The sequence below is a fragment of the Patella vulgata genome, chromosome 7 (genome assembly GCF_932274485.2).
Source record: "Patella vulgata chromosome 7, xgPatVulg1.2, whole genome shotgun sequence".
Taxonomy (NCBI): Eukaryota; Metazoa; Mollusca; class Gastropoda; family Patellidae; genus Patella; species Patella vulgata.
In genome coordinates this window covers 5,971,784-7,099,636 of record NC_065885.2, presented here as the reverse complement: position 1 = coordinate 7,099,636, position 1,127,853 = coordinate 5,971,784, and the positions used below count along the sequence as shown (strand labels likewise).

The following is a 1,127,853-nucleotide window of genomic DNA, read 5'->3' as shown; positions in this document are numbered from 1 at the left end:
TTTCACTCTCTTGATTTTTATTTTAGATATTGTATCACTTTAGATGGATTGATCTATAGAGCCTTCATTGTATATCCGTGTCTGTTAACTAGATGCTGTAAATATAAGTATACATTTATTTATTTGTGATTATCTACAGGTTGAACTCGTAAGCATACATGTATTCGTCTACCTCTCTTTTAACAATAATTATAATGATTAAGATAGCCTCATGGAACGTAAACGGTCTGCGGGACCGTACTAAACTTAATAATGTATTTCATTTCATAAAAGACTTAAAACTTGATATTATATGTCTACAGGAAACCTTTTGGGACGATGTCTTTGTTAATAACATAAAACACCTATGGGAAGGCGAAATTTTATTTAATAACGCCCCGGACGTACACCGTAAGGGTGTGGCTATTCTATTTTCCGTAAAATTCAAATCATGTATTCAACATGTTCATAGTAATACTACTGGCAGAATAATTAAAGTTAATGTTTTAATTGAGGAAAAAACTATTTCAATTTTATCTATATATGCTCCAAATAAGGATAATGATCGTATAATCTTTTTTAATGAGTTAAGTAGCTACATAGATTCGGATAGTTATAGTATATTATGTGGTGATTTTAACGAGATATTAAACCCCTATTTAGATAGAACGAAGAATATGTACACCAACAAAAGGTCATCCTTAGCTTTCAATTCTTTTTTAAATACCAATATTTTATGTGACATTTACAGACATAAACGCCCGGACCAGTCTCAATTCACTAGACATGCTACAATTGATGGTAACATACGTATGAGTAGGATAGACTATGTTTTAGTTACACGACTAGTCAAAGCGTGTGTTAACACTGTGTATATAACACACACCAGACTATCAGATCATAGTCTAGTCAATATAACTGTAGACTTTAGTGAATGTGAGAGAGGTACGGGCGTTTATTGTTTTAACAACCAACTTCTTAATGATAATGTTTTTTGTGAAAAAATCAATAAGATAATATTAGAAGAATGTAAATCAGAAACTTATAAAAATGATATATTATTATGGTGGGATAATTTAAAATATAAATTCAAATCTACTGCAAGGTCATATTCAAAACATGTTAAAAAGAAAGAAAGAGAGATTTATTGGGATATACAAAGAAAATTAAGTAAGGAATACGCAAGAATTGAAAGAACAAATAGTAATGAGTTAGATAGAATTATAGAATTAGAAAATAAGCTAAAGGAAATAGAAGATCAAATTTGTAAAGAAGCAATATTAAGATCGAAATGTCAGTATGCTCTTGAAAGTGATAAGAATTCCTCTTTCTTTCTTCATCTAGAGAAATATAAACAAAATAATAAATGTATTAAAGAATTGTGTGACGATGATGGTAATATTATTAATGATGCTTGTTCTATTTTACACCACTGTTCTTCTTTTTATGGTAAACTGTATAGCAAAGATGTTGACAATATAGATGATATTAATAATTTATGCAATAATATAACAAATACTATTTCTATTAGTGATAAGAACTTATGTGATAAACCTATAACTCTTCAAGAATTAACTATGTCTAAAAATAAGAGCCCTGGTTTAGACTCACTCACACCTGAATTTTATCTGAAGTTTTGGAACATACTGGGATCCTTATTTTTAAATGTTGTGAATCATATAGATACAAATAATATTATGTCTCGCTTTATGCGAAAGGGTATTTTATCACTTATTTATAAAGATAAAGGTAATAGGACAGATTTAAAGAATTATAGACCTAGATGTTTATCCTTAAGATTAAGAAATGTTGTTTATAGTATTATCTCCCTTGAACAGACCTGTTCAGTCCCAGGAAGAAACATTTTAGACAATATAGCTTCAGTAAGAGATGTCATTAATTATACCGACGATGAAGATATAGAAGGATTCATTTTAAAATTAGATGCTGAAAAGGCCTTTGATAGAGTTTCTCATATGTATTTATTTAATGTTTTAAAGTATTTTGGTTTTGGAGAAAAGTTTATTAAATGGATTAAAATTTTATATACTGATATATCGAGCACCGTTAAATGTAATGGCCATCTATCGCCCTTTTTTAAGTTAACTAGATCTGTTAGACAAGGATGTCCATTATCTGCCCTATTATATGTTTTAACAGCTGAACCACTAAACCTTTTAATTAAACAGTCTACCTTAAAGGGTATACCTATTGTAAATTCTAATAATGTATCCTTAATTTATCAACATGCAGACGATACCACTTTAACCTTAAGTGATATAGACTCGGTAAACTCTGTTTTTAATGTTTTAGAATTATATTGCAAAGCATCAGGGGCGAAAATCAATAAATCAAAATCAGAACTCCTACCTATTGGCAAAAGTGAATATTTAGACTATGAATATAATGTTGATGCAAAAATTGTAGCTAACTCCATTGAAATACTTGGTGTACATTTAGGATCTAATGCGAATCTATGTAATAATTTAAATTGGAATGTGAAATTATCGAAAATTAATCAACTTTTAAGATTATGGAGCAGACGAAAAATTACATTGTTGGGTAAAGTAACCGTTATACAGTCACTACTATTATCAAAGCTATGGTACGCATCCAGCGTGGTCCCTTTACCTAAAGATGTTGAACAAGAGATCACAAAGTCAGTTCTTGCATTCCTCTGGCGACGAAGACCACCCCGTATTAAACATACCACTCTTGTTAATATAAAGAATGAAGGGGGGCTAAATTTACCTAATGTCAAATTAAAATGTCAAGCTTTATGTTTAAAATGGTTAAAAAAATTCTGTGATTCCAACTACAAGTATATATGGAAAGATATATTGAATTATTACATATGTAAATATACCGGGTTAACCACTCCTACAGATATATTAAAACTAGATTTAGATAGGAAGCTTTTATCAACTTTACCTGTATTTTACCAATATTTGTTCACTGCCTGGGATGATTTAAATTGTAAAGTTAGACCTGATCCTCTAACTATTGAAGATATATCTATACAGCCAATTTTTAATAATAAATATATCAAGCATAATAATAAAACTTTAGATTTTAAACTGTTTAAAACAGTAGGAATTAAGTGTATTTATGATATTATATATTTTGTACAACCTGGGTTTCTACCCAATCATTCTATAATTGACTATATGGATAATATGGATGTAGATTATGACCGAGATAAGATTATTAATTTGTATGATATTGTAAAATCATCAATTCCTGAAAGATGGAAATCTATTATTGAAACTCAGACTTCTGATCTGAAAAATAAAGATGTTATCACTTTAAATATTAATAATGTGAACATTAATTCAAGTGAACTTACATCCAAATTATGTTATAGTATTTTATTAAAGAATTATGTAAATGAACCTACTTCCTATGAATATTGGGTGAAAAACAATTTTACACTTAATACTAATGTAATATGGAAAAATGTATTTAAGAATTACAAGAATCCTAGAAGTATAGATCTAGACTATAAAATATTACACAACATTATCTGGACAATGGAAAAATTATGTAAAGTTAAGATAAGAGACACAGATATATGCCCAGTTTGTAAATTAGACATAGAAAACATTATTCATATGTTTGTAGATTGTGATAAACTTGTTAACCTAAAATCACTACTAAGGGAGATAATTCATGATATTTTGAAATTTAGTATTGATGACTGTACTTTTAGATCCTTCTTATTGTTTGGTACTTATCATAACACAAAGAAACTCCCAACCGAATTATGCAGTATTGTTTTATCATCTGCTAGAGAATCTATATATAAGCGTAGAATGATTATGTTAGATAATGAACATGCAATTGTGAATGTTATAACCCTGTTCAAAAATATACTTAGAGATAATTTATATTACATAAGTAATTATTTTGATAATAGTAAGTCTAGATTTGTACAAACATTTATTAAACCCTCACTTCTATTTATTTATGAAACAGATGGATCTATAACCTTGGATTTTTGATACCCCCCCTCGCCCCCCGGTCTCGAAACACTTTATCGAGACAACCCCTCCAGGGTTATAGTTATTTTAGGGCATATTTATGTTGCCCGGATGGTCTCGAAAACTTTCACCCTTTTAAAACCTTACAACTGTTTGGTTTTAAATTTTCGCTTATCTCTTCGAGACTTTAGGGGTATAAGCTAACATGTATAAGTCTAGTTTTGTTTCTTTGTTACAACACTATAGTCCTTTAAAACATGTATATAACTAACATTTATGGAGATAAATAATATTTAATATCACAACAGAAACTAGTCAGTAAGCTAAGATTTGAAAATTTATTACATGACACTATGCAGTCAATGTCAATGAAAAAATTTAGGACAAACTTTAATTTAAACCGTAATCTTAAATATAGTTCGATATATGGGGATTTTAAACCTAAGTATAATTTAAAAAAAAAAAAAAACTGTATCAAAGTAATAATGTGAAGAGAAAATTTTATATAATGGATAGAGATAATTAATATTTTTGATGATAACATAAATTATTGACGGTTTCCCCTTGACAGTGGCGCGGGACATGCCTAGTCATTCGGATGAAAAGAGTGGCTGGGGTCCTGTGTGCACCTTGGCATACACGTTTAAAGATTCCTTTGCAGTTGAAACGCATTATAAGAGTAGGCCGACCAGTTCGGAACAGAACAATAGGACGTTAAAGCATATTTCATTTCATTTCCTTTTCCTGAGCTAGTGGGAACAGATCATTGAGAGGTTAAAACCCATTACACTTCTTCCAAATATTAATATAAGAACCTTACTGTTTTACATTTTAAAAAAAAAAAATCCTAATCATACAAATTTGGTGACTTTAAACTTAAATTGCAAAAGTGTGAGAAAAATAATAATTTACACGAATGATCGTTAATAAGATTACGACAGAAGTGTAATTCTAGATTATTAATTGGGAAAGCAAAAAATCCTTTAAAACATATACAGAAATAGCAATGGTTGGAAATAATTAATATTTAATATCAAAACATAAATTATCCGGTAGGAAAAAAAAAATGAAATATATTATATTATGACAGTATGACCAGTCAGTGTCAACGAGAATATGTGCTTCAAACTTTAATAAAAATCTTAAACATATAAATATACTGCATTTTTTGATGACTTTAAGCTAAAATATAATAGTGCCAAAATAGAACTATATTAAGGTAATAATGTGCAGAGAAAATGTTATATACATGTTAAGAATCAAACATTATCAATTCATAATCTCCTTGGAGTTGGAGTGACAATTGTTGAACATTGTTCACATGAAAATAGGCTTCAAACTTAAATGACAAACCTCTATGTCCCAAAATTTACTATATTTAGTGACTAACAAACAAAACAATAAAGATGTAGGTAATACAGTTGTGTTAAATTATTTATCTCCAGAGAATTCTGCCTTAACAGGTTTACAATAGCCCTTTTCAGTGTTAAATTGTAAGAGCACTGGAAGAACAAGACTTCTATGATGTATAGTGTTAAAATAGAACTGGAAGGTAAAGGCTTGCATACCTGGCACAGTCCACAGTTAAGGTCATTAACTGGGACACAGCGTCGCGCAGACGGCAGAAATCTAGTCTGCTACTTATTGTGTAAAATCTTATCAGCACGTAAATAAAAGCTAAGCTTTGTAATTGTTAAAACACCATGAATCCACTTTTAAATATAAATGATTAGAAAAACGATAAAGTAACTAATTTTTGATTTTTAACTATGAATTGTAGTATTCGTATCGACTTAGATTACCCTTACTGAATATCAGATTAGCAACAATAGCTTTAACATCATATGTACATACTATGTAAATTTGTGTAATTATATCTTGATTGAATTTTCAAATTGAATAGCACAACCTTTTAATACATATTTTAATTAACCTAATATAAATATATTTATGAATTAATATATTGATCCATTGAATTATTGATTTATTATTTCATCAATGTGTTAATGTGTCAATGGTTCTGTATTTTGATTCAGAAATTTATTTCTTGTCTTTTCCTTTTTCTTGTTTTTAAAAATAAATAAATAAAATCAAATAAACAAAAATAATGCTTTTAATTAACTAAGAATGTTTTGTGCTGTTCCATGATTAAAATGTATGTACAGTGTATTATGATTATATATTTATTGAATAAACATATTTACAAGAAAAAAAAAAAAAAAGACGCTAGCTCGCTAGCCTGGAGGTCGGGTGTTCGATCCCTGCATTGGCCGAGAAAGTTCATCCAGATTGTCAGTGATACAGGACGGAGGGGCTGGCAAGGAAAGCTGTCTAGTCGTTCGGATGGGACGAAAAACCGAGGCCCCGTGTACACATTGGCGTGCACGTAAAAGATCCCTTGGCCGTTGGAATTCGATATAAGAGTAGGCCGTAGTGCCGCTGTCCGGGCAAAATTTCCCTCATAGCACACTGTATGGCGTATGCCCGTCTTCATTAGCCCAGGTTAGGAGCAGAACAGTAGGACGTTAAACCCCATTTCATTTCATTTCATTTCATTTGGTTGAAACGTTTGGAATTTGTTGCCAAAGAGAGAGAGAGAGAGAGAGAGAGAGAGAGGTCCTCTCGACACAAACATTGTCATTTCGGGACTAACATGGTTCAGTTTTTTTTTCAATAATTTGCTTGCGTGTAGGGGTCTTTTGAAGTGAGATGAAACTGGAGGACCCGGAGAAAACCAACGAGGTTGGACAGGCGACCCTACTCCTTATCGCGTACAACCTGGGAATCGAACCCACGCCAGTTGACTCAATATGACAAACATTATTGATACAACGCGCACGCACTAACCATTCGTCCATTCAACCCCTCCGCCATTAAAAATTAAAGGATCTTAAAGATTCACAATTTTCAAGTCACCACTAAAAAGGGACTTCCGGTTTGATTTCATGAGTGATAGACGTATTATCAGAATGCACATGTAAATCGACTATAATCGAAGTTATATAAAGCGAAATAGGTATATAAATTGAGCAAAAATGTGTATATAAACTTTAACTTCTGATTTGAGGTAATAGTTTTCACTTTTGAACTTTTTGTGACTATTTTGTGGGCCTTTCGGCCCGGCTGAAGTCAGCTTCAGTCAAATTGTTTAATCAATATGGCGGATGTTCAGTTGTTGATAAAGGACAACACAGTGAAGGTCTTAGTGAAAGATGTTCAGAAATATCGTGCGCGTGACATTATTATTTTAGTTGAAAAAAAACTTGGCGTTGATTCAGTTCTCGCATGTGTTCCGTGCAGCGATTCATATGATGTTACTATAGTTAATCGTAACAGTGCGAAACAGTTAGCTGATGATGGTTTGGTATGTGGTGATGAGGGTCTACCCTGTAAATTTGTTGATTCAAGAGTGAAGGTCGTATCTTTTATGCATTTGCCTGTTTATATCTCAGATGATGACATTTATAAAAAGTTAGAAAATTGGGGTGTTACACCCGTTGGACCTCTTCACAGGAAAACGATCGATATCGACGGGAAAAGGAAATATGATGGTACCCGTTTTATTAAGTTTGCCATATGCTACTAGTTTTGATAGTGTGTCGTACAGTATTCGCCATAATGATCAAGAAAGGGTTTGCTTCCTGTGTTTACAATCCGGCCACGTAGTTGCCCAGTGTCCAGAATTTAAGTGTTTTAGATGTAAACAAGCCGGTCTTGGTAAAAAAAGATGTGCGTCGGTGTTGTGTCCGAGGTGCGATGAATTTGATTGGAAATGCGAGTGTGTCGTGGATGCGAGTGATAATATATTTACAGCTGATGCACATGCGGAAATACCTAACGGTAATGATAACGGTATTGTGAATAGCACAGAAGCGTCTGATGGTAAAGCAATAAAAGCTACTGTCCACAATCCCAATGTTGCTGATGTCACTGAAGTAGTTACCCCTACTGATGCATGTGGATCTGTAGGTAATATTAATATATGGGATAAATTAAATTCAGATGTTGATCAAGTTGCTAATGGTTTTTGCCACTTAGATGATAGGCCAATAAGTGAAACTGAAGTTGATGTTGATAAAACGGTTGAAGATGATAATGAATTTGAGATAGAAGATTCTTATTATAGTCAGGTGTCTATTGGGGATTCAACAGAACGCAAGTCACCATATCCTCGGCGCAATAGGCAATCTGTTGCTTATAATCCCTTAAAAAGTAAAATTGGTAAAATTAAGAAAGGGGTCATAAATCCTCTTGTGGGTGATCGTATGAAAGTTTCGATTGAAAGTGCCCTTAAGAATAAATCAAAATAAAATATTTAAGATAAAATCATGTTAACCTTTTTCTCACTTTATATTTTAATGGTTAAAGTAGCTACAATTAATGTCAATGGACTTACGAACGTGAATAAATTCAGTAATTTAATAGCTAATTTTCAGAGCAAAAGTTTAGATTTTGTGTGCGTTCAAGAAACTCATTGGGATGACAATTTTATTAATTCTTATAAACATCTTTGGAGTGGTGATATTTATTTTTCAAATAGTCTGCATGGTTTTAAAGGCTGCGCTTTATTTGTGTCTAAAAAATACTCTGAAAACTGTAATTTTGTTTACTCTGACGATGATAGTCGATATCTTGAATGTGATGTTGAAATTAATGAGTGTACCTTCAAACTTATATGTATTTATGCCCCTAATATTCAAAAAGATAGGAGAGAGTTCTTTGATCAAATTGGTGGCAGAATATCTGAAAATTCTATTGTTTGTGGTGATTTTAATGACGTCATGAACGGGTTTGCTGATCGATCTAAAAATATGTCTGCTTATGGTGGATCAACCAAGGATCTCTTTGATTTTGCGTTTACTAATAATTTGTTTGACATTTGGCGAAGGAAAAACCCAGGCAAAGATACTTTTACGCGTCAACAATTCGTACAAGGTGTGTTGAAGCAGTCTCGATTGGACTATATATTTACCACGTCATCGATTCTGATGTTTATATCTTATTGTTTTATATCCCATACTACAACTAGTGATCATAGTTTCGTTACTGCAATTCTCAATTTTAACAACTATGATAAAGGGCCTGGATTGTGGATCTTTAACAACAAGTATCTTAAAGAACATGAATATTGTGAAGGTGTCAAATCATTAATTAGTAAATCCCTTTCCTGTCCTTTATATAAAACTGAACAATTAGTATGGTGGGACAATTTGAAATACCGTATAAAACAATTTAGTATTTTACATGCCCAGAAAAGGAGAAAACAAGAGCAGGACGATTTCTGGCAGATTCAGACTGCATTAAATTTTCATTATACTAAAGCCAATACAGTTAAAAATTACGACTATACCCAAATTTATGAACTAAAGAATAAACTTGAAAAATATGAAAAACAGATATGTGACGGGGCTATACTTAGATCAAAAACCCGTCATCCTCGATACAGACAAATGCTCACGTTATTTTCTTAATTTAGAAAAATTTAAACAGGAGAGTAATATTGTTAAGACTTTGAAAAGATCTGACGGTTCTTTTGTCAATTCAACTCCTGAAATTCTTGAAGAATGTGTTAAATTTTATACAAAACTATATACGAATGAACCAATTAATGAGGCCAATCAAAATAAGTTATTTGATTTAATTACTGATCAGTTAGATGAAGCTAAATCTAAATATTGTGACTCTGATATTTCCATTCATGAATTGTACAATTCTTTAAAGGGCATGAAGAAAGGGAAATCTCCCGGTCCGGACGGAATTACTGTCGAATTTTATTTGCATTTTTGGGACATTTTAGGAAAATATTATTTTCAAGTTATTTCTAATATACAGGAGATGGGAGAGCTCAGTAATTCCATGAAGAGAGGGACAATTTCGTTATTTTTCAAAAAGCGTGGTAATAAAGATGAATTACGTAATTGGCGACCCATAAGTCTCTTAAATGTTGATAACAAGATCTTCTTCAGGACACTAGCTCTTAGATTAAAAACAGTAGTAGCTGATCTTGTATCGACTGATCAGTCTTGTTGTGTTCCAGGCAGGGATATTGCTACCAATATTCTTAACATACGTGACCTTATTTCCTTTGCTGAACTTGAAGACCTTCCTCTGTATCTTTTGAAATTAGATGCCGAGAAAGCATTTGACAGGGTTTCTCATGATTATATGTTCAATTTATTACATAAATTTGGATTTGGTGAGAAATTTATCAATTCTATTAAAATCTTGTATAAAGACATTAGAAGTTCGGTAAAGGTAAACGGGCATGTCTCTTTATCATTCCCTATCCTTCGCTCTGTTCGCCAAGGATGTGGAATTTCGGCCTTGTTATATGTATTAACCTCAGTTCCATTAAATTTACTTATTAAGTCTAATGAGAATATCAAGGGTTTTGCTGTTCCAGGATGTGATTATAATTCAACCGTGTTTCAACACGCTGATGACACAACTTTGTCTTTATCTAATTTAGATTCTGTAAATGAAGCTCTATCCACAGTTGGAGTTTATTGTTCGGCTTCGGGAGCCAAAATTAACGCCGAGAAATCTGAGCTCTTATTAGCGGGCAGTGCCTCTGTTTCAAATCCTGACTCTTTACCTGTTAAAGTTTTACATGGAGCGGCAAAGTTTCTCGGTGTGTATTTGGGTCCGGATGAAGCAATGTGTGAACGATCAAATTGGGATTCCAAGGTTAATAAAATTGGCAGAATACTTGATCTCTGGAGGCAGAGAGGGCTTCAGTTACGTGGTAAAGTTTTAATTGTCAACATCATGTGTCTATCAACTTTATGGTATCTATTAAGAGTTGTAGAAATTCCACTATGGGCTCAGGATCGTATTGAAAAATCTATTAGATCCTTTATTTGGAATGGTAAACCACCCCTTATTAAGAGGACTTCTATTTTAGGTAGTACTGATGTTGGGGGTCTTAATCTGAATTCTGTTATTTTAAAACAGAAAGCATTTAGGTTATACTGGCTATCTAAATATTTATCCTGTCCAGATAATTTTATCTGGAAATATTTTATGACTTATTTTTTAAAACTTTATAAAAATTATTTGTGTTCATTTGAATTATTATTTATTAACTATTCTAAACCTGCTTTAAAGGTGTTGCCATCTTTTTATAGATCTATGCTGATTTCGTGGGATGACTTTCATAATGGTAAAAGGCCAGTTGCTGATAATTATAATGACATCCTCAATCAACCATTATTTGATAATCCACAGATTGTATATGATGATAAAACTTTATATTTCTGTGATTTTATAGAAGCCGGTTTAGTCAAAATTTCTGATCTATGTTATATTTTTATCCCAGGATTTTTATCAGTTGACGCTATATTTGAAATGGCTAGAGAATCGTTACCAGATTGTAAATATGAGAAAATTGAAAATCAGTATAATTTGATTCTTAAATGTTTGCCAGTGTCCTGGACTAAAATAATTCGCTCTAAGAGTGATATTATACGCTATGAATTAGATTTTGAACTGATTATGAATGATAACATCTATGCTATCTATCAATTAAGTACGTCTTCGGTCTATAAGGGATAAGTATTTTGAACCCCCTGTCTGCGAATCTTATTGGCAGCACCGAGGGTACGACATCAACTGGCCAGTGGTATGGAAGTCTGTTTTTGCTATGAATAAAAGTTCAGAATCGTTAGATAATGATTATAGAATTGTTCATAACATCATTTGGACTAATGAGAAGCTTCATAATATTGGTAAAATAAATAATCCTTATTGTAAATTCTGTGATAAAGATTCTATTGAAAATTTAGAGCATATAATTCTAGATTGCAAATCTGTTAAGAATTTGCATGAATATATTTTAGATTTTATAGAGGTGTTTTTCCAATCCTCGGGTTTTGGACTAGATGATTTTCGTCAGTGGTTACTGTTTGGTTATCCTGTGCGAAATGAAGCCAATAATCTGTTTTTAATTTTTATTTTCTCGTTTGCTAGATTAGCTATTATCAAACGGAGAATTTTGTTTTTAAATGAAGCCACCAGGGTAAATTTGTGTAAATTATTTAAAACACTTCTAACTAAACACATGAATTACTTGTATCAGTATATGTCAAAGCACAGTAATCGACATAAATATTTATTACTATTTTCAATGAATTCCTATATAGAAATTAATGATAAAATCAATATCAAATTTAATTAGATGGTGACTTTAAACTGATGTAACTTTTATTGTTTTAATTTTGTATGTGTGCAATATTTTTGTGAATTAAATAAATAAAAAAAAACTAAAAAAAAAAACTAAAACGTTTGGAATTTGTTGCCAGAGAGAGAGAGAGAGGTCCTCTCGACACAAACATTGTCATTTCGGGACTAACATGGTTCAGTTTTTTTTCAATAATTTGCTTGCGCGTAGGGGTCTTTTGAAGTAAGATGAAACCGGAGGACCCGGAGAAAACCAACGAGGTTGGACAGGCGACCCTACTCCTTATCGCGTACAACCTGGGAATCGAACCCACGCCAGTTGACTCAATATGACAAACATTATTGATACAACGCGCACGCACTAACCATTCGTCCATTCAACCCCTCCGCCATTAAAAATTAAAGGATCTTAAAGATTCACAATTTTCAAGTCACCACTAAAAACTCATTTAATCTAGATTAGATACAGATTGTATTTGCGTATTTATTTTAATCAACGAGAAAGTCCTTTGGTCGTGCGTAAAGCATCTGTAATCTGTATTTGATTGGGGTTTTTTTTTTGCACGTCCCATTCGAATGACTAGAAACATATTGTGTACGTCACCCTGTATTAATTGCCCATTGCAGCCAACTGTTCCTAGAATTATTTCTTCAAGATAGATTTTCTTTTTTCGTCCCATTCGTATGACTAGACACATGTTGAAAGCGTTATCGAGTCTTTCATGATACCACAGACTGACCCCCTCTGTTAGTGGTAACTAACTCATTTCCTGACACCATAGAAATATTAGTAGAACGACATTAGTTTAGTTATAAAATATTTTATTGAAACAAAATTAGAATAAAAAGCATAAAACATTGTTTCACTAATATAATTATATATTATATATATGTCAGTTAGTTATCACATGATCACGACTACATATCACCTGATAATCGTGACTATTGAATTACAGCTTTATTTACAGTAGTAAGCTAGTTTTATATTAGGATGTTAGATATTACTTAGAGTAAGATTCAATATATCAATCAGGTGGGACAGGTAAGACAGGTGGGACAGGTAAGATATTACTTAGAGTAAGATTCAATATATCAATCAGGGTGGGGTGGGGTATAAGATACTTGGTTAAATACTAGGGTGCTGGTTTGTTTGATAATACTCTTCACTAATATAGCACACACAACACCCACCACACACCTCGCACAACACCACACCACACTACACATCACACCACTAACACGTCACTAACACAACACGACACGACACACCACTAACATAGCACCCACCCACCACCACCACCAACCATATCACCACTCCAACATTTTACTTTATTCCACCCTCACAACCTAATCAAGAGACAATAATACCTAACCTCGTTCTGGTTCGACCATTATATTTTACTATAAGTAATATCTTCCCCCCCCCTCCCTCCCTCGACACCTCATTGTTTAATATAAAGGAGCCCATCAATACATCATATCAATATAATCACTGTATTTTACTGTAACCAGTACACAACCTCGTCCTGGTCTACAACACCAAGTTGTTCCAGGCTATAGTCGTTCTTGTTGGTAACATTGTTGTAGATACATGTCCTACTACCATCTCTATATCCTATTATACCAATCTCACTACTCTTCTCATTCTTCTTCTCTTCTATCAACTTCTTTAAATCATTAACACTGACTTTCTTACTGACAGTTATAGTACCCATATCTTTACATCTATAAATACAGGTTAATATATTATATCATTATCAACTGATATAAATACAGGTTAATATATTATATCATTATCAACTGATATAAGTACAGGTTAATATATTATATCATTATCAACTGATATATATGGTGGCTGATTGGTATCATTTTGTGATGTTGGGTTATCGGACATATTCCTCTCAATACTATGATTATATACACTGATCCTGGTGTTGGTCAAGAAAGTTCCCCGGGATTTTGCAGCGTGGATCCTCCCTGTCGGTAGTGCAGGACGACGGGTCTGACAAAGTACAGTGTCTAGTTGTGTAGATGGGACAAAAAACAAGCTCCTGTGTACAAATTGGCGAGCACATAAAAGAATCCTTCACAGTTGAATTTCGAAAATTGAAAATTTCCGTCATAGTACTTTGCATTGCGCATGCCTCTCTTCAATAGCCCGATCGGTGCAGAAAAGTAGGAAAATTGAATGAAATGAAATTGTGTTTAACGTTCTACTGTTCTGCTTAATGAAGACGGGCATAGGCTATACAGTGCACTGTGAGGGAAACTTTGCCCGGATAGCAGCGCTAAGGCCTACTCTTATCTTGAATTCTATCTGTCAGGGGGGCCTTTTACGTGCTGGCTAATATGTACACGGAACTTCGATTTTTCGTCCCACCCAAAAGACTATACGTTATCCCCGATGAGCTTTCTCGACCAATGCAGTGATTGAACACAAGACCTCAACGTTAGCGAGCCATCGTCTTATTCACTGAGTCACCGTGACTACCAGAAAAGTAGGACATTAAGCCACATATCTGGAGAGATTCCTCTTTGACAGTGGTGCAGGACGGAGGGGGGGGGGGCTGGCAAGGGACAGTAGTATAGTAGTTCGGATGGGACGAAAAACCGAGGCCCCATTTACATACTGGCGGGCACGTATAAGACCCCCTGACAGTTTGAATTCAATATAAGAGTAGGTCGTAGCGCCGCTATCCGGGTAAAGTTTCCCTCACATTACACTGTATAGGGCGTGTCCGTCTTCATTAGCCCAGTCGGAGCAGAATGAAACTAGTTGAAACGGAGTTTAACATCCTACTGTTCTGCTCCGACTGGGCTAATGAAGACGGGTTTATACCATTCAGTGTGTTATGAGGGATATTTTACCCGGACAGCCGCGCTACGGCCTACTCTTATACCGAATTCCAATTGCCAAGGGATCTTTTCCGTGCGCGCCAATATATACACAGGACCTCGGTTTTTTGTCCCATCCGAACGACTAGATAGCTGTCCTTGTCAGGCCCTCCTTCCTGCATCCCTGACAACGGGAAACCACGCCGGAAAATATTGATGAACTTTGTCGACCAACACCGGTGGCGAACCCGCGACGTCAAGGCCAGCGAGCCAGCGCCTTAATCACTTAGCCACTGTGACTCCCGGAGCAGAACAGCTGGACGTTAAACCCCATTTCATTTTATTTCATTTCCTTACCAATCAGCCACCATAGATATAAATACAGGTTAATATATCATTATCAATAATCATCTTTGTAAACCTTAGAAACACGAGTATTATAAATTATTTAAATGATAAATTATTGATAAAATCATTGTCTTGAGCCCTAATTATTAAATACACTATTAAATATATAATACTATTTTGACTATGGATATTGTAAAGTACATCCCACTGTTTCACTAGTCAGTATATTATTCAAGTCACCTCTAGTTGGTTATTATTCAAGTCACGTGATATAGAAACTTCATCATTCGATATAAGTTAAAACTCAAGACTCTTGTAACAGTATGTAAAATTTGACAGTTGTCAAAATATATATTATTATGAACACATTTACTTACGGGCCATATACCAACTTTAGAGTAATATCATTACTCGTATCCCTGACATAACGTCTAGTATTAGTGTTGGTGTTTGTCTTGACTTCCGATTGTTCTACTTTCTTCTTAAATGCTTCCAGGTCAGCCACCCTGTCTTTTAATTCAGCTATTTCTTCATCTTTTCTTTCAAATTTTTCAGCCATCTCTTCAGTTATCCGATTGATCTGGAATCTCACATCTTCCATATCGGATGTGCAATCATCACTGTCGGTCTGGTTACCAGTTTCATTTATTGTGTTTGATCTTCCAATCTGTACAGCTTCACAATCACCATGTATATTATACATGTAGTAGGTATTGTTGTTAACGGTTGCTATCTGGAATAGAAAATAAATAAACAACCAGTCTCTACTTGTAAATATTATTACAACAATATCTCTCTTCTTAGATATGATAATCATCGACGAATATAAATATCAGAAAGAGAGCTGTAAATTAAGCGCATGCGTTGAATCTCTAGTTTGAGATTCTCGGTTGACCAGTGGCGTACAGAAGTTTGTTGATGCCTGGGGACAACTCATTGACTTAAACACAGGGTCGAGTACTGAGAGATGGGTGACGAGAAGATATTTTAAATATTTAATATATACAAAAACAGATGAATTAATCTTTGTATTCAAATTAATGTAACATGTTCTCTACTCTCGTCTCGTTTATTTAAAACACAGATTCGCATTCACACCAGCATGTTGGACTGTAAGCCAAATTTATATTCTTTGATTGGATATTTGATGCCCCCCCCCCACACACACATGCACACACACCTCTCTATATTACCAGAATCTATGACCTGGTCCGTCTACGCATTCTTTGATTGGATATTTGATCCCCTCCCCCCCACCCCCAATTTCCATCTAACCAGATTTCATGACCTGGTCCGTCTACCTCCTTCCCCTTTCCTTGTACGCCACTGCTGATCGATGGAGGTGGGACAACAACACCACCATTCCGTTCAATGCTAAAACCCTACTTTCTGTTTCTGTCGTGTTGAAGATGTTGTTAGGGCTTGTGGACACAGACAGAAAAAGGTGATATGGGGAATGACAATAACACAGTTCCTCACTGGGAAAGAACTGGGGTTTAACGTCCATTTAACGGAGGACCTGGAGAAAATCCGCGAGATTGGACCGGTGACTCTACTCCTTGTCAGGTACATGCTCGGATCAGAACCACACCACGTGACTCTATGACAGCCCTTATGATCTAAACCAGTGAGCTTGTAAATTGTTACATCAACACGACTCTCATAGATGTAGAGACACTAGTTGTATCAAATATAGGAGTAAACATACACTGCTTCGTGTACTCACTCGTCAGTATTTGTATTCTACGAGAGATAAGACAGTCATTATCAAGATTACGATGGTTAGTTATTGACGTCATAAACTGACGTGTTATTTTATAAACGTGACGTAGTTGAACTTACTGGGGTGGCCATTCTTCTTGTGCTTATTATTCTATGACAACTTTCTTCCACTAGAGTTCCCTTAGAACCTTACTAAAGACTAACAGAACTGTATAACACTAGATCAAGGGGGTTCTATAAAATTTACCCATTGGAAAAACACAGTCTATGTGTAGTGTATTAATGACGAGTTTTAGTCTTGTATAACCTGTCTCACTACTATTTACGTTGAGCTAGATCAAGTACGATAAATAATTATAATATTTCTACACCCATGAATAGCCATTCTCGATAAAGAATATAGCCCCGACTTGTTAAAACGAATATAATAAATTCCTGGTGTTTAAGATAACCTAAATATATCAATATAATAAATAGTGTTGTAACTATCTGAATGAATACTATACAATTGTCTGTTCAGTGGGTGTTTATTGATGTCTGGATAACGTAGTCTATTCTATACTATAGTAACGGAAAAACCAGTCTATTTATACGTATTGCGTAAGCTTGTAATATGGGGGTCGCCTTTCAATAAATAAAATGAAATGAAATGTGGTTTTATGGCACCTCAGCTCCAACCGGGGTATATTGCGCCAAACATATGGTGAATATTACTAAACAGGCTAAATTATATCACAAAAAAAACTTATATGCATAAAAACGTATATTGACTTGCACGATCACGTGTAACTATGGAATACTTTAACGGTTTATTACCGGGCAACGTTTCTACTAGAATTCTTTATCAATATATAGTGTGCTATGGTGGACTTTTTGCCCGAACAGCGGCGCTATGACGTCCATTCTTATATCGAATTCCAACTGCCAGGGGTTCTTTAAAGTGCAAGCCAATGTGTACACGGGACCGACCTCGGTATTTTGTTCTATCCGATGATAATTAGTCTTGATAATAAATATATGTTAATTGTAGTAATATTCTTCATTATATATAATTTAGTACGTTGACCCTAAAAAAAATATCGATTTGAACGTTTACAGTTTATCAGACATAAATAGTGGTTTTAGGGGATTTTTTTTCAAATATTTTAATATATTTGGGTACGTTTCTCGTGTTTTTATACGGTTGGTAAAGCTAAAAAATAGAATGTCAAATTACTTTCGCTTTAAAGATTTAAATAAAAAGTTGTCAACCCCTGTTACAATTGTTCAAAATTGAAAATTTTATTCAAATTACTTTTATATTCTAAGCCACTCACTAAATTTAATTATTAAATGGTGATCGTATTTCAAGCTTTCAGTCTGTTACTGTAATTTTAACAATCATAGCATCTCCACCATGTATAAATTATAGACTATTTAAACATTGTCTTGATTTTGGAAAATATCTATCAGTCCTACACATGTACAAATCTAAACTAATATGTAGATTTAGAAATTGCATTAAAAACTCCATAGAAAGAAAATTCCAAGAGAAAATAAAACCTATAACTATGCAAACTAAATGAAACTGGCGATGAATTCCACTATTTATTTATTTATTTATTTATGCGGGTCCGGTTATTTTAAAGAAAAGGAAATTGTATATATCTTCTATTTTCTACTTAGGGAATTGTTTAATTGTACTCACCCTTGTGTACTGAACAGTTTACCTGGATTAATTAAGGTAATAATACAAAGTCCCCCCTCCCCTCCGACCGAATTGTTTAATTGTACACACTCTTGTGTATTGAACAGTTTACCTGGATTAATAAGGTTATTACTCAAAGGTGGTATACCTTCTTTACACCTGTGTATATATGTTATATTTATGTTGTTGATGTAAATATGTTATTGTTTCTACACTGTATTTATGTACGGTTTGTGAAATAAAGAATATCTATCTATCTATCTATCTATCTAATTCGATGTTGGCTTGTTGTTATTATTAACAATGATATTCATTTAACATAGTCAAGGTTGATTTATTATCACGTGCCGAACGAAGTTAGGGAGGGATATTGAAATTGGGCCTCTCCGTCCGTCCCGTTTTTTTGTTTATATCTCATAAACCGTTCAAGATATGTTTCTAATATCAACCTATTATCTTAGTTGTGCCTTTTGCTATTTAGGAATTTCTGGAATTTATATTTTTTGTATTTCTATGGAAACAAATTTGACTTAGTTTTTGGTGTACAATTTTGTATCCAGAGCATATCTCATAAACCGTTCAAGATATCTTTTAGCTTTCCGTTCATTTCTGAAGTTTTACGTCCACTTCCACCAAGGGTGATATCGTAGACAAGAACATTTAGCCTTTTTACTCGATAATTAAACTGTAGAACCCATAATGAGTATTAGTCGCGGGGGGGGGGGGGGTCAAACGCACAGCTAACTTTATAATAACCAAAGTTAAGTAGTTTGTTTATAATCGAAGAAATACGTTTAAAATTTACGATGGTTCAAACAGTAATCACATTCGTAATAGATGTAAGTACAAACTGCGTAAATTTGCATGTGTATAATTATCATTGGTTATCTTCTTGTGAAGGATTTCATATAATGGTCTAAACTCTGCTGTATGTATATTATATTTGGTGTTCTATACAGTATGTCATTCATAATAGATGTATATACTACGTAAATATGCCTTCCACATTGTTGTTCGATTTCAAGTCATACAGAGAAATCTATTATATTGCAGTATATAACTGATTTGAGGGTGTGGTCTAGAGGGGGGTCGGTTGGATGGCCGAATGGTTAGCGCGCGCTGTATCATAAGGTCTGTCATTGAGTCAACTGGCGTGGTTTCGAATCCCCGGTTGTACGTGACAAGGAGTAGGGTCGCCTGTCCAACCTCGTGGGTTTTCTCCGGGTCCTCCGGTCCCCCCCCCCCCACTGCTAAAGACCCCTACGCGCAAGCGAATTATTGAAATAAATAAAAAATTAAACCATATGTTAGTCCCGAAATGACCTAGTTTGTGTCGAGTGGACGTTAAACCCCATTTCTCTCTCTCTCTCTCGGTGTGGTCTAGTCTAAGATACGTACTAACTTTTCAACACCAATCTTATTAAGAAATGAAACGGGGTTTAAGATCCTACTGTTCCGCTTCAAACTGGGCTAATGAAGACGGGCATACGTCATACAGTCTGCACTACGGTCTATATTTATATCCATTTCCAACTGTCAAGGGATCTTGTACGTGCATGCCAATGTGTACATGGGACTTCGGGTTTTCGTCCCATCCGAACGACTAGACAGCTGTCCTTGTCAGACCCTCCGTCCTGCATCACTGACAAAGGGAAACCACGCCGGAAAATGTGGATGAACTTTCTCGGCCAATGCAAGGATCGAACAGCCAACATGATACCCCCCCCCCCCCCCGAGGGCACATAACAGTCCGACTGTTTATTGTGTAATAATGGAAATACAAGCGGAAAGAAGACAAGGGGGAACCACGTCGGTAAATCTGGATGAACTTTCCCCGCTAAAGCAGGGATCGAACACCCGACCTCCAGGCTAGCGAGCCAGCGTCTTACCCACTTAGCCACGTGATCCCCTTTAATATATTATGTGATTCATCTGCAAGATGATATATTTGCAGCATAGATAATCTCTATTCAAGTTAAGCCCACTGTATATATTTATTTTAATTCTAAAGTCGATCTATATGATTTAGTGTCATTAAAGTATCTATTGGTGGTTAACAGTGTGTAACTAACAACTATAATTGGATCTTTATTATTGACAAAATGTTCATGTAACTTGAAGTTTCTACACAAAGTCTGTTGCAACCAGATATTTAAAGCGCGTTGACAATATATTCATTTAAAGGTGCGTTCACGTTGGAGGTTTAATCTAAATTGAATTCAGAATAAAGTCTCCCATAATGTATCGTTAAAAATCTAAATACAAATATATGTTGTGTTCAGATCAAGGCTGTTCATTTAAGGCCTATAGACATTCCAGACATCTTGAATCCAGTCTCTAGCATGTGTTGTATGAGTTCGATTAAAATGATAACAAAATTCATTGCTTTGCAATATGCATTTTTAGTACTGAAAGAATTTTAATTATGAAATGTATCTTCGCTAATACAGAGTCGAGAGTGAAGTGCATGTACATACTTGTTGATGCATAGCAAACGTGACCAGAAGAGTAATCATCCTCATTTGCTTTTGATTCTGGTGTAGACGAATTCGTACCCGACGCTCAATGGCAAGATGCCGAAGATGCAAGATCTTGGGATATGAATGACCTTCTCTTCTGTTAGTTATGCGCATTCAATCCGAATAAGCTGTAATGCGACGCACCGCTTTTAATCCGAGACAAACCAATCCGAATTCCGGAGGCCGGTCTCGGGAAATCGCATTGAATATGCATCCAGTGTGAACGCAGCTTAAGAGAAACTCTGTCAATTCGGAATTAACATATCGTAAAATTCATATTCATTTGACGATCGACCTCCTATTTACAAAACTATGGTTCATTCGAACTACAGTGTAAACACGATTTCGAACTACAGGGTACTTTATGTGATTGCATATAGTTTATGTCATACTATTCACCATCTGATATCTGATATGTGGGATTAAGATTAAAAGATTAAATAACTGTGAGAAAATGTGTTTGTTAAATAAGGAAGTTAATTCAACATATGACATATATTATATCAGACGATGTCTATAGACACAGTAGCAAGTTTTTAAACAATGGGTATGACCCCATCAATTTGTTATTCTGTACAAGTCCATCCCTTTGAACAACAAATAAATTCAGAAGATGATCTCCAGGTAGATTTTTATACGCCCACATGGAAATGTTCAAAATTTGATTGTTTTGAAATTGATATATGATGTTTACATTAGGGAGATGAAGAAACCTATTGAATTTCAATAATATCCATTAAAGAGGCATTATCGAAGATTAGAAAAAAAGCTGGCGGTTCTCACTATAATAGTTAAAAACCTTGTGAACACTCGAATAACAAAAATTATATGATGGGGCCTGCAACCGGAAATGTAAATACTTCCTAATGCTGTTTGCTTCTAGTGGCGGAAATAAATGAAATATATTAAAGCAATAAATGTGTTTCATTTATTGATTGATTCGCATGGCATATGATAATCAAATTTTATAAATATGGTGGCTATATTTATATATGGATATATTTAATTCATTGATTTAACGTCCATTTAACGGAGGACCTGGAGAAAATCCGCGATATTGGACCGGTGACTCTACTCCTTGTCAGGTACATGCTCGGATCAGAACCACACCACGTGACTCTATGACAGCCCTTATGATCTAAACCAGTGAGCTTGTAAATTGTTACATCAACACGACTCTCATAGATGTAGAGACACTAGTTGTATCAAGTATAGGAGGAAACATACACTGCTTCGTGTACTCACTCGTCAGTATTTGTATTCTACGAGAGATAAGACAGTCATTATCAAGATTACGATGGTTAGTTATTGACGTCATAAACTGACGTGTTATTTTATAAACGTGACGTAGTTGTACTTACTGGGGTGGCCATTCTTCTTGTGCTTATTATTCTATGACAACTTTCTTCCACTAGAGTTCCCTTAGAACCTTACTAAAGACTAACAGAACTGTCTAACACTAGATCAAGGGGGTTCTATAAAAATTACCCATTGGAAAAACACAGTCTATGTATAGTGTGTTAATGACGAGTTTTAGCCTTGTATAACCTGTCTCACTACTATTTACGTTGAGCTAGATCAAGTACGATAAATAATTATAATATTTCTACACCCATGAATAGCCATTCTCGATAAAGACTATAGCCCCGACTTGTTAAAACGAATATAATAAATTCCTGGTGTTTAAGATAACCTAAATATATCAATATAATAAATAGTGTTGTAACTATCTGAATGAATACTATACAATTGTCTGTTCAGTGGGTGTTTATTGATGTCTGGATAACGTAGTCTATTCTATACTATAGTAACGGAAAAACCAGTCTATTTATACGTATTGCGTAAGCTTGTAATATGGGGGTCGCCTTTCAATAAATAAAATGAAATGAAATGTGGTTTTATGGCACATCAGCTCCAACCGGGCTATATTGCGCCAAACATATGGTGAATATTACTAAACAGGCTAAATTATATCACAAAAAAACCTTATATGCATAAATACGTATATTGACTTGCACGTTCACATGTAACTATGGAATACTTTAACGGTTTATTACCGGGCAACGTTTCTACTAGAATTCTTTATCAATATATAGTGTGCTATGGTGGACTTTTTGCCCGAACAGCGGCGCTATGACGTCCATTCTTATATCGAATTCCAACTGCCAGGGGTTCTTTAAAGTGCAAGCAAATGTGTACACGGGACCGACCTCGGTATTTTGTTCTATCCGATGATAATTAGTCTTGATAATAAATATATGTTAATTGTAGTAATATTCTTCATTATATATAATTTAGTACGTTGACCCTAAAAAAAATATCGATTTGAACGTTTACAGTTTATCAGACATAAATAGTGGTTTTAGGGGATTTTTTTTCAAGTATTTTAATATATTTGGGTACGTTTCTCGTGTTTTTATACGGTTGGTAAAGCTAAAAAATAGAATGTCAAATTACTTTCGCTTTAAAGATTTAAATAAAAAGTTGTCAACCCCTGTTACAATTGTTCAAAATTGAAAATTTTATTCAAATTACTTTTATATTCTAAGCCACTCACTAAATTTAATTATTAAATGGTGATCGTGTTTCAAGCTTTCAGTCTGTTACTGTAATAGAGAGAGAGAGAGAGAGAGAGAGAGAGAGAGAGAGAGATATGGTTCAATTTTATTTCAATAATTCGCTTGCGCGTGGGGACTTTTGGCAGAGGGAGAAACCCCCCGAGGTTGGACAGCGACCCTACTCCTTGTCACGTACAACCGGGGAATCGAAACCAAGACCAATTTTAACAATCATAGCATCTCCACCATGTATAAATTATAGACTATTTAAACATTGTCTTGATTTTGGAAAATATCTATCAGTCCTACACATGTACAAATCTAAACTAATATGTAGATTTAGAAATTGCATTAAAAAAAACTCCATAGAAAGAAAATTCCAAGAGAAAATAAAACCTATAACTATGCAAACTAAATGAAACTGGCGATGAATTCCACTATTTATTTATTTATTTATGCGGGTCCGGTTATTTTAAAGAAAAGGAAATTGTATATATCTTCTATTTTCTACTTAGGGAATTGTTTAATTGTACTCACCCTTGTGTACTGAACAGTTTACCTGGATTAATTAAGGTAATAATACAAAGTCCCCCCTCCCCTCCGACCGAATTGTTTAATTGTACACACTCTTGTGTATTGAACAGTTTACCTGGATTAATAAGGTTATAACTCAAAGGTGGTATACCTTCTTTACACATGTGTATATATGTTATATTTATGTTGTTGATGTAAATATGTTATTGTTTCTACACTGTATTTATGTACGGTTTGTGAAATAAAGAATCTCTATCTATCTATCTATCTATCTAATTCAATGTTGGCTTGTTGTTATTATTAACAATGATATTCATTTAACATAGTCAAGGTTGATTTATTATCACGTGCCGAACGAAGTTAGGGAGGGATATTGAAATTGGGCCTCTCCGTCCGTCCCGTTTTTTTGTTTATATCTCATAAACCGTTCAAGATATGTTTCTAATATCAACATATTACCTTAGTTGTGCCTTTTGCTATTTAGGAATTTCTGGAATTTATATTTTTTGTATTTCTATGGAAACAAATTTGACTTAGTTTTTGGTGTACAATTTTGTATCCAGAGCATATCTCATAAACCGTTCAAGATATCTTTTAGCTTTCCGTTCATTTCTGAAGTTTTACGTCCACTTCCACCAAGGGTGATATCGTAGACAAGAACATTTAGCCTTTCTACTCGATAATTAAACTGTAGAACCCATAATGAGTATTAGTCGCGGGGGGGGGGGGGGGGGGGGGTCAAACGCACAGCTAACTTTATAATAACCAAAGTTAAGTATCTTGTATCATAAGGTCTGTCATTGAGTCAACTGGCGTGGTTTCGAATCCCCGGTTGTACGTGACAAGGAGTAGGGTCGCCTGTCCAACCTCGTGGGTTTTCTCCGGGTCCTCCGGTTTCCCCCCCCCCCACTGCTAAAGACCCCTACGCGCAAGCGAATTATTGAAATAAATAAAAAATTAAACCATATGTTAGTCCCGAAATGACCTAGTTTGTGTCGAGTGGACGTTAAACCCCATTTCTCTCTCTCTCTCTCGGTGTGGTCTAGTCTAAGATACGCACTAACTTTTCAACACCAATCTTATTAAGAAATGAAACGGGGTTTAAGATCCTACTGTTCCGCTTCAAACTGGGCTAATGAAGACGGGCATACGTCATACAGTCTGCACTACGGCCTATACTTATATCCAATTCCAACTGTCAAGGGATCTTGTACGTGCATGCCAATGTGTACATGGGACTTCGGGTTTTCGTCCCATCCGAACGACTAGACAGCTGTCCTTGTCAGACCCTCCGTCCTGCATCACTGACAAAGGGAAACCACGCCGGAAAATGTGGATGAACTTTCTCGGCCAATGCAAGGATCGAACAGCCAACATGATCCCCCCCCCCCCCCCCGAGGGCACATAACAGTCCGACTGTTTATTGTGTAATAATGGAAATACAAACGGAAAGAAGACAAGGGGGAACCACGTCGGAAAATCTGGATGAACTTTCCCCGCTAAAGCAGGGATCGAACACCCGACCTCCAGGCTAGCGAGCCAGCGTCTTACCCACTTAGCCACGTGATCCCCTTTAATATATTATGTGATTCATCTGCAAGATGATATATTTGCAGCATAGTTAATCTCTATTCAAGTTAAGCCCACTGTATATATTTATTTTAAGTCTAAAGTCGATCTATATGATTTAGTGTCATTAAAGTATCTATTGGTGGTTAACAGTGTGTAACTAACAACTATAATTGGATCTTTATTATTGACAAAATGTTCATGTAACTTGAAGTTTCTACACAAAGTCTGTTGCAACCAGATATTTAAAGCGCGTTGACAATATATTCATTTAAAGGTGCGTTCACGTTGGAGGTTTAACCTAAATTGAATTCAGAATAAAGTCTCCCATAATGTATCGTTAAAAATCTAAATACAAAGATATGTTGTGTTCAGATCAAGGCTGTTCATTTAAGGCCTATAGACATTAGGGGCAGGGCAGGGCAGGGCAGGGCAGGGCAGACATTACGGACCAGGCAGGGCAGCTCAGACCAATTCCAGACATCTTGAATCCAGTCTCTAGCATGTGTTGTATGAGTTCGATTAAAATGATAACAAAATTCATTGCTTTGCAATATGCATTTTTAGTACTGAAAGAATTTTAATTATGAAATGTATCTTCGCTAATACAGAGTCGAGAGTGAAGTGCGTGTACATACTTGTTGATGCATAGCAAACGTGACCAGAAGAGTAATCATCCTCATTTGCTTTTGATTCTGGTGTAGACGAATTCGTACCCGACGCTCAATGGCAAGATGCCGAAGATGCAAGATCTTGGGATATGAATGACCTTCTCTTCTGTTAGTTATGCGCATTCAATCCGAATAAGCTGTAATGCGACGCACCGCTTTTAATCCGAGACAAACCAATCCGAATTCCGGAGGCCGGTCTCGGGAAATCGCATTGAATATGCATCCAGTGTGAACGCAGCTTAAGAGAAACTATGTCAATTCGGAATTAACATATCGTAAAATTCATATTCATTTGACGATCGACCTTCTATTTACAAAACTATGGTTCATTCGAACTACAGTGTAAACACGATTTCGAACTACAGGGTACTTTATGTGATTGCATATAGTTTGTGTCATACTATTCACCATCTGATATCTGATATGTGGGATTAAGATTAAAAGATTAAATAACTGTGAGAAAATGTGTTTGTTAAATAAGGAAGTTAATTCAACATATGACATATATTATATTAGACGATGTCTATAGACACAGTAGCAAGTTTTTAAACAATGGGTATGACCCCATCAATTTGTTATTCTGTACAAGTCCATCCCTTTGAACAACAAATAAATTCAGAAGATGATCTCCAGGTAGATTTTTATACGCCCACATGGAAATGTTCAAAATTTGATTGTTTTGAAATTGATATATGATGTTTACATTAGGGAGATGAAGAAACCTATTGAATTTCAATAATATCCATTAAAGAGGCATTATCGAAGATTAGAAAAAAAGCTGGCGGTTCTCACTATAATAGTTAAAAACCTTGTGAACACTCGAATAACAAAAATTATATGATGGGGCCTGCAACCGGAAATGTAAATACTTCCTAATGCTGTTTGCTTCTAGTGGCGGAAATAAATGAAATATATTAAAGCAATAAATGTGTTTCATTTATTGATTGATTCGCATGGCATATGATAATCAAATTTTATAAATATGGTGGCTAAACTCTTCAGGAAACAGAATGGCGAAATAAAATTTATTTACGATATGGATATGTTTAATTCATTGATTTATTCGCATGGCTGTGATATAATACAATTTTAAAGATACGGTTGATTAAGTTACCAGGAAACAGAATGTCGCGAGAAGAGAGGGCGGGTCATCTTCTCCCTTTGTCATAATAAAAAAAAACCAAGTTAAAACAGGTGGTCCAGCTGGCTGATGTTTGGCATGATCAGTGCGGATAGAAAAACACCCGCCGAGAAAAAGATTCCGCTTGCTTTATGTGGAAAAGCGAAGTGCTCGCAGTAAAAACCACATTGCGGGACCTGTGGATTATTTACATATTACACAATGTTTGTCCAGTAAGTTCCATATGGTTAAAAATTAATTAAAATGAAATGAAATGGGGTTTAACGTCCTACTGTTCTGCAGTTCACACCTTCAACGTTTAAAGGGCAATATTGGCGCCAGTCATTATCACATATGTGATAGAGCTTGTTAAACACATACCAAATATAATTTTAACACAGAGATCATTGCTACGATAGCTGAGTAATACAGGTTTCCTGAATCGGAAGTGACGAACGCCAAAGGAAAACACGAGTCATCTCTCTATATAACTGACTGGTTTCCACTTGTCAGTGGTACAGAATGGAGGGCCTGACAAGGACGACTGTCTCGTCCTTCGAGGTCCCGTGTATACATTGGAATGCACGTAAAAGATCCCTTGGCAGTTGGAATTCGATACAAGAGTAGGCGATAGTGCCGCTGCCCGGGCGAAATTTCCCTCATAGCACACTGTATGGCGTATGCCCGTCTTCATTAGCCCAGCATAGGAGCAGAACAGTAGGACGTTAAACCTCATTTCAATTCATTTCATGTCTGCTCTTACATCGGATCCCAACTGTCAAGGGATCTTTAACGTGCACGCCATTGTGAAGACAGGACTTTGGTTTTTCGTCAAATCCGAACAACTATACGTAAATTTCAAACGGTAAATTATGTGCAGCCATTTCATGTTTATCCGAAATCCATATTTTAATTTTAATTTAATAATAATTATTTCATATACATGTTGAATTTAACAACCATTTTATATACATGTTGTTGATATTTTATCACAATATAAAATATATTCATTGTCGGGCCTTCCTTCTAATACGGAAATATAGACTTTTTATTACCGCTGTAAATATGAAAATTTGATTTCGTACAAAAAACATTTTGATTATGGCGAAACTTAAAATATAGTTTATATCGCAAATGCCACGGGTGAGTTCAATTTTGGCACATATCGTTCATATACTTCCTAGATTATTGCCCCTGATTGTATGAAAAATCACGTGTTTTGCCCGTGGACCCTCTAAAGCACACGATAGAGTTCTTTTATGCCTCGGACCTTCCGAAAATCTTGAGAATGCGATAAGGGAGATTTTAAAATTTATAAACACTATCGATAGAAGGATTTGAAGCAAAGTTATGACAAATTAATTACTTTGAATATGTTTTTAGTCCATATATACCATTAAATCACCCAATTTGTACGCGGGAACCCATCTTTAAATACATATTCAATAACTCAATATGATGTCCCTTTGTATCTCTTCCATTGTGTATACCGAAAAATATTTTATCTTTTAATGAAGTAATATTTGATAAAAGCACGCCACTTCCGTTGTCAACATACTCATTTCATGCAATTGTAGAAATTATTACCTCGATTTGCGGAGTTGGTCTGGCCGAGTGAAAAAGGATTACATCACACAGTGGCAGATATGTTGCAGCAGGTGTGCAGTTAGCCTGTGTCTTCATACGAAATTTCATGCCGTGTTATGATAGCATATTTCCAAGATGGCGGTCATTTTTTGGCGGGAAAATAGGACGATGTGCTGATATTGATTAAGTAATCGTCGTTGGTGTCAATATATATGTTTTCAAGGGCACAGAAGCCATTTCGGACAGTAACAACTGTGTAAAATGATTATTTTGCGCATTTACAATAAGACGGCCATTTTTGGCGGGAAGATGGAACGGTGTGCGGATATTGAATAAGTAGTTGTCTATGGTACCCGGATATATTTTTTGGGGAGCAGATTCCATTTTTGCCGTTTACAACTGTGTAAAATTATCACATGTTCACATATTTAGCATATTTCCAATATGGCTTTCGTGTCGGGCGGGAAAATGGGACGATGTGCTGATTTTGATTACGTAGTCGCGTTTTTGTATCAATATTTGTTTTTCGGAGGCACAGATTCGATTTCTGCCATTTACAACTGTGTGAAATGGTGGTATGTTCACACATTCAGCATATTTTTGTTTGTGGCAGGACGTTTTCTAAACACATTACTGTAAAGGTTTCTGAATCCAATTCTGCTATGTATAAGCTTGTAGCATGTTCCTGGAAGCCTGTGCCGAGTTTACCCATTAGGTATATTATCCAACAATGTAGTAGTTGAACTCCAGCGCATTATCATTCCACATGTTCGTTCTACATTCATCTTGGAAGTCAGTTGATAACATAATCTATGCTATGAGGGCTTCTTAGCAAATATTTCATTTACAGCCACGTCCCCACCACTATCATCCAATTGCTGCCAGGCTGGAACGAAGCTGCTGGCCATATGCTTGCTACGTTGTTACGACCTTTATGTTTTTATAGGGAAGATACTGAGTCTCGTCCATCAGCTCCAGTCTAGCACCCAAAGAGGAAACCTCAAGAAAACTATGAAATGTTCTTGATTGCTTGACTATTGGTTGTTTTCAGCCTTGAAAGCGAATGAGGACGGGTGAGCATGGCACAGTCTCTATAGGCGTGACGAGAGAACGCCTTACGCCTGATAGGCATGTCACTGGAGTGTGGTGAGAAAGTATCCCGGTCTGACTGGTAACCGTGAGATCATGGTGGGAACACTTTTGGCACAGCCAGATCTTGGCAATGAGCGTAGATAGATCTTGTAGTAAGCGCTTGTCGTGGTCGTTGCAGGCGCATGATGGGCACGTGGGGTAAGCACCACGCTGCCGCTATGCTCTTTTTGCCTTCATGCCAGGAATAGGCTTTACTTTCCCAGGAAAATCGATGATAAATAAATGCTAATAATGTGTTTAGAAAACGTTCCACCATCTTGGAAATATGCTAAATTGGTGAAAGTACGACCATTTTACGTAGTTGTATATGACAGAAATCGAATTTGCCTCCCCGAAAACATATATATTGTCACCAAAGACAACTACTTAATCGAAATCAACCCATCGTCCGATTTTCCCGCCACAAGTGGCGGCAATATTGAAAATATGCTAAATATGTGAACATGTGATCATTTTGCAAGGTTGTAAATGTCGGAAATTGATTCTGCGCCCCCGTAAACATATATATTAGGCGTTTTTGTGAGTCGATTAGATTAGGTTTTGATTTGCTAGTACGATTTGGTATGATTTCGATTTGATTAGCTATGGTCCACAAATATGAAATTTGATAATTACGATTTGGTAAGATGGCTGCCATCACGGACACCGATCAGAAAAAAAAATTGTCTCTGCTAAAATGACGAGGGGGGGGGGGGCGTGTGTTTCAAGTGTAGTCCAAGTTACCTACAGATTACAGTGACACTGCTGGCACCCAGAGCGCCTAAAATTGCTTAGAGCCAGAGGTGATCTAACATTCTTGTGGACTATAAAGATAACATTAAAGGAGCTAAATCGCTAACATTTGGGACCTAGAAATTGACACAAGTGGGTCGCAATGCATATAATACTGTAATATAAATGTATATAAACTGATTTATATTCAATGGTTTCCGTTTTTACTCCAATTTCAAATCAGTTATGTTCGGCGAAATAAGCCAGCAGTCTCAAGTGAGTGCAAATTTCTAGCGTCTGGTTATTCCAGTTTACATACGCCGTTTGATTTGGTGCAATGTGTCTAGCCTCGTCCCTCGAGTCTCTTGATACAACTAGGGCTGGAGCGCATTATGGTACACGATTCGTGTACCAATGGTAAAATGCTTATTTTGTCTTAAATATTGGATATCAAAAGCCCATCTTTTCCCGTTAAGATCACAACATGAATGTTGATATAATTTGACAAATAAATCGTGTTTTCAATGTTGAAGATTTTGGATGATATTGAGTTAGAGACTTAATTAGCTACTTTAAACACATCAAATGCGTTTTAAAAAAACATTTTTTTATGGAGAAAAACAATAATAAGCATTAAAAATTACTTACGATGTCGAACATTCCGCCATTTTGAAAACGTCAAATCTAATCGCCTAAACACCTCCTGGGACGATCAGGTCGATATGCCTAATCAGTTGAGTTAAATCGTCTCACAAATGTAACGATTAGCATAATCAACTTGGTTCACAAATGCGTATAATAGCTAATCGGTCTAATCTAATCGGTTCACAAAAATGCCTATTGACACTAAACACTACCACTTAATCAAAATCTATACACATCGTCTCATTTTCCCGCCATAAATGCCTGCCATCTTGGTAATATGCTAAGTATATGAACATGTGATCATTTTACAAGGTTGTAAATGTCAGGAATGGAATTTGTGACCCCGAAAACATATATATTGACACCAAACACTACTACTTAATCGAAATCAGCACATCGACCGATTTTCCCGCTAAAAATGGACGCCATCTTGGAAATATCATACTGAAATGATGGAAAACTGAGATATAGTCATGAATGCCGCCAATATTAATACATTGCCAAATCACAGTTGATATGTCGATAACATTATAAATAAGGTGAAAATAAAAAATAATTTGGAATATTATCGCAAAATGGCTACCCTCAAATAATGGCCTCCCATACTGTGAAGACCTATTCAAAAAAAATGTCAACATTGGTTTTTGTAATCAAATATCAAAACCTACAAAATAAAGCTTATTCCACGATTTCTACCCGAAAAGCCGACGGATTTACATTAACGATCGGACTATTAAGATATAGACTCCAGCTACAATTTAGCTAATATAGAAATATCTCTTGAAGAGGACCTACCTACTAAGTGTATTTACTTGGTCTTATGACAATAATATGGTAATGGATGCTAAAAAGACAAAGGTCGTGTTAATAGCTTCAAAACACCAGACAAACACAAACAGCTTGTCATTAGAAATTAATGGAGAATAGTTAGAAAATGTATCTGAAGCCGTGATGTTAGGACTTATTGGACAATGAAGGTAAACTAGAGGACCCGTATAAATGTTAAAAAAAAACAAAAAAAACTTGCTGCTAGGAAATGATCTATCAACGTATTCAATACAATCAGCAAATGCTCACTTTGAAAATTCTAAAACACGAATGACCATCATATCTATATAACAAATTATGTGAAAATTCTCAATTGACCGAAACTACAATAAAATTGGGGTCAGAATGTCAACTAAAATTAGCAAATCCAAAAAGTATAAAATAAAAGGCAATGACAAGAACATTTCATTCTACCGCCATTTTATTCCCCAATTTACCACCTAAAACTGTCAAAAAAGCGTCTTCATGTTTTATTTTCAAACATTTTAAATCTTTTTATGTTTGTTAGCATACTGTATTCATTAGCCCAGTCGCAGCGGAACAGCGGAGCGTTAAGCCAGATTTTATTACATCAGATCCGGACAAAATCTTGTAGGCCCCTGGGATACAGGTAATACATGTATTTTCAATAATCTTTATAAGTAATTGAAATTCAAACATTTGTTTTTAATTTTTTTTTTTAAATAATTTCTCCAAATACTTCTACGATTGAAATAACTTTCACTTTGTCAACTTGTTTCCGCGGAGTTGGTGATTGCAGAACCACTGTCTAATTAGAATCCCCCATCTTTATTGAAACTCCCTTTTTTGTTCAAAATTATGCTTATAAATCCGTATAAATGTATAGTTTTACGAAGCTTCCCATATTCTTTTTAAAATCTAAGTTTCATCTCTGTCACACGGAAAATGGATTAATTGTACCCCGCTTTTCGAAGAAAGAAAGTTACTATTAGAATGCATCTGTCTGTCAGTCACACTTTTTGGGACACAATAACTTTCCTTCTTATTGAACTCGAATGTTCAAACTTGGTGTAGGTGTTTATCAGAGGAATGTCTTGGTGGAGCTCGAAGGTCAGCAATTACCGTGTAGGGTAATCAGGGATAAGCAATTTGACTGATTGATGCTTTGGGACACGATAACTTTAGTTCTAATTAAGCGAGAATGATGAAACTTGGTGTATAGTTTCATTACATCAGTACCTTGACTAAATTCGATAATGACACATATTAATCTATTGCACATTTATCTTTTTCAAACGTCATACTGATTATCTATGCTTAGTCTAAGCATAAGATGTTCACGAACAAATTCAGTTAGGTTTTGAAGTACCTGGAAGTGAAGCTTTACACTCTCCATCATTGAACTCAATCAAGACATTCACCTAATGAACATCATCTATACCTCAATTAATGCACGAGTTGTTATATGTTCCAAAGTCCTGACCAATCAAATTGCTTATCGCTACTTAGCCCAAGGAGAAATTCTCATCATCAAACACGGTCAAGTTATTGATATAATGAATCTATACCCGAAGTTTCATCGCTCTCACCCAATTAGAACCAAAGTTATCGTGTTAAACCCAATAGTCTTTCCCTCGCATTCACAATATTGATTTAAGAGCCAGCCGGGACGAATTAGTAAATTGGGATAAGGGTGAGGTATTTGTAGGCTTGTCGTTAAAGAAGCGTAATGTGGCTGATTTGATCATTATGCCTTCGGGTTTTGACGCAGCGTACGTATCCTTTATTTTAGATTCGATCCCTGCATTGGCCGAGAAAGTTCATCTAGATTTTCCGGTTCCCCCTTGTCATTGATGCACGACGGAGGGCCTGACAAGGATTGGACGACAAACCGATGTCCCATGTACACATTGGCGTACATGTAAAAGATCCCTTGACAGTTGGAATTCGATATAAGAGTAGACCGTTGTGCCGTTGTACAGGCAAATTTCCCTCACAGCACACTGTATGGCATATGCCCGTCTTCATTAGCCCAGTTCGGAGCAGAACCATAGGACGTTAAACCCCCATTCATTTCATTTTCTCATTTAGTACGCAATTGGCCATAACAGACGATTTTAGCCCTGGGATGACCCAAACTGATACCCTAAATATGGACTTGAAAAAAGGTTATATTCATACATTCGAGGTGCCAGTTGAAACTAGTTTTACATGAAATAATATATCCCACTGGTCACGAAATTGCCCATAACAAATAATAAATCACTCAAACTGACGAACCGTTCGGCTGGCTACCTTATATCCTATAACCTTAATGATATTACACCTGATCTTGTTTTACATGAGTCGACGTTACCCAGGCGAACAAATGGTCGGCTACCTGATCTTGTTTTACTAGAGTCGACATTATCCAGTCGCACAATGACAAACCCGAATGTAAATCTGGTCATTGTCTGCATTCTTAAGGGGATTAGCTAGTTTTTATATCAGATCATTTGAAACGTGGTAGCCTACATACATTACAGATAACACGACAAGAAACATTGTAATTTCCCACAGGGCCGTTACGCAGTGTTATCTTTCTCCATATCAGTGTACATTCAATCAACAGTGAGTGTCGAATGTTGTGAGACTTGGACAGGCGACTACATTTAAACCCAGTATATTTTATATAAATTTTAGACACGAAACGAAAATTGAGGAGTAAAAATCTGAAAATGAAAATAAAGGTTAGTAAATATTTTATTTGTACGACTTTTTTCTTGTTTACGTCATAGACTGATCAAAGTTCCAAATTCCAAATATGGAATAGACATGTCTCATACCTTGTATACCAGCTGGGGTGGGGGTGGTGGTGATGACCGAATGGTTAGCACATGCGCGTTGTATCATAAGGTCTGTCATTGAGAGAGAGAGAGAGAAATGGGGTTTAACGCCCACTCGACACAAACTAGGTCATTTCGGGACTAAAAAATGGTTTAATTTTATTTCAATAATTCGCTTGCGCGTAGGGGTCTTAAGCAGTGGGAGGAAACAGGAGAACCCGGAAAAAACCCACGAGGTTGGTGTCTGTCATTGAGCCATCTGGCGTGTTTTCGATTCCCCGGTTGTACGTGACAAGGAGTAGGGTCACCAGTGCAACCTCGTGGGTTTTCTCCGGGTCCTCCGGTTTCCCCCCACTGCCAAAGACCACCACGCGCAAGCGAATTATTGAAATAAAATTAAACCATATGTTAGTCACGAAATGACCTAGTTTGTGTCGAGTGTACGTTAAACTCTCTCTCTGTCTCTCTCTCTCTCTCTCTCTCGCTCTCTTGTATACAAGCTGCGATTATTGCCTAATTCCGTGACCCTTGGTGCAGTTTCATGATCAAGAGAGAATATGATATGTTTATGCCCACCAAAACAACATATTTATCAACCTATAGGTCATTTCCTGTATCAAATTATCAAATATTTCCATTGGTTTACTTGATGGCGGGTCACGGTGGCTAAGTGGTTAAGACGCTGGCTCGCTAGCCTGGAGGTCAGGTGTTCGATCCCTGCATTGGCCGAGGAAGGGTGCAGGACGGAGGGCCTGACAGCAAATGAACACTGATCAGCCCGATCACCTGACATTGAATAGTGCATCAGCCATGTTAAACCAACAAACAGCTAGATCAACTTCATCTGTATCCACAGCTCAACCCGTTAATATAGCTGAATTAAATCAAACAAGCCCCTTGTTACGACAACACTCCTTGTTAGATTTAGGTTTATTTACTTCTACACCAAATCCAAAACTGAATGAAAATGTTAAATAAGGTTGATTATAAAGGATCATACAAGTAAATACTAACACTAACATGTTAACATGCTATGTGCGCCATCGAACTTCCAAATGTATTTCAAATAACAAAAATGCATGCTGCTTACATTATACCCCTAACTTTAGTCATTTCTAACTTGATTACTATATATATAAAAATATTGATTGATTTACCAAAATGACATAGCATTTTACAAAGAGTTAATAATTACCCAGCACTAACAAAATGAAAGTAGTGTTGAATGAAAGATGATATATCAAATAATACTATATCCTGATGAAAGTTCACTAACTTAAATTATTGAAGTTAGAGACAAAAAAAAAAACCCCAACAACCTTATTTGTACTAATACAAAGATAATATTGTAGTTATTGACACAACCTATTATAGGTATATTGAATATCTTTTTACGAACTAGAATCAATTAAATTATACAGAAATCTTGTACTCAACAGTATTCTACATAGAAAAGTACTCTGACATTGAAAATATTTTGAGATATTGATCGAATAGCACACTTTCATCCAATTATCCTTGTTACTGTAGATGTAATATTAAAGATCATTTAGATCACTATCAACGAACTTTACCTACTTGCATCTTGCATATATGATTAGCCCCCCCCCCCCCATACACTAATATTACTCGACTCCAAAACTTGAAATACAATTTAAGTACATTGTAAGTAATTTATCTGTTGGAGATGTAAACTCATACCTCGATATAAGTATGAATTTGTTTGTAATTGTGATTGTAAATACTGTTCTGATGTTTTCATTATTGTTATGTAGTATATTGTATATTTGTTTGTCTCATTTTCGTTATTCCATGTATCTAACTTCTAGGAGTGTAAAATGTATTAACTACATATTTAAAGAAATCTCTAATATGAAGCCATATCTCATTATGCATACGTACCTAAATATATATAAATATATGTCTGATTGTTCCGATCTTACATGTGAACGTAAAATATTACTTAATGACAGCCACGATTAAAACTAATACTATTTGGCCTCTCAAACGGAACGATCAACATGCCTTATATGTGATCTTACATCCTATCTCGTGTTATGGTATAAATATGCATCTATTGCTGGTAATTAAAACTTTGTTAATTGTCGGTTGCATAGAACAAAACCCTGGTCCGTTTAATACATTAAATACAGGGAACATTTCCATTGTCCACAATAATGTATGTAGTTTATTGCCAAAACTAGATATAATTGAAGCTGAATTCTCCAACTATGATATAATATGTATTACTGAATCTCATTTAGACAACACTATTAATGATTCAATGATTTTACTGCCCGGTTATAGAAGTCCAGTTAGAATAGATAGAAACAGGCATGGGGGTGGGGTTGTTGTTTATATAAAAAATAATCTACACTTTCAGATTAGGCATGATCTCATAAACTCTGATATTGAATAAATTTTTATAGACATATTTACTGATTACACCAAATTCCTACTCGGGGTAATATATAGACCCCCAAATACAAAGGTTGCCTTTTGGGACATATTTTACGATACGTTATCTAATGCATTAGATAGAGGTTCCTCTTTTATCCTAACGGGGGATTTTAATATCAACATTTAAGTAATTCAAGTAATTGTGCTAAATTTAAAAAACTATTACAAAGATTAAATCTTGAAAATCTGATAAAAGAACCGACTAATTTCACAACGCTCCCAGGTTCATGCATTGATCTTTTTATTACCAATAGGAAATCCCTTATATCAGATACTAATGTTAATGCTCCTATATGCAGTACACATTCACCAATAACCTTATCTTTAAATATAAAAACATACAAACAATTAACATACAAAAGAACTATTAGAAATTATAAACTTGCAGATTATGAAGGTTTAAATAACGAATTATTAACTGTCGATTGGTCAAAAAATGTTTTTAAAAATGATGATATTAATAAAATTTATCAAAGCTTTTTAGATGTTTTAAATAAAGCATTAGTACAATATATCCCAACAAAAGTAGTAACTATAAGACCAAATGATAAGCCATTTATGAATAACGCCATACGTATAAAAATTCGAAAACGAAATAGAGCACACAGACGCGCCAAAAAAACAAATAGTCCTAATCATTGGCTATTATTTAGAAAAATAAGAAATCAAGTAATAACATTAATTAGGGAAGCTAAAAATAGTTTTAAAGAGAAATTAGAACAACAAATAAATAATAAAACCTTGCAACCAAATAAATGGTGGAAAATAGCTAAATCTATTACAAATTATGTTAATGTAAAGGTACAAACCTCCCCATTATTATTTGAAAACTGTGTTTACACACACCCACTTGATAAGGCAAACATCCTAAACTCTTATTTTGCTTCGATTTCAAAATTAAATGATGTACCTGACCTTCCATACTTTGCTTCTCGCAGTAACAACGAACTACAAAATTTTATTGTAAGTGAGCAAGAAGTGAAAGACCAGTTACTAATTCTTAACTGTTCAAAACCTTCTGGTCCCGATAATATCAGTCCAGCTGTATTGAAAAAGATAACTCCATCAATCACAAGCCCTCTCACTAAACTTTTTAATCTTTCATTAGAACTCCAATTATTACCTGATATCTGGAGGACTTCACATATCATTGCAGCGTATAAAGGAAAGGGTGATCCGCAGTTCCCTGAAAACTATAGACCAATTTCATTAACATGTTCATTGTGTAAAATACTAGAGAAAATCTTATTCAAAAATCTTTATAATTTTATAAAAGAAAATAACCTGTTATATAAGTATCAGTCTGGTTTTCAACCTAATGATTCTACAATAAACCAACTTTTAGAAATTTATGATGTTATAATTAGTAATCTTGATAAAGGAAAGCAAATTCGATTTATATTTTGTGATGTATCAAAAGCGTTTGACAAAGTTTGGCATATAGGCTTATTGTCTAAATTAAAACAATATGGAGTTAATGAAATATTATGTAAATGGATTGAACACTATTTAAGTAATAGACAACAATGCGTAGTTTTAGAAGGTTTCAAATCAAACTATTTGTATACTGATTCTGGAGTCCCCCAGGGAAGTGTGCTGGGTCCTTTCCTATTTTTAATTTATTTAAATGATATCTCCGATAATATTACTAACAACATAAGGCTATTCGCCGATGATACTTCACTTTTTACCATTATTCATAATGATCCTCTAAGTAGCGCGAACTCTATGACTGAAGATCTGAATATTATCTCATCGTGGGCTAAACAATGGTGTATAACTTTTAACCCCAATAAAACTAAAGATATTATTTTTACTAGGAAAAATTCAATCCATCCAGACGTTATTTTTGAAAATACAAAAGTTGAAAACGTAACTACTCATTGTCATTTGGGAATAACATTTCAGTCTAATGCATTATGGTCAAAACACATTTCAAATATATACCAGAAAGCTTGTGGTCGACTAAATATTTTGCGTATACTGAAATACAAAATTAACAGAATTTCACTTAACAAAATATATTTTGCTTTTATTCGTCCGATTTTAGAATATGCCGATATTGTATGGGATAACTGTTCAAAGAAGGATTCTGATCTATTAGAAAGTGTTCAAACTGAAGCAGGTAGAATAATAACTGGCCTTAGAAGAAATTCATCTAAAAACAATTTATACAAAGAGCTTGGTTGGTAATCATTGTCTAATCGCAGAATAAAACACAAATTAATTTACTTATACAAAATAAAGAATAACCTAAGTCCCACTTATCTATCTGAAGCCTTTAAAAAATTTGAACCGTCTGTATCAAATTATAACCTTCGAAATGAAAATCTGAACCTCAATCTACCATTTTGTAAAACGAGTTCATATTCTAATAGTTTCTTTCCCTGCACAATTAAACTTTGGAACAACTTACCTGAAAAATATTAAAACTTCACAAACGTTAAGTACATTCAAATTGGGCCTTTCACGCGTGTATCCTTTAATTAGACCACTACTATATTATAATACTGGAAATAGGAAAGAGAATTTTATCCATTGCCAATTAAGAAATAAAGCTAGTAACTTAAATAATCACTTATTCTACCATTTTATTAGTGACACAAAGATGTGCCCTAGGTGTAATTCTGCAGACGAAGATAATTACCATTATTTTTTCATATGTCCAGCCTACTCTGCCCCAAGAAAAATTCTAAAAAATAATCTACACCACCTTAATCAAAATGTTACAATTGACCTGATCCTATATGGCAACCCCTCTCTTTCAGATAATACCAATTCCAACATATTTGAAATAGTGCAAAAATACATAAAAGACGGCAAGAGATTTTAAAACTTTAACATTTAAAACTTAAAATTACACTTCAAAATGTATATATGTTTGTTACTCACTGTCTGTACATATGTCACCACTGTATTGTAAACATAAGATTTAACTATTTTATATGTTTGGAGAGAACTTATATAGGCCTTGCCTGTTGTTCAATCCAATTCAGTTTATTGAATAAAATATTGTTTAAACTAATGGTTAGCACATGCGCGTTGTATCATAAGGTCTGTCATTGAGAGAGAGAGAGAGAGAGAGAGAGAGAGAGAGATGGGGTTTAACGTCCACTCGACACAAACTAGGTCATTTCGGGACTAACATATGGTTTAATTTTATTTCAATAATTCGCTTGCGCGTAGGGGTCTTAAGCAGTGGGAGGAAACAGGAGAACCCGGAGAAAACCCACGAGGTTGGTGTCTGTCATTGAGCCATCTGGCGTGTTTTCGATTCTCCGGTTGTACGTGACAAGGAGTAGGGTCACCAGTGCAACCTCGTGGGTTTTCTCCGGGTCCTCCGGTTTCCCCCCACTGCCAAAGACCACCACGCGCAAGCGAATTATTGAAATAAAATTAAACCATATGTTAGTCACGAAATGACCTAGTTTGTGTCGAGTGTACGTTAAACTCTCCCTCTCTCTCGCTCTCTCTCTCTCTCTCTCTCGCTCTCTTGTATACAAGCTGCGATTATTGCCTAATTCCGTGACCCTTGGTGCAGTTTCATGATCAAGAGAGAATATGATATGTTTATGCCCACCAAAACAACATATTTATCAACCTATAGGTCATTTCCTGTATCAAATTATCAAATATTTCCATTGGTTTACTTGATGGCGGGTCACGGTGGCTAAGTGGTTAAGACGCTGGCTCGCTAGCCTGGAGGTCAGGTGTTCGATCCCTGCATTGGCCGAGGAAGGGTGCAGGGCGGAGGGCCTGACAAGGACAGTTGTCTAGTCTTTCGGATGACACGAAAAACTGAGGTCCTGTGTACACATTGGCGTGCACGTAAAAGATCCCTTGACAGTTGGAAGTCGATATAAGAGTAGGCCGTAGTGCCGCTGTCCGGGCAAAATTTCCCTCATAGCACACTGTATGGCGTATGCCCGTCTTCATTAGCCCAGTCCGGAGCAAAACAGTAGGACGCTAAACCCCATTTCATTTCGGTTTACGTGATATATATAACTTGCTTATGTCTAGGTCATAATATTTTTTACACCCCATTTTATTTTTATTTAATTAAACATTGCAGGTCTTCCATAATGTATGTTTAAATAATAATGAGAGAGAGAGATGGGGTTTAACGTCCACTCGACACAGACTAGGTCATTTCGGGACTAACATATGGTTTAATTTTATTTCAATAATTCGCTTGCGCGTAGGGGTCTTTAGCAGTGGGAGGAAACCGGAGGACCCGGAGAAAACCCACGAGGCTGGACAGGCAACCCTACTCCTTGTCACGTACAACCGGGGATTCGAAACCACGCCAGTTGACTCAATGACAGGCCTCATGATACAGCGCGCGCGTGCTAACCATTCGGCCATCCAACCCCCAAAAATAATGCCGCGAATAATAAAGAATAGAGACCATTACGCGCAATAAATTACAACCATTAAAGCGACAATTCGTCTATGTACTTTAACCTTTATCTCCCTATAGCATCACATACTGTAAACAAACTTTATCTTGGTAGCCAACTAATTTAAGAATTAGAATTTTCAAATGTCGTATTTTAGAAATGTGGATGTTTGTACGATTCAGTAAGTTTGTAGACGACCGCAATGGGCCTATAGTAGGTTTTTATTTTAAAAAAAATATGAATTTTAAAAAAATGACTGTGCTACTTTAGTTTTTAATCAGTGCCAACCGGATGTATGAGAATTATTCCAGCGTTGCCTAGTAACACAAACAATACGTCCACCTCCACACCAGTTTCACAAATCCTAGAGCAAAGACTCCATAAACTATTTATTAATTAAGATGCTTGAGGGGACTTACTTATCTGATTATTGAATGAGATAGATTCGTGATAACAGGTTTTAATTAAATCACAATATATTTTGTATATTTTACAGCGATGCGTGATGTTTGCTGTTTCGGTGTGTCTATGTGTGCTTCTAATCAGCTTTAATATTTTACCAAATGTACGGAACACCGAAGATAACACCAGCAACGATAAACAGGTGAAACGGAACCAAAATTGGGATATTTATGTCCGAGAAAATCCTCCCGATAAGCATACTGTGGAAACGAACAGCACGAGTCGCTATTTGATATATCATTGTGGCGGAAGCGGTATATGCGGCGGTTGGACAGATCGCTTAAAGGGGATTGTAACCGGCTACATTTTATCCACTCTCACGAACCGTAAATTTGGTATCCGGATAACCGACATTCCATGCAATTTAAGTTCCATAATACAACCTAATATCATAAATTGGGATTTCAACCCCGTGTTAAAGAAGTCAAGTATTTCAAATCATTTCTACGTCGGGTCCACTCAATTCTACAGCAACATAAAAGAAATGGATTTTAACGTCGAGTTTAAAAAACCCATTGTTTATTTTCGGGCAAACTTAGATTACGTGGATGGGTTGAAACAGAACAAATTGTACAACACACAGCTTTCGTGGATGAAACACCTGTCACGTGATCAAGTCTATGCTAAGATTATAAAAGAGTTATTCACCTTAGCTCCGGACTCCCAAAAATTAATAGATACGTTTATGAAAATAGCGTTACCATCTGAAAAACACAAATTGGTTTGTGCTCACGTGAGAAGGGGACGTAACCCTACTATACCCAATGATTCTCAAGTGAGAGTATCCGACGAGGACGTTTTGCACGTGTGGAAGTTTTTACTTCATTATAACAACCCTAATATATACAGGATATTTTTTACGTCAGATTCAGAAAGTGACGTAACACGCGCGAGAAACTTATTTCCTGATCAAATGGTAGATAACAAGGGGCAGATAATTCACTTTGAAAGGGCCAGTGGTCAGAGGGATTGTGAAGGATTTAGAAAGGTTGTGGTTGATCAGCAAATATTAATGAAATGTGATGTTTTAATGATTAGTTTTAGTGGATTTAGTCGCATGGCAGCCTATGTTCGAGGAAAGGATGATGACACGTTCTGTCTGTTGAGAAACCATACTGGTATAATTCCCTGTAGACCAAGTACAATGAAAGAGTTATATCATGTTACGGGGTAACCCTACACAGAGAGAGATGGGGGGCGGGGGGTATGATTCAACGTGTTAATTTAAAGGAGCTTAATCGCTAATATTTTGGACCTAGAAATTGGCACAAATGGGTCGCAACACATATAATAATGTAATATGAATTTATATAAACTGTTTTACATTCAATCGTGTCCGTTTTACTGTGTATTGTCATCAGTTATGTTCGGCGAAATACGTCAAAAGTCTCAACCGCATGTCAGTTTCTAGCGTCTGGTTATTCCAGTCAACGCCGATATTATTTATTGCGCATGCTCTCCAAATAAGAACACGATATCACCGTTTGACATGACTTGTGGCATTATTACAAATGGTGCTGAAACGCATTATGGTACACGATTCGTGTACCAATGGTAAAATGTTTATTTTGTCTTAAATATTGGATATCAGAATCCCATCTTTTTCAGGTAAGATCACAACACCAATGCTGATTTAAATTGCAAAAAAAATCGTGTTTTCAATGTCGAAGATTTTGAATGATATTGAGTTACGGACTTAGCTAATTTAACAAAGGCTGTGTTAATACAGGTAAAACTTTATGTTAATTCTGTTGGGTATATTTAAATAATCATTAAGTTTATGAATCTTTCGGCTATTATTCAAGATATATTTAATTAACGCATATACTATCTTCCTGATATTGTGTCTACCACATCTGTTAAAACTATTCATCACGTGAATTTTGCATACGGAAAGTCCATTGGCCATTGTGCTATTTTACCGAGTTTTCGTTTAATAGTTTGGATGTAGCTATGGCGGGTGTTGCACCAGGCGGGATAAGCTTACTCTTCCGGACACATGTGACCAGGTGGGCGCGGTCTTTATTAGCCGTGGGAGTGAAGCGGAGGATGGGGAGAGGCATCCAGCTAGGATGGACCGGCGACCATGGTCCCCGTCACGTTTTACTTTTGAATATAAACTACGCCACTTGACACAGCAATAGACCTTGTGATCTCCAATGCACCGGGTACACGATCTTTCGACCACAAATAGTAAACAATGTTTGTAGCCTACCAAATTAAGAATTGAAGTTTTCAAGCGTTGTACTTAAGAAATATGATGATTTGATTTTCATAAATTAATAATAACCATGTCCAAATATTTGCTCATCTTTCCTTTTGTTTATTTTAATAATTCCAATATATTTTTTAAATGACATTTAATAATTTGGACATAATCAAATACCAAACTTTTCATGGAAAAACAATTACTATTCTATTTAATTTAATTTGTACAGATTATCGTTGGGGTTGGGTTTACCATTGACCTATGGCCCGAAGGTATCTGGGGTTCAACTGATGAGCTAGCCCTAGGGCAATTCGATCCTGGTCATCGTATCCTATCGACTGTTTATCGTATCCTGGTCATGTATCCTATCGACTGTTTATGTCATGATACAAAATAAAAAGTTGTTTAGAACATGTTAACACATAGTCGTTCGGATGGGACGAAAAACATATTGACGTGCTGTTAAAAGAATTCGTGACAGTTTAAATTCGAAATAAGAGTAGGTCGTAACGCCGCTGTCCAGGTAAAATGTCTCCCATAACACAATGGATGGCGTATACCCGTCTTCATTAACCCAACCGAAGCAGAACAGTAGCAAATCTATTAAACATACATTATGCAAGAGCTTAATCTGCCTATTGCAAGTCTTTATTTGGGCTTAAGATGTTATCGAAATTATTAATTAGACCTTTATTTACATGGCAAGCTCAATATCAACTCTGTAGAACCTCGGGTGGCATGGATACAGCTTGGATTTAAACAGTTGCCCATTTAAAATTAAATCAATAAATGACCGACCAAGCTAACGTTTACCGTTAGTCACTGACGTCACTATCGGACACAGCCGATGAAAGGCCTGCCAAGCGAGGGTACCATAGCCATTGAGAATGTTGGGTTTTTTTTGTAAACCATATTTATTCACAGGAACTGGTTTGGAGAACAGGTAGAATCCTATAGACCCCCCTTTCCATAAAAGTGCAAACAAAAATATATATCGAAAAGTAAAGTATAGGAATGATTAAATCATAAGATGGCTATACACACTATATACACGATATGTACAAACCATAATCATAATATTTATATTTCAAACATTTTCATACGGGATTTTCAAAATCTTTGGGAGATGTCGAGGAAGTTATGTACTGCAGAAATTTTTTTTCAGAATTGTTTCTGTCTTCCGTTCCGAATAATAAGTTTTGAGAATTTCGATAGTGTTTTAGGAGTTTTGATATTGTCGCAGATCGTGCATCTGGATGTAAGGATGTAAGGGGCAAATTAAAAGAAAATGTTCAGAAGTCTTCAAAGGCGTGACCACAATCGCATGTAGGGCTGTCAGAAATATGTCTGAGAAAACGATGTCCGTTTAAATCACTGCAAGAGAGTCGAAGGCGAGAATGGTGAATTTGATTTTTCCAGCTGCCAGAGTAGTATGATGTGGGTATAATTTGATCAAGGTAGCCGAGTTTGGATTTAAAAGAGGATAAAGTAGGTAAGTTTCTAGTAGAAAGATCGAGTGATTCCATTCTCTAATTGTAGATGGTATAAAAGAAGAAGAAAAAAAGAAGTTCTGCAGAAATATGTTGGGATGTTGCTTTGGTTTCGTAGGCGATAAGAATTTATATTAAGTGGTATCAGTTGAAATAAGTATTCGGGAGTGATATGGTTTATGATTTTGTAGAATAAAATTAATTTATGTCGCCTTCTGTTTTAGCCAAAATCCTATTTATCCGAGTATCCCACTTGCAGTTTATTTGGAAAGTCAGCACCAGGTGATTGTGCTCAGAAACTTCTTTAATTGCAACATTGTCTAGATTTAGTGTCGGAAGAAATGGATTCTTTTTATTTGCTAGTGCTAGTGTTTCAGTTTTCAGCAGGTTAAAAGATACAAGCCACGTCTTAGCCCAAAGGTTTATTCTCTCTAGATCACCATTTAAGACTTCCGCACATTCGGTTGGCTCAGTTATTTTTATGTATAGACTAGTGTCACCAGCAAATAATCTAATGGTTGATTTTATTCTGTTTACAATATCGTTGATGTATATAATGAAAAGTAGCCCTGCGGAACACCAGCGGGGGCCGTTAATGGCTCGGAGGAGGCTCCGTTAACAATAACCATCTGTTGTCTGTTAGACAAGTAGTTTCTGAACCATTCTAATATGTCTCGTCTGATCCCAACGGCCTCAAACTTATGGCAGCATGCCAAACTTTGTCAAAAGCTTTACTGATGTCACAAAACACCGTTCTCGTATATTGACCTTGGTCGATGGCTTGACAGAAGAAGTGCACAAGATCTATTAGTTGGTAAGTAGTTGAGTCTTCTTGCAAAAAAATCCGCTTTGCAACTTAGTAATAATATTGTGACCCTTAAAGAAGTTAAATACATGTTTGTAGATGCATTTTTCGAAAATTTTGATTATGATGCTCATGATCAATAAAGAAAACGGTCTGTAATTTCCGCATAGTGATTGGTCGCCTTTTTTTATGAATTGTCGTTACGTTTGCTGATGTCCAAATATTAGGAACGGTTTTTAGCTCAAGTGAAAGATTAAATATGTTACATAAAGGTTTACTAATTTCGAAGCAGATGGATTTTAGGAATTTTCCACTGATGTTATCTGGGCCTGTAGTTTTTGAGGTATCAATAATGGAAATCATGTCTTCAACTTCTTTAGGTGTTAATTTTAGGTGCCAAAGTGAAGAGGGAATTTGTTCGAGTTCAGGAGGTTGTGCATTTGTGTAGTCATACTGTGATTGGTTAATACAGTATTCATTTAAACAATTGGCTTTGTCCTTCGGATTAAAATAATGAACCCTATTATTCATAAGAGGTGGAATATCCCCTTTTCTGAATTTTGACCCTTCACAAATGAGTTGACTATATGCCACCAATTTTGATTATCATTTAATTTCTGATCTAATTTTTCAAAATATTCTTTTTTTAATTTTCTAATCATGCTAATATAGTCATTCCTTATATTTCTAATTTTTTGCCAATGATTTTACTGCTTTTCGGTGAATTTTGTTTTTCTTTTTGCTCATTTTCCGAATAGTGTTCTTCATCCAAAGTTTGTCTTTTGATCTAATGGTTGCAGTTTTGTTTGGGATATGTGTTCTTGCCAAATTTATAAACTCGCTTGTGAAGGCGGCACATGTAATGTCAATATAATTTTTATCAATAGTGGAGTCCCATAGGATACTCCCAGCGTCACGTCGTAGTTGGTCAAAGTCAGCCTTATCATAATTCCATATAGTACGTCTGAAGCTAATTGATTTCAGACGATGAAAATTTAACCGACAGTACACAGGGCAGTGATCACTACAGGAATTATCTAAGCAACCTTAATCAAAAATATAACCGGAACAATTCGTTGATATTAGATCAATCAATGTATTGTTAACATTATTACCATATCTGGTTGGATCCTTGATAATTTTTTTAAAATCGAAGAGAACATTTGCCGAATAAATAAAAGTATTGGATTTTGTAAAGAGATCAATGTTAAAATCAGGTAATATAAAGATATTATTTATGTCAATGAATTTTTTAATTGAACAGTGGAATTTGGGGGTCTATAAAAGGTGCCAGTTAAAAAATGTTTATTATGAATATTAATTTCTACCCAAATGCCCTCTGTATTGTCGGTTTCTAAATCAGACCTGCGTTTTGTTCAAATGTTTATGCGAGAATACACTGCTACTCCCCCACCCTGTCCTGTAGTCCTGTCTTTGCGAATTGGTGCATTGAAACCAGGGATAGAAAGGGTGTCCGATTATATGCTTTTGTCAGGCCATGTCTCAGTTAACAAGATCAAATCGAAATTTTCAGAGAATTCTGCGGAAACAAGGTCAAGTTTATGGCGTATGCTTATTACATTCAGATGCACGAGAGATATGTTGTCATTTGGTCCCGGATTTTCCTGGAAATGAAATGAAATGAAATGGGGTTTAACGTCCTACTGTTCTGCTCCTAAACTGGGCTAATGAAGACGGGCGTCATACAGTGTGCTATGAGGGAAATTTTGCCCGGGCAGCGGCACTATCGCACTATTCCAACTGCCAAGGGATCTTTTACGTGCATTCCAATGTATACACGGGACCTCGGTTTTTCGTCTCATCCGAAGGACTAGACAGCTGTCCTTGTCAGGCCCTCCGTCCTGCATCACTGACAAGGGGGAATCACGCCGGAAAATCTGGATGAACTTTCTCGGCCAATGCAGGGATCGAACACCCGACCTGATTTTCCTGGACATCTCCACTACGTAACAAGATTTTAATAATGACATATAAAGAAATAACAATAAAGAAAAAAAGGGGTGTAGAATGACGAATAATGGGAGGTTTGCTCTAGAAATAACAAAGGAATAAAATAAGGGGTGTAGAATGAGGAATAATGGGAGGTTTTGCTCTAGCAGATTGTTAAAGATCCCATGGCAGTTGTAAATCAAAATAGTGCTGCTGTCAGGGCAAAAATTCCCTTGTAGTACACAATCTGATTAAAACACAGATCCTATTTCGTTTCCTTTTATACATGTGAAATAGAAACAGTGTAACACAAGGCAGTGTTTATGTGTACAACTGTTTTTGCCACGATACCCATGGCCACACCAATGGTTCAGACACACATTGTTATTGGATTATGATCAGTTATGAAACAGATTTCGAATGCATGTATAAATTTTAGTTAAGTGTATGACGATGTAATCATTGTAAGAAAATCCAAAATTTGAACATAAAATATTATTATAACGTTTTAACGTTCACAAGTATTAGAATTAAGTTAAAGATACATTATGGGAGATTCTATAACGAGTTGGCAGTTCTCACTATAATGGTTAAAAACTAGATAATGTAAAGGCAACTTGCTGAAAATTTCATTCAAATTGATCCACTATGAACTGAGAACTAAGCGTTAGTACGATAAACAACATATAGTCTCGATTATCCATTTAATTGTTAAATCGTGAAGAAAAGTTATGCAGTAAATCGGCTCATAATCCACTTTCTAAAGAAAGACCTGCAATAGACAGATTTAGCTCGTGCATAATGTATGTTTAATCAAAACATACTACTATGTATCATGTACATAGTCCATCACAATACACTACTATACAACAACTGTATGAAACGCAAAATTAGTTATACTTTACTAGCATGTTTTAAAGATACATTCCCGGGTAGAAACTGGGTGATTTGATGAGATATTTGGACTAAAAACATATTCAAACTAATTAATTTATCATAATTGTGCTTCCAATCCTTCTCAAAACACTGCAATTGTCGGGGAATATCCTGGCTATAAAAAAAAATCGACCAAAAGAGGTCATGTTTGTGTCGGAGGAGAATTCATTGCATACACAAGACGATGTTGTCTTTCATCGCTGACTATTTATTTATTATCGAACCCTTATAAAATTATCGGATTATCCACTGCCCGCGACTTAATCCGTGATTTTTATCTCAGAAAGTGTTTAACGTCTTATTCTTCATAAAGTTTATCAAGATGTACATCAAGCGCTCAATCTCCGTGTGCAACCATCGACGTCACGCGTGCAGACACTCCTAATCGTTGGGCCCTCGATTAGGGAAACCTTTACATTTTTGTCTTGCATGCGCTCCATGAGTGTTTTTCGTGGAATCCAGTATTTTTCTAGAAAGATTGAATATTTTTACTTCCCATATATACCAAAATTACCACACTTTTATTGGAAATTACCAACCGATAAATACTTTTCTGGGAACGTAGCTTTAAGTATATCTAATATGTGCCAAGTACGTTATCGTAAAACAGTATTCAATATATCATTACGAGATATATATCTAGGTAAGTACAGAGTATAAACACCACCTCCCAGCTATATTCAAAACAATAAATTAATATGAGTATTTTATATAGGGAGGACTAGAGTACTATTATCTTAGAACTATGTTCAAAATGTTATATTATTATAAGATCTATATCTAAGTATGAATTAACGTTGTCTTACAATTTTGTAAAAAGGCACTATATCATTATGAGATCTGTATATATATAAATATAGAGTACCGTTACCATACAACAATATTCAAACAAGCCAACAGTGAGGCTGGTGTCCCCCGCCGCAATCCCAAAATAAATAGATGATACAGAAAGTTCATCCAGATTTTCCGGCGTGGTTTCCCCTTGTCAGTGATGCAGGACGGAGGGCCTGACAAGGACAGCTGTCTAGTCGTGCGGATGGGACGTAAAACCGAGGTCTCGTGTACACATTGGCGTGCACGTTAAAGATCCCCTGACAGCTGGAATACGATATAAGAGTAGGCCGTAGTGCCGCTGCCCGGGCAAAATTTCCCTCATCGCATATTGTATGACATGACAAGGTGGTCAATCAGGTAAAGTTAAAGATGAATTACGTGATAATAGATAATGAAAAGAGAATATTTTGAATATATCTTAGTCAAATTACTTCATTCTGAGAGGAGGTATCGTCGTTCACAGAGCGGTGTAGTCTCGATTGTCATTTTTAAATTAAATCATAAATCTGTTCAACATCAAAACCATTCGAAGTTCTAGAGGGTTGTTGGGCGGCCCAATGGTTAGTAGGTGCGTGCTGTATCATACGGCCTGTCATTGAGTCAACTGGCGTGGTTTCGAATCCCCGGTTGTACGTGACAAGGAGTAGGGCGCCTGTCCAACCTCGTGGGTTTTCTCCGGGTCCACCGGTTTCCTCCCACTGCTAAAGACCCCTACGCGCAAGCGAATTATTGAACTAAAAATAAACCATATGTTAGTCCCGAAATGACCTAGTTTGTGTCGAGTGGACGTTAAACCCCATTTCTCTCTCTCTCTAGAGGGTTGATTATTGGCCTGGTATGTAAATAAATGTCGCATAAATGATTTATATAACATTTGTGGCCAGAGGAAAGATCTGCGGTAAGCAAATTTATACTCAGTTATTATAAAGCGTGTCCCAACATTTAGCATATTTAAACGTTTTTGACACTACGGAGACGGCAAACTGATCAGAAGTGAATATTCGCTAGGCCGCTACATCACTGATAAGGATGACATTGATGCGACTTAATGAGCCACAAATATTAACTTTTTTCTTCCGACAAATAAAATTCTAAAACATTTTTTTATGTATTAGAAAAGTAAATAAAGACGTTTGACGTAATTGTAGGTAAAATTTAATTCCTATTTAGTGTAAATGGGTATTAAAATGAGTAAAAGACAGCATTCTCCCCGAACCAGTAAGGTCTTATGTAAACAATGCACGCGCCATTGCCAATGATTGACGCTGCGTGATGAGACGTCACGTGTTGAAGGTAGTCATCTTTGACAGAGATATTAGAAGACTTTCGTAATCCTCTGTGAAACAGATTGCGGGGAAGGATGTGACTAATCAGAAACTTCCAGAAAACTGCCCGTGACACTAGGGTGACATTTATCTAGCCAGGACTTTCACTCTGCATATAAAACCTCAATTATCAATTTACTCTGGAACACTTTATAGGAAACTATAACATCTATGATAGTACAGTGGGAGTTATTATAATATCCACAGTCTGAATTTAACAAGCCTAGCACTCAGACCGAACGGCTGAATCACCACATTGTCTCCATCCTTCTAAGAACACCGCATGATGTCTGAAGGGAAAGTTAATCCCGTTCTTCTTATATAGAAAGTATCACAGATGCGTCCGCTATTAGGGCGGGATAATTACCATTTTTGGGTAAGTGTTCGTGAATATTTTATAACTTGATTTTCTATTGGTTTCACAGGAATTTGAAGGGATTAAAATAAAACTTCTTACTACTATTTGACTATATACTACAGTATTAACAAAGTTGTGTCACCCGCCATATTGTTTTGACTGGTTGACGACATTTCGTCTACAAACATCTCGCAATACTCACTAGTTCTAACACTGCCTATACAAGAAAATTGCTTAATTATAGATATCTCCTTTATTGGGTATATGTATATATATTAAAGATATATATATTAAAGTCATTTTGTTTTTGATCAATTGGTGTTACATTCCAATGAGAGTAGTCAGTTGTCATTCTGTGATTCATAATTCGAGGTCAGCTATGTCAGTTTTATTTTTAGGAACACGCCTTGACCAATCAAAAATAAGAGCGTCCGCAACGCGATGTCATTGACTTCATATCTTGTTACTTCCGGTCCGACGTGATGGCGCTTCAAGTTTGATTTGTAATTAATAAAGGTGTAAAGTGATCAGCTTTATTACATCGGAAGCTGGATAATGATCAAATAAAGTCTCGTTAACAATAAAAACGACTGGAAGTGTTAGAACTAGTGGGTAGCAGATAATATCGTCAACGAGTCAAAACAATATGGCGGGTGATACACGTTGTTAATACTGTAATATACATTGTTAATACTGTAATATATAGTCAAGCAGTAGAAAGAACTTTTCATTAAATCCCTTTAAGTACCCGAAACTGTTGCTATGTCGAAAGTGAAGTAAGTATGTATCAACATTGATATATTTTTATTTCTATTAAATCACGTTAAGCATACTGCATACTGCCTCTGGGTTTTAAAAAAGATAACATATTCTCTATATAATGGCGTAACAGGATAACACCCATGAATATAAGAATAAACAATACAACTCTCTTAAGCCCTGTTCGCATACACAACATTTACTCATAAATTTGCTCATATTATGCAGTTTTGGACACGTGAGTAATTCACATTTCGGTTTTGGATTCCGAAATAAGACTAATATCATACCCCTGACAGAACTTCACTGGCTCCCAATCAACTACAGAATAGAATTCAAGATTTTATCCATGACCCATTCAACTCGTAACACTGCGAATTTGTACCAGAATACTTAAAAGATCTCCTGATCACATTCACTTCATCCAGAACCCAGCGATCATCTTCAAGTAACCCGCTTGTTAACCCAAAAAATAAGACAATCGCAGGAACAAGAACCTTAGCTATGCTGCTCCTGGATTATTGTGTGGTTTAAGTGAATCCCTGAAAAATGCATCATCTTTAACTACGTTTCGAAAAATCCTTAAAGCCGTCCTTCTCCAACTTACGGATTTGATATTTGTTTATTTGGTGCAATGTCTATTTTCTGTCTTGTCCGCAGGGTTATCTTGTAGATTTTTGTTTTGCGTGTAGTGCGGTCCTCCTGCACTTACTATTTAAGTGTTTTATACGTGCTACAGTCGCTTGTCTCTGTGTGTAAAATCTATTATGTTTGTGTATTTTATTATTTTTCTATCTTACAAATTGTGTTTGTAAAGCGCCACTGAGCAACATTTGTGTTGGATATTCGGCGCTATATAAATGATAAATTATATTATTTATTTATAAGAATATAATAGTCTAATCAAAATACTGAAAGACTACTTTAGAATGTTTTTTGGTACCAACTTGTAGATGACCTTTCCCTGTACATCATACTGGAAGTCCACTGAAATCCACCTAGGGTCTTTTAGAGTTATCGACTTGACAATGTACCCTTAAAAGTGCGATGAATTCCCCCGAAGAACTTCGTCCGGAAGCGAATATCGATAACGTCACACATTTCTCACATGGCAAACCACGTGTAATTCCTACATATGTCCTGACGGTCCTGTGGAAAACGGAGACGGTCCCGCACATTATGACGTCATACGTGGATTGTGCGTTAGGTTTAAGAATTTGGGGGAGAGGTTAACTCCCGTCAGAAGGCAAAACCTAGTAACTCAATTTTTTCTTATTTTGAGAAAACAAAGGAAAACGTAATGAATGAATATTAAACCCCAGCTCATCCATTGATTTGACTATTGAGTTACTAGGTTTTGCCTAGGCAAATGAAGGAAGTTGCTAGGTTGTGTCATGGGTGTAACTGCTTACAAAATCAAAAGATTGGAATATCTAATATAACAACAGGAAGCACATTCCCTAGTAACTACAAAATTTGATCCTAACTCAATTTTGATAAAAAAAAAAAGGTGAGTTACTAAGTTTTGCCTTTTGACGGGAGATAAGTATCCACATAAGCACTGACCTAGGATGATGAAAAATTAGTTCGTGATATTTCCTAGTTTTATTAAAAATACATATACATATTAGGTTTATATACAAAGGTGATTTTACTGTTTTTGGTGTTGGTGGCGCTGATGGTCTTTCTTGGATGGTGCTTCTGGTATTTTTGTTTCTGAAGAAAAAAGAATAAATTTTGAGGCTCTCGGGGGAGAGCCACATTAGTGTGTTTCCTACTACGGATTGGATTTTCTAAAAAATCGTGTTTGTTCCACATCACCGGGTTAGGGCTAGGGATTCTTATATCTAGTTGATTTTTATTTACTAACGGTTAGGGATAGGATTTGATATATGGTTTGTTTTGGGTTAGGGTGGAGACTGGTCTTATTTAATCTAATTTACTGTGCACTAGGATGTCGTTCAGATTTTTATTTTTAGAATATGCAATTATAAATTTCCGTGTGAAGATTTTCGGGTGATTTTCCTGGAGATCGGTATAGTGTTTTCAGATGATTTTGAACACACCTGCTGCTGTTGCGCTAAAAGGGACTACAAAAGCGGCTATTGCGCTAGCCATATGGATATTCAAACCTAGGGTAGGGGCAGTTGTTTTCAATTTGTCAATCCAGAATTTTTCTCTAGTTAGCCTAAACGTTTTAATTTCTTCCAAAGTTTCAAAGTTGCTCTTAGTCTCTTCTATTGGTGTGACAATGAGATCAGAAATGTCATGATTTGGTTGGTTGAAGTGAATTGAGACCGGTTTGTCTTTTTTGGTGACTATGTCTGACCAATGACCGTTAATTTTTTCCCTAAGTGCATTCTGGGTCTCCCTACGTATTGTTTGTCGTTTGAACTGCTGCATGAAAGTTGGTCTAATATTGGTAACTTTACGCCAGATGTTTTGTTATGGAACTGGTCGGATGTGTTTATGATTTTGCATGTTTGACATCTGGGATGGCCACAGGTTTTGGTTTTAACTGTTGATTGCATATTATTTGTTTCTTTTGCGGCAAGCTCAGCTAGTCGGTCTTCTGAGTATATATTCTATGGAAACGTTTTGGGTGAAAGGAGCTTGAACAGTAATTGATGTGTATCGGTTTCTTTAAAAAATACTTTAGTTTCCAGTTTAAAAACGGTGGTGTCAGGCAAATCTATGCTGTTATGACTTAAATTTGCGGTTAACTTGACAGATGGGTGATGATTGTTCAGAATGTTGAAAAACGCCCCAAATTCGTATAGTGTGTACGTCCAGACTATGAAAACGTCATCTAAAAAACGTCCATAGAAATCTGGCTTTAATGGGAAGAGTAGCAAAACTTCCCTTTCTCACTCCGCCATGAAGAGATTTGCGTAACTCGGGGCAAATCGTTTTCCCATAGAAATGGTCTATATATTGTGATACGTTGTATGGTTGCTGCCACAGTCTGATATTATTGGGCGTCCCTTGGGTAATTTATTAGGTATAAACATTCTGTTTCTGGATTATCATATATTTTTGGTAGTGTATAGAGATGTCTTTGTTCTCAATCACATTTAGCGGATAGATAATCATATTGTTTTGCTGTAATGTATTCCTAGTTTTGCAATTCATGTAAGATGTTGTTTATTAAAGTTGCTGTGTCCTTAAAGATGGGTTGATCTAATTTGGTGTAATTTTTAGGATTATTTAATCGGTCGTCGCGCATGCAAATGGGCTGTACGTAGCCGATTTCTAATCGTTTGGGGTGTAACTCGAATTCCTGTAACTTGGTACAAGTTTACAGAAAGCTGATTGGCCGTTTGTCCTCGATTTCGCAGGACCTGTGTACGAATGTATCGATCCTGGGCTTGTGTAGTGGCTCTAGAGCGATCTGAACGAGGTCTATCATCAACATTGTGTGTTTGTTGGTACCGGTTCCACAGCCTGCTGATCACAGACTGTGACACATTAAGCATGTTGGCTACTGCTCGCTGTGTAGAACCCATTTGAAGCATGCCAATAGCACGTAGACGTTCATCCTGTTGAAAACGTCTCATTGCAAATTACACGTAAAACATTAAAGCAAAGATACGCTAAACAGTAAATCGTATGCAAGAACCGACAGGAAGGCAAACATGGATAGGATAAACCAGCACGGGGCAGTTTTCATCAGCCCTTCCTTGAAGTGTCAAATTTGACAATGAACCCCTCACATGTGTATGGCGCAATTACGTGTCGCGCGTGTAGCTCAGTGGTAAATATACTCTCAAAGCATGTCAAGTGTCCATGAGTATTTATCATATCACAACCTGCATAGGTATATGCATTTCAATATCCCCTACCTTGGAAGAGAATAATATTTATGTGTCAGTGGGCAATATTACAATACAGTCTTTATCATTGTAAACTGCCTTTAGAGTTTCAATCTGTTTATCTTTCAAAACCGCTTATGTGAAACTATATTTCATGGGCGCCGCCATATTGAATAATTAGAGGACTATTTCGTTATTCGGTTCTGATCCGTTTGACATCTTTCATACACACAATGGCTAAATAAACATACATGTAGTTAATTTCATTCAATATGAAAATAGACGAGAAATAAATACTTCTAATAGTTCCTAAAAGCATACTCGGTGTTTTCGACTAAAATCTTCGATGTATGAATTAAAATGTCGGTCAATTAGGTTAGGGCCTGTTCTCAGGCGGAGCTAACTGTAGACAGGCAACCTAAGTTTGGGATGAAGTAGTATGCGTCTAAGCCATTGAATACAACCATAGGTTATTCAGTGGCTGTATTCAATGATATTTGCTTGTATTTGCATTAGATATAGAGTAAATACACCAGATAAAAGCGCTATTAAACATATTTAACTTGCATACGCTTTTAAAAATTCGATTTTTTGTGCAGTCGGGTAAAGTTAAAAAAAAATTAAATAATATTTTGGGAGAAAAATCTTTTTGGCTTTTTGGTAGTACATCGCAAGGGCAAAAATACCCATATGGGACCTATAGGCATAAGTGCCGCCGATATGCCACCACGCAAGAGACTGGGATCTCCCAACATGAATATTGGAATGGTACCCTGTCGATGGTACCCTTGAGCTATTCCGATTATTGGGAGGAAACCCCGATGATTCAAGGCAATTGTTCGGGGGACATCCCCAAAAGCTTTGTGACCATAGTCAAAGCATCAGTGAACATTCACCAGACCATCCCCGATGCTTATTAAGTTCCATTTCTCATTGGACTACTCCGGAGCCATCGAGAGAAAAAAAATTGTTTATTTCCATATCACCAGTGGGACCTAGGCATTAGTTCGTCAAATTAATGATCAGACATTTTCCAAATTGTACAAAAGAACTCAATATGAAAGACTAGGTTTTGAAATCAACATTTTGATCCAATCTGATTAAAATACAGATATTACTGAACGTCTGACCAGTTGTATTGGGAGGTCGCGTCAGGGGCATACGGGCGGCTTTTGACCCTATGGCATCAGACATTGATTAATCAATCAGCGTTGACGTTTCTAGTGGTTTACTCACAGTCCGTGCAGCCGTAACAGATCGTTTCATTGGCTAATTCCTAGCACCAACTAGAACGCCTGTTATATACTCTTCAAAAAAAGGAGGGGATATTGAAATGCAAATACATGTGCAGGTTGTGATATGATAAATAGTCATGGACACTTGGATACGCGTTGAGAGTGTGTTCACAGATGAAAAGGGGGGTTGGATGGCCGAATGGTTAGGACGTGTGCGCTGTATCATAAAGCCTGTCATTGAGTCAACTGGCGTGGTTTCGAATCCTCGGTTGTAGGTGACAAGGAGTAGGGTCGCTTGTCCAACCTCGTGGGTTTTCTCCGGTTTCCTCCCACTGCTAAAGACCCCTACGCGCAAGCGAATTATTGAAATAAAATTAAACCATATGTTAGTCCCGAAATGACCTAGTTTTTGTCGAGTGGACATTAAACCTCATTTCTCTCTCTCTCCCTCTCTCTCTCACACAGATGAAGAACTTATCGCCCCAAAAGAACCACTGAACTGCACATGCGACACGCAATAGCGCCATACACGTGGGAGGGGTTCATTGTCAAATTTGACACTTCAAGGAAGGGTTGATGAACTCTGCCGCGTGCTGGTTTATCTATCCATGTTTATCTACTCATTATTAAGACAAAAATCAAAAACGTCCATTTTCACTTTTGACGGTGTATCTCTTTGCGAGTGAAATGGGGCCGTCAAATAAACCGCCCATATGAAATGTTTATGTTCATGTGTAGGCAATTGGCCTGTTATTAACATACACTGGTTACCTCTAATAAAAACAGCAGTGCATTTCCGCAGTTTTGTATTGTTTCTGAATATCCCCTACTTTTTTTAAGAGTATATAACAACTCTTCCAGATCCTAGTGCTGGAAAGACAAGTAAACCGAAATTTTGAACTATAAATAACTAAACGAAATAGGATCTGTGTTTTAATCGGATTACATTTTGATCCACACATCTTAAGTTATACTAGGTCCCCGTGCATGTCTATTACAGATGATAATTGTGCAATTTTGTGTGTATCTGTCATGCAGTAATTAGATATCTATGGATAAACTGGAGTTTAATCTTCTTCATTCATTAAGTTTTCCTTTGATTTCTCAAAATAAGAAAAACAAATGAGTTACTAGGGTTAAATGTAGGCTGTAATTATATTATGATACTGCTCATGTACTAACTATACATTATAAGCCCTCGTATTTTCCATAAATTCAGTGGCATATTCTAGTCACAACAATATCTTGCTGAACAAGTTTCACTCATCAAACTTTGTTTCCAATGCAGCAAACTCTAATATGAGTTTAAATCTCAAAACCTAATGGAATACTTTCTTCTGTAGTATTTCAGTTTTTATTTCGCTATAATAGTCAACGATTTCATATCGCATTTCACATTATATTGCACAGGATATCTGGGTTTAAGTATATTATATAGTCAGTTATGATTGTCAATTAATAACACTGAGTATGGAAATGGTCGCCGTAATTGCTCCGAGCAAATATAGACGACTTTTACCAATTAAAAGTTTTCCCAAGCTGTATTATACGGTGTCTGGATAAAACCAGACTTTTATTTTATAAAAAGTATGTGTAGGTGAAATTTACATTTCGTTATCAAGCACAGCACCTGGGCCATACACTGTATATCACTGAAAAAAAACTTGTGTCGATTTATAAAATCTTGTGTTTTTTTCATATCATTAACACAAGTAATGTGTACCTTCCAAGATTTGTTTTCTTTTTAAAAAAAAAACTCCATACAAAGTCTGAATTCGGGAGTCGTCAAGTTTTAAGAAAAGTAATAAAGGGCTTATATCACATCTCGAAAATCACATGCTGTTCTTCACTGGAAGGGTGTGAGTACCAATTAATCAGACAATTGCCAGACAGACTTGAATGTTAATTGATGTTAGTTGTCTGTATAGTTAAAATGTCTGTCTTTTTTTATTGACCCAATAAACTGATAGATCAAATGAATATATAGTGTACATGTGATTTTCAGCACCCTGGTGTTTTCGAAAATTGATTCAATGTACAATGAACAAAAAAAATGAGTAAAACTCTTAATAATGTAATTGGTTGATGTAATCGAAATTGGACAGTATTGGTTAACTGAAAAGTAACCAAACAAATTTAATTGATCATCCACGTGTATCTCATAATCGACTTATTGATATAATGGTTCTCCAAGTTATCTATACTTTTTGTCTGCGATATCACTTCGGTGGAAGCGGACGTAAAATACAACTAACTAAGAAGAAGTATCTATACTTTAGTCATTGCGACAAATTCTTTCTTTGATATTATATCAGCGACATTCAGTTAGATAGATGTAGTGAAGTTAGCATCAACAGGGTGCTTTAGCCGTGATATTTTAAAAAAAAATTATAATAATCACATAGAATACCAGATCGCAGGTTTGTAAATTTTTACAAAAAATAAAACCGTGTATTTAATTTAGCATGTATATATTGCTTCTATGTATATAATAATTCGTTTCGTTTAAAACAGTCAGATTTAGAACTACTGCCACTGACTGCACCGGAAGTCTATTTATATAATGGCGCCACAAAGAAATTTTTTTTGATGTGTTCTAAAAGTGTTCCGCTAATTCAGCAATCTAATGAATCTGTCTTAATTTTTCTGAAATCGTGCTTAATTATTATTAGCTAATCGGCGCTACACCGTTGTTCAAATACTTATAATTGCAAGAAACCCCCGGCTAGGACCAGCAGGTAAGAATCTGTCTTGATTTTATAGTAATACCCGGTTGCAATTATTGGCCGCCATCTTTGATTTTTATAGACGTTCGGGCAAAAGGAGAAATGTATATCCAGACATGGACTATAGCTAGATACTAACTTTTGTGTTAGTTGTTTAGTTGAAATGTTATCTTATTTCTGTAAAAGAAAAAAACAACAACAAACAAATCAGCCTTTTTTTATATCAATGTCATCAATGTGTAGGTCTAATATTAGACTTTCAATGATTCAGAAGTTTCTCTACAGTTTCGTTATTTTTTTTTCCAGTCATTGATGTTACCATGTACTACACAAAGAAAAACAGGTAACAGAATTTCATTTCCTTTTAATATATTTTTTTAATAATGGCCAATAATTGTTATTGTATGTAACACGAAAAGTATTTATCTCTGTAGAGAGAGGGTGAGTAAAAGGGGTTTAAAGTTCACTAAATTCACTTGACACAAACTATGCCATTCATTTCCTTGTATTGAATTGGTCGAATCAAGTAGGTCCATGCTATATATATGTCCTAGAATCAAGTAGGACAGGTAGTCTTCTTCCGTTTCCGCCCTTTTCCTGAACACTCTCTCATTCTATTGCCATCTGTGTATGTTGTGTTATATTAATTCTGCATAATTAACTCTAGTTAACCTAGTTAACTCTATAATAATAAATGAATTTAATATATAAATAAATAAATAAAATATAAATAAACCAATAATATATTTGTAGTTTAATATGTTTTATCTTATCATCACAGGCAAAGCATGAAGCCAAAGGAAATGTTTTTACCAAGGCATGTTCCTCAATAGCGGAGAGGGTTTTATCCAGTGTCGGTTCTGCAGAAGAACCCATTCATAGCAGACCACCCATTGCAGCACTATTATACTGTTAGAAAGACTTCAACTGAGATTTTGTAAATATGTATTAAAAGTAAAAATGTCTACTCCAAATGTTATGGTCTATGGTGAACTTAGTGTATATCCTTTGCAAATTTATATAAAATATAGAATGATTAATTACTGGTATAAGCTTGTAACAGGTCCCAGATCTAAAATCGCTTGTGTACTGTATAACACTTTGTATAAATCATATGAGCCTAATACATGGTTAAATTATATAAAAGACGCTTTGAACAGTGCTGGGTTGTCTTATATTTGGGATTCCCAAGCCTGTAACATTAATGCTAATTGGTTAAAGCAATGTTTACTGCTAAGGCTAAAGGATCAATATCAACAAGAATGGAATAGCACTGTACATAATACAAGCAAATGCAAAAATTATCGTTTATTTATATCCACGTTCATCTTTGAACAGTACTTAATAGATCTACCTCCGAAATATAGACATTACTTTAGTAAATTTAGATGTCGAAGTCATAGACTGCCAATTGAAGCCGGGGTTTTCATAAAGACCCCAGAAGAAAATCGTATTTGTTCTCTCTGCAATACAGGTGAATTAGGCGACGAATTTCATTACATTTTCAAATGCCAAATCCTTAAAAATGAACGTTGTAAATTTATAAAAAGTTATTACCTGAAGTGTCCTTCAGCTATCAACGTGTACAATATATTTAATAGCCACGGTGCAGAACTGGAGAATCTATGTAAATTCATCTCTATTATTGTAAATAAGTTTAAATAAGTTTAAATGAATACTGAATGTTATCTGTAATGATGTGTATATTATATTATCTGAAAATACTATGTACGTATACTATCACTAACTGTAAATATTTTATGTGTATATTATATTCATGTGTCTCACTGAGATTTTGAATAAAGATTATTATATAAGGTCGCTATAAAGAACCCGACAGACTCTGCGACCAAAAGATCCCACTGACGTGTCGTCAAGCGCAAGTACTCATGCAATTAAATACCCATGTATATAAGAATTTATTAACATGTAATTAAATATACAATTTTATTTATTTATTAACATGTACTTAAATGTATTTTTTTATTTATTTTTTGTTTTAGCTTGACGAAGATTTCATCGATCATAGTGCACCGGGATTTTATCAAAAAAGAGTAAAAGTTGGGGAAAGGCGCCATCACATTTTTTGTACTGATAGACAGATGCAACTACTCGCACGCGCAAAAACTTGGTATATGGATGCAACTTTTCGGGTGGTGAACAAGCCATGGTCTCAGCTGTTTTCCATCCACGCCTTCATTAAGACTGGAGAGACCACCCGACAGTTACTGTAACAGCACACCTCGTTACGCAGGCAGCCAAACACAAATGAACAGAGGTGTGATGCTCTGCGCAATCTTCTGGGATTAAGTCGCAAGCTTTTTACTAAATGTGTACCGGAATAATCAACAAATTCAACATACAAGTTTTAGGGTTCAATGAATTCTCTTTATATCATCATTTAGTTGACAGACAATTCTAAGTTGATTATATGATGAATATCAAGTTGAACATACACACAATACACATATGTGAAAACTGAAATAACAAAAGTTAACAGAATTACTAAACGGTACTAATTGATATACGATAATAACTATAGCACAACGTACAAACTACGTAATATTGTTAGCTAGGAAACGGCGTTTGACAGTGCCTGCATGACAGCTAATACAATACACAAGATTTCAAACCCAAAACGCAATTATACATATCAAATAAGAATACTGACATATACTTAGTTATGTGATGGACATATTAACTGATAATTACAACCAAAAATATATGTTTATAACACAATACCTTTTTGACTTCACCCCTTTCCGCAACGCACAAATTTGGCTGCCATGCTTGATCCCAGACGAAAGACCACGATTTATTGGAGTAACTAATAAATTACATATACAAATTCGAACCAAATATTTATAATCATAATTTGATTAACTGAATAATAATGTACGTATTTAATATTTACTCTAATATATAGAATCTACTAATAAACATATCTATACTTCGGATATAAAATATAATTAGGAAACCATAGAATGTAAACAATTGATGCTCCCAATAGCTACCCCTCTAGTAAGTCATACGGTCTATACTTGACTATGCATTCATTCAATCGCAACACTACGGCAAGACGACAATTGTTACATGGCTCCTCAAAATTAGTATGCTGATTTTCAACAAAAAACATAACAACCTTAACTATTACATATTCAATATTTCAACGAACTTAATAAAGAGAGTTCTAATTTTAAAAAGACAGTTCAGTTGGCTCCTTGGCGGGGATTTCCCTGGTCTTCAAGTCCAAGAAGTAAAACTAATTTCTGTAATGGACGTTCTAAATATACAGGCGGAATTACACATTTTCCATCAGAATTTAAATATTTATTACCAATGTAAAGCTTTACTTTACGCACATGATTGTCCGCATCGGGATATGTTTCAACAACACGACACACCGACCATTGGTTTCGCGGAAGACTATCATCTATCAGAAGAACAATATCACCGTTACAAATTTCACATTTAGAATCATTCCATTTAGAGCGCACTTGTTGATTTTGTAGAAATTCGCGTTTCCACCGTGTCCAAAACTCATTGGCCATATACTGCACACGACGCCATCGCTTTTTAGAATAAACGTCTTCCTTTTGAAATTCTCCAGGAGGTGGTAATATAATCTTAGTCTTCATAGTCAACAAATGATTAGGTGTCAAAGGTGCTAAAGATGTGACACCATTAAGAGTATCTACAGTCAAGGGACGACTGTTCACAATTGCTGCAGCTTCATACATAAAAGTACGAAGAGATTCATCATCTAACTGTGTTCCAGACTGCATCATAAGCGTAGAGAGAACAGCTCGCACTGACCTTATTTGGCGTTCCCAAACTCCGCCCATATGACTCGCAGCAGGGATGTTCATTTTGAAAACAAAGTCGCAACCATTTTCTAACAAATATTGTCTAACATGATCATGATTGATCTTATGAATAAGCTCAGATAATTCTCTTTTTGCTCCAACAAAATTGGTGCCGTTATCCGAACGTAACTGGCGTACAGGACCGCGAATAGCAATAAATCGACGCAAACTGTTAATAAATGAGTCTGTTGACAAACTATTCGCAATTTCTATGTGAACAGCTCGACTAGTCATACATGTATATAATACACCATAACGCTTTCGTTCGCTTCTTCCTTCCTTAATAGTCCATGGTCCAAAACAATCAACAGCGCAATATGTGAAGGGAGGCGCAGGCTCTAATCGATCTTCAGGAAGTTCTGACATTTTCTGTTCTTGTACTCTTCCTCGCAATTTACGACAGATGACGCAATGATAGATGTAACTTGAAACGACTGAACTACATCCTAATATCCAAAATCCACTGGAGCGTATCTCATTAGTTGTGAGACCTTTACCTTGATGCTTTACAGTTTCATGGAAATGACGAACGATCAACGTAGTCAAATGATGTTTCTTAGGCAGTATTATTGGATTCTTTTCTGCAGGGTCCAAATTAGACAATTTAAGGCGTCCACCAACTCGAATTATACCATTATGATCAAGATATGGATCTAACTTATATAACGATGATGATTTCTTTAGTTTTCTCTTCGCAGCATTATCATCAGTCGCTTTCTGTAATTTCTTCAAAATTTGTATTTCTTCGCTGAAAACTTGTGATTGAAGAAGTTTAATGATTATTGTTTCAGCATGTTGTAATTCATCCACGGTTAAAGGTGTGTAAACAGATTTCAGACTCGCCTGATTAACTTGTATCTTCTTTCTTAATCGCAGACACAGGGCAACAGCTCTTTTAACTCGAAACCATGTTGAAATATGCTTAAAACGTGATAAGTCGAATTTTACAGTAGGTTTTGTTAACTGTGTTGCAAATACTTGAACTTTTCTTACTTCTGGGTCATCCTTGGAAATTAGGGATTCTTCTTTGAAATCGCAATTTACGGGAAGTTCAAGATTCCACAAAAAATCAGGTCCGGTAAACCATTTCGACTGATTAACCAGTTCGTCAACTTCTAATCCACGAGAAGCTGCATCCGCAGGATTATCAGAACTACATACAAAATTCCACTGAGCAGGTGACGACGCTTCTCGAATTTGTTGGACTCGATTCGCAACAAAAGTTTGAAAACGTCTGGCATCATTACTTATGTATCCTAACACAACCTTACTATCGGTCCAATAAATTTCACTAATGTCATCATAGTCGAGTTCACTCTTCAAATGCACACCGACTCTAACCGAAACAAGGGCAGCAGCAAGTTCTAAACGAGGTATAGTTATAGGCTTAAGTGGTGTTACTCGTGATTTCCCAGCAACAAGTGAGCAATATACGTTTTGTTGATCATCAACTAATCGCAAGTATGTACACTGACCATATCCGTAGGTACTTGCATCAGAAAAGTAATGTAACTCTCGAGTTGTTACTTGACCAAAGGTTTGTGGTTTAAAACATCTCTGAATTTTCACTGACGAAAGATGCACAAGATTATCTCGCCAACGTTCCCAGCGTGACCGCATATCTTCAGGAATACTAGTGTCCCAATCAATACGACTTCTACAAAGTTCTTGGAGTATCTGTTTTCCTAATAGTAAAAACGGCGCTATAAAACCTAATGGATCATATATAGAACATACTGTGGAAAGTATTCCACGTCTAGTCAATGGCTTGTCATTCAAAGTTATATGAAATTGAAAACAGTCCGACTCAATACACCATTGTATACCTAATACACGTTCCATCGGAAGTTCATCATTGAATAAATCGAGATCTCGTATCTCCTTAGCTCGGTCTTCTGGATCTATTGAATTAACAACTGTTTTAGAATTTGATACAAACTTATGTAATCGGAGTCCGCACTTAGCTAACAAGTTTCTACTTCCATCTATTAGATTCATCGCTTCTCTTTCAGTAGGAAGAGACTTTAAACCATCATCTACGTAGAAATCTCGTTTCAAAAAATCTGTTACTTCAGAACCGAATTCCTCTTCGTTATCGATAGCAGCCTGTTTCAAACCAAAGTTTGCGCAACCAGGTGATGACCCAGCACCAAATAAGTGTACTGTCATCCTAAAATCCGTAGGCTCTTCCTCATCATTGATCCACCAAAGAAATCTTAAATAATTGCGATGTTCTGTATTTACACGAAACTGATAGAACATCTGTTCTATGTCGCAAATCACAGCTATGGATTCTTTTCTAAATCTACAGAGTACACCAGTTAGCGTGTTAGTAAGATCTGGGCCTTTAAGAAGATGGTCGTTTATTGACTGTTCTTTAAATCTGGCATTGCAATCAAATACTACGCGTATTTTGTTAGGCTTCTTCGGGTGGTAAACCGCGTGGTGAGGGATATACCATATTCTACCGATATCTTGATGAAGTTCATCCGCAGGAACTTTTTCTGCATATCCTTTACTTATAATGTCTGACATAAACTGACGATAATCACGCCGATAATTTTCATCCTTCTTAAATTTATTACGCAATGGTAAAAGTCTTTGTAACGCATGAGCTCGGTTGTTAGGAAGTGTAGGTTCCCTATCTCTAAATGGCAAGGGCATCTCATAGTGATTATCAGATGTTAAATGTATACTTTCTGACATTTTATTCAAAAACTGTTTATCTTCACGTGAATATGTTTGATTACTGCAAGAGTGGAGATCACTAAAGTCAGTTTCTAAAATCTTGAGAATATTAAAAGGGCTTACGATTTCTTTCACTTGAGTTTTAAATGAAATAAACGCATGTCGTGTTCGAATGTTTAGATCGGAGACTTCTCTAATCGAATGAAGTGGTTGAACATTACTCTCAGTTTTATGACTACAAAACATAAACTCATCGCATTTAAGTTCATTATTTATGTCTGGATCAACATTACCAATAATTCCCCATCCAAGATCTGTCTTCTGACCAAAGGGTTCATTCAATACAGGGGGGATAACTTCACGAGGTAATAACGCACGGGAACAATTATAACCAATAAGCAAACCAATCTAACAAGAGTTCAGTGACATTAATTCATTCGCAATTGTTTCAAGGTGAGGCCACCTACGTGCTATTTCAGGTGTAGGGATATGAGAACGATGAGCAGGTATTTCGTTTCTTGTATACGCAGTTGACAAAGGAATTCTAATGTCACAGTTATGTCCTCTGATAATTAAGCCAGTCATTTTACGACTATCTACTCGCATATCTTTCGCAAACATTGTTGATAATGATAACTGTATGTGGGGTCCATCGATACCTAACCGATCGCAAGTAGTATCTGAAATGAAACTAGAGTCTGACTGAGTATCTAAAAGGGCATATACAAGACATTCTAATTCTGGATTTGACATATGGGAAATCCACACAGGAAGAATCATCGAACAATTACTTGATTTATCGCTAATGTCCAATTTACAATTATGACTTGTAGTTGCAGGCCTTTCTGATGTATCAGTTCTTTCATGCACATCACCATGTAAAGCTGTTGGATGATACATGTTACATATATCGCATGTTTTTCTTCTACGACAAAACTTGTAATAATGTCCAGGATTTAAGCAACTAAAACATAATTTGTTGTTTCTTAGAAAGTCTTTTCTATCATCAATTCTTTTCTTCAGAAAAACAGAACATCTATCCAAAATGTGTGGATCTTTACAGAAGAAACAAACAGGTTGCCTTGGCGCATTTTCATAAACTTTCGACCTTGAGGGTATATAGTTTTCTGACGAGTTCGTTGCAAATGAACCAACATTTCCAGGAGGTCTCCTAAAATGTGACTTATCTGATGACCAGCTTGATTTATTATTGTACCTTAACGAATCTGGTTGATTTAACTCCTTTCCAGGTTGTTGTAAAGATGTTACAGGATCGCAAGCAATGTTTGATTCTTTATCAATAAATTTCGCAAATTCAACAAAGGGAGGGAATGTCATTCTCTCAATTCTCCAGTCATGGACAATACGTGCCCATCGTGATACTAAATAATCAGGAAGTTTCTTAAGTAATTTCTTATTTTCCCTATCATCGTTCAAAACACATAAACTTCTAGTAGTCCGCATCGCCACTTCACACTGACGCAAAAAATCCGAAAATTTCCGCAAACCTATTCCATCTCTGTAATGAATTTTAGGCCAAGCATCAAGTTTATCGCGAAACGCATTGGCAATGACAAATGAATTACCAAATCTATCATCAAGAAGTTTCTTGGCTTCATCGTACGCATCTTCTGTCGACAACAGGAAATAATTCTCAACTCACTCTCTCGCAGATCCACTTAAATAACGCTTAAGATAATACATTCGTTCTGAAACAGGAATGTCCTTTTGGTCTATCAAAGTTTGAAACGCGCTTTTCCAACTTGGGTATTTTAACGGGTCTCCAGAGAATGTACCAGGCTCAGGAGGGGGTAAACGACTGAAACTCGCATGTTCCGCAAAAACTTGTGCTACTCTGACTAACGGATCATCTTCATTAATTGACCTTGTAGGAATGTAATAAGCTGGCTTTGTTGACATTACAGGATTCGGTTGTTGACTTGAATAAACTGTTGAACAGGTTTCTTGAGAACGCAACGCATAAGGGTTAATTTGAGATGTTGAAGGGGTATAAAGAGGATGAGACACAGAATGACTAAGTTCAACGCTACAGGATGACGCAAACGCAGAATTATTAACTCCTGTATCATAAACTCTCGCAAACGCAAAGTTATTATCTTCAACACAAGTTACAGGTGAACAATTATTCTTGTCAGTATCTCTATCTAACGCAGACGCACGGTTTGTAAGTTCAATATCGCTGGAGGTCGCACGCACAAAGTCACGTTGAGCTTCGCAGACAGGTGTTGACGCAAAATTAGTAGGTCTGTTATCGCAATTTGTCGCAGTAGTAGCATTTGGAGTTACAGGTAGATTTGATGAGTTATTCAATTTGACCGGTTCAGACTCAGAATTGTGCAAAGTGTTCACATAATCTTGAACGTATTCAGTTTTATCTGCAGACAATGCAGAATCAATGGCACGGCTTGTTCTATCATCCTCTTGTTCTATTTTCGCAATAGCATCTAACTTGGCTTCCGCAATTTCAATATCTCTAATTGTTTCTAAACGATTTAATTCTAATTGTTTCTGTGAAAGGACATCAATAAATTTCAACTTCGACTTTAATGCAGCAGCCTCTGCAGCAAGATCAATCTTCTTTGAATAACGTGATGAACTTGACGCACAACTTCTTGTCCTATACGAAGATTGGCTGTGTGATCTTCTAGTTGAATGACTTGACTCCATCGCAAAAATCTTTTCTGTACCGCAATATACGCAAATTAGGAGAAACAGCTACAAGTTTACACACAGGGCTAGATTCAAAGAGTTCGCAAAATAAATAGGCTTATACATTGGCCTACGCACGCAAATGTTTTACAATAAAATGTTCGCACAAAAAATACCATCACTCGCAAATATGTGAATAAAGTTTTCACTGTAACAGCACACCTCGTTACGCAGGCAGCCAAACACAAATGAACAGAGGTGTGATGCTCTGCGCAATCTTCTGGGATTAAGTCGCAAGCTTTTTACTAAATGTGTACCGGAATAATCAACAAATTCAACATACAAGTTTTAGGGTTCAATGAATTCTCTTTATATCATCATTTAGTTGACAGACAATTCTAAGTTGATTATATGATGAATATCAAGTTGAACATACACACAATACACATATGTGAAAACTGAAATAACAAAAGTTAACAGAATTACTAAACGGTACTAATTGATATACGATAATAACTATAGCACAACGTAAAAACTACGTAATATTGTTAGCTAGGAAACGGCGTTTGACAGTGCCTGCATGACAGCTAATACAATACACAAGATTTCAAACCCAAAACGCAATTATACATATCAAATAAGAATACTGACATATACTTAGTTATGTGATGGACATTTTAACTGATAATTACAACCAAAAATATATGTTTATAACACAATACCTTTTTGACTTCACCCCTTTCCGCAACGCACAAATTTGGCTGCCATGCTTGATCCCAGACGAAAGACCACGATTTATTGGAGTAACTAATAAATTACATATACAAATTCGAACCAAATATTTATAATCATAATTTGATTAACTGAATAATAATGTACGTATTTAATATTTACTCTAATATATAGAATCTACTAATAAACATATCTATACTTCGGATATAAAATATAATTAGGAAACCATAGAATGTAAACAATTGATGCTCCCAATAGCTACCCCTCTAGTAAGTCATACGGTCTATACTTGACTATGCATTCATTCAATCGCAACACTACGGCAAGACGACAATTGTTACAGTTACCATTGGTGTTTTGTGTAATGTCGGGTAAAAGCGAAGACGACTATTATAAGGTAAATAGCACTTACTGATTGAATTACTATTAATAGTAAAAAAGGACTATTATTTGGGACCTTGAAATTGTCACAAATGGGTCGCACTAACAGCGACATTTGTTTCAGGCATATTTGTTTCATCGGTGACACGTCTGGTGTCATGTGAATGCAACGACAACAGCCTGGTTGATTGATTTGTTGATTGGAGTTCAGATGTCTACATTAAAATCGACCACTTTCAGGTTGCCGTATTCACGGCCAGGCAAGACCGACTTGCCCCAACAAATCCCCAGACGGTGCGTTTCACGACTTTGGCGCAAGACGGTGACCTTGAAGAGACGTCGAAAACCATTTAATAGACATAGTAAAAGTCATATCTTACGAGATTATCGCTGGTCTTGTCAGAAAATGCTATTTTATATATGACCAGTTTGTGTTTGAAAAATTTAATTATTTATTCTCCCACCATTAAAGCACACTAATTACGAAATATCGCTCTCAGAAACTTCATGGTTTCTTTTGCAATTTGTTTGGGGTAAGACGTTATATAAATAATATCAATCTATCTACCACACAAATTTAACAGATACAAATGCATGTTATTCCACAGGTAGACAGGCAGGGCCTCCTTTGAAGGGACTCAGTGAAGGGAACGTGGTTGGTTTAGAGTTTGTCTGACCCCTTTGAATATTTGCGTCTCATCTCCAATGAAAACAATCATGTTGCTCTCATGCTGTTCTCAACCAGAATCAAACATATATCGTACCTGAGATTTGTTAGCATGTTCCACACAACCCAACATTTATCGGCACCGGGATTAAGGGTGTATATCTTTGTTTCTAACGCTTATTGTGAATACGCCACGGAAACTACAATAAAAACTTATTTACAAAAACATTCTAAAGAGGGAGAACTGACATATTTCAAGCTTTACTGTATTTAAAGAAATAATTTAAATCAGCCGGCTGAAACCCCGTCTCCGCTATTTGTTCAGTCATTCTTTAGGTATAGTGCCAGTTTCCACCGACAATGATATTGCAAACAAGTGTCCAATCTATAAAAGCATACATTCCTAAAAAATGTTTCTTTAGTCAAGTGAAACAATAAATTCATAACTATGCGAGGGTGTGGTAAGTAAGTTCGTGGTAACAAGTGTGAATAGGCTAATGTGACATAGAACAAGGTCACATTGATGTTGACAAATACGTAAGACGATATGAACATCAACTAAAAAGATATGTAATGTGATTCAGCTGCAAGGTGATATATGCATATATGCAGCATAGATATTTAAAACTTCTATTCAAGTTAAACCAACAGTATCTATTTATTTAAGTCTTACGTCGAGCTGAATACATTTTATGATTTATTTTCATCTATTGGTGGTTAAAAGTGTGTAACTAAAAACTAAAATTGGATCTTATTATTGCCAATGATATAATGTACATGTAATAGCAAGTGTATATATATTTTTTGTTCAGTCTGTACACAGTAACATATCTGAGAACCATATTATTATCATTTCTGCCCAAGGCTCCCTGTGCCTTATAGTTAGCAGTGATACAAGGCAATTACCAATTTTCCATGTTTTTGGCCTGAAGAAATAAAATAATAAAAGTCAAGTTTTTATTATTATGCAAGTGGAAAAATACAATTATTCATAGTATGATTTGAATAAATACAACTGATTTGAAGTTGGAATTATTATTTGTCTAAGATGACTGGGCATTTACAAATTGAAATAGCTACTCTTCATCAAGAAAATACATGAATATTTTTCCCAATTCACCTGGATTTTATTGTAGGTCTTTGTACGTGAAATAGCTTTATTTAACGTCCGCTACCACCGAAGTGATATTGCAGAAAATTAACAGTTAGTTAGTGTTAGTTGAATTTTACGTCCGCTTCCACCGAGGTGATATCGCAGAAAATTAACAAATTCGGATTCCCTTTTAAAGGAAATTGACTGCACTATCGCTGGATTGTATTATATAGGTCATGTCAGTTTTTTTCAAAATGGCGCCCAGAACACAAAACAAACATTGCAATTCAGGGCTGACTGGTGTCGAGGCTGTATCCTAAGAATGGTTTTTTGAATATTTAATCACACAGAAACACAAGTATGCACATGCAGTTATGATATAATATTAAATTAGCTTACCTCAAATACCTCGAAATATACTGTTTGGTCAGTTTGTCCGCCCGCCATATTTCTATTAGTCACAGATCCTTCGGCCAATTAAAATGGACGTATATTTTGTTTTAACCGAAACGAAAAGTTTGCGTTATAAATAGTAAACGAGCTTGATTGACCGACCACTGCTAATGTTTTTTCGTGAAACGGTATAACCTCAATCAACACACGGCCGCCATTCTCGATGATTGATAACTCACGTTTTTCCTCATCCACCAAAGAACCGTTAGGTTTCTTTGAACATACTGTAATAACATTGGGATTATCAGCTTTAATTATCCCGATTTGATCGTTGCCATTTCTTATATTTTCCACAAAAAAACTTTGTGCCTTGTACGCACTAATTTATCAATTGGTATTGCCATCTACGACAAGCATGTCAACGTGCAGCTCACGGATTATCGTTAACAATTTCTAGGGGCTTGTAAAAAAAGATTGCATGTCGTGTAAATATTTATTTTGTTTTTTGTGTAGGTCATTTTCAAATAAATTCATCAGCATATTATTCGTTTTAAATAAATATAAAACTTTTATGAGAAACGATGATTATCAAAGAACCGTAAGTGCAACTAATGTTTTATCGTTTGGTTGAGCCTTTTACTAACCACGTGTTTCATGTTAATAAATATTTTCTTTCGTGTTTTGTTTGAATTGGCCTATTTCTAATAAATTATCCCGAGTCCCAAACGTCGTTAACCCGAGTCCCAAACGACGTATACCAAAGTCCCAAACGTCGTATACCCGAGTCCCAAATGTCGTGGTCATATTTTTTTGAGTCCCAAATGACGCGAGTCCCAAATGACGTGAGTCCCAAATGACATGTAATCAACCTAGAGTTGTTGTTAGTGTTTGTCGGATAGATCCTTTATACTTACTGGCGCTAGGTAATTTCGAGGCTAATATTGTTCAATTTTATTTGAATGATTTGCTTGCGCGTACCGTAGGAGTGTATTAGAAACAGTGTTCGCGCAGGTTCGAGAACGGCTGAAGAACATGAAAACACTTTCATGAGTGTCGAACATGAGAGAACGGTATCCATGGTAACAAGATGAATTAAATTTATACAATCTGTTACGATAACTTGTTTAGTATTTACTTCGCTATTAAGCATAATTTTGATAAATTATGACACCGTTTTACTCCTTTTCAATTCTTTGGATGGCGATTACATCACCTTTTGATACGCCCTCGTCCGTAGGTTTGTCCGTCGTCTACAGAACTGATTATTTTGAAATTGATATGTTGTTTATTTTAATGAGATGAATCCTATTTAATTTCAATAATTTCTGTTAGTTTCTTCTGGAGTTATGGCCCTTGTTTCACTTTGTGAAATTCATTTGAATCTTTTAAATTAGTGAAACGAAGACGTCTATTAAATTTCTACGATTTCTGTGAATTATGTCTAGAGTTGTGGCCCTTGTTTCACTTTTTCGAACCTTGTGAACGCGCGAACAACAAAATTATCATCCGATTTGTATGAAAATTGTATGCATTATTTAAATTAGTAAAACACAAAACAAAAAAATCTGTCAAAGTTCAACAATTAAGGCCCTTGTTTCAGTTTGTAGAACCTTTGTAAACCCACAAACGACGAAAATTATAATCTTGTATGAAATTTTCTTGTAAATGCCCACATTACCTACAAAAGAATGAATATGCGACAATCCCTGTTGACTGCGCAAACGATTAAACTGCTGTGGGCATATGTTTCGTTGCCTGGCAACCTAACTTACTTGATGTTATACTGGCCACATACTACATCCAATTTTCGAACGGTATTAAACTTTTAAATTAATAAATGCACCCATGATGCTGTTTTCTCAGCAGTTATCGATGCGTCGACCTTTGTAAACCCACAAACGACAAAAATTATAATCTTGTATGAAATTTTCTTGTAAATGCCCACATTACCTACAAAAGAATCAATATGCGACAATCCCTGTTGACTGCGCAAACGATTAAACTGCTGTGGGCATATGTTTCGTTGCCTGGCAACCTAACTTACTTGATGTTATACTGGCCACATACTACATCCAATTTTCGAACGGTATTAAACTTTTAAATTAATAAATGCACCCATGATGCTGTTTTCTCAGCAGTTATCGATACGTCGACCATGTTTGTTCTCCCTCACACCAGCTATGAGGTAGTGTGGGATTTGAGAACGGGAATGTGTTCGTGAACGCATTCCAGACTGCTCAAGTCCGACAAGAACCCATTCTCCGTCCGTTCTCTGCACCGGAACACTGTTTCGAATACACCCTAGGGGTATTTAGCAAAGGGAGGAAACCGGAGGACCCGGAGAAAACCCACAAGGCTGGACAGGCGACCCTATTCCTAGTCACATTCAAGTGGGGAATCACATAATAATGGCCTATTTCAAATAAGATATTTGCATATAAAGAAAGTAGGCTTACAGCCTCTTTCAAATGTGATATTTGCATATAAAGAAAGTACAAACTTAAATCGTCAGTGCTGGATAAACTAGCCAAAGGATTTGGCTGAATCAATTGGCGCTAAACTTCACCTAGTTTATCCACTGACATACGCCCGAATCAAACATGTTTGATATATTTGGCCGAATTGTATTTGAGTGGTGTGTCCGCTTCGCCGAAGCATTCGTCTGATTTTAGAATTCATTAGCCAATCACCACTCATTCATATCGAGTGGGTATCGCAAACTAGCAGTCGAACTGTGACACGGGTGCTACAGCCAACAAATTCCAACTACCATACTATCGGCTTAAATGCACGCCAATGGGACCTCAGGTTTTGTGTTCCTTTGAAACGACTAGAAAAATGAAATGAAATGGGGTTTAACGTCCTACTGTTTTGCTCCGAACTGGGCTAATGAAGACAGGCATACACCACACAGTGTGCTATGAGGGAAATTTTGCCCGGACAGCGGCACTGCGGTGTATCGAATTCCAACTGTCAAGGGATCTTTTACGTGCACGCCAACGTGTACACGAGACCTCGTTTTTTCATTTCATCCGAATGACTAGACAGCTGTCCTTGTCAGGCCTCCGTCCTGCATCACTGACAAGGGGGAACCACGCCGGGAAATCTGGGTGAACTTTCTCGGCCAATGCAGGGATCGAACACCCGACCTCCAGGCTAGCGAGCCAGCGTCTTACCCACTTAGCCACCATGACGACTAGGCATGGAATCCATGCTGAAAAATTCAAATGAGCTTTTTCGGTCAACACTGGGAGCGAACCCGCAACCTCCCGGGTACCAAGCCAGTGCCTTACACACTAAGCCACATGACTCTCTCCTAATTACTGTGACAGTCCAGTCACATGACAAACAAGGGTTATTAAAACAGATTTTCAAGGCTTGGGTAAGATCTTCGGGATTCAAATGGTTTTAGATATCACACAGTTTGTATATGGTAAGGTATCTTAAACAGTTTATTACATGTCACATATTCATATTTTTCAGTTTCCATATTAGATGCCATAGCAAATCAAAGATCATATAATAAAATAAGTCAAAAAACCCAAATATGGAAAAAGAAAGAGCTGAAGAAATGGTGATTTGACCACCTATGCTTTCTCATAGGTGTTTTTGGAGGGTGAGTGTTCAATTCTAATAGAAAAGATTGTTGTTATGGTATTTTAGAATCTCACCATAATGTGTTTGGCACAATATATCCCGGTTGGAGCTGATGTGACATAAACCTCCATTTCATTTTATTGTTTTGAAATTTAAAATTCAGTTTAGTTTAGTAAATTTGTACACGTACATGTATGTGCAGACAGAATCTTACTTATGTCCAGATACATGTAGATATGACTATCTCATCTGTGGGGACCCATGGTGACCAAGTGGGTTAGACACTGGTTTGCATATTTTAAGGTCGCGGGTTTGCAGTAAGACGATGCAGTACGGGGGGCCTTACAAGGACAGCTGTCTAGTCGTTCAGATTGAACAAAAAAACGTGGTCCCGTGTACACATTGGCGTGCATGTAAAAGAGCCCCTGACAGTTAGAATTTGATACAAGAGTAGGCCTTAGGGTCACGGTACCCGGCAAAATTTCTCTCGTGGCACACTGTATGGCATATGCCCAACCTCATTAGCCCAGTCGAAGCTGAACAGTAGGACGCCAAACCCCATTTCATTTCATTTTTTTCATTTTGTCTCATCTGTGACAAAGCAAACCAACACATTACAACACAATGTAATTAAATTAAAACTTTCATCTTTTAACTATTGAGTCGATTTAAGTCAACTAATACATAGTATGTTTTTTTCTCTCAGTTAACTACATCAGAAAGATCAAGACAGTTGGAAATGGCTATTCATATTATGGAAACTTTTTCTCACAGAGCTTGATAATCAGGTAAAATGTAAGTAACATACATATTTGTATTTTTAATCATCAACTAGTTCTATACACTTGATTGGTAATCTAGTTATTCTTCTTGGGGCAAAGCCTAGGACTCTCCTATTCAAGTCTTGGCATTCTTGATTTTTGACAATCACATCCATTGATTTTCTACAAGTTGTGATAGACCCTATGTGTATTTTTACAGTAAATAGCAGTATAAAAATGGACAATATTTTACTTTTCAAATAGATTTTAATAGGTAATATCCAATTTGTTGTCGATGGAAATAAAATATAATAATCTGCCTGGGTCTGTTACTGGACAAGACACAATAAGTGTTACCCAAAGATGAAACAAAATAGAGACTCAGTCTCGATGTGGCAAAACAAATTGTTTATTTAAACATTGTGAACCATAAATAGTAAGAAAGTATTCTTATTGCCTACTTTTTATTTTTTAGGCTGGACGATTATTTGATGTATGATAACAACAAGAGATCCCAAGCATCAATTTATTTTATAATTCTGGAAAAGAATGCATTTGACCCAATTTTTGAATATTTTTTTTTGTTTTTACTGTTAAATATTCATCCCAAACACAATTAGATTTTAATTCTCTACAGAAATTTATGTATAATATAGAATGTAAAGTGACATATAAATCACTTAGAATTTGGTCGGAAATCATAAAGTATTTAATAGGCATAATCTAGAAACCAAATGTAGATCAAATATACCCAGAATTACAAAAAACCTTGACCTACATTAAGGTGACTTTCCCTTGCTTATGAAATGAAATAGGGTTTAATATCCTACTTTTCTGTGTTATTATGGTGATTCTGCCGTACAACCTACTCTTATATCAAATATTTCAACTGTCAAGGGTTGTTTAAAGGGAACCCAGGAGGGCCGAATGGTTAACACACGCACATTGGATCAGAAGGGTCTGTCATTGAGTCAGATAATTCAATTGTCAAGGGTTCTTTAAAGTAAACGCAGTGGGGGTAGTTTCAATTCTGGGCTTATACCCAATTATCCCTTGCCATGTCCTACACTACTGACGTGTGGGAACTATGTCGGAAAATCCAGTTGAAATTTCTCGGCCAATGCACTCACTGAACCACAGTGGCTCCTCCTTGCTTTTGACTTGTGATTATTTATATATATTTTGTACATATTATTTAATGTTTGCGATTTTCTCTGATATTTTTTTATTTTTCAATCCTGTAATCTTGATAAAATATTCATTTTGTTTGTTGATTTTTTTTAATGAGGAAAAGGTTCTACATCATTTTATTACTCCTGCAAAATAGTGCATTTTTCTTTTGTTAGTTTTCTGTGTATGCTAGTTATTTCTAGATGCCTCACAAATCACTTGTAATATGACTTTGTAGCACTTTTCAGTTTCTGAAAGTATTTCAATTTAGTGCATAATTAATCTAATTAGGGCTTGGTTTGGATGTTATTATATTTAGATATATTTGAATTATATATTTTTGGGGTATGGGGTAGGGATCTTTCTTTTCTCAGTTCTTGTTTTCGGGTAAAGAAAAAATTAAATAGCTATTTTGTATTTTGTGATGTGGGGGGGAGGGGGGCAAAGTATAACAAAAATTTTATTAGTATTAGAATTATATCTCTGTTTTTCTGTTAACATTTCAAATGATGTCTATTTAGTTTTGATTTGGTGGTGTTAATTTACTTTTCCTATCATTTTATGAATAAATGATAATTTAACAAATAAAATTATTGTTACCTCATTTATCAAACTTTACAGGTTAAACAGAGCAAAAGGGGTTGGGGGCTGCATGGGAAAGATTGCTAAATTGAGGGAAAATAAAACACAAGTTTTTGTTGGTGGTTATACACAAGTTTTTATGAAACCACACAAGTTTCAGAAATTTCAACACAAGTTTCAGAAATTTCAACACAACACAAGTTTCAGAAATTTCAACACAAGTTTCAACACAAGTATTGTGTAGATTTTCACACAAGTTTGTGTTGTTTGGTAAATTTTAACACAAGTCTTGTGTTGTTTCAACATTTAACACAAGTTTGTGTTGTTTCAACACAAGTTTTTTTCATCTATATTTTGCCGCTGAAATTTCATACATAAACGGACTTTTATTTTTGAGACCTTGTTCTAATCGGCATAGTCTCTTTAAACTTGTTAGTTGTGTTCACAACATGCTTTTACGTTTCATTCGTCTAATTTATTATCTACAAAACCATTGATTACCCAATTAGCAACCTTAATCTCCTGACCACAAGGTGCTTATCAATTGGTGAGATTAACAGAAGTAATTTATCTTGACAAATCTAGTCCGAATTAAAAAAAAAACCAACCTACTAATACTGGATCACCCTAAATTTAGTTTTCCTCAATTTTTTGGTATAGTTGGTAAAAAATAAAGTTATTTTCTTAGTGATTGACATGTGTTTTATCACCCTAAATAACAAAACATGTCATATCATATCTTTAAAATGTGCATTTAATCGTATTCAACGCTCTTAAAATAATTTGTTACATTCTTTGATTCAGTTTCATATGTGCATACAATATTTTCAATAAAGATATGTAAGAAACGAAAGACTGTCGTGAGAAACGAACTAAAAATATTATTTTAGTTCATTTAATGCTTGGCCCATCACGTTTTTATATAATAAAGGTTATTCTTCATATACCTTACCAGTGTTGGTATTTGCGCGGTTTTGTTACGATTTCAATTATCACATAATTATCCATGAAGCGAATCCAGGAAAACATATTTAGGGACCTTTTTAAATTCATTTTTCTGAGCATTAAAAAAAACCCCAGGCAATTGTTGCAATATTTCCGACAAAGAGAAGCAATAAACGAAATATACTTGAAGCTGGGTAAAGCAAATACTTTTATTATGTTTTTATATATTCTAATTATGCCCAATGTACCGTATGACAGTTTATATAACTGACACTCAAGTTGTACAAAAAGTGCACATCTATTGTTTCCAAACAATGACCAGCTGGGCGAAGCTATGCGAAAAACATTCTTAAGAATAATAGTTACTTTTTAATTTTTTTTTCCAATTGCTTCGCGATCGGGACATGCCTTGAGTCTTATTTGTATTCGTGGGAACGTTTAGTATTATGAGAAGACTTAAAGCGAAAAGCTAACCAAAAAAGGGGGGTTGGATGGCTGAATGGTTAGCGTGTGCGCACTGTATCATAAAGTCTGTCATTGAGTCAACTGGTGTGATTTCGATTCCCCGGTTGTACGTGACAAGGAGTAGGATCGCCTGTCCAACCTCGTGGGTTTTCTCCGGTTTCCTCCCACTGCTAAAGACCCCAACGCGCAAGCGAATTATGGAAATAAAATTGAACCATATGTTAGTCCCGAAATGACCTAGTTTGTGTCGAGTGGACGTTAAACCCCATTTCTCTCTCTCTCTCTCTCTCTCTCTCTTATACAAAATTTCGGCTATTAAACATACATTATGCAAGAGCTAAATCTGATTATTGCAGGTCTTTCTTTAGGCCTGAAATGTTATCTAAATTATTAATTAGACATTAATTAACTTATCCAGATCATAATCAACTCTCGATGTCGTCGCTAGCCTGTGATATTTACTGGATTAGGATCCGATTTTCTGCTCAACATTTATTCATGATTAAATCATGAAATGGATAATGGAAACTGTTTTTATCGAACCGACTTTAGTAATGATGATCGAGGCTAGGCCGAAAATTCAATCGCTAAATTCTCGGTTCAGCGTGATCAATTTGACTGAAATTTTCAGCAGTTCCCCTAATGTATCTTTAATAATATCCGAGAGACACCCCCACTCCAAAAAAGAAAAAGAAATGCCAGTAAGACACTTCTCAATATATACTGTTCTCGTGATTTAGTCATGGGCGTACGAGGGAGAGAGAGAAAAAAAAATGGGGTTTAACGTCCACTCGACACAAACTAGGTCATTTCGGGACTAACACATGGTTCTATTTTATTTCAATAATTCGCTTGCGCGTAGGGGTCTTTAGCAGTGTGAGTAAATCGGAGGACCCGGAGAAAACCCACGAGGTTGAACAGGCGACCCTATTCCTTGTCACGTACAACCGGGGAATCGAAACCACGCCAGTTGACTCAATGACAGACCCTATGACACAGCGCGCATGTGGCAACCATTCGGCCATCCCCCCTCCCCAATCGATGAATGTTAAGAGGGCAGAACCTGAAATCCCGAAAACGTTTCGGGTTACCGACAGCGGTGCCGATCGTCCGCGAGAGGCGAAGGTGCAGAGCTTACGGTGTACGACCAAAGTCGAGAGGGAACCTAGCATTAAGATGTTTGTATTAAGATGTTTATATCTTAACCCCTCTCTAGTGTGCACGAATAAATTGCATAGTCAGACCTTTTGTGTTCCTTAACGCCGTCACATCTGTACAAATAAAATAGATATTTGAGTAATAGGTGTGGCAATAATAATATAAAGAAGACGGTGTGTGAAATTTTATATGTATGTATAACATCAACGATAAATATACTATTCAAAAAAAGTAGGGGATATTTGATTTTTAAGTGTTATTAAAGTCACCTAATGAAACTGACGAAGAAACAAATGACAAAATGAAATGAAGTTCACATTCATCGATTTATTCCAAATGATCGTTAGACTAAGTAAGGCACAGACTGACCATTATAAGGGTAAAATGATACCCGGGGTCAAACAGCAAAGTTACCACAGCATCACAACCAAGTCAGTAACGGGTAAATCCTCCTCTGTTTGCCAAACAAGCATTGATCCGACGTGGCATACTCCTAATGAGACGTCTAAGGTCATTTTGGTCCAGATTGTCCCATTCCTGTTGCAACGCAGCAGCAAGTTCTTGGACATTGACAGGACGTTGTTGACGTTGACGTAACCTCTGTGCAAGCATGTCCCAGACATGCTCGATGGGGGAGAGGTCGGGACTCAGTGCTGGCCAAGGTAATGTGGTGATGTTCTGTTGTTGGAGGTAACCTGTAACGATCCTGGCCCTGTGACATCTTGCGTTGTCATCCTGGAAGATGAAACGGCGGCCATGACGTCGTGCGAACGGCACAACATGGACTGCCAAGATGTTGTCCCGGTAGTACTGGCCTGTAACACGCCCTGCAACAACATGTAAAGCCGTTCTTCCAGCAACAGTGATGCCTCCCCACACCATAACAGAACCACCCCCAAATCGATCATGTCTGATGACGTTAACGTCTTGGAAGCGCTCGTTTCGACGACGCCACACCCTCCTACGTCTGTCCAAAAAATCAACAGTGAACCTTGACTCATCTGAAAACATCACATTGCTCCAGCGTCGATTATCCCAGTGTTGACGATCCCTACACCAACGACGTCTTGCCTGAATGTGATGATCTCTCAAACAAGGGATCACGCGAGGACGTCGGGCGCGAAGGTGACCCCTATGCAGTCGATTCCGAATCGTCTGGCCACTCACTCTCACACCAGTGTCTGTTTGAAGACGAGCGCTGATCTGATTTGCTGTGATGAACCGATTTCTCAAGGCCAAGGTACGGATAAATCGATCCTGGGCTTGAGTTGTCGCCCTTGGTCGACCTGAGCGTGGTCTGTCCTGTACAGATTGTGTATCACGGTATCTGGACCATAGCCTGCTTATGACAGACTGAGAAACATTCATCGTCCGCGCCACAACCGCCTGTGTTGTGCCGATCTGTAGCATGCCAAGGGCACGTAACCTTTCATTTTGGGTAAGCCGACGCATATCAAAATTTGTTTTCTGGTCACTAAAACAATTAAACTGATGTTTCCACCCTGGAATTCAATGCCACAATGACTGTAACATTCAAAGTCAGAGTCGTGCAAATCTTGGGTTGGACCCCCATGATGATCCCAAGCATCACCTGCATTCCATGCGGTAGCTATTGGTGCGTTTGGGCGTCACATGTAACTGGAAATGTTTCTTCTGTTAGGTTCTATAGTGATTTTTTTCGTAGTCATTTGCATATTTTAGTATTATGCCCCCAAAATCAAATATCCCCTACTTTTTTTTAATAGTATATATGATTCGTGTAATTCAGTATTTATACATTTAAATCATGACGTGACTTGTAATTTTTTTAATACTCAGAAGCCTTTTATAACGGGCGTTTTACCGGTGGCCTCTTACCAAGATAAATCTAGAAATACCAGATAAATTTATACATAAAATGGCCCCGTGATGCATAGGTGTGCAGGTTCGACGAATGTTAGGGAGGGGGAGAGCGGGTGGCAGAACCTGCAATGCCTGAAAACATGTCGTGTTACAGACGGCTGTGCCGGAAATCTGCGACAGGCGAAGGAGAGGACGGCCACAAACTCGTTTTCCTGCTATCTCAACCAGTGAAAATACAACAACTTCAAAGGGATCCCGTTATTCGTTATTAAAAATTTGAATCCCGAATAACGAAACGCGTTCTGTTATTCGTTATTCAGTAAAATAGCGTAATGGCCAATGGACTTTCCGTATGCAAAATGCACATGATGAACAGTGTTAACAGATGAAGAAGACACAATCAGGAAGATAGTATACGCGTCAATTAAATATATATACAATAATAGTCGAAAGCTCCATAAACTTACTGATTATTTAAATATATCGAACTGAATTAACATAAAGTTTTACATGTATTTACACGGCCTTTGTTAAATTATTCTCTCTCTCTCCCTCTCTCTCCCCCTCTCTTTCTCTCTCTCTCTCTCTCTCTGGGTTTACCCCATAACATGATATAACTCTTTCATTGTACTTGGTTTACAGGGAATTATACCAGTATGGTTTCTCAACAGACAGAACGTGTCCTTATTCTTTCCTCGAACATAGGCTGCCATGCGACTAAATCCACTAAAACTAATCATTAAAACATCACATTTCATTAATATTTGCTGATCAACCACAACCTTTCTAAATCCTTCACAATCCTTCTGATGCCTGGCCTTGTCAAAGTGAATTACCTGCCCCTTATTCTCTACCATTTGATCAGGAAATAAGATTCTCGCGCGTGTTACGTCACTGTCTGAATCTGACGTAAAAAATATCCTGTATATATCAGGGTTATTATAATGACGTAAAAACTTCCACACGTGCAAAACGTCCTCGTCAGATACTCTCACTTGAGAATCATTGGGTATAGTAGGGTTACGTCCCCTTCTCACGTGAGCACAAACCAATTTGTGTTTTTCAGATGGTAACGCTGTTTCCATAAACGTATTCATTAATTTCTGAGAGTCCGGAGCTAAGGTGAATAATTCTTTTACAATCTTAGCATAGACTTGATCACGTGACAGGTGTTTCATCCACGAAAGCTGTGTGTTGTACAATTTGTTCTGTTTCAATCCATCCACGTAATCTAAGTTTGTCCGAAAATAAACAATGGGTTTTTTAAACTCGACGTTAAAATCCATATCTTTTATGGTGCTGTAGAATTTAGTAGACCCGGCGTAGAAATGATTTGAAATACTTGACTTCTTTAACACGGGGTTGATATCCCAATTTATGATATTAGGTTGTATTATGGAACTTAAATTGCATGGAATGTCGGTTATCTGGATACCAAATTTACGATTCGTGAGAGTAGATAATATGTAGCCAGTTACAACCCCCCTTAAGCGATCCGTCCAACCGCCGCATGTACCACTTCCGTCACAATGGTATATCAAATAGCGACTCGTGCTGTTCGTTTCCACAATTTGTTTATCGGGAAAATTTTGTCGGAAATACATATTCAAATCTTGTTCCCGTTTCACTTGTTTATCGTTGTTAGTGTTATTTTCGGTGTTCCATACATTTGGAAAAATATTAAAGCTGATTAGAAGCACACATAGACACACCGAAACAGCCATCATCACACGCTGTAAAATATACAAAATATATCTTTTGTGATTTAATTAAAACCTATTATCACGAATCAATCTCATTCAATATTCAGATAAGTTATAACTCGCCTTAAAGGGACTATCCCTTATTTGAACAGAGTCTCAAAAATAAAAGTCTGAGTATGTATGAAATTTAAACGCCAAACTAGAGGAATGGTGTATGGACCGTATCTCAAAATTTCAGCTCAAAATATTGAGTCGTTTGGACGTGATCATCAAAACTGCTTATCCGGACACGTAACCCTTTTAAGATTTTGGGTCAATTTTTTCGTTGGGAGACCTGATAATCGATTCCCGTTCATTGAGAGGTCTATACAGTGAATGACCCAAATGCTGTACTTGATAATGAAAGGTAAATTTCACCTACACATTATTTTTATACAAAAAATGTCTGGTTTTATCTAGACACCGCATAATACAGCTTGGGATACTGGTCTCCATTTCCAGATGAAGACTGACGGATTTCACTTATTTGAAAACTTGTCACAAATATTGAGTTAGTTGCTCGGCCCTTAGGTAGAGGATTTTCAGGGATTTTAAAACAAAATTAAACAGTTTTATTCTCCAAAAAATTATCGGGATTAGCCCTTTAAGCATCTAATGTAATAAATAATGTGTTATGGGGTCTTGTTTACAGTGTGTGATGTTATAGAGAGATAAAGGGTAAAGTTCATAGACAGATTGTCGCTTTAATGTTTGTAATTTATTATGCGTTTCAGTCTCCATTTTGTCTCTTTCGTGGCATTAATAATTTACGATAAGTCGTATAACTTTACTTCGTTTCTGTCCATCCTAATAAAAGCAGCATTATTTAAGAGTTAAATGTACCTAATAGAGATCTTTCGTTTGACCTCAAATACTATATAAATCGTTACCTTTTATTTACACGTCAGGCCCATAATCAACTCTCTAGAACGTCGGATGGTTTTAATTTTCAACGGATTTAAATACGATTGGCAGTTAATGATTTAATTTAAAACTGGATAACTGGGGCTTTGTTGTTTATAATCCTAACAACGATAGCAGTGACAATCAAGACTACACAGTTCTGTAAACGACGATAACTCCGCTCAGAATGAAGTAATTTGTCTGACACTTTACACATATTCCCCTTTCATTTTTTATAGCATGAAATATCGGCTCTTTGTCTAAATCTTTAAGCTGCCATATGAAAATAGCCCTGATCTCTGTTTGGAGAGCCCTTGACTAGAAACTAGAGATGGCCGTAATGCCGCTGTCCGGGCAAAATTATCCCCATAGCACACTGTAATACGCATGCCTGTTTGGTATTTTTTTTTTTCTTTAACCCAGTCGAAGCTGAAAAGTGGGACATTATAAACCCCATTTCATTTCAATTCTGTTGAAAAAAAGGAAACCAAAAATCAAACTCGAAACAAGAAAAACACCATTTCATTACAATTCTGTTGAAAAAAGAAACCAAAAATCAAACTCGAAACAACAAAAAGGTCATACAGATAGATTATCTTCTTACCTTTATTTTCATTTTCAGATTTTTACTCCTCAATTTTCGTTTCGTGTCTAAAATGTATATAAAATATACGGGGCTCAAATGTAGTCGCCTATCCAAGTTTCAAAACATCCGACACTCTTATGACTGAATGTGCACTGATATGAACACTGCGTAACGGCCCTGGGTGAAATAACAATGTTTTCTTGTCGTCCCTTATCTGTAATGTATGTAGGCTACTACAGTTGAAATGATTTCATATAACAACACTTTAATTTACCCGGCGCACATAACAATATTGTAGTAAAACTTTAAATAATGAAATGAAATGAGGTTTAACGTCCTACTGTTCTGCTCATAACCTGGACTAATGCAGACGGGTCTACGCCATACAGTGTGTTATGAGGAAACTTTGGCGCTATTGCACTTTCGTACCTCTACCAGTTCCTGTGGTCGTAGGAACTTGAAATTATTAGAGGATGTTACGAGGGACTAGCAATGACCACACACCAAATTTCAGCCGAATCGATCAATAACTTTTTATTTTACCGACCTTTTAATTTCTAACGAGAGAGAACTTTATCTGTTTGACGCCATTTGCTTTGTTTACTATTTAGACTCGAATAACAAGACACTAAGACGGAAACCGACACACTGCACTAGCTGCCTATCTCTGCAGTTCATAAAAATTAATATAATTTTCGTATACTTTAATTTTTGCGCGAAGCCACCATGTTCTATAAAATACTATTTGGTGTTGATCAGTGGATTGGCCTTTAGGTGTGAATATTGCCGTGACCTTGATTTTGACCTTGAGTCTTAACTTCCCATCCATATCAGGGCCTTTGCGTTTATGATTGCCGTGGCCTTATTTCTTACTGTATTTTCAAAGTTAATGTTCGAGGTGAAAGCAGAGACGACGTCCTTCGGAAAAGATGATTGGGTCAAAGTCGTAGGTCAAGGTCATGTTACAGAAAACTAAACTCAAACTTTTCAAAGTCATTTTTTGGACATTTGACCTTGACTTACGACCTTGACCCCGTAACCATTTTCGAAGGCTATCACCATGGCTTGAATCATGGACGTTTACCTTGGTTCTGTCACACACTGCTCGGTCAGAAAAGGGTCAAACGGAGAGGGGCCCGTGTCCGAAAGGAAGTCAATGGGCGTGGTCAATGTGAAAGGTCGTAGTGACCTCCACTAGTCACCGTTAACCATCCGTGACCTTGACCCTGACCTAGAGTCCGAACTTCCCATCCATCTCGGACCCTTTTTTATGCGTGCCGTGACCTTATTTCATTTTTGGGACAGGGCCAGGGTAAACGTCGATGGTTCAAGCCAAGATGATGGGCTTTGAAAATGGTTACGGGTCAAGCTCGTAAGTCAAGGTCAAATGTCCCAAAACTGACCTTGAAAAGTTTGAGTTCAGTTTTCTATAACATGACCTTGACCTACGAATTTGACCCAATTATCTTTTCTGAGGGACGTTGTCTTTGATTTCACCTCAAGCATTAACTTTGATAATACAGTAAGAAATAGGGTCACGGCAAGCATAAACGAAAAGGGCCCGAGATTGATGGGAAGTTTGGACTCAAGGTCGAAGTCAAGGTCACGGATGGTTAAAGGTGACTAGTGGAGGTCACCACGAACTTTCACATTGACCACGCCCTTTGACGTTCTTTCGGACACGGGCCCCTCTGCGTTTGACCGTTTTCTGACCGAGCAGTGTGCGACAGGGCCAGGGTAAACGTCGATGGTTCAAGCCAAGATTATGGGCTTTGAAAATGGTTATGGGATCAAGGTTGTAAGTCAAGGTCAAATGTCCCAAAACTGACTTTGAAAAGTTTGAGTTCAGTTTTCTGTAACATTACCTTGACCTACGACTTTGACCCACTTATCTTTTCTGAAGGACGTTGTCTCTGCTTTCACCTCAAGCATTAACTTTGATAATACAGTAAGAAATAGGGTCACGGCAAGCATAAACGAAAAGGGCCCGAGATGGATGGGAAGTTTGGACTCAAGGTCGAAGTCGAGGTCACGGATGGTTAAAGGTGACTAGTGGAGGTCACCACGAACTTTCACATTGACCACGCCCTTGACTTCCTTTCGGGCACGGGCCCCTCTGCGTTTGACCGTTTTCTGATCGAGCAGTGTGCGACAGGACCAAGGTAAACGCCCATGATTCAAGCCAAGTTGATAGCCTTCGAAAATGGTTACGGGGTCAAGGTCGTAAGTCAAGGTCAAATGTCCCAAAACTGACTTTGAAAGTTTGAGTTTAGTTTTCTGTAACATGACCTTGACCTACGACTTTGACCTTTTAACTTTTCTGAAGGACGTTGTCTCTGCTTTCACCTCAAGCATTAACTTTGATAATACAGTAAGAAATAGGGTCACGGCAAGCATAAACGAAAAGGGCCCGAGATGGATAGGAAGTTTGGACTCAAGGTCAAAGTCAAGGTCACAGATGTTAAAGGTGACTAGTGGAGGTCACCACGACCTTTCACATTGACCACGCCCATTGACTTCCTTTCGGACACGGGCCCTTTGCGTTTGACCCTTTTCTGACCGAACAGTGTGCGACAGGACCAAAGTAAACGTCGATGGTTCAAGTCAAGGTGATAGCCTTCGAAAATGGTTACGAGGTCAAGGTCGTAAGTCAAGGTCAAATGTCCCAAAACTGACTTTGAAAAGTCCAAGTTTAGTTTTCTGTAAGATGATCTTGACCTACGACTTTGACCCAATTATCTTTTCTGGAGGACGTCGTCTCTGCTTTCACCTCGAACATTAACTTTGATAATACAGTTAGAAATAAGGCCACGACAAGCATAAACGCAAAGGGCCCGAGATGGATGGGACGTTTGGACTCAAGGTCAGAGTCAAGGTTACGGATGGTTAACGGTGACTAGTGGAGGTCACCACGACCTTTCACATTGACCACGCCCATTGACTTCCTTTCGGACACGGACCCTCTGCGTTTGACCGTTTTCTGACCGAGCAGTGTGCGATAGGACCAAGGTAAACGTTCATGATTCAAGCCAATGTGATAGCCTTCGAAAATGGTTACGGGGTCAAGGTCGTAAGTCAAGGTCAAATGTCCCAAAAATGACTTTGAAAAGTTTGAGTTTAGTTTTCTGTAACATGACCTTGACCTACGACTTTAACCCAATTATCTTTTCTGAAGGACGTCATCTCTGCTTTCACCTCGAACATTAACTTTGATAATACAGTAGGAAATAAGGCCACGGCAAGCATAAACGCAAAGGCCCCGATATGGATGGGAAGTTTGTCCTCAAGGTCAAAATCAAGGTCACGGCAATATTCACACCTAAAGGCCAATCCACTGATCAACACCAAATAGTATTTTATAGAAAATGGTGGCTTCGCGCAAAAATTAAAGTATACGAAAATTATATTAATTTTTATGAACTGCAGTGTTAGGCAGCTATTGCAGTGTGTCGGTTTCCGTCTAAGTGTCTTGTTATTCGAGTCGGTTTCCGTCTTAGTGTCTTGTTATTCAAGTCTAATTAGTAAACAAAGCAAATGGCGTCAAACGGATGAAGTTCTCTCTCGTTAGAAATTAAAAGGTCGGTAAAATAAAAAGTTATTTATCGATTCGGCTGAAATTTGGTGTGTGGTCATTGCTAGCCCCCCTTAACATCCTCTGAAAATTTCAAGTGCCTACGACCACGGGAACTGGTAGAGGTACGAAAGTGCAATAGCGCCGAAACTTTTGCCCGGGCAGTGGCGCTACGTCCTACTCTTATATCGAATTACAACTGCCTAGATTGATGTGTAATTATAGTTAGCCGTATAATTGTCGCGTGCATACACCACACACCTTTTCTCCCACTGCTAAAGAACCCTACGCGTAAACGATTTGTTGAAATAAAAATAGAATAGAATAATAATTGTTTTCCATGAAAAGTTTAGTATTTGATTATGTCCGAATTATTAAATGCCATTTAAAAAATATATGGTAATTATTAGAAATAAACAAAAGGAAAGATAAGCAAATATTTGGACTTGGTTATTATTAATTTATAAAAATCAAATCATCGATTTTCTCAAGTACAACCTTTGAAAACTTCAATTCTTAAATTGGTAGGCTACCAACATCACGTTTTTTTACTATGTATTTTATCGTACCGAATTTAGTAATGATGATCGAGGCTAGGCTCAAAATTCAATCGCTAAATACTCGGTTCAGGGTGAATCAATTTGACTGATATTTTCAGCAAGTTCCCTTTACATTATCTAGTTTTTAACTATTATAATCACCAGCTCTTTATTTAATCTCCCATACTGTATATTTAAATATATCAAACCGAATTAACATAAAGTTTTACATGTATTTACACGGCCTTTGTTAAATTAACACGTTGAATCATACCCCCCACCCTCTCTCTCTGTTGGTTTACCCCATAACATGATATAACTCTTTCATTGTACTTGGTTTACAGGGAATTATACCAGTATGGTTTCTCAACAGACAGAACGTGTCATCATCCTTTCCTCGAACATAGGCTGCCATGCGACTAAATCCACTAAAACTAATCATTAAAACATCACATTTCATTAATATTTGCTGATCAACCACAACCTTTCTAAATCCTTCACAATCCTTCTGATCCCTGGCCTTGTCAAAGTGAATTACCTGCCCCTTATTCTCTACCATTTGATCAGGAAATAAGTTTCTCGCGCGTGTTACGTCACTGTCTGAATCTGACGTAAAAAATATCCTGTATATATCAGGGTTATTATAATGACGTAAAAACTTCCACACGTGCAAAACGTCCTCGTCGGATACTCTCACTTGAGAATCATTGGGTATAGTAGGGTTACGTCCCCTTCTCACGTGAGCACAAACCAATTTGTGTTTTTCAGATGGTAACGCTGTTTTCATAAACGTATCCATTAATTTCTGAGAGTCCGGAGCTAAGGTGAATAATTCTTTTACAATCTTAGCATAGACTTGATCACGTGACAGGTGTTTCATCCACGAAAGCTGTGTGTTGTACAATTTGTTCTGTTTCAATCCATCCACGTAATCTAAGTTTGTCCGAAAATAAACAATGGGTTTTTTAAACTCGACGTTAAAATCCATATCTTTTATGTTGTTGTAGAATTGAGTAGAACCGGCGTAGAAATGATTTGAAATACTTGACTTCTTTAACACGGGGTTGGAATCCCATTTTATGATATTAGGTTGTATTATTGAACTTAAATTGCATGGAATGTCGGTTATCCGGATATCAAATTTACGGTTAGTGAGAGTAGATAAAATGTAGCCGGTTACAATCCCCTTTAAGCGATCCGTCCATCCGCCGCAAGTACCACTTCCGTCACAATGATATATCAAATAGCGACTCGTGTTGTACGTTTCCACAATATGTTTATCAGGAAAATTTTGTCGAAAATACATATTCAAATCTTGTTCCCGTTTCACTTGTTTGTCGTTGTTTGTGTTATCTTCGGTGTTCCGTACATTTGGAAAAATATTAAAGCTGATTAGAAGCACACATAGACACACCGAAACAGCCATCATCACACGCTGTAAAATATTCAAAATATATATATTGTGATTTAATTAAAACCTGTTATCACGAATCAATCTCATTCAATATTCAGATAAGTAACTCGCCTTAAGCATCTAATGTAATAAATAATTTGTTGTGGAGTCTTTGCTCTGGGTGGTGTATGTTGGACTTGTGAAACCAGTGTGGAAGTGGACATATTGTTTGTGTTACTAGGCAACGCTGGATTAATTTTTTTTAATGAAAAACCTACTATAGGCCTATTACGTTCATCTACAAACTTACTTTACCGTACAAACATCCACATTTCTAAAATACGACGTTTGAAAATTCTAATTTTGGCTACCAAAATAACGCTTGTTTACAGTGTGTGATGTTATAGAGAGACAAAGGCTAAAGTTCATAGACAGATTGTCGCTTTAAAGTTTGTAATTTATTGTGTGTTTCAGTCTCCATTTTGTCTCTTTCGTGGCATTAATAGTTTACGATAAGTCGCATAACTTTATTTCGTTTTTGTCCATCCTAATAAAATCTGCCCAATAGAGATCTTTCGTTTGGCCTCTAGGGGATCACGTGGCTAAGTGGGTAAGACGCTGGCTCGCTAGCCTGGAGTTCGGGTGTTCGATCCCTGCATTGGCCGAGAAAGTTCATCCAGATTTTCCGGCGTGGTTCCCCCTTGTCAGTGATGTAGGACGGAGGGCCTGACAATGACAGCTGTCTAGTCCTACGGATGAGACGAAAAACCGTGGTCCCGTGTATATACATTAGAATGCACGTAAAAGATTCCTTGGCAGTTGGAATTCGATATAAGAGTAGGCGATAGTGCCGCTGCCCGGGCAAAATTTTCCTCATAGCACACTGTATGGCGTATGCCCGTCTTCATTAGCCCAGCATAGGAGCAGAAAAGTAGGACGTTAAACCCTATTTCATTTCATTTCATTTCGTTTGGCCTCAAATGCTATATAAATCATTACTTATTATTTACACGTCAGGCCCATAATCAAATCTCTAGAACATCGGATGGTTTTGATTTTCAACGGTTTTAAATACGATTGACAGTTAATGATTTAATTTAAAACTGGATAACTGGGGGTTTGTTTATTATCCTAAAAACATCAGCAGTGACAATCAAGACTACAAAGTTCTGTAAACGACGATAACTCCGCTCAGAATGAAGTAATCTGCCTGAAATTTTACACATATTCCCCTTTCATTATCTATTTCATTAACTACTATAGTAAGAAATATCAATTCTTTATCTACATCTTTAAGCTGCAATATGACAATAGCCCTGACCTCTGCTTGGAGACCCCTTGCCGCTGTCCGGGCAAAATAATCCCTATAGAAAACTGTAAGGCCTGTTTTCATTAACCCAGTCGGAGCAGAAAGTTGAGACATTAAATCCCATGTCATTTCAATTCTGCTGAAAAAAGAAACCAAAAAGCAAACCCGAAACAACAAAACTCCCATTACATTTAAAGTAGCTAAGTCTCTAACTCAATATCTTCAAAAATCTTCGACAATGAAAACACGAATTATTTGTCAATTCAAATCAACATTGGTCTTCATGATCTTACAGGGAAAAGAGGGGCTATTGATATCCAGTATTAAAGACAAATAAACATTTTACCCTTGGTACACGAATTACCATAATGCGTTCAGTGCCATATTTAACAAGGGACTCGAAGAACGAGGCTAGACATATTCCACAAGTCATGTCAACCATAGACATACTAATAATATAGACTGATAACGTCATCAGATCAGTGACGCCACGGTCCGCCATATTGGACTACCCCTCGATGACGTTTGCGTCATTGATTTCATTATAATAGGTCTTGTTTATTAATCAAATAGTTGTGATTTTTCGTCCATATTCCTGTTATTTTAATAAATATTTCTAAAAATGAAATACTTAGGTTTTTTCTTTTTATTTCAATTATATTTTGGATTTGGATTTTGGGGTGTTAAAATAGCTCAGTCATTCTATTCAAGCGCATAAAATCTGTTTCACGATAATTCCGTTTTTTTTATTCTTATTTTCTCGTTGTTTACTTTTTATAGATTATTTTCGTTGTAGAACTATATATTTTTAAAATAAATTCGCGCATTGTTACTTACTGAGATGATCGCGGTAGTAGTATACTTAAACCACACAGTAATCAGTATACGCCTTGCTCAATGTTTTCTGGCACTCTCATTGTTTTTAGAATTATCTGTACAGGTATCTCTCTCTCTCTCTCTCTCTCTCAAAAAAAACCCCCAAATAATAATTAATAAAAAAACCCACAATGGCCTGGGGTTGGAGAGCTCACGGCCCTCGGACTAACCGAGTCCGCCAGGTATTACATGATAAAATTTTCATTGACAATCCTATCAAAGGTCCGTTTTTGATGTACGCGTTTTCGCCGGTTAAATAATAGACATTTGTATGAAGCCCGTTTTCCATGTACTCGTTTTAGCAGCGTAATGGAAATGGCCCCATTACATTTGCATTAGACTAATGCCCACAGAGAAAATGGATCTAAGACCGACCTTTTCGCCGGCAAAAACGCGTATACATGGTAATATAAACCAGCCTAACACTGACAAAGAGAAACTTAAAAATGCATTATCTAATATTTAGATAAAGAGCTGGCAGTTCTCGCTATAATAATTTAAAAGCCGAATTCAGAAATTTTCCCTTTTATCAGTACAGATAATTAAATATAGAAATTTTCTGAGGTTATAATTGCCCCGAATATTCACTGCTGATCAGTGTGCCAGCCTATACACAGGTAGGTGACGGCGACGAGTCCATTGTTGAACCAGTCAGACAGGGGTGGAGGGTAACACAATTCAGCTGATCAGAGGCCGGAGATCAACAGATTTCAGAAGCTGGAGATGCTAGCAGCTTTGTAGGCATAAAAGGGTGCACAATGACGCAAGGACACGGCAGGACACCAGGACCGCCGACTTACGATGGGGATCACTACCATTTTTAAGTATTCTTTTCTCCTATCCCGCGAGAATATAATGGGGCAAAAAAAATTTTGCCACGGCAAAAAAGGGTGGGGGGTGCGCCCCCTCTCTGGATCCGCGCCTGGAAGACGGGCATATGCCAGTGTGCTATGACGGAAATTTTGCCCGGACAGCCGGCACTACGGCCTTCTCTTATATCGAATTCCAAGGGATCTTTTACGTGCACGTCAATGTCTACGGGACCTGTAACTGTAACTATGGATAATCTTATACATATGAGAATAGGTCCGGGAGCCTAGGAAAATTTGACACAATCCTATGCAAGTTTTGGCGGTTATCTTTGATCCGACTACCTTTTTTCATCAGCGCTATTTCCCCTATATAATCCTAACCCTAATCATAAATGGGGGATAAACAAATCAAAAGTTGGAAAAGGGCTGTCGGATCAAAATAATCGTCAAATTTTCCTATCCATATGTATAAGCTTATCGATATTTACATATAGGCTTAAATCCAATTCTGTTTAGAGAAAAATGCACATTGTTGTTATGTCTGTAATTTTATAGCATTTGTTTTCCTAATGTTAGGCCATTTACATAGGCGTGTATAAGAAATACATCACAAACATCATATAGGTTTTTAGTAGAATAGGCCTATTGCTTTATGCTTGGCCTTAATCTGTAAAGTATGTTTTCCTTTACTATTCCTTTCATTCATTAATTTCTTTCTCCTTTCTTTCTTCCTCTACGCACAGGAACCTGACCTTCTAATCGTATATACATACACCATAATGAACTAGACAATATATATAATAAATTATATATTGTCTAGTTCGGTGTGGTGTATGCATATATAATACGGATAGAATGTCAGATTCCTGTGCTCTACGATGTAATAATTGTAAAAGCTGGGAATCGGATGTAGGCCTAAATTCTAAATCAACGTGAACGTCGGTCTTGTCTTGTGAGCAAATAATAATACGTGAAACGTGGCTAAACTCACCATATTTTCGACTAAATATGATTGTTACTCCACTTACTCACGTATGAAATGATAAAATCACAATGGAAAGTTTGTGGCCGCTTTTGAATGCAACATAACACGGCATTATCGGCAAACCTACATACGGCAACGTTGAACAATGGCGTCATGTGGGGTAGCGGAAGATGGCGGATTTTCTACTTCCTGTGGCGTCACTATTGTCCATATTGACGTCATTGGATGAAGCAGTCCAAAGCCCTGTATAGGGAAAGTTACGACAACTCATTTACAGGCGCCATGTTGGGTCCCAACCATGACGCCATAAAAACTATGACGTCATGGCGTCATATAGCTTTACTTAGCAAAACGTTTTATTGTTTTCAATGATAAATATGTCAGACAAAATCATACTCAAAATCGGCCAATGCAAAATGACACGATTAATAGAATTAAATTTGGTGTTCTTCAGGAATTATCGGAGAGCGATAACTTGTACTGAGTGTCTTTCAATGGTGGAAGGATAAATAATTCTTTTTAAATTCCTCAAACACAGAGTAGTTATGCAAGCGAAATGTGTCGAAAAATCGACAAATATCAATTTATAAAATGTATTTTTCATTTGGTGGCGGGCATTTCTTTCAAAATGACTGCCAAATTTGGTAATATAATACCATTTTAAAAAAAAAGAAAAAAAAAGAAACAAGATTAATTTGGTAATAAAAGGGCAACGATAATCTCAAAAATTTAATTTCTAGAATTCCTGATGGTAGAAATTCAAAATAGCCGGCAAAATGAAATCCAAAATGGTGGAATTTTCATTAATCGTCATTTCTCTCCGTTGGGTATGACTTGTAATATGTGGTATATTAATCCCGAAATGAATATAATGTGAACGCGCTTTAAACATCTAGATGCAATGGGCTTGGTGGTGAAAATTCTCGGTACATTGAAATGTTGGCAATAAAGATCCAATTATAGTTTTTAGTTATAATCTGTTAACCACCCATAGATGTTTTAATGACAATAAATCATAAACTTTATTCAGCTCGGCGCAAGACTTAACATGAATAGATGCAGTTCGTTTAACTTGAATGTAGATATTATATATGTATGTTGCATATATAGGACCTTTCGGTTGAATCATATCATAATAGTATCTTATTTAATAGTTTTACATATTTGTCGACATTATGGTGTACTTGTTCTATTGTTCCATTTAGCCCATGAATTTTCTTTTTTCACTTGACATTTTGTAGGAATGTAGGCTTTTATATATTGAACAAAAAGCTGATAAATGTTGAGATGTGTGGAACATGGTCGATATGATTTGTGACAAACCTCAGACACGATATATATTTGATGCTAGTTGAGCATCAGAACAACATGATTATTTCATTGGAAATGGGGCGCAAGTACCCAAAGGAGTCGGACAAACTCTAAACCAACTGTCTCCTTCACTGGGCTGTCAGTGAACCTGTGGAATAACATGTACATAATTTGTATCTGTTAAATTTGTGCGGTTTATATATTAGATTAATATTATTTTTTACACAAATTTCAAAAGAAACCAGAAAGTTTCGGAGAGCTCTATCTCGTATCACATGTCACTTATGAAACATATGTCTGAAACACATGTCACGCTGTTAGACACCTTTTTTCTTTAAATTACACTGATTTTACACTGGTTTTAAGCTACGTTGATTTTAAATGTTTTATCCATTAGACAATTTAAAGAAATTTCTATTTTCGAAAAATTGATGATACAATTAATGATCGATGACCAAAAACTGACACACAATCCGGAATTGCTCCAGACCAAAAAGTCATGGAATTTCAGGCATTTATTTTGTCGGCTAGAAGGCAAAAAGGTTTTATCTCCCAAATTACTATTTAAATTTTCATTTTTCACTTTACCCGTCTGCACAAAAAATCAGGCCTCAAGTTCACAAAGCATTCTCAGACGGAAGTTAAGAATTTACTCAAAATTGTTGGCCTTATTTTAACTACAATACAACCCTTTATAAAACTTTTGTTGTTTTAATGTATCAAATACATCAATAAGACACAATGTGCAAAGTTTTGTGTTTCTGGATCAATAAAATTTCCCATAAACGGTGTCTGAAAGTTGAGTAAATTCTTAACGTAAATCTGAGAATGCTTTGTGAACTCGGGGCCTGATTTTTAAAAGCGTATGCAAGTTAAATATATTTAATATCGTTTTTATCTGGTGTATCTTTCATTTCATCTTCTTATGAATTAAACTATATCATTATAACAATAATGTGCGCTTTTTGTTGTATAATAATAATAATAATAATAGTTTGTTCAGCTATACTTTTCGTTGATAAAATGTATGTTTTACCTCTTCGCGGAATTCTATGAAATAGTCATCTACGCCCCTATCTGGGGGCAGCCAACTTCGACACAACAATATGATAGGACATAAAATAAATTGTAACAAATACTTGGGACCCAAGATGGCGTCGTTGTACACTTGACGTCATATTTTCATGACGTCACATGAAATTTCTGGCTTCACAGTTGTCGCAACTTTATCTATATACGGCTTTGAAGCAGTCTATATTATTATTATGTCTATGATGTCAACGGTGACGCCATTTTCTTATTATGCGCAATAAATACTATCGATGTAGACTGGAATAATCAGACGCTAAAGATTACCATTCGATTGAGACTTCTGGCGTATTTCGCCCAACATAACTGATTTGAACTTAAAGAAAAACAGAAGCGTTTGAATGTAAATCAGTTTATATACATTCATATTACACATTATTATATGCGTTGTGATATATTTCTGTCAATTTCTAGGTGCCAAATATTAGCGATTCAGCTTCTTTAAAATACGTTGAAAAAAAGAAACCAAAAATCAAACTCGAAACAACAAAAAGATCATACAGATTATAGATTATCTACTTACCTTTATTTTCATTTTCAGATTTTTACTCCTCAAGTTTCGTTTCGTATCTAAAATGTATATAAAATATACTGGGCTCAAATGTAGTCGTCTGTCCAAGTCTCAAAACATTCGACACTCATTGTTGATTGAATGTGCACTGATGATATCGAGAACGACAACACTGCGTAACGGCCCTGGGGGATTTAACAATGTTTTCTTGTCGTGTTATCTGTTATGATTGTAGGCTACGTTTCAAATGATCTGATATAAAAACACTTTAATTCACCCGGCGGACATAACAATATCCTAGCAAAATGCTCAAATAAAACAAAATGAAATAAATGAAATGAAATGGTGTTTAACGTCCTACTGTTCTTCTCAGAACTGGGCTAATGAAGACGGGCATACGCCATACAGTGTGCTATGAGGGAAATTTTGCCCGGACAGCGCCACTACGGCCTACTCTTATACCGAATTCCAACTGCTAAGGGATATTTTACGTGCACGCCAATGTGTACACGCGACCTCGGTTTTTCGCCCCACCCGAACGACTAGACAGATGTCCTTGTCAGGCCCTCCACCCTACATCACTGACAAGAGGGAACCACGCCGGAAAATCTTGATGAACTTTCTCGGCCAATGCAGGGATCGAACGCCCGACCTCCAGGCTAGCGAGGCAGCTTCTTACCCACTTAGCCACTGTGGCCCAGCCAAAATAAAGCAACACAACGCATTATCTATATATATGTAGACACAGTGCCTGTTGCGGCCTATCGAATATTCACCGCTGATCAATGTGTGAGCGACATGAGTAAAATGGAAACTTTAATTTGTGAATTATTCACGTCGTATTTCTGTTTAATCACGCATTATTGTCACACCTTTACAAAAATCGATATCTCACTTTCTTATGGAAGTGGAATGAAAGAAGGTCGGCGAGCAAACAATTGATGCAAATACTATAAGGGGTCCTATGTGGCTCAGTGAGTAAAGCGCTGGCTCAATTCCAACTGCCAGGGAATCTTTTGCGTGCATTCCAATGTATACACGGGACCTCGGGTTTTCGTCTCATCCGAAGGACTAGACAGCTGTCCTTGTCAGGCCCTCCGTCCTGCATCACTGACAAGGGGGAATGGGAGAGAAAGAAGGGGTCTAACGCATAAGGTCTATCATTGAGTCAAGTGGCATGTTTTCGATCCCAAGCTTGTACGTGACGAGGAGTAGGGTCTACTGTTAAAAGTCTCTCGCTGTATAATTGTATAATAAGGTCTGTCATTGAGTCAACTAGCGTGATTTCGATTCCACGGTTGGAAGTGACAAGGAGTAGGGTCGCCTGTCCAACCTCTCTCCCTTAATATGGGAGAGAGAGAGAGAGAGAGAGAGAGATAGCATTATATTTATATCTCAAAATCTATTTATTAAACAACTGATCATAATAAAACTATTCATCAGTATATTATATACTAAGTTCTGTGTAATTACTTGAAAATATCACTATGTATATATGTTCGAATGTTATTTATATCTACACTGTTAACAATGGGTGTAATTAAAAACTATCAACAGTGTTAATTAATTAATTAATTAATTAATTGTAAACTTTACCAGGGCAGTAACTAGCTCAGAGCAACGGGGGGGGGGGGGGGGGGGGGCAGAAGTGTTCTTAGGGGTGCTGTAAAATTGACGGACAATGTATACCTATTGTTTTTTATGGTCGAAAATTTTTCACAGGGGGGGGGGGGGGCGAAACTTTTTGCAGGGGGCTGAAATTTACACCACAGTGTTTTTAAAATGTAACACTTTCCGAAGGGTAACCAACAAAAAGAGCGACACCCAACAAGTGTAACCTATATTCATGACTACTGAACACTTAAACAGGAGCAATTGTCAGGTGGTTTGGATGTGCTACACCACTACCAGTGTTATACTGTATTTACACCAAAGGGTGTAACTATTATTGGGGAATACATCCCAAATGTGTTACAAATGTGTTATTGATATCCATGCGGTACTGAACACCAATATGGGTGTAATTGTAGCCGCTAAAGGGTGTTTAGGATGAGCTACACCGCCACAAGCATATGCTTGCATTTACACCAACGGGTGTGATTATTATCATGTATGATAATCTTAATACATTTTTCATCGCCTCCAGTATAGATTATTTTAGCAGGTTTACACTTAAAGACGTGTAAATTTTCCTAAATAAAACATATTATTCCACTAAGTTGTAAGGAATTGTGTACTGAATTTTCCTATAACTCATTTTAGAGTGTTTACGCATAACGAGTAAAGTATAGATTGTTTTAGCTTGTATACACTTTAAGACGCGTAAATGTTCCAAAATATTACCAAGTACAATATCTTAATTAATAATTCTTAATTCAGGTGAGGTGCATAAATGAGTAAAGCACATTATTCATCTAAGTTGTAATGAGAAATGGGGTTTGAAGTCCACTCGACACAAGCTAGGGCATTTCGGGACTAACATATGGTTTAATTTTATTTCAATAATTCGCTTGCGCGTAGGGGTCTTTAACAGTGGGAGGAAACCGGAGGACCCGGAGAAAACCCACGAGGTTGGACAGGCGACCCTACTCCTGACTTAATGACTAATGACAGGCCTTATGATACAGCGCGCACGTGCTAACCATTCGGCCATCCAACCCCCTAAAATGAAGGGAAGTAGTCGACGGTTTATATATAATCTAAATCGGCCTTAACGCCCTATACTTATTAGCATAGAGGCCTATAGCCAATTTCAATTTTTCTGAACTTAGAAGTTGTTGGCTTGAAATAAATATCCAACCAAACACTGTTCTACAACAGTCTTTTCAACATGAGACATTACACCCGCTTAGGTGTGAAAATTAATATGGAAGTGTAATCTATAAAGCTTGCTCACTAGCCTGGAGGTCGGGTGTTCGATCCCTGCATTGGCCGAGAAAGTTCATCCAGATTTTCCAGCGTGGTTTCCCCTTGTCAGTGATGCAGGACGGAGGGCCTGACAAGGAAAGCTGTCTAGTCCTTCGGTTGAGACGAAAAACCGAGAGAGAGAGAGAGAGAGAGAGAGAGAGAGAGAGAGAGAGGGTTTAACCTCCACTCGACACAAACTAGGTCATTTCGGGACTAACATGGTTTATTTTTTTTATTTAGCAGTGGGAGGAAACCGGAGGACCCGGAGAAAACACGAGGTTGGACAGGCGACCCTACTCCTTGCCACGTACAACCGGGGATTCGAAACCACGCCAGTTGACTCAATGACAGACTTTATGATACAGCGCGCACGAGCTAACCCTTTCCCCCCCCCCCCCAAAAAAAGCATTAATTACTCAGTCGCACGCAAGTTATGTCCCCTTAAGAGCACCACTATACTCTATTAAAATCTTACTTGTCATTACTTACTAGGAAAATGTTTGTCGAAATATTATACTATTCAAAAAAAGTAGGGGATATTTGATTTTGGGGGCATAATACTAAAATATGCAAATGACTACGAAAAAAGTCACTATAGAACCTAACAGAAGAAACATTTCCAGTTACATGTGACGCCCAAACGCACCAATAGCTACCGCATGGAATGCAGGTGATGCTTGGGATCATCATGGGGGTCCAACCCAAGATTTGCACGACTCTGACTTTGAATGTTACAGTCATTGTGGCATTGAATTCCAGGGTGGAAACATCAGTTTAATTGTTTTAGTGACCAGAAAACAAATTTTGATATGCGTCGGCTTACCCAAAATGAAAGGTTACGTGCCCTTGGCATGCGGTTGTGTCGCGGACGATGAATGTTTCTCAGTCTGTCATAAGCAGGCTATGGTCCAGATACCGTGATACACAATCTGTACAGGACAGACCACGCTCAGGTCGACCAAGGGCGACAACTCAAGCCCAGGATCGATTTATCCGTACCTTGGCCTTGAGAAATCGTGTCATCACAGCAAATCAGATCAGCGCTCGTCTTCAAACAGACACTGGTGTGAGAGTGAGTGGCCAGACGATTCGGAATCGACTGCATAGGGGTCACCTTCGCGCCCGACGTCCTCGTGTGATCCCTTGTTTGAGAGATCATCACATTCAGGCAAGACGTCGTTGGTGTAGGGATCGTCAACACTAAGATAATCGACGCTGGAGCAATGTGATGTTTTCAGATGAGTCAAGGTTCACTGTTGATTTTTTGGACAGACGTAGGAGGGTGTGGCGTCGTCGAAACGAGCGCTTCCAAGACGTTAACGTCATCAGACATGATCGATTTGGGGGTGGTTCTGTTATGGTGTGGGGAGGCATCACTGTTGCTGGAAGAACGGCTTTACATGTTGTTGCAGGGCGTGTTACAGGCCAGTACTACCGGGACAACATCTTGGCAGTCCATGTTGTGCCGTTCGCACGACGTCATGGCCGCCGTTTCATCTTCCAGGATGACAACGCAAGATGTCACAGGGCCAGGATCGTTACAGGTTACCTCCAACAACAGAACATCACCACATTACCTTGGCCAGCACTGAGTCCCGACCTCTCCCCCATCGAGCATGTCTGGGACATGCTTGGACAGAGGTTACGTCAACGTCAACAACGTCCTGCCAATGTCCAAGAACTTGCTGCTGCGTTGCAACAGGAATGGGACAATCTGGACCAAAATGACCTTAGACGTCTCATTAGGAGTATGCCACGTCGGATCAATGCTTGTTTGGCAAACAGAGGAGGATTTACCCGTTACTGACTTGGTTGTGATGCTGTGGTAACTTTGCTGTTTGACCCCGGGTATCATTTTACCCTTATAATGGTCAGTCTGTGCCTTACTTAGTCTAACGATCATTTGGAATAAATCGATGAATGTGAACTTCATTTCATTTTGTCATTTGTTTCTTCGTCAGTTTCATTAGGTGACTTTAATAACACTTAAAAATCAAATATCCCCTACTTTTTTTGAATAGTATATATTGTAAAAACACTCGGACCTGACGGTCCTCTTGTTGTTACAATATATATTACTTAATGTCTCGCTCTCGACCATTAAACAATACTTAAAATACAGATGTGACGTCACCCTTTGATGTTGGCGTACCATTATTTCAAATAATCGTACGGGCAACTTGCCAATAGTACTTTATTCATACTTTTTTTGAATAGTATATATTGTAAAAACACTCGGGCCTACGGCCCTCATGTTGTTACAATATATTACTTAATGTCTCGCTCTCGACCATTAAACAATACATAGTCGTGGCAAACATTATGGATTAAGCAATACAAACATGATAGCAACCATTTCGGTGGTAGTAACCTTTACACTATTATGGCTCTACAAAATCAAGGATGATGATGTAAAAAAAAAAAACGTCTCAGCGACATTGTCTTTGTTTCAATCTCAATTCTCTAACGGGCCTGCTACGACATTGTGTGCTCCAGTCAAAAGAAGTCATTATAATCTCATGGGTTACTTAAAGTTAAGTGGATTTTTCTCACTTAAACTGGCCTTTGAATACCACTAAAAGACAAAACACTTATAAGTTATGGCAGCTTAACTTTAAGAGAAGGAAGGATAAGAGTTACGGGGTTGGTTTCATATTCAAATTGTAGATATTATTCCTTTCTTTACTAACCACATTGTCATAGGTATAGCTATTTATACACTATTATAACATTGTAAATAGTAGTCACTTTCTACACTAAACTGTTCCCTACCTTTACTTATGTACCACTCTTTTTATTGTATCTATGTTTTTTTTCATTTTTTTTTTTCATAAATCTATAAAGTGTTATTTAATGATTAAAATTGAATTAAGTGTACAGAACTTTCACTCAAATATGCTAACTTTGTACTATGGCCGTAAGGCTTCAATACATGAATAAAGATTATTATTATTATTATAAATGTATGTCGGATAGTTAGATATTTAGCAGCACATCACTTCCAGTTAACCATATAGTTCAATATGTACATGGTCAACCTCATATATGTTTTGAAACAAGACATTTCCATGTGTTGCACACGATCTGTGTAGGAAAGGAAAGCGTTATGCGGCCATTTATGATTAAAGGGGAATAACTGCTGTCGATAATCAACATCCTCGGTTGAAGAATATTATTGCTGGGCTATTGAAGCCGGCGTTTAATTTGAACATTGAACATGTTTTCTTGTTATGTAATTAGATTATTTAAAAAGAGAGAGATAGCGAGAGATGGGGTTTAACGTCCATTCAACACAAACTAGGTCAATTCGGGACTAACATATGGTTTAAGGTGTCTTTAGCAATGGGAGGAAACTGGGAGACCCAGAGAAAACCCACGAGATTGGACAGGCGACCCTACTCCCTGTCACGTACAACTCAATTACAGGCTTTATGATACAGCGCGCACGTGCTAACCATTCGGCCATCCAACCCCCCAGATTATTTTAAAAACTAATTGGCCCGTGTTTATGCAGCCAACTGCAAGATGTATCAGAAATATTTACTCTTATTTCAAATTTCAGAAAGTGTTGGAAACAAAAGTGACGATTTTTAGAGAAAAAAAATTGAGAATGAAGAATATACTCTATGGCTGGAAATGAAATGAAATGGGGTTTAACGTCCTACTGTTCTGTTTCAACTGGGCTAATGAAGACGGGCTAACGCCATGCAGTGTGCTTTGAAGGACAATTTGCCCGGGCAGCGGTACTATGACCTACTCTTATATCGAATTTCAACCGCCAAGGGATCTTTTACGTGAGAGCCAATGTATACACGGGACCTCGGTTTTTCGTCCCATCCGAACGACTAGACACTGACATGTATTACGTAATATGACTGAGTTTGGTATCAAAATATGTTTTTCACACGATTTATGGTGATTAATATACTGCCGACCGGGCGGTGACTCGGTGTTGACCAAAAAAGTTCCTCGGATAGGAAGAAAAACCGAGGTCCCGTGTACCCATCGGCGTGCGCGTAAATGAATCCTTGGCAGTTGGAATTCGATATAAAAGTAGGCCGTGACGCAACGATTTGGGCCAAATTAACAATCCCCCCCCCCCCCAGCACACTATATGACCCAGTAGGAGCAGGGCGGCAAATTTCATTTCATACGCCGAGTCAATATTGAGGGACAATACAAGATGACAAACAATTTGAATTTTACAATTGATAAAGTTTGATGTCAAAATAATATACGTTTTAGAGGTACACATATAACTGAATATATTTTCGACGAATTTCCCCGAGTCCATATAGGAGGAAATCCAATTAAGGATTTGGGGATTTGGGATTAAGGATACTCCAACTGCCCGATCCTTATACGATAGCATTCACATAGACCCTTTGGCCTACGACTGGCGTCATTCCCAGCTCACTGTAGAAGCAGCTTAGCGGTTATTGCCGTGGAAATACGTCAAGATGTTCCAGTTGTGCAGACGGAATGCCTGACATGGGACGTTCTGATGGGACAGTAACTGAGGTGCATTGTATACATTGTCGTGCACATAAAAGAACCCTTTACAGTTGGAATTCGATACATGAGTATGTCGTAGCACCGCTATCCGGGCCAGATTTTCCTCATAGTCCCCTGTAAGGTGTGTGCCCGACATCATTAACCCAGTCGGAGCAGAACAGTCAGACGTTAAACCCCATTTCATTTTTACAGTTGGAATTCGAAATAAAGAGTAGTTCGTAAGCGTCACTGTCCCGGTAAAATCTTTCTTAACGTGTACTGCATGGCGTATGAACGCTGCAATCCTGGTGTTTTTAAAGAAGCTAAGTCTCTAACTCAATATTTTCCATCATATTCGAATTAGAATTCATTATTCATCAATTTCAATCAATATTGATGTTATTATCTTGCCGTGGAACTATAGAATCTTAATATCTAATATTTAAGACACAATTGAGCTTTTATAATTATTACACGAGTCGTGTGCCCAATGATTTCGGTGCCATTTTGTAATGAACAAATAAAAACATATCCTACAACACGATGTCGAAGTAATTAGCAAAGGCTGATTCACAAACGACAAAATAATAATTAAAAAACGTTTATAATGTACTAAGCAGGCGTAAACGACTGTCGTTCAATTTGAGCTGTTCACGTATTTCACCGAACATAATTGATTAAAAATTACAGTATTATATTCAAAACTTGAATATTACATTAATGCGTGCTTTTAGAACCACATTTGTCTATTTCCAAGTTCTAAAAATATAGAGCCATACCCCCTTTAAACTACAGCTGTATCATAAAGCCTGTCATTGAGTCGACTGGCGTGGTTTCGAATCCCCGGTTGTACGTGACAAGGAATAGGGTCGCCTGTCCAACCTCGTGGGTTTTCTCCGGGTCCTCCGGTTTCCTCCCACTGCTAAAGACCCCTACGCGCAAGCGAATTATTGAAATAAAATTAAACCATATGTTAGTCCCGAAATGACCTAGTTTGTGTCGAGTGGACGTTAAACCCCATTTCTCTCTCTCTCTCCCTTTAAACTACAAGCGCCTGAACGACTTATTACAGAACACATATTGACTGATGAAAATAAAAGTTGATAAATGATCGATCTGGAAAGCACTTGACGTCCTTGATGTTATTCAAGAACATTATTCACCGTTTTTATACCAAAAAAAATATCCCCCCGAAATCTATATAAGAACTGTAAACATGTTGTCTGAAGACGTATTAATTAAATTTTACAAATTGCACGCTGGTTGATTTTCCATTCTTCCTCTTGTTGTTGGGTGTTGTTTACGTAATAAAACTCTGTCGAGTATTTTAGGCATCGATCAAGTAGACCACTTGTTTTAATAATACACATTCTCTTATTTACATCTCACACCGGTTTCCGGCTAAATCTATTTGTTAAGGCCAGCTCAATTTTTGTCAAAGTTGCTAAGATGTAAATAAGGTTAAGGCGCGAGATTGTAGGTTAGGGTTAGGGTAAGCATTGGGGCTAGGTCCAAGGCTAGGGATTAGGGGAGTGAATTAGCGTAAACTAAAAAACACGCCTGTTTAGGATCTTCGACGGTTATTTTTAGGTCAGGTATATCTTATTTCCATAACTTTATGACTTGCTGGAGGGTTAGGGTAGGGATTAGCGCTAGCCCTGTTTGGATCTCATGACCTATGACGAAAAATTGAGCTGGCCTTATCCTTTAGCACTAACCATTTCACACCGTTTTCCTCTTCTTGAAAGGCACGGCGAGTCACGTGATCTAGTGGCTGAAACTCTCTCATCCTGCGCGATTCTGTGTGACTTTTGTTTGAACGATTGACAGCGTACAGGAGTTGGCATTACGTCTTCAGATTTTAATATTGGAAGTTTATATAATCTGTTTGATGTCGTGGATATGCTGCGGTGTATTATGGTTTCTCCGTTATAGAAACAAGCATTATTTTTAAAGGTATGTAATAGTTTGGGTTTTTTTCTTTCAAAATAAGAGGTTTCGATTCCCCGGCTGTACGTGACAAGGAGTAGCGTCGCCTGTCCAACCTCGTGGGTTTTCTCCGGGACCTCCCACTGTTGAAGACCTCTACGCGCCAGCGAATTAATGAAATATTGTTATGTTATTTAACCATATGTTCATATTGAAATGACGTTAAACTCTCTCTCTCTCCCTCTCTCTCTCTCTCTCTCTTACGATAATGTTTAATTCAGGACTGCCAAATTGATAATCTATCTGATTGAAGTGGGTTGTTATTATATACATTGAATGTTGCACTGCCTATGTTTTATTTGGCGTAGAGAAAACACAGCTTATCAGCTTGGTTCAGATGTAACTATTAGTATATAAATATATCATCAATCATCTCAGAATTCAAACACACAGGTGGTTTGTGTGGGGGTTTTTTTTCGACCAGATAACCGAGTATTTATTTATTTTGTTGAGGGCGAGAATATATCTTCGGCGATTTTTCAAGCCCGGGTTCCAAGGGGGCTGTCAACGAATGTAGGCCTCGTTTGTTGGATGAGACGAAACCTTGGCCTACCCGTATAAACAATGACAATGGGCTCTTAATTGGGAATTCGATTATTTCGACTTAAAATACGTGACGTCACCCTTTGATGTTGACGTACCATTATTTCAAATACTCGGACGGGCAACTTGCCAATCGTACTAGTGAAATATTGGACTCGTGTGACGTATTTCATTGAAAAGCACGTGCGGGATAGTGTCTATATTTTAAGATGTTTAATGGTCTCGAGCTTAAGACATAGCATAATATATTGTAAAAACACTCGGGAGTACGACCCTCTTGTTGTTACAATATATTACTTAATGTCTCGCTCTCGACCATTAAACAATACTTAATTTGTGTGTGAAATGGCTTTAACGTTCGCTTCCACCGTAGTGATATCGCATACAAGATTCGACGTAACGTAGGCGGGTATAATTATACCCGATAGCCCTGATCACGTGATCATAATTAAAGATATGTATATCAGTCTCAACATGGCCGACGTTTTGTTTGGGGGATCACGTGGCTAAGTGGGTAAGACGCTGGCTCGCTAGCCTGGAGGTCGGGTGTTCGATCCCTGCCTTGGCCGAGAAAGTTCATCCAGATTTTCCGGCGTGGTTCCCCCTTGTCAGTGATACAGGACGGAGGGCCTGACAAGGACAGCTGTCTAGTCCTTCGGATGAGACGAAAAACCGAGGTCGCGTGTATACATTGGAATGCACGTAAAAGATCCCTTGGCAGTTGGAATTCGATATAAGAGTAGGCGATAGTGCCGCTGCCCGGGCAGAATTTCCCTCATAGCACACTGTATGGCGTATGCCCGTCTTCATTAGCCCAGCATAGGAGCAGAACAGTAGGACGTTAAACCCCATTTCATTTCACGTTTTGTTTGAAGAGAAAATAAACATCGTGATGGCGTTTGATTCAAATTTCACTCTCCCTATCAGATGGCGACCCGTATTCATTAGTACGGTTGATGAAAATAAAATGAAATGGGGTTTAATGTCTTACTGTTCTACTCCGACTGAGTTAATGAAGACGGGCATACGCCATACAGTGTGCTATGAGGGAAATTTTGCCCGGACAGCGGCACTATGACCTACTCTTATATCGAATTCCAACTGTCAAGGGAACTTTAACATGCACACCAATGTGTATATGGAACCTCGGTTTTTCGTCCCACGCGAACGACTATATGTTGTCCCTTGCCAGGTCTCGGCCAACGCAGGGTTCGAACACGGAATCTCCAGGTTAGTGAGCCAACGTCCTACTCATTGGGCCACTGTGGCTCTTTCGATTGATGGAACACAAGCTTAAACATACATAATGCAAGAGCTAAATCTGCCTATTGCAGGTCTTTCTTTAGGCCTGAAATGTTATCTTAATTATTAATTAGACATTTATTAACTTATCAAGACCATAATCAACTCGCGATGTCATCGCTAGCCTGTGCTATTTACTGGATTAGGATCTGATTTGCTGCTCAACTTTCATTCATGATTTAATCATAAAATGGATAATCGAGACTATGTTGGGTTTGTTTTTTTTTACCTTACCGACTTTAGGAATGATGATATAGGCTAGGCCCAAATTTCATTCGCTAACTTCTCGGTTTAGAGTGGATCAATTTGACTGAAATTGTCAGCAAATTCCCTTGGCATTATCTAGTTTTTAAATACTATAGTGAGAAATGTCAGCTCTTTATCTAATCTCCCATAAATGTATTTTTAACGTTAATAAGCTCCGTTTCATCTTATTTGCCACTTGGCGAGCGACTGGTACAATACATACAGCGATATAATATATTACATACATACGAGACTGTTAGGAAATATCTCTTGACCTCTGACCTAATCAATTTGATATGAATAATATTTATATATTCTGGTCACACAAGCTATCCAAATATTATATTCAATTAGAGACGGTAATTCATAATAGTCGGATATAATCTAGGCTCTACATGTAGACGCTACATCAAGAGATAGGGAGAGAGAGAAATGGGGTTTAACGTCCACTCGACACAAACTAGGTCATTTCGGGACTAACATATGGTTCAATTTTATTTCAATAATTCGCTTGCGCGTAGGGATTTTTAGCAGTGGGAGGAAACAAGAGGACCCGGAGAAAACCCACGAGGTTGGACAGGCGATCCTACTCCTTGTCATGTACCTCTACATCAAAATTGGATGGCCGAATGGTTAGCGCGTGTGCGTTGTATCATAAGGTTTGCCATTGAGTCTACTGGCGTGGTTTCGATTCCCCGGTTGTACGCGACAAGGAGTAGGGTCGTCTGTCCAACCTCGTGGGGTTTCTTCGTGTCCTTCGGTTTCCTCCCACTGCTAAAGACCCTTACGCGCAAGCGTATTATTGAAATAAAATTGAACCATATGTTAGTCCCGAAATGACTTCAATCTGATTAAAATACAGATTAATATTTCATTTCGTTTTTTATACTTTCGATGGCCTCTACCACATGAAGATCTGACGGATTGTAGTGGCTTTTGACCCTATGACGTCAGACATTTGATTACTTAATCAGCGTTGCTATTTCTAGTGGGTTACCCATCGTTCCGTGCACCTCACGCCAAAAACTCGCCGTCACAGACCGTTTCATTGGCTAAACCCTCACATCACCCAGAACGCGGGTTATACATGTATAACAAATCTTCCAGATCCGAGTGTAGTACAGACAAATAAAACGAAATTTTGAACTATAAAAAGCGAAACGAAACAGGATCTGTGTTTTAATCAGATTGAGTAGATTCTATCACTTAAAACTGCCCAACCTCGCTTGTCTCAATTCACATCAACACAGGTATCCCTAGAGATTATAAAAAACGAAACGAAATAGGAACTGTGTTTTAATCTCGAAATTTTGAACTATAAAAAGCGGAAAACGAAATAGGATCAGACTGAGTAGATTCTATCAACTGTTAAAGAAGACCAACACTTAAAACTGCGCAACCTCGCTTGTCTCGGTTCATATCAACACAGTTATCCCTAAAGATTACTTTAATTGATGTTATCTAGATAAAGACGTGACGAAGCATTTTCGCAAATATAGACACCAAATAAAATATATCCTATCTGAACCACAGACATTCGATGTACGAATGTCTTTTTAGCCCATGACGTCAAAGGGTCACGACGGCTCGGTGAAGAGGGCACTGGCTCCCTAACCACTCGTGGCCTATTATTGACAGTGGCAGCGCCTCCATTATACGTCATGTCAGTGTTGATAGTGACAGATCCCCTTTAAATGGCGTGTCATTGAAAATGACAAATACCCTTTAAACGTCATAGTATTAAATATCATATAAATATTTTATTTGGGCTCGATATAAAAGCTTTTAACTGTTTCCTAGAATAATATTTTCATTGTTTAAAACATAACTTTAATCAATGCACACGGCACTTACCATAGGTGGTATTATTGCATTATTATTCCAATTTACAGGTGTTATGTAAGACCAAAAATAAATACCCGTGTGTATTGTAACCGGACCCAGTACGACCTATATTTTTTTTTCCAAAATCCCAATTTGCCGGTTTTTTCGCGTTCCTGTAAATCGGTCTTCGCGATGTTTTCAGCAGACAATTTCAAAAGTCCGAACAGATTTTCCGACCTACCCGAGGGATTCTTTTGTGGCAACTACCCATAAACACGGGTATTATTTTCTGGGGCCTAATAGTCTGTGACTGCTGTTAATGCATAACATCGATTCTACCGTACAGTCAGATCGTTTCAAATATCAATAGAACGACTCCAAAACGAAAGTTTCTAAATTGATTATTTACATTGAAAACAGGGAGTGGCTATTTCCGATCAAGGCAACAAATTCCGTATTTGGAATCAACGTCACGATGAGCAATCACTGCTTAGATCGTATGAACGAACAAAACTATGTGACTATTTAAAAGAGAGAGAGAGAGAGAGAGAGAGAGAGAGAGAGAGAGAGCAGGTCATGTCGGGACTAAAATATGGTTCAATTTTATTTCAATTAATCGCTTGCGCGTAGGGGTCTTTAGCAGTGGGAGGGAAACCCGAGGACCTGAAGAAAACCCACGAGGTTGGACAGGCAACCTTACTCCTTGTCACTCAATGACAGGCCTTATGATACAGCACGCACGCACTAACCATTCAGCTATCCACCCCCATGCTTTTTAAGGGTCATATATTCAACATGAAATACAAGCCTGAAAACTTTTTTATAAATAAACATATAAACAATATTTTTATTCAGTAAATCTGAATTTGGATTGAGGAACAGGCTATGTATATGTGTATCCCCCACTCCAGTTGTCGTTCTTGGGGAAGGGCGCGCCTAGCGCTTACCCCATTCTACAACTCATTTAAAGAGTTCAGGTAGCTAACAAATTTTGTTTGTATTGCATCCGTTGGGATGGTGGCACATTGTCTCCGAGGCTGCCTTCTTATTCAATAAAAAGTCCGAAATTCAAATCAAAACTATATCTTTTTAGGGGAGCCACAGTGGCTAAGTGGGTAGGATGCTGGCTTGCTCCCGGTGTTGGATGAGAAATTATCGGGATTTTCCGGCGTGGTTTATCCTAGTAAGGTGGTGCAGACAGTTGTCTAGTCGTACGTAAAAAGATCCCTTGACAGTTGGAATTCGATATTAAGAGTAGGCCATAGCACCACTGTCCTGGCAAAATTTCCCTCACAAAACACTGTATGGCGTATGCCGGTCTTCATTACCTCAGATGGAGCAGAACAGTAGAACGTTAAACCCCATTTCATTTCATTTCATTTCATATAACCACTGACGCGTAGTGACGGGTGCCGTGCAGGAAATAGGAGGTGATTTCTAGAACACCTGATGCCACTTATCGTTTGAGATGTTCACATACCTTATATTATACTATGCGTAGGAGTTGAATGAAGGTTAAGCCCCATTCCATTCTGAACAAAAAACGTAGCTCACAACCCGGGGGAATGAATAGCCGAATGGTTAGTGTGTGCACGCTGTATCATAAAGTCTGTCATTGAGTCATCTGGCGTGGTTTCGAATCCCCGCCTGTACGTGACAAGGAGTAGGGTCGCCTGTCCAACCTCGTGGGTTTTCTCCGGGTCCTCCGGTTTCCTTCCACTGCTAAAGACACCTACGCGCTAGCGAATTACTGAAATAGAATTAAACCATATGTAAGTCCTGAAATGACCTAGTTTGTGTCGAGTGGACGTTAAACCCTCTCTCTCTCTCTCTCTCTCTCTCTCTCCTTTAACTGGGGATCACGTGGCTAAGTTGGTAAGACGTTGGCTCGCTAGCCTGGAGGTCGGGTGTTCGATCCCTGCATTGTCGAGAAAGTTCATCCAGATTTTCCGGCGTGGTTTACCCTTGTCAGTGATGCGGGACGGAGGACCTGACAAGGACAGCTGTCTAGTCGTTCGGATGGGACGACAAACCGAGGTCCCGTGTACATATTGACGTGCACGTAAAAGATCCCTTGGCAGATTGAATTCGATATAAGAGTAGACCGTAGTGCCGCTGTCCGGGCAAAATTTCCCTCATAGCACACTGTATAGCGTATGCCCGTCTTCATTATCCCAGTTTAGGAGCAAAACAGTAGGACGTTAAACCCCATTTCATTTCATTTCATTTTCTCCTTTAACTGTTTATAAAATATACTTTCATCGTCTTCTAGTCGTGGGAATTGGTAGGGGTCTCAGGGGCTGCATAGCCTTAGGCCGTTCGGCAGCTAAATCCGGCATTAAGAAAGTCGATAATGAATTAATTAATATCCTGTGCTGATTATAATTTCAGAAGACTAATTGACCATCTGAGATAAGCGATAAATCTTAATATTATATTTAATAAAAACCATACCTTGGTTGCTAGGAAGATTCTTTACTTTACACGGACATGATATTGATCCTACTTCTGATGAGGATTCAGTTTTTTAAAAGATAAACTAGGTCAGGATAGATTCTATATTAGATTGACGATAAGCTCGAGCAGGTGGCTATGGATTATTCGATTGTTCTAAGATGAAGAACGCGATAAACAAGAAATGGAATGTGGTTTGACTTCATGCTTTTCTGCACTGACTGGGGTAATGCAGAGGGGCATACGCTATACAGTGTGCTATAAGGGAAATTTTGCCCGGACAGCGGCGCTAAGGCCTATTCTTAAGCCTGTTTTCCACTAGGCGTTTTTTTTCGCGCGAAGCGAATTTTTTCGAGTACAGGCATGCGCAGTATAATTTCAGGCGGCGCAACACTTTTCGCTGGATCTTTTCTCTGCGAAAAAGTGAGTTCGACCAGTTTCTACTTTCCAACCGCGAAAAAAGGAGCAAGCCAATCAGAATTCCGTAAACTCTCACGTGGTAATACAACTCACGAGGCCAAGGCCATCCTATTCTCGTTTCTCCCCGCAAACAAAATGGCTGAACTGAACATTTTTCTGTACTTCTGCAGTCGAATTTGACGTCTGCGTAGCAGTAAAATGTTAATCAATCTTACCTTTAATAAAAATAAATATCTCAGATTAAAAGCAGCAGCCATTGAGGAAGTTCAGGAAGGAAACCTTTCGCGCCAATTCTGCTATGAAACAAAGAATGATCGAAACAATCGCTTGTGTAGTGGAAAATACAAGCGCGATTGCTCGAAATCTTTCGCGGCGAAAAAATTCGCTTCACGCGAAAACATTCGCCTAGTGGAAAACAGGCTTTATATCACACTCCAACTCCCAAAGATCTTTTACATGTACGCCCCTGTGTACATGGGACCTCGGTTGTCCCATGGGGCTAACATGGTTCAATTTTATTTTATAAATTCGCTTGTGCGTAGCAGGGGGAGGAAACAGTCGGTCCGAGGTTGAGATCGGAATTAGACCACTTGTGACCCCGTGACCTAATGATCTAAAGTGCGGTGCCTTAGACCCCACGACCCTATCCCCTTCGCGTTACAACATGATGTCCTATTAGACCCCACGACCCTATCCCCTTCGCGTTACAACATAATGTCCTAATAGACCACACTACCGCTTCGCATTACAACGCGATACTCTATTAAACATGCATCATACAAGAGGTAAATCTGCCTATTCCAGGTATTTTTTTTTTGGGGGGGGGGGGGTCTGAAATGTTATATAAACTATTATTTAGACATTTATTAGCATAATAAACTCTCGATGCCATCTTATCTATCCGATTTTCATTGGATTTGAATTCGATCTGCTGTTCAACGTCCGTTGATGATTAAACGCAAAAAATGGATAACCGAGACTTTGTTCATTATCGTGACGGGCGCTAAAAATGACAATCGATGCTACAAAGATTTTAAAATAAGGTTTTCTCGGTTTTGACTAAAATTTTCAGAATATCTCTGTTACATTATCTGGTTTTTAACGTTTATTATAGTGAGAACTGCCAGCTCTTTATCTAATCTTCCATAAAGTATCTTTAAGTAAAATTTTTAGAAACAAACTGTTAATTAGTTTTTTTTATTATGAAGGCAAATTAGACCACACGACCCAACCCCTTCGCGTTTCAACATGATATTCTATTAAGTAACCTTTGGTAATAAGTATTTTATGAAGGCAAATTAATTGCCGCCTGTGATATATGGTGTAAATCCGCCTTGGACTGGATGTTTTATATCAACCATTAAAGCACGTTCGATCAACACAAGGTACAGTTTTATGGATACACAATTACTGAGTTTAATACTAAGCGACGTTTCGACGAGGTTACTGTCGTCTTTATCAAGCAAATGAAACAGTTATGCGAATAGTAGGCAAATATACACAGAATATGCAACAAAAATAACAATCAAATACAATTAAAACTTAACACCTTTGATTAGAGGGCCATTTACAACTAAACCTACACAGCGGAAACGTTTTTGTTCAACCGATTTTCTTTTTGTCTGTGATCTAGCTCAGTATGTTATAATCTTACAGATTACTCGCTCACATCATAATATCAGCAGCTTTAGATATCGGTACAGGTCAAACATATCTCAACTTGTCCAAAGTGATTCATGTCTTAAACAAAGCAAAACATCCGGCATATGGGTATAAATGTGCACAAATATATATCTGGGGCATGTTTCACGAAATTTTAACTAAGATAAAATCCAAATTTTAGTAATTTGATTGGAGAATATTGGGTTGATTTTAGTGCTTAGCCAATCAAAATTGAAGTATCTACTAAAATTTGGTTTTTATCTTTAGTTAACATTTCGAGAAACAGGGCCCAGGACTTAAACTGGAATAATACAATACTTTTGAACATGTTCTCATTTATTCGTGAGGGGGTTTGGATGGCCCGTTGTATCATAAGGTCTGTCATTGAGTCAACTGACGTGGTTTGGATTCCCCGGTTGTACGTGACAAGGGGTAGGGTCGCCTGTCCAACCTTGCGGGTTTTATCCGGGTCCCTCGGTTTCCTCCCACTGGTGAAGAACCCTACGCTCAAGCGAATTATTGAAATAAAAATGAACCATATGTTATTGACACAAATGGGTCGGAACGCATATAATAATGTAATGTGAATGTATATAAACTGATTTACATTCAGTCGTTTCTGTTTTTACTCTAATTTCTAATCAGTTATGTTCGGCGAAATACACCAGAAGTCTCAATCGAATGGCAATCTCCAGAATCTAGTTATTCCAGTCCACACCAATAGCATTTATTACGCATTCCCTCCAGATAAGAATATGACGTCACCGTTTGACATGACTTGTGGAATATGTCTAGTCTCGTTCTTCGAGTCCCTTGTTACAAATGGCGCTGAAACGCATTATGTGTACCAATGGTAAAGTGTTTATTTTATCTTAGATATTGGATATCAGAAGCCCATTATTTCCCAGTAAGATGACAACATCATTGTTGATTTAAATTGACAAATAATTCTTGCTTTCAATGTCGAAGACTATGGTTGATACTGAGGTTGAGACTTAACTACTTTAAGCTCGACTCCATCACTTCTGAGATAGCCGCCCTTTAAAAGTAAGACTACACTGCTACTCATTACTGTTAGTGTTAAATGATAAGGCCAGCTCAATTTTCCGTCATTGGTCACACGATGTAAACAGGGCTACCGCTAATCCCAACCCTAAACCTAACCCTGGACCTAACCTCAATGCTTTCCCTAACCCTAACCTACAATCTCACCAACAATCACGTGGCCTAAACTTGTATACATCTCGGCGACCTTGACATAAATTGAGCTGGCCTGAACAAAAAGATTTAGCCACGCTTTACGGACAATATATTATACCTGTTTGTGTATGTAACGCTTTGTAGATGACAGTAACGATTATCCGATAATCTTTAATCGGTGTGTGTATCATGTGATTGAACAAATATCCCATATTGATGTCGATATATTCTACTAGTTTTTATCAATGGATGAAAGGCGAACCAATATGATAAGTGTGTGTGTGTGTGGGGGGGGGGGGGTACCTCCTCAAATCAATTCTTCATTTTCGGTGTAAGATATCAAAATGAAATGAAATGAAATGGAGTTTAACGTCCTACTGTTCTGCTCCTAACCTGGGCTAATGAAGACGGGCATACGCCATACAGTGTGCTATGAGGGAAATTTTGCCCGGGCAGCGGCGCTACGGCCTACTCTTATATCGAATTCCAACTGCTAAGGGATCTTTTACGTGCACGCCAATGTGTACACGGGACCTCGGTTTTTCCTCCCATCCGAACGACTAGACAGCTATCCTTGTCAGGCCCTCCGTCCTGCATCACTGACAAGGAGAAACCACGCCGGAAAATCTGAATGAACTTTCTTGGCCAATGCAGGGATCGAACACCCGACCTCCAGACTAGCGAGCCAGCGTCTTACCCACTTAACCACGTGATCCCCGTGTAAGATGTCAAGGGTGGGAACTTAACGCTTGTATATTCTTATTAATGAAGCGGTTCTATTGATTAAGGGCTATTAATCCCGGTTCCATTAACTGGTTCGATCTACGTAGGTACTTGACGACACTAACTAGAATCTTATCGCCCTTCTTCAATGAACTTAAAAGAGACCGCCATTATCACGTGTTCTAAAGTATGTGGGCGCATGATCAAAATATTATCATAAATTTATATTGGTCAAGGTTTCTAGGTCAAGTGATGACGAGTCGATCGATGATTTTGATTGGCAATCCAGGAAATATGAACTTCAAGTGCCAAGTTTGACCATTAATTGACACATATGATGGATTTTTGTTATTCAAAATGACATTTCCAATTTGATTGGCAGTGCTATTGATTTTGATCTGCTGTATTTTATGAAACAGCGAAATTAGAAGCGGCGTTTCAGCTTTAGTATATAGTTTGATAGATGGCAGACACAATCGAAGCTTTATCTTTGATATTTAGTCTTGTGATTGACATCAAACGACTGGGACGGATTAAATCCAACAATTTCTTTCATAGCAAAAATTTGAAATAAAATAAAAATCGAGTCTAAGATCCTTCTCTATTTTGCTGCATCAACTGGTAGTCGCTCGGATGGGACGAAAAACCGAGGCCCCGTGTTTATATTGGCGAGCACGTTAAAGATCCCTTGGCAGTTGGAAGTGTAGGCCGTAGCGCCTTTGTCCTGGCAAAATTTCCCCCATAGCGAGAGAGAGAGAGAGAGAGAGAGAGAGAGAGAAATTGGGTTTAACGTCCACTCGACACTAGGTCATTTCGGGACAAACATATGGTTCAATTTTATTTCAATAATTCGCTTTAGCAATGGGAGGAAACCGGAGGACCCGGAGAAAACCCACGAGGTTGGACAGGCGACCCTACTCCTTGTCTCAAGTTTAGGTATGCACTGTTATTTGTAGTGTATTGGAGTCATTACCAAAAACAAAAACGTGCAATAAAGTTGGACTAGGTATGGCAATACTATAATGCTATAATATCGAGAGATGGATCAATGAGGTCTGTCCGGATCGCCAATAAGATTTGTGTTAATTGGGTGCCATGGAAATACACTGGGTCAGTAACGTCAAGTGTCTGGTACTCCATGGTACCTATCATTAGTTACGAAAGGATCCCTCCCTCCCAGTCTAATCTTTTAAACACTGAAATGAAAAGAAATGAAATGAAATGAAATGAAATGGAGTTTAACGTCCTACTGTTCTGCTCCTAACCTGGGCTAATGAAGACGGGCATACGCCATACAGTGTGCTATGAGAGAAATTTTGCCCGGACAGCGGCACTACGGCCTACTCTTATATCGAATTCCAACTGCCAAGGGATTTTTTACGTGCACGTCAATGTGTACACGGGACCTCGGTTTTTCGTCCCATCCGAACGACTAGACAGCTTTCCTTGTCAGCCCCTCCGTCCTGTATCACTGACAAGGGAGAACCACGCCGGAAAATCTGGATGAACTTTCTCGGCCAATGCAGGGATCGAACACCCGACCTCCAGGCTAGCAAGCTAGCGTCTTACCCACTTAGCCACGTGATCCCCTCTTTTAAACACTAATGGGCACATTTTAGTACATGGTGTTTCCAAAGTAATCAACCAACTAAAAAATGCCTCGCCAATCTCTTACATTGTGGTTCCAAAGTAATCAAATAACAAATGAGTCTTTGAAAGATCCGAGTAGTCTCAAATTTCTAGGACATCATTTCTGAGAGATATTAGAACTTGTTTCCAAACTAGCTCCCTAGAAACGACGCTGGGAAATCGCAAGGATCTCTCTCGGGCAACAACGGAATCGAACCTGTGACCTCCTTATTAGTGAGTCAGAGCCATTACTCCGCGGGGTACCATGTTATCACAAATCAATCCCCGAGTAGTTATATCAGGTCATCAGTTACGTGTCATCTTTCCCTTTCCCTCAATTTCATCATGTTATTACGTATTGATCAGGCCGCGTGATGGTTAACTGATATTACTTAGATCTGTTACAAAGCTAGACATTAATTATTATACCTCAAGGAATCCTAACCAGCCAATATCCACTCGATCATCAAACAGTGCACAGAATGGACTTCTTTCTAGTCCTGAATTATAAACACGATCATCTCCTGTTTCCCATCAATTCTATTAAAATACAGATCTATATTTCGTTTCATTTTTATATACTTTCGATAGCCTACACTACATGAAGATCTGATCGGTTTAAGTGGTAGGTCGTGTCAGAGTTCATACGAGCGGCTTTTGACCTATGATGTCAGACGTTTGATTAACCAATCAGCATTAATGTTTCTACCCAACGTTCCGTGCACCACCCACCAAAAGCTCGCTGTAATGGACAGTTTCATTGGCTAATCCCTCACATCATCCAGAACACATCAATGATAACAACTCTTCCAGATTCTAGTGTAGTAAAGACAAGTAAAACGAAGTTTTGAACTATAAAAAACGAAACGAAATAGTCTGTGTTTTAATCAGATTGGTTTCCCGTGAATAAAACACAGGCCCATGTTTGGTGTTATATTATACTAAATTTGGAGGAGTGATTCGCCTAGGGTAACTGTCAAAGAGTAAGGCCCCCTGTCTAACCTTGTGAGTTTTCTTATGTTCCAGCTGTGTTATGATAGGTTACCACTGTCGTGCGATGCGTTACAAAAGGATTGTTCCTATTGATTCCACGATCCGGTACGTGCCGATACGTTTGGATATGTTCCAATACGATCAACACGATTGCTACGACATTGCCGCAATATATGTTAAGACCTGATAGGATCACCACGATTACTCAACGATTAAAATCACGATTTCAGTCATAGCGCGGATCGTGATAGTGGGAAGGAAGTGACGTCACGCCACTAGCCTACCACCCTTGTAGATTGTACATGCCCATCTAACCATTCTGCTGTATGAAGCTCAGTAATAAACACCTGATCTGAAAGAAAGACTAGGCCATTGCGGGACTAACATATGGTTCCATTTTTTTTTCAATATTTCGCTTACGCGTAGGGGTCTTTAGCAGTGGGAGGAAACCGGAGGACCTGGAGAAAACCCACGAGGGTGGACACGTGACCCTACTCCTTGTCGCGCACAGCCGGGGAACCGAAACCATGCCAGTTGACTCAATGAAAGACCTTATAATACACCCACCTTCCCCTACTGTCTTCATAGTCATCATTATAACAGTCGTTTTCCTCCCACTACTAGTGACTTCTGCGCACAAGTGAATTATTAGTTTGTGCTGGGTGCATGTTAAACCCCTCCCCCCCCCCCTCTCCTTCTCTCTTACATACAGTAAAGACATGTAAAACGGGGCCCTGTTTCTCGAAATCTTAACTAAAGATAAAATTCAAATTTTAGTAAATTCTTCAATTTTGATTGGCTAAGCACTAAAATTAATCCAATATTATCCAATCAAATTACTAAAATTTGGATTTTATCTTAGTTAAAATTTCGTGAAACAGGCCCCAGAAGTTCGAACTATAAAACATGAAACAAAATAGAATCTGTGTTTTCATCAGATGATATTGAGATTATATTTGTTAGTTTCAAATCTGTTCAAAGTCGTCTTTATTTTAGATTGTGTGTAATTGTAATCAAGTGGATTGATCATTCTATATTTATTGAGAATTGGTAATAGAAGAATCCAAGTTTTAAATTTATCGTACTTTTATCAAGTGGACTGATCATATGGTCTCCCTATATTTGTTGAGAATTGATAATAGATGAATCCTACTCCAAGTCTTAAATCTATCGTACTTTTAGATATTAGAAAGGTAAGAAGATTATTCTTTTTTAAAACAATTTTATATAATCCTTGAGTGGCATTTAGTGATGGGCACATTAAAAAACACAACACAATTTATATGGAAAACAATCACTGGTTTATATACATATAGCACGATGTTTCGACAAGTATTCTCTTGTCGTTATCAAGTACGATATATAAGAGGAAATTTTGAACTATAAAAAACGAAACGAAATAGAATCTGTGTTTTAATCAGATGACATTGAAATTAAGTAAGGTTTTGTTGAAGACAAATGAAATATTATTAAATAAAATGGGGTTTGACACCCTACTTGTCCCCTACACGCGGCTAATGAAGATGGACATTTATCCACCCAATTCACTATGAGTGAAACTGTCCCCAGTGTTTCTACTACACACGGCGAATGAAGGCGAAAATTCGTCCACCAATTCACTATGAGTGAAACTGTCCCAGTGCTTCTGCTACACACGGCGAATAAAGGCGAACATTCGTCCACCAATTCGCTTTGAGTGAAACAGTCCCCAGTGTTTCTGCTACACACGGCGAATGAAGGCGAAAATTCGTCCACCAATTCACTATGAGTGAAACTGTCCCCAGTGTTTCTGCTACACACGGCGAATAAAGGCGAACATTCGTCCACCAATTCGCTATGAGTGAAACTGTCCCCAGTGTTTCTACTACACACGGCAATTCGCTATGAGTGAAATGGGCGTCCTCGCTAAAGGAATCCCCCCCCCCCCCAGGTGTTTCTAGTAAAAACTCGGTTCCACGTGACCTTATCGATGGTAAAAGAACCGTATCGGTATTAAATTCTATATTAACGACAAAAACTAACAGGAATGTACAGGAAAACTATGCTATAAGGTAAACAATGAGGTCACGTGAGGCCGCCTCGCCTATAAATTATGTCCCTTTATCTCTAGCGAGGACGCCCATTGTCCAAGCGTTTCTTCCTAACCTTCAACTAATTCAAAATCTCGTGAATTATTTTACGTGTACGCCATCGTTTACCCAGCACCTCGGTTATTTCCGCCAATCGGAATAAATATACCCTGTACCTTGTCAGACTCACAGTCCTGCATCATTGACAACAGAGAGAGAGAGAGAGAAATGGGGTTTAACGTCCACTCGACACAAACTAGGTCATTTCGGGACTAACATATGGTTTAATTTTATTTCAATAATTCGCTTGCGCGTAGGGGTCTTTAGCAGTGGGAGGAAACCGGAGGACCCGGAGAAAACCCACGAGGTTGGACAGGCGACCCTACTCCTTGCCACGTACAACCGGGGATTCGAAACCACGCCAGTCGACTCAATGACAGACTTTGACAACAGGAAACCACGCCGGAGAATCCCGAAAAGCTGTCTCAGTCAGGGGCGCTGGAACGGCGCGAGGGCCAGGGTACCAAACATAGGTGGTGGGGGTGTCCAGGGGGTGGGGGAATGTCTCTCTCCCCCGCCTCTAGAAAACTTTGAAATTTGTAATTTGTCAATTCTGAGAACGCTGTTTAGAGCGCCTCTAGCATTCCAAATTCAAACATAAACCCCTGTAAAATACGTGATAAAAGCATGATTATTCACAATTTTCGTATCATGAGCAATTCATCTCATAGAAATTTCTTTTTAATTTGACATTCAATACACCAATCTTCATCGCGACCGACCAGAGAGCAATTACATATCTATCATTTAAAAATGAATAGACTAGTAAAAAGGCTGAAAACTTTCATCATTAGGGCATGGGTATACATGTATACCCCAGAAAAGGGCAGGGTACCATTTGTATACCCTGGTAGCGGGTTCCGGCGCCCCTGGTCTCAGTCCACATCGGGATGGACCCAGTAAGCCGGCGCCATACTATGTTAGCTACCATGGTTCCTTTTCAAGACAAATGAAATAAATATACAATTTTTTCTATTTGGATAAAGAAAAGATTGGTTTAAAGGGACAATAACACTCTTGCTGGCTTGACAGCTCCAGAAAATAAAAAATAGCCTTATTCTAAGTACTAGATGTGTTAGTGTCCTACCTGTTGTGTACATTATCCATTAAATCCTATTTTACTTGTCCAGAGGGTTCAAAAATATTTTTAAATCCAAGTCACATTTGAAAAGCTTTACGCCAGGCTTTTCAAATCATTTAGGTGATTTTTTCCAATTTTTTAAATTAGGTGTTTTAAGATGAAATTTGTATCATCAATTAATTGGAATATTGTAAAATTGGGACATATTATTCAGTTACAACAAGAGTGGTATTGAGCCTTAAAGAGTGTTTTGAGAAATATCTGTCGATTGATCGATTGTTGTTATGTATGGTTGACACGTTTAAATCAGTGAGCCGCCATCATGGCTTCACCATTTGAATACAGGAAATAAATATACCGTTTATTCTATTTGGACAAAGAACAGATAAATGGTTTTAAGAACATTCTGAGAAATGTCTATTGATTGACCGATCGTGGTAATGTATGGTTCACACGTATAGCTTGTAGGTGTGGTATATATTTAGATTGGTCCCCTAGGGTCTTACTATTTCTGGATCCTTTTATCACCGCCAAGGCTATATGTTGGGTTTTTTTTTATCCCAGACGATGAACAATCTAGTATAAGTGAAGGTCAGAGACTAGAGGGTAGTGCTTTCAGCTACCTTACTAATGTCCTATATGTAATCACACCACTTGTAAAATATAATAAATAATAATAAAAACAGGCAATATTCTCTAATTTTCATGAGAGAGAGAGAGAGAGAGAGAGAGAGAGAGAGAGAGAGGGTTAATATTGTGGGTTAGAGTAAAGCATAGGGCTAGATCTTGGGTTAGGTTTAAGAATTTGGGGGGAGAGGTTAACCCAAATTGCTCGTTTTTATTGCAGAAAAACCCCAGCGCACTTCCGTATATGATTTCTACTAAAACTGGCGTAAACCAGTAAAAGTGTGCAATAACATTGAACATGTCTAGTTATTGCACGGTTAAGCTCCAGCCAATCTACTACAGAAAAAACACACACCCCCCCCTCCACCCTTTTCAAGCCGACCATTTTACAAATGAAATATAAAACGGTGGAACGGACGAAGCTCGTTTATCACAATACAGAATTAAAATCTCATGTTTGTGTTTTAAAGTGAAGCGTAGGAAGTTATCAATACAGATAAACAAAATGGCGTCTTATCTTAAAAGATTTCCTGAAATTCTATGTTTGTTAAGTGATATCTCATGTATTGTTCCAGATAATAATACGTCATCGAAGATTGGTCGTGATATATTCACGTTCTATAGTTGGTTTCAATAATTTCAACTTGGTTTGCTTTGATTTGTTTCCGGTCAAGGCTAACGGCTGTATTTGTGACAATAGTGTCTCATCGGGGTGAAGAAATAAATTGCCTTACAATTATAAGTATCAATACTTCAATGATTTGGTTATTAATATTTATATTTTTTCGCTTCAGAAACTGTTACAAATACACTTGGGGGGTTGGATGGCCGAATGGTTAGCACGTGCGTGCTGTATCATAAAGCCTGCCATTGAGTCAACTGGCGTGGTTTCGAATCCCCGGTTGTACGTGACAAGGAGTAGGGTCGCCTTTCCAATCTCGTGGGTTTTCTCCGGGTCCTCCGGTTTCCTCCCACTGCTAAAGACCCCTACGCGCAAGCGAATTATTGAAATAAAATTTTAAAAAAAACATATGTTATTCCCGAAATGACCTAGTTTGTGTCGAGTGGACGTTAAACCCCATTTCTCTCTCTCTCTCCTTAATACACTTTCTATTTGTATAATTCAACTACAAAGATTTATTATAGAAATGTTCTGTAAGAACGCATTTATATCCTTTCCTAAAAAGTCACAGAAAATATATTAATTTAAGTTTCAAAATATAATTTATTGAAGTGAGACAGCATAACTCAATAAATGACTATTTTGGGGACATGTTTATTGTCGTAACTCAACAGCAAAGATATATACGGACTTGAAATTTGGTGGTCATTAGAAGAGGTCATTATTACAAATGTAGAATATAAGAAATGGACTGTAAATTCTGGAAGTTGTTTCCAAACTGCATATAAGATTGAAAAAGTGAAAACTGAAAAAATACTGTGTTTTAGCCTCTGTATTCTTTGGTGTGATGGGACGGAGGGTTAAGAGGGAGAGAGAGAGAGAGAGAGAGTACCTTTCAGTCAACACACACAAACTCGGTCATTTCGGGACTAACATGGTTTAATTTTGTTTCAATAATTCGCTTGCGCGTAGGTGTCTTTCGCAGTACGAGGAAACCATTTAGTCACGCACGTGGCTTGGTTTCGAATTCCCACTTGTACCTGACAAGGAGTAGGGTCACCTGTTCAACCACGTGGGTTTTCTCCAGGTCCGTTGGTTTCACCCACCTCTCTCTCTCTCTCTCTCTCTCTCTCTCTCTTTGACGATAATGTTGCCGTAATGTGATTCTGTAGATTGGGATCTGTTGATAATCTCTCTCTGGTTTGATGGTTTGAATCGAATACCTACTAGACAAACTAGAATTTAACCGACCGCTTTGGTAATCGCTTGTATTGCAATCAAAGCGTATTTCTTTAATCAAGTTTGATGCTTAAATAGTCATTATGTAAGAGTTAAATATATGTATAGCAGGTCCTTAGTTTGGCTTCAAAATGAAATATAATCTATTATTTAAACATTTATTATCATGACAAGCCCGTGGCCTCGTAAATTAGAACGCACCTGCCTTTTAATGATTTAATTCAAAAATGGAGAGAGGCTAAGTCTCGAATAACAAGTACCGTTATTACGATAATAAACAATCAATGCACATATCTTGTCAAGGCTACAAACAGGGATAACTTCGCTCAGAATAAAGTAATTTGAATTAAATTTTCAATTTGCATCATTGAGTTCTTTTTTTTGTCTTAATCGTACATGATGTATCTTTAAAAGTACATACTGACTTTGATTTAGTTGTTTATTGTATCCGGATAATGAAAGGTTTTGCCTTGAATGCTTTTAACAGAAATTGCCATTCATATGAACCAATGTGATAACTCTAATGATAGCCGGTCAGACTTTTGTTTATGCTACTGTAAAAAGTGTTTATTTTCGTCCTTCATTAAACATACATTATGCAAGAGCAAAATCTGATTATTGCAAGTCTTAATTTAGACTTCAGATGTTATAGAAATTATAAATTAGATCTTTATTTAAACAACAAGCCCAAAATCAACTCTGTAGACCCGCGGGTGGCTCGGCTACAGCTCGGATTTAAATAGGATTTCACTTATTAATTAATTCAAATATGGCGCATCCTGATGAGAATAAGTCAGTTAGATCGAGGCTAAATGATAGAGTGTACTTAGCGAGGCCGCTGTAGAGCGTTTCCGCATGCCATTGAAAACTTTACTTGATAATCGAGATATGTAGGTGGAGTTAACGCCTGTCAATCAAACAATCGGCCAAGGTGAAGGCACATTTCACTACCATTTCTAGTCAAATATTACAACGATGATAACTATGTTCAGAATAAAGTAATTTGACTGAAATTTTCAATATATTCTTCTTTCACCATCTACTTTTGAACTGTTATAGCAAGAATGGCCAATTCTCTATAAAGATCTCCCATAATGTATGTTTAATATCAATGTTTGTGAATAATCACCCGTTTATATCGTTAAACATTTAATGATTTTTACTTGGTATTTTTGATAACCCAATCTCATTCAAATACAGCTCTTGATTACTTTTGTGGGGGGGGGGGGGGGGTTATACTTTTTAACTATAAAAACGAAAATAGATCTGTTTTTAAACAGATTGTTAATCTACGCACGTGCTGTCCTAACGTCCAACTTGGACCACGGCTAATGAACAGAAACAATAAACGTTAAACCTGCGTTATCACCAGAGTAAACATTCAAGGTCGTGTAGTTATTTCTGTCTTTGCATATATACCTGCTTTCAGTTTGTATCCAAGTCACGTTCGCCGTGCACTAATTTTTACATCAATACAGTTCACACATCTCTCTAAACAACGTAGGTAAATTGTTTACATATGTTTAAGATAAACACCATCATTAATAAGATGTAGTGGCTCAGCGTCGAAGGCGCTGGTCAACAAAGCAGGTGGTCCCAGGTGTTCCTCGTGATTTTCCAGCGGGGTTTTCCCGCCGTGTCATTGATGCAGGGCATACGTCTAATGGTTCTGATGGGACAAACAACTGAGTTCACATGTATACCTTGGCAAGTACGTAAAATAATAAGATTCCATGAATATGCTTTTCTTATTTTGAGATTTCGGCCTACTTGGTATTCACCATTTCAGGAGCTAAACTTCTAACTCAATATACTTGGTATTAAAGAGAGAGAGAGAGAGAGAGAGAGAGAGAGATGGGTTTAACGTCCACTCGACACAAACTAGGTCATTTCGGGACTAACATATGGTTTAATTTTTTTTCAATAATTCGCTTGCGCGTAGGGGTCTTTAGCAGTGGGAGAAAACCGGAGGACCCGGAGAAAACACACGAGGTTAGACAGGTGGCCCTACTCCTTGTCACGGACATCCGGGGAATCGAAATCCCGCCAGTTGACTTAATGACAGGCCTTATGATACCGCGCGCACGTGCTAACCCACCTTTAAAAGAGTCCATTTCAATCAATATTGAAGTTGTTATCTTGCCGTGATAATGTGGGATCCTAATATCCACTAGTTAAGACACAATGGACATTTTATAATCAGTACACGGGTCGTGTACTCTTTGTAATGAACAAAGAAAAACATATCTACGAGACAATGCCGAAGTAATTCGTTATGGCTGATTCACAAATGATAAAATAATAATAAAAAAAACCGTAGAATGAAGTGTTCACGTATTTCACCGAACATAATTGATTAGAAATTACAATATATCTTTTTTTTAAATGAATATAAATCACATTATATACATTCGTACTGCATTAATATGTGCTTTCAGACCCATTTTCGTATGTCTTAAGGTTCTAGAGAAAAGAGCCATACGCCATTTAAACATACATTAAAGTCTCTAACTCAATATCATCCAAAGTCTTACACGTTGAAAATACCAATTATTTGTCAATTTAAATCAACATTGATGTTGTGATCTTACCGGGAAAAGATGGGCTTCTGATATCCAATATTTAAAACAAAATAAACATTTTACCATTGGTACACGAATCGTGTACCCTAGTGCGTGTCAGCGTCATTTGCAACAAGTGACCAAAAAGAACGAAGCTAGACATATTCCACAACTCATGTCAAACGGTGACGCCATATCTTATCTGGAGAGAATGCGCAATAGATTGGAATAACCAGACGCTAGAAATTTCTAATCGGTTGAGACTCATGCCGTATTTCGCTGGACGTAACTGATTTGAAATTAGAGTCAAAACGGAAACAATTGAATGTAAATCAGTTCATATACAATCAGATTACATTATTATTTTCGTTGCGACCCACTGGGTCAATTTCTAGGTCCTAAATATTACCGACTTAGCTCTTTTAAGCAAGAGCTAAATCTGCCAATTACAGGTCTTTCTTTAGGCCTGAAATGTTATCTAAATTATTAATTAGACATTTATTAACATGCAAAGACCTCAATCGACTCTCCATGTCATCTTATGAGTCAGATTTTCACTGGATTTGAATCAGATCTGCTCATCAACCCTCATTGATGACTAAATCCAAAAATGGATGATCGAGACTAAGTTTTTTATCGTACCGACTTGAGTAATGATGATCGAAGCTATGCCTAACATTTAATCGCTAATATCTCGGTTCAGAGTGGAGCAATTTGACTGAAATTTTCAGCATATTCCATTTACATTATCTACATAGTTTTTAACTGCCAGCTCGTTATCTAATCTCCCATAACGACCCTTTAACAGATCACTGGCTATATCATAATCCAAATAATCTGAGTTCATAATTAACATAATGGAATTTTATATTGACATTTCCAATAGCCATTAAAGCTAAATATATCCCGACATCTCCTGATATGCCATTGTTATATTATTAAGGCATCTTGATCTTTAAACAGTCAGTCCCGTGTAGGTGCCACCTGAGTGTTGACACTACTGACATTTTGAAATTCTGTGTGACATGATGCTTAACTGACTCTTGCGTCTATGTTGTAAATGTAATGAGTGTATGACCCAGCTCGTGGGCCGTATAGGACATTAAGGACTGTCCGTCTACAGTGTAAAAGCTGGTATTTTTATTATCCCTATTATGCCATGGCTTCCAGACACGCAAACTTTCAAGCCGATCGTAACAATGATTAGCGATAATGGAGACAATTCTAAGTATCGCTTCCTGTAATTGGATGGTATTGTATAAGTTATCGCTGGTTATAAGACAATATGTTGACTAAAGCTGGCAGAATTGGCACCGAGGGAATATCGATGTTGAAGATTGAGGACTTGATATTAAATGTCAGAAATATTTCAGTGACGTCACTGATGATTAGCGGAGAGTAGAAGGGACGTGCTGTTTGGAACGTCCGAGGTTTTTCACTGACGTCATAATCTCTAAATTTGTTGTTGTTTATGAATGATGTTAACACGCGGTAATTTGTTTTCGTCGTTAGGTAATTTATAGAAATCGGGTTTTTTTCTTATTTTTGTTATATGGCTTCCTGGTTTAATTGATTGATGACACTTTTTACAACCAACCCTGTCCTTAAGCTACAAAACATTAAAAAAAAAGTATCATTCATCTTCAAACACGCTAAACGACTCTAGCTTATGTATAGAAGCACGAGACAATTCCTATATATTTAAATTGTTCATACTGTAATACAAACAAACTCATTAAGACTAAAATATAGGGCATAAAATAGCAACTTTTTTTTATTTTCTTAATTGATTGTCTCAAAAAAAAAACATTAACTGATCGCTAGTGTCAAATAAACCCATTAAACGCGAATCTGAAATAAGTCTATTATCTGAGAGTCTGAAATGGAGTGGGGTTTTTTTATTCATGGGTTTAATTAAATCTATTTACTGGTAGTCCCAAATTAATCTATTAATTAATAGTCCCTAATAAATTTATTAATTAATAGTACAAAATAAATTTATTAATCCTTGTTTTATAATCTATTAACTGATAGCCCCAAATAAATCTATTATCTAACAGTCTTAAACGAATCAATTAACTAACAGTCTTAAATAAATCAATTAACTAACAGTCTTAAACAAGTCAATTAACTAACAGTCTTCAACAAATCTATTAATAGTTTCAAACAAATCTATTAATAGTCTAAAATAAATTTATTATCTAATAGTCTAAGATAAATCTATCAAGTAATAGTCTAAAATAAATCTATGAACTAATAGTCTAAAATAAATCTATGAACTAATAGTCTAAAATAAATCTATTAACAAATAATCTAAAATAAATTTATTAACTAATAGTCTAAAATAGATTTATTAACTAATAGTCTTAAATAAATCTATTAATTATTCGTCTTAAATAAATATATTATCCAATAGTCTAAAATGAATTTATTAACTAATAGTCTTAAATAAATCTATTAACTAATAGTCTTAAATAAATCTATTAACTAACAGTCTAACAAAAATTCATAAACTGAGAGCCTCAGATATGTGTACTAACTGATATTCTCAAAATAATCTATTAACGATTTGAGCTACGTTTTTAAATTTAAGAGAATTTTTTTTATACAGTGATCGATATTTTGTATATTTATATCAATATTTACCTGTAAGGTAATTAAATAGAGGTAATGAAGGAAGATATTGATAACCATCGATGATCATTCAACAGAAAAAACACAAGCGTTCTTGGTATATGTAACCATTGATTATAAAAACACAAACAGCCAATACTTCTCTTAAATAAATAATGGCGGGAAGAAATATTATAGAAGGTTTCGGTGCCCGTTGCCTACAATGCTTATTAAGGTGAGGAACCACGGTGGCTAGGTGGTTAAGACGCTGGCTCGCTAGTCTGGGGGTCGGGTGTTCGATCCCTGCATTGGCCGAGAAAGTTTATCAGGATTTTCCGACGTGGTTTCCACTTGTCAGTGGTGCAGAACGGAGGGCCTGGCAAGCACAGCTGTCTAGTCCTTTGGATGAGACGAAAAACCGAGGTCCCGTGTATATATTGAAATGCACGTTAAAGATCCCCTGGCAGTTGTAATTCGATATAAGAGTACGCGATAGTGCCACTACCCTGGCAAAATTTCTCTCATAGCACACTGTATGGCGTATGTCCGTCTTCATTAGCCCAGTATAGGAGCAGAACAGTAGGACGTTAAACCCCATTTCATTTCATTCCTTATTAAGGGGATGGCAGTGGTCGGGCAGAAATGGTATAGATTTCAGGGTTAGATCTATTTGATAAGGTCAACTTGGTCAAAGGTCACGAGGTTTAAACAGGGCTAGCGCTAATCCCAGCCCTGACCCTAACCCCGGGACCTAGCCCCAGTGTTTTCCTTATCCCTAACCTACAATCTCGCCAAGAATCACGTGCCCTAACCTTATTTACGTCTCGGTGACCTGGGCGAAAATTGTACTGGCCTTAACAAAAAGATTTAGCCAAGGTTTCAGTGCGCATGGCCTACAATGGGAGAGGGGGGGTTTAACGTTCACTCGAAACAAACTAGGTCATTTCGGGACTAACATATGGTTCAATTTTAATTCAATAAGTTGCTTGTGCGTAGAGGTCTTTAACAGTGGGAGGAAACCGGAGGACCCGGAGAAACTCCACAAGGTTGGACAGGCGACCTTACTCCTTGTCACGAACAACCGGGGAATCGAAACCACACCAGTTGACTCAATGACAGGCCTTATGATAGACCCCCCCCCCCCCCCTCTTGAGTGAATAAGGAGTCTGGTTTGTCTGTGCCACATTATCATTTCGATTCACAAAAAGTAAAATTGCGATCGATTATGTATACATATGTCTATTCGACCAGACAACTTGGCACAGGTAGGGCTTTTCTCGAAAACGTAACTTGTAACTATTGCGAAACGCTGTTATCTTATATGGGAGAAATGAAATGCAATGGGGTTTTACGTCCTACTTTTTTTCGCCGACTGGTCTAGTGAGAATGACGCAATGTGCTATGGGGTAAATTTGGTCCAGAAAACGGCACCACCGTGTGTTCACGGGACCTCCGTTATTCCATCCCATCTGAACTACCTGACATGGGGAGGGGGGGTACGCCGGAAAATCCGGATAAACTTTAAATAAGGTAGAAGTATCGCATGTGTTGTTTGTTGACAGTTCATCAGTCTGATGACAGTCATGTAATGTCTTGACGGAGACATAAATATGACGTTGTACAATCACTAGCAATTTTATTTAATTTTGCCTTCTAATGTCTTCAATTTCCGAATCGGTGAGAGTACTTTTGATTGTGTATGCATGGATACTTTTTCTTTTACTTTTGCATATAAACTCAATTTTGCCTTCTAATGGCATCAATATCCGAATTGGTGAGAGTCCTTTTCATTGTGTATGTATAGTTACTTTTTCTTGTACTTTTGCATATAAACTGAATTTTGAACCTATTTTTTTTTTACTTGTTTATTGTTTAAACTAGACACTGATAACAGGAATATTATTGATACATTTACACTGTTACAGATCCAACTCAAACTATCGATACGACATAACTTAAAGTAGCTAAGTCTCTAACTCAATATCATCCAAAATCTTCGACATTGAAAACACGATTTATTTGTCAAATTAAATCAACATTCGTGTTGTGATCTTACCGGAAAAAGATGGGCTTTTGATATCCAATATTTAAGACAAAATAAACATTTTACCATTGGTACACGAATCGTGTACCATAATGCGCTTCAGCCCCCAGTTGTATCAAGAGACTCGAGGGACGAGGCTAGACACATTGCACCAAATCAAACGGCGTATGTAGACTGGAATAACCAGACGCTAGAAATTTGCACTCGCTTGAGACTGCTGGCTTATTTCGCCGAACATAACTGATTTGAAATTGGAGTAAAAACGGAAACCAGTGAATGTAAATGAGTTTATATACATTCATATTACAGTATTATATGCGTTGCGACCCAATTTGTCAATTTCTAGGTCCCAAATGTTAGCGATTTAGCTCCTTTAATCGATGCTTCTTTCCTGTTTTTTATGATGTATTAATTCGATTGTCCGATAGCGAGAGAGAAAGAGAGAGAGAGAGAGAGAGAGAGAGAGAGAGAGGTGGGTTTAACGTCCACTTGACACAAACTGGGTCATTTCAGGACTAACATATGGGTTCAATTTTATTTCAATATTTCGCTTGCGCATATGGGTCTTTAGCAGTGGGAGGAAACGGGATGACCAGGAGAAAACCCGCGAGGTTAGACAGGTGACCCTATTCCTTGTCACGTACAACCTGGGAATCGAAACCACGGCAGTTGACTCAATGACAGACCTTATGATACAGCGCACACGCGCTAACGATTCGGCCATCCAGCGCCCCGTTTTCCAATAACACAATGATGACTGCACCACTAAGCCAACCTTTAAATAGCAATATTGTATTGTTATTAATTTATATAATAAATGTTACATTTCACAACATTATGTCATATGGTTCATTTCACAACATTATAGCATATGGTTCATTTTCTATACCCGCGTAGCGAGGTCTGACCTATCACGCTCTCTAAGTTCCTACGCATGGCCCAACAGGCTCTTAATACCTTAGAGGTGTAAATTCTCTCTTCGGATATAACAGACTTCGAATAATTCTTCAATTCTTCAATATACCGGAACATAAATATACATATATCGTCATGCAGTACTGACAGGCCAGTTACTGCACTAAGTAAGGGATCCTAACTAGTGACTGCTTCAATGTACAAATTTTGTTATATTTATAAGGAAAATCAGATAATAGGATAAAAGCAAATGTTGTAATTAAAACTGACATGACGATAGATGAACAATGCATAAACTGTTAAACAATATAATAAATCAACAAAAACAATAGATGGGATTAACGTCGTTACCCAATGACGGCTTGAAAAGTGGTGACAGGTTAACGACTTGCTAGCCAGTTGATCTTAAAGTGTTTAATTTAAGAAACATTAATTATCTTAGCGATTGGCAGATTATCACACCATTCTTATACATTGACATAGATCTCTCGGACACGATCTGGGTGTTCGATCCCTGCATTGGCCGAGAAAGTTCATCCAGATTTTCCGGCGTGGTTCTCCCTTGTCAGTGATGCAGGACGGAGGGGCTGACAAGGAAAGCTGTCTAGTCGTTCGGATGGGACGAAAAACCGAGGTCCCGTGTACACATTGGCGTGCACGTAAAAGATCCCTTGGCAGTTAGAATTCGATATAAGAGTAGGCCGTAGTGCCGCTGCCCGGGCAAAATTTCCCTCATAGCACACTGTATGGCGTATGCCCGTCTTCATTAGCCCAGGTTAGGAGCAGAACAGTAGGACGTTAAACCCCATTTCATTTCATTTCATTTCGGACACGATCTGACGGATATTTTAGGTCGTAGCGAAGTCGTGGTATATATGTGAAGGGGGTTGTTTGTTTAAGCTTTCTTGATGGCTCAGTACCTTCCCTACGTACCAACAATCGTTGTAACAGCGTAGCAACCACTTGATAGGGGCGTCGTGTCAATGTGGAGCGAGTTCTAGAGCGTTGTGGCAACGTGGATGATGCTGGGTGGACGTGGCAGAGAGGAGGGAGGGGGTCTGATAATACCCCCGTCAGACAGGGGTGACGTTCTTACTTCGCTGTTACGGCGACGGAAAATGGTCTCAGAGCGCAACAAAATCGCCATAAGCTTGGTGGAAACGCCAGATATCGTGCTGTGGCCTCCATGGCCGCCAATGATCTCACAAGTGCGAAGGTTCTGCGATCTGACCTGGAAAGCTGTAAGAACGCGGAATTTGTAATTTTTTGGAACATATTCTCGCGTTGTGTTCACGTTTGCAGGTGATCTTGTCTGGTCGCCGCACGGTCGCAACAGCGCACTAAGGACGCCACCTTGGCCTGACGGGGTCATAAAAAATCCCTGGGCTTGGCTAGATTCGCCGATGATCGCCGTTGCCAAGTCAACAGATCTCAATAGAAATGGCATAAGCGCGGAGAGGTCGCGGCGGTATAATTGCAATGTCGCGGTAAGAGCGCGGCTTTTTTCAAGTTTGTAATTTTTGGGACATTTTCCCGCGTTGTGTTCACGTTAACCAGCGACCATGTGCATTTTCAGGTCGCCGTACGGTCGGAGCAGCACAGTAAGGACGCACCATTCGACCACACAACCCTCCTTAACACTTTAAGAGCTTGGTGATGGAGTTTATCCATGGTGATGTAAAAGAGATTTGTGTGTCAATCTATAATCCTGCACATCACAGATATCTGGTAATTGAATAAAGACGACAAAAAGATTAGCCGAGTTCATATTAAAGTCATCCATCGCTTCGTGACGTGATAATGCTTGAGTAACATTCTAGAACATGGCGATAGTTAATTGATAAAATTAGCTTCTTTTTGTTCAAAGATCAGAGAAACGCATTATATATTTTTAGCTGCCGGTTGACAATGGTAGAGAGTCATGTTGCACTAGTAACTTGTGAACCTGGGCCCCGTTTCTCGAAATTTTAACTAAAGATAAAATCCAAATTTTATCAGATACTTCAATTTTGATTGATTAAGAATTAAAATCAATCTAAAATTATCCAATCAAATTACTAAAATTTGGATTTTATCTTAGTTAAAATTTCGTGAAACAGGCACCTGGGCCTTTTAGTGATGACAATTTTTGTCATTAAATGATATAAGTTGTCAATAATCTAAACTAATGTATAGTATGTATAGAAAGTGGTTAGAAATTAAACAGTTGTCATTAATTATCAGGTGTGTAACTAGCTGTTAAAGATGTCACTACCAGTGTAAAAGCGTGACTAATTATAACACCCATAAACCTGGACAATACTGGTGTACATCATTCAATAGTCACAGCTTCAACACCTTCGTAACAAAACAAAACACTATTGCTTGATTACTAGCAATTTTAATTAACTAATACACATTATGTATATAAACTGACGACTTTGATCTGCTAGGGTCGTATAGATTCATTTATAAAAGTTATTTGATGCTTAGTCAATGATATCTTCTTTACAGTTTTAATGTTACAGATATAGGTTTTGTATTGTTATGCAGTTATCAGTGATGTAGGACGGATGATCTGACATTGAAAGTTGTCTAATTGTTTGAGTGGGAGGAAAAACCGAGGTTGTCCCATCCGAACGACTAGACTGACAAGTGGGGAACCACTCCGGAAAATCTGGATGAACTTTCTCGGTCAATGCCAGGATTGAACACCCGACCTCCAGACTAGCGAGCTAGTGTCTTTCCCACTTAGCATATTTTCGAGAGAAATGAAATGAAATGAAATGGAGTTTAACGTCCTACTGTTCTGCTCCTAAGCTGGGCTAATGAAGACGGGCATACGCCATACAGTGTGCTATGAGGGCAATTTTGCCCGGACAGCGGCACTACGGCCTACTCTTATATCGAAGATCAACTGCCAAGGGATCTTTTACGTGCACGCCAATGTGTACACGGGACCTCGGTTTTTCGTCCCATCCGAACGACTAGACAGCTTTCCTTGTCAGCCCCTCCGTCCTGCATCACTGACAAGGGAGAACCACGCCGGAATATCTAGACGAACTTTCTCGGCCAATGCAGGGATCGAACACCCGACCTCCAGGCTAGCGAGCTAGCGTCTTACCCACTTAGCCACGTGATCCCCGATTTTCGAGAGAAAGAAATTTGAATCTGCGCATGTTATATCTTAGATGTGAACCCTTATCCTTCAAACTGTGCTGTATGTCATCCTGGACTAATCTCTCCATAGTTTCTACGTATTTACCGTCTTTACAAGGACTTTAATACCAGGCGGTTATAACAATCTCCCGTGGGATATAACTTACTGTCCAGGGTGTTTATATAAATAGAATGGTACTGATTAAATCACGTGGTGTGAGATATTCTGGTGATTAGTATATATCATATACTAAACCTGACAAGAGAGGGAGAGAGAGAGAGAGAGAGAGAGAGAGGGGTGGGTTTAACGTCCACTCTACACAAACTAGGTCATTTAGGGACTAACATATTGTTGTAAATGAGGGTTTTTATAAAGGTCACGTGATTAGTGTGACTGAACTGATGTTAAACAAGTCACTTATTATACAGCTACAAAACTATCAACACGTCGCTAACACAGCTCGTCTACTAAGTGTATTTGATGGTTCAACATAGTAAGTCACGAAATATTACATTGGCGTCGCCGTAAATTGACTCGTCTACGACTACGATTGAATATTGGTTTAGGTCATTTCGGGACTAACATATGGTTCAATTTCATTTCAATTATCCGCTTCTGCGTAGGGGTCTTTAGCAGTGGGAGGAAACCGGTTGGCCCAGAGAAAGCCCACGAGGTTGGACAGGCGACCCTACTCCTTGTCACGTACAATCGGGGAATCGAAACCACGTCAGTTGATTCAATGACAGACCCATCGTGACAAGGAGTTCTGTTGTCTACCCCCAACGTAGGAGCCGTGGGAGGGTTGAAAATTTGGTGAACCGCCCAGTTTTCGGACAATCTATTTCCGTTTTTCGTGCACAAACACCAGAGAATGAAACCATATCTCATAGAAATTTAATTGTATAACTGTAAAATGAAATCGCTCGTGGTTTACGTTTTCAATAATATAATACTTTAGACCTGGGCCCTGTTTCTTGAAATCCTAATTAAAGATAAAATCCAAATTTTAGTAGATACTTCAATTTTGATTGGCTAAGCACTAAAATCAATCTAATATTATCCAATCAAATTACTAAAATTTGGATTTTATCGTAGTTAAAATTTCGTGAAACAGGCCCCTGGTGCAATAACATTTTACAATATAATATGATTGATTCATTCTGAAAATTCAAATTCGATGAACAATTTTTTTTTCGGTCAAATAACCTCATCCCCGCCCCAACTGAGATTGGCCCTCTACGCCTAAGCTCGTGGGTTTTCTCGGCGTCCGCTAGTTTCCTCCTACTGCTAAAGCCCCTGCGCGCAAGCAAATTATCGAAATGAAATTGAACCATGTTAGTCCCGAAATGACCTAGTTTGTGTCTAGTGGACGTTATACCCTCTCTCTCTCTATCTCTCTCTCTCTCTCTCTCTCTCGCCATATACAGTGTTTTGTTGTATTTTAATATGAGTTGTATATTCAGCTGATACGATCTTATTATCGTGAAAGATTATCCTAAATCAATACGAAACGGAAGTAGAAGGCAATGATATAAAGACTCTTCTAGATTACCACCTAATGTAGTTTAATATCTATGGTCAATATTTGGATAAACCAACTAAATAAATATTTAGTAATTTGATCGAATATTTCACAACAAGAACTAAATATTGATAAGGTGTAGAGAATATGAATTAACCAATTAGTCGAGTGCGTGAGAGTGCAATTGCGCGAGCACGCTGTTTTTGGTCAATTCTGTGTAAAACTCTCGTCGCGTCCAGTTCGTGGTTCGTGTGTCCGAGTAATCGTTATAAAAGAATTAGGAATATTAGTCCAGTGTTTGGCCATGATGATCTGTCAATATTTGATCACGTAGAGACAAATTAGAGAAACTTGACTTTGGAATTCAGTAAGTTATAACTTTAATATTATAGTTGTATATAGATGTTCCTGGGAGGCGAGTCTCGGTGGTTTAGTGGGTAAGACACTGGCTCGCTAGCCTAGAGTTCGGGTGTTCGATTCCTGCACTGGCCGAGAAAGTTCATCCTGTTTTTCCGGCGTGGTTCGCTTTTGTCAGTGGTGCAGGATGGAGGGACTGACAAGCACAACTGTCTAGTCGTTCGGATGGGACGAAAAACCGAGGTCCCGTGTACACATTAATTGGCGTGCACGTAAAAGATCCCTTGACAGTTCGAATTCGATATAAGAGTAGATCGTAGCGTAAAATGTCCCTCATAGCACACTGTATAGCGTATGCCCGTCTTCATTAGCACATTTCATTTCATTTCTATGAACAGTCTGAAGTTTAACGTCAACTCGACACAAACTAAGTCATTTCGGAACTAACATATGGTTCAATTTGACCTCGTTCCTTACCCTAATACTTTAAGGGTATCACGTTTAGGGAGAGAGAGAAATGGGGTTTAGCGTCCACTCGACACCGACTAGGTTACTTCGAGACTAACATATGCTTCAATTTTATTTCAATAATTCGCTTGTGCGTAGGGGTCTTTAGCAGTTGGAGGAAACTGGAGGACCCGGAGAAAACACACGAGGCTAAACAGACGACCCTACTCCTTGTCACGCCAGTTGACTCAATGACAGACCTTATGATACAGCGCGCACACGCTAACCATTCGACCCCCCCCCCCCCTCTTTTTTATGAATGTCTGTTATATGAATGCGTTTCGAGAATATGGAATAGTAATTTGCTTTCATGGTAATTGTTTTGATTACGTCCCAGTGGTCCATGTAGGAGGTTCCGACGTGGTTTCCCCTTGTCATTGATGCAGGACGGAGGGCCTGACAAGGACAGCTGTCTAGTCGTTCGGATGGGACGAAAACCCGAGGTCCCGTGTACACATTGGCGTGCACGTAAAAGATCCCTTGGCAGTTGGAATTCGATATAAGAGTAGGCCGTGGCGCCGCTGCCCGGGCAAAAATTTCCCTCAAAGCACACTGTATGGCGTATGCCCGTCTTCATTAGCCCAGGTTAGGAGCAGAACAGTAGGACGTTAAACCCCATTTCATTTCATTTCCATGTAGGAGGAATCTTCTGTCCATGTCGCCACTCTGACAGCTAACCGGGGAATCTATATCCATGTCGTCTCACTGACGGCCAATAACAAACTTTTTCAACTGAATGTCTTGACAGTCAACAACAAACTAATTCATGTCCGATTGTCTAAATGGAGTTAAACGTGCGTAAAACAAGGTGGTATCACAGACTCCAAAAAATAAAACTGGCCGATTTCCAGAAGGCTGATCACCCACTCTGGCACACAGCTGGAACAAGGGTGGGGGGTGTGGGGGGGTGTGGGAAGAACCAAACCATAAGACTCTCCCTGGTCAAATATCGTCTTTAGAGGGGTATATAATGTCCACTCAACATAAACTAGGTCATTTCGGGACTAACATATGGTTCTATATTATTTCAATGATTCGCTTGCGTATGGGTTTTTTTAGCAGTGGGAAGAAACCGGAGGACCCGGAGAAAACCTACGAGGTTGGACAGGCGACGTACTCTTTGTCACGTACAACGGGGAATCGAAACCACGCCAGCTGACTCAATGACATACCTGATGATACAACGCACACGCGCTAACTATTCGGACATCCAACCCCCTGTATATTTATAAGTTTTCATGTTATTTGGTCCCTTGGCAGTTGGAATTCGATATAAGAGTAGGCCATAGTGCCGCTGTCCGGGATTAATTTCCCTCACAGTACACTGTATGGCGTATGTCCGTCTTCATTAGCCCAGTCGAAGCAGAACAGTAGGACGTTAAACCTCATTTCATTTCATGTCATTTGGTCCACCTCGACCCCAGATGTTTCTGACGTTGTATGTCAAGCCTGCAGGATTTATTTAACTATTTGAGTTTTCTATTCTGGTATTAAATCTGTTGTTGATTTCAATCATCTGTCAAGTTCTTGGGATGTCTGGTAATAGACGGAGGTGCCCGCAAGACAAATAATTACTGTTTGAATTAAGAATTAAGAATTTGGTTCCTTAATAATATATTTATTTCTACCACGTAGGAATTAAAGGTCATACATGTGACTATATTTTATTCAATAAGAATAGGATTGGGGAACAGGCTAGGCCTATATCGCCCCTCTCCCTTCAACAATACAATATAATTACAATTAGTTTACTTAAATACAGGGGGCTGGGGGGTGGATGACCGAATTGGTAGCACGTGCGCGTTGTATCATAAGGCCTGTCATTGAGTCAACTGGCGTGGTTTCGAATCTCCGGTTGTACGTGACAAGGATTGGGGTCGCCTGTCCAACCTCGTGGGTTTTCTCCTGGTAGTACGGTTTCCTCCCACTGCTAAAGACCCCTACGCGCAAGCGAATTATTGAAATAAAATTAAACCATATGGTAGTCCCGAAATGACCTAGTTTGTGTCGATTGGACATTAAACCCCATTTATCTCTCTCTCTCTCTCTCTCCCCTCTCTCTCTCACACACACACTTAAATACTAATATAATCATTCTGACTACTAAAACATCGGATTATTATATTCGTTTACCGTGATCGAGTTGTCTCACACATACACTTTAGATCGTAAGGTATGCCATTGAGTCATCGACCCCAGGCCTTTACGTGACCAAAACGAGAAAGCCAATTATTGCATTAATATTGTACATGTACCATATGTTAGTTGCTGAAATCCGATCTCGTGGGTATTCTCCGGGTGCTCCTGTTGAAACCATATGATTGTACCGAGTAGACGTTAAAATCACCTCTCTCTCTCTCTCTCTCTCTCTCTCTCCCTCTCTCTTCTTCTTGTTTATATACCACATTCATTGATTCTAATCGTAATAGTAACTAATTGATACTATAGTTCCACTAATACTCGTTGGTATTTAAAGTCCATTTCCATATAAATTGATACTCCAGACAGTGTAATGTGTCTTTCTCGGGTGTATTTAGACGGTCCCTTGCGTTATTCATGTATCGATTCTTGTTCGTTTTGGGCTAGAAACTCGCTTCTTTTGACGACCCTCTATAAAATCTAATTAGGCTCCGCCAATTCGAGTATGTTCGACATAAAACTGTATCATAAGGTCTGTCATGTAGTCAACTGGCGTGGTTTCATTTCTCCGGTGACAAAGAGTAGGGTCGCCTGTCCAACCTCGTGGGTTTTCGCCCGGCCCTCTGGTTTCCTCCCACTTTTAAAGACCCCCTACACACAAGCGAATTATTGAAATGAAATTGAACCATTATGTTAATCCTGAAATGACCTAGTTTGTGTCGAGTAGACGTTAAACCCCATTTCTCTCTCTCGTGTTCCAGACGTGTTTTTTTTTTTTTTTTGGGGGGGGGGGGGGTTATCGTACCGACTTCAGTAATGATAATCGAGGCTAGGCCTAAATTTCAAACTCTAATATCTGGGTTTCCAGTTGAGCAATTTGACTGAAATTTTCAGCATACTCCCTTTACATTATCTAGTTATTAACTATTATAGTGGGCACAGCCAGCTCTTTATTTAAACTTCCATAATGTGTCTTTAAATTTGTTTTTCGTTGTCCCCTTTGTCAGTGGTGCAGGACAGAGGGTCTGACAAGGGACATGGTAAAGCCGTTAAGATTCGACGTAAAACCTGGTCCACGTGTTCATATTACCGTGTGCGTAAAAGATCCCCTGGCAGTTTGGGCCGTGACGCCACTATCCGTACAAAATTTCCCTTTATAACCCACGGTAAGGCGTATTCCCGTCTTTATCAGCCCAGTCGAAGCAGATCAGTAGGGCATTAAATCTCATTTCATTTCGTTGTAATCTCTGTGACCAACATATAAATTGACCCCTACAATGCGCCACGTGTAAGGTATAAAAAAGATTAAATACGATTTAAAAAGATCATTTCAACCCCAAGATAACAGTAGCAAATGATTAAAGCTTTTAAGATAGAGACTGATCGGATGAAACACCCTCCAATAAATGTCGCAGCCTGTAATGAATTGCTGAAGGATATGTCTTCAGGAAAGATCAATCACAGAAACTAACAACGACAAATTAATCGTTCAGTCGAAGCCCTCGTCATTCCATTAAAGTATGTGGTTAACGATTCTATTTGGTTGTAATTCTAGCATGTCATATATATCCTCACCCTGTAGATCTGATGAACCGACAACTCTTGAATCATCTTACAATTTCATTTATTTGCTATATAAAACGCTCTTTTTGATAGAAGTCAAAGCTAATGAGAGAGAGAGAGAGAGAGCGGGGGGGGGGGGGGGGGGGGGGGGGTTAACGTCCACTCGACCCAAACTAGGGAATTTCGGGAATAACATATTTGCTATATAAAACGCTCTATTTGATAGAAGTCAAAGCTAATGAAGAAGAGAGAGAGAGAGAGAGGAGGTTAACGTCCACTCGACACAAACTAGGTAATTTCGGGACTAACATATAGTTTAATTTATTTTAATAATTCGCTTGCGGGTAGCCCCCCCCCCTCCCACTCTGGATTAGTTTTCTTAATTAAATGTCAATTAATCTAATAGGTACATTTTAAGGTAAAATTAAGTCGTGCAGAATGACATATTTTTCTTAAAATGCAAATGGCTATCACTGAATTACTTGTCTGAAGAAGACAGGAGCCACGGTGACTCAGTGAGTAAGATGTCGACTCGTTAACCTGGAGGTCCGGGGTTCGATCCCTGTGTTGCCTTGGAAATTTCATCCGGAATTTTCCGGCGTGTATCCTCCTTGTCAGAGATGCTGGACACATGGGCTTTCAAGGAGAACGTATATTCGTTCGGATGGGACGAATAACCGAGGTATCGTGTATATATTGGTGTGGACGTAAAAGACCCCTTGATAGTTCGAATTGGATATAAGAGTAGGCCGTATCACCGCTGCCGGGCAACATTTCCCTCATAGCACACTGTATAGCGTATGTCCGTCCTCATTATCTAGTCGGAGCAGAACAGTAGGACGTTAACCCCATTTCATTTGTCTGGGGAAGTTTATAATTTAAAACAAACATGGTGTACATGTATATGTCAGTTCTTGTTACAGTTAATTTAATGATGCCTGCAAGAACAATAATAATATTTGTGTTCTTCGCGAGAACCTTGCCTTCAGCGACAAGCTATTCTCTAAATGTATTAATTATTGCTTGGGGAATATAATTATGCACACAGAGAGCTATTTACGCTACTTCCTGAATAGATCTCTGTCTTAAATGACCGCCATATCCAATAATTAGTATACTGTTCTGTATTGCGGGCCTACTCCGATTCACACATGTTACACAAAAAATAACTAATTAAAACATTTTGTATTGCGGGCCTACTCCGATTCACACCTGTTACACAAAAAATAACTAATTAAAACATTTTGTATTGCGGGCCTACTCCGATTCACACCTGTTACACAAAAAATAACTAATTAAAACATTTTGTATTGCGGGCCTACTCCGATTCACACCTGTTACACAAAAAATAACTAATTAAAACATTTTGTATTGCGGGCCTACTCCGATTCACACCTGTTACACAAAAAATAACTAATTAAAACATTTTGTATTGCGGGCCTACTCCGATTCACACCTGTTACACAAAAAATAACTAATTAAAACATTTTGTATTGCGGGCCTACTCCGATTCACACCTGTTACACAAAAAATAACTAATCAAAACATTTTGTATTGCGGGCCTACTCCGAATCACACCTGTTACACACAAAAAGACTAATTAAACATTTTGTATTGCGGGCCTACTCCGATTCACACCTGTTACACACAAAATAACTAATTAAAACATTTTGTATTGCGGGCCTACTCCGAATCACACCTGTCCTACTCCGAATCACACCTGTCCTACTTAGAATCACACCTGTTACACACAAAAAGACTAATTAAACATTTTCAATTTTATTAAACGAAAGCAGGAAACACAATTCTCAAAATTCTTGAAATATACTAAATGTTTAGGTCTTAAAATGTCGGTCAAGTAACTTAGTGTCTGTTTTTCAAGCGGAGTTACTGCAGACATACAGCGTAAGTTTAGTATAGGACACTATGTGTTATAACGGCATGAGTTGACAACATCTTGTAGTTTCTTGTGTTTCCATGCTGATGGATGTAGGATTTCTCTACTATAAAATGTTGGCAGCCAATATATTTTCACTGTCATCCTGTCAGTATAATAGAAATACACTGCCATGATCTATCACCAACTGTAAGTTCTTTATTCAGTTACGTTGTCGTCTCTTTTATTATTGAACTTTTATTTTTAATGAAATTCTGTTGTTTTGTTTTTGTATCTATCTTATATTTTGCCTGAAATATTTATCAAGCAATAATTATGTTAAAGTGGAATTTAATGAGAAAATATCAGCGTATACATGAATTATTCATCTAGATTTTAAATTGATGAAATCACATGAAATGGGGTTTAACGTCCTACTTTTCTACAACTACAAGGCAATGAAGACGGGCATACACCATGCATTGTGCTATTGTAGCACTATGCCTAGTGCTATGAATCGCTGGCTAGATGTGGAAAGTAAAATTAAACAAAAACTCCCCACATCCAACGTGTGAAACATACTCTCTTCTCTGCTACATATTTTAATAGCTTTAGGATCGTCTATTATACTGTCCCTGGTTGTATGTGTTTCTTATTCTCTTCTTGGGACTCACGTTGTGTATTTTTTTATCTCCGCTGTTAAGACGGTTATCTTCTCATTAGTTAAATGGACAATAACACTCTTGCTGGCTTGACAGCCCCAGAAAATAAAAAAAATAGCCATATTCTAAGTACTAGATGTGTTAGTGTTCTACCTGTTGTGTAAATTATCCATTAAATCCTATTTTACTTGTCCAGAGGGGTCAAAAATATTTTTAAATCCAAGTCACATTTGAAAAGCTTTACATCAGGCTTTTCAAATCATTTAGTTGAATTTTTCCAATTTTTTAAATTAAGTGTGTTAAGATATAATTTGTATCATCAATTAATTGGAATATTGTAAAATAGTACAATTTGTTGACCAGAATAAAGATTGGGACATATTATTCAGTTACAACAAGAGTGGTATTGAGTCTTTAAGACGTTTGTTTTACCAGGAATAACAATACAACAGTTCGTTTTTAAATTTTATATATCAAGCACTGATTACATATGATACACGCATAGATTACAATAGAGTCATTCTCTCAATTCCATTCCATCCAGACTGGCCGGGAGTCTGCTGATAGAAATTGCTACATCTTCTCCGTCTGGAATCTAGCGGCTGTCTGACGAATGCCCAGAGATATGATAGTTTTGTAGCTTTGGGTTTAGACTTTCAATTATCTAATTGGTCAAATATGACATAATTAATTATAATGATTGGTCATTAAGCCTAATGACGTCGAAAACCACCTTTATATGGACAGTGGAGACTTTCCACCAGGAGTGTCAGACTTGTTATCTGGTGTTTTTTGGTTTCACATAGGGAGGCAGACCACCATTAATTTCCCCATTGACTTCAATGTTAATTCTGGCCTCTTTGCCCACCTCCAACTTTTCCCCAAATTTTCGTTGGGCTGAATGCTTTTCACTACAGACAGAGGAACAAATGGTCATGTCTTTGCACTAAAATTTGTATGAGGTTGACCACCAAAATTTTGAGATACACAAACTTGAAGAAGCATACTAAAAACATGTAACTAGTTGCCGTACATATCGCCGTAGCTAACCTGATAACCCTCTTATCCTTCCGCCTCAAAATCATGAATATTTACCAAAACCTGGCAGAAAATGTTAATTCAAACGATCTTCGTCCATTCTAGACCAAAAAATCAACAAAAATGGGCATGCAAAAGGGGAGAAAAGAGAGAGAGAGAGAATTGCTATATATAGACGAACTACAATTCGTGGGTACCGAGATGATGAAATTTAATGGTGGTCTGCCTCCATAGGACTAGCCATGTTTTAGTTTTATAACTCTTTTTATGTGTAAACCGGTCACTCATCATTTGAGTGCATGAGTTCTGGCCCCGAGTTCACAGAGCATTCTCAGACTTGAGTTAAAATTTTGCTCAAAATTGTTTGCCTTATTTTAACTAAAATATAGCCCTTCATAAAACTTTTGTTGTTTTAATGTATCAAATACATCCAATATGATTTTTGTTCGCATGTCTGACGCCATTTTCTGTAATTTTCAGGACTCAGAGATTCAAGGAAGACGTCAATATGATGGATAATAATACGAGGACGATGGAAATAACTACACCAAGCTTTGAGATGAGATCTATTAACGTAGTCGCCAATCTGACGGCCAAAGATTTAAATGAATTTAAAATCGCCGATATTGTCAATCTTTATGTCCCGCCCATAATTGTTATTGTGGGAAACATCTGTAATATTCTTGCCATTCTAGTTATGAGAAGTCCGCACTTCCGGTGCCTTTCCACCTCTGTGTATATGATTGCGTGTGCCGTCAACGATGCCGTTAGTCTTATTATTTCTCTTACAGCCCATTGGGTCGGAGTTAACTTCCCCGATGCCATTATTCGAAATGATTATTCTCATTATATGTGTAAATTTTTTAACTTTTATGGATGGGGGAATTGTGATTATACCATCTTGCTAACAGCGGCCATGACGGCAGATAGAGCGTACGCCATTATGAAACCCCTGAAGGCGTCAACTATGAATTTGGTGAAACGCGCCAAAATAATTGTCACCTTGTTGATTGTGATCGTTGTTATCAAAGAATTCCATTTTTTGTTCTCGTCCGACCTTGTTCCACCCGAGAGAACGGAAAGATTGTGTTCCGTCGTAGCGCCAACCGACGCTTACGAGTATTTTTATCATAAGGTGTGGCCAGGCATCCATCTTTCATTTCTAACCGTATGTTTCATCATCATTATCAGTAGTAATATCATCATTATCCGTAATGTCCGACGATCCGCCAATATGTCTGACTTCAAAAACCGGAAACTCAGCACCGGAAATTTATCCTTAACCGGAAATGAATTCAATTCTAGTAACCAGTCCGCACAGGGAAGATGGCGGCAAATGACTACGATGTTGTTAGCCGAGTCATTTGCCTTAATTCTGTTAACGTATCCGTTCTCTATGCACTTATCCGTGATCGCAAACATTCCAGACGTTTATACGGATCCAGTGAAAAACGCCGCCAACCAGCTGAGTTTCTCTGTTGTGTTCTATTTGTTGTATTCCAATAAATGTGTTAATTTTTGTCTTTACTGTGTCACGGGGTCCCGGTTTAGACTCGCTCTTCGGGAGATCCTAAGCTGCAAATCGATTTCGATTTTTTTTAAATCTCTCCGTTCAACAGACAGATTTTCTTTATCTGGTTCCCAGACCGCCATCTCCATGATATCAGCTGCCAGCTTAGAACAGCGAAGACCATCTACGATATCAATTACACCTACTTAAATTAACTGCGTGTACGTGTGAGGAATAATAATATATGTCTCTTACGACCGGTGACAATCAATATCACGTTCGGTAAAACAACTGGACATTAAGACATAAGGACTCAAATATCCAAGACAAATTTTCAGGATCCTGCAAAACCAGTACGATATGGACCAGAAATAAGTCATTACGTCATCGCCGCCATCTTGGAATTTTGATGTCACGTCAATCGTTACGCAGTTATCCAGGCAGAAACATGCCAAGTAAATGTCGATCAAGACTTGAATAGACGGAACCATAAGCGTTTTTTGATAAGCGCCGCCCGCAAGATCAACAAGATGGCCAGCGTCTGGGAGCCATTTTTTTCTGGCCCGACCGAGACAGTGGTGTGTATATATATAGTGCTTATTGCGAACTGAACAAGTAACCATGGCGAATTATTAGACTAACTTTTCATAATTTTAGAGCTAGCCTATTTATTCTTTCGGCGAACTCAATGATACATAATTGGTCCAGGAGATTATCTTCAATAACTGTCAGATTAATGTCTACAATATTTATGACTAATCATGCATTATGTATGTAACTTGCTACTCTGAAATATTTGATTTACATTATTACTGAATACTGTATTTTGTTTTAATAATTTCGTAATACCAAGTCTTAATCAATTTCTTGCCTCCTTTTCGGACACGGTAGCCATGGTTTCTCAGTGAGTAATGCGCTGGCTCGCTATCAAGGTTATCCTCCGTTCTATTCCAGGGTTTGCATGGCGGTTTTCACCTACCTTGTCAGTGGTGCAGGGCGGATGGGACGAAAACCCGACGTTCAATGTCAATGTACATGTTGGGGCTGCACGTTAAAGATCCATTGGTAGCTGGACCTCGACGAAAATTAAACAGGAACGCCCTCATAGCACAGGGCATTAGCTCGTGATACAGACAAGTAGACCGTTAAAACTCTTTTATTTGCTACCATTAAAATAATTACAAAGTACGATGCACGGCCATTGTATATAATGGTGATATAAGACTCACATTATCTAGCATCGCTTCAATCTGATTAAAATACAGATCTGTATTTCGTTTCGGTTTTTTATACAGATCTTTATTTCGTTTCGGTTTTTTATACAGATCTTTATTTCGTTTCGGTTTTTTATACAGATCTTTATTTAGTTTCGTTTTTTTTATACAGATCTTTATTTCGTTTCGTTTTTTTTATACTTTCCTTGGCCTCTACTACATGAAGATCTGGCAAATTGTAGTGGGCTCGCGTCAGGGTTTATACGAGAGGCTTTTGACCCTATGACGTCAGACATTTGATTAACTAATAGGATACCCACAGTTCCGTGCACCTCACGCAAAAACTGGCCGTAACGCCAGGCCGTTTCATTGGCTAATCCCTCAGATCAACTAAAACACAGGTTATATAACAACTCTTCCAGATTCTCGTGTAGTAAAGACAAGTAAAACAAAATTTTAAACTTTAAAAAATGAAACGAAATAGGATCTGTGTTATAATCAGATTGGCATCGGTGTTTATGTCAGGATTTTAATTGTATAAACGCCTTACACTGTAACGCTGAAATCGTTGACTAAGCAACAAATAACTGTTATAAATGAAAATATACGATATAATAGATCAAAGTGGTCAGTTTATATACATAATGTTTATTATTTAGTTAAAACTGTTAGTAATCTGGCAGCAGTCATTAAGTAGGTGTTGTGTCACTAAGGTGTTAAAACTGTGACTATTTTTCGGGTTTGTGTATTCAATAGTGATGGGTGTTATAAATAGTCACGATTTTACACCAGTAGTGACATCTTTTACAGCTAGTTACTCAACTGCTAATTAATGACAACTGTATAATATCTGGCCACTTTCTATACATACATTAGTTTATATGATTTAATGACAAAAATGATCATTACTAAAAGGCCTAGTTTCATTGTTCAACGGTATCAGGTTACCAGTGTTACATCCCTGATAAGACCCCCATAGTCTAGCATCTGTTTATATCGTGATGTTAATTATATAACGGTATATGAACGTCTTACTCCCCGACCTCATTAATGGACCCTGATTATATATCTGGACTCAGTACAGAGATGGTCCTTGTTTTAAGTACCGAAGAATATTTAACATTGTTATTTACGGTCCGGGCTAACCTGAAGACTGTAGAAAACTGTAGTTAACGATCCATGTTAACCGGAAGACTTAGATTGTTATGATACTGTTGTTAACGTCCATGTTAACCTGGAGACTTATAAAACCGCTATTAACGGTCCGTATTAATTAAGAATATATATAGGACTCTTATTAACGGCTTATTTTAACTTGGAGACTTTAGAAGATTGTTATTAACGGTCCGTATACTGTATAAGGTTAACCGACCATGTTATCCTGAAGACTGTATAAGATTGTTATTAACGGTCCGTATTAACCTGAAGACTGTATAAAACTGTTATTAACGGTCCGTATAAACCCGAAGACTGTATACGACTGTTATTAACGGCCCGTGTTAACCTGAAGACTGTATAAGATTGTTATTAACGGTCCGTATACTGTATAAGGTTAACCGACCATGTTATCCTGAAGACTGTATAAGACTGTTATTAACGGTCTATGTTAACCTGAAGACTGTATAAGACTGTTATTAACGGTCCATGTTAACCTGGAGACTGTATAAGGTTAATGGACCATGTTAACCTGGAGACTGTATAAGACTGTTATTAACTGTCCGTGCTAAAGAATATAAACGACTGTTATTAACGGCTTATGTGAACCTGGAGACTGTATAAGGTTAACGAACCATGTTATCCTGGAGATTGAATAGAGTTGTTATTAACGGTCCTTGGAGAATGTATAAGATTCGTAAAGATACATTATGTAAGATTTAGATAAAGAGCTGGTCATTCTTGCTATGAAAGTTTACAAATAGATAATGCAAAATGAATATATTGAAATTTTCATTCATATTACTTTATCCTGAGTTAAGTTATCACTGCTTGTGTATTATCGTAACCATGGTATTAGTATATTCGGGGTTTAAAATCGCTTCACCATTTTTAAATTAAACAATTAAAAGGCCGAACTGTTCTAATCTAGTTAAAATCTCGAGTATCCGATGAAATCGAGAGTTGATTATGGTCTTGTCATGTTAATAAATGTCTAATTAATAATTTATATAACATTTAAGGCTCGAACAAAGACCTCCGATAGGCAGATTTAGCTCTTGAATGATATCGCGAGTTGATTATGGTCTTGTCATGTTATTAAATGTCTAATTAATGATTTATATAACATATAAGGCCTAAAGAAAGACCTACGATAGGCAAATTTAGCTCTTGAATAATGTATGTTTAAATTGATAAAGGAACAAGATGTATATAATTATGTTATTTATATTGTTTAATATTTTATTTATTTATTTATGTACATGTTATGGTTAGAAAGTAAAATCTTCTGATAAACCATCTTTCTTGTCTTTCTTATTTTAATTAAAGATACATTATGGGAGGTTAGATAAAGAACTGGCAGTTCTCACTGGAATAGTTAAAAACTAGATAATGTAAATGAATTTGCTAAAAAATTTCAGTCAAATTGATCCAATCTGAACCGAGAAGTTGGCGATTGAATTTTGGGCCTAGCCTCGATCATCATTACTAAAGTCAGTACGATACAAAAACATAGTCTCGATTATCCATATTTGGATTTAATCATGAATGACCGTTAAGCAGCAGATCAGATTATAATCCAGTAAATATCGCAGGCTAGCGATGACACCGAGAGTTGATTGTGGTCTGGATAAGTTAAATAATGTCTAATTAATAATTTAGATAACATTTAAGGCCTAAATAAAGACCCACAGTTGGTAGATTTAGTTCATGCATAATGTATGTTTAATTCGACTAGTGTTTTAATCGTCTGTACTACACATATGCATAAACCCGAAGGACGAAATCGGCGTAAAATAAATGAAATAGGGTTTAACGTTCTGTTTTTCTGCGCTGTACCATAAAGCCTGTCATTGAGTCAACTGGCGTGGTTTCGAATCCTCTGTTGTACGTCACAAGGAGTAGGGTCGCCTGTCCAACCTCGTGGGTTTTATCCGGGTCCTTCGGTTTCCTCCCACTGCTAAAAGACCCCTACGCGCAAGCGAATTATTGAAATAAAATTTAAAAACATATGTTAGTCCCGAAATGACCTAGTTTGTGTCGAGTGGACGTTAAACCCCATCTCTCTCTCTCTTATTTTTCTGCTATGACTGGGCTAATGAAGACCGTGGATCTACTTCCCACTCTTATTTCGAATTCTAGCCATCAAGGTTTCTTTTGCATGCACGCCAATGTATACACGGCACCTCGGTTTTTCGTATCATCCAAACGACTAGAAAACTGTCCTTGTCATGCCCTCGGCACTGCGCCACTGACAAGGGGAAACCACGTCGAAAAATCCCGACGAACTTTCTAGGCCGATACAGTTATCGAACACGCGACCTCCAGGCTAGCGAGCCAGCACCTTACCCACTGACATGGAGGGGCACACCGGAAAATCCCGCTGAACTTACTGGGTCAACCCCGGGATCCAACACGGGACCTCCATCAGAAGGGTACGTAAAAACACCAGTATCCGATTTGTATATGCCATATGGGCTTGGCAGATTGGAGCCAAGAGCCTCGGCCAAGGTGTATAAATATAATACTTATAACACTATCATAAGACTTTCTTATACACACTGTAGTCTTAAACATCCAGTATCTTCCGCGACTTTACTCAATTGTGTTTATAGCACATTTTCATCTTTCTCTATTTGTGAGGGTGGGGGATTGACGGGACCCCAAGATCGAGGAGGTATCGGCCAATGTGTATATAGAGAATCTCCTACCAGTCTTTTTTATGTCAAAAAATATCAACACAAGTTGATAAAGTAACAAAAAACGAGGCCCTGCCGATTTTTTTTTACTTTATCAAAGAGTGTTGATATTTTTTGATATCAAAAAAGACGAGTAGCAGATTTTATTTATCACCCAATTCCTTCTTACATGCACAAATAGATAAATATAATTTTTTGCTGTAGATTTCACTTTTACTGAACCTGATTACATTACGGCGTAGTGATACATCATTTTTTGACAGCAATTCAACCATTGCAAAGTCCTTTATATTGACCCAGTGTTTCCATCAAGGTCAATTGAATAACAATAGTTCATTCTTAATATAAAAAAAAAAGTTACTTTTAATAAGAAATGAACTGTTCTTTGAAAATAAAAAAGTAGTTCCTTTTCAACTGACCAATCACATTTTCAACAGGAGATATCACATTAGATTATGATATATATCACACAAGCGATATCTACTGTAGAATGTATTATTGGGTGATAAAATAAGTTTGACACACACTGTAGCCTTAAGCATCAGGCATCTTCCATGGCTTTGCTCAATTGTGTTTATAGCACATTTTCATCTTTCTCTAGTCGTGAGGGTGAGGGATTGGGAGGGACCTTATAGGTGAAATAGACTAGGGTCTCTCGTCCTTGCCAGTTTAAATTCGATTCGATGGTAGTAGCTGGAAATGTCGCCGTTATTTGCAGCATACACATAATAATATATCTTAGTCTTAAAATGACCCAAGTATTGTTTTGAAGAAGCCATGCATGAACCCCATTCCTAACCCCATAGCTAACCTTAATACACATAGAAATATAGACTAGAATAAGAGCAGAAGGACTAAAATGACGTCACGGATTGTTTAGTTACGACTACCCATGGAGACCGGCGGAAATTACTGACGTTGAAATTTACCTGTTGCAGGTAATATTGACATTCGGGTTCGTGTTATACTTAGGGAAATGATATGTTGACATAATTACTTGCATTTCGGGTGACCTTTAAGAGCGTCGTCAAAAGATCAACAGCAACAACAGAAGCGAGTTCCAAGCTCAAAACGAACAAGAATCGATGCATGAATAACGCATAGACCGTCTAAATACACCCGAGAAAGACACATTACACTGTCTGGAGTATCAATTTATATGGAAATGGACTTTAAATACCAACGAGTATTAGTGGAACTATAGTATCAATTAGTTACTATTGGTATATATACTATTCAAAAAAAGTAGGGGATATTTGATTTTGGGGGCATAATACTAAAATATGCAAATGACTACGAAAAAAGTCACTATAGAACCTAACAGAAGAAACATTTCCAGTTACATGTGACGCCCAAACGCACCAATAGCTACCGCATGGAATGCAGGTGATGCTTGGGATCATCATGGGGGTCCAACCCAAGATTTGCACGACTCTGACTTTGAATGTTACAGTCATTGTGGCATTGAATTCCAGGGTGGAAACATCAGTTTAATTGTTTTAGTGACCAGAAAACAAATTTTGATATGCGTCGGCTTACCCAAAATGAAAGGTTACGTGCCCTTGGCATGCTACAGATCGGCACAACACAGGCGGTTGTGGCGCGGACGATGAATGTTTCTCAGTCTGTCATAAGCAGGCTATGGTCCAGATACCGTGATACACAATCTGTACAGGACAGACCACGCTCAGGTCGACCAAGGGCAACAACTCAAGCCCAGGATCGATTTATCCGTACCTTGGCCTTGAGAAATCGTGTCATCACAGCAAATCAGATCAGCGCTCGTCTTCAAACAGACACTGGTGTGAGAGTGAGTGGCCAGACGATTCGGAATCGACTGCATAGGGGTCACCTTCGCGCCCGACGTCCTCGCGTGATCCCTTGTTTGAGAGATCATCACATTCAGGCAAGACGTCGTTGGTGTAGGGATCGTCAACACTGGGATAATCGACGCTGGAGCAATGTGATGTTTTCAGATGTGTCAAGGTTCACTGTTGAGTTTTTGGACAGACGTAGGAGGGTGTGGCGTCGTCGAAACGAGCGCTTCCAAGACGTTAACGTCATCAGACATGATCGATTTGGGGGTGGTTCTGTTATGGTGTGGGGAGGCATCACTGTTGCTGGAAGAACGACTTTACATGTTGTTGCAGGGCGTGTTACAGGCCAGTACTACCGGAACAACATCTTGGCAGTCCATGTTGTGCCGTTCGCACGACGTCATGGCCGCCGTTTCATCTTCCAGGATGACAACGCAAGATGTCACAGGGCCAGGATCGTTACAGGTTACCTCCAACAACAGAACATCACCACATTACCTTGGCCAGCACTGAGTCCCGACCTCTCCCCCATCGAGCATGTCTGGGACATGCTTGGACAGAGGTTACGTCAACGTCAACAACGTCCTGCCAATGTCCAAGAACTTGCTGCTGCGTTGCAACAGGAATGGGACAATCTGGACCAAAATGACCTTAGACGTCTCATTAGGAGTATGCCACGTCGGATCAATGCTTGTTTGGCAAACAGAGGAGGATTTACCCGTTACTGACTTGGTTGTGATGCTGTGGTAACTTTGCTGTTTGACCCCGGGTATCATTTTACCCTTATAATGGTCAGTCTGTGCCTTACTTAGTCTAACGATCATTTGGAATAAATCGATGAATGTGAACTTCATTTCATTTTGTCATTTGTTTCTTTGTCAGTTTCATTAGGTGACTTTAATAACACTTAAAAATCAAATATCCCCTACTTTTTTTGAATAGTATATCTTCCCGTGGTGAGTGTTTACAAATTATCGTTTTAAAATCCACACTATAAGATATAAATAGTGACGAACCTTTCTGATATCTCGTGTATCTGGAGAGAGAGAGAGAGAGAGAGAATGAGAGAGAGAGAGAGAGAGAAAAATGGGGTTTAACGTCCACTCGACACAAACTAGGTCATTTCGGGACTAACACATGGTTCAATTTTAATTCAATCATTCGCTTGCGCGTAGGGGTCTTTAGCAGTTGGAGGAAACCGGATGACCCGGAGAAAGCCCACGAGGTTGGACAGGCGACCCTACTCCTTGTCACGTACAACCGGGGAATCGAAACCCCGCCAGCTGACTCAATGACAGACCGTATAATACAGCGCCCCCCCCCCCCCACACACACACACAGACACACACAGACACAATGATACAACAATTAAAAAAATAAATACAAACGTCAACGTGAATACAAAGTTGCTGAACTTACCTATAAAGGCGGGAAATGAAATGATATAGGGTTTAACGTCTTATTTTTTTGAGCCAATCGGATTAATCATGACGTAGCTGATGTTCGTATTCCTATCTATATTAACCCGGAAAGCCACGGTGGGTAAGACGCTGGCTCGTTAGCCTGGAGGTAGCGGGTTCGATCCCAGTGTTGGCTGAGAAAGTGCAGCGGATTTTCCAGCCTGGTTTCCCCATGTCAGCGGCGCAGGACGGAGGGTCTGATAGAGACAGTCGTCTAGTCCTTCGGATGGGACAACAAAACGAGGTTCTGTGTACATATTGGCGTGCAGGTAAAGGATCCCTTGGCAGTTGGAATTCGATATAAGAGTAGGCCATTGAGTCGCTGTCCGGGCAAAATTGCCTCATAGCGCACTGTATGGCTCGTCTTCATTAGCCCAATCGGAGCAGAGCAGAAGGGCGTTAAACCTCATTTCAATTTCTTTTATTATACCGATAGGTGCAAACAAATAGGACGTTAAACCCCCTTTTTTTATTTCATTTGAAACCACTGTAAACTAGCCTTTCTATGATACTATAACATGGCCAATGATTAAAGGCGAGTCTGAGTCTTTACTAGTCAATAAATAGTTCAAGGAGAACGGAAGTCTGGGTAATAAACATGGTCAACACCTAATCTTCTACTTCCGGTGTAACTGGCGGGAGTGGTTGACCAGTTTCAAATAACGTGTTGAAAGTCATGAATCTCACGTGATTCATGGAATGACACAGCGTGGACAGGAAGCAGACGGATACACAAACATTTACTTCAAGATGGTGGAAGATAATAAGACCCAAGAGTTCTCAAATAACCGCCATTTAATTAGAAACGGGTAATTGAGGCTATGAACGGGATTATCAGTTTTGTGATTATTAATAATACGAGTATAATACTACACGTTGTTTGGGTTTATTAAGTTGATTGAGTCAACACAGATAATACAATGGTCAACTACTACTGTCTCACTCCATTACATACTGATTTCTGTATTCATGTATATTAGTAATATAAAGGAGAGAGAGAGAGAGAAAGAGAGAGAGAGCGAGAGAGAGAGAGAGAGAGGAAGAGAGAGAGAGAGAGATTTAACGACCACTCGACACACAAACTAACACACGGTTCAATTTTTTATTTCATTAATTCGCTTGCGCGTAGGGGTCTTTAGCAGTGGGAGGAAACAGGAGGAACCGGAGAAAAGCCACAAGGTTGGCGGCCCTACTCTTTGTCACGTACAACCGGGAATCTCAACCACGCCAGTTGACTCAATGGCAGACCGCGCTAACCATTCGGCAAACCAATCCCCTAGTAAAGTAATGTAAGGACAAACATATTATATGAAGAGGGACATTTTGCTTTGCGAGGAAGCCAACGAGTAGGTCCTACATGGGTGAACTAGAAACGAGTTCCTCAGCCCTGCACGACTAACAAGGTGAATCCCGATGATGTTTCTTGAACAACAGCGGGATCGAACAAATGTCGTATAGTTACTAACCCAGCGCCATACTCCAATCCCGGAATTAGTTAAAGAGAGGCCTTAGGCCATTCCATTTATGCCCACTGAGTTTGCCTCTTGGTTGAATTTTTAAAACAATTCGCGCCAACAAATCGTCAACGCAACAGCTTCATCCGCGAGTTTCCGCGAGTAAATGGGGTTTAACGTCCTACTGTTCTGCTTCGAGCCAGGTTAATGAAGACGGGCATATAGTGAAGTATGAGGGAGATGTTGACTACTCTTATATCAAATTCAAAATGTCAAGGGATCTTTTACGTGCACGCCAACGTGTACACGAGGCTTTGGTTTTTCGTCCCATCCGAACGACTAGACACGCCGGAAAATCTGGATGATCTTTCTCGGCCAATGCAGGGATCGAACACGTGACCTCCAGGCTAGCGAGTCACCATCCTACCCACTTACCCCCACCTCCCCCTTTCAGTACGACGAAAGAAATTGCAGTGGTCGCGTTCGTGCTCAGTATAAATACATTGTCGGCGATATCACTTTTGTGGAAGCGGACGTTAAATAAAGATATCTGACACACATCTAATATAAATTTCGATTATTTCTTCACTTATCCAAACAAACAAATTTTTAAATACTAAAATAGAAATAAAACAAACCGGACGCATCTTGATAAAGTTTTGATAAAATTATTGACTTGAGGTTCTTGAGTTACGTGTAAAGTAAACATCTATTAATAAGATTATGTAATAAGGTGTATTATATAAATTGACTCAGCTGTTAAAACACGACAACAAACAAAATGAGTTCATGAAAAACATCAATAACCATATCAATTTGTTTGTTTAATTATAAAATATTTTTTTAAAGCCGATAGATGAATTATCCTATCGATGTCGCCAATCTATGGCAAATTTAAAGAAATAATTCATGTTTGTCCAGAAAGAGAGGGGGGGGGGGGTCCACTCGATACAAACTAGGTCATTTCGGGAACAACATATGATTTAATTTTTTATTTCAATAATTCGCTTGCGCGGCGTAGGGGTCTTTAGCAGTGGGACTAAACCAGATGACCCCGTGCGTTATGAACGCGATGATCGTGAATTTCATCTGATCGTGGATTGTTTTTAACTTTCACTGAAATTTCACGTTTGGATACGAGGTGATGCGAGTCGATACGTTCTGATACGATTCGGCGTGCTAGGATGCGATGTGGTCACGACTGGTCTATTTCAGGTATCCAGTTCAGATACGATCAGGTACGTTCCGATAGATAGAGAGGGTGGGGGAGAAAAATGGGGTTTAACCTCCATTCGACACAAACTAGGTCATTTCGGGACTAACATATTGTTCAATTTTATTTCAATAATTCGCTTGTGCGTAGAGGTCTTTAGCGGTGGGAGGAAACCGGAGGACTCGAAGAAAACCCTAGGCGACCCTATTCCTTGTCACTTTCAACCTAGGAATCGAAACCAACGTTCCGATAGGATTGTTCCTACTGCGTCCACGATCTGGTACGTGCAGATACGTTCGGATACTTTTCGACCGATCATCAGTAACCAATGTGCTCTTTTGCGTTAGGATACGATCGTGGTCGCGATGTCTTTTACGATCGGGATCGAAAGTGATCATGATTTGACCTACTAAATGACCCCGACGGGTGTATACACAGCCCGACTGACCATGGACTTCACTTGTCTACGATATCACCTTAGGTGGAAGTGGACGTAAAACTCTAGAAACGAACGAACGAATGGACTTTATTGTTTTCTGAACTTCTGCAGAGATCGCAGTGCATCTTAACAGAACGGGGTGTTTGTCTTGTCCAAGGCTGATCCCGATCACCACGATTTGGAAGCATGATTAGATGCGACCCAATACGATCTAAAGCGCGACTACGATTGACAATTACTCGTGTTGATCGTAGCAACGTTTTGAACCGTCCAAAACTTTTCTACGATCTACACGATTTCTACGACTGGCCTCGGGATATGATGCGGCCTGTTAGAATCGCCGCGATTACTCCACTGTTAAAACCATGATTTCAATCGTAGCGCGAATCGTGATAGTGTGAACCTAGCATAAGAATTGAACCAGTTTTATTTCTAAATCACGCTATACCTCAACAGTGTCCATATGCTTTTACTTACTTTGAAACCGCGGTGACCGATAAGTTAGGCCCTGGCAAGTTAACCAGCATGTCTCACACCAGGTGATGTCCGAGAAAGTTCCTTTAGATCGTCCGGCGTGGTTTCCCCTTGTCAGTGGGACGGAGGGTATAACAAGGGATCGTCTATTCGTTCGGATGGAGTGAAGAACGAGGTCCCGTGTACACATTGGCGTGAACGTAAAAGAACCCTTGACAGTAGGAATTCGAAGTGCTGACCGTAGCGAAGCTAATGTCCGTGGAAATTTTCCCCTCGTAGCACACTGTATGGCGTATGTTTGTCTTCATTAGCCCAATCGGAATAGACAAGTGGCACGTCAAACCCTATCTCATTCAATTTAATTGCTTTGGAACAACGCCATAGTAAATTTGCCATTAAAAGAGTTTCTAGATGTATTCCATAATCTGAACATCATTGACGTTTTTGTTCGTGGAATAGCGTCAAACAATCTGATTAAAGTACAGATCTATATTTAATTACGTTTTTTACACTTTCGATGGCCTACACTATATGAAGATCTGACCAATTGTATTGGGAGGTCGTGTCAGGGGTCGCACGAGCGGCTTTCGTCTCTATGACGTCAGACATTGCTTAATCAATCAGTGTTGACGTTTCTATTGGTTTACCCACAGTTCCGTGTATCGCCGTAACAGATGGTTTTATTGGCTAACCCCTCACGCTATCCAGAACGCAGGTTATATAACAACTCTTCCAGATCCTTGTGTAGTAGGGATCGGTTTTTTAATCAGATTGAGCATCAAATAGAAAATTAACTTTTATCCTATATGGGTGTTGGTGTGTGTGTGTGGGGGGGGGGGGGGGGCACTACTCGCCACTTGCATTCTCCTCTTGTGAACACTTTCTTTGTGATCGGAGTCTGTTCGCCGTTCAGGATCACCAATTAACAAAGCTCGCTGGTAACCTTGGTCTTATTTTTATTAACATTATGATTATTACAGAATATCAAAATATAGCTTCAAAATATCTGAATAATATAATATATTAATACATGAAGTTCTAAAAAACACAAAACAATTAAAATACAAACATTGTAAGAATTAAATTTATATCAATTGGCCTCTTGTAAAACAGTATGGTCGGGTGTTCGATCCCTGTATTGGCCGAGAAAGTTCATCCAGTTTTTCCGGCGTGGTTCCCTTTTGTCAGTGATGCAGGATGGAGGGCCTGACAAGAACAGCTGTCTAATCGTTCGGATGGGACGAAAAACCGAGGTCCCGTGTACACATTGGCGGGGAGGTGAAAGATCCCTTGACAGTTGGAATTCGATATAAGAGTAGGCCGTAGTGCCGCTGTCCGGGCAAAATTTCCCTCATAGCACTGTGTATGGCGTAGGCCCGTCTTCATTAGCCCAGTTCGGAGCAAAACAGTAGGACGTTAAACCCCATTTCATTCTATTTGTAAAACAGTAAATGGGTTATATAGTTGAGAGCTACATGAACTGGTCTAATGTATAGCATCTCGAAATCTCCCTTTTTTAAATTTAATTGTTTACCCTAGTTACGGTGGAAATAATCACCTATGACATTACATTATATACAGAAACGCCCTGCGTTATCTCCGTCCAGCGGATGGCACACGATTCAAAAAAGTTAGTTAACTTTTTGTGACAATGGGGAAACAGTTGGCTTAGGGCTTAGGGAAAACACGACTAATGTAAATCATCCAAGATTTGAATTTAACACCTATAGTTGTCCACGTTCAAGAGAGCAACCCCTGGATACGACATTCAAAATGGTATGCTTATGATACAATTATATATGTGATATATGTTCTACTCTATATTAACAGGACCTCATAACGGCTATTCTATCTGGATGTCAGCGCTTTATAAGTGCCTTAAATTATATATTGTAAATTATATTATATATTAACAAATCGACTGTTATAAATTATTTTCTATTGTATATTATATATTGTATATTGTAAATAATAATATTGTATATTGTAAATAATAATATTGTATATTGTAAATTATATATTTTATACTGTAACTTATATATTATATATTGTAAATTATATATTATATATTGTAAATTATATATTATATATTGTATATTATATATTATATATTGTATATTATATATTGTAAATTATATATTATATATTGTAAATTATATATTTTGTATTGTAAATTATATATTATGTATTGTGAATTATATATTATTCATATATTATATAATATTCATATATTGTAAATTATATAGTATATATTTTAAATTATATATTTTAAATTATATATTTTAAATAATATATTATGTATTGTAAATAATATATTATTAATTGTAAATAATATATTGTAAAATATATATTGTGTATAATCTTATTATAGACACTGTATTATAAATTAAGAAAAAGAATCGACCAAAGAAATAGCTGTTAGTCAGTTAGTGGGACCGTCAGTTAGTCAGTTAGTGGGACCGTCAGTTAGTCAGTTAGTGGGACCGTCAGTTAGTCAGTTAGTGGGACCGTCAGTTAGTCAGTTAGTGGGACCGTCAGTTAGTGGGACCGTCAGTTAGTCAGTTAGTGGGACCGTCAGTTAGTGGGACCGTCAGTTAGTCAGTTAGTGGGACCGTCAGTTAGTCAGTTCATGTCTAATCGGGCCCTGAGTTCACAAAACATTATCACACTTGAGTTAAGAATTTACTCAAAATTTTGGGCCTTATTTTAACTTAAATATAGCCCTTTATAAAATTTATTTTGTTTTAATGTATCAAATACATCAATAAGAAACTATGTATAAAGTTTTGTGTTTCTGGATCAAGGATATTTCTCATAAATAGTGATTGAAACATGAGTAAAGTCTGAACTTAAGTTTGAGATTGCTTTGTGAACTTGGGGCCTAGACGCCTAAAATATTTAATAGCGCAAATGTTTCACAAAATACTTTCATAGTTTATCTAAATACTTAAACGATGGATTTTTATACACATATTGGGTGTCACTGTCTTCGACGGGAATTTCCTCATTGGCAATAATTGATATATTGGTTTTGTCTGGAGTAATAATCGATATATTGGTTTTATCTGGTGCCTCTAAATTGATTTCTATTGGCGCCTCCTTGGCCCATTCTTGTTCTTTCCCACTTCCAAATATACCAAACAATATGGCACCGAACAGATTGAGACCTCCGTTAATATAGAAAACTGTCTGCCATTGTTTCAATGTTCCCTGTAAATGGAGAGGAGAAAAGATACTCATTATTATAATGGACAATGTGACTCTAAATCAAGGAGTTTTGGAGTTTTATTTGGAATAAATTGATGTAATGACTGACAAGGCTAATATTTGGCATACCAATACTAGTTCATCAACAGCATGTAATCTAAATTATTAATTAGACATTAATTAAACATACATTATGTTTAATTTCTGTAGGCCTGAAATGTTATCTAAATTATTAATTAGACATTAATTAACCTATCCAGACCATAATCAAATCTAGATGGCATCTCTAGCCTGCGCGCTTTAGTGGATTATGAGCCGATTTACTGCATAACTGCATAATTTGTCTGCGATATCACCTCGGTGGAAGCGGACGTAAAATACAACTAACCCATCATCATAACTTTCCTTCACGATTTAACGATTAAATGGATAATCGAGACTATGCTTGTTATCGTACTGACTTTAATAATGATGATCGAGGCTAGGCGGAAATTTCAATCGCTTAGTTCTCGGTGCATAGTGGATCAATTTAAATGAAATTTTCAGCAAATTGCCTTTACATTATCTAGTTTTTAACTATTATAGTGAGAACTGCCAGCTCTTTATCTTATCCCCCATAATGTATGTTTAATTAGACATTAATTAACATATCAAGGCCATAATCAACTCTCGGTGCCATCGTAAGCCTGCGATATTTATTTGATTTGAATACTTTTTGTGATGGATAATTTAACGTAAAAATGGATAATCGACACTTTGTTTATTATCGTACCAACGGTAGTAATGACGATCGAGGCTATCCTAAAATTGAATCGCTAATATCTGGTCTTAGAGTGAAGCTATTTGACTGAAATTTTAAGCATATCCTCTTTACATTATCTAGTGTTTAACTATTATAGCGAGAACTGCCAACTCTTTATCAAATCCTACCTAATGTCCCTTTAAGTTAAAAATTTACTCAAAATTGTTCACCTTATTTTAACTTAAATATAGCCCTTTATAAAACTTTTGTTGTTTTAATGTACCAAATACATCAATAAGAAACTTTGCAATGTTTTGTGTTTAAGGATTTCAGATATTTCTTATAAACAGTGATCGAAAGTTGAATTAATTCCTTAACTTAAGTCTAAGAATGCTTTGTGAACTCGGCGCCAGCATTTCTATCAGAATATTTGTCCAATTTAAATCTTTACTGTATTCGGGTTTAACCACGCCCGTTGGAAACCCTTGTATGTTTAACGATCCTTTAAACTCGAAAATGAAAATACCAGTAATTTGACTGGAATTGTCAAAATATTCCCTTTTCATTATCATTTTCTAAACTATTATAACAAGAACTGTCAGCTCTTTATCTAAATCTTACATAGTGCATCTTTAATATAACTATTATAGCAAGAACTGCCAGCTCTTTATTTATCTAAATCTTACATAATGCATCTTTAAAATACTTCACTCAATGATTATTTTAGACAGGTATGTCGTTATGAGGTTATTACACGATACAATTAATTTTTTTACAAAAAAACGAATATTGACAAACCAGTGATGATAGTTAGGAGATAAACGTCCACGCGTACTTTCTGTGTCCTGTAGGCAGGTCAATTACATCACTGATGATCGCATCACTAGTGACAGTTTATTGATTGCATAATGCACAGTAATATGGCGAGTTATCGGAAAGATGTAGAACTGTATTTCTTATTTACAGAAAATTAAAGATCAGAATTTCTGATCCGAAAATTGATTCCATACAGCTCTCCCGTCAAAAGTCAAAACCTATAACTCACTTTTTTTTTTATCAAAATTGAGTTTGCACCAAATTTGTAGTTACTAGGGTATGTGCCTCTTGTTGTTGTACTAGATATTCCAATCTTTTGGTTTTGTAAGCAGTTACACCCATGACACAACCTAACAACTTCCTTCATTTGCCTAGTATGCCACAGAAAAACCTAGTAACTCAATAGTCAAATCAATGCATAAGCTGGGGTTTAATATTTATTCATTACGCTTTCCTTTGTTTTCTCAAAATAAGAAAAACGTGAGTTACTAGGTGTTGCCTTTTGACGGGAGAGCTGGTTATCGTCTAATTCTTCTTCGTGTGACGCACTTTAAAAAGAAACCGTTGGGCTCCAACAATTCGAGTTCCATCGACATAAAACTTGTCCTGTGTGTTCTTTGGGCAATTACGCAAGCATTCTGGATATGACGTCACAATTCCTAGATGGCTTCGATGAGATCACGGTTGGTTCTCATTCATATAGTACGCTCGTATAATCGGTTTATCCACAGCCAAGAGAGAGAGAGAGAGAGAAGGAGAGAGAGAGGAAATGGGGTTTAACGTCCACTCGACACAAATTAAGTCATTTCGGGACTAACACATGGTTCAATTTTATTTCAATAATTCGCTTGAACGTAAGGGTCTTTAGCGGTGGGTGGAAACCGGAGGACCCGAAGAAAGCAAACGAGGTTGCACGTGCGACCCTACTCCTTGTCACGTACAACCGGGGAATCGAAACCACGCCAGTTGACTCAATGACAGACCTTGTAATATAGCGTGCACGTGCTAACCATTCGGCCATCCGCCCCCCCCCCCCCCCACCCTGCCCCACAGCCAAAAAGCATGTGTCCGTCTGTTCAAATTCCTGGACTAATATACTCTTGTTGTCTCTTTTTATCATGCCTAACGCACGCGCAGGGGTCGTTCCGGTAGGAGGAAACCTGCGTACCCGGAGTAAACCCATAGGGTTGAGAAGGCGCCCCTATCTCTAAGCCACATACGCTTACACCAGTGACCGAAACCACAGCAGCAAGCCAAAGGTGACCGGCCAGCTAGAGCTTGAAGCCTGACACTCTAGACCACCAGGCCACCCATTGACATATAGGTGTATCAACTATAGGTAGGTATGTCTGTAAATTGTTCATAATCTCCAAAAAGAGATTTAAAATAAATTTTAATATTTTGAAAGATATGTGAATTACCTCTGGTGTTAAGGCCGTGGTAAGAATTGGTACACCGATTGAAACGGCACACCCAACCGTCATTGTTAAACCAGATATAGGTCCAGCAAATCTATCATAAAATAAAGCAAACATAAATATATTATTATCGTTGTATTCTTTGAATGACATTTAGTAATTGCTTCATAATCAAATAAAACACTATTTATGGATAACAATTACTATGGTTTATTATACTGTGACGTTTCAACAAGATTTCACAATATTTGTGTTGATATAGGCTTGAAACCGAAATAAAATGAAATGAAATGAAATGGTGTTTAACGTCTTACTGTTCTGCTCCTAACCTGGGCTAATGAAGACGGACATACGCCATACAGTGTGCTGTGACGGAAATTTTGCCCCGACAGTGGCACTACGGCCTACTCTTATATCGAATTCTGTTAAGGGATCTTTAACGTGCACGCCAATGTGAACACGGGGCCTCGGTGTTTCGTCCCATTTTAACGACGACTAGACAGCTGTCATTGTCAGGCCCTCCGTCCTGCATCACTGACAAGGGGAAACCACGCCGGAAAATCAGGATGAACTTTCTCGGCCAATGCACCTCCAGTCTAGCGAGCCAGCGTCTTACCCACTTAGTCACCGTGACCACTAGGCTTGATAACGATAAACTGATAAACTATAACCCATACTTATGGAAGGACAATTTTATTTAGGCGACGTTTCGAAGAGTATTCTCTCAACGTTTTCAAGCAAGTATAGGGCAATTTTATATAGACAAGCAAACACAGCAAATCAGACACCATGCATGACAACAACAAGATCAAAGGCATGAAAACAACATGATCAAAGGCAGGGCGCATATAAAAGATTAATGTGGCCTCTGATAATTGGCATTAATTAACATTGGAGATATTAAAGATACATTATCTAAGAGCTAAATCTGTCTGTTGCAGGTCTTTCTTGTAACAGGGTGAGGGAGTTCAAGTTAAACAATACTTGTCCGATCGCTAACCCGCTGTGTCACCAAAATCAATATGATTATATTAGGTTGGCCGATTGTTGACCGCAGTATCACCAACATTCAATATGATATTCATTGTGTAGTTCTTTATTTTATATAGTTAATATCAATAATATATGTACATGCACGTTTTAATTAACTTCTTAAGATATCAAAGTTTGGTATAAATTAACTGAGGTTTTGAGACAAATCAGAGTGGAGCTTTCGAGCCCACCCGAGCAGAGTCTCTCTGTTTCGAGAAAACGGAGAGCGCACAGACAGGCGTATGGACTCACCCGAGTTCAACCGCTGCCTTGGCAGAGAGACGGAATGGTAGAGTTAACATATATACATTCACCGTCTTGATGAGTTCCTGTATATATTCTAAGTACCTGTATTGCTGTTGTAGTTATGTAGATGTGTAATATTCTGTTCCGATGTAAATAAACCCTATATTTATTAAACTAACCTCTGTTATCACTAAGAAAGTGTTACATTCTTTAGGCCTGAAATGTTTTCTAAATTATTAATTAGACATTAATTAACTTATCCAGGCCATAATCAACTCTCGATGGCATCGGATTTCTCCGATATTAAATAGATTAAAACAGTTCAGCCATATTTTGATCTAAGCTAAAAATGGAGTAGGAGACTTAGCTTCGAACAACCAGTACAGTGGTTAAAATTATTGCACACGTCTTGTCAAAACTTCAAAGACTTATATCTTCATTCACAATAGAGTAATTTGAATGAAATTTTCACATTATTCATTTTACATTATCTATTTTCGAACTATTATAGCAAGAATGGCTAGTTCTTTATCTAAATCTTACATAATGTATCTTTAATAAGTAATTATAGGGGTAAATAATTTTAATTAGACAACCAATAATGGCAAATCAGAATCTACACAGGAGTCGAGGGGCTAGGTGAGGGTACATCCACCTGTGCATACATGAGGTTAAGGGCTAGGTGAGGTTACATCAAAGGAATATTAAAAGACTGATAATAGGTAATAACACTATTGAGCACTATTTAAAACCAATGGAAATAGTGATACAATTAGTAAAGGACAATAACGTGAACAGAGAGAGAGAGAGAGAGAGAGAGAGAGATGATCTCTTGATGATCTGTCAATAATCAACATAACAATTTGGTCAAGTGGAGAGAGAGAGAGAGAGAGGAGGGGGGAGTAACGTCCACTCGACACAAACTAGGTCATTCCGGGACTAACACATGGTTCAATTTTTTTATTTCAATAATTCACTTGCGCGTAGGGGTCTTTAGCAGTGGGAGAAAACCGGAGGACCCGGAGAAAACCCACGAGGTTTGACAGGCGACCCTTCTCAGGAGAGACTAATCTTTCGTTTTGAACCGCTACTGCTCATGTTTATGGGGGGTTTGGATGGCTGAATGGTTAGCACGTGCGCGCTGTACCATAAAGTCTGTCATTGAGTCATCTGGCGTGGTTTCGAATCCCCGGTTGTACGTGGCAAGGAGTAGGGTCGCCTGTCCAACCTCGTGAGTTTTCTACGGGTACTCCGGTGTCCTCCCACTGCTAAAGACCCCTACGCGCAAGCGAATTATGGAAATAAAATTAAACCATATGTTAGTCCCGAAATGACCTAGTTTGTGTCGAGTCGGCGTTAAACCCCATTTCTCTCTCTCTCTCTCTCTTTCTGGTCATGTTTATAAAACAACTCATAGTTACCTTGGAGCTATATCCAAATGGTTCACTCTAAATGCTGCCATTGTTGCTGATTGAAAACCAGACGCTGAAGCCATTAAGGCTACTGCTAGAGCTTTCTGATCCGGACCAAGGTACCCTAATCCTATGATCAATACTGCTGGAATAATCATACCTGAAAAACAAAATCTCAAGTACAGGTACCATTACTGCTGGAATTATCATACCTACAAAACAAAATCTGCTGGAATTATTATACCTACAAAACAAACTCTGCTGGAATCATCATACAAAACAAAATCTGCTGGTATCATCACACATAGAAAACAGAACCTGACGGAATTATCATACGTACAAAACAAAATCTGCTGGACATCAGAATCATTATCTATATCCTTAGGCGGCTGGGTGGTTAAGTGGTCGTCACTGCTGGAATTATCTGCATCCCAATAATTATTACTCAGCATCTGAATGGTAGTCTCCGTCGCCATTAAGTGTGGTTTAATTGTCGAGTACGATTGGCACGGTGCCCGTGACGTTATTTGAATTAAAGGTACGACAGCATCAAAGCATGACGTCACATCTGCATATTAATCGTCACAAACATTCTAATGATCGTTTGTCGTGGCGTCGTGACGTTTAATCGCCACTAACATCTCGTGACGCCGTAACGTTTAATCGCCACTAACATCTCGTGGCGCCATGACGATAAATCGACACTTACAATTCAAAATGGTTTGATGGTCGTCTCCTTTAGTATTCGTGGTAATATCATATATCATAATAGATTATTATATATCCAAATAGATCACCATATACCCAAACAGATTATCATATACTATTCAAAAAAAGTAGGGGATATTTGATTTTGGGGGCATAATACTAAAATATGCAAATGACTACGAAAAAAGTCACTATAGAACCTAACAGAAGAAACATTTCCAGTTACATGTGACGCCCAAACGCACCAATAGCTACCGCATGGAATGCAGGTGATGCTTGGGATCATCATGGGGGTCCAACCCAAGATTTGCACGATTCTGACTTTGAATGTTACAGTCATTGTGGCATTGAATTCCAGGGTGGAAACATCAGTTTAATTGTTTTAGTGACCAGAAAACAAATTTTGATATGCGTCGGCTTACCCAAAATGAAAGGTTACGTGCCCTTGGCATGCTACAGATCGGCACAACACAGACGGTTGTTTCTCAGTCTGTCATAAGCAGGCTATGGTCCAGATACCGTGATACACAATCTGTACAGGACAGACCACGCTCAGGTCGACCAAGGGCGACAACTCAAGCCCAGGATCGATTTATCCGTACCTTGGCCTTGAGAAATCGTGTCATCACAGCAAATCAGATCAGCGCTCGTCTTCAAACAGACACTGGTGTGAGAGTGAGTGGCCAGACGATTCGGAATCGACTGCATAGGGATCACCTTCGCGCCCGACGTCCTCGCGTGATCCCTTGTTTGAGAGATCATCACATTCAGGCAATACGTCGTTGGTGTAGGGATCGTCAACACTGGGATAATCGACGCTGGAGCAATGTGATGTTTTCAGATGAGTCAAGGTTCACTGTTGATTTTTTGGACAGACGTAGGAGGGTGTGGCGTCGTCGAAACGAGCGCTTCCAAGACGTTAACGTCATCAGACATGATCGATTTGGGGGTGGTTCTGTTATGGTGTGGGGAGGCATCACTGTTGCTGGAAGAACGGCTTTACATGTTGTTGCAGGGCGTGTTACAGGCCAGTACTACCGGGACAACATCTTGGCAGTCCATGTTGTGCCGTTCGCACGACGTCATGGCCGCCGTTTCATCTTCCAGGTTGACAACGCAAGATGTCACAGGGCCAGGATCGTTACAGGTTACCTCCAACAACAGAACATCACCACATTACCTTGGCCAGCACTGAGTCCCGACCTCTCCCCCATCGAGCATGTCTGGGACATGCTTGGACAGAGGTTACGTCAACGTCAACAACGTCCTGCCAATGTCCAAGAACTTGCTGCTGCGTTGCAACAGGAATGGGACAATCTGGACCAAAATGACCTTAGACGTCTCATTAGGAGTATGCCACGTCGGATCAATGCTTGTTTGGCAAACAGAGGAGGATTTACCCGTTACTGACTTGGTTGTGATGCTGTGGTAACTTTGCTGTTTGACCCCGGATATCATTTTACCCTTATAATGGTCAGTCTGTGCCTTACTTAGTCTAACGATCATTTGGAATAAATCGATGAATGTGAACTTCATTTCATTTTGTCATTTGTTTCTTCGTCAGTTTCATTAGGTGACTTTAATAACACTTAAAAATCAAATATCCCCTACTTTTTTTGAATAGTATATATCCAAATAAACTACAATATATCCAAATAGATTATCATATATCCAAACAGCCATTACCATATATCCAAATAGCCATTACCATATATCCAAATAGATTAGCATTTATCCAAACAGATAATAATATATCCAAATAGGTTATCATATATCCAAACAGATTAGCATTTATCTAAATAGATTATCATATACCCAAATAGGTTATCATACATCCAACTAAATTATCATATATCCAAATAGATTATCATATATCCAAATAGGGTTGCATATATCCAAATAGATTAGCATTTATCTAAATACCAAAAATAATTACCTAAAATACTTTGAAAAAGTTTTCTGTTGTTGGTCATGGAGAGATATTTTCTCTCCGCTATAAAATCAGCTAAACTAGCGAAAACCAGACCCATGAAGAATCGGGTTATGAAAGGTAAAGCTGAGAAAATACCGTTCTGAAATAAAATGAAATGAAATTGGGTTTAACGTCCTACGGTTCTGCTCCGAACTGGGCTACTGAAGACGGGCATACGTCGTACAGTGTGTTATGAGGGAAATTTTGCCCGGACAGCGGCACTAGGGCCTACTCTTATATCGGATTCCAACTATCAATATAGTTTATATATATGTACGTTACAAACTAAAATGGTGTTATCAGTAGAATGTCGTCATGGAAACAGGACACCGAATTACTACACGGGTCGTTAACAGAACTTCCCAAATGATATTACTGAGTGACGGGTGGCACTTTTAAATGCCAACTGTGCCAGTTACATCACAACTCAGCATCTGTTTGAAACCTCACTTGCAAGCTAACCTTGTTACAAAGAATAACAGTAGTCCTATCACTTGGAAAGTTTTATTTTTATTTGACTTGACTTGTATATTTATCTATTTTATCTGGTAATGTAATTAGGTTATAATTTTTTTATGAATCTTTAATTATTATATTTTTATCATGTATTAAATTGTCTATTTTGAGATTATTATAATTTTTTTATGAATCTTTAATTATTATATTTTTATCAAGTATTAAATTGTCTATTTTGAGATTATTATACTTCTCAGCTATTTAATTTTAATTTATTCACATCATTAATTTCAGTCTATATTGCTGTATTTTATACGGTTTCGTTGTCGGTTATATCAGTGTCATTATAAACCCTATGTTAGGGTGACCCACCATAAATAAATATCTTCATATATCTCCATATATCTCGACAATTACGCCACAATATTTATATATATGCCAAGCCTCAAATCAGTTTCACACAATTATAGTCACTAAATAAACGATCATGTTGTACTTAATAAGCTATGACCATTAATCATCTATAAATAATAGACTGAAAACTGGTTCCAAGTGTCGTCCATAACATCCAGACACTTTTGAGTAAAAGATAGGTTACGTGCCCTTGTTTTGAAATTAGTCTCGTTTAACCAGTCTATCGACCATTCTACGTCTGATTGACAGGTCGGGATAATCAAGACTACTTTTTTACGAAACATAACAGAAAGCTAGAACAAGAAATTGAATTTAGAAATAAGCACGTTAGGTAGCTCAACAATCGTTTTACGAACCTTGTAAAAGTAAAATGAAACTACTGCTAGTATCATGTTCCTGTCTAACCCGAGTGATTCAGAGATATTATTTGTACTAAACCAAAAGACGCCGCTCTTAACGGTACAGTTAATGATAAAGCGATTTAAAAAATGAAACGAACGTAATTTCTAAATCTGCTGTAATAACCAAGCAACTTAATTTCACTGCTATTTAAAACCGTCAACAATAAATTATTTACGGCTGTAATAGTTGATAGATTTGTAGAGAATTGCACGTGCCATGGCTATTTATAGTATCATACTATCAGAAAGTTGGTCTCGGCACGGCGAATGTGTACTCTTCAGTGGTAGTCTCGAACTATCAGCGGTGGACTTTATTTCTGTAGAGTACATGGGCCACCCTACCTATGTATTTGTATATAGCTATAGCAGAGAGAGAGGGAGAGAGAGAGGGGGGGGGGGGGAGAGGGGGAGAGTCCCCCATTGCTAAAGACCCCTGCGCGGAAGCGAAGCGAATTATTGAAATAAAATTTAACCATGTTAGTCCCTAAATGACATAGTTTGTGTCGAGTGGACGTTAATCCTCATTTCTCTCCCACTCTCTCATTTATAAATATTATACTTATACATTGTATATGTCTAGACTTACGTCCGTGACGTCATACTCAAGAACATCGTTCATATAAATAGGTAAAAAGTTTGAGAATAGAGTCAAAAACCAGGAATGACAGCAGTGAGATATTAATAATGCCCAGAAAGGTAAAGATGTCAATATTTTAAACCATGGAACACGAAGAATCTGGAAAATAAAAGGGATAATGAAAAGAACAGTAGAAAAAAACATTGTAAATAAAAAAGGAAATGCAACTCAATTCGGTAATTTTGAGACTAATATGTGGTCATTTTATTTCAATAGTCACGTGTTTAAACATACATTATGCAAGAGCAAAATCTGATTATTGCAAGTCTTAATTTAGGCTCCAGATGTTATAGAAATTATAAATTAGATCTTTATTTAAACAACAAGCCCAAAATCAACTCTGTAGACCCACGGATGGCTCGGAAACAGCTTGGATTTAAATAGGATTTCACTTATCAATTAATTCAAATATGGCGCATCCTGATGAGAATACGTCAGTTAGATCGAGGTTAAATGATAGAGTGTACTTAGCGAGGCCGCTGTAGAGCGTTTCCGCATGCCATTGAAAACTTTACTTGATAATCGAGATATGTAGGTGGATCAGCCAAACGATCAGCCACGGTGAAGGCGCATTTCACTACCATTTCTAGTCAAATATTACAATGATGATATCTATGTTCAGATTAAAGTAATTTGACTGAAATTTTCAAAATATTCTTCTTTCATCATCTTCTTTTGAACTGTTATAGCAAGAATGGCCAATTCTCTGTAAAAATCTCCCATAATGTATCTTTAATATTTTGCCAAGACAGTGGTGATAAAATGTTGTCAAAGCCTCACCGCGCGTGCTTTAATGTTGACGCATTGACGTTGTGAATTATTTAGTTCACATGACTTAAAATGACTTAATTCGGTAAATAAAGAACGTCCCATGCGTTAAGAGAAGTTCTTAGTCGTTCGGACAGGACGAAAACCCCAGGTCCCTCCGCGTACACGCATGGGTGTACACTATAACAACCGTGACAGCGGGACTTCGATGAAGAGTAGACTGAATAACTGCTGTCCTGGCAAAATTCTCCCCCATAAACGTCTCTAAATGGCAGGAGTATTGTGTTAATCAGACGTGAAGTCCCACGCCTGCCCTATTCTATCATAATGGGTTGTTTCTCAATTTGAAGACAAAGACAACTGTCTAGTCGTTCGGATGGAAAGAAACCCCGAGGTCCTGTATATACATTGGCGTGCACGTAAAAGATCCCTTGGCAGTTGGATTTCGATATAAAGTAGGCCATAGTGCTGCTGCCCAGACAAAATTTCCCTCATAGCACACTGTATGACGTACGCCCGTCTTCATTAGCCCAGTCGAAGCAGACAAATTAAAGCAGGAAAATGAATCAAGGGAGATAATTCTATGTAATGATTTGGAGACAGACCCCACTTAATTTCTCCGTTGACTTTAGTGTTAGTTCTTGTCATTTTGCCAGACTCGCAACTTTTTGTTTTGTTGAAGCTGAACTTTTTCCACTACAAACGGAAAAATAATTTTTCCGCCTAAAAACCAAGAATAATCACCAAAGTCTTATATACCTAAAGTTTAACACAAATGACAAGATATAAAATTTAATGGGAATGAACTGGAATCGTTGCGATATCACCTCGGTGGAAGCGGACGTAAAATACAACTAACTGAAATCGATTCCTACCTTCTTTTTGGAAGGTTTAACCTTGTCATGCTGAATGTAATCTTTTTCTTCTTCTGAGATTCTTGGATGTTTATCAGGCGAATTATAAACCGCAAACCACCAAAATATCATCCAAAAAATTGTTCCTAAAGCTAAATATATAAATATGATTCATACGTATCTTTAATTATATACCACGAATCTCTGAAATGAAATGAAATGAAATGGGGTTTAACGTCCTACTGTTCTGCTCCGAACTGGGCTTATGAAGATGAGCATATGCCATACATATATGCCATGAGGGAAATTTTGCCTGGACAGCGGCACTACGAACGGCCTACTCTTATATCGTATTGCATCTGTCAAGGGATCTTTTACGTGCACCCCAATGTGTACACGGGACCTCGGATTTTTGTCCAAACCAAACGATGGGTTTGCTCCGGGTCCTCCGGTTTCCTCCCACTACTAAAGACTCGTACGCGCAAGCGGAGTATTTGAAATAAAATTAAACCATATGTTGGTCCCGAAATGACATAGTTTGTGTCGAGTGGACGTTAAACCCCATTGCTCTCTCTCTCTCTCTCTCCCTCTCTGTAGCAAATATCTCTGTTTAAATTTATATTTGGAACGTGTTTAACCAGTTCTTTTACATGTGACATTGATGGACAGTGACATGTCCTTTAATGGACATCAACATATTTTCATTGAGTTAGGACATTCAAAATAAAATAATATCTCGAGATATTAAGTCGAGCGTTCGAGTTACTAAGTCGAGCGCTCGAGATAATACAATTGAACATGTCTCAATTGATGTTTTCAGCTTTATAATTTTGTGCATTATTTAATGATAAACTTAGTATCTCGAGCGCTCGACTTGTACCGCGAGCGCTCGAGATATTATTATTTTGTGTTGTGTGAACTAAATCAGCCACCGTAATACAAGGATTGATCGTGTTAACTTACTAAATACATAGAATATAAAGGGCCAGCCATCATCAAGTGGTATTTCACATAGAAATCCAGCAATTCCAGTAGCTACAACATTTCCCAGATTAATCCCTGAAACAAGCGAAAATAGAGAAACACTTGCAACTTCCATACGAAATGAGAGGAATTTCGAAAATATTAGTTGTAGTCTAAGTCCTGTTTCCAGGTTTCGAAGGATTCTGGTAGATCGTTCACTGGTATTTTATTTTGCTCTGTCAAAATAGCTATGATTGGCCACGAAAACGGACAGAGCGATTTTGCCATTGTGGGTAGTCGCGTAGCCAAATTGGACAAAGCGGAAGTTGAACTGTATTAAAAGAACATGGAACTGTCGATTCCGATTGACTTTTTAGTTGCGCATAAATTCTAATTTTAATGAAAACCAGTCGAGATAAACGCATTTTCATATACGTAAACAATTAGTCTTTCAACTTCTATAATGTTTGAACTTGGGCAATTTCGGAATGCATATGGCGGACGGACGGATGAATACAGACGACAACAGTATACGACCACATTAACAGCTATGAAATGAAATGAAATGGGGTTTAACGCCCGACTGGGCTAATGAAGACAGACATTAACAGCTATACAAAACCCAAAGAAAATAGAAAATAAAGACAAAAACGTCACCTGAACTGGACACCGCCATCAGCCTTGCCTTCTCAGATTTTGTTGCCCATTCAGACCACAGAACTTGCATTGATGGTAAAATTATACCCTGTAGATAGAACGATCAAATGATAATGAATTTAATCGTAATAGTACATGCTTATATTCGTAATGGTATATTTATAATCGTAATAGTATAATCGTAATGGTATATATTTATAATCGTAATGGTATTTTATAATCGTAATAGTATAATCGTAATGGTATATATTTATAATCATAATGGAATATATTTATAATCGTAATGATATATATTTATAATCGTAATGGTGTATATATTTATAATCGTAATGGTATATATTTATAGTCGTAATGGTACATGCTTATATTCGTAATGGTATATTTATAATCGTAATAGTATAATCGTAATCGTATATATTTATAATCATAATAGTATATATTTATAATCGTAATGTTATATATTTATAGTCGTAATGGTATAGATATTTATTATCGTAATGGTATATATTTATAATCGTAATGGTATTTATAATCGTAATGGTATATATTTATAATCGTAATGGTATATATTTATAATCGTAATGGTAAATATTTATAATCGTAATGGTATATATTTATAGTCGTAATGGTAGATATTTATTATCGTAATGGTATATATTTATAATCATAATGGTATTTATAATCGTAATGGTATATACGTATAATCGATATCCATTGATTTTGAGTTTCATCTAAATCAATCGGACAACAACTTGAGCGATCTTTCTATAATCACAGACAATAACCCAAGAAGTTACTGCCCCATGTATGTTTGAAGTATCATAAATATAGGATAAAAATAATTATTGTGACCTGTAGAGTGTCCACATATAAAATGTTGTTCGGGGGGAATAGCCCCCATCTCCCACCATCGCCCAACCCTCTGGGATGTTCAAAAGAAAATTACACAGGTAATCTATGACTTTTTGGGTATACTTCGAATGACAGCCCACTAATGCTTGATTTCACCAGATAACGGAGCCAACACCTCCGTTAAATATAATGGCAAGTTAACCACATGTTAAAGTTAACGGGGCTACCAGCAACAATCTTTCTCTCTGTTAAGTAAACGATCCGTTAACTCCATCTTAACGGATCGTTAAAAGTAAACAGAGCTTTGAGCAACAGGTCCCAGGTATTCAATGGGCGTCCTCGCTAGAGATAAAGGGACATAATTTATAGGTGAGGCGGTCCCACGTCACCTCATTGTTTACCTTATAGCATAGTTTTCCTGTACATTCATTACGAACTCGTGTGTTGACAAACGTTACTTTTTGTCGTTAATATGGAATTTAATACCGATACGGTCACGTCTAACCGAGTTTTTACTAGAAACACCTGATGGGAATTCCTTCAGCGAGGACGCCCATTTTATATCTTACCGATGATATTCCCATGATTATTCTGATAGCCACCACAACCTCCACTCTATATCTAATACCAACAGGAGTCAATCCATTACACACATTAGCTATTAACATAGCTACAAGGATGACCATTTTAGGGCCGAATCTTTGAGCCATTAGTCCCCCTAGTAACGGTGTTACTATGTAACCATAGAAATATGAAGATAGTACCACACCCACCCATTCCTTTGGTACCATCGCTGAGGTCTTCTGAAAACAGATTATTATAAATATAGTAGCTCATCTATTCCACACACTTCTTAAAGCACCAAAGGGGTGGGAATACGCCGGGTGAGGGGATGGGAATACTCTAAGTGAGGGAGTGTGAATAATCTAAGTTACGGGATGGGAATACCCTAAGTTAAAGCGATAATTTCATATTTTCTAAGAAAGTCAAAACATAATTATTTCTATGCCTTTTGCTCAATAGGTTGTCAACTCACTATTACATGATTATAGGTATTATTCTCCCTCTTAAAAATCCTTTGACCCCGGAAATAATAACACAATTACCTCCCTTGTTTTTCTATTTCCCCCCCCCCCCCATGGAATAGCTATCTTCAAACGTTTGAATTTAAAGTTGAAAATGATATTTTTGCCAATTTCTCAACTGGCAATAGTGAATTATAGGATTAATAGGATTATTCTTTAACAAGGTAGGACAGTTTATGGATACCATCTATTTTAAGGCTTTATTTTAATAAATTTTAAAAATATAACTTAAAAATATAAAATTGCAGCTTTAAGGGATGGGATACTTTAAGTTACGGGATGGGAATAATCTAAGTTAGGAGATGGGAATACTCTAAATTACGGGGAGGGAATACTTTAAACATACATTATGCAAGAGCTAAATTTGGCTATTGCAGTTCTTTCATTAGGCCTGAAATGTTATCTAAATTATTAATTAGACATTAATTAACCCATCCAGACCATAACCAACCCTAGATGGCATCGCTAGCCTGCGATCTTTAGTGGATTATGCATAACTTTCCTTCACGATTTAACGATTAAATGGATAATCGAGACTATGCTGTTTATCGTACTGACTTTAGTGATGATGATCGAGGCTAGGTGGAAATTTCAATCGCTTAGTTCTCGGTTCATAGTGGATCAATTTGAATGAAATTTTCAGCAAATTGCCTTTAGATTATCTAGTTTTTTAACTACTATAGTGAGAACTCGTTATCGAATCTCCCATAATGTATCTTTAAGTGACGGGATGGGAATACTCTAAGTTAAGGGATGGGAATACTTGAAGTTAAGAGAGAGTTTTGTGTACTTACTAACTTTGTTGAATTTGTGTCTACTACCAATGTTGAGTTGTATTCTTCAGAATAATTTGCTAGGGTCGTCTTATCTTTAGCAACATTTTCCATACAAACCAGGGCCATAGCTATGCACGTCCTCAGGGCGAACATGGCCAAGGTACAAGATGCGCAGAGAAACGCAATCTGCCATCGGTGAGAAGTGTAGCGACGTAAACCTTTCTCTGGAGCCCGATTTTCCACCAATACACCGATTGAGCTAACTGAGGTGATACTCTTGGAATCCACATCTCCATTGGTCGAACCTTTGGAAGTTGCAAGACTTAATAGAAAACTGCACAACAAAAGGTAAACATAACAAAGGGCACTAGATTAGATAGACATTTCTATAGGAGATATATAAAATTGACACGAAAAAAAACCGAAAAACATTCTAAGTCTCTGGGCCTCATTTGCATATTTTGGGAAATGTACGCGGATTGATTATTCAACAATTGATTAAATTTTAAAAAGGCACCCTTCATAAAACTTTTCTTAGCTATAGGCTATTATCTCCTCAAAACAAACAGGGTGATCTCACCATTTACTAGCTTACTCTAATTGTTTTAATATTGAGGATATATTCAGTATCCCGTCCTAATACCACGTACATAACCACAACCCCACCAACTAGCCAACTGTAATTGTTTTAACATTGGAGATATCTTCAATATCCTTCCCTAATATCACCAGCACTACCACAGCCCATCAGCACTAAGTAGCCAATTGTAGTTCTTGTAACACTGGGGATCTCTTCAATATTCCTTCCTACCACCGGCACTACCACAGCCCACCAGCACTAAGTAGCCAACTGTAGTTCTTGTATCACTGGGGATCTCTTCAATATTCCTTCCTACCACCGGCACTACCACAGCCCACCAGCACTAAGTAGCCAACAGTAGTTCTTGTAACACTGGGGATCTCTTCAATATTCCTTCCTACCACCGCCCCGACGACAACCTCACCTACACTTACTAGCCAACTGTAGTTCTTGTAACAATGGAGATCTCTTCAATATTCCTTCCTACCACCGCCCCGACGATAACCTCACCTACACTTACTAGCCAACTGTAATTCTTGTAACACTGGGGATCTCTTCAATATTCCTTCCTACCACCGTCCCGACGACAACCTCACCTACACTGACTAGCCAACTGTAATTCTTGTAACTTTATAGATATTTTCAATTATTCCTCCTAATACCACCGGCACGACCACAACCCCTACCAACACAAACCAGCCAATTGTAATTCTTGTAACATTGGGATTCCTTCCTAATACTACCGGCACGACCACAACCCATACCAACACAAACCAGCCAATTGTAATTCTTGTAACATTGGGGATATCTTCAATATTCCTCTTAATACCACCGGCACAACCACAACCCCTACCAACACAAACCAGTCAATTGTAATTCTTTTAACATTGGGGATATCTTCAATATTCCTTCCTAATATTACCGGCACGACCACAACCTCACCAACACCAACCAGCCAATTCCTCCCTAATACCACCGCCCACCCCAACCAGAACCGCACTACTAACACCATACCTAGTTGATGCGGGTGTATATCATTATCTTTATTCCATGTTGAACGATTGGCACCAGAAATATTTTGACACAGCAAAATGTCCTCTACATTAAGTTATAATAGAAATAGAGAGAGAGAGGGAGAGAAATGTCCTCTATAATAGAAATAGAGAGAGAGAGGGAGAGAAATGTCCTCTATAATAGAAATAGAGAGAGAGAGGGAGAGAGAAATGTCCTCTATAATAGAAATAGAGAGAGAGAGGGAGAGAGAAATGTCCTCTATAATAGAAATAGAGAGAGAGAGGGAGAGAGAAATGTCCTCTATAATAGAAATAGAGAGAGAGAGGGAGAGAGAAATGTCCTCTATAATAGAAATAGAGAGAGAGAGGGAGAGAGAAATGTCCTCTATAATAGAAAAAAAGAGAGAGAGAAATGGGGTTTAACGGCCACTCGACACAAACTAGGTCATTTCAGGACTAACATATGGTTCAATTTTATTTCAATAATTTGCTTGGGCGTAATGGTCTTTAGCAGTGGGAGGAAAGAAGCAGGGGACCCGGAGAAAACCCACGAAGTTGGACAGGCGACCCTACTCCCTGTCACGTACAACCGGGGAATCGAAACCACGCCAGTTGACTCAATGACAGACCTTATGATACAACGCGCACCTGCTAACGATCCGGCCACCCCCCTCACCCCCCATAATAGGAATAACTTCCTCTACAAATAACATTTAAACTGGAAAGCAGTTTATTGATTTATTTATATTTACCAATCATCCCTGTCTTTATTCGAATATTTGATATCCAATATAAAATTAAGATCAATATATAAAGACAAATAACTTCTTCCTGTAGACATGTGTTATAGATTAGTTGTTCGGATGAGACGAAAAACCAAGGTCCTGTGTACATATTCGCGGGCACGTAAAAGAACCCTTGACAGGTCGATCAAAATTTATCTCATAGCACACCATATATACCAAACTTAAAATTGCACAAAAAGTAAAATTGTTCCTGAATTATTCGGGGGGTTGGATGGCCGAATGTTTAGCACGTGCGCGCTGTATTATGGGGTCTGTCATTGAGTCACTGACGTGGTTTCGATTACCCGGTTGTACGTAACAAGGAGTAGGATCGCCTGTCTAACCTCGTGGGTTTTCTCCGGGTCCTCTGGTTTCCTCCCACTGTTTAAGACCCCTACGCGCAAGTGAATTATTGAAATAAAATTGAACCATATGTTAGTCCTGAAATTATCTATTGTGTGGCAAGAGGACATTAAACCCTATTTCTCTCTCTCCATTGAATTATCGAAATAAAATTGAACCATATGTTAGTCCCGAAATGACCTGGTTTTGTGTCAAGTGGATATTAAACACCATTTCTTTCTCTTTCTCCCTCTCCTGAATTATTCAAAGTATAAAAAATATCTTATTTTTCAATCTAAAATTTTGCATTATAAAATAAAATGTGTAAAACTTACCGTCTTGTAAAAGTTGGACAGATTTTTTCGTCATGTTTAAAAAATAACTTTTTATCGTATAAAGCGGGTGTCCATATGATGAACTTAACTGCATAATTATATTTAATTCGGGTTCAATTATGGGTATCATTTTAGCACGTCATTGCAAGTACATGATTACTAAGGGGTGTTAGGTTATCTAGTGTTTACCTTCCTTCAAGTGACAGTTTCCGTGTAATGGCCGATTTTCACGTGTTTCCTAAATATCATACATTCTAGTAAGATGTAATAAAGAATTATGTAATAATGACATTTAGATTAACACGAATTGGTTATTAGCATGAACGCGTTGTGACTTAAAAAAAAATAGAATTATACATCATAAAAGTTTTATTAAGTGTAAAGAACACGTGAGACACTTGGTGGGTATCGGGCTCAAATTCACTCTTTGGGAGTTTGGAAGCCCGAATCTCACTCGACGGATTACGTCAACAGGAATGACGTCATGGGAAATGCCGTGTGCTTACGATTTCAGATGGGACAATAAACTCAAAAATCCAGGTGTCATCTTTGAGAAATAACTGATTTTCTATTCAACGTATCACAGTTGAAGTCAAAGGGTAAGTCGAATTTGTAAACAAGTCAACTGCCGCTTGATATTTCGAAGCTCCCTATATGCGAAGCCCGTCTTTATTAGCCCATTTTATTATATATCTGTAAACATACTGATTTCCGCTTAATATTTCAACACACGAAAGGTTTTCTTACTCTGGAAATCTATGTTCTGTATAATAGGGTCGGTTGTTGTTGTTCTTACTGTTTAACGTCCGCTTCCACTGAAGGTGATATCGCAGACATATTTAAAGGACGATGTTGCCGTTCACCAATTTAATATCTGTGTGTGTGTGTGTGAGAGAGAGAGAGAGAGAGAGAGAGAGAGAGAGAGAGATGGGGTTTAACGTCACTCGACACAAATTAGGTCATTTCGGGATTAACACATGGTTCAATTTTATTTCAATAATTCGCTTGCGCGTAGGAGTCTTAAGCAGTGGGAGGAAACCGGAAGACCCGGAGAAAACCCACAAGGTAGGCAGGTCACCCTACTCCTTGTTACGTACAACCGGGGAATTGAAACCCCGCCAGTTGACTCAATGACAGACCGTATGATACAGCGCGCACGTGCTAACCATTCGCCCCCGCCTCCATCTGTGATAGAATGAGATTAGCAGATTCCAAATACAATCACACTGGTCGATCGGTGATGTCTTCAGGCAACATACGGATGTGACGCAAATACTGGAAACGTGTTGCAGCGTTAAGAATATACGCGTTAAGAATGTATAATTCTGCTAAGACGAAGAAAAGAGTTTCGACGCCACGATTTTCCAGAAGAGACGGTGGTCCAACATGCCCCCCCCCCCCCCCCGTCCACCTCCCCAAGATGATTGCCATAACACAGTGGCCCCGAGTTCACAAACGATTTTCTCAGACTTAAGTTAAGAATTTACTCAACTTTTAATCACTGTTTATGAGAAATATCTTTGATCGAGAAATATGAAACTTTGCACATAGTTTCATATTGATGTATTTGATACATTAAAACAGTAAAAGATTTATAAAGGGCTATATTTTAGTTAAAATAAGGTAAATTCGTAAATTAAGTCTGAGAATGCTTTGTGAACTCGGGGCCGGGAGTATTCCAAACTAAGTATAACAGTTCATATGTACTTATTAGCTCGACCAAGCCATATTTAGAAACATTAGGTCAAAGGTCAAGATAAACATCGTCTCTAATCAGATCACTGATGATGACACAAGTGATGACGATGATCACAAAAACTTTATTGATAAGGTCTCCTGAACATAAAAAAAACCTATAGGGCCTCAAATAAAAAATCTCGGATGATAGCATTAGCCGTTTTTTGTTCTTAATAGTGTAGCAGATAACCTTGAAATTGGCACAAATATTCCTTGGTTTACTACTCTTTTGAAAAAGCTGATTAGCCATACGAAAATCCAAGATGGTGGTTATATTCAAGATGATCGACATTCGGGCAACGAAATATCGCTTTTTACGATAAAATCAAACCAAATTGCCCTATTTTATTGATCCTTAACATGCATTTCAAGTTTCATTTAAATCGGGCTCAAAATTGTCTGTTCTAGAGGATCCACAAACTTCAAACAATTCACATTTTTGCGTAAAAGGCAAGGGCCGTAACCTAAGACATTGCGACCTGGTGCACCATCAAGATCTTTTGGAACTGACCTCGAGAGTTGATTATGGTCTGGATAAGTTAACTAATGTCTTAGGCAGATTTAGCTCTTGCATAATGTATGTTTAAGGCGTTGGATGACGGTGATGACCCGGACAGTGGGTGGGTGGTTGGGGCAGGTGGAGACAACCGGGGTTATGCGTACAAGATCATTGGACAGTTTGGAAGATAGTTAGCCAAAGAGGGGGTGTCCGGGCACCATTCTTTCTTGTCATTGGACACGTGACCATAAAGTACAGTATGTGAGCTCCGATATTTTCGGGGGGTTGGGTGGCCGAATGGTTAACACGTGCGTGTTATATCATACGGTCTGCCATTGAGTCAACTGGCGGGGTTTCGATTCCCCAGTTGTACGCGCTGTATCATACGGGCTATCATTGAGTCAACTGGCGGTGTTTCGATTCCCCGGGTGTATGTGACAAGGATTAGGGTCGCCTGTCCACCCTCGTGGGTTTTCTCCGGGTCCTCTAGTTTCCTCCCACTGCTAAAGACCCCTACCCGCAAGCGAATTATTGAAATAAAATTGAACCATGTGTTAGTCTCGATATAACCTTGTTTGTGTCGAGTGGACGTTAAACCTATCTCTCTCTCTCTCTCTCTCTCTCTCTCTCTCTCTCACGATGCATTATGTAAGAACTAAATCTGTCTAGTGTAGGTCTCTCTCTCTCTCTCTCCGATATGTACATTCCATTATTCAACGTGTGGTCAATCACTGACGAGTATTTGTGACGATATGATTGATGTAGGATCGCCTTCGCCCCATGATCCCCGCTACCCCCCACTGTTCCTGTTAACTAGTAATAATATATTGACCAAATAATTAACATAACATATCCTTGAAACACTTTTAGCTCAATTCAAAACACTCATTGGAACAAGATATTTTGGCGCGATCCCACAGTATACCGCATTTGCAATCTTTGTAACAACCATCGTCGCCAACTTTCTCACCGATATTGTACGTCTTCCCATCTTTGATACACTGAATCGGACTACGTTCAACTAGTCTTTTTCCTGAAACATAAACATATAGACGACATTATCACCTTCTTGTCACGTGTGAGCTATAGATCATAAGGTCTGTCATTCATGTCTATCGCACGCATGTACGTGAGAAAGAGTAGGGTCGCCTGCACAAACTTCGGGAGGGGGGGGGGGCTCCCGCTCTCCCACCCCACACGCAAAATTAAAGACCACTAGGCCTACATGCAAGCGAATTATTGAAATAAATCTGTACCATATGTTAGTCCCAAAATGTTCTACTTTGTGACAGCAGCGTTTACGGCTACTAGTCTTTAAATTCCGGTTGCCAGGGGTTGATTTACGTGAACGACAATATTTACACGGGGTCTTGGTTTTTCGAACAACTGTGCGCTTTTCCATACTAAGTGACCAGTGACAATGGTTACGGTTACTAGGGAGATAACTCTTGATACCAAGCCTTGCACTAGTGACAATGGTTACGGTTACTAGGGAGATATAACTCTTGATACCAAGCCCTGCACCAGTGACAAACAAAGCAGTTAATAGCAGGATAACATTGGTTGATAAATAAAAGCTTATAAAATACATCGTGAAGCGGTATCGGGTTTTCTCGTCACCCTTCACTACACCGAAATGAGATTTTTTTTTCTTCTTTTTTTTTGCACCGATTGGGGAAATAAAGATGGGAAATTTTGTTGTGGCCTACTCTTATATCGAATTCCAATTGTCAATTTATTTAAGTGCACGTCAATATGTACACGGGACCTCGATTTTTTAACCCATCTGAATGACTAGACAGCTTTCCTTGCCAGACCCTCGGTCCAGCGGCCACTGACAAGAGGAAACCACGCAATAAAATCCCAAGGAACGTCTTACACACTGAGCCACTGCGACACGCTACATTATTGAGATTTACCAAGATGGATAAAACAATAAATAACAATACCTGCCTGTGGTGGTACAGCATCCTTATTTTGTATACTTGCACCTGTAATAGAAAAACAAATTATTTTAAAGTATATCCTAAAGTATCAATATTGTTATTTATAATAACTATAACCACCTCCAACCATTATATGGAGTAAACACATGTTATATTATGGTCCTCTATAAACTTATCTTACACACCACCTCCAACCTTTATATAGAGTTAAAACATGTTATATTATGGTCCTCTATAAACTTATCTTACACACTACCTCCAACCTTTATATAGAGTTAAAACATGCTATATCAAGGTCCTCTATAAACTTATCTTACACAACACCTCCAACCTTTATATAGAGTTAAAACATGCTATATTATAGACATCAATAAACTTAAAACATGCTATATGGACTAAGACTAGTAACTAGTAATGTAGTGAGAGTTATAAATAGACAATTTTTCCCTTAATTTTTTTCTCCCCTCTTCCTGCATTTTTGGGTTGACTTTTTGGTCTAGAATTGGAGAAAAGGGATCAAATTTGCAATTTCATAGCAGTTTTGGGTAATACTGATGATATTACAGTGGAGGGATAGGGGATGTAAATTGTCTTTCTGCAGAGCAATCATTGTGTCGGAAGTGAGATTTTCGCCCCTGTCAACATCAAATCTCCGTAGCAAAAAATCTAAATGGTCAACCCCCTACAAATTTATGATGAGGATATTGCCAAATGTGGTCTCCATTGTGCCTATAAAGATTGAAACCAACGGAATGTTGAGCAAATAGCTACAGTCTGTGATGTTACAGCCATTTAACATTGAAGTCAATAATTGTTAGTCCTTATTAAGGTCCTCTTTAAACTTATCCTACACACCATCGCCAACCTGTACATAAAGTTAAAACATGCTATATTATGGTCCTATATAAACTTATTGAATCTTATAAACCTCCCAGTTTCTCAAATACAACGTTTGAAAACTCTAATTTTTCAATTGGTAGACTACAAAACTAACGTTTGTTCACTTTGTCGTACTATGGAAGCCAATTGTAGCCATTTTATAGTCGGTAAGGATTATCAAACGCAAGAAAGCAACAAATCGAGATATCGAGGATGACGGAGTGAGAAACTGAGATTGTAAACGTGTCACCATAGTTTGTTAACAGTAAGAAATAGTATAGAAATATAAACAAAGGATATTATTCATGATGAATTCATCTACCAGAGCTTTAACTGATAGAGTGGGGTTGGGTGGCCGAATGGGTAGCGTATGCCCGTTGTATCATAAGGTCTGTCATTGAGTCAGCTGGCGGGGTTTCGATTCTTTGGTTGTACGCGACAAGCAGTAGGGTCGCCTGTCCAACCTCGTGGGTTTCGTCCGGGTCCTCCGGTTTCCTCTCACTGCTAAAGACACCTACGCGCAAGCGAATTATTGAAATAAAATTAAACCATATGTTAGTTTGTGTTGAGTGGACGTTAAACCCCGTTTCTCACTCTCTCTTTAAAGATGCATTATGTAAGATTTAGATAAAAAAACTAGCCATTCTTGTTATAATAGTAGATGATGTAAAATGAATAATTTGAAAATTTCATTCAAATTACTCTGTTGCAAGAGAAGATATTAGCCTTTGAAGGTTTGACAGACGTGTGCTATGGGTAGCAAAAAACAAAAAATAAATAAACCTCAAACAGAATAAAACACATTCGTCACAATGCGTTAATTATTTCTGTTATTAACAAATACTATTTATTATAGACCTAAAAAAGGAATACAGCAAACAATGAGTCTGGCGTATACGTCAGTGGCGACAAAGGCCTATTTTTAAGGAGTGGGTAACTCTAAAGAATTCAAACTATCTAGATATTTAATTTTGACAGAAAGAGTGTAAATAACAAGTTAATAAAAAAACACAAGGCACTTTAGGCCAATTACTATTCAAAAAAAGTAGGGGATATTTGATTTTGGGGGCATAGTACTAAAATATGCAAATGACTACGAAAAAAGTCACTATAGAACCTAACAGAAGAAACATTTCCAGTTACATTTGACGCCCAAACGCACCAATAGCTACCGCATGGAATGCATGTGATGCTTGGGATCATCATGGGGGTCCAACCCAAGATTTGCACGACTCTGACTTTGAATGTTACAGTCATTGTGGCATTGAATTCCAGGGTGGAAACATCAGTTTAATTGTTTTAGTGACCAGAAAACAAATTTTGATATGCGTCGGCTTACCCAAAATGAAAGGTTACGTGCCCTTGGCATGCTACAGATCGGCACAACACAGGCGGTTGTGGCGCGGACGATGAATGTTTCTCAGTCTGTCATAAGCAGGCTATGGTCCAGATACCGTGATACACAATCTGTACAGGACAGACCACGCTCAGGTCGACCAAGGGCGACAACTCAAGCCCAGGATCGATTTATCCGTACCTTGGCCTTGCGAAATCGTGTCATCACAGCAAATCAGATCAGCGCTCGTCTTCAAACAGACACTGGTGTGAGAATGAGTGGCCAGACGATTCGGAATCGACTGCATAGGGGTCACCTTCGCGCCCGACGTCCTCGCGTGATCCCTTGTTTGAGAGATCATCACATTCAGGCAAGACGTCGTTGGTGTAGGGATCGTCAACACTGGGATAATCGACGCTGGAGCAATGTGATGTTTTCAGATGAGTCAAGGTTCACTGTTGATTTTTTGGACAGACGTAGGAGGGTGTGGCGTCGTCGAAACGAGCGCTTCCAAGACGTTAACGTCATCAGACATGATCGATTTGGGGGTGGTTCTGTTATGGTGTGGGGAGGCATCACTGTTGCTGGAAGAACGGCTTTACATGTTGTTGCAGGGCGTGTTACAGGCCAGTACTACCGGGACAACATCTTGGCAGTCCATGTTGTGCCGTTCGCACGACGTCATGGCCGCCGTTTCATCTTCCAGGATGACAACGCAAGATGTCACAGGGCCAGGATCGTTACAGGTTACCTCCAACAACAGAACATCACCACATTACCTTGGCCAGCACTGAGTCCTGACCTCTCCCCCATCGAGCATGTCTGGGACATGCTTGGACAGAGGTTACGTCAACGTCCACAACGTCCTGCCAATGTCCAAGAACTTGCTGCTGCGTTGCAACAGGAATGGGACAATCTGGACCAAAATGACCTTAGACGTCTCATTAGGAGTATGCCACGTCGGATCAATGCTTGTTTGGCAAACAGAGGAGGATTTACCCGTTACTGACTTGGTTGTGATGCTGTGGTAACTTTGCTGTTTGACCCCTGGTATCATTTAACCCTTATAATGGTCAGTCTGTGCCTTACTTAGTCTAACGATCATTTGGAATAAATCGATGAATGTGAACTTCATTTCATTTTGTCATTTGTTTCTTCGTCAGTTTCATTAGGTGACTTTAATAACACTTAAAAATCAAATATCCCCTACTTTTTTTGAATAGTATATAAATAGTATTTGTTAATGACAGAAATTGAAAACTTAACAGCAAAATTAATGCATTGCGACGAATGTGTTTTATTCTGCGTGTTTATTTTGTTTTTTGGGGGTTTTTTGTTGTTGTTTTTTTAGAGGATTTTTTTTTCTTTTTTTTTTGTTCTGCCAATATTTCTTAATTAGGAGAAAACTAATTTTGGTCGAAAAACTGAAAATAATAATTATTATTTCATCAGCGTATAGGTTTATTAAAAAAGAGAAGCGAATATTAAATGAATTAAGGCAATTAATTTGATAGAAGGCACTTCTGTAATAAAAGGCATTTAAACTAGACGCCTTCTCGTATTATCAGCACAGAGTATTTATTCGTTTCGTTGTAAATTCTCCGACAATTCTATATTTTAGTGCAGAATACAAAATTCGCGGGAAATAAAGTAATCTCCATGATCAAGTCGTATTATTCACATCTTTTGACGTTTTGGTAGAATCACAGACACCGCAACACCGGTATAAAATTGATTTTGAAATAAACTTCGGTTAATATACTTACTGATCGGTGAGCCGTAAATTTTGTAGTTATCATCATAGTCATATGTGCATTTAATAATCCAACAGGATGGCACATGCTGTCATAAATATATTTCGGTTTTTTCTTTTTGAATTTAATAGCTTATGTGCGAATAATTATCCTGGTGATTTGTTTTAGCTGGACAAAATGTCGAAGTATATATATATCAATAAGCGGAAAATCCTCGATCGCCATTTCTCCTAATTATGAAAGCAGTAAATAAGACGAACAAAGTGGTTGCCGGGGTGTTGGGGATAAAGGAGGGGGGGGGGTAATTCTTTCTCCCAAAGAAAGCAACATGGCGTCAATTCTAAAAACAAAAATAAACCAAGAAATTAAATGAAATGAAATGGGGTTTAACGTCCTACTGTTCTGCTCCAAACTGGGCTAATGAAGACGGGCATACACCATACAGTGTGCCATGAGGGAAATTTTGCCCGGACAGCGGCACTACGGCCTACTCTTATATCGAATTCCAACTGTCAAGGGATATTTTACGTGCAAGTCAATGTGTACACGGGACTTCGGTTTTTCGTCACATACGAACGACTAGACAGCTGTCCTTGTCAGGCCCTCCGTCCTGCATCACTGACAAGGGGGAACCACGCCGGAAAATCTGGATGAACTTTCTCGGCCAATGCAGGGATCGAACACCCGACCTCCAGGCTAGCGAGCCAGCGTCTTACCCACTTAGCCACCGTGATCCCCAATTAAACCAAGAAGTTAGAACCATTGACTCGGTCGTACGTGACGATCAATAGACGAGTGGATCAATGATGTGGCTGTAGTTAACATGACCAGTGTAGTACTCTTTTTTTTTTCTTTTTTTTTAATAAACAATATTTTTATTCAGGATGTCTAAATGGGATTGGGGAACAGGCTTAGCCTATGTAAAACCACTCTCCCTAGATAATATACATATAAGTGTATATACACAGTTAAAATGGCAAAAACATACATATAAATATATATAAATACATACATATATAATGAGCAATAAACTATAACACATACTTATGAAAAAACAGCTACTCATATAATTGGGCGACGTTTCGAAGAGTACTCTCTCAACGTTATCAAGCTAATAAACAAGCCCAAATAGAGAGAGAGAGAAATGGGGTTTAACGTCCACTCGACACAAACCAGGTCATTTTGGGACTAACATATGGTTTAATTTTATTTCAATAATTCGCTTGCGCGTAAACCCACGAGGTCGGACAGGCGACCCTACTCCTTGTCACGTACAATCGAGGATTCGAAACCACCAAGCCCAAATAAATAAGTACGAGTGTAGCTGTTTTTCCGTAAGTAGTTTATTGTTATAGTTTATTGCTCTATCCAGTTACTAAATGCCTTTAAAAGATTAATAGATGATGAGATAGTAGTACTCCACGGACAATACCTAAGCAATGGTCGTGGACTTAGGTGTCCTCCGGGCCCGTAGCCACGGGGGGCTTAGCCACCCAAAAAATCGAATTAGCCCCCTCCCCCCCCCCAATATTTCGCCAACAATAATGATTTCTTAAGAGCGTTCGTAGCCGGCCACATCCTCAGCCCCTCCAAAAAATTCCGTAGCCCCACCAAATCTTAAGAGCTGGCTACGGGCCCGGGTCCTTTACAGGCAGAACAGAAGAGAGGACTATATACTTGGGCGTACTCTAGAGATAGTACAGAAGCGAGAACCATAGACTTGGACGTACTATTTTACCCAATAGTTTCATATTTACAGTTCTATTCCGTTATATTTTCCATTTTTTTGGCGATACATATAAGAAACCATATAGACGATCATTCAGGTGTTTGCCCAACCGAAACCAGTCAAATTTGATATTTTTAGAATCCCCTAATACAGAGCTAACATTTGACACCAATTTAAATCTTATTACTCATCAGCCAATTTTAATTCTCATTGTGGGCGTGGCAGATTAGGCACATTTAGGTGCTCAGATTTGGGGCTTGCCCCACTGAAACCATTGAGATTCTGGTTTGTCCCACTGAAACCAGTCAGATTTGGGAGTTTCGGAAATGAAGCCTGCGTAACCTTATTGGTTTTCTTCGGGTCGCTCGGTTCCCTCCCACAGTTAAGCGATTCATTGTAATAAAATGATCGAGTTTATGTCAAGTGGACGTTAAACTCTCTCTCTCTCTCTCTCTCTCTCTCTCTCTCTCTCTCTCTCTTTGTTAGTAACATGACGTCCAGTTATGTAGCTAATTGAAAAACCATAACCGTATATAGTATAACAATGTAGAATATTAGACAAAACAGGTTTAATCCATATATACTAGGGATTCATATAATATAAGGCTTCATTGTAGTATATGTACCAAACAAACTCTTATTCCAAATATCTAAAAGCTTGGTTATCATACGAAGCACGTTTGTCTGTTGTTGAGATGGTGGTTTCATCTGGGGCGTCAACATTTATTTCTACTGGAGATTCCTTTGCCCACTCTTGTTCCGTTCCGCTTCCAAAAATTAGGAAAAATATAGCACCACATATATTGATGCCGCCATTTACGAAGAAGACCGTTTGCCATTGACCCAGAGTTCCCTGTAAAAAATACACAATAGTAAATATATATTTCCGAATTACAAAACATGTCTCTAGGACAGTGATTCTCAACCAGTGTGACGCGGCACATTGGTGTGCTGCGACATCTTCCTAAGTGTGCCGTGAAATTTTTAACGGCACACTAAGAAAATGCGAAAATCCACGTGATCCCATTGGAGTATTCACTGGTGTTTACTGATGTGTGTTTTTCTTTATTTAGTTTGAGTCATTCTATGTGTCTATGACTAGTCTCTCTGTCTACGGTTGTATTCCGTCTGACTTGCAAATATTTTTCATATATATATTTAGTCAGGTGTGCCGCTGTTATTCAGGTCTTCCAATGTGTGCCATTGGGAAAAAAATGTTGAGAACCACTGCTCTAGGATATCCCTTGTTTCAAAAATTACAGACGCTTACATTTTTCGTTCATTATCTATTTTTTTCACGACGTTATTCACGCTAAAACATAAAGCATTAAATCAACGTATTTAACTAGACTGTTTGACAATCGCATTAATAATTTCGTTTTCTTAATGAATCAATCTGATTGAAATACGGATCTTTATTTCGTTTCGTCTTTTATACTTCCGATGGCCATCATTACATGAAGATCTAACTGGTTATAGTAAAAGGTCGCGTCAGAGGTCGTATGAGCGACTTTTGACCCTATGACGTCAGGCATTGATTAATCAATCAGCGTTGACGTTTCAAATGGTTTACGCTGCACAAGAAATCGCCGTAACAGATAGTTTCATTGGCTAATCCCTCACGCCATCCAGGACGCAGGTTATATAACAACTCTTCCAGATCCTAGTGTAGTAAAGACAAGTAAAACGAACTTTTAAACTATACCAGCGGCTGCCAGGCAGGATACGCACACATTTTGCAAGAGATGGATAAAGAACAAGCTAAACAAAAAGCGATCTTTCGTACAATCGAGGGCCATAATTCAGGAAGTTAAGATCCGATATGCGGATATCGGAAGGAACCAAGATCTTTGGGTAATAAATAATCATGTATTTAAAGTTTCATCAAAATCGGATCACAATTGTGGCCTCCAGAGGGTCCACAACCTTGATATACCATATATTTACACTATTTGCATAAGAGGGACGGCCAATTTGTCTGGCAATTTTGGTCCAATTTTCGCGAAATTCGAACTCGGTCATCAATAGGGTGTACCGGTGTTATATTCAAACGGGTTTTTCATTCGGATAAAAATTGTTACCTCTAGAGTGACCACAAGCCAAAAACGTGATTTTTCGTACGGTCAAGGGCCAAAATTCAGGAAGCTACGATCTGAAATGCGCGAATTTTGAAAGGAACCAAGATCTTTGGGTTATAAACATCTATTTCAAGTTTCATCAACATCAGATCAAAATTATGACCTCTAGAGGGTCCACAACCTTGATATACCATATTTTTACATTATTTGCGTTCGATGGGCGGCAATTTTGTCCGGCAGTTGTGGTCCGATTTTCACGAAATTCGAACTCAAGCCCCATTACAGTGTAAAGGTGATATATTCCAACGGTCTTTTAAATCGGATAATAATTGTGACCTCTAGAGGGACCGCAAGCTAAAAACGCGATTTTTCGTACAACCAGGGGCCATAATTCAGGAAGTTATGATCCGATATGCACAGATATCGAAAAGCGCCAAGATCTTTGGGTTATAAACATACATTTCAATTTCAAGTTTCATCAAAATCAGATAAAGATTATGACCCCTAGAGTGTCCACAAGCTAAAAACGTGATTTTTCGTATCAATCAGGGGCCATAATCCATGAAGTCATGGTCCGATATATGCCAATATCGACAGGGACCGAGATAGACCTATATTTTAAGTTTCGTCAAAATCGAATAAAAATTGTGACTTGTAGAATGTCCACAGACAAATTGTGGACAGGTGGACGGACAGGGGCGATAACAATATACGTCCACATGAACGAATAGGGATCCGTGTTTTAACCAGATTGTTAGTGAATGGAGGTTTTTATTTTCTTGTCAAGTTCTGTTCATTTCTTCTTGTTTTGATTATAATGAGGAGTTTATGAATGAAACTGTAGAAAGTATAGTAATCACATCTGGTGTTAGAGCCGTTGTTATAATGGGAACACAGATGGCCACAACACAAGCAATGTTCACTGTTAATCCTGCAATAGTTCCTGCAAATCTGTAAGATAAAAACACACAATGAATGAGTAATGATTTAGATAATATAAAACCCACTCAAAACATCTGTAATAAATTTAATTAAAGATCCATTAGTTAGAGTTTAATAAAGAGTTAGACATTCTTACTATAATAATTCAAAAATAGATGATAAAAAAAAAGAAAATATTGAAAATTTCAGCTGAATTACTTTATTCTTAGTGGAGTTGTCAGTGTTGGAAGTTTGGACTAGAAATAGGCAGCAACTGCGTCCGCACCGTCTACAAGAATTGCCCATCCTTTGATTGACAGACGATAACTCCGTCCACATATTCTCGATTATCAAGTAACATTTCTCAATGGCTATAGTACTCTCGCTTGGTAGGCCTTTCGTCGGCTGTCTCCGGTAGTGACGTCAGTGACTAACGGTAAACGTTAGCTTGGTGTAATTTGAAATGAATGACTTGAAATACAAGCTGTATACAAGCCATCCGAGGGTCTGCAGAGTTGATTTTGGGCTTGTCATGTAACTAAAGGCCTAATTAATAATTGCTATAACATCTGAAGCCTAAGAAAGACTTGCAATTGGCAGATTTAGCTCTTGTATAATGTGTGTTTAATAAACTGGATTTTATTCCGTTCGGATGACGAGCAGAATAAATAAGGGGTGAGAAATGGAGGTAAATGCCCACTCGACACAAACTAGGTCAGATCGGGACTAACATATGGTCCATTTTACTTCAGTAATTCGCTTACGCGTAGGTGTCTTTACCAGTTGGAGGAAACCAGGGCACCAAGAGAAAACCCACGAGCTTAGACAGGCAGCCCTACTCCTTGTCACGTACAGCTAGGAAATCGAAACCACTGACAAGGGAGAACCACGCCGGATGTGTTGTTTCACTCACCAGCAGGTCTTGGGCTTCATTCTGGTGATGGTTGATAAAGTTTCCCGCGGGATTGATAGCCTGCCCAACAAAACCGCCCCACCCAGCCCCACCCTCTTGTCAGTGGTAAGGAACAGCGTCTATTCTTTCGGACAGAAACCATTGACAGTTGGAATTCGACGAAAAGTAGGCTTAGGTCTAAATATTAAGACGAATTGCAGATTTCGTCAAATATTATTACGTCACGTGATTGTTTACTGTATACACAATTGTGGGTAACGGTTAGGGCTAGGTCTAGGGTTAGCGTAAGCCCTAACTCTGTTCACATCTCGTGATCTATGACCAAATCTGCAGTTGGCCTTAATATTTAAACCCAATCCGACAAGTAGGCAATGCCCTTGTCTGGGCAAAATCATGTAACATTGCATGGCCGTATTATCCCGGTTGTTGTAGCGGTATTTTAGGGGAGTGAAGTCTGTGTCACTACAGGCCCGGGACTGTACAGCGCAGTGGGCGCATACGGCTGGCAACCGGATCCATTCACTTGATTTGATATTTGTTTATTTGGTGCAATGTCTATTTTCTGTCTTGTTCGCAGGTTTATCTTGTAGATTTTTGTTTTACGTGTAGTGCGGTCCTCCTGCACTTACTATTAAAGTCCAGTTCATGTATATCCAATAACCTCTACGATCATATCGTTAGACTACAATTCACTGAGGTTATTCTGTATATTACCTTGGTGCTATGTCCAAATGATTAACCCTGAATGCTGCCGTGGTTGCCGATTGAAAACCAACAGCTAGCGTCATTAAGCCTACAACCAGATTTCTTTGTTCGGAATCAAGGAAGCTCAAGCCTATTATTATCACTGAAGGGAACACCATGCCTGTTGAAAAATATACAATTATTGTTTACGTCAATGGGCCTTATTTAAAGCCTAGTTTTATTATTTTACATCACCAATAAATACAGAAATTCCTTTAAGCATTATTTAACAAACACAAACAAAACCTATGGAGCTCTACCGGGGTCACAACAAATAAAATATCTTCCAGATAGATTCTCTAAGTAGGACAGAAACTTCGGCGCTCTTATATAAATCTTTTTTTTTCTTTAAAGTGAGATTTGGATCATAAGGTCTAACTGTCAGTGAGTCAAGCGGCGTGTTTACGACCCCACACTGTCATTAAGACAAGCTTTTTGGTTACGACCCCACACCGTCATTGACACAAGCGGCGTGGTTACGATCCCACGCCGCCATTGAGACAAGCGGAGTAGTTACGACCCCACACTGTCATTTAAACAAGCGGCGTGATTACGATCACACACCGTCATTGGGACAAGCGGCTTGGTTACGACCCCACACTGTCATTGACACATGGTTACGACCCCACACTGTCATTGACACAAGCAGCGTGGTTACGATCCCACACCGTCATTTAAACAAGCGGTGTGATTACGATCACACACCGTCATTGGGACAAGCGGCGTGATTACGATCCCACGGCGTCATTTAAACAAGCGGCGTGATTACGACCCCACACTGTCATTGACACAAGCAGCGTGGTTACGATCCCACACCGTCATTTAAACAAGCGGTGTGATTACGATCCCACGGCGTCATTGGGACAAGCGGCGTGATTACGATCCCACGGCGTCATTGGGACAAGCGGTGTGATTACGATCCCACGGCGTCATTGAGACATTTGTCGTGGTTTTGATTCCTCGCTCGCTGTCCCTGACAAGGCGTAGGGTCACCTGTCCAGTCTCACGGGGTTTCTCCTGGTTCTCCAGTTGAAGCATTAGACTCTGTACCAAAATGAATTAGTCTTTATTATTATGATTAATCTATTTAATTTGTTATTTTTCCTTTGTATTTTGACGTGGTGTCCATAGATAAGGTTCTCCGCCTACCTTGTGTAATTTTCGTCATACGAAAGAGGTTTACTCAGGGCCTCTGCGTGGATATATATTGAAAATTATAAAATCACAATAAATAAATCACACAATTTATCGATATGGAAAATAACAATAGTTTGTACATTTGAATGTTATTGCCAGTTATATGAATGTTATTGCCAGTTATTTGAATGTTATTACAAGTTATTTGATGTTATTACCAGTTATTTGAAAGTTATTAGTAGCTATTTGAATGTTATTACCAGTTATTTGAAAGTTATTAGTAGCTATTTGAATGTTATTACCAGTTATTTGAAAGTTATTAGTAGCTATTTGAATGTTATTACCAGTTATTTGAAAGTTATTAGTAGCTATTTGAATGTTATTACCAGTTATTTGAATGTTATTACCTATTATTTGAAAGAGTTTTCTGTTGTGTGATACAGGTAGCAGTTTTCTAGTTACAATGACGTCAGCTAAAACAGCGAACACCAATCCCATGATGAACCTACATATAAAAGGTAGGGATGACAGAACACCATTCTGAAAATATACACAAGTTGAAAGACATTATTGATAACTGCCATGATTTGATTAAATAAAGGAAACGGCGGTGGTTCATTGAGCAAGAAGCTGATTCGCACCCGGTGGTGACCGAGAAAGTTCATCGGAATTTTTCAGCCTGGTTCCTTCTTGTCAGTTGTGCAGGACAGGGATGGCCTAACAAGGGACAGCTGTCTAGTGGTTCGGATGGGACGAAAAACTGATCCCGCGTGCACGTAAAAGGTCCCTTAGCATTTGGTCTTTTGATATAAGTGTATGCCGTAGCGCCGCTGTCCGGGCAAAATTTCACCCATATCACACTGTATGGCGTATTCCCGTCTTCATTAGCCCAGTCGGATCAGAAAAGTAGGACGTTAAACTCCATTTCATTTCATTTCATTTCCACAAAGCAATAAATACTTTACGACAAAATGGCATGTTGAATTATAACGTCGGTGAAGGCCATAATCTGGTATAAATTTCATTTGTTTTGGGGTTTTTTTTTGTTTTTGGTTGGGGTTTTTTTTTTTGTTGTTGTTTTTTTCTTGATTATGGGGTTTGTTTTTGGGGATACTTTCGAAGGTTCACGCTCCAAATAGACCTGTTGTGGGACGGAACACGTCAGGGATCATATCGATAAAGAGAGAGAGATGGGGTTTAACGTCCACTCGACACAAACCAGGTCGTTTCGGGACTAACATATGGTTCAATTTCATTTCAATAATTCGCTTGCACGTAGGGGTCTTTAGCAGTGGGAGGAAACCGGAAGACCTGGAGAAAACCCATGAGGTTTGACAAACAGTCTTACTCCTTGTCATTACGCCACTTGACGCAATGACATATCAATGATATCACGCGCACGCGTTAAATCCCTAGACCACCCAACTCGAACCTTGATCATTAGAAGAGATAAAACTTACATCAGTTACATCAAATTTGAGAACGTCATTCATATAAATGGGTAAAAACAGGGATATGAGAGTTATTGTCCAAGCATGGCACACGTGACAAGTTAAAATAGCCAAGAACGGTAAAGAAGTTAACACTTTTGACCATGGAACGCGTGGAATCTAAAAGAAAAAAAGACAAAAATATCAGTGTAAACAAAATGATATAATGAGAGATGGAGAGAGAGAGGGAGAGAGAGAGACGGGAGAGAGAGAGACGGGAGAGAGAGAGAGAGAGAGAGAGACGTGGGTTTAACGTCCACTCCATACAAACTAGGTCATTTCGGGACAAACATATGGTCCAATTTTATTTCAGTAATTCGCTTGCGTGGAGGGGTCTTTAGCAGTGGGAGGAAACCGGAGGATCCAGAGAAAACCCACGAGGTTGGACAGGCAACCCTTCTCCTTTGCACGTACAACCGGGGAATCGAAACCACACCAGTTGACTCAATGAGCTTATGATACAACGTGCATGCGCTAACCATTCGGCCACCCCTCCCCACCCCTCCCCACCCCCTTAGTTATAAATTAAAAGCATGCGACTATAACAGCGCGAATATTGACACAGATGAAATCATTAAAAATAAAGAGTGATTGAATCCGAGAAGCCCTGACTTGTGTAAAAGTTTGAAATTGGAGATTTACGAGAATCATATGATACAAATTCATTCAATAAATCGCTTGTCTGTAGGGATCTTTAGCAGTGATGGGAAAACGGGGTTTAGGCTGGCAACCCTTCTCCGTGTCACGTTTAAGCTTGGGATGCCCCCCCTCCCCTCCCACACACACACACACACACACTTGACCCAAAGATCGACTGTATTAGACAACCTGTAAGATATTTCAAGATACATTATGTAAGAATCGACATAGTTCTCGATATAATAGTTCAAAAATAGATAATGAAAAGTGAATATGTTACTTCATTCATTCTGACTGGAGTTATCGTCGATTGTCATTGCTACCGTTATTACGATAATAAACGAAATCTCGATTGTCCTTTTTAAAAATAACGTATTTAAATCTGTTGAAAATCAAAAAAACTCCAAAGTTCTAGAGTTTTGATTATGGATCTGTCATGTTGTTCTTAGTGTTTAACGTCCGCTTCCACCGAAGGTAATATCGCAGACAAGTCTTTTTATTATTATTATCTTAGCGCACCCGCAGGAGTCTTTCCTGTGGGTGGAAACCGGAGTACCCGGAGTAAAGCCACATACGCTCACTCCAGGGATCGAACCCAAAGCCGCAAGCCAGAGGTGACCGGCCAAGCTAGAGGTCGAATCGTGACAATCTAGACCACTAGCCCCCCCCCCCCCCCATCTGTCATGTAAATGTCTCATGATTTATATAACATTTGAAACCAAACGAAAGATCTGCATTAGGCAGATTTTACTCTTGAATAATGCAGCTTTAAATTGATTTACCTTTTTTGAAACAGATTTAACTTTCCCGCTTTCAATGTAGACCTTTTCTCTTTCCGATATTCTCGGGTGTTTATCAGGAGAATTATAAACAATCCACCACCAGAATATCATCCAGATAATTGTTCCTAGACCTACGTTTATATATAAATAAAATAAAATGGAATTTAACACATCCCTAGAACTACGTTTATATATAAATAAAATAAAATGGAATTTAACACATCCCTAGACCTACGTTTATATATAAATAAAATAAAATGGAATTTAACACATCCCTAGAACTACGTTTATATATAAATAAAATAAAATGGAATTTAACACATCCCTAGAACTACGTTTATATATAATAAAATAAAATGGAATTTAACACATCCCTAGACCTACGTTTATATATAAATAAAATAAAATGGATATTTTTACACGTTTACTGGACCATCCCGAGGATCAAACTCACGACTGCATTATATACACTGAGTACTATCTACTGTACTTCGAGGATAGATCTCTGTCCTAAATATTGATGGCCTGGCCCTAACTACTCACGTTAACAGACTATAAAATGTATTAATTATTGCTTGAGGATTATCATTCTGGTACTTTCATATCCCTTTCTGACACGGACTGTAGTCTGAAACACCAGTCGTTATTCTCGGCGTAGCTCAATTGTGGTTAAAACGCAATTTAATCCTCTGCCAAGTCATGAGTGAAAGTGTGGAAAAGGTTGGGAAATGGTTACCAAATATGTGGAATATAACGGATCAATCAAAACCTAGTATATAACGCACCAATCAAAAACTACATGTGAAATATTTAGAATATAACCGACCAATCAAAAAGTACATGTGAAATATTTAGAATATAACCGACCAATCAAAAACTACACGTGAAATATTCCGACCAATCAAAAACTACATGTGATATATATTCCGACCAATCAATGTAAAATATTTACCAAATATGTAAAATATAAACGGCCAGCCATCATCAACGGGAATCTTACAAACAAATCCAGCAATTCCAGTAGCTACAACGTTACCTAAATTTACACCTGAAACAATAAGGAGACAATGAAATAAGAATATGTCATAACTGGGCTACCATATGTCACATTCAACACACAATCGACAAGGCAAATGTAACGGCTAGAATCTCACAAGAGCACCGGCCGAATCTCGCCTGGCTGTGAAAGAATCTTGGTCGTGAACTGTGTAAAAAGACATCGACTTGCACCAACAGGGGGTCCGTAACACCTACCCTATAAAATTGTCCAAAGTTTCCAGTAAAGAATTGGATTTGGGCAGGCGCGAATTTGGGAAGACCCCTCCCCCCGCCCCATCCCAATGAGACCAAGTAGACACCTATATTGTTCACAAAGAATCAATAACAATTATAATATGGCAAATCAATTTGAATTAAGCGGGTTTCCGCCCCCCCCCCCTCTTGTTAATTCTGCAGGGTGGAGGGCCTGGCAAGGAACAGCGTATAGTCGTTCGGATGAGACTAAAACATTGGTGTGCACATTAAAGATCCATTGGAAGTTGGAATTCGATAAAAGAGTAGTCCGTAGCACCGCTGTCCGGGCGAAGTTTCCCTCATAGCACACTGTGTGGCGTATTCGCGTCTTCATTAGCCCAGTAGGAGCAGACCAGTAGGGCGTTCCCTTGCATTGCTTTCCGGAAAGATTACGATAATTGAACAGCTATTTAGGCAATACGATCTTTTAGTAAGTGCAGGAGTATCGCACTAGACACAAAATATTTATTTAAGTATTTTGTTAACATTCATTGTGGGTTTGAAATTGTGGATGGCTTCCTAGATTTGGAGCACACCCCACCCCCCACCCCCCGACACACACACACACCCTTTTTCACAGCTTCTAGATCCGCTATTGGATTAGGGTTACGTCCTGCATCAAGGGAATGGCATGGTACCGCCATTGTTACTTCAGTTATCATCTTACCTGAACTAGAAACCGCCAGTAGTCTCGCTTTCTCGTTTTTTGGTGCCCAGTCCGCCCACAGGACTTGTAAAGACGGCAAAATAACACCCTGCAGATTGAAATGAAATAGAATGGGGTTTAACGTCCTACTTTACTGCACCAACCGGAGCGATGCCGACGGACATGCACCATACAGTGTGCTGTGATTGAGAATGAAATGGGCTAATTCAAACGGACATACGCCATACACTGTGCTGTGATGGACATTTTTCACGTCCTACTTTTATCGAATTTCTACTGCCAAGGGGTCTTTTACGTGCACGTCAATGTACAAACGTGACCTTGAGTTTTCGTTCAATCCAAGCGACTAAACGTTGTCCCTTGACAGGCGTCCCATCTTGCACCACTGAAAAGGAGGTTGGGGGACGCCGGAAAACCAGATGAAGTTTGTCGGCCAACGCAGAGATCGAACACGGGACCCCCCCTCCCACCCGGGTTAGACAACTTCTGACTCACTGAGCCACCATGGTATGAATGGTATAATATATATGTCAATAAACCGACTCTCTCCCTTCTTATTGCAGCTTGTTCAATAACACACCTTTCACTGTGTTTAAAGAAGGCTTCCAATCGCATCATCGGTGTGGAACAGCTAGATCTATTTGACAAGGATCAATGCATATTTCCTCCAGGTCACGAGATGTAAACAGTGGTAGGGCACGTGATTGTTGCCGAAGATTGTGGGTTAGGGTTAGTATCAGGCTTAGGGGCTAGGTCTTGGGTTGGGGTTAGGTTTAAGAATTTGGAAGATTTAGGACTTAAAATGCCGGTCAACTAGCTTAGTGTCAGTCCTTAACCGGAGCTAATTGTAGACAGACAGCTTAAACATGCATTATGCAAGGGCAAAATCTGCTTATTACAAATCTTTCTTTAGGCCTGAAATGTTATCTAAATTATCAATTAGACATCAATTAACTTATCCAGACTATAATAAACTCTCGATGTCAAGGCTAGCCTTCGATGTTGGCTGGATTAGATTCCTATATGCCGCTAACGGCCATTGATAATTAAATCAAAAAAGTGGATAATCGAGACTATACTGTTTATATTAATGATTTTAGTAATGATGACCGAGACTATGCAAAAATTTCACCCGCTTCTTTCTCGGCTCATAGTGGATCAATTTGACTGAAATTTTCAGCAAATTACCTTTACCCTATCTAGTTTTTAACTATTATAGCGAGAACTGCCATCTCTTTATCTTATCTCCCATAATGTATCTTTAAGTTTACTGTGCAAGCCAGGTTGGTCACAAAAAGTGTGCATAGAGATTCGCGCGTGTACACATTGCGCTGCGAGTGCAAATTAAGTGTGACTTTGGAAATGACATTTATCAGATGTCAGTTTCAAAATAATCCCTTTCCCATCCGCTATATTGACAAAATCACAATCTAAACACGGAATCTTTTTTTTTGTTTTTGTTAGTGTGTGCATGTGTATTCTTTGATGTTACATTACTTGTAAACGTTCTCATAATCGAACGTACAGGCTGCTGTATTGTGGTGAACATAAATAATGATGCTAAGACTGGTATGTAATCTGTTTTATGATTGGTTCGCAGAAACAACTGAAATCATGGCAAATGAAATCATCAAGGGCAGATAATTTAAATTCGTGAACTGTCCCAGGGGTTGGTGGAGTAGAACGGAACGATATCATTAGGGATACCCCCATATATACGATGCTAACACCACATAATAAAAACACTGTTAATATTATAGAATACCATATATACGATGCTAACACCACATAATAAAAAAACTGTTAATATTATAGAATACCATATATACGATGCTAACACCACATAATAAAACACTGTTAATATTATAACATACCGTATATACGATGCTAACACCACATAATAAAAAAACTGTTAATATTATAGAATACCATATATACGATGCTAACACCACATAATAAAAACACTGTTAATATTATACAGTATATACGATGCTAACACCACATAATAAAAACACTGTTAATATTATAACATACAGTATATACGATGCTAACACCACATAATAAAAACACTGTTAATATTATAACATACAGTATATACGATGCTAACACCACATAATAAAAACACTGTTAATATTATAGAATACCATATATACGATGCTAACACCACATAATAAAACACTGTTAATATTATAACATACCGTATATACGATGCTAACACCACATAATAAAAAAACTGTTAATATTATAGAATACCATATATACGATGCTAACACCACATAATAAAAACACTGTTAATATTATACAGTATATACGATGCTAACACCACATAATAAAAACACTGTTAATATTATAACATACCGTATATACGATGCTAATACCACATAATAAAAACACTGTTAATATTTTAACATATCGTATATACAATGCTAACATCATATAATAAAAACACTGTTAATATTATACAGTATATACGATGCTAACACCACATGATAAAAACATTGTTAATATTATAACATATCGTATATACGATGCTAACACCATATAATAAAAACACTGTTAATATTATGATCTACCGTATATACGATGCTAACACCATATAATAAAAACATTGTTTATATTATAACATATCGTATGCGATGCTAACACCACAAAATAAAAACACTGTCAATATTATAAAGTGTCGTATATACGATGCTAACACCACATAATAAATAAAAAACGCTGTTGATATTATAACATATCGTATATACGATGCTAACACCACATAATAAAAACATTGTTAATATTATAACATATCGTATATACGATGCTAACACCACATAATAAAAACATTGTTAATATTATAACATACCGTATATACGATGCTAACACCACATAATAAAAACACTGTTAATTTTATAACATACCGTATATACGATGCTAACACCACATAATAAAAACATTGTTAATATTATAACATACCGTATATACGATGCTAACACCACATAATAAAAATACTGTTATATTATAACATACCGTTGATATTCCCATTATTACTCTTAACGTAACAACAACCTCGATTCTATATCTCAGACTCAGTGGTGTCAGTCCATTCGTTATAACGGCTATTCCCATGGCCAATAGGACGACCAGTTTAGGTCCACACCTTTGAGAAATCAATCCCCCGAGTAACGGCGTGATCAGGTAACCATAGAAATACGATGACAGTAAGATGCCTCGCATTTCGTTTGGGACCATGCTGCTTGGTCTAACATACTTAAATAGATAATGCAAATTCTTTAAACAATGAAATGAAATGAAATGGGGTTTAACATCCTACTGTTCTGCTCCGAACTGGGCTAATGAAGACGGGCATACGCCATACAGTGTGCTATGAGGGAAATTTTGCCAGGACAGCGGCACTATGGCCTACTTTTATATCGAATTCCAACTGTCAAGGGATCTTTTACGTGTACGCCAATGTTTACACGGGACTTCGGTTTTTCGCCCCAATCCGAACGACTAGACAGCTGTCCTTGTCAGCTTTAAACAAACTGCATGCTAAGATGTTATTGCATTAAAAATAACTGAATTTTACGGGGTAAACCCTGAAACCACACAAGGGCGTGATATTGGGTAGCATTGGGTAAATCGTCCCGCTGTAGCTGGGAGCTAATGTCAAAATGGGGTGGGGCGTGATAGAATCTGTATGACATCAATAAGCAGTATACGTGTCGCTTATAACCACTTTGGTATGCTTAAGAGCCATAATAAAATGCGGAACTTGAAAATCAAGCCTATGGTTGTATGGGGGGCTTCCAATGTAGTCGAATCAATATAGGACTTCGGGGCCTGCCGGGCCAATTTTTTAAGCTGAATTGTTAAAAGATAGGTTGCCAGGCAACGATATATACGCCCACGACACCTAAATCGTCCGGGCGCTGGAATTTACAAGACAATTCCATAAACACTGTAAAATGCATAGTGTGTAGAACCTATCCGGGAGTATTTATTAACTGGGTCTTTTGTGAGTATGACCTCATATCACGTAGAAGGGGTTAATTGTAGTTAGTAATGATGGAAACTCGTGAGAAATATACATCTTGTCAGTGGTCGCTTAAACCCGTTAGTACTTGCACTGTACGTCAAGAGTCCTATAAATGGTCAGTAATATTCATAAGTTGAGTATTTAAGTTAATTGTTGAGTATTCCTTACTTGCATATTAGTAAGTGCTGGGGGACTGCACCATACATAATTTACACAAAAACAAATATACGGACAAGCAGTAATCACAAACAAACGAACAATTCAAAATAAGTATTCCTTACTTGTGGCAGTATGTAAAAATAGCGCGAGTGATTAAATAAGCATAGTCCGAACAGATTACTAGTCAGACGGATGCGGGAGTAATTGGCAATAGCGTCACTTATTAAGAAAACGTCACTATAAAGACTACCGTTCACCATCTAGGTCAAACCGACAGTTTTCTTTAATGGCCGTCAGTAGAGCGTGAAATCATTAACTATATAAATTACCGGGGAGTATTGTTATAAATGATTAGTATCGTCTAAATTGTAACTTTTCCGTTAAATCGTCACTACATCATGAATTATTTATTAATCATTTATTAATATTCTTGAATCGGGGGAAATGAATGCCAGTGAACAACAGGACTATTTGTTGCGATTTTGATCACCGACGTAGTGTGTAAGAGACAACCGAACGGGTGCTTCAACCAGAATATGGCGCAATGCGTATTGTTATGTTATTTATAGTTTATATTTATATCTATTCCCGTCACATGCGGATTGACACATGTTTTAGAGCAGTTGTATGGAATAAATTTGGAATCAACACTAATGGTTTAACCAAAAAATACGGTGACGTTCATCAAGCATCAACTAAATTTCATTTAGACCCTCTGGACACGCTCTGCTCACTGTGGAAGCAGCGTCGTGGGCAAGTCTGATTTCGATCACCAACCCCGAAATTTGAGCCAAGATGGCCACACCTACTGAAGCACACAGCGAATATTTGTCACAAAATGATTCAAATGATCAGACACAGACGGATCTCGATTTGCGGTGAACCATTTGATAATGAACTGCCCATCGTCATTCCGAAAATAACGGAAAGATAATGGGTATTGGAGGCCGTCAATAATGAGCCGATTAATAACCTAAGAGAGAGAAAGAGAGAGGGAGAGGGAGAGAGAGAGAGAGGGAGAGGGGGGTTAACGTCCACTCGACACAAACTAGGCCATTTCGGGACTAACGTTGGTTTAATTTTATTTCAATTGTTCGTTCGCGCGTAGGGGTCTTTGGCAGTGGGAGGAAACTGGGGGACCCGGAGAAAACCCACGAGGCTGGAAAGTTCAATAATGAGTGGGGATGACAATTTCAATGGCAGAGAATTTAGGACAGAATAAAACTTGGTATTTAATTATGACTAAGTTCGACAATGAGCATTTTTTGCTTAGGTTAGACAGAGTGGTGGACAATTTCATGTGTAGATGCTTTATAAAAAAATGTTAGATGTGCAAGTAATTAATGAGTGTCATCTATTTAGGGACCTCAGCCTTACTTTTGATTTGTAAAATACAACTAGATAAATGCCCAGTCGTCACTCGCCCTGTCTTGATATGTCCAGAAAATAGTTATTGCAAGTTTTACTGTTGTAACAGTGGTCACCGATCTTATCTGCTGTAACGGACCGTCTACAGACCATGTAGAAGACAACGGTTCGCAAAAATGAATTATGGCACCACTGACCATCTGTATGTACCTCGATACAGACTCCTCCACTTTTTAAGTGATTTGTATATATTTTCGTCTATTGTAAATTATTGTGATGTGTTATTTAATGCATCAGTCTATATCTTTTCTAATATATTTTCTATGAAGGGCAGGATGTTAGAATGGCTATTATAGCCTAATATTCAACCCTTCTCAAATAAAGTCATTATTATTATTATTATTATTATTATTATTAATACACTGGTTTTGATAACTTGCTAAAATTGTCGCACGTTAAATATGTGCATAAGCTAGATAACCAGGATATACCCTAGAAAGCACCATTTGCTTGGAGAAAACCCTGCCGGACCGCACTCCCCCTGCTTTCCACCCTCACGAAATATGGATCAGTCTGTCCCTAGTATCATATAGACTGGTAGTACCCACAGGTTCATTTCTGTCTTGTGAACTTGTGAAATTAATAATATATACGTGTGGTTACTATCGGTCTAGATGATACCAGATACGAACCGTGAGCCGAGTGTCCTGAAACTGGTCTTGAGAGGCGTTCCCACTCTTTTGGGATCTGGTGGGGTTCTCTCCTCCTGGTGCGAAACTTCGTTTGAAAAACTGAGTTTAAATGATGTTTTCTATGGTATGCCCTGATGTTTTTAGCGTAGGCACAAAATTAATGTCTGAAAATCTTATCGGAAATCAATTTTTGAACCGAGTATTGCATTAAGTATTCCCGAAAATCCTGTCTGTAGGGTTCACAAGGTTCTACAAACTGAAAAAAGGATTTTTACTCTGGAAGTAATTCTACTAATTTAAATAATCCATATACATTTCATACATATCGGATGATAACTTTTTGCCATTCGAACGTTCACACGGGTCAACACAGTAAAACAAGGACCATAACTCTAGAAGTAATCGACGGAAATTGCTGACATTCAAAAGACTTCTTCGTTTCACTAATTTAAATGATACTTATAAATTTCATACATATCGGATTATAACGTTCGTCATTCGAGCGTTCACAAGGTTCAATAAAGTTGTAGACCGACGGACGTACGCACGTGCGTATGTACGGACGGGGGGCGACGGCAATATACGACCACATTTCCACATGGGCGTATAAAAACGCTTTCGGGTAGAATCTCAAAACGCGTTTATCTCGGTAATGCCTGCTTATATGTATGAAAAAAACTTTGTATACAATATAATTTTAACACCCTCACACCCCATGTAAATGTAGCCAATTCACAGACAATAGCAAAGCACTGGTATCTCTTTAAAGGCGATCAATCGTGGGGTTGCTCTTAACTAAACAGAATGATGCTATAGTATACAATTATTTAGAATGGAAGCTTACCACTTGTGTACTGTTGAGTTCCTCCGAGAGTATACCGCTGTAATTTTGAGATAAGTTTTGAAGTTGTCTCTGGTATTCAACGTTCTCTATACAAACCAAAGCCATGGCGATACAAACTCTCAAGGCGAACATAGCCAAGGTACACGTGCCACAGAGAAAAGCAATCTGCCATCGACATGATATGTAGAGTCGTAAACCTGTCTCTGGAGCCTTTATTATACCAGTATCACGCACCGAATTCGAACTGAGGTGACCATCATCTGAATTCCCCAAAGCTAAGAGACACCATATACAGAAAAAAGAAGATTAAAGTCATGAATCTTTTCCAAAAAATGTGTATAGCCATATTGTTTGCGTGGGTGTTTAAACGACGTTCTGCTCTGGCTGGACTAACGAAGACGCCATACAGTGTGCTATAAGGGAAATTTTGCCCGGAAAGCGGCGCTACGGCCTACTCTGATACTGAATTCCAACGTCGATTCGACACAAACTAGGCCATTTCGGGACTAACATATGGTTTAATTTTATTTCAATAATTCGCTTGCGCGTAGGGGTCTTTAGGAGTGGGAGGAAACCGGAAGGGTTCGGAGAAAACCCACGAGGTTGGACTGGCGACCCTATTCCTTGTCATGTACAACCGGGGATTCGAAACCACGCCAGTTGACTCAATGACAGGCCTTATTATACAGCGCGCACGTGCTAACCATTCGGCCATCCAACCCCCCGCCGCAGTTGATAATAGTAAGGGTAGGTGGACCACACCAAAATCCACAATGGATGCGGGGGAAGCCGTAAGCAATCAACTAAAAATAAATAGCTAAAGATAATAATAGAAATGAGAGACATCGTAAAGCTTACAAAAAACAGCGGTTGCCATGTCCACATTTTGCAAGAGATGGATAGAGAAAAATCAGGGGCCATAATCCAGTAAGTTATTGTCTGAAATGCGCGAATATGGAAAGGAACTGGGATCTTTGGGATATAAACATATATTTAAGTTTCGTCAAAATCGGACAAGAGAGATAGAGAGAGAGAAATGGGGTTTAACGTCCACTCGACACAAACTAGGTCATTTCGGGACTAACATATGGTTTAATTTTATTTCAATAATTCGCTTGCGCATAGGGGTCTTTAGCAGTGGGAGAAAACCGGAGGACCCGGAGAAAACCAACGAGGTTGGACAGGCGACCCTACTCCTTGTCACGTACAACCGGGGATTCGAAACCACGCCAATTGACTCAATGGCAGGCCTTATGATAAAACACGCTAACCATTTGGCCATCCCCCCCCCCCACACACACACACACACACACACACACACCAAAAAAAAAATCGGACAAACATTGTCACCTCCAGAGTGTCCATAATCTCCGTATTACATACTTTTACACCATTTGCGTACAAAGAGCGACAATTTCGTTTCGATTTTACCGAAATTCGACCCAACCTTCATTATGGTGTAACGGTTTTTAAAATCGGGTAAAAACTGTGACCTCTAGAGGGTCCACAAGCTAAAAATGCGATTTTTTTTTACAATCATAGGCCATAATCCAGGAAGTTATGGCTTGATATGCGTGACTATCAACACGAACCTAGATCGTAGAGATATAAACATATATTTTAAGTTTCATTAAAATCGGATACAAATTGTGACATCTAGAGGGTATACAGGTTTAGTATCATATACTTTTACACTATTAGCGTTCTTGGAGCGATCATTTTGTCGGGCAAATTCAGTCGTCTGGCAGTATGGTTCCGATCTTCACGAAATTCGTATTCAACCATCATTATGGTGTAACGGTGATATATTTAAACCTTTTTGTTTAGTTGTTATTTTAAATTGAATAAAAATTGTGACCTCTAGAAGAACCATAAACTACAAACGGGATGTTTTGTATAATCAGGGGCCATAATCCATGAAGTTATTGTTCTCTATGCGCGAATATCGAAGGGAACCGAGATCTTTGGGTTATAAACATACATTTCAAAGCTCTTCAAAATCAGATACATGCCAATATAGAAAGAAATCGAAATCTTTTGGAGATAGACCTATATTTTAAGTTCGCCAAAATCGGAAAACAAATGTGACTTGTACAGTGTTCACAAAAAAAATGTGGACAGACGGACAGGGTCGACGACAATGTACATCCACATCAAAAAAGGCTTAGTTTTGTGTTAAACACCCTTAAAATTCTCTGCCTTAGGTCCGAACAACTAACTCAATATATGTGATACGTTTTCTAACAACTGAAACCCGTCAGCCTTCATCTGGAAATGGAGACCGGTGTCCCGAGCTGTATTATGCGGTGTCTGGATAAAAATAATGCGTAGGTGAAATTTACCTTTCGTTATCAAGTACAGCACATTGGTCATTCATTATATAGACCTCTAAAGGAACGGGATTCGATTATCGGGTCACCCAACGAAAAAACTGACCCGAAATCTTAAAAGGGTTACGTGTCCGGATAAGCAGTTTTGAAGTTTTGAGACAAAGTAAATACACCATCCCAATATATTTTGGCTCTTAAATTTCCTACGTACTCAGATTTTTATTTTTGAGACTCTGTTCAAATCGGGATAGTCCCTTTAACGTCCTACTGTTCTGCTCCGAACTGGGATAATGAAGACGGGCATACGCCAGTGTGCTATGAGGGAAATTTTGCCCGGACAGCGGCACTACGGCCTACTCTTCTACCGAATTCCACGAAAATGTGTACACGGGACCTCGGTCAGATGAAAGACAATACATATAAAGGATTAGTGAGGCCTACCTTGTACAGGAAGTTGAAACGACTTTTTCGTCATGATATTGTATCATATATAACAAGTAGAATATACTACAGATAACACGGGGTAACTTTATGCTGATTCATTTACATATCTTAATTTGTACGTGTACACGCATTTCATTAAAAAGGGGTAGGCGAAAGTGAAAAACAAATTTATGATATCTTTTTCTACGTGAGCATAACGCTTGCTCACTTTAAACAGGGAGAGGTCGATCTGTGTACTCGCTCACGTGCACGTTGTAGAACGTTCCACGGGTGGATACGCCGCTCTCTGCGTAACAGGTCGATCCGTGTACTTGCTCACGTGCACGTTGTAAAACGTTTCACGGGTGGATACGCCCCTCTCTGCGTAAAATTACCATCATGCCATAATGCGTGGCATAGACCTGCCTTCATCAGTTCAGTTAATTCAGAAAAGTAACCCGTTAAATCCTTTTTCGTTTTCGTTTTATTTCTTCACAAATCAAGCAACATGATTATTGAAGAATTAATACGTTCATCGGGTACAGATACCGGTGGGAGGGGGGGGGGCTGGATAAATCTTACGAGATAGGACAGGCTATCGTTGAAAGCGGACAGGCTATCGTTGAAAGCGGACAGGCTATCGTTGAAAGCGGACACCCACAGAGCACTCGACCACCAATCCCTAGTAGACAAGAAACATAACATAGAACGTCAGGAACCGATTCGACTGGGTGAATTGTTGATCAAATATTGTTCAGGTTTCAGTATGACAGAACATTTGAATTCAAACCATGCTAAACCAATGCGTCACCAAAAACCGCCCTAGTTACCTTGCAGCCGGGGAAGCACTTAAAGCAAAAAGGGTTAGTGAGATATGTATAGTATACAATTCTCGGGGCTTAATAAACGTGTCCATGACCTACTGCAATGCCCTTGGGGGATTATATAAACCAAAAGGAATAGAAATGATGCAATCTGACAGTCCAACAAGATCTATACGCCAATCCTAGTCAGTTAATGTCCACTTGTGGGTGTGTCAATAGATTATACAACTAACTTAGAACGTATTCCCAACCAATTATTCATTAGACCTCAAGATCTGTAAGCAAAAATCTTTTAGCCATAAAATCACATATAGCCTAAGAATGACAGTAATTTTTATACAGGTCTACATAAATATACATGGATATTTTGACTTCTAAAACAATGCATGTGTAATATTTAACATTGGTTATCATTAGCACTAATTAAATGATTCTTGTACATACATTTCTTTTTGCAAAGTACTTATTTAAGTACAGAATGTAAAACTGGTTTATAATGAAACAAGAGAACTTCTTTATTAGATACCAACCGTAATTAATATACATAAGAACATATGATTTATGTAATTAATATACATTATACCTTATGATTCAAGTTTATATGCATTTATTTTATCACACTCTATAGGCTATTAACGAGGATTCTTCCAAGATCAGAAACAAATGAGAAATAAGCTTTGGGTGGTATCATAAGAAAATTGTATTCTTTTAATGATGTTACTATTACACTATTTATCAGGCCTAACTTCAATTACACATACAACACTTTATTTATAAGGCCTAACTTCAATTTTATCTGTAATGAGCTTTATTGAGACTTGGATAGCCATGGCCAGATTATGGTTGCATGGGCTGTAATTCAAACAGGTGCCCTTCCATAGAGATGATTACTAGTGTCTTTTAAGTTGAGCACATTGTTTTGTGAAAATATAATAATTATATTAACTGCGACTTTATTGGGTTCAAATTCAAATTATGCAATCAAAGAAGGAATTATTTGGCATAAGTGTATTAATATTGAAGCAAACATTTGCACACTGGCTGGAAGTTCACACGTTCTGTCCCATACACACCACACTGCTGACAGTTTGTATTCCTTTCCTTATCTAGGTATGACATTTATCACACTAACAATTTGTTTTCCCCCACCCCTCCCCCTTAATAAGTAACTCTTGATATCTTCTCCAATTAGATTTCTATCTTAATCTTTAGATCCTCAAATCTATGCCACTGTTGATTTCTATCTGGATCTTTAGATCCTAAAATCTATACAATGAGATGTATACTAGTTATCCACACAAACTAATTCACTGATAAATATGGCTGAATTAGTCACATTATGATTATTTTGACCAATATGAGAAAACAAAGTTTATGCAGTTTGTTTTGATTTTCCTCTCAATGAATCCTCGAAAGCTTGAATAGATAATTCTAATTCTGCTTTATTCTCGGCATCATTCTGACAATATGTCTGAAACAAAAGAAGATTTATATATGAATTAGAAATGCAATGAAATGGCTTTTAATGGCACGTCAGCACAAATCTAGCTATATTGCATTAGAAAATATTTTTTTTATAATTTTCTGGGGCCTGTTTCACGAAATTTTAACTAAAGATAAAATCCAAATTTAAGTAGATACTTCAATTTTGATTGGCTAAGCACTTAAATCAATCTAATATTATCCAATCAAATTACTAAAATTTCTTTGACAGTGGTTGGCAACTATAGTCTTTATAGAGCCACTGTAAAGATATGATAAAGGAATGGAATAGAATTCAATTCGAAATGGAGTTTAACGTCCTACTGTTCTGCTCCAACTGGGCTAATGAATATGGGTATACGCTAGGAAATTAAAAAAATAATGACCAGTAATTCGGTACTTACCAGCTTGTGTTTGTAAAGGGAAGAAGGTTTTTATCCTTATTTATTTTATAGAGATTTCAGAGGGGAGATAAGTGAAAAAAAATCTTGATATTGTTGAAAATGAAATGAAATGGGGTTAAATGTCCTACTGTTCTGCTTTGAAATGGGCTAACGAAGATGGGCATACGCCATACAGTGCGCTATGAGGGAAATTTTGCCTAGACAGTGGCACTACGACCTACTCTTAGTATGGAATAGAATAGAGTAGAGTTTGAAGTCTCCTCAACACAATACTTTGGTCCCTTTAAAACGAACATACAACAACTGCAACAAAAATCAAAAACTTCCATTTTCACTTTTGACAGTGTATCTCTTTGCGAGTGAAATGGGTCCGTCAGATAAGCCACCCATATGAACTGTTTATGTTCATGTGTAGGTAATTAGCCTGTTATTAACATACACTGGTTACAGTGCATTTCAGCAGTTTTGTATTGTTTCTGAATATCCCCTACTTTTTTTGAAGGGTATATATGGTTAGCTGTGCAATATGTGGTAGAATTTTACTTGGGACAGTTAAATTCTGTTTACCCTCATTTCATCTCCAACTGTTTATAGCAATTCATTTTTGAGAAATGAAGTTTAAAAAAAAACAAAAACATTTATTGTGACTTAAATTTGTAGAAATACATAAATACCTTCACACGTTCTATATCCTGTTTATCTTCCATATTTATCGCTGTTTTACTTGAAGGATGAAGTATTACATATAAATTAACAACATCAATACAATCATCCATTCTGAAAACAAAATAAAGAAAATAAAATAAAAATTAAATAATAAGATTTTCCCCATCACTAATCCGATGATCAAACAATTAAAGATACATTATGGAAGATTAGATAAAGAGCTGACAGTTCTCACTATAATAGTTAAAAACTAGATAATGTAAAGAGGATATGATGAAAATTTCAGTCAGATTGCTTCAATCTAAGCCTGGAAAACATTATTTTGAAATCACCGTAGCCTCGATTGTCATTGTTACTGCTGTCGCTATAAACAAAATCTCTATTTTCCATTTTTGTGTTTAATCATCAAGGAGCGTTGAACAGCAGATTGGATTTAAATCCAATGAAAATTGGACAGATAAGATGGCAGCAAGAGTTGATTGTGGTCTTTTCATGTTAATAAATGTCTAATAAATAGTTTATATAACATTTCATACCTAAACAAAGACTTGCAATAGGCAAATTTAGCTCTTGCATAATCAAAGAGATCTATTCCCTTTTAGTCTTAAAATGGTTAAATTATGATGTCCTAAATGCCTTGTAACATTATGACTTAATTTGATTTTAAATGAAACATAGGCTAAAGAGCATAATTTTTTTTGCAACCTGGCGGATGAAGATGGACATGTACTCAGTGCAGTGTGCTTTGAGGGCAATTTTGTCTGGGCAGTGGCATTTCTGACTGTTCTTCCATCAAATTCAGACTATTAAGGGTTCTTTTATTTGCATGGGTGGATCATGTTTTTTTTTGGGGGGGGGGGTCGGTCCCATTGACCCTCCATCATGCACCACTGACAAGAGTAGACCAACTGGGGTTTATTGTCCACTAGACACAAACTAGGTCACTTTGGGACTAACATATGGTTCTATTTTATTACAATAATTCACTTGTGCACGTAAAAGATCCCTTGGCAGTTGGAATTCGATATAAGAGTAGGCCGTAGTGCCGCTGTCCGGGCAAAATTTCCCTCATAGCACACTGTATGGCGTATGCCCGTCTTCATTAGCCCAGGTTAGGAGCAGAACAGTAGGACGTTAAACCCCATTTCATTTTCTCACTTAATTAGAACTAAAGTTATCATGACCCAAAGCATCAACCAATAAAATTGCTTATCTCTGCTTACCCTGAGCAGACAATGCTCATCTTCGAACTCCATCAAGGCATTCACCTAATAAACAACTACACCAAGTTTGAACATTCTAGCTCAATTAGAAAGAGAGTTATTGTGTCCCAAAAAGTGTGACAGACAGACGAACGGATGGACAGACAGACGAACCCATTTTAATAGTCCCCTGTTTTCTGCGAAAGGTGGGGGACAAATATTAAGGTAGTAATTACTTACAATCCTTGGTGTATCATATCTACTAACAATAAATCTATCTTCTTATTCCACGTCAGGTAAAACGTCATCGGTCCAAAATGTCTGGTCGATCTCAACACATCAAAGTTTCTATTTTTGTTTATATGTTCATATGTTTTATGTGTTACCTGGAAAAAAGCACAATATGATTTATGTAAGGAAACAGAAATGAAATGAAATGGGGTTTAACAATCTACTGTTCTGCTCCGAACTGGGCTAATGAAGACGGGCATTCACAATACAGTGTGCTATGAGGGGAAATTTTCCCTGGACAGCGGCACTACGGCCTACTCTTATATCGAATTCCAACTGTCAAGGGATCTTTTACGTGCATGCCAATGTATACGCGGAACCTCGGTTTTTCGTCTCATCCGAATGACTAGACGGCTGCCCTTGTCAGGCCCTCCAGTATGGTAACAGAGAGAAACATCCATGCCACACAAGTTAGGTTATTTCATATACAAGCCTGGAGTGCTGGACTGAACGCACCTGTCACAAACTTCTTCAAGTACAGATTATCACACGTCTATATATACAAGCCTGGACATAAGAGACACAAAATGAAATGGGGTTTAACGTCTTACTGTTCTGATCAGACTGGGCTCTTGAAGAAGGGCATACAGATCTTTTACGTGCATGTCAATGTGTAAACCTAAGGTTGTTTGATTGTAAATTACTTGACGACCCAAACGTACCTGAGGTCGTTGGATTGTAAATTACTTAACCACCCAAACCTACCTGAGGTCATTCGATTATAAATTACTTGACCACCCAAACCTACCTGACGTTACAATGGATTATATAATTCCTACATTATTCAACAATCGTTGTACTTACTCTGATATAATCTGGATTGTCTGGTTCAAATTGAACACAAGCTCTGTCTAACATATAGATATATTTATCATCATTTAATACCCTCTGTTAAAAAATAATACAAAAACATTGTTAAAGATACATTATGTATGTGGTAGACTAACGTCACCTGGCCTATGTTACTCCCCGGTCCGAGCTACCCCTATACCCCAAATTTCAGACTCGGGGCAGACCTAGTGTAGCCGCCAACCCCGAACAGACAGACAGACAGACAAACGACAGTCACAAATATTAGTATAGATTTAGATAAAGAGATCGCCATTCTTGCTATAATATAGTTCAAAAACAGATCATGCAAAATGAATATATTGAAAATTGCATTCAAATACTCTATAGCAAGTGAAGATATTTGCCTTTGAAGGTTTGACAAGATGTGTACATTGATTGTAACCACCGTACTTGTTGTTTGAAGCTAAGTCTTGCTTCTTCATTTTTTCAATTAAATCAAAATATGGCTGAACCGTTCTAATCTACTTAATATCGGAGATATCCGATGGCATCGATTGTCATTGTTACCACTGTCGCTATAATAAACAAAATCTCTTTTTTCCATTTTTACGTTTAATCATCAAGGAGCGTTGAACAGCAGATCGGATTCAAATCCAATGAAAATCGGACATATAAGATGGCATCGAGAGTTGATTATGATCTTTTCATGTTAATAAATGTTTAGCATTTAAGTCCTAAAAAAAGACCTGAAAGAGGCAGATTCAGCTCTTAAATAATCCATGTTAAAACAAGAGAAATGAAATGGGGTTTAGCTAGCACCCTACTTATCAGCTCCACACAAAGTACAATGAAGATAGGAATAAGCCATACAGTGTGCTATGAGGGAAATTTTGTCCTGGCAGCAGAACAAGTGCCTACTCTTATATCGAATTCCAACTGTCAAGAGCTTTTTTACTTCACGTCAAGGTGTATACGGGACCTCGGTTTTTTGTCCAATCAGAAGGAATTCATCATGACCATACGCCGTTCCTTGTCAGACACTTACAAAGGGAAAACCAATTAAGGTTGTATATCTGATTGTTGGACAATTTTACTGTATACTCACAATTTACCAACTTAACTACAAGAGCGGCATGTACCATACACAGAGAAATTGGAATTATCTCGGGACAAACATATGGTGTAATACGAAATAAATAGATGACACATATTAAATGTACGTTTATCTTTTTCAAAAGTATCAATCAATCGAACTGATTATCAACTATACACTAAGTTTCATCACTCTCTATCAGATAGAATCAACCTAATGAACATCAACATCAAGTTTAAACATTTTACCTCAATTAAAACCAGAGTTGTTATGTTCCAAAGTCTTGACCAATCAAATTGTTTATCGCTCTGCTTACCCTCAGGAGAAAATGTTCATTATCGAACTTAGTCAAGGTATTGATGTGATGAAACTATACACCAAGTTTCATCACTCTCATTTAATTAGAACTGAAGTTATCTTATCCCAAAGCATCAACCAATCAAATTGCTTATCTCTGCTTACCCGAAGTAGAAAATGCTAATCTTCGAACTCCATCAAGGCATCAACCTAATAAACACTTAAACCAAGTTTGAAAATTCTAGCTCAATTAGAAGGAGAGTTATTGTGTCCCAAAAAGTGTGACGGACAGATGGACGAACAAACGGAAAGACCAGCTGACCACTTTATTTAAAAAGACTTTAGATAGAAAATTTTTTAATTGATAGACAAATTACCATACCTCTAAATGTTCATCATCAAACATCTTAGGTGCCATATACACTTGACCTGTAGTGGGATTGTAGACTTGATTAACACGGTCTCTTTCATCCCAATCAGCTTTCCGCAATGTTCCGTCTGTATCACGAACAACTATTAAACGTTCCTATAACCCCAAACAAATATAAGAAATATATTAACCAATTTTAGTATCAACGGTGATTTATTCTGAATTCTATCTATAGTTTATTGTTACATATGAATTCTACAAAATTAAAGGGGCATTATGTGAGATTAGATGAAGAGCTGACAGTTCTCCCTATAGTAGTTAAAAACTAGATAATGTAAAGGAAATATGCTGAAAATTCCAGTAAAATTACTCCACTCGAACCGAGATTATACTAAAGTCAGTACAATAAAAAAAACATAGTCTCAACTCTAGACTCTCGAGTATCCATTTTTTGATTAAATCATCAATGAGCGTTGAGCAGAAAATCAGATTCAAATCCAGGGAAAATCTGGCTTTTGTCAAGCACAGATTCATCTTTTTATGGATAGTTTAATTCATAACCAGCACTTAAAATTAACGCATGGCAATGGTTAGCGAGTAGAATTTATGATGACACGGTTGACGGTCAAGAGGCAAAATGTGCATCTGGTTATTACATGTATGTCCTTGAATAAGATATTATCCCTATATTCCAGCTTATTGACAGGATGGTGTATCAAAGATGGCTATACGGCCGATTATACGCTGTCCATTGTCAGGTCATCTTGTCTTGTCATTAACAAGAAAAATATAACGACTTGATAATCATTTTTGATATGTTGCTCCTATTTAAAGTCTCAGAGAGAGAGAGAGAGAGAGAGGGAGGGATACAAACTAGTAGGGAATCGAAACTACATCACTTGACGAGGTTGGATAAGCGACCCTATTCCTTGTCACATTCAAGCGTGGAATCAAAACCGCACCACTTGACGCAATGACAGATCTTATGGTCTAACATGCATGTGTTAAATTACCTGGCCACCCAAACAGCAATTAAAGATCATTACTACGACATGAAATGAAAACAAACTAAATTACATACCTTGTTTGATAAACCAAAAGAAATATCAGTGAAGACATATTTACTGGAATCAAATCCCTCTAAATCTGGGTCTTTAGATAATATATCGTGTATAGGTTTCCTAGGCAACATAAATGGAGGCATTTGAAGTTTCCATTCAGCTTCCTTTTTAGCCTTTTCCTCTGCCTTTAAAATAAACAAGCCAACAGTGAGGCTGATGTTCCCCGCCGAAATCCCCAAATAAATAGATGACACGTACATATTAATTAATCGCACATCTATTTTTTTTCAAAAGTATCGAGCAATCAAACTGATTATCAACTATACACTAAGTTTCATCACTCTCTATCAGATAGAATCAAAGTTATCTTGTCCCAAAGCATCGAACAAAGAAATTGCTTATCTCTGCTTAGCTTTAGCTCGATATGTTAATCACTGAACTCAAGTCAAAACGAACATCCACATCAAGTTTAAACAGTCTACCTCAATTAGAAGCAGAGTTGTTATGTTCCTAGGTCTTGACCAATCAAAATGCTTATTGCTCCTTAGCCTAAGCAGACAATTCTCATCATCGAACTTAGTCAAGGTATTGATGTAATGAAACTATACACCAAGTTTCATCACTCTCACTTAATTAGAACTAAAGTTATCGTGTCCCAAAGCATCAACCAATGCTCATCTTCGCACTCTATCAAGGCATTGACCTCATAAACAACTACACCAAGTATGAACATTTTAGCTCAATTAGAAGGAGAGTTATTGTGTTCCAAAGTCTCGGCCAATCAAATTGCTTATTGCTCTGCTTACCCTGAGCAGAAAATGCTCATTATCAAACTTAGTCAAGGTATTGATGTAATGAAACTATACTCCAAGTTTCATCACTCTCACTTAATTAGAACTAAAGTTATCGTGTCCCAAAGCATCAACCAATCAAATTGCTTATCTCTGCTTACCCTAAGCAGAAAATGTTCATCTTCGAACTCCATCACGGCATTGACCTAATAAACACCTACACCAAGTTTGAACATTCTAGGTCAATTAGAAGGAGAGTTATTGTGTCCCAAAAAGTGTGACGGACAGACGGACGGACGGACAGACAGACAGACCAACTCATTTTAATAGTCCCCTGCTTTCTTCGAAAGGAAGGGGACAATTAATTATCATGGATGGGAATTAGAATTAATCACAGAGAGAGAGAGCGAGAGAGAGAGAGAGAGAGAGAGAGAGAGAGAGAGAGCAAGAGAGAGAGAGAGAGAGCGAGAGAGAGGGGGGTTTATTAAACACTGAACACTTTGGGACTAACATATAGTTCTATTTTATTTCAATAATTCACTTGTGGGTAGAAGATAGAGAGATGGGGTTTAATGTCCACTCGACACAAACTAGGCCATTTCGGGACTACATACCATGCAATATTATTTCAATAATTCGTTTGCACATACATGTAGTGGGTCTTTAGCAGTGGGAAGACACCAGAGACAACTCTACTCCTTGTCATGTATAAGCAGAGAATCAAAACATGAAACTTTATTCAATGACACCACTTATGATCCAACGTACAGATGTACGAGTAGAACCCCTCGGCCACAAAACCCCCTATCAGAAATAAAGTATATTTGGTTCTGAACACTGGTAATTTTACTTATTTTATTACAAACTCAGAGTCCTCATTGGCACAGTGGAGCACTAACCAGGAGTTCCCAGGCTTCCATCCATGTGTGGGCGAGATTTACCAACCTGGGAAATAGGATTTTACATCCACTCAACACAAACTATGTCATTTCGGGACTAACACATGGTTCGATTTTATTTCAATAATTCACTTGCACGTAGGGGTCTTTAGCAGTGGGAGGAAACCTGGAAGACCCTGAGAAAATCCACAAAGTTGCACTGACTACCCTACTTCTTGCCATGTACATGTTGGGAATTGAAACTATACCTTTTGACATAATGACAGACCTTATGATTTCACTTGCACGTGTTAAACCACTAGATCACCCAAACCCCTCATTTTATTTCAATTTATTTAAAATTTCAAAACCTCTTGTGTTTCTTCCTCTGTTAATAATTTGTAGGTTGGTTTTTTTAAAGTAGATGATACCATATGAGAAACTTTTTCAACATTCAGTCCAGTTATTTTCTTCAATATACGCTGCACTTCTTGGGATCTGAACAGAACGAAGGGGTCTTTGTCATCTTTTCCGGTTTCTAAGAAAATGAAAATAAAAAAAAATATAAATGCATTTCAGATCTGATCGTTTATTTAAAATGATTAATAAACCACTGTATGAATAATTAAAATTAAGGTCAAGGCCCATTCATCCTCTTACGAAATGAAATGAAATGTGGTTTAATGTCCTACTGTTCTGCTCCGACTTGGCTCATGAAGACAGGCATACGCCATACATTTTGCTATGAGGGAAATTTTGCCCGGGCAGCGGCAATATGGCCTAATCTTATATTGAATTCCAACTGCCACATGCACACCAAAGAATACACAGGTCCTCGGTTTTTCGTCCCATCTGACCGACTAGATAACTGTCCTTATCAGGCCCTCCATTCTGCAATGAACATTCTTGGCCAATACAGGGATCGAACGTGCAACCTCCAGGCTTGCGAGCCAGTGTCTTACCCACTTAGCCACTGTGGCTCAAATCCTGCTTACAATACATAATTTGGAATAAATCAAAATAAGACTAATAGTAGTGATTATTGCCACAAATGTTACCATTAATATAGACCAAAGGTCTAAAGCATAGCACAGGGCTTGAGCAAAGCTCTTTTCAGGCAACACAGGAGCGTAACTAAAATTGGGCATGTCAACATAGTCCAAGTTATCTACACTCTATCAAATCTCGTCAAGCGAGATTATGCGTCTGATTAATGACGTCACATATAAATGACATCAATGAAAATTATTGTCACACATTGTTTTTTAAACAAAATTAATCAGTAATTTATCCAATACTCATACAATTTAAATTTAATTTAAAATCAATTTGGAAAAAAAAATTTGCATCATTTCAGAAACTTAATTATGAAGGTTTTGTATTTGACAATATAAATTAATCAGCTTCGCTCTAGACTAGGACTCACTCAAACAACGCCTGCATGTTCACACATTTCTGGCATTCAAAGTGGTTTGTGACTTTATTTTACAGTTTTCCAATTTCAAATGAAATGAAGTAAAATGGGGTTTAAAGTCCTACTGTTCTGCTTCGAACTGGGCTAATGAAGACGGGCAATAGCAATACAGTGTGTTATGAGGGAAATTTTGCCCGGACAGCAGCACTAGGGCCTACTCTTATATCGAATTCCAACTGTCACAGGATCTTTTACTTGCACGCCAATGTGTACACAGGACCTCGGTTTTTCGTCCCATACGAACAACTAAACAGATGTCCTTGTCAGGCCCTCCGTCCTGCATCACTGACAACGGAGAATCATGCCGGAAAATTTGAATGAACTTTATCAGCCAATGCAGGGATCGAACCCCCGACTTCCAGGGTAGCGAGTCAGCGTCTTCCGGTACCTACTTAGCACCGTGACCCCCAATTTCAAATGACATCACGCTGCACAGTATGTAGCTTTGACTTTGTCAACCATAAACATTCTTTCTTTTTTTTTCTTTTTTTTGAGATGAAATTCTATAAAGTGGTCTGCAAGGCCTTATTCCAGGTGAGTGTAAGGGAGTTATCTACCCTTACACTATACAGTCAGACAGTGTCAAAGTACCTCTCCTCTCTCTGGCTATTTATTAAATTCATGTGCTTAATTAACAATAATACAAAAATATATGTAACCTGTTGTAATGGCACTTGAGAGACAGCGCGTACATCGTGGTTTATGAAACGAAACTTGTCTCAGTAGTGCTGTGTAATTTGATTTTAACAGACAATACGATAACCTTCGACTGGAGGCTGCCATATTGGTTTCGTCCAAATTAAATGGAGTTAAATGCGAAACGAATAGAACATTAAGCGAATAAAAATATATTTCTTATAAAACACAAACAGTTCTTGGATTTTAAAGGGGGCAACTTTTCATTAACAAACTGTTTTGTTATAATTTGTTTTCTGTGCAGAGAAATATAATGTAATTCTTAAACAACGCAAACGATGGAAGGGAAATAACTCTATTTTATCAGCACTACTTTATATTTCTACATCAAATTGGTTATAAAATAGTACGTCATAATTATCAATAAATTCTGATACATAGGATTTTACTGTGTATATGATCAGTAGTATTGACATGGTTATTACTATTTACAATGATGCAATGGACCATTATTTAATTGTAGATTAGATAACGTCTAACGAAATACAATGTGTAGTGTTACGCTTTTCTAGGTAGTGAGTTGGTTCTTAACGGTTTCCAAGGTAAACGATTAAAAGGGTTAAAAGGTGGTTTCAAGAAACCCTTCAGAACTGTTAACCAACAAGTTGTCATGGCTCAAGGAGATCCTAAAAAATGGTCAATGCCAGGATGGCGTATAGAACAACGTTTTTCTCCGGGTGTTCTTATTGGAAATTGGTCCGAAGAACGTAATATTGTAAGTATTTAATAAATAGTATTTAGTAATAATAATAAATAATAGCCTTTCTATTTCTACCTGAAACAAACTTTTTTTGAAAAAAATCTAAAAATGTATTACCATGATCCAAAAGTGTATATATTATTGTGAAAAACAATTTAAAATTAAAAATTGTTGTTCTGTTTATTTTTCATAATTAGAAAATAAAATTTTTTTGGAGCTTATGTAGGCCTATTAAATCTAGTCTATTAGATGTATTACCATGATCCAAAAGTGTATATATTATTGTGAAAAACAATTTAAAATTAAAAATTGTTGTTCTGTTTATTTTTCATAATTAGAAAATAAAAAATTTTTGGAGCTTATGTAGGCTTATTAGTCTATTAGATTAATCTAATATTATTAAACTTAGAGAAGCAGAATAATATAAGCAAAATATCTGGGATTGAAAACATGAAATATCGTAAATTTAATCTGTATGTAGTACCGAATTCAGCACGATACTAGATTTTTCCGATCTGAGAAATATCTTTCTGTGTTTATACTCACAATTCTAACCCTAACCCTTCAGAATAGCTTTAGCCAAAATCCGCCGTTGTTACTGCATCAATTTGTACGTTTTACATGTAATTTATAAACCTAACCTAACCCTAGAGAAAGATATTTCTCAGATCGTACAAAGATCTAGTAGTGTGCCCGAATTCAAGCAAATCCAGACTGTAAAATTTGTAAAATAATTTCCCTAGATCCTAGAGTGTAATTTTGAAATAAATTGTTTAGAGCGATTAGGTCTTTTCCAATAAATCATGTGCAGTAAAGTCTATATATTGCCACTCCAGTGGATGCCAAATTTTGACAAATTTGCAGTTCATCATAATACTGAATGCTTGAACCAGTTTTGGGTTGATATTCTTTTATTTAGTAATTCAACTTTAAAGGAGCTAAGTCTCTTAACCCAATTACCGGCGGCCCAAGATAATATAACTCTAGGTTCAGGGCAACAACGCCACAATTTAGTGCAAAGCAGGAATTTTTGCAAGGAATTAATCTGCAATATGCGAATTGTATTCTGGCCTACATAAAAAAAGCTGATCATCAGGAAACATATTTTTCTTCTTTAGTTTCAACGCGGTAACAATTTACACAACAGTACCCACCGAACAGATTTCCGTAACTGGGGAGGTCATCGACCTGATGTGGTTATTCGACGTAATGCTATGATGAGATCAGATGGACTTGGACCAGAGACTTTATTCCATCACCATGGTAAAAAGTATTCTAATAACATGGTGTCGTGGTATGATGAACAGTATAACGGCAGATGGCACGAGAACTGTCTTCCAGAATTAAGGAACTGGAACGGTCATTGTTTGGCCTGGGTACCAGAAAAATCAGATCACCCGCTCCAAGGTATGTAGTTTATTTCAAATTAGTTAGAGGGGTTGGTTGGCTGAATGGTTATATTGCACATGCGCGTTGTATCATAAGGTCTGGTATTGAGTCAAGTGGTGTGGTTTTGATTCCTCGGTTGTACATGTATATTACAAGGAGTGGAGTCGCCTGACCAACCTTTTGGGTTTTCTCCAGGTCCTCCAGTTTCCTCCCACTGCTAAAGACCCCTATGTGCAAGCGAATTATTGAAATAACATTGAACCCTATGTTAGTCCCGAAATGACTTCTCTCTCTTTACAATATTGTAGTTTGTACGGGACTAACAGTCAACCAAATGATCTTCAGACTTCAGAGGCAATAATATTAAAATGTCTACCATTTCAAAATTAAAAGTAAATTTGAGAAAATTAATAATCATATCAATTTTATGTTTTATATTTTGATTATATTTAATATGACAGTTACTTGAGGCAGTTGAGGTAATTTTACCAAGATTTTTCTCAATTTTTACTACCAGTACTTAATTTTTTATAGGTTTTTTTTTTGTCTTAAATAGTTTATAGATATATTAGTCAAAGAAAATAGTTTTTATACCAAGTGGCAGTTTTAATCTTTTTGAGTCAATCTTAGTTATAGTTTAAAATATTACTGTAGTAAGATCCTTTAAGCTTTTAAATAAAACCCTAAATTAGATGTACAGTAGGCCTATTCATTACAGTTTAAAATATTACAGTAACTCGGCCCTTTAAGTTTCTATAGCAGACCCTTAATTACACCTATTCATTTATCCAATAAATATTTAATAGTTTCCCAAAAAACTTTCATCTAGTTAAAAAATAGATGTATCCATTAATCCAATATCACTGGTTTACATGTGTGGGGTTGGATGGCCGAATGGTTAGCATTTGCGCACTGTATCATAAGGTCTGTCATTGAGTCAACAGACGTGGTTTCGAATCCCCGGTTGTACGTGACAAGGAGTAGGGTTGCCTGTCCAACCTCGTGGGTTTTCTCTGGGTCCCCAGGTTTCCTCCCACTGCTAGAGACCCCTACACGCAAGCAAATTATTGAAATAAAATTAAACCATATGTTAGTCCCAAAATGACCTAGTCTGTCTCGAGTGGACGTTAAACTCCATTTCTCTCTCTCGCTTTAAATGTAATGTTTTAAAATTCTAAAGGAAACCCTTAGTTACTAGGTAGATGTATTGATTAATCCTATCATGTAATTATGGTTTAATCCAATCTGTATTAAGTGTTTCCCCACCAAACAATGATACAATGTTTATAGCAACACCAGAAGTTCATTAAAAGCATTATATATTAATCACTAATTAGGACTGGATTAACAGGGTTTATGATCCAACCAGGTTTAATTATAAAACTAGAACACCAAGTCTACTCTTCTTTAGAAATGATATCAAGTGTACCAATATAATGAATTTTTAATCAACATAAATTTTGATTAATCTTGTATAGTGTAATTTACGCAGTTGATAGTGCCAAAGCTTTGAATAATTCATTATAGTTGTTGCAACTCCCATCTGCATAACCCAGAGAAAGCAGACATGTGATACATGTATGTTAGAAAAAAATAATTTAAACTCTTTACAGAATAGTAACTTATTTACTTTCTATTGAACAGAATGATGAAGTGTATTTAATTTTTTTATGATTTTTTTTTATCTATATTTTATCTGTACCTGTACCCCGCTATTTTATTTTTTTATGATTTCTGATCTATATTTTATTTGTACCTGTACCATGTTATTTTATTTTTTTTAAATCCTATTATCTTGATTTACCAAATAGTTTAATTTTATTATTTTTTATGATTTTCTATCTATATTATATTGTTTTATATGGTGTACTCATAATCGTATATTTTCTTGTACAAGCGTCACAGAGCAGCTTTACACAAGCTGAATTTTGGCGCTATACAAGCAGGTCCGTAGGGAGGGGGTGAAGGGCAAGTGGATCAGCTCATTCAGCTGCCCCTTATGGGTGCCAAAGGCTTGATCAATGGGGCGCACAAACGGCATGCTTGGTGGTGTGCCCCATCCCGGAGGGGCGCCGATAATGCCGGGATTGGTGGGCTGCCCACGATGAGATCATGGGCGCCTATAATATAATTCGCGGGGCACCCTTAATGCCGTGTGAGATTGGTTAGACGCCCAACTTTTCGTTTTTCTCATAAATTATTATAGGTACGTTAAAGTTGTATTCCTTCCTTCAAATTTTTATAATGTTCATATCAAAATATAATATGCCAATATCGCAATTCAGTCTCAAAATTGAAATTTTCTGTCATTTTCAAGTGCAAATCCAATTTTCCAAAGTTTTTTTTTGGGGGGGGGGATGGAGAGGGCACCCTTGACCCCTCTCCGAAAAGGGAGGTGTGTCCACAGTACCGTTCGTCAAGTGTAGGTACATCGGCGCCTCCAGAAGCCCCATCGGTGCCCCCAGAAGCCTTTGCCCCCCCCCCCATCAGTATATAAGTTCAATAATTTATTTATATTTTGTTTTTTATCTTTAAAGATATGTTTGATCAGGGTTGATAAGGTCATTTAGTGCGACACGAAAATTTGTTTTAATTAAAATAATTAAAGGAATTAAAATAATTATTTCTTGTGTCTCGATTTTACAGGACAATCAACAAATTATGGTCTGTTACCAAAACTACAACGAGAATGGAAACAGCAGATATGCGATGAAACCAAGGGAGACTACCTGTCTACCTATCAGAACTCCTTCATTTCTCCACCTAAAAGTGCCTTGGTTACGCTAAGAAATGCTGTACCTAAACCCAGCTCCACATCTGTCCATAGTATTACAAAAATAAACAAAAATCTAGATTTCAGAAATGACCCAACTGCCAAGGGACCTGAACTTTCAGGAAGGGAATTGACAACAATCTCATGTTAGAAAATATACCAAAGATTTAGAATATATAATGATTTTAAAGATTATTCAGATGTGAATTGCACAGTACATAATATTTTGTCTCCTTTTTTTTAGCTTAAAGATACATTCTGGAACCAGATTAATTTTAAACCCAGCACTGTTTGTTATCTATGGAAGATGCCAGTGTTGGAAAATGTTAAATTTGTCATACTTTTGTAAATTCTGAATAGTATTAAACCATTTTTGAACAACTACATTTGTATAAGCAGCTTTAATCTACTGTTTGAATAATAGTTTCATTAAAGATACATTATGGGAGATTAGATACAGAGCTAGTAGTTCTCACTATCATAGTTAAAAACTAGATATTGTAAAGGGAATTTGCTGAAAATTTCAGTCAAATTGATCCACCCTGAACCGAGAATTTAGTGATTGAATTTTGGGCCTAGCCTTGATCATCATTACTAAATTCGGTACGATAAAATCATAGTCTCGATTATCCATTTTTTGATTTAATCAGAAGCAGCAGCAGCAAATATTGCAGGCTAGCGATGACATCAAGAGTTGATTATAGTCTGTTAAAGTTAATTAATGTCTAATTAATAATTTAGATAACAGTTCAGGCCTAAAGAAAGACCTGCAATTGGCAGATTTAGCTCTTGCATAATGCATGTTTAATTTTCACTAATGGTTATTGTATGTATATGTATATCCATTCTATATCAAGCTAACATTTACAATGCAAACCACATAATCAAATTATTTATTATTTTAATTTTTATATGAAAGTTTATAATATAGCTTTAACAAATTATCTATATAGATTTTCATGTTATTTATATGATTTTTAACAAAGCATTTTAGTTATACAGAATTGCTTAACTTTGCTTTGAATATATTCCTTCCCCTTTTGGACCAGGAACTGAACAGACTCTTGTTCTTGGGGCGACTTTTCAAAAAAGCCCAAGGCTTCGTCAATTCATCGGTTGTACATGACAAGGAGTAGGGTCGCTTGTCCAACCTCGTAGGGTTTCTCCGGGTCCTCCAGTTGCCTCCCACTGCTAAAGACCCCTACGCGCAAACAAATTATTTAAATAAAATTAAACCATATTATGTTAGTCCCGAAATGACCTAGTTTGTGTCGTAGACATCAACCCCATTTCTCTCTCTCGTCAATTCATGTCCATCAACATGAAAATTGGCATGCTTCCTTGAACAATTTCATCCAACATGGTCAGTTCCTGGTCCATAGTAGGATCGTCATTGTTTTATGAATTGTCTCCCTTATTGTTATTTTGTTTTCATTTTGAGTGAAGTCGGTATCATTACTGACTCAGGACTGTACAGCACAGTGAACGCTTACAGCTAGCCCCCGGATCCATTCACTTGATATGATATGATATACTTTGTTTGTTGTTTATTATTGGAAATATCTGTATATATTGTTCGTGGGTTGTCTTATGGGTTTAGTTTGTGTGTATTGCAGTCATCCTGCACTTACTATAAGTATTATTGTTATATTTAAATTATATATTTATTCAGTAAACTGTGATATAATTGTGTTATTTATATGAGTTATTGATTTATAGGGTAGGACTGGTGTTTGTTAAAAGGTGAAAAGAGAAATAACAGTGATCAAACTCAATGCTAGGTTCCCACTATCACGATTCACGCTACGATTTGAATTATGGTTTTAATCGTGAAGTAATCATGGTGATCCTAACAGGTCTTATAATATATTGAGGCCCGTCGCAGCAATCGAGTTGATCATATCAAATAATGTATCTGCACGTATGAGATCGTGGACTCAGTAGGAACATTCCTTTCGTAACGCATCGCACGATGGTGGGAATCTTTGTATAAGGTCACTCGAGAAAGAGCTGGTTGTTCTTGGTATAATACTTTAAAAATTTATGTATTAAAAATTTCAGTCAAATTACTTTATTCTAAGCAAACTTATGAATGCCTAATACATGTATAGAAAGCCTTTTACCTGTAGTTGTTGTGATGTTACACATTTTCGGAAGGTTTCGAATTTTTCGTCCATATTTGCATTTATAATGGTAGACATTAAGTAATCCACTCAATATCTTTGCCATCCAAGGTCTAGAGAGTTGATTATGGGCTTGTCATGTAAATAGATGTCTAAATAACAAATCATATAACATTTGAAGCCAGTAAAGAAATTGTCCGGCAATAGACAAATTTAAATCTTAATATAATATTCATCTTTGTGATTATATACCTAGACAGTATTATTTTTTATATTATTGTATTTTTGCTCAAATTATACAAGATGTACTGGTTTTTTAAAAAAAACTGTTTATATAATTTTAGATAGTTAAAGGGACAATAACACTCTTGCTGGCTTGACAGCTCCAGAAAATAAAAAATAGCCTTATTCTAAGTACTAGATGTGTTAGTGTCCTACCTGTTATGTAAATTATCCATTAAATCCTATTTTACTTGTCCACAGGGTTCAAAAATATTTTTAAATCCAAGTAACATTTGAAAAGCTTTACGTCAGGCTTTTCAAATCATTGAGTTGAATTTTTTCAATTTTTTAAATTAGGTGTGTTAAGATGAAATTTGTATCATCAATTAATTGGAATATTGTAAAATAGTACAATTTGTTGACCAGAATATAGATTGGGACATATTATTCAGTCACAACAAGAGTGGTATTGAGCCTTTAATATATTGTGTCTGTGATAATCCAATCTGATTAAAATACAGATCTATATTTCATTTCGTTTTTTTTATGCTTTCGATGGCCTCCACTGCATGAAGATCTGACCAGTTGTACTGGGAGGTTGCATCAGGGGTCATACTGGCAGCATGCCTATAACAGTTTCATTGCTAATCCCTCACATTAAGCAGAATACGGGTTACATAACAACTCTTTCAGATCCTAGTGTCGTAAAGACAACATTGAGTCAACTGGCATGGTTTTGATTCCCCGGTTGTACGTGACAACGAGTTGGGTCTCCTGTCCAACCTCGTGGGGTTTTTTCCAGGTCCTCCTGTTTACTCCCACTGCTAAAGACCCCTACGCGCAAGCGAATTATTGAAATAAAATTAAACCATATGTTAGTCCCGAAATGACCTAGTTTGTGTCAGTACTCCCTCTGTTATTCATTACCAAAGACATTTACTGAAATATTTTCATACCATGCATCTTTTTATTCAATAATCTGGATTGAGTTACAGGCTATGCTTATTTGTAACCCCTCCCTCTCCCTTATGTTACGGGAGCAACGGTGGGTAAGACGTTTGCTCACTAACCTGGATTGGTCGAGAAACTTCATCGGGTTTTTCCAACGTGGTTTGCCCCCTTGTCAGTGGTGCGGGATGGAAGGACTGAAAAGGACAGTTATTTCTAGTCGTTTGGATGGGACAAAAAACTGAGGTCTCATGTATACATTGGCATGTACGTAAAAGATCCGCTTGGCAGTTGGAATTAGATATAAGAGTAGGCGACAGTGCTGCTGCCCGGGCAAAGTTTCCCTCATAGCACACTGTATAGCGTGCCATACCCTTCATTATTACCTAATCAGAGCAGAGCTGTAGGACATTAAAACTCATTTCATTTACCTTATATGTTATTTCTGGTCATGGTCATTTTATAGACCTACTGTAGTCACCTATCTATGTTGTCTGCCCAGTGGAAACGGTTTTCTGGGCCTGACCTGCTGTAATCCCCTGTGTTGATTGGCTGATCTACAATGTTTGTTAGGCCAGCAGTGTAATCCCCGATGTTGATGGGCCCCTCGACTATGTTTTCTGGGCCTGTTGTAGCAGGCTGTACTGTTTTAACTTCTTGGATTCAATGGACTTCATTCATGAAATCTTCAACTAAAATATTTTTAAGAACTAACAATTTTCATTGGTTGGGGTGTCCATCATGTGTAATAAAAAATATTCTAGTTTTAGTTTTCAAGGTCCATATACCATATACGTTAATATCTAAAACTTGACTTACAAATTATCTAGACTGATTACTGTGTCCGTTGTCACTCCGATAATCAAAGGGGGAACATTACCCAACGACAGGGCCGTAACTAGCTCAGAGCAACGAGGGCGTCGGGTAATGTCCTCAGGGGTGCTGTAAAATTGACGGACAATGTATAACTATTGATTTTTTTATGGTGATCCATAAAGATGTGAATTTTTATGAAAATTATGTGATCCGAATAAGAGTCCACAAACTTCGTACACATTTCACATTTTGCGTATATGGCAGTTGCGGTCTAATGCGTACCACAACACGGATGGACAGGAGCGACGGCATAATACATCCACATGAAAATGTGGACGTAACATACAACAACTATTCCTAGGTCAACAGATTTCAAGGGCGAGCGGAAGTGAAATCTTGATTGGGGGCGGGCTAGATCGTCGGGGACGCTTTCTGGGCGATTTCTGGCTAAAAAAAATGAAGTGAAATTTTATTTCTTTTCTAATTCTCTTACCATGAAAACACAGTCAATGGTGGTTTAATCCTGTGACGCTGGCCTTGACAAATATATGCATAATAATACAAAGGTTATCGGACACAGAGGGCACAATTTTTATCCGATTTTGATGAAGCTTACAATATATATTTATAACCGAAAGGTCTCGGTTCCTTTCGATATCGGACGGTGCATGACTTCTTGGATTGTGACCCCTGATTGTACATTTTAGTTTGTGGACCCTGTAGAAGTCACAGTTTTTATTTGATTGTAAAAACCGTTCAAATATAGTAAAGTTACACCATAATTACAGTTAAGTTCACATTTCGTCATTTCGTGAAATTCGGACCGAAACTGCCCTTAAAAGCATGTAATTGTAATACCCAGGTTAGATTTAAATATTACGGACACCTGCAGATTTCGCCAAGGTCACGAGATGTAAACAGGGCTAGCGCCAACCCTAGACCAAGACCTAGCCCTTATCCTAACCCACAATCCTCTGCAAAAATCACGTGCCCTAACCCATTTACATCTGGTGACCATGACGAAATCTGCCGGTGGCCTTTATTAAAATATTTGAATCTGACCGTTATACCCAAGTTCAAATTTGTTATCCAATTTTGATGAAAATAATGTATATTTATATCTAAAAGATCTGGATTCCCTTCGATATTAGCTCGTATTGGACCGTAACTCTTTGGATTATGACCCCGTGATTGTATGAAATATCACGTTTTTAGCTTAAGGCCCGTCACAATCTTTATCTTATTTTCAAAACTGTTCAAATATATAACCGTTTCACCATAGTTATGGTTGAGTCCGAATTTCCTGAAAATCGGATCGAGACTTCCCGTCAAATAGCCACTCCCCGTTACGCAAATAGTATGATAAAAGCATTTAATACCCAGGTTGTGGACCATCTAGAAGTCACAATTTTATCCCATTTAGATGAAACTTAAAACGAGAATCACTAGTTCTTGGGTGAGTTCAATTTTCGTGCGCATCTGCCCCTCCCTGCCCTTTACACAAAATGTGAAATATGAATGGCGTTTCTGGACCTTTCCCATGAAACTGAAACTATGTGTTAAGTTCTTGGATGAGTTCGATTTATTTGGTACGCATCAGACCTTACATTCCAGAGCTATAGCCCTTGCTTTTCACGCACAATTTGAAATATTATGCATGGATTTTGTAAGCCCTCCAGAGGGGCTACCATTGTTGTCCCATTCTGATAAAACTTGACAAATATATCATGGATCAAAAGATCTTGAATAAGTGGATGAGCCCTATTGATTTTACCTCTTTCCCATCCATTTCTTACAAAATGTGGGTGTTTCTTGCATGGCAACCGATTGTTTGAACTGATCATAACTGATAGCAGTGAATTATTTGATGGATAAGGGACACAAGGAAAGAGAATAAGAAAAACTCGTTTTTCTAATAAGCCAATTTGTCAGAGATACAACGGACGTGACACGGACTTGAAAGAAAGATAGGCTGTTCAGTTATCTAATCGCGACCCTCTCAACCGTGGTCAGTATTAAGAGAGAGAGAGAGAGAGAGAGAGAGAGAGAGAGAGAAATGGGGTTTAACGTCCACTCGACACAAACTATATCATTTCGGGACTAACATATGGTTTAATTTCATTTCAATAATTCGCTTGCGCGTAGGGGTCTTTAGCAGTGGGAGGAAACCGGAGGACCCGGAGAAAACCCACGAGATTGAACAGGCGACCCTACTCCTTGTCACGTAAAACCGGGGATTCGAAACCACGCCAGTTGACTCAATGGCAGGCCGTATGATGCAGTACGCACGAGCTAGCCATTCGGCCACCCACCCCCCTGGTCCGTATTAAGAAAAGCGGGGTTTTCTTCTTCTGAAAGTCTACCTTCAAGAAATCTCTTGTCTATGTTAAAATCAGGCCCCTTTACTTGTATGCAATTACCTGGAGAAAGGAATACTTGCGGCCAAATTATTGGGGGCTTTATAAACCCCCCCCCCCCCCCGCTACCCCCACTCCACCGGGCCTGATTTCTATCTTTGCTGTTTATCCCTTTACATTGAATATCTGTGTGAATCAAATGGAATAATAGACTATATTTTGTTATAACAGTAATATCATTAATGGATGCAGTCGACTGTAAAATTATAATTTATTTGGGTATGTCTCATCGACATCAGTATGAACAAGTGCGCTGTGTCAAACTATGACTTACGATATTATTTATTAATATTTCAACTCCATAATCGAATATCGACCTATGAGTTGATCAAATTTCTTCTATGCCTACATATATATAATTATTTTCTATATCGGGACTTCATCCCTGTAGATAAACATTTAATGATATGATACTATTTAAAATCACATGATAAAAACATTGCTGTATCATCATCGAAACATGTCTCCCGTTAATGTAGGCCTCCTGTTCAATATGATCAATATTTGCTGTATCATTTCATGGATTATACTCAACATGGATGAATAAACTTGTCGGATCTGACCCAGGCACGTTTTCAACAGCAACATCGACCCGAGAGGCAACTTTTAGAAGATCTACAGAATGGTTCGATGTTCGAAGAATGTAATTTTGCGGATAACGGCTATAGCGGTAGGATGTCTGGGGATGGCAGTGGCTGGTTCCATATTCGCCTTCAACGCCTACTCCAATGCTATCAAATTAAGTTTCCGGTATTCACAATCTCAAGGTGCGTTGCAGGTCATTTACTTTTCAAACAGTGATTTATAACCTTTATTATCCACCGATGACTAACGAAATTAGAGTTTTATTTAGGTTATTTTGAGATTAAGATAAAATGGTATTTGAGGTTTTATGTAACACTGTTTCTAGGTGTAATCCTGCCAAGATCTAATTATTAAGGCCACCAACAGATTCCTTCAAGGTCGACAAGATGTAAATGGGGTTAGGGCACGGAATTGTTGGCGAGATTGTGGGTAAGGGCTAGGACTAGGTCCGAGGTTAGGGTTAGGGCTAGCCCGGTTTACATCTCGTGACAAGGACAGCTGTCTAGTCGTTCGGATGGGACGAAAAACCGAGGTCCCGTGTACACATTGGCGTACACGTAAAAGATCCCTTGGCAGTTGGAATTCGATAGAAGAGCAGGCCGTAGCGCCGCTGCCTGGGCAAAATTTCCCTAATAGCACACTGTATGGCGTATGCCTGTCTTCATTAGCCCAGGTTAGGAGCAGAACAGTAGGACGTTAAACCCATTTCATTTCATTTCATTCTCGTGACTTTTGACCAAATCTGCAGGTGACCTTAGGAAATAGATCTAACCGTTTAGTCCTATTATCAATTTGTAGATGTGGACCTCGATTTGCATATCATCAAACCACACTTCCCCTATAAGTCCTACAGTCACAATTAAGTGGAGAATTTTTCCTGAACAATGGCTATACAGTGAACGCTGACAATTTTGGACAATATGTGACGTTCGTGTTTCGTTCCTTTCGAAAGACCAGGCTGCTTTCGTATCTTTCGAAAGACCAGATTGCTATTTTACTACAGTCGTGCCCTGGCAAGTGAAAATCTGACATGATTATGCATTAAAGGGATAAATAGGCAAACGTATGGAAAACCTCATGACTGGATACATGTAGGTTATTTAGAAGACCTTTTCCTAATTTCTAATTCAAGCTATTATAAGGTTGGCTCCAAATTTAAATTTCTGGTGGTCTAAAAAAGGTATTAAACAATTTCAAATTCCCTTTTCAGTTGAAATGATGTCCGCACTGAGTAATTTTGGCATCTGTCTTGGATTTCCAGCCGGTTTTATGTATGAAAGGACTGGTGCCAGATGGACGTCTTTTACATCCCTGATTTTAACTACGCTGGGATTTATAATGCTGTATACAACTTACGATGAAGTCGAATTCTACCATGATAATCCATATTTACAGGATATTTATTTCTTTATTACTGGTAATGTCAATAATTATTGTTAACTAAATCCTACACATAGAAAAATAAGTACGATACTACTATATGGACTAGGAATTGATCATGACGTCATCGTCGCCATTTTGGAATTGTAACGTCGTAATATATATATTAAGGTCGGCAATCGCTACGCAGTCGTACAAGAGAGAGAGAGAGAGAGAGAGAGAGAGAGAGAGAGACTAGGTCCAATTATATTTCAAAAATTCGCTTCCGCGTAGGGGTCTATAGCAGTGGGAGCAAACCGGAGGACCCGGAGGAAACCCACGAGGTTATACAGGCGACCCTACTCCTTGTCACGTACAACCGGGGAATGACAGACCTTATGATACAACGCACACGCGCTAACCATTCGCCCCCAACCACATACACACTCCTTGTCCATGGCACAAGCATGCAAGGTTTCGTGTCGATTGTAATTGAATTTGAAGAGAGTCTCCCCCGAGAAGATCAATAGACTTTTTTGATATAGAATATTGTTCAGATAGCCGAAATCTCGACGTCACTTCACCCCCATCAAATTTATTTATTGTATCTTTCAGGATTCGGTTGTATTTTCACCTACATGGCATGTCTTACTACCAGTATGCACAACGTCCATGCTAAGCACAGAGGTAAAATCGTGGGACTTCTCGATTCTTCCTTCAGTGCTGGTCCTGCCATTTTTGCTCTCATTTACGGCGTCTGCTTTGTAAATGGCCACACAACAGACGTTCAGAATCAGGATTTGAAGGGGTTTTACCTGATGTCAGCCATTGCCTTTATAGTTACAAATTTACTGGGCGTTGTTTTCCTGAGCATTTATTCTACGCATCCTCCGGAGAGTTCTGATGACAGAGAGAAGTTAGTTAACAGCGTCAACTTCATCGAATCCGCTGAAAAAAGCGTAGAAGAGGTAAAAGACGTGACTGGATTCGCTTTATTAAAAAATGTTGATTTTCATTTCATATTTTGGCCGTGCGTCATGTGCTCCAGTCTCCAGCTCATGTATATAAACAACATTACGACATATCTGAGGTCGTTCGATTACCAGGATAAAAGTACTTTATTTACGGTGTTGAATCCCGTCTCGGCGACATGCTCCAAGTTCATTGTTGGTTTTACGTCTGACATCATTGCCGAGAAGGTACCAAGGGCTGCCGTTATATTAGCCGCCACAGTGTTTCAAAGCATCGTTCTTGGCGTGTGTGTGTTTTGGGGAGACTCTTATCCCGTGTTACTGTTAGCCGTTCTTGGCGTGGGTGTTGCGAACGGTGCTACTTGGTGCCTGAGCCCTACGATGACTAGCGAACATTTTGGTATGAAATATTTTGGGATGAACTGGGGTTTAATGATGGTTGGGTCTGGTATAGGTGGATTGATCATGCAGCAGGTGTACGGTTCATTGTATCAAGCAGCTATAGGAGATCCCAGCGTCACCGATTGTTATGGACTACGTTGCTTCCGGTGGAGCTATGGTATAGCTGCGGTGATGAGTCTGTGCTCCGTTCTGCTGTATGCCGGTCTTCTGGAGGGTCGTATTAGACATAAAAGACGATTAAATGAAATCTTAAAGAAAGTTGAACGTATGCCCCGTGAAACCGCGCGCGACCCAAAGGAAATATTTTGATTCTACAAAGGGCACCTGCCACAGACAATTATGACACACAGATCTAGAGATTTAGATCCAGTCTCTCAGTTTGTCAGTCACAGATTTGTGTCCTTTCGGTGTGTCCAGAACTAGTTCATTATTGCTTGAAATTATGATGCATTTCAAATCATTTTATCCAGACCTGACCTGGCTCACAAGCATGGACTGTAGTTGTACTTGTTCATTTCAAACAACTGCATCCATAACTTTGTTAGTAGCCATTTTCCAGAGTTTCCAGTTTATCCATGTAGATTAGGCTTCTAAAATCCAAGTATAGTGACAACCGGGTAATGTCCAAAAGGGGCAGCGCTTCTGATTCAACCATGGGGAATTTTAGTCGACCGCGAGCAGTTAGTTTCAGGACCACGAACCATTAGGATTTCCGAACCATATAGTCGCTGAAACATCAAAATAAAGCATCCAAAATATTGTAATTCATCGTAATACTTTGAGATATCCAGTTCCTGATTTAGGCCAAATGTGGTCCTGTGCTAGTTAAGATAAGCTATGGGGTCCCTTGCTTGTCCTGAAGGGGGTAGCTTAACCCGACATGCATATTACAGACAGTCCGACATACATGCTCAGAAAATCTACGAACAGGTAAAACATTATATGTAATGTGATCAATTATTATTTTCAACAAGTTTTAGGCAGATTTAGAATTATTTGGAAGGAAGAAAGATAAACCCTGATGAACGACTCCCTGTAGGTGGTGTACAGCTATAAAATATAGATGACATTATCATAAGATATATTTGTGGATGAATACCGAATTAAAAACCATTCACTCTTTGATTTGGTGAACCCCCTTTTCCCCGCTCCTCCTCGGCCAACGAAACTGTCAATCAATGTTTAAACTCTAGTTTCTGTTTCTATCATGTCGAAGATGTTGTTATTGTTGGTGAACACAGATAAGGTGCTCTGAAGCACGAAAATGACGCGCATAAAACATGGGATTTACCCTAGCGGAAGTCGAAGATGAATACATCTAGTTTTGTGGGATTAGATGGCCTAAATGGTTAGCGCGTGTGCGTTGTATCATTAGGTATGTCATTGTGTCAACTGGTGTGGTTTCGATTCCCTGATTGTACCTGATAGGGAGTTGCGTCGCCTGGCCAACCTCATGGGTTTTCTCCGGGTCCTCTGGTTTTCTCCCACTGCTATCCCTACGCGCAAGCGAATTATTGAAATAAAATTGAACCATATGTTAGTCCCGAAATGACCTAGTTTGTGTCGAGTGGACGTTAAACCCCATCTCTCTCTCTCTCTCTCACATCAAGTTATGAGTGTGGTCTGTAGTATTACCGGGGAATTTTATAAAATTAGAAACGCTGAGACCAGATTTCTGCTCATTTACATGTATAGGGTGGGGTTTGGGCGGTGGGGGGGGGAGGGGCTCTGGGTATATATCTAACAGTAGACCATAGCGCCTGGTAGCGCCGCCCGTTCGACCAAAATTTCGCCCATAGCACACTGTATTTATACCTGTCTTCATTATCCCAGTCGGTGTGGATGGGACGAAAAACCAAGGTCCCGTGTACACATTGGCGTGCACGTAAAAAATCCCTTGGCAGTTGGAATTCGATATAAGAGTAGGCCGTAGCGCTGCTGCTCGGGCAAAATTTCCCTCATAGCACAATGTACGGCGTATGCCCGTCTTCATTAGCCCAGGTTAGAAGCAGAACAGTAGGACGTTAAAACCTATTTCATTTCATTTCATTTCATTTCCAAGTCGGTATGGAAACGTAGAACGTTAAACCCCATTTCATTTATATTTCTCAATATATTATATAACACTGCACGTCAGTAGAACAACATTAGTTATAAAATATTTTATTGAAACAAAATTATAAAATATAAAACATTGTTAATTCATTATACATAAATTATATACATCTTCTGGTTTAAACACTCACCCACTCTCCCACCCCACCCAACCTCACCGCCAATCCAGATCAACCATTATAAAACAAAAGGAAAAAGGGTGTTGAATCCATCAAATCAATATAATCACTATATTTTACTACCAATAGTACAGAACCTGGTCCTGGTCTACAACACCAAGTTGTTCCAGGCTATAGTCGTTTTTGTTGCTTTCACAGTCGTAGATAAATCTCATACTACCATGTCTATATCCCTCTATACCAATCAGACTAATCTTCTTATTCTTCTTCTCTTCTATCAACTTCATTAAATCATTAACACTGACTTTCTTACTGACAGTTATAGTACCCATATCTTTATATCTACATCTATAAATACAGGTTAATATATTATATCATTATCAACTGATATAAATACAGGTTAATATATTATATCATTATCAATAATCATCTTATCTTTGTAAACCTCAGAAATATGATATAAGAAAAGGTTTGTTACGACTCTTAGTGAAGTTTCTCAAGTTTAACAATCATCAAAATATATATTATTATGAACACATTTACTTACTCGTCATATAACTTTAGAGTAATATCATTACTCGTATCCCTGATATAACGTCTAGTATTAGTGTTGGTGTTTGTCTTGACTTCTGATTGTTCTACTTTCTTCTTAAATGCTTCCAGGTCAGCAACTCTTTTTTTCAATTCAGCTATTTCTTCATCCTTTCTTTCGAATTGTTCATTTATCCGATTAAATTTAAACCGGAAATCTTCCATCTCGGAAGTAAGATCATCCAGGTCGGTCTGGTTACTAGTTTCATTTATTGTGTTTGATTTTCCAATCTGTACAGCTTGACAATCACCATGGGCATGTAGAGTATACATGTAGGTATTGTGGGTAACGGTTGATATCTGGAATAGAAAATAAATAAACAACCAGTCCCTACTTGTAAATATTATTACAACAATAACTCTCTTCTTAGATATGATAACCCTGATATATATACATGATATTTTTTACGTCAGATTCAGACAGTGACGTAGCACGCGCGAGAAACTTATTTCCTGATCAAATGGTAGAGAAGGGGCAGGTAATTCACTTTGACAAGGTTAGGGGTCAGAAGGATTTAGAAAGGCTGTTGATCAGCTTATTAATGACAGACATTGTGATTTCACGCCCCCTACATCACTATGTCCACTCGACACAAACTACGTCATTTCGGACAAGCGATCCTATTCCTTGTCACGTACAAGTGGGGAATCGTGGACATGATTTAACACCCCCTATATCAGAAAGAAGTCTATGAAGTATAAAAACGACGTATGCAGTCTTTAGTGCAGGCGTTGAGTTTTATAGTTTTAGGATCGGTGAGATGATCGGTGGACAAGGGATTAGTCGTTAACAGAGGTTTGGTGATGCATGGAGACAACCCCTTGATTGTTTTCCCTCAAACCTTTAGTATAGGGCCCGGTAGCTAAGAGAACGTAGCTAAAAACGTTGAGATATACTCTGATGTGTTCGTTTTTTGGGTTGTTTTTTTTTTGCGGGGGGGGGGGGTGGGGTGTAGTATACGATTGGGTGCCCTTAGTTTCGCCTGGCAAACTAAATTTCTTTATTAATTCATGTAACATCTACAAATAAGTTAATTTTATACTATAAGGACTAATTAAAGGAGCTAAATCTCCATTCTTTGGCACCTAGATAGGGACACAAATGGGTCGCAACGCATATAATAATAGGGAGAGGGGTTTTACATAGGCTAAACCTGTTCCCCAATCCCATTAAGACATCCTGAATAAAAATATTGTTTATATAAAAATATGAATGTACAATGTATATAAACTGTTCTACTCTAATTTCTAATTAGTTATGTTCGACGAAATACGCGAAGAGTCCAAATTGAATGGCAGTCTTTGGCGTTTGTTATTCCAGTCTACACCGGATATATTTAGTCTCGTACATCGGATCCCTTCATTACAAATGGCGCTTGAAAGCATTCTGGCACGCGATTCGTGTAACAATTTTAAAATATTCATTTTGTCTTAAATATTGGACATGAAAAGACCATCTTTTCACGGTAAGATAACAACATCAATGTTGATTTAAACTGACCTATATAAGTCATGTTAGCAATGTCGAAGGATATAGGTAATATTGAGTTAGAGACGCACCCAGCCCAGTGTAGTGAAACAACTTTCGTTTATCTTCAAATATTGTCAGTAAAATGAATCAAGTCGTGTTCATATCAAAATTGATACTGACAGAACGGGAACGAAGACATATTAAATGTATACAAAATTCAGATGAATTAACCTTTGTATTCAAATTAAATATAAATCTATTCTTTATATGTAACATGTTCTCTACTCTCGTTTCGCTTATTTAAACACAGAACCATATTCACGACAGATTAGATTGAATGTTTGGTGATGTTTATATTCAACGAGAGGGAAGACGGTGATTATCAATCAAGATTACACCAGATTTGATTGAGTGTTTGTATTCAATTAGAGGATGAGATCAAAACATCTAGTGTTATTTTATAAACATGACGTAGTTGTACTTACTGGGGTGGCCATTCTGCGTGTGCTTACAACTTTCTTCCTCTAGAGTTCCACTAAGTTCTTACTAAAGACAAACAGAACTGTATAACACTAGATCAAGGGGGTTCTATAAAAATTACCCATTGGAAAAACCCAGTCTATGTATAGTGTATTAAAGACGTGTTTTAGTCTTGTATAACTTGTCTCACATTTAACTACTTTGAGAGAGATCAAGTACGATAAATAATTATAATATTTCTACACACATGGATAGCCATTCTCGATAAAGAATATAGTCTTGAACACTAATACAATACTTTACTGTATTATAAGTTTAACCTAAATATAGAAATAGAATAAAATATGTTGTAACAGTCTGATCGAATGCACCCCAGTTATTTGATCTATAGGTGTTCAGTTGTGTCTGGATAACTTCGACTATTGAATACGAGTGTCAATGGAAAAACCTGTCTATTTATTCGTATTACGACAGTTTGTAATATGGAGTTAGACTGGTAATCACCACGCCCATTAACTTTTACGTTAATTTCATATCAAATCTCTACCTATCGTTATTCTATACATTCCTATAATCTTATTCTACATATCTAACTAAAATCCATAAGTTACCAATTATCTAATAATTATGTAATAACAATATTTATAATTCTATATGCACCAGATTATATAGTTCGAAGCACAAGATTCGTTTCGAAACATCAGATTCGGTTCAAAGCACCAGAGAGAGAGAGAGGGGGGGGGGAGAGAGAAATGGGGTTTAACGTCCACTCGACACAAACTAGGTCATTTCGGGACTAACATATGGTTTAATTTTATTTCAAAAATTCGCTCGCGCGTAGAGGTCTTTAGCAGTGGGAGGAAACCGGAGGACCAGGAGAAAACCCACCAGATTGGACAGGCGACCCTACACCTTGTCACGTTAGTATCAAATGTTTATTGTTAAATTCATATTTTAGTTAAAATAGTGTAGTGTGGTGTTAAGTAGTGTTATCCTTTTATAATCAACAAAATATAAAACAAAATCATTGCAATATTTGTTAAAAAGTGACTTTTTTGTTTGTTTGTTTTTGTTTTTTTTTAATTTTTGGCCTATACGAAAACACAAAACTCCCAAAATCCAAATTGCACACATCTGGTTCAATACTAGACACTGATTCGCCTGGAAAACGAGGTGCAAATAATGTGGCATAACAAAAACAATACACCCCTATTAATATCTATTGTAATACACAACCCTGAAAGTCTGTTGTACTTTTTATAAGCCTTACACCCCATAGCCAATAAAATATATTTTATTTTTGTTACCTTTTGGGCACCTTCCGCGTTTTACGGAAGTATTAAATATGTGTTACTGTCACTTCTTTCTTTCGTCAATTTCTAAAAGTTAGATACTCTCGACACGTACACGTATGGAATATCTATCTTGAAGCAACAAAACCTTGAAAACACTAAATGTCAAGTTACCCCCAGAGGCGTGCTGGATGGGCATAGGCAGGGTAGGCAGAGGCAGGGTAGGCGCGTCCATCAAGAAAAAGGGCACTCTGTGAATGAGAAGGGCAACAAAAGTCTCACCCTACCCCACCTACCGTTTTAATTCTGTACGGATTTGAGGCTTTTAGGTAATTCCCACTTTTTGCCACTTTCCGAGTTTTCCGAGTTTTGTATTTTCGTATAGGCCAAAATACAAAACTCGGAAAACTCGGATATTTAATTATAACTGCCATATTGCAGTATTTTGGTTAAAATCTAACTGAAAAGGTTATAGATCATGTCCAACTTATTAAATAGATGTGTTACTGTCACTCCTTTCGCAAATTTTATTTCTAAAAGTTAGGTAGGCCTATTCTCGACACGACGTATATAGTATGGGAGAACGGGGCAGGTTCGGCCTCGGGGCCATGTGTCAAATTGAAATTATATACACACCTCGTTTTAATCATTTCATCTTTTGGATGTCCGAGTTTTCGATCTCACCCAAGTTATCCCCGTAAAGGCGAGTTGAGTTCCTTTGTACATATTACAACCCTTACACACCATATCCAATGAAAAATATTTTATTTTGATACCTTTTGACCACATTCCGAATTTTCCGAGTTTCGTATAGGCCAAAAATTAAAAAAAAAAAAAAACATAAAAATAAAAACAAACAAACAAAAAAGTCACTTTTTAGCAGAGGGCGGAAACCGGAGGACCCGGAGAACCCTACTCCTTGTCACGTACAACCGGGGAATCGAAACCACGCCAGTAGACTCAATGGCAGACCTTATTATACAACGCAAACGCGCTAACCATTCGCCCCCCCCCCAACCAGACACACACCCACACACACACACACACACTCCTTGTCCAAGGAACAAGAAGCCACGTTTCGTGTCGATTGTAATTGAATTTGATGAGCGTCTTCCCCGAGAAAAACAATAGACTCTTTCGATGTTTTGATATAGAATAGTGTTCAGATAGCGGAAATCTCGACGTCACTTCACCGCCACCAATAGAATACTTTGATATAGAAAAGTGTTCAGATAGCGGAAATCGCGACGTCACTTCACCCCAATCAATAGACTCTTTCGATGTAGAACAGTGTTCAGATAGCGGAAATCCCGACGTCACTTCACCGTCATCAATACTTATTTATTGTATCTTTCAGGATTCGGTTGTATTTTCACCTACATGGCATGTCTTACTACCAGTATGCACAACGTTCACGCTAAGCACAGAGGTAAAATTGTGGGGCTTCTCGATTCTTTCTTCAGTGCTGGTCCTGCCATTTTTACTCTCATTTACGGCATCTGCTGTGTAAATGGCCACACAACAGACGTTCAGAATCAGGATTTGAAGGGGTTTTACCTGATGTCAGCCATTGCCTTTATAGTTACAAATTTACTGGGCGTTGTTTTCTTGAGCATTTATTCTACGCATCCTCCGGAGAGTTCTGATGACAGAGAGAAGTTAGTTAACAGCGTCAACTTCATCGAATCCGCTGAAAAAAGCGTAGAAGAGGTAAAAGACGTGACTGGATTCGCTTTATTAAAAAATGTAGATTTTCATTTCATATTTTGGCCGTGCGTCATGTGCTCCAGTCTCCAGCTCATGTACATTAACAACATTACGACATATCTGAGGTCGTTCGATTACCAGGATAAAAGTACTTTATTTACGGTGCTGAATCCCGTCTCGGGGACATGCTCCAAGTTCATTGTTGGATTTACATCTGACATCATTGCCGAGAAGGTGCCAAGGGCTGCCGTTATATCAGCCGACACAGTGTTTCAAAGCCTCGTTCTTGGCGTGTGTGTGTTTTTGGGGAGACTCTTATCCCGTGTTACTGTTAGCCGTTCTCGGCGTTGGTGTTGCGAACGGTGCTACTTGGTGCCTGAGCCCTACGATAACTAGCGAACATTTTGGTATGAAATATTTTGGGATGAACTGGGGTTTAATGATGGTTGGATCTGGTATAGGTGGGTTGATCATGCAGCAGGTGTACGGTTCATTCTATCAAGCAGCTATAGGAGATCCCAGCGTCACCGATTGTTATGGACTACGTTGCTTCCGGTGGAGCTATGGTATAGCTGCGGTGATGAGTCTGTGCTCCGTTCGGCTGTATTCCGGTCTTCTGGAGGGTCGTATTAGACATAAAAGACGATTAAATGAAATCTTAAAGAAAGTTGAACGTATGCCCCGTGAAACCGCGCGCGACCCAAAGGAAATATTTTGATTCTACAAAGGGCACCTGCCACAGACAATTATGACACACAGATTTAGAGATTTAGATCCAGTCTCTCAGTTTGTCAGTCACAGATTTGTGTCTTTTCAGTGTTTTTATTTAAAAATGACTGGCACTAGTTCATTAATCGCATTTCAAATCATTTCATCCAGACCTGACCTGGCTCACATGCATCGACTGTAGTTAATTCCTAACAGCTCCATCCATAATTCTGTTAGTGGTCATTACCCAAATATAGTGATATGTCCCACTCACTATAGTCTAAACCGGGCAATGTCCAAAAGGGGCAGCGCTTAGGCTCGTATCTGGTGGGGGGGGAGGTTTTGCCCCACCCCACCACCCCCACCCCCCTGTGAAAAAATTGTCGACCATAAAAACAATAGGTATACATTGTCCGTCAATTTTACAGCACCCCATTTCCCGTTCCCCACCCTCGTTGCTCTGAGCTAGTTACGGCCCTGGCAGCGCTTCTGATTCAACCCTGAGGCAATTTTGGTCGACCGCGAGTGGTTAATTTCAGGACCACGAACCATTAGGATTTCCAAACCATGTGTAGTCGTTGAAACAACAAAATAAAGCATCCAAAATGTTGTAATTCATCGTAATACTTTTAGATAGTCAGTTCCTGATTTAGGACAAATGTGGTTCTGTGCTAGTTAAGATAAGCTATAAAGGTCCCTTGCTTGGGTCATGAAGGAGGTAGCTAAGCAGGCCTGAAAATAAGCGGTTTACATGTACCTGACAAAATAATCAGCACCCGAAATAGTACCTGACATTTTCAACTTAGTGCCGGACATATATTAATAATATCAATAAAAAAGACAAATCCGTGCCGGACAAAATGACAGGCACCAGAGGTTTAGTGCCTGGCAAAGCCTGAATCTGTGCCTGACATTGTCAGTGACAGGCTTGTAGCTAGGCCGGACATGATTATAGAGTTAGTCCCGTATACATGACTATTCTGTTAGTCCCGTATACATGACTATACAGGTAGTCCGGTACATATGATGATACAGGAAGGTCGGTATACATGACTATACAGGTAGACCGGTATACATGACTATACAGGTAGACTGGTATACACACTCAGAACATCTGAGTAGTTAAAATGTTACATGTTAGCCGATCATTTATTATTTTCAACAAGTTTTAGGCAGATTTTTGAATTATTTGGAAGGAAGGAAGATGGGACCCATAATGAACGACTCCCTGTAAATGGTGTACAACTATAAAATACAACTGACATTATCATAAGATATATTTGTGGATGTAGACCAAATCTAAAAACATTCACTCTTTGATTGGGTGAACACCCTCTTCCCCGCTCCTCCTCGGGCAATGAAACCGTCATTCAATGTTTAAACTCTAGTTTCTGTTTCTATCATGTCGAAGGTGTTGTTATTGTTGTGGACACAGATAAGGTGCTCTGAAGCATGAAAACGACGCGCATAAAACATGGAATTTACCCTAGCGGAAGTCGAAGATGAATACATCTAGTTTTGTGGGATTAGATGGCCTAAATGGTTAGCGCGTGTGCGTTGTATCATTAGGTATGTCATTGAGTCAACTGGCGTGGTTTCGATTCCCCGGTTGTACGTGACAGGGAGTAGCGTCGCCTGGCCAACCTCGTGGGTTTTCTCCGGGTCCTCTGGTTTTCTCCCACTGCTAAAAATCACTACGGACAAGCAAATTATTGAAATAAAATTGAACCATACGTTAGTCCCGAAATGACCTAGTTTGTGTCGAGTGGACGTTAAACCCCATTTCTCTCTCTCTCACATCAAGTTATGGTTGCGGTCTGGAGTATTACCGGGGAATTTTATAAAATTAGAAGCGCTGATTGTGCAGTCGGGGTGGGGGTGGGGGGGGGCTCTTGGTATATATGTAACAGTAGACCATAGCGCCAGGTAGCGCTGCCCGTTCGACCAACATTTCGCCCATAGCACACTGTATAGCACATGTCTGCCTTCATTAGCCCAGTTGGTGTAGAAACGTAGGACGTTAAACCCCATTTCATTTATTTCTCTGCAGTATATTATATAACACTGCACGTCAGTAGAAGGACATTAGTTATAAAATATTTTATTGAAACAAAATCAGAACAAAAAATATAAAACATTGTTAATTCATTATACATAAATTATATACATCTTCTGGTTTAAACACTCACCCACTCTCCCACCCCCACCCAACCTCACCGCCAATCCAGATCAACCATTATAAAACAAAAGGAAAAAGGGTGTTGAATACATCAAATCAATATAATCACTATATTTTACTATCAATAGCACAGAACCTTGTCCTGGTCTACAACACCAAGTTGTTCCAGGCTATAGTCGTTCTTGTTCTTGTTGGTATAACTTTTGTAGATAACTCTCCTACTACCATGTCTATATCCCACTATATCAATCGCACTAATCTTCTCATTCTTCGTCTCTTCTATCAACTTCATTAAATCATTAACACTGACTTTCTTACTCACAGTTATAGTACCCACATCTTCCCATCTATAAATACAGGTTAATATATTATATCATTATCAACTGATATAAATACAGGTTAATATATTATATCATTATCAATAATCATCTTATCTTTGTAAACCTCAGAAATATGATATAAGAAAAGGTTTGTTACGACTCTTAGTGAAGTTTCTCAAGTTTAACAATCATCAAAATATATATTATTATGAACACATTTACTTACAGGTTATATAACTTTAGAGTAATATCATTACTCGTATCCCTGACATAACGTCTAGTATTAGTGTTAGTATTTGTCTTGACTTCTGATTGTTCTACTTTCTTCTTAAATTCTTCCAGGTCAGCAACTCTTTTTTTCAATTCAGCTATTTCTTCATCCTTTCTTTCGAATTGTTCATTTATCCGATTAAATTTAAACCGGAAATCTTCCATCTCGGAAGTGAGTTCATCCAGGTCGGTCTGGTTACTAGTTTCATTTATTGTGTTTGATTTTCCAATCTGTACAGCTTCACAATCACCATGGGCATGTAGAGTATACATGTAGGTATTGTGGGTAACGGTTGATATCTGGAATAGAAAATAAATAAACAACCAGTCCCTACTTGTAAATATTATTACAACAATAACTCTCTTCTTAGATATGATAACCCTGATATATATACATGATATTTTTTACGTCAGATTCAGACAGTGACGTAGCACGCGCGAGAAACTTATTTCCTGATCAAATGGTAGAGAAGGGGCAGGTAATTCACTTTGACAAGGTTAGGGGTCAGAAGGATTTAGAAAGGCTGTTGATCAGCTTATTAATGACAGACATTGTGATTTCACGCCCCCTACATCACTATGTCCACTCGACACAAACTACGTCATTTCTCACAAGCGATCCTATATCAGAAAGAAGTCTATGAAGTATAAAAACGACGTATGCAGTCTTTAGTGCAGGCGTTGATTTTATAGTTTTAGGATCGGTGGACAAGGGATTAGTCGTTAACAGAGGTTTGGTGATGCATGGAGACAACCCCTTGATTGTTTTCCCTCAAACCTTTAGTATAGGGCCCGGTAGCTAAGAGAACGTGGCTAAAAACGTTGAGATATACTCTGATGTGTTCGTTTTTTGGGTTGTTTTTTTTTTTGCGGGGGGGGGGGGGGGTGTAGTATACGATTGGGTGCCCTTAGTTTCGCCTGGCAAACCAAATTTCTTTATTAATTCATGTAACATCTACAAATAAGTTAATTTTATACTATAAGGACTAATTAAAGGAGCTAAATCTCCATTCTTTGGCACCTAGATAGGGACACAAATGGGTCGCAACGCATATAATAATAGGGAGAGGGGTTTTACATAAGCTAAACCTGTTCCCCAATTCCATTAAGACATCCTGAATAAAAATATTGTTTATATAAAAATATGAATGTACAATGTATATAAACTGTTCTACTCTAATTTCTAATTAGTTATGTTCGACGAAATACGCGAAGAGTCCAAATTGAATGGCAGTCTTTGGCGTTTGTTATTCCAGTCTACACCGGATATATTTAGTCTCGTACATCGGATCCCTTCATTACAAATGGCGCTTGAAAGCATTCTGGCACGCGATTCGTGTAACAATTTTAAAATATTCATTTCGTCTTAAATATTGGACATGAAAAGGCCATCTTTTCACGGTAAGATAACAACATCAATGTTGATTTAAACTGACCTATATAAGTCATGTTCTTTAAATGGCATTTAGTATGTGTTTTGTTGTTATATAAGTCATGTTAGCAATGTCGAAGGATATAGGTAATATTGAGTTAGAGACGCACCCAGCCCAGTGTAGTGAAACAACTTTCGTTTATCTTCAAATATTGTCAGTAAAATGAATCAAGTCGTGTTAATATCAAAATTGATACTGACAGAACGGGAAAGAAGACATATTAAATGTATACAAAATTCAGATGAATTAACCTTTGTATTCAAATTAAATATAAATCTATTCTTTATATGTAACATGTTCTCTACTCTCGTTTCGCTTATTTAAACACAGAACCATATTCACGACAGATTAGATTGAATGTTTGGTGATGTTTATATTCAACGAGAGGGAAGACGGTGATTATCAATCAAGATTACACCAGATTTGATTGAGTGTTTGTATTCAATTAGAGGATGAGATCAAAACATCTAGTGTTATTTTATAAACATGACGTAGTTGTACTTACTGGGGTGGCCATTCTGCGTGTGCTTACAACTTTCTTCCTCTAGAGTTCCACTAAGTTCTTACTAAAGACAAACAGAACTGTATAACACTAGATCAAGGGGGTTCTATAAAAATTACCCATTGGAAAAACCCAGTCTATGTATAGTGTATTAAAGACGTGTTTTAGTCTTGTATAACTTGTCTCACATTTAACTACTTTGAGAGAGATCAAGTACGATAAATAATTATAATATTTCTACACACATGGATAGCCATTCTCGATAAAGAATATAGTCTTGAACACTAATTCAATACTTTATTGTATTATAAGTTTAACCTAAATATAGAAATAGAATAAAATATGTTGTAACAGTCTGATCGAATGCACCCCAGTTATTTGATCTATAGGTGTTCAGTTGTGTCTGGATAACTTCGACTATTGAATACGAGCGTCAATGGAAAAACCTGTCTATTTATTCGTATTACGACAGTTTGTAATATGGAGTCAGACTGGTAATCACCACGCCCATTAACTTTAACGTTAATTTCATATCAAATCTCTACCTATCGTTATTCTATACATTCCTATAATCTTATTCTACATATCTAACTAAAATCCATAAGTTACCAATTATCTAATAATTATGTAATAACAATATTTATAATTCTATATGCACCAGATTATATAGTTCGAAGCACAAGATTCGTTTCGAAACATCAGATTCGGTTCAAAGCACCAGAGAGAGAGAGGGGGGGGGGAGAGAAATGGGGTTTAACGTCCACTCGACACAAACTAGGTCATTTCGGGACTAACATATGGTTTAATTTTATTTCAAAAATTCGCTCGCGCATAGAGGTCTTTAGCAGTGGGAGGAAACCGGAGGACCAGGAGAAAACCCACCAGGTTGGACAGGCGACCCTACACCTTGTCACTTAAGTATCAAATGTTTATCGTTAAATTCATATTTTAGTTAAAATAGTGTTATACGAAAACACAAAACTCCCAAAATCCAAATTGCACACATCTGGTTCAATACTAGACACTGATTCGCCTGGAAAACGAGGTGCAAATAATGTGGCATAACAAAAACAATACACCCCTATTAATATCTATTGTAATACACAACCCTGAAAGTCTGTTGTACTTTTTATAAGCCTTACACCCCATAGCCAATAAAATATATTTTATTTTTGTTACCTTTTGGGCACCGTCCGTGTTTTACGGAAGTATTAAATATGTGTTACTGTCACTTCTTTCTTTCGCCAATTTCTAAAAGTTAGATACTCCCGACACGTACACGTATGGAATATCTATCTTGAAGCAACAAAACCTTGAATACACTAAATGTCAAGTTACCCCCAGAGGCGTGCTGGATGGGCATAGGCAGGGTAGGCAGAGGCAGGGTAGGCGCGTCCATCAAGAAAAAGGGCACTCTGTGAATGAGAAGGGCAACAAAAGTCTCACCCTACCCCACCTACCGTTTTAATTCTGTACGGATTTGAGGCTTTTAGGTAATTCCCACTTTTTGCCACTTTCCGAGTTTTCCGAGTTTTGTATTTTCGTATAGGCCAAAATACAAAACTCGGAAAACTCGGATATTTAATTATAACTGCCATATTGCAGTATTTTGGTTAAAATCTAACTGAAAAGGTTATAGATCATGTCCAACTTATTAAATAGATGTGTTACTGTCACTCCTTTCGCCAATTTTATTTCTAAAAGTTAGGTAGGCCTATTCTCGACACGACGTATATAGTATGGGAGAACGGGGCAGGTTCGGCCTCGGGGCCATGTGTCAAATTGAAATTATATACACACCTCGTTTTAATCATTTCATCTTTTGGATGTCCGAGTTTTCGATCTCACCCAAGTTATCCCCGTAAAGGCGAGTTAAGTTCCTTTGTACATATTACAACCCTTACACACCATATCCAATGAAAAATATTTTATTTTGATACCTTTTGACCACATTCCGAATTTTCCGAGTTTTGTGTTTTCGTATAGGCCAAAAATTAAAAAAAAAAAAAAAACATAAAAACAAAAACAAACAAACAAAAAAGTCACTTTTTAGCAGAGGGAGGAAACCGGAGGACCCGGAGAACCCTACTCCTTGTCACGTACAACCGGGGAATCGAAACCACGCCAGTAGACTCAATGGCAGACCTTATTATACAACGCAAACGCGCTAACCATTCGCCCCCCCCCCCCCCCAACCAGACACACACCCACACACACACACACACACTCCTTGTCCAAGGAACAAGAAGCCACGTTTCGTGTCGATTGTAATTGAATTTGATGAGCGTCTTCCCCGAGAAAAACAATAGACTCTTTCGATGTTTTGATATAGAATAGTGTTCAGATAGCGGAAATCTCGACGTCACTTCACCGCCACCAATAGAATACTTTGATATAGAAAAGTGTTCAGATAGCGGAAATTGCGACGTCACTTCACCCCAATCAATAGACTCTTTCGATGTAGAACAGTGTTCAGATAGCGGAAATCCCGACGTCACTTCACCGTCATCAATACTTATTTATTGTATCTTTCAGGATTCGGTTGTATTTTCACCTACATGGCATGTCTTACTACCAGTATGCACAACGTTCACGCTAAGCACAGAGGTAAAATTGTGGGGCTTCTCGATTCTTTCTTCAGTGCTGGTCCTGCCATTTTTACTCTCATTTACGGCATCTGCTGTGTAAATGGCCACACAACAGACGTTCAGAATCAGGATTTGAAGGGGTTTTACCTGATGTCAGCCATTGCCTTTATAGTTACAAATTTACTGGGCGTTGTTTTCTTGAGCATTTATTCTACGCATCCTCCAGAGAGTTCTGATGACAGAGAGAAGTTAGTTAACAGCGTCAACTTCATCGAATCCGCTGAAAAAAGCGTAGAAGAGGTAAAAGACGTGACTGGATTCGCTTTATTAAAAAATGTAGATTTTCATTTCATATTTTGGCCGTGCGTCATGTGCTCCAGTCTCCAGCTCATGTACATTAACAACATTACGACATATCTGAGGTCGTTCGATTACCAGGATAAAAGTACTTTATTTACGGTGCTGAATCCCGTCTCGGGGACATGCTCCAAGTTCATTGTTGGATTTACATCTGACATCATTGCCGAGAAGGTGCCAAGGGCTGCCGTTATATCAGCCGCCACAGTGTTTCAAAGCCTCGTTCTTGGCGTGTGTGTGTTTTTGGGGAGACTCTTATCCCGTGTTACTGTTAGCCGTTCTTGGCGTTGGTGTTGCGAACGGTGCTACTTGGTGCCTGAGCCCTACGATAACTAGCGAACATTTTGGTATGAAATATTTTGGGATGAACTGGGGTTTAATGATGGTTGGATCTGGTATAGGTGGGTTGATCATGCAGCAGGTGTGCGGTTCATTGTATCAATCAGCTATAGGAGATCCCAGCGTCACCGATTGTTATGGACTACGTTGCTTCCGGTGGAGCTATGGTATAGCTGCGGTGATGAGTCTGTGCTCCGTTCGGCTGTATTCCGGTCTTCTGGAGGGTCGTATTAGACATAAAAGACGATTAAATGAAATCTTAAAGAAAGTTGAACGTATGCCCCGTGAAACCGCGCGCGACCCAAAGGAAATATTTTGATTCTTCAAAGGGCACCTGCCACAGACAATTATGACACACAGATTTAGAGATTTAGATCCAGTCTCTCAGTTTGTCAGTCACAGATTTGTGTCTTTTCAGTGTTTTTATTTAAAAATGACTGGCACTAGTTCATTAATCGCATTTCAAATCATTTTATCCAGACCTGACCTGGCTCACATGCATCGACTGTAGTTAATTCCTAACAGCTCCATCCATAATTCTGTTAGTGGTCATTACCCAAGTATAGTGATATGTCCCACTCACTATAGTCTAAACCGGGCAATGTCCAAAAGGGGCAGCCCTTAGGCTCGTTTCTGGTGGGTGGGGGGAGGTTTTGCCCCCCCCCCCCCCTGTGAAAAAATTGTCGACCATAAAAACAATAGGTATACATTGTCCGTCAATTTTACAGCACCCTTGAGAACATTTCCCGCCCCCCCCACCCTCGTTGCTCTGAGCTAGTTACGGCCCTGGCAGCGCTTCTGATTCAACCCTGAGGCAATTTTGGTCGACTGCGAGTGGTTAATTTCAGGACCACGAACCATTAGGATTTCCGAACCATGTGTAGTCAGTCGTTGAAACAACAAAATAAAGCATCCAAAATGTTGTAATTCATCGTAATACTTTTAGATAGTCAGTTCCTGATTTAGGACAAATGTGGTCCTGTGCTAGTTAAGATAAGCTATAAAGGTCCCTTGCTTGGGTCATGAAGGAGGTAGCTAAGCAGGCCTGAAAATAAGCGGTTTACATGTACCTGACAAAATAATCAGCACCCGAAATAGTACCTGACATTTTCAACTTAGTGCCGGACATATATTAATAATATCAATAAAAAAGACAAATCCGTGCCGGACAAAATGACAGGCACCAGAGGTTTAGTGCCTGGCAAAGCCTGAATCTGTGCCTGACATTGTCAGTGACAGGCTTGTAGCTAGGCCGGACATGATTATAGAGTTAGTCCCGTATACATGACTATTCTGTTAGTCCCGTATACATGACTATACAGGTAGTCCGGTACATATGATGATACAGGAAGGTCGGTATACATGACTATACAGGTAGACCGGTATACATGACTATACAGGTAGACTGGTATACACACTCAGAACATCTGAGTAGTTAAAATGTTACATGTTAGCCGATCATTTATTATTTTCAACAAGTTTTAGGCAGATTTTTGAATTATTTGGAAGGAAGGAAGATGGGACCCATAATGAACGACTCCCTGTAAATGGTGTGCAACTATAAAATACAACTGACATCATAAGATATATTTGTGGATGTAGACCAAATCTAAAAACATTCACTCTTTGATTGGGTGAACCCCCTCTTCCCCGCTCCTCCTCGGGCAATGAAACCGTCATTCAACGTTTAAACTCTAGTTTCTGTTTCTATCATGTCGAAGGTGTTGTTATTGTTGTGGACACAGATAAGGTGCTCTGAAGCATGAAAACGACGCGCATAAAACATGGAATTTACCCTAGCGGAAGTCGAAGATGAATACATCTAGTTTTGTGGGATTAGATGGCCTAAATGGTTAGCGCGTGTGCGTTGTATCATTAGGTATGTCATTGAGTCAACTGGCGTGGTTTCGATTCCCCGGTTGTACGTGACAGGGAGTAGCGTCGCCTGGCCAACCTCGTGGGTTTTCTCCGGGTCCTCTGGTTTTCTCCCACTGCTAAAAATCACTACGGACAAGCAAATTATTGAAATAAAATTGAACCATACGTTAGTCCCGAAATGACCTAGTTTGTGTCGAGTGGACGTTAAACCCCATTTCTCTCTCTCTCACATCAAGTTATGGTTGCGGTCTGGAGTATTACCGGGGAATTTTATAAAATTAGAAGCGCTGATTGTGCAGTCGGGGTGGGGGTGCGGGTGGGGGTGGGGGGGGCTCTTGGTATATATGTAACAGTAGACCATAGCGCCAGGTAGCGCTGCCCGTTCGACCAACATTTCGCCCATAGCACACTGTATAGCACATGTCTGCCTTCATTAGCCCAGTTGGTGTAGAAACGTAGGACGTTAAACCCCATTTCATTTATTTCTCTGCAGTATATTATATAACACTGCACGTCAGTAGAAGGACATTAGTTATAAAATATTTTATTGAAACAAAATTAGAACAAAAAATATAAAACATTGTTAATTCATTATACAGTTGAAAGTTCACACATAAATTATAAACATCTTCTGGTTTAAACACTAACCCACTCTCCCACCCCCACCCGACCTCACCGCCAATCCAGATCAACCATTATAAAACAAAAGGAAAAAGGGTGTTGAATCCATCAAATCAATATAATCACTATATTTTACTATCAATAGCACAGAACCTCGTCCTGGTCTACAACACCAAGTTGTTCCAGGCTATAGTCGTTCTTGTTGGTATCACAGTCGTAGATAACTCTCTTACTACCATGTCTATATCCCACTATACCAATCACACTAATCTTCTCATTCTTCTTCTCTTCTATCAACTTCATTAAATCATTAACACTGACTTTCTTACTCACAGTTATAGTACCCATATCTATACATCTATAAATACAGGTTAATATATTATATCATTATCAACTGATATAAATACAGGTTAATATATTATATCATTATCAACTGATATAAATACAGGTTAATATATTATATCATTATCAACTGATATAAATACAGGTTAATATATTATATCATTATCAATAATCATCTTATCTTTGTAAACCTCAGAAATATGATATAAGAAAAGGTTTGTTACGACTCTTAGTGAAGTTTCTCAAGTTTAACAATCATCAAAATATATATTATCATGAACACATTTACTTACCTGTCTAACAACTTTAGAGTAATATCATTACTCATATCCCTGATATAACGTCTAGTATCAGTGTTGGTGTTTGTCTTGACTTCTGATTGTTCTACTTTCTTCTTAAATGCTTCCAGGTCACTCACCCTGTCTTTTAATTCAGCTATTTCGTCATCTTTTGTTTCTAGTTTTGAAGTCAAGTCATTTAGATGAGTTTTCATGTCATCAATATCTTCAGTCCGCCTATTTATTTGGAATCTTAGGTTCTCAATTTCTGAATTGAGGTCATCCGGGTCGGTCTGGTTAGTAGTTTCATTTATTGTGTTTGATGTTCCAATCTGTACAGCTTGACAATCACCATGGGCATGTAGAGTATACATTGTGTTGTAGGTATTGTTGGTAACGGTTGATAACTGGAATAGAAAATGAATATATAAGCAGTCCCTAGTTGTAAATGTTATGACGACAATATCTCTCCCGTCTTAGTATATGATAATCGTCCACGAATATAAATATCTCAGGGACGAGGACATTTTGCACGTGTGGAAGTTTTTACGTCATTATAGTAACCCTGATATATACAGGATATTTCTTACGTCAGATTCAGACAGTGACGTAACACGCGCGAGAAAATTATTTCCTGATCAGGTAGAGAATAAGGGGCAGGTAATTCACTGACAAGGTCAGGGGTCAGAAGAATTGTGAAGAATTTAGAAAGGCTGTAGTTGATCAGCATTTATTAATGAAATGTACACGCGGGGAATCGAAACCACGCCACTTGACTCAATGACAGACATGATTTCACTATGTCCACTCGACACAAACTACGTCATTTCGATGACACGTACAAGCGGGAAATCGTAACCACGCTACTTGACACAATAACAGACATTGTAACATGGACGGGAAATCTTCCTTTGTTCTTTTCGTTGAATAAGCAGCTTGTTTTCCCTATAGTAGATTGGGTGGAGCTTAACCGTGCAGTAACTAGACATGTTCAATGTTATTTCACTCTTTTGCTGGTTTACACAGTTTTAATAGAAATCATATAAAGAAGTGGGTGGGTTTTCTGTGCAATAACAACAAGCATGTTGAGCAGGCGTCAATATTACAAGTTATATTTTAGCATGTTTCATTCGTTAACAGGTTTAACACCTCCCCCTACGGCCTTGATGTTTAAACCTATTCACTCATGAAAGCCATGCTATAAATATAACTTATGATTTCACACCCCCTATATCAGAAAGAGGTCTATGAAATATAAAAACGACGTATGCAGCCTTTAGCGCAGGGACTGAGTTTTCTAGTTTTAGGGTCGCGCCATGAGATGATCGGTGGACAATGGATTAGTCGTTAACAGAGGTTTGCTGATCCAAGGAGACAACCCCTTGGCTGTTTTCCCTCAAACCTTTAGTATAGGGTCCGGTAGCTACGAGAACGTACTTAAAAACGTTGAGATATACTGTGATGTACTGTTTCAATGGCATTTAGTAATTGAACTGGAATATACAGGTCACAATTCTATGGAATACAATTACTGCTTTTTACTGAGCGACGTTTTGATAATGACTAGAGAAGCCTAGTCGAAACGTCGCTCAGTAAAAAGCAGTAATTGTATTCCATCGAATTCTGACCTGTATACTGTGATACGATTGGGTGCTTTTAGTTTCACCTGGCAAACTTAATTTCTTTATTAATGCATGTAACATCTTACAAAAAAGTTAATTTTATACTATTAGGACTATTTAAAGGAGCTAAATCTCTATTCTTTTGCACCTAGATATGGACACAAATGGGTCGCAACGTATATAATAATGTAATATGAATGTACAAAGTGTATAAACGTATTTACATTCCATCGTTTCTGGTTTTTAGTTATGTTCGGCGAAATACGCGAAGAGTCCAAATTGAATGGCGTTTGTTATTCAAGTCTACAAAGGATATATTTAGTCTCGTACATCGAATCCCTTCATTACAAATGACGCTTGAAAGCATCTTGGCACGCGATTCGTGTAACAATTTTAAAATTTCATTTTGTCTTAAATATTGGACATTAAAAGGCCATCTTTTCACGGTAAGATAACAACATCAATGTTGATTTAAACTGACCTATATAAGTCATGTTAGCAATGTCGAAGGCTGTGGGTGATATTGAGTTAGAGACGCACCCCCTTTAAGCACCTAGCCCAGTGTAGTGAAACAACTTTCGTTTATCTTCAAATATTGTCAGTAAAATGAAGCAAGTCGTGTTAATATCAAAATTGATACGGGCATTCATAAATACAGTGCATTAGGCATATAGGTTTGTATCCTTGTCGGGTACTTGTAGTTTTATGTTCCGTATTTTGATTGGCCGTTGTACACGGCATATATGAAGCCCCGCCTTCATGACGTAACCTATTCTTTTTAAGATGTCGGATAAAGTCAGCTATTATCGCTTCGATTTAAAAGAGATGGTTTGTGCCGTTGTCAGGTTGGATTGTATGCGTAATTACATATGGCAGAAATGTAATAAATAACAACAATTAATCGTTGTTTTGAAGAAAACATTGACAGTTTTGCTTTTTGAAGTACTGTCTGATTCGGTTATTTTTGCAAGGTGGAACTACATAGTATCATCTCTTATCTGTAAACATGCAGGGTTCAGAGGTGAGATTTCCTATCTAAGGGTCCAGTACGGGAAAGAAGACATATTAAATGTATACAAAATTCAGATAAATTAACCTTTGTATTCAAATTAAATATAAATCGACCACATTTCCTTTCTTTACATGTAACATGTTTTCTACTATCGTCTCAGGGGGGTTGGGTGGCCGAATGGTTAGCATGTGCGTGCTGTATCATAAGGCCTGTCATTGAGTCAACTGGCGTGGTTTCGAATCCCCGGTTGTACGTGACAAGGAGTAGGGTCGCCTGTCCAGCCTCGTTGGTTTTCTCCGGGTCCTCCGGTTTCCTCCCACTGCTAAAGACCCCTACGCGCAAGCGAATTATTGAAATAAAATTAAACCATATGTTAGTCCTGAAATGACCTAGTTTGTGTCGAGTGGACGTTAAACCCTATTTTTTTTTCTCTCTCTCTCTCTCTCTCTCTCTACTATCGTCTCGCTTATTTAAACACAGAACCACATTCACATCAGATTTGATTGAATGTTTGGTGATGTTTATATTCAACGAGAGGGAAGACGGTGATTATCAATCAAGGTTACACTAGACAAATCGGCCCCGTTTGTCGCGACGCAGGAGCGCCATCACGTAGTGATCTCTAAAACTATTATGGCCACTTCCGCCTTCATTTCTATCGGGTTTGGAGCTCAAAGTACGGCAATAAACTCGCTCTAACTTGACTGAATGAAAAATCTAACATACCTTTCGACTTTGTGGAATAACAATCTATAATTCTACTGATCTTTTTTTTGAAAATTTTATCGGATTCCTGAGAACAGATGTAGGCCTATTTTCTTCATGATCACCATCAAAACATTGAAGAATCCATTATGTCGTAAATTTTATGTTAATTAGATTGCCATTACTTAGATTTTCCTTTTTCTCACTGTTTAATTGTCGATTTGGGATGATACGAATATTTAGTATATATTAACCCTTTCACTGCGTATACCCGGTAGTACCGGGTATTATAAAATGTCGGTAAAATGCCCGTACCCGGTATTACCGTGTACTCACTAAAGCCCTCGCTAAAATTAGTACCGTAACTGCAAGTGCCATCTATTGTATTTTCTATACACTAGAACATATTTCCACGTGTTTCAAAGCAGCAAACCGTAAAATGGCGGAGTGCATTGTGACAACGTAGACGATGCACTCTCGACGAAGTCGTGAATGACGTCTTGCTGACCAACATGTGGACAATTTCGAGGCGGGTGATACACATAATTCGTTTCCAGTTACTTGATAATGATAGTAGTCAGGACAGTGATTGGTATTATGAAGTTTGTGATTTGTTGCGCGACGTTCCGCTCATGGCTAGCTATGTCTCCCGTGCATGATGAACAAGCCCAATGTGAACACGATAGCCCTGTGTCTGCAGTAGATTCTGACAATAATTCTGATGTTGATAATAATGCTGGCCTGCTGGATCGTAAAATACGTAGGTAATTCCTGATTCCCGAACGTGTAGATCTATTGACTGACTATATTGATAATGATATGGGACTTGGGGATGAAAGTGAAAGTGAAAGTAAAAACAAAGTATTGCAATCCGCACGTGGTCATGGCAGCGGGAGACGTGATGCGCGTGTTCGCGGCGGCATTGCTCATGGCTGCTATTGATATTTTTGTTCATTTTATATATCTTTATCAAAATCCAGTAAAAAACCCAATATCTTTTAAGTATTTCATGGAGAAAAATTCGTTTTCGTGTTAGCTTTAGTGTGAAATGAGAAATCCAAAATGGCCGCCATGACGTCACGTGACTACATTATTATGCAAATTTCCAAAATTCTATTTTTTCCTTTTAGCCCAACCTCATGCCCATCCCAACAGACAAAAAGATTTTTCATAAAAGCTTCCATAAGTACTGCTTGGCATTCAGTTCCAACCTCCCTTTTTTCCTCAAAAAAGGGTCTAGCACAGGCAGTGGATTTACGTCTAGCATTGAAAGGGTTAAAGACGTCTCTATTCATTTGACCTTATTTGACGTTTAAACCTATATAATGTACATGAATTTTAGGTACTATTTTTTTTTGCGGATGAATACAGCTGTTCTGTATTGTATTCTGTTGTAGACTGTGAAAATTTTGGATCCATGTGTCGACGCTTTAAATCACATGGATCCATTAAACCTTCTAACTGTTTAATTCCATTTTTTTTCATTGCAGATTCTTATATTACAAATCTTTCCTTACACTAGAAACATAATCACCAGATTTGATTGAGTGTTTGTATTCAATTAGAGGATGAGATCAAAACATCTAGTGTTATTTTATAAACATGACGTAGTTGTACTTACTGGGGTGGCCATTCTTCTTGTGCTTATTATTCTATGACAACTTTCTTCTACTAGAGTTCCCTTAGAACCTTACTAAAGACTAACAGAACTGTCTAACACTAGATCAAGGGGGTTCTATAAAAATTAGCTATTGGAAAAACACAGTCTATGTATAGTGTATTAATCAGGAGTTGTAGTCTTGTATAACTTGTCTCACATTTAACTACTTTGAGAGAGATCAAGTACGATAAATAATTATAATATTTCTACACTCATGAATAACCATTCTCGATAAAGAATACAATCTCGAACATTGATATATAATTTTTCTGTATTATAAGTTTAACCTAAATATTGAAATAGAATAAAATGTTTTGTATCAGTCTGATCGAATGCTCACCAGTTATTTGATCTGTAAGTGTTCAGTTGTGTCTGGATAACTTCGACTATTGAATATGAACGTCATTGGAAAAACCAGTTTATTTATAAGTATTACGACAGCTTGTAATATGGAGTCAGACTAGTAATCACCACGCCCATTAACTTTGACATTAATTTAATATCAAATCTCTACCTGTCGTTATTCTATACATTCCGATAATTTTAATCTGTATACCAGATTTGGTTCAAAGCACTTAGTTCATTCTTATAAACACCAGATCCGGCTCCAGGCACCAGATTCGGTTCAAACACCAGATCAGGGTTGGCAGCTCGTAGCACGAATGACTGGTTTTAACACCATTATAGATTCTACAGATTCTAAATATTTTTATTATCTTTTAACTTCTCAGTCTTTTCCCATCAATAACACACTGGATACTGGGTAAAATGACAAAACAAGTATAAAATTTATAAGTATAATGGACTCAAAGTCTAAAACTGAAATGGGGTTTAAAGGCCTACTGTTCTGCTCCAACCAGGCTAATGAAGACGGTCATACGCCATACAGTGTGCTAGCCTCCCCCCCCCCCCAAAAAAAAATGAGATTGGGCACCTATACCTATGGGCGTATTTAAATTTACGCTCGGACATTATAGACCGACAGGAGGAAGGTGTAACACATCAAATTACGAGAGAATATTTCCAATTAAATTTAGGACGGGATACCCTCGATTGAAGAAAAATTATTACACTTATATTACTCTTAATTGAGGCTGACAAGGAAAGCTGTCTAGTCGTTCGGATGGGACGAAAAACCGAGGTCCCGTGTACACATTGGCGTGCACGTAAAAGATCCCTTGGCAATTAATCGTTGTTTTGAAGAAAACATTGACAGTTTTGCTTTTTGAAGTACTGTCTGATTCGGTTGTTTTTGCAAGGTGGAACTACATAGTATCATCTCTTATCTGTAAACATGCAGGGTTCAGAGGTGAGATTTCCTATCTAAGGGTCCAGTGCGGGAAAGAAGACATATTAAATGTATACAAAATTCAGATAAATTAACCTTTGTATTCAAATTAAATATAAATCGACCACATTTCCTTTCTTTACATGTAACATGTTCTCTACTATCGTCTCAGGGGGGTTGGGTGGCCGAATGGTTAGCATGTGCGTGCTGTATCATAAGGCCTGTCATTGAGTCAACTGGCGTGGTTTCGAATCCCCGGTTGTACGTGACAAGGAGTAGGGTCGCCTGTCCAGCCTCGTGGGTTTTCTCCGGGTCCTCCGGTTTCCTCCCACTGCTAAAGACCCCTACGCGCAAGCGAATTATTGAAATAAAATTAAACCATATGTTAGTCCTGAAATGACCTAGTTTGTGTCGAGTGGACGTTAAACCCTATTTCTCTCTCTCTCTCCCTCTCTCTACTATCGTCTCGCTTATTTAAACACAGAACCACATTCACATCAGATTTGATTGAATATTTGGTGATGTTTATATTCAACGAGAGGGAAGACGGTGATTATCAATCAAGGTTACACTAGACAAATCGGCCCCGTTTGTCGCGACGCAGGAGCGCCATCACGTAGTGATCTCTAAAACTATTATGGCCATTTCCGCCTTCATTTCTATCGGGTTTGGAGCTCAAAGTACGGCAATAAACTTGCTCTGACTTGACTGAATGAAAAATCTAACATACCTTTCGACTTTGTGGAATAACAATCTATAATTCTACTGATCTTTTTTTTGAAAATCTTATCGGATTCCTGAGAACAGATGTAGGCCTATTTTCTTCATGATCACCATCAAAACATTGAAGAATCCATTATGTCGTAAATTTTATGTTAATTAGATTGCCATAACTTAGATTTTCCTTTTTCTCACTGTTTTATTGTCGATTTGGGATGATACGAATATTTAGTATATATTAAAGACGTCTCTATTCATTTGACCTTATTTGACGTTTAAACCTATATAATGTACATGAATTTTAGGTACTATTTTTTTTGCGGGTGAATACAGCTGTTCTGTATTGTATTCTGTTGTAGACTGTGAAAATTTTGGATCCATGTGTCGACGCTTTAAATCACATGGATCCATTAAACCTTCTAACTGTTTAATTCCATTTTTTTTCATTGAAGATTCTTATATTACAAATCTTTCCTTACACTAGAAACATAATCACTGGATTTCATTGAGTGTTTGTATTCAATTAGAGGATGAGATCAAAACATCTAGTGTTATTTTATAAACATGACGTAGTTGTACTTACTGGGGTGGCCATTCTTCTTGTGCTTATTATTCTATGACAACTTTCTTCTACTAGAGTTCCCTTAGAACCTTACTAAAGACTAACAGAACTGTCTAACACTAGATCAAGGGGGTTCTATAAAAATTACCTATTGGAAAAACACAGTCTATGTATAGTGTATTAATCAGGAGTTGTAGTCTTGTTTTACTTGTCTCACTACTTTTTACGTTGAGCGAGATCAAGTACGATAAATAATTATAATATTTCTACACTCATGAATAACCATTCTCGATAAAGAATACAATCTCGAACATTGATATATAATTTTTCTGTATTATAAGTTTAACCTAAATATTGAAATAGAATAAAATGTTTTGTAACAGTCTGATCGAATGCTCACCAGTTATTTGATCTATAAGTGTTCAGTTGTGTCTGGATAACTTCGACTATTGAATATGAACGTCATTGGAAAAACCAGTTTATTTATAAGTATTACGACAGCTTGTAATATGGAGTCAGACTAGTAATCACCACGCCCATTAACTTTGACATTAATTTAATATCAAATCTCTACCTGTCGTTATTCTATACATTCCGATAATTTTAATCTGTATACCAGATTTGGTTCAAAGCACTTAGTTCATTCTTATAAACACCAGATCCGGCTCCAGGCACCAGATTCGGTTCAAACACCAGATCAGGGTTGGCAGCCCGTAGCACGAATGACAGGTTTTAACACCATTATAGATTCTACAGATTCTAAATATTTTTATTATCTTTTAACTTCTCAGTCTTTTCCCATCAATAACACACTGGATACTGGGTAAAATGACAAAACAAGTATAAAATTTATAAGTATAATGGACTCAAAGTCTAAAACTGAAATGGGGTTTAACGTCCTACTGTTCTGCTCCAACCAGGCTAATGAAGACGGTCATGCGCCATACAGTGTGCTAGCCTCACCCCCCCCCCCCCAAAAAAAAAATGAGATTGGGCACCTATGCCTATGGGCGTATTTAAATTTACGCTCGGACATTATAGACCGACAGGAGGAAGGTGTAACACATCAAATTACGAGAGAATATTTCCAATTAAATTTAGGACGGGATACCCTCGATTAAAGAAAAATTATTACACTTATATTACTCTTAATTGAGGCTGACAAGGAAAGCTGTCTAGTCGTTCGGATGGGACGAAAAACCGAGGTCCTGTGTACACATTGGCGTGCACGTAAAAGATCCCTTGGCAGTTGGAATTCGATATAAGAGTAGACCGTAGTGCCGCTGTCCGGGCAAAATTTCCCTCATAGCACACTGTATGGCGTATGCCCGTCTTCATTAACCCAGGTTAGGAGCAGAACAGTAGGACGTTAAACTCCATTTCATTTCATTTCATTTCTCTTAATTGAGGTGTCATACTGCCTACTCACAGTAAGGCAGATAACTCTAACAATATTTCAACTCTGGATACAACCACTGAAGTTTTAGGGTCATTTATTAAGAAAATCGCGTCAGCCGCTAGAATTTTCAAAATAATCGATATCTAGTCTACTTGGGGGCCACGGTGGCTAGCCTGGAGGTCGGGTGTTCGATCCAAGCCTTGGTCGAGAAAGTTCATCCAGATTTTCCGGCGTGGTTCCCCCTTTTCAGTGATGCAGGAAGGAGGGCCTGACAATGACAGCTGTCTAGTCGTTCGAATGGGACGAAAACCCGAGGTCCCGTTTGCACATTGGCATGCACGTAAAAGATCCCTTGAGAGTTGGAATTCTATATGCCGTAGTGCCACTGTCCGCGCAAAATTTCCCTCATAGCATACTGTATGGAGTATGCCCATCTTCATTAGCCCAGTATAGGAGCAGAACAGTAGGACGTTAAACCCCATTTCATTTCATTTATAACACAACAAAATTGTTAATATCAATTTATTTCAGTAAAATTTTGTTAAATATTTCCCCAGTATTTGGGAACGTGACACCTTTCTTAAAATCATACAACAGGATACACGCAATGTTGTCATAGGTTTTAATTCTCGATTGAAAGTTTAATGGGTTAGTTTTGATATATTCCACTTATTTAAGTCTCTAACTCAATATCATCCAAAGTCTTACACATTGAAAACACGAATTATTTGCCAATTCAAATCAACATTGATGTTGTGATCTTACCGAGAAAAGGTAGGCTTCTGATATCCAATATTTAAGACAAAATAAACATTTTACCATTGGTACGCGAATCGTGTACCATAGTGCGTTTCAGCGTCATTTGTAACAAGTGACCAGAAAGAACGAGGCTAGACATATTCCACATCTCATGTCAAACGGTCACGCCATATCTTATCTGGAGAACATGCGCAATAGACTGGAATAACCTGACGCTAGAAATTGTCATTCGGTTGAGACTCGTGCCGTATTTCGCTGGACGTAAACGGAAATAATTGAATATAAATCAGTTTATATACAATCAGATTATATTATCAAATGCGTTGCGACCCATTTGGTTCAATTTCTAGGTCCCAAATATTAGCGATTTAGCTCCTTTAAACTCTTTTCCCGGTCTGAAACTACAATATTTTATTTTCACATCTCTGTGGTATCAACAAGCAGGACCGTATTAGGACCCACATAGGCCTCTAAGCATTTAAAATATTGTGTTGCCCCCGTATATATATTACGAACCATTAAGAACGTGGTAAGAATTTTTCTAAAGTTTAATACACGCCATTATTTGGCGTGGTTTCGAATCCCCGGTTGTACGTGACAAGGAGTAGGGTCGCCTGTCCAGCCTCGTGGGTTTTCTCCGGGTCCTCCGGTTTCCTCCCACTGCTAAAGACCCCTACGCGCAAGCGAATTATTGAAATAAAATTAAACCATATGTTAGTCCTGAAATGACCTAGTTTGTGTCGAGTGGACGTTAAACCCTATTTCTCTCTCTCTCTCTCTACTATCGTCTCGCTTATTTAAACACAGAACCACATTCACATCAGATTTGATTGAATATTTGGTGATGTTTATATTCAACGAGAGGGAAGACGGTGATTATCAATCAAGGTTACACTAGACAAATCGGCCCCGTTTGTCGCGACGCAGGAGCGCCATCACGTAGTGATCTCTAAAACTATTATGGCCATTTCCGCCTTCATTTCTATCGGGTTTGGAGCTCAAAGTACGGCAATAAACTTGCTCTGACTTGACTGAATGAAAAATCTAACATACCTTTCGACTTTGTGGAATAACAATCTATAATTCTACTGATCTTTTTTTTGAAAATCTTATCGGATTCCTGAGAACAGATGTAGGCCTATTTTCTTCATGATCACCATCAAAACATTGAAGAATCCATTATGTCGTAAATTTTATGTTAATTAGATTGCCATTACTTAGATTTTCCTTTTTCTCACTGTTTTATTGTCGATTTGGGATGATACGAATATTTAGTATATATTAAAGACGTCTCTATTCATTTGACCTTATTTGACGTTTAAACCTATATAATGTACATGAATTTTAGGTACTATTTTTTTTGCGGGTGAATACAGCTGTTCTGTATTGTATTCTGTTGTAGACTGTGAAAATTTTGGATCCATGTGTCGACGCTTTAAATCACATGGATCCATTAAACCTTCTAACTGTTTAATTCCATTTTTTTTCATTGAAGATTCTTATATTACAAATCTTTCCTTACACTAGAAACATAATCACTGGATTTCATTGAGTGTTTGTATTCAATTAGAGGATGAGATCAAAACATCTAGTGTTATTTTATAAACATGACGTAGTTGTACTTACTGGGGTGGCCATTCTTCTTGTGCTTATTATTCTATGACAACTTTCTTCCATTAGGGTTCCCTTAGAACCTTACTAAAGACTAACAGAACTGTCTAACACTAGATCAAGGGGGTTCTATAAAAATTACCTATTGGAAAAACACAGTCTATGTATAGTGTATTAATCAGGAGTTGTAGTCTTGTTTTACTTGTCTCACTACTTTTTACGTTGAGCGAGATCAAGTACGATAAATAATTATAATATTTCTACACTCATGAATAACCATTCTCGATAAAGAATACAATCTCGAACATTGATATATAATTTTTCTGTATTATAAGTTTAACCTAAATATTGAAATAGAATAAAATGTTTTGTATCAGTCTGATCGAATGCTCACCAGTTATTTGATCTGTAAGTGTTCAGTTGTGTCTGGATAACTTCGACTATTGAATATGAACGTCATTGGAAAAACCAGTTTATTTATAAGTATTACGACAGCTTGTAATATGGAGTCAGACTAGTAATCACCACGCCCATTAACTTTGACATTAATTTAATATCAAATCTCTACCTGTCGTTATTCTATACATTCCGATAATTTTAATCTGTATACCAGATTTGGTTCAAAGCACTTAGTTCATTCTTATAAACACCAGATCCGGCTCCAGGCACCAGATTCGGTTCAAACACCAGATCAGGGTTGGCAGCTCGTAGCACGAATGACTGGTTTTAACACCATTATAGATTCTACAGATTCTAAATATTTTTATTATCTTTTAACTTCTCAGTCTTTTCCAATCAATAACACACTGGATACTGGGTAAAATGACAAAACAAGTATAAAATTTATAAGTATAATGGACTCAAAGTCTAAAACTGAAATGGGGTTTAACGGCCTACTGTTCTGCTCCAACCAGGCTAATGAAGACGGTCATACGCCATACAGTGTGCTAGCCTCACCCCCCCCCCCCAAAAAAAAAAATGAGATTGGGCACCTATGCCTATGGGCGTATTTAAATTTACGCTCGGACATTATAGACCGACAGGAGGAAGGTGTAACACATCAAATTACGAGAGAATATTTCCAATTAAATTTAGGGCGGGATACCCTCGATTAAAGAAAAATTATTACACTTATATTACTCTTAATTGAGGCTGACAAGGAAAGCTGTCTAGTCGTTCGGATGGGACGAAAAACCGAGGTCCCGTGTACACATTGGCGTGCACGTAAAAGATCCCTTGGCAGTTGGAATTCGATATAAGAGTAGACCGTAGTGCCGCTGTCCGGGCAAAATTTCCCTCATAGCACACTGTATGGCGTATGCCCGTCTTCATTAGCCCAGGTTAGGAGCAGAACAGTAGGACGTTAAACTCCATTTCATTTCATTTCTCTTAATTGAGGTGTCATACTGCCTACTCACAGTAAGGCAGATAACTCTAACAATATTTCAACTCTGGATACAACCACTGAAGTTTTAGGGTCATTTATTAAGAAAATCGCGTCAGCCGCTAGAATTTTCAAAATGATCGATATCTAGTCTACTTGGGGGCCACGGTGGCTAGCCTGGAGGTCGGGTGTTCGATCCAAGCCTTGGTCGAGAAAGTTCATCCAGATTTTCCGGCGTGGTTCCCCCTTTTCAGTGCACATTGGCGTGCACGTAAAAGATCCCTTGACAGTTGGAATTCTATATGCCGTAGTGCCACTGTCCGCGCAAAATTTCCCTCATAGCATACTGTATGGAGTATGCCCATCTTCATTAGCCCAGTATAGGAGCAGAACAGTAGGACGTTAAACCCCATTTCATTTCATTTATAACACAACAAAATTGTTAATATCAATTTATTTCAGTAAAATTTTGTTAAATATTTCCCCAGTATTTGGGAACGTGACACCTTTCTTAAAATCATACAACAGGATACACGCAATGTTGTCATAGGTTTTAATTCTCGATTGAAAGTTTAATGGGTTAGTTTTGATATATTCCACTTATTTAAGTCTCTAACTCAATATCATCCAAAGTCTTACACATTGAAAACACGAATTATTTGCCAATTCAAATCAACATTGATGTTGTGATCTTACCGAGAAAAGGTAGGCTTCTGATATCCAATATTTAAGACAAAATAAACATTTTACCATTGGTACGCGAATCGTGTACCATAGTGCGTTTCAGCGTCATTTGTAACAAGTGACCAGAAAGAACGAGGCTAGACATATTCCACGTCTCATGTCAAACGGTCACGCCATATCTTATCTGGAGAACATGCGCAATAGACTGGAATAACCTGACGCTAGAAATTGTCATTCGGTTGAGACTCATGCCGTATTTCGCTGGACGTAAACGGAAATAATTGAATATAAATCAGTTTATATACAATCAGATTATATTATTAAATGCGTTGCGACCCATTTGGTTCAATTTCTAGGTCCCAAATATTAGCGATTTAGCTCCTTTAAACTCTTTTCCCGGTCTGAAACTACAATATTTTATTTTCACATCTCTGTGGTATCAACAAGCAGGACCGGATTAGGACCCACATAGGCCTCTAAGCATTTAAAATATTGTGTTGCCCCCGTATATATATTACGAACCATTAAGAACGTGGTAAGAATTTTTCTAAAGTTTAATACACGCCAATATTTGGCGTGGTTTCGAATCCCCGGTTGTACGTGACAAGGAGTAGGGTCGCCTGTCGAACCTCGTGGGTTTTCTCCGGGTCCTCCGGTTTCCTCCCACTGCTAAAGACCCCTACGCGCAAGCGAATTATTGAAATAAAGTTAAACCATATGTTAGTCCTGAAATGACCTAGTTTGTGTCGAGTGGACGTTAAACCCCATTTTTCTCTCTCTCTCTCTCTCTCTCTCTACTATCGTCTCGCTTATTTAAACACAGAACCACATTCACATCAGATTTGATTGAATATTTGGTGATGTTTATATTCAACGAGAGGGAAGACGGTGATTATCAATCAAGGTTACACTAGACAAATCGGCCCCGTTTTTTCGCGACGCAGGAGCGCCATCACGTAGTGATCTCTAAAACTATTATGGCCATTTCCGCCTTCATTTCTATCGGGTTTGGAGCTCAAAGTACGGCAATAAACTTGCTCTGACTTGACTGAATGAAAAATCTAACATACCTTTCGACTTTGTGGAATAACAATCTATAATTCTACTGATCTTTTTTTTGAAAATCTTATCGGATTCCTGAGAACAGATGTAGGCCTATTTTCTTCATGATCACCATCAAAACATTGAAGAATCCATTATGTCGTAAATTTTATGTTAATTAGATTGCCATTACTTAGATTTTCCTTTTTCTCACTGTTTTATTGTCGATTTGGGATGATACGAATATTTAGTATATATTAAAGACGTCTCTATTCATTTGACCTTATTTGACGTTTAAACCTATATAATGTACATGAATTTTAGGTACTATTTTTTTTGCGGATGAATACAGCTGTTCTGTATTGTATTCTGTTGTAGACTGTGAAAATTTTGGATCCATGTGTCGACGCTTTAAATCACATGGATCCATTAAACCTTCTAACTGTTTAATTCCATTTTTTTTCATTGAAGATTCTTATATTACAAATCTTTCCTTACACTAGAAACATAATCACTGGATTTCATTGAGTGTTTGTATTCAATTTGAGGATGAGATCAAAACATCTAGTGTTATTTTATAAACATGACGTAGTTGTACTTACTGGGGTGGCCATTCTTCTTGTGCTTATTATTCTATGACAACTTTCTTCCACTAGAGTTCCACTAGGACTTCACTAAAGACTAACAGAACTGTCTAACACTAGATCAAGGGGGTTCTATAAAAATTACCTATTGGAAAAACACAGTCTATGTATAGTGTATTAATCAGGAGTTGTAGTCTTGTATAACTTGTCTCACTACTATTTACGTTGAGCGAGATCAAGTACGATAAATAATTATAATATTTCTACACTCATGAATAACCATTCTCGATAAAGAATACAATCTCGAACATTGATATATAATTTTTCTGTATTATAAGTTTAACCTAAATACTGAAATAGAATAAAATGTTTTGTAACAGTCTGATCGAATGCTCACCAGTTATTTGATCTATAAGTGTTCAGTTGTGTCTGGATAACTTCGACTATTGAATATGAACGTCATTGGAAAAACCAGTTTATTTATAAGTATTACGACAGCTTGTAATATGGAGTCAGACTAGTAATCACCACGCCCATTAACTTTGACATTAATTTAATATCAAATCTCTACCTGTCGTTATTCTATACATTCCGATAATTTTAATCTGTATACCAGATTTGGTTCAAAGCACTTAGTTCATTCTTATAAACACCAGATCCGGCTCCAGGCACCAGATTCGGTTCAAACACCAGATCAGGGTTGGCAGCTCGTAGCACGAATGACTGGTTTTAACACCATTATAGATTCTACAGATTCTAAATATTTTTATTATCTTTTAACTTCTCAGTCTTTTCCCATCAATAACACACTGGATACTGGGTAAAATGACAAAACAAGTATAAAATTTATAAGTATAATGGACTCAAAGTCTAAAACTGAAATGGGGTTTAACGTCCTACTGTTCTGCTCCAACCGGGCTAATGAAGACGGTCATGCGCCATACAGTGTGCTAGCCTCACCCCCCCCCCCAAAAAAAAATGAGATTGGGCACCTATGCCTATGGGCGTATTTAAATTTACGCTCGGACATTATAGACCGACAGGAGGAAGGTGTAACACATCAAATTACGAGAGAATATTTCCAATTAAATTTAGGGCGGGATACCCTCGATTAAAGAAAAATTATTACACTTATATTACTCTTAATTGAGGCTGACAAGGAAAGCTGTCTAGTCGTTCGGATGGGACGAAAAACCGAGGTCCCGTGTACACATTGGCGTGCACGTAAAAGATCCCTTGGCAGTTGGAATTCGATATAAGAGTAGACCGTAGTGCCGCTGTCCGGGCAAAATTTCCCTCATAGCACACTGTATGGCGTATGCCCGTCTTCATTAGCCCAGGTTAGGAGCAGAACAGTAGGACGTTAAACTCCATTTCATTTCATTTCTCTTAATTGAGGTGTCATACTGCCTACTCACAGTAAGGCAGATAACTCTAACAATATTTCAACTCTGGATACAACCACTGAAGTTTTAGGGTCATTTATTAAGAAAATCGCGTCAGCCGCTAGAATTTTCAAAATGATCGATATCTAGTCTACTTGGGGGCCACGGTGGCTAGCCTGGAGGTCGGGTGTTCGATCCAAGCCTTGGTCGAGAAAGTTCATCCAGATTTTCCGGCGTGGTTCCCCCTTTTCAGTGCACATTGGCGTGCACGTAAAAGATCCCTTGACAGTTGGAATTCTATATGCCGTAGTGCCACTGTCCGCGCAAAATTTCCCTCATAGCATACTGTATGGAGTATGCCCATCTTCATTAGCCCAGTATAGGAGCAGAACAGTAGGACGTTAAACCCCATTTCATTTAATTTATAACACAACAAAATTGTTAATATCAATTTATTTCAGTAAAATTTTGTTAAATATTTCCCCAGTATTTGGGAACGTGACACCTTTCTTAAAATCATACAACAGGATACACGCAATGTTGTCATAGGTTTTAATTCTCGATTGAAAGTTTAATGGGTTAGTTTTGATATATTCCACTTATTTAAGTCTCTAACTCAATATCATCCAAAGTCTTACACATTGAAAACACGAATTATTTGCCAATTCAAATCAACATTGATGTTGTGATCTTACCGAGAAAAGGTAGGCTTCTGATATCCAATATTTAAGACAAAATAAACATTTTACCATTGGTACGCGAATCGTGTACCATAGTGCGTTTCAGCGTCATTTGTAACAAGTGACCAGAAAGAACGAGGCTAGACATATTCCACATCTCATGTCAAACGGTCACGCCATATCTTATCTGGAGAACATGCGCAATAGACTGGAATAACCTGACGCTAGAAATTGTCATTCGGTTGAGACTCATGCCGTATTTCGCTGGACAGAAACGGAAATAATTGAATATAAATCAGTTTATATACAATCAGATTATATTATTAAATGCGTTGCGACCCATTTGGTTCAATTTCTAGGTCCCAAATATTAGCGATTTAGCTCCTTTAAACTCTTTTCCCGGTCTGAAACTACAATATTTTATTTTCACATCTCTGTGGTATCAACAAGCAGGACCGGATTAGGACCCACATAGGCCTCTAAGCATTTAAAATATTGTGTTGCCCCCGTATATATATTACGAACCATTAAGAACGTGGTAAGAATTTTTCTAAAGTTTAATACACGCCAATATTTGGCGTGGTTTCGAATCCCCGGTTGTACGTGACAAGGAGTAGGGTCGCCTGTCCAACCTCGTGGGTTTTCTCTGGGTCCTCCGGTTTCCTCCCACTGCTAAAGACCCCCACGCGCAAGCGAATTATTGAAATAAAGTTAAACCATATGTTAGTCCTGAAATGACCTAGTTTGTGTCGAGTGGACGAGTGGACGTTGTACCCTATTTCTCTCTCTCTCTCTCTCTCTCTCTCTCTCTCTCCTATGTCTCGCTTATTTAAACACAGAACCACATTCACATCAGATTTGATTGAATGTTTGGTGATGTTTATATTCAACGAGAGGGAAGACGGTGATTATCAATCAAGGTTACACTAGACAAATCGGCCCCGTTTGTCGCGACGCAGGAGCGCCATCACGTAGTGATCTCTAAAACTATATTATGGCCACTTCCGCCTTCATTTCTATCGGGTTTGGAGCTCAAAGTACGGCAATAAACTCGCTCTGACTTGACTGAATGAAAAATCTAACATACCTTTCGACTTTGTGGAATAACAATCTATAATTCTACTGATCTTTTTTTTGAAAATCTTATCGGATTCCTGAGAACAGATGTAGGCCTATTTTCTTCATGATCACCATCAAAACATTGAAGAATCCATTATGTCGTAAATTTTATGTTAATTAGATTGCCATTACTTAGATTTTCCTTTTTCTCACTGTTTTATTGTCGATTTGGGATGATACGAATATTTAGTATATATTAAAGACGTCTCTATTCATTTGACCTTATTTGACGTTTAAACCTATATAATGTACATGAATTTTAGGTACTATTTTTTTTGCGGGTGAATACAGCTGTTCTGTATTGTATTCTGTTGTAGACTGTGAAAATTTTGGATCCATGTGTCGACGCTTTAAATCACATGGATCCATTAAACCTTCTAACTGTTTAATTCCATTTTTTTTCATTGGAGATTCTTATATTACAAATCTTTCCTTACACTAGAAACATAATCACTGGATTTGTATTCAATTAGAGGATGAGATCAAAACATCTAGTGTTATTTTATAAACATGACGTAGTTGTACTTACTGGGGTGGCCATTCTTCTTGTGCTTATTATTCTATGACAACTTTCTTCCACTAGAGTTCCCTTAGAACCTTACTAAAGACTAACAGAACTGTATAACACTAGATCAAGGGGGTTCTATAAAAATTACCCATTGGAAAAACACAGTCTATGTATAGTGTATTAATCAGGAGTTGTAGTCTTGTATAACTTGTCTCACTACTATTTACGTTGAGCGAGATCAAGTACGATAATAATTATAATATTTCTACACTCATGAATAACCATTCTCGATAAAGAATACAATCTCGAACATTGATATATTATTTTTCTGTATTATAAGTTTAACCTAAATATTGAAATAGAATAAAATGTTTTGTAACAGTCTGATCGAATGCTCACCAGTTATTTGATCTTTTAGTGTTCAGTTGTGTCTGGATAACTTCGACTATTGAATATGAACGTCATTGGAAAAACCAGTTTATTTATAAGTATTACGACAGCTTGTAATATGGAGTCAGACTAGTAATCACCACGCCCATTAACTTTGACATTAATTTAATATCAAATCTCTACCTGTCGTTATTCTATACATTCCGATAATTTTAATCTGTATACCAGATTTGGTTCAAAGCACTTAGTTCATTCTTATAAACACCAGATCCGGCTCCAGGCACCAGATTCGGTTCAAACACCAGATCAGGGTTGGCAGCTCGTAGCACGAATGACTGGTTTTAACACCATTATAGATTCTACAGATTCTAAATATTTTTATTATCTTTTAACTTCTCAGTCTTTTCCCATCAATAACACACTGGATACTGGGTAAAATGACAAAACAAGTATAAAATTTATAAGTATAATGGACTCAAAGTCTAAAACTGAAATGGGGTTTAACGGCCTACTGTTCTGCTCCAACCAGGCTAATGAAGACGGTCATACGCCATACAGTGTGCTAGCCTCCCCCCCCCCCCCCCAAAAAAAATGAGATTGGGCACCTATACCTATGGGCGTATTTAAATTTACGCTCGGACATTATAGACCGACAGGAGGAAGGTGTAACACATCAAATTACGAGAGAATATTTCCAATTAAATTTAGGACGGGATACCCTCGATTAAAGAAAAATTATTACACTTATATTACTCTTAATTGAGGCTGACAAGGAAAGCTGTCTAGTCGTTCGGATGGGACGAAAAACCGAGGTCCCGTGTACACATTGGCGTGCAAGTAAAAGATCCCTTGGCAATTAATCGTTGTTTTGAAGAAAACATTGACAGTTTTGCTTTTTGAAGTACTGTCTGATTCGGTTATTTTTGCAAGGTGGAACTACATAGTATCATCTCTTATCTGTAAACATGCAGGGTTCAGAGGTGAGATTTCCTATCTAAGGGTCCAGTACGGGAAAGAAGACATATTAAATGTATACAAAATTCAGATAAATTAACCTTTGTATTCAAATTAAATATAAATCGACCACATTTCCTTTCTTTACATGTAACATGTTCTCTACTATCGTCTCAGGGGGGTTGGGTGGCCGAATGGTTAGCATGTGCGTGCTGTATCATAAGGCCTGTCATTGAGTCAACTGGCGTGGTTTCGAATCCCCGGTTGTACGTGACAAGGAGTAGGGTCGCCTGTCCAGCCTCGTGGGTTTTCTCCGGGTCCTCCGGTTTCCTCCCACTGCTAAAGACCCCTACGCGCAAGCGAATTATTGAAATAAAATTAAACCATATGTTAGTCCTGAAATGACCTAGTTTGTGTCGAGTGGACGTTAAACCCTATTTCTCTCTCTCTCTCTCTCTCTCTACTATCGTCTCGCTTATTTAAACACAGAACCACATTCACATCAGATTTGATTGAATATTTGGTGATGTTTATATTCAACGAGAGGGAAGACGGTGATTATCAATCAAGGTTACACTAGACAAATCGGCCCCGTTTGTCGCGACGCAGGAGCGCCATCACGTAGTGATCTCTAAAACTATTATGGCCATTTCCGCCTTCATTTCTATCGGGTTTGGAGCTCAAAGTACGGCAATAAACTTGCTCTGACTTGACTGAATGAAAAATCTAACATACCTTTCGACTTTGTGGAATAACAATCTATAATTCTACTGATCTTTTTTTTGAAAATCTTATCGGATTCCTGAGAACAGATGTAGGCCTATTTTCTTCATGATCACCATCAAAACATTGAAGAATCCATTATGTCGTAAATTTTATGTTAATTAGATTGCCATAACTTAGATTTTCCTTTTTCTCACTGTTTTATTGTCGATTTGGGATGATACGAATATTTAGTATATATTAAAGACGTCTCTATTCATTTGACCTTATTTGACGTTTAAACCTATATAATGTACATGAATTTTAGGTACTATTTTTTTTGCGGGTGAATACAGCTGTTCTGTATTGTATTCTGTTGTAGACTGTGAAAATTTTGGATCCATGTGTCGACGCTTTAAATCACATGGATCCATTAAACCTTCTAACTGTTTAATTCCATTTTTTTTCATTGAAGATTCTTATATTACAAATCTTTCCTTACACTAGAAACATAATCACTGGATTTCATTGAGTGTTTGTATTCAATTTGAGGATGAGATCAAAACATCTAGTGTTATTTTATAAACATGACGTAGTTGTACTTACTGGGGTGGCCATTCTTCTTGTGCTTATTATTCTATGACAACTTTCTTCCACTAGAGTTCCACTAGGACTTCACTAAAGACTAACAGAACTGTCTAACACTAGATCAAGGGGGTTCTATAAAAATTACCTATTGGAAAAACACAGTCTATGTATAGTGTATTAATCAGAAGTTGTAGTCTTGTATAACTTGTCTCACTACTATTTACGTTGAGCGAGATCAAGTACGATAAATAATTATAATATTTCTACACTCATGAATAACCATTCTCGATAAAGAATACAATCTCGAACATTGATATATAATTTTTCTGTATTATAAGTTTAACCTAAATATTGAAATAGAATAAAATGTTTTGTAACAGTCTGATCGAATGCTCACCAGTTATTTGATCTATAAGTGTTCAGTTGTGTCTGGATAACTTCGACTATTGAATATGAACGTCATTGGAAAAACCAGTTTATTTATAAGTATTACGACAGCTTGTAATATGGAGTCAGACTAGTAATCACCACGCCCATTAACTTTGACATTAATTTAATATCAAATCTCTACCTGTCGTTATTCTATACATTCCGATAATTTTAATCTGTATACCAGATTTGGTTCAAAGCACTTAGTTCATTCTTATAAACACCAGATCCGGCTCCAGGCACCAGATTCGGTTCAAACACCAGATCAGGGTTGGCAGCTCGTAGCACGAATGACTGGTTTTAACACCATTATAGATTCTACAGATTCTAAATATTTTTATTATCTTTTAACTTCTCAGTCTTTTCCCATCAATAACACACTGGATACTGGGTAAAATGACAAAACAAGTATAAAATTTATAAGTATAATGGACTCAAAGTCTAAAACTGAAATGGGGTTTAACGTCCTACTGTTCTGCTCCAACCGGGCTAATGAAGACGGTCATGCGCCATACAGTGTGCTAGCCTCACCCCCCCCCCCAAAAAAATGAGATTGGGCACCTATGCCTATGGGCGTATTTAAATTTACGCTCGGACATTATAGACCGACAGGAGGAAGGTGTAACACATCACATTACGAGAGAATATTTCCAATTAAATTTAGGGCGGGATACCCTCGATTAAAGAAAAATTATTACACTTATATTACTCTTAATTGAGGCTGACAAGGAAAGCTGTCTAGTCGTTCGGATGGGACGAAAAACCGAGGTCCCGTGTACACATTGGCGTGCACGTAAAAGATCCCTTGGCAGTTGGAATTCGATATAAGAGTAGACCGTACGTAGTGCCGCTGTCCGGGCAAAATTTCCCTCATAGCACACTGTATGGCGTATGCCCGTCTTCATTAGCCCAGGTTAGGAGCAGAACAGTAGGACGTTAAACTCCATTTCATTTCATTTCATTTCTCTTAATTGAGGTGTCATACTGCCTACTCACAGTAAGGCAGATAACTCTAACAATATTTCAACTCTGGATACAACCACTGAAGTTTTAGGGTCATTTATTAAGAAAATCGCGTCAGCCGCTAGAATTTTCAAAATGATCGATATCTAGTCTACTTGGGGGCCACGGTGGCTAGCCTGGAGGTCGGGTGTTCGATCCAAGCCTTGGTCGAGAAAGTTCATCCAGATTTTCCGGCGTGGTTCCCCCTTTTCAGTGCACATTGGCGTGCACGTAAAAGATCCCTTGACAGTTGGAATTCTATATGCCGTAGTGCCACTGTCCGCGCAAAATTTCCCTCATAGCATACTGTATGGAGTATGCCCATCTTCATTAGCCCAGTATAGGAGCAGAACAGTAGGACGTTAAACCCCATTTCATTTCATTTATAACACAACAAAATTGTTAATATCAATTTATTTCAGTAAAATTTTGTTAAATATTTCCCCAGTATTTGGGAACGTGACACCTTTCTTAAAATCATACAACAGGATACACGCAATGTTGTCATAGGTTTTAATTCTCGATTGAAAGTTTAATGGGTTAGTTTTGATATATTCCACTTATTTAAGTCTCTAACTCAATATCATCCAAAGTCTTACACATTGAAAACACGAATTATTTGCCAATTCAAATCAACATTGATGTTGTGATCTTACCGAGAAAAGGTAGGCTTCTGATATCCAATATTTAAGACAAAATAAACATTTTACCATTGGTACGCGAATCGTGTACCATAGTGCGTTTCAGCGTCATTTGTAACAAGTGACCAGAAAGAACGAGGCTAGACATATTCCACGTCTCATGTCAAACGGTCACGCCATATCTTATCTGGAGAACATGCGCAATAGACTGGAATAACCTGACGCTAGAAATTGTCATTCGGTTGAGACTCGTGCCGTATTTCGCTGGACGTAAACGGAAATAATTGAATGTAAATCAGTTTATATACAATCAGATTACATTATTAAATGCGTTGCGACCCATTTGGTTCAATTTCTAGGTCCCAAATATTAGCGATTTAGCTCCTTTAAACTCTTTTCCCGGTCTGAAACTACAATATTTTATTTTCACATCTCTGTGGTATCAACAAGCAGGACCGTATTAGGACCCACATAGGCCTCTAAGCATTTAAAGTATTGTGTTGCCCCCGTATATATATTACGAACCATTTAGAACGTGGTAAGAATTTTTCTAAAGTTTAATACACGCCATTATTTGGCGTGGTTCGAATCCCCGGTTGTACGTGACAAGGAGTAGGGTCGCCTGTCCAACCTCGTGGGTTTTCTCCGGGTCCTCCGGTTTCCTCCCACTGCTAAAGACCCCCACGCGCAAGCGAATTATTGAAATAAAATTAAAACATATGTTAGTCCCGAAATGACCTAGTTTGTGTCGAGTGGACGTTAAACCCCATCTCTCTCTCTCTCTCTCTCTCTCTCTTTCTCTCACGCCATTATTAATTGCGACAAAACGGTTATTATAGCAGCACGAAAAGACAAAAACAATTAAATATTTTAGATTTGGCATTTAACAAAGCAAAGCTCAACAGATTCCTGTACCCTTCCTAGATATAGAGTGCAGACATTCTGTGATTCCCCGTATTCCTATGATGTCCCAAGCACGTACTTACTTTGCTTAAAGTGGCTAAGCCTCTAAATGAATATCATCCAAAGTCTTCGACATTGAATCCACGAATTATTTGTCAATTTAAATCAACATTGATGCTGTGAACTTACGGGGAAAGATGGGCTTCTGATGTCCAATATCTAAGACAAAATAAACATTTTACCATTGGTACACGAATCGTGTACCATAATGCGTTTCAGTGCCATTTGTAACAAGGGACTCGATGAACGAGGCTAAATATATTCCACAAGTCATGTCAAACGGTGACGCCATATTCTTATCTGGAGAGCATGGGCAATAAATACTGTCGATGTAGACCAGAATAACCAGACGCTTGAGATTATCATTCGATTGAGACTTCTGGCATATTTCGCCGAACAGAACTGATTTGAAATTAGAGTAAAAACGGAAACGATTGAATGAAAATCAGTTTATATAATTTTATGCGTTGCGAACCATTTGTGTCTAGGTCACAAATATTAGCGATTTAGCTCCTTTAAAGGTCAACCCAGCCCTCGGTGACAAGCTGCGTCAGAGAGATGTGGGTCATACATCCGAAGTCTTAGTAATAACTCTTTCAAGTCAGTCTTGCATCCTTATGACGCCGGGAGTCGGAATATGAAACAAATATATAATGAAACAAAATGAGGTTTAACACCCTACTTTTCTGGGCTAATGAAGACGAATACGCCATGTTGTGTGCTACGAGAAGATAAATTTTGCCCTGACATTTTACCAGCTACTCGAATTCTTCCCTCCAAGCGTTCCTTTACCCGCACGTCAACGAAATAGCCGAATGGTCCAATTAACTGAATGACAGTCACCGGTAGCTAGTATTCTCGATCTTTGAGTCTTAAATATTTTCACGGTAAGATAACAACATTTATTTTGATTTAAATGTGGATGACCGAATGGTTAGCACGTGCGCGCTGTATCATAAGACCCGGGGCCCGTTTCACGAAATTTTAACTAAGATAAAATCCAAATTTTAGTATTTTGATTGGATAATATAAGATTGATTTTAGTGCTTAGCGAATCAAAATTGAAGTATCTACTAAAATTTGGATTTTATCTTTAGTTAAAATTTCGTGAAACAGGGCCCTGTCATTGAGTCAACTGGCGTGGTTTCGAACCCCCGGTTGTACGTGACAAGGAGTAGGGTCGCCTGTCCAACCTCGTGGGTTTTCTCCGGGTCCTCCCACTGCTAAAGACCCCTACGCGCAAGCGAATTATTGAAATAAAATTAAACCATATGTTAGTCCCGAAATGACCTAGTTTGTGTCGAGTGGACGTTAAACCCCATTTCTCTCTCTCTCGTGTGTTTGCAATGTCGAAGACTGTGGATAGTATTGAGTTAGCGACTTGCCTCCTTTAAAGTGAAACTCGCTGCGATTTGCTTTCTCTATTTTTTTTTGGGGGGGGGGGGATAATTCGGTTATCAGTTATTACGGTACAGATATGACGTTTGTTGATTCCAACTACGAGAAAATGTTTCTTGAAATTGTGAAAGAGAATATGTACATTATTGTATCGCTAACAAGATTCGTTATCCGACAAACGTGTCACAAACACACAGTAGGGCTAGTAACATTTGTTAACATAGCTCGTTTCCAATATTAATTTGAACCGGGAGCCACGGCGACTCGGTGAGTAAGATGTTGACTCGTAAACCTGTCGGCCCCGTGTTCGATCCTTGCGTTACCCGAGAAAGTTCATCGGGAATTTCCGGCGTGGTTCCTCCTTGTCAGAGGTGCTTGACACAGGCTCTTTCACGGACAACGTATAGTCGTTCGGATGGGACTAAAAACCGAGGTCCCGTGTATATATCGATGTGCACGTAAAAGACCCCTTGACAATTAGAATTGGATATAAACACATAATATAGGGCTCGTAGTTAACATAGCTCGTTCCGTATATTAATTTGAACCGGGAGTCACGGTGACTCAGTGAGTAAGCATTTGGCACGCTAACCTGGGGGGTGTTGATAACGTATAGTCGCTCGAATGCGGCGAAAAACCGAGGTCACGTGTACACATTGGCGTGCACGTAACAGAATCCTTGACAGTTGAAATTCAAAATAAGATAGGCCGCAGCGCCGCTGTCCGGGCAAAATCTTCCCTGATAGCACACTGCGTGGCGTATACTCGTCTTCATTAGCCCAATCGGAGCGACAGAGAGAGAGAAATTGGGTTTAATGTCCACTGGACACAAACTAGGTTATTTTGGGACTAACATATGGTCCAATTTTATTTCAATCATTCGCGTGCGCGTACGGGTTCTTAGCCGTGGGGGGAAACCGGAGGGCCCGGAGAAAACCCAAGAGGCTGGACAGGCGACCTTACTCCCTCCTTGTCAGATACAAGCGGAAAATCGAAACTACGTCACCTGACTCAATGACGCGCACACTTTAACCATCCGGCCACCCAACGGCCTGCCCCGTCGGGGCAGAACGGTAGGAAGTTTAAACCATACTTCATTTCACCAATTTGAACCAGTACAGATGTAATGTACTTTTACTCTCTGGTGGGCTTGCTCACATGATAAAACTAAGGCTTCGGTACAAAGATATCCCTTTCCTCGGCATGTAATAAAATACATAGGCCTAGATATGGTCTCGAGGTGGTAAAAGTTCAAAGTTTAAGTTTGATAATTTTAACACTGATCTGTGTTATCAGGGTATGATATATGAAAATACTGATTAGCCAAACAGTTTTTATACACGCTAACACAATCACTATGAGTTGGGAAAAGAAGCAGAGGTGTCCGGGAAACCAACAACCTGCAACTGTTGTTCACCAGAGAGGCTTTTTTCCTGAAATGCTTTGAAATTGATTCTAACGGGAAGTAAATATATGAATATTTCGGGGAACTCTAAACATTTTAATAAACCCTTTTATTTTTAAAGGACATGGTGTTCTTCAAATCCTCTGACATGATAATTTAGGTATTGAAAGTATTGGAAATCGTCCCACGTGGGATATCTGCTAGTCAAAATGGTTCGTGTTACAAAGAATTTAATATTACGTATTATTGCGATCGCCGTGGGATGTATTGGTATGGCTATTGCTGGATCGATCTTCATCTTCAACGCCTATTCTAATGCTATTAAGAAGAAATTTGATTATACCCAGTCACAAGGTATGTATAATAATTATATATATAATACAGGCCCGTAACTAAGGGTGGGGGATGGGGCGAAGCTCCCCCCCCCCCCCCGTGAAAAGATTTTCGACCATAAAAAAAATTGATATATATTGTCCGTCAATTTTACAGCACCCATGAGAACTCTTCTCGCCCCCTTGGTTGCTCCGGGCTAGTTACGGCCCTGATAGAATGTGACTTTACTCAGTCACAAGGTAGGTATAATACTTATATATATAGAATATTTGACCTAATTAGCTTTATTGTAATGAATCTAAGGTTAGTTTATTACAGATACATTATGGGAGATTAGATAAAAGGTTGACCATGCTCACTATAATAGGTAAAAACTAGATAATGTAAAGGGGATTTGCTGAAAATTTCAGTCAAATTGATCCACTCTGAACCGAGATATTAGTTTTTGAATTTTAGGCCTAGCCTCGATCATCATTACTAAAGTCGGTACGATAAAAAAAATAGTATCGATGAGCGTTGAGCAACAGATCGGATTCAAATTCAGTAAATTTCGCAGACTAGCGATGACATCGAGAGTTGATTATGGTCTTTTCATGTTAATTAATGTCTAATTAATAATTTATAAAAATTTTCAGGCCTAAAGAAAGACCTGCAATAGGCAGATTTAACTCTTGAGTAATACATGTTTAACCTCTCCCAAGTTATATTTACACCATACCAAGTATTAAAACGGGGATCACGTGGCTAAGTGGGTAAGACGCTGGTTCGCTAGCCTGGAGGTCGGCTGTTCGATCTCTGCATTGGCCGAGAAAGTTCATCTAGATTTTCCGGCGTGGTTCCCCGTTGTCAGCGATGCAGGACGGAGGGCCTGACAAGGACAGCTTTCAAGTCATTTGGATGAGACGAAAAACCGAGGTCCCGTGTATACATCGGAATGCACGTAAAAGATCCCTTGGCAGTTGGAATTCGATATAAGAGTAGGCGATAGTGCCGCTGCCCGGGCAAAATTTCCCTCATAGCACACTGTATGGCGTATGCCCGTGTTCATTAACCCGGGGGGTTGGATGGCTGAATGGTTAGCGTGCGCGCGCTGTATCATAAAGTCTGTCATTGAGTCGACTGGCGTGGTTTCGAATCCCCGGTTGTACGTGACAAGGAGTAGGGTCGCCTGTCCAACCTCGTGGGTTTTCTCCGGGTCCTCCGGTTTCCTCCCACTGCTAAAGACCCCTACGCGCAAGCGAATTATTGAAATAAAATTAAAAACCATATGTTAGTCCCGAAATGACCTAGTTTGTGTCGAGTGGACGTTAAACCCCATTTCTCTCTCTCTTTATTAACCCAGCATAGGAGTAGGACGTTAAACCCCATTTCATTTCATTTCAAGTATTAAAAAATGGCATTCATTAAAAGATGGCTGAGGGAGCGACAGGGCTTCCAATACTTGTGATAATCTTGTAGTTACAATTCTAGCCTCCGAGAGCCCCCCCCCCCCCTGCTTCTATCGACTTTTTATAAAGATATAAATATTAGTCCTTATAAACCTAGATAACGATAAATCCTTTTGATCTTTGTGGTATATTCTATGCCCGGTCTGAAAGTCGGGGGCAGCTTTGAATATATACAGGGGAATTTGAGGTTATTCTTCTGAAAGTTTTTCTTAAAACCTGTAACGGGTTATTCTTCAATTCTGGGATATTCTGATTTTACGTACATGTAAACATAGACGGGTTATAACACAGACACTTAAAGGGATTAAAATAAAACGTCCTATCACTGCTTGACTATGCTGTAGTATATAGTCAAGCAGTAGTAAGAAGTTTTATTTTAATCCCTTCAAGTGCCTGTGGATTATAAGAAAGATAAAGTCCTCGACTTCGGTTATGCTGTAGAAGAAAGACTCGGGTTTTTCTTTCTCGGTTTATTTTCTTTAGTTTTTATTTACCCAGCATAACCTCTGTCTCGTGCTTTATTCTACACCGAAATGAGGTGAGAGAGAGAGAGAGAGAGAGAGGAGGAGAGAGAGAGAGAGAATAGCGACACACCCGGCTAAATATATGAATTTTGCAAAATAAAAACATAGAAGGCATACAACCGAAGACACAATCTAGTCATAGACACAGAATGACTAAATAAAGAAAACCACAGCTATGAACTTACCAGTAGACACCAGTGAATATCTATTTAGGATCACGTGGTTTTTCGCATTTGCTTAGTGTGCCGTTTAAATTGCGCAGCACACTTACAAAACCTCGCGACAAACTCGACATAAACTAGGTCATTTCGGGACAAACACGTGGTTCAATTTTATTTCAATAATTCGCTTGCGCGTAGGAGTTTTTCGCAGCGGGAGGAAACCGGAGGACCCGGAGAATACCCACGAGGTTGGACAGGCGACCATACTCCTTCATCCTTGTCACGTACAGCCGGGGAATCGAAACCACGCCAGTTGACTCAATGACAGACCTTATGATACAGGCGTACGTGCTAACCATTCAGCCATCCAACCCCACATCCTAACCCCACCCTCACCCCCGCACACTTAGAAGATGAACGTATAATAATCGATTTTTATTAAATAATTCAATTTTTCCTTACAGTTGAAATGATGGCAGCAATGGGTAATTTTGGAATATCTATAGGATTCCCAGCAGGTTTTATGTGTGAGAAATTGGGTGCAAGATGGACGTCGTTTACAGCCATGCTATTAACAACGCTAGGTTTTGTCATGTTGTATACGACTTACAGTAACGTTGACTTCTATCACGACCACCCTTATCTACAAGATATCTACTTCTTCCTTGCTGGTAAGAACGAGAGAGAGAGAGAGAGAGAGAGAGAGAGAAATGAAATGAAATGGAGTTTAACGTCCTACTGTTCTGCTCCTAACCTGGGCTAATGAAGACGGAGAGAGAGAGAGAGAGAGAGAGGGAGGGGGGTTAACACTCGACACAAACTAGGTCATTTCGGGATTGACATATGGTTCAATTTTATTTCCATAATTCGCTTGCGCGTAGGGGTCTTTAGCAGTGGGAGGAAACCGCAAGACCCGGAGAAAACCCAGGAGGTTGGACAGGCGATGGTGAGAACTTGACATTTCCTACTAAATTGATAGGAGTGCTATAAGTATTTGTGTAGTCCATGGGTGTGATAAAGGGGCAGATTGGGGGTACCCTAAAAAGGTGCAGTGTGCACCCTAAAAAAACACCACGTTTTACGCATTAAGTTCTACACTCATTATTGTTATCAGCGAGGTTGTAGCTGATGAAACTGGTCGTTTTATTCAGGCCCAGATATACGCCACCAAAAATGAGAGACTTAAAGGAGCTAGAAATTGACCCAAATGGGTCGCGACGCATAAAATAATGTAATCTGATTGTATATAAACTGATTTGCATTCAATTGTTTCCGTTTTGACACTAATTTCAAATCAGTTATGTCCATCGAATAGCAATTTCTAGCGTCTGGTTATTCCAGTCTATTGCGCATGCTCTCCAGATAAGATATGCCGTCACCATTTAACATGAGTTGTGGAATATGTCTAGCCTCGTTCTATCTGGTCACTTGTTACAAATGGCGCTGAAACACACTATGGTACGCGATTCGTGTACCAATGGTAAAATGTTTATTTTGTCTTAAATATTGGATATCAGAAGCCTATCGTTTCCTGGTAAGATCACAACATCAATGTTGATTTGAATTGACAAATAATTCGTAATTTCAACGTGTAAGACTTTGAGTTAGAGACAATAAATAATTAGTGTTGCTAATATTACAATAATATCTAATTTCAGGATTTGGCGCCATCTTTACCTACATGTCGTGTCTCACGACAAGTATGAATAATGTTCACTCGAAACATAGAGGTAAAATTGTTGGACTTCTAGACTCGTCATTCAGTGCAGGTCCTGCTTTGGTCGCTCTCTTATACGGTGTGTGTTTCAAGAACGGCCACGAAACAGACGAAGAAAATCAAGATCTTTCAGGATTCTATCTGACGTCTGCTATTGCCTTCGGTGTAATCAATCTTCTAGGGGTTGTATTTTTAGCCCAGTACCCGGATGACGAGATACAAGTTTTAGAACCCATAAATGCATCCGAGAGCCAGAAAGAGATCGTCGCAGATAGTGACCCCCAGATAGAGGAGGAAAAGAGTATTCGTGGGCTAAAACTTTTAAAACTTTTTGATTTCCACTTCCTGCTCTGGCCGTATATAATGTGCGCTAGTCTACAGTTGATGTATATAAATAACATTACAACGTATTTAAAATCTTTTCAGCACGAGAACAAAAGTACATTATTCACGGTATTAAATCCAATATCAGCGACATTTTCTAAATTGATAATTGGTTTCGTGTCTGATATGATAATAGAGAAAGTACCTAGAGCTGGGGTGATTCTGTGCACCACGACTCTTCAGACTGTCGTGCTGGCTGTGTGTGTTTTCTACGGTGACTACTATCCCATCATTCTGTTGGCTCTGTTCGGGGTCGGCATCCCTAATGGCGCTACCTGGTGTTTAACTCCGACCATGACCAGCGAGTTTTTTGGAATGAAATATTTTGGGATGAACTGGGGTTTCATGATGGTCGGTACCGCTTTTGGTGGCTTGATTATCCAGAAGATATTTGGAGCTCTCTATGAGTTGAGTATTGGCGATCCAAGCGTTCATGATTGTTACGGTCTACGATGTTTTAAGTGGAGTTACGCCATAGCCGCCGTGTTGAGTCTCTGTTCCTCTATATTGTATCTGGGTTTGTTAGAGCGAAGGTTAGCTTATAGAAAGATGAAGAAGGACGCCGAAGCGGCCAAACGGGCGCGACAGGAATCGGTGATGTGGAAACATAGTCAATCAATGTAAACAAAAACACGCCCTTGATATGACCTTCGTGACGTAAAAAAATATGAGATAATGGTAATACCTTGGCTGCGTTGGTTGATTTTGTTGTACGATGGAAGTTAAAGTTCAGAGAAATGTACTCAAACCGATTATTTATCCTTTTATGAAGAAAACTAAACAAAGATCCAACGGTAGATATCTGGCTTGGACTCAATCTGATTGAAATGAGGCCCATCAAAAGATTTTACTCGACACTTATAATAATAATAATAATGGATTTGTATAGAGCCTCGTATCCAAAAAGTTTGCTCACTGGCGCTGAGTTAGTCTGTCACATTTACGACAGTTTCCCATCACCTGCGCTGAATAGCTGTGTTGTTTAGCAATGATTTGAATGTACACAATGATTTTGCATCCTTAATATGTGATGGCAGCCTGTTCCACAGTTTAGGAGCAGCAACAGAAAAACTTCTTATAGGTGGCGCTGGTTTCTTTATATCGTCTGAAAAGTGCCAAAATGTTCAATTCAACACAAACGATTATTAGCGTGTCTGACTGCAATATTACGGTGTATACATACCCACTCCATGAAGTGCACCACAAAGTCAGCTATCGCAGTCTCGACGGGTTAGAACTATTTGATAAGGCCAACTTCAAGTTTGGTCAAAGGTCACGAGATGTAAACAGGGCTAGCGCTAATCTCAACCCTAACCCTAACCCTGGACCTACTCTAACACTTACCCTAACCCTAACCTACAATCTCGCCAACACTCATGTGCCCTAACCTTGTTTAAATCTCAACGACCTTGACGAAAATTGAGCTGGCCTTAACAAATAGATCTAGCCCGACGCGACGGCAGACGCTTATCAGAACGTGAAAGCAATTAGACAAATTATATACCTATTTCGGTCACGTGATGTGACACGATAGCCGGTTTGTTTTAGAAGACGACCGTAGTCTGAAAATTGTAAATTTAATAATAATGTAAAAATATGTAAATAAATAATATACATAAGGATATGTTACTGATACTAAACAGTTGGTTGAAATGAAATGGGGTTTAACGTCCTAGATAATGAAGACGGACATACGCCATGCCACGCCATGCCATGCGGTGTGCTATTAGGGGCGTTCCCGCCTTCCCGTCATTAAGTTCTAGCTACCAGGGCGACCTTCGGATGTAGACTATGGTACCGACTAGTCTGAACCAGCACCCAAACACAAATGACCCTATGGCGGTGACCATGTCAGTTGTTCCGCCTGCTATATTTTCTCCTATTTACTCATGTATTTTTAATAAAAACTGGTTAATTTTCTATCCTGCGATGTGAAAGCAAGCTTAAAATAGGTTACAAAAAGGATTAGTCAATATCACAATATTTTTCATTGGATTTATGTCACCCAACCAAGATCATTTCACACGTATAGTTTTTTTTTGTCGTGTGCCTATATATATTCGAATAAGAAGATCCTAATCTGTCAAATTCATCAAAAAAAAAGACGAAATAAAAATCAAATTTAACATCTATACTACAATGCCCATTCACTAACTTTCAGGTGTTAACATGGACCCTATAATACCGACCCAGGTGTAAATAACGCAACGGCAATCGGCAATTTTATTATATTTTTCAGAAAATCTTCTCAAGTGTCAGTTTTGTCAGCCATCTTTGAACTATTCCGACCGTGCTTTATCGCATGGTACGGCTGGTCACGACCACTGGTTGAACTAAATGTCATTCGCAAGCAGATGGTTCGACTATAGTACGAAAATCCGTGCAACCGAAGGCCGCACAGGCGTTCTGTAAGTGCACAGAAACGTGTAGCCTACACGTGTCTGGTTTTTCGTTTTGGATAATGAAGACGGACATACGCCATGTGGTGTGCTATTCGGGGTGTTCCCGCCTTCCCGCCATTAAATTCTTGCTACTAGGCGCTCTGTTATGAACACTGTAACAAATACACATGTCTGTGTTTTCGTTCTATCCGAACTACTAGACATTGTTTCTTGTCAGGCACGGCATCAAGCCTGTACCATACTGACAAGGGGAAAGCAGGCTGGAAAATCCCTGGGGAACTCCTCGAACGACATCGGATCATACCGGAATTTATATCAAATCACGACACCCACTGAAAACCAGAATAAAATCGTTGTACTTTACTGTTCGGTTGGTATTTCTTAGGTGGAGGGGATGGGGGAGTAGTTAGGAGTCCAAACAGGCCCGTTGCAGGGGGCGGGGGCGGGGTAGGGCGCCCCCCCTGCCCCCTCTGAAATATCGTGCCACCTCAAGTATAGCGTTGTTATTCTATTCAGGTCCAGCTATGCGCCAGAAAACATCTGTGACACCGCCATTTTTCAAACATTTCTAACCGCTAAAGGAAGGGGAATCAACTGCCCCCCCCCCTCCACATCCCACTTGTTCCCTCCACATCGTAACAACGGGTCTTTGATTAACACCCTGCAAGTCTTGTTCTTTTGCAGTCCAGTTTTAAGTGTCATTATACGTGGCAAGGAATATGTCCGCCTGGGTTTTCTCGTGATCCTCCGGATTCCTTCCACTGCTAAAGACACCTAGCCAAAAGCGATTTGTTGAAATATAATGGTAAATTGCGGGCCTGGAGGTCCGGTGCAACGGCAGGGTTCCACATTCCAAAGCCGTCGCATCACACGGCGTCGATCATCGTCCTCCATAAGACGTAGTAAAACTGGCCTGGGTAGAATCGTGCCTTTTACTCATTTTACGCCTGCGCGTACTATTTTCTGTACCGATGTACACTAAATAGGAAATATTTTTGTCCAGATATACTTCAAAACCCTTTATTTATTTTTCTATTACCAGAATTTAATTCGCAGAAGGAAGAAAGGTTAATATTGTGAGCTAATAAGCTTGATGTCATCCCTCGCAGTAGATAAAAAAAAAATCATCTCTTAACCCTCCGTATTTCGAGATAAGAGATGGTGCTATATAGTTTCAAGTGGCAAACTCCCAACACTAATCACATCGGGATTCAAATAAGCAAAATTGACAAATTTTTCTTCAAAACAACGATTGATTATTGTTATTTAAAATATTTCTGCCACATCCAACTGCAATTAAGCAGACAATCCTACCTGACACGGGTACAAATACCCTCTTAATAAATCGAATCGATAACAGGTTGCTTTCTCCGACATTTTAAATTTACGTCTTTAACACATAAAGGCGGGGCCTTGTGTATAATAGCCCATCAAAATGCAAAAAACAGACACAGACGAAATGAACTTTTTATTCAATAATTTCAAATTTGAAAAGCGTAAATTAAATTTTCTCTTTTTTGGTTGGCTGCCTCAAAGAAATGGATGCTCGGGGACGCCGCTCCCTCAGTCCTGCCACTGGCTATATAGTATTCAATGAGTTGGCAAAAGGCGGAATGTTGTCTAATATAAACAACAAGATTGGGTCTTAATGTCTGCTACTATATAATTACTGTAAGAAAACAATTTAAGTTCATACAATGGAAAATATTGTAACTATACCGTTACAAGTACCAAACGAGTGCATAAATGTGGTTATTCGTGCGGCTGAACCGCCTGCGCCTTTGGGGATTTTAGTTTATTTTAAGGCGACGGGCATACGCCGTGTGCTATGAAATTAATTTTGCGCGGACAGCGGCACTACGGCCTACTCTTAATTATATCGAATTCCAACTGTTAAGGAGACAACTGACAAGGGGAAACCACGCGGGAAAACCCGCTATGAACTTTCTCGGCCAACACCTGGTATGGTGGCCGTAAACTCGATAAAGTAAATACATTTAAACCATAAAATTTCTTTATTCTGTCCACCATAGGATTTATAAGTAAACCTTAAACCTTGTACATAGCGGTATTGAAACGCGTCACCGTCCCTTTAACTTGAAACTGCAGCCATGCCGTTACCAATACTCAATAGCCGATGTCTTGTTTACCGTTAGCCTTTCACATAGACACGACGAATTGAGACCTTAAACTAGCAGCTTATACAGTTCGCCATCGACACTCAATATCCGTTAACCGTGTGACATAAGCATTGAGCATCTATAGGAAAACTTTAACGTTAATACCGTTGACAACGGTTTCAAATAGTTTGAGACCGCTGTTTACTTCGCCATCTTTCTTTTGCACGCTTCCCGCTTGCTTACATCATCCTTTTTAATAAAGAGAGTTGCCTCCCTCTAACCGTTAAACTAAAATACATAAATTGATCGGCTGCGGGCACATACCCGGTCCCTAAATTAGGAAATCAATTTACAAACTAATATTCAGTCTTAATAACTGCAGCCGTTTAAACACATTAAAAATTGTCCACGTTAAACCGTAATACCATTAAAGTCATTTAAATACTATTAAACATTAAATCACTTAAAAGTCACTTTAACACGTTAATCACCATCTTCCTTCTCAAGTAGTAGAACCAATTTAGCAATAGGTCGGCGTAGTTGAGTGGTTGACGTTCTAATTTTAGCAGCTCTAACTAGTCCTTTATTATCAGTTTCTGTTGAAACGATTCTTCCCATTATCCATTCGTTTCTAGGGAGACTGTCATCACACACAAGAACAATATCATCAATCTGGACATTACGTTGAGGATGACACCATTTATTGCGTTCCTGTAAACATATCATATACTCCTTCTTCCATCGGGTCCAAAACAGATTGGCGAGATACTGGACTCTGCGCCACCTGCGACGTAGATATAGATCTTCACGTTGAAAACATCCAGGCGGTGATAAAACAACTTGAGTCTTAGTAGTTAAGATGTGATTGGGCGTTAAGGGATCTAAATCGTCTTTATCAGAAGAAAAGAATGTAAGAGGTCTAGAGTTTAAGATTTGTTCGACCTCGCACATTAAAGTTCTAAACGATTCATCATCTAGACATCTTCCATGTTCCTTGAGGAGAAAATTGAAGACCTTTCTAATTGAGCGAATTTGGCGCTCCCAAATTCCTCCCATGTGGCTTGCGGTTGGGGGGTTGAATATCCAATCAACGTTGAAATGCAGTAATTTATTTCTAACTTTATCCTTGTCCATTTCATCTAATGCCTGACGAAGCTCCTTTTCGGCACCAATGAAGTTGGATCCATTATCACTTCGTATCTGTCTAACGGGTCCTCTTCGGGCTATGAAACGTTGAAGAGCTTGTATGAATGAATCCGTTTCCAAAGAGTTCGAAACTTCGATGTGAATACTTCTGCTAGCTAGACAAGTGAAAATAGCTCCGTAACGTTTAAGTTCACGTCGTCCATCCTTAATATAGAACGGTCCGAAATAATCTAATCCCACGTAGGTAAACGGTGGTGAGGGGTTGACTCTTTCGGCTGGCAAATCCGCCATTTTCTGTATGTTTGGTTTAGCTCGGTTGCGTCGACAGGGAACACATTTAGTTATCACCTGGCGTACTGCGGCGTTGGCTCCTATTATCCAATACTTTTCTCGTAGCGATGCTAGAACATGACCTCTTCCTGCATGAGCAAGTCGTTGATGAGCATGGCGAATGATGAGTTCTGTTAAGTGACCCTTTCTGGGAACGATTACAGGGTGCTTTAAGGATTCCGAGACGTCGGCTCTGTCTAACCGTCCACCAACGCGGAGAACACCATTATCGATAACTGGATCGAGCTTCCATAAATTTGACAAATTCTTCGTTAACAACTTTTTGCACTTAAACTGTTGGCGACGATTATTCTGATTGAAGTCTGTTGATCTAAGAACTTTAAGTTCTTCAGCGTATTGATGTTCGTGAACGTACTTAAAAATACTACTTTCTGCTTTCTCCATTTCTAATACAGTTATGGGTAAGTTTAAGGATCTGAATGAGGATTTCCTCCGTTCAGTCATAAAGGCTTCTTCTGATCTATTTAAATGATTATGATCTTTTCTGTCCTTACTCAAACGCAGTAGAATTGATTTAAACCGTAAAAATATAACAACAGCACGTTTTAATCTGTGCCAATCTGAATAGTGTTCAATAAACAACTTCACAGGATTATTATCAGAACAAGTTACGTTCGTTACACAATTAGAAACTTCATCCTTTACTTCAGGATCTGATGAGGGAATTAGTCCAGGTAACACTGGTTGTTTGATCCATTCCTCTTCTGGCTTCCATAAGAATTCGGGACCTTTAAGCCATCTGTTTGACTGTAGGAATGTTAAGCTTGTTAAACCACGTGAGGCGTCATCAGCTGGATTACTTTTAGTGTCGATATACAGCCATTGGGATGGTTCTGAGCAGTTACGAATCGTTTGAACTCTGTTCGCAACAAAGATTTTGAATCGTCGTTGGTCATTATGAATGTATCTTAAGACAGTAGTTGAGTCTGTGTGATAAAAGACAGAATCCGGTTTATCAGTCAACTCATTTAACAACAGTTGGCCAATGCGTGTTGATACTGTAGCGGCCGTTAGTTCGAGTCTCGGTATAGTAACTGTCTTTATGGGTGCGAGTCTACTTTTACCTAGTAAAAATGAACAGTGTATTCGATCGTTATTATCCTTGAGTCGAAGATAAGCAACCGCTCCATACGCTGTAGAACTTGCATCCGAAAATACATGAACTTGCTTTGATAGTATAGGTCCAAATTCAACCGGTTTAACACATCGTTGAATCTCTATCTTCTCTAAAGCCAGAAGATTATCTTTCCAGTTTAACCATTGTCGTTGATACTCCACTGGTATAGCGTCATCCCAATCAAGATCAAGGCGGCATAAATCCTGTAATATTCGTTTGGCTGTTAACGTTACCGGGGAAACAAATCCGAGTGGGTCATAGATTGACGATACCATGGATAAGATACCTCTGCGAGTTAAAGGTCTGTCCTTTAAGGTGATTGTGAAACCAAAAGTGTCCGATGAAACAACCCATTTTACGCCAAGTGCTCGTTCTACTGGTAGGTCTAAATTCAAATCCAACTCCCGAACTTCCTTAGCCCTTTCGTCCTCTGGAATAGATTCAAGAACCTCTTTATCAGAACAGATGAACTTAGTCAACCTAAATCCGCCTTTAAGGCATGCACCTTGTAACCTTCGTATTAAGTCTTTAGCGATTTCTGGAGTCTTGACACTTTTGAGGCAATCGTCTACATAAAAGTTATTACGAATAACATTTGCGACAGTTTTACCAAACTCTTCTTCCGATTCATCCGCAGTCTTCTTTAATGCGAAGTTTGAGCAGCTGGGGGATGAGGCAGCTCCAAACGGATGTACACACATACGGAACTCCTCTAAGTCGTTATCAATGTCGCCGTCCTTCCACCATAGAAGTCGTAGAAAGTCTCGATGGTGAGGTGGGACCATTACCTGATGGAACATTGATTCGATGTCTCCCATGAATGCGATACGTTCGTCCCGAAATCGAGTTAATACACCAATCAATGAGTTTGTCAGGTTTGGGCCCTGTAGTAGCTGATTATTCAAAGAGATACCTTGGTACTGCGCGCTACAATCGAACACGACTCGTATCTTGTCTAATTTACGAGGGTGGTAGACCCCATGATGAGGAAGATACCACGAATGTCCTGGTTCCGGTGAGGCATTTTCAGGAACTTTCTCGATAAAACCCTTATCGATATTGTCTTGAATAAAACGTTTATAATGTTCATAATACTGAGAATCGCTTGACATCTTTTTCTTCTGCCATTCACAGCGTTTAACAGCTTGAAGTCGGTTATCTGGGAAGAGAATATGCTCTTTACGAAAAGGAAGTGGGATCTGATAGTGGCCGTTTACGTTACTTATACCATCATTGACAATTTCTATAAACTTCCTGTCGTCTTGAGACAAACCATATTCTTCTGAGTTTTGATTGATCGGATCCTCAATAAAGTCTCTTTCGAACATTTCAAGAACTGTTTGCGGTGAGAATATTTCCTTGAACCTTTCTACTTCTCTAACAGTTATGCGATTTACTGAGACTTCGTTTGTTGACAAAGATTCTTCTACGGAAACTGGCCCACACACGGTCCAACCATGAGGCAAGCGCATAGCAAATGGTCCATTTCCTTCACTAGGTTTTACTTCTAACGGCCCTAGAGCTACGGGACAATTACTACCGATGAGAAGCCCAATGTCGCATCCTTGAATAAGTTGAGGGATTTTCTTTGCTATATCTTGAAGGTGTTCCCATTTACTAACGATTTCTGGTGTAGGAACCTGTGAGAGTGTGACGGGTATTTCACCTACTGTGTACGTTTTAGGTAATTCTATTCCATTATTGCCATCGATGTCAAGCACCAACAGGTTATTTATCATTTCTGAGTCTAACATGTCTTGACCATGCATGGTGCCCAGTTGTACTTTCGTTGAGACTCCTTTGGCATTTAATTTCGTCTGGGTGTCTTTTAGTAGAAAACAACCGCTGCTGCCATTATCATAAAAGGCAAGCGTAATAACCATTTTATCTTTCCACTGTAAACGTACTGGAAGGATGGGTTGTAAAATAATAGAGTTTACTGATCTGGTTACATTGCACACTGTTTTAGGAATAACATCTGATATCAAGTTAGCTGTATTTTCACTAGCCTTAGACGATTCAAGATGATTATCAACCATTTGAAGACTGAATCCATCAATATGTAAAGTTGTTGGATGTTTCTTTTGACATTTACTGCATGTGGCCCTTTGTAAACATCCCTTAGCCATGTGATTTGTTCCGAAGCAACTAAAGCAGAGTCTATTGTTTACCAAGAAAGTCTTCTTATCTTCCATTGTTTTCTTCGCAAAGGTTGGGCAATTATCTAAACCATGAGCGCCCTTACAAAGTTTACAGCTTAGTCCAACTTCTGATAACTGATTTTTGTACCCGGTCCCGTTTGAGCACCCTGAATTCGACGATACTGAACTCGTATTTGTAGCAAAGCTTTTCTGTTTGGGTATAAACGGTTTCCTACCATGTCCGTGTAAATCTTTATGCTGATAATGTGGTTTAGTAGCTTGACTGTTCGTTGAACTCGATTTCACCAAAGCGTCTTTACCGTATATGGGATCGTTTGCAGCTTCTGCAGCATCCTTTATAAAGTCTACCAGGTCAGTGAATAATGCAGTTTTCATTTCAACCTTTCGCATTCGGACAACACGTTCTCTCCATCTTGCTTGAAGACTGTATGGGAGTTTCTGTACAATGCACTGCATATTTGGTGGGTGATTCAAGACTAACATATAAGATAAACTACTCATGGCGTTTCTACACTTGATGAGAAACAGAGAAAATTTCTTTAATGCTGACGAATCTTCTTTAACTAAGGACCAATTAAGAACTTTGTCTGTGTACGATATTGAAAGCTTGTATGGGTCGCCATATTCTTGATCCAAAAGTTGTAACGCTTCTTCAAATCCTTCTTCGGGATCTAGATGTAAACATCCGTCGATTAAATGTCTAGGCTCTCCTTCTAAGTGCTGTTCAAGATAATAGAGACAATCGGCACTGTTGGAGACTTTAGACCGAATCCTTGCGTTGAAGGCTTTAATGAATGGCGTGTATTCTATCGGGTCGCCTTTAAACTTATTTACTTCCGGTTGAGGTAATGTCATTGCAGCCATTAATTGTCTATGCATCAAAACCACATCGTGTTGAATATTAGAGCTTGTAGCATTCTGATTTTCGTTTGACCTTGTCTGTAACTGTGTTGAATCCAAACATTCAGTGTTTGTCGGTTGAAATTCATTGGCTGTGGGGTTAAGACGTTGACCTTGCGGTGTGGTATTCTTTGTGCAGTTAGGCAGGGTTTGCTCTCGCGGTTGACGATAAATAAGCGGTGTACTCGAGATGGGTTGATTTAAATTACTTGCACTTGTTTGTTTATCATTTACATGTATCAATGGCGGTATGGCTGTATGTGGAAGATCACTTGGTTTTACCGTACTAGAATAATCACTGTTACTTGAGGATCCGTTGACTTCTGAAAGAACAATATATTCGTTTGACAATCTGTTTACATTATCTTCATCAACGATTTCACGGAAAGCCTTCTCTCTGGCTTGAGCTTTAGCGATTTTCACTTCAAGTTCTAATTTCTGAATTTGTTGAGTTTTAGACAACATCGCCTGTTCAGTCAGCAGTTCTGCAACTTTGGCCTTTTCCCTTGCTCGGATCATAGAACTTGAATATCTTGACGAACTAGACGAATTTGAACTTTTGTGACTTTTCTTCGTGTGCCTTGATTTATTTGAACTGGTGTGTAAAGTACTATCATCATCGCTATCCCGTTCTGCTACCGTATCTTCATTATTGTTATTACGAAGTTCTATTATCAAGTCTTTACGTGAATCCATGTTGATAAACTGTCGACAATTGACTGTAGACAAACTATCAAAACACTATAGGACGTGTCATGCACTTTAATCTATGGAAAGTCACTTAATAACCATTAAACGAAACAGTTTTACAACGTTCATTCAGTCTATATGGGCGGCTATTCTATTTCAACCATTTGACAATACGTATGTATGGCGAGAAGTCAATAATTTTTACTATTTGAAACTAATATGGTGGCCGTAAACTCGATAAAGTAAATACATTTAAACCATAAAATTTCTTTATTCTGTCCACCATAGGATTTATAAGTAAACCTTAAACCTTGTACATAGCGGTATTGAAACGCGTCACCGTCCCTTTAACTTGAAACTGCAGCCATGCCGTTACCAATACTCAATAGCCGATGTCTTGTTTACCGTTAGCCTTTCACATAGACACGACGAATTGAGACCTTAAACTAGCAGCTTATACAGTTCGCCATCGACACTCAATATCCGTTAACCGTGTGACATAAGCATTGAGCATCTATAGGAAAACTTTAACGTTAATACCGTTGACAACGGTTTCAAATAGTTTGAGACCGCTGTTTACTTCGCCATCTTTCTTTTGCACGCTTCCCGCTTGCTTACATCATCCTTTTTAATAAAGAGAGTTGCCTCCCTCTAACCGTTAAACTAAAATACATAAATTGATCGGCTGCGGGCACACCTGGAGCGAGCCAGCGTCTTACCCGCTTACTGGCCCGCTTACCACCGTGGCTCCTATAGTCGATAAAACAACAATACAACAGTCGTAAAGGGCTTAAAAATAGTATTACCAAACAATAGACAGGCATAGAATGTCCTTAAATGTTTCGTCAACACAACAATTTTATCACTTTATGGCTACTGATCATACGGGGAATAAAGAATAATTTATACATTTCATGTTCATAATTCCTGGTTTTTCGTTTCGTTTAAAAACATAAATCCATATTTTTACTTCTTCCTGTCGTTGCTATCAATATGGCGGATGTAAACAAATGTGATTAACCCGTGGCCGTGTATCAGAAATGTGTTGAGTTATTGCCGTTTTATAGTAGCCCGTCGTTTGTTATAAATAAAGGTATGATCATTGACAGTCAAGTATGATATATTTTGTTTAGAAATTATTTTGCAATCCCTCAGAAAAACGCTCATCGCAGAAAAAAAGTTGATGGCTATCGACGATCGTCGGTAGGGCCAGTTAGAGAAAAAATTTCGATTAGAGAAAAAATTTCGAATTGACTAGGCCTATCACTTACAGTAACAGATCTGCCAATCAATTACTTTGAAGAAATATGACAAGACACCCAAGAGGTTTTAAAGTAGCTAAGTCCCTAACTTAAGATCATCCAAAGTCTTACACGTTGAAAACAGGAATTATTTGTCAATTCAAATCAACATTACATTGATGTTGTGATCTTACTGGGAAAAGGCAGGCTTCTGAGTGATATCCAATATTTAAGACAATATAAACATTTTACCATTGGTACACAAATCGTGTACCATAGTGCGTTTCAGCTTCATTTCTAACAAGTGACCAGAAAGAACGAGGCTAGACATATTCCACGTTACATCTCATACTCATGTCAAACGGTGGGCCATCTTATCTGGAGAGCATGCGCAATAGACTGGAATAACCAACGCTAGAAATTGCAAATTGATTGAGACTCGTGCCATATATCGCTGGACGTAACTGATTTGAAATTAGAGTCAAAACGGAAACAATTGAATGTAAATCAGTTTATCAGATTACATGCGTTGCGACCCATTTGGGTCAATTTCTAGCTCCCAAATATTAGCGATTTAGCTCCTTTAAGATTCATTAAATCTTATTCACAAGATGTTTTGCAAATTACAGCCAGATCCATCTTATTCTTAAGCTTGATTTTCAATTATTTTGACAAGTAAACTTATCTTTTTTTAACAGATGTATTTCCGAAATACAAAACAGTATATATATACTAATTGTTAGATATGGCAACCATTTAGGGCAGGGGTGGGTGGCAAAATGATGGTTAGCACAATGATGGTTAGCACGTGCACGCTATATCATAAGATCTGTCATTGGGTCAACTCATGGCATGGTTTTGATACCCCAGTTGTATGTGACAAGGAGAAGGGTTGCCTGTCCAACCTCGTGGGTTTTCTCCGGGTCCTCTGGTTTCCTCCCCCTGCTAAAGACTCTTACGCGCATGTAAATTATTGAAATTAAATTGAAACATATGTTAGTCCTGAATGAGACTTTTCTGTTATGGTAGGTCTACTATGTCCAAAGATAATAAGATAATAAAGTTATTCAGGAGAGTTAATAGATATGAAATTTAACGACTTGGTATTTTGATTTAAAGGCACATTGGAATTGCGTAAAAGAAGAAAATGGAGGATATTATAAACGGTGAGAAAATGGAGGATGGAGATGTGTATGATACGTACGCTGATATAGAAGATGAAATAATAGATTATGATGGAGAACTAGATCTTGATTCAGAAGGGGAAGAAGAAGAAGATAACGAAACCATTTTTAGGTAAAGTTTCACTTGATTTATTAAATAGCCAACAATATCGAAAGCTTAGTTATATAAAATTAACTTATTTAATAGGGATAAGCATGTCTTCATAGTCACTCTTATCTCTTATATGAAATGAAATGGGGTTTAACTTCCTACTGTTCTGCTCCTAAACTGGGGTAATGAAGAAGGGCATACGCCATACAGTGTGCTATGAGGGCACTACGGCCTACTCTTATATTGAATTCCAACTGCCAAGGGATCTTTTAGGTGCACGCCAATGTGTACACGGGACCTCGTTTTTTTGTCCCATCCGAACGACTTGACAGCTGTCCTTGTCAGACCCTCCATCCTGCATCACTTCTATCACCGACAAGGGGAAACCACGTCAGAAAATCTGGATGAACTTTCTCGGCCAATGCAGGGATCGAACATCCTAGCTCCAGACTAGCGAGCCAACGTCTTACCCACTTAGCCACCGTGATCCCCTTTATCTCTTATATTATTTAATTTGTAGATTAATAAGTTAGATAAAATAAGGAATTAGAATAACCATTACTTATTAAAGACATATTTATTTAGACGTTATGCCTTGATGTTTATTGTACAGGAAGCCACAGTGGTTAAGTGGGTAAGACGCTGGCTCGCTAGACTGGAGATCGGGTGTTCGATCCCTGCATTGGCCGAGAAAGTTCATCAGGATTTTCCGACGTGGTTTCACCTTGGCAAGGGGTGCAGGACGGAGGGCCTGACAAGGACAGCAGTCTAGTCTTTCGGTTGGGACGGAAAACCAAAATCCTGTATATACATTGACATGCACATAAAAGATCCCTTGGCAGTTGGAATTTGATATAAGAGTAGGTCATAGTGCCGCTGCCCAGGCAAAATTTTATATACCCATTTACACTAGATAGGAAATATTTTATATCTAAATATACTAGTACCTCAAAAAAATGTTTAAGAATTTAATTTGCACCAGGAAAGAAGTTAATATATCAGTGATTGTAGCGGCCTAGCGAATATTTACTGCTGATTATTGGGGTAGCAGCCAATGTATATTCACTGCTGATTAGTGTGGTAGCAGCAGCCTAGCAAATATTTACTGCTGATTAGTGTGGTAGCAGCAGCCTAGCAAATATTTACTGCTGATTAGTGTGGTAGCAGCAGCCTAGCAAATATTTACTGCTGATTAGTGTGGTAGCAGCCAATGTATTTTCACTGCTGATCAGTGTGGTAGCAGTGAATATTTACTGCTGATTAGTGTAGCAGCAGCCTAGCAAATATTCACTGCTGATTAGTGTGGTAGGTTCTATCATTATGCCTGCTTTTTACTATGAGGATGAATCAAGTTTGTCTTGAGAAGTAAAAAATCTGACATATTGCATGTTGATATTTTTTTTTACAGTGAACCGAATTACCCTGCCAATGCAGAAGAGAAGATATCATGGCAAGAACAGATTCGAATGATCCATCTGAGGAGCCATTTAAATGAACTGGATGAAAAAGTGCAATCTTGTACTTATACCACAGAAAAAACAAGGTAGGTTTAGTACAGGTTCGAAGATGGAGAAGATGGTTTCCCCTAGTTTGTTGTGCAGGACTGAGGGCCTGACAAGGACAGCTATTGTTCAGGACAGTGGGCCTGACAAGGACAGCCTTTTAGTCGTTTGGAAACCGAGGTCTTGTGTACACATTGGCATGCACATATAAAGGATCCCTTGTTGGCGGTTGAGAGTAGGCTGTAGCATTGCTGCACAGGCAAAATTTCCCTCATAGACCTCTGTATGGCATATGCCCGTCTTCATTAGCCCAGTCAGAGTAGGACAACTTGTACCCCGAAAAATACAGTACCACGATGAAGATTAAACATAGTAAATTTCAACAGTTTTTTGGGGCATAATAATTAATAATAATAAAGTATTTGACTATTTGTCTGGCTGAAATTCTGAAATGTTCGGCCATAATTCAGTCCAGCAGTTATTTCAAGGCTTGCATCATAGCAAACTACGCAGTGTGTGTGTGCATTTTCAATTTCATCTAGATGCTTGCAATGTCCACTACTGATGTAACAAGGTCAGGGGTCAGGGCATGTTTTAAGGAGGTCAGGGGTCAAGATGTAAATTGTTTATTTTCAGAGAAGAATTGAAGAAATGTCAGAATCAGATTGAACAGTTAGAGAAAGAAAGAGACAACACGTTTACTCAAATAGAAAATGCTGAAGCTTCAAATAACACGTAAGCTTCAACTCTGATAAAAAAAAATTTCAACCAGCTTGGGGGTCACGGTGGTTAAGTGGGTAAGACGCTGGTTCGCTAGCCTTAAGTTTGGGTGTTCGATCCCTGAATTGGCCGAGAAAGTTCATCAAGATTTTCTGGTGTGGTACCTCCCTTGCCAGTGATGCAGGACGGAGGGCCTTACAAGGATAGCTGTCTAGTCATGTGGACGGGACGAAAAACCGAGGTCCTGTGTACACATTGGCGTGTACGTAAAAGATCCCTTGATATAAGAGTAGGTCATAGTGCCGCTGTCCGGGCAAAATTTCCCTCATAGCACATTGTATGGCGTATGCTCGTCTTCATTAGCCCAGTTCACAACAGAACAGTAGGACGTTAAACCCCATTTCATTTCCAACCAGCTTTTCGTTGTCTAGTGTTAATCTTTGAGAGTCATTTAGTAACTGGATAGAGCAATAGACTATAACACATACTTATGGAAGAACAGCTACTTATTTATTTGGGCGACGTTTGGAAGAGTATTCTCTCAACGTTATCAATATAAGTATGTGTTATAGTTTATTGTCTAGTGTTTTTTCGGAGAGTCGTGCTGAGGCTCAGTGACTAAGGCGCTGGCTCGCTAATCAGCAGAGCGGGTGTTTGATCCCAGTGTTGGTCAAGAAAGTTTCCCTTGTCAAAAGTGCAGGTCATAGGTCCTGACGACAAGAAACAGCATCAAGTCATTTGGATAGGACAAAAAAAGCAGTTTACAATTATCCAGTGAGATTTACAATTATCAATAACCGTTAATAGGGTTGTGTACCAAGACTTGATAATTGTGCCTACAGTAAGCTTACATTTTATAAATTTGCTTACCTATATCACTGGAAATGTGAACATGCAGTAAATACACTTTAGCATTATCTGAGAACTAGAATATTCTTTTCGTGTCACCCAATATTTCTTCTAGGTGCTGATTCTTGTACCAATAAATATTTTCATATTTTTTCCAATTTTTTCTAATTTTGAATATCAGTGCTGCTGTATACAGATTAAGATCAGTTCATGACAGACTATGTAGAGAATTGGAGGATGAAGAAGAATTAAAAGAGAATATTGAAAAAAGACTGGAGCAAACTGAGTAAGCCATGTGTCCTCTATATTATCATCCCCCCTCCCCCCAACGGTCCGTTCCCCTTTCCCTGCCCCCAAAATACTGAAAAATGACTGGAACATACTGCTACATTACCCCTACCCATCTACTTTATACTTCGAGAGTAAACCTCCGTCCAGAATTGCCGTCATATCCAAAAATTAGTATATTGTTTTCTACTCCATTTCACATCTGGCATACACACAAAGACTAAATAAACCTATTCAATTCCATTAAATAGAAGCAGAATAAATGCTTCTCAAAATTCTCATGTACTTGGTGTTTTCGACTAAAATCCTTGATCCAGGATTTAAAATGTCGGTCAACTATCTTAGTGTCTTCTCAAGCGGAGCTAACTGTTAACAGGCAACCTAAGTTTCGTATGATACCTTATCTTGTTGGTTTCCCCTGAAATTTTCATGAATTATTGAAATGAAAGAATGTTCATTCTGAAATTACGTGTTAATGATCCCCAAAATTGTTTAAAAGTTTCATTTTACTTGATTAGAATACTCACCTGTCAATTTTTCAATAGCAATACAACTATTTGATTCCTGTGTGTACCTTTGCTCAATCTTATTAAAACACAGATCCTATTTCATTTCATTTTTTTTATAGTTCAAAATTTTGTTTTACTTGTCTTCACAACACTAGAATCTGGAAGAGTTGTTATATTACCGGTGTGAGAGATTGGCCAATGAAACAGTCTGTTATGGCGACTTCTTGGCGTATGATGCATGGAACTGTTGGTAAACCACTAGAAACGTCATTGATTAATCAATGTCTGATGTCATAGGATCAAAAGCTGCATGTATGACCCCTGACGTGACCTTCCTGTACAACCAGTCAGATCTTCATGTAGTGTAGGCAATCGAAAGTATAAAAAAAAAAACCCGAACAATTGTAATAAAAGCATTTCACAGAGGTTCATTTAGTTGCTTGAGTCAAAAATCAACAGTTCTAGGAATTAACTGAAATAATATATTATTATTTTCAGATATGAATTATGGAAAGCGGAAGTAGAAAAAGGCAAGTTTTTATTGGCTGAAGATGAGTTGAAGTATAAAGAACAACAGTTATTTCGTGAGAAAACAGATCATGCCATCAGACGATTGAATAAAGAAGAAAAATCAGCAATACAAGCAGAAGGCAAATTGAAAAAGTTGGATAAGTAAGACAAATTAACGATGGAAAGAAGTTATATAGGCCTTAAATACTATTTAAACTTATATAGGCTCTTTCCTATTGTTTAATCCTTTTCAAGTGAAAAAATTATTGTTTAAACTAAACACATTATAAAGTCATTTGCATTTTTCAAAAAATGTTTCAAGTTTTTCATTATGTGCTAAAATTGATTATTTAACATTTAATTAACCCTTTTAATTCTGAAAATATTTTGGCTGTGGCATATCCCACCCTGACATTACAGCACGATTTTGCAAAGATGATACTATTTTAATTAGAACCATATGTTTGGTGTGAATTTGATATTATGTGTTTATAACTGAGTGAAATGATGAAACAAAGATTTTTAACCATAAAATTTCACTTTTATTCAGTTTCATAACCTTGGGGTGTCAATCATTCCAACAGTTTTAAACTCTGCTAATATCGCGACCACGCCCTATTTCAATATTTCTTTGTAAATACTGAATGGACTGACATTCTATTTTGAGATTCAACTGTTAAATTCACAATCCCTCAAATAAAGTTCACATATGTGAATCATTTATTAGCGCAGTGAGTAGAACATTGGCTTGCTAACCTGGAGGTCCCGTGTTCGACACCTGTATTGGCCAAGACAGTTCGTCTGGATTTTCTGGGGTGGTATCCCCTTGTCATTGATGCAGGACAGAGGCCAAAGGGAATGTATAGTTGTTTGGATGATATAAAAACAAACAAGGTTCCATGTACACATTGGCCTGCACTTAAAAGAACCCTTGGCAGTTGGAATTTGATATAAGAATAGGAGTAGTGTTTATAGATATTTTTGATATAATGTTTATTAAATATTTATACAGACAACAGAGAGTCGTGGTGGCTAAGTGGGTAAGACGCTGGTTCGCTAGCCTGGAGATCAGGTGTTCGATCCCTGCATTGGCCGAGAAAGTTCATCAGGATTTTCCGACGTGGTTTCCCCTTGTCAGTGGTGCAGAACGGAGGGCCTGACAAGGACAGTTGTCTAGTCCTTCGGATGATACAAAAAACCGAGGTCCCGTGTATATATTGGAATGCACGTAAAAGATCCCCTGGCAGTTGGAATTTGATATAAGAGTAGGCGATAGTGCCGCTGCTCGGGCAAAATTTCCCTCATAGCACACTGTATGGCGTATGCCTGTCTTCATTAGCCCAGTATAGGAGCAGAACAGTAGGACGTTAAACCCTATTTCATTTCATTTCATTTTATACAGACAACAAACAGAAATGATGATAGAACAAAGACAGCGCCATAAACTGGCCATGGAGGAATCGAGAAAAAGTCACCAAAGGGCCAGTAAATATCTGACTGCTACGCTAGTGAAGTATGTATAAATTAAATAGGGGGGGTTGCCGAATGGTTAGCGTGTGCGTTGGTTGTATTATAAGGTCTGTCATTGAGTCAACTGACATGGTTTCGATTCCCCAGTTGTATGTGACAAGAGTAGGGTCGTCTGTCCATCCTCGTGGGTTTTGGCCGGGTACTTCGGTTTCCTCCCACTGCTAAAGACCCCTACGTGCAAGTGAATTATTGAAATAAAATTGAACCATATGTTACTCCCGAAGTGACCTAGTTTGTGTCAAGTGGACGTTAAACCCCTGAGGGAGACTGCAACACAAAACATAAACCAAAAAAATCACCCAAAAAATCAATCAAATCAAAAAAAAAATCAAATAATCAATTCACAAAAATATCAAATCAAATTAAAAAAAACACAATTTTTGTCCCAAACACTTGAATGTATACATTTATTTATTTATTTTATTTTATTTTGTTAGATTAAAGAAAGAAGAACAAGATAAACACAGTGATTATAAAGCGGACATGCAGCGTAAAATTGACATGTTATTAAAACTGAAGAAAGATATTGTTTCTAATAGAGTGAGAAAACATTATATTATATTAAACTGGAGGACTGCATCACACACAAACAATAACCACAAGACCAACCTGTGGACAAGACAGACAAATAAAACCCACAAGACCAACCTGTGGACAAGACAGACAAATAAAAGCCCTGACAGTTGGAATTCGAAATAAGAGCAGGCCATAGCTCCGATGTCTGTAGAAAATTTCCCTTATAGCACATCGCGCGGCGTATGACCGTTTTCGTTAGCCCTGTAGGACGCTAAATCGCCATATCATTTCTGTAACTGAATGTCAATGTAGGCATCTGAATCTGAAATGCTCTTTGTTTGAGCTTTTACCACATCTGGCAATGGTTTGTTTTCAACATTCATTCTAAAACGTCACATTTACTGCGTACATACGAAAATATGATCTATTATCATTTTTATCTACATAAGAAAATATGATCTATTTACTTTTTTATCTACATAAGAAAATATGATCTATTAACGTTTTTATCTACATAGGAAAATATGATCTATTAATGTTTTTATCTGAATAGGAAAATATGATCTATTAATGTTTTTATCTGAATAGGAAAATATGATCTATTAATGTTTTTATCTGAATAGGAAAATATGATCTATTAATGTTTTTATCTGAATAGGAAAATATGATCTATTAATGTTTTTATCTGAATAGGAAAATATGAAAGCTATAAAAGCTAGAGATAGAGCACAAGAGCGAGAAAAGAAAATCCGTGAAGAATTAGAAAGACAGAGAATATTACAAGAAGGTGGAAACGCTGATGAATTGATGCTCATTAAGAAAAGAAAAAATGAATTTGAGAAACAAAAGCAGTAAGTAGTTTATTTTGTTGTTTGAGCGGCATTTAGTAACTAGATGAGAATAAATGAAATGAAATGAAATGGGAGTTTAACGTCCTACTGTTCTGCTCCTAACCTGGGCTAATGAAGACAGGCATACACCATACAGTGTGCTATGAGGGAAATTTTGCCTGGACAGCGGCACTACGGCCTACTCTTATATCGAATTCCAAATGCCAAGGGATCTTTTACGTGCACGCCAATGTGTACACGGGACCTCGGTTTTTCGTCCCATCCAAACATCTAGACAGCTTTCCTTGTCAGCCCCTCCGTCCTGCATCACTGACAAGGGAGAACCACGCCGGAAAATGTGGATGAACTTTCTCGGCCAATGCAGGGATCGAACACCCGACCTCCAGGCTAGCGAGCTAGCGTCTTACCCACTTAGCCACGTGATCCCCTAGATGAGAATAGCACATGACACAATTTTATGGAATACTAGTTAAATACTTGAAAGATTATTTCTGGTGACATTTCGATGAGGGTTCTCTCGCCTTTATCAAGCAAAGAATGACCATTAGTTTTATTTGTGAGTGGGTGAATGGTCCAAGGGGTTGCGATACACATCACAAATCTTAAATTTGTTATTCTAAGTCATTGATCAGGACCCAGTTTCACAAAACATTCTCAGACTTAAGTTAAGAATTTACTCAAAATTGTTCGGCTTATTTCAACTAAAATACAGCCCTTTATGAAACTTTTGTTGTTTTAATGTATCAGATATATCAATAAGAAACTATGTACAATGTTTTGTGTTTCTGGATCAAAGATATTTCTCATAAACAGTGATTGAAAGTTGAGTAAATTTTTAACCTAAGTCTGAGAATGCTTTAGGAAACCAGGGCCTGTGACATCGATTCGTCTGTTAATCCAGACATCCTCAACATCCTCACATGGAAGTGGAATTTTATACCAGAAAGTGTTAAAAACAGTGAAAATATACTGGCCTTTAAACAGAGTTTAAAAATAGAACTTGTTTCATCAGTCCTGTTGTTAATGACTTTCTTGGGATTTTGAGAGGGGTGGATGTCCGAATGGTTAGCCTTGGCGCCCTGTATCACAAGGTTTGTCATTGTGTCAACTGTCGTGGTTTTGATTCCCCAGTTGTACGTGACAAGGAGTAGGATCGCCTGTTCAACATCGTGGGTTTTCTCCAGGTCCACCGCTTTGCTCTCACTGCTAAAGACCCCTACACCCAAGCGAATTATTGAATTAAAATTGAACCATATGTTAGTTCAAAAATGACCTAGTTTGTGTCAAGTGGATGTTAAACTCTCTATCTCTCTTTTGTAATATGCGCCAATGGGCACCCACTTGGTTGGAATTCCTGTGATATGACAAATATGGTTGCCTGCCTGACCTTGGGGCTTTATTCATGTTTCTTCTGATGCCAAAAAAAAAAGGTAACATCTAAACTATCTTAAAAACTTGAAAGAGAAATAATAAAGGTGACCATTAATTCTATTTAGAAAATTTGAGGCAGACCAAAAATTGAAGCAAGCTGATATTATGAAAAAAGTTTTATCTGAGGAGTCAAGAATGGAGAAAAGAAAAAGAGAACAGTCTTATTTGTGGTCAGAGACCAAGAAAGACAAGGAAAAGGTTTAAGTTTTACGTAGATTAGAGGGGCAGGTGTGGTCAAATGTGTGTTTTAGATCATAAGGTCCAAAGCCCAGCTTAGGCATGGGTCTGAGGGGCCCAGGGGCCCGCAGTTTAGGGAGCCTTGCAATTCATATCAAAAAGAGTAAAAATTCAAATTCCAGTTGAAAGCTTAACGGTAATCGATTTAGCGGCACGGGGGGGGGGGGGGGGGGGGGGGGGGGGGGGAGAGACTAAGCTATCCCTCAACCTTCTCTGTTAAATTCTACTTGGTGATCGGTCTAGGCTTCTAGCGGCGCAAGCCCGCCATTATGTCATTTCCGCGCATTGTATGATATTGGGAACTGAATATATTTCGTATGTAATCAGATATTATGTAATTATTCTTTTATTACAGATCGTTTAATTGTGTGTTACGCATGCGTGCCATTCAAAAAGTGCCCCGCGATTCTAGTCAGGCCCAGGGCCCCACTCCGGTTAGGCTGGGCTTTGATAAAGTCTGTCATTGAGTTAAATGGAGTAGGGCCGTCTGTTCAACCATGTGGTTTTTTGCCAGGTTTTTCTCTAGGTCTTCTAGTTCCACCTCCCCACCCCCCAACCCCTCCCTGCTGAACACCACTACACTCCCCACCCCCCAACCCCTCCCTGCTGAACACACTACACTCCCCACCCCCCAACCCCTCCCTGCTGAACACCACTACATTCCCCACCCCCTCAACCCCTCCCTGCTGAACACCACTACACGCAAGCAAATAAATGAAATAAAATTGAATTATGTGTTAGTCCTGAAATGATCTAGTTTGTGTCAAGTGGACATTAAACCTCATTTCTTCTTCACGGCCTATGTTAGTGTAGCATTTCTTTATAAGCACTGTCTGACTGTTTAATCTGCTTTTTCTATTCACCGGTTGTACGTGACAAGGAGTAGTGTTGCTTGTCCAACCTCGTGGGTTTTCTCTGGGTCGTCCGGTTTCCTCTCACTGCTAAAGACCCCTACGCACAGACGAATTATTGAAATAAAATTAAACCATATGTTAGTCCCGAAATGACCTAGTTTGTGTCAGTGGAGGTTAAACCCCATTCTCTCTCTCATGCAGCATGTTATAAGGGAAATTTTTGCCTGGACAGTTAAAATATAAGAATTGGGACTACATTAAAATTGACTGGTGGCAAAGTTTTCAAGTGAAAGGCCGAATATAAAAGGGAATACACCATGCTGCATGTTATAAGGGAATTTTTTGCCCGGACAGTTAAAATATAAGAATTGGGACTTTATTAAAATTGACTGGTCGAAAAGTTTTCAAGTGAAAGGTCTGATATGCTGTACTTGGATTCTATGAAGACAAACAGAGTTTAGTTTAAACATATTGTATTGCACATAATTTACAAAGGGATTAGGACAATTTATAGAAATTATGAACCTTCTCCCAATAATATTATTACTATTTTAATTGGATGTTTGATGTATTAAATAATTGTGACCCACTCCCACAAAACCAGGCGCTTGTCACAAAAGAGAGAGAGAGAGAGAAATGGGGTTTAACGTACACTCACCACAAACTAGGTCATTTGGGGACTAACATATGGTTTAATTTTTTTATTTCAATAATTCACTTGCACGTAGGGGTCTTTAGCAGTGGGAGGAAACCGGAGGACCGGAGAAAACCCATGAGATTGGACAGGCGCCCCACCTCTTTGTCACGTACAAATGGCGATTCGGAGCCACGCCAGTTGACTCAATGACAGGCCGTATGATACAGCACGCACGTTTGTACTAAGAGCACAAAAGCATAAACTGTATGCCTTCTTGTTGCTGTGAATGAGCCGGACTCAACTCCAGACAATACAACAAATTTAAAAAGAATTGCATTTTTGGAAGGCTCAGGCTGTGGGCTATTCAAATATGCTGCCTGGTTTTGTGGGAGCAGCTCACATAATAATTGTTGTCTGTATATTACAGTTTGTGCCAGTTCATAAAAAGAAGCCATTGAAATGTTTGGAGGATTTTAGCAGAGCAGCTTTAGAATCTGCTGGTCTGGCTGGATCAGGTGATTTTCAACAAGCAGACAAAACCCAGGTAAAATCAGAAGAGAAACAAAATTTTTCCATTTTAGCCTTTGAAATGTTGGAATGAAATGATTGATATTCTATGTTTTACAGGGTGTTAGTTATATTGATATCATATGTTTTACAGGGTGTTAGTTATATTGATATCATATGTTTTACAGGTTGTGAGTTATATTGATATTCTCTGTTTACAGGGTATGAGTTTATATTAATATTATTACAGGGTATGAGTTATATTGATATTATATGTTTACAGTGTATGAGTTCCATTAATATGTGTTTAAAGGGTACGAGTTATATATTAAAATTATATCTTTTACAGGGTATATGAGTTATATTATGTTTACAGAACTTGAGTTATATTATTAGATTATGTTTACAGGGTTTGGGTTATATTATTATTTGTTTACAGGGTATGGATTATATTATTAAAGGGTATAAGTTATATTTTTATTCTGTGTTTACAGGGCATGAGTTATATTATTATTATATGTTTTAAAGGGCATGAGTTATATTAAGGGCCGGTCGGACAAAAAATGAAAAAAATAATTTTGTCCAATTCGTCTAAAAAAAAACTTTTTTCTGCTGAACATTATATGGGGGGCGGCCATGGAGCGATGATGATCATGTTGTATGTAACCGGTGTCTTTAACGGGCCGCCACGCCATCACTGGAGTCTGGAATGGGCTGGTATAATAGACTTTCTGGGCTGGGTGTGGGCCGGAATTCGGAATCTTGCAATGGGGATTCCGAATTTCATCCGAAAATTTCATCGGATTCCTCCGACACTGTCGCCCGCAAATTTACTAATTATTAAGTCACCTGCACCCTGTTTGTGGGGATACGCCAGAAACGTCTGCCAATGGTTCGTATATCCAAAAAAAATTCAGTTTTAAAGCCTCAGCAAAATTTGGTGATAGCTGGTCTGCTGGCTGAATTTGACAGATATTATAATCAGATATGCCACCAAATCACATTTTTGGGGTTCATTTTCCCGGGGTAGAGCTCCGCGGCCAGTAAAAGGGGCCGCTCCGACACGGGAGCCCGGGCCGGGAACCGGCCCCAATCCACCCCTGGTAATACTATATGTTTTACAGGGCATGAGTTATATTAATATATGTTTACAGGGTATGAGTTATATAGATATTCTGTTTTACAGGGCATGAGTTATAGTATAAATGTTAAGTATGAAGATGAAGAAAGGGATGACGATGAAGATGATGTTGATGATGAATTTGGACAGAAGGCTGTTTATTTATCATCAGAACCAACTATTGTACAACCACCTGACAGTAGTGATTCAGAAACTGATGATGTACAAGGTTAGAACATTTTTATTAACTAAACCATCAATTCTGTAAAGCATACCCACTCACCAGGTATCATTCAGTGTTAACTCAGGTATCTTTGTTATATTAACTCAGGTATTATGTCATTTTAGTTTCCCCGTCAATGTGTCATTAACTCGGGTATACATGTCAGATTAACTCAGGTATTCATGTCGGACAGTATGTCACATTAACTCATATCCTGTCACATTAACTTGGACAACATGTCACATTAACTCATATCCTGTCACATTAACTTGGACAACATGTCACATTAACTCATATCCTGTCACATTAACTTGGACAGCATGTCACATTAACTATACAACATGTCACATTAACTCAGACAGCATTTCACATTAACTCGGACAGAATGCCACAGTAACTCATATCCTGTCACATTAACTAGAACAGCATATAAAATTAACTGAGGCAGCGTGTCACATTAACTCAGACATCATGTCACATTAACTCGGACAGCATGTCGCATTAACTCAGACAGCATGTTGCATTAACACAGACATCATGTCACATTAACTCAGACTGTGTGTAACGTTAACATCGACAGCATGTCACATTAACTCAGACTGCTGGTAACATTAACTCGGACAGCATGTCGATTAACTCGGACAGCATGTCACATTAGACTGCTTGTACATTTACTTGGACAGCATGTACTATTAACTTGGAAAGCATGTCACATTTGTCGGACATACTATTCTTTGATTTCCAACCGTCAGAATACTTTTATGTGCATGCAAATGTGTACACGAATGGATTTGGGTTTTTCATATCATCTGAATGACTGTTGTATATCATCAGAGAAGATTTATGATACAAACAATTAGTTCATCATAGGCCTATGTTTATTAACCTCCTTTTAGGGGAGCTCACTCCTAATCATACAAATTATCTAGTCTTACAACAGGCAATATGTAAGGGAGATAAATCCTGTATCCTTAGTAGGATACAGACCACCATAATACATACTTAGAACTCATATATGGCTATACAACATGACAAATCACACTTTCCTTGTCTGTCCCAAGGAGCCATACAAGCAAGTCAAGGCAGGACTTGTATATCCAGAATGTTTTTCTTTTTCTTGACCAATGTCAGGATTCGACATTTTGGAAAATTCCAATAATTAATCCAGTTGATTCATATACAGAAGATGCTGTTAGTTTAGCCAAGCCGGAATTTGAGGGATTATGGGATACACATAAACCATACCACGTACCTAAAGATATGGATACTCAGATAAAATTACCTGGTGCCAGTAAGATGGAAAAGGTAATTTATTGAATAAATTGTTTATTTTCTCATGTAAACTACTCACACACCCTTTTGGATATTTTACAATCTCTGACAGCTCCGAGGGGGGTTGGATGTTGGGTAGCCGAATGGTTAGCATGTGCACGCTGTATCATAAGATCTGTCATTGAATCAACTGACATGGTTTTAATTCCTCGGTTTTGTACATGACAAGGAGTAGGGTTGCCTGTCCAATGCCATGGGGTTTTCTCCAGATCCTCTGGTTTACTCCCACTACTGAAGACCCCCATGCACATGCGAATTATTGAAATAAAATCGAACCATATGTTAGTCTCAAAATGACCTAGTTTGTGTTAAGTGGACATTAAACTCTCTCTCTCTCTCTGTCTGAAGGATATCATGATGAAAGTACTGGATAAACATAGAGATGGGATAACTATAAAACAAGTAGCAGCTGGCAGAGAATTTACTGGATGTCCTTTCTATAGTAAACCAGATATCATACATTTTAAGGTAACGAAAATTTTAATTTCATTTTTGTATAAATATTCTAAGGTAAAAGGGAGTTTTTAATTTCTTTTTTTTGGGGGGGGGGGGTTCCATCGCCATCTTAAAGACAAACATCTCTCTTCCAAATGTTCGAAACAGACAATCATGTGACATCAGAATTCTGATGTACTGTGAAACAGTTGTGATTGGTTTAGATGTATATAGCGCTCACACAAATATTCATCGTCGAAGTACCTTTGACGAAGAGTAGGCTTAAATGCTGGCGTCTGGACAAAAAAATCACCTTTTGCTACAGACGTCAATGTAGAAGAATGTTATAGTATGAAAGTCTCTAGACAACTGAATTACTATGTGATTGTTGGCGATTTAAGATTGGTGGGAACAGACTTTAATTAAAGCTATTTCACACACATGAATAACTGTGTTGATACAAATTTAAACTCCATTTCTATCCTGGTTTCGAATCCCCGGTTGTACGTGACAAGGAGTAGGGTCGCCTGTCCAACCTCTTGGGTTTTCTCCGGGTCCTCCAGTTTCCTCCCACTGTTAAAGACCCCTACACATAGATGAATTATTGAAAAAAATTAAACCATATGTTAGTCCCAAAATGACCTAGTTTGTGTCGAGTGGACATTAAACCCAATGTCTCTCTCTCTCTCTCTCCATTTCTAACCTATCCTGTGGTGAATGGTGGATTGCATAAGTGTATGTATTGTTACCCGATATTGTTATGTTTTCTTCATGGACACAAGTTGTAATAAGCAGTGATTACATAGACCTAGATTTTCCAGTGTCATGTGAATTTTAATATTTTTTTGTACAACTGCTTGTATTTCCAGGATTATCAGTTTGAGTGTTGTAAATACCAATTTGTATTCTATAACTACATGCAAATACAAGCAAATATCATTGAATATGGTTGTATTTAATGGCTTGAAAATGTACTACTTTTGTCGAGAATCATCCTAGCAAATATAATTTTTGTATAAAAAAGAAAGAAAAAAGGGACGGAACCTATGATGAATTTTAACGTTATTGATGATTTTGTTTTTGATAATCTGTATAGTACAGTGTATTTTTAGATTTTCATTCACTCGAGTGTATCCCTGCTGCATTCCGCTCGCTGTTACTTGTGGATTACTTGCGTAGGGATACACTCTCTTGAACCATTGAATGAGACAAGCGATATTCAATGGTTATTTCGTTCTATCTATATATTTTATTGCTAATAATGATTTTGTTCCCTCACCAGAATTTTGATGTCGGTCAGACGTACAAGAAGAAAGTTACCCTCACCAATGTCTCCTATACAGTTAATTACTGTAAATATGTCAGCATCACAGAAAAACTCAAAGATTTTATTAAAATAGAGTAAGTTACTGTTCTAGAAATTTATTTAAAGAATCCCTAACAAACTACAAGATTGTGAAAGTTGAATCTGTAAAAGGAAATGAAATGAAATGAAATGGAGTTTAACGTCCTACTGTTCTGCTCCTAACCTGGGCTAATGAAGACGGGCATACGGCATACAGTGTGCTATGAGGGAAATTTTGCCCGGACAGCGGCACTACGGCCTACTCTTATATCGAATTCCAACTGTCAAGGGATCTTTTACGTGCACGCCAATGTGTACACAGGACCTCGGTTTTTCGTCCCATCCGAACGACTAGACAGCTTTCCTTGTCAGCCCCTCCGTCCTGCATCACTGACAAGGGAGAACCACGCCGGAAAATCTGGATGAACTTTCTCGGCCAATGCAGGGATCGAACACCCGACCTCCAGGCTAGCGAGCTAGCGTCTTACCCACTTAGCCACGTGATCCCCATCTGTAAAAGGAATATTGGTCTGAGAACAGTTCGGGGGGTTGGATGACCGAATGGTTAGTACGTGCGTGATGTATCATAAGGTCTGTCATTGAGTCAACTGCCGTGGTTTGGAATCCCCGGCTGTAAGTGACAAGGAGTAGGGTCGCCTGTCCAACCTTGTGGGTTTTCTCTGGGTCCTCCGGTTTCCTCCCACTGCTTAAGACCCCTACGTGCAAATCGAATTATTGAAATAAAATTAAACCATATATTAGTCCCGAAATGACCTAGTTTGTGTTCAGTGGACTTTAAACCCTCTCTCTCTCTCTCTCTCTCTCTCTCTCTCTCTCTCTCTGAAAACAGTTCAATTCCTTTCAGTATTTACAAAGATATGATGAATTAAAATTTCTATTGATCTATATTACTTCTTATCAAATAAGCGTGTTGCCATCTTTATTTTCCCTGAACCAGATTGTTGGGCCTAGTTTTAATCTGGTTGAATCCAAGTCTGAACATTATCTAATGTTGGTATTTTGATTTTGTTTTCTTAAAGATGCATTATGCAAGAGCTAAATCTGCCTATTGCAAGTCTTTCTTTAGGCCTGAAATTTTATATAAACTATTAATTAGACATTTATTAACACGACAAGACCATAATCAACTCATGATGGCATCAAATTTCTCGATATTAAGTAAATTAAAACAGTTCAGCTATATTTTAATTTAATGGTGAAGCGAGACTAAGCTTCGAACAAACAGTTCGGTTGTTGCAATTAAAGCACACATCATATGAAAGCTTCAAAAGCTTCAAAAGCTAATATCTTCGCTTACAATGGTGCAATTTGAATGAAATATTCAATATATTCATTTTGCATTATCTATTTTAGAACTATTATAGTAAGAATGGCTAGCTCTTTATCAAGTAGAAGTACTGTTTATTTTTTTTTAAAAGTCCTTCGATCTATACCTCAAAGATTGGGTCTACCTGATATTATGAACCAAAAGCAACAGATGATACTATTTCCGTATCACACTGTATTGTTTGTATCTTTTTTAAAAGTTTCCTCCATCTGTAATTTGATATTTTCTTTTGACTGTATCGTTTGTATATTTGTAGCTTTGATCCTCCAGGTCAGATGTCAGCTGGTTTAACATGTGATATGATGGTGACCTTTAAACCCATGGTTAGTTATAGTTATAACTTTATGATAATAATAGTAAAACATGTTAAAATACAGATATGACGTCATCCTTTGATTTTATAGAAACAAATACACATGCCGGATAGTGTCTGTATTTTAATTTACTAAACGGTCATGATCAAGACATTGCGTAATATTTTGAAACAACATCCCCATGTAGTATCAATCTATTGCTTACTTATACTCTTCAAAAAAAGTAGGGGATACTCTCAAAGCATGTCAAGTGTCCATGACTATTTATCATATCACAACCTGCATAGGTATTTGCATTTCAATATCCCCTACTTTGTATTCCCATCCCAACCACTCCCGATATAACAGTTTTAGTTATACCTGACAAAATGTCAGATATTAATGTGTAGTATCCGATATATTTTAAGGGGGGGGTTGGATGGCCGAATGGTTAGCACGTGCGTGCTGTATCATAAGGTCTGTCATTGAGTCAACTGGCATGGTTTCAATTCCCCGGTTGTACGTGACAAGGAGTAGGGTCGCCTGTCCAACCTCATGGGTTTTCTCTAAAGTGAATTATTGAAATATAATTGAACCATATGTTAGTCTCTCTCTTGAATCAGTATGTAAACAAAATGTCACACGTTTTTAAAACGTGACGTTTTTAAAACGTTAACTACCCCCATTGTGTAATTAATTTCACGAAGTGACAAAGAACTATGTACTATGTTCTAAGAATAGGTTGGGGAAAATACCTCCAAGGCGTTATATTACACCCTACACACAGTGAGTGGCAGTTGTCCAGGACGTTATATAACGACTTACGCACTTAACGGTTTAACTTTGTGTCAGACATGTATCGGTATTAAAAATACCTGACAAAATATCACACACTAACAGTTTTAACTTTGTACTGGACAAATCAGCATTGGAAAAAATGGCAGGCACCAGAGGTTTTGTGCCTGACATTGACAGCAGTATCTTGGACAGGTGTCGTATTTTCAAGCTTAAATACAATTTTCTACTTTATGAATCACCTTTTGTTTGTTTTACACAGATAAATGAAGATTTAGTTGGTCAGGTGAACTTTCTCTCACAGACAGGTCCATTTTCAATACCTTTACGATGCAGTACAAAGAAATGTGATGTAAGTATACTTGTCACTCCATATCTGATTATTAAAACTAAAACATCTTGAAAAATACAGGGACCATTTGTACAACATGTAGCAAAGGTTAATAGAACAAATGATCCGATGGAATTGTGAAGGAATTATGCTCAAGGCATTATTTTGTCAACCCTAATTTTGATCTCGGTAAAATAAAAAAAATATCATGATTTGGCAAACATGGAGTAAACTTGATAAAAAAGGGATCTTATACATGGAAAATACAATAGACTTGAAATGATCTAGTTCTGTTTAGTTCAGTCCCATTTCTTTCTCTATTTGTTAATATGAATATGTAGCTGGCCATAGTGTTATGGATCCAGGGGTGTTACACATTTACATCATGTGGGTGAAAATAAAAATAAACCATTCTCCATGTTAGAATTCCAATCTCTTTCTTTATTACTCAAAAAGGCAGAAGAACTCCAACATAAGGGAGACTACTTGTGTCTGCTTAAACATAAGGTCTCAGACCACAATGATATAGAATATACCACAATTTGACAATAGATTATATTATTTGATTCAATATGTAAATAAACCATTTCAGATTATAATTTTTTTTTTTTTCAGGTCCAAGTAGACACTAATCTGGCTGATTTCGGTGTCACTGTGATAGGAGAAACTTTAAAAAGAACCGTAACTCTAACTAACAAAGGAGCCATGGCAACAAAGTTTGATTTCTTTAAAGTTACAGGTGAGAAACTGAGGAGTTATATGCCACCAGAGACACCTGATTGCAAAATGACATCTTGGTGACCTCAGCTAGTGGTTCAAAACTTATTCACCCTTTATGGACCCCAGTTTAGTCAGATTTCTCATATTGGGGATGATACAACTTAGGCTTAGATTGTTTGCCATACTCACAATGTGTTTGTAAATTTACATATATAATTGATAAACCCTCCTCTCTGCTCTGCTCCCCTCTCTCTCTCTCTCTTTCTCTCTCTCTCTCTTTCTCTCTCTCTCTCTCTTTCAAAACTTAGGCTTAGGTTGTTTACCATACTCACAATGTGTTTACAAGTTTACATATAATATATAATTAATAAACCCATCTGCTCTGCTCTGCTCTGCTCTGCTCTGCTCTGCTCTGCCTCACACTCTCCCTTTATGCCACACTCCCTCACACATGTAGGATATGAAAAGGAGTGAATTATCTGAGAGAGGTTCCCATATTTTCTGAAACCTGTTACTACAGCAGAACACATCCCTCTACCCCTCTCTCTCTCTTTCTCTCTCTCTCTCTCTCTCCTACCTTCCTCTCTCTCTCTCTCTCTCTCTCTCTCTCTCATACCTTCCTCTCTCTCTCTCTCTCTCTCTCTCTCTCTCTCTCTCATTGATATTTTGTAATTATAGGTATGAAGCATGGTACCTGTACAACAGCAGAAACATCTCTTGGTAGATTGGTAAGTATATACAGATTCTGTCATCATGCCAATAAATTCCGATTCTTGAAGTCATGTGTTTGAAATCCTTTTTTGGCTTGGAGCTGTCAGAAAAACTGAAGTTACAAATAAAATATAATAAATTTGTATAAAGTATTCTTTCCAGTAACTACTTGAGCAGTATACTTGATGAAAGGTTGTTATGTAACGGCCTGAATTTCTTATTGATGAAATATTTATACCTATATGTATTTTAAGTTAGAATGTATATTACCCATATTTACCTGTAGATATCGGATACTATGAGACTATACAGGTTACAATTTTTATGGAATACAATTACTGCTTATTACTGATCGACTTTTCGAGTAAGCATTGATAAAGACCAGAGAATCCTAGTCATAACGTCACTCAGTAATAAGCAGTAACTATATTCCATAGAATTGTCACCTGTATATTCCAGTTCAATTACTAATAGCCATTGAAACAATTTACTATTAGAATGTCTATTATATACTTGTAGACATCCGATACATTAGAATGTATATTATATACTTGTAGACATCTGATACTATGAGAATGTATATTATATAATTGTAGACATCTGATACTATGAGAATGTATATTATATACTTGTAGACATCTGATACTAATTATAATGTATATTATATACTTGTAGACATCTGATACTATTAGAATGTATATTATTTACTTGTAGACATCTGATACTATGAGAATGTCTATTATATAGTTGTAGACATCATATACTATGAGAATGTATATTATATACTTGTAGACATCCGATACTATGAGAATGTCTATTATATACTTGTAGACATCTGATACTAATTAGAATGTATATTATATACTTGTAGACATCTGATACTATTATAATGTATATTATTTACTTGTAGACGTCTGATACTATTATAATGTATATTATTTACTTGTAGACGTCTGATACTATGAGAGCATTGAGTCCAGATTCCTCAGATCAGAAATTATCAGATCCTAAACAAAAAATTGAAAGTAAGTGAAGTTAGATGATTATATATATTTGTCAAATGTTGGTGTTATTCTTAGACTGTATGAATGAAATGAAATAAAATGGGGTTTAACATCCTCTTGTTCTTCACTGAGCAGGCTGATAAAGTCTGGCATATGTCGCAAAGTGTGATATGAAAGAAATTCTGCCTGGACATCAATTGAATTCCAACTGTGAAGGGTTCTTTTATATGCGGGAGGTTGGATAGCCGAATGTTTAGCGCTTGCACGTTGTATCATAAGGTCTGTCATTAAGTCATCTGGCGTCTTTTCGATTCCCCGGTTGTCCGTGACAAGGAGTAGAGTCGCCTGTCCAGCCTCTGGGGTTTTCTCCGCTTCCTTCGGTTTCCTCCCACTGCTAAAGACCCTATCCTGATAAACTTTATTTCAACTTTTAGGTTTGGAGAAAATAGCTGAAATAAGTCCAGAGTTGTCTTCCCCTACTGGTGGTCTAGATGTAGCAGGTACTGTTAATGGAGGAAGTAAAGTTGGAGATGATATATCACCTAGGCAACCAGATTCTGATGAATATCATAAACCACCTGAACCAGGTAATTCATCATGTCATAAAATAACAATTATCTTGTTATATACTCTTCAATAAAAGTAGGGGATATTCAGAAACAATACAAAACTGTGGAAATGCACTGCTGTTTGTATTAGAGGTAACCAGTGTATGTTAATAACAGGCCAATTGCCTACACATGAACATGGGCGGCTTATCTGACGGGCCCATTTCACTCCCAAAGAGATACACCGTCAAAATTGAAAATGGACGTTTTTGATTTTTTTCTTAATAATGAGTAATTGCTCCACCAATCCTCAGACATTCAACAATTCGTTGTGGCATGCTCCTAATCAACTGTCCAATCACGATTTGGGCCAATCTGACCCACTCCTCTTGCAGTGCCACGAACAATTCTTGCAGTGATGTCGATTGACGTTGACGTTGATCAAATTAAACATAACACACTAAAGCAAAGATACACTAAACAGTAAATCTTATGCAAGAACTGATAGGAAAGCAAACATGGATAGATAAACCAGCATGCGGCATAGGTATTTGCATTTCAATATCCCCTTCTTTTTTTGAAGAGTATATTATTACTTGGGAGCCACGGTAGCTAAGTGGGTAAGATGGTGGCTCGCTAGCCTGGAGGTCGTGTGTTCGATCCCTGCATTGGCCGAGAAAGTTCAGCATGATTTTCCGACATGGTTTCCTCTTGTCAGTGGTGCAGGATGGAGAGTCTGACAAGGACAGCTATCTAGTTGTTCAGATTGGACAAAAAAACGAGGTCCCGTGTATACATTGGCGTGCATGTAAAAGATCCCATGGCAGTTGGGCAAAATTTCCCTCATAGCACAGTGTATTTCATATGCCCGTCTTCATTAGCCCAGTATAGGAGCAGAACAGTAGGACGTTAAACTCCATTTCATTTCATTTCATTTCATTTATATTTTTATATTTCATTTCATTTCATTTATATTTCATTTCATTTCATTTCATTTATATTTCATGTCCTAGCAGTGGACGTAGGAAATTTAGCTAAACCAAAATGACCTTGATTAATAATAAATCCCATGTTTTACAGAACCGTCTCCAGAGTTTGCGTTTAGTGAAATGGAGGATTATGGGACTGTTGATGGTATGAAAGTGGGAAGTGTGGTTAGCGGAGAAATAAAAGCATTCTCGTCCATTAAACTGGAGATTATCTGGCAACCTACAGTCCCTGGAGCCGTGGATTCGGAATTTCTTATATCATTCTCCGATCCTCTCTCAGAAGGGGTGAGTATTCACACACGTCACGATTCTTATTTGTGACCGGAGCCAGCAAAATCAGTCAAAAGTCGCATTCATTCATTTTGCGCTATAGGGTATATACAGCAGTCACTGGCGAAGTTATTGATTTTCAGTTATCATCACCAAACAACAGTTTGAAATGTTTTCTTCCAGAATTCTGTATCATTTTTAATTATTCAAACTTGAAATGCCTCAAAAATTGATTTTGATAAGGAATCGTGTTGAATGATACATGATCAAGAGTCTCCCTAAAACAATCGAAAGTAGTGGTTTATTTCACATCAAATAATTTTACAACCTTTTACAACCTTTTGCATTTTAAAGCCTACAGTTGTGACTTTCAGGAAATGTATTGAACTCAAATTTGGTAGAAGTGACCCAAGTGACTGATTTTGCTGCCACTGGTCACACATTTGTTGTTTTTGTTTTCATCAATATGAATAGTATGGTACACACCATTGTAATATATCAACATGAATAGTAGGTATACACTACAAGAATGTTGGGTGACCCAATGATCTAATGTTTTAGATCCTAAGGTCTGTCGGGGGTGGGGTGGATGGCTGAATGGTTAGCGTGCGCGCACTGTATCATAAAGTCTGTCATTGAGTCGACTGGCGTGGTTTCGAATCCCCGGTTGTACGTGACAAGGAGTAGGGTCGCCTGTCCAACCGCATGGGTTTTCTCTGGTCCTCCGGTTTCCTCCCACTGCTAAAGACCCCTACGCGCAAGCAATTATTGAAATAAAATTAAAAACCATATGTTAGTCCCGAAATGACCTAGTTTGTGTCGAGTGAACGTTAAACCCCATTTCTCTCTCTCTCTCTCCCTAAGGTCTGTGATTGAGTCAAGTGGCATGATTTCAATCCTGTATGTGGCAAGGAGTACGGTTGCCTGTCTAATCTCATGGGTTCCCTGATTTCTCCCTGTTCCACTGCTAAAGAACCCTACGTGAGTTATTGATATAAAATTGTAATTGTACTATATGACTCGAGTTTCTCTTTATAACAATCTGATTAAAATAAATATCTATATTTGTGACTCTAGTTCCACATTATAACAAATAGTTCCGTTGTATATTATTTTTAGATATCAATCCATTCTGTAGCTAAAGCTATAGATGTACCTGTATGGGTAGAACGACAGAATGTGGATCTAAAGATCTGTATGTTTGATAGATTATATCAAGATACTATTGTAGTCAATAACAGGTGAGTTGATATTCATTTAAACTTTATATAAATAATTACTTAACCATATGTTAGTCTCAAATGAAATCTTAAATCTGCCTCCCATTCAATTCCATTCCCAGAAGAATCACCAGGATAGAGTTCAATTCAAAATTCAAGTCCACTAGCAGAGTCACCAAGGTAGAGTCAAGGTTTACTTGCAGAGTCGAAGTTGCCAACCAATACTGCAACATAGAGCAGCTAAAACTAAATATCTTAATAATAAACGAAATTGTTTTTTTTTATTTTAGGGCTACAACAGCGCTACGTTTAAAGTTTGAAGTTTGTAAAGATTTAGAGAATCATCTGGAATTATTACCTAAAACGGGTTATATACAGGCTCAATCACAGTTCTCAGCTCAACTTAAATTTCTACCAAGGTACGGCATCTATATAATACCTTTATTTCATGATTTAACCACAACTTTTTATCAATTGCTGTATATTGGTAAGAACATTTTTCATCTAGTTGTTTGGATGGTACAAAAAGCCAAGGTTCAGTGCACACACAATTAGAATTTGAAGAAGAGTAGGCAAATTTGCCTGATAAGTCCCTTTTTGTTGTTTGTGGTGTTTGACGTCTGCTTCGCCCCAGGGTCATATCGCAAACAAGTTGGTCTATTGTTATTATCTTAGTGTACACATAGGAGTCTTTCTCGTGGGAGAAAACCGGAGTACCCGAAGTAGACCCACAAAGTTCAAAAGGAACCCCCATCTTGAATTCAAATATTCAAAACTTCAGACCACTATCTACTCCCCCCCCCCTCCCTTCCCCATAAGACCCTGTCTTTATTAGTCCAATTGTGGATCAGAAAAGCAGGACATCAGACCCCATTTCATTTCCATTCAAGAAAACTTGTGAATATTTGATACTGGAATTGAAGACACCATTTGGCTAACTCTGATGCCACTTGTTCTAATTTTCTCAAAAAAAACAAATTTTGAGTTGTTTTTTTTAAACTTTTCAGGCCAAGTTTATTAAAAGAAAGTTGTAAATATTTTGATAAAGAGACAGGTGTGTTGGAAGCCCCAATGACGATCAGAGTTGCTGATCAGGTAAGGATGATCCTAGTATGAAATTAATCTTTCAAAATTTAAATCCTGTTTGAGCCTTTTCACATAATGAGGTATGAAAAGTATGTTCAAGCAATCTGATTTAAACGCAAATCCTATTTCGTTTCGTTTTTTATAGTTCAAAATTTCGATTTACTTGGCTTTACTACACTAGGTTCTGGAAAAGTGGTTATATAACCCGCATTCTGGTTGATGTGAGGGATTAGCCAATAAAACGGTCTGTTATGGCGAGCTCTTGGTGTGCTGTGCACGGAACTGTGAGACATCAATATGCTGATTGGTTAATCAAATGTCTGGCTTCATATAGGTTCCAAAGCTGCTCGTATGACCTCTGATGCGACCTTCCACTACAACCTGTCAGATCTTCATGTAGTGTAGGGTCATCGAAAGTATAAAAGAACGAAACTAAATATAGATCTGTATTTTAATCAGAATGATGCCCAAGTTAGTATAATGCTTAGATTACAATTGATAATTAACTATAAATATAAAAAAGATCACACGTACTTTCATTTTCTTCTGGGGGGTGGATGACCGAATTGTTAGCCTGTGCGCTGTATCATAAAGGTCTGTCATTGAAAATTCCAATGAAAATCGGATGCATAAGATGACATCCAGAGTTGATTATGGTCTTGTTTTGTTAATTAATGTCTAATTAATAATTTAGATAATATATCAGGCCTAAAGAAAGATCTGCAATAAGCAGATTTAGCTCTTGCATAATGTATGTTTAATTAATGGTTTCAATAATTGCCGCAGTAAAAGTATAATTGGAAATTAAATTACTAAATCTGGGAGCACAAGGGGAAAATGTAACCTTGGTCTCTGGAGCTTATACATAAGGGGGATGCTCGATTCACAGTCCAGAACGTCCCGAATAGACAGAATCCCAATCCAGTGACGCGGAATTCAGTCTTGTCGCAGTTCTCTCAGTCCCAATCACAGAGGTGGTGTGTGTAGAATCCAGACATTATCAAAGACCACGAATATGTTTCGGCTGTATGGATGGTTGAGATATTTACTTATTCAGTCGACATCTGTGTTGTATCTCGAAATACCCCATTTTCACTTGATTGTCATTATTTTTGGGATTGAGAGAATTCAATTCCAGAACGTTCAATCGAGTACGGCCATTTTTTTAAAATGTAATCGAGGGCAATAACTCGGAAAATAACTTTCAGAAATCTTTGAAAACAATGACATAATATGAGGTTTTTTTTCTGTTTCAGACACAGCCTGTAACATTTACAGTGTGTGCTGTTGTAACTAATAGCGATATAGAGTTTGATGTGTCAAACATTGATTTCGGTTTCTCTACAATCTACGAGTCCGTGAAGAAATCCATCAAAGTTACCAATAAATCTATTTTACCTCAACAGTTTGGTTTTCTTGGTTTACCAGAGGTAAATATTTTGAATTATGACCGACTTGATTTTATTATACGTCAATCTTGAGGGGGAGTATAATCATTGAGTCCAATTTAGTGATTGAGCACATTAAAAAACCACAACAAAATTTATATGGAAAACAATCACTGGTTTATACACATATAGAATGATGTTTCAACAAGTATTCTTTTATCGTTATCAAGTACTTGTGGAAACGTCGTGCTATGTGTGTATAAACAGTGATTTTATTCCATATAAATTGTGTTGTGTTTTTTCTTGGGAGGGAGGTTGGGTGGCCGAATGATTAGCGTGTGCGCATTGTATCATCATTGAGTCAACTGGCGTGGTTTTCGATTCCCAGTTTGTACGTGACAAGGAGTGGAGTCGCCTGTCTAACCTCATGGGTTTTCTCCAGGTCCTCTGGTTTCCCCCCACTGCTAAATACCCCTATGCACAAGCGAATCAATGAAATTAAATTGAACAATATGTTAGTCCCGAAATGACTAGTTTGAATAGTATCTTGGTCCCGAAATGACTAGTTTGTGTTGAATGTATGTTAAACCCCATCTCTCTCTCTCTCTCTCTCTCTCTCTCTCTCTCTCTCTTTTTTCTTAAAATATCAGGATATACGTAAAAGAACCCTTGACAGTTGGAATTCATAGCACATTGCATGGTGTATGCTAGTCTCCATTCGCGGTCATTCCACCGATTGATGAAGAAAAGTATGAAAATTAAAGCCTATTTCATTTTTGACACAGTGGTTCATTTCCATATTGTAAATTATATAATGAAGAAACATAAAATATTTTATAATTTCAGCATGTTGAGGTTCAACCTAATGATGGTTTTGGTACCTTGTTGCCGTTAGAAACGATTGATCTTGATGTGATATTTAGTCCAGATAAAGCTCGGGATTATAAATTTGATCTTGTGTGTAAATCATTGATTAACAGGTAAATAGGTAAACTTTGTATACTATAGACTTGAACAAGGTGTATTAATCAGATTCCTGGATGTATGCTTTTTCTTGTCAGGTTGGAAATTCCTTGGGAACTTTCTCGGCCAACAGTGAAATTTTCAGCTTATTCCCTTTACATTATCTATTTTTTAACTATTATAATGAGATCTGCCAGTTCTTTATCTAATCTTCCATAATTCCCCTTTATTAATCTAAAGCTACGCTCTGGGAAATTCTAACTTTATGGCTTGCATATTTCACCGCCAGTTGGTCAAGACCAGTCAATATTACTGAAACAAAAGCCTAGTTTTGACCACCCCTTTAATGTTTTCAAGTGACAGTCAACTTTTCAAATTTGAATTTTACTTTGACCTTTGATCAATTGCGTAACACTATTTTAGTGATAACAGAGATCAGTTTCGTACATATAGGGTTTATTTACATCATGATCAGAATATAACAACAGCTACATAAATAAAACAGGATATTATATATACAGCTACATAAATACAACAGGAACATGAATCAAACATCAACACAGTACATTAATATAGTATATGACTATAATTCAACCATTCCGCCCTCTTGCCTTGGCAGCGGCTGATCTTGGATGAGCCCATTCGCTGGTCTCTGCTCCTCTCTTCCTCTCCCGCTCATCTCTCGCCTGCGTCTCCCAAACTGTCATTAAACTGGTGGTTATACACCCTTCAACTGGGTCTACATTACTATATATGACATTTACAAGTTATCTTAATTTCGCTGACTAATATAAATATAAACATGAGGAATTGATAGTCTTTGATTAGTGTGTACGTGTTTAGAACAAAGTGTATAGTTGAAAAGCCGATATCATATATTAACAAAACCAGCTAGAGTCAATAAGTTCACTGCCTCTAAATGATCTTCGATTTGATGAAAGTTATAGTGCACTTTGTCACAAATGTGCTTGTGAAATGACCTAGCCTAATGATAATGGTTCAAATCAATTTAAATCTGATTTATGGCTAAATCTATATGTTAATGCCAGCTCAATTTTTGTCAAGGTCGTTGAAATGTAAATATGGTTAGGGCACATGATTGTTGGCAAGATTGTAGGTTAGGGTTAGAGTAAGCATTGGGGTTAGGTCCAGGGTTAGGGTTAGGGTTGGGATTAGCGCTAGTCCTGTTTACATCTTGTGACCTATGATAAAAAATTGAACTGGCCTTATCATTTAGCACTAACCCTGCTTTATTGTAATTTCAGAGATTTTAAGATTCACTGTAAAGGCGTTGGCGTTCATCCACCGTTAGAGTTATCTCATCAAGTCGTAAATTTCGCAGCTACGTCTGTTTATGATGTTTCCACGGCAGCTCTACACGTTATTAACTCTCATACGAGTAGTAACGAATTCACTCACCCGGTACCCAGAATTGGAAAGGGTATGACAAACAACTCCTATTTTACAATTTAATTAAAATTACATCTTTATTTCCACAGAGGTAGCCACAATGGCTCAGTGAGTAAGATGCTGGATTCATAGGCGTACGGGAAAATTTTTGACTGGGGGGGGGGGGCGGTGGTGGTTGGTGCCCAAAAAATGTATTAGGTTCTTAGTATGTTACATAATAATAATAAATTCGCTGTTAAATTGGACACATTCAAGAACGCAATATTATTTTATACAACTTTTACAAAGTACAATTGTGTGCCCAAATTTTCCCAGCATTTGGTTCCCAAAATGTGGGGGCCCAGCTCGTACGCCTATGGCTGGATCATTAGGCTGGAGGTTGGTGTTGTCCCAAGAAAGATCGTCATGATTTTCAGGCGTGGTTTCCCCTTTATCAGTAGTGCAGGATGAAGGGCCTGACAAGGACAGCTGTCTAGTCATTTGGATGGGACAAAAAACAGAGGTCTCTTGTGCACATAGGTGCGTATGTAAAAGATACCTTAACAGTTAGAATTTGATATGAGAGAAGGCCATAGCACCACTGTCCATTCAATATTTCACTCATAGTACACTGTATGGTGTATGCCCGTCTTCATTAGCCCAGTTGGAGCAGAACAGTAGGACATTAAACCCCATTTCATTTTATTGCAGGGTCAATTCACTTTAATTCTACCAGCGGGGGAACCCACCATCATCATTTCACTCATAATTTTGTTCATGGAAGTGTTGCCTTATAAAATATTTTCCCAAAATTCTGACTATTAAAGATTTTGTAGATGTTTTTTGTTTTTGTATTATCAGGTGAAATTGCTCCGGTAGGTCCAACATCATTTGAATTTGTCTTACCTTCGGATTGTCCGTTAACTATATCACCATCTGTCGGAACGGTGATGCCTGGAAAGGTAAGTTATCTTCCTTTAACTTTATTTCCCGTCTGTCGGTACTGTGAGTTATCTCCCCTTAACTATATCCCAATCTGTTGGTACTGTAACCTCAGGAAAGGTAAGATATCCACTCTTGTAGCTAGCGGGGGACCAAGGGGAGCAGCCCCTGGACTCTGAACTGCACCCTTTCCATTGGATGCTATACGAAGCCACCGACCAACATGCTCATATCAGTATGGGCGCCCCATAAAGCCAAGTGACATTTGATTAACCAATCAGCATTGATGTTTCTAGTGGGTTTCCCACAGTTCCGTGCACCTTGCATTGGCTAATCTCTCACATCATCCAGAATGTAGATTATATAACAATTGTTCCAGGGCCCTTATTCACGAAAACTTAAACTAAGTTACAACCGAAATTTTAAGAAATACTGCAACTTCATTGGATATATGCAAATTGATTTTACTGGTCAGCCAATCGAATTGCAGTATTTCTTAAAATTTCGATTGTATCTTAGTTTAAGTTTTCGTGAATAAGGGCCCAGATCCTAGTATAGTTAAGACAAGTAATACTTATTTTTAACTATAAAAAACGAAACGAAATAGAATCTGTGTTTTAATCACCACCTGATTAACCAACATCTTGTCACATTTTGATTCTGTGATTGATTTTACCTTACAGAAATGTCGGGTACAGATACGATTTTCTCCTAAATTAAAAGAAGAAGCTGTAAGGAAAGAGGCTGTTAAAATGGCCGTAAAACAAATGGAAGCCCAGGCACAGCGAGAATATGATGAAGCCGTGCGGAAAGAAGTTGAACTACAGGAACAAGCACAGGTAAAACAACTTAAATACAAAATTACTTGGAGCCACGGTGGCTCAGTGAGTAAGATGCTGGCTGGCTAGCTAGCCAATAAGGTTCAGCGTGATTTTACGGCATGGTTTCTCCTTGACTGTGGTTCAGGAGGGGTCTTTAGCATTGGAAGGAAACCACAGGACCTGGAGAAAATCCATAAGGTTGGAGAGGTGAAGCTACTTCTTGTCACATACAAGCAGAAGCAGGTATTTGAAACCACGCCATTTGACTCAATGACCAACCTTATGATTTCATGCGCACGCATTAAACCAGTAGACTACGTAACCCCCGAAAATGCATATGATGATCAATCTAGGGCCTCGATATCTTTTCGAACTTGATTAGCAGAACTGCCACTGTCTGGGCAAAATTTTCCCTCATAGCACACTGCATGGCGTATGCCTGTCTTCATTAGCCCAGTTTGGAGCAGAACAGTAGGACGTTAAACCCCATTTCATTTCATTTCATTTGTAGCAAATTGATTAGCACCGGGCAAGATTTGATTCGTAACGTGCGATGCGAACCCGGTTATCGAGACCTCTGTGATTAGTAGCTTTAAAAGACAATCAGAAGTTTTATGAGCATGTATCATGATTTATGAGTAGGTATCATGTTTTATGAGCAAGTATCATTGTGCTTGATAACGATAATAGGATACTTGTTGAAACGTTGTGCTTTTAGAATAAAACCAGTGATTGTTTTACCATAGACATTGTGTTCTGTTAGCATGTAACATGTTTTTGGTAGTAATATAACATATTGTTTTAGAAGGGCCTGACAAGGGACAACGTATAGTCATTTAGATAGCATAATAAAATGAGGTCTCGTATACAAATTGGCGTGTACATAAAAGATCCCTTGGCAGTTGGAATTTGATATGAAAGAAAGATGTAGTGCTGCTGTCCAGGCAAGATATCTCTAATGGTACACTTTATGGCGTATAACCGACTTCAGAAGCCCAGTTGAAGCAGAAGAGTGTAGGATGTTAAATTTCATTTCAGCATATTGTTTTAGACCATTTTAAATAAGTTTTTATTGAATTTTATGTTTTCCAGATAGCAGCTATGAAGAAGGCACCAAAAGGTAAATCATCACCTAAAGGTAAAGGTAAAGCATCTGCTGGAACGACAGGAACTACTTCTTCTACACTACAGAAACCTAAACCAGTTGTAGCACCAGAACCAGATACTATTACTACCGAGTATGTTTAAAATTACTATCATTATTTAACCTCGGGGTGGGGTGGGGGGGTGTAGCACCAGAAGCAGATACTATTACTACCGAGTATGTTTATAATCCTATCATTATTTAACATCGGGGTGGGTGGGGTGGGGGTGTGTAGCACCAGAAGCAGATACTATTACTACTGAGTGTTTATAATTACTATCATTATTTAACCTCGGGTTGGGGTGGGGTGGGGTGGGGTGGGGGTGTAGCATCAGAAGCAGATACTATTACTACTGAGTTTGTTTACAATTACTATCATTCTTTTATGTCTGGGTGGAGTGGATGGCCAAATGGTTGTCATTCAGTCAACTGGCATGGTTTCGATTCCCCGATGTACGTGACAAGGAGTAGGACCGCTTGTTCATCTTCGTGGCTTTTTGAGGGATTGGATCGCCGAATGGTAAGCATGTGTGCGCTGTATCATAAGGTGTGTCATTGAGTCAACTGGCATGGTTTCGATCCCCCTGTTGTAAGTGATAAGGCGTAGGGTTGCCTGTCCAATCTTTGGGTTTCCTTAAACTATATGTATATAAAGACCCCTATATGCAAGCATATCATTGAAATTGTACTGCATGTTAGTTTATGTCAAAGGGTCGTTACACCTTATTTCGCTGATGTGGTTTCTCCTTGTCAGTGATGCTGGATGGAGGGACTGACAAGGACAGCTGTCTAGTTGTTCGGATGGCACGGAAAACCGAGGTCCTGTATATTCATTGGCAATGCACTTAGAAGATCCCTTGGCAGTTGGAATTCAATATAAGAGTAGGCCAAAGTGCCGCTGCCTGGGCAAAATTTCCCTCATAGCACACTGTATGGCATATGCCCGTCTTCATAGCCTAGTCGGAGCAGAACAGTAGGACGTTAAACCCCATTTCATTTTATTTATACCTCAATTCTCTCTATCATTTGTTTTGTTTTTGTTTTTGTTTTTGTTTCAGTTCAAGTGCGTATTCTGAAGCTATAGGATCTTTGTTACGTCAGTTTAAGGGTAAATTTGAGACGTATACGATACCATGTTACATAGGGTCAGGTTCGTGTGGTGATCCTGGTTCTCTTCCATACAGGTAACTTACCTTATATAGTCATGATCAACACAAATACCTTATATAGTCATAATCAACAGACACTTACCTTATATAGTCATAATCAACGGACACTTCCATATACAGTCATAATCAACAGACACTTGCCTTATATAGTCATAATCAATGGACACTTCCTTATACAGTCATAATCAACAGACAATTGCCTTATATAGCCATAATCAATGGACACTTCCTTATACAGTCATAATCAACAGACACTTGCCTTATATAGCCATAATCAATGGACACTTCCTTATATAGTCATAATCAACAGACACTTGCCTTATATAGCCATAATCAACGGACACTTCCTTATACAGTCATAATCAACAGACACTTGCCTTATATAGACATAATCAACAGACATTTGTAATGGGGGGATAAGGGTTCTAACTTTTTATTTTAATCTAATCTTTCGAGAGAGTTCCTCAGGATTTTCGAGTCTGGCTTCTTGTCTGGCAAGGTATCTAATTGTTTTGATGGCATGAGATCAACATGGGGGTTTGGATAGCCAAATGGTTAGCACGCGCGCGCTGTATCACGAGGCCTGTCACTGAGTCAACTGGCGTGGTTTCGAATCCCTGGTTGGGATTAGGGTCGATTGTCCAACCTCGTGGGTTTTCTCTGGGTCCTCCGGTTCCTTCCACTGCTAAAGACCCCTACGCGCAAGCAAATTATTGAAATAAAATTGAACCATGTGTTAGTCCCTAAATGACCTAGTTTGTGTCGAGTGGATGTTAAACCCCATTCTCTCTCTCTCTCTCTCTCTCAAACACTAAATGTCACTGAAGGATTATAATCTTGTTATATTTTATATTACAGTATTAATAACACGATCTATGTCGAAGTACATTGTCCTACGATTAAACCACCAGTTGTTATTCTATCAGATAGCGGAAGAAACACCATTAATTTTGGTGAAGTGTCAATAGGTCAAAGTGTATCAAGGTCAGTCACCATGCAGAATATCAGTAACAAGACCGTTGAAGTATCCTTTTATATCAAAATTACAACTTCTATAGAAATTACATCCAGTCTTTTATATTGAAATCTCATCTCTTATAGAAATTATATCCAGTCTTTTATATTGAAATAATGGCATGGGGTAGAAATTATATCCAGTCTTTTATATTGAAATTGAGTAGAAATTACATCCAGTCTTTTATGTTGAAATCATATCTCCTGCAGAAATTATATCCAGTCTTTTATATTGAAACTCAGTAGAAAATACACCCAGTCTTTTATGTTGCAATCACATATCTCCTGCAGAAATTATATCCAGTCTTTTATATTGAAATAACGGCATAGGGTAGAAATTAGGTCCATTCTTTTATATTGATCATTACATCCCCTGCAGAAATTATATCCAGTCTTTAATATTGAAATAACACCATAGGCTAGAAATGACATCTAGTCTTTTATATTGATCATTTATTACCATCTTATGTAGAATACATCCTGTCTTTGTAGAACATGTAGAATGATTATTAAAGGAACAAGGCCTGTTATGAATATAAATTAAAGGGAGATAACTCTTATTACACTAACATGGATTCAGACTAGTTATACTATCTATCTCCTTTGACTTTAATCTTAAAACCCTGCCATTTCTTAGTCTGTAACATTATTTGGAACATTCCGATGATTTTAATCTGTATAACTATAAAGAGTACATGATATGATTTAAATATTACAGTGGTCAAAAGGAATCCATAGACTGTGATATCATTCACTTAGGGGATTTCCCTATTCATACCCATGTCTGATTAAAATGATATACCTTAACTTATTCAAGTTAAATTCTTCTTTACTTGATACTGACGGTCCGTTCCTGATGTTAAATGCTCTGAGAGTTCTTCCCCCTGGTGGAACACATACAGCTGTTTTATCTTTTGCTCCAAATAAAGGATGTGTGGTAAGTTTGATATTTTTAAATTAAAGCAGCATTAGGTCAGATTAGATAACGAGCTGACAGTTCTCGCTATAGTAGTTAAAGTATAGATAATGAAAACAAAATATGCTGAAAATCCAGTGAATATTGCAGGCTAATGATGGCATTGAGAGTTGATTATGGTCTGGATAAGTTAATTAATGTCCAATTAATAATTTAGATAACATCCATGCCTAAAGAAAGACTTGCAATAGGCAGATTTAGCTCTTGAATAATGTATGTATAATAATAAAATTAACATGGAATAGCCAAATCAAATTGATTTTGATATTAATTTAAAAACATATTTCACAATTCGCAGATAATCAGAATTTTTGGATAAAATGCACTAGACTGTGGAAACATTTATCTTTTCAATTGAATCATATATATATAATGACTTAGAAAATTCAAATATTAAAATCAGTACTGATACGACGACTAATGGTTATGTTTTTTTTCTTTTTGTAGTTCCAGGAAGTATTAAGTATAAACAGTATGACAGCGTTATTATCGATGACGTTAATCGGTAAAGGTGTTAGTCCGATAGTTAATCTATCTCTAGAATCAGATGTATTAGATATGGGAGCCGTCTTAGCTACAGAATACTGTGAACGTACATTTAAGGTAGAAATATTATTAATAATGATAATAATAATAATTGATTTATATAGTGCCAACAATTCAACTTGGCGAGCTGCTCTCCGGCGCTTTACATATGTACAATTGATATAAAATTATAACAATCACAACACGTTGTGTTTTTATCACATTTTCTTGTAAACTTCCTTCAACTTGTGAACCCTCTAGAGGTCACAATTTTTATCCAATTTATAAAAACGTTTGAATATATCACCATTACACCCTAATTTTAGTTGCCGTAGATCAAGTCTTCTATATTTTTGTTTTTTTTACTTTCAGATTCACAATACTTCGTCCCTATCTATAGATTATGTTATTAAATTAGACAGTTTGTCATTGTTACGTCACGCTAAATCACAACATTTACCCGCTTTTATCAAAAGAGACAAGAAAAATAAATCTTATGTTGGTAAGTTTTTAAAAGTTTGGAAAGTTCTAAAATTGGTTTGGAAAATTTGAATTTTGATTTTGAATTCTCCAATATTTGTTTGGAATATTCTAAAATTGCTTTGGAGTGTTTTAAAATTGGTTTGGAAAAAACACAAAAAAAGACAAATAAGTGCCGAAGAAAATAATGGGTACAAAGCCTGAGATTGTTTGTGACAGGAGCCTGATTTCCAGAGGTTGTCAGTAGACCTGGCCAATATCCCTGGAAACGGTTTATAAAATTTCAATAATTTCAGTTTATCACCCTTTAAATGTAATTAAACATGCATAAAATGTTGGAAATACTCCAGGAATATTCACTTGACACTTTCTAGTCAATATTATTAAAACATTTACGAACAAAATTTCATGAGCTGGTTCAAACATAAATCTAATAGCCATGAAGACTTGCTAAAAAATGTTGGTCTATGTTCTTTTTGTTGCAAATTACAAATTTTAATTTCCAAAATATTAATTATGATGTTTTATTTAAATTTACATATATTTAAATATTCAGGAGGCACAAAAAAAAAGTAAAAAAAAAAACATAATAAAAAATTTGTGTTTGGTCGTGCTTGTTTCTTTATAGCCACGGGTTTACAATTTGATGCGATGCTATCGCCCAACTCTATGTTATTGTTGTTGTAAATTACAAATTTTAATTTCCAAAATACTTATTATGATATTTTATTTAAATTAAGAATATTTACATATGGAGGAAGCACAAAAAAACTAAAAAAAAAAAAAACATAAAAAATTTGTGTTTGGCCACTAGTACGATTTGATGCAAGTCCAGCTCTAGTTGTCAGTGTATTTAATATATAAGAACAAGAGATTGCATAACATTTGTATTTATACTGATGTATACAACGGTGTTAATTATATGTGGTTCGATGTCGACCAAGGCAGCATTGAACAGTGGTTAATTAAACGATAGCAGTAATGTAACGATCGTAGCAGGATCTTGTATCATCGAAGTGTCCAACCTCGTGAGTTTTCCCCGGGTCCTCTGGTTTCCTCCCACTGCTTAAGACCCCTACACGTAAGCGAATTATTGAAATAAAATGAAACCATAGTTTGTGTCGAGTGGATGTTAAACCCTCTCTCTCTCTCTCTCTCTCTCTCTATCTGTATCATCGAGAAATTGTTAAGATTGTTTATTGGATTTTCAGGTACTCAGAATAATAATGGTCAAAATGTTTTTGATTTGGTTCCATCTGAAGGCACAATTCCTGCAGGTAAAGACACTATTTTATCAGTTAGTTCTTTCCCTAAAAACAAAGTTCTAGACGAATTAATATTATTTGAAGTATTTGTTTCATTATTTGTAAAGAATGGAATAAGGGAAATTTCGCCTGGATAAAAGTGCTACGGCCTACTCTTTTTTCAAGGAATCTTTAACATTCTAACTATGGTATACATAGGACCTCAGTTTTTCATAACGTCTGAACAACTAGACACTTTTCCTTGCTAGGCACTTCTTCCTGCACTACTGACCAGGCGATACCAGGCTAGACAATCAAACCCAGAACTCCTGGTCAGTGATCATGAGCCAGCACCAGAATCAAAGAGCCATTGTCGCCCCCAATTTTCTATTATATGTTTTAAATTCTGTATTAAAGCCATAATAATGTTTTGATGTTACTGTAAGCACTAGCCACAAAACATTTTACTATGCCATACAACATGTACTCATGGTTAGGTCAGATTGTTATTTTGTTTAATAAAACAAAAGATTAATTAACAGGCAATCCCGGTTTTATTATTGTCTTCACAGTCCTTTTAACCGATCGGACCCGGCGCCCCCCCTGCAAGGAATTTCCCCCCTCACCCCCCCACACACACACACACACGCCCAGTTAAAAAATTGTCGACCTATGAAGAAATAGATATACATTGTCTGTCAATTTTACAGCATGCATGAGAACACTTGCCCCCCCCCACCCTTAGTTGCTCTGAGCTAGTTACGGCCCTGGTTGTAGGCCAGATAATTAACTATTAGCAGAAGTGCTATGAAGTACAACAAGATGGTATCATTCAGCAAAGGCCATTTACTAAATTAATTGGTAAAATAGTGACCGCTGGTCACGTTAGAGGAGTGACCGTTGTTTAAAGAGATGAAACAATAGAATTTCCACGAGGGGTATTTATCGTGAAGATGTCGCAGAATAAGAGTGGCTGCTCATTTGGATTCTAATGTATATTTATTACAGGTGGAACCAAGGAAGTCACCGTAACGTTTGCACCAGATCATGGTAGTGAACATTATTCTGATGGTGTTAGAATAGAACTCTTTGGTCAGGTAGGAATACTATTTATCTGTAGTTAGGGTTTATGGTTGTATTTTAAAACAACTGATCATTTCAGGGATTATGAATCTTTTACACTATTACAATATTGTGATGGTTGAATCTTGGAAAGGAATATTCGTCATTCTGATTAAAATACAGATCTATATTTCGTTTCGTTTGCTTTATACTTTTATACATGAAGATCTGACCAGTTGTTTTGGGAGGTCCCGTCAGAGGTCATACAAGCGACTTTTGACCCTATGACGTCAGATATTTGATTAACCAATCAATATTGATGTTTCTAGTGAATTACCCACAGTTATGTGCACCACACGCAAAAAGCTCGCCAAAAGATTGAGTTAATTATTGTGTTAATTTAGTTATGAGTATATTTTATTTCGTAGGAAGAAAGTCATTTTTATTAAAGATCGGGGGATCACGTGGCTAAGTGGGTAAGACGCTGGCTCGCTAGCCTGGAGGTCGGGTGTTTCGATCCCTGCATTGGCCGAGAAAGTTCAACCAGATTTTCTGGCATGGTTCCCCCTTGTCAGTGATGCCGGACGGAGGGCCTGACAAGGACAGCTGTCTAGTCCTTCGGATGAGACGAAAAACCGAGGTCCCGTGTATACATTAGAATGCACGTAAAAGATCCCTTGGCAGTTGGAATTCGATATAAGAGTAGGCGATAGTGCCGCTGCCCGGGCAAAATTTCCCTCATAGCACACTGTATGTCGTATGCCCGTCTTCATTAGCCCAGCATAGGAGCAGAACAGTCGGACGTTAAACCCCATTTCATTTCATTTCATTTATTAAAGATCGAGTTAATTCAGTGATGTGTATATTTTATTTTGTAGGAAGAAAGTCATTTTTATTAAAGATCGAGTTAATTCAGTCATGTGTATATTTTATTTTGCAGGAAGAAAGTTATTAAAGATTGAGTTAATTTAATTATGTGTATGTTTTATTTTGTAGGAAGAAAGTCATTTTTATTAAAGATAGAGTTAATTCAGTCATGTGTATATTTTATTTTGTAGGAAGAAAGTCATTTTTATTAAAGATAGAGTTAATTCAGTCATGTGTATATTTTATTTTGTAGGAAGAAAGTCATTTTTATTAAAGATAGAGTTAATTCAGTCATGTGTATATTTTATTTTGCAGGAAGAAAGTCATTTTTATTAAAGATAGAGTTAATTCAGTCATGTGTATGTTTTATTTTGTAGGAAGAAAGTCATTTTTATTAAAGATAGAGTTAATTCAGTCATGTGTATGTTTTATTTTGTAGGAAGAAAGTCATTTTTATTAAAGATAGAGTTAATTCAGTCATGTGTATATTTTATTTTGCAGGAAGAAAGTTATTAAAGATTGAGTTAATTTAATTATGTGTATATTTTATTTTATAGGAAGAAAGTCATTTCTTTGAGTTATTGGGTATCGCTAAGAATCATATAATGTATATGTATGGTGGTGATGAGTTAACACCTGATATAGAATCATTAGCTGTTACACCTGTTCTTGATGATGATGAAGGTTAATATATTTACCTGTACTTTACATACACTTGTATATTTACCTGTATTTTACAGATAAATCTTATATTTACCTGTTCTTTACATACACATGTATATTTACCTGTTCTTTACATACATGTGTATATTTACCTGTTCTTTACATACACATATGTATTTACCTGTACTTTACTGTGCACCTGTATATTTGATTCTTACCTTCTTTATACCATGGGGAGCCGCGGTGACTCAGTAAGTAAGGAGCTGACTTGTTAACTTGGAGGTTCCGGGTGCGACCTAGATGTTTCCAGAGAAAGATCCTCTGGATGGGTATCCTAGCTGGTTTCCCGTTGTCAGAGGTGCAGGACAGAGCGTCTGGCAAACAACTGTCTAGTCATTCGGTTGGGACGAAAAACCAATGTCCTGTGTACACTTAAGAGTAGGCCCTAGTGCTGCTGATCAGGCAAAATTTCCCTCAAAGCACACTGCATGGAGTATGCCTGTCTTCATTAGCTCTGTCAGAGCAGAACAGTAGGATTTTAAACCCCATTTCATTTGTTGTTTTTTTTTTATTATAACAGATTTTAAACTACCACCCAAACCTATATTAGTCAGTTTGTTCAGTATTACGAAAGATAACGAATTTACCACGGCATCAAGAGAAATATTTGTCGCTTGTGTTAGAACCATGGCTGTCAGTCAGAAAAAGGTTGTTTTTTTATTATTATTTATATTTTAACTGTTGTCTCTTTTAACTGTTTCACTCACTCACTGATTGATTCGCATAAAAAAACATCTAATTTTTCTTTTCCCAGATAACTGTTCAAAACTTTTCTTTAACCCTTAACCTATTGAAAATTTTTAGGCTAACCACAGTCAAATCTTAAAGTTCAAACTATGTTTATAACTATGGTGAACTGCAATGAACTACTGTTAACTACGTTTATAACTACGGTGAACTACGGTTAACTACATTTAACTACGGTTATAACTACTATGAACTACAGTTAACTATGGTTAACTACATTTATAACTATGATAAACTACAGTTAACTGCAGTTAACTACGTTTATAACTACGATGAACTACAGTTAACTCTGTATAACTATGTTTATAACTACGATGAACTATGGTTAACTACGTTAACCAAGGTCAACTATGTTTGTGACCGTAAGACGTGGCCGCTGCTTTACACAAATATGTTATTAAATTCTACAAACAAATACATCTGAGTCAGGTGAAAAAGACAACTTTATGGTCATTTACTACCCACCCCAGCCCTGCCATGTGGTACCCCAGCCCTTCCAGGTCGATGAACGTTTTTGTAGGTTACCCATTAAAACCCAGGTTATTTTCTGTATATTTCACCTTGCACCTGTAACACATGTGTATATTGTTCCTAAACACCTGTTTGTATATTGTTCCTAAACACCTGTATATTGTTCCTAAACACCAGTATATTCTCTAACAAACCTGGAAATAATGATTTAAACTCTATAAATTGTTGGTCTACTACCTCACATTTTGAACTTGTTGTCAGACATAATCATAAAAAGGGAGCCACGCTGGCTCAGTGAGTAGGATGTTGGCTGGCTAATCTGAAGGTGCTGTTTTGATCCCTGCATTGGCCAAGAAAGTTCATCAGAATTTTCCGGGGTGGTTCCCCCTTATCAATGACAAGGGACTACGTATATATTGGAGTGCACATGAAAGAACCCTTGACATTCAAATTCGAAATATGAATAGGCCAATATTTCCCTCATAGCACACTGTATGGCGTATGCCCGTTTTCATTAGCCCAGTTCGGAGCAGAACAGTAGAACGTTAAACCCCATTTCATTTCATTTATATTATAAATATCATTAAAAAAGACAAACTGACCGACACCCAATGGATTATGTCTGACAAAGCCTAAATTTGTATCGGACAATATCTGTGACAGGTGCCTTATTTCCAGGCTTGTAGATTCTGTAATGATTGTATATATATGTGTGTATTTCACCATCATAATTCACTTATAACATTTTTCTCTTTGAAACTTACCAAACCTTTCTACTTGTTGTTTGTGTGATGTGATTAAAATTAGGAAACCAAAAAGGTAGGTATTATTAATCCAATTAATGTATTTGACACTTTTTAGGACATGGGAGTGATTTTGATGTCATGGAAACGCTTTAATTTATAGGTGATGGCAGTGATTTTGAGGTCATGGGAGTGATTTTGAGGTCATGGGAGTGATTTTGAGGTCATGGGAGTGATTTATAGGACATGGGAGTGGTATAGGTTATGGGGGTGATTTATAGGTTATGGGAGTGATTTTGAGGTGATGGAAGTGATTTATAGGTTATGGGGGTGATTTATAGGTCATGGGAGTGATTTTGAGGTGATGGAAGTGCTTTATAGGTCATGGGAGTGATTTTGAGGTGATGGGATTGAGAGATTTTGAGGTGATGGATGCACTTCATAGGTCATGGGAGTGATTAAAAGCAGATATTTCTCCTACAATAACATGGGAATAAAAACTGACAGGATTAAACATATATTATTCAAGAGCTTGCAAGCTGTCAATCAAACCATGTGACGTAAACAATTAGCCATGTGGCGTGAATTGAGGCACAGCGTATTGTTCAGTTTGAGTGAACTTAACTCTTAACCAGCTATACACCTTATCCATTTATTTCCTTGTGTGCCAATTTCTATTTTATATAAAATCATATTATCACTAATATTGTATTCTGTTCACTAAATTACCATAAACCAATTCGATTTTATTCTAAAAACACTCAGTGGTTGGCCTGTATGCCTCAAAATATATAATAATATCCTTGCTAATACCCACTGTTACAAGATGTAAATGTAATAAGAGTTCTACCTATTATTTTACAGAATGGTGAATTTCAGTTTGAAAATATCCAAACTTTACAAGCTAAAGGTTTTAATATGGAACCACAAAGGGTAAGATATGTTGTTCGTTCAGATTGGATGGCCGAATGGTTAGATGTGTTGTTCATTCAGATTCTGATATCATCACCATTAACATAAATAATTCAGATTCTGATATCATCAAGGGGGGGTTGGATGGTCGAATGGTTAGCATTAAGCAACTCAACTTGAAAAGAGCTAAGGGCTTGAGTCACAGCCAGAGGACATAACTCTGGGGAGTGATGGTTGAATGGTTAGCACATGCGCATTGAATCATAAGGTCTGTCATTGAGTCAACTGGCGTGGTTTTGACTCACCGATTGTATGTGACATAGAGAGAAGGGTCACCTGTCCAACCCCGGTGGGTTTCTCTGAGTCCTCCAGTTTCCTCCCATTGCTAAAGACCCCTATGCGCAAGCTAATTATTGAAATGAAATTAAACCATATTTTAGTCACGAAATGACCTAGTTTCTGAAAATTTTTACTTGAACAATGATAATAATGCTTATTTCTGTGTGCTGTGGGTCGTTGGCCAAAATGATTGAAGCCTGCGCGTTAAATAACAAGGTCTGTCATTGAGTCAAGTGGCGGCTTTCGACTCCCCACTTGTGGGTGACAAGGAGTAAGGTCCCCTTTTCAACATCATGGGTTTTCTCCGGGTCCCCTCTGTCTATTTCTGGGAATAACTATTGTAGTAGTAACTTAAAGCATATAATGAAGGAGGTATTTATTGAAAGGAGCTATATCTCTATTCGTTGGAACCTTAAAGATACATGTATGTAAGATTTAGATAAAGAGCTGACCTTTCTTTCTATAAAAGTTCCAAAATAGATAATTAAAAAAAAATATATTGAAAATTTCATTTAAATTACTTTATTCTGAGCGAAGATATGGCTGTTTGAAAATTTCACTCAAATTACTTTATTCTGAGCGAAGATATGGCAGTTTGAAGTTTTGACATAGATTGTTTATTATCGTAACAATTTTACTTGTCAATCAAGACTCAGCCTCAATTGTCTATTTTTAAATTAAATCGTTAAATCAGTGCCATCTGATGGTCTAGAGCGTTGATTATAGGCTTGTAAATAATACATCTTTAATAAGGATGAAAATGGATCAAAAATCATAAAATATTAATGTACCTCGGTAACATGAATGTATATAAACTGATTTTTAGAATTTTTATTGTGATTTCTATTTGGTTATCGTGCGCGCGCTGTATCATAAGGCCTGTCATTGAGTCAACTGGCGTGGTTTGGAATCCCCGGTTGTACGTAGCAAGAAGTAGAGTCACCTGTCCAACTTTGTAGGTTTTCTCCGGGTCCTCTTACTGCTAAAGACCCGTACGCACAAGCGAATTATTTAAATAAAATTAAACCATATGTTAGTCCCATATGTGTCGAGTGAACATTAAACCCCATTTCTCTGTCTCTCTATTGGGTTCTGTTTGGTAAAATATGTGAGTAGTCCAAATTGATTATACAGTAAGCCTTGGATAAGTCGAACTATATAAGTCGGATCTTCGTTCAACTCAGATAAAATCGTTTGGACTCTTTGATCCTGCACGTTTTTTTTTATTAAATTTCTGCGCATAAGTCGATTTCCTAAGTCAGATCTTTGCTCAACTCAGATCAAAATATTTGGTCCATTTGATCTAATTTCGACTTTTTTCCTTTGCCTAAGTCGGTTCGGCAGTATTTTTCAGAATTTGATTAAGTCAGTTTCGTTTTGATGGTCTAAAACACAGTTAGGTATTCCATGCACAGAGCCCCAAAATACTTTCCCCTGTCATTTTGACCCAAACTGCCTATTTGACGCGACGCAATAATAGAATTTTCCCGGAAAATTCGAAACGAACTGTCTTCTGTACAAGACATTTTCCGGGAAAATTTAGGACATTTTTCAAAGATGGCGACAAAACAGAAGTTATCTACTCGCACATACTTATAAAAAGCTTGAAATGTGCCTTGGAATCAATTATTATCCGGCTCTTGTAGTTTATTTCTAATGAGCTAAGATTGAATTTCAGTCTTCTATTAACTCGGACCTTCGCTTAACTCGGATCTTTGCTTAACTCAGATAAAATTGGTCTGTCCACTTAGACCTGACTTATCCGAAGTTAACTGTAGTTAGAGGGAGTAATTATTGTAGTGGTAATGTTTATAATTGATTTTTATTAGAGGGAGTAATTATTGTAATGTTTATAACTGATGTTACAGGGAATGATAGAAGCTGGTACAAAGAAATCTATAATGTTAACATGGACGCCACCTCCAGGTCACGAGGTAAGTTACATCTGTCATTTATAATAATACTACTTGGGTTTTTCTCACTTTGCCCGAATGCCAACCCATGAATGTCCAATCACCTTTTTGAAAAATAAGTTGTTGTGCATGCCTTGGACTTATGTAGGGTTGGATGGCCGAATGGTTAGCATGTGCACACTGTATCATACGGTCTGTCATTGAGACAACTGGGGGGGTTTCGATTCCCAGGTTGTATGTGACAAGTAATAGGGTCACCTGTCCAACTTCATGAGTTTTCTGCGTGTCCTACGGTTTCCTCCCACTACTAAAGACACCTACACGCAAGCAAATTATTAAAATAAAACTGAACAATGTGTTAGTCCCAAAATGGCCTAGTTTGTGTCGAGTGGACGTTAAACCCCATTTCTCTCTTTCTCCTTGGTCTTATTCCATGTAATTATATAGCACGGTAGGGTAGTTCTGTCATTTAGTGAAGTGGCATAATTTTGCTTATACTTGATTTTCTTTAAGTTCTCTGGTTCCCTCCCACTGCTGAAGGCCCCTTCAAGCAAGCGATTTATTGAAATAAATATGTACCATATGTTAGTCTCAAGATAACCTTGTTTGTGTTGAGTGGTCGTTAATTGTTTGTTTTTATATTTCAGCCCAATCAAACGATGGAAGCGTCAGTATTAGTGACGTTAAAAGGTGACGTAACAGAACAATATAGAGTTATGTTACGAGGAATGGTCGTATCCGAGTAATTATTTATTTATCTGTGATTAATTTATATAAAATATCTGTGATATCATGTGATTGTTTGTAAAAAAAATAAATTCCAAACAGTATTGTCTATCCTGAATTACAATATTTCCATTCTTGGTTCAAGTAGAACATTGACAGAAGCAGAGGTCGCAGTCACGCAAAAATCTGCGTCTTTCACGCATTTTTTTTCAAAATAAACGCAAATATTGACGGACGCTAGGTAATTTACACACAGAAAATTTCCCCCACATGAGAATAATTAGATTATTCTATGTTGTAGTTTGTACACTACGTCATCAATTTCTGTGCTTCGTGTGGCATTTACACACCGCTCTGTACATAGTCTCTGGGTTTTTATATTTCCTCTTATTTCGTTTATAATCTTTTAAGTTCATGGCAGTAAACCTTCTATACATAGCTATTCTGAGACAACCCCTATTTTTCTGCACTGGAAGCAATAAAGCACATTTCATACAAAATTTTGGATTGGCTAGAACACCATAAGCTGTTTACATTCAGCCAATCAAATATTGGCTTTCATAGCGAGTTTCCTCTTTGCTTCCTGTCGAAGTGAAAGATTGAAATGACTGTGCCATCAACCATGGACTTGCCGTCAACCTCCAGTTGTCATTAGACTAAATACAGTATCAATGAAATAACGATTTTACTTGCTTCTATTGAGAGGCTCTATGTCATGCAGATGTAGAGGGCAAAAACGCAAAATTTTTGAAATGAAATGAAATGAAATGGGGTTTAACGTCCTACTGTTTTGCTCCGAACTGGGCTAATGAAGACGGGCATACGCCATACAGTGTGCTATGAGGGTAATTTTGCCCAGACAGAGGCACTACGGCCTACTCTTATATCGAATTCCAACTGTCAAGGGATCTTTTACGTGCACGCCAATGTGTACACGGGACCTCGGTTTTTCGTCTCATCCGAATGACTAGACAGCTGTCCTTGTCAGGCCCTCCGTCCTGCATCACTGACCAGGGGGAACCACGCCGGAAAATCTGGATGAACTTTCTCGGCCAATGCAGGGATCGAACACCCGACCTCCAGGCTAGCGAGCCAGCGCCTAACCCACTTAGCCACCGTGATCCCCTCCAAAATTTTTGAATGTCTGCATATTTTTTACCTAACCCGAAATTGATCCACTGCGATCTCTGGACAGAAATGCTACCGAAGACATGCAAACGCATCGGCAGCGGCATTACAGCCTACTTTTATTTTGAATTCTGACTTTGTAGGGTTCTTTGTTTTTTGTCTAACTCAAAAGACTAGACGCTGCATCACGGACAAGGGGCCACCACTTCGGGATATCAGTGTAGCGAGTCATCGACTTACTGAACCACAGTAGCGTCTATATAATCTTATTTCTTCCATTATAACAAGGACGGGGAGTCGGATGGCTGAATGGTTAGCGTGCGCGCGCTGTATCATAAAGTCTGTCATTGAGTCCACTGGTTGTATGTGACAAGGAGTAGGGTCGCCTGTCCAACCTCTTGGGTTTGCTCAGGGGCCTCCGGTTTCCTCCCACTGCTAAAGACCCCCTACGCGCAAGCGAATTATGTAAATATAATTAAACCATATGTTAGTCCCGAAATGACCTAGTTTGTGTCGAGTGGACGTTAAACCCCATTTCTCTCTCTCTCTATAACAAGGACAGTATGTCAGAGACTAAAACCCGTTTCAACATCATTACCTTTAAACAGGACCAGTACATAGGCTATTGTCGCATTTTTCTCCCATGACCTGACTTTCAAGCTTTGCTCCACCCATATACACCATGCACTATGCTATGAGGGAATTTTGTCCAAAAATAGCAGAGCTAAAACAACCTGTTATACTTGGATCTTTAACATAATGGTATACAGCAAACCTCAGATTGCCTGGTTAGTGATCAAGTAACATAGCTACCTGGACTCCTTCGAATTGGGGGATCGAACAACCTGATTTAAACAAATCACAATGAGCACTACCTATCTAAATCTGTAAAGCAAGGAGACATGGTGGGAATACTCGATCAAATGATCCGGAATTAAATTCTCTCAATTCAAAAAATAGTGTCAACCGAGTGAAAGGGAGAATTTCCGAGTACAACGCATGCCATGTGCCGACTGCATAAAAAATATCTCAACCAATCATGACAGCTGAAATATATATGTTACTTAAAATACGTCATGATTCTACTCACACCACCCTAGCTGTCGTGACTGCAGGACTGAATTCCGTATCACTCGATTGCAATTCTGTCAAGTCGGGATGTTCAGGGGCCTGTTTCATGAAATTTTAACTCAGATAAAATCCAAATTTTAGTAATTTGATTGGATAATATTAGATTGATTTTTTGTGTTTAGCCAATCAAAATTGAAGTATCTACTAAAATTTGGATTTTATCTTTAGTTAAGATTTCGAGAAACGGGGCCCAGGACTGACAATCGAGCACCCCCAGTATATATAGGCCTGATGGCTTAAATCTCACATTGTCAATAAAGCAACAAAAAAGAAACCCTGTTTACAATGGATGATTTATATTTATTTATAAATAGGATTTACAGAAAGTATTCAATATTAATATCTAGAGCTGAACATGGCTGATTTAAATCAAACTTGGTTATAACATCTGGATGTAGTGTACCCAGTCGACCAATAGATTGACCATTAACCATTATCTCAGCACATCTACCAGGGAAATACGTAGAATCTGAAAGATAAATAAAGAGAGAAATGGGGTTTAATGTCCACTTGACACAAACAGCATTTTGGGACCAACAGACGGTACAATTTTATTTCAATAATTCGCTTGTGTGTAGGGGTAGTTAGAAGTATTGGGAGGAAATACATGAGGTTGTACAGACGACCATACTCCTCGTCACTTAAAAGCATCAGATCCAATCAAGAATCAATAGAGTGTATAACGTTTTTATCTCCTTAAGTTATAAAGATAATATTTGACACTTATATTGTAAAAGTTTAGTTGCCCCTGATGCAACAATACCTTACAAAAAGTTCCGCCACCCCTGATGCAATATCTTACAAAAAGTTCGGTCACCCCTGATGCAATACCTTACAAAAAGTTCGGCCACCCCTGATGCACCTACCAGGCTAATGAAGAAAGTGATACAGCCGATTCCGAATTCCAAATGCCAAGAATTCTTTTACCTGCACATCTATGTGTACATGGGACCTACTTTTTTTTGTACCATCCGAACAAAAAGACAATGTTCCTTGCCAGGTCCTCTGTCAATGACAAGGAGAAAAACCGGGATCAATCCAGAAAGGGAGATAATTAACAATCTTACCATCACTAGCTTTAATATAATAACCATTAGTTTTATCATATGGTATTTCTAATAACTTCATCACTCTATCTAATAAACCATGTATCACTTCAAATCCTGATGTTTTATTATAATGTATAGCACATAATCTTCTCTCATTTCTTGATCCAACATCTGATAGATAAATAACATCAATTAATGGTGGTACAATGACAAAATGTTCAACAATAGGCATAACCTGTCTAACAAAATTTGAAATGAATCCAGTTAAGATTTTAGGGCAACTGTTTAGTTTCACTAGCAGTGTTAAGGGTAAGGGTTACTGTTTAGTTTTACTAGCAGTGTTAAGGGTTAAGCTTACTTTTATTTTTCACTAGCAGTGTTAAGTAAGTAGTGAAACTTAACAGTTATAAACCCAACACTTATTAGGCTATCTAATCTACACAGACCATTTTAAACTACACAACAGTAGAAACCAAATATATTTTAATGATTTTCGCTGAATTTGAACAATTCGCCAACAAAGGTATGAGATTGAAACTAAACATTAAATACATAAACTCTTGCTAGAACAGCACAACTAAATGATACCGTAAGTTGTTATGGGATACAATCACTAGTTTTATTCTAAAAGCACGACTTTTCAACTAGTATCCTTTTATCATTGTGCTTGATAACGATAAGAGAATACTTGTCGAAACGTCGTGCTTTTAGAATAAAACTAGTGATTGTATCCCATAACAACTGTGTTCTGTTAAGGTGTTTCCTGATCGCTAAATGCCATTCAAAGATTGAATAATACCTGAGTTGTAGTGTAGTGTGACTCTGTCTTAAGGGTGGTGCGTATACAGCCTTTAAGAAAGTGTATTAATATTATTAAGCCTACCTTTTGTGGGATCTTGATAGACAACATCTGATATTTCAAACAGTTTTAAAGGTAGTGGCATGTTCTGATTATTATAAACTGTTTTTAATACACCTGGTAGTAAAGTTGTTCTTGCTACCTGTAATAATAATAATAATAATAATTTGTAATCAAACAGTTGTATATATCAGTCATTAAGTTCTGTGTCACAGAGGAGGGGGGAGGTCTTTAGCAGTGGCAGGAAACTAGAGGGTCCACGGAGAAAAACCCACAAGAGAGAGAAAAGGGGTTTAATGTCCACTCAACACAGAATAGGTCATTTCGGGACTAACATATGATTTTTTATTTTATTTCAATACTTCACTTACGCATAGGGGTCTTTAGCAGTAGGAGGAAACCGGAGGACACGAAGAAAACCCACAAGGTTGTACAGACGACCCTACTCCTTGTCAGTAAAACCGGGGAATCAAAAACCATGCAAATTGACTCAATTACAGACTTTGACACAGCGTGCACATGCTAACCATTCAGCCATCCAACACCCCCGAAAACCCAACGAATTTAGACAGGTGACCCTACTCGTTGTCACACACAAGTTTGTGATCGAAACCACGCCACTTGACTCAATGACAGACTTTATGATCTACAGTGGTTCTTTCTTCAGCAGACAATGTCCTGGAACGTTTCACAGTCTATACAGTCTTTGCCTAGAGATTCGATGTCTGGACATCTTGATATCAATGTATCCATTATAAATTATATATAAGAAAATTTACCTGAAATTCTAGTGTTTTAGGATTAGCAATATGAACTGCTGGGATATCTTCTATTTTGTTACCCAGTTTACCAGCTATATCATCTTTAGAACACTGAAAAAATAAGTGGAATTTATCAAAAGTATGTAGAATATACACAAAATATGTAGAATATACACAAAATATGTGGAATATACCCAAAATATGTAGACTATACACAAAATATGTGGAATATACACACAACATGTGGAAATTACACAAAATATGTGGAATTCGCACAAAATATGTGCAATGTACACAGAATATACAGAAATACCCCAAATTACATGTAAATTGAATAAATTTACTTACAAGAGCAAAAGTTAGAGCCTCGGTGAATCCTGCACCAGCTATTTCTTGACGTAATAAATCTGTTAATTTATTTAACGGAAACTGAAACAATAATAATTTATATAATGATCAATAATTATATTGCATAGATTCAACAACTAACAAATTTCCATGTCATTATATGTCCGTTGAAAATTAACAAAACTGGGTGTTTGTCTATTTTGCAATCCGGAACCAGTTGGGTGGGGGGGGGGGGTATTTCTATACAGGAAACTTATCTATGGGGGGAGGGGGTTGTACGTAACAAGGAGTAGGGTCGCCTTCCAACTGCGTGAAATAAAATTGAACCATGTGTTAGTCCCGAAATGACCTAGTTTGTGTTCAGTAAACTATCTCACTCTCTCTATTGGGAATTCTGGATTAAGGGTTGCCTACCCTAACGGCTAAACCTAACCGTTGTTGAATCCATCTAAAAATTTAACCCGTAACAGACAGGTAGACAGGACAGACCTTTGACACCCAGTCTGATTGAGGAACAAACATGCAGCCTTGTGGTCAAAAATTAAATCTCGTAACGACATTATATTAAAGAACAAACCTGATTTGCGATACAATTAGTATCTGGAATAGTTTTCTTTATATTATTAAAACCGTAACCAATAGCAACATCTTCCATGATATCACAACCATGTAAAATATCTAACCATGTGTTAAAGATACATTATGTACGATTTAGATAAAGAGCTGACCGTTCTTGCTATAACAGCTCAAAAATAGATAATGTAAAATGAATATATTGAAAATTTCATTCAAATTACTCTATTCTGAGCCAAGTTATCACTGGTTGAGACTTAGCCTCACTTTCCCATTTTTAAACTAAATTTTTAAATGGCGAACTGTTCTAATCTAGTTAAAATCTTGAGTATCCGATGGCATCGAGAGTCAATTATGGTCTTGTTTTGTTAATAATTGTCTAATTAATAGTTTATATAACATTTCAGGCCTAAAGAAAGACCTGTAATAGGCAGATTTTGTTCTTGCATAATGTATGTCTAAACAATACAAAATGGAAGTAGTTACTGTCTGTCAAACATAAAACTTCTATCTTACTACTTTAATCATTTTTAAATTTACACATTTTAATCTTCCAAAGGTAGTTTCAATGCTGAGGTAACTTTTATAAATGTAAATCATGTTTTTAATCACTTGTGCTATTTCATCCTATAATGACCGTCATATAAATAGACCGTACAATAGTTACTGAATTCTCCTGAAGGAAGGTGTCTCATGCAACAACTCAATTTGCATTGAGCCGACATTTTAGCTAAATTAAAAATAGATTAGAAGTATAGAGGTAGCATGTGAAATGAAGTCCTTAAAAATGGTGTTAAAATGTAGAATCGCAAACCAAGAAATTCAATCCTTTTCCAATAACACGATTGAAATGATCGAGGTCCTTAAATACAGTGTTAAAATACACTGATGTCACATAATGATGATATCACTGAGAATATTGTACCATAATTATAACGATTTCTACATCATTCCTCACTGAAGATTCGCGAACAGAGAAAACGGTCATTTCTCACTGAAGAGTCGCAAACAGAGAAATGGTCATTTCTCATTGAAGAGTCGCAAACAGAGAAACGGTCATTTCTCACTGAAGAGTCGCAAACAGAGAAACGGTCATTTCTCACTGAAGAGTCGCAAACAGAGAAACGGTCATTTCTCACTGAAAAGTCACAAACAGAGAAACGGTCATTTCTCACTGAAGAGTCGCAAACAGAGAAACAGTCATTTCTCACGGAAGAGTCATGAACAGAGAAACAGACATTCCTCACTGAAGAGTCGCAAACAGAGAAACTGTCATTTCTCACTGAAGAGTCATGAACTGAGAAACAGACATTCCCCACTGAAGAGTCATGAACAGAGAAACTGTCATTTCTCACTGAAGAGTCATGAACTGAGAAACAGACATTCCTCACTGAAGAGTCATGAACAGAGAAACAGTCATTCCTCACTGAAGAGTCAAGAACAGAGAAACAGACATTCCTCACTGAAGAGTCGCAAACAGAGAAACAGTCATTTCATTCTATTTCCAATAACACACTATGGTTTGATTGATTAAAGGATACCAGCTCTTGTTGGAGGAATTTCAACTTTTAAATTTTGACCATCTTTCAAAGGTTCTGTTACTAAACACATTTTAGTCAGGTATTTCGCCATCTGCTCGGCTGTTATACTGAAAAAAAAAAAAATCTCTGTAAAGATATACTATGATTATGAAGTAATGGAATTTATAATGATTTTTGAATCTCATGAGATAACGCTTTGCTAACATTTACGACTTTTGAATCTCATGAGATAACAGACGGCTAAAATTTACAATGATTTTGGAATCTCATTAGATAACGGATTCCTAAAATTTACTACGATTTTGAAGACTCGTGAGATAACAGATTGCAAGAATTTACAATGATTTTAGAATCTCACAAGATACAGATGGCTAGAATTTACTATGATTTTGGATTCTCATGAGATAACAGATTGCTAAATCTCGTGAGATAATTTACAATGATTTTGGAGACTCTCGAATGAGGATTAACATATCAACACAATAGATTTACTGGTAATTCAGTTATTTTGTGACAAACGTGTCAATTTTTGTATCGATGGATATATGTGTGAGGAGACGGAATTTTGCCAGAACAGTGGCATTTCCACCTACTCTTGGGGTTAACTTACTCGATACCAACTTGTTTATTGATCCTTTCAACATTTACTTCTTCAAATCTATACGGTAAACTCTGAAATAAACACAGGATAATCATAAACACATCTTTATAAATCTATACGGTAAACTCTGAAATAAACACAGGATAATCATAAACACATCTTTATAAATCTATACGGTAAACTCTGAAATAAACACAGGATAATTATAAACACATCTTTATAAATCTATACGGTAAACTCTGAAATAAACACAGGATAATCATAAACACATCTTTATAAATCTATACAGTAAACTCTGAAATAAACACAGGATAATCATAAACACATCTTTATAAATCTATACGGTAAACTCTGAAATAAATACAGGATAATTATAAACATAACTACTTCTTCAAATCTATACGGTAAACTCTGAAATAAATACAGACTGTAGGGTAAACTCTGAAATAAATACAGACTGTATGGTAAAATCTGAAATAAACACAGGATAATTATAAACACAGCTACATCTATATAAATCTGTACGGTAAACTCTGAAATAACACAGGATAACTACAATTCTTCACACATGTCTTGCTATCCAGCATTCAAGGTTAGTGTGAACTGCAAGGGAAGACAACTTTGCTTGGGAGAATGGATAATGACAATATCTACACACCTTTCAAATCATCATCACCAGCCAGGAGGTTAAGGGCTTGATCCCTGTGTTGACTGAGAAATGAAATGGGGTTTATAATCCTACTTTTCAGTCTCAACTTGGCTAATGAAGATGGGCATAAGCCATGCAGTGAAAATTTTGCCTGGACAGCGGCACTATGGCCTACTCTCATATCGAATTCCATGTGCCAGTTTTCATTAGTCCAGTTGGTGCAGAAAAGTAGGATGTTCAACCCCACTTCATTTTAATAAGTTAGTTTTTCGAAAATAGATATTAAACTCAGATGACTTACTGGATAATTTATCTTGGTTCCATCTGGTTGAATAACTTCAGCAGCTTCAACACTGAAAAAAATAGAGGAAAATCCATTCTTTACAACCATGTACGTCACTGGACAACCATGTCCATCACATTTGGCTGGACAATTCTTACAATTGATAGAAGAGCCTGGATGACTGTTGAATTTTTGATATTAAACAATCAGTCATCCAGACTCTTGTCAATTGTAAGAATTGTCCAGCAAAATTTAATGGCTGATGTTGTGGTCAGAGCTTGACTCTTATTTCAGCCATAAATACAACACTTTACTAACTGGCAGTGAAACTGACTGACTAGAGAACTTGCTTCTCGTTCAATATACATGCCATAAAATTAGAATTTCAAATACAATAAATACAGTTAACTTTATAGTTTAAACATTTAAGATCATATACAGAAATTTTAATAATGCTAAAAACTGACATATTCTTTGACAAAATATCTTGCTTATCTGTAGTAAACAATCACCCTGACTCAGAGTACATCCATATTTGAGGATGTCCAAATTTCAAGTGATGGGCAAATAGGAGTGTTTAATCTACATACACGAGGGGATCACGTGGCTAAGTGGGTAAGACGCTAGCTCGCTAGCCTGGAGGTCGGGTGTTCGATCCCTGCATTGGCCGAGAAAGTTCATCCAGATTTTCCGGCGTGGTTCTCCCTTGTCAGTGATGCAGGACGGAGGGGCTGACAAGGAAAGCTGTCTAGTCGTTCGGATGGGACGAAAAACCGAGGTCCCGTGTACACATTGGCGTGCACGTAAAAGATCCCTTGGCAGTTGGAATTCAATATAAGAGTAGGCCGTAGTGCCGCTGTCCGGGCAAAATTTCCTTCATAGCACACTGTATGGCGTATGCCCGTCTTCATTAGCCCAGGTTAGGAGCAGAACAGTAGGACGTTAAACCCCATTTCATTTCATTTCATTTCATTTCTCTACATACACGAACGTCTAATACAGTGGTTCTGAACCTTTATTTGCCAACGGCACACCTAGAAACACATGAAAAAATAGCGGCACATCTGGCTAAATATATGTCAAAAATATTTGAAATTTGCAAAATAAAAACATGGCAGTTAAACGGCATATAACCGTAGACAGAGACTAGTCATTGAAACATAGAATGTCTTAAACTAAATAAAGTAAAACACGTTTAATAACTTATCAGCGAATACTCAATTGGGATCATGTGATTTTTCGCATTTTTTTAGTGTGCCTTTCAAAATACCGCAGCACACTGGTTGAGAATCGCTGGTCTAATATAAAACCAGTTTTATGAAATAAGTAAATGAAAATTGCTTGATTACATTGAGAGAACTTTAATTAAAATAGTAATTGTGTTCCATATTATGTTTTTGTGTTTTATCAAGTAGATATAAATTGATAGAAAAGATCTTACGTGAATTGTTTTTCACAATAAACAGAGAACATGGTAACTATGGTATCGAGAGTTGTTTTAGCTTTATGTAAGTCTGTTGCCGTACATTCTATAAATACATTCTTCGTATTAACCGTTATCTTACTGTGGTTACCTATAATATATATAAATACAGATGCTATGGTTACCTACAATATATATAAATATACATGCTATGGTTACCTATAATACAAATAAACACAGTTGCTATGGTTACCTATAATATATATATAAATATAGCTGCTATGGTTATCTATAATATATATAAATACAGTTGCTATGGTTACCTATAATATATACAAATACAGTTACTGTGGTTACCTATAATATATATGTATTTATGTAAATATATTCCTTGTATTAACAGTTACTATGGTTACCTATAAGGCAACACAAATAAAATAACTTGTTTCTCGGGCACCGCCCGCACGCAAAATTGGTTGCGCGTGCAGTCTATTTATTAGTCTTGATGAAAAAAAATAAATATGTAACGCCCGCACGCACATCGACAAGCAAGTCGTAAAAAAAATATCCCGCATGTACCTACATCCGCCATACATGTATATCTATTCAAATGTATTAAAACTGATTCAGATGAACATGCTGTCTTTTTTATCCGAACAATGGCGAAGTTTGGCAGATTTGCCTTTTTTATTGATATCGAAAGAACCTCCATTTTGTATCATGTGATATTAATTACCTCCCCTGATAAACTAGAATTTGATTCGTGTTAAAAGTCATTGGCGACAATATTTCAATCATTCGATCGTAATCGGCTCATTATTGCTGGCTTCAGTCGGTCCTTGTTTGGAAAATCCTATTGATAAAATAATGAACCGTAGAACAGGTTAATTAATTATAGCTAAGAATACGATACGATGACGATAGTCGTCATAATGCATACCTTAGAATCTGGGTCATTATTAGCACATTTACGGTAGTTTCGATAATCCGGAAAATAATAATTGGATTACCGATTTGATGGTTTTACTGACCAGTTGTTAGTTAGATTTAAATAGTCATTCAATATAAACACCGGATAGAACACCGAATATCCTGAGAAACACACCGAATATCCCAAGAAACAGTATTTCCGGCAATCTCCAATACCGATGACACAGTGTGACATGCATTGGTTGGAATTCGGTAAATAATTATAAATAAACCGGCGATACTAGATTTAGTTTTAAATACTGTTTACCATGATTATTATTTTTGATACACCTGGTGAAAGAGGCTTAGTTTTTAAAAATATTGTTGTCTTTATGGAGGGCTATTACATAGTCGTATGGAATTTTATTTTAAACCAATTTCAATTATGTGAATTAAATATGGAAAATTATTTTCCTTTCAGTCAGTGTTCAGTCTCAGTGTTTTAGTAGACTTGATTTTGGGTTTATGTTTTAAGTATGTACAATAAAGTTGAATATAACGGAAAGCAAAAACGTAAACAAGTAATGACTTTCTCATTTAAAAAAAAAAAAAAAGAAAGACCGCCCTCCCCTCCCCAACAATTTTCAGCAATAGCCAAATTTTATTTTGCACCATCAATGAGTAAAAAAAAAAAAGAAACCGCCCTCCCTCCCTACAGTTTTAGCTGTCAGTTGCCCGAGAAACAAGACATTTATTTTGTGTGGCCTAATATAAATACATCTATAAACGAATTTTAGTAATAGTAAAACAGCACTACTTACCGTTTATAACAGGTGGCATAGATAGAATAACTTTATTACTGTCATATATAACAGGATAAACTGGTTTGTCTTGTATTATAGGTAGATACTGTTTTAAATGGGCATCTTTCTATAATAAACAAAATCATTTACTATCACATCTATTTTTCCTTTCATTATACTGAGTGGTATTTAGCGACGACGCAATTTATATATATATATATATATAGAGAGAGAGAGAAATGGGGTTTCGGAACTAACATGTGGTTTAATTTTATTTCAATAATTCGCTAGTGCGTAGGGATCTTTAGGCGACCCTACTCCTTGTCACATACAACTGTGGAATCGAAACCACGCCAGTTGACTCAATGACAGACATCATATAACGTGCCCGCACTAATCATTTTAAAAAATTTGCTTATGCGTAGCGGTCTGTAGCAGTGGGAGGAAACCAGAGAACCCAACGAAACCCCACCAAGTTGGACAGGCCAACCCTACTTCTTGTCACATATAGGGCTGGGTATCGATAGTGATTTTTACTATCGATAATCGGCAATGAAATGTCGGTCGATAATCGATAGTATCGAAAACAAACTTATTTTCACGGTCGTCATCAAGACTGGATACAGTGTAAGTTCAAAGTTCAAAACCATACGAAGTTGCAAAACATCGTTTGCTCCTGTCCAAGGAGATTTATTTGGAAAACATTAATAAAACTTGTTATATCACGTATATATACGTAAATTGATGTTGTTTATTATTAAAATAATGCAGCCGTGGTTCCGAATGAAGAAATATCGTAAATAATTATGTTAAGGGACCAAAATGAACTTGTTCCGATTCAAAACATTGCGTACGTGCGCGCGAAAATATCAATATGGCAGACGAATTCTGAAGCTTGCAAAGGGAAATAACTCTAACTTTATTTACACATCCGGGTATCTCCGATTTAGCGATATTCAACAATAATTTCTTCAAAACTAAAGTAACGTTTCAATGAGAGTGAATTTATGAAAACAGCCGTTCAATAAGCAGTCACAATTTTGTTATGAGTTACATTGATACTTGATAGTAATTAAAGTGAGCGGTGTATTATGATTAACTGAAAGAAAACATTGACATTTCAGACGCAAGAAAAATAGACGAAGAGCGATAATCGATAGTAACCCACCGCTATCGATAGTGCTTTTCTGGGCCGTCCAATCGATACTATCGATTTATATCGATATTTTACCCAGCCCTAGTCACATACAAGAAGGGAATTGAACACACGTCACTGGAATCAATGACAGAACCCATCACTCAAAATTTAGTAAATAACTTACTGAGTATAATTCCATGAGTTCAGGTGCCGTGAATTCCTTAGTTTGATTCAAAGGTTGAAATTTGATATCAGCTGGGGGTTTGGCATCATATGTAAATGGTCCTTTAAGAGTGTCAAGATCATGAGTTCCTATGGCAACTAGAGATCTCCGCCTGCAGAGATTCTGATGAAGTTTCTCTTGAAGATCAATGAAACTTTTATATCGTTCCTGAAAATAATTAAAATGAAGATATATTTGCAAGTACAACAGAAATCTAACAATAAAATCACTGAATTTGAATTGAAATGAAATGGGGTTTAATATCCCACATTTCTCCGCCAACTGAGGCTAATGACGACAAGCATTGCCTACGCCATATAATGTGCTATATGTCAAGGGTTCTTTAACGTGCACGCCAATGTGTACATGGGACTTTTGTTTTTGCGACAGGTTCCCCCCTTGTCAGTGATGCAGGACGGAGGGCCTGACAAGGACAGCTGTCTAGTCGTATTTATTGGTCCCGTGTACTTACTGGCGTGCACGTAAAAGATCCCTTGACAGATGAAATTCGATATAAAAGTAGGCCATAGTACCGCTGTCCGGAAAAAAATTCCCTCATAACAAACTGTATGGCGTATGCCCGTCTTCATTTGCCCTGTTCGGAGCAGAACAGTAGGACGTTAAACCCTCTTTCATTTCATTTGTTTTTCGACCCATCTGAACAATTAGACACTGCACCAATGACAAGGGAAAGCACACTGGGATGAACCATGGATCCCCCGGTTAGTAAGCCAGCATCTTACTCACTTAGCAACTGCAGCTCCTACTAAATTTAAAAAAATAGAATAAATGAAACAGTTTCACCAATAACTATTGGTTAATATATTAGCTCAAATAACTCCTACCTGATTAAAGGTGATATTTCTGAGCACAGCAGCCACAGCATGAGGTCGAACTTGACCAGTCTGGAAATTTAAATAAAATAACAGATATATGTTTGACAACTGAAAGAAAAGATATAAATACCAAGGTGGCTGTTGCATGGGTTGAGAGCTAGTGATCTAACACTAGTGCTGTAGATTATCAAGTCTGTCATTGAGTTTATGTCAGTCCCGGAATGAACTAGTTTCTGTTGAGTGGACGCATGTTAAAATAGGTACTGATTAGTCACCTTTATCAGGTAACAAAATTAAACCTGTCAATTCCTTATCAGTGGTATTTAATCTTGTGTAGATTTAACGAAATGAAATGAGGTTTAACGTCCTACTGTTCTGCTCTGAACTGGGCTAATGAAGACAGGCATATACACCATATAGTGTGCTATGATGGAAATTTTGCCCGGACAGCGGCACTACGCCTACTCTTATATCAAATTCCAACTGTCAAGGGATCTTTTATGTGCATACCAATGTGTACGCGGGACCTCGGATTTCCGTCCCATCCGAACTATTAGACAGCTGTACTTGTCAGGCCCTCCATCCTGCGTGCAGATTTAACAATCCCTGACTCAATCCCCGAGATCCACCTCAACAGTTTTAATTCAAGGAATGGTAAGTGAAAATACAGCTATGTAGACAAGAGGGGAGGGGGGCAATATTTTGCTTGCGTGTAGGGGCCTTTAGCAGTGGGAGGTAAAGTTCACCATACCAGTAATGCAAACTAGACCATATAACAATATAACAAAAAGTAACAATATGTTAGTGTGAAAATGGTTTAAGTATTGTGTAAAACCCTGAATTCATTCAATTGAATAAATTATATCCAAGTCAGGAAATAACAATTTAAACTGTAACATTTTAACCTTGATACAAGACATTTTTCAAATATCATTAAAAACACAAAGAAAGACAAATCCGTGCCCGACAAAATGACAGACACCAGATGGATGGTGTCTGACAAAACCTGTATTTATACCGGACATTATCTGTGACAAGTGTTCTATTTCAAGGATTGGACTCAAGTCAACTTACGGAAGGTAAAATTGTCAATCTTTGTTTTTCACCGCTTGGTTCAACTGTTGTATATCGTGGTGCCTTTAATCTGATAAATAAAAGAGATACATAAATACAGCAGGAGTATAATATATTCTTTCTTTTGCACAGATAAAAAGCAACAAGATTGTTACAGACTCAATTCTGAAAACGTACCCACTCTAAGCGGAAATGAAATGAAATGGGGTTTAACATCCTTCTGTTCTGCTCCAAACTGGGCTAATGAAGACGGGCATACGCCATACAGTGTGCTATGAGGGAAATTTTGGCCGGGCAGTGGCACTATGGCTTACTCGTATATCGAATTCCGATTGACAAGGGATCTTTAACGTGCATGGCAATATGTACACAGGACCTCGGTTTTTCGTCTCATTCAAATGACTAGACAGCTGTTCTTATCAGGCCCCCCATCCTGCATAACTGACAAGAGGGAAACCACACCGGAAAGCTGGATTAACTTTCTCGGCCAATGCAGGAATTGAACACCCGACCTCCAGGCTAGTGAGCCCGCCTCTCACCCACTAAGCAACCATGCCCCCCCCCCCCACCCTAAGCATTGATAGATACATTTCTGGACTGTTAACCCAAATAAGACCAATTGTTTTTTATTTTTTCCCTACCGTAGTTCTATGATATCAGGTGTTGGAAGTAAATGCAGAAAAAAAAAATCTACATGTAATGTACCATTCGTCGTTCGTTCCTTTAGGCTTAACGTCCGCTCCCTTCTTGAGTGATATCGCAGACATGTTTTTCCTCAGTAACTTGCCAGAGGAGCCAAATAATTCTGTTTCCTTTGGATAAAGACAATACCTTTTGCAGGTTGCGTCCATGGTAAATTTTATCCAAAGGAGTTGGTCCTGGTACTAATAACACGGTAAATACATGTACCATTTGGGAGTGAGCTTATAAAGCATTCAAGGTACATTTTGGAAAAATGTATACCGCGGAAATACAGGACTTCAAACTGGGAGTAACAACATAACAATTACAATAAATTGTGGTAAGGTTCTTTATCGAGCGACTAAATTATCAAGTTAAACATACATTATGCAAGAGCAAAATCTGCTTATTACAAGTCTTTCTTTAGGCCTGAAATTTTATCTAAATTATCAATTAGAAATTAATTAACTTATCCAGACCATAATAAACTCTTGATGTCAAGGCTAGCCTTCGATGTTGGCTGGACTAGATTCCTATATGTCGCTTAACGGCCATTGATAATTAAATCAAAACAGTGGATAATCGAGACTATGCTGTTTATATTAATGATTTTAGTAATGATGACCGAGACTATGCAAAAATTTCACCCGCTTCGTTCTCGGCTCATAGTGGATCGATTTGACTGAAATTTTCAGCAAATTACCTTTACACTATCTAGTTTTTAACTATTATAGCGAGAACTGCCATCTCTTTATCTTATCTCCCATAATGTATCTTTAAGATATATTGTTTAGTGTTTGTCTGGCTTATAAAGCAATGTAATATTGAATAAAACTTCCATAGCACATATCATAATGGGGTGAAGGGATTACCTAAGATGACTATATTTTATGAGTGGGGTGGGCGGAGGTGATTAGAATCATTTTTAAATTCTTACTTTTCTAGAAATACGAGTAACCCTCTTGATATACCCTCAATACACAATATATCATATCTGTAAAAACAATAAATAAACAACAACAGTTTAATTACAGTATTAACCATATTAAAACAATAGTCAAGATTTATAACATTATATTGTACAAGCCTATTAGCTGGTAAATCGATTAAAGTCTATCATAATCATAATGTCACCCTTGAGTCATTGCAAGTTGTTTTGGGCTGTTAGTTGCCATAAAAGGCTAAACAACCTGATCCAAGTACTACTGTGTCACACTGCATTACTCAAAGATATAAATATTTATATATTTCTATGGTGATACTATTTTGCGACACCCCTGTAGTACCTGTATGTCACCCAACTACCGACAGCGGCCTTGCGTTATCCTTGGTCTCATACCGTCTCACACAGTTGACCTACGCTAGTTGACATGGGGTCACACAGTTGACCTACGCTAGTTGACATGGGGTCACACAGTTGACCTACGCTAGATGACAAATGAAATGGGGTTCAACGTCCTACTTTTCTGCTCCCACTGGGCTAATGAAAACGGGCATACGCCATACAGTGTGCTATAAGGGAAATTTTGTCCCAGCAGCGGCACTATGGCCTACTCCTATATCAAATTCCAACTGCCAAGGGATCTTTTACGTGCATGCCAATGTATACACTGAACTTCGGTTTTTCATCCAATCAAAACAACTAGACAGCTATCCTTGTCAGGCCCTCCCTCCTGCACCACTGACATGGGGAAACCATGTCGGAAAAGCAAGGTGACAACGGATTAAGTAGAATAGTGACTTGACTTATGGAAGCCTGATTTTACAAACCTATTAGCTGGTACGTCTATTTTATATTCTACAACATCTGATGCTCCACTTGCTTTCTCTTTACCCTGTTCTCTTTCTATCTGTTCTTTCTCTGATGTCTACAATAATAATAATAATAATAATAATATTTACTAATACAGTCAATTAATTCCGCATCATTTAGCAAGAGCGAGAAATGGGGTTTAACGTCTACTCAACACAAACTAGGTCATTTCGGGACTATATATGGTTCTATTTATTTCAATAATTCGCTTGTGCGTAGGGGTCTTTAGCAGTGGGAGGAAACCAGAGGACCTGGAGAAAACCCATGAGGTTGGACAGGCGACCCTACTCCTAGTCACGTACAACCAGGGAATCGAAACCACGCCAGTTGACTGAATGACAGACCTTATGATGCAACGCACACACACTAACCATTCGGCCATCCAACCCCCCAGATGCTAGAAAGACAAACATTATACATGGTATATAATGGAGAAGTAAAAGTGGTTAATATTTTAAATTTGGCATATTTTTATACTTATTTATTGATCGTAAACATAGAAGTACTGTATCTATTTTAATATGTATTTTAATTATACAGGAGGCCTGGCAAATATTGCTGTCTAGACCATAAATAAAGTTCATGTCAGAGACACATTTATTTTGAGATTACAGTAGCCCAGACAAAAACTAACACATTCATTTTATCTATTTGTAATACACGACTTGTGAAATCTTGTCGAAATGTGGCAGTGAAATAAACCACAGTAAAAGTGTGTTATTTGATTAACTGACACATTTAAAAAGACAACTTTTAAACATACATTATGCGAGAGCTAAATCTGTCTATTGCAGGTCTTTCTTTAGGCCTGAAATGTTATCTAAATTATTAGACATTAATTAACCAATCCAGGACATAATCAACTCTAGATGGCAGCGCTAGCCTGCGATCTTTAGTGGATTGTGAGCCGATTTACTGCATAACTTTCCTTCTCGATTTAACGATTAATGGATAATCGAGGCTATGCTGTTTATTGTACTGACTTTAGTAATGATGACCGAGGCTAGGGGGGAATTTAGGTAACTTAGTTCTCGGTTCATATTGGATCAATTTGAATGAAATTTTCAGCAAATTGCCTTTACATTATCTAGTGTAAAACTATTATAGCGAGAACTGCCAACTCGTTACCAAATCTCCCATAATGTATCTTTAAGTGTTGCTGTTTTATGTCTGATAGAAGAAAATAATACTTACTATTTCATCAAGTTCAACACCGAAGTCAAAACACAGCTGATCAAATTCTTCATCAGCTGCAAAAAGACAATTGTCACTTTCTGTTATTTTACTCGTAAAATCAATCATGTGAAAAGAAATGAAATGGGGTTAACGTCCTACTGTTCTGCTTTGATTGGGATTATGAAGACAGACATATGCTATACAGTGTGCTAGGAGGCAAATTTTTAAAGGACATCGGCACTATGGCTTACTCTTATACCCAATTCCAACTGTCAAAGGATTTTTTACGTGCATGCCAATGTGTACATGGGACCTCGGGTTTTTCATCCCATCAGAACGACTAGACATAGCTGCCCTTGTCAGGACCTCCATCCTGGTAGAGGTGTGACAGTACACAGTATTACTGTATTAGCTTGATAACGTTGAGAGAATACTCTTCGAAACATCGCCCAAATAAATAAGTAACTGTTTTTCCATAAAGATGTGTTGTTTAATTATTGCTCTATCCAGTTACTAAATGCCTCTCAAAGATTATTGACATCAAATTATTGATTGAAATGGAAAAATGTTGAATTTAATTCCTGTTTTGGATTTTAAACATTACTGAAAATATTGAGCTTGATCCTTCAACAGTATTAATTCAAAAACATAATTTTATTTTAAGCCTACTCGAACTCTTTAAAGGACCTAAGTCCGTAACTCAAAATCCTCCAAAATCTTCGACATCGAAAACACGAATTATTGGTCAATTCAAATCAACATTGATGATGTAAACTTACCGGGAAAAGATGAGCTTCTGATATACGATATTTAAGATAAAATAATTTTTTTAACATTGGTATACGAATCGTGTACCATAATGCGCTTCAGCCCCAGTTGTATTGAGAGACTCGAGGGACGAGGCTAGACACATTGCACCAAATCAAATGGAGTTATGTAGACTAGAATAACTAGACGCTAGAAATTTGCACTCGATTGAGATTGCTGACTTATTTCGCCGAACATAACTGATTTGAAATTGGAGTAAAAACGGAAACCATTAAATGTAAATCAGTTTATATACATTCATATTACAGTATTATATGCGTTGCGACCCACTTTTGTGAATTTCTAGGTCCCAAATGTTAGCGATTTAGCTCCTTTAATAAAGATTTGATGTCCCCCTCTCTGTGATTCTGATCAGTCAATCAATCTTACTATACAACCACTCACTCACACTGTATAAACTATAACACATACTTATGGAAAAACAGCTAGGCCTACTTATTTATTTGGGTGACGTTTCGAAGAGTATTCTCTCAACGTTATCAAGCTAATACAAATATTATGAGGCTAATTTATACAAAAAAAAACTATAACTATAGCTGTTTTTCCATAAATAAGTACCGGTATGTGGTATATGTAATATGTGTTATAGTTTATTGCTCTATCCAGTTGCTAAATGCCTCTCAAAGATTAATACTCACTGTATGTTTTTCCAAGGAGTTGGAATAGTTCATCTCTTTTTACTGCAACTGTCGGCATTTCAGTTCACCAGTAAAATCTTCCCTATTTCATTAATTTACTCAAATATGTCAAGTTCTGTGTTTATTTTCTGATGAAACGTGCCACTCGCCAGAGAGATCAATTTTATCTTAATTACTAGAGAGCTGCTCGACAGTTACCTCCCTTTAGCTTCCAAAGTTTCTGGTCGGAACATATTATTATCATGATTTAGTCTAGAAGACACCTATAATATCAGATATAATTCACATCCTTAATATTGTCTGTTACTTTTTATTGCATAACAAAATCTATGACGGAACAGCACTAAATAAAACAGTTGTTTGAGAACTAAATGGAGTTGCTTCCCTTATACTACAAAGGCAACCATAACTATAACATGTCACTTTTGAGCCAATTCCCATATAACTGAATGATTTCCCCACAGTAACAATTTGTACAAAATTTATGACAATTTCAACACTCTGCCATGACAAAAGCTTAAAATTTTTTCGGTTTCATCGAATTGGATGTTTAATCTCTGCATCAAAACTTCGATGTCATCTAATGCCATCCAAATAAAATAAAAAGAGAAGAAATTTATATTAACTTTATTCACGATTAATAACTTTCATGTTCCATAACAATTTATTTAAAGCTAAAATATATGTTTTATTAATATAATGAAATGTTAAAACTATTCCCAATAACCTGTAAGTTGTGTTTATATAATACTGACTAACAATTTAAATATTATAAATCAATGAATTACATGGTAAATATCTATAAATAAACATAACATATGATTGGCGGGGGGGGGGGGGGGGGCAGGGCTATAAAAACATGATTGACAGGGGGGGGGGGGGAGGGGCAGGGCTATATATTCTTCCAAAACATACCTATTTTTTTTCCTTGATGTTTTTGGGGTTTTTTTTCCAGCTTTACCATTTCTTTCTATAAACTCATTTCCGAGCTTGCACATTTTTTTCTATACCTTATTTCATAGAAATAAAGTTCCGAAAGAAAAGGCACAAAAAATAAATAGGTACATGTAGGAAGAAAATAAAGACCATTAGTCTAATGGGTTAACAGTTCAGAAACGCAGCTGTTTATTTTGAAAGGTGAATACATTTTTTACCTACATGTACATGTAACTGGTTTCAGAATTTTGTCATCATGTAGGCTACCTTGTGTTTGCCTAGATAAGTATCTGTGCAAATGGAAGAATATAAACTCCTGCATGAATAACATTGTTTTACCACCATGATTATGTCAATTTTATGATAAAATATAAACATACCAGGTTTGTTGGTTAGTGCTAAATGATAAGGCCAGCCCAATTTTTCGTTATAGGTCACGAGATGTAAACAGGGCTAGCGCTAATCCCAACCCTTACCCTAACCCTGGACCTAACCCCAATGCTTACCCTAACCCTAACCTACAATCTCGCCAACAATCACGTGCCCTAACCTTATTTACATTTCAACAACCTTGACAAAAATTGAGCTGGCCTTAACAAATAGATTTAACCATGTTTTGATACCACAGTAATACATCAATATGATGTATAATAAATTAAAACTGAAAAATGTGCAAGTTTTAGCTTAAATAATTCAAGAAATTAACCATCGTAAATATAATTCATCAGGACACATTTCATTTCTTGAACAATAACTAACTGCATAAAACCTAGCTATCACAGACACAAATTTAAGTCATGTCAGGCACAATCCCTGTGGCGCCTATCATTTTGTCCACATTTGATTTGTTTATTTTCAATGTATTTATGTAACACTTGTCCGACATAGAATTCAAAATTGAAATGACGTTTAACATCCTACTGTTCTGCTCCAACTGGGCTAATGAAGACGGGCATACACCATACACTGTACTACATGTATGATGGAAATTTTGACGGACAGTGGCATTACGGCCTACTCTTACATGTACATGTATATCAAATTTCAACTGCCAAGGGATCTTCTACGTGCACGCCAATGTGCACATGGGACCTCAGTTTTTCTTACCCATGCAAACAACAATACCTAGTTCCTTTCCGGGCCCTCGGTCCTGCACTACTAACAACCAGGAACCATCCCGGAAAATCGTGATGAACTTTCTTGACCAACGCAGGGATCAAACATGGGACTTCCAGGATTAGTGAGCGAACATCTTACTCAACAAGCCACCATGGCTCCCACGTAGAAGTACAATAACTGGAAATGCAATGGGGTTTAACATCCTACCGTTTTGCTCCAAACTGGACTAATGAAGACGGGCATAAGCCATACAGTATGCTATGAGGGAAATTTTGCGCGGACAGCGGCACTACGGCATATAGAATTCCAACTGTCAAAAAATCTTTTATGTGCACGCCAATGTGCAAACGGGACCTCGGGTTTTCGTCCCATTCGAACGACTAGACAGCTGTCATTGTCAGGCCCTCCTTCCTGCATCACTGAAAAGGGGGAACCACGCCGGACAGTGGCACTACGGCCTACTCTTATATCAAATTCCAACTGTCAAGGGATCTTTTATGTGCATGTCAATGTGTACTACATGTACAACTAAAATAATTACTATCAGGCCTGCATACAACAATAGAAATTCTCATACATACAGGTAGATTAATTACATTCATATATACAGTTTAAAAATTTAACAAATAAAAAAAACTTGCAATAAAAATTACAATAAAATTTAATTACAATAGTTCATCACTGAAATTGATAAATTTCAATGGGGGAAAGTGAAAGTAAAACTAAAACAAAGTGTCAATAAAAGTCACTCATTACTGAAAAAAGTAAAAGTCTTTTAACACAAAAATTTAATTTCTAAAAAACATAAAACAGGCTTCTTAAAACAAGTACGATAATACTATATATGGACCAGGAATCACGAATGATGTCATCGCCATCGCCTTGGAATTTTGAAGTCATATTGAAAATCGAAGCCTGTCAAATCATGCACTATTGTCCCAGGACTATCACCATGTCAAATGTATTTGAATTTGTGAAGCCTTAGACTTTTTTCAAAGAGCGCCATTCCCAAGAAGACAAAGAGAGAAATGGGGTTTAAGGTCCTCTCGACACAAACTATGTAAGTTTAGAAATAACATGGTTCAATTTGCTAGTGCGTAAGGGTCTTTAGCAGCGCAGTGGCAGGAAGGTCTTCAAGCAGGGAGTCTATGAACAAGGTGAGTTGCTTGGGGATTAGTATTATCTAAACTTCAATGATTCATTTTCCAATATCGTCTCTGATTATCATTTAAGGTGTTGTTTACTCGTTGGAAAGGAATATCAATCCAAAAATGGTTGATCTCTGTTCAAAACTTGATAAAGTTATGAAATGAAAATTTGTCAACATTTGGGATCCACTGCAGATTACATGTACATGTTATGTATAGGATATTTCAAGTCAATACACACCTGAACCACCAAGGATTTTCATTGAAATAGTTAAAGGAGCTAAATCGCTAACATTTGGGACCTACAAATTGACAAAAGTGGGTCGCAACACATATAATAATGTAGTATGAATGTATATAAACTGATTTACATTCAATGGTTTCCAATTTCAAATAAGTTATGTTCGGCGAAATAAGCCAGCAGTCTCAAGCGAGTGCAAACTTCTAGCGTCTGGTTATTCCTGTCTACATACGCCGTTTGATTTGGTGCAATGTGTCTAGCCTCTACCCTCGAGTCTCTTGATACAACTGGGACTGAAGCGCATTATGGTACACGATTCGTATACCAATGGTAAAATTTTTATTTTGTCTTAAATATTGGATTTCAAAAGCCCATCTTTTTCCAGTAAGATCACAACATGAATGTTGATTTAATTTGACAAATAAATTGTGTTTTCAATGTTGAAGATTTTGGATGATATTGAGTTAGAGACTTAGCTACTTTAAATCCGATTGAATCCAAGTTGCTAGATTATCTGACTTTGCTACTTTGATTTTGTTTTCTTAATCTAATGTTAAATGATGAATTTTCGTTCATTTTAGCAGCACTCAGCCGTGAAATATTAGATATTAGCTAAAAATGAAAATAAAATTCAAATAATGTCATTTCTGCCGATTATTCTATTTCCTGGAGAAAACATTTTTGACGGGTGTAATGATGGTTTCAACAATGTTCCAAATACCAGAACTACTTCGCTTCGGGTCCTTCTTTTCACTAGGAGACGATTTAGCGAGTTGCTGTAATTTCATATCTTCTGCTAATTCTTCTTTCTCGATAAAATGTCTGTCTTTCTGATGATGATGGAGTTGTGTAACATTTATATCTGGTTGTTTACGCTTCACAGAGTCCATGTTTAAGTCACAATTGCTACTTTTATACAGCATTTTTTCTGAGTTGCTACTTTTATTTTTACTGCTTCTTTTCTTAAATGATCTTAGATGAGGACCTTCATTTTCATCCAGAGTTTGAACTAGATTTCTATTTTTTCTTATGTTATCATCTAAAGCAGTTTTCTGTTTCACAGGTCTCTCCATTGTCTGATCTATACCAGACTGATGACTCTTAGAACTTGACGACACAGAAGTGTGATTGTCCATACTCTGATGAACTGACACTTGGACAACAATCGAGTCTTTTTCATTACTCACACCTTTCTTCATCTTTCCTCTTCTAGTTTGAACTGTGGTAACTGGAGTAGGGGATGAACTTTGTGATCTTGGTAATTTTCTTTTTCGTCTTCCTCTATGGATAACAGGACCTTCTGCTGGACAATCAGACATTTCAACAGATGATGTTACAGACTCCTCCTCTGATTCTTCACTTATTGGACTGGAATTTCCAACTTCAACATTTTTACTTGGTTGACAATGTTGATTAGATTTCCGTTTATCATGTTTTTGACTAGTAGTAGAATTATTATCATTTTTATTTTGATTTTGTTTTAGCGGCAGTTTCAATTTATTCAACATAACTCTTACGTCTGAGTTTAAGGCATCCTTTTTTAAGCTTTGTAGAGCTTCGTTGCTTAATGGTGTCGGTGAAAGCTCGTACGATTTTTTAGTGCTGCTTTGGTTAAATTTTAACCTTACATTTAGAACTATCATATATGGACAAGATTTGATGACATGGCCATTTTTTTTAAAACCGATTTTTTGTGATGCTTTCCACGGTTTTATTTTAACCGTGACAATAAAACGTTCTGTGACTATCATTTTAAAATCGCCTTTTCTCTCTAAAACATACAACACTGCCCTAACTACATTCTCCAGATCTTCACTCGCATCTTTCTGAGAAAAATTAGGAACAATGTCTGCCAAATTTTTCTCATCATCATATAACACTTTTATCTTGTAGATACAATTCTGGAATTTAAACAGCCTTGTATCTTCCTTCAAAAAATTGAACATTTTCGTCGTCATTTTGGCTGTTTGAAGGAAACAGGGGGCTGGGGAGTTGTATTGAATGTGTATCACACCTGGAACGATATAAAAACATCAGTTTAGATCCTGTCACGTAATAATACGAAAAAATAACAAATTAGTGTTTAATTTCTCTATCACTGTTATATATTGTTCAAAATCAATTGACTATTGATGTACGGGTATAATGATTAATCAGGAAATCAAATGCTTGTAAATTGGACACTCATTATTAAAATTGAATGGTCAGCTTTAAAATGGATACAAGTACAAACTGGATGATTTTTTGTGATTTTAAATGATTTTTACGAATTTTCAAACAAAGTTTTAATTAATATTGAGTGAATGTTAAAGAAATTAATGCTAAATTCACAAGATTAAATGATAACCCGGTTACAGTGTAAATATATATGTGTTATATATCGATACAAAATTTCTTCTGAATATTCTGATGCTTACGAAACATCAGCAAATTTTGTAAACGAAGTCGGCATTCATGTTTGATGTGACTCCCTTTTTTGTCTTATGGGTTTAATCTTAAATACCTGACCCTATGTGGACACAGTATGGGCGGCTTACCGCTAATTTTTCGGTGTAAAACTTCTAAAAGTGATGGAAAAAGAAAAAGGAGTAGGATCAAACATGATTGCCACGCCCACGAAATCAACTAAGAATAGCAATGCTAAAGCTCGCTAGGGGCGCCACTGATACTATTTTTTATCACTGTCAAAAAATCTGACCGTAAAATCTGCCGTTTTTGTTCCACGACTTCGGGAAGGTGTATGACCAACAACACCGATGACTTTTTACTTTTCGTGAAGAGGAGACAACAGAGTTTGTGTCGAGCGTGGTTTAGACATTCAGAAACTTATTTACGACTGATTTTTTATATTTTGAAAAAATAAAATTATCAGAAAAAGGCAAAAACGACACTTGTCACTGGAAGTAAACGTATTTTCTCATAAAATGACCCCTTTTCTAGTTATATTGACCTGTATTTCATTCACCAACCGTTGGAACTAGTGCCAGAGCTCGGGAAAACGAATCATGTGGAAGAAATGAAAAGCTAACTCCACCGATGTGGGTGCAGACCACAGCAGCTTTCTTGTTACTGTGAACGTGTCAAACCAAGTTTCCCTTTTGCTAACAGTAGGCTGATTCTGAGGCACGATTTTCAAGTGCACTTTTTAGGGATATAAAAGTCTGGTGCCCAGTTTGAATTATTTCTCTTGTATTGTTACAATATTTTATTGATTCTAATAACACTTCCCTAAAATTAATTTTTTTTTAAAAATTATCTCTTTGATTACTTTCTTTTTTGTTGGTGATCAAATGACAGCCATATGGAATCTGATACAAGAAAATGAAATGGGGTTTAATGTTCTACTCCTACTGGGCTAATGAAGAGGGCGGGGGCGTGGGTAGGGGGGAACACGCCATTGTAGTGTGCTATGAGGGGAAACTTTGCGGCGCAACAGCCTACTCTTATTTCGAATTCCAACTGTCAAGGTTTCTTTTATGCGTACATGGGACATCAGTTTTTTATTCTATCCGAATGACTATGTTGTCACTTGCTAGGTCAACTGTCGTACATCTGGGGGGAGGCTGGTGTGTATAACACAATGAACATGCTTGCTAATGCAGGAATTGAAACACGGCACATCAAGTTGAGTGAGCCAATGTCCTACCCACTGAGCTACCGTGGCTCCCTGTTGCCAGAAAAGAGAATGGGCTGGATGAGTATGGGATGTCCAGTGCTCCATCCCCAGAATTCACATTGTTTTGCGGATCAGAGAACCTGATAATGATTAGTTGAATGAAAAACAAGGTCGTATGTACGGATTAGCGGCGTACAATAAAGATCCCTAGAAGTAGATACCTACAAATCGAGGAGCAGTCTAGGAAGTTGGATTAATTCTGCCGGCATAAAGCAATACCCGAAATTTGAGGTCCATCATATAAGTGAATTTTATCTTTAAAAAGTCTTCAACACAAATTAACAAAATTTGGGTTTTTTATCCATGTTGCAGACCCCAGGGCCCATATCAAAACAAATAAATTATATAGCCCAAATTTAAAAATTCCAATAGATAGTCAGTTAATGGTCGGAAGGATATTTCCTGAAAATTTGATGCCAATATCTTCAATCTTCAATAAATAGTTGCTGGGAAATGGTCTTCGGTCTCTTTTTTCATTTTTTGGCATATTTTAAAAAAAAGTGTATACTGACATCCATCAATTTGGGGTCTTAAAAGTGCAACAACTTTCTTAACCGATTTTTAAATTTTTGGGGTTTCTTAAATAGGAAGGGGGCTGGAATGCTCGTAAATATTCAGTTTTAGTCAAGATTCAAAAATATAAAAAAGCTTTTGCATTGCTACTAAGAACTAAGAAGTAGGATTTCATCAAATTATTACTTAGCGACATTACTAGAATTAATCAGACCTAAGAATGGTTAATGTGGCATGTGGCCATATTCAATTAATGACTTACAAACACCAATAGGCCTATAAATGTACACAAACAAACCATTTTATTTTGAAAGTCAGACTGTTTACAAAAATAAAAATGAAAAATGGCGGGAAATTAATAAATATACAGATTTGTAATTAAAAGTAAACGAAATAAAACTCGGAAATATATAAAGGGTCTATTTTGTATATGAAACAAAAATATATCCTTTTAATGGCGATAAATATACCAACTTTGTATTTTTATAATAGATGAGTATATGAACGATTGTTAAATAACAAATTTCGTTTTGGTAATACAATTGGATTTGAAATTTGTATTCGCCTTAACCTCTTGATTAACAAGTCTCATATTTTGCTCCGAAAGAATTTCCTTATATGACAAATGAGTCTACAGTAATGAAAACAAAGAAAGGGGGGTAACCTTTGTTCATTTCCTGTGAATGGCAAGGTAAGTTTGTCAAAACGAACGCATATTTATATAGTTTACTGAGCATATTTACTACATCTACCGTGGGGATATTTTACAAAGAGGGATGCCGAAACACAGTGCCAGATAATGTAAGAACTGATTTTAATATTGTCAATAGTTTAAAGTGTCTGTTCTATGCCAATTTATTTCGTCTTTTGGACTGGCTTCAAACTTGGCAGACTGTCACAATAAACCATTAGCACTGACGAAACACCAAATAGTTATATGTCAGGCGTGTACGTTTACAGTTAGTTACACAGTCAATAGATTAATTCAGATACCCAGGTTCTTGTAGACGAAGAAATTCATGTGTGGTTTATATAGCTCTAGAATCACTTATGTTCAATTGCAATATTTCACAAAAGTAGGCTAATGCAAAGCTTTCTTCTTACTCGGTGTAAGATGACTGACCTTTATAAAGTTCACATGCATTCTACATGTGATGTGACATTACACCGCATCAAACATTGGCATCAATAGTGCGTACATTGTTTACATAAGACGTAATAATGTAAACTGGTCCAGGAAGAATATTTGGTGCCTTTTACTCATTTTACGTTTTGTATACTATTTTATGACAAATTTACGCTATTATTTTTTTTATCCAAATACACTTCAAACAGCTTTATTTATTACTTCAAAAAGTATTTTAGAATTTAATTCAAGTTAATATTATGAGCTTGCATCAATGTCATCCCTGTCACGTCAGTGACTGTACAGAGTGGCCTAGTGAATATCAGTGTCAGGTTGGAGCAATAGCCAATCTGCCCTTACCTTACTACATTCACTCAATCAGAAATGATGACAGTTTGTTTACCCTGTTTACATTTCTTTCACCATGTGATATATGCTTGAATCAGGCCTAGAAATAACAGTTTTAGATGTACATGTACGCGACAAAATGTCAGGCACTAATGAAATAGTACCTGACATTTTCAACTTAGTGCGGGACATGTATTAATAATATCAATAAAAAAGACAAATCAGTGCCAGACAAAATGACAGGCACCAGAGGTTTAGTGCCCGACAAAGCCTGAATCTGTGCCTGACATTGTCTGTGACAGGTGCCTTATTTCCAGGCTTGATTACAATGTAGGCCTATGCTTGATTTACAAACGAACTGTATTCTGTAAATCAGGAAAAGGGTACTTGCGTGTATTATGTGTACCGGTACTTCGTATTTTGGGCCTGTTTCATTTAATTCTTATACGTCGATAATTACTGCCAGAGATATGGCCCTCGATCATTGTAGAGACACAGTGTTTACATGTATGGTCATAAAACTAAAAACCTTGTTTATTTCTTACTAGAAGAATGCCCGGCTTAGCACAGGGGTCATAACCCCGAAACCGGAAGTGGTAGACTAACACCATCTGGCCTATGTTACTCCCCGGTCCGAGTTAACCCTATACCCCAAATTTCAGACTCGGGGCAGACCTAGTGTAGCCGCCAACCCCGAACAGACAGACAAACAGACAGACACAAATATTAGTATAGATAATGATACAAGAGTCATGACCTTTGGCCACTTTAAAAATCTTTTGGATGATTTTATAGACCAAAGGTATCATCCGCTTACTTTAAGTTTATATATACATATACAATTTTTAAGGTCATGAGAAGATGACGCCTATTGATTTGTGATAATGATTACCAAAGTTATTGCCCTTGATCACAATGAAAAATCTTGTGGACACTCTTTGAGCTAAAGTTATCTTTGATTGGCCTCTTTTTTATACCGTTGATAGGCATAAGGTATCCAGGCCTCCACTTCAAAGTTTTCACTGCCGATCATTTTTGATAACACACAAAAACTTTGCAAATTAAATTTTCTATAGCCCTCGGTCTTGACCGGCCAACGTGAAACCCATGGGTTGTATACCATTAATATTTTGTTAATTCAATGCTAAATATCTCTATATATAGTGCCAAAACATGCTCATAATTAATTTAAAGGACAATATTGGTGCCAGTCATTATCACATATGTGATAGAGCTGGTTAAACACATTCCAAATATAATTTTAACACAGAGATCATTGCTATGATAGCTAATTAATACAGGTTTCCTGAGTCGGAAGTGACGAACGCCAAAGGAAAACACGAGTCATAACATATCTCTATATAACTGACTGATGTGACGAGTGATAACGGATATACGGCCGAATTTCTGCTCACTAATAATTCCTTCGAAGACCAAAAGTTGATATATGGGACTGTAAGAGGATACCCGACAATTCAATAAAGAAATTGAATGTCATTAGATAAGAGAACACGAGAAAAATAGAAATAGTCGGTACATTCCTTGTTTATATTCATTCTATACCTTATAAAAACATGGTAATGCACGGACTTTTTCTGTTTTTCTTTCGTGTTCACTTATCTAGTGGCAGTCAATTCTTTTTATGAATTGTTAGATATCCTCTCACAATCTCATACAACAACTTTTGGTCTTCGAATGAATTATTAGTGAGCAGAAATTCGCCCGTACATCCGTTATCACTCGTCACATCAGTCAGTTATCCAGAGAGATGACTTGTGTTTTCCTTTGGCGTTCGTCACTTCCGATTCTGGAAAACTGTATTACTCAGCTATCGTAGCAATGATCTCTGTGTTAAAATTATATTTGGAATGTGTTTAACCAGCTCTATCACATATGTGATAATGACTGGCACCAATATTGTCCTTTAAATACCAATAAATGGAATGAAATGGGGTTTAACATCCTACTGTCCTGCTCCTACTGTGCTAATGACACACATAAGCCATGCAGTGTGCTATAAGGGTGTGGAGGGCCGAATGGTTAGCGCGTGCACGTTTTATCATAAGCTCTTACATTGAGTCAACTGGCATGGTTTCTATTCCCCGGTTGTATGTGGCAAGGAGTAGGGTCGTCTGTCCAATTTCTTGGGTTTTCTCCTGATTCTCTGGGTCCTCTGTTTTTCTCCCACTGCCAAAGACCAGCAAGTGAATTATTGAAGTAAAATTGGACCATATGTTAGTCCCAAAATGGTGTAGTTTGTGTTAGTGGACGGTTTTCTCCAGATCCTCCGGTTTCCTCCCACTGCTAAAGACCCCTACGCACAAGCTCTTCCCAAGCTTGCACATAACAAGGGAGAAGGGTTGCCTGCCTAATCTTGTGGAGTTTTCTATGTCCTCTTGTTTCCTCCCGTGTCGCCTGTCCAACCTCGTAGATTTTCTCCAAGTCCTCTGGTTTCCTCCCACTGCTAAAGACCCCTACGCGCAAGCGAATTATTGAAATAAATTTAAACCATGTTAGTCCCGAAATGACCTAGTTTGTGTCGTGGACATTACACCCCATTTCTCTCTCTCTGTTTCCTCCTACTGCTAAAGACCCCCTACACCCGATGTGAATTATTGAAATAAAATTGTACCATATGTTAGTCCCTAGTTTGTGTCAAGTGGATGTTAAACCCTGTATCGCTCTGGGTCTTTGTATATCAATCAAATTCTTCTCCAATTTGAGTGAATTGCTAAAAATGTATATTGACTGCCATACCATTCCTTACATGTGCATGTAATTACTTTTACTTTAAGTGCCAGAAAATGATAAATGAGTTTATTGATATGCATATGTATGTATCCATCCCCGTCATAAACTACTCTATGTACATTAATTTGCTCCCGCGATTAAACCAGACATTAGCTTTTAATTCAGACTTTAATTTAAATTCATGTTCATTCATTTATGCATGGCGCCTTCCATTAAATAGCTAATTCGTCTTTTTTCAATAGTGTCCGACCTTTACAGTGCCTCAGTGGATGAAGGAGGATTCTTCTATATGCTAATTTCAAGACATTTGTGAACTGGAATCTAATTACGTCTGATACTAAACAAGTTTGAATAGATCTGAAAGCTCCTCAATTGTTGCTATGTCTTGTTGATAATGTCTAATAAATGTAGACAAGATTTGCTGGTCACCTATTACAGGCTTTTATTATTGATTAGGTCCAGTTTAATTTCAATCCTGGTCTGTGGGGAAATCTTGCTGGAATTAAAAAAAGGATATTTATTGTACATTTATACATATCTAGAACCATATTAAGATCTCGTAGGTCCCTGGGTTATAGGGACTATAAGGGTAGGTCCCCTCGGCTACCTGAGATACTGTGAGAGTGAAGCTCCTGGTAAACTACTTGAGGTGTTCGTTTGTCATACTCTCTCTCTCTCTCTCTTTCTCTCTCTCTGGGGGGTTGGATGGCTAAATGGTTAGCGTGCGCGCGCTGTATCATGTCATTGAGTTGACTGGCATGGTTTCAAATCCCCGGTTGTACGTGACAAGGAGTAGGGTCGCCTGTCCAACCTCGTGGGTTTAGTCCCGAAATGACCTAGTTTGTGTCGAGTGGACGTTAAACCCCATTTCTCTCTCTCTCTCTCTTTCTCTCTCTCTCTCTCTCTCTAAAACAAATATCAGTCCAAAAATGATTCAAATCTGTTCATTATTTACAAAGATATTTATCAACATTTGCATACTCAATTTAGTACAGTTGAATGTGGATTAAGTTGATGCAAAATAAAAAGGACACAGACAGAGGCTTTACAGATGCATTACATGTACCTTTATGTAAGACCTGGCCTTACTTGCTATATTAGTTTAAAAATAGATAATTCAAAATTATGGAAAATTTCAGTCAAATTTCCTTATTCTGAGCAAAGTTATGAGTTTATGAAGTTTTGACAAGATGTACATGTATCGTAGATAGTCTCAATTGTCTCGTAGCAATGAAATATGATTATCCATTTTAATGTTGACTTATTAAATGGCACAGGTGCTCTAATCCATGTAATATCTTGGCCACCAAATCTGATTAAAATACAGATCTATATTTCGTTTCATTTTTTTAATACTTTCAATGGCCTACACTACATGAAGATCTGACAAGTTGTAGTGGAAGATAGCATCAGAGGTCATATGAATGACTTTTACCCTATGACTTCAGACAACCAATCAGCGTTGATGTTACTAGTGGATTACCCACAGTTCAGTGAAAAACACGCCTAAAGCTCGCCGTAACAGACCGTTTCATTGGCTTATCCCCGACAACAACTCTTCCAGATCCAAGTGTAGTAAAGACAAGTAAAACGAAATTTTGAACTATAAAAACGAAACGAAATAGGATCTGTGTTTTAACCAGTTTGTTGGCCACCCAATGTTCTAGAGAGTTAATTACGCGCTGTCATGTGAATACCGTAAGTGTCTAAATATTAAATATATAAGATTTCTAGGTAGAAACAATTGGTTTAAAATAGAGATCCTATTTCGTATCGTTTTTTATAGTTCAAAATTTCATATTACTTGTCTTTACTACACTAGGATCTAGACGAGTTGTTATATAACCCGCGTTCTGGATGATGTGAGGGATTAGCCAAAGAAACGATGTGTTGCTGCAAGTTTTTGGCGTGAAAAGCACAGAACTGTGGGTAACCCACTAGAAACATCAACGCTGATTTGTTGTCTGAGGTCATAGGGTAAAAGTCATTTGTATGACCTCTGATGCTATCTTCCACTACAACCAGTCAGATCTTCACGTAGTGTAGGCCATCGAAAGTATAAAAACACAAAATGAAATATACATCTGTATTTTAATTAGATTGATTGAGATAAAAAACCTTCAATAGGCTGATTTAGTTTTTATCTACAACCAATCAGCATTGAGGTCTAGTGGGTTACCCACAGTTCCATGCTTCTCAGCCAAAAACTTACCGTAACATAACAATAACACATCATCCAGAAAGCGGGTTACATGTACAATGTATATAACAACTCTTCCAGATCCAAGTGTAGTAAAGACAAGTAAAACGAAATTTTGAACTATAAAAACGAAATGAAATAGGATCTGTGTTTTAATCAGATTGTAGGACTCCAGTAAGCAGTGATGATTAAAGATTACAATATTTTATATACAATGAACATATAGTACAATATGTTATATTTGTACACAATATAGCTGTACCCAGGGGAAAGGCTTATAATCACTTAATTAGATTATCTTTCGACTGTGGCAGTTCTAATTGTTGCAGAACTGACATGAATTAATGAAATCAGTGGCCATCTTTGAGAACGGAGCAGATTGTTTATAAATTGTATTTGATGGTATCCAGTGAGGCCATGCAAGGTACAGATTAGTTGTTTAAAGGGACTATCCCATATTTGAACAGAGTCTCAAAAATAAAAGTCTGAGTATGTATGAAATTTAAGCGCCAAAATATAGAGAAATGGTGTATTGACCTTATCTCAAAATTTCAGCTCAAAATTTTCAGTCGTTTGGACGTGACCGTCAAAACTGCTTATCCGGACACGTAACCCTTTTAAGATTTCGGGTCAATTTTTTCGCTGGGAGACCTGATAATCGATTCCCGTTCCTTTAGAGGTCTATACAGTGAATGAACCAAATGCTGTACTTGATAACGAAAGGTAAATGTCAGCTACACATTATTTTTATACAAAAAATGTCTGGTTTTATCTAGACACCGCATAATACAGCTTGGGACACTGGTCTCCATTAACAGATGAAGACTGACGGGTTTCAGTTATTTGAAAACTTATCACAAATATTGAGTTAGTTGCTCGGCCCTAAGGAAGAGGACTTTAAGGGATTTTAAAACAAAATTAAACAGTTTTATTCTCAAAAAAATATCGGGATTAGCCCTTTAATAAGCTTTTTGTGAGAAATGAAATCCATGTGATTATTTATACCTAGAAGCAGATCTCTCCACATATATATATCAATGCAGGTCTATGATCAATTGTTAAATGGTAGAATGACAGAATGAAGGATTTGTCTGTTGGCCATACAATATTATATCCGACTTAATTATTCTCAAGCTAATTCCTTGTGATGTGCAGATTTCAAAGGATATGCAAAAACCCTGGTAATAAAGTCCTGTCATGTTCTTATCTGTGCAGATTTCCTTTTTCATGTCATCAAAGATGGATTTATAGGTTTTATACAACACGTCTACATCAACAGTTACACTTTTCTTTTGAAGGGGTTTACATTAGCCTCATTAGGCCTGGGCAAAAAAAACCACATGAAGCGTTGTCATTCAATAATATTGGAATATGTTAGAGTTATCCAACTTTAGCCCCTTTCTCCACTGATATGAAATGTCAAAGTTTAAAAGATATTTTTTTATCCACCATTTTGTTGCTTTAGAAAATTCTGTTATCTTGTGTGATTTGATTATCGAAAAATAATTCAGTGATTATTGTTGATGGAGATCTTAAGATTTTTTTTTTAAAAAAAATTATAAAATAAAGTTTATCCTTTTGATGTTTTATTACTTTTATTAGATTAATCTGGAATAGTTTGAACTTTACAAAAATCCAGGGGCTTCCCTGTGTATCTGCTTTAAGAATGAACTGCAGATAAAGATGATGGCATATATCGTAAGTTAAACTGGAGACTAAATGCATGTAACCGTCTTTTGAGAAATATGCTGGTCGATTACAGAAAAGTGACATGGAGATAGGCTCAAGTTGTCGGAAATCAAATATGATCAAAGTCAAAGGGTATTCTTAACAAGCCAGTATTGGATTTTAAAGAGAGCCCTGCTTAACTTAGTGCTTTAGGTAATCAATACAGTAGTTGTGTTGTTAGCATCCTGCCTGCCTGCCATTAGCAACTTTCTGGTTCTATCGTAATCTGACAGCATTCGGTGCAGCAGTTAATATCTGGTATTGTGCAGTTCTTCAATTTCGAGCAGCTACAACTGTAATTATTTTATGCCTAAAAAACATCAAATGTTTGGTTTCTATTTTATTAACTTTTGCTTTCCTATTTAAAAAAATCGTCCTTTGGTAGAGAAATTTTTGAACTTTGTTGATGTTCATTCTGGCGTGTAGCTAATATTCTATTATATCCTCAACTAACTATATTTGATTGAAGTTTGATGACTTTTCTCCGTAAATAAACTGACAAGAAAATTAATTTTAAAGGTGATGGTCCACCTGCTTCTATACTCTACAGATAGTTAGTTCTATTAATAAAGCCGCTGATCTACATTTGAGGGATTATAATGGTGTGATAATCTGCTATCGCTAATATAATTAATGCTTCTTAAATTAACCACTTTAAGGTCAACTTCCTAGTAAGTCGTTAACCTGTCACCACTTTTCAAGCCGTCATTGGTAACGACAACGTTAATCCCATCAATTGTTTTTGTTGATTTATTATATTGTTTAATCTTTTATGCATTGTTCATCTATCGACATGTCAGTTTTAATTACATTTACTTTTATCTTTTTATCTGATTTTCCTTAAATATTACAAAATTTGTACATTGAAGGCAGTCACTAGTTAGGATCCCTTACTAAGTGCAGTAACTGGCCTGTCAGTACTGTATGACGATATATGTATATTTATGTTCCGGTATATTAAAGAATTGAAGAATCATTCGAAGTCTGTTATATTCGAAGAGAGAAGTTACACCTCTAAAGGATTGTGAATCCATTGAAAACTACAATATTTTGAAAGTTTAATCTCCACAAGCAATATCAAGTTTAGTTTATGGCACCTTATTAAATCCGCTGATCATTTGAGGGTTTTTGAATCCCTTGCAAACTACAATATTGTAAAAGTTCAATCGCTACTAAACGCAATATCCAGCCAAAAATCATTCAATTCCATTCATTATTTACAAAGATAAGACAAATTGAAAATTCGATCGATTTATGCTGCTCCCTTGTAACAAGCCCATAGCCATCTTTATTTACTGTGAACCAAATTGATGGGTCTGTTTTTAATGTGATTGATTTCTAGCCGGGAGATAATTTGTCAGTTTTTGATATCTCCATATGTACTGTTGATATTTTAATTTTATTTTATTCATTAAACATACATTATTCAAGAGCTAAATCTGCATATTGCAGGTCTTTCTTTAGGCCTTAAATGTTAACTAAATTGTTATTCAGACATTAATTAAAGTTACAATTTCATATTTTCTAAGAAAGTCAAAACATAATTATTTCTATGTCTTTTGCTCAATAGGTTGTCAACTCACTATTATACGATCATAGGTGTCATTCTCACACTTAAAACTCATTTACACCGGAAATAATAACACAATTACCTCCTAATTACCTCCCTTGTTGTCTATTCTCCACCATGGAGTAGTTATCTTCAAACGTTGGAATTTGAAGATGAAAATGATATTTTTGCCAATTTCTCAACTGGCAATAGTGAATTATAGGATTAATAGGATTATTCTTTAACAAGGTAGGACTGTTTATAGATACCATCTATTTTAAGGCTTTATTTTAATAAATTTTAAAAATATAACTTAAAAATATGAAATTGCAACTTTAACTTATCCAGACCATAATCAACTCTCGATGTCAACACTTTCCTGCGATGTTTACTGGATTAGGACCCCATTTGCTTCTCCACTTTATTCTTGATTTAATCATGAAATGGATAATCAAGACTATGTTTTTTTATCATACAGGCATTACTAATGATGATTGAGGCTACGCCGAAAATTCAATCGCTAAAATCTTGGTTCAGAGTGGATCAATTTGACTGAAATTTTCAGCAAATTCCCTTTATATTATCTAGTTTTTAACTATTATGGTGAGAACTGCCAGCTCCACATGTATATCTAATCTCCCATAATGTATCTTTAATTAAATATTAGATAATCATTTTGAGTACATTTTGGCGTGGATTTGAAATCTTTATTTGATATTTTGCAGTTCACGCACACGTAGTGTAAATTATGACAGTTTCTCCTGGTGAAGAAATCTGATTCTCCTCTCAGAAGATTTGGTTGACTGAAGTAGACTTCGCTGTATTTGCAAGCAAAAGGAAACTGACAGTTGACAATTGGACATGTTAGTGTTTTTTTCTAGTGTTTCCTATGTCGAGGTGTCAGTTTTATAGGATTAGATAAACATGCTTCACTTGGTTTAAATAACATTATTGTATCATGGGGTCTCGTAGTAATATCCCTTTAATGTCTTTGTATATCATTCGCTTTGCGTGCGCATTGAATCATAAAGTCTGTGATTATTGTATCATAGGTCTCGTGACCTGTAGTAATATCCCTTTAAAATCTCTGTATGTCATTCGCTTTACATGTGTGTTGAATCATAAGGTCTGTGATTATTGTATCATGGGTCTCGAAGTAATATCGCTTTAAAGTCTCTGTATGTTATTCGCTTTAGGTGTGGGTTGTATCATAAGGTCTGACATTGAGTCAACTGGTGTGGTTTCGAATCCCTGGTTGTACGTGACAAGGAGTAGGGTCGCTTGTCCAACCTCCTGGGTTTTCTCTGGGGCCTCCGGTTTCCTCCCACTGCTAAATACACCAACGCACAAGTGAATTATTGAAATAAAATTAAACCATATGTTAGTCCCGAAATGGTCTAGTTTGTGTCATGGGGATGTTAACCTCTCTCTCTCTCTCTCTCTCTCTCTCTCTCTCTCACCATATGTTAGTCCCGAAATGGTCTAGTTTGTGTCATGTGGATGTTAACCTCTCTCTCTCTCTCTCTCTCTCTCTCTCTCTCTCTCTTTCTTTTTAAAATATCAAATTTCTCACAGCTCAATGTTAAAATGTGCTCAGATTGATGATTTAATATTTAATAAGGAAAACAAAGTCAAAATATTAACGCTAGATTATCTTCTGGCTTGTATTCAATTGGGATTAAAAACATGCCCATTAATTAGATTTTGTGACCTACTATTTACATAGGGAGCATCACAAATCAATGGAATTTCTGTTGATCATATGGTAAATACTGAGCGGAATTGAATGATTTTTGGCTTGATAATCCTTTTAAAGATTCAACTTTTACAATATTGTACACAGGACCTCGGTTTTTTTTTCATATCATCTGAAGGACTAGACAGCTGTCCTTGTCAGGCTCTCCATTCTGCACCACTGAAAAGGGGAAACCACGTCGGAAAATCGCGATGAACTTACTTGGCCAATGCAGTGATTGAACACCCAACCTCCAGGCTAGCAAGCCAGCGTCTTAACCAACTAGCCACCGTGGCTCCCATGATACAATAATGTTATTTAAACCAAGATTACAATTTTGTAGTTTGTCACTCAGATCACGCTCAAAGATGCACAGAGAGTTGATTTAACGACAGTTTAATTTAAAATGCAAATAATGCAGTGGCCAATTTACATAGTCCAGGTTTTGATCTAGAAACACCCTCGTTATTGTATTTAGCATGGTTTCCTCCTGTCAGTGGTGCAGGACGGAGGGCCTGGCAAGGAACAGTTCTAGTCCTTTGGATGGGACAAAAAACTGAGGTCCTGTGTACAAGTTGGTGTGCATGTACATGTAAAAGAATCCTTGGCACTTTGCATGCCATATGCCTGTCTTCATTAGCTTATTTTAAGCAGAAAAGTAGGATGTTAAACACCCATTTTATTTAAAAGCCTACTCTTGTATTGTTTGAACTCTTTTGTATTAGATTGAAGATGCAACACGTTCTTAATGACTTAAAGACGTTCAAGGACCGTAAAGGGAAGAAATAGTTTTTAAACCTCAAGCGTTCTGATAATTAGAGCCATTAAATTCTATTGCTTGCTTTCAAACAGAAAATAAACTTTCAAGTTGTGTGTAAGGAGCTTTATCAGAACCAGTATGGGGTATAAAAAATGGTAAGTTGTCATGGATTTGTCCGAGGTAATGAGTAATAGAGGCTTGGAGTTAATCAGGCGTTAAAATCTTGTAGTTACTAATAATCCTTTTAATATTAAGTATTCGCTGGAGACTTGTCATATAAAATCAATAAGAAACATGTCAGAAGTTACTATCGTTATTGACTGGCATCACGTCATTAGATTACACAATCAGGTGATAATGGGAGACTACGACCATTAAAGTTTTATCACTGCAGGTTACACGCTTTTGCCATCCAGTAGCCCTCACAGAAATGGTACTGACCTTTTTGAATATTCTGATGTTGGCCATTAGGTAACCCTTTCACAAACGGTGCTGACCTTTTTCAATATTCTGGATACTTATATTAACCCCATTATGTATCGAAATGGATTCCTGGTAAAAGTCGCACGTATTGACATTTGTTTCATCTTGTTTGCCGATCTTCATATAAAAGAGTTATTCTCTTGCGACCTATTCTTTTACAACGTGGATTTGTATGAAAAAAGATTACACTAAGGGATACACAGTGCCGCTCAGTTAATATGGTACTGGTCCCTGTTTTTATTTCAGTGTTGGCAGAGCATGTAGAGGATGGTTTCCCCTTGTCAGTGAAGGTAATCAAAGGGATTGCTTTTTAAAGCCGGAGAGGTGGGGGGGGTGGATGGCCGAATGGTTAGTGTGTGCGCGTTGTATCATAAGGTCTGTCATTTAGTCACCAGGAGTGGTTTCGATTCAGCGGTTGTACATGACAAGTAGTAGGGTCGCCTGTCCAACCTCGTGGGTGTACTCCAGGTTCTCCGGTTTCCTCCCACTGCTAAAGACCCCTATGCACAAGTGAATTATTGAAATAAAATTGAACCATATGTTAGTCCTGAAATGACCTAGTTTGAATCGAGTGGACGTTAAACCCCATTTCTCTCTCTTTCTTTAAACCCACTAAACGTCATTTGAGCGATTTTGAATTCCTTGCAGACAATTACAATATTGTAAAAACTGAATCATTGAAAGGAATATCAGTCCATAGTATGGATGCTACTTCGCTTGTATATTCCAGACATATCTTTAAAGATACATTATGGGAGATTTGATAACGAGTTGGCAGTTCTCACTATAATAGTTAAAAACTAGATAATGTAAAAGCAATTTGCTGAAAATTTCATACAAATTGATCCACTATGACCCAAGAACTATGCGGTTGTAGTTTCCTGCTAGCCTTGATCATCATTACTAAAGTCAGTACGATAAACAACATAGTCTCGATTATCCATTTAATCATTAAATCGTGAAGGAAAGTTATATGCAGTAAATAGGCTCATAATCCACTAAAGATCGCGGGCTAGCAATGCCATCTAGAGTTGATTATGGTCTGGATAGGTTAATTAATGTCTAATAATTTAGGTCTAAAGAAAGACCTGCAGTAGACAGATTTAGCTCTTGCATAATGTATATGTTTAATTAAATGTGATATGATCAATTTGAATAGAGTATATATTAGAGAAATTAAATGTTAAATAAATAATCAATCTGAGTATATTTTCCCGTTGATTACATGTACGTCGTGAAATATTAGTTATTGTGTGAAAATTGCACAACTAGAATCCAGCGACTTTACGATTTAAGTAATGATCTAAGTGTTATTGTAGTCAATCTGTTTGAAGGACCAGATTAATCTAATTATCCACTGGTTTTAATTATCTGTTCTATAAATGACCTGGTATTCTGCTCAATCTGCTAGTGGATTATTTGATTTTGTCTGTGTGTTATTAGCTGCATCTGGACAGGTCTGCATGATGATATTGACCAGGGGAGAGAGATAGGTTAGATGACCACTTGTAGATGAACAATAAAATGATTGGATTGGCCATTAAAGGCCTATTGTGACTGGAAGAGATAAAGCAAATAGAATTTGTATGGGGGTCGTAATCACACTTTCAGGAGGTCACTTGTAATTTAGTTCCAATAATAAATCACGGTTGATGTGTTTCTTTAGTCTGATCTAATAGAACAAGCTGAGTCAGCAATTAACAACAAGTTTTCTCACCGAATTTCTCGCAATTCTTTTATTGAAAACATTTCCTTTTAATCGCTTTTATTACATTTGGACATTTCTAACAAGAGTATAGATGGCTTGTGTCAAAGGAAGATATTTTTTGTCATTTCCTCAAAGTTCCAATTTCCTACAAGAGCTTGAAATGACATCTGTTGACTTAATGTGAAATAACAAATCTTGAATTGTAAAGCGAATTGATGGAGATACGTATTAATTTATAGTATTTATGTAAAAGCTCAAAGCATGCGATTGTACACGTTTTATTAACTTTTAAACCAGGAATTATTAGTTGCGTTAGTGATCGTCTTATTATTCTTTGTCTTGCTCTCAAGAAAAAGCCATAAGTCTCGGTCAATTTCAGTATTATTATTATTATTATTATTATTATGGTGTATTTATATAGCGCATCTTTCACCTAAATGCCCAGATGCTCTTTACAAACTTAAAAAAGATACAATACATAAGAATAAAAAATACATGTAAATAGTTAAAGGCAAAAATAAGAATATATAAAAATTACTGAAAGTTGCAATTTCATATTTTTAAGTTATATTTTTAAAATTTATTAAAAAAAAGCCTTAAAATAGATGGTATCTATAAACAGTCCTACCTTGTTAAAGAATAATCCTATTAATCCTATAATTCATTATTGCCAGTTGAGAAATTGGCAAAAATATCATTTTCCTCTTCAAATTCCAACATTTGAAGATAACTACTCCATGGTGGAGAATAGAAAACAAGTGAGGTAATTGTGTTATTATTTCCGGTGTAAATGAGTTTTAAGTGTGAGAATGACACCTATGATCGTATAAATGAGCAAAAGACATAGAAATAATTATGTTTTGACTTTCTTAGAAAATATGAAATTGTAACTTGAACGAAAATGGAAATATAAAAACAACTAAGTTAAGAATTTGGATAAAAAGACTGTATCACAGTTAACAAAAGGCTTTGGTAAATAAAAAAAGTCTTGAGTTTTGCTTTAAAAGTCGAAAGTGATGCACAGTTTCTTAGGCTAAATGGTAATTTGTTCCACAATTTAGGAGCCTTTATTGAAAAAGATTTCTCTCCAACCGATACTTGTTTTGCATTTCTTTCTATCAGCAAGAAGTTGTCGTTACTTGAGCGGAGTTGTCGAGAAGGCTTGTACAAACACAATAGCTGCGAGAGGTATAATGGCGCAAGGTCATTTACACACTTGTAGGTGAAAAGCAGAATTTTGTATTCAATTCTATAAGTTATTGGGAGCCAATGGAGATTAAAAAGTATTGGAGTTATACATGTATGGTCATATCTAGAACAGCCTGAGATGAAACTTCAAATGTTTGTTCTTTGGACAATTGCATCACGATTGATGCCATTGACAAACTTCCAGATGACTGTGATGATGATGTCATGCTCTGTTCATGTGTCGTACTTATTAAACGTCAATATAGTTTTCACACATAAACACTGGGTGGTTGGATGGCCGAATGGTTAGCACGTGCGCGCTGTATCATGAGGCCTGTCATTGAGTCAACTGGCAGGGTTTCGAATCCCCGGTTGTACGTGACAAGGAGTAGGGTTGCCTGTCCAACCTCGTGGGTTTTCTCCGGTTTCCTCCCACTGCTAAAGACCCCTACACACAAGCGAATTATTGAAATTAAACCATATGTTAGTCTCGAAGTGGCCTGGTTTGTGTCATGTGGACGTTAAACCCCATTTCTCTTTCTCTCTTACACATAAACACAGATTTAGTTTTGAAAAATTACTCAGGCATACGCCATACAGTGTGCTATGAGGGAAATTTTGCCCTGGCAGCGGCACTATCGCCTACTCTTATATCGAATTCCAACTGCCAAGGGATCTTTTACGTGCATTCCAATGTATACACGGGACCTCGGTTTTTCATCTCATCCGAAGGACTAGACAGCTGTCCTTGTCAGGCCCACCGTCCTGCATCCCTACAAGGGGGAACCACGTCGGAAAATCTGGATGAACTTTCTCGGCCAATGCAGGGATCGAACACCCGACCTCCAGGCTAGACAACTTTTAGATGGTTACGGATTAGAAAGTATTGAAATCCCAAAGGAAGTAGTGATACATAAATTATTTTAAACAATCTGATTAAAATACAGATCTATATTTCGTTTCAATTTTTATACTTTCGATAGCCTCCACTGCATGAAGATCTGACCAGTTGTAGTAGGAGGTCACGTCAGGGTTCATACAAGCCGCTTTTGACCCTATCAGGCATTTGATTAACCAATCAACATTGATGTTTCTAGTGGGATGCCCACAGTTCCGTGTACCACAAGCTAAAAACTCTCCGCAACAGACCACCAATCCCTGACATCAACTAGAACTCGAGGTACATGTATATAACAACTCGTCCAGATTCTCGTGTAGTAAAGACAAGTAAAACGAAATTTTGAACCATAAAAATGAAACGACACAGGATCTGTGTTTTAACCAGATTGTAATTAAAATATCAAAAGCAGCCAAAGAATACGAAAGTGCCATAGAAGTAGATTTTTTTCTTTGAACTCACTAGGCTTCAGATTTTGTCAAACTGATTTACTTTCAGTTGGTTCGTATCGAATGTATAAATCGCAAAGGAAGTGTGAATACAGAAATTGATTTTAATATCAAAGCAACCAAATAAATTTAAAATGGAGAGAGTAGAATTTTTTGTTGGAACCAGGCCTCAGATTTTGTCAAACTGATTAGTTTTATGGCTTGATTTAATCTCTTGACACTTGATATTAATAAACTTTACACAAACAATGAAAAAAAGACAATTAAAAAGTATACATCAGCTGTCTTGTACTTCATCCGTCTTCAATCATAGGCGAGATAATACCTGTCTTCAAATGAAAATACGTAAAAAATATTGGCAATCACTGGAGATAACAGAACAGGGTAAAAAAAAATAGGATTTATTAGTTTTTTTGCGATGTAGTGTATAATGCAGGCAGCTGGTAAAGATAAATCAGGAATCATTGTTTAAAATGTTGGCTATAGAATTAGATGAGAAATAGGAAATGTCCATCAAGTGAATGTGTTTGATGATTTTACACCTGTCCATGTTGTGTATGTCAAATCGACAAACTTTTACCTTGGGTTGCATTCGTCATTGTTACCATCGATTCACTGTTCCGTAATACAGATTGGATCGTGGGTATACATAAAGACCCCCTACACGCAAGCCAATTATTGAAATAAAATTGAACCGTATGGTAGTTCCGAAATAACCTGCATGTAGTTTGTGTCGAGTGAACGTTAAAGTTACAATTTCATATTTTCTAAGAAAGTCAAAACATAATAATTTTGATGTCTTTTGCTCAATAAGCAGCAACTCACTATTATACGATCTTTCTCACACTTAAAAATCTTCACACCGGAAATAATAACACAATTACCTTCGAATTACCTCCCTTGTTTTATATTCCCCACCATGGAATAGCTATCTTCAAGCGTTCGAATGTGAAGTTGAAAATGATATTTTTGCCAACTTCTCAACTGGCAATGGTGAATTATAGGATTATTCTTTAACAATGGTAAGACTGTTTATAGATACCATCTATTTTAGGGCTTTATTTTAATACATTTTAAAAATATGAAATTGTAACTTTAAACCCCTATTTCTCTCCCTCAACTCCATGGATTTGACTCCGGGACAATTTAGTCAAGAGTTGAGACAATCTGATTAAAATAACACTCTATTAATGGATAACAATTACTATGGTTTATTTAACTGCAAATATATGGAACACTTCACGAATTTGCTTGTCATCCTTGCACATTGAAATAAACCATAAATAGTGTGTTATCTTAATCAGATTCTAGCCTGGAGGTCAGGTGTTCGATCCCTGCATTGGCCGAGAAAGTTCATCCAGATTTTCCGGCGTGGTTCCCCCTTGTCAGTGATGCAGGACGGACGGTCTGACAAGGACAGCTGTCTAGTCCTTCGGATGAGACGAAAAACCGAGGTCCCGTGTATACATTGAAATGCATGTAAAAGATCCCTTGGCAGTTGGAATTCGTTATAAGAGTAGGCGATAGTGCCGCTGCCCGGGCAAAATTTCCCTCTGAATTTAAATTGGACACATTCAAGAACACAATATTTTTTTTATACAACTTTTACAAAGTACAACTGTGTGCCCAAATTTTCCCAGCATTTGGTGCCCAAAATGGGGGGGGCCACCCCCCCCCCCCCCAGCTCGTACGCCATTGCCTAGTGATCCCATGTTCAATCCTGTTTTGGCTGAGAAAGTTCATTGGTATTTTCCGGCGTGGTTCTCCCTTGTTGTTTGGTGCAGGACGGAGGGCCTGACAAGGTACAATATATAGTCGTTTGAATGGGATGAAAAACCAAGGTCCCCCTGTCAGGGCAATATTTCCTTCATACGTGTAGCACACTGTATGGCATATACATGTACCTGTCTCCATTAGCCCAGGTCGGAGCAGAACGGTAGGATGTGAAAACCACTTTTATTCATTTCAATTGTATACAACAAATAATGGATCTGGAATCGGGGCCATCTAGCATTTAACTGATATTTGAATTGAGCAGAGCGCTCCCGTTGTCAGGCAACACCTTTACACAACAGACACAAAATTTTGATATGTTGGGAGATCAGGAGCCCCAGGACATTGCTTTGCCCAAGGGCTGCTAATGTTTTTAAGATGTCCAGATTTTAATATGTTGGGAGATCAGGGGCCCCAGTACATTGCTTTGCCCAATTGTAAGGGCTGCTAATATTCTTCTGACGGACCTGTCCAGATTACACGAGTTAAATAAACTAAACATACTGTGTAATCCACAAACAATTGTACAACAGTGTTTCAATTTTCTGACTGAGTAGATTTAATTGTTCTGATTCAATAATCCCATGGCTGGTTACATCAAGTGTTCTGTCTTTGATTGACAGTTTCATTAAGATGTGTATTGACCTGGAAGAACTGTATATCTTCCTACATCTCCCATATTTATGGGGTTAGTGCTAAATGATAAGGCCAGCTCAATTTTTTTTCATAGGTCACGACATGTAAACAGGGCTTGCACCAATCCAAACCCTAACCCTTGACCTAGCCACAATGCTTACCCATTACTCTAACCTACAATCTTGCCAACAATCACGTTTACATCTCATTGATCTTGCAAAAATTGAGCTAGCCTTAAAAAATAGATTTAGCCATCTTGATGCTAATAAAACACATGCTTTCAGGTCAGTCAAATAACATACTGATGGGTACATGCTGTATAACAATATTGAGAGACGCAACAAAACGCACAATTTTTGAAATGGACGATGTGTTTTGCAACATCAGATTATGACGATAACATGTGAGATGGATGTTTTCACAATTGACGAAAAATTTAATTGTACAGAATGGGATGTTGTGCTAGTAGTAGTAGTCATGATTCTATGGTGCAGACATCGGGTATAAAATTTTGGTTTTGAAAAGCTAAAGTTCAATGGAAGACACAGCAAGATGCTAAGGCTGATACCTGAACACCGAGAACTCTCCATTGAATTAACTCAAGAGGAAATGAAATAGAGTTGAACTGAACGTCTTACTGTGACAATGGGAAACCATGTTGGAAAAATCTCAAAGAACTTTCACGGCCAATGCAGGGATCGAACACGCATCTTACCCAGCGTGGCTCCTAACACAAGAGGACATGAGCTGTTACCCAAAGTTTTGAATGGTATCATACATGTAATACCTCCCTGGCCGATCGGATCCAGCAGACAAGGCCTATTTAAGTCGGGGCGTTAATGCATTACACCGCTTCAACAACACACTACATTGTATCTGTGGTAGGTAGTGGTGGATACATATGTTACTCACTGTTGATTTCTACCAATTAGTCGTTTGATAGTACAAGAAAAAAAAGAGTTCCATAAACACTTTGGCAGGCATGAAAAATCACCCTAATTGCGGCAGTTGGAATTTGTTGTCTACGTAAAATGTCTGTCATTATACATGTATATTAGATAGGTACATGTAGGTGCACAAACCCCACTTCTATATCATCAAATGTTAAAGATGGGTTCCCAGAAAAGTATTTATCGGGTGGTTATTTCCAATAAAAGTATGATAATTTTGGTATATATGGAAAAAAGAGATACATTGTATCCAATCTTACTAGAAAAATACTATATACCATATATACCATTAAAGGAGCTATTTGGGATCTACAAATTGACACAAATGGGTCGAAACTTATATAATGTAATGGGTCGAAATGTAATATGAATGTAAATAAACTGATTTACATTCAATCGTTTCCGTTTTTACTCTAATTTCAAGGCAGTTATGTTCGACGAAATACTCCAGAAGTCTCAATCAAATGGCAATCTCTAGCGTCTGGTTACTGCAGTCTACACCGATAGTATTTTTGCGCATGCTCTTCAGATAAGAATATGGGGTCACCGTTTGACATGACTTGTGGAATATGTCTAACCTCGTTCTTTGAGTCGTCTGTAACAAATTGCGCTGAAACGCATTATGGTACTTGATTCGTGTACCAAGTAAAATGTTTATTTTGTCTTAAATATTGAATATCAGACGCCCATCTTTTTCCCGGTAGGATGACAACATCAATGTTGATTAAAACAGACACATAATTCGTGTTTTCAATGTTGAAGGTTTTGGATGATATTGAGTTAGAGACTTAGCTACTTTAAATCACCCAGTTTGTACGCGGGAACCCATCTTTAAAGATTCTATTATGCATGATTTTCAGTATTTACAAAGATTCCATGTGGCTCCCTGATATTTTCAGAAAATTACATATCGTTACTTTAACTAAACATTACTTCTAAACCAGACCTTGTATAATTATTAACAAAAAATATTTCAGAGCAAATGGCCTAGGGGGACCACTATTTATATTTACTAATAATCAAATAGTAAGCTTAAATATCGATCAGAATACAAAAAAAAAAAAATATGGAAGTATGTAGATTCTACTCAAGCAAGAAAATAATGTTTTTATGACAGGGAGTATTGAAAGAAAAACCTGAGAATTGTATTAGATTGTCAGGTTATTTGTGTGGCTATGAATACCGATAGACTCGATAGATATGCATGGATGTAAATAGACAAGGTTTTGCTTTTAAAAGACAAGCATGTACATGTAGCATTCATAGACCATTAATAATAAATTAATAAACAGGATTTGCAGTTCTTGACGAGTCGTTTTGTAAATCTCGCTGTCGCTGTGGGTCCAAATAAACTGAAAAGATTGATTGTATGATGAATGTACATGGATATTAAAACATGTTCAGCGAGTTTTCAATTATAATTAAAATCTGTCTACATGATTTCATTCTCATCTCGGTTTTATAATTGTTGGTTCGATGCATGTACGTATGCAATAATCTGATCTTATTATGCCAAAGTTTTGCGCTTTTTATTATAAGGTCTGTCATTGAGACAAGTGAGGTGGTTTCGATCGAACACTTGTCTTGTACGTAACAAGGACTAGGGTCGCCTGTTAAACCTTGTGGGTTTTCTCTGGGTCCTCCAGTTTCCTTCCACAATTCCAAGAGAATTATTGAATTTCACCATATGTTAGTCCCGATCTCACTCTTCGTTATGCAGAAATGTGTTAGTCCCTAAATGAACTACAGTTTGTGTTGAGTGAACGTTACACTCCTATTCTCTTTCCCCTACATACATGTATAAATACCAATCCCCTACAGCAGCCCCTGGACTCACGAATAAAATGTCTATGTTTGAATCCCCTATTGCAGCCCCTGGACTCACGAATAAAATGTCTATGTTTGAATCCCCTATTGCAGCCCCTGGACTCATGAATAAAATGTCTATGTTTGAATCCCCTATTGCAGCCCCTGGACTCATGAATAAAATATCTATATTTGAATCCCCTAGAGCAGCCCCGGGACTCACAAATAGAATATCTGTGTTTAAATCCCCTAGAGCAGCTCCGGGACTCACAAATAGAATATCTGTGTTTAAATCCCCTACAGCAGCCCCTGGACTCACAAATCGAATATCTATATTTGAATCCCTACAATGAACTCAGAAGAACCACTTGTCATCTCATTTTATGCTCTTAGTATTAAAATGACCACAGGATGTACATTGAAATTTGGAAAAAATAGGGTTTTACTAATCACAAACAAGTGTTTTTTTGTCGCAATTATCCCACAATTACCAGGGTCGCCTGTCTAACCTTGTGAGGTTTTCCCCGGTTTCCTCCCACCCGACCACTCCTACAGACAGACACCTAAGTAGAAGGGAATTATTGAAATAAAATTGAACTATATGTTAGTCCTAATTTGTGTTGAGTGGAGGTTAAACCCTCTCTCTCTCTCTCTCTCTCTCTCTCTCTCTCCATCTCTCTCTCTCTCTCTACTTGACCTAATTGTTATGCTGATTATTGACAGATCATCAAGAGATCGTCTCAGCAAAACATAACACTTGGAGGATACTGGATTGATCATCACTCGTGAGGTGTCAATTGAGGATTTCGGTCATTAGCAAACTGAGTATATGTTGAAGAGTGTTGCCCAAAAAACATTAAGTTACCAAGTGTATTGATTCTGTTCCTGGTTTAATTGTACATATCTGGTGTTATTCAAGATTAAGTTAAATCATGTTATTATGATGGGGGCAACAGTTGGCTAAGTGGGTAAGACGCTGGCTCACTAGCCTGGAGGTTGGGTGTTCGATCCCTGCATTGGCCAAGAAAGTTCATAAATATTTGCCATCAGTGATGCAGGGTGGAGGGCCTGACATGGACAGCTGTCTAGTTGTTTGGATGGGATGAAAAAACGAGGTCCTGTGTACACATTGGCGTGCACAGAAAAGATTCCTTGACAGTTAGAATTCGATATAAGAGTGGGCAGTAGTGCCGCTGTCCGGGCAAAATTTCCCTCATCATAGCACACTGTATGGCATATGCCCGTCTTCATTAGCCCAGGTCGGAGCAGAACACTAGGACGTTAAACCCATTTAATTTCATTTCTGTTACTATGATGTTATCATTTGCATTAGACATGTGAGTGTGATATGACATTAGGCACACTATGACGTGACATGACATAAGACATACTATGAGGTGACATGACATAAGGCACACTATGATGTGACATGACATAAGACATACTTTGACGTGACATGACATAAAACATACTTTGACGTGACATGACATAAGACATACTTTGACGTGACATGACATTAGACATACTTTGACGTGACATGACATTAGACACACTATGACATGACATAAGACATACTATGGCGTGACATGACATTAGACACACTATGATGAGACATGATGTTAGACATAAGAGTGCTGCATGACATTAGACATACTCTTACATGACGTATGGAATTATATTACAAATATGAGTATGACATGTGACATAGAATGACGTGTGACATCAGAAATATGACATGATATGATGGACCCTGGTTCTTATTGGGTTTTTATTGGTAATCTAGAAATTATATTTTTTCAGATGTTATTAATAAGAGAATATTTTATACACAATTTTAGCGAACATGACATTTTGAACTTAAAGTCACGTTAATAACCAGGGGGGTTTTGTTATTGACTCCTTTTATTCCCCTAGCCTTTTTATCGCGCTGTCAAAAATCTTGAATGTCTTGTTAATTCGCATTGCATCTTTTTCCACACATCAGATATTGATTTGGGGTTGTGGATCTTGCACAGCTCAAGAGTAATATTGAATTTATATTGATTGCTAGCTGCATACAATTATCTACTTTAACCAGCCAAATGAAAGTGGGATTTTTTAGCATCCGTTCTGAAGATGATCTTCCACCAACTCATTTAGCAATGGTTTCATCTTTTGAAATCTTTTTGATACAATCCAGTTGTCCAATTAATCATTTGTTCTGCCAGATATTCTTGGGGTTTACATGTTGAGCAAAAACGATTTTCTATGGTTCCTGATAAAGGAAGACACGTAAACTGGTGGCTAATTGAATAAATTTTAAGCAGTTTTCTCTGTATATTTATCGGGTTGTTGAAATATCTATGTATACTGTCTGTTTCATACAGACTGGTTCAGATAACTAAAAGTTACGAAGTGCACTTTATTCAGTTGTGCAATTTATTTATTAAATGATTGTTACTTGTTATCATGAACAACTGTCTAGTCGTTCAGAAGGGACAAAAAAAAAAAGAGTTTCTTTGTACACATTGACATGCACGTAAAAGATCCCTTGGCAGTTGGAATCGATATACAATGTACATGTAAGAGTAGGCCATAGTGCCACTGCCCGGCCAAAATTTCCCTCATTACACACTGTATGGTGTGTGCCAGGTCTTCATTAGCCCAGTTCGGAGCAGAACAGTAGGACGTTAAACCCCATTTCATTTCATTGTTTCTTGTTATCAGTTGTATTTTCGGTAATAAAGCTTTTTGAAATTAAATGCGATGAAATGGGGTTGAGCAAGTTGAATGTCCTTTTTTTCTGCAGCAATGATTCACCATTTAATTCATATTTTTAGAATAATAATATTTTCCAGTAGGATGGGAGGGGGTATGGTGATGAGCTTTCCCAAGACAATTCTCTAAATTCCCTGCAGAACAGGGGGCCTGGCAATAAAAGGTGTCATTGCTGAAACTAACTTGAAAAACAAAATATATACAGTGTATATACTGTTCATTTATTTACTTGCCAAAAAAGATTAAATCATTCATTTATGAACTGGATAATAAAAATTCCATAGATAATCTACGATTTCCCCTGTTTATTATTATCTACAAAAACAGAGAAGTACGCTTGTTGTGCATACCAAAACCTCTCCAGTCCATTGCTACTTAACTATATAATCTTTGTCTTGCAGATAGCGTGATAACAAACTCATTCACCATTGGAAAAGACAGAAAGAGAGAGTGAAAAGTGCCACAGGCATAGTTTTACAGCTGTGAAAAGCCACAAGTATTTTACTAATAGTATAGAGTTGGCTGTTATTGTGTTTAGATGTTTTAGTATATACGTTATTTGGTAAAGAAATACTGGGCTACTTATAAACTTGAGTACCATTTCCTGATCCTATAACATAGTTTGTTTTAAGGTAAGCAAATGTTTTTATTATCTGAATCATTCATGTTTGCACACAATCAAACAATCTATTTGTACAGTAACATCCAATGTTGTTCTGTTATTCATACATGCATGCTGTCTATATTGCTTTGAATACATGTTTTTTATTGGGTTCTCTGATTTCCACTCATTGCTAGAGAGAGAGAGGTTTAACGCCCACTCGACACAAACTAGGTCATTTTGAGACTAACACATGATTGAATTTTATTTCAATAATTTGCTTGTGTGTAGGAGTCTTTAGCAGTAGGAGGAAACCGCAGAACCCGGAGAAAACCCATGAGGTTTGACAGTCGACCCTACTCCTTGTCACATACAACTCTGTGACAGACGACAGACCTTATGATACAGCGTGCACGTGCTAACCATTCGGCCATCCACCCCTCCCCACTCATTGCTAGAGAAATCTCTGTATAAATTCAAAGCATTAAGATAAAACATATATTAGGTTTTTCCTAAAACAAACTAATTTGTTGAGTGGACATAAAACTCTCTCTCTCTCTCTTTCTCTCTCTCTCTCTCTCTTTCTCTCTCTCTCTCTCTCTCTCATTAGTCTCAGTCAATTGCCTTGACCTGTACCTCCCACACACTGACTCAATCACGGCATACCCCATCTAAGATTAATAGATTAGTTCCTTAGAGAATAACTGTTTAATTACCCGTGTCTGTGTTGAAAATGGTGAACTATTAACTCACGCTCCTGTGGTTTGTTGTACTAAGGAATTTCAAATAGTTTGTTGACAGTTCGTGAATGACTAATGAAGCAAAAAAAAGGTCTTCTTTAATTAAGGTAGAGTTATTTTATAAGTTATAAGAAACTTTGGATTTTTGTAGCAATGTCAGGGGTAATGTCTGGCTAGGATAATTTGCCTACATGTAGTTGTTTGGATGAGACTAAAAAACAAGGTTGTGTATATTGGTGTGCATATAAAAGATCCCTTGGCATTTGGAATTTGATATAAGAGTAGGCAATAGCGCCGCTGCCCGGGCAAAATTTCCCTCATAGCACACTGTATGGCGTATGCCCATCTTCATTAGCCCTTTAGGAGCCGAACAGTAGGACGTTAAACCCCATTTCATTTCATTTCTGTCCTCGACATTTCCTTCCCTACCACCCACACCTCAAGTAGAATTACATGGACTGTTTGATTATCGACAAAGTTTATTTTTATTTCTATACTTACATCCATGACACCGAAATACAATCATTTACCTGTCTATTTTTACCTGCATTCCACTTCGTCGGGTTTTTTTCTCTCTCTACATTGTACCTTGCCTTGGGAGTTTAGTTTGGCACGGTTCCATGTATTTACCTGTAGTAAGTTTATATTTTATTTCATGTAATTAAAACATACAAACTGTACTTATAATAATATACACACTCTGGTAGATCTTCTGCTTCCATTCTGCTGGAAAATATCCTATTAGATTCTCTTATAACAGAAATTAATCATAATTCATTGATCTGTATGTAATATGGGTGTGTTCTGCAAGTTGTTTTCCTACGCTCCAGTCGCTCCAGTCTGACGGGACATTGGCATATTGTGACATGCTCAGCTTGGCAAAATTTCTCTCATAGCCCATTGCATGGAGAGAGAGAGAGAGAGAGAGAGAGAGAGAGAGATAGAGAGAGATGGGGTTTAAGGTCCACCGACACAAACTAGATCATTTCGGGACTAACATATGGTTTAATTTTATTTTAAAAAATACTCGACACAAACTAGGTCATTTTGGTCCTAACATATGGTTCAATTTTATTTCAATAATTCACTTCCGCGTACAGGTCTTTAGCAGTGGGAGGAAACCGGAGGACCTGGAGAAACCCACAATGTTGGACAGGTGACCCTACTCCTTGTCACATACAACCGGGAATCGAAACCACGCCAGTTGACTCAATGACAGACCTTATGATACAGCTCTCTTGCGCTAACTATTTGGCCATCCGTCCCACGGCATGTTGTAGAACAATCTTTCTGTTTGTTCAATTTATATTTCCAGATATTAAACATAGATTATGCAAGAGCTAAATCTGCCTTTTTCAGGGTTTTCTTTAGGCCTGAAATAAACTATTAATTAGACATTTATTAACATGAAAAGACCTTAATCATCTCTTGATGCCATCTTATGTGTCAGATTTTCACTGGATTAGAATCCAATTTTCTGTTCAACGCTCCTTGATGATTTAATCCAGAAATTAATAATCGATTTATTATCGTATCGACTTTATTAATGATGATCGAGACTATCCCTAAAATTCAAACGCTAATATCTCGATTCAGACTGGAGCAATTTGACTGAAATTTTCAGCATATTGCCTTTACATTATCAAGTTTTTAACTATTATAGTGAGAAGTTCCAGCTCTTTATCTAATCTCACATGATGTATATTTAAATGAAGCAGGTTCAGATATATTCACTTTGACTATAGATAAGATAATCCAAAATGTCTAGCCGCTTTCCCAACTTGGTTCACGAGTCGACAAATACATATATACACGACTATTTAAAACAAAAGCCTACAAATGTTTTTACTTATCATTAGATGAGGTAGTGATTGTAGTGATATCCCTGGTGTTGGATTGACGAGACTAGTACATAAAGTCATGTGATGTCCGTGGTGTCGGATTGACGAGACTTGGATTAAACATGGTTATGCCATTAATATAGAACTCTCGATATACAAACAGCAATTATATACACGCATATAGATCTTTTGTAGCTGACAAGTGTTGGAGTAAATGGTATTGAATGATTCATAGTAGGCATTGAGTTCCCAACAGAAAAAAAATTCAAGATTAGAAGTTACTTTCATTAAGTATGGCTTCATATTGTACATACATGTATATAGGCCTACCCTCCAGTTTACTAAATGTCATTGTGCTTGATAAGAGGATACTTATCGAAACGTTGTGCATGATAATAATCGAAATGTTGTACTTGTGTATAATAAACCAGTGATTGTTTTCCCATAAAACTGTTTTAGTTCCCTTTCATTCTTTTTTTCAACGTGTCCTTAAGTAGAAAATCAGGTTAGCCATTTTGAACAGAGAAAAATTTCTCATCTTTATGAGATCTGTGAGTATTAGGAATAGTTAACCTCCGGGTTAAACTGAGTCATCCGTCATAAGGAAGGGAGCTTACTGATTTCACTGGAGGTCCATGTTCAGAATTATTAATTGTATTGTTAGACTTTCCCAAGTTTTCCAATGTTAGAAATTACAAATGCTGAGTACAAAAGTATCGTTTTGGAATGGTGACTATGAAAGAAAGTATCCTCATCTGGAAACGTATTGAATTTGTTGTTTAAACAGAATTCACTGAAATAATGTTACTTGTGTAATCAAATATGATGTTTAAAATTACAAATGCTGAATTGAAAAATTTGTCAACTGCAGAGGATATAAAATAGAATAAGGTCAAAACAGCTGTAAACCAAAACAGCTGTAAACCAAAACAGCTGTAAACCAAAACAGCCAAAATACAAAAAATTTATCATTTTATTGGTATTAAATAACAAACATTGAATTGGTCGTTTTTTGTGTTTGTTGGCCAGTTTCAAGGTAGTAGAGCAGAATGAAATGAAATGGGGTTTAACGTCCCACTGCTCTACTCCTACTGGACTAATAAAACAGCCATATGCCATCTATTGTGCTATGGGGGCAATTTTGCCTGGACAGCAGCACTATGTCCTACTCTTACATGTATTTTAAATTCTAATAGTCAAGGGCAATTTTACGTGCACGCTAATCCCTGGAAACTTACTCTAACACCATGATCGAACCCCAGATCTCCTGGTTGGGAGCTAGCGCCTAAATCACTGAGCCACCAGTCAGTAAATAAAATGGTTTAAAAGCATCGTCCGTAATCTCCCCTTTATCTTCGTCTAATCCTGGGGAAACTTACTCTTCTAACACCATAGTCGAACCCCAGATCTCCTGGTTGGGAGCTAGCGCCTTAATCGCTCAGCCACCAGTCAGTAAATAAAATGGTTTAAAAGCATCGTCTGTAATCTCCCCTTTGATCTTCGTCTAGTCCTGGGAAACTTACTCTTCTAACACCATAGTCGAACCCCAGATCTCCTGGTTGGGAGCTAGCGCCTTAATCGCTCAGCCACCAGTCAGTAAATAAAATGGTTTAAAAGCATCGTCCGTAATCTCCCCTTTGATCTTCGTCTAGTCCTGGGAAACTTACTCTTCTAACACCATAGTCGAACCCCAGATCTCCTGGTTGGGAGCTAGCGCCTTAATCGCTAAGCCACCAGTCAGTAAATAAAATTGTTTAAAAGCATGGTCCATAATCTCCCCTTTGATCTTCATCTTATATCAATAAACATTCTATATACAATAAGTCCAGTCGACATTCGACAATCAAAGACTCTGGACGATCTGATAGATTAGTCAGGAATATAAAACAAACGGAGTAACTAAACTATTGAACTTGTAAACAAACTTTCTTGACTTACAACAACCAATAAGAACGAAGATATATAAATAGATTAATTTACAGGTACACTATTTGATTGATGGCAGACGGACAGTAAGAACCATTCACAAGGAATCCATCTTGGAGCCGGCAAAATATCAAATGTGAAGGGTTGTCGAGTAAAAAAAACTCTGATATTGCTTTTAGATAGAGTTATGTTACACCCCATCTGTAATTCTTGAGAGATTTCCTGATATTTTCTTGAAGAACACCACTGACTATAACCTCGACTAAAAATACTACTACCAAAGATGATGTGGAATTCCAATAAATGAATGAAGATTTCTGATTGTTTCACGAAAATTACACTAATCTAATTCTAATGCCTTATTTTCTTTGTCAGTATTTTTGTTCTTTGCTCTTTCTGTAACAGGTCAGTTGAATTTTGTTGATTTTAATAGTTATTGAAAAATTACCGGTATACATATGTAAATCATCTTAAGGCAGGTTCATATTTCTATGGTGTACAAAGCAGCAGTGGAGAATTTTGCCCTGACAGTGGATTTTCTGCCTACACTTTTTCAATGTGTATACGAATGGACCTCAGGGTTTTTTTTTTCTGTCCCTTCCTCAGTTCACGATGAACATTGAAATTTGAACCTGAATATTCTAGTCACAATGCCCAGTCTTCTAAACGTTGGACTACTTGGGGTGTCCCCCCCCCCCTACCTGAAAATTTAAAGATTCTATTGGAAATGAATGAATAAATTTGATTTTATATCATAATTCCTTATTTTAATATTAGAAAATACAGGGTGTAATCTTGGCTCCTCTTGTGCATAGATCGTTTGTGACCAGAATCAGCTGTTCATGATCGCAACTGGATGAAGCTAGCACCATATAGAATCTAAATGCCGCTCACCTTCTTTTGTCTTCTTGTTCATATTTCGTTCATTTATGACTGAAATCAGCCATTCAAATCAGCTTGTTGGAAATTATGGGGGTTGTTCTGTGTAGGATAAAGCATGAGACAGAGCTTATGCTGGGGAAAGAAAGACTGAAGAAAATAACCAGAGAAAAAGCCAAAGCCAACCCCCGACTTTCAGATCGCAAGTTATTCCAGACATAGAATATACCCCAAAGATGAAAGAGATTTACCGTTAATAGGTTTATAAGTCTACAGAGTCGAACATGTTATCATTCATTCGTATCTTAATCATCATCCCCTATTATTTTAATGTCATCAAATATCACACATTTTTATCATTTATATAATTATAGTCAAAATATCTTGGAATATTACATCAATTTATTCAACGATAAATTACAATTTATCAGTTTTAAGTCTAACAACATTTACCGGAGATAAGATAACTCGAGATTTAATAGTTTTACAAGAAAGTCCGCTATAAAACCTGAAAGATATATATATATAACTACCTTAGTTAATAGGATTTTACGCCGCTTAAAGTAATGAAAAAATATTGAATTAGATGTTACTTGTAATTAACAGACAATTTAATATTAACTATTAACGATGTCGCCATGGTATCTTGAAATTAAGATGTTCATATCTCGATAATTATACGTGCTGTATCCAAACGGAAAAAGACAATAATAATACTGGATAATGAAGAATTTACATTTTTAAGTTAGCTTGATGTAAACAAAATGATGTTACACCTTAAATACGAGATGAAGTTATTAGAATTGAGGGAAGTAAGCAAAATATTGGAATTTGATGTACATGTAGAGTAGGCAAACTGCCTGCTGTCCTTGACCCGAGTTCACAAAGCATTCTCAAACTTACGTTAAGAATTTACTCAAAATTGTTTGCCTTATTTTGACCAAAATATAGCTTTTTATAAAACTTTTGTTGTTTTAATGTATCAAATACATCAATAAGAAACTATATGCAAAGTTTTGTGTTTCTGGATCAAAGATATTTCTCATAGACAGTGATTGAAAGTTGAGTAAATTCTTAACTTAAGTCTGACAATGCTTTGTGAACTTGGGTCCTGGTCCGGCAAACTATTTCTGAGTTGTATCTTTAAAAGGTATATTAGTCTTCCCAAAATTATCATTCAGTAATTACAAAGATATGATAAATTAAAAATTTCACAACGTAAATTGTAGCCAGATCAATTCAGAAAACTAGGCCATTAAAGTCTTTTTTATTTCATTTCATTTGATCAAATAATGTACTTAAAATAAAAAAAACTTATATTAAGTATTTTTAACAGATTAGAATGTTTTTATATAAGCAACCGGAACATAAGCATTATACATGATCCCATAGGTGTGGAATGGTGATTATAAAAATATGTCCAATTCATTAGTTGGTTATTTTTTTAATCTGTGTGATGCCAATACAGTATGAAATAACTCCCGTCAAAAGGCAAAACCTAGTAACTCACTTTTTTATCAAAATTGAGTTAGGACCAAATTTGTAGTTACTAGGGTATGTTCTTCCTGTTGTTGTACTAGATATTTCAATCTTTTGATTTTGTAAGCAGTTACACCCATGACACAACCTAGCAACTTTCTTCATTTGCCTAGTATACCATAGCAAAACCTAGTAACTCAATAGTCAAATCAATGGATGAGCTGGGGTTTAATATTCCTTCATTACTTTTTCCTTTGTTTTCTCAAAATAAGAAAAAAGTGAGTTACTAGGTTTTGCCTTAATACAGTATGAAATAAGACCTCTTTAATATACTGCATGTATAAACTGTCAGTTCGTAAGTTCATCCTAGTGATAAGATGTAACAGATGGTTTAGTATTTGTCTTAAAGACATCCAGTTTCAATATCCCCGGGAAAAATTATTAGGCAATAAAGAGCTATTACGAGTGTAGTGCCATGTTTTGTTCTTGTCAGTGCTGCAGTGGTCAAGCAGTCGGAAAAGTCAAGGGTATGAATCTTGTCTGAGCTGTAGTGGTCGAGCCATCGGAAAAGCCAAGGGTATGAATCTTATCTGAACTATAGTGGTCGAGTCATCGGAAAAGCCAAGGGTATGAATCTTGTCAGAGCTGTAGTGGTCGAGCCATCGGAAAAGTCCCATGGTTGAATGTTTTCAGGACTGTGGTGGTTGATCTGTCGAGAAAGTCCAAGGGCTCAGAAGAACCAATAGGATATTTCAAATCTGGAGTGGTGTAAGCATGGTGACACAGAAAGTTTGCTTAGTCATTTATATTGTAGGCAGAAATGGTGCTGTACAGGCAAAATTCTCCTACCTCACATTGCTTACTTAACCTAGAGTACCTAATACAACTTCTAATTTCAGTTCAAATTGCTATTTAATTTTTCTGTTTTCTGTCTTTATTAGCCCATTTATTTGTTTTTTGTTCTACTTTTTTGAACAATGTTTGCTTTAATATTTTATTTAATGAATTATTTGGTAACTTATTGCCTGCAACGAAAAAAGAACAATCAATGCAGTCATTAAAAAATCAACAATAGTATTAAAAAAAAATGTTGGAAGTGGGAGTTAAACCCAGAATTAAACAGCAATTCATTCTAATTTTGTAATTAAATAAATGATTGTTATTTTATCAAACATCAGTATTTGTTTGCTGTTCTGATTTTGATAAAGACCCAAAAATATTTGTAATGATTTAGATGTTTTAAAGTAGAGGATTGGAAATCTGTAAATGATCGATGTAGTAGATTTTAATCATCTTTTCTGTTGTCTGTCTTTAAAAGTTTAATCTCTGTGATCAGCCGGAGATCCTGTGATTCTATCAACCCCAGGTTCATCCACCATGACACCCAGGCCATCATTCTCCTTGCCTAATTACCTTCTAGCACTTTGATAATCATTCAAAATGGAACCCGCCTTTACATCGTACCGTCTGCACACTATACTCTGGGTAGTCTATAGTTTTAACTACATGTGGCTTTCGTGAACATAAGGTCTTGAAAGTCAATCTTTAGGCATGTTAAGAATCTTTTTAAAAAGCACATACATATTATTAATCATGTTAAGGTTTCATAATTCAGTCATTTTATAAACATTAAATGTTTTCTGTAACGATCGGGTTGTTTCTCTTTCATTTGGAGATCTGCCCATAAAATGAGGATAATGAAATTTGCAGCTGTTTTCTGCCGACACAAATATGCCATGTCAACTAGCTTGGCAATCATTACATGTCGCGGTACACACATATATATATATATATATAGCTGAGTATTCATTTAATTCATTTTGCTTCCAGGGGAGGAATGAACCATTTTATGACCGCAATTAATAATGTCAATCACATTTGTGAATGGTAATAAGCCAGGTGTCCAGATTTAGAGCAGAAGTGAAACTGGATTTCAGACTGTAAATCAAGAATATTGGGTGCTGAATGAAATCAGGAATCATGAATCATTTATGATAAAGGAAAAAAGGCTCCCACATTTAGAAACATATACATCCTTAGAATCCAATTTTAGAAATAAATAGTCTACACATGTCCATGCAGAAACCAATTTCTGTTTTCTTTCAAGATTTGTTTTTTTTTGTACTGGAATAATTTAACGTTCCTCATGGATTCCTAATTTGATCATGTAAGGATATCAAGCTACTATTTTTCTCTCAAAATAACCGGAAAAACGTTTCCACTTATGGAGATAAACAGATAAAGACTCAGACTACATCTACTTGAGATACAAGGAATAACGAAATAAGATAGTATTTATATATTGAATTAAAAGTGGTTGGATCTAGCCGAACTAATTGTTGTTCTCCCACAACGACTGAGGACTACTACGCGTAATCAGAGATATCATACAAATTTAATCTTTTCATCTCTTCGCTCGGGCTGAATGTTGAGGGCTGGAGATGTTTGTTTAAAGGCAGCTAATCAAAGTTTAGCAGACGACAATGAGACCTGATGAGATTGGAGGTTACATCATCACATCTTGCGGGTTATTTTTGGTCTTTAATTCCTGTATAATGTTGCTGATCCATGAAATTCCTGGGACCATAGATCAATCTTATAAATACCGAGAAGCCTTCTGCTTATCTCAAAGTGTCGTGTCATAGACGTTAAACTGCCTTAAAGCTTTCCGCAGATTTCCTCCCACTTCTGATTTAAATTCATAGTTGATACAGGCAGTGAGAACAGAAAGAAAGAATGTGTTTGAATAATGTTGTTATGACACGAAACATTTGATCTCTTGAGGGTATAAGAATGCATATTTATCTAGACAATTTATGGTGGTTGATTGTCTAACATTAAAGGAGAGCCAGTAGTCTGGAGGTCGCATGTTCGATCACTGCATAGGCTCGCTAGCCTGGAGATCAGGTGTTCGATCACTGCATAGGCCGAGAAAGTTCATCAGGACTTTCCGACATGGTTTCCCTTTGTCAGTGGTGGAGGACAGAGGGCCTTACAAGGACAGCTGTTTAGTCATTTGGATGAGACAAAAAACCAAGGTCCCGTGTATACATTGGCATGCATGTAAAAGATCCCTTGGCAGTTGGAATTCGATATAAGAGTAGGCCACAGTGCTGCTGCCCATGCAAAATTTCTCTCATAGCACACTGTATGGCGTATGCCTGTCTTCATTAGCCCGGTAGAAGCAGAACAGTAGGACGTTAAACCCCATTTCATTTCTAACATTGTGGATATAAGAGGAACAAAACTCTTGTGTTGAGCATTCTGAACACGAATTCGGCTCTCAACGATCAGAAATGAAATGGAGCTTAATTTCCTATTGTGGTGCACTAACTGGGCTAATGAAGACGGGAGGGGTGGGGGGGTGGATGGCCGAATGGTTAGCATGTGCGTGCTGTATCATAAGAACTGTGATTGAGTCAACTGGCATGGTTTCGAATCCCCGGTTGTACGTGACAAGGAGTAGGGTCGCCTGTCCAGCCTCGTGGGTTTTCTCCGGATCCTCCGGTTTCCTCCCACTGCTAAAGACCCCTACGCGCAATCGAATTATTGAAATAAAATTAAACCATATGTTAGTCCCGAAATGACCTAGTTTGTGTCGAGTGGACGTTAAACCCCATTTCTCTCTTTCTCTCTCTAATGAAGACGGTATATACATCAGGTACCGATAGTGCGCTATGAGAGCAATTTTGGCTCACTCTTCATTCAATTCTATTTGTTGAGGATTGGTTTACGTATATGCTAACAAGTACACAGATGAACCTCAGACTTTTCCAGGACCTCGTTGTTAGTGAGTCGGAGGGGGGGGGAATAGCCGTTTGGTTAGCACGTGCGCGCTCTATCATAAGGTCTGTCATTGAGTCAACTGGCGTGGTTTCAATTCCCAGGTTGTACGTGGCAAGGAATATGGTCGCCTGTCCAATCTTGTAGGTTTTCTCCAGGCCCTCCGGTTTCCTCCCACTGCTTAAGACCCCTACGCATAAGCGAATTATTGAAATAAAATTGAACCATGTGCTAGTCTTGAAATGACCTAGTTTGTATCGAGTGGAGGTTAAACCCCATTTCCATCTCTCTCTGTTAGTGAGTCTGCGCGATACACCACTTTTTTTTTTAGTTGACACAATTAAGCTTGCGTAACTATGGCCTATATGTGTTTAATAAAACCAGCTATTTGTAAGGGTCTGATCAGCATTTTATAACTAATAGAGATTAATGTATAGGGATATTTTAATTGTTATTCGTTAAGATAGTTAAAGTGTTTCGTAATGTCTCTAAATGATTGTAATAGAAAATGTCTGAGTTGTAACCTTGAGGCGTTTCATCAAATCTTGTGGAACAGAGTGCCTGTCGTCTTGTATATCTCTTATCATTTGTTGAACCTGGAGATAATTTAAGAATACAATTGGTTGGACATATCGTTAATAGAAAGGGAGATAATAAGTTTGTCGTAAGTAATGACATCGTCTGACCAATATTAACCTGAGGCGATAAGAAGAAGTCTATGGCGACAGTGATTAATCTTTTAATCTTCTTCAGTCTTTCTACAATTTATCAGATAAATGATGGTGTTGATTGCATGTGACATGTTAACTTCCTTGTTTGCGTGTATAATGTATTATATCCTTCACAGAGACTGTAATAGCCTGTTCAGACGCTTATTTTTAAACCAGTTCATAATCGCTGGGGTTTTTAAGACAGCATCGTGTTGCGTTCACACGTACTATAAGCCAAACCAGTTTAACTATTCTGACCTCTTCGGTCGGAGGTTAGAGTTAACTGCGCATGGGTAGTTTCATATTCTTTATTCGGTTCTCGCACGCTTTCAATAACATTGGCACTGTCTGACTCCAATATTTTCACAGGAATGTAACTAACTGCGTACTGCGCGTGCTCAAAGCAAGCTGGAGCTGGGGTTTTTAAGTCAACCCGTTCAGACGGCTAAGATGAACCAGTTTAAAATAAAAAGCCTTCTCGAAGACAGGTCGCGAGCAGGAGTTTTCAAACTGGTTTATTTGCCCCACATCTGCGTTCAGACGCTTAAGTTAAACTGGTCTAACGATCCCCGGGGTTTTTAAACCAGTTCAACTTAAGCGTCTGAACGGGCTATAATATTCAGATGGTCATATATAAACTAGTTTAAGCCAGAAGAGGGTTGGGGTGGTCGTTGCACTTCCAGCTTTCCGGGTTATCAGGTTTTCTCCCACTGCACTTGTACAGGATATACTAAAATAAGACGATTTGTCTGCAAAAAGGGTTCGAGGGAAAGATCCACTACCTACTGAAGCAACTCAGGTAGTTGAGGCAACCTTGGGTAGCTGAGGCAACTCGGGGAGTAGTTGAGGCAACTCGGGGAGTAGCTGAGGCAACTCGGGGAGTAGCTGAGGCAACATGGGTAGTAGCTGAGACAAATCGAGTTAGCTGAAGCAACTCAGGTAGCTGAGCCCATTATGTTTTTTAAATATAGACATAAAGAATATCAAACAGATATTTTCTACTTGAATTTGAACCAATATATTGACTTTACAAAGTAACAAAATGTGCATGCCTTTGGCACTAAAAGTACCAAAATATGCATGCCTTGAGAGAGAGAGAGAGAGAGAGAGAATCACTGGAGTGTCAACCCCACCTGTATGTCAGGAGAGAGAGAGAGAGAATCACTGGAGTGTCAACCCCACCTATATGTCAGGAGAGAGAGAGAGCCAGTGAGAGAGATCAAGAGATGCTGGAGAACTGAACCACACTTATTTATATATGTCAGAAGAGGGGGCACCTTTATTAATGTATATAATGGGCTTTATCACACATAAGGCTTCACTGACAAACAATATGGACACCTATAAGAAGGTTTATAGTTTTAGCCATTTTATGTAAACAACTTCATAATTGATGCTTTATTTCACCATGCGACACTTTGTAATGTTATTAATTGAATATAACTTGTATCACAAGGACTGATTTATAGTTTACTGTCATTGTAAATGGATTATCTCCCTTAAAGATAAGTAATTTTGTGACTTGTACAAATCCTGGGGTAATAATTCAAGTATCTTCTTGTCAGAGTTGTAAATTGTCATATGGTTTAATGAAGACCTTATTCTCCATCCCGAGGTGAGGGGTGGGAGGTGGATGGCCGAATAGTTAGTGCGTGTATGCTGTATCATGAGGTCTGTCATTGAGTCGACTGGTATGGTTTTGATTCCCCAGTTGTACATGACAAGGAATGGGTCGTCTGTCCAACCTTGTGGGTTTTCTCTGGGTCCTCTGGTTTCTTCCCACTGATAAAGACCCCTACGCGCAAGCCAATTACTGAAATAAAATTGAACCATGTGTTAGTCCCAAAATGACCTAGTTTGTGTTGAGTGAACGTTAAACTCTCTCTAGTATAAATTGTCACAGTGTTTAATGAAGAAATTATTCTTCATAATCTTTTTACACAAAGAGTTGACTGAAGATGGATATAATGTAATATACAGGCCTGAGGACACAGGGTGATGAAGGGAGGTCAACATTAATTTAAACTGGATCCAAAAAGAAACCAAAAATCTTCAGGAATTTCACCCATGAAACCCTTACACCTGTAAGGATTGTAGAACACCCACCTGTCTTTCCCATGAAATAATCCAATTCAGAAAAAAGACAAGTCTGTACGCCAGACAAAATAACGTCCACTCGACACACACTAGATAATTTCGGGACTAACACATGGTTCAATTTTATTTCAATAATTAGCTTGCGCATAGGGGTCTTTAGCAGTGGTAGGAAACTAGAGGACCTGTAGAGAAAACTCATGAGGTTGGACAGGTGGCCCTACTCCTTGTCACCTACAACTGGGGAATCACAGGTGCCTCATTCCAAACTTGCAGATAAGATATAGATTCTATTAAATGGAAATCTGCCTCTTCAATAAATGGAGATATGCCTCTTCAGTAAAAATAAATTAAATATAATTTTTAATTAGAACCATATTCTGTAAGTCATGTTGACAGACATTCCCCAGTCTGATCTCATGCCTAAAATTCCTGGTAATTATGGTTTTAAAATTGGTAGAGTGGTTCGAGTATAAATAAACTTTAACTGTTGTTGTCAAGAATTTTAATTTAATCTGGAAAATATTCTAACCCAGCTTAATTCAAAGTTCATGTTTTCTTAATATTGTATTGTACTCAATGTCCGCAAGGGTTGTACTATGACCATGATGTTGTTATAACGTATGTTTGCGGACAGTACTTTAAATCAACAATCATTGTTATTCCGATAAAACAATGTATGCCAGTTAACAGGCGTTTACACATGGTTTTAATATTCAATAACCAACTCTAGACATTTTTAATGGTCGCCTTCAAGACGCTTTTAAATCCAAACAAGTTGATGATCAGTGTTTAAGTAGTGTACAGAAGTTTGTTCCTTTCTGAAAATACACCGAAGGGCAAAGAGAAATAGTCTTGTTTGGTATCACAATATTGATGTGACCGAAAGTCTTACAGAGATATGTCACAGCAAACTTCCATATTTGAATAACTTTGGTATTTGAGAAAATAGGGAATGGAGGATCAAAAATTATAACGTATCCCAATAGTAGCATGACTATCAATTTGGTGAGGAATGTACTCAGGTTATATGTGAGACGGTTAAGAAGCAAACACGAAAGGGTGCTCCCACTTGAAAATTTTGGACTTCATTCTCAGTCTTTAACCTGACCTATTTTCACAAAACATTATCAGAATTTACTCAAAATTGTTCGCCTTTTAATGTATCAAATACATCAATAAGAAACTATATGCAAAGTTTTGTGTTTCTGGATCAAAGATGTTTCTAAGTAATTTCTCAACTTAAGTCTGAGAATGCTTTGTGACCTTGGGGCCCGGATGTCTCAGATTTGATCCCAGTGTTCCTGAAAAAGTTCCTCTGGATTTTCCAGTATGGTCTCACCTTGTCAGTGGGGTGGGCGATCGGGGGCGGAGGGCGGACTGGGAAGAAATAGCATCTAGTTATTTGGATGGTTCCCCCTTGTCAGTGATGCAGGGCGAAGGGCCTGACAAGGACAGCTGTCTAGTCATTCAGATGATACGAAAAACCGAGGTCCCATGTACACATTGGCGTGCACATAAAAGATCCCTTGACAGTTGGAATTCGATAAAAGAGTAGGTCGTAGTGCCGCTGTCTGGGCAAAATTTCTCTCCTAGCACACTGTATGGTGTATGGCCGTCTTCATTAGCCTAGTTCGGAGCAAAACAGTAGCACGTTAAACCCCATTTCATTTCATTTCATTTGGATAGGATGAAAACCTGAGTTCCCATGTACACGTTGACATGCACACAAAAACAACTTGACATTTGGAATTCGAACTCTCACAGCACACTGCATGGTGTAGGACCAGTTGGTACAGGAAGGTAGGGCATTGAACTCATTTCATTTCTCCCAATATGGTGATAATATTTAAAATGACCTAACATTATGGTGAATGATAGATATGATACTATAAAGTGGCAGGGTGTGTTTTTATATTATTCTATAGTCTATTGTACAGTAATATTCATACCATATGTAATATATCTAAGCAAAGTAACAATTTGTTTATATAAGAGATATTTTAAATGCTAAAAATCAACACCATCAGATACATTTCAACAACAATGGTTGATCACCTACTTGCTACTTTCCAGATGCCAACATTTTTGGGAAGTTATCAGAAAGTGTTTCACAGAAGAAAAGAAATCTGGGAATTTTGGACTGTTTTGATGCAAGCCAGGTGCTACACCTTGTCCAAATGGAACGCATTAAGGGCTATTTTAGAGTGCATAAAAGTCTTGTTTTAAAATTGAATTATTCTTTTTTTGGCTACATAATTTGTTTGTTCATATTTTTAGTGCTAATCTGATGGTTATTATGGTCAAGTGTCAATCTGAGTTCAGGTTTGAAAGAGATTCAAATGATGTTGACATTAAAATTTTTGTGAGCAATGGCCAAGATCAAACAGATAAGTCTGGGCACAGTAATTTCTAATAAAAGCTTTAGTTGTATTTTATTGGTGTGTGTTGATGGTGTTTTTCTATGCCAGAGGTAAAAATAGAAACATTCTTTCTGGAACATCTTTTGTTCTTAAGTTCGCTCATATTTCGCTCTTAGGTTCACTCATCTTTTGTTTTTTAAAAATGCATTATGTAAGATTTCGATAAAGAGCTCTTGTTATAATAGTTCATACATACATGTAGATAATGTGAGAGAGAGAGAAATGGGGTTTAACGTCCACTCGACACAAACTCGGTCATTTCGGGACTAACATATGGTTTAATTTTATTTCAATAATTCGCTTGCGCATAGGGGTCTTTAGCAGTGGGAGGAAACTGGAGGACCCAGAGAAAACCCACGAGGTTGGGCAGGCGAACCTACTCCTTGCCACGTACAACCGGGGATTCGAAACCACACCAGTCGACTCAATGACAGACTTTATGATACAGCGCGCGCACGCTAACCATTCAGCCATCCAACCCCCCCATAGATAATGCCAAATGAATATATTGAAATTTTCATTCTGAGCAATAATTATCAATGTTTGAAGTTTTGACAAGATGTGGCATTTATTGATTATTATAAAAACCAACGGTATTTGTTATTCAAGGCTTAGCTACGCTTCTCCATTTTTAAATTAAATCATTAAATGGCGAAACCTATTTTAATCTGTTTATATTTCTGCCATCCAATGTTCTAGAGAGTCTAGTATAGGCTTTTCATATGAATAAATGTCTAAATAATAATTTTTTGTTTTTAAGTTCCCTTATCTTTTGTTCTGAATTTCACTCATCTTTTGCTCTTAGGTTCACTCATCTTTCTCTTAGGTTCACCATGGACCTGATTCACAAATCTTTTGTTCTTAGGTTCACCATGGACCTGGTTCACTCCTCTTTTGTTCTTAGGTTCACTCCTCTTTTGTTCTTAGGTTCACTCATCTTTCTCTTAGGTTCACCATGGACCTGGTTCACAAATCTTTTGTTCTTAGGTTCACCATGGACCTGGTTCACTCCTCTTTTGTTCTTAGGTTCACCATGGACCTGGTTCACTCCTCTTTTGTTCTTAGGTTCACTTATCTTTCTCTTAGGTTCACCATGGACCTGGTTCACAAATCTTTTGTTCTTAGGTTCACCATGGACCTGGTTCACTCCTCTTTTGTTCTTAGGTTCACTTATCTTTCTCTTCACTATTGTTTGTTCTTAGCTTCACTATCTTTTGTTCTTAAGTGCACCCATCCTTTGTTCTTGTTTTAAATCTAATATTCCGGTAGGTGTATATCTAATCTCTTGACTGTTGATCAGAAGATTTATTTACATCATTAGATGTTTTTATCACATTAAGGATAAGATGGTCCTTGAATCCTCTCATCAAGTAGGTCTTTAAACCTGCTCCAAGGTCAAAACAATTTGAGTAGATAATAGATCAGCAGAGACCAGAGTTTGTATATATAACACTGTACATTGTTGATGTTATTTTAGGTGCAATATGGCTGACTTTTAAACACTGAGATTATGTAACGCCTTTAAGAAGCATTGTTAGTGAAACTCGTAAAGGGCTGTAATGTTTGGCTACATGTGTTATGAGCTAGTGGGTCGTGGATTGATGTTTTTAAAATATACTCGTGTTTTTGGTTTCAGGTGCATTATATTCTTCATTTGGTTCACAAACAAGCGAGTCTAGAGGGTGAAAGTAAATCTGTTTCTTGTGTGGGCTACATGTGTCTAGAGCTGTATAATATATATATTGTGAATAGTACGACTGGAGGGAATGGTACACTACTATTATCAGACAATAACTCTTCTACATTTCTTTCTTTGCCTGTCGATTTCATCAATGTTCTTTTGTTCGATTCCTGGTATTCAGTTTCTTCCAGTTGGTCAGTGTTGGTATTTGTACCCCTCCCATTTTCACCCCTAAACTTAGATAAGGTACCTGATACTAATCAAAGTGGACAAGGCAGACATTTTTCATTGTAAGTCGAAAAAGGCAGAGGCTACTTTAACAGCGATTTGCATGTGATGGCGAGTCTTGTAGTAAAGTGAAAATTGTCGCTCTACTTAAAGATACATTATGGGAGATAAGATAAAGAGATGGCAGTTCTCGCTATAATAGTTAAAAACTAGATAGTGTAAAGGTAATTTGCTTGAAATTTCAGTCAAATTGATCCACATGAGCCAAGAAAGAAGTGGGTGAAATTTTTGCATAGTCTCGGTCATCATTACTAAAATCATTAATATAAACAGCATAGTCTCGATTATCCACTTTTTCTGATTTAATTATCAATGGCCGTTAGCGGCATATAGGAATCTAATCCAGCCAACATCGAAGGCTAGCCTTGACATCGAGAGTTTATTATGGTCTGGATAAGTTAATTAATGTCTAATTGATAATTTAGATAACATTTCAGGCCTAAAGAAAGACTTGTAATAAGCAGATTTTGCTCTTGCATAATGCATGTTTAACTCTGTGATAATAAGTACACTATTTTGGGTATGTTTAATTAGGGTACCGGTATAAAATTATCATATTTCTGAGACGTTACACACATTAATAAACATAGTGTTAGTTCGGGGATCTTTAACATTCTAAGAATAATATAGAGTTCCAAATAAATTATGTACGCTGATGAAGGTTCCAATGTTTATTAAAGACTGGCACAGTAAGAATAATATATTATATATATATAATGAATACAAAATATTTAAACAATAATATGCATGCTAACACACGTTATAAAAATACAGAATATCTATATACTATATCACAGGCTAAACGTTACTTGGCAGACAAACAAAATCTCTGGATCTGCACCAGAATGATGTCATGTGAATTCTGTTCAAGATTTTATTATTCTCAACCTGTTCGTATTTTAAAGGAGCTAAGGCGCTAATATTTGGGACCTAGAAATTGACACAAATGGATTGCAACGCATACAGTAATGTAATATGAATGTATATAAATTGATTTACATTCAATCGTTTCTGTTTTTACTGTAATTTCTAATCAGTTAGGTTTGGCGAAATACCCCAGTATTCTCAATCGAATTTCAATCTCTAGTGTCTGGTTAGTCCAGTCTACGCCAATAGTATTTATTGGGCATGCTGTCCAGATAAGAATATAGTGTCACCGTTTGACATGACTTGTGGAATATGCCTAGCCTCGTTTTTCGAGTCCCTTATTACAAATAGTGCTGAAACGCATTATGGTACACGATTCGTGTACCAATTGTAAAATGTTTATTTTGTCTTAAATATTGGATATCAGAAGGCCATCTTTTCCTGGTAAGATCACAACATCAATGTTGATTTAAACCGACAAATAAATCGTCTTTTCAATGTCAAAGATTTTGGATGATATTGAGTTAGAGACTTAGCTACTTTAAATGCAACGAAAATGTTTTGATTAGTGTCTAAAAAAAAAAAATTTAATATTTCAAAAACATGCATAGTATCGTAATGTATTAATTAAGTGGCGATGTTACAGGAAATACTAGGAATGTATTTACAATGGAAAGTCATTGATTGAAAACATTAGAATGAATTGGAAATTAAATATTTATCTTTGAAGAATTATAGCGAGTATTTATTTAAATTATTGGTAAATTTTATATGTGTGTAGAGTCGTATAATTACTTTGTTAGACTTTCTACCAAGTAGAGTGTTTCTGCTTCGATGCCGTTAGTTAATACACTGTTCTCTGTAGTATTGATGTTTTCTTCGTTTCTGCGGGAAACCTTTCTCAACAATGCATTAGTTAGATTAAATTCTGAAATATAAATGTTAAATTGTAGTTACGGCAATATCCTTCATAAAAGTTGACTGGATTTTTACCAACCTTGTATGTCTTTGCACTGGCTTCAATTTTTAAATATTTATTTGCAATTGTTTGTGGGTTTTTTTTCTTTTTTCGCTTGTTTACTTTGGAATCAACTATTATTAATTGGACAGTTTCTAATACACCATTCAGAGGCTTACATTAAGCTGGCTTAAAAATTCATGGCCATCAATCATTAGTGATCGTCTCCGCACATGACCAGAAATTTCTATCACACCATTATTTGTTTATTTCAAAAGTTACTCTCTGACAATGTCCGAAACCTTGTTAAAAGTAGCAAAAAATCATGCCGAAAAGTGCAAGAAAGGCATATTAACATATGAAGAGTCCAGGGGAAGAACGATCTAAGGCACATTTTTGTCTTTTCGCATAAAAGGCAAAACAGACTTTTGGACAAGAGTGCTTGAGGCAAACAGAACAACGAATGGGTTTAATTACAACTTCAAAATGATGTTTTATACGAATCATAATTACCAGTACAACAACTGACTTCTACTTTTCAGCCAAATTAAGGTCAAATAGAGGGTATGATGCACGTATTTGTCCGAGAGGCCATTTCAGACGGGCCTTGGTTAGATGTGACTCCGATCGTTTTTACCTGAAATTGATTGTTCCACAGAAAGCTTATATTGTACTTCCCCGGGGCTCTTCATATGTATCCACAAGACTAACGGATTGGTTTTCAATATCATTCTTTCAGTGTTAAACTGGCGTGGTTACGAATCCCCGGTTGTACGTGGGTTTTCTCCGGGTCCTCCGGTTTCCTCCCACTGCTAAAGACCATTACGCGCAAGCGAATTATTGAAATAAAATTAAACCATATGTTAGTCCCAAAATGACCTGGTTTGTGTCGAGTGGACGTTAAACCCCATTTCTCTCTCTCTCTCTCTCTTTCAATATTATAAGTAGCAAGGGGTTGGGTGGTCTAACACTGTAGATCACAATGTCTGGCATTGAGTCAAGTGGCATGGTTTTGATCCGAAGCCTGTATTTGACAAGAAGCAGAGTCACATGCCTAACCCCGTGGGTTTCCCCTGGGTACTCAGGTTTCCTCCCACTGCTAAAGACCCCCTACTGGCAAACAATTATTGAAATAAAAGTGTACCATATATTAGTCCCAAAGTGGCCTAGTTTGTGTGGGGTGGATGTTGAAGACCCCTACGTACAATTATTGAAACAAAATTGAATCATATGTTAGTTCTGAAATGACCTAGTTTGTGTCCATTGAACATTAATCACCATCTCTCCCTCTCTCTCTCTCTCTCTCTCTCTCTCTCCTGTAATTATCTAGACATCACATGGTAATATAAAAACTTTATTCCTGAAATTTCGCTTATTCTCAATCCATTTTTAAGTAGCTTTATATGCAATATGACATTAAAGAATTTAATGTCTGCCAATAATGAGTCACTTCCTCAAACAACAAAAAAAACCAATTTATTACATAACATGTTGACAGTTGTCATAATGATTTTATAAAATGCCCCTTCATTGTTTGATATACCTTCAGGCAAGATGGAATAATGATTAATCTGATTGTAACGCAGATCCTGTTTTGTTTCGTTTTTTATAGTCCAAAATTTTGTTTTACTTGTCTTCACAGGGGCCGGTGTGGGGGGGGGCAAATGGTTAGCAAGCGTGCGCTGTATCATACGGTCTGTCATTGAGTCAACTGACGGGGTTTCGATTCCCCGGTTGTACGTGACAAGGAATAGGGTCGCCTGTCCAACCTCGTGGTTTTCTACAGGTCCTCCTGTTTCCTCCCACTGCTAAAGACCCCTATGCGCAAGCGAATTATTGAAATAGAAAAAAAAATTAAACCATATATGTGAGTCCCAAAATGAACTAGTTTGTGTCGAGTGGACGTTAAACAGTTAGATCTATTGTTTTACTAAAACTATCTGATGAAAATACAAATCTATATTTCGTTTTGTTTTTTATACTTTCGTTGGCCTACACCACATTAAAATCTGACCAGTTGTACTACTGGAAGGTCGCGTCAGGGGTTGTATGAACGGCTTTTGACCCTATGACGTACATCAGACATTGATTAATCAATCAGTGTTGATGTTTCTAGTGGTTTACCCACAGTTCCATGCATCACACGCTAAGAACTCGCTGTAACAGACCGTTTTATTGGCTAATCCCTCACTTCAACTAAAACACCGGTAATATAACAACTCTTCCAGATCCTAGTGTAGTAAAGACAAGTAAAACAAAATTTTGAACTATAAAAAAATAAAACGAAATATGATCTGTGTTTTAAACAGATTGTGTCTATAAAATCATTTTAAATTGGTGCATAACAAAATGTTAGTCAGACAGCCATATTGCAATTGTGAATTAATTTAAAAAGAACTGTTTAGTCTTGATGAGACATTTGCATTATCTTGAAAATTAATTTTGATTTAAGGAGAGATAGAAATGAAACTGGGGTAATGAAGACAGACATGCCCCATGCAATGTGGTATTATAATAATTGAAGTCGGCCTACGCCATGCCATATGCTATATTATGATAATGTTGGCGAATAAAAATCCTTAAAGCTAATTTGTAACTTTTTGTTTGGAGTTAATTTATGTTTTATGAAACAAGATATTGTAGAACACTGACATTGCTACCAGGGGAGAAACATGCATCTTATGATAATAACAACCCACTTGACATATGGCTACTGTCTGTATATACAGACTGATTTCAGATAATCCATTGACTGTCCGGCTGTCAGACTGGACTACTGCTTCCGTAAATCGAAGCTTGCTCCGGACCATATGTCAGAATATGATATTACAATCTTTCCATTTGGGACCAATGGATGGATTTATTTGGAATTCCTTCCCTGTATTATTAGAGTTTCATATTTAAATATAGTTCATTATACTTACCCCTGACCAAACCTGGTTGAATCCATTACATTCATCAAGGGGTGTCTTCATCAATATCTCATTACATCAGCATGGGGTAGATTTACATTCTTCACCAGATTTCCCCCTATTGTCCATTGTATATCAGTTGTTGTGTGTGTATTGGGTTCTCTGATTTCAACTCATTGCTAGAGAGAGAGAGGTTTAACGCCCACTCGACACAAACTAGGTCATTTTGAGACTAGCACATGATTGAATTTTATTTCAATAATTTGCTTGTGTGTAGGAGTCTTTAGCAGTAGGAGGAAACCGCAGAACCCGGAGAAAACCCATGAGGTTTGACAGTCGACCCTACTCCTTGTCACATACAACTCTGTGACAGACGACAGACCTTATGATACAGCGTGCACGTGCTAACCATTCGGCCATCCACCCCTCCCCACTCATTGCTAGAGAAATCTCTGTATAAATTCAAAGCATTAAGATAAAACATATATTAGGTTAATCCTAAAACAAACTAATTTGTTGAGTGGACATAAAACTCTCTCTCTCTCTCTTTCTCTCTCTCTCTCTCTCTTTCTCTCTCTTTCTCTCTCTCTCTCTCTCTCTCATTAGTCTCAGTCAATTGCCTTGACCTGTACCTCCCACACATTGACTCAATCACGGCATACCCCATCTAAGATTAATAGATTAGTTCCTTAGAGAATAACTGTTTAATTACCCGTGTCTGTGTTGAAAATGGTGAACTATTAACTCACGCTCCTGTGGTTTGTTGTACTAAGGAATTTCAAATAGTTTGTTGACAGTTCGTGAATGACTAATGAAGCAAAAAAAGGTCTTCTTTAATTAAGGTAAAGTTATTTTATAAGTTATAAGAAACTTGGGATTTTTGTAGCAATGTCAGGGGTAATGTCTGGCTAGGATAATTTGCCTACATGTAGTTGTTTGGATGAGACTAAACAACAAGGTTGTGTATATTGGTGTGCATATAAAAGATCCCTTGGCATTTGGAATTTGATATAAGAGTAGGCAATAGCGCCGCTGCCCAGGCAAAATTTCCCTCATAGCACACTGTATGGCGTATGCCCATCTTCATTAGCCCTTTAGGAACCGAACAGTAGGACGTTAAACCCCATTTCATTTCATTTCTGTCCTCGACATTTCCTTCCCTACCACCCACACCTCAAGTAGAATTACATGGACTGTTTGATTATCGACAAAGTTTATTTTTATTTCTATACTTACATCCATGACACCGAAATACAATCATTTACCTGTCTATTTTTACCTGCATTCCACTTCGTCGGGTTTTTCTCTCTCTCTACATTGTACCTTGCCTTGGGAGTTTAGTTTGGCACGGTTCCATGTATTTACCTGTAGTAAGTTTATATTTTATTTCATGTAATTAAAACATACAAACTGTACTTATAATAATATACACACTCTAGTAGATCTTCTGCTTCCATTCTGCTGGAAAATATCCTATTAGATTCTCTTATAACAGAAATTAATCATAATTCATTGAGCTGTATGTAATATGGGTGTGTTCTGCAAGTTGTTTTCCTATGCTCCAGTCTGACGGGACATTGGCATATTGTGACATGCTCGGCTTGGCAAAATTTCTCTCATAGCCCATTGCATGGAGAGAGAGAAAGAGAGAGAGAGAGAGAGAGAGAGAGAGAGAGAGAGAGAGATGGGGTTTAAGGTCCACCGACACAAACTAGATCATTTCGGGACTAACATATGGTTTAATTTTATTTTAAAAAATACTCGACACAAACTAGGTCATTTTGGTCCTAACATATGGTTCAATTTTATTTCAATAATTCGCTTCCGCGTACGGGTCTTTAGCAGTGGGAGGAAACCGGAGGACCTGGAGAAAACCCACAAGGTTGGACAGGTGACCCTACTCCTTGTCACATACAACCGGGAATCGAAACCACGCCAGTTGACTCAATGACAGACCTTATGATACAGCGCTCTTGCGCTAACTATTTGGCCATCCGTCCCACGGCATGTTGTAGAACAATCTTTCTGTTTGTTCAATTTATATTTCCAGATATTAAACATAGATTATGCAAGAGCTAAATCTGCCTTTTGCAGGGTTTTCTTTAGGCCTGAAATAAACTATTAATTAGACATTTATCAACATGAAAAGACCTTAATCAACTCTCGATGCCATCTTATGTGTCAGATTTTCACTAGATTAGAATCCAATTTTCTGTTCAACGCTCCTTGATGATTTAATCCAGAAATTAATAATCGATTTATTATCGTATCGACTTTATTAATGATGATCGAGACTATCCCTAAAATTCAAACGCTAATATCTTGGTGCAGACTGGAGCAATTTGACTGAAATTTTCAGCATATTGCCTTTACATTATCAAATTTTTAACTATTATAGTGAGAAATGCCAGCTCTTTATCTAATCTCACATGATGAATATTTAAATGAAGCAGGTTCAGATATATTCACTTTGACTATAGATAAGATAATCCAAAATGTCTAGCCGCTTTCCCAACTTGGTTCACGAGTCGACAAATACATATATACACGACTATTTAAAACAAAAGCCTACAAATGTTTTTACTTATCATTAGATGAGGTAGTGATTGTAGTGATATCCCTGGTGTCGGATTGACGAGACTAGTACATAAAGTCATGTGATGTCCGTGGTGTCGGATTGACGAGACTTGGATTAAACATGGTTATGCCATTAATATAGAACTCTCGATATACAAACAGCAATTATATACACGCATATAGATCTTTTGTAGCTGACAAGTGTTGGAGTAAATGGTATTGAATGATTCATAGTAGGCATTGAGTTCCCAACAGAAAAAAAATTCAAGATTAGAAGTTACTTTCATTAAGTATGGCTTCATATTGTACATACATGTATATAGGCCTACCCTTCAGTTTACTAAATGTCATTGTGCTTGATAACGATAAGAGGATACTTATCGAAACGTTGTGCATGATAATTATCGAAACGTTGTATTTGTGTGTATAATAAACCAGTGATTGTTTTCCCATATAACTGTGTTAGTTCTCTTTCATTCTTTTTTTTTCAACGTGTCCTTAAGTAGAAATTCAGGTTAGCCATTTTGAACAGAGAAAAATTTCTCATCTTTATGAGATCTGTGAGTATTAGGAATAGTTAACCTCCGGGTTAAACTGAGTCATCCGTCATAAGGAAGGGAGCTTACTGATTTCACTGGAGGTCCATGTTCAGAATTATTAATTGTATTGTTAGACTTTCCCAAGTTTTCCAATGTTAGAAATTACAAATGCTGAGTACAAAAGTATCGTTTTGGAATGGTGACTATGAAAGAAAGTATCCTCAGCTGGAAACGTATTGAATTTGTTGTTTAAACAGAATTCACTGAAATAATGTTACTTGTGTAAATATGATGTTTAAAATTACAAATGCTGAATTGAAAAATTTGTCAACTGCAGAGGATATAAAATAGAATAAGGTCAAAACAGCTGTAAACCAAAACAGCCAAAATACAAAAAATTTATCATTTTATTGGTATTAAATAACAAACATTGAATTGGTCGTTTTTTGTGTTTGTTGGCCAGTTTCAAGGTAGTAGAGCAGAATGAAATGAAATGGGGTTTAACGTCCCACTGCTCTACTCCTACTGGACTAATAAAACAGCCATATGCCATCTATTGTGCTATGGGGGCAATTTTGCCTGGACAGCAGCACTATGTCCTACTCTTACATGTATTTTAAATTCTAATAGTCAAGGGCAATTTTACGTGCACGCTAATCCCTGGAAACTTACTCTAACACCATGATCGAACCCCAGATCTCCTGGTTGGGAGCTAGCGCCTAAATCACTGAGCCACCAGTCAGTAAATAAAATGGTTTAAAAGCATCGTCCGTAATCTCCCCTGGTTGAGAGCTAGCGCCTTAATCACTGAGCCACCAGTCAGTAAATAAAATGGTTTAAAAGCATCGTCCATAATCTCCCCTTTGATCTCCATCTTATATCAATAAACATTCTAGATACAATTAGTCCAGTCGACATTAGACAATCAAAGATTCTGGACGATCTGATAGATTAGTCAGGAATATAAAACAAACGGAGTAACTAAACTGTTGAACTTGTAAACAAACTTTCTTGACTTACAACAACCAATAAGAACGAAGATATATAAATAGATTAATTTACAGGTACACTATTTGATTGATGGCAGACGGACAGTAAGAACTGTTCACAAGGAATCCATCTTGGAGCCGGCAAAATATCAAATGTGAAGGGTTGTCGAGTAAAAAAAACTCTGATATTGCTTTTAGATAGAGTTATGTTACAGCCCATCTGTAATTCTTGAGAGATTTCCTGATATTTTCTTGAAGAACACCACTGACTATAACCTCGACTAAAAATACTACTACCAAAGATGATGTGGAATTCCAATAAATGAATGAAGATTTCTGACTGTTTCACGAAAATTACACTAATCTAATTCTAATGCCATATTTTCTTTGTCAATATTTTTGTTCTTTGCTCTTTCTGTACAGGTCAGTTGAATTTTGTTGATTTTAATAGTTATTGAAAAATTACCGGTATACATATGTAAATCATCTTAAGGCAGGTTCATATTTCTATGGTGTACATAGCAGCAGTTGAGAATTTTGCCCTGACAGTGGATTTTCTGCCTACACTTTTTCAATGTGTATACTAATGGACCTCAGGGTTTTTTTTTTTCTGTCCCTTCCTCAGTTCACGATGAACATTGAAATTTGAACCTGAATATTCTAGTCACAATGCCCAGTCTTCTAAACGTTGGACTACTTGGGGTGTCCCCCCCCCCCCACACCTGAAAATTTAAAGATTCTATTGAAAATGAATGAATAAATTTGATTTTATATCATAATTCCTTATTTTAATATTAGAAAATACAGGGTGTAATCGTTGCTCCTCTTGTGCATAGATCGTTTGTGACCAGAATCAGCTGTTCATGATCGCAACTGGATGAAGCTAGCACCATATAGAATCTAAATGCCGCTCACCTTCTTTTGTCTTCTTGTTCATATTTCGTTCATTTGTGACTGAAATCAGCCATTCAAATCAGCTTGTTGGAAATAATGGGGGTTGTTCTGTGTAGGATTAAGCATGAGACAGAGCTTATGCTGGGGAAAGAAAGACTGAAGAAAATAACCAGAGAAAAAGCCAAAGCCAACCCCCGACTTTCAGATCGCAAGTTATTCCAGACATAGAATATACCCCAAAGATGAAAGAGATTTACCGTTAATAGGTTTATAAGTCTACAGAGTCGAACATGTTATCATTCATTCGTATCTTAATCATCATCCCCTATTATTTTAATGTCATCAAATATCACACATTTTTATCATTTATATAATTATAGTCAAAATATCTTGGAATATTACATCAATTTATTCAACGATAAATTACAATTTATCAGTTTTAAGTCTAACAACATTTACCGGAGATAAGATAACTCGAGATTTAATAGTTTTACAAGAAAGTCCGCTATAAAACCTGAAAGATATATATATATAACTACCTTAGTTAATAGGATTTTACGCTGCTTTAAGTAATGAAAAAATATTGAATTAGATGTTACTTGTAATTAACAGACAATTTAATATTAACTATTAACAATGTCGCCATGGTATCTTGAAATTAAGATGTTCATATCTCGATAATTATACATGCTGTATCCAAACAGAAAAGGACAATAATAATACTAGATAATGAAGAATTTACATTTTTAAGTTAGCTTGATGTAAACAAAATGATGTTACACCTTAAATACGAGATGAAGTAAGCAAAATGTTGGAATTTGATGTACATGTAGAGTAGACAAACTGCCTGCTGTCCTTGACCCGAGTTCACAAAGCATTCTCAAACTTACTTTAAGAATTTACTCAAAATTGTTTGCCTTATTTTGACCAAAATATAGCTTTTTATAAAACTTTTGTTGTTTTAATGTATCAAATACATCAATAAGAAACTATATGCAAAGTTTTGTGTTCTGGATCAAAGATATTTCTCATAGACAGTGATTGAAAGTTGAGTAAATTCTTAACTTAAGTCTGACAATGCTTTGTGAACTTGGGTCCTGGTCCGGCAAACTATTTCTAAGTTGTATCTTTAAAAGGTATATTAGTCTTCCCAAAATTATCATTCAGTAATTACAAAGATATGATAAATTAAAAATTTCACAACGTAAATTGTAGCCAGATCAATTCAGAAAACTAGGCCATTAAACTCTTTTTTATTTCATTTCATTTGATCAAATAATGTACTTAAAATAAAAAAACTTATATTAAGTATTTTAACAGATTAGAATGTTTTTATATAAGCAACCGGAACATAAGCATTATACATGATCCCATAGGTGTGGAATGGTGATTATAAAAATATGTCCAATTCATTAGTTGGTTATTTTTTTAATCTGTGTGATGCCAATACAGTATGAAATAACTCCCGTCAAAAGGCAAAACCTAGTAACTCACTTTTTTTATCAAAATTGAGTTAGGACCAAATTTGTAGTTACTAGGGTATGTTCTTCCTGTTTTTGTACTAGATATTCCAATCTTTTGATTTTGTAAGCAGTTACACCCATGACACAACCTAGCAACTTCCTTCATTTGCCTAGTATACCATAGCAAAACCTAGTAACTCAATAGTCAAATCAATGGATGAGCTGGGGTTTAATATTCCTTCATTACTTTTTCCTTTGTTTTCTCAAAATAAGAAAAAAGTGAGTTACTAGGTTTTACCTTAATACAGTATGAAATAAGACCTCTTTAATATACTGCAGGTATAAACTGTCAGTTCGTAAGTTCATCCTAGTGATAAGATGTAACAGATGGTTTAGTATTTGTCTTAAAGACATCCAGTTTCAATATCCCCGGGAAAAATTATTAGGCAATAAAGAGCTATTACGAGTATAGTGCCATGTTTTGTTGTTCTTGTCAGTGCTGCAGTGGTCAAGCAGTCGGAAAAGTCAAGGGTATGAATCTTGTCTGAGCTGTAGTGGTCGAGCCATCGGAAAAGCCAAGGGTATGAATCTTGTCAGAGCTGTAGTGGTCGAGCCATCGGAAAAGTCCCATGGTTGAATGTTTTCAGGACTGTGGTGGTTGATCTGTCGAGAAAGTCCAAGGGCTCAGAAGAACCAATAGGATATTTCAAATCTGGAGTGGTGTAAGCATGGTGACAAAGAAAGTTTGCTTAGTCATTTATATTGTAGGCAGAAATGGTGCTGTACAGGCAAAATTCTCCTACCTCACATTGCTTACTTAACCTAGAGTACCTAATACAACTTCTAATTTCAGTTCAAATTGCTATTTCATTTTTCTGTTTTCTGTCTTTATTAGCCCATTTATTTGTTTTTTGAACAATGTTTGCTTTAATATTTTATTTAATGAACAGTAGCCTACCCAAATAGATATTTAGAATTATTTGGTAACTTATTGCCTGCAACAAAAAAAGAACAATCAATGCAGTCATTAAAAAATCAACAATAGTATTAAAAAAAAATGTTGGAAGTGGGAATTAAACCGAGAATTAAACAGCAATTCATTCTAATTTTGTAATTAAATAAATGATTGTTATTTTATCAAACATCAGTATTTGTTTGCTGTTCTGATTTTGATAAAGACCCAAAAATATTTGTAATGATTTAGATGTTTTAAAGTAGAGGATTGGAAATCTGTAAATGATCGATGTAGTAGATTTTAATCATCTTTTCTGTTGTCTGTCTTTAAAAGTTTAATCTCTGTGATCAGCCAGAGATCCTGTGATTCTATCAACCCCAGGTTCATCCACCATGACTCCCAGGCCATCATTCCAGGCCATCATTCTCCTTGCCTAATTACCTTCCAGCACTTTGATAATCATTCAAAATGGAACCCGCCTTTACATCGTACCGTCTGCACACTATACTCTGGGTAGTCTATAGTTTTAACTACATGTGGCTTTCGTGAACATAAGGTCTTGAAAGTCAATCTTTAGGCATGTTAAGAATCTTTTTAAAAAGCACATACATATTATTAATCATGTTAAGGTTTCATAATTCAGTCATTTTATAAACATTAAATGTTTTCTGTAACAATCGGGTTGTTTCTCTTTCATTTGGAGATCTGCCCATAAAATGAGGATAATGAAATTTGCAGCTGTTTTCTGCCGACACAAATATGCCATGTCAACTAGCTTGGCAATCATTACATGTCGCGGTACACACATATATATATATATAGCTGAGTATTCATTTAATTCATTTTGCTTCCAGGGGAGGAATGAACCATTTTATGACCGCAATTAATAATGTCAATCACATTTGTGAATGGTAATAAGCCAGGTGTCCAGATTTAGAGCAGAAGTGAAACTGGATTTCAGACTGTAAATCAAGAATATTGGGTGCTGAATGAAATCAGGAATCATGAATCATTTATGATAAAGGAAAAAAGGCTCCCACATTTAGAAACATATACATCCTTAGAATCCAATTTTAGAAATAAATAGACTACACATGTCCATGCAGAAACCAATTTCTGTTTTCTTTCAAGATTTGGTTTTTTTTTGTACTGGAATAATTTAACGTTCCTCATGGATTCCTAATTTGATCATGTAAGGATATCAAGCTACTATTTTTCTCTCAAAATAACCGGAAAAACGTTTCCACTTATGGAGATAAACAGATAAAGACTCAGACAGCATCTACTTGAGATACAAGGAATAACGAAATAAGATAGTATTTATATATTGAATTAAAAGTGGTTGGATCTAGCCGAACTAATTGTTGTTCTCCCACAACGACTGAGGACTACTACGCGTAATCAGAGATATCATACAAATTTAATCTTTTCATCTCTTCGCTCCAGCTGAATGTTGAGGGCTGGAGATGTTTGTTTAAAGGCAGCTAATCAAAGTTTAGCAGACGACAATGAGACCTGATGAGATTGGAGGTTACATCATCACATCTTGCGGGTTATTTTTGGTCTTTAATTCCTGTATAATGTTGCTGATCCATGAAATTCCTGGGACCATAGATCAATCTTATAAATACCGAGAAGCCTTCTGCTTATCTCAAAGTGTCGTGTCATAGACGTTAAACTGCCTTAAAGCTTTCCGCAGATTTCCTCCCACTTCTGATTTAAATTCATAGTTGATACAGGCAGTGAGAACAGAAAGAAAGAATGTGTTTGAATAATGTTGTTATGACACGAAACATTTGATCTCTTGAGGGTATAAGAATGCATATTTATCTAGACAATTTATGTTGGTTGATTGTCTAACATTAAAGGAGAGCCAGTAGTCTGGAGGTCGCATGTTCGATCACTGCATAGGCTCGCTAGCCTGGAGATCAGGTGTTCGATCACTGCATAGGCCGAGAAAGTTCATCAGGACTTTCCGACGTGGTTTCCCTTTGTCAGTGGTGGAGGACAGAGGGCCTTACAAGGACAGCTGTTTAGTCATTTGGATGAGACGAAAAACCAAGGTCCCGTGTATACATTGGCATGCATGTAAAAGATCCCTTGGCAGTTGGAATTCAATATAAGAGTAGGCCATAGTGCTGCTGCCCATGCAAAATTTCTCTCATAGCACATTGTATGGCGTATGCCTGTCTTCATTAGCCCGGTAGAAGCAGAACAGTAGGACGTTAAACCCCATTTCATTTCTAACATTGTGGATATAAGAGGAACAAAACTCGTGTGTTGAGCATTCTGAACACGAACTCGGCTCTCAACGATCAGAAATGAAATGGAGCTTAATTTCCTATTGTGCTGCACTAACTGGGCTAATGAAGACGGGGGTGGGGTGGGGGGATGGCCGAATGGTTAGCACGTGCGTGCTGTATCATAAGAACTGTGATTGAGTCTAACTGGCATGGTTTCGAATCCCCGGTTGTACGTGACAAGGAGTAGGGTCGCCTGTCCAGCCTCGTGGGTTTTCTCCGGATCCTCCGGTTTCCTCCCACTGCTAAAGACCCCTACGCGCAATCAAATTATTGAAATAAAATTAAACCATATGTTAGTCCCGAAATGACCTAGTTTGTGTCGAGTGGACGTTAAACCCCATTTCTCTCTTTCTCTCTCTAATGAAGACGGTATATACATCAGGTACCGATAGTGCGCTATGAGAGCAATTTTGGCTCACTCTTCATTCAATTCTATTTGTTGAGGATTGGTTTACGTATATGCTAACAAGTACACAGATGAACCTCAGACTTTTCCAGGACCTCGTTGTTAGTGAGTCGGAGGGGGGGGGGGATAGCCGTTTGGTTAGCACGTGCGTGCTCTATCATAAGGTCTGTCATTGAGTCAACTGGCGTGGTTTCAATTCCCAGGTTGTACGTGGCAAGGAATATGGTCGCCTGTCCAATCTTGTAGGTTTTCTCCGGGCCCTCCCACTGCTTAAGACCCCTACGCATAAGCGAATTATTGAAATAAAATTGAACCATGTGCTAGTCTTGAAATGACCTAGTTTGTATCGAGTGAAGGTTAAACCCCATTTCCCTCTCTCTCTGTTAGTGAGTCTGCGCGATACACCACTTTTTTTTTAGACGACACAATTAAGCTTGCGTAACTATGGCCTATATGTGTTTAATAAAACCAGCTATTTGTAAGGGTCTGATCAGCATTTTATAACTAATAGAGATTAATGTATAGGGATATTTTAATTGTTATTCGTTAAGATAGTTAAAGTGTTTCATAATGTCTCTAAATGATTGTAATAGAAAATGTCTGAGTTGTAACCTTGAGGCGTTTCATCAAATCTTGTGGAACAGAGTGCCTGTCGTCTTGTATATCTCTTATCATTTGTTGAACCGGGAGATAATTTAAGAATACAATTGGTTGGACATATCGTTAATAGAAAGGGAGATAATAAGTTTGTCGTAAGTAATGACATCGTCTGACCAATATTAACTGGAGGCGATAAGAAGAAGTCTATGACGACAGTGATTAATCTTTTAATCTTCTTCAGTCTTTCTACAATTTATCAGATAAATGATGGTGTTGATTGCATGTGACATGTTAACTTCCTTGTTTGCGTGTATAATGTATTATATCCTTCACAGAGACTGTAATAGCCCAGTTCATAATCGCTGGGGTTTTTAAGACAGCATCGTGTTGCGTTCACACGTACTATAAGCCAAACCAGTTTAACTATTCTGACCTCTTTGGTCGGAGGTTAGAGTTAACTGCGCATGGGTAGCTTCATATTCTTTATTCGGTTCTCGCACGGTTTCGATAACATTGGCACTGTCTGATCCCAATATTTTCACAGGAATGTAACTAACTGCGTACTGCGCGTGCTCAAAGCAAGCTGGAGCTGGGGTTTTTAAGTCAACCCGTTCAGGGGTTTTTAAACTGGTTTATTTGCCCCACATCTGCGTTCAGACGCTTAAGTTAAACTGGTTTAACGATCCCCGGGGTTTTTAAACCAGTTCAACTTAAGCGTCTGAACGGGCTATAATATTCAGATGGTCGTATATAAACTAGTTTAAGCCAGGAGAGTGTTGGGGTGGTCGTTGCACTTCCAGCTTTCCGGGTTATCAGGTTTTCTCCCACTGCACTTGTACAGGATATACTAAAATAAGACGATTTGTCTGCAAAAAGGGTTCGAGGGAAAGATCCACTACCTACTGAGGCAACATGGGTAGTAGCTGAGACGAATCGACTTAGCTGAAGCAACTCAGGTAGCTGAGCCCATTATGTTTTTTAAAAATAGACATAAAGAATATCAAATAGATATTTTCTACTTGAATTTGAACCAATATATTGACTTTACAAAGTAACAAAATGTGCATGCCTTTGGCACTAAAAGTACCAAAATATGCATGCCTTGAGAGAGAGAGACAGAGAGAGAGAGAGAGAGAGAGAATCACTGGAGTGTCAACCCCACCTATATGTCAGGAGAGAGAGAGAGCCAGTGAGAGAGATCAAGAGATGCTGGAGAACTGAACCACACTTATTTATATATGTCAGAAGCGGGGGCACCTTTATTAATGTATATAACGGGCTTTATCACACATAAGGCTTCACTGACAAACAATATGGACACCTATAAGAAGGCTTATAGTTTTAGCCATTTTATGTAAACAACTTCATAATTGATACTTTATTTCACCATGCGACACTTTGTAATGTTATTAATTGAATATAACTTGTATCACAAGGACTGATTTATAGTTTACTGTCATTGTAAATGGATTATCTCCCTTAAAGATAAGTAATTTTGTGACTTGTACAAATCCTGGGGTAATAATTCAAGTATCTTCTTGTCAGAGTTGTAAATTGTCATATGGTTTAATGAAGACCTTATTCTCCATCCCGAGGTGGGAGGTGGATGGCCGAATGGTTAGTGCGTGTAAGCTGTATCATGAGGTCTGTACATGACAAGGAATGGGTCGTCTGTCCAACCTTGTGGGTTTTCTCTGGGTCCTCTGGTTTCTTCCCACTGATAAAGACCCCTACGCGCAAGCCAATTACTGAAATAAAATTGAACCATGTGTTAGTCCCAAAATGACCTAGTTTGTGTTGAGTGAACGTTAAACTCTCTCTAGTATAAATTGTCACAGTGTTTAATGAAGAAATTATTCTTCATAATCTTTTTACACAAAGAGTTGACTGAAGATGGATATAATGTAATATACAGGCCTGAGGACACAGGGTGATGAAGGGAGGTCAACATTAATTTAAACTGGATCCAAAAAGAAACCAAAAATCTTAAGGAATTTCACCCATGAAACCCTCACACCTTGTAGAACACCCACCTGTCTTTCCCATGAAATAATCCAATTCAGAAAAAAGACAAGTCTGTACGCCAGACAAAATGACAGGCACCCAACGGATTGTGTCTGACGAAGCCTTAATTTGTGCCGGATGATGTCTGAGAGAGAGAGGGAGAGAGAGAGAGAGTGTTTAACGTCCACTCGACACAAACTAGATCATTTCGAGACTAACACATGGTTCAATTTTATTTCAATAATTAGCTTGCGCATAGGGGTCTTTAGCAGTGGTAGGAAACTAGAGGACCTGTAGAGAAAACTCATGAGGTTGGACAGGTGGCCCTACTCCTTGTCACATACAACTGGGGAATCACAGGTGCCTCATTCCAGACTTGCAGATAAAATATAGATTCTATTAAATGGAAATCTGCCTCTTCAATAAATGGAGATATGCCTCTTCAGTAAAAATAAATTAAATATAATTTTTTAATTAGAACCATATTCTGTAAGTCATGTTGACAGACATTCCCCAGTCTGAGTTCATGCTTGAAATTCCTGGTAATTATGGTTTTAAAATTGGTAGAGTGGTTCGAGTATAAATAAACTTTAACTGTTGTTGTCAAGAATTTTAATTTAATCTGGAAAATATTCTAACCCAGCTTAATTCAAAGTTCATGTTTTCTTAATATTGTATTGTACTCAATGTCCGCAAGGGTTGTACTATGACCATGATGTTGTTATAACGTATGTTTGCGGACAGTACTTTAAATCAACAATCATTGTTATTCCGATAAAACAATGTATGCCAGTTAACTGGCGTTTACACATGGTTTTAATATTCAATAACCAACTCTAGACATTTTTAATGGTCGCCTTCAAGACGCTTTTAAATCCAAACAAGTTGATGATCAGTGTTTAAGTAGTGTACAGAAGTTTGTTCCTTTCTGAAAATACACCGAAGGGCAAAGAGAAATAGTCTTGTTTGGTATCACAATATTGATGTGACCGAAAGTCTTACAGAGATATGTCACAGCAAACTTCCATATTTGAATAACTTTGGTATTCGAGAAAATGGGGAATGGAGGATCAAAAATTATAACGTATCCCAATACTAGCATGACTATCAATTTGGTAAGAATGTACTCAGGTTATATGTGAGACAGTTAAGAAGCAAACACGAAAGGGTGCTCCCACTTGAAAATTTTGGACTTCATTCTCAGTCTTTAACCTGACCTATTTTCACAAAACATTATCAGAATTTACTGAAAATTGTTCGCCTTAATTTAACTAAAATATAGCCCTTTATAAAATTTTGTTGTTTTAATGTATCAAATACATCAATAAGAAACTATATGCAAAGTTTTGTGTTTCTGGATCAAAGATGTTTCTAAGTAATTTCTCAACTTAAGTCTGAGAATGCTTTGTGACCTTGGGGCCTGGATGTCTCAGATTTGATCCCAGTGTTCCTGAAAAAGGTTCCTCTGCATTTTCCAGTATGGTCTCACCTTGTCAGTGGGGTGGGCGGAGGGCGGACTGGGAATAAAATAAAATAAAACCAAGTACGAACAATCCAAACCATAAGACAGAATTCGAAGTCCTAAAAAACGTTATACATGTAGGCAAAATAGTGTATTCAAGCAAAATAGTGTAATCAGCAAATGGACTGCTCCTCGTGGACAAATTACATGACAAACAGTGGTAACAGGTGTCCGGAAGAGTAAGCTTACCCTGCCTGGCGCCACACCCGCCATAGCATCTAGTTATTTGGATGGTTCCCCCTTGTCAGTGATGCAGGGCGGAGGGCCTGACAAGGACAGCTGTCTAGTCATTCAGATGATACGAAAAACCGAGGTCCCATGTACACATTGGCGTGCACATAAAAGATCCCTTGACAGTTGGAATTCGATAAAAGAGTAGGTCGTAGTGCCGCTGTCTGGGCAAAATTTCTCTCCTAGCACACTGTATGGTGTATGGCCGTCTTCATTAGCCTAGTTCGGAGCAAAACAGTACCACGTTAAACCCCATTTCATTTCATTTCATTTGGATAGGATGAAAACCTGAGTTCCCATGTACACGTTGACATGCACACAAAAACAACTTGACATTTGGAATTCGAACTCTCACAGCACACTGCATGGCGTAGGACCAGTTGGTACAGGAAGGTAGGGCATTGAACTCATTTCATTTCTCCCAATATGGTGATAATATTTAAAATGACCTAACATTATGGTGAATGATAGATATGATACTATAAAGTGGCAGGGTGTGTTTTTATATTATTCTATAGTCTATTGTACAGTAATATTCATACCATATGTAATATATCTAAGCAAAGTAACAATTTGTTTATATAAGAGATATTTTAAATGCTAAAAATCAACACCATCAGATACATTTCAACAACAATGGTTGATCACCTACTTGCTACTTTCCAGATGCCAACATTTTTGGGAAGTTATCAGAAAGAGTTTCACAGAAGAAAAGAAATCTGGGAATTTTGGACTGTTTTGATGCAAGCCAGGTGCTACACCTTGTCCAAATGGAACGCATTAAGGGCTATTTTAGAGTGTATAAAAGTCTTGTTTTAAAATTGAATTATTCTTTTTTTGGCTACATAATTTGTTTGTTCATATTTTTAGTGCTAATCTGATGGTTATTATGGTCAAGTGTCAATCTGAGTTCAGGTTTGAAAGAGATTCAAATGATGTTGACATTAAAATTTTTGTGAGCAATGGCCAAGATCAAACAGATAAGTCTGGGCACAGTAATTTCTAATAAAAGCTTTAGTTGTATTTTATTGGTGTGTGTTGACGGTGTTTTTCTATGCTGTTCTTAAGTTCGCTCATATTTCGCTCTTAGGTTCACTCATCTTTTGTTTTTTAAAAATGCATTATGTAAGATTTCGATAAAGAGCTCTTGTTATAATAGTTCAAACATAGATAATGGGAGAGAGAGAGAAATGGGGTTTAACGTCCACTCGACACAAACTCGGTCATTTCGGGACTAACATATGGTTTAATTTTATTTCAATAATTCGCTTGCGCATAGGGGTCTTTAGCAGTGGGAGGAAACTGGAGGACCCAGAGAAAACCCACGAGGTTGGACAGGCGACCCTACTCCTTGCCACGTACAACCGGGGATTCGAAACCACACCAGTCGACTCAATGACAGACTTTATGATACAGCGCGCGCACACTAACCATTCAGCCATCCAACCCCCCCATAGATAATGCCAAATGAATATATTGAAATTTTCATTCTGAGCAAAAATTATCAATGTTTGAAGTTTTGACAAGATGTGGCATTTATTGATTATTATAAAAACCAACGGTATTTGTTATTCAAGACTTAGCTACGCTTCTCCATTTTTAAATTAAATCATTAAATGGCGAAACCTATTTTAATCTGTTTATATTTCTGCCATCCAATGTTCTAGAGAGTCTATTATAGGCTTTTCATATGAATAAATGTCTAAATAATAATTTTTTGTTTTTAAGTTCCCTTATCTTTTGTTCTGAATTTCACTCATCTTTTGCTCTTAGGTTCACTCATCTTTCTCTTAGGTTCACCATGGGCCTGGTTCACTCATCTTTTGTTCTTAGGTTCACCATGGACCTGGTTCACTCATCTTTTGTTCTTAGGTTCACCATGGACCTGGTTCACTCCTCTTTTGTTCTTAGGTTCACTCCTCTTTCTCTTAGGTTCACCATGGGCCTGGTTCACAAATCTTTTGTTCTTAGGTTCACCATGGACCTGGTTCACAAATCTTTTGTTCTTAGGTTCACTTATCTTTCTCTTCACTATCTTTTGTTCTTAGCTTCACTATCTTTTGTTCTTAAGTGCACCCATCCTTTGTTCTTGTTTTAAATCTAATATTCCGGTAGGTGTATATCTAATCTCTTGACTGTTGATCAGAAGATTTATTTACATCATTAGATGTTTTTATCACATTAAGGATAAGATGGTCCTTGAATCCTCTCATCAAGTAGGTCTTTAAACCTGCTCCAAGGTCAAAACAATTTGAGTAGATAATAGATCAGCAGAGACCAGAGTTTGTATATATAACACTGTACATTGTTGATGTTATTTTAGGTGCAATATGGCTGACTTTTAAACACTGAGATTATGTAACGCCTTTAAGAAGCATTGTTAGTGAAACTCGTAAAGGGCTGTAATGTTTGGCTACATGTGTTATGAGCTAGTGGGTCGTGGATTGATGTTTTTAAAATATACTCGTGTTTTTGGTTTCAGGTGCATTATATTCTTCATTTGGTTCACAAACAAGCGAGTCTAGAGGGTGAAAGTAAATCTGTTTCTTGTGTGGGCTACATGTGTCTAGAGCTGTATAATATATATATTGTGAATAGTACGACTGGAGGGAATGGTACACTACTATTATCAGACAATAACTCTTCTACATTTCTTTCTTTGCCTGTCGATTTCATCAATGTTCTTTTGTTCGATTCCTGGTATTCAGTTTCTTCCAGTTGGTCAGTGTTGGTATTTGTACCCCTCCCATTTTCACCCCTAAACTTAGATAAGGTACCTGATACTAATCAAAGTGGACAAGGCAGACATTTTTCATTGTAAGTCGAAAAAGGCAGAGGCTACTTTAACAGCGATTTGCATGTGATGGCGAGTCTTGTAGTAAAGTGAAAATTGTCGCTCTAATAGTTAAAAACTAGATAGTGTAAGGGTAATTAGCTTGAAATTTCAGTCAAATTGATCCACATGAGCCGAGAAAGAAGTGGGTGAAATTTTTGCATAGTCTCGGTCATCATTACTAAAATCATTAATATAAACAGCATAGTCTCGATTATCCACTTTTTCTGATTTAATTATCAATGGCCGTTAGCGGCATATAGGAATCTAATCCAGCCAACATCGAAGGCTAGCCTTGACATCGAGAGTTTATTATGGTCTGGATAAGTTAATTAATGTCTAATTGATAATTTAGATAACATTTCAGGCCTAAAGAAAGACTTGTAATAAGCAGATTTTGCTCTTGCATAATGCATGTTTAACTCTGTGATAATAAGTACACTATTTTGGGTATGTTTAATTAGGGTACCGGTATAAAATTATCATATTTCTGAGACGTTACACACATTAATAAACATAGTGTTAGTTCGGGGATCTTTAACATTCTAAAAATAATATAGAGTTCCAAATAAATTATGTACGCTGATGAAGGTTCCAATGTTTATTAAAGACTGGCACAGTAAGAATAATATATTATATATATATAATGAATACAAAATATTTAAACAATAATATGCATGCTAACACAGGTTATGAAAATACAGAATATCTATATACTATATCACAGGCTAAACGTTACTTGGCAGACAAACAAAATCTCTGGATCTGCACCAGAATGATGTCATGTGAATTCTGTTCAAGATTTTATTATTCTCAACCTGTTCGTATTTTAAAGGAGCTAAGGCGCTAATATTTGGGACCTAGAATTTGACACAAATGGATTGCAACGCATACAGTAATGTAATATGAATGTATATAAATTGATTTACATTCAATCGTTTCTGTTTTTACTGTAATTTCTAATCAGTTAGGTTTGGCGAAATACCCCAGTATTCTCAATCGAATTTCAATCTCTAGTGTCTGGTTAGTCCAGTCTACGCCAATAGTATTTATTGGGCATGCTGTCCAGATAAGAATATAGTGTCACCGTTTGACATGACTTGTGGAATATGCCTAGCCTCGTTTTTCGAGTCCCTTATTACAAATAGTGCTGAAACGCATTATGGTACACGATTCGTGTACCAATTGTAAAATGTTTATTTTGTCTTAAATATTGGATATCAGAAGGCCATCTTTTCCTGGTAAGATCACAACATCAATGTTGATTTAAACCGACAAATAAATCGTCTTTTCAATGTCAAAGATTTTGGATGATATTGAGTTAGAGACTTAGCTACTTTAAATGCAACGAAAATGTTTCGATTAGTGTCTAAAAAAAAAAAATTTAATATTTCAAAAACATGCATAGTTTCGTAATGTATTAATTAAGTGGCGATGTTACAGGAAATACTAGGAATGTATTTACAATGGAAAGTCATTGATTGAAAACATTAGAATGAATTGGAAATTAAATATTTATCTTTGAAGAATTATAGCGAGTATTTATTTAAATTATTGGTAAATTTTATATGTGTGTAGAGTCGTATAATTACTTTGTTAGACTTTCTACCAAGTAGAGTGTTTCTGCTTCGATGCCGTTAGTTAATACACTGTTCTCTGTAGTATTGATGTTTTCTTCGTTTCTGCGGGAAACCTTTCTCAACAATGCATTAGTTAGATTAAATTCTGAAATATAAATGTTAAATTGTAGTTACGGCAATATCCTTCATAAAAGTTGACTGGATTTTTACCAACCTTGTATGTCTTTGCACTGGCTTCAATTTTTAAATATTTATTTGCAATTGTTTGTGTTTTTTTTTTCTTTTTTCGCTTGTTTACTTTGGAATCAACTATTATTAATTGGACAGTTTCTAATACACCATTCAGAGGCTTACATTAAGCTGGCTTAAAAATTCATGGCCATCAATCATTAGTGATCGTCTCCGCACATGACCAGAAATTTCTATCACACCATTATTTGGTTATTTCAAAAGTTACTCTCTGACAATGTCCGAAACCTTGTTAAAAGTAGCAAAAAAATCATGCCGAAAAGTGCAAGAAAGGCATATTAACATATGAAGAGTCCAGGGGAAGAACGATCTAAGGCACATTTTTGTCTTTTCGCATAAAAGGCAAAACAGACTTTTGGACAAGAGTGCTTGAGGCAAACAGAAAAACGAATGGGTTTAATTACAACTTCAAAATTATGTTTTATACGAATCATAATTACCAGTACAACAACTGACTTCTACTTTTCAGCCAAATTAAGGTCAAATAAAGGGTATGATGCACGTATTTGTCCGAGAGGCCATTTCAGACGGGCCTTGGTTAGATGTGACTCCGATCGTTTTTACCTGAAATTGATTGTTCCACAGAAAGCTTATACAATTTGCTACCCGATGGCGCCATTAACTGGAGTTCGTTAAAAAAGTGAATTAGATCGTTCTTCCCCGGGGCTCTTCATATGTATCCACAAGACTAACGGATTGGTTTTCAATATCATTCTTTCAGTGTTAAACTGGCGTGGTTTCGAATCCCCGGTTGTACGTGACAAGGAGTTAGGTCCCCTGTCCAACCTCGTGGGTTTTCTCCGGGTCCTCCGGTTTCCTCCCACTGCTAAAGACCATTACGCGCAAGCGAATTATTGAAATTAAATTAAACCATATGTTAGTCCCAAAATGACCTGGTTTGTGTCGAGTGGACGTTAAACCCCATTTCTCTCTTTCTCTCTCTCTTTCAATATTATAAGTAGCAAGGGGTTGGGTGGTCTAACACTGTAGATCACAAGGTCTGGCATTGAGTCAAGTGGCATGGTTTTGATCCGAAGCCTGTATTTGACAAGAAGCAGAGTCACATGCCTAACCCCATGGGTTCCCCCTGGGTACTCAGGTTTCCTCCCACTGCTAAAGACCCCTACTGGCAAACAATTATTGAAATAAAAGTGTACCATATATTAGTCCCAAAGTGGCCTAGTTTGTGTGGGGTGGATGTTGAAGACCCCTAGGTTCTGAAATGACCTAGTTTGTGTCCATTGAACATTAAACACCATCTCTCTCTCTCCCTCTCTCTCTCTCTCTCTCTCTCTTTCCCTCTCTCTCCTGTAATTATCTAGACATCACATGGTAATATAAAAACTTTATTCCTGAAATTTCGCTTATTCTCAATCCATTTTTAAGTAGCTTTATATGCAATTTGACATTAAAGAATTTAATGTCTGCCAATAATGAGTCACTTCCTCAAACAACAAAAAAAAACAATTTATTACATAACATGTTGACAGTTGTCATAATAATTTTATAAAATGCCCCTTCATTGTTTGATATACCTTCAGGCAAGATGGAATAATGATTAATCTGATTGTAATGCAGATCCTGTTTTGTCTCGTTTTTTATAGTCCAAAATTTTGTTTTACTTGTCTTTACAGGGGGGCGGGGCCGAATGGTTAGCAAGCGTGCGCTGTATCATACGTTCTGACATTGAGTCAACTGACGGGGTTTCGATTCCCCGGTTGTACGTGACAAGGAATAGTGTCGCCTGTCCAACCTCGTGGGTTTTCTCCAGGTCCTCCTGTTTCCTCCCACTGCTAAAGACCCCTATGCGCAAGCGAATTATTGAAATAGAAAAAAAAATTAAACCATATGTGAGTCCCAAAATGAACTAGTTTGTGTCGAGTGGACGTTAAACAGTTAGATCTATTGTTTTACTAAAACTATCTGATGAAAATACAAATCTATATTTCGTTTTGTTTTTTATACTTTCGTTGGCCTACACTACATTAAAATCTGACCGGTTGTACTACTGGAAGGTCGCGTCAAGGGTTGTATGAACGGCTTTTGACCCTATGACGTACATCAGACATTGATTAATCAATCAGTGTTGATGTTTCTAGTGGTTTACCCACAGTTCCATGCATCACACGCTAAGAACTCGCCGTAACAGACCGTTTTATTGGCTAATCCCTCACTTCAACTAAAACACCGGTAATATAACAACTCTTCCAGATCCTAGTGTAGTAAAGACAAGTAAAACAAAATTTTGAACTATAAAAAACGAAACGAAATATGATCTGTGTTTTAAACAGATTGTGTCTAAAATAGACATCATTATAAAATCATTTTAAATTGGTCCATAACAAAATGTTAGTCAGACAGCCATATTGCAATTGTGAATTAATTTAAAAAGAACTGTTTAGTCTTTATGAGACATTTGCATTATCTTGAAAATTAATTTTGATTTAAGGAGAGATAGAAATGAAACTGGGGTAATGAAGACAGACATGCCCCATGCAATGTGGTATTATAATAATTGAAGTCGGCCTACGCCATGCCATATGCTATATTATGATAATGTTGGCGAATAAAAATCCTTAAAGCTAATTTGTAACTTTTTGTTTGGAGTTAATTTATGTTTTATGAAACAAGATATTGTAGAACACTGACATTACTACCAGGGGAGAAACATGCATCTTATAACAACCCACTTGACATATGGCTACTGTCTGTATATACAGACAGATTTCAGATAATCCATTGACTGTCAGGCTGTCAGACTGGACTACTGCTTCTGTAAACCGAAGCTTGCTCCGGACTGTAGATCAGAATATGATATCGCAATCTTTCCATTTGGGGCCAATGGATGGATTTATTTGGAATTCCTTCTCTGTATTATTAGAGTTTCATATTTAAATATAGTTTATTATACTTACCCCTGACCAAATCTGGTTGAATCCATTACATTCATCAAGGGGTGTCTTCATCAATATCTCATTACATCAGCATGGGGTAGATTTACAATCTTCACCAGATTTCCCCCTATTGTCCATTGTATATCAGTTGTTGTGTGTGTATATATATATACTGTTGTCCAGATGGGATAGGCTTGACATGGATGGATAAGTTTTTGTATATTATTATTGAGGCATGTCGAGAATTAGTTTAGTTTATAATAGAGTTATTCGGTAATAGAAGGGATATATATGTTATGGTATACTTAATATCTGTATATAGGTAAGCTACAATAATATTGATTGAGATCAGTTTATAATAGAGTTATTTGATAATAGAAGGGATATATGTTATGGTATACGTTATAATACCTGTATAGGTAATAGAAGGGATATAGGTATATATATGTTATGGTACATGTTATAATATAAGATACAATAATATTTTTTGAAATCAGTTTATATACAAAACAAAAATAAGATTGTTATTGTCTGCTCGATCTATCATCTTGGCGGACATTAAATAAACTTAATTCACATAAGACTGTATTATTAATGACATACTTTAACAAAGGTTAACAACAGTCGGGGGTGTTAGCAATGAAATGAAATGAAATGGAATGGGGTTTAACACCCTACTGTTCTGCTCCTAACCTGGGTTAATGAAGACAGGCATACGCCATACAGTGTGCTATGAAGGAAATTTTGCCCGGGCAGCGGCCCAACGGCCTACTCTTATAATTATATCGAATTCCAACTGCCAAGGGATCTTTTATGTGTACACGGGACCTCGGTTTTTCGTCCCATCCAAACGACTAGTCATCTGTCCTTGTCAGGCCCTCCATCGTGCATCACTGACAAGGGAAAACCACGGCGGAAAATCTGAATGAACTTTCTCGGCCAATGCAGGGACCTCCAAGCTAGAATGGTTAGCATGTGCACGTTGTATCATAAGGTCTGTCATTGAGTCAACTGACGTGGTTTTGATTCCCCGGTTGTACATGACAAAGAGTAGAGTCGTCTTTCCAACCTTGTGGGTTTTCTTTGGGGCAAGTGAATTATTGAAATAAAATTGAACCATGTTAGTCCCGAAATGACCTAGTTTGTGCTAAGTGGACGTTAAACCCCATTTTTCTCTCTCGTTAACAACAGCATACCTGGTTTAACTACTCTTTAACATGCCATATTTATATGGTATCCATACAACTTCAGATAGTGCAATATTTGTATTTTTGTTCATAGCAGGAGCATAACAAAGCCCCCCCCCTGCAGCCACACACCTCTTTAACAGATATATATTTTCTCTTAGTAAATAATTAGCTCAACAAATAACTTGATTAATCTGACATTCAACATCTTTGTTCTTAATGAAGGATACATAGAGAATCTCCTACCAGTCTTTTTTGATATCAAAAAATATCAACACAAGTTGATAAAGTAACAAAAAACGAGGCTCTGCCGAGTTTTTTTTACTTTATCAACGAGTGTTGATATTTTTTGATATCAAAAAAGACGAGTAGGAGATTTTATTTATCACCCAATCCCTTCTTACATGCACAAAGGTAGATAAATATAATTCTTTGCTGTAGATTTCACTCTTACTGAACATTAGGGCATAGTGATACATCAATTTTTGACAGCAATTAAACCATTGCAAAGTCCATTGTTTCCATCAAGGTCAATTGAATAACAATAGTTCATTTTTAATTAAAAAAAAAAGTTATTTTTAATAAGAAATGAACTGTTCTTTGAAAATAAAAAAAAAGTAGTTCCTTTTCAACTGACCAATCAAATTCATGTAAAGCGATATCTCCTAAGGAGTTATCGCAGTAGATTATGAAATATATCACACAAGCGATATCTACTGTAGAATGTATTATTGGGTGATTAAGTTAGATAACATAATTTTGTGTTTCAGTAAAGCAATTTTACATATTAGATAAGAAATTATCATACAAGCGAAATTAAAAACCTAAAGTTTTGTCAGGTTCCTGTTTTCTTACAACTGACACCGAAGAAAAATGGCTTTTGTGACATGAAAGATTTTTGTTTAAGATATTGTCCTCGGCAATCGGTCTCATCTTAAAAATTTTGTATTTTTTATATTTTTATCATTTCTCTGATGAATCATATTTATATAAAAAGATAGAAAGCCAGAAAAAAACAAAATCTGATGGACATTTTATGTCGTTGTTTTTATTTTTATCTAAAAGAATTATTTTTCAAACATAAAGATGGTAGAATAAGATTGTTGAATATATTTCGTTATTATTTGTCTAGATTTCCAAACAGCAATACTATATAACGTAAAACAACCGGAAAACTACCGGAAAACACTGGTAACACACTAAATACCGGAAAACACACTAAATACCGGAAAATACCCTAAATAGGTAACCCGGAGACTGGCACCCTAAATAGGTAACCCGGAGCCTGGTCCTCTGTGTGCCTAGGTTAGGTTTAAGAATTTGGGGGAGAGGTTAAGTCTCCGGGTTACCTATTTAGGGTATTTTCTGGTATTTAGTGTGTTTTCCCTTATTTAGTGTTTTCCGGTTGTTTTCCGGCAGTTTTCTGGTTGTTTTCCAGTATATAGTATAGCCCATTTCCAAGTCTAACTCGTTATATTGTTGTATAGATCTGTACAGGTATTTGATTGGTTCTCAGGTACAAATTACCTGTTTATTTGATAGAAATGAAATGGGGTTTAACTTCCTACTACTCTGTGTTGTTCTATGAGGGAAATTGTGCCCAAACAGGAGGTTGGATTGCCGAATTGCTAACACGTGCGTGCTGTATCATAAGGTCTGTCATTGAGTCAACTGACGTGGTTTCGAATCCCCAAATCTTTTACGTGCACACGCCAATGTCATTTATAAACGTTTAACACAGATTTGAAGGGCATTTATAATCCATTCAATATCCAAGCCATTGTTTGATCTAGAGAGTTGATAATCGGCTTGTCATGTGAATAAATGTCTAAATAATTTAAATAACATCTGAATCCAGAAAAATGTCCTGAAAAAGACCGATTTAGCTGTTAAAGAATGCAACTTTAATTGACATTGAGCTAGAACTGGTTGACATGTTTTGAAAGCTGTATTTAATAGTAGATATAAAACTACAATGACTAGCATGTTGAATTTTACAGCTGTATGATGTAATAAATTCATTCATTTATAAACAAACTGATGTGGTTATTTACTTCACATATACACACATAAATAACATTTAACTATGTACATATGGTACAACCCAATTATATAATTTGTTTATAGGGGGTACGAGTAGGGGGTGGGGGGGATAGAGAGAGAGATGGGGTTTAACGACCACGTGACACAGACTAGGTCATTTCGGGACAAACATATGGTTTATTTCAACAATTCCCTTGCGCGTAGGGGTCTTTATTAGCAGTGGTAGGAAACCGGAGAAAACCCAATTTTATATTTTGTTTATAGGGGTATGAGTAGGGGGTGGGGGGATAGAGAGAGGTTTAATACAGTCAACACAAACTAGGTCATTTTGTGACTAACATATGATGTAATATTTCAATATTGAGTGATAAAGAGAAATAGGGTCACAAACTAGGTCATTTCATGCAGTCCTTCACATTTATAAAATTGTGCGGGAGCCATAAAAAGCTCCTGCCAATTTCAACTAGGAGAAAAAAGCTCCCACAAAAAACTCTCCTTAATTATATTGCAAGAGTAATTCTCCATTTTGTTGAATTAAGGAGAGCCAAATTGTATTTATGCTTTAATCTTGTTTAATATTTGGTGAATATATTTGTTGAATATGGTAGTGTCAGAATTATCATCATGTTATAAACAAAAACTGAAAGTAGTTAATAAAACTCAATATATAGGTGAGTGATTTAGCTAATTTGCAGAAGTCTTTAGCTAATTTGCCGGAGTATTTAACGAGGTGCAAGGGCAAACGTGAAACGTGAAAAACGGTTCATGACGAACACATGGTAAAATATTATTCCAATAATGAGTGAGAAAGGGAAATTCCACTCGACACAAATTAGATCATTTTGAGGACAAACATATGATAAATTTTATTTCAGTTATTGAGTGAGAGAGAAATGGGTCAAACCTCCACTCAACACCAACTAGGTCATTTTGAGACTAACATATGGTTAAATTTTATTTCAAAATTTGAATGCACATAGGGTTTAATAGCTGCGGGAGGAAACTGGAGGTTAGGCATGAGTCCCTACTACACTGTGCCACATACAAGTGTCATCTTATAACTGGCTCTCCTGATCCAAAATGTGATACCTCAACCCAAAGCAAGTTGATTACAATTTCTGTTGATGTGTTTCTGATATCAGCTACTGAAATTCATTGTCCAAATATCAACAATTTTCGCTGGTGACACCTTTGACTTCACGAACCACCAATTTTTTTATTTGCTGACCCCAAATTACGAAACACTGGTCTAGTTGATGCTGTCTAGCCATAAATCTCTGTCTTTTTCAAAATCTCTGTGCAAGAATGTGTTTTGTGAAGGTCAGATTAATACAGGGAAATTTTATTATTGATTTATTTTGAGACTGATGGAGTCCTTTAATCAAGAAATGGGTTTAGAAGGCTGACCTAATGTTGGACGGTTTCCTCAAAATACTTCTTACGTCTGATGAATTTTTGTTTTAAAATCAATATTCCATTCTACCATCAAGAATAACTAAACTGAGCATTGTTTAAAGGTGTTCGCTAGCCTGGAGGTCGGGTGTTCGATCCCTGCATTGGCAGAGAAAGTTCATCCAGATTTTCCAACATGGCTCCCCCGTGTCAGTGAGGCAGGTCCTGTGTAAACATTGATGTGCACGTAAAAGATCCCTTGACAGTTGGAATACGATATAAGAGTAGGATGCTGCCTGGGCAAAATTTCCCTCATAGCACACTGTATGGCGTATGCCCGTCTTCATTAGCCGAGTTCGGAGCAGAACAGTAGGACATTAAACCCCATTTCATTTCATTTCATAATTTGTTTGAAGACACTGATCATCACAGCACTGGAGTGATCTTGAATCCATGACTATCCCAATATTGGAAAATTTAACTCTGTACCAAAATAGTTCAATTCCATTCAGTTTTAACAAAGATATGATCGATTGAAAATTCTGCAACATTTGGAATACTCTGAAGACTAAAGAAACATTCAATGTACTCTGAAGACTATAGAAACATTCAGTATACTCTGAAGACTATAGAAACATTCGGTATACTCTGTAAACTATAGAAACATTTGGTATACTCTGAAAACTATAGAAACATTTGATATACTCTGATGACTGTAGTAACATTCGGTATACTCTAAAAACTATAGAAACATTCAGTATACTGTGAAGACTATAGAAACATTTGATATATTCTGACGACTGTAGTAACATTCAGTATACTCTGATGACTGTAGAAACATTCAGTATACTCTGAAAACTATAGAAACATTTGGTATACTCTGAAAACTATAGAAACATTTGGTATACTCTGAAAACTATAGAAACATTCAGTATACTCTGGTGTCTATAGTAACATTCAATACAATATACTCTGACGACTATATAAACATTCGATATACTCTGAAGAGTAAACCACAAGAGGAAAAATCACCCAGCCCCCTCCCTTAGGGTGTCATCTTCTCATTTGGCTGCCTCCGGGCCTGGCGACCTCATGATCCGTCACTGGGGTGAACCCCTTCATATTGGGGGGGAGAGACCCCCCCCCCCCAAAAAAAAAGTTCACTGCCCTTCCGCAGCCAGGTCTGGCTACAGGCCTGTGATGGGAAGTTATTTACTGTTATTATTTTGGTTTTGTCTTCATAATTAAATGTTAGATAAACAGTCTCAAGTCCATTTGATTATTCCATAAAAGATTTTATATTTTTCCCATAAAATGCAAATGTCACACAGCATAGACCTTAAATAATTAATTCAAGTACACATTGTACCATGGAATATTTGATTGGGATTGGCAACTTAAACCAGCATTAGTTGGGATTTACAACATCTATTTCAAGATATGCACTGAAATGTGACTTCAGGATTGTAACAAGAAAAAACTTTTGTTTTCAATTAAAAGCTGTAAAGAAATTTTATAGGTGACATTTTAACACATGGTAGCAGAAGAGCAAGACATTATCACTTGATTTTAAATGCAGCAGATTTTTCTTGGATTGATGTTTTATGGCTTTACCATGAATCATCACGGACGCTTTATTCAGCCAAACTGTCCTTAATTTCATTCATTATTGACAAACTCCTGCACTTTTTACTCACTCACAGCTTGTGATAAGCAAATTGCATATTGAATTCGTGGTAACAGTATTCTAATAGGTATAGAATTGACTATGAATCATAATCACATAGCCTGTCCGTCCATTTACACAAGTTTTTCGCGAGTAATTTCGAGCGATTAGAATATGCAGCTGTCTGTCAGACTTTATTTGTACGATAAACATTATTATTAGAGAATTTGTCTATTTTAATAACTGTAGAAATTAGAGTCTGATGATAATATTCATCTTTATTAAGTTCAACTTGGTTCGTTTCTACGGTTGAAAGACATGCAATCGTTTATATGATGTGACAATATTGTCAGTTTGTCAGTTGAGATTATTCACCAGGGGTTATATCCTGATAGGTTCACCAGTGTTACAGGTTTTATGAGCAAGCAAAGGCCTCAAAAGAAACAGAAATGTAGAAAACATAGCCCTTTTTAATCCCCTGCTAGCTATGAATCCTATGTCTCTGAATACATATTTTGTTATCAATTGCGGGGCTGCGGCATTTAGGTGATATATGGGAACTAATCATTTTGACACATATATATGATACGCTGTTTTACGGAGATTTCGTCTAATGGTTTGGATGCCGGCGGGTGTGGCGCCAGACAGGGTAAGCTTACTCTTCCGAACACCTGTTACCGCTGTTTGTCGTGTATTTTGTACACGGTGAACAGTCCATTTGCTAATTACATTATTTAGCTTCAAATTTTGCCTATACCATTTTTTTAGGACTTCGAATTTTGTCTAATGGTTTGGATTGTTCGTACTTGATTTTATTTTATAATAAGATTCTAAATGATGCTTTTCTGTAAACTGAAATATCCCTCCCATGGGTCATGTGTGTTGATTTTTATAGAGATATATATTAGAGAATTTGGTTATAAATCACAGATTATTGCCTCTGCCTTTAATCACCCCTATTATCTACTATAATTACTCTAAACTCTTTGATAGTTTAATGGCCAACATCACAAATTTATGTTTCTATAAATTTTCTTGTCGACATTCAACTGATGTGCAAATTATGTCAGATTTATGTGGCAGGAAGCTGTCATGGTGGACAGTTAGTGTTGTTATTTAAAACGCGGTAAATATTTTAAAAAGTCGAAACAAGAAGCGGATTACATGATTCCATTTTTGTTGGTTCATAAATTTTATGTATCATAAAGATAAAGTAAGAAGTATAAATTAAATGAATGAAATGAAATGGGGTTTAGCGCCCTGCAATTCTGCTCCAAACTGGGCTAATGAAAACGGGCATACGCCATACAGTGTTCTATGAGGGAAATTTTGCCCGGACAGCTGCACCACAGCCTACTCTTATATCGTATTCCAACTGTCAAGGGATCTTTTACGTGCACGCCAATGTGTACATGGGACCTCAGTTTTCCGTACCATCCGAACGACTAGACAGCTGTCCTTATCAGTCCCTCTATATAAATTAAAGACTATAGACACTGTAACCCGGGTATCATTTTATCTTGTGTATTTAGCACTAATTTCTTTCACATTCGTTTACCGGTAATATCAAATCTTTCTTTAAATGGAGAATCTATATTTAGCACTAATTTCTTTCACATTCATTCAATATCAAATCTTTGTTAAAAATATTTGTAAAAATCCTTTAAAATCACCCAATATCATCTAATTTGTACTTGTGTCCAGTTTAAAGATGACTGATTAACTTTGATTATGAGTGTTCAATTTACAAGTACTTAATTTCCTGACCACTGTTCAAAAATTAATCATTATACATCAATAATCAATTGGGTTGTTTATTTTTTAACAGTGATCAAGAAATTCTGTAGTGAATGGGTTATAATTTATTTAAATCTTTCTGTGGGTTATAATTTGAAACATGATTTATAGCTAAATGTGTAATCTAGAAACAAAGGAAGGTTGTTGTTATCTGTCATGTTTATGTCACATGTATGTCACTGACACCTAGTGACATCTATTACATATACCTGCACATATGGCATAATATATATATACATATATTATATACATTATGACATTTCAAGACACTGAATTAATGACAGACAGATAGCTTATGACTTGATTTTTATCAGAGAGAGAGAGAAATTGGGTTTAGTGTCCACTCAACACAAACTAGGTCATTTTGTTACTAACATATGGTTCAATAATTCACTTGTGCGTAGGGGTCTTTAGGTGTGGAAGGAAACCGAGGACCTCGAGAAAATCTAGAATTGAACCATATGTTAGTCTTGAAATGGCCTAGTTTTTGTCAAGTGGACGTTAAACCCTCTCTCTTTTCTCTCTGATAAAAATCAAGTCATAAGCTATCTGTCTGCCATTAATTGAGTGTCTTGAAATGTTAAAATATCTCTCTCTCTCTCTCTCTCTCTCTCTCTCTCTCTCTCATATATGACATGTTTAACTCTGCAAGGTTGTATATGTTCACACCTATCATATAATCCCTGTCACTGTAGCATGTTGTAATAAATGAACTGAAATCTGTTCATGATTCACAATTTTAAGTGGACAAATGACTAATGATAACACCCCTTTATATTCCAGGTGTGTTGCCAACCAATGATATGTCAGGAATTTTGACGAGTTGTGATAACAAAAGGATTATAAAACCGTGTAACACCTAGGGCCGTAAAACGAACAATTTAGAACTAACCAGGCTTCTACCGTAAACTATAAACTCAATCATCAATGGGTCATTCTGTGTCCATTTAACGGCTAGGAAGATAAAAGAATAATGACCAGTAATACTGTATTGATCACCTTGTGTTTGTAAAGGTAAGAAGATTTTTATCTTTATTTATTTTATAGAGATTTCGATCATAGGGGAGATAACTGAATGAAAAATCTTGATATTGTTGAAGTGATCGGATTATAAAAGTTTATTGGTAGTTTTTGTCTTTTCTGCTTGAAGTACGACCTTCTGATTGTTTGAAGTATCGTCACCTGGTTTGATTGGCACTTCAATTGGTGGTCGGTTGTCCATGGATTAAATTTGTGATCCCTATTATAATTGACCCATATGCTTCTAAATCTTGGGAGGTCGTCCATTTGAAATTTGAATAAAGCCAAGAGTATCCTGTTTGTAAAGTTGCATAGTAATAAATTGAGTAATTGTGTATCCATAAACATTTTATGTAGTGTTAATTTTGAATTAATGGGAACAGCAGGGCTGAATTAATCATTAACCAAGATAAGCACATGCTTAGGGCATCATGGTAATGGGGGCACCACAGAATGTCGTGCAATTAATAATGACGTGTAAAAAATCCCAGAAAAACTTTAATCAAGTTGTTTGTGGTTAATTATTCTTTATATATATATGGGGGCATCAAAATCTTTTAAGTGCTTAGGGCCTATATATGGAGGTCTTAATCTGGCCCTGGGGACCAGCTATTTAATGTCACCTGAAACAAGATGATAGACTAATTAATTTAGTACGGAATAAAATTAATTTGTTCATATGAATATAGAATAGTGTGAGTTCACGAAAATCTGGAGACTGTGGTATGCCAGTTTATTCAACTGGCGTGGATTCGAATCCCCAGTTGTACGTGACAAGGTGTAGGGTCGTCTGTCCAACCTTGTGGGTTTTCTCCGGGTCCTCCGGGTTCCTCCCACTGCTAAAGACCCCTACGCGCAAGTGAATTATTGAAATAAAATCAAACCATATGGTAGTCCTGAAATGACCTAGTTTGTGTCGAGTGGACGTTAAATCCCATTTCTCTCTCTCTCCATTCGTTCATTCGTGCGTGGAGTTTTACGTCCACTTTCTCCAAGGATGATATTGTAGACAAGTTTTCCATATAAATTGTGTACTCAATCTGTAAATGCCAGTCAAGGATTAAATTAGTTGAAGTACATGTAGGTGTTAAAGTCTATCTATATTGATCAGATTAATGCTGGGGATGAATCAAATGGTGATTCTTACTGTTATACTTAATCTCCTTTATTCTACAGCTGGTTGGATGACCGAATCAATGCAAGCCTGGAAATAAGGCACCTGTCACAGACAATGTCAGGCACATCAGGCTTTGTCAGCCACAAAACCTCTGGTTGGATGGCCGAATCACTGCAAGCTTGGAAATAAGGCACCTGTCACAGACAATGTCAGGCACAGATTCAGGCTTTGTCAGGCACAGCACCTCTGGTGCCTGTCATTTTGTCCGTAACTGATTTGCCTTTTTCATTGATATTATTAATACATGTCCTGCACTAAGTTGAAAATGTCAGGTCTGATTTCATTAGGGCCTGACATTTTGTCTGGTACATGTAAAACCGTTATTTCCAGGACTAGCCGAATTGTTTAGCAATGATTTCAATTAGCATGTGTGTTTTAGATGATACTGACTGTCATTGTGTCAAGCTGGGCCCTTATTCACGAAAACTTAAACTAAGATACAATTGAAATTTTAAGAAATACTGCAATTCGATTGGCTGACCAATATGCAAATTGGATATATGCAAATTGATTTTACTGGTCAGCCAATCGAATTGCAGTATTTCTTAAAATTTCAATTGTATCTTAGTTTAAGTTTTCGTGAATAAGGGCCCAGGTGGGTTTTTTTTCAACCCAAGGCCTGTACATGACAAGCAGTAGCAGTAGCGCTAGCCTAGCCTTGTGGGTTTTCTCTACGTCCTCCGGTTCCCTCCCACTGCTAAAGACCCCTATGCACAAATGAATTATTGTTGTTGCTGTTAGTTAGTTGTATTTTACGTCCGCTTCCACCGAGGTGATATCGCAGACAATAACATGTTATGTATTCAAGGTGCAATAATTTACAATGTGAATTATTGAAAAGAAATTGTACCAAGTTTGTGTTGGGTGGACATTAAGCTAAATAAAGCCATGTTTTAATCATGTAATCTCCAGGTATTAATTATAATAAATAGTTTTTTCTCAATAATAACAGGAGGTGTTCACACTAAACAACCCACAAACATCTTCTCAACAGTAGTAGGAGGTGTTCACACTAAACAACCCACAAACCTCTTCTCAACAATAACAGGAGGTATTCACAACCCACAAACCTCATCTCAAGAATATCAGGTTGTGTTCACACTGAACAGTTAACATTACAACATGGAGGATAGGAACACCGGTCCAATGCCTTTACTTTAGAAATAATTTCTATTACAAACAATCTCTCAGAATGGTGTAAACTTGGTAAAAGCTGTTGAAGGCAAGTAATTTTCACGTGATTAAGGTGGACCCCTATTGAGACATTTTAAGCCCTGCATGCCATAAAAGTGTCCAGTGTGAAGAGTTAAAGAGTTGGTTGTATTTGAAGAATGGTGTCCTACCAGCATGCATTATAGTATTTAATAGGGTATTAGTGGACGATGCATTAATAAAAAGAACATTCCAGGTCTGAGATTATTAGGTTGTCTAGTTTGATTTTCATTGAAGCAGACGTTTGGGTGTGGTGGGATTGACGTGGTGTTATAAGGTAATTCCATCATTTTGTTCATTTCAGCTGATTATCGGGCTGAATTGTTTACTTGTAACTTGATTGAAGTTACAACAATATTTCACTTTATTGTTGAGTTTGTTTTCAATTTGAATGAATCTGGTATCACTGCAAGATGCTTACAGCAGGTCCCTGAATCCATTCACTTGATTTGATAATATTTTTATTATTTACAATGTCTGTGTTGTCTGTGGGTTTGTCTTCCTGGTTTATGGTTATGCATTGTGCCGTACTCCTGTACTTGCAGTCACAATATGATACATATTGCGATTCAGGTGCTACAATACGATTCGTATCACGATACATAACCAGGTCCGGAGGGCTTGACAAGGACAGCTGTCTAGTCCTTCAGATGAGACGAAAAACCAAGGTCCTGTATATATATTGGAATGCACTTAAAAGATCCCCTGGCAGTTGTAATTCTATATAAGAGTAGGTGATAGTGCCACTGCCCGGGCAAAATTTCCCTCATAGCACACTGTATGACGTATGCCCGTCTTCATTAGCCCAGTATAGGAGCAGAACAGTAGGATGTTAAACACCATTTCATTTCATTTCATAACCAGGTCAATATTTACCAAGACAATTACAACAGGATAAATGAATAATTTATATATTTAATCCTTTCGATGTCATAGAAATAAAACTGTTTCATATCACGATATTGATGTGTGTCAAAATAAGGTCTAAAACAATTTAAGATTGTTTGTGTAACTATGAATAATGTTTGGTTCATAAAGTTAATTAAGTCTATCAAATCAATTGTTAACACTTTTGCTAATTTAACTTTTGAATTTATCAGAACAGCATATTGAATCCTCAAGAAATCTGGAATATATTTCTCATTTGAAATAATTTTACTGTAGTTCATATTCTATTTATTGAGATTTCGATGTTAATGTATCTGAAACAGCATATTGAATTCATGAGAAATTGTAAATATATTTCTCATTTTAGATAATTTTACTGTATTTAATATTCTGTCTGGAGACCATCTTCATTAGCCCAGTCAGGGCAGAACAGTAGGACGTTAAACCCCATTTCGTCTATGAAGACTTTAATGTTCACGACGACTATGAATAATATTTAACCAATTTAACCACCTATGCACGTTCAAAAATGAATTAATAATGAAGTTAGATTGACAATAAATTTGTATATAAACGTCTATTGTACATATAGCACAACATGGCTATCGTGCGTGACATTAAATATATTCTCCCGTAAAATTATTATTTAATACAGTAAATATATTATAATACAGAGTGAATATGTGTCGTTATTATACCAACATTTCAAAAGTTCAATATCTAAATTTGTTAATAGTATAATAATAGCTGTGTTAATAATGGTTGTATTTTTAAAGAATTTAGCTGTCCGTCAAATTGCCTGCCATAAATAAGAATAACAAAGAGTTTAACCTTAAAAAAAACCCCTTGAAATCTCAATTGATAGCTTTAAGAAATCGCTAAAGACATATCTCTTTCATAAATTAATTATTTATTAGTATACTATATTTATGTACATAATAAATTATATATTTTATTAATTGTACAGTGCCATTGAATATCATTGTTCAATGCTATCTGAATATATCGCCAAACGCACCCTAAGGTCAAAAAATCATCACCTTCTAACAGTACCAAGTTATAGACTTAAATCCTTTGGGTTTCAACGATTTTCCCACTTTAGAACTCGTTACCCGAGAATCTCAAAACTCTGCAATGTTTGGAAACTTTCAAATCAAAACTAAAATCTCATATGGTTGAATCCTGTTATAAAGAGTGAACTATAATACTGAAGAGCTAAACAAACCTGCGCCATGAGCATACTGTTTGGATGGAATGCGCGCAATATAAATATTCATTATTATTAATGAGTGCCACTCCTATTCAGCAACATCTCCTTGTAAGCGGTCATGAGACCCTACTCCTTGTCACATATGACTGGGGAATCAACACCACCTCAGTTGACTCAATGACAGACCTTATGATACAGTGTGCACATGCTAACCATTCGGCCATCCGACCCCCTAAAATGCTAAGAGTTTTGTGAAGAATTAAACGTTTGGATAACATGATTTAAGTGGTCAGATAATTCCTGACATAAAGAAACTAGTTACACCATTCAAGAGGTGGCAGACTTGACTCGTGTGATTACATAATTATGATAAAAGGTGAGAATCAGATTAAAACCAGGTAAATAATTAACATAAATGGTCAGGTATAATTCATTAACATAAATGGTAAGGTATTTAATCACTTTGTTAATTAACAACTTAATTAAAGGTTGATATGTGCACACAAAAAAAAACAATAGCGTAGATTAGTAAATTGAAAAGAATATTCATGTTATTTACAGCACTGCAGTTAAATATCCATTTAGCGTTACACTCATTTCTCATTCATATTGTCAAGTGCACTGATTTTTGTTATACTATTAAAGAGAGGAGAACTCGACTTCAAGTAAAGAGTTAAATTGCTTCCTAATCCACTTATGAAAGGAATATCGCTAATTAGCCAAGTGTATACTTTATAGGCTTTTGTTGTCTTTAATACTTTAACTACCATGTCAATCTGGGCAGGTATATTTTGATTGGTTTTAGTACGCTTCATTGATTTTTCATGCAAGACAGCATTTGGCATGCTTTGACATTAAATGAATTTAATCAGTTGGAAAGGCAGTCTATACGGGATTAGTGAGTATATGGCTTCTATTGTTATGGATCTTTGGTCAATTAAAAGATCTACTTTATTTAGTTATTGGCTGAATATAGGCTCTTGCTGTGATTGATTGAATTAGATTCTGTGAAGATTACGTTGCTACTAGTGGAGAGGATCAATCTGTATGAACAATCAGTGGTGTATATTTGAAAGCCTGTGGTTTAATATTATCAAGTGGACTGATCATTCTATATTTATTGAGAATTGGTAATAGAAGAATCCAAGTTTAAAATTTATCGTATTTTTATCAAGTGGATAGATCATTCTATATTTATTTAGAATTGGTAATAGAAGAATCCAATTTTTAAATTTATCGTACTTTTATCAAGTGGATTGATCATTCTATATTTATTGAGAATTGGTAATAGAAGAATCCAAGTTTTAAATTTATCGTACTTTTATCAAGTGGACTGATCATTCTATATTTATTGAGAATTGGTAATAGAAGAATCCAAGTTTTAAATTTATCGTACTTTTATCAAGTGGACTGATCATATGGTCTCCCTATAGTTGTTGAGAATTGATAATAGAAGAATCCAACTCCAATTTGTAAATTTATCGTACTTTTAGATATTAGAAAGGTAAGAAGATTAGCCTGTTTTAAAACAATTTTATATAATCCTTGAGTGGCATTTAGTGATTGAGCACATTAAAAAATCACAACACATATAGCACCCTGTTTTGACAAGAATTCTTTTATCATTATCAAGTACAAATGATAGGCTAACGATAAGATAATACTTATCGAAACGTTAGCCTATCATTTGTACTTGATAATGATAAGATAATACTTGTCGAAACGTCGTGCTATATGTGTATAAACCAGTGATTGTTTTCCATATAAATTGTGTTGTGTTTTTTAATTTTATATCTATTTTGTCTGCAAGATGATTATGATTTTTTTCCAGTGTTGCTCATATTATAATTTAACGAGAACTCTTCATTAAAAGTAGCCAAGTCTCTAACTCAATATCATCCAAAGTCTTCAACATTTTACCATTAGTATCCGAATTGTGTACCATACTGCGTTTCAGCACAATTTGTAATAGGGGACTCGAAGAACGAGGCATGCATAATAAATATCTGTACTATCGGTGTAGACTTGAATAACTAGATGCCATTCGATTGAGACTACTGCCGTATTTCAACAAACATACCTGATTTGAAATTAGAGTAAAAACAGAAACGATTGAATGTTAATCAGTTTATATACATTCACATTACATTATTGTGTTGCAACCCATTTGTGTCAATTTCTAGGTCCCAAATATTAGCGATTTAGCTCCTTTAAAATTAGGGTTTTTTCCAAGTTGGTTGTAATATGTTTAAATGCACACTTTTGCAGTGTTTCTTGATATGTAGCAAATGAGCATTGAATATTAATTTTGTGTATATTTAATAAGAAATTTATATTGTAAGAAGAAAAAAAGAAAAATGATAATACAACTGTGAAGAAAAAAAAAATCATTAATTCATGACCATCACCGTCCAGGTATTGATAGGATATACATTTCTATGTGAGAAACTGTCAATAGATTTATTTCTAGACAAGTTTTTTTTGGACAGATTTTAAATAGAATCCCACTGTGATATTTCTTCAAACGACCCTTTGACTGGATGATCTTGACAAAATATAGATAGCTTTTGATAACTGGCCTTTATTGAAAACAACAATCACAGTAGGGGATGGTTCAACTGATGATTGCCTTCTTTTCATATTGTCTGCCTGTTTATTTATAGTCAGAATCCTATAGGGGGTCGTGACTCCTTATTTTAGCGTGAAATTACTGAAGATAGGTCTATTTCTATAATGTTCTTTATGTATTCAGTTCGCTGTAATAGAGTTTATAATATAAGGAGTGTACATGTACATGTAAGTATTTTTTAGGTCAGGTACACTCATGAAAATGTACTACGTTTTAAAAAAAATGTTTTTAAAATAGTTTATTTATTTGTAGGAAATTAACTAGGGTAACCTTTTCAGCTTTTGAAGCAAATAAGTTTTGGAATAAACTCAAGTAGATTATGACGTTTGTATGTGACAAGGTGTAGAGTCAGCTATGTAACCATGTAGGTCTTCTCCTGTTTATCCAGTTTACCTGTGTGCAAGCTAATTATTGAAAAACAATATTCCATAATAAGATTACATTTTGGAGTTCTATTGGAGAGAAGATGCAATCCCACCCCATTTCTCTCTCTCTCTCGTTCGGAGAGAAGATGCAATCCCACCCCATTTCTCTCTCTCTTTCGTTCGGAGAGAAGACGCAATCCCACACCTGAAAAAATCACCTGGCCCCACAGAATGCTCCTGTTGGGAGTCGAACCCGCAAACCCCAGCCATAGAATCCATATATCTCTACCATGTGAGCCATAGGGAATTAATTGAGTAGGAATTATATAGGACACAGATCACCAAATATTCCTACGCCGTCACCCATGAAACAAGGGCCAAAGCTATTTTTAGTCTTCCTCTCCCTTTTCCTTTTTCCCCCTTTTGCATGGCGATTTTTGTTGACTTTTTGGTGTAGAATTGAGGAAAAGGGTTTGAAAATACATTTTCTGCCAGGTTTTGGTGAATATTCATAATTTTGATGCGGAAGGATACAAGAGTTGAGAGGTTGGTTACGTTGTAATGTAGGGCCTGAAATTGCATGTTTACTTGTCTCTACTTCCAGCTTGTGTATCTCAAGTTTTTCATGAAGAACCTCATACGTGCTTTTGGGCAAGTGGTTGCCACATGTTGCTCCATCTGTGGTAGAAAGCGTTCTACCCAACGAAAATTTGGGAAAAAGTTAGAGCCGGTCTAAGATACGAGAATTAACATTGGAGTCAATGGGGAAATCTTTAGTGATCTGTGTCCATATTGAACTTGAGAGGGAGGATGTAATAGGACTATCTGTACAAACAGTCACACAACGCACCACATATATCCATCCCAGCTCTATACCCAGAAGGGGGTTGGATGGCCAAATGGTTAGCCCGTACGCATTGTATCATTTGGTCTGTCATTGAGTCAACTGGCGTGGTTTTGATTCCCGGTTGTACGTGACAAGGAGTATGGTCGCCTGTCCAACCTCGTGGGTTTTCTCCGAGTCCTCCGGTTTCCTCCCACTAATGAAGACCCCTACGCGCAAGCGAATTATTGAAATTAAATTGAACCCTGTGTTAGTGCCGAAATGACCTAGTTTGTGGACGTTAAACCCCATCACTATCTCTCTTTTTCTCTCTCTACTTTTCTCTCTCTCTCTCTCTCTCTCTCTCTCTCTCTCTCAGTAATGATAATCTCACGCTTGAATTGACAGGAATTATTATCTTTATTAAGAAACTTGTATAATAAATGATCTTTATGATGTTTCATCATTAACCTATTTAATGACTCATTGAAACTACTTTGTAGAAATTTTTGGTCTATTTCTGGAAGAAGTAATAATTCAGTTGATATCTCCATCGTTTTTATCCAAGAAAGTGTAATTTATGGTCTTTTATCTGGATTTCATCAATGAGAAACTGCAAAATGAGTTTTTGGACAACTGATGCAATTTTTGGGGGTATTTTTTTTGCAGTTTCTTCACTTGTTATAAGACTTGTATCTGATCATGTAGATATCTTGATGAAAGAATTCGCTATCTTGAATGAAGAATCTCAATGAAAGATATTTTATTGATTTTAAAAAAAATTGTCCCAGTTGATTTCTGTTCTCTCAGGATTTTGAGATTTGTTTGTTAGATATAACGAGGATTTGAAATATTTATAACTAGCAGAATGCCCGGCTTCGCTCGGGGGTCATAACCCCGAAACCGGAAGTGGTAGACTAACGCCACCTGGCCTATGTTACTCCCCGGTCGGAGCTACCCCTAAACCCCAAATTTCAGACTCGGGGCAGACCTAGTGTAGCCGCCAACCCCGAACAGCCCGGGGGTCATAATCCCGAAACCGAAAGTGGTAGACTAACGCCACCTGGCCTATGTTACTCCCTGGTCCGAGCTACCCCTATACCCCAAATTTCAGACTCGGGGCAGACCTAGTGTAGCTGCCAACCCCGAACAGACAGACAAACAGACCGACAGACAAACGACAGTCACAAATATTAGTATAGAAGATAGATGATATACGGTACACAAAACTGTGGGCAGATTTATTTTCAGATTGTTTCATGTAGTTGTGTTAATTACATCAGATTCAATCATTTGTTAGTTCTGAAATAACCTAGTTTGTGTAGAGTGCACCTCTCTCTCTCTCTCTCTCTCTCTCTCTCTCTCTACTGGTGGGGGATCACGGTGGCTAAGTAGGTAAGACACTGGCTCGCTAGCCTGGAGGTTGGGTGTTCGATCCCTGCATTGTCCGAGAAAGTTCATCCAGATTTTCCGGCGTGATTCTTTCCTTGTCAGTGATGCAGGACAGAGGATCTGACAAGGACAGCTGTCTAGTCATTCGAATGGGACGGAAAACTGTGGTCCCATGTACACATTGGCGTGCAGGTAAAAGATCCATTGGTAATTTGAATTCGATATAAGAGTAGTCTGTAGTGCCGCTGTCCGGGCAAAATTTCCCTCATAGCGCACTGTATGGCATATGCCCGTCTTCATTAGCCCAGTTTGGAGCAGAACAGTAGGACGTTAAACAACATTTCATTTCTCTCTACCCCTGACGATTGTTTCATATGTACATGTATCTTGATATGTTCACTTGCGTTGCTTTCAAGATATTTATTTAGTCATTTGGATGGAACAAAAAAACAAGGATCTTGTGCATGTAAAAAGAACCCTTGACAGTAGGGATTTAAGAAAAGCAGGCTGTAACTCAGGTAACTACTTACATAGCCGAGGGTTCTTTTAGGTGCATGTCAATGTATACACGAGACCTCATTTTTTCATCCCATTCGAACAACTATTTCTCTGGGTCCTCCAGTTTCCTCTCACTGCTAAAGACCCCAACGCGCAAGCAAATCATTGAAATAAAATTGAACCATATGTTAGTCCTGAAATGACCTGGTTTGTGTCGAGTGGACCTTAAACTCTCTCTCTCTCTCTCTCTTTTTCTCTCTCTCTGAAGAATAAGCCGAAAACCTGCTTATTGTGTTGACTGGACCATAGACTACTATTATTGTCTGAGATTTACTTGTGAAATACGTAATTACAGTTGTATGATATGGTAAATAGATAGTTTATATTTACGCAACTATAATAGGATTAATTAGAGCCTAGCTTAGTCTATAATTGATTTATACCTAACGTTTAATATCCTGTTCATTAAATGTGGGATGTTTAGTCGGCACTGTTTGTAGCCATTGATAATAAGTCTGTGCTTTAACTATTTCTGTTACCTTGTTTATTTCTAAAAGTGGGACCACAGTGGATGACGGCCAAAGGACAATGGAATCACCGACTGGAATGTTCCTTGTTCGAATCCAGTATATTGGCCTAGAAGAATCTTTCGGAATTTTTAAGTCCCTATTAACTTCACTTGTCAGGCATGACACCAAGTCCCTACTTCACTTGTCAAGGTTGGCGTCTGTGAAGCTGACAAGGATAATGTGTCTAATTGTTTGGATGGGACAAAAAAAAGAAAAACGAAGGTCCACACATGTACTTAATTGGCGTGCAGATTAAAACAAACTTTAATCAAAAGTTACAAATCAAAAAAAGAGAAGGAGAAAATATCATTCAGACAAAATTCGCATGATACCCTGATTTAGAATACTGTGTTTTTTCTCAAAATGATGGAAGTCTTGTGTTGATAGACACTTCTCAAGTCTTCCATGTAGCCAAATTTGAGGACAATTAATTCATCCTTCAGTTATCAAACATAAATTTCTTTTTTTTTTTGGGGGGGGGGTCTTATTTCATTAATTTATTTTTGATCTAAATTAACTTTAATGTTACAAATCAAAAAAGAGAAGGGGAAAACATCGTTCAGACAAAATTGGAGTTGCACGCTTAATTAGCATTACTGTGTGTGTTTTTCTCAAAATGATGGAAGTCTTGTGTTGATAAGACATTAAATCTAAAGTTTAGATTTTGTTGTGATTTCACATCTATCACTTCTTAAGTCATCCATGTAGTCAAATTTGAGGACAATTAACACATCCTTCAAAGTAATCAAACTTAAATTTGTGGGGGAGGGGTTCACTTATTTCATTAATTTATTTGTGATCTTTAAACGTACATTATGTAAGAGCTAAATTTGCCTATTGCAAGTCTTTCTTTAGGTCTGAAATGTTATATAAACTATTAATAAGACATTAATTAACGTATCCAGAACATAATCAACTCTCGATGGCATCAGATACTCGAGATTTTAACTAGATTACAACGGTTCGATCACCATTTAAAAATTTAATTTAGAAATGGGAAAGGGACTGGTTATCACAATGCACACATCTTGTCAAAACTACAAACAGTAATAACTTGGCTCAGAATGAAGTAATTTGAATGAAATTTTCATTTTGTATTATCTTGTTTAAACTTGTATAGCAAGAACGGCCAGCTCTTTATCTAAATCTTACATAATGCATCTTTAACACATGGCAACTGATTATTGGATCCATTTTAGGACATTTGTCTGAGATTAACCTAAAGGTATCACTTACCAAGAATAACAATGAACTGATCCTTCATTACTTAAAACTTAGAATAAATTAAGACTTCACTACTGGCTACTGTGTAGTTGATCTTAATTAACACATAGCTACAAATCAATTAATTGATACCATACAGGACCTTGTCTTAGATATAGTTAAATAAATATAAATAATTCAGACCTTTTCCCTTTAGATTAGTTAATTACAAAAACCCTGGAGTAATTCAGTGTTAATTATTGTCATCGTGGCTCCGTGATCTAATTAGTATGTTATTAATGTGTCTAATTGTTAATTAGTATATATACATGAACTGTTTCCAATGTGAGCAGCTTAAAGTAACAATATATTGTTGTTAATTTATTAAAAACACTGATGTTCAGTTTGTATATAGAGTTAAAACATGCTATATTATAGACATCTATAAACTTATCTTACACACCACCTCCAACCTTTATATAGAGTTAAAACATGTTATATTATAGACATCTATAAACATCTATAAACTTATCTTACACAACACCTCCAACCTTTATGTAGAGTTAAAACATGCTATATTATGGTCATCTATAAACGTATGTTACACACCACCTCCAACCTTTATATAGAGTTAAAACATGCTATATTATGGTCGTCTACAAACTTATCCTACACACGACATCCAACCTTTATATAGAGTTAAAACATGTTATATTATGGTCATCTATAAACGTTTCTTACACACCACCTCCAACCTTTATATAGAGTTAAAACATGCTATATTATGGTCGTCTACAAACTTATCCTACACACCACCTCCAACCTTTATATAGAGTTAAAACATGTTATATTATAGACATCTATAAACTTATCCTACACACCACCTCCAACCTTTATATAGAGTTAAAACATGTTATATTATAGACATCTATAAACTTATCTTACACAACACCTCCAACCTTTATGTAGAGTTAAAACATGCTATATTATGGTCATCTATAAACGTATCTTACACACCACCTCCAACCTTTATATAGAGTTAAAACATGCTATATTATGGTCGTCTACAAACTTATCCTACACACGACATCCAACCTTTATATAGAGTTAAAACATGTTATATTATGGTCATCTATAAACGTATCTTACACACCACCTCCAACCTTTATATAGAGTTAAAACATGCTATATTATGGTCGTCTACAAACTTATCCTACACACCACCTCCAACCTTTATATAGAGTTAAAACATGTTATATTATAGACATCTATAAACTTATCCTACACACCACCTCCAACCTTTATATAGAGTTAAAACATGCTATATTATGGTCGTCTACAAACTTATCCTACACACCACCTCCAACCTTTATATAGAGTTAAAACATGCTATATTATGGTCGTCTACAAACTTATCCTACACACCACCTCCAACCTTTATATGGAGTTAAAACATGCTATATTATGGTCATCTATAAATGTTTCTTACACACCACATCCAACCTTTATGTAGAGTTAAATCATGCTATATTATGGTCATCAACAAAGTTATTGAATCGTACAAACATCCACATTTCTCATAGTACAAGGATTGGTTGGTCACCAAAATATAGTTTGTTTACAGTACAACGATCTTATCAGAAATGAAATGAAATGGGGTTTAACATCCTACTGCTCTGCTCCAGATTGGGCTAATGAAGACGGGCATATGCCATACAGTGTGCTGTGAAGGAAATATTGCCTGGGCACCCGCACTATGGACTATTCTGATATCGAATTCCTACTGCCAAGGGATCTTTTAAATGCATGCCAATGTTTACACAGGACTTCGGTTTTTCGTATCATCCGAACGACTAGACAGCTGTCCTTATCAGGCCCTTCGTCCTGCACCATGTCGGAAAATCCCGATGAACTGTCTCGGCAAATGCAGGGATCGAACATGCAACCTCCAGGCTAGCATCTTACCCACTGAGCCACCGTAACTCCATATCTTATGATCAAGTACTGGAGTTGAAATGGTAGAATAAATTAATATACATATTCACCACTTGGTATTAACATCTGGTTAATAATGTTAAAATATTCTGTCGCTTTAAGATCTTGAATTAAAGATACATTATGAGAGATTAGATAAAGAGCTGGTAGTTCTCACTATAAAAGTTAAAATTTGCTGAAAATTTCACTCAAATTTATCCACCCAGAACCGAGTATATAGCGATTGAATTTTGGACCTAGCCTCAATCATCATTATTAAAGTCGGTGCGATAAAAAACATAGTCTCGATTAGCCATTTATTGAGACTGGGCTCTAATCCAGTAAATATCGCAGGCTAGCGATGCAATCGAGAGTTGATTATGGTCTGGATAAGTTAATTAATGTCTAATTAATAATTTAGAAAACATTTCAGGCCTAAAGAAAGACCTGCAATTGGCCACTTTAGTTCTTGCATAATGTATGTTTAAGTAATCTGTAATGGTTTTTGTGTAGGCTATTTTAAGTAAAAAAAAAACAATTTAAGTAAGAGAAAGTCAAAACAACATATTTTTTTTGTTTGATTGAAACATATTCTGAATTCTATTTTTGGCTAATGATGGCTAGAATCTCAGCGGGCGGGACGTCATCCAGGTTTGTCTAATCTTTTTATTAAAATGAAGATTATTTCACTTACTGACGCTATTTTCATCGAACTTAATTTTTATTGTGCTTGCTATTTTCATCGTACTCAATTTACATTTCCGACAACTTCTTATCAATCACAGTTTTAAATTTAGACGTTTAGATTATTGACATGCAGATCGGAGAATTTGTCTTGACTGATTAATAATTTGGCAAGAGATGCAGTAACTTTATCTATTTGTATAAGGTGTGCGATTTGGAAATGAAATGAAATGAAATAAAATGGGGTTTAACCTCCTACTGTTCTGCTCCTATACTGGGCTAATGAAGACAGGCATACGCCATACAGTGTGCTATGAGGGAAATTTTGCCCGGGCAGCGGCACTATCGCCTACTCTTATATCGAATTCCAACTGCGATTTGGAATAAAAACAAATATTTTTATAATTTTTGGAGAATATCGTAATTTAATTTGAAAGTGCTATTATAATTAAAGTGATGGTTTCGTTTCCTCTTTTGTACGTGACAAGGAGTAGGGTCCCTTGTTCAACCTCGTGAGTGAGTTTTCTCCGGGTCCTCTGATTTCCTTCCACTGCTAAAGACCGCAAGCGAATTATTGAAATAAAATTAACCATATATTTGTCCCGAAGTGTCAAGTGGATTTTAAACTCTCTCTCTCTCTCTCTCTCTCTCTCTCATATAATATAATTCAAGTGGGTGGTTTAAGGAAGTATGGTTGAGAAGATTCAAGTCTAATTATCTTCCTGTAAACTTTTGGCACAAATATACCTACACACACACCAATAGTTTTGATTCCTATAATTACTGGGAAATGTGGAATTCATGAAAGGTTGAAAGCTATGTAGAAATTTTTGTATTTTTTTTGTTTTTACAATAAGTAAAAGGTATGTGTTTAAAGTTAGTTGCTTGGCTATGATTTATGGGGGTAAAAGTCAAATAACATATGGTTAAAATAGTAGCAGGGACTAGTCTGTTTTACAGTAGCCAACGGATATATATTACAGTATATACCATAGCTGTATATACTAGCTGATAGTATATACATATAGACCATGTTTTTGTTTTAAAACAGGGCTACAGCCTGTAAGTAAACAACATTTATATTACTTAGTTTGTTGTTGATACTCTGAAGGATTATTTACTTATTGGTAATCACAAAATAGCTTTCATCAATTGATGAACTTCATACCTGTTTACTTCATATATTGTGTAATGGACATAGTTTTGTTTCTTGTGTAAAGTTTTATTTCATGCGAGTTAGAATAATAAATAGCTTTTTTCACTTGAACTTAAGACCTATGTAATGGACATAGCTTTGTTTATTGTGCTAAAACTTTCTACAAGAAAATTTTATGTCATGCTGAGATGGAATAGTAAATAGCTTTCTTTACTTGAAGTTCAGAACTCTTTACTCCTATATATATTGCATAATGGACACAGCTTTGTTTGCTGTGCGAAAACTTTCTTCTAGAAATTCCTTCAGCTTTTCAAAGTTTTATTTCATGGGATATTGAATAGGAATTGTAAATGGCTGTTGTTTGTTATTGTTGTTATTGTTATTGTTAGATATGATGTAATAATGTGTGTTTAACTTGATCCTTGGAGGATTTGGAATGAAAAGAAATAGAAGTTGAACCAGGGGTGTGTGGAATGACAAATTTGTGTGGCATGTGTAAATCTTTGGCATTGGTCACAGACGTGTAGAAAGTGGTAAACTTTGAAAGAGCCGAAACAAACATACGAAAAGAAAACAAGACAACATTACTTGTGTTATAACACAACGAGTCCACCCCGTGAAGCACTGATTTATATCTTGTGTGTTTAAGGACACTAATGGCAGCTCTTGTTGTTGGCCGGTTAACGATTTATATTTACTATCAGTAAATCAACTTTAAGAAAGGTAACTCCGGCAAACCTGTAAGAAAAAATTCAGGATACTCTTTGCTGTATTGACCTGCTGTGCTACAAATTTTGGGGGGATTTTTTTGCAGCTTCGAAATTATTTCTAAATGAGGTCATTTTGTTTATTGACTTACTGTGCTTTTTTTTTTTTTTTTTGCAGTGTTGAAATTATTTGTAAATGAGGTCATTTTGTTTTTAAAAGTTTAATGCAATCAGCTAGGGCTTGTCAACATTATTAGGGGGTGTGATTTTGAAACTTTTGGTGTTGTGTTCAAGTTTTAACAGAGTGACTCAACCTATGTTGATTCTGTGATTCTGTTGAGCAATGTGGTATTATTATTATTAAATAGTGTACAGTGTGTGTAAATTCTTGTCATCTGAAGCGATGAAAAGTTAGAGTTGGGAGCTTGTGTGAATGTTATTGGAAACCTATTGTTAGTGGTGAGAGACAGCCATTCACTGCTGTTTAACTAATATTACATACATTCACCTATCATATATCTATCTCAAGGCTATAAACCAGGGGAATATTTCTTTGTGTTTTGTAATGATGAGTTTTTAAGCACAGGTAATTTGAATAGACTTTCAACTTTTCAACTTTTTTATTTGCATATTACGTCCATTAAGAACAGTATACAAAACATACACATACATCAATATACATGTATACAAAAATATATTTTACATGAAACAATATATTGGGATAACATGATATAATGAAATGAAAATATAATGATAATGTAAAAGACATGACGAAAAAAGAAAAGAACTGTTCAGATTAATTCTAGTTCATGAACCAAATTTTTATAAACTGAATGATTTACAACAATTTAAAATACTGTTGATGAATAAAAATACAGAAATTTTAAAATGTTAAGGAGCTTTTGTATACAATTCGTTTATGTCTTTGTAAAGCTGTGTATCTTTGTATAATTATGTCCATGTATGTATCCTTTGTTTGTTTCATGTATTTTTCTATTATGTTTATTTGTATATGCACATAGCCATGTAAGGTTTTTATGCAATAAAGTTTCTTCTTCTTCTTAATGTAAATTTTATGTATGATGTATGAAATGAAATGAAATGAAATGAAATGAGGTTACATATGTGTCCTATTTCTGTGCTCCGACTGGGCTAATAAAGACCAGCATACCCTACCCCTTACAGTATTCTATGAGGAAAATTTTGTCTGGACAGCGGTACTACAGCCTACTCTTATTTCGAATTTCAACTATTAAGGGATCTTTTACAGGCAGGTCAATGTGTACATGGGACCTCTCATTGTCATTTGAAGGATTTTAAATTCTTTGTAAATTCTGATATTGTGAAAGGAACATCAGTCCAGAACTGGTTCAGTTCCAATGAGTATTTACAAAGATATGAATTGGAAATTCTACATGTTTTACATCCTCTGCTGACGCCAGTGCCACCTCTAATTTTTGTAGTAAAATCTTTTAATGGGCCTCTTTTTAATCTGTTTTAATCCAAGTCGGGAGATTATCTACCGGGGCTAGGTTTTCTTAATTTAATGTTAAATAATCGATTTGGAGAGAGAGAGTCATTTTGGGACTAACATATGGTTTAATTTTATTTCAATAATTCACATGCGCGTAGGGGTCTTTAGCAGTGGGAGGAAACCGGAGGACCCGGAGAAAACCCACGAGGTTGGACAGACGACCCTTCTCCTTGTCACGTACAACCGGGGAATTGAAACCACGCCAGTTGACTCAATGACAGGCCTTATGGTTTTAATATGCATGCGTTAAAACACTAGACCACCCAACTCTAGTAAAAACTAAAAGTAATTGACGTCATTGTTGCCAAAAATGAAAATTTAGTGAAGATGTAGAAATTAGATGCACAATATAATTGTAGCTAAAGTTAGAAAAACTCGACTTTTCTCTGTTAACAGCGTGAACTACTTCATAATTACTTTAAAATTCTTTCTTTTTTTTTTTAAATTAATTTTTAATGTGAAATACGTTTAATTGTTGACGTGTCATGTTAAGAGTTCTAAATTTGATTTTCCTACATTTTGCCATTTCTCTGTTAGTAAATTATAAATAATCAACGAGCTTGACATTTGCAATCCCAGCCGAGGAAAGAAGATTGCTTAAACTTATAATGCCATTTTAGAATTTTACTTGCTTTTCAATTCTTGTGAGTGACGAAATGTCATGAAAATTGCCTTTTCATCTCTCGGGGGACGTCATTGTCTTGATGTTATTTGTGACAAGGCTTTCACAATATCATATCTAAACGATATCTTCATTTTATTCTCCCGTCATCTAATCAGGTGTAAGAGTTTTAATGCATTGTTCGTCTCTGCTGCTTATAATACAGATTCTTTAAAGATGTTCATGTTGGGTTTCTTCATTTTCTCTTTAGTAAATTTTATAAATATTTTATCTTGTAACCAGTGAATTTTTTTTGATCACTCAATGTCTATAATACATTTTTTTTTTAGAGTTATTGTTCATGGTTTTGAGTTCATTTTCTATATTTCCTTTGTGTTTTTTTGGGGTTTTTTTTTAAGATTTTTTTTGTTGTAACCAGCGTGGTATTTTTTTTTATCTCTCCAGGTCTGTGGTTGAATAACTCGATTTTTTATATGTAAGAAGAGTAAAACATTGAAGGTAAGCTGACTATACTATTATTTACTTGAGATTGAATTGGAATACATAGGTGACAATTCTATGGAACACAATTACTGCTTATTACTGAGCGCTGTTTCAACTCTGCTTCCCTAGTCTTTATCAGTAATAAGCGCAGCATTCTATAGAATTGTGATCTGTGTATATTTACTGGAGATTTGTAACAAGAACAAGAATAATGAAATAAAATGGGGTTTAAAGCGAGAATTTCATATTTTCTAAGGAAGTCAAAACATAATTTTTTCTGTGTCTTTTGCTCAATAGGTTGTCAACTCACTATTATACGATCATAGGTATCATTCTCACACTTAAAAATCATTCACCCCGGAAATAATAACACAATTACCTCCCTTGTTTTTCTATTCCCCCCCATGGAATAGCTATTTTCAAACGTTTGAATTTGAAGTTGAAAATGATATTTTTGTCAATTTCTCAAGTGGCAATACTGAATTATAGGATTAATAGGATTATTCTTTAACAACGTAGGACTGTTTATAGATACCAACTATTTTAAGGCGTTATTTTAATACATTTTAAAAATATAACTTAAAAATATGAAATTATCGCTTTAATGTCCTATTCTGCACCGATGGAGCTAATAAAGGAGGGTGGACGCCAGACAGGGTTCTATGAGGGAAACTTTATCTGGACACCTATTCAACAGCCTACTTTTATTTCAATTCCAATCAAATTTGTCTTTCTGTTATTGATAGGGGGGTTGGATGGCCGAATGGTTAGCACATGCGCGCTGCATCATAAGGTCTGTCACTGAGTCAACTGGTGTGGTTATGATTCCCCGAAGTAGGGTGGCCTGTCCGGCCTCGTGGGTTTTCACTGGGTCCTCCGGTTTCCTCCCACTGCTAAAGACCCCACCACGCAAGCGAAATATTGAAATAAAATTGAACCATATGTTAGTCCTGAAATGGCCTAGTTTGTGTTGAGTGGACATTTCACCAGATGTTGTTAGACAAAATTAGCCTTCATTTCAAATCTTTCAAATAATACAAACATGTATTGAAAGCTTTTAACGTTAAAAAAACAAGCACATATTTCCCTTGTTATATATGATAATATTTTGTTATATAGACTGGTGAAAACCCAGAGAGACATTGACCTACGATGTGTGTCTAGGCATCAAATTGTAATCAGGTGCCCACCCACTAAAAAATACAAAATCTGGCATGAAACACGAGCCTAGTTTATTCAGTAGAATCAAGTAACAAATTAAAATAAATGAGGACAGATTTAAAGAGACATACTGGTGAGCGAGAGAGAGAGAGAGAGAGAGAAAGAAATGGGGTTTAACTTCCATTTGACACAAACTAGGTCATTTCGGGACTAACATATGGCTCAATTTCATTTCAATAATTCGCATGCGCGTAGGCGTCTTTAGCAGTGGGAGGAAACCGGAGAACCCGGAGAAAACCCACGAGGTTGGACAGGCCACCCTACTCCTTCGTGACAAGGCTTGTCATGTACAACCAGGGATTCGAAACCATGCCAGTTGACTCAATGACCGGCATTATGCTACAGCGTGCACATGCTAACCATTCGGCCATCCAACCCTCCATACTGGTGAGCAGTGTGTGTAGCGAGTATTATAGGCCTTCTTGGAATGCAACAAGAATGTCTCATAGCATAGGAATTTTGCCCAGACAGCGGCGCTACAGCCTTCTCTTATTTCGATTTCCAACTGTCAGTTGCTCCTCAGCGTGCTGCCAATGGTATTTATAAGTCCTTGTTCTGACTAAAAACATGGTGGCATATGCACGTTAAAGAACCCTTGGCAATTGTAACTTAAAGATACATTATGTAAGATTTAGATAAAGAACTAGCCATTCTTGCTATAATAGTTCAAAAATAGATAATGTAAAATGAATAATTTGAAAATTTCATTCAAATTACTCTATTGCAAGCAAAGATATTAGCCTTTGAAGGTTTGACAGACGTGTGCAATAATTTCAACCACCGTACTGGTTGATCGAAGCTAAGTCTCGGTCCTCCATATTTGATTAAATCAAAGTATCGCTGAACCATTTTAATCTATTAATATCGGAGAAATCTGATGCCATCAAGAGTTGATTAAGGCCTGGATCAGTTAATTAATATCTAATTAGTACTTTAGATAACATTTCAGGCCTAAAGAAAGACCTGCAATAGGCAGATTTAGCTCTTGCTTAATGTATATTTAATTAAGAGTATGCAGAAACGCTACTGTCCAGGAAAAATTTGTCTCGTAGCACATTTCATGGCGTAAGACTGTCTTCATTAGCTCAGAAAGTGCAGAAACCCGATTTCATTTCATCTTCTCTTTTTAGTTTCTATTTGTTTTTGTATGTGGTTCTGTTGTCCTGCACTTATCTGAAATTTTAATCCAGGACTACATTTTTATCTCGAACTTTTCTATTTAATTAAATGAACATTAATGGTTGTCACGGATATAAAAGTTTTAAAAAATATTTTTGAGTTGGTTTAAACGGATATTTTTACAATAATCTTTCCCACAAGAATAGATAAGAGGAGATGAAAAGAAAAAAATTCTTGCATGTAGGAGAATAATTGAACAGGTTGTTGTAAAGACATGTATTAAACTGGTTGAGAAAAAGAGGATAGCAATTGTTAATTCTATCATTACTTAGTAAAACGATAGGAATCAAGCGATTTTCATATCTGATAGATCTGATAAAAATTGCCATTTGTCAGTTTTATCTGATCGCATGTCAGTTTGTGAATGTCCTCCATGAAAGTTGAAACTGCAGGTAAGAGGAGAGTAACAAAGGGGAGTTAATTATTGAAATACTTGCGATGAATCTTTAAGTGAGATTGAATAGTTATATTTGATGGCATGTCACATTACTTGACAACGAACCCACAATAATATGAACCAAGGCCTTGTTGTTTTAAGATTTTTTTTTTGTTGACTTGAAAAAATGAAGTGTTATACAAATTTTGAAAGTAATTTGAAACTTTTATTGCATAGCTACTCAGTGTCAGATACAGGTGCGGCTCTTGGGATACCCTAAATTACTGTATAATATATTCATTTATTATTCTCTTTCTATGAAACATGTAAATTGGGTTTTTTATTTGTGATAGGGTGGCTGGGAGGGTATTGAACGTTATATTCGGGTCCAGATATACAACACAAATCACCATTCACACCCTCTTTTGTCCAATTTTTCAGATACAAGTAAAAATTGTTATTTCCAGGCCTTTCATTTAAACATGCATTATGCAAGAGCAAAATCTGCTTATTACAAGTCTTTCTTTAGGCCTGAAATGTTATCTAAATTATCAATTAGACATTAATTAACTTATCCAGACCATAATAAACTCTCAATGTCAAGGCTAGCCTTCGATGTTGGCTGGATTAGATTCCTATATGCCGCTAACGGCTATTGATAATTAAATCAATAAAAGTGGATAATCGAGACTATGCTGTTTATATTAATGATATTAGTAATGATGACCGAGACTATGCAAAAATTTCACCCGCTTCTTTCTCGGCTCATAGTGGATCAATTTGACTAAAATTTTCCGCAAATTACCCTTACACTATCTAGTTTTTAACTCTTATAGCGAGAACTGCCATCTCTTTATCTCATTTCCCATAATGTATCTTTAAGAAACAAATGTATTTGGGCTTATTAATATCATCGTATTATTCCAGCTTATTGATATTGTCGTGTCATTTCAACTTATTGATATTGTCATATTATTTCCAACTTATTGATATTGTTACATTATTCCAACTTATTGATATCGTTATATTATTCCAACTTATTAATATCGTCGTATCAGATGATTCCAACTTATTGATATTGTCGTATTATTCCAACTTATTAATATCGTCGTATCAGATGATTTCAACTTATTGATATCATCATATCAGATTATTTGAATTTATTGATATCATATCAGATGATTTTAACTTATTGATATCATCATATCAAATGAATTGAATTTATTGATATCGTCATATCAGATGATTTGAAATTATTGATATCGTCATATAAGATGAATTGAATTTATTGATATCATCGTATCAGATGATTTTAACTTATTGATGTCATCATATCAGATGATTTGAACTTATTGATATCGTCATATCGGATGATTTGAAATTATTGATATCGTCATATAAGATGAATTGAATTTATTGATATCAGATGATTTGAACTTATTGATATCGTTGTATTAGGTGATTCCTACATATTAATATCGTTGTATCAGATGATTCTAATGTTAAAAAAAAACATGTCCATCGATAATTGTAAGACATTTATATCTAAGTACCTCTAATGCTTTTATGTCCATGAATATCTGTGATTAGCTCGAGTGATCAGTAAAGTAGCCTGTCAGACGTAAAAACCTTGCTGTGGATATATCAGAGCCGAGGAAAACATAAGAGGTTGGTATTAGTATTCTATAGGCATTTGTCTGTGACAGAATGGTAGCAAGTAATCCCATCAGTGGATTGAAGTACAGAGATTTGTGTACAAGTCAGGAGAGAATTTACTGTAATGTTGACAGTTTTAATCAGTGGAAAGGTGGAAGACTGTGAGATGTATCATCCCACGACTTCCATATAAACGTCTGCGTTTTATTTTCAATAAGAAATATTTCATTCATTAATGGTTGTTTGGCTTAATAATTGATTGAGACCCTTGTTAAGTTCAAAATAATTGAGATATAAATCAGTCCTTTAAAGGACACATTTAAAAACAAAGAGAGAAAGAACGGTTTTGAAGCTTTTAGTGTAAAGAAAGATTTGAGTTGAAGCCAAATAGCAAACAAATAAGATAAGAAAAATCGGCCATGTTTTTGTGGAATGGTTTGTCTGAATGTTGAAAACGCTTTGAGGAATTTAATCTGCATAAAGTGATTGAATTGATGGAAAGAGAGAAGAAAAAAAGCTTAAAGTGGAATAAATTTTATTATCTATTAAAGAACCAGCAGAGCTTTCTCTGAAGTGAGTTTTCTTGTAAAAAAAAACTATGAGGAATACATATACGTAGTATCTGAAGATCAGACGATGAATTGAAGTTCTCATTTCTTCCGCTAGCCGTTCAATAATTGGGTGATTCCGTGGAGCCAGGAATCTGTTCTGTGTTTTATGGGGATAGAACTTGTCTTGTTTCTGTTGAAATTAAGTCAGTAGATTGGAGTTCGAATCAGGAATGAAATGGTAGGAGATTGTTTATTTATCACTGGGTTGTAACATCTGATGTAGTCGTCCAATGCAAGTGACTGAAACTGTTTCTCAATATAATCCTGTTGTTATATATGCATGTTACTGTTAACTGTAGTAGAAAAAATCTAATCTATACAGGGCCGGCGGAAGCAATTCTTGATTGGGGGGGCTTCCATCCTAGGTCCTTATAAGCGTGGGTCCAGGGGCCGCAATAACCTGGAGAAAAGAGTACTTGCGGCCGAATTATTGGGGGGGGGCTTTACTCCGCCGGGCCTGTTATAGCCCCAACACGCCAGAACAAAGATTAAATATAAAGTTTATAGTTAATATTAAATCACATGTGTACTTTTAGTAAATACATTGTGATCCAAAATGTAAAATACACTAGATCAGTTTTTCCGAAACCTAATAACTTCTTTTCACGTCCTTTATAGCCCTGTCAGAGCAGAACAGTAGGATGTTAAATCCCATTTGATTTCTGGATTCTATTAATTTTATACTGTTATCCATCATTTTAATATCCATCATTTTGTCATAATATTTTAAATAAATGTAATTCTGTTTTAAATGTTTTTAATAGTTGTAATAGTTGGAATAATAATAACAGACAATACACATGAAATAGCTATATAATAATATTTATATATGGTGTAATGCTATACGGTCAGCTTTGTTTCTCCCATAAATCTTGCCTTTATTATCATTCATTCATGACAAACGTTTTCATGGCCAGTATTGTTATGGTATTAAGACTGTGTCTATCTTCCTTCATTCAACTATTACTGTAATAAAATATGTGTAGATTATTCTTGTCTATCTTCCCTCATTCAACTATTAGTATAATAAAATCTGTGCAGATTATTCATATTATGTTGTGTTAATGTTTGTTGTAAAGAAAACATAATAATGGTTAAAATTTACTGTCTAATAAATACAAATAGATAATTGTCTTATATCGTGGAGAAAGGGATTTTGTCATGAATAGTTTTATCAGAGTTTGGATACACTTAAATAAAATGAGATTTAACCAGTGCTGGATATAGATGAAAAGAAGCCCTAGGCCATTCTAATTATGGGACCACCCTCTCCTCCTAACACTCAAGACTAGAAACACATCTTGAGGCCCTAGATTTTAAGGCCCTATAGGCTTCAGCCTGCCAAGTAGGGAAACCTGCCACTGGGTTTAGCATCCTACTTTTCTGATTGGACAACTTGGCTAACGAAAGGAGAGAGAGAGAGAGAGAAATGGGATTTAACATCCACTCAACACAAACTAGGTCATTTTGGACTAACACATTTCAATAATTCCCTTGCTCAAAGGGGTCTTTAGTAGAGGCAGGAAACCGAAGGCCCCAGAGAAAACCCACAAGGTTGGACACGCGACCCTACTCCTTGTCACTTAAAACCGGGGAATCAAAACCACGCCAGTTGACTCAATGACAGGCCTTATGATATAGCGCGCACATGCTAACCATTCGGCCATCCAACCACCCGAGGGCAAGATGCCCGCCATCCAACTCCACTGAATATTAAAAGAAATGTTATTGTTCTATTGGTGTTTGACTATCATATTGATATATCTTATATATTATTATATTAATATATCTTACCTATTAATATATTATCATATAGACAGAATCCCGTACTTAAAACATTGAATTAATCTTTCTTAAACCATTATCTTTGGCCAGACGAATATCAATGTTTAAAATAGAATAATGATGTATGGTGTCTGGACTAATTATTATCGTTAATATATAGGAATATCTAATATAGACTACAAGTTGTCCCATGTATTTCATAGTTTAAAAAAATCTTGAAATCATCCCTATGGTGTAGATATTATTTTGGTAGATTTGAGTTTATTTTGAGGAATTTCTAACAAGTTTTTAGTAAGTGAGATTAAAGGAAGAGTTGATGTAATGTATAGTAGTTAGTGAAAAAAGGTTGTTATTACAACTGATGGTAATACCCTGTACACTGTCAACCTGGCAGGTGGAGCTCTCATCTCCAACCTAACAAACTATACAAAAAGTTTTTTTTTCTATGTTTTAGTGAACTTCTTTTCAGTCTTTATCTACACAATCTGTTTGTTTACTATTGGGTTGATGTAATTCTTGCCTTGTATATACACAGCGTTTGTTGGGTCTTCATCTCCCTTTATAAAATCATAAGGGTCGGGACCTGCATGTTGATTCTTCCTTTCGAGTGCAATCAAAAATATTTAGGATGTAATCGAGACAAAACTCGACATGTGTTGAGTACGAACTTTGTTAATCAATTGTAAATTTCAACCCCCAGGTTTGTGTGTGGCTCTTAGAAAGTGTTTTCAAATGGTGAAGTAATTTTGTGTACTTTGTAGCCTAATCTTTATTTGTCTATTGATTTTTATTGTGCCAGGTATGTCAGGAATTTTAAATATGGCCATGTTGTCCTTAACAGAAAATTATTACCTTTCTCTTGTCAAATGTTTTAAAAACAGTTAGTAGAAAGGGAAACGGGTAAATCGTAGAATATTGTCGGTGATATATGGTAGGATTTGATTTAAATGTAAATAACAAAGTGTGTTAGGAATTGTTCACAATGACTTGATAACGACAAGAAAAGTATTGTCGAAACACTGCTCCTATTAAATTCTTTAATTCTATAAAAATATTGTGTTTTAGTTAACAACAAAAAAAAAGTTGTATACTCCAATATATGGTAGAGAGTGATGGGGTTTAACGTTCACTCGTCACAACCTAGGTCATTTCACGACTAACATATGGTTCAATTTTATTTCATTAATTCGTTTGCGTGTAGGGGTCTTGAGCAGTAGGAGGAAACTGGAGGACCCGGAGAAAGCCCACAAGATTGGACAGGCGACCCTACTCCTTGCCATGTACAACCAGGGAATCGAAACCACGCCAGTTAACTCAATGACAGACATTATGAAACAATGTGCACACGCTAGCCATTCTGCCATCCAACTCCCCACCCCACCCCCTTAGCTGATCAGCTGGACGGGTTGAAAAACTAAGTTCAATCATATATACATTCATGTTAAAAGAAGCCTTGAAAATAGCAATTCAAAGAATGGTAAACGGAAGCACCACTGCCTGGCCAAAATTCACATGTATCCAAAATTATTGCAGATATAAATAGACAACATCAAACAGGTGAACCCCAGGACACCACAGACATTGGTATGAATCAGAAAATGAAAGCCCACAGACATTAGTATTTATCAGAAAATCATATTGGTGAACACCCTAGACATTAGTATGAATCATGAAATCAAACAGGTGAACAGGACACCCCAGACATTGGTATAATCATACAAATGAACCCAAGTACACCACAAAAATAGATATGAATCAAAAAATCGCATTAATAGGTTTGAAATCCGAGACAATTTAATAAGTGATGCTAAAATCGAAGGGTGTATATTTGGCATTGAAAATATCATTTAGAGATATTATTTGGCATGTGAATAATGTTTATCTGGTGGAAAGTGCTAGACATGTGTTTTATTCTAAACTTCTTGCCAATGTCAAACATGTTTTTGATAAAAATTCGCCAGCAATTTAGAATTTATTGCAATGTTTTGCTTGCACGATATTTTTGACTTTTTGACAAGGTCTTTGGGAATTCTATTTTCAGGCAAATAAACAGATGCATGTTTTCATTCATTTACTTGGTATATTGTCTGTAAATCTGTGGAAGAATACACATGTACTTGTTCTAATGGTAGCCATGTTTTTATAACCCTGTCTGTCCGCTCCCTTTGATGAAATCAAATTAAAGCTGGAAAATACCGAGCTATTACAGATATCTTGCGTCTGGAATTCTATACCAGTATATTAGTTGAAGAGTTCTTTCATAGAACTACAACGAGATGGGGGCAGGGGGCCGGGGTTCAATCCCAGGATTTCCCAGAGTGTTTTGCCTTGATCATTATTGCAGGACGGAAGGCCTGGCAGTTGGAATTCGATGTAGAATAAAAATTGGCGAAAACAATACTGACCAAATAGTCATAGCATTCTGTAAAAGATCCCTTGGCAGTTGGAATTCAATAGAAGAGTAGGCGATAGTGCCGCTTCCTAGGCAAAATTTCCCTCATAGCACACTGTATGGTGTATGCCCGTCTTCATTAGCCCAGCATAGGAGCAGAACAGTAGGACGTTAAACCCCATTTCATTGCATTTCATTTTTGAATTTAAAAGAGACCAGGGTTTTTTTTAAAGTAGATGATAGAAGCATGGACAAGATTTTTCTTCACGAACCTAATCTCTCACTTTCTGAATGTCATGTTTTGGGCGGTGGGAGCATAATTTTCGATACTCTGTGTGGTTGGGTCAAGAGTTAGGGACAGACTACCCAGTTCCCTTAGTAACGTAGTTTAGCGTGTTGACTAATTTAGACCTACCGGCGATATAATTACGACAGTGTCACTGCCAGACTTTGGTTGTGATGTAAAACGGAAGAAACATATTAAAACGTCTGTATCCATCCCTGTTTGTTACGCTGCCAACATGTGAAGATAAGACGAGATACTACTTGTGTTTATTTTCAATTTCAAGATCGAAAAAAGAAGAATTAACGAGAATGAAGTCTGAAGAATTTCCATGTTACATGTTCTGAACAGGTGACACATGCTGTTAATCAGACGGGCAACTTAAACATGTCAGAAGATAAAACTTATATTCTATAAACAGAATTCATTTGAATAACTGAAAATCAATGGAAGGATTTTGAATTACATGAAATATTGTGTAAGGTAGATCTTTAAAAATGGTTCGGGGGTCACAGTGGCTAAGTGGGTAAGACGTTGGCTTGCTAGCCTGGAGGTTTTGTGTTCTATTCCTGCATTGACCGTGAAAGTTCATCCAGACACGGTTCCCCCTTGTCAGTGATGCAGGACGGAGGGCCTGACAAGGACAGCTGTCTAATCGTGTACACATTGGCGTGCACATAAAAGATGCCTTGACAGTTGGAATTCGATATAAGAGTAGGCTGTAGTGCCGCTGTCTGGGCAAAATTACCCTCATAGCACACTGTATGGCGTATGCCTGTCTTCATTAGCCATTTAATTTCATTTGATTTCAAAAATGGTTTTATTCCATTCAGTATTTCCAAAGATATGATAAATTGAAAATGTGGCAAAATTCCACATCTGCTGACAATATGAACGGGATATAGTTAAAACCCTTAAGAAGTGAATTATTGAAATAAAAGTCTACCATATGTTAGTCCCGAAAATTTGGCAACATCCAGCATCCATTGCAGACAATATGTGTGGGGCGGGGTGTGTGGGTGTGGTGGGGGGTCAAAGTCGGTAGATTGATAAGACCAACTTGAAGTTTAGTCAAAGGTCACGACAAGGCTAATCCTGTAAACAGGGCTAGCGCTAATCCCAACCCTAGTCCTAACTCTGGACCTAGCCATAATGCTTTCCCTAACCCAAACCTACAATCTCGCCAGTAATCACATGCCCTAACCTTTTTTACATCTCAGCAACCTTGACAAAAATTCAGTTGGCCTGAACAAATAGATCTAGCTGGTCAAAGTCCCTAGACTCAAGAGAACTATTTGAAATAGAAGTGGACCATATTTTAGTCCCACTAGACCTAGTTTGTGTGAAATGGACATTACTCTCTCTCTCTCTCTCTCTCTCTCTCTCTCTTGTAAGGGAGAGAGAAATGGGGTTAAACCTGCGTGCACTCGACACAAACTAGGTCATTTCGGGACTAACATATGGTTTAATTTTATTTCAATAATTCGCTTGCGTGTAGGGGTCTTTAGCAGTGGGAGGAAACCGGAGGACCCGGATAAAACCCACGAGGTTGGACAGGCGACCCTAATCCTTGTCACATACTCTCTTATAAGGACAATATGGATTAACCTATATAGATTGACCTACCTCATTATGGATTGACCTATTTGTACCAAGGTTAGAAATACAACACCTGGCATAACTAATTAAATCACGGTGATAAATCTCTTTCTTTTTTTTTTTGTTTACAACCAATGATTATCGGCAATTCACTAGTTCCCGTTATTCAAGCTTATAGGACAGCCTAACCTACCACGTCTAATGATGCGTGTGATTGGCTAATGAACTATTTATTGATAATTGGCTGAAGCGTAAACTCAACTAAACAGGCGTAACTCGTGGCTTTTAAATTATTTAAGAAGACAGGGAAAATTGTGATTGAATTCAAACGGGATAAAAAATGGAACCTGCTGTAGACGAATTTTATTAGAGATTTTTTTCAAACATGGATTAATATATCATTCTCAAATCAGTGACAATTTTACAACACACAAACAATAGGATGATAAATGGAACCTGCTGTAGACGAATTTTATTAGAGATTTTTACAAACATGGATTAATATATATATCATTCCACAACCGGTGACAATTTTACACTAAACATGTTATTAAAATAACTTGTTATTGAACAATTTGATTAAAACACAGATCCTATTTCCTTACGTTTTTATAGTTTAAAATTTTGTTTTACTTGTCTTTACTACACTAAAATCTGGAAGAGTTGTTATCATTGACGTGTTCTGGATGATGTGAGGGATTAACTAATGAAACAGTCTGTTACAGCGAGCTTTAGGCGTGTTTTGCACGGGACTGTGAGTAATCCACTGGTAACATCAGTGCTGATTGGTTAATCAAATGTCTGACATCATAGGGTCAAAAGTTGCTTGTATGACCTTAGACGCAACCTGTAGCTATAACCGGTCAGATCTTCATGTAGTGTAGGCCATCAAAAGTATAAAAAACGAAACGAAATATACCAGAGTTATAAACATGGTTTATGTAATAAACGAGGACCTCACTTTGCACAGTTTTCGTTCGATCCCTGCATTGGCCGAGAAAGTTCATCCAGATTTTCCGGCGTGGTTCCCCCTTGTCAGTGATGCAAGACGGAGGGCCTGACCAGGGCAGCTGTTTAGTCGTTCGGGTGGGACATAAAAACCGAGGTCCCGTGTACACATTGGCGTGCACGTAAAAGATCCCTTGACAGTTGGAATTCGATATAAGAGTAGGCAGTAGTGCCGCTGCCCGGGCAAAATTTCCCTCATAGCACACTGTATGGCGTATGCCCGTCTTCATTAGCCCAGTCAATGCAGAACAATAGGACGTTAAACCCCATTTCATTTCATTTCATATGCACAGTTTTCTACAAGGCTGGGTCAAATTTGATTATTACATGGATAGGCCTACTATATGTTGTTTAATTTTCTATTGCTTAAATTTTGTTTTTATGAATCTTTACAACAGAAGGTTCTGGACAAATTTAGAAATAAACAAGGTTTCTCATGATATCAGAGATGAACCAGTGAATCAGTCTGTTTTTGTCAAGCTTTAGACGAGATGTGCACTGAATTATGGAAAACATCTATAGAGCAGCATAGAACAAAACACAAGAAAGTTTTGATCACCAGGAGTAGGGTTGCCTGTCCAACCTCCTCAGTTTTCTCAGGATCCACCAATTATATCCCACTACGAAGGACCCCCCCCCCCCCCCCTACACATAAGCAAATTCAACCTCATTGGTTTTCTCCCACTGCTAAAGACCCCAACGCGCAAGCAAATTATTGAAATAAAATAGAACCCAAATTACCTAGTTTGTGTCGAGTGGACGTTAAACCCCATTTCTCTCTCTCTCTCTCCCCCTCTCTCATAAGTGAATTATCTAAATATTAAAATTGTACCGTATGTCAGTCCCAAAATGACCCATCTCTCTCTCTTTTTTTATAGTAATGGATGTAATCATTTATGTCAATATGATGCTCAACAAACTTAAATATTGAATAAAGTATTAGATTGATTTGTTTACATTTTATAAAAAGCCAAAAAACCCTGAGAAACCCTATCTGAAACGGCTAAGTAAACTCTGATTACATGGCCACCAAGACAATAATCACTCTCGGGGCTACAGACATCCAGAATATTACCCGCACAAAACAAACACAAACTAAGGAGATTATTTTCCCAAAATAAAACTCATTTATTTGGAGGAAAGATTAAAAATAATGGCGTCTCTTATTTTGATAGGATTGATCTATTAAGTCACATGTTCAATTGAAGAAAATGAAAGAGATTAAAACATGTCTTTTAAAGCATGTCGACTGATGAGGTGGAAGTTGAACAATGTCTTTTATAAATCTCAATGTTTAATTAGGAGAGTGTTGATTATTCTGTTAAATAAGAGATAAAAGTGAAATGGGGTTTAATGTCCACTCATTTCATTAATTATCGTATGCGTTTAGGGTTCTTTAGCAGTTGAAGGAAACAGGATGACCCATGGGAAACCCACGAGGTTGGATAGGCAACTCTAATCATTGTCACGTGCAAGCTTGGGATTGAAACTTAAGCACTGAAACACCCTTATTGTTCTGTTAATTGCAAATAAGGATGTGATCATACAGGATGTTGAAACTATTGCAAATAGCATGTGGCCATCCACAATTCTCTTTGAAAAAGAAATCGCCAGTAACACTGCAGTTTGGGCAAAATCTCCCTGGTAGCACACTGTATGGCCTGTGACCATCTTCAGTAGTCTGGGAGGTTGGGTGACCAAATACGCGTTATATCATAAGCTCTGTCATTGAGTCAACTGGCGTGGTTTTGATCCCCCAGATGTACGGGACAAGGAGTAGAGTCGCCTGTCAAACTTTGTGGGTTTTTTTAGGGTCCTCCGGTTTCCTCCCACTGCTAAAGACCCTTACGCGAATTATTGAAATTATATTGAACCAGGTGGGGGTGGATGTCCGAATGGTTAACATGTGCACACTGTATCATATGGTCTGTCGTTGAGTCAACTGGCGGGGTTTCAATTCCCCGGTTGTATGTGACAAGGAGTAGGCTCATGGGTTTTCTCTGTGTCCTCCGGTTTCATCCCACTACTAAAGACCCCTACACGCAAGAGAATTATTGATATAAAATTAAACCATATGTTAGTCGCGAAATGACCTATTTTGTGTCAAGTGAAGTTAGACCCCATCTCTCTCCCTCTCTCTATCAAAGAATAAATGTGGAGAATAAAAGATGAAATCCTAACGATACAATCAGAAATGGTGGTAATGATGTTCTTCAATTTCTCCAGTTCTTTTGTTTTATGGCATCTGATCACCTCTAGTGACAACTCCAAACTCAATCATCATTCATCATAAATGTCTGCTGGGAAAATATTTTTACTGTTTTATTTTTCCTTTAATAATGCGTGTGTATTATTGAGATATTGAAACACCGATATAATGACCGGAGACTGATGAATTATTAAAATCGAACACCAGAACCTATTTTTACACATATCAAACGTTTCTTCTGCCCCAGTCAGTGCAGAACATTAGGACATTAAAACCCCATTACATTTTGTTTCTATGTTTTGTTCACTCCAAATTGGTTTGGTCTCGTCTTCATTAGCCCCTTGGAGTAGGGAGAGAGAGTAATGGGGTTTAACGTCCACTCGACACAAACTAGGTGCAATTTATTTCAATAATTCGCTTGCGCATGGGGGTGTTAACAGTGGGAGGAAACCGGAGGACCCGAAGAAAAACCACGAGGTTGGACAGGAGACCATACTCCTTGTCACAACCAGGGGAATCGAAACCATGCCAGTTGGCTCAATGACAGACCTTATCATACAGTACGCGCTAACCATTCGGCCATCCCCCCCCCCTCCTTGGAGTAGGACATTAAACCCCATTTCATTTCTATGTTTGGTAAAATCTGTTGCTGGGCCGGCCATGCACTAACTAGTCCGAACCTGATATTTTGATTGGATTAATTAAATGTTAAATAACAATCTGATTAAAGCATAGATCCTATTTTGTTTTGCTTTTTTTTGTAGTTCAAAATTTCGTTTTACTTGTCTTTACTACACTATACGATCTGGAAGAGTTGTTATATAAGCTGTGTTCTAGATGGTGTGAGAGATAAGCCAATGAAATGGTCTGTTACGACGAGATTTTGGCATGAGTTGCACAGAACTGTGGGTAACCCACTAAAAACATCAATGCTGAACTGCTGATCAGTTAATCAAATGACTGACGTCATAGGGTCAAAAACCACTCATATAACCTGTGACACGACTTTACACTACAACTTGTCAGATCTTCATGAAACGGTCTGTTACGGCGAGCTTTAGGTGTGTTTCGCACGGTACTGTGGGTAATCCACTTGTAACATCAATGCTGATTGGTTAATCAAATGTCTGATGTCATAGGGTCAAAAGCCGCACGTGTGTTCCCTGACAGACCTCCCACTACAACTGGTCAGTTCTTCATGTAGTGTAGGCCATCGAAAGTATAAAAAAACGAAACAAAATATAGATTTGTATTTTAATCAGTTTTGAGTATCGAGAATTACACTGTGAACAAATTAGATCTTTTCTCGAAAACTGCAAATGACGAGCAACTGTTTTAATGAGTGGCATGTTTGTCATTATGTAAAGTATCATGCAATCAAACAGTTTATCACTTTGCTCATCCCGAGCAATCAAAATCTCATTATCAAATTTAATGTTCAGCCAGATATCTATATTTCTGTATTTCGCAATCTCTCTGAACTGAGGCTACATTGATGTACCAGTAATAAATGAGAATTGTGCCGACATTATTATGAAACCTGTTCATTGATTTAGAAACAGATATTTATCTTTATTTATGATACAATTTTAAAAAATAATGTCTGAGGTGTCTAGTCAGGTCTAGTCAGATATCATATTTTTACAAAGAGGGAAGACATATCTTGATACAACATGATAATAAATAACAGACACCATTGTAATTTATGTCTTTTTGACTGGATAATTATATCTTATTATGATAATATATATGATACGATTTTGACAGTTGGTCTGTTTATTGACAGGTGTATAATTCCTTTAAGTTGAAAATTAAAAACCTATCAATCAAGATTTTAATCTGCAGTGTATTGTTTTGTTGTCATTTGATCAGACTGGTTGATTCGTTCATTTTAGTTAACAACTTGAAGATTATGTAGGCGACATAATTTTAAAAAGATTTTGGGGATTTTTTTCTTAAAAGTAATCGGTGATCCTAATCAGATAAACAAGATAATGAAAAGAGAATATGTTGAACATTTCAGTCAAATTATCTCACCCTGAGCCTAGATATTAGTCTTGATTATCCAGTTTTACGGTAACCGCATCCACCAGAAACCATACCTGAATCCAGTAAATATCACGGGCATCCGATGGCATCAAGTGTTAATTATGGTCTTAATAAGTTAATTAATGTCTAATTAATAATTTAGATAACATTTAAGGCCTAAAGAAAAACCTGAAATAGGCAGATTTAGCTCTTGCATGGTCGATAATCTCCTTGGATTACAGGCTATACATCAGGTGGTCTAGAACGAGTAAGCCTACAATGAACACAGGTTATATTTATACCATCAATGGTGGGCGTGATATTTCTGGGATCAAATAACACAATGGATGTTCATTAACATGTGACATCAGGTGTTTAGATAGAGTAAGCCTACACTGAACACAGGTTATATTTTGTGGGGGGAGATATTACTGGCATCAAATAACACAATAGCTGGCCATTAACAACCTATTTCACTAATTAGTTATAGGATACCATGGAGAAATATTGACTGGCAAGATGGTCACTTGACAGTCTTTAATGAGGTGGGATTATTCAGAACAAGCTCTCTTCGTGTTCGACATTATTAACCTTTTCCAACGACAAAAACATAAGACAACTAATACCACTGTTACGGTCATTTCAACATCTTCTCAGACACACCTTACAAAGCTTTAAACTTTAATGAATATTTGACTGGAGGTTAAAGGTCATCAGGGGATTTTTCAAGGGTCATGTTTGCGGAAATTCTAGGCAGGAACTTTACCTCTGTGCGACCCTAATAAGTCAATTTATGCGTGTGTAGTTTGATAGTGTTAAAGTAAATATGAGGGAGTTAATGAGAAGGTGGAGTAGGGTAATTATTAGTTTTATAGCTTGGTTTAAGACAAGAATATCTTAACAGTAACTTTATATCTTTCTATAGTTCTAATAGGTAACTTAATACACTCAACAGATTGCACTATTTAAACCAATATACTCTTATAAAATATGATATTTAAACATGTATTGTGCAAGAGCTAAATCTGCCTCTTTCAGGTATTTCTTTAGGCCTTAAATGTTACATGTTTCATGTATATAAATTACTAATTAGATATTTATTAACATAACAAGACCATAATCAACTCTCGATGCCATCGGATCCTCGAGATTTTCAACGTATTTAAATCTTACATAATGCATCTTTAAGCCAATATTTTCTTATAAAATTTGATATTCAAACCAATATACTCTTATAAAATTTGATATTCAAACCAATATACTCTTATAGAAGGAGCCACAGTGACTCACTAACCAGAACCTCTGAGTATTCGATCCCAGTAGGTGCAGGATTGAGGGCCTGGCAAGGACAGTGTCTAGTCCTTTGGATGATATGAAAAACCAAGGTCCCATATATATATTGGAATGCACGTAAAAGATCCACTGACAGTTAGAATTCGATATAAGAGCAGGCAATAGTGCCGCTGCCCGGGCAAAATTTCCCTCATAGCACACTGTGTGGCGTATGCCCGTCTTCATTAGAACAGTAGGACATTAAACCCCATTTCATTTCATTTCATTTCTTTGTGATGAAAACAATTGATATGGTTAATCCTCAATCTTCACCTGTAATTTTTTTTACCTGCAATAGGTTTTGTTTTTCAGTTCTTGTGGAGACGGCCTTTTTTTTACCTTTTACTCAGACTGTAATTTATTTTCTTAGATTGCTGTAATTTCATTTACTCCTGCAGAATAACATGGTTGTTATTAGTAATAAGGAGTAAAATAGATTTTGGATATTAAGTTAAATGTTAAAAGATGTACGTGGGATGTTAGTAGAGGTTGATCAATGCTTCATGATATTGGAAAATAAAGGCACTGGAGGGGGCAGGCTAAAAACTAGAACATGTTACATTAAAGAGGCAGTTCCACATATATTTTAGTCAATAAAACTAGTTGATTTCTGTGAGAAATGAAATAAAATTGCCAGTATTATATCTGTCACTCTTAAAGATAGATTTTCACTTTTATAAATGAAATGAAATGGGTTTTAACATTCTAATTTTCTGCATCGACTGGTCTAATAAAGATAAAAATGAAATGAAATGGGGTTTGATGTTCTACTTTCTGCATCCTACTGTTCTGTACCAACAGGGCTAATGAAGACATGCATAGGACCATACAGTGTGCTATGAGTGAAATTTTACTCATAAAGGATTATTTTGGATTCCAATTGTCCCGTCACATTTTGGTGTTTTATTTTACATACTTAAATCCCTCTTTTATGAAGAGTCTTAAAGGGACTATCCCTATTTTAACAGAGTCTCAAAAATAAAAGTCTGTCTACTGATGAAATTTAAGCGCCAAAATATAGAGGAATGGTGTATTTACTTTGTGTCCAAATTTAAGCTCACTAGTGGAGTCGTTTGGATGTGAACATCAAAACAGCTTATCCGGACACATAACCCTTTTAACATTTCGGGTCAATTTTTTCCTTGGGTGACCTGATAATCTATTGCCGTTCCGTTAGGTCTATACAGTGCATGATCCACGTGCTGAATTTGATAAAGAAAGGTAAATTTCACCTACACTTAATTTTTATAAAATAATAGTCTGGTTTTATCCAAACACTGTATAATACAGCTTGGGACACCAGACTCTATTTAAGTTGATTGAAAACGTATCACATATATTGAGTTAGTTGCTAGGCCCTAAGGTAGAGGATTTAAAGTGCTTTTAACACAAAATTAAGCAGTTTTATCGTCCAAAATATAATCGAGATTGGCCCTTTAAACCTACTTTTATTTACAGGGTTCTGTGACATTATGACTGCCCCTTTAAATCTACTAAATGTCAGCTATATGTTACTTTCACAATTTTTACACAAATCTTCTGTACATCTAGATCTTTCAATCTTTCTAGTAGTCTGACATATTCAATCGGTCTTTGAAAAAGATTTCTGCAAACCGTGTAGTTGTTGTTAAAGCCATGTGATGATAATTATGCTGTGGGTATGAACGCTTGATAACGAAGCAATGAATTAAAACAAAAAAACGTTTCTACAGAATGTTTCTGTGGAATATTTGAATTGATCCGATCGTGATGTTAAAACTAGGTTCAAATACAGCTTCCAACTTAAAAATGGGGATCACGTGGCTAAGTGGGTAAGACGCTGGCTCGCTAGCCTGGAGGTCGGGTGTTCGAACCCTGCATTAGCCAAGAAAGTTCATCCAGATTTTCCGGCGTGGTTTCCCTTTGTCAGTGATGCAGGACGGAGGGCCTGACAAGGACAGCTGTCTAGTCGTTCGGATGGGACGAAAAACCGAGGCCCCGTGTACATATTGGCATGCACGTAAAAGATCCCTTGGCAGTTGGAATTCGATATAAGAGTAGGCCGTAGTATTAGATTGTTATTTTGTTGCATATTCTGTATATATTTGCCTACCATTCACATATCTGTATCCTCTTCGAAACGTCGCTTAGTATTAAACTCAGTAATTGTGTATCCATAAAATTGTACATTGTGTTAATATGTTCAATTACTAAATGCCAATCAAAGAAGCTTCCTTCTTGTAGATAATATATTTTAAAACCCGGATGTGTTGCCTGGAGACAGACAGTCATATGTTTTTACATTATGATGTTAATTTTGATGTATTATATAGTTTGTAATGATTCCTATAGTTTGAACCTGGGGCCTGTTTCACGAAATTTTAACTAAGATAAAATCAAAATTTTAGTAATTTGATTAGATAATATTGGATTGATTATAGTGCTTAGGCAATCAAAATTGAAGTATCTACTAAAATTTGGATTTTATCTTGAGTTAAAATTTCGTGAAACAGGCCCCTGAATATGTTGCCGAAAGTGGGATATGAAAAGGAATGGGCTATAATGTCCTACTCTTTCTACACCAATTAAATAAAATGAAATGAGGTTTAATGTCCTACTGTTCTGCCCGGACTGGGCTAAAGAAGACGGGTATACGCCATACAGTGTGCTAGTTTTTCTTGAGCTATTAGTCTGTACAGATTTTTTGTGGTATTTTTCCGTACAATCCAATCAACTAGACTCTATTTCTTGCCACACACCTACCTCATCCTGCACCGCTGACAGATTTCGATTCCCCGGTTGTACGTGACAAGGAGTAGGGTCGCCCGTCCAACCTCGTGGGTTTTCTCCGGGTCCTCCGGTTTCATCCCACTGCTAAAGACCCCTACGTGCAAGCGAATTATTGAAATAAAATTTAAAAAAAAAAAAACATGTTAATCCCGAAATGACCTAGTTTGTGTCGAGTGGACGTTAAACTCCATTTCTCTCTCTTGCACCACTGACAAGGGAAACAACACTGAAGGAACTTTCTCTGCCAACATGATTCAAATTTCATATAACAATTTACGTTGTTGTAACTTGAACATTGATCTATGTACATATTTCTTGTGGGAGTTTTCAAATAACACTATAATGTAAGGTGTAGGCGAGCGATTGAAGTTATATGTTAACTGTTCTTGTTGATCATTCACCACTGTCAATACAGAATATAACGATAAAAATTAAATAGTCTACTAATATCTTTATACATCGTCTATTAATTGTCCTTTTATGTGAAATTTTTACAGGCAAATAGTATACTTTTATAACACTTTCATTCTATATGTGTGACATCTCCACCCACATCTAACAGACTTTAAGTTTATTGTCCACCCACTTGTAATAGACTTTAAGATTACCTATATTTGTTCACACTGCAGTATTTCGTTAAACGAGCTAAACCTTTAGAACATGAAATAGACTAAAATAGGTCAAAAAGCACATATTAATGTAGTAATGAATGTGGATCAATTGATTACATTCAGTTTTTTTAAATATGGGAGCAGTCAAAATTAAATGGCATTCTAGTGCACCAGATTAGTCGAGTTTACATAGGAGTAGGGTTTGATATTTCACTTAAGTACTCTGTTGTTTAGCTAAGTGGCTAAGTGGGTAAGACGCTGGCTCGCTAGCCTGGAGGTCGGGTGTTCGATCCCTGCATTGGCCAAGAAAGTTAATCCAGATTTTCCGGCGTGGTTTCCCCTTGTCAGTGATGTAGGACGGAGGGCCTGACAAGGACAGCTGTCTAGTCCATTGGATGAGACGAAAAACTGAGGTCCCGTGTATACGTTGGAATGCCATAAAAGATCCCTTGTCAGTTGGAATTCGATATAAGAGTAGGCAATAGTGCCGCTGCCCGGGCAAAATTATCCCTCATAGCACACTGTATGGCGTATGCCCGTCTTCATTAGCCCAGCATAGGAGCAGAACAGTAGGACGTTAAACCCCATTTCATTTCTGTTTAGCTTCGTTCATCAGAGACCCTCATTATAAAGCAAGACTGATTTAGAAATTGTTCACACTGTCTTAAATAGTGGATATTACACAGGAACACATACACAAACTGGGGCCTGTTTCACAAAATTTTAACTAAAATAAAATCCAAATTTTAGTAATTTGATTGAATAATATTAGATTGATTTTAGTGTTTAGCCAATCAAAATTGAAGTATCTACTAAAATTGGATTTCATCTTTAGTTAAGATTTCTAGAAACAGGGCCCTGATCAGGGACATCTTTAATTTGTGTCAAAAGATTTGACAGGTGCTTGTTATTAGATTGATGTTTTTATATCTGTATCGCATATTGCATATCGGGGGGTGGGGGTGGGTGGCTGAATGGTTAGCACCTGCTCGCTGTATCATAAAGTCTGTCATTTAGTCAACTGGCGTGGTTTTCAAATCCTCGTTTGTATGTGACAAGGAGTAGGGTCGCCTGTCCAACCTCGTGGGTTTTCTCCGGGTCCTCTGGTTTCCTCTCACTGCTAAAGACCCCCTACGCGCAAGCGAATTATGGAAATAAAATTGAACCAAATGTTAGTCCCGAAATGACCTAGTTTGTGTCGAATGGACACAATTGCTTGTGGACGCTCTAGAGGCTAAAGTTAATATCCGATTGACTTTAAATTTATATACAGTGTTTAAGGCCATGAGATGAAGAAGCCTATTGATTTTCAGCGATTTCCGATAATTACTGCCAGAGTTATGGCCCTTGATCACTTCAAAAAATCTTGTGGACGCTCTAGAGGCCAAAGTTAATATCCGATTGACTTTAAATTTATACACAGTGTTTAAGGTCATGAGACAAAGAAGCCTATTGATTTTCATCGATTTCCGATAATTACTGCTAGAGTTATGGCCGTTGATCACTCCAAAAAATCTTGTGGACGCTCTAGAGGCCAAAGTTAATATCCGATTTACTTTAAATTTATACACAGTGTTTAAGGTCATGAGACGAAGAAGCCTATTGATTTTTAGTGATTTCCGATAATTACTGCCAGAGTTATGGCCCTTGATCACTTCAAAAAATCTTGTGGACGCTCTAGAGGCCGAAGTTAATATTCGATTGACTTTAAATTTATACACAGTGTTTAAGGTCATGAGACAAAGAAGCCTATTGATTTTCAGCGATTTCCGATAATTACTGCCAGATTTATGGCCCTTGATCACTTCAAAAAATCTTTTGGACGCTCTAGAGGCCAAAGTTAATATCTGATTGACTTTAAATTTATACACAGTGTTTAAGGTCATGAGACGAAGAAGCCTATTGATTTTCAGCGATTTCCGATAATTACTGCCAGAATTATGGCCCTTGATCACTTCAAAAAATCTTGTGGACGCTCTAGAGGCGAAAATTAATATCCGATTGACTTTAAATTTATACACAGTGTTTAAGGTCATGAGACGAAGAAGCCTATTGATTTTCAGCGATTTCTGATAATTACTGCCAGAGTTATGGCTCTTGATCACTTCAAAAAAATCTTGTGGACTCTCTAGAGGCCAAAGTTAATGTCCTATTGACTTTAAATTTATACACAGTGCTTAAGGTCATGAGACGAAGAATCCTATTGATTTTTAGCAATTTACGATAATTACTGCCAGAGTTATGACCCTTGATCACTTTGAAAAATCTTGTGGACGCTCTAGAGTCTAAAGTTAATATCTGATTGACTTTAAATTTATACACAGTGTTTAAGGTCATGAGACGAAGAAGTCTATTCATTTTCAGTGATTTTCGATAATTACTGCCAGAGTTATGGCCCTTGATCGCTTCAAAAAACCTTGTGGATGCTCTAAAGGCTAAAGTTAATATCTGATTGACTTTAAATTTATAAACAGTGTTTGAGGTCACGAGGCGAAGAATCCAATTGATTTTCAAAGATTTCTGATAATTACTGCCAAAGTTATGGCCCTTGATCACTTTGAAAAATCTTGTGGACGCTCTAGAGGCCAAAGTTAATATCCGATTGACTTCAGATTGATACACAGAGTTTATGATCTTGAGACGAACAAGTATATTGATTTTCAATGAATTTTTATGACTTGGAACAGCTAAATCCATGATACAGTATTTAAAGTTTTGTATATAAAACGTTAGCATGGGGCAGAACTTTATAAAAACCAAACAAATTCTAATGGTTTTCTGAGTTGTTGCTCTTAATCAGATTTTAGTGTATAATCTTTCATTACCGAAAAAAGTAAAAATATGCGACAACTCTTGTTGACTGCCCGGACGATTTAGCTGCTGTGGGCGTATGTTTCGTTGCCTGGCAACCTATCTTTAAATACTGTGAATGATAAAATAATATGTACTATGAATCGAGAGTCTTGTGTTATAGAGAATAAATATGTAAATGATTTCCTATAGAGCCATAGTAGATCAAATGACCATTAATACTTTCTCTATGAAATACACACCCTCATTGTTATCTTATATTGTGTCCAGCTGTCTTTCTCATATCTACAATTGTTTTAAAAACAGTGACCAGGTATGTCTAACTCTTTATTGTCCAGTCAAACTTCCTCTCAATACCATATGGTCAATTTCAGCAGTTGACCTGTCCAATCTCTGGTCACACTTAATGTAGTCAGTGTCGCTGGACACCTGCAGAGGATGTGACCGAAATTCTCATAAATATTCCACATTTCTAAGCAAACCTGTAGATCGAGCTTCTTAAACTTTCTAACTACAGACACCTCTATACATATAAATGTCAACCGTTGAGTTGATTTTCGTGTTCCTAAGTCTTGTAGCTTTTGATCCGTGTCTCTTCGTCTTGTCTTCTGTCAGTGGCTTTTCTCATCTAATGAACTCAAAAGTTCTTCATTAACAAGAAACACAGGGTTTTGAGTGGCAATAGTGAGATCAAGTGCTATAAGTTTTCTTAGTACGCATGGTTCGAGCCCTCTTACTAAGCTGTCGGATAATTTACTCTTCAGACTAAGATATGTTTTGATTTTGCTATTTACGTAGTAATTTGAAGTAGAGTATTCAGAGACGTGGCATCGTAGGTGAAGGAACAATTGTGTTTTTTATCAGTAAGTAGGTTTTATTCAGATTTTATTTTGAATAATGGAAATGTTTTTGTAATGGTTGAGAAGATATAAAAAAAAGTTACTATCGGCATCGACCTGTAAAGAATTGTATAATTATTGGTAGGTAGTTTTTATACAGATTTTATTTTGAACAATAAGAATAAAAAATAAAGTAACAGCGACCGTAAAGAATTGTAGGTAGGTTCGCTCTGATTTGCATTTTGAACAATGGCGATGTGTTTATTATGCTTGAGAAGATTAAAAAATAAAGTACCAGCGACCGTAAAGAATTGTAAATAGGTTTGTTCGGATTTGTATTTTGAATAATGGAATCATTTCAACTTGAGTGAAAATGTTTTGATATTGCTTGGAAGATAAAAAAAGAAAAACAGTATATCATCGATCATAAAGGAAACAATTAGTGATAAGATAATCATTTGCACGTTTTAATTGGCTACTAATTTTGCTTTTGAAAACTTTATTTCATTAGAAATATATTTAGTTTATAGAATATTTTAGAGAGAGAGAGAGATGATGGGCTTTAACATACACTCGACACAAACTAGTTTCAATTTTATTTCAATAATTCGCTGTGCATAGGGGTCTTTAGCAGAGGGAGGAAACCAAAGGACCCGGAGAAAACCCACAAGGTTGGACAGGCGACCCTACTCCTTGTCACATACAATTGGGGAATTGAAACCACGCCAGCTGACTCAATGACCTATCATATGATACAACGTGCCCATGCTAAGCATTCGGCCATCCAACCCCCCGAAGATAGAATAAAAAGAACGTTGTAATATTTAGTTTGATGGACCTAGTAGCCACTGTGGTTTATTGGGTACCTTGTGCACTCACCGGGGTCAATCAGGGTGTTGGTTGAGAAAGTTTGTCAGGATTTTTTTCTGTGTGGTTTCCCCAGACCCTGACATGGAAAAGTATCTAGTTTTTTGGTTGGGACTAAAAAACTGCGATCACTGTTATAGATAACATGTTATAGATAAAAAAGAAAAAGGATATTTGGAATTCAATAATTAGTCGGTGAAAATGCTGCTGTTCATTTTCATTAGCCTGGTTGGTGCAGAAAAGTAGGCCGTTAAATACGATTTCATTTCAAGAAAATTCCCTCCATAAGTTTGTGTATGTAAATTTGTTGACTGTGGTAGGTAAATGACATGAATAAACTGATACCTATACCTACCTGTAATTCAAGGTATACTAACACCTATACCTTTAAGGTGTGAAAGGTGAAAGTTTAATCTGATATGGAATGACATCAAATTCAAATTCATCTCGACTGACTATAATAACAGTATAGTCAGTAGTTTATTATTTTTTATCAACTTGAAACAACTTCGTTAAAAAAAACAAGTATAATGTGGTTTATTACATGGTGTACCATGTTACAGAATTTGAATATTACTAATCTACTTACATTCTATCTACCCCAGGCTATTTTACCACTTTTTAAAATTACATTTGGTGCGAAAAGATCAAATTTTTTTTATGTCCCAGTAATCTGTGAATATTATATATTATGTTACTTGTCAATTATTTTACTGTGCATGGGTGTCACAGTCTCACAGAGGCTTAGCGAGAGAGAGAGACAGAGAGAGATAGAGAAATATGGTGTTTCTCTTCAATGACCTGAGTTAAATCATGTATAATAACTAACGGTCCATGTATAAGGGACCTCCATGAAGTTTTAGGATATAGAGCTGGAAATACTTCAATTGAATAACATATGTGAAACATCTATAATATGGTGTCTAGTCTTTTGATGGGATGAAAAACAGATTATAGGATATAGTAATATCAGCTGGATGTTCTAAACACAAGTTGGAACCACAGTGACTCAATTATAGTACTATTCACTATCAGCTGGATGTTCTTAGCACAAGTTGTAACCACGGTGACTTGATAAGGTCGTGTGTTCAATCCCTGGTTTTTTAGCGTGGTTTCTGAAGGTCAGTGATGCAGGACAGAGCACCTGATTAGGAAGTTTTATTTTCACACTTTATTTTTATCAACCAGTAGCAACATTCCTTGTTCATTTTTATCAACCAGTAGCAACATTCCTAGTTTATTTATCATCATGAAAATAATTGTGATGGTTCTTCCAAGCCTATGCCAGAATTTGTACCATTTTGTAATTTCGGTGGCAGGCGTGTTTGTCATTGAGTCAAGTGGCGTGTTTTCCTCCAACTGCTACAATCCTATATGTGCAAACAAATTATTGAATAAAAAATATCACCATATGTATATGTTAGTCCCAAAATGACCTGGTTTGTGTCGAATGGATGGTAAACACACACTCTCTCTCTCTCTCTCTCTCTCTCTCTTCCCCATTTTGTAATTTTCAAAAGGCAGATGAATATCGTACCTGAAATGGCCACCTGTTACAAGTTGATATAATACACCAGAAATAATGATTGTACTTCATCAATGAAACATTATGCCGTTTGATCATTGATTGAACTAGGGTCTTACAGAGTGACCTTTCCACATCCAGAAGAAAGTGAATCTTTGAAGTCAGTTAAGCAGTAAATGTCAGATTGTCCTTTGATTGGCCCCGGTGTGATAATTGTTATTAAATGAGATGTAAAATTCACCGTCATCAATGAACAAATTAAATGAAAAATTTAGATTCGAATCGTCTGCGCTCCATTAGATTCTCTTTTAGTCAGATGCAGCGGCCATTAGACGGTTCCTTAGCTCACTAATGAAATTCTAACAAGTGGGCAGTCGTCTGGTAGCAGAAGTGGCTTGAAAGCTAATTACACGAATTTGATATTAATATTTCATTTAGGTAATCAGAAATATGAAGAGAATAATGCAATGGAGAATTTCATTATAGAATTATTTGATATATATTCCAGTGGGAGACTATCTTAACCTTCTCTACCAGATCATATTTGGTGTTCCCATGGTGGTTTTTTTTCATGTGGATTGATTTGATCTGGGAGGTTGGGTGGTCGAGTTTCATTGAGTTATGTGGCATGATTTCGATCCCAAGCTTGAACCATATGTTAGTCTCAAAAATGAACTGATTTGTGTCAAGTGGATGTTAAACCCCATTTCTCACTCTCTCCCAAGCTTGAACCATATGTTAGTCTCAAAAATGAACTGATTTGTGTCAAGTGGATGTTAAACCCCATTTCTCACTCTCTCCCAAGCTTGGACCATATGTTAGTCTCAAAAATGAACTGATTTGTGTCAAGTGGATGTTGAAACCCCATTTCTCACTCTCTCCCAAGCTTGAACCATATGTTAGTCTCAAAAATGAACTGATTTGTGTCAAGTGGATGTTGAACCCCATTTCTCACTCTCTCCCAAGCTTGAACCATATGTTAGTCTCAAAAATGAACTGATTTGTGTCAAGTGGATGTTAAACCCCATTTCTCACTCTCTCCCAAGCTTGAACCATATGTTAGTCTCAAAAATGAACTGATTTGTGTCAAGTGGATGTTAAACCCCATTTCTCACTCTCTCCCAAGCTTGAACCATATGTTAGTCTCAAAAATGAACTGATTTGTGTCAAGTGGATGTTGAAACCCCATTTCTCACTCTCTCCCAAGCTTGAACCATATGTTAGTCTCAAAAATGAACTGATTTGTGTCAAGTGGATGTTGAAACCCCATTTCTCTGTCTGTCTCTCTCTCTCTGATTTCATCTTATAACTGGTTCGGAAATTATAATTTTACTTTCACCTGACAAAATGTAGGATTTTTATGAACTAGTGCGTCTGTCATTTCATTTTGAACTTTGTTTCAGACATGTATTAAATGGGCATTATGGGGGATTAGATAAAAAGAGAGAGAGAGAGAAATGGGGTTTAACGTCCACTCGACACAAACTAGGTCATTTCGGGACTAACATATGGTTTTAATTTTATTTACATAATTCGCTTGCGCGTAGGGGTCTTTAGCAGTGGGAGGAAACCGGAGGACCCGGAGAAAACCCACGAGGTTGGACAGGCGACCCTACTCCTTGCCACGTACAACCGGGGATTCGAAACCACGCCAGTCGACTCAATGACAGACTTTATGATACAGCGCGCGCACGCTAACCATTCAGCCATCCACCCCCCCGGATTAGATAAAGAGTTGACAGTTCTCGCTATAATAGTTGAAAAAATGGATAAGGTTAATAGGATATGCTGATAATTGCTCTACTCTGAACCGAGATATTAGCTTTTATATTTTAGGCTGGTTTCGATCATTATTACTAAAATCGATACGATAAAGAAACAAAGTCTTGATTATCCATTTTGACGTTTAATCATCCTTCACAAAATGTATTCAAATCCACTAAATTTTGCAGGCTACCGATGCCATCAAGAGTTGATTATGGTCTGGATAAGTTAATTAATGTCTAATTAATAATTTAGATAACATTTCAGGCAGAAAGTCAGAATTTGTGCCTGACATTTTGGTGTGACTAGTGCCATATTTCCATTGCTAGAAAGGTTGTTTTTTTTTGGTTTAAGAAACTAATTTCAAAAAGCTTTCGTAGGAGGAAAATGTTTGCAACATTTCTTTTAATACAGAACAACCTGATTTGATTTGGATCAAGTTTCTTGAGAAAAGTCTTGATTCCCAGAGGGTTGACTTAGACAGAGAGTGGGTGTTAGTCAATCCTCTAGAAACGAGATCTGAAAGACAATAACATCAGATATAATAAGAATATTGACAGTAAAATACAACCTACCAATTTCACTGTCTGACTTTATGATTAACGACTAAAAACATGCGCTCTTAAAATTCATAAGACAAAGCAGACGATATCTTATTTATTCCATTTTTACGACGGTGATTAACTTCTTCCTACAAACGTGTACTTTGTCATTCTGTCGAGTTTATAGAGAACAAGGGACAAATTACGTTAGACTGGGACATTACCTCGGAGACTTTAACTAATTTCTCGTGGCTCTGTGGAGAAATTTATTTTAAAGTACGATTTCCACTAGGAGAAATATTTAAATTAGGTGGACAGTAGAGGAAATTAATTTATTGATCCAGCGAGTGACCATTAAAGGAGCTGAATTCCGTCAGTAAATACCATTAGAGGTAACTCTATATATTTATCTGTCTGACCAGGTCATCCTGTAAGACAAATAGAATTCATTTTGATTGCGCAATAAGACCATCATTAATCTTAGATAAATCGAAAGATTTGGCAATAAAGGAAGTCAGTTTGTATTGTTTAACAGCAGCAATAAGCCCGTAAGCCAGAATAAATTATTTAATGCTGAAGTTTTAAATACACAACAATTTACCTTTTACTGATATAGGACCGAGTTAAAGAATGAATGAATGAATGAAATGGATTTTAATGGCACGTCAGCTCCAACCAGGCTATATTGCGCCAAACATGTGATGAATTTAATGAGACAAATTAAGGAAATATCACAAAATTGTAATTATATATATAAATAAAAACAAATATCACAGACAATAAAATTAAAAATAAATATATCACTTTACATATATAAATATTTAAAAAGATATAATAGATACGATAAAATATATACAGTTAAAATTTTGAGCAAAAGTTTGTCTCTTTTAAAATGTTTAACGTTTTATTATATAGTTCCGGTTGGGCAAATAATTGACGTAGAGACTGGCAACAGTAATAATTTGATCTAATATTCTTGAGATGCTTCCACTCCCTAGTTAAAGACTAAGCATTACATGCAAAATGAATTACAGAAGTCGACGTGGTGTTTAGAATATTATTTTATGTTAAAGTTTTAAATGCACAACTATTACCCTGTATTGATATAGGCTAGAGTTAAATACTTTAAGCGTTACGTGCAAAATGAATTACAGAAGTCGGCGTGGTGTTTAGAATATTATTTTATGTTAAAGTTTTAAATGCACAACTATTACCCTGTATTGATATAGGCTAGAGTTAAAGACTTTAAGTGTTACGTGCAAAATGAATTACAGAAGTTGGCGTGGTGTTTAGAATATTATTTTATGTTAAAGTTTTAAATGCACAACTATTACCCTGTATTGATATAGGCTAGAGTTAAAGACTTTAAGTGTTACGTGCAAAATGAATTACAGAAGTTGGCGTGGTGTTTAGAATATTATTTTATGTCACGAAAAATCATAAAGTCTGTTGATTTATTTACTAATATTACACAAAGAAGAAAAGTTAAAGTGATTTATTGGAATATTTGGGTCCGTGAAACAATCAAAATAACTAAAGAGAATATAAGTCACGAAGTTTGACGAATGGAATGTAAGTTTTGAATGTTGAGATCATTAAATATTACACGTAACTCGAGAAGTTTCAAGACAATTAACAGCATAATTGGACGTCTGCTTGCTGGTTTTGGTTTAGTTGAAAAATACAATTAGACCTGACTATAGCAGACGGCACATATAAGACTCCCACATAACTTTCTAATTATAAATATACTTTCAACTTCCCTTCTGTTACAGCTTCACAGAGATTAAATAGTACAGTTTCTAATTTTTGTTATGTGTACTTATAAATTGAATTCGTACTTAGCCTTAAAGGAGTAACATCGTTATCAACTTATAATAAAACAACTTCTATTCGTTCAGCAGTTTGTACATAGAGTTAAAACATGTTATATTATGATCATCTACAATGTATAAACTTGTCAAATCTCACAAACTTCCATATATATACAAGAGCTAAATCTGCCTATTGCAGGTCTTTCTTTAGGCCTTGAATGTTATCTAAATTATTAATTAGACATTAATTAACTTATCAAGACCATAATTATAGCGAGAACTGTCTTACCTAATGTCCCTTTAAATACATGTACAACATTTGAAAACTATAATTCTTAAAGGTTGATTAAGGAATGAAAACAAATTATTCTGAAAAAAATTGATTTGCTGGTTTAGACCTATTCTCGAATTTTGGCTTTTCATGAACTGCAATATGATATATTATATCCATCGTCAGAGAGAGAGAGATGGGGTTTAACCCCCACTCGACACAAACTAGGTCATTTCGGGACTAATACATGGTTCAATTTCATTTCAATATTATAACTCGCTTGCACGTAGGGGTCTTCAGCAGTGGGAGGAAATCGAAGGCCCCATAGAAACCACACCAATTGACTCAATGACAAACCTTATGATACAGCATGTACATGCTAATCATTTGGCCATTCAACTCCCCCATCGTCATAGCAATATAAACACATTTAGTCAAGAGGTCTACTAGTTTTATTGTAAACTGTGATAGCTAGATCATAAATTGTATAGTTTATGTGCCCTGTGTAAATATAAGTTTAATATCAGAAAGTCTGGGGTATTGAATAACTACTATATTCAGATGTTTGAATACAATGTATATCTACCTTCTATACCTTTAGACAAGCAGGTGCTCTCTTATTTTATAGGTTTATATCCTTACCTTTATAGGTAAAACCTTTATCTATAGGTCTTGCGTATGGTCCTAAATATTGAAGAGGGCACCTCTCAGAATATGATCAACCGCCTGTTGACAACAAATTCCACATTGGAAGATAAGGAGCGTTACTGGGGTCAAAAGGATTATGTGGTTTGCAACTGGTTGTGTTGTTGATAGTGGGTTGGGTTTAATTTGGAAGATGAATCTTGTTGTCTGTAATGAAATACCCTCAGTTTGATTTATCACTGTATATAATTAGTTGGATTGGGCATGTGTCTTATCTTTTGATCAACATTTAGTCACTCTACATATTTCTAGCTGGCTGATTATAGATTAGCCGGCCTTATTATATATGAACCTTGACCCCACTGTATCATTTGTACCTTTTAGCCAGATATTCGTGTTACTGTTAGGTGATAATCAGAACCATATATTTTCTAGTTATTTAGCTCTTGATTGTGGGGTTGGATGGCTGAACGCTCAGCACATGCGCTCTGTATCATAAGGTCTGTCAACTGGTGTGGTTTCGATTCCCCGGTTTTACGTGACAAGGAGTAGGGTCGCCTGTCCAACCTCGTGGGTTTTCTCAGGGTGCTCTGGTTTCCTCCTACTGTTAAAGACCCCTACATGCAAGCAAATTATTGAAATAAAATTGAACCTTATGTTAGTCCTGAAATGACCTAGTTTGTGTCGAGTGGACATTAAACCCCATTTCTCTCTGTCTCTATCACTAGCTCCTAATTGTTTATTGTATAACAACATGGCAACAGTAGCAGTATACTGATGGTTCCTTATGATTTGTTAAATTGATTTTAAAAGGTCAGTAATTGTTAAGGCTAGCTTATGTTCGTCATATGAACATGGGAAGATTAAACCAGTTATTTTAATAATAAAAAACCCCAAATAGATCGCAAACCAGGAGATTTGCAGTTTTACATGGTGCATGCCTGTTTTGTGATGGACATATTCCTGAAGCAATGGCCCGAGAAATCCCCCTCTAACCATTGCTGTATTGTGGTTGAAAACTTGAGCCATAATATGATACAGGAATTTGCGCTGAGTATGGCAGTGCTTGAGTGGGATTAGGTCTAATCAAACGAAATGGAACTGACTAGAACTAGTTGCTTTTAGTTGTAAAGGCGCTCAGTTAAAGCCAGTTACCGAAACTCCAGTTGCTCTCAGTTGTAAGGTCGACTTTAAGCCCCTTAAATCAAACTTAAAGCCATCAGAACGGCATATTATTATTGTACAGGTCTCCCAGATTCCTGCATCAATTACTGATATAGACATTATCAGAATAATGGAAGTAATACATTGACCAGATTTTGATATCTGTACTTGGATCTGGTAATAAAAACTAAATGGGATCCTTTTTCTGTGCCAAGTTAGATTATCAGAAATAGCCAATATTTTCTCTAAGATTAGGTTATAATAATGAACTTACTGAAGCACTCTTTTATTATATAATATAATTATGTCTGTAGGGGACACTTGCAGTAGAAATAGACAAATTACATTAACAAATAGTGGATCACATCGTGAAACATATATAGTATCAGTTTTTATATAATGTTGCTGTTTTTGTTTGTTACAAATTTAACGTCCAATATATTATACATGATGTTATGGACAGGTTGATTTGATTAAGGCGTAATAAAAACAGAAATGGGTAAAAACATAAAAAACAAGTTCCTGTATATCAAAATGTCACTTTAAGACAGGATGTTAAAATTGGCTGAACATTGTGAGAAGAGAGGGAGGATCATCTTCTCCCTTGATTATAATACTTTATAATGTAAAAAATGAAATGAAATGAAATGGGGTTTAACTGTTCTGCTCCGATTGGGCTAATGGGCATATGCCATACAGTGTGCTATGTGGGAAATTTAGCCCGAGCAGCGGCAATATGGCCTGCTCATATATCAAATTCCAACTGCCAAGGGATCTTTTACATACTCTGGACCTCGGTTTTTCGTCTTATCCAATTGACTAGACAGCTGTCCTTGTCCGTGTTTATAATGTGTTATCCTCTATTGTAGCATATACACTGTAATCAAGTATCATTTAATCTCGTTTATTTAGCACAAATTTCTTTCAAATTCATTCAATATCAAATCTTTGTTTTATAATATGTAAACATCGTTCAAAATCATCTAATTTCTACTTGTGTCCAGTTTAAAGCTGACCATTCAATTTTGATAATAAATGTCCAATTTACAAGTATTTAATTTCTTGATCACTGTATACTTGTAAATTGGACACTCATTATCAAAATTAATCAGTCAGCTTTAAATTGGACACAAGTACAAATTAGATGATTTTGGGTGATTTTAAATGCTTTTTATGAATTTTTAAGCAAAGATTTGATATTAAACGAATGTGAAGGAAATTAGTGCGTTATACACAAGATTAAATGATACTCAGGTTACAGTGATAGATAATGACTCTTAATGACTTAATTAGCAGAAGATAAGACCATCCTTTACTTTAACAATATTTGACATCAAGTAGTGTTTACCTTACCATCACATATCATCCATTATCTTAAAGATACATTATGGGAGATTAGATAAAGAGCTGGTAGTTCTCAATATAATAGTTAAAAACTAGATTATGTAAAAGGAATTTGCTGGAAATTTCAGTCAAATTGATCCACTCTGAACCAAGGTTTTAGCGATTGAATTTTCGGCCTAATCTTGACCATCATTACTAAAAGTCAGTACGATAAAAAAAACATAGTCTTGATTATCCATTTCATGATTAAATTATGAATGGAAGTCGAACAGGAAATCGGAACCTAATCCAATAAACATTGCAGACTAGCGATGCCATCGAGAGTTAATTATGGTCTGGATAATTGATTAATGTCTAATTAATAATTTAGATAACATTTCGGGCCTAATGAAAGACCTGTAATAGGCAGATTTAGTTCTTGCATAATGCATGTTTAAAGACATCTTCTACCCTTTTCTATCTCATTTACAACAGAGTTGTTATAGCACTGGGAACATGTACAGTTAAAGATACATTATAATACCTGTCCGGTTGTACGTGACAAGGAGTAGGGTCGCCTGTCCAACCTTGTGCGTTTTCTCCTTGTACTCCGGTTTCCTCCCACTGCTAAAGATGTTGGTCCTGAAATGACCTAGTTTGTGTTGAGTAGACATTAAACTCTCTCTCTCTGCTTCTAGATTTAAACTTATTTAGGCGGTTAAAAGTATAGGTATATAAATTATATTGTAACCATGACGACATGGGTGCATGTAGAATTAAAGATGTTTTATGTACGATTTAGATGAAGTGCTGGCAGTTCTCGCTATTATAGTCAGAAAATAGATAATGAAAAATGAATACATTGAAAACTTCAGTTAAATTATTATATTCAGAGTGAAGATACAATTAGTGTTTGAAGTTTTGACATGATTTTATAGCAATTTGTCAAGTACTGTTGCCATGATAATAAACAAAGTCTTGATTGTCAGTCCTTTTCTATAGTGTCGTCCATTTTTAGCTTTTACATAATGCCTCTTTAAAAAATGATTTATAATATATTTGTTTAGGCCACTTTAAATACATGTATGTAGGTATATAAATTATATTGTAATCGTGATAAGACAGGTACATATAGGTATATAAATTATATTGTAACCGTGACGAGAAAGGTACATGTAGTGTAGGCTTGAATGTCATTTAACCACGCTATAGGATTATTATGTTCACACGCTGTGATAGTTTACTTTGTTTCGTAGTTAATTACAAGACACATTTAAAATGACAACTTTTATAGTTATTACTCACAACAGTTTAAAAGTGTATAGGGGATTTCCTGGTCTCTGGAATATTTGTAGGAGATTCCCTGTCTCTAGAATACTTGTAAGAGATTCCCTGGTCTCTAGATTATTTGTGGATTCCCCTGTGCCTAGAATATTTGTAAGAGATTCTCTTGGTTTCTAGAATATTTGTTGGAGATTCACCTGGTCTCTAGAATATTTGTAGGAAAATCCTCTGTCTCTAGAATATTTGTTGGGAACTCCCTAGTCTCTAGAATATTTGTAGGAGATTCCCCTGGTTTCTATCATATTTGTAGGAGATTCCCTGGTCTCTAGAATATTTGTAGGAGATTCCCCTGGTTTCTAGAATATTTGTTGGAGATTTCCCTTGGTCTCTAGAATACTTCTAGGAGAATCCCCTGTCTCAAGAATATTTGTAAGAGATTCCTAGATCTCTAGAATATTTGTAGGAGATTCCCCTGATCTATAGAATATTTGTAGGAGATTCCCCTGATCTCTAGAATATTTGTAGGAAATTCCCTAGTTTCTAGAATATTTGTAGGAGATTCCCCTGGTTTCTAGAATATTTGTAGGAGATTCACTGGTCTCTAGAATATTTGTAGGAGAATCCTCTGTCTCTAGAATATTTTGTACCATGAAAACTCTTTAATTTGTTTTCATATTATTTTGTTTGCTTTAATTTTTAATAATTTATTTTTTTGTTTTTTTTACAGATTACCACTTCAGACTTGGATAGAAGAAAATTTGACTGACTTTGAAAAATGAACAAATGCAGGTAAATAAAGTTATTACTTACTACCTACATATTTATCTACTTAATTAATTAATTAGTCATTAAGCAATCAACAGACCTGACACAATAAGACTGTCAAACAATAAGCTGATTGCTTCTAGTAATGAACAATCAAGGAGACACCAATCTTAACTCCATGTGTAGAAAACCAGTGAAGCGTTTCAACTAAATCTTATAGTTATTGTGAGACGACCCCTCTCTCTCTACACTACAACACAGCAAATGTCAGTAGCTTGGGTAAATGGATGGTATAGATTTCATTGTCAACAGAGTCATTACAGGTATTTCTGTGCTACATGATCGGGGTGTCGACCCTGTTGTTGTTTAACGTTACTGTTGTATTGTAAATGAGTATTGGAAGTAGATAGGTGTGTATGTAAAGAAGTTCCTAGAATTATCACATATATGTTGATTGACCTGTGTGCTGTTATCACTGACGGTGGTGACTCTATAACTTTACAAGGGGATATAACAGCCGGGAACAATATATAACGTATATTGCAATAAGTAACATATTGAAGAAGTAACTTACAGCAAGGTATGTCATATTTTATTTTTACCTTGAGGTGTTGATTTTAAATTTTAAGAATATGAACATGACTTTACAAGGGGATATCAGTCTGGAATTTTTAAGCGAACAATACTTAACATGTATATTGCAATAAGTTACATACATGTATATTGAAAAAGTAACTTACAGCAAGGTATATCATGTTTTATTTTTGCTGTGAGGTGTTAATTTTAAAGATATAACCATGTCGAAGGCATTCATAGATTGTGAATTGTATGCATGGCAAGTGAGTGCCTTTTGTGTTGTAGTAATAAGTTTAAATATAGATGGCCATAAATATAGACAGGATTTAGTCAGTTTTTATAGAATATTCCATAGAATTGTCACCTGTGTATTCCAGTTTAATTAATAAATGCCATTGAAACAATTTCTAATAGTAAGTGCAGGTGGACCGCACTACACCCAAAGCAAAAATCTCCCAAAATGGCCTAGTTTGTGTCAAGTGGACCTTATAAACCCCTCTCTCTCTCTCTCTCTCTCTCTCTCTCTCTCTACCAGGTTAATTAGATAATCATATAAATTAGCATGAACCTATGTGTAAATTGTTTATAAATGATGATAGCCAGGCCTCATCAGCGTACCTGTGTGTAAATTGTTAATAAATGGAGGAAAAAACAGACTTGATTATATTTGAAACATATTAACAACTATATATAAGTCAAGCAGTAAATTAATTAAAGATATTGACGTTTAGTTAACAGGTCTTCATAATAGGTTGGTTGGTCTATAATAAAAGATAGGGTTTCAATAGTTGAAAGTAGGTTGAGTGTTAAGAACAATAACAGGGTTCGATCTCATTGTGTTGGATTATAAGTAAAGATAAAAGATACTTTTAGAAGGGATTATAAGTGGACTATTTATATAACTATTTGATAAGATAAGATTAGGGGTTAAATTCCTTTTCTTTATCATCAAGTGGAGGAGATCATATAGAGATATAGACAGTAATTTAAGGATTATAAAAGGGGCTTGGCCAGATTTTACACTTAGGGGGTGTTGTTGACTACAGCTGGAGGCGATTAGTATTAAACTAAAAAGAATGGTTACCTCCACCCACTGGCCTGGGGCGGAGATCAACAATCATCAAAGTTAATTAAGGTTATTTCAAAAAGGAGTTTATTGTATTGTTGAATTAAATCTGTGAACGACTCTAAAAATAAATCAGGTCGTTTGGAGTAAGAAGTAGAATTATTTATAGTAGAGGTTTATTTAGATTGTTGAGTTAATTTGGTTTGGAAATAAGTACTGAACAACCTTAAATAAATCTGAGGGGTTTTAGAATCAATTGCCGAAAATTTAGGTTGAAATAATATTTTTAATGTGGTTTTGGGTTTATTTTAATTCATGTTATCATTTGATATGATTATTGGGTTAAATATTTTCTGTAATAGAGAGAGAGAGAAATGGGGTTTAACGTCCACTCGACACAAACTAGGTCATTTCGGGACTAACATATGGTTTAATTTTATTTCAACAATTCGCTTGCGCATAGGGGTCTTTAGCAGTGGGAGGAAACTGGAGGACCCAGAGAAAACCCACGAGGTTGGACAGGCGACCTACACCTTGTCACGTACAACCGGGGATTCGAAACCACGCCACTCGACTCAATGACAGACTTTATGATAAACCTGTATTTTATACAATCACCTGTATTTTATATAGAATATTCAAAGCTAGCGTGTTATCAACCATTGAGTTCTCTACAAACAGACCTGTCATGCTTAGTACAATCTATAAACGTTATTTATTGCTAGACGATAATAGCGTATCTCTTCTAACACAGTCCTGACAATGCTTACACTTTTTACACTAATTAATCGAACGTGTAAAGTTACCTATCAATCTGAAAAAAAAAAAGCAATCAATACGATCAGCCGATATATAAATGGGTGTGTCTACATGTTCGTCGGCACTGAAACGAGTCTGGCAGACCTGGTGTTCATTTCCTGACGGATATTTGGATATTAACAGTTTTGTGTCGTTCAATGGTCCGTATTGATTAAAATATTAATTATAACAATGTTGACGATAATATAAATTACTACGGACTGTTCATACAACTGATCGATATTCTCACTTATAATATTTGATTTTAACACGATAGTTCAACTTTCAATATGCTTCAAGGAGATAATTGATCTGCTTTCGAACTGCACAGTGAAAATTCAATATTCACAATGCAGTCATTGTTTTTTAAGGCAAGTGATCGCTTTCAAGCGCCTGCCGCTCACCTGAATGTCGACCAAGGGGCGGTTTTTCTCCCTCTCCTTAAAATTGAAAATCGCTCTCCTTCACAAAGTCATGGGGGGTTTATTATCATTTATGAATCCAGGAATGACCCCTAACATGCAGTTATTGATCTTCAGAACCATTTCCCATGCACACAACTAATCACTCTTATTAATATCAGATCACTCTCCTTAATTTCTAAATCACTCTTCACTCTTTTTAGGGGAGCGAATTTTTCAATTTGTTGATTAAGGGGAGCTTTTTTCGGATCTCCTTAAAATACAAACAACAACGACTGAGAATGACATCCCCTAGTAGCCATTGTTTACTTTGCATTTAGTTTGCGGAGAGGGAATGAGCCTACTACTATGAGTCTCATACGGAAGGCACTTAGTGACCACGACAGGGATTTTAGCCAGGGGAGGAATTTTAGGCTGGGAAGGGATTCCAAACTGGGTAAGAATAGTGTACATGTATATTTATATAACAAATGAAATATCCAACCTCGTGGGTTTTCTCTGGGTCCTCCGGTTTCCTCCCACTGCTAAAGAATTATTGATATAAAATTAAACCATATGTTAGGCCCGAAATGACCTAGTTTGTGTTGAGTGGATATTAAACCCCATCTCTCTCTCTCTCTCTCTCTCTCTCTCTCTCTCTCCAAATGATAAGTGTTATCACAAATTAACAGTTCATAAACTGGTGCTTCAGACTTTATTCCTTGTGGAACTATCCAGTTATTGAGATGTGAAAACCTTGCTCATGTTAATATGAGGTCTGCTACTGAAAATGTATAATGGTGAAAAAATTACTAGGAACAATATATTGTTTATAAGGCATTTAGTGATAGGACTAACATTGAAAAAACACAAACACAACTTTATGGATAACAATCACTATCAACTTTAATAGTGCAACGTTTCAACAAGTGTCTTCTTGTCGTTATCAAGCACAGGGTAAACGATTGGAACAGTGTCTAGTCTTTCGGATTGGACAAAAAATAGAAATCAATGAAGAGTAGATTTATTAGCCCAGTTGGTGCAGAAAAGTAGAACATTTGATTTGCTTTCCGGGGAAATATCCAGTTGACTTAATCAACACAAAAAACATGATATGAAATACAATTACTATTTTAATTTAAAGTGACATTTTGTTGATAGTTCACTCAACGTTATAAAGTAAACGTGCACTTTAAAGTGACATTTTCTTGATAGTTTGCTCAACCTTATAAAGTAAATGTCCGCTTTAAAGTGACATTTTCTTGATAGTTTGCTCAATGTTATAAAGTAAACGTCCGCTTTATTAGTGACATTTTGTTGATAGTTGTCTCAGTGTTATAAAGTAAATGGCATTAAAGTGACATTTTGTTGATAGTTGTCTCAGTGTTATAAAGTAAACGCATGCACTTTAAAGTGACATTTTGTTGATAGTTGTCTCAGTGTTATAAAGTCAACAATGAGAACATTCTGCAGTACAAAGGGCTAAAACTCTACTCTAATAGTAAGTGCAGGCGGACCGCACTACACGTAAAACAAAAATCTACAGGTTATCCAGTACTTAAACAGAGAAGCCATTAATTATAGCTAGCATCTTTTAATGACAAACATCAGGACATGATGATTACCCTCTGCATGCTTACATCATTAATATATCATTTATTTCATTGGTTTAAAATCTTTGCCTATTCATGCCTCATCTCTTTAGTTTATAGTTTGCGATATTTTTGATTCAAGCGTTGCATGACCGTATCAGATATTCCTATTGTCTTTCATTGAATTCTCTCTTATAATGAAAGTAGAAAACCTATTAGATAGAGATTTACGTAATGAAAATTGATTTTGGAAGCTTTATTACATCAAGGTATTCATCTTATGATTTACTGGGAATTCTCGTATTTAAGCCCCGGGCTTAATTTCGAATTTAACCATGTCAGTGATGAAACATTTCTTCTGAAATTAAGCCCAGGGGCCTGTTTCACAAAATTTTAACTAAGATAAAATCCAAATTTTAGTAATTTGATTGGATAATATTAGATTGATTTTAGTGCTTAGCCAATCAAAATTGAAGTATCTACTAAAATTTGGATTTTATCTTTAGTTAAGATTTCGAGAAACAGGGCCCAGGGCTTTAATTCGAAAGGAGGAAAAAACAACAATCATTTTGGGTTCTTTTTATAATTTTAAATGGAATGAATCAAATTCATCAAGAAAAATGGTTTTTAAAACATAATTGTGATACACCATCACATAAATGTTCTAAATTACAAAAAAAAAAACTGTCCATAAACTTTAAATTTCAAAGTTCTTTGAACAAATCCGATCTCAGGGCTAGCTTTTACTAGTATGGTGAGCATATGGGCTTAAAGACGAGGATTCCAGGTAGCTTAATTGCTTCAATGCATAATAATTCCCAAATTCAGTTGACATCTGCCGCTTATTAAAATATACAGCATATCAATTGATGTAGCTTACCTGGGAAAATTAATCCAACTTTTCTAAAATTCACTAGATCTTCATTTTCATTTGACTCTTAAAGTTGCAATTTCATATTTTTAAGTTATATTTTTAAAATGTATTAAAATCAAGCCTTAAAATAGATGGTATCTATAAACAGTCCTACCTTGATCCTATAATTCACTATTGCCAGTTGAGAATTTTGGAAAAAATATCATTTTCAACTTCAAATTCAAACATTTGAAGATAGCTATTCCATGGGGGGAATAGAAAAACAAGGGAGGTAATTGTGTTATTATTTCCGGTGTCAAGGATTTATAAGTGGGAGAATGATACCTATGATCGTATAATAGTGAGTTGACAACCTATTGAGCAAAAGACATAGAAATAATTATGTTTTGACTTTCTTAGAAAAAATATGAAATTCTCGCTTTAAATGTATTCAGATTGATTTTTTTATTAAGAAAACAAAACATGAATGAAAAGCACCTACATGTAGTCTTATGGATAAACTGAGATACTTGTTGTACCATTGACACCATGTTAAAGATTCCCTAAAATCAAAACAAGAGTTGGTTTTAGGGTCACTTACCGGACACAACGTGTCTTATAACACACTGAAATGTTATCTAAATTATAAATTAGACATTTATTAACTTATCCAGACCATAATCAACTCTCGATAGCATCGCTAGCCTGCGATATTTAGCGGATTGGAATACAATTTTTGAAAAATAATTAAATGTAAAAGTGGATAATCGGGGCTTGTTTTTTTATCATACCGACTTAGTAATGATGATCGAGGCTAGCCTGGACAGTGGTGCTATGGCCTACTCTTATTTCGAATTTCAACTGTCAAGGATTCTGTCGTGTGCATGCCAGCGTGTACAAGGGGGGAACCAGACCGGAAAATCACTATGAACTTTCTTGGCCAGCATCAGGACAGGGCTGGGGTAATGGTAATGGTAATGGAATGTAATCATTACATTTTTTAAGTAATGGCCTTGTAATGAGTAATGGAAGATTTCAAAAGTAATGAGTAATGGAAATGTAATTAATTACATTCCAAAAATCATGTAATGGTCAATTACATTTCAATTACTTTTCAATTACATTTTATGACATATATAAATATTTCCAATATGACAAGCCTCAAATTTTATAGCACCAAAGAAGTAACTAAGTGTATCTGACACAAATCCAATTCATTATAATTTTAAAAAAAGAGATTTACATCAGTTTTAACAAATTATAAGAAAAATAAGAAGGCATTAAACATTTTCTTTTATTACTTTTTATGTAGGAACCTTTTTTAGACATGTAACCTAAGAAGTGGATTTCTGATAAGATGTATATTATAATCAAAGATTAGTACTAATTTGCAGCCAATCACTCAGTCAATCAATCAATCAATCAATCAATCAGTCAGTTAGATTAAAAGACAATAAATAGTCTCACTGCACTTTAATCTTAATCTCAAGGTAACAAGTGACAAACCAAACAATGACCTTCAAGTATCTCATCATTTTATGGTTACTTAAAACTTATATATATTTTGTTTTAGAGTCATGCTGAATAATTTACCATTTATTATACAATATATTATAGAAAAACTATTTGGACTGATTAAAATTTTTTAAAAATTACTTAAAAGAAAATACAGTTAATTAACTATAGTTTTGTTCATTTTTGAAGTCATACAGTGAAAATGTCAGTTTTTGTCACCACTGCCCGTCACTATAAAATTTGCCTTGATGTTATAATTGCTAGAAATAATAATTCATAAACAAATATCTATTAAGTGAATCAAGGATTATTTTGAGTTTGATTTTGTAGGTACTTCATGGCAGAAAAATAATGTTGTCTTTTTAATTTTTTTAAAAATGTTTTTTTATTTATATAGTCATTAAGTAATGGGTAATGGTAATTAATTACTTTCAATGTAATGGGTAATGGTAATTAATTACATTTCTAAAAATGAGAAAGTAATTGTAATGATTACATTTAAAAAGTAATGGTAATGGTAATGTAATTAATTACATTGGCAATGTAAAGGCCCCAGCCCTGCATCAGGATCGGGGGGTTGGATGGCTGAATGGTTAGCGTGCGCGCGCTGTATCATAAAGTCTGTCATTGAGTCGACTGGCGTGGTTTCGAATCCCCGGTTGTACGTGACAAGGAGTAGGTCGCCTGTCCAACCTCGTGGGTTTTCTCCGGGTCCTCCGGTTTCCCCCCACTGCTAAAGACACCTACGCGCAAGCGAATTATTGAAATAAAATTAAACCATATGTTAGTCCCGAAATGACCTAGTTTGTGTTTAGTGGACGTTAAACCCCATTTCTCTCTCTCTCTCTCTCTCTCTCTTGCATCAGGATCGAACACAGGACCCCCAGTTTATCGAGCCAAAGTCTTACTCACTGAGCCACCACAGCTCCAAGTTGAAATGGGGGGTTAGATGGCCGAATGGTTAGCACGTGCGCGTTGTATCATAAAGCCTGTCATTGAGTCAACTGTAGTGGTTTCGAATCCCTGGTTGTACGTGACAAGGAGTAGGGTCGCCTGTCCAACCTCATGGGTTTTCCCCGGGTCCTCTGGTTTCCTCCCACTGCTAAAGACCCCTTCGCGCAAGCGAATTATTGAAATGAAATTGAACCATATGTCAGTCCCGAAATGACCTAGTTTGTGTCGAGTGGACGTTAAACCCCATTTCTCTCTCTCTCTCTCTCTCTCTCTCTCTCCAAGTTGAAATAGAAGAAAGGCTGTAAAGAAGCCGAGTAGAAACACGTTATTTCAATTTTTTTGTGCGTTTGTAATTAAAGACACATGGTTTTTAACTTGTCTCTGGTTATTGAGAATTTTAGTAGAAGTTAAAGACTATAGTATACGATTAAATCATTTAAATAACCCAAAGATCGCGAGAATATAAAGAGAATATTTATTATGTGTGAAAAGAATACATGTTATGGTTTTATTGTTAAATAATTTGATAGTTTAAAAATTCGCTCAAGGTTATTTATGTGCGTAAGAATAGAGAAAAAGATTAGATTGGTGAAAGATTTGTGGACGACATTTTATGAGATGAATGTTGAGAACAAAAGTTATTTAAAAATGTGAATTGTATACAAGATGTTATTGATGTTTTTTGGGTGCCAGTAATTTACTGATATGGTGTACAATAAATCTGTTAAACAATTAACACGTCTTTTACACGCAGAAATATGAGCTGGCAAAAAATAATAGGTTTTAGTCAAAGATTCACAGATTTACAAAAACACAAAAGATCTATAGCCTGTTCAGACTGTCAAGTTGAACTGGTTTAAACACCCTGAGGATCGTTAAACCAGTTTAACTTTGTCGTCTGAACGCAAATGTGGGGCAGTGCCAGTGTTATCGAAAACGTGCCATAACCGAATAAAGAATATGAAGCTACCCATGTGTAGTTAACTCTAACCTCCGACTAAAGAGGTCAGAATAGTTAAACTGGTTTGGCTTATAGTACGTGGCGGTTTTGGCGGTTTTGAACTGGTTTAAAAATAAGCGTCTGAACGGTATACAAGACAGGAGTTGGTACTGGTATATAAATGCACTTCTACACGAACAGTGGCAAAATTACTATTAAATTAACAAAGCTGAAAGTCTCTGAGATATTGTGAAGATTGAATCTCCAAAAGGAATGTCAGTCCATAAATGATTCATTTCCCTTCAGGATTTACAAAGATATGATGAATTAAAAATCTCACAACATTTATCATCTTTTCCAGGCGATATAAATGGGATATGGTCAAAAGCTAATGGGATTAATAATCTTCGCTAAAATCTTTTGATGGGCCTCTTTTTAATCCGATTGAATCGAAACTAGGAAATGATTATCTACCATTGGTGGGAGATTGGATGCCCGAATGGTTAGCATGTGCGAATTGTATCATAATGTCTGTCATTGAGTCAACTGCTGTGGTTTCAATTCCCTGGTTTTCCAACCTCGTGGGTTTTCTCTGGGTCTTCTGGTTTCCTCCCACAGCTAAAGACCCCAATAAATGCAGATCGACCACTGTACACGGGGAAAGTAAAAACCTGGTAATTACGTAAGCATTAAAATGAAATTCCATGGGGCTGGGCGACTGAATGATCTAGCGTTTGCACTTTAGATTATAAGGTCTGTCGAGTCAGGTACAAGGAGTAGGTCGCTTGCCTGACCTTGTGGGTTTTCTTCAGGTCCATTGGTTTTCTTCCACTGATAAGGACCCAAATCATTGAAATAAAATTTTACCAAAATGACCTAGCTTGTGTTGAGTGGATGATATCTCTCTCTCTCTGGTTTCCAATCCCCGGTTGTACGTGGCAGGGAGTAGGGTCGCCTGTCCAACCCCGTGGGTTTTCTCCGGGTCCTCCGGTTTCCTCCCACTGCTAAAGACCCCTACGCGCAAGCGAATTAATTAAATAAAATTAAACCATATGTTAGTCCCGAAATGACCTAGTTTGTGTCGAGTGGACGTTAAACCCCATTTCTCTCTCTCTCTCTCTCTCTCTCTCTCTCTCTCGGTTTTGTTAATCAAAATATTAAGAATAGTTCTGATAAATACAGTCCGAGTCATAATTTCATATAGCAGCCAGAACAGGGTAAAGATCTCCTCATGTATACTTTGTATAGTTATGCCTATTTTATTTTCTATTTGATGTCATATTTAGTTTCTATATTAAACCATCCGTGTTAAAGTGTCTGTGTCATCAAGTATTAGGTGGAGCTATAGACGTAGACTTTTATAGGGTTTGGACTACTTCAAACGCTAAAACCCCTTTTTACGTTGTCAATACCAATCATATCAACATACTCTTGGTTATTTGAATTTGTTGAAGTAGGAGTTGAAGGGTCTGAATGACTTGTGCCAGGGACTAGATACGATGTTAACCCATAAGTGCATAGCCATTTTTTGTTCCCAAACCCCTTTCGTGCATAAGCCTAATTCCCGGCATTGCGACGGAAATTGGTGCTAAATACAAAAAAGAGGAAAAAAGTATTTTCTAACAATGACAAACCTTACAAAGTATATATATATATATTTAGAAAGAGTATAAAAAGGGCTTTCTGAATCTGTAAAGAAAGTAAGAGAAATATTTTTTACATGAATGTAGGTGGAGGTAGAATTGACAACTGGAAATCAGGGGGAAAAAAGTTCCCACTTCTTAGTGCAATAGAAAAATATTTATTGATGCAGAATGTTAGAAATGAAGTATGCTGCTTTCAGAGGCATCTCTTTGGTACACAATACAGAATTATTTTTTTTTGAAAATATCCAATAACTTTGCAACAGCAGTGGGAGGATACCGGAAAAACCGAAGAAAACCCATGAGGTTAGACAGGCGACATCATCATCCGAGTCACTACTACATTTTGTACAGTCATCAAACCATAAATTATGATCAAACACACTTAACTGCAGCACAAATATCTACGATTTCTACGTGAAGCAAAAAACGGACAAAAAACCGCTATGTTTCGTACCCCCCCCCCCCCCCCACAAAAATACACACTCTGTAGCCTAATCCAAGTCCCGCAGTATTCCGTGGCAACTATGAATGGGATACTGTACAAATCATGTCCTAAATCGGTGAAAATTCGCGAAAAGTTACAGAAATTTTACTCAAAACATTGCCAGGACGGCGATGCTGGATTTAGACAATGGCGTCCAAAGTGGACTTCCCGTGGAACCACCTTTAGCGCGGTAAATTCAAACTGTTAAAAACGATACGGGAAATTCCGTAGCCATGCAATTTCAGCCTTTGTTCACTCTACGGCGTAGGCCGTAGCCATGCACTTATGGTTTAAAAGACCCCTGCGGTGTTCATTTGCACTGATAAAAATCAAAGAGTACACAGATGGACTGACCTGTCACCCCCTATGGAAATTATCTACAGTAATTTCAATGGTGATGTCCAAGTGATTTGATTTTAAAGATAAAGAGTTCAACGAACAATTTACAAGTGGAAAGATAAAAATCTGTACCCAATGTTCGTGGTTAATATATTCCGTATTTTAACAGATGATGATCAGTGTTAATCTATTTCACTGGTAGTTATTTTATACCACTACCTGTCAGCTTGAACAATATGTTCGATCATTCAACATTCATACTCCTGTATAATATTACATCATCATTTACCTAAAGAGAAGAACGGGGGGGGGGGGGAGAGGGGAGAGAGAGAGAGAGAGAGAGAGAGAGAGGGTTTAACACTACTCGACTCAAACTAGGTCATTTCGGGACTAACATATGGTTCAATTTTATTTTAATGTGCGTTATATCCTAAAGTCTCATTGAGTCAACTGGCATGGTTTCGATTCCCTAGTTGTACGTGACAAGGAGTAAGGTCATCTGTTCAGCTTTGTGTTTTTTTCTCTTTGTCCCTACCCTAACTATTCACAAATTTTGATATTCAACTGTTGGACTTATGTTGGTATAATAGGGGAGTTGGATGGCCGAATGGTTAGTGCGTGCACTTTGTATCATAAGGTCTGTCATTAATTAAGTCAACTAAAACGGTTTTGATTCCCTGGTACTATGTGACAAGGAGTAAGGTCGCCTGTCCCACCTCGTGAGTTATCTCGGGGTCCTCCGGTTTCCTCCCACTGCTAAAGAACCTAACACAATCAAATTATTGAAATGAAATTGAACCATATGATAGTCCCAAAATGACCTAGTTTGTGTCAAGTGGACGTTAAACCCAATTTCTTTCCCTCCCCCTTTTAGAGATTCACACAGCAGACAGCCGGGTTAGCCCAGTTGTTTCAGGACAGTAGGACATTACACCCATTTTAATTTCATAATCTCATATGTTTTAGCCTGTTCAGATGCTCAAGTTGAACTGGTTTAAAAACCCTAGCTCGCAACCTGTCTTCGAGAAGGCTTTTTATTTTAAACTGGTTCATCTTGGCCATGTGAACGGGTTGGCTTAAAACCCCCCGGCTCCTGCTCGCTTTGGACATGCACAGTACGCAGTAAGTTACAATCCTGGGAAAATGGCGGGGTCATGCAGTGCCACTGTTATCGAAAGCGTGCTAGAACCGAATAAAGAATATAAAGCTACCCATGCATAGTTAACCCTAACCTGCAACCAAAGAGGTAAGAGTAGTTAAACTGGTTTGGCTTATAGTATGTGTGAACGCAATACTACCCAGCGATTTTGAACTGGTTTAAAAATAAGCGTCTAAATGGTATATTTGTTGTAAGATTATTATTAATAGAGTTAGATCCTGATAAGCAAGGTCGTAAACTCCTCAATTCAGGCTCTAATGTTGAAAATTATGTAAAAAAAATATATTGCAATAGAAACTTACTTTTTTTCTTTAAATTGAATATTGACACATACTCTAAGGTGAAAGCTCTTCAATTGAGACTCTAAAATGGACCATTATACACAAAATTTATGGCAGTAAAAATGTAAAGTTTTTTTTAGGGTCAATATTGACAGTGTTAAAATATACTCCTTACGTTGAAAAGAGAAAAAGCTCAAGTTTAACATCTTTCAACAAAGATTACTCGCCTCCAGCTCCGCAAAAATATGAATAGTTTAATGAAGAGTTGTAAGAAAAGAGCAAATCATTGTCATGATTGCTTCCATCATGTTTTATTTCTGCTTCTGTCTACAGTAAATAACTTGCGGCAGACATAAATAGTCGATGATAATTGAATAGCTGTCTTCTATGCGTGTAGTTGCCCTCTGCTTGAGATTCGCTTGGCTTTGCATTGGTTTTGTCGAAGCGTTTAAACATATTGGTCAGATAGCACCAAGAGTGTTATATTGTTGTGCAATCAAGCTAATGGTGCTAAGCAGGGGACTCAAGTGTGCAGAGTAGTTTTAACAAAATAGCTTTATATATGGATTTTGTCAGCTGCTGATAGGCTGGAAATGGCATCGTAAAATGAAAACAAAAAAAGTTGTTGTTAAATTGGTTTCTCTGGCGGGTTTAAACTTATTTCACTATCACCATGGTTGTTAGTTACAGAAATTCATTTTATTCATAAAGTTACTTTCTTTATCATCTCTAGGAATATACCATCCGGTCAGTATCCATGGCAATATATACCATGGTGATCAGGTCATGGTATATATATATATCATAGTGTCAAGGTCAGTATAAAGCATAATGACCAGGTCAAGGTCAATATATACCATACTGATGAGATCAAGGTCTGTATATACCGTGGTGATCAGGTCAAGGTCAATATATACCATGGTGATGAGATCAAGGTCAATATATACCATGGTGATCAGATCAAGGTTAATATATACCTTGGTGATCAGACCAAGGTCAGTATATACAATGGTGATCAGATCAAGGTCAATATATACCATGGTGATCAGGTCATGGTCAATATATACCATGGAGAGAAATGATATAATTAGCTACTTAATCATCTGAAAACAAAAATTGATCGAACATCGAAATCCAATTGAGAACCCCATCTTAACCAACGAACCTCTTCTCTTCAACTTTGTTGATTAACACATGGTAGGGAATTGATCTGTTCACGTTGTTGTCAAGAGATGGCGGTTTACGATCAGTCCCAGCAGAATCGTCTTTATAAGCTTCAATTACATGGAGGTGAGATATGATGTTTGATGTTAACCAGATAATATTCAAAATATGTGCAGTGGAATATTCAAATTGATGTAGGGAACATTGATCTATTTTGACATTCTTTGTGAAAAAAAGAATCTGTAGATTTGAAGTTTGATCCTTGTGAGATGTAAAGAGGGAAATATAATGGAAGATTATAGAAATTAGAGTTATCTTATCTTATTAATCATTCAATATGATTTATTGCATAAAAAGGTTGTCATATTAATGTGCCGTTAGTTTTGGTACAGTTATCATATTACATCTGGCGGTATTCTTTCTCTTGTTAGGTGTAGGAATACTAAGGAAAAATCATGTTTATCGCGCTGGGTAGCTCTAAATAAATTTAGACAAAACTTTATTAAAGGGTACAAAAATAAGCCATTATCAGAAAGATTGTGTTTGTTGTTGCCAAGTAACTTCAAACAAAAAACAATGTTGATTAAATGAAATGGTTTTGACATTCTACCTTCCTGTACCAACCAAGATAATGCAGACGGGCGGACGCCATGCACTGTGCTATATATATATATGAGGGAAATGAAGACCTTGGTTTAAAAAAGGTACAAAAATTAACCCCATTTCTTTAAAAGTTAAGTGATTAGGCTAAGGTTTCACAGAACATTCTTAGATTTAAGTTAAGAATTTACTTAAAATTGTTTTTCTGGATCAAAGAAATTTCTCATAAACAGTGATTAAAAGTTGAGTAAATTCTTAACTTAAATCTGAGAATGATTTGTGAACTCCGGGTCATGTCTTAGATGTATTTGAATCTTCTTCATTAGCCCAGTCTGTGCAGAATAGTAGGACGTTAAACCCCATTTTATTTCATTTCTTATAATGTATTATGTATTTGAATCTTCTTCATTAGCCCAGTCTGTGCCGAAAAGTAGAGAGTGAGAGAGAGAGAGAGAGAGATGAGGTTTAACATCGACTCAACCCAGACTACGTCATTTCGGGACTAACATGGTTTAATTTTATTTCAATAATTTGCGTGCATTTAGGGGTCTTTAGCACGAGGTTGGACAGGCAACACTACTCCTTGTCACGTACAACCGGGGATTAGAAACCACTCCAGTTGACTCAATGACAGGCCTTATCATACAGCGAGTACATGCTAACCATTCAACTATCCCCCCCCCCCACCAAAAAAGTCGGACGTTAAACCCAATTTTATTTCAATACCTGTATTTAGTCATGTTTGATGTTTACAAGGGGGTTGGATGGCTGAATGGTTAGCGTGCGCGCGCTGTATCATAAAGTCTGTCATTGAGTCAACTGGCGTGGTTTCGAATCCCAGGTTGTACGTGACAAGGAGTAGGGTCGCCTGTCCAACCTCGTGGGTTTTCTCCGGGTCCTCCGGTTTCCTCCCACTGCTAAAGACCCCTATGCACAAGCGAATTATTGAAACCATATGTTAGTCCCGAAATGACCCAGTTTGTGTCGAGTGGACGTTAAACCCCATTTCTCTCTCTCTCTCTCTCTCTCTCTCTCTCTCTTGATGTTTACAGTAAAAGAACATACAAGTTAATTTGCACATGCTTTGTTAGAAAATGGCAGTGTGTACGTGTTATAGGCTTGTATAATAGATATCTTTGAATTTATTTCAAGATGAAAAGCAACCTTTATCAAGCTAGTGTACCTAAGTCAATATCTACACTTGGTGTTAAGTTTTCTTAAAGTTTAAACTTTCACTCCCTTTCATCTTAAATGTTTAAGCAGCATTCTAAACAAATTTATCTAAATGTTTTTAATGTCTTGATATGACCAGAAGGTTCAGATTGTCAAGGTCGTTTTGTACGATTTTGTGTTTCTAACCTTTTCATGTTGACACACTCTGTTCTTTTTATGTGGAGGGGGATCACGTGGCTAAGTGGGTAAGACACTGGCTCGCTAGCCTGGAGGTCAGGTGTTCGATCCCTGCATTGGCCGAGAAAGTTCATCCAGATTTTCCGGCGTGGTTCCCCCTTGTCAGTGATGCAGGATGGAGGGCCTGACAAGGTCAGCTGTCTAGTCCTTCGGATGAGATGAAAAACCAGAGGTCCCGTGTATACATTGGAATGCACGTAAAAGATCCTTTGGCAGTTGGAATTCGATATAAGAGTAGGCGATAGTGCCGCTGTCCGGGCAAAATTTCCCTCATAGCACACTGTATGGGGTATGCCCGTCTTCATTAGCCCAGGTTAGGAGCAGAACAGTAGGACGTTAAACCCCATTTTATTTCATTTCATGCTTGTTGTGGAATAAAACCACGGAGAACATTTATAAATAATATGAGCATAAAAAAAATTATTGGATTCATTAGAACATGTAGGTATTTAACTTTTAAAAAGTCGCAACATGATTGGGGGGTTGGATGGCCGAATGGTTAGCATGTGCGCGCTGTATCATAAGGTCTGTCATAGAGTCAACTGGCGTGGTTTCGATTCACTGGTTGTACGTGACAAGGAGTAGAGCCGCCTGTCTAACCTCACTGCTAAAACCCCTACGTGCAAGAGAATTATTGAAAGAAAATTGAACCATGTGTTTGTCCCGTGTTTCCTCCCAATGCTAAAAAACCCTACGTGCAAGTGAATTGTTGAAATACAATTGAACCATTTGTTAGTCTCGAAATTACCTAGTTTGAGTCTAGTGGACTATAAACTCTCTCTCTCTCTCTCACTCTCTCTCTCTCTCTCTCTCTCCAGTTGGTGCAGGGTGGAGATCATATTTTATTTTATTTCATTTGCATTATTCCAAAATGTTTTGCACAATTCTTAAATAAATATACCTACTTATTCAAGGATCTATCGATGTTGAAATGAAGTCTGGACTTGCGGTTCCGAACAATATAAACTATCATGTTACACGTATCTTTCTCATTGTCTTTTAGTGAATATCTTTACTTTTTTTTTTCAAACACTGCTGAGAATTCAATTTAAGATTTCAATGGTTCGACACTTTGTCTACACAGAAATTCCATGTGAGATGGGATAATTTGATGGATGATCATGTCAAAACAAAAATACTTGAGTTTCACGGAGGGAATTGATTATCAACGCTTAGCAAGTTTTCTATTTAAACATTGGTGGCTCATGTAATCGGGTTTAAAGAAAGTAGAAGGCCGTTTATTAATCTTTGAGTATTGTCAGAGCATGCTCGTTCACTTTTGGTAAATACTGGCTATTTATTGGAGTGATGAAATTCGGAAACGATGAAATAACTAATCTCACGGGATTGTGAACAAGTATTGTGATCATCACACTGTTCTGTCAAACGTTTCCAATATTCTCTTTCCATCTCTTCATTCCACTTTTCTAGTTGTTTTACGGCATGAGTGAAAGAATGGTTTCCTGCTCGTGTTCCGTCAGGAGAAATGGAAACATGGCAATGACATTAAGATAACCATTTCTGGTCCTAATTCAAATAAAGGGTCAAAAGATACAACATCATTTAAGGCTGAAATAAAAGATATTGGGTTCATTTTGATTTGGCTGGTTCTTGAAGCATGAAAGCTTTTGGTGTCTGTAAAGAAATCGCTAGACATTTTGTTTTCTGGCTCCAATAAAACGACTCTAGTACAATGTCTGTCTCCCGTCTTCATTAGGAAACCGGGTTAGTGTGAAATAAATATGGTTGACAGAGTACATGTGTTTTATTGAATAAGAGCCAATTTTAGCTGATTAACAAATAATTCAGCGAAAGCTTACTTATTCTCGGTATATCGGTGGTATCGTTCTGTTCTATTCCACACTAACATCTAGGTTCATCCACGGGGTTTTCATGAATAAGAATTATCTGCCCTTGATAGGAGCTTGGTTCTACGAACCAATCAAAAACATACCAGTCTTGGGGGGTGGAGTGGATGGCTGAATGGTTAGCACGTGCGCGCTGTATCATAAGGTCTGTCATTGAGTCAACTGGCGTGGTATCGATTCACCAGTTGTACGTGACATGGAGTAGCGTCACCTATCCAACCTCGTGGTCTGGCATTGAGTCAGGTGACATGGTTTATATCCAAAGCTTATACAATGGACTCCGACGTCATACGGGATCATTCAAATATGCCGTATTACAGAGCATGACGGAATACTCAATACCAAAAGTATTATTGTAAATTCAAATACCAGAAGTCTAATCTTCTTCAGTTGTATGTATTTGGTTACAAATATTTAATATTTATGTTGTTATAGTGTTCGCATTTTTATAGATCTCACAGTGATTATTCCGGTAATGCTTTAAAAAACAAAATGGTTTCATCACAATTAAAAATGTTTTCTGGAGAATACCCATCAATAATAGACCGAATGTGCATGCGAAATTCTTCAACGGTACCGAGATCAACACTTGCACTTTCACCACTAACTTTAAAAGCTCACTCGACAAACCTCTGCAGACTCCGGTACCCTAGATTTGTAGAATAGGCCGAGGTGTACCAAAGGCTTTGATGCTGAAACCACTTTTGCGTCATTATATTGATATCAATGTAATCAATCAACAAAGATCGACACAAGTATTAATCTCACTGATAATTGATTGCTGATTGTTTATCAATCTTTTGTAAGTGAACACCGATGGATTGAAGGCCTGATTATACGATGTTAATTCAATGTAAATCGTGTGACAGGATCGCTGATTGATGTCGTGATTCGTAATATTCAGAATACGGATTACTCAAAACTTTTTTGTTTGAAGTACCGGTAATAAAGAAATAAATCGGGAAATGAAAATGATGACGGATTTCACAGAATGCTGAAGTATTCAGAAACCGGAGGTGACAGAGCCCACTGTACATGGTGAGGACTAGGGTCGTCTGATTTTCTCCTGGCCACGATTTCACAAAACATTCTCAGACTTAAAGGGACAATAACACTCTTGCTGGCTTGACAGCTCAAGAAAATAAATAATAGCCTTATTCTAAGTTAGATTTTTAAGTGTCCTACCTGTTGTGTAAATTATCCATTACATCTATTTTACAAAAATTGTCCAGAGGATTCGAAAATATTTTTAAATCCAAGTCTCATTTGAAAAGGTTTACGTTAGGCTATCAAATCATTTAGTTGAATTTTTCCAATTTTTTAAATTAGATGTGTTAAGATGAAATTTGTATCATCAATTAATTGGAATATTGTAAAATAGTATAATTTGTTGACTAGAATAAAGATTGGGACATATTATTCAGTTACAACAAGAGTGGTATTGAGCCTTTAAGTTAAGAATTTACTCAAAATTGTTCACCTTATTTTAACTAGAATATAGCCCTTTATAAAACTTTTGTTGTTTTATTTTATCAAATACATCAATAAGAAACCATTCACAACAATTACATAGGAATAATTATTTCTGTATGAAAGGAGGTGAGGGGTATGGTTTCGATAACAGACTTGTACGTGACAACCATGTGGGATTTTTTGGGGGGGGCCCCGAAATGTCTATGTTTGTGTCGAGTGGTGTGGACATTAATCCTCCATTACACTCCGTGTGTGTGAGCGTATGTGTGAATAATTTTCTGGTAATACTTTGTCATAATAACTGTTTAGTGATAAAATTCATTATGTGAAGATGAGAGATTGAATTGTTTGCTTAATGTTGTGTAGATTCATGTATATTTAATGACAATCAGTGTTAGAAAACCATAGAAATATATTAACGCAATGCCACATGCACAGAATCATAAATACATGTCGAATGGTTGTTTATTTCAATGAATAGACTGCTATGTTTGATTAGGAACGTCATTGTACGAAATTTACCAGGCGTAAAAGGAACAAAGTGAAAGTAACTATGGACGGACATGATTCTGAAGAATAGATTCAATTGCATATGACGTTAGCTTCATGCATATTGAGTTGGTATCGTTACAGTTTGGAATTTAGACAATACGTGCCCAATAGAACATGAACATCAAGTACAGAACGGAGTGATCAAAGCATTAAATGTAGGAAATAAGTTCAGCTCTCGTTGTCAGAGTACTTCTTTGATGGTTGTCGTGGGTGTGGATGCCAATTTTTATTATTTAAAGAAAGTTTGTTTGAATATGAATAGTTAATTGCTTACACATATTTTTAAAAGTCATTGTCAAGAGCATTATAGAGTTGAAGCTGGATGCACTTGGGTAGGTTCTCGAAATGGAGCCACAGTGGCTAAGTGGGTAAGATGCTGCCTGGAGGTAGCGGGTTTGATCCCAGTGTTGGCCAAGAAAGTTCATCAGGATTTTTCCAGCATGGTTTCCCCTTTGTCAGTGATGAAGGATGGATGGCCTGACAAGGACAGCGCTGTGTAGTCATTTGGATAAGACGAAAAACCAAGGTCCAATGTACACATTGGGGTGATCCCTTGGCAGTTGGAATTCGATATAAGAGGAGGCTGTAGCGCCGCTGTCGGGGCAAAATTTATTTCATAGCACACTGTATGGCATATTTCCGTCTTCAAAACAGTAGGACGTTAGACCTCATTTCATTTCATTTTAGATTCTCAGAATTACAATATTGTAATTTGCAAAGGGATTCAAATTCCCTTCCAATGACGGTCAGCGATCTTCAAAAATTTACCTTTTTACGAAACCATGAACAAAAGATAAACTGTACTGAACAAATGTAACATGATCACATGAAACCAGGCGCTTGTCGCACAACTTTATTTTGTATTGCGGGCACAAAAGCATAAACCGTATGCCTTCTTGTTGCTGTGAATGAGCCAAACTCTAGATGATACACAAATTTAAAAAGAATGCATTTTTGGAAAGCTTATAGGCCATGGACTATTTAAATATGCTGCCAGTTCAATTTTTATAAGATGACCAAGGGCCTGGTTTTGTGGGAGTGGCTCACAAATATTTATTTATTTTTCAGTATTTCTTCATCCTGTTCAGTTTTATTTCACCAGCAAATAAAAAAAATCTCATCTCATTGATCGTAAAATGTAGTTAGTTAATAACGAGGGGAAGAAATAGGTTTTCTCAACAAATCAGGTCTTTTTTTTATCTTGTAATAAAATTGTGTGAATGTAATCAACTAATTACTGGTTTGTTACGATCTAATCAAATCGAAATCATGTAGTATTTTCATTCTAACTAATCTTATTTTAAATAAAAAATTTGTTCGAGTGAGAGAAGGTTTCTCGGTACCGATATCGGTGATGATCATAGTTAAATGAGGAACTAGGGTCGACCAGTGAATTGTAATTACCATGTTTAAAACACCATCTTTACCTCACTGCATTGAAACATCAGCTCCATTTCCCTGTTTAAAAAAAAGCGCAAATAGAATGACATATTTTCTCGTTGTGATAAATCTAGTTATCTGAAATGTGTTCGGCAAGCGATGGAGTTAGCCACGTAAAATGCCATTGTAGGCAGGAGATGTATTAATGATATTTACGCACTACCTCTAAAGGGAATGCGTTTAGTATTTTCCTATAGAGTTTCTCTAAAGAATAATACACGAAACCATTATCCCTTAAATGAATTTCACTTCTGTGTGGCTGCCATATTGGTTTATCTACAAAAGACGGCTTTTACTGGTTTCAACGTCAATGTTTTCATTAATAATATTTAATGGAGATTTTTAGGAAAGCGAAAAAGTCCGTTACGACGACGAGATTGAGTTGAATATGGCTAATAGATGTGTAGACGTAACTATGTTAACTTTTAGGATGTTTTAACATGTCCATATATATGGTTATTGTAAATGAAGACCGGACACCCACGTCAAGGAAGATCTCTTAGAATCTGTCTTCGTAATTTCAGGAATTGAGGAACTACAATATTGTCAATAAACTATAAAAAGCTGAATCTTTAAAAGGAATGTCAGTCCAAATATGGTTCAATTCCGTTGAGTAATTACAAAGATACGGTGAATTGAAAATTTGTCACATGATATACATTATGCAAGAGCTAAATCTGCCTATTGCAGGCCTTTCTTTAGGCCTGAATTGTTATCTAAATTATTAATTAGACATTAATTAACTTATTCAGACCATAATCAACTCTCGGTGGCATCGCTAGCCTGCGATGTTTATTGGATTAGGTTCCGATTTGCTGCTCAGTGTTCATTGATAATTTAATCTAAAATAGATAATCAAGGCTATATTTTTAACTGTACAGACTTTAGTAATGGTGATCAATGCTAGGCCTAAAATTCAAAAGCTAAAATCTCGGTTCAGAGTGGATCAGTTTGACTGAAATTTTCAGCAAATTCCATTTAGATTATCTTGTTTTTAACTATTATAGCGAGAACTGCCAGCTCGTTATCTAATCTCACATAATGCCCCTTTAAATATTCATGGAAAAAGACAACCAGATAAAACTCATCATCAAATATAGAAATAAATTCAGATTAAAAGTGAAATAATGAAAAAAACTGATATAATTTCCTATCCATTTGCACATTAGAAATTAAATGTGATATATGGATTACAGTGGCACTAGCTCCATGGAGATCTTTTGCCATTTGATAAAAAGATAATTTTCAATTTATCATGATTTTCATTACGCTGTTATTAATGGCTCTGAACCCACGCTTGTAAGTGGCAAGGTCACCTCCATAACCTTGTGAGTTTTCTCCAGGTCCCCTGTCAGAAAAACAAATTATTACAATAAAAATAAATGTACCATATTTTAGTCCCAAAATGACCAAGTTTGTGTCAAGTGGACATTAAACCCATCACTCCATCCCTCCATCCCTCCATCACTTGAATATATTATTAAAAATTAAATATAGTTCTTTTAAAGGTGATGATAACAACAATGCCCCTTCAAGCGAATTAATTAAACAAAATTGAACCATATATTAGTCCCAAAATGACCTAGTTTATGTCGAGTGGACATTAAACCCATCACTCCATCCCTCCATCCCTCCATCACTTGAAAATATTATTGAAAATTAATTATAGTTCTTTTAAAGGTGATGATAATAATGCCCTTTTAAATTATTGTCCCTTGCAAGGAACAATAAGGTCCTCTCTCTCTCTCTCTCTCTCTCTCTCTAACTACAAAATACAACTAGGACGAGGGGGGGCCTGGCAAGGGACAACGTATAGTTGTTTGGATGGAATGGAAAACTAAGGTCCCATTTACACATTGGAATGCACATAAAAGAACCCTTGACAGTTGGAATTTGAAATAAGAGTAGACCGTAGTGTCGATGTAGTACGGGCAAAATTTGCCTCATAGCACACTGTATGGCGTATACCCGTCTTTATTAACCCAGTCAGAGCAGAACAGTAAGACGTTAAACTCCATTTATTTCATTTCTCTACTAAATATAGGAAGAACAATATTACAGTTTAGTGCTGCTGTCCATTAAAAATTTGCCTCCTAGCACACTGTATGGCGTATACCTGTTTTCATTAGCCCAGTCCGAGCAGAACAGTAGTACGTTAAACCCCATTTCCTTTAATTTCTCTACTAAATATAGGAACAATAATATTAGAGCTTGCTGCATACTACTACGACATACAACATACATTGTACTATTCATGTGGTAAAAACAATACTGACATTTCACATGTCACTTCTAAATTAATTCCCAATCTTGAAACAGAAAAAAAAAGGTGAAAACTGTCAGGCTTGCTGGCACCTTGATCTGTAAAATGTCAGGATATAAACAATTAATGAAATTGGTTCCACTTGTTTTACAAGCGTAATAATTCTACGTTCATCTGTTCTGCGATTACTTTGATAATAAAAACACCGCCAATGTTCGAGGTGTTTAATTAGCCTGCAAATACGATGCAGTTTTAAATTACTACTCTTCAAATGAAAAACTTTTTTTTTTTAATCCTGAACGAAATGAAATAAAGGGAGGGAGATTGAAACCGGCTCTCATCAATCAGCCCATCCATTCCGTGGAGCATACATGTATCTCATAAACTGTTCAAGATATCTTCATGATGAGAGAGAGAGAAAAATCAAATGAAATGAAATGGGGTTTAACGTCCTACTGTTCTGCTCCTAACCTAGGCTAATGAAGACGGGCATACGCCATACAGTGTGCTATGAGGGAAATTTTGCCCGGGCAGCGGCGCTACGGCCTACTCTTGTATCGAATTCCAACTGCGAAGGGATCTTTTACGTGCACGCCAATGTGTACACGGGACCTCTGTTTTTCGTCCCATCCGAACGACTAGACAGCTATCTTTGTCAGGCCCAGAGAGAGAGAGAGAGAGGGGGTAGCATGGGATTTAGATCTGAGAGAGAGAGAGATCGAGAGAAATGGGATTTGACTCCACTCAACACAAACCAGGTCATTTCGGGACTAACACAATTTTATTTCAATAATTCGCTTGTGCGTAGAGGTCTTTAGCAGTGGGAGGAAACCGGAGGACCTGGAGAAAACCCACGAGGTTGGACAAGATATCTTTATGAAACACTGTACACATGTCAACCTAATAATAATAGTATTTGTGTCTTTTGATAATTAAACATTTCTGGTTGGTGTATGTATAAATCCTATTTGACTTAGTTAGTTGTTTGTGTATAAGCCCTATTTGACTTAGTTGTCGGTGTATAAATCCTATTTGACTTAGTTGTTTGTGTATAAATCCCATTTGACTTAGTTGTTGGTGTATAAATCCTATTTGACTTAGTTGTTGGTGTATAAATCCTATTTGACTTAGTTGTTGGTGTATAAATCCTATTTGACTTAGTTGTTGTTGTATAAATCCCACTTGACTTAGTTGTTGGTATATAAATCCCATTTGACTTAGTTGTTGGTGTATAAACCCCATTTGACTTAGTTGTTGGTGTATAAATCCTATTTGACTTAGTTGTTGGTGTATAAATCCTATTTGACTTAGTTGTTGGTGTTTAAAGCTTTCAAGATATTTTTATGAAGCTTTGTTCACGCATCAACCTATTATACCCTTTTACTGATTAGAGATTTCATGGATTAAATAAGTTTTGTGTTTACCATGGAAACAAATTTCCTGTCCCTTCTGAAACGTGTCGAAGGGCAGAGGATGTTGTAAAGTATTCTCTTGTGTGAAATTTATTTATTTCTAATAGAACTGTAATGTTAAGTGCCAGTTTACCACAAAATGGAATATCTGTACCGTACTTCTACCAATTATCTATTCAGTGGTACTTCATGATTAAAAACACAAAACCCATTACAATAACAGCCATAATTCATTCACAGCTAAATTCAATATGGCTGAATACATCTGAGCATTCAGGGGGTAGGTTTTTATTCATGATTATCGTTTGGGTGAGATGTTTATGGCTTTAGAATATCTTCTAATTATTGGATGATAGTAATTATTGTTGTACCTAATAAATAGTGTTTATGCATCCATATTTAAATAACGTAATATCGTTGTCTATATTACTAAGACGAAGACACCTGATGAATTTCATTAATTACTGTTGTTGCCCTTGATCACTTTGAAAGATGGGTTGTCTGGTGGTGAAGAGGTTTAATGCTTGGTTTCGTTTCCTAGAAGCTATAATGTGACCAGGAGTAGGGTCACCTGTCCGACCTCTTGGGTTCTCTCCGGGTTGTCCCGTTTCCTCCCACTGCTAAAAACACCTATGCGTAAGCAAGTTAACGAAGTAAAATTTTCCATGTTCATCCGAAAATTTCAAGAACTATTATGTGTCAGACATTAAACTTGATTTTATTTCTTTTTTTTCTTTTTGTTGTATTGGAAATGGTGAAAATACCTTTAATGGTGTAGGGGTGAGTTGGCCCATTGAAATATCCTTGAAATAATAACTTTGAGCTTTGATGTGGATCGTTGTAAGTGTGGAGCACACACCAAAAATAACAAACATAACATGAAAGCTATTATACTAGAAAACTATGAAGGACTCAAATCATTACACCGAGGTCTGAATATTTATGGACAATGATGACAGTCCATTAATATCTGTTTCATCATGGTACCATCATTATGTCCATATGCCCGTTTAGTAACCTGTACTCCACACAAACTGTGTAATTAATAAATGAAAGCCTGGGTACCACCACACCGTCACTAATTCAATATTGACATAACAAAAAGGTGGCATTTTGTATACTGATTTATCTATTTCTATAGCTTTTATATGAGTGCTTATTAGATTGGAAATAATTGCTGTGCTTGTCCGCGGAGAGTTGGGGAGAATATATTCATAGCATTATCAACTTGATGTTAAAACTGACGAACTTTTGTTCTCACTCGCTCGTCATTCACGAGTAGAATTCCACTAAATTATAGTTCTATTGGAAACAGCCTTCCAGGATACCTTTGTGTATAGACAATCACTGTGTGCTTGGTGTTGTGGGCGGTTCACAACGCTGACTGTTTCTACAAGACGAGAAGCCAACTGGTAACTTTTCGCAGTTCGCTGATGCTAGTCGAGATAAATGAGCAGAAGAAAATCAATTGATAGGCAATGTAAGAGGAAATATTAAGGTATAAGAAATAGATTCACGGCTTTCATTATCGTTGAACGGTGTTGATTTTGTTTAAATCAAGTGATTAACGTGTCTGCTTCACAGGGGAATTACTATGATTGAATTTTTCATTTCTGTTATTTTAGTATTTTTATATCGTTGATAAGACGATGTATCCACAAAATGAACATACTATAATTGGACTGAGTTAAGATTGTTCCTGTCTTCTCAACGAGTTTTCCACGATTTACTTTAGATCTAGCTATTCGATTTAGACGTAACTTGATGAGAATACGTTAAACTATTGGAGATTATGAAAGAGAAATTGTCTGAGGACTTGTGACATGTAGCAAGAATTTTTATTGCTTACATTTCATTTGGGGAAATGGATCAGAATTAATTTGTGATGTATTAAGTAAGTTTCAAGCTGTTTGACATTTCGAGAGAACTTATTTTAATTTGTAGGTGACTTTCTTTTCTCTTCTGAGGTAAAAGATGTCTGGTGTACTTGACAATATGTCAGACACTATTGAACTTTCAAACTTTATGTTGGATTTTTATTAAAGATAGAAAAAAAAGGGAAATCTGTGACTGACAAAATGACAGGCACCCAAAGGATTAAATTGTGCCTGGCAATGTCTTGGACATGTGCCTTATAGTTCCAGGCCTGCTTTAAATATTATGTTAAAATGTTTTGTTATGAATTTGTTTTATTTTTTAAATAAAAGAATGAAAATATTCTGAGATATTTTGTAACGATAGATAATTTAGTTTTATGTTTCATGGTTCACGAATGTTTACTGTACATGTTTAAAATTATAGTAAGTTTGGGGATTATAAAATTTTGTTGGATTAAATTTCGAGGATAAAATATTATGTTAAAATGTTTTGTTATGAGCAGCTCGCTGAGTTGAATTGTTGGGGTTATATAAATTAATTTATTATTTTTCTTCTTCTTCTTCTTCTTCTTCTTCTTCTTCTTCGAGAATATCCTCAGATTTTTTGTAACCATAAAAATTTAGGTTTAACTTAAATCAACCATCGACAAGATGTTTCATGGTTCACAAATGTTTACTATAGTAAATTCGGAGATTATAGAATTGTGTAGGATTAAATTTCTATGAGGAAAAAATTCTGTTGAACTAATATGGTAATTTTTGGTTGAACAAATTTTCCTTACAAAGTTTTTAATACAATTTGTATTGTCATCATTATGAATTAGATTTTTTTTTTTACAGAGTGTCACATGAGTTCATTTTAATGATCTTTCTTTCCTTATTTTTCAGACTGATACAAAAGTGAAGAAGATTCATTTTCCTGGAAATAAAAGCTTGTGACAGGTAAGATGTTTTAGAAATTTTTTGAAATAGTTCCTGTGTTCCTGTGCCTGTCTTTACACTAGGGACTGGGTATCATTCAGATGTGATGAATAAAGGAAAGAAACTGAGCTTAATCTAATACACATGTCCAGTTAATAGATTGCCATGCAGAAAGTGTTAAATACCATCAAGATTCATCAAAAACCGCCCAGTTTCAAATAAAATTGAACAATATGTTAGTCCCGAAATGACCTAGGTGTGACCTAAACATTGGTGGTTTTGTTATGAAATTCTGTTGGTTCATGTGTCAACTACTGTACTTAATAGAATTAAAGATATCAGAGATATAGTAATACGACTTGACGCTACAGATTACAACCAATAAAATTATTCATTCCATCAGCATACGTGGGCCTATAATTAGTGTACATTTTTATTACCGTTGTGAAGTAAGTTGTACTTGATTAAAGGGACTATCCCGATTTTAACAAAGTCACAAAAATAAAAGTCCGAGTACATATGAAATTTAAACGCCAAAATATAGAGGAATTGTGCATTTACCCCGTCTCAAAATTTTAGCTCAAAATACTGAGTTGTTTGTACGAGGACACCAAAACTGTTTTAAGATTTCGGGTCAATTTTTTCGATGGGTGACCTGATAATCGATTCCCGTTCCTTTTGAGGTTTATACAGTGAATGACCCATGTGCTATACTTGATAACGAAAGATAAATTTCACTGACACATAATTTTTAAAAAATAAAAGTCTGGTTTTATCCAGACACCGCATAATACAGCTTGGGACACCGGTCTCCATTTCCAGATGAAGACTGACGGGTTTAAGTTGTTTGAAAACGTATCACATATATTGAGTTAGTTTCTCGGCCCTAAGGTAGAGGATTTTAAGGGATTTTAATACAAAATTAAGCAGTTTTATTCTCCAAAATATTATCAGGATTGGCCCTTTAAGGGTGGTTATATCTGTGTGTTAGACATGGTTAAAATCAGGCTGTTTATGATTATTTTCTGTGATTGATATGATAGGAGTCTATTTATCATTAAATATAATGTTGACATCCATTTTACTGGCCAGTGATAAAACAATTAAACTATCCTGATAAAAGATAAAAGTCAGGATATATTTTAACTTGTATACCGACCACCGTTCAGACGCTTATTTTTAAACCAGTTCAAAATCGTGTTGCATTCACACGTACTACAAGATAAACCCGTTTAACTATTCTGACCTCTTCAGTAAGAGGTTAGAGTTAACTACGCATGGGTAGCTGGGGGGGTTGGATGGCCGAATGGTTAGCATGTGCGTGTTGTATCATAAAGCCTGTCATTGAGTCAACTGGCGTGGTTTTGAATCCCCGGTTGTACATGACAAGGAGTAGGGTCGCCTGTCCAACCTCATGGGTTTTCTCCGAGTCCTCCGGTTTCCTCCCACTGCTAAAGACCCCTACGCGCAAGCGAATTATTGAAATAAAATTAAACCATATGTTAGTCCCGAAATGACCTAGTTTGTGTCGAGTGGACGTTAAACCCCATTTCTCTCTCTCTCTCTCTCGCATGGGTAGCTTCAAATTTTTTATTCCGTTCTTACCACCATGCGCACTGTGCATGTCCAAAGCGAGCTGGAGCCGGGGTTTTAAGCCAATCCGTACAGACGGCCAAGATGAACTAGTTTAAAATAAAAAGCCTTCTCGAAGACATGTCGCGACCTTGAGTTTTTAAACTGGTTTATTTGCGTTCAGATGACAAAGTTAAGCTGGTTAAACAATTCCCAGGGTTTTTAAACCAGTTCAACTTATTGGTTAATTGTTCAGTGTTTTTTTGGAAACAACCTGAATCGAGATAATGAGAGAAGTGGGATTTAAAATTCACGCAATATACAAAACTAGTTTTTTTCAGGTGTAAAAGATTATACATAGAAACCCCACAAAACCCTTGTCACATAATAAATTTTATGATTAAAAGCACATCACTTAACTTAATGACAGACCTTACAGTCTAAATCGGGAGGGTTGGATGGTGTGTTTTATCATAAGTTCTGTCATTTAGTCAACTGGCGTGGTTTTGATTTCCTGTCTAGTATGTGACAAAGCGTAGGGTCGCCTGTCTAACCTCGTGGGTTTTCTCTGGGTCCTCCAGTTTCCTCCCACTGCTAAAGACCCCTATGCGCAAGCGAATTATTGAAATAAAATTGAACCATATGTTAGTCGGGAAATGACCTGGTTTGTATTGAGTGGACGTTCAACCCCACAATCTAAATTGCACATGTTACCCCCCCCCCCCCTATATTTGATAGGCTGGTGTATATAAAGAGAAGGGTGTAGTTAAATTAAATGATGATTTACGTTGACATGTGAAAGATTCAGGTTTAGGGTTAAATGTTTCTTGTAAATGTTGTTGATGTAGAGAGGACGAAGGTGTATGTACAGTAAAACCAGTGGGCTCAACGTTTGACTAAACTTGTCAGTAAATAAGTTCTCAAAACTAACAGTTTTACCTCAAATAGCAGACGCTCAAACTGATTGAATGTCGGGTTAGAAAGTTCACACAAATGTGTCAAGTTTGATGGTGGGAGTAAAATGGCAGGGAAGGTTGCTTAGGCTTCGGTATTTGTGCTTATTTTTTGTCCCATCCGAATGATTAGACAGCTGTGCTTGTCAGGCCCACTGTCCTGCACCACTGGCTGGAAAAACTCTTTTCAGCTAAGTAACAATGCGATCGAAACCCGAACCACCAGGTTAGCGAGCCAGGGTCCTACCCACTGAGTCACCACAGCTCCCAGAAAAAGAATAAAAGACCAGGGGCTATACTATATACCGGAAAACACTGGAAAACAACTGGAAAACTGCCGGAAAACTGCCGGAAAACACCATATGATACTGAATACCCAGAGAAGGGCTATATTAGAAACCAGAAACTAACCCTAACCCTAACCCAGGCACACAGAGGACCAGGCTCCGGGTTACCTATTTAGGGTGCCAGTCTCCGGGTTACCTATTTAGGGTATTTTCTGGTATTTAGTGTGTTTTCCAGTATTTAGTGTTTTTCCGGGTATTTTCCGGTATTCAGTATAAAATGGTGTTTTCCGATAGTTTTATGGTGTTTTCCGGTAGTTTTCCAGTATATAGTATTGCCGAAGACCAGTGTAAGCAAGTTTAACTATGGGATATAAATAAATAAAAGCTAGATGTGGTCTATTTTTATATATAGTTATATTTACAGTGAAATATGTCAGCACATTATTTGATATTAAACACGGTTGTTGATGATATCGTGATAAACAGGTGATAGGTCAACTGTGATGTTATAGGCTTATCAATTTTCTGTTATTAGGTCTTGTCTTAATATAAGAGAAATGGGGTTTAACGTCCACTCGACACAAACTAGGTCATTTCGGGACTAGCATATGGTTTAACTTTATTTCAATAATTCGCATGCGCATAGGGGTCTTTAGCAGTGGGAGGAAATCAGAAGACCCACGAGGTTGGACAGGCGACCCTACTCCTTGTCACGTACAACCCAGGAATCGAAACCACGCCAGTTGACTCAATGACAGAACTTATGATACAGCGCGCAGTTTATTGTCACTTATCTCAAACTCATATCCTTATATATATAGGATCCCCGGTTGTACGCGACAAGGAGTAGGGTCACCTGTTCAACCTCGTGGGTTTTCTCTGGGTCCTCCGGTTTCCACCCACTACTAAAGACCCCTATGCGCATGCGAATTATTGAAATAAAATTGAACCATATGTTAGTCCCGAAATGACTTAGTTTGCGTCAAGTGGATGTTAAACCCCATTTCTTTCTCTCCCTTATGTAGGATGGAAAGATGGGGTTTAACATCCACTCAACCTAACACAAACAACCATTGTACAGTAGGGCTTTTGGGGGCCAAAACATCATACAATTTTATTTCAATAATTTCCTTGTCACTTAATACTAAAGGAAGTCATCCGAGGACACGGAGAAAGCCCACGAGGTTGGGGAGGCGATCATACTCCTTGTCACTAGCTATTTGACTCAATGACAGGAGTTATGATATAAATCAAACTGTCTTTAGATGTTGGTTGATTATAAGAATTTATACATGCATATCTTCTTTAATAGGCATTTAGTAATTAAACATATTAACACAAGGTACAATTTTATCGATACACAGTTACTGCGTTTAATACTAAGTGACGTTTCCACAAGGATATATTTGTCTACTATTCACGTACCTGTATCATTTGCTTGATAAAGACGAGAGTATCTTCATCAAAATGTTGCTTTTAAACTTAGTAATTTTGTATCCATAAAACTGTACTTGGTGTTTATAGATGTCAATATTCAAGAGGTAAATCTGCCAGTTGCAGGTCTTTCTTTAGACCTGAAATGTTTTCTAAATTATTAATTATACATTTATTAACCTGAAAAGACCATAATCAACTCTCTGTGCCATCAGATATCTCCAATATTAAGTAGATTAGAATGGTTCAGCCATATTTTGACTTAATTTAAGAATGGAGAAGTGAGGCTTAGCTCCGACAACCAATGTGATGGTTACAATCAATGCACACATCTTGTCAAAGGCTAATATCTTTGATCGCAATAGAGTAATTTGAATGAAATTTTCAATATATTTATTTTGCATTATCTATTTTTTCGAACGATTATAGCAAGAATGGCTAGCTCTTTATTTAAATCTTACATAATGTATCTTTAAGTGAACTGTGAAGGGGCTAATGGCTTGGCTTGGAATAGAGTAATTTGAATGAAATTTTTAGTATATTCATTTTGCATTATCTATTTTCAAACTATTATAGCAAGAATGGCTTACTCTTTATTTAAATCTTACAGAATGTATCTTTAATTGAATTGGGAAGTGGCTAGTATCTTCGCTTGCAATAGAGTAATTTGAATGAAATTTTCAATATATTCATTTTGCATTATCTATTTTCCAACTATTATTGCAAGAATGGCTAGCTCTTTATCTAAATCTTACATGTGAAGTGTTTTGTTTGTAATTTCTGTATATATTATATATGGAACATGTCTATAGTTTTATTAATAAAAAAGTAAGTTTAGAAACCATCTATCAAAATAGACCGATTTGATTGTACCTGAATCTATTGATATTAAAAACATGTCACTCATAGTCAGGTTCATCCTGTTTATGTTTAATAACTCCATATCAATTTAAATATATGTGTTGACATATAGATAATATATTACATATTGTTATTTCATCCATTGGGAGGTCATAGCACACTGTATGGCGTATGCCCGTCTTCATTAGCCCAGTTCGGAGCAAAACAGTAGGACGTTAAACCCCATTTCATTTTCCATTGGGGGGTTTGGATGGCCAAATGGTTAGCGCGTGCTCGTTTTATTATACGGTCTGTCATTGAGTCAACTAGTGTGGTTTATTGACATAAAATTGAACCATATGTTAGTACCGAAATGACCTAGTTTGTGTCAAGTGGACGTTAAACCCCATTTTTCTCCCTCTCTATTTCATCAAGGAACTACAGGGCCCAAGTGGGTAAGACGCTGGGTCGCTAGCCTGGAGGTCGTGTGTTTGATCCCTACATTGGCTGAGAAAGTTCATCTGGATTTTTCGACGTGGCTTCCCCCTTGTCAGTGGTGCATTATGGAGGGCCTGACAAGGACAGCTGTCTAGTCATTCGGATGTGACGAAAAACACGAGGTACTGTGTATACATTGGTGTGCACATGAAAGATCCCTTGGTAGGTGGTAATTTGATATAAGAGTAGGTCATAGTGCCGCTGCCCAGACAAAATTTCCCTTATAGCACACTGTATGGGGTATGCCTGTCTTTATTCGTCCAGTCGGAGTAAGACGTTAAACCCCATTTCATTTCATTATTTCATTGGGATTTTCCGCGTTGGTTCGCCCTTGTTAGTGATGGAGGACAGGGGGCCTGGCAATGGATAGTATATAGTTGAATTGGATGGAACGAAAAACATGTTGGCAGTTGGAAATCGATATAAGAGAAGGCCGTAGAGCTACTGTCCGGGCAAAATTTCCATCATAGCACACTCTATGGCGGGAGCAGAATAGTAGGACGTTAAACCGCATTTCATTTCATTCCCTCCCCCAACCCCTTCAAAAAAATGGGCTCATGTCACATGCATTATTTAATTAAATTTGCTGATACTTCATAAATTAAATTTGCTGATTCTTCATAAATTAAATATTCTGATACTTCATAAATTAAATATACTTCATAAATAAAATTCGCTGATACTTCATAATAATTTTATATGGTTTGACCTAATCTAAATATGCCTAAAATCTTTATCAAACATGGTTGCTGTTTGAAGTATTCATGTTGTCTGGTTTTATTGGTATGTTTAAGTAGCCTCGGGTTAAAACATGTGATAATAATTGTCTATAAACTTAAACATCTTATGTGTCAGATTTTCACTGGATTTGAATCTGATCTTCTTCTCAACGCTGATTGATGATTAAATCCAAATATGGATAATCGAGACTATGTTTTTTTTAATTGTATTCCCTTTACAGTATCTAGTTTTTAACTATTATAGTGGGAACTGTCAGCTCTTTATCTAATCTTCCATAATGTATCTTTAAGTAGCTTTAGGTGAAACCATGTGACAATAATTGCCTGTAAACTTAAATTTACCAACTGGGTAATATTTAGGGCAATACATTTTATATCTTTGTGTATAAATTTTATTTTAGTGTTTTTTTTAGAACATGATACAAGTTTTACAACACTACCTTTGAGAGTTAAAAGAAAATTAGGCTTTCAGTTTATGACATTTAGCTAAGCCAATGAAAGACTTCAACATGGGTCATAAAGCCAGCCTCACCCACTGCGATATTCCATATAAGAGAAGGCCATAGTGCCGCTGCCCAGGCAAAATTCCCTCATTGCACACTGTATGGCGTATGCCTGTCGTCATTAGCCCAGTTGGAGCAGAACAGTAGGATGTTAAACCCCATTTCATTTGTGAAGAAGCTGCATTAAGATGGAAGTTAATGATGGCTTATCTTAGAGAAATAAAATAACTTGAAACTAGGTAATATTTCTTGGATTTAAAAGGAATAAGACTAATGTTCTGTGAAGAAAGCCATTAACAGGACTACTGATTAATCTAGTCTATCACGGTCTTAATCATTCCAGTCTTTACATCAAATCTCATTATATGTCTATAATTGGACATAAACCTGTTCATGTTGAATTAAGTATGGGAGAGAGAGAGAGAGAGAAAGAGTCAACTGGCAAGGTTTTGATTCCCCGGTTGTACATGACAAGGAGTAGGGTCGCCTGTCCAACCTCGTGGGTTTTCTCCAGGTCCTCCGGTTTCCTCCCACTGCTAAAGACCCGTACACGCAAGCGAATTATTGAAATAAAATTGAACCATATGTTAGACCCGAAATGACCTAGTTTGTGTGGAGTGGTTGTTAAACCTCATCTCTCTCTCTCTCTCTCTCTCTCTCTCTCTCTCTCTCTCTCTCTTTTTCTCTCCCTCAACACATCAACAATGTTCATTTGATTTATATGATGAAAAGAGCTGCAGATTTATTGATAAATATTTAAGTATTTACAGTTTCTTACCATTTGTAGGAGTTTTGATTTGTTTTTCACTCCAACTTTCATCCTTGTCTCTGTATTTCAAGTATTCTTCAACTGCCATCTTTGTCTCTGTATTTCAAGTATTCTTCAACTGCCATCTTTGTCTCCACTCTTCAAAGACGCTCTTCCGTAAATTATTCTGGTGCTTTGAGTGGATTTTGAGTAGATTTCGAGGAAAAAAGAAAAACCTTTTGAGTAGGTAATGTTGATGTCTAAGTACCAAGACAAGCAATCCATCGATTTTGAGCGTTTTTGGACACAGGACAGGTTTGTGATTAATTTGTAAGAATAGACCAAAATGTGGTACATTTCTCATGAAAATGAATTGGTTTTAAAGGATGCAATGCTCTAACTCAATTGCAAACAGGTCAATTTAAATCAGCAAAATGAGGTTCTGATCTCCAATATTTAAAACAAAATAAAAATTTTAAAATTGCCAGAATGATTTCGAGCGATATTTGTAATGAAGTGACTAGATGGATGAGGGTAAACATATCCCACCGGAGAATAATACTTGTGTAGACTGGAATAACCAGATCCCAAAGACTGCCATTCAATTTGGACGCTTCGCGTATTTAGACGAACATATATAACTGATTAGAAATTACAGTAAAAACTAATGTATGTAAATCAGTTTATATATACAGTGGACTCTGTCACATCCGACATCGTGCGGAATCGTTACAATAATTCGGATCACACAGCGTTTCGGAATACTGAGTTTTCTCCAAAACCGGAAATACTGTAACTTCGAAAACCAGAAGTATTTTTATATTGTAGCTTCGAATCACCAGAATGCTATTCCCTTTATAAATGATAAACATTTATTATATTAAATAATTAACAATAACAATGCATGCGTACAATATATTCATAAAATCGTTTACATGTAATATCAATGCATGCGTACAATATATTTATAAATATCAATGCATGTAATCGTTTAAAGTAGTTTGCTTAGTTAAGATTACCGGAAGCATATCATAAGGCGGAGTCCTGGGCAACATCTTCTAACAAATGAATTGTTGCGATCATCTTTTCGTCCTTAATCTGTGCGAAGTGTTTAATGTCGTTGAGCATGCGTAGGAATTTTGAATAGGTCAAGTCTGTCGTTAATGTATATTCTTCATCGTCCCCGTCTTCAGTCAATTGTCATTTATAATCTGTCGTTCTATGTCCAGTTTTTCAAGCCAATCAAAGTAAACGGCACCTGTCATCCAAGCTTTGCGATTGGCCGACCAATTGACTGGCAGGTAGATCTTGTCCACTCCCTTAAAACAACTCGGGTTCACTGCTTTACCGATCAAAGTAATCAACACAGTTTTAATCTCACCGATAATTGATTTGTGATTACTTGTTAATCTTTTCTGGCTTCACACCCATTGAGTTTTAATCTCACCGATAATTGGATGCTTCACACCCACCGTTTGAAGTACGGATTATACGGTGTCGATTCAATGGAAATTATGTGACGGGACGGCTGATTGATTTCGGAATCCGGAACATACAGAATTCAGATTTACCAGCGATTTTTTGGCTGAAGTAATAAGGCAATAAATCGGGACATGAAAATCATACCAGATGTCACAGCAATCCGGAGTGATCAGAGATCGGATGTGACAGAGTCCACTGTATTCATATTACATTATTATATGCGTTGCGACTCATTTGTGTCCATTTCTAGGTCCAAAAGAATAGGGATTTAGCTCCTTCAAATATCTAATTTATGAAGGTACATTAGAGTTATAAGTGAGGGATTAAAATGGAGGCAAATATTCAATGAATAGATGGACGAAATAGATATATAAGTAATATTACCATCAGTGGTCCCTGTGGATCAAGGTTATTTGTTTAAGAATTCTACAAGAAAATTTGGAATAATCGGCACATATCTGGACTGAATATAGCATTCAGTTTCATTAGCTACCACCCCAACCAACAAAATGCTCATTTTATAGAAACAGAATAATATGGCAATTGTTTATATTGTCATTATTTAGGGACAAGGGAGAGGCAGGGTAGGGCTTGCCTTCTTGACCTGCCAATGATTAAACATACATAATGGAAGATTAGATAAAGAGCTGGTAGTTCTCACTATAATAGTTAAAAACTAGATAATGTAAAGAGAATTTGCTGAAAATTACAGTAAAATTGAACCACTCTGAACCGAGAATTTAGCGATTGAATTTTTGGTCTGGCCTTGATCATCATTACTAAAGTCGGTACGATAAAAAAACATAGTCTCGAATATCCATTTCATGATTATGAATGAAAGTTGAGCAGCAAATCGGATCCTAATCCAGTAAATATCACAGGCTAGCGATGACATCCAGATTTGATTATGGTCTGGATAAGTTAATTAATGTCTAATTAATAATTAAGATAACAATTCAGGCCTAAAGAATGACCTGCAATAGGCAGATTAAGCTCTTGTATAATGTATGTTTAATGAATAAGAATCTGACTTGGTGAGTCATTTTATATTTTTTGACTGGTTAATCCGTGCTAAAATGTACACAAATTGATTAGTCAACATTTAATAAAAAAAAACAACTCAAAACATCAATAATAGATTATCTCCCAGTTTGGATTCGATCGGATTAGAAAGAGACCCATCCCAAGATTTTACTTAACACCTATACATGTAGATTATCTCCTAGTTTGGATTCGATCAGATTAAAATGTGACCCATCAAAAGATTTTACTCAACACCAATACATGTTGGTGGAGCTAGGTTTTTAACCATTTTAGGCCTAAAGAAAGACCTGCAATAGGCAGATTTAGCTCTTGATTAATGTATGTTTAAGTGTAACACAAAAACAGGTTAACAGAGATGATGCTAAAAGTACTCAAATTTAATTTGAATCGTTGAATGGACCCTATCCTGAAATGGATGCCCTGAAAGTACTTAATAAAATGATTTGTATTTATGTCTGTTTGGTATGAAGTGAGTTTTGTTTGACAGATACATGTATGTTATAAAGGTAACAGGTGATACAGGTAGCGTCAAGTAATCGTTTACCTGAAATGTACTAGGTATTATTACTGTATGTAAATACTATTGTCTACCTGAATAAATAAAGTCTACATCCTTTGATGTTGGTCGTCAATAAAAGATAACCATGTTCCGTACCATATAATGATATTTATGTATTTATACGATATCTTTTAACATATAAATATCAACAGCTGCTTGTATTTACCAACCACTTGTCACTTACTTTGTCTTATTAAAAATTTTCCAGTGTTGTTTCCCCCTTGTCAGTGGTGCAGGACGGAGGGCCTGACAAGGACAGCTGTCTAGTCGTTCGGATGGGATGAAAAATTGAGGTCCTGTGTACACATTGACGTACACATAAAAGATCGCTTGGCATTTGGAGTTGGCCATAGGCTTAGTGACGCTCTGGGGCAAAATTTTCCTCATTTCACACTGTATGGCACATATGCCCGTCTTCATTAGAACAATACATAGGACATTCCATTTCATTTTATTTCTTATTAAAAAGTTGGGGGGTTGGATGGCTGAATAATTGTATCATAAGTCTGCCATTGAGTCAACTGGCGTCGTTTCAATTCCCCGGTTCTTCGTACGTGACAAGGAATAGGGTCGCCTATCCAAACTTGTGGGTTTTCTCAAGGTCTTCCGGTTTCCTCCCATTGCTAAAGACACCTTTGCCTATGCGAATTATTGAAATTGAACCATATGTTAGTTCCGAAATAGCATGGTTTTTGTCAAAGGGATGCTAAGCTCTCTCTCTCTCTCTCTCTATTAAAAAGTTCAGATACTTGTGTTAAGCTGATATACCACTTCTTGATTTAATCAATTCTAATTTACAAATCTCATTTCTTCGTTAGTCTTTCTCTTGAGAAGCTCATATTGAAGTATGTTTTAAAATGGATTTGAGTGAAACTGGCATCATCATATTATTTGTTCATTTATTGACAAAATGGATTGAAAATCAATGATAGATTTTAGCGTATCTTCATCAATGTTTCACGTCTAGATCATTGATTATTAGTAACAATTCCAGTCGTTGTTTTTTGTATTTCGGAGGAGAGTCGAAAAAAGCTCCCCTCTATCAACAAATTGAAAAAATCACTCCCCTAAAAACGCTCTCCCAGTTTTGATAAGAAGAAAGATTTAGAAATTAAGGAGAGTGATCTGATATTAAGGAGAGTGATTAGTTGTGTGTATGGGAAATGGTTTTGAAGATCAATAACTGCATGTTAGGGGGTCATTCCTGGTTTCATAAATGGTAATAAACCCCCAATGACTTTGTAAAGGAGAGCGATTTTCAATTTTGAGGTGAGAAAAAATAAAACTCCCCTCGGTCAACATTCAGATTAGCAGTAGGCACTCGAGAGCGATTGCTCGCCTTAAAAAACATTGACTGTGGGTTTAAAATAGTAACAAAATGTCATATTGAAATCATATAGAATAATGGAATCAATGGTGGCTCAGTGTGAGTAAGTTGTTGGACTCTCTAGCCAGGAAATACAGCTTGGTTTCCCCTTGGCATTGGTGCATTGGCTAAGTGGGTAAGACGCTGTCTCGCTAGTCTGGAGGTCGCGTGTTCGACCCCTGCATTGGCCGAGAAAGTTCATCAGGATTTTCCAGCTTGGTTTCCCCTTGTCAGTGGTGCAGGACGGAGGGCCTGACAAGGACAGATGTCTAGTTGTTCCGATGGGACAAAAAAACGAGGTCCCGTGTATACATTGGTGTGAACGTAAAAGATCCTTTGGCAGTTGGAATTCGATATAAGAGTAGGCCATAGTGCCGCTGCCTGGGCAAAATTTCACTCATACCAAATGTATATGGCATATGCTCGTCTTCATTAGCCCAGTTGGAGCAGAAAAATAGGACTTTAAACCCCATTTCATTTCATTTGTCATTGGTGCAACATGGAGGGCTTATTAAGGAACGATGTCTAGTCATTAGGATGAGTTGAAAAATCAAGGTCCCATGTATGAATAGGTTGAAGAATACCTGATATATATTGACCTAAACTTGAGGTGTACTGTCAGAGTATACCACCTCTACAGGTGTTATAAAAGTTCACCTGTATTTGTCTCTCATCCAGGTAATTCTATTGACAGGTGTGTATATATATCATATATTTATTGCATTAACAGGTTACTTACCTTAATCTACTACTCTGTATATAAACAATATTAGACGTTACGTTCTGACCCAGTTTCGAATGAATCTTTATTAATTTATACCTTGTTGCCATTGAAATTAATGATTCGGTGGCACAGTGAGAGAGGTACTTGTTCATTTACCTAGAGGTAACTGGTTCAATTTCGGTGTTAGACAAAATAGTTCTACAGGATTAAAGTGGTGTTCACCCCTACACAAAAGAAATTATTGAAATAAAGTTTTACCATGTAACTCCTGATATGACCTCCCTCCCTCTCTCTCTCTCTCTCTCGGTGGTGCAGGTCGGAGCGCCTGACAAGGACAGCTGTAGTTAGGATGGGATGAAAAACCAAGGTCCCGTGTATACATTGACATGCACGTAAAAAATCACTTGGCAGTTGGAATTTGATATAAGAGTAGGCCATAGTGCCATTGCCCGGGCAAAATTTCACTCATAGCACACTGTATGGCGCATGCCCGTCTTCATTAGCCCAGTCGGAGCAGAACAGATAGGCGTTAAACTCCATTTCATCTCTCTCTCTCTCTCATTAAGAGGTAGTAACTACAGGTAGTAAGATAAAGGTGATGTAGATAAAAGGTGATAATGTTGTTTTTATCATAAACAGGTGGACACTGATAATATATTGTTTACAGGTACACACAGGTAAACAGGTCTACAGTTCATTATTTTCCTTCTATAACAATATTATCTCTTTTACCTGTAACTTGGTGTACTTTAACAAATTACTATCAGTGTTACACCATGTTCAAAGGTTGTCAAGTTATATAGAAATTTATTATTTAAGATTCCCTATAGCGAATAGCGAACGCATCCACGAACAAACATATAAAGAAACAAATTTAATTGTATCTTTGAAGCTTGTGCTGGACATTTATTATGATATTTACACAGGTAAAAGGCAAATCACCTGAGACAACATCTGTGACAGGTGACTAATTTCCAGACTTAGTTTACAACATTTATGAGAACGGTATTTATATAAATTCATGGAATATGTGGAGTCGTCGTGGCTTGATGAGTCCAGAAAGTTCATCAGTGGTGAAATACAGAGGGCCTGGTAATGAAATGAAATGGGGTTTAACGTCCTACTGTTTTGCTCCTAAACTGGGCTAATGAAGACGGGCATACGCCATACAGTGTGCTAATGAAATGAAATGGGGTTTAACGTCCTACTGTTTTGCTCCTAAACTGGGCTAATGAAGACGGGCATACGCCATACAGTGTGCTATGACGGAAATTTTGCCCGGGCAGCGGCGCTATGGCCTACTCTTATATCGAATTCCAACTGCCAAGGGATCTTTTACGTGCACACCAATTTGTACACGGGACCTCGGTTTTTCCTCCCATCCGAACGACTAGACAGCTGTCCTTGTCAGGCCCTCCATCCTGCATCACTGACAAGGGGAAACCATGCCGGAAAATTGGGATGAACTTTCTCGGCCAATGCAGGGATCGATCGCCTGGTAATGAACATTGTCTAGTCTTTCAGATGGGACAGAAAACTAAAGGTCCCGTGTACACATTGGCGAGTATCTAAAAACAAAAAAAAAACTGACAGTGACAATTTGAAATAGAGAGAGTGAGAAAGAGAGAAATGGGGTTTAACATTCACTCAACAAAAACTAGACATATGGTTCAATTTTATTTCAATAACTCGCTTGTGTGTTGGGGTCTTTAGCAGTGGAAGGAAACCGGAGGACCCGGCAAAAACCCACGAAGTTGGACAGGCGACTCTACTCCATGTCCCCCGGGAATCGAAACCACGCCATCTGACTCAATGACCCAACCCCCCACAATTCGAAATAAGATGCGGGCATAGCCGGTGCAGCACCACTATCCATGCAAAATTTCCTTCACATGACATGTTAAACCCCATTTCGTTTTATTTCGTTGAATAGCTTTTTTGGACATTAGGAGCTTTTTGTTGTTTTAATTATTTGAACTTTGCTGTGGATCTGTAGACATGATACTACAACAGTGTCTGTGTTCCATGAAACATAACAAGGTTACAGAAAAACTTCTGACATATTAATGGAGGCTAGAAATGGACGAGGTCTTTTAACATCGCTTAATATTTTCGACCAGACTCTCATTTGCTTGTTTTTGATGGATAGAGTCGAGTAACTGTCATAAAGAAGTCAGACTAATGTTTTTATTTTCTGTTAATTGGTTCTAGGGTAACACGCAGAAGACCTAATTAATATTTACTGCGAAACTGTCTTATACCAAGAGACGCTCACTTAAAGATTAAAATCATATTCATCACCAACAGCAAACATCTTGACGCACAAAATTTCAGAAAATGATTCATAAATCTTATAAAAATGAGTTTGGGGAAGTTATTTTTGGTCAAAGCACCTTGAATAAAGGAAGTCAAATTTGAATCCTGTCATCGAGTCATGCTATAAGATTTGAGTTATCTCATATAAAGAGTTAGTTATTGGTTCAGTCTGTTTTAAAAAAAACCTTTTAAAATATCTCTACACGTTGATACAGGAAATCTGTGGTTGATTTACGATGATTATATTATTCTCTTGAAGACATTAGCAAAGATATCTTGTCGGGTTTTTTCGTCATAATTTTTATAATATGTGCAACTCATAAATCCACATCCTTCTCTCATCTTTCAAGGAAACTGACATAATGTGTTTGTTTTCTCATGTCTTACTTTTAACAAATTGATCAAATACTTGAAGCAATATTTAATTTGGTTTATATTGAATCAAGGTAAGTTTGCGTGTACCTGTTGATTTTTCTACCTGTACTTTAGTCAAGTTACATTGTAGGTTAAATTTAGAATTAGGTCGTGAATCAAAAGCTATGAATTTATATCCAGACTAGTATTACCTGACTTTGTACATACAAGTCGGTGACTTCTATGGATTTGTTTATAAGTTAAAATTTTAGCAGAAAAATAACGAGTTTTCCTGAAGGTAATTATATAATGAGCCTCAAATATTCATTACTATTTCTTGTGATGTAGTCTATATTCATTACTATTTTTTGTGGCATAGACTATCACTGTAATCTGGGTATCATTTAATCTTGTGTATTTAGTACTAATTTCTTTCGCATTCATTCAATATCAAATCTCTGTTTAAAAATTTGTAAAAGTCATTTAAAATCACCCAAAATCATCTAATTTGTACCTGTGTCTAGTTTAAAGCTGACTGATTAATTTTGATAATGAGTGTCCAATTTACAACTGTTTAATTTCTCTATCACTGTTAAAAAATAAACAACCCAATTGATTATTGATGTATAATGATTAATGTTTGAACAGTGGGCAGGAAATTAAATACTTCAAAATTGGGCACTTATTATCAAAATTAATGAGTCAGCTTTAAACTGGAAACAAGAACAAATTAGATGATTTTTTCTAATTTTTAAACAAAGATTTGATATTAAATGAATATCCCAGGTTTTAGTCTATATCCATTACTATTTTTTGTGGCATAGTATACATTCATTACTATTTTATTATTTTAATGATATAGAAATTATTCTGTTGTAGTGAGAAACAACCATTAGGATGATTGTTGAATCCCAATATTTATCTAGGAAAATCTAAATATTACATTGTTAATGTTTGTCTCTTTGAAGTACTGTCTTTTATTTGAAGACTGTTAAACAGCGCAAATATTAAAATAGGAAATATATCAGCTGTAACCAATTTAACTAAATAGACAGTTGGACGTTTACGTTGCATACCTGTGTATTATCGATTATAATAGTACTTGAAGGCAGCGTTAAGTTGATCGAGTTCTGATGATATAATGCAAATAAATTATTCATTGTGTAACTTACAAGTTTCCTAAAATGTTTTGATGCTTTTATTGAAAATGTCCGTCAATAATAATAAATTATTCATAAATTTCTACGAAAAATATTATTACCGAAATGAATTTGATGAAAGATAAATACAGACAAAGAGTTTGACATCATTTATTTTCACACTTTTGGTTTTTATCTGCCGTAAACAATTTACGATGGTTTCTATAGGTGATTTAATATTGCAAGTGGTGTGTGTTTTGTGGTTTATAATCTTACACAAATAAACATGATCATAAATTATTGAAACTGTTTGAAGGACTTCAGTAGCCTTCTTCAACTAGGGATATTGCTTGTTGGCAAGTCTTTCTTTATAGTTGTGACAAACAGAGAGAGAGAGAGAGAGAGAGAGAGAGAGAGAGAGAGAGAGAGAGTTTAATGTCCACTCAACACAAATTAGGTCATTTCGGGACTAACATATGGTTAAACTTTATTTCAATAATTCGCTTCCGCGTAGGAGTCTTTAGCAGTGGGAGGACCCGGAGAAAACCCACGAGGTTGGACAGGTAACCCTACTCCTCGTCACATAAACCGGGAAACTAAACCACACCAGTTGATTCAATGACAGACGGTATAACTTGTGAAAAAGACACCTGAAGATGAATAACCCTTCTCTTGTTCTAATTCGGGTGACTCTCTTCAAAAAACTGTTTTGTCAATTTGAGTAAGATCGATATGTAACTCGGTATGGTCGTTCTTCAGACAATTGCCCATCGATTGATGGACTTCAATTTTTTGATATGATGTCACTATTCCAAAAATGCTGGGATGCCATCCTGGTCTGTTGATGGTTTAAAGAAAAAGATAAATTGATATGTTAGTTTGTAAATTATTTTTGACAATACTCATATATGAAATAAATTTTTAATTTTTGAAACTTTGTGGAATTGTTCATTGAGGCATAATGACAAAAATTATGATTATAATTATTTTTTTGTTAAACTTGATCAGCTGATTGGGTTGGGGCATAATGACGAAAATTATGATCATAATTATTATTTTTTTTAAACTGGATCAGCTAATTGGATTGACAATGATATTAAAGCTAGCAGCACAGATGATTTTGCTGTTTGACCTGCCTGACAAGCCATTCATGTTTTGTATGAATATATCTTGCACATGATTGTTTATTTTGTATATTTTCAGATGGCTGAAACAATGATAGAAAATGATGAGGGTAAATAGATTGGTCAAGTTAATTGTGATAGTTCTGTGTTGTTCTTTATTATTGTCCTTCTGTTTCTGGAGTCAATGTAATCAACCACAACATATCAACAAGTAAGTTCTTAATAAACTAGGCCATGTTTTCTAAATGAAGAGTATTGTCTCAACGTTTTCAAGCATGTACTAGGCCATGTTTTCTAAATGAAGAGTATTGTCTCAACGTTTTCAAGCATGTACTAGGCCATGTTTTCTAAATGAAGAGTATTGTCTCAACGTTTTCAAGCATGTACTAGGCCATGTTTTCTAAATGAAGAGTATTCTCTTATTGTTTTCAAGCAAGTACTCTTTGAAACATCGCCTAAATAAATTAGTAATTGTTCTTCCATAAATGTGTGTGATAGTTTTCAAGCAAGTACTCTTCGAAATGTCACCTAAATAAATTAGTAATTGTTCTTCCATCAGTGGCGGAGCCAGCCTTCGGTGATTGGAGGGGCAAAGTCCAAGGTTAAGGGGGGCAAAGGCACGAGCTTCAACTAGAGGTAGGGGGCCTCCCCCAGAAAATTTTGAAAAACAGGTTGCCTGAAATGCAGTCTGGCAGTATTTCAGGCACGGATCAATGAGGTAAAGTGTCAAACGAACGGACTTGCGAATCACGACGAAGCCCACTCACAAGCGTCAAAGTAAGGAGTCCTCCCCCAGAAAATTTTGAAAAATTGACTGCCGGAAATGCTGTCTTACAGTATTCTGTCAGGTACCGATTGTCGAGATAAATAGATCTGCCCAGATACCGTTTGTCGCCTGATCACTAGTTTATCCGACTAGAGAACAAAATGTCAAATGAACGGACTTGCGAACCTCAACGAATTTCCCTTGTGAGCGCTAAAGTAGCGAGTCCATTGGGGACCTCGCCAAGAAAATTTTGAAAAATAGACAGTCGGAAATGCTCTACAACATGTAAGTTTATGACTGAGTGGGGATGTGGGATTTATTCACCGTAGAAGGTATTGATTACCGATTAATGGGGGGGCAAATGCCCCCCCCCTTGCCCCCACCCCCTGGTGCCGCCACTGTCTTCCATAAGTATATGTGATAATGTACAAGCAAGTACTCTTCGAAACATCACCTAAATAAATTAGTAATTGTTCTTCCTGCATAAATATGTGTTATAGTTTATTGCACTGTCTAGTTACTAAATACCTCTAAAAGATTATAATTTTTAATGTTTATAATTTATGAGGAATTCAGCACGGCTTGGTAGATAATGAGGTGTGTCATTGAGTCAAGTGGCGTGGTTTCGATTCCACGCTTATATATGATAAGGAATGATGGTGTCTGCTCAAATATGTGGGTTTTGTTCAGGTCCCCTAGTTTTGTAGCCATTAATTGACCTTGTTTGTGTTCACTGACACATATTCCCTTGCCATTCTCACTGGGCCATTAGAGTTCCCTCAAATACAGTAAAGGACCATTTTTTACACTGGCTTATTCCAAAATTAAGTCTTGAATGACTGAAAGCTGAAGACAACATCCACCCTTTGTTATCAAGCAACTTGTTGCTGAACTTTTTGTTGACAGACTTATTCGTGCATTTCGGACCTTAACTGCCTGGATTATCATATGGTCACTGATTGCTTGAAAAATCGTGTTTTTAGCCTGTAGTCCCTACATAGGACACCATTTTTATCCAATTTGAAAAACCAATTGAATATATCACCGTTACACCTTAATGATTGTTGAGCTTGAATTTTGTGAAAATCAGACCGAAAATGCTGGACAAAATGACCTCTCCTCATACGCAAATAGTGTAAAAGTATGACATATCAAGGTGGTGGATCTCTAGAGGTCACAATTTTGATCCGATTTTGATGAAACTTAAAATATATGTTTATATCCGAAAGATTGTACAAAAAATGTGGGCGTATTGTGCCTGGCAACCACTGGTTATAAAAATTCATGACATTCATATTTATTTTACAGTGTGGACCAGCGACCAGACACCGGGGGTAACGTGAATTACCAGGCCAGATTTCACAATCGAGATACCAATTCCTTGAAAAATACCAAAGAATTATCGGTGTCAACCGATTTAAAGTATCATGAGATAGATTGCGTTATTAACGGAGAATATAGAATTAAATGTCGACGGGAGTCAAGTGATGTCTTCGTACCGTTTTCATTCGTTCAAAAATATTTTGAGGTGAGTTCATTTGTTCAGAAATATTAACACTGCTACTATCAGACTTTTGATTGGATGTCGCAAAAGTTGCAGGGGGTCAGGTGACCAAGTGGTCTAATGGGTACTTCAGATCAGAAATTGAGTCCTGTAATTGAGGTTTCGATCCTTAGCTTGTAGGAGACGAACGGTGTGGGGTTTTGGGAGCCACGGTGGCTAAGTGTGTAAGACGCTGGCTCGCTAGTCTGGAGGTGGCGTGTTCGATCCCTGCATTGGCCGAGAAAGTCCATCAGGATTTTCCAACATAGTTTTCCCATGTCAGTGATGCAGGAAGGAGGGCTTGACAAGAACAGCTGTCTAGTCATTTGGATGGTACAAAAAAACGAGGCCCCATGCATACATTGGCGTGCACATAAAAGACCCCTTGGCAGTTAGAATTTGATATTAGAGTAGGCCATATGTTTCAGTTTTTTAATTTTTGTAAAAAGGGCCCAGCAAATATGGATTTGATTAAAATTGTTAATACTTTGCGAAATTTTGATGACATGATTTATTATTCCAGATATATGGTAAAATCTCGACTGAAGATGGTTTTGAGAAGTTAGCATGGGAACATAGTTATTCTACAGTACATCGTCCCCGTGAACACTATTCACCCGGGGGAGTGTTCATGTCGTTTGAATTCTATAATGTGGAAGAGAGAGATAGAGTTCGATGTATCAGTGGTATGGAAGGTAAGAAAACTAAATTAGAATTTTAATAAGAGTAGGTCAAGACTCGTAATCTGTAGAATTAGACACAAAACGCATCAAACTATAAAGTGGAAAGTAAGAAAACTAGATGAAAATTTTAACAGGAGTAGGTCAAGCCTTGTACACGTTCAAGTAGAATAAAACATTAAACAGTTCACTAAGTGGCATACCTAGTGCTGCCCCTAGGGTTTGCTCCCCTCCCCCCCTCCCGGCACCCTCTCAACACCCTCTCAACACATTACATGATCAATTATTCTTTAACTGTTAACGAAAAAATTCTTCTACCGTCCAGGTTCTCACTTGTCAGGAATGGGGCCCATGGGGCCAATATGGAAATTGTGCCTAGTCCTTCGGATGGAATGATAAACTGAGAACTACTCATGTATACAGTAGTGAGCAATTTAACAAACTTGACATAGCATTATAGATAGAAATGTAAATTACCAATATTAGTTTCAGTGGGGGAGGGGGGGGGATTTGGTCATCTGTCCAACCTCTTGTGTTTTCTTTGGTTCATCCGGGTTTCCTTCCACTGCTGATTATTAAAATAAAATTGGACCATATGTTAGTCCCAAAATTACCTAGTTTGTGTCAAGTGGGCCTTAAACTCTCTCTCTCTCTCTCTCTCTCTCTCTCTCTCTCTCTGGTCTCAAAATCACCAAAATATTTTGTGGATGAGGCCAGTTAAACTCCATTTCACTCCTATAGCAGCCATTAGTTATCGACAATAGTTCTTCTTGATACCAAATTAGTTTTAGAGGTTATTAACGGACAGAGCTTTCATCTAAACAATACAATACAGTTCCACCGACAGCTTCATCAATTTTCTTGAATTCAGTCTGTTTATTAAGGAACTGCTATACAGAGAAGAAAATTATATTAATCTGGCTCCGTCCTTCTTCAACTCGCGAGATTCACGTTTATTCTTCCTGCCTTTTACCCAATAATCAACTTAACTCTGTCAAGTCTTCGCCAAAATGGTCAGTCTTTGTCACAAAAATATCAAATATGATATTTGATGATTTGACAAACGACCGTCTGGCTGTCATAACCTGTGTCTGCTGCCAAAATGGAGTGTCAGATATATGAATTTGACCTTATTGTGAAATTCACTTGCGAATATTAAAATGTTACATAAACTGTTAGTTTAATGACCTGGTGTTTTTGTGTCAGTTTTATGTAGACACTTAAAATGACAATCTTTAAAAGTCTTATGAATGGGTTAAATAAACATCCATTTATGGGTTATAAATATCAAGTTTGTATTATATCGTGTTTACTGTGATGTAAAATTGGTCTCTATGTTGTTTTAAAATAGAATTCTATTTTAGTTTACGATGATAGGTATCAAAAGGAGTTGAATCTTAACTCGGCAACCAATAAACTTCCTTTAGGCACATGTAGTTAGTGCAGAAAAAAAGTTGAACATTAAACGCCATTTTTTTTCTAACTTCCTTTAAACATACATTATGCAAGAGCTAAATCTGGATATTGCAGGTCTTTCTTTAGGCCTGAAATGTTATCTAAATTATTAATTAGACATTAATTAACTTATCCAGACCATAATCAACTCTTGATGGCATCGCTAGCATGGGATATTTACTGGATTATAATCCCTTTTGCTGCTCGACTTCCATTCATAATTTAATCATGAAATGGATGATCGAGACTATGTTTTTTTATCGTACAGACTTTAGTAATGTTGATTGAGGCTATGCCAAAATTTCAATCCCTTAATTTTCGGTTCAAAGTGGATCAATTTGACTGAAATTTTCGGCAAATTGCCTTTACATTATCTAGTTTTTAACAGCTATTATAGTGAGAACTGCCAGCTTTTTCTAATCTCCCATAATGTATCTTTGAAGATGCAGACGTCATTATCCCAGTTGGTGCAGAAAAGTAGGACGTTAATTTAACCCTGTATTATTTCATTTCCTTTAAAGATGTTTGTCCTCCCACTGCTAAAGACCCATATGTGCATTCTAATTATTGAAATGAAATAGTGCCATATGTTAAATCCGAAATGACTTAGATGATGTCAAGGGGATGTTAAACCCCATTTCTATCTCCCTCTTAACTAGTTCATTTCAGGACTAACATATATTATGCTACAATTTTATTTCAATAATTAGTTTGAGCGTAGGGGTCTTTAACCATGGGAAGAAAACCATAGGACTCAGAGAAAACCCACAAGGTTACATGGGCGACCCTACTCCTTGTCACGTACAGGTGTGGAATCAAAACCATGTCACTTGACTCAATGATATACCTTATGTTAGACCAATCAATCACACCCCCACACCACGAAACCACGCCACTTGACTCAATGACAGACCTTAATTGGCCGAGAAAGTTCATCCAGATTTTCTGGCGTGGTTCTCCCTTGTCAGTGATGCAGGACGGAGGGGCTGACAAGGAAAGCTGTCTTGTCGTTCGGATGGGACGAAAAACCAAGGTCCCGTATACACATTGGCGTGCAGGTAAAAGATCCCTTGACCGTTGGAATTCGATATAAGTGTAGGCCGTAGTGCCGCTGTCCGGGCAAAATTTCCCTCATAGCACACTGTATGGCGTATGCCCGTCTTCATTAGCCCAGTTCGGAGCAAAACAGTAGGACGTTAAACCCTATTTCATTTCATTTATTTGGCCACCCAACCCTGTACATATATTATGGTTTATTTACACGTATGCTTATTTTGGAAATATTTTAGGTGTTCCGTTATCCACACAATGGACACCAGCCGGACATTATTACCCGATACAGATATCACAGTTTGGATTAAGTCATCTCAGTAAATATCTAACTCAAGGAGAACCAGAAGTTTTAGTTCTAGAAGACGGAGAAGATGACCATTTAGAAAACTGGATTTTACCTGACAAGCGATATAAGCTACAACTACTGAAAGATGCTACTTTAGGAACTACAGTTGTAGAATTCACAACATCAGGTAATGACATCAGTTTCATTTATCTAAAGGGAGCTGTGGTACCTCAGTCAGTAAGATGCTTGCGCGCCAACCAGGAGATTTCAGGCATGGTTTCCCTTTGTTCAAAACATTAACAGCTGCATAATTATTATTCTTATAATAGAGTTATTCCCCTTAGAGTAATTATCAAACAAACAACATATATATTTAGTATTATGCAATTCAAATTAATTCATCATTTAGTTCAAAACAGCTGCTTAATTATTATTCTTATAATAGAGTTATTCCCCTTAGAGCAATTATTAAACAAAGGTGCGACAATGGAATATTTTGTTACTATGACATTTAATCATGGAAATACACAGGACAAAATTCTATGGAATACTATGTGAAATTATGATGAAAAAGATCTTTTTTGTGTGGTAATTGATGGCATTCTAATAATAAAATCCAATATAATACGGATCCATTTTACTCAATCTTTTTGATGTCCTAGGGTTCACACCTAGATTTATCACTTGCATGCAAATATATCTATTAAAATCCTTTATTATCATTAAAATATCTATATACCGGTACCTCAATATCAATATATTGCTACTTCAATATCAATATACCGCTACTTCAATATCAATATACCGCTACCTCAATATCAATGAATGCTTGATTAACCATTAAGCAAAGTAAGCATGGGCTTAGGGCATCATGGTCAGACCCCGATGTACCTACACTTTACGGTCCACGGTGAACGCTACCGTGGTCGTGGGCACCCAACCAATGTCACTCGGCTTTATGTGGCACGTTGGTCGTTCGCTTTGTATTGCGTTCAATGGAAAGGGCGCAGAAGGTTGAGGGAGCCGATTTTTTCCCCAATGGGCAAAGGGTGCCGCAATTTTCCAGGGTCGCCTGCCCAACCTCATGGGTTTTCTCCGGTTTCCTCCCACTACTAAAGACCCCTACGTGTAAGCAAATTATTGAAATAAAATTGAACCATATGTTAGTCCCGAAATGACCTTGTTTCTGTCGAGTCGACATCATTAAACCCTCCCTCTTTCTCTCTCTCTTTCTGTTTTACAATTAATCTATTTATCCCGTTTTTCAGATTCTCTGAAATATCCAGGTATATCCATTCCAGCAGACGAGAAAGATGATTTTGTTCTTTGTGCTGATTTACGCTTCGCATCAAACGGCAGTATTACAGTTACCATAGAAACACCAAATCTTCAGTTATTTCACATACATTATGTCCTCAGTTCAAAACTTATCTCCCTTGATGGTCATGATATTTATTATGGTCTCGGGGAACGAAGGGGACAGTGGATGCACATCACGCGTACAGTGTCCGTAGATTTCGACAAGGGTTTAGCATTAAAATTTAATAAAGTGAAAAGGACTAAGATGAAGTTAAAGGTGTCACGAATAACAGATGTGAGCGTCAGAGGTCACGGTTGGTTGGATAATTTAACGTTATCGACCACAGCGCATTTAGACAATTTTTATAATGCCGCAAACTGGTTGGTCTATCATCAAAACGATCGGGGTGGTTGGCCAATCATGGTGCAACGAAGTCTCATTCCAGGTGTCCTTGAACTTCCACCAGGCTGGTATTCGGCCATGGCCCAAGGTCAAGCTATGTCCTTGTTAGTGCGCGCTTATCTACGCACGCAAAATACGAAATATTTACAAGCGGCGGTGGACGCTTTAAAATTATTTGAAATAGACAGTACACAAGGTGGTGTTTTAACAAAATTTGCCAATCGATACGATTGGTACGAGGAATATCCCACAACTCCTAGTAGTTTTGTGTTGAACGGTTTTATATATTCCTTACTAGGACTTTACGATTTAAAAGAAGTGACAGATGGCGAAGATTCCAAGATGGCCTCTAAACTATATTCTAACGGCATGCAGACATTAAAGATCATGTTATTGATGTTTGACACGGGATCGGGAACATTCTACGATTTACGTCATATCACATTAGGTATCGCACCGAACCGTGCACGTTGGGATTATCACACAACTCATATCAATCAACTTCTGCAACTTAGTGTCATCGATGACGATCCGTTGTTTAAGAACACAGCACAACGATGGATGGACTACATGAAAGGAAAACGCTCTAAACATAATTGAAAAAATTCCACGAAATACATAAATTATATTTTTTGCTTCTGCATGTTTTTCGTTACATACAAAACCACCATCGTAATATTCTTTTCATGAAAACCTTGAGTTTTGTGTTATATCTGAAGGTTGTAAAATATTTCTCGTAAATATAAACAAATGATATTGCGTTTTTAATCGTTAACATCTTCCAATTATTGTCTTCTGTGAAGCTTTTTTATTTGTATAACGCCAAAAATATATAAACTAAAGCCTGTCTCACACGAGTACGTCACTATTCTCCATAACCCCTTGTGCTAGGTTTTTGTGTAGGTCAATGTAGGCTGTGAGAGACCACAATTTGGTATCCTGATGTGGTCAGCCGACATACCACTTATAACAGTGTAGCGCATGCTTCGTGTGAGAGTTGCTTTAGGATGAAAATAAGAAAAATTGAAAAGCGAGGAACAAGTGTTGTATTTATATTTTATAACTGTATATTTAATATGGAAGTTGTTCATATTGAACAATTGTTATAGAACATTTTATTATTATAATTATTAAAACATGCTGTATAGCTTCATTTATTTTATTCAACTTTCTCTTGATCAGGTGCCTGTTTCACGAAATTTTAACTAAAGATAAAATCCAATTTTAGTAGATACTTCAATTTTGATTGGCTAAGCACTAAAATCAATCTAATATTATCCAATCAAATTACTAAAATTTGGATTTTATCTTAGTTAAAATTTCGTGAAACAGGCCCCAGACCCGGAAATAACGATTTGTACAAAAGGCTTTAATGAACTTGTACCTGCCATCTTGAATCTGTACCTGCCATCTTGAATTAAGAATATTAGTAACAACACTAAAGAAACGTGCCTGATAATGTGTGAATTTGTGCCTGACGATGTCTGTGACAGGTGCTTGTATTTCCAGGCTTCGTAACAATATCTGTTGTAGGGTGGTGTTTTGATAGATAATTGATTGAAGCAGTGGTTATGATCATTATATGTTAAAAATGCTTATTACCATTGCTGGTACTGTTGTGAATTAATTTTATTTTATTTTTAGAAATATAAACCAGTGTTTTTACAAATGTTATTTCTCTACTTAAAGGGGAATTCCAACCATTTTCAACAAGATGTTTATAAATTTTAAATTTATCAGTATATATTTAAGATTTATGGAAACCTTGTTAAAAAACGTTGGTCTTCCCCTTTAAATGTCTCTGGGTGCCATTTGCATTTTTCAGAAAATATCAAATTTTCTACGACTTCATCCTCGTTGAAATGTACTCAAATTGATTAATAAAACAAAACCAAAAAATCAACGGTAAACAATCTTTCGGCTTGGATTCAATCGAATTATAAAGGGTTTCTAAGATACGGTCCATTAAATTTTTGTGATTTCGGCCAAGATTGGCATAGCCACCAACCACCAATGTTCAAATTTGTCCATAGCTTATTAATCGATTTGTCAAAATTGTTGAAATGGGTTTTTCTGGATGGCCAATTCCACAAATTTATAAGCATATAAACCACATTTCATCCAAATTGAAGGGGTTACCGTTTACCTCATTGCCTGATATTGCAAGGAATAACCGTATTACACTACAAGGGTTAGGGTTAGAACTTTATTTATAATCAGCTTCTTTAAACTGCACTGCTTATTATAGTTAATTTTATTTAGTAGACAGTAAAATGAAACCTAAAAAAAACCTTATTTAATCCATTGAATAAAACCAATTTATAACGATGAATGTAAATGAAGGTTATTTGTATATTAGTAACGGAATATATTCGTCAAGATAAGTAATAGTATATTATCAAAATCGAAATATATTTATTAATCATCTATCTCAATCTGATTAAAATACAGATCTATATTTCATTTCGTTTCTTTATAAGTTCGATGGGGGGGTTGGATGGCCGAATGGTTAGCAGGTGCGCGCTGTATCATTGAGTCAACTGGCGTGGATTCGAATCCCCAGTTGTACGTGACAAGGAGTAGGGTCGCCTGTCCAACCTCGTGGGTTTTCTCCGGGTCCTCCGGTTTCCTCCCACTGCTAAAGACCCCTACGCGCAAGCGAATTATTGAAAAAAAAATTTAACCATATGTTAGTCCTGAAATGACCTAGTTTGTGTCGAGTGGACGTTAATCTCCATATCTCTCTCTCTCTATAAGTTCGATGGCTTGTACTACTAGTACAAGGTTGTGTCAGGGGTCATACGAGCAGCTTTTGAGCCTATGACATCAGACATTTGATTAACCAATCAGCGTTGATGTTTCTAGTGGGTTACCCACTCATGCCAAAAACTCGCTGTAACAGACCAATTCATTGGCTAATGCCTCACATCAGCCTGAACACGAGTTATATAATAACTCTTTCAGATCCTAGTGTAGTAGAGACAAGAAAAACGAAATTTTGAACGATAAAACGAAACGAAATAGGATCTGTATTTAAATCAGATTGCGTCTATCTATATAAAATATTACCTCATGCTTATTTAATTATGGTCATAAAACAGGAATAATACACCAATAGATGATATATGTAGCTCATGGAATCCACTGTGGCTCAGTGAGTCAATCTATGGCTCTCTAACCAAGAGATCTCGGGTTCACTTCCTCAGGATTTATCTAGTGTGGTTTCTTCTTGTCAATGGTGCAGGACGGAAGGTCTGGCAAGGAACAATGTCTATTTCTTCAGATGGCACGATATACTGAGGTCCCATGTACACATTGGCTTGCGACGTCATACTGAGGTCCCATGTACACAATGGCTTGAAATGATATATTGAGGGCCTGTGTACACATTGGCTTGCGACGTCATACTGAGGTCCCATGTACACAATGGCTTGAAATGATATATTGAGGGCCTGTGTACACATTGGCTTGCGACGACATACTGAGGTCCCATGTACACAATGGCTTGAAATGATATATTGAGGGCCTGTGTACACATAGGCTTGCGACGACATACTGAGGTCCCATGTACACAATGGCTTGAAATGATATATTGAGGGCCTGTGTACACATTGGCTTGCGACGACATACTGAGGTCCCATGTACACAATGGCTTGAAATGATATATTGAGGGCCTGTGTACACATTGGCTTGCGACAATATACTGAGGTCCCATGTACATATTGGCTTGCGACAATATACTGAGGTCCCATGTACATATTGGCTTGCGTCGACATACTGAGGTCCTGTGTACACATTGGCTTGCGACAACATACGGAGGGCCTGTGCACACATTGGTTTGCGCATAAAGGAACCCTTGATAGTTTGAATTCCAACGAAGAGTAGGCCATAATTTGACTGTTTGGACAAAATTTCCGTCATCCCTCATAGCACACTGCATGGCATTTATAAGTCTTCATTGACTCGCTTTGAAATGGTGCTGAATTGAAACTTTTAAACATATGATCGTCTGATTGGTGTTTGATTAGCGTTGTTTTGTTGTAGTCATGACGACAGATAAACTGACGATGTGTTCATCACACCACATGTTTTTATATAGAACGTTGATTTAAAGATTAAATGCTCAAACTCTTCATGACAGGGATAACAGAAAAAAAAACAAAATACAACTTATGTTTGTTTGTTTGTTTTTGTCTCAGGCGAAATAAGTTATCTACACGTTGTACAAATTAAACAAAAGTTGATGACATGCCCAATAAATGAAGAGAGGAACTTCGAATAATGAAGTCTGATTTGGTTGTGAGACTGTAAATTATATGAATATGGTACTTGTAGATATTATATTCAATGTTTTGGGAATATTTGGGTCAGCTTTTTCGTTATATCATATTTCCCTATTTTTGTATGAGGTAAATAATCAAAATATTTATAAGTGTTCGTTAAACGAATATCTCTCGACATCAAAAGATAATACAAAATTCTGGATATGTTCAACGTAAACAAAAGATTTTCTACCTCATAGCTTTCCTTTGTTTTATTACGTTTTTTTTTTTCAAGAAATATCTCCTCAAGTCATTTATATCACTTTGTTAAATTCATTTTTTATTTTAGGGATACATATTGATATTGAACATTTAGAAGGACAATTTGGAAATTTTAGCAACGCAAACTTTTTAATATCCAAATCATGCATTTAATCCAAACATTTAATTGTAATTCTTTTTTAAATAGTTCTAATATAATTAACCCTTTCGCAGTTGGTACATTTAAATATTGATGAACATGTTTTCTTGAAAAAAAATTGAGAAAAGTGATATATTTTGTACAAGTATCCCGAAAATACTGCCTCAAACCACCTGAGTCACATGAACAGCTTCCCCTATTCATGTGAATCGGGCAATCTAAGCAGCGCTAGTTTTGGGAGGTATAAAGGGTTAATATCTAACCATGTGGCTGTACGATTTATACATTGATTTTGATTGGTCAAGAAGAACATCTAGCCACGATTTTAGATTTTTATATATTAAAGTTATTTTAATTAATATTTTTACCATAATACATTTATTTAATTTCCTGTGAGTTTTACGTAAGTGATACATCTTTAACAATTTTAATTAGATCCTTAGAAGATTAAGATTTTAAGGCTCAAATTACTTAAGGCCCATAATTTCTATTCTAAGAAGATAGTGAATGTTTCTATAATTTAAGGCCCAAATTTTATGTTTTTATTTTGATTCTGGGAAGATTAAGAATTTAAGACCTATATTTTCATTTTTAAGAGGATTAAGAATTTTCAAGTTAATTAAGGTGCATATTTTCTATTCTAAGAAGATTAAGGCCCGTGTTTTACATTTTTAAGTTGATTCTGAGAAGATTAAGAAATTTCCTTTTATTTAAGGCCCATATTTTCTATTCTAAGAAGATTAAGGCCCACGTTTTACATTTTTAAGTTGATTCTGAGAAAATTACGAAATTTCCTATTTTTTAAGGCCCATATATTTTCGATTGTTTGTGATATTTGTATATAGATATGATTTAAAGCATTCCATTAATATTGTAATTAACCTGGAGTTGTAAATATCTTAATGTGATTCATCATTATAATAATAATAATAATAATAATTGTATTAAAGTAACCGTAGCAGCAGCTCAGTGCTTCCTACATGTGTATGTGTGTGTATATTTACGTTTTTTTTTCTTTAATGTGCGCCGTTTTTTGTTTGAAGGGACCTGATACCCTATTGATATTCTTATTTGATTGACATTTCAAAAAGTCCTAAGATAAGATTTTATTTTATAGAGAAGAGCATGGAAACACTGTGAAAGTCAATACAGTAAATTACAATTAGGGCATCCAAAGGTTGCGGTTTTACAAAATGAATAACAAATTTATCGATATACTAAATTATATTAGATAATGCTATGATTAACAGTACTTATTCAATCATTTATTGATATCAGTTGTATCAAGCCCCTGCATGTTTTTTAAAATTAAGAAAAGGAGGGCGGGGGGAGGGGGAGGACTCACATTTACATGAAGATACTGGATACAAATTGTACCACTGGAAATACCCAAGTCATAGAATATTTCAGATAATGGTGTAATGAAACTATATACTAGAGTTATCTCCCTTATAATGTCAATACACAACATTTACTTGCAGTTACCGTAACAGAAGTCAATTCTTATTGGATGTTTAATTTCTCTTTGTAAGGGCTTCATGTTTGTAAATATTCAATAATTAACTTTGATATTTAACAATTAACTGTAATGTATTTCTTTTCAATCCACTAAAATTTTATTTTTAATATCTTTGTAAGTTAAACTTTATCCTGAGTAAGAACTATATTTAAGGCATGACTCTTGTTTTCATTGTTTCAAGCTAACCCGGCTAGAGGACTTAGCTGTCAGTAAATTTAAATGCCTTAAAGTTAATTAACTTTAAAATACAATAAGTATAATTAAATTTATAAAAACACTTCAAATTATATATTTAAAGAAATTTGGACGATTATGTTTGATCCAACTCCCTTTTTTAATCATCGATATGTCAACAAAGGATTTTGTGACATGAACATGTCTCATTCACATTGATAACTAGAACCCTAACCCTAACTCTAATCCCTAACCGATTAACATTTTGGGAGGTAGGAGTTAAAATGGGGGTTCAGTATTTTTTGGGGGATAAAATGGAGTCAGATCAAACATAATCGCCAAACTTGATAATGCTAAAAATGGTCATATTTTTTGGGACTTTTTTTTTTAAATGATAGCACTAGTAGTCTATAAAGGTTGATGTCAACTTGGGTAATAGCAAATGGTGTTTAGTAACCTAGTAAGGCATAAAGACCCATCTTAACTTGGGTAATAACACATTATGTTTATTAACCGAGTAATAAAGACCTATATCAACTTGTGTAATAACACATGCTGTTTAAAGACCTATATTAACTTGGGTAATAACACATTATGTTTATTAACCTAGTAATAAAGACCTATATTAACTTGGGTAATAACAAATGCTGTTTATTAACCTAGTATGCTACAAAGACCTGTACTAACTTGGGTAATAACAAATGGTTTTTATTAACATAGTATGCTGCAAAGACCTATATCAACTTGGTTAATAACGCATGGTGTTTAAAGACCTATATCAACTTGGGTAATAACAAATGGTGTTTATTAACCTAGTAAATAAAACTTACCTCATCTTATATGTGAGGAATTATAATAAATGGTGTTTATTAACCTAGTATATGAAACTTGCCTCATCATATATGTGAGGAATTATAATAAATGATTCTGTTTTTGGGTAATAATAAATGGTGTTTATTAACCTAGTATATGAAACTTGCCTCGTCATTTGTGTGAGGAATTATAATAAATGATTCTACTGTTTTTGTTTGTTAGTATTTGTGAAATCTGATTAAAATACAAACCTATATTTTCAGGGGTGGGGGCGGGTTATACTTTCGATTGCCTTCACTACTTGAAGATCTGACCGGATGTAGTGGTAGGTCGCGTCAGGTGTCACGACTTTTGACCCTAGGATGTCAGACATTTGATTCACCAATCAGCTTTGATGTTTCAAGTGGGTATTTTAAAATACAACTTTTGCTTTGTGTTCTTTGTCTTCACCGTGCACCGAATGCCAAGAACTCGCCGCAATTCACAGACAGTTTCATTGGCTAATCCCTCACCTCAACCAGAACCCGGGTTATATAACAACTCTGCCAGATCCTAGTGTAGTGAAGGCAAATAAAAACGAAATTTTAAACTTTAAAAAACAAAACGAACAAAATAGGATCTGTGTTCCTAACCCTAACCCTAGGATCTGTGTTTTAATCAGATTGGTTATTTGTGCATCTTGCAATTTGTGCTGTGTTCAGATTTGTTTTATTGTCATGTCTTCTGGTAAAGGTCATGTAAGGTTGTTAATATATATATATATATAAAAATAAATATTATATATAATGTGTAAATCTAAAACAAAAAACGAATTAAAATAACAAATATTATAACTCACTTGTTTGGGGTTTTTTATTTTTGTTTGCTACGCCTTCTGTGGAGAGTATCTCTTCGCTTCAGTCTTCTTTCGCCCAGGGGGGATCACGTGGGAAAGACGCTGGCTGGCTAGCGTGGAGGTCGGGTGTTCGATCCCTGCATTTCCGGCGTGGTTTCCCCTTGTTAGTGATGCAGGACGGAGGGCCTGACAAGGTCAGCTGTCTAGTCTTTTGGATGGAACGAAAAACCAAGGTCCCGTGTACACATTGGCATGCATGTAAAAGATTCCTTGGCAGTTGGAATTTGATACAAGAGTAGGCATGTAGCGTCGCTGCCCGGGCAATATTTCCCTCATAGCACACTGTATGGCGTATGCCCGTCTACATTAGCCCAGTTTGAAGCAGAACAGTAGGACGTTAAACTCCATTTCATTTCATTCGCCCAGTCGATGCAGGTCGGATGGGACGAAAAACCAAGGTCCCGTGTACACATTGGCGTGCATGTAAAAGATCCCTTGGCAGTTGGAATTTGATACAAGAGTAGGCATGTAGTGCCGCTGCGTAGGGCAAAATTTCCCTCATAGCACACTGTATGGCGTATGCCCGTCTTCATTAGCCCAGTTCGAAGCAGAACAGTAGGACGTTAAACTCCATTTCATTTCATTTCATTTCATTTCATTTCATTTCATTTCATTTCATTTCATTCGCCCAGTCGATGTAGAAGAGTAGGATGTTAAACCCCATTTCATTTCATATCTTCCCAATTTCAGATCTATCATCCGGTACTGAGCGGTTGTCACGGTTTCTGTCTTTTATTTCGTAACACATGAAAAACTCACGACGTATATATGTGATAATACAAATGTCAAAAAAAAACATTTTCAGTGGTGCAGGACGGAGGACCTGACGAAGACTGCATCTAGTCATTGTAATGGGACGGAAAAACTGAGGCCACATGTACCCTTGACAGTTGGAATTCAATTGCTGTTCATTGTTCAGGCAATATTTCCCTCATAGCACACGGCACGGTATATGCCCATCTTTATTAGCCCAGTTAGTGTTAAAAAGTGGGACGTTAAACCCCATTTCATTCATTCACATGTCGACAAATCCTGTAGATTTTTGTTTTGCATGTAGTGCGGTCCTCCTGCACTTACTAATAGTGTTACATGTCCACTATAGCAACTGTCAATACTGTAGAGAATTTAAATGTTGAACAGACATTGTGACCTTGATATTAACTTGTAGCCTGGTCTCAGATTGTCAATTGGGGGGATTGAAGAAACCTCTTTCAAATTAAAGATTAAAGGGAATATCGGTCCAGTCAGTATTTACAAAAATATGATGAATTGAACATTTCACAACTTTTGGCATTCTCTACAGATCAGCATCAGGTTGATCTGAACCCCATCCAGGACAGAGAGAAATAGGGTTCAATGTTCACTCATTAGAAACTGGGTCATTTCAGGACTAACATAAATATGGTTTAATTTTATATCAATAATTCGCTTGCGAGTAGGGGTCTTTAGCAGTGGCTGGAAACCGGAGGACCCAGAGAAAACCCACGGGGATGGACAGGCGACCCTACTTCTGGTCAAATACAACCTGGGAATCGAAACCACACCATTTCTCTCTCTTTCTCTCATATATATATATATATATATACCTCTCTCACTTATATATAAATATATATATACTTCTCTCTCCCTCTTTTTTTGAAAAATAAGATATTGTTCAAATATCTTTTATTTTCCAAATAAACTGAAAATATTAGAAGGTGTAAATATACTATATATTGTATGCATAGGCGTACGGGGAAATTTTTGACTGGGGGGGGCGGTGGTGGTTGGTGCCCAAAATATTTAGTTAGGTTCTTAGTATGTTACATAATAATAAATTCGCTGTTAAATTGGACACATTCAAGAACACACTATCTTTTTTTATACATCTTTTAAAAAGTACAATTTTGTGCCCAAATTTTTCCCAGCATTTGGTGCCCCCCCAGTCCCCCCAGCTCGTACGCCTATGATTGTATGTGACATCACTACTTAGGAATTTCTTCCTGTAACCAGAAATAATCTAGTTCATTTTACAAGGAAAGTAAATTAAATAAATAAAATGGAAACAAACATTAGCCAATTTAAGTGATAGTCTGTTACTGTTCCCATAGCACACGGTATGGCATATGTCTGTCTTTATTAGCCCAGTTGGAGCAGAATTTAAAAACGTATATAAATAGTTCATGTGCGATAGTGTGTTACTGTTCTCATAGCACACTGTATGGCGTATGCCCATTTTCATTAGCCCAGTCGGAGCAGACCAGTGGGACGTTAAACCCCATTTCATTTTGTGTTACTGTTCATCTATTTAGGGATTTAGGGGGGGGGGGAGAGGGGGTGGATGGCCGAATGGTTAGTGTGTGCACGCTGTATCATAAGGTCTGTCATTGAGTCAACTGGCGTGGTTTCGATTCCTCGGTTGTACGTGACAAGGAGTAGGATCGCCTGTCTAACCTCTTGGGTTCTCTCCGGGTCCTCATATTTCCTCCCACTGCTAAAGACCCCTGCACGCAAGCAAATTATTGAAATAAAAATTGAACCAAATGTTAGTCCCGAAATGACCAAGTTTGTGTCGAGTGAACATTAAACCCAAATTTCCCACTCTCTCATCTATTTAAATTATTGAATGAATCAGGGGAGACAACTGGTGCAAGCTACAATTTTTCCTGGTCCACCATCATTTAGAAAAGTATACAGTGACCAATATATGACCCGAAATACCTTTATTTGTTTCTATTTCATGGTGCAAACAACAGTTCACCAATATTTGTTTACTGAAATTAGAAAATATTTGTATTGGGGACAAGAAAAATCGCATCAAGGGGACATAATTCACTTTTATTTTCACCATGAAAATTATAGTAACTAAGAATTTAATATCTATACGGCTTCTTATATTATAAGGTTCATGCTTTTAACTCGATCATGCATATTAAATTTATTTAAATTTTGATCATTCCAATGAATACAATTCTTAACCATTGAACGTGTATCCTGCGAAGTACAATTGCCCTGTAAATTATCAAAGGAATAATTGAAATAATAGCACATCGTCTTTTATAGAAACACATTTTATCAGCCGGATAATTGTATTTATTCGTGTAAGAACAAGATTAGGTTTAACCCATTACGTCAGATCTAGAAATAAATGTTTGAGGGGCGGTCTTTACCCCACGTGTTGTAAAAATAGTCCCTTTGCAATATTGACTTTTGTGTCTTTAGTCGTCTGTGTGACTGACCAATAGCTGGCGGGTTTACCTGAGCTTAATCGGATAAGTCCGTCACTTTCCGTCAACGCACTGAAAGTTCGCTCCGGTGTGTGTTTCGTCTGCACTGTCACCCTACATCCAATGTGTCTGATTGGAGTTTTGTGAATGGAATGTTAGGCGCTTTCAGTGATTATTAGGAATACCTGTCACCTCAGCTTTACTCATAAGTGATACAGTGTTACAGTTTCAAAATGTGTCGTGACAAATATCCATGTGTTCTCTCATTTCGTTCATTAATAGGCGTTTTAACTTTTTTAGTGTTCTCCGTCTGCGTTTCGTGGGCCAAACAATCTTGTCATGACATTTCGCTTGAAGCACGTGAAGAATTAGCCAATGTTGTGATCACTGGCACGGTGAAGGAAGTCATGATAGATTCGACCCACGAAGGCATGTACAAAGGGGAGGTCGAGGTAAAAAGAGTCTTCAAGGATCGAGGAAATTTAGTTCCAAAAGTAGCAAATTTTGAAGACCCCGTATCGCATAGAAAAATGGTGATGATCGAAGGGTTTGGGGACCCCCATATATGTGATAGTGACGTTAAAAAATATGACACCAAAATATTTCTCCTCAATACAAACGGTAACGGTGAATTAAAATTAAACTCTAGTATTGTTCCAGTTACGTTTATAAACCTGCAACATGCTGATGCCGTAGTCAGAGGTGGGTGCATATTATATTATAACCTTTTTAAAACAAATATTTGTTAAAGCATAACCAAAATATAAATTATTGTTGTGGCATTTATTAAAAGTAACACACTAACAGTAATTATACAATAATTGAACATTAAAGATACATTATGGAAGATTAGTTCTCACTATAATATTTAAAAATAGATAATGTAAGGGGAATATGCTGAAAATATCAAATTGCTTAACTGTAAGCCAAGAAAACCTTATTTTAAAATCACTTTAGCCTTGGTTGACATTGTTACGTCTGTCACAAGAATTAACAAAGTCTCGATTATTCAATTTTGCAGTTAATCATCAATGAGTGTTGAACAGCAGATCGGATTCAAATCCATTGAAAATCAGACATGTAAGATGGCACAGAGACTTGATTATGATCTCGTCATATTAATAAAATGTCTAATTAATAATTGATATAACATTTCAGGCCTAAAGAAAGACCTGCAATAGACAGATTTAGCTCTTGCATAATGTATGTTTAAGACACTAATAAAACTATGTATGAAATTTTAAATATATAGGTTTTTTTTTTTTTGTAGAGAATAAAAATATACACGCACAACAAGTACATGTATTCCATTTTCAGAATTCTTGTCAAGTATTTTGTAATGGACTAAGCTGAATATGAACATTGACTCAGTCAGAGATAACGTAAATAATAGTAATCCCCTATTTAATTAGTGCGATAATACTAAAACAGAAGTTTCTATTGCAGTTTTCAAGTTTTCTCTAATTTTAAAGATGTTTATATCTTCAATAAGGTTATTTGTGTGGATGATCTTGTTCATGGCTAAGAGTTAATCCATACTAATCCCATAATCTAGGAGATTATCGATGAGCATTGTAATTGAATGAATGAGATAGTGTGTTAATGACATGTCTTCACCAACGGGCTTTATTTTAATTAAATAAGGGGTTGGATGGCCGAATGGTTAGCGTGTGCGCGTTGTATCATAAGATCTGTCATCGAGTCAACTGGCGTGGTTTCAATTCCCTGGTTGTATGTGTCAAGGACTAGAGTTGCCTGTCCAACCTCATGGGTTTCCTCCCACAGCTAAAGACCCCTACGCGCAAGTGAATTATTGAAATAAAAATCAAACCATATGTTAGTCCCGAAATGACATAGTTTGTGTCCAGTGGATGTTAAATCCCATCTCTCTCTCTCTCTCTCTCTCTCTTTCTCTCTCTCTCTCATTAAATATAATGATTAGTTGCCTGTTTGTTTATAATTAATAATCAGTCTTAGATAAATCATGTTCAAAATAAAGTATGAATAAATTGTCAACTCTATCTAAGAAAAACTAACATTTTGCAATGTTTTTGGCCAATCTGACCTAACTTTGGCTTGTTTTGGTTTATGGAAGTTTTGACAACATCCCAATTATAAGGTATTTTCGCTGTGAACTGATCTTGAAAATTATATTTGAAAGATTTTTATGGGTCAATAATCAGGGGTTTTGCCATGTTAACAGTAAACTGACTGAATGTATAAACATACACCTGTGATTAATAGTTTTACCTGAATATACACACTCTATGCATATCTTACCACTTTAGATCACAAGGTATTGTCACCTGAGTCAAGTAGCATGGTTTTTAATCCCATACTTTTAAATGTATTTTAGTTTTCTCCCACTGTTAAAGACCACTACCAGCAAGCAAAATATATAACTGAAATTGTACCCCATATTTTAGTTCAAAAATCTCTCTCTCTCTGAGCGACCACCTGGTTGAGTAAGAAGCTGGCTCGCTAGCCTGGAGGTCAGGCCCCAAGTTCACAAAGCATTCTCAGACTTAAGTTAAGAATTTACTCAACTTTCAATCACTGTTTATGAGAAATATCTTTGCTCCAGAAACACAAAACTTTGAACATAGATTCTTATTGTTGTATTTGATACATTAAAACAACAAAAGTTTCATAAAGGGCTATATTTGAGTTAAAATAAGGCGAACAATTTTGAGTAAATTCTTAACTTAAGTCCGAGAATGCTTTGTGAACGCGGGGCCTGAGGTTTGCTCCCGGTTTTGCCTGAGAAAGTACATCAGGATTTTCAAGCGTGGTTTTCCCATGTTAGCTGTCTAGTAGTTTGGTTTGGATGAAAAATCAAGGTCCAGTGTACACATTGACCTTGACATAAAAGACCCCTTAAATTGCCACCACTCTGCAAAGTTTCATTCATAGCACACACTCTCTCTCTCTCTCTCTCTCTCTCTCCCTCTCTCTCTCTCTCTCTCCAGATGAAGTCACAGGAATGATTTGGTCAACATATTGTGTAAACTGATACAGTATATAAACTCAGAAGCTTTTAGTATTTATCAAGTGGAGTTATTCTTGTTATTGAAATAAAAGTTAATGGACCATGAAAATGGCCCTTAAAGGGTATCTTTATTTACCCATAAATTAGATGAATGATAAATGTTCTATCATTGCAACAATGTTCATATTAAGGACATTATTGTTAATATAAGGTATGGTATATGTAATATATTGTTAATATAAGGTATGATATACATGCATGTAATATATTGTTAATATAAGGTATGATATATGTAATATATTGTTAATATATTGTTAAAATAAGGTATGGTATATGTAATATATTGCTATATAAAGTATGGTATATGCAATATATTGGTTAATATAAAGTATGGTATATGTAATATATTGCTATATAAAGTATGGTATATGTAATATATTGTTATACAAAGTATAATATATATATATGCAATATATTGTTGATATAAAGTATGGTATATGTAATATATTCTTAATATAAAGTATAATATATATGCAATATATTGTTGATATAAAGTATAGTATATGTAATACTATATTGTATATTGTTAATATGAGGTATTTTTACTGTGTATGAAATATCACACCACGAATATCATATATTACACAGTTTTATCTAAGGTTATATGTCAAGGTGGGGAGTAATGTAACATGTATATCTTAAAGCTGTTGATAAGTATTTTAGGGATTTCAAATATCTTGCAAACTACAATATTGTAAAAGTTGAATTTCTAAAAGGAATATCTATCCAAAATTGGTTCAATTCCTTTCAGTATTTACAAAGATATCTGAAATTGAAAACTTTGTAACATTCAGCAGCCTCTGCAGGAGATAATATGGCCTTCTTTTCAATCCATCTAAATCCAAGCCAGGAGATTATGTATTCTATTTTTGTTTTGTTAATTTAATTAATCATACATTATGCAAGAGCTAAATCTGCCTATTGCAGGTCTTTCTTTAGGCCTGAAATGTTTTCTAAATTATTAATTGGACATTAATTAACTTATCAAGACCATGATCAACTCTCGCTAGCCTGCGATATTTACTGGATTAGGATCTGATTTGCTGCTCAACTTTCATTCATGATTAAATCATGAAATGGATAATCAAGACTGTTTTCTATCGTACCGAATTTAGTAATGATGATCGAGGCTGGGCCGAAAATTCAATTGCTAAATCTGGATCAATTTGACTGAAATTTTCAGCAAATTCCCTGTATATTATGTAGTTTTTAACTATTATAGTGAGAACTGTCAGCTCTTTAATCTCCTATAATGTATCATTAAGCAAGTATATATTGACTTATCATTAAGCAAGTATATATTGACTTATAATTGTTAATTGATCTGTAAATATTGGTAATATTGAATATATTTTATTGTGTAATAAAAGTGTGGGGAGTAAATAGAGTAATTTATAAAATCAATGATTACATTTCTAACTGATTGTATTAAACTAGTTATAGGTGATTGATAGTGATCAATATTAATTAACAACCCATTATTACTCGACATCTTCAATCAATAAAACAACTTTATTATACTTCACTTTCAATACTACTATTTCTGGATTTATTCTAAATAAAATGGTTTATTGACTCGAGTCGGAAATAAATACCTAAACAGAAATTAAAGCCTTACATGTAGAACCGAAAAATAAATTATAAATGTCCAAAATGTTAACAGCAATGAAAATGGTGTTTGTATGGCCTACTTTTGTGCACAAACTTGGCTAATGAAGACGGGCATACCCCATACAATATGCTATGAGGGAAATTTTGTCAAGACAGTGGTGCTATCTTATATCAAATTCGGTGGATTGGATGGCCAAATGTTTAGCGTGTACGCCTTGTATCGTAAGGTCTTTCATTGAGTCAGCTGGTGTGATTTCGATTCCCCGGTTGTACGTGACAAGGAGTAGGGTCGCCTGCAGGGGCGGAATTTTTGCAGGAGGGGGTTTGCCCAGTTCCTAAGAAAATGTATCCTCTCGGCTTGAAATTATTTGAGAAATACATGGTCTCTATCGTCATTTGGCGTATAAACATACACATTGATCTTTTTAAACAGGGAAATCCAACATCCTGTTTGGCGTCATTTTTTATTATGAATTAATACGATGACATTGTGATTCAATTTTATTGATGCAAAGCATTAATTGTGATATCCCATGTCTTTATCATTATCTCGCGCTTCGAGTGCCCATCCTGTCACACCATCTGACGATAAAGGATAAAACACAATTATGACTCTTTTCTCATAAAAAAGGTTGGTTTACAAAATTTTGTATGTAGCTGAGCAGTGGGAGGGGGGGGGGAGGTTTGGAACACACACACACACCCCCCCAGCTAGGATCCGCGACTGGCCTGTCCAACCTCATGAGTTTTCTTGAGGTTATTCGGTTTCCTCCCACTGCTAAAGACCTATACAGGCAAGCAAATTATTGAAATAAAATTGAACTATATGTTAGTTCCAAAATGACCTGGTTTGTGTCGAGTGAACGTTAAAACCCATTTCTCTCTCTCTCTCTCTCTCTCGCTCTCGCTCTCTCTCTCTCTGAAACCCCCCATCCTCCCTCTATATCTATCTCTCTCTCTCTCTCTCTCTCTCTCTCCCCCTCTCCCCTATAGAATTGTATCCAGTGTATTCCTCAAAAATATTTAAAATTTTAAAAATGTACAAATTTTTATCTTGTGTTATTTATTATTGATATCTTAATATCTGCCATTATTTATAGTTTAGATGTCTACCCTGGGGCGATATATATCATTTATTTTACCTGAATCAGGTGTTCGAGGTGATAGTCAACACTATCAGGTGGTTAAACAGCCATGCAAAACACAGCTTGAAGTTCAACCATTTACTCCTGTCTTGACTAGCTCATTTACAATGAAATATGTCATTTTTTAACCCCCGAGGCTTTAATTCTAATTAATTCTAGAATTTTAATGTTCTCGTAAAAGCACAACCAAGATAAAGAATTAATTATGTGTTTAGAAAAAGCATTTAGATATTTTTCACTGCAGGGACAATCCATTTATCACACATATTTTTAAAAAAAACTACGGTATTTCGCCTCAAAACGTGTGCAGACCTTTTTTATTATATTGCATCTAGACGATATCTCCTTTTAGGAGACATATTTGGCTATTTCAAAAATGTTGTCCATAATGTTTTGCATATTTTTCATTTATTTTGGAATTTCACTTACAAATGAAATGAAATGAGTTTTAACGTCCTACTGTTCTGCTCCGACTAGGCCAATGAAGAGAGGCATGCACCATACAGTGTGCTCTGAGGGAAGTTTTGCCTGGGCAACGGCACTATGGCCTACTCTTATATCGAATTCCAACTGCTAATTGATCTTTTACATGCATGCCATTGTATACGCGGGACCTTGGTTTTTCATCCCATCTGAATGACTAGACAGTTGTCCTTGTCAGGTCCTCCATCCTGCACCAATGACAAGGGCAAACCACATCAGAAAATCCCAATTAACTTTCTCAGGCAATGCAGCTATCAAACACACAACCTCCAGACTAGCATTCCAGCATCTTTTCCACTTGGCCACCATGGCTGCATTTCGCTTACAAGGTCATTTCATTCTAATTTTGTACTTACCCCCGGTAAATAAATGACTGTCTTTTATCAAATGACATTTTCACAACATTTATTTGCAGTTTTGATTTTGATAGAGACACAAATTATCATTGTATTGGCACCTGACCTGACAAAATGTAAAAATGTATTGAAATGAAATGGAGTTTAACTTCTTGTAGCTTTCAGTTCTGAAAAAGAAATGAAAATGAAATGAAATGGGGGTTTAACATCCTACTGTTCTGCTCCTATGCTGGGCTAATGAAGACGGGCATACGCCATACAGTGTGCTATGAGGGAAATTTTGCCCGGGCAGCGGCACTATCGTCTACTCTTATATCGAATTCCAACTGCCAGGGGATCTTTTACGTGCATTCCAATATATACACGGGACCTCGGCTTTTCTTCTCATCCGTAGGACTAGACAGCTGTCCTTGTCAGGCCCTCCGTTCTGCACCACTGACAAGGGGAAACCACGTCGGCAAATCCTGATGAACTTTCTCTGCCAATGCAGGGATCGAACCCCCAACCTCCAGGCTAGCGAGCCAGCGTCTTAACCACCTAGTCACCGTGGCTCCATTCTGAAAAAGGCTAATGAAGATGGGCATATGCCATAAAGTGATCTTTGAGGAAAATTTTGCCTGAACAGTGGCGCTATGGCCTACTCTTATATCAAATTCCAACTGCCAAGGGATCTTTTATTTGTACACCATTTTGTACAGTGGTGTACCTTAGTTTTTTATCTCATACGAACAACTATATGAGTGCATACAGGGAATTATTGTGAAATATTATACTATTATAGCAGGGCTTTCTTACTTGGGGTTATGAGACATTCTATAGTAAAGGTTAAATAGTATGACACACTCAATATTTCCTCAACATTTTAAAATTGTGTTATAGTATTTAAAGGGACAATAACACTCTTGCTGGCTTGGCAGCTCTAGTAAATAAATATTAGCCTTATTCTAAGTATTAGATGTTTAAGTGTCCTACCTGTTGTGTAAATTATCCATTACATCCTATTTTACTTGTCGAGAGGGTTCGAAAATATTTTTAAATCCAAGTCACATTTGAAAAGGTTTACGTTAGGCTTTTCAAATCATTTAGTTGAATTTTTCCAATTTTTTAAATTAGGTGTGTTAAGATGAAATTTGTATCATCAATTTATTGGAATATTGTAAAATAGTACAATTTGTTGACCAAAATAAAGACTGGGACATATTATTCTGTTACAACAAGAGTGGTATTGAGCCTTTAACGTAGGTCCAGTGAAATGAAATGAAACAGGGGTTTAAAGCAGTTAAACTGCCGATATTTGGGACCTAGAATATGAATGTATATAAACTGATTTACATGTAATCGTTTCCGTTTTCATACAAATTCAAATTATTTATGTTCGGCGAAATACCCAGAAGTATCAACCGAATGGCAATCCCTAGCATCTGGTTATTCTAGTCTACACTGATACTTCTTATTGCACGTGCTCTCCAGATAAGAATATGGCATCCCTGTTTGACAAGACTTGTGGAATATATACATGTAATCCCAAGAAGAAGACGATAAAACCCCACACACAATAGGAAAAGAGGGGTGGAAGAGTCCCCATAACAGTGCAAGCAAGTTTGGATCTCAGTGATGCATCCGAGGAAAAACAGGAACAATTCCTTGTAGATAAATCATAGTAGAAAAATCCCCGGTAACAAACTTAACAAGACTGTGGATATAAAAAGGATTTTATCCAGGACGCGTTTCAGGCGTTCGCCCTTTATGGAATACTAGCAGGATACCCGGCTTCGCTCGGGGGTCATAACTCCGAAACCGGAAGTGGTAGACTAACGCCACCTGGTCTATGTTCTCCCCGGTCCGAGCTACCCCTATACCCCAAATTTCAGACTCGGGGCAGACCTAGTGTAGCCGCCAACCCCGAACAGACCGGCTTCGCTCGGGGGGGTCATAACTCCGAAACCGGAAGTGGTAGACTAACGCCACCTGGCCTATGTTACTCCATGGTCTGAGTTACCCCTATACCCCAAATTTCAGACTTGGGGCAGATGTAGCCGCCAACCCTGAACAGACAGACTTCGCTCGGGGGTCATAACTCCGAAACCGGAAGTGGTAGACTAACGCCACCTGTCCTATGCTACTCCCCGGTCCGAGATACCCCTATACCCCAAATTTCAGACTCGTGGCAGACCTAACGTAGCCGCCAACCCCGAACAGACCGGCTTTGCTCGGGGGTCATAACTCCGAAACCGGAAGTGGTAGACTAACGCCACCTGGCCTATGTTACTCCCCGGTCCGAGGTAACCTTATACCCCAAATTTCAGACTCGGGGCAGACCTAGTGTAGCCACCAACCCCGAACAGACAGACAGACAGACAGAAAGACAGACAGACAAACGACAGTCACAAATATATATATAGATGTTACTTGTGGAATATGTTACAAATTGCGTTGAAAAGCATTATGGCTCACGATTCGTGTACCATATTTGATATCAGAAGCCCATCTTTTCCTGGTAAGATCACAACATCAATGTTGATCTAAATTAACAAGTAATTTGCGTTTTCAATGTCAAAGACTTTGGATGATATTGTCGAGTTAGAGACTTAGCTACATGTACTTCAACAACACCATGGAGTGTCCTACGAGGTAAATTTTGTCTGCATAGTTAGTCATTTTGGCGTACTCTTTTTTGAATTCTAATACCTAGACTCTGATGAAGGGAATCCCTGTTGGAAAATAGCTACATGTACTTCAACAACACCATGGAGTGTGCTACGAGATAAATTTTGTCTGCATAGTTAGTCATTTTGGCGTACACTTTTTTGAATTCTAATACCTAGACTGATGAAGGGAATCCCTGTTGGAAAATGCCTTAATACTAGGACAAAATTGGTTACATCTTGTCTGCGAAATCACAAACTGTGGAAGCAGACATCAAACACATTCTTTATCATACTGCATTCTCCGTTTATTTTGACTATGTAAACATTGACTTTTTATGTTATCACACTTTAATAAAAACGTAGCCATTTGTGAATCAAGGTCTTCATATGAATAAAATTAAAATGTACATATGAAAGGTACATCATGCATGAGTGCAGGTCTTTTGTCACTATTTCTTTGATAGAAATATTTAACAAGTTTGAAATAAAAGTAACTTTTTGTATGTTGTATATGCACTATACATGTATAAGAGTCAATTTTCTTTTCATAACAGTAATTGAATAAGATGTTTTACTAGGAAAAGCATGAATGAACTAGAGTGATAAGAAGGAGGTGTGTGTATATAGAGCAAACTATTATAAATAGGTCAATGTCTTGTCTAGGGTAATTATAACATGCAGCTGGTTTATTGTTTTAATAAAATCACGGCAAGATTTGCTGAATTAGCACATTTTATTTTATATGTAATAGTACAAGATGGCGAACTGGGCTACACCTAATATTTTATCTATCTCATTTATTTTACGAGGACTCGAGGATAAATTTAAACATTTAATTTACTTTTTTGTAGGGTTTATTATGGAAAATGAATTATAAAGATATTCTTAACACTTCAAGACAAACATACTGTATGGTATATTTAAGCAATTGGCTTGTCAGTACGTTTTTTTAGCAGTCCAAGTAATTGTTAGTCTCAAAATAACCAAAATGGCCAAATGGTTAGTATGTGTGCGTTGCATCATTAGGTCTGTCATTGGATCAACTTATAGCGTGCTTTTGATTCCCCAATTGTACGTGACAAGGAGTAGGGTCACCTGTCTAACCTCGTGGGTTTTCTCTGGGTCCTCCGGTTTCCTCCCACTGCTATTGACCCCTACGCGCAAGCAAATTATTGAAATCCTGAAATGACCTAGTTTGTGTGGAGTGGATGTTACCCCCCCCCCCCTCTCTCTCTCTCTCCCCCCATTAACCAGGATATATATATGACATCAAATGAAAAATTATCCTATCCATGCATTTTTACATACAAAGACAAGGTTTATCACAGCCAATAAAATAACAAACGTCTTTGCGCTTTTAAATTAGTCTTTATTACACTTGTATTCATGAAACAAATTTACTCTGACTTTTGTTGGCTTAATGACCCAGTAAACACATATTTCTTTTTTGTATATTTTAATTCAACTTTTATAAACATCTTGTCATTGGTATTAAATAACCTATTGTATCGTATCCTATATCGTACACAAAAAACTTACAAACTTAGAATATTTTCTTACAGTTTAAAAGTTCATATCTTAATATGAGTGATACTTGAGCTGAAATCTTCTCAACCATAGCATACAAATTTAATCTCAAATGTCTAGGACACATAGGATTTTCTTAGGTAATTTTTTAAGTGATTTTTAAATACTCTTATTTTGGTAGAAAAAAAATCATCAGTGTGCGAGTCAATTCGATTGCGTGGTAGCAGAGAAAATTTATAGGATTTTCCAGTTTGGTTTTCCATCGTCATTAGTGCAGCATTGGGAGCCTGGCAAGAAACAGTGAGAACAAAATACTATTGACTGTTGACTCTAACCCCAACCCTGTTTAGCTAATTCATTAGCCCAGAGGGAGCAGAAATGCAGGACGTTAACCCTTATTTCAATTCATTTCGTAATCATAGATAAGATCAGACACATCAGGGGGGATTGGATGGCCGAATGGTTAGCACGTGCACGCGCTGTATCACATGGTCTGTCATTGAGTCAACTGGCAGGGTTTCGATTCCCCGGTTGTACATGTATGTGACAAGGAGTAGGGTCGCCTGTCTAACCTCATGGGTTTTCTCCAGGACCTCCGGTTTCCCCCACTGCTAGAGACCCCTACGTGCACACGAATTATTGAAATAAAAAATTGAACCATGTGTTAGTCCCGAAATGACCTAGTTGGTGTCGAGTGGACGTTAAACCCCATTTCTCCCTCTCTCTCTCTCAGACACATCAGAAATATCAGAACAATTTTCTTGACATCCTCGTAGTTAATCTTATGAAAGTCCTGTAGAAAAGTGTAGGTAGTATTCTGTGGGATTGTATAGAATGATGTAGCAATAAGAATTCTGAAATAATGTAGTAAAGATCTGTAGTTTAACTTTTATTATTCAAGATTCCCTTCTATCACAAACTATATCTATGAAATCTGAACTTGTGTGATGAGGGCACCTTCTCAACCATGTGGGTTTACTCCAGGTATTCAGGTTTCCTTCCACAATTAAGACCCCTGCTCATGCTCTGTATATACTAACATCAGACCACTTGTCTGCGATACCCCTCTGGGTAGAAGCGGAATTTAAACCATATAAATAACAACTGTCCAGTAAAATCATCCACATGTGGACTACGGATATAGGAAAAGTAAATTGCTACAATAAACAATTGTTCGTCATAGGTCACAAGATGTAAACAGGGCTAGCGCTAATCTCAACCCTAACCCTAACCCTGGACCTAGCCCAAATGCTTACCCTAACCCAAAACTTACAATCTCGCCAACAATCACGTGCCCTAACCTTATTTACATCTCATTGACCTTGACAAAAATTGAGCTGGCCTTGACAAATAGATTTACCTACAATAAACTGCTACAGTTATATATACTTTCGCCTGATTAAAGCCCCTTGTACCATTGATTGATGAAATGTTAAAGCCCTAATCACTCAACCATCTGACTCCTAGCAGTTGTTCTGTGGGTTATGAATGGCCAGGTATTATAGAGATCGTCTGTGTAACATTCCACGGCTTTGTGTAAGTACAAGTGACCAGAAGATTTGTCAGTTTTTATGATTACAGATTGGATTCGTGTGAATAAACTCAAACATAATATATAAGATAGACACAGATATTGTTACAGTCAAATATTATTAATCCCCTGCTTGAGAAGAAAATACAACAATTGAGTGATTGACTTGACGCATGTCATTATTAATATATGAATTATATTGACTGAAGGGGCATAATGCGAGACTTCCAGTCATTTTTCTGGCTTTAAATGTTATTATTATTCAGACTAAATTTTTCCTATCCCTAAATGACTTATAAATAGTATATTATTTAGACATTTATTTCCCTCATAGTGCACTGTATGGCGTATACCCGTCTTCATTAGCCCAGTTCGGAGCAGAACAGTAGGACGTTAAACCCCATTTCATTTCATTTATCACAAGACTATTATCAACTCTCAAGACCATCTGAAAGTTTAGAGGAGCCACAGTGGCTAAGTGGGTAAGACGTTGGCTCGCTAGCCTGGAAGTGGCGTGTTCGGTTCCTTCATTGGCCGAGAAAGTTCATCAGGATTGTCCAGCGTGGTTTCCCCTTGTCAGTGGTGCAGGACGGAGGGCCTGACAAGGAGAGCTGTCTAGTTGTTTGGATGGAATGAAAAATTGAGAACCCGTGTATACATTGGGGTGCATGTATAAGACCCCTTGGCAGTTTGAATTCAATATAAGAGTAGGACATAGCTCCACTGTCCGCACAAAATTTGACTTGTAGCACACAGTATGCCTGTATTCATTAGTCCAGATGGAGGAGAAAAGTAAGACGTTAAACAGCATTTCATTGTATTACCAATTAACATAGGGGGGTTGGTCGGCCGATTGGTTAACATGTGCATGCTGTATCATAAAGCCTGTCATTGAGTCAACTGGCGTGGTTTCGAATCACTTGTCCAACCTCGTGGGTTTTCTCCGATTCCTCTGGTTTCCTCCCACTGCTAAAGACCCCTACGCGCAAGCTAATTATTGAAATAAAATTTAAACGATATGTTAGTCCTGAATTGACCTAGTTTGTGTCGAGTGGACGTTAAACCCCATTTCTCTCTCTCTCTCTCTCATTTAACATAAATAGGAAGAAGACTTAAGAATCGTTACAAGAGCTGTTGACACTCGATGAGCTAAAAGTAAACCATTAAATACGACTGTATATTGCACATTAGAAATAAACTGTGGTCCTTCCCTGCTGTGTTATAATGTCAGTACTCTAGTCTTCTGGTTTGAAAAGGAAAAAACGTCTACTTGCTAAAATGTGTACGCTGGCCTGTTAAAATAATTAGTTGCTGAAAGTTCATTCACTTTAAATAGTGTAACTCTTCCTTATTTAGCAATATTATAATGTATGTCACAAGATGACCCATATTTATTATTCGTTAAATAAAACAGGTGTTTATAAATGTATTATTATCAATCAAGTGTTAGTTTTAATCAGGCCTTGAAATAACGGTTTTAGATTTACCTGACAAAATATCAGGCACTATTGAAATAGTACCTGACATTTTCAACTTAGTGCCGGACATGTATTTATAATTTTAAAAAAAAGACAAATCAGTGCCAGACAAAATGACAGGCACCAGAGGTTTTGTGTCTGACAAAGCCTGAATCTGTGCCTGACATTGTCTGTGACAGGTGGCTTATTTCCAGGCTTGGTTTTAATGCTATTATAGAACAGGTGTAGGGATTCACAGTGACTCAATGGATAAGAGAGAGGGAGAGAGAGAGAGAAATTGGGTTTAACGTCCATTTGACACAAACTAGGTCATTTTGGTACTAATCATGGTTCAATTTTATTTCAATAATTCGCTTGCACGTAGGGGTCTTTAGCAGTGGGAGGAAACCGGAGAAAACCCATGAGGCTGGTCAGGCGACCCTACTCCTTGTCATGTAAAACCAAGGAATCAAAACCACGCCAGTTGACTCAATGACACACCTTATGATTCAACACACAGGTGCTAACCATTCGACCATCCACCCCCATCATTGAATAAGGTGCTGGCTTACTAACCTGAACGTCCGGGCTTCGATCCCAGTGTTCGTCAAGAAAGTTTCCTTGGACTTTCTACCATGGTTTCCCTTTGACAGAAGACCTGGCAAGGACAGTGTCTAGTCATTCTGATGGGACGAAAAAACAAGGTGTATTGTACTCATAAAAGAATCATTGGAATTTGAAATAAGAGTAGGCCATAGCACCACTGTCTGGGCTGAATTCCCTTCATAGCACACTGTGACATATGCCCGTCTTCATTAGCGCGGTCGGAGCCAAAAAGTATCATTCAATATTTGTTACTGTTGAAGAACATTGGTGGCTACTTCTGTAATGTCATTTATCTGTTTGTAGTTTGTGACTTGTTGAGTAGAAATGTTTCCTGTATCAGATGATCAATAAACAGATTAGAGAAGGAATTAAATATGGTTAGACTATCATATTATCAGATATTGTAACTGGTATTTCTTGTGACTATTGTATTATCAATTGTTAGCGATCATTGACTTGGAATATCTGATTTAACCAAATCATAACACCTCATAGTATCCCCTTTCTTGTAGGTATTTCACACTTCTATTATCAAACTGTCAAATATGGACGGGGCTGACATGACGAGGATGGATATAAAAGGGGTGACAATATTTGATAGGTAAAAACTTGGAATATCTGATCTAACTCAATCATAACTCCCCACATGGTATCCCCTTTCTTGTAGGTATTTCATACTTCTATTATTAAACTGTCAAATAACGACAGGGCTGACATGATGAGGAAGAATATAAAAGAGGTGACAATATTTGATAGGTAAAAACAAACCTGAGTGTTTACTATTGACTAGGAATGTGTGTGACTATTGATACACGACCTGTAAAAGAATCTGTAATTATTTCTGCTCTAATAGACAGGTATTGGGGGGGTAAATCGCACCATTAACCCTCTTTTGTAACAAATACCTGTCGTGATATTTAATATCTTTTATAGTTTAATTGGATACATGCATATTTTATTTCTTATTGACTCTAACCTTTAATAGTGGGTTAAATACATTCGGTATAGGTTCATTCATTCCTTCGTTTCTAGGAAATAAATTTTTTTATAAGCAGGCTTGGAAACGAGGCACCTGTAACAGAAATTATCAGGCACAAATTACATGTACCTGGCTTTGTCAGGTGCATTCCCTATGGTGTCTGGCAAATTAGTGTATTATTTTCAAAATTTTTGATTATTATAATAGTTAAAGGGACTATCCCGATTTGAACAGAGTCTCAAAAATAAAAGTCTGAGTACATATGAAATTTAAGCGCCAAAATATAGAGGAATGGTGTATTTACCTTGTCTCAAAATTTCAGCTCAACATATTGAGTCGTTTGGATGTGAACGTTAAAGCTGCTTATCTGAACACGTAACCCTTTTAAGATTTCGGGGAAATTTTTTCGTGAGTGACCTGATAATCGATTCCCGTTCCTTTAGAGGTTTATACAGTGAATGACCCATGTGCTGTTCTTGATATTGAAATGTTAATTTCACCTACTCATTATTTTTATAAAATAAAAGTCTGGTTTTATCCAGACACCGCATAATACAGCTTGGGACATCGGTCTCCATTTCCAGATGAAAACCTATCACATATATTGAGTTAGTTGCTTGGACCTAAAGTAGAGGATTTTAAGGGATTTTAACACAAAATTAAGCAATTTTATTCTCCAAAATATTATCGGGATTGGCCCTTTAAGATATCCAAATAAAATAGTTATTTTCGGTTTAACAATACATGTTGAAATTAGACACATTCTTTGAATAGCATTTAGTAATTAGGACATAATGAAATACGGCAATTTTTATGGAATAACAATCTGATTAAAATACAGATCAATATTTCATCTTACCAGATTTCATACGAGCGGCATTTGACCCTACATGTATGTCGTCAGACATTGATTAATCAATCAGCATTGATATTTCTAGTGGTTTACCCAAACTTTCGTCCACCTCATGCCTAAAGCTCGCTGTAACAGACCGTTTCGTTGGCTAATCCCTCACATCATCCAGAACGCGGGTTATATAACAACTCTTCCAGATCCTAGTGTAGTAAAGACAAGTAAAACGAAATTTTGAACTATAAAAAACGAAATGAAATAGGATCTGTGTTTTAATCAGATTGATGGAATAACAATATGGAGATGTGCTGTCAAATCATAATTCATGTTATCCGGCCATAAAGTTTATCTTATTTGGTTGAGGGGGGTTGGATGGCTGAATGGTTAGCACGTGCGCGCTGTATCATAAGGACTGTCATTTAGTCAACTGCCGTGGTTTCGAATCCCCGTTTGTACGTGACAAGGAGTAGGGTCGCCTGTCCAACCTCGTGGGTTTTCTCCAGGTCCTCTGGTTTCCTCCCACTGCTAAAGACCCCTATGCGCCAGCGATTTATTGAAATAAAATTAAACCATATGTTAGTCCCGAAATGACCTAGTTGTGTCGAGTGGACGTTAAACCCCATTTCTCTCTCTCTCTTTATTTGATTGAAATTCGATGGGGCATGTTCAAATATTAACTTTCATAATATGAATCGTATGAATATTATGCAGTAGTTTTGAGTTTATGCATATAATTGTGTAAATACCTTTACTCTAAATATCATCTGAAATTATTTGTGTTTTATTCCAACAAATGCTATATAAATATTATATTTATTAAATACACCACATGGAAATACAGCAATGTCTACTTCCCAATATTTGAATTGTACGTCTGTCGATTGATTTAATAGACTGGAAGCAAGTGTTGCGGTCTCACAGTTATAAGCGTTTTTTAAACACCTAGCTCTACAATATATTCATTGACTATCACGTTTTTTGTCTCTATGATAATGTGTGTTACGAACATGGAAAGCATATTAAGTTTGTTGATACAGGGACAATGTTTATTTCTCATGGTAATAATTGAAATAAAGGATACCTGGTTTTATTCGACAATATTTAACAGGTGAAACATTGACTGTATAGTGAAGTATTGTTATATGAGAGAGCTACACAGGTATCCTCACAACACACCACTAGGTAAACATTGGCTCTCTAAAATAATTGACACAGGTCGTCGACACAGTAAAACTGATTTATGGGGAATTTTTCGGGTCACAAACACCTGTGTCTGATCTTCTGCATTAAATAGGGAACCACTGTGGCTCAGTGAGTAAGGTGCTGGCTCACTGGTCGAGAAGTTGGCCGGGATTAAAGATGGCATAGCAAGGACTGGACGTAAAACTGAGGTCCTGTAATCTAGCGTAATCTCGATTTGTAGTTCTATAATCTAAACATCTCCCTTTAATCTGTACTGTTGGGTCAACTGGCATGGTTCTGATTCTCTGTGACAAGGAGTAGGGTCACCTGTCCGAACTCGTGGGTTTTCTCCGGGTCCTCTGGTTACCTCCACTACTAAAGACCTCAACGCACAAGCAAATTATTGAAATAAAATTGAACCATATTTTAGTCCCGAAATGACCTAGTTTAGTGTCGAGTGAAGTTAAATCTCTACTGATCACATCAATATAATAATTGAACCCCTAGGGTTTATTAAAAGCATTTTAGGCTAAGCAGGGATAAGCAGTTTTATTGGTTGATGCTTTAAGACGTGTACATGTGTCCTTGTTTTGGGGGTTTTTTTTGCTCTATTGTAACAACTTTACATTGTTTCTTGAACTTGCACATCTAACATTTACCTTACCACTGCTCCCTTATAGTTGCCTGAGACCTTTTTGAACTTGCACAAAAACTTTTAAAATAACTATCATTTCATATTATGATTCGTATATAGAGAATATTTATATAACCTGTATACATGTAATAATTCAGGTCATATAATGGTAGTTTTATAAACCAGACAACCTACCCTATATATAAATATATAAACCATATCAAATAATCATTTTTATCTCTCAAACAAGTTAATCTTTCTACCGTCTCAGTTTTCTATAGATATTGTTAAAACGTTAGGCTTATGCTCATGTGATATGTATTTAAAGAGGAAATATTCCTTTCAGAGAAGATCTATTCAGTATTTGATTTACTCAAAGCTCACCAGTTGGACATGATTGATAATCCATTAATCGAGATATCTGTCCAATTAATTGGTTGGATTAACATGAATTAAGGAGTTAAACATGCATTATGCAAGAGCTAAATCTGCCTATTACAGGTCTTAATTAGACATTAATTAACCTATCCATGCCATAATCAACTCTAGATGGCAGCGCTAGCCTGCGATCTTTAGTGGGTTGTAAGCCGATTTACTGCATAACTTTCCTTCCCCATTAAACGATTAAATGGATAATCAAGACTATGCTGTTTATCGTACTGACTTTAGTAATGATGACCGAAGCTTATGGGAAGTTCAGTCGCTTCGTTCTCGGTTCATAGTGGATGAATTTGAATGAAATTTTCAACAAATTCCCTTTACATTATCTAGTTTTTAACTATTATAGTGAGAACTGCCAACTCATTACCGAATCTCCCATAATGTATCTTTAATTTAAAGGAGCTAAATCACTAATATTTGGGACCTAGAAATTGATACAAATGGGTCGCAACACTTATAAAATGTAATATGAATGTATATAAACTGATTTACATTCAATCATTTCTGTTTTTACTGTAATTTCTAATCAATTATGTTTGGTAAAATACACCAGAAGTCTTAATTGAATGGCAATCTCTAGCGTCTGGTTATTCCCGTCTACATGGATAGTATTTATTATGCATGCTCTCTAGATAAGAATATGTCGTCACCGTTTAAAATGACATGACAAATGGCATTGAAATGCATTATGGTACATGATTCATGTTCAATGGTAAAATGTTTATTTTGTCTTAAATATTGGATATCAGACGCCCATCTTTTTCCCGGTAAGATGACAACATCGATGTTGACAAATAATTTGAATTTTCAACGTGTAAGACTTTGGATGATATTGAGTTAGAGACTTAGCTATTTTAAACAATATTTATTAAAATAATATTGATGTTTAATACACAGATTGTCAAAATGTAAATATTCAAAAACAAGCCAAGGGCTTAAATTAATTGGGGGTTTGGATAGCCGAATGGTTAGCACGTGCACGCCATATCATAAGGTCTGTCTTTGAGTCAACTGCCGTGGTTTTCGATACCCCAGTTGTACGTGCCTGTCCAACCTCGTGGGTTGTCCCTGGGTACTCTATTTTCCGCCCACTGCTAAAGACCCCTACACGCAAGCGAATTATTGAAATAAAATTGAACCCTGTATTAGTCCCGAAATGACTTAGTTTATGTCGAGTGGACGTTAAACCCCATTTCTCTCTCTCTCTCCCTCCCTTATATTAATTTGTCTCTTTATTAATAGAAATACTACAAAATACAATTCACCATTAATTTGTCATGTTAATTGGAAAATACCTGTTTATTTTGTGAGATTGGTAAATGATTATTTTAGTTTCTAAAAGTTGTTAAATCGAAATTAAACTTTTCCTTGCAAGAATCTCGTTGAAATTTTATATTTCCTGTACCAGCTTATTTCTATAACAGACTGTTTATAAAATACAGACGTAAATCAAATAAAATCAGGTTTAATATCCTACTTAAAACATATATATAGTATATGTTTTATAATATTGTAAAGAAATGAAATAGGGTTTAACGTCCTACTTTTCTGCTCTGACTGGGCTAATGAAGATGGGCATGCACCAAAATTGTCCTGACAGCGGCTCTATGGCCTACTTTTATTTTGAATTTAAACTGTCGAAGGATCTTTTATGTGTATGCCAATGTGTGCATGGGACCTTGTTTTTTTTGTTCCATCCGAATGACTATGCATTGTCCCTTGCCAGACCCTCTATATCCTGCACCTCTGACTGGGGGGAAACCCACCAACATATTCCGAGGATTAAACCTGAGTCCAAATGGGTATTGAACTAGTTTCATGTGATGATAATTGTATATTTATTTTAAACTAGCGATTGACCAAGCGTAGCATGGGTATAGCCATTAACCGAAAGTAGTATAACTGTGAAACTAGAAGTGGTAGGCCACCAGGCCTATTATACTTCCCAGTCAGAGCTACCCCTATGCACCAAATTTCAGCCTCGGTAAAGCCTTATTACAGCTGCCAACGCTGAACAGACGGACAAACAAACAAACTACAGTCACGAACACTAGAACAGATAAATAACGGTTTTGGGTTTGTTTTTGTTTTTTAAATTTTATTTTTATTTTATCATTTTTTTTTGTTTGAGAAATGATATTTAACAGTGAACTTAAATAAACTGTTAAAATTTCCACTATAGGAGTCAAATATTGGAGTTTGTACTGGTAATTGCTAAGCAACAAACTAACATGAAATCTGGGTCCTCTTAAATGTTGGGTGTTGATTGTGTCTGCACTAACTGGAGACAAGCGGGAGATCGTAAAAGGGATTTATATTTTATCCATGCAAATAATACCCTTGTATCAAGCCTTAAGGCTTAGATACCAATGTATAATGTTTCATCTTGGTTTAAATTTACATAAACTAAGTGAAGTGATTTGTGTGGTATTCTAGACGGAAGAAGATTAACCTGCTATAATGTGCATCTATAATACCTACTCCTCTTTATCTTCCCAAACTACAAAACATCAAGAGAGGGATGAATTACCGAATGGCTAGTGGGTGGGCGTTGTATCATAAGGGAGAGAGAGAGAAATGGGGTTTAACATCCACTCAACACAAACTAGGTCATTTCGTAAGGAAAGGAAACCGTAGGACCTGAAGAAAACCCACGAGGTTAGACAGGCGACCCGACTCCTTGACACATACAACCAGGAATCGAAAACATGCCAGTTGACTCAAAGACAGACTTTATGATACAACGTGCACATGCTAACCATTCGGCCATCCAACCCCCCTCTAGACAGAAGAAGATTAACCTTCCCAAACTACAAAGCATCAAGTGGGGGGGGGGGGAATGGATGGCCGATTGGTTAGTGTGTGCACGTTGTATCATAAGGTCTGTCATTGAGTCAACTGGCATGGTTTCGATTCCTGGTTGTACGTGGCAAGGAGTAGGGTTGTCTGTCCCACCTCATGGGTTTTCTCCGGGTCCTCTGGTTTCCTCCCACTGCTAAAGACCCCTACGCGCAAGCGAATGATTGAAATAAAATTAAAACCATACATTAGTCCCGAAATGAACTAGTTTGTGTGGAGTGGACGTTAAACCCCATTCCTCTCTCTTCTCTCTCTCTCTTTCTCTCTCTCTCTCGAAAGGAAATGCCTTGTCATCCTTTGTACACAACTAAAAAAACCATGTATGTACCAGATATCCTCCATAATTGTTAAACTGTTTCTAATGGAGGCAAGAAAACAAAAGAGTTGACAAGGATATTAAATTTCAGGTCTGGAATTTAAGAATTAATAATAGGGTTTGTGCTGTCATTGGAAGTTGAAAAGTGTAAATAATTGTCAATTAGCTCGAGACATGGAGCGACACTTGAAGAGAAATATCAAGAGAATTTAAAACGTGAAATGTTAGCAATTGTTATAAACTTACCATGTGTAAAATAGGCGTTGTTGATCCATTTATAACTAAGCTTTGTAGATTTTGGTTATTGTATATATCATGCTTGTATTTATAATATAGGTAAAAAAACCCAGGTTGTTTGAGGTACGGACACTGATTGTATTGTAGTTTATGTCTGTTTTCTTTTTATTCGACAAATTGTGGAGCAAATTACCAATTTGACATTATAATGTCTAGTGCTATTGTATTGTGGTTCATATTTGTTCTCTTTTTTTTTTTTCAACAAGTTACAAGGAGCCACGGTGGCTCAGTGGTTAGGACATTGGCTCGCTAACATGGTGACTCGGTGAGTAGGGCATTGGCTCTCTTACATGGAGGGGGATCACGTGGCTAAGTGGGTAAGACGCTAGCTCGCTAGCCTGGAGGTCGGGTGTTCGATCCCTGCATTGGCCGAGAAAGTTCATCCAGATTTTTCGTTCGGATGGGACGAAAAACCGAGGTCCCGTGTACACATTGGCGTGCACGTAAAAGATCCCTTGGCAGTTGGAATTCGATATAAGAGTAGGCCGTAGTGCCGCTGTCCGGGCAAAATTTCCCTCATAGCACACTGTATGGCGTATGCCCGTCTTCATTAGCCCAGTCAAAGCAGAACAGTAGGACGTTAAACCCCATTTCATTTCATTTCATATTGTGGTTCATATTCAACAAAGGGGGGTTGGATGGCCGAATGGTTAGCACGCCCACACTGTATCATACGTTCTGTCATTGAGTCAACTGGTGTGGTTTCGATTCCCCGGTTGTACGTGACAAGGAGTAGGGTCGCCTGTCCAACCTCGTGGGTTTTCTCTGGGTCCTCCGGTTTCCTCCCACTGCTAAATACCCCTACGCGCGAACGAATTATTGAAATAAAATTGAACCATGTGTTAGTCTCGAAATGACCTAGTTTGTGTCGAGTGGACGTTAAACCCCATTTCTCTCTCTCTCATATTCAACAAATAATGAAACAAATTACCACCAATTCGATTTCATAATGTCAATGCTATTGTTACTTTTAAAACTAAAGATTTATTTATTTAGAAAGGCTTATACCCATGTAGATAATAGGTAGATTAATTATCCAGAACTATTTTAAACATTGATTATGGAAGAGCTAAATCTGCCTATTGCAGGTCTTTCTTTGGGCCTGAAATGTTAAATAAACTATTAATTAGACATTTATTAACATGAAAAGACCTTAATCAACTCGATACCATCTTATGTGTCCGATTTTCACTGGATTTGAATCCGATTTGCTGCTCATGATGCTCATTGATGATTTATTCCAAAAATGGATATTCAAGACTATGTTTTTTATCGTACCGACTTTTTTATCGTACCGACTTCAGTAATGATGATCGAGGCTAGGCCTAAAATTCAAATGCTAATATCTCAGTTCAGAGTGGAGCAATTTGACTGAAATTTTCAGCATATTCCCTTTACATTATCTAGTTTTTACTATTATAGTTAGAACTGCCAGCTCTTTATCTAATCTTCCATAATCTATCTTTAATTGCATCCAAATTTATTATTAAAAGTGCTTTTTTTTAATTCCATTTTATTATGTACATGTAATTCAAATATTGTTTTGGTTTATGTATGTCTTTGACAAGGAAGTAAACAGAATGAATCCAGATGATGTTTTAGTTCTTCAGACAGTTTGTTTATTATTATATAATTTATATAATTGCTAGCTTGTTAGTGTATCTGTAAAGTTTTTGGTTCTTCAGACAGTTTGGTTATTATTATATAATTTATATAATTGCTAGCTTGTCAGTGTACATGTATCTGTAAAGTTTTTGGTTCTTCAGACAGTTTGTTTATTATTATATAATTTATATAATTGCTAGCTTGTCAGTGTATCTGTAAAGTTTTTGATTCTTCAGACAGTTTGTTTATTATTATATAATTTATATATAATTGCTAGCTTGTCAGTGTATCTGTAAAGTTTTGTGATGGTATCTTATTCATGTTTGAACAATTGTGGTTTCTACAAAACCGGTTTTATTCTACTGCTGAATGAAATTGACTGTTTATTTAAATTAAAAAAAATTTGTGATTTTTTTCCACTATTATCTGTTGAATGATGGTTAAACTAAATTTAAATATGTGAACAATTTTGGTTTCTTACAACTGGGTTACTGCTGAATAAAAATAAATAGACTGGTTTTTTTTTTAAATTCAAAATAGTATATAAATGTTTTGTGATTTTTGTACCTGATTATTATCTGTTGAACGATGGTTAAACTAATTTTACATTGTGGTTTATTACAACTGGTTTCAATTTACTGCGGAATAAAATTAAATGGACTGGGGTTTTTTTTTAATTAAAAAAAATATACAAATGTTTTGTGATTTGTTTGCCTGCTTATCTGTTGAAAGATGATTTTATTGTTGCATAACATTAGAAAATATAAAGGTTTATTCTGTAGATAATTAGGATGGGAGAACTGCATTAGCCGAGAAAGTTCGAGACATGGTTTCCCCTTGTCAGTGGTGCAGGAGAGAGGACCTGACAAGGACAGCTGTCTAGTCCTTCGGATGACACGAAAAACAGATCCTGTGTATACATTGGTGTGCACGTAAAAGATCCCTTGACAGTTGGAATTAAATATAAGAGTAGGTCATAGTGCGGCTGTCCCTCGTAGCACACTGTATGATATGCCCGTCTTCGTTAGCCCAGTTCGGAGCAAACCAATACAACTTTAAACCCCATTTCATTTCATTTGTAAGTGAAATTCCAATATTAACGAAAAATATACAAAACATTATGGAAAATAATTCTGAAATGGCCAAACATGTCTCCTATATATATGGCGTATGCACGTCTTCATTAGCCCACTCGGAGCAGAACAGTAGGATCTTAAAACCCATTTCATTTCATGATGGGAGGAAGGGAGATAAATCACAATGTGTTGGGGTTTTTATTTTGTAAAATGGTGTCTAATAGCAAAACCATTCCCAGTCATTGTTTTTTAAGGCGAGCAATCGACACTCAAATGCCTGCCGCTCACCTGAATGTCGACCAAGGGGATCTTTTTCGCCCTATCCGTAAAAGTCATGGGGGGTTTATTATCATTTATGAATCCATGAATGACCCCATAACATGCAGTTATTGATCTTCAGAACCATTTCCCATACACACAACTAATCACTTTCCTTAATATCAGATCACTCTCCTTAATTCCTAAATCACTCTTCTTATCAAAACTGGGAGAGCTTTCTTAGGGGAGCGATTTTTTCAATTTGTTGATTAAGAGGAACTTTTTTCTGCTCTCCTCAAAAATGCTAACGAGAATGACTGCATTCATTCAAACATCTGTAACAGTAAAGGAACATAGCCAGATTGTAAGAAAGACAAATGTTAGTCCTGAAATGACCTAGTTTGTGTTAAGTGGATGTTAACCTGTTTTCTCATTACACAATATTTATTAAAGATACATTATGTAAGATTTAGATAAAGAACTGATCGTTCTTGCTATAATAGTTCAAAAATAGAAAATAATAAATAAATATATTGAAAATTCATTCAAAATACTTTTTTCTGAGCGAAGATATTAGCTTTTGAAGGTTTGGCAAGATGTGTGCACTGATTGTAACCACCGTTCTGGTTGTTCGAAGCTTTTTAGTGAAAACCATTAAATGGCTGAACCGTTCTAATCTACTTAAAATCAGACCTACCGTGACTTAATTATGGTCTTGTCATATTAATAAATGTCTAATTAATAATTTATATAACATATAAGGCCTAAAGAAAGACCTGCAACATGCAGATTTAGCTCTAGCATAATGCATGTTTAACAAAATCAGTTTGATTATGACATAGTTTTTACAATATTGACTAAAAGCAGCCCCCTTACTACAGAGATGATACCCCTACAAGAGATTTTGTCCCTTCTACACCAAACACCTCAACTGACTCAATCCTCCTCACAGTTTCACCAATTATACATTTATCAATGATATAGCTGTAACACCTTGTTAGCAGTTTTCTTAAGTTTTTTTACAATGTTTGTCGCCTTCAATTAGGATATAAACACTCTTCTATGACCAAAAAAAAAATAGATATATATCTTGCTCCAAATATGACTTCACAAATTATAAATATTTAATGATATTTTACTAAACAGCTTATTAGCAAGTTTTATATGATGTTTGTCACCTTCATGTAGTAGATGTTTTGTTTTACATGTTTGTCACCTACATGTAGCAGATATACGTTTTTCTTTGACAAAAAACTATATATCTTGCTTCAAGTGTGTGTAATCCCATTAATTGTAATAGAATCTTGTTAACTCTTAACCTGCTAACCTGTGACCTGTGAACTTTTAACATGTGAATTTGTCAGGTGATTTACGATCTTGAAAATGTTAAGAAGTAAATGTAAAGCTAATGTTTACCTGGTAATTTGGAAGGTGTTGTTAAGGGATAAAAGGGGACAAATGAGGGTGTGGTCGAACCTGTAGCTCTTTATATCCTAAACACCTGTCAAATAAACTGTCTTAACTGTGTTTACCTTTTACGGTGTCTGCTGATAAGAAAATGAAGGAATGGAATCGTTGGAATTCCTTTTAAGGACAGACAGTATGGCCGCTCAAACAGACTCCCTATGTGACAAGGAGTAGGGTCGCATGTCTAACCTTGTGGGTTTTCTCGGGGTTCTCCGGTTTCCTCAAGTTTTTTCTGGTTTCCTCCAAGTGCTAAAGACACCTACGCACAAGTGAATTATTGAAATAAAACTGATCAATGTGTTAGTCCCAAAATGACCTAGTTTGTGTCGTGTGGACGTTAAACCCCATTTCTCTCTCTCTCTCTCTCTCTCTCAAATGAACTCCCAGTTCTGTCATTAGATTTGATGAAGATCTGACTGGTTGTAGTGGAAGAGCGCGTCAGAGGTCATATCTAAAACCGTTATTTCCAGGCCTGGTTGTATGGTGTATGGCCGTCTTCACAAGCTGTTATTGCACACTGCATGGTATACGCTCGCCTTCATGTGCTCATTTATTGTCGAAAAATAGAAGATTGTACTCCCATTCACATATTGTTTGATGTTGATGATCAATGTGGTCTGTGAATATTAAATTACTGAATTAATAGAATAATAATTTGTTAGGACAAGATATCTTATGATAGAGGACCACTTACAATAGAAAATTAGCATGTGAAGTAGAAAGGGAATATTACCATGGAGAAGGTGATCCTCTTAGGGCCAAACAAATTTCATTTTAAGTTTTGGGGGTCCGGATAGAATAGCCAAATTTACATGACTGGTTTGCAAGAAATAAAAAAAAAACCAGGTTTTGATTGAGTCAGTATTTTGTTTCCTGATTGCCAGGGGGGGGGGGGGGGGTGTCTGGCTGAATGTTTAGCACGTGTGCGTTATATCATAAGGTCTGTCATTGAGTCAGCTGCTGTGGTTTCGTGGTTTCGATTCCCGGGTTGTATGTGACAAGAAGTAGGGTGGCCTGTTCAACCTTGTGGGTTTTCTGTGGGGCCTCAAGTTTCCTCCCACTGCTAAAGACTCCATATGTTAGTCCCAAAATCACGTAGTTTGTGTCGACTGTTCAACCTTGTGGGTTTTCTGTGGGGCCTCAAATTTCCTCCCACTGCTAAAGACTCCATATGTTAGTCCCAAAATCACCTAGTTTGCGTTGACTGGGCGTTAAACCCCATTTCTCTCTCTCTCTATCCTGATTGCCATATGTTGTCCCCAATTTTTTGATAGAATTGTAAGTTGCCACGATCTTATTGTAGTCAGTGCTGATATAGCAAATTATCTGGACATTTGAAGTAATTGGGCTGTGGTATGAGATGTTCTCAAAAGGGTATTTTAAGTTGATATATGTTGGATGATATGATAGGAATGACAAGTATGTACAATGTTTGTATGTAAAGTTAAAATATCAAGGGTGTAGTGTTTGATTAAGGTGAAGTACTTTCTCTCTCTATATATATATATAATCATACCTGTGGTTGATATAGGGGGGTTGGATGGCTGAATGGTTAGCGTGCGCGCGCTGTATCATAAAGTCTGTCATTGAGTCGACTGGCGTGGTTTCTAATCCCCAGTTGTACGTGACAAGGAGTAGGGTCGCCTGTACAACCTCGTGGGTTTTCTCCGGGTCCTCTGGTTTCCTCCCACTGCTAAAGACTCCTATGCGCAAGCAAATTATTGAAATAAAATTAAACCATATGTTAGTCCCGAAATGACCTAGTTTGTGTCGAGTGGATGTTAAACCCCATTTCTCTCTCTAGGTTGATATAACATAGAAACTCTCTCTCTTTCTCTCTCTCTCTCTCTCCACAATACCTTAGGTGAAAATATAGCATAAAAACCTCTCTTTCCCTTTCTCTCACTCTCCGTCCCTCACTCTCTCTATCTCTACTCCCTCTCTAATAATATGCTGGGCTAAATTAAAACACAGAAATCTCTCTCTCTCTCACCCACACTCCCCTCTCTCCCCTCCCCCTCCCTCCTCTCTCTAATAATACCTCCGGTGGAAATAATATATAAAAACCTCTCTCTCTCTCTCTCAAGATAAAAATGTGACATTATAAGGACGAAAACATATCGCAGTGATGGCACACCAATAGCACCTAGATTATATTTCGGGGGTGGAGTGCCTACAGGGCTTGCGTGCTATGTCTGAAAAACTAAGGTCAACATTGGAGTGCATGTACAAGAAAGACTTTGATTGTGCTCAAGACCATTGGTTGGAACCTCAACGGGCATTCTTCTCAGATTAGTGTGGCACTGCCCCAGCAAATGAACAAAATCAAATAACCCCCCACCCCCACCCCCGTATAAGAGTAAAGACATTCCTCGCCAACCCTTGATCCCCCCTATTAAAGTACCAACATTCCTCACCACCCCCCACCCCCCTATTAAAGTACCAACATCCATCACCAAGCCTTCCCCTATTAAAGTACCGACATTCCTCACCAAGCTTTCCCCTATTGAAGTACAGACATTCCTAACCAAGCTTTCCCCCTATTAATGTACGAACATTCCACACCAGACCTCCCCCTATTGAAGTACAGACATTCCCCATTTAAAGTGTTAATACCGTTCTACAAAACAGAAAGTAAACACTTGTTAGTAACATTATGAAGTTAGTAACATTTCTTTATTTATTCAAAGTCAGTAGTTTTCCAGCTGGTCTCTGTACATTCAGGTGATAATAGAGGTGTGATTATAGTCTCACCTGTAATATAACACCAATATCTACCTGGGTTATTATTAATACAGGTGAAATAGTAGTAGAGACAACCACACACTGTTTAACCTACTCTCGTTACGATCAAATTCTGTCGTCAACCTTTTGTTCAATAAGTCTAGACACTTAATCCTTATTTTATCAGATTTAGGAACCAATATTTGATGTTGGTCCTCGACGTTGCCACACTAAAGAATCTCGCTAGAGGCAAGACATACCCGTTGACCGAACACCCACACATTTCATATTAACTTGTAATATTTCACAACTGAAATGGGGTTTAACGTTTTGTTTTTAAGCACCATCCAAGGTAATGAACATAATCCTTTAGTGGCATTTAGCGATTGGAGACACAACAGAACACGGTTATATGGGAAAACAATCACTGGTTTTTATACATAAGCTTGAAAGCGATAAGAAGATATTTATCGAAACGTTGTGCTAGTGTATAATAAACCAGTGAATGTTTTCCTATATACCGTGTTAGTTCTGTCAAGGTAATGAAGACCAGCATTTACCATGTGGATAGTATGTGCTATGAGAGTAATTTTATGTTGTACGCTGTATGGGGGTTATATTCAACGAAATCAAATTTTGTCTTTATGATTGTGTGGCTAAGTGGGTAAGACACTCGCTCGCTAATCTGGGCGAGAAAGTTCATGAGGATTTTCCAACATGGTTTCCCCTTGTCAGTGGTGCAGGATGGAGGGCCTGACAAGGACAACTGACTAGTCTTTTGGATGGGAGGAAAAACTGAGGTCCCATGTACACATTGGCGTGCACGTAAAAGATCCCTTGGCAGTTGGAATTGGATAGAAGAGTAGGCTGTAGCGCCGCTGCCCTAGCAAAATTTCCCTCATAGCTCACTGTATGGCGTGTGCCCGCGTTCATTATCTTAGTCGAAGCAGAACAATAGGACGTTAAACCATATTTCATTTCATTTCATTGTAGTGTTATACTGTGGTGGTAATCATCACTCTTATTCTCTTCTCTTCTTGCATTGGAAACAGTTCATTTGTCACCAGTTTCACACGTGGCAGAAATCGATCGTTTATGACCACAACTTGACAGGTTGTTCAAGACATAGTCGAACTTGTTGCTGAAAATAGTCATATTTAAAGGGGCATTATGGGAGATTAGATAAAGAGTTGACTGTTCTCGCTATAATAGTTAAAAACTAGATAACGTAAATAGAATACGCTGAAAATTTCAGTCAAATTGCTCCCCTCTGGACCGAGATATTAGCTTATGAATTTTAGGCCTGCCTCGATCATCATCAATAAAAACAAAATCTTGATTATCCATTTGCGCGTGTAATTATTTTAAAAACTTTTTTTATTCCAATCCACTAAATATTACAAGCTAGCAATGGTTTGAATAAGTTAATAAATGTCTAATTAATAATTTAGAAAACATTTTAGGCCTAAAGAAAGACCTGCAATAGACAGATTTGGCTCTTGCGCAATGTATGTTTAATATATGCTTATAATTACGAAGTCAAGAACTTACAGTGTGGATGTTTAAATGGTTTCTTATTAACATATTCCTTAGTTAAACATACATTACGCAAGAGCTAAATCTGCCTATTGCAAGTCTTTCTTTAGGCCTGGAAATGTTATATAAACTATTAATTAGACATTAATTAACATGACAAGACCATAATCAACTATCGATGCCATCAGATATCTCCGATATTAAGTAGATAAGAACGGTTCAGCCATATTTTGATTTAATCTAAAAATGGTGAAGTGAGGCTAAGCTTCGAACAACCACTGCGGTGGTTACAATTAATGCACACATCTTGTCAAACCTTCAAAAGCTAATATTTTCGCTAGCAATGGAGCATTTGGAAAGAAATTTTCAATAAATTCATTTTACATTATCTATTTTTAAGCTATTAATTCAAGAATGGTCAGCTCTTATCTAAATCTTATATAATGTATCTTTAAACTAACAGAACTATAGAGTAAGGTGATTTTGATGTAGTAGATATGTATGTCCTCGTAGGAATGTCCGTTAATGTCAGTTTTATTGGTAGAAGTTACTCACAACCTCATAAACATCGGATATTAAACATTTATGTACTGGTACATACAGTATATCATAGAGTGTTGAATAAAGTACGTACTGTAGGATTCTTGTTTTAAAAGGCTGAACTTCGGACAAAAAAACTAGTAATTCTACAAATTTGTTTCACAGGACAGGACTTAAAACAAAACCAAGGAATTCTACAAATTTGTTTCACAGGGCAGGACTTAGAACAACAACATGGATACGAGAAAAGAAATGGCAACACCCCCTTACAGAGTACTATGGCTGGACAGACTGGTAGATCTATACATTGTTATAGGTTGTAGATGTAGTTGTCCCCGCTGAACAGAAAGACAGACTGATCCATCTTCTGTTCATATCTCCACCTGCTGGTACATGTACTTTAAGAGAGTGTTGCAAGTCCCCTCCCACTCCACGTATTGTGTACGCTAGCAATCAGATATGAACTAGAAATGAAACAGATTTCTGGATAAGAGGGCCTGACAAGGATGGCTGTCAAGTCGTTCGGATGGGACAAAAAAAAACAACCAAGTCCCGTGTACACATTGGCATGCACATTAAAGATCCCTTGGCAGTTGGAATTCGATATAAGATTAGGCCGTAGCAAAAGTTTCCTCATAGCACACTGTATGGTGTATGCCCGTCTTCATTTAGTAAGACCACAGGAATGATCGAGAAATTAAAGGAGCTAAATCGCTAACATTTGGGACCTAGAAATTGACAACGCATATAATACTGTAGTATGAATGTATATAAACTGATTTACATTCAATGGTTTCCGTTTTCACTCCAATTTCAAATCAGTTATGTTCGGCGAAATAAGGCAGCAGTCTCAAGCGAGTGCAAATTTCTAGTGCTGGTTATTCCTGTCTACATACGCCGTTTGATTTGGTGCAATGTGTCTAGCCTCGTCCCTCGAGTCTCTTGATACAACTGGGGCTAAAGCGCATTAGGGTACGCGATTCGTGTACCAATGGTAAAATGTTTATTTTGTCTTAAATATTGGATATCAAAAGCCCATCTTTTTCTAGTAAGATCATAACATGAATGTTGATTTAATTTGACAAATAAATCGTGTTTTCAATGTTGAAGATTTTGGATAATATTGAGTTGGAGACTTAGCTACTTTAAACATTTGTAAATTGGACACTTATTATCAAAATTAAATGGTCAGCTTTAAACTGAACACAAGTACAAATTAGTTGAGTTTAGGTGATTTTAAACGATTTTTACAAATTTTTAAACAAAGATTTGGTATTAAATGAATGTGAAAGAATTTAGTGCTAGAAACACAAGATTAAATGATACCTGGGTTACAGTGAGATAAGCTAACTGTGTTTTTTCCAGACTTTATAGTGTTTTAGTTGAATAAAACCACAGGAATGAGGCTTTGAGTAAAATAACACCATGCCGATAATCCTAAAACAAATGATAGCACCATATTGGTATGGTCCTGGTATATTGACACAGTCAAGATTGTTGTAGCCGTGACGACCAGACTGTCTCAACTAGTTCCCTTCTATTGTTTACAGTTATATAAAAAAATGTCTCTTTTTGTACATTTCTGTTAAACAAAATTACGTCCCTTGATTTGAATTAGAGAAACAATGACGCATAGATACAGACAATTATAGGAAGTTGAATTCATAACATGAAAAAAAAACAAATTGGGTCAACATACCTTAATTCATTTTGATACAAACTTATGTTTATTTTTATAGTTATATAGTTTGTGTGAGTTCAGAGTATTTTGCCCAGACAGTGCCATTTTTGTCTTATTTTTATACGTCCACATTCATAATGTGGTTTAATGTTCTACTGTTCTTCTCTGACTGAGCTAGTAGCCAATGGTTAATTAGCATGTACACGCTGTATCATAAAATCTGTCATTGAGTCACATGGAGTAGGGTCGCCTGTTCAACCTCATAGGTTTTCTCAGGGTCCTTCGGTTTCCTCCCACTGCTAAAGACCCCTACATGTACGTGCAAGAGAATTATTGAAATAAAATTGAACCATATGTTAGTCCCAAAATTACCTAGTTTGTGTCGAGTGGGTGGTAAACCCCATTTCTCTCTCTCCTACTGAGCTAATGAAGACGGCCCAAGATCAGAGCCAGGCCAGTTTTTGTGTTTTTTATTTACAGGCTGTAATTCTGAGTGGATCGTCTTGGAACTTAGCATATTTATTCTTTAATATTGTAAGAACAGCAACTATTTCTTTTCATGCATGCCCCAGCGGGCGGTGTCACACCCAATTCTTTGTTAATATTAGTCTAGATTTGTGCAAAAGAACACATATGTATAATAATATTATGGCCTTGACTAATTACTGTTTACAGATTCATAGACAAGCAATACAGCATGTGAAACAACAGAAATCTGTGATATTATGATACATGAATTATGAACTAAAGGTTAATAAACACATTTGTTATATGCCATCTTCATGGCCCAGAATGGAATGTGTCTGTTGACCAAATTAAGTAATAATCCCTGTTGGTATGCAAGGCATGTCCATTCCATATTTGGCTTATTCGTGACATCATTAGACTTAGTAACCAATCATCATAATTGATTACGTAATATTTGACTAGTTAAATAATAGATAACAGAAGTCAGGGCATATAATACACTAAATCTATGTGGAGACATTTCAGACATCATGTAGAAATTTGTTGGGAGAGACTGTTGAGGTTCAAGAGACACTGTTGAGATTCAGGAGACACTGTTGAGATTCAGAATGATTCGTTAAGTCTTAGGAGTGCCATATGATGTAGTGGGATCCTTCCGTAGAAATTTGTTGGGAGAGACTGTTGAGGTTCAAGAGACACCAACGAGATTCAGAATGATCCGTTAAGTCTTAGGAGTGCCATATGATATAGTTGGATCCTTCAGTAGAAATTCGTTGGGAGAGACCGTTGAGGTTCAAGAGACACCGAAAAGATTCAGAATGGCCCATTAAGTTTTTGGAGAGTCATTATGACGTAGTGCATCCGTCAGTTAACTCGTTCTACAATATGGTGGGTTGAGAGATTAGAGAATGACTTTGTTTTAATATATGCTTGTAACCTATGTATCCAGTGCTTGACATAAAATGTAGAAACGAACTGTGGTATTGTTATTCTTGTAACCATAAACTGAGCAAGCTGCGAAATACACAATATTTAAGGTGGAGTCATAACCAGTTAAAGAATTACAAATATAACCAGAGACAATACCAGACGATCACAGGGCTATTAAAATATGTAGCAGAGGAGAGAGTATGCATCACACATTGGATGTGGGTAGATTTTGGGTAGGGGGCTTTCCACATCTGGAGCCACGGTGGCTAGTTGGGTAAGGCGCTGGCTCGCTAGCCTGGAGGTCGGGTGTTCGATCCCTGCATTGGCCGAGAAAGTTCATCCCGATTTTCCGACGTGGTTTCCCCTTGTCAGTGATGCAGGACGGAGGGCCTGACAAGGACAGCTGTCTAGTCCTTCGGATGAGACGAAAAACCGAGGTCCCGTGTAAACATTGGAATGCACGTAAAAGATCCTCTGGCAGTTGGAATTCGATATAAGAGTAGGCGATAGTGCCGCTGCCCGGGCAAAATTTCCCTCATAGTACACTGTATGGCGTATGCCCGTCTTCATTAGCCCAGTATAGGAGCAGAACAGTAGGACGTTAAACCCCATTTCATTTCATTTCATTTCATTTTGGGTAGGGGGCTTTCCACATCTAGCCAGCAACTCATACCACTGCATTCACTACATTCTTGATTTTGTGTGGTATCTGAACAACTATAGCCGCAATACAAAATATTTTGAAAATTCCTCTCTGTCTTAACCGCTCCATGATCACTACTCTCTCATAGCTAAGTGGAAACTCACATGACAAACACAAGGACAACAAAACAAAATAACCACTTACAAATTATATATCAGTATATATCCTATAATATTGAGTTTTCCTGATATCTATGAAGTAGTGCAGTGCTTGGGGAAATGAGAAAATTGTTATCATGATATTTCGTGATATTTAATTAAATTTTATATCCAGATTTTTATCGCTTGGCATGAAAATCAGATTAAAATCACACGAAAAGAGTTTTAGTTGAAGAGATTTTATGATATTTATTCAATAGATTCATATCCAAAAACTATTTTATAACATAATGATTATATAATAACTCTATATTTTATTGTCATTATCTAACTGGCTTTCATGATTTAAAGGAGAGGGCTTAGATCGTAAAGGGAGCCATGGTGGCTAAGTTGGTAAGACGCAGTTGGAATTTGATATAAGAGTAGGCCATAATGCCTGGGCAAAATGATCTACCTTGATTCTTCATTAAATAGGTTCCAAAGAAGAAATGAAATCATTCTAATTAAAATATAGATCTATATTTCGTTTCGTTTTTTATACTTTCGATGGCCTACACTACATGTAGATCTAACAAGTTGTAGTGGGAGTTCATGTTCTATGACGTCAGGTACCAAGCAAGCGACATTTGAACCGATTACGTCCGTCATTCTATTAACCAATTAGCAACGGCCGTGTATTTTTGAGCTACTTTTGCTTTGTTTTGCTTTCTATTGCCGCTAATGTCTACCCACAGTTCTGCGCAAAAACGGTCAAACGCTCAATTCGACAGACCATTTGATTGGCTGACCCCTCATTTCAAGCAGAACACGAGTTAAATAACAACGCTTCCAGATCCAAGTGTAGTAAAGACAAGTAAAATCGAAATTTTGAACTATAAAAACGAAACAAAATAGGATCTGTGTTTTAATCAGATTGAAATAAAATGGGGTTTAATGTCCTACTGTTCTGCTCCGACTGGGCTAATGAAGACGGCCATACAGTGTGCTATGAAAGAAATTTTGCCCAGGCAGCGGAACTATGGCCTACTCTTAATTCAAATTGCAACTGCCAAGGGATCTTTTATGTGCATGTCAATGTATACATTGGAACTCGGTTTTTCATCCCATTCGAACGACTAGACATGTATCCTTGCCAGGACTTCTGTCCTGCACCACTGACAAGGAGAAACCACGCCGAAAATCCCGATGAACTTTCTCTGCCAATGTTCCAAAGAAGAGAGATGTAGCTCCTTTAATTTTATCAATAACATCATTGATGCATTTTGTTCGATTATATTTCATTTTACAATTTTATTGTCAATATTTATTTTTTGTAATGCATAGATGATGGATGATTATTGCATTATACTTGATAAAGACACGATGAAATTGATCTTTTTATAATTGCTAATCGACAGTTTGACTTTATTGATAGATAGAGGGATAGATTTTATGTCATAATTCAATTTAAATTTACAGTTTTATGATAGAAAATCATATGGAATCGGACCATTGTATGTTTTATATTGTATAGTAATGCATATTTCAAGCCAAGAGATGATAATAAACGTAATTTAAATATTGATAATTTTAACTGAAGTATATTATCTAGATATGAAATGATATTAATGTTGATAATTTTAGTCCACAATGAACTATAATAATATAGAATTTATCAAAATTCTCTACGTTAACTGATCATTACAAATATTTGCAGGATAATACATTAAAGTTTTAATGTCATTTTCTTGGAGCTTCCTTTCTTTCCTGGGGAATAGTCTAGCGCATTCACTTTAGAACATAAAGGTCTGCCATAGAGTCAAGTGGCATGGTTTTGATCCCACATTTGACTGTAAAACCTTTGTGGGTTTTCTTTGGGTCCTCTGGTTTCCGGGGAGGGGGTGTGTTGTGGATGGCTGAACAGTTAGCATGTGCGTGTTGTATAATAAGGTCTGTCATTGAGTCAACTGGCATGGTTTCGATTTCCCGATAGTAGGTGACATGGAGTAGGGTTGCCTGTCCAATCTCTTGGGTTTTCTCGAGGTTCTCCTGTTTCCTCCGACTGCTAAAGACCCCTAAGCGCAAGTGAATTATTGAAATAAAACTGAACCAAATGTTAGTCACCAAATGACCTTGTTTGTATCAAGTGGAGGTTTAAACCTCCCTCCCCTCTTTCTCTTTCTCTCTCTCTCCTCTCTCTCCTCTCTCTCTCTCTCTCTCTCTCTCTAGCTCCCAAATAACCTAGTTTGTGTTTATTGGACCTTATTAAATGTTCTGCCTATGAACAATATAATGTGGTCTGTATATTGATAGATATATAAAGCAACCAAGGTATGACTGATTATAACTTATCTATTAACCTGTTAACATTTCTACACCAGTGATAGACTAGTCCTCACCCCAAATATCAGTTTCACCACCTAGGACATATTGTTGTATGTTTCTGTTTGATATATTAAGCAATATAATTATCTATATTCCCTTTGGTTATATTGGGATTTTCCAATGTGGTTCCCCCCTCGTCAACTGGTTTAGTGAAACCCATAAGGTCTGTCGATTCCCCAGTTGTACGTGACAAGGAGTAGAGTCGCCTGTCCAACCTTGTGGGTTTTCTCTGGGTACTCTGGTTTCCTCTCACTGCTAAAGACCCCTACACACAAGCGAATTATTAAAATAAAATTAAACCATATGGTAATCCTGAAATGACCTAGTTTGTGTCGAGAAGATTAAACCCTCCCTCTCTCCCTCTCTCCCTCTCTCTCTCTCTCTCTCTCTCATATACAAGCTAACTCAGCCAAGTAAATTTCGTACAACCAACCCATTCTCATGGTTCATTATGAATGTTTGTTTTAGTTAGAAATTATTTAATACTTGTATTTTTTTGTGGCAATTGATAGTACATGATAAACTAGCAATACAAATAGATATTCACGTTAGAAATTATTTCATATATATACTGAGCGCCATGGAAAACGCATCACTTAGTTTTTCGTATAACAAAATGATCCTGTAAAAATATCTTATTTATTTTGCTTCTTATTGTGAACAATATTCAAATGGGAACACATCAATAACAACACATTTGTACACTTATGGATGTTTAATCTGTAATCAAGGGTACAAAGTCAGAGGGGTCAAAACCAAAAGTACGACACAGATGTCAGTAGCGCGTGTGTCCTCCACAGGCTCTTACACACACTGTGCAGCGACGTCGCATGGAATTTACCAATGTTTGAAAGAAGGCCTGGGACAAATTGTTCCATTCTTGGACAAGAGCAGCTTCTAAAGCAGCAAAGGTGTGCATCTGTGGTCTCCGATACAGACAGCGTCCAATCTCATCCCAGACATGTTCTATCGGTGCCATGTCCGGAGACATGGCTGGCCAGTCCAAGACATTGATGTTGTTAGCAGCCAGGTAGTCCATACTAAAATGGGCGGTATGCGGACGTGCATTATCCTGTTGGAAGTGCTGAAGTTGTGGGTGCGCTCGAAACATCGGAACAACAATTGGTTGCAAGACATCATCACGGTACGCTACAGCATTAATGCGACCCCTGCAAATGTGTAGGGCGGTCCGGTGTTGAAATGTGAAGCCTCCCCACACCATTACACTTCCCCCACCCCATCAATTTGTTTCGAAGACGCAGCAGTCTGAAAGACGTTCCCCAAGATGTCTCCACACACGTTGACAGCCATCAGCGTGATAAAGATGAAAGCGACTCTCATCACTGAAGAGCACACTTTGCCAGTCTACTCTTCTCCATGTGTGGTGTACTTGAGCCCATATCAAACGCCGCTGACGGTGATGATCCCTGAGGATAGCTCCAACATAAGGTCGTCGTGCACGGAGTCCTACTTCTTTTAGACAACGTCTTACGGTGTTGGCACTTACTGGTCCTTGTCTTCCGACGACTGCTGCACCTGCTGCACCTGTTCGAGTTGCTGGGCGGAATCTGTCATGCAGATGAGTGACCCGGATGTAGCGGTCTTGAATCTGGGTTGTAACGCGTTGTGGACCAGGACGTTGACGGTCACGTGTTGATCCAGTAACTCGAACACGTTCCACCAACCTTACAATAGTGGACTGATAACAATTGAAGTGTCTGGCAATAGCACGTGTAGACATGCCAGCCCTGGACATTCCCATGGCTTCATTCCGTTGATTTTCAGTAAGTCTCAGTCTAGCTCGATTCCTTCACACGTCCAACAACAAATTACAACAGATTGACGTTTCACGGTTCATGTACTGCACATTAAGTTGAAAACATGCTTTTAAAGGGCTCACACACAATGCTGCACATGAATATTGGGTTTTTCATGTGTATCTTTTGCAATTTTTTTTTTTGCACACGGGCCGATATTTTTTGCATTTGGGAGCATTGTGTAAAACAATAGTTCATAGTATTGCATAATATTATACATACAAAACCACCTAGTAATAAAATATTTGGGAAAAAAAAGTGATGCGTTTTCCATGGCGCTCAGTATATTAACAATTGATATCAACTGATAAACCAACAACTGCTGTATCTTTATCTTTACACCTGATCCTATTCAACTTCCGTATAGAAAGAGATAATTTTACAGATAAATACACTTTAAAAACTGTTTAGATAATCTTCAAGATGATTTACATATAAATTCATATAAACATCTTACTTCAAGTGGTTTCTTTGGGTATCACGGTGGCTAAGTGGGTAAGACGCTGGCTTGTTAGCCTGGAGGTTATAAAGGAGATTAGGCCTGTACATGCATATGAAAGATCAGGGATTTTCAATGTGTTTACCGCCTTGTCATTGAGTCAACTGGTATGGTTTCAATTCCCCAGTTGTACGTGACAAGGCGTAGGATCGTCTGTCCAACCTCGCGGGTTTTCTCCAGGTCCTCCGGTTTCCTCCCACTGCTAAAGACCCCCTACACGGAAGCTAATTATTGAAATAAAATTGAACCATATGTTAGTCCCGAAATGACCTAGTTTATGTCAAGTGGATGTTAAACCACATCTCTCTCTCTCTCTCTCACTCTCTCTCTCTCTCGCTCCCCCTTGTTAATTGTGTAGGTCAGGAGGGTCTGGCAAGGAAACATAATGTGTCTAGTTGTTGTAACCACTGCTGTCGGGTCAAAATATATATTTCTCTCCTCATTAGCCATGTTTTGGTGTAGAAAGATGTTCACTTCATTTACATTAGCTGATGATTGATTCACTGTTGTATAAAATTTAAAACCTACTAGCAATTGAGGATACAGTATATTCTACTTTCAGTTTTGTTGTAATGCATGTTAAATGTTAGATGAAATGAAATGAAATGGAGTTTAACATCCTACTGTTCTGCTCCTAACCTGGGCTAATGAAGATAAGATATATTGTTGATTGTTACACTGTTAACTATTGATAACAGTTATTATTAATCCTTTAGCACCTGTTGATTGGTTACTTTGTTCACTATTGATAACCATTGTTACTGTTGATGGTTACTTTGTTAACTATTGATAACAATTGTTACTGTTGATTGTTACATTGTTAACTATTGATAACCATTGTTACTGTTGATTGTTACTTTGTTAACTATAACCACTGTTACTGTTTATTGTTACTTTGTTAACTATTGATAACAATTGTTACTGTTGATTGTTACATTGTTAACTATTGATAACCATTGTTACTGTTGATTGTTACACTGTTAACTATTGATAACCATTGTTACTGTTGATTGTTACTTTGTTAACTATTTATAACCACTGTTACTGTTTATTGTTACTTTGTTAATTATTGATAACAATTGTTATTGTTGATTGTTACACCATTAACTATTGATAACCATTGTTATTTTTGATTGTTACACCATTAACTATTGATAACCATTGTTATTGTTGATTGTTACACTGTTAGCTATTAATAACAATTGTTACTGTTGGGTGTGATCGTAAAGGAACCCTTGACAGTTGGAATTCACTGAAGAGTGATTGGAAGTATTGTTGTCAGGGCAGAGTTTTACTCACAGCACACTGCATGAACATTTTCATTAGCCTGAGCTTAAATCTGAGAGTAAATTTCAAAAGAAGTTTGCTGAAAAAGTTAATCAATCTTCCGCTTCTCAAGTCAACTTTGATTGTAGTTCCCTATAATGCCTTTTCACTCTTAATAGGTTTAATTTAAGGGTTGACTTTTAATAGGTTTAATTTAAGGGTTAAATAGGATTAAACTACAATCATAAAACATAAAAGGTGTGCGTGAATAGGGTCAAGTGACCGTGCAGTATGTAAACTTGGATTAAATCTATGTACAACATATATACGTTCATCTTAGACCACTGAAGCAGGAAATTATATAAATAAGAATAATAAACTCTAGTGAATGGACAAGTAGGGGGTATATTGGAAGTGTCTTGTATTATATTCATAATGGACATTGTCAAAAGGTCAATGTGGTCACTGTATACATATTTAAAGAAATGGTTTATCAGTAATAGCCAGTAATTTCAGTTTGTCTGTAAATAAAATGTTCAAAGGATTCACAAAACTAATTACAAGAATAATATTTGTTAAGTTGATAGGATTTAGGACAATTTGAGGACAAATCTCTTAGATTCTTTTCGGTACTGTTATTTTAATCCATGTTGATGGTTTCACTATGAATTTGGTATATATTAACCTCAAGTTTACTAAATGTCCTTGTCTACGAAATCACCTTAGGTGGAAGTGGACGTAAAACTCTTAGAAACGAACGAACGAACTAAATGTCATTGTGCTTGATAACGCTAAGACAATACATGTACTTGTAGAAACATCGTGCTTTTAGAATAAAACCAGTGATTGTATCCCATAAAAACTGTGTTCTAGGTTTTGATGATTTACATATTTAGGACTAGATCTTATTGTGAGCAGGGTCGCCTGTCCAACCTCGTGAGTTTTCTCCGGGTCCTCCGGTTTCCTCCCACTGTTAAAGACCCCTATGCGCAAGCGAATTATTGAAATTGAATTAAAAACCATATGTTAGTCCCTAGTTTGTGTCGAGTGGACATAAACCCCATTTTCTCTCTCTCTCTCTTTCTCTCAGATCTTATTGTTCACTGCTTTAGATTAATTTAGATTAATTTCTTAAAAATATGTGATTATGAAAATAGCATCAAAATATTTACAGTAGATAATCTCTGAACTTGAAGTCAATCTGATTTAAGACTGATCAAAATATTTTAGGGACATTTGGCGCTGGCTTGTGTTTACAACATCCCCTTGACAAATTTTCAGTTCACCATATCTTTGTAAATACTGAATGCATTTGAACCATATTTGGGCATCTCAGTGTGCTGTGTTTGGCAGCTTTCTTGTCCACTCTGGTTGAATCTACCCCAGCATCAGTGTATGTCAGTCCTTTATTTTGATATGTACGTCTCCCCGAGCACCGGTGTATACTAGTCCTTTATTTTGACATGGGGGAGCCACGGTGGCTAAGTGGGTAAGGCGCTGGCTTGCTAGTCTGGAGGTCTGGTGGTCGATCCCTGCATTGGCCGAGAAAGTTATCCAAATTTTCCAGCGTGGTTCCCCCTTGTCAGTGATGCAGGACGGAAGGCCTGACAAGGACAGCTGTCTAGTCGTTCGAATGGGACGAAAAACCAAGGTCCCGTGTACACATTGGCATGCACGTACACATTGGCATGCACGTAAAAAATCCCTTGACAGTTGGAATTCGATATAAGAGTAGGCCCAAGTTCTGCTGTCCGGACAAAATTTCCCTCATGGCACACTGTATGGCGTATGCCCGTCTTCATTAGTCCAGTCCGAGCAGAACAGTAGGACGTTAAACCCTATTTCATTTCATTTCTTTTTTTAATATGTACATATTATATACTTATAATTTGTATTTTTATCTTTCAGGTAAGTGTAACACTGTGATTTGATTAAAGTATAAGGTAGGACAATTTAACAACTATACTTGTAGATATATATACAAAAATATAACAGTTTTTGAAAAAAGAACTACATTATTTGTCGATTACTTGAACTTTCATTTATTTTATTAAGCTCTTCAGATAATCAACATTTTGGTAATTTGGTAATACATGTACAAAAATGACTACCAAAATGTTATTTATCTGAAGAGCTTAATAAAACATACGAAAGTGCTAGTAATCAACAAATCAGGTAGTTATTTTTTCAAAAACTGTTATATTTTTGTGTATTTAATACCTAAGAGTAGTTATCTTAAACTTTTCATATATATATAGAGATAGATCTGTCTATATTGTAGATAGTTTACTCTAGTTCTACATGTATAAGGCTAGACACTTTCCTTTATAGCAACTGGCAAAAATGATAATTTAATTATTTTAACAAATTCTGTTACCAGTTTCCTTTATAGGAAGCAGTAAAAATATGCATATTTGACAAATTCTGTTACAAGGCCATACTATGTACCGGTATGGCTAAATATTTTTATAACTTTTTATTTTATTAAATCCGGATGCTCAATGTCTGTCAGCCGTTTATGTATCCTGAAATACAACGAAAACACACCACTGATTTCACTAGAAATGTTGGTGACATAGTCTTTCTGGTGCGATTGCAGGCTGGACATTGACCAACCAACCGAAAGTTGCATCGCACCCAAAAAAATTTTTATCAATTAGAAATAAAAATAAATGAATATTTTCATCTAGAACTGTATTTCGCCAGCCCAACCTTTGGGTTTTCCCTGGGTCATCCAGTGTCCTCCTACATTTTGTACCTCTGTTGTTTCAAAATTGACCACCCCAAAGTTTATGAAAGAAAAAAATGGTAATTTTGTAATTTGGATTGCTAAAAGCAAGTACGATTGTACTGTGGACCAGGAACTGACCATGTTGTTGGATGAAATTCAAAAATCTAATTCACCAAAATCGAATTGTTCAAAGGAATAAAAATGAAACGAAATGGGGTTTAACGTCCTACTGTTCTGCTCCAACTGGGCTAAGGAAGACGGGCATACACCATACAGTGTGCTATGAGGGAAATTTTGCCCAGGTAGCGGCACTATGGCCTACTCTTATATGGAATTCCGACTGCCAAGGTGCACGCAAATGTATACATGGGACCTCGTTTTTTCATCACATCTGAACAACTAGATAGCTGTCCTTGTCAGGCCCTCCGTCCTGCAGAATATTGTTGATCGGACTTGAATTGACGGAGCCTTAGGCTTTTTCAAAGAAGAAGAAGATGAGTTCCTGGTCCAAAAAACTTTTTCTGTCGGGGAAATGGGGGGTTGGATTGCCGAATGTTTAGCATTCGCGCTTTATCATAAGGCCTGTCATTGAGTCAACTGGTGTGGTTTCGAATCCCTTGTTGTACATGACAAGGAGTAGGGTCGCCTGTCCCAATCTCGTGGGTTTTCTCCAAGTCCTCCGGTTTCCTCCCACTGCTAAAGACCCCTACGCGCAAGCGAATTATTGAAATAAAAAATTAAATTGAACCATGTGTTAGTCCCGAAATGACCTAGTTTGTGTCGAGTGGACGTTAAACCCCATTTCTCTCTCTCTCTCTTTTACAGTCCATCACCTGGCTTTTATCATTTAACATTGCATTAAGGGGGGAAAACTCTTGATTCTCTGTCTTCACCAACTGTTATAAAACCCAATAACTCTGTAGTACATGTGTTGAAAGAAATGAGTGATAATTTTATAGTAAGGGGTTGATTTATAGAATGTAATAAACACGATATTTGATTTCATTCTATCAGGTCATCATTGGAAATAATAAGTACTTTGTAGGCCAGGGGGAAATAACCTCAATAGCTAAATCAGCTTATTGCACGTCTTTTTGTTGACGTCAAATGTCATATAAGTTATTATTCAGACAATTATTCATATGGCAAACCCATAATGAACTCTATAGAATATTTGATGACTAGGGGGAGTAGATGGCCGAAGGGTTAGCGTGCACGCACTGTATCATAAGGTCTGTCATTGAGTCAACTGGCGTGGTTTTGATTCCCCGGTTGTATGAGACAAGGAGTAGGATCTCCTGTTTAACCTCCTGTGTTTTCTCTGCGTCCTCCAATTTCCTTCTACTTTCAAAGACCCCTACGCGCAAGCGAATTATTGAAATTAAAGTGAACCATGTGTTAGTTTGTGTCAAGTAGACTTTACCCAATTTCTCTCTCTCTTTTTGGGGGGGGGTTGGATGGCTGAATGGTTAGCGTGCGCTCACTGTATCATAAAGTCTGTCATTGAGTCGACTGGCGTGGTTTCAAATCCCCGGTTGTACATGGCAAGGAGTACGGTCGCCTGTCCAACCTCGTGGGTTTTCTCCGGGTCCTCCGGTTTCCTCCCACTGCTAAAGACCCCTACGCGCAAGCGAATTATGTAAATAAAATTAAACCAAATGTTAGTCCCGAAATGACCTAGTTTGTGTCGAGTGGACGTTAAACCCCATCTCTCTCTCTCTCTCTCTCTCTCTCTCTCTCTCTTCTCTCTCTCTCTCTCTCTTTTTTGTCTGCCATCAGACCAAAACTACAAGTGATTACTGTTGTAGATATCTGTAATATATTGAATAGCAATCTGATTAAAACACAGATCCCGTTTTGTTTCGTTTTTTATTGTTCAAAATTTTGTTTTACTTGTCTTTACTACATTAGGACCTAGATGATGTGAGGGATTAGCCAATGAAATGGTTTTTACAAGGTAACAAAATTAATGGCCACTATCAGCTTTGTTGCTCAGGTGGATCTGTACAAATGTCATATTTAGCTATTAAAAGAAAATAAACCTGCCTGTCTTGTTAATAAACACATCAACCAGACCAATAAACACAATACTTGGTGTGGTAACCTCTTATTCCAGTTGCTCTGGTAACCTCTTACTTAGAGCTGGACCATATTTGAAAATTTTAGTATCTCTAGATTGTTTCAAAGATCCTCAATAATGAAATGAAATGGGGTTTAACGTCCTGCTGTTTTGCTCCGAATGGGGCTAATGAAGACGGGCATACGCCATACAGTGTGCTATGAGGGAAATTTTGCCCGGACAGCGGCACTAGGGCCTACTCTTATATCAAATTCCAACTGTCAAGGGATTTTTTTACATGCATGCTAATGTGTACACGGGACCTCAGTTTTTCGTCCCATCCGAATGACTAGACAGCTTTTCTTGTCAGGTTCTCCATCCTGCATCACTGACATGGGGGAACCACACTGGAAAATCTGGATGAACTTTCTCGGCCAATGCAGGGATCAAACACCCAACCTCCAGGCTAGCGAGCCAGCGTCTTACCCACTTAGCCACGTGATCCCCCCCCCCCCAAAAAAAATCAACACCAAGCAATCTCTCTTATTTATAGTTTAAATCTGGGCCTTGAATTAGGCAGGGGAGAGCGGGACACAGTAAGCCAGTCTTTGTAATTTTTAACTGAAAATTCAATTCTGACATCATTGGGGAATTCCCCTTTACAGCCCTCATTTGTCCTCCTAAATTCAATAGATTATTGTAAGCTAATAGTTATCATTCATTAACTGTTTTCCTGGCACAAAAGTAAAGTTTTGGTGGACTGGTTAAACTGCTTGGCTAGCCTACTCCAGATTTTGTTATGATAACCTCTTATTCCTATTGGTATGATGATCCCTTGGCCCCTATTCCCATTGGTACGGTGATCCCTAATTCCCATTGATATAACCCCTTATTCCCATTAGTATCATAACTTTGTATTCTCATCTCTATTGAGTGAGGGGGGGTTGGATGGCCAAATGGTTAGCACGAACCCGCTGTATCATAAAGCCTGTCATTGAGTCAACTGGTGTGGTTTCGAATCCCCGGTTGTACATGACAAGGAGTAGGGTCGCCTGTCCAACCTCATGGGTTTTCGCCGGGTCCTCTGGTTTCCTCCCACTACTAAAGACCCCTACGCGCAAGCGAATTATTGAAATAAAATTAAACCATATGTTAGTCCCAAAATGACCTAGTTTGTGTTGAGTGGACGTTAAACCCCATTTCTCTCTCTCTCTATTGAGTGATAGTGGCAAAACTTTGTGTATAGTTTTATTACATCAATACCTTAACAAAGTTCAATGCTGAACATTTTCTGCTTAGGCAAAACAGAGACTTCAATCTGATTAGTCAAGACTTTGGAACACAATAACTCTCCTTCTGAGGTAGAATGTTCAAAATTGATGTAGTTGTCTATTAGGTGAATGCCTTGACAGAGTTCGATCTTGCACATTTTCCACAAGGGCTAAGAAGAGATAAGCAATTTGATTGATTGAGACTTTGGAACATGATAACTTTGGTTCTAATTGGGTGAGAGCAATGACACTGTTAAGTATAGATTCATTATATCAATACATTGATCATGACTAGGTTCGATGATGAGAATTTTCTGCTTAGGCCAAGTAGCAGTAAACAATTTGATTGGTCAAGACTTTGGAACATAACAACTCTGCTTTTAATAGAGGTATAGTTCATTAGGTGAATGATTAATATTTCCCGTTAAAACTAAGCAGAGCTAAGCAATTTCATTGGTATAGTTTCACTACCAGGTAGTTCGAAACCTGACTGAGTTTGATCGTGAACATTTTATGCTTAGACTTAGCATAGATAATCAGTTTGATTGCTCGATACTTTTGAAAGAGATAAATGTGCAAATCTATCTATACTAATATTTGTGACTGTCGTTTATCTGTCTGTTTGTCTGTCTGTCTGTCTGTTCGGGGTTGGCGGCTACACTAGGTCTGCCCCGAGTCTGAAATTTGGGGTATAGGGGTAGCTCGGACCGGGGAATAACATAGGCCAGGTGGCGTTAGTCTACCACTTCTGGTTTCGGTGTATGACCCCCGAGCGAAGTCGGGTATCCTGCTAGTAATTAATATGTGTTGTCTGTTTATTTTGGGATTTTGACCGGGGGGGGGGACATCGGCCTCACTGTTGGCTTGTTCTCATTCCCAGTGGTATGACAACCTGTTATTCCCATTCATATGATGACCCCATATTAAACTTAGGCTGTCTGTCTACAGTTAGCTCCGCTTGAGTACAGATACTAAGCTAATTGACCAACATTTTAGTCCAAAAACACAAAATAAAGTTTGAGAATTTTGTTTAGGATTTATTCTGCTTCCATTTAATACAATTGAAAAAGTTTATTTAGTCTGTGTGTATGACAGATGTGAAATGAAATGAAATGAAATGAGGTTTAACGTCCTATTGTTCTGCTCCGACAGGGCTAATGAAGACGGGCATACCCCATACAGTGTGCTATGAGGGAAATTTTGCCCGGACAGCGGCACTACGGCCTACTCTTATATCGAATTCCAACTGTCAAGGGATCTTTTAAGTGCACGCCAATGTATACTCGGGACCTCGGTTTTTCGTCCCATTTTGTCAGCCCCTCCGTCCTGCATCACTGAAAAGGGAGAACCACGCCGGAAAATCTGGATGAACTTCCTCGGCCAATGCAGGGATCGAACACCCGACCTCCAGGCTAGCGAGCCAGCATCTTACCCACTTAGCCACCGTGATTCCCCTCGAAATATGACGTAGATGGATCTCTGTGTGCAGAATGATGATGAACCCTTATTTCGATATTTCTCTGGGGATTGGATGGCCGAATGGTTAGCACACGCGCGCTGTATCATACGGTCTGTCATTGAGTCAACTGGTTGGGTTTTGATTTCCTGGTTGTACGTGACAAGGAGTAGGGTCGCCTGTCAAACCTCGTGGGTTTTCTCCGGGTCCTCCGGTTTCCTCCCACTACTAAAGACCCCTACGCACAAGCGAATTATTGAAATAAAAAAATTAAACCATATGTTAGTCTCGAAATGACCTAGTTTGTCTCGATATTTCTCTACCAGTTTATGACCATATTTTGCCGTTATCTGCATCATGTTTATGTGAACAGGGTGTTCTCTGTCTGGTCACGCTAATCCCATGCAAATAATATTCGGTAATAAAAGCATTATATTGTTGGTTTCATTGCGTTGATGATTTTTATATCTGATTCCGTACTCGTCGTAAATCATTGAAAGTATTGGTAAAGTCAAGATTATTTGAACTGGAATACATCTACGTCCATAAATTTTACAAATAAATACATCAAAAGAAAGAATTTATGTTCGATGGTATACTTTATGCTCTGTGGAATTAGCCCATAAAAACTACATCCTTTCACCATATTAGCGTCGGTCTGTTCAAGCATTACTAGTTTATGTTACATTCAATACTGTGTATCGACTCTAATGTTCTTAAAGTACCCCGAGACAAGAGAGGAAAATTTCGATAAAAACAACCAGCCCTGATTCGGAATCGAACCACTCTCTGTCTGTCTCTCTTCTCTCTCTCTCTCACTCTCTAGATTTTGTGTAATCAGAGAAATGAAGTCAAAGAGATTACCGTTGATACACGCGGATAATCATATTAGATGTATGACCGTCCAGGGACAAATGTTTATTTCAATTCATATTGGACATCAAATTGCTGGATTTTACAACCAAATTGACGACTTGAGTGACAAATCATCCCAGCCATTTGGAATTTTATACAGTCTCCTAAAGTGACTTCTATACCTTTATGGGTCTGGTAAAAAGCCAACATTTCCATCACACTTGTCTGATTGGCATCAAAAGTAAAATTTGTCATGCTCAAGTGACTTTTGACATTAATTTCGCGGTCTAATATTGATGTTAGAAAAATAACCATCGTTAATTCATAGACGAAGTGTCGATCATTTTTTGTATTCTACACTAACCTAAATGACCTTTATATAATACGAACCCAGTAGATAATCGACAGGATATTCGATTAACCCTTTACCATTTAGACGGCTCCAAACCATTTAAACTACAGCTCCTTAGACTGCTCCAAACCAACAAAACTAGAGCTCCTTACACTGCTCCAAACCACCCAAACTTATACTGCTCCAAACCACACCAGCAGGGCTCCTTAGATAAGCAAGCTCGTTATCGAAATAAAAGTGTACCATATGTTTGTCCCGAAATGGCCCGACTTGTGTTGAATGGTGCTTAAACTGTATATCTGTCTCTGTCTCTGAAATAAACTATTTATGGAAATTACTTTTATCAAATATACTATTTATGGAAATTACTTTTACCCAGTAAACTATTTATGGAAATTTTTATGGAAATTACAATTACCCAGTAAACTATTTATGGAAATTAATATTATCCAGTAAACTATTTATGGAAATTACTATTACCCAGTAAATTATTTATGGAAATTACTTTTACCCAGTAAATTATTTATGGAAATTACTATTACCCAGTAAATTATTTATGGAAATTACTTTTACCCAGTAAATTATTTATGGAAATTATGGAAATTACTATTACCCAGTAAATTATTTATGGAAATTACTTTTACCCAGTAAATTATTTATGGAAATTACTATTACCCAGTAAACTATTATGGAAATTACTTTTACCCAGTAAATTATTTATGGAAATAACTATTACTTTTTTCCCAGTAAATTATTTATGGAAATTACTATTACCCAGTAAACTATTTATGGAAATTACTTTTACCCAGTAAATTATTTATGGAAATTACTATTACCCAGTAAATTATTTATGGAAATTAATATTACCTTACTATTACCCAGTAAATTATTTATGGAAATTACTATTACCCAGTAAACTATTTATGGAAATTACTATTACCTAATAAATTATTTATGGAAATTGCTATTACCCAGTAAACTACATGTATATATAAACTTTCTGTGTTTTCCCACAAATATAACATCTTAAATTAACATATGCTAGTAATTTGAAAAATTACAAGAATTTAACCCATCAATGTGACCTATCACCAGTTCACAATGTTTTCTGGATCAAAAACATAATTATCTTGTTAATCACTCGTATCGTTAAAACTATCCCCAGTCAGAATAATCAACGGTGATTACCGGTAATTAGATAGAAATCACAGTTGTAGATAAGATCACATAATTATCACATTGATAAAATGGCAGGAGGAGCAAATCAGTCCATGATGGTCATTTTTATACACCCACATTTTTAGTTCAATAAAATAAAATGGGGTTCAACGCTTTAACGTCCTATTGTTCTGCACCGACTGGGCTAATGAAGATGGCCATGCACCTGGACAGACAGCGTTGCTATGGACTACTCTTATATCGAATTCCAACTGTCAAGGGTTATTTTAGTTTGACGAGACACTTTAAGATGCTCGCTCGCTAGCCCGGAGGTCGCATGTTCGATTCCTGCATTGGCTGAGACAGTTCAGGATTTTCTGGCGTTGTTTTCCCTTGTCAGTGGTGCAGGATGCAGGGCCTGACAAGGACAGCAGTCTAGTCATTCGGATGGGATGAAAAAACGAGGTCCCGTGTATACATTTGCATGCACGTCAAATTTCCCTTGACAGTTGAAATTCGATATAAGAGTAGGCAGCTGCCCGGTCAAAATTTCCCGCATAGCACACTGTATGGGGTATGCTCGTTTTCATTAGCCCAATCAGAGCAGAACAGTAGGACGTTAAACCACATTTCATTTCGTTTTATTTTCCATCCTGTACCACTGACAAGGGTCAACCACACCAGAAAATCATGAGCCAGTATCTTTCCCTCTGAGCCATCACGGATCCCATTCTCAGTTCATAGAGATTGTTGGTTATATACAATAATCCTCTAATCAAAAATTTAATTTTTAAATCATAAATTGTTGGTTATATACAATAATTCTCTAATCAAAAATTTAATTTTTAAATCACAAATTGTTGGTTATATACAATAATTCTCTAATCAAAAATTTAATTTTTCAATCACAAATTGCAGATTATATCCCCATCTTGCTGTTCAACTTACACAAGCTTGTGAATTGGATGCAGGATGAAGAACCTGTGCAAAAGAAAGAACCCTATCGAGTTTCAGAATTTTTAGATTCTAAATTTTGAACGTGTTTTGCAAAATTATATTTATCCGTCATATTTTGACTTAGGATTTAGGAGTTATCTTACCGTTAAATGTTCTCGGTGAAATTTATTTAAACTTAGCAAGATTGTTCATTGGATAATAATGCAGAACATTTCAATTGTATAATTGTAAGTGCATTGTAAATGTCTTAAAAGTCAGGATTTTCCAGCCTAATTTTCCTGTTTCATTGCTGCAGGACAGTGTGGTGTCCCCTTGTCATTGGCGCAGGACAGAGAGCCAAAGCTAACAAAGTCCAATGTGTTGGCGTGCACGTGAAAGAACCCTTAACAGTTTGAATTTAATGAATGGTAAGCGAAAACTCCCTTGTCCGGCCCCAGTTGTACGTGACAAGGAGTAGGGTCGCATGTCGAACCTCGTGGGTTTTCTCTGGATCCTCCAGTTTGCTCCCACAGCTAAAGACCCCTAACCATATTTTAGTCCCGAAATTACCTAGTTTGTGTTGAGTGGACATTAAATCCCATCTCTCTCTCTCTCTCTCTCTCTCTCTCTCTCTCCCCTTATCCGGTTAAAAATTCCCCTTATAGCACACTACATGGCATAAGCCCATAGATCATTAGCCCGGTTGGTGCAGAAAAGTAGGACTTTAAACCCCATTTCATTGGATTTCATTTCTCTTTTTATATCTTCTCGGAAATCATTATCTCATGCAGGATGGGAAATAGTTAACTAAATTGCAAGTTTTGTCTAAAAACATTTGTGATCTTTTGACCAGATTTTGTTTTATTGAACAACGGTAATTGCAGAAGGATTTGGCAAGATCGAAAACTTTAATGGATTGGACGGAAAAAGTCACTGGTGATAATTGATGAGTGGCTCGTGAGGTGACTTGCGTGGTTTTTAACGCTATGTTTTGTATAGGTTTTTCTACGAGATTGCCATCTTATTGGCTAAAAACATTCAATACTCTTTTATTTATGAGTTTTGAGACAATGGATGATAGAGTAATCTACTGTCGAGTAAATCTCTAATAAGCTTCTTTATATTTTAGTCGTGGCTCGTTTATTGAGAAAATGCCTTGTTTTTGACGTTTAAACCTAGACAAAGAACGTCATATTTTTTATAATCTAGAGATTTGGTATGAATAACCTCTGTCCAGTTATTGGGTGGAATTATTATCTTATTATTTTTCTATAATCATTTTTTGAGAACCATTAATGGATGTAGATGAACAACAGAGACGAGAGATGATGCATAATCCTTTGTGCTCTTAGCCAAGAAAATCCCCTCAAGTGTTGGTGGGAAATGTTATTTATTATTCAAAATGACGATATGAATAAATGAGAATGCAAGCAATATCCAAATTCAGATAACAATTGTCCCAATTATTTCCATGATTTACATGGCTAGTAGAACGATCCCTTGCCTAACCTGTGTGACCACATCAGTTTCTTCCAGTTTCAATTGAGCGAATTTGTCATTAATATAATGTAAATTTAGTTCATCTCTACTGAAGACAAGGACTATTCTGCTTTATTTATTATTCTCTTTATTTGCTATTATCATCCCTTTCATTTGCTCTTTATTCTCGTGTCCGGAGGCCGTGATTATCATGTAGTCTGATTCAATAATCACAATGGAACATTTCATTATTTTAACGGGGACAAATATTCATTTCTTCTCAGCTGAGATGTTATGACCAAGAAATATAACAAATTTTGGGGGACAGTTTCACAAAGCAACTTACATGTAAACTTCTTTGTGGCATATTTACATGTACAAAAAAAGAACAACTCATCGAATTCTTCTGATTTGTTCTTCCTCTTGGATAGGAAAAAAAGCCTAAGCCTACCTCATTCAAGTACGAATGACATGAACGTGGGTGTTCATGTTCTTTGGACAATTGCGCATCGATTTTTGATATGTTGCAATTCCAAGATATGGTAACTCATCCAAATAGTACTACCATATCAAACTTGATTTTTATAATAATGATAATAAATGTCCATTTCTACAGCAATACTATATACCTGAAAACTACCAGAAAACTACAGGAAAACATCATGTTATACTGAATACCGGAAAACACCTGAAAAAACACTAAATGTGTTTTCCGGTATTTAGTGTTTTCCGGTGTTTTCTGCTATTCAGTATAACATGGTGTTTTCCGGTAGTTTTCTGGTAGACTTCTGGTTGTTTTTCGGTATATAGTATAGCCCGCATTTCTATCAAGCCAAATAATCCACAAAAATTGTGCTCATAGCGCTTGACAAAACATATCAACATAAAGTCTTTAGCTCTCGGATATTACTTGTTAGGGGGGTTGGATGGCCGAATGGTTAGCACGTACGTGCTGTATCATAAGGCCTGTCATTGAGTCATCTGGCGTGGGGGGGGGGTGGAAATCGGGAGCCAATGGAGATCATGTAACCGAGTTCCAAAAATACACATTAATGTCCACACAATACAAAGTATGACATTTCAGAACTAACATATGGTTCAAACTTAGTTCAACAATTCGCTTGCGCGTAGGGGTCTTTAGCAGTGGGAGGAAACTGGAGGACTCAGAGAAAACCCACGAGGTAGGACAGACGAACCCACTCCTTGTCACGTAAATCAAAACCACGCCCCTTGATACAATGACAGACCTTATGACACAGCGCGCATACCATAAACCACTACACCACCTATAAATGGAATAATCAATCTTTTAAAGATACGGGGGGTTGGATGGCTGAATGGTTAGCGTGCGCGCGCTGTATCAGAAAGTCTGTCATTGAGTCGACTGGCGTGGTTTCAAATCCCCGGTTGTACGTGGCAAGGAGTAGGGTCGCCTGTCCAACCTCGTGGGTTTTCTCCGAGTCCTCCGGTTTCCTCCCACTGCTAAAGACCCCTACGCACAAGCGAAATATTGAAATAAAATTAAACCATATGTTAGTCCCGAAATGACCTAGTTTGTGTCGAGTGGACGTTAAACCCCATTTCTCTCTCTCTCTCTTTTAAAGATACATTATGGGAGATTAGATAAAAAGTTGACTGTTCTCACTATAATAGTTAACAAATAGATAACGTAAATAGAAAATGTTGAAAATTTCAATCAAATTGCAACAGTCTGAACCGAGATATTAGCTTTTGAATTTTAAGCCTAGCCTCGATCATCATTACTAAAGTCGATACGATAAAAAACTCTCGATTATCCATTTTTTGATCAATGAGCATTAAGCAGCAGCTCGTATTCCAATCCAGTGAAAATCCGACACATGGGATGGCAACGAGAGTTGATTATGGTCTAGATTAGTTAAATAATTTAGATAACATTTCAGGCCTAAAGAAAGACCTGCAATAGGGAGATTTAGCTCTTGCATAATGTATGCTTAATGTTAGTGTATGTTTATGAATACATCTCGTGGACAGTTAAACATTGCGTCATTAATTAAATTTACTTTATTACCATGAATTACATTTTATGTTGGTTTCAGTGACAGTAATATTGTGATGTATTTGTTGAGTTCAGTCGTAGCGTTGTGATTTATCCGATGTATCCATGGGAATTATATCTGTTTTATCACTTATTGAATTACACAAACACCGTAATAAATGTCGAAAATGGTGGAACTGTTAATCCTCCACAGTCTGTAATTTGGTTTATTATATACATTAGAATTCAGTGTAGAATAAACAAAGTTTTTACTGATAAACATATAACATGGTCATAAGTGGATACAGCATTTTTAAATAAGGCTTAAATGATAATATTGTTCATTCCGGGAGGTGATCCTATACCCCTTTACCCTATTGTAGGGGAGATATACCCCCTTACCCTATATCTCTCTCTATTGTATGTGTCCGAGGGATCACGGTGGCTAAGTGGGTAAGGCGCTGGCTCGCTAGCCTGGAGGTCGATCCCTGCATTGGCCGAGAAAGTTCATCCAGATTTTCCGGCGTGGTTTCCCCTTGTCAGTGATGCAGGACGGAGGGCCTGACAAGGACAGCTGTCTAGTCATTCGGATGAGACGAAAAACCGAGGTCCTGTGTACACATTGGCGTGCACGTAAAAGATCCCTTGGCAGTTGGAATACGATATAAGAGTAGGCCGTAGTGCCGCTGTCCGGGCAAAATTTCTCTCATAGCACACTGTATGGCGTATGCCCGTCTTCATTAGCCCAGTTCGGAGCAAAACAGTAGGACGTTAAACCCCATTTCATTTCATTTCATTTTTGTATGTGTCTGATGTAAACATACATTATGCATGAGCTAAATCTGCCTATTGCAGGTCTTTCTTTAGGCCTGAAATGTTATCTAAATTATTAATTAGACATTAATTAACTTATCCAGATCATAATCAACTCTTGATGCTGTCAGATATCTCCTATATTAAGTAAATTAGAATGGTTCAGACATATTTTGATTTAATTTAAAAATGAAGAAGCAAGGCTTAGCTTTGAAGAACCAGTACGGTTGTTACAATCAATTCCACATCTTGTCAAACCTTCAAAGGCTAATATCTTCGCTCGCAATAGAGTAATTTGAATGAAATTTTCAAATTATTCATTTTACATTATCTATTTTCTAACTATTATAGCAAGAATGACTAGCTCTTTATCTAAATCTTACATATCTTTAATTACTTTATCATTTTGAGGTTTTGGTGGCTAATTGGCATGTGTATTTTAGATCATAAGTTCTGTCATAGAGTCAAGTGGCGTGGTTTTGATCGAAAGTGTGTACATGACAAGGAGTAGGGTCACCAGTCTAACCTCATGAGTATTCTCCAGGGCCCAGTTCCTAGAAAATTCTTAAAGTAAGCTCAAAGTCATGCCTCACTTTTTCTTACGTAAGAAACTTATAAAAATACCGTCCCTAGAAAATTCTCAAGACCATTCTTATGTAAGCACAAGTCAAGTGTAAGTCTAAGTCAAGTGTTTACCATAAACTGAGACTACGATGCTCTTTAACGTCATAAAAACAACTTGGGTATGCGAATTATGTCTTAAATTTGTCGTCTGCTTCATTGACGTCATATATATATATGGTTATTTCGATGCATTTGACATGTCCCCTATTCACATATAAAATGTGCCACAAAAGATAAAAAACGCAGACACATACAAACTAATTAAATAATTGTGAGAGCGCCCGATCTTAAAGTAGCCTGTGTGTTTGTAGCCTATGTTTACTAATTGGCAAATAAATAAAATGTTTTCATGGTAGGCCTAGAAGCGAAATTTTCTATAGCATTCTTAATTTGAAATTTCTTCTCGAGAAGGATTTTCTATGTCTTGTTATTGTCTCTTTTGTATCAAAAGGTGTCGGAAATGCCGTCGCATAACTCTACGGTCAGCCATCTTTTTGAAACAGAAACAGACTTAAGGTTGGTAAGCAAGCCGCATACCTTGCTTGGGACTTGTGCTTAGATTGACTATGTTTAAGAACGAAGTCGTGCTTAAGTTTTTTCTTGGAACGCATAATAACGTTCTTGTGCTTACAATGAAGTCTACTTCAAATCTAAGCACAAGAACGTTCTTAAGAATTTTCTGGGAACACAAAATAAGGTAAGTTTGCTTAAATGCAAAGTCTACTTAAATCTAAGCACAAGAATGTGCTTAAGAATTTTCTAGGAATCGAGCCCTGGTCTATCCGATAGCATTCCACTGGCAAGTGAAAGCAAATTATTTAGTTAAAATTGTACCATGTTATTACGAAATGACATATTGCAGTGTGTTGAGTAAATGTTATACCTCTCTCTCTCTCTCTCTCTCTCTCTCTCTTTCTCTTATTGATAAGACCCCTACTACCCGAAAGCAAATTATTGAAATAAAATTGAACCATATCTTAGTCCCAAAAGGACCTAACTTGTGTTGAGTGGATGTTAAACTCTCTCTCTCTCTCTCTCTCTCTCTCTCTCTCTTTTTGATAAGACTCCTATGCGCAAGCGAATTATTGGAATAAAATTGAACCATATCTTAGTCCCAAAAGGACCACATTTGTGTCGAGTGGATGTTAAACACCCCCTCTCTCTCTCCCCCTTATTGATACTTTTACATGATTATACCATTATTACATGTAGACATTGTTCCTCGGGGTGCAGTAAATCAAATCCCTGAACAAATCCTTAGCAATTTTCTATCAGATTTCTATTTGATTTCATTAAATATTAAACATTTTACAAAAGTAAACCAATATATTTCAGTCGATTTGTATCAGATGAACTTGTTTTCTATTCAAATATCTTTTAATGGTTCCCATATCTGGGAGAGTTTGTTTAATCATGCCTTGGTTTTTATGTGAATTATATTTAGTATTTAAAGAAATGAGATGTGTATGGCGGTATTCATAAAAAATATTTCTCCAGAGAATTAGTCAATATTGATATCTTCATATAACAATTACCACCTTTAATAATAGTTATTTATAGTTTTATAGATAAGGTCTCACCAGGTTGATTTTGTTTATTTTTTCTTGGAATATCGATTAAAATAATTCATCCTTTTATTTTGGGAATTAAGTCCAATTTAAAAACAAAATTAACTGAGTTGCTGTTCTCAGTTTTTAATGTCAATTTTTTAAAATTTTGACATGGTCATTTCACTGTGTTGAGTTGTAATGTTGAACCAACAGCTGCTTGTTGTGTTGTAATGTTGAACCAACAGGCACTTGTTGTGTTGTGTTGTAATGTTGAACCAACAGGTGCTTGTTTTGTTGTGTTGTAATGTTGAACCAACAGCTGCTTGTTGTGTTGTAATGTTGAACCAACAGGCACTTGTTGTGTTGTAATGTTGAACCAACAGGTGCTTGTTTTGTTGTGTTGTAATGTTGAACCAACAGATGCTTGTTGTGTTGTAATGTTGAACCAACTGGCACTTGTTGTGTTGTAATGTTGAACCAACAGGTGCTTGTTGTGTTGAGTTGTAATGTTGAACCAACAGGTGCTTGTTTTGTTGTGTTGTAATGTTGAACCAACAGATGCTTGTTGTGTTGTAATGTTGAACCAACTGGCACTTGTTGTGTTGTAATGTTTAACCAACAGCTGCTTGTTGTGTTGTAATGTTGAACCAACATGTGCTTGTTGTGTTGAGTTGTAATGTTTAACCAACAGGCGCTTGTTGAGTTGTAATGTTGAACCAACAGGTGCTTGTTGTGTTGTAATGTTGAACCAACAGGTGCTTGTTGTGTTGTGTTGTGTTGTAATGTTGAACCAAAAGGTGCTTGTTGTGTTGTAATGTTGAACCAAGAGGTGCTTGTTGTGTTGAGTTGTAATGTTGAACCAACAGGCGCTTGTTGTGTTGTAATGTTGAACCAACAGGTGCTTGTTGTGTTGAGTTGTAATGTTTAACCAACAGGCGCTTGTTGTGTTGTGTTGTAATGTTGAACCAACAGGTGCTTGTTGTGTTGTAATGTTGAACCAACAGGTGCTTGTTGTGTTGAGTTGTAATGTTTAACCAACAGGTGCTTGTTTTGTTGTGTTGTAATGTTGAACCAACAGGTGCTTGTTTTGTTGAGTTGTAATGTTGAACCAACAGCTGCTTGTTGTGTTGTAATGTTGAACCAACAGGTGCTTGTTGTGTTGTGTTGTAATGTTGAACCAAAAGGTGCTTGTTGTGTTGTAATGTTGAACCAAGAGGTGCTTGTTGTGTTGAGTTGTAATGTTGAACCAACAGGCGCTTGTTGTGTTGTAATGTTGAACCAACAGGTGCTTGTTGTGTTGAGTTGTAATGTTAAATCAATAGGTGCTTTTTAAGTTGAACCAACTTCTGCTTGTTGTGTTAAACATGCATTATGCAAGAGCAAAATCTGCTTATTACAAGTCTTTCTTTAGGCCTGAAATGTTATCTAAATTATCAATTAGACATTAATTAACTTATCCAGACCATAATAAACTCTCGATGTCAAGGCTAGCCTTCGATGTTGGCTGGATTAGATTCCTATATGCAGCTAACGGCCACGGATAATTAAATCAGAAAAAGTGGATAATCGAGACTATGCTGTTTATATTAATGATTTTAGTAATGATGACCGAGACTATGCGAAAATTTCACCCGCTTCTTTCTCGGCTCATAGTGGATCAATTTGACTGAAATTTTCAGCAAATTACCGTAACACTATCTAGTTTTGAACTATTATAGCGAGGACTGCCATCGCCTTATCTTATCTCCCATAATGTATCTTTGATGAAGTTTTGATGAACCAACAGGTGCTTGTTGTGTTAAGTTGTAATATTTAAGCAACACAACATGTTTTAAGTTTTAAGCTTGTAGGATCATCTGTCCAAACTTGTGGGTTTTCTCCGGGCCCTCCGGTTTCCTCCCACTGCTAAAGACCCCTATGCGCAAGCAAATTATTGAAATAAAATTAAACCATATGTTAATCCCGAAATGACCTAGTTTGTGTCGATTGCACGTTAAACCCCATTTCTCTCTCTCTGTGAAAAATTGATAAAGAAAAAGAGGATTCAAGGCATTTAAATAAATCTTGTGTAAAGTAGAGAGTTTTTGCTAAATAAAATATTTGTTGAAAGAAGCTCGTTAATCTCATGGTAATGACAGATTTTCTATCTCAAAACATCAAAAGGTTTTTGATTGGTGAACCAATCTTAAGTTATACTGCATGCACCAATGAACAGGCTTCTAATAGATTTGTTTTTAATGCTGAAATCTGTGTTTTTAAATTAGATCTTAATACCCTGAAGATTTGATTGGCCAATTATTGAAGAGTCTTTAACGTTTCTTGAAGAAGACATAAAATCACAGAGCTTTGCTCGCTAATGATGATGTTATTTCTTCGCAAATGGAGGAAGCTTTCACGGCTCTCATGAGAAGGGAAAAACATGATAAAACTAGGAATTTATTTCATGGTTGATTAAAAGTCGCTGTCACAGACTATCAGGAATTAATATGTTAAGTAGACAATCTAGAGAATGGCTGCTACTTTAAGTACCAAGGTATCCTGGCCATTCCATCAATGAATTTTATTCTGCTGAATATTTGTATTGGATGAAAATTGCCTTGGATACAATTCATCACGGGCTTTATGAATATTATATATATATATATGTACCGGTAATTGTCTTGAAGGAAACAATACTTATTCATAGAAACCCAATTCTATCCGTTCTTATCAATAATTCTTTCATATAAACATTTGTACATCGTATATGTCGAGACAGGCCAACATTGTTGAGAACTGAAAGAAACTTATAATATAAGACAATCGTATAATACTTGTACCTACAGTATGTACGAAGAGCGTTAAATCTAGGATTCTCATTTCGGACATATTTATCAGACTTGACTGGCCATAAAGGTAGGGTTGGGGACTCACAGTGGCTACATGAGTAAGATGCTGGCACGCTAGACTGGAGGTTGGGGACTCACAGTGGCTACATGAGTAAGATGCTGGCACGCTAGACTGGAGGTTGCAGATTCACCTCTGGTGTTGGCTGAGAAAGTTCATTAGGATTTTCCAGCGTGGTTTCCCCTCGATCAGAGAGATAGAAATGGTTCTTAACATCCACACAAACTAGATCATTTCCAGACTAACATATGGTTCAATTTTATTTCAATAATTCGTTTGCCCGTAAGGGACTTTAGAAGGGGGAGGAAATGGTTGGACCCGGAGAAAACCTATGAGGTTGAACAGGCAACCCTACTCCTTGTCAGGTACAACCAGGGAATTGACTGGCCATAAAGGTAGGGTTGGGGACTCACAGTGGCTACATGAGTAAGATGCTGGCACGCTAGACTGGAGGTTGGGGACTCACAGTGGCTACATGAGTAAGATGCTGGCACGCTAGACTGGAGGTTGCAGATTCACCTCTGGTGTTGGCTGAGAAAGTTCATTAGGATTTTCCAGCGTGGTTTCCCCTCGATCAGAGAGATAGAAATGGTTCTTAACATCCACACAAACTAGATCATTTCCAGACTAACATATGGTTCAATTTTATTTCAATAATTCGTTTGCCCGTAAGGGACTTTAGAAGGGGGAGGAAATGGTTGGACCCGGAGAAAACCTATGAGGTTGAACAGGCAACCCTACTCCTTGTCAGGTACAACCAGGGAATTGAAACCACGTCAGTTGACTCAAGAACAGATCTTATGATACAATGCTCACACACTAACCATTCAGCCATCCAACCCCCCAGAATTTTAAAGAATATAACCGTACAATACAGTTAAATACGTAGTTTCTGTCTGTAAAAGTAGGCTGCATTAAAAGATTGGGATAATAGTAAAAATCGTCATTTAGTTTTTTATGTGACAACGAATCTTTCCAAGCCAGAGAACAATTTCTTGCCATTAATCAGCCTCTACTCCAACTGAGTAATAAATACAGTAAACTTCCCATAAGTCGCATCTAAGTGGACTGACCAATTTTATCCGAGTTAAGCGAAGATCTGAGTTAGCTGAAGACCGAAATTCAATCTTAGCTCGATTAGAAATAAACTGCAAGGGCCGGATAATAATTTATTCAAAGGAATATTTCAAGCTTTTGTTCCGTTTTGGTGCGAGTAGATAACTTCTGTTTTGTCACCATCTTTGAAAAATGCCCTAAATTTTCCCGGAAAGTGTCTCGTACAGCAGACGGCGAGTTTCGAATATTCCGGGAAAATTCTATTATTGCGGCGCGTCAAATAGGCTGATTTGGGTCAAAATGATAGGGGATAGTATTTTGGGGCTCTGTGCATGGAATATCTAACTGCATTTTAGACCATCGGGACGAAACTGACAGTGAAATTATGAACATACAGCCAATCCAACTTAGGCGAAGTAAAAAAATTAGATCAAATGGACTGAACATTTAGATCCGAGTTGAGCAAAGATCAGACTTAGGAAATTTGACTAATGCACAGAAATTTAATAAGAAAAACGTGCAGTATCAAAGGGTACAAACGATTTTATCCGAGTTGAGCAAAGATCAGACTTAAACGAATCCGACTTATGAGAGGTTTACTGTATGCAAATTAATTTAGAAACATAAAATATTTGTAGAAAGAACCTCATTAATCTCTGGGTAATGACAGGTTTTTGATTCGTACATGAAGATTTGTTCTAATGCTGAAGGCGTGCTTCTCCCTTGTCAGTGATGCAGGACGGAGGGCCTGATAAGGACAGCTGTCTAGTCATTCGGATAAGACGAATAACCGAGGTTCTGTGTACACATTGGCATGCACGTAAAAGATCCCTTGACAGTTGGAATTCGATATAAGAGTAGGCCGTAGTGCCGCTGCTGCTGTCCGGGCAAAATTTCCCTCATAGCACACTGTATGGCGTATGCCTGTCTTCATTAGCCCAGTTCGGAGCAAAACAGTAGGACGTTAAACCCCATTTCATTTCATTTCATTTAATGCTGAAATGCAAAATATACAACTTAAAGATAATTATGTAAGATTTAGATAAAGAGCTAGCCATTCTTGCTATAATAGTTTGAAAATAGAAAATGTAAAATTAATAATATGAAACTTCATTTAGATTACTCTATTGCGAGCAAAAATTTATTAGCCTTTGAATGTTTGACGAGACGTTGCAATAATTTCAACCTCTGTACTGGTTGTTCGAAGCTAAGTCTCGCTCCTCCAATTTTAAATTAAATTAATCTATTTAATATTGGAGAAATCTGATGCCATCGAGAGTTGATTATGGCCTGGATTAGTTAATTATTGTCTAATTAATAATTTAGATAACATTTGAGGCCTAAATAAAGACCTGCAATACGCAGATTTAGCTCTTGCATAAAGTATGTTTTATTTAGAAACATGATTTAGTTTTTTAAAATAACAATATTGCTACATAGTGTTTATTGACCGATATTAGCTACAGAATAGCTAAAACAAAATTTGTTTTTATTGACTGGTAATGATGCCATTTTAAACATAAAAAAAAAATAATTTAAATTCTGAAAAAAAATATATTTGTAGATTTCATCCATAATTTTCAAAATTTGTGATATTCCCCCTGTTCCCTTATATGTTTGAGATAAAAAAAAAAAATATAAGGAACATTTTGATTCTAAGAAATGTTTTGATACTGTTAATAAAACATGATTTGTACATTCCTCATGTTCCTGAAGCAACGATTGCGAGTTTTACAACATCTGGATGTTGCTAGATAACTTCACAATTCCTGAACTTATAGCTACGTCATCTACAGACATTTGAACAGTAGCATCCAATCAGAGGTTGTGACATCGCGACCTCCACGGAAACCTTGACATTGAACGAACCTTGAACTTTGCAACTCGATTATCACAGGTAGACATTTTAGCTTGAAAGCGCAAGACTTAGTATTCGCGACGACCGACGAATCTGATAGGCTCACAATCGAAATTAGTGCTGAAATATGCAGGGTATTACGTGAAGGCATTGATAGGATGTACGTAGTTAAAGTAAGATCAAGCCTTCTATTGAAGATGACTACTCCTATGATAGGCAACTTCAAACTTCCAACTTCTCTAACATTGTTTAACTATAAATAATTTGATGTACATGGCTTCCATGTCTTGAGATAAGACGTTGTGTACTCACCGACCTAAATCAAGAGTAATTTCACAAATGTCCGCTAAAAGTGTTTATAGAAGGAAATGATAAAAGACACAGATAAATCTAAAGAACTTTTTCGTAAAATTGGATTTATCATCTTGTAGAGCACCAATAACTCTCAAAATACCACTTTGTTTTTACACTGACTGATCCAGATGGGGACACGTAGGGCCCCAGTACTCTTCCCTCTCCAACACTGACTGATCCAGATGGGGACACTTAGGGCTCCAGTACTCTTCCCTCTCCAACACTGTAACGTTGAAATTGTTGACTAAGCAACAAATAACTGTTATAAATGAAAATATACCTCACTAATAGATCAAAGTCGTCAGTTTATATATAAAATGTGTATTACTTAGTTTAAATTGTTAGTAATTAGGCAGTAGTCATTAAGTAGGTGTTTTGTCACTAAGGTGTTAAAAGTGTGACTATTGAATGATATACACTACTATTGTTCAGGTTTGTGTATTGGATAGTAATGGGTGTTATGTAGTAGTTATTAGCACACTTTCCGAGGTGTATCGGTGAATATCAGGACAGTTTTGGTCGAGGGCCCAGCCGGCCAATCTCGTGGGTTTTCTCCGGGTCCTCCGGTTTCCTCCCACTGCTAGAGACCCCTACGTGCAAGTGAAATAGTGAAATAAAATTAAACCGTATGTTACTGTAGTCCCGAAATTACCTAGTTTGTGTCGAGTGGACGTTAAACCCCATCTCTCTCTCTCTCTCTCTCTCTCTCTCTCTCCAGTGTAAATAACCGTATAAAATTTCAACCCATTATTCTGCTTCTATGCAATGTGTAAATTTTTGGTGGTTCTTTGTTGGGAACCAAATATCATGTGCACCAATCGCCATTGACACCACGATTTTTCTCTGTATTCTGCCATGCGATCCCACCCTCTCTACGCTGTCCAACCTCGTGGGTTTTCTCCGGGTCCTCCGGTTTCCTCTCACTGCAAAAGACCCCTACGCGCAAGCGAATTATTGAAATAAAATTAAACCATATGTTAGTCCTGAAATGACCTAGTTTGTGTCGAGTGGACGTTAAACCCCATTTCTCTCTCTCTCTCTCCACCCTCCCTAAATCAAATTTCCTATATCCGCCACAATGTATTCGTGAAACACTTGACAGAATAAAAGTTTCTGTGAATCAATCAGAAAAGGTACTAAAATCATTGTTTACAAAACACCAAATACCCGATGCAAGGTCATGTAGTTAATTTCTCTTGTGTTTGCTGCCAGTTCTATGTGTGATGTTGAGTGGACTTTCATCTTTCCTTTTGTTTGATTTCCCTGTCGTCAGATTGATTGCGTCTGTCAATAGGCCACAGTCTCTATGAATATCATTCTTATACATATCAAGAAATTAGAATTCTCTGATCTGTTTTCTCCGAAGTTAGAAGATGTCAAGCAGAATCTTTGTTTTTTAATGTTTAATAACGTGACCCCAGGGTTATCTTCCTGAATAATGCATAATCTAAACTCAGAGATTCTGAAAGCTTCACAAACACGGCAAAATTTATTGGTCATTTACTAGTTAAACAATGTCAGATAAGGTGGCATTTACTCAGCCAAGACGCCGTCTGGTGTTGGAAATTATTCAGAAAAGATCACTGGATATATTCTTTATTTTTCTTATATACGATAGATTACCATAAAACTAATAAGCATCAAAGACTTGAGGCCGTTTGCTGAATAAATGGCTCTGTCTGGTTTGGAGACAGAAGAACGACATATAAACTTTCAGACAAGCAACTCTGGACAGGTTTGAAATTAGACATCAATTCGCGAAAAGATAGTTTATTTCTTTCCTACGTTCAATTTTATTTGTTTGTCGACATTCAGGAATTAAGTTTTTGTGATGTTTCATAATATCTATATTTTATTTGTTTGTCGACATTCAGGAATTAAGTTTTATGTTACGATGTTTTTATCCCAATATCTCTAGTGGTTTGTGAAGTTTTATATCTCTGAATCAAATAAAAGGCGTTTAAATATACAATCCCACTAAAAGCTTTATTAAGATTGTAAAATTTATAAAATTGTGTTGTTCGGATGGGACGAAAAACTGAGATCCCTTGACAGTTGGAATTTGATATAAGAGTAGGCAGTAGTGCCGCTGTCTGGGCAAAATGTCCCTCATAGCACACTGTATGGCGTATGCCCGTCTTCATTAGCCCAGTTCGGAGCAGAACAGTAGGACATTAAACCCCATTTCATTTCATTTCATGGGTTCCATGTTGGCTGTCATTGCCGGTCATGACTGAGACCTATGGAAAATGACTAAAACTAGATATGACCCATTGGTCATTTTTCATACCAGAAAAACCCAATTTTAAAACATGGCTATGATTGACCTTCTATGGCCTGTATACAGAATAATGCACAAGTAAAGAAGCCACATAATCTCATGGTTGGTGTTATAGAATAATTAATGGTAAATGTCTGGCAATATAGAGAGTTGAACATCCACTCGACACAAACTAGGTCATTTCGAAACTAACACATAGTTCAATTTTATTTCAATAATTCGCTTGCGCTTAGGGGTCTTTAGCAGTGGGAGGAAACCGGAGGACCCAGAGAAAACCCACGAGGCTATTCTACTCCTTGTCACGTACAACCGGGGAATCCAAACCCCGCCATTTGACCCAATGACCGACCGTATAATAACCATTTGGCCATTCAGCCAACTGGCAGTAAAAGAATAAAAGTTAATTTTTATGTGGGAATCTTATCAATGACGAGGAGTGATCCATTTTTATTCATTTTCTATTTGAGCACCCACGTGTAATACAAATTTTCTAGAACAATGCCACTTTACCTCAATTACGGTCGCTCGGGGGTCATAACTCCGAAACCGGAAGTGGTAGACTAACGCCACCTGGTCTATGTTACTCCCCGGTCCGAGCTACCCCTATACCCCAAATTTCAGACTCGGGGCAGACCTAGTGTAGCCGCCAACCCCGAACAGACCGGCTTCGCTCGAGGGTCATAACTCCGAAACCGGAAGTGGTAGACTAACGCCACCTGGCCTATGTTACTCCCCTGTCCAAGCTACCCCTATACACCAAATTTCAGACTCGGGGCAGACCTAGTGTAGCCGCCAACCCCGAACAGACCGGCTTCGCTCGGGGGTCATAAATCCGAAACCGGAAGTGGTAGACTAACGCCACCTGGCCTATGTTACTCCCCTGTCCGATCTACCCCTATACCCCAAATTTCAGACTCGGGGCAGACCTAGTGTAGCCGCCAACCCCGAACAGACAGACAGACAAACGACGGTCAAAAATATATATATAGATAATCTGGAAAAAAAAGGCAATCGAATATGATGTACTGCTCTTCGAATCCCAATCTGGTTAAAACACAGATCCTATTTCGTTTCGTTTTTTTTATAGTTCAAAATTTCGTTTAACTTGTCTTTAGTACACTAGGATCTGGAAGAGTTGTTATATTACCGGCATTCTGGTTGAAGTGAGGGAAAAGCCAATGAAAGGTCTATTACAGCGAGTTCTTGGCATACAATGCATGGAACTGTGGGTAGACCACTAGAAACGTCAATGCTGATTGATTAATCAATGTCTGACGTCATAGGCGGAAAAGCTGTTCGTACGACGCCTGACAGGACCTTCCAGTATGACTGGTCGGATCTTTATGTAGTGTAGGCCATCGAAAGTATAAAAAAAAAATAAAAAATAAAAAAAAAATATAGATCTGTATTTTAATCAGATTGTTAGAATCAAACCTTCTATTGTATTAAATAAAAACGTCATTGAAATTACATAAATCTTCAACAACATATCAGAAGAAAAATACATTAGAAGTTTTTTTACAGCGATATAACGGCCTTGCGGGAATTAAAGAAATAAAAGCTAGAGATTTGGCTTACCGAAATATTAGGTATTCCAGTGCTATTTTATAGCAATATTGATAATTCATGAGACGCAAAAATGTATTGTATATTTTTATTCTTATTATGCACTACCTAGTGGGCGCTTGTTTCGCTAGATTAATAACAACATTACTTCTTTAACAATTTTGAGGAAGTTTACTTCAGGCCCACAGAAAGATATATCATTATTTTCCCGATACATTCTTTCATCTGTGTATTAATATTCTAAAGTAATCTCACGATGTATTTGAATAAGAATATCAACTTTATAAAAGTCAATCTGTTAAGTACCGGGGAATATATCCTGATGATTAGGTCATGACATACAGACATACACGATAATGAAATGTGTCAATCATATAGTTGACCTGATTTCAAGGATTGTTTAGTGTTAATATATATGATAGATATATTCGATTGATCTACAGAAATCATTGAATATCTAGACAATATCTAGACGGAACCTTCATATACTAATTATCAAATAGCTCATATCAGATCTGGCAACGTTTTTATAATTAGATTGTCTGACTAAACTTCATTATAACCAATACAATCATCCCTAGTGACCGACAAATTTACATCTTACGGTTGTCGGATATGATACACAAGTATCAATTCACGTTTGAAGAGCCATTTCCACTTGATGGCAGATATGGAAATAACAGTTTTATTCATAGGGCTACCTAACCAAATGTCAAGCCCTATGAAACTAGATATTCCCCGGTTGTATGTGACAAGGATTAGCGTCGCCTGTCCAACCTTGTGGGTTTTCTCCGGGCCCTCCAGTTTCCTTCCACTGCTAAAGACCCCTACACGCAAGCAAATTATTGGAATAAAATTAAACCATATCTTAGTCTCGAAATGACCTAGTTTGTTTCAAGTGGATTTTAAACACCATCTCTCTCTCTCTCCCTCTCTTGTTTGGATGGGATGATCATGTAAAAAAATAACCCTAGACAGTTGGAATTAAACTTAAAGTTGTAAGATTTTGATAAAGAACTGGCTGTTCTTGCTATGCTAGTTTAAAGGAGCTAAATCGCTAACATTTGGGACCTAGAAATTGACAAAAGTAGGTCGCAACACATATAATACTGTAGTATGAATGTATATAAACTGATTTACATTCAATGGTTTCCGTTTTTACTCCAATTTCAAATCAGTTATGTTCCGCGAAATAAGCCAGCAGTCTCAAGCGAGTGCAAATTTCTAGCGTCTGGTTATTCCAGTCTACATACGCCGTTTGATTTGGTGCAATGTGTCTAGCCTCGTCCCTCGAGTCTCTTGATACAACTGGGGCTGAATGTTTATTTTGTCTTAAATATTGAATATCAAAAGCCCATCTTTTTCCGGTAAGATCACAACATGAATGTTGATTTAATTTGACAAAAAAAAAAGTGTTTTCAATGTCGAAGGTTTTGGATGATATTGAGTTAGAGACTTAGCTACTTTAAAGATGCATTACCGGTATGTAAGATTTAGATAAAGAACTGATCTTTCTTGCTATAATTTTAATAGTTACATTATAGACGCATTATGAAGAATTTAGATAAATAGTTCAAAAATGCAAAATGAATATATTCAAATTACTTTATTTTGAGCCAGTTTATCACTCTTAGAAGTTTTGACAAGATGTACATAGATTGTTTATTATCGTAACAGCAGTACTTGTTATTCGAGACTTTGCATTGTTTTGCTTTGCTATTTTGAAATTTAATCTTTAAATTGCGATCACGTTTTAATCCGTTTAAATCTCTGCCATCCAATGCTCTAAAGAGTTCATTATAGGCCTGTGAATAAATGTCTAAGGTTTTAAAGCCAAAGTCAAGACCTGTCGTAGGTTGATTTAGCTCTTACATAATGCAACTTTAAGAGTCTTTAAAGCGGAAATTTCAAATTTTTAAGTTATATTTTTAAAATTTATTAAAATAAAGCCTGAAAATAGATGGTATCCATAAACAGTCCTACCTTGTTAAAGAATAATCCTATTAATCCTATAATTCACTATTGCCAGCTGAGAAATTGGCAAAAATATCATTTTCCTCTTCATTTTCAAATGTTTGAAAAAAGCTACTCCATGGTGGAGAATAGAAAACAAGGGAGGTAATTGTGTTATTGTTTCCTGTGTAAATGAGTTTTAAGTGTGAGAATGACACCTATGATAGTATAATTGTGAGTTGACAACCTATTGAGCAAAAGACATAGAAATAATTACGTTTTGACTTTCTTAGAAAATTTGAAATTCTCGCTTTAAGTTCATCAAAATCAATTTTATACTTGTCTAACAATTCTGTGATTAAAATACCGATCCTATTTCATTTCATTTTTTTATGGTTTCAAATTTCGTTTTGTCTTCACTACAATAGTATCTGGAAGAGTTGTGAAATGACCTCCCACTGCAATCATTCATATTTTCTTGTAGTGGAATGAGTTTAACAACCACTCAACACAAACTAGGTCATTTTGTGACTAACATATGGTACAGTTTTTTTATTTCAATAATTTGCTTGTGTGTTATTGGTTTTTATTAGGTTGGAGGACCCAGAGAAAACCCATAAGGTTTTTAGTAGGTGGGTGGACCCAGAGAATACCCATGAGGTTTTTATTAGGTGGGAGAACCCAGAGAAAACCCATGAGGTTTTTAGTAGGTGGGTGGACCCAGAGAATACCCATGAGGTTGTTATTAGGTGGGTGGACACAGAGAATACCCATGAGGTTTTTATTAGGTTGGAGGACCCAGAGAAAACCCATGAGGTTTTTATTAGGTTGGAGGACCCAGAGAATACCCATGAGGTTTTTATTAGGTGGGTGGACTCAGAGAATACCCATGAGATTGTTATTAGGTGGGTGGACCCAGAGCATACCCATGAGGTTTTTATTAGGTGGGAGAACCCAGAGAAAACCCATGAGGTTTTTAGTAGGTGGGTGGACCCAGAGAATACCCATGAGGTTGTTATTAGGTGGGTGGACACAGAGAATACCCATGAGGTTTTTATTAGGTTGGAGGACCCAGAGAAAACCCATGAGGTTTTTATTAGGTTGGAGGACCCAGAGAATACCCATGAGGTTTTTATTAGGTGGGTGGACTCAGAGAATACCCATGAGGTTGTTATTAGGTGGGTGGACCCAGAGAATACCCATGAGGTTTTTATTAGGTGGGAGGACCCAGAGAATACACATGAGGGTTTTATTAGGTGGGAGGACCCAGAGAATACCCATGAGGTTTTTATTAGGTGGGAGGACACAGCGAATACCCATGAGGTTGTTATTAGGTGGGTGGACACAGAGAATACCCATGAGGTTTTTATTAGGTGGGTGCACTCAGAGAATACCCATGAGGTTTTCAGTAGGTGGGTGGACCCAGAGAATACCCATGAGGTTTTTAGTAGGTGGGAGGACCCAGAGAATACCCATGAAGTTTTTACATACAAGTATAGGATTGATCCAAGCCAAATGACTCAATGACAAGACCTTATAATCTAAAGCGCACATGTTAGACCATACAGACACCCAACCCGCTATTTCGCACAGACTAGAGGATTATTTATGTAGACTACACGTTAATTACTTACATAGAACAGTTTAACCCTCGAACGTAAACAAAGTTTGACCACCTCTCAAGACAGTTGAATAAAATAAAGATGTCTGCGAGAAAGAATATAACATTGATTGGTCTGACTCCGGATGGACAATTAACATTGTACCAACAATTATAACATTTAATTGACTTACACTTTCAGACAAAATGTACATGTTAATCAAAGTCCTGTACCGTGAGAATTTCAAGAAATAAGAGAATGGGAACTTGAGACGTTTTGTGTTGGGTATTAATAGTTAATCGGAGGCTTTCAATTCCAATTCATGGTGCCCGACATTTTGTTAGATGTAATTGAGATCTTTATATGGCATCTGTTTCTGTGAGGTAACTTTTATCTGTGGAGAGCCGTACGCAAGAAAAACTCTAATGGAATGCCTATAACTTTTAATTAATTTTAACCAGTTGGAATTTATTGGACGAACACTTTTAATGGCCGAATGGTTAGCTCATGCACGTTGTGTCATAAGGTCTGTCATTGAGTCAACTTGCATGGTTTCGATTCCTCGGTTGTACGTGACAAGGAGTGGGGTCGCCTGTCTAACCTCGTGGGTTTTCTCCGGGTCCTCCGGTTTCCTCCCACTGCTAAAGACCCCCTACGTGCAAGCAAATTATTGAAATAAAACTGAACCATGTGTTAGTCCCACAATGACCTAGTTTGTGTCGAATAGATGTTAAACCTCATTTCTCTCGCTCTCTCGCCATATGTTAGTCTCAAAATGACCAAAGTATTGTGTAAATGAGATGTTAAACCCTTTTCATTCAAGTAAAGAAATTGCCATATACACTGTATGGGCTATCAAATAAAAACGTAATGATGACAGATCCATCCACGTTAGTGTGAGAGAAATAGATGCTAATGATTGCCCTTACTGACCATAAAACTTGGTTTGATTCATTTGTTTAGATGGCATAGACAGACAGGTTTCTCCGATTCTGGTTGTTCTATAGACAATTACTGACTTATTTACTCTTAAAGATCATTCTCCCCGTTCTATTAAAATACTAGGAACAAAGTACGAGGAAGTTTGTCATTGTCACTGTCAATCACATCCAAACACAAGTTAGACTCCGTTCACCAGACGCTCGGTCACTATTAACATTGATTTTCCACTCGGGAGTATGACTTCTGACACCAGTAATGTCTGATTAAACTCCACAAAAAAAAACATTATTCGTTCCAGAACAATTATATCAAGTCTCCAAACCATTTTATGTTTGTTGTCTCTGTGTTATTTATATGCAGTTTAATTTGAATTTTTTTATGTAGCAGACGGTCAAATGGTGGTTAGCGTATATATTGGTGAGAGTTGATCACCATGTTCTATTTTATCACCATTCCATCATGAAACTAGTTTTGGTTTTAATAATATCTTATGAGAGAGAAAGATTTAACATCCACTGTAACACTGTCTTAGTATAACAGAGATCAGTTTAGTAAATACAGCATTTATTTACAACGGGAACAGAATATCACACATCTACATAATGGGCGTCCTTGCTGAAGGAATTCCCACCAGGTGTCGCTAGTAAAAACTGGGTTCCACGTGATCTTATCGATGGTAAGAGAACCGTATCGGGATTAAATTCCATATTAACGACAAAAACGAACGTTTGTCAACACATGAGTTCGTAATGAATGTACAGGAAAACTGTGCTATAAGGTAAACAATGAGGTCACATGGGACCGCCTCGCCTATAAATTATGTCCCTTTATCTCTAGCGAGGACGCCCATTACAACAGCAATACATGTACTTAAACTATATATAAGTACTAGACTATACTGGAACTATTACTATGACAGGAACACATCTAACTATGTTAATTCCACCATTCTGCCCCTCTGCCAAGGCAATGGCTAAACTCGGGTGAGTCCATACGCCAGTCTCTGCGTCTCCCCGATTGCACTGCGTATTTCCTTTGAAGTCATTATCAGGTCATGGTATGATTACTAACCAGTGCATATTCCTTTGAATTAATGCAGGGCGTGTGCACAGATCATATATAGTTTGTAAATAACATGTGGGATTAATTACATGTTTAATTAAAACGTGCCTAACCAGAAGTATATAGAGTTGAAAAGTCAATATCATCTATTATCAGAACCAGCTTAGGCTTAGGTCAATAAGTTCACAGAATCTAAATAATAGTTTGTATTTTATAAAATAGAAAATTAAGCACTTTGTCACACCACTTCACACAAACTATTTTATCACCATTCCATCATGATACTAGTTTTGGTTTTAATAGTATCTTACGAGAGAGCGAGATTTAACATCCATTTCACAAACTAGGATATTTTGGGACTAACATGGTACAAATCCATTTCATTTATTCACTTTTATTCACTTAATTGTAGACGTCTTTATAAGCAGGAGCCATCGTGGCATAGTGGGTGAGATGCTGGCTCGCTAGCATGAAGGTCGGGTGTTTGATCCCTGAGAAATTTCATTGTGATTTTTCGACGTGGTTTCCCCTTGTCAGTGGTGCAGGACAGAGGACCTGACAAGGACAGCTGTCTTGTCATTCAGATGGAATGAAAAACCAAGATCCTGTGTAGACATTGGCATGCACATAAAAGATCCCTCGGCAGTTTGTATTCGATAAAAGATTAGGCCATAGTGTCGCTGCCCAGGCAAAATTTCCCTCATAACACACTAGGTCATTTAGGAACTAACAGATTGGTTTTAATTTTATTTCAATAATTCGCCTGCACGTAGGGGTCTTTAGCAGTGGGAGGAAACCGAAGGACCCACAGAAAACCCACGAGATTGGACAGGCGACCCTACTCCTTGTCACGTACAACTGGGGAATCGAAACCACACCAGTTGACTCAATGACATACCTTATGAGACAACGTGCACGTGCTAACCATTCGGCCATTCAACCCTCCCCCCCCTTGGGATTGATAATATATATATACATGTCTAATGGATGACAGCGCTCTTTGACTTATCGTCTTGTCTGTTCTGATAATTTTCACCATTTAGAGAAATAGGTGCAAAGCCGTCATCAATCAATAAGAATAAAAACTGTACTTCCCTCGGTGATACAGGCAGACAATGTACGCAATTACCACCATCATTAGGGTAATGAAGCACAGCGTCTTTCACCTACCATTATTAACGTCTGTCAAGTCTACCTACTGTTGGGACCAATGGCCACCCTTAACACGTACAACCATTAGGTCAAATGTCCTAAGTTTGTCTCGGGGTGGGAAATAAGTAAAAGTTGATCGACGCATAATTTGTGCATCTTTTGTTCTGGCCGTGCATTCTACTATGTATCTATTACTGTTCGTACCTTTAAACCCTGGGAGAATCTGTGTAGCACTTTGGTCCTTAAGACTATATTGGTTCTTTAAAAAATGGTTGCTTCACTCTGTCTATAGAGTCAAATCACACGTACTTAATCAACATGAATATATAGTTATACATAAAAAAACAGTCAGATTTTGGTAAAATCATAACCATTGTCAAAATATCCATCAAATTCTGTCTGTTTATTGACCTATGGTTGGTAGACCAAATAAGGTAATGTTTCCTCCTCTGGTCTTTTGAAATAAAGAGGTTTATTCCATATTTGGGATGGAAATTAACGTCAAGGTTAATCTAAGACATGCAGAAATTAGGGGGTTACAAACGAGGGTGTTGAGCGAGACCGGGCAGATCTCACCCAGATATTCCAAGCAGCTATTATTATTGAGAACGAGGGCCCTTTGAAGCCATTACAGCTTAACAATAAAGTTGCAAGAACCATTTAACCTGTAGTGTTATTACGATCACGAAGAAAACAAACCAACAAGGAAAGAAGTCCGATAGTACTACATCTGTCACTACCCTGAGATTAACAAGCTTCTTTCAACAAATATTTTATTTAGCAAAAACTCTCTACTTTACACAAGATTTATTTAAATGCCTTCAGAGGGAGAGAGAGAGAGAGAAATGGGGTTTAACATCCACTCGACACAAACTAGGTCATTTTGGGACTTATTATGGTTGAAATAATTTGCTTGCATGTAGGGGTCTTTAGCAGTGGGAGGAAACCGGAGGACCCGGAGAAAAGCCATGAGGTTGGACAAGCGACCCTACTCCTTGTCATGTACAACCGGGGATTCGAAACCATGCCAGGTAACTCAATGACAGGTCTTATGATACAGTGGGCATGTGCTAACCATTCGGCCATCCAACCCTCTTGCTGGTTAGGAGAATTGCCTGTTTACCTACACAACTTTTATCAGAGTTTCCCCAATAAAAAGCCCATCTTCTTCAAATATCTTCATTATACTCAAACACTATAACTGTTTTAAATGTACATGTACCTAATAAAATGGCAGCCACCACTGAACTAGTGTATCTGCCATTTTGAACTTTATGTCAGACATATAATAATATCAATATAAACATGTGAATCAGTGCTGGACATGACGACAGGTGTCAGAGGTATAGTGTCTGAATCTGTGCAGCTGTGTGAGCATGACATCGTCACAGCCGTCTTGGAATTGTGACCTGTTAAAAATCGAAGTTTGTCAATCGATGCACAATTCGTCGAAGAAACAAACATGTCAAGTTTTATCCCGATTGTGCTTGAATTGGCGGATGCCATAAACTTTTTTCAAACAGCTTCTTCCCCAAGAATAATAAGAAGAGTATAGCACTTGAGGCCTAGATCTTGGTCCAAAAATTGTAAGATAACGTCACGTAGTTCCCCCTGTTAATGTTAATTATCGTAATCTTTGGGAGGCATTTAGTAACTGGATAGAGCAATACACAAAAACACATACTTAATTTATTTGGGGGTTGTTTCGAAGAGTATTCTCTCAACATTACCAAACGTCACCCAAATAAATTAAGTAGCTGTTTTTCTATAAGTATGTGTTTTTGTGTATTGTTAATTATCTTGTTTACCCTACATTTTTTAAATGTTCTGTTTTCTTTTGAGCTTTAAATGCCGACCGTTTAAAGTTATTGTTAGAATCTTCTCTTGAGGAAACTTTGATGGTTGATTCAATGACAGTATCATGCGATATTTCACACCGTCGTCACTCTAACACCCTGCTGTCTGTATTACAGCAGAAACTGCCTGTAAAATAACCATAAACGATCATTGTTTTGAACAAGTTGTTTGTTTTGATGATGAGAAAAATATAAAAGCTGCAGAAATTGATTTGCAGACAAAATGAGTTGTTATTTTAGAAAGATTTTTTATTAGTTTAGTCGACATTAAAAATGACATTAAAACCAATTTGGATTGCTGTTTGGGACTTCATCTGTTCGTGAAAAACAAAGGCCTTGAAATGATTTGCTTCCAACTATTTTATTTTAAAGTTGAATTTAAAGTAGAAGAGAAAGCAGCATTTAACATAATTCAGAAGAGGGGGGTTGGATGGCCGAATGGTTAGCACGTGCACGCTGTATCATAGGGTCTGTCATTGAGTCAACTGGTGGGGTTTTTGATTCCCCAGTTTTACGTGGCAAGGAGTAGGGTTGCCTGTCCATCCTTATGGGTTTTCTCCAGGTCCTCCGGTTTCCTCCCACTGCTAAAGACCCCTTCGCGCAAACAAGTTATTGAAATAAATTTGAACTGTCTGTTAGTCCCAAAATGACCTAGTTTGTTTCGAGTGTAAGTTAAACCCCATTTCTCTCTCTCTCGAAATCTCGAAATCCCCCAAACCCCAAAAGATTATTTATTATAATGACCAGTTCTAATATGAAAGAAACGAGTAGTTTCAGTGTAGGCAATATTATTCTGAAGCAAGTTGATGTAGAATCATCTATATCAATGTTCAGTCCAGAAGAGATATCATTTATCTGATGTGAACTGAATGGACATTAACCCCCAATTTCTATCTCTCTGTCAAATATAGAAATTAAATGAACAAGATGTCATATGTTAGTCCCAAAATGACCTCGATCATGTTGAGTAGACGTTAGTTTCGTTTTTCTGTCTGTATATTAACACCTACAACATTTCACAGTTATCAATTGATAATAGTAAACCTTGTGAAACTATCCTAGTTGTCGATGTCAATAGTCCATATTGTTCTAAGTGATCATCAGTCATTTAGTAACCAGGAAATTACCGCACAGATATTCAGTAGGAAAGAGGAAGATTGATTCGTTAAATTACTACACATACAGTAGAATCTGTATGAGCAGCCACTCCTATTCAGCGACATCTCCTTGTAAGCGGTCACGATAAATTCCCCCCGTAGAAATTCTGTTGTTTCATCTCTTTATTCAACGGTCACTCCTCTAACGCGGCCAGCGGTCACTATTTTACTAATAAATTCAACAAAACATCGCCCATTCAACGGCCATTGTTGAATGATACCATCTTGTCGTTCTTTGTAACACCCCCGCTAATCCCGTGAGTAGTAGTTAATTAACTGGACCCCCACTGATCAGGTAAAAAGAAATGTAAACATAACAATCAACCCGGGATTATCTGTTAATTAATCTTTTGTTTTATTAAACGACTAACCTGATCATTGTTTTCACGCGTAACGACACATTGTTTGATACTGATTGAATAAAATAAAAGTACCGAGTTTTGTCACGATCAACTAGTATCTCTCTTAGCGCCTCCTATAATATTACATACAGAGTTACACCCCCTGTAAATAGGTGATAAAATTAGCGATGTTTTTTGTTCATGTGCTTTTTTGATAAAATAAAATAAATTCATCGATTTTCTTCACAAAAATGGATAAATATTATCGAATGCATCACAATGGTAGACAGTAGTATTGAAGGTTGGTACAAAATGACAAGTTTACAGAAGTTATGTCCGAGATTTGAGTAAAGAATTTTCGTCCGGCGCAAGATTCAGCGACGGCCAAATTTACCGCTTCCAATACATCCAAGCGTAATATTTAATTTATGTCGGCACAAAAAGCAACGAGATTTTATTAAGAGGCCACTCCCGTTTGGTTATGTCCGAGATTTGAGTAAAGAATTTTCGTTCGGCGCAAGATTCAGCGTCGGCCAAATTTACCGCTTCCAATGCATCCAAGCGTAATATTTAATTTATGTCAGCACAAAAAGCAACAAGATTTTATTAAGAGGCCACTCCCGTTAAGCGGTCATTTGTGAAAATTCCCTTGGGTGGCTGCTTAATGCAGATTATACTGTATATTCAAGAGGAAGAGAGGGGTGTTGTTTGAACAAATAGTATAATGTGTGTGATTTAAATAATTAGAGAGAGAGGGTGAGAGAGAGGAGGAGAGAGAGGGGGAGAGAGAGGGGGGGAGAGAGAGGTGGAGAGACAGAGAGGGGGGAGAGAGAGAGAGAGGAGAGAGAGAGGGGGGAGAGAGAGGGGGAGAGAGAGAGAGAGGGTGAGAGAGAGAGAGGGGGGGAGAGATAGAGAGGGTGAGAGAGAGAGGGGGGAGAGAGAGAGGGGGGGAGAGAGAGAGGGGGAGAGAGAGAGACCCCTACGCGCAAGGGAATTATGGAAATAAAATTGAACCATATGTTATGTTAGTCCCAAAATGACCTGGTTTGTGTCGAGTGGACGTTAAACCCCATTTCTCTCTCTCTCGAAATCCCCCAAACCCCAAAAGATTATTTATTATAATGACCAGTTCTAATATGAAAGAAACAAATAGTTTCTGTGTAGGCAATATTATTCTGAAGCAAGTTGATGTAGAACCATCTATATCAATGTACAGTCCAGTTCAAGATCTTAAAGTAGCTAAATCGCTAATACGTTGGACCTAGAAATTGGCACAAATGGGTCGCAACACATATAATAATGTAATATGAATTTATATAAACTGTTTTACATTCAATCGTTTTACTGTGAATTGTCATCAGTTATGTTCGGCGAAATACGCCAGAAGTCTCAACCGCAAGTCAGTTTCTAGCTCTGGTTATTCCAGTCAACACCGATATTATTTATTGCGCATTCTCTCCAAATAAGAACATGATATCACTGTTTGACATGACTTGTGGAATATGTCTACCCTCATTCTTTGAGCACCTTGTTACAATTGGCGCTGAAACGCATTATGGTACACGATTCGTGTACCAATGGTAAAATGTTTATTTTGTCTTAAATATTGGATATCAGAAACCCATCTTTTCCAGGTAAGATCACAACACCAATGCTGATTTAAATTGCCAAAAAAATCGTGTTTTCAATGTCGAAGATTTTGGATGATATTGAGTTACTTTAAATATCACCCCCACACTTCAATTGATCAATTTTTACTTTTTGTAAATTTTTCGGTACATGTATTTCTAGGCTGTAGTGATTTTCATCCTGTCAAAATAACTCTTATCCTTCGGGATTTCTATAATCACAACCATGTGTAATGAGGTTTGACAATTATTTTTCATATTTTGTTTATTGGTTTTTGCTAAATTCTTCTCCTGACTGTAACTTGGTATTCCTTTTAAAGAGGCATTATGGGAGATTAGATAAAGAGCTGGCAGTTCTCACTATAATAGTTAAAAACTAGATAATGTAAAGGGAATATGCTTAAAAATTTTAGTCAATTTGCTCTACTCTGAAGCGAGAATATTAACGACATCATCTTATGTACTTATTGTATTTTTATTCCGTCCTTTAAAGATACATTAGTTAAGAGTTTAATAAAGAGTTGCATAGTGTATGCTTAAGAAACCCAATACATTTATTTGTGTGAAAGACATAGAAATCTGGCATGGACAGGTTTATTTTCAGTCCCTTTTGGAAAAATCTGGCATTTGGGTTGTAAATATTTACGTGTACCAGGTACCAAAGGGTTAATGTTTTTTTAAATGCATGTACTGTATCCTTAAATGCATGTATTGTACCAGGTACCAAAGGGTTAATGTCTTGGATTACTTTGTTTAAATGAACTTATTGTATCCTTGAAAATACATTTGTTGATTTGAAAGACGTATAAATTTGGCAGAGAGAATCGAAGGATGACAGGCAAAGTAATTACATGGAAAGCTAGGTTCTTTAACTTGGGAGAAACAAATCGAAGTGTTTGTGAGATGACCATTGATTGTGTATTTCTGATCAAACAGGTGCTTTATCAGATAATTATACAATTGTTTTACATGTTTCTGTTTCATAGCTTCATTTGAATAATCTGTCAGTGAATACAGAATGAGAGAGAGAGAGAGAGAGAGAGAGGGGGAGAGAGAGAGAAGGGGGAGAGAGAATGGGGAGAGAGAGAGAGAGAAGGGGGAGAGAGAGAGAAGGGGGAAGAGAAAAGAGGAGAGAGAGAGAGAGAAGGAAAGAAAGAGAGAAGGGGAGAGAGAGAGCAGATGAGAAAGAGAGAGAAGGAAAGAGAGAGAGAAGGGGAGAGAGAGAGCAGATGAGAAAGAGAGAGAAGGGGAGAGAGAGAAAAGAGGAGAGAGAGAGAAGGAAAGAAAGAGAGAAGGGGAGAGAGAGAGAGAGAAGGGGAGAGAGAGAGAGAGAAGGGGAGAGAGAAAAGAGGAGAGAGAGAGAGAAGGGGGAGAGAGAGAGATAGAGGGGGGGGAGAGAGAGAAGGGGGAGAGAGAGAGAAGGAAAGAAAGAGAGAAGGGGAGAGAGAGCAGAGGAGAGAGAGAGAGAAGGAAAGAAAGAAGGAAAGAAAGAGAGAAGGGGGAGAGAGAGAGAGAGAGGGGATAGAGAGAAAGAGAGAAGGAGGAGAGAGAAAGAGAGAAGGGGGAGAGAGAGAGAGAGAAGGAAAGAAAGAGAGAAGGGGGAGAGAGAGAGAGGGGGGATTTATTTTTCCGAGAATTTATGACTAAAAATTGAAAAGGGGTTTTGTGAGAGAGAGAGGGGGGAGAGAGAGGGAAAGAAAGAGAGAGGGGAGAGAGAAAGAGAAGGGGAAGAGAGAGAGAGAAGGGGGGAGAGAGAGAGGGGGGATTTATTTTTCTGTGAATTTATGACTAAAAATTGAAAAGGGGTTTTGTGTGCTACTTTTCTGCACCATCCAAGCTGATGAAGACGGGCTTAGCCCTTGCAGTAAGCTGTGAGCTAAATTTTACCTATTTTCCTTTGAATTCCAACTGCCACAGGTTCTGATACTGGGACCTCTTCTCTTTTTGTCTTGTCCCATCCGAATGAATAGACACATTTCCATGTTGCTGTCATGAACTTCCAATTTTGAAAGTGGGGGTTGGATGGCTGAATGGTTAGCATGTGTGCGTTGCATCATAAGGTCTGTCATTCACAGTCAAGTGGCGTGGTTTCGAATCCCTGCTTGTACGTGACAAGGAATAGGGAGGGTCACCTGGGTTTTGTTTAAGTATTGTTACTCTCATAGGCACTCTGTATGGTGTATGCCCGTCTTCATTAGCCCAGTCGAAGCAGAACAGTAGGATGCTAAACCCTGTTTCATTTCATTTCCTTTCATGTTGATCTTATGTTAATATTTTATTATTTTATTTTCTTAATCGGGCAAGTATCCTGTGAAGATGTGATGTTTAATTGATTAAGCCGACGTTATCATGCGGATATTCTCGATTATATCACTTAAATAAAATGATCAAAAAGGTACGAAAATATTTGTGTACAAGTAATTTGTAAGGACGCCTAACATTTTCTTTTAGACTGGAATATGTTGATGTTTCGTTCTTCCAGCCAAAGATAATATCTTTGGAGACTGTATTATTCTCGACTCATTCAATCTTTTAATTGTTAGCTTTATTGATTTATTAGTTTACAGGGGGTCTAACGCACGCCCAGTTGATCATAAGGTATGTCATTGAGTCAAGTAGCTTACCTAATTAATAATGTATATAACATTTATTACTGTACAGGGGGTTTGGGTGGTCTAATGGTCTGATCTGATGCATGCCCTTTAGATCATAACGTCTGTCATTAAGTCAAGTGGCGTACATAATTAATAATTTATAAAACATTTGAAGACCCCCCCCCCCCCCCCCCCCGAAAAAAAAAAGAATCTGCAATAGGAATAAAATAAAACCAAGTACGAACAATCCAAACCATTAGACAAAATTCAAAGTCCTAAAAAAATGATATAGGCAAAATGGTGTAATCAGCAAATGGACTGTTCACCGTGTACAAAAAACATGATGAACAGTGGTAACAGGTGTCCGGAAGAGTAAGCTTACACTGCCTGGCGCTTACATAATGTATCTTTAAGTAGTGTTTTACTAGTGCAGCTTTCGACAGTGAAATGACAATCCTGACTCCCCCTCCCCAATACATATTAAGTAGTGTTTCACTGGTGCAGTTGTTGACAGTAAAGTGATCATCATGAAGATCAAGTCTCCCACTCCTTCCCCCCCCCCCCTCGGCAATATATATCAAATAATGTTGGACTAGTGAATACATATTAAGTAGTGTTTCAACAGTGAAATGACCATCATGTCTCTCCCTCCCCAATACATATTAAGTAGTGTTTCAACAGTGAAATGACCATCATGACTCCCCCTGTCCCCAATACATATTAAGTAGTGTTTCAACAGTGAAATGACCATCATGACTCCCCCTGTCCCCAATACATATTAAGTGTGTTTCAACAATGAAATGACAATCCTGACTCCCCCTCCCATATACATATTAAGTAGAGTTTCAACGGTGAAATGACAATCCTGACTCCCCCTCCCAAATACATATTAAGTAGTGTTTCAACAGTGAAATGACCATCATGTCTCCCCTGTCCCCAATACATATAAAGTAGTGTACCAACAGTGAAATGACCATCATGTCTCCCCCTGTCCCCAATACATATTAAGTGTGTTTCGACAGTGAAATGACCATCATGTCTCCCCTGTCCCCAATACATATTAAGTAGTGTTTCAACAGTGAAATAACCGTCATGTCATCCTGTTCTCTAGACATATAAACACCTACAGTAAATCCTACGTGTTAATCTGATGTCTCAACCAGAGTCACTTGTAATAAAATCCTTCAAACGATAAATGTTGCACTATCAAAAATTAATGCTATCACAATGTGTAATAAAACGAATGCGACTCATTCAACAAGTTATTTTTGTGTTCTCCGATGCAATACTTCATGTAATACCATATCTTCAGCACCCAAAACAACAAACAAAACAAGAGATGATGTATGATGTCATATATTAATCACTAAAAGCATGAAATATGATTATAGCAATATATCAAAGTATTTAAACATACATTATGCAAGATCTAAATCTGCCTATTGCAGGTCTTTCTTTGGGCGTGAAATGTTATCTAAATTATTAATTATACTATAATCAACTCTCGATGGCATCGCTAGCCTGCGATCTTGAGTGGATTATGACCCGATTTACTACTTAACTTCCCTTCACGATTAAATCAATAAATGAATAATCGAGACTATGCTTATTATCGTACTGACTTTAGTAATGATGATCGAGGCTAGGCGGAAATTTCATTCGCTTAGTTCTCGGTTCAGAGTGGATCAATTTGAATGAAATTGTCAGCAAATTGTCTTTACATTATCTAGTTTTTAACTATTATAGTGAGAACTGCCAACTCGTTATCTAATCTCCCATAGTGTATCTTTAACAAATGAAATGAAATGAAATGGGGTTTAACATCCTACTGTTCTGCTCCGAACTGGGCTACTGAAGACTGGCATACGCCATACAGTGTGCTATGGGGGAAATTTTGCCCGGGCAGGAGCTATGGCCTACTTTTTAAAAGAATTTCAACTGCCAAGGGATCTTTTATGTGCATGCCAATATATACACGGGACCTCAGGTTTTCGTCCCATCTGAATGACTAGACAGTTGTCCTTGTCAGGCCCTCTGTCCAGCACTACTGACAAAGGGGAAGCCACGTCAGAAATTTGCTTACACATAGGGGTCTTTAGTAGTGAGAGGAAACTGGAGGACCCGGAGAAAACTCACAAGGTTGGACAGGCGATCCTACTCCTTGTCACGTACAACCAAGGAATCTAAACCACACGCACATCCTAACCATTCAGCCATCCAAACCCCCAATAAACGACCAAACACATCGCTTTTATTATATTTTAATTTTGTGTATTGTTATAAAAATAAATGTGGATATACCAGTGCCTTGTGATATAGATTATATTGGAATCTTTCTTGTTCATGCTTACGGTAATGTCTGGTTTTATTATTGTTTGTCGAGTCCCTGCAACAAACGGGTATTGTGTATATTTAATTATTTTTACAAAAATGTCTGACGTCGGATTCTGAATGGGACTACTGTTGTGATTTTATGTTAGGCACTTAAAAACTGTGTGACATTTTCGTCAGTTCTAATTACAACATAAACATTTTTCTATTATGTTGACATTTGTAGGAGCAATTTACATTTTTTGTTTGTTTTCATAATGTTTGAAAGGTATTAAAGATACATTGCCACGACGGTAGCGGATCCAGGATTTTCAGAAAGGGGGAGGCATGCTACTCCCACTTGGGAATGCGAAGCCCGGCACTCGGGGGCGAACTGACTGGCAATCAACCAAGTCAACACCAACTGACTCGTTTCGGAGTATATTATGATTTCCGACCTAAACTGACTGTTGATTCCTTTCTCGCAAGAATAAATGGGGTAAAAAATTGTTCGCCACCGCAAAAAATGGGGGGGGGGCTTGCGCCGGGTCCACACCTGCACGAAAATATTTATAGGGTAGCGATTTTCTAAAAAATTATGTAAGTTAGAGACACCTAATCTTACTAGAAAAAAAATGGATTAGCTGAAAAACACCTATGGGGCACCCACAGGACTAGATGCAAGGATGTCACTGAAAGCATGTCTGCTCGAGTGACAAAAGGAATGATTCTGGGTTGATCTTATGGCCAACCATGGAGAGAATTAAATGTCTAATAGAACCTGCGTTTAAACAGTAGAGAACAGAAGTTGGCCAAGGATAATCCAAGAATTTACTTAGACTTTGATATTTATGGTAAATGGACAGCTAGTAATGACAAATACAAGCTGAGATGAATTCTCCCTCGATCAAGTCATGAGACAAACAAGGCGGCTTGAAATAGATTCTTGCGGCATGGGATATTCCAAGAATATACTTGGGCTTCGATATTTATGACAAATAGACAGCAACTAATGACAAATACAAGCTATAAATGGCTTCTCCCTCAATCAAGCCACATGATAAACAAAGTTCCTTAAAATAGATTATTGCTACATGGCTGGGGTAGTTTTCTTGCAATTAAAATGTTTTGAGAGGGATTTGATTTGAAGCAAACTTTTGAATGATAAATTAGTTGGAATATGTTTTTAGTCCAAATATATCATCAAATTACCCAGTATGTACGCGGGAAGGCATCTTTAAAAATTATAACATTTTTCTTTTGTGTTGGTCTCATTTGCAGGAATAATACGGAACATCAAGAGGTTTTATTTGTATTCATGATGTTTGAAATATTTCAAGAATAAAATGTCCAAAAAAAAATACCATCATTGATTGATACTTTGTTTTTGTTTGGAGTTCTTTTATCTCAATTCTTTTATCTCAATTCTTTGAATTATTAAAAAAAAAATTGTTATTCAGCACAGAAAAAAAATATTTTGTTGTTCATTATTATGTGCATGAAGGCAGTTCAGTGATTCTTTGACTTAAATAAAATGAAATGAAATGAAATGGGGTTTAACGTCCTACTGTTCTGCTCCTATACTGGGCTAATGAAGACGGGCATACGTCATACAGTGTGCTATGAGGGAAATTTTGCCCGGGCAGCGGCACCATCGCCTACTCTTATATCGAATTCCAACTGCCAGGGTATCTTTTACGTGCATTCTAATATATACACGGGACCTCGGTTTTTCGTCTCATCCGAAGGACTAGACAGCTGTCCTTATCAGGCCCTCCGTTCTGCACCACTGACAAGGGGAAACCACGTCTTTGACTTAAAAAGAATTTCCTGTTTTATTTCTTCTGAATATTATCACATATTATTTGTCATCAAACAACTGTCATTATTATTCTCATGTGAAATCCAATTACGTTGTTGGAACACTTAGTGCCACTTCTTATTTGTTTGCATATCAGGTGTTTACTTCTATATTTAAACATGGGCGATGGTGGGTCAGTGAGTAGGTCCCACTTTCTGATCCTGGTGTTGGCCGCAAAAGTCTCTCTGGATTTTCCCCTTGCCATTTGTATAGGATGGAGGACCTGGCAGCAAACAGAATCTAGTTGGTTAGCGCATGCACGTTGTATCATAAGGTGTGTCATTGAGTCAACTGGCGTGGTTTCGATTCCCCGGGTACTCTGGTTTCTTCTAATAAGTGTAGATTTTTGGTTGCTACTGTTTACTATTAGCGTGCACGTAAAAGATCCCTTGGCACACCGTATGGAGTATGCCCGTCTTCATTAGCCCAGTCGGTGCAAAACAGTAGGATGTTAAACAATATTTTATTTCTTTTTGTTTAATATTAAGTGTAACGTTATTTTTTTTTAATGACTCCTATAAATGTTAGTTCTGTAGTAGAATGGCAATCAACACAAACCACGAATCACACTCAATCGTCCAGACCTTCAATCAAAATCATCCAGCAATTCTAACACTAGCTACAGATCAATACAAGTAAAGAGTAGAGATTTGAAACACGTGTTGTCCTCTAACACATAGAATCTACTCGTATTCTACCTGATACATGCAATAAACATTTACATCGTTACAAAACTTAAACGCTCGTAGTTTACTCTTGTTTTAAAAGTGTCTCTGCATGCATACGTTTTGTGTTGAGTGAAAAATTGTGTCCATCTTTGATTTCTTGTCACCGTCGACGTCAATCTACAAGAAAATATTCGTATTGTTTTGTTGACTGTTTGTACAGAAGTGAAAATGAACCGCCATTATCGTATTATAAAAACTTTGTTTCCTGTTTATAAATTTGATTGAAGATTGATTTTAAAAACTTGATTATTTATTGTTTATGTGTGCAGTGTGTTTTATGTGTGAAGTTTAACAGTAGGGATTGTGTGTCTCTAAGTTTCTAGTTTTTAGCCTTGAACACTAATGATCAACCAGACTTGTTTAAAGGGCATTAAAACAGTGAATATAAACTACGTTCTCTGAATATTATGCAGTCTACTATTTCTTGTAATATTTTCAAGTTATAGAATTGTACTAAGTCTGGGACATAACTAATCGCTTCTGTATATTAGATATATTCTTTTGACGAATGTCCTTTTTAACAATTAACAATATCTTTGATGGTAATTTAGTTTAGATGACAACCAGTAGATACGTAAAATCGCGTGATTACATCATCACAAACCAGAATTGCGATATTAAAATTTACGGTTGTCTTGTAATTACATTATCACGAACCAGAATTGCGATATTAGAATTATTCAGGTGAAAAAAATTATCAGTGTAGGAAAAAAAGGACAACGCATGAAGAAATATCAGCAAATCTGAGAATTAAAACTAAATTTATCTCAGTCTTGTTCGAAATTAAAATTGTGTCGAGTGTTTTTGCATGTTGATAGTTAAAGACATTAAAGAAAGCGATTAAATCAACTTGTCGATTATGTGTGTATAAATTTTATATGAAGTAGTGTATAAATATTATAAGAAGTAGCGTGATAATCTAACGTTAAATCAATCCTGATACTCCACGTTTCTGTTTTATCTATAGACAAGGTGTTTTTCATTAAGCTCTTATAATTTTTATCGGTCTGATAAACAATTAATGATAAATATTTTATACACATTGTGCTTGTTGTCTTAGTTTAGATTCCAAGGAACCATTTTTGATTGAACTGACTGAAGGTGTAAAGCTGTTCATTTTTTGATTGTGTGAAATCTAAACAATACTTAGCATCTTTTTGTGTGTATCAGGTATTATTATGGATTTTTTCCAGACTTAATTGGTTGTTTCTGTGTCTTTAAACAAAGTGTTTGACAGTGACTTTATTGAGAAAAAGAGTTATTTCTTGGACCTGCGATACAGTTCTTTTATTGCGAACAATTGATTTTATTAAGAAAAGAGATTTTATATCAAGTGATTTTATTACGAAAAAGGGTTTTTATTGAAACACAGTGATTTTATCGCAAAAAATAGTGATATCATTTGAGAATAAAAAGTGATTTACAGACACCTGCAAGACAGTGATTTTATTGAGAAACAGTGATTTTATTGACGCACCTAGTAATTTTATAAGTTAAACAAAAAGACTGGACATAAAGTAGACAATTAAAATTGTCCTGAATTGCACAAGCATCTGGATAATAGATTGGTGATCGAGCTGTAATTATTATTCCATTATAACAGAAGGTTGCCTTAAGACAATTGTGATCAGAGGATACCAGATGTCCATTATAGTTATGCAGTAGATAATCCGATTATCAATCAAAGACAATCCATTTACAGAGATTTATTCTGGACTCGAAATCAACCAACAATGATCTATAGTTATCTAACAATTGTGGGTTAATCTAATTAAATCATTAACAGCGATCGAACCGTATCTGAATTTAATATTGATATTGACTCCCTGATTTCTCCATGATGTATCTATGTGTAACATATAATTTCTAAGAACAAGAAAATTGATATCTGAGTCCGAGAAGTCGTAAAATTGGCTTAGAGAACAGAAAACTTGTTTGATATTCTCGTAAAGCCTGGTATATATTGATCTTGTTTTTAGCTAGAATGATAACATAGTTTAAAGTTAATATTGAACATGCATAACCAATATTACGAATAAACGGCACAAATGTTAAGCAACCGTTTGAAAAGTACCTGAGGTGTGGTGTTTGCGTCTGTTAACACACCGGCGTCAATTACAAGGTCTGGACGATCTATCTGAACATGGCGTAATCGGTTGACAACCACAAGAGAGAGTGAAATTGAATACCATTTGCGTTTGCGGTCTACAAATTGTGATCTGTTTATGTAGATTTTACCGTAGGTAAAAGAAATTGACAGAATTAATTGGCTACTTTATTACAGACTTTCTTGAGATCTAATAAAAATGGAAATTGTGTTATTGCCGGACAAGATATTATCAGTTCACTCCGTCTTATTGGATTGCATTTATTGCTGAAATCCGTACATCCATAATCCTATTGTTAAACCAATCGAAAAGGTAGAAAGTAGACGTGTAACGGAACTTGGTATATAACTTTAGACTTGTTTTATATGAACTAGAAAATGGTGGCAGCTGTTTTTATCAATCAATTATCTCAATATCTTCTTAGTGTTTATTAGAATTTGATTAATTAATTAATTGCTATATACACTGCAATATTTATAATCAGTAATTGTTATATACACCAAAAGATTATGATTTATACTAGTTGTATACATTAAAGAGTACAACTGAATTTGTTTAATCATTGGAAAATATTTGGCATAGTCTAAGAGAGTGTTCAATACCAGAGTAATCAGAGGTATTTAAACTGGATAGAGAAATATTGAGGAGACCCAGATGATAACCATTGTCTTCACATCTCAAGTACAGTTTTTTATTTCTGAGAATAAAAACGGCACTTAAAATATATTGTGTTAGTATAAAGCTTAAAAGAATTTTTGTTCATCAACAAACAACTTCGTGAACAAGGTTTTTATCAACTGGTTTATTAAGGAGAATTACAGTGTTTATTTCTGAGAATAGAGTTTAACCTAGAAGTTGGTTTTATTTCATCAACAAAGAACTTTGTGAATAAGACTTTTATCAACTGGTTTATTAAGGAGAACTACAGTGTTTTTTTCTGAGAATAAAGTCTAACCAAGAATATTTTGTGTTAGTAATAATAAAACATATTATAAAGGAGCTAAAGGTTCTCAATCATCTTGGTTAAAGAGTCGGGAAACATTAGTTGTAAAATATGCCACGAAGAATTTAATCGTCTTGTGTTTTACGAGCAAGTGTCTACAGTTTCTTAGCAACACATTTCAATAAGCTGAGAGAAATTTACCACAATTGAGTTATTTAATTGATTCATGGTTCATTTTCATTTAGGATGTGACACAAGAGAATTGCAAACCAAATGAATCAACAAGAAATATTTTGAACTGGCAAAAGATAGAGGCTCTAATCACGAGAAGAGAACGTATTAAATAAGTGTTTATCCAGCCTTCGGGGAAAGTTGCTAATTTCAACAACTTGGAAGCTAAAAAAAAATATCTATTTAATCAGTACGAACTCAGTTTGGCTGATTGACAACGATAAACTAAATTCATTAATTGTGCGGGGATCGTTAAAAATTGTGTCATTGCATAAAAAGGGATAGTCGTAAGCACGTGAAACCAAGACGCATTTTTCTTTATTGTGTTGTATGTTTACGATTCCGTATTGTGTTGACTTGTAATAAATCAATTTTGGATTCTCGTGAATATGATCAGTTTATTTTCTAGAGTCGGAAGAATTTACGAACTTGAAAACAAATAGAAACTGTTCTCATAATAACAGGATAACATTTTTTTCAAAGATACTGTGAAAGGAAATTAGATATTTTTAAATCGGAAAATAGCGAATAATTTCGTCAAATTCTTGCCATCATGTTGAATATTAAGCTGTTTGTTAAACGCATGAAGCGTTGCGTCAGATTGAACCGTCTGCCGTTGTTATGCTGTATATTTGGTGCCTTTTGGTGTGGATTAGCAGTGATGATGATATTGTTGTATTCTAGTTTAGTAACAGGTTTGTTTTATTCAATACATTTTATTAATTTTCTTTGGTTACGTCCCTTGTTTATAAGTTTGTTTTTAATTTGAGTGAAGCCTTTATCATGATTTGATGTGATATACACGTTTTATAACTGTACAGCGCAGTTTCCGGTTAACACTGAACCCCGGATCAATTCCCTGGATCGAATATGTTATGTTTATTGTTTGAGTTGTCTGTATATTGTGTCCTGTCAGTAGGTTTGTCTTGTGTTATTGTTTGTGTGTGGTGCAGTCATCCTGCACTTCCTTCACTTACTTTTAGAATCGTCTGTCGTAATCTGGAAATAAGGTAACAGTCATTCAAGATCACTTCCTCGTTTCTTCAGGTGCCTGTCATATATCTGAAACATGTTTTTTATGATATTTATAATCGGTGTCCGCCCTTACCTTCAAAATGTCAGGTACTAATTCAGTTTTTCGGGTATGAATAAAATCAATATTTATGTGCACGCCTCGGTTTTCCATGCCATCCGAACGACTAGACAGCTGTCCTTGTCAGGCTTTCCGTCCTGCACCACTGACAAGGGGAACTCACGCCGGAAAATCCTGATGAACTTTATCAGGCAATGCATGGATCAAATACGCGATCTCGAGTCTAGCGAGCTAGCGTCTTATCCACTTAGCCACCGTGGCTCCCAACGCGTTCTGAAGAATTCAAGTTACGCGAGAGATGGGTTGTCAAGTGGTTTGATGGATGCATTTTAGATCATATGGTCTATCATTGAGTTGAGCAATGTGGTTTTCGATCCCAAGCTTTTATGTGACAAGGAGTAGGGTCCTGCTTAATATTATGGGTTTAGGCTGTGTGTCCGCCCACTGCTAAAGACCCCCTATGTGCAAGGGAATTATGGAAATCAAATTGTACCCTATGTTTGTCCTAAAATGACATGTGTTGGGTGGAAGTCAAACTCTCTCTCTCTCTCTCTCTCTCTCTCTCTTCAAAGATTACACATCAAAATTTTATTAGAATATGTTAGTCTCGAAATGACCTAGAATGTGTCGAATGGCTATAAAACCTTTCTCTCCCACCCTCTATCTCAATAAGACCCGCTCACTTTCCCACTCTCTCTCTCTCTCACTTCCCCTCTGTTTCTCCAATTTCTATGTTTAAGGCCATTTCATTTCATTTCATTTGGCTTCTATAACAAGGTTAATGTGAGAAGACAAAAAACCTTTTGTGACTTGAAGAATTTCTTTACTCATAAAGATCTTGGCAGGAAGTATTTGGACATTTCAGTGCCATATTTCCTCTTAAAACAAGCTCCAAGTACTGATATAATGGACAGACTTGATAAAATTGCTAACTTGACTTAAAGGTGCCTTCCCACATACAAACTCCTTGCTCCAAGTAGTGATATAATGGACAGACTTGAGATAAAATTACTAACTGAACTTAAAGGTGCCTTCCCACATACGGGGGATCACGTGGCTAAGTGGGTAAGACGCTGGCTCGCTAGCCTGGAGGTCGGGTGTTCAATCCCTGCATTGGCCAAGAAAGTTCATCCAGATTTTCCGGCGTGGTTCTCCCTTGTCAGCTTTGGTTTTAATAATATCTTATGAGAGAGCGAGATTTAACATCCATTTCACAAACTAGGATTTTTGAGACTAACATGGTACTAATGTATTTATAAGCAGGAGCCACGGTGGCATAGTGGGTGAGATACTGCCTCGCTAGCCTGGAGGTTGCGTGTTCGATCCCTGAGAAATTTCATTGTAATTATCCGACGTGGTTTCCCCTTGTCAGTGGTGCAGGACAGAGAACCTGACAAGGACAGCTGTTTAGTCGTTCGGATGGGACGAAAAACCAAGGCCCTGTGTACACAATGCCATGCATGTAAAAGATCCTTTGACAGTTGGAATTCGATATAATAGTAGGCAGTAGTGCCGATGTCCAGGCAAAATTTCACTCATAGCAAACTGTGTGGAGTATGCCCGTCTTCATCAGCCCAGTTCGGAGCAAAACAGTAGTACGTTAAACCCCATTTCATTTCATTTCATTTTGCTTGAAAACGTTGAGAGAATACTCTTCGAAACTCTGCCTAAATAAATCAGTAATTGTTCTTTCATAAGTATGTGTTATAGTTTATTGAAATAACAACCCTGTCAATAATCTTGAGGGACTGGATCTTTAAATTTGTATGTTCTGTCATTTTATTGCCTGGCTCAAACCATTTCTTTCATTAAATCAATCAAATTTTTTGATGACTTGGCAAGTGACAATTGAGTGTCACTCTTAAATAATTGATGCTTTGGTAGTCAATAGATGAATTTCTTTGCAGTATCATTTACCAGAACATCAGGTCTTAATGCATCTCGTAGTCCGGAATAAATCTTTTTTAATTAATTATTAGCGTAAATTGTTCTGAAGACAAATTTTATTGTCTTGCTATGGAAACGAATTGTTATATTTATAGATGCACGCTTCCTGTGTTCAACTTTGATCATTAAACTTTTCTTTTGAATGTTTTTGTGTTTAGATCATAACGTGCATAAAAGCATATATTGTTTGTCTAGAATCCATTCATTGATTTATCACCGGAAACCTGGTGTTTAAAATTTAATGTCTCAGGTTTATTATGTGTGAGGATATTGAAAAGGAATCGTAAACACAATACTCCCATCATTTGAGACCAACATATCGTTTTTTTAGTTTCTATGGTTACATGTGCAAAATAAGGGTTATGAATTTTTTCCAAGACAGCAGAATTTCAGACTACTCGTCATCATATTACATCTGTGTCAAGGGGTCTTTTATATGTGTGCGGGGTTGGGGCGTGGATGGCCGAATGGTTGCATCAAATAAGGTCTTTCATTGAGTCAACTGGCATGGTTTCGATTCCCCGGTTGTACGTGACAAGGAGTAGGGTCGCCTGATTCCCTCCCATTTGCAGGCAAATTATTGAAATAAAATATATGACCTAATTTGTGTCAAGTGGACGTTAAACCCCATTTCTTTCTCTTTCTTTACTGTGCAAGGGTGGATCGGGGCTTGAAAATTGACAAAATTCTTTTCACACCGGGATTGGAAGCAAGAACATTACAGTAAGGAGTTTGATATTGCAAATGAAATGAAATGAAATGGGGTTTAACATCCTACTCTTCTGCACCTAACCTGGGCTAATTGAAGACGGGCATACGCCGTACAGTGTGCTATGAGGGAAATTTTGCCCGGGCAGCGGCGCTACGGCCTACTCTTATATCAAATTCCAACTGCCAAGGGATCTTTTACATGCACGCCAAAGTGTACACGGGTCCTCGGTTTTTCGTCCCATCCGAACGACTAGGCAGCTGTCCTTGTCAGGCCCTCTGTTCTGCATCACTGACAAGGGGAAACCACGCCGGAAGATATTGCAAATGGTCTGAAGCATATGTTGGCCCAAAGTGCTGCCAGAAATGCATAAACTTAAAAATCTTAAAAATTAAAATACAAATCTATATTTCGTTTTTTTTTTTTTTATACTTTCGATGGCCTGCACTACATGAAGATCTGACTGGTTGTAGTGGAAGGTCATGTCAGGTGTCATACAAGTGGCTTTTGACCCTATGACATCAGACAGTTGATTAACCAATCAGCATTCATGTTTCTAGTGGGATACCCACAGTTCTGTGCACCACATGCTAATAACTGGCCGTAAAACACACTGTTTTATTGGGTAATCCCTCACATTATCCAGAACACAGGTTATATAACGACTCTTCCAGATCCTAGTCAAGTAAAGACAAATGAAACAATCAGGGATAATGTTGATTTATTTTTTACGAGAAATAGGGTCCCAGTTCTTCGTTATCTTTAAAGGCTCAATACCACTCTTGTTGTAACTGAATAATATGTCCCAATCTTTATTCTGGTCAACAAATTGTACTATTTTAGAATATTTCAATTAATTGATGATACAAATTTCATCTTAACACACCTTATTTAAAAATTTTGAAAAATTCAACATAATGGTGTGAAACGTCTAACGTAAACCTTTTCAAATGAAACTTCGATATAAAAATATTTTCGAACCCTCTGGACAAGTAAAATAGGATGTAATGGATAATTTACACAACAGTTAGGACACTTAAACATCTAGTACTTAGATAGAGATATTATTTATTTTCTGGAGCTTTCAAGCCAGCAAGAGTGTTATTGTCCCTTTAATATCACTTAATATTTAAGAGAGAATGTAAACAGCAACGTGGTATTTTTCAGTGTAAGCAGATTATTGTAATTATAAGAAAGTTTGTGTGCACAACATTTCCCAGTAAATAACATTTATCTTTTTTATTGTCAGACAAACATATATTTTATGGTTATCTCAAGAACAAACTACTTCTTCTGTTTAATATCAGTAGACTGATGATCATTCACAGTATCATTCCACTAGTTATTCAGTCTGTTTCGTGTACACATTGGCGTGCACGTAAAAGATCCCTTGGCAGTTGGAATTCGATATAAGAGTAGGCCGTAGTGCCGCTGTCCGGGCAAAATTTCCCTCATAGCACACTGTATGGCGTATGCCCGTCTTCATTAGCCCAGGTTAGGAGCAGAACAGTAGGACGTTAAACTCCATTTCATTTCATTTCATTCAGTCTGTTTAAAGTTCTGCAAGTAATTTGGTCTTTTTAATTAAGGTCTTTTTACATTCCTCCAAAAGGACAATGTATAGTCTGTCGGATGGGATGAAAAAGCAGAGGTCCTGTGTACACATTGGCGTGCACAGTAAGAAAACCTTGGAAATGAAATGAAATGAAATGGGGTTTAACGTCCTACTGTTTTGCTCCGAACTGGGTTAATGAAGATGGGCATATACGCCATACAGTGTGCTATGAGGGAAACTTTGCCCGGGAAGTGGCACTATGGCCTACTCTTATATTGAATTCCAACTGTCAAGGGATCTTTTATGTGCACGCCATTGTGTACACGGGACCTCGGTTTTCCATCCCATCCGAACGACTAGACAGCTGTCCTTGTCAGGCCCTACATCCTACATCAGAAAACCTTGGTAGAATCGTGCATTTTGGGTTAAAAGCATGAAACTTGGCACACATATGGCATCAACCCTACTGAATATTTTGGGATGTGAATCCACCTCAGCAGCCCCACCTGGTGGTCGTTACAGCGATTTTTCTCAAAATGGCCGCCAATTTATTGAAATACATATATATCTTTAGAGGTATACATTGTAGAACCATGATCTAGGTGTCTAAATGTATTGCTCTAAGGTCAACCAAGCCAGCGGACACAAAAACATAAGATATAATCAATTACATCAAACACCACATTCAAAATAAATAAAAAGCATATTTTGTTTAAACTTAAAAATAAATAAATATTGGAAATAACTTTTCAAGCCCATTTCACTCTTTGATATGGTTTATAATATGTAATTTAAAGTGTTTTCAGTGTCACTGAACTTAAGATTAATCGTCGAATAATCGTCATTATTAAGTTTGATATGGCTAGTGATATGCGATTTAAAGGGTTTTCTGTGTCACTGAACTTAAATACAACCTCAAAAGTTGAGTTTCCAAAATCCAAGATGGTTGAAAATCAAAAATGGCGACTAGAATTTCCCTAAAAGGAAAGATTTTTCAGATAATCGTCATTTTTTCGGTTTTGTATGACTTGTAATAATGTTCTTTATTAGGTTTTCAAAGTCAATGAATTTGAAAATAACCTCAGAAATGAATTTTGAAAATGAATATTACCTCAGAAATGAATTTTGAAAATGAATATTACATCAAAAATAAATTTTGAAGATGGTAGATGATTGCTTAAAAATAAAAAGGGACAATTGTGAATTTTCCTCTTGGATTGGCTTGTAATAGCAAAGAGTAGTAGTTATTTTGATGGTAAATGGAATTGTAATACTGGATCTCACATAAACAAGATTTAATATTATTCCAGCAAAACAATGAGTTGTTTATCTATTGTTTATTCAGAAATGGTTCAAAACAGTGCTTCGATCCCTATGTTTGCTGAGAAAGTACCTCAGGATTTTCCAGGATGCAGCACGGGGGCTTCTCAAGAAACCAGGTTTATATGTACACGTTGACGTGCGCATAAAAGAACCCTAAACAGTTGGAAATCGAAATAAGAGTAGGCCATAGTCTGGACGAATTTTCCTCATAGCACACTGCTTGACGAATAACAATATTCATTAACTTTGTTAGTACAGAGCAGTAGGACATTAAACCCCATTGCATCATTTCTGGTTCAGAAGACTTATGCCCGGAAACCGTTCGTGGTATCATCTAGACAGATGGATTCATATTTGTCAGTCATGTATTTCACAAAGTGAAAAGTGTAAAATGAATCATCAAAGTCTCTATGTCCGGCAACTTTTGTGGTATAGTCTAAATATGGTATTCACATATCATTTTCGTCTGTAATGTATTGGACACCAAGTTCTAAGTTTAAAAATAATCATCACGAAAATAATTTGAAATGCATATACGAATAGTATTGTTATCCCAAAAGTCATCCCCACGATTTCCTTTTTTCTAATCTGTTGTTATTACATGTAGAACTTGTTGTGAAATACGTCACTGACGAAAATGATCTATGGATACCACATCTAGACTCTACCACAAAAGTTACTAGACACAGAGTCTTCGATGCAAAAACGGATCACATTACCATTTCTGAACGAAGAGGAGAACTTCAATTCTTTACAACTGCAAATACCATAAATGATTCTCACTCCGGTAAAACGGTGCAAAAACAAAGGAGATGAAATTAAAAATGCCTCAGTTGGCCCCGTTGTATTGTTATGGGGTGGGGGGTGGAGGGTCGGAATAACCAGATATTTTCTCCATAAGCACCAAATGTTCTTATGCTTAAAACAATTAAACTACATTTACTGTGTCTTAAGGTTAAATTCTTTGAAATTCTAATTAGCTTATTGGTAAGTTCTGCACATGGTTAATTGACTGACAGGTAGATTCCTGAGTCCAGTCAATTTCAGTTGCCCCCCCCCCCCAAAAAAAAACCCCAAAAACTATTACTCTTTGCTATTATAACTCAATCCAATAGAAAGATTGATGATTGTCCCTTTTTTTCTGAAACAATTATCAAATTCAGTGACTCTGAAAACTTAATAGAGGCCATATTACAAGCCATATCAAACAGAAAATTGACGATTATCTTAAAATTTGATCATTTTAGGGAAATTCTGGCCGCCATTTTAAATTTCCGTCATCTTGGATTTTGGAAACTGTTTTTTTTAGATTGATTTTAAGTTCAGTGACACTGAAAACCCCTTATATTACATATAACAAACCATATCAAAGAGTGAAATGACTTTTATCTGACAAATAGGCCATTTTAGATAAATGTTGGTTGCCATTTTGAATTTCCGCCATCTTGGATTTTGGAAACTATTTTTTCCTTTAGATTAATTTTAAGTTCAGTGGCACTGTAAACCCTTTAAATTATATATTACAAACCAAATCAAACAGTGAAATGACTTTAATCTGACCAATCGGCCATTTTGCGTATATTTTGGCCGCCATTTTGAATTTCCGCCATCTTGGATTTAGGGAAACTAGTTTTAGAGATTATTTTTCAGTTCAATTACAACAAAAACCTTATATTTGATATATTACAAGCCATACCCTGCTTGATAATCACCCATCTTATCTGGAAATTCAATTTTCTTCAAATTTTGGCGGCCATTTTTGAAATCAGACAAACCCCAACCAAAAATGACGTCATAGATAAATCTTTTTTCAAAAATCGTGTTCAGCTAGCAATTTCGCCTTTGGAAATTGCTGGCCTGAAATGATTTGTAAAAAAAATGTCTTATTGTGACACCCTAGTTATATGTATTTCCATGGATAGGCGGCCATTTTGGAAAAGATGGCCGTAACGACCACCAGGGGGAGCTGCTGAGGTGGATCCACATCCCAAAATAATCAGTAGGGTTGATGCCATCTATGTGCCAAGTTTCATGCTTTTAACCCAAAGTGCACAATTTTTTGCTTAACCGCCCCACTAGTATAAGAGTAGGCTATAGTGCCTATTTTTGGTCAAAATTTCCCTCATAGCACACTGTATATGGCATTACATGTCTTCATAATTCCAACCTCGTGGGTTTTCTCCGGGTCCTCCGGTTTCCTCCCACAGCTAAAGACCCCTACGCGCAAGCGAACTATTGAAATAAAATTAAACCATATGTTAGTCCCGAAATGACCTAGTTTTTGTCGAGTGGACGTTAAACCCCATTTCTCTCTCTCTCCATATAAATTGTGTTGTGTCATTTTTTGATAGATAATCTCTCGACTTTGAATTAATTGGTCACCTGTCCAACCTCTTTAATTTTCTCTGGGTCCTCTGGTTTCCTCGGTCTGCTAAAGACCCCTATGAGCAAGAGAATTAGTGGAATGAAATTGAACCATATATTAGTCCCGTAATGACCTAGTTTGTAACGAGTGGACGTTAAACTCTGTCCATCTCTCTATGTTTCTCCTTTAACATAATGTAGATTTTCATCAGAAACACATGAAATTATTTCTGGAAAACCTCCATCAAAGTTATTTGCTCTGGTAACTTGCAAGAATCAATGTTTCTCATCGCAATCAATTTGGTAACTTTCTGTTTTTCTATATAGCTTTACATTGCTGTAATATGAAATGTTCGATAATATTTATGTGTTTATTAAGGAAAAGGTTGCACCATATGCCAAGACTGTTAAAAAAATCCCCCCAAAAAACAGCAAACTTGTGTCGATTTATTTGATTCTGAGTTAGAGCTCCATCCTACATCAAAAATCTCATCTTCACATATATTCCAGGAAAATGTCTACGATCTTCTTCAAAACATTTCCCTGTCCAACCTCGTGGGTTTTATCCGGGTCCTCCGGTTTCTTCCCACTGCTAAAGACCCCTACGCGCAAGCGAATTCTTGTAATAAAAAAATTAAACCATGTGATAGTCCTGAAATGACCTAGTTTGTGTTGAGCGTACCTTAAACCCCATTTCTCGCTCTCTCTTCTGTTTCCCCCAACTTCAGAGGAGGAGGACCCATCCCTGCCGTCAGTCACCACTGCAACCAAATATGCAGCATGCGCCCGGGGTTATAGAAGAATAATTGTTATATTATACATATTGATAGAGAACATGAAACACAACTTGCTCCGTGAGGGAAGAATTTATTTGATATGTGGGATTCTTAAACTAATAAGTCAGGAATCATTTATCTCTGTTTCAATTTATAGAGGAGGCGGCCATGATTCTTCATTTTGTAGTTAAATGACTTCATTTAATAATCTAAAAAAACTTTCACAAGGCGGGAAAGTGTCCTTTTTTTTTTCTTTTTTTTTTTTACATTGCATATAAATGGCTGCCATTGGGCAGATATTCTGTTACTTCTCTGTATTTTATTGGCCACATGGATATTGTCATGTTAGAGTACTAAATTGTTTTTTTAAATTCTGAATATTTTAAAAGAAGGCTCCCCTGTAAATCTTCATTTTTTCATCCCTAGGGCTACATTTCATTTGCATGTAAGATAAAGTTTGAATAATCAATAGACTGGCATTGGCTTGCATCAACTTTTAAACTCTGAATTGTATCCATTACTTTGAATTAAGAAGCTGTTAAGAAATTATTTTGCTCACATCAATAATAGACAACATCTACACTATGAGTTTATTCCCAGATGTAAAGGGAGAGAAGGGGAAGGGAGGGAAGAGAGATACCAGTAGAGAAAGGGAGTGGGGAGAGAAGGAGAAAGAGGGGAGAGAGAGGGAGGGAAGAGAGATACCAGTAGAGAAAGAGAGTGGGGAGTGGGGAGAGAAGGAGAGAGGGGGAGAAGGAGAGAGGGAGAGAAGGAGAAAGAGGGGAGAGAAGAGGAGAGAAAGGAGATCGAGATATCAGTAGAGAAAAAGAGTGGGGAGAGAGGGGAGAGAAAGGAGATCGAGATATCAGTAGAGAAAAAGAGTAGGGAGAGAGAAGAGGAGAGAAAGGAGATCGAGATATCAGTAGAGAAAAAGAGTGGGGAGAGAAGGAGAAAGAGGGGAGAGAAGAGGAGAGAAAGGAGATCGAGATATCAGTAGAGAAAAAGAGTAGGGAGAGAGGGGAGAGAAAGGAGATCGAGATATCAGTAGAGAAAAAGAGTAGGGAGAGAGGGGAGAGAAAGGAGATCGAGATATCAGTAGAGAAAAAGAGTAGGGAGAGAAGAGGAGAGAAGAGGAGAGAAAGGAGATTGAGATATCAGTAGAGAAAAAGAGTAGGGGGAGAGAAAGGAGATCGAGATATCAGTAGAGAAAAAGAGTAGGGAGAGAGGGGAGAGAAGAGGAGAGAAAGGAGATCGAGATATCAGTAGAGAAAAAGAGTGGGGAGAGAAGGGAGAGAAGGAGAGAAGAGAGAAAGAAAGGAGAGATACCAGAGAGGGAGAGAAAGCGAAAGCAAGGGTGGGAGAGAGAGAAGAGGAAGAGAGAGAGAGAAAAAATAGAGAAGAGAGAGAAAAGAGAGTAAATTATAGGAGAAAGAGAAAGGAGGGAGGGGAAAGAGGGAGATAGTCTCATTTTGAGACTAACATGTTTCAAATATATTTCAGTAATTCATTTCAGTGACAACACATTGGGTTTTGTTATTCTTTTAGACCAGGATCTGGGTCCCAAGTGTTACTCAACTTGTTCTTGTTCTTGTTCTTGTTAGGAGAGACGCTCTTCGAAAAAAACCTAACACTCTGCCAATTCAAATATGATCAAACTAACGCTCTGCCAATTCAAATACGATCAACCTGAAACTTTGCATGCTTGTTCTTTGGACAATTGTGCATCGACTGACAGACTTCAACTTTTGCCTGACAAGAACAGCTGTCTAGTCCTTCGGATGAGATGAAAAACTGAGGTCCTGTGTACACATTGGCATTCATGTAAAAGATCCCTTGAAGTTGGAATTGGATATAGAGTAGGCTATAATGCCGCTGCCCGGGCAAAGTTTCCCTCATAGCACACTGTATGGCGTATACCCATCTTTATTAACCCAGTTCAGAGCAGAAAAGTAGGATGTTGAACCCCTTTTCATTACATTTCTGTGAGAAGTTGAAGGTTGATTGATGTATTGGTGGGATGAGATATGGGAATAATTGATGTTGATTTAAAGTGTCTTTACGGTCAGATCAGCGCTTTAGATAATTGTAAAGTTGCATGCTAGTTTCAATCAACGGTTCCAGTCTTCTACCAGAATTATTGAACTGGTGTGCATAGTATTCAATAGGTCTTTAACTCTTTTAACACCTGGTATGGAGCCACTGTGGTTCAGTGAATGAAACATTGGCTCACAAACCTGGAGGTCATGTGTTTGGTCCCTGCGTTGGTCCAGAAAGTTCATTTTGATTGTCCATCGTGGTTCCTCCTTGCCAGTGGTGCCGGACCAATGGCCTGGCAAGAGACAATGTATAGTCATTCAGATGAGAAGAAAAAATGAGATCCCATGATATCAGTTTAAGCTGTAGCGCCTCTGTTCGGGCAAAATTTCCCTCATAGCACACTGTATGTCCTATGCCAGTCTCCATTAGCCCAGTTGGAGCACTACAGTGGGTCATTTTTTAAACACTTCATTTTAACACCTGGTACATTTGTATATAGATTTTAGAATCTCCGGTTGTACGTGATAAGGAGTAGGGTCGCCTGTCCAACCTCGTGGGTATTCTCCTGGTCTTCCGGTTTCCTCCCACTGCTAAAGACCCCTACGCGCAATCGAATTATGTAAATAAAATTAAAAACCATATGTTAGTCCTGAAATGACCTAGTTTGTGTCGAGTGGACGTTAAACCCCATTTCTCTCTCTCTCTCCTTTCATGTAGCTTAATCCCAAACTAATCTAATTTGTGTCCAGGAACATTAAAGCCCATTTCTCCCTCTCTCTATTTTTTTTTTTAAACAATATTTTTATTCAGGATGTCTGATTGGGATTGGGGAACAGACTTAGCCTATGTAAAACCCCTCTCTCCTTATAAAGTAGCTAAATCTCCAACTTAATATTATTCATAATCTTTGACATTAAAAATGTTAATTAGAATTTATATTTCAATAGATATTTATATTTTTATCTTACTGTAGAAATAACAGTTACTGATATACAATATTTAATACATTTTAAAGTCAGTCTGCGACATAGTTTTCTCTCGGCTCTCGATCGTCACTTTTAATGAGACGCCTTGATGAACAACTGTCATTCAAATTGGACTGCTCACATATTTGGCTGAACATTTCTGGTTAGAAATTACAATAAAGATTGAAAAATTTTAATGCAAATCCGTGTATATACATTCATTATTACATCAGTATATACTTTTCAAACCCCGGTTGTACGTGACAAGGAGTAGGGTCGCCTGTCCAAAATAATGGGTTTTCTCCGAAACCTCTGGTTTCCTCCTGATGCTAAAGACCCCTATGTGCAAGCAAAATATTGAAATAAAATTGAATCATATGTTAGTCCCAAAATCACAAAATGACATAGTATGACCTAGTCTCTCTCTCTCTCTCTCTCTCTCTCTCTCTCTCTCTCTCTAAAACTCTTTTGGTCCATTTTACATTAAAAAAAAAAATAAGAGATTTTTGTATTTCATTTTCAAAACTGTCCAAAACTACTTCTCCCACACACCTAACCATATATATTTTCGTGGCGAGATGAAAATATGTTTTCGTAATTTAATTTTATGTACCCACATTTTCTTGTGAGAAATTTCAGATCAGTAAGAACAGGTAACATAGATCAATTACAGTTTGAATAAATCAAAATGATGCATTTTATATTCAGATATTAATTATAATAAATATAATTTATAAAAATATGTTTTATCTATTTTTCAGATATACCTTATAAGAAGCCAGAGCTGCCAAAAGTTTGTAAGTTTATTTTATATTCTATACTGTAATTTAGTCGCTAATCTGAAACAACCAGCCGTTCTTAAACACCAAGTCGTTTTTAATAGTTAATGAGAGTATAGTTCTTTGACTTAACACACTACATCATCTTTATCTCTCAGAGACAAGTATAAAATTAATAATTCCATCTTTTGCATGCAAACCAACCAATTATTTATGACAGTTTATGTGCCCAGTAAAATATTCGAAAAGTATACATTTTTGACTTAGGGAAATATATGTGAGCCATTTGTCTTTAAAGAGACACTATGCATGAGTTGAACTTGTTTATTGCAGGTCTTTTTTCTGGCTTCAAATGTTATATTATTTTGACATTTATTTACATGACAAGCCCATAATCGACAGGCTAGATCAGTAGATGGCTTAGATATTGGGTGGATTAGACAATGTCCATATTGCCGAACAAGCAGAAATGTTACGTAATGCATGACTACACTCATGGAGACTGCCGATAAAGTACTGACAGTCAAGACTTTGTTTATTATCATGGTACATATTGATATTTGACAATGGAGAACATGAACTGTGGGTTGAGCTTTCATCTGAGTTTCATCTGAGTTTCATCTGAGTTTCCATCTGAGTTTCATCTGAGTTTCCATCTGAGTTTCATCTGAGTACCCATCTGAGTTTCATCTGAGTTTCCATCTGAGTTTCATCTGAGTACCCATCTGAGTTTCCATCTGAGTTTCATCTGAGTACCCATCTGAGTTTCATCTGAGTTTCATCTGAGTTTCCATCTGCAAACGATCAGCAATTAATGTCTATTTCCTGTCAAAACTTCATAATTTTGCTCAAAATAAGTAATTTGAAATTTTCAATATATTCATCTTTTCCATTTTCTTATAGCAAGGACAGCTAATCTGATTAAAACACAGATCCTATTTCGTTTTATTTTTTATAGTTCAAAATTTCATTTTTAAACTTGTATTTACTACACCAGGATCTGGAAGAGGTGTTATATAACTACTTCCTGGTTGATGGGAGGGATTAGCCAATGAAATTGTCTGTTGCGGCGACTTCTTGTCGTACCATGCACGGAACTGTGGGTAAACCACTAGAAACGTCAATGCTGATTGATTAATTAATGCCTGACATCATAGGGTCAAAAGTCGCTCGTACGACCCCTGACACAACCTTTGAGTACAGCTTGTCAGATCTTCACGTAGTGTAGGCCATCCTAAGTATAACAAACAAAACGAAATATAGATCTGTATTTTAATCACATTGCAAGACCGGCCAGCTCTTTCTCTAAAATGGTTGTACGTGGCAAGGAGTACAACCTCGTGGGTTTTCTCCGGGTCCTCCGGTTTCCTCCCACTGCTAAAGACCCGTATGTGCAAGCGAATTATGTAAATAAAATTAAACCAAATGTTAGTCCCGAAATGACCTAGTTTTTGTCGAGTGTACTTAAATCCCATTTCTCTCTCTCTCTCTTTCTCTCTCTCTCTCTCTCTCTCTTTCTCTAAATCTCACATTATGATTTGTAGGCTTAGAATAAAATTATTTTTTTGTTGTTTATAATTGATGAGCTGTTGAGTGGATGATGGTGAATTCTACGTTACTTGTCAAACACACGTGTTCTATACAGAATACTGTATGATATAACATAACTAACATTTAATGATATCCTCATTTATTATTTAAACCATTCCGAACACACATTGACTATAACTGGGTATAAGTGTTAACTCCTGGGGTTTCCAGTGGTCTAATGAGTTCGCTGTAGATCATAAAGTCGGTCATTGAGTCAAGTACTGAAGTTGTGTGTTTTCGATCACCAGGGTTGTCTGCCCAACATTGTGGGTTTTTTCCCGGTCCCCCAATTTCCCGCCACTTTATTGAAATGACTTATTTTGTGTTGATCAGTAGACCTCTCTCTCTCTGTCTCTCTCTCTCTCTGTCTCTCTCTCTGGCCTCCCTTTCTCTCTCTCCCTCTTTTCTCCCTCTCTCTCTCTCTCCCTCTCTCTCTCTGTCTCTCTCTCTCTCTCTCTCCCTCTCTCTACTCTCTCTCTCTACTCTCTCTCTCTCTCTCTCTCTCTCTCTAAAAAAAATAGTTCTGCAATCTTTTGGGAAGCTGATTGATGTAGACATGATTGGTATGTTATTGTTTTAAACTTACAAGTCATTAAAGAAATTGATTTCATATTGAGAATTTGATAGATTTCATGACATTGTCTAGACAAAGTTTTAATTACTGTGAAGAGACAACTAACAGTAATTGACAGAAAATGAGCTATGGTACGACTTAGGATGTGAACTCATCCCTTCAATAGGGGCCACGGTAATATAGCTGACATGGACCAAGGAAAACATTAAGATATTTCACATTTCAATAGTTGGTAGCTGCCTAGTTGTTTGACAGAAAATAAGCTATGGCAGACTTAGAATATGAACTCATGCCTTCAACAGGGACCACGGTAATATAGTTGACATGGGCTGAGGAGAACTTTATGATATTTCAGATTTCAGTAGTGTTAGCTCCCTAGTTGTTTGAAAGAAAATGAGCTATGGTAGACTTAGGATATGAACTCGTCCCTTCAACCGGGGCCAAGGTAATATAGCTGACATGGACCGAGGAAAACTTTATGATATTTCAGATTTCAGGAGTGGTAACTGCCTAGTTGTTTGGATGGGTTTAAAAAAAGAGGAACACTTGGCAGTTTGAATTTGGAGGAGGAGGAAATGCGGCTGTTTTGTGGGCAAATACATCCATGTCGCATAGTAACCATACTCCATTTTACTCCTTCAATGAAATGAGCTTTAGCATCCAAAATTTTTACACCAACTGGGCTAATAAAGATGGGCATGTGCGCCACACAATGAGGGAAATTTGGCCAGACAGTGGCACTACACCCTTCTTTTATTATGTGCATGCCATTGTTCCTCGACACATCCAAATAACCAGATGCTGTTCTTTGCCAGGCCCTCTGTTCTGCACCCTATCCAGGGGAAACCACACAGGAAAATCTTTGAGAAATTTTCTCTACTAACACCAGAGTGAATCCGAGACCTCCAATAAATGAAATGAAATGAATTGGGGTTAAATCCTACTGTTCTGCTCCTATGCTGGGCTAATGAAGACAGGCATACGCCATACAGTGTGCTATGAGGGAAATTTTGCCCGGGCAGCGGCACTATCGCCTACTCTTATATCGAATTCCAACTGCCAAGGGATCTTTTACGTGCATTCCAATGTATACACGGGACCTCGGTTTTTCGTCTCATCCGAAGGACTAGACAGCTGTCCTTGTCAGGCCCTCCGTCCTGCATCACTGACAAGGGGGAACCACGTCGGAACCGAGACCTCCAGGTTAACGAGCCAGTGTCTTAATCACTGAGCCATAGGGACTGCCTCAATCCTTCAAGGTAGATCACCATTTAAATTCAGTACCCACAAATTGTAGTTTGTCTATTTATATCAATTCTCTCTCCCTCTTTTGGAAAAGAATGAGACGAAGAGGTTTGAATAATTAACATTTTCTGCCATGTTTTTGTAAATAATCATGATTTAGAGGTGTAAGGATAACAGGTTGGTTACGTTGATATGTACAGCGAATACTTACATGATTTTACTATGCGACTTCAAGTTTGTTTATCTCAAAATTTAGGTGGTCAACATCATAGAAATTTGGGTGCAAAGACATGACCATTTGTTTCTGCCTGTAGTGAAAAGCATTCAGCCCAACAAAATTTTTTGGAAAAGTTGGAGCAGGGCAAGGAGACCAGAATTAACATTGAAGTCTGCCTCCTAATGGTAGAGCAACAGATGTACAGTTAAAGATTAGGAAATGTAATCCCTCAGCAACACACAGATTTATTCCAGGACACGTTTTGGGTGGAGTAACCCTTGATAAACAGCTACTCTGCCTGAAACGTGCCATGGATTTAATCTCTATATTCCTTACAATCTTGTTTGTGTGTTGCTGGGGCGATTACTTTTCTTAATCTTTTCTAGAGGATTTCATATTTTTCTTCTCTGCTCCCACCATATCACCGAGATCCACGTCGATTTGCACAGTTCCAGGGATTTTTCTACCCACTACTATTACTATTTTAGTAAGAAGTTGTTCGTGGTTGTCTCGGATATAAAGTACAGTTAAACACCACATCTATTATAACACTAGACATAGGATAGGTTCAATAGAGGATAGCATCAACAGATAATTGTAAAGATTAGTACATGCTTCTCAAACCTATTGGCAGGGAATTATCAGTGGAATTAGAATAAGTGCTTGAGTCAAAACAAACAGCATGAAGCTGATGTCACGATATAGAATCAAATTCCCAAGGCAATAACTACATTGCTCAATATTTCGATTGAATGGTACCTTATAAGCATTCTGATTAAAGCATAGATCCTATTCGGTTCCGTTTTTTATAGTTGAAAATTTCCGTTATATTTGTCATTACTGCTCTAGGATCTGGAAGAGTTGTTATATAACTTACGTTCTGGTTGTTGTCAGGGATTAGCCAATGAAACGATCTGTTAAGGTGAGTTCTTGGTGTGTGGTGGGTATCCTACTAGAAACATCAACACTGATTGGTTAATCAACTGTCTGACGTCATAGTGTCAAAAGCCGCTTGTATGACCCCTGACACAAACTTCCACTACAACCAGTCAGATCTTCATGTAGTGCAGGCCATCGAAAGTATAAAAAAACAAAACGAAATATAGATTTGTATTTTAATCAGAGGTCATCTAGAATTAGGGTGAAGTCACTTCTACACGCATGATATATTAATGACCAATGTCTAGTATTTTACGCTTTAAAGATAGAGAGAGAAATATGGGTTTAACGTCCACTCAACGTTAGGGCGTGCGCGTTGTATCATAAGGTCTGTCATTGAATCAACTAGCAAGGTTTCGATTCCCCAGTTGTATGTGACAAGGAGTAAGGTTGTCCTCTGGTTTCCTCCCACTGCTAAAGGCCCCTACACGCAGGCGAATTATTGAAATAAATTGAATCATTATGTTAGTCCTGAAATGACCTAGTTTATTTGGAGTGTTAAATTCTCTCTCTCTCTCTCTCTCTCTCTCTCTCTCTCTCTCTCAATAATTCGCTTGCTTGTTAAAGTCTTTAGATTAAAAGGTCTGTCATTGAGTCAAGTGGTATGGTTTCAATCCCAGGCTTGTACATGTCAAGAAGTAGGATTGCTTACCCAACTTCATGGGTTTTCTCTGGGTCAGCCCACTGATAAAAGCCACTCAGTTTGTGTTGATGGCCATTAATTCCCGCTCTCTCTATCTCTCATTCTCTCTTCCCAGTGTTTTAATATTCCGTTTTCCTCCCACTGCTAAAGACTCCTATGCGCTAGCGAATTATTGAAATAAAATTGAATCATTATGTTAGTCCCGAAATGACCTAGTTTGTGACGCGTGGACGTTAAACTCTCTCTCTCTCTCTCTCTTTCTCTCTATCTCTCTATCTCTTCTCAGTTTTTTAATATTCATCTATTATTTAATAAAATAATTTTATCTGACACATCTGAATGATAGAGTAATGTGATAGTTACTTTAGGAAAGGCAGACTAGTTAATGATTGATCTGTTTTGTGTTTTTTTACAGATTTAATCTTCCAATAATTGAATGGAATTAATTCATTCTGGGCGTTTTCCAATTTCTAGTTTGTCCATATCAAAAAAGGTAAAAAAATGTTACAAACAACCGAAAGTTAGATTAATTGATCCTGATCGTATTTTTAACAATATCTACTTTTTCACAGCTTATTAATGTTTCGATTCCTCGGTTGTACGTGACAAGAAGTAGGGTTATCTGTTCAACCTCATGGGTTTTCTCCAGGGCCTCCCACCGCTAAAGCCCCCTACGCGCAAGCACATTATTGAATTAAAATTGAACTATATGTTAGTCCCGAAATGACGTAGTTTGTGTGAAGTGGACGTTAAACCCCATTTCTCTCCCACTGTTAAAGACCCTACGTGCAAGTGAATTATTGAAATAAATATGAACCATACGTTAGTCCCGAAATGACCTAGTTTATGTTGAGTGGATATGGACATCAAACCCCATTTCTATCTCTCTCCCTCTCAGTACACAGAGAATAAGTTGGAATTTGAAATAAGAATAGGCTGTAGTGCCACTGTCTAGTCAATATCTCCACGACTGCACACCCTTTGACATAAGCCAGTCTTCATTAGTTAGTGGTTGATGTACATTAAACCCCATTTCATTTTATTTCATTACTTTGAGGGGAAATGTTTGTATTCGTTTCATAAAAATATACGAAACGGAACAAAAAGCGGAGAGAAAGCCACTAGAAACAACATGATTGTGTGAGAAGAGTGTATAATCCAATTATCATATACGGGAGATGTCAATATTAGTCTAGAAAATGAAGGATGTCGGTAAAAATCTGATGCCATGATTTAATAAGCCCCTCACTTCATAACCCGTGATTTTAATGAGTGTTTATTATCTGTCTGCGTACGTAATGTTAATTGTGTGAAGGATTTATTGTAGCCTCTACCGTGAGTAAATATATCTGGGTTAGATACCTCAAGCTGTATCTGTCTTTGATACTGTTCAAACAGTTGTTAGTCTCTTGTCCAATTACATTTCCTTGAGCGCGGAAACGTTGACGTGGAGAGATGAAATAATTGGGCTATTTGGATACAGACGTCCACTTCAATGAGCACTTGGACTATTTTCAAACTATGGTGGTTTTCCGTTCCTCTAGATTAATGAAATGATAATCAGAGTTATTAGTCTGACAGTACATTCACACACCTCTTTACTGATATTAAATGACTTTGTAAACAAATGTCAGCCAAGAGTTTGAGTGTGATAGTTAGACAGGTAACATTTCCATCAACAAAATACTTGTAAAATGAAGAGGTGAGAATGAGTCACGTCCTAGAGTATTCTAATGACAACATGGCTTCTCAACAGGGATGAAAACCAGACATTTTATCATAAGGTCTGTAATAAAACATATTATTAATAACACTCCAAGCTCCGATGTATCTAGATTTCTGAGACAAGGCTATACACTATCTAGATTACTGGGGCAGGGTTAGACACGATCTAGATGAGATGAGGCTATACAACATCTAGACCATACACCATCTAAATTACTGAGACAGATTATTTACAATTTATATTAATGAGACAAGGCTACACATCATCTAGATTACTTGGATGAGGTTATACACCACCTAGATTACTAAGACAAGGTTACACACCATCTAGATTACTCGAATGAGGAGGTTATACACTATCTACAAGGCTATACACCACCTAGGCTATACACCATCTAGATAACTGAGACCAGGCTATACACCACCTAGATTACTGAGACCAGGCTATACACCACCTAGATTACTGAGACCAGGCTATACACCACCTAGATTACTGAGACCAGGCTATACACCACCTAGATTACTGAGATGAATTTATACACCACCTTGATTACTGAGACAAGGTCATGAACCATATAGATTACCGAGACATTAAATTTTACCCTTAGGACCATGGGTTTTTTTTTATTAAGTTTGTTATATTAAGTACTAGATTGTTAAAAGATCAGTTTGACTGTTTCTGAAATTGAAGTACATTGACTTCATTTCCCTTCATGGTAGTATATTGAACTACTCCTGTTTCTTGTATTAACATTGTCTAATATAAAATCATACACCCTTTTTCATTAGCCCAGTTTGTGCAAAAAAAAAAAAAAGGGGACATTTAAGCCCTTTTCATTTCATTTATTGGGCTTTTATTCTCAATACTAAATTAAGAAAAAAAACCAATTTGACTGATGTATCTGATCATTGTGTTATATAAAATGATTTTGTTATTTCTTGAATTGGTGTAGCTTTCTGTTTTTAGTGGAAATAGCAATTTGACTGATAGTTTATGAAACTTCTCTTTCTATCTCTCTCTTGGTTTAACCATAAGGTAATTGTTTTATATAAAATGGTATTGTTATTTCTTGAAGTAGTGTAGCTTTCTCTTTTTAGTGGAATGTTGTTGAATATTTTAAGTCTTGATAGATGAATTGTCAAGTTTATTTCTTTTTCATCTCTTTTCTGGCGCCGTTTGTTAATTTGATCCTATCAGGAAATGTCTTTGAACATTTCCCATGTCTGTAATTGCAAACATATCAATAGTAGCACTGATTTTATCTCACGGAAACAATAGAAACGTTTTTGTTATACACCCACGTTATTGTTTTGAAATTAGGGACTGACTCATTCGGTTAAATCCACTCCTTTTCGAACCATGTGACCACCGTGTTACAAAAAATTGAAAGAACTATACAGAAGTTTGAATCAGTTAATATGTAATCTTTTTATACGGCATTAAATGGGGTTTAATGTTAGATTTTCGGCACCAGTGTGCAATGAGAGAAAATTTGCCTGGGCAGTGGCATTCCTGCCTACTCTCCTTCAAGTTCCATCTGCCAAGTTTTTTTGTCCCATCACAAGGACTAGACAGGCCCTCTGTCCAACACAACAGACAAGAGGAAATGAGGCTGGACAATCCTGAAGAACTCTATTGGGTGGCCAACCCTCAAAGTTGTGCTGGGACTGCCTGGATAGTCAGCCCACCTCATTATTTATGGGTGGATTAGGTGCCCGAATGAGATTTTCAGGCGTGGTTCCCCCTTGTGAGTGATGCAGGTCGGAGGGCCTGACAAGGACAGCTGTCTAGTCGTTCAGATGGGACGAAAAAACCGAGGTCCCGTGTACACATTGGCATGCACGTAAAAGATCCCTTGGCAGTTGGAATTCGATATAAGAGTAGGCCATAGCGCCGCTGCCCGGGCAAAATTTCCCTAATAGCACACTGTATGGCGTATGTCCGTCTTCATTAGCCCAGATTAGGAGCAGAACAGTAGGACGTTAAACTCCATTTAATCTCATTTCATTTCAGGTCCCTGAATGGTCTATGTGTGTGTTGAATCAGAAGGTCTGTCATGAAGTGGCATGCTTTTGATTCCCTGCTTGTATGTGGGTGTTCTCCGGTTTCCTCCCACCCCTAATTATTGAAACAAAATTGAACCATGTGTTAGTCCTGAAATGACTAGTTTGTGTCGAGTGGACGTTAAACCCCATTTCCCTCTCTCCTCACCCCCATTACTCACCAAACCAACTTGGTTTCCACAAGTCACTCTGGAGCTCAATACCCACCTCCATCAGGTCCACTTGTTAGTTAATTTGGCAAGCTCTCAGTATTGGTATTCCTTTTCTAGATACGATTGTCAGGACTTCTGATCTGTGGCACCTGATTGTCTGGACATCCGTGCTATGGCACCTGATTGTCAAGACTTCTGTGCTGTGGCACACAATTGGAAGGACTTCCATGCTGTGGCATTCCTTTTCTAGATACGATTGTCAGAACTTCTGTGCTGTGGCACCTGATTGTCAGGACGTCCGTGCTGTGGCATTCCTTTTCTAGATACGATTGTCTGGATGTCCGAGCTGGGACACCTGATTGTCTGGACATCCGTACTATGGCACAGATTTCTGTAGACGACGAGGATGCTGTCTGTTTTATATACAGTTCATGTTTAGTTGTATGGGGCACCCTACCATGGTTTTACTCTAAACCTCAGAACTATCTGAAATAACAATCACAAAATAATGTAAGTCCCTGGAGAGAAAATTTCTCCAAACAATTGTTGTAAATGACCGTTCCTTGAATTTGAACACTGGTTAATGTAGGCTGTTCACATGAATTTTGACACTAATGTCTTTTTGAGTATAGTGTAACGAGATGGATGTGATTTAACAGCAAGCAAACAACGACCAGGCCAAACCAATTTCAATTTCTGTTCTCGGGGAAACACCTCTAATTTCTTCCTAAAAAAAAAAATGATTTAAAAACCAAAAGTACTTGCTTTTCTTAAAAGCTTTTAGTTCCAATTGTTTCAGCCTGGAGGTCGGGTGTTCAATCACTGCATTCAGGTTTTCCAGCGTGATTCCCCCTTGTCAGTGATGCAGGAAAGAGGGCATGACAAGAACAGCTGTCTAGTTGTTCGGATGGGACAAAAAACCATGGTCCCGTGTACACATTGGTGTACACGTAAAAGATCCCTTGACAGATGGAATTCGATATAAGAGTAGGCCATAGTGCCGCTGTCCGGGCTAAATTTCCCTCATAGCACACTGTATGGCGTTTGCTCGTCTTCGTTAGCCCAGTATAGGAGCAGAACAGTAGGACGTTAAACCCCATTTCATGTCATTTCATTTCAGTTCCAATTGTTACGTTACGTCTGGATGTCTGTTCACATGTGGGGGTTGGATGGCCGAATGGTTAGTGTGTGTGCGTTGTATCATAAGGTCTGTCATTGAGTCAACTGGTGTGGTTCTATGTGACAAGGAGTAGGGTCGCCTGTGTATGTGACAAAGAATAGGGTCACCAGTCCAACCTTGTGGTTTTTTTCCGAGTCCTACAGTTTCCTCCCACTGCTAAAGACCCCTACGCATAAGCAAATTATTGAAATAAAATTGAACTATATGTTAGTCCCAAAACGATCTCTCTCTCTCTCTCTCTCGCTCTCTTCACATCTGTTTGTTGACACCTTTTTTTTTGTTATCTGATTTTGACGAAACTTGAAATACAGGTTAATACCCCAAAAATCTTGGTTCCTTTCGATATCGGCATGTACCAGACTGTAACTTCATGGATTATGGCCCCTGATAGTACAAAAAAATCACAGTCTTAGTTTGTGAAGCCTCTAGAGGTCACAATTTGTATCCGATTTGGATGAAACCAGAGATATATGTTTAAATCCCAAAGATCTTGGTTCCTTTTTATATTGGCATGTATTGAACCATAACTTCCTGGATTGTAAGAAAAAACATGTTTTTAGCTTGTGTACCCTCTAAAGGTCACAATTATTATTTGATTTTGGTGCACATCAGACCTTCCGTTTTGGAGTTGTACCCCTTACCTTTGATATAAAATGTGAAATATGTACAAAGTTTGTGGACCTGCTGGCTGTCACAATTTTTGTCTGATTTCAACGAAACTTAAACATACATTATGCAAGAGCTAAATTTGTCCATTGCAGGTCTGTTATCTAAATTATTGATAAGACATTAATTAACCTGTCCAGACCATAATCAACTCTAGATGGTTATGCTAGCCTGCGATCTTAAGTGGATTATGAGCCGATTTACTGCATAACTTTCCTTCACGATTTAAGATTAAATGGATAATCGAGACTATGCTGTTTAGCGTACTGACTTTAGTAATGATGATCGAGGCTAGGCAGAAATTTCAACCGCTTAGTGTTTGGTTCATAGTGGATCAATTTGAATGAAATTTTCAGCAAATTGCCTTTACATTATCCAGTTTTGAACTATTATAGTGAGAACCGCCAACTCGTTACCGAATCTCCCATAATGTATCATTAATATATGTGTATTAAAGATCAAAAGTTCATGAATCTCGAATGACTTCAACCTTCCATTTTAGAATTATAGCCTCTGCCCTTTACGCAAAATAGGAAATATATAGTAAGTTAATAAACCCTGCAAAATGTGGGCTTATCTTCCATGGCAACCGCTTGTTAAAATTTTAATGAACCATTATTGCACACAAGAATTCAGTGGGGGGGGGGGGGGTTATTGATCAAGAACTCGTAGAACTAAAATTTAAATAGCTTTGGCCTCTGTTATATAAATAATTGATAAAAGACTTTTGCTGTGTTCATTGTTTGATTTTCTGCTGTGCTCGTTGATGGAAATGCGAGTTACTAGGGCCTCTATTATTAAAATTTAAGTATTTTAAGTCAGATGTGGAGCCATGATGGCTAAGTGGGCAAGGCGCTGGCTCACTAGTCTGGAGGTCGCGTGTTCGGTACCTGCATTGGCCAAGAAAGTTCATCAGGATTTTCTGAGGTGGTTTCCCCTTGTCAATGGTGTAGGACGGAGGGCCTGCCTAGGACAGCTGTCTAGTCATTTGGATGGGACAAAGAAACGAGGTGTCTTGTATACATTGGCCTGCATGTAAAAGATCCCTTGGTTAGAACATGATATAGGGCCGTTGCCCGAGCAAAATTTCCCTCATAGCACACTGTATGGCATATGCCTGTCTCCATTAGCCTAGTATAGGAGCAGAACAGGACATTAAACCCCATTTCATTTCATTAGTCTCGAGTTGATGGAGGGTGGTTAGATGACCAAATGGTTAGCATGTGTGTGCTGTATCATACGGTCTGTCATTGAGTCATCTGGCAGGGTTTCGATTCCCCGGTTGTTCGGGACGAGGAGTAGGGTTGCCTGTCCAACCTCGCGAGTTTCCTCCCACTGCTAAAGATCCCTACGCGCGAGCAAATTATTGAAATAAAATTGAACCATGTGTTAGTCCCGAAATGACCTAGTTTTTGTCGAGTGGACGTTAAACCCCATTTCTCCCTCTCTCTCCAGTCGATAGAATACTGGTTATTTCACTTATACTGTACTGATTTTTGTCAGTGGCCAACCTCAAGGGTTTTCTCCGGTTTCCTCCCACTGCTAAAGATCCCTACGCGCAAGCGAATTATTGCAATAAAATTAAACCATTTGTTAGTCCCGAAATGACCCAGTTTTTGTCGAGTGGACGTTAAACCCCATTTCTCTCTCTCTTTTTTTGTCAGTGGCGCACAGGGCGGGGGGCCCAACAAGAAACAGTGTGTAGTCATTCAAATGGAATGAAAAATGAGATCCTGGGTACACGTTGGCATGCTCGTAAAAGAAACCATGACAGTTGGAATTTGTTAAAGAGAAGGTGGGGGAAAAAACCGCTGTTGTAAGCTAAATTCCCATCATAAACCCAGTGCAGAAAAGTAGGATGTTAAAACCCATTTTTTTTTCTGTGCCAATTTCATCAGTTTACGCATAATGGACAAGGGAAATTCTTGCTGAAAAATCCCAAGGAACTTTCCCTCGGTCGAAATAAGGATCAAATCATAGATTTAAAAAAATATTAAATGTTCTACTTTTTTGCACTGACTGGGCTAAGGAAAACAGGCTTACACCATACAGTGTGCTATGAGGAAAATTTTGCCTGGACAGTAGCACTACAGCCTACTCTTTATTTCGAATTCCAACTATTAAGCGTTCTTTTAGAGTCGTGCCAATGTGTACACGGGACCTCAGTTTTCCATCCCATCTGAACAACTAGACCTTCTTCCTTGTCAGGCCCTGCACTTTTGACAAGGGGATACCACACCAAAAGTTCCCCGAGAAATTTTCTCTGCCAACAATGGGAGAAAACCCGAGACCTCCTGGCTAGCGTCTTAATCACGTTGCCACCGAGTCTATCAGCTACATTTACAGGAGCTGTAAAATAATTTCTATAGCTGTTCTACACTCAAAGCCATTAAAAATGCAATGCCAAATTCAAAGTTTATTTACTGAAACAACTTTTAACAAATGTACATAACAATTGACAAAATTAAGATAACAAGCATCTGTGGATAATTTCATGAAAGAATTCACTACAAATGCACAAAACCGAAACGTCAGAGAACCATGAAACAAAGCAGTGGTCAGCTGAAGTCAATATCGGGTATGTCCACCCTGAGCTCTTACACATGCCTGAAGTTGCCTTGGCATGGACTGGCACAGATGTCTCACTACACACTGTGGGATTGTTTGTCAATGATTTTGGAGTGCCTGTGCCAACTCTGCAACAGTTCGTGGTGGCACGGCTTCAGTTCGAAAACGTATGACATGGGACTGGTTAAAATGGTGAAAAAAGACAAGTGTTGCATTTGCATGAACAAAGGTTCAAACCCAGAACTCCACAAAAAGAGACCCATCACAAGTTTCACTTATGTGCCATAAGATAGGAAAGCCCAAGAAAACGTTTACCAGAAATATTTCACAAATTGGGCATTGCGTTTTTAATGGCTTTGAGTGTGTAATCCTCATTCATGCATCAAAACTTTATTTTCCCCGAAAAAATACAATTGCCTCTGTTAATCAATCCAAACACAATTTTGCCCAAATTTCAAGAAGTCTTTTACCAATATTGTTGATTCAGAATCAAAGCATGTCAAATTATTGGATGTAATTTTTTTACGCACTACTACCTAGCTTGTGTTATATTAAATATTTTCTGTCTATGGCCAAAAAACATTTGAAAACAAAAAACCCTAAGATGATAATGTCTATAATTGATTGATCGACAATGTTTTTGAACTGCCTGGCACGATATCGTTATTCAAATTACTGTTCAATTTTTGCAATTTGAATATAAAATCATCAGTAATCATGTGTATCTATCAGAGTCTAAGATTGATAGATTCATTCTTAAAAACACAAGAGGTATTGATTTTTCATGTTCTTGATTGGAAAAAGAAACTTTTTTAAAACCAACTGATCTTATCTGCAATCTGTTTAGCGTATTGAGAAAGCAGAGTAACCTTTTCATACTCCGAATCAAGTGCATTTCCACAAGGATCTGGTTTTTATAGCCTCTACTAATTAGGCTGGTGTGAGTACAAAGTTTCATAAAGATATCTTGAATGGCAGACGATTTTATCATCCCTTCCTCAGTTGGGATTAAAAAAAAACAGTAGGCTGTTGCGCCAATGTCCGGACAAAATTACTGTCATAGCACACTGTATTCCACGCTGGATAATAATATAGACATTGAAGTGGAATTTGACAGAATTAATTATGCAATCCCTCTGTCCTACACCACTGACAAGGAGGAACCACAGCCGAAAATCCCAATAAACGCAAGCAAATTATTGATATAAAATTGAACCATACATGTATGTTAGTCCCGAAATGATGTTAAACTCTCTCTCTCTCTCTCTCTCTCTCTCTCTCAGTACAACACCTAGTTTATGTCAAGAGGACGTTAAACCTCCCCTCTCTCTCCCCCCCTCTCTCTCTCTATAACTGTAATGATGATAAATAGTATAATTGTTACAGCCTGTTGTTAGCGTAATGTTCTATTACAACATTAAAATGTAACCGACCATGAAATATCAGATACATTATCACGCCAATCACAGATTAACGGCTTGCAATAATGACGTAAACATAACTTCTCAGATTTCGGAGTCAGCAATTTATTAGGCTTATAACGAGCATTAATGTTCTGTATTGCAAGATTAATTTGCCTGTTGTGTGCAGGAATCTCTCTTGACGCTACTTTTATTAAAAAACAAAAGCCAATTTATAAACATAGAACAATTAGCGTAAATTGATATTTAGAACAAAATTGATCCGACCATTTGTAAACAGTTATTATAATCAGTTGATGAGAAACTTAATGGATCTTTGTCAAAGTGGATCATGATGTTTGCCAAACGATGGAATTAGTTAATGGACTTTCTATCTTTGTTGATTCATTAAATGGTTTGTTGATTTGTTTTTTTTATCCCCTCGTATATTTTGATTTTGATATTTGGTATTAGGTTTACATGGTTTCCGATTTTATAAATTAACTTCAGTCAATGCAAGACCATTTTATGTAAGGATAGGTTTATGGCGGTCAGCTTAGTAAGTTTGGATCAGTGATGATCAGCAAAGTAAATTTGGATCTTTGATGATCACCACCAAATTAAGAGTGGATCAATTATGATCACCAAAGTAAAGGTGGATCTGTGGCGACCACCAAAGGGTGGATCTGTGACAAATACCAAAGTAAGGGGTGGGTTCCCCCTTGTCAGTGATGCAGGACGGAGGGCCTGACAAGGACAGATGTCTAGTCCTTCGGATGAGATGAAAAACCAAGGTCCCGTGTATACATTGGAATGCACGTAAAAGATCCCTTCGCAGTTGGAATTTGATATAAGAGTAGGCGAATATGCCGCTGCCCGGGCAAAATTTCCCTCATAGCACACTGCATGGCGTATGCCCGTCTTCATTAGCCCAGCATAGGAGCAGAACAGTAGGACGTTAAACCCCATTTCATTTCATTTCGGGGGGGTTGGATGGCTGAATGGTTAGTGTGCGCGCGCTGTATCATAAAGTCTGTCATTGAGTCAACTGGCATGGTTTCGAATCCCCGGTTGTACGTGACAAGGAGTAGGGTCGCCTGTCCAACCTCGTGGGTTTTCTCCGGGTCCTCCGGTTTCCTCCCACTGCTAAAGACCCCTATGCGCAAGCGAATTATTGAAATAAAATTAAACCATATGTTAGTCCCGAAATGACCTAGTTTGTGTCGAGTGGACGTTAAACCCCATCTCTCTCTCATTTCATTTCACATATCATGTTTATTTGTTTCGGTGGCTCAGTGAAAAATATGCTGGCTCGCTAACCTGGAGGGTCCATGTTCAATCCCTGTAGATGGCAGAGAAAGTTCATCGGGATTTCCCAGCGTGTCGCAGGACCTGAGGGCCTGGCAAGGGACAACATATAGTCATTCGAATGGTACGAAATATCGAGGCCCTGTGTACACATTGGTGTGCACGTAAAAGATACCTCGACAGTTGGAATTCGATATAAGTGTAGGCCATAATGCCGTTGCTCAGACAAAATTTCCCTCATAGCACACTGTATGGTGCATGCCTGTCATCATTAGCCAAGTCGGAGCAGAACAGTAGGACGTTAAACCCCATTATTAAAATTAATCAGTCAGCTTTAAACTAGACACAAGTACAAATTAGATGATTTGGGGTGATTTTAAATGATTTTTGCGAATTTTGGAACCAAGATTTGATATTAAATGAATGTGAAAGAAATTAGTTCTAGATACACAAGATTAAATGATACCTGGGTTACAGTATATACCTACCTCCTCAGGGTAATACAATGTAATTTTAAAGAAGCAAAGTCTCTAACTCAATATCATCCAAAGTCTTCGACATTGAAAACACAAATTATTTGTCAATTTAAATCAACATTGATGTTGTGACCTTACCTGGAAAAGATGGGCTTCAGATATCGAATATTTAAGACAAAATAAACATTCATTGGTACACGAATCGTGTACCATAATGCATGTCAGCACCATTTGTAACAAGGGACTCGAAGAATGAGGTTAGGCATGTTCCACAAGTCATGTCAAACGGTGATGCTATATTCTGCCCAATAAATACTATCGGTGTAGACTGGAATAACCAGACGCTAGAGAATAGAGAATAGAAGTGATTGAATGTAAATCAGTTTATATACATTCATATTATATTATTAGATGCGTCTCAATTTCTTCCAACCTCGTGGGTTTTCTCCGGGTCCTCCGGTTTCCTCCCTCTGCTAAAGACCCCTACGCGCAAGCGAATTATTGAAATAAAAAATTAAACCATATGTTAGTCCCGAAATGACCTAGGTTGTGTTCTCTCTCTCTCTCTGTCTCAATTTCAAGGTCCGAAATATTAGCGATTTAGCTCCTTTATCCTTTAAGTTTTTTAGGATCTTAATCAATACATCACGCTAGAGGTCTCAATTTTTATTCTATTTTGATGAAACATAAAATACATATTTATATCCCAAAGATCAGGGTTTCCTTTCTATACTTATGCATATCGGACCATAACTTCCTGGATTATGGCTCATGATTGTGCAAATAATCTTTTTTTTAACTTGTTCTCCGTCCATCTCTTGCAAATGGGGGGTTATAATGCTTGGCAAAAATTTGTTGGGTTTTTTTTGTAATTTTTTTTTTTTTTTTGCCTAAAGAAATTGGCGGCAGAATTTTTTTTATAGGCGTACCAATCCGATTAAAATTCAGATCCTATTTCATTTTGTTTTTATAGTTCAAAATTTCGTTTTATTTGTCTTTACTACACTAGGATCTAGAAGAGTTGTTATCATTGACATGTTCTGTATTATATGAGCTATTAGCCAATGAAATGGTCTGTTATGGCAAGCTTTAGGCATGTTTTGCACAGAACTGTGGGTAATCCACTAGTAACATTAATGCTGATTGGTTATCCAAATGTCTGACCTCTGACGCGACTTATTGCTACAACTGGTCAGATCTTCATGTAGTGTAGGCCATCGAAGGTAAAAAAAAACGAAACGAAATATAGATCTGTATTTTAATCAGATTGCAGGTGTACCCAAATAATGGAAATTCAACTTGTTTTTTGTCTCAGACAGACAGGTGTTACAACCCTTATCCTAATTCTTTCTTGCAAACAAATAATACATTTAGAAGATTACATAATTAAATTCTATCTGTATTAGGTCTGTTTCTTATCGTATTATTAATATTGATAGGTTGTGATAAAACTCCATTATTTTATACAATACAAACGTATCAACTTATCTTTTATTACCTGGGGGGTTTGTCGACTGATATCAGTAAACAGTTGAAGTAATGGAATCACAATATATGTCCTGCACTAAACCTAATCATATTTCCCCAAGGTAGACTTTTATCTTCAAAACATTTAGCTGTCTAATGCATATGCACATTTAATGTCTATGTTGGGAAAGTATTCAGTGTTTGTATTCAGAAATGATGGATGTAGTACCACCGATAAAATCTTTGATAAGAAAAATTTGAAAAACAAAGAAGGGCAATTATTTATCAAATTATATTCATGTTACATTCTGGGAAATCCGGTATCCTCCCACTGCTACAGATCCCCACACACAAACGAATGATTGAAATAAAATTAAACCACATGTTAATTAATCTCAAATTGACCTGGTTTGTGTAGTACTATCGATAAAATCTTTGATAAGAAAAATTTGAAAAACAAAAAAGGGCAATTATTTATCAAATGGTTTCCTGCCACTGCTACAGACCCCTACACGCAAACGAATTATTGAAATAAAATTGCACCACATGTTAATCTTGAATTGACCTAGTTTGTATCCAGTGCTTTTATTTAAACTCCATTTCTCTCTCTCTCTTCTAACTAATGGTTGATTAAGTCTGACAATATTGACGTTCTTTAAATATATAGAAATATGATTTATATTAATCAACCAATGAGAGCGTTCTAAACGATCTATAACAATGGCTACTGATTACATGACTACATTTAATAGGTCAGTTAGAAAAAAAACCCAAAATAAAAAAAAAAACATCTCATCAAATGAATTGACATTAAACTGTTGACGAAGAAGTTACAGTCGAAATTAGATCACATCTCTTCTTTGTGAATTTCGCCTTTCGCAGTCTTTCACAGTCTTTCACATTGATTTGATTTTTGTTTAAGCGTCCCACTTGAATGTTTATGAACTGATTAGCAAGTTACGAGATCGTTAAGTACAAAAATTTAGAAATTCACGTAAAAGTTTAAGCGTCCTTTTGAATGTTTATGAACTGATTAGCAAGTTAAGAGATTGTTAAGTACAAAATTTGGAAATTCACGTAAAAGTTTTAAGAAAAAATAAAGCTAGAAATTAATTTTCTAAGAATTTTTTTCTTCATGTTTTCTTTTTTTCCTTAGCTTGAAAATTGCTTATCGACAATTCTCATTTGAGCATCTGCATTTGCCAGATTTTCAGATAGAAAAGCTTACTTGAATTGTTCGGAAATGAAGTATTGACACACGTAAATTTGATACTTCACCAGCTACGAAGTCAGACATAAGCCACAAATTATCTTCGTGATCATGAACTAAAAAAAAAAGAGGGGCATGTGTCTTTTTCTCAAGATTTTCTCGTAAGTTGACTCGGGTATTAATTAGAAAGATCAGGCAAGGTCAAGGACATCTTAAGAAGAAAAACTTGAACATTTTCGACTTAATTTCGACCAAATCGTCTCAATAATTTCAACAAAAATCTGGTAAGAATGTTAGTTGCAAGGTGCTCGAGGTTGGTTAAATAATATTTCTCAATAAAATACTTTTTATTTCTCATGTACCATTAGTCATCCAGTCATTTATGCCTCAATCTTTTTAAACAAAATGGGGTTTAACGTAATTTTTATTTTGTCTGGAACGTTAATTGTGAGTCCAGTATTAAGTATAAAAACTTGAACATTTTCGACTTAATTTCGGCCAAATCGTCTCGATAATTTAAACAAAAATCTAGAAAGAATGTTAGTTGCAAGGTGCTCCAGGTTGGTTAAATAATATTTTTCCATAAGATACTTTTTATTTGTCACGTACCATAGTCATAGTCATCCAGTCATTTATTCGTCAAACTTTTTAAACAAATGCAATGGGGTTTAAAGATACTTTCCCAGAAAAGTATTTATTGAGTGTTTATTTCCAATAAAAGTATGGCAATTTTGGTATATATGGAAAGTAGAAACATCCAATCTTACTAGAAAAAAATACTGGATTCCATGAAAAACACCCATGGAATGCATACAGGGTAAAAATGTAAGGGTTTCCCTAACCCGCAGCCTGACGATTAGTGATGTGTGCTCAAGTAAAGTCAAAGGTATCACGGGCAGTGGATAATGCGAGAATTTTTTGGGCTTCGATATTTGTAATAAATAGTCAGCGATTAAAGACAAGATAGTCTAGTATATGCAATGAATTTTCCTCCGGCTTCGCACCCGATACTAGGTACCGAGAGAGGTAAGTCACATGACACAAACATGACCTCTTTTGATTGATTTTTTATTGCAGGGGTATCCCCTGACAATTATAATGTTTTGAGAAGAATTTGAAGCAAAATTACAATAAATTAATTAGTTTGAATATGTTTTTAGTCCAAATATATCATCAAATCACGCAGTTTGTACATGGGAATGTATCTTTAACATAAAATAATTTTTTTTTATATCACATAAATTTTTATTTTGTCTGGAAAGATAATTGTGATTGAAGCATTAATAGATAAATGTATGGTATACATTAGATTCAATGTAAATAATTGTTTTAGATTAAATGTTTGCTTTTAAAATAAATGGATTGTATTAAACGGATGTCTGCCGAATGAATTTGTCATTGTATAAATAAACAGGTGTAGATAGAAGAATGTCTATGAATTAGTTTGTTAAAACCATGTTGACATGTGTAGTGGGGAATATATATTGATTGATAAGGGAAACAAGAAATATATACCAGTAATCATTTGAAATAAGAGTCTGATATATGACAACCTGAAACCACCTCTCTATTCTACTGAAGTTGTGTTGTACTCCATTTTCATTTGATGGGATCACGGTGGCTAAGTGGGTAAGACGCTGGCTCGCTAGCCTGGAGGTTGGGTGTTCGATCCCTGCATTGGCTGAGAAAGTTCATCCATTGATGCAGGACGGAGGGCCTGACAAGGACAGGTGTCTAGTCGTTTGGATGGGATGAAAAAACTGAGGTCCTGTGTACAGATTGGCGTACACATAAAAGATCCCTTGGCAGATGGAATTCGATATAAGAGTAGGCCGTAGCGCCGCTGCCCGGGCAAAATTTCCCTCATAGCACACTGTATGGCATATTCCCGTCTTCAGTAGCCCAGTTTAGGAGCAGAATCGTTGGACATTAAACTTCATTTCATTTCATTTCATTAGCCCAGTCGGTGCAGAACAGTAGGACATTATCCCCTATTTCATTTCATTTCATTTCTGCATGTATGCCCATCTTTATTAGCAGAACAGTAGGATGGTAATCTGTTAATCCCCATTTCATTTTATTTCACTTTATTTCTGCACATATACCTGTCTTCATTAGCCCAGTCGGTGCAGAAGAGTAGGACGTTAAACCCCATTTCATTTCATTTCATTTCTGTCCAGTGTTGGTGAGGGTGGGTGGGCTGTCATTGAGTCAAGTGGTGTGGTTTCAATTCCCCTCTTGTACATTACAAGGAGTGGGGTCGCCTGTCTGTCAAACCTTGTGGGTTTTCCAGGGTCCTCCGGTTTTCTCCTAACCCTAACCCTAGTCTGCATAAAAATTACCCTGGGCCTTTGTTGACGCTGAATGACGTACACCTGTCTTCATTAGCCAAGTCAGTGTTCAACCCCATTTCATTTACTCAGCATGGGTGAACATTTCAATGTGGTTCTTTAGTACTTCCACTACAGCTGTATAATATTCTATCTTTGACATGAACACATTTAGTAATTTTCACCTCGCCATTGCGGGGGTTGGATGGCCAAATGGTTAGTGCGTGCACATTAAATAATAAGGTTTGTCATTGAGTCAACTGGCGTTGTTTCGATTCCTCGGTGTACACGACAAGGAGTAGGGTCGCCTGTCCAACCCCGTAGGTTTTCTCCCGGTCCTCCGGTTTCCTCCCACTGCTAAAGACCCCTACGCGCAAGTGAATTATTAAAATCAAATTGAACCATATGTTAGTCCCGAAATGACCTAGTTTGTGTCTAGCGGATGTTAAATCCGATTTCTCTCTCGCTCTTTCATTTCCTAAACATTTAATCCTGTTTGAAGTTAAAACCCTGGTAAGTAAGTAAGTAAGTAACCTTTAGGTGACCAGCTAATCCTGACTTTTTCAATCTATCCATGGTGGAATGAGGAATTAGGCCTCATCAGTCTGAAATGTTGTCCATCGGGAACACCTATTAAAAATAGAACTTAAGATTTCGTCTGGAAAAAAAACTCATTTAAAATCAAAAACTACTGGATTGCTCTTCAAAGGCTTATTGTTATGTTCCAATTGTAAACAAAACATTGTTCACAAGACCAGAGTGGCTAATATATACTTATCAAGACCTCGAAAAACTAAAACGAGAATTACTTTGGCCTAAGTAACAGATATTAACTGTATAATATTACCCATGTCTGTAAGTCTAATTAGTGGTGGGCTACCATGTAGGTGATGAATGTCAAAGTTTTCAATTGAGAACTATCCAGTTGCTTAAGCTGTACTTTATATGATAATATAGAGGATTGATTGTAATTTAGACAGTCTAGGTTAATATTGAATGATGTATTAAATATGATATTAGTCTGTTATTTAATATTTAATAACAACCATTGTTTAATCAACGTGCTCAAGTTTACTGTCCCGCGTCTATTGAAGAATAGGTTCGTTCGTTTGTCTGTAACAATTTTACTGTCCCGCGTCTATTGAAGAATGCAGGATATTATTTAATAGGTTCGCCTGTCTGTCTGTAACAATTTTTGTGTAGGATACGATTACTCTGATTCTTATCAAAGTAGAATGTTCAGATTTGCTGTTTAGAGGCCCTTTGCCAGGATTATTTTGAGGTGGGGGCAGGTCTGATGGGAGTGGGGCACACACACACCCCCATTCAACAGGAAAATTTGGAAAAATTTGTGTTTTGAATGGTGATTTCTGCCACACCTGATGAATAGAATAACAAAAATCAGGGCACAACTTTATTCTTAAAACGTAGTTTTTCAGGGGGCACGTACACCTCTTTATGTTGGCTGAGTTCAATGATACGCAGGGGAGTTGGATGGCTGAAAGGTTAGCATGTGTGAGTTGTGTCATAAGCTCTCTCATTGAGTCAACTGGCGTGGTTTTGATTCTCCGGATGTACGTGACAAGGAGTCAGGTCGCCTGTTCAGCATCTTGATTTTCTCCGGGTCCTCCGGTTTCCTCTCACTGCTAAAAGACCCCAACGCAAGGAATTATTGTTACAAAATTGAACCATGTTAGTCCTGAAATGATCAAGTTTGTGTTGAGTGGAAGTTAAACCCCATTTCACTCTCTCTGGCTCCAGTTCATAAAGCATTCTCAGACTTAAGTTAAGAATTTTCCCAAAATTTTTCGTCTTATTTTAACTAAAATATAGCCCTTTATAAACCTTTTGTTGTTTTAATGTATCAAATACATCAATAAGAAACTAGGTGCAATGTTTTGTGTTTCTGGATAAAAGATATTTCTCATAAACAGTGATTGAAAGTTGAGTAAATTCCTAAATAAAGTCTGAGAATGCTTTGTGAAATCAGGGCCATAATGAATCCTTATTTTTCATAAAACCACCATTATCAAACTGGCTGGTGGTGGTATATCGTCTACCTGGCAATGCCAGTTTATTAGAATTTAGGGTCTGAAGGGTTTTTCCTTTTAAAACAGTTGTAATTATATTGATATTAAAGATACATTATGGGAGATTAGATAAAGAGTTGACTGTTCTCGCTGTAATAGTTAAGAAATAGATAACGTAAATAGAATTTGTTGAAAATTTCAGTTAAATTGCTGAACTGAGATATTAGCTTTTGAATTTTAAGCCCATGATAAAAAACATAGTCTTGATTATCCATTTTTGGATTTAATCATCAATGAGCATTGAACTGAAGATCAGATTCAAATCCAGTGAAAATCACACATATAAGATGACATCGAGTGTCGTTTATGGTTTGGATAAGTTAATTAATGTCTATTTAATAGTTTCTATAACATTTCAGGTCTAAAGAAAGACTTGTAATAGGCAGATTTAGCTCTTGTATAATGTATGTTTAAAGTTACAATATCATATTTTCTAAGAAAGTCAATACATAATTATTTTTATGTCTTTTGCTCAATAGGTTGTCAACTCACTATTATACGATCTTTCTCACACTTAAAAATCTTCACACCAGAAATAATAACACAATTACCTCTGAATTACCTCCCTTGTTTTCTTTTCCCCACCATGGAATAGCTATCTTCAAACATTGGAATTTGAAGTTGAAAATGATATTTTTGCCAATTTCTCAACTGACAATAGTGAATTGTAGGATTAATGGGATTATTCTTTAACAAGGTAGGACTGTTTATAGATACCATCTATTTTAGGGCTTTATATTAATACATTTAAAAAATATAACTTAAAAATATGAAATTGTAACTTTAAATAATTGATGGAAGTCGGGCCGGGGGGGGCAGGAAGGATAACTGTTCTTGTTTCCCGCCCGATTGTATGTGAAATCAGTGACCTTTTAGCTAATGTATGATCGGCAGGGAATAAAACAAGGAGAAAGTTGACATTCGGAGATAGAATATCAATAGGACAGACTAGAAAGACAGCAGGATAATGTGACGGGTATCGGTAATTCAATATATATTCATATTGTAAGAGCTGGTCGGATTAGGGTGTAATCACCGTGGATAAAGTGTGGCAGATCGGGAATTGGTTTGCACATACCTTTATACTAAATAGAGTTTGTTTATTTATAGAGTAGAACGAAGAGAAGTGGCGCCGTTTCAATCACAAGATTGTAGTAGCAAGGAGTAGGGTTGTCTATCCAATATCTCTTGGTCCTCCAGCCAGTGTCCTCCCACAGCTAAAGATTGAATTAAAATGGGATCTTTTGTTAGTCCCAAAATTACCTATTTTGTGTTGAGTGGATGTTAAACTCTCTCTCTCTCTCTCTCTCTCTCTCTTATACAATTAGTTTATTTATAGTGAAAAACAAAGAAAACATAGATCCTCAGACTTTTGATGACGCACTCCGATGAAAATGTAGTTGTTTTGTAGTATTTTTTAATTTTTCTGATCTTTTATTCATACTAACATAGATAAGTCGAAGTGATGTATAAGACACATGATTTTCAACTCTATGGAGTTCTGTCTTAGTTAGTTACTGTACTATTTTATTAAGTTATGTTTTTGGTTCTTTTGAACCAGGGACGAAAAACTGAGGTCCAGTGTTAGGGTGGCCCTTGTACTCACAGAAATACAGTCCACCGCTGATAGTTCGAGACTACCACTGAAGCGTGCACATTCGCCGTGCCGAGACCAACTTTCTGACAGTATGATACTATAAATAGCCATGGCACGTGCAATTCTCTACAAATCTATCAACTATTACAGCCGTAAAAAAATTATTGTTGACGATTTTGAATAGCAGTAAAATTAAGCTTCTTGGTTATTACAGCAGATTTAGAAATTACGTTCGTTTCATTTTTTAAATCGCTTTATCATTAACTGTACCGTTAAGAGCGGCATCTTTTGGTTTAGTACAAATAATATCTCTGAATCACTCGGGTTAGACAGGAGCATGATACTAGCAGTAGTTTCATTTTACTTTTACAAGCTTCTTAAAACGATTGTTGAGCTACCTAACGTGCTTATTTCTAAATTCAATTTCTTGTTCTAACTTTCTGTTATGTTTCGTAAAAATGTAGTCTTGATTATCCCGACCTGTCAATCAGACGTAGAATGGTCGATAGACTGGTTAAGCGAGACTAATTTCAAAACAAGGGCACGTAACCTATCTTTTACTCAAAAGTGTCTGGATGTTATGGACGACTCTTGGAACCAGTTTTCAGTCTATTATTTATACATGATTAATGGTCATAGCTTATTAAGTACAACATGATCGTTTTTTTAGTGACTATAATTGTGTGAAACTGATTTGAGGCTTGGCATATATATAAATATTGTGGAGTAATTGTCGAGATATATGGAGATATTTATTTATGGTGGGTCACCCTACCAGTGTACGTGTACACATTGACATGCACGTAAAAGATCCCTTGACAGTTGGAATTCGAAATAAGAGTAGGGTGTAGTGCTGCTGTATGTCTGTCTTCATGGTGCAGAACCATTGGATGTTAAACCTCATTTCATTTCATTTGAAACAGTTTTTATAAAATGTTCGATAAAGATTAGACAATAAAGTCTTGCTATTTGCACATCGTGATAACATCAATGTTACTAAAACTAGAAGAAAATAGAATTACAGTTGGCCATTGATTTGAGAATTAGAAAAAAAATTACCACATCCTGTTGAATATTTATTATTGGTTAATTGAACTAAAACTGAAAAATAGAATTGATGAAAACTAGTGGGAAACATGTTTTCCTCTCAGAAAGTTTTGAAAGAAAAATTCTGCTTTGATTGGATTTTCTAGCCTTTGTGATTATATTTTGATTGAAGAAATTAAACAAGCTATATTTACAAATATTGACAAGTATTTGCGAAGGCGTAGCCGTGAAAAATATATATTGGGGGGGTCCGCAACCCTAACCCCTAACCCTAACCCATTTTTTAAAACCCCTAAAAAATATAAACAGACACCATGTGGCCATGCTGTCTACCATGACACCACGTGCAAAAGTATTATGGTTAGGTTGCTGGCTGAGCGGGCGATAAATATTTGGTTTAGGCGGTTATGTTTTTGGGTACCTATATGCGATTCACTCTGATAAGTGGCAGAAAAAAATTAACAAAATATTACTGACAGGCTAACTAGACACAATTTTATGGAACACAGTTACTTTTAACTTCACACATGTTTCCAGGATGATTATCTCTGTGTTTTATTTTAGCAATGTAAACCATATTGGGATATGTACAGGTTTTATACAGAAAGAACCTTAACTAATCCTAATAATTGTTGTAAATAAATAGGAGTTTGGGCCTACTATGTAAATTTGGGGGGGGGGGTTCCAAGTATATTCAGACCCCCCCCAGAAAAACAATTGGGGGGGGGGGGCGGACCCCCCATGTGTGACGCCAATGAGTATTTGGAATAGTGTACGTAATTTTAGATGGTGAGAAAAGGCAGAAAAATGTGGTTTGACTTTGCATTTGCAAGTGCCGTTTTTCAGCAGACGATGCCACCCGAGAGTGTAGACTGCCTGTCTGAGAAATATTAAATCTAGAACTCGTCTATTTTACCTTCATCTAGACATAAGTTGATGAAGTCCCGACTTCTGCTGCAAAAAAGTTATTGACTTAATTATATGTAGGTTTTAAAAAGTTATCTCATAAAGCTGAATTTTGATATTTAATTTTTGCAGCTGCCGATTTCTGCACGAGAAATGTGCTACACAGTTTTAAAGACTTATCTTATAAACCTGAATTTTTATATGGTACACAGTTTTAAAAAAGAGATATCTCATAGACCTGAATTTTTATATTTATTTTTTCAGCTCCCTGTCGAGCGTATTTCTGCGCTTTTGGTGCCGTCTGCATGGTGAATGAGAAGAACAATACAGCGTATTGTAAATGTAAGCAGAAATGTAAACCAGTATTTGCACCTGTTTGTGGTACGAATGGTGTCACCTATGCTAGTGAATGTCTACTACATAAAACAAGCTGTACAACACAACGTAGGATCCGGATCAAGTCTCGAGGAGAATGTGGTATGTTTAAGTTACTATATATACATGGCCCCCCGACCTCCTCGTTTTCTCAAGGAGAATGTGGTAGGTTTTACTTTGTGTACATACATCCTACTCAACAGACCCCATCAGGGTCAGATCCAAAGGAGAACGTGGTATTGTAGGTTGTACTTACCACACATATATGTACATGCTACACTCCACTCTGCACCTTTCCCATCACCTCTGCACCCACCACACCTCCCCTCTCACTAAATTGACCCTTTGTTCTTCAATAAAATCAACTCACCTAAGTAATTTATTAAATAAAGAAAATTAATTTGGCTCTTTGAACATCGGGGGGTTGGATGACCAAATGGTTAGCACGTGTGCGCTGTATCATAAGGCCTGTCATTGAGTCAACTCACAAGGGTCGCCTGTCCAACCTCGTGGGTTTTCTCCGGGTCCTCCGGTTTCCTCCCACTGCTAAAGACCCCTACGCGCAAGCAAATTATTGAAATAAAATTTAACAATATGTTAGTCTCAAAATGACCTAGTTTGTGTCGAGTTGAAGTTAAACCCCATTTCTTTCTTTCTCTCCTTGAACATCATTCATCATCAGTTCATTCAATTTACCATTTCATTTTGTAGTAAAATAGAGAAAATGGAACACTATATACATTGAATTTTGTAGTTCATTTGTCAAGCAAGTGCCGTCTGGATCCCCCTCCCCCCAGACCACCATAAATAGTTCACTACCATCAGACGTTTGAGGTGCAAGAGAAATCAGCAGTTTAGGGTAGTGTAGGTTTTAAAGGGTTAATACCACCATAAATATTTCACTGCCATCAGTTTAGTGTAGTGTAGGGTTTAAAGGGTTAAAACCAGGTACAACCTAGGATTGGTTGTTGCTGATAATCCAATTTCTCATCATTAATCAGTTCATTCAATTTACCATTTCATTTTGTAGTAAAATAGAGAAAATGGAACACTATATACATTGATTTTTGTAGTTCATTTGTCAAGCAAGTGCCGTCTGGATCCCCCTCCCCCCAGACCACCATAAATAGTTCACTACCATCAGACGTTTGAGGTGCAAGAGAAATCAGCAGTTTAGGGTAGTGTAGGTTTTAAAGGGTTAATACCACCATAAATATTTCACTGCCATCAGTTTAGTGTAGTGTAGGGTTTAAATGATTAAAACCAGGTACAACCTAGGATTGGTTGTTGCTGATAATCCAATTTCTCATCATTAATAAGCTGTCATTCAAAAACTAGACGCAAATTACATGCCCAATATATTCTTTGAGTGGCATTTAGTGGTTGGTTAATAATGAAATAACCCACTATTTATGGATAACAATTACTATGGTTTATTTCACTGCGACATTTCAACAAGATTTCATCATTTCATTTTCTTTCAACAAGATTTCAGGGAGAGGGGTTTAATATAGGCTATGCCTGTTCTGCAATGCCTATTCAGATACAAATCTGAATAAAATTATGGCTATTAAAAAAAAAAAAAAGAATTTCACAAGGAAATGGGGGGGGGGAGCCCGAATGGTTAGTGCGTGCTGTATCATAAGGTCTGTCATTGAGGCAACTGGCGTGGTTTCAATTCCCCGGTTGTACGTGACAAGGAGTAGGGGGTCGCCTGTATAACCTCGTGGGTTTTCTCCATGTCCTCCAGTTTCCTCCCACTGCTAAAGACCCCTACATGCAAGCGAATTATTGAAATAAAATTGAACCATGTGTTAGTCCCGAAATGGGTTTTCTCCATGTCCTCCGGTTTCCTCCCAAGCAAATTGTTAAAATAGAATATGTTGGTCCCGAAATGACCTAGTTTGTGTTGAGTGGGCATTAAATCACATTTCTCAATCTTACGCTTGATAATGACTGGTGAAATCGCAAGATAATAAACAATATTAATTGTTATCCATAAATAGTGGGGGGATCACGTGGCTAAGTGGGTAAGACGCTAGCTCGCTAGCCTGGAGGTCGGGTGTTCAATCCCTGCTTTGGCCGAGAAAGTTCATCCAGATTTTCCGGCGTGGTTCTCCCTTGTCAGTGATGCAGGACGAAGGGGCTGACAAGGAAAGCTGTCTAGTCATTCGGATGGGATGAAAAACCGTGGGCGCCCGTGTACACATTGGCGTGCACGTAAAAGATCCCTTGGCAGTTGGAATTCGATATAAGAGAAGGCCGTAGTGCCGCTGTCCGGGCAAAATTTCCCTCATAGCACACTGTATGGCGTATGCCCGTCTTCATTAGCCCAGGTTAGGAGCAGAACAGTAGGACGTTAAACTCCATTTCAATTCATTTCCATAAATAGTGTTTTGTTTGATTAAACTATATGCCCAGCTCCCTTTGTTTATATTTGTTTATATTTGTTTAATCAAATCAATGATTTATCTATACATGTTGAAATGGATTACACCAAGTATGAACTTTAGGTGGTGAGTCCAGGGACATTGTATCTGTTTAATAAAAATAACATTTACGCTGTGTACAGTTCCAGTCTAGTATACATCCTCAAGGCGTAAAACTACTGATAAATAATCATCGATGTGCACTTGCTGTTTATATGCCTGGTTTTGCCAGCAGATGAACAAAAAAATGTAATAAAATTATCGTCGTCTGATGATACAGAATCCATGTTTTTATGTATATATTTCTTCCAGTCTAGACAGAATAATCGTATTATTAATATTTGATCCATTTAAAACAGCCTTTACTGTTCTCCCTGCACAGCTACATCTAACAAATTAACTCTGTTTTTACATACAAAATGGAAACAAACTTGGTTTCTGCAACTTTGCTTTCAGGTCTGTTCGGAAATCTGTGGCTTGCTTCTTGATTTACTGAGGCTTTAATGCATACCTTGAGGTCGTTATCGTTATTGAAATGGTTATTACTCCTCGAGTCGGGAAATAATAATTCTAGTTGCACCTGACAAAATGTCAGGCACTATATGAATCTTGTATCTTACTGTTTGAACTATGTGCGGAGGTTCGATGGCTGAATGGTTAGCATTGAGTCAACTGGCGTGGTTTCGATTCCCCAGTTGTACGTGACAAGGAGTTAGGGTCGCCTGTTCAACCTCATGGGTTTTCTCAGGGTCCTCTGGTTTCCTTCCACTGCGCAACAGAATTATTGAAATAAAATTGAACAATGTTTTAGTCCCAAAATGACCTAGTTTGTGTCGAGTGGACGTTAAATCCCATTCTCTCTCTCACTCTTGTGACTGATGCAGTATTTCCAGGCTTGTTCAGAGTAACTAACATAACACAATGATTGTAAAAAATACTAATAATTAATAATCAACAACTAATTATATATAATGCATAAGTCTTAAAATATCATCATCATCTTTATAATTATTATTATTATTTATAATTAGCAACTAATGCACTAGTACTAAAATATCATCATCATGCGACCGCTTTCCTGGTTACACAAATTGAAATATTGGTCACATTTGATAAATGTTTATACAGGATGACTTTGTGACACTGGTCTAAATTATTAGTATTAGAGCTTTTAAATTACGGTCAGCACAAACTCCATTCATTCATTCAAGACATTTCATTTCTCCATCGGTACTTCGACAGATCACATATTTTGACATCACATATTGACCAGTTGCAAGCAAACTGATTAAAAAATGCCCCCCCCCCCCCTATTCCTTAAATGATTAGCTATGCCATAAATATTTGAAAGCGTACCTTTGGATATTCATATAAAAAATAAGTTTGACTATTTAACATGTCAGTTATATTTCCAAAGAATTTACTACACATGTTCCTTTCAGTATAGAAATGCTGTATGGTAATTCCAATGACCGGTATGTTGTCAACTTTGACATGGCATCCCTGGAGTGATAATGTGAACGATTTTACTGTCCTGTCTATTTTAATATAATTTCATCACATCAATGATGCAGGACGGAGGGGCTGACAAGGAAAGCTGTCTAGTCGTTCGGATGGGACGAAAAACCGAGGTCCCGTGTACACATTGGCGTGCACGTAAAAGATCCCTTGGCAGTTGGAATTCGATATAAGAGTAGGCCGTAGTGCCGCTATCCAGGCAAAATTTCCCTCATAGCACACTGTATGGCGTATGCCCGTCTTCATTAGCCCAGGTTAGGAGCAGAACAGTAGGACGTTAAACCCCATTTCATTTCATTTCATTTCATCACATCAAACTATTCTCTTTCCTTTTGAGACTTTGTTTATAGAGTGCTGAGGTTAATAAATACTATTTGTCAATCAGTCGGTACCTATGAGTGAAGCTATCTCATACTACATGCTTGGATAAATGCTAATAACCTATACAAACAGGAATTTAAAGACCTTAACTTAAATCTGTGATTTGGGGGGTTGGATGGCTGAATGGTTTGGGGGTTGGATGGCCGAATGGTTAGAATGTGCGCTCTGTGTCATAAGGTCTGTCATTGAGTCAATTGGCGTGTTTTTGATTCCCCAGTTGTACGTGACAAGGAGTAGGGTCGCCTGTTCCAACCTCGTGGATTTTCTCCGGGTCCTCCGGTTTCCTCTCAGTGCTAATACCCTTATGCGCAAGCCAATTATTGAAGTAAAATTAAACCATATGTTAGTCCCGAAATGACCTAGTTTGTGTTAAACCCATTTTTCTCTCTCTAAATCTGTGATTTATTACAAATTACAAATAAAAAGTGCAATATGAGGTTCAACGTCCACTCGACACAAATTAGGTCATTTTGGGATTAACATATGGTTCAATCAAAACCACGCCAGTTGACCTTATGATACAACGTGCATGCTCTAACCATTCGCCCCCCCCCCCTCCCCGCTTGATGTTTGAAATATCCAATTGATAAAAGAATTATTATATGGCATATGCCCGTCTTCATTAGCCCAGTTTGGAGCAGATCAGTAGGATGGAGCTGAACAGTTGGACGTTTCATTATGTTTATTTCTCTCAGAATAAAGTAATTTGAATGAAATTTTCAATATGTTTTTTTCTTTTTTGAACTATTATAGCAAACACAACCAGCTCTTTATTTAAATTTCGCATAATTCATCCTAAAATAAATGGAGCTTCGCAAACAGATATTATTTCTGTCAGAACGTCATGACAGCCTTTTTCTTATGACTCAAGCTCTTTCATTTAACATTTTGTACATTTTCCTGTTAAATTTGTTTATTAAATTAGAAGCCTAGGTTACTTCCCAGATTGTTTTCATCCTTCCATTAAGTTTCTGCTGAAAATCAATACACTATATTGTTTGGCGTATTTTAACACCTTGTCAGCTTCCACGAATTTCATAAAAATGTCAAAAATCTCCTTCTTTGGTTTATGTAGTTAGACAAATTGATTATATTCCAAGACATTGATATTGTTTTTATCGTGAAGTTCAACAACGGCATCTCAACAAATTATCCAAACATTTTCATACTGGTTAACGTGTGGCGTAAAAACGGTTATTGTGTAGCTTCATTTGAAACTGTTTTTGCAAAGCATATTAATGTATGTAAACTGATTTATATTCAATCATTTCCATTTTTACTCTAAATTCAAATCAGTTATTTTCGGTGAAATACGCCAGACGTGTCAATGGTGTATAATAAGATCTGTCATTGAGTCAGCTGGCGTGGTTTCGATTCCTCTGGTTGTACATGGCAAGGAGTAGGGTTGCCTGTCAAACCTCATGGGTTTTCTCTGGGTCCTCTGGTTTCCTCCCACTGTCAAAGACCCATATGTGCCAGCGAATTATTGAAATGAAAAACTGAACCATGTGTTAGTCCTGAAATGACCTAGTTTGTGTCGAGTGGAGGTTAAACCCCATCTCTCTCTCTCTCTCTCTCTCTCTCTCTCTCTCACATAATGCATGGTTAAATGATGATTTGGAGTTTTTGTAGGGTACCAGATAAAGATGGGATCAAATTGATAAATGAAGGTAATCAATGATTGCATGATTGATGTCGTATAACCGAGAATATTTATCACTTTGATTTGAACTGTTTACTTGCCATTTAGTGGATGAATGAGTCGAGGATTATATCTCTATGTCATTGATTTAGTAGCTGCAATGTTTCATCTTGGATTTGATGCATACTCACCTTCTCCTATTTCGACAGTAATTACAAATTATGGATCTGATGAAGCTTTCTTTGGTTCAGTTTTGTTAATTTATCCTTTTAAAAGTCGAATCATCTGGACATGTCTAATAAGAGAGAGAAAGAGAGTATCATATGGTTCAATTTTATTTCAACAAATTGCTTGTGCGTAGGGTCTTAAGCAGTGGGAGGAAACTGGAGGACCCGGAGAAAACCCATGAGGTTGGACAGGACTGATATTCCTTTTACTTTCACAATATTGTAGTTTACAATGAATTTCACAGAAATGTAGGCTAAAGACCCCGACACACAGAACAGTAGTGCTAAAGACCCCGACACACAGAACAGTAGGCTAAAGACCCCTACGCACAGAACTGTAGTGCTAAAGACCCCGACACACAGAACAGTAATGCTAAAGACCCCGACGCACAGAACAGTAGGCTAAAGACCCTGACACACAGAACAGTAGGCTAAAGACCCCGACACACAGAACAGTAGGCTAAAGACCCCGACACACAGAACAGTAGACTAAAGACCCCGACGCACAGAACAGTAGGCTAAAGACCCCAACACACAGAACAGAAGGCTAAAGACCCCGACGCACAGAACAGTAGGCTGAAGACCCCGACACACAGAACAGTAGGCTAAAGACCCCGACCCACAGCACAGTAGGCTGAAGACCCCGACCCACAGAACAGTAGGCTAAAGACCCTGACACACAGAACAGTAGGCTAAAAAAACCTGACACACAGAACAGTAGGCTGAAGACCCCAACACACAGAACAGTAGGCTGAAGACCCGACACACAGAATAGTAGGCTAAAGACCCTGAGACACAGAACAGTAGACTAAAAAAAAACGACACACAGAACAGTAGGCTAAAGACCCCCGACGCACAGAACAGTAGGCTAAAGACCCCGAGACACAGACAGAACAGTAGGCTAAAGACCCTGACACACATAACAGTAGGCTAAAGACCCCGAGACACAGACAGAACAGTAGGCTAAAGACCCCGACACACATAACAGTAGGCTAAATACCCCGACGCACAGAACGGTAGGCTAAAGACCCTGACGCACCAGCAAATTATTGGAATAAAACTGAACCGTTTGTTACTACCAAAATTACCTAGTTTGCATCAAGTTGACATTAAATACCCATTTCTTGATGCTTTATAAATAGGAAAATGTGCAAGTAACGAACGAGTGTCATCCATTTATTTTGGGAGTGATGCTTTTTGTTTTTTTTTGGTTTTTTTAATATCGTAGATATGACTATCTTCAGGTGTCTTGTTTTTAATGTCTTCAGGTGTCTTGTTTTTAATATCTTAGATTTGACTGTCTTCGGGAGGCTTTAAGTTAAAGACAAATTGATTGGATGAGAACAGCTGGAAGAAATCTTTGTGAAAGTCAATTTAGTTATATACGAGTCTCTCTGAACGTAGCTGATGGTTACAGTTAGAAGTATTGAAGTACATAAGTAAACAAAATTCCCAATCACATTTTAAAGAGGCATTATGGGAGATTAGATAAAGAGTTGACAGTTGTTGCTATAATAGTTAAAAAAAAAAAGATCACGTCAATAAAATATGCTGAAAATTTCAGTCAAATTGATCCACTCTGAACCGAGACATTGGCTTTTGAATTTTTGTCTAGCCTCGATCATCAATACTAAAATCGGTACGATAACAAACAAAGTCTTGATTATCCATTTTTACGTTAAATTATCCATCACAAAATGTATTCTAATCTGCTAAATATTATAGGCTAGCGATGCCATCAAGAGTTTATAATGGTCTGGATAAGTTAAAGACAACATAAGATGGCCAAAATATTTTTTCGATACGTGTAGCCAATAGTTACTATATCCACTTTACGGCAAGCTCACGCAAATCTGATTAAAATTAATTCGGCTATTAACGTTTGAGTATCTGACACGCCAAAACGCTTTTCAATTTTTCAATTACGACCTTAATCCGGTTGATTGGCTGGTGACGTCACAGGCACTACACATAGTATATACATTATCTATACACAATATATCACTACCTGTACAGTATATCTCCATACACATCACGGCCCAATTAACACGTGACTGGCCTAATCATAATCACCGGATTATCGTCTTGCACTGTTGTAAATTAGACATTTTGTGATTGGAGTATTTAAAAATGAATTTAAAATGCTTTGTTTAAAAAGGCCACGTGACAGATATTCAGATTTGTTGTTGTTGTTTATTACAGATTTAACGTCCAATACAATGAATATGATATTATGGACAGGTTGATTTAATTAAATTATTTACATTTGAAAATTGTTAAAAACACAAAATAAAAAGGTCCTCGAATACCAAAAGTTTCTTAAAGCACACATATTCAGATTTCGTATCAAGTCCATTAAATGTTGTCTAAATGACGATCAACAAATAATACGAGGCTACTTTATTACAAGAACATCAATGAAGTAAGATAATTGATTATTGGGTAAAAAATAATTATAAACAACTGATGAGTAAGGTACGATTCAACGATTAGTTGTGGTGTGGAGAAATGTTTGCAGCAAAGTTCCCCCGTAACTTGTGTTGTTCGTTCATGGAGTATTAATTGATTATTGGGTAAAAAATAATTATAAACAACTGATGAGTAAGGTACGATTCAACGATTAGTTGTGGTGTGGAGAAATGTTTGCAGCAAAGTTCCCCCGTAACTTGTGTTGTTTGTTCATGGAGTATTAACACGTTCTACCTAGAGTGATGTCTTTGATCTGGCCGGCTCATAATAACCTAATCAGCATTCTTAATCCAACATCTAAGAGTAAATTAATTATAAAACAAATTCTAAATAGGATCTTAAATTAAAATAAATTACAAAACAAATTATTCCGCAGTCAATTGTTTTATTTAATTAGGGGATTAAGGAATCAGTCAAGCGTTAATGAATACACACGCGAGCTGTATATAGGTAATTAAGGAATGAACATTCTGAATATGCATTCGGTCACTGTGACGTCACTGGCGTCTGAGGGGATCTATTTTTGAGACTTTGAGTGAAGATAGCTGAATTAATTTCAAACTAATTGGTGTGAACTTGCCGTAAAGTGGATAAAGTAACCATTGGCTACACGTATCTCAAAGTTTTCAGGTCCATCTTATGTGCACTTTGAATGTCTAATGAATAATTTAGATAACATCTCAGCCTAAAGAAAGACCTGCAATAGGCAGATTTAGCTCTTGCAAAATAGATGTTTAACTTCATTTAATACAAGTCAAATGGCTAACATACAAATTGAGATATAAGCAATTATACTGAAACATTGAATGGTCGAATGGTTAGCGTGTTAGCGTGTGCGTGTTGTATCATAATGTCTGTCATTGAGTCAACTGGCGTGGTTTCTATTCCATGGCCCCAAGTTCACAAAGCATTCTCAGACTTAAGTTGAGAATTTACTCAATTTTCAATCACTATTTATAAGGAATATCTTTGATCCAGAAAAACAAGACTTTGTACTTAGTTTCTTATTGATGTATTTGATATATTAAAACAACAAAAGTTTTATAAAGGGCTATATTTAGTTAAAATAAGGTGAACAATTTTGAGTAAATTCTTAACTTAAGTCTGAGAATGCCTTGTGAACTCGGGGCCTAGTTGTACGTGATAAAGAGTAGGGCTGCTTGTCCAACCTCTTGAATTTTCTTCGGTTTCCTCCCACTGCTAAAGACCCCAACGCGCAAGCGATTTATTGAAATAAAATTGAACCATTATGTTAGTCCCCAAATGACCTAGTTTGTGTCGAGTGGGTGTTAAACCCCCCTCTCTCTCTCTCTCTCTCTCTCTCTCAGTCTCTCAGTTTTGTTTTGTAAGAGACAATTATTGGTAAAAGTAAATGAACGTATAGTTTACATTCTGTGAGTCCAGTATTAAGACAGACGTAATAACGGGACCTGCTGTGTGTTAAACTAACTTTGTTCAAGATAATACTACCACAGTTGATTTTGACATCTGTTAAAATAAGAATCACCATGAATCTACAACACAAGAATTTAAAATATAGCCAAATAGATTTTCAATTTGCGTTGTTTTTTTTGTTTTTTTGCTAGATGTAGAAAGATATTTGTAGAAGTGAATTAATATTAGATGGATAAAGTCTGAGAAATTGTGTTGTTGATTTAAGAACATAAAATATGGCCCAATAGATTTTCAATTTGCATTTCATAACAATAGATCGAAAAATATTTGTAGAATCGTATTTGTGTTAGATTATGATTATAGATTTAACTGATAAACTGTAAGGTTTATTTACAAAAGTTGAACAGAGGGGGGGGGGGGGAGGAGAGAGAGAGAGAGAGAGAGAGAGAGAGAGAGAGAGAGAGAGAGAGAGCAGTTAAATCCCATTAACCGAAACAGTTCTGTGCACCTCACACCAAAAATCTGCCGTAATAGATCAGATCGTTTCATAGCCTAATCCCTCACATCATCCGGAACGCAGGTTATATAACAACTCTTCCAGATCCTAGTGTAGTAAAGACAAGTAAAACAAAATTTTGAACTATAAAAAATGAAGCGAAAGAGAATCTGTGTTTTAATCAGATTGCAAACAAAAAAAGAAATTTGACAAAAAGGTCCAAGATGTTGCGATTATGATCTTTAGTAAAGCTGATTAAACTTTAAAGTATAAATCCCCAAAAGACTTTATTGTGTAAATTTTATTCCTTATAGATACATTCCTCAGAAAATACTAAATCTTTTCAATGCAATCAAAGATACATTATGGGAGATTAGATAAAGAGCTGCCAGTTCTCAGTATAATAGTTAAAAACTAGATAATATAAAGGGAATTTGCTAAAAATTTCAGTCAAATTGATCCACTCTGAACCAAGATTTTAGCGATTGAATTTTGGGTCTAGCCTCGATCATCATTACTAAAGTCAGTACGATAAAAAACATAATCTTGATTATCCATTTTCTGATTTAATTATCAATGTGCGTTAAGCAGCAGATAGGATTCTAATCAAAAAATATCGCATGCTAGCGATCACATCGAGACTTAATTATGGTCTTTTCATGTTAGGGGATCACGTGGCTAAGTGGGTAAGACGCTAGCTCGCTAGCCTGGAGGTTGGGTGTTCGATCCCTGCATTAGCCGAGAAAGTTCATCCAGATTTTCCTGCGTGGTTCTCCCTTGTCAGTGTTGCAGGAAGGAGGGCCTGACAAGGAAAGCTGTCTAGTCGTTCGGATGGGAAGGAAAACCGAGGTCCCATGTACACATTGGCGTGCACGTAAAAGATCCCTTGGCAGTTGGAATTCGATATAAGAGTAGGCGATAGTGCCGGGCAAAATTTCCCTTATAGCACACTGTATGGCGTATGCCCGTCTTCATTAGCCCAGGTTAGGAGCAGAACAGTAGGACGTTAAACTCCATTTCATTTCATTTCATTTCTTTTCATGTTAATTAAAGTCTAATTAATAAATTAGAAAACATTTCAGGCCTAAAGATTTAGCTCTTGCGTAATGTATGTTTAACTCTGTGGTTAAATGGGTAAGATACTGGCTTGCTAGCCTGGAGATCGGGGGTTTGATCCCTGCATTGGCCGAGAAAGTTCATCCCAATTTTCCGGCGTGGTCCCCCTTGTCATTGATGCAGAACAGAAGGCCTGACATGGCAGCTGTCTAGTCATTCGGATGAGACGAAAAAACGAGGTCCCGTGTACACATTGGCGTGCACGTAAAAGATCCCTTGGCAGTTGGAATTCAATATAAGGGCAGGCCGTAGTGCCGCTGTCCGGGCAAAATTTCCCTTATACCATACTGTATGATGTATGCCCGTCTTCATTACCCTAGTTCGGAGCAGAACCCCATTTCATTTCATTTCATTTCATGTTTAACTCTTTTACAATTTGGTTGTCATGGGGAAAAAATAGGCTACAGTTGTCAGTTTTCTAATACCAAGAAAAGTAAGGAAAAAGGAGTATGGTCATCACCGAGCAGTCTATATATAGAATGGATTCTTACCAATTCTTTTCCCTCACTAATATAATTTGCTCCACTTAAGTTGGATGACAAGATAGTGCACTAGAGGTGATATTTTCACTTGTCATTGTCGTACAGAGTGCTATAAATAACTCTGATTACCTCTTGCCTTCCAGCACAGACCTTCATGGTTTAACCAAGTATGTGATTTGAATTTAAATACGGCGTGAACACATCTAGGTTTTTTTTTTTAAATCGAGAAATGTTGTCAACCTCAGATCATTTCTTGTTGCAGCAGAATCAATTATCTTTTTTTTTTACATCCCGCTTTAATAAATTCATTTACTATGTAATGTTATATCATTGGTAGGTTAACAGGTTCTTTGAACTACTGGAGGATCATTATCTGTTGGGTTTTTTTGTTTTTCAATAAGATTTTTGTACACCCACATGTTAAAGGACAATATTGGTGTCAGTCATTATCACTTATGTGATAGAACTGGTTAATCACGTTCCAAATATAATTTTAACACAGAGATCATTTCTACGACCGATGCATTATGAAGATTTCAAGAAAGGAAAGTGATGAAAAATAGAAAAAGTCTGTGCATTACCATGTTTTTAAAAAATATAGAATGAATATACAGACTATTTTTATTTGTCTCATTTTCCCTTATCTAGTGACATACAATTACTTTTTAGAAGTATCAGATATCATTTCACAGGCTCAAATAACAACTTTTGGTCTTCGAAGGAATTATTAGTTAGCAGAAATCCGCCCATGTATCTGTTATCCCTCGTCACTTCAGTCAGTTATATAGAAGGATAACTTATATTTTCCTTTTGCGTTCGTCACTTCCCGTTCTTGCAATCTTCATAACACATCTATCCTAGCAATGATCTCTGTGCTAAAATTGTATTTTGAAGGTGTTTAACCATTTCCATCTCATACGTGATAATGACTGACACCAATATTGTCCTTTAACACAGTCAAGTATTGCCATCGGCCGGATGTTCACGATTCTAATTACAACAATGACGGCTACACTAATCCATATAATCTTTTTGAAATTGATATGGGTTTTTTTTTTCTGATTTGAATAAAGAACCCTAGTTTCAGTAATCACCTCCAGAGTTATGCCCCCTGGGTATAGGTCTTGTTGGAACTTTATAAGGCTGCAAATTTGAAATTTATATTGGTTGTCAATCCATCATATTAAAGTCTTTTTAGCACTATATATGCAGCAATTAACATGCCTTTCTGAAATTTATTTTAAAAAGAAGATATGTCTTGTGATTTTCAATAATTTTCAGGTATTATTCAACAGTCAATTCCATAGAGATACATTAGTTAAGATTTAGATAAAGAGCTGGCCATTCTTACTATAATAGTTCGAAAATAGATAATGCAAAATGAAAATATTGAAAATTTCATTTTAATTACTTTATTCTGACCAAAGTTATTGCTGTTTGTAGTTTTGACAAGACGTGTGCATTGTGGTAACCACAGCACTGGTATATTCAAGACTTAGCCTCGCTTTCCCATTTTTAAATTAAATTTCTAAATGGCGAACTGTTCTAATCTAGTTAAAATTTCGAGTATCCGATGCCATCAAGAGTTGATTATGGTCTTGTTTTGTTAATAATTGTCTAATCATTAGTTTATATAACATTTCAGGCCTAAAGAAAGACCCGCAATAGGCAGATTTAGCTCTTGCATAATGCATGTTTAAAGGAGCTAAGTCGCTAATATTTGGGACCTAGAAATTGACACAAATGGGTCGCAACGCATACAATAATGTAATATGAATGTATATAAATTGATTTACATTCAATCGTTTCTGTTTTTACTGTAATTTCTAATCAGTTAGGTTCGGCGACATACGCCAGTATTCTCAATCAAATTTCAATCTCCAGCTTCTGGTTATTCCAGTCTACGCCGATAGTATTTATTGGGCATGCTCTCCAGATAAGATTATAGCGTCACCGTTTGACATGACTTGTGGAATATGCCTAGCCTCGTTTTTCGAGTCCCTTATTACAAATAGCGCTGAAACGCATTATGGTACACGATTCATGTACCAATTGTAAAATGTTTATTTTGTCTTAAATATTGGATATCAGAAGGCCATCTTTTCCCGGTAAGATCACAACATCAATGTTGATAAAAACCAACAAATAAATCGTGTTTTTAATGTCGAAGATTTTGGATGATATTGAGTTAGAGACTTAGCTACTTTAAATAACATCTAGAGGCACGGTTAACTATTCATTACTTATTTTTTTTTTCCTAAGACGTCGAGATAATTCTGTTATACCTGAAGGATTCAAAATAAAATTCACAGTGTAATCTGCTAGAGCACAAGAAAATATGTATAAATGGGCTGACTAGTGGATATTTATCATTAATTTAAAAACGTGACCTGTAACTAAGTGTAACGAAATGTCATTCATTATTAAATAATAAAGAAGTGGTTAAAAGCTGACCATTCAATTTTGATAATGAGTGTCCAATTTACAAGCATTTAATTTCTCAATCACTATTAAAAAATAAAAAGCCCAATTGATTATTGATGTATAATGATTCAATTTTGAACAGTGGTCAGGAAATAAAATACTTGTAAATTTGACACTTATTATCAAAACTGAATGGTTAGCTTTAAACTGGACACAAGTTCAAATTAGATGATTTTTGGTCATTTTAAATGATGTTTACGAGTCTCTAAACCAAGATTTTATATTAAACGAATGTGAAAGAAATAAGTGCTAGATACACAAGATTAAATAACGCCTAGGTTACAGTGTATGCTCCTTTGTTTTTAATTCTATATCCCTCTGTATTTCTCTTTCTACATAAATTAGGGGCTATTACAAGTGATATTAGTTTTATATCTCATTGAGGGCCGAATAGTTAGCATGCTGTATCGTAAGGTCTGTCATTGAGTCAACTGGCATGGTTTCGATTCTCCAGTTGTACGTGAAAACGAGTATGGTTGCCTGTCCAACCTTGTGGTTTTCTCCGGGTCCTCCATTTTCCTTCCACTGCTAACGATTGCCCGGTTGTACATGACAAGGAAAAGGGTCGCCTGTCTAACCTCGGGGGTTTTTCTCCAGTTTCCTCCCACTGCTAAAGACCCCTACGCGCAAGCGGATTATTGAAATAAAATTGAACCATGTGTTAGTCCCAAAATGACCTAGTTTGTGTCGAGTGGACCTTGAACCCCATTTCTCTCTCTCTTTAGCAAGGAACAGTGCCTTGTTGAATGGATGGGACGAAAAAAAAAAGTGAGGTCCCGTGTACATATTAGCGTGTACATATTTGTAATTCGATGAAGAGTAGGCAGAAACACTGCCTGGCTGCTACCTTGGCAAAATTCCCTCACAAAATACTGCACTGCATATTAGCCCTGTTGGTGCAGGAATGTAGAATATTAAATCTCATTTCATTTACAGATACATGAAATGGACACATCTCACCAAATATTCCTACGCTGTCACCCACAAAAAAAGTTTTTCATGAAGAACCTCATACATGCTTTTGGGAAAGAGGTTGCCAAATGTTGCTCCATCTGTGGTAGAAAGCGTTCTACCCAACAAAAATTTGGGAAAAAGTTAGAGCCGGTCTAAGATACGAAAATTAACATTAAAGTCAATGGGGAAATCTGTGGCCAAATATCGTTTATTGTCATCCATGGAAGTGAATGTTGTGTCAAGGGAAACAACTCCATTGAGAAAAATTACAGATTTATTTTCACGCCTTTAAATTTTTGTTACTTTCTCTTGAGTAAAGATTATCTGTTGAGAACATTTGTCAAAACTTTGTGCAAACACCCTTTTTGGGCAGCATGTAAATTATACATTACGGTATGCATGATAAATACATTAAAAAAAATGGATTAAAAACATATAAAAAGTGGATGAAAAATACACAAAAAAAGTGGATGAAATATGTTATATTCATAGCACGGCTTTCATGAGTTAACAAGTTTAAACATCGAGATCTGTAGGTTGAGATGTTAAACCTGTTAAGAATGATGCGAGCTATAAATGACTTGTAACATTGACACCTGCTCAACAGGTTGTTATTGCACAGAAAACCCACCCCACTTCTCTATATGATTTCTACTAAAACTAGTGTAAACCAGCAAAAGAGTGCAATAACATGTCTAGTTATTGCACGGTTAAGCACACCCAATCTATTAGAGGGAAAACAATTTGCTTATTCTACGAAAAGAACAAAGGGAGATATCCAGTCCATGTTACAAATATAAAATGTGGATGAAAATTACATTAAAAAAGTAGATGAAATGTAAATTTATATACATTGAGGGAGTATGTACAAAATTTAAACCAAAGTTATGAATGTATGTCATATAATCACTTGAACTAAACGCGAAGAAGAGGTCTTTGAATATTTGGTTATTTTTTGTTTTATATATATATATAGAAGTATATATACTATTCAAAAAAAGTAGGGGATATTTGATTTTGGGGGCATAATACTAAAATATGCAAATGACTACGAAAAAAGTCACTATAGAACCTAACAGAAGAAACATTTCCAGTTACATGTGACGCCCAAACGCACCAATAGCTACCGCATGGAATGCAGGTGATGCTTGGGATCATCATGGGGGTCCAACCCAAGATTTGCACGACTCTGACTTTGAATGTTACAGTCATTGTGGCATTGAATTCCAGGGTGGAAACATCAGTTTAATTGTTTTAGTGACCAGAAAACAAATTTTGATATGCGTCGGCTTACCCAAAATAAAAGGTTACGTGCCCTTGGCATGCTACAGATCGGCACAACACAGGCGGTTGTGGCGCGGACGATGAATGTTTCTCAGTCTGTCATAAGCAGGCTATGGTCCAGATACCGTGATACACAATTTGTACAGGACAGACCACGCTCAGGTCGACCAAGGGCGACAACTCAAGCCCAGGATCGATTTGTCCGTACCTTGGCCTTGAGAAATCGTGTCATCACAGCAAATCAGATCAGCGCTCGTCTTCAAACAGACACTGGTGTGAGAGTGAGTGGCCAGACGATTCGGAATCGACTGCATAGGGGTCACCTTCGCGCCCGACGTCCTCGCGTGATCCCTTGTTTGAGAGATCATCACATTCAGGCAAGACGTCGTTGGTGTAGGGATCGTCAACACTGGGATAATCGACGCTGGAGCAATGTGATGTTTTCAGATGAGTCAAGGTTCACTGTTGATTTTTTGGACAGACGTAGGAGGGTGTGGCGTCGTCGAAACGAGCGCTTCCAAGACGTTAACGTCATCAGACATGATCGATTTGGGGGTGGTTCTGTTATGGTGTGGGGAGGCATCACTGTTGCTGGAAGAACGGCTTTACATGTTGTTGCAGGGCGTGTTACAGGCCAGTACTACCGGGACAACATCTTGGTAGTCCATGTTGTGCCGTTCGCACGACGTCATGGCCGCCGTTTCATCTTCCAGGATGACAACGCAAGATGTCACAGGGCCAGGATCGTTACAGGTTACCTCCAACAACAGAACATCACCACATTACCTTGGCCAGCACTGAGTCCCGACCTCTCCCCCATCGAGCATGTCTGGGACATGCTTGGACAGAGGTTACGTCAACGTCAACAACGTCCTGCCAATGTCCAAGAACTTGCTGCTGCGTTGCAACAGGAATGGGACAATCTGGACCAAAATGACCTTAGACGTCTCATTAGGAGTATGCCACGTCGGATCAATGCTTGTTTGGCAAACAGAGGAGGATTTACCCGTTACTGACTTGGTTGTGATGCTGTGGTAACTTTGCTGTTTGACCCCGGGTATCATTTTACCCTTATAATGGTCAGTCTGTGCCTTACTTAGTCTAACGATCATTTGGAATAAATCGATGAATGTGAACTTCATTTCATTTTGTCATTTGTTTCTTCGTCAGTTTCACCCTACTTTTTTTGAATAGTATATGTGTAACAAACCAGTAATTATTTTCCAAATTGGGGGTCACGATGGCTAAGGTGGTAAGACGCTGGCTCGCTAGCCTGGAGGTTGGGTGTTCGATCCCTGCATTGGCTGAAAAAGTTCATCCAGATTTTCCAGCCTGGTTCCCCCTTGTCAATGTTGCAGGAAGGAGGGCCTGACAAGGACAGCTATCTAGTCCTTTGGATGGGACAAAAACCTGAGGTCCCGTGTACACATTGGCGTGCACGTAAAAGATCCTTTGACAGTTGGAATTCGATATAAGAAGAGGCCGTAGTGCCGCTGTCCAGGCAAAATTTGCCTCATAGCACTCTATATGGTGTATGCCCGTCTTCATTAGCCCGGTTCAGAACAGAACAGTAGGACGTTAAACCCCATTTCATTTCTTTTCATTTTCATTTTCCAAATAAATTGTGTTAGGTTTTTAGAAATCAAACCATTTTAGTAAATAATTTATGTGACTAGAGGTATTCGTTATCATCTGTCATTTCAGTTTTATGTCCAGATAGAAAACACAACAACTCGGGTATCACTTAGTTGTGTTGTTTTAGCAGGTGTTTTTATATTATATGTTTAGTTTCAGGCCATAATATCGTATTTATTGTGTATCCATGAGAGCACCTTGCAGAAATTGAAAAAAACGATAACCCGGGGGGTCAGCAAATTTCAACCATACTTGCTCTATGGGGACCCCTAGGCGACAGAAGTCACATGATGAAGTGAAAAAATGTTGTTTGGGGGCAAAATTTGACATATTTCAACCAATTTTTTACCCTAATTTCAAAATGCTCCTACCCGAAATGTTGTGTCTCTAAATTTTTGATATTGGTCAGGTATGATAGGCCTAGTAGTCATCGTAAAATCCTGCAGTCGTTTGGGAATGAATGGATCAATCTATCCATTGTTGGAAATCTGTTCAAATTCGTTGAGAATCATAGAAAACCAATGGGTTTCTACTGTTGTGTAGTTAAAAGGGTCTGTTTAGATTAGATATGAGTGTGAGTTAGTTGTATTTTACGTCCGCTTCCACCGAGGTGGGGGGATGGATGGCCGAATGGTTACCACGCGCGTGCTGTATCATACGGTGTGTCATTGAGTCAACTGGCAGGGTTTCGACTCCCCGATTGTACGTGACAAGGAGTAGGGTCGCCTGTCCAACCTTGTGGGTTTTCTCCGGGTCCTCCGGTTTCCTCCCACTGCTGATATCACCTTGGTGGAGAGAGAGAGAGAGAAATGGGGTTTAATGTCCACTCGACACAAACTAGGTCATTTTGGGACTAACATATGTTTTTTTTATAAAATTTTATTTCAATAATTCGCTTGCGTGTAGGGGACTTTAGCAGTGGGAGGACCCGGAGAAAACCCACGAGGTTGGACAGGCGACCCTACTCCTTGTCACGTACAACCGGGGATTCGAAACCATGCCACCTGCTGAAACAACACAACTACATGATACCCAAGTTGTAGTGAATACATCCTTATGCCTCTGATTGAATCAAGGGAACCAACTGACCAGGTCTTGTGTCTACTTGGGAACGTAAATACAATATTAAAGAAATTCTTGGTTACAGTCCTCAAGGCAATTTATAAAACTGTTGAAGCGCCGATTGTTACAATCGTTTTATGGACCATATCTTATATTTCACGGCTTAATCCTTGTTGAAATTGGTTATTAATCATTTAATTTTGAATGAAAAAGAAAATCTTTTTGATGGGTAGATGATTTCCTGACTTGAATCAATTGGATTTAAAAGAGAGAGAGAGAAATGGGGTCATTTTGCGACTAACACATAGTTAATGTTATTTCAAAAATTTGCTTGCGTGTAGAGGCGTTTAGCAGTGGGAGGAAACCGGAGGACCCGGAGAAAACCCACTAGGTTGGACAGGCAACCCTACTCCTTGTCCCTTGTCGCGTAAAACCGGGGAATTGAAACCACGCGAGTTGACTCAATGACAGACCTTATGATACTGCGCGCACGTGCTAACCATTCGGCCACCCAACGCCCCTGGATATTTAAAAGAGGCTCAACATGGAAGATTTTAAACGTGGCAACTTATATCGTCAACAGAAAATAACAAATTAATTCACAATGTTGTATTTTATGCAATGAACGACTTTAATCTTTTAAGTTTGGCAAAAGTTTAGTTCCTGTCTTGAACCAACAAAAAAATTAAACGATTTATCAACTTTGAGATGTCAGTTGCCTCTTATTATTTTTTGAATGCCAATTCATTTGTTTGCCAATTGTCAGAAAATGACAAATTAATTCACAATGTTGTAGTTTACGCAATGAACAACTTTGATCTTTTTAAGTTCGGTAAAAGTTTAGTTCCTGTTTTCTTTTTGAAGCAACAACAAAATTAAATGATTCATCAACGTTAAGATGTCACGAGCCAACAGTTGCAACTATTATTTTTTGAATGACAATTCATCTGTTTGCCAATTTAAAGGCAATTACTTTTTTCAACTTGGGAATATTTGTCAGCATGGCATTATAGAATTAATCTTGTTCTATACAGATTACAATATTTTTCACAGAAGTTTGATGCACTTCATGCAAGTAAAATGACAGTGAAACAAGTAAACTTTGATTTATAGACGTAGTTAGATTTTATGTAATGAAATATAATATTTCTTATTTATACAAGTCTCTCTAGATTTCTAATTCATCACAACTAAGCATTTACATTATATGTATATATATCATGAAGCCTGTCATTGAGTCAACTGCCGTGGTTTTGAATCCCCAGTTGTACGTGACAAGGAGTAGGGTTGCCTGTCCAACCATGTGTGATTTCTCCAGGTCCTCCGGTTTCCTCCCACTGCTAAAGACTCCTACGCGCAAGCAAATTATTGAAATAAAATTAAACCATATGTTAGTCCCGAAATGACCTAGTTTGTGTCAAGTGGACCATAAACCCTCTCTCTCTCTCTCTCTCTCTCTCTCTCTCTCTCTCCAAATATCAATGCCATCTGCACATGATTAATTACCCCATCCTACGTGATTGGTTGATCTACACTTTCTGTAAATGCTTTATTTACAGATGATAGAGTTGTTGGGGTGGGACCAAAGCTGACTCGGCCCATATTTCCTTGCTCTTATTGATTTGATTTTAAAGAGAAAACAATTTATAATCCATGTTACATATTACAAGATATAAAAAGAGTTATATGAGGAATTTTCAAGATTACATTTTTTTTTTTTGTTATTAAGTTTTTATATGGAGAGCCTGAAGGAATGGTAATATTGTGATTATATATATATGTATGGAGCTAGAGTCTGTGGATTAAGTCTCGTGTAGGGACGTCTTACAAAGTTCTATCTCAGACTAGTTGACTTATGTGTTATTGTAAACTAGGCTTCTTCACTCCAATCGCGTCTCCAATCAATGAATTTCATTTTCTCTGCTTATCTTGAGGGGTATTGACACCAGATTATTGTGTAATCAGGCACATATCATTCGATCTTCTTTAACACAAGCCACAAAACATCAAAGCCTAGCAAGGGGAGACAAACATAGTCTAGGTCTTTCTATAATCTGCCTAATTAAGCACGTGTACGGCTGCATGGAATGGGGCAAATTACATCAAGAAATTCTTTGCAGACGGCTTAGAAGCCGGCAATGAATTCAGCTTTGGCAATTACTTCTGTGGGAAAAAATCTTTATTGGTTATTTTTTTTCACTGTTTTTTTTTTTTTTACTTATTTGTCTCCGCAGTGTCAAATAATACCTAAACTTGTTTTGATTTCTTGAAAAGTGACTTGGTAGATCACCTACATTATAGCATCACCTTGTACAGATTTCAATACACTACAAATATATTGTTGTTAACTATTCGTTACATACTGGGGTGTTGGATAGCTGAATAGTTAGCATATGCGCACTGTATTATAAAATCTGTTAGTGAGTCAACTGATGTTGTTTATATTCCACGGTTGTATGTGACAATTAGTAGGGTCGCCTGTCCAACCTCGTGGGTTTTCTCTGGGTCCCCCCAGTTTCCTGCCACTGCTAGAGACCACTACGCACAAGCAAATTATTGAAATAAAATTGAACCATATGTTAGTCCCGAAATTACCTGGTTTGTGTCGAGTGGATGTTAAACCCCATTTCTCTATCTTTCTCTCGTTAAAAACTTTGTGAATAATTTTGGCATTGTGGTCTGTGATGGTCGATGTAAGACGCTGGCTCACTTGCCTGGAGGTCGCATGTTCGATCCCTGCATTGGTTGAGAAAGTTCATCAGGATGGAGGGCCCAACAAGGACAGCTGTCTAGTCGTCGGAGAGTACGAAAAACCAAGATCCCGTGTATACATTGGCATGCATGTAAAAGATCCCTTGGCAGTTGGAATTTGATATAAGAGCAGGACATAGTGCCGCTGCTCGGGCAAAATTTCCCTCATAGCACACTCTATAGCGTATACCTGTCGTCATTAGCTCGGTCAGAGCAGAACAGAAGGACGTAAAACCACATTTTATTTCATTTCATTTCTATAGTGTGAGGATATATGTTGCAGAGTATGTAGAAGATCCCTGACGCATTCCACATGAAAAAAAGAAAATGCTCTTCGACAGTTGGAATTATCCCTGTCGGAATCCACATGTGACCACAGAAATTAAATTTATCATATGTTAGTCCCAAAATGACTAAAATATTATGTTGACGAAACTTTAAACCTTGTTCCATTCGATCTCACTGATAAGATCTGTCATTGAGTCAACTGGCGTGGTTTTGATTCCCCGGTTGTACATGACAAGGAGTAGGGTCCAACCTCGTGTATCATAAGATCTGTCATTGAGTCAACTGGTATGGTTTTGATTTCCGGGTTGTACATGACAAGGAGTAGGTTCGTCTGTCCAACCTTGTGGGTTTTCTCCGGGTCCTCTGGTTTCCTCCCACTGCTAAAGACCCCTACGCACAAGCAAATTATTGAAATAAAATTGAACCATCTGTTAGTCCTAAAATGACCTAGTTTGTGTTGTGGAGTCAAACATTCTCTCTCATCCTCTCCCTCCCTCCCTCACCCTCTCCCTCCCTCACCCTCCCTCACCCTCCCTCACCTTCTCCCTCCCTCCCTCCCTCACCTACACCTTCTCCCTCCCTCCCTCACCCTCACCCTCACCCTCCCTCACCCACCCTCACCCACCCTCACCCTCCCTCCCTCACCCTCACCCTCACCTTCTCCCTCTGCATCTTACTGTAGAAAAATATACTACTGAACTTTCGAAATGGGTCAGTATTGTGTGACAGATGTGCTAGTTGTTGGTCACGACCAACGAGATACATCTATCTTTTTGTGACATTTTCATTAACTGGCTTAGGTCTTGATACTGATGATAATGTCAAAGTTGTCATTGACTTTAATTTGGAACATGTTCCTGTGAGAATCATGTGTGAGCCAGCTTTCAGTTGGAAATTCTGTAAACTCCCTCACTCTATTACTTTGAATTTGCTTAGTGTTAATATTGTAGAAGTGAGAATCTCCAGTAATAAAGAGAGAGAGAAGAGAGAGAGAGAGAGAGAGAGAAGTGGGAGAAAACCCACGAGGCTGGACAGGCGACCACCGCCAGTTGTCTCAATGACAGACCTTATGATACAGCGCGCACATGTTAAAACATTCGGCCATCCAACCCTCGAAATGCTCTATAAATCTCTGTTAATACTAATAGTGTAGAAGTAAACGATGAAATGAAATGGGGTTTAACGTCCTACTGTTTTGCTCCTAAACTGGGCTAATGAAAACAGGAATACGCCATACAATGTGCTAGGAGGCAAATTTTGCCCGGGCAGCGGCACTATAGCCTACTCTTATATCAAATTCCAACTGCCAAGGGATCTTTTACGTGCATTCCAATGTATACACCGGCCCTCGGTTTTTCGAGGTGGATGGCCGAATGGTTATCATGTGCACACTGTATCATAAGGTGTGTCATTGAGTCAACTGGCATGGTTTTGATTCCCGAATTAATTGTACGTGGCAAGGAGTAGGGTGGCTGTCCAACCTTGTGGGTTTTCTTTGGGTCCTCCAGTTTCCTCCCACTGTAAAGACCCCTACACGCTAGCGAATTATTGAAAAAAAAAATGAACCATATGTTAATCCCAAAAAGATCTAGTTTGTGTAGATTGGACGTTAAACCCCATTTCTCTCTCTCCGGTTTCATCGGTCTAATGACAAAATGTACTGACATATATCCTGCTAAATTATAGCTGCGTGCCTACAAAGCATTTAATCCTCCCCGAACTTCCTGTGAAAAAGCCATAATAACTGTTTTTGTCTGAAAAATTCTAAATTAGGGATTGGTCTGATGGAAAAGTCGTGTATCATGTTAATCTAATGGTAGATTAATTTCATTAACGCGGGGCAGACGGTAGGGAAATGGTGTGACACTTTACATTGAAAACAAGCTTTTCCTATCATATAGATAATCAAAAAGTTGTCGCACGCTTTCAGTCGACACAGATCACAGATCCACCTTCTTCAATCTCGCATACTTTATTGATTTTTTTCCCTTTTATTTTAATCTTTAATTCACTTCTGAGGGATGATTCTCAAAATGACAAAATCTTCTTCAATTGAAAAGAGATTCCAATTTCCTAAAACTCCATGGCTTGGAGTGGCACAGTCGCCTCAAGATTTGAAAATAACACCTTCCCTGTGATAGGATGTTGATTCAAATTTCCTAAATGTTGAAGATTGGTTTTCTGAAAGTAATTTCTACAGAATGTGGCATGCTTGATTTGTTATTTTAAGCTATATAGTTGTATAGTTTGGCTTCTGCTTCCATTCCTAGAAATTAAACTGTGCTTAATTAAATTTTGGATTGATAATTTGTTTTTGACTGATTCCACTTACACAGACTGGCGATATTTCTTTTAAGAGATTCGGCTTTCACAATATTGTAGTTCCGGAAGTCCGGTTTCCTCCTACTGCTAAAGACCCCTACACGCAAGCAAATTATTGAAATAAAATTGAACCATATATTAGTCCTGAAATAACCAAGTTTGTGTCGAGTGGACGTTAAACCCCATCTCTCTCTCTGTCACTCTCTCTCTCTAATTCATACTAGTGTGTTGTGTTAGTCTCTCTCTCTCTCTCTCTCTGTCTCTCGCTCTCGCTCTCAATAATAATAATTTCGAACAGCTCATTAAAGTAACAATGTGTTATTTGCATTTTTTCGGAAAATATCAAATTTCTCAAGGCTTAATCCACGATAATATATACTCAGATTTATTATTTTACATTTAATTAATAACACAAAAAAAACCCACCAACGTTAGATAATATCCCAGTTTGGATTCAGTCTAATTTAAAAAAAGGTCCATCAATTTGGCTCACAACCATTTTGTTACATAGGCAGCAGCATAAAGATTGATGGAATTTTTAATTCATTTTATCTTTGCAAATACAGGATTGAATTAAACCATTTTTAGACTGATGTTCCTTTTTAGAGATTCAACTTTCACAATCTTTTAGTTTCCAAGGGATTGTAAGCATTAAAAGTCTTTAATAATATGGGGGGTTGGATAGCCGAATGGTTAGCGTGTGCGCACTGTATCATAAGTTCTTTCATTGAGTCAATTTGCATGGTTTCGATTCCCCGGTTGTACGTGACAAGGAGTAGGGTTGCCTGTCAAACCTCGTGGGTTTTCTCCGGGTCCTCCGGTTTCCTCCCACTGCTAAAGATCCCTACGCGATATTGAATTATTGAAATAAAATTGAAAGTATGAAATGATTTAATTTGTGTCGAGTCGATGTTAAACCCCATCTCTCTCTCTCTCTCTCTCTCTCAGAATATTGGTATTCAGTTCTAAATACATATGATTTATGTATAGGTCTATACATGTACATATTAATATTTCATGCTAACGACCTCCCAATCCCCTCGACTCTCGTTATATTATTTATGAAATCGTAGGCCCATGACAATTGTGGATTGTATGTATCTGTTGTTGAAGAAAGACTTGTCAGATTCTTCATTGTTCAGCTTATCTGAGAATAATAATACTTGCTGTTCAGAGACTCATCTCAGTAAGATGATAGATTGATGCAATGAGATTTGTTTTAAAGGGGGTGAAGCTCTTTAACGCAATATTATCCAGAGTTTTCGAAATTATTAACACAAGTTATTGGGCCATTTCAATCAATAGGAGGGTTGGATGGCTGAATTGTTAGTGTGTACGCGCTGTATCATGAGGTCTGTCATTGAGTCAACTGGCGTGGTTTCGATTCCCTGGTTGTACGTGACAAGGAGAAGGGTCGCCTGTCCAACCCTGTGGGTTTTCTCCGGGTCCTCTGGTTTCCTCTCACTGCTAAAGACCCAAGCCTGAAAACAAATTATTGAAATAAAATTGTACCATATGTTAGTCTCGAATTGACGTAGTCCGTGTCGAGTGGATGTTAAACCCCATTTTTCTCTCTCTCTCTCTCTCCTCTCTGCGGTTTCAATAAATAATGATGTTGTTAAATATGGAATCCTAATATCTAATATTTAAGACACAGTGAACACTTTTAAATTCAGTACACCAGGATGTGTACGCTACTTGGCCATCCAACCACCCGCAAATGAAATAAGTATTTGTGTGGTTATGAAGAATTGAGGAAAGAAATCAACCCACGCTTCACTTGAAAGTTTACAGATTATTTCACAGAAAAATTATCATGTTGTATTGTGGATAACATCTCAATGGGATATATTTTCTGCTCTTGAATAATGCAACATCCTTAAGCTATTTTTGACGCAGACACAGAAGTCAGATTTATTTAACAAAAACGTGACATAAAGGAATCCTAAATCACGATTTTTGTCCTCCATTTTGTATTTCTTCTTCTTTGTTAAGTTAAACAATGTTATGCAATCTTGGTGTTTCTTCCCCTAATGATTTTTCTGTTAAAAAGATGGACATACACAATGCATTGTGGTTTGAGGGAATTTTTTGATGCAGAGCGTGTCGTTTCCACCTTCTCTTCATCATTGAATTTAAAAAGGTTTCTTTTACATGCAGCCAACATTTCCCCGATCATTCTTTGTATTCCAACTGACAAGGCTTCTTTCGGGACCTGTGTTTTTTTTTGTGCCAGGGGGTTAAATGGCTGTATGGTTAGGGCGTGCACGTTGTATCATAAGGTCTATCATTGAATCATCTGGCGTGGTTTTAAATCCCCAGTTGTACGTGACAAGGAGTAGGGTTGCCTGTCCAACCTCGTGGGTTTTCTCTGGGTCCTCCGGTTTCCTTCCACTGCTAAGGACCCCTATGCGCAAACAAATTATTGAAATAAAATTGAACCATATGTTAGTCCCGAATGACCTAATGTCATGTTAAACCCCATCTGACCAACTAGACAATGTTCCTTGCTAGGCCCTCTGTCCTGCATTACTGAGGTGGTGATCGCATGCTGGAAAATCCCACGGAGCCTTCTCGGCCCAGATCCTAGATCACAAGTTAGTGATGCAGCACCCACTCATGGAACAACTGTAGGTGTCTTCTTTTTTGGGGGGGTGTTTATGAATGGTATCTGTTATACCACAGCCAATGGATGGTTATAATATTTTTATTCCCTATGAAGGTGGTATACCTCAGCCAGTGTATGGTTATAATATTTTTATTCCCTATGAAGGTGGTATACCACAGCCAGTGTATGGTTATAATATTTTTATTCCCTATGAAGGTGGTATACCACAGCCAGTGTATGGTTATAATATTTTTATTCCCTATGAAGGTGTTATACCACAGCCAGTGTATGGTTATAATATTTTTATTCCCTATAAAGGTGTTATTATGTTTGGCTCAATCTAAGAATCAACTAAAACATGTTAATATGGTGTAAAATGTCATTTATTAATCATAAAACATATAAATGACAGTAACAAAATTACAATAAAAACATGAACCAAAATTAGCAGTAATTAAAATCCCCCCCCCCCTTACCTATTGATCTGGTTGGGCTAAATTAAAGCCCCAATTTATGACAAACGCATCCGAAACTGCCCCCCCCACACACACCTATTAATTAGGTTGGGCTAAATTAGAGCCCCATTAAAGATACATTATGGGAGATTAGATAAAGAGCTGGCAGTTCTGTACGATAAAAAACATAGTCTCGATTCTCCATTTTTTTATTTGTCAATGAGCATTAAGCAGCAGATAGGATTCTAATCCAGAAATATCGCAGGCTAGCGATGTCATCGAGAGTTGATTATGGTCTGGATAAGTTAATTAATGTCTAATTAATAATTTAGATAACATTTCAGGCCTAAAGAAAGACGTGCAATTGGCAGATTTAGCTCTTGCATAATGTATGTTTAATGACAACACATGCGAAGCTGGAATCAAGCACTTAGAATGACTGGCCCAACAAATTTCCATGAATATTCTCATCTCTTATTATTGCTGATATTTTATAAAAGGAAGGTTGAATAGTAATTGGTCCAGATGGGATGATGGCATATCTGGCAGCGACAATAATTTGACATTGTTCGCGACGGATTGAAGTAAATGTTCATTGACTCTATTTCTATAGCCGGGAATGATTAGTATTCGACGAGTATGGCGTGTGAAGATTATTGAATGTAGAGGAATCTGTGTGAGTAATTAGGTATCGAGTGATTGTAGTATTAATCGTTGTCCGCGTACTATGATAGTACTTGTTCCCATTCTACCGTTTAATGAAAATCTGGACGTCGGACTATTTGATCTTTATGATGCCTTGTAGAATTGATCAACCAGACAGTAAGAAGTTAGAAGAGACTGCTGGTCAAGGAAGACATTTTATAATTCTGATTTTAGTCCATCATCTGATTGTTGTTGGTAACACATTAAATGAAAACTAGTGCGATCACATCCAGAATATTTTCTTAAAAAATGAAATGTAAGGGGGTTTGACCTCTTATTTTTCTGCAGAGAGAGAGAGAGAGAGAGAGAAGAGAGAGAAGAGAGAGAGAGAGAGAGAGACTAACACAACACACAAACTACAGAGAAACCTTGGTTTTTTGTCCCTTCCAAATGACCCGTCCCAAAAGAGAAGATGACATGCTAAAGAAACTGCTGTAGAGAGAGAAATGGGGTTTGATGTCCACTCAACACAAACTATGTAACTTCTGGACTAACATATAGTTAATTTTTATTTCAATAATTCGCTTGCGCGTTGGGGTCTTTAGCTGTGGGAACAAACTGTAGGAACCGGAGAAAACCCACAAAATTGGATAGGCTAACTCACTCCTTGTCACTTATACAACCGGGGAATTGTAACCACCCCAGTTGACTCAATGACAGATCTTATGGTACGAAGAAGGATGAAAAAAATAAAAATAAACTGACACTTCAATCTGTATAATATTATTTGTTTTTACTTTTCTGAAATCACATTGTATTTATTGAAAAAAATTTATTTCAAATGTTCTCTCCCCTCCCCCGGGTAAATTAACTAAAAACAGAAAAACAGACCCGAGTTGACATAAAACACATAAAACTATTAAATCGTGACATTTCTGTTTGTCTTAAACTTTGTATTTTTACAAGTGCTGGCCATGTTTCATAGCTTAGTTGTCTGGCAGGGGAATTTCCTGTCATCTTGGAATCGTGCATCTTTGAGAATTCAGATTGACTCTATTAAATTTACATCTGTAACGAGTATAAAGAATAGCACCAAATTGAGAGACTTTTAGGCTCTTTAATGATTTTAACATTAAGTGATGAATAAATGTTCATGTTTGATCAGCCCAACTGTCAAATTGACGAATGATAAAAACGGGCAGGCATCTAACTCTTAAGCCTATGGTGTACCTTTTAACAGTCTGTGTGATGGTCTCCAGGGGTCGTCGTCCGTGATATCTTAAATAAAGATTGTCTCATTTCAAAAAGCTTTAGTTGGAAACCTTGTGTGTATATCAGATATGGCAAATATTAGACTAGGAATATTTCGGCTATACAAACTTCTTGACTTTTAAAGCTTATAAAAGAATTTGCATGACGATTTGTTTTTATTTCAAATTGCAGTGATTCCCACTCAGATCTAACCTATCCGATAGAAAAACAAATTAAGACAGCAAATTATCAGTGATAAAAGGCAATCAGAATTATCATAAAATTATTATGTCTGCTGTTCATTGTAGAGATACACTGAAACAAATGTGAATGTCTTGACTGATTTCAATGATTAACATTTCAAGCTAAAGCTAAGCAGAGTTAATCATTTTCTTTGGGACAAGATAATCTTGATTCTATCTGATGGAGAGTGATGAAACTTAGTGTGTAGTTTGATTGCTCGATACTTTTGAAAAAAATAAATGTGCGATTAATTAATATGTGTCATCTATTTATTTTGGGATTTCAGCGGGGGACATCAGCCTCACTGTTGGCTTGTTATACTTTTGATGGCTTCCACTCTATGACGTCAAACATTTGATTTTTGAGGGTTTGTTCACTCGACACACACTAGATAATTTTGGGACTAACATATGGTTCAATTTTATTTCATTAAATCACTCGCGCGTAGGGTCTTTAGCAGTGGGAGGAAACCAGATAATACTCACGAGGTTGGACAGGCAACCCTACTCCGTGTCAGGTACAACCAAGGAATGTTTAATCATTACTAGATGTGTTGCCCTTGCCATGCTCCATCACTTAAAGATAAGAGGGTTGGATTGCCGAATGGTTAGTACGCGCGCGCTGTATCATACGGTCTGTCAAGGAGTAGTGTTGTCCTGTCCAACCTCATGGGTTTTCTTCGGGTCCTCCGGTTTTCTCCCACTGTTAAAGACGCCTATGCGCAAGCGAATTATTGAAATAAAATTAAAAGCCATATGTTAGTCCCGAAATGACCTAGTTTGTGTCGAGTGGATGTTAAACCCCTTTCTCTCTTTCTCTCTCTCTCACTTAAAGATACATTATGGAAGATTAGATAAAGAGCTGGTAGTTCTAACTAATATAGTTAAAAACTAGATTATGTGAAAATTTCCTTCAAATTGCTTCACTCTTTGTAGCCTCGATTGTCATCATTAGCACTGTCACGATAATTAACAATGTATCGATTATCCATTTTTGCGTTTAATCATCAACAGACGTTTAACAGCAGATCGAACAGATACGATGGCATCGAGAGTTGATTATGGTCTTTTCATGTTAAACTTACATTATGCAAGAGCTAAATCTGTCTATTGCAGGTCTTTCTTTAGGCCTGAAATGTTATCTAAATTATTAATTAGACATTAATTAACTTATCCAAACCATAATGAACTCTAGATGGCATCGCTAGCCTGCGATCTTTAGTGGATTGTGATCCGATTTACTGCATAACTTTCCTTCTCGATTAAACGATTAAATGGATAATCGAGACTATGCTGTTTAACGTACTGACTTTAGTAATGATGACCGAGGCTAGGCAGAAATTTCATTTGTCTAGTTCTCGGTTCATAGTGGATCAATTTGAATGAAATTTTCAGCAAATTGCCTTTACGTTATCTAGTTTTTAATTACTATAGTGAGAACTGCCAACTCGTTATCGAATCTCCCATAATGTATCTTTAATAAATGTCTAATTAATAGTTTATATAACATTTCAGTTCTAAAGATAGACCTGCAGAGTTACCTCTTGCATAATGCATATATATATAACTTGGCTTCTTTTACCAACGAGATGTTAACGAAAATGCTTCGCTGCCTTCTGAATACCTTTGCCATGAATCATCTTTTAAAAAATCTTCATTGAACCAAATTTACATTGAAATCTTCATTGAGCCAAATTTACATTGATCTCAATGAAATGAAAGGAAATGGGGGTTTAGCATCCTACAAGTCGATCGCAATCGAACATATTTTCTCTTTTTGGTAATGGAGTCCTGATATCCAATGCAAAATATAAATAGATTAATTTATGATTTAATCAAATTGTCGTCATTCTATAGATATTTAGTTGCTAGCGTGTGGGCTTTACTTGCATTTCAGACATAGTTTTTTTGGTTTTTTTCTTAAAGGTCATTGATGAGTAGCGAAACTGAATATCTATAAAATGTCTGTCATGAATAATTAATATTTAAGAAAAAAAAATAAAGATTTTATCTTATTTTTCTGTGCTAGACTCGGTGACATTTAAACATATTCCCAAACGTTGATAAGGCTAAAGATTAAATTCTTTTGTCATCATTTTAAGAGTTTGATTCCGATGTTAACTGCAATATTGTAAAAGTTGAATCTCTCTGTCTAAAATGTTTCAGTGGCAATCAGTATTTACCAAGACATGGTGAATTGTAGCATATTCTGTTAACCCCATCAGTGTAGAAAGTATTGAGAATCCCATATAATTGTGTCCTGTGTATTCCCTAAATTTGTGTCCTGTGTATTCCCTAGAGTTGTGTCCTGTGTATTTCCTAGAGTTGTGTCCCGTGTATTCCCTAGAGTTGTGTCCCGTGTATTTCCTGGAGTTGTGTCCTGTGTGTTTCCTAGAGTTGTGTCCCATGTATTCCCTAGAGTTGTGTCCTGTGTATTGCCTAGAGTTGTGTCCTGTGTATTGCCTAGAGTTGTGTATTCCTTAGAATCGTATCCTGTGTATTGCCTAGAGTTGTGTCCTGTGTATTCCCTAGAGTTGTGTATTCCTTAGAATCGTATCCTGTGTATTTCCTAGAGTTGTGTCCTGTGTATTCCCTAGAGTTGTGTATTCCTTAGAATCGTATCCTGTGTATTTCCTAGAGTTGTGTCCTGTGTATTCCCTAGAGTTGTGTATTCCTTAGAATCTTATCCTGTGTATTGCCTAGAGTTGTGTCCTGTGTATTCCCTAGAGTTGTGTATTCCTTAGAATCGTATCCTGTGTATTTCCTAAAGTTGTGTCCTGTGTATTCCATAGAATTTTGCCCCATGTATTTCCAGAATTTGTTGTTAAAGGAAATGATCCATCTTTTTTTATATTCTAACACGAGAGAGTGATGAAGGGATCAACATTTTGAAAAAATTCTTGACGTCTCCCTTTAAGTGAGAATTGCTACTGCTTATTCTGCAAATGACATTACCAAGAAAATATTTATTTATTCAGTGTGAAATTGGAATGCCGAGGCATCTAGAAATTATTTAAAATGTAATTCAAGTAGCCGTTATAGTTGTACGTCATTTTTATATTTTTATAAAATTCAGCCATCTCCTTTGAGGTTGAGATTCTTTGGTTAATGCATACTTCTATAAGACAAGATCAGATATTTTAGAGAGGCTGTCAGTTTGTAAAAAGTTGACCTGTCAGTGTTATCTCTCATTGCAATTTTAAAAAAGGTCAAAACTTCACCTTTGAGGAGGAATTCTCTGGTTGATATGTCTAGTGGTTTGGATGGTATGAAAGACCTAGGTGGGCACATAAAAAAAAAACTTTGGCGTTTGGAAATCGATTGGTGAAGATGCTGCATTCCGGGCAAAAATTTCCTAATAACACACTGTATGACATCTGGTTGGTACACTAAGTGGGTAAGACGCTGGGTCGCTAGCCTGGAGGTCGGGTGTTCGATCCCTACATTGGCCGAGAAAGTTCATCCAGATTTTCCGGCGTGGTTTCCCCTAGTCAGTGATGCAGGACGGAGGGCCTGACAAGGACAGCTGTCTAGTCCTGCGGATGGTATGAAAAACCAAGGTCCCGTGCACGTGCACGTAAAAGATCACTTGGCAGTTGGAATTCGATATAAGAGTAGGCCATAGTGCCCCTGCCCGGGCAAAATTCCCTTCATCACACACTTTATGCCCGTCTTCATTAGCCCAGTATAGGAGCAGAACAGTAGGACGTTAAACCCCATTTCATTTCATTTCTGGTTGGTACAGAACAGTAGGGTGTTAAACACCTTTTTATTTCATTTCATTGCTGTAGTCATTAAATCCATTGATTACCCATTATTGACGCCAATAAATAATTTACGTAATTTTTTCCCCAATGAAATAATGTCAATTTTCACCACAGGTATTAATACCTGGATCTATTTTTGACAAATAATTAGGTAAACAAGAAAATAAGCGATTAATTATAAATTTAATTAAAATGTACTACGGTAGTCAGACAAAACATCCTTTTCCTTAAAAGATTACTAATTCTTAATGTACTTAAAATAATAGTTATAAAAAAAAAAGGATTTCCGAATGTTTTAATGTAATCTAATTAATTCTATGAAAATATGTTTTTTGTTTTTTTTGTGGCTGGTATTTTTTTTTCTTATTAAAAGAGTTTTGAATGAGGCTTTCAGACAGATATTTTTTTTATATCCAATACCAGCACACATTGCATGCTGAGAGTAATGAACTCCAGTTTTCCTAAAGGATATAATGACAGTTGAAAGATTATAAAAAATGTTTTAAAATAGATGGACTCTTATTCTCCAAGTTTCAAGAGGTAATGGAAAAATCACAATAATTAATAGCTTAATTCCGACAGAGAAGAGCGGGAGAGGGAGGGAGTTGGTCAGCGAGCAGAGGGGGGGGGGACTGAGGGAGAGGGAGTTGGTGAGCGACGGATTTAAAATTTGCACTTTAGATCATAAGGTCTTGACAAGACAAGGAGTGGGCAATATATTTTGTTATTTCTCTGAGCTTTCAGGTTTCCTCCCACTGCTATAAAGACCCCTACACATAGGCCTAAGTTAGTCCCGAAATAAATGACCTAGTTTGTTTTGAGTGGACGTTAAATCCCATTTCTCGCTCAGTGTGTATCTTTAAAACAATATATTGACAAAAGTAACAGTTTCAGACAGTTCGATTTTAATAAAGTGCCTCGTACCCTTTTATATGTACAAAAGAAATTGTTTATTTATGATAAGCATTAAGAGGACCTTCCTCATGAAATCTAAAGGGATATTGTTTATTTATAATAAGCATTAGGAGGACCTTTCTCACGAAATCTAAAGGGAAATTGTTTATTTATAATAAGCATTAGGAGGACCTTCCTCTCGAAATCTAAAGGGAATAGACTGCTATTTATTATATTGAAGCAGTATTTTTATCGATATTGCACAAACAGAACATAAACACAGCATTTCTTGTTTGTTTAAAGCACTAGTGAACGAGAACCCAGTGGGAATTGACTCATAAATATTTTATCTGGCTATACTAGTAGAGGAATAGCTGGAAGCGACTTCGAGTCGAAAATCCCTATAGTCGGTGTTTTTACTATCTGCAATCATGGATATAATCTGAGATACGGTGATAGGGTCAGTATGTTACATCTCCCAGCTACAATCTCTAGACAATGACCACAGATTACTGGAATTCATGGTTACAAGTGGACGCTGAAATTACCTTTTAAACGGTCAGTTATTGCTGCAAGTCAGCGGGTTGCCCGAAAGTGCCTGAAAGGTTCTGGCAAACTGACTATAAATTCTCTCGTTGCCACGATGAGACAGATATTGGAGTGAATCGTTACACTAACTAAAAACACGATTCTAGCAGAGTATTGATTATAATAGCCAGTATTGACAGTGGATTCACATTTGTTTTACGCTATATCTAAAATGGTTTGTTGGAGAATGGTGGAATAATACGATCGTGTTACTGACAGACTCTAAAACCACTGTTATTTCAACTCTTATTAGCTAGTTTGTAGACTTGCTTATCGTAGTCTCTCAGATATATATTAATTGGTTAGAGTTGTGGAGAAATAAGGACTCGTGTGTGAGGAAGGTGACTGGTTTCTCAAGTTCTCCTGCTATTAATTTTATCAGAAAGATTGGAAATAACGGGGATTAATGTGGGCCTAGTATTCCAATACAGCCTTAAGTCAACATCATCAAAATGGTTTGACACGAGAATGTGATTATTACTATGACATTAGAAAAGCAGAAAGAGCGTTAATGTCTGGATTGTTTATACTAGAGTCTCAGACGTGCAGGACGTATAACCAACCAAAGTGTAGTCATATTGATTTGTTCAGTCCGTCCATTATTTGCCATTACTTGCATGACTTAATGGCGTGACGCTATGATTCAATTTCATTAATTCACGTGTGGCAACGTTGTTGCAATTTACAGTAATGGTTGTAGGACAGGTATATTTGAATGACACTAGAAAACTTAATGTAGTATATACATTCGTCAACGTGTGCTGCGAGACTTTGGTCACAGTTAAACAGGAGCCGTGATCCAACTACCATGTGAAATGGAATCGGGAGAAATCGTGCGCCAGATTAGTCGTTATATAGTTTGTGTTCACAGTGAATGAAAACATTTTATTATTCTTTATATCAGAAGAGTTGGAAGATAAATATAAATTCACCAAACATATCTGAATTCATATATTTCACTGATGCTTTTTAACATTTGTAACAAGATGCCATTTTTCACCTTACTAACGGTTAACATCACTTCATCACTAAAACAAATGCGAAAGTTTTGTAGCGGTTTTTCCACTATGTTGTACATAGGTATTATTTTGTATATGATCTGTGATTTAACTAATGCCTGCTATGAATTTCCACCAGGAATACCAGACCCATGTGAGGGAGAAGTCTGTACCTATGGTGCCAAATGTATTCCTTCCATTGATGGTTCTTCACATCGTTGTGTCTGTCCAGATCGATGCGATACGTTTGGGGACAGTTTGGGCAGCACCCCCGTCTGTGGTAGCAATGGAATAGATTATAGTAACATGTGTGAATTACATCGAGCCGCTTGCAACAGCATGAAGGAAATCCGAGTCAAATACTACGGAAAGTGTGGTATGTGTTATACTTTTAGTTCTTTTTTGGTTTTTTTTGTTTTTATTAAATTATTTATGTTTTGTTTTTATTATTTTCTTTTAATATATTTTAACTCAGGTAAGAAACAGGTTGCAGAATAGGTTTTTGTTTTGTTTTTTTTTGTTTTTTTATTTATTTCCTATTTCTATGTTAGAAATAGGGTAAGAAACAGGTAGGTGAACCAGTTTTTTAGTTTTATTTTAATTTATTTATTTTTTTGTTTTCTACTTATTTGAACTTTGGTTAGACACAGGTTACTATTTCAGGTGTGCATCGGATTTTGATTTGTGAACTTTGATCTGAATTTTTCTCTTTAATGATACACACTAAGTACAGAATAAGTAATATTATTAAAATGATTGGTATTTCCTGTGAAGACTTTTGTAGTGTTACTTTTCTAATATACATTTTACATTGATAGCACATTAAGATCTACATCAAAATATATAACCTATAGCACATAAAAATATACATTTGTAGTGCATTAAAATATACATTTTACATTGATCACACGCTAAAGATACATCATACATTTTTAGTGCATTAAAATATATATTTTACATTGATAGCACTCTAAAAGATGCATCAAAATATATAATTGTAGCTCATTAAAAGATACATTTTTAGTGCATTAAAATATACATTTTTAGCACACTAGAAGAGTAATTCTCTTTTGTAGAATTTAAACAGATTTAGGTCTGTACTTTCTATTATTTCAAAAGTTGACTGGCTCAACCACCATTAAATCCTGCTCTCTCTGTATCACCTCTGGAGCAGTAGAGAAAGCGAGACATTGTTCCAAGTAATACTCAAATCATTTGATTTGCGTTCTATATAACCTGTGTATGTCATTCATGAAATTAGGTGGACCCTTATTAATTATTGTACCACAATCTCCAATTTTATAAATGGCTTTTTGGTCTATTAATTCTGGGCGGGTGGGGGGCCAATTGGTAAACATAGTATCATAAGGTCTGTCATTGAGTCAACTGGCATAGTATGTGACAAGGTGTAGGGTCGATGTCCAACCACGTGGGTTTTCGCCAGTTTCCTCCCACTGCTAAAGACCATTACGCGCAAGCGAATTAATGGAATGAAAAATTAAACCATATGTTAGTCCCAAAATTACCTATTTTGTTACATTGGATATGCATCATCCAATGGGGCGCTGTCAATTTTCTAAATGATTATTACCTGTGGTTTAAACAGTTTACTTGTTCCAATGGGGAGCCAAAAATTGCTATCAAGGCCTATCACCTGTGGTTTTTAGGTATTATTTGCTCCAATGAGATGGCTTCAATTGCTATCAAACATTATCACATGTGTTTTTAAGATGTTATTTGCTCCAATGGAATGACTCCCAATTGCTATCAAAACCTATTACATGTGTGTTTTTTTAAGTATTGTTATTTGCTCCAATGGGACGGCTTCAATTGCCACAAGACTTATCACCTGTAGTTTTTTGCGATGTTATTTGCTCTGGTGCGATGGCTTCAATTGCCACAAGGCCTATCACATGCGTTTTTTAGATATTATTTGCTCCAGTGCGATGACTTCAATTGCCACAAGACCTATAAACTGTGGTTTTTGCAATGTTATGTGTTCTAGTATTTGTGTAAATATTGATATTTCATCTGTATGATAACCTTGACGAGTTGTAGACACGTTAATAATTAATTAACACCTGTATAGATTATTCAGGTAGATTCCAGGTAATATCAACCTACACAATCAATCAACATTCACTTCATTTTCATCATCTTACTCTCATCACGGACATAGACCACTAAAGTAGATATGAGAGGGAGAGAGAGAGAGAGAGAGAGGGGGGGAGAGAGAGAGAGAGAGAGAGAGACACACACACACACACACACACACACCCACACACACAAACTAGGTCATTTCGGGACTAATTTATAGTACAATTTTATTTTAAAAATTTGCTTATGCATTGGGGTAATAGTGAAAGGTACCCACAAGGTCAGGCAGGCAACCCTACTCCTTGTCATGTACAAGCACAGGATGAGAACCATGCCACTAGATTGAGGATTTGGAACACAGATTTTGAAATGTGACAAACTATAAAAGGAAATTTGTTTTTTAGTTGACGATTTTGATGCTGGAGATGCTTAAAATTTGACCATTTAAAGACTACTGAGAGGAGGGTAGAGGGTAGCACAAGCCACCTCCACCCCTCCACCCCCACCAACACACACACACACACCCACCCACACCCAATCCCCAATCCTTTCCTTCATTTTATATAATCTAACCATAATCTATTCATTCACAGGGGGTTAGATGGCCGAGTGGTTAGCGCATGCGGGTTGTATCATAAGGTCTGTCATTGCGTCAACTGACGTGGTTTCAATTCCCCAGTTGTATGTGACAAGGAATAGGGTCACCTGACCATCCTCATGGATTTCTTCAGACTTCCTCCCACTTCTAAAAACCCCTATGCACAAGCGAATTCTTGAAATAAAATTGAACCATATTTGGTAGTCCCAAAATGACCTAGTTTGTGTTGAGTGGAATTTAAACCCATCTCTCTCTCTCCCCCCCTCTCTCTCTCTCTCGCTCACTATCTCTTCATTCACATCTGCATAAAAAAAACAAGTACAATAGTACATTTTGACCCAAGAACCGAGCATGACATCATCTCACATACTTTGTAATTGTGATTTCATATCAAAAATCAAGGCCCGTCAATTCTCCAAGGAACAGGCTATCCAAGTGTCATGTCATGGCAATTGTATTTCGATGCAAGAAATGATAACTTTGCATGTCTGAATGTAGAAGGCGTTTGGAAAATGACAACTCCAATTATTCACAATAAATTTCTTCCATACAAAAGTTGCGTGAGAATTATTCAAATGTGGAAAAATCATTGATTTGAGTTTGAATTTAGTTTGGGTTTTGTACATGGTAATTTGCTGTTGAGTTATTGAAGGGAAATGAAATGAAATGAAATGGAGTTTAACGTCCTACTGTTCTGCTCCTAACCTGGGCTAATGAAGACGGGATTTATTGAAGGGAGAAAGTATGTAATTTCAAAATCATTTTGACCCCATCCAAATTCCCATAAAGGTTTATGTTCCAAGATTAAGTAAACTGAAAATTTAGAAGCTTAAAGATACATTATGGAAGATTAGATAAAGAGCTGGCAGTTCTCACTATAATAGTTAAGACCCAGATAATGTAAAGAGAATTTGCTGAGCCATGGAAGTGCTTGCTTGATCAGGTTTTTGTACGAGAAATTTCCTCAGGGTTACCTTACATGGTTTCTCCCTGTCATGAAGCTTGATGGAGGACCTGGCAATACCAATCATCTATTGTTTGGATGGGATGATAAAGTATGGTCCTATTTACATGTTGGTGTGCACGTCAAAGATCCCTTAACATATGTCCTTCCTAGTAGGACTATGTTAAAACCCATTTCATTTCTTTAACTATGGAGACTATTGTCTGTTTTAATCAAAATGGTCAAACTTTCCTTATTAGCTGCGTAAAAGACTGATTAATAGTTTGATTTGTTCCTTTTCGATTAATCTTGCTATTTGAAGAACCGAGAGAGCTATTTCTGTCTTTACATTTGTGTTATTTTTGTTGGTTATTCTAAGAATTTTCGTGACAAGGAGTAGGGTCGCCTGTCCAACCTCGTGGGTTTTCTCTGTGTCCTCCAATTTCCTCCCACTGCTAAAGACCCCTACGCGCAAGCAAATTATTGAAATAAAATTAAACCATGTGTTAGTCCCAAAATGACCTGGTTTGTGTCGAAATATCAAATAAATCGCGACAACTTGAATATTTTTAGTTGAATTTCCGTCGATATAATGGTACGTAAAGTAGAGAATATTGATTAGCAATCGTAACTTGACATATTTCTCATTAATAAGATAATTACAAAATACTCTACTAGTGTCAATGAGTGCAGATAACATTTTCATTTTCAACTCGATTATATTGGTGGTGGGGGTGGGGGCCGAATGATTATAGCGTGTGCGTTGTATTATAAGGTCTTTCAACTGGTGTGGTTTCGATTCCCCAGTTGTACGTGACAAGGAGTAAGATTGCCTGTCCATTCTTATGGGTTTTCTCCCACTGCTAAAGACCCTACATGAAAGCAAATTGTTGAAATAAAATTGAACCATATGTTAGTCCCGAAATGACCTAGTTTGTGTCACATAATATTTTCTCCAGATATTTGGTATGGATTTATTCGAAACTGTGATCCAAATCATTTCTTGTATATTATCAGTTGAACGTCAATTAGAAGACGAGAATATCTTATTATGGATAAAAACTGTCAAATCATAATTTTACAATCCCTTTTACTCATCTGTTATATTTCAAATCTTGACCATATTTGATATAAACCATACTTTGTGTTAAATACGGTACCTATTGTATTTCGGTTCTATCACTACGGGTGTGGGGAAGGTACGAAGGATCGATATTGACTCGTGAGTTTTTCTCGAGATCCTCTGTTTTCTCCCACACTGTTTTTTTCTTAATCAATTTTAAGATCATCAAAATAACATTTGTTATCATTAGCCCAGATGGTGAAACAGTCAACCGTTTAGTTTTTTATAGTTCAAAATTTTGTTTTACTTGTCTTTACTACACTAAGATCTCGGAGAGCTGTTATATAACCCGTGTTCTGGATGAGGTGAATGATAAGCCAATGAAACGGTCTTTCACATGAGGTGCACGGAACTGTGGGTAACCCACTAGAAACAGCAACGCTGATTGGTTAATCAAGTGTCTGATGTCATAGGGTCAAAATTGCGGCGAGTTTCTAACTTGAACTTTGGATAACCCACTAGAAACATCAACGCTTATTGGTTAATCAAATATCGGATGTCATAGGGCCAAAAGCCACTTGTATGACTTCTGACGCGACCTTCCACTACAACCGGTCAGATCTGGATGTATAAAAAAAAACAGAACGAAATATAGATCTGGGTCCTGTTTCTTGAAATCTTAACTAAAGATAAAATCCAAATTTTAGTAGATACTTCAATTTTGATTGGCTAAGCACTACAATCTGTCTAATATTATCCAATCAAATTACTAAAATTTGAATTTTATCTTAGTTAAAATTTCGTGAAACAGGCCCCAGTATTTTAATCCGATTGCTAAAATGGTAGGATGTTAAATCCTCACGAGTTTGTTTCATTATAGAAATAAAAAATCGGCACATTGTAAAGGAATGTAAAATCACTGTATAACAAATCATCTGGATGAAGTATAAATGTCATGGTCTATAATCACAACTGACTGTTATATTCATGGTTTTTTCCCTGTATTATTTATTTCTTGACTTCTTATAATTTTGGGGATCACGTGGCTAAGTGGGTAAGACGCTGGCTCGCTAGCCTGGAGGTTGGGTGTTCGATCCCTGCATTGGCCGAGAAAGTTCATCCAGATTTTCCGGCGTGGTTCCCACATGTCAGTGATGCAGGACGGAGGGCCTGACATGGACAGCTGTCTAGTCCTTCGGATGAAACGAAAAACCGAGGTCCTGTGTATATATTGGAATGCATGTAAAAGTTCCCCTGGCAGTTGGAATTCGATATAAGAAATGGCAATAGTGCCGCTGCTCGGGCAAAATTTCCCTCATAGCACACTGTATGGCGTATGCCCGTCTTCATTAGCCCAGTTTAGGAGCAGAACAGTAGGACGTCAAACCCCATTTCATTTCATTTCATTTCTTATAATCTTTTTAAAAAGGGTTTTTGGATGGCCAAATGGTTAGCATGTGCGCGTTACATCATAAGGTCTGTCATTGAGTCAACTGGCTTGGTAGTGATACAGTCCGGTTGTCGCCCGTCCAACCTTGTGGGTTTTCAGCAGGTCCTCCGGTTTCCTTACACTGCTAAAAGACCCTTTACCCACAAGTGAATTATTGAATACAATTGAACCATATGTTAGTCTCGAAATGACCTAGTTTGTGTCGAGTGAAGTTAAACCCCATTTCTCTCTCTGTCTCTCTCTTTGATGAGCCACATGACAGACTCAGGAGCAAGTTGGCCAGTTATAATGTTCTCAATTTAGTATCCTTCTCTAGCAATACAGTTCCGGATCAAGTTCCGATGGATTACCATCTTCCAGTAAATGCCACTCAGTCATGTAGCATATTTTTATTTATTAAAAAAAATTCTTCTGAAACTAATCATTTTCTATATGTAAAAAACTCCACATCCTTTCAAACCATAGCTGCCAACAGTTATAAAATTATATTCGGGATATTTCATACAACTTCCTGTAGAGTTTTCACAACTTCCACAGCAAATGAAATGGTTTTTCATCTTCAATAAAAGTAAGCAAGCTGAAATTCTCAAGTGGTATTTGGTAGTATTTTTCTTGTCAGTAATTGCTACATGCATTTGATTTGCAGATGTTTGCGTTATGAATTCTGCTATTTCAGCTATAAAAATATTGTTTTGTAGTGCGTGATCAAATTGTGTCGGTAAAATATAATTCTATTAGCGAGAAAGATTTTTTTCTTCTGTACTCTGAACAGATAGCAGTAAATGCCACACGTACAGTTTATTGTGATGATAGAAAACAGTTAGCCCTCTTATAATTTAATAATATTCGTTTATTTCATTTTCAATGTCTGTACTCGAGAAGCTGTGTAATTTAACCTATTTCCAGCTGTTTTTTTTTCCAAAAGACTCTTGTTAAAAACCCTATTATACTAAAATGTGACATATGTAGCCATTCATTTGTTATATATCTATCGTTATACCCAACAACAGTTTTAAGACTGAAATTGGAGTTGATTTTTTTTATTCTTGTTAACATTAAATTCATCTTCCTTGTCATTAATAAATGTCATCGTTAACCAGAGTTCTTTTGGACGCAGGGGAAATGTTATTAGTGTAGCCTGGAAACACAAGTGGGGTTTTGAAATGAAATAACATTTCTTTTCTAAAACAATAAGATTATATACATTATGGCAATTATCTGTTTTTAAATTTTTTTAATTGGGTGTTAAATACATATCTATATTTCGTTGTTGTTTTTTTTTTATATTTCCGATGGTGCAGGGGAAACATTAGTGTAGCCCGGAAATCACAAATATGAAAGTTCTTAGCATTATGGGTTTTTAAATGAAATATCAGTTCTTTTTTTAAAACAATAAGATTATGTCTAATGTGTCAATTACTTGTTTTTATGCCTGAATATGTTTTTGATATCAGGCAATCTGATTAGAATACAGATCTATATATCATTTCGGTTTTTTATACTTTCGATGGCCTGACCAGTTGTAGTGAGAGATCGTGACAGGGGTAATACAAGCAGCTTTTGATCCTATAACGTCAGACATTTGATTAACCAGTCAGCGTTTATGTTTCTAGTAGCATACCCACAGTTCCGTGCATCGCACTTCAAAAACTCGCTGCAACAGACTGTTTCATTGGCTAATCTCTCACAACAACCTGAACGCGAGTTATATAACAACTCTTCCAGATCCTAGTGTAGTAAATACAAGTAAAACGAAATTTTGAACTATAAAAGATGGGATTTGTGTTTTAATTATTAGATTGATATACCAATAAGAATTGCACTAATTACCTGTTTTTGTATCAGACATTTGGGTCACCTGTCCAACCTCGTGGGTTTTCTCCGCGTCCTCCGGTTTCCTTCCCCTGCTAAAAGCCCCCTACGCATAAGCGAATTATTGAAGTAAAATTAAACCATATGTTAGTCCCGAAATAACCTAGTTTGTGTCGAGTGGACGTTAAACCCCATTTCTCTCTCTCTCTCTGTTTTAGTCGCGTGTTATATATAATGGATATGCTGTCTGACTTAATAACAGCTGGTTCGAGTAAATTTGTTTTCATAAATTTCCCATTAATTGTCTCCCCTATTTGTTGCGTGATCAGAACCTAGGTTTAATCTGGTTATAACAGAAATAGTTCGATTTAGTCGGATATGTCTAAATCTTAAAGGGGCTGAGGTTTTTTCTGGCAGAGAGAGGCAGGGTTAACATCCACTAATTAGGTCATTTTGGGACTAACATGGTTCTATTTTATTTCATTAATTCGCTTGTGCGTAGGGGTCGTTAGCAGTGGGACGAAACCGGAGGACCTGGAGAAAACCCACATGGTTGAACAGGTGTTTTTTTCTGGGTACTCTGCTTTCTTCTCCCTTGCACAAACAAATTAATGCAATAAAGTTGCCAGAGGTGCAAGACAGAGGTTCTGGCATGGAACAGTGTCTAGTTTTTTGGATAAGGCAAAAAACTATAGTTCTGTGTTTGTCTTAGTGTGTACATAAAGCAACCATTATCAGTTGAAATTTGAGATAAGATTAGGCTTTAGTGCCACTGCCTTCGCAAAATTTATTTCATAGCATATGTCCATTTTCCTTAGCTAGGTGCAGAAAACTTGGCCGTTAAATCCTATATTATTTACAGGGGGGGTTGGATGGCCGAATGGTTAGCACGCGCGCGCTGTATCATAAAGTCTGTCATTGAGTTAACTGGAAGGGTTTCAATTCCCCGGTTGTACGTGACAAGGAGTAGGGTCGCCTGTCCATCCTCGTGGGTTTTCTCCGGGTCCCACTGCTAAAAAACCCTATGCGCAAGCAAATTATTGAAATAAAATTGAACCGTGTGTTAGTCCCCAAATGACCTAGTTTGTGTCGAGTGGACGTTAAACCCCATTTACCTCTCTCTCCCTATATTATTTACATTGATGTCATTTACAGTATTAAGAATATTGAACTGGACCTGTAATAAGTGATCAGATTATAGTTGAAGTGCTCAGCTGCAGGAAGTGAACGCTAATGATGTACGTTCCTAGTTAATTGATATGGAGTAATGCTCTTGATAACTAGACAATATATCACAAGATATCTCTATAGCCCTTGTTCCATTCAATAATAGCTCTTACATATCGCCAACCTAGATACTACCATTATTTAATTGGCATATTACATGAACATGATGCTTCAATTTCCTCCGATTTATCGTTTAGACAATATATGGCAAGATATTTCTATAGCCTATCACAACTCTTACACATCACCAGCGTATACCCCATACACGGTACTACCGTTATTTAATTGGCATATTACATGAACACCATGCTTCAATTTCCCTGAATTTATCATTTAATAATGAGAATAGAGAGACATCTTGAGTGTAAAGTTATTGGATGTATTCCATCGTTATTATACTGTTGAATATAATACTGGTATTATTATCCTTGGCACATAACAGATGGATCCGTAATTTGTGAGATTTTGAGTCCGGTGAAAGTATGTTCGTCGCCAAACAGTTTTGTATACATTGTTTTCGATTTTGATAGCCTCCTTTGTCATGCTATTAGTTTTTCTGAAATATTCTGCTATGCACTGGTTAATTGGGCACAATAAAATCGTGAGTCATGGCGTAACGTTATGTGAACATATCTGGTCCAATTGGGAGCTCTGTTTTAAGCGTAATGCTTTTGTAAAGGAGTAAGCCATTAAACAGTCATAATTTGGAACAGAAATTTGCCTTTGTTAAAGCAGTGTTTAGTGGGATTAGGTATAATCAAACGTAAACACTGCGAGGAGTATGAGGTTCCTTGAATATAGCAGCCTTGTTTCCAACTCCACTCTCTGGCTTGAATTTGAGACCGGGGCAGTCCCTATTCTAACTAACTTACATGGCCCTTAATCCAAGGTCATTTCAGAAAGAGAAAGAAATGGGGTTTAACGTCCGCTCGACACAAACCAGGTCATTTTGGGACTAACATATGGTTCAATTTTATTTCAATAATTCTCTTGTGAGCAGGGGTCTTTAGCAGTGGGAGGAAACATGAGGACTCGAGTCAACTAGCGTGGTTTCGAATCCCTGGTTGTACGTGACAAGGAGTATGGTCGCCTGTCCAACCTCGTGGGTTTTCTCCGGGTCCTCCGGTTTCCTCCCACTTCGGGACTAACACATGGTTCAATTTTATTTAATTAATTCGCTTGCGTGTAGGGGTTTTTAGCAGTAGGAGGACACCAGAGGACCCGGAGAAAACCCACGAGCTTGGACAGGTGACCCTACTCCTTGTCCAATACAACCATGGAATCAAAACCACGCCAGACCTTATGATACAGCGCGCACACGCTAACTATTCAGCCATCCAACCTCCCCTTTTTAAAACCGAAACTGAAAACCAGAATATTTTTTTATATATGGCCTGACCTTTATTTCTGTGTCTCTCTGTAAATACCATAATCTTAAACACTGAATATCCAGTCACCATATATATTACTCCAGTAATTCTAAGTCAAAATATAATTACTGTAGTTCAGCAAATTGATGGGATTAGATTACCTCGGGGCCAGATCTCTGGAGATAAGTGAACAGTACTTAGAATAGTGGAATACTCTACTGGGAAATGTCTGTAGGTTGATATTGTGTGTGAGATCATTATTAACGGAGAAATATGTTATATTGTTATTCAGTACGCTATTCTGACCCCTGTTGGCAATCGTTATTGTAATTTTGTAATGGTTCATTCATCATGACATGATTTGATTTTATCCCCTGGATTCAGGTGTAATTGATATATGATGATAACAGTAATTACTGCTTCACATTGTTTTACTTTGATTTAATTGTCTGTGTTTAAAGATAACAATAACTTGATACCATTAAACCAGTTCCTTCGGTACTTCATCTTGATTTAAAAGTCTGTCTTTGAAGATAACAAAATATCTTTACAGCAGCATAAGATTTGTCATTGTGTCAACTGACGGGGTTTCGATTCCCCGGTTGTACGTGACAAGGAGTAGGGTCGCCTGTCCAACATCGTGGGTTTTCTCTGGGTCCTCTGGTTTCCTCCCACTACTAAAAACCCCTACGGGCAAGCGAATTATTGAAATATATTTGAACCATGTGATAGTCCCAAAATGACTTAGTTTGCTCTCTCTCTCTCTCTCGCTCTCTCGCTCTCTCTCTCTCTCTCTCTCCATTTGGATGGGACGAAAAACCGAGGTGTCCTGTGTACATATTGGCGTGCACGTAAAAGATCCCTTGGCAGTTGGAATTCGATAGAAGAGTAGGCCGTACCGTCGCTGCTCGGGCAAAATTTCCCTCATAGCACACTGTATGGCGTATGCCCGTCTTCATTAGCCCAGTTAGAAGCAGAACAGTAGGACGTTAAACCCCATTTCATTTCATTTCTCTCTCTCTCCAGCACTTTGTTTAGTATATCACCATCTTTTTTGTGATGGGTGTTGCATGGCCGAATGGTCTTAACTTGTGTTCTTTAGATCATAAGATCTGTCATTGAGTTGAGCAACATGGTTTCAATCCTGTTTCCTCCCACAGCTAAAGACCTTTACGTCCTAAAGTGACAGTTTATGTTGAGTGGATGCTAAACCCTCTCTCTGTGTGTAATAAATCATACCATCCAGCCATACATTCCATACAACCATTCCTCAGACCACCCATACCATCATACCATCTAGCCATACAATCCATAGCTCATACCATACATCGATACAATCCATACCTCATACCATACAGCGATACAATCAAACCATACAACAATACAAGTCATACAATCCATAGCTCATACCATACATCGATACAATCCATACCTCATACCATACAGCGATACAATCCATACCTCATACCATACATCGATACAATCCATACCTCATACCATACAGCGATACAATCAAACCATACAACAATACAAGTCATACAATCCATACCTCATACCATACAGCGATACAATCAAACCATACAACAATACAAGTCATACAATCCATACCTCATACCATACATCGATACAATCCATACCTCATACCATACAGCGATACAATCAAACCATACAACAATACAAGTCATACAATCCATACCTCATACCATACAGCGATACAATCAAACCATACAACAATACAAGTCATACAATCCATACCTCATACCATACATCGATACAATCCATACCTCATACCATACAGCGATACAATCAAACCATACAACAATACAAGTCATACAATCCATACCTCATACCATACAGCAATACAATCATACCTCATACCGTCCAGAGAATACAGTCCATATCATCATCATACCTTATGGCCATCCATACTAAAAATACTTAAAGATACATTATGAGAGATAAGATAAAAACTAGATAGTGTAAAGGTAATTTGCTGAAAATTTCAATCAAATTGATCCACTATGAGCCGAGAAAGAAGCGGGTGAAATTTTTGCATAGTCTCGGTCATCATTACTAAAATCATTAATATAAACAGCATAGTCTCGATATCCACTTTTTTTGATTTAATTATCAATGGCCGTTAGCGGCATATAGGAATCTAATCCAGCCAACATCGAGAGTTTATTATGGTCTGGATAAGTTAATTAATGTCTAATTGATAATTTAGATAACATTTCAGGCCTAAAGAAAGACTTGTAATAAGCAGATCCTGCATAATGCATGTTTAAAACAATCCTTGACGGGTTAGAATTCAATATGAGCATCAGCCGTAGTGCCGCTGTCTGGGCAAAATTCCCCTCATAGCACCCTTTATAACCGCTGTTATGATGACTATTTATTCTGCATTTAGACAATATCGTGGCAATAACTAGAACAATATTAGCTATTGATTTTTTGATTTAACAGCAAAAACACTTCCACTTTTCTTTCTAAGGATACATTAATATTCTGTCATGAAATTCAGAAGTTAAAAATCTTAGATCATCTGAGCTCAAAGCACAGCAATTTGTATCTCACCTTCAATCCCCAAGGGCATAAATTTTATTGTCGAGAACTACAATTTTGGTTTTTTTTTTTTACCACTGGAATGAAATTGATCCGATCGTTAAGAATAATCCTGTCAAGAAGCTTCGAAGCTTTAACAAAAACTTGTCATGAAAAATGGAGTTAATAATGGCCTTATGGTCTAAAACTTGTAGTCCAAAGTAGTGAGTCGATGTCGCATTCAACTTGTCTTTTCTAATTATGTCACTATATATCGAACGCAGTTTAAACTAGCAATTGTGTTGGAAGTCAGCATACGGATTTATTTCAAGTGCTTTGGGCATAATTTGATTAAAAGCTTTGTGAGGTCGTTTTCCTTCATTTTTCACCGTCAAATTATACGTTGCATTCTGTGTAATTCTGTAGAATGAAACAAGATAGCTAAACATTTAGAAAGACTTTTTGTTGTTGATTTTTTTTTTAGATAGTTTCGATTGTAGCGGTGCGTATTGAATCGACGGAATGATAAATCTATAATCTATTGGTATGAATTATGATTGCTGCAATCCATCATAATGATTTATGAAACAGTATTGATCGTTCATTTACAATTAAAGATGCATTGACTTATAAATGTTGGGTAAAATCTTTTGATGGGCCTCTTTGTAATCCGATTGAATCAAAACCGGAAGATTATCTTATGTTGATATTTTGGGTTTGTTAACCTAAACATGCATTATGCAAGAGCTAAATCTGCCTATTGCAGATCTTTCTTTAGGCCTGAAATATTATATAAACTATTATATAATTAGACATTTATTAACAAGAAAAGACCTTAATCAACTCTCGATGCCATCTTATGTGTTTGATTTTCACTGGATTTGAATCCGATCTGCTGCTTTTTTTATTGTACTGATGATCAAGGCTAGGTCTAAAATTCAATTGCTAATATCTTGGTTCAGAGTGGATCAATTTGACTGAAATTTCCAGCATATTCCCTTTACATTATCTAGTTTTTAACTATTATAGTGAGAACTGCCAGCTCTTTATCTAATCTCCCATAATATATCTTTAAGTTAATTACAATTCAATCACTAAATTCTCGGTTCAGAGTGGATCGATTTGACTGAAATTTTCAGCAAATTGCCTTTACATTATCTAGTTTTTAACTATTATAGTGTAACTGTCAGCTCTTTATCTAATGTCTCATAATGTATCTTTAATATCTCGGTTCAGAGTGGATCACTTTACTTTGGCTGAAATTTTCAGCAAATTACTTTAAATTATCTAGTTTGTAACTATTATAGTGAGAACTGCCAGCTCTTTATCTAATCTCCCATAATATATTTTTAATATCTTGGTTCAGAGTGGATCACTTTACTTTTACTGAAATTTTCAGCAAATTGCCTTTACACTATCTGGTGTTTAACTATTATAGTGACAACTGCCAACTCGTTATCTAATCTTACGTAATGCCCCTTTAATTAAATGTTGAGTTCCGTAATCAATTTTGAGTACATTTTAATGTGGATTCAACCATTAAAAATTTTGATATTGTCCAAAAAATGCAAATGATAATCAGTGGCTTTAACTGTGTGACAAATAAAATTATATTAAAACGCTGTTAATCGATGAATTATTTCTCTTTCGGTTCTTTTTTTTAATCTTTAATTGCCCTAAAAAGATAGTTACACCAAAAGATTTTATAGATATTTCTATCTGTTGACATTAATGATGATGAATCTGTTAGAATCCGTGCAAAATTGATGATAATTGTTTTGCATTTGAATAAAAACAGACCGATTATCCCCCATTAAATAGAGAAATTCTATAGGTAAGTTATTTGTTGAAGGTAATTTTCATGATGAATGATTTCAAATGGTTTTTTAATATCGGAAGCTGCCAAAAAGATTTATATTGTGTTTATTAACACTTCTAAAATAATTTAAAAAGATCTATATTTTATACAGTAGATTATATTTTTAACTCTGGTAATTTGTGTAAATGATCTATAACATTCAAGGGGGTTGATGGCTGAATGGTTAACATGTGCGCGTTGTATCATAAGGTCTGTCATAGAATCAACTGGCGTGGTTTTGATTCTCCGGTTGTATGTGACAACATACACGCTAAGTCGCTAACGAATTATTGAAATAGAATTGAATCATATGTTAGCCCCGAAATCACCTGGTTTGTGTCGAGTGTAAGTTAAAAACCCATTTCTCTATTCATGTAAATAAATTATATTTTTAACTGGAATGATGTATGTTGTTGTAACGCGGCTAATTTACGACCTCGTTATGACCATCTTTTCATAATGTGGGTGAGATTGTTTTGCGTTCTTGTTAAAAAGGCTGACGAATCCAAATTGTTTAAATTTTCACATATCGTATGTGTGGCGGGGTAAATGGCCGAATGGTTAGCGCATGTGCACTGTATCATGAGATCAGTCATTGAGTCTACTGGCGTGGTTTCGATTCCCTGGTTGTACTTGACAAGTAGTAGGGCTGCCTGAACAACGGCGTGGGTTATCTCCGGGTTCTCCGGTTTCCTCCCACTGCTAAAGACCCCTACGCTCAAACAAATTGTTGAAATAAAATTGAACCATATGTTAGTCTCAAAATGACCTAGTTTGCTGAGAATGGTGGTTAAATCCCATCTCTCTCTCTCTCTCTCTCTCTCTCTCTCTCTCTCTCTCTCTCTCTCCTTTTACAGATTGGATTTTCAAGGGATTCAACATACACCAAACACGACCAGCTACTTAAGATATATACTATTCAAAAAAAGTAGGGGATATTTGATTTTGGGGGCATAATACTAAAATATGCAAATGACTACGAAAAAAGTCACTATAGAACCTAACAGAAGAAACATTTCCAGTTACATGTGACGCCCAAACGCACCAATAGCTACCGCATGGAATGCAGGTGATGCTTGGGATCATCATGGGGGTCCAACCCAAGATTTGCACGACTCTGACTTTGAATGTTACAGTCATTGTGGCATTGAATTCCAGGGTGGAAACATCAGTTTAATTGTTTTAGTGACCAGAAAACAAATTTTGATATGCATCGGCTTACCCAAAATGAAAGGTTACGTGCCCTTGGCATGCTACAGATCGGCACAACACAGGCGGTTGTGGCGCTGACGATGAATGTTTCTCAGTCTGTCATAAGCAGGCTATGGTCCAGATACCGTGATACACAACTTGTACAGGACAGACCACGCTCAGGTCGACCAAGGGCGACAACTCAAGCCCAGGATCGATTTATCCGTACCTTGGCCTTGAGAAATCGTGTCATCACAGCAAATCAGATCAGCGCTCGTCTTCAAACAGACACTGGTGTGAGAGTGAGTGGCCAGACGATTCGGAATCGACTGCATAGGGGTCACCTTCGCGCCAGACGTCCTCGCGTGATCCCTTGTTTGAGAGATCATCACATTCAGGCAAGACGTCGTTGGTGTAGGGATCGTCAACACTGGGATAATCGACGCTGGAGCAATGTGATGTTTTCAGATGAGGAGTCAAGGTTCACTGTTGATTTTTTGGACAGACGTAGGAGGGTGTGGCGTCGTCGAAACGAGCGCTTCCAAGACGTTAACGTCATCAGACATGATCGATTTGGGGTGGTTCTGTTATGGTGTGGGGAGGCATCACTGTTGCTGGAAGAACGGCTTTACATGTTGTTGCAGGGCGTGTTACAGGCCAGTACTACCGGGACAACATCTTGGCAGTCCATGTTGTGCCGTTCGCACGACGTCATGGCCGCCGTTTCATCTTCCAGGATGACAACGCAAGATGTCACAGGGCCAGGATCGTTACAGGTTACCTCCAACAACAGAACATCACCACATTACCTTGGCCAGCACTGAGTCCCGACCTCTCCCCCATCGAGCATGTCTGGGACATGCTTGGACAGAGGTTACGTCAACGTCAACAACGTCCTGCCAATGTCCGAGAACTTGCTGCTGCGTTGCAACAGGAATGGGACAATCTGGACCAAAATGACCTTAACGTCTCATTAGGAGTATGCCACGTCGGATCAATGCTTGTTTGGCAAACAGAGGAGGATTTATACGTTACTGACTTGGTTGTGATGCTTTGGTAACTTTGCTGTTTGACCCCGGGTATCATTTTACCCTTATAATGGTCAGTCTGTGCCTTACTTAGTCTAACGATCATTTGGAATAAATCGATGAATGTGAACTTCATTTCATTTTGTCATTTGTTTCTTCATCAGTTTCATTAGGTGACTTTAATAACACTTAAAAATCAAATATCCCCTACTTTTTTTGAATAGTATATGAATATCTCTCTCGTATGGGGAGGATTCATCATATCTTTGTAAATATTGGTATCACTTTTAGATATTCCTTGTAGATATTGATCGAATTATTGTAGTTTACAAGAGATTCAAATTTCTCAAATGAAATGGGATATAAATGAATGGTTAATGGGCGAATTGAAACTAGAACGGTTCATGGATTCTTTCAATATAGGGGGGTTGGATGTCCGAATGGTTAGCATGTGCACGTTGTATCATAAAGTTTGTTATTGCCGTGGTATCAATTCCGTGCTTGTACGTAACAAGGAGTAGGGTCGCATGTCCAACCACATGGGTTTTCTCCAGGTCCTCCAGTTTCCTCCCACTGCTAAAGACCCCTACGTGCAAGTGAAAAATTGAAATAAGATTAAACCATATGTTAGTGTCAATATAACCTAGTCTGTCGAGGGCAGGTTAAACCCTCCCCTCCCCTCTCTCTCTCTCTCTCTCTCTTCCTTCCTTCATATAAAGATTTGTTCTTTATGATAAACAACTGCTCGAGTTTTAGCACATGTCCTCACTGACGCCTAGAGGCATTCTTTGGCTTGAATAGATTTATCAATTTTGATTGCAATAAAATCTTCTTTGAGTGATTTGCTAATGGCTGAATGCATATTTTATGATAGTGGCAGTTTTTCTAATTCATTTTATGGATGAAAGAGACTAAAGCTATTTGCCTAATGGGCTCTGTGTACCACAAGTTGACGTTAGCTATATAGTTCTGACACTTCAAGACTGACGGGTTTAAAACACAAAATGGTCAGCGTTTCCCAGCGCTGACTTTCACATCTTCTGGGGAAAGCTTTATCACACGGCATTCTAGTTTAATCAAATACAATAAATGACAATTCTGTCGGACATGTCGAGGAATTTCCATTAACCTTTAAAACCTTAGATATGTTGGCTCTGTATCCATGACTTAAATGTGATGCGTTATATATAGTCTACATCCAGATTCATTTCAAAATGGTTGCTGGGAATTTTTTTTCTGTCAATCTATTCAAGCTCCATTTATCAGTAGCTTATTCATGTAATCAGAAAATTGTAGAGCTTTTTGAGAGAGGTTTTTAATCTATAAAATATGTCTTTTGAAAGATTCTGTATTGACATTACAAGAAGATTTGGAACATACACTTCCAGTGAGGCGTCATGTTTTTTGCTCAAATCTCATCCGATGGAATAGAAAGTGTTTTGTCCATTTTTATTTAAAAAGAGATTGAAAAATTGTCACTGTTTTATTTATCTTATTATTGGAAAATTGCAAGAAACCAGATGCATAAGTGTTTAAAATTCAGAAATGAAATGAGATTTAACGTCCTACTGTTCTGCTTCGACTTGACTTATTAAGATGGGCATACGCCACACAGTGTGCTATGAGGGTAATTTTGTCCTGGCAGCAACGCTACGACCTACTCTTATATCGAATTCCAACTGCCAAGGGATCTTTTATGTGCATGCCAATGTATACACAGGACTTTGGTTTTTCGTCCCATCCGAATGACTAAACAGCTGACCTTGTCATTCCCTCCGTCCTGCATCACTGACAAGGGGAAACACGTCAGAAAATCCATATGAACTTTCTCGGCCTATGCAGGGATTGAACACCCGACCTCCAGGCTAGTGAACCAGCATCTTACCCACTTAGTGCACCAACCACTTAGCCACCATGGTGTTTGAAATTTATCTCTTTAATAAATTACGTATTGTGGTGACCAAAAGACCAATTGAAAATATTTCATTTTCCTAAAGCTGCCACCCCTTACAAACAATCCTAACCACACAGCCACACAAACACTGTGGCCCCCTAGCCATATTGAAGAAACCTAGAATCGTCATAAAAATGTGGTTTCAATTCCCCGGTTGTACGTGACAAGTAGTAGGATCGACTCCCCAACCTCATAGTTTTTCTCTGGTCATCCAGTTTCCTGCTACAGCTAAAAACTCCTATGTGCATGTGAATTATTGAAATAAAATTGAACCATATGTCAGTACCAAAACTACTTAGTTTGTCACGCGTGGAGTTAAATCCCCTCTCTCTCTCTCACTCTCTCTCTCTCTGTAGTTATGAACATCTAAGTTAATTAATTTACAATATATTCTATTCCATATCACAGCCATTTTCTTCCGATTCATGTAATATGAGAAATTGAAACACTGTAAATGCAATTACGACTTCCAATCTTTCTGTGTAATAATTCTTTCTCTTCATGCCAGAACACAAAGCAATTTCAAAAACGACATTTATCAATAAATAATATTGATTTGGGTTGGGGTTTTTTTACAAAGAAACTCTATGATGGGGAAGTAGTTTAAAAGTTAAAGATATTTTATTTTTTTTATTTTTCCCCAGAAACACTTAGTTTCTTTTATTATTTTATTGTTTACTTCTTTTATTATTTTATTGTTTACTTCTCATAAAATTCATTTCATATATTTTTTTGTGGAAAGAGTTTTGTTGATGAAAGACCTCCATTAAGGTACTGCAACGGACAAAAGTTTGGTGTTTCATGTCATGTGCATTTTTCATAGTGATATTTTCATTTATGTTTTTTAAGGTACTCGTTAGTTACTGCAAATGGCAGAAGTTTTGTTTTTCTTGTGCTTTTCTCGTTGAGTTATTTTCTTTTAGGAAAACTTACCATTTCTAATTCACAAATATGTTTGACAGAGAAATAGTTGTTATTTTGTTTGACCTTCAGTGTTCCTGTAATCTTGTAAGAGAGAGAGAGAGAAATGGGGTTTAACATCCACTCAACACAAACTAGGTCATTTCGGGACTAACATATGGTTTAATTTTATTTCAATAATTCGCTTGCGCGTAGGGGTCTTTAGCAGTGGGAGGAAACCAGAGGACCCGGAGAAAACCCACGAGGTTGGACAGGCGACCCTACTCCTTGTCACGTACAACCGGGGATTCGAAACCACGCCAGTTGACTCAATTAAACAGCGCGCGCACGTGCTAACCACTCGACCATCCAACCCCCTGTAATCTTGTAAGATAATGACGGCCATCTTGTTACTTTATTATTCTGCATGGGTTAAACATTAAACTCCACTAATGAAGAAATACACCATGAGTAAATTTTGACCAGACACCGATATCTCCATCTATTCTTCATCGAATTTCAACTGTCAAGTTTTCTTTTACATTTGTGTGAATATGTACATGGGACTTTGTTTTTGTCCCAACCAAATGACTAGACATTGTTCCCTTGCCAAGCCCTCCTTCCTACACCATTGTTCCCTTGCCAGGCCCTGTACCTTGCATCATTGTTCTCTCATCAGACCCTCCACCCTGCACCATTGTTCCCTTGCCAGGTCCTACACCCTGTAGCATTGACTAGGAGAAATCAGGTCCTACACCCTGCACCATTGTCCCCTCACCAGACCCTCCACCCTGCAACATTGTTCCCTTTTCTGACCCTCCACCCTGCACCATTGACTAGAAGGAATCAGGCTGCAAAATCCCACAGAACTTTTTTTGCCAACACTGGGATTGAAGCCAGGACGTCCAGGCGAGTCAGTCAGCGCCATCATACTCACTCAACCACCTGAAATGAGAATAAAATTTATACAAATACATTGTTTTGTTTTTTAAGTCTAACTTGACATTTCCTCCGTGAACTCTTCAAGTTAAAGATCAGCCACAGAAATAAATATTCTAAAAAAAAAACCTTATGTTTGTTGGCGCCAAATAATCCAATATTACTAATTCTGCTTTTACCATCGAACTCATTTATTTATTTAATTATTTTTTTTTACCATAGAAGGCTGCCATCAATATTTAACCATTTATCATTTATGCTAACAAATAAATTGAATCAAATAAACCGAATTCGTGCTGGTTATGAAAACTGGTTTTGTAATTCGAGCGTCCATACTCCCCACTTAACTTTATTGCCTCATGCTTGGTGATTGTTCGAGTATACAAAATTTCACTTTGTCTATCCCATCATCGTGATCATAGAAAAAAACGCGTAATGCACCGTTATTAAATTTGTGAACATCATCATTAAGTAGTGTCTGGTTGTATTCTGTTCATCATGGGATATTGTCTATAATACCTTATATAGATAATAGAGTTAGCGTGAAGTCTTCACAGACCAAACATATGTTTCCATATCCTGGTGATTAACCGAGCTGTAACTCCCATTAGTTCTGCCGTCCTTTCTAATCTTCTTCTTCTCAACGTCAGATTGTAAAATTTTCACAACGTTCAAAATGAGAGGATTCATGTCTTTTTTTGTTCTTGCTCACAATTTTTTTATACCAGTAGGATTGTAAAGCAAGAAAGAGAAATAATCTCTTTTTAGGGGATTAAGACTGGATCTTCTCTCTTGTATTGAAGAGAAAAAAGTGACATTTTGTATTGGAAACCAAAGCTTTAAAATGTCCCGCAAGACCAAATTTATATTTTGTTATACTTATTTTGAGTGGATAAGGTTTTTGAACTGAATTTGGTTGTCAAGTTCTTGTACAAAAAAATTGATTAAACAGGACTTCCTACAAATGAAATGAAAATGTGCCTGTACAGTCACTTCCAACTTTGAATACAACAGCATTCTGTGAAATCCGTCATCATTTTCATGTCCCAATTTATTTCTTTATTACTTCAACCAAAAAAGTTTTGAGTAGTCTGGATTTTGAATATTTCGAATTACGACATCAATAAACGGTCCCGTCACACGATTTACATACAATTAACATTGGATAATTCAGCCTTCAATCAGTGGGTGTTAACCGACAAGCAATCACCAATCAATTATCTGTGAGCGTAAAACATGTGTCGGTCTTTGTTGATTACCTTGATAATTTTATAATCTGTCGTAAGAGAGCGCTTGGTATTTGATTTGAGTTTCTCACGTTGTCATATTTTAAGTTCTGGTTATTCGAGGGTGCATTATAATAATACTTCCTCAATCTGGTTAAAACACAGATCCTATTTCGTTTTGTTTTTTATGGTTCAAAATTTCGCTTTAGTTATCTTTACTACACTAGGATCTGGAAGTGTTGTTATCATTGATGTGTTCTGGGTGTTGTGAGGAATTTACCAATGAAACGGTCTGTTACGGTGAGCTTTAGGCGTGTTTAGCACGGAACTGTGGGTAATCCACTAGTAACATCATTGCTGATTGGTTAATCAAATGTCTGAGGTCATAGGGTCAAAAGCCACCCGTATGACCTCTGATGCGACCTATCGCTACAACCGGTCAGATCTTCATGTAGTGTAAGCCATCGAAAGTATAAAAAACAAAACAAAATGTCGATGACCTACACTACATAAAGGTCTAATCAGTTGTAGTGGAGGGTTGCAGCAGGTGTCATACAAGCACTTTGGAACTTGTGACGTTAGACATTGATTAATCAGCGTTGACGTTTCTAGTGTTTTACCCAAAGTTCTGTGCACCTCACGCCAAAAGCTCGCCGTAGCTGACCGTTTCATTGGCTAATCCATCACATCATCCAGAATGCGAGTTATATTACAACTCTTCCAGATCCTAGTGTAGTAAAGATAAGTAAAACGAAATTTTGAACTATAAAAAACGAAACGAAATAGGATCTGTGTTTTAATCAGACTGTTAAATCAGAAAAATAAATACAACATAGGAATATTAGATTGAAAATGGATTTTAACTATCTACTGGCTTGACAATTGATTAAAGTATGTTTGGAATGCATGGCGTGATGCCACATAATGTACCTATTTACTTTTTATCCGAGACAAAACCTTTCTGATCAATATAGGTAAATATCAATTTCCGTTAGTTATTAATTATTCAATATTATTCACTCTAACATTTAAGTATATTTTCCTCTAGTCTATAAATTTTTCCGTTTGATTTATTCGGAGCTTCTGTAACAATGATTAAAATCTATGTTCCCTCGGCTGGCTGTATTGTATTTTACTATCCACTTGCTAAAATAATTTGATCCGAACATTAATTTAAGAATTACATTATCGACGGAATACAATGAGACATAATTTTTTTTAAAAAAATAGTTAAAGGGACATTATCTAAGATTAGATAAAGAGCTGACAGTTCTCATTATAATAGTTAAAATATAAATAATGAAAACAAAATAAGTTGAAACTTTCAGTCAAAGATTGCTTCATGGAAATATTAGTGATTCAATTTTAGGCTAGCCTTGATCATCATTACTAACGTTGTTACGAAAATGAACAAAGTATTGAAACCACGCCACTTGACTAAATCGCTTATATTTTCAATTCATCATATCTTTATAAACACTGAATGGAATTGAACCATAAGTTAGTCCCAAAATAACCTAGTTTGTATGGAGTGGATGTTAATCTCTCTCTCTCTCTTTCTCTCCCTCCTTTTAGAGGTTGGACTTTCACAGGATTCAAAATTGAACAAATAACGACCAACAGCTTTAAATATATGATTTATTATTATGAATTCCAAGATTATTACATGGGAGAGAAAATTTAAATAGATTTGATTTGATTATAACTTGTATGAATCCAAAATTCAAATTATCCATTGTAAAGGAGGAGGAATATTCATGTAGTTCCCGCTGATTTTATCCGCCATCCAGATTAAATCAAATACTTGACTTTTGTCAATTATTTTCTGTACAGGACACATAAATAAACAGTTTGTTACATGACAAGAACAATTTATATTTACATTTCTATAAAGGATGGAATAATGTCCGGAAGGAAGATTCATCAGGTCTGGCATGTTGTCATAGTTAACTCGATAATCACTTTATAAAGAAATATTATGTTCAGTTGACTGGAATCATTAAATCGACAATAGGTCCAGAATAATGGGTGAGAGAGAATTTAACAAATATTGTGTTGGAGAGGGTGTTAAAGAGTAGAGGGGGAAGAGTGTTAAAGAGGGGGGGGGGGGTAGAGGGGGAGGGTGTTGGGGGCAGGGGAGGGGATCAAGGTCTGTTCGACACAAACTAGGTAATTTTGAGACTAACATGGTTCAATTTTATTTCACTAGTGCATTATGGTCTGGCGGTTGAATGGCTGATTAGTTAGCGTGTGCGAGTTGAAACGTAAGGTCTGTCATTGAGTCAACTGGCGTGGTTTCGATTCCCTAGCTGTATAGGACAAGGAGTAGGGTCGTCTGCCCAACCTTGTGGGTTTTTTCCGGGTCCTCCGGTTTCCTTCCACTGCTAAAGAACCCTGAAAACAAATTGAACCATATGTTAGTCCCGAAGTGACCAAGTTTGTGTTGAGTTGAAGTTAAATCCCATTTTCTGTCTTTCATTCTCATTATTAGCAGAGAAAATTGCTCTGGATTTTAAAGTGTGTCCCCTAGTCTGTGGTCCAGAATGGAGGACTTGGCAGAGTTGAAAAACTGAGGACCTGAGTACACATTGGCTTGCACGTAAAAGAACCCTTGCTCGTTGAAATTCGAATAAGTGTAGGCAGAATATCACTGTCCGTGCAAAACTTCTATCATAGCAAACTGAATAGCTTATTGTGGACTAGTTTCTCTACGGGTCCTCCATTTTCCTCCCACAGCTAAAGACTCCTCTGCGCATGTGAATTATTGAAATAAAATTGAACCATATGTTTGCCCCAAAATGACTTAGTTTGTTTTGAGTGGAAATAACTCTCTCTCTCTCTCACATTTTGATCAGCTTTGTAATAATAAAAATGATCCACTGATTTGTTAATTGTCTTCATTAGGTTGATTGATGCCCAAAACTAAATCCATGCAATAATGAAAACCATCTACAATGATCTGCTAATTATCTTGATCGTGGACAACAAATCGTTATAAATGTCAAATCAAAGGAAATTGTTCTAATTTCGGGTAAATTTTTATTGCCAGTGGCCTTAACTTCTAGGACTTCTTAATGACTTCATTTTGTTCATATAACCCCTGAAGACCACCATCGTCAATGGTAACAAAATCATGTGGATATAGACCACCGTCTTATTACTACAATCACAATGACCTCTCGCTCTTCAGGTCATCTCGGGTCTTTTTCCGTTTCCCCCACTCCAATATCTTTTATTGATTTACGTTCCATCAAGTTCCAGATTTTTCTACAAATTCCAGAAATCAGGCAACTTGTTTTCTTATTGATTTTGTGTCGTATTTGGCAGCTTTACCATCAACTAAAGTATTTTTCAAGATGGTTTTTAAGGGTGACGTGAGAGGAAGATTGTAGTTTTCCAACGTGTTACTCCAGATCTGAATTCATCATCGAAAACATCTTCATTTACTTCATGAATTCACTGGCTTCATTACCTTCAGAGACATCGCGAATAAAATTGTCTAAATTTGTTGTTTTGATAAAACATGTTTTTTTCATGATTGCTGTTTATCGTCAGAGCTGTAACTGCTCAATTATGAGTTTGGAACGTAATAAAACTATTTCATACGATTCATAAAAACAATTATTACGAGATAAAGTATCCGCAGAAGGCTTTCATCAATGCTGGTTGATTTGACCAACAGCATTTCAATTCTGATCGGACGTCTGCTTCATCTTACTTCAGTTTCCTTCCGGATGAGATGTCAGACATCATGAAATTGACTTTGATTAGATAGAGTATATCCCGGGCCAATTAAGCAACAAGTGGTTTGGGCTAATCTGATGTGTATTATCAGTGAGAAAAGGTCACAGACACACCCAAAGGGATGTCATTATCTCAAACTATGGAGCAGAATTCACAATATAATTCTCACTCCATAAACCTCATTTCCTTTCTTACTCAAATAGTAAGTCAGGAGGACCGCACTACACGTAAAACAAAAATCTACAAGATAAACCTGCGGACAAGACAGAAAATAGACATTGCACCAAATAAACAAATGAAATATCAAATCAAGTGAATGGATCCAGGGGCAAGCCGTAAGCGTCCACTGCGCTGTACAGTCCCGGACCTGTAGTGACACAGGCTTCACTCAAAGGGATGTCACTATCTCCAACTATGGAGCAGAATTCACGATGTAATTCTAACTCTATGAACCTCATTTCCTTTGTTACTTAAAGGGATGTCATTATCTCCAACTATGGAGCAGAATTCACAATATAATTCTCACCCTATAAACCTCATTTCCTTTCTTACTCAAAGGGATGTCATTATGTCCAACTATGGAGCAGAATTCACGATGTAATTCTCACTCTATGAACCTCATTTCCTTTCTTACTAGTTGTACGTGACAAGGAGTAGGATCGTCTGTCCAACCTCGTGGGTTTTCTCCAGGTCCTCCGGTTTCCTCCCACTGGTAAAGACCCCTACGCGCAAGCGAATTATTGAATTAAAATTAAACCATATGTTAGTCCCGAAATGACCTGGTTTGTTTCGAGTGGAGGTTAAACCCCATTTCTGTTACATGAAGATCTGACCGTTTGTAGTGGAAGGTCATGTCAGAGGTCATACGAGCAGCTTTTGACCCTATGACGTCAAGAGACTTGATTAACCAACCAGCGTTGCTGTTTCTAGTGGGTTACCCACAGTTCTGTGGACCACACGTAAAAGACTGTTTCATTGACTAATCCCTCACATCATCCAGAACGCAGGTTATATAACAACTCTTCCAGATCCTAGTGTAGTAAAGACAAGTAAAACGAAATTTTGAACTATAAAAAACGAAACGAAATAGGATCTGTGTTTTAACCAGATTGTTTATTTATCTAATTTTTATTAAATTTATTTTTAAATTTTACAGTTTCAATTTGTATTTTGTTTTATTTCCATTATTATTTTTTTAATTTACCCTCATCTTTTTGATGTTGAATTTACTCTGGTATTTTTGATGTTGAAACAGATTGTAGTCTGTAAATAAGCTGGAATTTTCGTATCAGATATGCTAAATTGTTACCACAAACTTGCCACTTGTAGTCTGAATTTCGAATTTCACCAACCTTATTCATGAATATTTGCATCTCTTAAATTGGTTAAAATTTAAAATCATGTTTTTGTGAATGATAACTTGTTATGGTAACCAATACTGCATGTGAACTCCTCCCATCCATACTCTCCACATCCCACCATCTGATAACTCCTATCCCTCATCTAACAGGCAGGCCTGATAATTTCCCATCCCCCATGTATGGAAAGGCCTGATAATTCCCATCCCCATCTACACGAGAGGCCTGATAATTCCCCGTCTCCCCATCTAACAGAGAGGTTGATAATTTCCCATCCCCTGTGTATGGGAAGGCCTGATAATTCCCAATCCCTCATCTACATGAGAGGCGTGATAATTCATCATCCTTGATGCCACTGGTTAGGATTAGCGGGAGGGAAGGGTTCCTATAGTAATTCCTACAGAAATCACAGACTTTTGGGTCTACTGTTTCCTTGTACCCAACACGAATCAAACTCATGACTGTACCCATTCACTCTGGCAGGGTTGGATAACGGAATGGTTAGCACGTGCGCGCTGTATCATAAGGCCTGTCATTGAGTCAACTGGCACGGTTTCGAATCCCAGGTTGTATGTGACAAGGAGTAGGGTCGTCTGTCCAACCCCATGGATTTTCTCTGGGTCCTCCGGTTCCTCCCACTGCTAAAGACCCCTACGCGCAAGCGAATTATTGAAATAATATTAAACCATATGTTTGTCCTGAAATGACCGAGTGGACGTTAAACCCCATTTCTCTCTCTCTCCCATTCACTCTATCACTGAGCTAGTGCCTATCCCTTTATGATTGGGTTAAAAACCTCTTTATGAGATCATTGTTCAGTATATGAATAAGCATTGCTTGACACAGACAGTTAGAAACTGTCTTCTGATTTATCTATACAGTCGCTTCCTATATTTAAATGGTTATTCATGGATTTTCTTCATTTCCTCTATTCTATACCACTACGTTACGTCTCTAACGCCCGTCTGCCAACAGCGTCTGCCAATACTTACATAGAATTGAAGAGTGGAAATTTCATAGTATTCTTGTATGTCCAGTATTGAAACAAGGTGATTGGGGTTCAGACTTGTTTTTAGAGAGGATTGATTTGAAGTTTCTGGGACTGTGTTATTTATCGTGAATTATTGGTTTTTACAGACTGTTTACCTCTCCCTCTCTTATCACACATACAACATTTCTTGTAAAATGCTATTTTATTCCACATATTGATTTTCAACTAATTTTAGAGTAGATATCGACCAATCGTATCATCATGTACGGTCCCTTCTATCATTATCAATTTGTACAAGATATCAGATGAAATGAAATTGTATGTTTTTATTTGATTTTGTTGGGTGGATGACAAATTGATTATCAAATAAATGGGGTTCTGGATTTATTTATTTACTAAAATGGGTGCAATTATTTGAAAAAAGAGATTGGAGCCTTGTTGGCTCAGTGGATAAAGGTGATGGGCAGCTCATAGGCGTAGGAGCTCAAAGTAATTCAGGGGGGCATAAGAGAAAATTGCCCGAAATCAATACCGTTTTTTCGGGCATACATATCATAAGAGAGCTTTGGGCATATTTTTGGGCATGCAGTGGACAAGAAAAAGACGAGAAAATACTTTTCGGGCAGTGTGGATCTCATAGAAATAAGTTAGTTATATTTTTTCTCTAAACGTTAATAGAAAAAAAAGGTCGTGGAATTTTTCATTGCCCGAAAATAAATTTTGGGGGGGGCAAATGACCCCCCCGACTCCTATGCCCAATGGGCTCCAAGAAAGTTACTGAGGATTTTCTATCATGGTGCAAAGATAAGGGGCCTGGCAGAGAGAGAGAGAGATGAGGTTAAAGTCCACTAGACTCAAACTAGGTCATTTAGGGACTAACACATGGTTTAATTTTATTTAAATAATTCCCTTGTGTGTTGGGGTCTTTACCAGTGGGAGGAAACAGGAGGACCCGGATAAAACTCACAAGGTTGGACAGGCCTCCATTATCCTTGTCACATATAACTGGGAAATCTAAACCACGGCAGTTGACTCAATGACAGACCTTATGATACAATGCAACCCCATGTCTGGCAAGTAACATTGTCTATAATTGTTTGGATGGCACAAAAAAAACCCCAAAAAAACAACATATCCCATGTACAACTTGTATGTTAAAGAAACTTTGACAGTTTGATAAATTTTCCTTCTTAACACATTGCTTGTTTAAACCCCGGTTCATTTCAAGGTTGCTTAGACGAGTTCAGTTCAAGTTCAGTGTGGAATCCTTTGACCTTTAGAATGATGCCGTGATCATTAACTGAACCATTGGTTTGACCAACAGTTATTATTGTCATTCACCTTGGTCAAATATTGGGGGGTTGGGTGGCTGAATGGTTTTACTCATGCACATTAAATCATAAATTCTGTCATTGGCGTGATTTCGATTTTCCGCTTTTTTTGACAAGAAGTAGGCTTGCTGTCTGACCTTATGGGTTTTATCCAGGTCCACCGGTTTTCTTTCACGGTTGAAGACCCCTACACATGCAAGCAAAGTATGGAAATAAAAATGAACCATATGTCAGTCCCGAAGAGACCTAGGTTGTGTCGAGTGGACGCTAAACTCTCCCTCTCTCTCTCTTCCGGAAAATTATTTAATGGTGTATACATTATAATTTTGTCTGGTGGACATTCTGATAATAAAATCACATTATTAGATCTGTTCGTGTATCAAAGTTTAAAAAAGGACATCTAAATACCTGTTTAATCTTCCAGCTGTATTGTTGAGTAGGAGCAAGGGTGAGTGTGGTGAGCAAACCAACTTCCCCTCTGGGATTTGATTGGATCAGATAAAAACTTTTAATCAGAAGAAGGCATGATCTAAAGACTCAATGTATCATTCTATTTTCATCAACAACCACCTCGGAACACACACACACACACACCAAACACAGCCGAGATAATTTACAGGTCTCAAGTTAAACAGCTTTATCGCACTGCCATTTTATTTATTCTTCCAGAGATCAATATCTAGTTCTTAATCATGTGAAATTCTATTAAAGATGGTCGTTTTCCATTTTCTTAAATGTCTATGAAATCATTTACTCCGTAAAATGTGTGTCCAATGGTAAAAGATAAAATTGCTGGAATAAATCTGTGGTAATATAACTTTGTTTTTTTTTTCTCCCGTATTTTTCAGACATCAGTATAAGTAAATGTATTGTTTATTTTATCGTTATCGTAGTCGTTAGATTTTAATTCTCCGGAGAGTCTGAATACAGAATCAAGTTTAGTGCCTCGTAAAATAGAAATAAAAGAATAGAATTTTTTAATGGAATTTGGGTTTTGTTATGGTGTGGTGAAATCAAATTGTTATGGATCGTAAAGTGAATCAAACAAAAAAATTAAACCAAGTCTTTGTTGTGCCACGTCGAATAAGTGAAAGACAATGAAATGGGCTCTTTCAGTCCATACGTCCGTCTTTTCTTTATGCCCAGTTTTGTTTTCAAGATATGAAACTTTGTATACATGTAAAGCTATCACAGTGGATGTGACGTTTGCTCATTATAAATTTCTCAGATTTAAAAATTTAACAAATTTGACTTTAATTTTTGGTATACAAGGATGAAGGATATTGATCACTGAGTTTTGGGGTTTTTTGTCCCCCGCCTTTTGAAGAAAGCAGGTGACTCTTAAAATGAGTTCGTCCTTTAGTCAGTCTGTCTGTCTGTCCGTCCGTCACACTTTTTGGGACACAATAACTCTCCTAATTGAGGTAGAATGTTCAAACTTGGTGCAGGTGTTTATTAGGTCAATGCCTTGATGGAGTCCAAAGATGAGCATTTTCTGCTTAGGGTAAGCAGAGATAAGCAATCTGATTGGTTGATGCTTTGAGTCCAATAACTTTGGTTTTACAAGTAATTAAGTGAGAGTGATGAAACTCTAAGTATAGATTCATTATATCATTACCATGACTAAGTTTGATGATGAGAATTTTCTGCGTAGGCTAAGGATCGATAAGCAATTTGATTGGTCAAGACTTTGGAACATAACAACTCTGCTTTTAATTGAGGTAGAATGTTTAAACTTGATGTTGATGTTCATTAGGTGATTAACATTTCAAGCTAAAGCTAAACAGAGCTAAGTAATTTCATTGGTCGATGCTTTGGAACAAGATAACTTTGATTCTATCTGATATAGAGTGATGTAACTTAGTGTGTAGTTGATAATTAGTTTGAGTGCTCAATACTTTTGAAAAAAATAAATGTGCGATTAATTAATATGTGTCATTTATTTTGGGATTTCGGAGGGGGACATCAGCCTCACTGTTGGCTTGTTTCTTCTGTTGGATCCCACTTTTGATATCATGTATAAAGAATACGATTATTTGATTATTTTATGAAAGAGAAAAGAGAGAGAGAGAGAGAGAGAGAGAGAGAGAGAGAAATGGGGTTTAACGTCCACTCGACACAAACTAGGTCATTTCGGGACTAACATATGGTTTAATTTTATTTCAATAATTCGCTTGTGCCTAGGGGTCTTTAGCAGTGGGAGGAAACCTGAGGACCCAGAGAAAACCCATGAGGTTAGACAGGCGATCCTACTTCTTGTCATGTACAACTGGGGAATCGAAACCACGCCGGTTGACTCAATGACAGACTTTATGGTACAGCGCGCACGTGCTAACCATTAGGCCATTCACCCCCCAAAAGAGAAAAGATAAATCTGTACCTGGTTATTAATTTCCTATTGTGTCTGCAGGATGCCATTCCTTTCACATATATAGACAATCTCCTACAAGTCTTTAGGGGGGTTGGATGGCTGAATGGTTAGCGTGCGCGCGCTGTATCATAAAGTCTGTCATTGAGTCGACTGGCGTGGTTTCGAATCCCCGGTTGTACGTGGCAAGGAGTAGGGTCGCCTGTCCAACCTCGTGGGTTTTCTCCGGGGCCTCCGGTTTCCTCCCACTGCTAAAGACCCCTACGCGCAAGCGAATTATGTAAATAAAATTAAACCATATGTTAGTCCCGAAATGACCTAGTTTGTGTCGAGTGGACGTTAAACCCCATTTCTCTCTCTCTCTCTCTCTCTCTCTCTCTCTACAAGTCTTTTTTTGATATAAAAAATATTAATACTAGTAGATAAAGTAAAAACAAGAGAGGCTTTGCCGGTTTTTTTTTTTACTTTATCGACGAGTGTTGATATTTTTTTTATATCAAAAAAGACGAGTAGAAGAATTTATCACTCAAACCTTTCCTACGCGCACACAAATAAATAAATATAATTCTTTGCTATTGATTTAACTTTTACTGAACTTGATTACATTACGGCGTAGTGAAACAAGTACATCATTTTTTGACAACAAGTCATCCGTTGCAAAGTCCTATATATTGACCCAGTGTTTCCTATCAGGTTATGGACTATATATTAACCCGGTGTTTCCTATAAGGTTATGGACTATGTATTGACCTGGTGTTTCCTATAAGGTTATGGACTATATATTGACCTGGTGTTTCCTATAAAGTTATGGACTATATGTTCACCTGGTGTTTCCTATCAGGTTATGGACTATATATTCACCTGGTGTTTCCTATAAGGTTATATGGACTATACATACATACACCTGGTGTTTCCTATTAGGTTATGGACTATATATTGACCTGGTGTTTCCTATAAGGTTATATGGACTATATATTAACCCGGTGTTTCCTATAAGGTTATGGACTATATATTGACCTGGTGTTTCCTATAAGGTTATGGACTATATATTGACCTGGTGTTTCCTATCAGGTTATGGACTATATATTCACCTGGTGGTTATATGGACTATACATACATACACCTGGTGTTTCCTATTAGGTTATGGACTATATATTCATCTGGTGTTTCCTATAAGGTTATATGGACTATATATTGACCTGGTGTTTCCTATAAGGTTATGGACTATATATGGACCTGGTGTTTCCTATCAGGTTATGGACTATATATTGACCTGGTGTTTCCTATCAGGTTATGGACTATATATTCACCTGGTGTTTCCTATAAGGTTATATGGACTATACATACATACACCTGGTGTTTCCTATTAGGTTATGGACTATATATTGACCTTGTGTTTCCTATAAGGTTATATGGACTATATATTGACCTGGTGTTTCCTATCAGGTTATGGACTATATATTCACCTGGTGTTTCCTATTAGGTTATGGGGAGTATTGTAATTGAGAACTTTTCTCCAACTAGATCCAAAAATAAGTTCCTTTTTAATAAAAAAAAAAGTAGTTCCTTTTCAATTAACCAAACAAATTAATGTAAAGCAATACCTCCTAAGGAGATATAGGGGAGGTTGGATGGCTGAATGGTTAGCGTGCGCGCGCTGTATCATAAAGTCTGTCATTGAGTCGACTGGTGTGGTTTCGAATTCCCGGTTGTACGTGGCAAGGAGTAGGGTCGCCTGTCCAACCTCGTGGGTTTTCTCCGGGTCCTCCGGTTTCCTCCCACTGCTAAAGACCCCTACGCGCAAGCGAATTATGTAAATAAAATTAAACCATATGTTAGTCCCGAAATGACCTAGTTTGTGTCGAGTGGACGTTAAACCCCATTTCTCTCTCTCTCCCTAAGGAGATATAGCTCAGTAGATTATGAAATATATCACACAAGCGATATCTACTGTAGAATGTGTTATTGGGTGAGAAAACAATTTTTTGCTTTTCCCCAACTCTTACACATAAAACTGATTTAAAGGGGCATTATGTAAGATTTGAGATATAGAGCTGGTCGTTCTCGCTATAATATTTCAAAAATAGATAATGTTAAATGAATGTATTGAAAATTTTATTCAAATTTGAGCGAAGTTTTGATTTTACATTTTTAAATTAAATGGCCAACCGTTCTAATCTACTTAAAATCGGAACCATCCGATGTCATCGAGAGTTGATAATGGTCTTGGCATGTTAATAAATGTCTAATCAATAATTTATATAACATTGAAAGCCCAAAGACAGACCTGCAATAGGCAGATTTAGCTGTTACATAATGCCTGTTTAAGATTCAATTCTTTGAAATTTTAATTTGATGGCATGTATATTGACTGGCAGCCAAGTTCTCCTGCCAGACTGTCAATTTCACTGCAAGTCAATCATGACCGGCAAATACAATTGAAACGAAAGCCTTGATTTACAAACTTTCATCTGAAATTAAGCCCACTTGAGATGTTGATGAGATATTAAATGGTTTTCCTTTCACTTGGTGTGTTAGGAGAGTGATTGTTATTTATGATATTCTCGGCTAATAATTCTCTGAATTGACAGAAAGGTTTGAATATTTGCCCCCGTATTTCAGCTTTGATGTATTATCGGTTCAACTAATGAAGACATTAACTATATCTTATTGATTGAGGATGCAAATTAAAACACCAGCTCTCTAGCTATATATATCACGTATACATAACTATAATATATCACGTATACCATCTCAACATTATATACAACTATAATATTATACAATAATATATCACATATACCATAGCAACAATATACACAACTATAATATACCATAATATATCTTTTTTATATGACCACAAAAAGAGAGATTGTAAAATCGTATTTGATGTCTTCCCTTGGCCGTCTAAACAGGTGGGTTTAATAACGCGCAAACAGTAAACTATCTTCCTGGCAAAATGGCGATATGTGCTCATCATGCATGATTAACTCTAACCTTTAAATGATTATGTCAAATTAGTTAAACTAGCACACTATGCTTTTCAGTGGAAACAAAATATTGCTTTCTGGAAGCACACTAGTATTTGATGTAAAGAAGCTACCAGGTTTAAGGGGGGGGGGGGGGGGATGGCCGAATGGTTAGCGCGTGCGTGTTGTATCATTAGGTCTGTCATTGAGTCAACTGACGTAGTTTCGATTCCTCGGTTCTACGTTACACGTGACAAGGAGTAGGGTCGCCTGTCCAACCTCGTTGGTTTTCTCCAGGTCCTCCAGTTTCCTCCCACTGCTAAAGACCCCTACGCACAAGTGATGTATTGCCTGATATGTCCTGAAGTAACCTAGCTAGCTATATAGTCTGTGTCGAGTTGACGTTAAACCCTATCCTTCTCTCAGAAGGCTATATTGTGAAATATCTTTGATCCTTGTCTGTTAAATCTCCATTTCATTTTAGATGTTTAATCCTATAATTAGATAACTTGAATTTATACTCTCGAATAGAAATGTCTGGCAGCTCGGAAATTGGATTATTCCATCTTGTACAGAAGTGTATAGAGTTACGTTTAGTGTGTACAGTTCACAGCCTTCTCCTTTTTCAAGATCCTTATCTGCAGACGGCTTGACATCTCCAGATCCCCTTTTATCTCCAGATCCTAGCTTCTTTACATCCGGAGATCTTAGACTAATTACAGATATCTCCATATCCTTAGACCTCAATTCCTGATATATCAAGACTTGCATACCTCTATAATAGATTCAGGATCTTGAGTTTTTAGGGTCTTGGGATGGGTTTTTTTCAGGATCGTGTCGAGATAAAAGTTGTTTTATTTTGTCATCTAGTCTCCCTTATTACACAACAGCAAAATATTGACAAAGCGATTTTTCAACTGACCATTTAAGACGTTGTGAAGGATCTTTTATTTTAAGAGAAAGAGAGAAATGGGGTTTAACGTCCACTCGACACAAACCAAGTAATTTTGGGACCAACATATGGTTCAGTTATATTTCAATAATTCGCTTGCGCATAGGGGTCTTTAGCAGTTGAAGGAAACCGGAGAAAACCCACAGGTGATCCTATTCCTTGTCCGGTGGGGTTGGATGGCCGAATGGTTAGCACATGCGCACTGTATCATAAGGCCTGTCATTGAGTCAACGGGCATGGTTTTGAATCCCCGATTGTACCTGACAAGGAGTAGGGTCGCCTGTCCAACCTCGTGGGTTTTCTCCGGATCCTCCGGTTTCCTCCCACTGCTAAAGACCCCTATGCGCAAGCGAATTACTGATATAAAATTAAACCATGTTAGTCACAAAATGACCTAGTTTGTGTCGAGTAGACGTTAAACCCCATCTCTCTATTTCTCTCTCTCTCTCTCTCTCTCTCTCTATCTCTATCTGTTAACATTAGCCTATTTAGCTACAACAAAGTAAAACTCCATTTCCTATCAGTAATTAATGGCCAACACATTTACAAAGATAAACGGGTGATGAAAAACATCATTTCATATCATTGTCTTCCAATTACCAAGTTTTGCTTTTTTAAGTAGGATTGATTGCGAGAAATAATGGTTATAAAATGTAATGGTGGCTGATGTCTCTCCAGGGACAATAACCTAATGGTGTCGATATATTGTAATATAAATCTTATGACAAAACAACCATTTTGTTACATTCATCACCTTTATAGAGATGATATAAACTTTGACGTGTATATATATCATATTTCATTAATATTAACGTATAGAACAAAGCTGACAGGATTGTTACCTGCTCAGGTGGGTTGGATGGCTAAATGGTTTAATGCATGTGTCTTACATCATAGGGCTGTCACCGACTCAAGTTGCTAGGTTTTGATTACCATCTGTCGAACCTTCAGTTTCCTCCCACAGCTAAAGATCCCCATGCGCAAGGAATTATTAAAATATGATTAAACCATATGTTAGTCCTGAAATGACCTAGTTTGTGTCGAGTAGATGTTAAACCTCATTTATCATTTTATTGGATTAAGTGTAATCCAACTTAAACAGGGGATCACGGTGGTTAAGTGGGTAAGACGCTGGCTCGCTAGCCTGGAGGTCGGGTGTTCGTTCACTGTATTGGCCGAGAAAGTTCATCCATACTTTCCGGCGGGGTTTCCCCTTGTCAGTGATGCAGGATGGAGGGCCTGACAAGGACAGCTGTCTAGTCTTTCGGATAGGCCGAAAAACCGAGGTCTCATGTATATATTGGAATGCACGAAAAAGATCCCCTGGCAGTTGGAATTTGATATAGAAGTAGGCGATAGTGCCACTGTCCGGGCAAAATTTCCCTCATAGCACACTGTATGGCGTATGCCCGTCTTTATTAGCCCAGCATAGAAGCAGAACAGTAGGACGTTAAACCCCATTTCATTTCATTTCATTTCCACTTAAACACTGCTGGACTCATCGCTAATTCCTGTTCCAAATTACGACTGGTTAAGTCAGGTCAACAACCAATACATATTTTGTTTCAACAAACGGGATAGTTCTTGGAATTCCAACAATGGTACTCAGTAGAGATTTGGTTGGACAATAAAAATAGACACACTCCATCAAAAACCCAAGTTTTCGCTCTAGGTTCAGTAATGGCTAGAGAGGGATTTTGTCATTGAGTTGAATATTAAATTCTAGACTTTGATTAACAATTTTTTGTCCCTTAATGTTCTGAATCCCCTGCTAACTTACGTGAACTTATAGAACCCTATAAACCCAGTGGAAATCTGATAATCGCAAGATCAGATATCTAAACGTTTTTTTTCATACACTGCGCCACATTTATGGAATGAAATTCTCCAGTTCTTAACGAACTCTTCGAATGTTAATCATTTTAAAAACCAACTTAAAGATACATTATGCAAGAGCTAAATCTGCCTATTTGCAGGTCTTTCTTTATAGGCCTGAAATGTTATCTAAATTATTAATTTATCCAGACCATAATCAACTCTCGATGGCATCGCTAGCCTGCGATGTTTATTGGATTAGGTTCTGATTTGTTGTTCGACTTCCATTCATAATTTAATCATGAAATGGATAATCAAGACTATGTTTTTTATCCTACCGACTTTAGTAATGATGATCGAGGCTAGGCCGAAAATTCAATCGCTAAAATCTCGGCTTAGACCGAAATTTTTAGCAAATCCCTTTACAGTATCTACTTTTTAACTATTATAGTGAGAACTGCCAGCTCTTTATCTAATCTCCCATAATGTATCTTTAAATCAAATTAACACAAGGTACAATTTTATGGATACACAATTACTGAGTTTAATACTAAGCGACGTTTCGGCGAGGATACTCTCATCTTTATCAAGCAAATGATACAGGTATGCGAATAGTAGACAAATATATACACAATATGCAACAAAAATAACAATCAAATACATTTAAAACTTAAAACCTTTGATACTGGACTGGTGTTTTGGGGGCTATACTATATACCGGAAAACACAATGTTATACTGAATACCGGAAAAAATACCGGAAAAACACTAAATACCGGAAAACACACTAAATACCGGAAAACACACTAAATACCGGAAAACACACAAAATAGGTAACTCGGAGCCTGGTCCTCTGGAAAACACCGGAAAAACCTAACCCTACTAACCCTAACTCCTCGCAAACAGAGGACCAGACTCTGGTTACCTATTTAGGGTGTTTTCCGGTATTTAGTGCATTTTCTGGTATTTAGTGGTTTTACAGTGTTTTCCGGTATTCTGTATAACATGGTGTTTTCCGGTAGTTTTCTAGTGTTTTCTGGTGTTTTTCAGTGTTTTCCGGTATATAGTATTGCCATGTTTTGGGGAGTTATCCATTGAGAATTTGATCAGATTGTTTTATAATATGTAGATCTGTTTGTTAATGAGGTCTATCATATATATATATCTTTGTTTCTTTACTCAGTTTTAAAGACATATATATATCTCAACTTTGTAAACCGTCTTATCTGGATTTTGTATAAATGAACAAATTATTAGTATAATACGTAGCTGTTTGGTGGTGTGGTATATACAGTAGCGTGGTGGTGTCCTTGTAGATTGTGGAACATGGCCGTCTTTTACCTTTTTTTGACAATGACCAATCAAATTCTTTTATTTATTTTTTTTTTTTTAGAAACTCAAAGTTAACATAAAGAAATAATAAAATAGATGTGTGTTAGGCAGGGTTTGGGGGTGGTTCAAATGTCTCCATTCACGAAAAATCAGGTTATTTCAGGCAAAAATAACGAAGACAGTAATAAGGATATAATTTTCAGGGCACAAGTGCAGTTTTCGGGCTCAAGTGCAGTTTTCGGTCAAATTCATTTTTATATTCTCTACTGGGAGAAAAACATTTTCAATTTTAACCTGGAATATGTTGAACAAAATGATAGTTAAGATGACTTATGTATATGTAGCTCAAGAAATGAAATGAAAATGAAATGAAATGGGGTTTAACGTCCTACTGTTCTGCTCCTAACCTGGGCTAATGAAGACGGGCATACGCCATACAGTGTGCTATGAGGGAAATTTTGCCCAGACAGCGGCACTACGGCCTACTCTTATATCGAATTCCAACTGCCAAGGGATCTTTTACGTGCACGCCAATGTGTACACGGGACCTCGGTTTTTCGTCCCATCCGAACGACTAGACAGCTTTCCTTGTCAGCCCCTCCGTCCTGCATCACTGACAAGGGAGAACCACGCCGGAAAATCTGGATGAACTTTCTCGGCCAATGCAGGGATCGAACACCCGACCTCCAGGCTAGCGAGCTAGCGTCTTACCCACTTAGCCACGTGATCCCCATGTAGCTCAAGAAGACAATATGATAAAAAAAATCTGATTGGTTGTTCTTATATGAGATCTCGGTAATATCACCCCTCCTTTCTCTATTTCGTGACAAGGAGTAGGGTCGCCTGTCCAACCTCGTGGGTTTTCTTCGGGTCCTCTGGCTTACTCCCACTGCTAAAGACCCCTAGGTGCAAGCGAATTATTGTGTCGAGTGGACGTTAAACCCAATTTCTCTCTCTCTCCCTTTCTCTATTTCATTAAAAATTGGTTATGGCTTTTATTTATTTGGTGATTGGTTTTTATTTTCAGATCCGTGCGAGAAAAATAAGTGTAAAGAGCCTCAGGTTTGTCAACTTGACGAACTCAGAAAACCAATATGCAAATGTAATTTTATATGTTACGAGGACTTTGAACCTGTCTGTGGTAGTGATGGCAGGACATATAGTAACGAATGTATGCTTAAAAAAGAAGCCTGCAAGGCACGAAAAGAAATACATCTTACTTACAAAGGAAAATGCAGCACAGGTTTGTAGTAAAACTCTTAGTAATGAAATTCATGATTTCAAGTCGTAAATAAATATTTCTTCCTCTCATAAATAACGTGATTGATTCAGCTTGAGGCCATAAATCGGCACTGATATGCTTTATTACCGATATGCCATATTCTAGGCAAGTCATAAATTTGCCATACGGATAGGGTTATTACAAGGATATTTGTATGCAGGGCGTAAAATTGACTCACAAATTGGAATGATCCAATCGAAGATTTGAAGCGTACTCGTCGAAAAATCTGAACATTTTATTACTCCAGGGAAATGGAATGAATATTCATATAGATAAATTGGTTGCTTTTCGTTTAATGCTTTGCGAGAAAAACCAAGAAGATGATTGCTTTGTGTTTCTTAAATTGTTTTGACTTGGTAGTTGTCGTGATTTAGTCTTCATTTAGGGAAGAAGTATTAAAGGTCACCAGAAAAGCTTCAATGTTTGTTTAAATAAAGCAAGTAATTATGTTAACATGTCCTTTCGATAAGTATAACACGAAACCGAATGTCAATATTGCCTGCAACAGTTAAATTTCAAAGTTAGTAATTTCCGCTGTTCTCCGTGAGTAGTCGTAATTTTCCGTCAATAAACAATCTGTGATGTCATTTTAATCCTTCTGCTCATATTCCAGTCTATATTTCTATAACCATAAAGACTAAAATGACGTCATGTATCATTTATTGACGAAAAGTTACGACTACTCACGAAGAACAGCTGAAATTAGTAACGTTGAAATTTAACTTTTGCAGGTAATATTGACATTCGGGTTCATGTTAGACTTATGGAAAGTATATATTGACATAATTACTTACATTATTTCAAAAATTTATGAAGCTTTTATGATGGCTTTTAAGGAAATACCGAACTTGCATACTCGAAGATAAACGTGAATTACTTACATTATTTCAAAAATTTATGAAGCTTTTATGATGGCCTTTAAGGAAATACCGAACTTGCATACTCGTAGGTAAACGTGTGTATTTATTTATTTATTTACCACATGGTGTACATGCAGTGGTGGAGACGCAGGATATTGGGTTAGGAGGGATGTACCACAAAACACCATTGACACACTGATTTTTCAAAATTTTCTCAGAGATTGACTCCCTAGAGGGAACCATCTCACCTACGAGTATGTACTTTGCTCCTATGAGCAGTCGCTTGATGGAATTCCAGCCCCTATTACAAAATCAATATTTAATAGGAATTAAACAATGGCGCTGTAAACAATACTTGCATATAAGGCAGACAACTCTCACAGGTCGAGGGGGGTTGGATGGCTGAATGGTTAGCGTGCGCGCGCTGTATCATAAAGTCTGTCATTGAGTCGACTGGCGTGGTTTCGAATCCCCGGTTGTACGTGGCAAGGAGTAGGGTCGCCTGTCCAACCTCGTGGGTTTTCTCCGGGTCCTCCGGTTTCCTCCCACTGCTAAAGACCTCTACGCGCAAGCGAATTGTGTAAATAAAGTTGAACCATGTGTTGGTCCCGAAATGACCTGGTTTGTGTCGAGTGGACGTTAAACCCCATTTCTCTCTCTCTCTCTCTCTCTCACAGGTCGGAGATTCCTCTGTAATATGAAAATCTGGAGTATTGCTAGGTTCCCACTGTCGTGCGTTGCGTTACGATAGGATTGTCCCTATTGAGTCCACGATCTTTTGGGGGGGTTGGATGGCTGAATGGTTAGCGTGCGCGCGCTGTATCATAAAGTCTGTCATTGAGTCGACTGGCGTGGTTTTGAATCCCCGGTTGTACTTGGCAAGGAGTAGGGTCGCCTGTCCAACCTCATGGGTTTTCTCCGGGTCCTCCGGTTTCCTCCCCTGCTAAAGACCCCTACGCGCAAGCGAATTATGTAAATAAAATTAAACCATATTTTAGTCCCGAAATAACCTAGTTTGTGTCGAGTGGACGTTAAACCCCATTTCTCTCTCTCTCTCTCCACAATCTTCTACATGCAGATACGTTCAGATACGATCGACACGATTGCTATGACTGACCTCAATATATGATAAGACCTGATAGGATCACAACGATTACTCAACGATTAAAACCATGATTTCAATCGTGGCACGAATCGTGATAGTGGGTGTCTGGTATTAAAGGCCATACTATATCATGATGATGGTGATACTATTGATTGCTTGCATGATTTAATTTAATTGAGAGTCAAAATATGACTATTATTGTTTAGTGTACGGATATAAAATGGTTATTGTAAAAAATGTTATTCTTTCGTTGAAAATTTACATGCTTATTTTGGGGGAGCGGGGGATAAAAAAATAAATTTATTTATGAGAAATGTTAAATATTGTGATTATTAAGTTATATATTTTTTTGATTATAAAATAAATTATTGTGTTTGGAATGGGGTGGGGGATAAAGATTGAAATTTATTTATAAAAAATGTTAAATATTGTGAATATTAAGTTATGTATTTTTTTTGATTATAAAAAAAATTATTGTGTTTGGAATGACGATTGTCTGTTGAATGATGTAGATTATGAATTGTGTCTGCATTTATATTGTCATTTTGAATATTATTATGTTTTTTGCGATTTATGTAAAGATTTTATTTTTGATATATTAGCTCTCCGAGTTCTAACTGGAACAGTACAAGATGAGTATAATAACAAACATGGTAAATTACCTCTCTCCTGTGATCTCTTCCAGTCCTTTCTCATTGGTCGTTTCACATGATTTGTTCCTCTGATCATCATTTCACAGATTATTAGACTACAATATTGTGAAATTAGAATCTCTAATATTTCTAATATCATTCAAAAAATGGTTCAGTTCCGTTCAGTAATTACAAAGTTATCATGAATTGACACTATATTTCGAGTCTCTGATTGTCATTTTACAGATTATTAGATTATTAATCTCTAGTGGACTACAATATTATGAATGTTGAATCTCCAAAAGGGGTTTCACTCCAAAAATGGTTCAATTCCGTTCAGTTTTTACAAAGTTATCATGAATTGAAAATTGGCAACGGATTATTAATCTCTCGGATACTACAATATTGTGAAAGTTAAATCTCTAAAAGGGATTTCACTCTAAAAATGGTTTAATTCCCTTCAGTTTTTACAAAATTATGATGAATTGAAAATTTGGCAACATTCGGCATCCTCAGCAGATGCTATAAATGGGTTAAGCTCAAATCAAACCAGTGCCACCTATAATCTTATCTGAAAATCTTTTGATGGGCCTCTTTTTAATCTTAGCCAAATGATTATCTACCTTGGATATATTCAGTGGCGGCACCGGGGGGGGGGGGCAAGGGGGGGGGGGGGGCATTTGCTCCCCCGTTAATCTGCTCTGCCCTCTGTTTGCCCCCCCAATGATTTTAGAAATTAAAAAAAAGTATTTGTGATACGTTTCGGTAATCAATACCTTCTATGATGAATAAATCCCACATCCCCACTCAGTCATAAACTTGCATGTTGTAGAGCATTTCTGATAGTCTATTTTTCAAAATTTTCTTGGCGAGGTCCCCAATGGACTCGCTACTTTGGCACTCACAAGGGGAATTCGTTGAGGTTCGCAAGTCCGTTCGTTTGACATTTTGTTCTCTAGTCGGATAAACTAGTGATTAGGCGACGAACGGTATCTGGGCAGATCTATTTATCTCGACGATTGGTGCCTGACAGAATACTGTAAGACAGCATTTCCGGCAGTCTATTTTTCAAAATTTTCTTGGGGAGGACTCCCTACTTTGAAGCTCGTGAGTGGGCTTCGTCGTGATTCGCAAGTCTGTTCATTTGACACTTTACCTCCTCGATCAGTGCCTGAAATACTGCCAGGCTGCATTTCCGGCAACCTGTTTTTCAAAATTTTCTGGGGGAGGCCCCCTACCCCTAGTTGAAGCTCGTGCCTTTGCCCCCTTAACCTTGAACTTTGCCCCAGCTTTGCCCCTCCAATCACCGACGGCTGGCGCCGCCACTGGATATATTATTATTTACTTCTTAATTAATTGCTACGTCATCAATTTTCACAAAAATAATTTTAGCCAGGGGGATATCTTCCTTGGAAATTCCATTTTATGTTTCTTGATTATATTTTACGTCATCAATTTTGAGTTCATTTCAACGTGGATTAACTCATGAAAAACTTAGATATTGTCGAAAAAATACAAATGACTTTCAGTGACTCATTCAATTTATTTAAAATATTTCATTTAACTTTTATTATTGGAGTGTAAATTGTTTAAAAGAAATAAGATCAACATAGGAACAATCGTTTTTGCGCAATATTCAGACCAATAAGGAATGGAACACTCTTATACTCACAAATTCCAACTTTTCACAAAATTAAATAAATATGATATATATATATATTTTTTTTTTTGTTCACCATTCTCAGTTTTCTAAAAGTCACTCTAATCCAGTTCAATAAATTTGATATTGAATGGCCTTAATTTATGGTACAAAAATTAAAAAAATATTTCAAAATAATCTGAAAATCAAACCTTTTTTGATTAGAATTAGAAGATCTGACATCAATGACATTTTTGAATGGGAAGTTGAGAAGATTTTAAAAAGTTTTATTATGCTCTTTTTCTGTAGAAATACAAAGAAGGGTTGCGTAATGATATCTTTTTGCCTTTTTATTCACTCTTATTGGATTACGACATGCAGTGTTGTTACCTTTTTTTTCAAATATGCAGGGATTGTTTACCAGGAAGACCTCAATTGAAATACAGAATAATTTGATGGCATATAGCTATTTGAATCGTAAATTTTAAACTGACTGTGTTTATTTCCAGTGATATTTTGCTTTTTAAAGCTTATGAATGTTAGGTGACTGAACAAGGCAGGAAATTAAAGAGGACCGAATCAAGGGTACACACAGATCCCGCAAAATTTATTCTTGTGTATGATCATGAACAAATGTTTTATTTATCCCATCCCTGGAGATCAGGGGTTCGATCCCTGCATTGGCCGAGAAAGTTCATCAGGATTTTCCGGCATTGTTTCCCCTTGTCAGTGGTGCAGAACGGAGGGCCTGACAAAGACAGCTGTCTAGTCGTTCAGATGGGACGGAAAACCGAGGTAACATGTATACATTGGTGTGCACATGAAAGATCCCTTGGCAGTTGGAATTCGATATAAGACTAGGTCGTAGTGCCACTGCCCAGGCAAAATTTCCCTCATAGCACACTGTATGGCGTATGCCTGTCTTCATTAGCCCAGTCGGAGCAGAACAGTAGGACGTTAATCCACATTTAATTTCATTTCATTTCCTATTTGGGGGTTTGATGGCTGAATGGTTAGCGTGCGTGCGCTATATCATACAGTCTGTCATTGAGTCGACTGGCGTGGTTTCGAATCCCCGGTTGTACGTGGCAAGGAGTACGGTCGCCTGTCCAACCTCGGGGGTTTTCTCCGGGTCCTCCAGTTTCCTCCCACTGCTAAAGACCCCTACGCGCAAGCGAATTATCTAAATAAAATTAAACCATATGTTAGTCCCGAAATGACCTAGTTTGTGTCGTGTGGACGTTAAACCCCATTTCTCTCTCTCTCTCTCTCATTTCCTATTTGTCCCAACCATTGATTTGCAAAAGAATTATGACTCGTGTTATCGTTAATTTGTAGTCATGGAACCAAATACAATCAAAGACAATTTCAAGTCACATGTTCACCAGAATGCTATCAGCCCACTGTTGATTGGCTAGTTGAACATACGCTTGCACTTTAATTGGTCAACTGGGTGTTACCATGTGTCTTGTGATTGTCTATGGCTGGTTGATTTTGAATTAAATACCGGTATATAGATGAGATGAAAAATCAGAACTTATTTTAAAAGTTGAAAAAAAAAATAGAACAGTCATACACATTCAAACAACAAGTTTTAACAGAATTTATTTTGTCAATCTAATTAAAACACAGATCCTATTTCGTTTTGTTTTTTATAGTTCAAAATTTTGTTTTACTTGTCTACACAACACTAGAATCTGGAAGAGTTGTTATATAACTTGGTTCTGGTTGAAGTGAGGGATTAGCCAATGAAATGGTCTGTTACAGCGAGTTCTTGGCTTACGATGCACAGTACTGTGTAAACCCCTAGAAACGTCAACACTGATTGATTAATCAATGTCTTACGTCATAGGGTCAAAACCTGCTCGTACCACCCCTGCTACAACCTCCCAGTAGAACCAGTCAGTTCTTCATGTAGTGTAGGCCATCGAAAGTGTAAAAAAAACCCGAAATAAAATATAGATCTGTATTTTAATCAGATTACTATTTTGTCTGAGTTATCTGAAACCAGTGTACCCCTCTCACTTGGCCTTCATTACCTTCCTGCCTTGTTACATCCGTTAACTTTTAACATTTCAAAAGCAGTCGTTAGTAGTAATAAGCAGCGACTGTCCCCTGAACAAAGAGGTCTTGTCCAGTTTCGTAGTGTTATGATTTTATCCCCCTCCTCTCTCCCTCTGCCCCCACAGATGGACTCTTGATGTTGTTGTTTCTGTCAGTTTTTTGGTTGCTATTGGTTACTATTTCAGTGATTTGATATCGTAACGATGTATATTTTAAAGAGAGAGATTCTTTGTTACAAGTATATTCGTGTATTTGGTTTCGTGTTTGTATTTTTCTTTACAGATCTGTAATTTGATAAATGATAAATTTCTTTGAATTTCAGAGCATTGTAATTGATTTAGCATGGAAATTTCAGAAGTTGAAACATTATCGACTTAAATCAAATTTAGGAATAGCCATAGTGTCTCATATTCACGCAACACTTCACACAACGGTGCACCAATTATACAGAGATCTCTAGCATTTGGAAAAGAATCGATCTGGAAGAAAAATATTTCGATTGTTTTTTGTTTTACACTTGTTTATTTGAGTTTTTTTTATGCATGATTATAGTTTGTTACGATAGATAATAAAGTGCATGATTTAAAAATATAGCTAGAATATTGTAAATAGACTTTAAAATAAAATATGATTTTAGTGGCATTTAGCGATTGGAAACATACGGGCCTCGGCTGCAGGACAATATATAATGTATTAGATAGACGCTATTGAATTTATGTAAATTTAAAATAATCCTCCGCAGTTTAGTTTTAACAGATAGTAGAATAAATATCTCCTTACTATTCAAATCAACATGATTGGGGACAATTGAAGGAAAGCATTCGATTAAAGTTAAAGGCCAGTCATATTCATTTCCTTTTGGTATTTGAAAGTAGAAAACGACCGAATGCATGAACGACATATCTTATCTTATATCAAACCAGCTTGAATAAAATTTATATGATTTTAGATTTCAACATTTTTGATATCATCAAACTAAAGTGGGCATATAATTGTGCCAAAAATATGATAAAATATTGATATGTTCCCCTGGTAGGGTGCTTCACACACATCAAATGGGCCGTGGGAGGGAGGGGGATGTATATGTATAGATATAAGGCAATTAGAGCAAGGTTCTTAATTTATTTTGAAACTGACTGGCCCGAACTGGGTCAGTTAAAGTCGTTGTCAACAATAGGAAATAATTCCAACTTACGATCTTCTATTCCCTTTAATATAACCATGGTTCTTTATAATAATCTGTTATGTAGAATATCATAATTCTGAGTACGCTAATATTTATGATTTACGGTACCGCAAAAAATGATTTATGTCACCGGTTTCAAGTTCATGTCTATGATGTTAATGAATAAACGACTGTGAACACATGTTTCAACCTGTGGTTGTGCAGGAAGGAGGGCCTGACAAGGACAGCTGTCTAGTCGTTTGGATGGGACAAAAAAAACCCCAAGGTCCTGTGTATACATTGGAATGCACATAAAAGATCTCTTGGCAGTTGGAATTTGATATAAGAGTAGGCCATAGTGCCACTGCCCAGGCAAAATTTCCCTCATAGCACACTGTATGGCATATGCCTGTCTTCATTAGCCCAGTATAGGAGCAGAACAGTAGGACGTTAAACTCCATTTCATTTCAACGTGTTGTTTATTATTTCAGGTAGTAATCCATGTGACGTCATCAGGTGTGGTCCACAGGTGTACACATGTTTCAACCTGTTGTTTATTATTTCAGGTGATAATCCATGTGACGATATCAGGTGTGGTCCCGAGGAGGAGTGTAGTATAGACAGACAGGGATCCGCGTCATGTATCTGCCCCACCCCCTGTGAACCGGTGATGAGACAAGTCTGTGGTAACGACAGTGTCACTTACGATAACGAGTGTGAATTACGTAGGAAGTCTTGTTTGACCAAAAAATTTGTCACAGTTGCTCATACAGGAGTTTGCGGTAAGTTTAAAATTAATAGACATTTCTATCTTGGTAATATGTGATTTTTCACATTTTGACTTCTGAAGCGTGTGAATAGAATATTTTAAAAGTTTGATTTTGTTAAAGTTGATTTTAGAACTGACATGGATGGCTGTGGGTGTAGTAGCCATATTTAGAATCTAATAGAACCTGCTCAGATACGTAACAGATCCATGTCTGTCTCACGCAAGGTATAAATAAACACGATTGATTATATATCGTAGGTAAATTAGTATTGATTGACAAGCCGTTAAAAACCACATTGTTATTAAATAACCTAAAATAGCAAATGGATCTTCTGTTCAATTTTCTTGTGTTAATAAACAGTAACGTAATGTAATGATCAGATATATATAAAACCAGAATCTGATTTTAGCGTGGACGACTTCAGGATATTGTATAACCCTTTTAACTCGTGTCGTCTGGACCCAAACTCGGCCATCGTTTTCCTGTTATTTCCTCCCTCCATTTCGGATATATACAAGAGCTCATAATTAAAGTTTACAATAACAGATTACTTTTAATTTAGCTAAGGCTGATCTTCATTGTTCGAGACAATAAACATCACTTTTAATTTGGAGAGGTTTCAAGATGGAGCTAGACATGTAATAATCTACTCGTATTCATTTTTTCTCGGGTCGTCTGCTAGATACAATCTTATCAACTAAAATCAGTCGGCTATATATTTAGATATCACAGTATCTTATTGTATGTTAGAATAAAAAAGTGGAGACTGGGTTTTGAAAACGTTGACTCTTTTATGAAAGCGACTGGAGTGGGGGGGGTGAAAGAGTTGACTCCTTTATGAAAGAGACAGGGGAGGACTGAGCCGCAACACTAATTCACTTGTGGATTATGTACAACAAATCCATTGTAGATAAAATCCCCTTGGACAAAACCGTATTTGGAAAAAAAATCTCTATGGTGACGCAACCCCCAAGTAATTTGCAAATATTTTTTCCTATGTTCCTCATTGACAGCTCCTTAATATGAATTTATTTCCAACGGACTTGGTTTTATAGGACAATTGTCAGGTGGACGGACGTTTTTTACCAAATTGGTTTATATAGCAGCAAGGTGGCTTGGATGGCTGAATGGTTAGCACATATGCGTTGTATCATAAGGTCTGTCATTGAGTCAACTGGCTTTGTTTTGATTCCCCAGTTGTACGTCACCTGTCCAACCTTGTGGTTTTTCTCCGGTCCTCCGGTTTCCTCCCACTGCTAAAGATCTCTACGCACAAGCAAATTATTGAAATAAAATTGAACCATATGTTAATCCCAAAATGATGTAGTTTGTGTCGAGTGGACGTTAAACCCCATCTCTCTCTCTCTCTCTCTCTCTCTCTCTCTCTATCTCTATCTCTCTCTCTATATATATATATATATATAGGAGCTTATAGTACCAATACTACAATATGAGCTAATTTGTTATGGTTAGGATCAGAGTTGGAGTTGGACTTTAAAAGAACCCTGTGACCTAAATGTTGAATTGTCTAAAAACCTTGTTTTGTCAATAGTGTAACACTATCTTAATGATAACAGTTTAGTAAACATATAACGTAACGTAGCTATAAGTTCAGGAATTGTAAAGTAATCTAGCAACGTCCTGATGTTGTAAAACTTGCAGTCGTTGCTTCAGGAACATGAATCTTAATATGATACAAGTACTTTGTCACAATAGTGGGCTTTGTCCTGTTTCCTTACCTGGTTGCTTGATTACAGATTCTTGCAAGCTGCGACGGTGGTGTTTACAGGTATTTTCCCTGCGATTAAAGAATATGGATTGTTTTATTGAGATTATTAACATCGTTTGAATTGTTCGTACTATTTCAGGAGGAGATGTACCATGTAGAAATTTTAAATGTGAATATGATGCCGAGTGTGTGGAGAGGGAAGGTCAGCCATCTTGTGAATGTAAAATATGTACAGAACAATATGAACCTGTAAGTTTCATTTTTTTACACCATGTTTTTAAAAATGATAGCCATAACCCGTGGCGGGGTGTTAGATGACCGAATGATTAGCACGTGCACGCTGTATCACAAGGTCTGTCATTGAGTCAACTGCGGGGTTTACCCTGGTTGTACGTGACAAGGAGTGTGGTCGCCTGTCCAACCTCATGGGTTTTCTATGGGTCCTCCGGTTTCCTCCCACTGCTAAAGACCCCTACACGCAAGTGAATTATTGAAATAAAGTTAAACCATGTGTTAGTCCTGAAATGACCTAGTTTCTGTCAATTGGACATTAAACCCCATTTCTCTCTCTCTATAATCCGTGGCAGCCAGTCCAAGAAACTGTGCATAATCACAGCTTGCTTGGAAACATGATAAAAATTAAATGTCATGAATGGGTTTTATTTGCAGAGTTATTACCCCTGTCATCCAAACCTTAAAAAACACTTTTCAGTCCAAAGTTTCTGACATTTTCTGATTTAAAAGTTCATGGTTGACATAGATGGCAATATTTTTACTTTATCATCATCCTGATGTGGCTTCACAGAGGTCCTGACAATGAACAGTGTCCAGTTATTCGGATGAGACAAAAAACCGAGGTCCCATGTACACGTTGGCATGCACATAAAAGTACCCTTGACAGTTAGAATTCAAAATAAAAGTAGGACCATAGTGTTGCTGTGTAGCACTATGGCCCTTGAGACAATTTTGGCTCTTTATAAAATTGTCTCTTCAATTTGGTCTATAAAGTCAAATCATAAGTACTAAATGAACGTGGTTATAGTTGTTCGTAAAAAACAGTGATGTTTTATTTAAATTATAATCATTGTCAAAATAGTCCACAAATTCTAGCTGTTTATTGACCTATGGTCGGTTGACCAAAAATAGGTAATGTTGCCTGTCTTGGTTGTGGGAAATATAGAGTTTTATTCCTTATATGGCGTGGAAATTCACGTCAAGGTTATTAAAGACCTGGGAAAGTAGGGGGTATAAATTAGGGTGTAGGGGAGAGCTAGATTAGAGCTCACCCAGAGATTCTTACCAGTCATTATATATTTGAGAACGAGGAACCTGCAAAGTTATTTCCAGTTTATTAATAAAGCTGTGAAATCATTGTTGCTGTAGTATTATTTACGATCACAAGGAACACAACAAATAAAGAAGTCCGGTAGTACTACAGCTGTCCGGACAAAATTTCACTCATAGCACACTGAACAGTATATGCCAGTCTGCATTATCCCAGATTAGTCTGGTCGAGATAGAAAATTTGTGGGAAGAAATTCCTACCCAATTGATTTCTTCATTTTCTGAAACAACTATGTCCCTAGTGTTCCAGAAAACTTTTCCCCGCCGATCGGTGTTGAGCAAATCTTTTTACAGCATTTTGAAATTTTGACCCCCTGGGTCAACATAATGAAACTGAAAACCATTGATAACTTCAAAAATATCAATTTTACACCCTAGAAATGTATTATCAACATATAGGAAAGTGATACCAAGGATTCCAGAAATGATGTCAAAAGTAACGTATGACGTCACCGTGACGTCAGAATACAAAATGGCGGAACTATGACGTCACTGTGATGTCAAAATTCAAAATGGCGGAGACGTGTTGTGAATAAAGCAATAACAGCAAGCAAAAAGACAAGAGGAACATTCTGGACACCATAAAATATTCATTCGGGTCATCATAAATAAAATCATCAAAATATTCTTCAGTTCTGATTTGTTCTGCCCCGTACCAAATTCATCTTCTAAATCGATGCTGATTTGTTGGCTATTCAGACAACCCTCCCCATGGCATCCTCCACGCGCTTCAACACATTTCAAACCATTCTTTGTACAAGAACGTGACGAGCATTGGTTTTTCAACGATTTACATTTACACCGAATGAAATTCAGAACGTTTTCTGGTGCTGATGGAAGAACAGTCGCGATGGGAACGTGTCTATTCTCTATCACTTGCCAACCCCAATTCACAGGATCGACGCCATCGTCTAGTTCATCCCAAATTCTAACCTGAACATGGACGCGGTGAGCATGCTGCTCGGCCGCGGCAGCTGTTGGAGGAAGTCTATTGATTTGAATGGAAATTTTTTTCAGCGATCATAGCTTTGTACCTTAGGTACCGGACTTTAGTTGTGACAATACATTACACAGAATAACCTTTCTCCAGCTTCAGATACTTCGGACTGGGAACTTCCAGGTGAAGCTATTGTCTAGCTTGCTTCCTGAAAGATATCACTGTTCGTATGTTTAAGACGTCCCAATTCACAGCATCCGAAACAACCAGAAGTGGTATCACACCCAGACCAGGCGTGAATGAACAATAAATTGTCTAATACAGTTTTATCCATTGCGCTGCAGACTGATTTTATGTCATAGGTGTTGCGCTTTTTGTCCAAGTGGCAAAGATGAATTGTCGCCAGATATTTTGGTCTCATTACTGCACCACGCGAAACCAGAAATGGCGACAATTCATCTTTGCCACTTGGACAAAAAGCGCAACACCTATAACATAAAATCAGTCTGCAGCGCAATGGATAAAACTGTATTAGACAATTTATTGTTCATTCACGCCTGGTCTGGGTGTGATACCACTTCTGGTTGTTTCGGATGCTGTGAATTGGGACGTCTTAAACATACGAACAGTGATATCTTTCAGGAAGCAAGCTAGACAATAGCTTCACCTGGAAGTTCCCAGTCCGAAGTATCTGAAGCTGGAGAAAGGTTATTCTGTGTAATGTATTGTCACAACTAAAGTCCGGTACCTAAGGTACAAAGCTATGATCGCTGAAAAAAATTTCCATTCAAATCAATAGACTTCCTCCAACAGCTGCCGCGGCCGAGCAGCATGCTCACCGCGTCCATGTTCAGGTTAGAATTTGGGATGAACTAGACGATGGCGTCAATCCTGTGAATTGGGGTTGGCAAGTGATAGAGAATAGACACGTTCCCATCGCGACTGTTCTTCCATCAGCACCAGAAAACGTTCTGAATTTCATTCGGTGTAAATGTAAATCGTTGAAAAACCAATGCTCGTCACGTTCTTGTACAAAGAATGGTTTGAAATGTGTTGAAGCGCGTGGAGGATGCCATGGGGAGGGTTGTCTGAATAGCCAACAAATCAGCATCGATTTAGAAGATGAATTTGGTACGGGGCAGAACAAATCAGAACTGAAGAATATTTTGATGATTTTATTGATGATGACCCGAATGAATATTTTATGGTGTCCAGAATGTTCCTCTTGTCTTTTTGCTTGCTGTTATTGCTTTATTCACAACACGTCTCCGCCATTTTAAATTTTGACATCACAGTGACGTCATAGTTCCGCCAATTTGTATTCTGACGTCACGGTGACGTCGTACGTTATTTTTGACATCATTTCTGGAATCCTTGGTATCACTTTCCTATATGTTGATAATACATTTCTAGGGTGTAAAATTGATATTTTTGAAGTTATAAATGGTTGTCAGTTTCATTATGTTGACCCAGGGGGTCAAAATTTCAAAATGCTGTAAAAAATTTTGCTCAACTCCGATCGGCGGGGAAAATTTTTCTGGAACACTAGGGACATAGTTGTTTCAGAAAATGAAGAAATCATTTGGGTAGGAATTTCTTCCCACAAAGCTGGATTTGTCACCTTCTCCAACCAGCCTAGATGGAGCAGAGACCCTAATTCATATCTTTAATAAGCATTTATGAATAGTTGTTGGTGGGTGTTTTATTACCTGGCAACAGAAACCCATCTTCTAGTTTTAAATTGATGAAATAACTGTCATTATTTGTAACACTTTGGTCCTTGAGACAATTTTGGTTCTTTGCAAAATTGTTACTTTACTCTGTCTATAGAGTTAAATCACACGTACTTAATGAACGGGAATATATAGTTATACATAAAAAACCCAGTGATATTTTGGTTAAATCATAATCATTGTCAAAAATATCCACCAAATTCTGGCTGTTTATTGACCTATGGTTGGTAGACCAAAATAGGTAATGTTTCCTATCTCTTTGGTGGGAAATAAAGAGTTTTATCCATTATATGGGATGGAAATTAACGTCAAGGTTATCTTAGACCTGCAGAAATTAGTGGGTATAAATTAGGGTGTACAAGTGAGTTTGATCAGAGCTCACCCAGAAATTCGTAGCAGCCATTATCATTGAGAACGAAGAATCTACAAAGCCATTACGTCCTACTGTTCTGCTCCGACTGGGCTAGTGAAGACAAGCATACGCCATACAGTGTGCTATGAGGGAAATTTTGCCCGGACAGTGGCACTACGACCTACTCTTATATCGAATTCCAACTGTCAAGGGATCGTTTACGTGCACGCCAATGTGTACACGGGACCTCGGTTTTTTGTCCCATCCGAACGACTAGACAGCTTTCCTTGTCAGCCCCTCCGTCCTGCATCACTGACAAGGGAGAACAACGCTGGAAAATCTGGATGAACTTTCTCAGCCAATGCAGGGATCGAACATCCAACCTCCAGTCTAGTGAGCCAGCGTCTTACCCGCTTAGCCACATGATCCCCTGTACTGACTGGACTAATGAAGAAGGAATAACAACATAAAGAGAAAGTCGATTGATAGTACGTTTGATGTTGGTTGTGTAATAACAGAGTATGACTTTATAGAATTTCTGGTCTATACATTTATACATAATAGAGATGACAATGTGTAGAAATTTCATTAATAGACATAGTTATTGTATAGCTGGTGATTTAATATTATATCACAGACAGGACACAGCTGTATAGATAGATACTCGGTGTTTATTATAATCTCTTCAAGGTCTGTCATTGAGTCGACCGGCATGGTTTTGTTTCCTCCTACTGCTAAAGACCCCTATGCGCTAGTGAATTATTGAAATGAAGTTGAACCATAGGTTAGTCCCGAAATGACCTAGTTTGTGTTGAGTGGACGTTAAACCCCCTTTCTCTCTCTCATGCGTTAAATGTAAACTGGTTTTAAAATCTGTCGATCGTTTTACCAGTTTAAAATTGTTGCCTCTTAGTACAATAATGATATTGTTTTAATTGTTTATTTCAGGTTTGTGGCTATAATGGTATAACATACGAGAATGAATGCAAATTACGATTTGAAAATTGTAAATTTAAACAAAATGTTCAGATAAAACATCGGAAATCTTGTAGTAAGTTAATATTCTGAACTCATTATGGGGGAAAGCTGTTATATAATAATATGAAATTCTAAAGCTCATTGCCTGGGAAAGAGGTTATTGACGACATCACAGATTATATATTAATATGAAATTCTAAAGCTCATTACCTGGGAAAGAGATTATTGGCAATAGATTATATGTAATGTTTGGGCATGGATCTTATTTGTAAAGTGGGGTTGTTTGGAAAAATGGTTAGTGCGTGTGCATTGTGTCAACTGATGTGGGTTTGATTCCCCGGTTGTAGGTGACAAGGAGTAGCATTGCCACTGCTAAAGACCCTTACGAGCAAACAAATTATTGAAATAAAATCTCTGCAGACCTACATTGATAGAATCTTTTAAGTTGATACTGCATTATGACATTGGTACTTTCAAAATTTATCCCTAGATTATTAACCAAAATATTTTAAAATCATTTTATTTACAAATTAAAAATCTTTGAAATATTTTAAATCATTTTACTAAACAAATTAAAGATCTTTGAAATATTTAAAACCATTTTACTTACAAATTAAAAATCTTTGAAATATTTAAAATCATTTTACTTACAGGTTAAAAATCTTTGAAATATTTAGAATCATTTTACTTACAAATTAAAAATCTTTGAAATATTTAAAATCATTTTACTTACAGACGGTTGTGAAAATGTAAAATGTGAATTTTATGCAATTTGTGAAAGTGATGGAACTCAAGCCAGGTGTGTTTGTCCTACGTCCTGCATACCTGTAAGTATTACTATATTCATTTTACAGGCAATCTGATTAAAACACAGATCCAATTTCGTTTCGTTTTTATAGTTCAAAATTTCGATTTTACTTGTCTTTACTACACTTGGATCTGGAAGCGTTGTTATTTAACTCGTGTTCTGCTTGAAATGAGGGGTCAGCCAATCAAATGGTCTGTCGAATCGAGTGTTTGACCTTTTTTGTGCGAAACTGTGGATAGATATAAGCGGCTATAGAAATCAAAACAAAGCAAAAGTAGATAAAAAATACATGACGGTCGCTAATTGGTTAATCGAATGACTGACGTAATCGGGTCAAATGTCGCTTGCTTGGTACCTGACGTCATAGAACGTGAACTCCCACTATAACTTGTTAGATCTACACGTAGTGTAGGGCATCGAAAGTATAAAAAACGAAACAAAATTTGTGCCTGAGCTCCCTCCCCTTAAATAACAAACTCATTGTTGGATGGATGAAAATGTCATTTATTAATATAAACAAGACTTAATCTAAAACGTAATAAATGACTGTTTATTTATTAATGTAAATAATACTTTCTTTATCTAAATAAAATTAAACCATATGTTAGTCCCAAAATGACCTAGTTTGTGTCGAGTGGACGTTAAACCCCATTTCTCTCTCTCTCTCTCGATCCCAGGCTTGTAAGTGACAAGGAATACAGCGGCGGGGGTGGGGTGCAGGAAATGGCCTAATGGTTAGCGCACGCGATTTATCATAAAGTCTGTCATTGAGTCAAATGGCTTATCCAGCCTCGTAGGTTTTCTTCCACTAAAGACCCCTATGCGCAAGCGAATTATTAAAATAAAATTATACCATATGTTATTCCCGAAATGACCTAGTTTGTGTTGAGTAGGTGTTAAACCCCATTTCTCTCTCTCTCCCTCATCTGAATAAGAGGACCATAATTACAATTACAGATTAGCATGACAAGAGTCTAAATACAGACAGGGAATCAGAGAGTTTGACTGATGTTCTAGATTAAAAACCTTTCTTATATTTAAACATAGACAAATTACTTTACAAGTTAATTACACTAGTCAATGATTGGTCTAATCACTCTTAACCTAATCAATATCATTTCCGTCTTTCAAATCACATCCTAATTATCCTTAGTGTTTGTTTTGCACGAATGAAATTGTCTGACAATTACCTTTATTTCTGGAATGTTCTAAATATTTTGGGGGATTTTTTTGTGTTTATGTCTACAGAGATAAATTAAAGAACATATAATGGGATTTATTGTCATATATTGCTGGGGGTTTTTTGTGATAAGAATGGGTATAAAAAAACGAAACGAAGTATAGATCTGTATTTTAATCAGATTGCTCTTGTGCTCGTTGGTATGCAGGTAAAAGAGCCCTCGACAGTTTGAATTATATATAGTATAGGTGGTAACAAAGCTGTCTGGTTGTTATAGCACACGACATGATGTAAGCCTGTAGTTTGTCCATCTCAGTCTCTCTCATTCATACACTCCCCGGCCCCCTCAAAACTAAAACCCTATTATGTTTTGTTGATGTATGTTTTAAAGGTTATAATGTTTTGTTGATGTATGTTTTAAATGTTATAATGTTTTGTTGATGTATGTTTTAAAGGTTATAATGTTTTGTTGATGCATGTTTTAAAGATTATAATGTTTTGTTGATGCATGTTTTAAATGTTATAATGTTTTGTTGATGCATGTTTTAAATGTTATAATGTTTGGTTGATGCATGTTTTAAAGGTTATAATGTTTTGTTGATGTATGTTTTAAAGGTTGAAGCTGAAGTATGTGGAAGTGATGGAAAAACTTATCTTAATGAATGTGAACTAAAAGTAGCAGCTTGTCGTAGAAAACAGTTTATATCAATAGCTTCAACAGGCTCCTGTAGTAAGTTTTATACAATTATATAAAATACTGGGGGGGTCTAGTGGTTTAACGGGTGCGTGCTAGATCATAACATCTGTCATTGAGTCAAGTGGCATGGTTTTAATACCCTGCTTGTACATGACAAGGATTAGGGTCACTTGTCCAACCTCATGGGTTTTCTCCGGGTTCCACCCACTGCTAAAGACACCTGTCCAACCTCGTGAGTTTTCTCTGGGTCCTCCGGTTTCCTCCCACTGCTAAAGACCCCTACACGCAAGCAAATTGTTGAAATCAAATTGAACTATACGTTGGTCTCGAAATGCTCTAGTTTGTGTCGTGTACCTATTGATGTGCACGTAAAAGAACCCTTGACTGTTGGAATTCAAACTAAGAGTAGGTCGTAGCCCCGCTGCCTTGGCAAATTTTCCCTCATGGCAAACTGTATGGCCTATATCGAATTCCAACTACCAAGGGATCTTTTACGTGCACGCCAATGTGTACACAGGACCTCGGTTTTTCATCCCATCCGAACAACTAAACAGCTGTCCTTGTCAGGCCCTCCATCCTGCATCACTGACAAGGGAAAACCACGCCGGAAAATCGGGATGAACTTTCTCTGCCAATGCAGGGATCGAACACCCGACCTCCAGGCTAGCGAGCCAGCGTCTTACCCACTTAGCCACCGTGGCTCCCGGTCTTCATTAAACCATTCTGTGCCAAAAAGGTGGAGATGAAACCCCCATTTCATTTCAACTGCCTATATCTGATACAATACATGGCAGAGAGCAAACCTGTCTTTTCACTTGGTAGCAGTGGCGGATTAAGCTCCACCAAGGCCTGAGGCGGCAGTTGCTGGAGGGCCTATTTAGTTTTTAAAGTTAGAGCCAAGGTAGTTGCTAACATTAAAAACGGGATTCGTTACTGAGGTTATCCAGGGGCCTACAATCGCGTCATAACTAGTATGACGTCTTAGACTATACTAAGCCAAAGTCGTTTGATATTGGTAATGTAACTTTATATGCCCATAAATGACGTCACATGGATACAATACTGTATATTAAGCAAGACATAACCGAAAACATACAAGGATTTAACGTACATTGTAGACCTACGTTTAAAAAATAAGATCAGATCTCCAAACAAATAGGGCCTATTACAATGGCGTGGGCCTAATTAATTTCACTTCAGGGCCTATGTTGATTCCCGTTGGGTCTAAATCCCACCCCCTAACATTCATTGTCTATGCGTTTTTAATTGTATCAGACAAGTCTAAAAATTTTTTTTTTACAAAATCTTTGGGTCTGAGGCTGCCGCCTCATCAGCCTCACTGATAATCCGCTACTGCTTGGTAGATATTAAAATTAACAGACTGAAACTGATTGCATTACATTTTAATCTCTAAGGATATACGAGTAGAAATGTTATAAAATAAAATAGCATGTGCGTGCTGTATCATAAGGCGTGTCATCGAGTCGACTGGCGTGGTTTCGAATCCTCGGTTGTACGTGACAAGGAGTAGGGTCGCCTGTTCAACCTCGTGGGTTTTCCCCGGGTCCTCCGGTTTCCTCCCACTGCTAAAGACCCCTACGCGCAAGCGAATTATTGAAATAAAATTAAACCATATGTTAGTCCCGAAATGACCTAGTTTGTGACGAGTGGATGTTAAACCCCATTTCTCTCTCTCTCTAAGGATATACGGGTAGAAATGTTATAAAATAAAAATAATTGAGCTTTTCACAAATGATCCTGGTATTGACAAAAATGATGCCACTAGGGAAAGTTTTTGAATTAAAATTGCTTCACACTTTAAGAACTTCCCCACTGGACGGCATTAATCGATATGATTTACTCCCGATGGGTCTCTACCTTTATTGTATACTTTCGTTGTTGAATGAAGAAAGATATCTATTTTTTTTACAGATATTCGATCCTTGCCTTAGCAGAAAAAGTTCTTCGGGACTTCCCACTGTGGTTATCCCTTGCCAGTGGTGCAGGACGGAGGGCCTGACAAGGACAGCTGTCTAGTTGTTCGGATTGGTCAGGTTCCATGTGCATATTGGCATGCTCGTAAAAGATCCCTGGGCTGTTGGAATTCGATATAAGAATAGGCTGTAGCGCATCTATCCAGGCAAAATTTCCGTTATAGCACACTGTATGGCACATACCCGTCTTCAATTGCTTAGTGTGAACAGAACAGTAGGACGTTAAATCCCATTTCTTTTCATTTCATTTTATTACAGATAAATGTGCTGATGTTGTGTGTCAATATGGAGCTAAATGTGAAAATGGAGCATGTGTTTGTCCGATCATGTGTCCAACAGTCCGAGAACCTGTCTGTGCCAACGATGGTGTAACTTATTCTAACGAATGTGAGATGAGGCGAGCATCGTGCGGCCTGAGTATAAACCTGGTCATCTTTCCCAATGATCGATGTGATGACGAAGTTATTTCTTCAGGTTCAGGAGGTATGGTATTTCCCCCGTCCCCTCCCACGTCCCTACTTTTACCACAATTTGTGCCTATTAGATGTTTCAAACGGCAATTAGCACCGAATGATCGTATTTCACGCTGTTGCAATAAAGTACTTTTGACAATATAGATGTGATTATCCAGTTGTTGTTATTTTTAACCAGTGGCATGAAGTATTAGTTGTATTTTGTTTAATACAGTTAGTTGTTACATAATATCATAATTTACCTGTAGATCCAGTCTATAGACTTGTTTTCATTGTCTTTATTAATCAGTGTTGATTGTGATGTTCCAAATTGATACATTTGACTGATTTGAAGTAAATATTAAAACTATTGAATGTCATCTGGGGGATTTTGAATCCCTTACAAAATTCAATAATGTTAAAGTTGAATCTCTCCAAGGAATATCAGGGCCCTTATTCGCGAAAACTTAAACTAAGATACAATCAAAATTTTAAGAAATACATCAATTCGATTGGCTGACCAGTAAAATCAATTTGCATATATCCAATTTGCATATTAGTCAGCCAATCGAATTGCAGTATTTCTTAAAATTTCGATTGTATCTTAGTTTAAGTTTTCGTGAATAAGGGCCCAGTTCAAAAACAGTTTATTCTTTTTAGATTTTAAAAAGGGATGGCTGGGTAAAATCTTTTGGTGGGCCTTTTATAAATCAGATGGTCGTTATTTAAGAGATGTTGAATCCCTTACAAACTATAATATTGTAGGGTGGGGTTGGATGGCTGAATGGTTAGCACGTGCGTGCTTTATCATAAGACCTGTCATTGAGTCAACTGGCGTGGTTTCGAATCCCCGGTTGTACGTGAGAAGGAGTAGGGTCGCCTGTCCAACTTCCTGGGTTTTCTCTGGGTCCTCCGGGTTTCCTCCCACTGCTAAAGACCCCTACGCGCAAGCGAATTATTGAAATAAAATTGAACCATGTGTTAGTCCTGAAATGACCTAGTTTGTGTCGAGTGGACGTTAAACCCCATTTCTCTCTCTCTCTCTATAATATTGTAAAAGTTGAATCTGTAAGAGTAATATCAGTCTTGATTGAGATATTCCAAATTGATACGTTTGGTTGATCAGGAGTATATATTAAAGCTGTTGAAAGTCATTTGAGGAGACTCTTGTAAAATACAATATTGTGATGAAAGTTGAATCTCTAAAAGGAATATCTCGAAAAATGTTTAATCCCATTCAGTATTTACAAAGTCATGATGATTTGAAAATTTCTTAACAGCAAATATAAACAAGTTAGCGCTAAATTTTGGGTAAAATCTTTTGATGGGTCTCTTTTTAGTCCGGTTGAATCCAAGACAGGAAATTATCTACGGTTGATATATTTTTTATTTGTTTTCTAAATTAAATTTTAAGTAATCAATTTGAGTTTGAGGAAGTTGTGAAATATTAGATAGATAGATATTGTTCAAAAGATACAAATGATGAACAAGCTTTAAAGGGCTGATCTCAATTATATTTTGTATTAAAAGCCCTTAAAAACTCAATATACGTGATACGTTTTCAAACAACTAAATTCGTCAGTCTTCATCTGGAAATGTAGACTGCTGTCCCAAGCTGGATAAAACCAGAATTTTATTTTATAAAAGTTGTGTGTAGTCGAAATTTACCTTTTGTTATCAAGTACAACACCTGCGTAATGCACTGTATAGCCCTCTAAAAGAACAGCAATAGATTATTAGGTCACCCAACGAAAAAATGACCGGAAATCTTAAAATGGTTATTTATCTGAATAAGCAGTTTTGACGTTTATGTTCAAACGACTCAATATTTTGAGCTGATATTTTGAAACAATGTAAATACACCATTCCTCTATATTTTGGCGCTTAAATTTCATACGTACATGGATTTTTTTCTGCGAATCTGTTCAAATGGGGATGTTGCCTTTAAACTGCTGTACTCACAGGCTGAATTAGCAGGAAAACATGCTCTTTGCAGTCTATTTTTTTAAATTTTCTGAGGGAGGCATTCACCTCAATTTCTGATGGTCCCTTTAAGTTATTCAACTAAAATCTTCTTTTTAAAAATAGATATTTGAATTGGCACGATATAAATTAAAATAGATTCTAATTAGGTAGATATTATCAATCAACGTTGATTATTAAAGACAATAAAATCATCAAGTCAATTAATTATTTGTCTTCTTAATTCTATTTATATATAAGCAGTCACATTATTCAAACTTTTTTCAAAGTTCATGATTTGAAGGATAAATCCAAATTATTAATTTTTTTTATAATCATATGGATGGTGAATACTATCCAACTGAAGTCTTGTTGAAGTTTAATTTCATGATATAATACTGGGAAAATGTGTTATCAGAGAAAAATGATAAAGTAAGAGATTGAAAATTGTTTGCAGCAATGGCGTCCTTTCAGTCATATTTGCCACATTTGACAGGCATGGATGTTAAAGCCCATTTCTCTCGCTCTCTTGACTTTTTGGCAATGAATTACAACGCCTGGAGAATATATCTGTTTGTTAATTTACATGCTATGATTTAGATATCTCATTATACCATAAGACACAATGAATACCGTTAAATTCATAGTTTATATTTTTGAAAACAAATTGAAATAATGCTAAAACAAAGTCAATATTCTTTGGAAAAAAAATATGTTGCGAATCTGATTTAGAAGTTAAAGGTCTGAAACAAAATCTGATTTTGACGCAAAAGGTCTAAAAAAAAAATCTGCTTTTGACGCGAAAGGTCTAAAACAAAATCTGCTTTTGACGCGAAAGGTCCAAAACAAAATCGGATTTTGATGGGAAAGGTCCAAAACAAAATCTGATTTTGACGCGAAAGGTCTAAAACAAAATCTGCTTTTGACGCGAAAAGTCTAAAACAAAATCTGCTTTTGACGCGAAAGGTCCAAAACAAAATCGGATTTTGATGGGAAAGGTCTAAAAAAAAAATCTGATTTTGACGCGAAAGGTCTAAAATAAAATCTGATTTTGACGCGAAAGATCTAAAACAAAATCGGATTTTGACGCGAAAGGTCTAAAACAAGATTCAAATTCTTTGGAAAAATATCTTGTGAATCTGATTTTGAAGTAATGGGTCCAGTGCACAGTCGATAACAATGCCTGATGAAACAACTGCACTGTTGTCATTTCCATGATTTGAAATGGTTTAATAATGTGATTGTGTAACACTTATACATGTGGTATTTTGTTAATGTTTATATATTTAATCTTTATTCATCCAATTATCTCTCTAAATGTCTTTTATCCTTCTCTCACTTATCCTCTTATGTGTCTTGTAATGCACTTTTGTTTTTACATTCTTTGGTTTTATTCAGGCAGGTGGCCACAAAAACAAAACAAAAACAGCCCTCTACTAAAAAATATTCTTATACAGTATCAATTAAACTGTATAAGAATGACCCATCCCTTCTCAACAACAAATCATCACCAACCAACTAACACTGATTCTTTTTTGCAGCTCTAATAACATTTTATTTTTTACAAGGTAATGTTTTATATGTAATATGATGTTTGTATTATTCAAGAGGGATCATCTGAGGGTTCAGGGGTTGGGTTTGTAAGTACTTGTGATGAGAAAACCTGTGGATTTGGTGGTTCTTGCGTCCAAGATGAAGATGGAAGTAGTATTTGTTATTGTAAAGACAACTGTGATGCCGTCAGGTATGTAACATCTTTATTTATTGGATGGTTGGATGGCCGAATGGTTAACACACGCTACGGTCTGTCATTGAGTCAACTGGTGGGGTTTCGATTCCCCAGTTGTACGTGACAAGGAGTAGGGTCGCCTGTCCAACCTTCCTCCCACTGCTAAAGACCCCTACGCACAAGTGAATTATTGAAATAAAATTGAACCATGTGTTAGTCCCGAAATGACCTAATTGGTGTCGAGTGGATGTTAAACCCCATTTCTCTCTCTCTCTCTTTATTTATTATGTTCTCTTGAAGCGAAAAGGATAAGGGGAATTATATGAATACATATAGCCACTAGCCAGACGACTCAGAGGTTTACATTACCCTCTACAACCCTCCCTTGGGTTATATGCAGTTGATGACACATACTTTAAAAAGACATCAGTACCCAACATGTTTAAAACAAAGAAGCATCAGTACCCAACATCTTTAAAACAAAGAAACATCAGCACCCAACATCTTTATGACACAGAAACATCAGCACCCAATATCTTTAAAACACAGAAACATCAGTACCTTTAAATATCTTTAAATAAAGAGGCATCAGCACCTGATCTATTTAAAACGCAGAAACATCAGTACGCAACATGTTTAAAACAAAGAAGCATCAGTACCCAACATCTGTATAACACAGAAACCCTGTCTTCATTAGCCCAGTTCGGAGCAGAACAGTAGGACTTTAAACCCAATTTCATTTCATTTTCATTTCAACACAGAAACATCAGCACCCAACATCTTTAAAACAAAGAAACATCAGCACCCAACATCTTTAAAACACAGAAACATCAGCACCTAACATCTTTATGACACAGAAACATCAGCACCCAATATCTTTAAAACACAGAAACATCAGTACCTTTAAATATCTTTAAATAAAGAAGCATCAGCACCTGATCTATTTAAAACACAGAAACATCAGTACCTTTAAATATCTTTAAATAAAGAAACATCAGCACCCAATTTCTTTAAAACACAGAAACATCAGTACCTTTAAATATCTTTAAATAAAGAAGCATCAGTACCTGATCTATTTAAAACGCAGAAACATCAGTACGCAAAGTTTATAAAACATAGAACATAAGCCTTGTTATGTCAGGCCGACCGTTTGATGTCTGTAGACATTGCAAGAAAACTATTCATTTATTCCAATAGACATTGCTCATTGATACCACTAATCATTGCTCATTGATACCAATAGACATTGCTCATTGATACATATAGACATTGCTCATTGATATCAATAGACAGTGCTCATTGATACCAATAATCAATGATACCAATAATCATTTCTCATTAATACCAATAATCATGGATACCAATAATCATTAATACCAATAATAAATTCCCATTAAAGCAATAATCATTGATACCAATAATCCTTTGTCATGAAAGTAATAATCATTGATACCAATAATCATTTCTCATCAAAGCAATAATCATTGCTAATTGATACCTATAGACATTGCAAGAAAACTATTCATTGATATGCAATCACTAAATCAAAATGCCAAGGTGAATAACTAAGCTTGTTAATGTTTATTTACACTATAACCAATTCATCAGAGAGATGCTTTTAAAGGGACAATAACACTCTTGCTGGCTTGACAGCTCCAGAAAAAAAAATAGCCTTATTCTAAGTACTAGCTGTGTTAGTGTTCTACCTGTTGTGTAAATTATCCATTAAATCCTATTTTACTTGTCCAAAGGGTTCAAAAATATTTTTAAATCCAAGTCACATTTGAAAAGCTTTACGTCAGGCTTTTCAAATCATTTAGTTGAATTTTTCCAATTTTTTAAATTAGGTGTGTTAAGATGAAATTTGTATCATCAATTAATTGGAATATTGTAAAATATTACAATTTGTTGACCAGAATGAAGATTGGGACATATTATTCAGTTACAACAAGAGTGGTATATTGAGCCTTTAAACTTGTGTATTTTTCAACAACAGCTTCAAACGTTTAAAAGAATAAAACATATGTATGTAACACGAAATAGAAATAAAATAAAATATCTTGTTTTAGATCACAAGTTTGTGGGTCTGATGGGAAGAGTTATGGTAATGAATGTCAGTTGAAATATGAATCGTGTAGACAACAAAAGGAAATAACTGTCGCATCTTCAGATAATTGTGATGGTAAATATATACTTTCAAATATCATTAGGATTCATCTAAAAAACATTTAATAGAATAAACCCTGGTTGAATGTTGTTAAAGATATAGTCATTAGACAGCTGGGTCCTTATCAAGCAGGGGGGGTTGGATGGCTGAATGATTAGTGTGCGCGCGCTGTGTCATAAAGTCTGTCATTGAGTCAACTGGCGTGGTTTCGAATCCCCGGTTGTACGTGACAAGGAGTAGGGTCGCCTGTCCAACCTCGTGGGTTTTCTCCGGGTCCTCCGGTTTCCTCCCACTGCTAAAGACCCATACGCGCAAGCGAATTATTGAAATAAAATTAAACCATATGTTAGTCCCGAATTACCTAGTTTGTGTCGAGTGGACGTTAAACCCCATTTCTCTCTCTCTCTCCCTCTTCAAGCAACAACACATACTTTTTTTATGGAAATATTTTAGAAAATCTTTTGAAATTCTAAACTTTTCTGCCCGGTCTCCCCTTATCAATGGTGCGGGATGAAGGGCCTGACAAGGAACAATGTCTAGCCATTTGGATGGGACAAAAAAAACTAGTAATGTGTACACGTTCTGAATTTCCCTCATGGCAAACTGCATGGCATATGCCCATCTTCGTTAGCCTAGATGGAGTAGGATGTTAAACCCCATTTAATTTAATTTTCTACCATATGTTGGTCTCAAAATGACCTGGCCTGTGTTGAGTGCATGTTAAACCCCATTTTTCTTTCTTTCTTTCTCACCGAATATTATATTTAAGATATCGGATAAGATTAATCATGATTAATCATGTGATCGGAGCAGAACACTAGGATGTTAAACCCCATTTCGTTTCATTTTAACCATGTGATGGATCCTCCCTCCCTCTCTCTCTTTCTCTCTCTCTCTCTCTCCCTCCCTCTCCCTCCCTCCCTCTCTCTCTCCCTCTCTCTCATATATTTGTAAATATATTTAAGATATGGGGAGGAGGAGGAACAATGTGATGGATTACCAGCTTTGATACTTTGATTAATCCTCCTCTCTCTCTCCCCCTCTCTCTCTCTGCCTCTCTCTCTCTCTGTCTCTCCTGTATATTTGTAATTATATTTAAGATATCGGGGAGGAGGAACCATGTGATTGATTACCAGCTTTGATTAATCCTCTCTCTCTCTCTCTCACACACTCTCTCTCTCTCACACACTCTCTCTCTCTCTCCCTCTCCCTCTCTCTCTCTCTCTCTCTCTGTCTCTCCTGTATATTTGTAATTATATTTAAGATATTGGAGAGGAGGAACCATGTGATGGATTACCAGCTTTGATTAATCCTCTAACTGGTAAAGATTATGATTGTCAAGATGGCAGTGATAGATGTCCAAGCAGCAGTTATTGTCATCGTGGATCATTCTTTGCTAAATGCTGTCCTCAAGGTATTTTTTATCTGATTATCTTAACTTAAAGATGCTTTATGTAAGATTTAAATAAAGAGCTGACTGTTCTTGCTATGCCAGTTTAAAGATGGGTTCCCACGTACAAACTGGGTGATTTAATGGTATATATGGACTAAAAACATATTCAAACTAATTAATTTGTCATAACTTTGCTTCAAATCACCAAATGCTGAGAACATTTGGGCACACAATTGTACTTTGTAAAAGTTGTATAAAAAATATTGTGTTCTTGAATGTGTCCAATTTAACAGCGAATTTATTATTATTATGTAACATACTAAGAAGCTAACTACATTTTTTGGGCACCAACCACCACTGCCCCCCCCCCCAGTCAAAAATATCCCTGTAGACCTATGGTCGGAGCAGAACAGTAGGATGTTAAACCCTATTTCATTTCATTTCCTTTCTGGAAATATTTGTTAGATATTTTTATTTTACTAGAAATTTCAAAGCATAAGGTATCTTAACATAATGATTCAGCACATAGGCATACAAATATTCCAGTTTAAGGGTTTTTGGATTTCTTATATATCATTTTTATTGAAAAAATTCTATATATTTTAAAGATTTTATTTAATATGTTGCAGAACAGCAGATAAAGAAATGTTCAGAAACTAAATATGGATGTTGTCGTGATGGTCAGACAAGTTCTCCCGGACCCAAAGGGGCAGGGTGTCCAGGTATTCAGTCATAGACTACATGTTTATATAAATATTGGTTATAAAGAAATGAATTTGATAGGAAGTATAAAAATGAAATATGATATTAATAATGATGCTTTATAAATAAGATACAATCCAAGCTTTGCTTCCTTTTAATAGGTTACATTATAATATTTAAAGTTTTGATTCAGGATCTCTTTATCAGAATTGTGCCGTTTTTTTATTGGTGTATCTTGCCATCACACCTGTCTGTTTGTCTGTCTGTCTGCCTGTCTGTCTAGTTTTTTGAGATTTTTTTGACCCCGGTCCTAAATTTAGAGGTATTCAACAATTTTTTTTGCCGAGTTACTCCTCTTGTCACAGAAACCATCTAATCTTTCTACAGGTCGACAGTTCTGAAATTCCATTTTCGAACTAGTTTGAATTGTTCGATCTGCAAGCCTTGTACAACAGATCACAAAAAAATAACAAAATTTTACCGATTTATTGCCCTTGTTACAGAAACATTTGTATTCTTAGACTGGTAGGTGATTAACTGATTGCTTGGCAACTCGATGATCATGGTTGCAAACCTGAAAAGACTTAAATGATAGAAGAGATAGAGAGACCCTGATTTAAAAAAAACAAATCATTAGTAGAAATTTATGATCTAAAGTGCCAGTCTCTTTGTCTTATATTTACGCAGGATAGAATTGTGTGGAATACAAATACTGTTAATTACTGAGTGGCGTTTCAGCTTCTCTAAATTCATGGGTCAGTGCCCGATTAGGACTCTGCAGGCTCCAAGGCACATTTTGATAGGTGGCCTGAAAATACTGATATTTGGGGTTCACCAGTACTGTAATTACTATAAGGTTACAGTAGCTAGATTACAACTTTTATTACTTTATTTTTTTTTGTGGCCTGGATTTCTGACTGGCTCTAAGGCACTTGCCTTATTTGCCTCATGGTTTATCCAGCGTTGGATTTGATATTGACTAGAGAAGCCTAGTTAAAACGTTGTTCAGTAAATAACAGTAATAGTATTCTATAGAGTTGTCACCTGTATATTCCAGTTCAATTACTAAATGCCATTGAAACAATTTATATATATATTTGGATGTATTTTATTAATATTTAGCCAACTGTCAATGCTTGTGTGTCTCATGAATCAACTTTCAATACTCGTGTGTCTTATGAAGGGACAGAATATTTTGTCCGGCAACTGAAATTCAAAGAGACTGGAACTTTAAATCTGGATTTAAATTCTTCCTTGATTATTTGAAATGGTTTAAAGTTTCAAGAGCTTGATATTAAGTATATTGATACTACATGTGAGTTCTGTCTATAGTGTTGTATCAACATATTACATAATACCTTGCTTCTACCTTTAAACAACTTAAAATACAGATTATACTTTCACACACGTGAAATAACTGTAAAATCATCTCGCGAGTCCAATTTTCTATAAAATGTACGATTGGAACTTGCCTGTACCCTTATTTGAAATAATGGTACGCCAGTATCAAAGGCTGATGTACCCTTATTTGAAATAACGGTATGTCAACATCAAAGATTGACGTCAGATCTGTATTTTAATTCTACTTATTGATTATATATGATTCAAGATTTTTATGTGATTATAAGAATAAACAAATAATTATTTTATTCAACACCCCAGATTTCCCTCCATTTAACGATATTTCTGATGGGCTGCCTGCCAAACAATTATTGTGGTTTTGGGTGCCTTTTTATTGCTGGCATGTATATATAGCTTTAATATATGATAGATGTTTTATAATATATATAATGTAGCATGAGAATATTTTAGTTTTAACGTAATCATAGATTATAGATAGAACTAGCATGTCCTTCAATCCAGACTACCATTCATCATTGGTTTTAATTGTAATCTAGTTTTACCATATGTCAACTCTAAAGACATTGTTTTTTCTTACTGGATCCTGCACACTTAGGCCAAACCAACTGAATTTTAGTTCTTACAGGTCGTGATCAATAAAAAGAATCTCAATTCTTGGGAATGATGTTTTATTTAAAAGAGCAGACAAACATTTCTTTTTCACTTTTTTTTCCCCCCCCCAAGAAAAAGGCTGACAAATTGTACTATTGTGGTACCAGTCAGTGTTCTGAAAAACAAAAATTAAAACTGTTCTAGCCTTAAGACACATTCATTATATTTGCTCAGAACCCGAAAACATATTTAATCACCCTATTTATCGCAAATAAATTCTCAGTTATGCCAAGAAAATACCAGATTGTTTCTTGATTTGGATAAATTTTTCCCTGGATACAGACTTTAGCACTTCCTATGCACTTACCTGTATACATATTCATCCCATCACAATACTTTTACCTGTATTTACCTGTATTTATATATTATAACTTATGTATAATAATATTTATTTCAGGTAATTTTCTATACAAGTTTTATAATTAATCAATTATTTGTCTGTGTAATTTTGAAAGTTTTTTTTAAGAATTTCTATAAAAATTTGAATCATATATATGTTGAATTATTCCTTAGGGCATTTTTGTTTTTATGATTTTGTGTTCAGTTCTAATTTTATTATTTTTTATTTTTTTTCATTTTTATGATATTTAAAACAAAATATTTTCTTAATAGAGCTCAATTCATGAATTTCTGACAGAATAGATTTAAGATTGTTTGTGTCTCTTACTTTTTTTTTTTTTTTTTTTTTTTTTTTTCAATAAATTTGTTAAATGGTGTTGTGTAGGTCCAGGTTGATATAAGTGTCTCTGTGTGTTGGGTGTGGCTCATCCACCTGGAGATCCTAGGATCGATCCTGGTGTTAGTATCTAGTTGTTTGTATAGAGCAAAATACTGGGGCGTTTAAGAACCCTTAACAGGTTGGATTTGATGAAAAGTAGACCAAAAAGCTGAGCTGCTGTTGGCGAAAAATTTCCCTCATAGCAGTCACTACTAGAGTGTATGGCATATGCCTCTCTTCTTCTCATTTCTAAATGATAACCATCTTCATTAGCCCAGTTGGAGCAGAACAGTAGGACATTAAACCCCATTTCACATTTCTTCTCATTACGAAATGATAAAAAAAATATTAAAGTCATCTGGAGTACAGAAAGCTCTTATTTTAGTGGCCGTGGTTTCCCCTTGTCTGGGGTGCAGGACAGAGGGCCTGACAAGGACAGCTGTCTAGTCGTCCATATGGTACAAAAAACTGAGGTCCCGAGTATACATTGGCGTGCACATAAAAGATCCTTTTCCAAAGCGGTTTCCCCTTGTCAGTGGTGCAGGACACAGGGCCTGACAAGTACAACTGTCTAGTCGTTCGGATGGGTGAAAAGACTGAGGTCCTGTGAATACATTGCCGTGCATGTAAAAGATCCCTTGCCAATTGGAATTCGATATAAGAGGAGGCTGTAGCGCCGCTGTCAGGGCAAAATTTCCCTCATATGATACTGTTTGGCGTATTCCCGTTTTCATTAGCCCAGTCGGAGCAGAACAGTAGGACGTTAAACCCCATTTCATTTCATTGATTTAGAGGTCCACAAATTATTGCCCAATTTCGTCAAAATTTATTGATTTAGTTGGTCCTTTGAATTTAGAATGTTTAATTAGATTGTGTCTATGTTTTTATAGTTGTATATTTTTCCTTTAAATTTGATGTCATCTTAGTTTTATTTCCTCATTTATTTCTATGGAAACTGTCTAATTGATTGTGTTCTTTATTTATTTCTATGGAAACTGCCGTCATCTTAATTTGGTTCTTTCTTCAGTGATATTTATAGACGCTGCTTTCAGCGCCAGTTTTATATCTTATATTTTCTTTTGTCTTTCATTGTTCTGTCTTTTTAATTGCTAATTAATTTTCTTTTCTTAGCGATGTCACTAATTAATTTTCTTAGAGAAAGATTAATTAATTTCCTAGAGCTATTATTTTTTTTGGGTGTATTATAATTAGAGCCGCTGATATTCTTCTTCTTTTTCTGATTCTTCTCTTTTCTTCAGTTAAAAAAACAAAAGTTTTATTTAAAGAGTTTTCTTGTAAATTAACGAGAAATGGAATTGACGATAATATTAAATCGATTCAAGATAAAATGTAATTAATATTAAATTTTTTTTTTTTTTCTATAGAATATTGTCACTGTAATTCCCTTGGTTCGTATACGAATAACTGTGATCCCAGTACTCGTCAATGTACCTGTAAACCTGGAGTTGGAGGACTACGATGTGACCGTTGTCAACCTGGATATTGGGGACTACACAAGATAGTTGATATGGGCAATCCTGGATGTATACGTAAGGATTTTACAATTAATCAAGCATTACTATGACAACCTTTTTGCATCATTAACTGGAGCCATGGTGGCTCAGTGAGTAAGATGTTAGCTCACTATCCTGTGTTCGATCCCTGCGTTGGCCGAGAAAGGTCATCAGGATTTTCTGGCATGGTTAGTCCTTGTCAGTTGTGCAGGACAGTCGTGTGGATGGGACAAAAATAAAGGTCCCTGTCTACACATTGGCATGCACGTAAAACAACGTAAGAGAGACCCCAAACATTCTGCCGCTTGGCCAGAACACCTAATCTGTCTTTTCATAATCCACATTTCTGTAAGTGAATTGTGTAAATATATCCATATTTGTGTATATTATTTCAACGTGGGGGGGTTGGGTGGCCGAATGGTTAGCGTGCGCGTTGTATCATAAGGTCTTTCATTGAGTCGACTGCCGTGGGTTTTCTCCGGGTCCTTCGGTTTCCTCCCACTGCTGAAATACCCCTACCCCCAAGCGAATTACTGAAATAAAATTGAACTATATGTTAGTTCCAAAATGACTTAGTTTGTGTCGAGTGCACATTAAACTCCATTTCTCTCTCTCTCTGTCTTTATTTTAGCGTGTAATTGTAATTCATATGGTTCTATAAGAGATGATTGTGATCAGATGACTGGACGATGTATGTGTAGACCGTATATTAACGGTATGAAGTGTAATCTGTGTAGTGATGGTAACCTATTAGGACCTGGTGGATGTGAAGGTAATAATTTATAACATTTCTATTAAACATGATGTCTGTGAAAGGAGTAGGGTCTCCTGTCCAACCTCTGGTTTCCTCCCACTGCTAAAGACCCCTACCCCGAAGCGAATTATTGAAATAAAATTATTAAACCATATGTTATTCCCAAAATGACCTAGTTTGTGTCGAGTGGATGTTAAACCCCATTTCTCTCTCTCTCTCTCTCCAAGTATAATTTTAACTATAGATGCGTAAGACAGGTTTCAACAATCGCCTTTGGAAGTGACAAACACAAAAGGAAAACATAAGTTATCCTTCTAATAATGTCTATATAACTGAATGAAGTGACGGGTGATAACAGATACACAGGCATTCTGCTAACTAATAATTCCTTCGAAGACCAAAAGTTGATATCTGATAACTCATGCTTCCCTTTCTTGAAGGCTTCATAACGTATCTATCGTAGCAATGATCTCTTGTGTTAAAATTATATTAAAATTTGTAACGTGTTTAACCAGTTCTATCACATCTGTGATAATGACTGACACCAATATTGTCATTTAAAGCAGCCTTTCACTAGCTCTTTGTATTACTTCTCAGCTAAAGATACTCCTACATCATGTCGAGATCTGGTTTGTAAATTTGGAGCTATTTGTGAGAACATTGAAGGCCGACCCGAATGTGTTTGTGATCAGAGTTGTGATGATCGAGATGTAAGGCAGGATATTGTTTGTGGAACAGATGGACAGAATTATGGATCGGAATGTCAGCTGGAAATGTTTGGATGCCGTCTTCAAAAGGATATAAGTGTTGCTTACCGAGGACCTTGTAGAGGTAAGTTTAATATATGAAATTAAAAATGAATTGTTACTTCTGGATTGATCAAAATATTTAGAATTAAAACATTTCCTTTTCTGAAAAGGGAAGCACGGTGGCTCAGTGGGTAGGGTGCTGGCTCATTAACCTGAAGGTCCCGGGTCATATTCCATGTTCATTGAAAAAGATCCACAGGATTTTCAGGCGTGGTTTGCACTAGTCACTGGTGGCAGGACAGATGATCTGGCAAGAAACATAGTCTAGTCATTCGAATGGGACAAAAAAGAGAAGGTGGAAAAACTTCTGTCTGGGCACAATATTCTTCATAACACTCTGTATGCCGTATGTCTGTTATTATTTGGGAGTCATTGTGGCTAAGTGGGTAAGACACTGGCTCGCTAGCCTGGCGATCGAGTGTTCCATCCCTGTATTGGTCAAGAAAGTTCATCAGGATTTTTCAACGTGGTTTCCCAGTTAGGGCCTGACAAGGACAGCTGTCTAGTCTTTTGGATGGGACAGAAAACTGAGGTCCTGTTTACACATTGGCATGCACGTAAAAGATCTCTTGGCAGTTGGAATTCGATATAAGAGTAGGCCAAAGTGCCGCTGCCCAGGCAAAATTTCCCTCATAGCACACTGTGTGGCATATGCTCGTCTTCATAAGCCCAGTCGAAGTAGGACGTTAAACCCCATTTCATTTCATTTCCTCTCTCTCTCTCTCTCCCTCTCTCTTTCTCTCTCTCTCTCTCTACAGTGTTCCCCTCTCTCTCTCTCTCTCTCTCTCCCTCTCTCCTGTATACTTGAAATTTAAGTTATTATTCAAATTCAGTATCTGTTTGGCTTTAACATTTCTTCCCTTTGGTCTTTTAAAGCTGCTCCGTCTCCCAGAACTACAGCACCTCCGTTATCTACATCACAATCCCATTATTATTCAAATTCATTACCTGTTTCAGTATCTGTTTGACTTTAATACTTCTTCCTTTTGGTCTTTTATAGCTGCTCCGTCTCCCAGAACTACAGCACCTCCGTTATCTACATCGCGATCTCGTAAAACAACTCGTCATATACATCCTGGTCAAGATGAGACGTATTCACCACAACTACCACAGATACACGGTACAGAAAGACCTATAGTCAGTGATTCAGAAAAAGAATGTGGTAGGTTTCTTATTTATTATCCTCTGTTTGATTGTTCCACGTCGCCTGTCCAGCCACGTGGGTTTTCTCCGGGTCCTCCGGTTTCCTCCCACTGCTAAAGACCCCTACGTGCAAGCGAATTATTGAAATGAAAATTGAACCATATGTTAGTCCTGGAATGACCAGGTTTTTGTTGGACATTAAACCCTCAGCAACTTTTTAGAGCCACGGTGACTAAAGATTTTCTGGCGTGGCTTCCCCTCTTCAGTAGTGCTGGATGGAGGGAAAAGGACAGCTGTCCAGTCGTTTGGATGGGACGGATAACCGAGGTCCTGTGTACACATTGGTGTGCACGTAAAAGATTCCTTGGCATTAAAATTCTATTAACATTGCCCGTCTTCATTAGCCCTGTCAGAGCAGAACAGTAGGACGTTATATCCCATTTCATTTCATCAGCAACTTTAATAATCTTATTTCAGTCTCCAGAGTTACCTTAAAAATATATGTATTAATATATTATGTTTGTCAGGACCTTCGGGTTGGATGGCTGAATGTTAGCATGCGCGCGCTGTATCATAAAGTTTGTCATTGAGTCGACTGGCGTGGTTTCGAATCCCCGGTTGTACGTGACAAGGAGTAGGGTCGCCTGTCCAACCTCGTGGGTTTTCTCCGGGTCCTCCGGTTTCCTCCCACTGCTAAAGACCCCTATGCGCAAGCGAATTATGTAAATAAAATTAAACCATATGTTAGTCCCGAAATGACCTAGTTTGTGTCAAGTGGACGTTAAACCCCATTTCTCTCTCTCTCTCTCTCTAGTCAGGACCTAATGGTAATATTTATGTATTTTTATATTTGGTTTATTAGGACCTGATGGTAAAATATGTGTATTGTATATTGTCAGGACCTGATGGTAATATAAGTGTATTGTATATTTTCAGGCCCTGATGGTAAAATATGTGTTTTGTATTTCAGGACCAGATGGTAATATTTGTAAATTATATATTTTGTTTATTAGGACCTGATGGTAAAATATGTGTTTTGTATATTTTCAGGACCAGATGGTAAAATATGTGTTTTGTATATTTTCAGGACCTGGTGGTAATATTTATGTATTTTTATATTTTGTTTATTAGGACCTGATGGTAAAATATGTGTTTTGTATATTTTTCAGGACCAGATGGTAATATTTGTGTATTATATATTTTGTTTATCAGGACCGGATGGTAAAATATGTGTATTGTATATTTTCAGGACCAGATGGTAATATTTGTGTATTGTATATTTTGTTTATTAGGACCTGATGGTAAAATATGTGTATTGTATATTTTCAGGACCTGATAGTAATATTTCTGATTATATATTTTGTTTATTAGGACCCGGTGGTAATATAAGTGTATTATATATTTTGTTTATTAGGACCCGGTGGTAATATTTGTGTATAATATATTTTGTTTATCAGGACCAGATGGTAATATATGTGTATTGTATATTTTCAGGACCTGATGGTAAAATATGTGTATTGTGTATTTTCAGGACCTGATGGTAATATAGATGAACTATGTATTGTTGATTCTGATTGTTGTGTATCTAACAGTAGTTGTAGACAAGGACTATGTCAATGTTACGATCAATTTGTGGCCTCTATCGATAACAGCCAGTGTATAGGTAAGTTATATATTGATATCTATATATCTATATATATACTTCTCACGGAGGCCATAGAAATAAAATATTCTGTTTTCTCAGATAACTCCTGCGTCACTTAAAAAGGGATGTGTAAAAGCAGTTTCATTAATTACCACAGTAAATATAATCCCCGGTTATATAAAGTAACTCTATCAAAAAATCTGACTAAATCCGAAAATGTTTTATATGCTCATTTATCGAGTATGTAACCCTGATAAATCTGTCATTGAGTCAACTAATGTGGTTTCAGTTCCACGGTTATTTGTGACAAGGAGTAGTGTAGCCTGTCCAACCATGTGCGTTTTTTCTGGGTCCTCCGGTTTCCTCCAACAGCTAAAGGCACCTAATTAATGAAATAAAATTGAACCATGTGTTAGTCCCGAAATGACCTAGTTTGTGTTGAGTGGACATTAAACCCCATCTATCTCTCTATCTCTCTCTCTCTCCCCCCCCCCCCCCCCCTGGCAAGGATTTTCTGAGAATCAGAATATTTTATTTTTTTGTATGGCCTAAACAACATAGTTTTTGATGCATTAATAATTAAGCATGGTGATTTTTTTGCTCTGTTGGAATTTCTGGAATGATTTAAGAGAACGATGCCTATAAATATTTAATGCTCAAGTATTCCTCATTGCATTCTTTTAGCTACAAAATATATAAAAGATATCTTTAATTTGAGAAACTCTGCAATTTTTTACTAAATAATTTTTTAGCACTGAATAATGAAAAAAAATAAATAGAAAAAAAAAAGATTTCTTCTAATATGGTTTTATTATGTAAATATATAGTTAGATATACTATTAGTAACAGGGTAGAGTAATAAACTATAACACATACTTATAGAAAACAGCTATGTGATATACTATTTGTAACAGCCATGTGATATACTATTTGTAACAGGGTAGAGTAATAAACTGTAACACATAGAAAACAGCTATGTGACATACTATTACTAATGGGTAAATACTTATAGAAAACAGCTACATGATATCCAGGTCAATTTCTAAATGCCATTGAAACAATTAATCAGTTATTGAAATATTTAGATGACTTTTTAAACAATATTCTATCAATGATATAAAGGGAACTTCGGCTAAATACAGATGGGGACGCAGGATGTTTGGTTAGAGAGGTATGGTGTTTGGTTAGAGGGGTATGGTGTGGACTCCTGGGGACAGGAGGGGGGGGGGGCCCTGGTGCGATGGTGTTGAGGTCTCTCCCTTCAGCCCAATCAACAAAAAACTCACACTTACATGTTTCATAGAAGCAATGTAAATAGTGAATTTTTGATACTGTTAGTTAGAGGAACCCATGACATTAGGGCCACCAACTCGATCTGACACTTTAACTAAATATATTGATAGCTGTTTTCTGTAAATATGTATTATCGTTTACTATTGTTAGAATGTAGAAAACTTAGAGAAATTTTTCAATAATTTCCATTGAATATGATTGTGTCCTACACGTGTAATATTGACTTTGTTTTCGTGTAGAGGTGATAAGAGCGAAACCACCATCATCTTTGACTAATTCCCCCAATGAAGATGCTTGCACCATAAACCCATGCCACAACTCTGGTACATGCGAGCTGGATGAATCGCTTGGCTTTCGCTGTCTGTGCCCTCTTGGCAAAACAGGCTCATTATGCAAAGACGGTAAGCGCAAAGTTCACACATAGCATCTTTTGAGTTTAATTAATTGGAGGCATTAATCGCTCTGATTCTTGTTAATGTGTATAGAAAAGATTTCAATTTACCCAGAGTAAAATTGATATCAGTAAACTAAACTATATTCTGTTTACCCAGTTTACCCAGGGTAAAATTGATATCAGTAAACTAAGCTATATTCTGTCATTTTGAATTTAAACTTGTTCAAATTCCTGGGAAAATTGAAATAACTATAAAGATGTTATGTACTGAATTGGTAGACAATATATCCTCTCAACAGGGTATGGGCTTAGCTTTATTTTGCTGCCATGTTTTTTTGTTTGTTGTGAATTTTTATACGCCCACATTTTCATGTGGACGTATTATGACGTCGCCCCTGTCCGTCCGGACGTCCGTCCGTCCACAATTGTTTGTGGACTCTTTACAGGTCACAATTCATATCCGATTTTGACGAAACTTGAAATATAGGTTTATCCCCAAAAGATCTCGGCTGCTTTCGATATTGGCATGTATCGTATCAAAACTTCATGGATTATGGCCCCTGATTGTACGAAAAATCACGTTTTTAGCTTGTGGACCCTAAAGAGGTCACAATTTTTATCCGATTTTTTTGAAACTTGAAATGTAAGTTTATAACCCAAAGATCTCAGTTCCTGTCGGTATTCGGACATATCGGACCGTAACTTCCAGAATTATGGCCCCTGATTGTACGAAAAATCACGTTTTTAGCTTGTGGACCCTATAGAGGTCATAATTTTTATCCGATTTAAAAAACCGTATTATGATATCACCGTTACACCCTAAGGATGGCTGAGTTAGAAGTTCGTGAAAATCGGCCCAAAATTGACAGACAAAATGGGCGCCGTTTGTTCTCAAATAGCGTAAAAATATGGTATATCAAGGTTGTGGACCCTATAGAGGTCACAATTTTTATCCGATTTTGTTGAAACTTGAAATGTAAGTTTATAACCCAACGATCTTGGTTCCTTTCGATATTCGCTCATATCGGACCGTAACTTCCAGAATTATGGCCCCTGATTGTACGAAAAATCGCGTTTTTAGCTTGTGGACCATATAGAGGTCATAATTTTTATCCGATTTAAAAAAACGTATTATTATATCACCGATACACCCTAAGGATGACTGAGTTCGAATTTCGTGAAAATCAGCCCAAAACTGACAGATAAAATGGCCACCCTTTGTTCTCAAATAGCGTAAAAATAGGGTACATCAAAGTTGTGGACCCTATAGAAGTCACATTTTTTATCCGATTTTGTTGAAACTTGAAATGTAAGTTTATAACACAAAGATCTCGGTTCCTTTCGATATTTGCGCATATCGAATTGTAATTTCCTGAATTATGGCTCGTGATTGTAGGAAAAATCACTTTCTTCTTAGCTTGTTCTCTATCCATCTCTCGAAAATGTCGGCGTATCCTGCCTGGCAGCCGCTGGTTTAATTTTTTTCTCTTTTTTTTACTTTTGCTTTCTTTATTTGCTTTCTTTTATTTCTAGAATTTTATCTTCTTTTCTTTGTATTTAAATTTCATTATTAATCCTGTTAATGGTGAGGATACGGAAAGAAATATCATGTAATTATTGCAACCCAGGGTATTTAATAAAGAAATATCGTGTAATTATTGCGACCCATGGTATTTAATAAATAAATATCATGTAATTATTGCGACCCAGGTATTTAATAAAGAAATATCATGTAATTATTGCGACCCAGGTATTTAATAAAGAAATATCATGTAATTATTGCAACCCAGGTATTTAATAAAGAAATATCATGTAATTATTGCGACCAATGGTATTTAATAAAGAAATATCATGTAATTATTGCAACACATGCTATTTAATTAATAAAGAAATATCATGTAATTATTGCAACACATGTTATTTGATAAAAGAAATATCATGTAATTATTGCGACCCAGGTATTTAATAAAGAGTAGGTGAATACGTTAAACCACAATTCATTACATTTCCGCAAACAGTGAAATCGAAGTAGGCTTTACTTTTTGTCTGTCCGTCTTGGGATGTATTGAATATCAGATGGTTTACAGTAATACTTATTCATCCGTAATAGTCACAGAGTGCCATGCTTTCAGTCAACCTTCATTCTGTTCCCCAATTCAAAATGCCTTGAATAAAGAACCCATGAATACAGCACCCCTACATAATACAACTGTCATTTTGGATTTCAAATTTTTTTATTTTATTTTGAGATATTTTATTAAAATTGAGTACACTGCTATAGCAGAGTTATATATCAAGTTCGTGTTTCGTGAGATTCCATTAATATTTGACCAATCATGTTGCGAGATTTCATTAATATTTGACCAATATCATGTTGCGAGATTCCGTTAATATTTGACCAATTGTGTTGTGAGATTCCTTAATATTTGACCAATTGTGTCGCAAGATTCCATTAATATTTGACCAATCGTGTTGCGAGATTCCATTAATATTTGACCAATCGTGTCACGAGATTCCGTTAATATTTGACCAATTGTGTTGTGAGATTTCGTTAATATTTGACCAATCATGTCTTGAGATTCCGATAATATGTTTGACCAATTGGTTTGCGAGATTCCTTTAATTCTGTTAATATTTGACCAATTCATCTTGAAGATAAAAGAGTACGAGTAAATTGAAAGACTATATAAAAAGCATATTTGAAATAAAATAAAATGGGGTTTAACATTGTACTACTCGACACCATCAGGACTTAAAGGAGCTAAGTCCCTAATATTATGTACCTAGAAATTGACACAAATGGGTCGCAACGCATACAATAATGTAGTATGAATGTATATAAATTGATTTACATTCAATCATTTCTGTTTTTACTGTAATTTCTAATCAGTTAAGTTCGGCGACATACGCCAGTATTCTCAATCGAAATTCAATCTCTAGCTTCTGGTTATTCCAGTCTATGCCGATAGTATTTATTGGGCATGCTCTCCAGATAAGAATATAGCGTCACCGTATGACATGACTTGTGGAATTTGCCTAGCCTCGTTTTTCGAGTCCCTTATTACAAATAGCGCTGAAACACATTATGGTACACGATTCGTGTACCAATGGTAAAATGTTTATTTTGTCTTAAATATTGGATATCAAAAGGCCATCTTTTCCCGGTAAGATTACAACATCAATGTTGATTTAAACTGACAAATAAATCGTTTTTTCAATGTCGAAGTTTTTGGACAGCAATACTATATACCGGAAAACACCGAAAAACAACCTAAAAACACCATTTTTTACTGAAACACTAAACACTAAATACCGGAAAACACCCTAAATACCGGAAAACACCCTAAATAGGTAACCAGGAGCCTGGTCCACTGTGTGCGGTTTTGGACCAAGTGAGCGCCGATGAAGGAAGGTCAAGGTCATTACGATGTTCGTTTTACAAATAGCCCCCCCGCAACCCCCAAAAAAATTTTCCGATTTTTTTTTCTCCAAAATTTTTTGCTGAAAAAAAAATTCTGTCACAAAAAAAAAATTCATATTTTTTCGAAAAATTGGTTTTACGAAAAAACATTCCGTAGAAAATAATTTTGAGAGAAATTTAGGAGAAGAAATTGTTAAAAAAAAATCTGAAAAGAAATTTTTCTTTGACCGTAGGTGATCGCTCGCTTGTATGTTAATGAAATTATTTCATCAGCGCTCACCTGGTCCAAAACCACACACGAGGACCAAACTCCGGGTTACTAAATAGCTACCGGAAAACTTAGAAGAGTAAACTGTGCCCAAGATTTTTTTAGAGAGCACGCCGCGCAGGGCCGCTCCGGGAGGGATCATCGTCAGGGTGGGACTGGGGTGGAATTGTCCAGTCACGTGACGAACATAGATCTTCCGTTCCTCAAGCCATATTATTTCCACAATCATTGTCATTAATCACAAATTACGGGATGATATACGAAAATGCAGGTTTACTTCTAAATAGTGCAAATGATACTTTTCCATCTACAATCTTCAGATCAAAGGATGCAAGTTCTTACACAGTGCAGCATAATTTGTGCAACAGAAGACATCTCGAATATCGATTGTCTGAAAAAACATTTTCTCGGGGACATTTTTTTCCGAATACGCATTCGGTGTAAGTCTTCAGCCACCAGGAAGTGGTTAACATAGTAATGTTTTATTACGATAGTAGTACATAAAACAAATTGGTTGTCTGAGGTTCTCGGGGGGGGGAAGTAGCCTCATCGGCTAGAGTCCTCTATTTAAAGACCACGTAAGATCAAAAATCTAAATTGCATGTATGTATAGCCCAATAATTATTGCTTACCAGTGTTTTTGTAATCAAGTAGCCTTGTATTATTTGTTGATTGGCGTTTAAACAACATTTAAATAACATTTAATTGATGGATGGATTAACGTTTTTGATACGATTAGGTTATAATGTCTAACATCGGTTATCTTCTTTATAATAAAAGTATATATTTTACAATTGCATTGACAGTTTAATCACTCACCAAACGGCACCAGGAACTCCACGAATGATCCCGTGCAATTTTCGCGGCAAAGTTTAACCTCATTTACTACACCCGTATGAACTAATGGTAGAATCAGACACACACATTAATTGTATAAAATAATTAAGTTTTACTAATAAGTTTTTTTAAAATTACTATATACCCAATAATTATTGCTCACCGGTGTTTAAACAACATTTAATTGATGGGTGGATTAACGTTTTTGATACGATTAGGTTATAATGTCTAACATCTATAATGTCTAACATCGGTTATCTTCTTTATAATAAAAGTATTTTACAATTGCATCTCCTATTTTAACTTTCATTATGACAAAGTGAGAAGATGACCGCTCTCTCTTCCCACGACAACGATTTTTAAATGATTTTTAGATGTACAAGAACTACTAATTTCTGTACTTAAGTTTGGGATATCAAGTATTACGGGGTTATCCAAATTACCGGTCATCTTTATTTGACACGTGGCCTATTTAAACAAAGGCAGCTTAAATTGATCTACGGCATGATACGGCATTTTAAATTCACTCTAAAATATTCCAATCACAAATGTCTAATCTATACCAATGAAAGACGATAATTCGGTGATTATGATTAGGCCAGTCACGTGGTAATTGGACCGTCAATAGACGCTTGTCCAGTTGCCGTGTGTATTGATAGTGCTATATTGTACATATTGTACAAATTTTCCGGGACCATCTTATGTGCACTTTAACAAACAAAAACAACAATTGCTTCCTTGAAAATTTATCGATCAACCCTTTTCACAGATGTCCAGCTTACCACTTCCCGTCAATGCAGTAAGATAGAATACATGTATGTAGTTTTCTCATGGACAATTGGGCGAAAGTTGGGGTTTTCTCAAGGAAAACTGGTCAACAAGTTGGGGAAAAAAGCTCGAAAAGTAATCCAGAAAAAAATCCTGTGTGCGGCCCTCGGAATATGATGGTATATGTTGAATATTATTATGGTTCAAGTGATTATATTTGACCCTGGAATGAAAGTAAGCACAGAAACAAGTAGATTTTTAGCCCTTCCAATGAGATGGATAGCTCTTGGAAAGGATAGACACTTTTCAGATTAGAGCCTGTCCGAGAATTGCGTGGCATCCATTTCGTTTGGTGATTAGGACGCATAGCGGTTAAACCTGGAACTTCAACTCTAACTATTCAGAGATTTATTAACTCGCTTTTGATGATACTTGCTGTTTTATGATGCGATTTTTTGTTACCTAGGGAGGAGTTGGCCTAGTCGTGCCTTGCACTAATTTGTACCACCCTGATGCCAGCGTTACTGGTAAAAATCAGGAGACCGGCGCAACCGGCATATAATGGGGCCCTCCAAGGGCAGTGTTTAATCTACTGAAATACTGAAACACTGAAATCTACTGAAATTTACTGAAAACTAAAATTAAAATACCAAATAAAATATGGTCAATGATGGAGGTAGACTGATTGCGTCTTTTAAAACATTCAAAACATAATAGGCATCAACAAAATTTTGGAGAGGGGGGAGGCTATTTGTAAAACGAACATCGTAATGACCTTGACCTTCCTTCATCGGTGCTCACTTGGTCCAAAACCGCACACAGAGGACCAGGCTCTGGGTTACCCATTTAGGGTGTTTTCCGTTATTTAGGATGTTTTCCGGTATTTAGTGTTTTTCCGGTGTTTTCCGGTATTCAGTGGTTTTCCGGTGTGTTTTCCAGTGTTTTCCGGTATATAGTATGGCCTGATTTTGGATGATATTGAGTTAGAGACTTGGCTACTTTAAGGCAAGAAAAAAAATAGTTTAAAAACTGCTCCATTATTCTTTGTTTTCAGTTGGCCTTGATGTATATTACTTTCCATTTCTTTTTTTGTCCTGTCTGGTTCTATTTATTTTGAAATCTACTCCCATAAATTAACCTTTTGTAATGGCAGTTGTGTGCCAGTCAAAATGTTTTATTATTGACAGCAAATAAGGAATAATTTTCAATTTCTTGCATGTTTTGTCTAAAGAACATTTTTCTGTCACTCAAAATGTTTTCTGTTGTCATTAATCATGTTATGTAAAAAAGTCGTCTGCTTTTCATATTTCTATAAATATATTTCTTTCTCATCTTATAAGATATGGATATTGTTTTTAATGTTTATGATGAAAATGGGGCAGAGGGTGATAAATTATAAAGGAACAGTTGCTTGAGAAAGATTAAGAACAGGAGAATCCTAGTTGAATATAAACATTAAAGGACAATATTGGTGTTAGTCCTTTTAAAATATGTGATAGAGCTCGTTAAATACATCCCAAATATAATTTTAACACAGAGATCATTGCTACGGAAGATATGTAACAAGCACGTTAAGAAACGGGAAGTGACGTCAAACATGACAAACACGAGTTGTCCTATATAACTGGCTGAAGTAACGAGCGATAACAAACGATCGAATTTCATCATAAGGTCTGTCATTGAGTCAATGTTTTCCTTTTGCGTTAGTCACTTCCCTTTTTTGAAATCTTCATAATGCATCTATCGTAACAATGATCTCTGTGTTGAAATTATATTTGGGATGTATTTAACCAGTTCTATCACATATGTAATAATGACTGACACCAATATTGTCCTTTAATTCAACATAGTTGTGTATATGCCAATAGGAGTGCTGCATTGGCTGAGAAAGTTTATCAGGATTTTCCGGTGTTGTTTCCCCTTGTCAGTGGTGCAGGACAGAGGGCCGGACAAAGACAGCTGTCTAGTCATTCGGATGGGATAAAAAAAAAACAAGGACCCATGTATACCTTGGCGTACACGTTAAAGATCCCTTGGCATTTGGAATTTGATATAAGAGTAGGCCATAGTGCCGCTGCCTGGGCAAAATGTCCCTCATAGCATACTGAATGGTGTATGCCTGTCTTCATTAGCCCAGTCGGAGCAGAACTGTAGGATGTTAAACCCCATTTTATTTCATTTCCAATAAGAGTGTTATATAGTGGGAATGAAAGAGGAGAGCTTGTAACTATGGCACCAGTCACAAACGTCGTCAGGCATATACTCAAGGTTTTTCAGGCATGGTCTTATTCTGGTTCCAGTCACTTTTTCTGGCACAGATTCGTCTTTTATCAGTATTTTTACTGATATTTATAATACATGTCTAGCATGAGATACTAGTTCAGTTGCGCCTGACATTTTGTCCTATAAAATTAAACCGTTTTTTTCTGGGCCTGATTCAATCATTCAGATATAGTTAACACAAAATATATATCTGACCAATTGAAAACCACATACGAAAAATAATTGGATAGTTTGATTCGCAAGAGCAGGTTATTTCGTTGATTGGAGATGAAAGAAATTGATTGATTCAATGAAATTGTCGAGGGCCGACCGAAATGTTATTTCGTTGTTTAGAGATAAATGAAATTGATTGATACAGCGAATTGTCGAGTGTCGACCGAAATGTTGTTCGCGTTGAATGTTGTGATTAATGATTGAATTTCTTTACTTCAGAACTCTCCTTCAATATTCCTTCATTCAGCGGCAAGTCTTTCCTGAAAGTTGCTAAAATAGATGGCGCCAGTAAAGATTTAAGTATTGAGATAGTTTTTCACACATTAAATAGAGACGGCATTCTGTTGTTCAATGCTCAGAATCCCGATGGTACGGGTGACTTTGTGTCCCTTTCTATCAAAGATGGACACGTGGAATTCAGGTAATCTTTATTAAAAACAAATTCTGTAGATTATATAGATTATATATACCAATTAAATGTACATAGATATTATTCACTGCTTCGAAATTTATGCTGTTTACAATTCTGAAATCAAAATTTTTGTTAAACATACATTATGCAAGAGCTAAATCTACCTATTGAAGGTCTTTCTTTAGACCAGTAAAACGAAATTTTGAACTGTAAAAAACGAAAGAAATAGGATCTGTGTTTTAATCATTTTGGTACTATATTAAATGTAAGAAACCTAACTTTAAAAAATCATATTAAGCTCATCATTACAATTTTTTTTTCTTTTTTGTTTTTTTTAACAGATATGACTTAGGTGGGGGTGAAGCCATTTTACAAAGTAGAAATCCTGTGACATTGAAGAAATCTCATCGTGTGATAGCGAGAAGATTGAACGAAGTTGGTTTGTTGATAGTTGATTCGGACAATCCTGTTAATGGTGCCAGCACCCCTTCCCATACATCATTAAATCTCAAAGATCCATTATATCTTGGATATGTTCCTAACGCTGATAACATGTAAGTAGAATTCATATTATATGACGGGAGCCACGGTGGATGGGACGCTGGCTCGCTAGCCTGGAGGTCGGGTGTTCGATCCCTGCATTGGCCAAGAAAGTTCATCAGGATTTTCTGACGTGGTTTCCCTTTGTCAGTGGTTCAGAACAGAGGGCCTGACAAGGACAGCTGTCTAGTTGCTCGGATGGTACGAAAAACCAAGGTCCCTTGTATACATTGGCATGCATGTACAAGATCCCTTGGCAGTTTTAATTTGATATAAGAGTAGGCCATAGTGCCGCTGCCCAGGCAAAATTTCCTTCATAACACACTGTATAATGTTTCCCCTTTAATTGTGTGATGTTATTTATTTCCGAGTATATGATAGAATTGGTGTTATATTTATTGTGTATAATTATTTCAGAGTATATGATAGAATTGGTGTTATATTTATTGTGTATAATTATTTCAGAGTATATGATAGAATTGGTGTTATATTTATTGTGTATAATTATTTCAGAGTATATGATAGAATTGGTGTTGATCTAGGCCTAGTTGGATGTATTCATTCCTTTAAAGCTGGTAGTGAAGAATATGTCCGAGAATATAATCTACGCCATCCTCATTCGAATACAGATATAAAAAGTGCTGCTGATATTAGTAGGTTCTATATTTATGGATATTTTTTTTTGCACCCCACATTTGCAGAGGAACCAGGAGTTAATTAAAATGGCCATCTGTCCATTTGATTTGTCGATGCCTTGGAACACGATGACTAATGAAGTTCGAGTGACGGAACTTGGTGAATGGTTTCATCACATCAATACTAATATCTTCACTATGTACTAGTACTTGTATTTTTTGATTATGCTCGGGGGGGGGGGGGGGGGGATGTCCGAATGGCTAGCCACGCGCGCTGTATCATACGGTCTGTCATTGAGTCAATTGGCGGGGTTTCGATTCCCCGGTTGTACGTGACAAGGAGAAGGGTCACCTGTTCAACCTCGTGAGTCTTCTCCGGGTCCTCCGGTTTTTCTCCCACTGCTAAAGACCCCTACGCGCAAGCGAATTATTGAAATAAAAAAATTTAACCAAGTGTTAGTCCCGAAATGACCTAGTTTGTGTCGAGTGGACGTTAAACCCCATTTCTCTCTCTCTCTCTGATTATGCTCAGTAGAGATAAGCCATTTGATTGATGAAGAAATGATAACTCTGCTTCAAATTGAGCTAGAACGTTTAAAGATGGTGAATGTCTTGAGGAGTTTGATGATGAGTATCTTCTGCTCACGTTAAGCAGAGATAAGCAATTTGATTTCTCTATGCTCTGAAACAGTGTAACTTTGATTCTAATTGACTGACAGTGATGAATCCTGTATAATGGTATTACATCAGGATTTTGATTAAGTTCAATAATGAGCATTTTCTGCTTGTTATAAAATTAAATCCCATGTTAGCCCTGAAACGACCTAATTTGTATCGAGTTTTTTTCTCTATTATATTTATATTTAATTACAGGTGAATGTGGTAATAATCCTTGTAAGAGTATGCCATGTAAATACGAAGCTACCTGTATCATGTTAGATTCCGTTAATTATCAGTGTTTATGTAAAGAAGGTTATAAAGGTGAGTTAATTAATTGATTCCTGTCCATGTCTGACTCTGAAACGTGGGCTCTCATTTCATGAATATTGACCGGTCTTGTCAGTTTAATCTAATGCATTCCTTCTAGATATCTGTGAGACAATACTAATTCCTTCTAGATATCTGTGAGACAATACTAATTCCTTCTAGATATCTGTGAGACAATACAATTCCTTCTAGACATCTGTGAGACAATACCAATTCCTTCTAGATCTCTGTGAGACAATATAATTCCTTCTAGATCTCTGTGAGACAATACCAATTCCTTCTAGATATCTGTGAGACAATACTAATTCCTTCTAGATATCTGTGAGACAATATTAATTCCTTCTAGATATCTGTGAGACAATACTAATTCCTTCTAGATATCTGTGAGACAATACTAATTCCTTCTAGATATCTGTGAGACAATACTAATTCCTTCTAGATATCTGTGAGATAACACTAATTCCTTCTCGATAGGTGGATTCTGAAACAGTAGCCATTTCCACTGGATGGTTGATTTTAACTTGTAGATTCAGATTATGCAATTTTCATTTCAGTGAGATTTTTGATAATATATATTTTAGGTTTAAATTGTGAAGAATTAACTGATCCATGTGCCAGTCAACCGTGTCAGTTTGGAGGTTCGTGTAGCAGCAGTACAGAAGAACGTACAGGATTTTATTGTACTTGTCCAGATAGTAGAATGGGAAATCGTTGTGAGCGAGGTTAGTCATTATTTTATTATATGATGAACAATTAGGAACATATTGTATGAACTAGAAACCCACCATGACATAGGGGGTAGGATGGCCAAATGGTTCGTGCGTAAGTGCTGCATCATAAGGTCTGTTATTGAGTCAACTGCCGTGGTTTTGATTCCCCGGTTGTATGTGACAAGGAGTAGGGTCACCTGTCCAACCTCATGGGTTTTCTCTGTATCCTCCGGTTTACTGCCACTGCTAAGGACCCCTACGCGCCAGCAAATCATTGATGTAAAACTGAACCATGTTAGTCCTGAAATAACCTAGTTTGTGTCGAGTGGACATTAAACCCCATCTCTCTCTCTCTCTCTCCACCATGACATCATCGCAGCCATATTGGAATTGTGATGTCATATCTAAAATTAAAGTCCTGACGTCATTCAGTTGTCCACAGACTAAACAGGTACAGTTTCATGTCGATCAAAATTGATGTTTTGCCAATAAAAGAAAATTACCAACCCTATGCAGGAACAGATCCAGGAATTTTTGCAGGAGGGGATTCGCCAGTTTCTTGAGCCACTGTACCTTTTTGGGGGCCCTGGATCCACCCCCTTCCATGGAACCAGCTTCTGGTTCAAAAACCATGTTTCTTAATCCAATTATAAATTCCGGTTTCCTCCCACTGCTAAAGACCCCTCCGCGCAAGCGAATTATGTAAATAAATTAAAACATATGTAAGTCCCGAAATGACCTAGTTTGTGTCGAGTGGACGTTAAACCCCATTTCTCTCTCTCTCTCTCTCTCTCTCTCTCTCTCTCTCCAATTATAAATTTTTATGTCATAATAAATGGAATAACACATATATTTATTTAAATAAATTAACCGTATTTTATTACAGAAGCATTAAAGAGGGTTTATGTACCTCAGTTTGTTGGTGATTCGTACATCAAGATACCAATAGATGATAATGTGGGTAAACAACTATCAATTGAAATATGGTTCCGAGCAACAAAACCTAACGGTAAGAATTACATTTCTAGTTATTAATAGATTATTTCTTGGATTTACTCTGAAGAATATCATGTATTAAGAATTATTTTGATCAGATGACTTGACTTTATAAATCAAAACAAGCCTATGATTTCCAGCAAGTTATGTTTATTTGCTGTAGTTAGTTCGATGTCATTAACGGTTAGTTCGATGTCATTAATGGTTAGTTCGCTGTCATTAATGGTTAGTTCTGTTGACAAACGAATTGTACACAAGAAGAGAAGATGAGTGCAAGCAGTTACAAAAATATTAACAAAAATAATGATTAAGATATTAACAATAATAATGATTAAGATATTAACAATAATAATGATTAAGATATTAACAATGATAATGATTAAGGTATTAACAATAATAATGATTAAGATATTAACAATAATAATGATTAAGATATTAACAATGATAATGATTAAGATATTAACAATAATAATGATTAAGATATTAACAATGATAATGATTAAGATATTAACAATGATAATGATTAAGATATTAAGAGAATGTGATATATTTAGATGAAATGACTAAAAGAAACCAGCTTTACAATGATTTATAAATCAAAGAAATTAATGACAAGTCTGAATTGTAATGTTGGTAAACTCCACATATTGCCAGGCTTTCTTCCTGTTTGTATGAAATGAATGTAATTGACTAAAACTCAGAACTGAAATTCTCTCATTGCACACTGAATCATTGGTTATGAGAGAATACTACTCAGACAGTGGCATTACTGCCTACACTTCATCCAGTTCCAGATGTCAATAGTTCTTTTACGGGTGTGTCAATAGTTCTACCCACATTTACATGCCAGGCCCCTTTGTCCTACGTTGTTTTTATATGCCAGGGCCCTCTGTCCTATGTCGTTTTTATATGCCAGTTCGATCTGTCCTACGTCGCTTTTATATGCCTGCCCCTTTTGTCCTAAATCGCTTTTATGTGCCAGGCCCCTCTGTCCTACAAAGCTGACAAGCGAGAAACCAGACTGAAAAACATTACACTAATTTCATGCTACAAATAGTGGTTATCACAAAGATTCAGTTTTTAATTTGGAACTGAGCATGAAATCATCACCGCCATATTGGAATGGTTACGTCATATCGAAAGTGTAAGTTTGTTAATCGATCTCCGAGGAACAAACATGCCAAGTTTCATGTTGATCGTACTTTAATTGACAGAGCCTTATATGTGTCGCCCGCAAGAAGAAGAACAAGATGAATAGAGCATGGAATTTTTTATTAAATGATGATGTATTATTTATTTCAGGTGTTCTGTTCTTTGCAAGTCAATATCTTGGTGGACTTGGGGATTTTATATCTCTTAATTTGGAGAAAAGAAAATTGCAATTTAAATTCTTCTTGGGCACCGGTACAGCTGAAATAGAGTAAGTTTAATACAATTTCCTTTCTGTTGTCACTGGAAAAACATTGCTTGTTGGGGAACACCCAACCCTTTGGAAAAATGTTGTTGGGATACTAACAATCCATTAGAATAACACCCAATCCATTGACGAGACATTGTTTGTAGGGGAACACCCAATCCATTGGCGAGACATTGTATGTAGGGGAACACCCAATCCATTGGTGAGACATTGTATGTAGGGGAACACCCAATCCATTGGCGAGACATTGTTTGTAGGAGAACACCCAATCCATTGGCGAGACATTGTTTGTAGGGGAACACCCAATCCATTGACGAGACATTGTTTGTAGGGGAACACCCAATCCATTGGCGAGACATGGTTTGTAGGAGTAGGGTTGTCTGTCCAATCTCATGGGTTTTCTCCGGGTCCTCCGGTTTCCTCCCACTGCTACAGACCCCCTAGCGAATTACTGAAATAGAATTGAACCATATGTTAGTCCCGAAATGACCTATTTTATGTTGAGTGGATGTTAAACCCCATTTCTCTCTCTATATATAAAGAATGATAAAGATACCTCTGAAAGTACAGTGCCATTGCATGTAATAATACCAGGAATTAGTAAATCCATTAAGTTGTGTTTTATGAAAGCCATGGGAATTCTTTAATAAGTAGAACATATGATATATTATTTTATAATAATGTTTATCCATTAAGTAAATGCATTAAGTTGTATTTTTATGAAAGCCATGGGAATTCTTTAATAAGTTGAAACATATGATATATAATTTTACAATAATGTTTATTTGCAGAAGTAAAAAACATATACATTTAAATAAATGGCATAAAGTTGTTGTACAGAGACATAATGAAGTTGGTGAGATGACTGTTGATGATAGACCAACTATAACAGGAACAGCTCCAGTAAATATACATTATCTTTATTAACACATAAATAATGAGGCACTGGCTAACAATCTTTAAAATCAGATTAAAGGACAATATTGGTCTCCGTCATTATCACATATCTGATAGAACTGGTTTAATACGTACCAAATAAAATTTTAACACAGAGATCATTGCTATGATAGATGCATAATGAAAGTTTCTACAAAAGAAAGTGACGAACACAAAAGGAAAACACGAGTTATCCTTCTATATAACTGACTGATTTCTGCTCACTGATAATTCCTTAGAAGACCAAAAGTTGTTATATGAGACTGTGAGAGGATATCTGACAATTCAAAACAGAAATTGACTGTCACTAGAAAAGAAAAAAGTCTGTGCTTTACAATGTGTTGATTAAGTATAGAATGTATAAAAACAAGTGAATGTTCGGACTATTTCTATCTAGTGATATTCAGTTACTGTGTTAAAATTATATTTAGAACATGTTTAACGAGTTCTATCATATATGTGATAATAACTGACACCAATATTGTCCTTTAACTGGATTTCATCCAATATTAAATTCTAACACTTTATATAGAATTAATATATTTAAAACCCACATAATTGTCTTTGTATTGAAGTTAGTACATCATGGTGGGGTTGGGTGGCCGAATGGTTAATGCGTGCGCTTTGTGTCATCAGGTCTGTCATTGAGTAAACTGGCGTGGTTTCGAATCAGCAGTTGTACATGACTAGGAGTATGGTCGCCTGTCCAATCTCGTGGGTTTTCTGTGGGTCCTTCGGTTTCCTCTCACTGCTAAAGATCCCTGCACGCAAATGAATTATTGAAATAAAATTGAACCATATGTTAGTCCCAAAATGATCTAGTGGACATTAAGCCCCATTTCTCTCTCTCTCTCTCTCTAGTAAATAATGATGTTATATTTTGTAGACCTAGTGTGTTAAAAGTTTATAAATAATGATGTTATATTTTGTAGACCCAGTGTGTTAAAAGTTTATAAATAATGATGTTATATTTTGTAGACCTAGTGTGTTATAAGTTAATGATGGTATAATTTGTGTTTGTTTAGGGTGAACATAAAGAATTAAACTTGGGAAGACCGTTATATATTGGAGGATTTAAAGATAAAATGGACGTACCTTTTACATCAAATATACAAACAGGTTTTACTGGTTCAATACAAAGAGTAAGTATCGTCATTATTTCAACAGGGTGTTGGATGGCGGAATGGTTAGCGCGTGCGTGTTGTGTCATAAGGTGTGACCTTGGAGGCAACTGGCGTGGTTTCAATCCCCCCCTTGTTTGTGAAAGGAGTTGGGTCGCCTCATGGGTTTTCTCTGGGTCCTCTGGTTTTCTCCCACTGCTAAAGACCCCTACCTGTAAGCAAATTATTGAAATGAAATGAAACCATATGTTAGTCCCGAAATGACCTAGTTTGTGTCAAGTGGATGTTAAACCCTCTCTCTCCCAAAGTTTACAAAGCAGTCACAGACTTAAGTTAAGAATTTAATCAAAATTGTTTGCCGTAGTTTATAAAACTTTTGTTGTTTTAATGTATCAAATACATCATGTGCAAAGTTTTGTATTTCTGGATCAAAAATATTTCTCATAAACAGTGATTAAAAGTTGTGTAAATTCTCAACTTAAGCCTGAGAATGCTTTGTGAACTCGGGGGCTGGTTAAGTGCTAGTAGATAATTATAAATGTATTGTTTATATTACAGATAATTATAAATGTATTGTTTATATAACAGATAATTATAAATGTATTGTTTCTATAACAGATAATTATAAATGTATTGTTTATATTATAGATAATTATAAATGGGCGTGTCATCGATAATTTAATGGAATCATCAGAAGAAATGCGTAATATAGAGGAATATAATGGCGCCCCCTGTAATGTTAATCCATGTCAAAATGGCGGTGTTTGTCAACCCATGTTAAATAATGCTGATTGTAAATGCCCAATTAATTTTATGGGAGAAAAATGCAATAAACGTAAGCTTTTTTTTTTTTATGATAACAAAATTGTTTTTTATTGAACTGGAGTTTTTTAATCTACATAAAAATCTGTTCCATATCTATTATACACATTGTCATAGTTTGATCCCTATGAAATATTATACATTTTCCTGCATTTAAACATACATTGTGCAAGAGCTAAATCTGCCTATTACAGGTCTTTCTTTAGGTCTTAAATGTTATATAAACTATTAATTAGACATTAATTAACATGAAAAGACCATAATCAACTCTCGATTTCATCTTATGTGTTGGATTTTCACTGGATTTAAATCTGATCTGCAGCTGAACGCACATTGATGATGAAATCCAAAAATCGATGATCGAGACTATGTTTTTTATTATACCAACTTTAACCATGTATCTTTGATACTGTTATGGTTAACCATGTATCTTTGGTACTGTTATGGTTAACCATGTATCTTTGGTACCGTTATGGTGAGTCATGTATCTTAGGGCCAGCAATGGTGAGCCATGCATCTTTGGGTCTGCCATGGTGAGCCATGCATCTTCGGAGCTGCTATGATGAACCATGCATCTTTCGCACTGCCATGGTGAACCATGTATTTTTGATACTGCTATGATGAACCATGTATCTTTGGAGCCGCTATGGTGAACTAAATACCTTCGAAGCTGCCATTGTAAACCATGTATTTATGGAACTGCTATAGTGAGCCATTTGTCTCCAAAGCTCCTATGGTGAGCCACGTATCTTTGATACTGCTATGGTGAGCCATGTATCTTTGGAGCTACTATGGTGAAACGTGTACCTTTGGAACTGCTACGGTTAGCCATTTATATTCAGAGTTGCCATGATGAATTGTTATGGTGAACCATGGAGCTTTGGAGCTGCTATGACTGGAGTTTCTCTGGAGCTATGTCTTCACTGCCTTGTTTGTAACCATCTGACCATGTTGTTAAAATGTATATGTCTATATAATTCTAGGTGCTGACCATGTAGATAAAGATCAACCTGTTAGTTTTGATGGTCATACATTCTTACATTATCCTAATGAAGTTTCAAAAATGTAAGGATTTTCATATTTCAAACATCTTTCTAAATTAAAAATTGCCTAGTGGGTATGTAACAATCGATGTTCCGCTCCCTTTATTCAAATGATATAGGGTTTAGCATTCTATTATTTTTTTGGGCACCAACAGGGCTAATGAAGAGGGTCATGCACAATACAGTATGCCATGAGGGAGAGTATTCACAGACACCAGTGTTACCGCCTATACTTTACTACATTCCAACTCAGAGGTTGGATGGTCTAGTGGTTTACGCATGCGCGTGAAATAACAAGGTCTATCATTGTGTCAAGTGGGGACGGTTTTAATTACCCGCTTGAACGTGACAAGGAGTAGGGTCGCCTGTCCAACCTTGTGGGTTTTCTCCAGATACACGAGTATCCTCCCACTGCCAAAGACCCCTACGAGCAAGCGAAATATTGAAATAAAATTGAACCGTATGTTAGTCCCAAAATGACCTAGTTTATGTGGAGTGACCGTTAAACCCACCTCTCTCTCTCTCTCTCTCTCGCTCGCTCCAACTGTAAAGGGTTCTTATTAACTGGCCTGTTAACGAGTACACATTTGAAGGACTAGACACCCTTCGATACCAGACCGTCTGTCCTGCACAACTAACAAGGAGATACCAGTCTTTAAAAGATCAAATTAGTTTCGTGATACAATTAGATGTTATCACATAGATTCAGTTTATGATTATTTTAAATATGTATCAATTGTGTTTAAACCTGCTCTTCATCAACTTCAAATTGACATGGGTTCTTTTACGTGCACACCAAAGTGTACAAGGCTAGAAAACTTCATTTATTGGAATTATATATATTAACAATTTCATTTTCAGACAAGAAGGACAAAGAAATAATCACATAAAATTTAAATTCCGTACCAGCAAAGCCGATGGTTTAATAGCCTTTCAAAATAAGGGAGAAACCGTCCTTGGAGATTATCTTGCCATAGCTGTTATTGGTGGAAAGATTGAACTTAGTTATAATTTAGGGAAACAGAGTGAGAAGAGTTTACATATTATACAATCACGTCTGAAGATTGACGATGGTAAATGGCATACGCTAGAGGCTAAAAGGTATGGTTGTTTTTATAGGTTTGTCTCCCTTGATTGTCTTTGTTCTGACAGCAGTAGTGGCAATCTGTTTCACAGAAATGAAATGAAATGAAATGGGGGTTTAACGTCCTACTGTTCTGCTCCTAAACTGGGCTAATGAAGATGGGCATACGCCATACAGTGTGCTATGAGAGGAATTTTGCCCGGGCAGCGGCACTATCGCCTACTCTTATATCGAATTTCAACTGCCAAGGGATCTTTTACGTGCATTCCAATGTATACACAGGACCTCGGTTTTTCGTCTCATCCGAAGGACTAGACAGCTGTCCTTGTCAGGCCCTCCATCCTGCATCACTGACAAGGGGGAACCACGCCGGAAAATCTGGTTGAACTTTCTCGGCTAATGCAGGAATCAAACACCCGACCTCCCGGCTAGCGAGCCAGCGTCTTACCCACTTAGCCACGTGATCCCCCCCCCCCTTCAAACAAGACAATAAATGTAATAACCTCAGTTTGTTGATAATATATGTGTTTGTGTATTTTGTAGAGAATTACGCGCTGGTAGTTTACAAATAGATGATGAAGAACCTGTTACAGACGTTTCCACACTTGGTGCCGAACAACTTGATACAGATGGACAACTCTGGTTAGGTAAGTCACATCTTGTAATTATTCTATCTCTATATTTGATGGTACATTTAATTAAACCTTATCTTTGTCATCTACTCATATCAGAAGTGGTATCAAGTGTTCTAGAGATGTTTTACATTTCTATCTCATGCCCCATCCCTACAACTTGGATATCATTTAGTTGTGTTGTTTCAGCAGGAGTTTCTCTAATTGTATAGTTTCTGGCCATTGTTGGAAAACTATTCAAATCCATGAGAATCCTAGAAAACTATTGGGTTTCTATTGTTGTGTAGTTTAAAGGGTCTGTTTAGATTAGATAATGAGTGTTGGGTTTATAATTGTTTAGTTTCTCAAAAGATCTGGAGTAATTAACACACTAATTAATTACTCAACACTGCTCTAGAAACTAAACTTTAAATATAGGAACTCCTGCTAAAACAACACAACTAAATGATACCTGAGTTGTAATGTATACAGAGTTATGTCCTATAGCTAAAGGGGGGTTGGATGGCTTAGTGGTTAGCACGTGCACGCTGTATCATTAAGTCTGTCATTGAGTCAACTGGCGTTGTTTCAAATCCCCGGTTGTACATGACAAGGAGTAGGGTTGCCTGTCCAACCTCGTGGGTTTTCTCTGGGTCCTCCCACTGCTGAAGACCCCTACGCGCAAGCAAATTATGGAAATAAAATTGAACCATATGTTAGTCCCGAAATGACCTAGTTTGTGTCGAGTGGACGTTAAACCCAATTTCTATCTCTCTCCCTATAGCTAAAAGGGTGTGTTGACTGATCTGTAGGGCACTTCCCTCTCGTCTAGAATGAGAAGTGGTATCAGATGTTCTAGAAAAGGGTAGGCATACTTTGTCTCATGCACAATACCTATTATATATAAGGGCCTGTCTTCATTAGCCCAGTCGAAGTCATTTATATATTATAAGTGGGCCAATGTTATTGAATGGGAGGGCACTTGTATCTAAACTAGAATGTCCATGGTTCAAATCTTGGCATGGGAAGAGAAAAACTCTTCAAGTCTGGTTCTTATTTGTTAGATGGGTTGTCTGCAGGACCAACACAACAGTGTGTCTAGTCATTAGGATGGGATGAAAAAACCAAAATCCACTCGTGTAGACATCGGTTGGAATTTGAAGTAAAGGGTAGGACATAGCAGTGCTGTCCGAGCAAACCTATTGGCATGCATGTAAAAGATCCCTTGGCAGTTGGAATTTGATATAAGAGTAGGCCATAGCGCCACTGCCGGGGGCACAATTTCCATCATAGCACATGGATTGGTATACACCCTTCTTCATTAACCCAATAGGAGCATATTTATTTTAGTGAAAAGTGCCATGCAGGAAAAAGGTGATTTTTACCTGATATCACTTTGAACATGATTTCCTAATCTTACTTGGGCATAATTTCCCTCATACCACACTGCATGGCATATGCCAGTCTTCATTAACCTAGTCATTGCAGAACCCCCTTTTCATTTTATTTTATTTATTGTAATGTTTACAGGTGGAAAAGCTAACTTGCCATTTGGTTTACCAAATCCTTACTACACTGGTTTTAACGGTTGCCTAGACGACGTGACAATAAATAGACAGGAACTCCATCTGGTGGACAGTCGCAGCAGTGAAAGTAGCACAATCGCCTTCTGTACATAATCTTGTCTATTGTGATAAATATAAAACATAATATGATATAAATATATATATATATATTGAGAGAGAGAAAAGAGAGGGGGTGGGTTGTAGAAGTTGATATCGTTAGTAGGAGAGTTTAGAATGTTTCACCCCGTTACTGTAGAGAAATTTACGACTTCTCGCTTAAAGTGAGTCAGGTGATTTGACAGGTGTATTTTAAACGTGCAACTAAATGATGCAATTAATTCCTATTAGTACCGTTGGCTATTTATTTCTACTATTATAAACGTGAACTGTAATTATATCATGTCGTATATCGCACAGTTGGAACGTGAACTGTGAGTATATCATGTCGTATATCGCACGGTTGAAAGTGAACTGTATATGATGTATATCACACAGTTGAAACGTGATCTGTAAATATATCACACAGTTGAAACAAGACTTCATTACATTCTAATAATCGTCCATCAAAACAAGCTTACTTCAATCCGACGTCTTGACTCCTGATTTGATTCTCTTACCTTGTGTATCGTCAGACTAGAGCAGAAATTGCTGGAGTCATTTTTAATAATAATAATTGTTTTATATAGCGCTACATTAGTCAAATGGTCATTTCTAAGCCACATTGTATACTATATAGAAAGTACCTCTAGAGTATATTTATAATCACACCACTAGTACACTTTATTAAATAGATAAATTTTAAAAAACAAATGCTGTAGATATTATTAATTGCCTGATATGGTTATATTGTAAGTGACTATCTGGTCATGATGCATATTACAAAAAGACATTAAAATCTCTTTAGTTGATTAACAAAAATCCATTTGAGGTTTCAAATATGATTTCTGTACACAATGCTTTGTGTAATACAATATAACACATACTTATAGACGAACGTTTACTGATTTTATTTTGGCAAGGGTTTTCAAAGAGATTCTCTGAATTTTTTCACGGAAGAAAGATTAGTGATTTTATTTTGGTGAGGGTTTCGAAGAGTATTCTCTGAATTTATTCACTGAAGAACGATTACTGATGTTATATTGGTTAAGGTTTCAAAGAGATTTTCTGACTGTTTTCACACAAGTACAGTAACTAATCATAAATCATGCAGGACAATAACACATTATCCAATTACTAAATGCCTGTAAAGGATTAGTGTTTACCATCTTTTGTAAAATATATTAAAAATTAATTAGGCAGTATTTGTTTTAGCTTGACGAAATCATGTGTATTAAATGATGTGAAAATATTCATAAATCATTTAGCGGAATCAAATTTAGAGTTAAATTTTCACTTTTGATTTTACCTACAAGGTTGTGATTTTGACTGTCATATGTAAATTGAATCTGATTATAGATATTGTTAATTTAACCCGATATGTAAATATTTGTTTTTATAGGATGAGATGGATGAGTCTTAAGTCAGTTTAATGATATAATTAGTTAGTCAATAATTAATTAATTACAGATCTATTATACAAAGTTACTTAATATGTTTACTTAAGGGTCCTTACCATCAATGTATACTTTTATAACATGAATAGAGATGTCTGTAGGACGATGTAGAACCAGAATTCAGGATTTTTAAATCGTATAGAGCTTGATAACTTTATATTAAAAATATATATAAATATATATATAACAATTACAGGTGTCTGTAGGAATCAGTATTTTAAAACGTGTAGAATCAGGACCTGTAAAACAAGTATATTGCTCGATTATAACAACTGGTATATATCAACCACTTGATTATAACTACTGGTATATATCAACAACTTGATTATAACTACTGGTATATATCAACAACTTGATTATAACTATCAACAACTTGATTATAACTACCGGTATATATCAACTACTTGATTATAACTACTGGTATATATCAACAACTTGATTATATCTACTGGTATATATCAACAACTTCATTATAACTACTGGTATATATCAACAACTTGATTATAACTATCAACAACTTGATTATAACTACCGGTATATATCAACTACTTGATTATAACAACCATTATATATCAATAACTTGATTATAACTATCAAAAACTTGATCTGGATATTGCATTGATCTCTGATGTAGAATAGAAGACTGGCTTCCTTCCTCTAGAAGGTGAAGCTACAACGTACTTAATTAAAATAGAAAAATATTCTACTTACTGAGTGCTAAAAGTCAAAGCAAGCACATTTTATGTCATTATGGAATTTCAATGGTGTGTAGGTGTGCTTTAGACCATAGAGAATTTTGTTTGTTTTTTTTTTGAAAAGTAGGACACAATTAGTATTTGATTTTAGTATTTTATTTTTATGATATTCTTTCATGAGCAATATAAGTTATTATTATGCCAGTTTAATTGTTATTAATTTTAAACTTTTAATTTTATTTGTTGATTGTTCTGTAATATTTACTCCATCCAGTTATCATGTTTGATAGAGTTACCCCTCTTTGAATGCACAAAATTTAAACACTCTACACAAAAATTCATATTTTTCTGTGCATGCGAGATTTATTAAAAAACAAAGTTACAGAAAAACAAATTTCTCTGCCTAATCTTGATTTTTCAGAAAAATCATTTCTGATTATTCCTTTAACTTTACCTAAAGAAAGAATTTATTTAATATTGTTTATTATTGTTTTTAATTTGTATCATTGTTTTTAGTGCTATAATTGTGTACTAGTGATTTCAATCGTTCCATGATATATATAAAGGATATATTCAGTGACATATTTTCAGGAAATCATTAAAAACTAAAACCTTTTAATACAATAAAAATAAAAATTTCATACTAAAAGAAGTTTCCTTTCAATCAATTATTCAGTCTAGGAGTAATCAACCTCATACAAGTATTTGCAGGAAATCATTAAAAACTAAAACCTTTTAATTCATTAAAAATCTAATTTTCACGTCAAAAGAAGTTTCCTTTCAACCAATTATTCAGTCTAGAAATAATCAACCTCAGCTGTCATAAACTGTTGTACCATGTATTATTTTCTTTGCTAATAATTATTCTATTAACGTCTCCCATTATCATTTGAGAAATTCAGGAATCCCTTGTAAACAACAATATTATGAAAATTGAATCCAAAAATTGTTCAGTTTCATTCAATATTTACAAAGATATAAGATTCACTGGAGATGATATATAGTCAATACAAGCCAGCGAAATCTATGAGTTTCGTTGAATCTTTTGATGAGCCTCGTTTAAATCCAATTAAATCTCCCAAAGATTATCTAGCGTTGATATTTTGATTTTGTTTTCTTAATTGGATGTTAAATGATTAGTTTGAATACATTTTAGCGAGTATTAAATTGATATTTTCCTTCATATACAAAGATAAGATAAGATAAGATGTTTATTGCATCAAAACGTCCATGAAGGACATGAAGGACCGCATGCATACATATACACTTAGACATAGTCATATACATTTAATAATACATATTACATAGACAACTCAATACATTCATACAAACAGTATACAAATGATGCACAGAGAATTTTAGTTAGTGAGAAAATATAAAATTCTTTATAAATGTTTTAATTAAAGAAACTGCGCATGATTTGCATTTTTCGGAAAATATCAAATTTTTCGTGGCTTAAACCATGCAGTTTGATTACTTAACATTTGATTAGAAAAAAACAAAATCGATTTATCAATGCTAAATAGTCGCCAAATTCAATCAGATTTGAAAAAAAAAAATCAGTTAGATTTTGCAAACCATAAAGATGGTGGTGATCTTGTTTACATAAGGAGCAGCCTAGATTGATGATATTACAGTCCATCACATTATGTAAAAAATTAAACAAAATTAATATAACCATTTATGGACTGGCATTCCTATTAGACATCCAATCTTTATAACATTGTAGTTTGTAAGAGATTCCTATATCACTATATCGCTCATTTGATTAATGGATATAAAAATAATATTTCAGTGTTTTACACTCTAATGATTTTAACATTGAATATAAGTCATAAATCAATGCTCATTTTAATTTTTAAGCATTATTTTTATCATTTTATGGTAATTTATTACTCTCGTTCCATGTTATTAAAATCAGAGGATGGAATAAAATAACTTCTCTTTTGATTATTTTATATAAACATTGTATATTTTTGTATCTATTCTGCATTTATGTACATATCATAATATATTATATTATATTATATTAAACCTTGTTCCCCTTTAGTCATGTGTACACTATATCCCGTTTTATTACCAAACTCATCGTAGGTACGTGTTCTCTTTTCACGACATTATAGACTAAATCTCCAGCCAGCAAAATGACCGATTGGTCAACTCTAGTTTCGGTCATTTTCCATAGCTCCCGGTCATGACCGGCATATACGGCCGACATGGAACCCATGCTCCATAAGTTTATCAACTATATTGCTAGAATATAAACTTTTACAGATGTTTATTTCTGAGGGATGTTTCAAAGTTATCATTTTGTTGATAAAAATTGATAAAAGACTAGAGAAGCCGAGTGCAAGCATCACTCAGTAGTTCTGTTTAGTGGAATTGTGTGCTGTACATTTCCAGTTTATGAAACATGTAAAAAATACAAAACCGACTACAAATGTTTTTTTAAAAAGACAAAAGATTCTAATCTGTTTATAAATAATTTGTGTATATTAAAATCACTTGAAGAGCATTTTTAACTTGGTGAGATTACGTCATGTGATTTAGTGCATATATTGTTTCTATATATAAATATGTATGTGTATAAATTGAATAAAATTAATATGTCCATATAGATCGAGTTTATTTTTATATTTATTATACAGGGAGAAATTTCACTGATAATATTATTGTCACCCCCCCCCCCCCCCCAATGCTATGTCTACAATAACTTGTGATTTTTTTTTTAATGTTATAGAGGCTGTGTACATATATAAGAAGCATGATATCTGATGAGTTATTGCCCTTGATCACTTAGTAGAATCTTGTGCACGATCTAGTGTGCATGGCACTGGTCCACTTACTAGGAAGTCTCATCTTCCGTCCAAAAGTTGGTTGGCAACTTCCTTGTTTCCCCATGACAGTGGTGCAGGATGGGAGGGCCTTAATGGCAACTTGCTAATTCCCCATGACTGGTGCAGGACGAGAGGGCCTTGTCGGCAATTTTTTAGTTCCCCATGACAGTGATGCAGGACGAGAGGGCCTTGTCAGCAAGTTGCTAGTTCCCCATGACAGTGGTGCAGGACGAGAGGGCCTTGTCGGCAATTTATTAGTTCCCCATGACAGTGGTGCAGGACGAGAGGGCCTTGTCGACAGCTTACTAGTTCCCCATGACAGTGGTGCAGGACTGTGGGTAACCCACTAGAAACATCAACACTGATTGATCAATGTCTGATGTCGTAGGGTCAAAAGCTGCTTGTGCGACCTTCCACTACAAGTGAGGCCATTGAAAGTAAAAACGAAACGAAATATAGATCTGTATTTTAATCAGATTGTACAGTCCACAGTTAATCTACAATAAAAAAAATGCTCATCTTCAAACTCCATCAAGGAATTGACCTAATAAACAACTACACCAAGTTTGAACATTCTAGCTCTTCTTCTTCTTCGACAGAGAGAGAGAGAGAAATGGGGTTTAACGTCCACTCAACACAAACTAGGTCATTTCGGGACTAACATATGGTTTTATTTTTATTTCAATAATTGTTTAGGGGTCAATAGGGGTCTTTAGCAGTGGGAGGAAACCGGGGGACCTGGAGAAAACCCACGAGGTTGGGCAGGCGACCCTACTCCTTGTCACGTACAACCAGGGATTCGAAACCACGCCAGTCGACTCAATGACAGACTTTATGATACAGCGCGCACGTACTAACCACTAAGCCATCCAACCCCCTGGACAAAAATAAACGAATGAGATTAAGCTGTGGTAAAGTTTTATTAAAATACATGCAAAACATTTGTTTATAATATTTTTAAGCTGTAAAAAGGTTATGTGTCAAATATAAATTATATAAGCAATCGTCGTCATACACTGTCAAGTCAAAATCATCGGTGAAAAAATAGTATTTCTGGCAAAAGTTCGGCCTTTTCTATTACCATAGTCTTGTTCAACCAGACTAAATTAATACCTTAACCCTGTTGTTGTTTCACCAATTAGAAACTGGTTGAGCAAGACTATACTTTTCTACTTTTATGACATAAAAATAGACCTTTTTACAAAGAAAAAGAAAAAAAGTTCGGACTTGGTGAATAACTAACAGGTGAGCCGATTCTATAAACTTAACAATGACAACAATGAATGATGTTAAAGTTACAATTTCATATTTTCTAAGAAAGTCAAAACATAATTATTTCTATGTCTTTTCCTCAATAGGCTGTCAACTCTCTTTATATGATCATAGGTTATCTTTCTCACACTTAAAAATCTTCACATCGGAAATAATAACACAATTACCTCCCTTGTTTTCCTATTCCCCACCAAGGAATAGCTATCTTCAAACGTTTGAATTTGAAGTTGACAATGATACTTTTGCCAATTTCTCAACTGGCAATAGTGAATTATAGGATTAATAGGATTATTCTTTAACAAGGTAGGACTGTTTATAGATACCATCTATTTTAGGGCTTTATTTTAATACATTTTAAAAATATAACTTAAAAATATGAAATTGTAACTTTAAAGATGCATAATGAGTTTGTCAATACTTCTATTCATGGTCATTATTTCATGATGTGGATGAAATTGTTTTAAATTATTGTTATGGCTGCCGGTCCCTATCCCGAATTTTTCAGCCAATATCCAACTTGTCAGAGCTTAAAGATGCATTCAGCATTGTGTAAGATTTAGATAAAGATCTGACCGTTCTTGCTATAATAGTTTGAAAATCGATTATGAAAAAAGAATATATTGAGATTTTCAGTCAAATTATTTTAGTCTGAGCAAAGTTAAAAGTGTTTGAAGTTTTAACAAGATGTTCTTGATTGTCAAGTACCATGGCTACGATAATAAACAAAGTCTTGATTATACATTTAAACATTAAATTATTAAATAGCACGGTAGTTATAATCCATTTAATATCTCGGCCATCCGATTGTCTAGAGAGTCGATCATGGGTTTGTAATGTTAATAAATGGCTAAATAATAATTTATATAACACGTGAAGTCAACAAAAAATCTTGCAATAGCTCTTATGTAGCCATCTGAATATCATATCAGACTGGAAGGAAATCTACTACGGACACCGTTAGTTGATGAAATATAGATATGTTTCTAGTAGCCTAGATATGTATCTTATCATTTATACAACATTTATCTACAAAATAAGATCTAATAAACATGTTCGTATACAACATAAAAACATTTTGATAATAATAGTAGTAACTCAAACAAATATGACAGTATTATATGGACCAGGAACTGACGCCATCGCTGCAATCTTGAAATAGGGACCGCAAATCGTAGCGCAATTGTCCAAAGAACAAGCACGCCAAATATTATGTTTATTGTACTTGAATTAGCGGAGCTTTAGGCGTTTTTTGAAGAAATAAAATGAAATGTGGTTTATCATCCCACTGTTCTGCTCCCACTGGGCTAATGAAGACGGGCATGCTCCATACGGTGTGCTTTGAGGGAAATTTTGCCCGGACAGCTAAACTACGACCTACTCTTATATCAAATTTCAACTGCTACGGGATCCTTTATGCGCAAGTCAATGTGTACACAGGACCTCAGTTTTTCGTCCCATCCAAATGACTAGACAGCTGTCTTGTCAAACTCTATCCTGCACCACTGACAAGGGGAAACCACGTCAGAAAATCCTGATGAACTTTCTCAGCCAATGTTTTTTGGAAGCGTGTCGCTACCATGAAGAAGGAGAAGAAGAGTAGCGCATGGATCCAGTTCCTGGTTCAACTAATCTATAAGTAATAGACAACAAAAAGTATTTGGCACTTCGTCCACTGTATCTATAAACATGGTGGGTATAAATGAGACATTTATCAGAAAAAAATAAAACCACTTTCAGAAAGTACTTGGCATTTCATTATAAATATTACAAAAAAAATACTTTTATAACATCACAAGTTTAAGGAACACTTCAGCCAGGGTTAAAGGTCATAATGTAACAAGATGTACATATATGGACAGACAGGGATTATTATTAAACAGTGATTTATCTAGAAGGATGGGCCTTACAATGGCACCTCTACATTATTCATAGACAGATGGAAGGATACTATGGCACAACTACCTTATTAATAAACTGTGGTTTATCTGAAACGATAGGCCTTTCAATGACACAACTACATTATTCACAAATAAAGAATTATCTAATAGGAGGATCCTTACAATGGAACAACTACCTTATTAATAAACTGTGGTTTATCTGATAGGAGGATCCTTACAATGGCACAACTACTTTATTCATTAATAAACTATGGTTAGTCTGAAAGGACGGACCTTACAATGACACAACTACATTATTCATAGATAAAGATTTATCTGAAAGAATGGTCCTTACCATCGCACAACAATCTTATTGATAAACAGTGGTTTATCTGGAAGGACAGGCCTTACAATGACACTACTACTTTATTAATAAACTGTGTGGTTAGCCTGAAAGGATGGTCCTTACAATGGCACAACTACCTTTTTAATAAACTGTGGTTAGCCTGAAAGGATGGTCCTTACAATGGCACAACTACCATATTATTAAACTGTGGTTAGTCTGAAAGGATGGTCCTTACAATGGCACAACTACAATATTAACAAACAGTGGTTTATCTGGAAGGACGGACCTTACAATGGCACAACCACTTTATCAATAAACAGTGGTTTATCTGGAAGGATGGTCCTTACAATGGCTCAACTACGGTATCTTATTCATGAAAAGTTGAATCAGAGACTAATTGTTGATCAAGATCTAATACACAGTAAATACACAATAACAATAGTGATTACAATCCAATATATAGTAAAGTAATACTGACATGTAAAAGCCATTTGCTCGTCGTTTAGTGTCGAGTTGACAAAACTACAAATTCGACTTATCCTAACCCACCTCATGATTCAACACCCATGTGCTAACCATTCGGCCATCCCAACACCCTGCGTGGTCGTGGAGAGGACCTTAGCTCTCGCTCTCTCTCTCTCTCTCTCTAACACAGACGGTTTAGGGGAGACAGAGAGAGAGAGAAATGGGGTTTAAAGTCCACTCAACACAAACTACGTCATTTCGGGACAAACATATGGTTTAATTTTATTTCAATAATTCACTTGTGCGTAGGGGTCTTTAGCAGTGGGAGGAAACCGGAGGACCCAGAGAAAACCCTCAAGGTTGGACAGGCGACCCTACTCCTTGTCACGTACAACTTGAGATTCGAAACCACGCCAGTTGACAGACGGTTTAGGACGACCAAGGAACAGTAGTTCGGTGCTAATAGGACAAATACAGAAGATAATTGATTTTAATTATCAGAATATTGTTGGCCATAATTTGATAAAAAAAAAAAACAATACAAAAACTATATTACACAAGAAATCTACTGAAAAACTAGAAATTCATGGTCCAGCAATTAAAGTTGTCTTTTTCATACAATATCTAATTTTTTTGATGCTTAATCCATGCTTAAATGTATTCAAATTCATTATTTAACATTTAATTATCAATCTGGTTAAAATACAGATCTATATTCCGTTTCGTTTTTTATACTTTCAATGGCCTCTACTACATGAAGATCTGACCGGTTGTAGTGGAAGGTCGCTTCAGCGGTCATACGAGCGGCTTTTGACCCTATGACATCAGACAATTGATTAACCATTCAGCATTGATGTTTCTAGATGGTTACCCCCAGTTCCGTGCACCTCACCCCAAAATCTCGCCATAACAGATCGTTTTTCTTTGGCTAATCCCTTACATCATCCAGAATGCGGGTTATATAACAACTCTTAGTGTAGTAAAGACAAGTAAAACGAAATTTTGAACTATAAAAAACGAAACGAAATAGGATCTGTGTTTTAATCAGATTGTTGAATTAAGAAAATAAAACTATATTCATAGTGTTTTAAGGTTAAATTCTTTGAAATTCTAATTCTAATTGGATGTTAATTAATTAACAGGTAAGTTATCCAGTGGATCGATTTCATTGCCAGGTAAATATGACGGCCACATTTTAAAAACTTAATCCTATTTGCTACCGGATTAAAACATGTCTAAAAAAACATTTGCATAAGATTAGAAATATTACAATTAATTTACAGAATAAAGTTAGATTGACATTTCTTTCATATCGAAACAAGATCAAATATGCATGATGATATTCAAGATAATCTTAACAAACTTAGCTAAATTTAACAAGCTTAGCTAAATTTGACAAGCTCGGCTAAATTTAACCAGCTTAGCTAAATTTAACCAGCTTAGCTAATTGCATGATTATAATAACAAGCTCAGCTAAATTTAACAAGCTAATTTAAATTTAACCAGCTTAGCTAAATGTAAAAGGCTTAGCTAAATGTAACAAGCTTAGCTAAATGCAACAAACTTAGCTAATATGCATGATAATAATTGCATGGCTAATATGAAACAAACCCAGCATATATTGCTTAATGAAATATTTCCTATGGAATGTATTACTATGTTTTCTCCTGAATAAAACTTTTATAGAAAATAAAAACATTAGCTCATTAATTGATATCATACAAATTGCAAATTAAACACAAATAAAATATTACAGGTGATCTGAATGAAGGAGATGTCAAACTATAACACAAATGACTAGAAAATAATGTTGTTAAAATGGGTCCCATGTCTATATAAGGAGTGTTTGTAACAAGGAGTGTTTATAGCAAGGAGTGTTTATAGCAAGGAGTGTTTGTAAGTGTTTGTACTGGGGTGCATTTCTACAGTGCAGGACTCACATTTTGATCAAATTTTCACCTATTTCAGAAGATATATAAGACATTTTGTTCAATTGTATTAATCTCTTTTAATTTATAAATTAAGTTTTCAATGTTTTTCCACATAAAACTAAGGTTAAATTCCTTTATATTCAAATTTTATGATGTGTAAATTGACTGACAGGTTAAGTTATCTAGCCCATCAATTTCACCGATAGTTAATCAAATCTCAAGTTACGTACAAAGGGTATACAAAATGAAATGAAATGTGGTTTAACATCCTACTGTTTTGCTCCGACTGGGCTAATGAAGACAGGCATACGCCAAACAGTGTGCTATGAGGGAAATTTTGATCGGGTAGCGGCACTATGGCCTACTTTTATATCGAATTCCAACTGCCAAGGGATCTTTTACATGCCCGCCAATGTATACACGGCTTTGTTTTTCGTCCTATCTGAACGATGAGACAGCTGTCCTTGTCAGGCCTGCACCACAAACTGACAAGGGGAAATCATGCCGGAAAATCCAGATGAACTTTCTCGGCCAATTCAGGTATCGAACACAGAGGGTATATAAGTCCGATAACGTACATTCTGTCGAACCGCCCACGGTAAAAACATGCTACGTTCTTTAATCATACATTTGCCATTTTATGATCCATGGACACGTCGTCGTTATCACACGATCTTCAAATTAGTGACTCTGTTATCCAGCCATATTGTAGCCTCAATTATCAACTATGTCATTCAGCGTAAGTCCGAAATTGCTTCACAGTTATTGACCAATCAAAATTAATGGCCGTTATAGACACCCAAAATAGGGCTAGCGCTAATTCCAACCCTAACCCTGGACTTGGCCCCAATGCTTACCCTAACCTACAATCTCGCCAACAATCACGTGCCCTAGCCTTATTTACACCTCAGCGAGCTGACCTTATCAAATAGATTTATCCCCCAAGATACAGTGGAAGTCAGTAAGAATAAAACTGACAATCAGCCTTTTGTGAATTGAACAAGATCCCTCGATCCACACGTGGGATGTACTATGATAAAATATGAACTAAGACTCTAGTTGTAAATTAATAATGAGTTGAATGTCTGATATACACAGTATACTATACTGTCTATAGTTCAAAATGATATCCTGACGTCATCCATCGATACTAAGAAGTTGAATGTGTGATATACAACATGTTGTTAAATACTGTCAATATACAATTATCGTACAATAAAAATAAAACCTGAATTTCTAGAGATTCATGTATCATGCCTGGTGCATGATCCATATTTATATGTAAGGAAAATTATAGACTGAAAAAGTCGTAGGAAAGTTTTTTCTCGTACTTAAATAATTTAAGTATCACTACAATTTGAAAATAAAGATAATTAAAAATAGTGACTGAGTTAATTTATATATAGATATAACTAAAAACTAAAACACACAAAAACACTCAAACAAAACATAAAATATATATAGATATGTACATAGTCATTTCATATGGTAATTTGTATAAACCAATTTTACTTTAACTCAGGGCTGTATACACCAACATCACTATACATGTAGCTCAGGGCTGTATACACCAACGTCACTATAGCTCAGGGCTGTATACACCACCATCACTATAGCTCAGGGCTGTATACACCACCATCACTATAGCTCAAGGCTGTATACACCACCATAACAATAGATCAGGGCTGTATAAACCAACATAACATTAGCTCAGGGCTGTATACACATCTATCAGTAAAATAAGAGAGGTGTATACAGCTGGAAATATTTCTATAACTGTCATCACAACGCATTTCATTTTACAATAAAATGGCAAAAAAACATCAAGGTTTATTTCTTTTAATGTTTTCCCCCAGAATTAGACATGGTAGAATAAAACACCTGAAACTTTTAATCTAACCTACAGGCGGGTTAATTAATTACAGGTATGTTCATTAATTACAGGTGTGGTTAAATAATTATCACCAGGCCTGAAAATAATAATTTATCTGTACCTGACATAATATCAGGTACTAATGAACTATTATCTGAGTTTTTGAATTCGGTGCCAGGCATGTGGATGAACATATCAATAAAAAAAATTGACAAAATATAAACTGATGCCAGATTAAAAATTACTGACGTCATAGAGAGTGTGCCGGACAAAACCTAAACTTTTGCCTGACATTGTCTGTGACAGGTGTTTTATTACCTGACATTGTCTGTGACAGGTGTTTTATTACCTGACATTGTCTGTGACAGGTGTTTTATTACCCGACATTGTCTATGACAGGTGTTTTATTACCCGACATTGTCTATGACAGGTGTTTTATTACCTGACATTGTCTTTGACAAGGTGTTTTATTACCTGACATTGTCTGTGACAGGTGTTTTATTACCTGACATTGTCTGTGACAGGTGTTTTATTACCTGACATTGTCTGTGACAGGTGTTTTATTACCTGACATTGTATGTGACAGGTGCTTTATTATCCTAGATGATATGACTGATAGAATCTAATGTTTGAAATGATTGATAACATCTAATGTTTGAAATGATTGATAAAATCTAAAGTTTGAAATAAAGATAGAGGAATGTTGATCAAAGTGAGCAACACAAATAAAATTAACTTCAAGCCTTAAAATAAAACTTGTGGAATTTTAGCTTTTACGCTGTGCTTATTTCGGAAATACACATAAGTAAAAACATCAAGCTTATGTCGCTGACGATCATAGATAGGTCGACGCTGATAAAACTGATTAATTGGGACTGTAACTGGGATCAAGACGCCAGCAAGAAGGTTGACCAGTATTGTCGACTAAAAACAAAATAGGGGTTTTCCCATTTTGTAGTACTATCATGTGTCTTTTAAAACCAGTTCCTATTGGCGAGCTCGACCTGTGCTAAAAGTTGATGGCCATAGATGAATTCATGGCACTTGAGACTGAGTAAAAATGTCCGCAACGAGACTCAAAAGTAGAGCAAAAACAAAGTCAAACTGGCTGAGACTAGTTCCGACTGAAAAGTTTTTCTACAGTCGAAGATATGCCAGTTAAATATAGTTCTTAATCGTTGCAAGGGCGACATACATGTAAGCTTGGCTTTACATCGAAAGAATTTAATAGAATAATGGGCTGTAAATCTACCTCAATATATTTAAAATAACTACTCTAATATAATCTTATAAAAGACAAATCATCATCCGTCTCACAACCTTTTTAATTGATTTCGTTGATATTTTTATCAGCGACTTCAAACAACTTATGTAGGTCGCTGGCTCTGGAACAAATCTCCCGGGCCGTTTCTCCTATTTTGCTGCGAATGGTCGTATCAATGGACGGTTGTGAGAGCAGCATTTCGATAGTTTCTCGATTCTCGGGTTGCGATGCAGCAAGATGTAAGGGGGTCAAACCACCGTGGGTGACAGCATTGATATCTGCTCCATTCTGAAGAAGAATTTCTGCGCAGCTTGTGCTGTTCCAACGACATGCACTGTGTAATGGATGCCAGCCATCTTCTGTTTCAGCTTTAACATTAGCACCTTTAGACAACAACAGCTGTAATACAAGAATCAAATCCAAGAGATTAATAAAATGGCAATAAAGAGAGAGAGAGAAATGACACAAACTAGGTCATTTCGGGACTAACACATGGTTCAATTTTAGTTCAATAATTCGCTTCCGCGAAACCGGACAACGACAGATCTCATGATACAGTGCACACGTTCTAACCATTCAGCCATCCAACGCCCCACAATGGCAATAATTCGAAATAACTTGTTGTAATATGCATTGGGCAGAGGGGGGGGGGGGGGGGCTAGTGGTTAAACAGATTTTCTCTGGGTCTGTCCGTTTCCTCCTACTGCTAAAGACCCCTACGCACAAGCAAATTATTGAAATAATATTGAATCATATGTTAATCCCGAAATGACCTAGTTTGTGTCGAGTGGACGATAAACCCCCTTTATTTCTCTCACTGTTTCAACATTTTGACAGTTTAAGCTCTGACAAATAAAACGCTTTCAAATAATACTGATATGATAATATAGCATGATTTATAAAGGAGCCTACATAAGCAAAAATAATTCTAAAGGGTTAAATGTGCTGTTGCCAATAGTTACAGAGTAAATAACAAACGATCACTAGTCACAGATAGATGTCTTTTTATATTTTTAAATCTCTGCTTGGCACAATGACAGCAGGGTTGTCCTTGACAAAGCCTGAATTTGTGCAGGACAATGTCTGTTAGAGGTGTTGTATTTCCAGCTGTGACAACTAAAACACTCATTTCCTCCCCTGTTAGAGGTGTTGTATTTCCAGGTGTGACAACTAAAACCCTCATTTCCTCACCTATTAGAGGTGTTGTATTTCCAGGTGTGACAAATAAAAAAAACTTATTTCCTCAACTGTTCTAATATTTTTTATAAATGAATGGTAGTCAGCTGCTAGTTCATTAGTGCCTGAAATTTTTTCATGTACGGAGAGAGAGAGAAACGGGGTTTAACGTCCACTCGACACAAACTAGGTCATTTCGAGATTAACATATGGTTAAATCCTATTTCAATAATTCGCTTCAGCGTAGGGTTCTTTAGCAGTGGGAGGAAACTGCCAGACCCAGAGAAAACCCTTGAGATTGGACAGACAATGACGTACTTAATGTTTTCACAAGCAAGCGTTAAAACCACTAGATCACCCACCTCCCTGTACAAAATCATCATTTCCAGTCCTTTAAAATATTGTAGAATGTGTAAGACAATGGTATAGTCAGATTTATCACACATCTATGTCCGTTAAATAAAGGCTTCTAATATATATAACTTGTGAATGGTTGTTAATTACTAATAAGGTTGTTGATAACACCTTGATCGGTATAAATGATCTCAGGTAGAACCATAACTCAGGCAAGCTTACTGAGAGACAAGTTTATCACGAGACTGTTACGCAGACCGCTGTACAGGACAGGACGATGACTTCAATTTGTTATGATGTTATCTTCCTGTGTGATGTATTGTTTGTTAGAATTATACTATTTATAGATGTAATAACTTTTAATGTTTGTTCCTGTATTGTTGAAAACAGAGAGAGAGAGAGAGAGAGAGAGAGAGAAATGGGGTTAAACGTCCACTCGACACAAACTAGGTCATTTCGGGACTAACACATGGTTCAATTTTATTTCAATAATTCGCTTGCGCGTAGGGGTCTTTAGCCGTGGGAGAAACCCGGAGAAAACCTACAAGGTTGGACAGGCGACTCTACTCCTTGTCACGTACAATTGGGGAATCGAAACCCAGCGAGTTGACTCAATGACAGACCGTATGATACAGCGGCGTGTGCTAACCATTCAGCCATCCAACCCCCCTGTATTGTTAAAATAAAGACGTCATATCCACTGTCATCTTTATCATTAGATCCTTTGATACTATGTAACAAGGGGATCACGTGGTTAAGTGGGTAAGACGCTGGCTCGCTAGCCTGGAGGTCGGGGGTTCGATCCCTGCAATGGCCGGGAAAGTTCATCCAGATTTTTCAGTGTGGTTTCCCCTTGTCAGTGATGCAGGATGGAGGGCCTGACAAGGACAGCTGTCTAGTCGTTCGGAGGGGACGAAAAACCGAGGTCCCGTGTAAACATTGGCGTGCACGTAAAAGATCCCTTGGAAGTTGGAATTCGATATAAGAGTAGGCTGTAGCACCGCTGCCCGGGCGAAATTTCCCCCATAGCACACTGTATGGCATATGCCCATCTTCATTAGCCCAGTTTAGGAGCAGAACAGTAGGACGTTAAACCCCATTTCATTTACTATGTAACAAATGAATAAATATGTACTAACTTTAACCATTTCTTCGTGACCATTATAAGCAGCTCTATGTAATGGGGTATAATGATCATTATCACAAGAATTAACCAATCCTGGGTCCTCTATCAACAAACATCCAACAATCTCTAATTTATTATTTTCAGCAGCCCATAATATTCTTTTCTTTGGTTCATCTGAAGAAAAAATAAAATAATAAATGTAAATCAAAATGTGTTTTAAAGATAACCAGAAAAGCTTCATAAATGGGGGAATGGCCGACACAAACTAGGTCATTTCGGGACTAACATATGGTTTAATTTTATTTCAATAATTCGCTCACGCCTAGGGGTCTTTAGCAGTTGGAGGAACCAGAGGACCCAGAGAAAACCCACGAGGTTGGACAGGACAATATTTTACATGGCAAGGGAGTCAAAATCACTCAAATGATTTTCAGATTCTTTAATTATAATTTTTAATTTTCTACATTTCGATTATATTTTTTTTATCTGTATGAAGATGTCAGAATCTGAAACTGATTGGACGAGATATTAAAAGTTAATTTTTCTGCTCTAAACTATAAATAATGTTTTAATGATCAACTTTAAATCTAGAAGCCAAAAAACAAAAAAACATACTTTCAATTTCATCCTCTGTAAATTCATCAATGTCTTCTTCATCCATTTCCCAGAAACTCTGAAATTTGTTTGGTGCCCCAGTTTTTGCTTGTAATATTTGCTGTAAAGAATGAACAAAACCAAATAATACTTATTTTTCATCAGGAGTGGGTCGGAGATGGGACATGACCATGGGAGTGTTTCAATAACGCATTAATAACAGATCAAATATGGAATGTCAGCACAAGTCCCTTAGAGATCTTCCCCCTTTCATAAATTTTCACAAGGATGTGATTTGATCACTATATGGTCATATTACAGTGCAGTGGACGCTTAACCCGTTAAGTGTATGTGTCCTGGATAACTACCACTCACTGGGTGTAGGGCGTAATATAACACCTTGGAGGTATTTTCCCCAACCTATTCTTAGAACATAGTTCGTCACTTGGGGGAATCCCACGATCGCAGCATGTGTAGGATGTTATATTACGTCCTGGACAACTGCCACTCACTGTGTGTAGGGCGTAATATATCGCATTGGAGGTATTTTCCCCAACCTATTCTTAGAACATAGTACATAGTTCTTCGTCACTTCGTCAAATTAATTACACAATAAGGGGTAGTTAACGTTTTAAAAACGTCACGCTTAACGGGTTAAGGCTGGGCCCCAGATCTGTTCACTTGATTCAATATCTGTTGTTTATTTCTTGTAATGTCTGTGTACATGTAGTTTATCTTGTCCGCAGGTTTGTCTTATAAGTTTTTGTTTTATGTAGTGTTGTCCTTCTGCACTTACTATTAGGTTCTTGTTGCCAAAGATCTGAGATCTGTCATACATTCCAAATTGATTGTAGCCTATACACAATGATAGGACTGTTATTTTTAAGGAATACAGTGGAAACTACATGTACATGTATGCTATTTTTTTTTTACAGTGTCCGTGTCGGTATACAGACAACTCATCCCAAAGATAACTCATCCCAACATCAGTTTAATCATCATTTAAAGATACATTATGGGAGATTAGATAAAGAGCTGGCAGTTCTCACTGTAATAGTTAAAAACTACATAATGTAAAGGGAATTTGCTGAAAATTTTAGGCAAACTGATCCACTCTGGACCAAGAATTTAGCGATTGAATTTTAGGCCCAACCTCGATCATCATTACTAAAGTCGGTACAATAAAAAACATAGTCTTAATTATCCATTTCATGATTTAATCATGAATGAAAGTTGAGTAGCAAATTGGATCCTAATCCAGTAAATATCGCAGGCTAGCGATGATATCGAGAGTTGATTATGGTCTGGATAAGTTAATTAATGTGTATCTAATAATTTGGATAACATTCCAGGCTTAAAGAAAGACCTGCTATAGACAGATTTAGCTCTTGCATAATGTATGTTTAACTGATAATATCCTTGATATTCATAATAATTAAATAATGTAAACATTATTTTCCAGCTCAATGAAGAGTTTTAAGCAACAACTATATTCCGGAGGTGTTTTTCAAGATGGATGTACGCAGAAAGGATGGCTGACACCTATATAGTTATTAAAAAGATGTGGAGCAATCCATGGACCGACAAAATGACGAACTGACTGAAGTAAAAACTTAATAAGAAAGTGAAGAAAAAAAACCCATCTATTTTAATATATATACATTACATTATTAATATCTGAAGACACCCATAGAAGACAGACAGCTAGCTTATATGATTTAATGTATGTCAGAATGAAGTAAAGTGGAGAATTTTTTACCTGGACGTATTTTTTATATTTTTATACATATATAAAATGTATTATTTAATAAAATTGTTGATGTATTAAGGAACAATTTAATAAACTGTTGAGGTAATAAAATATATTATTTAATAAATTGTTGACGTAACAAATAATAATTTAATATTATTATCTTTATAAATTGTTGATGTAATAAATTCTTATATTACTGATTAATCTAATAAATAAAAATGATAAATAAAATACAATATTTGTTGTGGTATTTAATTGTGATCTTCATAACTTGGTCTGAGTGGTCTTATATCTTGACCCATGTATTAAACAAAACTACATGTATTTTGGGATGAGTGTATTTTTTTAAAGTTGGGATGAGTTGTCTTTTATTTTTGGATGAGTTGTCTTCTAACTTGGGATGAGTTGTCAGGTATCCCCTGTGCCTACATGTAGGCTATATTAGATTGTCAATAATTATTTTCAATACCAGTTGGTACTTTATTATCAGGGGGGGGGGGGTGTCTAAATTTAGAAGAAAGAGAGTCGATTTGTTGCATGTAAGTCTGTTTGTAAATTGTACCTCTGTTTAGCAAAGACTACTCCATCTTCATGTCGATTATTCCCTCCGTCTGCATCATATTTGATCTTGATCGAGCAGCCAAGGGAATGTGGTGCCCCCCCCCCCACCACCATTATATTCTTATCTAAAATCAATCATATAATTCTATTTACTGGTTGAAAGTGAAAGTGGCTTAGCCATACATCTATGTTATTAGTTACGAGAAATACATGTATTCTATTCATCGAGCAGAAATCTGATCTCATGATAAAATAATAGCGTAGAAAAATTACCTGTAAAATATCGCCATCCAGCGCAAGATTTGGGGGTGGGATATCACCACCATTCATTGCAAGACCACATTTTTCACCTTCAGACATATTAGTCTGGAAAACTTGAGGCTTTATTCAACCACGGAGAAAAATATATTCCAGAATGGCACAATGTTCAACCCTTTCTTTACGATCAAAACAATAACCGGATGTGCCCCGCGCTCTTCAATGTGCCTGTGTGAAACCACATAAGGTCCAAGTTCCGGTTTTTGATGAAGTTAGAATATTATTACATTATCCACGAATACAAATATTATCGGCTGTTTATTCTATTTTAGTATAATATTATTTCGGCAATTATTCAAACATTTATATGTTAAATTAATTTGTAAATATTATTTTTTTCTAATTGTTAATTTAATTAAATCATTCAATAAATCCTCTTTGGGAGCCTGAATATCGAATTTCTAATACCGTACTTTACCAGCTGCCTAATCGGCTAATGTTCCTGAAAAGTTTTTATTATCTTCATTACAAGTCTTCTAGATTTGGCCTACACTAAATAATTTTTCCTGTTTCTGATATTTAGTTATAAGCCTCTTCTTTTAGATGACAGGCTACGGAGGGGTAAATATTACGATTTTTTGATTATCCTATTAAACTAAAAAAGATAAGTGGGAGGAAACGGAGGACCCGGAGAAAACCCGCGAGGTTGGACAGGCGGCCAAATAAAATGGTGTCGAACAGATAAACATATCTCTCGGTAGAACCTAAAAGGTCAGTAAAATGAAAAGTGATAGATTGATTCGTCTGATATTTGGTGTGCGGTCATGGCTAGTTCCCCTGAACATCCTCTCAAAATTTGTGCGACGCTAGCCTACTCCTTGTCACATACAAGCTGGGAATGACAGGACCACTCTAGCTGTGTTGGTCAGTATAATCTAAACATTAAAAGAAAAAATGAATAAGATAAAGTAAAGTACAGTTTCAAGGGTACCAGTAATTAAAACAATATTTCTATCTTTTGTTTCCATGGTTGGTTAAAGTATCTACATTTATTGAGCTTATTATATTTTACTAGGATCGACCATTATGAAGACGTCCAAAAAGAAACATTCAATATGGTGAGTTGAAAATATATAATAAGGCTATTCAGATAAAATCTGGGCCATTATTCACGAAAACTTAAACTAAGATACAATCGAAATTTTAAGAAATACTGCAATTTGATTGGCTGACCAGTAAAATCAATTTGCATATATCCAATGAAGTTGCAGTATTTCTTAAAATTTCGGTTGTAACTTAGTTTAAGTTTTCGTGAATAAGGGCCCTGGTTTAATTTTTAAGTTATATATGCTGCAGAGGTCTAGTGTACATGTTGGCGCAAATATAAAAGAGCCCTTGACAATAGTAAGTCGATACATGTATATGTATAAGAGTAGGCCATAGCGTCGCTGTCCAGGCAAAATTTCCCTCATCATAGCTAGAGCTGCAACGATTCAGTTCGGTGCACCGATAACCGTCACTAGCCGTCTCGGTTCGATCCACGATCTACAACGTTCAAATTTCGATTCGGTTCAATTGCAAATTAAATTTCAAATAAAAACAACGTACACCTTACCATATGAAAAAAAATGAAAGACCTGCAGTCTAACTCTAAAACTAAAAACGAAATCAAACATAGTCTTGTGTTTTTATTGTTTTTAATGAATTATATACAGGAAAAATTACTGGTTATTGTAGCTGATAATCGAATCGAAAATGATCGAATCGAATGGTTAAAATCGACAATCGAACCGAATCGAGGTAGTTGTGAATTGTTGCAGCCCTAATCATAGCACACTGTAGCAATTCCATTTAATGTCGTATTTGCCGATCTTGACAGCTTCTACCATTTGTGGTAGTTTAGGACTACCACTCCTGACTGACTGGCAGTGAAATACATGTAGACCGAAGGGGAAAACTTACCTGTTTACATGTCATTAAATTTTGATTTCATAGAATTTAACTTTAAATCACAGTAAATACAGGTAAAATTATAGTTTTTACCTGTAGAAACAAATAAAGATAAATTTTGAAATTGAGATAATTTTAAAAAGTTGACAAAATCTTTGAAATTGTCATGTTAATTCAAAGGAAACAAAATACGTCAAAAATTGAACAGCTGTCAAAATGGTGAAGAGAGAACCCTGATTGTAACTCCTACATGGATAAACTGATGACTGGAGAAAGAAGAAGGGCTTTATTCTTTTGGCAAGGAGCCGCAAGGAGAGAGAGAGAGAAATGGGGTTTAACATCCACTCGACACAAAATAGGTCATTTCGAGACTAACATATGGTCTTTAGCAGTGGGAGGAAACCGAAGGACTCTGTGAAAACCCACGAGGTTGGACAGGCGACCCTATTCCTTGTCATGTACAACCCGGGAATCAAAACCACACCAGTTGACTCAATGACAGACCTTATGATACAGGGGGGTTGGATGGCTGAATGGTTAGCGTGCGCGTGCTGTATCATAAAGTCTGTCATTGAGTCGACTGGTGTGGTTTCGAATCCCTGGTTGTACGTGACAAGGAGTAGGGTCGTCTGTCCAACCTCGTGGGTTTTCTTCTGATTCTCCTTTTTCTTCCCACTGCTAAAGACCCCTACGCGCAAGCGAATTATTGAAATAAAATTAAACCATATGTTAGTCCCGAAATGACCTAGTTTGTGTCGAGTGGACGTTAAACCCCATTTCTCTCTCTCTCCCTTATGATACAGTACGAACGTGCTAACCATTAAAAGGAGCAAGGTGTCTCAGCATGTAAGACACTGGCTCGCTAACCAAGAGTACTCTTGTTAAATCCAGGTGTTTGCCAACAAAGTTCCTTAAAGTTTTCCAAAGTGGTTTCTCCGTGTCAGTGGACCAGGACAAGAGCTAGCCAATGAATATCATATAGTTATTTGGGCAAAAAAACTGAGGTCATGGGCAAACGACGTTAGGGTAGGCCGTTGATGTATGCCTGTCTTCATTAGCCCAGTCGGATCAGAACAGTAGGACGTTAAACCCCATTTCATTTCATTTCATTTCCATATCAACAAATACATACTGTTACATATCCACCATTTCATATCAATGACCTGTTTTTTTTATTTATTTCAGTATGATATCTGATTTCTTTTTTCCGAATATGGGTGGTGTTGAAAGCCATATATATCAATTATCACAGTGTCTGCTAGACCTGGGTCATAAAGTTATTGTTGTAACTCATATGTACGGCAAAAAAAGAAGAGGTATTCGTTATTTATCCAATGGCTTAAAGGTAATTAAAACATTTTTTGGGGGGTGGGGGGGAGGGGTAGACATATATCTTAATTCTTCCTTGCTTATTCTTAAATGTACTGTAATTGATTATTTAACATTTAGTTTAAAGGGGCATAAGGCATGATTAGATAAAGAGCTGATAATGATATTTAGAAAATAGATAATGAAAACAAAATATGCTGAAACTGTCAGTCAAATTGCTTCACTCTGAACCGCGATATTAGCCATTCAATTTTAGGCTAGTCTCTGTCATCATTACTAACGTTGGTATTATAATAAATAAAGTCTTGGTTATCCATTTTCACGTTAAATTGTCCATCACAAATGTATTCAAATCCAGTAAATATCATAGGGTAACGATAGTATCGAGAGTTGATTATGGTCTGGATAAGTTAATTAATGTCTAATTAATAGTTTAGATAAAATTTCAGGCCTAAAGAAAGACCTGCAATAGCCACATTTAGCTCTTGCATAATGTATGTTTAAAGAAAACTCCAGGGACCTGTTTCACCAAATTTTAACTATGATAAAATCCAAATTTTAGTAATTTGATTAGATAATATTAGATTGGTTTTATTGCTTAGCCAATCAAAATTGAAGTGTCTACTAAAATTTGGATTTTATCTTTAGTTAAAATTTCGTGATAATGTAAAAGACTGGATAATCTAACCAATGACCTATTATTCTCAATTGTTGACAACGCATCCAGACTAATATTTGTAGAATATTTTTCTAGATGATAGAGACTAGATTCAAATGGAATTAACTTCTCTTCAATGTTAATTTTATTTCAGGTTTATTATTTACCGTTTCCACCATTTTATAATCAGTGTATTTTACCCACTATGTATGTTACGTTTCCATTGTTACGAAATATATATATTAGGGAAGAAATCACCATTGTACACGGACATTCGGTAAGTTAATTGGTATTAGTATTAGATATCATTATAGATATTATGTATACAGACTTTCTCTCAGTTTTGGTTTTGATCAGATATTATTAGACACAATCATTCTGTAACTTGCTTGGCCAGCACCAAGATTGAGTCACTGAGCATTGTGTTAGATTTGATATTTGAATTGAAAAACATTTCAGACACTTAAAGATGGGTTCCCAGAAAAGTATTTATCGGGTGGTTATTTCCAATAAAAGTATGGCAATTTTGGTATATATGGAAAGTAGAAATATCCAATCTTTCTAGAAAAATACTGGATTCCCCGAAAAACACTCATGGAGCGTATACAGGACAAAAATGTAAGGGTTCCCCAAATCAACAGCCCAACGATTAGAAACTTCTGCACGCATGATGTCAAAGGTCACAAGCGAACATTGAGCGCTTGATGAACAAGTTGATAAACTTTATGAAGACGTACAATACTTTCTGAGATAAAAATGACGGAAAAAGACGCGGGTAGTGGATAATCCAAGAATTTAATTAGGATTCGATATTTGTAATAAATAGTAAGCGATTAAAGACAACATCGTCTTATGTATGCAATGAATTCTCCTCTGACTCCCAAGACGTGACGTAAACATGACCTGGTTTGATCGAATTTTAATAGCAGGGCATTCCTTCACAATTACAATGTTTAAGAAGGATTTGAAGCATAATTATGACAAATTAATTAGTTTATATACCATTAAATCACCCATTTTGTACGCGGGAACCCATCTTTAATAGTTTAAAGGTAGATAATAATACAATGAATATTGAAAATTTCAATCAAATTACTTTGTTCTGAATGAAGGTGAAAGGTAGTTAATAAGCACCTGATCGATCCAGATATTAGCTATATTTAATAACTTACAATTTACTCCTCTGTTTCAGTCTTTTTCCACATTAGCCCATGAAGGAATGCTACATGCTAGAACAATGGGGATACCTACAGTCTTTACAGATCATTCCTTATTTGGATTTGCAGATGCAAGTTCTATTGTGACCAATGAGATTCTACGTTTCTCTTTGGGTGATTGTACCCACGTTATCTGTGTTTCTCATACAAGGTACATGTATATATATATACAAGATTCTCAGTAGTTTATTAGGGGGATCACGTGGCTAAGTGGCCGAGAAAGTTCATCCAGATTTTCCGCCGTGGTTTCCCCTTGTCCGTGATGCAGGTCGGAGGGCCTGATAAGGACAGCTGTCTAGTCCGTCGGATGAGACGAAAAACCGAGGTCCCGTGTGTATATTGGAATGCACGTAAAAGATCCCCTGGCAGTTGGAATTCGATATAAGAGTAGGCGACAGTGGCGCTGCCCGGGCAAAATATCCCTCATAGCACACTGTATGGCGTATGCCCGTCTTCATTAGTCCAGTATAGGAGCAGAACAGTAGGACGTTAAACCTCATTTCATTTCATTTCAGTAGTTCATTATCCATTCAGTTACTTACTCAATCTAGAACATCTGATGCCATTTATAGCCTGTAATCCTAGGAGATTAGGGGGGTTGGATGGCTGAATGGTTAGCACGTGCGTGCTGTATCATGCGGCCTGTCATTGAGTCAACTGGCGTGGTTTCGAATCCCCGGTTGTACATGGCAAGGAGTAGGGTCGCCTGTCCAACCTCGTGGGTTTTCTCCGGGTCCTCCGGTTTCCTCCCAATGCTAAAGACCCCTACGCGCAAGCAAATTATTGAAATAAAATTAAACCATATGTTAGTCCCGAAATGACCTAGTTTGTGTCGAGTGGACACTTAACCCCATTTCTCTCTCTCTCTCTATATATATATATATAAGATTCTCAGTAGTTCATTATCCATTCAGTTACTTACTCCATCTAGAACATCTGATGCCACTTATAGCCTGTAATCCTAGAAGATTAAACATACATATTGCAAGATCTAAATCTGCCTATTTCAGGTCTTTCTTTAAGCCTGAAATGTTAACTAAATTATTAATTAGACATTAATTAACTTATCCAAACCATAATCAACTTTCGATGCCATCGGATGCCAGCGATATTTACTGGATTCAAATCTGTTTTCTGGTGGATGCAGTTACCGTAGAAATGGATAATCGAGACATTGTTTGTTATCATACGTACCTCTGTTAGTTATGATGACCGAGACTAACCTAAAATAGAGGGGCTGATATTTCGGTTGAGAGTGGAGCAATTTGAGTGAAATTTCAGCATATTTTGTTTTCATTATTTATTTTCTAAATATTATAGCCAGAATATAAAATGGGGTTTAACGTCCTACTGTTCTGCTCCTATACTGGGCTTATGAAGACAGGCATATGCCATAAAGTGTGCTATGAGGGAAATTTTGCCCGGGCAGCAGCACTATCGTCTGCTCTTATATCGAATTCCAACTGCCAAGGGATCTTTTACGTGCATTCCAATGTATACACAGGACCTCGGTTTTTCGTCTCATCCGAAGGACTAGACAGCTGTCCTTGTAAGGCCCTCCGTCCTGCATCACTGACAAGGGGAAACCACGTCGGAAAATCCAGATGAACTTTCTCGGCCAATGCAGGGATCGAACACCCGACCTCCAGGCTAGCGAGCCAGCGTCTTACCCAACTAGCCACCATGGCTGCCTCTTACTATATAGACCAGGCCCTAAGTTCATAAAGCATTCTCAGAATTAAGTTAAGAATTTACTCAAATTTCAATCACTGTTTATGAGAAATATCTTTGATCCAGAAACACAAAACTTTGCACATAGTTTCTTATTGATGTATTTGATACCTTAAAACAACAAAAGTTTTATAAACCTCTAAATTTTAGTTAAAATAAAGCAAACAATTTTGAGTAAATTCTTAACTTAAGTCTGAGAATGTTTTGTGAACTTGGGGCCAGGAGCAAGATGTACTATTGAAGTCTTGTTAGATATTCTCTTAATGGGTGGTTGGGTGGTTTAACACATGCACATGAAATCATTGACTGTCATTGAGTCAAGTGGCGTAGTTTTGATTTCCTGCTTTTACGTGACAAGGAGTAGGGTCAGGATTTTCTCCGGGTCCTCAAGTTTCCTCCCTTCGCACGAGTGAATTATTGAAATAAAATTGAACAATCTGTTAGTCCCAAAATGACCTAGTTTGTGTTAAGTGGACGTTAAACACCCCCATCTCTCTCTCCCTCTTTCTCTCTCTCTAGTTAGTTATCCCCCTTTAAAATTAATGATAATTGATTTAATTATATAATTTGTAGCTTCTGGTCTTTGTATATTTTTTTTTTTTATTGTATATTTAAGTAAGGAGAATACCGTTTTACGTGCACAGATTAAACCAGACAATGTTTCGGTGATACCAAATGCTGTTGATGCTACCATGTTTACACCAGATCCTAGTCAACGTAATCCAAATAAAAGTAAACTTTTTTATTGTTATAGTTAGTGTAAATACTAATTCTAGAAAACGGACACAAAGTAAAAGTAAAGTTTTTCATCGTTATACAGTGCACTCTGTCACATCCGACCTCTGATCACTCCGGCACTCTGTTACATCTGACACCATTTTCATGTCCCGATTTATTTCCTTATTACTTCAGCCCAAAAATCTCTGGGTAATTTGACCTCTGTACATTCCGGATTACGACATCAATCAGCCGTCCCGTCATACGATTTCCATTGAATCGACACCGTATAATCCGGCCTTCAATTGGTGGGTGTGAAGCAAACACTTACCGATCAATTATCCGTGAGATTAAAACTGGATGGGTGTGAAGCCACAAAAGATTAACAAGCAATCACCAATCAATTATCTGTGAGATTAAAACTCGCTACCGTGTTGATAACTTTGATAATTTTAATCTCTTTTACGACAGTTGTGACAAATACTCAAGAATATCCACAAATTTTCCCCCGAATTCACAGTCGTAAAAATATTCACTCGATTTCGTTCAATCGAGTACGCCCATTATCAATAAACACGTGAAGGCAAAGACAAGAGTGCATCAACTGAAGACGGTGAAGAAGATAAATTAACGACAGACTTGACCTATTCAAAATGCCTACGCATGTTAAATGAAATAAAAAATAATGTCATAAAATTTTGAATGCACAGAAAGGTTTATCATTTTTAAAGGGAATAACATTCTGGTGATTCAAAGTTCTATATTCGAAGCTACATTATAATAATACTTCCGGTTTTCGAGGTTACAATATTTCCGGTTTTGAGAAAAATAGGTATTCCGACACTCTGCGTAATCCGACATATTGTAACGTCCCCATACGATGTCGGATGTGACAGAGTGCACTGTAGTTAAAGTGTGTTATAGTTATAATGTGTTATAGTAGGTTATAGTTATAATGTGTTATAGTGGGTTATAGTTATAATGTGTTATAGTAGGTTATAGTTATAATGTGTTATAGTGGGTTATAGTTATAATGTGTTAGAGTGTGTTCTAGTTATAATGTGTTAGAGTGTGTTATAGTTATAGTGTAAATACTAATTCTAGACAACAGACTCCAAAGTATAAATAAAGTTTGTTATTGTTAGTCTAAATACTAATTCTAGACAACAGACACAAAGTAAAAGTAAAGTTTGTTATGATAAGTGTCAAATACTAATTTTAGTCAACGGACACACAGTAAAAGTAAAGATTGTTATGGTTAGTGCCAACACTAATTCTAGTCAACGGACACAAAGTTTAAGTAAATTTTGTTATAGTTAGTGTAAATACTAATCCGGAAATAAAATGGGGTTTAACATACTAATCCTGACAGACATACGCCATGTGGTGAGCTATGTTGAAGTCATAGTAATTTTTGATTTGGGTGGTCATCTAACATGTACGCTTAAGATCATAAGGTCTATAATTGATTCAAGTGGCGTGGTTATGACCCACTTACATGAAGACCCCTACAGGCTACGCACCTGCGAATTATTTAAATAAAACTGTATCATATGTTAGTCCCAATTTGACCTAGTTTAAGTTAAAAGATATTTGTATTCATTCATTATTTTTTTTGATATTTTGTATTTTTCAGTAATTCGCACCTGCGAATTATTTAAATAAAACTGTATCATATGTTAGTCCCAATTTGACCTAGTTTAAGTTAAAAGATATTTGTATTCATAGATTATTTTTTTTGATATTTTGTATTTTTCAGTAACAATTGTTTTAGTGAGTCGGTTAGTGTACAGGAAAGGTATAGACTTATTAGCTGGTATTATTCCAAAAATAACCCAAAAATACCCAGATGTGCAATTTTTGATAGGTAGGTATTCATTCACAGCGGCTGTAAAATCTTAGCTTGACTGTGTCCTATACATTGTGGTTTTGTTCGTTGGTTAGCAGAGGTTAATATCTGCTTCCAACAAGGGTGATATCGAAACTAAGTTTGCTAAAAAACTTGAAAGAATCTTAGCTTGACTATGTTCTATACATCGAGGCTTTGTTCGTTGGTTAGCGGAGGTTAGTAACCGCTTCCAACGAGGATGATATCGAAGACAAATGTTTGCTAAGAAACTTGAAAGAAGAACCAGTCGTGTTTGAGACGCGGATTCAGCATTGAGTAAGAATGAGAAAATATTAAGATACATGAAAACTGTAGTGATAATGTTGCCTTATATGTATAATAACAGCGTGAGATTTTCAGCAGGCGTTTTTCTCTAATTATTTCCAGCATAAGGTGTTTTGTCTTTAGTTTGAGTGTGTTATTTTATGTTTTTATTTGAACAGGAGGATCAGGGCCTAAAGAATTAATTTTAGAGGAGGTAAGAGAACAATATCAACTCCATGATCGAGTCCAGTTACAAGGTGCTCTAGAACACAGTCAAGTTAGAGATGTAGGTTATATTTTAATTCTTTTCAACATACATTCCCTCATGTTAATAAGGTCATCTAATGAAACCTGAAACCTTTGTACCTTAGGGTCGCCTGTCCAACCTCGTGGGTTTTCTCCGGGTCCTCCGGTTTCCTTCCACTGCTAAAGACCCCTATGTGCAAGTGAATTATTGAAATAAAATTCAACCATGTGTTAGTCCCGAAATAACCTAGTTTGTATTGAGTGGACGTTAAACCCCATTTCTCTCTCTCTCTATATTCTTATTTCTTTTCAAGATACATTCCCTGATGTTAATTAGGTCATCTAATGAAACCCAAAACCTTTGGGCTTTTCAACAATTTATAAAAAATTAACATTTATTTACCATGGGTAGGTAATAAGGTTATCTTAATGCAACCTGAAAACTTATTTTTATATAAAAAATATTATATTTATCATATGATCAACAGCAAATAAAATAATAATCTGAAAGTGATTAGTAATCTGACTATCAATTCTTACCATAAATAATTTAATTACTGACTGAGAATAAATCAATAAGAAAGTATTCCGTACAGTGTTAAGACTGTAGTGTGTACAGTATTAGACTGTAGTGTGTACAGTGTTAGACTGTATTGTATATAATATTAGACTGTAACCTTCTAGTGGTGTTAAGTACTGTTTTCTATGTCAGGTGTTAGTACAAGGAGATATATTATTAAATACATCATTAACAGAAGCATTCTGTATAGCTATTGTGGAAGCTGCTTGTTGTGGGTAAGTTTTTTTTCAATCTGTACCTGGTATCATCTTATTTAATTACACCTACATCTTGTATATATTTTAATAATAGTTAACCTTTCAATGTTTGAAGGATGTCTATTGTCTTATGTTTCTAATTTAATTAACAAGTTCTTCTTGATATAAATTTGCTGTGTCAAGGGAGACCACCCATTGTATTCAGCAATGATACAGGATGCAGACCACCAAAGATTTTCCTATTTACAAATAATGTCTCTTTGCCTTTCTCTAACTTTTTCCCAAATTTGTGTTGGACTGAACAGGTGCTAGTAAATATGCAACTGTCTGCTGTACATATCAATGTCACCAAACTCTTGAATTGATTAAACATACCACCACTAAGTCATCAGTATTTGCCAAATTCTATCAGACGATTTCAATTCAAACCCTTTTATTCGATTCTAGACCAAGAAGTCAAGAAAATACAATGCAAACAGACAGAAAATGTAGAGGGTTCTGTGACTGTATATAACAGGAACTACATTCGTGGGTATCGGGGGGATCACGTGGCTAAGTGGGTAAGACGCTGGCTCGCTAGCCTGGAGGTCGGGTGTTCGATCCCTGTATTGGCTGAGAAAGTTCATCCCGATTTTCCGGCGTGGTTTCCCCTTGTCAGTGTTGCAGGACGGAGGGCCTGACAAGGACAGCTGTCTAGTTGTTTTTATGGGACGAAAAACCGAGCTCCCGTGTACATATTGATGTGCTCGTAAAAGATCCCTTGGCAGTTGGAATTCGATATAGGGAGGTAACTGGTGGTCTGCATCCTGTATTGATGTGATGAGTTGTTTATTTTTCTGTGTTATGAGGAAGCGGACATTAAACAACCTAAAGATAGATTTGACTTTTAGATTAAAAGTAGTTAAGTACTATGTTGATGGGGCCTGAATGGCCTAATGGTTAGCACATGCACGCTGTATCATAAGGTCTGTCATTGAGTCAACCGCCATGGTTTCGATTCCCCGGTTGTACGTGGCAAGGAGTAGGGTCGCCTGTCCAACCTTGTGGGTTTTCTCTGGGTCCTCCCACTGCTAAAGACCCCTACGCGCAAGCGAATTATTGAAATAAAATTGAACCATGTGTCGGTCCCGAAATGACCTAGTTTGTGTCGAGCGGACATTTAACCCCATTTCTCTCTCTCTCTCTCTCTCTCTACTATGTTGGAGGTTTATATTTCTATAGATTAAAGGTAGTTAATGCTAGTGGTTCATATTTCTATAGGTTAAAGGTAATTAGTACTAATGCTGGTGGTTTATATTTCTATAGATTACAGGTAATTAGTACTAATGTTGGTGGTTTATATTTCTATAGGTTTAATAAAGGTAATTAATGTTGGTGGTTTATATTTCTATAGGTTAAAAGTAGTTAGTACTAATGCTGGTGGTTTATATTTATATAGGTTAAAGGTAATTAATGCTAGTGGTTCATATTTCTATAGGTTAAAGGTAGTTAGTACAAACGTCGGTGGTGTACCAGAAGTTTTACCACCAGATTTAATTAGACTAGCAGACCCTAGTGTAAATGGTACGTAAAATTATTTACCATGTCGAAAAAAATAACCCCTTCTCTTTTAAATTCACTTATAGTAAATATACATAAACAATCTGATTAAAACACAGATCCTATTTCGTTTCGTTTTTATAGTTCAAAATTTTGTTTTACTTGTCTTTACTACACTAGGATTCTGGATGATGTGAGGGATTAGCCAATGAAACGGTCTGTTATGGCAAGTTTTTGGCGTGAGGTGCACGCAACTGTGTGTAACCTGCTAAAAACATCCAACAAACAAGCATACCAAGTTTCATGTAATATTGATAGAGTTCTTGACTGTATCGAGACGTGTTGCCGCCAAGAAAAACAACAATATGTGTAGTGTTCGGTAACCAGTCCCTGGTGTAACAATATTATTGTTCGGCGCAGAACAGTTTGACATTAAACCCCATTTCATTTCATTTTATTTTTGTATAGCATTAGTAGAAGCCTTAGAAGAATCAATAAAAGAAATAAAAGATGGAGTCAACATTATACAGCCAGATATAATTCATAAAAGAATAAGTCAACTTTATACGTGGCAAAATGTGGCGAAGAGAACAGAAACCGTCTACAACAAGATCTCCGATAAAACTACCAAAAACTTTAAACAAAGAGTTAAAACGTAAATATATATCTTTATATATTATGCTGTCGCCCATATTTGTCCGGACATCGGTCCAGAATTTGTTTGATTTTATCCAATTATCCAAACTTGAAATATAGGTCTATCTCCCAAAGATCTTAGTTCCTATTGATATGGGTATGTATTGGACCATAACTTCATGGATTATGGCCCCTGATTGTACGAAAAATCCTGTTATTAGTTTGTGGACACTCTAGAAGTCACAATTTTTATAATATTTTGATGAAACTTGAAATGTGTCTTTATAATCCAAAGATCTTGGTTCCTTTCGATATTTGCAATAATTTCTGAATTATGGCCCCTGATGTATATATTTTCAGGTATTATGAGTTTGGTATTGTCGCTGGTAAAGTCTATGTATTGGGGATTGCTCTCAATTACTTATTGTTTATGATTTTAGAATGGTTGTTTCCACGACAGGTATGTATCAATCAAAATATAGATAAAGATTAATTAATACTCAATCAAAATATAGATAAAGATTAATTAATACTCAATCAAAACATAGATAAAGATTAATTAATACTCAATCAAAACATAGATAAAGATTAATTAATACTCAATCAAAATATAGATAAAGATTAATTAAATACTCAATCAAAATATAGATATAATTAATACTCAATCAAAATATAGATAGAGATTAATTAAATACTCAATCAAAATATAGATAAAGATTAATTAAATACTCAATCAAAACATAGATAAAGATTAATTAATACTCAATCAAAATATAGATAGAGATTTATTAAATACTCAATCAAAATATAGATAAAGATTAATTAAATACTCAATCAAAATATAGATAAAGATTAATTAATACTCAATCAAAACATAGATAAAGATTAATTAATACTCAATCAAAATATAGATAGAGATTTATTAAATACTCAATCAAAATATAGATAGAGATTAATTAAAACTCAATCAAAACATAGATAAAGATTAATTAAAATATAGATAAAGATTTAATAACATTAACACTTTGAAATTCATAATTAAATACTCAATCAAATTTGATTTCGCCTGGGAGGAAAAATGAAGAGATTGAAAACACATTGTTAGTTGTAAGTCTTATCATTTAGCTTGTGTGGACAAGAAGGTGGGTCTCCCATCCAGCACCATGGCTTTTCTCCAGTTCCCTACAATCCGAAAGATCCCTCCTATATGCAAATAAATTATTGAAATAAAATTGTACCATATGTGAGTCCCGAAAAGACCTTATTGTGATGATTTGACATTAAACCCCCATGGTTTCTAAGCATTAATTTGAAGTGAATTTAGCATCTGTGAAATATTAAGGTCGGCTTAATGGTTGGGTTTCTACCGGGACAAAGAGTAGCATCATCTACCTAACATATTATCTGGGTTTCTACCTAAACTGGAGGGGTTTCTCCTGGGACACGACTAGCATCACCTACCAAACATTGTGGGCTTTCTACTGGGACAATGAGTACCATCACCTACCTAACATTGTGGGTTTTTTAATGGGACACGACTAGCATCACATACCTAACATTGTGGGCTTTCTACCCGGACAATATAATTTTATCTATTCTACTAGACATTATGCCATTAACCAATCTGGTTAAAACACAGATCCTATTTTGTTTTGTTTTTATAGTTCAAAATTTCGTTTTACTTGTCTTTACTACACTTGGATCTGGAAGACTTGTTATTTAATTCGTGTTCTGCTTGAAATGAGGGGTCAGCCAATCAAATGGTCTGTCGAATCGAGTGTTTGACCTTTTTTTCCCGGAACTGTGGGTAATCCACTAGTAACATCAATGCTGATTGGTTAATCAAATATCTGACGTCATAGGGTCATAAGTCAGTCTTTTGACCCCTGACGTGACCTATCACTATAACTTGTCAGATCTTCATGTAGTGTAGGTCATCGAAAGTATAAAAAAACGAAACGAAAAATAGATCTGTATTGTAATCAGATTGGCCATTACCATCACTTGTCATAGATTGATTTTGAATTTTTGTAGGAAATTGAAAAAGCGGAATCCTGTCATAACCACGTAAGAAAAAGAAGTCGAAGTCGGGAGTTAAACAACTGATTTCCTCATCAGAACTTTAATCTGTGATATATTTTTGGTTATTTGATACTATTTTATAAATAAACATTATATTTATAAGCTATTTTCTTCATTTTGATAAAGAGGGTGAGAGTAAGGCAAGAGGTTGTGGGTTCGACCCAGAGTTGTCCGGAAAATATCCTCTGGATGTGGTTTCCCCTTGTTAGTGGCAGTGGCGGCGCAAGGGGGGGGCCCCCCCATTAATCTAGTCTGCCCTCCCAATAATTTTAGAAAATAAAAACAAGTATTTGTGATACGTTTCGGTAATCAATACCTTTTACGGTGAATAAATCCCACATCCCTACTCAGTCATAAACTTGCATGTTGTAGAGCATTTCCGACAGTCTATTTTTCAAAATTTTCTTGGCGAGGTCCCCAATGGTCTCGCTACTTTGGCGCTCACAAGGGGAATTCGTTGAGGTTCGCAAGTCCGTTTCGTTTGACATTTTGTTCTCTAGTCGGATAAACTAGTGATCAGGCGACGAACGGTATCTGGGCAGATCTATATATCTCCACGATCGGTGCCTGGCAGAATACTGGAAGACAGCATTTCCGGCAGTCTATTTTTCAAAATTTTCTGGGGGAGGACTCACTACTTTGACGCTCGTGCGTGGGCTTCGTCAAGATTCGCAAGTCCGTTCGTTTGACACTTTACCTCATCGACCAGTGCCTGAAATACTGCCAGGCTGCATTTCTGGCAACCTGTTTTTCAAACTTTTCTGGGGGAGGCCCCCTATCCCTAGTTGAAGCTTGTGCCTTTGCCCCCTTAACCTTGGACTTTGCCCCTGCTTTGCCCCTCCAATCACCGACGGCTGGCGCCGCCACTGGTCAGTGGTGCAGGGCCTGGCAAGGACAACTGTCTAGTTGTTCAGATTTACCAAAAACCAGATCCTATGTACACAAGCACAACAATCACATTTAATAAGATCTGTCATTGAGTCGACTGGCGGGGTTTTGATGCCCCGGTTGTACGTCACAAGGAGTAGGGTCTCCTGTCCAGCCTCGTGGGTTTTCTTTGGGTCCTCCCACTGCGAAAGACCCCTACGCGCAAGCAAATTTTTGAAGTTAAACCATGTTAGTCCTGAAATTAACTAGTTTGTGTCGAGTGGACGTTAAACCCCATCTCTGTCTCTCGATGAAGAGCAAGTGGAAATGAATGCCACTGTCTGGGCAAAATTTCCCTCATAGCACACTGCATGACACATGTCCTCCTTCATGGCACACTGCATGGCATATATATGGCTTATGTCCCTCTGATACACTGCATGGTATATGTCCTTCCTCATTAGCCCGGTTGGTGCAGAAAAGTAGTCCTAAAGTTAAAACCCATTTCATTGGTTAAACATCTAGATATCATTCTCTGGGCATGTGACTGCATGTGGTTGTCCTAGGCATATATCTCACGGACATTTAATTTGAATTCTGTGATCCAAATTGGATTCCCCCAAAAGGTGACTAAAAGTGTAATTGTTGTGCCACTGCTCAAGAGTATAAATTCTAAGATTTCCCCCAAAGATAATTAAGCGTAATTGTGCCTTTGAATAAAAAAATCCACCCTTGACCCTCTGAGTATAAATTCTGTCTCCCTGATTGAATCATGTACCTAACCCTAACCCTATACTAGACAAATGAACAAAAACTAATCATTATTTTATTTTCTTTATTTACGAGAAACTCAACAAAATTAAAATATAAATAAAATAACTGAAGTAAAAATGAGATTGGATGGGTATAACGTTAAAAGTCGAGGGGCTTGTCAGGTTTAATACGTACATCAGATTTGATACAATGATAAAACAATATAACCATGCAATATTAATATATTTTTGATCAAGGCGGTTGATATAAATTGGACCCATGATCTTTATGGCAGACCATATAAACTAGCTGGAACTATTTGAGTGTCAGACAGTAAAAGCTTTATATAGAAGTACTTTTAATATGTAAACTTTATACATGATGCATAGAGCGGTTAATTAAATAATAGTTTTACATAGAATTCTTCCTCATGCCCCAACCGACATCCTCAAGAAATTTCAAAAATTTCGTTGAGCATTCACAAGTTTTAAAATTCAAAAAATAATTCTGTTTCGGTCATATCTGTCAGTCACTAATATTTGGTAACTAGAAATTGACACAAATCGGTCGCAATGCATATAATAATATAATATGAATAAATATATATAAAATGGTTTACATTCAATCGTTTCCGTTTTTACTGTAATCTCTAATCAAATATGTTTTGTGAAATACGCCAGAAATCTCAATCGAATGGCAATCTCTAGCATCTGGTTATTCCAGTCTACTGCGCAGGCTCTCCAGCTTAGAACGGTCACCGTTAGACAAGACGTCTTAAATATTAGATATCAGAAGCCTATCTTTACTGGTAACATCACAAAATCGATGTTGATTAAAATTGACAAATAATTCATGTTTTCAATGTCAAAGACTTTGGATGATTTTGAGTTAGAGACTTAGCTACTTTACCTGACTAGCAGTGAAATTCACCAGTCAATTTACATTGTGCAAAATTATAATTTCAAAGAATTTAACCATAAAACACAGTCAAGACAGTTAACTTCACAGTCTGGGGAAAAACACTAAGAAATATATAAAAATATGGGATAATGTTAAAACTGAGATTAAACAAATTATGTTAAAAATTAACCAGCTGGCAGAATTTGAAAGTGAAAACGTTGGTCCAGAGCATGTCATCTAATTTTTCATGTTTAATAAGTTTACAGTGTTTTAATGAAGTATTTTACAATATGACAGTCACTTAGTTCCAGTTTAAAAATACTTTAATTAGTTAAAGGGGACTCCACTGTTTTAGTTCAGGTTTCTTCATTTCAAAAGAAATGAAATGAAGTTTAATTAATGAACATACACCATGTAGTGTGCTATGGAAGAAACTGTGCCTAGACTACCAGGTTGCTGCCTACTGTTATTACGATTTCAAACTTCCTAGGGATATATAACGGACCTTGTTTTTTCTGTCCATCCAAACGACTGACAAAGATACTTACTAAAAGAAATCTTGCTAGAAATTCCCAAGTTAACATTGGGATGACACTGAAGACATCCTAGTTATTGAGTCTGTGCCCTATTCATGGAATCACCATGGCTTCAGAATTTTGTGGAGTCCCTTTTGAACAATCGTTTTTCATCGACAAACCCCTGACATAATATCTGGCCTTAAAATATGTATATAGGTAATTAGCAGAACCCTGCAATATCAATTCTGTAATGGAACATTTGTATTATTCTCATTGAATTCCTTGTCTCTTTCTGTTATTACAGAGAGTTCCCAATACTTTATTCTTTAAACAAACCTGAATAAATTCTCATAACATCAGGCCTTCATGTTTGCAAATACCATATTGGTCTAAAACGGCTCACCAGAACTTAGGCTTCAGACAATCTCCATACAGATTTAGAGGAAAGTAATTAATTCACACGTTTTAATTGACTGTGAATTGCTTTGGTTTTAGAGTTTGATATTTTGGTTGATTTCAACCTATTTTTAAAATGATTTCTCATTGACTTTCTGCTGCAACCCACATGCGATAGAGAGGGAGGTTCAAAACCTTTTTAATTCAAGACCACACACAAGACAATGTCTGAATTAAAATTTGTTTCCAATTGCTGAAATTCTGTTATTCTATCTTTCCAGTTACCTTTGAGCGATTCTACCTTCTCCCTTCCTGTTGGGTGATTCTACCTTCCCTGGCTGAGTAATTCTACTTTCCCCCTTGAGTAATTCTATCTTCCCTGACTGAGTAATTCTACCTTCTCGGTCTGAGTAATTCTACCTTCTCTGGCTTTTAATTTTACCTTCCCGGACTGAGTAATTCTACCTTCCAGATTGGGTAATTCTACCTTCCCGGAGTAATTCTACCTTCCCTGACTAAGTAATTCTACCTTCCCTGACTGAGTAATTCTACCTTCCTGACTGAGTAATTCTACCTTCCCTGACTGAGTAATTCTACCTTCTCTGACTGAGTAATTATACCTTCCTGGTTGAGTAATTCCACCTTACCTGGCTGAGTAATTCTACCTTCCTGGTTTAGTATTAGCACTGAATGCATCAGTTGTATTTGAAACTGTCTTAGGCATTAATTTTGTTTTTTAAATTTTGGGATATATCCGAGCTTTTTTTTTTAAAAACAACTTTAAGTCAGTCTAGTTTGCCACCAACATGAAGACCTGTAAACATATTATATTTCACTCTTCGTCAAAAACATTTTCAAAACAACAATTACCAGTATTTTACAATTCAATAGAAATATAAAAATAAAATCCTATAATTTATTTGAACTCGTGTTTCGAGAGGGAAATAGCCATATCCCGTGTTGGAAGGGGTTTGTCGTAGCCATCTTTTCCATCTAACCAGTAAGTTGTCATCATTCCCTTGCCCTAAAAACACAAATTGTACAATATAATGTAAAGATGTCGTTTAACATACTTATCCACATCATGTCACCGTACTGGTCGAATGGTTAGTGCATGCGTGTTGCATCATTAGGTCTATCATTGAGTCAACTGCCGTAGTTTCGATTCCCCGGTTGTACGTGACAAGGAGTAGGGGCTGGGGCACCTGTCTGAACTTGTGGATTTCTCTGGTTTCCTCCCACTGCTAAAGACATCTACATGCTAGCGAATTGTTAAAATAAAATTGAACCATATGTTAGTCCCGAAATGACCTAGTTTGTGTCGAGTGGACGTTAAACCCCATTTCTCTCACGAGGATAGTCAACTACCCTATTATGAACTAATTGATTTGTGATATGATTATAGATCTTGATTCATTATATTGAATATTTTAGATCCACACTTACCTTTACTTCTCGTTCACCACGACAATCTAATATATAACCTCCTAACTCCATTAATATATCAGCTGTTTTACTACTCATATGAATCTTCAGAGCTGTGGAATAACATAAATAATTCATAATAACACAAGGATATAGCTTTACTACTTGTTATTTTATTACATACAATGTTTCAATACCAGGGCTCTATAAAAGTTGAATGTGCCTGCGCACACACTTGAAAATGTGCCTGCAGGGTCATACTGAAACACAGGGATGTAGCCAGGATTTGGTGAGTGGTGTAAAAATATATCTGGCGAGCGGAGCGAGGCAAACAAATTTTTGGGAGGGGGGCATGGTCTGTTATGAAAATTAAACCCTTCTTTGTGTATTTTCAGAACATCTGCTGCCTTTTGTATTTGGTTCAGTGCAAATCAAATTCCCATTTATATATTCAAATTTTACCAAATTCACTTAATTTTCATCAATGATACAGGGATCTAAAAACTTTTTGACACCACCCGACCGAGCATAAAATTGTCCCGCCCCACTCTGTTTCTCTGGATAGATAAGTTGAGGACCTTTCGGTATTTGTTGTTTTGTTGGGGTTTTTTTTTTCAAATATTACTTTATTACTTTGAGATTAAAAATTAAAACGATTCTTAAAACAGTGTTTGTGTTTTATTTGAGTACAACGAATTATGACAACAGGTAGATATTGATAATTAAAACACGTTGTATTATTTGACTTGTTTGTAAAGTTGTTGTACGTGTCTTACGAATATTATTATCATTATGGTGGAATGAGAATCAGGTCAGGCAGAAACTGAGAAAGCTCTCATCGTCCTCCTAGTCCTACTCTTGGGCCGTAGCAAATCCACGGTCAACACAGGTAAGAAATAAAATAAGATCATCGTGAAAATTTGCAGGCACGTGTTGGACAATTACGACATTCAAACCTTTAACATTGGAGTGCCGTAAATTGGTCTGGGTGACCTATTTACGGCAAATAAACAAATATAAAGACCGTAGAATAATTGTAAAATGAATAGACCTAGGCCTACACATCTTCTAAGTATAAATAAACAAAATACCAATACATCTTTGTTTAAACTAATTTGGGATGATAGGGTCTACTACGGCACACAAAAATAAATTATGCCGTGACAGACATGGTTTGCGTACGTCGGCTTTTACCATGGCTTTGCTGTTTAATTGCCGTGGTAAATTTCGAGCGCCGAGTTTGTGTCAGAGAAGGACGAAGGGGTTTAAATACGACTGGGCCTTTTTCGATTTTTTCTTTGTGCTGGGCGGCAAAAAATAGTGCCGGGCACAGACGCCGCCTGGCGTGGCTACATCTTTAAAAATGTGCCTGCAAAAAAATATTTTCAAGCAAATGTGCCTGCGCACGCCGTGCGCATGTGCGTGGAAATATCGATGCCTGTTCAGTACTCTTACGGGCCTGACAAGGACAACTGTCTATTCATTCAGATAATGTGTAACGGACAAGAACAGCTGTCTGGTCGTTTAGATAGGACGTACTATTCATTCGGATAATACGTAAAACTGAGGTCCCGTGTATACATTGGCGTGCAGGTAAAACATCCTGGATCTGGAAGAGTTGTTATTTAACTCGTATTTTGGATGGTGTGAGGGAGTAGCCAATGGAATGGTCTGTTATGGTGATTTTTTGGCGAGAGGTGCACAAAACTGTGGATAACCCACTAGAAACATCAAAGTTCATTGGTTAATCAAATATCTGCTGTCATAGGGTCAAAAGTTGCTTGTATGACCTCTGACGCGACCTTGTACTACAACCAGTCAGATCTTCATGTAGTGTAGGCCATCGAAAGTATAACAAAACGAAACGAATTTCGTCAAATTTGACCCACAGGATTTTCCCGCATAGTTTCCCCTTATCAGTGGTGCAGAACAAAGGGCCTGACAAGGCACAGCATCTAGTTGTTCAGATGTAAACGTTGGCATTTATGTAAAATAAATAAAATGGAGTTTAACGTCCTACTATTCAAGGGATCTTTTACATGCATGCCAATGTATACACGAGACCTGTTTTTCGTCCTATCTAAACGACCAGACAGCTGTTGTTGTCTGGTATGTAAAAAAAAATAATTTGACAGTTGGAATTTGATGTGTAGTAGGCGAAAACATCTTCAATAGCCTGGTTCGGGCAGGTAAGTAATATGTTAAACCCCATTTCAGCTCGTTGACAAAATAAAAATACAAACCCTTCCTCCTGCCTCAGATATTGAGGATGGTTTGTCTGCGAATCAGAATATTTATTTTATGTGGCCTAAACAATCTCACCTATAGAACTAGATTCCATTCTAGATGCTGTATTAACAGTATCACCAAACAAACAATACCTAGGCATCTTTAAACCTACTACACCAGCTACACATGGACCTGAAGTATACAAGATTATATATTATACACATGGACCTGAAGTATACAAGATTATATATAATACACATGGACCTGAAGTCGACAAGATTATGTATTTTATACACATTGACCTGAAGTCTATATTTTATACACATGGACCTGAAGTATATAAGATTATATATTATACACATGGATCTGAATGAAGTATATAAAATTATATATTATACACATGGACCTGTAGTATTTAACACCAGTACTCAGTGACATGCAGAGGTTTAGTGATGCCAGGGAACAGCTCAATGATTGCATGCCCCAAAGATTCAAGTATAGGACCTAGTAGGCTACTCAAGTATAGGGCCTAGTAGGCTACTCAAGTATAGGACCTAGTAGGCTACTCAAGTATAGGGCCTAGTAGGCTACTCAAGTATAGGACCTAGTAGGCTACTCAAGTATAGGACCTAGTAGGCTACTCAAGTATAGGGCCTAGTAGGCTACTCAAGTATAGGACCTAGTAGGCTACTCAAGTATAGGGCCTAGTAGGCTACTCAAGTATAGGACCTGGTAGGCTACTCAAGTATAGGACCTAGTAGGCTACTCAAGTATAGGGCCTAGTAGGCTACTCAAGTATAGGGCCTGGTAGGCTACTCAAGTATAGGACCTAGTAGGCTACTCAAGTATAGGGCCTAGTAGGCTACTCAAGTATAGGACCTAGTAGGCTACTCAAGTATAGGGCCTGGTAGGCTACTCAAGTATAGGGCCTAGTAGGCTACTCAAGTATAGGGCCTAGTAGGCTACTCAAGTATAGGACCTAGTAGGCTACTCAAGTATAGGACCTAGTAGGCTACTCAAGTATAGGACCTGGTAGGCTACTCAAGTATAGGATATGTAGGCTACTCAGAAATATAGGAAATGAAGACATTTCAAATATCAAGTTGGACAGCTTCTACAAAGCAGTTACAGGTCTCTCTGTCCACAACTGCCATTACTAGTATTGTCAAAAGAGAGAGAAATGGGGTTTAACGTCCACTCGACACAAACTAGGTCATCTCGGGACTAACATATGGTTTAATTATATTTCAATAGTTCGCTTGCGCATAGGGGTCTTTAGCAGTGGGAGAAAGCCGGAGGACCTGGAGAAAACCCACGAGGTTGGACAGGCGACCCTACTCCTTGTCACGTACAACTGGGGATTCAAAACCACGCCAGTCGACTCAATGTATTGTCAAAAGCAGATTAATCTTATTGTTGAATTAAAACAAACCAGAATGCATTCCAACACGAAGCTGTAACATGGTAGTTTCTAAATGACGGATCTTGAAACCAACCATAGAAGAAAGTAAATCTAAAGACATTGTCGCAATTTCACCAGCATGTAATTTACCATTTCTTATAGGTAGACCACTTACAACCATATCTACAAAAACAACATGTTAAACTTATCACTCAATTTAGATCTGTATCAAAATATTACATTAAACTTGTAGGTGAAAGGGAAAAACAACCATTCTCCATGTTAGAAATCAATCTCAATCTTTATCACTCTAAAAGGCAGAACAATAACATAAGGGAGACAACTTATACTTACTTAAACGCAAGGTTTCAGACCACAATGATATTCAATATACCACTATATTGTTTATAAAAATATATTTTAGATATTTGAATCAGAAATTCGTCTCCAGGCACTGCTCATCCCGTTCTTCTACTCGAGGACGAAGCTTATGGCTCCAAAAATTCAAATTTGACCAACATAAAACTTGCCATGCTTGTTTAAAGGAATGACATCCCATTCCAAGATGGCAGCAATGACGTTTTGCTTGGTTACATGGCCATACAGTAGGATCATACTTTTTATCTTCACCAAACAGGCATACACCATGAGGGACATTTTGCCCCGACAGTGGCAGTATGGCCTACTCTTATATCAAATTCCAATGATCAAGGGTTATTTTACCATGCACACCAACAGATTTTGTTAAATGAGTTCTATTGTCACAACAAAGAGGGAGAAATGAGGTAACGCCCACTCGACAGAAACTAGGTCATTTCGGGACTAACATAGGTTCAATTTTTATTTCAGTAATTTGATTGCGTGTAGGGGTCCTTAGCAGTGGAAGGAAACTCGAGGACATGCAGAAATCCCACGAGGTTGGACAAACGACCCTACTCCTTGTCACGTACAACTGGGGAATAGAAACCACGCGAGTTGACTCTATGACAGACCTTATGATACAACATGCACGTGCTAACCATTCGTCCATCCAATCCGCCTGTCACAACAGACACTTTATCATTAAAATAATATTTGACTTACAAGCATCCCCAATAGTTTCTACTTTATATACATCATAATTATCAAGAATGGCATCAAACGTTGTGTACAGATCATTCAGTAAGTCTACAACTTGGAATGGTGTACTATCACGGGCAATAGCTGTGAAACCAACAATATCACTGGAAAGAAAATTTATATCAAAATAATTCTATAAACAATCTGATTAAAACACAGATCCTATTTCGTTTTGTTTTTCATGGTTCAAAATTTCGTTTTACTTGTCTTCACTTCACAACACTAGGATCTGGATGAGTTGATATATAAGCTGCGTTATGGATAGCAGGGATTAGCCAATGAAACCATCTGTTACGGCGACTTATTGGTGTGTGATGAACAGAAATGTGGGTAAACCACTAGAAACGTCAACGCTGGTTGATTAATCAATGTCTGACGTCATAGGGTCAAAAGTCGCTCGTACGACCCCTGACGCAACCTCCCAATACAACTGGTCAGATCTTCATGTAGTGTAGGCCATCGAAAGTATCAAAAAAAACCAAACCGAAATGAAATATAGATCTGTATTTTAATCAGATTGTTCTATAAAAGCCAATTAAAAACAAATTAGGTCTCATAGCTCTTGCATAATGTATGTTTTAACTATTTCTGTAATTGTACTTGAAAATCAGCGATATACCAGTAACTATGAGTAGACAGACAGGGGCAATGACAAAAAACACTAACAGATGCTCGAATAAAAATAAAAGATTAGTAATAAATCACACTAACCTACCAATCCCTTACCCCCCACCCTCACACTTACCTGAAAAAGATGGTCACACACTCAAAAGCTTCTGGTAGAACTTTCCTGCCATGTTTTAAATCTTCAACAACTTTCTTTGGCAACATTTGACTGATAAGTTGTTCAGTTTTTGCTTTTTCTATCATTAAATCTTTAGTTCTGTCAGCAACTATGGCTTCCAGATTACTGGAATACTTTTCTAACTATAAAATAAATATGTTTTTCATGGGTTTAATAATGAAATGAAATGAAATGAAATGAAATGAAATGAAATGGGGTTTAACGTCCTACTGTTCTGCTTCTAAACTGGGTGAACTTTCTCTGCCAATGCAGGGATCGAACACCCGACCTCCAGGCTAGCGAGCCAGCGTCTTACCCGCTTAGCCACGTGTTCCCCCGGGTTTAATAATAAAAGATAAGTATACAACAAGAAATAATATTGGGCAAGAAATGAAATTTAACATCCTACTTTTCTGCACCACCTGTCCTATGAAGAAATTATTCCCCAGACAGCAGCTTTTCACTCATTCTTCATACCATCAATGAAATAGTGTTTAACATACTACTTTTTCCCACCATACAGACTAATGATGACGGGCTTTAGCCATACAATGATAATAGGCATTAGCCATACAATGACGATAGGCATTAACCATACAATGATGACGAGCATTAGCCATACAATGATGACAAGCATTAGCCATACAATGTTGACAGCCATTAGCCATACAATGTTGACAGGCATTAGCCATACAATGATGACAGGCATTAGCCATACAATGATGACAAGCATTAGCCATACAATAGTTACAGGCATTAGCCATACAATAAGAAATGAGTGAAATTTTTCATAGACATTAAATTTGTACGTTTTTTTTTTTACGTGTACACCAATGACTACATGAAACTTTGATTGTTTTGTCTATACCATGAACGAAACCAAGTATGGGTAGTTCCAATCCATTTGCTGATATATGTTCCGTTAATCTTTGATTTATATAGAGAAGAATTATTTTATAACTCACCATATTGACTAAATTATCGATGAGTTCACCTTTCACAGGATGAATTATATTCAAACTTTCTAAAATATGTCGGAAGGTTGGTCGGTTTTCGGGTATATCATTCCAGCATTCGTCCATTAACTACAATAATAAACATGACTTGTTTCACATGTATATAATGTTTAATACTAGCAAGTCTTCCTCTAGTCATAACCAGCAGTTGCCAGGCAATAAAGACCCACATTTTGCAAGAGTTGGACAAAGAACAAGCTAAAGAAAGTGATTTTACGTAAAATGAGGGGCTATAATCCAGGAAGTTATGATTCGCTAGACTCAAGTATCAAAAGGAACCCAGACCTTTAGGATATAAAGATATATTTTAAGTTTCATTGAAATCAGATAAAAATTGTCACCTCCACAGGGTCCACAACCCATTTGAGGGTGGGAATTGGCCACTTTGTCTAGCAGTTTTGGCCCCATTTTCATGAAATCAAACTTATTCAAACACTTTTTTTTAAAATCAGATAAAAAATTGTGACCTTAAGCGAAAAACACGATTAAGTTATGGTCTGAAATGTGTGAATATCGATAGGAACTGAGATCTTTGGACAACATATATTTTAAGTTTCATCAGAATGGGACAAAAATTGTAACCTCTAGAGGGCCCACAACCTTGGTATTACATACTTTTACACTATTTGCATACACAAGCCAAAAATGTGATTTTTCGTACAATCAGGGGCATAATCCAAGAAGTTCCTGTCCAAGATCTTTGGATTATAAACATACATTTTAAGTTTCATCTTAATCAGATAAAAAGTGTCCATAAGCAAAAACCGTGATTTTTCGTACAATCAAGGGCCATAATCCATGACATTGCAATCCAATACATGTCAATTTCGAAAGGAACCGAGTTCTTTGTGATATAAACCTATATTTCAAGTTTCCTCAAAATCAGATAAAAATTGTGACCTGTAGAGTGTCCACAAACAAATGTGAACAAATTATTGTAGGGTGCCCCACGATAAAAAGAAATCTCCAAATATATTGATAATTGGGATACCACATTCATATATATACGAGGCCTGAAATGATCAAAATACAGATCTATATTTCGTTTTGTTTTTTTATACTTTCAATGGCCTACACCACATGAAGATTTGACCAGCTGTAGTAAAAGATTGTGTCAGAGGTCATGCGAACAGCTATTGACCCTATGATGTCAGACATTGATTAATCAATCAGAGTTGATGTTTCTAGTGATTTATCCACGGTTCTATGCATCGCACAGCAAGAACTTGCTGTTAGATGGTTTCATTGGCTAATCCCTCATGCCATCCAGAATACAGATTTTATAAGAACTTTTCCAGATCCCAGTGTAGTTATGACAAGTAAAAAAATTTTGAACTATAAAAAACAAAATGAAATAGATTCTGTGTTTTAATCAAATTGGTTTTATTTGATAGAATCATACATACCAATTTCATTTTACGAACAACTTCATAATCATCAGATATTGTTGTGTCGTCAACTGCAGGTCTGAACGGTTTATTCGTATCTGTACCCATATCAGACCAGATCTACACACAATGAAAACATTAAAATTTAAAGACCAGATATCGTTGCGATATTAAGTAACGATGAGTCATTTGCAAATTTCTCCCAGCTTATTTAAACCATGTCCGTTCTCAAGCGGGAGCTAACTGTAGACAAACACTAGCTTATTATGAATATATTGGTGCTCTTAAGGGGACATAACTTGCATGTGAAGTTAGAAATTCATGATTTTTTGCAATGGCGGGTATTTCATAAGTTAGAAATTATGGTATTCTATAATTTAAGTAAACAGTTAAGTTTTCACATAGCCAAGGAGATGTAACATACCCTTTGGATACTGATTTTATTTAAAATAAAACATTTAGTTAAGTGGAAAAATTAATTATTTTTACTCTAAGAAAACCTTTAAATACGCACCCAGATATTGTGGAGATGTTATTTATTTAACTAATTAATCAAAAATTTTGTTTACATTTCATTTTATTGGATTTTTAATATGATCACCCATTTATTACTGTTGATAAAGTGAATAATGTAATATATTCTATGATTTTGTTTTGAACAATATAAATACCTGTTTTTGTTTGCTATATTTGGGGTTATTTTTATCTTGAACAAGATGTAAAATATCCATTGGTTCTAAATGCTGTAACTCTGTTGTATATGGTTGTTCTCGTGAACACATTTCTGTCATAATTATACCATAACTACAACCAGAATATAACATGTTATAATAATACCATAACTACAACCAGAATATAACATGTTATAATAATACCAGAACTACAACTAGTACATAACATGTTATAATAATACCATAACTACAACCAGTATATAACATGTTATAATAATACCATAACTACAACCAGAATATAACATGTTATAATAATACCATAACTACAACCAGAATATAACATGTTATAATAATACCATAACTACAACCAGAATATAACATGTTATAATAATACCATAACTACAACCAGAATATAACATGTTATAATAATACCATAACTACAACCGGAATATAACATATTATAATAATACCATAACTACATCCAGAATATAACACGTTATAATAATACCATAACTACAACCAGAATATAACATGTTATAATAATACCATAACTACATCCAGAATATAACATTTTATAATAATACCATAACTACAACCAGAATATAACATGTTATAATAATACCATAACTACAACCAGTATATAACATGTTATAATAATACCATAACTACAACCAGAATATAACATGTTATAATAATACCATAACTGCAACCAGAATATAACATGGTATAATAATAGAGTAGATAAATGTAGGTGATCCGTCCGGTTATCCCAATTTTTAAGTGACAAGTTTCATTCGTTATGAACTTTTCAGACTTTTTAAAATGATTTTTTTCTAAATTAGACAACCCTTTTAGTCAAATTGATCATGGATTATAGCCCTTGATCTCCCAAACTACATTAAAGAGTGTCTATAATTATCTTTTACCCAAGAAAGAAATACAAAATATAAATCAGTTGCCTTACGAATAAATATCACCAGCTTTAGATCCACTGCCAACATCACCAAGTGTTTTAGCCGTTTCTAGAAATTCAGGCGCTGTCCAGTACAAGGAACTGAAAAATATCAAATTCAAAGATAGGTTGCCAGGCAACAAAACATAAATATGATGATATGTTTAAAACTTCATGTTGTGACCCCTTGTTGAAAAGTGGTTTTCGTCAAGGGGCCATATGTTAAAAGAGTAGAAAAAAGATTTTCCAAATTTTTGTTCTGCCCAAACTGGTCTGCTGCACTGACGGATTAACCATTTCCTTGTGAGAAAGAGAAATGAGCTTTTATTCTCCAGCCATAAAGGGGCGTCTGATTAACTTACCTTGGTTTAAATGGTAAAGGGGCATCTGATTAACTTACCTTGGTTTAAATGGTTCTTCGTTACCATCTGATAATCTAGGAGCTTTATATCTTAATGTTGGAACACCAAAACCTATAAAAAATATTAAACATTTAAGTATTTATATAGCGCCTAAACACCAAAACGAATGGTTCCAAAGGCGCGTGTTTGATGAAGAGATCCACCAATTACCAAAGTGTAATTGGAACAAATAAGTTTTGAGTTTTTATTTGAATATGTCAATTGATTCAGAGTTCTTCAAGTTGCTATTAGATGAGATTGAATGGGTGAAGCTAATTGGAACGATCGTCTACTCATTTAAAGGCTCAATACCACTCTTGTAACTGAATAATATGTCCCAATCTTTATTCTGGTCAACAAATTGTACTATTTTAGAATATTTCAATTAATTGATGATACAAATTTCATCTTAACACACCTTATTTAAAAATTTTGAAAAATTCAACGTCTAACGTAAACCTTTTCAAATGAAACTTCGATTTAAAAATATTTTCGAACCCTCTGGACAAGTAAAATAGGATGTAATGGATAATTTACACAACAGGTAGGACACTTAAACATCTAGTACTTAGATAGAGATATTATTTATTTTCTGGAGCTTTTAAGCCAGCAAGAGTGTTGTCCCTTTAAAGGTTGGATTTTGGGATGACAAGAACGGAGAGATCGACAGTAATGTAGCTTTGATATAAATTCCGTTATATAGTCTGGGGCCAAAATATTATTAAACACAGACTGACAAGAGGCTTTAAATACACACATCACAAGCCAAGTCGTATTTGATGCCAAACTGAACACGACTCATAAATACTTTCCCATCTTATGACTACAGGGGGGTAGATGGCCGTATGGTTAACATATACGCGCTGTATCATAAGGTCTGTCATTGAGTCAACTGGCGTGGTTTTGATTCCCCAGTTGTACATGACAAAGAGTAGGGTCGCCTGTCCAAACTTGTGAGTTTCTCTGAGTCCTCCGGTTTCCTCCCACTGCTAAAGACCCCTACGCACAAGCGAATTATTGAAATAAAATTGCACCATATGTTAGTCCTGAAATGACCTAGTTTGTGTCGAGTGGATGTTAAACCCCATTTCTTTTTCTTATGATTACAAAAAAAGAAAAAGTTGAACAACACCCATTATTAAATCCTTAACTGCGTAGTTTTTAAAATGTTAACTACCCCCTATTGCGTAATTAATTTGACGAAAAATGTCATTTTGGACCTTTTCATTCCTGAATACAAAATTTGGTAGTCTGAAACCAAATTAAAACTAACGGTAAATAGAGTTGTCTCCCTTCAATTAGATTTCCTCGACCAGGCGTAATATAACGTCTTACACATGCTGCGATCGTGTTTGAAGAATAGGTTGGGGAAAAAACCTCCAGGATGTTATATTACGTCCTACACACGGTGAGTGGCAGTTGTCCAGGACGTTATATAACGCCCTACGCAGTTAACGGATTAAACATGGCAATCAATATCTATAAATAATAAAAATATGTAAATAAGTAAAAAACGTACCAGCTATTTTACACGTCCATCGATTATCAACTAAACAATTGGTTGATTTTAGACGACCATGAGAACCGAGTTCAGAACGTTGTAAGAAATCCATTCCACGACATACATCTTTTAAAATAGAATAACGGAAATCCCATCCTAACTTCACTGATTCATTGGACAATAAATCTTCCAGACTTCCCTGTCAAATAAAAACAAAAAAAAACAATACCTGTAGGACTATATCTTTGAAATAAATACAATTATAAAACACTTGTATGGATTTTACTACTTCTGAACTTTATTCTATAACTACAAGCAAATACAAGTAAAGCAAATATCATTGAATACAGCCATTGAATAACCTAGAATTACGTCAAACTGTAATGACGTCAACATTAGCAACCACAATTTTTGTAAAAAAAGAAAGAAAAAAGGGACGGAACCTATGATGAATTTTAACGTTATTGGTGATTTTGTTTTTTTATAATCTGGATAATACAGTGTATTTTGAGATTTACATGTAGTTATAGAATAAAAACAGAACTCAATGATCATTGAATAACGCTCAGTTCAGGGATACACTCTCTTGAACCATTGAATAACCCGAGCGGTACTCGATGGCCATTGAGTTCTATCTATTTATTAATATGCTACGTTTCGATACACATACAGAAATCAATATCAAGCAAATAATGTTTTGTTAACATTCGTTTGTTCCTGGAGTTTTACATCCACTTCCACCAGGGGAGATATCGTAGACAAGATTAACAAAAATGTGGTGTAATATATCGATTACATTTGGAAACCATTTAGCAGATAAAACAACCTAAAAGATGAGTAGCAGGGAATGTGTCACATGTCGGATGTGGTAAATTTCGGCTCCGCCTTCCATATTCCACCGACGGGTATCGCTACGATCAATTCAAATCCAAGTTTTCCCATTCTAAATCAATTAGAATCCAGGTTTTCCCATTCTCAATCAATTAGAATCCAGGTTTTACCATTCTCAATCAATTAGAATCCAAGTTTTACCATTCTTGATCAATTAGAATCCAGGTTTTACCATTCTCAATCAATTAAGTCCACAATAAGCCAGTGTTTTTGATATGTTCAATTGCTAAATGGCACTCTACGATTATAATGCAGTGAAATTTTTTCAAAGTTATTCAATTCTAGAACAAATAAATAGCGTTTATATCATACCTTTGGTGCCAATTCTGTTACGAGTGCTACATTAGGGGCATCGAGACAAGCTCCAACAAATGTAATAAGATTGTTGTGTCTAATTTCCTTCAATATAACCATCTCCAATCTGATTTCATCATCTCCAACATTTAGTGAATCAATGTTAAAAAGCTGTAAAAACAACAGTAATATAAAGTATCTTTCATTGACAATGGATTAAAATAAAAAAAACAACGAAGATGCCAACCAGAGCTGCTAAAATTTCATGGGGAATTGACACTTGAGAAATTAACAGTCGTCTGAAAATCAGGGAGAATGGACAATTAAGGGTCATAATCCAGGAAGTTATGGTCTGAAATGCGCAAATATATCAAAAGGAACTGAGATAAGGTTAAAATTTGTGACCTCTAAAATGTGATTTTTTGTACAATCAGGGGCTATAATTCAATACGCGTGAATATCGAAAGGAACCAAGATCTTTAGGTTATAATTTAAATAAGCTTAAGTTTCATCAAAATCAGATAAAAATTGTGACCTCTAGAGTGTCCACAAGCTATGAACATGATTTTTCGTACAATTACGAAAGGAATACTGAAAGGAACCGAGATCTTTATGTTTTAATTTAAATAAACATATATTTTAAGTTTCATCAAAATTGGATAAAAAATGTGACCTCTAGACTGTTCACAAGCTATAAACGTGATTTTTCGAACAAATTACGGTTTGATGCATGCCAATATCGAAAGAAAGCGAGATCTTTGGGAGATAAACCTATATTTCAAGTTTTGTCCAAATCTGATGGTTAGTAAACATGTGCCATACCCACTATGGCTCCTTGTTAGTGAGCATGTGTCATACCTGAGGCTCCTGGTTAGTGAAAATATACCATACCCACCAAACCAAGGGCTCCTCGTTAGTGAGCATGTGCTATGCCCACCGTGGCTCCTCGTTAGTGAGCATGTGCCATAACAGAGGTTCCTGATTAGTGAGCGACCATATTGAAAATGATATATCAAGGCAATTTATCAGCTAGCATCTCTGTAAGAACATTTAATTCAATATATAAAAGCTTTTATTCTCATATTACACAATGAATACTGACCTGTGCATAACATTTCTGATGTCTCCATGTAATACAATTATTACTCATAGATGCACCTTGATTACTGGTGGTAGACATTAAACTCATAGCACGATCAGCTCCTTCTACTTCATCCCATTTAACTAACCAATCTAAACTCTTCATAGCAGCATTACGAGCTTGTCTGAAATTATATATAAACTATTCCTTCAATTTCATGAAAATATGAAAATTAAATGGGCTTTAAAACTTCTATTTGTGTGCATTAACTTGAGAGAGAGAGAGAGAGAGAGAGAGAGAGAGAGAGAGAGAGAGAGAGAGAGAGAGGAGGGTTAAACATGACTCAACACAAACTAGGTCATTTGACACAAACTAGGTCATTTCAGGATTAAAATATGGTTCAATTTTATTTAAATAATTTGCATGTGTGTAGGGGTCTTTAGCAGTGGGAGAAAACCGGAGGTCCTGGAAAAAACTCCCACTTTGGGCCCCACAGGTGAAGCTGAATGGGTATTCTGCTAGTGTTTTTAAAGGTAATATTTTGTACTTACACTTTGCTGACATAACGTATGAGGAAGAAGAGACCAACAGCGATTAGAATAAATAATATTAACGGTATAACAACTACAACAGCTAGTGGTGTATCACACAACGCTCCTATATAACCACCAGGACATTCACATTCATCAGGTCCTTTACATTTACCATTTACACAATCTGGTCTGTAAATATACAAAATACATCATTTACAAAATATACAAAATACATCATTTACATAAAATACATCATTTACATAAAATACATAATTTACACAAAATACATCATTTACACAATACATAAAATACATCATTTACACAATACATAAAATACACAATCTGGACTGAAAAAATACAAAATACATCATTAACACAATCTATCTGGTCTGTAAATGTACAAAATACAACCATTTACACAATCTGCAAAATACAACCATTTACACAATCTGCAAAATACAACCATTTACACAATCTGCAAAATACAACCATTTACACAATCTGCTCTGTAAATATACAAAATACATCATTTACAAAATCTGAAATGAAAAATACATCATTTACAAAATCTGGAATGCAAAAATAAAAAATACATCATTTACATCTGGTCTGTAAAAATATGTCATTTACATAATCTGGTCTGTAAAAATACAAAAATATATATTTATTTAATAAACATCATTAGCTAATTGGATATAAATTTTTAAACCTGACACAGGAGCCATGGGTTAGTGTAAAAGTCTATTCATTCAAAGTAACCATACCCAGAACTCTGCAAATCTTCTGGGGCTATACTATATAGCGGAAAACACCGAAAAACACCGGAAAACAACCGGAAAACACCATGTTATACTGAATACCGGAAAACACCGGAAAAACACTAAATACCGGAAACCACACTAAATACCGGTGTTTTCCGGAATTCAGTATAAAATATTAGTTTTCCGGTATATAGTATTGCCAAATCTTCTGCTGTCCCCTGAACAAACTGTAGAATTACGATTGCATGAAATGTAATTACATCTTCTCAAGTGGGTCTTCTGGGATCAAATTAACACAAGTTAATTATAGTTTTTACAATTAAACATGATTGTGACTTACATACAAATAGCACTACTACAATCACTTTCTTCCCAACCTGGATCACAGATACAAACACCAGGCAGATCACAATGTCCATTTTTACACGAACAAATCATATTCTCACAGGCATCTCCATAATAACCACTTTCACATCTGTAATATAAATACACGTATTTATTATCCACAAGTGGCACAAGACCCGTTGACATATCTACAGATATATACCGGTAGTCACAATTACAAGACCTGTTGATATATCTATAGACCTAGAACCAGTCACAATTATAAGACTTGTTGATATATCTATAGACCTAGAACCAGTCACAATTACAAGACCTGTTGATATATATCTATAGACCTAGATCCAGTCACAATTGTAAGACTTGTTGATTTATAATTTCATGTCTTATTGCATACGTTGCATCTCAAGTCATATATGCCAGTTGGGACCAACTGTCTGAAAAGAATTACTTGGTGACTCAGTGAGTAAGACATAGGATTTGTAAGACACATGATTTTACAGTGTGGTTCCCCTATATCAGTGGTGCTGGATAGAGGGCCTCGACGGCCAGGGATTATGTACAGTCATAAGAATGGGACGAAAAACTGAGGTCCTGTGTACACATTGGTGTGCACGTAAAAGATCCTTTAGGTATTGGATGTTACTATACTCAATAATTCAATACTCAACAACTCCTTCGGAGTTCTAGTTTCAATTATATTTGGTAAATAGGTTTACAAGGTAATGAGTAAATAACCGTACTGGCATAGTTCTTGACCAATACAGGTACCAAACTGGTATAATGTGATATCAGTATCAGTCGTCATATTGCCTCCACATCCGTAAGTACAGTAAAATGGTGCTACCGCTATCTCTTCTCTGACAGTATCTACTGGTGGAGCAGTTGATGGAGGAATCGGTACAATCTGTTGGGATGCACTACCAATCATTCCAGTCGTAGAATTATAGCTGCAAGAAACAAAAAACATGGAATAAAACGTAAACGGACGAGACAATATCTGATGATGGTCAACTAAACTACCAATGGAAAATCTATATTTAGCACTAATTTCTTTCACATTCATTCAATATCAAATCTTTGTTTAAAAATTTGTAAAAATCATTTAAGATCACCCAAAATCATTAATATAATTTCCTGACCACTGTTCAAAAATTGATCATTATAAATCAATAATCGATTGGGTTGTTATTTTTTAACAGTGATCGGAAAAATTAAACACTTGTAAATTGGACATTCATTATCAAAATTAAGTGGTTAGCTTTTAACTAGACACCAGTACAAATTAGATGATTTTAAACGATTTTACAAATTTTTAAACCAAGATGATATTGAATGAATGTGAAAGAAATTAGTGTTAAATACACTAAATTATACGCTGGTTACAGTGTTTATGTTCTACTGATTAACCGTATATGACAAGACATACTGGGGGATGGATGGCTGAATGGTTAGCGTGTGCGCGCTGTATCATGAAGTCTGTCATGGTTTCGAATCTCCGGTTGTACGTGACAAGGAGTAGGGTCGCCTGTCCAACCTGTGGGTTTTCTCCGGGTCCTCCGGTTTCCTCCCACTGCTAAAGACCCCTACGCGCAAGCGAATTATTGAAATAAAATTAAACCATATGTTAGTCCCGAAATGACCTAGTTTGTGTCGAGTGGACGTTAAATCCCATTTCTCTCTCTCTCTCTCACAAGACATACAATAGAGACTTTTCGTAGTTTTACATTTACACTTACATTCAATCTGATTAAAATACACATCTATATTTCATTTCATTTTTTTATATACTTTCGATGGCCTACACTACATGAAGATCTGACATGTTGTAGTGGAAGGTTGCGTCAGGTGTCATATGAGCGGCTTTTACTCAAGATGAAAACAAACTCCCAATAAAACATAGAAAAACCTAGCAATGAATACAAGAAATACACAAAAGAAATGATGGTACCATTCTTGACAGTGTTCTTCTGCTGTGAAATAGTCAGTATCAATCCTTGAACTTAGGGCTATATTTTCATATAATCATTCCCATCCATCGCACCTTTCAGGTGGATAATAAAATTATGTATACACTTCCATCTAACTGTACGGGTGTAGACCCATCCTGTTACATATTTTAATTAATGAGCCAAAATCTAAATTTAGAAATTAATTTGCTATTCAATGATTTCTTTTCTATAAAAGAGAAAGAGTAAAGAAACTTACTATCTTTTGTTGACAAAGCTTGTATTTGGGTAAGCAATTTGACCAAGAACATAATTATATGGTGCTATATTGAGAGGCCAATAAGCCTCAATAGGTACTTCTAACTGTGTAGTGGCTGTTTCATTGTCCATTCTAAATGATCTAACAAATATAGCAACCTATAACACACGGCAAAATATCATTAGTTAAATTTATAGAACTATTTAAGGGCTGGAATTAACGGTTTTAACTACAGACTGTGGATCGGTCGGGTAATGTTTTAAAAAACAAAACGGTTTCATCACAATTAAAAATGTTTTCCGGAGAATACCCTTCAATAATAGACGGAATGCGTATGCAGAATTCTTCAACAGTACCAATATCAACACTTTCGACGGTACCCTAGATTTCTATTCAAAACCGACACAAGTATTAATCTTACCGATAATTGATTGGTTTTTGCTTGTCAATCTTTTGTAAGTGAACACCGACTGATTGAAGGCCTGATTATACGATGTTAATTCAATGCAAATCGTGTGACTGGAACACCGATATTCAGAATATGGATATTTTTAAGGCCAGCCTTAGTAGATGTTATTCATAACGCTGTCTGTATTATATACTGTTTTAACTAAAAGCTTTTTAAATGTAAAATTAGAAACCTGACATTTTGATCTTTATGTCGGACATGTATTAAAGGTATAGCAGGAGGGGTTCATACTAACAAATATTGTACATTTTATGACAGGGTGGGTTCATACTAACATATATTGTACATTTTATGGCAGGGTGGGGGTTATACTAACAAATATTGTACACTTTATGGCAGGGTGGGTTGGTACTAACATATATTGTACATTTTATGGCAGGGTGGGGGTTATACTAACAAATATTGTACACTTTATGGCAGGGTGGGTTCGTACTAACATATATTGTACATTTTATAGCAGGAGGGGTTCATACTAAAAAATATTGTACACTTTATGGCAGGGTGGGTTCATACTAACAATCAAAATAACGTACATTTGTAGGCATAATATTGAGTTGTGGTGGTATAGGATTTACAGTAATCATAAATCCTATATAACCGGGACGATTTCCATTCACATCAAATTTAATTTTACCCGTCAAACCATCAAACTGTACCTGAAGTTAAATGAAATATATAGTAGATATTAGTAGCAGAGAATAATATCAAATACCAGACATATTGTTTAGCATCTTTATTCACAAAATTCTGTCAACCTCAAACCTCTAAGCTGTATATGAAGTATCTGCAGACTATTTATCGTTGGAGCCACAGTGGCTCAGTTGGGTAGCTACTAGGTCGAGCCACAGTAGGGTAGGTACTGGGTCAAGCTAGTCGGGTAGTACTGGGTTGAGCCACAGACGGGTAGGTACTGGGTCGAGTTACAGTGGGTCAGTTGGGTAGTTACTGGGTCAAGCCACAGTGGCTCAGTCGGGTAGGTACTGGGTCAAGTCACAGTGGCTCAGTTGGGTAGGTACCAGGTCAAGTCACAGTGGCTCTGCCTGGTAGGTACTGGGTCGAGCCACAGTGGCTCCGCCGGGTAGGTACTGGGTCGAGCCACAGTGGCTCAGTTGGGTAGGTACCAGGTCAAGTCACAGTGGCTCCGCCTGGTAGGTACTGGGTCGAGCCACAGTGGCTCAGTTGGGTAGGTACTGGGTTGAGTCACAGTGGCTCAGGCGGGTAAGTACTATGTCAAGCCACAGTGACTCAGTTGGGTACTGGGTCATTAACCTGAAGGGCCTGGGTTTCATCCAAGTGTTGACTAAAAAAGTTTCTCAGGATTTTAAAGTGTGGGTTCCCCTTGTTTGTGGTGCAGGACAGAAGTGCCTGGCAAGAACGGTGTCTAGTTGTTCGAATGAGATTAAAAAACTAAGGTCCTGTGTACACGTAAAACAACTCGTCTAAACAAAGGTAACCCTTAAATGAGGACAAGAATAAATAAAATACAGTACTTACATTTCTGACTTCTTTAGCAATAGTCATTCCGGACATGGTCTTTTTGGCTTGTACAATATTGTGCATGGCTGTAGCATAGACTCTTACAGCATCATAACCTAAGCCAAATTCAGCACCAACCTAAATAGCAACATAAATATATTTTATAAATAATGAAAACTTGGTAAATTTTCTTCCGAGACAATTTTAATCTTAATCCATTCGAAAGGCGGGGGACAAATATTAAAAAAACAGAGCAATCTGATCTATAATTTTGGTTTTAATGCAATAATTAACATTAACATCTGAAAAACTGACGTTATGCTCCAGAAAAAATATTTTAGAGGATGGACAGACAAAAGTTATATAATTCTTGTCAGCTAACAGACAATCATACTGTAGGTGTATTAAAAACTATACCTCATTAATGACGTATTTTACACGACCTTTGTAGATGGATCGATCAGAATACATGTGGTATCCCATTACTCGTACCCAATCATCAGTACTAAAGGCAGAAACATCGTAAGTTGGTGAGAAACCATGAAGTCCTGTATATGCCACTGTACAAATAGGTGTCTGAAAATAAACAAGCGGTTGCCATGCAAGATACGCCCACATTTTGCAAAAGATGGACAGGGAACAAGCTCAAATAAGGAAGAAATTTTTCGTACAATCAGGGGCCATAATCCAGGAAGTTAAGGTCCGATATGCGTGAATATCAACTAGAACTTAGATCTTCTGGATATAAACTTATATTTCAAGTTTCGTCAAGATCAGATAAAAATTGTGACCTTTACAGTGTCCACAAACAAATTGTGGACGGAAGGAACAGACCAGACATCCGAATGAACAAGGGCGACGACAATATAAGTCCACATGAAAATGTATATTGATCAAATTTTGTTTGAAAGTTGAATCTGAAAAAGGGAATAAATTCAATCAAACTAAGCCAGGAGGTTAATCAATACTAATAATCTATTACAGATATATATCAACTTCTAATGGTTCATATTTAAAAACTGAAGTTTCAATCATGGAGGTCTGATTGCTAAATTATACAGGATGGTAATAATTGACAGGGGTAATTTGACTGAAATTTTCGATATATTCAATTTTCATTATCTATTTTTGAACTATAATAGCCAGAACAGCCAGCTCTTTTATCTAAATCTTATATAACTCAACCTCGCCAGGTTTATTCTACTCTATATAAAGGTATATAATATTATGAGAATCTTACCTGGGTAGCACAAATAACATGTTGATTGGCAAAAGGAAAACTCCAGGTAAAGATACCTGTTGTTACCCATTGGTATCCATGGAGACAGGACATATTAGCACTGAGAAAATAAAATGAATTAAAACCGACCAAATATATTAATATCTACTCGTCGGTATTAGATATATTTATAACAATTAGACCTAGAATTCTACAATGGAAATTCTGATGTTACTATAATTCTTATGGAAATAAAATGGTATTTACTGCCTCCTCTACTTTTCGTTTTGTTTTTTATAGTTCGAAATAGTGTTTTACTTGTCTTTACTACACTAGGATCTGGAAGAGTTGTTATATGATGTAAGGAATGATGTAAGGGATTAGCCAATGAAACGGTCTGTTAGTAGAGGCCATCGAAGTATAAAATTGAAACGAAATATAGATCTGTATTCTAATCAGATTGAGACAGGCATACACCTAACCAAATGTGCTCTGAGGGAAATTTTGTCATTACAGCGTCATTTCTGCCTACTTTTCATCAATGCAACGGTCTCGGTTTTTCGTCAACCATCCGAAGGACTCTATGCTATTAGTTGTCAGGCCCTGAGTCCCTGAGTCCTACACCACTTACAAGAAGAAACTATGCCGAAAAAAAAAACCTGAATTTTTTCAGCCAACACCGGGATCAAAAATTACCCAAACTGTACAATTGTTTTTTTAAGGGTTGAAAAGTCCATTAGTGATGTGGTAATCAAATTTACATCATGGTAATTACAGAAGAGACTGAATAAAAATATTTGAAAATGAAATGGGGTTTAACATCCTACTGTTCTGCTCCTAACCTGGGCTAATGAAGACGGGCATACGCCATACAGTGAGCTATGAGGGAAATTTTGCCCGGGCAGCGGTGCTACGGCCTACTCTTATATCGAATTCCAACTGCCAAGGGATCTTTTACGTGCATGCCAATGTGTACACAGGACCTCGGTTTTTCGTCCCATCCGAACAACTAGACAGCTGTCCTTGTCAGGCCCTCCATTCTGCATCACTGACATGGGGAAACCACGCCGGAAAATCTGGATGAACTTTCTCGGCCAATGCAGGGATCGAACACCCGACCTCCAGGCTAGCGAACCAGCATCTTACCCACTTTGAAAAAAAATACTAACTTATGAGCCTCTCTATAAACTAAATAAGCTAATCGTGCTGGAACATAATTTAGAATAATACGAGATCCAAGCTTTTTCATTTTTTTCATCTCTTCTGACAGTACTCCAGGTACCCATTGAGATTCAGCAAGAGATGGTATAACTACCTACAATATAAATAATCATAATTAATCCTCAATATAAATAATCATAATTAATCCTCAATATAAAGGGTCATAATTAATTCTCAATATAAATAATCATAATTAATCCTCAATATAAATAGTCATAATTAATTCTCAATATAAAGGGTCATAATTAATTCTCAATATAAATAATCATAAATAATCCTCTATATAAATAATCATAAATAATCCTCTATATAATCATAATTAATCCTCAATATAAATAATCATAATTAATCCTCAATATAAATAATCATAAATAATCCTCTATATAAATAATCATAAATAATCCTCTATATAAATAATCATAAATAATCCTCTATATAAATAATCATAATTAATCCTCAATATAAATAATCATAATTAATCCTCAATATAAATAATCATAATTAATCCTCAATATAAAGGGTCATAATTAATCCTCAATATAAATAATCATAATTAATCCTCTATATAAATAATCATAATTAATCCTCAATATAAAGGGTCATAATTAATCCTCAATATAAATGGTCATAATTAATCCTCAATATAAATAATCATAAATAATCCTCAATATAAATAATCATAATTAATCCTCAATATAAAGGGTCATAATTAATCCTCAATATAAATAATCATAATTAATCCTCTATATAAATAATCATAAATAATCCTCTATATAAATGGTCATAATTAATCCTCAATATAAATAATCATAATTAATTCTCAATATAAAGGGTCATAATTAATTCTCAATTAATTCTCAATATAAAGGGTCATAATTAATTCTCAATATAAATAATCATAAATAATCCTCTATATAAATAATCATAATTAATCCTCAATATAAAGGGTCATAATTAATTCTCAATATAAATAATCATAAATAATCCTCTATATAAATAATCATAAATAATCCTCAATATAAATAATCATAATTAATCCTCAATATAAATAATCATAATTAATCCTCAATATAAATAGTCATTAAGTTGGGTTACTCATAAATTAGATAAGAAAAACTGCAACAATTTAATTGTTTGCATAATACAAATGTTTCCTACCTCTCCAGTAAAAATAATTCCATTTATTTTTGCTTCTTGATATAGAACTTGACTGATCTGATAGGAGTCTGAACGAACAATGGTCTGAAATATAACAATATTAGATAAAACAAATCTACGGTAACTTTGATGTGGTGAGGAGATACATTAAAGTGTGTGAGATAATACTGACTGGGTTGGGTGGCTGACATAACTGATCGGTCATGGACAAAGTCCGATCGAATGCCGCAACATTTTTATATCTGTGACAAAACATATTTCGTCCAACTAACGAAAACTAAGCAAAACTGCCCTGGCTCACATGTGGATCGCAAAAGATATTAGTCAACAAAATAGATCTTGATATGTCAGGTAGAATTTTCATTTAGCTTGACATTGTGTCAGACACACATTTGAAAGATACTTTCGGCTTGGATGAATGGTCAAACACATGTACTTTAGATAAATACCAGCTGGGTTGGGTGGCCGAATGGTCTAAGATAAATACCAGCTAGGTTGGGTGGCCGAATGGTCTAAGATAAATACCAGCTAGGTTGGGTGGCCGAATGGTATAACACGTGTACTCTATATAATACTGAGTGGGTTGGGTGGCCGAATGGTCTAATATGTGTACTCTAGATAATACTGAGTGGGTTGGGTTGCCGAATGGTCTAACATGTGTACTCTAGATAATACTGAATGGGTTGGGTGGCCGAATGATCTAACGTGTACTCTAGATAATACTGAGTGGGTTGGGTCGCCGAATGGTCTAACATGTGTACTCTAGATAATACTGAGTGGGTTGGGTCGCCGAATGATCTAACATGTGTACTCTAGATAATACTGAGTGGGTTGGGTCGCTGAAAGATCTAACATGTGTACTCTAGATAATACTGAGTGGGTTGGGTCGCCGAATGGTCTAACATGTGTACTCTAGATAATACTGAGTGGGTTGGGTCGCCGAATTGTCTAACATGTGTACTCTAGATAATACTGAGTAGGTTGGGTGGCCAAATGGTCTAACATGTGTACTCTAGATAATGCTGAGTGGGTTGGGTCGCCGAATGGTCTAACATGTGTACTCTAGATAATACTGAGTGGGTTGGGTCGCCGAATTGTCTAACATGTGTACTCTAGATAATGCTGAGTAGGTTGGGTGGCCAAATGGTCTAACATGTGTACTCTAGATAATACTGAGTGGGTTGGGTGGCCGAATGATCTAACATGTGTACTCTAAATAATACTGAATGGGTTGGGTAGCCAAATGATCTAACATGTGTACTCTAGATAATGCTGAGTAGGCTGGAATGATCCAAAAATGATTGCTTATAACTTGATGAGCTTAAGATGAACTGTATGATTTACATTATAAAATAACCTACCACATGTTTCCATTTTCTCTCTTTAAACGCTAAGAGTAAACTATGTGTGGTGGCACCTTCATGCCACGATAATCGGTTATAATATGGATATAACGTCTGAAAAACAAAATAACAAACATTACAATTAAACGTCTCTAACCCAAATCTGAATTATTTCCACTCCCTTGCGAACTACAATATGGTGAATGTTGAATCTCTAAAAGGATTATCAGTTCAACTGAAAATTTCACAACATCGACCCTTTGTAAACGATATAAACAAGCCAGTGCCACCTACAGAGACAATTTCCATATAGATAACTTTCTACCAAAACGGGGATTGGGTGGCCAGTCATTGAGTCAAGTGGCCTGGTTTTGATTCCCCGCTTGTATGAGTTGGGTCACCTGTCCAACCTCGTGGGTTTTCTCCGATTCCTCCCACTGCTAAAGACCCTTATGCGCAAACAAATTATTGAAATAAATTTGATAAATCTGTTAGTCCCGAAATGATCTAGTTTGTGTCGAGTTGACATTTAACCCCATCTCTATCTCTCTCCCAAAACATTGTCATTGTATCTATGAATTAGCACTGGCTAAGTTGGGAAGACGCTGGCATGCTAGCCTGGAGGTCGGGTGTTCGATCCCTGCATTGGCTTGCATAGGATTTTCCCACACGGTTTTCCTTTGTCAGTGGTGCAGGACAGAGGATCCAACAAGGACAGCTGTCTAGTCGTTTAGATGTCCTGTGTATACATTGGCATGCCTGTTAAAGATCCCTTGGCAGTTGAAATTCGATATAAGAATAGGCCATAGTGCCGCTGCCTGGGCAAAATTTCCATCATAGCACACTGTATGGCATATGCCCGTCTTCATTAGCCCAGTCGGAGCAGAACAGTAGGACATTAAACACCATTTCATTTCATGAATTAGCACAGAAGAGAAGAAATGCTATCAGATACCTCTTAAAGCTACAATTTCATATTTTTAAGATATATTTTTAAAATTTATTAAAATAAAGCCTTAAAATAGATGGTATCCATAAACTGTCCTACCTTGTTAAAGAATAATCCTATTAATCCTATAATTCACTATTGCCAGCTGAGAAATTGGCAAAAATATCATTTTCAACTTCAAATTCCAACGTTTGAAGGTAGCTAATGCATGGAGGCAATAGGAAAACAAGGGAAGTAATTGTGTTATTATTTCCTGTGTCAATGATTTTTAAGGGTGGGAAATAATGCCCATGGTCGTATACTAGTGAGTTGATAACCTATTGAGCAAAAGACATAGAAATAATTATGTTTTGACTTTCTTAGAAAATATGAAATTCTTGCTTTAAAAGGACAATAACACTCTTGCTGGCTTGGCAGCTCCAGAAAATGAATAATAGCCTTATTCTAAGTATTAGATGTTTAAAGATGGGTTCCCGCGTACAAACTTGGTGATTTAATGGTATATATAGACCAAAAACATATTCAAACTAATTAATTTGTCATAATTATGCTTCAAATCCTTCTCAAACATTGTAATTGCGAAGGAATGCCCTGCTATTAAAATTCGATCAAACCAGGTCATGTTTACGTCACGTCTTGGGTGTCAGAAGAGAATTCATTGCATACATAAGACGATGTTGTCTTTAATCGCTTACTATTTATTACAAATATCGAATCCTAATTAAATTCTCGAATTATCCACTACCCGCGTCTTTTTCCGTCATTTTTATCTCAGAAAGTATTGTACGTCTAACTCTTCATAAAGTTTATCAACTTGTACATCAAGCGCTCAATGTTCGCCTGTGACCTTTGACATCTTGCGTGCAGAAGTTCCTAATCAACAGCCCGTCGATTAGGGGAACTCTTACATTTTTGTCCTGTATACGCTCCATGAATCTTTTTCAGGGAATCCAGTATTTTTCTAGTAAGATTGGATATCTCTACTTTCCATATATACCAAAATTGCCATACTTTTATTGGAAATAACCACCCGATAAATACTTTGCTGGGAACCCATCTTTAAGTGTCCTACCTGTTGTGTAAATTATCCATTACATCCTATTTTACTTGTCCAGAGGGTTCGAAAATATTTTTAAATCCAAGTCACTTTTGACAAGGTTTACATTAGGCTTTTCAAATCATTTAGTTGAATTTTTCCAATTTTTTAAATTAGGTGTGTTAAGATGAAATTTGTATCATCAATTAATTGGAATATTGTAAAATAGTACAATTTGTTGACCAGAATAAAGATTGGGACATATTATTCAGTTACAACAAGAGTGGTATTGAGCCTTTAACATTTATTTCCCATCATATTTCCAGGTAAAATACAATCTAGAACAATTATCCCACCTTTTGGCCAAATTCTGTCTTGTCTTCTCTAGTAGCCAATACTGGCATTTGATTATCATTGACTAAGGGGGTTAACTTTTCTGTAAGTTTGTTGTGACCAAACCCAATAATGGCTTGAATTTTTTTGCTAGGATCTTTCTGAAAAAAGGAAAATAGAAATAAAATATCTGATTATTATTCATTTTATTATTCAGGAAAGCCACATGTTTTCAACATCTTTGTAGAAAGGGGTGTGGATGGCCGAATGGTTAGCGTGCGCGCATTGTATCATTGAATCTGTCATTGAGTCAAGTGATGTAGTTTTGATTCCCGGTTGTTCATGGAGTAGGGTCACCCGTCCAACCTGTAGAAATACACAGAGGTGACAATCCTATGGAATACAATTAGTTAAACTATTTTTTACTGAGTAATGTTTGGACTATGATTCTCTAGTTTTAATCAAGTAATAAAGACTTGATAAAGATTAGAGAATATAGAAGAAATGTAATTATAGAGTCATTCCATTTCAAAATCACCCGATAAAATGGAAAAATTTAACCCAACCCTTTTTGATAAAAGCTTAACCACCAATATTGGCTTGCATGTAAATGATCCCTTATCAGTTGGAATTTGATATAAAAGTAGACCATAGTATCGCTGCCCGGGAAAATTTCCCTCAAAGCACTCTGTATGGCATATGCCTGTCTTCATTGGACCAGTTCGGAGCAGAACAGTAGGACGGTAAACCCCATTTCATTTCATTTAGGATGTAGGAGTATTACCTTTCCATCATCAATCATCTGTCTGTAGATTTTAACAGTTTTCGTGACATCATCCCATGTATTGAAACCTGATACATGTAATGTTCTATCTGAAATATGATAATCAAAATGATAAATAAGCCTGAATTTCCACAGGGATTGCTTTTCATGACAAGTCAGAATTTTAATATAGTTCCTCATTTAGGACTTGCCAAACAATCCTAGTAAATTTTAACTCTACATCAGTAGAGTACCATAAGGCCTGTCATTGAGTCAACTGGCGTGGTTTCGAATCCCTGGTTGTACGTGACAAGGAGTAGGGTCGTCTGTCCAACCTCGTGGGTTTTCTCCGGGTCCTCCGGTTTCCTCCTACGACCTTCAACTACAACCTGTCAGATCTTCATGTAGTGGAGGCCATCGAAAGTATAAAAAAACAAAACAAAATAAAGATCTGTATTTTAATCAGATTGATGAAATCAAGGACTTCTTGAAAATTTAAGCAGGGAAATTATCTACCATTATGGCATGGATTAGAGAGAGAGAGAGAGAAATGGGGTTTAATGTCCACTCGACATTAACTAGGTCATTTTGGGACTAACACATGGTTCAATTTTATTTCAATAATTAGCAGTGGGAGGAAACCAGAGGACCCGGAGAAAACCGACGAGGTTGGACAGGCGACCCTACTCCTTGTCACGTACAACCAATGAATCGAAACCCTGCCAGTTGACCCAATGACAGACTGTATAATACAGCGGACGCGTGCTAACCATTCGGCCATCCACCCCCATAACCCAACACCCCCTTAGCATGGATTAAGAAGTGACAAATTTGATAAATTACAAATCTCTAGTTTTATTTTTTCTTGCATTTTAAATATGTCCTTTATTCAGTATAGATGAAAATAATTTCAAAACGAATACTTACCTTTCAGCAAACCAGGATAGACATCATTATTGATATCGTTAGCGGCAAATTTAGTAAAAGTCTCAATATGAGGTTGAGGATCAGAACTTGAACCAGATTTATACAAGTCCACATAATTAGCAATGTAAATATCACCTGAAGAAAGAGAGAAAACAATAACATCTAGACTGGAATAAACTTACAATGACAAATGCATGGGAATCAAGGCTGGGTAATATAGTGCTATAATTATCTTTAAATACAAATGTAACGTCATCCTTTGATGTTGGCGTACCATTATTTCCAATAATGTATGGGCAACTTGCCAATCGTACATCATGTATTCTAGATGAAATATTGGACTCGCGTGACATATTTCATTGAAAAACATGTGTGGGATAGTGTCTGTATTTTAAGTTGTTTAATGGGTCTCGAGCTAAAGACATTGCGTAATATATTGAAACAACACTCGGCTCATGCCTTTTGTGCAGTATCAATATATTACTTAATGTCTCGGTCTCGACCATTAAACCATATATGTAATATAGAAGATGCTTGATATAGTTGTTTCAAGCAAGAGATGAATTAGAGAAAAACTGCCAAAATATTGTTACATATAGCACCTATTACTTACTCACTAATCTATTAATACTAATTAGTTAAATGTGGTCTGAAACCTTCTTAAAACCATTATGGTATATAGAGTCGTTTCCCTTGTTAATAAAAGGCTTTAGTCCTAGAGCATTCTGGGATTGAGTGAACTTCAAGATGGATGTTTGTTTCGATGGACGCTTATAAATAAATCAATCCAGGACAATCTTAGAATAAAATACACCAACACAACAATATGTACAGTAGGACAGACAGAATAGAGAGAGAGAGAGAGAGAGAGAGAGATGGGGTTTAACACTCGACACAAACTAGGTCAGTTCAGGACTAACATATGGTTTAATTTATTTCAATAATTACGCTTGCGCATAGGGGTCTTTAGCAGTGGGAGGAAACCGGAGGACCCGGTGAAAACCCTACTCCTTGTCATGTACAACTGAGGATTTGAAACCATGCCAGTTGACTCAATGACAGACCTTATGATACAGTGCACACGTGCTAACCATTCGGCCATCCAACCACTCGACAGACAGAAGACTTGAGATACTAGTAGGATGAAGTACTCACCAGTGATAGTAAAGGCTGGTGTAGGACCAGCAGTTAAAACACTGCCTGGTGTTACAATACTTGTTGTTTCAAATTTGAGAGTTATACCAGTCCCTGGTTCACAGATTGACCCTGGAAAAGTTCCTCTTCCATCTGTAAGCTGGAAATCAGCATCCACTGATAGACATTCTGATGCTGGGTTTATTTTAGTTGTCACATCCTACAAATAACAGAAGGCAGGCTGAGATAAAACACATAGACCCAGTCATATATAGGATGACATAAAACCAGCATCAGGTTAACATAAAACATAGACCCAGCATCTGATAGGTTGACAAAAAACAAAACATAAATAAGATTGCCGGACATAAAAAACACATAGACCCAGCATCAGATAGGTTGACATAAAACACATAGACAAATCAGAAGACAGGTTGACATAAATCATAGACCTAGTATCAGATTCATGGCTCAAAATATTTTTTCGTCTGACAGGTAGCAAGTAAAACTACCTGTCGCTTGCGGCAGGTGGACTAAATTTTACTTGCTGTTCAGTAAATTGACGCAAGACCACAATACTCACGTCCACATCACGTACATTTATTTATTCGTTTCTAATTGCAAGGACCACAATACTCACGTCCACATCACGTACATTTAATTATTTGTTTCTAATTGCAAGAATAAAGCACGGAAATACAGCCAAAGACCGCCATTTGCACTGTTTACATTTCGCTCTGGCGTAGGCTATAGTTACTCACACAGTTTGGAAGTTCAAGTAGCAAGTTTTATAACAATGAATTTCACACCATCTACGCTTGTTTTCATATGCTTGACACCAGCTTATAGCATTATATCTAAATAAATTAAAACGCACACCCAAGTTATCTGAAATAATTCTACCGTAATGACACCACAGTAAATATAGTGATGACCGAAATGGAAATGCACATGGCTCATTGCCTGATGTATTTAATCATTTAAAAAGTTTAAAACAATTTCATAAATAAAGGCTGACTAATTTATAAGACAATTTGACAAAATCAAATAATTTAGTCGGAAAAATATTTTTTTTATAAATATAATTTGTACGTTATTTGTAGCGTAAATATAGACAGGATGTGAGAAAGGAATTACGGAGCCATGCACATCTGTGATTCGTGTTTTGATATTCAATTTATTACAGATATTATAAAAGCTGAATTCTACACCTCAGCGGAGAAGTATTCAATTTAGTCTGTTAGTCTGGTACCATGATACTTGGCAGAATTCACGTGGATAGGCCTACGGATGATAGAATTGTACAAATTTACGAGTCGCTCATGAGTCCAAAGTAAATTAGCCGACTTTCAAGAATTTTTGGATATGGGTGATATGATTGGTCTTTAATAATTGAGAGTGACAGGTTAGTTATTGAAGCGACAGGTATGAAGAAAAGCTACCTGTTGCTTGCGACAGGTAGCTTTTTTGAAACATTTCGAGGCCTGATCAGATAGGTTGACATAAAACATTGACCCAGCATCTGATAGGGTGACATAAAACATAAGACCCAGTAGCAGATAGGTTGACATAAAACATAAACCCAGCATTAAATAGGTTGAGAGCTAGCATCAGATAGGTTGACATAAAACATAGACCCAGCAGCAGATAGGTTGACATAAAACCAGCAGCAGATAGGTTGACATAAAACATAAACCTACATAAAACATAGACCCAGCATCAGATAGGTTGACAAAAAACAAAACATAAATAAAATTGCCAGACATAAAAAACACATAGACCAAGCATCAGATAGGTTGACATAAAAAATAAGCCCAGCATCAGATAGGTTGACATAAAAAATAAGCCCAGCATCAGATAGGTTGACATAAATCATAAACAAGATTGGTTGACATAAAACACATCGACCCAGCAGCAGACAGATTGACACAAACAAAACACAGAGCCAGCAGCATGCTTGGATGAAACCTATATGGCCATCAAGTCTGTACAGAAGCGTTGTCTGCAACAATTTTACGCCATGTTAGGACAAATTGTATTGTGCCTGTCAATTTGTCCATAACAAAATTAAGATCATTATTTCACTGTAACCGACGAACAAATGTCATACATTGCCAGTTCAATGTTCGTTCCATGTGGGGGGGTTGGACGGCTGAATGGTTAGCGTGCACACACTGTATCATAAAGTCTGTCATTGAGTCGACTGGCGTGGTTTCGATTCCCCGGTTATATGTGACAAGGAGTAGGGTCGCCTGTCCAACCTCGTGGGTTTTCTCCGGGTCCTCTGGTTTCCTCCCACTGCTAAAGACCCCTACGCGCAAGCGAATTATTGAAATAAAATTAAAACCATATGTTAGTCCCGAAATGACCTAGTTTGTGTCGAGTGGACGTTAAACCCCATTTCTCTCTCTCTCTCGTTCCATGTGCCGCAAATGTAAACATCCAGAAAATCGATGTCTTGATCATCTCAGCCAGTGATTCCTCGTCATAAAGTTACTATTATCAATAGCGCGACAAAAGTTAGTCGGCTTAACCATTTCATGCAAGAGCAAGATTCCGATTTCTAGCAGATGGTAAATCACACATAAATTACCGTCGTGTGTATTAATATGAACACGTAATACCACCCAACTTTATTACAATATTGCTAAAAATAAAATCTTTGTTCAATTACATCTTAAACCACCGATAATTGGATAGCCATTGAAACTGATAATTCTTTAAAAGGAGAGACCGTGATTTGAAGGTCAAGGTCGTCGCGCTTCTTCAAAGAAAAATGACATTTCTTCTAATTCTAATAAAAGTCACACATTGAAAACAGCAACACTGTACAGATAGATGGGTAACCGAATGGTTAGCACGTGCGAGCTGTATCAAAAGGCCTGTCATTGAGTCAACTGCCATGGTTTCGAATCCCGAGTGGTAGTGACAAGGAGTAGATTCACTTTTCCAAGCTTGTGTGTTTTCTCAGGGTCCTCCAGTTTCCTCCCACTGCTAAAAACCCCTACACTCAAGTGAATTATTGAAGTAAAATTGATCCATATATTAGTCCCGAAAAGACCTATTTTGTGTCAAGTGGACATTAACTTCCATTTCTCTCTGTCTCTCCATTTACCAAAGAGTGCTTTAAAAAACAATTACTACAAAAGCATTTAAAACATAGAGATTTGATAAAAAAAAAAAAAAGCTCTTACAAGGGTGGAATCTCTACCAGAATAAATCCTGTTACTTGCCGAATCTACTACAATTAATGTTAGATCTGGTTCCATGGGTGAATTGGCACAAAGTTTAGTTTTAATACCACTGTCTGGTGTTTCAAATATCAGACTGGTAGCCGTTTGTTCTGAAAGTATAAATTTTGTTTATTAGATATATAATTGAAATGTGAACAAGGCGTTTCTGTTCTGACAGGGCAAATGGAGATCGGCATACATAAGTCAGTAAGCCATGAGGGAAATTTTCCCCGGTTAGTGCTACTGCAACCTACTCTGTCAAGAGTTCTTTTACATGCATGTCGGGGAGCCACGGTGGCTAGGTGGTTAAGACGCTGGCTCGCTAGCCTGGAGGTCGGGTGTTCGATCCCTGCATTGGCCGAGAAAGTTCATCCAGATTTTCCGGCGTGGTTTCTCCTTGTCAGTGATGCAGGACGGAGGGTCTGGCAAGGACAGCTGTCTGGTCATTCGGATGAGACGAAAAACCGAGGTCCCGTGTATACATTGGAATGCACGTAAAAGATCCCTTGGCAGTTGGAATTCGATATAAGAGTAGGCGATAGTGCCGCTGCCCGGGCAAAATTTCCCTCATAGCACACTGTATGGCGTATGCCCGTCTTCATTAGCCCAGGTTAGGAGCAGAACAGTAGGACGTTAAACCCCATTTCATTTCATTTCATTTACATGCATGTCAATGCATGTATTGTACAGCACCTTGATTTTCGGTAACATCCGAAACACCCCAAAAAACATATCAAATATATCTTGAGTGGTCCATATCCTTCCCCGCATTAGGGCTGCAACGATTCACAACTACCTCGATTCGGTTCGATTATCGATTTTAACCATTCGATTCGATTCTTTTCGATTCGATTATCAGCTACAATAGCCAGTAATTTTTCCTGTATATAATTCATTAAAAACAATGAAAACACAAGACTAAAATTCTCTTGAATACTTTTATTGGTTTGACAGGTTTGTTGTTTCCTGTTTTATGGGATATGTCAGTGTAGCATACTCTACTAGTCTCTATCATCCAGAAAAATATTCAACGAATATTAGTCTTGACAGGTTGTCAACATTTGAGAAAATTTGGCTAGATAATCCGGTCTTTCACATTATCATAAACAATGTCTAAGGGAGGTAACTCCTCTTAAACCAAGATGTTTACGCCCATGAAATTAATTTAAGAATGTCATTTCAAAAAATCCATTTGATTGCATGCGAGTTCAATATCTAACACTCTTAATTTTTTATTGTAAAATTTCTCTCTTCATGGGCCATATCTATGCTTTTAAAATTAATCCTAACTCGTCGTCACGATTCATGTTTGTTTATATTAATGCAATAATTATGGGATTTATTGTGGGAAGGGGCGCAACTCTTACTTGACTTGGCTAAAGAGACTGGATAATCAACCACATTAAAAACCAAACTCCCGGTTACGCATGGGCAATGGACTTTACGTCAAATATTGACAACCTTCCCAGACCCTCCGTATGTTGAAGACTCGGAGGATCTGAGTGACCGAGACTAATACTCTACAAGTTGCCACATCTTTAGAGTTTTTTCTTACACCAAAATGATCCCAAACTTTAGATTTCAAATGACCAGGTGGTCGAGAAAGTACGTCGTCTGCCATAATTTTACCTTCCAGTCGTGTTTGCTTGACTACGGGTAATAATCGTTAAACACGAAAATATCCGAAGATAATGACCGGAATTATCAGCTAATGAGATCGTTTAGAATTTATATAACGATTACCAAAGCTATTGACCTAAATTAACATCCAATGAACATTCGGTACGTCACCAATTTTAAATAAATTAACTTTCGTCAGCATACGGAAATTGTTTTAAAGGGAGGTCACTCTTTTTTAGTTATGTTTTCGAGTGACATTCGTGTCTTGTTAAATAACGTAAATTAAAAGTTACGTAAAAACAAAGTTTTTTTTAAATTTTAAGTGGACTTAATTGCTTGAGGTCTTTCATTTTTTTTCATATGGTAAGGTGTACGTTGTTTTTATTTGAAATTTAATTTGCAATTGAACCGAATCGAAATTTGAACGTTGTAGATCGTGGATCGAACCGAGGCGGCTAGTGTCGGTTATCGGTGCACCGAACTGAATCGTTGCAGCTCTACCCCGCATAGGATAAAAGTTTGGTTTACATTAAACATACATCATGCAAGTGCTAAATCTGCCTATTGTAGGACTTTCTTTGGGCATGAAATGTTATCTAAATTATTAATTAGACATTTATTAACATGACAAGACCTTAATCAACTCTCGATGCCATCTTATGTGTCAGATTTTCACCACTGGGTTTGAATCCAATTTGCTGCTCAACGCTTATTGATGATAAATTCAAAAATGGATAATCAAGACTATTTTTTTATCGTACCGACTTTAGTAATAATGATCGAGGCTAGGCCGAAAATTCAAATGCTAATATCTTGGTTCAGAGTGGATCAATTTGACTGAAATTTTCAGCATATTCCCTTTACAGTATCTAGTTTTTAACTACTATAGTGAGAACTGCCAGCTCTTTAACTAATCTTCCATAATGTATCTTTAAATATTGAACTAATTTACCTTGAACAGTAAATGAATTAGACATCACAACAGCAGAATCAGGAGTACAACTTGAAGTTGAGTTATAAGTAAAAGTCACTTTTGAACTATCAATGGTTTTACATTTTAAATCTGTGTATACATTTGGTTGTCTTATCCACGGATCTCTTGGCACTGTCATTGTGAAATTCAATTTTAATGATCCCACATCCAAAATACGAATGTCTGAAAATGTTACAACTCCACTGACTGCTCTTTTTCGAATGATTGTGTCATAATAACTTGCATGTACACTAGACTCGCTACCGGCTAGTCGAAACTGAAAAAAGAAAATGAAAAAATTAATCCACTGGCAATTCATGTTTCTGAAGCAACGACTGCAAGTTTTACAACATCTGGACGTTGCTAGATTACATCACAATTTTCAAACTTTTAGCTACGTTATCTGCAGTAGCGTCCAATCAGAGGTTGTGACATAGCGACTTCCACGGAAACCTTGACATTGAACGAACCTAGAACTTTGCAACTCGATTATTACAGGTAGACATTTTATCTGGAAAGTGCGAGGCTTGGTATTTACGAAGATTGAGGAATCTGATAGGCTCACAAGCTGGGTTTGTACCCAATCGAAATTAGTGTGGAAATATGCAGGGTATTACTTGAATGTCTTGATAAGATCCATTGACTGTTGGAAATCGTCAAGAAATAGAGCAGTCTATCATAGCATAACTCTTGAGGCAAAATAATTCTCATAGCCCAGTGCATGGCCTAGGCCCATCTCTAACAGCCTGATTGGTACTAAAAAGTAAACCTTTTTATTTAATTTCATATACTTACTTGAGTTGTTTTAAGAAACATTTCTTTTCCAATAAGATGATAAAATTGTTTATATTCATAGCCAACCGACATGGTGACGTGTAGTGTAGAATCTAGTCCGCTTGCTACCACATTTCCACTAGCATCAACAATCTCCACAGTAACACTGAATGGTGTGTTTGCCTTGATAGTTGCTGGAGGAGCATTAGTGATTTGCAGGGTTTTTGCAGGGACTGAAAAAATACAACAAAATACGGAGTCTCAATCACAAAAGTCAGACGGTGAACCCCCATTTCATTTCTTTTCATTGCTATGGTTTGGTAATAAGAACACTCAAAGGGTATTTTATTTTTTTGTAGCTTAACTAGTGGACTCTGGGGGTATGCCCCCGTCCCCCCAAAAAATTTGCATAACTTGCAATGGTGTATTCAGGGCGCATTTTTTGGTCAAAATTGGAATAGAAGTATACTCAAGTGGTACATTAAATGCCACCAGTAAAGAAAAAAAAAAAAAAACAACAAAACAACAAACAAGTGCTTGCCATGCAAGATACGCCCACATTTTGCAAGAGATGGACAGAAAACAAGCTAAGAAAAAGCGATTATTTTTGTATAATCTGGGGACATAATCCAGGAAATTATCTTATTACATACTTTTACATTATTTGAGTACTAGGGAGCGAACATTTTGTCGGGAAGTTTCAGTCTGATTTCACGAAATTCGCACTCAACCATCATTAGGTTGTAACACTGATAGATTTAAACATTTTTTAAAATCTGATAAAAACTGTGTGAAAATCAGGGGCAATAATTATAATCCAGCAAGTTGCTGTCTGATATGCGCAATTTTCAAAAGGAACCAAGATCTTTTGGATATAATCATACATTTCAAGTTTTATCTAAATTGGACACTAACATTGTGACCTCTACAATGTCCACAAGCTTAAAAAACAACTTTTCGTACAATCAGGAGCCATAATCTATGAAGTTTCGATCCGATACATGCAAATATCGAAAAGAATTAAAATCAGACAGACAGGAGCGACGTATAAAAACTTTTAGTAGGTGAATTAGTTGTAAAGAGAAACAAACCTGCTACTTTTATAGGATTAGATGCTAGGGTATAAGTTTCCGAACCCAGTGTAGCCTTAAAGACAATAACCCGATCATTAGGTGGTACGGTGTTACTTGGATGTTCATGATACAGAGCTTCTGCTGTTAATAATCCTTTAAAAGCTTGAAGATCACCCAAGGTAGTAGAATCACCACAATAGAATCTGAAGAGAAAAAAATCAATTGAAATCATTGTCAGGTCAATAAATCCACATAGATGCTGTGCTGAGAAATGGTCAAGTCAAACCATCTCTTACTCAGGCCAGGAAAATTGAAGTCAAATAAGAATCCATCCACCCAACTTTCTTACGCTATATAATATAGGCCTACAGTACCAGTACCTGAGATAACCTAGATATTCACTGCACACATTACTCTAGGCATAGCTGACCTGTATCTTTATCATTCAAAATATTACATGATATAAAAAATACATCCGATGCATCACTTGAATAAGACCAAAATGAAATGAAATGGGATTTGTCCTACTGTTCTGCTCCTACTGGGCTAATGAAGACAGGCTATGATGGAAATCTTGCCCAGCACTATGCCCAGGGATCTTTTACATGCACGCCAATGTATACACGGATCTTCTATTTTTCATCTCATCTCAATAACTAGACAGCTGTCCTTTTCAGGCCCTATGTTCTGCAAACTGACAAGGGGAAACCATCCCGAAAATCCCAATAAACTTTATCGACCAATGCAGAGATCAAATCATTATTAAACACTTCTTGTCTTGTATTTATATAGTACGTAGACTCAATTATCAACCCTGATAAATGTTATTGAAAATTATAATTGTAATTTGATATCAGAACCATGCAACCACTGATTTTTAAAGTGAATTCCTGTCAAAAGCATGAATCAACAGATTAAAGATAAATGTAAAACAGCCACACATGAGTCTAACAAAATAAAAACATCCCTCCTTCATCCGATTTCTTTGGGGGGGGGGGGGATTGTCGGAAAAAGAGAATAATTTTTTGTACGGCCATATAATATTTAACATACTTAGCCTTTCGCCGATCTCGTCTTTTAGGGTAACCAACATTATAAGCCCACTGACAAAGTTTTCCTCCCGAGGTCTTCCATGTGTCTACCGCACCAGCAACATTATCATGTACATTCTTGTCGACTGTTGTTACTGTAAATTCTATTGAGGCTAAATCGCCAGTTGTCACAGTAACACCGCTATTTTGAATATAAGCTTCGATTGGCTTACTAATTCTTTGTCCCAAGGAAACTGAATATATGAGGTCTTTGTCAGCAGGAGGTGTTGAAGGGGGATTAAATCCAGTTCTCCACACAAGTGCTATCTGTCCACTGGCCAATCCTGAAAAAGAATGAATACATACATACAGGTAATAATTATAAATGACAAACTGAATCTGAAGTCACTTTCAGTACTGCAAACTTATTGTATTCATGTAAATTTAAATACACTATGCAAGAGATATATTGCAGGTCTTTCTTTAGGCCTGGAATGTTATATAAACTATTAATTAGACATTAAATTATTAACAAAACAAGAACATAATCAACTCTAGATGGCATTGGATACTCAAGATTTTAACTAGGCCTAGGTTAGAAGTTGGGGTTCGCCATTTAAAAATGGGAAAGTGAGGCTAAGTCTCGAATATACCAGGGCCCGGTTTCACGAAATTTTAACTAAAGATAAAATCCAAATTTTAGTAGATACTAAATTTTGATTGGCTAAGCACTAAAAACAATCTAATATTATCCAGTCAAATTACTAAAATTTGGATTTTATCTCAGTTAAAATTTCGTGAAACAGGCCCCAGTGCACTGGATACCACAATGCACAAACTAGGCCTACAGTGATAACTTGGCTCAGAATGAAGTAATTTGAATGAAATATTCAATATTTTCATTTTACATTATCTATTTTTGAGCTAGCCTAGATTAGGCTATAGCAAGATAAGAATGGTCAGCTCTTTATCTAAATCTTACCTAATTAATGTATCTTTAAATACCATATTTTCAGTGAATATTATTATATCAGTTTAGGCAAATAACCAACATTAATATTGTGAAACAAAGCGACAAGCTAAAACCATTTCAATTTGTTAGGCTACTTACCCTTGCACAAAATGCACATTATTGAATTTAATCAAGGTAGATCTCTAGGACTCTAGGTTACTGGTACATTGATTTTGATTGTTTCTATGTGTTTGAAGTATATGTTTGTGATATGCGATTAGAAACACTTCACGTGTAATGAAGCGCTATATAAATCGAACAATAATAATAATAATTTAAATTAATTGATGTAGGCCTACTTTTATATTGTTAAGTTTCATTGCTGCCCCTCCATAGATGATAGAATCAAGAGGATCATGTGGCTAAGTGGGTAAGACGCTGGCTCGCTAGCCTAGAGGTCGTGTGTTCGATCCCTGCATTGGCCAAGAAAGTTCATTCAGATTTTCCAGTGTGGTTTCTCCTTGTCAGTGACGCAGGATGGAGGGCCTGACAAGGACAGCTGTCTAGTTGTTCGGGTGGGACGAAAAACTGAAGTCCTGTGTACACATTGCCATTGGCGTGCACGTAAAAGATCCCTTGGCAGTTGGAATTCGATATGAGAGTAGGCCGTAGCACCGCTGCCCGGGCAAAATTTCCCTCATAGCACACTGTATATGGCCGTCTTCATTAGCCCAGGTTAGGAGCACGTGGCTAAGTGGGTAAGACGCTGGCTCGCTTGCCTGGAGGTCGTGTGTTCGATCCCTGCATTGGCCAAGAAAGTTCATTCAGATTTTCCAGTGTGGTTTCTCCTTGTCAGTGACGCAGGATGGAGGGCCTGACAAGGACAGCCGTCTAGTTGTTCGGGTGGGACGAAAAACTGAAGTCCTGTGTACACATTGCCATTGGCGTGCACGTAAAAGATCCCTTGGCAGTTGGAATTCGATATGAGAGTAGGCCGTAGCACCGCTGCCCGGGCAAAATTTCCCTCATAGCACACTGTATATGGCCGTCTTCATTAGCCCAGGTTAGGAGCAGAATAGTAGGACGTTAAACCCCATTTCAATTTTTTCATTTCATTTCATTTTTCATAGAATCAGAGTTAGGCCTAACGACTTAATAACCATTCCAAAGCATCATCAAACCAAACTACGTCAAGATATTGAAATCATCTTTGTCTCCAAATGATATCCTGCAGAACAAACTGTCTGGGCACAATGTGAATGTCAATGTCATGTCATTTGGATAGGCTAGTCAAGCGGCAAGACAATCTTGCACTAGGCATAGCCTACAATTTAGGCCTATGGCAGAGTAGTCTGTAGATAAAGACTTCGGATAAGCCTTGGTTAGAAAATATCAACCACAGAACTTAATAAACATTTATATCTCTAATCTACCTGTGACCAGAAGAATTAATAGTAGTTTTAACATCATTCTCTATCACTCCAACCTCATCACCAGTCGCCTTGTCCGGGCGATTACATCCAACTTCGCGCCTTTTGTTGGCTTAAGGGGTTGTCGTTTGACGTCATCGATAAGCCTTATTTGGCATAAGCGCGGGAAAATATTCCAAATTCGGTAAAACTAGTCTCGGTCATTCAAGACTATATTTCTCAACTCCAACAACAACGAAAAATATAGGCTGGAATGATCAAGATTATGTAAGCGCGTTGCACTGTTAAAGCCTTCGCACAAGATCGTAATTAAAAAAGTTATTGAGCATTTCCAAAATAATCTATCACCGTCCTGTGCTGATCATGCGTACGTACTAGCTGCAATATTACATACCCAACCATCTAAACACTGAATCTATTATAATAGAAGTCAAGGTATCGACAACATTTCTGACCTGTTATTAAATTTGATTAATAATGGGGAAGGGGGTGGACTGTTATATGTGGGGGGGGGGGGGGGGGGTAACAACGGTTCAAAAAAGGATGAAAACCACGTCCTAATTCATGATTTGTTAGACCTATTTACAGTGGTTGGCATTTGCATAAACGATAAATTATAGATCGCCTTATAAGGCTATATATATATATAAAGGGCCTAGACAGCAGCTTACATACCAATAAAGAAAAACTTGGAATGAAGGAATGAAATGTGGTTTAATGTCAAAGATTCTTTACGTGCATAGCAAGGTGTACACGGGACCTCGGTTTTTTGTTCCATCCGAACGACTAGACACTCTTCCCTGTCAGATTACCCGTCCTACACAAGTTTACACAACTGACAAGAGAGAGAGAGAGAGAGAGAGAGAGAGAGAGAGAGAGATGGGGTTTAACGTCTACTCAACACAGACTAGGTCATTTCGTGGTTTAATTTTATTTCAATAATTCGTTTGCGCGTAGGGATCTTTAGCAGTGGGAGGAAACCGGAGGACCCGGAGAAAACCCACGAGGTTGGACATGCAACCCTACTCCTTGTCACGTACAACCGGGGATTCGAAACCACGCCAGTTGACTCGATGACAGGTCTCATGATACAGCACGCACGTGCTAACCATCCGACCACCCAACCCCCCAACCCCCCACTGACAAGAGGAAACCGCGCCGGAAAATTCTGGTTTGTGAGCTATAGGCCTATATATAGCGCATTCTTCAGATGATTGTAATAAATGAAAATGTACCTAACTGTCAAAGGAACTTGACAGAAAAACTTGGATATCGACCAAATTTTGAAATCTTGGCAGATAAATCCAAAATTTTAGTACATGCTTCAATTTTGATTGGCTAAGTACTAAAATCAATCTAATATTATCCAATCAACATATTGAAATTTGGATTTTATCCCAGTTAAAATTTCGTGTGTCTATCGTGTGTAAGCCTATCGGACACATAATATATCTCTGGAACCGAAACTCAGCAGCGGTCATACTCTCCGATGCAATGGATGCTTCACACCAAATTTAAAAATCAACACAGTTCATCCTCAGGTTGAAATACAATAAAGTTCATCCACTCGCGGTCCTAATCCTTTACACCAACCTTGGGGTAAAAAAATACATTAAATACTGTTCAAGCCCATATGCGTTAGGTATGGAAGGGAAGGTCGAGGAACGCTGAAGGTTGATGTCAGAAATGAAATGAAATGGGGTTTAACGTCCTACTGTTCTGCTGGGCTAATGACGACGGGCATACGCCATACAGTGAAATTTTCTCGGCCAATGCAGGGATCGACCCCCCGACCTCCAGGCTAGCGAGCCAGCGTCTTACCCACTTGGGGGATCGCGTGGCTAAGTGGGTAAGACACTGGCTCGCTAGCTTGGAGGTCGGGGGGTCGATCCCTGCATTGACCGAGAAAGTTCATCCAGATTTTCCGGCCTGGTTTCCCCTTGTCAGTGATGCAGGATGCAGGATGGAGGGCCTGACAAGAACAGCTACCTAGTCGTTCGGATGGGACGAAAAACCGAGTTCCCGTGTAAAAGATCCCTTGGCAGTTGGAATTCAATATAAGAGTAGGCCGTAGCGCCGCTGCCCGGGCAAAATTTCCCTCATAGCACACTGTATGGCGTATGCCCGTCTTCATTAGCCCAAGTTGGGAGCAGAACAGTAGGACGTTAAACCCCATTTCATTTCATTTCATTTGTCTTACCCACTTAGCCACCATCAACCTTGCATTAAAGATTCGTGTGCCAATTTTAATATTTTCATTTTGTCTTAAATATTGGATATCAAAAGCCCAACTATTCACAGTAAAACAACATCAATGTTGTTTTAATTTGCAATGTTGTAGACATAGCTCCTTGAAGAGAAGAGAGGTCAGGTGCAGGGTGGGGGGTATAGGGGGCCTCCAGTCAGAAAGTTTTGAAAAACATAATGTGGTCTTACAAGTGAAATTCCACTCTATATACCCACCTGAATTCAATATATTTGGAAGAGGTTGGAAACGCAAATAAAACGCAGTCGAGGTCAGAAGATGCAAAGTGCTACGTCGAAAGATATGAAATATTGGGGTGGGGATGCCTCCCTCAGAAAATTTTAAAAATGAGTGTGTTTTCCTGTTAATTCAGCCCGCGAGTACAGCAGTTTAAAGGCACCATCCTGATTTGAACAGAGTCTCAGAAATAAAGGTCTGTGTACGTATGAAATCTAAGAGCCAAAATATAGAGGAATGGTGTATTTACATTGTCTCAAAAATTTAACTAAAAATATTGAGTCGTGTGGACGTGAACATCAAAATTGCTTATCCGGACACGTAAACCTTTATAGTCGGTCGCAAAATCAGTGCAGTTGGTAGCAAACTAAGAGCAGCCGGTATCAAAATAAGTGCTCACTGCATACGTCACGCTACTCACGCAAAACTTTAGTATAAAATAACCTTGTCATTTGAAAAAATGTTGTGTTTCACTCTTATTCTGCTGTGAGTATGTTGGTATATGAACAAAATTTCCCCCAGGGAGAAACATAAGTGCAGTCCCTGCAGTCGGTCTCAAAATTATGCATCGGCGACTCAATGAATTAATGAGGTAAACAAACAATGCCAGAATAGATCCCAAATACTATGTATTTACGTGAATCCGTGAGCCTAAATTGCATACGTCACACAAAACTATAGTATAAAATAACCATGTCTTTGAAAAAATGTTTGTCACTCTTATTCTGTTGTGAGTATGTTGTTCTATGAAATGTTTTTCCCCCCGTGGCAAAAAAAATAGTCGGTCTCAAAAAAAGTACTCAACGCAGTCGGTCTCAGACTAAATGAATTAAAGAGGTAAACAAACAATTACAAAACAGGCGAAATTGACAGATAGGCCACAAGATTCTGTCTCATTTCTTATTCTCTCGTTAGCGAGAATTTGGTTCCATTTGCCATGACAATGACTAAAATTTTCAGGCCCGGTACCGAAAAATTAAAAGCTCAGTTACATATCTGAATTTTTTTCGCGCCTGCGGCGTTCGATTCCGTTAAAAAAAATTTCTTCTATTCCTCTGTTTTCTTATACTTTCTCAGCACTATCATATTCATAGTGAACTGCCCAGTTATACTGGTGTGTGGGTCGTGGGGCGTCAGATTTTACAACAATTTTTCAAAATTTTCTCAGGTTGCTCAGTGTTATAGGCACACTCATCATATATGACATAAACTTTATAACTGCTTTCCGGCGAGACAACGATCGGCGAACAATTATATAATTATACAGTACTGTCTATATGTTCTACCGGGACGCTTATTGTTATAGCCAGTATTTTGTTGACATTCATTGTGGGGTGGAATTGTGGATGGTGCCCTAGATTTGGAACCACCCCATCCCACCCCCTATTCCCAGCTTCTAGATCCGCTCTGCACATGGCCCCTAGAAAACTCGCACCTGTGGTGCGCGGCTCCTGACTGCGTCGCTCGTACTGTGGGTATATATGTGCATCAGTCGGTCGCATTTTGGCTAAACACCCCCCCACACACAAAATCGTTATGTACGCCCCTGTGCATGGCCCAAGTGTTGTACTTGATAACGAAAGGTAAATTTCATCTACACATTATTTTTATAAAATAAAAGTCTGATTTTATCCAGACACCGTATAATACAGCTTGGGACACCGGTCTCCATTTCCAAATGAAGACTGACGGGTTTAACTTGTTTGAAAACGTATAACGTATATTGAGTTAGTTGCTCGGCCCCAAGGCAGTGGATTTTAAGGGCTTTTAACACATAATTAAGCAGTTTCATTCTCCAAAATATAACCGAGATTAGCCCTTTAAAACAGTTCTAATATAGTCGTATTTCTGTCGCTTTGCAACTGATATATTACCACTCTTTGACCACCTGAATTCTGACCACCCAATCCATCAGACCGTCGCTAGATTTTGATGAAGTGGTGCTATTCCACTTATATGAGGCTTCTATCAAACCTCCAGGCTCACGACTAGAGCGAGATGAAAGGCAGAAAGTGTGTGAAAACATAATGATGATGGATGTTCAAGACTACAATGCATATAAAATATAGGTGGCCAGGAAACGAAACATACGCCCACAGCAGCGAAGTCGTCCGAATAGTTCATAAAAGGTTGTCTCATTTTATGATTTTGTTGGTAATGGGGGCATTTTCAAGACCCTAACAAAATTAGGAAAGATTTTTTTTTAAAGGGCTAATCCGCATAATTTTTTGGAGAATAAAACTGTTTAATTTTGTTTTAAAATCCCTTAAAATCCTTTACCTAAATGCCGAGCAACTAACTCAATATTTGTGATAAGTTTTCAAATAACTGAAACCCGTCATTTGTCACCTGGAAATGACTCAATATTTTGAGCTGAAATTTTGAGATACGGTAAACACACCATTTCTCTATATTTTGGCGTTTAAATTTCATACGTATACTCAGACTTTTATTTTTGAGACTCTGTTCAAATAAGGGATAGTCCCTTTAAAATCAACATCAAGTATCATCAAGTTGGTGCTGATCTAAAAAAAAACAAAAAAACATTACTAAGTTTATTATTTAGTAGTAGATTAATGAGTGAGCTTAGAGTTAATTGATGTTGTTAATCGGGTATATCAGGACTTATGACAGTGTCAAAGATATTATCCGGCACCGAATCCGACTGTTGCAGCTGCATTCATCTGACACCAGAAATTTAAGTACTCGAACAAATGACAAAGCAAATGATTATGATGCCCCCAAAAAAAACCTTGTTTAAAATCCATGGAACCGCGGCCTATTATAGTGAGCGCCGAAACAAATAATGATAATGCCCGAAAAAATATCGCGCAAATAACTAATCAGAACGACTATCAAGAGTGACTTTGATTTTAAATGTTTCAGATTTTAATCCATTGGTCAATTTGTAGAAATTACGATTCCTGAAAAATTGATGAAACAAATAATGATCGATTCCTGAAAAACTGATGAAGCAAATAACGATCGATGCCCGTTGCTGTTTGGAAAGGTTTTAATTTTGTAGACTTACAGTTGGTGATGTTTAATCGATTTAGAAATTGCTTTTATAGACCTACATATTTTTTTTTAAAAATACCAAAACAGCAAGATACCATTTCAGGCTAATTTGGAGCCATAATGGTGTTTGTCATCCAAAATGAAAGTTCTTGCCCCCCCCCCCCAAAAAATAAATTTTAAACCCAAAGCTTATACCCCAAACACCCCTCAACCCCTACCCCAAAGAAGTTCCTTCGGATTTCCAACTTGATTTCCCTTTGCCAGTAGGGCAGGACCTGGCAAAAAACGACGCGTAGTCCTTCATATGGGACGATAAAAACCGAGACCCTACACATTGGAGTGCGCGTAAAAAAACCGGCAAAAAAAACCCATTGACACTTGAAAAGCGGAAAAGCCAGTGTGTGGGCAAAATTTCACTCATATATAAAGCATACGCGCTGCATGGCGTATGTCCGTCTTCTGACTTTGTGCGCGCTGCGCGCTGTATCATAAGGCATGTCATTGAGTTAACTGGCGTGATTTCGAATCCCCGGTTGTACGTGACAAGGAGTAGGGTCGCCTGTCCAACCTCGTGGGTTTTCTCCGGGTCCTCCGGTTTCCTCCCACTGCTAAAGACCCCTACTCGCAAGCGAATTATTGAAATAAAATTAAACCATATGTTCGTCCCGAAATGACCTAGTTTGTGTTGAGTGAACGTTAAACCCCATTTCTCTCTCTCTCTCTCTCTCTCTCTCTCTCTCTACTGACTTTATCATTATCCCGGTTGTTTTATACAGTAAAAGTGTAGGACGTAAACGGTAAACCCCATTTTATTTTCAATTAGGCGATTGTAGGATCGGGTTCAATGCGCATATCGCTGATCTATATCGATCAGTGGTTTATGTGCACCGTGGTAAACCCGGAACTTTTCATGGTACCCTAAGCACGTGCTTATTTCGCTTCATGCCATCAAAATTCAAATATCCACGAACAAAGTCAACAAAACGCAAGTAGCGGAATGTATTTCTAAAAATAGAAATGACTAAGCCAATCGGGCACTGTTCTTCACTCTGAGCCAATTAACAATTCCGTTACTTCAAGTTTAGGCTTGCTTAGTGACACAGTTGTTGTATCAACACGATCAACAAGGCGATTTGGAAGAACGAAAAGCACCTGTTTTTGCCTTGATATATATGCTATTAATACTAACTGTACCTGGCTTTGGTGATACATGTATACTATGTAATGTAATACCCATATATTTGCGTTTAATTTATTTCGATTTCGAATGATTGCAAAGCCATAAAAAATGGAACGTACGTTCGTTTTTTAAACAAAACATTTCGTCTGCTAGCCACAACAGTGACAGTCATAATATAGGCCTACTACGAGCGGTCAACGGTAAAGAAAGACCTTTATTCTGTCTTATGGAACTAGTGATCGTGCAAGTTCATGCTTGTAACCTGATCAAGACTATAAGCTTAACAGTTTGTTTAAAGTATATAGGAATATAGTTTGGTTTCTCGGAAGGAATTAACGAATTGTTCGTGGACTTATAACTTATTAGCCGCACTCAGCATCTTGTGTTTATGTCAGTGACTCATCAAATAGAATCTACCTACACAGTTGGGAAACCTCCAAGCAAGTGAATTATCTATTGAAGTTCTGTTGATTTAGAAGTGTTAATTAACTGTTATTAATTTTAGTGCATGTTTTGTTGTTTTCTTAAATTCAGATTTTGATCGAAAATTGTGTATTTCACAATGATTATTATGAAGAATTACTTACTATTGGAATATAATTAAAATAAAATGATGCCTGGAAACTTTCTACCACAGCCTCCTTCGAGACCAAAATTAACAGGGGGTAAAAGGGCACCATCATGCCCCCTGGCAATGTCAATTAGCTCTAGTGAAAGTGATGAAGAAGAAAATAATGTTTCTATGGAAAAGACACCAAGCCCCAGAATCAGTCTCGATCTAGGAAATTTGAAATCTAGTCCACGATCAAAAGTTGAAAAAAGTGAAAATGATCATGGTAGCCCCAGCCCTTGTAGTGATTCATCCCGAAACCCTTCAGCTGTGTCAAATTATGCGACAGAACATGATCATGACTATGAAAATATAGCATCACCGTGTAGTAGTACGGCTAGTGGACCAACTTATGTGCGGCCACCAGGTTTCGAACATCATGCTCAAGAAATTGTCTCAAATTCCAAAATCAAGAAGAAAAAAACAGCATTATTTCCGTCCAGAGAGAATTTAAGAAAGCGTGAACAAACAGTAACACCTCCTAAAGTTAAACCAAAAAGAGGTCAGTAAGATTTGATAAGATAAAATAAGATGTTTATTGCATCAAAACATCCATTATGGACAGCATGCATACATATACACTTAGACATAGTCATATATTAATAATACATATTACATAGACAACTCAGTACATTCATACAAACAGTAAACTACATGTATATTAAAGGGGTTTCAGTTAGATATAGTTGCCACCAAATTTGATTTGGCTCTCTTATCAAAAGCCCAAAACACATATAAAACCACTGCCTTGGCAATCAATTTTGGTGGGTTAAAGAGATTAAGAAAATTGTAGGAAATCTTAGGATTTGCAGAGAAGGTTGGGTATAAATGGGCTTGGCATATTTCTCCATACTTGCTACAGTATAGTAAAAAATGTTGCTCATTTTTGATTGAGTTTAAATCGCAAAATAGTGCTTAGCCAATCAAAAATGAAGTATCTACTAAAATTTGGATTTTATCATGAGTTAAGATTTCGAGAAGCAGAGCCCTGGTTTCACAAAGCATTCTCAGATTTAAGTTAAGAATTTACTCAACTTTCAATCACTGTTTATGAGAAATATCTTTGATCCAGAAAAACAAAAATTTGCACATAGTTTCTTATTGATGTATTTGATACATTAAATTAAAACAACAAAAGTTTTATAAAGGGCTTTGTTTTAGTTAAAATAAGGCAAACAATTTTGAGTAAATTCTTGATTAAGTCTGAGAATGCTTTGTGTACTTGTGTCCAGGTCAAAATTATTCAGAACTAACACAGGGTACCAGTTTTTATCAATAATTTGATTGTGCTTAGGGGTCTTTAGCAGTGGTAGGGAACCGGAGGATCCAGACTCTGGGGAAACCCTACTCCTTGACCTTGTCACATATGTGGGATCAAAATCACGCCCCTTGACCCCAAATGTAACAAGAACTTGATATCCTTTTAACTCAATCTGATTAAAATACAAATCTATATTTCGTTTCGTTTTTTTATACTTTCGATGGCCTCTACTACATGAAGATCTGACCAGTTGTAGTGGGAGGTCTGTCAGGGAACACACGTGCGGCTTTTGACCCTATGACATCAGACATTTGTTTAACCAATCAGCATTGATGTTTCTAGTAGGATACCCACAGTTCCATGCATCGCATGCAAAGAATTCGCTGCAACAGATCGTTTCACTGGCTAATACCTCACATCAACTAGAACGCCTGTTATATAACAACTCTTCCAGAGCCTATTGTAGTAAAGACAAGTAAAACTCACCGGAACAGACTGTTTCATTGGCCAATCCCTCACATGAATCAGAACACAGGTTATATAACAACTCTTCCAGATCCTAGTGTAGTGAAGACAAGTAAAACGAAATTTTGAACTATAAAAAACGAAACGAAATAGGATCTGTGTTTTAATCAGATTGCTATTTTAATAAATGCAAGAAATATCTATTAGAAACGGGGGGGGGGTCGAATGGTTAGCACATGCGTACTGTATCATAAGGTCTGTCATTGAATCAACTAGAGAGGTTTCGATTCCCCGGTTTTACGTGACGAGTAGTATCGCCTGTCTAACCTCGTGGGTTTTCTCCGGGTCCTCTGGTTTCCTTCCACTGCTAAAGACCCCTACTCGCAAGCGAATTATTGAAATAAAATTGAACCATATGTTAGTCCCGAAATGATCTAGTTTGTGTTGAGTGGATGTTAAACCCGATTTCTCTCTATCTATTAGAAACATTCAATTAGTTGTTAGAATTTTAATTTACAGGCGATAATTTAAAGAAGCATTAGGTAAGATTTAGATGAAGAGCTACATGTAACCATTCTTGCTATAAATAGTTCAAATATAGATAATGCAAAATGAATATATTGAAAATTCCATTCAAATTACTTATTCTGATCTAAGTTATCAATGGTTGTAGTTTTGGCAAGACGTGTGCATTGAGGGTACTACTGTCATTCGAGTCTCAGCCTTGCTTCTCCATTTTTAAATTAAATCATCAAATGGCCGAACAGTTCTAATCTACTTACAATTGGAGCCATCTGATGGCATCGAGAGTTGATTAATTAATTATATATATAAAAATTAAGTCCCAATAGGCAGATTTAGCTCTTACATAATGCCTGTGTAATAATCAATCTGAATACATATTAATGGATCAACTACTTAAGTATGTCAAAAAACCCACTCTTTCTGCAAACTAAATGTATTATGATTAAATAATAAAAAATAGAGATAGAGAAATGGGTTGTAACGTCCACTCGACACAAACTATGTCTTTAGCAGTGGGAGGAAACCCGAGCACCCGGAGAAAACCCACAAGGTTGGACCCTACTCCTTGTCACGTACAACCAGGGAATCAAAACCCTGCCAGTTGACTCAATGACAGACCTTGTGATACAACGCGCATGTGTTAACCATTAAGCCATCCAACCCCCCTTTTTAAAAAATAGCAATGAGTGAACTTATGTTTCCTTTAAAGACAAGCAGATCTTTAAAAAATGTTAAACTATATAACTCGCTATAAAACATCAATATCATCAATAATCAAAGAACTTTTCTTTTAAAAAGAATCAAAGACAGGCAGTTTCCATTTTCCTTTAAAGACAAGTGGAACTTTAACAAAATTAAAAATCCGGATTCTATTTAAATCAATTTTTTGGGGTCCTTTAATTTATTGTTGTAATATAAGTAGATAAGTAATAGTATGATATAATTACTATATTTATATCGGATATTTAATCTGTTAAAAATAACTCAACCAATAGGATTAACAGCAAATAATGGATTATAAATATTATGATGTAGTCAAGCAGTGATATAATGATAAAGGATTTATTGTAGGCCCACAGTGTTTTTAATTGTATATCACATGATACAGTTATAAGTATAGGAAATATTGATCAAATAATATAGGGCGTTTATTTCGTGCTACATTTATGTACACATTTGATATAACATAAGAACAAGGACATGACCCCAATGGGGCCCAATCACAGCGGTAACGCAAAAGCCTTCTTTTAAAGATGGGTTCCCAGAAAAGTATTTATCGGGTGGTTATTTCCAATAAAAGTATGGTAATTTTGGTATATATGGAAAGTAGAGATATCCAATCTTACTAGAAAAATACTGGATTCCCCGAAAAACACTCATAGAGTGTATACAGGACAAAAATGTAAGGGTTTCCCTAATCAACAGCCCGACGATTAGGAATTTCTGCATGTGTGATGTCAAAGGTCACACGCGAACATTGAGCGCTTGATGTACAAGTTGATAAACTTTATGAAGAGTTAGACGTGCAACACTTCCTGAGATAAAAATGACGGAAAAAGACGCGGGTAGTGGATAATCCGAGAATTTAATTAGGATTCGATATTTGTAATAAATAGTAAGCAATTAAAGACAGCATCGTCTTATGTATGCAATGAATTCTCCTCTGACTTCCAAGAGAGGTAAGTCACGTGACGTAAACATGACCTGGTTTGATCGAATTTTTATAGCAGGACATTCCTTCGCAAATACAATGTTTGAGAAGGATTTGAAGCAAAGTTATGACAAATTAATTAGTTTGAATATGTTTTTAGTCCATATATACCATTAAATCACCAAGTTTGTACGCGGGAACCCATCCTTAACTATACAAGATGACTGATCTTTAAGTTCACGGGCTTTATACATGTAGGTCTACTTGTGATGTCATATCATACGGCCTCGAATGCATGGGGGTTATTTACATCGGACGTAGTAACTCAAACTCGCCCAGGCAGAATCGGTACCTTTTACTCATTTTGCTCCTTCATGTACTATTTTATATATCCATTTGTACTATATAGGAAATAGTTTTTTTATCATTTAATAATTTAAAAAATTGTTTTAAAAGCAGAAGAAAAAAAAAGGATAATATAGAATATCATGGAATTAAACAATTTAAAACCTGCTTTACGATTCCTAATCCCATATTTAGTTAGACATTTCTTTATTACATTAAGTGCTTTTAAAGCTTGTTGAGCAAGATTTGTGCAACATAAATTCCATTTTAATCTGCTGGAGAAATTGATTCCTAAATATTTATAGTGAGACACAGCTTCAATTTCTGACCCCATGAAAAAAAAACACTTTTCTTTTCTTGATAACACACCCCCATTCTTGAATACAACAATATTTGACTTTTCTACGTTTACAGACACATTCCATTGCTTACAATAATTCTCTAAAACATTTAATCTGTCATGTAGGTTGCCAATACTGTCAGCAACTATTTATTTGATACATTAAAACAACAAAAGTTTTATAAAGGAAAGGGCTATATTTTAGTCTAAATAAGGCGAACAATTTTGAGTAAATTTTTAACTCGAGACCTGGACATGTGGTAGGGTGACCCATGCACTCTACAGAAATACAGTCCACCGCTGACAGTTCGAGACTACCACTGAAGCGTGCACATTCGCCGTGCCGAGACCAACTTTCTGACAGTATGATACTATAAATAGCCATGGCACGTGCAATTCTCTACAAATCTATCAACTATTACAGCTGTAAAAAAATTTATTGTTGACGATTTTGAATAGCAGTAAAATTAAGCTTCTTGATTATTACAGCAGATTTAGAAATTACGTTCGTTTCATTTTTTAAATCGCTTTATCATTAACTGTACCGTTAAGAGCGGTATCTTTTGGTTTAGTACAAATAATATCTCTGAATCACTCGGGTTAGACAGGAACATGATACTAGCAGTAGTTTCATTTTACTTTTACAAGCTTCTTAAAACGATTGTTGAGCTACCTAACGTGCTTATTTCTAAATTCAATTTCTTGTTCTAGCTTTCTGTTATGTTTCGTAAAAAAGTAGTCTTGATTATCCCGGATGTAGAAATGGTTGATAGACTGGTTAAGCGAGACTAATTTCAAAACAAGGGCACGTGACCTATCTTTTACTCAAAAGTGTCTGGATGTTATGGACGACTCTTGGAACCAGTTTTCAGTCTATTATTTATACGTGATTAATGGTCATAGCTTATTAAGTACAACATGATCGTTTATTTAGTGACTATAATTGTGTGAAACTGATTTGAGGCTTGCATATATATAAATATTGTGGCGTAATTGTCGAGATATATGGAGATATTTATTTATGGTGGGTCACCCTACATGTGGCCCAGGACTGGAAAAACGGCACCTGTCACTGACAATGTCAAACACAAAACCTTCGAAGCCTGACATTTTTTCCGGCTCTGATTTATGTTTTTTATTGATATTATTAAAACATGTCTGGCATTTTCTCAGGTACATGATTTCAGATGAAAACGAATTTAAACATGGTTAATTGTTTACTTTGGTCACAAAGCGAGGAGGTCAGTTTTGCCCAGAGAGAGGCCTGGGAGGCTACCTTTCAAGTTTCATCAAATTCCAGCTAATATTGGAACAATTATTCTTGTAGGGGTGGACCATGGCTTTTTGCCCCATTCGGACAACTAGGCACTTCTTACTTGACAACCCTGCAAATACCACCCGTTACAATAGAGAGACAGAGTTTAACCTCTACTTTACACAAATTAGTTCATTTTGGGACTAACATGTGGTTCAATTTTATTTCAATAATTCATTGTGTGTAGGGGTCTTTAACTGTACAAAGAAATTGGAAGACCCAGAGAAAATCCATGAGGGTGGGCCGGCAACCCTATTCCTTATCGCATAGGCTACAAGCTTGGGACCGAAACCATACCACTAGACGAGTAGACTCAATGACAGACCTTTTAATCTAAAGCTCATGTGTTACTGTTAGACCCAACCTCCTTGGCTTTCTCCTGGTCCTCTGATTTCCTTCCACTGCTAAAGACCCCTACGCGCAAGCGAATTATTGAAATAAAATTGAACCATATGTTAGTCCCGAAATGAACTAGTTTGTATCTAGTGGACATTAAACTCTCTCTCTCTCTCTCTCTCTCTCTCTCTCTCTCTACTGTTAGACCCAAGTTAGACCACTGAGGACAAAGTAAATAAATAATATTTTATAGGACCTCAATGTCAGTGACTTTTAAAAGGCCCTCAATCTCAATGACTTTAGGTCCTGAAAATGTCAATGAGTTTTAATAGATCATCAGTAGAATAACTTTTAATAGGCCCTCAATATCACAGTAAATGTAATGAAATGGGGTTTAACGTCCTACTGTTCTGCTCCGACTGTGCTCATAAAGACGGGCGTACGCCATACAGTGTAATATGAGAGTAATATTGCCTGGGCAGTGGCACTATCAAATTCTAACTGCCAAGGGATCTTTTATGTGTTTGACAATGTATACATAGGATCTCGTTTTTTTCGCACATCCGAATAACTAGTCAGCTGTCCTTGTCAGGCCCTGACAAGGGGAAACCACGTCGGAAAATCATGATGAACTTTCTCGGCCAATGTAGTGATCGAACACCCGACCTCCGGGCTAGCGTGCCAGTGTCTTACCCACTTGGGGGGTTGGATGGTCGAATGGTTAGCACGTGTGTGCTGTATTTAAAGGCCTGTCATTGAGTCAACTGGTGTGGTTTCGAATCCCCGGTCGTACGTGACAAGGAGTAGGGTCGCCTGTCCAACCTCGTGGGTTTTCTCTGGGTCCTGCAGTTTCCTCCCAATGCTAAAGACCCCTACGCGCAAGCGAATTATTGAAATAAAATTAAACCGAAATGACCTAGTTTGTGTCGAGTGGACGTTAAACGCCATTTCTCTCTCTCTCTCTCTTACCCACTTAGCCAAGGTGGCTCCCTCAATATCAAAGACGATCCAATGTCCATCGTATTGATATTATAAAGCAGGTATTAGTTGATTGATTGATGAAATATACGATCAAGGTGATGAACTTGACATTGAGCTGTGTATCTGATCTGAGAACAATACAACATGAAAATCAATAATATTGTAGAGAGGTCGGAACAGAATACTGACAAGTGGAATTAACTTCTTTTTTCGCTTGATATTCCAGTTCATCTAGGGAATTTCCTTCAGTATATGAGGTATATTAAATTGACTGGTGGGCTGGGTATTGGACAGGGGTACCTTCAAAGGGCAGGTTTAGATTTTTTTTGACTAATTAATACATGTAAATAATAATATAATATTTATTTCTTTATTATACGCATTACAGCATAAAAAAATCTCAATTCATAGTACAAAAACATAAAATATGATATAAATAAAAACATATAATATGACATAAAAACATATAATATGACATAAAGCTTAAACATACATTATGCAAGAGCTAAATCTGCCTATTGCAGGTCTTTCTTTAGGCCTGGAAATGTTATATAAATTATTAATTAGACATTAATTAACATGACAAGACCATAGTCAACTTATCCAGACCATAATCAACTCTAGATGTCAACGCTAGCCCGCGATATATTTACTGGATTAGGATCCTATTTGCTGCTCAACTTTCCTTTATGATTTAATCATGAAATGGATAACCAAGACTTTCTTTTTAATCGTACCGACTGTAGTAATGATGATCTAGGCTAGGCCGTAAAATTCAATCACTAAAATTTTGGTTCAGAGTGGATCAATTTTACTAAAATTTTCAGCAAATTGCCTTTACATTATCTAGTTTTTAACTATCATAGTGAGAACTACCAACTCGTTATCTAATCTCCCATAAATGTATCTTTAATAGTAGTGTAAGTGAATCTTGGTGGTAATACTGATAGATCCAATAGGATTAGATGTCTTATGTTTTAATGGGGGGCGGGGTGGTCGAATGGTTAGTGCATGCGCGTTGTAGCATAAGGTCTGTCATTGAGTCAACTGGCATCGTTTTGATTCCCCGGTTGTACGTGACAAGGAGTAGGGTCGCCTCCCCAACCTCGTGGGTTTTCTCCGAGTCCTCCTGTTTCCTCCCACTGCTAAAGCAAGTTATTGAAATAAAATTGGACCATGTGTTAGTCCCGAAATGACCTAGTTTGTGTCGAGTGGACTTTAAACCCCATCTCTCTCTCTTATGGTTTTATGAATTTTATTTTACTTATTCACAAAAATTTTAAATGGAGTTAATAACAGACAGAGAAAGGGTTAACATCCACTCGACACAAATTAGTTCATTTTGGGAATAACATCTGGTTCAATTTTGAGAGAGAGAAAAAGAGAGATGGAGTTCAACGTCCACTCGACACAAACTAAGTCATTTCGTGACTAACACATCTCCCTCTCTCCCTCTTATTAACCCTGAAGATATCTTTAAGTGATTTTTCTTATTATCTTACAGAACCTTTACCAATGAAATTGAGAGCCTTACCCCAATCATTCTGGCAGCAACCCAACATTCCCCATCAAGTATCACCTGGCAGTATATTTCCTATTTTACCACCTTTATCTATTAAAGATACGGGAGAAGATGTTACAGGTAAGGTATTCATATTTTTCGCTCTACTTGAACAGCATCCAAAACAACAAACAAAAGATTTGAGAGAGAGAGAGAGAGAGAGAGAGAGAGAGAGAGAGATATGTTCAGTTTTTTTTATCTATAATTCACTTACATGAAGGAATCTTTAGTACTGCACAAGGAAACAGGCAACCTTACTCCTTGTCACGTACAAGTGTGTGTATGAAAGTAAGCCATTTGACTCAATTACCAACCTTATGATCTAAAGTGCATATGTTAAACCATTTGGCCACATAACCCCTTCTTGAATTTCACCATAGCCATCATGGGGGGTTGGATGGCTGAATGGTAAGAGCGTGCGCACTGTATCATAAGGTCTTTCATTCAGTCAACTGGTGTGGTTTTGATTCCCCCTGTTGTACGTGACAAGGAGTAGGGTCGCTTGTCCAACCTGGTGGGTTTTCTCTGGGTCCTCCGGTTCCCTCCCACTGTTAAAGACCCTTATGCACAAACCCTATAATAGAACCATATGTTAGTCCCGAAATGAAATAGTTTGGGACAAGTGGACGTTAAACCCCCCCTCTCTCTCTCTCTCTCTCTCTCTCTCTCTCATATAGCCATCATTAGAGGTAATATGAATAGATATATATCTCTAGTCATGTATACTGTACTACCTGTATTCTATGTGTTTTATCTTATTAATATTGATTAAGCAACAGGTATTGATTATTTTTACCTGTTTAATACCTGAAACTATTATCTGTATACAGTAAACATTAGATGATCACATGAATGTCACCTGATTGCCATTGCATCACTAATCCTCTATATATATACAATGTATCTTCCCTTTCATCTTGTTATTGTTCTGCATGGCTTCATCTTTGTTATTGTTTGTCTGTATTATTGCTGAATATAATCCTTGAGTGGCATTTAGCAATTGAGCACATTAAAAAACACAACACAATTCATTACCATTTGTACTTGAAAACGATAAGAGAATACTTGTCGAAACGTCGTTCTATATGTTTTTTTTGTATTATTGCCGTACACATATATTACTGTATTGGGGGGATGGAATGGCCTAATGGTCTAGAGTGTGAGCGTATGTGGCTTGGAGATGGTGGCACTGTTTCAACCCTTGTGGGTTTAATCCGGGTACTCCAATTTCCTCCCACAGGAAAGACCCCTGTGCATGCACCTAGATAATAAAGATAAGACAACTAGTCTGTGATACCCCCTCGCCCTCGGTGGAAGTGGATGTTAGACACCAGGAACAACTAGTCTGTGATACCCCCTCACCCTCGGTGGAAGTGGATGTTAGACACCAGGAACAACTAGTCTGTGATACCCCCTCACCCTCGGTGGAAGTGGATGTTAAACACCAGGAACAACTAGTCTGTGATACCCCCTCACCCTCGGTGGAAGTGGATGTCAAACACCAGGAACAACTGGTCTGTGATACCCCCTCACCCTCGGTGGAAGTGGATGTTAAACACCTGGAACAACTAGTCTGTGATACCCCCTCGCCCTCGGTGGAAGTGGATGTTAAACACCTGAAACAACTAGTCTGTGATACGATACCCCCTCACCCTCGGTGGAAGTGGATGTCAAACACCAGGAACAACTAGTCTGTGATACCCTCTCTCCCTTGGTGGAAGTGGATGTTAAACACCAGGAACAACAATAACAAGTTACTCTACTTACTTGAAGGAGGGTTGAGTGGCCGAATGGTTAGTGTGTGTGTGTTGTATCATAAGGTCTGTCATTTGAGTCAACTGGCATGGTTTCGATTCCCCGGTTGTATGTGACGAGGAGTAGGGTCGCCTGTTCAACCTTGCAGGTTTTCTCCAGGTCCTCTGGTTTCCTCCCACTGGTAAAGACCGCTACGCACAAGTGAATTATTGAAATAAAATTGAACCATATGTTAGTCCCAAAATGACCTAGTTTTGTGTTGAGTGGACGTTAAACCCCATCTCTCTCTCTCTAGATTTTTTCTAGTCCAGATCAGTTCAAATCAGTTGATCTGTGAAACTAATTAGTAACTGAATGTGATTAAATATGCCACAATATATTAATTAAGAAATAAATCCTATTCAAGGGATAAGAGTCGCAGTGGCTATTAGTAAAATGTTTTTGAACTAACCTGAAGGTCTGGTGTTCGATCCTTGCATTGGTCGAGAAAGTTCATTGTGATTTTACCAATCTAATTAAAATATAGATCTATATTTTGTTACGTTTTTTATACTTTCGATGGCCTACACTACATGTAGATCTAACAAGTTATAGTGGGAGTTCACGTTCTATGACGTCAGGTACCAAGCAACCGACATTTGACCCGATTACGTCAGTCATTCGATTAACCAATTAGCGACCGCCATGTATTTTTTATCTACTTTTGCTTTGTTTTGATTTCTATTGCTGCTAATGTCTACCCACAGTTCCGCAAAAAAAATGTCAAACTCTTGATTCGACAGATCATTTGATTGGCTGAACCCTCATTTCAAGCAGAACACGAGTTAAATAACAACACTTCCAGATCCAAGTGTAGTAAAGACAAGTAACTATATTTTGAACTATAAAAACGAAACGAAATTGTGATTTTCCAGGATCACTCCCCCTTGTCAGTGGTGCAGGACAGAGGGCCAGGCAAGGGACAGTATATAGTCATTCTGGTGGGATGAAAAATTGATGTTGTAAAAGATCCTTTGGCAGTTGAAATTCGATATAAGAGTAGACTATACCGCTGCTGCCTGGGCAAAATTTCCCTCATAGCATTAGCACACTGTTCATTAGCCGAGTCGGAGCAGAACATTAAACCCCATTTTATTTCGTTCCTATCAATGAGTAAGTCTTGACTAACATGGTCGTGCATACTCGAGTGGGATGGGAGGGGTTGTATGATGGTTGAATACAACCAGTCTTCAATCGGTTGGGATTTGATTATGAATGAACGCTTCTCTTTTATTATATGGTGAATTTCTTAAATGTTTTGGGTGAATTTGGTTTGTATCGAGTGGATATTTTTCTTAAATCTTTCTCTTAAAGTGTTAAATGCTTTGGGTGGATCTGATTTGTATCGAGTGGAATTTTGTTAGAGCTTTCTCTCAAAGTGTTAAATGTTTTGGGTGGATCTGATTTGTATTAAGTGGATTTAAAATCCCATTTTTCTTACAGCTTTCTCTTGAAGTGTTAAATCATAAATGTTATAGGTGGATCTAGTTCTTAGATCTTCTTAATAAATAGAAAGGTCTTTAATATACTCATATAAAGTGACTTGATAAATATATAAGCTTTTTATTTCTACGCACAACAAAAAAACATGTACAAATACACAGTATATTCAAGTATTTATTATAAGCAAATCGTTCAGACTCTTTACATTCAATGCGAATTGTTCTTTAATAAAAAAAAATGTAGTGATCGTAAAACTGTATTAATATTAATAATTTTGACCTTTCCAGGGAATACGTTTTATGATAATGCTAGATTCTTTTATGAGAAGTATAATAATGGTGATATATAGATATAAGTATAATAAAACCTGTCATTAGTAGCGCTATACTTATATAGATTTACACACCTTTCTGTAGAAATAAAATCGGACCTCTCATAAACACCATTCATATAGAAAAAATCTGGGTGTCTAAAGTGTAACTAGGAGTATCAAATGAGATAAATTTTATTGAATTGAAATACCTTTTCTAGGCAGCATACAAATACACAATGAAATTCCAGAGAGAAAAAAAATAACATATTTTTTTTTTGTAATTTCACAAAGAAACCAGACAGCAAGTCAAGCTGAATTATCCAGCTATTATTATTATAACAATTTTAAAAAAATATTGACAAAGAAGGTTGTTTTTTTAAGGCATAGAATATTTATGTTTTTAGACATTTCTATGATAATTTTGTAGCGGCCACTTCCAGTTTATGTCAGCGCAGTTTTGTAGTACTTTTGAGTTTAGGAGTGTTAGGGGCGGGGGGGGGTCGCAGTACTATATAGTGATTATTTTGATTTCACATAGGGTATCACTGTAACGTTGATATCGTTGACTAAGCAACAAATAACTGTTATAAATATACAACACTAATAGATCAGATGTGTCTTATTCAGTTAAAATTGTTTGTAATCAGGGGCCTGTTTCACGAAATTTTAACTAAGAAAAAATCCAAATTTTAGTAATTTGATTGGGTAATATTGGATTGATTTTAGTGCTTAGTCCCAGGCAGTAATGTTTTGTTTTGTTACTAATAGATCAAAGTCATCAGTTAAAGATAGGTTCCCAGAAAAGTATTTATCAGGTGGTTATTTCCAATAAAATTATGGCAATTTTGGTATATATGGAAAGTAGAGATATCCAATCTTACTAGAAAAAATACTGGACTCCCTGAAAAACATTCATGGAGCGTATACAGGACAACATTATACTGTCGGTGAAGTGTCAAAAGGGTGTATCTAAGAATTTCTAAAGATTAAGAAATAGAACCTTTTGCATTCCAAAATTTCGGCAAATCAAGATACAACATTTGGACACGTGATACCCAGAACAGTTCTAATTGGCGTATAGAGATACACAGCTTAGACAGAAATGTGTATATTAATTGGGAGATTTTAAAAATGCAAAAAAGTGTATTTGACAAATTTCCAGAGATACAGCCTTTTGACACTTCACCGATGATACTGATCGTAGTTGGTTGAGTTATGGCAATAATCCATGTTCTTCATTAGGCAAAAAAAACAAACACAAAGTGTGTTTACAGTTTATTGACCGAGCCTATAATCCTCTTCAGCCTTTTATTCATGTGTGACAATAGAAATATATCTAAGCTATTTAATATGCAAATTAGATATGTAATGTACAGATTATCAAACCATAGTGTAGCAATATAGAATAACAAAACACTACTATTCAGCCATATCCATGAAGCAATGGCCTCACAATTTCCTTCCTTAGCCGTTGCTGTATTGAGACTGAAAACTTGAGTCTTTGACAGTGTGTCTATTCTCATCGTCCAATCAAATCTCCGGAGCAAAAATATAGGGAATTTCCATGACTTGACCGGGGTGACCTATTTAAAAATTTATGGTAACATATTTAGAGCTCTGGTTAATCCCAATCGATTTTGTTACGTCGTTATGTACTGGTTGTTGATCGGACTATTAACCATATAATTTGGGACAGAAATTTGCGCTGAGTATGCCAGAGTTTGAGTGGGATTCATTAGGTCTAATCAAAAAAAACATTGCGAGGAGTATGCTATTCAGTAGGCCTATTCAATATAATCTAGCCAAATATAGACTAATGCAACACCCCAATTCAGTATTCAATATAGTCTAATGCGATATAGACTAATATAACACTACTACTATTCAATATTCAATATAATCTAACACGATATAGACTAATATAACACTACTACTATTCAATATAGTTTAGCCCGATATAGACAAATTTAACACGTCTATTTAGTATTCGATATAATCTAGCACGTTATAGACCAATATAACACCTCTATTTAGTATTCAATATAGTCTTAACATGTTATAGACCAATGTAACACCTCTATTTAGTATTCAATATAGTCTATCACGATATAGACCAATGTAACACCTCTATTTAGTATTCAATATAGTCTTAACATGTTATAGACAAATGTAACACCTCTATTTAGTATTCAATATAGTCTTAACATGTTATAGACCAATATAACACCTCTATTTAGTATTCAATATAGTCTATCACGATATAGACCAATATAACACCTCTATTTAGTATTCAATATAGTCTATCACGATATAGACCAATATAACACCTCTATTTAGTATTCAATATAGTCTATCACGATATAGACCAATGTAACACCTCTATTTAGTATTCAATATAGTCTATCACGATATAGACCAATATAACACCTCTATTTAGTATTCAATATAGTCTATCACGATATAGACCAATATAACACCTCTATTTAGTATTCAATATAGCATGAAGTGTGTAATTATCTGGTACAATGAGGTTATGATCACATGGATTATGTTTAAAGGAGCTAAATCGCTAACATTTGACACCGAGAAATTGACACAGATGGGTTGCAACGCATATGATTATATAATATGAATGTATATAAACTGATTTACATTCATTCGTTTCTGTTTTTACTCTGATTTCAAATCATTTATGGCAATCTCTAACACCTGGTTATTGCAGTCTACACCGATAGTATTTATTGCACATGCTCTCCAGATAAGAATATGGCGTCACCATTTGACTTGACTTGTGGAATATGCATAGCCTCGTTTTTCAAGTCCCTTATTACAAATGATGCTGAAACGCATTATGGTACATGATTCGTGTACCAATGGTAAAATGGTTATTTTGTCTTAAATAATGGATACCAGAAGCCCATCTTTTCCTGGTAAGATCAATGTTGATTTAAATTGATGAATAATTTGTCTTTTCAATGTTGAATATTTTGGATGATAATGGGTTAGAGACTTAGCTACTTTAAAGATACATTATGGGAGATTAAATAATGAGTTGGCAGTTCTCACTATAATAGTTAAAAACTAGATAATGTAAAGGCAATTTGCTGAAAATTTCAGTCAAATTGATCCACTATGAACCCAGAAATAAGCGATCGAAATTTTTCGCATAGTCTCGGTCATCATTACTAAAGTCGGTACGACAAAAATCTCGATTATCCATTTAATCTTTAAATCGAGAAGGAAAATTATGTAGCAAATCGGATCACAATCCAACAAATATCGCTGGCTAGCGTTGACATCGTTAAATCGAGAAGGAAAGTTATGCAGCAAATCGAATCACAATCCAACAAATATCGCAGGCTAGCGTTGACATCGAGAGTTGATTTATGGTCTGGATAAGTTAATTAATGTCTAATTAATAGTTTATATAACATTTCAGGCCTAAAGAAAGACCTGCAATAGGCAGATTTAGCTCTTACATAATGGATGTTTAACTGACTGAATCTGTATAAAAAAATTAAATGTCTCATATAGTATTAAAGGGTGTCACAAACTTTGTGATTTGATGATAAATTTTGGTCTAAATACATATTTAAATTAATTTATCTATCAAAAGTTTGCTTCAAGTCCCGGGGGATTGGATGGCTGAATGGTTAGTGTGTACGTGTTGTATCTGTCATTGAGTCAACTGGCATGATTTCAATTCCCCGGTTGTACGTGACAAGGAGTAGGTTGGTCTCTCCAACCTCGTGGGTTTTCTCTGAGTCCCCCGGTTTCCTCCCACTGCTAGACCCCCTACACGCAAGAGAATTATTGAAATTAAATTGAACCATGTGTTAGTCCTGACATGACCTAGTTTCTCTCTCTGTCTCTCTCTCTCCTTGTCAGGGATGCAGGACAGAGGGTTTGGCAGCGTCTAGTTCCTGTGGCGTCATTTAAGCACACTACATGGTGTCTGCCTGTCTTAATTAGCTCGATATAGGTGCAGAACAAGGAGGACATTAAACCCCATTCATTCATTCTAATTTAATTTTTTTATTGTAGAAGTTCGACCTGTGACTCCACCAACGGATCAAGAATCGAAGAAGACTTCACGTTTACCTGATCAGAAGGTTTCGGTGGCTGATACTGCTTTATTGTTTCGTCTATTTGATAGTGTCAGCCAGAATAAGAAACCAAATCCTAAATCACATAAACGACCCAGGTAATGTCCTAAAATGTTTTATATATTTTTTCTGTTAAAACAAGCTGAATAGATTGAATATATCTTAAATACAGGCAGAAGATCAAGTTTGTATTTTTTTAAGGATCAATTTGTAAAGAAAACAGAAAGTAATTTGTCCTCATTCAGGTTTTCAATAACATTATAAATAATTCAGATCATCAAGAGATTACAGATGTATGTTTGTATTTACAATCTGATTAAAACACAGATCCTATTTCCTTTCGTTTTCTCCGACGTGGTTCCCCCTTGTCGGTGATGCAGGACGGAAAGACTGACAAGGACAGCTGTCTAGTCGTTTGGATGGGACGGAAAATTGAGGTCCCGTGTACACATTGGCGTGCACGTAAAAGATCCCTTGACAGCTGGAATTTGAAATAAGAGTAGGCCGTAGTGCCACTGTCCGGGCAAAATTTCCCTCATAGCACACTGTATGGCATATGCCCGTCTTCATTAGCTTAGTCGGAGCAGAATAGTAGGACGTTAAACCCCATTTCATTTCATTTCGTTTGGTTTTTTATAGTTCAAAATTTCGTTTTACTTGTCTTTACTGCACAAGGATCTGGAAGAGTTGTTATATTACCAGCGTTTTGGCTGAAGTGAGGGATAAGTTGTGGGTAAACCACTAGAAACATCAACACAGATTGATTAATCAATATTTGATGTCATAGGGTCAAAAGCCGCTCGCACGAAATATAGATTTGAATTTTAATGAGATTGTCAGTATTTATTGTATTGAGGGCCCTGACATAGGGGGAGGCAGAGGGTGGCATATGCCCAGGGGCGACACTTCTAGGAGGGCGGCTAATTATAGGCATGTGAGGACCCTGATTATTATTGAAGGCTGTATCTGGAAATCAAATGTTGTATTTTTTTATGTTGTTTTTATTAACAATACTGCAAGTAAATGATTGAAAATAGTGGACCATATTCATCATCATCATCATCATCATCATCATCATCATCGGTGAGGCCTTTAAGTAGGTCAGCAACCTTTTGGCCGATCCGTTTTTCTACACAGAGATTCATAGCACTTGTTAGAGCCTTAGTATTACATTAGAAAGTCAGTGTGGGGCTAAATTAGACTATCTAGATGTGGCGTGGTGGTGCTCTGATGAGACAAAGCAATTATCATTATTTTGAATTCCAACTGACAAGGATTTTTTTTCACACACACACCTACATATACCTTTCCAAACAACTAAGCTCTGTCCGTTCTGCATCACTGCCCTGCCCGGTAGACCAGTGGTTTTCAACCTTTTTTTGCCAACGTCACACCTTGGAACACATGAAAAAATAGCTGCACACCTGGCTAAATATATATATGAAAAATATTTGAATTTTGCAAAATAAAAACATGGCAAGTCATAGACAGCATACAACTGTAGACACAGATTGGTCATAGACACATAGAATGACTCAAACTAAATAAAGAAAAGTACAACTATAAACATACTTTATTGCAGTGTTTCGAATTGTTGGCTTCTTTAGAGATAAATTTACTTAGTGTGCCATTCAAAATTTCGCGGCACAATTAGAAAGATCTCGCAACACGCCTGCCTGTGTGCCATGGCACACTGGTTGTGAATCACTGCGGTAGACATTTATGCCGTTTTCAGGAAGCTTTGTGAAATAAGCCTTCAGATATCTGGTTGATTGTCACCCTTTCTATTTTGTTTATTTTTACAGAATGAAGACGCCGAGAACTGTTGTAAGATGTAAAAGTAATATGAAAGGATTATTATCTGGTAATGATCCATATCTAGTGGAAGATGTCACTGACAAATTGTTTCCACAATTATCGTTAGAACATGGTAGAAATGGCGGAGGTGGCGGTATGACTACTTTACAAGTTATTACGGTTCCTAACGGCGACAGGACACTGACTTTACCAACTCTCAGTATCGAACAAAACTATCCGCAGATACTGTCAGAATTGGTGATGCATATTTAATGATAGATTAACTGGGCTTTATTTTATAGTGTTACAATCTGACTAATTCATAAAAAACAAAGAAGAAGTAAAGGGACTGATCTACCACTACAACTTAGGTATCATTTAGTTGTGTTGTTTTAGCAGGAGTTCCTGTATTTAATGTTTAGTTTCAGGCCTTTGTTGGAAATGAAATGAAATGGGGTTTAACGTTCTACTGTTCTGCTGCAAATGGGCTAATGAAGACTGACACATGCCATACAGTGTGCAATGATTGAAATTTTGCCCGGGCAGCAGCACTATGGCCTACTTTTATATCGAATTCCAACTGCCAAGGGATCTTTTATGTGCATGCCAATGTATACACAGGACCCCGTTTACTTCGTCCCATCTGAATGACTAGCTGTCCTTGTCAGGCCCTCCATCCTGCACCACTGACAAGGGAAAAACCATGACGGAAAATCACGATGAACTTTCTCAGCCAATGCAGGGAGAGAGAACCATTAAACATCGAAACTCCTGCTAAAACAGCCTAACTAAATGATACCCAAGTTGTTGTGTACATTTGGGCAATTTTGAATCCCATGCCAACTACAATATTGTAAAAGTTAAATCTCTAAAAGAAATATCAGTCCAAAAATGGTTTAATTTGTTTCAGTATTTACAAAGATAAGATGTGTTGAAAATGTCCTAACATTAGGCAACCTCTGACAAGGGCAGTAAGACCTATAAGTGATGGATAAAATCTTTTGATGGGCCTCTTTATGTTATTAAATTGAACCCTAGCTGGGAAGATTATCTGCAGTTGATATGTGGATTTCTGATTTTCTTAATTAAAACATTAAAATACATGTTAATTGGGATTTAGGCTTGAAAATTGAGATATTGTTGGAAAAGCGCAAATGGCGACCAGCTGCCTTAAAGAAATCATATTGGTATAGCCATTCTAATATCTGTTGAATTTTTTAATTGAATGACTATTTGAAGGAATCTCTTTTGTATTATCTGATGGTTATGATATATTTGTGTTATCTGCCATGATGGTTATTTGTATATAAGAATCATAAACTAGAATTGTATATAATATGTATAATTATTAAGATAAGTACTGTGATAGTATTGATTAAGACGAGCATTATTTAATCATCGTCTTTTCATAATTTATTGATATTTTTATTATTCCCTCCAGTCGTCCATTCAGTGTTTTATTTATATCTATATATAACGATCCCCGGAAAACCTCCATAATTATTTTAAATAATGCAAGTAATTATGTCAACATATTCTTTCCCTAAGTATAACATGATCTCAAATGTCTATGTTACCTGCCACAGGTAAATTTCAATGTGATCGATTTCTGTCGTTCTCTGTGAGTAGTCGTAACCTTCCGCCAATACACAAGTCGTGACGTCATTATAGTCCGTCTGCTTGTAAAAGTATAGACTAGAATATGAGCAGAATGACTAAAATGACGCCAAGGATTGTTTATTGGTGGAAAATTATGACTACTCACAGAGAACGGTGAAAATCTACCTGTTGAAATTTACCTGTGGAAGGTAAGATTGACATTTGGGATCGTGTTATATTTATGGAAAGGATATGTTGACATATTTTTAAAAAATTTATGAAGCTTTTCCAGTGACCTTTAATATTTATTAGTCATAATTACGAAAAGTGCTTAGTACATTTCTCTTATAGAAGTATATTGCCGTCCAATGCCACATTCCACACTATTTTCTTACTTTTTCAAAAGTTTTTTTTTTGTTTTAAGATATTGTTTAATATTTTATATGCGTTTATTTATTTATTGTTAGTGGATATTACTAGTTGTTTTTATTTATTTATTCTCCTTCATTCCATCCAAATATTTAAAATACAAAAACTGTCGTGGCCGAACTACGAACTGCTACGAAGAATACGAATGTGTAAGAACCAAAGTTTAATATTTTGTATGCGTTTATTTATTTGTTGTTAGTGGATATTACTAGTTGTTTTTATTTATTTATTCTCCTTCATTCCATCCAAATATTTAAAATACATATCTTATGTAGATTATTTCTAATAGATATTTATTTTGTATAATTTGTGATTAATTTATTTTTGTTGTCTTTATATTTTCATAAAATAATTGTCAATATTTATTTTGACAGATGAAAATGTTTATAGGCTAAAAGTTCCAGTAGCATGCAGAGAGGGGGCAATGACTCGGGGTACCCTTTTCATGGGGGTATCCAATCGAAAAGGGAAATCATATAAAGTTTTTTGAAATTATTGCTATTGATTTTTTTTCCCTATTTAATTAGAATAAAAAGCCTTTTTTAAAAAAATTTCCTTTCTCATATTTCTGGCCCCGGGCATGCAATCAATGAGCTGTCCTCGGTCATACACGCTGTTGAAATATGTATACATTTCGGAATTTACTCCTGGAAAGGCAGTGTAAGATTTATATTTGTCCTCATCCCATTGTTCCTGATAGTTTCGGAACTTTCGTTTTTATTTCGAATCAGGAAAAATGGAATATGGACAAGATACACAAGATATTAATTTATTTTTAAAAAATATTTCGAAATTATAAGCTTTAAAATTGTAGATGATTATTGAAGTTATGCCGAATGAATTCTGTAATATATCTATCCTTGTTTTTATATTATTGTAAATTTGTAGAATTATAAAGTCAAGTGAAAGTCCAGTGCCAAATATATTATAGATGTATATTATAAGATTAATTTCACATGTTATTGAGGCCATACAAAAAAAACTATACCAGCTCTGAGACAATCCTTCCCAAAAATCTGATGCAGGAGGGAGGTTTTTAGTTTTGTGTTTTTATTTAAAAGATACATTATGGGAGATTCGATAAAGAGCTGGCAGTTCTTACTATAATAGTTACAAACTAGATAATGTAAAGGGAATATGCTGAAAATTTTAGTCAAATTGCTCCACTGTGAACCGAGATATTAGCATTTTAAATTTAGGCCCAACCTCGACCATCATTACTAAAGCCGATACGATTTAAAAAAAATAGTCTTGATTATCCATTTTTGGATTAAATCATCAATGAGCCTTGAGCAGCGAATCAGATTAAAATCCAGTAAATAGATGGTATAGAGAGTTGATTATGGTCTTTTCATGTTAATAAATGTCTAATTAATTAATTTAGAAAACATTTCAGGCTTAAAGAAAGACCTGCAATAGGCAGATTTAGCTCTTGCACAATGTATGTTTAAATGAGACTGATTTTTGATTTTTTTGAAATAAAAGCAGGCCATGCTGACCATTTTAAGTTAAGTTGGTTTATCTAAGAACCAGAATAATGTTTTTGTATGGCCTTACTGTTCACATTCTGCACCATATATATTAAGTTACTGTATGTATTCACAATCAGCACCTGGAATTGACCAGACCGGACAATTTAACAAGCGGGTTTCAAGTTTAGATCGATATTATTCTTATGATAGGCAATTTCTGGTAAAGAATATGTACTATTTGGGGGGGGGGGGGGTAACCATAGACTTACAAAACTTGGCATGCTAGACTTTGGACTTCACAATTTTCGATATGATGTGACAATTTCAGGGCCCATAATGATTGTTTTCTTGTTCATATTGTGAATATAATATTATTGGTATTAAGAAAGTTTAAGAAAAAGAAATTGTACTGTTTTTATATTTTGAATATAATACATATTAACTTTAGTATAAGGTGGAAAATAATCAGTAAGCATGACCTACGGAGTTTAGTTACCTAGAAATTTCAATTTTTTTACCTCTTTCTGTTTGGCTATCTCACTTTTTGGGACACAATAACTCTGCTTTAAAATTGAGATAAAATGTTCAAACTTTGTGTTGATTAGGTGAATACCCTGTCCAATTTCGAAGATAAACATTTTCCACTTCGACCAAACAGAGATAAACAATTTGAATTGTTGTTACTTTGGGATACAATAACTTTGATTGTAATAAGAGTGCTGAAAATTGGCGTATAAAGGTATAAGCAATTTGATGAGTGTCTACGATATCACCCTTGATGAAAGTGGACGTAAAAACTCCAGGAACGAACACACGAATGATGAGTGTCATCTATCTATTTTGTGATTGAGAAGGGGGACATGATCCTCATTATTGGATCGTTTTACCCATGATATATGTATTATCGATTATTTCCTCTAAAAAAAAACTTGCTGCCCTTGGCAATATTTATTTCTCTGTTACCGTTTAAATTATTTTAAGGCATTTGATATCTCTCTATGCATTAGGTATAGATGGAAAGGATAGGGGTTGGTGGCCATCCTCAAGGGCTAGCTCCCTGTCTTCTGGTTTCTTTCCGCCGCTATAGACCCCTCCATGCAAGCAAATTCTAACTGTTAAAAAGTTGAAATTGAACCTGGTGCTGATAACTCATAGGTCCTCTGCTGCTGTATTAATAATAAATATTATTAGATTGATACATGTCTCTTCTTTCTGTGAAAGAAGATAAATTTGATATGAATTATTATAATTACTAATGATATCTTTGAGTTTGAATGAGTTTATTATTATAAATACTAATTTTATCTTTGAGTTTGAATGAGTTTAGAAATGTTCCAAAATGTTTAGACTTGCCTTGGTTCCAAAGAGGGGGAGTTGGATGGCTGAATGGTTAGTGTGTGCGTGTTGTATCATAAAATCCGTCATTGAGTCAACTGGCGTGGTTTCGATTCCCCGGTTGTACGTGACAAAGAGTAGGGTCGCCTGTCCAACCTCGTGGGTTTTCTCCGGGTCCTCCGGTTTCCTCCCACTGCTAAAGACCCCTACACGCACGCGAATTATTGAAATAAAATTAAAACCATATGTTAGTCCCGAAATGACCTAGTTTGTGTCGAGTGGACGTTAAACCCCATTTCTCTCTCTCTCTCTCTGGATCCAAAGATATGATACACAAAGATCAAACCTAGACATAAGGCACCTGTCATAGATATATATATGGGATAATTTGTATCTGTGATAGTTGCGTTATGTCTAGATTTGACCAATCTGATTAAAATACAGATCTATATTTCGTTTCGTTTTTTATACGTCCACATTCATAATGTGAACGTATTATGCCGTCGCCCCTGTCTGTGTGTGTGTGTGTGTGTGTGTGTGTGTGTATGTATGTATGTGTGTGTGTGTGTCTGTGGTTCGCCTACAGGGCGCAATTCTTCATGGATTTTCTTCAAACTTGGTATACTTATTCCTTATACCCCAAGGAAGATCCCTATTGTTTTTGGTGCATGCCCGACCCCCCGGGGCAGAGCCACGCCCATTTCTAGTATTTGTTTGTTTGTCGTCTACAGGCCACATTTCTTAACTAATAATCTTGAAACTTTGCATACACATTCTTTGTACCCTAAGGAACATCCCTATCGTTTGGGGTGCATGCCCAACCCCCAGGGGCAGAGCCACGCCCATTTTCTTTTCGTGTGTCTTTGTGTCGCCTACAGGGCGCAATTCTTACTGGATTTTCTTCAAACTTGGTATACTTATTCCTTATACCCCAAGGAAGATCCCTATTGTTTTTGGTGCATGCCCGACCCCCAGGGGCAGAGCCACGCCCATTTCTAGTATTTGTTTGTTTGTCGTCTACAGGCCACATTTCTTAACTTATAATCTTGCATACACATTCTTTGTACCCTAAGGAACATCCCTATCGTTTGGGGTACATGCCCAACCCCCAGGGGCAGAGCCACGCCCATTTCCCATTTTCTTTTCGTGTGTCTTTGTGTCGCCTACAGGGCGCAATTCTTACTGGATTTTCTTCAAACTTGGTATACTTATTCCTTATACCCCAAGGAAGATCCCTATTGTTTTTGGTGCATGCCCGACCCCCAGGGGCAGAGCCACGCCCATTCCTTATATTTATTTATTTGTTTGTCATCTACAGACCGCATTTCTTAACGTATCAACTTTACATATTTATTCCTTATACCCTAAGGATGATCCCTATTGTTTTTAGTGCATGCTCGCCTCCCCGGGGCAGAGCCACGCCCATTTTTGTATTTGTTTGTTTGTCGTCTACAGGCCGCATTTCTTAACGTATCATCTTGAAACTTTGCATACTTATTCTTTGTACCCTCAGGAACATCCCTATCGTTTTGGGTGCATGCCCACCCCCCAGGGGCAAAGCCACGCCCATTTTCTTTTTCTATGTGTGTGTGTCGCCTACAGACCACAATTCTTAATCAATTGTCTTGAAATTTTTTCATATGAATTGCTTATACCCTAACGATGACCCCTATTGTTTTTTTACCCCCAGGGGCAGAGCCACGCCCATTTTCTTTTCTTTTTATGTCTGTGTGTCACCTACAGGCCACAATTCTTAATCAATCGTCTTGAAAATTTTTCATATGAATTGCTTATACCCTAAGTATGATCCCTATTGTTTTTGGTGCATGCCCGACCACCAGGGGTAGAGCCACGCCCATCCCTTATATTTATTTATTTGTTTGTCATCTACAGATCGCATTTCTTATCGTATCACCTTGAAACTTAGCATACATATTCCTTCTATCCTAAGGAACATCCCTATTAGTTGTGGTGAATACCCAACCCCCAGGGGCAGAGCTACGCCCATTTTCTTTTTTTATGTCTGTGTGTCACTTGCAGACCGCATTTCTTAATCGATCATCTTGAAATTTTTTTTAGACTTATTCCTTATAGCCTAAGGCTACGTTTTTACACTTATTCCTTAATCCTAAGGCTGGCCTCTATTATTATTTTTGGTGCATGCTCAACCCCTTGGGACAGAGTCACGCCTAATGTTTGTGTGTCTTGTGTTTTGCCTACAGGCCGCAATTCTTAACCGATCCTTTTGAAATGGGGATACCTATTCTAAACGTCATGCTTTTAGAATAAAGACATCGATTGTTTTAAAATAAAAATTGTGTTCTGTTAATGTGAACGAAACGTTAAACTGATAGCAGTCCTACAACCCAGTTTTATTTCACAGACCCTCAATGCAAACTGGACCATATCAAACAAAACAGGAATGTGGACGTATATTGCTGCGTTAGCGATGCTCTTGTGTAGACTTTCGATGGCCTACACTACATGAAGATCTGACAAGTTATAGGTCACGTCAGGGTTCAAAAGACTGACTTATGACCCTATGATGTCAGACATTTGATTAACCAATCAGCATTGATGTTACTAGTGGATTACCCACAGTTCCGTGCAAAACACGCCTAAAGCTCGCTGTAACAGACCGTTTCATTGGCTTATCTCTGACACCATTCAGAACACGAGTTAAATAATAACTCTTCCAGATCCAAGTGTAGTAAAGACAAGTAAAACGAAATTTTGAACTATAAAAACGAAACGAAATAGGATCTGTGTTTTAACCAGATTGAGGTTTGACATACCTGTACCTGTATTTAAATCTAGGTAAAAGGGTATAAACTGTATAGAGGTTAATTCTTCATTCATTTTACAGGTTATACCCATACCCAACATTGTCATATTCAAATAAATTTTCTAATGATTTTATTTCTGAATAGTTTGGCAATCTTAGAGATCCCATTGATATTCTTTGGCATATTGGATGCAAATGAGAACCAGTTAAATGTTCATTTATGATATTGGTGTATTGTTTGTATACACCGGTATTGGTGTATTATTTGTATGCAGCGGTATTGGTGTATTGTTTGTACACGCCGGTATTGGTGTATTATTTGTATGCACCGGTATTGGTGTATTATGTGTATATACACTGGTATTGGTGTATTATTTGTATACACCAGTATTGGTGTATTATTTGTATGCACCAGTATTGGTGTATTATTTGTATACACTGGCATTGGTTTATTATATGTTGTATACACCAGTATTATAATTTGTCACAAGTGATATGAAAAATATACCTCTGAATGTTATGTGATTTACATATATGTACATAATATTTACACACCGGTAAATAATCTTAAATTAGTTTGTTTTATTGACCGAGGTTGCTGTGTGATACATGGGTTACAGACATACTGTCATAGGATGTGATGTCACAGTACAAAATGACACAGTATGTAATGTCACTGGACATTATGTCACAGTGCACACGATCACTGTATTTGTGTCACAGTACATTATGTCACTGGACAAAATGTCATTACGTACTGTGGGAGAAATGTACTGTGAAATTTTGTCCAGTGACATTTCACATGAGACCTGTATAGTGATATGGTGTACTGTGACATCACATCCTGTGACTTATATCCCATAATATAAACTATATATTAGTTTTAATTATTTGATTAGGAAAAGTGTCAATGTGTTTGCCATAAGATTGTTGATTATTTTCTATATTACAAGTTTGATGGAATCTATTGTATAAATCTGTTTCATTCATTATACAAATATGAACAATTCCCAACTCTGCTCTGGTTTCTATTTTCGAGTATTTGGGGTGTTTTATCATCAGAATTCATTGTTTATCATTTAGAGTAAATTAATATGAAATAAATAAACTAAGAATAAAATATATAAATAAACAAACTGTATTTTGTGTAACAAAAGGGGGTATAACTGCAGAGGTTAAATATACATTATGCAAAAGCTATAGTGCAAGTTCTCATTATACTGGCCTTTGGCTTTCGCGCTGATCTGGACACTTTCAGTCGCAATACCCCTCTTAATTTGTTTCTCCTGATAAACCATTCGAGTTCGTGTGATTAGTTGTTTATATGCAAAATTATTATGTACGACACATCCACTATGATGAAATGTCGATGATGAGAAATTGGGATGGTTTGCGTAGACATTTTTGTCGCCAATGACATCAGACTTTGGGGTGTGCAAGCATTGAGCCATGCATGATTAAATCTATTTGTTAAGGCCAGCTCAATTTTTGTCAATGTCGCCGAGATGTAAAGAACGTTAGGGCATGTGATTGTTGGAGAGATTGTAGGGTTAGGGTAAGCATTGGGTCCAGGGTTAGGGTTGGGGTTGGGATCAGTACCAGCCCTGTTTACATCTTGTGACCTATTGCAAAAAGTTGAGCTGATCTTATCATTTAGCACTAACCAGCCATACATGTACAGTGCAATTATTCAAAAATAAATCAGTTAGTCCGGTGGCTGAAGGGGGGGAATCGCCACCCGAGCTGTGAATTTATGAGACCAAGGTTTTCTAAACCAGTTTTTTGCGTAGATTCCAAATCTGGGTGGTGATCAGGCGTTTGAGGGGTCGTTTTTGAGATATGGGGGGTCCAATGTCTACCATTGAGGGAAAATGTGATTATGTTGACATAACTGATGATACATAAATTTCTAGGACTGTCCATCTCTAAAGAAGTGTATAAAGAACTGTTTTGATTTGTGTTTAGGTGGGGTGGGGGTAGCAGGTGTGCGTGTATGGAAGGGGTGGGGGGGTAAAATTGGCAGGAAATGAGTTCAGGTTGTAAATGATGATTTTCTTAGAGTTTGGCAAAAACATTACTTTTTAATTCCGCTGTACATCTCTAAATATGTGGGTAAGACTCCCATTGCATGAGTGGGGGTGGAGTGGGGGGGCAAAATGTAAATTTGGGAACAGAAACAACCTGGGTTAAAATAGACCTGAAAGGTGTTTTCTCGTTTGGCGGTCAAATTGATGTGAGGAATAAGCCAATGAAATGGTCTGTTACGGTGAGTTCTTGAAAAATGTGGTTTTCTCAGAAAATACTAAATCTTTTCAATGCAATTAAAGATACATTATGAGAGATTAGATAAAGAGCTGGCAGTTCTCAGTATAATAGTTAAAGATAGGTTGCCAGGCAACAAAACATACGCCCACAGCAGTCAACAAGAGTTATCGCATATTTTTCTTTTTTCGGTAATGAAACATTTATAATACACTAAAATCTGTTTAAGAACAACAGCTCAGAAAACCATTAGAATTTGCTTGATTTTTATAAAGTTCTGCCCCATCCTAACGTTTTGTATACAATACTTTTAATATCATGGATTTAGCTGTTCCAAGTCATAAAAATTTATTGAAAATCAATATACTTGTTCCTCTCAAGATCTTAAACTCTGTGTATCAATCTGAAGTCAATCAGATGATAACTTTAGCCTTTAGAGCATCACAAGATTTTGCAAAGTGATCAAGGGCCATAACTTTGGCAGTAATTATCGGAAATCGATGAAAATCAATAGTATTCTTCGTCTCATGACCTTAAACACTGTGTATAAATTTAAGATCAAGGGCCATAACTCTGGCAGTAATTATCAGTAATTGCGTAAGATCAATAGGCTTCTTCGTCTTATGACCTTAAATACTGTGTATGAATTTAAAGTCAATCGGATATCAAATTTGGCCTCTAGAGCGTCCACAAGATTTTTTGAAGTGATCAAGGGCCATAACTCTGGTAGTAATTATCATAAATCGCTGAAAATCAATAGGCTTCTTTGTCTCATGACCTTAAACACTGTGTATAAATTTAAAGTCAATCGGATATTAACTTTGGCCTCTAGAGCGTCCAAAAGATTTTTCAAAGTGATCAAGGACCATAACTCTGTCAGTAACTATCGGAAATCACTGAAAATCAATAGGATTCTTTGTCTCATGACCTTAAACACTGTGTATAAATTTAAAGTCAATCGGATATTAACTTTGACCTCTAGAGCATCCACAAGATTTTTCAAAGTGATCAAGGGCCATAACTCTGGCAGTAATTATCGGTAATTGCTAAAAATCAATAGGCTTCTTCGTCTTATGACCTTAAACACTGTGTATGAATTCAAAGTCAATATGATATTAACTTTGGCCTCTAAAGCGTTCACAAGATTTTTTGAAGTGATCAAGGGCCATAACTCTTTGGGTAATTATCGGAAATCGCTGAAAATCAATAGGCTTCTTCGTCTCAAGACCTTAAACACTGTGTATAAATTTAAAGTCAATCGGATATTAGCTTTAGCCTCTAGAGCGTCCACAAGCAATTGTGGACACCGGACCGGCGGATGGTCGGACGGACGGGGGCGAGTACAATATACGACCACATTTAAATGTGGGCGTGTAAAAACTAGATAATGTAAAGGGAATTTGCAGAAAACTTCAGTCAAATTGATCCACTCTGAACCGAGATTTTAGCGATTGAATTTTTGGCCTAGCCTCGTTCATCTTTACTTAAGTCGGTATGATAAAAAACATAGTCTTGATCATCCATTTCGAGATTAAATCATGAATAATCCAATAAACATCGCTGGCTAGCGAAGACATCGAGAGGTGATTATGGTCTGGATAAGTTAATTAATGTCTAATTAATAATTTATAATAATGATAAAAAAAGACCTGCAATAGGCAGATTTAGCTCTTGCATAATGTATGTTTAGGTTCATTAAATTCATTTAAATCTAATTACACCTATCCAGATAAAACCTAAATAAATAAGAAAATCAAAGATGTAATTATTTGAGTTCTCTTGTAGATATTATGGAAATAGCCATGGCAACGGTGGTAAATCAATGAATTGGGTTTTTTTTAAAATCAATCCACTTGTTATGTAGATCTAATCATCTGTGTCTATTCACAATCTTTGAATAGACTTCACTACACTTTGCATTGATTGGTTTAGTCGGAACTGGCATCAAAATTACTTCTTTTCCCATATGACACATTTAGTTCCTAATACTGTGATAAATTCTTGTAACATTTGAGGGGGGTTGGGTGGCCGAATCGTTAGCATGTGCGGGCTGTATCATAAAGTCTGTCATTGAGTCAACGGGTGTGTTTGAGATTCCCTGGTTGTACGTGACAAGGAGTAGGGTCGCCTGTCCAACCTCGTGGGTTTTCTCTTGGTCCTCTGGTATCCTCCCACTGTTAAAGACCCCTACACGCAAGCGAATTATTGGAATGAAATTTTATTGAACCATATGTTAGTCCCGAAATCACCTAGTTTGTGTCGAGTGGACTTTAAACCCAATTTCTCTCTCTTTCTTTTGTTTGAAATTTAAAACAATAAAAAGTTCTATGCCGGAAGAAAGACATATGGATATTAATGGTAATATCCTTGAAAGGTGGGGAACCACGGTGGCTCAGTGAGTAGGACATTGGCTTACTAACTTGGAGGCCCTGTGCTCGATCCCTGCGTTGGCAAGAAAGTTTGTCAGGATTTTCCGATGTGGTAATGGAAAATGGATAGTCGTTTCAGATGGGACAAAAAAAACGTGCTCCTATGTACAGATTGGCGTGCACTGAAAAGATCCCTTGGCAGTTGGAATTTGATACAAGAGTAGGCTATAGCACCGCTGTCCGTGCAAAATGCCTCATAGCACACTGTATGGCGTATTCCGTCTTCATTTGCCCAGTCGAAGCAGAACAGTGGGGCGTTAAACCCCATTTAATTTTTTTTTCATTTCCTTAAAAGGTGCTTCATGGCAAAAGGGAGATAATATTGCTCTTTATAAAACGACCATGCAACAAAATAAATGAAATGAAATGGGGTTTAACATCCTACTGTTTCGCTCCGATCTGGTCTAATGAAGACGGGTGCATCAAAATAATGTAGTTTAATGCCTTGTCAACACAATACAGTCAGTGGCGGATTAAACTCCACCTAGGCCTGAGGCGGCAGTTGCTGGAGGGCCTACTTAGTTTTTAAATAGGGCCTATTTAAAATGGCGTGGGCCTAATTAATTTCAGGTCAGGGCCTATGTTGATTCCCGTTGGGCCTAAACCCAACCCCCCTAACATTCATTGTCTATGCGTTTTAATCGTATCAGACAAGTCTAAAAAATTTTTTTTTACAAAATCTTTGGGCCTGAGGCTGCAGCCTCACTGATAATCCACTACTGAATACAGTCATTTTCAGACTGTCACATGGTATTTTTCCTTTCCAATGGTTTTGGGCACAATATGTGAATTTCACCTACACTGACACCATTTCGGGACTGGTGGGGGGGGGGAGGGCTGAATGGTTAGTGCTTGTGTGTTGTATCATAAGTTCTATTATTGAGTCAACAGGCGTGTTTCCAGGGCTCAACGTCCACTCGACACAAACTAGGTCATGTCAGGACTAGCATACAACCGGAAAATTGAAACCACGTTAGTTGACTCAATGACAGACCTTATGACACAACAAGCCCTCTAACCTTCCAACCCCCAACCCCCAAAAGAAGAAAAACAGAAATAAACACAAGGAGAAGATTATTAGGAAGTGACTTTAACAATTTTATTCAACAATATACTGAAAACAGACTTCTATGAACGTTAAAGATAGACGTTATCAAACCAACAGGACATGAGTATTACTATTTAAGTACAATGATAACAGATAGAGGGGGGGGTGTGTGTTAAACCATGATAATAATTATAATACAATATATAACTACCTTGTCTTGATAATGGTTTCTAGCAATCTCTCTAGTTTATTATTGTACATCAAAGTTTTAAAGTGACAACTTACTAACTACGTATTTTCAAATCAATTGATTGTTTAGCATACAAACAAACTTAATACCAACATTTTATCCCTTAAAAATTTGGAAAATCAACATAGTAAAACTTGCTTGAATCAACCAAATGTTGACCCAAACATGGTGTATCAGTCCGTATTCCCCCTTAAAAAATTTGTTAATCCAGTCAATTTTTTGCACATTGGCTTACCATAATAAATGATCAAGATTTAGTTATAAATCAGTTTGGGTGTATTTTTATGGTTAAATTCTCTGAAATATATAGGGTTTTTTTACAGGTGAATTGAGCGACAGGTAAATTCTACGGTCACTCAATTTGAATATCAGGATGTAATCATGACAGACAAGACACTTTAAAACTCCAGTTATAAGACAAGGCATCACAATCATAATAACATAGGCCTACATCATATCACTTGCAGTGCTAGTGGTTAGGCCCACCTCGAAAATACCTGTGTTTACGATTACCCGATTCACAATATATTTTTTTTTCACCAACATTGCCGACCTAAACTTTTTTTCTCTCATTTCCAAGGTCCTAAAAATTGGTCTTGGCGTGGTTTTCAGCAGATAAATTCTGACACTGAAATTTGGGTATTTACAACAGTCTGGATCGGTATTATCGTCGGACTGAAGCATCCTATTTTGGGGTCAAGTAATTGTAAACGCAGGTATATTTGGGGGGCCATTAGAGACAATACAATTTTTCGTTAGTGTAAGGTAAATAGCCAGCTATCAGTAGATCACTTACATTTAAAATCTTGTTTCTTGAAAAAGTTACAAAATATAGAATAGAAATGAAGTTCAACGTCGCATCATCAAAATAGTTTATTCATGTTAAGACTAACATATAATTATTTTTTATAATTTTGCCTGAGCAGTGGTATTTTTGCCTACACTTTATCAAATTCCAACTGTCAAAGCTTCGTTTTAAGTGCACAGGCACACAGGTGGACCACGATTTTTTGTTCCATCCAACTGACTAGGCAATATATTTTCCTTGTATAAAATTTCTCTTACTGTAAATATACTGTTTATTGCCATTAAGGGAACCACAGTGGCTCATTAACTAGGAGGACCAGGGTTCGACCCCAGCAAGTTTCCCCTTGTCAGTGGTACAAGATGGATGGTCTGGCAAGGAAAAGTGTCTAGTCCTTAGGATGGGACAATAAACCTAGGTCCAGCTCTGTACTCGTCAGTATATTATAACTATCACTTGACAGAAGGAATTTAATAAAGCGTAGACAAACACCTCGCTGTATGGGAGAAATATCTCTCATTGCACACTGCCTGGTGTGTATCACTAACCTGGGTATCATTTAATCTTGAGTATTTAGCATTAATTTCTTTCACATTCGTTTAATATCAAATATCTGTTTAGAAATTTGTAAAAATTGTTTAAATTTACATTTACCAAAAATCATCTAATTTGTACTTGTGTCCAGTTTAAAGCTGACCATTCAATTCTGATATTGAGTGTTTAGTTACAAGCGTTTAATTTCTCAATCACTGTTAAAAAAATAATTATTGAAGTACAGTGACTAATTTTTGAATAGTTATTGAGAAACTAAATGCTTGTAAATTAAACACTCACTGTCAAAATTGAATGGTCAACTTTAAACTGAACACAAGTACAAATTAGATGATTTGGGGCAATTTTAAACGATTTTTACGAATTTTTAAACAAGGATTGGACATTAATGCTAAATACAAAAGATTAAATGATACCAGGGTTACAGTGATCCAGTGAGTGCAGACAAATAAGACGTTAAATTTAATTTCATTTATCCCAATTAAAAATATCACTATTTATTTCAACTGAAGAAAAAGCATTTGATAAAACCTGTAAGATATTGAGTGAGAAAAGTCAAGACTACATAATTAACATCCAGTGCTTCATATGAATATATAACAGTGTTGTAATGAGATTGTGTACAAGATATAATCAGTATGAAACCTATTCAACTACAATCAAGTGATACACATCTGGGGCCTGTTTCACGAAATTTTAACTAAAGATAAAATCCAAATTTTAGTAGATACTTCAATTTTGATTGGCTAAACACTAAAATCAATCTAATATTATCCAATCAAATTACTAAAATTTGGATTTAATCTTAGTTAAAATTTCGTGAAACAGGCCCCTGATACACAAATAGAAAGAAACATGCGATTTTAACAATGACGGTGAAATAAAGAGCAAATCGCTGCGATGAGAATTTGATCAGTTTGATTGGTGTAATCAACATTTAATATGGCTGTTCGAAAAGAGATGAAAATATGTCTGATAAATCCTTACTGACTCGACAGAATACCTTGCATACAGGGATTTAAAACGTCTGACAAAGGAAAAAACACAAATTGTTTTTTAGGATCAAGTAGTTAATCAAAGTGGGTGTATAACACTATAAAAGGGTCGATCGCTAATTAATCCCACCTTTTATACACTATAATCCTAGTACACACTTTGAGCTTTTAACCAATCAATGGGCTGAAATCTTAAAACATTTTGAGCTTTTAACCAATCAATGGGCTGAAATCTTAAAATATTTTAGTTTGAGTGTGAGCCTTATTCACGAAAACTTAAAAACTAGACTATTTTAAGAATGCTGGCTTTTCATTGGCTCAGAGGTCAAATTTGTACCAGGATTTCAATCAACAACCAATGAAAAGACAGAATCCTTAAAATATTTTAGTTTGAGTTGTAGTGTGAATACGGCCACCAGCGCATGCAAGGCATTTTCTTGAGCATTTTAGTTGACGTGTACAGAGGGTTAAAGATGAATGGACAGACAGAGGGTTAACGATGAATGGCAATTACATGATAACAGTATAAAAGTTGGCAGGGACCAAAAAATCCATGGTACAGGTAGTATAGTGAATGTACCAGGGGCTTTATCAGATAAATTATATTATTAATAGTAGTAGCATATCGTCGGTGAAGTGTCAAAAGGGTGTATCTCGGGAAATTAGTCAAATACACTTTTTTGCATTTTTAAACTCTCCCAATTATTATATATACATTTCTGTATAAGCTGTGTATCTCTACGCCAATTAGAACTGTTCTGGGTATCATGTGTTCAAATGTTGTATCTTGATTTGTGGAAATTTTTGAAATGCAATAGGTTCTATTTCTTAATCTTTAGAAATTCTTAGATAAACCCTTTTGACACTTCACCGACAGTATAATGTTGATTTTGTTCATATGTTGTATCTTGATTTGTGGAAATTTTGAAATGCAAAAGGTTCTATTTCTTAATCTTTAGAAATTCTTAAATACACCCTTTTGACACTTTATCGACGATATAGAATCTATCCACACACACACACATATCATGGTTTACTAGAACATATATATCTTTATAAATATACATAATATGAATAGAATAATAAGATGCATCAAGTGTCCACAATATGAATTAAATTATTCGCTAGTCATTATACTTAATTTAATACCAACAAAAGGGGGTGTTAAGTTTGATTTAAACGGCAAAATAAACAAGAAATTGGCCACATTATTGAGAATCAAGATACACATGTAAAAATAACAAAGTACAAAAATGATGGAAACATACAAAAGACAACAAAGAAAATGAAATATGGACACTGCTGTTTTGTTGTGTTTTTGTTGTTTTTTTTAAAAATAAAAACGAAAAATCAAATAGGTATATGAATTATCTGAAGTTTATTACTGGTGAAGTATATTTTCATATAACAGTTTATGATATATTACAGATGTGCTATTTTTAATATTTTACTTTTATTTTATTATACTTAACTGTATGGATACAGCCCACCAAACCCCTCTAGTACCAAAGTTATTTTTAGTCTTTCTCTCCCATTCCCTTTTCCCCCCTTTTGCATGGCAATTTTTGTTGAGTTTTTGGTTTGAATATATTTTTTCCATCTTATTTTGGTGAATATTCATGATTTTGAGGTTAGTTAGGTTGGGATGTAGGGCATCAGTTGCATGTTTTTTTGCATACTACTTCCAGTTTGTGTTTCTCAAGATTTCCATGGTGAACCTCATACATACTTTTAAGCAAGAGGTTGCCAAATGGTGTTCCATCTGTGGTAGAATTTTTCATCTCGTTAAATTCACCACATGTTTGGTGCAATATAGCCCGGTTGGAGCTGACACGCCACAAAACTAAAAAATTGTCCTGACGGACATTTTTACCGAAAATAAAGGGGCATAACTCTTGCCATTATCTAAGCTGACAGAATCAGACCACAATCAAAAATCATGTGGCGACAAAATATTCAAATACGTATGGGAAAAGGTTAGAGCCGGTCTAAGAGCCAAGAAATAACATTAAAGCCAATGGGGAAATTAATGGTGGTCTGTGTCCATATTATAATGCCAGTATTCTACTTTGATTTTATTATAATTACACTGTATAACAATACTAGTATTATGATAGACTTAAAAACATTTATGCTTTTAAAAATTTGGAATCATTTACTTTAAAAATTCATTAACATTATTTATTTTTTAAATTCCTTTTTATTAGAAAACCTATAAAAGTAACACTAGTATAATCTAGTTCATTTATTCCAGAAAAAGAAAAATTGGATGAAAATCGGGACTTGAAATAAAGAGTTTAATTTTACCTGTACCAGACTCGATATATTGATTTTCTGACTTGATATGTGATTTAGTTAAAACTAATTTCAAACTCAATTCCAAACTACACTATAGGCAGCATTGATAAAAAAATATCTGTATTTATTGAAATTTGATGTCCATGTATCTCAAAAAATCAAAAGAATTCTTCATATCATCATCCTCATTTAAAATTATAAATTGTATTATATTTGTAATATGCTTAAAATTTTATCATAAAATCCAGGATAAGGTGATGAAACTTTAGAGTTGTACCAGTTCCCAAACATTATTAAAGGCAACCAGTCCCTAAATGTTACTAAAGGCAATGGTTGCGAGGAAGTAACAGAGACACCAATTTTAAAGCTAGGCATTATCAAATTAATATCAAAATCAAATTATAATTTAATTTGAAAGAATAAAGTTTTAGATTAACATAATTAAGTTTTGAATTGACATAATTAAATTTTAAATTAACATAATTAAGTTTTGAATTGACATAATTAAGACATAATTAAATTTTAAATTGACATAAGTAAGACAGAATTTAATTTTAAATTGACATATATGTAAATAAGACAGAATTAAATTTTAAATTGACGTAATTAAGACAGAATTAAATTTTAAATTGACATAATTAAGACAGAATTAAATTTTAAATTGACATAATTAAGACAAAATTAAATTTTAAATTGACATACATGTAATTAAGACAGAATTAAATTTTAAATTGACATAATAAAGACAGAATTAAGTTTTAAATTGACACAATTAACGGTTAATATTTTGTTCATAATATATGCAACAGAAGAGCGTTGAAATTAAAAGTTGAAACTGACAAGATTAACTATTCACATGATTGGGTTTATAAAAAACACGAATAAGCTGACATTAATACATTTACATCCATATCAAGATATTAACTATGTTAAAAGCTACATAAATGTTACTAATTTGATGAGTAACAGATGAATTATGATGAATTATTTCATTAAGACAATAAACAATTAACAATTGGGTAACGGTGCTATGTCATTGGTAAATCTGTTGTTTTAAAACATATGTATGAACATTTTAAACTTCAATATTTATATATATATATATAATAATAATAATAATAAATGCCAAGGACATATTTTATTCTTTCTCTATAATATCTATCTATCTATTTATCTATATTTTTTACTATGTGCTAGCTATTAAACAGTTTTATAAACTTGTTGTGCTATCTCGGATGATTCTTACACTTTTAGTGATATTAATACAGCCATTTGTAGCATTATTCTGTTGTACATTTCAATAAATTAAAAAAAAAGAAATATCCACAGTGCAACTAAGCACTATCTAAAAAGTGTGTGTGCGTAAACAGTGTTTGTAATTATGTTCCTTTATCAGAAAAGTTAAACTTCCAGAACAGAATGAAAGCAAGATATCGCTGCAGCGAGGTCAAAAAGGTTGTATCTGACTTTTGCCAAATCGTTCAAGAGAGTCCCTAAAATGATATCATACAAAAACGTCACTTAAGAATGTCTTATTTCTAAATTTATGTTTTGTCGTTTTAACAAAATGCAGTTATCCGCACTTTTCAGGCTACATATCCAGGGTTGAAATGAGTGAAAGTTAGCAATTTAAAGTTTTATACAATAAAGATATATCACAGAAATAGATATCGTACAGGCCCAATTACAATTTCAACGAGCAGTCAACTGTCTATTTTCAGTTTGCTTGTAACGCTTTTCTACAAAACAAAAGTTGTTTTTTTTCTCAAGTAAAAATACAACATTTTGGTTCCTAATGTTCATATTTTTTTTTTAGAACATCCCAAATATAATATCTATATAAAACCCGTTTAGATTAACTTAGAAATACGCTAACGGGCAAACAAATTTTGATTCTGAATAAGCAACAATGTGAATTTTAAAAAATATGCCAGATATGACCTTAAGACTTCCGACCAACGATATGGGATGCTGTGAGCAGATATTTGAGGTGAAGCTAACTATGATAACAATGTCTGTTAAACTATTTATATATATCTATGTATTTTAACACCCACAATGGAATTCCATTTGGGTGTCTTTCACTGCTGCATATATAGCTCCAACACACATAGTATGATACCATTGATCACAATCATCACACTGGACCTACAAATATATATAATCACGATTTGACACAAGAAATTATATATAATCATGGTTTGACACAAGAAATTATATATAATCACGGTTTGACACAAGAAATTATATATAATCACGGTTTGACACAAGAAATTATATATCATCACGATTTGACACAAGAAATTATATATAATCACGATTTGACACAAGAAATTATATACAATCACGATTTGACACAAGAAATTATATATAATTACGATTTGGCACAAGAAATCTAAGGGGATGCTCGATTGAACATTCCCAAATTAAATTCTCTAAATCCCAAAAATAGTGACAATCAAGTAAAATGGGGATTTGGGGCTAGAACGCATGTGCTGACTGCATATGAAAATATCTGAACCAATCATGAAAGCTGAAACATATTCATTAGGTTTAATTACATGACGATTCTACTTACACCACCTCCGTTGTCGGGACTGGCAGAACTGTGACAAGACTGAATTCTGTGTCACATGATTGCAATTGACAACTGAGCATCCCCTACGTGAAGAGAGATGGGGTTTAAAGTCCACTTGACACAAACTAGGTCATTTTGGGACTAACATATAATTCAATTTTATTTCAATAATTTGCTTGCGCGTAGGGGTTTTTAACAGTGGGAGAAAACCCACAAGGTTATTTATATGGAGGGTAATCAGGTCTTAAGTCTCCTACCACCATTCTAACTCTAAAACCACTGTCCGGCTGATGAAGTTTAAATATTTGGTGAATGCGTACCGATGGATGAAAGGAGAGAGTTAGAGAAAGGGGGAAATGGGGCTTAATGTCCACTCCACACAAATTAGGTTATTTCCGGACTAACATGCACATACATCTGTAAGGTTCAAATTTATTTCCATAGTTCTCTTGCATGTAGAATTCTTTAGCTGTGGGAAGAATCCCAAGAGGTTGGACAGGCTATCCTACTCCCTGTCACATACAAGTGGGGATTCGAAGCCATGCCACTTCAATCAATGACAGCCCACCTGACAAATGGGGTTTAACGTCCTACTGTTCTGCTCCTAAACTGGGCTAATGAAGACGGGCATACGCCATACAGTGTGCTATGAGGGAAATTTTGCCCGGGCAGCGGCACTACGGCCAACTCTTATATCAAATTCCAACTGCCAAGGGATCTTTTACGTGCACGCCAATGTGTACATGGGACCTCGGTTTTTCGTCCCATCCGAACGACTAGACAGCTGTCCTTATCAGGCCCTCCGTCCTGCATCACTGACAAGGGGAAACCACGCTGGAAAATCTGAATGAACTTTCTCGGCCAATGCAGGGATCAAACACCCGACCTCCAGGCTAGCGAGTCAGCGTCTTACCCACTTACCCACGTGATCCCCGCACACATTAAACCATTCGACCACCCAACAACCCGATGAATAGGAAGTATATAAGTAATGAACTCACCCATTCTACTGTTTTATCTGACGGTCGTAAGCAATTATCCGATGTACATGTTTCACCTTCATACCAAATAATTTCATCTCCGTAATCATCAGAACTAGCCTTAGCTCTTTTATTATTTCTTTTAGGGGCTACTAAAAAATACAAGTACGCAGAAATTAATGGTGACATGGATAATTAAGATTATGCTTTTATCGTGCAGACTTTAGTAATGATGATCGAGGCTAGTCTAAAATTCAATCGCTAATATCTCTGTTCAATGTGAACTGTCAGCTCTTTATTTAATCTTCCATAATGCCCCTTTAATATTAAACCTAAATTGAAATTCTGTTCTTATGAGAGAAAGAGAGAAATGCGGTTTAACGTCCACTCAACACAAACTAGGTCATTTTGAGACTAACACATGGTTCAATTTTATTTCAATAATTCCCTTGCCCATAGGGTCTGTAGCAGTGGGAGGAAACCCACGAGGTTGGGCAGGCAACCCTACCCCTTATCACATACAACCGGGGGTTCGAAAACAACTGACTGAATGACAGATTTATGATACAGAGAACACATGCTAACCATTCAGCCATCCAACCCCCCTTATGTGTAATTAAATACATTGTATAATTAGTATTAATTATAATATTGAAATGAAATAAGACATAAGTTTATTAAACATAAAGCTTATAATAGATTAAGAGTGAATGTGAATCAGTGTGTATAGAAGCTGATCAATAATAGAACCTGTATCGTGACTGCCATCATTTACAACATTTTCAATCAATATTCTACATGTAAGACAGCCGTGTGGGCTGTAGGAATCATACCTGCAGGCTTTTTCCGTTTCGTATTCACTGCAGGTTTATTATTTTTGATGGCTGTTTTAGTATTCTTGTTCATGGAGGCAGCTGTAATAGGAACATATTTCAATATCTTTAATATACACACAATAAAATATACATGTACCCTTCAAAAAAAACAAATGCATAGCCCATTTTTCATCTTTCTTTTATTTGAACGGGATCGTTGTTTCTATAAATCTTACATGTTTTTAATGTCATTATGTAAGGATAAAAGAAGTTCATTATTGGTTTTAAATGTAGGGTCACTAATTCATTGTCGAAATTAGTTTTCGCTTGACTGCACCATGACAAATGAGTTTAACAAATTCGCAAGTGTTTCGCATGAAACCCAAATCTAAGGCCTTTAAAATCCTGGGGTTCTCGGTTTCAAAATCAGTTGCACATGTAAACTCTCAACGAACCAAGTGATGCCATATCTGAACGATTACCAACACAACAACACTATCGGTGGGTTACAAGCAGGTGAATAGCAGACAGATGTAGCCAGACTGCTGAATGTTTCCCAGAGTACCATTTCTCGCCTTTGGGATACATGTAGGTACCGACAGTGAAGTTCAAGACGTGACCGCCCAAGCTCAAGCCAAACAAGAGTGACCGCACCTGCCCGGGATCGTCACATCCGGTTACGTCATTCATGGTAACGGTTCACAACAGTGACCTCTACTGCAGCAGCAATTCCTGGACAGCGTAGGATCACACACCAGACAGTCCGTAAACGCCTACGAGACTCTGGAATAGGAGCCAGATGTCCCATTAGAGCTTCTGTTTTTAAACCGGATTAGGAGCAAGAAGTCTCATTAGAGCTGCTGTTTTGAAATACGGCGAGAATGTCAAATCAGACTTCAATGGGTTCAGACACACAGGGTGTGGCCACAGCAACGCGTGCACATGGATGTGACAAGAAGAAGGGCCTATTGCACAATCTCATCTAATCTCCACTGAGTACTCTGTGGTTACCTCCCACTGATAAAAAACCTGGCTTGTATGTAAGCAAATTACTGAAATAAAACAACTATACCCAGAAATGACCAGGTTAGTATAGTGTAGGTGGACATCAAACCCCATTTCTCTCCACCTCCCAGGGGTCACGGTGGCTAAGTGGGTAAGATGCTGGCTCGCTAGCCTCGAGGTCAACTGTTCGATCCCTGCATTGGCCGAGAAAGTTCATCCAAAGTTCATCCTGGTTCCCCCTTGTCAGTGATGCAGGAAGGAGGAACTGACAAGGACAGCTGTTTAGTTGTTCGGATGGTACAAAAAATCGAGGTCCCGTGTATACATTGGCGTGCCCGTAAAAGATCCCTTGACAGTTGGAATTCCATATAAGAGTAGGTCATAGTGCCACTGTCCGGGCAATACTGTATGGTGTATGCCCGTCTTCATTAGACAAGTACCGAGCAGAACAGTAGGATGTTAAACCCCATTTCATTTCATTTCTCCACCCCTACCCATTTGTTAAATCTGCATTAAAAAGTAATACCTGTTTTTGTACTTTCTATAACATCACTTTGGCTTGAAATTTTCTTTGAATTATTTTTTCCCTTTGGAGGTTCAACTGAAACTATTCAATCAAAAAATCTATATTTCTGGCGGAATTTAAATCCCTTGTAAACTACTGAAAATTTGTCAACTTTATGGCACAGGATATGCACGAAACAACCAAAGTCACCTATAATTTAGATTAAGATTTAGCAAGTTTGGTTAAGATTTTATAATTTTGGTTAAGATTCTGTAATTTTTGAAAAGCTACATGTATATATAGATTATTGCAGCCTATACTGTGCTACATTTAGCAGGAAATGGTACGTACATATGGACAGATAGACAGCAACATTTGTCAACATTCCCCCCACCCCCCTCCCCTATCCCTGAATAAAATATGTTGATATCCTACCTTCCACACTTTCTTCATCACTATTAAAATCATATGGATCTCCAAATATATCAGATTTTATTGAATCACTGAAAAATAATTACAATTTAATGTAAAAGCTCTTTTTCTTCTCATGACTGCAATGTTTCACACCAAATTCAAAAGAGCTCTGTTAAAAACTATAGCCTCTATCACCTTAAAGCGATAATTTCATATTTTTAAGTTATATTTTTAAGATGTATTAAAATAAAGCCTTAAAATACACATGTAGATGGTATCTATAAACAGTCCTACCTTGTTAAAGAATAATCCTATTAATCCTATAATTCACTATTGCCAGTTGAGAAATTGGTAAAAATATCATTTTCAACTTCAAATTCAAACGTTTGAGGTTAGCTGTTCCATGGGGGGGGGGGGGAATAGGAAATCAAGGGAGGTAATTGTATCATTATTTCCTGTGTCAATGATTTTTAAGTGTGAGAATGATACCTATGATCGTATACATACATGTAATAGTGAGTTGACAACCTATTGAGCAAAAGACATAGAAATAATTATGTTTTGACTTTCTTAGAAAATATGAAATTCTCGCTTTAACAATGATTTCGAAGAACTGATACAACTCCAGACAAAACGTAGCAGAACGCTGAATATTGATAGAGTTTGTCCTCTCATAACTCCATTCTTCAGACCTACAGTAATTTGAAAGAAGTTTGTTACAAACTGTACCATAAAGTTACAGAATGAGCTGATAAAATTAGACCTGGAAATACCTGTACAATTGTAATGATCTTATACATGTAGTTGTTCATAACACACTGTCAGACAATGCCAGACAAAGTCTTAATTTGTGCCTGATAATGTCTTTGACAGTGCCTCATATTTCCAGGCTCAAATTCAAACAAATTCCAGATTTGTGTAACAATAGTACATTGTACATCAAAAAGAGAGAGAGAGAATGAGAGGTTTAATTTTTATTTCAATAATTCACAAGCGCGTAAGGGTCTTTAGCAGTGGGAGGAAACCTGAGTACCGAGAGAAAACCCACGAGGTTGGACAGGTGACCCTACTCCTTGTCACGTACAACCAGAGAATTGAAACCTCGCCACTTGACTCAATGACAGACCTTATGATTCAACATGCATGCGCATTTGGCTATCCACCAACCCCAAGCTTTTAACAGTATATAAAATACATGTTTGGCACAAACATGTACATGTACATGTACTACAATGTATTTAAGATCAGCACAGCTTGAAAATTTGTCAGGAATGTATATAATGTACATTGTACATGCAAAACTAAAATCATTCTTTCCAGGTTTGTTTACAAGGTACCAATGTTTTTCAACAAGACTTTTTTTTGATTGTCGGGGGCCTGTCTCGTGCCTGGAATTCATGTGTGTAAGTTTCTGTCCATATCTATGCCCACGTACATGTACATGTACATGTATGTAAAAATTATAGAAATTAAACAGTAGTCATTAATTCATAGGTGTTCATTCTTGTCACGGTTTCCGTCCTGCACGACTGACAAGCGAAAAACCATGCTGGGAAAATCTTTTGGAACATTCTCGATCAAACAAACCGAGATCTTCTGGTTAGCATGCTAGCGTCTTACTCACTGAGTCACTGTGTGTCTATTTGCAGCTATGTACGTGAACAACTGACTTGAGGTAACACAGCTGTACGTACATGTACATGTACACTATTCAGTTTAATCTTACAGGTGGACAGATTCTAAATCCTCCTAGCACATAAAAAATACATTTTAACTTTCATAGCAGTAGAGTTCAAAAGATTTTACAAAGTGGAAAACAAATAAATATGGTAGTATGCGAATTTTGTTTGTGAAATCTCTCTGTTACATGTACGTGCATCAAAATTGATCAACCGAAAGAACCTTGCATTTAGGGAGAACGCTAGATCGGAGACAGTCCTGCACATATGACGTCCTATGTGGATCGTGCGTTAACTACATTTCGGGTTAGGGTAAGGGTTAGGCTTGGTCCAGAATTAGGGTTAGTGCTAGCCCTATTTACATCTCGAGACTGACGAAATCTGCAGGTCATTAATAAAACTAGGAAATATCACAAACTAATTTTTCATCGTCCTAGGTCAGTGCTTATGTGGAGACTTAACCTCTTCCCCAAATTCTTAAACCTAACCCACAATCCACATTCATGACATCATATGTGCTAAAATGTGCACATAATTGGATTTGATCAAACTCACCTTTTTCCATTAGCTGGAGATGTTTTATTAAAAAGAATACGCCGAGAAGGACTGTTTATATTATGATTGACAGGAGGGGGAGGAGGTTCTTTAGTATTTTTCGATTTGTTGTTCATTGAAGTTTCAACTCGTGTTGTTGCTGCCTTCGTTTTTGTTTTGGATTTAGAGTTTATGGGTACAGGTGTTTTTTTAGTAACAGTTCTTTTCGGTGTCGTTTGAGCGGGTCTCCGTTTTCTAGCACTGGCAGTTTTACGTCGTGTCTTTGGGGCCGACACGGGTTTTTTCACACTTGTATCAATTGTTAATTCGGGTTCTGAATCCGACGACGACGATTTGTCCTCACTTTTATCACTGTTCGTGTTTGTTTCCGACTCACTCGATTGTCCACTCGAAGAATCCTTCGAATCATCACTTTTGTCATTGTCTGAATAACACAACGTTGTCTGATTTTTTAACACTGGCGGCTCTAAATTCTCATCTTTCACGTTATTTAATCCATTCTGTCTTTTGGACGCAGAACCAGTCTTTAACATATGATCGTTTTTACCGATATTATTAGCACATATGTCCCCTAGTAAAATATTATTTCCTTTTTTCCCTCGCGGAGAACGAGGTTTTGTATTGTTTTTTATTGATCCTTTCGTAAACTCAACGGTAGCGTCTTGATCACATTCACTCTTTTTTGTAATATTTAGATTATTTTTTTGCACTTGTCCCTGTTGCCAACACTGACTCCGGTCATATTCTGGGGAGTTATATAAATTGCGATTACACAGATGATCATTTTGAGGATTTGAATCAGATTCTGGTCCAGAATCATCTGAACTTTCATCAGAATCATCATCATTATCATCTTCATCTAATTTTTCAAACTGAAACACATAGATAATTAAAACATTATCAAATAAAGAAAAGTAAATAAAATTCTCTAATTATGATTTGATCATTTGTCTTGAAGGATTTTCAATCCATCGCAATCTACATCTACCTGTACAATATTGTGAAAATTGAATCTCTATTTAAAATTAAAGATACATTATGGAAGATTAGATAAAGAGCTGGCAGTTCTCAATATCTATATATCTTTGTGACTGTCGTTTGTCTGTCTGTCTGTCTGTCTGTCTGTCTGTTCGGGGTTGGCGGCTACACTAGGTCTGCCCCGAGTCTGAAATTTAGGGTATAGGGGTAGCTCGGACCGGGGAGTAACATAGGCCAGGTGGCGTTAGTCTACCACTTCCGGAGTTATGACCCCCGAGCGAAGCCGGACTGTTCGGGGTTGGCGGCTACACAAGGTCTGCCCCGACTCTGAAATTTGGGGTATAGGAATAGCTCGGACCGGGGAGTAACATAGGCCAGGTGGCGTTAGTCTATCACTTCCGGTTTCGGAGTTATGACCCCCGAGCGAAGTCTGTCTGTTCGGGGTTGGCGGCTACACTAGGTCTGCCCCCAAGTCTGAAATTTGGGGTGTAGGGGTAGCTCCGACCAGGGAGTAACCTAGGCCAGGTGGCGTTAGTCTACAAAGTCTTGATTATCCATTTTTGTGCTTAATCATCAACCGACGTTGAAAAGCAGATCGGATTCAAATCCAAAGAAAATTGGACACATAAGATGGCATCGAGAGTTGATTTATGGTCTTTTCATGTACATGTACATGTACATTGTAAATAAATGTCTAATTATATAAATTAATATAACATTTCAGGCCTAAAAAAAGACCTGCAATAGGCAGATTTACCCCTTGCATAATGCATGTTTAAAGAGAACTGCTGCACATGTAATTTATGCAAGTCCAAAACTGCTTTAAATTCCTTTGAATAACAAAGCTATGACGAATTAAAAATTTCACAACATTCAGCATCCTATACATAGGATATAAACAAACCAGCATCACCTATAAGATCAAGATCAGTCGGACCAAAAAGGAGACCACTCGGACCAAAACAGAGGCCACTCGGACCGACGCAAAATACCACTCGGACCAACCCAAAAGACCACTCGGACCAACCCAAAAGGTCACTCGGACCAATATTTAGCTTTGCTACTCAGACCAACCCAAGGACCAGAAGGACCAATAAAAAATTAAATACAGACAATAAATATGGTGTCATTTATGTCTTCGTTACGGGTCAGTACATAAACTCGGACCCACGCAAAAGACAACTCGGACCAACCCAAAAGGCCACTCGGACCAATATTTAGCTTTGCTACTTAGACCAACCCAAAGGACCAGTCGGACCAATAAAAAATAAAATACAGACAATAAATATGTTGTCATTTATGTCTTCGTTACGGGTAAATGCATAATAATAGCAAATATTCACCCTAATTACATCGCTTTTTGATTGATACAATTATGCCACCCTTCCACATCATTATTTGTCCATATGATTAAACACGAACCAAATTCTGTATCCAGACAACTCGGCCGAAAGACCACTCGAACCAAGACCCGTCAGACCAAAAAGGAGACCACTCGGGCAAAAAGAGAGACCATTCGAACCAACCCAAAAGACCACTCGGAACAATCTTATAAAATAAAATATTTTGATGGGAATCTTTCTTAAATCTAAACCAAGAGAATAACTACCACTGATATTTTCGTTTTGTTTTATTCATTACATGTAAATATCAAATAAACATTTCCAGTACACTGGTCAAGCGGTGAAAGAGAGAGAGAATGGAGTTTAACGTCCATTCGACAAAAACTAGGTCATTTCGGGACTAACACATGGTTTAAATTTATTTCAATAATTCGCTTGCGCGTAGGGGTCTTTAGCACTTGGAGGCAACCGGAGGACCGGGAGAAAACCCACGAGGTTGGACAGGCAACCCTACTTCTTGTCACGTACAACCGGGGATTCGAAACCACGCCAGTTGACTCAATGACAGACTTTATGATACAGCACGCACGTGCTAATCATTCAGCCATCCAACCCCCTCAAGCGGTGAAAACTTAGGCTTTTTTCGAAGATCATTGCCCCCAAGAACAGCAAGAGTGGCGGTTGAGGCTGAGTTTGTGGTCCAGTGATAAAAAGTTCAAGATACAATATGGGAGGTTAGATAAAGTGCTGGCAGTTCTCAGTATAATAGTTAAAAACTAGATAATGTAAAGGGAATTTGCAGAAAATTTCAGTCAAATTGATCCACTCTAAACCAAGATTTTAGCGATTGAATTTTCGGCCTAGCCGCGATCATCATTACTAAAGTCGGTACGATAAAAAACAGTCTCGATTATCCATTTCATGATTGAATCATGAATAGAAGTTGAGCAGCAAATCGGAACCTAATCCAATAAACAACGCAGGCTAGCGATGCCATCGAAGTTGATTATGGTCTGGATAAGTTAATTAATGTCTAATGAATAATTTAGAAAACATTCCAGGCCTAAAGAAAGACCTGCAATAGGCAGATTTAGTTCTTGCATAATGTATGTTAATAATAATGAAGAAATTTCTGTTAAGCTTTAAATAATTTAAGAAATATTTACAGTAAACTGGAACTCGGAATTGGGTTGTTTTGAATGTTGTCCTGGATCTATTTTAAAACCATTTGTATGGCCAAACGTAATCTTATCTCCTTCTTTTAAAACACAAGATTTTTCCATCTGTAAAAAAATTAAACAATATTAAAGGCTCAATACCACTCTTGTTGTAACTGAATAATATGTCCCAATCTTTATTCTGGTCAACAAATTGTACTATTTTACAATATTCCAATTAATTGATGATACAAATTTCATCTTAAAGCGGAAATTGCAAATTTTCAAGTTATATTTTTAAAATGTATTAAAATAAAGCCTTAAAATAGATGGTATCCATAAACAGTCCTACATTGTCAAAGAATAATCCTATTAATCCTATAATTCGCTATTGGCAAAAATATCATTTTTAACTTCAAATTCCAACGTTGGAAAATGGCTGCCCCATGTTGTCAATAGCAAAACAGGGGAGGTAATTGTGTTGTTATTTCCTGTGTCATAGATTTTTAAGGGTGGGAAATAATGCCCATGATCGTACAATAGTGATTTGATAACCTATTTAGCAAAAGACATAGAAATAATTATGTTTTGACTTTCTTAGAAAATTTGAAATTCTCGCTTTAACACACCTAATTTAAAAAATTGGAAAAATTCAACTAAATGATTTGAAAAGCCTGACGTAAAGCTTTTCAAATGTGACTTGGATTTAAAAATATTTTTGAACCCTCTGGACAAGTAAAATAGAATTTAATGGATAATTTACACAACAGGTAGGACACTAACACATCTAATACTTAGAATAAGGCTATTTTTTATTTTATAGAGCTGTCAAGCCAGCAAGAGTGTTATTGTCCCTTTAAAGTTTTCATACCAGTCAGACAGCAACATACAAATACAAGCATTGAAACTCAGTCTAAGTACATTCATGTGGATACATGTACATTGTACATTAATTTTATACAACATACATGTAACCAATATCCAGCTACGGTCCAAGTACATTATCATTATCAATCACTGTTTATGAGAACTATTTTGGATCCAGAAACAAAAAACTTTGCACATAGTTTCTTATTGATGTATTTGATACATTAAAACAACAAAAGTTTTATAAAGGGCTATATTTTAGTTAAAATAAAGCAAACACTTTTGAGTAAATTCTTAACTTAAGTCTGAAAATTTTGTGAGCTACATGTACATGTAGCTGTACAATATACTTGCTTTGGCATCCAAAAATTTAGTACATATTTGGGGGGTGGGGCAGCTGCTTTGAAGAGATTGTGCTTGAAATAAATAGTTACGGTACATATACAATATACATGTACATTTTTATACTTTAAATCTTTATATTTTTGGATACAAGTGTTGATTCACAGGGCTGGAATAAACTATTTTACTTGTAGCAGACATGTTTAATTTTGTGCAGACATTTATCAAAGACAATCTCTGCCAGACAAAATGAATGGAACCACCTACATGTACATGTACATGAACACAAAAGGAATTGTGTCTGACTTACAGTAGCCCTATTTTTAGTTAGCTGTATGATATATCACCAATCTACTTACTCGGACATCATTAATGAATGTGCCGTTTAATCCGTGGTCATAAAGAACAAATTCTGGTTTTCCATTAATTTTGGTAAAGCGGATTTCTGCATGATGTCTGGAAATGAAGTTTTTGTGGGTTTTTGAATCCAGGTAAAAATCGTTATCTAAACTTCTGCCAAATCTTGTTATTCCATTCTTTAACCTGTAAATAAAATAATATACAGATATATGTATTGTAAAGTAATTTATATTCAATTTATGAAAAAAATATTGTAATTTCTAATTAAATTTGGTGAAATGCGTGAACAGATCACATTAAACAGCAGTTGTTTACACATGCTTAGTGCATTCTACACATTATTTTTCAATTATTATTTTGTCATTTGTGAATCAGCCTTCACTAATTACTTCCATATTGTCTTGTACATGTAGGATATGTTTTTATTTGTTCATTACAAAATGGCACCTGAAACCAGTGTACACAACTCGTGTACTGGTTATAAAATGTTCATTATGTCTTAAATACTGGATATAGGATGCTATATTTTAATGGTAAGATAACAACATCAATATAGATTGAAATTGACCAATATTGAATTCTAATTCGTGTTTTCAATTTTGAATGTTATGAAAAATATTGAGTTTAGAGTACATGTAGGCCTACTGTATATCTCAGATGAGATTGTGATGTGATAAGATAAGCACAATGAAGACTAATAAAAGAACACAGGTCTGCAGTTTTTAAAACTCATGGCGAAGAGTGGATATTTTGCTAAATATTATATACATTGTACATATGTAGCCTGCAAATACATTTGTATACATGTATTTCTCTTTTTCAGTATTGATTGAATATCAAAAACATCATTTATCCGAAATGTCATTTTCATGAGCATGAAGCTTGGAATACTAAATAATAGAATGCAATGTTAAACTGATACTGCTGACTTACATGTATATGTACTGTATAAACCAACTTATGAAATTTTTTGTCATTAAATCATACAAGTCATTAGTTTATGACAGTAACTACTGGTTAAAAATTATACATACAAGTACAGTGTACACAAGCAGTCATTAATTAGCACATGTGTACATGTACATGTAACTACTGTAGCTGTAAGCATGATTAGGGTAATTGCAATACCCAACACAATTGCATACACAAACTTAACCGGTTTACTCCTGCAATGCCCCTTAATCAAACCCTGTTTTGGGGAAAGGTGTGAAAACTTAACTACTAATATTTAGTACATGTACATGTACATGTATATCGAAAGTGGTTAGAAATTATACAGTACATGTAGTCATTAATTAGCATGTGTGTAACTAGTAATAACTACTGTAGCTGTAAAAGCATGATTAATGATTACCGTAATTGCAATACCCAACACAATTGAATACCCAAACCTAACCCGATTACTCCTGCAATACATCACTGACAAGGGGAAACCACGCTGGAAAATCTGGATGAACTTTCTCGGCCAATGCAGGGATCGAACACCCGACCTCCAGGCTAGCGAGCCAGCGTCTTACCCACTTAGCCACATGATCCCCAAAGGATTATAGACTGTATGATTATTATTACTGTTCATGATCTAGTTAATGATTAAATCATATGAGACCAAGTTCATGTGTCATCGTTATTACTATTGCTCTAGTTAACATATGAGACACTGTCAAGTTCATGTGTCATCGTTTAACCAGTATCTTAAATATTATTCACTTTTGCATTAAAATTTTCTCATGAATCAATCAAACATATGATTAAAAACTCACTTTCACAGTGTAAGGATATTTATCACTCAAATTACAACACATCTTTAAAAGTTTGAAATGCTCAAGCTCGTGTACGATTTATTTCTAAGGCAAAAATACATTGTACATGTACAAAAAAGTTGAACACTGTATAAATGATCCAAGAATCGGGAGTAAAAAAGTGCTATTGAATACGCCAACCACATGTATTTCACATTTTGTGGGTTTACATGTATGATTTGTTTTTAATATTTTTTGTAGTACATGTAATGTAGTAAACAATATATATAAAGTTGTTTTTTTAGTCAAGTTTCACTTTTGTTGTAAACCACATTTCTGTGCAGCAGACTATACATGTACATGTAGTTTTAATCCTTTTGTATTTGATAATCCCCATGCTGGACTGCTCCTATCACGAGAACAATAGTGGGGGGCATAAAAGCCAACAGGATCTTATCACCTTAGTGACACGATGTAACACCTATTCAAAGTACAGTAGCTAAGTCTTTAACTCAATATAATCCACAGTCTTCGACATTGAAAACATGAATTATTTGTCAATTTAAATCAACATTGATGTTGTGATCTTACAGGGAAAGATGGGCTTCTGATATCCAATATTTAAATCCCTTGTAACAAGGGCCTCAAGAAAGCAGCAGCAATACTACATACCGGAAAACACCTGAATAAACAACTGGAAAACTACCGGAAAACACCATGTTATACTGAATACCGGAAAACACCGGAAAAACACTAAATACCGGAAAACACACTAAATACTGGAAAACACACCCTAAATAGTTAACCCAGAGCCTGGTACTCTGTTTGCGGGGAGTTAGGGTTAGGTTTTTTGGGGTTTTTCCAGAGGACCAGAGATGGGCTAGGGTTAGGGTTAGGTTTTTCTGGTGTTTTCCAGAGGACCAGGCTCCTAGTTAACTATTTAGGGTGTTTCCGGGTATTTAGTGTGTTTTCCGGCATTCAGTATAAAATGGTGTTTTCCGGTAGTTTTCTAGTATATAGTATAGCCCGAAAGCAGCTAGACATATTCCACAAGTAATGTTAAATGGTGACCCCATATTCTTATCTGGAGAGCATGCATAATAAATACTACCAGTGTAGACTGGAATAACCAGACGTTAGAGATTGCCATTCAATTGAAACTTCCCGTGTTTCGACAAACATAACTGATTTAAATTAGAATAAAAAACGGAAACGATTGAATGTAAATCAGTTTATATACTGTACATTCATATGCGTTGCGACCCATTTGTGTCAATATCTACACTAGATCTCAAATATTAGCGATTTAGCTCCTTTAATGACTACTACCTGATTACTAACAATTTTAATTGACTAATAAACATGTAAAATGAAGACTTTTGTGTCAAATATTTTAATTTGTAAAAGTTAATTATTTCAGTTTACACTGATGCTATAATATTTATAATGTGAAAAAATTTGACAAAAGATTCGGAAATGAGAAACAAAATTAACTATACTATAACTAGTAATTCATCAATTAAAGTAAAGGGTCTATTTAAAATCAATATTGGTAAAAGCACTAATTTAATTAATTATAGGGTCCTGGTATGAACCGGTTTCCTGGTTAATGTTTTTTTATATAATAAAGATGTTTTCAATCCCAAACCAAGATTATTGATTCAATAATGTCATTCATTGCCAAGGTCATGGTATTGATTAATCTGTTTCTCTACTTCTAGGTAATAAATTGACAATTGCTCTTGATAAATGACGGTACAGTCTGTAGTCATACATGTACATTGATCTTTAGTTCATATGTTTCAATTGATTGCTGCTGCACTGCAGACATTTTATCTCATCTCCATACAGATAGCATACGCTATAATTTAGACACCCATCATGATTAGTCAGTAGTCTGTCTATAAAAATGTTAATAAAAATGTTCAGTTATACAACTTCCCTAATGCAGTTCAACCAGTAGTGAAAAGTAACACTACGACCGGTTAGTACTAGTGTACAACCATGTGTAGTAGAATTTCAACACTGTTTGTTTATCATGTTCTATTTTAAGCACAGAATCTAGGTCAAATTTTACCAATGAGAATGGACGAATATGGGTCACGTTTTACAGGTCATAGATGAAGTAATTTTTACGAATCCATTTCTACTTACCTCATTACATCACAAACGTTAGCACAAGACGCCGAAGGTCCTAGACGGCGTAATCGCCACCTCGTAGTGCCATCAGCCGCCATGAGCGCGGGAATAACCCAAATTAGTGACCTTTGTAATGAGTCTGTTTTTGTTGATTACACGGCACAAACAAACGCTACACACAAAATTCTTGCATTTTTTAAATCACAAACCAAATGCACCCATATAGATATAAGTATTCCATGAAAGTATGTCCACGCTCTGATATATTTGATGTAATTTTTCGAGTTAGAACGTACGCTATTTCCACCATTGCAAAATTTTGACGAAAACTCTAAGGGACCATCAAATCAATATTCTATCTGACAAGTGTTTCATATCAAAAATGCAAAATAATAACCATGTTAACCAACTTTCACTAAGCAGTATTATGCATATTAAATATATAAAAATTATTTTCGTATTTATTTGATTTAATTTATGTGCAAGGTTGTCTGTTTTATAAAATGATTTGGTAAATATCAATAGATGCTCCCGAGCTGTCAAACAAATGGCGGACGGATCATTTGACAGAAGAATTTCAATGTCGGGTAATCTAGAACAGGAATCAGTAGATATGTCGGCTCAAAATGGTATGCATAGTGGTTACAAAATAGATCATGGCAGAAGTAGATACCCTCATTGTGTTGTATGGACACCTTTACCGTGTATTACGTAAGTAAAACAAGATGAAAGTTGGTACCGTTATGTTTTTGTTGGGTTTTCTCCCAAAATACGGAAGTTGAATCACGGTGACCTGTATTTATTTGTATTGCTGAGTGTAACAACAATGTATCGGAACAAGCGTGGCTATTATTAGTATTAATAGTAGAAGCATTTTGTTTACGTCTACCAATAAATTAAATATTTTTATCTGTTTTGTGACATGATTACTACTCTACAGTACGGTAGATCTACTTAATTAACAAATAATACCGTAATTAACAAGCTTAATTAGACATATATATTTATTGGGTCAAGCCCTTAAAAGTTGATCATAAATCATAACATGGCTTCAGGAGTAGACTACTACTACTAGTTACAATTGGAGGCTATTTAGTTACAGTAATTTACTGTAATTTTTGTCTGCGACATTACTTCGGTTAAATAATGCTATTTCACACATATTTAATTAGATCTAACGGTAGGTCTACCCTTGCGAACTTTAGTTTTTGCTGGAAGTGCGTGGCTTTGTGCAAAGGAAATTTTACATACGTGTACAGTACCGTAGCCTATACAAATGTGCAGGAGGACCAGACCATACATGCCTACATGTAGCCACCTACATGTAGTAGTGCTCAGGTAGCTTAGATGTATGTAGTACTACATGTATGTAGGCCCTACATGTAGGCCTAGATCTACATCACATGTAGGCCTAAATATGTGGTGTGATATGTTATAGTATATCTTGGGACGTATAGATTGGTATGTCCTGTGGTGTCTTGAGTTGTTAAATATACCCCTATACTGACTTAGTTGTTGGAAATTCCACTTGGCACACTCGCTAAGGGTGTATGAATTCAATGCCTGGGTTGGATTCCAGACAGGGGCATTCTGTCACACTTAGCACCCAACACGGAGCCCGGCGACTTTTCATGTGTGGGAATTCTCCCCTCCAAAAATAACTCACAAATGTAATCTGGGCTACATATAGGTTATATCTTGGATGGCCAAATGGTTAGCGCATGCGCGGTGTATCATAAAGCGCATGCATTTTGTATCATAATGTCTGTCATTGAATCATAGTCAACTACATGTAGCGTGGTTTCGATTCGCTGATTGTACGTGACAAGGAGTAGGGTCGTCTGTCCAACCTCGTAGGTTTTCCCTGGGTCCTTTAGTTTCCTTCCACTGCTAAAGACAGTATGAAAACTTCGTAAAATCTTGTGAATCTTCGTGATGGAAGTTTTTGATCGAATTTCAACAATATCTGATAATTACTTACTGAGTTACTACCCTTTATTATGGTCATAGGATCTTGTCCATGGTGACAGTGATATTTGACAGTATGAAAACTTTACCTTTTATTTATCTAAATGCGACAACCTTTGAGGACTTCTGCTTTGAACCTATATTTTATGACTATGCAACCTGTCTTTGGATTGATTTAAACATATCTCATTGAAATGTTTAATGGGTTGGGTTCAAGTTAAACATACATTATGCAAGACCTAAATCTGCCTATCTCAGGTCTTTCTTTGGGCCTGAAATGTTATCTAAATTAATAATTAGACATTGATTAACCTATCCAGACTATATTCAACTCTAGATGGAAGCGCTAGCCTGTTATCTTTAGTGGATTGTGAGCCGATTTACTGCATAACTTTCCTTCACGATTTAACGATTAAATGGATTATCGAGACTATGCTGTTTATCGTACTGACTTTAGTAATGATGATCAAGGCTAGGCGGAAATTCAATCTCTTAGTTCTCGGTTCATAGTGGATCAATTTGAATGAAATTTTCAGCAAATTGTCTTTACATTATCCAGTTTTTAACTATTATAGTGAAAACTGCCAACGCATTATCGAATCTTCCATAATGTATCTTTAAGTAATTAAAAACCCTTTCTGGGATTTGTTTCAAGTTAGATACATGTAAACCTAGTTAAAAACCCTTTTTGTATTTTTGCAGGTGGTTGTTCCCATTTATAGGTCACATGGGTATAGCGTCGACATCCGGTGTTATCAGAGATTTTGGGGGACCATACTACGTAGCAGTAAGTCACTGTTTATAATATTCACAAAATAAATTATTTGCATTAGTAGATACAGATTGTAGTTTTTAATGAAAGCAGGTTTAGTCTGACAGTTGCCAATACTGTATCTCTATGAGAAATAGAGGTTGATTAAACTTTTAAATAAAGAAATTTCTTAATTATAATCTCATAAATTAAACTTCAAAAGAAAAATTTATGTCATAAAAGTTCTTGTAATCCAATAAATTAAACTTCAAAAAGAATAATTTATGACATGAAAGTTCTTGTAATCCAATAATTTGAACTTTCAGAAGAAAAACTTATGGCATGACCAAAGATGATGTTGTTGTTGACATTTTATCTAGAATGTTGTTGTTGATATTATATCTAGAATGTTGTTGTTGATATTATACCTAGAATGTTGTTGTTTTCAGGAAGATAATATGACATTTGGTGTTCCAACCAGGTAATATTTGTTATTGGCTGTTTTTGCTTAAATAACATGGTATTATGAAAAGTGTTATTAGTTGTTATTACACCCCCTTACCCCCCACCCCCACCAATAAATTACCCTTGTTATAATAGTTACCCGACAGACGCTGTTTCGGTTGGTTGTTTTTTTTAGCCAAAATCTGATTTGCCAGGTCCTGTAAATACTGAGTTTTGGTATTTAGAACAGTCTGAATTGGCATTATTTTCCCAATTTGACAGGGGGTTGGATGGTTGAATGGTTAGCATGTGCGTACTGTATCATAAAGCCTGTCATTGAGTCAACTGGCATGGTTTCGAATCCCCGGCTGTACGTGACAAGGAGTAGGGTCGCCTGTCCAACCTCATGGGTTTTCTCCGGGTCCTCCGGTTTCCTCCCACTGCTAAAGACCCCTACGCGCAAGTGAGTTATTGAAATAGAATTAAACCATATGTTAGTCCCGAAATGACCTAGTTTGTGTCGAGTGGACGTTAAACCCCATTTCTCTCTCTCTCCCAATTTGACAGGACAAAGGCTATAGTAACCATATGTAAATTATTATTTAAATTAGCTCTTGACGATATTACCCCGCAATTTCCATGCAAGAAAAACAGGAGAAGATTATCCAATCAACCAGGCCTATTTTCCGGGGCCAAATAACCGGAAACCCAAGTATTATTTTTGGAGGACCTTACATATACCAAAAAAATATTTTATGATCACATAGTTTTGTCACCTCTAGTAAATGAACTGTAATGTTGATATCGTTGACTAAGTAACAAATAACTGTTATAAATATACAACACTAATAGTTCAAAGTCATCAGTTTATATACATAATGTGTATTAGTTTATTAATATTATTAGTAATTAGGCAGTAGTCATTAAGTAGGTGTTTTGTCACTAAGTTGTTAAAAGTGTGATTATTGATTGATGTACAACACTATTGTTCAGGTTTGTGTATTGGATAGTGATGGGTGTTATAATTAGTCTCCAGTAGTGAAATCATTTACAGCTAGTTACACATCTGCTAAGTGCTAATTAATGACAACTGTATAATTTCTAACCACTTTCTATACATACTATACATTAGTTTAGATTATTGACCACTTATATCAATTAATGACAAAAATTGTCATTACTAAAAGGCCTAGATTCAGTATCAGCTTTAACCAGTGATGTAGCAGCCAAAGTGGTCTGATTCCCTTGAAACCTATTCAATTTGAATATTTTTTTCATTTATTTATAACAAAATGTTTCATAATACAATCATACATTAGACATTCAGCAAAAATGTTCTATAATCACCCATTATATATAAATCTATTGAACTAAGATTATCTCATTTACCAAATTATACCTAGCCTGTACCCTCCTATTTTTTTTCTTTTTTGTTAATTTTATTATCTTGTTTTACCAAATATTTTAATTTTTACGATATTATACGAGCGTATCTATATTGTGTTACATTGTGTACTTATAATCATATATTTTTATTTTGTACAAGCGAAACGCATTAGCATTACGAACAAGATTTTGGCGCTATACATGTTAAATGATTTATTATTATATTTTAATATATACCAGTAATTTATTTAATAGATATTGGCAATTTGACTTGTCGAAAGTAAAAGGTGGGCGGGAAACTTGGGATAAATGTGTTTACGAAGCTTCAGAAGAATATAAACAAAGAATGGTAAGATAATTGATGATTATATTGGGACAGGGTGGGAAGTATTAGAAGTTTACAGTAAAGGAAGAGGGGTTTTAGTTTAAGTGTTGTTTGCACCAATTGGGCTAATGGAACATAGGGTATTGGAGTTGGGCATAGGGTATTGGAGTTGGGCATAGGGTAATGGAGTTGGGCATAGGCTAATGGAGATGGGCATAGGCTAATGGAGATGGGCATATGGTAATGGAGCAGGGCATAGGGTGATGGAGCAGGGCATAGGCTGATAGAGATGGGCATAGGGTAATGGAGGTGGGTGTGGGCTGATGGAGGTGGGCGCAGACTGATGGAGATGGGCATAGGGTAATGGAGGTGGGCGTAGGCTGATGGAGGTGGGCGTAGGCTGATGGAGGTGGGTGTAGGCTGGAGGTGGGCATAGGCTGATGGAGGTGGGCGTAGGCTGATGGAGGTGGGCATAGGCTGATGGAGGTGGGCATACTCCATGCCATGGGCTAAGATGAATATAAAAAAAGGAGAAGGTATTGATTGTCAATAATTCTAAATTCTTGTAAATTCTATAATCTCCATTTTGATGCCGTGGTTTGATCCCGGTGTTAGGAAAGAAATTTAATCAGGAATTTCCGACTTTTGTTTCTCATTGTCAGTGGTGTCTAATCATTCGGATGGCACACAAAACTGAGGTCCTGTGTACATATTGGCGGACAGGTCAAAGAGCCCTTGGGAAGTAGCGCTGCTGTCCGTGCAAAATATCCCTCATAGTACACTGTATGGTGTATGCCTGTCTTAATTAGCCCAGTAGGTACAGAAAAGTAGGACGTTAAACCCCATTTCATTTCATTTTGATGTTGTGGATGTCATAAATGTAGACAGAACAGAATATAGTGTAGTATATTTTGTGTTTTCGGAAGGAAGTTTCTTATGATAGAAAGTTGTTGCAATAAAGGGCAGCTTCCCCCCCCCCTCTCTCTCTCTCTTCACCCCCATATTTGGCAATGAACTTCTGGGGGTTTTCTGCGTCTCACTAGTTATAAAATCTGAAATATTGTTTTATTTTGTAATAGACTGTATAGGGCTTCACTCTACACTTATCTTACAAGATTCCTTATATTGATTTTCTTCATTTCTTCTCTCCAGCATAATCTTTGTTGTGACAACTGCCATTCACATGTTGCCATGGCGTTGAACTTAATGAATTACGATTCCAGTTCATCATGGAATATGATCAAGTTATGTTTTTTAATGCTGATATATGGAAAATTTGTAAGGTAAATAAAATTTTCTTATAAATTTAATTTATGTTTTGAAAAGATTACTTAGTAAATTGATTTTAATAAATACCATCCTATGCTTGAAGACATGATAGGGAATTAAGTGTGCTAAAAAAGTAATAATTTTTTAATTTATTACAAATTTAATGTCCAATACATTGTACATGATATTATGGACAGGTTGATTTAATTAAGTTATTAACATTTGAAGGGGTAATAAAAAACGAAAGTAGTAATAACATAAAAAAGTTTTTGTATACAAAGACACAAAGTGTCACTTACACATGCTTCTCAATTAATCCCTCGTCACTTAAAAAGGGCTGCATGACACTTTTTTATTTCAAATAATTAAAAATAAAAACTGTCTTATTTATAACTGCACGTATATATTTTGCACCGGTTACAGGAAGTAACTCTAAAAAAATTTTATAATAAATCCATAGGATCATTTATCGAATAAACAACACTGATAAATATGTTGTTTATTACAAATTTAACGTCTAATACGATATACATGATATTATGGACTGATTGAAGTTATTTAAATATGAAGAAGTAATATATAGAAAATGAGTAAAAACATAAAAAAGTTCCTGTATGGTAAATGATAAAAGCCAAGAGCAGTTGCAGATTTTGTCATAGGTCATAAATATTGTTAGGGCATGTGATTGTTGACAAGATTGTGCCTCACTCCAATTCTTATCCTAACCCTAACCCTAACCCTATTTACATCTCGTGACCTGTGACAAAATCTGCAATGGCTCTTAGTTTTTAGCTCAAAATATTATTGAATATTATTATTCTGAATATTATTGATTTTATATATGTAAGTATTGACAACTTGTTTCTATTAAAATATTAAATTATTTAATATATTTGTGACCTATGTATTTCTAATAATATCCATAGACTTCAAACAATAATTGATGCCATCCCAATTTAATTAAATAATATAACATTGCTATAATAGTTTAATATATTAAAAAACACTGACTGAAATTTTCAATATATTAATTTTTGATTATTTATTTTTAAACTATTATAGCAAGGACGGTCAGCGCTTTATCTAAAGGGGGGTTGGATGGCCGAATGGTTAGCATGTGTGCGCTGAATCATAAGGTCAGTCATTGAGTCAACTGGCATGGTTAATTCCCCAGCTATACGTGACAAGGAGTAGGGTCGCCTGTCCAACCTCATGGGTTTTCTCAAGGTCCTTCGGTTTTCTCCCACTGCTAAAGTCCCCCTATGCGCAAGTGAATTATTGAAATAAAACTGAGCCTATGTTAGTCCCAAAATGACCTAGTTTGTGTTGAGTGGATGTTAAACCCCATTTCTCTCTCTCTCCCTTTATCTAAAACTTACATAATATATCTTTAATTAAAGATACATTATGGGAGATAAGATAACGAGATGGCAGTTCTCGCTATAATAGTTAAAAACTAGATAGTGTAAAGGTAATTTGCTGAAAATTTCAGTCAAATTGATCCACTATGAGCCGAGAAAGAAGCGTGTGAAATTTTGGCATAGTCTCGATCATCATTACAAAAATCATTAATATAAACAGCTTAGTCTCGATTATCCACTTTTATTGATTTAATTATCAACGGCCATTAGCGGCATATAGGAATCTAATCCAGCCAACATCGAAGGTTAGCCTTGACATCGAGAGTTTATTATGGTCTGGATAAGTTAATTAATGTCTAATTGATAATTTAGATAACATTTCAGGCCTAAAGAAAGACCTGCAATAGGCAGATTTAACTCCTGTATAATGCATGTTTAATATAACATTTCAGGCCTAAAGAAAGACTTGTAATAAGCAGATTTAGCTCTTGCATAATGCATGTTTAATATTATTTCATGTTCTATCGTTTCAGTCCATGTGGATTTTTAAAGACTTGGTTCCCGTTTTTGCTGTTGACAATTATCGTTATATCTGTCGTCCTCGTGCTTCATCTTTAAAAAAAAAAAAGAATTATTGTAAATTTGTGATACTGTGATAACCTTTGAACTCTGATAAATAATCCAGGGATATTAATACTTGCGATTTCTCATGGTCGATAGACCCGAAAGAAAACAATCCAAAGGAGATTTTTTTAAAAAATGGATTTGAGATGCTGAGCTGATATACATGTAACAAATAACAATGGGAAGATATGTTTTTGTAGGTCACCCCTGCTGTCCCAATCCCTATCAGCCATGTTTAAAGATGTTTTGGTTCTCTTTCAAAATCACGAAAATTTGACTTTTTTTTTAGAAATCATGCCAGAAAGCTGTAGGAATGAAACTGTACATGTGTTTCCAGGACTGACATTGATGGATTTTAAATAATCTGGAAAACAATTCATTAATCTATTGTCAAAATTATTTATCTTGGACCAGAAACTGGATCCCAACTCTCAAGTGTTGTTTATCTTGGACCAGAAACTGGATCCAAATTACCAAGTGCTGTTAATCTTGGATCTAACGTGAAAATTTCAAGATGACGACGATGATGTCATACTCGTTTCCTGGTCCATATAGTACTATCAACATACTTGGGTTTTTTTTATTCGACTTTTAAAATTTTACATGACATTTTATGTGTGTTGGTGTTTTTTGGAACCAGGAAATGGATCAATATACTTGGTAATCATAAAACAAAGCCTAAGGCTCAACCTGTTTGAGTACAATCGACAAGAAATAGGGCATGCTTGTTCTTCGTCAATTGTGCATCAATTGATGGACTTTTATGTATAATATAATGTCACAATTCCAAGATGGCGCCGATGATGTCATGGTTGGTACCTGGGTCATACTTCTTACGTGTAGTTGTAAGGTACGCATCCTTGTGGGACCGTCTTGTGTAACTCTTTAACAAGATGGCCTCAAAACTGTATAAGCTTACAGCTCATAGCTTCTGAAAGTCTAAATGCATAAAAAGCACAAAAATTTTACTTCAAAGAACGACTTGTATTTATAAATTTATGATAATGTGTTCATTTATTATTCTGTGTATCATTCAGTTCATCTTCTACATACTTAATGAATTATAATTTATTCATGTTAAAATACAGTTGTGACATCATTTTTGATGTTAATACACCATTATTTCAAATATTGGTACATCCATAGGCGTACGGGGAAATTTTTTACTGGGGGGGCGGTGGTGGTTGGTGCCCCAAAAATGTAGTTAGGTTCTTAGTATGTTACATAATAATCATAATATCTCTTTTGCGATGAATAAGTTCTTAATTTCTAAATAAAAAAGAATTAAATTTTATTTACTTGTAATATACACAACTAAAAACAGTTGTTTATGTAACTGTAATTCGTGACTTACTGTACTCCAAACAATAGAGGGTTCGAGTCTTAAGATTTCTATTTAATTGCCTAACTATAGACACTCTGAATTTAAATTCGCTGTTAAATTGGACGCATTCAAGAACACAATATTTTTTTATACAACTTTTACAAAGTACAATTGTGTGCCCAAATTTTCCCAGCATTTGGTGCCCAAAATGGGGGGATGGCCGCCCCCAGCCCCCCAGGCTCTTACGCCTATGGGTACAGCCCATATAGCTGACAATTTATTCGTCTGTATATTATTCAATTCACTTCATCTTTTACATACTTAATGAATTATAATTTATTCATGGTAAAATACAATTATGACATCATTTTTGATGTTGATATACATGTACCATTATTTTAAATATTGGTACAAGGCCTGTACTGCAGGCCATAATATGGCTGACAATGTATACATGTACATATGACAGGTGCCTTATTTCAATGCTTCCTGGACTGATACATTTATTAGACATTATGATTCTTGATTCTACGTTTCCTCTGAATATTATGGTCACAATATCACTATGTATTCTGAATATCAGTGAGAAATTATTGCATTCATTAAAGCGAGAATTTCATATTTTCTAAGAAAGTCAAAACATAATTATTTCTATGTCTTTTGCTCAATAGGTTGTCAACTCACTATTATACGATCATAGGTGTCATTTTCACACTTAAAACTCATTTACACCGGAAATAATAACACAATTACCTCCCTTGTTTTTCTATTCCCCAACATGGAATAGCTATCTTTAAATGTTTGAATTTGAAATGATATTTTTGCCAATTTCTCAACTGGCAATAGAAAATTATAGGATTAGTAGGACTATTCTTTAACAAGGTAGAACTGTTTATAGATACCATCTATTTTAAGGCTTTATTTTAATACTTTATAAAAATATAACTTCAAAATATGAAATTGTAACTTTAAAACTTTAAATAAACTTAGTTTTGACATGTCATTCACATGAGATGGATCCTGTGTCATGTTATTATAAATTTATGTCAGCTTGGTTCTTTGTGTATATATTGTTACAAAGTTTTTAACAATTAGATCTAATTTTATCAATCGATTTCCTTTTGTTAAATTCTAGTAATTTTTCACGTGTTTTAAATTGTAGTACAGCATCATGCTGGCTGAAGGGTTAACCCAGAAATTAGACAGGAGGGGTTATTTGAAAATGGCCAACCTGCAGAAAAATTACTAAAATAATTTATAAGGTTGGAATAATTTGATGTTATGTCAGTTATTTTCTTTACTGCTTTAGGATTGACTTGAAATAGGTTAGATATCAACATTCTATATTGGTCATACTTTAATGGTCTAAAACGGTGTACAGACAGGCTCTAAATGGCAATCACACACTGGGGACCAACTCTCCACACCAGTAGATGATTCATGATTTGTTGCTAATCACATACATTAGAATACAACATTCTCCATAACAAATTACCAAGAATTATTTTTGTTGAAATCGGGTTATATTAAAGGGAATGGGAGCTTGATTAACCTTCGACTACATTAGCCCAGTCGGAGCAGAACAGTAGGACATTAAAGATTTTTGTTGGCTCTGCTCAAAGGTTTTTAATTCTCATTTTGAATAAATAAATTGTTGACGGGACCCACAAGTAGTTATCTTCTTTATTAAGGCTCCGAAGAACTGAAAATTAATTTGGTTTCCCCTAAACCCAATCTGATTAAAACACAAATCCTATTTCGTTTCATTTTTTATTTCAAAATTTCATTTTGCTTCTCTTCACTACACTAGGATCTGCAAGAGTTGTTATATAACCCGCGTTCTGGTTGATGTGAGAAATTAGCCAATGAAACGGTCTGTTGCAGTGAGTTCTTGCTGTGCAATGCACAGAACTGTGGGTATCTTGCTAGAAACATTAACAGTATTTAGTTAATCAATTAATGTCTGATGTCATAGGGTCACATGTCGCTTGTATGACCTCCCACTACAAATGGTCAGATTTTCATGTAGTGTAGGCCGTCGAAAGTATAAAAAAAACGAAACGAAATATAGATCTGTATTTGACTCTGATTGCCCATAACCCATGTGTAAATATTGTTAATACAGTTTATTTTAGCATTTTCTTCAATATTTCTACTGTAAAAGTTTTTCTAAATGACTGTCATCATGTTGGTAACATTCATTTTGTCAATAAATATAACATAACAATTGTCTTATTTATTCTTTACAAGGGGGGTGGGGGGTGTCGATATAACATGTAAGCTTTAGATCATAAGGTCTGTCATTGAGTCGTTGGGTTTCTATACCAAGCTTGTACATGACAAGGAGTAGGGTTGCCTGTCCACCCTCCTGGGTTTCTCCAGGTCCTCCCATGAAATATAATTGAACCATGTGTTAGTCCCGAAATGACCTAGTTTGTGTCGAGTTGAAGTTAAACCCCATTCCTCTCTCACCATTAAGCATTAGCACAATTTTTTTATGTGTATTTACAACGTTATCTCCCTTTACCGAAGACATGTGAACACAGGGACGGATCCAGAGGGTGGGTTTGAAATTGAATCACAATGTCATTGTATTAATTCATAATAAAAATTGACGTCAAACGAGGTGTTGGATTTCTCTGTTTATAAAGCTCAATGTGTATGTATATACGCCAAAATGACGATAGAGACCATGCGGGAGGGGGGGGGGGAGATACAGTGTCTTAGGAACATGACCCCCCACCCCCTGCAAAAATTCCTTGATCCGCTCCTGGAACAGTAACATCCAATCAAAGGTTGTGACACAAACACACTCAAACCAATCCAAACATGGCAACCTCTACAGAAACCTTGACATTGAACAAACCTTGAACTTTGAAACTCAATTATAAAAGGTAGACATTTTAGCTGGAAAGCATGAAACGTGGTATTCATTATGATCGAGGAATCTAAAAGGCTCTCAAGTTGGGTCAGTAACCAATCGAAATTAGTGCCGAAATATGCGGGGTATTACGTGAAGGGTTAGATCTATTTGATAAGGCCAACTTCAAGTTTGGTCAAAGGTCACCAGATGAAAACAGGGCTAGCGCTAATCCCAACCCTAACCCTGGATCTAGCGCTTACCCTAACCTACAATCTCACCAACAAACACATGCCCTAACCTTATTTACATCTCGGTGACCTTGACGAAAATTGAGTTGACCTTAAATAGATCTAGCCTTACGTGAAGGAAATAAAATGAAATAAAATGGGGTTTAACGTCCTACTGTTCTGCTCCTATGCTGGGCTAATGAAGACAGGCATGCGCCATATAGTGTGCTATGAGGGAAATTTTGCCAGGGCAGCAGCACTATCACCTACTCTTATATCGAATTCCAACTGCAAAGGGATCTTTTACGTGCATTCCAATGTATACACAGGACCTCGGTTTTTCGTATCATCAGAAGGACAAGACAGCTGTCCTTGTCAGGTCCTCTGTCCTGCATCACTGACAAGGGGGAACCACGCCGGAAACTTACGTGAAGGGCTTAATAAACTGTAGTGAGTTATGGCGAGATCAAGCCTTCTATTAAAGATGGTCATGAAATGAAAGGCTTGCTATCATACAATATAATGACAATTATTTGGTCTATTTTCAAAGTATTTTTATTTACGTATAAGTTTAACAATAAATATACATTTTATTTACAATTTTAAAAGACCACTTTCTATATAATAAAAATTTGACATTCTGCAGACGACAAAATATAAACAAAACAAGCAAGCGCCACCTATAATGTTTGATGGGCCTCTTATAAATCTGAATGAATCCAAGCCAGGTGAATATCCAACGTTGACATTTTGATTTCTTAATTAAATATTTAATAATCAATGAGTTCTATTTTATTGTCTAAGAAGTTGATACTTTCTGAAAAATGCAAATGAGGGAGGATCAACGTCCTTAAAGATACATTATGTAAGATTTAGATAAAGAGCTGGCCGTTCTTGTTAGAATAGTTCAAAAATAGATAACGAGAAATGAATATGGGGCGATGTTATGGCAGTTTGAAGATCTGGTATATATCATCAACACAAAGTCTCCATTATCCATTTGTCGTAAAATTTTAAAAACTCGCAGGTGTTCAAATCCATTTAAATATCAGCCATCCAATGGTCTAGAGAGTTTATTATAGGTTTCCCATGTGAATAATTGTCTAATTAATAATTTTTATAATATTTGAAGCCAGACAAAGACTTGGAATAGGCAGATTTAGCTCATACTTAATGTATTTTTATAATACAAGAAGCCATAAAAAAGACCTTCAATAGGCAGATTTAGCTCTTACATAATGCATCTTTAAATAAAATATCAAATATATTTCTTTATGTTGATTTATCCGTTGAATTACGATTCCGTTAAATCATCGTTAAAATAAAGATGAATGGCCTGTAAAAACGTATCATCATTCATACTAAGGGTATAGAAATCTTCATCTTCATCTGGTATAGTATTATCTTCTAGATTTTTCTTCATATCCAGATTTCGGCCATCATATTTCCATGTGTAACTGGCCGCGTGTTGATTATATTTCAGATATCGCTCTAATATCTCGGACATGTTTTCTTCGGAGCAGACCTGAAATAAAAAAACAATTACTTGGATTATAATTATTGTCAGGTCTCTGAGTACATTCAACAAATCATGCTGAACAAGTTTTAAATAATCCAACCAAGTTTTTTTAGTGGAATAAACCGATAACTCGCCAAATGTTAGTAAAGGATTACTTTTGGTGAGGGAGGGAGAGAGAGAGAGAGGGTTACAGTCCACTCGAAACAAACTAGGTCATTTCGGGACTAACATGGTTCAATTTTACGTCAATAATTCGCTTGCACATAGTGGGAGGAAACCCGAGGACCCGACGAAAACCCATGAGATTGGACAGGCAACCCTACTCCTTGTCACGTACAACTGGGGAATCGAAACCACACCAGTCGACGGAATGACAGACCTTATGATACTAAAAAACCCACCCCTCTCTAGTCGAATGAAGAACAGGCCGAAACACTGATGTATTGGAGCACACAAAAATGACCATATGTTAGTTTCAAAACATGACACTGAAATGGATGCCCAGGGTCGTCCCCGCCTCTACCCCCACCCCACACCATGCATGCCCCCCAAACTCTGCCTGCTACACAATCAGCTATATCTCACTTACCTCAATGACTTGTTCTTGTGATGTTAAAGTGTTGATGATTTTAATAAACCGTGTCTTTTTTGATAAAATTCCAACAGCGTATGATTCATCTTTCCACCAGGGACGACCAAAATCATTTGCCCAATCGCTATCTGGGTACGGAGGAGGAATATGAATAAAACGACCGTTTGGACAATACGGTATTATACAACCAGTTAACGGATCAATGTGTGTTCGTATCTGAAAATAATAATATCATCATTTATAATATCATATATAAGAGAGAGAGAAATGGGGTTTAACATCCATTGACACAAACTAGGTCATTTCGGGACTAACACATGGTTCAATTTTATTTCAATAATTCACTTGTGCGTAGGGGTCTTTAGCAGTGGGAGGAAACCGGAGCACCCGGAGAAAACCCACGAGGTTGGACAGGCAACCCTACTCCTTGTCACGTACAACCGGGGAATCGAAACCACGCCAGTTGACTCAATGACAGTCCTTATGATACAGCACACAAATTATCACACAGCACACAAATTATCACACAGTAGACAAATCTTCAATCTGACTAAAATACAGATCTATATTTCATTTCGGTTTTTTTATACTTTCAGTGGCCTCTACTACAAGAAGATCTGACCGGTTGTAGTGGAAGGTCGCTGCAGAGGTCATACGAGTGGCTTTTGAACCTATGAAGTCAGACATTGGATTAACCAATCAAAGTTGACGTTTGTAGTAGGATAAGGATACCCACGTCAGGGGTCATACGAGCGACTTTTTTGAACCCCTGACGTCAGACATTTGTTTAATCAATCAGCGTTGATGTTTCTAGTGGGTTACCCACAGTTCCCTGCACCTCATGCCAAAACAACTCTTCCAGATCCTTGGGTAGTAACAAGTAAAATAAAATTTTAAACTATAAAAATCAAAACGAAATAGGATCTGTGTTTTAATTAGGCTGTAGGTCTGCTATCTGGGTAACGTCGGTGGCCAAAACATCCAATGAGCATGACTGATTAGAAGTAGTATAATCTCCTGTCCAATGATCTACGTTTTAAACCCAATGAGAACCGAGATATTTGATATTGGATCTGAAACAATCTTTGGCACAACATAAGGTTTTGTTATTTTGGCAGTTGAAAAAAAACACTGAGAATTAAACTGTCGACAAGTAGAGAAGAAGATAACGATTAGAACCTGTATAGTGACAGTACCACAGATTAAAAACTTACATCTTTTAATTTAGGATTGAACCAATTTGAAATATCTTTACCAGCTGTCTGTAAAATGGGTTTCAATAAAACATCACCTGTATAGGAAATATAAATATAATTTCTAGTACGGACACATCAATACTTTCAAGGGGAGCTGCAGTGGCTCAGTGAGTAAGATGCTGGCTCAATCACCAGGAGGTCACAGGTTGGACACTGGTGTTGGCTGAGGATGTTCCTCTTGATTGTTAAGTTTGGCTTTCCCTTGTCAATTATGTTGGATGGAGAGAGAACCTGGCAATGAATACCACCTAGTTATTCAGATGGGATGAAAAACCTGAGGTCACCTACACAATTTGTGTAGGCCTACATACAAAAGACAAACTTGCTAGTTGGAATTTGATGAAAGAGTCGGTGGAAACACAGTCGCTATTCCTTTGGGCAAACGAACAAAACAATTCACCTTTTATTGCAAATCATCCTATCTCTATTTAATATAGAGCAAAGCTCTACAGCATCGACGAAGCGCGGTGCTTGAGCAAAGCTCTTTTCCGGTAACACAGGAGCGTAACTGAAATTGTCACCCACAGACTGTTGATTAAAAAAAAATTCAGACCGGAACCGGATACACTGGGCAAAACAGGCAATGCGCATGTCAACTTACCAAATCTCGCCCAATGTCAATGAAAATAATTCTCACACTTTTTTGCTCTTTTTTAAAAAAACAAAATTAATGTATACAATTTAGATCTAAATGAAAATCAATTTGGAAAAACTAAATTATTTAACATTTTTTGTATCACTTGAGAAAATTAATTATGAAGGTTTTATATTTGACAATAATCAGCTTCGCTCTACTCAGGCAATGCCTGTTACATATTAATTTTTACAGGACATTTTGAACAGTTTTTATATATTTTTATGGATAGAGTACCGGTATCGGATTTATTCACATAACATAAGTTTACAGGTAATGTTCTTTTACGTGACAATGTTACGTATGTATAAGAATAAATCCAGAGGTTTGTATATTTATCAGATTTAAATCCAAGTCAGTATGATAAATATATACAACAATCCTACAACTGTCTTTATAATATAGGCTATTCAGCAACTCCATCAGATTAAGCTTTAGTTTGTTTACCTTTGTATTTTTCACAGAGAGGAGTCAAATCATATACTTTTCCCAGAAATGACACCCATAAATCATCTATAGTATTGTGAACAGATACTTCATTTGGTGTAAAATATTTAGGTCGTCCCATCTTTGTGGTGCAGTGGCCGAAAACTAGAGCATTGAGAAATAAATTACTGTTATAGAAAAATACTGTTGTCAATGTCAACAAAAGATTTGTAGCGGAAGTGAGTCTTTACGCATGACTTGTTTGGTATTTAAAAATCAGATAATAATATAAAAGTAAACGAAATTAGACATATAAAAAAGAATGAAAAAAGTTTTTATCTTCTGAATAATTAGTTAGTTTATAAAAATGGTCACCATTTTCTATCAGTTCTAAATAATTAGGAATTATTTAATAATTAACTAAAATTATATTAAAATCTGGTATTTCGTTTTTGTTTTTATCAATTTTGGAATCTAAAATGGCTACTGAAATAAGTGTGAGAAGGAATTTTAATATTATAAACCTTTTTTTTAAAGAAATTCGAAACAACTATGTTTATCAGAGCTTAGTAGGGTTGCAGTTGTAATATAAATAAGAGGCCTGCGGCATAGCGACAACTTTCATTCTTCCGTGCAAGTAAAACTTTTCTTAATTTGAGTGTAAACTACTGGTATCATTGTAGTTCCTAACTTCCTTTTAGTTTGATAACGTTAAACGGTCTGTGGACGGACGATCTCCTCTGACCGTTGGCGTTACAATACTTACAATCCGTCCCGACATGTATAAGCTGCAATATGAAAATACCGCTGTACCCTCACTTCTTTTCTAAGTCTATTTTGGAGTCATTACCTTCAATTATTCACCATAATTGTTCTCTGTTCACAATATAGGTTCATTTCTAGCGACATCAAAATAAGATTTAAGAACAGGGTGGTATTTCATTAATTTGGTATTGCACTTGCAGCTGAAATGTCGTAGGATGGACAGAAATGGTGAGAAAACTTTGTCAGTTTAGAGACCATTCCAAAAGGAACTATTGGTATGCCTACAAATTCATTTGATTTGATATCACTCAGCAAGCATCAGTAATTGTAATTTGTATTCCATAGAATTACATCCCGAGTACTGGTATTTACAACTCAATGACTAAATACCATTGGAACAATTTATTTAAACATTCATTAGACAAAAAATTAAAAACAAAATATTTTTTTTTTTAGAATGAAACAAAAAATGACCCGGGGTTGAAAAGTGGAAGAAGAAAACTACAAAGATGGCTGAATAAAAGCATGAAAATATGCATGACTGATGGTAGAACATTGATAGGTAAGTAATGGCCAACCATTCAGTTAAATATTCAGCATTGATAGATACTTATGCTATTTGAAATATTAAAGTAGTAATGTATTACAGTTTCAGTAAGATATTTGGCAATGGAAAGGTAGTGACCCTTTCAGGTATATTTATAATGTGAAATCAATACATGGGTCAAAATTTTACAGAAAAAATCTCTAGATATCTGTAAGAGGCTGTAAATTATTTACAGTACTGAATTATGATAGTGTTCAGTAGGGATTCTCCCTAATTATAACTAGCTGTACAATCACTGTGATTCCAAAAAAACTTTCAAAAACTCTGATCTGTGGATGGACAGACCAAGTTGACATCAATATATAAAATGATGTGTTCTTGTAAAAAGCAATTGTGAACCTAATTCTTTTGCCATTGTTATTGATATTGGGATAATTTATCTCCTATATAAACCTGAGCCTTTAAATATATCTGTATAGATCATGATGTTTTGTTTTATTTCAGGAATATTTCTGTGTACAGATCGAGATAGAAATGTGATATTAGGATCCTGTGAAGAATATTTAAAATCACCAGGTAAATATTACTACAACAACAAGTACGGATATCCCAGCAGTCTCTCACTCAATGCACAAACAATTGTCGAAGGAACATGCATGCCATGTTTCGTGTCGATAGTACATGAATTAGTGGAGGCTAGACATTTTTCAAAGAATATAGCCTTTTTTCGATGATTATCGACCCCCAAAACAACAAAAACAAAAAAATGATTAGCAGTTGGGCCCAGTTACTGGTCCAATTACTATTTAAAATATTTTTTCTATTTTAAGACCATGAGATATTTAGGTTGTTTCTCTCGTAGCCTATTTTACTAACACAGTTTCAAGTTGGCCATCTTGTTAATTTAGTTGTCTTTATGAATGTTGGTTGTGAAATCAGGGCTTTAAAAAATAAGCCAGATCCATTAATTATATATAAAGAGTCCAGAGGAAGAACGATCTAAGTCACATTTTTGTCTTTTCGCATAAAAGGCAAAACAGACTTTTGGATGAGAATGCTTGATGCGAACAGAACAACGAGTGGGTTTAATTACAACTTCAAAATAATGTTTAATACGAATCATAATTACCAGTACAACAACTGACTTCCACTTTTCAGCCAAATTAAGGTCAAATAAATACGATGGACTTGTATTTGTCCAGGAGGCCATTTCAGAAGGGCCTTAGTTCGATGTGACTCTGATCGTTTTTACCTGAAATTGATTGTTCCACAGAAAGCTTATACAATTTGCTACCAGATGGCGCCATTAACTGGGGTTCGTTGAAAAAGTGATTTAGATCGTTCTTCCCCGGGGCTCTTCATATATATACACCACATGTATATGCCCAAATTTCGTTGTATACTGTCATCACCTTTGCCGGTCGGTCCATTGTTGTGGATGCTCTAAATGCTAATGTTATAATTCGATTGACTTGTATGCTTTGGTGGCTAAGTGGATAAGATGCTGGCTCGGTAGCCTTGAGGTCGCATGTTCCATCCTTGCATTGGCCAAGAAAGTTTATCGGGATTTTCTGACGTAGTTTCCCTTGTCAGTGGTGAAGGGCGGAGGATCTGACAAGGACAGCTGTCTAATCGTTCCGATGCTGCAAAAAGCTGAGGTCCCATGTATACATTGGTGTGCACATAAAAGATCCCTTGGCAGTTGGAATTCGATATAAGAGTAGTCCATAGTGCCGCTGCCATGGCAAAATTTCCCTCATAACACACTGTATGGCATAGCCCATCTTCATTAGCCCAGTTTAGGAGCAGGACATTAAACCTCATTTTATTTTATCTTGTATGGTTTGGGTGTGATTTTCATTGTCTGGCAATCAATATGTATTTATTTGTATTTTTAGATAGTGGTGAAAAAGAAGAACCGAGAATATTAGGATTAGCCATGATTCCAGGTCACCACATAATCAGTATCCATGTTGATGAAGATAGAAGTTTAACTTATAACTGGAATATGGACACAAGCTAATGTCACATACAGTGGAATCTGTATTCAGCAACCACTTACATGGAGATGTCCTCAAGTAGGAACAGCTGGTCGTACAGATTCTACTGTAGTTATCAAGATGGATAATTTTATTGTCTTCTCCAGAATGGATGCTACTGATGTGGATGATATTTATATATAAATCCTAAAGGAATAAATGGTTATGAAAAGAAGTGTGACTGAATACTGATAGGTCTAAAACAAGGGGGGATAATCCATAATTTACCTATTATCTCCCCTTAGACCACATATGTGATAGTTCTTCCAACTTTTTGAAAGTTGTCAGAAAGTCATGTCTGAATTCTGATAGTTCTAAAACAAAGGGGGATAATCCATAATTTACCTATTATCTCCCCTTAGACCACAGATGTGATAGTTCTTCCAACTTCTTGAAAGTTGTCAAAACACTATGACTATTTCTTGCGCTTGTGTGTAAGGCAAAGGGGAGATAACCAGACTAATATTTGCGTGATTTTAATATACATGACTCATACTGTATTGAAACTTGTTGTAAAATTGTATCATTATAAAATAAATGACTACAATGTCAATCAAACCAACATGGGATGTGTAATTTGTGCACTTGCTGGAATTAATTTGAGTGTGATATATTATCGTTTATTCATAAAGTCTGTCATTGAATCGACTGGCGTGGTTTCGAATCCCTGGTTGTACGTGACAAGGAGTAGGGTCGCCTGTCCAAGCTCGTGGATTTTCTCCGGGTCCTCCGGTTTCCTCCCACTGCTAAAGACCCCTACGCGCAAGCAAATTATTGCAATAAAATTAAACCATATGTTAGTCCCGAAATGACCTAGGTTGTGTCGAGTTGACGTTAAACCCCATTTCTCTCTCTCTCATTATCGTTTATTATGTTAAGACGAACTAGATCTGATCTCCAATCACACAAAGACACTTTTATCTCTTTAAATAGAAAACTGAAATGAAATGGGGTTTAACGTCCTACTGTTCTGCTCGGACTGGGCTAATGAAGACGGGCATATGTCATGCTATGAGGGAAATTTTGCCTGGGCCACCTCTTATATCGAATTCCAACTGTCAAGGGATCTTTTACACAGGATCTTGGTTTTCCGTCTCATCCGAACGACTAGACAGCTGTCCTTGTCAGGCCCTCTGTCCTGCACCACTGACATGCGGAAATCATGTCCGAAAATCCCATTGAACTTTATCGGCTAATGCAGGGATTGAACACGTGACTTCCAGACTAGCGAACCAGCGTCTTAGCCACTGTGTCTCCAAATCAAAGCATCATGTCTCTTTAAAGAAAACAAAAGGATGGTTGTTTAAATACATTTAATAAAAAAATTTATTCTGTGGAATAAGATATTTTGGTTCAACATATACAAATAGGTTTATATACAGATTGACACGATCACAATTAGAACATATTTAACAGAAATAAAAACAAGGGTAAAACTTTTACCATCAACAACACGATATATAATATAGATCAGAATAAAATAGGACTTTCTGGCTAATTTCTTCATTCATATCAGTTTAATAATAATTAAAAGTTGAAGGATCAATTTAGACAGGAAGTAGGCTTGATTATACCAGTTTAATAATTAAAGTTGAAGGATTAATTTAGACAGGTAACGTCAATGGAGCAGATATGCCATTGGGTAATGTTGAAGAAAAAATTTAGAAAGGCAGTAGGTATGATCATACCAGTTAAATAATTAATGTTGAAGGATCAAATTAGATAGGAAGTAGATTTGATCATACCAGTTAAAAAAATAACGCTGAAGAATGGTTTTAAAAATAATTTCTATTTTAAAGTTTCGCACATTTCTTAAAAGAAGCGTTTAAATTTGTGTAAATGACAGGCATGTGTTTTTTAGCGTTTTGAATATCCTTACGTTAAATGCTTGCTGCCTTTAAAATAATAATAATAATTATAAACATTCACAACTAAGAGAAATTAAAATTTTATATCAAATTGGTAAAAATGAAGAAATCTATTCAAAATCTGATAAAATATATTTACAACTTCTGCTAAAATATAATGTTAATAATTCTACAAAATTTAGTTTTGTTTTTTGTTTATATCACAATTAACATTGAATAATACACAATAAATTATAATATATGACAATACATTTACATATTTCACAATTAAAAAAAAACACCTTGCTATTTTAAAACTATATAAATATAAACGATCTGTGAGTGATGACAGGTGATAAATTGATTTAATTCGAGTGTATAACGACTAGATTTAAAGGAACTATGAGATACTGGTCAGTGTTAAATTATAAGGCCAGCTCAATTTTTCGTCATAGGTCACAGAAGTAAACAGGGCTAGTGCCAATCCCTGGACCCTGCCCTAATCCTTACTCTAAACCTAACCTACAATCTCGCCAACAATCATGTGCACTAACTTTATTTACATATCAGAGACCTTGATAAAAATTGAGCTGGCCTTGACAAATAGATTTAGCCGGGGTTTAATATTCTATCCTAGATCAAATTCGTATCCTTTCATCATCACTCATTAAAAAATCTTTAAAGCTCCTTTTACTCGCTACCCGATTCAAATTGTGGTCCGTGTAAAATTGGCAATTCATTGTGGTTTATCAAAAATTAAAAATATGGAGCTGGTCAAATTTATTTTAAAATCTTATAAACAGGTGTAGTAATACGTAAAAGTTTGATAAAAATTAATTGGGACACTTAAGAGTTTTTGTAACGATTGGTTCGTTTGTATTATATCACAATTCTGTGTGTGCAATCATGAGCCGTGACGTGGCTTTTATACGTACACGGCTGTGCGCTTTTATACGTGCGCGCTAATCTATACAGCCCGTTGACATTATAGTTATGCCGTCCAAAGGTCGATCGTAGCCATGTCTGAAACTAGGGTTTTGAAAAATATGCTAGTTTTATGGTGTGTAAATCGACTGATGGTTTCCGAAAAAATTTCGGTCAATTTTTTAAGTCGAGCAGTTATGACGTGCATAGATAGATAGATTGTACTGTTGTGTTAAGCAGAGCGTGGCGGGGGGTTTAAATACAAGAATAAATTACATGCTGTAGTATTTACATGTGTAGGCCTATATTTACATGTAGGCCTATATTTACATGTAGGCCTACATTTACATATAAAAGGCAACATAATTATTGCACAAAGCATCTATCAATCTATAATCATTATTAAAAACTAAATTTTCAATCTGATTTAAAATACAGATCTATATTTTGTTTCGTTATTTTATACTTTCGATGGCCTCTACTACATGAAGATCTGACCGGTTGTACTAGAAGGTCACGTTAGGGGATCATACGTGCGGATTTTGATCCTACGACGTCAGTCATTGGTTAACGAATCAGCGTTGATTTTTTATTTGTGTTTTTTTCCGAAATACAACTTCTGTTTTGATTTGTTTTCTATCGCTGTGAATGTCTACCCATAATTCCACATGGTAGACGACAAGAAATTTTCTCAACAGACTATATGATTGGCTAATCTCTCACATCCATCGGAAAGTAGGTTATTTGACAATTCTTTCAGATCTTATTGTATGAAGAGTATAACGAAATTAGAACTATAAATGTTTTTATCAGATTGCTAAATTTCTAGCATGCTTAATTGGAGATGTGTGTGTTTGATATAAAAATGATATCTGACAAATGAAATATGCTGTAATTAAGTGCTAAGCCTAATTGGTAATTGAACAATGAAATATATGTTCTTTGATGATGAACGAGTCATAACTTATATCTGACCATTCGTAATACATCTACCAGTAAATTCTGCAAACAGTTTCCCCATCAGTGAACGGCAAAAATATAATTCAACATCCTTAGTTTATATTCAATCGGATTAAAAAACAGATCTTGTTTCGTTACGTTTTTTACCGTTCATTTTACTTGTCTTTACTACACTAAGATCTGAAAGAGTTGTTATATTGAAGTAAGAGATAAGCCAATGAAAGTCTGTTACGGCGACTTCTTGGCGTGCCATGCACGGATCTGTGGGTAAACCACTAGAAACGCCAATATCTGACGTCATAGGGTCAAAAGCCGCTTGTAACACACCTGACACTAACTTTGCATACAACTTGTCAGATCTTTATGTAGTGTAGGCCATCGAAAGTATAAAGAAAACAAAATGAAATATAGATCTGTACTTTAATCAGATGGGTTTGTATGAAATAAAAGGCACAGATATAATCATGAATATTTAAATACCAATAGATGACTTATTAGATATGAAATAATGTAATATTGATGAAGGAGAGACAGGTAAGATCTTTCTAGAATTAACAGTTTGAATGAAAAAAAAATCTTTCTCAGAGAATTAACAGTTTAAATGAAAAAAAATCTTTCTTAGAATTAAAAAATTTGAATGAAAAATTAACAGTTTAAATGAAAAAAGAAAAATATTTCTAGAACTAACAGTTTAAAAAAAAGAAATAAATTTCTAGAATTAATTTTATATATATATATAAAAATTGTTTGATAGGTAATGATCACATGAATCCTGAAGAATGAAAAGTGTGGTTGAATTTTGAAAGTTCTAAAACCAAGGGAGATAATCCATAATTTACCTATTATCTCCCCTTAGACCACATCTGTGACAGGTAATGTTTACATAAACCCTGAATGTAGAATGAATACTGTGAATTTGTTTCTTTAATCTGATATTTGATATAAAATAGTTTCTAATAATCCACACACATTCTTTCTCTCGTTCTATATATAGATCTGAGTAAACGTCACACTCTAAATAACAAACGTTGAATATACTATGTAATACACAGATGTTGTACATGTAATATCATAAACCATGACTTAATGGGGATGCTCGATTCACAGTCCAGAAAGTCCAAAATTGACAGAATTGCAATCGCGTAACGCGAATTCGGTTCTGTCACAGTGGTGTGAGTAGAATCGTCACGTAATTAAACGGTTTCGGCTGCATGTTTGGTCGAGATATTTACTTATTCAGTCGACGCATGCGTTGTAGCCCGAAATCCACCTTTTCACTCGATTGTCACTATTTTTGGGATTGAGAGAGTTCAATTCTGGAACATTCAATCGAGTACCCCCAATGACTATCAGATACGGAATACACTCATCAATTGGTTGTTATTTTAGCGATGTTTTGAGGAGAGTGCTCTCTCATCTTTGACAAGCAAAAACAAACAACCACACTGACTTGCATTCCATATAATAGCGTCAGGTTTTATTCTGAGTCACATCACTTTTTAAACAATTTTCAATGCTTGCGTCAGTTGTAATTGACAGCACCAGAATAATTCCAGCTACAGGTAATCGACAGGTATTCAAAGCCATTCACCGTTCATTATAATAATTTCCGCGCTGAATTAACCCTTTACTAAAAGTACAGTAATCCATGTTAAGATCTGATCTCGATGTTAAATTATGGAGACAAAAAAAGGTAATAATCCACAGGTAATATGGATTACCTTTCTTCATGTTAAGAGCAGGTTATATTATTTCTACTATCAAATTCAACCATCTTTGACTCATTAAAGGGGATTCCCCCCCACCATATCCTCACCAAGTAGACGTCACCTTTCACATGAACACAACTGTACAACCATCATATTCGTAACGAAACTGGCAATAATCCTATTTTACTACACTTCAAACATTCAACCTTCGATATTCAATTCACGGGACTAAGAAAAGAGACTCCACTGTCCGTAATCATTATTTGAATTCGGTTTATTTCGATGGACTGCCTCGACGAGTAGTTTGTTGTTTACAATTTCTTGTAGAGATTTGTTAACAACTAACCTATACTGGCGTAGAATCCGGTTCAGCCACAGAATCTAATGAATTATGCTGAATTTGAATAGGTGACGATATTTTACGTTTTGGTGTGTCATCAAAAGCTAATTTGAGATCGTCTTTAAACTTTTTGCCAAACGCTCTACTTAACGAACCCTGAAAAAAACAAACATACACAATTAATGTTTAGTTTCAAATGTTTCTGTTTTTACTCTAATTTCAAATCACATATGTTCGGTGAAATATGCCAAAAGTCTCAATCGAATGGCAATCTCTAGCGTCTGGTTATTCCAGTCTACACCGATAGTATTTATTGTGGATGCTCTCCAGATAAAAATATGGCGTCACCAAATGATATGACTTGTGGAATATGTTTAGCCTCGTTCTTCGGGTAAATGTTACAATTGACACTGAAACGCATTATGGTACACGATTCGTGTACCAATGGTAAAATGTTTATCTTGTCTTAAATATTGGATATCAGAAGCCCATCTTGTCCCTGTAAGATCACAACATCAATGTTGATTTAAATTGACAAATAATTTGTGTTTTCAATATCGCAGATTTTGGATGATATTGAGTTAGAGACATAGCTACTTTAATTCCAAATATTTAACTTCTGAAATATGAAACAAAAAACGGTTCCTTTGGGTGGCTGTTTATGCATCAAGACCCATAAGAAATAAAACTTCATGAACTAAAAATACTAACCCGAAAACTCAAGCGTCCCCGTGACGCGTCATCTGAAGTTGAACTGCTTCGAAAAGATCTATTAAAAGATTTATTAGCCGATCCGTTGTCCGACTTCTTCGAGTTATTATTTGGTGTGTCAAGAGCCGCTCTGAAACAAGTTCAAATAAAATATTGAAAATATTGTGTAAATCAGAATCAGGCCCCAATTTCACAAAGCATTCTCAGACTTAAGTTAAGAATTTACTCAACTTTCAATCACTGTTTATGAGAAATATCTTTGATCTAGAAATAGTTTCTTATTCATGTATTTGATACATTAAAACAACACAAGTTTTATAAAAAGCTATATTTTTGTTAAAATAAGGCGAACAATTTTGAGTAAATTCTTAACTTTAAGGCTGAGAATGCTTTGTGAACACGGGGCCAGGATTTTTACAATAAATAATGAATAAACTATAACACATGATTATAGAAAACAGCTTTTAATTTATTTGGATGAAATAAAATGAAATGGGGTTTAACGTCCTACTGTTCTGCTCCTATACTGGGCTAATGAAGACGGGCATATGCCATACAGTGTGCTATGAGGGAAATTTTGCCCGGGCAGCGGCACTTTCGCCTACTCTTATATCGAATTCCAACTGCCAAGGGATCTTTTACATGCATTTTCGTATCATTCGAAAGACTAGACAGCTGTCCTTGTCAGGCCCTCTGTTCTGCACCACTGACAAGGGGAAACCACGTCAGAAAATCCAGATGAACCAATTCGGCCAATGCAGGGATCGAAAACCCGACCTCCAGGTTAGCAAGTCAGCATCTTAAGCACCTAGACACCGTGGCTCTCTTAATTTATTTGGATGATGTTTACAAGAGTATTCACTCAAAGCTATTTAACTTTGAAACTGTCGCCTAAATAAACGAGAAGCTGTTTTCTATAGATATGTGATATAGTTTATTGCTCTATCCAGTTACTAAATACCCCTAAAAGATTAATAAATAATTAGTTAATTATCTTTTTAGTAAATTACTTTTATGGACTTAATAAATCAAACAGGTTTTCACTCAACATATGAAAGCTAAACACTACACATAAATTTATTCACACATATCTAATCTGTGTATTTGAGTTAATTATCTGATTCGATTACAAGACAAATTTGAAGAGCCCCAGAGAAGAACGATCTAAGTCACTTGTATAAGCTTTTCTGTGGAACAATAAATTTCAGGTAAAAATGTTCTGAGTCACATCAAACCAAGGCCCTTCTGAAATGACCTCCCGGACAAATACGTCCATCATACCCTTTATTTGACCTTAATTTGGCTGAAAAGTGGAAGTCAGTTGTTGTACTGGTAATTATGATTCGTATAAAACATCATTTTGAAGTTGTAATTAAACCCATTCGTTGTTTTCTTCGCGTCAAGCATTCTCGTCCAAAAGTCTGTTTTGGCTTTTATGCGAAAAGACAAAAATGTGACTTAGATCGTTCTTCCCCTGGACTCTTCATTTATTTACAAATTTACGTAGAAGCAACTAAAATAAATAACGTTAAGACAGAAAAACAAATAAAACAAGCCAACAATGAGGCTGATGTCCCCCGCCTTTATCACAAAATATATAGATGACACTTATTAATTACTTGAACATTAATGTAATGAAATGAAAATGAAATGGGGTTTAACATCCTACTGTTCTGCTCCTATACTGGGCTAATGAAGACGGGCATACGCCATACAGTGTGCTATGAGAGAAATTTTGCCCGGGCAGCGCCACTATCGTCTACTCTTATATCGAATTCCAACTGTCAAGGGATCTTTTACGTGCATTCCAATGTATACACGGGACCTCAGTTTTTCATCTCATCCAAATGACTAGACCACTGTCCTTGTCAGGCCCTCCGTTCTGCACCACTGACAAACTTGCCAAATGAACATCAACACCATGTTTGAACATTTCCAGTATGAAAAACTAACCATGTCGTGCCTGGCGCCGTCCCGAGTGGGCCAAATTGGCACAGTACTCAGTACAGCATGCTTAAGTTTGACCTGCTTACACTACAAAAAAATTAACCATACTGTGCCTGGCATGGTTAAAATTTGTAATGTAAACAGGGTTCATGTTTGAACATTTCCAAAATGTGTGACAGACAGACCCATGTTAATAGTCCTCTGCTATCTCCAAAAGGCAAGAGACAACCTCAAAAACCCATTATACAAATTATAATTTCCAATAACTAATAACTAAAACTTAAAATAAATATCTACAAAAACTGAACCAGAAAATAATATATACTTATAACTAAATAAAGATATACGGTTAACATAATACATGAAATAGTCATGACGATATTTCTACCTTAATATGTTCATTCCAGCTAAATACACTCTGTTGATAAAATTAGTTATATTAGTATTTTAAACTTCTAAATATTAAAGATTCATTGCGTTATTTTACCGCAATAGGAATCTGCTGTAAACTACAATAGGAATCTACTGTAATCTACAATATCGAGAAAGAAGAATCTTTAATTCAGTTCAAAAATGGTTTTGATTTATCCAAGCTGGCAGATTATCTAACAGGGTGATATTTTCGTTTTATTTTCTTAATTACACTGTATCATTTTATCGTGTATATTAGCATTAATTTCTTTCACATACATTCAATATCAAATCTTCGTTAAAAAATTCATAAAAATTCATTTAAATCACCCAAAATCAAATTTGTACTTGTGGCTAGTTTAAAGCTGACTGATTAATTTTGATAATGAGTGTCCAATTTACAAGTATTTAATTTCCTGACCACTGTTCAATAATTAATCATTATACATCAATAATCAATTGGGTTGTTTATTTTTTAACAGTGATCGAGAAATTAAACGCTTGTAAATTGGACACTCATTATCAAAGCTGAATGGTCAGCTTTAAACTGGACACAAGTACAAATTAGCTGATTTTTGGTGATTTTAAACGATTTTTACAAATTTTTAGGCAGATTTGATATTGAATGAATGTGAAAGAAATTAGTGCTAGATACACAAGATTAAAAGATAACCAGGTTATGGGGATTAAACGTTAAATAATCAATCTTGAGAACACATATTAGCGCGAGATTAAGCCGTGCGAAATTCTATATCCTAGCGAAAAATGCAAATGATGCAATGGGACTTTAATATACTAATCATAATTTCATTCCTGTCAAAAAATTAAAAATTAAAAAAAATCCATTACAGCAGTAACCTTTTTCCCCCCTCACAATGAGTTGTAAGCGTCTGGTTATAAGAACATTTTAAACAGTGGATTACTGGCTTCGGATACATCACCCTACATGTACCATTGAATAAGACAGGTGGTCGAGTAGTCAAACGTGCGCTTTAGATCGTAAGGTCTGTCACTGAGTAAAGTGATGTGGTTTCGATCCGCTGTTTATACATGACAAGGAGTAGGGTCGTGGGTTTTCTCTGGGTCTTCCGGTTTCCTCCCACTGCTAAAGACCCCTACGTGCAAGCGAATTATTCAAATAAAATTTTATGTTTGAGTAGACGTTAACCATGAATAAGACAAAAGTGAATTATCTACCTTGCTGGTTTTATTAAAGAATCCAGTTCAGTATTGAGATGACGACGGATAAATGATTTAGCGGGTGGAATGCCCAGTGCTGTTGCTAGGGTGTCTGATGTAAATGAAGGCTCTAAAACCATTAAAGCACCATGGATACCACTCTCTTTTAAATTATCAGCATATTCCTAAAAACATGAAAACATAATATTAAATATGGTGAAATGAAATGAATGGGCTTTTATTCATTCTATACTTAATAAAAAAAACATGGTAATTTTTACGATTTTTTACGTTTTGTCTTATCTAATGACAGTCAGTTTTTTCTATGAATTGTCAGATATTCTCCTCTCACAGTCTCATACAACAACTTTTTTTTCTTCGAGGGTATTATCAGTGAGTAAAAATTCAACCATGTATCTGTTATCGCTCGTTACTTCAGTAAATCATGTTTTCCATATTTTGCATCACTTCCTGTTTCTTCAAATCTTCGTTATGCATCTATCGTAGTAATGATTTCTGTGTTAAAATTATATTTGGAACGTGTTTAACCAGTTCTATCACATATGTAATAATGGCTGACACCAATATTGTTATATTATCAATTATGTTATTCTTCAAAATTGTGTATGGTCATTTTTTACGAGGGCACTGTCAATGGAAAGACAAGCTGTTTATTCGTCTTTCTATATTTATGTTTTAAAATGACCTACCCCTAAATCTATAGATTTGATCCAGCTTATGATTCTTTTATTGGACCAAACTAAAGGATCTGCTGCTGCCTCTTCACAAGCTGTTCTTCGTTCTGCTAAAACCTTTAATATATAAACACATTATTGTAGAAATATCTTTTCTCTTAATTAAAAATTGGAGAATGGCAATTCATTAGTAATTTCTGTCTTAAAAGAAATAGATTGTTGCCATGATGTGGGTTTTATTAAACTAGAGTGGGTACTAGTAATTACAAATGAAATAATTAAACATGCAGGAATCGAGACATTGAATATGAAAAATTTTCCTCGAAAGTGGCACTACAGCAACCTACTCTTTGATTTCCAGCAGACAGGGGATCTTTAACGTGCTGTTAATGGTATGCATGACTATCTATCCGAATGACTACTGTTACTGGTATGCATGACTATCTATCCGAAACACTCCTGTTAATGGTATGCATGACTATCTATCCGAATGACTATTGTCGCTACAGTCAAAAGTTTTGTCAAATAATTCGGGCGAGTTAAAAAATAATATGCAAGAAAAATCTGATTCAAAAGAAGCAAAAAAACGAGTTTCGTTCAATATGCGCGATATGTCCTTTTAACTTCCCACTAACAAATTCCTACTTTACTGCATCGACTGTGCTAATGAAGACTGGTATATGATGGAAATTTTACCCTGAACAGCGGCACCATGACCTACATTTATTTCAAATGTCAAGAATTTGTTTACGCGCATGCCAATGTGTACATGGCAACTCAGTTTTTCATCCTATCTGAAGGACTAGACACTGTCTCTCGTCAGACCCTTTGTCTGACAAGGGAACTTCTCAGCCAACACTGGGAACGAACATGAGATCTCCTGGTTAGCGAGAGTGTGTTACTCGCTGATCCCCTGCGGCACCCTGACAGAAAATAAAAGAATGTAACATAAACTCCTACCCAGCCCTTAAAACAGTGAATAACGTCTGCTTGACTCCTGATTGGCCTTACCTCTCTATCATAACCCAGACGTCTCAACAATTCCACACCATGAAGAATACTCGCTTGATGACATTTACGATGCATATCAAAATATTTCTCTAAATCCTTTTTATTTAGCGTGTTGAGTGTCCGACCATCGACTAGATGTGATTCAAATATGGCTGTATATTGTGGTAAGCCCAGGTCAGGCAGCCATCGGTGAGAAACCCACGTATGATCTACTGAATCAGCCTTAGGAAATTTCCTAAAATGTAAAAAAGAAACAAAATGAAATGATGTTAAACCTTTTACTGTTCTGCACCACTCAGACTAATAAAGACAGATATATGCCATGAGGGGGGTTGGATGGCTGAATGGTTAGCGTGTGCGCACTGTATGATAAGGTCGGTCAGTTAATTAACTGGCGTAGTTTCGATTCCCTGGTTGTGCGTGACAAGGAGTAGGGTAACCTGTCCAACCTCGTGTACACAGGAACTTAAAATTTTTGAACCATCCGAAGAACTAACCACTGTTCCTTTCCAGACTCTCCATCCTACACCACTGACAAGCCGAAACGAAGGGTAGAACATCCTGAGGAACTTTCTTGAGCAGCATCCAAACTAAACCCCACACCTCTCGGTTAGTATTAAAAATGAAATGAAATGGGGTTTAACATCCTACTGTTCTGCTCCGACTGGGCTAATGAAGACAGGCATACGCAATACAGTGTGCTATGAGGAAAATTTTGCCTGGGCAGTGACACTATGGCCTACTCTTATATCGAATTCCAACTGCTAAGGGATCTTTTACGTGCACGCCAATGTGTACATGTGACCTCGGTTTTTCTTCCCATCCAAACAACTAGACAGCTGTCCTTGTCAGGCCCTCTGTTCTGTACCACAGACAACCCCTGGTTAGTGGGCCAGTGCCTGAGTAACTAAGCCATTTGAAAGTTATGAAAAGAGCGAGAGAAAGAAATGGGGTTTAACGTCCACTCGACACAAACTAGATCGTTTCGGGACTAACACATGGTTCAATTTTATTTCAATCATTCGCTCGCGCGTAGGGGTCTTTAGCAGTGGGAGGAAACCGGAGGACCCGGAGAAAACCCACGAGGTTGGACAGGCGACCATACTCGAAAGTTATGACTGAAAGCTTACACTTCAACTGGATCTCTCTGTTCGTCAATAGCCAGACGTAACTTGCGTCTGTGTAAAATATTTACAACATTCAAGGCGTTGTTTAACTCGGAATCACTCAAACCAAGTAACACCTACAAACAGAAACAAGACAACTTTTATACAATCAATCATTCTATAAGAGGGGAATTATGGAAGATTAGATAAAGAGCTGGGATTATGATGAAAATTTCAGTCAAATTGCTCCACTCTGAACTGAATTATAGGCCTAGTCTTGATCATCATTACTGAAGTCGGTACGATAAAAAACATCGTCTCAATTACCAATTTTGGAATAAATCATCAATGATTCAAATCCAGTGAAAATCCGACACATAAGATGGCATCGAGAGTTGATTATTGTCTTTGTATGTTAATTAATAGTTTATATAACATTTCAGGCCTAAAGACAGACCTGCAATAGACAGATTTAGCTCTTGCATAATGTATGTTGAAGAATAAATTCAAGGAATAAAGTCTAATGTCTTGTCAGCTAAAAACATCTGTCATATTGCGAGAAACAGAGAGATGGGGTTTAACATCCTCTTAACTAGGTCATTTCGGAATTATTGAGACAGACACATAGTAATTCTGGTTACTATGGTTACATTAGTTAGGATAATTTTTTACTAGACAACAGTAAGTGTTACTCTCATTGTTCCATGTTGTTGTAGGTTATATCACAGACAAGTTATCTTGTGTTAGTATATTCATGGCAGGACTGTTTCCTGTGGAAGGAAACCGGAGTACCAGGAGTATACTCATGATCGTGGTTGAGAAGGTGCCTCTCCAAGAGACACCAGTTGACCAACCAGCTAGAGTTTCAAAGTGTGACACTCTAGACCAGTGATTCTCAACCCGTGTGCCGCGAGATCTTCCAAAGTGTTCCACAAAATTTGGAATGACACACTAAGAAAATGCGAAAAACCAGTGATCCCAATTGAGTATTCACTGGTGTCTACTGATAAGTTCATAGCTGTGTTTTTCTTTATTTAGTTTGAGTCATTCTATGTGTCTATGACTAGTCTCTGTCTACGGTTGTATGCCGTCTATGACTTGCCATGTTTTTATTTTGCAAAATACAAATATTTTTCAAATATATTTAGCCAGATGTGCTGCTATTTTTTCATGTGTTCCGAGGTGTGCCGGTAGAGAACCACTGCTCTAGACCATCCCAACACAATGTGTTAATGGCTGGATCTCGACTGTCCATACGATCATCAAGGAAGACTTTTCTTGTGAGCACAAAACAGAAGGGAAATACAACAAACAGGCTACATTTCTTGAGTCAAATCATTGTCTAAAGAAAATGTTTTTTAGACACTCACCTTGCCACTTTTAATATTTTCTGCACACATTTTACCGTACATGGGCATACTAAGAGATGTTTCTAACCAAGCTAAAACATGATTAGCTTTCCAATTGGACATATGTACACCCTTAACCTGTTCCAATATTTGTAATTTTTCCTGGTAATTCTCCTGACTTAATAAAGTTAACTTGGGACACGGACCAGAATCTGAAAAAAAATAATTAAAATTACAGTTTATCATATGCATTCACAGTATGGATTCGGTTTTAACGATCAATTGGAAGATATTAAGACGCGTTAAAAACAGGATAACGCTGTTCCCGAACGTCAATTTGAAATTATGTTTGCATTTACTGCCCACCAATCACATATTCAGTCGTCAATAATTCTAATATATTTCAGCATTATGTAAGATTTAGATTAAGAGTTGTCTGTTCTTTTTATAATAGTTCAAAAATAGATAATGCAAAATGAATATATTGAAAATTTCAGTCAAAGCACTTTATTCTGAGCAAAGTTATGAGTTTGGGAGTTTTGACTATCGATTATCACATTTGAAGCCAGAAAAAAGACCTGCAATAGACAGGTTTAACTCTTGCATAATATATGTTTAAATGTTTAAATATACATTATGCAAGAGCTAAATCTGCCAATTGTAGGTCTTTCATTAGGCCTGAACTGTTATAAAAAACATTAATTAGACATTAATTAACTTTTCCAAACCATAATCAACTCTAGATGGCATCTTATGTGTCAGATTTTCATTGGATTTGAATTTGATCTGCTAATGGATAATCAAGACTATGTTTTTTATAGTACCAACTTTAGTAATGATGATAGAGGCTAGGCTTAAAATTTAAAAGCTAATATTTTGGTTCAGAATGGATCAATTTGACTGAAATTTCCAGTATACATTATCTAGTTTTTAACTATTATAGTGAGAACTGCCAGCTCTTTATGTAATCTTCCATAATCCCCATTTAACTAAGAATTTAACCATGGACGTCAACTGGATCTTCATGGGAAATATTAGATACTAACAACATTTTTTTTATGACACTAACTCACCTTCAGGATCTAAGCTTTCATTGTTAGTCATAGCTATAGACCGCCTTGTACGACCACGAGTAAAAACTCGTGATAAAGAACCAAAGCTTTTCCGCTTCTTTTTATTTTTAACATCTGCTTCATGATAGTCATGACTTGTATTAAACCATTTCATTAACGGTGTTAGCGAATCTTTACGGTCTGTGTTCGGCGTACTTGTTGAAACTAAAATAAAATTAATAAATCACACGTTATTAAAAGTAAACCATGTTATTAAAAAGTAAATCACATGTTATTAAAAATAAAACACATAATTAAAAGTAAATCACATGTTATCAAAAGTAAATCACATGTTACTAAAAGTAAATCACATGTTATCAAAAGTAAATTACATGTTATTAAAAGTAAATCACATGTTATCAAAAGTAAATCACATGTTATTAAAAGTAAATCACATGTTATTAAAAGTAAATCACATTATAAAAAGTAAATAACTTCACTAAAACAATAACATGCAACGATACACGCCAAACTCATCACTCGTTAGAAATCAAGGCTTTTGATCCAATCCATTTTAATGATCACTGATATATCTTAAAACTTAAAGGAACATTTGTTCATCTTGTTCATCTATGTGTACAACCCACAGGTGCTTGTAACTGGAAAAACTCTTTCAAAAATAACCTGAAGCTGAGGCCAAGTATCATGTCTAAAATCTATAATTTTCCTATTCACATAAGCAAGATACATGTAATCACATCAGTTCCGAATAAGTTGTCTAAAACCGTTTCTCAATCAGTCAATAAATAATAAAGACTAAAGATAAAGTCCAGGTATAAAACATTTGTTGTAATAAAGGTAACGACCAGGTATCAAGGGTATGTCGTAATAAATGTAAAGTCTAGGTATAATAAAGTTAAAATTCAGGTATCACATGTATGTTGTAATAAAGGTATCACATGTATGTTGTAATAAAGGTAAAGTCCTGGTATGTTGTAATAAAGGTAAGAAAGTAAACTATTTACCTGTAAAGTTTTTATTAGTTGAAGGTGGAGGTGATTCATATGGTGGTAAATCATCATTTGTTATATTAGTTGCCACGGTAATACTATCTAACGTAGTTGTTGTATCAGATAAATTCACTGATTTATTAACACTGGCTACTGTACTTTCCTTAATCTATAAATAGAATAATATATTCAGATGATGTAAACATTCCAGCAACAACTATAAGTGTTGACTTAAATAGTTTGATGGGGTTTCTTTTTAATCCAATTCGGGGGCCACAGTGGCTAGGTGGGTAAGACGCTGGCTCGCTAGCCTGGAGGTTGGGTGGTCGATCCCTGCATTGGCTGAGAAAGTTCATCAAGATTTTCCGGCGTGGGTCCCCCTTATTAGTGATGCAGGACGGAGGGCCTGACAAGGACAGCTTTGTTAATCGTTCAAATGGGATGAAAAACAGAGGTCCCCTGTACACATTGGCGTGCACGTAAAAGATCCCTTGGCAGTTGGAATTCGATATAAGAGTACGCAGTAGCAAAATTTCCCTCATAGCAAACTGTATGGCATATGCCCATCTTCATTAGCCCAGTTCGGAACAGAACAGTAGGATGTTAAACCCCATTTCATTTCATTTCATTTGCACTTTTCTACAAGGCTGAGCCAAACCTCTTTTCATTATTCTTTTCGATTTTGTTTCCTTAATTAAATAATCAATTTGAGTACATTCTAGCGCGCACAAAGCATGAAAATTAAATATTATAAAATAAATCCTGTGGGATAGGCGACTAATTTTTTAAGCACTTGTGATACATTATGGGAGATTAGATAAAGAGCTGGCAATTCTCACTATAATAGTTAAAAACTAGATAATGTAAAGGCAATTTTCTGAAAATTTCAGTCAAATTGATCCACTATGAACCAAGATTTTAGCGATTGAATATTGGGGCTAGCCTCGATCATCATTACTAAAGTCGGTAGGATAAAAAACAGTCTCGATTATTCATTTTTTGATTTAATTATGAATGGACGTCGGACAGCAAATCGGAACGTAATCCAATAAACATCACAGGCTAGCGATGCCATCAAGAGTTGATTATGGTCTGGATAAGTTAATTAATGTCTAATTAATAATTTAGATAACATTTCAGACCTTATGAAAGACCTACAATAGGCAGATGTAGCTCTTGCATAATGTATGTTTAAAATGTGATGGGAATTGTGGACTTAATCGGGTAAAAAACTTCTAAATTAAAAGGGAGCCATAAGGGGGCCACAGTAGATCACTAACTAGGAGGTCTCTGGATTAATCCCAGAGTTGACCAAAAAAGTTCCAGTCTTGTTTCCCCCTTGTCAGAGGTAAAGGATGGAGGGCCTGGCAAGGAGCGGTGTCCCATAGTTTGGTTGGGATAAAAAAAAGTTTGAGGTCCAGTCAAGCCCTTCGTTGAGGTGCGTGTGAAAAAGAACCCTTGCCAGTAAGAATTTAGTGAAGGGGATGGAGGAAACACTGCTATTATTCAGAGAGAAGGATGGGTTTAACATCTAGGTCATTTCGGGACTAACATATGATCCTTTTTTATTTCAATAATTCCCTTGTGCGTAGGGTTCTTTAGCAGTGGAAGGAAACCGAAGGACCCGGAGAAAAGCCACCAGGATGGACAGGTGACACTACTCCTTGTCACGCATATGCAGGGAATCGAAACCATGCCACTTGACTCAATGACAGACCTTATGATGCAACGAGCATGCATTAATCATTCGGCCACCCAACCCACCACACTGTATGGTGTATACCAGAATCCATTAGCTTGGTTAGTGCAGTAAAATAAGACTTTAGCCTCAATATCATTTCATGAGTAATTAAAAACTGTGAAACTTACCTCAACAATGTCTGCCTCAAGTTGTTTGATCTGTTGATCTTTAGAATCAAGCTGTGCTCGTAGAAGTACCACCCTTTCAGCCGATTCTCTAGCTTTCTTGATTATCTCCCATTTCTCTCGTTCAGATTCTTCCTTCTCTAAAACCAGCTGTGAAAAAAACAAAACAAGAAATACAATCACGTTATTTAATGTTGATATTTAGAGAGGTTTACAATGAATGGTACATCAGCATCAACTGGGCTATATTAAACATATATTATGCAAGAGCTAAATGTGTCTATTGCAGGTCTTTCTTTAGGCCTGAAATGTTTTCTAAATTATTAATTAGACATTACTTAACTTATCCAGACCATAATCAACTCTCGATGTCAACGCTTGCCTGCGATATCTATTGGATTATGATCCGATTTGCTGCTTAACTTTCATTCCTGATTTAATCATTAAATGGATAATCAAGACTATGTTTTTCATCCATACCGACTTTAGTAATATGATCGATGCGAGGTCGAAATTTCAATCACTTAATTCTCGGTTCATAGTGGATCAATCTGATTGAAATTTTCAGCAAATTCTCTTTACATTATCTACTGTTTAACTACTTTAGTAAGAACTGCCAGCTCTTTATCTAATCTCCAATAATGTATCTTTAAGCTAAAAGTTTACAGTGAATGAAACGGCACACGAGCATCAAATGGGCTATATCAAGCCAAAAGTTTACAATGAGTGAAATGGTGGTCAACTGGGCTAAATTATGCAAAAAGGTTACAATGAGTGAAATGCTTGTTAATGGTAGGCCAGCATCAACTGGGCTATATTAAGCTAAAAGTTTACAATGAAAGAATCAATCATATTACACACCAGCATCAACTGGGCTATATTTAGCTAAAAGTTTACAATGAATGAATCAATCACATGGCACACCAGCATCAACTGGGCTATGTTTAGCTAAAAGTTTACATTGAATGAATCAATCACATGGCACACCAGCATCAACTGGGCAATATTTAGCTAAAAGTTTAGAATGAATAAATGAATGAAATGGCACATGAGCACCAATTGGGTTATATTTAGCTAAAACTTTAATGTATCAAGATGTTTGTAATAATGTTGAGGGAAAAGGGAAACCAACCTGTTTAATAGTATCATCACTTTCTTGTACTCTTTGTTCATAGTTTCGTATAAAATCACGTAGTTCAGATTCTTTCTCCTCCAGGGTATCGTAAAGTTGTTTTATCTGTTTTAACAGTTCCAACTTTTCACCTTTTAATCTTTTTCTGTCGGCTTTCATAGCTGCAATCAAATATAATAAGATAACTTTAAGCAAAAATGAAAGTTACTCGGAACATATTGTCTAAAAATAGTGCCAGTACTTGTGCAATCTGTTCAAAGTAATAACGCATGATTTACGAATTACGGGGGGGGGGGGGGGGGGGGGGGGGAGTTATACTTCATTGATTAGAAATGAAATGAAAAGAAATGGGGTTTAACGTCCTACTGTTCTGCTCCTATACTGGGCTAATGAAGACGGGCATACGCCATACAGTGTGCTATGAGGGAAATTTTGCCCGGGCAGCAGCACTATCGCCTACTCTTATATCGAATTCCAACTGCCAAGGGATCTTTTACGTGCATTCCAATGTATACACGGGACCTCGGTTTTTCGTCTCATCCGAAGGACTAGACAGCTGTCCTTGTCAGGCCCTCCGTCCTGCATCACTGACAAGGGGGAACCACGCCGGAAAATCTGGATGAACTTTCTCGGCCAATGCAGGGATCGAACACCCGACCTCCAGGCTAGCGAGCCAGCGTCTTACCCACTTAGCCACGTGATCCCCTTCATTGATTCGGGTTGGACAATTATGTCAATAAATGAATTAATCGTAATATGTAAATTTTATTTACAATCATGGTTTTTACCATGATCGTGAGAGAAACCATGTATTCTAGTCAAGAAGTATCTATATTTGTTCTAACAGTTATATATTGGAAGATACTTAACCCGGAAAACTGAGGTCCCGTGTATACATTGGCATGCACGAAAAAGATTCCATTGAAGTTGAAATTTGATATAAGAGTAGGCCATAATGCCGCTGCCCAGGCAAAATTTTCCTCATAGCATACTGTATGGCATATGCCCATCTTCATTAGTCGAGTCAGAGCAGAACAGTAGGACGTTAAACCCCATTTCATTTCATTTCATTTCCCTTATGTTATGTGGTAGTACTGTATGTATAGTGTAGGCATACAAGGTGACTCTGCCCCCCCCCCCCCAAAGAAAAACAGAACCCATAAAATATTTATTAAAACCTACAAAGGTCCAGCAAATTTGATGAAATTTGCTGGACTTAAACATCTATCTGTGTACAATCATTCCCCGAAGTTTCAGTTATGTTTGTGGCTTTGTATAAATGTCATGTTCTTTCCAAAATATACCCCAAATGGCCTCCACAGTGTTTGAGGCAAACTTGCAAATGTCTCGCAAAATTATCAATTACTCGAACACAGGGGATTTCCTGGACCTTTGTAGGACTTAATAAATATTTAATGGGTTCTGTATATTGTTATATAAAACATTCCACTATCATACCAAATAGCTTAATTCAACTGAAAAACTGTGGATGTTCAACTCCTATTTCATTACAGCTTTGCTCAGTAACAAATTGTTTGTCTATATCAGGTAGTCAGTCATTATTAGGTGCAATTTATAACCTTTAACCAGTCATAGCTATACATAATCAACACAATAAGTGCCTCATTTTATTTAAGAAAAACACAGGATGTTTCTAATTTTATATCTAAATTTAACTGTTAACAAGGTTGGTGTACATGTTCGTCGGCTTGTAATCATGAAACATGATGATCTACGGACGTAAAGTTGATATAATTTATCAGTTCTTACATACTACAAACTATTTATAGAAAATTTTAAAATCTTTTAAATTAACATCTTGAATTCATCAAATTTCAATTGATTTGATGAAGGAGGCTTATAAACATGTTCATTGCATACAACATTTCACAACTTCTGCCAAATTCAACAGCTTTCACGTATTAAATACTGTTACACTTCACATGTCAGTAAATTACTGTTTAAAACTTGCGTTTTCTAAAAAAATTATTAAAAAAATCTTGCACGCCGAATGCCTGTAAGGAATATGAATATTTTTTTTTAAATCTAGAAATGTAGAAATTAATTTGATATTTCTAAGCATGTACCTGATGTGATATCATTTGCATGTGTTGTTTGTACCGTTTGACTTGATGCAAAATTTTCATGTTTATTTTTCAAAGTGCCCTCGTCATTTAGATATTCTAAATTTGCGAAAAGAAAAGTTTTAAATGGAACCAGCATGAGAGAGAGAGAGAAAGAGAGAGAGAGAGAGAGAGAGGGGGAGTTAACGTCAACTCGATACATAATAGGCCATTTTGGGACTGACATACGGTTCAATTTTATTTCAATAATTAATTCGCTTGCGCGTAGGGGTCTTTAGCAGTGGAAGGAAACCGGAGGACCTGGAGAAAACCACAAGATTACAAGGCGACCCAACTCCTTGTAACATTCAACCTGGGAATCGAAACCACGGCAGTTGACTCAATGACAGACCTAATGATACAATGCGAACACACTAACCATTCGGCCATCCAACCCCCAATGCATGTGTGGAGGATGATGTATTAGTACACTAAAAGATGTCTGTATACAAACCTTGTAACGCTTCTTTAGCACGATTAAATTCCTGTTTCATTTGAATGAGTTCAAGTTTTAATTCACCGTTACTATGGTGCACATTGTTCGTAGGTTTTTTATTTGAACGAAGTTCCTCAAGTTCTTTTTTCAAACTTTTAACTTCGTTTTCTAGACACATATTATCTTCTTTCACTTTCACAAGCTCCAAATCTTCTTGTGATTTATTTGAAGGGATGACTGTAAAAAAAAACAAAAAAACAAATACCATAAGTTAAGGAATAAAGAACAATATTGATGTCAGCGGTTATCACATGTGATAGAATTGGTTAAACACGTTCCAAATATCATTTTAACATAGAGATCATTGCTACGATAGTTGCGTAATGAAGATTTCAAGAAATGGAAGTGACGAAAAACAAAAGGAAAAGACGAGTTATCCTTCTATAAAACTCACAGTCACACATAACAACTTCTGGTCTTCGAAGGAATTGTTAGTGAGCAGAAATTCGCCCGTGTAACTGTTATCACTCATCACGTAAGTCAGCTAAATAGAAGTATAACTCGTGTTTTCCTTTTGCTTTCAAAATAAAGATGCACCACATACTAGTCCCAAAATATCCAAGTTAGTGTTGAGTGGGTGTTAAATAAAACATATTGCTCTCTCTCCCCACCTCTCTTTCTGATCAAATGACATTTGAGTTAATGATTTTCTTCAATTTTTTGTCTAGCCGTGCGGTACACACAAAAAACCCTACGGGGTCCTGTGTACACGACACGTTGGCACACACATAAATAGATCATTGACTTTTGCTATTCGATGAAGAGCAGGCGTTAACCCCGTTGTCCATTAACCCCTCTTCTCTTTTGTTGTCTTTTTGGGAAAAACCAAGGGGCAGATATTTTAACTTAAAACTTACTTTCAATCTTTAAATCAGATTCTGAATCATTTTCATTTTTATCATCATTTACACTGATTTCCGAAAGTCTTTTATTTGTATCTGCTAGTTCTGCTCTCAATGCATTCACTTCCTGATTGGCTGCCTGAATGGAACCATCAATCCTGGCCGCTAGTTGTTTATTGTCTTCAACCATTTTACGGAATTTGGCTTGAGCATCGACAAGAAGTCGACGAATCAACACCATGGACGATTGGAGAGTCTCTTGTTCTCGTGGTGATAGGTCTTTCTCCAGGTCAATATCCACATGGCTCTGGGAGAATATATATTGTACGATCTGATCATTGAGAGAGTCCAGGGACTGTATAGCTGTAACGATAAAAAAACGTCTCATTAGTAACAAAAAAATGATATCCAATGTTACACAAGTTCCAAGAGTTTTCAATAACCTGTGCTTATGGTGCCACTTATAGCCAGAATAAAAATGTCAGACATAAAGTAACAAAATAATATTCATGGTTACACAAATTCCAAGAGTCTTCCATAACCTCTGTGTTTGGTGCCACTTAGCCTGAAAAAAATGTCAGGCACAGATTCAGATTTAGTCAGGCCGAGTCCGTGTGATCCCTCTAATTGTCTATTATCAGTATATATCAATATATGTTCAAAACCAAGTTCACCAAGCTCAAAATTCGAATAACTAGACCATTTTCATTGCCAGAACTCGTTGTTCTGCACCATCGACATACAGGGTGGGTCAAAAAAATGTTACTCATTCTGAGAAGAGGTGCATGGATTGAGCATGTCATTAATTATTGAACCATGTTCAGAAATAATGACAAAATAGGAGACTATTAGTATCCAATAAAAACTTCATGATTCTATGACATTTTTCTGAAAACAATTATCAAAATATTCACATTCATAAAAGTAGTGTAACATCAGACTAGGTAAGATTGTTTAAGCCGACCCTGTAATATAAATCAGACTTGAAAGTCCTAAAGGACCTTCCAGTTAACACCAACATCTGTTAATGAAATAAAATGAAATGGAGTTTAAAGTCCTACTCCAACAGGGCTAATGAAGACGGGTATACGCCATACAGTGTGCTATGAGGGAAATTTTGCCAGGGTAGCGGCATTCAAATTCCAACTGCCAGGATATCTTTTACATGCACGCCAATGTATACACAGGTTCTCGGTTTTTTGTCCAATTCAAATGGCTAGACAGCTGTCCTTGTCAGGCCCTCCGTCCTGCACCACTGACATGTGGAAACCACATCGGAATCCTGTTAATGAGAAAAGACCATATTCTTCAAGTCACTGAAACAGTGAAACTTTAAAACAACATTTCACAGAAAGCACACCAACAAGATGAAAATCTGTAATGACCAGTTTATGTGGAACTAAATTCTATATTTATATATTTAGTAATAGACACAGAATACGTGATGGGATAGCCATGATATCAGTATTCATCGGAATATGTCATGTTTTATATTTCATCATCACCTGTACCTTGAGAAATTTATCACATTTCACTCATAACATTTACTGTAGACACGAGATGTTGTGAGAAAAAATATTCCTTTCTTATCCCTTGGTTTATTTATCGTATAAAGTTTCCTACTGATCATACAAAATTTGATTAAAACCTTTGGCCTTTTCTCAGTTAGTGGCAATCATATCCCCAATCACGAGTTGTAATGTCTTCATGAAGATGAGACTAGGCGATTTGTAATTTAATTAGAAGTAATGAAATATCTCTCAAAATATTAGTCGATGGCGTATTTTATATAATTATTACGTTGATCAGACAGCTAGAGATAATCCAGTTATAAAACGATAAAACGTCTGTGTTTTGGGGCCAGTAGCCAGCAGAACATAACATTCATACATAATTCAATTTAATAATGATATATTATTTGAATTGTGCAATATGTTTCTCATTTTGGATTGTTAATGATAACAAAATAAATAATCAAGATCAAGTCCGGTCCATTTGTGACGTCACATGTGCTCCGGTCCCCACCGACTATAGAACGAAAATAGAAGCTTTCTGAGAGAAAGGCCTATTTACAGATTTTTTACTAAATAATCAAGTTTTCACTTTGGATTTAAAACTACTAAAGAATCAACTGAACTGTTCTGACAGCAAGCGTCAGAGGTTATTCTACTTAAAATAGTAAATTTCCAAGTCGATTAACATATTTGCAGCAAACAGGCAATTTTAAGTCAAACAATTCAGATTGTTCGTACTTGGTTTTATTCATTTTATTCCCATTCATTTGATATGATACAACCAGACTCCAAAATAACATTCCTAGATACAGATATTTCCACAGAAGATGATCAAATTTTGTTTTATTTTCAAGAAAGAACTATTTTTCATGTAGTTGATAAAACTGTCCAACTCTATTGATGTTGTACTTGATATGTTTTACAATTTGGATAACGAAAAAAACATGCAAAAAAATAAATGATGATACAAGAGTTTAAATGACAGGTAATCAAATCTCGACGCCATCAACCACGAACACAATTCCTGTTTTATATACAGACAAGAGACTAGTGTCTGTTCTTTGTTATGGATTTCTGGTAATTTTCCAGTAATATTCTGTAATACTATTAGCCAATTTATTATATTATTTGGCTTAATGTTAGACACTAGTATATTAAGTAATATTAAAGAATTTCGGATGCCAGGCTGTCTCTCATCAAAGCAGTTCCGAATTTACATGTACGTTAAAATTGTTGTTATAATTTTGTTTACCCTTCCTACATTGTTTTATAAGATATAAAGATGACAGATGTTGAGATACGAATGTGAAACATGTGAAGTATTTATCTGGATTCTGGTCTGATCTAACTTGATAATAAACTAATAAATCAAGATTAGAACAATAAACAGAACTGTTATTATTATCGGTATGCTGTTAATCATAGCCTAAAATAAACACTTTATACCACCAAAAATAGATCTCATATACAAATAATATATACATGGCAGTTTTATAACCTTCACTTAACCACATGTAAATGTACAGACACTTAAGCGTTAAAGAGACACCCTCTCTCTGGTTATTGCCACTGACATTCGAATTTAATATGATTTTCCAAGTTCCATGATTTTATAAGATTTTCCATGATTTTCCAAGTTCCATGATGTTATAAGATTTTCCATGATTTTCCAAGTTCCATAGTGTTAAAAGCTTTTTCATAATTTTCCAAGTTCCATGATTTTATAAGATTTTCCATGATTTTCCAACTTCCATGATTTAAAAGATTTTCCATGATTTTTCCAACTTCCATGATTCCACCTAGGAATAATTACAAGTGATCATATCGTTTTTTATGTTAAAGTTTGTTTTATCTACATTTCTAGATGCTCTTTAATAATGAAAAAAAAAAAACCCAGAAAAAATACACTTCCATGAGTTTATAAAGTTGTGTTATTTTATGATAGTTAAACCTGTACTAGTAAATACAAAAAGTGGTGAGAGAACTTTCGCCCATAGTGGCCCAACATGATGGAATAAACTATCAAAAAAGACTAAAGACTCTAAAAACATGAAATCTTTTAAGAAATCTCTTAAGACTGAACTCTTTAAATCTGTTTACCCTTTGTGTTAGTAACTATTTTGTTTATCGTAATTTTACCAGTTCTGTTCATTCCTTGTGTTTAAATGTTTATCGTATCATGGTTATTTTCATCTTTTAAAGATGTCTTACGTAGATAGTGCTCTTGAGCAACCAGTTTGTTGGATATTCAGCGTTTTATAAATAGATTATTATTATTATTATTAAATATCATTTAAGGATATTACCAAGAATTCCTTTAAGACTAAGTACAGTCAATTCATCCTAAGATATAGAATAAATTATCTAGTTATAACAAAACTTGTGAATCTATTAATAAACAATCAGTTTGTCAAAAGATTAATCTTTCACTTTGAAAAATGAAGACCAATAAATAGATGAAACATGATGAATCTACGTTCGTTAATTCATGACAAATTTCTCATACTTCAGAATTCACATCAAAGAAATGAAACTTTTCACTCGAAAGAGATTCACCACATACCGATCATACAATACTTAATTATAATTAACACACACTAATTACATAAATTACGTACAAGTACTTATGGGTTGAACTGTCAAATATATCTATAACCATTATCAAGCCTGGATATAAGGCATCTTTCACAGAAAAGTAAAAATGAAATGACATGGGGTTCAATAAAGATGAGCATACACCAAAGGATCTTTTGCGTTGAACTGTCAAACATTTCTATAACCATCATCACGCCTGGATATAAGGCATCTTTCACAGTAAAAATAAAATGGGGGTTTAACGTCCAATTGTTTTGCTCCAACTGTCCTAATGAAGACAGGCATACGGCATACAGTGTGCTACGAGGGAAATTTTGCCCTGACAACGACACTATGGCCTATTCTTATTTCGAATTCCAAGTGTGATGGGTTCTTTTACATGCACTCCAATATGTACGCAGTAGCGCCATTTTTTCGTTCCATCCAAACGACTATACATTGTTCCTTTCCAGACCCTCCGTCCTGCACCACTGACAAGGGAGAACAGCGCTGAAAAATCACTTTCTTATCCAACAAATGGATCGAACACGGGACCTACAGGTTAACGAGCCATCATCTTACCCACTGAGTCACCACAGTTCACCTTCACAAATTCAGGCTGTCAGGTACTATTCCTCTAGTTCCTGTTGTTTTATTTTCCACTGATTTCTCATATTACTAGAGAGAGAGAGAGAGAGAGAGAGAGAAAGAGAGAGGGGGTAACATCCACTCAACACAAACTAGGTTATTTCGGGACTAACATATTGTTCAATTTTATTTCAATAATATTGATATTATTAATACATGTCGAACACAGTCAAGAAATCAGGTATTACGCATAGTTCATTATTACCTGACATTTTGTCAGTTATTTCCTGCCTGACATCTTGAAGTAATAATACAGGTGTGAAATCTCTAGGTACATCATTATAATCTATCACAACATCTACATTCATCTATAATTTTACTTATTCCGTTATGAGGTGGTGAATATGACAGTAAGGGTAGGAAGACGACACCACACACAACTATAAACCATGAAGACGACCCTGCCGACAATACACACCACAAACAAACATTACCATGAAGACAAACCAGCGGACAATACACATTACGAACAGACAAAGTATTAAATGATGTAAGTACTATCCAATCTAGTGGATAGATCTCGATAATTTATTCCACGTGAACAGAGAAACCAGAAGACACCCTCACAGACAATAATGTAAATAATGAATGACAGAAATCAAGTGACATTAGTTATTTCATTCTAACTAAACTAAAACCAGTGAATACTATAATCTCTACTGTATCATCATATCAGTATAATAACATTTACATTTCCCACATCACACCCAAAATTCTTTAAAATCTTAACAAAACAACTTACAAGCTCAACGTCAAAACGTAGTTCTTCCGTTACATGAAAAACAGGAATGACAATAAAACAACTTACAAGTTTCACGTCAATTCGTTGTTCTTCCGTTATATGAACAAAGTCAAGTCAGTCAGTACAGGAATAAAGATCGGTCAATATACAGAATTAAATTAAAATGTTCAGATCTTAGATAAAAGTATGGGGGTTTTTTTTTCAGGAGCGTCAGAAGTAATTGAAGATCGTTTGATAGTTTACTAACCAATAAGATTTGAAGATGATAGGGAAAATAGTTTGAAATGTTAATCATTCGCAAGAATTCCATACATATGGTGGACCAATGGTGGTTTATATACCAACTTGGTAAAGGAAAGGTCAAAGGTTAACCATATTACAAATGAAATGAAATGAAATGGGGTTTAACGTCCTACTGTTTTGCTCCGAACTAACCATATTACAGACATATCACTGTGTATTAACTACAATCAGATTCCTCCTTTCAAATATTCTCTTAAACATACATTATGCAAGAGCTAAATCTGCCTGTTGCAGGTCTTTCATTAGGTCTCAAATGTTATATAAATTATTCATTCGACATTAATTAATTTATCCAGACCATAATCAACTCTTGATGCCATCGCTAGCCTGCAATATTTAGCGGATTGGAATATATATATTTTTAAATAATCAAACATAATAATGGATAATCAAGACTATGTTTCTTATAGTATCGACTTTAGTAATGATGACTGAGGCAAGCCTAAAATTCAAAAGCTAATATCTCAGTTCAGAGTGAAGCAATTTGACTGAAATTTTCAGTATATTCTATTTACGTTATCTATTTTTTAACTATTATAGCAAAAACTGTCAACTCTTTACCTAATCTCCCATAATCTGATATATTCCGTTAATCCAAGCGTAGTTGTATAACCTTTTACACAAATTATACGCTCGTATATCACACGTCAAGAATAAACTAGTTTGAATTCAAAATAACACAGACAACATGTTTCTTCTAGATTTATTCACACAGACCACAGAGCTCTTTTAAACAACTTTTATACAACTTCAACAATTCCTGGAAGTCCTGGCAGTCGTCGTCATCATCACAAGACTATTTCTTGATTTATTCACAGACCACAGAACTCTTTTACACAACTTTTATACAATTCCAATGATTCCTGGAAGTTCTGGCAGTCGTCGTCATCATCACAAGATTTCTTCTTCCCACATGAATGCTATTCACTGAATTCTACCGCCAGTTGATGCCCGACGTCTAGATATAGAATGAACATATCCCACTGGTTCTACTCGCAGCTTCTGAGTTTCAAATAACATTCTTAAAAGCATGGCCCGTCAGTTTGAAATAACCATTTCAATAAATTACATTTAACTTACTTACAATATATCACAGCTATTTTCTCACTTGCCTATTTAAAAAGTTGGTCTTAAAAACTATAAAAATTTAAAATATGAATTACTGAAAATATAATTCTCCACGTGAAGTAGAATAAGAAAACTAAGTCCAAGACTTTAGGCTCTGAGGAAAAGATGTAAGTCCAAATTCCCCAAATAAAACTTGTGGAGCCTCTTTGTACCTTTTTAAAAGTTTAAACTATTGGATGCCTAGACAACCTGCCGAACCTGAAGTTTTAATCATCTAATATGTAGATAATCAAATGGTCTTACCGAATAAAATTTGTTGAGCCCAAAGTTTTAACTGCCTTATGCATAGACAAGTATAGTAAGTATGACCCTAGTTAGTGGATTATTTGTAACAAGTTGGATATGTAATAGACTTATTATAAATCATGTTTGACCTCAAGTAGGGATGTTGGTTTACTTCACATACGATCATTTAAAATATATCCTCAGGGTACTTATTGAGACCAATAAATAATCAGTATATATTCAAACATTCACATATACATGTATAATGTTATTAAAGGAGCATTATGGGAGATCAGATAAAGAGTTGACAGTTCTCGCTATAATAGTTGAAAACATAGATAACGTAAATAGAATATCCATTTTTATGTTTAATTATTTTTCAAAAATTGTATTCCAATCCGTTAAATATCACAGGCTAGCAATGCCATCGAGAGTTGATTATGGTCTGGATAGGTTAATTAATGTCTAAATAATAATTTAGATAACATTTCAGGCCTAAAGAAAGACATGCAATAGGCAGATTTAGCTCTTGCATAATGTATGTTTAATATGATTATTACAATGACATCATTATTAATGTGACGTCATAATGTATGTTTAAGTTAAGGATACCATTTTTTTATACCTGTAAATTATCTTAATTAAATATCTACCTGTCCATAAAACCATAATTTATTCGATGTTAAAGATGTAATAAACAACAACAACATCAATTATATACAAGGATAGTGACATTTTTTCTTGATTCAGACTAAGTATATATCAAGCCAGGTAAGTGTCAGGTAAAATATGTTTAAATCCGATTTAATCTAAACCAGAAGATTATCTACTGTAGATATTTTGGTTTGGTTTTCTAAACTAAATGTTAATATTCCATTTATTATGTACGATCTAGATAAGATTAAGTGTGAAATATTAAGATAATGTCAAAAAAAATGCATGATCAGGATCAGCGAGAACAAACTAAATAAAATACATACCATTAGAAACCTGAATATCTTTTACAGAATAACAATAACCATTGTCATATTATTACCAAGTGGCTGCTCTTCAGCACAAATTAGAATATCATAAGAAAGTCATTAACAATAGGACTATCAAAACAAGTTCTGTTTTTAAATTCCATTTCAAGGCCTGTATATTTTCAAAGTTTTTAGCATTTAGAGCCCTAGCTATTCACAAGTAAATCCAAAAATCAGTAAAACAATTTTCACAAAAAAATCTGTTTCAAGGCCTGTTTATTTTCAAAGTTTTTAACATTTAAAGTCATAGATATTCACATGTAAATCAAAAAACCAGTTAAACAATTCTCACAAAAAATAACCTTCCTTCGACAGCCTTTACTGAGAAAAAAGTAAGATTGAGTAAGAAAAAACCGTGATAGTGAATGGTAAAGACTAGTATATATAGCCGTAATAGTGAATGGTAAAGACTAGATATAGGGTGTAAGTGATTCTATACAGACATATGTTTAACACTATAATAGTCTTTGTTAAAATACCTACATCATGGTATACATATAGTAGAAACCTTGTTCTATCAATACATGATGGTATACATATAGTAGAAAATTTGTTCTATCATTGACTGTGGTATATATAAATACCTACAGATATATCCTCTAGATCGGGGGGGGGGGGGGGATGGCCTAGTGGTCTAGAGTGCCGTGCTTCGACCTCTAGCTGGTCAGTCACCTCTGGCTTGCGGTTGTGGTTTTGATCCCTGGTGTGAGCATATGTGGCTTGGAAATAGGGGCGCCTTCTCAACTTTGTGGGTTTACTCCGGGTACTCCCACAGGAAAGACCCCTGCTAGTGCATAATGAAAATAAGACTAGTCTGCGATATCACCTTCATTGGAAGCGGACATCAAACACTGAGAACAACAACCACCTATAGATCTAGTCTGTGATATCACCTCGGTGGAACCGGACGTTAAATAAATCTACTTCACACACACCTATAGATTACTGATCAACTTTTACAGATTAAATTTGAACAACACTCAAATATCATCTACAGAAGATTCATCATTATATTAAAACCAATCTGATTAAAATAAAGATCTATATTTCGGTTTTTTTTTTATACTTTCGATGGCCTACACTACATTAAGATCTGACCAGTTGTACTTCAAGGTTGCGTCAGGGGTCATACAAGCAGCTTTTGACCCTATGACGTCAGACATTGATTAATCAATCAGCATTGACGTTACTAGGGGTTTACCCACAGTTCCATGCAGAGAAAGCCAAGAACTCGTCGTAACAGACCATTTCATTGGATAATTCCTCACACCAACTAGATCGCCTGTTATACAACAACTCTTCCAGATCCTAGTGTAGTAAAGACAAGTAAAATTAAATTTTAAACTATAAAAAATGAAACGAAATAAGATCTGTGTTTTAATCAGATTGGTTAAAAACTGAATGGAATTGAACTATTCCTTTTTTCAACTTTCACAATATTATAAGAGATTCAAAATCCTTAATGATGATCAGTCATTTTAAATAATCAATTGGCTCCTCCAAATAGATATAGAAAATTCCATTCCCATCAAGAACTATTTGAATTATAAGTTAGCTTTTTTATTTGACCACAGTGACAATAACTTACCTTTTTCTTATTAAAACAATATTCCTGTCCGTTTTACACTAGGTTACAAGAAGTAACGATTACAAGGATATTCCAAGGTTTATAGAAACTGTTCCGTTCAGTTTTACACTAGGTTACAAGAAGTAACAATTACAAGGATATTCCAAGGTTTATAGAAACTGTTCCGTTCAGTTTTACACTAGGTTACAAGAAGTAACGAATACAAGGATATTCCAAGGTTTATAGAAACTGTTCCGTTCAGTTTTACACTAGGTTACAAGAAGTAACGATTACAAGGATACTCTAGGGTTTATAGAAACTGTTCTGACACTCAGACCTGTGGTTGTATATTTAGACTGTGGCAGGACGGTAGCTGGCTAACGGTTGGTCTACTGAACACCAGAAGTAAAATAACTCTAAGTTTATCTTTTTAATGTGATCTTTCCAGTAGAGTGTTATCACTGGGGTATATATATATATATCCAGTAGTATGTTATCATTGAGGTATATACTTCACAGATTATATGATACATGCATCGGCTTTCCAGATTCCACATAAAATATACTTTAAAAATAATCTGGTATTATATGGTCATGATGAGGGAATAAAATACAGATTCTCTGACTCATATAAACAACATATTAATAGATATATATCATATTTATATATACTAGATATTGGTATATCACAGGTATTATATCAATATATTACACATTAAACAGTGTTTATATACTAGATATTGATACATATATAAATATACCACACATTAAAGGGGCATTATGGACGATAAGATAAAGAGCTGACAGTTCTCCTCACTATAATAGTTAGAAACTAGACAATGTAAAGGGAATATGCTGGAAAATTCAGTCAAATTACTACACTCGGAACCAAGATATTAGCGTTTGAATTATAGGACTAGCCTTGATCATCATTACTAAAGTCGGTATGATAAAAAACATAAGTCTTGATTATCCATTTTTGGATTAAATCATTAATGAGCAGCAAATCCGATGCACATTCAGTGAAATTAAATTGATGCTATCATCGTCTCTAAATTACGTAGGCATACAATGTCATACATACACACTGAACTTTTTTAAAGAGAGAAATCCAACACACCGTTTGATGTTAATTTGGATAATGAATTAATAGGGTATGGACCCCTCCCCCGCCCAACCCCCCCACTATGGATCCGTCCGCACCTGAAATCATTTTTATGAATGCCTACCTACCCCTTGTGAAAACATCTAAATTAAAAATTTACAGATAGAACTTTTTTTTTTCGACTATATTAACACCTAATACACCTATAAATAACTTTTGAAGTTAATTTTATTCGGTCAAAATGTCATTCTTATTTTAGATTTTTTGCACTTGGAATGCCCTATACTATCAATCATATCAGACCAAAAAATCACCGAACCACCTCCAAAATACAAATAAACGGGGCAAAAATCATACACTTAACTTAACATGTGACATATTACTGTTAAACAATCGTAGATCTTCCTTTAAATAAACAAATAACCATCGCTAACCTCCGTTCAATTCATTCTAAAACTACTTTAATTTTGACAACCAATATAGATACGACCGTATTAACCCACGACTATAATAAAAGGTTATCTCCACCTGGGTGTATATACATCACTGTCAATATCACCATTTTCTTACTAAAAGCCAGGTAAATAAAATCATATTTACTTCTGACGACTGCCGAGGTTAAATAAAATACCTGACTTAGGTTATTACCAAATGAACAATTACGCTGGAATGTAATAAAACCATAAATGGCTGGCTAGTACACTAATTTACCAGACATAGTTATACTGTTTAGACTGTCGTACAAAGGAAACAAGTTTTATTTTTGTAATACAAAAACAGTTTGCCTCTTACAAATTAAGTCGGGGACATTCTACACCAACTAGGATAGGAAGGCACAGGCACATGCCATGAAATGAAGTGGGGTTTGACATCCTACTGTTTGCTCCGATTAGGCTAATGGAGACTGACATATGCCATACAGTGTGCTATGAGGGAAATTTTGACAAGAGAGTAATTGAATTCCAACTGTCACGGTTTCTTTACACGCAGGATGCCTAGTTTTTTGTTCCATCCGTACAACTTGTCAGTCCATCCTTTTTGTACTCCTGACAAGGAGGAACTTTTGCAAACACAGGGATTGAACCCGGGACCCTGAGGTTAGTGAGTCAGCCCCTTTACACAGGGTCGGGTTAAAGGTTATATTATAATATGTAAATATAGTCAGGTTAAAGGTTATATTATAATATGTAAATATAGTCGGGTTAAAGGTTATATTACAATATGTAAATGTTGTCAGGTTAAAGGTTATATTATATGTAAATATCGTCAAGTTAAAGGTGATAATTTGGGTGGTGATTAGCAAGGGCAATAAACATCCAGCTAGAGTATTATATTTCAATGTTGACAGTTGTGGTCAATAAACTGACCCTTAATGTCCTTATAATGACCAGTAGATAATAGAACCAGATATCAACACTTTATAAATAATCAATGGTCAAGCCAGTAGTCCACAGGCAATGGTCAGTTTTACCCAACAATAGTCAAGCCATTAGCCCACAGGCAATGGATGTCATTTGATCTCTGTTAACACTTATTTTGATAAATCAATTAATTAATTGATCTGGTCTTCCGACTACTTTATCCTGTACTTCAGTACAATAAACTACTTCAATAGACACTTTATCTAAATACAGTTACTACTTGTTCTTGTAATTCACATGTAAACATCATATAAAGTACCATAGAGAGAGAGAGAGTGAGGGAGAGAGAGAGAGAGAGAGAGAGAGTGAGAGAGAGATAGATAGAGAGAGTGAGAGAGAGAGAGAGAGAGAGAGAGAGAGAGAGAGAGAGAGAGAGAGAGTGAGAGAGAGAGAGAGAGAGTGAGTGAGTGAGTGAGTGAGTGAGTGAGTGAGTGAGTGAGTGAGATAGAGAGAGAGAGAGAGAGAGAGAGAGAGAGAGATTGAGTGAGAGAGAGAGAGAGAGAGAGAGATGGGGTTTAACCGACACTCGACACAAACTAGGTCATTTCGGGACTAACATATGGTTCAATTTTTATATAGTTATTTCGATTGCAAGTAGTGTAAATTGTTAACTGTCATCAACAGTCATTAACAATCATTTAACTTATCAAATAAAGTCTGATTCTGACCATGTGTTATATAATAATGGGTGGTTGGTTCGCAAATCGTTAGCACATTCCCGTTGTATCATAAGGTCTGTCACTGAATCCCCAGTTGTATGTGACAAGGAGTAGGGTCATCTGTCCATCTCTGGTTTCCTCCCACTGCTAAAGACCCCCTACACGCTAGCGAATTATTGAAATAAAATTGAACCATACATGGTAGTCCCAAAATAAGCTAGTTTGTGTCGAGTGGAGGTTAAAATCTCTCTCTCCCCTCTCCACAGCAATTTAAATATACTGACAGTAGTAGAGATCTTTCTGAATCTCATCCTAGCTAACTTTTCTGACTAGTGACTTGTGAGCTGGGAACAACACTTTTTACAAGTTGCCTAAAATATATATAGGATTTCCTCTGATCATATTTTAAGATGTCGACATCCATTAGACCATCCACTGAGATTAATTCTAATTTCTATCTGACACCCAATTATCAAGTACTTTCTAATAATCTGATCATATTATTAATAATTATATATTGTGTATTAACCTTATCTATTAATTAAACGAGAACATAGTTTTAATTATATAATAGATGAAACAGGTCAATAAGAGGCAGAGAGAGAGGGGGTTTAACGTCCACTCAACATAAACCAGGTCATTTTGGGACTAACATATGGTTTAATTTTATTTCAATAATTCACTTGCGCGTAGGGGTCTTTAGCAATGGGAGGAAACCGAAGGACCCAGAGAAAACCCACAAGGCTGGACAGGCGACTCTACTCCTTGTCACATACAATCAGGGAAGCAGACCGCATGATATAACGTGCAATTGCTAACCATTCGGCCATCCACCTCATCCCCCCGGTCAATTAGTAGGAGAATATTAACAAGATTGAATGTCTCTACATTCCATTTATACCAAATTTGCCATACATGTACTTTTATTGGAAATAACTACCCTATAACTATTTTTTGTGGGAATGTATCTTAATTAAATGAGTTTAATCATAAAGATGATGAACTAGGTCAATTAGTTGGGGAATATTAACGAATGACCGTATTACATTAACACTCAAACTATAGTAAATCTTACGATGTATAACGGGAACACTGATGACTGTGTTAAATTAAACAAGGTCGTAGTTTTAATTATAAAGAAGATGATATAGGTCAATTAGTTGGGGAATATTAACGAACACCAATGACTGTGTCAAATTACAAACTTGATTGACCAGTTTTAATTATCATATTGTACTTAAGAACTTTCCGTCAGTTGTAAGTCCATCCTCGTTGTTATAGGTTTATATAAAATAATGTTATCATTGATAATCACAATTAATATCCTGGTTCACGGGGTCAATTAGTACATGCTCGTGATCATTTTACACGTCGGAAACCAGGTACGACTTGTCTTACCATTTCTTAATTGTTTTGTATTGGCTTATATTCTCGACGTCGTAATAAAACGATTAATTTCTGGATTGAGCAAAGGGGTCAATAAGTACCAGTTGGTGATCATTTTACAAGTCGGAAATCAGGTACAACTTGTCTTACCATTTAATTGTTTCTTATTGGCTTATATTCTCGACGTCGTAATAAAGCAGTTAATTTCTTGATTGAACAAAGTAATTCTGGTACAAGGGGTCAATAAGTACAGGTTGATTTTCATTTTACCTGTCGGAAATCACCTGTCGGAAAATCTGGTACGACCAGTTTTACCTTTTCTCATTGGCTTATATTCTTGACTGACGTCATAAAACATTAAATTTGTTGATTGAACAAGTTATTGTTGTTATCAACAGTCCCACCTATTATTTTTTTTAAAATGAATGTCAACGAGTGTTCGACAGCATAAAGAGTTCCTGATATATAAGAGCAATTGTTAACCTTTTGGTACATACAGAGTTCTCGATATATAAGAGCAATTGTTAACCCTTAGGTACATAAGGAGTTCACGATATATAAGAGCAATTGTTAACCCTTTGGTACATGTAAATATTGACTATTCCTGTTTCCATACTAAACTTAGGCTGCCTGTTTACAGTCAGCTCCGCTTGAGAACAGACACTAAGCTAGTTAACAGACATTTCTTTAAGTCCTAAATCAACAATTTTAGTCAAAAACACTAAATATACTTGAAGAATTTTGTGAAGTATTTTTTCTGCTTCTCTTTAATAAAATTGAAAAAGTATATTTAAGTGTATGCCAGATGTGAAACGGAGTAGAACCGCATTACAAAACAGTAAACTAATTTTTGGATATGGCGGCCATTCAGGACAGAGATCTATTCTCAAAGTATGAAGTAGATGGAGAGCAGTGTATCCCTGGAAGCCATTACTCCCTAGACAATCTCAAACCGAATAGCCGCCTATATACTAGTTCTTACAAGTGTCACAACTATTGCTGTGACTAGGGGCACTAGTTTCCAGTGGTTCCGGGAGCGGTCCAAGTACCAAAGTGTTAATTCTTACAAAAGGTCAAGATTAAGTGTTTGCAACCTCTTTTTTTATTCTAACCAAGAAAAATTTCAAATTTTTTTTTTGTATTGCATTTCCAGTTTCCAAATGATACTTTTCGGAAATTTTGTGACTAGATTCAATAGAAATTCAATGAACAAGGCTGACACTAGTTTAAAGCGAGTCCCAAGGCTGGGGCAATTACATTGAATACATAATTAATTACATTACTAGTAGTAGTACTTTTTAAATGTAATCATTACAATTACTTTCTCATTTTTAGCAATACCCATTACTTTATGACTATATTAAATAGAATTTTTTTTTAACAGTTAGTTTACAGACATTTGGCTCAAAATATTATTAAATTCATCATAAGAATATCATTTTACTTGTACGAGGTCTAGTTTGTTTTTTTATCAAATTAAACAAGTCTCATCTGCCAGGGGGGTCAAAATCTTATTAGTATCCCAGTAACAACTAACTAAAAAAACAAATACCGGTAGATCCATATCACATAATTGCATACACCTGAAGTTTATCAATCATTAAATTAATATAGATTATGATAGATCCATGTCAAATAATTTCATACACCTGGCCCCGAGTTCACAAAGCGGAGAGAGAGAGAGAGAGAAATGGAGTTTAACGTCCACTCGACACAAACTAGGTCATTTCAGGACTAATACATGGTTCAATTTTGTTTCAATAATTTGCTTGCACGTAGGGTTCTGTAGCAGCGGGAGGAAACCAGACGACCCGGAGAAAACCCACAAGGTTGGACAGGCGACCCTACTCCTTGTCACGTACAACCAGGGAATCGAAACCCCGCCAGTTGACTCAATGACAGACTGTATGATACAGCGCGTGATTGTTAACCATTCAGCCACCCCCCCCCTCCAGTGCACAAAGCATTCTCAGACTTAAGTTAAGAATTTACTCAAAATTGTTCACCTCTTTAAAACTAAAACGTAGCCCTTTATAAAATTTGTATTGTTTTAATGCATCAAATACATCAATAAAAAAAACTATGTGCAAAGTTTTGTGTTTCTGGATCAAAGATATTTCTCATGAACAGTGATTGAAAGTTGTGTAAATTCTTAACTTAAAGATACATTATGTGAGATTAGATAACGAGTTGGCAGTTCTCACTATAATAGTTAAAAACTAGATAAAAGGGATTTTGCTGCAAATTTCAATCAATTGATCCACCCTGAACCAAGTATTTAGCAATTGAATTTTGAGTCTAGCCTCGATCATCATTACTAAAGTTGGTACGATAAAAAACAGTCTCGATTATCCATTTTCTGATTTAATCATAAGCAGCAGACATGGTTCTAATCCAGTAAATATTGCAGGCTAGCGAAGCCATCGAGAGTTGATTATGGTCTGGATAAGTTAATGCATGTCTAATTAATAATTTAGATAACATTTCAGACCTAAAGAAAGACCTGCAATTGGCAGATTTAGTTCTTGCATAATGGATGTTTAAGTAAGATATTGTTTTGTGAAATCGGAGCCTGAAGGTTATCAGACAAAGATAAAACTCAAGGTTAATACAAATATAAACTCTCACCTGTTGGATAGTCGGCCCTACTGCTTGTCACGTACAAGTGTGGGAATTGAACCCACACCACTTGACTCAATGACAGACCTTATGAGCTAAGTGCATGCATAAGACCAACTGGCCATCCAATCCAACCCCCCATTTCATGAAGAAAATCGATCACAAAACAAACTCTGATTGAAAAGTTTAAACTTACCATAAATCTGCATGGAAGACATGTTTAATGTCTGCTATGCTAATATCACAGTAACTATAACGAATATTTAGTAGGTAAGGTCTGTATATATTTCTAATGTCCACTTCTAAAAAACATCTTAATCTGACATCAAATACACATTTAATCTTTTTACACAATGCTCTGATTTGTCCAAGTGTAACTTCAGAAATCACAAGAAAACCGTACTTAATACGACCCTTTCTAGTGATCAATGCATTTAACACTCGATATTAATTTACTTATGACACATCCTACACGATATGTCAGATTATCTAGTCTTTCAACAAAATGATAGACAATAACACCCAGTACAATTATTAACAATCGTCCAGTTAATATCATACAAGTGTCTCCTCTTTGTAAGTGAGAAACCTGTCTTCCTGTTAAAACAACGACCAGTCTCTTAATGTAGAGGAATCCGATGACTCACGATGTCTCTCATTGATCAGTTTTCTATCAGATTATTAAAGATTTCACTTCTGGCCTCTAATATTACTCGCCTTTCCTTAGGCTTCTCTGATTTCCGTAATCTCTTGAAATGATTTCCCCTTACGGTGGTGTAACTAGGAGGATTATTAAAGTACTTGTCATGTCGCGTGATGTACATGGGAAAACCTGGTAAATACCACAAACGTTCTATTCTAATTAAAGTTTCTCAACGTAAGAATGAAAGAAAGAGAGAGAAAGAAATGGGGTTTAACGTCCACTCGACACAAACTAGGTCATTTCGGGACTAACATATGGTTTATTTTTATTTCAATAATTTGCTTGTGCGTAGGTGTCTTTAGCAGTGGGAGGAAACCGGAGGACCCGGAGAAAACCCACGAGGTTGGACAGGCGACCCTACTCCATGCCACGTACAACCGGGGATTCGAAACCACACCAGTTGACTCAATGAACGTAAGAATGAAACTATCAAGACTTAAAGATGCATTATGTAAGATTTAGATAAAGACCTGGACGCGCAAGCGAATTATTGAAACAAAATTGAACAATGTTTTTCAGTCCCAAAATGACCTAGTTTCTCTCTCTCTAGTCTTGATTGTCAAGTATATGTACATTGACTTTGATAATAACAAAGTCTTGATTATCCATTTTATATCATTAAATGGCATAGTGTTCTAATCCATTCATAATCTCAGCCATCCGATAGTCTAAAGAGTTGATATTGGGCTTGTCACATGAATAAATGTCAAAATAATTTAGGCAAAATAACATTTGAAGTCATAAAAAAAGACCAGCGATAGGCAGATTTAGCTATTACATAATGGACCTTTAATCTGTAGCTAAAAAAATTATGGATGAAGAAACTGTTTAAGAGACATTTATCACTGCCAATGATTATAAAGCTCGATATCATTCATGATAAGTATAGATGTGTTAAATATCTGCCCTATAGGCTATCAGAGTTCCTTTCTAGAGACAGTGGTTATCATATTTAAAAGTATAAACTATCTGAAACTATATTTAATACCATAAAATATTAGCCTTTAAACTTCTTAAAGCAACACTGAAGTTTTTTATGAAACGAATGGTGTTTAACGTCCTACTGTTCTGCGCCTACCGGGCTAATGAAGACGGGCATACTATATACAGTGTGCTATGAGGGAAATTTTGCCCAGGCAGCGGCACTATGGCTTACTCTGATATCGAATTCCAACTGCCAGGGAATCTTTTACCTACACGCCAATATATACACAGGACCTCAGTTTTTCATCCCATACGAAAAACTAGACAGCTGTCCTTTGAAGTTTTTATATAACTTTTATCCGATGTTATTTTATACATGTAGATACCTGTATATGAAATGAAACACACCTGTACCTGTATCGGTGAACATGTCTAATAACCACATAACAGTTTTATTTCTGTGTGGGCTAACTTTCCTCTGAATCAATATTCTATATGGGCTAAAGTTGTAATTTTTATATAATAATTTTTTATCACAAAACCTCAAAACTTCACTCAGAATAAAGTAATTTGAATGAAATTTTCAATATATTCAATCCTCATTATGTATTTGTGAAATAGTATAACAAAAACGACTAGCTCTTTATATATGCAACTTTATATAATACATATTGTCCGCTATAAAATATTCATTTGTATGTTAACTTTCATATTCCCTGGTTGTACGTGACAAGGAGTTGCCTGTCCAACCTCATGGGTTTTCTCCATGTTCTACGGTTTCCTCCCACTGCTAAAGACCCCTACGCGCAAGCAAATCATTGAAATAAAATTGAACTTATGTTAGTCTCGAAATGACCTAGTTTGTCTCGAGTGGACCCTACACCCCATCTCTCTTTCTTTCTCTCTCGCTCATCTTCTTAATAATTAAAACCAAGTCCTCCTCTAATTAATAGATAAAGAGAGAGAAAGAGAGAGAGAGAGAAATGGGGTTTAACGTCCACTCAACACAAACTAGGTCATTTCGGGACTAACATATGGTTTAATTTTATTTCAATAATTCGCTTGCGCATAGGGGTCTTTAGCAGTGGGAGGAAACCGGAGGACCCGGAGAAAACCCACGAGGTTGGACAGGCGACCCTACTCCTTGTCACGTACAACCAGGGATTCGAAACCACGCCAGTAGACTCAATGACAGGCTTTATGATACAGCGCGCATTTGCTAACCATTCGGCCATCCAACCCCCCTAATTAATAGATAAGGTTAATACCACAATATATAATTATTAATAATAATATGATCAGATTATTAGAAAGTACTTGATAATTGGGTGTCAGATAGAAATTAGAAATAATCTCAGTCTATGGTCTATTAGATGTCGACATACAATTTTGATCAGAGGATATCCTATATATATTTTAGACAACTTGTAAAAAGGGTTGTTCCCAGTTCTCAAGTCACTAGTCAGAAAAGTTAGCTATGATGAGATTCATAAAGATCTCTCTGTCTCTCTCAGGAAAAAAAATCACACTTCTTAAAATAATTTATATACCATGATAACATACCTCATATTCTTTTCAAAGATATTTTCCTCTTTTAAATTAAATTCACTCAATAATAAAGTTATTCTTCTGTGATTTATTTTATCTTTGTATCTTAATATTATCTGTAAAATCTTTCAAACTGTGACAAATTAAACTTTTATTCAAAATGTCTTAAAATTATCCAGGACACCGAACCTCAACATTAAAAGACAAGACCTAACAGAAATTTAATGGCTGCCAATCTTGAATCACCAAATTTAACGTGGGATTGATTTTGTCCCTGGATAAGAAGCCTTCCATTCCATTAGTTGCAGACAATGTCTCCTGACCCACGATTCTAAGGAACAGTTTGATTGATTCAAGTGCCAAAAAACGAAATTCCGAGACAAAAATCAATCCTAAGATAATGAAATGTTTGCACTGTCAGGAATTTCATGCATGCCATCACATTATTCATAGCATGCATGTGCATCAGGAATCTGGTGACAGACATTCTAAAATAATTATTCTACAAAATTGATTATGTCGGGAATTCTTTGGTGACCTGAATTTGCATATTATTTCCTCAGTGAGCTTGCAGGAATAAAACAACCATAGCCATACAGTATGTTATAAAGGAAATTTAGCCCGGACATCGGCACTATGGCCTACCCTTATATCGAATTCCAACTGTCAAGGGATCTTTTACATGCATGCCAATGTATACACGGGACCTCTTTTTTTTCGTCCCATCCAAACAACTAGACAGCTGTCCTTGTCAGGCCTTTCTTCCTGCACCACAGACAAGGGGAAACCACATTGGAAAATCCTGATGAACTTTCTCTGCCAATGCAGGGATCGAACACCCGACCTCCAGACTAGCGGGACAGCATCTTACCCACTTAGCCACCGTGGCTTTCCTTTCCTTTATCAGGTTGCAGGAATAAAACAGGTCATAGAATAATTTCCTATGTGATCTTGAAATAACGTCACAATTTTTATTCACTTATTGATAAATAACTACATGTATATGATATTAGATACACAAGAATATCAAATTTTTCACGGTTTAATCCAAGTTAAAATGAACTCAAATTGATTATTTAATATTCAATTAAAGATACATTATGGGAGATAAGATAAAGAGATGGCAGTTCTCCCTATAATAGTTAAAAACTAGATAGTGTAAAGGTAATTTGCTGAAAATTTCAGTCAAATTGATCCACTATGAGCCGAGAAAGAAGCGGGTGAAATTTTTGCATAGTCTCGGTCATCATTACTAAAATCATTAATATAAACAGCATAGTCTCGATTATCCACTTTTATTGATTTAATTATCAATAGCCGTTAGAAGCATATAGGAATATAATCCAGCCAACATCGAAGGCTAGCCTTGACATCGAGAGTTTATTATGGCCTGAATAAGTTAATTAATGTCTAATTGATAATTTAGATAACATTTCAGGCCTAAAGAAAGACTTGTAATAAGCAGATTTTGCTCTTGCATAATGCATGTTTAAGAAAACAAAATATCTTTGGTAGATGATACACCCACTTAAAATTAATCTGAATTAAAAGAGGCCCATCAATAGATATTAGATCTTATCCTGTTTATATCATCAGTAGAGAATGCCGAGGGTTGAGAGGTAACGGGACGATTTATGGTCTGATATTCCTTTCAGTGATTCAACTTTTACAATATTGAAGTTAGCAAGGGCTCGGAGATATTAAATTGATTAAAGAGGCACTATGGAAGGTTAGATAAAGAGCTGACGGTGCTTGTTGTAATAATTAAAAAATAGATAATGTAAAGGGAATATGCTGAAAAGTTCAGTTAAATTACTTCACTCTGAGCCAAGAAAACCTCATTTCAATAACTCTGTAGCCGCGATTGTCATTCTTACTATCAGATGGCATCGAGAGTATTCAAATCCAGTAAATTAATGTCTCATTAATAGTTTATATAACATTTAAGGCCTAAAGAAAGACCTGCAATAGGCAGATTTAGCTCTTGCATAATGCCTATTTAATATATTTAATTGTTCACATCACATAAATTAAACAAATATTTTTTGAAGTCAGTCAACAAGAGGAATAATCAAACAGGAAAATAAAAGGGAGGTCTATTTTTTATCTTTTGTCTCAAAACTTCTTTGTCTTGAGAAAAAAAGATCTTATGAATGATATTCTACACATGCATGCATGCACATTCATCTTGTGATGATGTCACAAGAATAGAATAATCTCCACTCCAACCAGTCACTCTAAATGTTTTAACTAATTACAACGGAAAACGAAATATTGGGTATTCAAACAATAATTACATGACTAAGGCTGCCAAAAACAAATCATTTCATTGTATTCGAAGTTTGAAAAAAAAAAGAGACATCAATCATTCATTTTGTTTGAAGCAACGAATGCTAAATCCGGGTTTGCAATTACATGAAATTTGCAGTCGTCTACGTCTGCATCATGATTTGCCATTTATTTATTTCTGTTTGTGTCGACCGTCTACAAAAGACGGAAGGTTTTCGTGGCCTACCATTATGTAATATTTAATTTCATTATATTCTGATCAATCAGCCCATCTGAATAGGAACCCAAAGTGTCAATATAGGGAGTAATCATTGTAATGGGGGGCAAGTTACGCTCTCTCTTCTATTACACCGACATTATTGTTGCTAGGGTAGTGAGACAGACGGCTATTCAAATGTCATGCCTTATTGATCATTTATATGAACAAAACGGATGTTATCTAACTAGCCCCGCCAACGTTAAACTTCGGCTTTTGTACACTAAACACGTTGTTGTGTTAAAACTCTGCAACTGTCACACGCTAATAATTCGGGAGAATAGAAATCTCAAGATGGTAGAATAATAAAGAAACCAAGACAACGTTCTTCTTCTTTTAAAAAGCAAAATCTATACTCTTGCATTTCTATTCACTAAAACTAATCATCACAGATCTTAATGGTGGTGTACATAATACTGGGTGAATGGGAAGAATGGGGTTTAACATCCACTCTCAACCAGACAGGTCATTTCAGGACTAAATGAAATTGAGAGAGACAGAGAAATAGGGTTTAAAGTCCACTCGATACAAACTAGGTCATTTCAGGACTAACATATGGTCCAATTTTTTATTCAAGATTTAGTCCCGCTTTCCCATTTTTAAATTAAATTTTTAAATAGCGAACCATTCTAATCTAGTTAAAATCTCGAGTAACCGATGCCATCAAGAGTTGATTTTGGTCTTTTTTGTTAATTAATGTCTAATTAATAGTTTATATAACATTAATTTCAGGCCTAAATAAAGGCCTACAATAGGCCGATTTAGCTCTTGCATAATGTATGTTTAAAGTAGCTAAGTCTCTAACTCAATATCATCCAAAATCTTCGACATTGAAAACACAATTTATTTGTGGGTTTAAATCAACATTGATGTTCTGATCTTACCGGGAAAAGATGACCTTCTGATATCCAATATTTAAGACAAAATAAACATTTTACAATTGGTACCAAATCATGTACCATAATGCGTTTCAGCACTATGTGTAATAAGGGACCCGAAAAACGAGGCTAGGCATATTCCACAAGTCATGTCAAACGGTGACGCTATATTCTTATCTGGAGAGTATGCCCAATAAATACTATCGGCGTAGACTGGAATAACCAGAAGCTAGAGATTGAAATTTGATTGAGAATACTGGCGTATGTCGCCGAACCTAACTGATTAGAAATTACAGAAAAAACAGAAACGATTGAATGTAAATCAATTTATATACATTCATATTACATTACTGTATGCGTTGCGACCCATTTGTGTCAATTTCTAGGTCCCAAATATTAGCGACTTAGCTCCTTTAAATGATAAATAAACAATTAATAACGATCAGCGGTTTATTTATTATACCTTTATCTGGTTTACCTCCGCTACACGGTGGCATTTGTATTTCTATGTGACCTTTTGAACTGAGTATGGACGTTTTACATACAAACCCTGCAGTAGATAAATAAACATTCTCTATGGAATTAACCTGGTCATACAGTCACACACACAGGAGCTAAAACTGTGGCCATGACTAGTGACTTATGTAAATCTTATTGACTCATATAAAGTACTAGTTAACATATACAAGTCGTACATATAGCGGTCATGTTAAAGGCTCAATACCACTCTTGTTGTAACTGAATAATATGTCCCAATCTTTATTCTGGTCAACAAATTGTACTATTTTACAATATTTCAATTAATTGATGATACAAATTTCATCTTAACACACCTAATTTAAAAAATTGGAAAAATTCAACTAAATGATTTGAAAAGCCTGACGTAAAGCTTTTCAAATGTGACTTGGATTTAAAAATATTTCTGAACCCTCTGGACAAGTAAAATAGGATTTAATGGATAATTTACACAACAGGTAGGACACTAACACATCTAGTACTCAGAATAAGGCTATTTTTTATTTTTTGGAGCTGTCAAGCCAGAAAGAGTGTTATTGTCCCTTTAATGTCTTTACGGTTAATGCTAACAGAGAAATAATTATTGAATGTCATTTCTTTTCTCTAACTCGTCTCTAATACAAAACTGGACCTTAAAGATTACCAAAATATCGTCAACTGTGATGGAAATAAAATACAAAAAAATCATCCCGATTTCAGTTTTATCAGATATTCTCACAACAACTTGGGTATCATTTAGTTGTGGAGTTTCTGTATTTAATGTTTAGTTTCAGGCTATTGTTGGAAAACTGATATAATCTTAATATCTTAAAACCATTGGGTTTCTCCTGTTGTGTAATTTAAAATGGTCTGTCTAGTTTCTCAAAAGGTGTTGAGTAATTAACAGACTAATTAATTACTGCTCAAGAAACTAAACAACACGACTAAATGATACCGGAGTTGTAGTGTGTTGAGATTTCAGAATATATAAAAACGATTAAAGTTTCAGAGGATTTTATATTTAATAGTAAGTGCAGGAGGACCGTGCTAGACACAAAACAAATCCGACAAGATAAACCTGCTGCCAAGACAAACAACATAGACATTACAAGAAATAAACAATAAATATCAAATCATGTGAATGGATCCAGGGGCTAACTGTAACCATCCACTGCGATGTACAGTCCTGGGCCTGTTATGATGCAGGCTTCACTCAAAATGAATACAAAATATTTTCCAAAAAGATGGAATGGAAATAATGTCGAGATCTTGACGGAGGTCGTCTCTTGAATGGCTACAGTCTGCCAGTTGACGTCATGAGTTAAAACACTGCTAATGGTCAATTGTCATGCTGGAAAATTATGTTTTTAAGGATGGAGACAACATGTCAGGAACTAATGTATTATCGATTAGTGAACTTTGTGCTGGACTTCTTTAAGGATATATCATCAGTGAAGAAACACTGAAAAATGACAAATCTGTGCTAGAAAAATTATTCTGCGTGACAAAATCTCAATCTATACATTACAAGGTGCCTTATTACCATTCTTATAGCCATGATATAACAAGTAATATGGTAGGACATTACTTATTACCAGACTTATAGCCATGATATAACAAGCAATATGGCATGGCAGAACATTACTTATTACCAGACTAGCCATGATATAACAAGCGATATGGCATGGTAGGGCATTACTTATTACCAGATTTATAGCCATGATATAACAAGCGATATGTCATGGTAGGACATTACGTATTACCAGGCTAGCCATGATATAACAAGCGATATGACATGGTAAGGCATTACTTATTACCAGACTTGTAGCCATGATATGGTAGGGTAGGGTATTACTTATTACCAAGCGATATAACAAGCGATTGGCATCGAAGGGCATTACTTATTCTGTTCATAAAACGTAACACTATTTATTTCAGGTATTCATTTGATTTATAATTTAATTATTAGTCTAAACTTCTAACCAAATAAACACTTTAAAAGCCATCTATAAAGTTTGTCGTGTTTTGTAAACATTTCCTTGCCAAAGTTAAAATGGTTGTAAAATAAATCTGTTTTTGACATGTTTTATGATGGAGTGTATATAAAAAACAGCAATCATCATAAAACAACTATAATCTTCATAGGAAATACAATAAAAAAAACAAATCTTTCCTGCTTAAAAATCTTTAGCTTTTCTAAACTGGCATGCGCGTAAACAAACCTTTAGCAGTTGGAATCTTATGAAGTGAAACACTGCTGCCCCCCCCCCCCAATTTTTTATCTCAACACACTGCATGATACATGCCCTGTCTTTATTAGGGGGGTCGGATGGCTGAATGGTTAGCGTGCGCGCGCTGTATCATAAAGTCTGTCATTGAGTCGACTAGCGTGGTTTCGAATCCCCGGTTGTATTAACATATGGTTTTTAATTTTATTTCAATAATTCGCTTGCGCATAGGGGTCTTTAGCAGTGGGAGGAAACTGGAGGACCCAGAGAAAACCCACAAGGTTGGACAGACAACCCTACTCCTTGTCATATACAACCCGAGGAATCGAAACCAAAACGGTTAAGAGGAAACGGTTCAGAATAAAAGAGAACTTTCAGTATGGTTCTAAGAATGTAGCCTAAAACTTCAACAATATGTCAAACTATAGATCTAGTTTCAAAACTATCGAGTTCTACCTGTTTTATTAGGCAAATTAAACTAAAAGGTTCTACTAGTAGAAAGGTTAAACATGAAAGGTTTTATGTTACTGAAAGTATATAAAAAAATAACCGTTTAAAGGGTCTGGTTTCACCTCCATACAAACAAGCTGTAAGTAGCCGTCTGCTCTATAGTCCGTCTGCCCTGATGTTATAACCATTATTTACACAGTTATCTGATCTATATAACAGACTTATACTTTTATACACATCAGACATTACTGCTGTATCAGCAAAAACAAATCTCCCGATTCTTGTTACATAATAAAAATATACTTTATTGACAACCTTCTGACATTCAGCAAGGGGGGGGGGGGTAGAATCAATTCAACAAAAAGTGCTTTAATAAAAAAAATAACATTTCACACCACCTACATTTTCACAATTCCTTTCCGCAAAAAAATGTGCAGTTAGAATAGACTTGTTCTAGTCGTTATCGTAATCATGGTGAAATCATAAACAAGGATGGGTCTAGATAGTCAAGCAGCAGGGTACTGGGCCTATCGATTAGCATGTCAACGGTTTAAATTCCAGACTAATCATTGGGATTTTTTAACTCCCTATGGGTCTGACATGGAAATAGTGTGTAGTCATTCAGAGTAGACAAAAAACAAACAAAAAGAGGTCCACATGAGTACAAGTAAAAGAACCCTTGACAGAGTATAGTAGATAGCACAACTATTGTCCAGACAAAATCCTCTCTGGGTCCTTCGGTTTCCTTATACGAGCAAGCGAATTATTGAAATAAAATAGAACCATATGTTAGTCCCAAAATGACCTAGTTCATCTTCTCTATCTCAACATATTTACAATGGTAAGGCAATTTACAATTATAGATTATTACAATCACACACGAATCAAATACTCAGTTGGTATTTACGCAATGGCTTATAAAAAAACACTAGATTTATTCCATTAGGGAATTGGACATTTATAGACAGATTGAAAACTAATTATCTTTCAAGCTCGTATCAACCATACTAAGCTATATTGGATCATAAACCACACAAGCTTTTTATTTCTGACACAAAACTAAATTTATTTTTCATCCAGGATAAATTATTATCTCTAATATCTGGAACAAATCTTTAAAAAGCTGGTGGTCCTAAATTCCATTTGGTCAACACATTAAAATAATCTTTTGTTCAACTAGAAACAAATTATTTTGCCTGGATTGAGTCGGATTTTTTTTAAGTGAATAGATTTGACTGGTTGTAAGGATCAGGACCTAATAATGTATCAAAAGGGGAACTCAACTGGAAAACTGGACATTTCCCCCCTATTATCTACTCTGACAGATCGTAAACACCGACATTTACATGAAAAATTGACAATGAAAGCACAACCATGAAAGATACAATAAACTTATCTACCCAAAAAAATGTCTGCCACTATGAAATAAAGAAAACCTTTGTGATCTTTGTCCAGATTTTTTTTTCTCATCGAAACTGTTTCTTAAAGAAGTATGAAAATTTATGAAGTGTGACCAATGAGATATTGTGATAATATCAACATGGGGTTTATATACATATAAGACATGGATACAGGTATAATACAGGTACCAGGTAGATAAAGCCAGGTATTTATTAGGTTATTATCACACTACAGGTGGAATACTGGAAACTGATACAGAGAAAGAGAAATGGGGTTTAACGTCCACTCACTCAACACAGTTTGGTTATTTTGGGACTAACATGTTCAATTTTAAAAAAAATAAAAAATTAGCCTGTATGTAGGGGGAATCTGTAGCTGTTAGAGGAAACTCGTAACAATGTACTATAATAAATATCAGTTAAAGGAGAGATTAACGTAAATGAAATGGGGTTTAACATCCTTAGTTTCTGCACCAACCAGACTAATGAAGATCGACATTCGCCATACTGTGTGGAAATTTATTATGCAGCGGGGGGGGGGGGAGGGGGGGCTTAATTCAAATTCCAACTGTCAACAAGGGTTCTTTAATGTACATGACAACTTCAATGTCTATACAGAAGTAGGCATATGTTTTTTTTATCCCATCCAAATGACTAGGCACTCCATTCTGTACCATCTGGAGAATCTCAAGGAACTTTATCAGCTGACACGGGGATCGAACCCAAAGGGGGTGGGTGGATGGCCGAACGGTTAGCATGTGCGCGCTGTATCATACAGTCTGTCATTGAGTCAACTGGCGTTGTTTCGATTCCCCGGTTGTACGTGACAAGGAGTAGGGTCGCCTGTCCAACCTCGTGGGTTTTCTCGGGATTCTTTGGTTTCCTCCCACAGTTAAAGACCCCAACGCGCAAGCGAATTATTGAAATAAAATTAAACCATGTTTTAGTCCCAAAATGACCTAGTTTGTGTCGTTTGTGGGCATTAAACCCTATTTTCTCCCTTTCTCTCTCTTTCATCAAACAACTTATCAGGGGACTCAGATTTACATCAAATAGAAGTAAATAAAATAAAATATAAATTAGAAACTGACTACGTATATTTCACATATTATATGTATTTCAGCATCAGAATATATATTTTGATTACAACTCCAATCCACTCTTAAACAATTATCATAAACAATACAAAACTTGTATATGGAGAAAACTCTGTGTCTATATCTTATAAGATTTAAAGATAGCCTAGTAGAAAAATTAACAGCTGTAAAAAATCTGCTATACTTGAAAACATTTTAGATGCATCAAAACACTTTATAACAACACATAACACCTCACCATTTCTTATTGAAGGTAACAAATGTACGCAAAAAAACACACCTGGCCACACATATATATATATATATATATAAAAATATACACTGTACCTTGAGTAAGCTCTTGTAACTCCTCTATATACTTCATTTCTCCTTTCAAATCCTCTAAAACTAGATCCCTTTAAAACTAGATCCCTTTAAAACTAGATCCCTTTAAAACTCTGATAACCTTTCACACCAACTAACCACAAGCTACTGGCCACTACATGTCCAGCTTCTGGTCAGTCAGTGGTCACCTTTACCAAATCATGAAAGCCGGGACAACAATAAAATAACCGTCACAAGGGGACTCCCAAGGGGACATCCCAAGATCAAATGTTTTCAATGAGGGTTTTAAATGCTTTAACTACAGTTTAATTGGTGAGACTGTGAGGATGTGTGAATCTATTGTATTGACTGATCAGTTATAAAAACACCACAAACTTTCTTTTCTTACACCTGATAAAACCATATGTCTTAAATGGCTTCCTATTAAAACCTTTCTAATTTAAAAAGAGAATTTGTCTGGAATGACATCTCTGACTTCTGTTAACCTAGATTAAGTTGAGATGTTTAAATAGGAGCCAAACCCATTGAATGAATTTATTACCAAAGTGCTAAGTTATTTTTTTTTTTTACTTTCACTGAACAAAAACTTCATTCTTTTCCCTTCTGACATACTGATCAGCAGTGAATAATCGATAGGCCGCTACAATCACTGATAAGGATGACATCGATGCAGCTTAATGAGCCCCAAATTTTAATTTTTTTTTCTCCAACAAATTAAATTCTAAAACATTTTTTTTAAGTATTGGAAAAATAAATAAAGGTGTTTGAAGTATATGCAGGTAAAAAATATTTCCTTTTAGTGTAATGGGTAAGTAAAATGAGTAAAAGGAACCATTCTGCCAGGACCAATCAAATCTTATGTAAACAATACACACGCCATTGAGCCAATGATTGATGCCCCGTGATGTGACGTCACATGTTAAAAGAGGCCCATCAAAAGATTTTGCCCAACACTTATAGGTGGCATTGGTTTGTTTATTTTGTCTGCAGAAGATACAAAATTTTCAATTCCACATATCTTTGTAAATATTGAATGGAATTGAACCAATTTTTGACTCATATTCCTTTTAAAGTTGAAATGAAATGAAATGGGGTTTAACGTCCTACTGTTCAACTCCGACTGGGCTAATGAAGACGGGCATACGCCATACAGTGTGCTATGAGGGAAATTTTGCCCGGACTGCGGCGCTATGACCTACTCATATCTAATTCCCTCTGTCAAGGGATTGTTTACGTGCATGCCAATGTGTACAGGGGACCTCGGTTTTTCGTACCATCCGAATGACTAGACAGCGGCCTTGTCAGGCTCTCCGCCCTGCATCACTGACAAGGAGGAACCACGCCGAAAACCTTTTAAAGATACAATATTGTAGATTGCAAGGATTAGAAATCCCTCAAATGATCAGCAGCTTTAAGCAAAACAGAAAAGAATCAAATCACATATCTTGAGAGGACCTAGTGGTTTAGGGTGTCGCGGTCCGAGCTCTGGCTGGTAGGTCACCTTTAGCTTGCGGTCCTTGTTTTGATCCCTGGTGTGAGAGTATGTGGCTTGGATATAGGGGCACCTTCTCAAGAGAGAGAGAGAGAGAGAGAGAGAGAGGTTTAAGTTCACGTGACTCAAACTAGGTCATTTCGGGACTAACACGGTTCAATCTTATTTCAATAATTCGCTTGCGTGTAGGGGTCTTTTAGCAGTGGGAGGAAGCCGGAGGACCAGGAGAAAACCCAGGCGACCCTACTCATTGTCATATACAAGCAGGGAATCGAAAGAATGCCACTTGACTCAATAACAGACCTTGTAATTTCACTGGCATGTGTTAAACCACTAGACCACCCAACCCCCTCTAACAAGATGTTAACTGTGTAATTTTAAAATATGTTACACAATGTTGAATTATTAATTTGAAGAAAAACTTCAAACATTCTTCTTTTTCTTTGATAATTCACCATCCAAAGACATGAGTCAATTCATCCACACATTAGGAGATTAAATACAAACACCAAATTCAAATCAAAACATTTTTCATGGCCAAAAGGTCAGTTGCTTGTCCAGCAAGAAAATCGTTTTTTTAAAAAAAAAAAAAAAAATGTGTCAGCATTTCTTGCTCCTCGGAGTCAATTCTAAATCAAGGCTTTAAGCTGTGATATGTCAACAGTGCCTAATGAATTCTAAATAACTTCGCATTTTCACTTCAACTCAAAAAATTTGTACAATGCTTTTGTTGTAAAAGTTTTTGTGTTTTTTGTATTGTTTTGTTGGAATTCACAAAGGAGCAAGGTTAAATACTAATGGTTTTCATCCAGACAATCAGAAACTTTTAATTTTAAAGATTTATTCTCCTCAGACACGATATTTAGAAAGATGCATAGAATATTCATGGTTAATTTATAAGAGTTATCAATATTGACATTTCTAACAATAGACGAGAGACAAGGCTTTCTTCTTAATGCCTTCTTTCTTAGAAGTTTTACTGAAGGAGCATACAGGTTAATATAAATGGAGTCATATTCAGAAATTCAAGTGAAAGTTCAAACTGCATAATACATAACTCATGGTACAGCAATATTCCCTGCATGCACGAAACCTGTATAAATGAATGTTTTAAAGCCATTGAACGTCATTTGAGAGATTTTAAGTCTTTATTTTCATCGACCACGAAATGTATTCAATTCCACTAAATATTGAAGACTAGCAATGGTATCAAGAGTTGATTATGGTCTGGATAAGTTAATTAATGTCTAATAATGTATATAACATTTCAGTTTGATAAGTTAATTAATGTCTAATTAATAGTTTATATAACATTTCAGGCCAAAAAAAAGACCTGCAATTTCTGCTAGCCTGCCATATTTACTGGATTTGAATACATTTTGTGATGGATGATTTAACATCAAAATGGATAAGCAAGACTTTGTTTTTTATTGTACCGTCTTTAGTAATGATGATTGAGGCTAGGCCTAAAATTGCTAATATCTCGGTTCAGAGTGGAGCAATTTGACTAAAATTGTCAGCATATTCACTTAAAGTTATCTATTTTGTAACTATTATAGTGAGAAGCTCTTTATCTAATCTTCCATAATGCCCCATTAAGGACATTTTCGTGTGAATTAAACCACGAAAAATGACAATCTGTGACGTTAAATAAAACCCGTATAAAACGTCATTAAAGGGCAATTTAGGGCTGAAAGTAAATATCAACAAATTTTAAGCGTAACCCACCTTTGTTTATTTCTGCCATTGTTATACCATTCATCGTATTTGAGGCTTAAAGTCTGCTAAGGTGATATCCTATCATTCCTCATAACTTAACTCATTAAATTCTAGTTGTCCTTCTTAATTCTAAATTTACGATTCAATGATGTGTTGATTAGCAGAACACCTGCAGGCGTGCACCATTTTAATATCTCTTAAATCAGCGAACACAAGAATCGGGCAACCGTGAAAGTTATAGGTTATATTAAATCATCGCCAGTCATCCATCTCACAATAAACTTGCTTAGTAACGCTTATATAGGTAGACAGAGAATGTTGACTTTAAAACAGCTCATAAAATAAAGCTTCTTAATTTTATTCCATCCGAGACTGTCGGCTTTTACAAACAGCTCATTAAATAAAACTTCTTAATTTTATCAGATCCAAACACTTCAAGTCTGTTTTAAAATCTGTCCGTCAGATTTATCAACAACGATTAACTTAAACAAAACAACTTCTACTTTGTATAAATTCACAAGAATTCACGAAGCGAAGCGCAAAACCAAAATTTAGTTGGTTTTATCTACGATCAACAGACACCAACTGACGTGATATCACACAATTAGTTCTTTCCTGATTTACGCCAGGTAATTGTAACGTCTGAAATGTGTATATGCTCTTTCAACCGCTGAAAATAGTTTTTTTTATAATCCTTGAAATTTGTTATCTGAACTGTGTCGACCTTCCTGTGCTCTGAAAATAGTTTTTTATAATCCCTGAAAGTTGCTGTAGTCCTAACGAACCAAAAGACCCATCAACAATGATAACTGATACCACCAATCACTTAACAGTAATCCTGACATCGTATTTCAAATACCATCACATCCCAGATTTCTACCAGAAATAACCCATAAAGCTGCGTCCATTTGTTCTACCTCCGCATTCCAAGTACACTATATCCGTCTGGTTTTATTCTTTTAGTTACCCGTCTGCAGGAATTCCTGTTTAATATCACCAAGATTCAGTTAATTATGTTCATTTATTCAAAACACAGCCAGTAGAAAGAGCAGCTAACAGACGTCAACGAATTTAAACCATCTGGACTTGGTTCATCCTACTTCCGTTATACATTTCAATAAAACCACCACTTTAATAAATATATCACTTTTTTTAACCAAGATCTATTTCATTTTAATAAATATATCACTTTTTTTAACCAAGATCTATTTCATTTTAATAGTTGCCTGTTTTTAAAATGTGATATTTCTAATTCTAAATTTGAATACCTTCCACAACACAGCAGTCACATTTTAAAACGAAGTTTTAAGATCCTTTTTATTTTATTTGTTGCTTGTTTTTAAAATATATTTCTAATTCTAAATTTGAATACCTTCCACGATACAGAAGTCACATTTTAAAACTAGAATCCATTTTCATTTTAATTGCCTGCCTGTCTCTAAAATAAGATATTTCTAATTCCAAATCTGTTTTCCTTCCACAATACTTAAAGTGTTTCCCAGAAATCCAGAAAAGCGACACAATACTGACTGACAAATAAGGCTGATTAATAAATTAATATTTTCAACTTGTATATAAACACAACTCATATACGGCAGTTACATACGAAGAAATTAAACAAATGTTTAACAAAACAACTCTGTAAAAACTGTCAAAATGAATTCTGTCTTGATGATGATCCAGACACCCAATATAGTTACATACAAAGAAATTAAACAAAAATCCAACAACACAAGAAAACTTTTCAAACAGTATCTTTCCTGTAAAAACTGTCAAAAGAAAATGAATTCTGTCTTGATGATGATCAAGACACCAGGCCTATATCCTGTGAATTCACCTAGTATTCCCACCTGAATCAACTTGATGTAGTTAAACAAAAATCCAACAAAACAAGACAACTTTTCAAACAGTATCTTTCCTGTAAAAAATGAACTCTGTCTTTCTGATGATTGAGACACTAGGCCTATATCCCATTAATTCACCTAGTTCTCCCACCTGAATCAATTTGATATACTGATAAAATAACTAATAATTATAGTATATATAATATTGAAAGATACGGTAATACTAACTGTATAATATTGATAGATACTGTGTAATACTAAATGTCCAGATTCTAGGATTATGTAGAATTATATCTCCGTGTCTAGTAGATCAAGATGTGGTAGTAATTACCATCCACTTGACCAGTCTAAATATTACATAATGTTACATCATAGTTAAACTCTTCAATACAACATCTCATTCACCATTGCTTCATACAATATCTTGTTATCTTTTATTAGCCACGGCTAAATGCAAGCTCTTGTATGTCTCATTAAAGGCTCAATACCACTCTTGTTGTAACTGAATAATATGTCCCAATCTTTATTCTGGTCAACAAATTGTACTATTTTAGAATATTTCAATTAATTGATGATACAAATTTCATCTTAACACACCTTATTTAAAAATTTTGAAAAATTCAACATAATGGTTTGAAACGTCTAACGTAAACCTTTTCAAATGAAACTTCGATTTAAAAATATTTTCGAACCCTCTGGACAAGTAAAATAGGATGTAATGGATAATTTACACAACAGGTAGGACACTTAAACATCTAGTACTTAGATAGAGATATTATTCATTTTCTGGAGCTTTCAAGCCAGCAAGAGTGTTATTGTCCCTTTAACCACTGCTTCATACAATATCTTGTTATATTTTATTAGCCACAGCTAAATACAAATCTCGCTATATTTTGTTAACTACTGCTTTATACAAGATATCCCTATGTCTCATTAACCACTGCTCAACACAAGATCCTGCTATATTTCATTAATCACCACTCAATACAAGATACATGTATCAGTGTATCTCATTAACTTTTGCTCAATAGACGATCTCGCTATATTTTATTTACCACTGCTCAATTTTTTCGTGATATATATCTCACTATATCTCATTAACCATTGCTCAATACAAGATATCACTATATTTCATCAACCATTGCTTAATTTCGCTATATTTCGTTAACCACTGCCCAATCTTGCTACACACATACTCTTTACATTTCGTTAACGAGAATATTCAAACCAAGTTATTCAATTAATTTGTTAGACTAATCAAACGTGACTACAATCACAATTTATACTTGAATCAAATTATTCCAATAGTCTTTCAGAATCTCATATACTGGTTAGAAACGGACTTGTACCTCGAAACCGAGAGGAATATTCCAAAATAGATTTCCTTCAGATGTTGAGTAGGAAGGAAGGAAGTTACATCCTCTTTGTAGAATCATCCAAATCATTTAACACTAAATACTTTTTCCACATGTATTTTTCCTCGTTGAAGTGACGGCAGTCGTCATTCACGACTCAAAAAAGGATCCTGAATTACCAAATCTTTCAATGGTGCTCTTCGAAGCAATGAAACAATCTGCCTGAAACTCAAGTGAAATGATTTACGTGTCCAGTAAGTCATGAAAATAATGTGCGTGTTTCCCAGATAATTGAAACCAGTAAACTAGTGTTGCGTTAAATTACTTTGGGTAACGAAGTTATAATATTAATCATAGTTTACAGTAAAAAAATACATAAATGTCCAATCATCATCCATTTGTTAAACTTTGTGAATTATATGCGATTGAGGAACTAAACTATGAATAAACTGGATAACCTAGTCAAATCGTAGCAACGCTAATATCAAAAAGTTAGCTATATTTCACAATAAACTGGATAATCTAGTCAAATCGCAGCAACGCTAGTTTACATAAACTAAAAACTGGATAACCAAGTCAAACTGCAACAATGGAATTATTTAAACTACAGTATAACTTGAATACCAAGTAAAATTTTAACAACAGAATTATTCACTTTATGTAAACTACGGTCAAACTGGATAACCAAGTCAAACTGCAATAACGGATTTATTCACTTGATGTAAACTACGGATAACCTAGTCAAACCGCAGCAACGCTAATAACAGAAAGTTAGCTCCATTCCACAGTCAACTGGATAACCAAGTCAAACACCAACAACGGAATTATTCACTTTACGTAAACTACGGTCAAACTGGATAACCAAGTCAAACTGCAACAACAGAATTATTAGTTCACGTAACTAAACTCACATAACTCAAACTGGATAACTGTGACAAATCTTGGCAACGCCAAAAACAAACTTTAAACTAACTCCATTCCAACTTTCATCAAAGTTCACCAATATTTTTTTTCATTCATTTTCATCTACACCAAACACATGATGTTTCTTTGTTGGATTTTGAAGTAGAATAAATTTTACAGCAGTACAGGAAGCATTCCACACCCCTCCAGAGAATCACAGCTTGACGTTTCTCTACACAAAGAAAACATGCACTAAAAGTTAATTCCACTCGCTGTGTAATTCCTGGTATTCCAATCTCAGACTTTAACAAAAGCCAAGATGCATCTACTTCTAAAGATCAATGATGCTTATAAAGACAGGTTCAACTTTTCATATTTTTACCCCAACAAGACAAACTCAAGAACGTCAATAAAAACATGGACCAGTCGACAAACAGTGATATTTCTATGTAGGAATGAATTCAACAACAAAACTAGGATAAATAACTGTCAGTCCACCTGCTTTGATCTGTCAATCAAGGTGGGCAGGAAAACTGCTGTCATTTTTTAGTTTTAACTTTAACCTCTCTCCTGCGAAGAGTCTAGTCCACCTGGTCAACACCTTGATCATTGGAATTCATTATTTATCTGTTGTCTGGCCAGTGGTCAAAACTATTTACTGTATTCCGCTTGATGTTTATTTCATGGGCCTGTTAACTTTTCCCGATGTTTTTAATCTAGTTGAGAGGAGATGAGAGCGAGATGTAATTAGGATCTATAATGACTACGTTTCAAAGTACATCTAGTTTACTAATCGAGTAAGAAATCATTTTACGCGTCACTAATTCTTCACGTGTTTCTCTTTAAATCAAATAAAATGTAATAAATCAGCCACCATTTTCTTGTTATTATCCAGACGGAAGAATGATATCGTAATTAAATGACTATGCAAACAGCAATAAACAAGATTTACAGTGGAAAGTTTATGGTTTAAATCAGGGCTTATACTTCACAATTTGGTCAGCTGGTTTAAGTAGCAAAGATATTTTTTTTTCAAAAATGAGACAATTTTCGGTTGTTTTACCCCATTAATTAAAATATAAGTTGAAGTGCTTTTTTCACATAAAAAATAAAAATTACGAAGATATTTTTTCCCGAAAAATGAGACAATTTTTGGTTGTTTTACCCCATTAATTAAAATATAAGTTGAAGTGCTTTTTTCACATAAAAAAAATAAAAATTTAACTGTATTTTTAGTAATAAATGCCTCTAAAAGATTATGTATTTTTAGTGTTAACTGTAAATTGGTATTACTGCAGATCTCACATTTCGGTATCACTGAAGATTTCCCATTTTTGTATCACTGAAGATTTCCCATTATGGTATCACAGTAGATCTCCCATTTCGGTATCAATGCAGATCTCCCATTTTGGTATCACTTCAGATCTGATGTGTTAGTCATCACCATTACAGATTTCACCTATTTCTCACTAGTTACTGAGAATCTCATGTATTTTTTTTGTTCGGAGTTTATCACTTCAGATCTCAGATTTTAGTATCAATGCCTATCTGATGTGTTAGTCATCACCTATTTCTCACTAGTTACTGAGAAATGAAATGAAATGAAATGGGGTTTAACGTCCTACTGTTCTGCTCCTAACCTGGGCTAATGAAGACGGGCATACGCCATACAGTGTGCTATGAGGGAAATTTTGCCCGGACAGCGGCACTACGGCCTACTCTTATATCGAATTCCAACTGCCAAGGGATCTTTTACGTGCACGCCAATGTGTACACGGGACCTCGGTTTTTCGTCCCATCCGAAAGACTAGACAGCTTTCCTTGCCAGCCCCTCCGTCCTGCATCACTGACAAGGGAGAACCACGCCGGAAAATCTGGATGAACTTTCTCGGCCAATGCAGGGATCGAACACCCGACCTCCAGGCTAGTGAACTAGCGTCTTACCCACTTAGCCACGTGATCCCCAGTTACTGAGAATCTCATGTACATGTACCAGTATTTGTTTTGTCCATATTTATAGATGTTTTTACATCATGTGGATGATAATCAACATGTATAAGAAAATAATTTGTTAAATCTGTCAGTTAATTAATCTTTTTTCAACACCTGTGTAATTTTCTGTATCAATTAGTACACATACATGAATAGATCATCTTCAGGTAAATACTAATTAAAACTGTTTTAATTACCACATTACCTGTATAAGATAAACTATATGATTAACTCACAAAAAACAACCAAAAAACCTGATATCTTAACTTTTCATTTAACCTCAAATTTCCCACATATCTTTTTTTACTGACCTACAACATTTTTTAAAATAACTTCCATTAAATCTATTAAACATTATCTTTTTAACCTCCTAAAAATATCAGGCATTTTTTTTTTCAATTTTTTTACTGACCTAAAACATTTTTTCAAGTAGCTTTTAATTAACCTATTAAACTTTATCTTCCATTTTACCACATAAAAACATAAAATCTCGGATATTTTTTTTTAAAAAAATATTTCACAGATATAGAACACAAAATTTCAGATTTCTCTGACATAGAACATTTATTTAAATACTTATCTATAAGTAATAGTGGTTCAATTTACAAATTAACGGATTAGATGTGGAAAGGTTTACTGAGTTTATCATGAAAGTAAAACTAATTTCTCTGGTTTCCCACAGTAAATATCCCTACAGAGGTTCCTAATCTCTTCATGAAGCATTTACCGGGAGTATCGTGGTTCAATATTTGAAGGAGTTTGTTAATCCAATCTCGGAGATAATTACGAGTTGAAGTAATCTGTTTGTGTACTAACTAACAGTGGACAGTCAACATGGTTAATACCTCGTCCTTAATACAAACCAGGTTACCGTTTACTCTACAAATATCTCCTTACATGCTTCAATTCTTCTTCTCTTATTTCATTCATTCAGTCCTATCTTGGCAATTTAAATTGAGAGAGAGAGAGAGAGAGAGAGAGAGAGAGAGAGAGAGAGGGGAGTCTGGAATCCAAATCACAAACATTTGATCTAAAGTGCAAGCATTACATCACTGGGCCACAAAGATAGAAATGGGGTTTAACATCCACCCAACCCAAACTAGGTTATTTCTGGACTAACACATGGTAAATTTTACTTCACTATGGCCCCCCCCCTCACCTTCATGACCATCCGACCGCCTTGACCCCTAAAGCAAGGTAAGATAAAGCGTTACTTACTGAAATAGATTCATACAGACATCCAATAATTAGCCTACAATGTATTAGCAATTACCTTAAGATAAACACTATTTTCTGGAGAAAATATATCCATGTTACAGTAGTCACCAAGCAATTCATAATTGGGATAACTTTCTAGGAATATCTAAACTCTGTCCTTCGTCAAAAATCTTGTGTGTGTGATGAATGGTTGGAACATTCAGTGTATGTATAGAGCGAGAATCAAGTTGTCTATATTCCTACACTGACCACCCACCTGGACATTCCTACCTTGTTTACCTGTCCATCATGTAAACAATCAGCAGGTGAAATTAATTTTACGTAAAATTAGGAATTTTCGTTCCCCTGTTTCTTGGATTTGTTACATTCCATCAACAGATGAATCTCAACATTAACCTTCAGTCAATTATTAATTCCAGCTCGTGTTTACATTTCAATATAATGTCGTGTGAACCAAAATGGTGGCTATAATTTAGAGAGAGAGAGAGAAATGGGGTTTAATGTCCACTCGACACAAACTAGGTCATTTTGGGACTAACATATGGTTCAATTTTATTTCAATAATTCGCTTACGTGTAGGGGTCTTTAGCAGTGAGAGGAAACCGGAGGACCCGGAGAAAACCTACGAAGTTGGACAGGTGACCCTACTCCTTGTCATGTACAACCGGGAAATCGAAACCCCACCAGTTGACTCAATGACAGACTGTATGATACAGTTAGCACGTGCTAACAATTCAGCACGTGCTAACCATTCAGCCATCCAATCCCCCCACATTTAATTTAGCCCAACCTGATCAATTGATAGAGTGGGATGTATTTTAATTATTTCTGATTTATAATGCTCATTTTAATTAAACATACATTATGCAAGAGCTAAATCTGCCTATTGCAGGTCTTTCTTTTGGCCTGAAATGTTATCTAAATTATTAATTAGACATTAATTAACTGGTCCACACCATAATCAACTCTCGATTCAATTAGATGCCTACGATATTTGAATATGTCTTGTGTTTAATGAACAAGACTGTGTTTATTATCATAACAACAATAGTAACGACGATCGAGGCTAGCCTTAAATTGAATCGCTAATATCTGGGTTCAGAGTATAACAATTTCAGCATATTCTCTTTTCATTATCTATTTTTTTAACTATGATAGTCAGAACTATGTCAGCTCTTTACCCAATGTATCTATAATAGAAATATTAAAAAATAAGAATTTTTTTTATTATTTTTGAAAAAAAAAACCCAAGTTTATTTAGAAAAAATATAAATACATTCATTTATGCATGAAACTATAAACAATGCAATATACAATTTATTTTATATTATAGGATTTTTAAATATTTACATTTCCTTGAGTGTTAATATCTAATTATTTACATTTTCAAAGTTAACGGTTAATTTGCTATTTTAGAAACACGTGCCTCGACTTGAGCATTGACTTGAGTTTAATCTCCTACAGTATTATTTATCATGTCTGTCACATTAAAATTAAAAAAAAAAATTAAAAAAAATAAAAAAGTAATCCGGTATATTTTAAAGGGCATGTACTAGTAAAATGTTATAGTTACTAATTAATACTGTTGTTATTGATGTATATGAGAGAGAGAGAAATGGGGTTTAACGTCCACTCGACACAAACTAGGTCATTTCGGGACTAACATATGGTTTAATTTTATTTACATAATTCGCTTGCGCGTAGGGGTCTTTAGCAGTGGGTGGAAACCAGAGGACCCGGAGAAAACCCACGAGGTTGGACAGGCGACCCTACTTCTTGCCAGACAGACTTTATGATACAGCGCGCGCACGCTAACCATTCAGCCATCCACCCCCCCTATTGTTGTATATATCCGGTTGTATATTTTGTTCAAAAGTGACTTTGTATATTATGCCATACTATTGTTTCTTGTATATAATATGAGTGTAATATTATGATTAAAGCTGATCAACGACAACAAATTATTCTGATTTACATACAACTTATAGCCACTTTAAAAAAATTCATTTTCCTATCAGATGATGTGAAATTCTTATAAAATTCTCCACCAGTCTTTCTAGATAGGGCCCTTATTCACGAAAACTTAAACTAAGATAAAATCGAAATTTTAAGAAATACTGCAATTCGATTGGCTGACCAGTAAAATCAATTTGCATATATCCAATGAAGTTGCAGTATTTCTTAAAATTTTGATTTTTTCTTAGTTTAAGTTTTCGTGAATAAGGGCCCTGGATGGATTATTCTGAAAACTCTAGTCAATCATGGGGTTAAAAGCTATAAGTCATGGGAAGGAGTGTCCAGATTACAAAAATAACAACAGTAGAATGAAAACAGTAAAAGTAACAGTTCCAGTCTATTAAAGACGTGTATCAATGAACCCTGTCCAATCTTTCTGGCCAGGATAAGTTACTCTCAAAACTCTAGTCAATCAAGGGGTTAAAAGCTATAAGTCATGGAAAGGAGTATCCAGATTACAAGAATAACAACAGTAGAATTAAAACAGTTAAAGTAACAGTTCCAGTCAATTAAAGACGTGTATCAATGAACCCCAACTAATCACATGTTAACAAGCTACATCCTTCTACTAACATATCACATTACTATCATAATATAAACATCTTGATGATCAGGACTACTTGATCAACAAAGTGTCTGGTTAATTAGTCTTTTATTGCTCACTGCCAGATAAAAGGAAACTAATAAATCTGTTATTAATGTATGCAGTATGTTGTATTTCTCTCTATTCCACTCAACTATTTCTCGAATTGATCATGGGGATTTTCTAGCATTGGTTTCCCCTTGTCTGTGGTGCAGGACACAATAATAATAATAATCATAATAATAAAAACTTTATTTAATGAGGCAATGTATTTAGTTTGCAAAAAAAACCCCCAAAAAACTAATCTTCCATAGGTCTCTCCTAAGCTACAAAGACATATATACATGTTATATTAGGATAAATTCAAAATCATTTGAAATGTAATAGCATTTTAAAGTGGAAAGTTTGATAAGTCACTCCCAAACTACAAAACATATACATTATACAAGTAGAATATAGGAAGAACACCATAATTACACACAAAATAAGATAGAATGCAGTTGCAAGTTAAAAATAATAAGTATGTCATCAGTGGAATATTATGGTTCCTTCAGTGTGCAAAATAAAGTTTTTCATGCCATCCAAACAACTAGACAGCTGTCCTTGTCAGGCCCTCCGTCCTGCATCATTGAAAGGGGAAATCACGCAGGAAAATCCTGATGGATCTTCTCAGTCAATACCAGCAGCGAACCCACGACCTCCAGGCCAGCGTCTTACTCACTTAGCTACCGTGGCTCCCCATTAACAAAAATTCTTAAAACAATAGAGCAGCTAGGGAATCATGGTGGCTAAGTGGGTAAGCCGCTGGCTCGCTAGCCAGGAGGTCGGGTGTTTGATCCCTGCATTGGCCGAGAAAGTTCATCTAGATTTTCCGGCGCGGTTCCCCCTTGTCAGTGATGCAAGACGGATGGGACGAAAAACCGAGGTCCTGTGTACACATTGGCGTGCATGTAAAAGATCCCTTGACAGTTGGAATTCGACAGAAGTACAAATTAAACGATTTATGGTGATTTTAAACAGTTTTTACAAATTTTTAAACAAAGATTTGATATTAAACCAATGTGAAAGAAATTAGAGCTAGATACACAAGATTAAATGATACCTGGGTTACAGTGATAGTCTAGCTAATTTGTAATAAGATGTGAGATATTTTGTGGTCAATGTGTCTTGACCCCCCCCCCCCCACCGTCGGTCATCATGGTTGATCAGTATTAAGACCTGTATCTGTCAGATTAAACATATCATTAAAATATTGATATATTGACATATCTGTGTTTCTATTTACACATAGACAGTTAGATATACCTGTAAATATAATCTATGTTTAATACTTGACAAACTTTATAATCTCTTTATAGACAGTTAGAATCTCATTTAAATATTATTATATTTCTCATCCTGATAAACTTCATAATAATCTTATAGATAGATAACAGAATGATATACAAATAATCACAGGAGGAGGACCACACAAACCAAATCTGATTAAAATACAAATCTATATTTCATTTCGTTTTTTTATACTTTCGAAAACCTCTACTACGTGAAGCTCTTACCGGTTGCAGTGGAAGGAGGCGTCAGAGGTCATACAAGCAGCTTTTGACCCTATGACATCAGACATTGATTAATCAATCAGCGTTGATGTTGATATAACATTTGAAGCCTACAGAAAGACTTGCAATAGGCATATTTAGCTCTTAACTAACGTATCTTTAATCTACCATAATTCTCCTTTAACCCATTAAGCATGACGTTTTTAAAACATTAACTACCCCCTATTGTGTAATTAATTTGACGAAGTGACGAAGAACTATGTACTATGTTCTAAGAATAGGTTGGGGAAAATACCTCCAAGGCGTTATATTACGCCCTACACACAGTGAGTGGCAGTTGTCCAGGACGTTATATAACGACCTACGCACTTAACGGGTTAATCCACGCCAAATGTACTCAAAATGATTAGGTTAACATTTAATTAAGAAAACAAAATTGAAATATCAATGGCTGAGATTCAATCAGATTAAAGAGTGGCCCATCAAAAGATTTCAGGGGAACTCATAGTGAATGCCGAATACTGACAAATTTTCAATTTATCAGATCTTTATAAATACTGAATGGAATTGAACCATTGTCGGACTGATGTTTCTTTAAATTTAATTTAAATTTATATGTTGTAACTTCCGTACTCATGCACTAAGTTCGTCACACTATTATTATTATTATATATATTTTATTTTTCATTACCTGTTTCCAATTCAGCATACATGACGTTAATCTGGTTATAAATATATTGTCATTTAAAATACAGTAACAGTTGATATATCCGACCATCTGAGTTACTGGTTATAAATATATCGTCATTTAAAATACAGCAACAGTTGATATATCTCACCATCTGTGTTACTGGGATTAACCGTTTAACTATTCTGGTACGAAATAATCTGTCTGTACAACTGGAACCTTTTCCACAGAATTCAACCCCGGGGCCGGCATTCCAGGTGTGTCAAACCCAAATTAATCAATGGCAATATATAATTAGTGTTAATTAACAAGGAATTAGACGAGAGCTGTGTTTCCATCTACCTGTATCAGAGTTCATTAGGTACACTATGAACTCCATTGTGTACTTGATGATCCTAGCTACATTATAATACTGATTGTTTCTATACACATGGGAGACATTATGATCTTAGCTACATGTACATTATAATAACTGGTTATTTCTATACACCTGCGAGACTTGATGTTAGTACATCAAAGCCGAGTAAATTAGGGATTGAATACCAGTTTAATGAGAGACTATATGATGCATGTCTTTGATGTAAAATGCTAATTTTGAACACTCCATTAGTTGCAGCAAAGCATATCTTTTAAACAAGTCATGTTGTACTTTGAATCACATTGAGAGAGCGAGAGAGAGAGCGAGAGAGAGCAAGAGTGAGAGAGATGGGTTTTAACATCCACTCGACACAAACTAGGTCATTTTGGGACTAACATATGGTTCAATTTTATTTCAATAATTCGCTAGCGCATAGGGGTCTTTAGCAGTAGGAGGAAACCGGAGGACCTGGAGAAAACCCACGAGGTTAGACAGGCGACTCTACTCCTTGTCACGTACAACCGGGAAATCGAAACCACGGCAGTTGATTCAATGACAGACTTTGTGATACAGTGCGCACACACTAAAACCGTTATTTCCAGGCCTGCAACTGCAACACGTACATAAAATGGCCGTTTGAATGTATAGGAGAGTAGACAAGAACACTGCTTTCTAACAAAATTTTCCTCATAGCTCACTACACATACATAAGTAGACGTTAAATCATTTCGTAAATTTGGAATTTGCTCAAAGAACTAAAGCACTTATCTATGTGATTATATTTAATTATTGATATATTTCCTCTCACAACACGCTAAAACAAAATCCATCTTCAACAAATAAATAAGTTAGTAGTTGATATGAATTGAGAGAACCATTAAATAAACGATTATATTAAGCTGATTGAGAAGGCCTATTTATTATTTATAATGAAACATGTGTCGAGAGAAATGAAATAAATTAAAAATATATGTGATTGGATCAAACCTCTGTACGTCATTTCAATTTTTCGGAAAATATAACAAATTTTCACAACTTACATATACATTATGCAAGAACTAAATCTGCCTATTGTATGTCTTTTTTTAGGCCTGAAACGTTATCTAAATTATTAATATTAATAAGACATTAATTAACTTATTCAGACCATAATCAACTCTCAATGCCATGGCTAGCATGCGATATTAAGCAGATTGGAATACATTTTTTAAAAAATAATTAAAGGTAAAAATGTATAATCGAGACTTTGTTTTGTTTTTTTATCGTACCAACTTTAGTAATGATGATCTAGGCTAGCCTAAAATTCGGTTCAGAGCTGAGTAATTTGACTGAAATTTTCAGCATAATCTATTTACGTTATGTATTTTTTAACTATTATAGTGAGAAATGTCAACTCTTTATCTAATCCCCTATAATGCCTCTTTAATCCACATTGAAATGTACTAAAATTGATTAAGATACATTATGTAAGATTTAGATAAAGAACTAGCCATTCTTGCTATAATAGTTTGAAAGTAGATGATGTAAAATGAATAATTTGAAAATTTCATTCAAATTACTCTATTGCAAGCGAAGATATTAGCCTTTGAAGGTTTGACAGATGTGTGCAATAATTTCAACCACCGTACTGGTTGATCGAAGCTAAGTCTCGGTCCTCCATATTTGATTAAATCAAAGTATCGCTGAACCATTCTAACCTATTTAATATCGGAGAAATCTGATGACATCGAGAGTTGATTAAGGCCTGGATCAGTTAATTAATGTCTAATTAATACTTTAGAAAACATTTAAGGCCTAATGAAAGACCTGCAATAGGCAGATTTAGCTCTTGCATAATGTATGTTTAGTTTACATTTAATTAAGAAAACAAAATTGAAATATCAATGGCTAAGATTCAATCAGGTTAAAGAGTGGCCCTTTGAAAGATTTCAGGGAGAAAAGAGAGAGAAATGGGGTTTAATGTCCACTCGACACAAACCAGGTCATATCGGAACTACCATATGGTTCAATTTTATTTCGATAATTCGCTTCGGTGTAGGGGTCTTTAGCAGTGGAAGGAAACTGGAGGACCCAGAGAAAACCGACAAGGTTGGACAGGCGACCCTACTCCTTGTCACGTACAACCGGGAAATTGAAACCACGCCAGTTGTCTCAAATGACAGACCTAATGATTCAGCATGCACACGCTGTCGCGCTAACCATTCAGCCATCCAACACCTCCGAACAAAAATTGACATTGGTTTGGTCTAATCCTATTATTGACATGTCAACTGATTTCAATGACCATTACAGACAGGTAATACTGGTCATTTCCATAATTATATACTCACAAGATGTCCGTTCACACCTTTATTTAGATATTGGAGGTCAGAAGGGTGACAGGTGCCAATTAGTGTTTGATATTAAAATAGTACTGATATCACAGGTATAATGGCAGGTAATGAGATAATACTACATGTATTACAAGCTTGTTTGAGTTACTTTCTCTGTTAAAACAACTTTATTCTTTTTAATAAACAAGCACATAAATATGGATGATAAAATGAAATGACACATGAAATGAAATATGAAATGTGAAATGAAATTAAATATGAAATGTGAAATGAAATGAAATGTGAAATGAAATGAAATGTGAAATGAAATGAAATGTGAAATGAAATGAAATGAAATGAAATGTGAAATGTGAAATGAAATGAAATGAAATGAAATGAGGTTTTAACATCCTACTTTTTGATACTAAAAAAATGAAATGTGAAATGAAATGTGAAACGAAATGTAAAATGAAAAAATGTGAAATGAAATGTGAAATGAAATGAAATGTGAAATGAAATGTGAAATGAAATGTGAAATGAAATGTGAAATGAGGTTTAACATCCTACTTTTTGATACTAATGAAGATGGGTATACGCCATGATGTGAGGAGAATTTTGCCCGCACTGTGGTATTTTCTCCTACACTTCATCAAATTCCAACTGTTAAGGATTCTTTAAAGTGCACGCCAACGTGTAAACAGGACTTCGACATTTCATCCCACCCAAAGGACTAGACACTGTTCCTTGTCAGGTTTCCCATCCGGCACCACTGACAAAGGGAAACTTCGCCTGAGAAACTTTCTCGATCCACACCGGGGTTGAACCCATAACCTCCTTGTTAGTGAGCCAGCACCTTAATCACTGAGCCACCATGGTTTCATGGTCGATACTAATCCTACATTTTTACGTTTTAACTTGATACAGAATGGTTATAAAGTAGGAATAATAATTATTCCGTGTAAAAAGAGATGATATGATCCACATTTCACGGCTTGATAGAATTAAACCATGGACATAAATATGCAAATTAAGTTAAACTACAGTTATACCCGAGAAATCAATATTCTAATAATCTAGACGATATGTATTTTACACTCACAAAATATGTATATATACATGTAGTGAGAGTCGCAGTGGCTCAGTCATTAAAGCGAAATGAAATGAAATGGGTTTTAAAGTCCTACTGTTCTGCTCCTAACAGGGCTAATGAACACGGGCATATGCTGCATACAGTGTGCTATGAGTGAAATTTTGCCCGGGTAGTGGCACTATGATCCACTCTTATATCGAATTCCAACGGCCAAGGGATCTTTTACGTGCATGACAATGTATACACAGGTCATCGGTTTTTTGTTCCATCCAAACGACTAGACAGCTGTCGTTGTCAGGCCCTCTGTTCTGCACCACTGACAAGGGGAGGGCCTGACAAGGACCGAGTCTTTTTTTTCGAGTGGGACAAAAAAACGAGGTCCTGTGTACACTTTGGTGTGCATGTAAAAGATCCCTTGGCAGCCAGAAATCAAACAAGAGTAGGTCCTAGCACCTCTGTCCTGTCAAAATTTCCCCCATAGCACACTGTATGGTGTATTCCTGTCTTCATTAGCCCAGTCGGTGCAGAACAGTAGGAAATACATGTATATACATGTAGGTTGACTTGGATATCTAGCCATTCTTGCTATAATAGTTTGAAAATAGATAACGTAAAATGAATAATGTGAAAATTTCATTCAAATTACTCTATTGCGAGCGAAGATATTAGCCTTTGAAGGTTTGACAAGATGTGTGCTATAATGTCATCCACCGTACTGAACTATGGCTGAACTGTTCTAATCTATTTAATATCGAAGAAATCTGATGCCATCAAGAGTTGATTATCTCCTGAATAAGTTAATTAATGTCTAATTAATAATTTAGAAAACATTTCAGGCCTAAAGAAAGACCTGCAATAGGCAGATTTAGCTCTGGCATAATGTATGTTTATAAAACGTTCAATGCATTTTGTCCCCACAGATATCAGACTCCATTTTGAAAAAACATAATTTAGATCTGTTGCACGATTTCATTTAATAGTATAATTAATTCATATCATTTTACATATGTATCAGTTCATTCATTGATCTAAATTGCTTACCACTACATATAAACTGGGAACGGACCATCTCTTCCTTCGAAAGTTTTTGACGAAACATTGTAGTAGACGACCCCTACTCCCGACGACAACCAAAATAAAATAATTTTACATAGAACTCATAAAAATCAATGAAGCAGAATTGATAGTTATTGGTAGTTGTAACAAGCTGTCTCCATGTATACCATATCTACAAGTTGAACCCCGTGTTCACAGCTGTCGTAATAATAATATTCATTCATAATATTATAACTAATCAAAGACTGCAAGACCCAATAACAAACTGTTTATCAGCCTTGGAAAAAAACTTTGAAAATCAATAAATATTGGGGGGGGGGGTATATTGAAGTTAATAATACTTAATTAAATTGTGATTTATTGTGTTGTTCATATCATACTGGTTATTTTACATGTATATGTTTTATCTAGAAAAGCTACTGAAGGTCAGGGGGGTTGGATGGCTGAATGGTTAGCGTGCGCAAGCTGTATCATAAAGTCTGTCATTGAGTCGACTGGCGTGGTTTCGAATTCCCGGTTGTACGTGGCAAGGAGTAGGGTCGCCTGTCCAACCTCATGGGTTTTCTCCAGGGCCTCCGGTTTCCTCCCACTGCTAAAGACCCCTACGCGCAAGCGAATTATGTAAATAAAAATTAAACCATATGTTAGTCCCGAAATGACCTAGTTTGTGTCAAGTGGACGTTAAACCCCATTTCTCTCTCTCTCTCTCTCTACTGAAGGTCATTTAAGGGATAGGAAATGAAATGGGGTTTATAATTAACGTCCCACTGTTCTGCTCAAACTGGGCCAATGAAGATGGACATACGCCATGCAGTGTGCTATGAAGGGAAATTTTGCCCGGGCAACGGCACTATGCCCTAATCTTATATCAAATTCCAACTGCCAAGGGATATTTAACGTGCATGCCATTGTGAACATGGGACCCCAATTTTTTGTCCCATCTGAACGACTAAACAGCTGCCCTTGTCCAGCCTTCCATCCTGCACCACTGACAAGGGGGAAAGCATCTCAGAAAATCCTGATGAACTTTCTCTGCCAATGCACAGATCGAACACGCGACCTACAGCGTCTTACCCACTGTGGCTCCCGTCATTTAAGGGAATATTTATCTCATGTCAACTACAATATTGTGAAAGATGGCTCTCTACAAGGTTTATCTGACCAAAAAATGGTTTTAATTCTGTTCAATACTAGTTCTTCACGTTTAATGTGGGCTTTAGCTCCTGCTCCTCTCAACGCACCTCGACTTTCCTTCGCGGTAGCCATTAAAGACTCCTGAAAATTAACTAAATCACTCTCCTAAATATTGAAATTAATAAACTACTTTCAGTTTTTGTTTATTTTTAAACACCAAATATTAAACAAGACTAAAGCATAAATACAATTTGTCTCTCCTTAATTCAAGAAAATGTAGAATTACTCTTGCAATATAATTAAGAAGAGTTTTCTTATGGGAGCTTTTTTCTCCTAGCTGAAATTGGCAGGAGCTTTTTATGGCTCCCGCACGATTTTATAAACGTGAAGGACTGCAATACTAAGCAAGATATGATAAATTGAAAATTATCCAACACCGGCTCTAATCATAAATCAACAGATCTATTTAATTCTTGACAGTTCATATCCAGTTGCTGATTCCGGGATAATCCATTTCACAAAGGGAAAATTTAAATAATTTCACAAATACAAATTATTGAAACATAAAGACGAAGATTAATGACTATCTGATGTTATATTTATATATACACCTGTATTTACCTGTAATAACCGATCGTCTGATGTTATATGTATATTTACACCTGTTCTACCTGTAATTTACAATTTGTCTCTAATCGTTTACCTGGTCAATCAATTTACTTGTCAATATCTAACATCATACTTGTCAATCACTAGTCACATCAGGGTTTCAGTACAATCCTTTAGTGCCATTTAGTGATTGGAAACATAACAAAACTAACACAGTTATATGGGACAACAATCAGTGGTTTATTATACACAAGCACAACGCTTCCATAAGTATCCTCTTATCGTTATCTAGCACTCAAGCACATTGTGCTTGATAATGATAAGAGGATACTTATCGAAACGTCATGCTTGATACTTATCGAATTGTCGAGTATGCTTGTGTATTATAAACTAGGTCATGTGTACAAGTTGCTGTGAACCTAAAAGTATCCTTGGCAGTTGAAATTCCCTGTTAGCACGCACACTACATCATGTTTCTTTTCATTCCACAAGAGATATCAACTAAATAGTTTTCTATAAGCTGTGCACTGAACAATTGTACTATTTTTGTATTGAAATGCAGGGTTTGAGGGGGGGCGGGATGTTTGTTCTGATGTGTAAGCTTTAGATTGTAAGGTCTGTCATCAAGCAAATGGTGTAGGTTTAACCCTGGACTTGTACTCGTCTAATATTGTGTATTTTCACCAGGTTCCTCTGTGCGACTTGACGTTAAAAAGTCACTGTTAATGTTTCTTGATCGATCATGTGCTAATTAGTCCATTTAAGTCTTTTTTATTTTTTTAGCACGGTTATTAATGGGTAAAATTTAACTTGAAAGGGTAACCGAAACGACCTAATTATACTGGAGGCAATATAAATGTACATGTATCTTTAAAGTTCATGTAGATTTATTTCTTATTTATCAACCTTCTAGACAAATGTTATTTAGTTTTTATCATCTCACCAGCTGACTTGCCCGGGAATAATAAAAATAAAACGGAACAAAAGCTTCAAAAGAATATGATTATGAGGTGTAATGGGTTTAACAGACGTCCAACAGATATATTGACAGCTGGACACTCAATGTTTTTATAATAAAATACATAATAGACTAGTAGAACAAAGATATATTGACTAGATAAATATACATATATTATACTGGTCAGGTGTATAAACCACATATTAAATACATGTTATACTGGTTGTATATCAACCACATATTAAATACTGGGTATAAACATGATATACTGGCCACAAGTTCACAAAGCATTCTCAGACTGAAGTTAAGGATTTACCCATTTTCAATCACGGTTTACGCGAAATAACTTTGACCCAGAAACACAAAACTTTGCACATAGTTTCTTATTGATGTATTTGATACATTAAAACAACAAAAGTTTTATAAAGGGTTATGTTTTAGTTAAAATAAGGCCAACAATTTTTTAGTAAATTCTTAACTTAAGTCTGAGAATGCTTTGTGAACTTGGGGCTTGGTCTACTTGGATATATACATGTTGTACTGGTCTACTGGGGTATATACATGTTATATAGGTCTACCGGGGTATATACATGTAGATGTTACTGGGGTATATACATGTTATAGAGGTCTACTGGGGTATATACATGTTATAGAGGTCTACTGGGGTATATACATGTTACCAGGGTATGTACATGTTATAGAGGTCTACTGGGGTATATACAGTTTCGTTCATATATTATCTTGAAGTAGCTAAGTCTCTAACTCAATATCATCCACAGTCTTCACAATCATCTTAACAATAAACTTACTACTCTCAAGCCAAATATTAATATAGCTAAAAGCAGTATACGCTTTAAAGGCCAGAAACTCTGGGATTCGCATGTTATACTGGTCTACCAGCGTATGTACATGTTATATAGGTCTACTGACACATATTATACACACTCTGATCAAAGACACTCCAAAAAGAGGGAGAAAATGGGCGCAACATGCTTAACATATACTGAAGACAAATTTAAGATAAACAACAGACATTATGATATAGAGAGTGAGGGGTGGGGAGAGTGAAGAGGAAGAGCTATTGTTATATGTTACAATGTAGTTCTTTCACAATACATAAAGAGAGAGGTGCCTGTCCAACCTCGTGGGTTTTCTCCGGGTCCTCCGGTTTCCTCCCACTGCTAAAGACCCCTACGCGCAAGCGAATAATGGAAATAAAATTGAACCATATGTTAGTCCCGAAATGACCTAGTTTGTGTCGAGTGGACGTTCGACCCCATTTCTCTCTCTCTCTCATAAAGAGTAGCGATGTGTAATGTCCACTCGACACAATCTATACAGATATACAATGGACATTATCAAAGTCCACTTGACAGAAAAAAAGTGGGAGGAAACCAATGTACTTGGAGTAAACCGATGAGGTTGGGAAGATGACCCTTCTCCTTTTCTCGTACACATACAAGCTTTCAATCAAAACCACACCACTATCTAAAGCCCACTGGTCCAACCAAACTTCCGCATACACAATAGAAATGAAATGAAATGGGGTTTAACGTCCTACTGTTCTGCTCCTATACTGGGCTAATGAAGACGGGTATATGCCATATAGTATGCTATGTGGGAAAATTTGGTTGGACAGTGTGTGCGCGCGCTGTATCATAAAGTCAGTCATTGAGTCGACTGGCATGCTTTCGAATCCCTGGTTGTACGTGACAAGGAGTAGGGTCGCCTGTCCAACCTCGTGGGTTTTCTCCGGGTCCTCCGGTTTCCTTCCACTGCTAAAGACCCCTATGCGCAAGCGAATTATTGAAATAAAATTAAACCATATGTTAGTCCCGAAATGACCTAGTTTGTGTCGAGTGGACGTTAAACCACATTTCTCTCTCTCTCTCTCTTTGGTTGGACAGCGACACTATGGCCTAACCTTATAACAAATTCTAACTGCCAAGAGATCTTTTATTGCATTGCAATGTGTACAATGTGTCCCATCAGAACAAATATACGTTGTCCCTTGTTAGGTTCTCTGTTCTGTACTACTGACAAGGGAGAACCACGCAGCAAAATCTGGATGAACTTTCTCAGTCCAATGCAGGGATTGAATACCCGACCTCCAAGCTAGTGAGCCAACATACACAATAGAAGATATAAACAGGATTGAAGTTATAAAAGGATAAATGTTGTATATTATAGTTTACAATTATATGGTATTTTAATGTTCTATAATATAATTATCATAGGGGTAGAAACTATTATATATCATAATAAAATCTTATAGATACATTGTATCTTTGGTCAGTTGGAATTTATAATAGAAAATTGTTACGCTAGAGCGATCTCTGATTTATTAGCTTGAATGTGTGTCCTAATTTTATCATCTTTTCTGACAGATATTAAATTATTTTTAATATTTTATTAGTAAAAGAAAACCTAGGAGTTGGAAACCTTTTAGTTTTGAAATGAAAAGAAATGTGGTTTTCTGCCCAAATCTCAGTTTTGATTGAATTCGTCTCCTAAAATGATGCTGATTAATATTAAAGTTGCATTATGTAAGCACTAAATCTGTCTATTGCAGGTCTTTCTTTTGGCTTTAAATGTTTTGTAAATTATTAGACATTTATTCATATGACAAGTATATAATCAACTAGACAATCGGATGGCTGAGATTTAAATAGATTTAAACATCTGAGAGATTTAAAAATTTAACAATAAAAAGGACAATCAAGGCCAGGTCTTGGTTGTTAAGTACCATTGCTATGAAAATGAACCATCTATGCTATATCTTCCAAACTCTGATAACATCTCTCAGAATAAAGTAATTTGAATGAAATTTTCAATATATTTATTTGTTATTTTCTATTTTTGAACTATCATAGCAAGAACGATCAGCTTTTTATTTAAATCTTACATAATGTATCGGGGGGTTGGATGGCTGAATGGTTAGCGTGCGCGCGCTGTATCATAAAGTCTGTCATTGAGTCGACTGGCGTGGTTTCGAATCCCCGGTTGTACGTGGCAAGGAGTAGGGTCGCCTGTCCAACCTTGTGGGTTTTCTCCGGGTCCTCCGGTTTCCTCCCACTGCTAAAGACCCCTATGCGCAAGCGAATTATTGAAATAAAATTAAACCATATGTTAGTCCCGAAGTGACATAGTTTGTGTCGAGTGGACGTTAAACCCCATTTCTCTCTCTCTCTCTCTCTACATAATGTATCTTTAATATAACCATATATTGAAACCATAACAAAACTAACACAGTTAGGGTTTAACATCCACTTGACACAAACTACTCGGGACTAACATATGGTTCGATTTTATTTCTATAATTCGCTTGCACGTAGGGGTCTTTAGCAGTGGGAGGAAACCAGAGAAAACCCAGGAAAAAACTACTCTTTGTCACGTAAAACCGGGGGATTTCGAAACCATGCCAATTGACTTAATGACAGACCTTATGATACAACGTGCACACACTAACCATCCACCCACCCCCCCATCCCCCCGGTAAACCCTTTAAGATTGATGGTACTGATATTGTTATTCCAATACGGTACATGTACTTCATACACGTTGTCTTCGCATGCATCCACAACTATCACACAAGTTCAATCTGTGCACAAATATGGCATGCCATAAAAATCTGCTGAAAATCTGTCTAAACATGCCGTTGTAATTAGACTTGAATTTGATCAGCGATCACTTACAATAAAATAACAAAGGTCTGTGGGCGGTCTTGTATATTATATATATAAAAATCTTGTAACATACAAATGTTTTTACAATGATTATAAAACTTGAACACAGTTATCAATAGTGAAGTTATGTCATGTTAACCCAAGACAATTGCTGGGGGGGTCTGCTTGTTACAAATACGTTCAATTTGTATAGTTATTATAAAGAGAGACAAGGTTTAAAGGAGCTAAATCACTAATATTTGGCACCTAGAAAATGACACAAATGGGTTGCAACACATACACTAGTGTAATATGAATGTATATAAACTGATTTATATTCAATCGTTTCACTTCTTACTCTAATTTCATATCAGTTATGTTCGACAAAATACGCCAGAAGTCTCAATCGAATAGTGTTTGGTTACTTCAGTCTACGATTTGTGTACCAATGGCAAAATGTTTATTTTGTCTTAAATATTGGATATCAAAAACCTATCTTTTCCCGGTAAAATTACAACATCAATGTTGATTCAAATTGACAAATAATTCATGGTTTCAGTGTCGAAAACTTTGGATGATATTGAGTTAGAGACTTAAATACATGTACTTTAATGTCCTCTCGACATATACTCAACCATTATTGTGAAAGTTGTATCTCAAATAGAAATATAAGTCGAACAAATGTTTAAATTCCTTTCAGTATTTACATAGTTGGATTCCATTGATCTATGCTGCTCCCTATCTATGTCATAATCCCGCTGCCATTTTGTTATTCATGAACATAATTTAAATCGAATTGAATTCAAACTGCGAAATTAACTAGCGTTAGCATTTTTATTTCCTTTTCTTAACTAAATGTTAAATAAACAATCTGAGCGCATATTAGCATGGATTAAGCAATGAGAAATTTACTATTTTAGTGAAAAATGCAAAAGACGCGATGGGACTTTAAGTACTGAACCAGGATTCAGTCAAGAAATGAACAAGTCTCATATAACACGGGGGTTAGGTGTGGATTGCCGAATGGTTAGCATTGAATCAACTGGCGTGGTTTCGATTCGCAGGGATACCTGACAAGGAGTGGGGTCGCCTGTCAAATCTTGTGGATTTTCTCCGGGTCCTCTGGTTTCCTCCCACTGCTAATTAATGAAATGAAATTGAACCATATGTTAGTCTCGAAATGACCTAGTTTGTGTTGAGTGGATGTTAAACCCCATTTCTCTATCTCATAAAGGACACATGTGTTACATCAACAGAAACTGTGACATTAAAAAAGCAGTTTGGTAATCAAGCCCAATATTTAACAAATAAATTGCGACAATCAAGCGTAATTTCATTCCTTAGATCACCAGATATGAAACACGGCTAGTGGTCCCTGGGTAATTACTAATGCTAATTTCGTGCAAGACTCGTAGACTTCACCTAACGCTATAATTTAAAATGATAGTATCAAATTAGAAAAAATCTCGAAATTGCTCAGACTTGCGGGCATCTTTCGCTATTAATTGCAAACGCTAAATTATCTGTTCACAAAATGGTCGCTACTCTACTTGACACCTCAAATTACCAACCACGCAAAAATGTCCGCAAAACATAACTGTTTATTGATTTTTTTCACCCGTATTACAATTTGTCTAGGTCCACACAATTCAATAACTCGTTTTGGAACTTTTCCAGAAACTCTGCCAAAAAAAAAAATTTCTTGGCTAAAAATGTTAAAGGTTACGATGGGGTTGAGACATGTCAAGTGGTCTGTGTAAAATGTTCCTTTTGTATCTGGAACTATGACAGGCTTTCAAAACAATGAAAACTTGTAAGCCTAAAAAAATAGACTTCCGACAGAATCAGAATAAAATTGTATTTGATTTATTTTGTAGACATTTCTTCGTGTGACAAAAAAACAGAATAACAAAATGCGAACACAAAATTTAATCAGAAATGACTGGCAAAAAATTATGTAGTCGATTAATTAAATTTCTCTGCATGTATTTTCTGGAATTTAATGGACAGTTTCTGTTAGTGAAATAATTTAAAAGAATGCTATTTTTCTTATGATTAATGGTTTCCCCTTGTCAGTGGTGCAGAACGGAGGGCCTGGCAAGGACAGCTGTCTAGTCCTTCGGATGAAACGAAAAAACGAGGTCCCGTGTATATATTGGAATGCACGTAAAAGATCCCCTGGCAGTTGGAATTCGATATACAAGTAGGCGATAGTGCCGCTGTCCGGGCAAAATTTCCCTCATAGCACACTGTATGGTGTATGTCCGTCTTCATTAGCTCAGTATAGGAGCAGAACAGTAGTAGGACGTTAAACCCCATTTCATTTCATTTCTTATGATTAATATATGGTAATTAAGTAAGAAAATAGAGTGGGTGGAAGAGAGAGAGAAATGGGGTTTAACCTCCACTCGACACAAACTAGGTCATTTCGGGGCTAACATTTGGTTTAATTTTATTTCAATAATTCACTTGCGCGTAGGGGTCTTTAGCAGTGGGAGGAAACCGGAGAAATCCACAAGGTTGGACAGGCGACCCTACTCCTTATCACATTCAACTGAGGAATCGAAACCACGCCAGTTGACTCAATGACAGACCTTATCATATAACGCTCACACATTAACCATTCAACCATTCAACCCCCCAGTTGTAGTAAAGAGATAGTACATGTACATGTACCTGAGATATTCAACTATATGACAGACATGTACATGTTTTAAATATCAAATATTTCTGATAAAAATAAATAAATCATTGCCAGACATGTACCTATTATACATGTAACTATTCAAAAAACCTGATAAAAAGCAAATCATTGTCCGACATGTACCCATTATAACTATTAAAATAAACCTGATAAAAAAACAAAATCAGTGTGGGACAAAATAACTAGTCATGAGAGAGAGGAAATGAAATGAAATAGGGTTTTAACGTCCGACTGTTCTGCTCCGAACTGGGCTAATGCGAGAGAGAGAGAGAGAAATTGGGTTTGACGTTCACTCGACACAAACTAGGTCATTTTGATTTTATTTCAATAATTCGCTTGCGCGTAGGGGTCTTTAGCAGTGGGAGGAAACCGGAGGACACTGAGAAAACCCACGAGGTTGGACAGGCGACCCTACTCCTTGTCACGTACAACCGGGGATTCGAAACCACGCCAGTTGACTCAATGACAGGCTTTATGATACAGTACGTGCGTGCTAACCATTCGGCCATCCAACCCCCCCTGGGCTAATGAAGACGGGCATACGCCATACAGTGTGCTAAAATTGATGGACATTTTGCCCGGACTATGGCCTACTCTTATATCAAATTCCAACTGTCGAGGGATCTTTTATGTGCAAGCCAATGTGTACACAGGACCACGTTTTTTTTCATCCCATCTGAATGACTAGACAGCTGTCCTTGTCACAAAAGAGAGGAACTGTGGCCTGTATTATATATGTACCTCTTCTACTAGTCAATTTTACCTGTTATTATCACACCTGTATTTATTAGCCCAGAGTTTAAAACCAGGTGATATATTAGATGGACAGATCAAGTTTATTTGATGTTTGGTCATATCTGATGACATGATTGATGGGTATATGAAAGAGACACTTGAAAGCAAATAAAAAAGGTGGAGTTAGTCCAGGGTCGTCAAATAAATTCCTTTCCTTTATAACTGACAATTTTACACAATTATATCTTATTATGGTCTACATGTATATCAGTTGTTCCCACATTCTCATGGTTGGTGCTAAATGATAAGGTCAGCTCAATTTTTCATCATAGATCACCATATGTAAACAGGGCTAGCGCTAATCCCAACCCTAACCATAACCCTGGACCTAGCCCCAATGCTTACCCTAACCCTAACCTACAATCATGCGCCCTAACCTTATTTATATCTCAGCGACATTGACTAAAATTCAGCTGGCCTTAACAAATAGATTTATCCCATTTCCCATACATGTATTAGGGGTGTTAGGAATTAGGGGTTTAAGGGATTATAAAGATAGTTAACACATCAATCTAGTAATCTGATATATAAAAAATCCTCGCTGTCAAAGCCTCTTCTACTCTTTTAAGGGAATGTAGTCGTCGTTCCCCCCTCCCCTTTTCTGAAATCTTATAATCCTTAACATTTCCCATACATACAATGTACGTATTAGGGGTTTTAGAAATAAAGGGATTAAGGGATTTTTCATATAAATCTTATAATCCTTAACATGTTAACGTCCATTCAACCGACTGAAAGATGATCAGATTGCTATTCATATTAATGCTACTCATACATCACCTACATGTACTCTTGTCTTCGATATCACTCTTGGTGGAACTGGGCGTAAAAATCAAAGAAGGAACCAATGATCACCTATTGAAATTCACATGAGAGAGAGAGAGAGAGAGAGAGAGAGAGATGGGGTTTAACCTCCACTCGACACAAACTAGGTCATTTCAGGATTAACACATGGTTCGATTTTATTTCAATAATTCACTTGCGCGTAGGAGTTTTTAGCTCTGGGAGGAAACCAAAGGATCCGCAGAAAAACCACGTGGTTGGACAGGCGACCCTACTCCTTGTTAAGTACAAGCGGGAAATTGAAACTACGCCAATTGAATCAATGACAGACCATGTGATTTCACGCACGCGCGTGTTAAACCACTAGACCACACAACCAGAGGTCACAGTGGATCATTTTCGAGTTGCATAATTATATATGCAGACATTCCAAAATTTTGCATTTTTGCCCTAGACATCTACATTACTCAGAACTTAAGGATTGTGAATGAAATAAGAGAAAAAATAAAACCCTATGGAGACTAAAGTAGCAGTGTGTAAATGCTGTGTGAAGAATATAAATTGATGACGTTGTGTACAAACTACAACAAAGATATAATACAATAATTTTATCAGTTATCTCAACATAATCTAAAATTATTCTCACATCGGAAAATTTTCTGCGTGTAAATTACGCAATGTCCGTCAATATTTGTGTTTATTTTTAAAAAAAAGGGTTTAAAATGTGGATTTATGCGTGACTGCGACCTCTGCACCCAACCACGCTGAGAAAGGGTAGAATGTACAGGTAGCATAGTAGGGGTGTAGAATGCGGTGGCAGCATATTGAAGGAATGTGTTTTTTTTATATCAGTATGTTATTCACAGATCTTCTACCATAAACCCCTGTCCAACCTTGTGGGTTTTCTCCGGGTCCTCCGGTTTCCTCTCACTGCTAAAGGCCCCTATGCGCAAGCGAATTATTTATATAAAATTAACCAATATGTTAGTTTCGAAATGACCTAGTTTGTGTCGAGTGGAGGTTAAACCACATTTCTCTATCTCTCTCTCTATCATAACCCTATGTCCACTCCCACAATAATTCAATCACCGAAAATGAATGTTTCCTTACCTGTTAAAGCCACTGTGTTCTGTTGGCGTACGGCATCTGAGAATTTATGCCGATGCATGGTGTTATGATTATTGATGTTTACAACTTTACCATCGTGAAATATCAGATTTGTATTGTTAATATCCATCGTAAAACACGGACCTAAACACCACGATTCACAGTTCCATCAATTTCAAGACAAATTTCAAATTCACTTAACTTGGATGTAACTTTATTTAACAGTCCATCACAAACAAAATATCAATAATTAAAGGAGTTAGATGGAAGAAAATTTCAAATTCACTAAACTTGATTGCATCTAAATGTTCACTTTTACAAACTAAATACCATTAATGAAATGAGCAAATTCACTAAACTTGATTGCATCTACCAGTAGTTGTTCACATAAACTAAATACAATGTACCATTAATTAAATGATTTAATTACAACAAAACTTAAAATCACTAAACTTGAACGGGTCTGTCTGTTCATTTAACTTGCATGCTTTCGTTCTCCAAAGTTGTATGCTTTCGTTCTCATAACTTTAATGCTTCTAGTAACGCTTCTCGCCAGCTAAATACAATTCACTGAATGAGTTATTTCTCTGCAGCCTGAGATTGATCATTTCGAATTAAATAATAAACCACAAATAATTTATCATAACCAATCACAAACAATCAATAAAAAACCTCAAATTACTCATTCGGCTAATTCTGTCGATTTCTCCTAAAGCTAATTCTGCAGATTTCTCCTGAAGCTAAAATAACAATTGCTATTTTAACGGCTTAGTCAACGAAATCCCACGTAACTCTGTTCTGATCGCAAGTCTAGATAGTAGTAGATACATCAATACAATATCACACAATGACCTTTTTGTGTCGAGTGTTTAATAAAACTTCACACAGTCGTTACATTGTTGACATTAAGCCACGCCTACATCATACACCAAACATTACACTACATTGATAATAGTTCAGGCATCAACCGATGTCAATAATATCGTTCTGATGTATGAGGAGTATCAGTCCGACCCTATCCTCGTATGAACTAAGTCTATTCGAGTCTGTATAGATCAACTTATAGATCGACGGTCTGACTGGCAGACACAGGTCAACATGTATTATGTCACCTGGACCTAAACGAGCCTAAAGTCAGTTCCCTTCAACAGGTGATCAAAATCAATTAGCCTTAGGCCAAAACACCCCCAAGACATTTCACAAACCTTTGTTGATTGGTTGAGAGTTTATAAAAGATAATTTGATTGGCTATTTCCAATAGACAGAAGCCCAAATATACATAAATCATGTATACACAGTAGCCAGTGCTAATAAAACTCATGAATTAAGTTAGGAGTATGTTTATACTATTGTATAACATGTAGCTATATACTGCTGTTTAATACATGTATTTATCTATTGTATTTATCTGGGATTATATTTAATATAAACTCTACATAATCATTTAAATAATACACCAGGATGAGAGAGGAGAGAGAGAGAGAGAGAGATTTGGTTTATGGTTTAACATCAGAGAGAAAGAGAGAGAGAGAGATCTGGTTTATGGTTTAACATCAGAGAGAGAGAAAGAGAGAGAGAGATGGTTTAACATCAGAGAGAGAGAGAGATAGAGAGAGAGATCTGGTTTATGGTTTAACATCAGAGAGATAGAGAGAGAGAGAGAGAGAGATGGTTTAACATCAGAGAGATAGAGAGATCTGGTTTATGGTTTAACATCAGAGAGAGAGAAAGAGAGAGAGAGATGGTTTAACATCAGAGAGAGAGAGAGATAGAGAGAGAGATCTGGTTTATGGTTTAACATCAGGGAGAGTGGGGGGGGGGGGAGAGAGAGGAGAGAGAGGGAGAAAGAGGGAGAGAGAGAGAGATGGTTTAACATCAGAGAGAGAGAAAGAGAGAGAGATGGTTTAACATCAGAGAGAGAGAGAGAGAGAGAGAGAGAGATGGTTTAACATCAGAGAGAGAGAGAGAGAGAGAGAGAGAGAGAGAGATGGTTTAACATCAGAGAGAGAGAGAGAGAGAGATGGTTTAACATCAGAGAGAGAGAGATAGAGAGAGAGAGTGATGATTTATGGTTTAACATCAGGGAGAGTGGGGGGGGGGGGGAGAGAGAGAGGAGAGAGAGAGCTTATCAACCACTAACACAAACTAAGTTATGATTTAACTAAACTAGACACAAACCAGGTCATTTTGGGACTTACATAAGATACAAATTTAATTTCATTAATTTGCTAACAAAATGTAAAAACCATGCATATTATTATTCTAACTTATCAAAATTTCACAGAATGAAAGCATGTACTGCCCATTGATCAATCCCCTACCCCACTCCCTAATCAACCCCACCCACTCTCTGATTGGCCCCTCCCACTTCATACCAAAAATCCGCTAAAAAAAATTAAACGAAAATGACAGGACAATTTCAGTTACAATTTTGAAGCAGCATCTGTCTGAAAAGCATCGTAATGAAAACTAATTCATCAAAAACGATTAAATAAAGTGGATCCCCTTGAGAAGAAGAAAAAGGAAATATGAAATAAATATAATTGAATATGATTCTATCTGGATACTTAGATTGAGTCAGCGCAACCTCACCCCCTCTATGTGTTCTTATTTTAAAACTATGTGTCCATATTTTTAAACAATGTGTCCATATTTTAAAACTATGTGTCCATATTTTAAAACTATGTGTCCATATTTTAAAACTATGTGTCCATATTTTAAACAATGTACCCCTATTTTAAAACAATGTACCCCTATTTTAAAACAATGTTTCCTTATCTTAAAATAATGTTTCCCAATTTACAAACAATGTATCCCTATCTTAAAAGAATAAGCCCATATTTTAAACAAATTATCCCTATTTTAAAACAAAGAATGGCAATGTACCCCTATTTTAAAACAATGTGTCCCTATTTTAAAACAATGTTTCCCTATTTTAAAATGTGTCCCTGTCTTAAAACAATGTGCGTCTATTATAAAAACAATGTATATCTATTTTTGCAATAATACTTATACTGGTACTTACATGTATTATATTGAGTGTTCATCATTATCACAGGAATTCTCATTTCTTACTCAAGAAATAAAAAAAAAAATAACAGCAACAAATACATTTATTAACAAACCTGCATCCATGTCAGCTTCTGACAAACATCTACATGCATTAGAAACAAATGTAGCCTTTTTTTATTTTGATTAGAAAGTTAATTTTTATTAAGAACAAAAGATGGCAGGTGGCAGAGGATTTTAAAAACGAGTCCCGAGCGCTCCATGAAGACAACCCTTGGCACTTTGATACCCAGTAAAGGACTTCAAAATGTCTTTAATTCCATTGTCTTTTCAAATTATCAAATACTCTTCTTTATTTTCATGTCCTTTCTGCGATATTTCGTTCATCATTAATTACCTCAATGTGTGCCCTCTATTGTGCTCTGGTGCATTACGCACATGTACTGCATTTCCACGCGACTGCACATAATACAAAGCTTCTGTTAATTTTCTTAGATTTATTTGATATAATTGACACCAATCTTCCATTAGATGAATTAGGTTCGGCAAAAATGGATAATCTACGGTGACATGCTAAGCTTTGTCTTTCACTTTCATGACAAACATGATAAATCGTCTATTAAGTGAATTAAAGGAAGATGGACAGTGTGCAAACTATAAATTATTAGGTATTATGTCATTTCACAGTGAAGTGGCGAAAAATTTATCTCTCCAAACAATGAAATGAAATGGGGATTTAACATCCTACTGTTCTGCTACGAACTGGGCCAATGAAGACGGGCATACGCCATACAGTGTGCTATGAGGGAAAATTTGGCCGGACAGCGGCACTACAGCCTACTCTTATATGTCGAATTCCAACTGTCAAGGAATCTTTTACGCCAATGTGTACACAGGACCTCGGTTTTTCATCCCATCCGAACGACTAGACAGCTGTCCTTGTCACGCCCTCCTTCCTGCATCACTGACAAGGGGTAACCACGCCGTAAAATCTGGATGAACGTTATCGGCCAATGCAGGGATCGAACACCCGACCTCCAGGCTAGCGAGCCAGCGTCTAACCCACTTAGCCGGCGTAACCCACTCCAAACAATGAAAAGTCCTATTTGTATTTATGCAGCAGTGGATAAAGTAATGTAATTTTAAATATCCTGTTTCCAGGCATATGTGTGTCATCAGTGATCTATTGCCAGGGGGGATGTAAAGGGGGGGGGGGGGGAGAGAGGGGAGAGAGAGAGAGAAAAATGGGGTTTAACGTCCACTCGACACAAACTAGGTCATTTCAGGACTAACATATGGTTCAATTTTATTTCAATAATTCGCTTGCGCGTGGGGTCTTTAGCAGTGGGAGGACCCGTAGAAAACCCATGAGTTTGGACAGGCGACCCTACTCCTTGTCACGTACAACAGTGGGAGGAAACCGGAGGACCCGGAGAAACCCCATGAGGTTGGACAGCCGATCCCACTCCTTATCACGTACAACCGGGGAGTCGAAGCCACGCCAGTTGACTCAATGACAGGCCTATTGATACAGCAAGCAGTGCTAACCATTCAGCCATTCACCCCCCCCCCATCCCGAAGAGAGAGAGGAAGGAGGGTGTATTCACTATAAATTACCAAAGTTCATATCCTTAAAAAAGATATGACAGTAATGATCAGTGTCTGCTGATATTCAGGTAAAATGAGAGAGAGAGACAGACAGAGAGAGAGAGAGAGAGAGATTTTCAAATAAATTTTTGGGTCTATGATGAAGTCATAGCATTTTTTAAGACACTGGTAGTAAATTTAAGATATTTCATAGTCATGTTCATTAATACATGTACATGTACCTAGTTTAAAGATACGTTATGTAAGATTTAGATAAAGAGCTGACCATTCTTGCTATAACAGCTCAAAAATAGATAATGTAAAATGAATAATTTGAAAATTTCATTCAAATTACTCTATTGCGAGCGCTGATATTCGCCTTTGAAGTTTTGACAAGATGTGTGCAATAATTTCAACCACCATACTGGCTGTTCGAAGCTAAGTCTCACGCCTCCATTTTTAAATTAAATCAAAATATGCCTGCACCTTTCTAATCTATTTAGTATCGGAGAAATCTGATGCCATTGAGAGTTGATTATGGCCTGGATAAGTTAATTAATGTCTAATTAATAATTTAGATAACATTTCTTGCCTAAAGAAAGACCTGAAATAGGCAGATTTAGCTCTTGCATAATAACGGTTTAATCTACAGTTCATATACATTCCAGTTTTCAATGGCTAAAGAGGGATTTCTAGGGCCAATACTTCAGGTATTCCTGTTTTATCTTTATGAAGAAAAAAACTGATCTTGTCATTTATCGAGCAGGGGTAGGCTGGTGGCAAGTTAGATAGTTAGATAGTTAAATAAAAAATAAAAATTTGAAATGAAAAGTGATTCCAAGGAAATATATTAGGGAATGGAAAATTTGTTCAGGTGTACTACCCTCTTTATAAAAAAAAGGGATTAAAATTAGCAAAGAAAATTAGGTTGATTTGAGCACAGCACTAAACCAATCTAAGGGATGTCTAACCCAACAAAGGACATCTTTGTAATTTATCTATAAACATAACATCATCAGTTATTTTAATTTAATATATATATATAGAGAGAGAGAAGGAGAGAGAGAGAGAGAGAGATAGAGAGAGAGAAATGGGGTTTAACATCCACTTGACACAAACTAGATCATTTCGGAACTAACATATGGTTTAATTTTATTTCAATAATTCACTCCAGTGGACCCGGAGAAAACTCACAAGGTTGTCTGGTTAAAACACAGATCCCTATTTCGTTTCGTTTTTATAGTTCAAAATTTCGTTTTACTTGTCTTTACTACATTTGGATCTGGAAGAGTTGTTATTTAACTCGTGTACTGAATGGTGTCAGCGATAAGCCAATGAAACAGTCTGTTACGGCGAGCTTTAGGCGGGTTTTCCACGGAACTGTGGGTAATCCACTAGTAACATCAATGCTGATTGGTTAATCAAATGTCTGACATCATAGGTCAAAAGTCGGTCTTTTGACCCCTGACGTGACCTATTGCTACAACCGGTCAGATCTTCATGTAGTGTAGGTCATTGAAAGTATAAAAAAAACGAAACGAAATATAGATCTGTATTTTAATAAGATTGCCCTTCTCCTTGTCACGTACAACCGGGGAATCGAAACCACGTCAGTTGACTCAATAACAGACCTTAGCACATGCAAATCATTCGACCAACCAATTCAATATATTGCATTTTCACAGCGATCAGATAGCGTTGAGTTTTTTTTAGAAGTTATCAAGAATGTGAAACACCGAAATAAAACATTGAATCGTGTTTTGTCATTAGAGGTCTGATATTAATAGATTTCTTGCTTTCCGTTTGTTAGGAACAAATACGAATCGACAAAGTTAAACATCAACTTGTCCTCATATTACCCAGAATTCACAGGTATTTTTGGTGCCAAAGTAAATAGGGTACTTCCTTTCATGTTGTATGAACCTGTAAGGTCAACAAGGGTTGTTTGTGGTAACGTTCTCGGTGTTTGTATAACAAGGTAATGAACACGGGCTCTCTGTCTAACTTTAAATAACTAATAAACACAATTCACTTCTTGTCATTATACCAGTTCATGTCAGGTGAAATTAGAACTTGGTTTTTAAATTTAGGAAAAAGTTCTGTGGATATAACAAAACTACATTGAATTATTTAACGTCCTGGGATCATTACTTTTTTCTCTTTTTTTTTCTCTCTCCATTGAGACTCGGACAGCTGTCCTTGTCAGGCACTCCATCCTGCACCACTAACAAGGTAGCTAAGTGGGTATGACGCTGGTTCGCTAGCCTGGAGGTCGCGGGTACGCTCTCGGTGTTGGCTGAGAAAGTTCATCAAGATTTTCTGGCGTGGTTTCCCCTTGTCAGTGGTACAGGACGGAGGACCTAACAAGGACAGCTGTCTAGTCGTTCAGATGGGACAAAAAAAAAAGACGAGGTCCTGTGTACACATTGAAGTGCACGTAAAAGATCCCTTGGCAGTTGGAATTTGATTTAAGAGTAGGCTGTAGCACCGCTGTCAAGGCAAAATTTCCCTCATAGCACACTGTATTGTATGGCGCATGCCAATCTTCATTAGCCCAGTTGGAGCAGAACAGTAGGACGTTCAACCCATTTCATTTCTTTCTGCCTAACCCTATGGGTTTTCTCCAGGTCCTATGAGCAAACAAATAATTAGGATAAAATTGAACCATATGTTAGTCCCGAAATGACCTAGTTTGTGTCGAGTGGGCATTAAACCCCATAATGTACATGTTTTAGCCTACATATCAATAAATATATAAAACCTGTCAACATCTTTATCTCATTCTTGATAAAAAATGATGAAAACAACCTTGTATCTTAAAAGTACTCATCTTATAAAGGTACTTGATCTTGTGGTTTAACCATCACCTGGCTCCTAATATTATATCAATATGTTTCCATCTGGCAAAACCTGGTTCAAACAAGTTCTGGAAGATTTATCTCCCTTGAGTATTCAGGATTTATTTCAAATACATGTACATTGTAATGAGCAAATTCAATTATTTTTTAAACAATATCTTTGAAAAAAACCAAACCAATTCATATTTATTTTGATTTATTCCTTTGCTTGATATCGTTGTGAGAACCCTAGATAAAATAGTAATTGTGTTCCATATGTTTTTTTTGTGTTTATTATAAGTTTGTCAATTGCTAAATGACGCACAAAGAAGATTTAAACATTATGTCACATTATAGAGAGAGAGAAAGAAATGGGGGTTTAATATCCACTCGACACAAACTAGGTCATTTCGGGACTAACATATGGTTCAATTTTATTTCAATAATTCATTTGTGTGCAGGGGTCTTTAGCAGGGGACCCGGAGACAACCCATGAAGTAGGACAGGCAACCCTACTCCTTGTCACGTATAACTGGGAAATCGAAACCCCGACAGTAGACTCAATGACAGACCTTATGATACAACGCGCACGCGCTAACCATTCGGCCATCAAACCCCCCTTAAGTCACATTATATCTGTTGATTATTGTTTTTAGCACAAAGAGGTGTGGAATATTGAACAAGGTTTTAATATGATAGTAACTTATGTGTAACTTATTTCAATCTTTAAATATTGATTAAGTCAGTGATTCTCAACCAGAGTGCCGCGTGATCTTCTTAAGTGCGCCACGAAATTGAAAAAGCATGTGATCCTAATTGAGTATTCACTGGTGTCTACTGGTAAGTTCATAGCTGTGGTTTTTTTTATTTCGTTGAGTCGTTCTATGACTAGTCTGCATCTACGTTTGTATCCCGTCTATGACTTGCCATGTTTTTATTTTGCAAAATTCAAATATTTTTCATATATACACTGTAGTTAGCCTGGTGTGCCGCTAAATTTTCATGTGTTCCAAGGGGAGCCTTTGGCCCCCCCAAAAAAGGTTGAGAACCACTGGATTAAATGAGTAAGGCTCAGACTCACTAACCAGCAGGTCCAAGGCTCAATTCAGGTGCTGCCTGGAAAACTCATCAGGATGTTTTCAGGAAGTATTCACATTGACTGTGGGGACAGTGCCTAGTTGTCTGGATGGTACAAAAAAAAACCGACCCTTTAATCAGAAGTACAGTAATACTATACAAGAGTGGTATACATGTTGAATATCAAATGTGATCGTGTACCTCAAATAGAATTATTTCACCTTATTGTAACCTTTAGTCAGTTACAAGTGGAAACTATATCTTGAAGACATAAGTAAAGATGGGTCTACATGTATATCCAAGTTTTCTGCCAAATGTCAATCTTATACGATTATTAAGGCCAAACACTATTTTAATTTTCCGTTCTTCTGGCCTTGATAAATGAAATGAAATGAGGTTTAATGTCCTACTGTTCTGCTCCAACTGGGCTAATAAAGATGGGCATACCCCATTCAGTGTGCAAAGAGGGTAATTTTGCCCTGAGAGCGGTGTTACGGCCTACATTTATATTGAGTTCGACTGCCAAGGGATCTTTTACATGCACGCCAATGTGTACACGGGACCTCAGATTTCCTTCCCATCCGAACAACTATGTTGTCCCTTGGCAGGCTCTCGGTTCTGCACCACTCACCAGGAGGAACCAGGCCCGAAAATCCTGAAGAACTTTTTCGGCCAACGCAGAGATCGAAACATAAAAATTTGGAACTACATGTAAAGGCTTTTGAACAGTGGAACCAAGTAGCCTTCTTTTGGTTTTTAAATTAGTCCTCTTCTGCAAGATAGAGATGGGGTTTAATTACCACTAGGGACAAACTAGATCATTTCGGGACTAACATAAGTTTCAATTTTATTTCAATAATTCGCTTTCACCTAGGGGTCTTTAGCAGTGGTATTTAGCAGTGGGAGGAAACCAGTGTTCCCGAAGAACAGAAAATGAAACTAATGTGACCTACATGTAATACACTATAAGTCGTATTCGAATGGAAATACATGTAGTGGTGGCAGGTGTCCTTTTACTTGGGTCCTTTCGGGGGGATTTCCACTTAATTTTATTTCATTTTCATAGTCATATAAATATGTGTTTTTTTATTTTTTTATTGTCAGAATCAAGTAATTTGAATGAGATTTTCAATATATTAATTTCTTATTTTCTATTTTTGAACTATTATAACAAGAACGTCAGCTCTTTATCTAAATCTTACATAATACATCTTTAGTGCTTTAAAATTCCAAGACTTCTGCCAATCTGTTTTTGGTTATTCCCCAGTAATAATACGTACAAAGTTGTGTTTATAATATAATTCTATATTTACATGTGTAGCAAAAATTAACCATCTGGTACCGAGTAAACATTCCTGTTAATATTGATCGTAAAAACCAACAAATCACCAGACTTTGATTCCAATGTTTGGTTTCCAGATTGATGCCAGACCATCTACAGGAATTGATTTCCTCTCTAATCACCTAATATAGGGTTTCATCATTTGTCAATATATTGTAATATAGTTCTTCCACAATATAGGAGAGACAGAGGTCACAATATTAAATAGAGAGAGAGAGAGAGAGAGAGAGAGAGAGAGAGGGGGGGAGGTTAACATTCACTCAACACAAACTGGGTCATTTCAGGACTAACATATGGTTCAATTTTATTTCTATTATTCGCTTGTTCGTAGGGGTATTTAGCAGTGAGAGTAAACCAGAAAAGCCACGAGGTTGGACAGGCAACCCTACTCCTTGTCATGTACAAACGGGAAATCAAAACCATGCCAGTTGACTCAATGACAGACCTTATGATACAATGCGCACATGCTAACCATTCAGCCATCCAACCTCAAAAGAGAGAGACTAGTATTGGAAAGAACTACATTGGTGAGTACCCAGATGAGGAAATCTAATGGTGGTCTGCTACCAACTATAAATGATATGGAAACATTATAAAAACGACAGACTAATCCTGATTATACTATGAATGATATATTGATACACTGACTTTAAATGATACGGAATCATTAAAAAAAAACTACGGACTAACTAATCTGAAATCAATAATAAGTTAATGATATCAGGTTTATATTGATAGACTTCTAGAATATCCCTGTATTTAGCTGAAGAGCTCCCAGATAGGCTTCCAGATAGACTTCTAGAATAACATCGAATCTAATGGAAGAGCTTACAGAGATATGGGGTATTAGATGCTGGTTAATTTGTGACCAGGTTGTGGATTATATCGATTCATGGACAACGGTTAGATATAATTACAGTATATGTGGTCATTAGTTGAACTATCCACATATCAGGTATATAATTACCATATTTAATATACACCACACACTGTATCAGCAAAACATTCTTTTCATGTTAACCCTAGCACTAACCCAGCATTTGACTTTTTAGGGAAATTTTCCTTAGACAGTGGTGTTTCCAGTTACTCTACATCAACTTCTAACAGTCATGGGTTTTATTACACGCACACATATCAGTAGTACAGAACTAACAGTAGTGAACCTCGTTTTTTGTCCCATCCAAACGAGAGAGATAGAGAGAAATAGGGTTTAACGTCCACACAACACAAACTATGTGATTTCGGGACTAACACATGGTTCAATTTTATTTCAATAATTCCCTTGCGTGTAGGGGTCTTTAGCAGTGGGGGAAACCAGAGGACGCGGAGAAAAACCACAAGGTTGGCCCATCCAAAGGACCAAAGACTTTTTTCAGTTGCCAGTTCCTCAGAGAACTACATAAATGAACTGTTTCAATGGCATTTAGTAATTGAACTGGAATATACAGGTCACAATTCTATGGAATACAATTACTGCTTATTAGTGAGCGACGTTGCTTGATAATGACTAGAGAAGCCTAGTTGAAATGTCGCTCAGTAATAAGCAGTAATTGTATTCCATAACCAGCGGCTGCCAGGCAGGATACGCCCACATTTTCGAGAGATGGATAAAGAACAAGCTTAAAAGAAAGTGATTTTTCCTACAATCAAGGGCCATAATTCAGGAAATAACAATTCGATATGCGCAAATATCGAAAGGAACCAAGATCTTTGTGTTATAAACTTACATTTCAAGTTTCAACAAAATCGGATTAAAATTGTGACCTCTATAGGGTCCACAGCCTTGATAACCATATTTTTACGCTATTTGAGAACGAAGGGCGGCCATTTTGTCTGTCAGTTTTGGGCCGATTTTCACGAAATTCCAACTCAGCCGTCCTTAGCGTGTAACGGTTATATATTAATACGTTTTTTTAAATCGGATAAAAATTATGACCTCTATAGGGTCGACAAGCCAAAAAACGCGTTTTTGCGTACAATCAGGGGCCATAATTCATGAAGTTACGGTCCGATATGCGCGAATATCGAAAGGAACCGAAATCTTTGTGTTATAAACTTACATTTCAAGTTTCAACAAAATCGGATAAAAATTGTGACCTCTATAGGGTCCATAACCTTGATATACCATATTTTTACGCTATTTGAGAACGAACGGCGGCCATTTTGTCTGTCAGTTTTGGGCCGATTTTCACGAAATTCGAACTCAACCGTCCTTAGGGTGTAACGGTGATATAATAATACGGTTTTTTAAATCGAATAAAAATTATGACCTCTATAGGGTCCAAAAGCCTAAAAACGCGTTTTTATGTACAATCAGGGGCCATAATTCAGGAAGTTACAGTCCAATATGCGCGAATATCGAAAGGAACCGAGATCTTTGGGTTATAAACTTACATTTCAAGTTTCACAAGCCAAAAACGTGATTTTTCGTACAATCAGGGGCCTGTAGACTGTTCACAAACAATTGTGGACGGACGGACGGACGGACGGACGGACATGGGCGACGACAATATACGTCCACATGAAAATGTGGGCGTATAAAAATGTTACCTGTATACATAAATGAAATTTAAAGAACAAGAAAAGTCAGTTATACTTTAACATGCCATGCAATAAAAATCATACGAGGTTTTATAAAGTTGTACATTTTTTGCGTCGATTGAGATAATGAACATGGGCATATGCCAACACCAGGGTTGAACACCATCTTCAATGGGGGCTTGATCTCACTTTAACTACGTACATCTTATCAAGGCCTTCACGTAATACCCTGCATTTTGCGGCACTAATTTCGATTGGGTACAAGCCCAACTTGTGAGCCTATCAGATTCCTTGATAGTCACGAATACCAAGTCTTTCGCTTTCAAGCTAAAATGTCTACGTGTGATAATCGAGTTGCAAAGTTCAAGGTTATTTAATGTCAAGGTTTCCGTGGAGGTCGCGATGTCAAAACCTCTGACTGGACGTTACTGCTCACGTGTCTGTAAATAACATAGCTATAAGTTCCGGAATTGTGAAGTAAACAAGCAACGTCCAGATGTTGTGAAAAATCGCAGTCGTTGCTTCAGGAACATGGTTGAACACAGGACCTCTAGGTTAGTGTGCTCACTGAGCCACAGCTGCTCCTCCATGAAATAGGCATTCGTTAGAGAAATACTATATCAAAAGTTGTAATACAAGCCTTGAAATCAACCACCTGTCACAGACATTGCCAGGAACCGCCCCCCCCCCCCCTGGTGCTTGTCATTAGTCGACAAAAATTTGTCCTTTTTTGGTCTGTTTCTGATATTATTAATTATGACCGCAGCCAAAAGTTCAATACATCAGATGAGATACTAGATAAATAATGCCTGAAATTTTTATTAGATACTGACAAGTCACAAAATATTCTACCTGTTAAGAGACATTATCAAGCACTATCTCTCTGTCATGTTGTCTGGCACATATTTGTCTTTTTTCTGCTTTTTTATGGATATTCATCGTTTATACATGTCTGGCACATTAGTTTAAAATGTCAGATACATGTAAATAGTTCATTAGTGTCTAAACTTTGTTCGGCATAGCTATAAAACCATTATTTCCAGGAAGATACAGGTAATTACAAATACAGAGTGAGTGAAATGGGATTTAACTTCCACTCAACACAAAGTACAACATTAACCCTAACCCCCAAAAAACATACACACCAATGATATGATGTACACTGACATGTATTTGTAACAGAAACGTTCTCATGCTATTTCCTATTACTCTCAAATATATACCACACAAATATTTCTTTTAAGAACTCTCAGAGGGAGAGAGAGAGAGAGAGAGAGAGATGGGGTTTAACCTCCACTCTTTAACCTCCACTCGACACAAACTAGGTCATTTCAGGATTAACACATGGTTCGATTTTATTTCAATAATTCACTTGCGCGTAGGAGTCTTTAGCTCTGGGAGGAAACCAAAGGATCCTCCACTTATACAAACTAGGTCATTTTGGGACTAACATATGGTTCAATTTTATTTTAATAAATCACTTGCGCGGAGGGGTCTTTAGCAGTGGAAGGAAACCAGAGGACACAGAGAAAACCCACGAGGTTGGACTGGTGACCCTACTCCTTGTCACGTACAACCAGGAAATCGCAATCACACCAGTTGACTCAATGACAGATCTTATGATACAACACGCACGAGCTAACCTTCCTTTCATCCAACCCCCCTAATTACAAATAAGAATACTAGAAAGTAATAATGACAGGTGTTATATTAAAATGGGCTATAAAATGTAATCAATCAATAATACCTGTTAAGATGATACAGGTAAATACTAAATATGACCTTCTGTATTTCTATGGTAACAAGTACAAATATATTGATTAACAATAAAATCATGTCATCAAGTCATTATCTTTATAGAAAAATAACCAACACATGTCTCAAAGGTAATATTTTTTTTTTAAATTAGCTATTTACTTTGTTCCTTGAGTATACACATTTTCTTGAATCTAATTATAGTTCATTTGGCTGCTTTTACTTGAAAGTAAATATAGCTTCATTTCAAAGCTTTGTTTTTCCGAGTATACTTTCATTTAAAAGCTAGTTTTGCCAAGTACAGTTTTATTTAAAGGGATAGTTTTGCCAAGTACAGTTTTATTTAAAGGGATAGTTTTGCCAAGTATACAGTAGTTCTATTTAAAGGGATCATTTTGCTGAGTATAGTCTCATTTAAAGGACTTGTTTTGCTGAGTATAGTCTCATTTAAAGGACTTGTTTTGCTGAGTATGGTCTCATTTAAAGGACTTGTTTTGCCGAGTATAGTCGCATTTAAAGGGACTGTTTTGCCGAGTATAGTTTTATTTAAAGGGATCGTTTGCTGTGTATAGTTTTATTTAAATAGATTGTTTTGCTGAGTATAGTTTTATATAAAGGGTTCATTTTGCCAATAGTTTTATTAAAAGGGATCATTTTGTCGTTTCTACACTGCAAGTACTAGTTTAACAAATACAGTAACTCAAAGCTTAGTTTGGTAAATAACTACTGGTTTACTGAACAAAAAACCAGCAGCTGCCAGGCAAGATACGCCCACATTTTGCAAGCGATGGATAGAGAACAAGCTAAAAACAAAAAGGATTTTTTGTACAATCAGGGGCCATAATCCAGAAAGTTATGGTCTGAAATGCGCAAATATCAAAAGATATAAAGATATGTTTTAAGTTTCATAAAAATTGGATAAAAATTGTGACCTCTAGAGGGTCCATATAATACTATTGTAGTTGAATTTTTAATAAAATTTGATCCAGGAACCCAGTGTAGAACCATTCAGGGACTCGGTGGGTAAGGGGTTAACCATTATTTCACACATATAAATTCTGTGGACTTGTTTTTTAAATATTGTTATAGTCATAAATGATAACCACATGCACTCACCACGATAAATACATGTATTTATAGAAGCCACTAAAAACTTGGTACGCTTGTGTAAATGGTGCAAGTTTCTTCAATAATTTTTTCTTCTGAAACGGACAATGATTCCTGTGTTTCAAGCCTTAATGTAAACTACTACTTCAAGTTACATAAAACAGAAAACAACATGAAATCAAATCAGAGAGAGAGAGACACACACAAACTAGGTCATTTCGGGACTAACATATGGTTCAATTTTATTTCAATAATTAGCTTGTGCGTAGGGGTCTTTAGTAGTGAGAGGAAACCGGAGGACCCAGAGAAAACCCACAAGGTTGGACCCTACTCCTTGTCACGTACAATCGGTGAATCAAAACTGTGCCAGCTGACTCAATGACAGACCTTATCATACAACGTTTTTCTACACCAGCCAGACTAACCAAGATGGAGGGACATTTTGCCCAGACAGTGGTATTATGGTTTACTCTTTTCGAATTCCAACTACATGTACACGTAGCAATGACATGACACGGTTTCTTGTCAGGCCCTCTATCCTACTCCACTGACAAGGAGAATTAGTGTCTAGTAATTGGGGTAGGACAAAAAAAACTGAAGAATCTTTAGTCATTGACATACACATACATATAAAAGAGAGGAGAGAGAGAAAGATGGGGTTTAACGTCCACTCGACACACACTAGGTCATTTCAGGACTAACATATGGTTTTTCAATTTTTATTTCAATAATCCGCTTGTGCGTAGGGGTATTTAGCAGTGAGAGGAAACCGGAGGACCCGGAGAAAACTCACGAGGTTGGACAGGCGACCCTACTCCTTGTCACGTACAACCGGGGATTCAAAACAACGCCAGTTGACTCAATGACAGGTCTTATGATACAGCGCGCACGTGCTAACCATTCGGTCATCAAACCCCCCACATATAAAAGAACCCTTGACAGTTGGAATTTGAAACAAGAGTAAGTGGAAACAGCAGGGTTTATCACATATATATATATATATATATGGTTATTATTATGTAGACAATGCAATGGGGTTTAACGTCCTACTGTTCTGCTCCGACTGGTATAATGAAGATGGGCATACACCATGCCATGTGCTGTGAGGGAAATTTTGCTTGGACAGTGGTGCTATGATCTACTCTTATATCAAATTCCAACTGTCAAGGTTTCTTCTACGTGCATGTCAATGTGTAAATAGGACCTTTCTTTATCGTCCCATCCCAACAACTAGACATTGACAAGGAAAACCGCACCAGAAAATCTAGAGGAAATATGCTTGGCCAACATGCAAAGACCTTCTGGTTAGCGAGCCAGTGTCTTACTCACTGAGCATCAGCGGCTCCGCTATAAACTTGTACACCTTACACAGCTCCCCCTATTGAACAGATAAAAGATGTAGACATCAAACCATTAAAGATACATTCTTGCTATATAATAATAACCGCTCAAAAATAGATAATGTAAAATGAAAATATTGAATATTTCATTCAAATTACTTCATTCTGAGCCAATTTATCACTGTTTGTAGTTTTGACAAGATGTGTGCATTGTGGTAACCAAGGCACTGGTATATTCGAGACTTAGCCTCGCTTTCCCATTTTTAAATTCAATTTTTAAATGGTGAACCATTCTAATCTAGTTAAAATCTCGAGTATCCGATGTCATCAAGAGTTGATTATGGTCTTGTTTTGTTAATAAATGTCTTTTTAATAGTTGATATAACATTTCAGGCCTAAAGAAACGCCTGCAATAGGCACATTTAGCTCTTGCATAATGTAGGCCTATGTTTAACGTTTACAGAAAAGGCGTGGACTTAAAATCATCTGACAAACAAACAAACAAATTAAAATTTACTTATTCATATTCGACTCTTTTTACCCTTGAACATAAACTCCAGATGTTACATTGTACTTCACTTTTTCGGCAGATGGACACCTGCTCTCCCCTCTAGTTTTAAAATGGACTGGTCTAGGAGATAGGTTTTCTATATCAATAATATAATTGTTTTTACAGCAGTTTCTTGTCTACAATGTCAACTATGATATTTACCCCCAGAATATCACTGACAATATTTTATTCCACTTTATTTGTACAATGTAAGTTGACATCGCAAACAAATTACAGAATATTTACAAAGAAAGAAAAAAAAACTGATACAAAAAACCTGATTTACATTAAACAGTTTGAATTATGATAAAATAAGTTTTAAATTGATATATGAACACACTGCCCTGTGCATGATATACAGTATGTACAATGGCCTATATAAGATATACATGTATGTACACACTGCCCTGTGCATGATATATGTACAGTACATACTGCCCTGTGCATGATATATGTATACACTGCCCTGTGCATGATATATAGTATGTACACACTGCCATGTGTATGATTTATGTACACACTGCCCTGTGCGTGATATCAATATACAATGCAGTGGGCTACATGTATTACAGGAATTTTGCCAAGGCAGTGAATAATTTTGGAGAATTAGTTAATTAGATTTCTGTACCCTTTACAAACAATACATTGGAACGACTGGAAAGCCATATTCATTGTGATGTGAACACAAAAGACAATAAGACCATACAGTACAAACCATTCTGCAGCTTTGTCATCTACAATGTTCAAGGCTAAGGGAAGGCAAGACCAGACATAAGAAGAGATATATGAATTATTTTTCATATAAAATGCCTACGGATATCAAATTTGAAATAACAGGCGACTTGAAACAGTAGTTTCTTTGTTGAATGCGATATGTCATTTACCATTTAAATCTGTAATTTTTTAAAATAATCTTCTTTCAATCTGCCAGATTCCCTATCCAAAGAAAAAAAAAATTAAACAAAAATTACAGGCTGTAAAATCCGGTTTCTTTATTTCTAATCTTGTGCAATTACATAAAACGGATCTGAAAAGATAAATATCGGAACTAAAAACGGAACCAATGACGCCGATCCTTAAAATACATGTAATATACCATACTCCATTCCAATTATAAAGGGTCAGAACGACCCCTGTAGGCTAGTCTTGGAGGACATCACACTGAAGGGTTGACACTTGCCAATAAACGGTGAGTCATCTTTAAAAAATACTACATAAAAATAATCGCTTATCATACTATAATTTGTCCCGATTTTCACCGCAGGAGATATGGAAGCTTTTCATATTGTGAAAAGTTGAAATGAATTTAACGATGTGAGAAGATTGTAGCTGTGTAATGATGACATCTGTGATATTTTATAGCATAATATTATTGTATCATTGTCTGACTTCTAGACATTAATGAAATATCGTTTAACGTCCTACTGTTCTGCACCGACTGGGCTAATGAAGATGGGAGAGAGAAAGAAATGGGGTTTAAAGTCCACAAACCAGGTCATTTCGGTACTAACATATGGTTTAATTTTATTTCAATAATTCGCTTGTGCGTAGGGGTCTTTAGCAGTGGGAGAAAACAGGAGGACCCGGAGAAAACCCACAAGGTTGGACAGGCGACCCTATACCTTGTCACGTACAACCGGGGAATCGAAACCATGCCAGTTGACTTTATGGTAGATAATGTCCCGGCTCGGACTCAATCAGAGGCCCATAAAATGATTCAGCGAAACAGGTTCTGGGATAAAAATATAATTTGTGACAACTGAATAAAATTAAAAGCAAAAGGTGAGGGAAGGGGCAGGAAATCTCACTTCCACTCCTACTCTTGGGCCCTTTTGATCTATTAGAAATACTTCAGTATGTTAAGGATACATTATTGGAGATTAGATAAAGAGCTGGCAGTTCTCGCTAAATAGTTAAACACTAGATAATGTAAAGAAGATATACTTAAAATATTAGTTAAATTACTTCACCCTAAGCCAAGAATACCTTATTTTAAAATCTTTATAGCCTTGATTGTCATTGTTAGCGCTGTTGAAATGATTAACAAAGTCTTGATTATCCATTTTTGCGTTTAATCAAGGAGTGTTGAATTGCAGATGGAATTCAAATCAAATGAAAATCGGACATAAAAGATGGCATTGAGAGTTAATAAATGTCTATTTAATAGTTCATATAACAATTCAGGCCTTAAGAAAGACCTGCAATAGGCAGATTTAGCTCTTGCATGCATGTTTAATCAAGTTCTTGGATTAATACATAATTTGTGACGACTAATTGTAATTTTGTGAGGCATGAAAGTTTTAACTACGCTGATTCATTTCTAGTTCAGTAGGCCTGGTTGATATTTATATTATTAGTCACCTGTACACAAACTACAGGTAATTTCCTTTTATATTATTATTACATTAAGGTGTATCAGGTTTGTTGATTTTAATGTAACATAAAATCAAGTAGCGAAACAATTTATAAGCATGTTAAATAATTATGTTAATTACATATGTAGGTGTGCCTGATACTAAGGACTAGACCAGGGCAAATAGCAGGCATAGCAACCAACAACCTAAGTTACATTGTAATCTAATTTTCTGGACTAACCGAGCAAAGGAATACAGGCATACTACATGCTGTGTACTATGAGGGGAATTTTGCCCAGGCAGTAGCCAGACCTTCATTAAACTGTCTGACAGTCATTTGAGGGTTTGTTCAGTATTTACAAGGTTACGATGAATTGAAAATATGGCAACATTCAGCATTCACTGCAGACAATAGTGTGATTGATCAACTTTCACTAAAATCTTTTGATGGGCCTCTCAAATCCAAGCTGGGAGATTATCTACTTTTGATATTTTGATTTTTTTTTTAATCAAACGATAAATAATCAAATTTGAGTACCTTTCAGTGTAGATTTAGCCATGAAAGTTTCATGTGTGCATTATTCTGAACAGGCCGTAAAATTTTATAGTCACATACCGGAGGTCGATCATAGCCATGTTTGCAAATTGTCTTTTTTCAAAAATGTGTTATTTTTCCAGGGTGCAAAATGACTGATGGGTCAGATCTAGTTTTGGTCATTTGCCATAGTCCTCGGTCTCGACCGGCGTATTTTTGGCCGACATGGAAACCATGCATGAAACATTAGTTATTGTCCGCATGATGCACATAAATAATATTTTTGATTAAATTTATATTGTCAGTGTTATATAAATAGATTGTTTATTTTATGTGATGTTGATTTGTTTCGCTAGTAAAGTACAACATTAACTCTAACCGCTAAAAACATACACACCAATGATATGATATACACTGACATTACCCTGTAACAGAAACATTCTCACGCTATTTCCTATTACTCTCAAATATATACCACACAAATATTTCTTGTAAAAACTCTCAGTTAAAGAGAGAGAGAGAGAGAGAGAGAGAGAGAGAGAGAGAGAGAGAGAGAGAGAATGGGGTTCAACGTCCACTCGACACAAACTAGGTCATTTCGGGACTAACATATGGTTTAATTTTATTTCAATAATTCGCTTGCGCATAGGGGTCTTTAGCAGTGGGAGGAAACCGGAGGACCCGGAGAAAACCCACGAGGTTGGACTTAAAGAGAGAGAGAGAAATGGTGTTTAATACACAAACTTTGTCATTTTGGGACATTCATGTATGGCTCAATTTTATTTCAATAATTCGCAGTGGCAGGAAACTGGAGGATTTGGAGAAAACCTACGAGGTTGGACAGCTGACCCTACTCCTTGTCAAGTACAACCGGGGAATCGAAACCATGCCAGTTGACTCAAACTAACTATTCGGCCATCCCCCCACCCCCGACTCAGTCCAAGACGTAAAATCCTGAGGAACTTTCTTGGGCCACACGTGAAGCAAATCCTGAGATCTCCTGGTATAGAAAGAGAGAGAGAGAAATGGGGTTTAACGTCCACTTAACACAAACTAGGTCATTTCGGGACTAACACGGTTTAATTATATTGCACATGGGGGTCTTTAGCAGTGGGAGGGAACCGGTGGACCAAGGAGAAAACCCACGAGGTTGGACAGGCGACTCTACTCCTTGTCACGTACAACCGGGGATTCGAAACCATGCCAGTTGACTAAATGATATGCCTTATAATACAACGCGCACACTCTAACCATTGGCCCATCCAACCCCCTTCCTAATACAAACGAAGACTGACAACAATCTTTTGTCACAATACAATCAATATGGTCGTATCCTAACTCAACAATTAATCAAACACAGTCAATATTGTATTAAACCAAACGTCGCTGTCCACTGACAATCATTACCTGGTTATGTATATTGATCACATGTTGGTCCGTCTGCTTGACCAATTCTATTAATAAGGAATATAATTGACTGCTGCTGTCTTCCATCACACATTACAAATTAGAAAGCGTTATTCCGGTCATATACACGCATCTACATGTAACAATATAAATGAAGGAACACAAGCCAGTCTGGCAATAAGGCATTGCTGGCTTATATGGCATCATTACACATTACTAATCAGAAAGAGGGAGAACAAAATGGGGTTTATTGTCCACTCAACACAAACTAGGTCATTTTGGAACTAACATATGGTTCAACCTTATTTCAATAATTCGCTTGCGCGCAGGGGTCTTTAGCAGTGGGAGGAAACTGGGGGACCCGCAGAAAACCCACAAGGTTGGACAGGCGACCCTACTCCTTGTTACGTCGAACGTGGGAATCGAAGCCACGTCAGTTGACTCAATGACAGACCTTGTGATACATCCATCCCCTCCAAATCAGAAAGAGTGAGAATGGAATAGGGTTTATTGTCCACTCCACTAGGTTATTTTGGGACTAACATATGGGATACAATTTTATTTTAATAATCAGTTGCATGTAGTGGTCTGTAACAGTGGGAGGAAACAGGAAGGTATATGTAGACAAGTGACCCTACGCATTATCACGTACAAGTGTGGAATCGAAACCACGTCACTTGACTCAATAACAGGCCTTATAATCTAAAGCGAATGAGTTAGACCATTTGGAAAGTGCGTCACCTGCAAGAGCAACAAGAACAAGATGAGGGAACAAGTTCAGACAAAATGAAAAGAGGGATTGTGCCTAACAATGCCTAAATTTGTATCTGACATTGCCTAAATTTGTGTCTGACAATGCCTTAATTTGTGTCTGACAATGCCTAAATTTGTGTCGGACATTGCCTATATTGTGCCTGACATTGCCTAAATTTGTGTCGGACATTGCCTAAATTTGTGCATGACAACGCCTAAATTTGTGAATGACAACGCCTATATTGTGCCTGACATTGCCTATATTAGTGTCTGACAATGCCTAAATTTGGGCCTGATATTGTCTGAATTTGTGCCTGACATCAGCTGTAACAGGTACCGTATTTCCAGACCTGCTGATCGGTCAAAGAATCATTGCTCCTTTTTCCTCGGGGTTAAATCAATCACAATTTTATTGACTTTGTGATATTAATAGAATGGAGGCGATTGCATGCCTAGTTAACATTTGCAGCCAGCCAGTAGCTAGAGTAATTGATAGAGAGATTAATGAGATGAAGACAGAGATGAAGTGATTGACAGCTTGTAGTGATGATTCAGATGCCATTATTGTCATGTTACTATTGGTTACCAGGGAATTGTGTGCTGGAATCTGATGAGAGGTGTTTATATCATGTGGATGAAATGGTGTGATAAGAGAAAATCAGAAATGACTGTCACTTTTCATTTGATCATATTTTTGTAGGAATTATAACTATGGAGAAAACAATGAAACTAAATCAAATTATAAATGATTATGTTTAAATTTGATGCAGCCATTTTAAAATAAAAACATGAAGATTATATGAAATCAAAAAGAGATAAAGTCTGCCTTTACATCCAATCTTCCATTCCATTCACAGGCAGAAGAGAAGAGAGGGAACCAGAGAGAGAGAGAGAGAGAGAGAGAGGGGGAGAGATGGGATCTAACATCTACTCGACACAAACTAGGTCATTTCGGGACTAACATATGGTTTGATTTTATTTCAATAATTTGCTTGTGCGGAGGGGTCTTTAGCAGTGGGAGGAAACCGGAGGACCTGGAGAAAAAACCAACGAGATTGCACAGGCAACCCTTCTCCTTGTCACGTACAACCAGGAAATCGAAACCACGCCAGCTGACTCAATGACAGACCTTATCATACGGCTCGCACATGCTAACCATTCCGCCATCCAGTAACTGCAGAAAGTTGAGAAAGGATGGGGTGGGGCACTAGAGAGGGAGACACCTGAAGTCAGGTGGTCAAATCTCTGTTATATTTTCTGAAAATTGAAAAATCAAAATACAACCGTGTCATAATGAATATAAAATTCACTTGACCTATTACATGGTATTTTGAATTTTCTGCCATAGATTTATTAAAAATATCTGAAAAAAGACAAATCTGAATTTGTGTCTGACAAGTGTCACATTTCAAGGTTGGCCTACGCGGTACAGATCATAAGGTCTGTCAATGAGTCAAGTGATTTGGTGTTGATTCCCCGCTCATACAATGTACGTGACAAGGAGTAGGGTCATCCAGTTTCCTTGCACTGCTAAAGCGATAAACCGAATTATTGAAATAAAAATGAACCTTGAATTGGTCCCGAAATGACCTTGTTTGTGTCAGGTTGACGTTAAACCCTGTTTCTCTCTCTCTCAAGCCATAAAACCTTTATCATATCACTCTACGATAATAAAAACCTTTATTCTGCTATAAGTTTACTATGGCTGGCATGTTACACAGGTCTCTTCCCCCCCCCAGCATGTTACACCATAAAACCTTTATCATACCACTATATGATAATAAAAAACTGTATTCTGCTATAAGTTTACTATGGCTGGCATGTTACACAGGTCTCTTCCCCCCCCCCAGCATGTTACACCATAAAACCTTTATCATACCACTATATGATAATAAAAAACTGTATTCTGCTATAAGAGAGAGAGAGAGAAATGGGGTTTAACGTCCACTCAACACAAACTAGGTCATTTCGGGACTAACATATGGTTTAATTTTATTTCAATAATTCGCTTGCGCATAGGGGTCTTTAGCAGTGGGAGGAAACCGGAGGACCCGGAGAAAACCCACGAGATTGGACAGGCGACCCTACTCCTTGGCACGTACAACCGGGGATTCGAAACCACGCCAGTCGACTCAATGACAGACTTTGTGATACAGCGCGCGCACGCTAACCATTCAGCCATCCAACCCCCCCTATTCTGCTATAAGTTTACTATGTCTGGCATGTTACACGTCTGGCATATAAAACAGACAAACATGTATGTTAGTAGTATTTTGAAGGTTGAAGGTGTTTTATGATCTGGTTTGAGTTAATCAGTTTACCTGTATTATATTACCTGTGTATCTGTACAGGTTATACTGACATTACCTGGTATTACCTGACTCAAGCTCATAATTCAATCTACATGTACATACATACATTATATACATTATATACATGTAGTTCTGTATCAGAATCTACGCTGTTAAAACATTTCTTATATATTACTTCACAGACTACAAGAATCCATACATATCTCATAATAGTTCATGAGTTGTCATTGGAAACAGAAAATATCAATAAAATATAATATACTACATCTTGTAAATTATAATATAAAATTTATTAATATCTGTATATGTATATCGACATACAAATGTAAAATTTCTTATATGCTGAGAGTTCAACCAATTTGGTTAAACATACATTATGCAAGAGCTATAAATCTGCGATATTTATTGGATTAGAACCCGGTCTGCTGCTTCTGATTAAATCAAAAAATGGATAATGTTTTTATCGTACCGACTTTAATAATGATGATCAAAGCTAGACCGAAATTTCAATTGCTTAATTGTCGGTTCATAGTGGATTAATTTGACTGAAATTTTCAGCATATTCCCTTTACATTATATTTTTAACTATTATAGTGAGAACTGCCAGCTCTTTATCAAATCTCCCATAATGTATCTTTAAAGTATTGAACCAAACTTTATTTGGTTCTTATATACGTTCATAATTAAAGGAGCATTTGGTAAGATTTGGTAAGAGCTGACAATTCTCGCTATAATAGCTAAAATAAAGATAATGAAAAGAGAATATGCTAAAAATTTCAATCAACTTGCTTCACTCGTAACCCAGATATTAGCGATTCAATTGTAGGCTAGCCTCGATCAGCATTATTACCGTTGTTACAATAATAAACAAAGTCTCGATTATCTATTTTTATGGTTATTTTATCCACAACAAAATGTATTCAAATCCATTAAAAAAGTTAATCAATGTCTAATTAATTATTTATATAACAATTAAGGCCTAAAGAAACACCTGCAACAGGTAGATTTAGCTCTTACATAATGTCTGTTTAATAATCCTCAAGAAAAGAACTTGATAACTAGGGTTTTAAAAAAAGAGTTATTTTAATCTATGACTTGTTTCAGGAGCAGACCCTGTATCAGATATATAGAGACAATAGAATCATTGTGCATTACTTTTAAAACTAAAGACTTATTCATTTAAAAAAGCTTTTTTTTACCCTGTGATCCTTTCAATAGATAGATTATCCCAAGCTATTTCAATAATCCTCTTATCAGATACATCGAGACAATGGAACCATCATTCATTGAGCCTTCTTTTTAAAACGAAAGACTTTTTTATTTATTTATTTAATAAGGCTTTTACCCTGTGATCCTTTTAATAGGTAGATTACCCCGTGATCCTTTCAATAGATAGATTATCCAGACCTATTTTAATAGATGTATATATCCAGACCTATTTTAATAGATAGATTATCCGAGATATTTTAATAGGTAGATTATCCAGAACTATTTTAACAGAAAGATTATCCAGAACTATTTTAATAGGTAGATTATCCAGAACTATTTTAATAGATAGATTATCCAGAACTATTTTAATAGATACATTATCCAGAACTATTTTGATAGGTAGATTATCCAGAACTATTTTAATAGATACATTATCCAGAACTATTTTGATAGGTAGATTATCCAGAACTATTTTAATAGATATATTATCCAGAACTATTTTAATAGATAGATTATCCCGAACTATTTTAATAGGTAGATTATCCAGAACTATTTTAATAGGTAGATTATCCAGAACTATTTTAATAGATAGATTATCCCGAGCTATTTTAATAGATACATTATCCAGAACTATTTTAATAGATACATTATCCAGAACTATTTTGATAGGTAGATTATCCAGAACTATTTTAATAGATACATTATCCAGAACTATTTTGATAGGTAGATTATCCAGAACTATTTTAATAGATATATTATCCAGAACTATTTTAATAGATACATTATCCAGAACTATTTTGATAGGTAGATTATCCAGAACTATTTTGATAGGTAGATTATCCAGAACTATTTTAATAGATACATTATCCAGAACTATTTTGATAGGTAGATTATCCAGAACTATTTTGATAGGTAGATTATCCAGAACTATTTTAATAGATATATTATCCAGAACTATTTTAATAGATAGATTATCCCGAACTATTTTAATAGATAAATTATCCCGAGCTATTTTAATAGGTAGATTATCCAGAACTATTTTAAAAGGTAGATTATCCAGAACTATTTTACATGTTATTTTATCTGAATAACAGTTGTTTGTATATATATATATATTTCATCAAGTATTCTCTTTGTTATCCTGTATTATTGTTTAAATGAAATATCTATGTCTGTGTTATCCTGTATTATTGTTTAAATGAAATATCTATGTCATCCTGTTTGATTGTGTAAATGAAATATTTATGTCTATGTAAAATGCACATGAAACGATTTATGTGGCAGTTGTGTGTTGTTATAGAAGTGTGGAATATCAATAATAATAACATTAATAGATTAATAAACTAGGATTCTAAAAATAATCATAATTTAAGTAAAAAGTATTAATAATAACATCAGGCATGTGTCCAGAGGCGGGGGTCCAAGGGGTTCGGATCCCCCACCCCTGCTGGCACAGAGAATATTTTGCCTCTCCTACCTACATGTACATTCACGGGAATAACACTGTTTTCGCTGTCACTCCACGGTAATCCTATACATGACATGTACAGTATGCATCTAATGAGCAGAAATATTTGTCTCAAACTTTCTAAATTTATTAAATTTGATGTAGTCTCCACCTTGGAAAGTTGGAACCCCCTATGCTTAAATTCCTGGACACCTCCCTGATTATGGATTAATACATGTAATCCCTCTACTCTGTGTTCTAAATATAATCATAATTTAAATTTAAAGTTTGATTGCCTCTAATCCAGATGGATCAGAATGTATGAACAAATGAAAAATACTATTGTTCTGTACCAACTAGAATAATGTCCTATACAGTGTGCTATGAGGGACATTTTGAATGGACAGCAAATTGAATTCCAAATGTCAAGGCTAAAGGTTCTTTTATGTGGACCCCATCAGCATATGGGTGAGACCAGGAATTATTAATGTAAATAAACACATGGAATTTCCTATAAATGGTTGTGGTCTCTACTTGGACTACTTGTCTGCGATATCACCTCGGTGGAAGCGGACGTAAAATACAACCAACTAACAACAACTTGGACTACATTAGTTTATTTTATACTTTTGACCATATCAGAGGACTTTACAGCTCACTGATCGCTAATAATAACAATTGATACATGAAGTAAAATAGTGTTGTTACAATGATAACCTACTTGTGGTGTATAACTGTAATAAAATGATATATAATGTATATCAATCATTATAGTATATTAATAACAATAGGTTGGATTTACTTTCATGTTTTCACAGATACCTGTCACAGTATATATCACTAAAATCAACAATATCTCCACAGAGAGAGAGAGAGAGAGAGAGAGAGAGAGAGGGGGTTTAATGTCCACTTGACACAAATTAGGTCACTTTTGAGACTAATGTGTGGTCTAATTTTATTTCAATAATTCGCATGCGCGTAGGGGTCTTTAGCAGTGGGAGGAAACCAGAGGACCTGGAGAAAACCCACAAGGTTGGACAGACAACTGGGGAATTGAAACCATGCCAAATGACTCAATGACAGACCTCATGATACAACGCGCAGTAGACTGTAGCGCTGCTGTCCTGGCAAAATTCCACCTATAGAACCTTGTACATGTATGTTGTATATACTTATCTTCACTAGACAAGATGGAGCAGAAAATTAGAACCCTAGACCTCATTTCATTTCCACAGCTAAAGGACCCCTACACACAAGTGAATTATTGAAATAGAATTGAACCATAACATTAGTCCCAAAATGACTGGGGGGTTGGATGGCCGAATGGTTAAACGTGCGTGTTATATAATAAGGTGTTTCATTGAGTCAACTGGCATGGTTTCGATTTACATGTATAATAGCTCTTCTTTGATTGTAATTCAGTAATTGAACATATTAACACAAAGTACAATTTTATGGATACATAATTACTGAGTTTAATACTAAGCCACGTTTCGATAAAGACGAGGGTATCCTTGCCGAAACGTGGTTTAGTATTGTACCTTGTGTTAATGTATTATTGAGTTCCCATTCTCTAATGCCATTCATGTCGTGCACTGGTTAATTTGGAAGGAAATTATTTTGTCATAATACTACATATGTATGACACAAATTCTTTCCTTGCTTTTTTTTATGACAATGAGATACCAGTGTAGGTCATGTATTACATTGTAGGCCTATTCATCAATGATTCTGTTCTGGTACCAAGTCGAAATTCGGAAAAGTTTCTGGTAGAAGTTGTTTGTCTGTGATTGTAAGGACAGTAAATAACTCAGACTTACCTTTACAGAGATTTATTCTATATTCCGAAGTATCCATTTTACTTATTTCATAAGATAATGAACCAAAAAATATTCTTCGACCAGATGTCATTTATCGAAAATAGCGCCCTTTTCAAAACAAACTACAACTCATCCTTGCATTGTGATTGCGTTTATCGACTGTCATCTGCGTGTCCATTCGTAACTTGAATTCTGTTCGCTATTCATTTAATAATAACGATGAATGACATGTATTATGATGTCTTCACCAGGAAACGAAAAGATGTTTATCATTGTTAAATGTGACCCAATGTTGTAATTCAATTAATCCACGAACAATACTTAATCCAAGAATGTTGTCCTCAACATAGCACCGACAGTCATGCCTAATTTTCATTAGGCTCAGTCTACCTTATCCTTACACACGGTTTACAAAACAAGGATTAGTCCATTACGCGTAATAAGGGGTGTTCACGCTTTGTGGCCTGTGCGTGCAGGTTTTAAGAAGTTCGTATCTGTTACAGAAATGTATTTTGTGACCTTTTCATTAGACCCCAAATAGACACTCAAAGGAGAATCGGGATCTATGTAGAGTTGTCTTTTTTTTATCACGCTGAATCTGTCTGGTTTTCGACATGGAGTATTGAAATATGTCTGACCTACAAAAACGAACACACCCACACGAGTCTCAGGTAACAAGATCCTGCACTCTCGAGTTTGACACAGTGGCACGCGCAGGTGAGATAGCCTCCACGCGACACGAGAGTGTATTGATTAAGCTACCGTTTACATACAGCCATAAATAAATAAGGTATATATTGCACATTCATGTTAATTGGACTGAAGTTTTTCTTCCCATCCAAACGGCTAGCGGCCTTGTCTGGCCGGATGAAAGCGCGATTATTAAAAGGATTCCCACATTAGTCTAAAATAAATTTTTACCATAAATTTTACACATTTATTGATTATGTTTTATGTGTTTGTGCCAAACAATCTGATTAAAACACAGATACTATTTTTTTTTTTTTTTTATAGTTTAAAATTTCGTTTTACTTGTCTACACTAGGATCTGGAAGAGTTGTTACATGTATATAGACCGCGTTCTGGATGATGTGAGGGATTAGCCAATGAAACGGTCTGTTACAGCGAATTTTTGGCATAAGGCACACGAAACTGTGGATAACCCACTTGAAACATCAACGCTTATTGGTTAGGGGATCACGTGGCTAAGTGGGTAAGACGCTAGCTCGCTAGCCTGGAGGTCGGGTGTTCGATCCCTGCATTGGCCGAGAAAGTTCATCCAGATTTTCCGGCGTGGTTCTCCTTTGTCAGTGATGCAGGACGGAGGGGCTGACAAGGAAAGCTGTCTAGTCGTTCGGATGGGACGAAAAACCGAGATCCCGTCTTCATTAGCCCAGGTTAGGAGCAGAACAGTAGGACGTTAAACCCCATTTCATTTCATTGCTTATTGGTTAATCAAATGTTTGACGTCATATGGTCAAAAGCCGCTCGTATGTCCCCTGACACGACCTTCCGCTACATCCAGTAAATCTTCATGTAGTAGAGGCCATCGAAAGTATAAAAAAACGAAACGAATATAGATCTGTATTTTAATCAGATTGTGCAAAAGAAATCTATCTGTCTATACTGACCTACAAAAGCAGGAATGAATGAAATGGGTTTAACGTCCTACTGTTCTGCTCCTAAACTGGGCTAATGAAGACGGGCATACATACGCCATACAGTGTGCTATGAGGGAAATTTGGCCCGGGCAGCGGCATTACGGGCTACCCTTATCTTATATCGAATTCCAACTGCCAAGGGATCTTTTACGTGCACGCCAATGTGTACACGGGACCTCGGTTTTTCGTCCCACCCGAACGACTAGACAGCTGTCTTTGTCAGGCCCTCCGTCATGCATCACTGACAAGGGGAAACCACGCTGGAAAATCTGGATGAACTTTCTCGGCCAATGCAGGGATCGAACTCCCGACCTCCAGGCTAGCGAGCCAGCGTCTTACCCACTTAGCCACGTGATCCCCCGACCTACAAAAGCATTTGTGAAACTGGAATATTTCGAATTTTCCACTGTTGATGCAAGGGCACCAGTGGAATTTTCAGCCAGGGGCACCCATGCAAGCTTAATCCGGCACAGCAAAAACTAGGTTATTTCGGAACTAAATAATAAATCCCGGAGAACCCAGAGAAAACCACGTGGCTACTCCTTGTCACGAACATGGATCGAAACCACACCATGCACTTGCCTCATTGAGAGAGAGAGAGAGAGAGAGAGAGAGAGAGAGAGAGAGAGGGGGGTGGGTATCAATTTTCTGGACTAGTGATAAACAGTTTGAAATGGATAATTCTAAAAATTGACAATTATGTGACATTTTGAAGTATTTTTTTATTGACCAGGGGCCTGTTTCACGAAATTTTAACTAAGATATAATCCAAATTTTAGTAATTTGATTGGATAATATAAGATTGATTTTAAGGCTTAGCCAATCAAAATTCAAGTATCTACTAAAATTTGGATTTTATCTGTAGTTAAAATTTCGAGAAACAGGGCCCTGATCTGAGCGTATCAGTCACAGATCCAAACTTATTTGATTATGGGAGCAACGGTGGCTAGGTGGGTAAGATGCTGGCATGCTAGCCTGGAGTTCGCGTGTTCGATCCCTACCTTGGCCGAAAAAGTTCATCGGAATTTTCCGACGTGGTTCCGCCTCTCAGTGGTGCAGGATGGATGGCCTGACAAGGACAGCAGCTGTCTAGCCGTTCAAATGGGACAAAAAACCGAGGTCCCGTGTATACATTGGCGTGGACGTAAAAGATCCTTTGGCAGATAGAATTCGATATGAAAGTAGGCCATAGCACCGCTGCCCGGGCAAAATTTCCCTCATAGCACACTTTATGGCGTATGCCCGTCTTCTTTAGCCTAGTCGGAGCAGAATAATAGGACGTTTCATTTCATTTCATTTCATTATGCAAGAACAGATGCGAACATTTGTAATTTATGTCAAGTCAGAATGTCAACCGTCTACAACGATTGTTTTATTTTTTTGACTGATGACTTATAACTCTGTTTTTCTCGTCAAAACACCACAAGTCAAAAATCAGAACACAAACAAATGAGTTGAATATTTCCATATTTCCATCAGTTATATAACAATCATTGTAACCAAAGGAATTTGGCAAATTTGGCAAATCTCGTTCTAAATCTGACGTGTTAGTATCCCGATTCGTCTCTTATGACACAATACGGGAAATTTCCCGCCAAATAAACTCTTCTCTTGCCGCGTTTGTCAGTCTTTATTTATTTATACAATAGAAAACAGATTGAAAGGTAAAGTGGAAGAATTCCTGGTAAAGGTTTCAATATTAGAACTAACCTTTACAACCTGGTATGATATCTTTACTGACTTATAGCCTAGGTCTACGGTGCTTTACACCTGATACAAGTTGGCCATAATTCCTATTACCTGGAAAGTCATTGGGACCCGGGTTCGACCCTGGTGGGGGTGGGGAGGACACGTGTGCGCCTTGGATCAGCAGGTCTAGCGCTAACCCAACCTTAACCCTATCTAGTCCTTACCCTAACCCTAACCACAATCTCCAACAATCACGTGCCCTAGCCCTGTTTACATCTCGCGACTTTGAGGAAATCTGCAGTGGGGTCAAATTTTTAGACTTTACCCTATAAAATAGCTTATAGATTTTTTTTCGTCTGCGATATCACCTAGGCACAAGCGGACGTTAATTAAAACTATTAGAAGCCATTCTGGCATAAAGAAAGTAACAGTACATAATTTGTTGGCGAGATATCGAGGTACCAGATTAAGTAGGGGGTAGGAAGCCAAATAATTTTCCAAAATATGTTATCTAGCACTAATTTCTTTCCCACAAATGGTAAAGTTGCAGCCTTGTGAATCCCACTTCATGAACAGTAGGACGTTAAAACCCATTTCATTGATGCTGGTAGGGTGAATTACTAACCACTAGTAAATGTTTTTAAACATTCGCCGTGCGAATCCGCACAGTATAACTTAATTCAGTAAACTATATTTTAATGGATCTTAATTCACCTTAAAGGCTCAATACCACTCTTGTTGTAACTGATTAATATGTCCGAATCTTTATTCTGGTCAACAAATTGTACTATTTTAGAATATTTCAATTAATTGATGATACAAATTTCATCTTAACACACCTTATTTAAAAATTTTGAAAAATTCAACATAATGGTTTGAAACGTCTAACGTAAACCTTTTCAAATGAAACTTCGATTTAAAAATATTTTCGAACCCTCTGGACAAGTAAAATAGGATGTAATGGATAATTTACACAACAGTTAGGACATTTAAACATCTAGTACTTAGATAGAGATATTATTTATTTTCTGGAGCTTTCAAGTCAGCAAGAGTGTTATTGTCCCTTTAATTAACCCCCATTTATATCTACTTCATATTGTCTTATATATTTCTTTAATCACCTGTCTGCAGTATTCTTTGTTTTACACTTTAAATTCTAAACGGACTAAAGCGTTTTAAGTTACCATGGTGTATTGTTTGTATAGACGATAGATTTATAGGATTAATGCCCTAGTCAATGCATGGGGATATATAGACCCAAATAACAAAATTAGAGGGAGCTTTCTAGAAACCTGTCACAAGGAGATCAACTTCAGATCAGATCCCTAAGGACAGACTTGATTTACTTGTATTTGGATATTTGGAGACACAAGTTTATGTCAATTCCCATATCCACATTGGAGCTTATTTACCATTAAAGGTACATTATGGGAGATATGATAACGAGTTGGCAGTTCTCACTATAATAGTTAAAAACCAGATAATGTAAAGGCAATTTGCTGAAAATTTCATTCAAATTGATCCACGATGAACCTAGAAGTAAGCGATTGAAATTTTCGCCTAGCCTCGATCATCATTACTAAAGTCAGTACGATAAACAGCATAGTCTCGATTATCCATTTAATCGTTAAATCGTAAAGGAAAGTTAAGCAATAAATTGGCCCATAATCCACTAAAGATCGCAGGCTATCGATGCCATCTAGAGTTGAATATAGTCTGGATATGTTAACAAATGTCTAATTAATAATTTAGATAACATTTTAGGCCCCAAGAAAGACTTGTAATAAGCAGATTTTGCTCTTGCATAATGCATGTTTAAGATTTGGATCGTGTATTATAAACATATTTCATATTTCAAACA

General features: G+C 36.7%; 25 protein-coding genes and 4 long non-coding RNA genes across 42 annotated transcripts; 11 read left to right on the top strand and 18 right to left on the bottom strand.

Moving 5' to 3' along the window:
* Nucleotides 1-12,942: 12,942 nt before the first annotated feature.
* LOC126826961 (uncharacterized) lies at nt 12,943-17,331 on the bottom strand. The gene is made up of 3 exons (XR_008788688.1): nt 17,163-17,331; nt 15,698-16,053; nt 12,943-13,862 (listed from the first exon to the last, which is right to left on the bottom strand). It is a non-coding gene; the product is annotated as an uncharacterized LOC126826961 (long non-coding RNA).
* Nucleotides 17,332-35,157: 17,826 nt separating this feature from the next.
* LOC126826952 (uncharacterized) lies at nt 35,158-44,061 on the top strand. Its single transcript, XM_050556116.2, has 2 exons — nt 35,158-35,313; nt 42,766-44,061. Exons 1-2 carry the CDS (start codon nt 35,302-35,304, stop codon nt 43,903-43,905), a joined length of 1,152 nt encoding a protein of 383 aa, XP_050412073.1. The 5' UTR covers nt 35,158-35,301; the 3' UTR covers nt 43,906-44,061.
* Nucleotides 44,062-63,536: 19,475 nt separating this feature from the next.
* On the bottom strand, nt 63,537-68,469 carry LOC126826946 (uncharacterized). The gene is made up of 2 exons (XM_056102121.1): nt 63,913-68,469; nt 63,537-63,648 (listed from the first exon to the last, which is right to left on the bottom strand). The coding sequence occupies exon 1, from the start codon at nt 67,968-67,970 to the stop codon at nt 64,380-64,382; it is 3,591 nt and encodes a 1,196-aa protein (XP_055958096.1). The 5' UTR covers nt 67,971-68,469; the 3' UTR covers nt 63,537-63,648; nt 63,913-64,379.
* A 914-nt stretch (nt 68,470-69,383) lies between these two features.
* Nucleotides 69,384-71,461, bottom strand: LOC130010377 (uncharacterized). Its single transcript, XM_056102224.1, has 2 exons — nt 71,117-71,461; nt 69,384-70,852 (listed from the first exon to the last, which is right to left on the bottom strand). The coding sequence occupies exon 2, from the start codon at nt 70,410-70,412 to the stop codon at nt 69,384-69,386; it is 1,029 nt and encodes a 342-aa protein (XP_055958199.1). The 5' UTR covers nt 70,413-70,852; nt 71,117-71,461.
* A 13,124-nt stretch (nt 71,462-84,585) lies between these two features.
* On the bottom strand, nt 84,586-88,007 carry LOC126826953 (uncharacterized). 2 transcript variants are annotated; one of them, XM_050556119.2, is made up of 2 exons: nt 87,959-88,007; nt 84,586-85,913 (listed from the first exon to the last, which is right to left on the bottom strand). In XM_050556119.2, exon 2 carries the CDS (start codon nt 85,905-85,907, stop codon nt 84,777-84,779), a length of 1,131 nt encoding a protein of 376 aa, XP_050412076.1. In that variant the 5' UTR covers nt 85,908-85,913; nt 87,959-88,007; the 3' UTR covers nt 84,586-84,776. The 2 variants fall into 2 exon arrangements, with proteins under 2 accessions (XP_050412076.1, XP_050412075.1); XM_050556118.2 differs by lacking the exon at nt 87,959-88,007 and adding an exon at nt 87,430-87,813.
* Nucleotides 88,008-91,530: 3,523 nt separating this feature from the next.
* LOC126826955 (uncharacterized) lies at nt 91,531-99,945 on the bottom strand. The gene is made up of 2 exons (XM_050556120.2): nt 99,820-99,945; nt 91,531-92,956 (listed from the first exon to the last, which is right to left on the bottom strand). Exons 1-2 carry the CDS (start codon nt 99,829-99,831, stop codon nt 91,820-91,822), a joined length of 1,149 nt encoding a protein of 382 aa, XP_050412077.1. The 5' UTR covers nt 99,832-99,945; the 3' UTR covers nt 91,531-91,819.
* Nucleotides 99,946-149,380: 49,435 nt separating this feature from the next.
* Nucleotides 149,381-150,924, top strand: LOC126826951 (neuropeptides B/W receptor type 1-like). The gene has a single exon (XM_050556115.2). It carries the CDS (start codon nt 149,387-149,389, stop codon nt 150,545-150,547), a length of 1,161 nt encoding a protein of 386 aa, XP_050412072.1. The 5' UTR covers nt 149,381-149,386; the 3' UTR covers nt 150,548-150,924.
* A 14,261-nt stretch (nt 150,925-165,185) lies between these two features.
* On the bottom strand, nt 165,186-184,920 carry LOC126826949 (sialin). Of its 4 annotated transcripts, none has more exons than XM_050556109.2 (11): nt 184,734-184,919; nt 181,697-182,012; nt 180,387-180,620; nt 178,966-179,053; nt 178,309-178,404; nt 177,367-177,497; nt 175,673-175,822; nt 173,780-173,915; nt 171,145-171,295; nt 168,449-168,539; nt 165,186-165,472 (listed from the first exon to the last, which is right to left on the bottom strand). In XM_050556109.2, exons 2-11 carry the CDS (start codon nt 181,829-181,831, stop codon nt 165,191-165,193), a joined length of 1,494 nt encoding a protein of 497 aa, XP_050412066.2. In that variant the 5' UTR covers nt 181,832-182,012; nt 184,734-184,919; the 3' UTR covers nt 165,186-165,190. The 4 variants fall into 4 exon arrangements, with proteins under 4 accessions (XP_050412066.2, XP_050412063.2, XP_050412064.2 ...); XM_050556106.2 differs by having other exon boundaries at nt 181,697-181,983; XM_050556107.2 differs by lacking the exon at nt 175,673-175,822 and having other exon boundaries at nt 181,697-181,983.
* A 10,245-nt stretch (nt 184,921-195,165) lies between these two features.
* Nucleotides 195,166-215,167, bottom strand: LOC126826950 (sialin). Of its 3 annotated transcripts, XM_050556111.2 has the most exons (11): nt 215,139-215,167; nt 212,368-212,642; nt 208,293-208,532; nt 205,278-205,365; nt 204,270-204,365; nt 203,318-203,448; nt 201,867-202,016; nt 200,814-200,946; nt 199,240-199,390; nt 197,552-197,642; nt 195,166-195,466 (listed from the first exon to the last, which is right to left on the bottom strand). In XM_050556111.2, the coding sequence occupies exons 2-11, from the start codon at nt 212,497-212,499 to the stop codon at nt 195,251-195,253; spliced, it is 1,428 nt and encodes a 475-aa protein (XP_050412068.2). In that variant the 5' UTR covers nt 212,500-212,642; nt 215,139-215,167; the 3' UTR covers nt 195,166-195,250. The 3 variants fall into 3 exon arrangements, with proteins under 3 accessions (XP_050412068.2, XP_050412069.2, XP_055958097.1); XM_050556112.2 differs by lacking the exon at nt 195,166-195,466 and having other exon boundaries at nt 197,300-197,642; XM_056102122.1 differs by lacking the exons at nt 195,166-195,466; nt 197,552-197,642 and having other exon boundaries at nt 199,104-199,390.
* Nucleotides 215,168-216,260: 1,093 nt separating this feature from the next.
* Nucleotides 216,261-227,537, bottom strand: LOC126826957 (28S ribosomal protein S22, mitochondrial). The gene is made up of 8 exons (XM_050556124.2): nt 227,405-227,537; nt 225,643-225,809; nt 223,623-223,787; nt 222,554-222,697; nt 220,794-220,877; nt 219,939-220,084; nt 218,505-218,607; nt 216,261-217,415 (listed from the first exon to the last, which is right to left on the bottom strand). The coding sequence occupies exons 1-8, from the start codon at nt 227,526-227,528 to the stop codon at nt 217,317-217,319; spliced, it is 1,032 nt and encodes a 343-aa protein (XP_050412081.2). The 5' UTR covers nt 227,529-227,537; the 3' UTR covers nt 216,261-217,316.
* A 426-nt stretch (nt 227,538-227,963) lies between these two features.
* LOC126826958 (cilia- and flagella-associated protein 107) lies at nt 227,964-235,108 on the top strand. The gene is made up of 3 exons (XM_050556125.2): nt 227,964-228,156; nt 229,260-229,548; nt 232,177-235,108. The coding sequence occupies exons 1-3, from the start codon at nt 228,052-228,054 to the stop codon at nt 232,452-232,454; spliced, it is 672 nt and encodes a 223-aa protein (XP_050412082.1). The 5' UTR covers nt 227,964-228,051; the 3' UTR covers nt 232,455-235,108.
* Nucleotides 235,109-239,451: 4,343 nt separating this feature from the next.
* Nucleotides 239,452-242,455, top strand: LOC126828107 (uncharacterized). Its single transcript, XM_056102223.1, has 3 exons — nt 239,452-239,596; nt 240,625-240,831; nt 241,389-242,455. The coding sequence occupies exons 1-3, from the start codon at nt 239,452-239,454 to the stop codon at nt 242,453-242,455; spliced, it is 1,419 nt and encodes a 472-aa protein (XP_055958198.1).
* Nucleotides 242,456-244,293: 1,838 nt separating this feature from the next.
* Nucleotides 244,294-247,079, bottom strand: LOC130013521 (uncharacterized). Its single transcript, XR_008788689.1, has 3 exons — nt 246,928-247,079; nt 244,928-245,271; nt 244,294-244,728 (listed from the first exon to the last, which is right to left on the bottom strand). It is a non-coding gene; the product is annotated as an uncharacterized LOC130013521 (long non-coding RNA).
* Nucleotides 247,080-252,824: 5,745 nt separating this feature from the next.
* LOC126826970 (uncharacterized) lies at nt 252,825-266,855 on the bottom strand. The gene is made up of 3 exons (XR_007682497.2): nt 266,697-266,855; nt 253,355-253,698; nt 252,825-253,155 (listed from the first exon to the last, which is right to left on the bottom strand). It is a non-coding gene; the product is annotated as an uncharacterized LOC126826970 (long non-coding RNA).
* Nucleotides 266,856-289,140: 22,285 nt separating this feature from the next.
* On the top strand, nt 289,141-296,949 carry LOC126828108 (uncharacterized). Its single transcript, XM_050557687.2, has 4 exons — nt 289,141-289,285; nt 291,862-292,068; nt 293,056-294,031; nt 296,943-296,949. The coding sequence occupies exons 1-4, from the start codon at nt 289,141-289,143 to the stop codon at nt 296,947-296,949; spliced, it is 1,335 nt and encodes a 444-aa protein (XP_050413644.2).
* An 8,424-nt stretch (nt 296,950-305,373) lies between these two features.
* LOC126826989 (cilia- and flagella-associated protein 74) lies at nt 305,374-352,273 on the top strand. 2 transcript variants are annotated; one of them, XM_056102508.1, is made up of 43 exons: nt 305,374-305,479; nt 306,747-306,923; nt 308,311-308,445; nt 309,041-309,139; nt 310,155-310,259; nt 311,269-311,442; nt 312,683-312,793; nt 313,248-313,350; nt 314,020-314,177; nt 315,674-315,806; nt 317,764-317,880; nt 319,030-319,192; nt 320,370-320,491; nt 320,867-320,986; nt 322,236-322,354; nt 323,903-323,969; nt 324,997-325,086; nt 325,681-325,804; nt 326,464-326,513; nt 327,446-327,521; nt 327,935-328,087; nt 329,129-329,322; nt 330,427-330,548; nt 330,818-330,946; nt 331,535-331,622; nt 332,870-333,043; nt 333,848-333,981; nt 335,230-335,405; nt 336,215-336,315; nt 336,979-337,134; nt 338,209-338,354; nt 339,319-339,444; nt 340,288-340,453; nt 341,261-341,380; nt 341,867-342,022; nt 342,317-342,446; nt 343,636-343,701; nt 344,677-344,765; nt 346,155-346,281; nt 346,841-346,968; nt 349,146-349,214; nt 351,401-351,466; nt 352,093-352,273. In XM_056102508.1, the coding sequence occupies exons 2-43, from the start codon at nt 306,775-306,777 to the stop codon at nt 352,189-352,191; spliced, it is 5,130 nt and encodes a 1,709-aa protein (XP_055958483.1). In that variant the 5' UTR covers nt 305,374-305,479; nt 306,747-306,774; the 3' UTR covers nt 352,192-352,273. The 2 variants fall into 2 exon arrangements, with proteins under 2 accessions (XP_055958483.1, XP_050412098.1); XM_050556141.2 differs by lacking the exons at nt 312,683-312,793; nt 313,248-313,350; nt 314,020-314,177; ... (32 more) ...; nt 351,401-351,466; nt 352,093-352,273 and having other exon boundaries at nt 311,269-311,446.
* A 2,436-nt stretch (nt 352,274-354,709) lies between these two features.
* On the bottom strand, nt 354,710-372,816 carry LOC126828110 (phenylalanine--tRNA ligase beta subunit). 2 transcript variants are annotated; one of them, XM_056102497.1, is made up of 18 exons: nt 372,637-372,816; nt 371,189-371,244; nt 369,952-370,049; nt 369,119-369,175; nt 367,501-367,570; nt 366,436-366,495; nt 365,552-365,758; nt 364,248-364,356; nt 362,536-362,668; nt 361,113-361,164; nt 360,172-360,233; nt 359,562-359,668; nt 358,025-358,125; nt 357,448-357,528; nt 357,118-357,210; nt 356,363-356,480; nt 355,498-355,650; nt 354,710-354,899 (listed from the first exon to the last, which is right to left on the bottom strand). In XM_056102497.1, the coding sequence occupies exons 1-18, from the start codon at nt 372,692-372,694 to the stop codon at nt 354,748-354,750; spliced, it is 1,767 nt and encodes a 588-aa protein (XP_055958472.1). In that variant the 5' UTR covers nt 372,695-372,816; the 3' UTR covers nt 354,710-354,747. The 2 variants fall into 2 exon arrangements, with proteins under 2 accessions (XP_055958472.1, XP_055958473.1); XM_056102498.1 differs by lacking the exons at nt 354,710-354,899; nt 355,498-355,650; nt 356,363-356,480; ... (3 more) ...; nt 359,562-359,668; nt 360,172-360,233 and adding an exon at nt 360,657-360,695.
* A 664-nt stretch (nt 372,817-373,480) lies between these two features.
* On the bottom strand, nt 373,481-380,619 carry LOC126826998 (uncharacterized). Its single transcript, XM_050556159.2, has 2 exons — nt 380,532-380,619; nt 373,481-378,094 (listed from the first exon to the last, which is right to left on the bottom strand). Exon 2 carries the CDS (start codon nt 378,036-378,038, stop codon nt 376,740-376,742), a length of 1,299 nt encoding a protein of 432 aa, XP_050412116.2. The 5' UTR covers nt 378,039-378,094; nt 380,532-380,619; the 3' UTR covers nt 373,481-376,739.
* Nucleotides 380,620-380,953: 334 nt separating this feature from the next.
* On the top strand, nt 380,954-576,013 carry LOC126826994 (D-glucuronyl C5-epimerase B). 2 transcript variants are annotated; one of them, XM_050556149.2, is made up of 11 exons: nt 380,954-381,070; nt 405,516-405,746; nt 459,204-459,434; nt 478,528-478,581; nt 515,202-515,263; nt 542,791-542,844; nt 560,586-560,717; nt 562,581-562,800; nt 563,339-563,510; nt 566,240-566,476; nt 567,558-576,013. In XM_050556149.2, exons 7-11 carry the CDS (start codon nt 560,608-560,610, stop codon nt 568,589-568,591), a joined length of 1,773 nt encoding a protein of 590 aa, XP_050412106.1. In that variant the 5' UTR covers nt 380,954-381,070; nt 405,516-405,746; nt 459,204-459,434; nt 478,528-478,581; nt 515,202-515,263; nt 542,791-542,844; nt 560,586-560,607; the 3' UTR covers nt 568,592-576,013. The 2 variants fall into 2 exon arrangements, with proteins under 2 accessions (XP_050412106.1, XP_050412107.1); XM_050556150.2 differs by lacking the exons at nt 380,954-381,070; nt 405,516-405,746; nt 459,204-459,434; nt 478,528-478,581; nt 515,202-515,263 and adding an exon at nt 515,470-515,819.
* A 3,294-nt stretch (nt 576,014-579,307) lies between these two features.
* LOC126828111 (agrin) lies at nt 579,308-823,262 on the top strand. The gene is made up of 20 exons (XM_056102221.1): nt 579,308-579,983; nt 683,584-683,619; nt 711,260-711,472; nt 747,893-748,129; nt 787,840-788,055; nt 790,662-790,712; nt 796,126-796,341; nt 798,198-798,307; nt 803,373-803,475; nt 804,138-804,229; nt 806,006-806,120; nt 808,340-808,564; nt 812,104-812,239; nt 814,294-814,406; nt 815,656-815,805; nt 816,414-816,506; nt 820,603-820,767; nt 821,363-821,503; nt 822,083-822,316; nt 823,171-823,262. The coding sequence occupies exons 1-20, from the start codon at nt 579,515-579,517 to the stop codon at nt 823,260-823,262; spliced, it is 3,207 nt and encodes a 1,068-aa protein (XP_055958196.1). The 5' UTR covers nt 579,308-579,514.
* Nucleotides 823,263-853,424: 30,162 nt separating this feature from the next.
* LOC126827004 (ankyrin repeat domain-containing protein 49) lies at nt 853,425-867,589 on the bottom strand. Its single transcript, XM_050556167.2, has 4 exons — nt 867,389-867,589; nt 864,823-864,922; nt 864,221-864,381; nt 853,425-861,950 (listed from the first exon to the last, which is right to left on the bottom strand). The coding sequence occupies exons 1-4, from the start codon at nt 867,473-867,475 to the stop codon at nt 861,612-861,614; spliced, it is 687 nt and encodes a 228-aa protein (XP_050412124.1). The 5' UTR covers nt 867,476-867,589; the 3' UTR covers nt 853,425-861,611.
* Nucleotides 867,590-867,691: 102 nt separating this feature from the next.
* On the top strand, nt 867,692-880,163 carry LOC126826997 (phosphatidylinositol N-acetylglucosaminyltransferase subunit A). Its single transcript, XM_056102220.1, has 11 exons — nt 867,692-867,994; nt 868,449-868,491; nt 870,509-870,668; nt 871,465-871,587; nt 872,503-872,678; nt 874,875-874,990; nt 876,735-876,842; nt 877,307-877,413; nt 878,086-878,168; nt 879,544-879,595; nt 880,158-880,163. Exons 2-11 carry the CDS (start codon nt 868,460-868,462, stop codon nt 880,161-880,163), a joined length of 963 nt encoding a protein of 320 aa, XP_055958195.1. The 5' UTR covers nt 867,692-867,994; nt 868,449-868,459.
* A 4,015-nt stretch (nt 880,164-884,178) lies between these two features.
* LOC126828113 (retinal guanylyl cyclase 2) lies at nt 884,179-892,967 on the bottom strand. The gene is given in 6 exon segments (XM_050557693.2): nt 884,179-886,865; nt 887,288-887,379; nt 889,589-889,687; nt 890,928-891,080; nt 891,981-892,120; nt 892,762-892,967. Coding segments are annotated over 6 exon segments (798 nt in total). The 3' UTR covers nt 884,179-886,757.
* Nucleotides 892,968-922,730: 29,763 nt separating this feature from the next.
* Nucleotides 922,731-924,687, bottom strand: LOC130013675 (uncharacterized). The gene is made up of 3 exons (XR_008788891.1): nt 924,559-924,687; nt 923,489-923,700; nt 922,731-922,970 (listed from the first exon to the last, which is right to left on the bottom strand). It is a non-coding gene; the product is annotated as an uncharacterized LOC130013675 (long non-coding RNA).
* A 9,914-nt stretch (nt 924,688-934,601) lies between these two features.
* Nucleotides 934,602-955,032, top strand: LOC126826999 (uncharacterized). Its single transcript, XM_050556160.2, has 4 exons — nt 934,602-935,745; nt 943,967-944,104; nt 951,618-951,777; nt 953,485-955,032. Exons 1-4 carry the CDS (start codon nt 935,244-935,246, stop codon nt 953,747-953,749), a joined length of 1,065 nt encoding a protein of 354 aa, XP_050412117.1. The 5' UTR covers nt 934,602-935,243; the 3' UTR covers nt 953,750-955,032.
* A 17,458-nt stretch (nt 955,033-972,490) lies between these two features.
* LOC126826996 (nucleolar protein dao-5) lies at nt 972,491-989,518 on the bottom strand. Of its 2 annotated transcripts, XM_050556156.2 has the most exons (9): nt 989,207-989,518; nt 985,313-985,496; nt 983,754-983,870; nt 980,267-981,138; nt 978,054-978,121; nt 977,640-977,720; nt 976,127-976,207; nt 975,315-975,445; nt 972,491-973,883 (listed from the first exon to the last, which is right to left on the bottom strand). In XM_050556156.2, exons 1-9 carry the CDS (start codon nt 989,287-989,289, stop codon nt 973,782-973,784), a joined length of 1,719 nt encoding a protein of 572 aa, XP_050412113.1. In that variant the 5' UTR covers nt 989,290-989,518; the 3' UTR covers nt 972,491-973,781. The 2 variants fall into 2 exon arrangements, with proteins under 2 accessions (XP_050412113.1, XP_055958573.1); XM_056102598.1 differs by lacking the exon at nt 976,127-976,207.
* A 211-nt stretch (nt 989,519-989,729) lies between these two features.
* Nucleotides 989,730-1,000,871, top strand: LOC126827006 (transmembrane protein 222). The gene is made up of 6 exons (XM_050556169.2): nt 989,730-989,902; nt 991,862-991,946; nt 992,360-992,391; nt 993,996-994,089; nt 995,218-995,348; nt 997,229-1,000,871. Exons 1-6 carry the CDS (start codon nt 989,739-989,741, stop codon nt 997,311-997,313), a joined length of 591 nt encoding a protein of 196 aa, XP_050412126.1. The 5' UTR covers nt 989,730-989,738; the 3' UTR covers nt 997,314-1,000,871.
* A 1,400-nt stretch (nt 1,000,872-1,002,271) lies between these two features.
* Nucleotides 1,002,272-1,006,401, bottom strand: LOC126827005 (cytochrome b5 domain-containing protein 1). The gene is made up of 4 exons (XM_050556168.2): nt 1,006,182-1,006,401; nt 1,005,059-1,005,135; nt 1,003,842-1,004,060; nt 1,002,272-1,003,258 (listed from the first exon to the last, which is right to left on the bottom strand). Exons 1-4 carry the CDS (start codon nt 1,006,300-1,006,302, stop codon nt 1,003,028-1,003,030), a joined length of 648 nt encoding a protein of 215 aa, XP_050412125.1. The 5' UTR covers nt 1,006,303-1,006,401; the 3' UTR covers nt 1,002,272-1,003,027.
* A 4,408-nt stretch (nt 1,006,402-1,010,809) lies between these two features.
* Nucleotides 1,010,810-1,122,992, bottom strand: LOC126826992 (kazrin). 4 transcript variants are annotated; one of them, XM_050556146.2, is made up of 14 exons: nt 1,122,643-1,122,992; nt 1,032,237-1,032,584; nt 1,031,338-1,031,556; nt 1,028,761-1,028,921; nt 1,027,632-1,027,778; nt 1,025,778-1,025,931; nt 1,024,774-1,024,977; nt 1,023,722-1,023,912; nt 1,022,376-1,022,488; nt 1,021,246-1,021,480; nt 1,020,250-1,020,351; nt 1,019,558-1,019,724; nt 1,016,003-1,016,132; nt 1,010,810-1,015,447 (listed from the first exon to the last, which is right to left on the bottom strand). In XM_050556146.2, the coding sequence occupies exons 1-14, from the start codon at nt 1,122,731-1,122,733 to the stop codon at nt 1,015,298-1,015,300; spliced, it is 2,412 nt and encodes an 803-aa protein (XP_050412103.2). In that variant the 5' UTR covers nt 1,122,734-1,122,992; the 3' UTR covers nt 1,010,810-1,015,297. The 4 variants fall into 4 exon arrangements, with proteins under 4 accessions (XP_050412103.2, XP_050412101.1, XP_050412104.1 ...); XM_050556144.2 differs by lacking the exon at nt 1,122,643-1,122,992 and adding an exon at nt 1,093,664-1,094,805; XM_050556147.2 differs by lacking the exon at nt 1,122,643-1,122,992 and adding an exon at nt 1,064,947-1,065,340.
* Between the last annotated feature and the right edge of the window lie 4,861 nt (nt 1,122,993-1,127,853).

What these genes read in the sequence shown, in the direction of transcription:
- LOC126826946 (XM_056102121.1), bottom strand. Translation starts at nt 67,970, where the DNA reads ATGTTTTGTAGTCATAAAACTGAGAGTAATGTTCAACCACTTCATTCG.
- LOC130010377 (XM_056102224.1), bottom strand. Translation starts at nt 70,412, where the DNA reads ATGGAGTCAAGTCATTCAACTAGAAGATCACACAGCCAATCTTCGTAT.
- LOC126826951 (XM_050556115.2), top strand. Translation starts at nt 149,387, where the DNA reads ATGAGATCTATTAACGTAGTCGCCAATCTGACGGCCAAAGATTTAAAT.
- LOC126826949 (XM_050556106.2), bottom strand. Translation starts at nt 184,863, where the DNA reads ATGATACCCATAATTGAACCCGAATTAAATATAATTATGCAGTTAAGT. An exon ending in TTAAACCTTCCAAAAAGAAG is followed by an intron (nt 175,823 to 177,366) that starts GTAGGAATCGAT and finishes TTTATTTTCCAG; the next exon opens with ATTCTTCGTGTTCCATGGTT. An exon ending in CCACGGCCTTAACACCAGAG is followed by an intron (nt 165,473 to 168,448) that starts GTAATTCACATA and finishes CTCCATTTACAG; the next exon opens with GGAACATTGAAACAATGGCA.
- LOC126826950 (XM_050556111.2), bottom strand. Translation starts at nt 212,499, where the DNA reads ATGTTCGCCTTGAGAGTTTGTATCGCCATGGCTTTGGTTTGTATAGAG. An exon ending in TCAAATTTGATGTAACTGAT is followed by an intron (nt 200,947 to 201,866) that starts GTAAGTTTTATC and finishes GTATATTTTCAG; the next exon opens with AATGGTGTTCTGTCATCCCT. An exon ending in CATTTGGACATAGCACCAAG is followed by an intron (nt 197,643 to 199,239) that starts GTAATATACAGA and finishes TTTATCTTACAG; the next exon opens with ATTTGCAGGAACTATTGCAG.
- LOC126826957 (XM_050556124.2), bottom strand. Translation starts at nt 227,528, where the DNA reads ATGGCAGCCTCCAGTCGAAGGTTATCGTATTGTCTGTTAAAATCAAAT. An exon ending in CTTTTGGTTTATCAAACAAG is followed by an intron (nt 222,698 to 223,622) that starts GTATGTAATTTA and finishes TTGGGGTTATAG; the next exon opens with GAACGTTTAATAGTTGTTCG. An exon ending in TTGATGATGAACATTTAGAG is followed by an intron (nt 220,878 to 222,553) that starts GTATGGTAATTT and finishes ATTTTTTAACAG; the next exon opens with AGGGTATTAAATGATGATAA.
- LOC126826958 (XM_050556125.2), top strand. Translation starts at nt 228,052, where the DNA reads ATGGCTCAAGGAGATCCTAAAAAATGGTCAATGCCAGGATGGCGTATA. An exon ending in GGTCCGAAGAACGTAATATT is followed by an intron (nt 228,157 to 229,259) that starts GTAAGTATTTAA and finishes TTTCTTCTTTAG; the next exon opens with TTTCAACGCGGTAACAATTT. An exon ending in ATCAGATCACCCGCTCCAAG is followed by an intron (nt 229,549 to 232,176) that starts GTATGTAGTTTA and finishes TCGATTTTACAG; the next exon opens with GACAATCAACAAATTATGGT.
- LOC126828107 (XM_056102223.1), top strand. Translation starts at nt 239,452, where the DNA reads ATGGTTCGATGTTCGAAGAATGTAATTTTGCGGATAACGGCTATAGCG. An exon ending in CCGGTATTCACAATCTCAAG is followed by an intron (nt 239,597 to 240,624) that starts GTGCGTTGCAGG and finishes TTCCCTTTTCAG; the next exon opens with TTGAAATGATGTCCGCACTG. An exon ending in TATTTATTTCTTTATTACTG is followed by an intron (nt 240,832 to 241,388) that starts GTAATGTCAATA and finishes TGTATCTTTCAG; the next exon opens with GATTCGGTTGTATTTTCACC.
- LOC126828108 (XM_050557687.2), top strand. Translation starts at nt 289,141, where the DNA reads ATGGTTCGTGTTACAAAGAATTTAATATTACGTATTATTGCGATCGCC. An exon ending in TGATTATACCCAGTCACAAG is followed by an intron (nt 289,286 to 291,861) that starts GTATGTATAATA and finishes TTTTCCTTACAG; the next exon opens with TTGAAATGATGGCAGCAATG. An exon ending in TATCTACTTCTTCCTTGCTG is followed by an intron (nt 292,069 to 293,055) that starts GTAAGAACGAGA and finishes ATCTAATTTCAG; the next exon opens with GATTTGGCGCCATCTTTACC.
- LOC126826989 (XM_056102508.1), top strand. Translation starts at nt 306,775, where the DNA reads ATGGAGGATATTATAAACGGTGAGAAAATGGAGGATGGAGATGTGTAT. An exon ending in CCGATCCTCTCTCAGAAGGG is followed by an intron (nt 329,323 to 330,426) that starts GTGAGTATTCAC and finishes TATTATTTTTAG; the next exon opens with ATATCAATCCATTCTGTAGC. An exon ending in GAAAAATAAATCTTATGTTG is followed by an intron (nt 342,447 to 343,635) that starts GTAAGTTTTTAA and finishes TTGGATTTTCAG; the next exon opens with GTACTCAGAATAATAATGGT.
- LOC126828110 (XM_056102497.1), bottom strand. Translation starts at nt 372,694, where the DNA reads ATGCCGACAGTTGCAGTAAAAAGAGATGAACTATTCCAACTCCTTGGA. An exon ending in CTAATTGTATCGCAAATCAG is followed by an intron (nt 357,529 to 358,024) that starts GTTTGTTCTTTA and finishes TTATTGTTTCAG; the next exon opens with TTTCCGTTAAATAAATTAAC. An exon ending in CTATCAAGATCCCACAAAAG is followed by an intron (nt 355,651 to 356,362) that starts GTAGGCTTAATA and finishes TTTATCTATCAG; the next exon opens with ATGTTGGATCAAGAAATGAG.
- LOC126826998 (XM_050556159.2), bottom strand. Translation starts at nt 378,038, where the DNA reads ATGACGACGAAAATGTTCAATTTTTTGAAGGAAGATACAAGGCTGTTT.
- LOC126826994 (XM_050556149.2), top strand. Translation starts at nt 560,608, where the DNA reads ATGATGAGGGTAAATAGATTGGTCAAGTTAATTGTGATAGTTCTGTGT. An exon ending in TCGTTCAAAAATATTTTGAG is followed by an intron (nt 562,801 to 563,338) that starts GTGAGTTCATTT and finishes TTATTATTCCAG; the next exon opens with ATATATGGTAAAATCTCGAC. An exon ending in ATGTATCAGTGGTATGGAAG is followed by an intron (nt 563,511 to 566,239) that starts GTAAGAAAACTA and finishes GAAATATTTTAG; the next exon opens with GTGTTCCGTTATCCACACAA.
- LOC126828111 (XM_056102221.1), top strand. Translation starts at nt 579,515, where the DNA reads ATGTGTCGTGACAAATATCCATGTGTTCTCTCATTTCGTTCATTAATA. An exon ending in TGAGTATAATAACAAACATG is followed by an intron (nt 790,713 to 796,125) that starts GTAAATTACCTC and finishes TTATTATTTCAG; the next exon opens with GTGATAATCCATGTGACGAT. An exon ending in GACAACTGTGATGCCGTCAG is followed by an intron (nt 812,240 to 814,293) that starts GTATGTAACATC and finishes ATCTTGTTTTAG; the next exon opens with ATCACAAGTTTGTGGGTCTG.
- LOC126827004 (XM_050556167.2), bottom strand. Translation starts at nt 867,475, where the DNA reads ATGTCTGAAGGTGAAAAATGTGGTCTTGCAATGAATGGTGGTGATATC. An exon ending in TGGATGGCGATATTTTACAG is followed by an intron (nt 864,923 to 867,388) that starts GTAATTTTTCTA and finishes CATTCTTTACAG; the next exon opens with CAAATATTACAAGCAAAAAC. An exon ending in GTCACGAAGAAATGGTTAAA is followed by an intron (nt 861,951 to 864,220) that starts GTTAGTACATAT and finishes CTTGTATTACAG; the next exon opens with CTGTTGTTGTCTAAAGGTGC.
- LOC126826997 (XM_056102220.1), top strand. Translation starts at nt 868,460, where the DNA reads ATGAAGACGTCCAAAAAGAAACATTCAATATG. An exon ending in AAAAAGAAACATTCAATATG is followed by an intron (nt 868,492 to 870,508) that starts GTGAGTTGAAAA and finishes TATTTATTTCAG; the next exon opens with TATGATATCTGATTTCTTTT. An exon ending in AACACAGTCAAGTTAGAGAT is followed by an intron (nt 877,414 to 878,085) that starts GTAGGTTATATT and finishes TTTCTATGTCAG; the next exon opens with GTGTTAGTACAAGGAGATAT.
- LOC126826999 (XM_050556160.2), top strand. Translation starts at nt 935,244, where the DNA reads ATGATGCCTGGAAACTTTCTACCACAGCCTCCTTCGAGACCAAAATTA. An exon ending in TACGGGAGAAGATGTTACAG is followed by an intron (nt 944,105 to 951,617) that starts GTAAGGTATTCA and finishes TTTTTATTGTAG; the next exon opens with AAGTTCGACCTGTGACTCCA. An exon ending in AAATCACATAAACGACCCAG is followed by an intron (nt 951,778 to 953,484) that starts GTAATGTCCTAA and finishes TTATTTTTACAG; the next exon opens with AATGAAGACGCCGAGAACTG.
- LOC126826996 (XM_050556156.2), bottom strand. Translation starts at nt 989,289, where the DNA reads ATGGCGGCTGATGGCACTACGAGGTGGCGATTACGCCGTCTAGGACCT. An exon ending in TGATGAAGAAAGTGTGGAAG is followed by an intron (nt 977,721 to 978,053) that starts GTAGGATATCAA and finishes TTGATTGAATAG; the next exon opens with TTTCAGTTGAACCTCCAAAG. An exon ending in GAAACGGAAAAAGCCTGCAG is followed by an intron (nt 975,446 to 976,126) that starts GTATGATTCCTA and finishes TGTATTTTTTAG; the next exon opens with TAGCCCCTAAAAGAAATAAT.
- LOC126827006 (XM_050556169.2), top strand. Translation starts at nt 989,739, where the DNA reads ATGGCGGACGGATCATTTGACAGAAGAATTTCAATGTCGGGTAATCTA. An exon ending in AAGAATATAAACAAAGAATG is followed by an intron (nt 994,090 to 995,217) that starts GTAAGATAATTG and finishes TCTTCTCTCCAG; the next exon opens with CATAATCTTTGTTGTGACAA. An exon ending in ATATATGGAAAATTTGTAAG is followed by an intron (nt 995,349 to 997,228) that starts GTAAATAAAATT and finishes CTATCGTTTCAG; the next exon opens with TCCATGTGGATTTTTAAAGA.
- LOC126827005 (XM_050556168.2), bottom strand. Translation starts at nt 1,006,302, where the DNA reads ATGGGACGACCTAAATATTTTACACCAAATGAAGTATCTGTTCACAAT. An exon ending in TCAATCCTAAATTAAAAGAT is followed by an intron (nt 1,004,061 to 1,005,058) that starts GTAAGTTTTTAA and finishes TATTATTTTCAG; the next exon opens with ATACGAACACACATTGATCC. An exon ending in CACAAGAACAAGTCATTGAG is followed by an intron (nt 1,003,259 to 1,003,841) that starts GTAAGTGAGATA and finishes TTTTTATTTCAG; the next exon opens with GTCTGCTCCGAAGAAAACAT.
- LOC126826992 (XM_050556144.2), bottom strand. Translation starts at nt 1,093,790, where the DNA reads ATGGATATTAACAATACAAATCTGATATTTCACGATGGTAAAGTTGTA. An exon ending in ATCTGATTTAAAGATTGAAA is followed by an intron (nt 1,031,557 to 1,032,236) that starts GTAAGTTTTAAG and finishes TTTTTTTTACAG; the next exon opens with TCATCCCTTCAAATAAATCA. An exon ending in TTGAGGCAGACATTGTTGAG is followed by an intron (nt 1,025,932 to 1,027,631) that starts GTAAGTTTCACA and finishes TTCTATTTATAG; the next exon opens with ATTAAGGAAAGTACAGTAGC.